Source organism: Exophiala viscosa (genome assembly GCF_022695815.1).
Source record: "Exophiala viscosa unplaced genomic scaffold EDD37scaffold_10, whole genome shotgun sequence".
NCBI lineage: Eukaryota > Fungi > Ascomycota > Eurotiomycetes > Chaetothyriales > Herpotrichiellaceae > Exophiala > Exophiala viscosa.
In genome coordinates this window covers 1-1,005,795 of record NW_026944362.1, presented here as the reverse complement: position 1 = coordinate 1,005,795, position 1,005,795 = coordinate 1, and the positions used below count along the sequence as shown (strand labels likewise).

General features: G+C 51.3%; 393 protein-coding genes and 2 non-coding genes across 395 annotated transcripts in view; 190 read left to right on the top strand and 205 right to left on the bottom strand.

Annotated features, from left to right (window-relative positions):
* Positions 1-692, top strand: part of EDD37DRAFT_125065 (uncharacterized protein) — a 1,575-nt gene extending 883 nt beyond the window's left edge. The window contains exon 1 of the mRNA XM_062809368.1: positions 1-692. This exon is cut by the window's left edge and continues 883 nt beyond it. Coding sequence (XP_062667498.1) covers positions 1-271 — 271 coding nt within the window. The 3' untranslated portion in view covers positions 272-692.
* Positions 693-1,206: 514 nt separating this feature from the next.
* Positions 1,207-2,419, top strand: EDD37DRAFT_612116 (alcohol dehydrogenase; the record flags this gene model as incomplete). Its single annotated transcript, XM_062815331.1, has 3 exons — positions 1,207-1,699; positions 1,758-2,256; positions 2,305-2,419. The coding sequence occupies 3 exons, from the start codon at positions 1,207-1,209 to the stop codon at positions 2,417-2,419; spliced, it is 1,107 nt and encodes a 368-aa protein (XP_062667497.1).
* Positions 2,420-2,837: 418 nt separating this feature from the next.
* EDD37DRAFT_568521 (uncharacterized protein) lies at positions 2,838-6,752 on the top strand (the record flags this gene model as incomplete). The annotated part of the gene is made up of 2 exons (XM_062814192.1): positions 2,838-4,790; positions 4,902-6,752. 2 exons carry the CDS (start codon positions 2,838-2,840, stop codon positions 6,750-6,752), a joined length of 3,804 nt encoding a protein of 1,267 aa, XP_062667496.1.
* Positions 6,753-10,484: 3,732 nt separating this feature from the next.
* On the top strand, positions 10,485-12,383 carry EDD37DRAFT_652966 (regulatory protein SWI5; the record flags this gene model as incomplete). The annotated part of the gene is made up of 1 exon (XM_062818506.1): positions 10,485-12,383. The coding sequence occupies one exon, from the start codon at positions 10,485-10,487 to the stop codon at positions 12,381-12,383; it is 1,899 nt and encodes a 632-aa protein (XP_062667495.1).
* A 627-nt stretch (positions 12,384-13,010) lies between these two features.
* EDD37DRAFT_638562 (uncharacterized protein) lies at positions 13,011-14,823 on the bottom strand. Its single transcript, XM_062817109.1, has 4 exons — positions 14,660-14,823; positions 13,931-14,534; positions 13,753-13,808; positions 13,011-13,677 (listed from the first exon to the last, which is right to left on the bottom strand). Exons 2-4 carry the CDS (start codon positions 14,485-14,487, stop codon positions 13,439-13,441), a joined length of 852 nt encoding a protein of 283 aa, XP_062667494.1. The 5' UTR covers positions 14,488-14,534; positions 14,660-14,823; the 3' UTR covers positions 13,011-13,438.
* A 5-nt stretch (positions 14,824-14,828) lies between these two features.
* EDD37DRAFT_124930 (uncharacterized protein) lies at positions 14,829-16,336 on the top strand. The gene is made up of 2 exons (XM_062809367.1): positions 14,829-15,270; positions 15,337-16,336. The coding sequence occupies exons 1-2, from the start codon at positions 15,255-15,257 to the stop codon at positions 15,981-15,983; spliced, it is 663 nt and encodes a 220-aa protein (XP_062667493.1). The 5' UTR covers positions 14,829-15,254; the 3' UTR covers positions 15,984-16,336.
* Positions 16,225-17,348, bottom strand: EDD37DRAFT_124877 (transmembrane adaptor Erv26). Its single transcript, XM_062809366.1, has one exon. The coding sequence runs from the start codon at positions 17,171-17,173 to the stop codon at positions 16,466-16,468; it is 708 nt and encodes a 235-aa protein (XP_062667492.1). The 5' UTR covers positions 17,174-17,348; the 3' UTR covers positions 16,225-16,465.
* Positions 17,349-17,430: 82 nt separating this feature from the next.
* EDD37DRAFT_668378 (arsenical pump membrane protein) lies at positions 17,431-19,606 on the bottom strand. Its single transcript, XM_062819324.1, has 3 exons — positions 19,089-19,606; positions 18,873-19,043; positions 17,431-18,821 (listed from the first exon to the last, which is right to left on the bottom strand). The coding sequence occupies exons 1-3, from the start codon at positions 19,437-19,439 to the stop codon at positions 17,622-17,624; spliced, it is 1,722 nt and encodes a 573-aa protein (XP_062667491.1). The 5' UTR covers positions 19,440-19,606; the 3' UTR covers positions 17,431-17,621.
* Positions 19,607-19,636: 30 nt separating this feature from the next.
* EDD37DRAFT_124847 (S-adenosyl-L-methionine-dependent methyltransferase) lies at positions 19,637-20,783 on the top strand. Its single transcript, XM_062809364.1, has one exon. The coding sequence runs from the start codon at positions 19,810-19,812 to the stop codon at positions 20,629-20,631; it is 822 nt and encodes a 273-aa protein (XP_062667490.1). The 5' UTR covers positions 19,637-19,809; the 3' UTR covers positions 20,632-20,783.
* Positions 20,784-21,279: 496 nt separating this feature from the next.
* EDD37DRAFT_124857 (mannosyl-oligosaccharide alpha-1,2-mannosidase) lies at positions 21,280-24,003 on the bottom strand. The gene has a single exon (XM_062809365.1). It carries the CDS (start codon positions 23,830-23,832, stop codon positions 21,541-21,543), a length of 2,292 nt encoding a protein of 763 aa, XP_062667489.1. The 5' UTR covers positions 23,833-24,003; the 3' UTR covers positions 21,280-21,540.
* Positions 24,004-24,189: 186 nt separating this feature from the next.
* Positions 24,190-25,660, bottom strand: EDD37DRAFT_124845 (4-hydroxythreonine-4-phosphate dehydrogenase). The gene is made up of 2 exons (XM_062809363.1): positions 24,831-25,660; positions 24,190-24,779 (listed from the first exon to the last, which is right to left on the bottom strand). Exons 1-2 carry the CDS (start codon positions 25,418-25,420, stop codon positions 24,260-24,262), a joined length of 1,110 nt encoding a protein of 369 aa, XP_062667488.1. The 5' UTR covers positions 25,421-25,660; the 3' UTR covers positions 24,190-24,259.
* A 319-nt stretch (positions 25,661-25,979) lies between these two features.
* On the top strand, positions 25,980-28,342 carry EDD37DRAFT_638551 (nicotinamide mononucleotide permease). The gene is made up of 7 exons (XM_062817108.1): positions 25,980-26,176; positions 26,241-26,529; positions 26,581-26,633; positions 26,687-26,798; positions 26,884-27,061; positions 27,114-27,581; positions 27,629-28,342. The coding sequence occupies exons 2-7, from the start codon at positions 26,347-26,349 to the stop codon at positions 28,150-28,152; spliced, it is 1,518 nt and encodes a 505-aa protein (XP_062667487.1). The 5' UTR covers positions 25,980-26,176; positions 26,241-26,346; the 3' UTR covers positions 28,153-28,342.
* Positions 28,343-28,528: 186 nt separating this feature from the next.
* Positions 28,529-30,941, top strand: EDD37DRAFT_124763 (uncharacterized protein). Its single transcript, XM_062809359.1, has 2 exons — positions 28,529-29,034; positions 29,085-30,941. Exons 1-2 carry the CDS (start codon positions 28,766-28,768, stop codon positions 30,907-30,909), a joined length of 2,094 nt encoding a protein of 697 aa, XP_062667486.1. The 5' UTR covers positions 28,529-28,765; the 3' UTR covers positions 30,910-30,941.
* EDD37DRAFT_124779 (class I glutamine amidotransferase-like protein) lies at positions 30,942-31,862 on the bottom strand. Its single transcript, XM_062809362.1, has 3 exons — positions 31,705-31,862; positions 31,463-31,652; positions 30,942-31,405 (listed from the first exon to the last, which is right to left on the bottom strand). Exons 1-3 carry the CDS (start codon positions 31,770-31,772, stop codon positions 30,974-30,976), a joined length of 690 nt encoding a protein of 229 aa, XP_062667485.1. The 5' UTR covers positions 31,773-31,862; the 3' UTR covers positions 30,942-30,973.
* A 454-nt stretch (positions 31,863-32,316) lies between these two features.
* EDD37DRAFT_124766 (general substrate transporter) lies at positions 32,317-34,350 on the bottom strand. Its single transcript, XM_062809360.1, has one exon. It carries the CDS (start codon positions 34,093-34,095, stop codon positions 32,473-32,475), a length of 1,623 nt encoding a protein of 540 aa, XP_062667484.1. The 5' UTR covers positions 34,096-34,350; the 3' UTR covers positions 32,317-32,472.
* Positions 34,349-36,311, top strand: EDD37DRAFT_124767 (putative D-aminoacylase). The gene is made up of 3 exons (XM_062809361.1): positions 34,349-34,680; positions 34,737-35,113; positions 35,169-36,311. Exons 1-3 carry the CDS (start codon positions 34,587-34,589, stop codon positions 35,910-35,912), a joined length of 1,215 nt encoding a protein of 404 aa, XP_062667483.1. The 5' UTR covers positions 34,349-34,586; the 3' UTR covers positions 35,913-36,311.
* Positions 36,312-36,923: 612 nt separating this feature from the next.
* On the top strand, positions 36,924-39,194 carry EDD37DRAFT_638544 (Alpha/Beta hydrolase protein). Its single transcript, XM_062817107.1, has 6 exons — positions 36,924-37,343; positions 37,401-37,566; positions 37,623-37,885; positions 37,940-38,129; positions 38,207-38,360; positions 38,411-39,194. Exons 1-6 carry the CDS (start codon positions 37,055-37,057, stop codon positions 39,119-39,121), a joined length of 1,773 nt encoding a protein of 590 aa, XP_062667482.1. The 5' UTR covers positions 36,924-37,054; the 3' UTR covers positions 39,122-39,194.
* Positions 39,195-40,407: 1,213 nt separating this feature from the next.
* On the top strand, positions 40,408-42,394 carry EDD37DRAFT_688107 (cytochrome P450 oxidoreductase). Its single transcript, XM_062819955.1, has 7 exons — positions 40,408-40,611; positions 40,664-40,723; positions 40,788-41,119; positions 41,199-41,548; positions 41,599-41,650; positions 41,680-42,003; positions 42,078-42,394. The coding sequence occupies exons 1-7, from the start codon at positions 40,437-40,439 to the stop codon at positions 42,258-42,260; spliced, it is 1,476 nt and encodes a 491-aa protein (XP_062667481.1). The 5' UTR covers positions 40,408-40,436; the 3' UTR covers positions 42,261-42,394.
* Positions 42,395-43,599: 1,205 nt separating this feature from the next.
* On the bottom strand, positions 43,600-45,078 carry EDD37DRAFT_688106 (major facilitator superfamily domain-containing protein). Its single transcript, XM_062819954.1, has 2 exons — positions 44,737-45,078; positions 43,600-44,680 (listed from the first exon to the last, which is right to left on the bottom strand). The coding sequence occupies exons 1-2, from the start codon at positions 45,054-45,056 to the stop codon at positions 43,717-43,719; spliced, it is 1,284 nt and encodes a 427-aa protein (XP_062667480.1). The 5' UTR covers positions 45,057-45,078; the 3' UTR covers positions 43,600-43,716.
* Positions 45,079-45,704: 626 nt separating this feature from the next.
* On the bottom strand, positions 45,705-46,729 carry EDD37DRAFT_124724 (uncharacterized protein). The gene is made up of 2 exons (XM_062809358.1): positions 46,550-46,729; positions 45,705-46,468 (listed from the first exon to the last, which is right to left on the bottom strand). The coding sequence occupies exons 1-2, from the start codon at positions 46,550-46,552 to the stop codon at positions 46,121-46,123; spliced, it is 351 nt and encodes a 116-aa protein (XP_062667479.1). The 5' UTR covers positions 46,553-46,729; the 3' UTR covers positions 45,705-46,120.
* On the bottom strand, positions 46,730-48,671 carry EDD37DRAFT_124723 (esterase/lipase). The gene has a single exon (XM_062809357.1). It carries the CDS (start codon positions 48,399-48,401, stop codon positions 46,908-46,910), a length of 1,494 nt encoding a protein of 497 aa, XP_062667478.1. The 5' UTR covers positions 48,402-48,671; the 3' UTR covers positions 46,730-46,907.
* Positions 48,672-48,761: 90 nt separating this feature from the next.
* EDD37DRAFT_638534 (fungal-specific transcription factor domain-containing protein) lies at positions 48,762-51,171 on the bottom strand. The gene has a single exon (XM_062817106.1). The coding sequence runs from the start codon at positions 51,023-51,025 to the stop codon at positions 49,031-49,033; it is 1,995 nt and encodes a 664-aa protein (XP_062667477.1). The 5' UTR covers positions 51,026-51,171; the 3' UTR covers positions 48,762-49,030.
* An 845-nt stretch (positions 51,172-52,016) lies between these two features.
* EDD37DRAFT_673282 (glycoside hydrolase superfamily) lies at positions 52,017-54,847 on the top strand (the record flags this gene model as incomplete). The annotated part of the gene is made up of 6 exons (XM_062819477.1): positions 52,017-52,150; positions 52,206-52,749; positions 52,774-53,150; positions 53,202-53,635; positions 53,685-53,923; positions 53,979-54,847. The coding sequence occupies 6 exons, from the start codon at positions 52,017-52,019 to the stop codon at positions 54,780-54,782; spliced, it is 2,532 nt and encodes an 843-aa protein (XP_062667476.1). The 3' UTR covers positions 54,783-54,847.
* Positions 54,848-55,307: 460 nt separating this feature from the next.
* EDD37DRAFT_673274 (putative carboxylesterase) lies at positions 55,308-57,182 on the top strand (the record flags this gene model as incomplete). Its single annotated transcript, XM_062819476.1, has 4 exons — positions 55,308-55,457; positions 55,510-55,590; positions 55,649-55,959; positions 56,033-57,182. The coding sequence occupies 4 exons, from the start codon at positions 55,308-55,310 to the stop codon at positions 57,078-57,080; spliced, it is 1,590 nt and encodes a 529-aa protein (XP_062667475.1). The 3' UTR covers positions 57,081-57,182.
* Positions 57,183-59,088, bottom strand: EDD37DRAFT_124698 (putative tetrahydrofolylpolyglutamate synthase). The gene is made up of 4 exons (XM_062809356.1): positions 58,934-59,088; positions 58,692-58,871; positions 57,586-58,642; positions 57,183-57,533 (listed from the first exon to the last, which is right to left on the bottom strand). The coding sequence occupies exons 1-4, from the start codon at positions 58,973-58,975 to the stop codon at positions 57,286-57,288; spliced, it is 1,527 nt and encodes a 508-aa protein (XP_062667474.1). The 5' UTR covers positions 58,976-59,088; the 3' UTR covers positions 57,183-57,285.
* Positions 59,089-59,266: 178 nt separating this feature from the next.
* EDD37DRAFT_581744 (inositol-1,4,5-trisphosphate 5-phosphatase) lies at positions 59,267-63,828 on the bottom strand. Its single transcript, XM_062814422.1, has 3 exons — positions 63,079-63,828; positions 62,819-63,029; positions 59,267-62,769 (listed from the first exon to the last, which is right to left on the bottom strand). Exons 1-3 carry the CDS (start codon positions 63,437-63,439, stop codon positions 59,370-59,372), a joined length of 3,972 nt encoding a protein of 1,323 aa, XP_062667473.1. The 5' UTR covers positions 63,440-63,828; the 3' UTR covers positions 59,267-59,369.
* A 709-nt stretch (positions 63,829-64,537) lies between these two features.
* EDD37DRAFT_612094 (uncharacterized protein) lies at positions 64,538-66,781 on the bottom strand (the record flags this gene model as incomplete). The annotated part of the gene is made up of 4 exons (XM_062815330.1): positions 64,538-64,710; positions 64,766-65,039; positions 65,090-66,725; positions 66,777-66,781. 4 exons carry the CDS (start codon positions 66,779-66,781, stop codon positions 64,538-64,540), a joined length of 2,088 nt encoding a protein of 695 aa, XP_062667472.1.
* Positions 66,782-68,866: 2,085 nt separating this feature from the next.
* Positions 68,867-70,059, bottom strand: EDD37DRAFT_124561 (uncharacterized protein). Its single transcript, XM_062809355.1, has one exon. It carries the CDS (start codon positions 69,874-69,876, stop codon positions 68,935-68,937), a length of 942 nt encoding a protein of 313 aa, XP_062667471.1. The 5' UTR covers positions 69,877-70,059; the 3' UTR covers positions 68,867-68,934.
* A 57-nt stretch (positions 70,060-70,116) lies between these two features.
* On the top strand, positions 70,117-73,820 carry EDD37DRAFT_638520 (pepsin A). Its single transcript, XM_062817105.1, has one exon. It carries the CDS (start codon positions 70,415-70,417, stop codon positions 73,454-73,456), a length of 3,042 nt encoding a protein of 1,013 aa, XP_062667470.1. The 5' UTR covers positions 70,117-70,414; the 3' UTR covers positions 73,457-73,820.
* Positions 73,821-78,481: 4,661 nt separating this feature from the next.
* On the bottom strand, positions 78,482-80,719 carry EDD37DRAFT_652942 (uncharacterized protein; the record flags this gene model as incomplete). Its single annotated transcript, XM_062818505.1, has 5 exons — positions 78,482-78,588; positions 78,646-79,686; positions 79,733-79,847; positions 79,892-80,229; positions 80,281-80,719. The coding sequence occupies 5 exons, from the start codon at positions 80,717-80,719 to the stop codon at positions 78,482-78,484; spliced, it is 2,040 nt and encodes a 679-aa protein (XP_062667469.1).
* A 1,132-nt stretch (positions 80,720-81,851) lies between these two features.
* Positions 81,852-82,757, bottom strand: EDD37DRAFT_652941 (uncharacterized protein; the record flags this gene model as incomplete). Its single annotated transcript, XM_062818504.1, has 2 exons — positions 81,852-82,220; positions 82,272-82,757. 2 exons carry the CDS (start codon positions 82,755-82,757, stop codon positions 81,852-81,854), a joined length of 855 nt encoding a protein of 284 aa, XP_062667468.1.
* An 863-nt stretch (positions 82,758-83,620) lies between these two features.
* Positions 83,621-84,687, bottom strand: EDD37DRAFT_124145 (translation initiation factor eIF-4E). Its single transcript, XM_062809353.1, has 3 exons — positions 84,271-84,687; positions 84,128-84,223; positions 83,621-84,077 (listed from the first exon to the last, which is right to left on the bottom strand). The coding sequence occupies exons 1-3, from the start codon at positions 84,418-84,420 to the stop codon at positions 83,643-83,645; spliced, it is 681 nt and encodes a 226-aa protein (XP_062667467.1). The 5' UTR covers positions 84,421-84,687; the 3' UTR covers positions 83,621-83,642.
* Positions 84,674-85,942, bottom strand: EDD37DRAFT_638503 (SYM1 protein). Its single transcript, XM_062817104.1, has 4 exons — positions 85,636-85,942; positions 85,533-85,587; positions 85,376-85,481; positions 84,674-85,327 (listed from the first exon to the last, which is right to left on the bottom strand). The coding sequence occupies exons 1-4, from the start codon at positions 85,644-85,646 to the stop codon at positions 84,984-84,986; spliced, it is 516 nt and encodes a 171-aa protein (XP_062667466.1). The 5' UTR covers positions 85,647-85,942; the 3' UTR covers positions 84,674-84,983.
* EDD37DRAFT_123510 (40S ribosomal protein S2) lies at positions 85,814-87,144 on the top strand. The gene is made up of 2 exons (XM_062809351.1): positions 85,814-86,358; positions 86,422-87,144. Exons 1-2 carry the CDS (start codon positions 86,086-86,088, stop codon positions 86,935-86,937), a joined length of 789 nt encoding a protein of 262 aa, XP_062667465.1. The 5' UTR covers positions 85,814-86,085; the 3' UTR covers positions 86,938-87,144.
* Positions 87,087-88,182, bottom strand: EDD37DRAFT_123461 (uncharacterized protein). Its single transcript, XM_062809350.1, has 2 exons — positions 87,280-88,182; positions 87,087-87,219 (listed from the first exon to the last, which is right to left on the bottom strand). Exon 1 carries the CDS (start codon positions 87,823-87,825, stop codon positions 87,352-87,354), a length of 474 nt encoding a protein of 157 aa, XP_062667464.1. The 5' UTR covers positions 87,826-88,182; the 3' UTR covers positions 87,087-87,219; positions 87,280-87,351.
* Positions 88,183-88,406: 224 nt separating this feature from the next.
* On the top strand, positions 88,407-89,930 carry EDD37DRAFT_123862 (uncharacterized protein). Its single transcript, XM_062809352.1, has 2 exons — positions 88,407-89,843; positions 89,916-89,930. The coding sequence occupies exon 1, from the start codon at positions 88,540-88,542 to the stop codon at positions 89,785-89,787; it is 1,248 nt and encodes a 415-aa protein (XP_062667463.1). The 5' UTR covers positions 88,407-88,539; the 3' UTR covers positions 89,788-89,843; positions 89,916-89,930.
* On the bottom strand, positions 89,874-91,218 carry EDD37DRAFT_124182 (uncharacterized protein). Its single transcript, XM_062809354.1, has 3 exons — positions 90,915-91,218; positions 90,715-90,836; positions 89,874-90,643 (listed from the first exon to the last, which is right to left on the bottom strand). Exons 1-3 carry the CDS (start codon positions 90,983-90,985, stop codon positions 89,961-89,963), a joined length of 876 nt encoding a protein of 291 aa, XP_062667462.1. The 5' UTR covers positions 90,986-91,218; the 3' UTR covers positions 89,874-89,960.
* Positions 91,219-91,532: 314 nt separating this feature from the next.
* On the top strand, positions 91,533-92,585 carry EDD37DRAFT_568417 (glutathione S-transferase; the record flags this gene model as incomplete). Its single annotated transcript, XM_062814188.1, has 1 exon — positions 91,533-92,585. The coding sequence occupies one exon, from the start codon at positions 91,533-91,535 to the stop codon at positions 92,583-92,585; it is 1,053 nt and encodes a 350-aa protein (XP_062667461.1).
* Positions 92,586-94,290: 1,705 nt separating this feature from the next.
* On the top strand, positions 94,291-96,804 carry EDD37DRAFT_652933 (uncharacterized protein; the record flags this gene model as incomplete). Its single annotated transcript, XM_062818503.1, has 3 exons — positions 94,291-94,405; positions 94,458-94,565; positions 94,619-96,804. 3 exons carry the CDS (start codon positions 94,291-94,293, stop codon positions 96,802-96,804), a joined length of 2,409 nt encoding a protein of 802 aa, XP_062667460.1.
* A 1,929-nt stretch (positions 96,805-98,733) lies between these two features.
* EDD37DRAFT_696967 (myo-inositol-1-phosphate synthase) lies at positions 98,734-100,825 on the top strand (the record flags this gene model as incomplete). The annotated part of the gene is made up of 3 exons (XM_062820147.1): positions 98,734-99,452; positions 99,490-100,252; positions 100,314-100,825. 3 exons carry the CDS (start codon positions 98,734-98,736, stop codon positions 100,446-100,448), a joined length of 1,617 nt encoding a protein of 538 aa, XP_062667459.1. The 3' UTR covers positions 100,449-100,825.
* Positions 100,826-101,192: 367 nt separating this feature from the next.
* On the bottom strand, positions 101,193-103,388 carry EDD37DRAFT_123245 (uncharacterized protein). Its single transcript, XM_062809349.1, has 3 exons — positions 102,977-103,388; positions 102,669-102,928; positions 101,193-102,602 (listed from the first exon to the last, which is right to left on the bottom strand). Exons 1-3 carry the CDS (start codon positions 103,283-103,285, stop codon positions 101,402-101,404), a joined length of 1,770 nt encoding a protein of 589 aa, XP_062667458.1. The 5' UTR covers positions 103,286-103,388; the 3' UTR covers positions 101,193-101,401.
* Positions 103,389-103,847, top strand: EDD37DRAFT_123244 (uncharacterized protein). Its single transcript, XM_062809348.1, has one exon. The coding sequence runs from the start codon at positions 103,492-103,494 to the stop codon at positions 103,765-103,767; it is 276 nt and encodes a 91-aa protein (XP_062667457.1). The 5' UTR covers positions 103,389-103,491; the 3' UTR covers positions 103,768-103,847.
* A 936-nt stretch (positions 103,848-104,783) lies between these two features.
* Positions 104,784-107,325, top strand: EDD37DRAFT_612080 (uncharacterized protein; the record flags this gene model as incomplete). Its single annotated transcript, XM_062815329.1, has 2 exons — positions 104,784-105,166; positions 105,213-107,325. The coding sequence occupies 2 exons, from the start codon at positions 104,784-104,786 to the stop codon at positions 107,323-107,325; spliced, it is 2,496 nt and encodes an 831-aa protein (XP_062667456.1).
* EDD37DRAFT_638439 (folylpolyglutamate synthase) lies at positions 107,261-109,398 on the bottom strand. Its single transcript, XM_062817103.1, has 3 exons — positions 109,239-109,398; positions 109,058-109,189; positions 107,261-108,990 (listed from the first exon to the last, which is right to left on the bottom strand). Exons 1-3 carry the CDS (start codon positions 109,332-109,334, stop codon positions 107,611-107,613), a joined length of 1,608 nt encoding a protein of 535 aa, XP_062667455.1. The 5' UTR covers positions 109,335-109,398; the 3' UTR covers positions 107,261-107,610.
* Positions 109,399-109,498: 100 nt separating this feature from the next.
* Positions 109,499-111,542, top strand: EDD37DRAFT_594746 (TLD-domain-containing protein). Its single transcript, XM_062814561.1, has 2 exons — positions 109,499-109,617; positions 109,665-111,542. The coding sequence occupies exons 1-2, from the start codon at positions 109,572-109,574 to the stop codon at positions 111,521-111,523; spliced, it is 1,905 nt and encodes a 634-aa protein (XP_062667454.1). The 5' UTR covers positions 109,499-109,571; the 3' UTR covers positions 111,524-111,542.
* A 335-nt stretch (positions 111,543-111,877) lies between these two features.
* On the bottom strand, positions 111,878-112,690 carry EDD37DRAFT_612077 (GTP-binding protein ypt5; the record flags this gene model as incomplete). The annotated part of the gene is made up of 4 exons (XM_062815328.1): positions 111,878-112,225; positions 112,277-112,495; positions 112,546-112,565; positions 112,618-112,690. The coding sequence occupies 4 exons, from the start codon at positions 112,688-112,690 to the stop codon at positions 111,878-111,880; spliced, it is 660 nt and encodes a 219-aa protein (XP_062667453.1).
* A 221-nt stretch (positions 112,691-112,911) lies between these two features.
* Positions 112,912-115,569, top strand: EDD37DRAFT_122921 (phosphatidylinositol-bisphosphatase). The gene has a single exon (XM_062809343.1). The coding sequence runs from the start codon at positions 113,089-113,091 to the stop codon at positions 115,210-115,212; it is 2,124 nt and encodes a 707-aa protein (XP_062667452.1). The 5' UTR covers positions 112,912-113,088; the 3' UTR covers positions 115,213-115,569.
* A 593-nt stretch (positions 115,570-116,162) lies between these two features.
* On the top strand, positions 116,163-118,704 carry EDD37DRAFT_652925 (potassium uptake protein; the record flags this gene model as incomplete). The annotated part of the gene is made up of 3 exons (XM_062818502.1): positions 116,163-116,366; positions 116,418-117,422; positions 117,496-118,704. 3 exons carry the CDS (start codon positions 116,163-116,165, stop codon positions 118,702-118,704), a joined length of 2,418 nt encoding a protein of 805 aa, XP_062667451.1.
* Positions 118,705-118,906: 202 nt separating this feature from the next.
* EDD37DRAFT_688090 (uncharacterized protein) lies at positions 118,907-119,184 on the top strand. The gene has a single exon (XM_062819953.1). The coding sequence runs from the start codon at positions 118,960-118,962 to the stop codon at positions 119,161-119,163; it is 204 nt and encodes a 67-aa protein (XP_062667450.1). The 5' UTR covers positions 118,907-118,959; the 3' UTR covers positions 119,164-119,184.
* A 76-nt stretch (positions 119,185-119,260) lies between these two features.
* On the top strand, positions 119,261-120,951 carry EDD37DRAFT_612074 (fungal-specific transcription factor domain-containing protein; the record flags this gene model as incomplete). Its single annotated transcript, XM_062815327.1, has 2 exons — positions 119,261-119,872; positions 119,926-120,951. 2 exons carry the CDS (start codon positions 119,261-119,263, stop codon positions 120,949-120,951), a joined length of 1,638 nt encoding a protein of 545 aa, XP_062667449.1.
* A 579-nt stretch (positions 120,952-121,530) lies between these two features.
* On the top strand, positions 121,531-123,363 carry EDD37DRAFT_122945 (major facilitator superfamily domain-containing protein). The gene is made up of 3 exons (XM_062809344.1): positions 121,531-121,575; positions 121,633-122,997; positions 123,052-123,363. The coding sequence occupies exons 2-3, from the start codon at positions 121,734-121,736 to the stop codon at positions 123,177-123,179; spliced, it is 1,392 nt and encodes a 463-aa protein (XP_062667448.1). The 5' UTR covers positions 121,531-121,575; positions 121,633-121,733; the 3' UTR covers positions 123,180-123,363.
* Positions 123,364-123,751: 388 nt separating this feature from the next.
* EDD37DRAFT_123161 (uncharacterized protein) lies at positions 123,752-125,408 on the top strand. Its single transcript, XM_062809347.1, has 3 exons — positions 123,752-124,007; positions 124,209-124,841; positions 124,950-125,408. Exons 1-3 carry the CDS (start codon positions 123,926-123,928, stop codon positions 125,132-125,134), a joined length of 900 nt encoding a protein of 299 aa, XP_062667447.1. The 5' UTR covers positions 123,752-123,925; the 3' UTR covers positions 125,135-125,408.
* On the top strand, positions 125,340-125,461 carry EDD37DRAFT_t21. The gene has a single exon. It is a non-coding gene; the product is annotated as a tRNA-Phe (tRNA).
* EDD37DRAFT_122948 (AhpD-like protein) lies at positions 125,409-126,582 on the bottom strand. Its single transcript, XM_062809345.1, has one exon. It carries the CDS (start codon positions 126,273-126,275, stop codon positions 125,682-125,684), a length of 594 nt encoding a protein of 197 aa, XP_062667446.1. The 5' UTR covers positions 126,276-126,582; the 3' UTR covers positions 125,409-125,681.
* On the top strand, positions 126,439-127,888 carry EDD37DRAFT_673206 (Alpha/Beta hydrolase protein; the record flags this gene model as incomplete). The annotated part of the gene is made up of 5 exons (XM_062819474.1): positions 126,439-127,149; positions 127,208-127,377; positions 127,433-127,545; positions 127,592-127,759; positions 127,824-127,888. The coding sequence occupies exons 1-5, from the start codon at positions 126,889-126,891 to the stop codon at positions 127,886-127,888; spliced, it is 777 nt and encodes a 258-aa protein (XP_062667445.1). The 5' UTR covers positions 126,439-126,888.
* On the bottom strand, positions 127,812-129,369 carry EDD37DRAFT_122951 (uncharacterized protein). Its single transcript, XM_062809346.1, has one exon. The coding sequence runs from the start codon at positions 129,200-129,202 to the stop codon at positions 127,997-127,999; it is 1,206 nt and encodes a 401-aa protein (XP_062667444.1). The 5' UTR covers positions 129,203-129,369; the 3' UTR covers positions 127,812-127,996.
* Positions 129,370-129,653: 284 nt separating this feature from the next.
* On the bottom strand, positions 129,654-129,998 carry EDD37DRAFT_652918 (uncharacterized protein; the record flags this gene model as incomplete). The annotated part of the gene is made up of 1 exon (XM_062818501.1): positions 129,654-129,998. The coding sequence occupies one exon, from the start codon at positions 129,996-129,998 to the stop codon at positions 129,654-129,656; it is 345 nt and encodes a 114-aa protein (XP_062667443.1).
* A 235-nt stretch (positions 129,999-130,233) lies between these two features.
* EDD37DRAFT_638429 (2-methylcitrate dehydratase) lies at positions 130,234-132,097 on the bottom strand. Its single transcript, XM_062817102.1, has 2 exons — positions 131,329-132,097; positions 130,234-131,261 (listed from the first exon to the last, which is right to left on the bottom strand). The coding sequence occupies exons 1-2, from the start codon at positions 131,805-131,807 to the stop codon at positions 130,373-130,375; spliced, it is 1,368 nt and encodes a 455-aa protein (XP_062667442.1). The 5' UTR covers positions 131,808-132,097; the 3' UTR covers positions 130,234-130,372.
* A 1,907-nt stretch (positions 132,098-134,004) lies between these two features.
* On the bottom strand, positions 134,005-136,794 carry EDD37DRAFT_652916 (putative amino acid permease; the record flags this gene model as incomplete). The annotated part of the gene is made up of 3 exons (XM_062818500.1): positions 134,005-134,120; positions 135,282-135,527; positions 135,591-136,794. 3 exons carry the CDS (start codon positions 136,792-136,794, stop codon positions 134,005-134,007), a joined length of 1,566 nt encoding a protein of 521 aa, XP_062667441.1.
* A 573-nt stretch (positions 136,795-137,367) lies between these two features.
* On the top strand, positions 137,368-138,593 carry EDD37DRAFT_673200 (putative sarcosine oxidase; the record flags this gene model as incomplete). Its single annotated transcript, XM_062819473.1, has 2 exons — positions 137,368-137,597; positions 137,654-138,593. 2 exons carry the CDS (start codon positions 137,368-137,370, stop codon positions 138,462-138,464), a joined length of 1,041 nt encoding a protein of 346 aa, XP_062667440.1. The 3' UTR covers positions 138,465-138,593.
* Positions 138,594-138,713: 120 nt separating this feature from the next.
* On the bottom strand, positions 138,714-140,844 carry EDD37DRAFT_652914 (uncharacterized protein; the record flags this gene model as incomplete). The annotated part of the gene is made up of 5 exons (XM_062818499.1): positions 138,714-139,133; positions 139,219-140,120; positions 140,186-140,490; positions 140,558-140,707; positions 140,771-140,844. 5 exons carry the CDS (start codon positions 140,842-140,844, stop codon positions 138,714-138,716), a joined length of 1,851 nt encoding a protein of 616 aa, XP_062667439.1.
* Positions 140,845-142,078: 1,234 nt separating this feature from the next.
* On the top strand, positions 142,079-142,360 carry EDD37DRAFT_652913 (uncharacterized protein; the record flags this gene model as incomplete). Its single annotated transcript, XM_062818498.1, has 2 exons — positions 142,079-142,148; positions 142,245-142,360. The coding sequence occupies 2 exons, from the start codon at positions 142,079-142,081 to the stop codon at positions 142,358-142,360; spliced, it is 186 nt and encodes a 61-aa protein (XP_062667438.1).
* Positions 142,361-142,560: 200 nt separating this feature from the next.
* EDD37DRAFT_568133 (phosphatidylinositol 4-kinase) lies at positions 142,561-148,485 on the bottom strand (the record flags this gene model as incomplete). Its single annotated transcript, XM_062814179.1, has 1 exon — positions 142,561-148,485. The coding sequence occupies one exon, from the start codon at positions 148,483-148,485 to the stop codon at positions 142,561-142,563; it is 5,925 nt and encodes a 1,974-aa protein (XP_062667437.1).
* A 2,103-nt stretch (positions 148,486-150,588) lies between these two features.
* Positions 150,589-151,002, top strand: EDD37DRAFT_652910 (complex 1 protein-domain-containing protein; the record flags this gene model as incomplete). The annotated part of the gene is made up of 3 exons (XM_062818497.1): positions 150,589-150,741; positions 150,793-150,824; positions 150,879-151,002. The coding sequence occupies 3 exons, from the start codon at positions 150,589-150,591 to the stop codon at positions 151,000-151,002; spliced, it is 309 nt and encodes a 102-aa protein (XP_062667436.1).
* Positions 151,003-151,330: 328 nt separating this feature from the next.
* On the top strand, positions 151,331-152,333 carry EDD37DRAFT_638401 (30 kDa heat shock protein). The gene has a single exon (XM_062817101.1). The coding sequence runs from the start codon at positions 151,350-151,352 to the stop codon at positions 152,100-152,102; it is 753 nt and encodes a 250-aa protein (XP_062667435.1). The 5' UTR covers positions 151,331-151,349; the 3' UTR covers positions 152,103-152,333.
* Positions 152,334-153,830: 1,497 nt separating this feature from the next.
* Positions 153,831-157,244, top strand: EDD37DRAFT_612060 (uncharacterized protein; the record flags this gene model as incomplete). Its single annotated transcript, XM_062815326.1, has 1 exon — positions 153,831-157,244. The coding sequence occupies one exon, from the start codon at positions 153,831-153,833 to the stop codon at positions 157,242-157,244; it is 3,414 nt and encodes a 1,137-aa protein (XP_062667434.1).
* Positions 157,245-157,655: 411 nt separating this feature from the next.
* On the bottom strand, positions 157,656-159,968 carry EDD37DRAFT_638398 (AAT family amino acid transporter, variant). The gene has a single exon (XM_062817100.1). It carries the CDS (start codon positions 159,579-159,581, stop codon positions 157,803-157,805), a length of 1,779 nt encoding a protein of 592 aa, XP_062667433.1. The 5' UTR covers positions 159,582-159,968; the 3' UTR covers positions 157,656-157,802.
* Positions 159,969-161,518: 1,550 nt separating this feature from the next.
* Positions 161,519-163,994, top strand: EDD37DRAFT_121730 (putative benzoate 4-monooxygenase cytochrome P450). Its single transcript, XM_062809341.1, has 2 exons — positions 161,519-161,881; positions 161,939-163,994. The coding sequence occupies exons 1-2, from the start codon at positions 161,815-161,817 to the stop codon at positions 163,528-163,530; spliced, it is 1,659 nt and encodes a 552-aa protein (XP_062667432.1). The 5' UTR covers positions 161,519-161,814; the 3' UTR covers positions 163,531-163,994.
* A 1-nt stretch (position 163,995) lies between these two features.
* Positions 163,996-166,712, top strand: EDD37DRAFT_121716 (uncharacterized protein). Its single transcript, XM_062809339.1, has one exon. The coding sequence runs from the start codon at positions 164,167-164,169 to the stop codon at positions 166,420-166,422; it is 2,256 nt and encodes a 751-aa protein (XP_062667431.1). The 5' UTR covers positions 163,996-164,166; the 3' UTR covers positions 166,423-166,712.
* Position 166,713: 1 nt separating this feature from the next.
* Positions 166,714-170,917, top strand: EDD37DRAFT_121732 (armadillo-type protein). Its single transcript, XM_062809342.1, has 6 exons — positions 166,714-166,784; positions 166,842-167,290; positions 167,344-167,566; positions 167,621-167,796; positions 167,849-170,352; positions 170,406-170,917. The coding sequence occupies exons 2-6, from the start codon at positions 167,108-167,110 to the stop codon at positions 170,611-170,613; spliced, it is 3,294 nt and encodes a 1,097-aa protein (XP_062667430.1). The 5' UTR covers positions 166,714-166,784; positions 166,842-167,107; the 3' UTR covers positions 170,614-170,917.
* EDD37DRAFT_121724 (uncharacterized protein) lies at positions 170,790-172,891 on the top strand. The gene has a single exon (XM_062809340.1). The coding sequence runs from the start codon at positions 171,222-171,224 to the stop codon at positions 172,866-172,868; it is 1,647 nt and encodes a 548-aa protein (XP_062667429.1). The 5' UTR covers positions 170,790-171,221; the 3' UTR covers positions 172,869-172,891.
* A 791-nt stretch (positions 172,892-173,682) lies between these two features.
* On the top strand, positions 173,683-175,494 carry EDD37DRAFT_668326 (uncharacterized protein; the record flags this gene model as incomplete). The annotated part of the gene is made up of 3 exons (XM_062819323.1): positions 173,683-173,984; positions 174,053-174,185; positions 174,966-175,494. The coding sequence occupies exons 1-3, from the start codon at positions 173,942-173,944 to the stop codon at positions 175,492-175,494; spliced, it is 705 nt and encodes a 234-aa protein (XP_062667428.1). The 5' UTR covers positions 173,683-173,941.
* A 134-nt stretch (positions 175,495-175,628) lies between these two features.
* Positions 175,629-178,075, bottom strand: EDD37DRAFT_638386 (DNA polymerase kappa subunit). The gene has a single exon (XM_062817099.1). The coding sequence runs from the start codon at positions 177,908-177,910 to the stop codon at positions 175,910-175,912; it is 2,001 nt and encodes a 666-aa protein (XP_062667427.1). The 5' UTR covers positions 177,911-178,075; the 3' UTR covers positions 175,629-175,909.
* A 44-nt stretch (positions 178,076-178,119) lies between these two features.
* EDD37DRAFT_638384 (uncharacterized protein) lies at positions 178,120-180,656 on the top strand. Its single transcript, XM_062817098.1, has one exon. The coding sequence runs from the start codon at positions 178,327-178,329 to the stop codon at positions 180,373-180,375; it is 2,049 nt and encodes a 682-aa protein (XP_062667426.1). The 5' UTR covers positions 178,120-178,326; the 3' UTR covers positions 180,376-180,656.
* Positions 180,657-182,658, bottom strand: EDD37DRAFT_638382 (molecular chaperone DnaJ). Its single transcript, XM_062817097.1, has 2 exons — positions 181,048-182,658; positions 180,657-180,987 (listed from the first exon to the last, which is right to left on the bottom strand). Exons 1-2 carry the CDS (start codon positions 182,371-182,373, stop codon positions 180,820-180,822), a joined length of 1,494 nt encoding a protein of 497 aa, XP_062667425.1. The 5' UTR covers positions 182,374-182,658; the 3' UTR covers positions 180,657-180,819.
* Positions 182,659-182,938: 280 nt separating this feature from the next.
* Positions 182,939-184,968, top strand: EDD37DRAFT_121593 (farnesyl-diphosphate farnesyltransferase). Its single transcript, XM_062809337.1, has 4 exons — positions 182,939-182,957; positions 183,053-183,162; positions 183,215-184,460; positions 184,510-184,968. The coding sequence occupies exons 2-4, from the start codon at positions 183,095-183,097 to the stop codon at positions 184,723-184,725; spliced, it is 1,530 nt and encodes a 509-aa protein (XP_062667424.1). The 5' UTR covers positions 182,939-182,957; positions 183,053-183,094; the 3' UTR covers positions 184,726-184,968.
* A 1,126-nt stretch (positions 184,969-186,094) lies between these two features.
* EDD37DRAFT_696942 (uncharacterized protein) lies at positions 186,095-187,138 on the top strand (the record flags this gene model as incomplete). The annotated part of the gene is made up of 1 exon (XM_062820146.1): positions 186,095-187,138. One exon carries the CDS (start codon positions 186,095-186,097, stop codon positions 187,136-187,138), a length of 1,044 nt encoding a protein of 347 aa, XP_062667423.1.
* An 801-nt stretch (positions 187,139-187,939) lies between these two features.
* On the top strand, positions 187,940-189,508 carry EDD37DRAFT_121606 (actin-like protein 2). Its single transcript, XM_062809338.1, has 4 exons — positions 187,940-188,157; positions 188,210-188,256; positions 188,308-188,451; positions 188,518-189,508. The coding sequence occupies exons 1-4, from the start codon at positions 188,139-188,141 to the stop codon at positions 189,475-189,477; spliced, it is 1,170 nt and encodes a 389-aa protein (XP_062667422.1). The 5' UTR covers positions 187,940-188,138; the 3' UTR covers positions 189,478-189,508.
* A 1,476-nt stretch (positions 189,509-190,984) lies between these two features.
* On the bottom strand, positions 190,985-192,862 carry EDD37DRAFT_553518 (fungal-specific transcription factor domain-containing protein; the record flags this gene model as incomplete). Its single annotated transcript, XM_062813692.1, has 2 exons — positions 190,985-192,504; positions 192,559-192,862. Coding segments are annotated over 2 exons (1,824 nt in total), but the record flags the coding sequence as incomplete, so codon positions are not given.
* A 265-nt stretch (positions 192,863-193,127) lies between these two features.
* On the bottom strand, positions 193,128-194,252 carry EDD37DRAFT_638370 (uncharacterized protein). The gene has a single exon (XM_062817096.1). It carries the CDS (start codon positions 194,003-194,005, stop codon positions 193,232-193,234), a length of 774 nt encoding a protein of 257 aa, XP_062667420.1. The 5' UTR covers positions 194,006-194,252; the 3' UTR covers positions 193,128-193,231.
* Positions 194,253-195,110: 858 nt separating this feature from the next.
* Positions 195,111-196,350, bottom strand: EDD37DRAFT_121523 (uncharacterized protein). The gene is made up of 2 exons (XM_062809336.1): positions 195,768-196,350; positions 195,111-195,708 (listed from the first exon to the last, which is right to left on the bottom strand). The coding sequence occupies exons 1-2, from the start codon at positions 195,991-195,993 to the stop codon at positions 195,287-195,289; spliced, it is 648 nt and encodes a 215-aa protein (XP_062667419.1). The 5' UTR covers positions 195,994-196,350; the 3' UTR covers positions 195,111-195,286.
* A 4,594-nt stretch (positions 196,351-200,944) lies between these two features.
* On the bottom strand, positions 200,945-202,944 carry EDD37DRAFT_121437 (uncharacterized protein). The gene is made up of 4 exons (XM_062809335.1): positions 202,605-202,944; positions 201,651-202,545; positions 201,293-201,601; positions 200,945-201,240 (listed from the first exon to the last, which is right to left on the bottom strand). Exons 1-4 carry the CDS (start codon positions 202,634-202,636, stop codon positions 201,034-201,036), a joined length of 1,443 nt encoding a protein of 480 aa, XP_062667418.1. The 5' UTR covers positions 202,637-202,944; the 3' UTR covers positions 200,945-201,033.
* Positions 202,945-210,466: 7,522 nt separating this feature from the next.
* Positions 210,467-212,509, top strand: EDD37DRAFT_673190 (protein-tyrosine phosphatase; the record flags this gene model as incomplete). The annotated part of the gene is made up of 2 exons (XM_062819472.1): positions 210,467-210,665; positions 210,744-212,509. The coding sequence occupies 2 exons, from the start codon at positions 210,467-210,469 to the stop codon at positions 212,255-212,257; spliced, it is 1,713 nt and encodes a 570-aa protein (XP_062667417.1). The 3' UTR covers positions 212,258-212,509.
* A 1,345-nt stretch (positions 212,510-213,854) lies between these two features.
* On the bottom strand, positions 213,855-215,672 carry EDD37DRAFT_652891 (general substrate transporter; the record flags this gene model as incomplete). The annotated part of the gene is made up of 6 exons (XM_062818496.1): positions 213,855-214,391; positions 214,445-214,617; positions 214,674-214,930; positions 214,986-215,248; positions 215,299-215,447; positions 215,495-215,672. The coding sequence occupies 6 exons, from the start codon at positions 215,670-215,672 to the stop codon at positions 213,855-213,857; spliced, it is 1,557 nt and encodes a 518-aa protein (XP_062667416.1).
* A 705-nt stretch (positions 215,673-216,377) lies between these two features.
* Positions 216,378-217,376, top strand: EDD37DRAFT_652890 (putative alcohol dehydrogenase; the record flags this gene model as incomplete). Its single annotated transcript, XM_062818495.1, has 5 exons — positions 216,378-216,845; positions 216,897-216,932; positions 216,982-217,064; positions 217,113-217,318; positions 217,366-217,376. The coding sequence occupies 5 exons, from the start codon at positions 216,378-216,380 to the stop codon at positions 217,374-217,376; spliced, it is 804 nt and encodes a 267-aa protein (XP_062667415.1).
* An 882-nt stretch (positions 217,377-218,258) lies between these two features.
* EDD37DRAFT_121215 (uncharacterized protein) lies at positions 218,259-219,447 on the top strand. Its single transcript, XM_062809334.1, has 2 exons — positions 218,259-218,801; positions 218,851-219,447. Exons 1-2 carry the CDS (start codon positions 218,561-218,563, stop codon positions 219,354-219,356), a joined length of 747 nt encoding a protein of 248 aa, XP_062667414.1. The 5' UTR covers positions 218,259-218,560; the 3' UTR covers positions 219,357-219,447.
* On the bottom strand, positions 219,376-220,842 carry EDD37DRAFT_121209 (3',5'-bisphosphate nucleotidase). Its single transcript, XM_062809333.1, has one exon. The coding sequence runs from the start codon at positions 220,612-220,614 to the stop codon at positions 219,538-219,540; it is 1,077 nt and encodes a 358-aa protein (XP_062667413.1). The 5' UTR covers positions 220,615-220,842; the 3' UTR covers positions 219,376-219,537.
* A 418-nt stretch (positions 220,843-221,260) lies between these two features.
* On the top strand, positions 221,261-222,286 carry EDD37DRAFT_568116 (uncharacterized protein; the record flags this gene model as incomplete). The annotated part of the gene is made up of 1 exon (XM_062814178.1): positions 221,261-222,286. One exon carries the CDS (start codon positions 221,261-221,263, stop codon positions 222,284-222,286), a length of 1,026 nt encoding a protein of 341 aa, XP_062667412.1.
* Positions 222,287-223,335: 1,049 nt separating this feature from the next.
* On the bottom strand, positions 223,336-225,049 carry EDD37DRAFT_120568 (mannan endo-1,6-alpha-mannosidase). Its single transcript, XM_062809327.1, has 2 exons — positions 223,690-225,049; positions 223,336-223,640 (listed from the first exon to the last, which is right to left on the bottom strand). Exons 1-2 carry the CDS (start codon positions 224,842-224,844, stop codon positions 223,410-223,412), a joined length of 1,386 nt encoding a protein of 461 aa, XP_062667411.1. The 5' UTR covers positions 224,845-225,049; the 3' UTR covers positions 223,336-223,409.
* Positions 225,050-225,864: 815 nt separating this feature from the next.
* EDD37DRAFT_121048 (phosphatidylserine decarboxylase) lies at positions 225,865-229,476 on the bottom strand. The gene is made up of 3 exons (XM_062809332.1): positions 229,318-229,476; positions 226,400-229,270; positions 225,865-226,348 (listed from the first exon to the last, which is right to left on the bottom strand). The coding sequence occupies exons 2-3, from the start codon at positions 229,181-229,183 to the stop codon at positions 226,130-226,132; spliced, it is 3,003 nt and encodes a 1,000-aa protein (XP_062667410.1). The 5' UTR covers positions 229,184-229,270; positions 229,318-229,476; the 3' UTR covers positions 225,865-226,129.
* A 1,394-nt stretch (positions 229,477-230,870) lies between these two features.
* Positions 230,871-232,770, top strand: EDD37DRAFT_652884 (Mis12-Mtw1 protein family-domain-containing protein; the record flags this gene model as incomplete). Its single annotated transcript, XM_062818494.1, has 4 exons — positions 230,871-231,846; positions 231,897-232,064; positions 232,114-232,285; positions 232,335-232,770. The coding sequence occupies 4 exons, from the start codon at positions 230,871-230,873 to the stop codon at positions 232,768-232,770; spliced, it is 1,752 nt and encodes a 583-aa protein (XP_062667409.1).
* A 442-nt stretch (positions 232,771-233,212) lies between these two features.
* Positions 233,213-233,416, bottom strand: EDD37DRAFT_548952 (uncharacterized protein; the record flags this gene model as incomplete). Its single annotated transcript, XM_062813679.1, has 1 exon — positions 233,213-233,416. A coding segment is annotated over one exon (204 nt), but the record flags the coding sequence as incomplete, so codon positions are not given.
* Positions 233,417-234,487: 1,071 nt separating this feature from the next.
* On the bottom strand, positions 234,488-235,843 carry EDD37DRAFT_120770 (uncharacterized protein). Its single transcript, XM_062809331.1, has 2 exons — positions 235,516-235,843; positions 234,488-235,460 (listed from the first exon to the last, which is right to left on the bottom strand). Exons 1-2 carry the CDS (start codon positions 235,544-235,546, stop codon positions 234,823-234,825), a joined length of 669 nt encoding a protein of 222 aa, XP_062667407.1. The 5' UTR covers positions 235,547-235,843; the 3' UTR covers positions 234,488-234,822.
* A 1-nt stretch (position 235,844) lies between these two features.
* On the top strand, positions 235,845-240,058 carry EDD37DRAFT_120573 (transcriptional activator SPT7). The gene has a single exon (XM_062809328.1). The coding sequence runs from the start codon at positions 236,076-236,078 to the stop codon at positions 239,598-239,600; it is 3,525 nt and encodes a 1,174-aa protein (XP_062667406.1). The 5' UTR covers positions 235,845-236,075; the 3' UTR covers positions 239,601-240,058.
* Positions 240,059-240,586: 528 nt separating this feature from the next.
* EDD37DRAFT_120500 (serine/threonine-protein kinase Chk2) lies at positions 240,587-243,113 on the top strand. The gene is made up of 3 exons (XM_062809324.1): positions 240,587-240,733; positions 240,790-242,113; positions 242,169-243,113. The coding sequence occupies exons 1-3, from the start codon at positions 240,692-240,694 to the stop codon at positions 242,894-242,896; spliced, it is 2,094 nt and encodes a 697-aa protein (XP_062667405.1). The 5' UTR covers positions 240,587-240,691; the 3' UTR covers positions 242,897-243,113.
* Positions 242,773-243,298, top strand: EDD37DRAFT_120528 (uncharacterized protein). The gene is made up of 2 exons (XM_062809326.1): positions 242,773-242,949; positions 243,006-243,298. The coding sequence occupies exons 1-2, from the start codon at positions 242,947-242,949 to the stop codon at positions 243,249-243,251; spliced, it is 249 nt and encodes an 82-aa protein (XP_062667404.1). The 5' UTR covers positions 242,773-242,946; the 3' UTR covers positions 243,252-243,298.
* Positions 243,299-243,344: 46 nt separating this feature from the next.
* On the bottom strand, positions 243,345-244,460 carry EDD37DRAFT_612031 (uncharacterized protein; the record flags this gene model as incomplete). Its single annotated transcript, XM_062815325.1, has 1 exon — positions 243,345-244,460. One exon carries the CDS (start codon positions 244,458-244,460, stop codon positions 243,345-243,347), a length of 1,116 nt encoding a protein of 371 aa, XP_062667403.1.
* EDD37DRAFT_120502 (uncharacterized protein) lies at positions 244,325-246,254 on the bottom strand. Its single transcript, XM_062809325.1, has one exon. The coding sequence runs from the start codon at positions 246,099-246,101 to the stop codon at positions 244,731-244,733; it is 1,371 nt and encodes a 456-aa protein (XP_062667402.1). The 5' UTR covers positions 246,102-246,254; the 3' UTR covers positions 244,325-244,730.
* EDD37DRAFT_652878 (Pin2-interacting protein X1) lies at positions 246,225-247,252 on the bottom strand (the record flags this gene model as incomplete). The annotated part of the gene is made up of 2 exons (XM_062818493.1): positions 246,225-247,140; positions 247,230-247,252. 2 exons carry the CDS (start codon positions 247,250-247,252, stop codon positions 246,225-246,227), a joined length of 939 nt encoding a protein of 312 aa, XP_062667401.1.
* A 576-nt stretch (positions 247,253-247,828) lies between these two features.
* On the top strand, positions 247,829-249,755 carry EDD37DRAFT_567962 (uncharacterized protein; the record flags this gene model as incomplete). Its single annotated transcript, XM_062814172.1, has 3 exons — positions 247,829-248,601; positions 248,654-248,893; positions 248,939-249,755. Coding segments are annotated over 3 exons (1,830 nt in total), but the record flags the coding sequence as incomplete, so codon positions are not given.
* Positions 249,756-250,580: 825 nt separating this feature from the next.
* EDD37DRAFT_553898 (uncharacterized protein) lies at positions 250,581-251,582 on the bottom strand (the record flags this gene model as incomplete). Its single annotated transcript, XM_062813693.1, has 1 exon — positions 250,581-251,582. A coding segment is annotated over one exon (1,002 nt), but the record flags the coding sequence as incomplete, so codon positions are not given.
* A 3,365-nt stretch (positions 251,583-254,947) lies between these two features.
* Positions 254,948-255,702, bottom strand: EDD37DRAFT_120469 (uncharacterized protein). Its single transcript, XM_062809322.1, has one exon. It carries the CDS (start codon positions 255,536-255,538, stop codon positions 255,044-255,046), a length of 495 nt encoding a protein of 164 aa, XP_062667398.1. The 5' UTR covers positions 255,539-255,702; the 3' UTR covers positions 254,948-255,043.
* A 775-nt stretch (positions 255,703-256,477) lies between these two features.
* On the bottom strand, positions 256,478-261,602 carry EDD37DRAFT_638297 (ABC multidrug transporter). Its single transcript, XM_062817095.1, has one exon. The coding sequence runs from the start codon at positions 261,359-261,361 to the stop codon at positions 256,853-256,855; it is 4,509 nt and encodes a 1,502-aa protein (XP_062667397.1). The 5' UTR covers positions 261,362-261,602; the 3' UTR covers positions 256,478-256,852.
* An 875-nt stretch (positions 261,603-262,477) lies between these two features.
* Positions 262,478-263,691, bottom strand: EDD37DRAFT_120438 (uncharacterized protein). The gene has a single exon (XM_062809320.1). It carries the CDS (start codon positions 263,416-263,418, stop codon positions 262,537-262,539), a length of 882 nt encoding a protein of 293 aa, XP_062667396.1. The 5' UTR covers positions 263,419-263,691; the 3' UTR covers positions 262,478-262,536.
* A 7,854-nt stretch (positions 263,692-271,545) lies between these two features.
* EDD37DRAFT_638288 (uncharacterized protein) lies at positions 271,546-272,174 on the bottom strand. The gene has a single exon (XM_062817094.1). It carries the CDS (start codon positions 271,802-271,804, stop codon positions 271,577-271,579), a length of 228 nt encoding a protein of 75 aa, XP_062667395.1. The 5' UTR covers positions 271,805-272,174; the 3' UTR covers positions 271,546-271,576.
* Positions 272,002-273,668, top strand: EDD37DRAFT_120325 (succinate dehydrogenase iron-sulfur subunit, mitochondrial). The gene is made up of 3 exons (XM_062809318.1): positions 272,002-272,725; positions 272,780-272,931; positions 272,982-273,668. Exons 1-3 carry the CDS (start codon positions 272,308-272,310, stop codon positions 273,303-273,305), a joined length of 894 nt encoding a protein of 297 aa, XP_062667394.1. The 5' UTR covers positions 272,002-272,307; the 3' UTR covers positions 273,306-273,668.
* On the top strand, positions 273,380-275,000 carry EDD37DRAFT_120319 (uncharacterized protein). The gene has a single exon (XM_062809317.1). It carries the CDS (start codon positions 273,789-273,791, stop codon positions 274,899-274,901), a length of 1,113 nt encoding a protein of 370 aa, XP_062667393.1. The 5' UTR covers positions 273,380-273,788; the 3' UTR covers positions 274,902-275,000.
* Positions 275,001-277,058: 2,058 nt separating this feature from the next.
* On the top strand, positions 277,059-279,891 carry EDD37DRAFT_568343 (uncharacterized protein; the record flags this gene model as incomplete). The annotated part of the gene is made up of 4 exons (XM_062814186.1): positions 277,059-277,829; positions 278,193-278,388; positions 278,455-279,521; positions 279,571-279,891. 4 exons carry the CDS (start codon positions 277,059-277,061, stop codon positions 279,889-279,891), a joined length of 2,355 nt encoding a protein of 784 aa, XP_062667392.1.
* A 126-nt stretch (positions 279,892-280,017) lies between these two features.
* Positions 280,018-281,610, bottom strand: EDD37DRAFT_120388 (nucleophile aminohydrolase). Its single transcript, XM_062809319.1, has 2 exons — positions 281,143-281,610; positions 280,018-281,077 (listed from the first exon to the last, which is right to left on the bottom strand). Exons 1-2 carry the CDS (start codon positions 281,171-281,173, stop codon positions 280,110-280,112), a joined length of 999 nt encoding a protein of 332 aa, XP_062667391.1. The 5' UTR covers positions 281,174-281,610; the 3' UTR covers positions 280,018-280,109.
* Positions 281,611-283,602: 1,992 nt separating this feature from the next.
* Positions 283,603-286,234, top strand: EDD37DRAFT_120064 (elongation factor G, mitochondrial). The gene is made up of 3 exons (XM_062809315.1): positions 283,603-283,889; positions 283,938-284,043; positions 284,091-286,234. Exons 1-3 carry the CDS (start codon positions 283,675-283,677, stop codon positions 286,170-286,172), a joined length of 2,403 nt encoding a protein of 800 aa, XP_062667390.1. The 5' UTR covers positions 283,603-283,674; the 3' UTR covers positions 286,173-286,234.
* Positions 286,229-286,686, bottom strand: EDD37DRAFT_652867 (uncharacterized protein; the record flags this gene model as incomplete). Its single annotated transcript, XM_062818491.1, has 2 exons — positions 286,229-286,287; positions 286,335-286,686. 2 exons carry the CDS (start codon positions 286,684-286,686, stop codon positions 286,229-286,231), a joined length of 411 nt encoding a protein of 136 aa, XP_062667389.1.
* Positions 286,687-287,313: 627 nt separating this feature from the next.
* Positions 287,314-288,553, top strand: EDD37DRAFT_673169 (purine nucleoside permease; the record flags this gene model as incomplete). Its single annotated transcript, XM_062819471.1, has 3 exons — positions 287,314-287,461; positions 287,516-288,368; positions 288,429-288,553. Coding segments are annotated over 3 exons (1,029 nt in total), but the record flags the coding sequence as incomplete, so codon positions are not given.
* A 1,006-nt stretch (positions 288,554-289,559) lies between these two features.
* EDD37DRAFT_120078 (uncharacterized protein) lies at positions 289,560-292,340 on the top strand. Its single transcript, XM_062809316.1, has 2 exons — positions 289,560-290,234; positions 290,284-292,340. The coding sequence occupies exons 1-2, from the start codon at positions 290,033-290,035 to the stop codon at positions 292,203-292,205; spliced, it is 2,124 nt and encodes a 707-aa protein (XP_062667387.1). The 5' UTR covers positions 289,560-290,032; the 3' UTR covers positions 292,206-292,340.
* Positions 292,325-293,761, bottom strand: EDD37DRAFT_673165 (uncharacterized protein; the record flags this gene model as incomplete). Its single annotated transcript, XM_062819470.1, has 2 exons — positions 292,325-293,565; positions 293,613-293,761. 2 exons carry the CDS (start codon positions 293,759-293,761, stop codon positions 292,476-292,478), a joined length of 1,239 nt encoding a protein of 412 aa, XP_062667386.1. The 3' UTR covers positions 292,325-292,475.
* A 2,113-nt stretch (positions 293,762-295,874) lies between these two features.
* EDD37DRAFT_119872 (protein-serine/threonine kinase) lies at positions 295,875-302,301 on the bottom strand. The gene has a single exon (XM_062809314.1). The coding sequence runs from the start codon at positions 301,908-301,910 to the stop codon at positions 295,962-295,964; it is 5,949 nt and encodes a 1,982-aa protein (XP_062667385.1). The 5' UTR covers positions 301,911-302,301; the 3' UTR covers positions 295,875-295,961.
* A 2,322-nt stretch (positions 302,302-304,623) lies between these two features.
* Positions 304,624-306,177, bottom strand: EDD37DRAFT_119867 (sterol-4alpha-carboxylate 3-dehydrogenase). The gene has a single exon (XM_062809313.1). The coding sequence runs from the start codon at positions 306,014-306,016 to the stop codon at positions 304,727-304,729; it is 1,290 nt and encodes a 429-aa protein (XP_062667384.1). The 5' UTR covers positions 306,017-306,177; the 3' UTR covers positions 304,624-304,726.
* EDD37DRAFT_638257 (ubiquitin-conjugating enzyme E2 Z) lies at positions 306,170-308,486 on the bottom strand. Its single transcript, XM_062817093.1, has 4 exons — positions 308,031-308,486; positions 307,945-307,978; positions 307,492-307,889; positions 306,170-307,443 (listed from the first exon to the last, which is right to left on the bottom strand). Exons 1-4 carry the CDS (start codon positions 308,061-308,063, stop codon positions 306,532-306,534), a joined length of 1,377 nt encoding a protein of 458 aa, XP_062667383.1. The 5' UTR covers positions 308,064-308,486; the 3' UTR covers positions 306,170-306,531.
* Positions 308,487-309,687: 1,201 nt separating this feature from the next.
* EDD37DRAFT_652860 (uncharacterized protein) lies at positions 309,688-310,752 on the top strand (the record flags this gene model as incomplete). Its single annotated transcript, XM_062818490.1, has 4 exons — positions 309,688-309,832; positions 309,889-309,946; positions 310,013-310,333; positions 310,386-310,752. The coding sequence occupies 4 exons, from the start codon at positions 309,688-309,690 to the stop codon at positions 310,750-310,752; spliced, it is 891 nt and encodes a 296-aa protein (XP_062667382.1).
* A 548-nt stretch (positions 310,753-311,300) lies between these two features.
* Positions 311,301-316,155, bottom strand: EDD37DRAFT_119820 (hpt sensor hybrid histidine kinase). Its single transcript, XM_062809312.1, has 2 exons — positions 312,747-316,155; positions 311,301-312,699 (listed from the first exon to the last, which is right to left on the bottom strand). Exons 1-2 carry the CDS (start codon positions 315,931-315,933, stop codon positions 311,474-311,476), a joined length of 4,413 nt encoding a protein of 1,470 aa, XP_062667381.1. The 5' UTR covers positions 315,934-316,155; the 3' UTR covers positions 311,301-311,473.
* A 1,182-nt stretch (positions 316,156-317,337) lies between these two features.
* EDD37DRAFT_119514 (DNA repair protein RAD50) lies at positions 317,338-319,539 on the bottom strand. Its single transcript, XM_062809309.1, has one exon. It carries the CDS (start codon positions 319,359-319,361, stop codon positions 317,643-317,645), a length of 1,719 nt encoding a protein of 572 aa, XP_062667380.1. The 5' UTR covers positions 319,362-319,539; the 3' UTR covers positions 317,338-317,642.
* A 5,193-nt stretch (positions 319,540-324,732) lies between these two features.
* Positions 324,733-325,577, bottom strand: EDD37DRAFT_119704 (uncharacterized protein). Its single transcript, XM_062809311.1, has 3 exons — positions 325,483-325,577; positions 324,932-325,369; positions 324,733-324,882 (listed from the first exon to the last, which is right to left on the bottom strand). The coding sequence occupies exons 2-3, from the start codon at positions 325,301-325,303 to the stop codon at positions 324,769-324,771; spliced, it is 486 nt and encodes a 161-aa protein (XP_062667379.1). The 5' UTR covers positions 325,304-325,369; positions 325,483-325,577; the 3' UTR covers positions 324,733-324,768.
* Positions 325,578-327,095: 1,518 nt separating this feature from the next.
* Positions 327,096-329,252, bottom strand: EDD37DRAFT_119529 (concanavalin A-like lectin/glucanase domain-containing protein). Its single transcript, XM_062809310.1, has 4 exons — positions 328,865-329,252; positions 328,784-328,812; positions 328,028-328,728; positions 327,096-327,977 (listed from the first exon to the last, which is right to left on the bottom strand). The coding sequence occupies exons 1-4, from the start codon at positions 329,018-329,020 to the stop codon at positions 327,457-327,459; spliced, it is 1,407 nt and encodes a 468-aa protein (XP_062667378.1). The 5' UTR covers positions 329,021-329,252; the 3' UTR covers positions 327,096-327,456.
* A 3,660-nt stretch (positions 329,253-332,912) lies between these two features.
* Positions 332,913-334,189, top strand: EDD37DRAFT_119473 (uncharacterized protein). The gene is made up of 2 exons (XM_062809308.1): positions 332,913-333,216; positions 333,283-334,189. The coding sequence occupies exons 1-2, from the start codon at positions 333,127-333,129 to the stop codon at positions 334,048-334,050; spliced, it is 858 nt and encodes a 285-aa protein (XP_062667377.1). The 5' UTR covers positions 332,913-333,126; the 3' UTR covers positions 334,051-334,189.
* Positions 334,190-335,553, bottom strand: EDD37DRAFT_119469 (uncharacterized protein). Its single transcript, XM_062809307.1, has 4 exons — positions 335,401-335,553; positions 335,171-335,341; positions 334,944-335,114; positions 334,190-334,882 (listed from the first exon to the last, which is right to left on the bottom strand). The coding sequence occupies exons 1-4, from the start codon at positions 335,444-335,446 to the stop codon at positions 334,329-334,331; spliced, it is 942 nt and encodes a 313-aa protein (XP_062667376.1). The 5' UTR covers positions 335,447-335,553; the 3' UTR covers positions 334,190-334,328.
* A 1,826-nt stretch (positions 335,554-337,379) lies between these two features.
* On the top strand, positions 337,380-339,742 carry EDD37DRAFT_612005 (uncharacterized protein; the record flags this gene model as incomplete). The annotated part of the gene is made up of 2 exons (XM_062815324.1): positions 337,380-337,646; positions 337,694-339,742. 2 exons carry the CDS (start codon positions 337,380-337,382, stop codon positions 339,740-339,742), a joined length of 2,316 nt encoding a protein of 771 aa, XP_062667375.1.
* Positions 339,743-340,460: 718 nt separating this feature from the next.
* On the bottom strand, positions 340,461-342,100 carry EDD37DRAFT_119257 (G1/S-specific cyclin CLN3). Its single transcript, XM_062809306.1, has one exon. It carries the CDS (start codon positions 341,844-341,846, stop codon positions 340,605-340,607), a length of 1,242 nt encoding a protein of 413 aa, XP_062667374.1. The 5' UTR covers positions 341,847-342,100; the 3' UTR covers positions 340,461-340,604.
* Positions 342,101-347,508: 5,408 nt separating this feature from the next.
* EDD37DRAFT_638225 (mannose-P-dolichol utilization defect 1) lies at positions 347,509-348,835 on the bottom strand. The gene has a single exon (XM_062817092.1). The coding sequence runs from the start codon at positions 348,719-348,721 to the stop codon at positions 347,783-347,785; it is 939 nt and encodes a 312-aa protein (XP_062667373.1). The 5' UTR covers positions 348,722-348,835; the 3' UTR covers positions 347,509-347,782.
* A 26-nt stretch (positions 348,836-348,861) lies between these two features.
* On the bottom strand, positions 348,862-351,467 carry EDD37DRAFT_638224 (aspartyl-tRNA synthetase). The gene has a single exon (XM_062817091.1). It carries the CDS (start codon positions 351,370-351,372, stop codon positions 349,042-349,044), a length of 2,331 nt encoding a protein of 776 aa, XP_062667372.1. The 5' UTR covers positions 351,373-351,467; the 3' UTR covers positions 348,862-349,041.
* A 183-nt stretch (positions 351,468-351,650) lies between these two features.
* On the bottom strand, positions 351,651-353,504 carry EDD37DRAFT_638222 (aminotransferase). Its single transcript, XM_062817090.1, has 2 exons — positions 353,171-353,504; positions 351,651-353,110 (listed from the first exon to the last, which is right to left on the bottom strand). The coding sequence occupies exons 1-2, from the start codon at positions 353,202-353,204 to the stop codon at positions 351,918-351,920; spliced, it is 1,227 nt and encodes a 408-aa protein (XP_062667371.1). The 5' UTR covers positions 353,205-353,504; the 3' UTR covers positions 351,651-351,917.
* Positions 353,505-357,216, top strand: EDD37DRAFT_638219 (ATP-binding cassette, subfamily G, member 2). Its single transcript, XM_062817089.1, has 2 exons — positions 353,505-356,804; positions 356,854-357,216. The coding sequence occupies exons 1-2, from the start codon at positions 353,784-353,786 to the stop codon at positions 357,088-357,090; spliced, it is 3,258 nt and encodes a 1,085-aa protein (XP_062667370.1). The 5' UTR covers positions 353,505-353,783; the 3' UTR covers positions 357,091-357,216.
* Positions 357,217-357,386: 170 nt separating this feature from the next.
* Positions 357,387-358,984, top strand: EDD37DRAFT_638218 (uncharacterized protein). The gene has a single exon (XM_062817088.1). The coding sequence runs from the start codon at positions 357,559-357,561 to the stop codon at positions 358,669-358,671; it is 1,113 nt and encodes a 370-aa protein (XP_062667369.1). The 5' UTR covers positions 357,387-357,558; the 3' UTR covers positions 358,672-358,984.
* Positions 358,985-359,018: 34 nt separating this feature from the next.
* EDD37DRAFT_638217 (uncharacterized protein) lies at positions 359,019-362,340 on the top strand. Its single transcript, XM_062817087.1, has one exon. The coding sequence runs from the start codon at positions 359,374-359,376 to the stop codon at positions 361,888-361,890; it is 2,517 nt and encodes an 838-aa protein (XP_062667368.1). The 5' UTR covers positions 359,019-359,373; the 3' UTR covers positions 361,891-362,340.
* Positions 362,341-364,325: 1,985 nt separating this feature from the next.
* On the top strand, positions 364,326-366,435 carry EDD37DRAFT_118969 (uncharacterized protein). The gene has a single exon (XM_062809303.1). The coding sequence runs from the start codon at positions 364,685-364,687 to the stop codon at positions 366,185-366,187; it is 1,503 nt and encodes a 500-aa protein (XP_062667367.1). The 5' UTR covers positions 364,326-364,684; the 3' UTR covers positions 366,188-366,435.
* On the top strand, positions 366,366-368,676 carry EDD37DRAFT_119060 (uncharacterized protein). Its single transcript, XM_062809305.1, has one exon. It carries the CDS (start codon positions 366,685-366,687, stop codon positions 368,335-368,337), a length of 1,653 nt encoding a protein of 550 aa, XP_062667366.1. The 5' UTR covers positions 366,366-366,684; the 3' UTR covers positions 368,338-368,676.
* Positions 368,677-369,457: 781 nt separating this feature from the next.
* EDD37DRAFT_638207 (uncharacterized protein) lies at positions 369,458-370,180 on the top strand. The gene has a single exon (XM_062817086.1). The coding sequence runs from the start codon at positions 369,568-369,570 to the stop codon at positions 370,054-370,056; it is 489 nt and encodes a 162-aa protein (XP_062667365.1). The 5' UTR covers positions 369,458-369,567; the 3' UTR covers positions 370,057-370,180.
* On the bottom strand, positions 370,173-371,602 carry EDD37DRAFT_673131 (uncharacterized protein; the record flags this gene model as incomplete). The annotated part of the gene is made up of 3 exons (XM_062819469.1): positions 370,173-370,842; positions 370,884-371,473; positions 371,529-371,602. The coding sequence occupies 3 exons, from the start codon at positions 371,600-371,602 to the stop codon at positions 370,244-370,246; spliced, it is 1,263 nt and encodes a 420-aa protein (XP_062667364.1). The 3' UTR covers positions 370,173-370,243.
* A 108-nt stretch (positions 371,603-371,710) lies between these two features.
* On the top strand, positions 371,711-373,024 carry EDD37DRAFT_119014 (uncharacterized protein). The gene is made up of 3 exons (XM_062809304.1): positions 371,711-372,174; positions 372,228-372,586; positions 372,639-373,024. The coding sequence occupies exons 1-3, from the start codon at positions 371,820-371,822 to the stop codon at positions 372,717-372,719; spliced, it is 795 nt and encodes a 264-aa protein (XP_062667363.1). The 5' UTR covers positions 371,711-371,819; the 3' UTR covers positions 372,720-373,024.
* A 3,540-nt stretch (positions 373,025-376,564) lies between these two features.
* EDD37DRAFT_638193 (membrane dipeptidase) lies at positions 376,565-378,265 on the bottom strand. Its single transcript, XM_062817085.1, has one exon. The coding sequence runs from the start codon at positions 378,171-378,173 to the stop codon at positions 376,659-376,661; it is 1,515 nt and encodes a 504-aa protein (XP_062667362.1). The 5' UTR covers positions 378,174-378,265; the 3' UTR covers positions 376,565-376,658.
* Positions 378,266-378,395: 130 nt separating this feature from the next.
* Positions 378,396-379,935, bottom strand: EDD37DRAFT_118507 (cellulase). Its single transcript, XM_062809301.1, has one exon. It carries the CDS (start codon positions 379,808-379,810, stop codon positions 378,410-378,412), a length of 1,401 nt encoding a protein of 466 aa, XP_062667361.1. The 5' UTR covers positions 379,811-379,935; the 3' UTR covers positions 378,396-378,409.
* Positions 379,936-380,581: 646 nt separating this feature from the next.
* EDD37DRAFT_652837 (uncharacterized protein) lies at positions 380,582-382,590 on the top strand (the record flags this gene model as incomplete). Its single annotated transcript, XM_062818489.1, has 3 exons — positions 380,582-381,073; positions 381,126-381,354; positions 381,410-382,590. The coding sequence occupies 3 exons, from the start codon at positions 380,582-380,584 to the stop codon at positions 382,588-382,590; spliced, it is 1,902 nt and encodes a 633-aa protein (XP_062667360.1).
* Positions 382,591-382,775: 185 nt separating this feature from the next.
* EDD37DRAFT_118670 (uncharacterized protein) lies at positions 382,776-384,920 on the top strand. Its single transcript, XM_062809302.1, has 2 exons — positions 382,776-382,928; positions 383,216-384,920. The coding sequence occupies exon 2, from the start codon at positions 383,218-383,220 to the stop codon at positions 384,760-384,762; it is 1,545 nt and encodes a 514-aa protein (XP_062667359.1). The 5' UTR covers positions 382,776-382,928; positions 383,216-383,217; the 3' UTR covers positions 384,763-384,920.
* A 5-nt stretch (positions 384,921-384,925) lies between these two features.
* On the top strand, positions 384,926-385,386 carry EDD37DRAFT_118501 (uncharacterized protein). Its single transcript, XM_062809300.1, has one exon. The coding sequence runs from the start codon at positions 385,089-385,091 to the stop codon at positions 385,320-385,322; it is 234 nt and encodes a 77-aa protein (XP_062667358.1). The 5' UTR covers positions 384,926-385,088; the 3' UTR covers positions 385,323-385,386.
* EDD37DRAFT_118500 (uncharacterized protein) lies at positions 385,387-386,416 on the bottom strand. Its single transcript, XM_062809299.1, has one exon. The coding sequence runs from the start codon at positions 386,195-386,197 to the stop codon at positions 385,451-385,453; it is 747 nt and encodes a 248-aa protein (XP_062667357.1). The 5' UTR covers positions 386,198-386,416; the 3' UTR covers positions 385,387-385,450.
* Positions 386,417-386,640: 224 nt separating this feature from the next.
* On the bottom strand, positions 386,641-388,048 carry EDD37DRAFT_659220 (3-deoxy-7-phosphoheptulonate synthase; the record flags this gene model as incomplete). Its single annotated transcript, XM_062819030.1, has 4 exons — positions 386,641-386,843; positions 386,946-387,848; positions 387,906-387,963; positions 388,043-388,048. The coding sequence occupies 4 exons, from the start codon at positions 388,046-388,048 to the stop codon at positions 386,641-386,643; spliced, it is 1,170 nt and encodes a 389-aa protein (XP_062667356.1).
* Positions 388,049-388,344: 296 nt separating this feature from the next.
* Positions 388,345-393,727, bottom strand: EDD37DRAFT_638180 (glucanotransferase domain of glycogen debranching enzyme-domain-containing protein). The gene is made up of 2 exons (XM_062817084.1): positions 388,669-393,727; positions 388,345-388,615 (listed from the first exon to the last, which is right to left on the bottom strand). The coding sequence occupies exons 1-2, from the start codon at positions 393,235-393,237 to the stop codon at positions 388,529-388,531; spliced, it is 4,656 nt and encodes a 1,551-aa protein (XP_062667355.1). The 5' UTR covers positions 393,238-393,727; the 3' UTR covers positions 388,345-388,528.
* Positions 393,728-394,473: 746 nt separating this feature from the next.
* EDD37DRAFT_652833 (velvet factor) lies at positions 394,474-395,499 on the bottom strand (the record flags this gene model as incomplete). The annotated part of the gene is made up of 1 exon (XM_062818488.1): positions 394,474-395,499. The coding sequence occupies one exon, from the start codon at positions 395,497-395,499 to the stop codon at positions 394,474-394,476; it is 1,026 nt and encodes a 341-aa protein (XP_062667354.1).
* Positions 395,500-397,464: 1,965 nt separating this feature from the next.
* Positions 397,465-398,037, bottom strand: EDD37DRAFT_611984 (uncharacterized protein; the record flags this gene model as incomplete). The annotated part of the gene is made up of 3 exons (XM_062815323.1): positions 397,465-397,658; positions 397,731-397,928; positions 397,995-398,037. The coding sequence occupies 3 exons, from the start codon at positions 398,035-398,037 to the stop codon at positions 397,465-397,467; spliced, it is 435 nt and encodes a 144-aa protein (XP_062667353.1).
* Positions 398,038-399,042: 1,005 nt separating this feature from the next.
* On the top strand, positions 399,043-401,861 carry EDD37DRAFT_659218 (exocyst complex component Sec10-domain-containing protein; the record flags this gene model as incomplete). The annotated part of the gene is made up of 2 exons (XM_062819029.1): positions 399,043-399,151; positions 399,205-401,861. The coding sequence occupies 2 exons, from the start codon at positions 399,043-399,045 to the stop codon at positions 401,859-401,861; spliced, it is 2,766 nt and encodes a 921-aa protein (XP_062667352.1).
* A 2,483-nt stretch (positions 401,862-404,344) lies between these two features.
* On the bottom strand, positions 404,345-405,844 carry EDD37DRAFT_116904 (uncharacterized protein). The gene is made up of 6 exons (XM_062809294.1): positions 405,639-405,844; positions 405,001-405,515; positions 404,911-404,944; positions 404,734-404,831; positions 404,535-404,615; positions 404,345-404,472 (listed from the first exon to the last, which is right to left on the bottom strand). Exons 1-5 carry the CDS (start codon positions 405,668-405,670, stop codon positions 404,581-404,583), a joined length of 714 nt encoding a protein of 237 aa, XP_062667351.1. The 5' UTR covers positions 405,671-405,844; the 3' UTR covers positions 404,345-404,472; positions 404,535-404,580.
* A 1,591-nt stretch (positions 405,845-407,435) lies between these two features.
* On the top strand, positions 407,436-408,729 carry EDD37DRAFT_117274 (uncharacterized protein). Its single transcript, XM_062809296.1, has 2 exons — positions 407,436-408,154; positions 408,207-408,729. Exons 1-2 carry the CDS (start codon positions 407,625-407,627, stop codon positions 408,529-408,531), a joined length of 855 nt encoding a protein of 284 aa, XP_062667350.1. The 5' UTR covers positions 407,436-407,624; the 3' UTR covers positions 408,532-408,729.
* Positions 408,477-410,099, top strand: EDD37DRAFT_116756 (uncharacterized protein). Its single transcript, XM_062809292.1, has one exon. It carries the CDS (start codon positions 408,766-408,768, stop codon positions 409,795-409,797), a length of 1,032 nt encoding a protein of 343 aa, XP_062667349.1. The 5' UTR covers positions 408,477-408,765; the 3' UTR covers positions 409,798-410,099.
* Positions 410,100-411,415, top strand: EDD37DRAFT_116755 (CAP domain-containing protein). Its single transcript, XM_062809291.1, has one exon. It carries the CDS (start codon positions 410,402-410,404, stop codon positions 411,215-411,217), a length of 816 nt encoding a protein of 271 aa, XP_062667348.1. The 5' UTR covers positions 410,100-410,401; the 3' UTR covers positions 411,218-411,415.
* Positions 411,416-412,748, bottom strand: EDD37DRAFT_116754 (uncharacterized protein). Its single transcript, XM_062809290.1, has one exon. The coding sequence runs from the start codon at positions 412,460-412,462 to the stop codon at positions 411,614-411,616; it is 849 nt and encodes a 282-aa protein (XP_062667347.1). The 5' UTR covers positions 412,463-412,748; the 3' UTR covers positions 411,416-411,613.
* Positions 412,749-413,010: 262 nt separating this feature from the next.
* Positions 413,011-415,888, bottom strand: EDD37DRAFT_594615 (uncharacterized protein; the record flags this gene model as incomplete). Its single annotated transcript, XM_062814560.1, has 2 exons — positions 415,330-415,888; positions 413,011-415,129 (listed from the first exon to the last, which is right to left on the bottom strand). The coding sequence occupies exons 1-2, from the start codon at positions 415,491-415,493 to the stop codon at positions 413,011-413,013; spliced, it is 2,283 nt and encodes a 760-aa protein (XP_062667346.1). The 5' UTR covers positions 415,494-415,888.
* Positions 415,889-415,892: 4 nt separating this feature from the next.
* EDD37DRAFT_118367 (uncharacterized protein) lies at positions 415,893-419,320 on the bottom strand. The gene has a single exon (XM_062809298.1). The coding sequence runs from the start codon at positions 419,049-419,051 to the stop codon at positions 416,292-416,294; it is 2,760 nt and encodes a 919-aa protein (XP_062667345.1). The 5' UTR covers positions 419,052-419,320; the 3' UTR covers positions 415,893-416,291.
* A 5,452-nt stretch (positions 419,321-424,772) lies between these two features.
* Positions 424,773-430,526, top strand: EDD37DRAFT_652822 (uncharacterized protein; the record flags this gene model as incomplete). Its single annotated transcript, XM_062818487.1, has 1 exon — positions 424,773-430,526. One exon carries the CDS (start codon positions 424,773-424,775, stop codon positions 430,524-430,526), a length of 5,754 nt encoding a protein of 1,917 aa, XP_062667344.1.
* Positions 430,527-432,752: 2,226 nt separating this feature from the next.
* On the bottom strand, positions 432,753-433,804 carry EDD37DRAFT_611971 (bacteriorhodopsin; the record flags this gene model as incomplete). Its single annotated transcript, XM_062815322.1, has 4 exons — positions 432,753-432,969; positions 433,018-433,505; positions 433,556-433,622; positions 433,674-433,804. The coding sequence occupies 4 exons, from the start codon at positions 433,802-433,804 to the stop codon at positions 432,753-432,755; spliced, it is 903 nt and encodes a 300-aa protein (XP_062667343.1).
* Positions 433,805-435,054: 1,250 nt separating this feature from the next.
* On the bottom strand, positions 435,055-438,233 carry EDD37DRAFT_638146 (isoleucyl-tRNA synthetase). Its single transcript, XM_062817083.1, has one exon. The coding sequence runs from the start codon at positions 438,152-438,154 to the stop codon at positions 435,128-435,130; it is 3,027 nt and encodes a 1,008-aa protein (XP_062667342.1). The 5' UTR covers positions 438,155-438,233; the 3' UTR covers positions 435,055-435,127.
* A 131-nt stretch (positions 438,234-438,364) lies between these two features.
* On the bottom strand, positions 438,365-439,783 carry EDD37DRAFT_638144 (thiosulfate sulfurtransferase). Its single transcript, XM_062817082.1, has 2 exons — positions 438,682-439,783; positions 438,365-438,631 (listed from the first exon to the last, which is right to left on the bottom strand). Exons 1-2 carry the CDS (start codon positions 439,647-439,649, stop codon positions 438,565-438,567), a joined length of 1,035 nt encoding a protein of 344 aa, XP_062667341.1. The 5' UTR covers positions 439,650-439,783; the 3' UTR covers positions 438,365-438,564.
* Positions 439,784-441,025: 1,242 nt separating this feature from the next.
* On the bottom strand, positions 441,026-441,491 carry EDD37DRAFT_652817 (uncharacterized protein; the record flags this gene model as incomplete). Its single annotated transcript, XM_062818486.1, has 3 exons — positions 441,026-441,080; positions 441,195-441,260; positions 441,328-441,491. The coding sequence occupies 3 exons, from the start codon at positions 441,489-441,491 to the stop codon at positions 441,026-441,028; spliced, it is 285 nt and encodes a 94-aa protein (XP_062667340.1).
* A 309-nt stretch (positions 441,492-441,800) lies between these two features.
* EDD37DRAFT_638137 (FAD dependent oxidoreductase superfamily protein) lies at positions 441,801-443,645 on the bottom strand. The gene has a single exon (XM_062817081.1). It carries the CDS (start codon positions 443,353-443,355, stop codon positions 441,937-441,939), a length of 1,419 nt encoding a protein of 472 aa, XP_062667339.1. The 5' UTR covers positions 443,356-443,645; the 3' UTR covers positions 441,801-441,936.
* A 416-nt stretch (positions 443,646-444,061) lies between these two features.
* On the top strand, positions 444,062-445,410 carry EDD37DRAFT_652815 (methionyl aminopeptidase; the record flags this gene model as incomplete). The annotated part of the gene is made up of 3 exons (XM_062818485.1): positions 444,062-444,202; positions 444,283-444,675; positions 444,730-445,410. 3 exons carry the CDS (start codon positions 444,062-444,064, stop codon positions 445,408-445,410), a joined length of 1,215 nt encoding a protein of 404 aa, XP_062667338.1.
* A 58-nt stretch (positions 445,411-445,468) lies between these two features.
* EDD37DRAFT_116708 (major facilitator superfamily domain-containing protein) lies at positions 445,469-447,500 on the bottom strand. The gene has a single exon (XM_062809289.1). The coding sequence runs from the start codon at positions 447,221-447,223 to the stop codon at positions 445,526-445,528; it is 1,698 nt and encodes a 565-aa protein (XP_062667337.1). The 5' UTR covers positions 447,224-447,500; the 3' UTR covers positions 445,469-445,525.
* Positions 447,501-447,524: 24 nt separating this feature from the next.
* EDD37DRAFT_116592 (protein phosphatase 3 regulatory subunit) lies at positions 447,525-450,943 on the top strand. Its single transcript, XM_062809288.1, has one exon. The coding sequence runs from the start codon at positions 447,723-447,725 to the stop codon at positions 450,885-450,887; it is 3,165 nt and encodes a 1,054-aa protein (XP_062667336.1). The 5' UTR covers positions 447,525-447,722; the 3' UTR covers positions 450,888-450,943.
* An 806-nt stretch (positions 450,944-451,749) lies between these two features.
* Positions 451,750-453,136, top strand: EDD37DRAFT_116589 (uncharacterized protein). Its single transcript, XM_062809287.1, has one exon. It carries the CDS (start codon positions 451,878-451,880, stop codon positions 452,829-452,831), a length of 954 nt encoding a protein of 317 aa, XP_062667335.1. The 5' UTR covers positions 451,750-451,877; the 3' UTR covers positions 452,832-453,136.
* On the top strand, positions 453,073-454,512 carry EDD37DRAFT_594594 (actin like protein 2/3 complex, subunit 1A/1B). Its single transcript, XM_062814559.1, has 2 exons — positions 453,073-453,477; positions 453,535-454,512. The coding sequence occupies exons 1-2, from the start codon at positions 453,255-453,257 to the stop codon at positions 454,401-454,403; spliced, it is 1,092 nt and encodes a 363-aa protein (XP_062667334.1). The 5' UTR covers positions 453,073-453,254; the 3' UTR covers positions 454,404-454,512.
* A 4-nt stretch (positions 454,513-454,516) lies between these two features.
* Positions 454,517-457,573, bottom strand: EDD37DRAFT_594591 (DNA mismatch repair protein MSH4; the record flags this gene model as incomplete). The annotated part of the gene is made up of 7 exons (XM_062814558.1): positions 454,517-456,071; positions 456,117-456,204; positions 456,251-456,376; positions 456,422-456,571; positions 456,619-456,659; positions 456,707-457,025; positions 457,073-457,573. 7 exons carry the CDS (start codon positions 457,571-457,573, stop codon positions 454,570-454,572), a joined length of 2,727 nt encoding a protein of 908 aa, XP_062667333.1. The 3' UTR covers positions 454,517-454,569.
* Positions 457,574-457,840: 267 nt separating this feature from the next.
* On the top strand, positions 457,841-459,472 carry EDD37DRAFT_652809 (pfs, NACHT and WD domain-containing protein; the record flags this gene model as incomplete). The annotated part of the gene is made up of 2 exons (XM_062818484.1): positions 457,841-458,065; positions 458,117-459,472. The coding sequence occupies 2 exons, from the start codon at positions 457,841-457,843 to the stop codon at positions 459,470-459,472; spliced, it is 1,581 nt and encodes a 526-aa protein (XP_062667332.1).
* A 226-nt stretch (positions 459,473-459,698) lies between these two features.
* Positions 459,699-460,492, bottom strand: EDD37DRAFT_568505 (cytochrome C1; the record flags this gene model as incomplete). The annotated part of the gene is made up of 2 exons (XM_062814191.1): positions 459,699-460,371; positions 460,431-460,492. Coding segments are annotated over 2 exons (735 nt in total), but the record flags the coding sequence as incomplete, so codon positions are not given.
* Positions 460,493-460,687: 195 nt separating this feature from the next.
* Positions 460,688-463,669, top strand: EDD37DRAFT_659205 (uncharacterized protein; the record flags this gene model as incomplete). Its single annotated transcript, XM_062819028.1, has 4 exons — positions 460,688-460,764; positions 461,256-461,331; positions 461,384-462,237; positions 462,262-463,669. The coding sequence occupies 4 exons, from the start codon at positions 460,688-460,690 to the stop codon at positions 463,667-463,669; spliced, it is 2,415 nt and encodes an 804-aa protein (XP_062667330.1).
* Positions 463,670-464,646: 977 nt separating this feature from the next.
* EDD37DRAFT_659204 (uncharacterized protein) lies at positions 464,647-467,661 on the top strand (the record flags this gene model as incomplete). Its single annotated transcript, XM_062819027.1, has 9 exons — positions 464,647-465,231; positions 465,256-465,324; positions 465,346-465,656; positions 465,684-465,759; positions 465,799-465,852; positions 465,886-465,937; positions 465,971-466,179; positions 466,204-467,426; positions 467,589-467,661. The coding sequence occupies 9 exons, from the start codon at positions 464,647-464,649 to the stop codon at positions 467,659-467,661; spliced, it is 2,652 nt and encodes an 883-aa protein (XP_062667329.1).
* Positions 467,662-469,949: 2,288 nt separating this feature from the next.
* Positions 469,950-472,831, bottom strand: EDD37DRAFT_638107 (adenosylmethionine-8-amino-7-oxononanoate aminotransferase). Its single transcript, XM_062817080.1, has 3 exons — positions 472,618-472,831; positions 472,456-472,558; positions 469,950-472,401 (listed from the first exon to the last, which is right to left on the bottom strand). Exons 1-3 carry the CDS (start codon positions 472,785-472,787, stop codon positions 470,206-470,208), a joined length of 2,469 nt encoding a protein of 822 aa, XP_062667328.1. The 5' UTR covers positions 472,788-472,831; the 3' UTR covers positions 469,950-470,205.
* Positions 472,832-473,141: 310 nt separating this feature from the next.
* Positions 473,142-474,545, top strand: EDD37DRAFT_568168 (aminotransferase; the record flags this gene model as incomplete). Its single annotated transcript, XM_062814181.1, has 3 exons — positions 473,142-473,886; positions 473,933-474,096; positions 474,123-474,545. 3 exons carry the CDS (start codon positions 473,142-473,144, stop codon positions 474,543-474,545), a joined length of 1,332 nt encoding a protein of 443 aa, XP_062667327.1.
* An 826-nt stretch (positions 474,546-475,371) lies between these two features.
* EDD37DRAFT_652802 (uncharacterized protein) lies at positions 475,372-478,942 on the bottom strand (the record flags this gene model as incomplete). Its single annotated transcript, XM_062818483.1, has 7 exons — positions 475,372-475,774; positions 475,824-476,008; positions 476,087-476,166; positions 476,280-476,324; positions 476,379-476,429; positions 476,839-477,146; positions 478,623-478,942. The coding sequence occupies 7 exons, from the start codon at positions 478,940-478,942 to the stop codon at positions 475,372-475,374; spliced, it is 1,392 nt and encodes a 463-aa protein (XP_062667326.1).
* A 1,919-nt stretch (positions 478,943-480,861) lies between these two features.
* Positions 480,862-482,812, bottom strand: EDD37DRAFT_652801 (fungal-specific transcription factor domain-containing protein; the record flags this gene model as incomplete). The annotated part of the gene is made up of 4 exons (XM_062818482.1): positions 480,862-481,818; positions 481,865-482,047; positions 482,096-482,718; positions 482,773-482,812. The coding sequence occupies 4 exons, from the start codon at positions 482,810-482,812 to the stop codon at positions 480,862-480,864; spliced, it is 1,803 nt and encodes a 600-aa protein (XP_062667325.1).
* A 2,079-nt stretch (positions 482,813-484,891) lies between these two features.
* Positions 484,892-490,569, bottom strand: EDD37DRAFT_611952 (proteasome stabiliser-domain-containing protein; the record flags this gene model as incomplete). The annotated part of the gene is made up of 2 exons (XM_062815321.1): positions 484,892-485,444; positions 485,501-490,569. The coding sequence occupies 2 exons, from the start codon at positions 490,567-490,569 to the stop codon at positions 484,892-484,894; spliced, it is 5,622 nt and encodes a 1,873-aa protein (XP_062667324.1).
* A 1,047-nt stretch (positions 490,570-491,616) lies between these two features.
* EDD37DRAFT_652799 (40S ribosomal protein S28) lies at positions 491,617-491,954 on the bottom strand (the record flags this gene model as incomplete). Its single annotated transcript, XM_062818481.1, has 3 exons — positions 491,617-491,678; positions 491,747-491,830; positions 491,894-491,954. 3 exons carry the CDS (start codon positions 491,952-491,954, stop codon positions 491,617-491,619), a joined length of 207 nt encoding a protein of 68 aa, XP_062667323.1.
* Positions 491,955-492,243: 289 nt separating this feature from the next.
* EDD37DRAFT_115978 (ATP phosphoribosyltransferase) lies at positions 492,244-493,881 on the top strand. Its single transcript, XM_062809284.1, has one exon. It carries the CDS (start codon positions 492,442-492,444, stop codon positions 493,393-493,395), a length of 954 nt encoding a protein of 317 aa, XP_062667322.1. The 5' UTR covers positions 492,244-492,441; the 3' UTR covers positions 493,396-493,881.
* On the top strand, positions 493,712-494,749 carry EDD37DRAFT_115858 (uncharacterized protein). Its single transcript, XM_062809282.1, has 2 exons — positions 493,712-494,467; positions 494,652-494,749. Exon 1 carries the CDS (start codon positions 494,027-494,029, stop codon positions 494,351-494,353), a length of 327 nt encoding a protein of 108 aa, XP_062667321.1. The 5' UTR covers positions 493,712-494,026; the 3' UTR covers positions 494,354-494,467; positions 494,652-494,749.
* Positions 494,399-495,422, bottom strand: EDD37DRAFT_115949 (rRNA-processing protein FCF1). The gene is made up of 3 exons (XM_062809283.1): positions 495,121-495,422; positions 494,645-495,072; positions 494,399-494,460 (listed from the first exon to the last, which is right to left on the bottom strand). The coding sequence occupies exons 1-3, from the start codon at positions 495,258-495,260 to the stop codon at positions 494,444-494,446; spliced, it is 585 nt and encodes a 194-aa protein (XP_062667320.1). The 5' UTR covers positions 495,261-495,422; the 3' UTR covers positions 494,399-494,443.
* A 145-nt stretch (positions 495,423-495,567) lies between these two features.
* Positions 495,568-496,297, top strand: EDD37DRAFT_115779 (uncharacterized protein). The gene has a single exon (XM_062809279.1). It carries the CDS (start codon positions 495,742-495,744, stop codon positions 496,210-496,212), a length of 471 nt encoding a protein of 156 aa, XP_062667319.1. The 5' UTR covers positions 495,568-495,741; the 3' UTR covers positions 496,213-496,297.
* A 970-nt stretch (positions 496,298-497,267) lies between these two features.
* On the top strand, positions 497,268-498,477 carry EDD37DRAFT_115784 (ATP synthase mitochondrial F1 complex assembly factor 1). The gene is made up of 2 exons (XM_062809280.1): positions 497,268-497,511; positions 497,572-498,477. The coding sequence occupies exons 1-2, from the start codon at positions 497,339-497,341 to the stop codon at positions 498,461-498,463; spliced, it is 1,065 nt and encodes a 354-aa protein (XP_062667318.1). The 5' UTR covers positions 497,268-497,338; the 3' UTR covers positions 498,464-498,477.
* On the bottom strand, positions 498,478-499,685 carry EDD37DRAFT_115787 (Alpha/Beta hydrolase protein). The gene has a single exon (XM_062809281.1). The coding sequence runs from the start codon at positions 499,449-499,451 to the stop codon at positions 498,492-498,494; it is 960 nt and encodes a 319-aa protein (XP_062667317.1). The 5' UTR covers positions 499,452-499,685; the 3' UTR covers positions 498,478-498,491.
* Positions 499,686-499,755: 70 nt separating this feature from the next.
* Positions 499,756-501,131, top strand: EDD37DRAFT_638081 (proteasome component PRE3). Its single transcript, XM_062817079.1, has 2 exons — positions 499,756-500,320; positions 500,372-501,131. The coding sequence occupies exons 1-2, from the start codon at positions 499,950-499,952 to the stop codon at positions 500,691-500,693; spliced, it is 693 nt and encodes a 230-aa protein (XP_062667316.1). The 5' UTR covers positions 499,756-499,949; the 3' UTR covers positions 500,694-501,131.
* A 471-nt stretch (positions 501,132-501,602) lies between these two features.
* Positions 501,603-503,320, top strand: EDD37DRAFT_115693 (cyclin-domain-containing protein). The gene is made up of 2 exons (XM_062809278.1): positions 501,603-502,906; positions 502,963-503,320. The coding sequence occupies exons 1-2, from the start codon at positions 501,728-501,730 to the stop codon at positions 503,203-503,205; spliced, it is 1,422 nt and encodes a 473-aa protein (XP_062667315.1). The 5' UTR covers positions 501,603-501,727; the 3' UTR covers positions 503,206-503,320.
* Positions 503,321-503,966: 646 nt separating this feature from the next.
* Positions 503,967-507,569, bottom strand: EDD37DRAFT_638075 (adenosinetriphosphatase). Its single transcript, XM_062817078.1, has 3 exons — positions 507,315-507,569; positions 504,637-507,262; positions 503,967-504,584 (listed from the first exon to the last, which is right to left on the bottom strand). The coding sequence occupies exons 1-3, from the start codon at positions 507,364-507,366 to the stop codon at positions 504,356-504,358; spliced, it is 2,907 nt and encodes a 968-aa protein (XP_062667314.1). The 5' UTR covers positions 507,367-507,569; the 3' UTR covers positions 503,967-504,355.
* Positions 507,570-507,584: 15 nt separating this feature from the next.
* Positions 507,585-509,918, top strand: EDD37DRAFT_115672 (F-box and leucine-rich repeat protein 20). Its single transcript, XM_062809277.1, has 2 exons — positions 507,585-507,861; positions 507,916-509,918. Coding segments are annotated over exons 1-2 (1,827 nt in total). The 5' UTR covers positions 507,585-507,859; the 3' UTR covers positions 509,741-509,918.
* A 126-nt stretch (positions 509,919-510,044) lies between these two features.
* Positions 510,045-513,531, bottom strand: EDD37DRAFT_638071 (DNA mismatch repair protein msh3). The gene has a single exon (XM_062817077.1). It carries the CDS (start codon positions 513,458-513,460, stop codon positions 510,182-510,184), a length of 3,279 nt encoding a protein of 1,092 aa, XP_062667312.1. The 5' UTR covers positions 513,461-513,531; the 3' UTR covers positions 510,045-510,181.
* A 374-nt stretch (positions 513,532-513,905) lies between these two features.
* EDD37DRAFT_115669 (uncharacterized protein) lies at positions 513,906-515,963 on the bottom strand. The gene is made up of 2 exons (XM_062809276.1): positions 515,211-515,963; positions 513,906-515,152 (listed from the first exon to the last, which is right to left on the bottom strand). The coding sequence occupies exons 1-2, from the start codon at positions 515,663-515,665 to the stop codon at positions 514,000-514,002; spliced, it is 1,608 nt and encodes a 535-aa protein (XP_062667311.1). The 5' UTR covers positions 515,666-515,963; the 3' UTR covers positions 513,906-513,999.
* Positions 515,964-516,013: 50 nt separating this feature from the next.
* Positions 516,014-517,503, bottom strand: EDD37DRAFT_115651 (protein geranylgeranyltransferase type II). Its single transcript, XM_062809275.1, has 4 exons — positions 517,329-517,503; positions 516,993-517,278; positions 516,363-516,939; positions 516,014-516,311 (listed from the first exon to the last, which is right to left on the bottom strand). Exons 1-4 carry the CDS (start codon positions 517,443-517,445, stop codon positions 516,263-516,265), a joined length of 1,029 nt encoding a protein of 342 aa, XP_062667310.1. The 5' UTR covers positions 517,446-517,503; the 3' UTR covers positions 516,014-516,262.
* A 199-nt stretch (positions 517,504-517,702) lies between these two features.
* EDD37DRAFT_696849 (glycosyl hydrolase) lies at positions 517,703-519,663 on the bottom strand. The gene is made up of 2 exons (XM_062820144.1): positions 518,858-519,663; positions 517,703-518,744 (listed from the first exon to the last, which is right to left on the bottom strand). Exons 1-2 carry the CDS (start codon positions 519,323-519,325, stop codon positions 517,803-517,805), a joined length of 1,410 nt encoding a protein of 469 aa, XP_062667309.1. The 5' UTR covers positions 519,326-519,663; the 3' UTR covers positions 517,703-517,802.
* Positions 519,664-521,111: 1,448 nt separating this feature from the next.
* On the top strand, positions 521,112-523,760 carry EDD37DRAFT_115615 (RalA-binding protein 1). Its single transcript, XM_062809274.1, has 2 exons — positions 521,112-522,775; positions 522,825-523,760. The coding sequence occupies exons 1-2, from the start codon at positions 521,592-521,594 to the stop codon at positions 523,651-523,653; spliced, it is 2,013 nt and encodes a 670-aa protein (XP_062667308.1). The 5' UTR covers positions 521,112-521,591; the 3' UTR covers positions 523,654-523,760.
* A 604-nt stretch (positions 523,761-524,364) lies between these two features.
* On the bottom strand, positions 524,365-525,121 carry EDD37DRAFT_611937 (ribosomal biogenesis regulatory protein; the record flags this gene model as incomplete). The annotated part of the gene is made up of 2 exons (XM_062815320.1): positions 524,365-524,974; positions 525,042-525,121. 2 exons carry the CDS (start codon positions 525,119-525,121, stop codon positions 524,365-524,367), a joined length of 690 nt encoding a protein of 229 aa, XP_062667307.1.
* A 260-nt stretch (positions 525,122-525,381) lies between these two features.
* On the top strand, positions 525,382-527,218 carry EDD37DRAFT_638065 (mitochondrial ribosomal death-associated protein 3-domain-containing protein). The gene is made up of 2 exons (XM_062817076.1): positions 525,382-526,092; positions 526,151-527,218. Exons 1-2 carry the CDS (start codon positions 525,459-525,461, stop codon positions 526,984-526,986), a joined length of 1,470 nt encoding a protein of 489 aa, XP_062667306.1. The 5' UTR covers positions 525,382-525,458; the 3' UTR covers positions 526,987-527,218.
* On the bottom strand, positions 527,183-528,976 carry EDD37DRAFT_115511 (uncharacterized protein). Its single transcript, XM_062809272.1, has 3 exons — positions 528,628-528,976; positions 527,619-528,489; positions 527,183-527,554 (listed from the first exon to the last, which is right to left on the bottom strand). Exons 2-3 carry the CDS (start codon positions 528,475-528,477, stop codon positions 527,379-527,381), a joined length of 1,035 nt encoding a protein of 344 aa, XP_062667305.1. The 5' UTR covers positions 528,478-528,489; positions 528,628-528,976; the 3' UTR covers positions 527,183-527,378.
* A 555-nt stretch (positions 528,977-529,531) lies between these two features.
* On the top strand, positions 529,532-530,896 carry EDD37DRAFT_568489 (PAP2 domain protein; the record flags this gene model as incomplete). Its single annotated transcript, XM_062814190.1, has 3 exons — positions 529,532-529,626; positions 529,675-530,135; positions 530,187-530,896. 3 exons carry the CDS (start codon positions 529,532-529,534, stop codon positions 530,894-530,896), a joined length of 1,266 nt encoding a protein of 421 aa, XP_062667304.1.
* Positions 530,897-531,095: 199 nt separating this feature from the next.
* Positions 531,096-532,395, top strand: EDD37DRAFT_114889 (cobalamin biosynthesis protein CobW). Its single transcript, XM_062809267.1, has 2 exons — positions 531,096-531,281; positions 531,337-532,395. The coding sequence occupies exons 1-2, from the start codon at positions 531,183-531,185 to the stop codon at positions 532,372-532,374; spliced, it is 1,137 nt and encodes a 378-aa protein (XP_062667303.1). The 5' UTR covers positions 531,096-531,182; the 3' UTR covers positions 532,375-532,395.
* EDD37DRAFT_114799 (putative 2-hydroxychromene-2-carboxylate isomerase) lies at positions 532,396-533,489 on the bottom strand. Its single transcript, XM_062809264.1, has 2 exons — positions 533,179-533,489; positions 532,396-533,007 (listed from the first exon to the last, which is right to left on the bottom strand). The coding sequence occupies exons 1-2, from the start codon at positions 533,251-533,253 to the stop codon at positions 532,417-532,419; spliced, it is 666 nt and encodes a 221-aa protein (XP_062667302.1). The 5' UTR covers positions 533,254-533,489; the 3' UTR covers positions 532,396-532,416.
* On the top strand, positions 533,481-534,693 carry EDD37DRAFT_115038 (uncharacterized protein). The gene has a single exon (XM_062809268.1). It carries the CDS (start codon positions 533,947-533,949, stop codon positions 534,610-534,612), a length of 666 nt encoding a protein of 221 aa, XP_062667301.1. The 5' UTR covers positions 533,481-533,946; the 3' UTR covers positions 534,613-534,693.
* A 390-nt stretch (positions 534,694-535,083) lies between these two features.
* Positions 535,084-537,222, top strand: EDD37DRAFT_115040 (MFS transporter). Its single transcript, XM_062809269.1, has 4 exons — positions 535,084-535,422; positions 535,473-535,951; positions 536,010-536,347; positions 536,403-537,222. Exons 1-4 carry the CDS (start codon positions 535,216-535,218, stop codon positions 536,981-536,983), a joined length of 1,605 nt encoding a protein of 534 aa, XP_062667300.1. The 5' UTR covers positions 535,084-535,215; the 3' UTR covers positions 536,984-537,222.
* Positions 537,223-537,524: 302 nt separating this feature from the next.
* EDD37DRAFT_114830 (uncharacterized protein) lies at positions 537,525-538,684 on the bottom strand. Its single transcript, XM_062809266.1, has 4 exons — positions 538,402-538,684; positions 538,017-538,351; positions 537,850-537,957; positions 537,525-537,762 (listed from the first exon to the last, which is right to left on the bottom strand). The coding sequence occupies exons 2-4, from the start codon at positions 538,339-538,341 to the stop codon at positions 537,713-537,715; spliced, it is 483 nt and encodes a 160-aa protein (XP_062667299.1). The 5' UTR covers positions 538,342-538,351; positions 538,402-538,684; the 3' UTR covers positions 537,525-537,712.
* Position 538,685: 1 nt separating this feature from the next.
* Positions 538,686-542,437, bottom strand: EDD37DRAFT_115045 (uncharacterized protein). Its single transcript, XM_062809270.1, has one exon. It carries the CDS (start codon positions 542,105-542,107, stop codon positions 538,883-538,885), a length of 3,225 nt encoding a protein of 1,074 aa, XP_062667298.1. The 5' UTR covers positions 542,108-542,437; the 3' UTR covers positions 538,686-538,882.
* Positions 542,348-543,853, bottom strand: EDD37DRAFT_638044 (20S proteasome subunit beta 7). Its single transcript, XM_062817075.1, has 3 exons — positions 543,625-543,853; positions 543,431-543,578; positions 542,348-543,378 (listed from the first exon to the last, which is right to left on the bottom strand). Exons 1-3 carry the CDS (start codon positions 543,652-543,654, stop codon positions 542,768-542,770), a joined length of 789 nt encoding a protein of 262 aa, XP_062667297.1. The 5' UTR covers positions 543,655-543,853; the 3' UTR covers positions 542,348-542,767.
* Positions 543,854-544,362: 509 nt separating this feature from the next.
* EDD37DRAFT_115605 (amidase) lies at positions 544,363-546,289 on the top strand. The gene is made up of 2 exons (XM_062809273.1): positions 544,363-544,811; positions 544,876-546,289. Exons 1-2 carry the CDS (start codon positions 544,536-544,538, stop codon positions 546,280-546,282), a joined length of 1,683 nt encoding a protein of 560 aa, XP_062667296.1. The 5' UTR covers positions 544,363-544,535; the 3' UTR covers positions 546,283-546,289.
* A 257-nt stretch (positions 546,290-546,546) lies between these two features.
* On the top strand, positions 546,547-547,588 carry EDD37DRAFT_114758 (Asp/Glu/Hydantoin racemase-domain-containing protein). Its single transcript, XM_062809263.1, has one exon. The coding sequence runs from the start codon at positions 546,557-546,559 to the stop codon at positions 547,484-547,486; it is 930 nt and encodes a 309-aa protein (XP_062667295.1). The 5' UTR covers positions 546,547-546,556; the 3' UTR covers positions 547,487-547,588.
* EDD37DRAFT_114587 (aryl-alcohol dehydrogenase) lies at positions 547,583-550,206 on the bottom strand. The gene is made up of 3 exons (XM_062809260.1): positions 549,533-550,206; positions 548,368-549,396; positions 547,583-548,308 (listed from the first exon to the last, which is right to left on the bottom strand). Exons 1-3 carry the CDS (start codon positions 549,770-549,772, stop codon positions 547,679-547,681), a joined length of 1,899 nt encoding a protein of 632 aa, XP_062667294.1. The 5' UTR covers positions 549,773-550,206; the 3' UTR covers positions 547,583-547,678.
* A 1,605-nt stretch (positions 550,207-551,811) lies between these two features.
* EDD37DRAFT_114632 (ankyrin repeat-containing domain protein) lies at positions 551,812-552,685 on the bottom strand. The gene is made up of 4 exons (XM_062809262.1): positions 552,656-552,685; positions 552,352-552,596; positions 552,092-552,295; positions 551,812-552,037 (listed from the first exon to the last, which is right to left on the bottom strand). The coding sequence occupies exons 2-4, from the start codon at positions 552,535-552,537 to the stop codon at positions 551,948-551,950; spliced, it is 480 nt and encodes a 159-aa protein (XP_062667293.1). The 5' UTR covers positions 552,538-552,596; positions 552,656-552,685; the 3' UTR covers positions 551,812-551,947.
* Positions 552,686-553,247: 562 nt separating this feature from the next.
* EDD37DRAFT_114526 (peroxidase) lies at positions 553,248-554,500 on the top strand. The gene is made up of 5 exons (XM_062809257.1): positions 553,248-553,417; positions 553,497-553,597; positions 553,649-553,672; positions 553,796-554,346; positions 554,411-554,500. Exons 1-4 carry the CDS (start codon positions 553,392-553,394, stop codon positions 554,335-554,337), a joined length of 693 nt encoding a protein of 230 aa, XP_062667292.1. The 5' UTR covers positions 553,248-553,391; the 3' UTR covers positions 554,338-554,346; positions 554,411-554,500.
* Positions 554,501-555,898: 1,398 nt separating this feature from the next.
* On the top strand, positions 555,899-558,430 carry EDD37DRAFT_568432 (uncharacterized protein; the record flags this gene model as incomplete). Its single annotated transcript, XM_062814189.1, has 1 exon — positions 555,899-558,430. The coding sequence occupies one exon, from the start codon at positions 555,899-555,901 to the stop codon at positions 558,428-558,430; it is 2,532 nt and encodes an 843-aa protein (XP_062667291.1).
* A 4,196-nt stretch (positions 558,431-562,626) lies between these two features.
* EDD37DRAFT_638020 (uncharacterized protein) lies at positions 562,627-564,228 on the bottom strand. The gene has a single exon (XM_062817074.1). It carries the CDS (start codon positions 563,862-563,864, stop codon positions 563,007-563,009), a length of 858 nt encoding a protein of 285 aa, XP_062667290.1. The 5' UTR covers positions 563,865-564,228; the 3' UTR covers positions 562,627-563,006.
* Positions 564,229-564,279: 51 nt separating this feature from the next.
* On the top strand, positions 564,280-564,756 carry EDD37DRAFT_638019 (uncharacterized protein). The gene has a single exon (XM_062817073.1). The coding sequence runs from the start codon at positions 564,486-564,488 to the stop codon at positions 564,708-564,710; it is 225 nt and encodes a 74-aa protein (XP_062667289.1). The 5' UTR covers positions 564,280-564,485; the 3' UTR covers positions 564,711-564,756.
* On the top strand, positions 564,751-566,194 carry EDD37DRAFT_696830 (uncharacterized protein; the record flags this gene model as incomplete). The annotated part of the gene is made up of 2 exons (XM_062820143.1): positions 564,751-565,095; positions 565,130-566,194. 2 exons carry the CDS (start codon positions 564,751-564,753, stop codon positions 566,192-566,194), a joined length of 1,410 nt encoding a protein of 469 aa, XP_062667288.1.
* Positions 566,195-566,691: 497 nt separating this feature from the next.
* Positions 566,692-567,566, bottom strand: EDD37DRAFT_114319 (uncharacterized protein). The gene is made up of 3 exons (XM_062809255.1): positions 567,477-567,566; positions 566,843-567,403; positions 566,692-566,791 (listed from the first exon to the last, which is right to left on the bottom strand). Exon 2 carries the CDS (start codon positions 567,346-567,348, stop codon positions 566,902-566,904), a length of 447 nt encoding a protein of 148 aa, XP_062667287.1. The 5' UTR covers positions 567,349-567,403; positions 567,477-567,566; the 3' UTR covers positions 566,692-566,791; positions 566,843-566,901.
* EDD37DRAFT_114260 (uncharacterized protein) lies at positions 567,567-568,968 on the top strand. Its single transcript, XM_062809254.1, has one exon. The coding sequence runs from the start codon at positions 567,785-567,787 to the stop codon at positions 568,727-568,729; it is 945 nt and encodes a 314-aa protein (XP_062667286.1). The 5' UTR covers positions 567,567-567,784; the 3' UTR covers positions 568,730-568,968.
* A 515-nt stretch (positions 568,969-569,483) lies between these two features.
* On the top strand, positions 569,484-571,620 carry EDD37DRAFT_638002 (acyl-CoA dehydrogenase). Its single transcript, XM_062817072.1, has 4 exons — positions 569,484-569,799; positions 569,853-569,864; positions 569,927-570,225; positions 570,274-571,620. The coding sequence occupies exons 1-4, from the start codon at positions 569,685-569,687 to the stop codon at positions 571,504-571,506; spliced, it is 1,659 nt and encodes a 552-aa protein (XP_062667285.1). The 5' UTR covers positions 569,484-569,684; the 3' UTR covers positions 571,507-571,620.
* Positions 571,621-572,146: 526 nt separating this feature from the next.
* EDD37DRAFT_637997 (GPI-anchored cell wall beta-1,3-endoglucanase EglC) lies at positions 572,147-573,522 on the top strand. Its single transcript, XM_062817071.1, has one exon. The coding sequence runs from the start codon at positions 572,295-572,297 to the stop codon at positions 573,213-573,215; it is 921 nt and encodes a 306-aa protein (XP_062667284.1). The 5' UTR covers positions 572,147-572,294; the 3' UTR covers positions 573,216-573,522.
* A 253-nt stretch (positions 573,523-573,775) lies between these two features.
* EDD37DRAFT_668204 (uncharacterized protein) lies at positions 573,776-578,974 on the top strand (the record flags this gene model as incomplete). Its single annotated transcript, XM_062819321.1, has 1 exon — positions 573,776-578,974. One exon carries the CDS (start codon positions 573,776-573,778, stop codon positions 578,972-578,974), a length of 5,199 nt encoding a protein of 1,732 aa, XP_062667283.1.
* Positions 578,975-579,431: 457 nt separating this feature from the next.
* Positions 579,432-580,986, bottom strand: EDD37DRAFT_659184 (aldehyde dehydrogenase; the record flags this gene model as incomplete). The annotated part of the gene is made up of 2 exons (XM_062819026.1): positions 579,432-580,809; positions 580,859-580,986. The coding sequence occupies 2 exons, from the start codon at positions 580,984-580,986 to the stop codon at positions 579,432-579,434; spliced, it is 1,506 nt and encodes a 501-aa protein (XP_062667282.1).
* Positions 580,987-582,440: 1,454 nt separating this feature from the next.
* EDD37DRAFT_652761 (PUA-like domain-containing protein) lies at positions 582,441-583,759 on the bottom strand (the record flags this gene model as incomplete). Its single annotated transcript, XM_062818480.1, has 3 exons — positions 582,441-583,045; positions 583,092-583,397; positions 583,444-583,759. 3 exons carry the CDS (start codon positions 583,757-583,759, stop codon positions 582,441-582,443), a joined length of 1,227 nt encoding a protein of 408 aa, XP_062667281.1.
* A 4,003-nt stretch (positions 583,760-587,762) lies between these two features.
* Positions 587,763-589,338, bottom strand: EDD37DRAFT_637985 (uncharacterized protein; the record flags this gene model as incomplete). The annotated part of the gene is made up of 1 exon (XM_062817070.1): positions 587,763-589,338. The coding sequence occupies one exon, from the start codon at positions 589,333-589,335 to the stop codon at positions 588,238-588,240; it is 1,098 nt and encodes a 365-aa protein (XP_062667280.1). The 3' UTR covers positions 587,763-588,237.
* A 5,855-nt stretch (positions 589,339-595,193) lies between these two features.
* On the bottom strand, positions 595,194-596,600 carry EDD37DRAFT_113792 (gluconolactonase). The gene is made up of 4 exons (XM_062809249.1): positions 596,464-596,600; positions 596,340-596,414; positions 596,043-596,278; positions 595,194-595,991 (listed from the first exon to the last, which is right to left on the bottom strand). Exons 1-4 carry the CDS (start codon positions 596,491-596,493, stop codon positions 595,406-595,408), a joined length of 927 nt encoding a protein of 308 aa, XP_062667279.1. The 5' UTR covers positions 596,494-596,600; the 3' UTR covers positions 595,194-595,405.
* Positions 596,601-597,155: 555 nt separating this feature from the next.
* Positions 597,156-598,015, bottom strand: EDD37DRAFT_113821 (uncharacterized protein). The gene is made up of 2 exons (XM_062809251.1): positions 597,515-598,015; positions 597,156-597,463 (listed from the first exon to the last, which is right to left on the bottom strand). Exons 1-2 carry the CDS (start codon positions 597,836-597,838, stop codon positions 597,353-597,355), a joined length of 435 nt encoding a protein of 144 aa, XP_062667278.1. The 5' UTR covers positions 597,839-598,015; the 3' UTR covers positions 597,156-597,352.
* Positions 598,016-598,223: 208 nt separating this feature from the next.
* EDD37DRAFT_568111 (3-deoxy-7-phosphoheptulonate synthase) lies at positions 598,224-599,759 on the top strand (the record flags this gene model as incomplete). Its single annotated transcript, XM_062814177.1, has 1 exon — positions 598,224-599,759. The coding sequence occupies one exon, from the start codon at positions 598,224-598,226 to the stop codon at positions 599,757-599,759; it is 1,536 nt and encodes a 511-aa protein (XP_062667277.1).
* Positions 599,760-599,770: 11 nt separating this feature from the next.
* On the bottom strand, positions 599,771-601,363 carry EDD37DRAFT_659182 (sulfite efflux pump SSU1; the record flags this gene model as incomplete). Its single annotated transcript, XM_062819025.1, has 6 exons — positions 599,771-599,938; positions 599,992-600,079; positions 600,130-600,684; positions 600,750-600,829; positions 600,892-601,120; positions 601,209-601,363. 6 exons carry the CDS (start codon positions 601,361-601,363, stop codon positions 599,771-599,773), a joined length of 1,275 nt encoding a protein of 424 aa, XP_062667276.1.
* A 1,162-nt stretch (positions 601,364-602,525) lies between these two features.
* Positions 602,526-604,214, bottom strand: EDD37DRAFT_113816 (uncharacterized protein). The gene is made up of 2 exons (XM_062809250.1): positions 603,932-604,214; positions 602,526-603,885 (listed from the first exon to the last, which is right to left on the bottom strand). Exons 1-2 carry the CDS (start codon positions 604,047-604,049, stop codon positions 602,708-602,710), a joined length of 1,296 nt encoding a protein of 431 aa, XP_062667275.1. The 5' UTR covers positions 604,050-604,214; the 3' UTR covers positions 602,526-602,707.
* Positions 604,215-605,499: 1,285 nt separating this feature from the next.
* On the top strand, positions 605,500-610,503 carry EDD37DRAFT_594517 (kinesin family member 11; the record flags this gene model as incomplete). Its single annotated transcript, XM_062814556.1, has 3 exons — positions 605,500-605,551; positions 606,671-609,261; positions 609,309-610,503. 3 exons carry the CDS (start codon positions 605,500-605,502, stop codon positions 610,314-610,316), a joined length of 3,651 nt encoding a protein of 1,216 aa, XP_062667274.1. The 3' UTR covers positions 610,317-610,503.
* A 1-nt stretch (position 610,504) lies between these two features.
* EDD37DRAFT_637967 (uncharacterized protein) lies at positions 610,505-611,754 on the bottom strand. Its single transcript, XM_062817069.1, has one exon. It carries the CDS (start codon positions 611,595-611,597, stop codon positions 610,671-610,673), a length of 927 nt encoding a protein of 308 aa, XP_062667273.1. The 5' UTR covers positions 611,598-611,754; the 3' UTR covers positions 610,505-610,670.
* A 215-nt stretch (positions 611,755-611,969) lies between these two features.
* EDD37DRAFT_567943 (kynurenine 3-monooxygenase) lies at positions 611,970-613,531 on the top strand (the record flags this gene model as incomplete). The annotated part of the gene is made up of 2 exons (XM_062814169.1): positions 611,970-612,078; positions 612,180-613,531. The coding sequence occupies 2 exons, from the start codon at positions 611,970-611,972 to the stop codon at positions 613,529-613,531; spliced, it is 1,461 nt and encodes a 486-aa protein (XP_062667272.1).
* A 123-nt stretch (positions 613,532-613,654) lies between these two features.
* On the top strand, positions 613,655-616,971 carry EDD37DRAFT_673051 (uncharacterized protein; the record flags this gene model as incomplete). The annotated part of the gene is made up of 4 exons (XM_062819468.1): positions 613,655-613,876; positions 613,931-614,480; positions 616,009-616,096; positions 616,149-616,971. Exons 1-4 carry the CDS (start codon positions 613,742-613,744, stop codon positions 616,969-616,971), a joined length of 1,596 nt encoding a protein of 531 aa, XP_062667271.1. The 5' UTR covers positions 613,655-613,741.
* A 547-nt stretch (positions 616,972-617,518) lies between these two features.
* Positions 617,519-625,374, bottom strand: EDD37DRAFT_637963 (1-phosphatidylinositol-3-phosphate 5-kinase). Its single transcript, XM_062817068.1, has one exon. The coding sequence runs from the start codon at positions 625,139-625,141 to the stop codon at positions 617,702-617,704; it is 7,440 nt and encodes a 2,479-aa protein (XP_062667270.1). The 5' UTR covers positions 625,142-625,374; the 3' UTR covers positions 617,519-617,701.
* A 252-nt stretch (positions 625,375-625,626) lies between these two features.
* On the top strand, positions 625,627-629,573 carry EDD37DRAFT_652748 (uncharacterized protein; the record flags this gene model as incomplete). The annotated part of the gene is made up of 2 exons (XM_062818479.1): positions 625,627-625,800; positions 625,848-629,573. 2 exons carry the CDS (start codon positions 625,627-625,629, stop codon positions 629,571-629,573), a joined length of 3,900 nt encoding a protein of 1,299 aa, XP_062667269.1.
* Positions 629,574-629,747: 174 nt separating this feature from the next.
* Positions 629,748-630,259, bottom strand: EDD37DRAFT_652747 (uncharacterized protein; the record flags this gene model as incomplete). The annotated part of the gene is made up of 3 exons (XM_062818478.1): positions 629,748-629,935; positions 630,012-630,123; positions 630,200-630,259. 3 exons carry the CDS (start codon positions 630,257-630,259, stop codon positions 629,748-629,750), a joined length of 360 nt encoding a protein of 119 aa, XP_062667268.1.
* Positions 630,260-630,574: 315 nt separating this feature from the next.
* EDD37DRAFT_113628 (uncharacterized protein) lies at positions 630,575-632,251 on the bottom strand. The gene has a single exon (XM_062809247.1). It carries the CDS (start codon positions 631,967-631,969, stop codon positions 630,731-630,733), a length of 1,239 nt encoding a protein of 412 aa, XP_062667267.1. The 5' UTR covers positions 631,970-632,251; the 3' UTR covers positions 630,575-630,730.
* On the bottom strand, positions 632,252-633,603 carry EDD37DRAFT_113627 (Alpha/Beta hydrolase protein). The gene has a single exon (XM_062809246.1). The coding sequence runs from the start codon at positions 633,411-633,413 to the stop codon at positions 632,535-632,537; it is 879 nt and encodes a 292-aa protein (XP_062667266.1). The 5' UTR covers positions 633,414-633,603; the 3' UTR covers positions 632,252-632,534.
* Positions 633,604-633,796: 193 nt separating this feature from the next.
* EDD37DRAFT_611896 (nucleotide-diphospho-sugar transferase) lies at positions 633,797-634,982 on the bottom strand (the record flags this gene model as incomplete). The annotated part of the gene is made up of 2 exons (XM_062815319.1): positions 633,797-634,475; positions 634,522-634,982. The coding sequence occupies 2 exons, from the start codon at positions 634,980-634,982 to the stop codon at positions 633,797-633,799; spliced, it is 1,140 nt and encodes a 379-aa protein (XP_062667265.1).
* Positions 634,983-636,138: 1,156 nt separating this feature from the next.
* Positions 636,139-637,692, bottom strand: EDD37DRAFT_113571 (uncharacterized protein). The gene is made up of 2 exons (XM_062809244.1): positions 637,118-637,692; positions 636,139-637,067 (listed from the first exon to the last, which is right to left on the bottom strand). The coding sequence occupies exons 1-2, from the start codon at positions 637,475-637,477 to the stop codon at positions 636,249-636,251; spliced, it is 1,179 nt and encodes a 392-aa protein (XP_062667264.1). The 5' UTR covers positions 637,478-637,692; the 3' UTR covers positions 636,139-636,248.
* Positions 637,693-639,563: 1,871 nt separating this feature from the next.
* Positions 639,564-641,385, top strand: EDD37DRAFT_113548 (uncharacterized protein). The gene has a single exon (XM_062809242.1). The coding sequence runs from the start codon at positions 639,790-639,792 to the stop codon at positions 641,224-641,226; it is 1,437 nt and encodes a 478-aa protein (XP_062667263.1). The 5' UTR covers positions 639,564-639,789; the 3' UTR covers positions 641,227-641,385.
* Positions 641,386-642,329, bottom strand: EDD37DRAFT_113561 (4-carboxymuconolactone decarboxylase). The gene is made up of 2 exons (XM_062809243.1): positions 642,207-642,329; positions 641,386-642,150 (listed from the first exon to the last, which is right to left on the bottom strand). The coding sequence occupies exon 2, from the start codon at positions 642,020-642,022 to the stop codon at positions 641,546-641,548; it is 477 nt and encodes a 158-aa protein (XP_062667262.1). The 5' UTR covers positions 642,023-642,150; positions 642,207-642,329; the 3' UTR covers positions 641,386-641,545.
* Positions 642,330-642,341: 12 nt separating this feature from the next.
* On the bottom strand, positions 642,342-643,797 carry EDD37DRAFT_581471 (3-hydroxyisobutyrate dehydrogenase). The gene is made up of 2 exons (XM_062814421.1): positions 643,356-643,797; positions 642,342-643,304 (listed from the first exon to the last, which is right to left on the bottom strand). The coding sequence occupies exons 1-2, from the start codon at positions 643,560-643,562 to the stop codon at positions 642,522-642,524; spliced, it is 990 nt and encodes a 329-aa protein (XP_062667261.1). The 5' UTR covers positions 643,563-643,797; the 3' UTR covers positions 642,342-642,521.
* A 379-nt stretch (positions 643,798-644,176) lies between these two features.
* EDD37DRAFT_637948 (uncharacterized protein) lies at positions 644,177-645,506 on the bottom strand. The gene has a single exon (XM_062817067.1). It carries the CDS (start codon positions 645,346-645,348, stop codon positions 644,350-644,352), a length of 999 nt encoding a protein of 332 aa, XP_062667260.1. The 5' UTR covers positions 645,349-645,506; the 3' UTR covers positions 644,177-644,349.
* Positions 645,507-645,675: 169 nt separating this feature from the next.
* Positions 645,676-645,801, top strand: EDD37DRAFT_t22. The gene has a single exon. It is a non-coding gene; the product is annotated as a tRNA-Pro (tRNA).
* A 200-nt stretch (positions 645,802-646,001) lies between these two features.
* Positions 646,002-648,527, bottom strand: EDD37DRAFT_637945 (non-specific serine/threonine protein kinase). The gene has a single exon (XM_062817066.1). The coding sequence runs from the start codon at positions 648,184-648,186 to the stop codon at positions 646,177-646,179; it is 2,010 nt and encodes a 669-aa protein (XP_062667259.1). The 5' UTR covers positions 648,187-648,527; the 3' UTR covers positions 646,002-646,176.
* On the top strand, positions 648,307-648,802 carry EDD37DRAFT_113505 (uncharacterized protein). Its single transcript, XM_062809241.1, has one exon. The coding sequence runs from the start codon at positions 648,427-648,429 to the stop codon at positions 648,751-648,753; it is 327 nt and encodes a 108-aa protein (XP_062667258.1). The 5' UTR covers positions 648,307-648,426; the 3' UTR covers positions 648,754-648,802.
* EDD37DRAFT_637943 (uncharacterized protein) lies at positions 648,528-650,807 on the bottom strand. Its single transcript, XM_062817065.1, has 2 exons — positions 649,996-650,807; positions 648,528-649,947 (listed from the first exon to the last, which is right to left on the bottom strand). The coding sequence occupies exons 1-2, from the start codon at positions 650,522-650,524 to the stop codon at positions 648,851-648,853; spliced, it is 1,626 nt and encodes a 541-aa protein (XP_062667257.1). The 5' UTR covers positions 650,525-650,807; the 3' UTR covers positions 648,528-648,850.
* Positions 650,808-651,097: 290 nt separating this feature from the next.
* EDD37DRAFT_637941 (cell division control protein 6) lies at positions 651,098-653,240 on the top strand. The gene is made up of 2 exons (XM_062817064.1): positions 651,098-651,206; positions 651,266-653,240. Exons 1-2 carry the CDS (start codon positions 651,155-651,157, stop codon positions 653,050-653,052), a joined length of 1,839 nt encoding a protein of 612 aa, XP_062667256.1. The 5' UTR covers positions 651,098-651,154; the 3' UTR covers positions 653,053-653,240.
* A 279-nt stretch (positions 653,241-653,519) lies between these two features.
* On the top strand, positions 653,520-655,990 carry EDD37DRAFT_637939 (uncharacterized protein). Its single transcript, XM_062817063.1, has 2 exons — positions 653,520-654,665; positions 654,715-655,990. The coding sequence occupies exons 1-2, from the start codon at positions 653,860-653,862 to the stop codon at positions 655,685-655,687; spliced, it is 1,779 nt and encodes a 592-aa protein (XP_062667255.1). The 5' UTR covers positions 653,520-653,859; the 3' UTR covers positions 655,688-655,990.
* A 202-nt stretch (positions 655,991-656,192) lies between these two features.
* Positions 656,193-657,226, bottom strand: EDD37DRAFT_113370 (phosphoribosylglycinamide formyltransferase). Its single transcript, XM_062809240.1, has one exon. It carries the CDS (start codon positions 657,076-657,078, stop codon positions 656,329-656,331), a length of 750 nt encoding a protein of 249 aa, XP_062667254.1. The 5' UTR covers positions 657,079-657,226; the 3' UTR covers positions 656,193-656,328.
* Positions 657,227-659,874: 2,648 nt separating this feature from the next.
* On the top strand, positions 659,875-662,005 carry EDD37DRAFT_113292 (major facilitator superfamily domain-containing protein). Its single transcript, XM_062809239.1, has 3 exons — positions 659,875-660,523; positions 660,577-661,169; positions 661,223-662,005. Exons 1-3 carry the CDS (start codon positions 660,096-660,098, stop codon positions 661,828-661,830), a joined length of 1,629 nt encoding a protein of 542 aa, XP_062667253.1. The 5' UTR covers positions 659,875-660,095; the 3' UTR covers positions 661,831-662,005.
* Positions 662,006-662,020: 15 nt separating this feature from the next.
* On the top strand, positions 662,021-663,849 carry EDD37DRAFT_637928 (isocitrate dehydrogenase [NAD] subunit 1, mitochondrial). The gene is made up of 5 exons (XM_062817062.1): positions 662,021-662,197; positions 662,256-662,319; positions 662,374-662,448; positions 662,513-663,416; positions 663,474-663,849. Exons 1-5 carry the CDS (start codon positions 662,165-662,167, stop codon positions 663,559-663,561), a joined length of 1,164 nt encoding a protein of 387 aa, XP_062667252.1. The 5' UTR covers positions 662,021-662,164; the 3' UTR covers positions 663,562-663,849.
* Positions 663,850-667,090, top strand: EDD37DRAFT_637924 (dolichol kinase). The gene has a single exon (XM_062817061.1). It carries the CDS (start codon positions 664,044-664,046, stop codon positions 666,720-666,722), a length of 2,679 nt encoding a protein of 892 aa, XP_062667251.1. The 5' UTR covers positions 663,850-664,043; the 3' UTR covers positions 666,723-667,090.
* A 444-nt stretch (positions 667,091-667,534) lies between these two features.
* EDD37DRAFT_113227 (unc51-like kinase) lies at positions 667,535-671,263 on the top strand. The gene is made up of 3 exons (XM_062809238.1): positions 667,535-667,825; positions 667,884-670,554; positions 670,603-671,263. The coding sequence occupies exons 1-3, from the start codon at positions 667,697-667,699 to the stop codon at positions 670,761-670,763; spliced, it is 2,961 nt and encodes a 986-aa protein (XP_062667250.1). The 5' UTR covers positions 667,535-667,696; the 3' UTR covers positions 670,764-671,263.
* A 640-nt stretch (positions 671,264-671,903) lies between these two features.
* Positions 671,904-673,404, bottom strand: EDD37DRAFT_113207 (dehydrogenase with different specificitie). The gene is made up of 4 exons (XM_062809237.1): positions 672,947-673,404; positions 672,747-672,888; positions 672,525-672,684; positions 671,904-672,449 (listed from the first exon to the last, which is right to left on the bottom strand). The coding sequence occupies exons 1-4, from the start codon at positions 673,035-673,037 to the stop codon at positions 672,027-672,029; spliced, it is 816 nt and encodes a 271-aa protein (XP_062667249.1). The 5' UTR covers positions 673,038-673,404; the 3' UTR covers positions 671,904-672,026.
* Positions 673,405-674,006: 602 nt separating this feature from the next.
* EDD37DRAFT_637918 (aminopeptidase) lies at positions 674,007-677,238 on the top strand. The gene has a single exon (XM_062817060.1). The coding sequence runs from the start codon at positions 674,146-674,148 to the stop codon at positions 677,017-677,019; it is 2,874 nt and encodes a 957-aa protein (XP_062667248.1). The 5' UTR covers positions 674,007-674,145; the 3' UTR covers positions 677,020-677,238.
* EDD37DRAFT_113158 (cytochrome P450, family 51, subfamily A) lies at positions 677,214-679,207 on the top strand. The gene is made up of 2 exons (XM_062809236.1): positions 677,214-677,802; positions 677,853-679,207. Exons 1-2 carry the CDS (start codon positions 677,398-677,400, stop codon positions 679,038-679,040), a joined length of 1,593 nt encoding a protein of 530 aa, XP_062667247.1. The 5' UTR covers positions 677,214-677,397; the 3' UTR covers positions 679,041-679,207.
* Positions 679,208-679,968: 761 nt separating this feature from the next.
* On the top strand, positions 679,969-682,375 carry EDD37DRAFT_637915 (DNA repair protein RAD50). Its single transcript, XM_062817059.1, has one exon. It carries the CDS (start codon positions 680,311-680,313, stop codon positions 682,111-682,113), a length of 1,803 nt encoding a protein of 600 aa, XP_062667246.1. The 5' UTR covers positions 679,969-680,310; the 3' UTR covers positions 682,114-682,375.
* Positions 682,376-683,792: 1,417 nt separating this feature from the next.
* On the top strand, positions 683,793-686,259 carry EDD37DRAFT_668168 (uncharacterized protein; the record flags this gene model as incomplete). The annotated part of the gene is made up of 8 exons (XM_062819320.1): positions 683,793-683,856; positions 683,997-684,131; positions 684,186-684,394; positions 684,448-684,933; positions 684,995-685,068; positions 685,128-685,578; positions 685,643-685,725; positions 685,779-686,259. 8 exons carry the CDS (start codon positions 683,793-683,795, stop codon positions 686,095-686,097), a joined length of 1,821 nt encoding a protein of 606 aa, XP_062667245.1. The 3' UTR covers positions 686,098-686,259.
* An 814-nt stretch (positions 686,260-687,073) lies between these two features.
* EDD37DRAFT_112745 (uncharacterized protein) lies at positions 687,074-689,333 on the top strand. The gene is made up of 3 exons (XM_062809234.1): positions 687,074-688,069; positions 688,119-688,715; positions 688,764-689,333. Exons 1-3 carry the CDS (start codon positions 687,147-687,149, stop codon positions 689,275-689,277), a joined length of 2,034 nt encoding a protein of 677 aa, XP_062667244.1. The 5' UTR covers positions 687,074-687,146; the 3' UTR covers positions 689,278-689,333.
* Positions 689,334-689,388: 55 nt separating this feature from the next.
* On the bottom strand, positions 689,389-690,042 carry EDD37DRAFT_659160 (uncharacterized protein; the record flags this gene model as incomplete). The annotated part of the gene is made up of 1 exon (XM_062819024.1): positions 689,389-690,042. The coding sequence occupies one exon, from the start codon at positions 690,040-690,042 to the stop codon at positions 689,389-689,391; it is 654 nt and encodes a 217-aa protein (XP_062667243.1).
* A 1,137-nt stretch (positions 690,043-691,179) lies between these two features.
* On the top strand, positions 691,180-692,094 carry EDD37DRAFT_567973 (phosphomannomutase; the record flags this gene model as incomplete). The annotated part of the gene is made up of 3 exons (XM_062814173.1): positions 691,180-691,335; positions 691,389-691,783; positions 691,833-692,094. 3 exons carry the CDS (start codon positions 691,180-691,182, stop codon positions 692,092-692,094), a joined length of 813 nt encoding a protein of 270 aa, XP_062667242.1.
* A 1,193-nt stretch (positions 692,095-693,287) lies between these two features.
* On the bottom strand, positions 693,288-695,355 carry EDD37DRAFT_567867 (amino acid permease; the record flags this gene model as incomplete). Its single annotated transcript, XM_062814166.1, has 8 exons — positions 693,288-694,237; positions 694,287-694,407; positions 694,501-694,538; positions 694,586-694,674; positions 694,768-694,825; positions 694,870-694,901; positions 694,959-695,157; positions 695,208-695,355. The coding sequence occupies 8 exons, from the start codon at positions 695,353-695,355 to the stop codon at positions 693,288-693,290; spliced, it is 1,635 nt and encodes a 544-aa protein (XP_062667241.1).
* Positions 695,356-696,864: 1,509 nt separating this feature from the next.
* On the bottom strand, positions 696,865-699,557 carry EDD37DRAFT_112885 (uncharacterized protein). Its single transcript, XM_062809235.1, has 3 exons — positions 699,488-699,557; positions 698,757-699,353; positions 696,865-698,708 (listed from the first exon to the last, which is right to left on the bottom strand). The coding sequence occupies exons 2-3, from the start codon at positions 699,216-699,218 to the stop codon at positions 696,885-696,887; spliced, it is 2,286 nt and encodes a 761-aa protein (XP_062667240.1). The 5' UTR covers positions 699,219-699,353; positions 699,488-699,557; the 3' UTR covers positions 696,865-696,884.
* A 505-nt stretch (positions 699,558-700,062) lies between these two features.
* EDD37DRAFT_637861 (uncharacterized protein) lies at positions 700,063-701,293 on the bottom strand. The gene has a single exon (XM_062817058.1). The coding sequence runs from the start codon at positions 701,066-701,068 to the stop codon at positions 700,451-700,453; it is 618 nt and encodes a 205-aa protein (XP_062667239.1). The 5' UTR covers positions 701,069-701,293; the 3' UTR covers positions 700,063-700,450.
* A 381-nt stretch (positions 701,294-701,674) lies between these two features.
* On the bottom strand, positions 701,675-702,595 carry EDD37DRAFT_611871 (uncharacterized protein; the record flags this gene model as incomplete). Its single annotated transcript, XM_062815318.1, has 1 exon — positions 701,675-702,595. The coding sequence occupies one exon, from the start codon at positions 702,593-702,595 to the stop codon at positions 701,675-701,677; it is 921 nt and encodes a 306-aa protein (XP_062667238.1).
* Positions 702,596-703,446: 851 nt separating this feature from the next.
* EDD37DRAFT_652718 (uncharacterized protein) lies at positions 703,447-704,368 on the bottom strand (the record flags this gene model as incomplete). The annotated part of the gene is made up of 3 exons (XM_062818477.1): positions 703,447-703,860; positions 703,931-704,218; positions 704,270-704,368. 3 exons carry the CDS (start codon positions 704,366-704,368, stop codon positions 703,447-703,449), a joined length of 801 nt encoding a protein of 266 aa, XP_062667237.1.
* Positions 704,369-705,373: 1,005 nt separating this feature from the next.
* On the bottom strand, positions 705,374-706,867 carry EDD37DRAFT_659156 (MFS transporter, SP family, solute carrier family 2, member 3; the record flags this gene model as incomplete). Its single annotated transcript, XM_062819023.1, has 2 exons — positions 705,374-706,729; positions 706,781-706,867. 2 exons carry the CDS (start codon positions 706,865-706,867, stop codon positions 705,374-705,376), a joined length of 1,443 nt encoding a protein of 480 aa, XP_062667236.1.
* An 833-nt stretch (positions 706,868-707,700) lies between these two features.
* On the top strand, positions 707,701-709,269 carry EDD37DRAFT_611868 (serine/threonine-protein kinase SSN3; the record flags this gene model as incomplete). The annotated part of the gene is made up of 3 exons (XM_062815317.1): positions 707,701-707,770; positions 707,872-708,103; positions 708,150-709,269. 3 exons carry the CDS (start codon positions 707,701-707,703, stop codon positions 709,267-709,269), a joined length of 1,422 nt encoding a protein of 473 aa, XP_062667235.1.
* Positions 709,270-709,580: 311 nt separating this feature from the next.
* On the bottom strand, positions 709,581-710,151 carry EDD37DRAFT_659154 (ribosomal protein S26e; the record flags this gene model as incomplete). Its single annotated transcript, XM_062819022.1, has 4 exons — positions 709,581-709,798; positions 709,879-709,981; positions 710,037-710,061; positions 710,129-710,151. The coding sequence occupies 4 exons, from the start codon at positions 710,149-710,151 to the stop codon at positions 709,581-709,583; spliced, it is 369 nt and encodes a 122-aa protein (XP_062667234.1).
* A 363-nt stretch (positions 710,152-710,514) lies between these two features.
* Positions 710,515-712,990, top strand: EDD37DRAFT_637853 (uncharacterized protein). The gene is made up of 3 exons (XM_062817057.1): positions 710,515-710,888; positions 710,955-711,828; positions 711,877-712,990. The coding sequence occupies exons 1-3, from the start codon at positions 710,697-710,699 to the stop codon at positions 712,827-712,829; spliced, it is 2,019 nt and encodes a 672-aa protein (XP_062667233.1). The 5' UTR covers positions 710,515-710,696; the 3' UTR covers positions 712,830-712,990.
* Positions 712,928-716,945, bottom strand: EDD37DRAFT_581422 (cytosine-5--methyltransferase). Its single transcript, XM_062814420.1, has 2 exons — positions 716,675-716,945; positions 712,928-716,625 (listed from the first exon to the last, which is right to left on the bottom strand). The coding sequence occupies exons 1-2, from the start codon at positions 716,774-716,776 to the stop codon at positions 713,044-713,046; spliced, it is 3,684 nt and encodes a 1,227-aa protein (XP_062667232.1). The 5' UTR covers positions 716,777-716,945; the 3' UTR covers positions 712,928-713,043.
* Positions 716,946-717,113: 168 nt separating this feature from the next.
* EDD37DRAFT_112262 (DNA replication licensing factor MCM7) lies at positions 717,114-719,840 on the top strand. The gene is made up of 4 exons (XM_062809229.1): positions 717,114-717,528; positions 717,579-717,709; positions 717,758-719,669; positions 719,731-719,840. Exons 1-4 carry the CDS (start codon positions 717,232-717,234, stop codon positions 719,830-719,832), a joined length of 2,442 nt encoding a protein of 813 aa, XP_062667231.1. The 5' UTR covers positions 717,114-717,231; the 3' UTR covers positions 719,833-719,840.
* A 281-nt stretch (positions 719,841-720,121) lies between these two features.
* EDD37DRAFT_112286 (ornithine decarboxylase) lies at positions 720,122-721,817 on the bottom strand. The gene is made up of 2 exons (XM_062809230.1): positions 721,320-721,817; positions 720,122-721,269 (listed from the first exon to the last, which is right to left on the bottom strand). The coding sequence occupies exons 1-2, from the start codon at positions 721,609-721,611 to the stop codon at positions 720,236-720,238; spliced, it is 1,326 nt and encodes a 441-aa protein (XP_062667230.1). The 5' UTR covers positions 721,612-721,817; the 3' UTR covers positions 720,122-720,235.
* A 733-nt stretch (positions 721,818-722,550) lies between these two features.
* On the bottom strand, positions 722,551-723,673 carry EDD37DRAFT_652710 (putative methyltransferase-domain-containing protein; the record flags this gene model as incomplete). The annotated part of the gene is made up of 2 exons (XM_062818476.1): positions 722,551-723,163; positions 723,213-723,673. The coding sequence occupies 2 exons, from the start codon at positions 723,671-723,673 to the stop codon at positions 722,551-722,553; spliced, it is 1,074 nt and encodes a 357-aa protein (XP_062667229.1).
* A 273-nt stretch (positions 723,674-723,946) lies between these two features.
* Positions 723,947-725,604, top strand: EDD37DRAFT_637842 (uncharacterized protein). Its single transcript, XM_062817056.1, has 2 exons — positions 723,947-725,543; positions 725,588-725,604. Exon 1 carries the CDS (start codon positions 724,134-724,136, stop codon positions 725,409-725,411), a length of 1,278 nt encoding a protein of 425 aa, XP_062667228.1. The 5' UTR covers positions 723,947-724,133; the 3' UTR covers positions 725,412-725,543; positions 725,588-725,604.
* An 82-nt stretch (positions 725,605-725,686) lies between these two features.
* EDD37DRAFT_112247 (RTM1 protein) lies at positions 725,687-727,042 on the bottom strand. Its single transcript, XM_062809228.1, has 3 exons — positions 727,008-727,042; positions 726,680-726,908; positions 725,687-726,624 (listed from the first exon to the last, which is right to left on the bottom strand). The coding sequence occupies exons 2-3, from the start codon at positions 726,831-726,833 to the stop codon at positions 725,963-725,965; spliced, it is 816 nt and encodes a 271-aa protein (XP_062667227.1). The 5' UTR covers positions 726,834-726,908; positions 727,008-727,042; the 3' UTR covers positions 725,687-725,962.
* Positions 727,043-727,548: 506 nt separating this feature from the next.
* On the top strand, positions 727,549-729,885 carry EDD37DRAFT_637837 (FAD binding domain protein). Its single transcript, XM_062817055.1, has 5 exons — positions 727,549-727,877; positions 727,985-728,320; positions 728,365-729,062; positions 729,131-729,342; positions 729,427-729,885. The coding sequence occupies exons 2-5, from the start codon at positions 728,024-728,026 to the stop codon at positions 729,696-729,698; spliced, it is 1,479 nt and encodes a 492-aa protein (XP_062667226.1). The 5' UTR covers positions 727,549-727,877; positions 727,985-728,023; the 3' UTR covers positions 729,699-729,885.
* Positions 729,886-731,450: 1,565 nt separating this feature from the next.
* Positions 731,451-733,258, bottom strand: EDD37DRAFT_637830 (uncharacterized protein). Its single transcript, XM_062817054.1, has one exon. The coding sequence runs from the start codon at positions 732,845-732,847 to the stop codon at positions 731,618-731,620; it is 1,230 nt and encodes a 409-aa protein (XP_062667225.1). The 5' UTR covers positions 732,848-733,258; the 3' UTR covers positions 731,451-731,617.
* Positions 733,259-733,377: 119 nt separating this feature from the next.
* On the top strand, positions 733,378-735,307 carry EDD37DRAFT_112210 (amino acid/polyamine transporter I). The gene is made up of 3 exons (XM_062809227.1): positions 733,378-733,613; positions 733,678-734,991; positions 735,062-735,307. Exons 1-3 carry the CDS (start codon positions 733,488-733,490, stop codon positions 735,194-735,196), a joined length of 1,575 nt encoding a protein of 524 aa, XP_062667224.1. The 5' UTR covers positions 733,378-733,487; the 3' UTR covers positions 735,197-735,307.
* Positions 735,308-735,593: 286 nt separating this feature from the next.
* EDD37DRAFT_112181 (uncharacterized protein) lies at positions 735,594-736,252 on the bottom strand. The gene is made up of 2 exons (XM_062809226.1): positions 736,108-736,252; positions 735,594-735,924 (listed from the first exon to the last, which is right to left on the bottom strand). Exons 1-2 carry the CDS (start codon positions 736,156-736,158, stop codon positions 735,613-735,615), a joined length of 363 nt encoding a protein of 120 aa, XP_062667223.1. The 5' UTR covers positions 736,159-736,252; the 3' UTR covers positions 735,594-735,612.
* A 1,384-nt stretch (positions 736,253-737,636) lies between these two features.
* On the bottom strand, positions 737,637-739,265 carry EDD37DRAFT_696768 (uncharacterized protein). Its single transcript, XM_062820142.1, has 4 exons — positions 738,616-739,265; positions 738,464-738,566; positions 738,228-738,413; positions 737,637-738,178 (listed from the first exon to the last, which is right to left on the bottom strand). The coding sequence occupies exons 1-4, from the start codon at positions 738,983-738,985 to the stop codon at positions 737,746-737,748; spliced, it is 1,092 nt and encodes a 363-aa protein (XP_062667222.1). The 5' UTR covers positions 738,986-739,265; the 3' UTR covers positions 737,637-737,745.
* A 45-nt stretch (positions 739,266-739,310) lies between these two features.
* Positions 739,311-741,026, top strand: EDD37DRAFT_672983 (mitochondrial homoisocitrate dehydrogenase; the record flags this gene model as incomplete). The annotated part of the gene is made up of 4 exons (XM_062819467.1): positions 739,311-739,383; positions 739,430-739,470; positions 739,547-739,716; positions 739,809-741,026. 4 exons carry the CDS (start codon positions 739,311-739,313, stop codon positions 740,728-740,730), a joined length of 1,206 nt encoding a protein of 401 aa, XP_062667221.1. The 3' UTR covers positions 740,731-741,026.
* Positions 740,776-743,488, bottom strand: EDD37DRAFT_112149 (uncharacterized protein). Its single transcript, XM_062809225.1, has one exon. The coding sequence runs from the start codon at positions 743,349-743,351 to the stop codon at positions 741,129-741,131; it is 2,223 nt and encodes a 740-aa protein (XP_062667220.1). The 5' UTR covers positions 743,352-743,488; the 3' UTR covers positions 740,776-741,128.
* A 785-nt stretch (positions 743,489-744,273) lies between these two features.
* Positions 744,274-745,272, top strand: EDD37DRAFT_611851 (uncharacterized protein; the record flags this gene model as incomplete). Its single annotated transcript, XM_062815316.1, has 1 exon — positions 744,274-745,272. The coding sequence occupies one exon, from the start codon at positions 744,274-744,276 to the stop codon at positions 745,270-745,272; it is 999 nt and encodes a 332-aa protein (XP_062667219.1).
* Positions 745,273-745,410: 138 nt separating this feature from the next.
* Positions 745,411-747,785, bottom strand: EDD37DRAFT_112033 (uncharacterized protein). Its single transcript, XM_062809221.1, has one exon. It carries the CDS (start codon positions 747,629-747,631, stop codon positions 745,550-745,552), a length of 2,082 nt encoding a protein of 693 aa, XP_062667218.1. The 5' UTR covers positions 747,632-747,785; the 3' UTR covers positions 745,411-745,549.
* A 593-nt stretch (positions 747,786-748,378) lies between these two features.
* Positions 748,379-749,574, bottom strand: EDD37DRAFT_112025 (glutathione S-transferase). The gene is made up of 3 exons (XM_062809220.1): positions 749,310-749,574; positions 749,005-749,249; positions 748,379-748,947 (listed from the first exon to the last, which is right to left on the bottom strand). The coding sequence occupies exons 1-3, from the start codon at positions 749,353-749,355 to the stop codon at positions 748,558-748,560; spliced, it is 681 nt and encodes a 226-aa protein (XP_062667217.1). The 5' UTR covers positions 749,356-749,574; the 3' UTR covers positions 748,379-748,557.
* A 264-nt stretch (positions 749,575-749,838) lies between these two features.
* On the top strand, positions 749,839-751,735 carry EDD37DRAFT_112044 (phenylacetyl-CoA ligase). The gene is made up of 4 exons (XM_062809224.1): positions 749,839-750,018; positions 750,067-750,675; positions 750,727-751,040; positions 751,091-751,735. Exons 1-4 carry the CDS (start codon positions 749,919-749,921, stop codon positions 751,703-751,705), a joined length of 1,638 nt encoding a protein of 545 aa, XP_062667216.1. The 5' UTR covers positions 749,839-749,918; the 3' UTR covers positions 751,706-751,735.
* A 29-nt stretch (positions 751,736-751,764) lies between these two features.
* On the bottom strand, positions 751,765-752,553 carry EDD37DRAFT_652695 (short-chain dehydrogenase/reductase SDR; the record flags this gene model as incomplete). The annotated part of the gene is made up of 1 exon (XM_062818475.1): positions 751,765-752,553. One exon carries the CDS (start codon positions 752,551-752,553, stop codon positions 751,765-751,767), a length of 789 nt encoding a protein of 262 aa, XP_062667215.1.
* A 374-nt stretch (positions 752,554-752,927) lies between these two features.
* EDD37DRAFT_112038 (uncharacterized protein) lies at positions 752,928-754,600 on the bottom strand. Its single transcript, XM_062809223.1, has 2 exons — positions 753,493-754,600; positions 752,928-753,440 (listed from the first exon to the last, which is right to left on the bottom strand). Exons 1-2 carry the CDS (start codon positions 754,348-754,350, stop codon positions 753,303-753,305), a joined length of 996 nt encoding a protein of 331 aa, XP_062667214.1. The 5' UTR covers positions 754,351-754,600; the 3' UTR covers positions 752,928-753,302.
* A 553-nt stretch (positions 754,601-755,153) lies between these two features.
* On the bottom strand, positions 755,154-757,323 carry EDD37DRAFT_112036 (uncharacterized protein). The gene is made up of 2 exons (XM_062809222.1): positions 757,191-757,323; positions 755,154-757,143 (listed from the first exon to the last, which is right to left on the bottom strand). The coding sequence occupies exons 1-2, from the start codon at positions 757,241-757,243 to the stop codon at positions 755,280-755,282; spliced, it is 1,917 nt and encodes a 638-aa protein (XP_062667213.1). The 5' UTR covers positions 757,244-757,323; the 3' UTR covers positions 755,154-755,279.
* Positions 757,324-757,364: 41 nt separating this feature from the next.
* Positions 757,365-758,919, top strand: EDD37DRAFT_111967 (uncharacterized protein). The gene has a single exon (XM_062809217.1). It carries the CDS (start codon positions 757,581-757,583, stop codon positions 758,631-758,633), a length of 1,053 nt encoding a protein of 350 aa, XP_062667212.1. The 5' UTR covers positions 757,365-757,580; the 3' UTR covers positions 758,634-758,919.
* Positions 758,920-759,688: 769 nt separating this feature from the next.
* EDD37DRAFT_111984 (uncharacterized protein) lies at positions 759,689-761,467 on the top strand. Its single transcript, XM_062809218.1, has 2 exons — positions 759,689-761,136; positions 761,191-761,467. Exons 1-2 carry the CDS (start codon positions 759,783-759,785, stop codon positions 761,328-761,330), a joined length of 1,494 nt encoding a protein of 497 aa, XP_062667211.1. The 5' UTR covers positions 759,689-759,782; the 3' UTR covers positions 761,331-761,467.
* Positions 761,468-761,604: 137 nt separating this feature from the next.
* Positions 761,605-761,957, bottom strand: EDD37DRAFT_652690 (uncharacterized protein; the record flags this gene model as incomplete). Its single annotated transcript, XM_062818474.1, has 3 exons — positions 761,605-761,749; positions 761,820-761,902; positions 761,952-761,957. 3 exons carry the CDS (start codon positions 761,955-761,957, stop codon positions 761,605-761,607), a joined length of 234 nt encoding a protein of 77 aa, XP_062667210.1.
* Positions 761,958-762,858: 901 nt separating this feature from the next.
* EDD37DRAFT_659141 (pyruvate kinase) lies at positions 762,859-764,745 on the top strand (the record flags this gene model as incomplete). The annotated part of the gene is made up of 7 exons (XM_062819021.1): positions 762,859-762,976; positions 763,037-763,081; positions 763,133-763,179; positions 763,234-763,314; positions 763,364-763,485; positions 763,533-764,366; positions 764,418-764,745. 7 exons carry the CDS (start codon positions 762,859-762,861, stop codon positions 764,743-764,745), a joined length of 1,575 nt encoding a protein of 524 aa, XP_062667209.1.
* A 549-nt stretch (positions 764,746-765,294) lies between these two features.
* On the top strand, positions 765,295-768,769 carry EDD37DRAFT_581392 (uncharacterized protein). The gene is made up of 3 exons (XM_062814419.1): positions 765,295-765,893; positions 765,943-767,383; positions 767,433-768,769. Exons 1-3 carry the CDS (start codon positions 765,624-765,626, stop codon positions 768,506-768,508), a joined length of 2,787 nt encoding a protein of 928 aa, XP_062667208.1. The 5' UTR covers positions 765,295-765,623; the 3' UTR covers positions 768,509-768,769.
* Positions 768,612-770,098, top strand: EDD37DRAFT_111703 (BIG/ATPase V1 complex, subunit S1). The gene is made up of 3 exons (XM_062809216.1): positions 768,612-768,961; positions 769,019-769,674; positions 769,726-770,098. The coding sequence occupies exons 1-3, from the start codon at positions 768,867-768,869 to the stop codon at positions 769,860-769,862; spliced, it is 888 nt and encodes a 295-aa protein (XP_062667207.1). The 5' UTR covers positions 768,612-768,866; the 3' UTR covers positions 769,863-770,098.
* A 300-nt stretch (positions 770,099-770,398) lies between these two features.
* EDD37DRAFT_611839 (uncharacterized protein) lies at positions 770,399-771,509 on the top strand (the record flags this gene model as incomplete). Its single annotated transcript, XM_062815315.1, has 2 exons — positions 770,399-770,466; positions 770,513-771,509. 2 exons carry the CDS (start codon positions 770,399-770,401, stop codon positions 771,507-771,509), a joined length of 1,065 nt encoding a protein of 354 aa, XP_062667206.1.
* Positions 771,510-771,883: 374 nt separating this feature from the next.
* EDD37DRAFT_110920 (retrograde regulation protein 2) lies at positions 771,884-774,308 on the bottom strand. Its single transcript, XM_062809214.1, has 7 exons — positions 773,962-774,308; positions 773,551-773,908; positions 773,370-773,494; positions 773,218-773,310; positions 772,832-773,171; positions 772,565-772,783; positions 771,884-772,499 (listed from the first exon to the last, which is right to left on the bottom strand). Exons 1-7 carry the CDS (start codon positions 774,109-774,111, stop codon positions 772,258-772,260), a joined length of 1,527 nt encoding a protein of 508 aa, XP_062667205.1. The 5' UTR covers positions 774,112-774,308; the 3' UTR covers positions 771,884-772,257.
* Positions 774,309-775,719: 1,411 nt separating this feature from the next.
* EDD37DRAFT_672975 (uncharacterized protein) lies at positions 775,720-778,650 on the top strand (the record flags this gene model as incomplete). Its single annotated transcript, XM_062819466.1, has 5 exons — positions 775,720-776,145; positions 776,225-777,112; positions 777,162-777,188; positions 777,244-777,309; positions 777,330-778,650. The coding sequence occupies 5 exons, from the start codon at positions 775,720-775,722 to the stop codon at positions 778,296-778,298; spliced, it is 2,376 nt and encodes a 791-aa protein (XP_062667204.1). The 3' UTR covers positions 778,299-778,650.
* On the bottom strand, positions 778,529-781,544 carry EDD37DRAFT_110792 (nuclear receptor). The gene is made up of 2 exons (XM_062809212.1): positions 780,684-781,544; positions 778,529-780,630 (listed from the first exon to the last, which is right to left on the bottom strand). Exons 1-2 carry the CDS (start codon positions 781,188-781,190, stop codon positions 778,645-778,647), a joined length of 2,493 nt encoding a protein of 830 aa, XP_062667203.1. The 5' UTR covers positions 781,191-781,544; the 3' UTR covers positions 778,529-778,644.
* A 1-nt stretch (position 781,545) lies between these two features.
* On the bottom strand, positions 781,546-783,105 carry EDD37DRAFT_110791 (SWIB/MDM2 domain-containing protein). The gene is made up of 6 exons (XM_062809211.1): positions 782,861-783,105; positions 782,677-782,813; positions 782,192-782,626; positions 782,091-782,144; positions 781,795-782,039; positions 781,546-781,751 (listed from the first exon to the last, which is right to left on the bottom strand). The coding sequence occupies exons 1-5, from the start codon at positions 782,865-782,867 to the stop codon at positions 781,854-781,856; spliced, it is 819 nt and encodes a 272-aa protein (XP_062667202.1). The 5' UTR covers positions 782,868-783,105; the 3' UTR covers positions 781,546-781,751; positions 781,795-781,853.
* Positions 783,106-783,157: 52 nt separating this feature from the next.
* EDD37DRAFT_110997 (eukaryotic translation initiation factor 3 subunit B) lies at positions 783,158-786,089 on the top strand. The gene is made up of 4 exons (XM_062809215.1): positions 783,158-783,601; positions 783,654-783,799; positions 783,849-785,388; positions 785,444-786,089. The coding sequence occupies exons 1-4, from the start codon at positions 783,479-783,481 to the stop codon at positions 785,864-785,866; spliced, it is 2,232 nt and encodes a 743-aa protein (XP_062667201.1). The 5' UTR covers positions 783,158-783,478; the 3' UTR covers positions 785,867-786,089.
* Positions 786,090-786,311: 222 nt separating this feature from the next.
* EDD37DRAFT_611833 (uncharacterized protein) lies at positions 786,312-787,686 on the bottom strand (the record flags this gene model as incomplete). The annotated part of the gene is made up of 2 exons (XM_062815314.1): positions 786,312-787,547; positions 787,600-787,686. The coding sequence occupies 2 exons, from the start codon at positions 787,684-787,686 to the stop codon at positions 786,312-786,314; spliced, it is 1,323 nt and encodes a 440-aa protein (XP_062667200.1).
* Positions 787,687-788,632: 946 nt separating this feature from the next.
* Positions 788,633-790,390, top strand: EDD37DRAFT_110839 (uncharacterized protein). Its single transcript, XM_062809213.1, has 2 exons — positions 788,633-788,896; positions 788,944-790,390. The coding sequence occupies exons 1-2, from the start codon at positions 788,729-788,731 to the stop codon at positions 790,282-790,284; spliced, it is 1,509 nt and encodes a 502-aa protein (XP_062667199.1). The 5' UTR covers positions 788,633-788,728; the 3' UTR covers positions 790,285-790,390.
* A 505-nt stretch (positions 790,391-790,895) lies between these two features.
* EDD37DRAFT_659136 (60S ribosomal protein L11) lies at positions 790,896-791,480 on the bottom strand (the record flags this gene model as incomplete). The annotated part of the gene is made up of 2 exons (XM_062819020.1): positions 790,896-791,272; positions 791,330-791,480. 2 exons carry the CDS (start codon positions 791,478-791,480, stop codon positions 790,896-790,898), a joined length of 528 nt encoding a protein of 175 aa, XP_062667198.1.
* Positions 791,481-791,934: 454 nt separating this feature from the next.
* Positions 791,935-792,780, top strand: EDD37DRAFT_611830 (small nuclear ribonucleoprotein; the record flags this gene model as incomplete). Its single annotated transcript, XM_062815313.1, has 4 exons — positions 791,935-791,958; positions 792,011-792,019; positions 792,076-792,147; positions 792,199-792,780. The coding sequence occupies 4 exons, from the start codon at positions 791,935-791,937 to the stop codon at positions 792,778-792,780; spliced, it is 687 nt and encodes a 228-aa protein (XP_062667197.1).
* Positions 792,781-793,914: 1,134 nt separating this feature from the next.
* EDD37DRAFT_110708 (ATP-binding cassette transporter-like protein) lies at positions 793,915-796,297 on the top strand. The gene is made up of 3 exons (XM_062809210.1): positions 793,915-795,192; positions 795,251-795,331; positions 795,454-796,297. The coding sequence occupies exons 1-3, from the start codon at positions 794,043-794,045 to the stop codon at positions 796,122-796,124; spliced, it is 1,902 nt and encodes a 633-aa protein (XP_062667196.1). The 5' UTR covers positions 793,915-794,042; the 3' UTR covers positions 796,125-796,297.
* A 473-nt stretch (positions 796,298-796,770) lies between these two features.
* EDD37DRAFT_110688 (chaperonin 10-like protein) lies at positions 796,771-798,240 on the bottom strand. Its single transcript, XM_062809208.1, has 2 exons — positions 797,870-798,240; positions 796,771-797,811 (listed from the first exon to the last, which is right to left on the bottom strand). Exons 1-2 carry the CDS (start codon positions 798,057-798,059, stop codon positions 796,904-796,906), a joined length of 1,098 nt encoding a protein of 365 aa, XP_062667195.1. The 5' UTR covers positions 798,060-798,240; the 3' UTR covers positions 796,771-796,903.
* A 1,232-nt stretch (positions 798,241-799,472) lies between these two features.
* EDD37DRAFT_668123 (fungal-specific transcription factor domain-containing protein) lies at positions 799,473-802,719 on the top strand. The gene is made up of 5 exons (XM_062819319.1): positions 799,473-799,735; positions 799,854-799,868; positions 799,937-800,028; positions 800,075-800,504; positions 800,612-802,719. Exons 1-5 carry the CDS (start codon positions 799,626-799,628, stop codon positions 802,605-802,607), a joined length of 2,643 nt encoding a protein of 880 aa, XP_062667194.1. The 5' UTR covers positions 799,473-799,625; the 3' UTR covers positions 802,608-802,719.
* On the bottom strand, positions 802,720-803,527 carry EDD37DRAFT_637774 (cytochrome b5-like heme/steroid binding domain-containing protein). Its single transcript, XM_062817053.1, has 3 exons — positions 803,257-803,527; positions 803,027-803,153; positions 802,720-802,903 (listed from the first exon to the last, which is right to left on the bottom strand). Exons 1-3 carry the CDS (start codon positions 803,373-803,375, stop codon positions 802,760-802,762), a joined length of 390 nt encoding a protein of 129 aa, XP_062667193.1. The 5' UTR covers positions 803,376-803,527; the 3' UTR covers positions 802,720-802,759.
* A 415-nt stretch (positions 803,528-803,942) lies between these two features.
* On the bottom strand, positions 803,943-805,012 carry EDD37DRAFT_637773 (uncharacterized protein). The gene is made up of 2 exons (XM_062817052.1): positions 804,330-805,012; positions 803,943-804,244 (listed from the first exon to the last, which is right to left on the bottom strand). Exons 1-2 carry the CDS (start codon positions 804,870-804,872, stop codon positions 804,113-804,115), a joined length of 675 nt encoding a protein of 224 aa, XP_062667192.1. The 5' UTR covers positions 804,873-805,012; the 3' UTR covers positions 803,943-804,112.
* Positions 805,013-805,706: 694 nt separating this feature from the next.
* Positions 805,707-806,704, top strand: EDD37DRAFT_652673 (uncharacterized protein; the record flags this gene model as incomplete). Its single annotated transcript, XM_062818473.1, has 4 exons — positions 805,707-806,237; positions 806,299-806,406; positions 806,477-806,557; positions 806,618-806,704. 4 exons carry the CDS (start codon positions 805,707-805,709, stop codon positions 806,702-806,704), a joined length of 807 nt encoding a protein of 268 aa, XP_062667191.1.
* Positions 806,705-806,820: 116 nt separating this feature from the next.
* Positions 806,821-808,577, bottom strand: EDD37DRAFT_110639 (histidinol dehydrogenase). Its single transcript, XM_062809207.1, has 3 exons — positions 807,925-808,577; positions 807,175-807,874; positions 806,821-807,126 (listed from the first exon to the last, which is right to left on the bottom strand). Exons 1-3 carry the CDS (start codon positions 808,284-808,286, stop codon positions 806,857-806,859), a joined length of 1,332 nt encoding a protein of 443 aa, XP_062667190.1. The 5' UTR covers positions 808,287-808,577; the 3' UTR covers positions 806,821-806,856.
* A 516-nt stretch (positions 808,578-809,093) lies between these two features.
* EDD37DRAFT_581368 (uncharacterized protein) lies at positions 809,094-812,415 on the top strand (the record flags this gene model as incomplete). Its single annotated transcript, XM_062814418.1, has 4 exons — positions 809,094-809,393; positions 809,447-809,708; positions 809,764-809,915; positions 809,965-812,415. Coding segments are annotated over 4 exons (3,165 nt in total), but the record flags the coding sequence as incomplete, so codon positions are not given.
* A 30-nt stretch (positions 812,416-812,445) lies between these two features.
* EDD37DRAFT_594394 (putative short chain dehydrogenase/ reductase) lies at positions 812,446-813,679 on the bottom strand. The gene is made up of 2 exons (XM_062814555.1): positions 812,833-813,679; positions 812,446-812,767 (listed from the first exon to the last, which is right to left on the bottom strand). The coding sequence occupies exons 1-2, from the start codon at positions 813,405-813,407 to the stop codon at positions 812,569-812,571; spliced, it is 774 nt and encodes a 257-aa protein (XP_062667188.1). The 5' UTR covers positions 813,408-813,679; the 3' UTR covers positions 812,446-812,568.
* A 348-nt stretch (positions 813,680-814,027) lies between these two features.
* On the bottom strand, positions 814,028-815,260 carry EDD37DRAFT_611820 (NADP-dependent oxidoreductase domain-containing protein; the record flags this gene model as incomplete). Its single annotated transcript, XM_062815312.1, has 4 exons — positions 814,028-814,522; positions 814,584-814,940; positions 815,009-815,159; positions 815,223-815,260. 4 exons carry the CDS (start codon positions 815,258-815,260, stop codon positions 814,028-814,030), a joined length of 1,041 nt encoding a protein of 346 aa, XP_062667187.1.
* Positions 815,261-815,646: 386 nt separating this feature from the next.
* EDD37DRAFT_668116 (putative cytochrome P450 oxidoreductase) lies at positions 815,647-817,470 on the top strand (the record flags this gene model as incomplete). Its single annotated transcript, XM_062819318.1, has 5 exons — positions 815,647-815,804; positions 815,865-816,309; positions 816,362-816,866; positions 816,923-817,135; positions 817,189-817,470. 5 exons carry the CDS (start codon positions 815,647-815,649, stop codon positions 817,446-817,448), a joined length of 1,581 nt encoding a protein of 526 aa, XP_062667186.1. The 3' UTR covers positions 817,449-817,470.
* Positions 817,471-817,793: 323 nt separating this feature from the next.
* Positions 817,794-818,722, top strand: EDD37DRAFT_110616 (EthD domain-containing protein). Its single transcript, XM_062809206.1, has 4 exons — positions 817,794-817,992; positions 818,093-818,155; positions 818,221-818,374; positions 818,452-818,722. Exons 1-4 carry the CDS (start codon positions 817,837-817,839, stop codon positions 818,592-818,594), a joined length of 516 nt encoding a protein of 171 aa, XP_062667185.1. The 5' UTR covers positions 817,794-817,836; the 3' UTR covers positions 818,595-818,722.
* Positions 818,722-819,811, bottom strand: EDD37DRAFT_110598 (uncharacterized protein). The gene is made up of 3 exons (XM_062809205.1): positions 819,513-819,811; positions 819,397-819,453; positions 818,722-819,332 (listed from the first exon to the last, which is right to left on the bottom strand). The coding sequence occupies exons 1-3, from the start codon at positions 819,549-819,551 to the stop codon at positions 818,850-818,852; spliced, it is 579 nt and encodes a 192-aa protein (XP_062667184.1). The 5' UTR covers positions 819,552-819,811; the 3' UTR covers positions 818,722-818,849.
* EDD37DRAFT_672926 (putative cytochrome P450 oxidoreductase) lies at positions 819,637-822,049 on the top strand (the record flags this gene model as incomplete). Its single annotated transcript, XM_062819465.1, has 8 exons — positions 819,637-820,217; positions 820,275-820,515; positions 820,570-820,613; positions 820,663-820,798; positions 820,849-820,872; positions 820,924-821,318; positions 821,374-821,451; positions 821,503-822,049. The coding sequence occupies exons 1-8, from the start codon at positions 820,015-820,017 to the stop codon at positions 822,047-822,049; spliced, it is 1,668 nt and encodes a 555-aa protein (XP_062667183.1). The 5' UTR covers positions 819,637-820,014.
* Positions 822,050-822,964: 915 nt separating this feature from the next.
* On the top strand, positions 822,965-825,643 carry EDD37DRAFT_696736 (NADPH cytochrome P450 oxidoreductase). The gene is made up of 2 exons (XM_062820141.1): positions 822,965-825,064; positions 825,117-825,643. Exons 1-2 carry the CDS (start codon positions 823,202-823,204, stop codon positions 825,411-825,413), a joined length of 2,160 nt encoding a protein of 719 aa, XP_062667182.1. The 5' UTR covers positions 822,965-823,201; the 3' UTR covers positions 825,414-825,643.
* A 380-nt stretch (positions 825,644-826,023) lies between these two features.
* EDD37DRAFT_696735 (uncharacterized protein) lies at positions 826,024-827,209 on the bottom strand (the record flags this gene model as incomplete). The annotated part of the gene is made up of 6 exons (XM_062820140.1): positions 827,144-827,209; positions 826,672-827,088; positions 826,463-826,563; positions 826,321-826,396; positions 826,103-826,265; positions 826,024-826,050 (listed from the first exon to the last, which is right to left on the bottom strand). Exons 1-6 carry the CDS (start codon positions 827,164-827,166, stop codon positions 826,024-826,026), a joined length of 807 nt encoding a protein of 268 aa, XP_062667181.1. The 5' UTR covers positions 827,167-827,209.
* A 469-nt stretch (positions 827,210-827,678) lies between these two features.
* On the bottom strand, positions 827,679-829,062 carry EDD37DRAFT_594380 (oxidoreductase; the record flags this gene model as incomplete). Its single annotated transcript, XM_062814554.1, has 2 exons — positions 828,283-829,062; positions 827,679-828,230 (listed from the first exon to the last, which is right to left on the bottom strand). Exons 1-2 carry the CDS (start codon positions 828,577-828,579, stop codon positions 827,679-827,681), a joined length of 849 nt encoding a protein of 282 aa, XP_062667180.1. The 5' UTR covers positions 828,580-829,062.
* Positions 829,063-829,144: 82 nt separating this feature from the next.
* Positions 829,145-831,354, top strand: EDD37DRAFT_687962 (general substrate transporter; the record flags this gene model as incomplete). Its single annotated transcript, XM_062819952.1, has 6 exons — positions 829,145-829,280; positions 829,333-829,666; positions 829,716-830,242; positions 830,303-830,463; positions 830,523-831,203; positions 831,253-831,354. The coding sequence occupies 5 exons, from the start codon at positions 829,145-829,147 to the stop codon at positions 830,922-830,924; spliced, it is 1,560 nt and encodes a 519-aa protein (XP_062667179.1). The 3' UTR covers positions 830,925-831,203; positions 831,253-831,354.
* EDD37DRAFT_672911 (major facilitator superfamily domain-containing protein) lies at positions 830,534-833,752 on the bottom strand (the record flags this gene model as incomplete). The annotated part of the gene is made up of 8 exons (XM_062819464.1): positions 830,534-831,203; positions 831,253-831,837; positions 831,893-832,107; positions 832,171-832,277; positions 832,547-832,928; positions 832,997-833,099; positions 833,178-833,647; positions 833,714-833,752. The coding sequence occupies 8 exons, from the start codon at positions 833,750-833,752 to the stop codon at positions 830,963-830,965; spliced, it is 2,142 nt and encodes a 713-aa protein (XP_062667178.1). The 3' UTR covers positions 830,534-830,962.
* Positions 833,753-834,907: 1,155 nt separating this feature from the next.
* Positions 834,908-837,278, top strand: EDD37DRAFT_581345 (fungal-specific transcription factor domain-containing protein). The gene is made up of 6 exons (XM_062814417.1): positions 834,908-835,103; positions 835,164-836,067; positions 836,116-836,176; positions 836,227-836,365; positions 836,415-836,475; positions 836,536-837,278. Exons 1-6 carry the CDS (start codon positions 834,937-834,939, stop codon positions 837,205-837,207), a joined length of 2,004 nt encoding a protein of 667 aa, XP_062667177.1. The 5' UTR covers positions 834,908-834,936; the 3' UTR covers positions 837,208-837,278.
* A 686-nt stretch (positions 837,279-837,964) lies between these two features.
* EDD37DRAFT_672909 (MFS transporter) lies at positions 837,965-840,233 on the top strand (the record flags this gene model as incomplete). Its single annotated transcript, XM_062819463.1, has 13 exons — positions 837,965-838,161; positions 838,216-838,291; positions 838,349-838,397; positions 838,456-838,531; positions 838,591-838,686; positions 838,736-838,772; positions 838,906-839,167; positions 839,219-839,295; positions 839,350-839,403; positions 839,456-839,641; positions 839,698-839,816; positions 839,873-839,919; positions 839,975-840,233. The coding sequence occupies 13 exons, from the start codon at positions 837,965-837,967 to the stop codon at positions 840,169-840,171; spliced, it is 1,473 nt and encodes a 490-aa protein (XP_062667176.1). The 3' UTR covers positions 840,172-840,233.
* A 394-nt stretch (positions 840,234-840,627) lies between these two features.
* Positions 840,628-843,115, bottom strand: EDD37DRAFT_110519 (putative MoxY). Its single transcript, XM_062809204.1, has 4 exons — positions 842,637-843,115; positions 841,774-842,571; positions 840,993-841,709; positions 840,628-840,922 (listed from the first exon to the last, which is right to left on the bottom strand). Exons 1-4 carry the CDS (start codon positions 842,918-842,920, stop codon positions 840,835-840,837), a joined length of 1,887 nt encoding a protein of 628 aa, XP_062667175.1. The 5' UTR covers positions 842,921-843,115; the 3' UTR covers positions 840,628-840,834.
* A 134-nt stretch (positions 843,116-843,249) lies between these two features.
* EDD37DRAFT_637743 (rhodanese domain-containing protein) lies at positions 843,250-843,971 on the top strand. Its single transcript, XM_062817051.1, has one exon. The coding sequence runs from the start codon at positions 843,353-843,355 to the stop codon at positions 843,767-843,769; it is 417 nt and encodes a 138-aa protein (XP_062667174.1). The 5' UTR covers positions 843,250-843,352; the 3' UTR covers positions 843,770-843,971.
* A 363-nt stretch (positions 843,972-844,334) lies between these two features.
* EDD37DRAFT_568054 (alkanesulfonate monooxygenase) lies at positions 844,335-845,783 on the top strand (the record flags this gene model as incomplete). Its single annotated transcript, XM_062814176.1, has 1 exon — positions 844,335-845,783. One exon carries the CDS (start codon positions 844,335-844,337, stop codon positions 845,781-845,783), a length of 1,449 nt encoding a protein of 482 aa, XP_062667173.1.
* A 1,486-nt stretch (positions 845,784-847,269) lies between these two features.
* On the bottom strand, positions 847,270-849,452 carry EDD37DRAFT_652654 (fungal trichothecene efflux pump-domain-containing protein; the record flags this gene model as incomplete). Its single annotated transcript, XM_062818472.1, has 9 exons — positions 847,270-847,323; positions 847,372-847,462; positions 847,509-847,725; positions 847,779-848,417; positions 848,467-848,734; positions 848,790-848,888; positions 849,036-849,089; positions 849,141-849,254; positions 849,306-849,452. The coding sequence occupies 9 exons, from the start codon at positions 849,450-849,452 to the stop codon at positions 847,270-847,272; spliced, it is 1,683 nt and encodes a 560-aa protein (XP_062667172.1).
* Positions 849,453-849,728: 276 nt separating this feature from the next.
* On the bottom strand, positions 849,729-850,642 carry EDD37DRAFT_568323 (uncharacterized protein; the record flags this gene model as incomplete). The annotated part of the gene is made up of 4 exons (XM_062814185.1): positions 849,729-849,921; positions 849,970-850,193; positions 850,249-850,330; positions 850,386-850,642. The coding sequence occupies 4 exons, from the start codon at positions 850,640-850,642 to the stop codon at positions 849,729-849,731; spliced, it is 756 nt and encodes a 251-aa protein (XP_062667171.1).
* Positions 850,643-850,985: 343 nt separating this feature from the next.
* Positions 850,986-852,700, bottom strand: EDD37DRAFT_611804 (major facilitator superfamily domain-containing protein; the record flags this gene model as incomplete). The annotated part of the gene is made up of 5 exons (XM_062815311.1): positions 850,986-851,707; positions 851,759-852,016; positions 852,068-852,332; positions 852,356-852,454; positions 852,503-852,700. The coding sequence occupies 5 exons, from the start codon at positions 852,698-852,700 to the stop codon at positions 850,986-850,988; spliced, it is 1,542 nt and encodes a 513-aa protein (XP_062667170.1).
* Positions 852,701-853,489: 789 nt separating this feature from the next.
* Positions 853,490-855,513, bottom strand: EDD37DRAFT_594367 (uncharacterized protein). The gene is made up of 4 exons (XM_062814553.1): positions 854,933-855,513; positions 854,444-854,881; positions 854,133-854,398; positions 853,490-854,087 (listed from the first exon to the last, which is right to left on the bottom strand). Exons 1-4 carry the CDS (start codon positions 855,433-855,435, stop codon positions 853,552-853,554), a joined length of 1,743 nt encoding a protein of 580 aa, XP_062667169.1. The 5' UTR covers positions 855,436-855,513; the 3' UTR covers positions 853,490-853,551.
* A 257-nt stretch (positions 855,514-855,770) lies between these two features.
* EDD37DRAFT_696722 (Clavaminate synthase-like protein) lies at positions 855,771-857,026 on the bottom strand. The gene is made up of 2 exons (XM_062820139.1): positions 856,701-857,026; positions 855,771-856,640 (listed from the first exon to the last, which is right to left on the bottom strand). The coding sequence occupies exons 1-2, from the start codon at positions 856,988-856,990 to the stop codon at positions 855,815-855,817; spliced, it is 1,116 nt and encodes a 371-aa protein (XP_062667168.1). The 5' UTR covers positions 856,991-857,026; the 3' UTR covers positions 855,771-855,814.
* Positions 857,027-857,693: 667 nt separating this feature from the next.
* On the top strand, positions 857,694-858,479 carry EDD37DRAFT_696721 (nucleolar protein 12-domain-containing protein). Its single transcript, XM_062820138.1, has 2 exons — positions 857,694-857,926; positions 857,979-858,479. Exons 1-2 carry the CDS (start codon positions 857,744-857,746, stop codon positions 858,471-858,473), a joined length of 678 nt encoding a protein of 225 aa, XP_062667167.1. The 5' UTR covers positions 857,694-857,743; the 3' UTR covers positions 858,474-858,479.
* EDD37DRAFT_637707 (tropomyosin) lies at positions 858,480-859,674 on the bottom strand. The gene is made up of 2 exons (XM_062817050.1): positions 858,851-859,674; positions 858,480-858,802 (listed from the first exon to the last, which is right to left on the bottom strand). Exons 1-2 carry the CDS (start codon positions 859,183-859,185, stop codon positions 858,640-858,642), a joined length of 498 nt encoding a protein of 165 aa, XP_062667166.1. The 5' UTR covers positions 859,186-859,674; the 3' UTR covers positions 858,480-858,639.
* Positions 859,675-859,787: 113 nt separating this feature from the next.
* Positions 859,788-861,422, top strand: EDD37DRAFT_110339 (uncharacterized protein). The gene is made up of 2 exons (XM_062809201.1): positions 859,788-860,128; positions 860,181-861,422. The coding sequence occupies exons 1-2, from the start codon at positions 859,894-859,896 to the stop codon at positions 861,218-861,220; spliced, it is 1,275 nt and encodes a 424-aa protein (XP_062667165.1). The 5' UTR covers positions 859,788-859,893; the 3' UTR covers positions 861,221-861,422.
* On the bottom strand, positions 861,421-863,315 carry EDD37DRAFT_696718 (branched-chain amino acid aminotransferase). Its single transcript, XM_062820137.1, has 2 exons — positions 862,780-863,315; positions 861,421-862,724 (listed from the first exon to the last, which is right to left on the bottom strand). Exons 1-2 carry the CDS (start codon positions 862,814-862,816, stop codon positions 861,625-861,627), a joined length of 1,137 nt encoding a protein of 378 aa, XP_062667164.1. The 5' UTR covers positions 862,817-863,315; the 3' UTR covers positions 861,421-861,624.
* EDD37DRAFT_110374 (ERV/ALR sulfhydryl oxidase domain-containing protein) lies at positions 863,134-864,171 on the top strand. Its single transcript, XM_062809202.1, has one exon. It carries the CDS (start codon positions 863,451-863,453, stop codon positions 864,102-864,104), a length of 654 nt encoding a protein of 217 aa, XP_062667163.1. The 5' UTR covers positions 863,134-863,450; the 3' UTR covers positions 864,105-864,171.
* A 1-nt stretch (position 864,172) lies between these two features.
* EDD37DRAFT_110381 (uncharacterized protein) lies at positions 864,173-864,964 on the bottom strand. Its single transcript, XM_062809203.1, has one exon. It carries the CDS (start codon positions 864,837-864,839, stop codon positions 864,240-864,242), a length of 600 nt encoding a protein of 199 aa, XP_062667162.1. The 5' UTR covers positions 864,840-864,964; the 3' UTR covers positions 864,173-864,239.
* A 544-nt stretch (positions 864,965-865,508) lies between these two features.
* Positions 865,509-867,302, bottom strand: EDD37DRAFT_110305 (aryl-alcohol dehydrogenase). The gene is made up of 5 exons (XM_062809200.1): positions 866,998-867,302; positions 866,820-866,903; positions 866,651-866,739; positions 866,431-866,581; positions 865,509-866,369 (listed from the first exon to the last, which is right to left on the bottom strand). Exons 1-5 carry the CDS (start codon positions 867,130-867,132, stop codon positions 865,677-865,679), a joined length of 1,152 nt encoding a protein of 383 aa, XP_062667161.1. The 5' UTR covers positions 867,133-867,302; the 3' UTR covers positions 865,509-865,676.
* A 1,453-nt stretch (positions 867,303-868,755) lies between these two features.
* On the bottom strand, positions 868,756-871,133 carry EDD37DRAFT_659113 (ATP-dependent RNA helicase ded1; the record flags this gene model as incomplete). Its single annotated transcript, XM_062819019.1, has 5 exons — positions 868,756-868,886; positions 868,938-869,322; positions 869,500-870,773; positions 870,804-870,874; positions 870,931-871,133. 5 exons carry the CDS (start codon positions 871,131-871,133, stop codon positions 868,756-868,758), a joined length of 2,064 nt encoding a protein of 687 aa, XP_062667160.1.
* A 500-nt stretch (positions 871,134-871,633) lies between these two features.
* On the bottom strand, positions 871,634-873,197 carry EDD37DRAFT_637662 (cyclophilin-like domain-containing protein). Its single transcript, XM_062817049.1, has 4 exons — positions 872,866-873,197; positions 872,542-872,807; positions 872,343-872,494; positions 871,634-872,256 (listed from the first exon to the last, which is right to left on the bottom strand). Exons 1-4 carry the CDS (start codon positions 873,064-873,066, stop codon positions 871,991-871,993), a joined length of 885 nt encoding a protein of 294 aa, XP_062667159.1. The 5' UTR covers positions 873,067-873,197; the 3' UTR covers positions 871,634-871,990.
* A 296-nt stretch (positions 873,198-873,493) lies between these two features.
* EDD37DRAFT_568415 (30S ribosomal protein S13) lies at positions 873,494-873,799 on the top strand (the record flags this gene model as incomplete). The annotated part of the gene is made up of 1 exon (XM_062814187.1): positions 873,494-873,799. A coding segment is annotated over one exon (306 nt), but the record flags the coding sequence as incomplete, so codon positions are not given.
* On the bottom strand, positions 873,721-878,067 carry EDD37DRAFT_672887 (solute carrier family 12 member 2; the record flags this gene model as incomplete). The annotated part of the gene is made up of 2 exons (XM_062819462.1): positions 873,721-876,443; positions 876,494-878,067. 2 exons carry the CDS (start codon positions 878,065-878,067, stop codon positions 874,094-874,096), a joined length of 3,924 nt encoding a protein of 1,307 aa, XP_062667157.1. The 3' UTR covers positions 873,721-874,093.
* Positions 878,068-878,491: 424 nt separating this feature from the next.
* Positions 878,492-881,169, top strand: EDD37DRAFT_109713 (transmembrane amino acid transporter protein-domain-containing protein). Its single transcript, XM_062809197.1, has one exon. It carries the CDS (start codon positions 878,778-878,780, stop codon positions 881,052-881,054), a length of 2,277 nt encoding a protein of 758 aa, XP_062667156.1. The 5' UTR covers positions 878,492-878,777; the 3' UTR covers positions 881,055-881,169.
* On the bottom strand, positions 881,170-882,771 carry EDD37DRAFT_109821 (tryptophan synthase beta subunit-like PLP-dependent enzyme). Its single transcript, XM_062809198.1, has 2 exons — positions 882,307-882,771; positions 881,170-882,254 (listed from the first exon to the last, which is right to left on the bottom strand). The coding sequence occupies exons 1-2, from the start codon at positions 882,393-882,395 to the stop codon at positions 881,285-881,287; spliced, it is 1,059 nt and encodes a 352-aa protein (XP_062667155.1). The 5' UTR covers positions 882,396-882,771; the 3' UTR covers positions 881,170-881,284.
* Positions 882,772-883,147: 376 nt separating this feature from the next.
* EDD37DRAFT_659108 (methionyl-tRNA synthetase) lies at positions 883,148-885,014 on the bottom strand (the record flags this gene model as incomplete). The annotated part of the gene is made up of 2 exons (XM_062819018.1): positions 883,148-884,769; positions 884,822-885,014. 2 exons carry the CDS (start codon positions 885,012-885,014, stop codon positions 883,148-883,150), a joined length of 1,815 nt encoding a protein of 604 aa, XP_062667154.1.
* Positions 885,015-885,639: 625 nt separating this feature from the next.
* Positions 885,640-888,666, bottom strand: EDD37DRAFT_652638 (ferric-chelate reductase; the record flags this gene model as incomplete). The annotated part of the gene is made up of 5 exons (XM_062818470.1): positions 885,640-885,726; positions 885,802-885,848; positions 885,917-886,000; positions 886,128-886,140; positions 886,834-888,666. The coding sequence occupies 5 exons, from the start codon at positions 888,664-888,666 to the stop codon at positions 885,640-885,642; spliced, it is 2,064 nt and encodes a 687-aa protein (XP_062667153.1).
* A 695-nt stretch (positions 888,667-889,361) lies between these two features.
* EDD37DRAFT_668090 (putative high affinity copper protein) lies at positions 889,362-890,262 on the top strand (the record flags this gene model as incomplete). Its single annotated transcript, XM_062819317.1, has 3 exons — positions 889,362-889,502; positions 889,561-889,591; positions 889,643-890,262. 3 exons carry the CDS (start codon positions 889,362-889,364, stop codon positions 890,107-890,109), a joined length of 639 nt encoding a protein of 212 aa, XP_062667152.1. The 3' UTR covers positions 890,110-890,262.
* A 14-nt stretch (positions 890,263-890,276) lies between these two features.
* EDD37DRAFT_109941 (uncharacterized protein) lies at positions 890,277-893,506 on the bottom strand. Its single transcript, XM_062809199.1, has one exon. The coding sequence runs from the start codon at positions 893,158-893,160 to the stop codon at positions 890,443-890,445; it is 2,718 nt and encodes a 905-aa protein (XP_062667151.1). The 5' UTR covers positions 893,161-893,506; the 3' UTR covers positions 890,277-890,442.
* Positions 893,507-895,953: 2,447 nt separating this feature from the next.
* Positions 895,954-898,394, top strand: EDD37DRAFT_109686 (gamma-glutamyltransferase). The gene is made up of 2 exons (XM_062809196.1): positions 895,954-897,961; positions 898,065-898,394. Exons 1-2 carry the CDS (start codon positions 896,212-896,214, stop codon positions 898,106-898,108), a joined length of 1,794 nt encoding a protein of 597 aa, XP_062667150.1. The 5' UTR covers positions 895,954-896,211; the 3' UTR covers positions 898,109-898,394.
* Positions 898,395-899,158: 764 nt separating this feature from the next.
* On the top strand, positions 899,159-901,549 carry EDD37DRAFT_109267 (MFS transporter). Its single transcript, XM_062809191.1, has 2 exons — positions 899,159-900,244; positions 900,292-901,549. The coding sequence occupies exons 1-2, from the start codon at positions 899,468-899,470 to the stop codon at positions 901,114-901,116; spliced, it is 1,602 nt and encodes a 533-aa protein (XP_062667149.1). The 5' UTR covers positions 899,159-899,467; the 3' UTR covers positions 901,117-901,549.
* A 36-nt stretch (positions 901,550-901,585) lies between these two features.
* EDD37DRAFT_109326 (lysophospholipase II) lies at positions 901,586-902,918 on the bottom strand. Its single transcript, XM_062809193.1, has one exon. The coding sequence runs from the start codon at positions 902,818-902,820 to the stop codon at positions 902,056-902,058; it is 765 nt and encodes a 254-aa protein (XP_062667148.1). The 5' UTR covers positions 902,821-902,918; the 3' UTR covers positions 901,586-902,055.
* Positions 902,919-903,068: 150 nt separating this feature from the next.
* On the top strand, positions 903,069-906,462 carry EDD37DRAFT_581308 (uncharacterized protein). Its single transcript, XM_062814416.1, has 2 exons — positions 903,069-903,498; positions 903,554-906,462. The coding sequence occupies exons 1-2, from the start codon at positions 903,303-903,305 to the stop codon at positions 906,373-906,375; spliced, it is 3,018 nt and encodes a 1,005-aa protein (XP_062667147.1). The 5' UTR covers positions 903,069-903,302; the 3' UTR covers positions 906,376-906,462.
* A 67-nt stretch (positions 906,463-906,529) lies between these two features.
* Positions 906,530-907,918, top strand: EDD37DRAFT_109302 (guanine-N7--methyltransferase). The gene is made up of 3 exons (XM_062809192.1): positions 906,530-906,829; positions 906,896-907,074; positions 907,124-907,918. The coding sequence occupies exons 1-3, from the start codon at positions 906,660-906,662 to the stop codon at positions 907,645-907,647; spliced, it is 873 nt and encodes a 290-aa protein (XP_062667146.1). The 5' UTR covers positions 906,530-906,659; the 3' UTR covers positions 907,648-907,918.
* EDD37DRAFT_568154 (amino acid/polyamine transporter I) lies at positions 907,748-909,576 on the bottom strand (the record flags this gene model as incomplete). Its single annotated transcript, XM_062814180.1, has 4 exons — positions 907,748-908,035; positions 908,084-908,419; positions 908,495-908,756; positions 908,825-909,576. The coding sequence occupies 4 exons, from the start codon at positions 909,574-909,576 to the stop codon at positions 907,748-907,750; spliced, it is 1,638 nt and encodes a 545-aa protein (XP_062667145.1).
* Positions 909,577-910,550: 974 nt separating this feature from the next.
* EDD37DRAFT_109599 (uncharacterized protein) lies at positions 910,551-911,813 on the top strand. Its single transcript, XM_062809195.1, has one exon. The coding sequence runs from the start codon at positions 910,863-910,865 to the stop codon at positions 911,448-911,450; it is 588 nt and encodes a 195-aa protein (XP_062667144.1). The 5' UTR covers positions 910,551-910,862; the 3' UTR covers positions 911,451-911,813.
* EDD37DRAFT_109339 (uncharacterized protein) lies at positions 911,716-913,913 on the top strand. The gene is made up of 4 exons (XM_062809194.1): positions 911,716-912,208; positions 912,259-913,348; positions 913,400-913,463; positions 913,857-913,913. Exons 1-3 carry the CDS (start codon positions 911,981-911,983, stop codon positions 913,441-913,443), a joined length of 1,362 nt encoding a protein of 453 aa, XP_062667143.1. The 5' UTR covers positions 911,716-911,980; the 3' UTR covers positions 913,444-913,463; positions 913,857-913,913.
* Positions 913,914-914,157: 244 nt separating this feature from the next.
* On the top strand, positions 914,158-914,970 carry EDD37DRAFT_567955 (uncharacterized protein; the record flags this gene model as incomplete). The annotated part of the gene is made up of 1 exon (XM_062814171.1): positions 914,158-914,970. One exon carries the CDS (start codon positions 914,158-914,160, stop codon positions 914,968-914,970), a length of 813 nt encoding a protein of 270 aa, XP_062667142.1.
* Positions 914,971-915,905: 935 nt separating this feature from the next.
* Positions 915,906-919,337, bottom strand: EDD37DRAFT_659100 (ras guanine nucleotide exchange factor domain-containing protein; the record flags this gene model as incomplete). Its single annotated transcript, XM_062819017.1, has 2 exons — positions 915,906-919,224; positions 919,246-919,337. 2 exons carry the CDS (start codon positions 919,335-919,337, stop codon positions 915,906-915,908), a joined length of 3,411 nt encoding a protein of 1,136 aa, XP_062667141.1.
* A 1,236-nt stretch (positions 919,338-920,573) lies between these two features.
* EDD37DRAFT_568199 (trimeric LpxA-like protein) lies at positions 920,574-920,972 on the bottom strand (the record flags this gene model as incomplete). Its single annotated transcript, XM_062814182.1, has 1 exon — positions 920,574-920,972. One exon carries the CDS (start codon positions 920,970-920,972, stop codon positions 920,574-920,576), a length of 399 nt encoding a protein of 132 aa, XP_062667140.1.
* Positions 920,973-924,521: 3,549 nt separating this feature from the next.
* EDD37DRAFT_109209 (uncharacterized protein) lies at positions 924,522-927,768 on the bottom strand. Its single transcript, XM_062809190.1, has 2 exons — positions 927,279-927,768; positions 924,522-927,222 (listed from the first exon to the last, which is right to left on the bottom strand). Exons 1-2 carry the CDS (start codon positions 927,520-927,522, stop codon positions 924,728-924,730), a joined length of 2,739 nt encoding a protein of 912 aa, XP_062667139.1. The 5' UTR covers positions 927,523-927,768; the 3' UTR covers positions 924,522-924,727.
* A 357-nt stretch (positions 927,769-928,125) lies between these two features.
* On the top strand, positions 928,126-931,187 carry EDD37DRAFT_652625 (mediator complex, subunit Med5; the record flags this gene model as incomplete). The annotated part of the gene is made up of 6 exons (XM_062818469.1): positions 928,126-928,950; positions 928,996-929,058; positions 929,108-929,581; positions 929,627-929,798; positions 929,845-930,204; positions 930,253-931,187. 6 exons carry the CDS (start codon positions 928,126-928,128, stop codon positions 931,185-931,187), a joined length of 2,829 nt encoding a protein of 942 aa, XP_062667138.1.
* An 85-nt stretch (positions 931,188-931,272) lies between these two features.
* On the bottom strand, positions 931,273-933,377 carry EDD37DRAFT_108889 (uncharacterized protein). The gene is made up of 5 exons (XM_062809189.1): positions 933,232-933,377; positions 933,052-933,159; positions 932,414-932,998; positions 932,203-932,361; positions 931,273-932,153 (listed from the first exon to the last, which is right to left on the bottom strand). The coding sequence occupies exons 2-5, from the start codon at positions 933,109-933,111 to the stop codon at positions 931,359-931,361; spliced, it is 1,599 nt and encodes a 532-aa protein (XP_062667137.1). The 5' UTR covers positions 933,112-933,159; positions 933,232-933,377; the 3' UTR covers positions 931,273-931,358.
* A 1,219-nt stretch (positions 933,378-934,596) lies between these two features.
* EDD37DRAFT_108782 (ABC transporter-like protein) lies at positions 934,597-937,943 on the top strand. The gene is made up of 7 exons (XM_062809187.1): positions 934,597-935,012; positions 935,101-935,577; positions 935,638-936,942; positions 936,994-937,038; positions 937,090-937,442; positions 937,490-937,605; positions 937,669-937,943. The coding sequence occupies exons 1-7, from the start codon at positions 934,847-934,849 to the stop codon at positions 937,748-937,750; spliced, it is 2,544 nt and encodes an 847-aa protein (XP_062667136.1). The 5' UTR covers positions 934,597-934,846; the 3' UTR covers positions 937,751-937,943.
* EDD37DRAFT_108884 (beta-lactamase-like protein) lies at positions 937,688-939,200 on the bottom strand. Its single transcript, XM_062809188.1, has 4 exons — positions 938,786-939,200; positions 938,234-938,738; positions 937,771-938,183; positions 937,688-937,717 (listed from the first exon to the last, which is right to left on the bottom strand). The coding sequence occupies exons 1-3, from the start codon at positions 939,005-939,007 to the stop codon at positions 937,894-937,896; spliced, it is 1,017 nt and encodes a 338-aa protein (XP_062667135.1). The 5' UTR covers positions 939,008-939,200; the 3' UTR covers positions 937,688-937,717; positions 937,771-937,893.
* A 1-nt stretch (position 939,201) lies between these two features.
* EDD37DRAFT_108326 (MobA-like NTP transferase domain-containing protein) lies at positions 939,202-940,381 on the top strand. Its single transcript, XM_062809185.1, has one exon. It carries the CDS (start codon positions 939,625-939,627, stop codon positions 940,354-940,356), a length of 732 nt encoding a protein of 243 aa, XP_062667134.1. The 5' UTR covers positions 939,202-939,624; the 3' UTR covers positions 940,357-940,381.
* Positions 940,381-942,598, bottom strand: EDD37DRAFT_106805 (MoeA, N-terminal and linker domain-containing protein). The gene has a single exon (XM_062809181.1). The coding sequence runs from the start codon at positions 942,107-942,109 to the stop codon at positions 940,406-940,408; it is 1,704 nt and encodes a 567-aa protein (XP_062667133.1). The 5' UTR covers positions 942,110-942,598; the 3' UTR covers positions 940,381-940,405.
* A 130-nt stretch (positions 942,599-942,728) lies between these two features.
* Positions 942,729-946,413, top strand: EDD37DRAFT_672859 (putative periplasmic nitrate reductase; the record flags this gene model as incomplete). Its single annotated transcript, XM_062819461.1, has 9 exons — positions 942,729-942,868; positions 942,919-943,029; positions 943,078-943,311; positions 943,363-943,518; positions 943,632-943,760; positions 943,808-944,555; positions 944,609-944,932; positions 944,995-945,382; positions 945,430-946,413. The coding sequence occupies 9 exons, from the start codon at positions 942,729-942,731 to the stop codon at positions 946,158-946,160; spliced, it is 2,961 nt and encodes a 986-aa protein (XP_062667132.1). The 3' UTR covers positions 946,161-946,413.
* EDD37DRAFT_637540 (uncharacterized protein) lies at positions 946,153-947,713 on the bottom strand. The gene is made up of 2 exons (XM_062817048.1): positions 946,929-947,713; positions 946,153-946,835 (listed from the first exon to the last, which is right to left on the bottom strand). Exons 1-2 carry the CDS (start codon positions 947,649-947,651, stop codon positions 946,458-946,460), a joined length of 1,101 nt encoding a protein of 366 aa, XP_062667131.1. The 5' UTR covers positions 947,652-947,713; the 3' UTR covers positions 946,153-946,457.
* A 1,337-nt stretch (positions 947,714-949,050) lies between these two features.
* EDD37DRAFT_652617 (uncharacterized protein) lies at positions 949,051-951,714 on the top strand (the record flags this gene model as incomplete). Its single annotated transcript, XM_062818468.1, has 1 exon — positions 949,051-951,714. The coding sequence occupies one exon, from the start codon at positions 949,051-949,053 to the stop codon at positions 951,712-951,714; it is 2,664 nt and encodes an 887-aa protein (XP_062667130.1).
* Positions 951,715-951,726: 12 nt separating this feature from the next.
* EDD37DRAFT_672851 (Alpha/Beta hydrolase protein) lies at positions 951,727-953,444 on the bottom strand (the record flags this gene model as incomplete). Its single annotated transcript, XM_062819460.1, has 8 exons — positions 951,727-951,831; positions 951,883-952,044; positions 952,148-952,268; positions 952,333-952,522; positions 952,581-952,589; positions 952,649-952,924; positions 952,999-953,147; positions 953,206-953,444. 8 exons carry the CDS (start codon positions 953,442-953,444, stop codon positions 951,739-951,741), a joined length of 1,239 nt encoding a protein of 412 aa, XP_062667129.1. The 3' UTR covers positions 951,727-951,738.
* Positions 953,445-953,929: 485 nt separating this feature from the next.
* Positions 953,930-956,170, bottom strand: EDD37DRAFT_106145 (PIN domain-like protein). Its single transcript, XM_062809178.1, has one exon. It carries the CDS (start codon positions 955,831-955,833, stop codon positions 954,085-954,087), a length of 1,749 nt encoding a protein of 582 aa, XP_062667128.1. The 5' UTR covers positions 955,834-956,170; the 3' UTR covers positions 953,930-954,084.
* On the top strand, positions 956,171-957,490 carry EDD37DRAFT_106209 (lysophospholipase II). The gene has a single exon (XM_062809179.1). The coding sequence runs from the start codon at positions 956,507-956,509 to the stop codon at positions 957,371-957,373; it is 867 nt and encodes a 288-aa protein (XP_062667127.1). The 5' UTR covers positions 956,171-956,506; the 3' UTR covers positions 957,374-957,490.
* A 307-nt stretch (positions 957,491-957,797) lies between these two features.
* On the top strand, positions 957,798-959,165 carry EDD37DRAFT_659096 (oxidoreductase; the record flags this gene model as incomplete). The annotated part of the gene is made up of 2 exons (XM_062819016.1): positions 957,798-958,756; positions 958,814-959,165. The coding sequence occupies 2 exons, from the start codon at positions 957,798-957,800 to the stop codon at positions 959,163-959,165; spliced, it is 1,311 nt and encodes a 436-aa protein (XP_062667126.1).
* Positions 959,166-959,424: 259 nt separating this feature from the next.
* Positions 959,425-961,125, bottom strand: EDD37DRAFT_652612 (uncharacterized protein; the record flags this gene model as incomplete). Its single annotated transcript, XM_062818467.1, has 2 exons — positions 959,425-959,553; positions 959,614-961,125. 2 exons carry the CDS (start codon positions 961,123-961,125, stop codon positions 959,425-959,427), a joined length of 1,641 nt encoding a protein of 546 aa, XP_062667125.1.
* Positions 961,126-961,881: 756 nt separating this feature from the next.
* EDD37DRAFT_687934 (uncharacterized protein) lies at positions 961,882-963,405 on the bottom strand (the record flags this gene model as incomplete). Its single annotated transcript, XM_062819951.1, is given in 3 exon segments — positions 961,882-962,506; positions 962,557-962,623; positions 962,643-963,405. 3 exon segments carry the CDS (start codon positions 963,403-963,405, stop codon positions 961,882-961,884), a joined length of 1,455 nt encoding a protein of 484 aa, XP_062667124.1.
* Positions 963,406-965,070: 1,665 nt separating this feature from the next.
* Positions 965,071-966,868, top strand: EDD37DRAFT_672837 (major facilitator superfamily domain-containing protein; the record flags this gene model as incomplete). Its single annotated transcript, XM_062819459.1, has 7 exons — positions 965,071-965,112; positions 965,189-965,315; positions 965,368-965,529; positions 965,577-965,685; positions 965,746-966,195; positions 966,242-966,474; positions 966,510-966,868. The coding sequence occupies 7 exons, from the start codon at positions 965,071-965,073 to the stop codon at positions 966,866-966,868; spliced, it is 1,482 nt and encodes a 493-aa protein (XP_062667123.1).
* Positions 966,869-967,916: 1,048 nt separating this feature from the next.
* On the top strand, positions 967,917-969,789 carry EDD37DRAFT_567927 (general substrate transporter; the record flags this gene model as incomplete). Its single annotated transcript, XM_062814167.1, has 7 exons — positions 967,917-967,992; positions 968,047-968,972; positions 969,027-969,154; positions 969,203-969,259; positions 969,316-969,385; positions 969,437-969,494; positions 969,557-969,789. The coding sequence occupies 7 exons, from the start codon at positions 967,917-967,919 to the stop codon at positions 969,787-969,789; spliced, it is 1,548 nt and encodes a 515-aa protein (XP_062667122.1).
* Positions 969,790-969,886: 97 nt separating this feature from the next.
* On the bottom strand, positions 969,887-970,798 carry EDD37DRAFT_652608 (uncharacterized protein; the record flags this gene model as incomplete). The annotated part of the gene is made up of 1 exon (XM_062818466.1): positions 969,887-970,798. One exon carries the CDS (start codon positions 970,796-970,798, stop codon positions 969,887-969,889), a length of 912 nt encoding a protein of 303 aa, XP_062667121.1.
* Positions 970,799-971,054: 256 nt separating this feature from the next.
* On the bottom strand, positions 971,055-972,945 carry EDD37DRAFT_668065 (cytochrome P450). Its single transcript, XM_062819316.1, has 3 exons — positions 972,665-972,945; positions 971,425-972,614; positions 971,055-971,371 (listed from the first exon to the last, which is right to left on the bottom strand). Exons 1-3 carry the CDS (start codon positions 972,894-972,896, stop codon positions 971,189-971,191), a joined length of 1,605 nt encoding a protein of 534 aa, XP_062667120.1. The 5' UTR covers positions 972,897-972,945; the 3' UTR covers positions 971,055-971,188.
* Positions 972,946-973,822: 877 nt separating this feature from the next.
* Positions 973,823-974,779, top strand: EDD37DRAFT_668064 (uncharacterized protein). The gene is made up of 2 exons (XM_062819315.1): positions 973,823-974,121; positions 974,173-974,779. Exons 1-2 carry the CDS (start codon positions 974,042-974,044, stop codon positions 974,582-974,584), a joined length of 492 nt encoding a protein of 163 aa, XP_062667119.1. The 5' UTR covers positions 973,823-974,041; the 3' UTR covers positions 974,585-974,779.
* A 161-nt stretch (positions 974,780-974,940) lies between these two features.
* On the top strand, positions 974,941-976,716 carry EDD37DRAFT_106060 (uncharacterized protein). Its single transcript, XM_062809176.1, has 5 exons — positions 974,941-975,539; positions 975,644-976,135; positions 976,199-976,292; positions 976,348-976,543; positions 976,600-976,716. The coding sequence occupies exons 1-5, from the start codon at positions 975,021-975,023 to the stop codon at positions 976,643-976,645; spliced, it is 1,347 nt and encodes a 448-aa protein (XP_062667118.1). The 5' UTR covers positions 974,941-975,020; the 3' UTR covers positions 976,646-976,716.
* EDD37DRAFT_106074 (short-chain dehydrogenase) lies at positions 976,562-977,890 on the bottom strand. Its single transcript, XM_062809177.1, has one exon. The coding sequence runs from the start codon at positions 977,696-977,698 to the stop codon at positions 976,787-976,789; it is 912 nt and encodes a 303-aa protein (XP_062667117.1). The 5' UTR covers positions 977,699-977,890; the 3' UTR covers positions 976,562-976,786.
* Positions 977,891-978,745: 855 nt separating this feature from the next.
* Positions 978,746-980,702, top strand: EDD37DRAFT_696684 (major facilitator superfamily domain-containing protein; the record flags this gene model as incomplete). Its single annotated transcript, XM_062820136.1, has 4 exons — positions 978,746-979,174; positions 979,245-979,739; positions 979,774-980,507; positions 980,570-980,702. Exons 1-4 carry the CDS (start codon positions 978,929-978,931, stop codon positions 980,700-980,702), a joined length of 1,608 nt encoding a protein of 535 aa, XP_062667116.1. The 5' UTR covers positions 978,746-978,928.
* Positions 980,703-980,971: 269 nt separating this feature from the next.
* On the bottom strand, positions 980,972-984,016 carry EDD37DRAFT_637470 (uncharacterized protein). Its single transcript, XM_062817047.1, has 9 exons — positions 983,826-984,016; positions 983,619-983,728; positions 983,273-983,568; positions 982,731-983,219; positions 982,481-982,673; positions 982,279-982,431; positions 981,756-982,228; positions 981,504-981,707; positions 980,972-981,383 (listed from the first exon to the last, which is right to left on the bottom strand). The coding sequence occupies exons 1-9, from the start codon at positions 983,901-983,903 to the stop codon at positions 981,226-981,228; spliced, it is 2,154 nt and encodes a 717-aa protein (XP_062667115.1). The 5' UTR covers positions 983,904-984,016; the 3' UTR covers positions 980,972-981,225.
* Positions 984,017-984,543: 527 nt separating this feature from the next.
* Positions 984,544-986,338, top strand: EDD37DRAFT_659089 (putative benzoate 4-monooxygenase cytochrome P450; the record flags this gene model as incomplete). Its single annotated transcript, XM_062819015.1, has 4 exons — positions 984,544-984,921; positions 984,988-985,541; positions 985,594-985,882; positions 985,976-986,338. 4 exons carry the CDS (start codon positions 984,544-984,546, stop codon positions 986,336-986,338), a joined length of 1,584 nt encoding a protein of 527 aa, XP_062667114.1.
* A 2,014-nt stretch (positions 986,339-988,352) lies between these two features.
* Positions 988,353-989,342, bottom strand: EDD37DRAFT_105985 (Lipocalin-like domain-containing protein). Its single transcript, XM_062809175.1, has 2 exons — positions 988,603-989,342; positions 988,353-988,534 (listed from the first exon to the last, which is right to left on the bottom strand). Exons 1-2 carry the CDS (start codon positions 989,053-989,055, stop codon positions 988,478-988,480), a joined length of 510 nt encoding a protein of 169 aa, XP_062667113.1. The 5' UTR covers positions 989,056-989,342; the 3' UTR covers positions 988,353-988,477.
* A 371-nt stretch (positions 989,343-989,713) lies between these two features.
* On the top strand, positions 989,714-990,852 carry EDD37DRAFT_105981 (3-hydroxyisobutyrate dehydrogenase, variant; the record flags this gene model as incomplete). The annotated part of the gene is made up of 3 exons (XM_062809174.1): positions 989,714-989,946; positions 989,995-990,448; positions 990,525-990,852. The coding sequence occupies exons 1-3, from the start codon at positions 989,743-989,745 to the stop codon at positions 990,848-990,850; spliced, it is 984 nt and encodes a 327-aa protein (XP_062667112.1). The 5' UTR covers positions 989,714-989,742.
* Positions 990,853-991,346: 494 nt separating this feature from the next.
* Positions 991,347-992,387, top strand: EDD37DRAFT_672807 (malate/L-lactate dehydrogenase; the record flags this gene model as incomplete). The annotated part of the gene is made up of 1 exon (XM_062819458.1): positions 991,347-992,387. The coding sequence occupies one exon, from the start codon at positions 991,347-991,349 to the stop codon at positions 992,385-992,387; it is 1,041 nt and encodes a 346-aa protein (XP_062667111.1).
* A 192-nt stretch (positions 992,388-992,579) lies between these two features.
* EDD37DRAFT_668056 (cyclohexanone monooxygenase) lies at positions 992,580-994,692 on the bottom strand (the record flags this gene model as incomplete). The annotated part of the gene is made up of 6 exons (XM_062819314.1): positions 992,580-993,043; positions 993,100-993,499; positions 993,556-993,653; positions 993,717-993,970; positions 994,054-994,215; positions 994,271-994,692. The coding sequence occupies 6 exons, from the start codon at positions 994,690-994,692 to the stop codon at positions 992,580-992,582; spliced, it is 1,800 nt and encodes a 599-aa protein (XP_062667110.1).
* Positions 994,693-995,413: 721 nt separating this feature from the next.
* Positions 995,414-997,861, bottom strand: EDD37DRAFT_611747 (fungal-specific transcription factor domain-containing protein; the record flags this gene model as incomplete). The annotated part of the gene is made up of 8 exons (XM_062815310.1): positions 995,414-995,507; positions 995,580-995,984; positions 996,062-996,244; positions 996,307-996,914; positions 996,972-997,052; positions 997,116-997,444; positions 997,518-997,715; positions 997,780-997,861. The coding sequence occupies 8 exons, from the start codon at positions 997,859-997,861 to the stop codon at positions 995,414-995,416; spliced, it is 1,980 nt and encodes a 659-aa protein (XP_062667109.1).
* Positions 997,862-998,430: 569 nt separating this feature from the next.
* On the bottom strand, positions 998,431-999,585 carry EDD37DRAFT_611746 (beta-lactamase-like protein; the record flags this gene model as incomplete). The annotated part of the gene is made up of 2 exons (XM_062815309.1): positions 998,431-999,172; positions 999,227-999,585. 2 exons carry the CDS (start codon positions 999,583-999,585, stop codon positions 998,431-998,433), a joined length of 1,101 nt encoding a protein of 366 aa, XP_062667108.1.
* Positions 999,586-1,000,112: 527 nt separating this feature from the next.
* EDD37DRAFT_668054 (fungal trichothecene efflux pump) lies at positions 1,000,113-1,002,438 on the top strand (the record flags this gene model as incomplete). The annotated part of the gene is made up of 7 exons (XM_062819313.1): positions 1,000,113-1,000,280; positions 1,000,351-1,000,579; positions 1,000,649-1,000,783; positions 1,000,845-1,001,271; positions 1,001,333-1,001,487; positions 1,001,547-1,001,775; positions 1,001,840-1,002,438. 7 exons carry the CDS (start codon positions 1,000,113-1,000,115, stop codon positions 1,002,270-1,002,272), a joined length of 1,776 nt encoding a protein of 591 aa, XP_062667107.1. The 3' UTR covers positions 1,002,273-1,002,438.
* A 71-nt stretch (positions 1,002,439-1,002,509) lies between these two features.
* EDD37DRAFT_611744 (chaperonin 10-like protein) lies at positions 1,002,510-1,003,611 on the top strand (the record flags this gene model as incomplete). Its single annotated transcript, XM_062815308.1, has 6 exons — positions 1,002,510-1,002,527; positions 1,002,566-1,002,626; positions 1,002,888-1,003,163; positions 1,003,224-1,003,419; positions 1,003,445-1,003,489; positions 1,003,572-1,003,611. 6 exons carry the CDS (start codon positions 1,002,510-1,002,512, stop codon positions 1,003,609-1,003,611), a joined length of 636 nt encoding a protein of 211 aa, XP_062667106.1.
* Positions 1,003,612-1,005,795: the final 2,184 nt, after the last annotated feature.

Below are 1,005,795 nucleotides of genomic sequence, written 5' to 3'. Positions count from 1 at the left end.
CTGTCGGCAAGACGTTGCTGCTGTACCTCACAGCAGCCTGTTCTATCACCTGATCGTTGGCGCACCTGCCGCGGAGTCAACCTTTCTGCTCGATGCACTCGAAATACTCGAGGATGGCTCCATTACAATGTCCGGCGAATATCTCAGGGACATCAGGGATCAACTCGTTGCGATTTCAGGACGGCTCCCAAATACTGTGCCAGTCGCCTACCGAAACAGGGTGGGTGAGCTTACCGGCGCTGTTCATGCTAGACTGGCCGGCCCTGCTTAGCGACCATGCGGCTCAAAAGTGTTACATGGGCGGAGAAAATCTCATATCATCATGTCATGCTGGAGATGGCCACATTTACGACTTCAATCGCCTGAGGATCTCCGGGTCATTCGACCGTGGGAGGCTACGGTTGTCGCAGGCTATCGCGATTGATCACAAAATGGCTTTCTGGCTGCACTTTGGTCTGCTACCTGCGTTCGCCTGTCTCGTTGTGTGTAGTTGTCTGCGATGGATAATTCTAATATCATCACAATTTTACGCCTGGCCTGACCTGCGCTGGGCTGTCCGAGAGGTTTGGTCCATGCATCAGTACCTAGGTACTCTTCTCCTGGTCACCAGCACCTCTCATTTGCAGGCACTATCTCGGCTCTTGACTTCGGTATATTTCTGTCCGTGCACGGCATTCCGCGGGGTATTTTCTCCACGAGGGGTACTCGAATCAATCCGCATGCCGCCCCAGAACGCCCAGCCCCAGGGGGTCCCAGGCTGTTACCTTAGGTTGGGCCGAGGTTCGCGAATAATAAAATGGGTATGTTTATCTTTACCCCTCCACCCAATGTTGTCCCTCACGCGCTCCGAGAAGCCACCTACGAGTAGACTCTATGCCAACTGACTCGACCAGTTCGAAGATCAATTCCCAGCGAGGCCTGGACGCCCAATGCCCGCCTGGATTGTCCCCCGCAATCCTTTCGCTGAGTGATGTAAGGCTGGACACTGTGGACAGGAGCCGATCCCATTTCCGGCACGAGCATTTCATGCCCCTCTTCATGAACGAGACCCTTCATTCCGCGGTGGTACTTAATATGAGTTAAGGGCACCGCGTTCTCATCCCCTCTGTCAATATCATACCTGCAGGTCGCTTGCTTTTGACTTCATCCACCGAAATCCTACCCTAGTCCTGCTACTGTCCTCTTCTCACACAACATACCGTCAATATGGGATCCGTTGAAGTACCTTCGCGGCACAAGGCCCTCATCTACGACAACCCAGGTAGTATCTCGACCAAGCTCGAGGAGATTGAAACCCCCAAACCTGGCGTAAATGAGGTGTTGATCAACTTGACACATTCAGGCGTCTGCCATAGCGACATGGGTGTCATGACCAACTCCTGGGCGTGGCTTCCTGCTCCCACACAAAAAGGACAAGTCGGTGGACACGAAGGGGTGGGGACTGTAGCTGCCTTTGGATCTGGCGCCGAGAGCTCTGGCCTCAAGATCGGGGACCGTGTAGGCATCAAGTGGATGGCCTCCGCCTGTGGAAACTGCATACCCTGCCTCGCTGGTGCCGATGCATGTTGTACCGCTGGCAAGATCAGTGGCTACTACACTCCAGGAACATTTCAGCAATACGCCCTGGCACCCGCTCACTATGTGACTCCTATCCCGGATGCTCTTCCCAGTGACGCAGCTGCTCCCATGCTCTGTGGAGGTACGGTCCCTTGCCTGTCTTTGATGTGATGCAAGGTAACTGATTGCTTTTGATGCAGGTGTCACGGTTTACAGCGCCCTCGTCAAATCCGGAGCAAGACCCGGCGACTGGGTCGTCATTCCAGGTGCGGGAGGCGGATTGGGACATCTGGCACTGCAGATTGGAGCCCGCGGAATGGGTTTCCGCATGATCGGTATCGATATGGGCGAGAAGGAAAAGCTCGTCAAGGAGTGTGGCGCCGAGGTCTTCTTTGATCTGAGCAAATACGGCCGGGATGACGAAGGCACCAAGAAGCTGGTCGAGGATGTCAAGGAGGCCACTGGAGGCGTCGGTGCCGCCGCTGTTGTAGTCTGCACCGCCAGCAATGCCGCATATGCTCAAGGCTTGAGCTTCCTCAAGTTCAGAGGGACACTGGTTTGCGTCGGTGTCCCGGAAGGAGACGCGGTCCCCATTGCGACTGCGGACCCCGCCAGCATCCTGGCACTGGAGAAGCGTATCGTGGGCAGTGCGGTTGGAAACAGAAAAGATGCCATTGATACTCTGGAGATGGCAGCTCGGTAAGCACGACCATTGTTTGTGGTCGAGTATGCACTAATTCTGTATAGGGGTCTCGTGAAGACACATTTCGAGACTCAACCTATGAGCAAGTTAACAGAGGTGTTTGAGAGGATGGACAAGGGGAAGTTGCAGGGACGAGTTGTCCTTGATCTTAGCGGTTAGGCGAGCTGGAGGACACCCATGTATTTATGAGACAATATTAGTGACGTCCAGAAGGACATGTCAAACAACTTCGCTTCCAAAATGAAGGAGTCAGCACACTGTTTACAGTACTCGGTGTCTTAGAGATTCGTAACCCACTTTAAGTAAGCAGGCATCAAACGCGTTTTGCACAAGGCTGAGGTCTTGACTCCATACGCCGGCCGCGCCCCAGATTGGAGCATGTGCCCCAGCTTCTGCGAACTCAGATCAGACTGCGAAGTTCTGAAAAAGGCATCCATCAATGAGCTCTTCCTGCAACGGGGTCGCAATCCCCAGTCTTATTCAAGTATAGTCTGACTGACTTTCTCTGCTCCCGGTGCATATCAATGGAGCGGCAAATATTGGCCTGTGCGACAAGGCCGTCACTCTGAAAGACAATATGAACCCCTACAATCAGCCGTACAACTATTCGCAGCAGACTCCTGGTCCACCACAACCCCCATGGCAAGCACCTCCACGCAAGTCAGGATGGGCCGATCCTAGATTCCAGCATACATCGCCTGTATCGCCTTACAATGCCGGCTCCAATGCGTTTGGGCCGCCCTTGCCTCCTCCCCCGCCGCCGCCGCCTGCGCCCAGCCAACAAGAGCCTCCTCAGTTTGTTACGTCCGCATGGGGAGTGGATTATAACCAGTCAACTACTTCACAGAACTACGATGTCAGACCTCCTCTTCCTCCCCGGCCGTCGAGTGCGACAGGTGCGGGTCGAGTCAGTCCGCAGCCGGAGTTCGCGCCTGCCTTGAATTATCACCACCAGCAAGCACCGTTGCCTCACGTTGGAAGCTACGAACAGTCGCAGCAATATAGCACCCCATGGAACGATCCATATCAGTCAAGACCTCCTTTCCAAGACTCGACGCTTCCCACACCTACACCGCCGCCTCCTCCGCCCCCTCCACGCCCGGCTGCATATCAGGCTGAGATTCAGGCTCAGTATAGTCGACTTAACGCTCCACCAACCGAATACTCGCACAAGCCTCCTTCTCATCACTACGAGCCACAGTCGCAGAACCCATGGACATCTCAAGGCCCTCCGGTGACCGCTCCTCCCTATTATCCAACGGCACCCTTGCCGCAGCAGGTGTTCGGTACAAATGACGGTCCCTTGGTTTCACCAATTGAACCAAACAATGTGTCCTGGAAGCAGGAAGGAAAGACACATACAGCACAGCCACCCAATGACTACCAAACATATCAGAAGCCATATGAGGGCGTGGCGGCGCCCTCACAGACGTTTGGGTTTGGCGGTCCTTCTGACTGGGAACACTATCAGCCTGGAGCACCAGCCGACATGTCACCGACAAGTCCTCCCCTACCGCCTCCAGCCACTTCAAGTCAAGGTCAAGCCCTGAACCCCGTGGAGCAAGTACATGTAGACCCTCCTGTGCCTCAGTCACCAAAAGAAACAGTAGAGATCGGGGTCCATAGCCCAGTGTCTGCTCGCAGACCCTCGCATCCGCACTCACGGACACATCAAGTCGAGTGGTCACAACCACAGAGCAACGAGAATCCGTCGTCTGCCCGTCGTCAAAGTGATCATGCATCCATACGCTCGGACAGTCTGAATGGCGCTGGCGTTATCGACAGCGTCATTCAAGCATGGAGCACGCCTTCGAAGTTGAACGGCGACCGAGAAACAGCTTCACGGCCTGTTTCTCGATCTTCTACACGCGATTCGTCGCCGGAGCCTGTCTCGAGGGTCAAGCCACTGGATCCCTACGCAGATCTGGAGCCAGAGTTCAAAGCGTCGCTGAAGAGATACGCTGCCATGCTCAGGAAGGAATCATCTGCCGAGCCTGATGAGGAGAAGTTCGAGGTATTTCAGACGTTCGTCACAAAAGAGCTTCGTTTAAGGAGTCTGCTCTATGGAGTGGAACTGAACAAAGCCACAAAGGAGGTCAAGAAAACTGCTAGCCTTGCAGATATGCAGGCAGCCCTGCCGCAATCAGTGGTCAAACAAGGACAAATCGAAGGTGTCGGAGCCGGCAACATGGAAATTGCACAGCCAGTGGCTTTCACGGCCCAACAACCGTCCCATCAACAACCACCAGTGGGAGATGTGGTGCCATCATCTCAAAGCCCCGCTGATGATCGGATAGAACAACAGTCCCAGACTAAGACAGAGAAGGTTGGCAGCGTCGTGCCTTCTCAGCCGCTTTCCTCGATTAAGCCGTCTGTGGCAGCACCCGGTCAACCTGTGAGCAATGCTGCTGCCAAAGACAACTCAGGAGGCGGCCTGAGTGCTATCGTAGAAGAAGAGGCTTACAGTCCGGGAGGACGTCCCAGAGCTCCCGTGATGACAGCAGCAGCAGCAGCAGCACCAACACTGAAAGTAGTACATGACTCTATGGACAACCCAGGTGCTGGTGTGACTTCACTTGCCGAGGAGGAAGCCTACAGTCCTGGCGGTCGTCCCAGACCAATCAATTTTGTCGGCAGAAAGCCTGCAGGACCATCCATCAGCATGTCATCAGAAGGCCAAAGTGATCCTAACCTTTCTTTGAGTGCACCTTCACCCAGCAACAATGGACCAATGGTCATGGAAGACTATGTTACACTACAACCACCATCACCGAGTGTGAATGCACCGATGATCGTGGAACCAGAGATGCCACAACCGTTGTCAAGTCGACCTTTGGATATGCAAAGGCCTGTCGTACCAATAAAATTTGAGCCTTCTCGGCCCGCATATACCCCTTTTCGCTACAGTACGGCTGGTCAGGATGAGAAGGCGCAGCCTTTGCAGCCCGCGGATCAAGCATACTCATCGTTACGGCATGCGGTGACAGATTCTGGGCGGTTGATGGCGCAGGAGACGTTACTCGGTCCAGTCAGGCCCTCTTCCACCACAGGAAAGCAGGAACATCAAGAAGCATTCATTGGTCTGATTAGAAAGCAGAGCATGGCCATCAGGCAAAAGGCTCCCCAGCCACCAAGTGCCATAAGAGCTGGAGACGATGCGGTCAAAAGCGAGCCTCCGCCGGCCATGCGTATAGGCACGCCAACGATTTTACCACCGCAAGACCCGTTGAAGCAGGCTGTGACTGCCTTGCAATCACTCTTGCCTGCGGACTTTTCCGTTGACTCTATCCAGCATCCCAAAATCAAAGAGCTAAAGACCAAAATTGTGGCTGTGCCCGATCAGTTTGGGTTCATCCGTGAGACTGTGGTCGAATGGGACCGGACCAACCGAGAAGTCCGAAAGCAGCAAGATGCCGAGAGACGGGCTCGTCAAGAGGGATCCGAGACTCACATTGATGGACTATTCAACGATAATGAGATCGGCTATGCAGACATTGGAGAGCTGGAAGCCGAATTCAAACTGTCTGAAGCTGATCGAAAATATCAAGAAAACCAAGGAGAGCTCGAGTCTTTCACGGCACAAGTATTTATGAAAGTGACCCAGAGACTCCAGAAAGAGATTGACGAGTTGAAGCCAGCCTACAACACGGCGATAGACCTTTTGGACCGGGAAAGCGAGTCGATGAGTCGTTGCTTCAAGCTGGAAGGCGACCGAGCAAGCATGTCCGAGGTCATGAACTGTGCGCTCAAGGTCTTCAATAAGATCGAAGTCCGGCATCGTAAGGTGGCTGAGGCGAATGTTGAGCGCGAGAGGAGACGGAAACATCTCGAGCTTACGATTCTCTACACGAACAACGACAAGGACGGCATGAAGAGTCTGGAGAAGGATTTTGAGGTCGCCGAGAAGGCGCAAGCGCTTCATGAAGCTCGTGCCAAAGACGAACGTGCAAACAAATTGATGGACAGCTTTGACCGGGCTACCGTTCGGGGACTGGGTGACAATCAATTGTTCATTGACGATGTCCTGGCTAAGCTAGAAGATGTCAAACGGGTCATCTGGTCCGACGAAGACGGGTCGCTGAAGAAAAAGCTCTACGAGCCTGGAGGAGCGCGAGATACGCTGTCACTGGCTCAAGATCTGGTCGGAGTTGTGATGGCAGATTCACGCAAACTACTCGCTCTGTCCAACGAAGGCGACGGCCTGCTGAACGATGCCGATTATGGAGTTTCGGTATCGGAAGCCCGAGTCGGCAATGCGGACAAGAGTACCTATAGCAGCCTAGAAAAAGAAAAGGCCAAGGAAGACGCGAAGCTAGTGGAGGAGATGAATACCCGACTGGCCAGTGTCACCAAAAGCCCTCAAGCTGCCATCGCCTTGACTCGCGAGGTCATTGATCGGATAGGGGATGACCCGGCGCACCAATATCGGATAAAGAGGGCACTCGAGGCGGCCAAGCAGCGTAACGCAACGGCCGAATCGCCCAAAACGTGAAGATGGGAATTTATTCCGTTGGATGTATTAGCCACATCGATCTGGAATCCCGGTTTCCGAAAAAAAGGATAATGTATATATTTATTGGCGGACATGGACCAAGATCAAGGATGCCACGGACGCACGGATGAGATCTGAGCGTCCTGAGGCGCAGGCGGCACGGGTGGCGGAGGCACCATTATGTTGGGTAGGTAATGGATGGGTGTGTCTGACTTGCATTTGTTTCTGCAAGATGCTTCAGGGATGTTCCTTGCCGGGGTTCGATACTATGATAAGGAGTGTCAAGACCGACGTTCTGGGGGAGTGTTTTCCCGCAGCATGGAGGGGTGAGGCTTGCGTGTCTGAGTGTTTTGGAGAGTGCTGTCAAACGTCCCTCCGCAGAGAGATGCATGGCCACAGACATGAAACCTGGGCGGACTCCATCAGAAAGTTGTGCACAAGGTGTCTTTTGCAAGCAAGAAACAAGGCCAGACTTTTCACTAGCCACTTGACGCTCAGGCCCTCCGGGGCACGCCTGTGGCTTCAACTGGGATGTGGCCTGTTTGGGCCCTCGACAAAGTTTCAGCAGCCCCACGAGTGCGCACGAGTTGACGAGTTACGACATTGTGGCTGACGTCTGCCCGTTTTTTGGGTCTGATGAGATTCCTCATCATGTGGTCACAGTTGAGAGCTGAAAAGACGATATTGACATAAATGCGAAACTCACGATCTGGTCGATGATCGGTCATAACGATGAAGCAATCGTGGCGACACGTGACGGGCAATGATGAAGATGACCATCGTGGCTGGCTCGTAACTTCGTACGCTATACTCGGAGCTGAAGCGGGAAAACAGTTGACGTGGGCGGCCGGGGGGCGGGCCTAGGTGCACTACGTCAAAGGGTTTTCAGGTGAGAGGGCGTGGACTGTGGCGATCACAGAAATAGATGAGCGATCGGAATATTCTTGATACAAACGATGTGGGTAGGCAATTGAACAGGCAGCCGAGGTCATTGGGGAGCAGGGGTTTGGCAGCATGTCTGAGACGAGTGCTCTAGCTGGTACAGTAGGGCGGTTAAGCTGCTGCAAGCTTTGTGGAGGAGAAGAAGAAGGAGAATGAGAAGGCCATGAAAATGAAAGCGCATCAAATTTGACATGCAGAATTGACAGCTCCAAGACCGAAAAGAGAAGTGTTGCTGGCTGCGTTTGACGAATTCGGGCATGAGGCTTCGTTAAAGATTCGGGTCAAGCAAGAAAATGGAACGAAAGCCGATCATGCGTGAGCGCGAGTGACGTCTGCAATGATCAATCGAAAGATAAAGTGTCATTAGCCGTTTATGGGTTACTCTCGTTAGCGCTACTGGATTGACCAGCCTCCGATGACATGTTTTTTGATGTAAATCGAGGGATTTGGATGAGGAGAATTGATCATCATCTACTCCGTATCCCTCGATATCTCATCGATCAGAGGAAAATAAACACTACGATGACCTGTGAAGCGACCCGTTGAGGTTTGTCTTGTGTGTTAGTAGCTGGTTGTAATAACAACTACTCGTATTCTGTGGCTTACAATGGACGCGTGTGAGTGCGTGTACCTATTTGGCTATTGCTGTATATCAAGTGTCATTTGAACTTCATTTACCACCTGCAGCGGACGCCGTTCCTGGGCCGATGCGGCGATGCGAACAGTTGATGATTGGCCGAGGAGAGAACTGAGAATCAATTGGCGTCAGTGATCAGCCCTTTTGAACTCTGTTCCTCAACACTGCCACAATCCAACTCACCACAAGTCCAGTGAGTCCACCACAGCTAACGACGATGAGTCGTCCTTATGCTCTTGTCTCATCATCTCGTCGTTGTCTCATCCATTTCCTTGATTCTCTTGACCTGTTTCTCGATCCCCCCCGTTCCATCGTCAAGATTGTTAGAGATCAAGATCAGATAAACTGAGTGGCGCCATTTAGCACCTAGCGACAAACCTCGGCCGCCTTGATCGATCTATTGTTCTACCGCAAGTGGTGCACCTATTATTCTCCGCATCTGCCCTGTCCAGGTGTCCACTGTCCACTGGCACTCCAGGGCCACAGACGCCCCATTAAATTCTTCTTCTGCACCCTGCAGAGGCGCCCAAGGAATCCTTCCGACGCCACTTTTTATCCATCCCGGCTTCCCATTGCGAAACCAAACCCAAAGAGACGCCCACGACGCCACCGGAACAAAAACCACAAAAAGGAGGGTCGCTGACTTTCCACCCAAGAGGCACAGCTCAGCTTCTTTTTGAGCTTGCTGCTTCACCTACAAAGTTATTTTTCCTGGTCAAGAGCGACCAAACACCCGGTCATCTTCTTGTTCCACTAGATATTCAACCTGTCAAAAAAAAGGCTGCTTCAATTGCTCCATTTCTTCAAGTACCACCCGTATCCACCGCCACGGCCCTGGTTCAACTCTGAAGGTATCCAATTGATGATACTCTTTGACTCGACCCTGGATCATCGTCACGCATCGTCACTCATCTAGCTACCGAGTCTAACGGATCAACTAATTGCACTGGTCAGGTCTCGTATGGTTGACTCTGCTTTCCTCTCCTCTCAACTCAATAATAACATACCACAGTATTCCTCCGCGCCTGCGCCAACCCTCTTCAACATTCCCCAGCTATTGACCCAGTACTACTAGTACTGCCGCCACTACTCACACTACCTGCTGATCAACAAAATCCATCATTTGCATCGGTGGCTGTCGAACATCAGCGCCTCCCAACCAATCCTTCCGCCCATCGCTGCCTCTTCAACAAATCGGGCGTCATTTCAACTCGCCTCGTCTCCCTGCCGTTTATTCCTTCCTCCACTGCTCTATCACCACTACTCCCGAAGCGACCGACTCTCGACTCGACTCGCTTCTGCCTTCCGAACAAATCATCGCCATTCTCACCTGCCTGGCCTTTTACTCCTCCAACAACGAACTCTTCCACTTAAACGTTACAGCAATCGGTCCTTCCTTTTCTGTCCTACTCAATCAAACCATCACCGTCGTTGTTCAAGCCCATAATACGAAGCGTTGCTGTTTTTACCACGCTGACGCATCCTGCTGTTGCATTCGTTTGCATGCGCTGCTGATTTCCGACTGTTGCGCGCCGCCCCTCCGCGATACCTGCAGGTTATTACCCTCGCAAACCGACCTCATTCTCGATTTCGACAAACAATTCTACTGCTTTCACTCAGGCGACCCAGCACTCTCTCATTCTGTCGATCGAGGCGTACCAAGCGACGGCATAGACAGCGAATTGCTCGCCGCAGATACAAGATCATTGTGCAGAACAGAACGCCCGCTTCAGAATCCGACCTCAGATCGATCCTGCGCAAACAGGCGCTGCGTCATACCATGCTGCGCATTGTCGCTCATCATATCTACAAGAGATAGGATTCAAAGTTCCAGCGGGGTTGTTGCGCCACTTTGGTCTGTCGCCAGCACAAGCATCGCTTGAAGCATCAAGTGCGGCTGAGAGAGTCCCAAGTTCAGCCGACTCTAGTTAACGTTAAACCTACCTCAACATATGTTTCGCACAAGGTATGCCTTTCAGAATACCTCAGGGTTCTCCTCACCATGTGCACCCACAACCAGCTCCACTTCCATTCGCCCTCAGTCCCGCAAGTGTCTCCGTCGAAGCGACGAAGGCAGTTGCGGCAGTAATTCCAGCCCTTGCTACCTGTACTGTTCATGCTAACAGTATGTTGATGTAGGCGATCCTAAACACATGTTTATGGCTGAGTCGAACATTGATCCACAAATATCCCAGACGGGGTCTTCGACAGCCTCTCCCACGTTCCTTAAACCAACAAGTCCTGTACAGCGTCACTCCAAGTTCAACCTAAGTTCCTCCGACGATTTTGAGCCCTCCTCGAGGCCTGAAAAGCGGCCGAGACTTGAAGCGCCTCTGTTGACTGCTGCTGCTGCTTTTGCTCAAGAAGCTCCGGCAAGATCACCGAGGTCTCCCTTGCCCTCATCTCCTTCGACAGGAACGAGTCCCAATCCGACTCGACAAGCACTGGGCGCTCTGATGGGCGCAAACCAGCATGCCACGAGCAAAGCTCCCGAGTTCGGCTCCAGTGATGCCCCTGACCCTACCACCGCTATCAGTCAGGCGTTGAGCGAGATTACGGAGAACATTTCAAAAACCTCCCCAACTTCCGCCGATATACCTACCAGCGGCGATGCTCAAACAAGTCCCACCAGCTTGTCCAGCATCGGGACACTGGATAGTTTGGCAGCCGCATCTGGTATGACCACAACTGTGGGGAGTCCTCAACCGCTCGAAGAAACAGTCCATCAGGTCGTGAATGCCGCCGAGGCGGGCTCAACCTCACCCTCGGAAGGATCAAAGGCGTTCTCTTATCCGGCGCTTCTGTTGCAACCCCAAATGAATGAAGGCGCTAGACGAGGGATGAGCTTGCCTCATTCCGGCACACGACAGGGTACGAGATCTCCTTCCAGCAAGAAGCACAGATGCCCCTACTGTGCCACCGAGTTTACTCGGCACCACAATCTGAAGAGCCATCTGTTAACGCATAGTCAAGAAAAACCCTATGTCTGCTCCACCTGTCAATCCAGGTTCCGACGGTTACATGATCTCAAACGTCACACCAAACTACACACCGGCGAGAGACCCCATATTTGTCCGAAATGCGGCCGCAAGTTCGCTCGAGGCGATGCCTTGGCCCGCCACAATAAGGGTCCTGGCGGTTGTGCAGGTCGAAGAGCCAGCATGGGCAGTTTTGGTGGAGACGATGATGCCGAAGGTGATGAGTCCATGGAGGGTATTGTGTACGGCGAGCCTGAAACGATGGACGATGAGGGACCGGCAGGCAGCAGCACCACGCCCCGTATCCGTCGTCAAGCTCCTTCTGGAGACGACACTCCCGACCCCCATGATGACCATGCCTCTCGAATTCCAAGCACGTACCCTCCTATACAGGGTCGGCCTCCGGGGGGAATGGCTAGCGGCGTGTTTCCACCTCGAACAGGCTTCAACCCACCCGCTGCCGGACCAAGCAATGCCGGTGCGCCCCCACCATTTCCACAGATGTCCGGCTCTTCATCTGGCTCACGGCCATCAATCTCAAATGCTGTGTACGCCCAAAACCCAATGACAGAAAGCCCAAAGCCGCTATCACCAGGTCAACAACATCGAGGTTCGGTAGCTGGAGGTGATGGTCGAATCCGTTCACCAAGCATGACACATTATCAGCAAGGTTCGTATAGTCGAACGACTGGTACAGGATCGGCATTGAGTGTACCAGCAGGACCACCTCAACTCCCACCTCCGAATGTGTTGAACCCACCAGACCCGAGATACACCTTACCTAGTCAAGGTGGACCTGCTCATCCTCCAACTCAACCTTCGGGACCTCCAACACATATGAGCGGTAGTGGGCCGCTGTCGTCTCACAGCAACAGTCTATCCTCCAGTCACCACTCTGCTCATGGAAGTGGCGAAGCGTCCAACATGTTTGCCAAGGAAGACAGAATTTGGGCATATGTCACCAATTTGGAGCAGCGGATCAACTCGATGCAGGAAGAGATAAATTCTCTCAAGCATCAACTTGTGAACAGCACACAACAGCAACAACAACAACAACAACAGTCACGAATATGAGGGACTTGTACACTTTATCAGCAACAACGACACCTAGTAGAAGAGTCAAACATGCGAACACGAAAAAGATTGACTGGTTGGGGAGAAAAACGTAAGTACTGGGTGTGTTTTCCAAAAAGGGCAAAAAGCATCAGCCTGCGGTCGGTTGGGCTTCTATTCATTTCGCTTGAACAACATTATAGATACCCCCCCTTGCGTCGCATCTATGAATTTTATTTCCTTTGGCGGGTGAGGGAAGAAAAACACAGAGAACATGAAATGTGTGAGGAGAAAAGAAGAGAACCCACTGGATGGGATTGCGAACGAGCAAGAGAAGAGATTGGCACTGGGTTGAGGGTAAATGACTACCAAGTGATTATGCTTACGTTCTTCAATGTGTATATGTACGAATATGATTATGTGTGTGTTGTGTATGAGCAAAGAGAACAGACATTCGTTGAGAGAGTATGAGGACTGCTGAGCAGCAGAGCAAAGAAAAAAGAATAATATCCTCGAATTGAAATGAATATCAACGTCACTGTTCGTCCCGCGTTTGTGCCAATATGTGGTGTATTTGTTCTTTGTAAGCATGAGCAGCAATAACTTCCGTTCTCGAGCCGGTGAGTGCCTGTACTCACGGTTGTAAAGTAGAAACGTAGAAACAGAATGTTCATTTGGATCGTTGTATATCTAAATGTCTTGTGATAGTATGACCAAGGACCAGGAACGCATCGTCTCTTCTCCAGTACTCTCACGTCTCCACCTCCATCTCCATCTCCATCTCCATGCCCAGGACTTTATGAACCCCCCCAGTCAGCGCGCATAGTAGTGGGAGTTATAAAAGTATACATATCACCATGCATGTGTACACCAACTGGCGCGATGACCGCGGCCGACGCTAAAAATATTATTGTGTGTATATCGTGATGCCGGAGAGGAAGGGCACAATCGGTGCATTGGTATATGGTATAATGCATGTACAACTCGTATGGTCCCAATTGAGATGGCTGTGATGTGCTGCGCTATGATGTTGTCGTGGTCATGGTGACCTTGGAACCATCCAAATGGAGAGGTTTTCAAGACGGAGCCGAGAATCCTTCGACATCGGTTGAGTTGCTTAGGGTTTCGAAGCGTTTGTAATTCTGCTCGTATTTGTCGATCTTGTTCATGATGGCGGCGTAGGCGTCGGTGCCGATGACACAGCGCAGAGGCGGGTCTTTCATCACGGCCAGTTCGTACATTGCTTTGGCGCCTTTGGCTGGGTCGCCGGCTTGTTTTCCGTGACGGGCGGTCATGCGTTCTCTGGCGTCCATGTCTGTTGCGTGTTAGTACCGTACGGATACGGGGTGAGGGATGGGGTGGAATGGAGGGGATGCTTTCTAAAACGTACGGTCATATGCAGGATGGCGGTCCGCAAAGGTCATACTGCGGCCAGGCCAGTCTGTTCTGCGAAACAGTCAGCAAAGAATGCAGAAGACAGCCCACGCTCATGCCCATGATCCGGAGTGGAGTTGATATCCGGTGCGCAAGGCCACTTGTGGGTTTGGTTTGCTTGCGGAAAGACATACCTAAATCCACCGGGCTCAACACAAGTAAACTTGATACCCCACTCAGGCTTGACTTCAAGACTGACGGCCTCTGTGAACCCCTCGACAGCCCATTTACTCGCGCAGTACGCGCTGAATAGCGGTACACCTCTCTGCCCGCCGATACTGGTGACTTGTTGAATCAAGCCGCCTTGAGGCGTTTGACGGTCACGCATCACCTGCATGGCCTGACGGGTGACGTCCATGAGGCCGAAGAGATTGACCTCCATTTGTTGACGGATTTGGTCGTCGGTGTACTCTTCGAAATTGCCGGCGAGACCGTAACCGGCGTTGTTGACTACGACGTCGACGCGCTTGAATTTCTCGAGGGTGGCGTCAAAGGCCTCTTTGATGCTGGCTCGGTCTGTCACGTCGAGGCGCACGGCGAGGTAGTTGGATGAATTTGTGCCGCTGAATTTGAGGGATGATGGGTCTCGTGCTGTTGCGACGACGGTGTCGCCTCGGTTGAGGACTTCTTGGGCGTATTCCTTGCCGAATCCTGTGGATGTGCCTGTGATAAGGAAGACGCGTGGGGCCATGGTGACTAGAGTGCAAGAGAGTTGGTTTGCCGAAACAGATATTTAATCTGGTGGTATGTGGTGAGTATGTATGGGCAGGCTCGTATTGAAGTCGATAAGCTAGTAGAGGACGGAAGTGTGTGGTGGATAACGATGGTGATAAGAATTGTTGCAGGAATGGGTTGCCTCTTACTTTGGGTGTCCCGATAGTGAATCTATATATGGTTGATCCTGCTTCGGGGTTTATCCTTGGAGCGCTTCCTTCACATAGACAAGTTGAGGCTCTGGGAAACCCTGCAATATATGTTTTTCAAACCCCTGAACCTGACGTCTAATCAGTAGTCAATGACCAAAAGAGCACACCCACTAAATTAATGATATGGCGTCACCTCGTTATTGACGTTTTATGACGATTTTCTCCGCATGAGTCTAATTTGATACCCCGACGTCTAGCAAATCTATTGTACGCGACTTACTTTTCAATCACTTGTCGTTGAACCGAACTTGAGTGTATCTGTGAAAGAGCGGGGAATTGGCTGACATACACATACCATTTAATCAGGGTTCGACGAGGTTTCTGCATCAGAAAGTGAAAAAGGAGAGTCAACGGAAGAACCGCACTTGCCGTTATCGATAGAGGCTTATTTTACGAGAAACACGGGGGGTATATCAACTCAATTTCAATCCATACTACCTATCACCTTACACTTATCAAACGTGCTGGTCGATACTTCACACGTGAACCTGATTGTGTCGGGGATACACAATCTCTCAATTCGACATTCGAGATGCCTGGCCAAGGTGGTGAGTGTGCCCTTCTCGAGTGCATTCACGTCCTGACCGTCATCTAGCGTACAACGACTCCCTTAGGCAAGCAAAGAAGGAGAAAAACAAGGCGAAAAGAAAAGAAAAGCGCGGTCATAGGAGCACTCATTGCCCGAGTCGATCTCCCCTACCAGAAAGTTCCACACAAGTCAAACTCACTTCAGTGGCGTATTGTCAATCTCCTCTCATCATCACTTGAGAACATCCATAGAGAACTTGCCTTCTTCGACGACACGGCAGAAAGGTACGGCCTGCAACTTGACACACCTAGCAGACATGACACAGCTTTCACTCCCGAGCTTGCCACACAGCAATACATTGAGATATTTCGCTCGTTCGGAAAAGATCCTAGCAAGAGTCTCCTCGAAGGAATGGTTGTTCTTTGGGCGACCGAAGCATGCTATCTGAGTGCCTGGACATATGCCTCGTCCTTCACACCTTGCCCGCAGAGCACGGAGATCAAGAAAGAAGATGAAGTCTCACCCACTTCGGACCTGGACGGTGGCGCTTTGCGTGAGGCATTCATACCCAACTGGACGAGTTCTGAGTTTCAGAGTTTTGTCAAACAGATTGCCGAATTGACGGATGTGCTGGCCGAGCAGGAAGCCGTCGCAGGCCGGGACCTGAAGCCCTTCGAATGGGTGTGGCTGCATGTTCTGGACATTGAGAGGAGGTTCTGGCCTGAGGTTTAAAGCGAATGAAGATGTTGCCGGTATCAAGGGACACATACACCATGTCATCGACACGACCATCGGCATTGCGCGGAAAAAAAGATTTCCGAACACAATCGGCCATCGGACGACTGCAATGACCGCTAGTCGGCTCCGAGACGGCCTAAAGCTGACGTCAAACGAGGCATTGGGGCCAACAGAAGGTTCCCAGACAGTACTGTAGGCTTGGGAGGCATTGTGGGTGGCAAGATGCAACGTGTGAGCTGTACCCAGTATGCGAGTTGTGTCGAAAGAGATGGGCCAGTCCTCACCAGCAGAGTCAAGCAGTTCCTGAACAGCGTGATGTATTCTCCAGTTACCAGCTTCACATTCTGCTGACCAGCTCCGTTGCCATCGTTGTCCAGAACATTGGCACTTGGTCACATCATGTGAGAAAAATCCGTCTAGCTGCTATACTGGCTGTGACCCTAAACTTGGTAAAACTCTGTCCGTACTTCATTTGTTCAATCAAAACCCCTAGTCCTTCGCACGTTATCTGCCTGCCACAGACCCATAACTGCACCTGTCTCGGTAACCCATTCTCTTGCACCATCGACAGCAGCTTTCGCCATGCCAGTATGAGTATTCTTCCTCCTGTGGCCTTTTGCAAACCCAACACCTTCTCTTTCTCCCGTCGCGTACTCCGACCCCATACTCGGCAAGACGTTCTCCCCAGCGCTCAGACTGACAAACAGGGCAAACGGCACGAACCAGACACACAGCCCGAAATACGACGCGATCTCAGTAAATGTAGGCTGGTCGTACGCCGGTGTCGAATACCAATCCCTCCTACTACTGGGAATCCCTCTATACCCTGTAGGGGCGCTGAAATGTCGGAACCACAGCCAATGATTGACAATGACCAGGACGCAACTCGCGATGAAGAACGGGTCGGAGAGTTTAACGATGGGGAAGTGCCGCAGATTCGTTGCGTAGACACCGTGGCTGGCGACTCCGAGGAGAGTAAGGTACCATGGGAACCCGTCGACTAGCCAGAGGAGGACTTGAGCGGCAACAACGCAGTAGATCAGCCGCTGGAGGAGTTTGGCTGAGAAGACGCTATATTCTTCGACCAGTTCGGAGAGGTAGTAGAGGCCCGATGCGATGCTGAGGGTGAGGAAGCCGAAGCCTAGGACTAGGCCTAGGTATCCTAGGAGGGGGAGGATGTACATGTTCGTGCGACTTCGCGTGTTGCGCACTGGGGGTACGACTATCGTTTATCGGGTTGGGGAGGAGGACGACCGCCAGACTATCACTGCAGCGGAGGGGATGGGCATACTGTGGTGTGGTCGTGGGTGGGTTTTGAGAATCCAAGGGAATAGATTAGCTGTCACTTTTACTTTGGAGATCGGGAGTGACGCTGCAGGAACAAGAGCCACCGAGGCCACTTGGGGGTTGAACGTCGGCGGATGCCGGATGGAGATACAGAGCTAGCCTTGGAATTGAGATATGTCTTGCTGCTTTTACAGCCTTGCTCCTCCCCCTCTCATATCCTATGAGTAGATGGAAGGATGTTCGGGCTGGGATCCTATTTTACACGGTGCACGTTGTGAGGTATCTGATTGCGTCGTTTGCAATCTAGCTGACGTGCAACAATGCCTTTGTACAGCTGTATTGTCCCTAGCTGAACCAATAAACTTCACCAAGGACTATGGCTGACGCAGTAGTAATCTGCATCAACAGTGGAAGCGCATTTACAAGCGCGAACTTCAGCTGACTGACCTTGATGCCCTTGTCAGCTAGCAACTCGCGCCACAGAAGTCCCGCAAGACTGCCCGCGAATGTATAACTGAATGCCCCAATATTACTACCCATGGCAACAGAATAGATCGCTGCAAGGAGTATTCGCGGATCTGCCAGTGCGGGAGGAGAACCGGAGAACGCAGAATCACGCATAATCTCAACCAGGATGATCGTGGCGCCGATATTGGTTCCGGCGAGCGGACATAGGAATGCTGCGCTGACGAAACCCATGAAGAACACTGTCTTGGCCGGCGTTGTGCATGCGTTCGCGAAACCTCGGGCGAATACGGCGATCCAGCCTCGTTGCTGCAGGCCGCGAACCAGGATAAATTCGCACATGGCGAATGGTAAGAGCGGGATAGGCAGGCGAGCGAGTGTTCGTGTTGTTCCGGGAAATCGACTGGCCAGGGTTCGCATGACTGACATGAATGTGGCGCCGTCTTCCTCAGGATATTTCTGCTGTTCCGGATTTATTGAGGGTGATGATTCTTGCTCGCCTTCTGCTCGCTCCTTGGAATTGCCCAGGGGATGCTGTTCGGTGGGATTGACTCCGGCTCTGCGAATGCCATCGGTTTCGGCTGACGGATCGGCTGATTGTTGTTTGGCAGCTGTCTTTTGTTTTCTGAAGCTGAAGATGTCGCTTATTATGTTGAAAAGGAACGCCAAGATACCTGCTGGCATTGTGACCATCCAGACTTCCACCGCATGACCGGGAACGAAACTAGTGCCGACGAGTACAGCAACGGTGACGAGCATAAGTGAGCTCAGCACGATGGCACCAGTTCGGTCCCGCAGCTTCAGCCAAGGATTGTCTTGCAGAGGAGTCAGTATCTTTGGGATCTTCTTGCGGAACATGGCCATCAATATCGGATAGGTCAGAATAGCCGGGATGATTGAAGGTAAAATGGTCCATTTTGTGAAGTCCGTCAGATAATTCAGTGAGAAACTCCCTGCGATGAGAATATTGGTCGGATTAGAGGACACGAGTACGGCTGAAGCGGTGTTCGCGGCCATGAATTCGCTGAAAATCCATGCTTCCGGCTCCAGCTGGGTATGCTGCGTCAAGTATGCAAGGAACTGGGCGAAGATTAGCGGAGTGAATCATGTCAGTAACTTTTGCAGACGCACAGGTGTTCCGGACAGAATCAGAGGGTCGTTGCCAACAATGCAAGCCGTGACTAGGAAGAATGAGTAGAGGTAGGTAAACAGCAAGCGGCCTGAACTGCCACCTCTCTTGGACACCCATAGCGCGACGGCTTCAAGTGCACCCGTACCATCGAGCGCGATGGATATGTAGGCCTGGACCGTTAGCTGGTGCCGACGGTAACGTCAATGTCGACTTACCAAAGAGATGAAAAGAACCAGGACATCATATGGTTTGATACTGTCGTCACCTTTGATTCCCAGCTTGATCGTGCTGCCATGTATCGTAGTTGTAGCCAAGAGCAATATCACAGCGATGACTGGGGCAGTCTTGAGCGACAACGAGAAATATAGCCGCCGACCAGCTAAGAGATCATGGTCGCGATGTGATATTATGCGAGACCATCGCAGGGTCGCCAGTAATACTCGCTGCAAAGATCGTGGTAGAGGGATGCGGACTGGCCAGATGACAAAGATCGAGACGATGCAAAACACTGCTAGGATGAACGCACTGTGGCCGTTCAGATGGTCTTGTTGCCCGCCATCGCTCATCTTACTGTCGGTGAGAGCGGCGGTAACGGTAAGGTCAGGTATCGGATCTCATGATGTTGGAGGATTATTACAGTCCTTCGCGAAGGAGATCGAGCCTCGCGGAGGCAGTGCAACCCTTCACAAACGAATGTGGAGGTTTGTAACTAGGTACCTAAGGTAACCGTAACCTCGTAAAAGAAGGTATCGGTAAGACACGAGGCTAACTTAGGGGCTAGGGCTGATCCCCGGCAAAATCAAGGGTTTATTTGTGCCTTCTCCACAGAAATTTATCCTCACCTTCTTAACATCTGCGCCGACGATGGATTCGTAGTATCTTCTCAAGTCTTTGCAGATTCAAATAACTCCCTCACTCACCTCGGAGCTTACCACCATGTCGCGACCTGAAGACCTCCTTCCCCCGGACCTCTACTACAATGACACCGAATCCGCCAAATACACCACCTCCTCCCGAATCCAAGCCATTCAAGCGTCCATGACCAACCGCGCCCTCGAACTCCTCGATCTCGAAGAACCCTCCCTCATCCTCGACATTGGCTGCGGTTCGGGTCTATCAGGCGAAATCCTCTCAGAAGATGGACACATCTGGGTCGGAATGGACATTTCACCCAGCATGCTGGACATTGCCCTACAGCGAGAGAGTGTCGAAGGCGACCTGTTTCTGGCGGACATGGGCCAAGGAATACCTTTTCGCGCCGGTGCCTTCGACGCCGCCATATCCATCAGTGCGATACAATGGCTGTGTAACGCTGAAACAAGCGACGTGAGCCCCGAAGGTCGATTACGACGATTCTTCGACGGGCTGTACGCAAGTCTACGTCGAGGAGGCCGCGCGGTGTGTCAGTTCTACCCGAAGAACGAGCAACAGCGCACCATGATAAGTAAGGCTGCTGTGCGTGCGGGATTTGGTGCGGGTATTTTGGAGGACGACGGCGGCACCAAAAATGTCAAGACGTATCTCGTGTTGAGCGTGGGCGGAGGCGATATCACCGGCACAGTGTCACGGATGGAGGGCGTGGACATTGAAGATGGCAGGAGGATGCGGGAGGCAATGCAACGGGGCAAGCACGGCAAAGATGGTGTCAAAGGGTCTAAACAGTGGGTGATGAAGAAGAAAGAGAAGATGCGGAATAAAGGCAAGATCGTCAAGGATGATTCAAAGTACACGGGGCGAAGGAGAGGACCGAAGTTCTAATGGAACAGAAGACGTTGGAAGGATTTGCTTTACGATGAAATGATACCACGACAATTAGGGCTAGAAAGACGCTGCACAACATGGAATGCATTTCGACACAGCGAGGGCCCTAGGCACCGTTGCACCACACTCATGCTGCAGACTGGCTCTTTGTGGGCCGAAAATGCATCGCGCCGAGTCCTGATGTCGGAAAATCTACAGCAGAAACACGCGGAGAGAACCAGGAGGGTTTACCCTAGCCGCCGCATTGGTGGTCGCAGAACTGCGGTCGACGTGCTGCGCAGAAATCATACCTCAAGCACACTACTGAGCCTCTGCCTCGATCCCGGGGCAAACAGCTGCGAGCAGATATCCTGGGGCTTTCTCGTCCAAGAAGCCCATGGCTGAGGTATAACTCGGCGGCAGCACCACGGTCATCACTCTCGTATGGTGTTTGCGACCTTGATGCAGGGAATCTCGAAGAAGAAAAGACCTGACATTAGACATGCCAGGAGGCTGCCCCAACGGCGGATTCGACAAAGAAAGTGGGAAAGTCCAAATAGATGTATTCCGGCCACACATACTCCGTCACCGAGTCCATGGCTCTCGAGCGCTTCAAGATACCCTTTCTTCTACGCCAGTCAGATGCAACTAGACATCGTTATGCAGGCCTGAATATGCCAATGTCCATACAATATCTCACGTGTTCCTTTGGGCTTCCTTAATGCCGTGTGCTGCCATAGGCAAAACACGCATCCCAACTCCAGGTAGATGCAGGGTTTCGTCTCTGCGGGCGGCTGTTTGTCCGCATAGCGAGAACTTCCAAGATCCAACTTTTTTAACCGTGCCGGACCATAGCCCAATTGTACGGCTTTGGTCCATAAGCGCAATGTCACCAAATCCAATTGTCAATTGCCACGTCCATGCGGCCTAGTCCTTGTGATCGAGTCGACGACCAAAAGGTATTTTCCGATCTTTTTGCGGCTCTTCGCGTGCCAACATTGCGCCATCGGCAACCTTCGCAATATTGTCCTTCCAATCATTCAAAAGGTTGGGTGCTGGTGACTCTTTGCTGTCGGCCACTGTCTCAGCGTCCGCTTCTTGCTCTTTAGCCTCGTCGTGTCCATGGTCATGATGTACACCAATAGCAGCTTGCTCAGCAGCTGCAGCGGCCGCAGCATCTGCCTTGGCTTTCTCTTCAGGGTCAACACGGACAATCTTCCCATCACTTCCGGGTGGCGACTCAGGAGGAGCTACAGTGCTTCTCTGCCAGCCCGTGGTGAAGACCTTGCTTCCGCTAATGTCGAAGTTGGGCATCGGGTGGGCCTCGGTATTAAACACGTTGCTGTCCAGTGGGAAGAACGAGTCGTCGGAAAACAGCAGGTAGAAATACTTCAGCGTCTCGGCCAACCAGAAACTCTCCATATTATCGCGTCTCTTGCTCTCCTTGACCGGGTTGTTCATCACCGTATCCAGAGATGTGTAAGCGTATACCTTGCCTGTCACTTCATCCACGACCTTTTCGTGCTCGCGGAATGCTTCGAACATTTCCCATCCCCATTGTCGATATATGGGATCTTTCGTGATCCGCCACATGTAAAAGAGCGATTCTACCGTCTCTGGACGTTGGAGGTTGTGCGCGTCGTTGGAGTGGATGTCGTAGTCTGATCTCCACGCCGCACTTTGATCGTCGGATAGTGGATCGGACACGGGTGGTGACCATTTTGAGTCTGTATGTCCCTGCCATTGCCGTGGTGGATTGTCTGTCTTGAAATACGAAATTTCAGGAGCGAGGCCGGTCGCCGTGACCTTGTACATGCCCCAGCAGGTCTTCATGAGCTCTTCGGCGAGTTTGAGGTTCTCATCGTGCTTCTTCGTCCATTGGCTGCCCAGCCTGGCTTTTGCTTCAGCCACAGTCTGCCCTTCCGTCACACCCAAGGCAATCGTGCCGGGCATGAAACACACGAGATGGTCCATCTTGGCGGTCAATGGTTTGTCGAGGCCGTCCTGTCGTTCAGCGAGGATGGTAAGTGATGCATGCTGTGAATAAGTGATCAGATGCTTCTTGATTCCCTCGAGGGCTTCGTCCCACATGTCGAGGTAGACGGTCTCAACTTTGCCGGTTTGGAGATACTGCTTGATTAAGTATTCGTAATAGCTGTCTCCTCTTGATCCCAGCCGGATGTTCTCGCCCCGAAATTCTCCTGTTGTTGGGTATATGAAGATGGGAAGGAGGCCATCTTCGCGTCTTTGCGCGTCAATGACTTTGATGATGTTTTCTGCTTTGTGCCAGTAATGGGGCTCGCCTGTAATCTTAGCAAGGTACTTCATTTCCAGCTGTAGCGTTGCTGCCTCTGCTGTAGAGGACGCGCCACCATCTTGGTGGGATGTGATGCCATGTGAGGTGTTGAGGTTGACAGAAGCATATGGAATGCCTGACGGCGATTCGTAGGCACCCAAAAGACGGTCCGCCAAATCGGTTGCTTTCTCGATATAGAGGTCTTCTCCGGGTTGGTTGGTATCGTCGTCAAGCTGAGGTGCGAGGTGGGGAAAGGCTGTAGATAGGTAGTATGCGGACAAAAGACCACCCAACATCCGGATGGTCGTCTCGAAGGTGTTGACATTGTGGTCGGCGGTGTAGGATAGCGAGGTAGATATCCACTCTCGTGCTTTGGCGACTTCAGTGGTCAGGTTCATCATCATAGCAGTATCCAACGCATCGACAATGATCCAACCCATACCGCCCTCCACCATCTTCTTTCCTTTCCGTGTTAAGGGATGATATTCGTCCATGCCCCATGCACATTTCTCGTATCCCGCCCATGAAGTTTTAAACACCTCTTTGACAGCTTCTCTTTGCTCCGACCAGTCATGATCGCTGAAGAACGAATGTTGATGCTCGGCCGGATCGTAGACTCGGCTTGAACTCCAAGGTAGCCAGCCCATCCACCACAGGAAAAGTAGGGCTATTGACGCGATCATGGCAGGTGTTCTCCTCCGTTGCAGTATGCTTCTCCTTCGACTTGAAGGATAAGTATTTGGTTTGTCCTTATACATTGGTAGACCCTTCTGTTGTCCGAAAATATCGTTGATCTTGGACGTGACAGCACCGGCTGTGCCGCCGGTCGCATGACCATTGCTCTTTTGACGCCAATGGGTGTCTTCGTATGCTCTTTGGCTAGTCGTGGAAAATGGGACATTTTGAGGTGCTTGGAAGGACATTGGAAGAGTATTCGGACCAGCCGAATCGCGGCGTAGTCTAGAAACGCCGGGTGAAGGGTCCGTCAGGAGAGGTAACCATTCATGATATACTGTAATTCAATGTAAAAATGTAATGTCAACAATGAACATACTATTATACACGCGTGTAGGACTTAGCGACCTCGATCCAACGGGTTGAATTGCGCCAGATGTCCTCATTGCGCATGCGACCCTTGGCTGAATACGCGGTCTTTATCGTTATCTTCACGTGGCAATCAACCCCTGAAAGTGCCGCCTTCTCCGCCTGGAAAGCCTGGTGAGGCACCTGCACGCCAGTAAAGTCTTCTAATTTGGGTATATTGGGTTCTAATGCGTCTCCAAGCACTAAGATAACACCCAAAGAAAAAAACGCTCCCCCCTGCTAATGCAGCGATGTTATAAATGAAATTCAGCAACAAGACGGTACCTCTGTCGTTGTTGTGTGAGGCAAGACCTTTCCCAGCGAAGCCTTGCCTGTCTGTAAGCACTCTGCGTATCCGACGCTCTCTGGCAACAATTGCTTCTCGAGTCGTCTCGTGGCCATCTGCACAGCAACGTCAAATGCACATTGCGTGCTGACAGGACTGGCCAAGTTCTTTCCCACGATATCGAAAGCCGTCCCATGCGCGGGAGTGGAGATGACCACAGGTAGTCCTCCCTGGACCGTAACACCACCAACAAATGAGAGCAACTTGAGTGCAATCTGGCCTTGATCGTGGTACATGGTGACAATGCCATCGTACTTGTCCCTCTTCAGGAAGATTGTATCGCACGGGAAAGGACCTTCCACATTGATGCCTTTGGCTCGAGCAGCTTGGACTGCAGGAGCAATGGAATCAATTTCTTGACGCCCAAAGTTGCCATTTTCACCATTGTGAGGATTCAAAGCACATACTCCCAGTCGAGGGCTTTCGATACCGGACTCCCACCTGTTAACGTTTAACACTGTGGGCTATTGCATGTATAGTAGTGGGACTTACCTCAACTGATGTAGTAGTTCGATGGCTTTCAAAGTTGACTCTTTGTTAATCATGCCAGCCACTTTTTCCAGACCAACATGACTTGTTACACGCGCCGTCCAGAGAGCTCCGGCAATGTTGATCTCACTCGTGGTTCCAGCATAGTCCAATTGCTTCGCAAACCACCGCAGTTCGTCTTCCTCAGTCATGCCAGCCAGGTGGAGAGAGGTCTTGTTTAATGGCGCAAATACGATTGCGTCTATATCGCCAGCTTTTGCCAGGTCGAGTCCACGTCGCAATTGGTGCAAACACCGCTCGCCTCCTTCCTTGGACACTTCTGACAGAACGGACTCACGAGACGGTGCAGTGCCATCGTCGAGGATTTGAACACCGTGCTGCCCAGCCTTGTCAGCAATGGGGACCTCAATTCCGCCTGCTGCCTGTATGGCAGACTCCAGCTCCGATCGATCGCCCAGCACAAAAATGTCTGCCTTTTCCAGGTTTTCTCGATTACTCAAGACTTTCGCAATCAGCTCTGGTCCAATGCCCGCTGGATCGCCGAATGTGACTGCAACACGAGGCCTGCGGGTTCGTCGAAGTTGTTGTACCATGATGGTCTATAATATGCTCCAAGAATTTCAAAGTTTGGCAATGAGGATGCTTGCGTATTGGCAAAGCTACTGTACGGAATGCCAGAAGAAGACTCAGGTCCCTTTCGAGATGATAAGTAAAGTTGGACCAGCGCGTAGGCGTAGTGTAGACGGGCAGAGATGCACTGATCAAAAGGCCTACTTCGCCGAACGGGACTGTGCCGACCTCGTACAATTGTACAAGGCTCGACTAGATCAATTGGTTGATCTCCTCAATGATCAATGTGGTAACAGTACGGGGTTGCACCGTCGGTACTTTGCCGGTTCTGTCTCTCCTAGCGTGATCGGTGTCTTGCCATATCCTCTCTCCTGACACGATCGGCAATTCGCCGTCCCTTTCTACACTGTTGCGAGCGGCCCGTTCCCGACAATACTTGGCTTGCAGGAAAAGTCGGTCTGTTCTGCACTTGTATTGGTCGGTAGCCGACACCAGCCCCAGTCCCCCAGGTTCCACGAAAGGGTCAATCTCCAGGGCTCCCCACAGCCCCCAGCCGATAGCCGTCTCGAACATTCTTGGCAGAAAAGAGAACTTCTCGCATACCACCCAGCCGATGTTGAATTCTCCTTGTTGGGCCGGCCTATGAGCAGAAGCCTCCTTCTATGCCCGGCTCGTCGGCAGCTGGGACTCTTGGAAACTCCTTGTTCTGTGCCGTCAGCTAGCGGGCCGAGCTTCAAACTATTCCCGAATGTGGCACACGACACGGAAAAACACCGACTGTATGTTGAACTCGTGATGATCAAGACTTGATGAGTTGAACAACATATTTAGGTCCATTTCCAGCATGCTATACCTTCGAAGATCATCATTGTTGAGGTACTGCCACTCCGATTGATGCCCAACAATTCACATACTTCGACAATCCAAGAGAGAAAACAGTACCTTCATCATGGCCACCACTGTGAGAAGTATGGAAGACCAGCTCGAGCGCACACCCTCCGCCGTCGAAGGTGGCAACAAGTCAGACAACAAGGACATGGACCTCCACACGGCCCACGAGCTTGAAATAGCATTTGTGCCCGACACAGAGCAAGAAAAGAGACTCGTTCGCAAGCTGGACTGCCGTTTGATTGTGGGTGGATCTTGAGCAGAATGGCTTAAACAAAGACTGACAGAATTGTAGCCATGCTGCTGGGTTTTGTACTTACTCGGCTACATCGACCGAGCCAATATTGGGTAAGCCTGCTCGTTAGATATGATCACAATCAATGCTAATGTTTTTGGGTCAGTAACGCAAAGACCGGTGGCATGGCAGACGACTTCAACCTCACGTCGAGCCAATACTCGATCATAGTCTTGGTCTTTTTTATCTCCTACCTAATATGCGAGGTGCCGGCCAATGTGAGTCTCGAATCAGCAGGGTACCCGTACATGAGGCGCCAATACCGTCCTCCTTGGGACGCATGCTAATCGGAGCTCTTGATAGATGATCTTGACCAGGGTCAAACCTCATTACTTTTTGCCAGGACTGGGGCTTGCATGGGGCACCCTAGCCGCGCTCATGGGAGCAACCAAAAACTGGAGTCAGGTAGCCGCCTTGCGGTTCCTTCTTGGCGTTGCTGAGGCTGGATTCGCCCCGGGTTGTGCATTTTATCTTTCCTCGTGTATGTGCTGCCCGGTCCCATATGCTGCTTTCATATGTGCTGATCATCGCAGGGTATCGCAAGTATGAGCTAGCCACTCGTTACGCACTTCTATATACCTCTGTACCACTTGCCGGCGCCGTCTCCGGTCTTCTCGCGGAATTGATCACAGAATACATGGATGGCTCTGGTGGTATAGCGGGATGGAGGTGGCTGTTCATCCTAGAGGGCCTTGGTTCCATCCTCGCAGCTGTGGGTACCTTTCTCTTGATGCCAGATTATCCCTCTACCAGCAAGCGATTCCTCAACGAGTCGGAGACACTGCTTGCTTGCAGTCGACTAGCCGTGGATGGCATTGGTCTGGCACAGGGCGCACACGGCGAGAGGCTTGGTCATTGGAAGGCTTTCAAGATGTGTGTTGTCGATTGGAGGACTTGGGCTCAATGCTTGATGTTCACCCTGGTCACTGGGTCGCAGACGATGCAATATTTCATTCCAACATTGGTCGGAACCTTTGGGTGGAAAGGTCATGTGGGACAATGTAAGTCGACACCACAGCGAGCTGATGCAGATGTGCTGACCATCAAGACCACACGATCCCAGCTTACGCAGCGGCACTCGTTTACGTCGTGTTAGCGTGCTGGCTCGCCGACAGATTCAAGATGAAGTGGCTTTTCGTCACTGGGCTATCCGGCCTTGGGTTTGTGTTGTTCATCGCAGTGATTGCATCTTCGAACCTGATGGCTCGGTACGTCCTTACGATTTTCGCTTTCGGAACTATATACGGGTGTTCGCCGCTGGTGAAGACATGGGTCGTGGATGTCATCCCCAATCCTGCAGAAAAAAGAGCAATTGCCATCGCTCTTATCAACTCGATTGGCAATGCCTCTTCCATCTACGGATCGTGGCTGTGGCCAGACAAGGACGCGCCGAATTATGTTCCAGGTTTTGCAACCACGACTTCATGGCTTGGCCTCTTGTGCGTGCTGTCAGTGGTCTTTGCCTGGCTTTTCAAGAAATATCCGATCCAAAAGCTGGATCATGTCGATGTCATGGAAAGCGAGTTGAGAGCCCAGCGAGAAGGCGACGAAGCCCGCAAGACGAAGGCCTGAAGTCACAAGGGCAGGTCTTGGGAATGCATGTTCTTCGGAGTGAAACTCATAGTGCGACTTCCTGGCTTTGGGGCAAGGGCGTCAAGTACATAGTAGCCACGAGACGGTAGAGCTGGCGCACTCTAGCCACTGCACACCACCGACGGGTGCTAGATGGGACAGCGCATATCGTATCTAAGTCTGAGTCGTACATTTGTTTCGTGCCCAGTGTTAAGTACCTGTTTCTGGGGCATCACATTTTAGCGAAGATGGTTGATGACGCCTATTTGATAAGCCTTGTACTCTACTCAACCCCACATATGTGAAATTCGGGGGGTCAATCCCTGGATCGTGGGGACACAATTTGTGGTCTGTCGGTACCTACTGTAAACTACCAAGACTCAGGACCCTTTCCCTAACCTGCCGCCAAGATTGTCATGAGAACTGTTTACTTGTCGTCCTGGTGCAATTGAAGTCCTGAGAAAGCAACGCCACGAACCGCAAGTTTGGCTTCAGTATTTTTCAAGTTTCATCGTCTGATTAGGTGCTCACTGAAGTGCCCTAGTAAGCATAAGCAGCGGGGCGGCCAGCCGCCTAATAGCTCTGCGACTTTTCGCATGTGTCAGGTTTAGGCATGGAGAATCACCACAGGCATCACGAGACGCCATCCAGAAATGCCGGATATATGCCCTCGCCCAAACGTCAGAAACAACAGAACAGCGATGATGGACAAGCAGACACGAGCTTGGTACGACAGAGCAAGGCCTGCTCGAACTGCCGAAAGCTCAAAGTGAAGTGTGATCCGGCCGACGACAGGAGCGGAGTTTGTTCGAGATGCCGGCGCCTCAGCCTCCACTGTTTGAGGGAGAAGCGGCTCTGGGCCAGCACAGATGATACAACACTGTAAGTTCGCCACGTGTCAGTAAGGTATCATGTTCTGATTGCGATTGCAGGCAGCTGCAATTGACCATCACCAAGCTGGAAAGAGCCCTAGAAGACGTCCTGGAGAAACTCGACATGCCAGCTTTGGACCTCTACGTGTCTCCCGATATCGTCGAGCCGATTCACCCACCAAGACCGACTCGACAGAACTCGGAAGAACCGCCAAATGATCGGTACAATGTATCATCCGAGCCCATGAACAGCCTCATTGAAGCAACCAATTTGAAAGGACTCCGCAGCGAGCTTCGATCCGCGAAACAACGGCGTAAGGGTGGCATGAGACGAATGGACTCTGATCTCATCTCAGAAAAGATCATCACCTGGGAAGAAGGTGAAAACTTACTCACTTTGTTCAAGGAGAAACAAGGATATCACCTATTCTCTGCCAACATCCCCACTGAATCGACCTTGGAGTCCATTCGAACATCATCGACGGTGCTATTCACTGCTGTAATCTTAGTAGCAGCTTTGCACGTGCCTGGTAAAGAACAACTCCACCAAAAATGCTACAACCGGTTCCTAGGTCTTGTGTCATCTGTGATGTTTGACAGATTTCACACACTCGACGATATCCGCGGCCTTTGCATTGCAGCCTTTTGGCAACCATATTTGAGCTGGAAGTTATCCGGTCTCAGTATCCGGATGGCAGCAGAACTCAATCTCCATCATGCCTTTTACGAGGCCTTCAACGAGCCAGATCTCACGGTAGAGGCTCGTAGAGAGAACCTCGAGCGGGCCCGTCTGTGGTACCTTCTCTATGTACTCGACCATCAGTCAAGCATCACTTATGGCCGACCATCCGTAATGTCGGAACTAAGGCCAATTAAGGACTACGAAATGCTATTAATGTCGGAATTCTGTACGTCAGCTGATCGCAGTCTTATCGCACAGGTGACTGGGCTCGTGGTTTTGAGCAGAGCCTTCGACCATTTCGGCTTGGAACCGAAACGTGCAATGGCCGGGGACGACATTTCTGTGCTGAATCACATGAGGTTCATTGCGGACATCCAGTCGTGGAAGGACAAATGGACCAAACTTCGAGAAGCAGAAAAACAACAGACTGGCTACAGCTTGAGAGGAATCGACTTGCACTACTACTTCAGTAATCTTGTCCTGAACTCTCTTGTGCTACGAGGCAGATCTCTGGACTCGATCTGCGACTTACCTGCCAGCTTACGGCCCTCAGCTCTGGGGGCTGTGGAAGCTGCTCACTCGATATTGCATCATTTCCTCACATCGTCAAAGTATCGTGAGCAAGTCGTGGGGATGCCATTGTACCTACACTCGATGATTGCATTCGCAGTGGTGTTCCTTTTGAAAATGTCACCTCGGTGGCACACCATTGGTATCACCATCAATCCACAAGAGCGGACCTTACCACTGGTCGAGGACGTGATTAGCTTATTACGAGGCAGTGAGGCCGGTGCCAACCACATTATCTACAGCATGGCCAACGGCTTTCAACGCATGCTGCGGCAGATAAGAAGGAACGATCCAACGGCCCAGACGGCGACGGGCAGAGGTAGCGATGGTGTCAGTGCCCCAGCTGGACAAGCACACTGGCTGAGCCATCAAACCGTTGGTCATACTGGACTGGACGCCGCTGCCAACAACATTCCATTGGATTACGATTTCGGGGATGGTCAGATGCTTGCGCCTACCAATGAGCTGCTTGCCAACTACGGCTCGCCCGAGAATCTCTATCAGTCTTCTTCTCAGATCAACTGGGGCTTCCAAGATGGTGAGCTCTGGTCAGTCGGCATGGGGTACGATCTCCTTGAACCTGGCGGCCAAGGGCTGGCCAGCACCGATTTTCCATTTCAATTTTCCATGTAATCTACAACATTTGCCCAGAGCTCAGAATGTCTGAATTGCCGCAACAGACTCTGCTGTGCTCTGCTTAGAGCTGACTGGTAGTATCCTTATAGTCGACATCCCTCTTGGGAAAATGACCCAGCTCCACAGTGAACTCTGCAAGTGTACCCTCGCCGCCCCAATACTCTGTGACGAACGCGCGGATCAAGTCCAGGCCGTTCAACAAAGTACCGCTGGTCCACAACTTGCCGTCCCGTTGCCAACGCTTGACCACCCAGTTCGTCTGCGGCGCCGCTTCTCGAAGATGCGACAAGAACAGCCTAGGAGCGGTCGCGGTCTTGTCTACAAACAAGCCCGCTTGCAAGGCAGTCTGGAATCCACCACAGATTGTGATGAATGCAGAACATGTCTCATAGCTCTTACGCACGAATGCGAGCTCGATCTCGTTCGCGTTGTAGCTCTGCTTGTGAGCGCCCATAATGACGATGTCCAGAGGCGGACATGTGGTGAAGTCATCCTACAAACGTCATTAGGATTTGCCCATTAATTGCAGCGCGGGAAAATGGGGACATACAGTAGGTTGCACACTTGCGCCTCCTGTGAGTCTGGCCGTCTTCCCAGTCTGATTGACCCAGTGGAAGTCCATGTCCAAGGCTTGCGCTTTGAGGTTGGGCGGTAGAAAGCTATCACCAAAGTCGTTGACTAAGAGTTTGGACATGCCGTACAGCAAGTCCACTGGAGCGACGTCGAGGATTTCAGTCTCTCTGTAGGATTTTCAGCAGGGAAGACTTCCAAAGTGTGCTTCAGCAAACGTACGAGTCCATCAGGACGACGCCAACCTGAATGGTGCGGTTGGGCTTCGCCAAGTCGAATGATCCGGCCATACTGTTAGCTTCCGAGTATGTTGTTTCGTTCGAAAAGATTGAGGAGGGTGCGTTCGTCTTTCTGAGCTTGAGGTGTTAACTTCATTGCCTGGACTCCCCGTGAGTTTTATAGACGATCCTCCCCTGGCAGACATCGATTGTCTCCATCCCCCGTAAGATTCAGGCAACAACGAATCTGGCTATGTTCTGGGCTTCAAGCCTAGTGAGTCTCGAAAGTATCGAGACTGAGCAAGTTCTCGGCGCGCCCCGCTGTCGTCGTCGGTACCATCTAATCTCAAGAATGCCATTCATGTCCACAGAAATGAAGCTGCCTGGAACCTCGGGATCCTTTCAGGCTGTCTGCTTGTGTCAGTATGGAGGCGATCGGAGCATGTTTACTCCACGTTGACGGGTAAAGTATGCTTTCCGACCGTTGGCCCCAGAGACCCTTGGTTAACGTCCCAATTAGGAAATGATGTCGAAACGGGAATAGTGCCGGAGAGAAATCCATCCGCTCACTACCTTGGCCACGTTCGACCCATCAAGGCTGTTCTCAACCTTCCGGCTGGTTATGATCCAGCCAGTGGTGCGGCGAATCGACCAATGGGCAAACATGGTCTCTTTGCATGGTTGTGGGGAGAGAAGCTCTCCCATCACGCCTGAAAGATTGAGGACTTGCGCCATAAGTCAAAGGGGTATATTTGCTGTCTTCCTATTACTACTATAATCCAACCGCCATCTTTGCTTCTTTGGTCTTGAAGACAGCCTCCTCAGTCTTTGCCTTGCTTAACAAGGAAGCCTTGCGTGGATTGTTTGCGGCGAAGATATCATTCATCTCTTCCAGCGTATGACCCTTGGTCTCCACCATGAAGAAGTAATAGTAAAGGGCCTGCGCGGTATTGGTGCCGATCCAAATGATGTACGTGTGCCAGGTGATCTTCTCCAGTGCAATAGGCGTCGCAAAGAGGTTCACTAGTGATGTCGCGCTGGTGCCCATGGTGGCGAAAGCGATACCCTTCGCACGTTGCTCGTACTTGAGGCATTCCACCGGGTACAATTGCTGAAGAGGCGTGTATGAGAACGAGAAGACAATGCCGATGATGAAGACAAACGCCAGCGACCCTTTAGCCGACGCCGAGTTTCCTTTGTCGTTGTACGCGGCCAGACAGGCCACCATGCCAACCCACATGAGCGCCATGACGGCACAGCACGTGATCAACATCTTGCGACGTCCAAAGCGGTCCATCAATGTGGCGCCGACAACGGCTGCACCACCCGAGGCGATCACGATGCCGAGGTTAAGATTGAGAACGTCCGCAGTCGACGTGATGCCCAAAGTGCCCAGCATCGCGGGCAAGAAATACGAGATCCCGGCCTGACCGGTCCACTGGCTGAACGCTGGCACTGCAGTAGCGCAGAGTATCACTCGGTAGAGCGATGCCTTAGAGTCGAAGAGCACGCGGTAGTCCCCCCAGCGCTTGTCTGCACCTTCCAGCTCGATATACTGTTCGAATTCGCGCATCTGCAACGTGACGTAGATGGACGTTGGGTTTCCATTGCCATGATACTTGATCAGCGTCTGGCGGCATTTCTCCTTCTGGCCATGCGAGTACATCCATCTAGGCGACTCTGGGAAGAACATGCAGCACAACAGCAGGATCGAGGGTAAGACCATTTGAATCCACGTTGGGACAAGCCAGGACTTGTTGCTCTCGTAGTGCAGACACCCACGAAGAACCGCGGCGGCAAGCACAGCTCCAACATAGTAACAGCAGTTGAACAGGCCGGTGATAGTTCCGCGGTACACAGGGTGCACCATCTCGACGATATACGCCGGACATGCTCCAGCAACGGAGACGCCGAAACCGATGAAGAACCGGCCCGCGAGATATTGCTTCAAGTCGTGGGAGGTTCCCTGCAGGATAGTCCCCATGATGATGATCAGGCATCCCGTTGCGATGCCAACGCGACGACCCCAGGTATCGCTCAGTGGACCGACGAATGGCAACGCAGAGACGCCGCCGATGCTGTACATGGCGGAGATGAGTCCGGCTTTGGCACCGAGAATTGTCGCATTGAATTCTTTCTGGAAGAACGGCAGGTCGAGGAGATTCCCCATGAGGGAAGCATCGTAGCCGGACATCGTGGCGCCCAGGAACATGCATCCACAGATGAAGTACAGCTTTATCATGTTCTTGCTGAATTTCTGGACCGGCTCGACGCCGGCGGCCACGGTGAGAGCATCGACACCTTCATAGTGCACGTTGGTGATGAGCTCTTGTTCGAGGTACTCGCTCTCTTGGACGTGGTCGTGACCATTGTCTTTCTCCACGGTGGTGGCCATGGCTGGAGATGGGTGCACTGGAACGGACTCGAAAATGTTGGGAAAGAAAGTTCGAAGCAAGACCGGTCAACCTGGGATTGGGTAGAGGGGCCTTTCAGTCCTGGGGACGACCTGGAGCAATGCACGACTACTCCATCCCCCGCAGATACCCTTTACCCTTATATAGATATAGGTGAAGACAAGGAGTACACACTGGCAAAGTCGGTTATAAAAATTGCCGTATTTTTTTCCGTTCAAGTTCAATGTCCGCGTCAATCTCCGTGGGGAACTTTAAGGGGAGATCTAGACACTTCGGCACACTGGGCTAAGTAGCCCGAGTTGACAGGGTTCCGCCGCCTCTTAGCTACATCAAGACCACAGGGTCCACGTCAACTCGGCTTCTTTGGTCTGTTCTTCTCTATCACGATATTCATTGCCAAAAATCCAGCCATAGCGGACACTTCTTACGGAGTTCGTATTTTCAATGGTGTGAGAGCCGAAATTCACCAACAATGAATCCTGTAGAACTCTTCCTAGAGAAGGCCACCGCTCCTGGGCCAGAACGGCAACTTCCAGGCGCTGTCCTATTGGCCGCAAATAAAGATGGTGAGTGTTTATTGAGAGAATGCCGCGCAGAAAGAAGGTTGTTGACATCGTCCCAGGAATCATATACTCAAAGTGCTTTGGGACACACTCTGTTGACCCAACATCACCAAAGGCCAGCAAGCCTCTCTCGATCGACACACCCATGTGGATTGCATCATGCAACAAAGTCATGACGGCCGTCGCGGCCCTACAGTGTGTTGAAAAGGGTCTTCTACATCTCGATGAGGACATATCCTCTGTTTTGCCTGAATGGAAGGATCCACAAGTTATCGTAGGCTTCGATGAAGCCACGGGAGAACCGAAGCTTCGAAAGGCTGAAGGCCGAATCACTTTGAGAATGCTCCTGACACATCAGAGTGGTCTGGGATACCAGTTCTTGAACCCGGAGATAGACAAATACGTCGCGTACCATAAACCCCAGTCTGCTCATATTGTAAGTTGTGCACAAAGTGTCAAGTAAGATACGCCCAGGCTGATACACATTCCAGCGTCACAAATATTTGTGGCCACTCGTCTTTGAGCCCAGCACTTCCTGGACCTACGGCGTGGGCGTGGACTGGGCAGGCCAGATGATTGAGCGTGTAAATGGTGGTCAAAGCCTCGATGCGTACATGCAGGAATATATCTGCAAGCCTCTCGGCATGTCTTCTACTACCTTCCGACCCAGCGAGATCCCCGGATTCAGCGCCCGCTGTGCCGATATGACTAATCGTAGTGCTGATGGGACACTGTCGACTACCTCGGTGGAAGCTCTTCGAGGGCCTGTTGGAGACGACGAAGGCGGTGGTGGCTTGTATTCAAGTCCTGCAGACTACATCAAATTCCTGACAGCCTTACTGAAGAATGACGGTACACTTGTTAACCCGGCCAGCATGGACCTGTTGTTCACACCGTGTCTAACGGAGGCTGGAGCCAAGGCACTTCAACATATCATGTCCAGCCGGTTTGCTGGAGATGCTGAGCCCGACGCGACTTTGACTGGTGGAGTAATTGCTCCGACGGAGGTGGACTACGCTCTAGGTGGTCTGGTCACTACCGCTGATGTGCCAGGAGGGCGCAAAGCAGGCAGCATGTCCTGGGGTGGCTTGCCGAATTTGAGTTGGGTTGTGGACCCAAAGTCCGACATAGCATTGCTCTATTCGAGTCAACTACTGCCGACAGGTGATGTAACAACTAGGACGTTGTTCAAGGGGTTCGAGGCCATGATGTATACATCCAAGTCCCAAACGTAGGTTATCCAGGCACTGATGACAGTTGGATTTCGTAATCCTCTGTCTGCGGAGAACCAGAACGTATGACGTTATCAAGCTCTACCTCTTTCGATTACCTGGCCTTCTATGTGGTTCAAGATGACAACTGTAGCATTGGTAATGTTTTAGACGGCAAACGGGGCAGCCTCTTTGTATGCTCGACGCTCCATACGAAGTCCTTACTCACACCTGCTACGAATGATCCTGACGCACATGCCCACCACGGGTCTTACCCGCTGAAAGAAAAATATTGCAATCACGAACAACCACACCCACAGACATGCCTTGGGAACGAGATGGCCTTGGATGCCGACCACGGCACGACTTTGCTGCCACTACGGAACAGTTAGAGACACTCCAGATGAGGAACGGCAAGAATCCGCAGTAGCGCACGGCGCCGAAGAATGCTGTTAAACCCCCCCAATTTCACCCCTTTCTGTGGCAATGACGAGGTCCCCCTTACTATGAGTAAACAACAATGGCGATGGGTGCGTTGTGTATTCTAGGCCTATAAACATATGGCCTGTACGCGAGAAGTTGGTAGAAGACAGTGTCATACATGGGTTCACGTCCTATAGGATGTCATCAGCACACTTCGCAAAATTCCACCCATGGTCAGTGGTGTGATGCGACTTGTCTCGGCTCGTCTCTGTTCGAAAGTCAAGGAGACGCAAGTATCGAGGTAGCATGCTTCTGACTCTTCGACTGGGACCACGCCTCTAATTCCGCATTACGTTAATGCGTCCATGGCACGTAGGAACTATTTAATCCAGGAGGGTGATGACACTCCGGGGTTGCTGGGTTCTGCAAGGTCTATTTTCCAATTATGTTACACGAAATCACGGCAGCCCTAGTCTTTCTCGGCTGCACGGTCCCACGGTCCCCGGCGTCTGTTCGTGGATGATGGAGATCCCCATACGTGCAGATCGCAGTGATATGTTTGTTGGCGGGACCTCGGTTGTGGGAGATTTCGTGGGACGCTAACTTAATCGCCTCAAACAAGTCGACCATCCGGCCTACTGTAGTGTCTTCAGGCCTCCAACTTACTCATGCTTCTGGTCTGCAAATCGATTCGTTCTAAATACTTATGCCAACCATAAAGTCCTATCTGGACTCCGATCGGGATGGGATACAAGGTGGCAGGCATCGACATCCTGCAACGTCCAATACCTTCAGTTGATCTTCCGACCGCCCGCTACGATGGCCTAAACCCAGGAACGAAACTTCTGCCAGCTGGATTCCAAAAAAGCCCTGATCATCGGCCCTTCCGCGCTAGTACAATCTATGAGAAAGACATCGAGATACCCCTGCGCGATGGGACCATTATTCGCGCAGATGTCTTCCGTCCCCAGGAGTCCGAAGGCAAAGTGCCAGCCTTGGTGGCATGGAGCCCTTACGGAAAGAGTGGAAGTGGTATGTTTGACTCGACCTCATGCTAGTTCAAAAGGCATTAGTTACTGAGATGACGAGGCCTCTTCAACTTGGGAATTGTCCCTGGTCGGGTTGGGGTTCCACAGAGCCGGCTTTCGGGATTCGAAAGCTTCGAGGCCCCAGACCCAGCCGAATGGACTGCAAGAGGCTTTGCAATCGTAAATGTCAATTCACGGGGTGCATTTGATTCTCAGGGCGATATCAGGTAACTTCGCGGACGACCTGTGTTGCTCTAATCACATCACTGAATCGACTACATAGGTGGTTTGGTTCGGGCGAAGGTCGAGATGGACACGACGCCATCGAACATCTCGCAACACTCCCCTGGTGCAGCGGGAAGATTGCCATGGTGGGAAATTCATGGCTTGCAATGGCGCAATGGTTCATCGCCGCTGAGAAGCCTCCTCACCTGACCTGCATTGCCCCTTTGGAGGGCTGTAGCGATGTCTATCGCGAAACGCTTTGCAGAGGAGGCGTGCCGTACTTGTCATTCTGGGCTTTCCTTGCGCAAAATGGTGTCTTTGGTATGACAATATGTCTACAAAATGTATAATTCCGTGTCGCTAACCCAGACTCAGGACGGAATCAGCAGGAGGATATTATGAGCATGCTCGAGAAATACCCATTCATGAACGAATACTGGGCAGACAAACGAGCCAAATTCGAGAAAATCAGTATTCCGGCTTATGTGCTGGCAAGTTATTCGACAGGACTTCATACGATTGGCTCGTTTCGAGCATTTCAAGAGCTTCCTACAGAGCACAAGTGGTAAGTATTTCTTGATGATGAAACTGTCAAAATGCGCGACTATGCTTGGACATGGCAACTCATATCGTATTGTACAGGCTTCGTGTCCACCCTACTCAGGAATGGCACGACCTTTATACTGAGGAATGTGTGGAGGATCTTCAGCGATACTTTGACCATTTCCTCAAGGGCGTCCAGAATCAATGGGAGAAGACACCGAAAGTCCGTGTAGCAACACTTCGTTTCAATGAGGTATCGTCAAATCGTCTCAAATTAATCTGACTGTCTTAATGCGATTATAGGAACCTGAAAAGTACCATGCTTTCCAAGATTGGCCTGTTCCTGACACCGAATACCAAAATCTCTATTTATATGGAAATGGTCGTCTCCTACCAACTGCACCGTCTGATCCAGCGACCAGGTCGTACCAGTCAGACAGCCCCGCGCTACAAATGGACACCGACTCAGAGGAGCTGTGCTTCGAGCACACTTTCGACGAACGCAGGTATATCATCGGGTATTCGCAGGCGATACTCTATATGTCTTGCGCAGAACATGATGACATGGATGTGTTCGTGCAGCTACGAAAAGCGGACGCAAACGGCAACATTCTACAGAACATCAATATTCCCCGCAGCGACCTACTGATACAGGCTCCAGATGTCGAAAGCATCAACCCCAACAAGTACCTTGGTCCAACAGGTATCCTGCGTGCAAGTCGGCGCAGGGTAGACCCACAACTATCAAAGCCCCATTGGCTGCTTCACTGCCACTCGGAGGATGAAAAAGTCACTCCTGGGCAGATTGTTAAGTTGGAGATCGGCATATGGCCCACGGGTATCGTCTTCGAGGCTGGAGAAAAACTGGTCCTAAAGATTTCTGGCCACCAGATGACATTGGCTGAGTTTGAGCCTTTGAGAGGGGCTTTCAAGACTGGCAACCAGGGACGCCATATCGTGCACATTGGACGGGAGTATCCCAGTCATGTGATTGTGCCATTCACACACATATAAGGGAACAACCCGAATACAGACCCCCTAGACAAACAGTGGCAATGCAATCATAGGGCAATAAGCCCAGACCCTTGTTTATCAGTAGCCTGCTTGGCAGTTGAGTAAAGGATTCCCGACTCTCGGCCATTCATGCTCACTCTTTGACTTCATGATGAAGTGGACGTCGACCCACACCACACTTTCAATAGGCTCGAAATGGTGGTCCCACCTACCCTGTCTTCTCCATGGGGTTCCCCGCTTCACCTTTGGCTCCTTGACCTCCATCTCGACTATATCAGTAGGTCATCTGCCCACCATTCAAGCATAATGTCGTGCTGGTGACGTACAAGGGCCATTTACTTCAAATTGCCTTGCCCCATTCTTCTGTCTTACAAACCATGGCGGCCACCAATATGGATGCAAATACACAGAATGATATGACCGCCCCGGCGGCCGCAGATTTTGCACTGGCTGAACACGTCGAGGAGCCTGGTAACTTGACGTAGGAAAGTGCTGAGAAAGAGCCTGAGTTGTATTTCCGAACCTATGTCGCGGTATCGGCCATGTTCGTCTACAACTTCGTTCGGCTGGCTGCACTCATTTTCCCCTCCTCGCTGTGAGTGGTTGCTCATTTCTTGTTCCTGGTTAAGGAAAGAGACTGACTTCTCATATTCTTGCAGCTATCGTGGATTAGACCTGACGTCAACGCTGGCACGAGTGAAACCTCAATCGTCAATGCTTTGACTGTTGGTCAAGCAGTGCTGAGGCCTATGGTCTCTTCTGCATCGGACACATTCTAGGCAAGAAAAGCCATTCTGGTTGTATCAACCGTCTGTGGACTTGTTGGGTCAGCCATAGCGCCTGGTGCGCACAACGGTGGTCGGTTGATTGCTTCTTCGGTCTTGATTGGCATCTCCTTGGTCGCAGCTCCTCAAATGAGCGGTTGTCGAGACTAGACACATAGCATCAGCATGGGAATTGTGTACATCAATATATCCAGGTAAATATGGCCCAGGTTATAACTGGTCCACAGCAATGAGTCTGGGTCAGCCTGAACGAGCTTACTGTAACACAAGGTAGGGCCGCCCACCTATCTTCAAGGGGGTTACGATGTGGCTTGCATACGGCCAGACCTACCTCAATCACCCGGATACTGCCTCGCACTTTTGTTCCCTTCCCCCTTGCCCCGGCCTGGTTGACGTGATGCGATAGGCCGCACGGGCTTTTTCATGTGGTTGTTCGCGGGGCCGCCTCTACACGCATTTCATGTTGAAGGGCTGGAGGCCGATGTTCACAACGACCTTCCTTTGCCACATTTTCTTGATGAAACTGCGTTATGGAGGGCGTTACTCGGCACCTTGAGCGTTCAAAATTGTGGAGCATCTTCACAAAGCATGCCGCGAGCATACTCATCGTTGCGTTTCTACTTCATCTACTGCATACTCGCTATAACACCCAGCTACGAAGATTCCCGGGTCCTTTTCTTGCATCCTTTACAAGTCTTTGGCAAGGTAAGGTTCTGACAAAACTTTGCGACCTCGCGCGCTGAGATGAATGATGTAGTATGGGTAGCTTCGAGCGGCAAAGCCGAAGAGTACTATATGGAAGTCCATCGGAAATATGGTGAGATCTCACACAATTTTACGTCTTAGAGTCACAAGGCTAATGATGATCTCGACGTACGTAGGTCCCGTGGCAAGGATAGGTCCCAATGAGATATCCTTTGCCGCACCCGCCGCAGGAAGAAGCATTTTCAAGACTGGACAAGGCTTCCACAAAACCGAGTTCTACACTGTTTTCCTGCCCAACAATATCAAGGACATTTTCACCGAGATCGGGGAAGACGTGCATGCAACAAAGAAACGCTATACTGTCCCTCCTTATAGCTTGTCGTCCGTTCAGCAACACACTGCCCAGATCGATGCATTGATGGTCAAGTTCCTGCAGAAGCTGGACGACTTTGCCTACCAAGGCGTCGCCTGCGATTTGGGAAAATGGCTCCATTACCTAGCTTTCGATGTCAGTACTGACACACTTGTGCCCAGTGCTGCGCTATCAGCCTTGAAATGTCCAAGTCGCTTACTTCCCTTCTATTTAGACATTGGGAGAATTCGCCTTCGCAAACCATTTTGGCTTCGTCGATGCCGGCACGGACATGAACAACACCATCGCAACTATCAGCGACTCCACATACGAGAGCGGCATTATCGCCCAAATGCCCTTCGTGGAGAGGTGGACACGTTCGATTCCAATCTGGAATTATTTGCCTTCAGGCAAGAATAAACTTTTCCTGCTATTTAACAAATCGACCGAAGTGCTCCAGAGGTTCCAAGGCAAAGAAACGGGCGAACGAGAAAAGTGTCTTCTGAGATCGCTCCTTGAGGCCCACCAAGCTAATCCAGACAAGTTCAATCTGAATGATGTTCTCGCAGTTTCAATGGGAGCTATGTGAGCCACGTCCTATTCTGACTTGGAATTAAGCTGACCTGAACTTCCAGCGGAGCCGGCTCGGACAGTACCGCCTCGACGATGAATAGTTTCTGCTGGCACGTTCTTTCTAATCCCCATGTTCTGGAAAGCTGGTTGCCGAACTGCTGCAGGCTCCTCTTTCCGATATTGTCCAATACCATGAAGCGCTGGAGCTTCCATACTTCCAAGCTTGTCTGAAAGAGGTGATGCGACTACAACCTGCCGTGGGTATGAACATCACTCGTCAGGTTCCCGCAGGAGGCACAGAAATCGATGGCGTATATGTGCAAGAGGGCACGCAAGTTGCCCTCAACGGGTGGGTGCTCCATCGTGACAAGGAAACATTCGGTAGCGATGCCGATGTTTTCAATCTGGAAAGGTGGCTCAAAGCGTCCGAACAGGAGCTGAAAATGATGGAAAGATCATTGTTCCAGGTAAGTAAGTTCGCTACAGATCAATTTCCTTCGTTCTCTAGTTTCACGTTGGAGCTGACCGAATAATCGTTTAGTTTGGCGGAGGCTCGCATGTTTGCATCGGAAGACATCTCGCATTGTTTGAGATCAACAAAACCTTGCCACAAGTCTTCCGACAATACAACATCCGGGTTGTGGATCCGACACACCCTCCTGCTCACAGAACAGGGTTCTTTTATATCCAAGATGGACTAAGAGTGTATTTGGAGAAGCGCTGAGTACGTTAGGGGATGCGATAGCGTCTGGACAATGTGTTCATGAATGCATGTAGTATTTTGGTTGCCTCATCGAGCAACCTGGCGGCTGAGCTTTCAACCCTTGACAACTTGTACAACTCGAATTCATGTATGACACCGCCCTCTATCAACTACCTGTGCAACTACCACGTATTTATCGGTGAGAGCGACATCGTTTACCCATTTACTGCAGCGCGATTTACCCACTGATCGACGACCTCGTCGTCGCCCTCAAACGGAGGTGTAATAAGCCGTTATCAGACTAGTAAAATGGTGCCGGAAACCATCGCGTATTCTTGCTGTTTATCATACCCCCTAGGGAAGATCTCGTCGTTGCCTCCGCGGCTTAATATTATACTACGTTAACGTCGAGATTCTTTTCTACTCTTCTAGGAGTCTATATAAACATGCTTTTCACTTCTTTTCCTTATCTTTACTCACTAAATAACTTCGTTAGTCGAAGATTATATATACTACCATTATTAATAGGTACGCCGTCGTCGCCGCCGTAGGAGGAGCTATCGACTATCGTTATCGACGATAAACTCCTAATGTTATTGCTACAAGGTGAACTGGCCCGCGTGGTCGACTTGGATCATGATCTCCGGATGCTTGTAGAGTGAGTATCCGTTGGTCACTTATACTCCGCCGTAGTAGGCTTTGGCCCTTGGCCGTCATAGTCGTCAGCCATCTCTCGAACAGTGATGTCCCGTAAAACCATGCAAGTGACCAGAGTATCTCGCCTATTTATTGGTGACCGGAAGAAGCTATGCTTGTGTCTATATAGCCTAGTTTTCCAGTCACTAGTGACCAGAATATATATGGCCGAGTAAAATTATGGAAGTAAATATATTTTGAGCTTAAAAAGGTGAAGTCGCAATTGAAACCCTCTCTGTACTAAGTTATTGGCAATGAGCACCTGAATCGCCAAGCTGAGTGAACGAATCTATATCTTTCCAACCACTGTATCTGCTTTTGAACTATGATGAATTTCCTTCAGCAGAGATCTGTGACTTCAGAAGGTGAACAAGCTTTTTGACTTCGACTCTCTCAGCTGGATGTTCGAGGATTCCATCATACCAGTAGTGATTTGATCTTTGCGTAAAACGTCGTCACCACTTTCGCGTTCAAATAGCCAGTTCAGTCCTGGTCTCTAAGCACCATTGGCTACAGTCCTTTATTACATTTGAGCCTTCCGAGATGGTCGACGGGGTAGAAGTGACTGCTTTAGAATCTTGGAAAGATTTGTGATTGCTTCGAAGGAGATATGGAGAGGGTATCTTGAGAAGCAAACTAGGAATACATATCAATGCAGCATGTTCAGCGATTCCCTTCGCCTAAGGCTCTTGCTGTCAGGAACAGGTCCCGACCCATTCTTTGTTGCCAATATCCGCACCAATTTAATGGTTACATTTGCTATGACCGCCAGTCATAACATTTACACACTACGCCAGCCTATCCACCCACGAGCATGTGGGCCTCTGAGACCAATTATCACGTACCCAAGCACGAGAACAGCGATACTCAGTCCTCCTGATGCTATCCAACCACCATACTGGGAATAAACGAGTGTTCCTGCCTTCGTTCCAACAAGCTGACCGAGATATAAGATAATCACAAACGCCGTGTTAACCCGATTTCGCATCTGTGGCTCCAGTGGATGCAGTGAGACTCTATTCGAGATCTGCAGTATTACCAGGCCAATATCAAGAAGAAGCGCTTCCAATATAGGACCGGCAATCGAGTGTGTGCCAAGAAAGGTTCCTAGAATGACACCGACTAGACTGACGCTTTTGCCTACCGCTGCGGAATACAGCGGTTCGCCAAGTGGTTGAACGAGGTATTTACCACAGAACGGAGCCGCGAACATGGTTGCGAGACCAATCAGGCCAAGGAGGCCGATTTGGCTGGAAGTATAGTTATAGATCGGTCCGGCAAGCAAGAATGTAACATTTGTCCAGAAAGATGAAACCGCAAAAAAGGTCGAGAAAGACAACAATCCTGCTTGGACCAGAATTGGGTGTTTGTAATAGAGAGTGGGAATTGACCATAAAATGTTGTGATATGTCTTAACCAGCTGTAAAATGGCGACAGAGTTGATAGTGCCGTATTCTGGCATGAAAATCATAAGCAGGAAAAGTACAAGCAACTGGAGACCGAGAGCGAGCCAGTATACATTTCGCCAAGACGTATGGTCAGTAATGAGGCCAGATATGACACGGCCGAGAAAGATGCCGAGTGTAGGACCGGTACTCATTATCGACAAGTTGAATGCGCGATTCCGTGACGTAGACAATTCCGATACCAGAGGGAGCAGTAGTTGCGTGACTGGAGTGAATAGCGCAGATAGAAAAGTGAACGCTACAAACGGAGTATACTCGTTTGAGCAGCACGCGCCAAGCCTACCGTACATTCATGTAAGCCACATAAGTATAGGACGTTTGTAAAACTGACTCACCAGAATATCGTCGTTAGTCCCATCAAGATTAGCGTGAATTGGCGCCTTGGGAAGAAGTCGGCCAGTGGTAGGATCATGAACAATCCAATGGCATTCCCCGCCTGGGCCATTGTCGGCACGTTAGCTATTTTTGCCAACGATACCCTGAAGTCATCAGCGAGGACGTCTAAAATAGGCTGACTGTAAGAGAGATTAGCGGAAGCGAAACCCGAGGCAAGAGCATAGAGTATCGTGAGTCTTCTAGTGAGGTGTGGCGGGATTTGAATGTTGGAGAACTTCCATCCAAGCCTCAGGAGATGCGGCACAACTTGAAAGACCATACTGTAAGCGTGTGTCTATCTGATGAAGTGTTTGTCCCAGTTACATGGATGGAAAGCAGCATATATACTTTTCCACAATCACAGCGAAGGCTGAGCTTCCCCGCACGAAGGTTACGAGTGGCAACCATAAGCGATCCATCGACTAAAATCGAGAGCGTGACCTCATTTTCGTATTCTTTTTAATTTACTCATAGACCACGACGGAAAACGAAGAGTCGTTCTTTACCACGGAGTACTCGCGTATAGCTTGCAGCGTTAGGGTTGACACAGGCGACTTCTGATGACTACCAACTTACCCTCCTGAATAGCGTAGCGGGCTGGGGGCGCATACTCATGATGAGCGTACAGGATGCTGTTGTGGGCAGTGTACAGTACGATACACTGCTCAAATTCAAATGTTTCGGGTGTACGGATATGAAGCAAACCCCATCCGAAGTACCTCGACTTCCGCACCCCTTGCAGCGCCGGGGACTGCCGGCGCGGCCATCACCGTGGGTGCCACCGCTTCAGCCTTACGATATATTTTTGGACTCACGACCTGAGGCAAGGTCGGAAAGAGTGGAATGGTTCAGCATTCCGAGACCGGGAGCCTGATTCGACCAGTACTTATTGTGCGAGTGAGAACGAGAACGAGGTTCGAACGACTAACCGAGGGACGAAACGCGGCGACTGGACGACTGAGGAGGACGACAAATTGACCAAATGGAGTCGTCTTGGCAAGCCATGGTCGTGAATCTTTGATCAATTCCCTGATCGAACCGAAGCTGCGATCCGCTCGCGTTGGTTTGTGGTTCTAGCACCCAAAGCAGGACCAATCGGGATATCTAGGCGCAGGAGTTCTCGGCCTTGATAATGTTGACAGTGCTCATTGTACCGCACATGGTACCGCACATGCAAGTCAGGCGGTGTCACTGCCTTCCCGTCCCGATTAGGACTAGCGTGACACATTTTGGCACTTCGAGGCATACACCTTTCTCGTAGCACTCTTAGTTAGTTGCCAATCAAGCAATCAAGTCAACAACACTATCGAGTGCTTACAACTTCTGGTAGTCGAGTATGCCAGTTCAACTTTTAGAATCTCCCTGCACGCCAATGATCTGTTTCCCGGAGTTCATATGGTCTGCCATTGACACTCCCCACGTGGCTTCTGGGCTTGCAATGCCAACCTGAAGGATCTTACCGTGACGACGAACGAACTGCCACGATTGCCTTGCCAGCAACTCGACTCCCGTCGTATCTAACGACGTGTGGACTCCCCTGCCTTCTGTGATCTTGAGCACTTCCGCCACAATATCGATTGTGGGATCGAATGTGTTGATCGTATGTGTCGCACCAATGGACTTTGCCAATCCTAGGCGAGAATCAGTGCGATCAATGGCTATGATGGTTTTACATTCCCGCATAGTCGCTGCCTATAATATACCGGGTGTGTTAGCATGGACTACAGTGGCATGGCTAAGTTTATAAGGAAGCAATAGATGGCGTGACCTCACCATTATAGCACTTTGTCCGACACCGCCAACGCCAATGAGGGCAACTTCTTGACCGCTCTGAACATCTGCGATGTTTGTGAAGGCCCCCACCCCTGCCTGCACACCGCAACCCAACCTCGTACGAAGGCTCCCTACAGTCTAACTACCGCAAGGTAATATCCGAGGCTGACCTGCTAGGTGACCTGCTGGGCTGCCTGTATAACGTTCCAGACCTCTAATTCTCTTTCCCAGTGGTCGTCACTTTGGTTCCAACATATCGCTCCGGATTTGTCCAGCAAGGTCAAGGACCTCTCTCCCTGGGATCCTGGCTGTGCTACATCATGTCCGGACAACCATTGCCCAAAGATCTCGATGAACCTCAAAGTTGACTCCTTGTCTTGCTCAGTGAAGCCTGCACGCCAACCGCTTGCCCACAGATTGGAGCATCCAGCACGTGGCATGTGCCGAGATGAGGATGAACCCAGTCATCAACACACTTGGCACGCCATTGTATGCGGAACCTCAACAGATTTGCGGCCGGGAAAGCTTCTATACCAGGCACTGCAATATTGGGATGTAGCAAAGCATGTGTCAAGCCACGCTGTGAGGCGTGCACTTGGGCATCGGATATCATAGTGCCAAATAAGTCTGCCCAAGTCTCTGCGTCATTCTGGTCCACTGGCATTGAATAGTGTGACACCAGTGCGTTGACAACGGCTTCAGGATAGTAATTGCGGAGGCCTTGGAGAAATGCGGCATATGACTTGGGCGGATTGTTCAGCCTGTAAAATCTGTCTTCATGCTCGACCTCGCAAAGAAGCAGCCGCGTGCCATTCCTGGCCAGGCGCGTGGCAAATTCTCCCGAGAGGACGGACGAAATAAGAGTAGGCGAGATGAAGGCCTTATCCGTTGACGCCCGGAATGTGTAGAGCTTCATTTTGTGGAGTGATGAAACAATGTCTGCCGATGTGACAGCGCGCAGCGAAGACAACTTCTGCGCTTGCGTTGCCGTCGTTGAGACATTCAAAACACCACATAGGTCGTCGAACTGCGCTGTAAGCGCTGGAGAATCCACGGGATTGGGTTGGACGGCAACAGCGTTAGACCATAGGTACGCACGCCGGATGAGACGTTCTGATGCTGGGCGGAAAGCATCATAGTAGAGCTGAAAAAATGCCGAATATGCGCCTGCAGATTGTCCTCCCACAGTTAGATTGTGTGGATCGCCGCCAAACAATGAGATATGTTTGGCCACCCATTCTATAGCGCAACGTTGATCCCAGAGCCCGTAATTCGAAGCGCTGAGGTCTTCCCCAAGCCCTACAAGATCTTCGCCACCTAGAAATCCGAAAACACCAAGTCTGTGGGTAGGTGAGACAATGATTCGGGGTGTGGAATCTGCTAAAAGGTCGCAAGGATCGTGGTCGCTGGATTGACACGCGCTTCCCACTTGAAGCCAACCCCCATGGATATGAATCTGCACCGGCCAACCATGACTGGGCGCTGTCTGAGCAGGAACCCAGATGTTGAGATAGAGGCAGTCTTCATCTTGAACATCTTCATCACTCGGCTCACCTGGAGGATTGGCAACCATTGCCTTGTCAAAATTAAACATGTGTGTGGGCTGCGGACACACAGGCCCGAAGCGAGTATAATCGCCCGGATCACCAGACGCATTGTTGAACGAGAAATCATCAGGCAGAGCTCGGGGACGTCTCCATCGAAAGGGCCCGACAGGCGGCAATGCGTATGGAACCTTTGCATATCGATAGCACAGTGTTCTCCCATTCTCATCAACGTATTTGACCCCCTTCAGTTTACCCCTAGAAGTCGATAGGACATGGCTCTGCAAAGTCGATTGTGTTGCGCCCATATTCAAGATCTGCTCTGCGTGACAATGTCGCACGGAGTAAAGTTGAAACTTCAGATAACGAAAACTTTTGTGCACTGCTGGCACGAAAGTTGATGAACCTCGCTAGTGCCTGGGCGACCCTTGTCCAGATTCTAGTCAGGGTGTTGGTCAGGGCGATATCGGTGGTGGAGAAGCCCGAATGCGAAGCGGCTTTGGGGTGGGTGGGGGGCATATTTACTACAGTAACTACTAGTACTGTAAAGGCTCAACCCCTGCTTCAATGTGGACGGCGGGGATGTGGGACTTTCCCCACGCAGTCTGACACAGTTATATCCCCAATAGCAGCCCAGCATGTGAGAGCAATATAGAGCCACATGTCGGTCAGGACACGATGCATGATCGACCTGTTCCCTTCTTGTCTCTGGCAAGATCGCTACTGACATGGGTATCCGGGAGTATATCAATGGAGGTGTTTGATGCCCTTTGTACATAATAAGTTGGGACGTAACAAGAAGTACGATTCGGTGGCAGGCGAATCCCAAGCCACTTCGATCATGCTGACGAGACTGTGCGAACACAGGAGCCACTTAATTTTTCATGCCAGCTACTGACTGATGAGACCGTACGGCGAGCCCATAAAGCATTTTTACTCAGGCTGAATTCGAAAACATGTTGAGGTCATCTCCCCCCAAGCTGAACATGTCTGGATGCCATCCATCGGTAGACATGTCATAAGTCAGTTGGTCCCACGCTGTAGCATCAAACACGTTAGACATGTCGTTAAAACCATCGTTGAGCGGCGCTCGACATGCACCATAAATAATGGCAACGACTCTCTTTGAGCGCGAGGCCGCCACAGACCACGGACTCATGGTTTCAAACATGTCTAGTGTCTTCTCGATCATACACCTCCATGTCCAGCTCTCGGCATGCTCAGGCTCAATGATCAGGCTCAGCAGAAGGACAAGACATGCCTGGTACAAGTACCAAGAAGCGGTCCAAATACGAATCTTGAGCAAAGGTTGCATTTTGGATGCGATGTAATCAACCGCCTGGCAGGCGATTGCTCGACACTGTTGGATGGCGTACTGCTCATCAGGCTGAAGAGAGATGAATGGTGCCGTTCGTGCCGCCCAGCTTAGCAGCGCCGGCCGGTAGAGCAGGAGACGAAGATTCAAATACCTATGTTGCATCATGTATTGCTGTGTGATCAGACGTTCTGCGCATGCTGGTGGAAATGGAGAGGGGGTTCCTTCGGACCAGTCTAGGACCTCTTGATCCAAAGCTTGTACACCGTTGCAGTTCCACGTATTGATATTAGCAAAGTGTTGTTGCATTCTGGTGGCGAGTACACAGAATTTCTGAGTGCAGGTGAGGAAGATGGCCAGAGCCAAAGGATCTTTAAATTCAGAAGGAAGAGAAACGTCCATTGCAACAGGATCCCACCGGCCAAGAGTTGGACGACCCAAAGTCATTCCTCCCCATGTGTCGAGGCAGAAAAGGCACCACCATATACGCCGTCGAGTCTCTAACTTGGCGTCTTTTCTTCCGCCTGTGGATAGACCACTACCATCAGCATTCACAGGTTCGCGGTGGAGGCCTAGAGCAAGCGCGATCCTGAATGCCGCTCCCATAACCGCATAAGCCATATTTGGTGAGTTTCGGTAGTGGAGATAACATCCTCCAAGGAGGCAAAGGGCTTGCAAAGACTCTATGCTGCCAATGCCGAGAAATTCGAAATTGAAATGTTCTTTTGCTCTTGAATAGTAAAAGTCGTCGGACTTGTCTCCTGGCCCACCACCAGCAACAGCCCCTAGTGCCAGAACCATATTCAGCAAGGCCAACCAGGCAGAGTCGCATCGAGTACCCTGGCTCCAATGATGACGAAATTCATCCTCGTCCAGCAGGGGAATGATCCCTTGCACATGCTCAAAGTATGCTTCGATGCAGATCTGCTCATCGATGATGGGTTGCGGGGTCTGCGCCGCCTTGTCATGATTGCCCAGATGCGTGAGAGGTGCTGGGTCGGTGCGATCAAAGACTTTTGACATTTCCTGCTGAATGGAAGGCTTCAATCTGAATATCGCGCGGAGGATGGCCCGAGTTGAGGATATGCCCATGAATGATCGGCGGTGAGCGTTAAGGGATAAACCATTTACATCATCGCAAGCCTGTGATTCGGGATCTTCCTGTTCCTGCACTTCGTTCCAGTCGCGCTCATCGCCGCTGTCAGGGACCTCACCGTCAAGTGGCGATTGATCCGACGATCTCGAGTTCGAAGCCTGGGCCAAAGTGGCAAGCTCGGCGCTGGAGAGCTGCATCAGGTATTCTGGGGAGTGAGTTGGAAAGAGCTTGCTTAGAATTATGTTTGCAGCTTGAGTTTTGCTGTGAGACTCGTCGGGTGCATCTTGTCCTCGTTGTCTTGTCACCGTGTCAGAAGCCGGGCTTGTCGATTCTTCAACAACGTAATGACCTCGGATTCGAGGTCTTGAAGCCATTCTTCGTCGCTTACGAACAACATATTGACAATCCGGAATTTCATAATACACACATTGACCGCAGGGTTGATTTCCGTCACAGCGTATCTTTCGCCTCCTGCACTCACTGCATGTTTTATTGGCTTTTGGCTGTGATATGGATGCCATGTGGCCTATTCAATTGTTCGAGAATGTCACTTGATGGAATGGGCTGAAAAGGTCATGATTGTTGGTAGGTGAGTACACGAGTAAAGACAAGAAAGCGTCGTGGGAGAACGTTGAAAGATGAAATTTCGGAGTGATGCAACTTCCCCGCAAAAGAGAACTTTAGGCATGCCTAGAAGCTCCTGCCCAGCCTGTCTAAGTAAAGTCAAAGGCCAGAGGGCTGTCGCTTACCCCTGGCGATTGCACCTGGCCATACCGCGCGGGGATCGCCGTGCGACGCGGGGATCACCTACCGTACCTTCATTTGCGGAGTATTTCAACTGGGAAGGGTAGACCGAGCTCCGACGTCAATACCTGAACATCGAGTCGCTGATCATGCTCCCCAGGTAATTCAAAGGATCGTTCCTTGATGAACTCGGCAGTCATATCATCGTCAACGATCGGCCCAACTCTTCCTATCCCATTGGATTCGCTTGATCACATTCTCACTAACGCGGGCTTTCGGACGGATATTGAACTCCAAATGACCCTTTCGGTGGACGAGTCTAGCACGGAATTATGAACGGAGACCCTTGATCGGCCACTCTAAGTACAGGGCTTGTGGCAAATCAAGCTGTCCTGGCCGTGTGGTTGCATTGTGTCTGCGGTCTCTAGGTCTAGGTAAGTGGCTGTCTTCCTGTGCGCAGGGACAACGTAAACATGCCCGGCTGCATGCAGAGGCAACTCCAGGTACTGCTACACACATAGTAGGTACGGATCATTCGGGTACCGGCTACCCACATCGACCACTAAGGCGGATAAGCCTGCCTGGTTGAAGGAACGTGTTTCAACGGTCACCATACTAGTACCTTGCATGTCTGCTTCTCTTCATGTATTATCGATGAACGTTCAGGACCGGAGGCGGGTTTCCCTTTCTATTTGATTGACGAAGAATTGACTTAGCCCTTCATCATCGATTCTCATTTTTCGTGACAGCTCCTGTGGTTTGCTAAAAATGTCTCTATCAAATACCGTCGAGCTGAACACTGGCTGGCAATTCAGAGAGATTGATCTGGGAAAGTCAGACTCATGGCTTCCTGTTCCTTCAATCCCAAGTGTGGTTCATATGGATCTAATACACAACAAAAGGTGATGTTGTTCGTAATATATGCCTAGATACCTCTGTGGTCTAACACTTCCACAGAATACCCGACCCTTCGCTTGATACCAATGAGCTCGACTGTCAATGGGTAGAAGAAAAGTCATGGAGGTATATGCTTGAGTTTGCTACGCCGTCTCGAAAGATTGGCGACAAAGCCGTTATTGTTTTTGAAGGTCTAGACACGGTCGCCACAGTCAAACTCAACGGCAACGAGATCCTGAAAAGCGACAATATGTTTGTAAGCCACAGAATCGACATCACGACTCAGCATCTCGATACTAGCCACAACACTCTTGAGATCGACTTCGCTTCAGCCGCAAGGTACGCACGTGGGGTCGAGAAAGACCATCCAGAACATTGGTTTATAGCGCACCAAGGAGAGTCCACGCGTATGGGACTTCGCAAGGCTCAGTATCATTGGGGCTGGGACTGGGGGCCAAGACTAGTGACAGCAGGCATCTGGCGACCAGTAAGGCTCGAAACCTTCAGCAGCCGTGTCGAAGATGTATCAGTGCAATACTCTGTGGACGAGAAGTCGAAGGACTGCCAGGGCATCATTGACGTGCACGTTGAAGCAAACGCTCAGGTTGACGTCTGGCTGGGGCTGCAGGGACCAGACGGGTCCTCCGTGTTGGAAAAGCAGATCACAGTCGAAAAGTCTGCGCAAGTACCATTTACCTTGCGGAAGGCTTCCTTGTGGTATCCATTCGGGTATGGAGAACAATCGCTGTATACCTTGACCTGCAACATCGTCCATGGTACTACCATCATTGACAACGTAAGACGGAAGGTAGGCTTCCGGAAGGCGGAGCTGGTCCAAGAAAAGGATTCATACGGAAAATCTTTCTATGTCCGAGTCAATGGGATTGATATTTTCGCTGGCGGTTCATGCTGGATCCCTGCTGATCCGTTTATTCCTCGAATATCTGCACAAAGATACAGAGAAGTGCTGACGGCCATGGTCGAGAGTAACCAAGTCATGACCAGGTAAGGAATTGTCCTCTCAGCCGGCAAATAATCCACTAATTGATCATGCAGGATTTGGGGTGGCGGAATCTACGAAGAAGACATCTTTTACGAGGTTTGTGACGAATTAGGCATCCTCGTGTGGCAGGATTTCATGTTTGCCTGCGGTTCATACCCAGCGTTTCCAGATTTTCTGGACTCAGTGGAGCGTGAGGCAAGACAAAATGTACGAAGACTTCGTCACCATCCATCTGTGGTGCTTTACGCTGGTGGAAACGAAAACTACTATATTCAAGAGACTTACAAGCTTACCTACGACTATGCTGGGGACAAAGATCCTCAGTCATGGTTAAAGTCCAGCTTCCCTTCACGGTACATTTTCGAGCATTTGCTTCCAAAAGTACTAGCTGAAGAGTCTCCTGGATCTATCTACCATCCTGATAGTCCTTGGGGTGATGGCAACCCCATCTTGGACGATACCGTTGGCGACATCCACCAGTGGGAAGGTAAGATCGGACAACCTTCCAGCACGCCTTCTTGCTAATCCAGTTGCAGTCTGGCACGGAGTGATGAAACCATATCAGATCTATGGCGAAATCGGAGGCCGTTTCAACAGCGAGTTTGGCATGGAGGCAGCTCCCCATATCAGCACGATTAATCAGAGTATAAGTGATCCCAGGGAAAAGCATCCATCATCATGGACCATGGACTTTCACAATAAAGCCGGTCAACAGCAAAGACGTCTTGCTTCATATATTTCCGAAAACTTCAAAGTCACAAACTTGGACCTGAATGTCTGTCCAACATTCTTACCTCTATCATTTTAACCATGCTGACTTGATGATGCAGAGCTGGGTATATCTTACACAATTACTACAATCAGAAGCCATGCACTATGCATATCGCAGTTGGCGTCGCCAGTGGGGTAAGCCTTCCCAGCGCCAATGCGGCGGTGCCTTGGTCTGGCAGCTCAACGACACATGGCCAGCCACTTCCTGGGCCATAGTTGACTATTACCTCGTAAAGAAGCCCTCGTTTTATGCGATGAAGCGAGACTTGAGCCCATTGTCTGTTGCAGTCATGCGGAAACACAACAACGACTGGACCAAGCTCTTTCCCTCGAGACCAGACACGATCGAATACGATCTGTGGGTTTCGAGCAGCAAAGCGACGCACATCGAAAATGCAACCATAGAATTGCGCTTTATCTCGATACGGACAGGACAGGAGTTTTTGCCCACGCAACACAAAACTGCCCGGATCGAAGCCAACAGCTGCACTACCATCTTAGATAACACCAAGCTCGATTGTCCACTTGACAGGGACGCTTTCGTGATCTTTGCGAAGTTGATCATCGATGGCAATGTGGTCAGCCGAGACTATGACTGGCCTCAACCATACAGATACCTTTCTTTTGAAGACCGAGGGTTGGGAGTCAAGCTCAATGAAAGCCGGAATCAGATCAGTATCTCCGCGACAAGGCCTGTCAAAGGCTTGATATTTGGAGAAAGGCCCGGATTGACATTGAGCGACAATAGCATTGATGTGATGCCTGGGGAGCAATACATTGTCGACGTCGACGGTCTGCAAGAGGGTGAGGCTTTGACTTGGAAGTACCTGGGTCAAGCGGAAGCTCCTACGTGCAAGTTATGAGCATGAACGGTGGATGCAAGTATAGAATATCGATAGAGTCTGGTGAGATGAACCGTTCTTTGAGGGTCGCTCTTGATTAAGACCGAGCTAGTCACGTCGGGCCATTGCTGGCACCGACGTCTTTTGTACTCTGTGTATAAATTTAGGACTCTGGGAGTGTCTGACCGTGTGCTGAATGCATAAAACTATTGATGACTACATTGTGGGCGCTATAAAATTGTCTTCTCGTCCACCGGACGTCCGGGTCCACACGGACATTCAAACGGGACTATCTCTTCCTGCCCTCATCAGGTCATTTGCCAAACCTGCCTACCTCCACAATTCGGGCATGGAGAAAACAAGCGAAGCATCTTCCCCATGGCACTAAGAAGGCTTGGAAGCCTCATTTATGGGGAAATTAGCCCCAGCCGCTGCTGTCCGGTGGCCTCGCGAGATATATGAGTCGGATCCGAGTACACTTTCACCATATATTCGTGTCTCAACCTCTCATCTTCCAACAAGAAGGAATCAGAAATGACAGTCAAGATGGTGACCCTCTCATGGACATCGATCGCTCTGCTGTGGTCAACAGCTCTCGCGGCGGCAACTGGCCTCGTTCAGACTACCAGCGGAAAGATCCAGGGACATTCTGCTCCAGGTGTCTCTGGTGTGACTGAGTATCTGGGCATCCCATATGTGAGTCAGAGGATAGTCTGCATACCTCGCACGACATGTTGACAGACAGCAGGCCAAACCGCCAACAGGGGACTTACGCTGGGCACCTCCTCAAGTATACAACAGTTCATCCCTGATTCAAGCATCGAAGTTTGTAAGACCGCCTACTACCTTGTGGATCTCACCTTCGAGAACTGTCTGATATATCCCAGGGGAATACATGCCCAGCACAGACTGGCATCGGCTCAGCCTCATCCCTCGAGGCCGCCGCCAAAGCTCTCAATGTGAACTTGACAACCCAGGGCGCGGAAGTGATCACATCCCTACTGGGCCAAACCGACGTGACATACAGCGAAGACTGCCTCACGCTGAACATCTGGACCAAACCCGGATCCGGTGACAAAGCAAAGGCAGTCCTCTTCTGGATCTACGGCGGTGGATATACCACCGGTACAACCGACAACACAGGCTACAATGGTAAATACATCGCCGACCAGGAGGACGTCATCATCGTGAGTGCAAAGTAAGCAACAACTCCACCATTTCTCCCCTGCCACCTCCGCATACAAGCCATCGATATTGACTGAGATCAAAAGCTACCGCCTCAATATATTCGGTTTCCCCGGTGGGCCAAACCTCACGCAAAACCTCGGCCTTCTCGACCAGCGCCTCGCAATAGAATGGGTGCGCGACAACATCGCCGCTTTCGGAGGAGACCCCAGCCGCATCACACTGTTCGGCCAATCCGCCGGCGGCAGCAGTGTCGACTACTACAGTTACGCGTGGACCAAAGATCCCATCGTCGCCGGATTGATCCCTGAATCCGGCACCGTCCTAACACCCTCAAGTCAAGCCAGTGCCTCCTCCGCCGCGGAAAGCTGGTACAACGTCACCGGAACCGTCGGCTGCGGCGACGCCAGCACAGACAGCACAACCCTCCTATCTTGCATGCGCTCCAAATCGTGGGAGACGATCCAAGCTGCGATCGTAACAGGATCAGGCCTGTCGTCTGTGACAGGAAGTTTCGGTCCGACCATCGACGAACAAGTCGTCTTCTCAGACTACGTCACCCGCACCCTCGCCGGCAACTTCATCCGCAAGCCCATGTTGATAGGCAACAATGACTACGAAGTCGGGTTGTTCAAGGTGATTTTCGCCCTACAGAACGTCACGTACTCCGAGACGATCTGGGACTTTTTGCAACTCGTCATATATGACTGTCCTGCCGCATACCGGGCCGCAGCAGGAGTGACATACGGCGTCCCGACGTGGCGGTACCGGTGGTTCGGCGACTTCCCTAACGAAAGACTGACGACCGTGCCTGATTCAGGCGCATGGCATGGTTCGGAAGTCCCCCAGATCTTCGGGACGGATATGGATATCCAGAATGTTGTGCAACGGACAACTCCCGAGACTGCCATTGCGAGTTATATACGCGGAGCGTGGGCGAGTTTTGCGAAGAACCCAAGCAGTGGACTTACGGCGTATGGTCTGCCAAGGTATAACCCTTTGGGATCGACGTTGTTGAGGCTTGCGTATAATAATCAGACGGGGCCGAATACTGCGTTTCCGGCACAGTATGATGCTACTTGTCCGGCATTGACTGTTTTGGCGGGTGCTTTGGTGGATCTTGGTGCACTTTGATGAAGCACTACAAAGTCAGGAAATTGTGTACGATATGTTCATATAGTCGTGTGTAACATCAATCGGGAGTGAAGGATTTTCTCCGAAAAGCCTCAACACGGTAGCAGTCTGGGTCGCGGGTCCGTATATCAGCAGACAGGATGAAGAGCTGTGCGGCCGAAGTATCTTCCAGTCGTGTCTAGGGTGGCTGTGGCTTGTTGTTGACCTAGAGACCATCGGCTTGCTCTTGATGCAGCAAGTACAACGCACCACCGACGAGATGCAAGCTCCCCGTGACCAACACTTGCAACTTACCACCTCGCTCGGAGCCGACTCTGTCCGCATACTCCAACGCCTCCTCAATCGAAGGCTCAAACCTAGTCCGTGCGTCAGAGTGCATCAATTTCCACATGTCGCAGTATTGCTTCGGTAGTTCCTTCAACGATTCGTCCTCCGGAGGCTTCAGCGTCTTATCTATGTCTTGTCAGCACAAAACAACGCGTAAACAACGAAGGCTAGCTCTTACCAAGTCGAACCATCCCGTCCCGTCGCTCTTGATACGTTGTAAACACCATCTCGGGACCTCGAACGCCACTGTGCTCAAGCGCTCTCGCTAGGGCTCTGAGTAGGGACGGTCCGTCTCGCTCTTCGGACACGTGCGAGAAAATGACCATACTTGAAGAACCCTCAGCGGTATATCTGGTCATCTCAGCGAACCACTGCACCGCCTGTCCTATACTCAATTCATTGTGCGCACCGTCGAGGTACCAAGTACAATTCGGAGTCTTGATAACCTCGAATCTGCCAGGCCACGAGAAGTGCTCAATACCGTTTTCAATATCTTCCCTTCGAAGCGCTTTCTCATCAGAAGGACTCTTCCTCGAGAGGAACGCACTGACCAAGGCGATCGCCAAGGAACAATTGATCCGCTGGACCGGTGCACGCAACGCATTCGCATCGCGAGGCACCGATTGGTCGACTCCGACGATCTCAAGCTGAACATCCTTCTCGTCTGCTCTCGATCGCAACACGGCTTCGACTTCGGGGTCCTGCGGCGCAGAGAAAGCAAGAGATCCGCTCTTGAAAATACCCGCCTTATGCCACGCGACGTCCTGAATCGTGGGACCTAGTTGCGCCAGATGATCGAGTCCAATCGAGGTTATGCCAGTGACAACAGGCGCGGGAACAATATTAGTAGCATCATACTCGCCACCATGATGAGTTTCGATGATCGTAGCCTGAGCTCCCTCCTTAACAAAAGTATGGATGGCCAGCAATAACAGGAATTGCAGGTATCTTGGTTGAGGCTGGGGTAGGTTTTCGTCCTCGGCATGTCGTACGAACAAGCGATCCCATATATCGTAGAAATACTTCGTAAACAAATCCTCCGAGATAGGTGTTCCATTGATTTGAATGCGCTCTCGAATGCACGTTAGGTCAGGCGAAGTGTACAGACCGACTTTCTTCGGGAAGCCTGTCCTCTTGCCATATTGTTGTAACAACGATCGGACGAATGCACAGGTACTCCCTTTGCCTTTCGTCCCGGCGACATGTACGATGTTCAAGGCCGCTATATCGCGATCCTTGGCGAGAATTGTCAATACCTCTAAGAAAAGGCCTGGGCGGACATACCGTGTACCCGATCTTCCGGAGCCAGTCTTTCATGCCCATCAAGCTCGGTGTCCCTCGGAGAGATGAACCAGCCTTGACCGATGACTGATTGGCAGTCGCGGAGGTGGACGTTGTGTTGGTGGCATGACTGGTCTTTGGCCTTGCTTTTCTCCGCCTGGTCTCAAGGAGTTTCAGTGCGTTCTACGCTCGGTGAGCTTGTGCTTGATCTCAGGTCAATCATTATTCTGGTGGCAAAGGCTCACCTCGTATGTTCTTTTGGAGCACACTCTCGTAGCTTTCTCCATGTCGAAAATCAGCTATTTGTGATTGTGGTAGTAGTGTGAACGATCGCTACCAGCACTGCGGAAACTTTACGTAGAAGTTGAGTTAAAAGGTAATGATGGTAGGTTTATCTTAGGGACACGCCAGAAGCTAGTGGTAACACTACCCGTAGGGGGTACGGCCCATGCCAATTCACGCCGACTCGGGGAACACGTTTGGCGTCTACAAGCCTAGTGAGCCTAAGGCGTCAAGGATTATATAGCGATCGCCTAGGTATTCATATAGCGGAACATTTCACATCTCAAAGAATGTCGCAAAGCATCAACGGATAGTTCTCTATCTCGGTCATTTTCGTGACCCATGTCATGACCTCCATGATCCTCTCCTCTTGAGGCCGCCATCATCTCTCTACCCTGGTTATCGCTCAGGCAACAGAGGCTTATACCTATCCAAACCGCCCTTAGCGGCAGTATCATCATCATCCTCATCCAATAGCCCAGCATTACTCGCTCTCCCAGAATTTGACTGTGTCCTAGGCGGTAATGGTGGCCCAGACTGGTTGGTCGTAGTCGTACTCGCCGAACTACTCCGCCTCAACGACGCCGCGCTATCATCTCTCGCCAGCCTCGTCACTCTCGACGGCGGAGGAGGCGGCACATATCCACCTCTCTGGCCGTTCGGACCGGCATTCTTCACCTCCGACCCACTCATAAATGAAGAAGTCGAACTGTTTGTTCCTGTCCGTCTCGGTAGCGGAGGCGGCTTCTCGTCTGCCGACTCAGGCGAGACACCGACATTCGGCTTCGAAACACTCGCCAACCTCGTAGGAAGAGAACTGACCTGCGGCACAGATACTTGGCTCGGCGCTGTTGTCAGGGTCGCCGGCTTTAGGGGTTTCGGAGGCGGCGGTTTCTTGACCGTTGTTGTTGATGACGACCGCGAGGGTGGTGACTCGGCGTCCCCGGCTGCTTCCTCTTGCTCTCGATCTATCATCTGGATTGTTCCGGTCGCCTCATCACGCACTCTCGGCGCAGGCGGCATTGGACGTCTCTTCCCATTCCCATCCGCACTGCCATTGCCATCCCATCGCATCTCACTCTTCACCGAACTTGGCGACACCACCCTCTCGCCCTCCCAAGCCGGAGGCACCATTCTCCTCGTCACCCTCGACGGCGGTGGTTCCGGTTTCGGTTTCGACGGTTTCTCAACCTCAACCCAGTCATCTTCGCCACCTCCATCTTTCCAGGGATTCCCTTCACGGTTCCTGTTCAGCACCATCCCATCCCGAGGCGGTTTCATAGTACTTCTGGCCCCCTTATTCCCATCAAGCCACCACTTCCTCTTATCGCTGCTCGCCGGCGGCAATCCCTCCTGAATACTCGCATATCCCGCCACACTCTCCACATCTTCTTCATCACTACCAACCTCCGAAAACCCTTCCGTCGACTCCCCAGCTCCCACGCCTTTACTCTTGACCTCCGACGCCCTCTTCGCGTACAATTTCCTAGTCAAATCGTCCTTCTTCTGCTCGTCCACGACCAGAATCCCCATCTCGAAAATGGCATACACAGGCCGGTGATCACTGAACCGCAAAGACATGACGCTGTCATACTCCAACTGCTTCATCTGCGTCCCCAGAACCTCTCCACCCTGAACCAAGTTGCCCTTATGATTGACTTTCCACAAGATCCGATCCGTCCAGGCAGGTATGCGCTGCTTATCACTCGAATCGAATTGATCCGTGCCGATATCGTACTTGTACGTCGGCAGGAACTTGACCCTTCCCTCGCGGTAAAAATTGAAACAAGCCCCTACCACCATCTGGATATTCAGCTGGTCGTTTTCGTACAGCTTGCCCAGCGCGTCATCCCTGACCTTCTCATTCCCAATGACAGCCTCATTGATCAGGCCCTTGACTTTGTCATACCCAAGACCAATGCGGTAATTGAAATCCCCAGCCCAAACCACAATCTCGTGGTCTTCAATGCTCCGGTTGCGCTGAAATCTTAATCCGGAGGTGATTGTGTTGTAGTCGCGATTGCGTTCCTCGTAATTAGCAAATCCCGCCGCCAAGTGCGCCGTCACAAAGCACACGGAGGTACTCTCTATGTCCATCCTGATAGCAACGGCGCCTTTATTTCCAGCAATACCGCTCATGCCGGTCTTCTTGATCGCACCCTCGACATTCTTGATCCGTTCAAGAATGTTCGAGCGCACGAAGACCAATAACGCCGCGCCGACCAATTGCCCGCTCCGGAGAAGCACATAGTCATCCTCCTTGGCGGGTGTCTCGTGGCCTTTTTCATCATAACTCTGTCCATTCAGACAATCCCGCACCGTCTTCTCCCACATGATTCGGCGGTTCGGGTCCGTACTCATGATCTGCTGGGGACTCAGCTCAACGATCTCCTGGAAGCCCACAACGAAGATATCCAGCTCTCGATCGCGAGCAGCCAGCCACGGACTCAAGTCCTCTCTTGTCCCGGAGATCTTGCCGTTCAGGTTGAACGTGCCGACCCCAAGTTTAATCGAGTCCCGCGTTTCGAACTCCGCCCGTCGCCTATTCACCTCTGCAACCACCCAGTCGTTGACAGGGTCAAACAGATCCACACTATTCTGCCCGACCAGTCTGCCCAGCAATAAGTCAACAGTATTTTGTCTGTTCTTGTCTTCGAAATGATTGACATAGAGCCGAGTGGCACTCTTCCTGGCATCAGCAATGGCGCCTGCGAAACTCATCTTCCCGTGTCGCGTGAACGAACTTTTCAACGCTCCGGTCCCGGCGTAGATCTTCGACAAGGTGTCGCCATTGTCGGCCCACAATGCAGAGTGCCGCATCCAGAAATCCGAATTGCCGCGCTCGCCTCGGTGTGACAAGAAGAGTTCGATGGCCATTTGACTGATGTTGCCTTGGATCAAGTTCGTGCGGTCCAGGCAGTCCAGACAATTGACGCGAAACACACCATTCTGCTGCATGATTACCACGGGTCGTTTGATTAACGTTCTCTTGCCATGGACGACCGACTCCTCAGGGATCACCTCCGACAGGAAATATACGAATGATTCCGCGCTGGCTTCGATTTCCGGCCGGATGGCTTTAGCTCCCTCATACCCTGTCGCACCTTTGGTGCGCTCGTGAAAATCGAACTCGGTTTCTCGAAGTAGATGATGTTCCTCTTCTTCACCTTCCACCTGTCGTCGAAGTGGGCTCCGTTTGACGTGAAGGCGATACCTTTCCGTCAGCTCCACCTCACCCGGCTTCATTGCACTGAGCAAGTTCACAATATGCACAGCCCCATACGTCCTTTCCAGTGTAGCAAAGTGTTTATCGAACGCAGGCTGCGTCGCTTCCGGTGACCGTGTGATCTGGATCTTCTGCTGTCCGGGGATCAAGCTGCTAGCACTCTCCCAAAATATGGGTATACTGCCACGGATCTGTGTGTAGGAAAAGCATAGCCCTGAAGGTGACCAGAAAACGGTCTCGGTCTCCACGAAGTTAGCAACGTTACCGTTGTCGTCGACACCTCGAGAGTTGAACCGGGTGCCAGCTCGCCGAGACGAAAGTCTGGAGATGACTGTTAACGTGGCGGGAAGACCAGGCGCTGTGCTGCGGATAGGGGATGAAGACGGCGGCACATGAAGACTCTTCACGAAGCCTCGGATGACCGATGTTAGAAGGCGAGAGCGGTCGAGGGCGATACGTTCATGGTCGGTAAGCCTGCTTCGGAATTTCAGGAGAGGATCGATCATGTATGAGTTCCACAAAAGACCTTCATCAAGGCTCGATATGTCAACAGCTGAGTCGACTGCATCCGCGCTGTACCAAATGTTAGCTCCGAGTATCATCGAACTCTAGTACAACTGACCGGTCTTGTAGTCGGCGTGTGAGATCAAAGTCGAGACTGTAGTAAAAGTTACCATTACTCAGTAGCTTTTTCACGGCATTGAAAGGATGTTCAGCTGTTGAGTCGGTTTGATCGTAGCCTCCACCATAATCAGCATCGTCGGTCTGGAAAGTTTGTCCAGGATACGGATTCGGAGCGTGAGCCTGGTCGTAGTCGGCACGGTTGAGGCAGTCTGAAAAGTGGTTAGAATGACGTTTTCGAAAAGTGCTGGGCCTACTTACAGAATTCCACAGCATAAATCTTCTGTACAGTCTCTCCTTGCCTGACTGTTGCGACCTCTTCTGAACCAGTGATGACGCAAAGGAAGACGTCGTTGTTGAATGTGATGAGTCCTAGGGTGCCTTTCGCTGTGGTGACAGCGTGGAATTGGCTCAGATCGATGGATGACTTTTCGGCAAACTCAACCATACATCGCGGAGTGGCATTGAACCTGCCCGAACTGAGCGACGGGAGGCTCGTTGCGCTTGAACTTCGTCCACTTTCTTGTGGAGTGTGAGCATGGCGAAAGATCAAGACGTACTCATCCGTCGCTAATGCCACCGTCCGGTGCGGGTAGTCATTGATCAACACTCGCATCAACATGGCGGCAAAAGCTACCGGCTGTCGCGTAGATCATGCAGCATCACCAGTCACATGTGGTGAGGTGATCCTGGAATATTTGACGGATGATGGATGGGTGGGCGAGGTAGATCCTTTGACACTTGTGGCATTCGGTCGCGTGCTAAGATGTTGAGGTACCTTGCCGATATCAGCTGTGGGATGATCGCGTTTGCCGTATTGCTCTTGTTCGACTCGGTGAGATCCAAGAGGTGAGATTCCAGCTTCTGTCAATGCAATGCGGTAGACAGTCTGGACTGATGGATTAGAGGAGTGTCGTTGCACGACGTTGGTCAATTATTGCAGTGTAGTTACAAGTCAGGGTTCAGAAGTGACTGGCGGTCAGCTGACACGCTGACTGAGACTTCTACGCAGATCCTGGTATGGGAAAGATATACAACAGACTGGCAGAATCTCTCTAGATGGCTTACTGTTCATGCATATTTGTCTCATTGCTCCAGCACCTCTAGATGGTGCGTGAAAGAGTGGTAACATGGCCGGCCATATCATCAACCTTCATGCATTTGGGGGTATCTCAAGCAAAAACCACATCAACCTTCAACTCCTATGAGTCTCAGATAAATATATATATCAGAGGCTCTCAGTGTCCTCCATTGACAACCACCGCATGAGAATCGTTCCGGCCCACCACAGGTTGCTCTTCTGTTTTCTCGATATCATCATCATAATCGCTAAGCTCCATACACATGTTTGCTCACACCCGCTAAATGCAAGTTTTCGTAAATCGTCGTCACATAAGAAATATTGTTCCAACCACTGAACCTGAAACCCCCGAGGCATGAAAAACCGATCCCGAGTCTTCGAGAGGATAAAGCCATGCCTCCTGATGTAGCCTATGAAAAAGGCTGCCCTGTGCTGATGCTGTGAATCGTGCTCAGTTGGTGCTCTGAGCTGGGAAAGATCCGAGAGAGTCGTCACTGTCGTACAAGTGTATGGTGTTGAAATGGATGAAACCCACAATGATACCACCCAAGTTGTCACTTTCTGTCGTCCCTTACGAGGTCATGCCGCCCAAGAATACCAATATGTCCAATTCACTCTTGTCAACACAAAGACAGCCGCTTACATAACGGTGCATGAACTTTGTTCAGCGGCACCGTGCTGCGATCGAGCGGCTACATCAGGCTTTTTATCACCTTTTAAAGACCGCCCAGACCGACTGGGGGTCCTCCCAGAAGGCCCTCCCAGCATCCAACTGGCGAGTCCACCTCCAGCAGGTTTCTTTTTCTTACCACCTGAATAAAAGAAGGATCAGTAAGGGTCACAGGGGAGGCAAATTATTCGACGTACTCTTCTTCCTAGGAGGATTGAGGATATCATCAAGATTCAAGATTCCGTCCGTGTCAAGGACTTCAGGAGGGACGGGCGGTTCATCCTCCTTCTTTGGTTCTGGTATCGGCCAGAGCATCATCGTAATGTGCATATCTGGTTCGATTGTCGATTCCCAGTAATTGGGCATAATGATCTCTTTGTCGGGCCCGATCAGATCGTAACGACCGTTCATCACATGCTCTGCAAGGTTGGGAACATGTGCAAAAGCCTGGTTGATGAGGCTTTCCATGTCCTGGGACATGTTAGTCATGTGTGCATCATTATTTTGTGGCCAAAACTTACTCTCCATCGGCAACATCTCTCCCAGGGAAATTTGAAACTCCTTCCGATGGCGTCCTTGAACCTGACAGGAGCCTTTTTCTCAGCAGGCGCGGCGGCTGCCGCTTTCTTCTCTGCTTCTTCGGCCTCAGCTTTTGCTTTGGCAGCCGCTTCTTCCGCCTCCTTCAGTTTCGCTTCAGCTTCTTTCTGTGCAGTTTCGGCGGCCTCCTTTGCAGCCGCTGCAGCCTCGGCGGCCTCTTTTTCTGCTTGAGATTTGGCGGCCGCAGCAGCATCGTCAGCGATTTTCTTTTCAGTGGCGGCCTTATCCGCCATTGCTGCGGCCTCCTCGGCAGCCGCCTTTAATGCTGCCTCAGCTGCTTCTTTACGAATTTGCTGCTCTCGGGCAGCTTGGTCAGCAGCCTGCTTGACCTGTGCTTCGTAAGCTCGGAGGGCGTCTTGTTTTGCCTCCTCACGAATGCGTTGTTCTGTTGCCATACGTTCAGCAATGGCAGCAGCATCAGCACGGGCCTTGGCCTCCGCGGCCCGCATGGCGTCTTCTCGGATCTGTCTCTCCTCTTCAGCGCGAATGGCATCCTGACGCGCCTTATCCGTGGCTTGCTTCAGCGCTTGCTCCCGATATCTGGCTTCTTGCTCAGCTGCTGCCGCATCTGCCTTGGCCTTTTCAGCCGCTTGTGCTTCCTGGCTTAATTCCTTCTCCTTCATCAAGTCTGCAAATCGCTTGTACATTTCTTCCGGATCGGTGTCTTTTTTCGCATCGAGCTTTTCGGCTGAAATGTGCGCAGAGCCTGGTTGTGGTGATGGCACGACAGGTGGCGGAATCATGTAGGGGTAGGGCATTTGTTGAGGGTATTGCAGATATTGTGGTTGATATTGCTGGGGATTGAATTGAGGAGGATACTGCGGAAAGTAGCCGCTTGGAGGTGGTCCACCATAGCTGACGATGGAGGGTGCAGCGTAAGGGGATAATGTGTATGGCGAGCCGACTTGCGAGGGCGCAGGGTGGCCGTATGCGCCAGGATAGCCAGATGGTGGGGGAGATTGCATGTGAGGATACTGAGGTGGATAGGGGACCGCCATGGGTTGGGCCTGTAGGATCATCTGATTTGAAGGTGGCACAGCAGGATATGGATAGGACCCAGAAGAACTGCTGTGGGCGGCATACCCTGGGTGGTCATAGTAGGATTGAGGGCGAGGCATGTGATGATGCCTCAGTTCTGGCCGAGCCAGGAACTCTTCTGTAGAGTCGCCGCTAATGGTGGGCGCTGTCTCTCGCAAATGGCTTGTTCGACTGTCAATAGGCTCTCGAACAGACTGTTGACGCCCGGCGGATTGTCGTCTCGAGTTGGGCCTAGATGCGTATACTTGTCCCCTGTCGCGGTCGCCTACTCTTGACGCCGAATCGGACCCATCGCGTTCAGGGTAGTCGTGGGGATAATCCAATTGAACAAAATCATTCGGATGTGATGAGGACCCACTCTGGCTCTGGCTTTGATGTATGACAGAGTATTGAGGGGAGATCTCTGCCGGGGATACTTGGACGCCGGTTTCGTGGAGGTCGTCGTCTTGAGAGGCTTGAGAAGGAGAGCGGGATCGAACGTGGGTAATGTCGATGTGGGTATGGCTATGGTGGCCGGTAGACCTGGCAACGTAACAGTCAGCACCGACAGATGAACTTTGGTAGACAACGCACCCCATGAGCAAAAGAGTGAGGTCAAGGAATTACCGCGTTCAACCTGCCCCTCCAAGGGAAGGCTGAACGAGATAGCCTTGAGGTATTGTTAGTTTTTAAGGGATGCTAACCAGGACCAAGATGCAGGGCTGACTTTGAGCTGGAAACACCGTCCGTTCAAATGGCCAGATTCCAACGTAATGATAGCGCGCGCAGGTCTTCTTCAACAATGTAGACTGTAATGGTGATTGTGCGAAAGCTTGTTGAGACCTGGTGACCGGCTGCGAAATACGAAAATCCGAAGGGGTGGATCCGCGGGGAAAGAAGGGACGGCCAGCGGCAGAGGAATCAGACGCGACGAGCCGAGGAGCAGACCGTCGCAAAGGAATGATGTTGGCCCGATATCTTGCAACAATTCAAAGAATCATCCCCAGTAGAGATATGAAAAGGTGGTGATGTTGTTGAAGCCGACCGGTGAGCGAGAAAGCAAGGAGGTGAGGCGAATAGAAGAGCGTGGTGTCGCCTCAATAGAAGAGCGTGGTGTTGTTTAGCGACAGGATGATTGAACTCCGAGATGCGACGAGAGGGGATTGTGTCAGAAAAAGTGATGCTGGTGCCCAATGCCCAATGGATGGATCCTCTGTTGCCCAAAGCCTGTGAAGGAGTGGAAAAGCGCAGGCAAATTCAGGCTTGTTGGCGGCAATGCGGGCAGATGATGATGATCGATGCCCGGGATGGTGATGAGTGGGGCAGGGCAACCTTTTGTTCCCTTCAGGCTTTCCACTCTTTAGTACTGTAAGATCCGATCCCACAACAACCTTTGCAAATGAAGTACCCGACAACGATGCACACAGATGCGCGCCGGTCGAGATATCGATCTTTGTGTCTCCTGATCGTGTTTCCCGGCAATGATGATGCAGAGCTGCCGATAGCGATTTGACAGTGGTGGGTGAAGCCGACCCAGTGGCTGATAACTGCAGGATGTTGCCTTGATGAAATCAATCAAAGGACTCGAATTGCCCGGTCTTGCTCAGTTGTCTTTGAATATGGTACACGATGATAGATTTGGCTGGCCTGGTCTTTCGGATAATACGTCCTTCCTGCCTCAATCACCGCTGTATGCAGTGGCAGAAATAACGTGCCACTACTTTCAGAGGCCGATCGGAGACCTGAAAGAGATTTTTGATGAAAAGAGGACGAACTCTCCCAACAGTTGAAGAAAGAACAATGGCGGCGAAAGTGTGTTGGCCGGGAGGAGATGATCACTACAACAACCTGCAGTCTTGGGCAACCTCAAGTGACGCAGTGTGACACAGGAATTCCTGCCGGGGATGCAGAGGATCTGTAAGGGATGAGGTCCAATAAGCGCTTCTTACGCGCGGTTTTCCTTTGGGTACGGCGAAGCTTGGGATAATGAGACATTGGGGACTCCTTTATAAGGAGCTTGAAATATTATGCTGGTATAAGGGGATTGTTTGAGGAATATTCCAAGGCTGGAGTGTTAAGAAAGGCCTACATCGAGAGTTGGCCCTTGAGTAACTGAGCAGAAAATCTTGTAGTCTAAGTCAGATCGATTGTGCTATCTATCCAGAGGGCCAGGCGACTCGATTATATCACCTTGAGTGCCAACGGGTTGCCCTTCCTGAGTCAAGACATTGAGCCTTTCTGACTGATCTTATCAAATCACCGTCAATGAAGTGTGGTGATATTCCCAGCAAAGTTCCTATCTCTTGCATAGACAACCTGAGGCCTGTGTCTTCATCTCAATCCGAGGTCCATGAGTCGCCGTTCGGGTGAGGCTTGAAGTGCTCTAAATATGGGAGGGTGGCGAGAGATCCACGAAACTCATATTCATTCGTCCTGGGTGAGCTCTCGCAGCGCCTGGGGCATCCGCAGAAAGACTGCCACGTTGTTGCCGCCAAAATGGTGCCCAACTTCCTTCTTCATGCATCGCGCTAGTAGAATGGCCCGCATCATACATGCCTTCCTCACGAACCACCATTCTCCACATGAAACTCTCCGGTTTTATGCAGATGGTCTGTGAACCGTGGCCGGCCACATGTCTTGCCGGGTGGTGAGTTGGGACACAGGTGGCGTTGAGACTGGTGTTTCATTTGTAGAGAACTGATGTTTGGGAGTCATCGTATCGCGGTCCGGTGTCCGCGGATGCTAACGATCCTCAACGTTTCGACTTGTTCAGTAGATCTTGAGCCGCGATGACCTCAGCGTGAGGTGTTCCCTGTGATCTTCGTGCACTGCGGTCTTTGATGATAGCCTCCAGTTTCGTCGTTGCCAACTGGCTCAACTTCTCCAGCTTTTCCGCAGAGATAGCCACGCTGGCGTTGGCCTTGGTTGTCTTATTAGTTTGCAGGAGCTTGTCCGAAGCAAGCTTCAACCCATAAAAGCCACGTAAATAGTCATCGCAAAGTTCAATGCTCCGGCTGAATCGTTTGACGGCTTGTGATAGGTGGCTCTGAACCTCATTGGGATCGGTCGAGGCTACACCGGTTAGGTATTCCAGCTCTCCGAGTCGTGCATGTAAGTTCCACGCATTGGGTGTGATGAGCAGCGCCTCTTCTAGACAATATATTGCTTGGGAACTGCATCCTTGTGATTGATAGAGGTCGCTCAGTTCACACCAAGCCTCCATGTCTGTAGGAAACGAGTCGACGAATTCCACCAAATCCGTAATCGCATCCTGGGGTCTTCCAACAGACTTGACGAGAGCTATCCGTCGCTTGAGCACAGGCACATTCATAGGGTTATCTTCCAGGATTTTGTTATAGTCTTCCAAGATAATCTTCATGGCCGCCATGTCAGATGCTCTCGCTTCTTGATATAGTCCTTTAAGAGCCATAACTCTCTCATTGTTTGCACCAAACCGATCAGTCAATCTCTCCACGCAGAGATATGCTGACTTGTCATCACCCGTCCGCAGACACGCATAAAGCAGTTGCTCGAGGTCGTTCCATAGCTCTGTGGAGTCCGCAGAACTAAACATCGACAGGGGAAATGTAGTAGTTACGGAGGAGGACTTGGCTAAAATCGATGGAGCTCTCTGTGCTATCTGCAGAGCAGCAGCTGGGTCAGAGGCGTAGTTGCTGACAGTATCGGTCGCCATTGTGACGGAGAGGCGGAATTTTGTGGGATAGGTTCGGTTGCGGTTGACACACCCTGTTGGCGTCGAGTGTCCTAGACAATTCTGCGACTGTCGTGAAGGCTACTGTAGCAGGTTGGAGGATGTTGCGACGTAGGATCGTTGGGGGTTGCTTGCGGATTGAATTGTATGTCACTTAGGTAAGCCTGGGCAGGTACCTAGGTCTCGTAGTCGTTGCTGCTGCGAATGAGTAATTGTCTTGGCGACGAATCGGAGTCGTCGAAAGTTGATTGAAGGCAACCTCAAACACATCATGATCATTCCAAGACCCTCATCATTGGCTCTGGATATCAACACCTTACGCGGCGAACGACGAGTCGATTTGAGGAATCATCGACGAGGGGATGAGAAGATCACAGCGTCCAACATTCGAGTGATGGATAACATCTCTTCCGTAACATGTCTTTCAATTTGAGTGTCGCGTGAGGAATCATGGTCGCTAAGATCTCCGAGATATCGTCCAGTACATGCAGCTCATGACGACTGCTGAAATCCAGCCAACATGTTCGAGAAATCGCTGGTCGACCTCATCCGTGGCCTACGGAGCCACAAGGGCAATGAGGGAGAATACATCCAAGGAGCTCTCAAGGAGTGCCGGGGCGAGATTCGGTCCCAGGATCTCGATGTGAAAGCCACGGCACTCTTGAAGTTGATCTACTTGGAAATGTTTGGGTATGACATGACCTGGGCCGCCTTCAACGTCCTGGAGGTGATGGCTTCACCGAAGATCATGCAGAAACGAGTAGGCTATCTCGCTGCAGTGCAAAGCTTTCGACCGGAGACCGAGGTTTTGATGTTGGCGGAGAACCTACTGAAGAAAGATCTGACATCTCCCTCGATACCAGTTCTGTCGCTCCCGCTCACTACCTTGCCACATATTATAACTTCTTCCCTCGCACTTTCAATTCTGTCAGATCTTCTTCCCCGACTGTCACATTCTCAACCAGCGGTGCGGAAGAAAACCATTGTCACTCTCTATCGACTGGCTTTGGTCTATCCGGAAACTCTACGAGTGGCATGGCCAAAAATCAAAGAGCGTCTTCTAGACGAACAAGAAGATAGTAGCGTTACTGCCGCCACTGTCAACGTTGTTTGTGAGCTTGGATGGCGAAGACCTCAAGACTTCCTGGCCCTGGCGCCGAGGTTGTTTGATCTCTTGCTGGCTCAAAAGAACAATTGGATGGGCATTAAAATCATCAAATTGTTTGCAGTCTTGACGCCTCTCGAACCCAGACTGGTCAAAAAACTGGTCCGGCCACTCACAAAATTGATCCAGGAGACAACAGCCATGTCATTGCTTTATGAGTGCATAAGTGGGATTATCCAAGGTGGTATTCTAGACGGAGCTGAGTCTGGTGTTGACGTTGAAGAGGTGGCCGATCTCTGCATATCAAAGTTGAGAGGCATGATAGTGTTGGATGGAGATCCCAATCTCAAATACGTTGCACTCTTAGCTTTCAACAAAATCGTGGGCACTCATCCAGCACTGGTATCGATGCAACAGGACGTTATTATGGCATGCCTTGATGACCCAGACATTTCAATCAAGATGCAAGCACTGGAGTTGGTTTCCGGCATGATCAACAGCGACAGCTTGCAAGGCGTGGTCAACCGCCTCATGAAACAGCTTGCGAATTCGCCAGCAAACGAGGCGAATGGTCATTCGGACGAGGGTCTGACAGACATGGAACAACGACTAGTGCCCGATAAACGAGGGTCGGAAAATGCTCACATATCTGACGAATATCGGCACGAGATCATCTCCCGAATCCTGGACATGTGTTCAAAAGACACGTATGCCAGCATAACAGACTTTGAGTGGTATATCGAGATACTCATCCACCTTGTTCGACACCTTCCAGCAGACAAAGATATTGGTTCGTCAAGAGTGTCAAGCGAAGGCAGCAGTTCTCTGGGAGGTCGGATAGGAGGGCAACTCCGTGACATTGCCATTCGAGTGAAAGAGCTTCGTCCAGAAACGACCAGGGCCGCCGAAACGCTGGTGCTAATGTCCAATCGGACCATTGTTTATGCTAGACACGGTGGCGGCCAGAGTCAGGTCCTTCAAGCCACGGTCTGGATCTGTGGGGAGTTTGCAGAATATCTGAGCAACCCATACGAACTTCTCAACTCACTGATCCACGAATCAACGCATGATCTCGTTTCGACCACTCTGGCAATTGCCATCCAAGCTATTCCGAAAATCATCTCCCACATTGCTCTCACCACGAATCGCGAATGGAATGTCTCCCGAGGTACGACCATGTCGTTGATGCTGGCTCGAGCTACTGAATTCCTGGAGACACTCTCCTCGCACCCCAATCTGGAGGTACAGGAGAGGGGCGTTGAGTTTCTGGAACTTCTTCGACTAGCCTCGGAAGCACTGTCGAATCAACCCAGCGATAGCAATCAAGCGCCACTTCTTCTCACGTCTGCCATTCCGAGTCTTTTCTCCGGGATGGAGCTCAATCCTGTGTCAGCAGCTGCTCAATCAAAAGTACCTGTGCCTCTGGATCTGGACCTCGATGAACCTATAAACCCCTACCTACCGTCCATTCTGCAAGCTTCTCAAGTGGCCGACGAAGAGGATTCTGGTGACGATGTCTATCACTCATTTTACCATGATCGTGAGCCTGCTCAAGCTATTGCGTCGCTGCAACCTCAACCTGCAGCGGTACGATTGAGCGAGCCTACTGAAAATGAACCACTATCCTACCAATCTGCTCCTGACTCTCCCGCAACCCTAGCAAGGCGCAAGGCCGAAAGACTTGCCCGAGCCAGGGACGATCCATTCTATATCGCACCTTCAGACGACACAGACCCACGTATCCACGACATCATAAGCAAAACGAACGGTGACGAAGAATTAGATGTCGACTCGATCCCAATTATAGACTTACATATCGACTCTACGCAAGCACGAGCCGCTCACGATGGCATACAAGCCTCAGAACGTTCGGCAAGAAAGAAGAAGCCGGCACGAAAGTTTGTGGTGGCAGCCGATGAGACATTAGAGTCACAATCCCTCTCAGGCTCTCATCCGACGTCGCACTCCTCCACCCCATCTGGCAACCGGCACCGATCGCTCAGTCCGAGCGGACAGCACCATGGCAAAGCTCCCGTCCGTCCCGTCCGCAGTATATTAACCGTGGACTCGTCGACGTTGCAACGCTTGATGTTGGAAGGACCGCCAGAATCGGAGATGGACATCCTCCGCCGTGAAGCAGAGGAGGCGGAAATGGCGGTTGCCCTGCGCGAAGTGGAGAGGAAGAGACTTGAGATGCAGCGCGAAATCGAACGAAAACAGACGATTCTAGGCGAGGGAGTGGATGCCGAAGGGACGGTTGTCCGGCGGAAGAAGAAGAAGCGAGCCAAGATCGCGGATGGGGACGCCGCTACGGCTCAACAACAGCCGGAAGAAGGTGTTGTGAAGAAGAAAAAGAAGAAGGTCAAGACGAAATCCCAGGGTGATCAAGACGCTGGTGCCGAGGCTGCGCAGGTGCAGGAGCAGGAAGATAAGGCGCCGCCAGAGGACACATCATGATGTCGGGCATAACGGGGTATCTGCGATAGCGCTTGCACGCGATCACTTGGTGATGACTGCATGGCACAAAAGGATATTGCATATACAGTAGCTTCAAGCCCGCCGTTACAGTCGCTTGAGATAGAACTGATCTCAAGACGCGGCTATCCCGGCTGTTCATACTTACTGTAGCTATCTCCATGTAGATCTTTTGGTCCGCTGGCATGTGACGGCTTCAAGCTTCAACTTTCTACTGCGATACTCCATACTCCATACTTGCGCTCAGCTCACTCTTGGCGTATCACTGGCCTGCATTAGAGCGAGAAGAATGCACGTTCATCGGGTGCCAGAACCCTAGTGTACACGCCAGAAGCCTTTCTCAGCCGCGCCAAAGAGTTTCCAGAATGTCAAATAGCCATTCTACAGTACCTAGGTAGGTAGGTAGGTACTTAAGTTTGGCCCCCTGCTGAAGTCCCCCTACAAAGTCCCCCAAAAGCCCCGGAAATAGCATCATACTATGGCAGTAGCTATCCGTATCTTCGGACGAACTTATCATCATACCTATGGTAAATAGTCCACTCACCTTATCACTTGACTATCATTAGCATCTGGGCACCGGCATGTCGCTGCCGAAAACAACCTCGCATTTGTGGCCGCCAAAACAACCCCTCTAGTTTAGCTACCTAGGTAACTACGCGTAGGTTTGTAAACGCATGATGAACAGAAGTCCCGCGCATCACTATCCACCATACATCATCTATCATATGACGCATTGTCCCGTTCTCTTCTTTCTGCCCCCTGTGTGGCCCCTCGAATGACGATGTGTGCATTGCACTCACTAATAGACGCCAGATCTAAAATCGTCCCTGTTTGTGCTGCACACCATCGGCACTATACTCGATCATCCACCTTTTGGCCCCAGGGACGACGCAGGTCAGGATATGACAAGACAGGGACGATTCAATCACGATTGGAGGCCACACACAAGAAGCCAATTAATCTCCTGGAACATTTTATTACTCGCATAGAATGTTGCATTTCGTGCGATCCCCCATCTTATCATCAACTCTGACGTTCCCTCCATTTGCGTCACACCGGTAGTGTTTATTCTCTCAAGGGCCGACAAAGAGTCAAAGCGCGGATTTGGTTCTGGGAGTCTGCCCCGGCCCTCTTCCGTCGCCCGGGTGGTCAAGGCGTTTGGCGGCCCCCCCAGCCCTAAGGAAGAAGCCTAACTTTGAACTCCACTCCACCCAGGCGTTCACATCACCTGGCCCGAATTGTGACGCTCCCAAGCCACCACCCGTTCTAGCGTCCTTCTAGAAGGGGTTGAACAAACGTGCAGCTGCCTTCAACGACCATCATCCGAAATCCACTGCGAACCACCGCCTTTTCATCAATCGCCAGAAGGCTGCCATTACCTCGGAGTGAAACTGTTGTGGCCTGTGGCCTCTAAGTGAGGCCCGATTCTCCAGGCAGAACAGGCACGTAGGTCCCGCCTAAGCCTTTTGAAGGAACGCCTGTTGAGTCAGAACTCGACCTTTTGACCACATCGTCATTTCGTTTCTGTTTCTTTGAATCGTCTTTGTTTCCGTAGTTTCCAAGGTCCGTCCTTTTCAAATGAAAACAAAACTCGCATGCAAGGCGCAGCATATTCTCAAAGGTTTGATCGAGTGATGCTCTTCCCCAAACGCCATACCTATCTCGACCGTGTGAGTACGGCCCCCTTGTTTTTGACTCACCCTTTCCATCTCGCCCCAAAGCATCCATTAGCCTTGTTGAATGGTTGCCCACTTTCACAAGGCAGTCGTCGCCAATCCGCAGTTCTTGCCCTCGTCTCGTCCAATCATCGGTCTGATCATGTCCTGCCTAGGACGAATTCGTCTTCGAGGCTTCGTGAATAGTCGCCCGTTGACAATTCAGCCTTTTGTTGTTTTTCGTTCATCTCGACCCCTTCCAGACCCATTCTTGTGATGTGTGAGGGCTAGATCATAGCCCATATCGTCAGTTGTCGGTGTTGTTGTTGCCAAACCCCCATGCCAGTTCAGCTTGTCCGTTTCACCCCGGCGAGTTGGAAATCTGCCCTATCCCGCTCACAGCCTCCTAGAAGATGATACTTCTATCCTTCAAGTTTCCACTATTCAATCATCTGTCGTCGCGCAAAAGTCTTCTCAACAGAACTTCTGAAATCGCTCACTCTGTGACGGATATCCACCCTGAGGACATCGTTTCAGGCACCAGAAGGTTTGCTGCCTGGACAATCAGTTGCCTTTGCCTCGCCACCGCCAATGCTACTGTAGCTCCCGGGCACTTGCTGCCTCTGCCTCCCGTGACTTGGAGTTCGGCCATTTGAGTGTGGCCCATCTCTCATATGGGACCTCGTCTTCCTTGTCACGACATGCACTGCCGCGCAGCATCCGCCTCTTACCTTGCCTCACTCTGGGACATATCCATTGGGCAAATGTGTATTTCGCGCATTGGCATTCTCAAACAAGTCACCCGTCAAGAATCCTATAAAGTCACACAAGACTCAGGACCATTCATCTTCACACCATCACCTAGCAACAGCAAGTCTTCAAACACCATATCAACCAACCATAAACAGACCTCCACGATATCGTCAATTGCGAAACCAACAAGAAACATGCATACCGGACAAGCACCACCTACCGCGTGGGCATCTAAACCGCCAAGGGACAACCCACCACCGCCACCGGACGATGGACGTGAGTCAATCCCTTCTCTCATTTGTTGGTACAGCAAGCTAACATATGTAGCAGCATGGCGACGAGGTGGAAAGTGATATTCAAGCTGGGATAACGGGATGGGGCATGGACTGACAATGACATTGAACGACAGTAAGATCAATCTGACAAAGCAACAGAGAACAAACCTGACTGACGTCGAATAGCCCTCTTTCTCCAAAGACGTCAAGCGTCATCCACCACCTTCATGTCACAGCATCAGTTCACATCGGAGTGTTATCTCACGCGTTATCGGGAAGAATGTTTTTGGTTATAGAGACACCCTTGTACAGTTACAATTGTTCAGACAGACAGAGCGATCTAAGCTTCCACGAGTCGGCGTTCTGGAGATGTGAAAGACTGTTTGATTAGGAGGAAGTGATGGAAACTCCAGACGGTTCACAGTTGCGGTGTCGTTCATTGTTTTGGGGGTGACTAAAATTGACGTCATCGACCCATTACTGTAAGGATGTGAGGAGCAGCAAGCTTGTTGATCTGTACAACACCCTTATGATAGATTTCGACCCTCAGGTACCCATGAATGCCCAAAAAGGGACAATGGGCGTTTCTTAGCCATGGCTACATTGTCTTCAAACTATGTCCCTTCATGCAAGACGGCATTGTGCTATTAGCCGGGAAGCGTCCTGGATTGGCTGCACAGACCTCAACCGGAGAAGTCGCGACTTCTTTACCGAGTAATCCTGCCCAAGCTCTAGCTGCTTCCTACTGGGATTGAAGAATCGGAAGCGTAATACTTTCCCCTGTACGTGGCTTATATTCAGTGCTTTGGGGACGCCAGACCAACCCAGATTTCTTCTACCAACAACGGATGTCTATCGACTTAGAGTGAGCAAACTCCATTCTTCAAACCAACAATGCAATGCTTCTAGGCACTTCGCAGTACCACTGTCGTCAATGACTCTATGCTAAACAAGTCTTCGAAGAATCAAGAGCCGGGGACGGGGACTAACCTCTCCGGACTTCGACGTCCTCGGATATCTCGTCCAGCCTATATCCATGGTATGTTGCGGACAAAGTCCTGCTGTAGCTGGATATCGTGCTCGGCCCAAGCGCAACAACAATAAATCAATCATTACGAGGCCTTGAGAGCCTTCGCAGACAGGCTTGGGCACTTCCCAATTGCCAGCGAAGCCAGCTACGCGCATCGGGCTGCACTTACGGAGTACATGCAGGCCTAATGCACGCCCCTCTGCCCGGGCTGAGCCCGGGCAAGACGAATACCACATGACCGCTTGTCCATCCTCCCAGGAATAAGAGTATCCTTCTTCCCCAGGCGGATGTTCTCACTCTTTCCAGCACTCCTACAACTTGCCGGAGCGCCTCATTGGTCAACATGGCGTTTCAACCTCTTTGTCAGCATGGCTTCTTTTGGGAGTTGTGCCCAACTTGTTCATTCATGCAGACCTCCTTCGGCCCATCACCAGTCTCCACGAATCATGTCAGCCAGGGCAGTTATGTGCTGAACATGCTTTCCTGTTGTCCGCACGGCACCCTTGAACAACACCTCTGCCCATTCTGTCTGGGCATGCTAGCTTCCTCTTACCAGCAGCCAATAGCCTGGATCAACAATCTTGGAAATGGATCAGACTCGTGCTCTCAGTAGTTTCCAGTCTCAGACTAGACCCACTGAGATCGGGTGAGGTTGTTTTTTTTACACTACTGACGGGTGGGTAGAGGGATACCTAGCGCAACGACTCCGTTGAAAAGCGACCCTTGCTCAAAGTCGTTTTCAAGCAAAGGTGACCTTGACCGACACGTGCGCGAGCAGCACACCAATCCAAAGAGGTTCCTCTGCCCTGTCCTCCCCTGCGACCGTGGAAGGAGAGGCCATGGCTTCGCCCGCCGCGATCAACTCGTCAATCATCTTACCTCGAGCAAGCACAAGATGGGATACGACGAAGCCAAACTTGCAGCTGCTAGACACAATCAAGACGCTAATGCTGCTTAGCAGAACTCAGCTGCACATGTTGTCGGCGCACATTTTCGGGTTCATGTTGGCACGCAGGGATTAAGGGTTATGATTTGGGAGTGGGAGTATTCGCTCAAAACATCTTCCTGCCACTCATTTAGTCCTTAGATCTAGTTGAGCCACTCATGATTCATGTTCACATTGTTCTCATTGTCATGCTGCTTTGCTCTATGTAGGCGCTTCGACATGCACGCAAGGTTCCAGCCTGCAGCTCTCACGTGCTAGAAGGTTCGTAATGCTATTCATCATTCATTACTCATGAGCATAGTTTGCCCGAGGATAATACAAATCATCTCCATAAGATTGACCTCTGGTTCATTCGACGTTCTGGAACAACTTCCAGCAAAGTCGACGGACATTCATATGCCGGAACGTGCCCAAGTCCAGCTCGCCCAATGCAAAACTTGCAGGCCGTTCATGGACTAAGACATCATCAGCATACCTGTTCCCCAAAGCAGGCGACAAGAGGCATGACTTACCGTATTGCCCAGCTAGATCACGAAGCTTCCCATTGAGATCGAACTCACGAGCATGCTCCTCAAAAACCGAGTCCTCCGCAGGAGAACTAACCGGCGACCTGCTCGACCGCCGACTCAACGTATACTTGTGGAATTGGACGAGATACTCAGCCACGACCTCGTCCATCTGCTCGATGCTTGCTCTAGCATCCTCAGCCGCATAGTCCCTCCCGGTCTCCCGCGAGGGCGCATCCGCCAACAACACAAGCGCATGCTGCGTTTTCGCCAGGTATATCAACAGCACGAACGCGAGACACAGACACAGATCCATACTTGCGGGTGTCGACTTCTGGCCAACGGCAATTTTAAACATCATCTCGTGCAGCGTCTCTGTGATCTTCTGCCCGACCTCTTCCGCCATGGGCAGCACAACGCCCTTGATGAACCGGTTGATAGTGTCCGGCACGACGCGCGCATCTTGAGGTAATTCGATAGGTCGACGAGATTCTAATCTGCTTTCCAGCGCGTGAACGGCCTCCGCAGGGACCCTCGCACGCGTCAGCAACAGGTGCTCGAACCACAGCAGACTCAGGGCCTTCTGGAGGATTCCATGCTCAGGAATGTCGGCGCGGTAGTACTTGCCCAACAATATCAGGATGTCAGCTTGGAAGTCCTCTTCCTCTTTGGGGAAGTATATCGTGGCCCAGCGGACCCAATCTTCGGGACAAGCTAGGACTTGCACGAACAATTTCATGATCTGCCCTCTCAGGCTTTTGACCCGGCTGTTTAGTTCGCCGGGCTCGATGAAGATATTGATCGGCGGACTCCAGACCCGATTTCGGCCATATGTCACAACGCCGTCCGCACCCACGAGCGAACGGTATGTATGTTGGACTTCTGGAATGTCTAGTGGTAAGAACTCTCTAACCATCAGTGCCAATTGTCGCTTGCCGACGTTGATGTCCAATGAGATCTTGAACTGCGGCTGGTTGGAGAAAGTGAATGAAGCATTTGCCAGATAACGGAAGAGGGATTCGGTCCGTAGGCGCTCGGTCAATTCGACTATTATTGTTAGGAGGTCTTAAGTCTTGTTTCCATGCTGGCTTACTGGGAAATAGTATTGATTTGATCATTGGCCAGTCTGCACGAGCCCGGATACACATCCTGGGCAGCTTCCTCCGCTCTTTTGTGGTACAATTGTGGCAGGAGGGAGAAGCATCACACTAATGAGTCAGCTTACTATCAATCGTGGTAGTTTGCCACATACCTTCTCCCTCATGATAGTACAGCGGAGACAAGCCCCCAGTCTGCGGACTTCGCTGGCCTGCGTTCTCCCAGTAGGTGACAACGGTCCTGTTCTTCCGCCGCCTGCTCTTTCCCGCGCATCTTGTCCAGGGACAGCTTCTTGAAGACCCTCCATAGGGTCTTCCATGAGGAATGGGTCCTCTTGACGCAAGAATTGGGGAGCCCATGGCCCATGTGTTCGGGGGTATCGTTGCTGACTGCTAGATGAAGGGGCACTATGAGAAACGTATACAGGAGATGTGATGAGAAATTGTTGAGTATCGTCGGTCAAGGCACGGCTGTCAATGCCAATTAATTCCACTAAAGCATAGTCAGTTATTGCCAGCACTTGTATACCCATAGTAGACAAACCGCCACTCATCTGAACATCAGCAGGGGCAGAGAAGTCGGTCGTGGGAAAGCCCCCATAGTGCCGGTGCGCGCTGCTCGGGTGCTCTGCAAGTTGGGCGAAATGATACGCCGAAACATTTGAGCTTGTTGGAGTCGATGGTCTCGGTGACAGATGCCTCGCACCCGCCAATCGACTTGTATAGCTTGTGTTGACAGACTGTGCAAAGCTGTCTCCTGATAGCGCGGAACGACTACTTTCGGGGCTTAATGGGACCGTTGCCTCGAAGCTCCAACCTTCGGTGACAATGTTGTCGGGCCATGGACGGTTCGGGTTGAGGCTCTGCGTAGTGTGATAGGCACAGAGAGAATGGCACATTGGCTGACCGACTTGTTTGGGAGCGACCTTTGCAAGAGGCTTTTGGCCCTGGCGGTGTCCACTCTGCCGCCGGTGGCGACCCATTCTGGTTGAGGCTGAGGTTTTCGCCTACCTCAGCCCTATTTGTGGACCAAGGCAATGGTACTTGGGGCGGTGTGGTGGCCTGGTTTCGATTCAAGGCAGAAACTTAGAGAGTCTTCACCGCAAGTGTACAGAACTGGGCTTTGAGTTGCCTGTTCGCAAGATAAAAGAAAGAAGGGTGGGAAAATCAGGCAACAAACGGCTCAAGGAGGGGTATATGAAAGGGCTGCGAGAAAGGTTTCTCCTAGAGACTGGAAATCGAGGATGATGAGACGGCGCTGTGCATGCGTCTGGGTGCATTTGATCTGCTCATGCCAGTCGACCAAATGCTATGGAGGAGGGGTAACGCAGTGCCAGCACAAAGCCATTGAAGTGATAAGGGAGGGATAGTCCGTGTGCATTGAGAGGGTGACCTGGGACTCTGGAGGACAAGAGAGTCACTCGAGAAGTGGACTTGTCAAGCGACAGCTGGGTGTGTTGAGCCGCAATTCGGCTGTGCAATCCAATGAGGTGTGCAATGATGGAAACTGCACATGGGAAAGAGCAGCAGTTCAGCTGCAAGGCTCACTTAGCCTATTTGGTCACCGGTCAGATATCTACCAGTCAAAATCGTTCAATTCTGGCACTATCTCACTAGCGTTGGATGAGTGGTTTGTAGTCGCAGGTCATGTTTTCGTCTCGCAGCAAGTGGCATGCAGTGAATAGGCGAGACTTACCGAGCAGCCCGCTGCTAGAACATCTGGCACTGTCAAACCAGACAACAAGGATTTCCAACGACATGGAGAGCGGCGACTTAGGAGTCAACCTGATATATCTACAATGCCATTGCGATCTAAGGCCTCCTGCATATGAAAGACATTGGAGAGCTCAATTCTGCAATGCTGGACAAAAGTTGCTGCAGCCATATGAGTCCATCTGGACCCGACAAGCTATCGCCATGAGGCTCGACCTGTGTGCAGCCATAAGATCTCGGCTCGTATCCCGGTCAAGCTACGACAAATGCTTGAAGACGATGAAAACCGACGTTCAAGAACACTCGCTGTAAACGCTCACACAATGATAGCAACAGATCTCTTCGGCAGGCGGCCCTTACTCAGCGATAGATAATACATCTTTCCAGCACGTCCCCGACCATTCAAGGGGGCAACTCGACAGCACCTATAGTACCTGTTGCTCTTCCGTCCTTTTCAATATAAGTAGGTGAAGTCGTAGCTGCCAACTCTGATATAGGGGCGCTGTATGCGTCATACTTGGACGTCTCAAGCATTGGGTCTGGTATCTCTGTTGTCCTTCTCCTCCTAGCTCTTGATCGTTTTCTTACCATCAGCAGCGCGGCGATGACAAGAAATGCGATCACTGCCACGGCGCCGACGATGGTACCAGCGAGAGCTCCCGATGAGAGCGAATTTGACTTGTTTGTCGAAGTGCTCGTCGAGCTCGGTGTTGCCTGCTTCGTAGCAGTCGACGATGCTGCTGTGGTGCTGCTGGTGGCTGTCTGCACAGTCTGCATCAGTGTCAGTATCACATCTCGACCACACAGAGGAACGTGACCTACAGCGACCGAAGATAACGGTTCCAGCATTTCGGCGCTCGCATTCCCAGCGGAATGATTGATTTGAAAGGTCCAACGCGAACCCTCATCATCCGTATTCATTGCTGGGATGATCTTGTCCGTTGTGGTGTTGGTGACGCTCAGATACTGATCTTGTTCGACACCGATATTCACCAGCTTCCAAGTACCATCTGACCACGACGTGATATTCCATTGCTGAGTGAGATCGCCCGTTGCAGGAAGGAGCTGAGGTTGTGTCGTATCACTGGAGTTCAGGGCAAGCTGGTATTCTGCACCATAGTCATAGTTGCGAATGAAGTACACCTCATCCTGGTAGAAAACCTGCCAGTTCTCTGAAGAATAGCTTCCTTCACCCAACTCCAAAGCATTGGGCGCGTCTGGACCAATGCCATCGTTCAGGCGTGTCCCAATGCCGTATTCGTCAGTGTAGAGACGATAATATGCCGATGAGTTGAATTGACTTGCCATGTTGTACTCGACCCTGGTAGAATGATGGTGCCACTGCAGGACCCAGCATGGAAGCGGGAAAGAGATATACTTGTAGATAGTGGAAAGGGGCGTGCAACGGCTTGTCTCAGTTCTCAGACCGCTAAGAACAGAGTTTATGACGTATTAGAGCTTAGACTCGTTTGGCAAATAATTCTGCTGAATTTTTTGATTGGCTCGCCAATCCTGCCATACAATGCAACGGCATGCCGACCGGAAGCATTTCGAGTCGGCGTGCTCCCATTACCACAATTCCCATAATAAGTCAGACCATGGCGTCCATCTAAGTCCTTGCCGGACCATTATCATAGCAGAGAGGATGTGACAAATTATCAATTGACCAATAGTGAGACGATGCCTCATGCTGCGGTCGACACAAGCGTCCGGGCTAGAGATATGTCCCGCTTCCAAATATACATCCTACCTTTATCTTAGGACGAATCATCTCCGACTGTGGCGCCTATTAGGTAGACCCAACAATCACCTCACCAAGTCTACCTACGTGTGTACGTACATAGTAAAGGTTGGTCGACGAAAGAAAAAGGCTCCAGCACAGTTGCTAATTCTGTGAACAATTGACGCCACGGATTCCGTGACTCCATCAGATGCCAAATGCCTGAAGACTCTTCGAAGACGGTTGGAACCGTGCAATCATATTCTGGTCGACTTCGATATTCGATCTAGCAATCATGCTGATCGTAATAAATGCAGGGTATTCTTTTCATACACCCCCCCTTTTGATATCCTCCTGGTGAACGCCGTGGTACTCCGTGTTCAGCCCAGACCAGCCACGAATCCGCTGAATGCAATAACATCATGCTAAGTCGAATGACCACCCGGCCCCTCGACGAATAATCCAGTGTTCACTTAGACAGTGTACTTAGCTTTGGCTCTGGTGCTGCCAGCATGAGCGGCATCCGTATGACCACTGAATTCAAGCACATCGCTGGGGCCAAGTTGCAGGACTTCCTTGAATCTTTGACCAATTTTCATCAGTGTGTCCTTGCCACCAGACTTGCCAGTCGTCCGTGTCCACAATCCAATTCTGTAAAATCCCTTTCGAACATTCACCACAACGCCCATGATCTCGTTGTCTCCCTCATCTTCGAGAGTCTCGCCAATTGCAGCCAGCTGAGTATGGAGCCAAAGCTCGTCGATGTTGATCAGCTTCTTGTCCTTGAACTGGTATGACCATTTGCCGCCGTGTTTGTTCTGTGGGTCTTCCCACTCTGGTCTTACTCCTTTCTTGAAGAGATGATAGTCTGACTTGAGACTGAGGTCGGAGCAGGCGGTGATGTTGTTCTAGACAAGGTTAGGATATGGTTTAATATTGAGCATGGATACCACCATACGTAGACACCCCAAAACTCCTCAACGGTATCGAAGGTAATAACTTCTTTGAGCAAGTCGTTCCAGTTATCACCCTTGGAGGAAGGTGGCTTGGTGAACTAGCATGGATCAGTAATGCCAATCACTTCCAAGGATGTATACTAACCCAGAGACTCCATGCGTTCAGAAGAGGGTGTTTGACATTGAAATTATTCACATCGTGGAAGACAGTCTTGATTCCGTCGGTTGCTGATGGCGCAGTGTTCTCGTTGGAGACAGGACCCGGGACGGGCTGTGGCATCTCGACTTCCGCCATTTTGAGTTGATGCGCGATAGGTACGGTTTATAGCTGCAAGGCGAAACGGTATATGGAGAAAGAACACTTCAGAAAGTAAAGAATTGGAGGAGTTGAGGTGATTGAGGGAGGGAATAGGTGGCGGCGGTTGAGTGTGAAGTTGCACCGAGACTGGAAGGCGCTGTTTGTGGTAGCGGAATGGCCGATAAGGAAACTGCACTTCACCGACGGGAACTGAGTGCGAAAAGAAACGGGGACAGGCTCGATGGTGTTCGTCGAACTTTTGAACCGTTTGTAGAAAATCCCGACGTCTGGTATGAATCCAGATGCGGCTTAGCTTGCTTTACCTGGCTGTTCCCTCATCCTGCGGGTTGAGTCGGCACTCATATCCTGGTTCTACATGCCTTCTCTTCTACATCACACTTCCTGATTCAACTGCGTTGGCCAGACTGTCGTTCTGTTTCTTGCCTATTCTCAAATGTCCAATTTCTCGATAACTTGACTGATGCGGGTGGTATGTCCATCTCAACTGAAGACGCGTTCCTGTACACGCAAACACAATGATCCCGAATGCCGCTGGCTCACTACGAGCTGTTCAAATAACTCAAGAAACAATTCCACCCAAGACTGACAACGTTCACAACCAGGACCCGATGTTCCAGAGGCACTAACTTGAAGTTGACGGCCTGCACAGCTGGCCAGATAGCCCAATTTGCCTTGAGCCCTGACCAATAACTCTTCTCGAGTTTCTCCTTCGGATCGCTTCCTTCCATTACCGCCATGCTCGACAGAAAGAATGCAAGGTTGCACGTCGCAAACACGGTCTGATCAGCCGCTACTCGCGCGGCAATAGTCGCATTGTGCGACGAAAGATTTATACGCTTCTGAAGGAAGCCATACCACTTCGTGGCTGCTGGTCCAAAGACGCCTGGAGAGGTCAACTTGGCACGAAAGTGACAGAGCAATGGTCACTCACATCCGCCATAAAGAACCATTCGTCCTGTTCGAGTGATGTCGTGGTTTCTGAAGCCTTTCTTCTCGACCGCTTGTTGAGCCAGGGTATCACCAGCGCCAAACAAAACCTTTTTGAGTTAGCCAGCGATTCGGACCTTGACCTTGCATGATGTACATACCGCCGTTGTGAGAGCTTGAGTCAGCAGCGGCCGCTTCGCCAACCTGGCCTGATACCTGAAGAACATGAGCATTGATTGGCAACAGATCGTGACTGTGCCGTACCATTTTAACATGATGTTTTGTCTTTCCTCCCTTATGCTGCGTTGATCTAATGTTCGAAATCAAGGCAACAACATACCAAAATAGTATGCTATTGCTGAACCAGGGCGAGCACAACTCAGACTCTTAGATAGCAAATGCCACAGAAAGCAGGGAGATCCTAGCACAGATACCAAAAACACAAGTGCGTCATTTGCCCGGCTAGATCTCACAGGATCTCTCTCCCATTCTCAACCAATCACGCCTGGGCCCATTTTGCCTCGGTTAAGTTTCTTGACTTGGCCGCTCGTTCAATTAGCGCCATCACGCCAAACAATTTTCCTTGGCAGAAATTTGCAGCGCACACTCGGGCCGGCACTGATCAATCGATTAGTTGTACTTGAGATTCACATCCGTCAACTGCGTTGCGCCAATAATCCCAAACCAACCTCTCAGCGCAAACAATCAGACAACATGGCGGACGCAGCTCCTCGTGGACGTGGTGGATTCGGTGAACGGGGTCGTGGAGATAGAGGTCGAGGTGACCGTGGCCGGGGACGACGAGGACCTCGTCGTGGAGGTGCTAAGTCAGAGGAGAAGGAATGGCAACCAGTCACCAAGTTGGGCCGTCTCGTCAAGGCTGGAAAGATCCAAAGCATGGAACAAATCTACCTGCACTCTCTCCCCATCAAGGAGTACCAGATTGTCGACTTCTTCTTGCCCAAGCTCAAGGACGAGGTCATGAAGGTGAGCAGCATCACATTGAAAACGACAGCGTCCGGACCAGGTATCCTAACAGCTTTTGTCTAGATCAAACCCGTCCAGAAGCAAACTCGTGCCGGTCAACGAACTCGATTCAAGGCCATCGTGGTCATTGGTGACAGCGAGGGTCACGTCGGTCTCGGTATCAAGACCTCCAAAGAAGTCGCAACTGCCATCCGCGCCGCCATCATCATCGCTAAGCTCTCTGTCCTTCCTATCCGACGTGGTTACTGGGGTACCAACCTCGGTGAGCCTCACTCTCTTCCCACCAAGGAGTCCGGCAAGTGCGGTTCCGTCACAGTTCGATTGATTCCTGCTCCTCGAGGAACTGGTCTCGTTGCCTCTCCCGCTGTCAAGAGATTGTTGCAGCTTGCTGGTGTCCAGGATGCATACACTTCCTCTGCTGGTAGCACAAAGACGTTGGAGAACACACTCAAGGCTACATTTGTTGCGGTCAGCAACTCATACGGTTTCCTGACACCCAACCTGTGGAAGGAGAACAAGCTCATCAGATCTCCTCTGGAGGAGTATGGTGATGTTCTGAGAGAAGGCAAGAAGTACTAAGCGGCGAAGAAATGCTTAGAAGGGTGATGATCAGTTGCATTTTTCAGCGAAGTTCCAAAACCGCTGTGCATGGCGTATGGACAGCTTAAGATGTCTGTACGTGAGAGAATTCTATGATTCCAATATGACCGAGAGCATGCACGCATGCGGTTTCCTCGAGTGCTGCGCTTGTTTATCTGCCGCCCTACCCAATTCAGAGCTGAGAGACGTGCTGTACAAATTCCAATGCTATATGCGGACCCGCCCCTCGAGACTGCGACACTTGCGACTGTGAAAGGCACACTACCACGCGTCAATTGGTAAGTCTTTGGGAGACAGTACAGACCGGCTTCTGCCACAGACTCTTTCTTCTTGATAGAATTACTCGGTTGCAGACATTCGCAGAACCATGTCTTTAGCCCAGCAGGTTTTGGCTTAGTCCTCCATAGCCATTTCTTCCAGAACCTTTACGGCGTTTTCCAACTCTCGTATTCTCTGTCCAACTCTGCTCTGTATCTCTTTTCCGACTTCGGGATCGCTTTCCTTAACCGCCCTTTCAAAAGCTTCTTTCAGCATTTGTAGCGCCTCCTGTGCGGCTTCTCGGTCATCGGCCGCATATACTGTCTTTTTCTCGGTCTCTTCTGCGGCGATCTCGAATTCGTCTTTGGCCGTGGAATACAGGTCGGTCAAATTTTCCATCAGCGCATCAGCTGTTGGTGATTGAGCCGAGCAACGCGAAGAAGTATGGAAGGCAGAGCTTCTCGGTGATAGCCGACATCGGGATGCGGCGGGTATTGCTGCTAATAGCGACGGTGAAGATGGCGTCCTCGTCGTGAATGAACATGTACATGATCGTAATGAAATTGCATTAGACCTCCGAAGACATTTTGCGGCGCTTCTCGAAAGCATCGTGGACAGACCCGAAAGGGTAGAATATAAAATTATTCGTCAAAGCAAGTCAAACACAAGCGACACAGGTAGACGGCTTCCTCAATATGATTGATGTTTGCGTTGAAGTGCAACAGCAAAAGCGCACGAGAAGAAAAGTACGTTGGGGATGAATAACGATTGTGGAGAATCGAGGGCGTAATGGGTGCCGGGTTTATCTTTCAAGTTGCATCGGAGGCTCTGCCAAAACTCACCTCACCGATAAAAATCTGGGGAAGAATGGTGCCTGACTATCCGGAGCTGATAAGATCAAGATTCCCTCCTCCTGTTCTTTCTCGACTCCCTATTCTCGCTGCCGCATATCCAGGCTCCGAAGGCCGCTTGTGCAATGGCAGCAATACCTCAATTGTGACGTGCGACAAACCTACATGCCTAGGCTTCTCGGTTTCTTTTTGCGGTGTTTTGTGACACGATGACGTCCGTTCACTGTGGTTAGCAACAGCATCAAGCTTCCTGCCAATCAGACGTGCTACATCTGTGGCTGGAGCTTTCAGGTGAGTGAAAGCATTAACTGCGTCATTCTTGATCACTCGGGGAAGCGATTCCTTTTGTACCTTCGCCTTCAGAGCTTGCAGCTTTTTATTTACCCTTTACAACTTTTCACATTCGTCTCCCCCATACCTACTCACCTGAATACCATACTCCTCTAAACCTTTCTACTAAACCCCGTCCAACATGTTGGCAAGCACACCCAGAGTGGCCGTCCGGTCGACGCGAGCTCTCAGAGTCCGCCAACCAATTCCCATAAGAGCTCGCCAACCTCGCAGATTCGCGTCTACCAACTCGACCAACACACAAATACCGAGTGCTTCGTCAGCTTCCTCCTCGGCCTCCGGCGGCGGAAGCGGGGCTTTGGCTGGTGGTGTTGCTGGTGGTGTTGTAGCCCTCTTGGTGGGTTACTCATGGTATCACTTCTCTGGCGCAAAATCTGTGGTCAACAGCATTCACCAAGCCAAATCCTATGTCAACTCTGCTTTCAAAAAGACCACCGACGCCGCTCCAGAGCCCAATCAGGCAGTGGAGTGGCTCAGAGACACTGTCAAGAGCTACACTAAGATGATCCCTGGAGCCTCTCAATACGTGGACAAGGCATTCGAGGACCTCGAAAAGGTCCGACAAAAGCATGGAGATGAGGTGGACAGTATTATCAAGGACACCTACAACGAGCTCAAGGGAGTTACCAACAAAGGTTTCAGTGTCGATGCTGTCGAGCAGGCTTGGGACATTATTCAAAAATGCTTTAGCCGGATCGCCAGTCTTGCTGTGGACGCCGGGCAGGACATTATGGACAACCACCCTCAATTGAAGGACAAGTTCGGTAGCAGCTTCACCCAGTTGAAACAGATGGGTGACGAGTACGGACCGGAGGCCAAGCAAAAGGTTGATGAGACATACCAACAAGTACGCGACATCTTGAAGGGTGGCATCGGCTTCAGCACCGTTGGCGAACTACAAAAGCTCCTGCAGGACAAGACCCAGGAGCTCAAGAAGTACGGCGATGCCGCCTGGCAGAAAGGGTTCGAACAAGCCAAGCCTCTCTTTGACAAGCAACCCCAACTGAAGGAGTTCATCGAGAACAACAAGGACAAGCTTCTACAAGGCGACTTGGGTCAACTTTGGAATAAGGTGCAAGAGGCGGTCAAGTCTGGCAATACTGATGATGTCGAGAAGTTTGTGAAGGAGCAGGTCAACTCCATGTCGCAAAAGGCTGGTGGTGGCATTGAACAGTACCTTTCGATGATACCTGGTGGATCAGAAATTGGATCAAAATTGCAACAACTACAAGAACTAAGCCAGAAGCATGGACAGGAAGCCGAGAAGCTGGCCAAGAGTGCGATAGATGACATCAAGAATGTGTTGTCAAAGAAGGTCGAGGAAGGACAGAAGCTGAAGGAGAAGGTCGAGAAGGACGCTAAGAAATAGTGGACGATCAGCCCAAAGGCGTACCCAAGCCTTGATGACATTACTACTTCTTGCGAGTAAGCATCTGTACTAATACAAAAGAACTGCTTATTCAAAAGCAATTGATATTGAGATATGGTCGGTTCTAGTCATTTTCGCACTGCTTTACTACTGCTCAGCCTATAAAATCCTGCTCAGGGCGTACTGTTGAGCAAAAGCCGAGTTTGCCGCGATCTATACTCGTCAGTGGCCATTTCCAAGGGGTTGACAGAACTTACAAGTTGAGCAGTTTCATTACTCGCCACCAGACCAGCGTCACTTCCCACTCCCGACAACACCCTTTTGACTGTCTCCAAGTCTTGCGGCTGCCCAATCCCCATACTATACCTGAATTCCGCCATGGTGCCACGCTTCCATTCGATGAACCAGCGATTAGTATCAAACTCGCACAGAGTAGTGCGGTTGCCCAGAGTATAACCTGCCTGCAATCGGCTGCTCACTTCGTCGATGAGCGCCTGTGATATTTGGGAACGGACCGCCGGGTCTTGGGGTAACGCCATATGAGAATTTCCGTTTTCGAATCGAACCAGGAGGATGTCGTGCTGACCAAAGGCGACGAAATCAATACACTCGTCCTTCCGGGGGTGGCCCGTTTCCAGCTCGTGGATGAGAGACTGCCAGGTCGAAGGGAATGCAGAGGGATCGGGACCCCATATACATTGATTCGAGTCGTATCTGATGAACCAGCTTGTGCCGTTGGGCGCGAAGGCTACGAACGTTGCGCGCCCACGACCTGCTCGTGCAAGGCCATCTGAGGCAACTGTGATGAGCTGGGTTTGGAGGTATGGAACCATCTCGTTGGGACATCGGGCCGACCCTGTTCGCGGTGCCTTCAGTCAGACACAACCGATACTTCGTAGACGTTGTAGGGTGAGGATGGGAGCTCACAAGCACGGTTCATTGTCATGGCCCAGTGGTAGCCCTTTGGGCCTGTGTGGAAGGCTTCCAATTGCATGGCATTCCATTCGTTGTTCTTGAACTTGCCCTCATAATCAGGCGGCAAATTTTGACTGGATCTCAGGTTTAGTGATTACTTGTAGCAGAGGTCCCGAGGCTGGTATTCGCGGGGTTCGGCTTCCACTACTTACTATTCTAGCAAAGACCCGTTGCCAACAACAAACGAATTGGGCACATTGCCCCAGGCAAAGAACGTGACCATTGCTGCAAGGTCTACCTCCGTACCTACCTACCTGTAGGTATCTTGATACAGAGAGACCGCACCACAACGACAAGTTCAAGACTGAAAAAATGGGATAGGACATACTTCACGCTAGATCATACTAGTACCTTGGTAAGGCGCACTGGGAATCTTTGTACAGCTTGTACTACTCCAACAGAACTGCAATGCGTCTGATACTGTGACATGTTTGATCTCAGATGGTCTAGCGGTGGCTTTACCACTATTCTCGATGCTCGACACGTCGTGAAATTTGATGACCTCCTGGTACTTCGATAGAGCATAAGAGGGAATGTAGTTGAAGATTACCTTAGTCTTTTGACGTCATATCGCGGAATTATAGTCGCTTGCATCGGATGTCTTTTGTCATGTTGACTACGTCGAGTTGTTGACGAGTACTCCGAACAGAGGTTGTCAAGGCTTGTCGTCGCTCCCAGTTTGACCTTGAATGTCCTTGAGTCGTCTTGAGTTGATTGCAAGACATTTTCTTCCAAGCAGAGCTGCAACGACTGGTACCGCTGTCGCACAGATGAGTACATCACAAGCAATACCAGGTCGACCTCGACCGAGCACAGTGAGCGAGCATCTTGCCGGCAGTGCTGACTCATGGCACGGCAAAATCACACCAGATGGACCGTTCCCACCCCAAAAGGGTCGCTATCATCTCTACGTCGGATTGTTCTGCCCGTTTGCCCACCGAGCGAATATCGTCCGGTATCTAAAAGGCTTGACGGACATCATCGACATTTCCGTCGTGAAACCATACCCAAAGGGCGACAAAGATGGCTGGCCGGGTTGGCGGTTTCCAGCTTCCGACGACGAGTACCCTGCGGCGACGGTAGATCGGTTGTTCGGCAGCAAGTTCTTGCACGAGGTGTACTTCAAGGTCGACCCGGAGTATAAGGGACGTTACAGTGTGCCTGTGCTGTTTGATCGGGAGACCGGAACGATAGTGAACAACGAGAGCGCAGAGTTAATGAGGGACTTGCAGACGGAGTTCAACACGCTTTTACCGGAGGAGTATGCCAAGGTGACGCTGTATCCTGAGCACTTGCGAGAACGGATCGATGAGGTTAGTGAGTGGATGCAACGAGACCTCAACACGGGAGTGTACAAGGCTGGATTTGCGCCTTCACAGGAGGTATACGACAAGAACGTGCTGCCTGTGTTTGCGGCGCTGAATAAGATGGAGAAGATGGTTGCTGAAGGCGGTGGGCCTTTCCTGCTAGGCAAAGAGCTCACAGAGGTTGATGTCAGGTCGTATGCGACGTTGATCAGATTCGATACTGTGTATGTGCAGCATTTCAAGTGCAATTTGGGGACGATCCGGCATGATTATCCGCAATTGAACAATTACTTGAAGAACTTGTACTGGAATGTTAAGGGGTTCGAGGAGACGACGGACTTCAAGCATATCAAGGAGAATTACACCAAGAGCCACGCTGATGTGAATCCGAAGGCGATCACGCCGAGAGGACCATACCCGGATATCGAGGATGGGTATGAGCCGGATCTCGAGAAAGTCAGGGTTGGCGGTGTGTCGATGCCTGAGGTCGTCGAGCTGGAAAGGGATTTGAAGTGAGGTTCACACCTCGACCTAAGGTAGTTAGCTCGATGAATCGAGGTGCCGGTCTGTCTTGAACTGGCCATTTGCCATTCGAAGTCTCGGAACAGGGGCCAAGATCGGCGGTGAGGCATCTCGGCCTCTCAGGGATAGAGAGATGCGCCAGCAAATGACCTGCATCTTCTTGACCGCTGCGAGAGAGATGCAAATGCAACCAATTGGTTCCATAATCTCCGATGAAACGACGATGCTCTTTGCATCGAGATCGGTAACTTGGATCAGGGAGACGAATTGTTAGAAGCGGACCATTCAGAGAGCCGTTGGCTATGTTGAACGACTTGCAAGCGGTATGAAAGGCGATTCGATGGAGCATATGGTAACAGCATTGTATGGAGGTTGCATACCTAGAGATCAGGGGGTGAAATGTTGCAATCCTAAAAAAATGGTCCATCACTTTTTAGGCCCTCCCAAGGTATTGATTTTGGTAAGGCGTCGGAGGCTAGCGGGCGCTTGTTGACCGCCTAGAAAGCTTTTTCGACAAATTCTCCTAGGCGCCCATATTAGTATCTCTAGGGGCAATCACATGACTTTACTTCTTCTTTGTTGTTGTCGACATCATTGTTCTTCGAAAATACCGCCTTTTGTGGCTGTGAAAGTGTCAACCACGCCATATCTCATTTCCCCCATCATATAATTAGGTCATCGTTCAAGTCAGTGTCAGTGTCAGTTCTGATGAAGTTGTCCCCGAGTTGCGGGAAACATGTCCAAGCTCGAAATCCGACTGGAGAACCCATGCTGCAACCTCCAACAAGGCCAAACCATTCCCGGTCTAATCGGCGGCAACAGACAGCTAGTAAGGTGTTCAATCAACCCTACTATCTAAAGTCTGAATCACACCGATGTCAATGTGGCTTTGGGTGGCTTTGGGTGGCTTTGTGGCTTAACCCTGTTCAGGGTAAACGCGGTGGAGGATAACGCGACAGGCCTCGACATTGGCCGAACATTTGTTGATTTTGAACCTCGCTTCATCAACGTCTTTCCGCATGCAATTCCATCGACTCCCCAAATATATGGCAGCAATTGGATCGTGGCAAGAAACTCGATCAGAGTGCCTCAATTGAGGTGCGTGTGCCGTTTGTTTGCGAACCACATACCAGAAGACCGTGCTGGAATGCTTCTCGACGTGGGCGGCACCCTGGTACCTTATCATTTTGTCCAATTTCACTGGCCTCGCAAGATCCATTTCCCCTGTCAGATATCAAAGCTAAAATGAGCTTGACAAGTTTTTGATCGACAAAGGACTCCATCATCACAAACGAGCACATCCCGGTCGAAGCTTAGTCTCGAATTCTCCCGAAGCCTCATCTCCTACCCCAGCCAAACAACATGCTCCAGTTTGCAGGCTTGCACGGTCGGTGGAAAATTGTGCCCGGCGTTTATCAGACATCGTTGCTTCGCTGCCAACCATGGAGGCCTGATCTCGTTTGTTCGATTAGCTGAAGAGCACCTGGAACTACCTTACTTTCGCTTACCTCACCCTTCGATCTGGGCTTGTGACTATTTCCTTCTGCCGAAAAACATGTCTTTCGCCATCTTGATAGCTGATACGACTTATCGCCAACCTTGACCTTTCCCTCCCAGCCCGTGAGGACTTACACTTTTCGAATGATCCTGCCAAATCGAGCAGCGCAGGCAGGAACGGAGGAAAGAGGTGGAAAGAAGCATGGAACCACCTGTCCGAGATGTACACGCATTGCCTGTCATCAAGTGTTCGTCCTGTGATGAAGGTGTTGATATGATGGCCATGGGTGACCACAAATGTGCCACAACAACTCAGGGTAAACATTCATGGCATCATGCGTTGATTGTCGATGCTAAAGCAGTCTGCAGTCGCGAGTGTTCCTCAAAGTCTTCCTCGGACGAAATCGTTCAGCGGCTTGAGACAGCAACAACAATCAAGGCGACCTCCTTTACCGAAGATCGATCCTTACGCTGCGGGTCTGTCCACCCTCTGACATGCTATTATGCCCATCGTACTGATAATGATACAGTTCGGCCACCAGTCTGGAAAGGAGAGCTCACACCTGCCAGTAGCGGACATAGCTCCTTGGTCTCACCTGCTTCCGCAACGTCTTCGTCGAGACCTCCATGGCCACCGACTCGTAAAGGATCCATGCCTGAAGCTCGACGGCCCCCTTCACCTGAGTTGACGAACCTAGACTGCGCCTTTCCACCATTTCCGCTGCCATCAAGAGCTGCAACGACGAAGAAGCGTGACAGGGCAGCCAGTCAACGAAGCTTAACTCATCGATCAAGATCAAGAGGCGCACCAGAATCAGCTCGTGCAGACAACTTGTCAAGGAAGGGATCTGCAAACGATAGTGTGCAGAGTACGTCTGAAAGCCGTCTGATGGGAAAGCGTTCACGTCCATCGACGCCCTCAAGCAGGAACGGGTCTCTCAGTACTAAGAGCGACAGTCGTCAACAAAGCGTCGACATAGTACCTCAAGTTCACATAACCCCCATTGACGAGCTCGCCACCGTTCCGGTACCAGAAGTGCACATACCTGCCGAGCCAAAGCCTTTTTTGCTTTCCAGAACATATACCGAACCACTACCTCTACGCTCCCCATCCATGGATTCTGGCCTTAGTGCTTTCGATTTTGGGACCACCGAAACCAACACAAGTCCGCCAACAAAACCCACTAATGAATCAATATCTAATGCCCCAGAAATCGAGAACAAACCCAGGAGTGAGACACATCCATCGTATAAGGCAAAGAGACCACCACCCCTTGCAAGCCAGCACTCCGAACCCACGATCAGCAGGACCAAATCCCCTATGAGCCCGCAACCTCCATCCGCAGGAGTCTTTGCGACGACTTTTGGAAGGCTGTTCGGCCGCCGCCCGTCTAATTCTCCAAACCCAAGCCGTGACGTGGCCCGGCAGGCTCTGAGTGATGAGCCTGAAGTATATGCAGATGGTGCTGAGCGGTCATACCTTCTGAGTCCCGATAGCGAGACAGGGCGGTCGTACCTTCTTAGTCCTGATAGCGACAAAGAGTTCCTCTCAGCAGAACCCTCACCGATCTCGTCGATTCCCGAAACATCTCCTGGGCCGTCACCAATACATGAGGAGTCGTTGAAAGCTCTCGAAGGAGTGATACCTGCACCTGCAGCTATCCCCGTTGTGGTCATCGAGCCCACACCGGAAAAAGAGTCCACGGAAACGGCCGTGGTCACACGGCCAGAGGAGCCTCTACGCTTTCCCAGAATTTCCCGAATCGTGGAAGAACCCCCTTCATTCATTAGCGAAACCAGCACGCGAGACTCCATTGACTCTGCTTCCTCTTACGGCTCCGTTGGATTCTCTGAACGTACCACAAGCTCGAGCTCCAGTTCACCACAGCCCGAGCTTTCCCCAACCAAGCAATTCTCTGACCTAAGTGTCGCCGATATGCCTGCACCACTACGACCTCGGATTCCCGCACTATCCCCTGATTCGCCTACTGATCCTAACCTCCAGCATGGTCGACTTTCTCCCATACTGGATGTGGCAGATGAGCCAAAGGTTCCCGCCGACTCGTTGCAGCCCCTGTCTTTCGACTTTGATGTAACCCCTTCGCCACCTGCAGCGCCAGTCCTGCCCAGAGCATCTACGGAACCAGATATGTCTACGGTGCGCAAACCCAAACATGCAAGACCAAACAAGGGCGTATGCCGCGGCTGCTCTCAAGTCATTCTGGCATCACAAAAATCGGTTTCGAGTGCAGACGGGCTACTCACAGGCCGGTATCACAAGGAATGCTTTGTGTGTCGTACCTGCAAGGCTATGTTTCCTACCGCCGAATTTTACGTCCACGATGACAAACCGTACTGTGCGCAACATTATCACGAAGTGGCCAACTCCTTGTGTGCCAGTTGCGGCAAAGGTATTGAGGGGCTTTATATGGAAACCGCCAATGTCGCTGGCCGGGGCAAGGAGAAGCATCACCCGGAATGCTTGAAGTGTACGACGTGCAGAGTCCGACTGGACCACGATTACTTCGAACTGTCTGGCAAAGTGTACTGTGAGCGAGATGCCTTCCGACTGGCCAGTCTGCCCAAGGCTCGAGAGAATGCTCCCAGTCGACCAAGTCCGCTTGTCCGCGAGTATATCAGCAGCGGCCAAGACGGACTGGTAAAGGGCAGGAACTTTCCGGAACGAAGGACGACGAGACTTCTGGCCATGACCTAGACCTAGATTTTACGACAGCGACTGATAGATCGGAAAGGAGTTTGGCGCTGCATAGCCGAGAAGTTGTTTGGGACATTCACGGACATTACGATCTCGCCCGCTGTTGCAAGGGTTTGCACAACATCAGATTTTTGGAGCGTTATTGGAAGCACCTGAGGATGTGCTGTCCTGTTTTGGTCGCACTAGTCGTCAGTGCGCAAGAAGAAGCCATGGACCTGCGGAGCATTTGTTTGCTGGATCAACAGAGCTCTCAGTCGATGACTGGATATACCATTCTACATAATGCCTAGTTACCAATGGAGCTGCAGACAAGCGCGTTCCCATCAGTTTTGTTTCACTGCAATCGTGGGATTCTTTGCCCATATTCTGAGCATAGCGATATCGGACGCGTTGGTAGATCTTATTGATGTTACACGGCAGGCTCAGACGAATTCTTATGCTGGTCCAGCAGTTGTTCATCGCAAACAAGAAGACTGGGAGGACTACCCGATGGCGTAAGGCAACCGTGACATACATGCTTCCGTGGACACGATGTTGATCTGGAACATTTCACGTTCGTAGCGGCAGCCGACCAGCATGTATCTATCTCGACCCCCAGAAACACGATAAGGAAATAGGCATCTATATCCGGTGAAGTGGTGAAACGCAGGAAATGCGTGTCGAATCATAGAATGGCCTGAAGATGCGTCGCGTGACCGACTACTGGGCTAGACCAGCACTGAAGGCGGATTCAGAGCGCTCGAGATTGGTGGTGCAGTATCTGCCGGATATCAAGAACATATCCGGAGGCAGTCGGATGGTCTCGAGGGACAGCAAGGGAGGGGCTGAGTGGGTGAGGAGGTGCAGCCTCGATCCATCAAATTGCTGCAAGACTGATGCGGTCGATATGCAAACATTCGAGACCATCAAACTCTGATCAATGATCATCAGAGACGATTAGGAAAGTCCCTCAAGTGATGAGACGACGGTGTGAGAAAGGAACAAGCAGGCAGCAACAATATGTACAGAGACAGTACTAGTGGTATAAGTGCAGTAATGTGGGTGCTCCACGGGTCCGCCTCCGAACATTTTCTTATCGATAGCCAAGGCTTACTATTGTATCGTACCTCGTATAGGTGTCGATGTGCTGTATCTCACCTAATCTTTTCGGCTTTGGGCGGGCATGGCGGGCAACAGTAGTACTCCGTAGCAATTGTTAACTGGTAATGATAATTCCCTAGTGCCCACAGTTACTCCGTAAATGCCCACAGTATCAGGCGGTGAGTATTGTCGACTCCGACCACTCGTACTCCAACAAACAGATAATCTCCTTCATCTTCCGGGAATCTCCTTCTCACTCTTTTCCTCACTCTTCGTCACAAACATATCTCTACAACAATTGTCAACTCAGCTCGATTCAAAACAACCCATTCAGGTCACTGCCCGGCCGTGACCTTACCGTCAACCTCAAGTCTAGAAGCTGGATCACTTCCGAGTGATCCCTTGAACCGCCAAGACGTTTTCCAATCTGTTGCCTTCGTAAGTACCACCAATTGATGCCCCTGTCGTTCCCATGCCAGTCTGGTATTGGTACCTGCATCGAGCCCTGGATCATGTACTCATCCCGTTGTGCCTGGCATCATGACATATACCGATTCAGTCCATTTCGTCTCTCATGCAGTTGACCGTCCCCGACGACGTCCATGTCTGTTTGCCTGGCTGGCCTCGATCCAAATCTTCCCTCAGATCCAAACAATGTTATCAAGCATGGCTTCTGACATATCAAATTCCTACAGGTCTCACCACCCGTTCAACGGAAGCCGCTGCTCTTCCCCTCCTGGAGGATCAGCAAATTCGCCCAAAACACAATAAATCGCCCTGCCTATAAATTAGACACGCCTTTTATTCAACTCTCTGTGACCATTTCTTTGGCCATACACATCACTCACCATGGCTCCTCACGCAGAAACGGGCGTCGGCTCCATGAACGGGTATAGCACCTACGAGGCACAGACACCAAAGGATCTTTTCACTGTCAACTCTCCCAATGTGAAGTACACCGACGACCATATCGAGAGCAAATATGTCTATCGCACCACCGCCGTCACCAAGGGTCCCAATGGCAAGTACACGGCATCCCCCAAGGAAGCCACCTACGACTTCAAGGTCGACCGCAAAGTACCAAAGGTTGGTATGATGTTGGTAGGCTGGGGCGGCAACAATGGTTCCACGGTCACCGCTGGAATCCTTGCCAACCGTCGTGGTCTGACTTGGGAAACTCGGGAAGGTCCTCGTGCTGCCAACTACTATGGCTCAGTCATCATGGGCTCAACCATCAAGCTCGGCACGGAAGTCGAGACTGGGGAGGAGATCAACGTCCCTTTCCATGATGTTTTGCCCATGGCTCATCCAAACGACCTTGTCATCGGTGGTTGGGACATTAGCAGCATGAACATCGCTGCATCTATGGATCGTGCTCAAGTTTTGGAACCAACCTTGAAGGCTCAGGTCTACAAGGAAATGGCTTCCATGAAACCCCTGCCAAGTATCTACTACCCCGATTTTATCGCAGCCAACCAGGAAGATCGTGCAGATAATGTCCTACCTGGCAGCAAAGCATGCATGGCTCATGTTGAGCAGATTAGAACTGACATGAAGTATGACACCTTGTATGACCATCACTGTGTAACGCTAATGCTATGACAGAAACTTCAAGACTGAAAACAATCTGGACAAGGTCATTGTTCTTTGGACTGCCAACACCGAACGTTATGCCGACATTATTCCGGGAGTCAACGACACTGCCGACAATTTGTTGAAGGCTATTGAACAGGGTCACGAGGAAGTGTCACCATCGACTGTCTTTTCCGTGGCTTGCATTCTTGACAACGTTCCGTTCATCAACGGTTCGCCTCAAAACACTTTTGTGCCTGGTGCTATCAAACTCGCCGAGAAGTATGGCTCTTTCATTGGTGGTGATGATTTCAAGTCTGGCCAGACTAAGATGAAGTCGGCCTTGGTTGACTTCTTGATCACCGCTGGTATCAAGTTGACCTCCATCGCCAGCTACAACCACCTTGGCAACAATGACGGCAAGAACTTGAGCTCTCAGAAACAATTCCGATCCAAGGAGATTTCCAAGTCGAACGTGGTGGATGATATGGTTGCCGCCAACTCTGTCTTGTACAAGAAGGACGAGCATCCGGATCACACCGTGGTCATCAAGTACATGCCAGCTGTTGGTGACAACAAGCGTGCCTTGGACGAGTACTACGCCGAGATCTTCATGGGTGGTCACCAGACCATCAGCATCTTCAACGTCTGCGAGGACTCGTTGCTCGCATCTCCTCTGATCATTGATCTGGTTCTGGTCGCAGAGATGATGACTCGTATCTCCTGGAAGACGGAGTCTGCCGAGGAGTACAAGGGCTTCCACAGTGTGCTCAGTATTCTCAGCTACATGTTGAAGGTAAGATAAACCTCCCATCATCTAGCCAGTGACTTGGACATCATGGCTAATTTTTGTCCAGGCACCACTCACACCTCCCGGCACTCCCGTTGTCAACGCCCTCGCGAAGCAACGTAGCGCACTAACCAACATCTTCCGTGCTTGCATCGGACTCCAACCCGAGTCAGACATGACTCTGGAGCACAAGTTGTTTTAGCCGCGTCGCAAAGAGGCTAAGGGAGAGACGCTTTCGGCCTTTTTGGCAAAGGCAAAGGAAAATCAGCGGTTGATGTCTTGGTTATACCCTTTCGGCATGTTGTTGGGGGTGGCTAGACTGCTTTTTGACTTTTGCATTGCGAACGGCGAAAGAGTAGTCCTAGCTGGGGCTTGTATACGAGGGAGTGTCCTAGATTGCACAGATTGTTTTTTGTTTTTCGCGTTTGATTTATGACCAACTCTTGTCACTCTTTTGATAGTACAACCTTAGCAACACAGACATATTGCTTTACTATCCATTATTCATTCTGCTAATCCCTGGTAAAGACCCGCCGACCTCAAGCGGAGGTTCTTGCACACGTCTCACACATCTGAGAATTCGCCACTGTTTAACGACTCACCGATCAGATCTACAGGCGGATCTATTGTGGTGAGGCTGACATTTTCGAGAGACTGCTAATTTCTATGGTAGGCATGTAGACATCTAACGGCCTCAGCCTTGGGCCGTAGCCTCGCAGCCTCATGACTGTCAGCCCCGTGACATATCGATCCATACCTCAACACATGACAGCGTTCGTGGCTATGCAACCCACGGCATTGAAGTTTTAACCAACAAATTACCTGGGTTGCTTGTGGAAGAGCAGATGCAGATGAATGGGCTGGAGCAGAGTGCAAGTGCGACAGAAAAAGCAGGTAGATCTCCCAACCAATCGCTGGGTAGACATGCGTTTTAGGTCAATCAACGCAGACATCAATAATCAGTATTACTATATTGTATTAACGTACTGTACTAGGTAGGTCTCCGCCAATACTCCAATTCCCACCAGTCGAGGCTGGCTCTGGGGTTTCAGGATACTCTCCAAGTGTTTCTCTTTTTTTCCTCTTTCAAGACATAAGAAAATTTGCTGGATCAGATCGCACTTCTATGTTATATACACATGCGAGATCCTGATCCTACAGCGACAGCGCGAACAGGAACGGCAGGACCAGCGCGACGAGCGTCAGCCAGTAGCCTCCTATCAAGGGGACTTTGGAGCTAGATGCGGCGCCGGTGAATGTAGATACAGCGGCTGAGCTCGTCATCGTACCGGAGTCTGAGGCAACGGCAGTGGCAGCGGTGGTAGCGGTGGTGCTCGTTCCGTTGGCGTAGAACTCTGCAGGCAAAACAAGAGTCGCGGCGCCGGTGGGTAGAGTGGAACCGTAGATTGTGGTGGTGCTGTTGTTTCCGAGTGGTAGGATGATGGTGATTTGCGGCCATTCGGTCGCGGGGATGGTGGTGAGGGTGTAGCTGTAGCTTGCGGTTGTGGTTGTGCCGTTTGCGGTGGTTGTGTATGACGTTGTTGTTGGTGTCAGGGTCGCTGTTGCTGTTGCTGTTGTCGAGTTGTATGTGGCGGTTGTGGCCGAAGTGATGACCGTGACAGGAGTGTTGGTGGTGGCTTCCGTTGTGACGGATGTCACGGAGCCGTAGGATGTCGATGTCGTGGCGTCACTTGTGGGTGTCACGGTCGTTTCTAGTTCGTATGTTACGCCGGTGTATGTGGCTCCCGCGGAGTTGACGGCTGTTGTGGTGACGGCAGTGGTCACGACGACGGTGGCGTATTGCGCGCAGTAGTCGAGGAACTGCTGGAATTGGGGCGCGATCTGGACGAAGTCGGCCGCGCTGTCGGACTTGTGCACGCTGATACACTCCTCGCACTGGCTGAGAGTTGTCTCGAATGCGGAACCTGGTAGACAGAGCTTGGAGTTTTTGCCGTTGGATTGCGCCTCGACGAGACAGTTGTTACACCAGGGGTAGCAAGCTCCTGGAACGCTGGTCTCGGCTTGTCGAACGGCGAAGGTCGCAGTGGGTAGTTCGTAGATTGTCGATGTCATCGTGAAGACCTCGTTGACTACGAAGATCTCATAGTTCAGACCGAATCCTTGTGGGTCCATGTTGAAGAAGCTGTCGATCGCATCGTATTGGAGAGCTGGGTCGGTCAGCGGCGTGTTGTTGCCATAGATGTCGATGTTCCAGGTGTTGGGGAGGGTTGCGGCTACGACATCGGCGGGGATACATTCGTTCGGTGCGCAGTAGAAGTATGATTCTGGAATGCCGGCTTCGAAGTTACATTCCTCTTGGAGAGGCTTGCAGAGCCAGCCTGGCGGACAACCCCATCTGATTGGATGTTAGAAAGAAGTACAAAGCAAAATGCGACTCAGGATGGCGGATGCGAGTACTTACGTCCAGTCAGTTGGGTATGGTTCGTTCGCCGTGTAGGTCGGGTTGACTGTGCGAGATGGACATAATGTTATGCTCGTAACTTGTTCGGTGGTCAGGAACTCGGAAATGATCTCCGTCGCGGAGAGAGTGGTAGGTGTTGTGGTCGTGGCGGTTATCGTGGTGGGAGTTGTAATGGTGGTAGGTGTCGTGACTGTGTCAAATATCGTTGTAGGTGTTGTAACAGTGTCAGTTATGGTTGTGGGAGTTGTCACTGTCGTGGTCTATTGCTGTCAGTATCTGTCTATCCTCATCTGCTCGCTTCGACTTACCGCGGTCAAGACTGTTGTGGATATGATGGTCTGGAAGATGGTTATCGGGATGGTTGTAGAGGTGATATAAGTGGCGGTGGTGACAGCAGTCGCTGTTGTGGTTTCTGTTTCAGTTATGGGTAGATATTCGGTGACATTGAAAAAGACTGTCGGTGCTGGTGGACAGATCTCGACGATCGTTTCGTTTATGAGAGTACTGGTCGATACGGTCGACGGCACCACGACTATCACGGTGTCTGAGGAGGTCTGAGCATGTGCTGCGGAGGTGGCCAGCGCAATGCCAGCCAACAGTTGGTGCGACGGGCGCATCTTTGGAGCTTGTCTTTTGGATTTTGTATCTGATTTTCTTTCTTACGACGATCTCATGCTGCGACCATGCGTCGTTCAAGGGAATATAGCGAGTGAGTCAACGAGCGTTAGGATGGTAACGAATGATCGAAACGACAGCGCGATGGCAATGCAGCCTCCTCAAAGGTCCCTCTTCTGGTCGACGTCGAGGTTGAAGAGATGTCAAGATGCGAAGGTGTAAACGAAATGCAAGAAAGACTTGCCGTCATGCATTGGTAGCTCTCCTAGGACTGGTCCAAGAAGCGTACGCATACACTCTGACCTTCGGGAACCCGTGCTCTGTGCAGAAGGTGACACGCCACATGGCAATCGGCGCATTTCCTGACATCTCCTCTCTCACCGTTGTGCCAGTTGCAGGCATTCTGGATATGCAGGTCGGTGACGTTCCTGGCTTTGGATTTACCATGCCTTGCCTGTTGCAGATGGTGGCTTGCCAATCATGACAGAATCAGCACCACCAGTACGAGGGAGTACCTGGGATGGGGCCGGTGGCTTTACCAGATCGACTCTAGTGGAGGGACCGATGATGGAATGGCGGAATGGAGGGATGGGAAAGGTCGTTGAGGAGTGGAATAGGTTTCCTGCTGCCATGCCAAGTTCCCAATGGCCTCGGGGGTGGATCGAAGTCTATACCAACCACTCGACAGCGTTCATCGCCGCCCCCGGCTCATCGCTCATCGGCTGGATAAGAAAAACCGGTTTTGTGGTTGCGGGATGGAGCATTAGCGTCAACGACCATGCCAGAGTCAATGCTGAACCTTGTTCACCAGCGCACTACGAGCCGCCAATGTCTCTGCCGGAGTCCTCCTTCGACAACTCACATGTCCCAAAAGCCTCGCTTAGGTGCATTCATGACAATGTTTATGCTGGTTTCAGATTTTCAAAGAGACTTCAGTTGTCGCCGACTGCCCGCCTCTAAGGCCTGAATTGACACTGATCAGCCAGACCGTCTTTGTGCGCTTGTTCCAGGCTTCGCATTCGAGAGGTTGCATCGCTCGATTTCCAGCGGCCACCCTAGGCTAGCGGCAGACAGCCTGGAGCCGGTTCAGTTTTTTGACTTGTTACTCGCTTCTGCCCTTGTTCATTTTGCTATGACGCACCCTTACATTCAGTCAAAGTAACGTTTGCTATCAGGCTCATTTGGGCATTTCAAAGACCCTGAATGTCGACAATGGCTTGACATGACCCCTATGTCCAATGACGGCTCGAGCAGACCACGGAGATGATGCCCTTGAGCGGTGTCCTCGAGTGGCAAATATTGGTTGAACAGGTAGGCATCTGCTCGTCAACTGTTTCATGTTTTCATCTTCTCAGTCTTTGTAAGAGACAACAGTGAGTACTGCACGCAGAAACCGTTCACATTGTGTGGCCATTGTTTGTCGGATCTAGAGACTCGCAATTGACTCCAATGTCGTCGGACTTGCTATAAGACCTTTCGAGTGATGCTTAACAAGTCGTTATGAGGTCATTTTGCAAGAGTATACTACTTGGAGGGGCAGTGTTGGGAACGGTGAATGCGCAATCAACCACAGAGAATTATACGATATGTAACTGGGCCCGATTACGAGCTGGTGTGGTAAGAGATGCGCTCTACCTTGATGGCGGTGAGCTATGGTGGCAGACTGCCTTCGTTGATGGCACGACACCGGTGGTCAGCAGTGATGGGAACGTGGCCGGGGATATGTTTCGACTGAATTTCTCGCAACCCTTCGATACTGCAACAACAAATCTATCTGCTTTGTTCTCGCGAATGCCAAAGGCAGGAGGAGCAGGAAACAACATTGCCCCTAATTATATCGATGGGACTATGTTCGTCAATGACGATGAGCTTTACTTATACGGGTCAGTACATAAATGCCTGCCACTGTTTTGATACTGATATAAATAGTGGCCTTGCTCCTTTGACAGACTCATCATCGCCGCAGAGTGCAGATGCTGTCCTAGGCTACGAAGCTGATCAATATGGTACATATCGATCAAGTTGGACCCCAGGATTCTACCAGGGGACCCTCCCAGACGGTGTGACCAGGTACATCACTAACGGTGCCGGCGTGTCTGCTCCAAGTGAGAACTTGGGCTTCTATTTCAGTGGTATGCGCTCGCCGGATTGGGGACCGATCTACTATGAAGACTCTTCAGCAAATGTGACGGCAAACACACTCATCGAAATCGATATGTCGGTCATGAGGAGCGAGAAGTGGACGAACACTACAATTCCAGATAATATCCCCCTCCGCGCAAATGCCGAACTCGTTTGGATTCCAGTTTCAGGCAGCGGAGTTCTCGTCGCGATAGGAGGCGCCGCCCAACCAGAGGAAATCTGGGCATCGGGATTGAACACGACACAGACCTCAGAAGATGAGTCCCAGGATCCGGGTTTCATGACATCTCTGCCTGTCTACGACATCAATTCGACGACCTGGTATCTGCAAAATACTACCGGCACTGGTCCGGGCGCGCTGACGGAGTTCTGCTCGGTCGTCGCTGCAGCCAACGACTCTTCCTCGTATAACGTGTACATCTATGGCGGATACGATGGTCTCAACGCAGATGATGAGCCGTCCGACGACGTCTGGATCCTTTCAATCCCTTCGTTCACATGGGTCAAGGGTTACAGCGGGACTACTTCCCACGGTCGTTCCGGCCACCGTTGTGTGATGCCTTATCCCGACCAAATGTTTGTGGTAGGCGGTATCCATCAGAACCAGGCGGAGTGCGTCGCTGGAGGTATCATCCAAGTCTTCAACCTGAACACACTCGAGTTCCAGGACACGTATGACCCCAACACCTGGTCCGAGTATAAGGTACCCGATGTTGTCTCGAAGGTCATCGGTGGCACCACTTCTGGTGGTTCTACGCAAACTGCCACCTGGTCCGACAGCGCGCTCAGTGGCATCTTTTCCACAAAATACGCACGAGCAATCACTTCATACTACCCCTACCCATCCGTCAGCTCGACCAACAGCAGTTCATCTTCTTCAAACAGCACTACATCAAGTGGCAGTGGATCCAGCAGTAAAAGTGGCGGTGGTGGAGGTGTCAGCAAAGGCGCCATCATCGGCATCGCCATCGCGGCAGCTCTTATCTTACTACTCATCCTACTCCTACTATTCCTCCTCGTTCGCCGCCGCCGCAGAGTCCGCAGCAGCGCATCCGAGAAATCCAGCGCTTCCAGCAACAGCCGCATCACACGCTGGATCAACGGCGCCTCGTGCGCCCCGACAATGAAACAAACCTCCCCAGCATCCTCCGGCGGCGAGGTCCAACAAGTCAGCCACACTTCAATGGAAGACGACCCAACACCACCCTTGAACGCCAAGCGTCACGAAATGGCCGGCACCGAACGACCCAAGCCACCCTACGAACTTGCCACGCCCTACAACAACGACGGTCAGCCGCGACACTCAGCTGTTCAGGATTACGGGTACTCTGCCGGTTACGGACACACGTACTCCAACACGCAATCCAGCTCGTCGGGCGAAGAGTACCGTCCTTCACCCATGACAAGCTATAACGGCAACGGAAACGGCACTTCTCCGCTACGCACAGTACGTTTTCCGCCAGGCAATAACGCTCACACACCCGCTCAAGAGGTGTCCACACCAAGCGAGCCAAGTACTCAAAGTGAGTACAGCACAACAAGCACCGCCACGAACGAGACCCCGCCCTGGCCACTTACCCCCGCGCAGAACACATGGCGCAACAACCGCGGCCAAAGTCTACGGTTCGGCAACCACGACAGAGAAGGTAGTGAGAGCAGCAGCGTGCAACCGATCATGGAAGAACCGGAAGAACACGCTGGTGCCCGTCACGGAACGACGCACGCTGAGGGCACAGGTGGTCAGCGCTTTTCGTATCAGCACACGAATGAGAGTGCGAGTAGTGGTGTGGGCACATTGCCTTCGCCGGGCGGTGACGGAGAGGACCACAGACAGAGTCTGTATGATCGGATGGTGAGTCCTGTCAGTCCGACCGTCGGACGAAACCAGTGGAGGCAGTGAACAATGAGATCTTCTCGTATGTATTTATAGAAATGATGTTATGGGCGTTATTTACGATCGGCAAGCGAACCCAACGTGGGAATGGAATTGAACTGAAACACAACAGGCCAGGCGAGTTGAATATATGTACATGAGACGCCGAGAAAAAGTCGCTTTTGTGTAATCTCTAGTGACTTCCTCAGGGGCGATGAGGCCCGGAATATATATATATTTCTATCACTACTGTAGTTTTGGTGGTTGAACAGCACATGTTTCCAGTTGACGATCATGTGCGAAATGGGTATTTTAGTCTGGGTTGGAAGTTTCTAATACTTCGAGAAAGCCACCGACGAGGTGTAGACTACCTGTTACTAGTGCGGTGACTTGATCAGGTTGGCCCTTTTCATGGGTTCGGTTGGAACTCGCGAAGTTTCTGACAAGCGCGACGGCTTCCTCGATTGTTCTCACAACGTCGACCTGTGCAGCCGGGTCGATCTGCTTCCACGTCTTGGCCAGGTGATTCTGCACCGAGAGCGATTCAACGTCCGACGCATTCGTGTTGACGGACACGAGGTCAGGGCGGAAGCCAGTCTCTTTGAAAGTGGTGTTCGTGCAGAAGATGGCGTGAGTGAAAGGATGGGGGTCTTTGAGCGCTGTTGATAAGGTGTTGAACAACGCTGTGGCTAAAGAGGCTGCATCGCGGGTTTGTTGATTGAAGATGAGGAATCGTGGTTGCGGGTGTGACGTCTTAGACGGTGTGTCGGTGGTGGTGGTGGTTGTCGTCAATTGCAAGGCAAACCATTGCCCGGCGAGCTCGATGCTCTCTAGAGTATGACCGCCGTCGATACACCACCGAATACCAGCCTCGTATCGTGTATCACAACGTCCTGGCCACTGGACTGTTTCTAGTCCACGCCTGACCCTTTGCTCGAAGTCTGGTACTTCAGTATAGCCCTGTTGTTGGAGCCACTCTTTCGCAATGACCACGGCAAGGCTTGCATTGGTTTTCTGAAACTCCGCTTCGAGCCCAAGTTTGGTCTTTCCGCTCGCGATGTTGGGATCAATATCAACGTATACAAGTGGACTGCCTGTCTGGTTGGAGACACGCTCCAAGACTTGTTTCGCCTCTTCAGGCTGAGTGGTTGGGGTAAAGCACTTGATTCCAGACTTCATGATACCAGCCTTGTGCCACGCGATTTCGCCTATGCTCGAACCTAGGATTGCCACATGATCAATGCCCAGACTTGTGATGCCTGTCACCACTGGGGACTCAAGGACGTTTGTGCTATCATATGCACCACCGACCCCACACTCGATCACAGCAGTGTCGACCTTCTCGCTAAGGTATGCGTGAAAGGCCATGATGTTGAGGAATCTGAAATAGGCTGGCTTCGCTCCTGGGGCTTCAGGGTCTTCACCTGCTGCTTTTGACGCATTTTCAAATCGATCCCATGTCTCGAAGAAGTATCGTGCGAATTGCTCCTCGGAGAGAGGTTGCCCATTTATCTGTATTCTTTCGCGCACAAACCGTAGGTGAGGAGAAGTAAATAGTCCAACTTTTGATAGCGAACGTGGTCCTCCGGTTTCGTTGAAATGCGTCAAGATGGACGAGATAAATGCTGAGACGGAGCCCTTTCCCTTCGTTCCAGCGATGTGTATGGCTTTCAATGCATTGAGGTCTGAGGGCTAGCAGTCGCTGGGTCAGTCGTACGAACTCGTCAAGCGTTTCGCCGCAGGCTCACTTGTCGCATACTTGATATCCAATCTTTCTGAGCCACTCTTTCATTTCTGGAATGGACAGCTCATTCATTTTGCCGCCAGACTTTCGGACGGCGTCAACAATTGCAAAGTTGGATTGCAGCGTATTCAGAGCCGCAACGGCATCCTATGAGGTCGGTTACTTCGCTTCGGGCTCGGGTCGTCTTGTCACTTACTGCGTACGTCCGCTTCATGGCTGCAGACCTTGTCGCAAATGTGCGACTCCGAGGGACTAGGTTTGATGAAGCCCTCAAGGGCCATTTTGGCACCATAAGGTAAACGGCATCATGCCATATGCTTATGAAGAGGTCGTTTGCATGCGGCGATCGATATTTCTCTGAACTTGTCCGAAAATGCGTCGAAGGGCTCGAGATGCGCCGGATAAATGTCATACGGTGAATTCTAAGCTGATTGGACGCATTTCTTCACATGATCTCATGCCGTATGATGCTAATGTCAACATGTATCTTCTAGACATGCAATATGCAGAGTCCTACAGATGAGTTAAAATGGGTCAGTCGCAATCCGCAGAACCCAGCAGGGAAGTGCCGGTTGGTAAGTCGATTCAATCGCTTGACGAGGCTGAATCTGATCGTATCAAGAGCAATTGAGCCACGAATTGGCTCTACGCTTTGCGTCCAAATGTTACTCACACCTGGAGATCGCTCACTACAAAGACAACTTCAAGACCCTAGCCGACCATCAAGAGGATCTCGAGTATTGGAAAGAGGACACCTTATGTCGCTTTCTTGCTTTACCCGAACCCCTCAAGGCTGGGCCAGTCATATACCAGATGTGCACCTATCTAGGAGCATTTCCATTTCCAGCTCTCGCACCATGTATATTGACCAGAGAAGCCATGCTGAAGATCGTGACCATCATGACCGGTAGGTACAAGAAAGTCTTGAAACGAGGCGACCAGGACAAAGCCAAATTGTTATTTCGAAGTCTGGCGGTGTTCGACCGAAAAGCCAGCGTTTCTTTACCCAAGGAGAAACCGGACATGGATGCACTTGTTCGTGATCAATTACCCGATGACATGATGAAGGAACGAGAAGTACAAGAAGGCATGCAGTCTCATGCTTCGGGATTTGCTATCGACGAACCCGCAAACGACGATGAGGACGAGGATGACGATGACCTGGCACTTGCTGCGCTGGACGCACTGGACGCGATCGAAGTCTTCAAGCAAGACCAGCGAACAGATCGCAAGATTCATCACGCCATGATCCCTGCAGACAACCTCAAGAAGCTAATCATGTTTCTACTGCTCATCGCTGGTCTCGAACCATTGACACCACTTGGTAGCTACGGAGACAAAATGGACTCAGAGAAACTGCAGGCGCTGAATGTATCAGCCGATGCCACTGTCGCCGCATTCGACCCCGACGCGCACAACAATGGCGTCCGGTACGCGAACTTCGTCAAAACTGTCGCTACAGCGATCCCTGAGCTTTTCGACCCTCTCAACAACCTCTTCGAACATTTCTTGTTTAGCAAAAACATCAACTTGAACAAACACCGCGACACACCGGAACCCATCATCACCATCGAACCCAAACCCTCACCTATATACCGCAACCCCGAGGACGACAGCTATTCCATATTCACCGACACACTCCTCTCCCAAATGTCCATGTCCCTCAAACTATTCAACCCGTCAGGCTCGTTACTCAACATCTTTGCTTCAGGCGCAAGATTCAATCGCCTCTACTCGTCCTCCTCAGATGGGACATCCCTCAGCTCCTTCTCAAGACAAGTCATGTCCTGGCAATCAGGCACTTTACTGCTCATTTCGGGCAGCCTGAACGATACGCCCGAGCCGAGCAAGACGATAACCCTAGGCGCATACATGCCCGAGAAATGGCACGACCCCAGCTCCGGTTCCGGCTCCAGACCACCACCATCATACGAGGGCCCGAAACCATGCCTCTTCCAGCTTCAACCGCGCCAGGCAGTCTTCGCCGCGAACCCGTACAACCGCACAACCCCGTGGTCCTATTTCTCAAACAAGACGGGTATAGCACTAGGCTGCGTCATCCCCCAGCAATCACGGACGAACGCGGCTCCTCTTGCGCCCGTTCTCGGACCCGTAGGTCTGCTGATCGACAGGGACATGTCGACTGCGACGTTCCAGCACGACGGCCAGGCAGGAACAGGCGCGTTCGTGACCGATCCGGGTCTCGAAACGGCGCAGACGCACCAGCCCACGACCGCGCAGCGGAAGAAAGTCGAGTTCGACATCGATAGTCTCGAGGTCTGGGGGATCAGTTTCCCCGAACAAGGCGCGGGGGAGGATGAACTTACGAAACAGAAGAAGCGTCTTGCTTGGGAAGAGGCTGAGGCTGCGAGACGGCGTGGAGTCAATTTCGGTGGGGATAAGGATGGCGCGAGAGCGCTGCTCGAGATGGCGGGCTTAGTAGGAGACAAGGCTGGGACCAGAAGTGGTGGATCAGTATAGCGAAAAGTGTGAGAACATATTGTCTAAGCATTAAGTATGGTGCTAAACAGATAATCCCGTCCGTCGTCGAAACCGTTTCAGAACGGCCCTTTAAGTGTAATATAATCTCACGATGGCATCGGCGGTACTCGGCTCTGAAATCGTTCAACTTTGACTCATCTGTTGGGTTGGCCTCCTGACGTGTGAGCCGACAGCAACGCTGCCTCTTTCGTTCTCAATTCCCACGACTCCCTGCAAAGCGCCGCCAATGGATCGCCAAAAACAAAATCTCAACCCATATCCAGCTTCCTTCCTGGCCACAGGCTCCGACCATACGCCTGCTAGCTCAAAACGAAAATCGACAAAGCGGAGTGATTAACACTGGCAACCACCAGCTCCTTGCGTTGTGGTTGATTCAGGTCGCAGGTCCACTCCTGGGCGGGGGTTCGATCTCAAGTTGCGGGGCCCGGCTTGATCAAGAGGAAGTTTTTTGGCAATGGCTGTGAAGAGTTCGTGTACGTTGGTCGCTGTCTTGGCCGATGTCTCGAAGAATAGCAGGCCGGCCTCTTTAGCATAGGCTTCCGCGTCGGCGGTCTGAATAGCACGCTTATCGGGATGTTCGTTGACCACATCGACTTTGTTGCCCGCTAGAGCAATGATGATGTTCTCGTTGGCTTGTCTCTGCAGCTCTTTTACCCACGACTTTGCTTTGTCCAGCGATGCCTAGAGACTGCGTCAGCAATGATTCCCGGCTATTGGTGGCCAAAGACGTACGGCCTGTGTGATATCGTAAACAACAACGGCGCAGTTTGCATTCCGGTAGTACATGGGCGCCAGTGATTTGTATCTTTCTTGACCCGCAGTATCCCAGATCTCAAACTTGACCGTCGTGTTCTCATCTAGGGAGATTGTTTGTGTCAAAAAGGCAGCGCCGATCGTGGATTCGCGGTAGTCATCAAATTGGTCTTTGACGAAACGAAGCACTAATGAGCTCTGGAGGAAGTCAGACAAGAGTGCGCTGTCGGACTCGATTGGAATAGTACCTTTCCCACTGCGGATTCACCTAGAAACGAGTCAGCCTCCTTATCAGCATCTCTATGCAGTCCTCAACATACCGAGAAGCACGAGCTTGAATTGGGCAAATCGGCCGCCTGCGCCAGGTCGACCAGCGGGAGCTCTTGCGGCCATATTGGGGTGGGCTCTATCGAAACACTTGTCGTTTCCGCGCTGAAAGGTATATGTGTCGGTGATGGGTGTAGAATGTGGCAAGTACGAGTAGTAGTAGTGTAGCGGGATTGAGGAATGTTTGATGGTGGAATGGTATGCCTGTAAAGTTGTTAGTTGGAGGCTGTTGGGGTGACGGCCCGCCAGCCAAGGATGACGACGCAGGGCAAATCAGGTCCAACCAAAGCAATAATGCGGCTGCGGCTGCATCTCATCTGTACTTGTTGTAGGTCTTGTCTGTCTGCGCAAGCCACCAGCGAATTCCACCGTCGCATTCTCACCCACAGCTACGATCCAAAATGATACTCTAGTGGTGAGACAACGTCTCTCACCAAAGCTCTCAAGCTCCCATAGCCACAGCAATGGCAAACCTTCTACCTTTCCGCGACATCAACGTCCACGCTTCGACAAGCCACTATGCCTTCACCTCACCCTCGACCCCCTCCGCGCCTACTCTCGTAGTGGAACGCCCGTCGGGAGATATCAGACTCAACGATGGAGCCCTTCTAGGTGCCAAACGTGTCTCAAGCATCGCGGGTATACTAGGAATCATCAAGCTCAAGCTGGACAAGTATGTTATTGTCATCACCAAAGCTCAGCCTATGGGCAGGATAAGAGGCCACATGGTGTACAAGGTCGTGGCTACAGAGTTCCTCCCTTTGCGAGAGCGAGCAGTCCACGATCCTGACGAGGACACATACCTTTCCTATGTCAAAAGCCTGATTGCGGCTGGGCCCATGTATTTCTCCTACTCCCACGATGTCACTTCCACCTTTCAACGCCAGTCACAGTCCGATCTCTCACAACCATTGTGGAAACGAGCTGATGACCGATTCTTCTGGAATCGCTTCATTCAGACCGATCTTATCGACTTCAGGACGGGAGGTGGATCTGCAGGCGGACTGAGGGGTCAGCAGCAGCCAGGAGCTGATCCATTCATCTTACCTGTCATGTTTGGTATGTTGGAGATCAAACCAGCCACTATCAAATCGACCAGCTTCACATTTGCTCTGATCACGCGGAGATCCAGATTCCGTGGTGGTACCAGGTACTTTTCTCGGGGTATCGACGAACAAGGTCATGTCTCCAACTTCAACGAGACGGAGCAGATCGTCATCTTGAATGATGTCTCCGGCCAGCCGACGGGATATGCTGGCAGCCAGGGCGTGCAGAAGACTGGGCCACAGTCGGCCGAGACTCAAATCCTAGCGTACGTCCAGACCCGTGGAAGTGTGCCCGTGTACTGGGCCGAAATCAACGACCTACACTATACGCCCAAACTCCAGATTCGTGGCATCGAGTCAGCTGTAGATGCCGCACGCAAGCATTTTGACGAACAGATCAGAATCTATGGCGAAAACTACCTGGTGAATCTAGTCAATACGCGAGGAAGAGAAGAACGTGTGAAGAAGGCCTATGAACAAGTGATTCGAATTCTCGTCAAGTCTCCAGAAGAGTCAGTCAAAGGCGGGCGGGAGACTGATGAGAGGTTCCACGAAATTCGCCCAGATGAGCCAAGCCAGAATATGGACCGATTGCATTATGTGTATTTCGACTTCCACAATGAAACCAAGGGGTTAAAGTGGCACCGTGCCGAACTTCTGCTGGACGAGCTGATGGATGGACTGAGGAAGGGTCAATACTTCCGCGGCGTGGAACTGCCCGGCAATCCGTCGGGTGCCCTTGAGATCCGATCATTGCAGACCGCGGTCGTACGCACCAATTGTATGGACTGTCTCGACCGGACCAACGTCGTGCAAAGCATGCTGGGCAGATGGGCCTTGACCCAGCAACTCCAAGATCTTGGTATCTTGCAACAGGGAGAGAAGGCTAGCGACGATGCTGCACTTGAATTGCTGTTCCGCAATGTGTGGGCGGACAATGCGAACGTCGTGTCCAAGTCGTACTCTGGAACAGGCGCATTGAAAACCGACTTTACACGCACCGGTAAACGGACAAGGGCCGGCATGGCGCAAGACTTCAACAATTCAGCCACTCGATATATACGCAACAATTTCTTGGACGGACCTCGACAGGACGGTTTCGATCTCTTCCTCGGCACGTATCTTCCGTCTACTTACGGTGTCGGGTCGTCCACGACGTTCAAAGACCCGAGGCCGCTCATCCTACAAGCCATTCCCTACATCTTGGCGGCTTCGGTATTCATCATTTTGACGGCCCTTCTTACTCGTCGTCCTCCTGAGGCTGCGGTGTGGCCACTGCGACTTTTCATCGTACTTTGTATGGTGGTTGCCGGGTGGTCTCTTCAGTTCATTTATTCGCATGGTCCGATCTACGTCAACTGGCCCAAGCTGAATACACCTCCATCGGCCACGGAAGCGTTTCATGATACTTTAGCGAGGGCTCAGAAGGACAAGATCATTGGACATCTGATTGCAGCGACTGGTGGAAGGGACCGAAGATCTCGCAATATGAGTTTGGCCAACATGGGCTACATGGAAGAAGGGAAGAAGAGAACAGAATAGAGTATTGTTGGGATGCCGATCGTGACGAACAATGCAATGTATGTAGCATGGCTAGATTAGACCAGCGAATTGAGCAACAATGATTTCGGTCAAAGTTCCCTCCACCGACCAAGCTCGTAGCCACATGTTGCAGTCCATCTCCAATCCCAAATATCTCACACATCCACGAGCTACGGCAGTGATATAAGATACCTAAGTTAGGTACTCAGATCAGGTCTGGGGGTTGAGTGGGATACTAACTTAAGGTCAACCCAACCTGCCTCATCCAGAAATATGACAGACAGCCCGGCAAGACGGAACCGCTAGATTTCCTCCAACAACAACCACCTCCCTTCTCTGACTGCTACTCGTTCTCAGAGCACAATTCTCGCTCTGATTGTCAATTGCATGAGGCATTTATCTTATATCCCACGACCCACCATGCTGCAACCTTCAGCCATCCTCATCAGTGTATCAAGCTGAATCCCGTTGTTGGCTTCAATCGGCACCACTGGTTGACACCCCACGCTCGCTACACCCACTTCAAAGGTACGTGGATTGTGGCACCCGTGTGCACGATTTGCCCTGAAAGATCTCAACTGCTCTCATCTGTCGCCCATGTACTTACGCCCTTACATTACTTGCTTCCCTGACCAGGCTCTTTCATCCGTATCTGTGGATCGACTGGAGTGGGTTCCCTGCGCCGTTCTGGTGTGGTGGACGGGACGAGCATGGCAGTGCTGCTAGACTCTTCAAGTACCTCTTTGTGCTCCCGCACGTGCATTCCTTCACGGTTCCTGGTGTGTATTTGAACCTCTGCGTTCCTGTCCGTACTTGCTTCTCTATTCCCATTTTCGCTACTCGTATTTGTCCTCCTCTACGGTGCTTTCTCTTCCTTCTTTTCGGGGCCGATCACTGCGAGCTCCGCAGCCACAGTCTCGACATCTCCTGCTTGAGGTGCTTACCTGCCTATGGCTCGACCACAAAACAATGTCGACGATGCCATCCATCCTGTGCAGTCTCGTGGCGGAGGTGGAGGGGTCTATACATTGAGGAGCAGGGAAGCCACCGGTGTTGGAAGCCTTCCAGCCAAAAACCGTGGCTTGCGCCCGGAACTTGATGACATCGACGCCGAGGCCAACGAGGCCGACGAGCGAGACATCAAAACAAAGCAGGTATGTGATCTTGACCGAAGATTTGAACAGTATAGTGCTGATGCACGCAAGGGCTTCTCCGGCTGGAAGTTGACTTGGCTTGCCTACCAATCCGTAGGAGTCATTTATGGCGACATCGGCACCAGTCCTCTATACGTGTATTCATCCACTTTCACAGCTGATCCTAGCGACGCTGACCTGCTTGGCGCTTTGTCGCTGATCATTTGGTCTCTCACCATCATGGTTAGCGTCAAATACTGTCTCATTGTCCTGCGGGCGGACGACGAAGGCGAGGGAGGTACATTCGCTCTCTTCTCCCTTCTGTCCCGATACGCCAATATTGTTCGCCGCGATCAACGCGAGGAACAAATGGTCAGAATGAAACGTCACGTCACCTCAGAACTGGGAAAGCCGGCCCGCACGGCACGAGATTTCATGGAGAGATCCCGTGCAATACAATGGTTCCTGAAGGTCGTCGGTATCCTAGGTGTTGCCCTCGTCATGAGTGACGGCGTGCTCACACCGGCTCAGTCAGTCCTAGGTGCAATTCAGGGCATCGAAGTGGTGTCACCTGGAATCAGCAGTGCCACCATCATCGGCTCTTCCTGCGCAATTTTGGTCGCGCTGTTCTTGGTTCAGCCGTTTGGCATCACCAAATTGGCGAGCACCTTCGCTCCTATCGTCATTATCTGGTTACTGTTCAATGCGGTCTTCGGTATCTACAACCTTGCTCGCCACGATGCGTCCGTCCTGAAGGCTTTCTCTCCTTACTTTGCGGGAGCCTACCTTGTGCGAAACAAGCAAGAAGGTTGGAAGAGCCTCGGGGGAATTCTACTTGCGTTCACTGGCTGCGAAGCACTCTTCGCCGACCTCGGAGCCTTTACTCAACGTGCTGTCCAGCTTTCATGGCTGGTCTTTGCCTTTCCTTGCCTTTTGCTTGGCTACATTGGACAAGCTGCCTATATTTCCGATGACCGCAGTGCCTGGACCAATCCGTTCTACAATACGGTTCCTCCAGGGTGCTTTTGGCCATCACTCATCATTGCCATCCTGGCGGCTATCGTTGCGAGTCAAGCTGTAAGTCTTCCTTTGCCGGAGCGTGTGCCGTTAGAGCACAAGTCTCTCGATACAATACCCTGACCATCTGCAGATGATCACGGCATGCTTCCAGCTCCTCACACAAATACAAAAACTATCATACTTCCCACAGATCAAGATTGTGCACACATCGAAGACCTTCCACGGCCAGGTCTATATTCCTTTCGCAAATTGGCTACTTATGATTGGCACTGTCATTGTCACTGGCGTCTACACGAATACTACAAACCTTGGCCATGCGTATGGTGTCTGTGTGATCCTTGTAACATTCATCACGACGAATATGGTGGCCGTGGTGGCCCTGATCGTTTGGCGCGTCCCAGCGATTATCGTGGGGATTGTGTGGCTGATCTTTGCTCTCTGGGACGGTATGTTCCTGTCTGCTGCGTTGACCAAAGTACCTCAGGGCGCCTGGTTCACTCTGGCCCTCGCTATGGTCCTGGCCTGCATTTTCGTCTTGTGGAGATTTGGCAAAGAACAACAGTGGCACTCCGAGGCCTCGGACCGCTTCCCTCCCTCGCACATGCTCCGTACTATTGAAAGTACGAGCGATTTCAGCCGGAAGCTCAAACTCACGCCAGCGTTTGGCGGGCAGGAGATCACCCACATCAATGGCTTTGGGATCTTCTTCGACAAGGCTGGCGCTCCCTCCACGACGCCCACGGTCTTTACGCACTTCCTTCAACGATTCCACGCAGCTCCTGATGTCATTGTCTTTTTCCACCTCAGACCGCTGCATGTACCCACCGTTCCACCCGAAGAACGATACAAGGTGACATGGTGCTACATCGGGAATGAAGGGGACAGCAAACGCCCTATGCCCAATTGCTTCCGTATCATCATCCGTCATGGGTACAATGATGAAATCATCACACAGAACTTGGGCCTCCTTCTCTACGAACAGATTCGAGACTTTGTCATTCGGGACGGCGTGCACGATCAGCCCTTCCATGGCAGCGGTCCAGTCGACCCTGCGAAGAAGGAAACTGTCTTCGGGGAAAGAGTCGTGAAGTCACCGAGGCCTTCGTCCCAGCATTCAGAAATCGCAGAGCGGTTGGCCGAGTTGCAGCTCGCCTATGACAGTCAGGTCGTCTATGTGGTCGGGAAGGAGCAATTGCGCGTCAGGCCTGGAACCAATATTGTCAGAAGAGCTCTGCTGGAAATGTTCTTGTGGATCAGGGAGAACACGAGGTCCAAGGTGCAAGCATTAAACGTGTCGGTGGACAAACTTGTAGAGGTGGGATTCGTGAAAGAAGTGTGAATGGCCTAGTATACTGTCCGACCAAGCTAGAGGGAGTTCTTCGGACCTCTATCTTGACGTGAATGGGTTCGTGGTTCAGCCTTGTTAGCCATCAAGTGATATACGGGGAAGCACAATTGAGCTTAGAGATAGTACTGTGGATCACTTATACTCGGCCTCGATACATCTCCATCTCTTCGTCTCTCCATCATCCATTCCCCATGGTTACCATTTGTGGCAGGCAATCTACACATGCAATGCTGCTCTTGATTGCTGATGATGTCGTCGGTACGGCAAACCCTGCCTGTAAAGGCTAACAAGCCAGGACAGGCATGCGCACATTGCCATGCTCGTAAAATCAAATGCCACATCACGCCCTTTACAGGTGAACCACTCGGGCCTTGTCCCAACTGTCAGAAGCTGGGTATTGAATGCAGGTCTGTTGTTATGTCCCTATTCTTGAACCACTCGCTGACTTAGCAGACCTCATATACGCAAGCGAAAGAGGGACAACGATGTTCCGCAGCAACTCCCTTCCCCCACCGCCCATGGACGCCTAGATGACAACAGTCTCAACATGGCAACCTCTGCAAGTCCTCTCGAGTCTAGCTACCTGGGTCGGTCCGACTATCTTGACGCTCATGTGCCTATCGATGAGGCCCATGCCTCACAATATCAAAAGTCTCCAGACCCACGTACGACTTCTGCGAACCCCGAAACCACGCTTCAAATTCTCGACACTGAATCACTCGTCCCCCGGTCTATGCGTCAAAGCTTGCTCTCCAGCTTCCTGAAGAGATGCTGGCCATGGATGCCGTTGCTCTCACCAGACGCGATTCGCGCGATGTTCGAGTCAAATGCACAGCCCAACTTCTTGATGCTGTCAATTTTGGCCGCTGGGAGCAAGGTTTCCCAAGCTCCGCGCGCCGCAGAGCTCGGCGCTCTCTGCTATCAGCGTGCCAAGTCAGTCTTCTACTCGGGCGTCGAGAATAACACTGTGCATGTCATTGTTGGCACAGTGTTTCTACAGTGGTGGAATCAAACAGGTCCAGAACATATTTCGGTCGACAATAGCAGCTTCTGGCTTCGAATGGGGGTGGCCTTGGCCCACCAGATCGGCCTTCACAGGCAGCCAGACTTCCGCCATCCTCAGTATCAGTTGCGGAGGAAATTGTGGTGGGCACTCGTGGTAGGTCTACATCAATCGCCTCGATATCACGATAATCTCTAACATCGGGCTAGTCTAGAGACAACCAGATTGCCACCAGTCACGGTCGTCCGCGAGCTATCAACCTGCAAGACTCCAGTGTGAGACCGCTGGACAAACGTGACTTCAACTCCTTCGATGAAGACGCTCTCTTGTTTGTCAACTTCGTCCAAATCACCCAAATACTGGGAGACCTGACGCAACATTGCTTGCGAGGCGACCTCACACAACAAAGGCGGATAGAAACGGAGAAGACGCTTTTGTCATGGCTACACAGTCTACCGAAAGTCTTCCACCTTTGCCACCGTGAGACGCACGCTCTGAACCCGTATACCGTGCGGAGTCGACAACTGCATGTTCCTTACTTTGTAATCCTTATTATCCTCTTTCGACAAGGTGCGCCAGACCGCTGTCCATCCGCCATCTCAGTACTCGCGGCCAGTTTCATATCTGGTATCTTTGAAGAGTACCTGGATTGGGGAGACATTGCATTTGTGTCACCGCCCTCCATCTTTTATTTGCTTGTGGCCTCACTGCTTCAAGTGTCGTCTCACCGATTCGCACCTCTGTCATTTGCGGCGGAGAAGGAAACCAGAATTACAGATCAAGCTATTGAGCACCTGAAGAAGCGGTTTCACACGGCTTTTGGCGCTGAGCGCGTCATCCAGTCGACCCGACGATTGGCAAATCCCGAGACGGTATCCAACCAAGCTATCCAACTCCGCGTCGAAGCTGGTCAGGAAGACTTTTTCTCGGTGTTTGGGCCCGATCTGTGCTCTCACTGGAATGTCGTATTGAATCCTACGCCACTTACACGAAGCGCCGATTCACCAGCGGTGAGCATGCCTCCGGTGTCTTCGACGCACGCCGACATCAGGAGCCAAAACAATCTGCTCGGCGCGGACGCCACGTGGGGCAATACTTTTCAGGATCCTCAGCTGCCGATGCAAGATTTTTCGTACCTACCCGATCAAACAGATTGGACATTGCATGTACCTTACGCCAGTTCTAGTCAACTGGACCAATCAAGTCAATGGTGGTGGACGGATCTTGTGCCATGAAAGAGGAGGTCAACGCTCTTCAACTTTCGAGCTAGCAGGTCCACAGCAATGGCCAAGGTCTGAGCAAGCCGGCAGGCAATTTGCAATGACAGACAGAGCAATGCACACTGAGAACCTGTGCCGATGGGCGAAACATGGAGTGGAGAAATCGCCGCTCAAGGCGAGTCGAGCTTCGGCCAGTGCGCAGATATCCGTGTTTCGAGCGGCGATATGTGGATCTCTCGGCGATTCGAACTCGGCCTGCCTCGTGCGCCCAGAGTAGACGACTTGGCGCGTTATGAGAACGACATTTTGCTTTCCCCAGATTAGCGGTTCCATACGGGGCAGGCATAAAGTCCAGGTTCTCCCCGTGGAGGAGCCATTCTTCTCTTTGAACTGTCTCGCTAAGGTCCAACCTCAGACCGGTTCTTTGCGACCCTGTTCACTCCCTTGACTAGACTTGGCCTTGAAAATTCTAGACCGTGTCTTTCTGGTCGCGTCAATCTGACCATGGCCGAGCCAAAAGTTGAGCAACGTCACGTCGAAGCCAGGACGATGAACAGACAGAGCGACGTGAACAGCGATGTCGACATTCAGGCTGTCCGAAAGCAGAGCATCGGGCCCGGACTCGACCCTATCGACGAGGTGAGCGAACCCAATGCTCTTATCCATATTGATCACCCGACTGACTAATGTTTGCAGACCGCCGCGGTCGGCTACAAGGAGTATCGTGAAGCTCTTGACGTCGAGGTCTCACAACGAGATGTACGTATTATCTCGCCCCATCGACGCCATTCGTGCTCATGTCAATCCAGGATCGTCGCATTCGGTGGAAAATTGACCTCATTATCCTACCCATCTTCCTGATCACTCAAATGCTGCAATTCATGGACAAAACTGCGCTCAACTACGCCAACCTCTTTGGGTACCAAAAGGCGCTTGGCCTCAAAGGTCTTGACTTCAATTACTTGTCAGGAATGGTCTATGCTGGCTATTTCTTTGGTCAATACCCCTGCGGTTGGCTGATCGGTCGCTACCCTGCACAGCGTGTGCTGGCCATCTCCTGCTTCATATGGGGTGTGCTGGTCATTCTCCTCACGCAATGCCGCAGCTTCAGCTCTGCGTTGGCCGTCCGATTCATCATGGGCATCTTCGAAGCAGCAGTCACTCCTGGATTGACTTTGATGACTGGTTTCTGGTACAAGCGACGAGAGATCCCCCTTCGACAGTGTATCTGGTACAGTGCACTCGGATTTGGAGGCATTGCTGGCTCGTACATTTCTTTCGGCGTGTCCAAGCTCCCTACGACCTTCACTCCGGAGCGATGGGAATTGATTTTCTACATTCTCGGAGGCGCGACCTGTGTCTGGTCTTTTGTCATATTCTTCATCCTTGCCGACACTCCTAACAATGCTCGCTGGCTCAATGAGCATGATCGCATCATCGCTGTCAAGCGAGTCTCCGCCAATCAAGTCGGTATCAAGAACAAGACCTTCAACAAGAAACAAGCGTTGCTTGCCTTCTATGACCCAAAGGCCATACTCATATTCATCTCGGTCTTTGCTGCAGCCATTCCTAATGGCGTGGTGAACTCCTTCTCGACCATTATCATCAAGGACCTTGGCTTTTCGACTACAAAGACTACCGAATTGAAGTCGGTTGGAGATGCTGTGCAGGTTGTGGCACTGTTCATTGGTGGTGCCATCACACTGAAGGTGCCCAACTCACGACTCTTGACTGCCACCGTTGCCAATGTCTTATGCACGCTTGCCGCAGGACTGATGGCTTTCCTTCCACGCCACCTCACTTGGGGTCGACTGGTTTGTTTCTGGCTCGTCAACTCACAGTCCGTTGGCTTCACCATCTCCCTCGTTACCGTCAACAGCAACATGGCCGGGTACACTCATCGAAGTATGGCCAGTGCTTTGGTCTTCACGGCTTATTGCTGGGGTAATTTCGCTGGACCTTTCGTGGTGAAGCCAAGCCAAGCGCCAAACTATATCGGTGCCACTATCGGTTTACTGGTCGGCTACGCCATCAAGACTGTGTGTCATTTGGCATTACTTGGTAAGTCATTGCTCGCTGCCGAATTAGTGTCATTGACTAAACATGTGTCTGTAGCCTACATGTACTACAGCAACAAGCGGCGCGACAAGCTGTATGGCATCGCGGATAACGCAGCTAGTAACGAGGCAGGTATGCAGGACAAGACTGAGTATGAGAACAAGGATTTTAGATACGTCTTGTAGGCACCGAGGTGCCCATCGCACCGTGGCCCAAGGGTCGTCGAGTCATGTCAACCACTCTCGCGACAAACAAAATGCTCATATACAATGAGAATATATACTATATGAATCTTGAGCTCCAAAACAAGTTGAACACCTTGCACAATAACTCATGCAAGTATCACGCGGTACTGTTCAAAGCGAGGAGCGAAATTCTACAGCAGGCCGGGCAACACTGGAGACCGTGGTCGATGAATGGCATTATGGGTCATAGTCGACCTGCCATCAGGACCCTCTCTTACCTTCCTGGTCTCGACAGCAGGTCATTTTGGCAATCTATTGTAGCCAAGTCAAGCAGTCCAGAACTTCTTTCGGGAACATCGACCATGTGATGCTTCTCTCCACTACTGCCACGAAACTAGTAGTTGGACTACTAGGTAGTGCAACGCGGCGCGGCGATATTTACACTTTTCGCCCTCTTGATGTCTCCAAAATCGCCGTCGACCGGGAATATGGGGACAGGGGTCTTTCAGCCTCATTACTGGAGTGCAACCGCGGCAAGACGAGCGGGGATCGTGCATAATAGCAACAACAGAAGACCCTTTCACCTGAATGTGTTGGAACAGCCAAGTTTAGATCAAAAGTCCAGTCAACAGTGTCGAGCGAATATCAAGGTCAACTATTCCAAGGTCCATCGTCCCAGACATTTTATAAACCATTGACCGTCAACGCACTTGGCATTTCCAACACGCTACTACTCACAAACAACTATGGGCTCAATATCACCACCTCGAGCATTCAACTTTGACGGCGAAGTCGCCATCGTCACTGGCGCCGGATCGCGTCTTCCTGGTTAGTCATCTTCGTCCCCCTTTCCCAGTACCCAAGAGCGAGTCCGTTGCAGAGCATGAACACCTATCATTCCCGTTGTTCCTTCTACTGTACTGCTATCATGTCTCCCTCAAAACACCATCACTGTCCTGCCATTAAGCCTCTCCTGTCACACTCCCCACCACCACCTGCCGTCAAACATCTCACCAGGTTAATCTACAGGAGAAATCGGCAATGGTCGCGCCACAGCCATCTTGCTCGCCAGGCAAGGCGCCAAAGTCGCCCTCCTGGATCTCAACACCGAATGGGCCCAAGAGACCAAACAGATGATCGACTCCGAAGGAGGGGTAAGCGAAGTCATCCAAGTCGACGTCACGAACGAAGACAGCGTAAAAGCCGCCGTCGCCAAAGCCATCGAGATTTTCGGAGCGGTGCACATCCTCGTCAACATCGTCGGCGTGGGCGGTGCTATGGGCGACGCCACGGCTTTAGATCTTACAGCCTGGGACCGCGACATGCGCATCAACGTCACGAGTATGGTCCTCATGGCGCGACACGTCATTCCTGAGATGCGCAAGAACGGCCGCGGCGCGATCGTCAATATGTCCAGTGTGAGTGGTTTACTTGGCGGAAATCCGAGTCTGTTGTATCCTACGACGAAGGGGGCGATCATCCAGATGACCAGGGCGATGGCGGCGCAGCATGGCCCCGAGAATATCAGGGTGAATTGCGTTTGTCCCGGCATGGTGTTCACACCGATGGTCAGGGGGCGCGGTATGACGGAGGAGATGAGGGAGGCGAGGGTGAAGCAGAACCTGTTGAAACAGGAGGGCACAGGTTGGGATGTTGGATATGGTGAGTCAAGCGTTCTGTTAAATTCCTCTCCCCTTTGCGAACCGTGTTCGTTGGGCCCTGGATGCTGGGTGCCGCATAGTGAGTGCTGGTGCTAACAACTCCTTTCAGCGATCTTGTTCCTGTGCAGTAAAGAGGCGAGATGGATCACGGGACTTATCATGCCGGTCGACGCGGGTACTACGGCGGGGAAAGCAGATAGACCGTCGCTCAAGGCGGATTCGTTGGCTGAGCAGATGACTGGGATACCGAATAAAGCTGATGGGGAAACGAATGGGAATGGGCACAAGATATAGGGAGAGTCAGGAAAGGGGTAGAAATGAGATCTGCATCACCACCAACTAATACTGAAAGGGCACGTGTACGCGACACATCGACGATATGAACTGCCTGTCCTCGTTCGTATTTGTCCAATATGCTGGCTGGCTGGCATGAAACTGAGCAGATCGGGTATATATATCGGTCGCGTTCAAATTCACCCAAGAATCAACAATCAGGATTGGATTGTTAGCTCAAGGGTTAGAGCGACCAGGGGAAATGGCAACAAAGTCATACCAGGCCGAGAGGCATGTAGGACAGGAGCCCTAGCCTGCGGGTCGTAGGTTCGAGTCCTACACAGTCCATCACATTTCTTTTTTTTTTGGTTCGTCTTGCTCTTCACAACTCTGTGGTCCTTCACCGCTGTATAACCTTCAAGCTCTCCGCCTAGCAAGATGGATACCGACATTGCCTCGAGAGTTTCTTGGCTACCCGGAAACCGAAGCAGCCTGGACAGTACAACAGCGGCCAGCCTCAGCCAGCCGGGCCTCCACAGAGAGAACACCATACCTGGTCCTGTGCAGGTCACAACGTGTGAGGCTTTGGCCCATTTCTCTCGCCCACATTCAAAGCCACAAGGAACCTGCTGACACAATTGTACGCAGCGACAGTGCCCGTAATCTCGACAACCTCCTGGTCGTTGAACAATTTGTTCAACCTGCCAAACAATTCATCCGACACCTTGACGTCGGAAGTCATGGCATCTGCGTAGTGCGCCACGACGAGTTGCTTCTCTGTCAGACCGTCCGCGTCACTTGTCTGTACAGCAGGAAACGGTGGAGGCAAGTCATCTCTAGCCAAAATGTCCATGCCCTCGTCACTCACGCCACCGGCTTTAGCCAGTGGAGCGTGATGGTGCCATTCGTACCACGCGCCGTTTCGGATGGCGACGCGACAGATTGCGATTTCGCGGATGTCGTCTGGCAGTGTCAACTTGGTGCGAACGGCGCCGATGAAGCTGTTCCAGCCGTCTGCGAAGGCCGGGGAGTGCAAGAGTGTCAGGTCGAGAGGTTGGAGGGGTCGTGGATGTCGTCTCTGACGGACTCTATCGACGACGGCGGCGGCATCGGTGTTGGAGAATTTGTTGGGGTCCGCCGGGTCGACATATGGTAGACGCATGTTGACACTGTGGGATGAATGCTATGGCATCAAGGCGAATGCCGTAGATGAGGTTGGATATTTGTGCTGTTCAAACCACTGGCACGGTGTGATTTGGTAACTGTCCAGGTCCCGATCCACGAAGCCACGCTAGCAGGTTCACTCAGTGCTAACCATATTCTAGCCTCGATCAACCATACCGTTAATGGGTGACAGGCTGGCTCATGTGACATGCAAGTGTACTGACCCCAAAAGCTGCATCGTGCGGCGTCCAGAGCGGTCCGCGGCGTGATATCAATTATCGCCGCGTGGTGAACAGAAAACGCCGCCGCGGACCAAACCTTGAATGGCACGGGCGTTCATCGTGCATTATGGTCACCGCATCCGCTCCGCAATGCCCAGACGATCCAGGATCATAGTGCTTGTAGCCGAGGCCGCACCCCCGCTTTTGGAATCGAAAGGCTTGTTGCTCCAAGATCTCGAGACGCTTGCCTTTGACGTGATGCGAGGGGTTCAACGCAAGATCTGACGACCAAGTCTGGACAACTGGAAGGACGTTAACAATTCCTTCGTTCAAGGTTTCCGTTTCGTGCGCCGCGCCGACCAGATCGATCCCGCTGCGAAAGGCAGCATCATGGCCGACAGTGAAGGCTACATCGCGAAGCCCTCTGCCGATTGCTGCTTGAAGGGTTCCATCCACCAAGGCGAACCGAGAGGGCGTTTCGAGACTGTCCACGGTGTCGAGACATACATTTCGAGTCCTCAGGGCAAGAACAACGGCAACATCCTTCTCTACTTCCCAGACGTATGGGGTTTCTTCCCGAATGGCTTCCTCATCATGGACGGATTCGCCGATGCAGGTTATCTAGTCTTAGGGCTGGACTATTTTCGAGGCGTGAGTCTTCTCAGGATCACGATGATCCAGATCAGTGCTGAAAGGACTGTCAATGCAGGACCCGGTCTGGAAACACCGCAAGAATCGTAACGATCGATCAGAATCAGATTTCGACTACGAAGCCTGGAAGAAGAAGCATATTGCATTCGCCGACGAAACCGTGCCAGGCTGGGTCGAGGCCGTCAAGTCTCAATTTGGCAAGCCTCAGACAAAGTATGCTTGCGTTGGGTGAGTCTCATAGGACCCCCTTTACAGTCCGCGTGTTTCTGACGCCATGTACAAGGTACTGCTTTGGAGCACCGTATGTCTGCAACGAGCTGGCCGGCGAAACGTGTGCAGCAGGCGCATTTGCGCATCCAGCATTTCTGAAAGATCATCATTTCCGTCAGCTGAAAAGTAAGACCCTCGTCGTCTCATCGTCTCTTCTGACCTGTGCCCATAGAGCCGCTGTTTCTGTCCTGCTCGGAAGTTGACCATACATTCGGAGAGGAAGCTCGAAGAGAAGCCCTTACCATCTTACAAGAAGACAAGAAGACGTACAACTTTCAACTCTTTTCCGGTGTCGAACACGGTTTCGCCTTGCGTGGGAACATGGACAATCCTTATGAGCGTACGTTTCCTGATGTGCCAGTCCAATCTAGTAAGAAGATCGCATATGACTGACCAAATTCCAGGCTATGTCAAAGAAGAAAGCCTGCGGAGCATTTCTCAGTGGTTTGACTTTTGGCTGTCGCAGTAGCAAAAAGTTGTTCGCAGTCCATCACACACCAGTACCAAATTGTGCCATAGATTATCGCGAATGGACTTTGTAAGACAAGACCGCTTCTATTGCCAGGCGCGCGCCATGCTACAAGTCAGGAGGGAGCAGTAAAAGGTTCTGGGCGTCAGCCATGATGATCTCGGCTTCTTGCACCTGTTGTGCGATGAACCTTAGGCCTTCCTCCAGTCGGGCACAGCTAACGTGCTGCAAAGCGAGATTGACTTGATCCAGTTTCGTTTGTATAGCACTGAGATCGCCCTTCACTTGTTCTTGACCGATTTGTTCTCTAGCAGTATCCCGACTGGTGAATTTGTAGGTTTTGCTGCTGGGGCCTTGTGCCACGACGCGCTCGAGCGGCAGTGTGTCGCAGGAAAAGTCGTCGTCGTCGCCAACGGAGTCTCGCGTGGAACGTTTGGTGGTGTTATTACTTCTGTCAGGATTGTTTTCCGGGGTTTCGACTGGAGGCAGAGTATTTGTGGTACTGTCTGAGGCTGTAGTGGTGGGTGCGAAGACCGTGGTAATGGTTGAGACTATGGTAACGGGTGTGTTCGTGATAACAGGTGCAACCGTGGTGATGGGTGAGACTGTGGTAAGAGTCGATTCTGTGGTCATGTTTACGACCGTGATAACAGGTGTAAGGGTGGTGATGGGCGTGACTGTGGTAAATGGTGTGACTGTGACGACGGGTGACACAGTGATTATGGGTGAGACAGTGGTAATCGTTGCGACTAGAGTAATTGGTGAGAACGTGGTAATATTAGAAGCCGCGGTACTAGTAGATGGCGTGGTGATGTCTGAGGCTGTAGTACTAGTAGATGCCGTGGTACTGTCTGAGGCTGTACTACTAGTAGATGGCGTGGTACTGTCTGAAGCCGTAGTACTAGCAGATGGCGTGGTGATGTCTGAGGCTGTAGTACTAGTCGACGGCGCGGTGTTGGCGGTAGTCGTGGTGCCATTTCCCTCGGGTGGTATGCCGGGCTCAGTGGTCGACGGCTTCTTATCATGGGTAAAGGGGTTGTTAAGAGGTTTCTTCGGCATAGGCTTGGACACAGCAACGCTGGCCAGGAGTGCCAGAGAAACGAAGATGGAAATCCGCATCTTGAACGAAATGGACTCTGTTGCGCTGAGAGTGGCCGGCGCGTCGTATGCAACCTGGCGAAGAGACTGAAAGGTGAGCTTGTGTTTGCTTGCTATCCTGAGGTGACAAGTGAGAATTTGAGTAGGATTCAAATTTTGGTCACATGAGGAAAAAAACGCTGAGTTATATATTCTCGGCTGTGACCATGTTCTCATCAATTAGGCGGATCGTGTGAACCGCTAAGGGTAAACTTCGAAGGTTATGCCTCATTTTTGGATCGTACCAATTTTTGAACATTGGACCAGCGCAGCCTAGCTGAGGTCAACGAATAGCAACGTGCAACCACTGCATAGCTTTTCATAATTTGGAGGAGCCTGTCAACCTCAAATGCTGAAGGGGCAATTTCGAGTCGGATGTGCCAGCTTTTACGTCCTTACGACGGCAAGGTAACTTTGAGTGATCCAGTGGTGATTCTTGCCTCTCGTAGCCTGGACTCGGCCCTGGAGAGTACTCCTGCTTTGCTGTACGGAGTCATTCGTTGCCTCGTCGATGCTTCTCGCATGTGATGCACGTTCAAAGGCCTCCGATCATGTTCTTCATCTTCCTGCTTTTGACCGTACCTCTAGTTCGATGCCCGAGTCTACTCTCCCTCGTGTGGTGCTGGGTTCACGTCGCAGGCCTATGACTCTTTCGACTGTCGTCCAGAAGTCTGACCTCACTTTCCAAAGACTTGATTTCACGCTTTTTCTGATCCATGATGTCTTCAGTCTCCAAAGTCAACCACGCCCAGTAAGCGATTTGGTAGGTCAGGAAGGCCAGCGTGATGGCTTTGAAAAAAGCTCGACCATGTGTCTTGTAGAAATTGATCGGTTTCTCTGGCTGCGGCTCGGAAGCGTATCGTGGGCCGGTTTGTCTCAGTGGACGAGTCGTGGTAAGAGTTCGGCTCGACCAGACAGGTGCAGTGCCCTGCTTGCTAAAGGGTAGAAGCTTGGGTCGAGCCAAAAGACCCATGGTAGGGCGACCCCGAAGCTTGGGTAAGCGAGATGGCAGCATGCTGTGGACTCGATACTGGCAATCGCAGTACATTTAATATCCAACAACAACCTGAAGTACTAGATACTTGAGGTCTGGCTCCGAGAAAGTCCCGTTTGACTAGTTTGTCTTGTTTGCATGATTATTTGTCCAGTTTGGCTATTTTGCATCATCCACGTGACACGTCTACACGACGTTTGTTTTCCTTCGCGTCGTTACTTTGCTCCCCAACATGTTCTCCTATCACATCTTCGAGCTGCTCGAATGATGCTTTATGTGCCCAGTAATGTTGCAGAACCGCCGCTCATGAAGCTCATCAGCGTGTCATCGGCCTAGTGTGCATTTATCGCCATCTACAAATTGTTCACAACGTCTCCCAAGGTCCGAGTTTCTGCTATCGCCCAACAAGACTTACTCGCCTGCGATGCTACCTCTTGCCCCAGCGCCTGACCAACCTGATCAATGAACTTCTGTTCCAACTGTTCATCCGTCATAGGCGCCTCCAAGCTCCCTATAGCATGCTCGATATGCTTGGTTAATTTCTGCCCGTCTGCAAACTCAGCCACAATCTCCGCCTCGTCCGCTCCCAACTTTTCATCAGCAACTGCATCGATCTTGTCCCTGATCGATGTGACTTGCTGACTCGTCACGACTTCATCTTCATACTGCGCTGGTCCAGCTTTGCCAAATACCAGCCCGACGGCTCCGCCGTGATAGACGCTGAACTTGGCTTGCAAACCGTCCTTCGGCGTCTTTTTACCGGTCAATTCGAGTACGAGTGGATGGACCCTGGTATGGATCTTCGTGATGTCGGAAACTGAAAGCCCCTTTTCTTTGATATCATCATGTAGTTGAATGCACCCGTCTATGATGGGATGCACAACAATTCCACATGGGAAAGGTTTGAATGAGTTCTTTTCGGTCTCCCAAACCTTGCCCAGCGAGTCGATTTGCTCAGTGAGGTTCTGCTTCTCGCTGACAACATTGGCCCAACCCCGCTTCGCTTCCAGAGCTTGTAACGAGCTGGTGTAGCCGTTGGACGCCAGGACCGCCGCCATGAGCCCGTTCTGGGCCGAACGGCCTACGTGGAAACATTTGGTATCCGAGCCGAACATCTCACGTAGTCCGGTCACTTGCGTTGCTGCAATGCCAATAGCGTGAGCCATTTGTTCCTCGGAGAGATTGAGGAGTTTGCCCACGGCGACTGCTGCACCGATGGAACCTGTCGTGCTGGTTATGTGCCTGTGGCGCGTAGTCAGAAGATGGCTTTCAACGATGCAAGCGGTTCAGGCCTGTTCTGAGTGCTTACCATCCGATATCATAGTGCTTCGGCCAGACTGCCAATCCGACCTTACACTCGGCCTCGATGCCAGCTACGAGCGCCAGAAGGAACTCCTGGCCGCTCACTTTGGTGGCCGATGCTTCAGCTTGTGCCAGCAGAGCACTTGCTACGGGTCCGGTAGGGTGAATGATGGTTTCGAGATGTGTATCGTCGTAGTCGTGCACGTGGGACGCGATGCCGTTGATCAGCGCGGCGTGTGATGCGTCTGCTCGGGTCGGTAAGTCGTCGTTGCTGGTTCGACTTGCGCGGCCGAGGATACTCGAAGTGGGAGGTCCGAAGAATGGAGACAGCGCTTTTAGTGCTTTTGTCGTGGTCTGGTGGTTGGAGCCGCCTAACGCGCAGCCTGTCCAGTTGTAGAAGCTTCGTATAGCAGCCTGTTTGACTGGAGGCGGTAGGTCAGCGTATTGAAGTGAGGTCGCCCATGAGGCGAGTTGTCTTGTGGCCATATCTATTGTAGCGTTATGCTTTAAAACAACGTGAATTGTGAAACACGTATGATAGTGCCCAGCTGTTCTGACGCGGATTATCCTTTTGCAGGCACTGAGAGGCGTCCAGCTATCCTCCCTTTCCACACAAGGCTCCCTGGATACTACGGACGCAGGTCACGCAACTGGGTGTAATGAAGGGCCATGTTTACCACCGACATCGCTCCGAGGACTGACTCCTCATTTCGAGATGGCGACCCCACGGAGTTTGAGCGCGGCATCACTGCCGAGCAAGAAGAGCAAGACCCCGCAGAAGCATGGGTAAACACCGGCCAAACCCGCTTTTTGAGGGGAAGGGCACAGAGTGATCTAGGCGTCGTTTTCGGACGGGGAACAAAGCTTTACAATTGTGCAAGTGCAATTGATACCGGTACTTCTATCCCGCGATGCTCCCATGTACAGGCTAATGCAGGGGGCATAAGGCACGAGGCTGAGGACCCCTGATGAAAGCTTAATATGTGACCAGCGACCCAAGACGATCCGGCACTCGTAACCTTGAAGTCATGCAGCGGATTTATGGCTCACTACCCCCGCGTGGCATACATTGAGGAAAGACTTCTTCGCTGGTACCTTTCTCTTGTCCACCTGAGGTTGGTTGACTTGAAGACTTTCTTCTGCCGGCGTATCTTTCTGGGCCCGAGCATGCCCATACCGAAGTCAAAGTCTTGCCGGGCAGAAGCTGCGCCGAACTGAGTCGACCTGTACCCGCCTCCAACGCCCTACGTGCTGTAGAAATGCAGAGTCGCGTCTTAGCAACTGTGTAGGTTCAATTGTGCAGTGCCAAAGATGATCTTTGTCGTAGTACAGGCCCGTACTTGAACATCAAATAGGGAATGCATGCCATGGCGCTTGAGACTAGTGCCAGAATCAAACCCGCATACTGACTACCAACATTGTGGAAGAATTGCGCTGCAAAAAGTGGAGCGACAGCGCCCATGGTGTTCCGAAGAAATGACTGGCCAGCCAGTGCAGAGCCCGCATTGTCCTCTCCATCTTCCTGCTCTCGTAAAAATCGTCCACCCACGGCTATACCCATTGACCGCGACTTCAGACCGGAACGTCTTTTGGAAGAAGACGACAGAGGCCTGCGTCATTTTCGAGTGCGTGCGGGTAGACCAGTACCTTATAAGACTTGGTATTGCAATAGCGGATGGTTCGGCTATAGGTCGCGGAACCCGGCGGTCCGCGTCTCCACAATTTGGCCGCTCCTTTACACCTCGCAGTACTTTTTCAATGCCAGATCTAGATTGGTTGCAAGCAACATTACGCTGTACCCGATGTCAGGTACTTGCGAGGTCGGCTGAGAGAGACTCCATTTTACTCTCTGTTGGACAATGGTGCCAGAGATAGCTATGGACGTGAGCATACTGGTGGCCTTCATGACTTTCATATCATGGTGACAAGGCGAGTGCTTGCCCATCGTTCTTCTATGGTGTAAAGCGCTAGTCCATATACGGTGAAGATTTCGCTGCAGGCTTATCGGGGTCGTTTGGCGGGACCGGTTTGCGCGATTGTAAAATGTTGACATGCATGGTGATGTTTGTTGAGATTATGAGTGATATGAAGCTTGTCAGGTTACTGATTACAGTGAGACCCTCCACTTATACCACTCCATACGACTATCCCTAGCCTAATTGGAAAGGCTGTCATTACACAAATATAACAACAATGTTGACCCAACCTGTTCTGTTTTGGCTGTTGACAACGCCAAAGGTCCAGGAGTTGGAGTCTCGGCAGCGGAAGTAGCGTAATGATCGTGCTCTTGAAGAAGCGGTTGATTTGTATGGTCGGTTTGGCCCAACAAACCACCTTTCAGAAGCTTAACCCAAGTTGTCTCACATATTCCCAGACGATTTCTTGAGACGTTTCCTTGCCTCTTGAACTCCTAGCCTTCGCTTTCTTATACGAATGACTCTTCCCGGGCGCCTCTGGCTTTGTCAGATCTATCACTTCCAAAATCGTCGGGTGAAATGGATGCGCGTGGACCTGTCGGAATATGCGAGTACTGTCCGTCGACTTGAACAGAATACCAGGCTCTGCGGAGGCAAGACCTTTGGTCTTGGGTAGTCCGAAACAGACCAGAAGGTGGAGACCGCCCAAACGCCGCCCACAGAAAGCCGCCTTTTCCTCTCATGTTCCGGGCTGTTGGATTGAGGATTCAAGGGTTCGGCACATTGGCCATGATGTAAGCAATATCATAGGCGTATGTGGCCATCACGGTTGTCTTGACTCGAAAGTAGGTGGCGGTGGTCTCGGAGACAGCGTAGTAGCAGCCTGGTCCAACCGCAAGGTCGTTGATTTGAGGTCAGACCATAGACCGCTCACTACAGATCGCTGAAGGTTCGGGGCAGGCTGCCCACGGCCCCAAGGGCACGTGGTATGCTGTAGGCGAAGTGCAACAATCATTGCAACGAACAATCTCATTTACACGCCCTCTTCTTTGCAAGGGTATGACTGAGTGTCCCTCAATCCTTCTGCGCGGTCTACTTCTGATAATCAACATTGCCTCGGAACATTGAAACCACCGACAAATCCGAGGCAAACCGAAGGTCGACCCCAACGTATCCGCGCTCCAGATAATAAGGCCTACAAGCTCTATTAAAATGGAAATTTGGATCGGCGTGGTCATCAGGGGAATATCTCGGGGGAGCCATCTCAGATAGGTAGGGGATCTATGCCGTGGTTACCAAGGTACCAAGGGTGACAGGTCGTACACACGTTAACCCTATACAAATGCCATATAGATATCATATAAGCTTCCTATAACTTTAGGGAAACTACACCACACTATATCTTCGATCACATACTAGTAGTAGTGCTCTCAGGTATGGTGACTCCAAGAGTATGTTGCTTGGTCCTTCTATCCTCGGGATCGAGTGCGGGAAGGTGTCTCGATGGGCTTTTGCTGGATTACCATATCATATATTTTGCCAGCACGCTCATGTGTTGAAATTGACGAAACTGCAATACGAAGGGCTATGAAAGAGTGTTTGTTGTAGAGGCACAGGCACGAATATAAGTTTGAGTGTGCGCCTCGGCCGACTTTCCCAATACAGGCGGATAACGTGGCTTGCGAAGGTGAATCGTGACACAGACACAGGGACAACTTCATATCTCTCGCCATCCGTATCCCTTTCAACCTGCTCACAGTTTCATGTCAAAACAGCCAATCAATGAAGCGTCCCCACAGTGTCGTGGGCCGCTTAACCTCGTATTCGACCTCGCCTTCTTGAAGGCGGCCGGACCACAGATCGATCGTGGATCTGTGGGCGAAATGCAATGTCAAGGGTCAGGAGTCATCGACACAGGGAGATCAATGCATAGGTAGGGCAACACTAACCCTTGTTCGATGGAAAAGCTTCCAAGCAATAATGGGTACAACAAAGATCGGGATACCAATATATGAGGCGACAAAGGTGGACGCCGACCACCTACCTCGGAGGAACACAGCATAGCCGGTAACCAGGGTGATGATACTGGAGCCTAAGAAACCCACCCATGCGGTATACGGTTGTAGCGGCGACTTCCAAGGAAGGGTGTCTCTGCTGACACCTTGGGCTTTCATCGCGGCGTGAAAGCGAATGTAGGAAAAGCACAGCGTTGCCCATGCAATCAGACCAGAGACCGTGCCGAGACTCTGAAGCCAGGCCCAGGCTTGCGATGCGCCGCCTTTGCCGAGACCTACAGTTTCCGTCGTTAGCCGACTGATACTTGCAGTGCTTGAAAGTTTCAGCAGTGACTTACTCAGATACGCCAATGGACCAAAACACCACACCGTGATGACAGCAACGTATGGCACCCCTTTCTTGGTCACAACGCCAAAGATCTGCGGAAGCTGGCGATCCGTAGTCATGGCCAGGACGGTACGTGAACTGACCCAGCAGTACGAGTTGCCCGCAGACCACGCGGAGATGAGAATGCATGCATTCACAATGGACGGCAACGCGTGGATCCCGGCGTCCTTGATAGCAATGACGAACGGAGAGCTATTTGCGTTTCCCGAACCAGAAACAAGGGCAGGATTCCTCGGGTCCACAATCATACCAATAAGCAGTGCGCCGAGAATATAAAAGAACGCAATACGGTAGGTTACCCTACGGGCAGCCCTGGGGATAGCAGGGTGTGGATTCTCGGCCTCGGCCGCGGCGACGACAACAGTCTCAACACCGATAAAGCTGAACGCAGCGTTGGTGAAAGCTGCCAGAAATCCGAGAAAGTGCCCTATTGGGCCTGTCACGCCGTTGAAGTCGGTCCACGCGCCGGGGTTATTCCAGTACCGGAATCCAATGCTCTGATGATTCGGACCACCTCCGGCCGTGATGACAATCGACGCAATGATCAAGCCGAGGAAACATGCAACCTTGATGCCACCTCCAAAAACTTCGCTGTCGCCATAGAAACGAACATTCATAAGGTTGATAGCGAGGATCAGTGCCAGACCAACAGTGATGACCACGGCAGGAGTCAAGTCGGTCCAGTAAGAGACGACAATTGCTGCAGCGGCGATCTCCTGGCCGATGGCGATACAATAGCAATATCCGTAGGAGATGGCCAGCGAAAAGCCGACAGCCGGGTCGATGAAGCGGGTTGCCCAATGCGGGAATGATCCAGCAACGGGGAATACCACTGCCAACTCAGCGATACTCTGCATAACACACCACAGGACCGAGCCCACGATTATGTATGCCAACAACAAGCCTGCTGGCCCTGCTTTTGCGTACGCCGCGCCAGTGCCAACGAACAGACCAGTGCCGATACCGCCACAGAATCCGATCATGGTGACTTGGTAGTTCCGCAGGCGACGCTGCGTGCCACCGCGGCCGCCGCCACTGAGATGCAACGTCTCGCCAGGCTGAGTTTCAACGCCGCCAATCTTTTCCGCGGGTTCAGGTTGGATAGTTGCCTGATCCGGAGATTTGGCCATCTGCGTCGAATGGCCGATATGCATATTGGTGAGCAGGTAGCCTTAGGAAGACTGTTGTGAGGCTATTTTTCGCCAGAAGTACTGAGGTACCAAAGTCATGGACAACAAGACCTTGTCGGTAGAAAGCATGGTGGGTCTTTATGTTGCAGGCCTCCTATATACCCATGGTTTTGGATGCGACTGAGTGACCATGACAACATCTGCAGCAGGAGAAAGCGGAATGCGTACGTTTTCCGTAGTTCTGTGGGGCGAAGCGTCCTTATCAGTAAGTCAGCGAAGACCATACGTCTATTTGGCGACCTGCGTTCCCTCATCCGTGCTTAGCCTTATCGATATTGACGAGGCATGCTCACACCTATGGACAACTACGGGAGTCACGGCACCGTGGTGGTTCGACCAGGTTGCTGCTTGATCCATCAGATCCATTATTCAAACCTTACACCAATGGCCTGTGACTACTCCATATTGTACGGAATATCGGAGTCTGGTCAACCTCCGAAGTACTCACGACTAAATAAATGCTACCTCTAGTGTGCAGTAAACACCTTTTTCCTTAGCAAAGTCTCATTCACGAATTCAAAGAGTCGCCAACATAACATGGTGAAAGTCTCGCACGACGAAAAGATCCTCGTTGTAGGAGCCGGAGCCTTTGGCCTCTCAACGGCTCTGGCATTGAGACAGCGCGGTTTTACCAATATCACAATCATCGATCGTTATTACCCACCCGTCCGAGACGGCAGCAGCAATGACATCTCGCCCATCATTAGATCTGATTACAACGACCCCTTCTATGCACGGCTAGCGAAAGAAGCCATCGCGCTCTGGAAGTCCGACATATACAGTCCACATTTCCATCAGAGCGGTTTCCTGTTGACTTCGGAAGTGGCAAACGACCCTCATCTAGAAAGACCAAAGATGTCCTGAGAAGCCAGTCGCAGACCTTCCGAGAGTTCAGCAGCACCGAAAAAATCAGGCGTACGATTCCAGGCTTGAAAGATCTTCAGGATCCATTGAATGGATACTTCAACCCAAGCTCCGGTTGGGCCGACGCTGCCGGGGCGATCAAAGCCGTGGCAGATCGTCTCAGTGATCTGGGAGTGTCGTTCATCACAGGCCCGCGAGGAACGATGCACTCCCTAATTATCGATAGCAAATCCCAAGTCACAGGAGTCAATGTTGTTTCTGGAGACCCATTGCGTGCGTCCAAGGTGATCCTTGCGACCGGTGCATGGACCAATCGATATCTGGATCTGGAATACACTATAGTTGGATCAGCACAACCCGTGGGCTTCATTCAGCTCACTCCAGACGAGGCCCAGAGACTTGCCGACAACCCAGTCGCGATCAACATGACTTCAGCCGTATTCTTTTTCCCACCCAGTCCAGACAACATCCTCAAGGTGGCTTACCACGGTCATGGGTTCGAAGTCGAAGACTCAAGTGATGGCAAACAGGGTCGGACAGTTTCAGCACCACAGCGAGATTCCGACAATGCGGCATCCAGCTATCTTCCTGATGATGCCGACAAGTACCTGAGGGCTGGGTTGAGGAAATTTGTCCCCAGTGTTGCTGAAAGGCCGTGGACTCGAGGCCGCTTGTGCTGGTATACAGAAACTCCAACGGGTGACTTTATCGCCGATTACCATCAATCCGTGGCTGGGCTGTTTATAGCCACAGGTGGTTCAGGCCAGTAAGTTGCACTTTGGGCTTCCGTCCCCCTTTCCGATGGATGTTTTGGCTGACGATTTTGTAACAGTGGTTTCAAATTCTTGCCTGTCCTGGGACAGTATATTGCTGATTGCTTTGAGGGTACTGCGTCAGCCGAAGTACAACGAAAATGGCAATTGCCCAGTCCAACCAGGACAAAACAGAAAATCGTCGCAAACGACGGCAGCCGGCGTGGTCCCCCGCGTCGAATGCTTGACGGGTTACAGCAAGCGAAGTTATAGTTGAATGGTCATATTTGACACCCCATCCATCATAGCGAGCGACCACTGGTGTTCATCAAAAGTAAAATTTTCAGAAAAGAAGTCATCTTGGATATACTCGTCCATCTCAAACGTGCCAATTCCTCCACGGGGAAACTCGTTTTCGGTAGAATTGTTCGTCGGGAGATATCTTTCATCTTGATTCTCGACCAAAGGGTGGACGAACTGGATATTCAGACGCATGCTGGCGGCATCGCTCTGGTCGTCGCCATTGTCGGTGGCTGAAAGAGAAGGGTCAACAGGTGCCATCCGGGAGACACTTGAATCGAGAAGAGCCAATAGTATCGAGGGACGAAACGTAACGGTTGTGCTTTCCCCGTTGCCTTCGTTGCGGCTATCATGCACTTTGGCCTGGAGATCCCGGAGGAGCTTTAGCTATTCCAATCAAATCAGCTTTGAGCCGGTGCCTTGTCCAAAGAGGTATTGTGTGGTGACGAGGACTCAGAGAGAAGCAACATACCTTCTGGGCGATATGGGGCCATTTAGCTGACATGCGCGCCAAAAACTGCTCACACTTGCCCAGATCTTCCTTCGCTTTATGTGAGACCGTACTGTCACGGGCAAATTGAAAGAACCAGAGAACTGTAGCTGTCCCTGCAACCATATGCCCTATCAAAGGGTTGGTGAGCTCGAAAGGCAGACTGTCAAAGATACGTAGCAACCTTGCTACCCATCCTGAGTTGTACAGTGCCCTATCCACCGTTTGTTGATAATAAACCCTTGATCCGCGGGCTCGCTCGTCGCCATGCGTGGTGACGAGATGGATGAATGGGTGGTTTAGAATTGATGGAATCGCATGAGCGGCTATCTCCATAATTGCCCAGGGTGCCCAGTACTCTTGATGCTCGAGCAGTTCAAAGGCCGATCGCCCCGGAAGTGCCACATTCCTGAGAAGGTGTCTTGACGTAAATCGCGCTTCACTTTCGTGCATACGAAGACTCAATCGTGAAATGATTGAGTTCGGCAACCAGGGGCTTTCCGCCTTGCCTGATCGTAGTTCGCCAAGGGAAGAACAGACATCTCCCCAGATGGAGATCATTTCAATGCAATGAGCCAGTATGCCAGGGTCTTCGAGGCCTTCATCCAGGTTCGGAGGGCCAACAGTTTGGCTGTTAGAATCTTGGGCGTGAACGGGAGGCGGCCACGGTGCACTGGAAGGATATTTGGGCGCATTGTCACTTTCTCCGGATTCCCCTGGCTGATGAGCGAAGGCTCTTTCCAAAATGAAAATGCTCCAGTAGCATCGAGACTCATGGTCTTCATCCTCGTGTGCATTATCCGGCTCTGGTCGACTCAAGGTCCGGAAAGCTTGTAGCCGGCTGGCTGTACCAACGGTCATCCAGGCTCTTGCTGGCTTGCCCACTTTGTGTCTAAGTCAGCATTCCAATCTAGCCACAATAGGGGTGGTCGGCAACCTATCATATCACTCAAAGCCAGTAGACACAGGGCTTCCAACACTTCCAGCGTAGCTGTACCTTCAGCAGCCAGTCTGGTAACGACTTGGTGACTCATCCCAGAATACCGTTGGCCAGCGTCAGGGTCATGACCCGCCGAAGGCGCTGGTGTTGAAAGGGTCAAGCAGAGAGCGAGAAAACTCCAACGGAGAAAAGGAGGAGACTCTGCAAAACGATTTGACAAACCTTGCAGGTTGAATAGGGGCAACAGTTGAAGGTGCACCTTCGTCCTGTACACATTCACCGCATATTCCAGCACCTCATGAGAGGAATCGGACCTAAAAAAGGAAAGTCAGGACCAAAGTGGCCCTCTAGAGCGCCCGACAATGAGTAAAGGACTCTTACTGTATTTGAGACGTATTTGACGGTCCAATAGAAGGGTTAGGAACCGATCCAGGCCTCTCTTCCACGTTGTTGTTTCCACTACCGGGCGCATTGTCCTGGCATGCATCTTCATGATCAGGCGAGGTGTCAGAAGTCGGCTTGGTGAGCGAGCTGCCAGGTCAGTAAGGGCAGAACTGAATGGGAGCGAAAACGTTCCACCAGGGAAGATCATACTTAAGAATAGCGTAAATGTCACCGATCTGTGACTCAAGGAGCTGGACTCGGTCCTTTGAGGCTTCCTGTTGCATCGCTGTCAAATTGTCCGTGCACGAGGGCCGGCAGCAAAGCTTCGCAGAGCAGTAATACCTTGACACCTTATCAACTCCTGCCGTTTGTTTCGACTGATCTCTGGGAAGGTAGACACATTGTCGGCCAGCCCGTTGGCACAGGGAGCAGACCGGCCTCTCTGCAGTGCATCGTGCTTTCCTTCGGCTGCCTCGAGTTATCAGTCACCAAAGTACCTCGTGGAATGGAGAGGGATCCCCTACCGACACGATTCGCAGGCACGACGGCTTCGTAACTCCTGGTGAATGGGACTTTCTGCCATGTGCAAGGAGGCTAGATTGGCGTGGAGTGAACGGAATTTCTATGATATTCCGATAGGAAACTCCAACGGAAAAGTGTTGCACTGGAGAACATCATATTCCGAAATTCCTGGCGAAAGGGGATAAGCCCGGGGTTATTCATGTACACCGAAGTCCGGTGGAGAGACAGATAGCCTATCGCCTCGACCAATTGAATGTTTGTCCTGTTCTGTTTCTAACATAACGATCTGAAGTCAAGGTGGTGGGGGAATGCTAGCGCTCTTCTCGACGCCGACAGACTCATCACCTACTGGCCCTGGCAAAGAGTGGCAGTTGCCCTGTTTTGTTAATGCATGGCCGAGATGTTTAGATCTTATCTCATATCAAATCTTATCTTATCTTCACATAACCTCAGTCTTGGCATACTCCAAACGTTCAGGAGACGTCGCCTTCGGATAATAAGGGGCTGACAGCAACCCAGGCCGCGGACCGTGTAGACACGGAGTCATCTAAATTCAACATCTGTCAACAACATAATCCTCAAATCTGTCCTTGAACAACTTGTGACTCTTCGCTAGATTTAACTAGACAAGACTTGATCACTCTCACATACACTCATTTGCGACCTCACACCTTACTTTGCAACTTCGAAAGCAAAGCCAGAACATCTCACTACTCAGTCGCCATCAATCAGTAAGATCACTCCCGCGAACAAGCACAGGAACGGCACGCGACTCCCTTACAGCTTGCACGCGACATATCAACATTTACGACTCCCTCGCTCCTGGAAACCATTAATATCTGATTTCGATCGCGTCATCCCCCTAATCAGACAAAATGGTCAGTCACACTCACCACCGAGCTTCGCTCACTCTCTTACAATACTCACAATGGCCAGGCCCAAACACCAACCCAACGCCGCGCCAACGAAAAACACGCCAAATCCGTTGAAAAGCGCATGGGCAAACCCGAAACAGCCTACAAGAAGAAAGAAGTCAAGAAATCCCCAGTCAGCATTGGCATTGTCGGTAAGTCATGCTAAACACCTACCTACCCTAACATCCTCAACGCCGAGCCCCCAACCCATTCGACGGCGGTCCCGTTACTAACATGACTCCCCACAGTCCTCCTGGCCTTCGTGGTCATCGCTCCATTGCTCATCGAGCAATTCAAACTATTGCCTCAGATCTGGGCTTTTCTGATGAACATATTGTCCAAGATCGGTCTTGTATCGAAATGAAAAGTTCCTCTTATCTTGTACTTTAGCACACTAGCGGGGGAAGGCAGGATCACCTTGCAATCAAAAGGCCATGGGATGATCCCACGAATCCTCCCATTCTTCATCAGACCAATTGATCACTACAGTACTCTCAAAAATTTTCATGCTCTTTCAGGTATACTCCTATTGACACTGCAAGGCTGTCTACTCTCCAGCAACCCCTAATAAGGAATCCCATTCGTGATCAACTGAAACTCATCATAAACCTTCGTCGAGACATTCCCGGCACTCTTCTTGATACATCCCAGCATAAACTCCGCCGCCTCCCTCTCCGTCTTATCCAGCACAAACCGGTTCTTGAAATTGTGCATCGTCTCGGGCTTGAAGCACGGCAACCCGGAATCCAGCATCAAACTCACAAGGTGACTCAACTTGTCGCAATAAGGCCTGGAACACAAAAAGGCCTTGATCGTAAGCTCCTCGAACCACCGATAACTTTGTGAGGTGTTGGGATCGTCACCGCCCATCACGGCGATCATTTCGGGAGTGAGCTTGAACGGCGCCCTCTCAAACTTGACACCACCGGGTGCAATATCAAAGCAGAACCCAAAGTCAATGTGCAGGATATGCCCCTTGTCATCGATCATGATGTTGCCGTTGTGCCGGTCCTTGAACTGCAAGAGGTAAGAAATGACGGAGTAGGCGGCCATGCTCTTGACGAATTCACTTCTAGCCTCTTGATACCGGATCGAATGCTCGCCTCCGTACTTGGTCACAAAGTAATCATGCAGACCATTCACCGCTTCACGACCCAGCATGTCGCGACTGATGGAGTTGGGCAACACATCGATCACTCCGCAGCCGGGTGCTGTTGCGGTAACTCGATAGGGAAACACATATACGTCGAGCCCGACCGAGTTGAAAATGCCGCGGAACGCTGCGATCATCTGTAGTGCAAGCACATCCTGACGACAGTCGTCTCCCACTTTGAAGATGGCGCTCTGCCACACTTCGTATGTTCGCCTGTCTCCATCGTCGAGTGCAATGTCGGAAACGTCGCTGGTGCTCTGCCGACTATGACCCTTTCGTGGTATATTCGACGTTCTCATAGCGGTCTCCGGGTTTGGGGTTACCTCATCGTCCTCCTCGTTGGAATCCCTCGTTTTCCGGATCCTGAAAGTGGCCATGTAGGGTGCCTTTGCATGTGACTGTAGCGGCTTTCCAGATTTGCGGTCGATACCGACCACTACTCCATCAGGATTACTAGGGAGGTAGACACCCACTTCCACTTTGATCTTGCGAAGTTCTTCCTCAATCTTGGCCTTCTTTTCCGGCTTGCTCTTCTTGATGAAGGGTTTCAACTTGCCCGAAACATCCGTCACCTCACCGAAAAAGGAAAATTCTCGCTCGTAGAAATCTCTGTCGGGGCCAGAAAAACTCGAGATCAGACTGTTCATGACCTTGTCCAGGAGCGGTTTCATAGGGTCGGGTTCTTGAGAGTCTTCGTCTTTGTATGCATTGGCCTTGATGTTCCAGATGATCTGATGGGCAAACAGTTGCGAAAACTTTCCAGTTTCGATAATGTATCGCTCAACATAACCTAGAGTGTCGTAACGCAGAGCCTGTACAATCTGCGGGACATAGAAGAAGGTCACATCGACAGAATGGCTTTCGAGTGCTCTCATGGCATACTGAAGAACAAATGGATGGTTTCCGAATGCGGGCAGAAAGTAAGTCACCGCTTGCATTGGATTAACGGGTGACCAATAGAGCAAGTATTTCAGTTGAAAGGAGACATCAGAAGGCAACTTCTCTTCGAGCAACAGGTCAATCGCATCTGGCTCGTTCAGTGCTTTTGCGGGGAAATTGACAAGTAAGAATCGTACATCGCGACAAAGTTGCTCGTTGTGAAATCTGGTTAGCATCTGAATTGCCAGAGATGGATTTTCAAGCCAGGCAGTCCGGAAATATGCCACAATTTTCTCATTAGAATAGGCTTGATGACCTGCGTGAGTACGCGGTGACAACCAAACGTTGAGTCGACTGATTTCGTTGTTTAAGAGGGCTTCCAGAAGGTCGTGCTTCTGTTGTGGGTCTTTCCTCGTGGCGGAGGCTGGGAGAATGGGCTGATTGCTGGCTTGCAACATGACCAGCACATCTTGCATGAGTTGGACTTCCGCGTTCAATTGGACGCGGTTGCCACCAAAAGACCAGGCAGGAGGAGTTGCGAACCAATGCAGACCAGTGGAAAGGATGAGATCCTTCAACTTCCATTGAAACAATTTGCTGATGCAAGTGCTGAATTTCAGGACACGCAGAGCGAAATGGACAAGAGAGAATTGTATTTCACGGAGAAGTGGGTGGCTGTTGATCCGAAGGAAGCCGTGAAGAGTGCGGTCAAGCATTCGAATGAATGTTCGTTGAGTGTTGATACTCCCCAATCTGATGGAATTAAAGTGGCTCTGGAAGAACTGTAACAGTCTGAAGTGAGGGGAGATGATGTTGTGAACAGTCAATGCTTGCTTTTGAATGGCGACCTTGTCGGTTGGCGCGAACTCTTCCTTGACGTAGAATGGATCTAGGTGGTGAAACTTGGGACTGAAAATGCCCGCTTTTCGATCGATTGTACTTTCCCAAGCATGGGCGGCCTCGGTCAATATCCGGGGCTCCATTCTCGGATTCTCATGAATGACACCAAGCCAGAGCGAGATGCCCAGCTTGATTGATTCCTTGGTGAAAATACCAAACGGTATGTTGACTAGATGATGCACAATTGCCGTCTGTGATTTCTTGCTCTGGCATAACAGCGCGGCTGCACGACGAAGGACGTCCTTGACCTCAGAAGCCTGAGCATGATGCTTTTGCTCAACACGTCTGTGAAGGTCCAGGAGTGTGTCAAGTAGTACATGGGTAGTGTCAGTTGATGGACGCCCTATCGAGGACCGACGCCCCGTGGAGTCGTCAACATGAAGATGGCCTGTTTGGTAATGTGGAATGCCGGTAAATCGATACTCCTGTCTTGTAGTATACTGAGCCATGAAATCCGAGCCCATATTGATGTTGATCGAGTCAGCTTTTCTATCAAGTGCATTGAGTCTGTGGTCCATTGGAGGTATCATCGAGCCCACTTCGAGGGCAAACGACCTTCCCAAAGATACATGACCATAAGCACCAGTATCGTCGAATTCGGAAAGATATGTCTGAAGGAGGCCTTTGACATCCAGAGGTGCCACGCCCATGACCATGGTCACCCATTTCTTTGCATCGTTGTAGAGCGTGTTCAACGTGCGCTTCCGGAAAGCATAATCGTCTGAGAGTTCGATGGTAACCTTGCCCCTAGTCGAGGTAAGGAAGGGTCGCCATTCGTACTCGTCAACATCAGCGTCAAGACAAGCGGACCACATTAGGGACAACAGTTCCAACAGAGCAAACAAAGCCGTCTTCTGACAAAGAGATGAAGGCGCAAATGATATGATATAATTTGCCATGAATCTCGCCACGTCCTGGATTTTATAGCTTCGATGACAACAGCCACTCAAAATCCTAGCTAGCTGTCGTGACACATATGGCGCGCTGAACTCGACTTCGCTTGAGATAATCACTTTCTGAGTATATCGCTTCACGATCTCGGTCGCGATCGAGCTTAGACAGTGGCCCGTATGGCTGTTCAGCGTAGTTGGGTCTGTGAAGTAATCGAGAATTTCAGCACAGTTGCCGGAAGTAGCGCGTAGACTCTCGACCAGAAACACGGCGTTGAGAAACACCACTTTCTGGTAGCTTAGCTGTCGCACTTCCGATTCACTTTCTGGAATGACCGCAATGAGGTTCTTCTTCTGATCTTGAGTATGTTGTTGACTCATACCCCTGCGAAGTACGGTGTTGAGTTCAACGTCCGATTCGAGGAGCTCGGCACGATCGTCGTCGACAAGTGGCATGGAGTTCATTGCCAATAGGCGAAGTTCGTGATAATATTGTTGGCCAATCCTTGACTGAAGTGTGATCCCATGAACGGCGATATTATACCACACTTCACGGACCATAGCAACAATCTCAGGGTCTTCCGTAACGGTGGCTTCCTGGTTGGGAGCAGATCTTCGCGCAGCCAGGATAGATAGCGGCCTAAGAAGAGGCGCAATCTCCTTAGCGGCCTGTTCAACCTCTGCGGATTGCTTGAACTCTCCTTCAACGACATCTCCTTTGCTCAAAATTCGCTCCAAAAGGTGCATCGCAAAGATCTTGAAGAGGGGTGAGCGGTTATCCATGTTCAGGGCAAGATATTCCTCGGCGTTTCGGACCGCATTGAAGATGATGGGATTTTCCTGAAGAAGAGTCTCATGATGTAAGCGTGAGTAAAGTCTCAACAACGCTCTGAACTCGTTCTCTCTGCCGGAAATGGCAAGTTTCGCTGCTTCTTCGACAACACGAGCATCGACGACGAGGCTGACTCTCCCAACCTTTTGTACCATCATCATCTGCACCAAAGCTATTATCTTGCTGTCCTTGCTTTCCGTGGCTATCACAACTATGGCATGGGCCACGTTGCTGCAAACCAGAGATGTTTCTTCATCACCACTCAGCGAAAGTGAGATCACGCTTCCGGTTCTCAGCTTGGAGGCTGATGATATAGAACCATGGTGTCCATTGACCTCCCCTAGCGTCAGAGGATGATGTGCCTTCTCGGCAGCTGCTTGTGAACTTAGAACGTTCCCAAGCGAGTAGATTGTGGTGATAACGGCATCTTGCGACAACATTTTCAAAATGTGTGACAAGCTCTTCGCGGCGATCGCAACAGCCGCTGGGCTAGACGTCCCTCGCACAATGAAACGCAGGAGAACACGCGCAAAGTTGGACGCTTCTTCCGGCATGAATTTGGCGACTACCGCCACACTTTTCAGAGCGATGTCCGCCAGTTCTGTGTCCGCCATTTGTACGTGGTTTGCAATCGAATCCTCCAGCCACGAAAACAGGTCCTCGGGGTCCGCCAAATCGTCGTCTAACACCATGCAGTGAAGAAAAGCCTCCAAAGAAAATGCTTTGACAGTAAAGGCCAGACGCTGCTGCCATGCTGAACTTAGTTGTAGGTAATCCGAGCCGTCTTCTAGGACACGAATTTGTTCGGTCGTGACGTCCACCAGATACTCGATCATATCAGCGGTTACCAACTCATCTCTGACTCGATTGAAGTGCGTGGTGTCGGCTATGTATTGATCAAGGATGTCTCCAGAACGCACGGTACGCTCATCAGTAAGCATTCTCGCGGTGCTCGCAAGGACAAGTTTCATGAAGCCTTTCTGCAGCATCATTGCTCCGACTGGAACGCCTTGGGCAGCAAAACGTTTCAAGTACTTCCTCCAGTCTCTAGCCATCAGTTCATGTGATGTCGATGTACGTATTGCGGAAGAGGCAGTTTCGACGGCTATCAGAAATTGTTCAGACAAAGACTCTTTCAAAACCCGGATGAGCTCGACTCGTTCATCGGAAGACCAAAAGTCCTCGTAGCTCGCCGCAGCATCCAGGAAGCCGACCAACGATATTGTAACTGCGGCGACTTCTTGGGCATCATAGATATTATCCTGTTCTTCTTCTCCGATGCCCACAGAAGCGAGCGACGCTGCCGATCGGGACCAGTTGTGGAGGTAGGATTTGACGGTTTCGGCCACGGTGCGTTTGAGGGGAGGAAACCGTATGCCCAGCAAGAGAAGAGCTTTAGTGAGCTCGTAAGTGAGAGCTGCCCATGGCGCTGGCTGAATCTCATGGAGGAAAGGTGAAGACGAAAAGTGCTGGCAATAAGCTCTCGGAAGATAGGCTGTCAAGTGCTTGACAAGGCGGTCGGCGTGGGACAAATCGTGCAGGTCGGGAGCGCTTGCGCAGAGAGCGAGCAGAGCGTCGAGTTCATAGGGAGCCATGCTACTCGCGGAGGCCGGCGCAATGGCTCGCTTGACGCCATCGAGGTAGCCATTGCCCTGGTTGGAAGGCTGAGCTATCGAGGAGGTCAATCGACGGAAATCTGACTCCTTTGTTGCGGATCGTTGGGCAGACAAAGTAGCGAGCTTGCAGAACGCTTGCCTGCGCAGGCCTCCATGGCCGCTGGAAATGAAGTTAGTATATTGTCTCTCTCGGAAGGTGATTTGTGCGTACACATCCATCTGGTCCTTGCCAGAGCGCGCTATTTACGCAGCTCTGGTAAGACAAGTTCTCCGTGGCGGTGCGACAGCAGGCATTGGAGAATTGTCCACGATTCTAAACAAAAGTCGGGAGTCCCCTCTAGCTACGATGTTGTCCCCGTCGCTTATTTGGAGGATAGAAACTCGGTTGGAGACGCGTGATGCACGTGGGCGCCGCGCAGTCAACTAACGGCGGGCCGTACAGGTGAGCTTGAAAGACATACTTTTAGTTAAAACAACCGCTTTGTACAGCACCTAACTTACCAGGTAGGTTTCTTGTGTTCAATGTTGTCGCATTCAGTACCGAACAGCTTTCGTCCAGCCTGCGCAGGACAACGGCCGTGTCCCAGGTTCACTGGTACCTGCATCTGACACGATGCAATCAATGATGGCATTCTCACCATGGTCAGCATCGACGGCTGCCGCGAAAAGATTCCCGCCGGACAGGAGTTCCATGATTCTATCCGAGTTGCACTGTCGTAACGTGAACATGACGCCAGAAGGCTAGAAATACTTGTATATTCCCAGCTCCTCCCGACTTACATACACCACTTGCAAGCCAGAGCACTCCTCTCAAGAGTCTCAAGGTCGATGAGTTTCGGGCTCTAAGCCAACTGTTGCAGCAATGTCTCCACGCACGAATGCCTACCTGGAGACTTTCTCGGAATTTACAGTGTTTCTCAATCGTATATTGGCATGGCTCGATTTCGCGGTACATTACACGAGTGGCTATCTCCTGTACCTCTTCTTGCCTTGGACTGAAGCTGCAGTATCATACTCGTGCAAAGAAGCGGTACTCCCCTTCCGTGACCATCACCGGTGCCAGTCAAGGTGAGCGAACCTGCCCGACATTCGTCTGAGTGGACGTCACCTGATGTGATTGCAGGTATTGGCCTTGCCACCACTCGGTACCTCGCCTCAAAGGGCTACAATTTTTTCGCAGCGGTTAAAGAAGAGGTTGGACTACGAAGCTGGCCGAGGACATCACGGACCATGCTCACAAAGATCTCGCGCCATGCATTCATTTCGTCGTTATGAACGTCCTCGAGCAATCAAGTATTGATTTCACCTTGTCCACCATCTCTTCCACCGTCTCCAAGACGCCGATTTCGCCCCTGATTGCTCTCATTAACAACGCAGGCTATTGCATGATTTCACGCATGGAACTTACGCCGCCCAGGGCGTTGCACGACATTTTTGATCTGGACTGCTTCGCATACCTTTCGACCATCAGTGCTTTCCTCCCACTGCTCAAGCAGAGTTCCGGACGGGTCATCAATGTAGTGAGCTATGGCGCCTAAATCAATCCACCAATGTGGGCACCTTATGCTGCCATCAAGGCAGGTCTGGAAGCGATGACCCGTGCATGGTGACTCGAATTAATGCCTTTTGGTGTTGGTATGACCTCTGTTCGACCAAGCTGGACACGTACAGCTGATATTGGTCCCAAGATCAGCTCAGCATGGCGTGGTTACAGCGATCAAATCGACAAAGGCGCGATCGGGGTTAATTCTTTGGGCGAGGTGGCCAAGTCCGAGTACGCTGTAGGACATCGAGAGAAGGAGGTGTACAGTAAGATCATGCACAAATGGTACAACATGACCATGGCCGCCGCCGAGGGTGTTGCGGAGCCTGCTGAAGCTGTTGCTCAGACAATTCACGACGCCCTCAGTGACGTGTTTTTGCAGCCGTACTATCCGGTTGGCTATGATGCCTTGCTTGGGCAGATGGTCAGAGATCTATGCCCCGAGAGCTTGTATGAGCTGAGAATGATCAAGACCTTTTTGTGACACGACTGTTATCGATCAACCGTGGAGGCGATACCATCAGGCTATCGTTCATAGATGGACAGGGCGAGTGTTGCAAGTCGCTGACGGCGAATGAAACATTGCATTCTTTGTGTAGATTGTGGACCACACAGAGGCCTGTCGCCTTCGCAATGGCTATGTTAGACCATTGTCGGCGCTGGGTATGAGTAATAACGAAGTACCTATGTAGGTAAAAACAGAGTCAATGTCGTCAGCCTTGCTGCAAGTGTGCCCCCTGATCCGCATTATGTAAGCTCGGCGTCATTCTATTTCTTCCATGCCTTCCAAAGGTTCCTTTTTGACATCGGCCACTTTCACTACAGGCAGTGGTACCTTGCAGGAGAGTCATACAATGCGGTACTCGGGACTTCAAAGAGAAGTTTTCAAGCTATATCGACAATGTCTACGAGCGGCAAGCAGGAAACCGGAGGTGCGTAAAGCAAGTGGTCTGAGTCTGCAGCTGGACTAATAGAGGTATCAGACATCAAGGCAGCATTTTCGAGAAGCCGCACAGTGAGTAGCCACCCCTCAACAAACGTTGAAGCTCTGAATCTGATGACATCCTAGACGAGAGTTCCGAAGGAATCAAGATGTCGACAAGAAAGATTTTTCCGCCATTGAGGCACTCCTGCGAATGGGCTCACGCAAACTCGAACTCTACTCGTCACCTGGTGTGAGAGACATTCACTGAGCCACGACATCTTTGACACTATTGCACGAGCGCATCGGCCAGAGCCTTTTCAGAGTGCGAGTCGCCTCTATGCTGACAATTTGACTAAATCTTTGCCACGAAAACCTCATCACGTGACTCGACAGAAAGTCATGGCTGCTCACAGAAGCAGTTCGCCACTTCGCGAAGAAACGAGAAATAGGCCGGCCATGCTTGCGTCGCCCAGAAGCATCCAGCATTATCTGGTATTCCTGCTTGCTCAGCGGCTTGATCCTCCCACTATCTTCCATCAGGCGACATGTTGGGCTATAAAGTCTTGGTCGACGCAACCCTCTCCTGCCCTCAGACAGAAATCCAGAACAAGTCTTATGCACTCCACCAAAGTCCTCATTCCTCAAGCATCAAGAACCATTATCAGACAAGCGCCTCTCAACAAGAGAAAGATGTCTTTCCTCTTCCCCAGAATTGCTTTCACTCCAGCCCGCTGCGGCCCAGCCCGGCACGATCTTGCACCACTATTCAGTCTCTTTGATGACACCATCAATGAGCTTCAAAGAGCCACTCAACAACCCCGGAGGCAGTTCACTCCTCGCTTCGATCTGAAGGAGACCAAGGATGCTTACTCGCTAGAGGGTGAGCTCCCAGGTGTCGAGCAACAAAATCTCAACATTGAGTTCACCGATGAGCACACTTTGAGGATCAAGGGCCGGACCGAACGTCACACCGAGTCTGGCCAACGCCCTCAAGCCGCCGTCGAAAGCGAGAAGAAGGCTGCCATCGAAGAGGCTCAATCTTCAGAAACCAGCAGTGTCAAGTCACATCAACCTACCGTTGAGGATGAGGAACCAGTACTCGTCGACTCGTCTGCTGCCTCAGAGGAGAACTCCGAAGTCGTCGCACCTAAACCTGCGCCTGTGGCAGAACAGCCCAAGACGGAACCTGCACAGCCCGAACAACAGTACTGGGTATCTGAACGCTCGGTTGGAGAATTCACCCGCAGCTTCAACTTCCCAGCCCGCGTCAACCAGGATGCAGTTCGTGCCTCTCTGAAGAATGGAATCCTCAGCATTTTGGTACCAAAGGCCCAGGCTCCTGCTAGCCGACGCATCAACATCGAGTAAAAGAATGGCTGGCAATGTACTTCTATCTTTGTACAACATCTGCATGGCATAGCATGGAATAATGGACCTATCAACATAACGAATGGCATAGCTTGGCGTTAGCAACGGGCTTGTACAGACATACTACTAAACCAAGGTTTGGGAGGTGTTATTTCTGGGAACTCGGCTCCATCGGTACATCAACAGCATCTACTAGGTTAATAATATAATACCACAGTTGGTGCTCATAAACATGTTCATACATTGTAGTCTCTTTCTCCATTTCTCTACGATGATGTTGTCCTGTGTCTCGATCATCTTGACCTTACCACGCACATGCTCAATGTCTCTTGGAAACCTGATGGCTGGTATCTGCACGCCTGCAGGACAGTGCAGCCACGCAGTGCACGGTATCGGTGTGGGCACCAAATTTGGGCCCGATCATCGTCATCTGCTGCAGGAATACGGAGTATACGTAATTGTAGCCTCTTTGCTAACCAACAAGTGTCCGCAGTGCCGCCCCGATTCTGACATGTCGCCATCGCCCACCGCTACTTTTGCTCGTTATGCTTCTGCCTTGTGGAAGATCTGTCCGTGTGGTAGGGTCGGACAAAGTTAGGTGTTTGACAGGTGCAGCGCAGGTTGGTGCCGGATCTTTCTGACGGAAATGTCAAAGATACCAGTATCTATGACTCTTGCTCGAGCCATCTTTTGTCCCAACTGCGCCATTTGTGGCTGCCTTACTTTCAGTGATCATCGGATAGCCACACCTCGAACCTGATTCTGCAACAATGGAGGAGATCAGAGACGAGAGTTTGCGGGATTGAAGGAGGTCCGTCTCTGTATCGTGTTGCTTGATTGGACCCGCTAAGGCTGGCGAGACAACTCCGCAAGCCACGGCACAGTACAAGTGTGGCGCAAGGAGGGAAGATGAGGTCGCTTGTGCTTGATCGGGGGTTAGCGGTGGCTGATGATGAGCTCTAGGCTGGCCAGAAATTGAAAAATCTGGGTTTAGGGGCGCAGTCTCGCTTGTTCTTGACCCTGGTCGGCGTCTGGGGCTTTTTTTTGGGCCTTGCTTGGTGGGTGCTGGGCTACCGCCATATTTATCTCACAGGCAAGAGCCAATCATCTGGTTGGCTTCCAACGAGCAGGGGCCTCATGCGAGACAATGCATTGACCTCCATCGATCCTCTTCCTGCCGCCTCGAACTCTCTTTACCAACTTTACCATACGTCTGGGGAGGAGCAATATTGAGAGAAGGTGGTGGTGATTCTGCTTTTGGATCGTCTGAATTGCTCTTCTTTGCTTTATTCGAATGTCCGCTCGCTCGTTTCGTTTGGTCGACTTATGACCACAATAACAGCCCTTCGTTTCTGAAACTCGACTCACTTCCGGTTCCCTGATTGCCACGGGACCTGTCACGGGCGAGAGCATTGACCTCTGCCGCACCTGTCATTCTATTGCTGCTGCTGACCGACCTCTCTCGACTGTGGAAGCCGTATCCTCTACATACACTTTACGTCTGCCTCGTCGCATGAGCACGACTCCATAATTGTCTTACCACTCGACATTGTGAGCACGCACCTTCGACATACGTATGCGCTCCGCCAGATGATGCCGAGCATCTAGACGGCACCAAGAGATGGTTATAGAGACTTGATCGTACCTCGTGCATGGGAAGCTAGAACTTGGTTTCCAAAGACACATTATCTCGCTACTCCACTAAGCAGCCTGACTGGCTTCTACGTTATGCGGTTCACACGGCAAAAGTCAGACGTTGCGACGGACGTTATTCAAGATGAACCCGAGGCACGTCGGAGAAATCGTCTGTCGAAACCTCTCACAAGCAAGATAACAACGAGCATATCCACCACCAATCTTCCAGAGCCGATTCTTCGAAGCAAGAACGTCAATACAGTCGAGTTGGCCACGGCTGGTCCACTCTCTAGCCATCCCAGCAATGCAGCTTTACGGCAACATGTTCGGACGGAGGTCTTTGACTCGGATCAGGACTCGCCGAGCAAGTCACTGCGGTCGGAGTCCAGCTGGGGTGTCGCCTACATGGTCAGCCAGATCGACAAGAACACTGTTCAAGACTCAGATGGTCCGCAAGAGCAGCCTCCGGTGTCGCCTCTGAAGCCGAAGAAAAGGAAATCCATCATCCTCCGGCGTTTGTCTTCACGGCGTTCGACGTTGACTCGATCGGCCAGCAACAGCAGGCTAGGCTCGTTGAAAGACGATGCAGCATCAGCCTCAACTCCATCTTCCTCCATTGATCGTATCGTGGACGCTCCGTCGATTCCTCCTACTCGTCGAGCATCCTTCACCCCTGGGACCGCCACGAGAAAGCCATCTCGAGTATATGCGGAAGAGGACATCACAGAAGAGGCCATGGTGGAGGAGAAACAAATACAAAACACCGTGGATGTGGATTACTTCGATTGGCAGCCTCCTCGACCTCCGGCAATGGTCGGGAGGGTTGGGACACCTGCGGACCTGGAATACTCGCATCTGGGAGGCTTTAGGCACGGTTCGTTGCAGGTCGTCAACGGACGGGCCTCCCCTGCTTTCAGCGAGATGTCAAAGTCTTCGAAACAACTTTTGTCCATACCCAAACCCCAAAGGACTATTTCAAGCAATTATGGCGATGTTGACGACTTTGACCACGCGATTCCCTCGCCCGAGATGTCATCCCTGCCCGGCACCCCGAACATGCACAGCGAACGACGGAATCTCGACTGGGAGAGCAGTAATGAACAGTCCCCGCGGGCACACCCGCTTCAGAACATGGTGTCCCCAGGGTCCGACTGGGACGTTGATGGTGATCAGGACGCGGCATCGGTGATCGCACAGGAGTACATGGCAGAACTCCCACCAAGTCCGTTCTCCGAGCGAAGATCTAGCTCGTTGCCTGGATCTGTCAGAAGAAGTAGGTCGGATGGTGTGCTGCGACACTCCTCGTCGATATCGTCATTGGAAGAATCCGCATCTCGTCAGGCCTATCTAGGAACCGACTCCCCTGTGGATGTACGGCGAAGATCGCCATCTCCTACTGGTTCCGTGGTCTGGAGATCGAGAGACCGGGATGGTGGTGACCGAGGCCGTGGGATGTCACGTACTGGATTCCAGGATGAGAATGTTCAACCTCGCGAGGACAGGAGGAGTTGGTATTCGTCAACCGCATCCCAGGTCGAGGGTTCCCAGTCAGGGCACGAGTTCCCAGTCCAAATGTCTCCTCCACGACTTCAGCCACCTCGAGCCCCTCAAAAGTCTGATAGTGGCTACAGCTCGAGTAATTCATTGCGTTCAGTGGAAATGGCAAAGAGAATATTCCCTGCGAAGAAGCAAGCTCTACAGAACGCATCTGCATCGGCACTGAATATTCTACCACAACAGACTGACCAAGGATCTCATCAACTCGCGCATAGACCATCGTTTCTGAAGTCGCGAAAGACCTCACCTAATCTACGCACTCTTGCGAACCTCGACTCAGCCGCATTGTCGACGACTACCCTACCTGCAGTTCTTCCATCGGATACCAACTCTACAAAGTCGCCTAAGGTCCGCAAACGATTGCAGAAAAAACGTCCCCAAAGCCAGCCTCCTGGAAAGGTGGCTGTCAGTGGCACTCATTTCTTGGATGAAGAGACTGTTCCACAGATCCCCATCGAAGTACGAGAAAACCTTCGCGTTCGTGCACTGGAGGTGCCTGAGCTCAAGCAAACATATCAATCGCATCACCAACTTACCAATCAACCGAGTATCTCGAGCATGGACTTGCTCAAGGTCGACATAAGATTCCCTTCGCCTACGCCAGAGCCGACATCATCGGCAAAGAGATCACGAAGCTTTAGTCGTCCACGATCATGGATTGGTCGACCCAGAGAAGAGAGGAGAGATTCGAAGCGCGACTCCGGGATTAGTCAGATCGATGCCATGGGTATCATTAACGATTTCGGGACTGTTGCCTCCTCACTTGGTGGCAGTCCTTATGACCTGGCCCATGCAAACATGGTCTCTGAAAACACGATGAACCCATATAACATTTCTACCGTCGCCCCTCGTCCAAGATACATGATGGATGACAGAGCCGCTGCGGAACTTTCCAGAATCCGAAGCAGGGCTGTCCAAGAACGTGATGGTGCGAGGGCAAACCGGAGGTCATCGTTCAATGACCGAGGGGGCATTCCGGGGAGGACGTTGAGACCAACAAGTTTCGCCAGTGATGCTCCTCCCATCACCCCTGACATGCTTCAGAAGGCGTATCGGACATCATCGGAGCAGAGACAGTGGTCAATGAGTCATGTCTCGGCACCACCTCCACCAGTGCACTCACCAAGGCCATCATATGTTGACTATGATGAAGATACTTCCCAGATGGCTGTTGCCCCTCCACCACCCTCGCACTCCCCTCGGCCTGTTGATGTGTCGCCAGATCCATGGGCTGGACAAGCCGCAACTTGGAGAGCTCGGAGGCAGTCTATTGGTGCTGCATTGAGAGACCAACCCCAAAACTGTAGTGGAGACAAGGACTACAATGGTACTCACCACGAGCAAGAAGAACCGATCTATCCAGAGATCCCGCCACGTCAGTACCAACATCGAAGAACGCAAACGATGGAAGCCCGCGGATATGCCGATCACACTCCCCCGCGCGGAGACTTCGAGTCGTATGGGCGACCTCATGCAGATGATGTGCATCATGGCGCGTACCAACACCTAAATGAGCACGATACAGCATATGTGCGGCAAACTCGGCGGAACTCGGTGATGCAGAACTATGAGCAGTTCTATAGTCATCCTCAATGGAACCATAGGCCAATGCGTGGCCCACCACTACCACTTAGCCCTGCACAGTACATTAATAGGCCTCCCCATCCATACTCGAACGCGGCTAGTGCGCGCAGTCAATCTTCACTTGCGGAAGAACTACAGCCTGATCAAGAAAGGCCACATCCGCCGCCGCAATTTGGTCGGTACTCAGGCGGACTGAGCTTCGACTATGAACCTGGGAAAGGCTTCGGAGGATCGACAGGGACAAGGTCATTCAGTGGAATGGCTGAGGCAACGCGACGGGAGGTGCCTCTAAGGGCCAGTTTCGGCGTTGATTTGGGCGATGTTCCAGTTCTGCCACACAGTGCCAGTTGGGGACGAGGATATTAGCTGGAAAGGGAGAATACATCGTGGTCGACAAAGGTCATCGTCAACGCTTGTACAGTACATTGAATGAGGGAAAGAGTGCTGGCTTTTGGATGGAAAGAACGATCATGGCGCCAGACCTATAATTTGCACAAAGGCAGAGGTGTATCACCGACATACTGCAAGGAAGGTTCAGTTGCAGAAGATTGCAGCGTTTTAGCGATCAAGTGCATTTGTTTATATTCTCCAGCTTGGACATTGTGACAGTCAGCCTCAATCGACTTGAGTGGAGAGGATTAATTTCTAGGATAGACTGGGTGGTGAACTTGTATATCATTCAACCCGATATGAATCATTTGATAGAACACAAATCCACAGTCTCAAGTCACGCTTCATTTAGCCACGCCCTCCTGATGGATATGTAAAAAATTAGGACACATCTAGATCTCAGATCTATTATATCTTCAATACCGAATATCCCCAGCAGTAGAAAAACTTGATAAGTACCCAAGAATTATAACATTTTGTGTACAAAGAGACCTCTATATAGCCATTGCGATTGCGATTGCAATTGCGACCGCTTTACTCAATGAGATAGAGGATTTTGCCCAGACCCTTGCGCACCTTGGCAGGTTGCTCAGCATCAAGGACCTCCTGAAGACCAGTCTGCATGTCGATCTCGGCCGGGTCCCAAGCCCACTTGTCATTCCAAAAATAGATGCGGTGGCCAAAGTACATGATGAAGAAGATGGGGATGCCGATGTAATCGGTGAAGAAGGAGGCGACGGACCACTCGCTGGGGAAGAAGACGGTGAAACCGTTGATCAGACACAAGAGCGTGAACATGATCATGGCGATCCACGCGCCATAAGGCTGGATCCACGAACTGTACGGCGTCGGGATGCCCTGGACTTTGCACGCCTTGCGGAAGCGCAGGTAGATGATCATACAGCAGACCCAGGAGGTCATGCCCCATGTGTTTGTCAGGTTGACGAACCAATTGAACACGGTGGATCCCGAAGACGCGACGTTGAGGTATGCCAGACCGCAGAAAAGTGAGCTCGCGGCGACCGCGACGTACGGCACACCCCAGCGGTTGCAGGTCTTGAAGATACGTGGCGCGGAACCCTGGACGGCCAGAGAGTAGAGGGCGCGCGAGGAGATGTACAGGAAGGAATTGCCAGAGGACCATGCGCTGATCAAGATGACGGCGTTGACGATGCTGGGGAGAGTGCTGATTCCGGCATTGGCAATGGCCACGACGTAGGGGGATGCTTTGGCACCGGCGCCACCAGCAGTCAAAGCCTCGGCGTTGCTGGGGCATGTCACGCCAATGGCCAAAACTCCCAGGCAGTAGAAGATGACGAGACGGTAGAAGTAGCGGCGGGAAGCGATCGGGAGGTTGCGTCGAGGAGACTCCATTTCACCGCCGGTAACGACAAGCAACTCGGGCGCGAATGTGAATGGGAAGACGGACAGGACGAGAGTTTCCCAGAAAGACACGAATCGTCCGGTGTTGCCCTTTACGATGAACGCGTTCGCTGCGCCGGGGTTGTTCCAATACCGGAAACCGAGACGGTCGCCGGACGGACCACCGCCCCAGAAGAGGATAAAGCTGAGAAGCAATAGACCGATCATGAGGATGACTTTGGTGCCGGCGAACCAGAACTCGGTTTCACCGTAGAAGCGTACGGGCAGGAAATTGAGGGCGATGATGACGACGAGCATAATGGTGATCCAGACTGCGATGTTGACGTCGTTGGGCCAGTAGCTGATGACCAGACCGGCGGCCGTGACTTCGTAGGGAACCAAAATGCCAAGGGCGTACCAGTAGAGATAACCGAGGGCGAAACCCATGGACCTGGAGACGTAGCGGTAGCCGTAGTATGACATTGTGCCACCGTGGACGGGGAGGTAGGCTGCGACTTCGGTCACGGCAGTGACGACCATGTAGACTAGGGCGGTCATGATGAGGTAAGAGGCCAGAATGAAGGCTGGGCCGCCGACATGCAACGTGTAGCCGGATCCGACGAAGAGACCTGTACCAATGGTACCGCCGAGGGCGATCATCTGGGCATGTCGGGATTTGAGACCACGTTTGGTGATGCGGTAGCGCTCGTCGAGGAGATCGGCGGCGATGACGGACTCGTCTAGCGAGCCTTTGCGGACTGAGTGCTTGCGGTCATGGCCGCGGCCTGCGTCGATGGAGTGGCTGTGGCCGACGATTTCATCGCCATTTCCACTTCGGTCGATACCAGTACCCTTTTCAGGGTCGCTGTAGCCTCCATTTCCGCTGCTTCCATGGACGCCCTTTTCAGGATCGCTGTAGCCTGTGGTGACGGCGTCGTATGTGTTTGCCATGGTGGGCGAAGATCAGCTCAAGGAAAGGAGTGTATGAGCTGTTAGAAGATAGAAGATTCCCGTAAGGTGTTCCTCAAGGAGGTTGTATTGATGTATTGCTGGCCCTCACTAAGACGAGGAGACCAGATTGAAGTGAGTGAAGAGAGAAGAACGAGGCTCGGACTTCGTTAAGACAGAAAGAGGGTCCTGGCGAGATATTTAACCCCTGCCTGCCAGATGCTGGAGTCGCGATCTGGATTGACTGCACTGTGCAGTAGCTCGATGGCGAGCTGAGCGCCGTGCGTGCGGCCATGATGCGAGCTGACAAGGCCAGAATGGATATTGGAGCCTTCGAGGCTAGTGTGGTTACGGGGACCAGACCCATGGCAGGTAACGTAGTACTCCGTCTTGGGTGCTACTACTGTATAGGAAATGTATGGGATGTGTATGGTTGCTGATAAGGGAACTTCTGGATGGATCTGCTTGGCCCGTTGTAGTCCTTCTTGGCTGGGCCTATGAATCCACTTGGGGGGTCTCCTTATCATACATGATCTTGGATGTGACTGGATATGTTAACGGGATGGATTTCCCCTACCGAGATATTGTTCCACGAATCCACGATAAGCCTCGCTCAGACCTTCTGTGACTAAACAGTATTTGGATACTCGAAATCACTGCGGCCGCAATGTGGCGTGCTTCCAGATCGACAATCTCATTGAGCCGCCCCAGCTCTCAGCCTTTCTGGATCTTTGCTACAAGATGAGTTAGGCACTTGTCATTAATTGTCTTGGCCAGCACTGCACTGCACTGGCGTCGTCATCAACGTGAGAGTCCTGAGATGGTCATTGTCGCCTGATATTGCTTCAAATTCATCTTCATCTTTGATGACCTTGGTCAATGAGAAACCTGGATTCGGTAGACACCCGAAACTCACGACTGATTCTAGGAACGGAGCTTCATCCTTGCTAGTTGCTGAACTATGCTGCACTCACCCATGAACTTGGTTAAAGCGAGGAGATGAGCTACTTGCGGGATGCCCGGACACGTGCGGAAGATGCTGCCTGAGTGCTCATCTCCGACACAGCGGCAAGAACGGTGGCGAGACTTCATCTTGCAGTAGCCAGGAACTGCCGGCAGACGCAGTAACTTTAGCGTGTCAAACTGATCCAAGGGAGCGGGCAGAGCAGACTACAAACTCAACCATCGGTCAGGCAAGCGACGCGACGAGGTGTTGGGAACAGCAATCCGGAATGTATTTCGAGGACTTCCTCGCTGAATCTGGCGATCAAGCATGAAACTAGCATCTACTAGCAGTATAGGCCACACACCATCCGCCCGCTTCAGGACGGCCCGTCGCAGGATATCCCAAAACTTTCCCAGGTTGATGACGAGGAAGCGCACTTTCCCGACTACCTGAGATGGTCGTTGCATCTGGTTTCCGATCTACGTCTTTCTCAGAGTGGGATGAGGCGAACGGCATGTTGTCGATGAAGCGGCTCAAAGGCCATGGAGATCTGTCTCGACCACTTTCACGGGAGACATCTCAAAGCATCGACTCCACGCAGCCATTGATCTTTTTCATCGTGGGCGTCCAGAACAGCGCACTTCTCCATCGACTCAGCGCCTCAGATCAAAAGGCTGGACCTTTCCCCCATTCTTGATACGGTGTCACACCTATTTGCCTGTCCTTATCTCGAGACGGAGAACTCCAGGCTGGGGAAAATGCCAAAAATAAGCCACCCGCGGTCCCCTTGATATACTGACTGCGCGGCTTGTAGAACCATCTGCAAATCACGCCACAGTCATGTCGAGGCCAGAAGCATAGCAACCTCGCCACATACCGGGAACCTCGTTCCATCAGCCTTGATATCGTCCAAGGTTGCCCCTGTCCTGACTGTTTTGACATCTCGTTCTACGCAACCTCGTTGATCGAATCTAGCAGCTCAATGTGCCAGGCAGAAATGAGGTGTCAAATCCTGCCGTTTCTCGAAAGAGCACAAGGCTTTCATCAGGGTGCCTTACCGATGACTAAATTACTCCGAACTCTCAGGGGCGGGAAAGATCCTCAACTTAGGAACAAGGTTCTTCAACCTGTCCATGCAGTATGTCCTTCTGCAGTGCATACCAGAAATGAGCGGACATGACCGTTGATTCACCTGTTGCGGGTAAGTGCGCTGCTCTAACAACACGACAGCTCGCTTCACAATGATATCTCCAGATTGGTTTGTTGCCTACCGTTTGCCAGTCCATTCCCATGCTTGACCCGAGTGCGAGAGAGAGGGCGTTAACAATCATATTAACGTTCATTATGCCATCCGAAGGTAAGTAGGTCGTTGGCAAAATATCGTCGCACGGTGGTGTTGAAATCATGTCTTCAGGTATGACGATTCTGGGGCTGCCCATCGCCTTATGGGTCGTGCTAGCAACAGCACTATATGCTGCTACCGCGTTCACGCAAAATGCCGTGAAGCTCAGGAAGATCCCGGGCCCGTGGTCCTACGCGGCAACGACCTACAGATTGGCTTTGGATGCATGGCAGGCACGTTCAGTCCACGCTATCCTGGATTTGCATCGACGTTATGGCCATGTCGTACGTATTGGACCAAAAGAGGTGTCTTTCAACAGCTTGTCCGCGTTGAGAACCATCTATGGCGCTGGAAGTGGGTTTGAGAGAACCGACTTCTACCGTATGTTCGATGTCTATGGGCGACCAAATCTCTTTACTTTCGGCTCCGGCAAGCTACACCGCGAACGTAAGAAGCTGGTCAGCCATATCTACGCCAATCAAACGGTGCTGGGATCCGAATTCTCTGGCATGGTGCAAAGAAAGGTCGGAGAATATCTTGGTCTGCTCGAAAAAGAGCCAGGCCACGCCAGCGAGATATTCCGGAGTCTGCATTATTTCTCGTTCGACGCCATTTCTGAGTTTGTTTATGGCCCAGATCACGGGGGCACGACTGCCTTGACTGGATGCAGACAGTCTCAAGGCTTGATCCAGGACATTCTCAACCCCGCTAGAAGGAGACTGGCCTGGTTTGCCGTGCATTTCCCGGCATACACGAAATGGATCACTACCCGAACAGGAGTCTTGGAGAGACTGTTGACTTCACTTGGTTTGATGCCCATGAAGAAACCCTTTACATACTCTGGTATCCGTCAACACGCTTTGCAAGCATTTCACCGGTTCAAACAGGCTCCAAAAGAGGTGCAGGCAAAAGCCGCCGAGACCACTGTGATCGGTCGTCTGTTCAAAGTGCGCGAGGAGGCCAACTTGTCGGATATGGACATTGCATCAGAATGCGCCGACCACCTCCTAGCCGGAATCGATACAACAGCCGACTCACTGATGTTCATGATCTGGGCTTCGTCTCTGCCTCAGAACAAACAATGTCAAGAGAAATTAAGGGAAGAAGTGTTGCAGATTTCCGTCGCCGATCAAAACGGGATTCCCACGCCCAAAGATCTGACGCACCTCCCATATCTGAACGCTGTCGTGAAAGAAGCACTGCGCCTGTACTCACCGCTCCCTGCATTCGAGCCTCGCGTGTCGCCGACAGACACGCTCATTGACGGGTTCGAGATTCCGGCGGGCACAATCGTCGGCATGTCCCCATTCTGTCTGCACAGAGACGAGGCTGTCTTCCCCGATCCCCTGTCCTTCAGGCCGGAGCGGTGGTTGACGCCCGGTGGCGGCACCCTGGTCCCTGAAAGCGACCTCAAGAACAAATATTTGTGGGCGTTCTCGAGTGGTGCGCGCATGTGTATCGGGATGCACCTGGCCAATGCCGAGATGTTGACGATGCTGGCTGCGTTGTACCGGAAGTACAGCACGACAGCAAAACACCCGGACACGTCACCCGGTATCACGAGCCGGTTCGAGGTCTTTTACGACGAAAATGCGCCTAAAATGGAGGAGCATGAGTGTTGGATTGATTTCAAGAAATTGGTCGACGGTGCAGCCACCGAATGAGGGTTGACATTCAAGAGGCCTGGTGACCAAGCCACGTGTATGCAGTATCAGCCAGACAGACATCAAAATCATCGCTACCTAATTTCAACTACTACACAGTGGTACTTGCAAGTCAGAGCGGGATCTGGATCTGTTACGCGAACTACCACAGACCAGTGACCACGATACTCGTTTCCAGCCCTCACTGATCAAGCAGTTCGATTGGAAATAATCCTGAATTGTGCGCGTAGATGGCAATCTGCATGCACTTTGCCGACCGCGTATGCAGGTTCATTCCGAATAGGTGATCACCACCACTCTCAAGTCACTCCACGAAACAACAACAACACTACTACTGCGTACCTGTCACACAAGGACGAAAATCTACTTGACGGACGCCTGTGTGCTTTTCTATTGCTCAAAACACAAATTGGAGAGGCCCGGGAAGATACATCAACAACGGTTTGACGTGGCGCTACCGCCTCCAGCCGGCCAATGCGTCCCTGACAGGTTCAGAATCCCAAAACACACCTCTTGGTGAACAATGTCATTAATGGCATTCCCTGGACTATTGTGGATCGACTTCTTCGCTTTCTTCCATCTTTCTGGAATTTGCGCTACAGGCAGGGAACAACACCGCGCTAGGATCGTCCAGAAATGTGCGTCACCGAGGTTTGGACCTACAACGAGTGTGGTTGTCGCTACAACCATAGCGTTCTCTGTCGCATGAACCGGGGAATCTCATCGCCAGTTTTCGCGCCGAGTGTTCTCTATTCGACGGAGGAAAGGTTACAGGAAAGGGGAGTGGACGCCGACGCGACAACCAGGCAGATCAGAGGACGCGCGAAGCTTGCAGAACCTAAGAAATGCCCTCATCACAGCTTCGTCCAGAAGACGTTCCTGAACCCGATTTGCGACGACTGTCTGCTGGCGGAGGTCACTTCTGCCGGTCAAGATGTAGGACCCCCGCTGATGGCGCCAGCCTCCAACGCCTCAAACGAGGACGGTCTAGTCTGGGACAGCGAATTCAAGGTCGAGATTCAGAGCCAGACTTCAATTGAGAGTCCCTCCTCGGACGCGCCGGTCATTGTCGATTCTGAAGGTGCCGACGATACTGACAGGAGAATTCTCGAGAGTCACGTCGAGATCACGGTTGAGGAGGATAGTTACAGCGTTTCGGCAGAGGATCCTTCTTCACCTCTGTTAGCATCATCTCAGACTGGCGGGAGCTCACCTTCATCTTCTCTCATGACCTCCCCTCCAACCTCGACTGAAAAACAGCAGAAGGAATATCGCCTGTCGCCACCTCTTAGGAGGAAAAGATATGGTCTGACTTTCCACGATGGCTTTTCGACGGATTTCGATGACGGTGAAGACGACGAGGACGACCCTCTCCATGCCATCAGATCCCCGTCGCGTGGGAGGCCGGCCATGCGAGGTAACGGCAACGGCACTGGGGCTCAGCGAAGCGTGACCGACCCCATCACGGCTCTTCCGCCTGTCGAAAGCAAGATGGGCCGGAAATCCCTGTCCAGAATGAAGAGCTTCAGATCGATTTCATCGGCATTCCGCCATACTCCCAAGTCAAAACAGCAAGACACACTCACCGAAACCGTCTCAGAGAAGGCCGTCCCAAAAAGATCAAGGTCACGAAATCCTTTTCGCGCTTTCCGAAAACGCAAGGCCTCCCATCAGTATACGGAATCGGCTGACACCATGCCCATTTTGCAAGGTCACGGATCTCGCGACAGTCTGCACGAGCCAACAGGTTCCTCACAGGACAAAAAGACTTCAGCTCCTCCACCTCGCAAATCAAGTCTAAAGCATTGGAAGCCTGCGAAAGACAGTAGTCGAAAGGAAATTGGCAGCCTTCCGGTAAGGCAGAGCTTGAGAATGGAGGCGCTTGCACCTCTGAGTCCCACAGGTTCAGCTTGGTCATGGAATAAACCTAACGATCGTGACGAGTCTGAGCGGCCAACCCTGACTGTACCGTTGGAGGAGGAGGAGGAGGAGACGCCCTTTGACGCGCAATCCGTGTTCAGTGACTTCGAGGTTGAAGGCACAGCAGCATTCAACATGGAAAACGCGGCAACGCCAGCTTTGGTGGTTCCAGCTACTCCTGACTCATTCAAAGTTAACCCAATGCGGGCAATGATTGAGGGTATCGAGGCATTCGATTTAGGTTTTGACCTTGGTTTGGACAATGGTTTCCCCAAGAAGTCGAGACCAGAAACAGGATTGATGTGGGATTACGAGGATCAAACGCCGCAGGTGCAGTATTTGGGCCTGGCAATAACGTCATCCGAGCCCGAACTCGTTGAAACGAAGCAGGAACAACCTGTCGATAGATCTGCCATCACCAAGGCAGGCCCGACGGAGCCGCCTTCAGTACCGCTGCCAGCGCTGCCGCAAGAACGATATGAGGAAGTGACGGATGTCAAAGCTGCTGAAGCCGGGCCACGACAAGTGCAACCTGCCGAGACATCCACGGAGCGTTCGAGGGAGCCATCACCCGAGGATTCGGAGCGAATCATTTCGATGTATGGGTGGTCGACGAAGGATCAGAACAAGGAAGCGGAGAAGGAAGACGAAGTCGTCCTGGACGTCTCTGATGTCGCCGTGGTCTTGCGGCGGGAACCGGTCATAGAAGAAGAAGAAGCTCCGGAGACTGAAGAGTCCCAGATTGACGACGAACCGAAGGAGCCCGAGCAGTCGACCACAACACCGCCAGGCTCGCCATCTCCGGCAGCGAAAGCACTCGTCGCTAAAGCACCCAGACACCCACCGCGCAAAAGCTCGTTGAAGAGACTCACCGGATTCAATCATGCGCATATGCCGTTTGCGGAGTTTGACTTTCCCGTGCCACGCTCGCCTTTACTTCAACAGGCTTTTGAGACCGAAGATTCGGAGTGATGTTTTGGATGACTGATGACTCATGTTGATTTACGCTTTCTGTATGAATAGGCTCCGAGTGTAGCAATGTATATCACATTTTGAGACTTTGCTGGGAGGCAGCCATTGTGATTCAGTAGATGATACAAACCAGGCGAACCGACGACATGGGAGCCTTATGACTTCCTTGAGATCGATTGATATCCTGTCGCTTCGTGGGGATGTCTGTACCCGGCTCTCATGGCACCATCGAAAAGCAATGAAAGAGGTAAGAGATGAAACGAGTCAGCGCAAAGGGTTCAAGTCGCGAAGATGATACGTGGACGAATGAGAAAGGACCATCACGTGTCGTGGGATTTGTGGGATGGATTGAATTGTTGACGGTTCGTGGCGGCGGAACCAAAATTAATTAATTGTTCCTGTCCCTGACCCTCCCTCAGTGTTGACTTATCGTTACGAGCATTCTATCTACATTCCTTGGACTCGATCCTCTACCACCTCTTACGGACAATCAGGTCACTTGCACGTCCTCTGGTGTCCGACCGTGGTTCTCTGCCTTTTTGTTGATCGCGACTGTTCCCTTCAACTCCTTCGCAACGGAGTGGTCTGCCAGATCAACATAACCCTTTCCTTGTCGAACACACCCACACCTCTTTCGCGAAGCACACGACTCCTGTCTTTGTATGCTGCGCAACTAGCCGTCAGAATGTCTGTCCTCCCTGCCGACGTGCAGGGAGCATTATCCCAACTCCTGCAAGCCCTCGCATCACCAGACAATACCCTCCGCACACAGGCTGAAGAACAGTTGAACAATGACTGGACACCCAACCGTCCAGATGTGCTCTTGATGGGCTTGGTGGAACAAATACAAGCTGCTCAAGATCCGTCGGTATGGTTGGAAATGCGAAGTCGTCTGGGTCAAAATGCTAAGTACAGTGACAGACACGATCATTTGCAGCCGTGTTATTTCGAAAACAAGCCTCCAAAACTCGAAAGGTCCCGGGCTCCAACGAGTCAAAAGAGCTTTTCCTCAGCCTAAGTTCCGATGCCAAGGGTGCTATACGGTCAAAGTTGTTGGAGGGACTCGGAAGCGAGCAAGTAAACACGGTGAGGAACAAGATTGGCGATGCGATTGCAGAGATCGCCAGGCAATATGTCGATGCCGGTATGTTGGGACGATGGTAACGCATTGTCGCTCGGGCTGACATCTGGATTGCAGGCGAGATGTGGGTCGAACTGCTGGCTGCTCTGTTCTCAGCAAGCCAGTCCAATGATGCAGGGATGCGAGAATGCGCTTTCCGGATATTTTCCACTACACCAGGCATCATTGAGAAACAGCATGAGAGTGCGGTGCAAGATGTCTTCGGTAAAGGCTTCAAGGATAGCAACGTCGAAGTAAGTACATGCGCACCTAGTCATGTCGTGTTGAGTACTGACTGTTCTCTAGGTTCGACTCGCAGCCATCGAAGCCTTCGCATCGTTCTTCCATTCTATCACCAAGAAAGCTCAACCGAAATACTATGCTCTGATCCCCGACATCCTTAACATCCTGCCACCATTGAAAGAGTCAGGCGACACCGAAAACCTATCCAAAGCATTCGTGTCCCTCATTGAGCTCGCCGAAGCCGCCCCAAAGATGTTCAAAGGTCTTTTTTCGAGCCTAGTCAAATTCAGTATTTCTGTCATCCAGGAGAAAGATTTAGGTGACCAAACACGGCAGAACGGCCTTGAACTTATGGCGACCTTTGCTGAGTGGGCACCTGCCATGTGTAAGAAGGATCCATCATACACCAATGACATGGTCACGCAGTGCCTCAGCTTAATGACCGATATTGGTATCGACGATGATGATGCTGCCGAGTGGAACGCGCAAGAAGATCTTGACATGGAGGAAAGCGACATGAACCACGTCGCCGGCGAGCAGTGTATGGATCGACTGGCCAACAAATTGGGAGGAGAAGTAATTCTTCCCTCCACCTTTACCTGGCTGCCGAGGATGATGCATTCGGCTTCCTGGAGAGATCGACATGCGGCTCTGATGGCCATCTCTGCGATCTCCGAGGGTTGTCGAGACCTCATGATCGGTGAGCTGGACAAGGTGCTTGACCTTGTGGTGCCGTCTTTGAGGGATCCGCATCCTCGAGTTCGATTCGCAGGATGCAATGCTCTGGGCCAAATGAGTACCGATTTTGCAGGGCCTATGCAGGAGAAGTATCACCAAGTCGTACTTTCAAACATCATACCTGTCTTGGATGCTCCCGAACCCCGAGTCCAGGCTCATGCGGCGGCTGCGCTGGTCAATTTCTGCGAAGAGGCTGAGAAGGCGATCCTGGAACCGTACCTGGAACCATTACTGGGTCATCTTTTGCAGCTCCTGCAGTCGTCGAAACGCTATGTTCAAGAGCAAGCATTATCAACGATTGCTACCATCGCAGACTCTGCCGAAAGCGCGTTCATCCGATACTACGATACCCTCATGCCACTGCTTTTCAGTGTGCTCCAAAACGAACAGTCCAAGGAGTATAGACTACTCCGCGCGAAAGCGATGGAATGTGCAACTCTGATTGCCCTGGCGGTTGGCAAAGAGAAGATGGGCCAGGACGCCATCAATCTCGTGCAGACGTTGGGTAATATCCAGCAGAATATCACTGACGAAGACGACCCGCAATCTCAATATCTCCTACACTGTTGGGGTCGAATGTGTCGCGTGCTCGGTACAGATTTCGTTCCTTATTTGCCGGGTGTGATGCCACCTCTGCTCGAACTCGCCTCTGCCAAAGCCGACATTCAGCTGATCGACAGTGAGGATGATGCGCTGGATCAAGAAGACGGCTGGGAACTGGTGCCACTGAAGGGCAAGGTCATTGGCATCAAGACGTCAACACTCGAAGACAAGAACACCGCGATTGAGTTGATTACCATATACGCTCAAATCCTAGAGGCCGACTTCGAGCCTTACGTTGCGGACATCACTGACCGGATAGCACTGCCTGGTCTGGCTTTCTTCTTCCACGACCCAGTGCGAGTGGCCTCTGCAAAACTCATTCCTCAACTTCTCAACTCGTACAAGAAGCGATATGGCGACCACTCATCTCAAGTTCTGGAACTCTGGGCCAAGTGCTGTGAGAAGGAGATCGAGATCCTCAGCGCAGAACCGGCGATTGACACGTTGGCGGAGATGTACCAATGTTTCTATGAAAGTGTGGAAGTGGTGGGAAAGAACTGCTTGACGCAGAATCATATGGAACAATTCATCCAGTCCTCCAAGTCCACACTTGAAGAATATCAGAAGCGTGTCCAGGAGCGCGCTGAAGAGAAGGCCGAAACAGCACAAGCAGGGGTTGATGAAGACGATGATTCCCTATCTGTGCAATATGCCATCGAGGACGATCAGACTCTATTGTCGGACATGAACAAGGCCTTCCACACCATCTTCAAGAACATGGGCGTAGGGTTTTTAGAGTCTTGGCAGAGACTCATGCCGTTCTACGATAACTTCATCACCAGCAGTGACCCCACCCAGCGTCAGTGGGCGCTGTGTATCATGGATGATGTCCTTGAATTCTCTGGGCCACAATCATGGCAATACAGCGACCACATTATTCAACCTCTGATCAACGGCATGAGAGACGAGAATGCCTCGAATCGACAAGCCGCCGCATATGGCGTCGGTATTGCCGCCCAGAAGGGTGGTGAGCCGTGGTCAGAATTTGTTGCCGCCAGTCTAGAAACCCTACTACAGATCACCAGAGTGCCCAACGCCAGAGGTGAGGACGAAGTATTTGCCACCGAGAACGCCTGTGCGGCCATGGCCAAGGTTCTGCATTACAATTCTTCCAAAGTGCCCAATGCGCAGCAGGTGGTTGAGCAGTGGCTTGATACGCTGCCTGTGGTTAATGACGAGGAAGCGGCTCCTTATGCCTATTCTTTCGTCGCTCAACTCATTGACCAGTAAGTTTGATCTTGTTACTACCGTTCTGGACTTTGGACTGACCCTATCACAGACAAAACCCGGCTGTGTTTGCCAAAGCACAACAAGTGTTCCACCATATTGCCCTCGCATTGGAGGCAGAGATGATTCAAGGTCAGACGGCGAAGAAGGTTGCAGAGAGTGCCAAACAAATGGTGGCTCAGACGGGAATCAACGCGGATCAAATTCTGCAGACTTTGTCGCCTGATGGGCAGGCCACAGTTCGAAGCTACTTCTCATAACACCAATGCTTGACGATTGAATACGGCCGGGATCTAAGACTTGACTGTAAGCGTAGCATACCCAGGTCAATAGGGGGAGGGATAAAGCAAGAGATGGTCTTTGATTCTTGAATGTCTCTACCGCTTGATATGAATGACAAGATATAAGTCACCACCACTACCAAAGATCAACGATGCGGTAGAGTTAACTGATGTCTGGTAAGACCGCAGGAGGTGTCTGGAGGTCATAGTACAGTTTAGACCCTGGATGAGGCTGCATTCGGCTATTTTACCCTTTTGACTTAAGCGGCCTCTTCCGAGGAAACGGCTCCTAAAAATAAGGGATCACAGGGACCGGCCGCGAGCACGCAATCTTGACTACAGTACTCGTACACTTATCTTTAACAGATGCCACACCTGCTCCAGACCGCCATTCACTAGAGTTCATTCTGCGGAAGGTTGACAGATCATTGGACCAATTTGAGCGCGACATACCCCCACGAAGTACTCACGCTACAATCTGATTTGTTTGCGATCCTCATCAGGAGGCCACTTCTCACAGGCGTCTCGATTACATGTGGCCCCCCTTCTACGAGAGCCAGTGACACCCTCCTGAAAACACCGCATGGATGACCACCACCGCCGCCTCCGATAGCAGCGATTCCACGGCGGGCGACCACCTCATCTACACTCCCTCCGGCACCGAGTCGCCTCTGCCTTTTGTCTCCAAAACCCTCAACCCTCACTCGCACCCATCCACCGCGCGTCCTCCGAGCCCCGTACGTCTAAAGTCTTTACCGTCTGCAATCAAACACGAATTCCGAGCCGAACACCAGGGAGAATTTCACTTTGACACGAATGTCGAGGAGGAGGACGAAGAAGACGAAGACGAAGACGACATGTCTGTAAAACCCTCGATGCACCGGCCTACGGGCCCGCACTCCCATGTCCCCCTTCTAGCAGAGGACAAACTAGAAAGCAGAGGACGACCAGACGGTCCCAGTCCACGAGGCTCGCAAAGATTACGCACCACACAATCCTTCGCGTCCCACCGAAGTACATTCCGCTCCAGATCCCCTTCGTATGCGCAGCCCGAGGATGTAGTCCGGCGGAAATATATGTACGCCTCGTTCTTCCTTGTCTTGAGTCTGGTATCATTTGTCGTCCAGACCGAGACGGCAGTATATATCCAGCATGACCTCGGATGGGACAAAGCATATTGCATGATGTACCTGACACATGGGTCGTGGATATTTCTGTGGCCCATACAACTCGCCATTATACGCATACAAAAACGCAAATTGAGTTGGGCGGCGTTTTGGCGGCGGCATGTCCAACTGGTCACGACAACAGCACAAATGGTCGAGAGTCATGATCTTGGAGCCGCAGCGGGAACCAGATCAGTCAGTCCGTGGTCTTATATGATCAAGACCACGGCGTTTATTACTACATTTCTCACAATGGCCGGTGGGTCGTGGTACGTCGCTGTCAATTTGACCAGTCCCTCAGATCTGACCGCGATATACAACTGTTCCGCGTTCTTCGCGTATGTATTCAGCATTATGCTGTTGCACGACAAACTGAGGTTCGACAAGGCGTTGAGTGTCGGTCTAGCGATTGTCGGTGTGTTGGTCGTCGCGTATGGAGATAAAGAGGAGGCTGTACCGGGTAAGGAGAAGGGTCCTGGGTCGAAACTTTTGGGCAATGTTGTCATTGGGATCGGGAGTGTGGCATATGGATTCTACGAGGTTTTATACAAGCGCTTCGCATGTCCGCCTGAGGGGACGTCTCCTGGCAGGGGCATGATCTTTGCGAATACCTTTGGGAGTATGGTCGGGTTGTTCACGCTATGTGTGCTTTGGATACCATTGCCCATCTTGCACTTCACGGGCCTTGAGAAGTTTGAATTTCCGACCGGAAGGGCAGCGGGACTGTTGGCCATTTCCACACTGTCGAATGCCGTGTTCTCGGGATCATTCCTGGTGCTTATGAGTTTGACAAGTCCTGTGTTGAGTTCAGTGGCGGCTCTGTTGACGATTTTCTTGGTCGCGATTACCGACTGGATCATTACTGGGAAACCGCTGAGTGGCGCGGCGATGGTGGGCGGCGCGTTGATCGTCGTGGCGTTCGCGATGTTGAGTTTTGCGACGTACAAGGAGATGAAGGAGGAAGAGAGGGCTCGGGAGGAGGATGAGAACAAGATTTTTGATGATGAGGATGAAGATGAAGATGATGGCGAGGAGGAGATGGATGAGCTTGGACGGAGGGGGAGCTAGGAGTCATCACCTCCTGTGACCCAGCATTCTCTTTACCGGCGTTTGGTTACCGGCGTTTGGGACAGGTCTGGATGTGCACGAGTGAATTGCATTGCACGAGACGACCAGGTCTGATAGACTGATATGGCATTTTGGCGGCGTCTGTGGGGCATTCTAGAGTACAGGAGTGGTTGGGACGACATCTTGCGTCGGCATTTACACATACATGCAACGTCGTTTGTTCATGAAGCGCCTTGATGGCGTGTTGTAGCACTTGGAAGGCAGGGCTGGGTTGAGCTTGTTTACTTGAAGGAGTTACCCCTACAGCGATATATCCCACGACCTGGTTCCGCATTCGCTGCCAGGGGGAAATGGATGGTCAATTCGGGTTCTACTATAGCGAGACTCTTCACGAAGCAGTGTCCCCCGGACAGGTACATGCACATAGCATACAAGGCGACCATACCAGCCGATCTAAGGTATCGCTTCTCTCCAAGTCTACCAGGATCTAAATTGAGAGCCTCCCGGCTTGTTAGATGCGGCAACGATGATACAGTCACAAGGACTCACTGGGTAGGTGCCAAGCTGGGTTCTAAAAATGTACTTGTAGAAAAATACATCAGTGAGTCCATGTTCGCGGTCTGTGCAGACTTGTGCCGTTGTTCCCACGTAGCATTTCGTTACTGCAGTGCAAGTTCGACGTCTTCTAAATATGCTCACATTCCAGATATAGAGGCCATATTTTTGCCTGCAGGGAGTACTCTGGTCTGGCTATATAAGACGGTTGTTTTCGCGGCTAGGTAAGATAAGTAGGTCTTGATTCTGACGGCTTGATCTGTTAATTACATTACCAACCATAACATCCAGTTTTACTATCGAGATGTCTAGTCTGACTCTGCTTGCCGTGTTGCTTGGCAGCGGCATCTACGCTTCAGCCTTACCTCAACCCGACGCACCGGGGTCGGAGACGGAGACGACTGCTGCTACTACTGCTGCAGCCAGCCTCGCCCAGGAATGCACCACCATCTCTCCAGCAGCTGGGGGTAATGGTAATTGGGCATTATACTTCTCGGGAATCGGCTTAGAGAGAGAAGATGGCCACGGGTTGTACAGCAATGCTGGCAACAAAGAGCCCGAGTACGCGGATCCCGCTGAGATTTGCACGATCGCGACGCAGAAAAGCGAGTGTGCTAACATAGCTGCAGAGCGTGGGGCGAAGCAATTCGCACTTTCGTTCGATGTGGAATATGGGCAATCACTTGGGCCATGGCGTTGTCAGGTCTTCGATTTAGACGATGCGAGTCCGGAATTGTTTGAGACTGTCTACGACGACAGCGTGTATGTCTGGGCATGGACGCTCGAATAGATGTCTCGATCGAAACTATTGATTGGTGTTGCTGCGACTGCGACATACTTTCGAATTTATGCTCCCCCGAGCAGCCGAGATATACAATCTAGTCTTTGGCACCGTGCAAACAAAATCATGTATGAGATTTCAACTGAGGAGAGAAGTGTTTGGAATTGAATCGGATGCGCTGACGTCGGATCTTGGATATCTTACCTCGAGATAGTCCTCATACGTGTTCTAACAACGTTGAATATATGCTGGTTGAAGTTCAAGTGTCTACCGGTAGGTAAACCTCCAAGGAGGGGTAAGGCGCGTGCCTATAAGCTTAATTATAACCTTAAACTACTAGTATATAACCTTAAGCAAATCAGTGCCAAGACCACCTGGTAAACATAGACCTCAGATCCATACTCCGTACACCTACCATGGTTTCGTGAAAAGCGTAATGAACAAGTCAGTGCATGTCAGCGACCTGTGCTTCGATTGCTTACATACCTTACACCCATGTTACCGCAGAGATGTCACTTCAATCGAACCCAGATACAAGGGAGCCCAGCCATGAGCTTCTCCTAAAGGTAGTTACGTTACCTAGGTGGTATTCCAGCTCGAGGAGGGCAAGTACTTTGGTCTGGCTATATACCTGGTACCTACACGGTAAGGTGTATATATATGCGCGCTCGCAGCTCCACGTCCAGCCTTTCAAGAGTAAGGTCCTGTACAACGACACTTTACAGTAGTATCTTGGAACGAACTTACTCTGTCTACCCAAGTGCCTACCATAACATCCACTTCCAATTACTGTTCAGTGTCGAGATTTACCACAGCACGTCTCTGACTCTACTTGCCATTGGAGGTACCCTCCAGGGACTACTTCACAGCACTTACGCTACTAGCTTACCCGTAAGTGAGACACGCTTTGAATATCCGCTCCTTGTCACAGCTGCCGAAGACTGCTCCACCATCTGGCGCGGTACCTACGGGTATTTCCACCTGTACGTCACGGAGGAAGCCACAATCAGAAACGATACGCATCACACCCTGAAGTACACCTTATCGTATCCGCGTGCGTTGGTCAGAGAGGTTTGCGGGCTCGAGGCGCGAATGGGGTGCGCGGAGGAGGCTGTTAAACTCGGCGCGAAGCAATTCTCGGTTCAAGAGGGACCGATTAATCACTCCACGGCTACCGCCGAATGGACCTGTCGGATTTACACCAAAGATGATCCCAATCCGGAGTTGTTCAGTACTTACGACTGGGACGCCAAATACGTCTGGGCTTGGACGCTCAAGGACCACGAATAGGATGCATTCACACGGAAACGGATGCAGTGGGAGTTCACTACAGTAGTTATCGCTGCGATGTACGAGCTACTGCTGAGGTCACGCAGATGCCAGCAAACGAAGCCCAGATCAGTGTACCGAGAAAACCTCAAAACCTCTCAACTAACGGCACTGTTAAAATCCAACTATATTATCTGACCACCAGCTTGTTCAATGTGGACTGGCATGGCAGGGTGGATGGACTCCGGATCGATGGTACAGAGACTTGTTATATCCAGTGCTCATTCACCTGCACATACGGTAACGTATATTGTTCTTGTACATACCGAACATTATTGGCCTGTTGGAAATATAGAATCTTTTCACTACCACAACACCTCATGTCTATCGTGACTTGTCTATGAATCATTTTCTCGTTGAACCACTGTTCGTGCTTTTAAGTAAAAAACAGCTTCTTCTGTTTGCGGCCATTGGCGGCGGTATTAGACAGGCCGGATTTTACGCCTGTTGAGGCTGAAGCCTTCCTCTTGGTCGAGAGGCGGGGCTTGGGTAGGCCCGGCGCAGACACCGATAGTACATCCGGGGAAGCGCGCAAAGGATCAGGACGAGCCTCGGCCACGGCTTCCTTGATCGTCTGCCGCGACAGACACAGGTCGATGTGACCGTTGAAATCTCGATCATTTGCTGGCTGCGGGAGTTGGCAGATTGGACAGTCCCATTGCTGTTCCTGTTCCGCGCCTGATTTGTTGTTGGCGGCACCTTCGTTGCGCAAATGTCCGGCTCTGGCGACGGGCGAATTAGGCTCGCTGCCGTACTTGTACCGTCCGAACGGCTCGTGCCAGTCTGCTGTCGAACTTTGCGGGTCAAAGTCGGGTTGCTCCTGGCTCAGCCGTTCGAGCTCGTCGAATTCTTGCTGTCGCTCTTGGCGGGCTGCTTCCTCGAACTCGGAATCCGGCCAGACTTCCCACTCCCCATTTTCTTGGTCTGCACTTTTCGCATTAGAAGACCTTTGTCGAAAGAAGTTTGGTTTGTCCTTCCTCGTACTGATTAGATGCGTGCAGCGTAGACCCATCAGACGCAGTCGGAAGTCGGGCATATCTTTCTCGAGCTTCGTCAGCATTGGCAGGCTGAAATTGTAGAGGTCATCTGCGAGATGGACAGCTCTTGGAGGTGCAACTTGTCGAGTAAACACCTCGTACGTGTGAAGTTTGACTTTGAGCACGAGTGTCCGTCCTTTCACTTCGACGCGTGCCATGTCCTTCTCCAGCTCCTCCGCAGTATGTCTTAGCTTCTCTCTAAGCTCGTTTTTGTTGCTGATGTCCCGGAATGTACTTTCTGTGCCGACGCTCTTTCGTTCATATTCCTCAGCTGGCTGCACTATCGTTCGACCCAGGCCAAGGTGTGTCTGCATGAGAAACTGAAAGGCCTTTTCGCCAAATAGTCTGTGCAAATATGCCCGTTGAGCGTAGATATCACCACATGTCCTGATGCCGATTGCGTCGAGCTCGCGCTCGAAAACACGCCCAACACCATTGACTTTGCGAACAGGGAGGGCTGAAATGAACGATATGACCGCCGCTCTGTCGTTGGGTATCCTGAATTGTCCATTCGGCTTGTTCTTGTTCGAGCAAATCTTAGCTAACTTGGCGTTTGGTGCGATGCCTGCGGAAATGGTGATCTTGCATTTCTCGTGGACTTCTTTGCGAAGCTGCTCAACAGCGGCGTCTGGGTCTATGTGGTGAGTATCACAGTATTCTGTGATATTCACGTACGCTTCGTCTATGCTGGAGCTTTCGAAGCGTGGATCATATTCTGCCAGGATGGCTCTCACTTCTTTGGCTTTGGCCGTGTACTTGTCGAAATTGAGCGGTAGGCATACCAATTGTGGACATAATTTCTTCGCGACGAAGCCTGCCATAGCACTGCGGCAGCCATATTTTCGAGCCTCATAATTGCAGGTTGTGAGGACGCCTTGCCCAACAGCCATAGGCACATTTCTGAGTTCAGGTCTATCAATTTCTTCAACAGCAGCGTAGAAGGCGTCGCAGTCAATATGTACGACATATTGGGACAGGTCTCTCGAGAGCTCGAGGGATGTAATGTAGTCGTCTGCCCGGCGTAGATCGGATTTTAGGTCAAGTTTTTCCAATTGTGCCTTTTGTTTCAAGATGCGTTCAATCTTTACGGTCAAGGTCCTGTCCTTGACTTCCTCATTATCGAAAAACTTGGAGCCCTTCGAGGCATCGTAGATGATTTCAGCCACCTTCTTCTGGTCGACTGCATCTTGCCCGGCTTTCGTCAATGATGGTCCGAGAAGGGAGTGTTTTAGGGAATGATTCTGCGAAGGCTGTGGTGCAATTGCTGCCTGAGGAGGAGCGTCCACAGGGACGACCTCGTCGGCAACATCGAGGGCGTCGTCTACATCTCGTAAGTTCATCGCAGCATCGAGATTGTCGTCTGCATCATGACCGTATGGCAACTAGGTACCTGGTCGTAGTGCGTCGGTTACGAGATAGCGCGAGTCGGGGGATTTATTATTGTGCAGGGTTCAGCAGTGGACGCGGGCGCGACGTAACAGCGACGGGGAATTTGATGATGGCGGCAATAAATAATAGACATCACCAGTTTTGGGTCTAACCAACCGTGGCTCCTTAAACAATGTGTTGACGATCATACTTCATTCAGCCTCTACGATTGAACCACACTCGATAACACTCGACTTCTTCTACGAAGGCAATACGCTCAAGTGTGCGACGATGATAGCCTTCTGGCAACAAACATCCACCCATCGCGTTGATGTCAAGCGCATCATAACAACAAAGGCCATTGCCGTCGGCCTCGCCCCTCCCGACGATGCCCGCAGATAAACAAACCCGAGCCAACTCTTCCAAACCACTCACCCCCGCCCTCAGTTCGAATTTCCGAAATGTCAAGAGCCCATTCACACCGAGGCTGCAGGGCTCGCCCTCTCCGTCGCCTGTAATATCATCGCGCCGGGAGCCTTTCGCGAGAGCCAAATCTCCTGGGAAAACAGAGCAGGTATCAACACCTCTAATTCACAATATAACACCACGATCAGGAATTAGAAGGTCAAGGCCGGGTACAGAATCGCCATCTACGCCTGCTCCGGTCCGAGATACCAACAATGGGCCACAGACGAGGCCGTTGTCTCGAACTGAGGCTGCGAAGCCTGCGAGGGCGCAACCACAGGGACTCGGCATAAACAGCCCACGACTTGCTGCAAGTAATGGGCTCGTAGTCAAGAGTGGGACACCTGCTGCCTCCGTTGTGACTGTTCACAGAAGAGTTTCCGGAGCGAAGAGCAATGTGGAGGGTAATAAAGACATCTCATCCAAATTCTTTCATGCAAGCGAGGCCAAATCAGCGGTGGGAACTCCTGTCGATGACCCTTTCCCTCGGGCCAACTACTTCGCTCCATCACCACAAATACCTGCTGGTCTTTCCAATCAACAGAACACAGGTATAGACAAGAATGTTGCCCTTGATGAGAAGTTCATCAGGGCTGACGATCTCCCTCAAAATGCCGCTTCGAAGCGACCGCCACTCCCTCATGTACAAGCACGGAAGCCAGATACACTAGTTCTCGATAGGAGGCGTGAGCGAGCTGGATCTTCCGCGTCAAGCCAACCGAGCCCGCCTTCATCTCCCAGAAAGTATAAGCCACTGATCCAGCAACCTACATCACCACGAAAAACACAGTTTGGAACAACGCCATCTCCGCCTGGACCTCTCCGCAATACTATCGAAAGACCTAAGAGCACCATAGGTGCCGGCACTGTCACCCAGCTTGCCCCTCAAGCAGGACATCGCAAATCCGTCAGTGCTGGTTCGGCAACAGTGAAAAGTGAGAGCAAAGCAGACACACCTCGAATGCAAGCCGCTCAACCACTCGACCTCCGGTTTCCCCCAATCGGTTCTCCACAACTTCTGGTGAACAATACACTCTCCCCAGAGACACAAAGTCCGCGATCATTCAGCCTTGCCTCCACAAACACAGTTCCCGCTTCTGTGACCAGTGAAACCGACGCTTCAGAGATCGCAAAACCTCGAAGCAGACCCATGAGCATGGTGGATCTGGATTCGGTTACGTCACCAGTCCTGCCGCAGAACGACGGTGCTGCGAACGCAAGAAGGGAACGCAAGGTACTTGACCTAGAGATCTCCAATTCGTCCCTATTAGCCATCAACAAGACGCTGGAACGTGAATTGCGCAAGCAGAGCGGCGAGTTGAGAAGGTTCCGACGTCTTTCTCGTGCTGGTAGACTGTCTCTAGCGACCAATAGAACAGTTTCAGGACAGTCTGCTTACAGCCTGGACACGGTTACGGAACAGGATAGCGAAAACGTCGACAAGCTATCCGACCTAGATGAGGGAAGCGATTTCGACGACTTTGACGACTTCGAGGACGAAGACGACTCTTTAATATCTGAAGACTCAAGTGCTCTGACAAGCGTCTCGGCGCGCGCGCGACAACGGGCCAGAGACGAAAGGCGACTGATGCAGGATCTTAGCAGACATCATCAATTGCTTGCCGAATCGCAGAAACTTAGTTCCACGATCAAAAGGTGTTCCACGATCACAGAGGATTTGATCCGTGAAGGGAACAAAGCGTTGGAGTACCGGGTTGGAATTGGCGACGTTCAGATTGGAGGCCGCGTGTTGAACGACGATGAATTGGACGAGCGAGGTTTCGTGGCCGGATCAGAAGAGCCAGAGTCAAGGAAGGGCTTGCTGAGCCCCGGCCTGGGAAAGGCCAAGTTGACGGAGACACAGCTCTGGACTGATATTCCCACGGCGGAACCCACGAACAATCGTGATTCCGGTATATCATCGTTGGAAGTGATGTCGCCGGTTATTATTCAGGGAAGTAAGACGGGGTGAGAGGCCCCTGATGTCCTTGGGAGGTAGGGTGTTTTTGGGAGCGTGGATCAAGGCGTTTGCTTGATTGAGAAATGGTGCAGAATATGTGTTTTCGTTTACCCAGCATTGGTGGTGCATAGCAAGCGTTGGAGTTGTTCTTTCTTTTGTCAAAGATCTCATCATCATTCAGAATACAAGGAAGACTTCGATCTTCCTGTAACAATTACAACAAGCGATGGAAAGGCGCAATTAGGGGCTGCATGGCAGAACACCTCTCCTCAGATATACATTAAACATTCAACGATCGAGAAGAAATTGAAATCGTGGTATCTATATCTCGTACATCCAAGGCCGCTCTGTATCCTGGTGTAATTGTCGGACTTGCACAACGCTACGAGTACGCATGCCAGGAAGGACATGCGGTCGAAACTCAACCAGCACGCGGTAATTTGCTGGTTGCTAGCTTCATGACGAGGTGGCAGTGGCATGATCATGCCCAGTATGGTGTTTATCCTTCGACGAGGGCTCCTTATCCTTTTCTTTCTCCTTTTTCTTTTCTTGCTTCTTCATCGACTCGGCCATCAACTGCTCGAAGGCCATGAAGTCGCCTTCCTCTTCGGGATCGCGTTCAGCCTGTATCGCGACATTAGCAAAACATTGTCCAGACAGGGTGCAAGAAAATGGTGTTAGTACCTTTTGATATATGGTGCCGCACAGGACCAAAGCCTGCGCGCGCTCGACCCGCTTCTCCAGCCTGACGGTCTTATCGTTCAGGATCCGGTCACAAACTTCGCGCAAGACACCCTGAATCTCGAATTTTGAACCACGCCAGGCCGCCGCAAGGATCTTACCCGTGACTTTGCGCTCGTACTCTGCTTTCTTCTCGTCCGTCCAGTCCGCGCCGCCCTTCTCTTCGAGTTTGGCCATTTCTTCCATGGTTAGTTGCGCGTCGATGGCAGTTGAGATAGTGTTCCAGGTTTCTTTCGCGAGGTTGCCCTTGTCCTTCAGCCGTGAGAAAAAGCCTGAGATGCCCAGGAATTTTTGGGATTTGAGAAATGAGGTTGCTTTCGATAGGTATGTTTGCCCAACGGCGTGGAGGATTTCTAGACCAAAAGACTCCATTTTGAGGTTTTCGACTTCGAGTCTGGTCTTCTCCTGGAAGGCCGCGGTGACATCTGCGCCCTTGTCGGTCTCTGTCCATACGCTTATCCGGTCGATGAGTTTCTTGGCTAGAGTCTCGACGCGCTCTTCACGGGCTTTGCGCCGCTCACGTTCGTAGGCCTCGAGCTTCTCGCGCTGCTCTTTCGTTAGACCGCCTTTCTTTTTCTTCTTTTGGAGGTCTTTCTCCTCTTGGCTGAGGCCTGCTGCTTCCATGCGGGCCTCTTCTTCGGACTTGTCCATGATGGCTTGCTGGCCCATATATCTTCGTTGCGGTGTACTCGTGCCTGACGATTGAGCGGCGGATGTGGATGGCTCTTCGGAGGTGCCAACATAGGGTGGTGGTGGAGCTGAAGTTGCGCTTTCGGCTGTTGAGTCTTGTCGAGCCTCCTTTTCTTTGGCGCTCATGTCAGCTGCGGTCGCGGTGGTAGCCTCTTGTTCTCTCGCGTCCTGAACGTTCAATTTCTCCTCTGCGCTCTTCGCGAGTTCTTCCTCCTCCATTTGTTCCATTGTAATGTCCATTGTATGTGTCAGGTCCTTGAGAAGTGTGAGTTCGCCTATCAGGTCTACGAATGCATCGCCGCCGAAGATCATGCTGAAGAACTCTGCTGGATCTTCGAAGCCTTGACTAGGCATTGCTTTCTCTTTGCCATATTTGTCGTATGCGGCGCGGGTCTCTTTGTTGGATAAAACTTGGTAGGCTTCGCCCACGGCTTGGAATCGTTCGTGTGCAGTCTCATCGCCGGGGTTCTTGTCGGGATGTGTGGTGATGGCGAGCTTCCGGTACGCCTTTTTGATTTCTAGTTCTGTGGCATCGGGCTTGACGCCTAGAGCATCGTAGTAAGATGTGTCGACGACCATGATCGCGGCGGTGGGCTGTTTGTTGTCACCAGCTAATGGTTATTCCTATGCTTGACCACTTTTTTTGGTGATCGACCTGGCTATATTCGTGGTTCAATTATGCAGTCTGCTGCAGACGTTGTTACGTGGAGACCCTGGGTGCAGGATGCGTCAGAGCAGGAATCGAGAGAAGACTTGTAGCATGTGACTGCGTCTGATGCGAAGAGGTGTGATTACCCAAAAATTGGAAGACTACGAATACCGATTAAGATTTGGACTGCAGCCTTGAACAGCCGCAGAGGCCCGTAAAGTCAGGTATCCAAATCAGCCACTGGCAGCGAGGTGAAGTCATACCGATAGCGAGAGCTTAGCCACAAGCCACGCCTAAGCCACGAATCCTTCAGGGCTCTCAAAGCCTGTCAAAAACCACAGCATTGATGCGCCGTAGGGGCCATTGGGAGAGCCGAGGTCGCTATGGAGGCCGTTTTCGCAGCCAAGGCTATTCAACTCAAGTCTGTCACTGGTTACCAGCATCGTACCATTCGGGTCTTGCTCTTCTCCACACTTCGCGCACACCATGGTTTGAAGAAGTGACAGTCTACAAAGTACAATCGCGCGCGCGACCCATTTCTCAGCTTGTCATTTTACAATCCTGTCGCTCTTTACCTGCCTGAAAAACAGAACATCTGTTACGTCGAAGTCAATAGAGTTCGTAGCGCTCACGGTCTGATCATCTGTCAACATGCCAAAAGCCAGCGAGGTTCTGTACTATCTGGTCCATGTCCAAGAATTACGCTCAATCATTCAATGGTAAAGTGGTCCTGGAAACGTTGCGCTGTTCGGAATGCTCATTATTGTATAGGAAAGTCTGGCACAATGCGGTCCACGAGCGAGACGAGACCAAGGAGTCGGAGTCCGCGAAAATCTGCTTTGAATACTTGAACAAAACCAGTCGAAGTTTCAGCGCCGTCATTCAAGAACTACACCCCGAGCTCCTTCTACCTGTCTGTCTTTTCTACCTCATCCTACGCGGACTCGATACCGTTGAAGATGACACCTCAATTCCTGCGAAGACCAAAGAGCCTGTATTGCGAGATTTCCATCAAAATTTAGAGGTCGATGGCTGGCACTTTGACGGCAACAGACCAGAAGAGAAAGATCGCGACCTACTGGTGAACTTTAGATATGTCATTGAAGAATACAAGAAGCTCAAGCCGGCATACAAAGACGTTATTCGGGATGCCACCAAAAAGATGGGAAACGGAATGGCAGATTACTGCCTCAATGCCGAGTTCAACGCCAACGGAGTCGATACTATAGAAGCCTATGATCTCTATTGTTACTACGTTGCAGGCTTGGTAGGAGAAGGATTGACGAGGATGTTTGTCGAAAGCAAGTTTGGTCATACTGCACTTCTCGAGAGACCTCAACTCCACAGATCCATGGGACTTTTCCTGCAAAAGACCAATATCATACGAGATATTCGTGAAGACTTTGACGACAACAGGAAATTCTACCCCAAGGAGATCTGGTCAAAGCATGTGGACAATTTCGAAGACTTGTTTAAGCCCGAATACAAGGAACAAGCGCTGAATTGCAGCTCCGAAATGGTTCTTAATGCTCTCGAGCACGTGGATGAATGCCTCTTTTTCTTAGCCGGCCTCAGGGAGCAGAGCGTCTTCAACTTCTGTGCTATCCCTCAGTCCATGGCTATTGCGACGCTGGACTTGTGCTTCCGCAACTACTCAGTGTTCCAACGGAATGTCAAAATCACAAAAGGCCAGGCCTGTGAACTCATGATTCAATCGACGCAGAATCTGCAAGTGGTATGTGATGTTTTCAGAAAACACATTCATTCCATTCGCAAGAAGAATCGACCACAGGACCCCAACTTCATGAAAATCAGCATTGCATGCGGCAAGGTGGAACAGTTCATCGAGTCGATTTTCCCAACACAGAAGATCGAGGATGTGCTGGCCAAGAGCAAATCCGAAGACGCTCAGGCACAACTCGCAGCCAGAGAGAAGGCTGCTTCCTCCGATAATGCGGATACGTGGATTATGATGGGAGCTGTCTTAACGACGTTGTTGGTCATCGCGTTTTCCATGGTAAGCACCCACGACCGTCTTGTTCTCGCGTTTCGCTAATTCACTGCAGTTTTTCGTTGCCTGGATGTTGGGCGCCCGATTTGATGTGGCATATGCAGAATTCAAAAACTCCTTCAGTCAGCTTACCAGTGGGAACTACAGTCATGTCACCAGCGGGGATTTCCTCCAGGGCTTTGGAGAAGATAAACCTGCTGCTGCTGCTGTTGAGACTGTCGTCGCTGCTGTTGTGGCTACAACTGAGAGTGTAGTCCACAGTGAGCTTTGAAAACGTCCTGTCAGTCCGCCATATGGGTAGTTCGACATTGTACATTAATGAGATCTTTCGACAACACTCTTTGCCATTCACCTTTTGTTTTGTTTGGCAGTTCAGGGAAGAAGCAGCGAGGCTCTTTCGGACCATTATTTTAATGTCATCACCAGAACAAGCACGGATGTCAAATTGCAACTCAGGCTCTTTCATAGCTGTTGTTGTGCCGAAGAAGTGCTGACAATGAACCACCATAATGCTCGAACATGACAATTGACAGGCCCGAGAATGCGTTTCTCTGAGGTGTCTTGTTACCTTCGAGCATACATCTCCGTACACCCCTGTTCCTGGCTTGTAACCAGCTTTCTGTTGTTGACTGCCGGATTCAGGTTCATGAAACACGTTTTGGTTGTCGATGCGTTGTTCTAATTGCCGGCCTCGAGGATAAATGATCCAGGTGCAGTGAGTGAGACAGCATTTCAAGGTTAATGAACGGAGTTGGTGATGACCGCGCGTTTGCCTTGGAGCTTCTTCTTTCACAAACTGCAAGTCGACGTCACGCTGCAGATTGCCACTGTCAAGTTGTCCTTCCTGCGCTTCTCTTTTCATCCATTTTTCATCCATCTCACCAACCTCCACTTATTCTTCTTCTGCAAACTGCAGCCCGACGCAACCGTAAGAGCCAGTCAAAAGAAGCACAAATTTGGTGCCACTGTTCCTCGGCATTCCAGGCTTTCCAGCCTTCCAACCAGCATCGGCAGATCCAGACGCCCCCTTCTCCCTTTCCTCTCCCTCCCGTGTCCCTGGCAGATCGCCGTCATCGACACAATCTCCATCAAGCCAAACGCGCAACGAGCCGAGTTGCTTGTTCACGCTTGTTTCCCCCAGCATCTCAAATCAAAACCACCTGACCTAACTACGGCACCCGCCTCCTCCCATTTTTTGGTCCGAAACTGCCTTCCCGTCCAGTCCCATTTTGCCATAGTATTCAAACACTGGAAACATCCAATGGGCCTTTGAAAAGTCGGTGTAGCTGCCTTAAAATGACGTTTTTTCTCTGCTTCACATAATAGATCCTGCGCATCTACTTATTGCTGACTCCTTCCACCGGCCTTCCAGCGACAGTGTCAATTCGGTCAGGTACAAAGCATAACCAACTTTTGGCACACACAACATTTAGAGATCGACTTTCTCTGTGCATACAAACCATGTCGCCTGCGCCGCGGTGCTTGATTTCATCCAATCGAAAATAGGTTTGCTTATCAATCCGCCAATAGCCTGTCGTCAGCAGTTCGCTATCTTACGCCCGGTTTCTACCTTCTGCGCTGCAGGTCGGTTGCGCCCGACCCTATCTTTGACAGCTGTGTAACGAATCGTCGATTGCAAAATGGATCAAGCTCTGGGATTAGGCTTGAATGCCATCCCGTTTGCAACCCAGCACTATGACAAAGTCTGGGATCCTATTCATCACAAATACAAAAAGGCGCGCGGAAGAGTTCCCAAGGACGATCCGAACATCTACGAAATGGGCGCCCCCGAAGAGAAGGGCTTAGTGCTTCGGCGTCGTCGGGATGTTGCCTCGGATGAAGAGATCGTGGAAGTGGTCAGACACAAGGGCGAGATTCTCCCAAAGCGGCCTGGTCAACCACGCCGAAGAGCCAGCTCGATGAACAATGCTCGAGCAGGGGCGGCAGGCGCAGGCGCTGGTGCTGGGGCTGGAGCTATGGTTCCTTATCGAGACCGACGCAACGACTATTCAGACTCCGAGGGGTCTGTTCCACCACGATCACGAGTTCGAGCAAAGTCACAATCTGGACGTTCCCAGCAGTCTCGACGCCGGCGCGGCTCTTCAAGCTCCTCTTCGAGCCTTGCGTCCTCAACTGAAGAAGAAAAGAATTGTAAGAAGCTGGCACGCAAGAAATGGATCACGGCTGGGCTTGCCAGCGTCGCTACTATTCACGCTGCTTCAAAGGTGTATTCCTCGATCGAAAAGCACGACCAACGGATACAGAAAGTCAACCAAGGAGAAATATCGCCCGAAGAGGCCCACAAACAACAGCGTGCTGCGCGTTGGCAAGATGCTGCTGCTATCGCTATAGCTGCACTTGGTATCAAGGGTGCGGTGAGTGAGTGGAACGAGGTCCAGGAAGAGCATCGTGAGCACCGAGAGTTGTTAGAGCAACGAGAAGAGCACCACAAGAAACGGCTGGAGCGTGAACGCCGCAAGCAAGCCAGGGACCAGGGAGGTTACTACAAAGGAAGGGACGGTCAATGGTACTATTCTGGACCACAGCCTCAAAGCAGTGAGAGTCGTCGTGGTGGGGGTGGAGGAGGCGGTGGTGGAGGAAATGGAGGGCGAGGAAATTACGACGATTCCCGTTCACGGTCGCGTGCAGTGAGTCGTGGTCGTAATCGTTATGATAGTGACTGATGTTTGGGTCAGGGTACGAGAAGCCCGCCACCAAGGTCGAGGAGGGGACTGGACAAGCCAGAGAGAACTCGATCTACAGTTGGCAACTTTGGAGTTGGGCTCTTGGACAATGAATTGGATGTCTGAATTTGCGGCATGGGCGAGCATGGCGTCAGCAGCAAATGTGGTTCTTCCATGCATTGTGGCTTAGAGCAAAAGGGGCTCGACTTGCATTGGCTTTCTGCGTAAACGATGCTACGATATGAGATGAATGATTGATGATCAGAATGAGATAGATCGGATTGGATCTTGCCTTGCTGCTCTGTGTTTGATTTTGTCTTTTTCGATTGATGCTGATCAAGAGTTGATGACACGCGACGCAGGATGTCCGGCCAGACGCAAGGTGTTCGTGAGCTAAAGCTACCTGTCCAGAGTGCCCCCGCTCTCTGCTTCGCTGAGGATTTCCTCCTTGATCTAGATGGAGGATGATTCTCAGACCATCTTTGCATGCTATGGCACCAAGCAGGCCAACGAGATCGGGGACTTGTTGAACGAGGCGCCAGAGTTGGTATGCGCAGACGGGCGCAAATGCGAATTCACAAGGCCAACGCGCCAACGACATGTCTCTAGAGGCCAGCGAAGGCACAGCAGGCGTACAAGTTTTTCTATATATTTGGAAATGCGAACAACAGTTGGACAGGAATCTGAGCAGCTAGAGTAAAGGGGCAAGGCTGCAGAAAAGCAGCATAAGAGGTTGAAAGAGCGGCGTGAAGATTGCCTTTAGCGGGGTGCGTAGCTTGGCATCGGCGGGCTGCGAGTTCTTAGGTCCGACTTGCGGCTGCACTGCAACTGCAACACCTCATTGCGCATACGCCGCCGCCCTCTCAAGACGAATCAAGTGGCTTCCCACCTACATCTAACCTACACTTCCACCACCGACTTGTCCCAGTCCTTCCCCTCTGGTCTCTTGGAGGTGTAGCATATGTTCCAGACCATCTGATAGAACACAACAACCAGCAATATGGCGGAACCACCCATTGGTAACTCGATCGCAGGCCACCACATTCCCTAATGCTGACACAGGCACAACAGTTCTCGATGGGGGTACCGGTTTCCTCAAGGTCGGCTATGCCGCTCAAGTATGCCCGTCTATGATCTTTGGACAACTGACTGTAGCTGACCATGGCCAGAACTTCCCCGAACATCAATTTCCCTCCATAGTTGGCCGACCTATACTACGTTCCGAGGAAAGAGCAGGCGACATTGTGGTAAAAGACATCATGTGCGGTGACGAAGCTGCCGCAGCAAGATCCATGCTGCAAATAACTTATCCCGTAAGAGCTTGGCCTTGTGCTAAACCATTGAAAGGGCAGTCCAGCTGACGTGCAACCGGCATACAGATGGAGAATGGAATCGTCAAGAGGTGGGACGACATGCAGCACCTCTGGGATTTTACTTTCAATGAGAAGCTCCGCGTCGACACCACAGGCCGCAAGATTCTCCTCACCGAACCACCTATGAACCCTCTCAAGAATCGTGAACAGATGTGCCAAGTCATGTTTGAGAGGTACAACTTTGGCGGAGTGTACGTGGCCATCCAAGCCGTGTTGGCGTTATACGCCCAAGGTCTGAGTTCCGGTGTCGTGGTCGACTCCGGCGACGGTGTCACCCACATCGTGCCCGTCTACGAATCCACCGTCCTCAACCACCTGACACGCCGTCTCGACGTCGCCGGCCGCGACGTCACCCGCAACCTGATCGCACTGTTACTGCGGAGAGGGTACGCCCTAAACCGAACAGCCGATTTCGAGACGGTGCGCCAAATCAAAGAAAAGCTATGCTATGTATCGTACGACCTGGGTCTAGATCAGCGCTTGTCCGAAGACACAACCGTGCTTGTCGAGTCATACACACTCCCCGACGGCCGTGTAATTCGAGTCGGCAGCGAACGCTTCGAGGCCCCCGAATGCCTCTTCCAGCCCCACCTCGTGGATGTCGAGCAACCGGGTATCGCCGAATTCTTGTTCAATACCATCCAAGCAGCCGACGTCGATGTCCGCTCCTCTCTATACAAAGCTATCGTCCTCTCCGGCGGAAGCAGCATGTACCCTGGTTTGCCATCGCGGCTGGAGAAGGAGCTGAAACAGCTCTGGCTCACTCGCGTCTTGGGTGGCAACCCGGAACGCCTCAACAAATTTAAGGTGCGCATAGAAGATCCTCCGCGAAGGCGGCATATGGTCTTCCTGGGCGGAGCGGTCTTGGCGAATATTATGGCCGACAAGGAAAACATGTGGGTTTCCAAGCAGGAATGGGAAGAGCAGGGAGCGAGAGCGCTGGAGAAGTTGGGTCCGCGGTCGTGATCTCGTCAACGCCAAAACGAGTGTGCCCTTCAGAAGTTTAGAGAACTGCCCCGGCCTACCGTTACGACATGCAACGGCCGTCGAGGGTGACAGGATCGAGTAGATGATGTTCATGCCGCTCAGTCCATCCGGCGATGAGAACCTTGTGCATGCGAAATCTCAATAGTGCCAGACGCTCGGCGGACGAGGCAGCAAGTAGACGAGTCATAAACAAGACCGAGATGGACGGACGGCATCGAGGAACGCAAAATGACGATGACAACGATATATGAGAAGTCAGGCTTTGACATCGGACGAATGTCACCGGGTGCAGAAGCGTTGAAGCATAAAAAAGAGGAAAATTCACTTTACAAAGATGTTTCATTGCCGTGAAGGCTTCTGCTGTCGTAGGGCATGCTCCAGGAAGCTCTCATTCTTCCATCCTGAATTGTGTTGCCCACTCCGCCAGTCCCGCATGCCTTGGAATAGCCGGCGCACGGATATCTGCTTGTGGTATTCACCGCCGCGAAGTTGAGGTTGGACTATGATGGAATGTATTCGTCTGCCTGCTGTGGGTTTGTGGCAGGGCATGCTCGCTAGGTGGGACAGGTGCCCACTGGACCATTATGGTCACTCTGACGGGCACGGCGCTTGCTTGTACCTCTCAGTAGATACCTTCTAGCGTTTGCGTAAGTCGCCATCCCCATTGTGATTTCTGATGTTCACCGCGGGAGAGTAAAAAGATCATGCCAATAGTAAGGAATTATATGAGCACGTCTCTGCTGATCATCTTGTAGTACGGTGATCCGGTTTGAGTGACTCAGGTCCGAGCCAATGAGATGTGCAGCCTGACTGGGGCAGGCAATGGTATGAACCGGGACTGTCATGATGAGATATAGCAGCGCGGTAGCCTCGCGTATGAGTGTTGATACAGGGGATCGTTTAAAGTCTTGTTAGATAGTGTTGAAGGTCAACCTGGCTGGGATGGATGGAAAGAAGGGTCGATATACGTGTTCTGCAATGTCGGATCCTGGTTCCAAACTGCCGTCAGGCCGGGCTGCACCTGTCCTGACGGCGGGTACGAGAGATCCGGCGCACGAGGATCGAAATCGTCATTTGGAGATGGCCAGAAGCCGAGGAAATTGTTCTGAAAATCGCCCAAGCCTTCAAATTCCTGAAAGGCAAAGTCCATCTGCAAGGCTTGGCCCTGGATTATGGAACCAAACGGATTTTCAATCTCTGACCCCCCGAAGTCTTGCCAGGCAAAATTAGAGGGATCAAAAATGGTGGGATCTGCTACCTGAGTAAGCATCGGGGCGATGACGGTCGTCGGGTCCGTCTGAGTTTGTGTGGGTGCTAGCAGATTAAGAGGCGGATAAGATGCACTTTCATCCTCGTGGTTGACATTGCCATACTGGAAATGCGACGGTTGTTTCACCGAAAGGTCCTTCTCCGTTGGTGGAGGTATGGAAGGCAAAGCGTTCGAGGAAATAGGGGCTGGTAAAATCACCGACGTCGATATGCCATCCACCTGACTCTTTGAGATCATTTGGCCAACTAGGAAAGAGGCCGAATCAGCGATAGGCCAAGTCTCGCGTAACTGCCACAGGGCTCGAATACAGTTGTGGAACTGTTGACTCTGGAAATCTCGAGAGTCTCTGCCTTTGGTCTTGATGTCGACAAGGAACGAAGCCAGTGAGAAAAGCATGAAACTCACAGCAAGAGGCTGAAGGAATTTGACCAGGTTGCGCTCCTGTAGCCATTGAGTCGTTTCGGCTATTTGCTCGACAGCACCATTAGCCATTGATGCCGATACGGTCGATGTCGTTCCCAGCAATACTTGCGGTCGATTCAAGGTCTCGACCGCCATCAAGTAGGTCATCCGCAAGAATGCTTTGTGCAGGAAGAGCACGTCTTCTGTGGATTTGTCGTGGACATTACTGCTTACAGTCGACAGGAGCAAGCAGCTGTTCGGCAAATCTTTGCACCAGTGGTCCAGATCGTCCTGTAGAATTGAGATCTGCTCATGGTCAATCTGAGACATTCTTGGCTTGTATAGCATCGTCGCTTCGGCCGTGGAACCGCCGAAGACTCGCAGGTGGTAGAGAGACTTCATGATACGACCAATGCACAGACAGATGCCAATATTAGCTATACATATCTGGGCCAGATTCTTCCTGATTGCAGTGTCTGTGATGAAAGGACAGTCTCGAAGTGCGGGAATGTCGGTGGTAATGGGTTGTGTTTCGAAGTCGTAAAGTGTAAGCGGGGACAGGTTGATTTCCTCATCCTTGAGTCGCATAGGTCTCCGCATGCTTGCTGAGATAATCCGATCTCGCAGTACACAGGTCCACCAGAGTCGTCTCCAGAGGCGGCAAGTCTTCGAGTCTTTCTTCGAGTATGTGACAACCTGGTTGACGCCGATGCTCGTAGCAAGTGATATGCACACTCCGAGCCAATGCCAGGGGTCTTTCTGATCGTTCTCGGACACGTACCAATAGTTTCCAAGCAAAAGAGATTGGATCAGAGGAATCCGGTCGGCATCCCAGTCAAAGTCATAGAGTAGCTTGACCTTCTGAAAGTAGTCACCTCTTGCCGATCGACGATCACTATAGCCAGATTTCAAAAGGAGCTCCAAGTCCACAAAGGCAGTCCCCGCGAACATGATTGCTTGGAAGAGTGTCAGGCTGATCTTCGGGGCTCCCTCCTTGCCATCAATGGCGCCGAGAATGTCTTCGAGGTCAACGATAGGCATGTAGGGGTAGACATAGAGGATGAAACATCGTAGAAGCTGGTTGCGCAGCTCGGTATCTGGTAGGCTTAATGCCCCTCGACGTGACAGGAATTCAATGTCGTCCGATCTGATGGTTGGTCGGACTGGACGAATGTACGGTGGAAGGTCTACCGATAGCCGCCTTTGAATCGATGATCTGGATGCAGTTCCCGCGGGATCGATCTGTCGACTCAAGCTGTTCTGGCTGTTCACTTGATGCAAGGAGGGAGAACTCCCGAATAAGTGGTTGATGGTAGGACTATCCGTTGCATCTTCTTCATTCAGTGGTCAGTCCTGTATCTCCTCGCCGATATTTAATGCAGTGTCACCTTTGACTTGCCGATCACCAGCATTTTGTATCGATTCTTGGTCATTTTCGCTTTGCGTGGATGGAGCTTCGGAGGCGGATTTTGACCGAGCTTGAAGTAGGGATGGCAGCGAAACGACGCCGCTCAACTGGCGCTTTTGAAGTCGGAACTTCCTACTTCTCCTTGACTCGATGACAACGCACTCGATGCCATCGGTTTCGCAATTATGGCAGGGGATACCGGACTTGACGAGGTCACATTTGACTTTTCTTGATCTGCAATGGTGGCAGGCTTGGGAAGCTCGTTTTTTCACGACGCGTTCCGACCTTTCAGCAAGGTCTGCCTTGTTCGTTTGCGTGCCCATCGAGTCCGACCATCAACGCGGCTTCGCATCGGAAAGTGTGTCGAAGAAAGATCACTGGAAATATTGTTGAAGAGATGAAGTTAGATGTCAAGAGTAAAGACATGATGAGGAAGGAGCCGAGGTCAGCGCTGACTAAGACGTGGGATAAGCCTTTACTCCGTGAGTTTCTTATCCCCGCAAAAAGACATCGGGGGGTTCAACCTTCAGTTACTGTGGTATATCGTTGTTGTGTTTTTGACACCTCTTCCAAACGATGCACTTCTTTCGGACCACCTATAAATGTCTTGGTCTATACAGCCCATTCTATGAAACACCGTTGATACAGCACATCTAGACCTCCTCCACGGGCCAGTTACACACCATACACCACGTCGGCACGCCCTTTTGTCCATCACCCTCCACCCTGCCCTTAGGATACGACCACACAATCCCAACGACGCTGAACCCGAAATACTGGTAAACATCTCTCGCCCGCTCGTTCGCGGCAACCAGCCAGATCGGTAAGCCCTCCTTTTTGGCCCTAGCGACATAAGGCTCAATCACAGCCCTAACCGCGCCTTTATCCTTCCTTAACGGATCGCGCGCCATAAGCGACATATTCCAGTACTTCTGCCCCTTACTAGGCTCACCCAATATCCGCACCTTACAGTCCTGCATATCTCGCAAGAATTGCGCAAAGATCGGACGCTTCAGAGCGATCTCATCAATCTCCTCATCCGAGTGCCAAGATTGCTTCGCCGTCGCCTCCGGTGGTTCCCAGCACACGACCGCCGCGAACCCACCAGCCTCGACCACACTGGCCCCGGCTCCCACTTTGGCCTGGATGCGCGCTAGCACGGCGTTGTACAGTAAGTCCGCTGTAATGGGCACCGAGTCGCCCGTCTTGTCCTGCTGAAAGAGAACGTTCAACGCGTCCTCAACGGTGGCCCGCGCACTAATGTCCGCGAGTCGGTGCTGGTATTCTTCGGACTGAGATGAAGTGATCGGCGGTGTGGTCGTTGTAGTTGCGCCATTCACCTCCACCGAAGTAGAATTCTGAAGCGACGTCACGGAGATGTTCGCGCCGCTTGCCAGCGGGACATCGAGTTTATCTTCGGCCAACATAATGGTAAGGTATGAGGTCTATTCTTCAGCAATGTTCGCCCTGAGCTGCTTTCGTACGACAGTCGCCCTGACTCAAGTTCCACCACTGAATGCCGGAGACCGCAGTCAAATTTAGAGATAAGTAACGACTGTGTATATAATCTACCTTTTCTCGCACAAGGAGTAGTTATCATGGAGAGGAACAGGAATCTCGGCCACAGCAGACATCATCTTCACAATAATATAGCTGTCTGCCCGAATGGCGACGATGTCAGCCTGAGGAAAACGGTGACTCACCTTATCGTCCTCGGTAAGACTTGCTGCCAAGACTGCACAAGGCTGAGATTCAGCCTTGTTGCCGATACAGCCTGACCCCTGTTTTACTTGTACTTGTACGAGGCTTCATCTATGGAACATTCTGCGCCTCATCCTCCGACTCGTTCTTGTCGCACCATTTCGGAGTGGCACAGTTCACCCTCGGGAAACATATTTGCCAAGATCACAATGCTGAGCTTCCAGAAGATGCATCCTGGTACATACTTCTACTTGGCGATCCTTGGGTGGGCAGCTTCCATTCATGATGCCAGCTGACGATGAGCTCAACAGGCTTCCCCGTGGTCAAATACACGTTGCATCCCTGTCCGTGTGGCTTTGATTGGGCGAGACCATGCTCAGTAGACAATAATCACTTCGATCTCCCACCAAAAGCCGCCACAAACATCAAATACAGGCATCAATGTGACAGGGGGCCAAACCGACTTACAGGCTACTTGCCTGCCTTTCTGTTTCTGACTCGCCAAAAGAAAGAATCACGCCCTGGGTCTATCGGAGAAGACCAAGACCTCGTCAGTAAGTCATTCTGGCGACCAGAATGGCCCTCATTCCGAGACGGCGCGATACGTCGTGGAGGACCTCACCGGAACGCAGTGTGCAAACACGACCGTGTATAAAGACAACACACATCCACACAGATCACATGTTATTCTTCTGACGAGCATACAGCGTCCATTGCTGGCCGAGTACTTGTCTTTTTAAATCTGAAAATCGACAGCGCGGCCGACGATAATTCGATAGGATCATAGTCTACTTCTACCTATCATAGCTGTCCATCGCGGCATTACAGTAAAAGAGTAGGAACTGCTACAGTGAGAGGCATGGCAGCGTAGGACACAAAATGATGAGTATAATCACTGCTGATGCTTTCAGGCAACGATATCTGTTAACACAATCAGTTGTAAATATAGCATCCAGTGCGCAAGGACCAAGTATAGAAGATCCTGCGATGACGCGCGTGTTCGTCGGTCACACTGACACAGACGGACAGATGATGAGCATCCGAAGAGTATCAGGTCCCAAGCTTTTCAACGACAGTCTGGTATATCTCATTCGTACTCTACAGTCAGTCTTCATGGCGCGGGAGGCAGGCTCGACGGATAATTGATACTGCTCTGTCTGAATAGGAAGGTGACGATGAACAATAGCCTGAGAATCTGCAATGTGTGTCAGTTTGTTGTTGAAGCTGCAACTTTGAAGACATGGATCAAACGTATGCCACAGGCCTCCAAAAGACACTGATCTGCATGGAGTCACTCGCAGCTGACTGTCTTTCGCTGGCAGTCCATGAGGGAAGACAGACGTAAAAGAGACAGGCAAGAATGGAGCAACAGGACTCGAAAAACTAGCACAGTAATTCTGTTTGAGCGTTACAAGCCGGGAAAACGATCCTGGCATCGATCGATTTATCAATGTGACAGCAAATAGAGGCCATTCGATGATCACGCACCATACCCATAACGAGTGCAGTAAGAACGCCGGCAGTCTTTCCAAACCCTTGCAAGAGAAGGTAGGGGTGGAGTGTGATAGCCGTTTTGGCTGCCTTGGAGGATTTGCCGTCCAGAGAACTCACTCGTGCTGCGACCTATCGCACCGGTAAGCCACGACCAGGGTCGAGGAGAAATCCATCGTGACAAACCCAACCATAGGTTGGATTTCTCCGTCGTCTTCAGCATGAACGACGAGAACGGCTCAACGGTCAGAATGCATGGTCGCCTGGCCCGTTTGGGCACTGCGCCGACTCCACCATCGCTGTGAGGCTGTCCAGTGGTGTGCAATCCGCCTGCCCCCAATTAGCCCTTGCTAATTCCTAGACCACTGGCAGTTCTCATCTCAGATTCCTTTCCCATCGAAGCGTACGAGATGGAGCTCGCTGCCCACTAATCCTGGGATCCATATCTGCGACAACGATCCGTCAAGTGGTTGGGTGACTTGGGTCGCATGATATTCAAGTTTCGCACGATGACGATGTTTTACTGATCCCAAGCACGCCGGCCAATGGACCGCGCTTGCAAAGAGACGATCGCAGGCTTGTCGTTGCCCTGTCTAACCATCCCTGTCGCGAACGCCGAAAGCAGCCGCGAGGATCACTGCGTGAGGTGCTTCCTAGCGTGGTTATGTTGCAGATTACCTGCTTCTCTCCATTGACCCTGGTCAATTGTTTGCACCTCTTTCCATGCCGTTGCTGTTGGAAGTCAGGGGCTTGTGGCTTCCACGACCAAGCGTGAGGACCATATCTGTGACGACGTATGGAATACGATACTGACCAGCGACAAGCTCAGCCTCAATAGGGGTAGCTTTCTGGCGGTCACGGATATGTTTCGTTCTGGGGTCTGTCCGCGGATTGCCTGGAGTCGCGAATACGCACTCACCTGTACAGACTTTCCTGAGTCAAGAATAGGCGTCGTTCGAGACTTTCAGTAACCTTAGTGCCTATGTCCAGAAGATTGCGACTTGGTGTACCTAAATCTTCATCGAACAGATCCTGTATCAGCAGTGCAGATTCAGATCTTTCCGATGTCGCATGGATATCGATACATGTGTCAGATCTGATCATGTTGCTGCGCAGATGCATCGCACGAAGCGAACGCTGGCACATGTTTCCATCGACAGACACAGATTCACAAACACAGGCAGTCGGAGCATCGTACGATGGTGGCGAAGGCTGAGCCGAAACAACCTCGCTTCGAGGTGAACATGGAACCATCTCCCAGACACAGAAACCCCAAAGAGGTCAGACTGAAACTAGCAGACAAGTAGGATGTCAGACCTGGTAGTCGACACGTGCACAGACTCAACTACTGGCCTGACGGCGCAACCATTAAATGCCCATTCGTACTCAGTAGAGTCCCCTCATGACTAGCATTTGGGTTTTGATATGTTGCCATGTCAAAGTCGCAAAGAGCCCCTCTGTGCGTGCCCCGCTTGTTATGAGGAAACCCCTAGAATGCTCATTACGGGAGGTTTCGATTTCTGGGCTCCGGCGTTGCTCAGGGCGATTTTGTCAACGTGCCAGTTTTCGAGCATTGCCAATGCTCATATTGAGCAGTACGGGAGACGATACTCGTTGCCTCAGCATGAATATCTCTCGTGTGGCGGTTCTGGGTCTCCGGATGCTGACTCGCGCAACGCAATCATTCATTTTTGACTGCCAAGTGTGACAATTGAGACACCACACCAACAGTAGCCTCAATTCGCCGACAAAGGCACAACCGAGGGGTAAGCTTGGATGCTTAGCTTCGGCCCTGTGATTCCAATCAATTCCGTGACCAAGTAGGAACCACCAAAGAATCGTACATTGGAGACACACGTCGGCCCCCTGAGTGTTACTGCTGCAGCGGGTCCCACCGGGATTAGAAGCGCTGGTGGTCGATCTTGTGCAGGGGATTTCCGGGTTCGCTAGCATGGCATTAGTGGTGAAGATGGACTGACATGAACGAGAGCCAAGCATTGTGGTTGTGGTGCCTCGCACGGTTGAATGTCCATTTTCGGTCACCGATCACTTCGCTTCCGATGTCACCAAAGACACCTCATCTCGGTTGTAGTCCCACAGGCAAAAGGGCAGAGAATAGAAGACAAGTCGACGCGAACAGAGCAAGTTCAAGAGAGCGATCCTCGATCGCGCTTATCCTCAACGGCTGTTAAGGTCTAAAGCTTGGACCACCAGATGGCCAGCCGGAGATGGCGCCGCACGGTACTAAGGCAGACTTGAACTTTCTGACAGCATGAAACTGGAGTTTTGTTGATTTCAGTCATCGTACGAGTACGAATTCAAACCTGTAACATGATAATGGCCCAGGTGCTAACTGGAGGGTCGAAAAGAAATCTAGTAGGAGGAGCTTTCAGCGCTTTGACGTGATCCGCAGCATTGGGTGCTGAAGGATTTTTCCGAGCATGATCAAATTGTGGTTTTGGCGCTTCACAAGCCTTGAGATAGGCGGGGAACCGACGGCGAGCTATCGAGTGCTAAGCCTTGAAATCGTAACCGAGACATTAAACGGTTCGGCACCAACTTCTGATTTCTTGAACAAGGTTAATGTCTGGAAGCGACGTCTTCAGGGTCCTTAGAGGCTTCAGATTATCGATGTCTGAAACTGACAGTGACTGAGACTAGCATGTTGTTGTACCTTGACCAACCGTCTCTGACAGAACGTCTTGGGTAACTAGGGCATGGCCTATGATTGTTGTTGTGCTTGATTTTGCCGCCATTGCCGGGGGATGAATCTATCATTCGAGTCCAGACCCTAAAGGATCAATGATGGCTGTTGGTGTCAGTCATGGCAGGCGGCAGACGGATGCCCGATTCTACTAACTTAGTCAGTGGATGCACTTGGATACGAGAGCACTTCGCTTTTACGCTTCATTGGCCGCATCGAATTCGTCCAAGATACAAGTCGGGCTTCTGTCGAACTACTCGTAAAAGCTGGTAAATGATCGTTCGGGAACGCGCTTTTCCGTTGTATCGAATAAGGAAAGGAAACAGGAAAATGCCCATCAAACCTGCATGGGGAAAATGATGAAAGAGCATCGCTGACATGCGCCTGCAGACCTAGGCACGGAGTACCTGTTCCTTGTTCGCACTGTGACGCAAGTCATGCACGCTGGTCAATCGCTCCTCCCTTACGTACAATCACCGTACTAGTAGAACAATCATCTTGCGGCTGCTTCATGGTCAGTAAAGACATGATACGGTATAAGAATCTTACCATTCTGAGGCGTGCTTGACAAACACAGCATATGATGCAGACCGCGTGCCTAACACGCAGTACTGCTTCTCATCTCAGATGCCCTGACGACGCCACTGAGTGCGGAGGTATCTTTCCGAGCAACTATCAGATCAAGGCAAGACGCGTCCGGAGATCCCCCAATACCTTATTTGCGCCCCGGGTGGTTTCATGCGGCCTTAGAGGGACGCAGGCGGACCTGTTGGGTACAGTTCAGGGCCTTCAAGCCCTGCCATGTCCCGCGTCCTTACCAGGGGTTTGTCTATCACAGTAAGTCATCTGCAAGTGAGTAACGCCAGCCACAGCCAGCGCCCTCTTCCGTGCGCCAAAGGACGGGGAATATGTGTCCGTCTGCATAGTTTGAACATAGAAGAATGAGGCTCTGTTTCGGGCAAATAAGACGTCCACGCAAATCAATATCGCATCCTTGTTTGTGCATAGCCCGAGCCTTTCCGTCCCCGGCAAGAAAGACGGTCCAAGGTAATCGGTGAGCTGTCAGGTACTTGTGACAAGCGCTGCTATTAGTGGTTATCATCGAGGCAGGAAGTTCTCGGCGGGAACAGCACTGGCCGGGGCGAGCAGTTGAAACAGGTCAGGCATACTCGTACGGGGAAAAGCGCTGATCGTGGTGTGGACGATGGACTGGCGGCGCTGCTGATCGCGGGCGATCCTGAGCATCCCTGCAGCCTCAAGTCAATTCCAGGCCAAGAAGGCTGGTCTGGCCAAGCGCCGTTGAGATAATCCATCTGCGTATGGACAACAATATGTGCCGAGAATCGGGCCATTCCAGCTTGTCCTGTTCAAGTTACTCTAAGGAGGAACTTCCGGGTGACAAACCTCGAATCCTGTCTGTTGCTCGTTACGAACATTCAGAAAGTGGCCTGACATGAACATGACACCGCCCTACCCACTCTTGTTCCCTGCATTCCTAGTCAGCTTCTAACTCGGCCACCCGGTCTCCATTACGAAGAGCTTCACGTCTGGAGATCGTGAGACACGCATACGGCTTGGTGAATAGAAAGAGGCCAGGAATGACAAAGCGGAGCGCAGGAAGGATACCAGGACTTGTAGTTGGTAGCATCCTGCAGCCATCTCGATCAGGTCCATCTCGCACGACCATCACCAGATCGACCTTCAAGTAAAAGGTTTAACACTAGGTAGCTTCCAGTACTGGGGTCGGGACAAACAGGCGAGACATTCTATAGCAGAATCTTAACGAGGAGAAGCATACTCTATCCCACAAATCAATCCAGGCCGGAAATGCATTTGTCACCAAGGGACCATGTAAAGGGAACAAGTCAACATTTCGTATAATATTCATATTTGAACACAGGGTCACAAGACACAATGGGAGAATTGAATTGTCTTTCGCTATTGCTTGCGGTAAAATCCTTGACCATTCGTAATGAATCCTGGTCCGAATGCGCGATCTCACCCTGTATTGCTGAGGAAGCCAGAATTGATGCTCCTTGACAAACAACCTCCCCTCCACTTATGCATGCCACCGTGCCCTTCAATCTTTCCTTGATGTTCAATTCTCCGTCAACTAGATAATAACAAATATTCCTAACATATTTTCATGGAACCAGAATGCTCCAGAGGCCTCTAATAAGGCCCAAGCGATTTGGGGTATCAGAGACGATCCCTTTCCACAGGGACATAAAATCATCACCCATGCACCATAAAAATGCCTCTGAAAAGGCATGTGACTGCGCAATGAGACGCCTGTTCCTTTTTCCCGAGGGGTTTCGCAGTCCCGATGCAAATGTATTCGTCTGTACAGTCCCCGTCAACCAAAAGATCGCTTTCGTATAGCCGTTGATGGTGTAAAAGTCGACAGACAACCAGCCTCCCACAATTCCCATCCACAATATTGTTCGCAGAGAAATTCTTCAGCCATATAATCGTAATCGTCATCTCCTAAAAGAGATGGAGTATGTACCAACAAGTGAATTCGTCATGTTCGTCGATCTCTCAATTGGGTCGACGAGCCTAAGGTCGTGTGGCGTCAAGGTGCTTAGGCCGAAGGTTCGACCCAGTCAAAGCCGCTGCCTTGTTAACTCCCATTTTTCGTGTCAACTTGGCGTAATGTAGCCCACATGCGTTGCACAGGGTGCGCGCGCCATCGGGTCCTCTTCGCCATTCTGGTGTTTCAGCACGGTTGCAACTATGGCATCGGCCCGGAGGTGCAGCCTTTTGCTGGACCTTGTCAGTTAGCCACCTTTCCCATGAGAATAAGAACAGTACTTACACCGCGGCGTTGTTTTTTGGCGTCCCTCTCGCCTCGATCACCCAGCGCGGGGTTTCTATACCCATCAGGCAGACCATGGTATTCTTCCGCTTGACGAGCACGACGTTCGGACAAGGCGGTCTGTTGGGCAATGACTAATTCTCGCAGATGCGACAAGTTTTCGAAGATACGATGTGAATGACGGAGGACGTCATCCATCTCGTTTAGGCTCGGGAGCGCCTCGTGAAAATAGCCTGAGCGACTGCCATGATGAAATCGTTGAGCCCAAGTTCTGGCAAAGTCTAAAGTCCGAGCAGATGCCTCATTAATCTGTGCATGGTCAGCATATAAGTCAGCCACGAGCATAGGATATTCGTACCTCATTGAAGCCGAGTTCGGCGTCAAACACATCAAGGTGTCTCTTGACAGTCTCACTGAACTCGCTGAATTGAGCCTCTTCGGCTCTCGGGTAAGCAGATCGTTGCAGGTCGTTTTTGCCCTCCGCGCCGAACTGCACTGGCTCATGAGGTGGAGGGATATTCAAGGACGCTGGCTTGTTTGTGTGTGGGAAAGGGTATGCTTGCTTCGCCGGCTCATATGCCTGAGGCGAGGTTGCGGGGGCGTGCTCGTTATGATTCGCGAATGAGGTGTTCGTGAGAGATGTCGAACGGAAGGCAGGCGGAGGATGAGCACGAGGGGATCCAGGATAGCCAAAATGTTGGGACACCGGTTGACGAGGGTCTGTGTTCGGTATAGGGGGCTTCTCCAAGGGCGCAGGAATGGGCTTTTGAGTCGTCCCGAATACATCCCGCAGAGCTGGTGGCGGAGCCTGAGACTGGGAGAATGGGTTGGCGGGACCTCTGGGACCGTCCGGAAAGGTTTGGCCAACGGCAGTCGATGGAGTTGAAAGAGGTTGCTGTTGTTGTTGCGAGCCGGCGGACAGAGACCCGGACAGAGACATTGATCTGTCCCCCAGAGCTTCGTGGATGGATGGTAGAGACTTGCGCAAGCCAGGAGATTCCTTCTCATCCCGCGTCGATCGTCTAGTTGTGGATTCTGGAGGAGAGATATAGCCAGATAGACCAGACGCTGATCCTCCCGTAGATGGTGCGTACGAAAAGGGTTGAGGTGGTCCAGAATACATTGTGGCCGTTGGACTGGTTATGGATGCGGTCGATATACTTAGGCCATTCATTATGGAAAAGCGAGAATGACCATTCTTGTCATTGTTGATAGCCTCCAAGTCGAGATGGCTGATGGGAGGTAATGTGTCCCTACAATTTTATCAGCATGGCCATACATAATTGACGTGAGAAACACTGCGAGAACCGACCTTTGTCTGGGACCCATGTCCATAGTCGCCATCTCGGCGGTTAGGAATGTCTTTTGCCCCTCGACGTTGTTGGATATTTACGTCCCAAGAGAGAATTCAAAGACCATGTGAACGGCTCAAATGGCGTAATTTCCTTGTGGTCGTATGTATGTATGTTGCCGAGAGGATTCAAGGATCTTCCGTCACCACGTAACGCAACCTTCCGACAACGGAACCGTCGCACCAATGAGCACTTCCAGCAGAGTCTTCGAAGCGGATGAGGATTGTTTGCGTGTGTTCGATGAGCGACTGATCTGAAGTCACTGGTAATCGTATGAGAGTGGTGAGAGAGAATGCGGCGAATTTGACTTTCCGGCCGACGGGTGCCTTCCCTTTGATACGAGTGCTTTGCACAGTCGACAGCCCCCGTAGTAAGGAGTGCAGAGGAACCAGCAGCGTAGAAGAGGTTCCAAAATGCAGGTAGACCAAATGAGTCGATGGTTGTGTATAGATCAAAAATGCAGCAACTGCGCAGGATTGGGTGATGGAGGATCGGAATCGAGAGGTTTAGGATGGTGAGTGGTGACGGGTAGCAGGCAAGAGGATGGAAAGAATGAGCAAGTCTTAGAGAGCGAGATGGGCGGAGAACAGATCGAGAGATCGCACTAGCATGGGGCCACTCTTTACAACAAATCCAGTGGGCGGCTTTACACCAGAGTCTGACGCGGGCATTTCCAGTCAGTCGAGGTCCCAGAAACCAGCGCGGCGGCCTGTCAAAGCCTAGGAATCTGGGAGAGTGGACTCGGAGGGGTTCTTTGGGTTCTCAGATAGCGTTTTGGGCATCCTTACCACAAGTCAATGCCCGCTCCTCGGACGGAAAAAGCGGATATGTCTTTTTGGGCATTCGACAGGGGCTTGCCGGTGGACGATCATGATGAGCGCTGCACTTCGATGCCGATGATGATGATGATGATGCGTGGAAGGCGCAGCCAGTACGAGCACCCTAGTCAAGCCCCCATGCAGGCTAGATTCATCACCCAGGAACAGGGAACTGGCCCTGGCCCTTTAACTTTGGGCCTACTGTGTTGGAGGTGGTGCTAGGCATGGTCAGGTATGGAGACCAGCGCCCAAAACTTCACAGCACCAGGTGAAAGGAATATCGGGCCCGGGAATGCACTATAGGGTCTACTACGAGTACTCCGTACTAAGGATACACTGCACTGGCGCCTGTCGACTTGTTGACATCTGGGCACTACTCTTTCTCCAGAAAACTCGTCTTCACTTGCCTCTCGTATCTATCGATGTCACAGCATCCACAAGACCATCACAAACCACAGTACGTGATGAAGTGCGAAACAGACTCCAACCCATACATCTCCCTGCATCGCCTCTGAGCCCCATACCAGCGTTTCTGTCCCCAGAGGCTTAGAGGGACGCGAATCATCAGATTCACCACTCCGGAAATGGCAGAGTCGGGGGCACAAGGGGAGGGGCAGAATTGGGAATAGGGAGAAGATGGTGGTCGCAGCTTTCTCGTTGCGGGAAAACAACTCCCTCATCCATCGCTCTCAAACATCGTCGCCTAAGCGAGGCGCCCTAGCCGGCACTTCCAAACTTTTTCTAATAAGGCATGGGACCTGCTGACCTCTTGAGGTTTAGTGAGTTCCCTTTTGTCGACAGTACGGACCTCCCCTCCCTCCCTCCATGTACGAAGGTAACCTATTCTTTGTCCCGACCGCCTAACCAATGCTATCGAAATCCGCATGACACTACCGGTCTCTCCACCAAACTTCCTTTCTTGGGGGCCTCCTTTGCGATCAAGCCAGATCCTTCTTCCCGGTGCTACAGATGTTGATACCTTGTGGTTTTGACATGGCCGTGTCTTGTTGCCGCCCACCCTTCCTGGTTCAAAACATCAAGCTGTTCCCTGAGGTCGGAAGGAATGCAAAATTGCTGACTCCGGCGTCGGATCGAATGACATCTCTTTGACGGCTGGCTGAGAAGTCAGTGTGCAAGATCTTACAGACAGCCAACGAGCGGCGATTTTGGCGGGCGCTACACGTGGAGCATGAAGCTAATCGGTCATCTACCAGATGTTCCCCTTCCCAAGGTTTGTACACGATCGTCCGTGCGACGTATCAGAAGAGTCTGATCTTCACACCCTGGCGCCATGGAGCATTCCCTGGTCGAATCGAGTGGTCATGATTGTATCATTGATTTCTACACTGTATCTATTCCGCCACACATTCAACCACCAAACCTCTGCAACGCCATCCAAGGTGTGCTAACTTTCCATGCTGGTGGCTGCCTACAATTATTTTCCAGGCAAATCCAGATCCGTCACGCTCTAAGATTCGGCTATCTCAAACTTTTCGATCGAATCTCGCTTAGAGATGTGGCTTGCCCATCTCATGAATGCTCGTCCACCCGGCCTGCCATCCAATGAATCCAGATACGATGTCCACGGATGTCTTGGTCCTGAACCTCAGGGTTCATCTCGGCTAGGTGCAGAGACATTCAACATGCCACGCATGCCCAACTCTCGGGGTTGAAGCGTGGCAAAATCTTGGAATTATCTCGCACCAGAGAACGCCGTAATTTTGTTTTGCATGACAACGTCGAATTTACCGCACAGAAGCTTGATGAACAATCCTCTTTCTCGAGTTTGGGACGATGATAGCCAACGATTCAGTATCTCCCCATTCATGTACGCGCAATGGAAACTCGCATCCTGACAGCTGTCAGCGAGTTCCTGCCCGGAGAACTGGAATTTGAGATCGATGCTCGTAGCCGCTTCCGTTTTGGTTTCTGTGCGACCTCGAAGAACGAACAATCAGGATGAGTACGCGTTGATGAGTCAAGACCTCAGAACCTGGTGGCGCGACTTCCTACCTGACAGTCACGCCGCTTCATGGCTTCACATCGAGAAAATTGGTGTTTTGATAGCACCGGTTTGATGCATCTAGTCAATTCGGCAGCTTCTCCTGCCTCTACGATCTCATACACACAGGTATCCCCATGCCTGGCGACCCTGACAAGCCTACGGAGCATCTTTCCGATACTCGTCGCTCAAACCTCAGTCGTGCCGTGACCCTGAACTTTAAGGGAGTCCTTGCCGAACTGGACGATTTAGGCGCCCAGGTGCGATCACTGGCAAAATCGGCAAACAATAATAATCACGGTCTTTTTTCCGCGCCCAGAACGTGACCTTGTAACCCAATACCCGCTCGGAGTATTTGTTGCAGAGCAAAGGGATGATCAGATTGGCGTCACAACCGCGGCACGCAGCTCAATGTTAGGCGACAACCAATCCATCAAAAGTGCATAGACAGGCTATGGTTGTGGCGGTCTTCAAAATCTGGCGAACCCAAAGGCGTATCAAGTCCATGAACTCTTAGCAGTCGTATTTGGATCTTGCAAAGAATGGTTCACTCCTCTGGTTGCAACGGTCAAGCGCCACCAGCACGTGGCGAGAGCAGATTCCAACCCGTCCAAATCGCGATCGAAGACGGATTCTGGGCGGGATCCTTTCCCAAGGTCGCCTAGGATGGCCTGGGCAATCTTGCTTGCATGGATACACCCCTGTGGCAAATGATCTCATGCATCATGCTGCATGTTTAGCGCCCAGCCACAAGTCGAGGGCCGTGCCCTTTTCCCCGACCGAGGTCCGCACCAGGTCTTGTGTATGCTTCGTCGTACACAACTACCATGGTCAGATACTGTGTAAATGGAATCACCTCGCAAGCGACGTTCCACAAAGGTTGCAGAACTTTGACGACACAGCCAATGCGACCACAAGAAGAGAGGATGTGAAGCACCATGTTTGGGTTGTGCGGCCAGAATGAGCATCACTGAACTTCCCGACAAGAACCATCAGATGGTTGACCCTTCAACATCTCCCAGCCCGAGTTAGTCAGCTCACAACTTGCCCTCGTTTGCTGCTGGGGTGCATCGTGTATGCAAACATGCAAACTGCTCATGTAGCTTTCAACGCTTGTGCATGTTTGGTTCCGGCGACCATTACTCTATCTCGTGTTGCTCTTGTTCCCATGGTGTCGCAAGCCATACATCGGGCCAGTCCAGCGGACTCTGGGCGCTGCGGCACTAGACAGGTATATCATCACAATGTCAGACTCAACGCTCTTTGTGCCGGGTACTGGATGATCTGAGGCAGTGCTCGAGCAGTTGGAGAAACCCAGATGGAGCTGGGGTGATGACCGAGGTCTAAGTTCTACACAGCCCTTGACCTCTGTGTAACCCAGATCAGATACCCCCGCAACCAGTCTCAGGTGAGCCAAAGAGACTGGGCAGACACTCTGGCCGGCGGTGATACTTTGTTCAACCTAGAGGGTTTGACAGGGCTCTTGCTTCTCCTGCACAAGACCGCTTTAGGATCATGTCGGCTTGTGGCTCATCTGCATGACGCTGCCTAACAGGTTGCCTGACTGAGAGCGACCTTGACTATCGACGTCACCTTCGACGAGCATGTCGTCGCCTAGGTCTCGTTTCCGGAACATTGTCGAGAAAATGGATAGTCGGTCTCGGATCGAGTGTCTCACCATCCTTTGAGCAGCTGGGGTGCAAATCGCTTCTCTGCTGGCCTACACAAAGAAGCGTAGGTTAGCCAAAACTACCCCATGTCGCAGGTTGAACAAGCTGGAACTACGGGATACGAGGTAAGCAAGCCAGAGGGAGAGTGGGACAATCTGCAACAAGATATTGCCATACGGACCGCAGCTGTCAAATCTAGATGGCGCACCCCGGGTGAGTCCCAAGTCCCTCAAGCGGTCAGCTCTACAGAGTAAGTGATGCACGAGAATTGTTTGCTTCTGTCGATGTCATTGGGGCTTTGTTTTGAATTGGTTACACAGCACTTCCAGGGCATTGGACGGAGAGCCAACCAGCAACTAGCAGATCAGTTGTCATCCCTGATTCGGCAACCCAGAAGTTTGCTTCTTGGAGACACGACGCCATTGTCACAAACATTGTGCCGGAGAGGCTTCCAAGCCGGTTCGTACGAGCGCACATCTGAGAGACCTAGCGAACCCCGTTGACTCCCTTCTTTGAGACTTGCCCCGGGAGGAATCACGCAGCCAAGATGGAAATTTCTGCCCAACCTGTCCTCTCCAGGCAGCTGTGGCTTCCCGAAGCGCATTTCGTAGTGCCCCAATGATCATGACGAGCATCCCAGCTCGATATGGAAGACGAGATCTTGTCGGCCCCAGAAAACCCGTCCGACCTGCAGATATGACAGCGGGAGCCTACCTGGTTGCCCAGAATCCTCTCTGGACGTTCGACAGCCCTGCACAATGGATACTGTGTGTTTGAGCGTTGGTACGCGGTATCATTGATGCCTCCCGGGGAGTCCCCCTCAGTAGGCAATACAAAGTCGCATGCGGACATCCGGCTGACGTTCTCCTCTAACACATCGCCCGGGATTAAAACGCTGATATCTTTGGTTTGCGACACTGTAGATCCTGGCTACGAGTGCCGGCCAGTTTGGGCCAAATGTCGAAAACCTCAACACGCACATGCAGAATATCAGGTGGGTACTTCTCAGAAAGCCTTGCATAGGCAGGCTACTGCTGTCGCTGGAGAAGGTGGGTAACTACCTGCATGGCTAAGCATTTCAGCCCTCCTGCGTCGATTGATCGAACAATGGGTAGCAGAAGAACTCTGGTCAGGCATAATGTGCCATCTTCACGACTTGGGGGAGGCCAGAGTTTCCTGATCTTGTAACATCAGGCAACTTTTGCTCGTGGACACAAACGCAGGGCTGGACCCCGAACGCCACCAGCATATGAAGATGACTGGGGAGATGGCTGTTATGAATGCGGCTGATCTCTTTCATGACCAGCTGAAACGTACGGCACCATGCATATAAGTGCAATGACAATGTGTTTGTTCGCCTTTCCTCGTTGGGGAGGGGTTCCTCGTAATCTTTGGAGAAGAAGAGATCATGAAGGGTATATAGCGTTGCAAATTCATGCTCTTCGGATACAATGAGGGTTGAACTCCTGTGGCATCGTAACAAGCCAACCCAATCTTTATCCGTGTTTTATCATCAAGTGGGGCATCTCACATTGTAGGTTGCTCATAGTGAAGTCAGAGCATCAAGTCTTGATAGGAATTTTGGTTCTCTGCTCGTTCTAGTGATAACAGCATTGCTTGCTGCATCGCCCGGGTTTACTCTTCTCATAAAGAGTCTGTCGATCCAAAGTCTTCCTCCAAACGCCGAACGCCTTGCTGATTGAGTTGCTCATATACACGTAAATTCATGGGGAGTCTCTTTTCATTTCTTTGCCGGTGGCTGAGGTTTATGTCCCGATTTTAATTCTTCCCAAAACAGTTTGACGAAGTGACCGATGCCGCGGCCGGCTTCTTCTTCGGCTGGATTGAAGAAATACGTAAGTATCTTGTTTCTTGCATATTACAGCACTCTTCGAACCAAGTCTAGAGATGTATTCGGAGAAGGCAGTGATTGAGGGGGCTTTCGACGTACGTTCGATATGTGTCCCACCATAATATTCGGGTGGTTTGCCATGTTGTAATTGATGGACTGTTTTGTGGACTTTTTGAACACCACGATGGAAGGATGGACTGTTAAGAAGCTGGGGGTGTGGTCAGCGATGGATCAGCGGAGAGCGACCGAATGTGTGCGCACTGTTTCGATGAGGCGTTTCTGCTGTTTGTTAGAGTCGGGATAAAATGGTGGGAGAGGCAGGGCAAACCTCGATGTGCCACAGCCACCAGGCCATCCTGGTGAATGTGTAGGTTGTATGCGCGTGGGCGACGGAGGCTAACTGTCGAGAAGGGTACTGTCGATGGAAGTTCGTCGTGTATGACTGCCTCAGGACTGCCAAATGATCTGGGGCGAGGATGGAAGACAATTGTAAAGATAATGCGGCGTCGGCTTGTGAATCGAAATGATATAGCAGAATATGGAACGTTCTTGTCTGCCAGTGGTGGCGGCCGCATCGAAGTCAGATGGTAATGTTATTTACTGGATGTTACCAGCTAAAGTGCCTGATACGTGGATTGAAATGCTGTAAATACGACATTCATTACAGGCTCCCCCTACCTGCCGCACTCCCACGACACGCACGACGTTCCTGCAAAATGAGGTCAACGATTCAGCCTCGACCCCAGGAGTAACTTAGTTTTCTCAATCATTGGAACCATGCATTGTCGCTTATACCCTTGGTCCAGTCGTGCAAGGCTATCGATCGATCATCGCTTTCTTCCATGATCGCAGAATAGCTTATTACCCCGTACCTTTACCGAAGACGACCGCATGGGAAACTCTTGAAACCGAAACCCCTTGGATCTCGGTAATCAGCTCAAGGTAATTGGCCGTCCGTCAACTCATCCTCGACCCGACATCACTAGAAGCCTATGAAGAAGTTGTTCCTTGCTGAGTCACTGACTTTCACCATTGTGAAGACAGAACTGGAAGATCAGATCAGGAAGAAGTGCTACGCCTGAAGTCAATAATATCACTCCTTATCACGCGATATCAAACCTCACTTCCTGCAAACCACCGGGTCAGGGCTTCCAAACTGCTTCTTTAGGCAGTCAAACGTCGTCACTCCTTGATACATTCTCTGAGAACCACAACGACCGCTCCCAGGTCCCTTACCGACAAAGCCGGCGCCGTTTCCCAGGATCTTTCAGTACCTGGGGAATCTCCTAACTCAGTCACCCCGAGGAGACCCTCGATATTTCAACGTTTCCGCCTCCATTCAGGAAGGAGGACCAAGACAACTCCGAATCTAACCATCCGTCCCACCACCGCCTCATCTCTTCCAGCCAGACCGGCGGATGTGAGCCGCCCTGGCTCGTTCCATTCCGATGTTGCCTCGGTTGCCGTGATAACTCAAATCATGCCGCAGTCTCTGGCTATCAGTAATACTCCATCGTCAAGTTCAATCAAGAGGCAAAGGTCTCAAGAGCTCCCTGTGAGTGGGTCCAGACCGCCTTCGTCTGGGCAGACACCCCCAAATGCTGCGATCGCCGAAGGCGATCTCTCGGGCAGAGGAATGTCCGTCAAGATACCTCCTTACCTGGATAAGAATCGAGCAAGTGAGTATACGGCATGGCAGTGTCTCTCTTTCGGTCGTGCAAATGGCCTACAAAGTGCAAGTGCTCACAGGTATGCAGAGATCTCCGCCGCCTTCCAGGATCTAGAATGGAAACAGCGCTTTCGCCTGCAACACGCCTTCCATCATCCAGAATCCCCCTTCCGAGTTGATCGATCGCATACCGTCATCAGCCGAAATCGGTATGGAAACGTGCAGCCATGGGATTCAGCAAGGGTCAAATTGAAGAAACCAATTGGAGGGTCGGACTATGTCAATGCTTCGCCCATCAAACTCACCAGTCATGGTAGCAAGCCTAAACAACGTAGTGTTGTCGCCCCAACGTCCTCTGCTGACCAGATTGCGACCGATTCGGAAATTGAGTACAGATATGTTGCAACTCAAGGTCCAAAGGAAGGCCAGTTTTCTCATTTCTGGCATATGGTCATGCAAGAGTCTGACGAGGTCGGAGTGGTCATCATGCTCACGCAACTGTACGAAGGAAACAAGGAGAAATGCGCACAATACTTTCCGGCCGATATGGACAACCCTACCATAGTCCTTCCAGCCCATGAGGAAGAGAATGAAGATGAAGGAGACTTAACGGACGATGGTGACCCATTCTTGGACTCCCCTAAAAGTAGCGCCGATACTGATAGTTTGGGAACAGATACTGAGTCCGACACGCCACATTCCGAACAGGCCGCGACCGATGGCGTGCAGCGCCAGTGTGGCACAGTCAGTCTGCTGTCTTTGACCTATGATGCGAGCACAGGCTGCGAGGTGCGAATATTGGAGTTGAAAATCGAAGACGAAATCAAGCTCATCCATCATTATCTCTTCAACCATTGGCCGGATTTCGGGAAACCAGAGGCGGAAGATCGAAGAGCACTCATCGAACTCACAAAGGTTTCGAAAGCTGTGGCTGGTGACTCCCCTCGCATCGTTCATTGTTCGGCTGGAGTAGGCCGGACTGGCACATGGATAGCCATGGACTATCTCCTGTCGGAGTTGGAAGCGGAAAGACTTGTTGAGGCACCATCATATATGTCACTGTCAAAGGCAACGTCGTCAACATCGGTCAATAGAAGTGGTACCTGGGGAAAGAGTGGGCCTCCAAAACCAAGTACGCCTGAGACGAGGGAGGAGGATGACCTGATCTGGGAGACGGTTAATAGTCTGCGTGAACAGCGGATGATGATGGTCATGAACGAACTGCAATTTAGCTTTCTTTATGAAGTGCTCAGAGACGCCTTCATGGATAAGTATGCCCAGAAGGAGACTGGCCCTGTCGTCAAGGACGTCCAGGAGCCCAGTCCGAAAGTGGCGAGGAAGGAGTCGTCGCAACGTGGGATGTATGAGAGCGTCCAAAATGAAGAAGCCGAAGAAGACGAGGATGCTATGGATGATGCTGCATCTAATTCTGAAGCGGAAACGGAAATCATGGAGAAGGACAAGGGTGAACAGGCAGACAGCTCTGGCAAAGCCGCCGAGCCGGAAGTCGAGGACTCCTACGCTGTGGTAGCGCCGGCGGCGATACGTGAAGGACAAATGAAGCAAGAGCAGAACGAAGTACGCGATCACGAAGTGAAATGAATGGGGAAGAGACTAGGAGTCGAGCACTTCAATGTTAACGACAGTGATAGTGCTGGTGATTGTTGCATGACATCGTGGTGTGTATGGCAAGGTTGGCGTGGGCATTGTTTATGAGCATTGTGTCATCTTGAGTTGGATGGAATCAAGACCGGCAGCGCAGTGGGATATGGGACATATTATGCTGTTATGCTGTACCGGTGATGTTCAGAATGTCAAGCACATGACAACGGAGAACATGTCTTAGATCTCTGGTCCCCCCAGTTTAACGTGAGAGGATGTTCCCGTAAGCCTGAGTCATCTCCTTCCAACGGTGCATTTCAAGTCGCATCGAACTACTCCTCCTGCAGCCACAAGCGACACCAAGCTGGCCAAGAGGGCAAGCACAGGCGGCCGGGTAGCAATTTTTAATCTCCAAATCCAAAGCCTTTTGTGCATTTCGTGCATGCGAAGTGGATTGTAAGGTGTATGTGCGCGACGATCACCCATGGCACCGTCGCTGCACGTCGTCTCGCACGGTCACCTGCTGATTGACGAAATTTTGACACAATTACCACATCTGGGAGGGTCGACAGCCCGTTCGGGCAAAAATGTAGCTTCGAACAGCTGGGAAAAGAAAATTAACGGTAGGGAAAACCGGAGGCGGCTCCGGAGTGGGGTGCTGGGTGGCTGGCTTGCAGCGGCTGGCGTTTAACGGGCTCGGGGGTCAAGGGTTCAGGGGTCACGAAGTGGCGGTCAACGGCTTGAAGATGGCTGGAAGAAGTTTTCGAACACATGTGGTTTTTTTAAGGTTAAACAAAGAGACCGTGCGAGGGCCCAACAACGTGGCACCGGGTCGTGGAAGGGAATTTTCTTCTGTGGGTGGTTCGTGGTTCGCCGTTTGAATAAGCACGGATACCCGTAGCTCGTAAAGGGAAAAGAAAATGGAAAAGGAGTACAAAGTAACGAGATGCACGGACGCCGGGACCACAAAGACGGGAAGAAGAAAAAACGTGAGACGGCAGGCTTGATGGGCGGGATGATGACATGGCGAAGATGACCATGTGCAGTCCGGCGCCACGATGTCACATTTTGGGCGTGGACGGGAGACCTCGTATATGCACGGACGTCGGTGGTGATCTACACCTGCACGTGGATGATACCTCGCAGGCAGTACGAGAGAGAAGTGTGGGTGGGCAAGAATAGACGAACACGAGTATTGCATGTAAGCAACACAATCAGTATATAGGTAGCCTCCTGCAGAGGACACGACTATGCGGTGAACATCTAAGGCGGCTGGAAAGTGTCCACGATGGCAAGGTAATTGATATTGCATTAAGCAGAAAGGCGAGAGACAGAACCCATCACGAAAGCGGCGTTGAAAGACCAGAGCATGACTACCTAGGTATGTATGCGGATGGCGGACGTGGACCTGGTCCAGCATGAATTGTAGGAGGTCACTCATCAAATGACAAGGCTGTGATACTGCACTCCGTCTATGTTCTAGTTCGCTGCTGTGTGAGTATCGCTTCGTTGATACGATTCGAATTGCGAAAGCCCCAGAGAGTCCTTGCCAAAAGTATACTGTACGTCGGTAGTGCCAACACCCTCGTCAGACACCTTAGACCTTCTCGATCTGATCTCCAGTCGGCCCTGCCTCGCCCTTGACCGGCAGCATCGACGTAACCCCAACACCACCTTCCAGCAACTGGCGGTCCAACTCCTCTCTCTTCTCGGCACTAAGCTGATTGATATCCAAAGCAACCTCGTCGCCGAAAAGACCTGATATCTCCTCGAGACTAAGCTGCTTCGTCTCAGGGAAGAACTTCCACATCAAGCTGGCGCCAAGGAGCGGCAGGATGATGAAAACAATGTAGAACTTCCAGCCGACTGATGCAAATGCCACGGGCGCAGTCTGCGTGTATATCAGGGTAGCTGTGAAGAGACCGGCCACACTGAAGCCTGTGCCCTGGGCGCGGAGCGGAGTCGGGAAGATCTCACTGCAATACACATAGCTCGTAGCGTCCATAGAACCGCCGTAGAAAAAGACGAAGAGAAACAAGAAGAACACCCCGAAGCCGTTACCGACTCGGTTGGTCGTTCCGCCGAACGTGGCGACCATGGCGGTGAAGCAGATCAGAGAACACGCGCAGCCGGTCTAGACAAATGGTCAGTGACTCTTTCAGGAAGCGCCGGATGTGCTGTACGTACAAGACCGATGAGCATGATGCGGATACGTCCTAGACGATCCAAGAACAACGAGTTGACAAAGTTCATGATCGCGGCTAGACCATTGTACAAGCCGTTCAGCAGCAGTGGCAACGATCCAGTAATGCCGAGGGATTTGTAAAGTAGGATCTGGTAGTTGTTGACGACCAAGACGCCTGCGTGTATCACGTCAGCAGGATTCCTCTAGGCTGATGGAAGATGCAAGTGTTACCTGTGCTTTGCGCGATGAACTGCGTCCCAAAGCCGAGGATCAGCCTCTTCCGCAGGCTGGGCTTCTTGAAGAGTGTGGCCCAGCTCTTATTCAGCTGGTCTGCGCGTTCCAGTTCGATTTGCCGGCGGATCTGTAGGTACTCTTCTCGAGCCACGATCTCGTCTGGGTCGTCGGGACGTGTGTGCAGCTTGCGAAGGACTTTGAAGCCGTCCTCATGGCGGTCATGGTCGATGAGCCACCGAGGTGATTCTGGAAGCCTTTGGAAAAGTGAGCAAGACGGCGGATCGCGAAGGAAATTTCAGGAAAACATACCATGGTGATCCAATGAACAGCAGAAGAGGAGCCACAATCTGAAGGCTAAGACAGAGCCTCCAGCTGACTGTCGCGGTTGCAAAGTATGTGCCAAAGCCAGCAAAGCCAGCAGCGCTGTATCCGATCACGATGAGAACCCCATGGGCACCGACCATGCGGCCTCGCTGGCGGGCTGGCGAGATCTCGGACTGAAACACAGGGATTGAGGTGTCTAACATGCCAACGGCGAAACCATTGAGGAAGCGGGCGATCAGAAACATGGCCTGTCGATGCCGTTAGCACACAGACCAATGGTCTTAGATCTTCGACGTACAATGGCTACACTGCCGCCCTGCAAGGCAGCCGAGATGACTGCCACAGCCGCTGCGATCTGAATGGTTCGGCGACGACCCAGGTGGTCAAGAAGCCAGGGGACGAGGATACATCCTAGGATGCCTCCACCAGAATAGAGCCCATTGATGGCTGTCTCTTGTAAGTGCGAGCGACCGAGGTATGGTTGTCTGACTTACCTCCGGTAATCTGGTTTCCCTTAGTATCATCTAGGTTGATGTTGAAGTATTTGAAGAAAGCTGGGAGGCCGATGACAAGTCCTGTGATTGCGGAATTGAATCCGTATGTAAAACTCCCAAGGGCGACGAAGAAGACGATGAGGAAGTTGTATCGTGTTGATCCTGATCCTTTAGCCATTTTGCGGACGATAAATCCAATGATTAAACTGCAGAGCAGTACCAGTGACAGAAGAGCAAGGCTTACAACAGCCGCGTCCTTCGCGATTCAATGCAAGACTTTATCATTTCTCGGACGTTGGGGTCGTTCGGCCAGGTACTTTCGAGCTCGGGGGATAAATGCCGGTACCTCGGGGCGCTGGGGTCCCCAACCTTCCCCAACCCTAAAACAACCCAATATCTGGAGATCGCGCCATCATTGATTGATAAGCGACGGTCAACACGGGTTGTCCCCGACGCCAGAGGACATGCTTGAAGCACGGGGAGAGTACGGATACTGCAGTGATCAGCACGTAGTAGAATTGTGCCATGCTAGCCTTGCTGAACGAGCCAATAATCGAGATTGCAGCCACATATCCGCATGTGAAATCGATCAGCCTCGGGCCACGATACCTAGTTTCCCCTCAATCCTGCAAAGCCTTTGACATTTTCAAGTGGCTCCGATTGCTCGGCAAGGAATTGTGATCAGCACTGACCATCCCCAAGAGTTGGGGAACCGAGCATTGGGGACGTTGCCATGTGCCCTCGGATGATGAGACGAGTGGAACAGACAAGGATAGGACAGAAAGGACGTGGACATACTCCCTGAGAGCACAAGCACAAGCCTAAGCCGACACAGCACTAGATATCGTGGTGAAGCAAGTCGCCTCAACGCGAGCAATTGAAGATGTCGTCAAAGCTAAAGGGAAAAGTCATCATCGTGACTGGAGGCGGACATGGATTCGGAGAGGCAATGGCAAAGCAGTTCGCCGAAGAAGGCGCTCAAGTAGTGATAGCCGATATCAACCCAAAGACAGGAGCCAAAGTCGAAAGCGAGATCAACGATAGCCATGGACCCAAAACAGCACTGTTCCAGGAGACCAACGTCACCAGCCAATCTTCTTGGGAGAAGCTCCTTGAGGCCACGCTCGGCGCGTTTGATAAGGTCGATGTTGTGATTAACAATGCTGGAACTACTTACCCAAAGAAAGAATCTCACACTGTCACCGAGGAAGAGTTTGACAAGGTGATCAATGTCAACATGAAATCCATCTTTATGAGCGTTGCAGTGGTCGTCCCTTACTTTATGAAGCAAAAGGCTGGATCGATTGTGAATATCAGCTCTGTGGGAGGCATCCGAGTCAAGAATGGACTGGTAAGGGTTGATGTTCCGGTTGAACCTGTAATGCTGACAAGCATCCGTTAGGTTTGGTATGGTGGCACGAAGGCGTTTGTGAACAAGGTAAATTGGTCATCTCGTCTGGATCCATCGCTTTTGCTGACGCACGTAGATCACAGAGGGCCTTGCCTCTGAATATGGGCACTCTGGAATTCGGGTGAACGCCATTTGCCCAATCCTGGCATATACCGACTTGTAAGCAAGGTCTGCGGCTGATTTGGGACTCGGACTGACCCGTTGCAGAGCACAGTCGTTCATGGGTGTTGACGACACACCAGAGAACCGAGCAAAATTTGAAGCTTCGTTTCCCCGAGGAGAAGCGCTGAAGCACAATACCTCCTTAGGTTATGTTGCGAACGCAGCTGTATATCTATGCTCGGACGATGCCGCCTTCGTTTCGGGGATTTGCATGCCTATTGACGGGGCGGCCACTGTCTATGCTGCTGGAGGTAAGTATGTCAGTCTCTCGCAACGCTGTTGCTAACAGGAGCGTCAGTTGGCAAGTAGGCCGATGTGTCGACGATGCAATCGGGGCGAACAAGACCGCGCCATTGACTCATGGGGTTGTGAGATGAATATCGAACACATAGTAGTCAAAAATCAATGCAATCGTTCCTTGCTCGCACTCCGTACAGGTGACAATAATTCGATGTCCATGCGCCTACCTGTATGAGAGTCTAGTGAGATCGTTCCTCCACGATATAACTGCTCATCTCACGCTTCCTTTAAAGGGTGAGGAAATTGTGGTCGAAGATGAACAGGTGAGAAGTGACATCACTCGATCAGTTCATCGGTCACGTGAACATCCACTGAACTCGGGTATGCGATTTCCAAACTCCGACTTTTTGAGACTTGTCGTTTCTCCTTTGTAACGCGTCTTGCTTCACATGGTGCTTCACCATTGTCAGTTCCATTTCAACGACCTGCCGGCCTCCGTGTGAAGTTCTATTTGCGGCTACGAGTATCAAAGTCTCACCGTGCTTGCCTCTGATATCATCTCAGAGTCCTGCGCAGATTGACCTCGTGTCAGGGCAACGGCTCATCCGTTTCTTCGTCCAACACATTGCTGCAACCCCGTTTGCATAGACGTTGCAAAGGATACTGCTGGATGGCGCAAATATGCCACCTCCCAACTGAGTGCTGTGTTGAAGTCAGATCAGACATCAGCAATGTTTGGCCCAGCTCACACTGCTGACGCGACCGCCAAATGACAGTCGGGACCCATCTTGATAATGGCCCTCCCTCTCGTGGAACGCGCGACTGACTACGCCTATATTATCCTCCAGAATAGACAGCAACAAGTGAGTTCCTATGGTGAGGTTTCGCAGTTTTGCAGCAGAAAGCGCCCTGAAAGTGCCAGACTAAGACAGCGCACTCCCCCTGAAGGCTGACAGCCTAAGGAGCCCCACGTGAAACCAACCATCAGACATACCACGCTTCATCTTCGAAACTCACCCTCGGACCTTCCACCATCCGCCCAATCTTGTCCAGATGTTATAAGAAACTCCCAAGACCTACTAACAACTGTCTGGGCTCTCTTTTCACGTTCAGCATATCCATTCCTTTCCAGTTGATTTTGGTTTTTTGTGTTCATACCGCTGGTCGGCCCTTACGACTCTTTCCAAGCTTGGTCTTTCGTTTCTCGAACCACATTTCAGCATTACAATCGTTCTCAGACCTCCAATACCAACATGCATTTGGAAACAACCGCTGTGGCTCTGCTTTATGCAGCAAGCTCGGTCTCAGCTGCCGCCCTTGGAACAAAGATGTCATGGGGCGCCGAAAAGACGGTCAAAGAGAGTGCAGACTTCGGTCTCTGCATCCCGACCATGAAATTCGAAGGCGGTCTCGGTGAAAGAGCCGCTTCAGACTTCACTTTCCTGCCCATGGACCCATTGTGCGCTCGAGGTCAACAGGAGGCACAGAACCCAAGTAAGCCTGGTCGAGAACGTCTCGGGACATAGATGCTAATTCAGGGTAGACATCATTACCAACAGAATCTGTGATCAACTCAGCACGGCTTGTGGTGCCAATGAAGCGGCCAAGGAGCTTTGCAGAGACGCCCAAACCAAGATTCGATCATTGGGTACACGCAACAAGTCCACTGCCGACACCTGGAACACCCTGCTCGGCTTTGGTGGTGCTCTGACCAACCCCGACGGTGGAGCTCCCTCGCCAAAGGACTTGAAGAAGAAGAGAGATGTCGAGATCACGAAGAGAGAGCCTGAGCTTGAGCCTCTCATTCCCTGCTCCGCCTCGGTCTGGATCGACAACTGCACAGGCTGGCCGAGGTCCAAGAGGGACGTCGAAGCTGCCCCAGTTGTCAAGCGAGAGGTCGAAATCATCCCTAACCCAGTCTACAAAAGATCACCAGCTGCAGATTTTGACCCAGAGGCCATGAAATCCGAATGGCAAAAGAGAGCCGATATCCCAATGATTCCTTGCAGCACCGATGTCTGGATTGATGACTGCACTGGCTGGTACTGAAACAGTCAGGGCGTGGCCAAGTGTGGAAGACTTCAGCCTTCTCAGTCGAGCAATTTTTCATGTATGATAAACAGGTTGCTGGTGGCAGCGGCTTTGATTCTTGGGGGTGGACTTCGTTTCAAAGAGCTTGAAGTGGTTCGTGGAGGGAATAGAATCTTGAAAACGGTGCATTTGGACTGCGTCATTCTCCACCTTGTTGCGAGTTTCCTTGGACCGCCGCCAGTACCGTTGTGTGCGCATCTTTAAGAGCTGCGACAAGTCCATGATTGTTCTGCAATCGTCTTCCCTGACCAAAATCGACTTGTTGCCCATTGAGGTCTGTCACTCTGCCACCGGCCTCCTCCAGAATAAGCGCACCACCGGCGTGGTCCCAAACGGGCTCGCGGTAGGTCTCATCACGCGGAATGCGTATCATCGCGTCGCAGTTGCCGGTAGTGATAGCAACGTAGCGCATCTGTAAAGACAAGACTTCTGACCCGGGCCAGGTTGAGCCTAAGTTGGCCGCAACCCGTCGATGTCGTTGCAGATCAGTGGTGCGACTTTTCGAGGAATCAACGAACTTGAGCACCGGCCCAGTTCGTGCTGGTTGCTCAATCTTGCGTGCAGGTAGCAATTTTCCCTGCGATAGCGGTCTGATATACGAACCGTGTCCACGCACAGCCGAGAGCATAACGCCAGTTCCGTCCTTCTGATATGTAGAATCGCCCACCTCTCCTCGGTCGACCTGGTCAAGCCCAAGATTGGGGCATCCCAGAACACCGACACGCTGCACTCCATCTTCGACCATTGCCAGGGCTACGGCATACTGCCCGCCATTCACGAAAGCCTGAGTACCATCAATCGGATCGAGCACCCAGACCCTGCCTTTGCTTCGTCCGTCACTTCGACTTCCACGATCAATCGCATCAACCATCTCCTTTTTGGTTTCTAGATTACCCAAGATCAGATTCCCTTCGTCGTCATCAAGGCATGTCGTCCGCACCAACTCCCACACTCGCTCGCACAATTGAGCATCCTTCCGAAGTGCGTCCGCCGATTCCTCTCCCACGAATCCATCGTCAGGGAAGTTACGGTGTACTGCGTCAATGAGTAGTGCTTGTGCACCAAAGTCTGCTATTGTGACTGGGCTGTTGTCTTCTTTTGTCAGCGCCCCCTTGTCAACATTCGACAGGACAGTTTTGGTCAAAATCACGGCACGTTGCACCGCAAGAAGGGCGATCCGATATTCGTCCTCCCATCCTGATGCCGCTACCTCCATCTCTATGACGCGGAGAATCAGGACGATTTCATGCGATGTATTATGTTTGAACAGTTTCTGGCTATCCACAAAGAGCCTAAGACGGGCAATAAATTCACGTGGAATAGATCTGTTTTGCAAACCGGATGACTAAAATAAGCACGACGCAGAGACACCTCAACCATTCACCCTTCACTTCATTTTCCACAATGCATCCTATCAACGAGATCGAATGACATTGACAATGAGGACTGCCGTCCTTGCCAAGCCATGGCAGGCACACCTACGTGCACCGGCCATGTTGATCGCTATGGTGGCCTAACGGAGCGACTTGAGCTGGCGGTCCCAGTGCGTCCTCCTGACTAATGCTCTGCATGGCAAAGCTTCGTAGGCTTTACCCTGGTACACCACACAAGGCTCTTTCCTTCTTTCTGGCAAGTTTCGTCTCCACTGGCTTATTGCCATATGCTCGGAAAGTCGTCGATATGGCAACCATCTCGAGCACTGCCATCCGGCGATTCAGCGATGTTCAGCCCCCGTCAGCACTTATCGGAGCCCAGATATGCCTACAAATATGAATATAGATGAAGAGCGGATCAACACCTATCCTCCCCCATGCCAAATGCCATTTACTGATAGCAACAACTCCTCGCCAAAACCAGATCCGATGTCTCTCGCATCCGCAGACGCAAGTAGCTGGCAGGAGCTCGCCCAACTCATCCTCCAATGTCTAGGCGCCATCACCTTGCTCAGGATACTCTACCATGCCGTCGACGTTGCGCGTCTCTGGCTACTGCCTCCGCATTGCGACATCCGCCGCTACTATCGACCCAATGCTTGGGCATTAGTGACAGGCTCATCAACCGGCATCGGCCTCTGGTTCGCCTGGGAACTCGCGGCTGCTGGCTTCAACGTTATTCTCCTTGGCCATAAGCTCGACGAGTTGCATGAAGCACAAGCTCGAATCGAAGCCCACTTTCCGCATGTCCAAACCCGAATCCTAGTCATGGACTGCAGCAAAGCGACAGCTAGCGAGATCAACGAACACCTAAGGTCGGTAACAGACCTGAACCTTACCGTCCTGATAAACAACGTCGGCGGCGTCATTACACACCAGTCACCCAGAATCAAGCCGCTGACGGATTACACTCCTGAAGAAATCGACTTGAACATCAGTCTCAACGCAGTCTTCATGACGCACATGACGCGATTCCTCCTGCCCGTCCTCGCGAGCAATCGATCCGGTCCATCCCTAATTCTCAACATGAGCTCCGGTGCCCAAGAAGGTATTCCCGGCGTGTCCATCTACAGCGCGACGAAGAGCTACATCACCGCGCTCACCAAGAGCGTCAACCGTGAGTGCAAAGCCGCCGGGGTCAAGGTGGACATCATATCGATCGTGCCCGGCGAAGTCACCAGTCAAACTAACAAACCCGCCCACGGTTTCGGGGTGATCGACGCCCGACCCTACGCCGAGATGGTGCTGCAACGAGCTCCGGCGGCAGCGGCGAGAGGTGTCATGGTCTTTTCACCGTACTGGGCGCACGCCCTGGCGTTTTGGGTCATGCGAGTCCTGCCTGAATCGATACGCCTTAGAGCCTTTGTGGCGCTCGTTCTTCGAGACAGAAATGTACCAACTCAAGACGATACAGATACCCACAGCGAGAAACCAGCAAGGACTACGGCACGCTGAAAAGCCCATGGCGTACCCGGTCAACATGTCAGCAGACCCGCCAGTCCGTGGAGCATATGTCGTCAATTTCTAGACGGATCATTGATACCAAGGCCCCGGGATTTTATTCATTCCACAGCTCATGCTCCTTGACAAACTCCTCCCATTTCGTCAACCGCTTACCAGCTCTCTCAACCTGTTCAACAGTCCAGTTAACCCCAGACTATCTACTGTGCACACCAGACAGTTGAGGGACTGTATGAGGGGGCGCAAAAAGCATAAGGGAACTTCCCATAAACTCTCGCATTCAGTCATCAGAGATTCTGCAGCAGCAACCTCGTCTGCCTCACCGCTGGGCAATCTGCCCAGAGTCCGTGGAAGGTCTGCAAACAAATAGTGGTCTGGACCTCTTCATGGCGTCCGTAAGAGAGAAACTCCCTACGGGGTGGGCAGCAGTTTAGCACAGTACTGCGTATTTAGATATGAAAGCATGAGGAAGGAGAACTGCCATGTGCCGAGAAAGGGGTTTCGCCTGCTCAAGAGGTCCATCACATCACTCTACTAGTACTGGAAGACTTCAAAGTACAAAGTACGTTATTGAGGCCGACCCCTCATATCTGGCTTTACTTTCTCATGTAATGTCTTGTTCGGCAGACCTTGACCTGATATCCGGACATGCGTGCTACATACACACATGTTCCGGATCTTCTATAGCCTGAAGAGATGGCCATGTCACAAGAGTGCAACGAGCCTCAAGCCGCTTTTTCAACCCAAGCTCGATTGCCGCCAAAACCGACAGTGCCCGCTCGTGAAAACAGTCTCGAAGCCTGCTTCACAGTCGTATAGTGTGGTTGTGAGCATGAGCATGAGCATGGTTCTCAATAACCCGAAACGCCACAGACGCATATGTACCTCCTGCGCCGACGTCGATATATGCGCCCAAAATCCCGCTAAACATCCCATATGTCGACCCTTGTGGCACAGATTCATGTATTGACGTCTCTTTTTGTTCCCATGTTGATTGTGTACATATGCATATCGTCCAACGGGGGTATCTCCAAAGCAGACTCACCGACTTAGTAAGTCTTCCGCTTGGTCGCAAAATTCGTGATATAAAACAAACATCCAAACAGTGACAGTATTTTCATATCACTATCCAAGCAGCCCCACCAACAATAAATCCAATGACCAAGACGGTCAAAATGCCGGCCCCGGCCCTGTCTTTTGTGGTGATCTTGGATGTGGTCTCAGCTGGATCCGACGTTGCCGTTGTACCTGCATCAGGATCGCTTGAAGAGGTGGCACCTGTGACCTTCGTGAGAGGTGTCATACTCGAATCGATCAAATTTGCGCCAACGACTGATAAGGCGGCCATCTATGATCATGTCAGTATCAAAACCCATACAACCTGTTCTGCGACTTACCTGCTGACCCACCCCGTTGGTGCCATCCCACGTCGTGGTATACCATTGCAGTCCACATTCTGCATCGGACACATCGCACTGACCAGCAGCACCAGTGGCACTGGCAGATAGTTTTGTTTTGATCGAGTCCATAGTGCTCGGAACAAGCAGACCCGTTACAGCCAACCACCGGGCGAGGTACGCCTTGAAACTCTTTTGATCCTGGTCGCAGTTTTTCGCGGCTTCGCACTCAACTTCGAACATGATATTGCCGCCGTACGTGGACGGGAAGAAAAGCGTGAAAGTGCTGTTGAGAATGGTTTCGACACGATCCAGCCAGACGGAACTTCCATTGGTGTAGTTATACATGTATGCCGCACCCATGAGCATCGTGCCGTAGTTGTAACTCCAGACATAGTTCTGTACATCACTGCAATTGTTGTCGGTGTCAGTGTTATCCCAGATGTAGAATATCCCGGTGGAGTTATCCATCTCCAACAATGGACTCGACTCCATCCAGTCATAAACCTCTTCGGCCCAGTCGCCGTAAGTCGAGTTTCCAGTTACGTAGGCGAGGCGAGCGGAAAGTTGAAAATTTCCACCGTTGGAGATTGAGTTCTTAAGATTGTACCCAGCATTGAAAGAGTAAACCTGCCACCTGAACCCACCACCACAGTAGGCAGTATCCCATAGCGAGCGTTGAAAGTTGAATACTGCTTGAGCGAGCGATAGCCACGACGGGTCGTCATCACCAGCTTCGGGAAAATTCGCCTCGACGGCGTCCATGGCTGAGAAGGCCCAAAAGACCTGATCGTCAATACCCATACTCCTTGACTGATTGGCAGGGTTAAAGTTGTTATCAGATCCCCGCTGGAATTGGAGCGCCTGAGAAACAACGGAGTTGTAGGTAGTATCGTTGGTATACTGCCAGTAATTTATTAATGCTCCCCACATTGCACCGGCTTCCCACCAACAGTAAACGCCAACAGTGTTTGGGTCGCAGCTCAAGGAGCCAGGCAGTAATCCAGGAACTTCGCCAGTTTCATTTCCAACATATGCAGTCATCATTTCATAAGCAATGCTTGAGGCAGCAGTTTCTATCGAACTGGTCGAGCTGATATCGAGGGTGAAGGCAGCCGCGAGCGGCGCCAGGAGAAGTAAGGGTGAGCACCGCATTGCGGAGGTTCCCTGGAGGAGGGTCTTTGTGTAGAGACGAGGTGTGATCCTCTGCTAAAACGAGGGCCGGATGTGTATGATAGAGGTGCGCAAAGATGAGCGTCGAACGAAGGTGAGCAGCGCGCCCGAAGTGGTTCAGAAGTCGGACGTCGAAGGTGAGGTACACTTTTCGAAAGTTAATCCTATGAGATATGGGATGTGTATATGTCTTCGATATAACGGCAAGGAGGTCAATGAAGGTGGTAAAAAGATGGCAACATGAACAGTAACAACGACGAGGCAGACAGATACTCAGACAAGATGGAGTGAGAGAGAGCAACGAAAACCGGGTACAAGGCAGAGAAAGGATCGACTGTCAGCAGTTGCTATCCGTACGAGTAGGAAGGAATTAAGCATGGGTGAGATGGATCATGGCCATCCAGAATCCCCGCATGATGGCTAGTGAAGTCGTAATCCTTGTTGATGGGCTGCGCGGCCGACAGAGAACCCAGAAAGGATCCCATAAGGAGGATGCTGGTGGATGGTCGTTGGGTGGAGAGGTCGATGGTGTAACAAAATTAAAGTCGACGAGACGAGGAGACGAGAGTCGTTGTTTTCCACACGAAACGCGTGGCCTGAAGACCACAATACTCCACCGGCGAGACGCGGGCCTCTCTCCAGCACCTAATAATATCGCGCTGTTCCTCTCTTATTGCCCCGACAAGTACCGAGTACTTACGTCTACTTGCGTCTACACTCACCTACATCTGGAATGATAGAATGTACCCCGAGTGTTCAGAGGGACTTTCAAGAAGCAGTCTGAATATACAAATCTCAAACAGTCTGCCCCTCAAACAAGCTCAAACCAAGCTCTGACAAGGACGAAAAAGCTCAAACTGTGACAGTCGTGAACCACCGACTAGACGCTCGCCTCCTATTCCGTGCATCAAACTTCCGGGACCTCAGCACTGCCACACACTCTCTCTTCTCCGAGCTCCACTCGGCAACCAGGCACGCGTGTGCCCCCTACACCGGAAAGGACGGAGAGCGATTTATGAACACAAATGGTTGTGTCCGTGGACAGCGAAGTGGTAGGCCACAACAACACTCTTCGAAGCCCTTCAGCCTTGCATCGATGCTTTGACTTGAGATAATAATGTAGTCATCATGGGATACCCGCGTCAATTCGTAAAAACTTTTCTCTCTCTATGATGAGCCTAACGACCACCGATTCTGGGCCCCGGATAATTTGGGTACACAGAACATGCCTGTACAGAAGTTGACAAAATTCATAGTATCATACCATTCATTGAATGTGTGCCTGATCCAAGGTGACCACGCCGTCTCCCACCGATGCTGACTCTCCCATAAATCCACCACTATCAGTATTGGAAGCAAGGCTACCTTCAATTCGTCGTTTGGCGTCTTGCCTGTCTTCGGCAGTGATGTCACGCTCATCTTTCTTCATATCCGGCTTGTATGATTCAACGTCTGGCGAGTGACCAATTGACATGCCAACTCGAACCTGTAAAGAGAGATTAGTAGATGTCCTTCAAGAATCTCCCACCAGACTCACCAATGTTTCCAGAGCTCCAAGGCTGTTGTCCACAAGGTCCTTGTCATAAACCATTTTGCCAGGCTCAAAAAAGACCAGGATGGTACTGCCGCCAAACTTGAAATAACCAAGTTCTTCAGTTCGTTTGACACGCTCTCCCGGCTTTCGAGTGATCACCGTAGAACCGACCATCATTGCGCCAATGCAGACATACATGACTCTGCCGTGGCAGACAGAGTCAATCGGCGTCACCACGCGAATATTCTCACCATATACATCCAAAGCTGACCTGATGGCCATGGGGTTCACCGTATAGTATTCGCCATCAATCAGTTTCGGTGTGCCAAGAGTACCATCGACAGGTATATGGAATCGGTGATAGTCTTGAGGTGCAAGTCGGAAGATACCCATGCTGCCTCCTTTGTATCGTTTGGCCTCAAGAGGATATGCATCACCAAACAGCTTTTCCAGACTATAGTCTCGGCCTTTGACCCAAATCCTGGTCGCATCATCGATGGTGTTGAAGACCACTGATCGGCAATCCGCCGGCGAGACAATGATTTCAGGCCGATCCGGTGCACTGCATGGCCGCGCAGTCGGCTTCAGCGCTCGGTAAAAGAATTCGTTGAAATTCCTGAATTGCTCTTTTGGAAGAAGAACCTCAGACATGTCCAGACGATGGAAGTTGATGAAACCCTCAATTTGGCTTGCCGATGCCGGATCGTCAAACTTTCTGCCTTGCTTGACCGATAACGACTTCAGCATTTTCTTGATTCGTCTCTTCTCCATTTCACGAGACCCTAGTGCTTTGTAAAGCAATCGAATGCCAATGCGCACATACACCGACATACGTTCTTCGTTGATTTGCCCCGTAGTCCGATCTTGGACCAAAATATTCGCGCTGTTAGCACCCAATTTATATCCACCATAGCTGATCTTCGTGATGACTTTTGAGTACCACTTGCGTTGCGCTTGACTTTGTGTGACAAAGCCGCCCATCACCAAATTGTTAACCTGTCTCCAATCAGAGCTAGCGCAAGTGGCGATGTGTGTAATGATATCGGCTTCAGTCCGCTTGTTGAGCTTTGGTTGATGGCAAATGGGGCACTCGCGGATCTCAATAACGTGCTCCTCGCCATCACCTTCATCCCCGAGGTCATTGTCGAGGAGTTTGCCCTCCTCACCAGCAGCCCCAGTATCCCCTTGTTGGATTGTCGGTATGCTGCCAGGAAGTGTCTCCCCCTTTGTGACGTTGGGGTCTTCCTGCGGCGCCTGATTTCTCGAAGGTGCCATGATACTCTTTATTTTCTCGGTAGTAGTCTTCTTCTGGCTACCCTTCTGCAGTTGCTCTTCCAAACAGATGACAGCTTGATCAAAAGTCAGGTCTACCTCACCAGCATCATCATTCTCTTTGGCAAATCTAGAAAAGAAGGCATCAATAGTCGACTCTTTCAAGGTCGAGCCCAGGGTGTCTAGCATCGTGGTGAACTCGATTTTGCTGATGCGCTTGCTGTCGTCAGCATCGTATTGTTTAAACATCGCTCTCCAGAATTGCTGCCTCAAGGCTTTGTAGGGCAAATATCGTGCGCGAATGTGCATTTCCGGGCGATGCTTGGCTTCCCATCGCTCCTTGTTTTTCAACTCCAAGGGAATGACATACGAGATCATAGATGGATCGTCTGCCGGCTGTGGAGATGGAATGTCATTGGTTCCAGGCGGCTTCAGCGTGTTGCCGTTGCCTTCCGAGGGCGCACTCGTTGGAGCTGCAGGGCGAGGTGACTCGTTGCTGTTGGTAGGTGTAAGTGATAACGATGCTTGAGAGTCGTCGCGTTTTGCACCCGGACGTGCCAGCTTTTGGAGGCTACTAGCCGAAGACGTGCGCGATAGCGGTAATCGAAATTTGGATCTATTATGTTCTTTCGATATCATAGCAGGTGAGTACTCTGGAGGTTCAGGAAGATCGTAGAGACCGGTGTCGGGATCTTCTTCTGGGGCTGCCTCGATCATCTTCGAAACTGGGAATGACGTGGAAGCAACGAAGTCGTTCCCCGAAAAAGAGTCTCGATCGATGACCGTGAATGTCAAAGAATAGCCAGTTTCATGTTGCAAGATCTGAAAGACCATCTTTTCATTAAAGATAGGGTTTAAATTGTGTCGAACAACTCTCGTTCTCAGGACCTTTCGACCCAGAGCCGTCACGACGAAGGGGTCCATGTCAAAGGAAGTGCGGGTCATATTGCGCTCCGGAGGGAGGTCGGTGATTTTGACAATTTCCAGGAAGATAAGGCCATTAACATCGTTGACCGCCCCGAGGAAGTTGTAAGCTCTTGCAGCCATGGACTTGCGCCGGAGGCGGGCAAGCCTCTTCTTTTTCTCCTTTTTCGCTGCAACGCCTCCTGTCTGTGAAGATTCGGTTTCTGTGACCGACTCCAAATCGTCGTCAAGGTCATCCGCATCGTCGTTATCGTCACCAGTGGAGAGGTTGGTAGAAAGGCGAGAAAGTTCGTCGTCTTCTTCTTCGGCCCCAATATATGCTTGGAACTTCTTGCGGATCTCTTCTGGACTTGCTGAAGGGTTTGCTGAGTCTACGATGGAGAACTGCATAAAGACTTCTCCAGAGACGGTACTATGTTTCTTGGTGCTTGCCCTTCGAGACTTCAATTTATACCACCTCGGTTCCTGTTGTATCTTTCCATTGGCGAAAATGTCCTCGATAGGTATGTCGAACTCTCCCATATAGTCTTTACCGAACCGGTCTCTGTCCCAGCAGATGCATTCGAGCAGTGGAACGCCGGTCAACGGCATGTCAAAGCATATCTTCCATTCAGGGTTCAGGGTCTTGCTGATTGAAGGTGTGGACTGTTTGGCGGTGCCCAATGTCACGATAAGATACTAAACGATCAGACTGGATCGGACGGCGGTAAGGAGGTATAACGTACAGGATCAGATGTGCCAGACTTGTCCTTGGCCGCTAGGTTTCGTGCCTACCTCTCCGGTTAACTGAGTTCCTCCGCAGGAAACTGCCCGCAACTGTACCTTTATGACATACACCTTGAGGATCAGAAGTTTCTGATCCGGGTGCGGTGGTGTGTTGTTCCCACTCCCATTTCGTGGAGCCTCAGGCCTTTGTGGTCCATTGTTTTGTGAAGAGCCGCTGTGATCTTTATGCTTGCCGAGGTGGCTGAAGCCCCTTGGAAGTGATAGGTGCACCATGCCGCCGGACTTGGACAGAGGATGGTTCGGATACAATCAAGTTAACAGCAGGAGTAGAGTAGGCGTGAGATACTCTGTTGGCGGTGTCTGCGCCCCTGGCGGTCTTCAGGATGTGAGGGGATGGGGCAGCCTTAAGGTTGCATCTGGGGCGGAGGATCTGACCAGGGATAAACGAGGGTGAACAAGCAAACCGTAGATAGGATCGGTGTGAATGTGAGCAAGATGTATACTAGGATGTCTGCGAAGGCTATATTGCCTTCGCAAAACAGGCTGATTATTGAAGTGGTTGAGTCGTTCGTACAAGTACTCACAGCTACTCGCATCTGTTGCGATCTGATCGGTCAAGGGCAGGCACAATAATAGCTCATGATGCCATAGGCAAGATCGACCGACGTTACCCCTCTGGCATCTGCCGACCCGGGCGAACGAAAGCACGAACACGAGGGCGTCCACAGAAACCTACCTACCTAGGTACCTAGGTATAATGGCTGTCTTTTAGACTACTGGTCTGCCGCCCATCTATCTACCTACCAGGTAGTTGGAATAATGAATTCCCTCCTTCATTGCTTGTGCACATCTTATTCTCGTCCAGCCGCCAAAAACCTTGAATGCTATGATCGAGCTTACCAGGGAGCCAGATACAAGGTGCTCCCAATCAATACCGTTTCCTGCACATTACTGCAGCTCGATAGATACCAAAAAGGCACATGTGAAAGTCAAAAGGTCATGGGAAGTAGACTCTAGGACCTTGAAAAGACCTGTCTATTCCGCACGTTGCATGCACCGTATGACCGGTATGCTGTGGCCCTGAATTCCTTCGATGAAGCACCTCGTTTTACCAGCGCATGCTAAGAAAAAGGAGACTTGGTATTGCAGACATGTTCACAATTGTTTCTTGCATAATCTCAATACATTAATCTGTAACAATATCATGTCCCTTCACCTACAACAGCGTCTGCAAATGATAAGAGAATTGTAGAGTGCCAAAAGCGGTAAGGCTTGGCGGTTGCACCCTCGTCAAAGTAAACAGAGCCAAAGGGTCCGCGATGTAGGCCAGGGCACTCCGCATAACCATAACGACATTGCTGTCACAATCTCGCGCGCAACCACCATTTATGCCTGAACCCTCGATACCTGTGCGCTGTAGAACGGATCGCTCGTTAGACCAGCATCATTATCATGGACTCCCAATTCACCTAATGCTATTCCATGCGCATACGATTTGCGGACCAAGCAACAACACGCGACCGGCCGCCGACGCCATACCAAAGCCGCTCAAATGACTGCGCTCGTCGCACGCCAACCACTGCACCCTCTACCAATGTCATCTGCTCAAAGACCAGCTCGAAGATTAAGTGCGCGACATCAAGAGAAGGATGACGCGCCTGGCTACTCAGCTGGCGCGCATGTTAGCCGCGGCTCCAGGACAGTGGCAAGCACAACCGATACAATTCGGGTACCAACAAAGAAGGAAAGCAATGGACCAAAAAGAAAAATGGTATATGACGAGGAGGACGATGGCTTCTTGTTCAAACGCGTCAAAACGAGTAAAGAAGAAGTAAGGACGTCTGTGGCAGAGGAGAGCTCGGGGCAAAGGCCAAACCAGAAGCAACAGCCAGCCCAGCCGATTGAACAGAAGACCCAACCAACACAAGTTCAGAATATCCCAGATGGTGAAGACGAACTCGAGTCGCAACCCAGGAAAAGCAGGAAAAGACTTTCATTCTCTACACCAAACCCGAAAGAAGCTGGACCGGTGCGCCGTTCAAAACGTCTCTCAAAGGACAATCAACAGCAAGATGGTACGCCCACGACCACGCGGGTCACCGACCCTGAAAGGCGCACATTTCAGAAAAAGCAGACGAAAGAGCGGTTCAAAGAACAGCCTAAAGAGCAGACTAAAGACCAGGCCAACGAGGAACTTGAAGAGCAACTCAAAGAGCCAGTCCGAAAGCCTGGAATACATCAGCAACCCATACAGGAGCCTTCAGCTGGAGAGCCTCTAAAGGCTTCGCCTAGAAAACCGGCCAGGGTATCACCCAGCAGGAGCCCAAAAGAACATCTGAAAGAGACGATACCTACCCAACACGAGGACCATTCAGCAACAAAGATTGCGCTCCCATTTGCCGATACACCAGTGATCAAGCGCAATAAAGCCATGCGGGAAGGCAAGAGTGGAAAAGGCGAGAGAAGGAGTAGCTTGGGGACGCGAGGGCGACGAGCCAGCTCTTTGATTGAGTCGGGGAGCTCTAATGGTGAGAACCAAGACGCCGTAGCTATATCGCAGACAACTGACCGAACCCAGCTCTTCCACATACAGAAGTGAATATCCCGGACTTCTACAAGCACATCGAAAGCGAAGGGCTTCCCGAGCCACGACGAATGAAGCAGCTCTTGACGTGGTGCGCAACGAGGGCTCTCGATGAGAAGCCGGTAGGGACGGACTTTGAAGATGCCAGTGCCAGATCAGCTGGTAGGTCATTTTTGTGGCGTCCAGTGTAATGAGGCTGACATGTCTATAGCTCGAGTAATTCAAGAAGAACTGCTGAAAGATCTGGCGAACAAGTCGGAGCTATCGGACTGGTTCAACCGAGAGGATCTACCTGTGCAGAGAAAGCCGTTACCTGAGCGTCCGAATCCGAAAAACGTCCAGAACACAGAGAAGATTGCCGAACTGGAAGAACAAATCAAGCGGTGAGTACGTCCCTAAGGTTGCAGACCGTACACGGCTGATCACTAGCAGACTTCGAGCAGAAAAGGAGGCATTAGAAGGCCTGCTTCGACCGCCTTCAGTGGTCAAGTCGGAGCAGTTGAAAATAACAGTTCCATATCAAGGCAATTTGCCGTTACTCGACGGCTCACTATTGTCCGAGGCGGATGTCGCAGCCCTGGAGAACGTCCAGAAGAACTCGACGTCTACAGATGCGATATCACACAGGCTGAATGCACTGTACGATTCGCTAGGGCCTACGATAGACAAGTTCGCAGACGGAGTACACACGATAGGCCAGTTCCGCACGGTTGCAGATGACGTGGCGAGCACAGCGTTGGCTATTTGCGCCGCGAAGCTCGCACAGCGAGAGAAAGAAGGCAGGAGAAGGGCGCTGTCGGAGGTACAAGGCTCGCCGCCCAAGGATCTGGGCAGTGTGTTACGAGGCTTAAGTAGGGCGGACAGATGACCCCGACCCCGACCTGGTTTGCATATTGTATATGAATGAATGCTTGATGAAAGATGTCCTGAGCCGGATCAATGTTTGTATCCATGATGATTGGGCGTCTTCCTTGTGGCTTGGTGACAATAGAGTGCTTCGAACTCATGCCCTTCAAGCGCACGCCTCACTTCTTTCTGTTTGGATCACGGCGCCTGTCCCAATGCACAGAGAAAGTGGCTATGCTCTGGCGGTACCTGATGTCAACACATCCACCTGCGCTGAGTCTCTTCCTCTGATAAATGGCCATTCAACCCGTCTAGATACCATGGAGAGATCCATTCTATGCTCTAGTTGCGCCACCGTCTTGACCTTCGCTCATGCAGTCAGTCTTGTTCGTTTCTCGATTGAGCCTCCCAGCACCGTTACTGCAACGGAAGAACCGCGATTATATCCATTTCTTGCTGTTTCCGATTTTCTGCAACTGCTCATTTATTTTCTCCAACTCAGCACGACGCGTTTCCTCTCCCATGCGGTAGATCTGAAGATGTTCCTCTTTCATTCTTTTGAACTCATCGTCCAACTGGTGGTGCCACGGGTACAGGACAAAGACCTGGAAACACAGCGCCGAAGAGGCGATGACGAAGTTGGTCAAAGAGACTCCCTTTGTGAATATGGGCATGGTTCCAGAATGTAGTGCAGGATTGTACTCGATTCGTGTTCAAGAGACAGGGTATCCTGCTGCAGGAGCCGATTAGATAAGATACGAGTGAACCCTGGAAAGATACAGGGGACTTACGCGCATTCAAACCGGACAGTAAAGCGTGATTGTTGTCGCGTAGCGAATTCAGTGAGACCAGAATGTCAATGGGCGAGTCTTACCATGAAATTCCTCCCAATTTGTTTATGACTCTTACACGCGCAGAAGAGAAAGAAAGGAAAGAGAGAAACGAAAAGATACTTCGTGAAAAGGTCGCCGATGGATAAGAGCGCAATGCGACCGAAAGTCAGGAGACACAGCCCCGATGTACAGTATTGTATTGTATTGTATGTGTCTGTATTTGCCACGTGACTACGTGATGGACGGCGTAGAAGCCGGTGGTATCATCCTGGTCATTATTGACGACAGGTTGCGGGTACTTGTAGATATAACCACTGGGTACCTAGGTAGGTAGACATCAACTTGAATCTCAGCGGCTTCCTCAAATTACAGACAGTGCCACCACTTTTACTGGAATTGGGCTTGCTGGGCCTGCTTTTCGAGTTGGCGCAACTGCCTTCGATCGTCGTAACAGCCAAGGAGTCTGACGTAGTCCCAAGACTTTGAGGCTTTGCATTGTAACAGGAAATCGCAAGGCAAGAATTCCACCATGAGGCATAAGTAGTAATCCGTGCGCAATCACCAGTCGCATTCACCTTCGTTCATCCATAATCTACAGGCACCACCGAGAACCCAGCGCCAACAGCACAAACATCACGACCAACGTACTCGTCGACTCAATCATAATCACCTACCCGTAGGCGTATCACTATGCCTCTCATTTGGACAAAGAACTGGGGTGGACGACACGGTGGAGGTGGTGTTACAGTCGATCGTCATGGCATGCGAAGGAATCCTTTCAGATTTTCGTGCGGGAAATTCAGCTGCTTCAGATGAGTCCGCTCATCACAGAAGCGAATCCATAACAATTGGCCTGAGCGACGGGGGCAGCAACTGGCCTGGGAAAGCTTGAGGAAATGGCGTTTGGCACAGTCACTTGAGGGAACAAGTCTGGAGTCGAGTGAGCTTTGTTGACACATGTTGGAGGAGTAATGCTTCACGGAAATGAAGCCGAGAAAGGACATCGAGAAACATCGAGGTGGTGGTATTTTTAATTCCAGCAAAGAAAACGGCGGGTATCTCTCACACCAATAAAGACCTGATATCCTGTCTTCACTTTGGCCAGAATCTGCACAAGTCTCCGAAAGCAACAGACCCATGACTCCATCATTTTCATGCCTGGAATGCGCCATGGTCGCGACACCCACAGCCATATATGCTCAAATCGCTTTTGACATGTCTGACTTTTCGAGAACGACATCTTAATCCACAGCTACCTTCTTCAGCGGTTCTTCGCTACCGACAGAGCTTGCCGAAGGGGTGACTTTGGTGTCCTGACTCGTTGTCACATCATCGTCTTCCTCCCATGTTTCGTCCACAACGTTCTCATCCCAATTGTCTAGCTCTTCGTCGACGGTTCGAGGTACAACGCCGGTCTCCTGTTCATCATCGTTCGGCTGGCCAACTGCCTCTCCAAGCTCCAGGTCCTCGCCCTCGATACCGTCTCCTGACAATGCAGAATATTTTGCTCTTCTTCGTCTTTCGGCTGCGCGTCGATGGTATGCACTGCAAAGCCCCAGTGAGGCCAGACTTCCTAGGACATTTGCTAGAACATCCCAGGCATCAAAGTCCCGATCATTTGGGAGCAAACCTTGAGCTACTTCGCTTCCGACTCCTAACACCAAAGTGCACACAATCAAGGTTATATGAATGACTCGTTTCCGACCCGTATCGAGAATAAAGTAGAACGTGGCTGTGAGGGCGAAGAAGCATATGAAATGGAGAGCCTTGTCGGACTGTGGCGGAATGTATGGTCGTGCTGCTTCTGGAGTCGAGGGCAGCGATGAATGAGGAAGCAGGCCGAGCGAAGAGGCAAAGACAAGGATGACCACAAAGCCGACTTTTAGCTAGAGTTAGCAACTATTCATCCAGATGTCTGCCCAGGAAAGACTTGCTTGCAAAGGGAAACCGAATGCGCATTGCCATGTCGAAGGAGGTCCGGAACAGGGATGCTCAGTGTTGTTCCCTTGTGGTGCAGATGCAGAAACGTCCGGCGCAACGCCAGCTCTTCAGAGACTAGCACATTGAAGAGATAGATAGGTTGACTGTTGAGGTTGTAACAACGTCCCTGTGTTGTCTGTGGTGCCTGACAGCACTACAAGTGCAAGTGAGTGAAGCCTGGGACGGAGGCCTCCCTGCGATTAAGGGCCAGAAAGTTACTTTGCGTTTGGCGGGCTCGGCAGGCGCGAAATGCACTCGATACAACACTATCTCAACTTCAAGCCTCCTAACTGCGCGACACCACCCCGTCAGATCACCGAATTTGTCCATCTCGCAACGTCCCCCATTTATCGTTTCTCGATCCAATTCCATCGGATCCGGACTCTGCGACCTCGAGTCATCATCTACACACTTTTTCAAGCGTGTCGAAACCCTTTCTTCGCCGTCGCAGGGCACCGTCCAAACTGGAGCGACTGCACCCCTCGCCCGCCGCAGATCGGGGGTTGGCTCTGCCATGTCCTTAACATGGCCGCCCCCAAACAGCCAGAAACCACCGGACGATGAACCTCTCATCCATTCTTTACATCGAGACACTCTCAACGGGCTGTTAAGAGCGCCCTCTCGATCTCATACTCCTAATTCCTTCAGACTGCGTGGTCTGGGTCCGGGCTCGCAGTTCGGTCCACCTGCCGAACCCGAAGCCAACTTCGAGGAAGATCCCCAGGTTGTTCGGTTTCGCGCATTGTTTGAAGAGACTGAGGGCAGACTTGCAACATTGTTCGATGACGGTGGTCAAGTCATAAAACATGAGAGGCCCGACATCGACGATGCGCTTCTCCTCGAGTCCGCGCCGCAAGATGCGGACTCGGACCCCGTCCATCCTCCAATATCAAAGAAGCGCAAACTGGACGAGGACGATTATGACGATTACGACGACGAAGACGAGGATGAGGAGCAAGAAGTAGATACTGCCAGAGCCTCCCCCTTACAAGACAAGCCCAACAAAGTCCATGTCATCGCTGACGCGACCTCGTCGCCGCTGGCTCGCCCGGTCCCACCTTCTAGCATCGTGTCCGATCCTACCAAAGCAGGTTCGAAGACCGGTGTAGCCAAGCAGAAAGAGGATGCGGAGGATGCCCGGAAGAAGTTGGAAGAGACGAAGCGCGTGGAAACAGAGACAGTCAAGACCTTGTCACGGACCATGTTCTTCACACTGGAAAATGATCGTGATGCCATGCTAGATCAACACCGACTTGATGAGGCAGAACGCCGCGCAGAGGCAGACGGAGAAGGCCAGGCCAATCGCCAGAATGCAACCATGCAGCAGGGGAGTCTGAGTAAAGCGAATCTTGGCGCATCCAGTCTCACACTCAAAAACTTGATAGCACGGTTGGACGAACATCGCTCCATGGTGCACGCGACAGAATCCGAGCTTCGTGCACTTATGAGTGAGGTGCGTAAGAACCGAAGCAAGTGGGCGAGCGAAGACAAAGTCGGTCAAGAAGAACTGTACGAATCGGCGGAGAAAGTACTCACTGAGTTGAAAGCTCATACGGAGCATTCTTTCCCTTTCCTGAATCCGGTCAAAAAGAAGGATGCTCCTGACTATTACGTTGTCATCAAGGTGCCAATGGACCTTGGGACCATGACCAAGAAGCTCAAGCAGCTTGCTTACAAGTCGAAGAAGGAGTTTGTCGACGATCTCAATCAGATATGGAAGAATTGCTTGAGATTCAACAGCAATCCGGACCATCTCTTTCGGAAGCATGCTCTTTTCATGCAAAAGGAGACCGACAAACTTGTTCCTCTGATTCCAGATATTGTCATTCGCGATCGCGCGGAGGTTGAGGCCGAGGAAAGAAGGCAGCAGATTGCCAATGGTGAGCTCGAGGACGAGGCAGAGGAGAGCGATGATGAACCGATCATGTCGTCGCGTGGTAGAAAGGCGCCGAACAAGAGTGCAAAGAAAGGTGGTCAGTCAACATCGCGGAAACATCCGCCGGAGACAACACCCATTCCGGAAACCAAACCAGTCATGCAGTCGCTCAGTTCTGTTCAGAATGGTATTAGGGCAGAATCAGAATTTGACGGGAGTCAAGGGCAATCCACTCCTCCGCCTGGCATCTTGACGCCCGTTGGAGCGCATGGTCCAGGGAGCATTGTGGGAACAGGCAGTGAAGCTATGGACATGGATCTACCTGGCCTTCCGTCACAAGCGCCTGTACCCGAGTACGAAGATGAGGATTACAAGCTCTGGAAGCAGAAGACCAAGAAGGAGCGGGCGATGCTTGCCGCGGCCCGACACAAGCTGTTTCGTGGGGACAAGTTGAATGCGGAAGAAACTGCCTTGCTGCGAAGCAAGGCTGGTATGCGTCGTTGGCAACGCATCCAACAAGAAGCCGCTGGGAAGGACATCTCTGAATTTGGTGGAGATGCAACCGATCGTGATCAACGTGGCGACATCCAGGGCCAGACACTAGCCGAGGGAATGGAAGCGGAAGATGAAAGTATGTTGCCGGACTATTATGATCCACTGGCAGCAATCCCAGATCTGAACACCCGACTGCGATGGGAGCAAGACTCTGAAGGACAAGTTATTGAACACTTTGAAGAGTATTTGCGCTTGCTGCCATCAAAACAATTTGTTGCTCCAGACAGCAAGCTAGTCAAAAAGATGGACGCCAATATGCGACAAATGCAAGAGACACGGAAAGTTGTTTCAAAGATTGGTGTGGTGAAACAGATGCAGCTGCAGTCCCAGACGTATCAGAACCAATTCCAGAAATATCAACCGGAACCTTTTGTGGAGGCAGACATACCCAACCACGTCATGTCGGACGCTGGGCCTGTGATGGCTCCATGGGTGTGCAAGGCTGCATTTCAAAGATCTATCGGTAAAATCTTCTTCTACGCAGGATTTGAGGAGTTCCAACCTTCGGCGATGGACGCCATGACCGATATGGCGGCCGATTTCTTCCAGAAACTATGCAGTACTCTTCTCAATTACCGAGAAGACTTCAAGGTTCCTGTGACAACGCCAGTGTCAGCAGGAGAGACGACCAGCTACAAGCTCCCCAATACTCTTGAAGAGGCGCTTCTCCACTCGTTGCACTCTGGCGGCATGTCTGTCAACGATCTCGACCTGTATGCACGTGAGGACGTCGACCGTATGGCTACCCGCCTCACCACCATGCATGATCGGATGAAAGCACACCTTACAGATCTCCTCAGACCAGCTCTGACGGACGATACAGCCCATGGGCAGGGAACGTTCGTAGATGGTGGGGAGCAGTTTGTCGGTGGTGACTTTGCTGGGGACCTTGACGAAGACTTCTTCGGCTTCCGTGAACTCGGCTTGGACAAGGAGTTTGGAATGGCCAGTCTTACTGTTCCATTCCACATCTTACAGAATCGTCTTGGCATGAGCAATCAACAAGCCAGTACAACCGACTCTGTAGAGAAGATCTTCAAGGAGCCTCCTCGCTGGCCAAAGATCACTCTCGACAATGTGGACGAGCAGGTTGGACTGGTCAGAGAGTGGTTCAGGAAGCGCCTGCGTGAGAACGGCGATCGTCCTTTGGTCGAGGATCTGGAACTTCCACCCAAGCAGAGGCCTGGTTACGGACGTGCACGCGTACCAGCCAGCGGAAAGATTGGCGATGGCGGACTGAAGAGCAATGCCAGCCCACAGAAAAAGGCACCTGTCAAGAACGCCGGCGCCCCCAAACCTCCAGGCGGAACAACTCCTGCCGATAAAGGGAAGAGGAAGTCTATCGTCATGAATGGCACTGGTGAGGATACGACTCTGGTCAATGGTATCAACCCTTCCACGCCTGGACCTCGTGGTGACGGGAGCCCAGAGAAGAAGAGGCCAACACTCAAAGCAAAGGTGACAATGTCTGATCTGAAAGCCTCAGACAAGGACGACACGATACCTGCCACGGAGAATATCGACGAGACATCCGAGATGAATGGTATTGCTAAAGTCAATGGTGTAATGGACGGTGACACGAGTATGATGAGCCCGGAGAGTCTATGACGCATGTACACGCCATGTTATCGACAAAGTACATATGGGTGAGGTCCTGATCAAGGACTGAAGCTGGGGGCTTCTATACTGGGGACGGGTGATTTGCATATTCGGTTTTGGTTGATGAAGTTTGGTTTGGATGACTTGATACCCAAGGGTCTAGTGGGCGGGATAAAAACGGTGATTTGGGGTGCGGTGTTCATGGTGTTCAACGTAATGGAATCGGCTGCGTACCTTGTCTGGGTACGTAGAATGACAGCCTGGTATATATGCCTGTGCGTCTCACGATCTGCGTGTCATGGTCGAGGGGTCATCAAGGGAACGAAAACGACGGCATTCATTGCGGCCTATAACGAGCCTTGGACGACGGTTCTGGCTTTCTTGCCCGTATTATATTATATGGTGTTTGTAGATATTCTGCGTACCTACCCTACTTGTAGTTGGATATGATCGTACTGATACACAACATGATGAAAAAGAACGCGGGAGACATTATGAATATGAACTTGTTATGGTAGCACCAGCCTCAACATAGACCTGTCAGAAATAGAGGTGTCTCGATGATGCGCCGGTCTCAGAAACAGCTGCCTTTTCCGGAGAACGAGTATCCTAGACACAGTCTGGACGCGGGACGCCGTACCCTGATCGACACTGGTTGTGGTCATCAGTAGGAATGCGCATTAGTCATGCCCTGCCTGTGCCATTGACGCCGTCGAAAGTCTAACGAGGCTGCGTTCACGTGAGAGCCGAGGATGCGAAGCCGAAACCATGCATACTCATTCCGCCCAATGGAAGCTGCCTCGATTGGCACGTACAATTCCGAACTAGACTCAACAATCCAAGACATTCCCTTCTGCGCCGATGATATCTCTTCAGACCTGATTACCATACCGAGTGCTGCCCGAGTCCATCATCACACTACCCAGCTGTTCCCTGCCCACATCGCAAACCCAGACTACACATGATGTCTGACCTTAGCTAAGCGGAGTAACGTCCATTGGAATCGGCGAACACGCCTCGGAACAAGGTCCGAATTGAACTACAGTCGTTGTCAAAGAGTAGAAAAATTTGAAGGTGTTATAAGTGAAATCGCAAGTATAATGGCTCCTAAGAAGCAGCAGAGTAGCTTAAAGCGGAACCGGGTATGCACCAGGCTCATATATCTGCTTATGAATTCGGAGTCTGACTGCTTCTACAGCACAGCACCGGCGGCGACGACCAAGAAATAAAGAAACCTCGCCGATCGAACCGGCTGTCTTCCCAGCCGCAGAAAGAGCCTCACACACAGAAAGACCCCAACAAGCAGACTCCTATAAAGAACCAATATCTCCCCTCCCCTCTGACGAACCACGAATCGACAGCTACCGAGCCAAACTACAAAGAGCAGACAGCGACACCACCAGAGGGTCGACCCAGTCAGATTCGCCATGTCACTCCCCTATCCTCCCCTCAACTCAATGCTCTATCCTCGCCGCCGCAAGATACTCAAATCCTATCACAATTCATTTACCCCCCTCGAGACATCGAGCGAGATTTGGACGACGACGATGGGAACTGGGGATACCTATTCCCATTAAAGGAGACCGGTCACCGGTTAATCATGAAGCGCAGAGCATTTTGTCCCGCACCGTCACACCCTCTCGAGATAAGCCGAGCAACAGTCAAGAGTAAGAAGAAGGGGGAGAAACAGCTTGAAGAGGATGAAGAAGAGTACGAGGACGAGAAACGTATGGAAGGGTTTCCTGCCGGAGGATACCTCATTGGCAGACACCCCGAGTGTGACATGATTTTGGATATTCCCACCGTATCCAACCGACATTGTCTGTTATTCAACGAGACAAGGAACGGCGACTCGATCGCCGTCCTCGAAGATCTATCCGCCAATGGAACTTTCGTCAACGAGGCGCTAGTCGGTCGCAACAAGCGAAGAGAACTTGAGGATGGCGATGAGATCACCATCCTGGACGAAGCGAGGTTTGTCTTCCGGTATCCCAAAAACCGAGATTCAAGTGCTTTCAATTCGCAATACCGGATCCTGCAGCAACTAGGAAAGGGCCATTTCGCGACGGTCTATCTCTGCGTCGAAAGAGCCTCCGGCTTCAAATATGCCGTCAAGAAATTCGAGAGGCGGATGGGCGAGTCTCAAAAGTCTCAGACAGAGGGACTACAACAAGAAATCGCCCTCCTAATGAGTGTCAGCCACCCAAATGTTTTGTGTCTGAAAGAAACATTCGACGAACAAGATGGAGTGTATCTCGTGTTGGAACTTGCCGCCGAAGGCGAGCTGTTCAACCTAATTGTGACGAAGCAAAAATTGACCGAGGAAGAAACACGCAAGATCTTTATCCAGCTGTTCCAGGGCACAAAGTACCTGCACGAACGAAACATCGTCCACCGAGACATCAAGCCCGAAAACATTCTGTTGACGGATAAGAACCTGTCCGTCAAGCTCGCCGACTTTGGCCTGGCCAAGATCATCGGCGAGGAATCATTTACCACGACGCTCTGTGGGACACCAAGCTGTAAGTACCACGTCCCTTTTCTTACCGACACATGCTAATCTCGTGTCCGTATTAGACGTCGCGCCCGAGATCCTCGAGAACACACGTCACAGAAAGTACACCAAAGCCGTCGACATCTGGTCTCTCGGCGTGGTACTGTACATCTGTCTATGCGGTTTTCCACCCTTCAGCGACGAACTGTACAGCAAAGACAACCCCTACACGCTGGCCCAACAGATCAAAATGGGCCGCTTCGACTACCCGTCCCCATACTGGGACAGCATAGGCGACCCAGCCCTCGATCTGATCGACCATATGCTCACCGTCGACGTGGCAAAACGGTACACAGTCGACCAATGTCTCGAGCACCCGTGGACCCGGAACGCCGTGTCCGCGAGTATCAACCCCTCAGACTCGACCGACGGGTTGACCGGCGCGATGTACAGCCTCGATTTTTCCAAGCGCAAAATCAATCGAGAGCGCACCCTGCTCGCGAATATCAATGATATCAAAGTGAGTAAGGTCGTTGAAGTCAAGGGTGCGCATGTACCAGGCGGACAGGACAAGGGAGCACCTGCAAAGGTGAAGGTCTGGGAGAAGAATACTGATGGAAAAGTCGCTATTGCGACGGACACTGCACCAGAAAAGAATAATAAGAAAAAGGAGGAAGATCCTGCGGCGAATAGGCAGCAGGAGGAGTTTATGGGAATGGGTGGGAAGGGAGATATGCAGCTTTTCGGCGACGATATCTCGTCGAGGTATCTGCCTCAAGAGGTGCCGGATACGCAGAAATCGGCAAAGTGAGGCGATACACGATTTCTTCGACATGGCGGGATGGTCCTGCTTTTCAGTTCATGGTACGAGGTATACTTGCCATTTGATCTGGATGGCTTTGGTGATATTGGTATGATAGGTTATCAGGAGCGGCACTCTTTTTCCGTTGTATATACTGGGATTTCACCAGGGGTCATCACAAGCCACTCCTTTTCGACCATTGGGGACGATGCATTTATATCAATGTCCAAAAAGTATGTACAAAGGAGTATTGTATGAGAAGCAATATGGATTGGAATTGAGTCCAGCATATGTAATGGTACTGCATGCTTGCCCACCTCAACGTACAGAGATCGTGCATTTACCATGTTTTCGGGAGGTTTAAGCCTTGTCCCTTTTTCGAGACAGGACGCCACAGCCAATGTCTGTCTGACCATACATTGTCGCGTGCTCATTCTGAGTGATGGATGCTTTCGTATCAATAAGCATCTCGCCGCCGTTCAGAGCCATGAGACACGCGCAATGGTATGTCGGGATCTTCAACAGCTCTCGCCCACCAGTTGTTTTCAAGTACCAATTTGAACATGCGGATAAGAGGAAGATCTTCAAAATCCGTGCGGTGACTGGAGCCTTCAATGATGTCCTGGACGTTTCCCAGAATGGTAAGCCCAAATTTGTGTCTCGATGTAACGAGGTTAATGACGCCATCGTCGTAAAAGTGTGCAGGCGGTGGCTTCCCTGTCGAAAAGCTATACACAAGACTGAGAATGGTGTAATCCGCTTCCGTAGCGTCTCTATGCATCACACATCTGAAACGGTCTCCTGCGGACCAGTCTTTGCCGGTTGCAGTATCTTTGACAGCTTTCTCAACAAGAGGCACCTGCTCTCGGGTCATGCAGATCACTTGGAGCCTCTTGTCCTTGACACAGCTGTCATCTACCGACAAAATCTTATTGACAGACCACGCAGCCAACCTGGCCTCGAAAGGGTTCTCGAGCTGATTTGCGTACCGCCTATAGGAGTTGATGAGATGGACCGGGTAAGGCTCTGACGGTCCTGTCAGTAGACACCCATCACCATCGGGGAACGACACGACGGTTGTGTCCCCAGCGGGCATGACTCGTGGCGGTTCGTGTTCAGTGAATGTGTTTCGAATGATCTGACCATGGTAAAACAGTTGCTTCGAAAAGTGGCTAAAGGTGTCTGAACGATAATGCGCCGAGAGTCGGTGAGCAGGAATACCGGCTTCGAGGGAGCGCTTGAAGAGGGAATATCCATCCTGCGCCGAAAATTCATGACGGCGACGGCGGTTGTCCTGGGGGAAATGGGGAATGAAGCCAGGTTGATGTCGGTCGCCGTAGAGATGGTACTCGCGCAGAGTAGGGAATGATGACATGATGCCCAGCAATTCGATGTCACCTACGCAGTTTGCGCAGTCTATCAACAACGCGTGTGGACGAAACTGAGCAGACAAGCGCGACAAAACAGCAGCTGACGGCGTAGCGACGACGATGACGGCTGTATCAATGTCTCCCTGCAAGATTGTCCATACGCTCCCCGAGTAGCGCCCAATCCAAGCCACCTTCTGTGTCATGTTGAAATTTCGAGACCAAAGAGAGAAAAGCTCACAGACGTGTGCGTCAGTCGGACCGATAATTAGTACTGGTCGAGATCGAGTACTGCTCAAGTTCTGATAGCTTGAACCAGTCATCGGCTGCAGGATTTTCTCGTGTAGACCTGCTCGTATGACGGCCGTGAAGAGGAGGATCAGAGTCTTTCCACAGCCTGCAGGTCCATCAATGATGTTGAGACGTTTCCCTCCAAGGCTATTGCAGACAGCCTGTGCTTGTTCTTCACTGACTTGCTAAGTCAGGGTCTCGCTGAAGCGCTGAACGGAGTCCTCGATCTCAGTTGGCGTCTCGGTGTCATTCGTATCCGTTCCCCCAATGGCGATGCCGAGCAACATGCGAACAATCTCGCTATCAAAAGGACTACTGTCAGTGCTCTCCAGATCGCCGTTCATCCTCGATAGGGCCGACTGGAGTGCCGACACACGCTTTCCCCCGTAATCTTTATATACTGACGAACGAATGTAGATTGTTTTGGCAATGGCGAATTCCAAGACGTTATGGTATCTCGTCTGGTGGGGATACCCACACGACTGCAGTATCGTCCTTTGCATCGTATGCATGCTGTTTCGAACGTCGGCCAACGCTGCCGTGATGTATTCCGGAGGACTCTGTGCGAAAGGGTCATAGATAAGATATGGAAAGTACCAACCCAATTTGTTTCTGACTATGTACGTCAGAGATTCGACTCCATGCTCGCTGTATTGCTGCGCATCGTTCAGCGGCGGGTCTTCGTCCATAACCCAGCACAAAGTTACGATCAGACCAGAGCTTATCTTATTTGGACCACAATCCAGTTCCTGCAGGAAGCTGATGTTGAACAAGAGCTCTAAGTCGTTTGATTCGGTGCGCTCCACAATAGTATCTAGGCCGTGGGACTCGACACCATGTGTCATCCATCGTAGACAATGGACTCGCGACAAAGGATGTTTATCTCGCGACCGGATGGCTTCGGAGAAGAAGGCTGATAGCAGACTTTTGAACCATGTGCTCGAGTATTTGTGCTTTTCATAAAGTTCGACCAGCTCTTGAGGCGGAAAATATATGATCCTGCCACCTGCGAACGATTCAACTGTCCTGCCATCCTCTAGGATCAGATCTCCAGGGACGAAGCGAACAAACGCCGTCGCCTGCTCTGATTGACTCAGGGCTTGCTCAGAGACCTCTTTGCCGGGCTCAAGGTTGACAATGACACCGAGTTCGATCATGGTTCTGCTGTCGTGCCCATAATTAAATTTGCAATAGCTGAATGAGTTCTCGGTTCGGAAAGGCTTGGTGGAGGTGACAAATGTGGCGTCATCGACTTGTCCTTGGTTGCTAAGACTTCGAAGAGAACATCGGGCAAAGAGAGGTTCGGTGGCATATTCGGACCTGGGAACATTGTGAAGGCCGCATGGGTGCTCTCGAGTTCTCTTTATCGTGTACTGCACCAGTTTATCCATATCGGGATTGATAGATCCAACCTGCATGATCCAGCAGTCGGTAAGAGGAAGTGCCGATGTAAGTTGTGATGTCTGGTGGCGCATTTCGACCTTGGTCGGTTTAATACCATGAGCAGCTCCTGCCAGCATATTTGGGAAATGAAGGGACGACAGGAACAACCGCATGAATCGCCATCCTTAGCAGCGATGGTCTTGTCGCAATTGGTCGGAAGACACGGCAGAGCGCGTGAGAGGTGCCAGTGCCATCGCTTGTTTACATTCACAGGGCTGTGGACCACCTTCTCCACATCAACCAGGCCTCATGAATATCTCATCCAGTCCCTTCATGTCCGAGAAAGCCATTCGCTTTGCCTCGATATTTCGACCTCGAAGCAGATGGCGGCCATTCCGCGTCTTCGTGGTAGCAATAACCTGCGACTTTGATGCTACTAGGCCTTGGTGACCATCGGAGGACAGTTTTCGTTTGAGTGATGATGCAGCACTTGCGCGCTCGACTTCATTCTCGGAAGATGCCGAGGACACAGCTTCATCAGGCGGCTGAGTGGTGGGTGATCTGCGGACAGACGGTGGTTGTTTCGAGGTTACCGTTGCACTCTCTTCCATCGCGGCCGATTTCCTCGCCTTTTTCGCCAGTTTTCTGGCAGCCTTCTCTTCTCTCCGTTTCCTTCTTTCCTCTTTACGTTGTCTCTTTTCTTCTTTCATCCTTCGCTCTTCAGTGTGAGACTCGTCCTTCTCTTCGGACTTCGGTGCATTTTCAGGCTCGACTTGCTTGTCCTCTCGCTCTTTGTCTTCGAGACTTCCGACCAATACCCCACCTCTTACAAAGACCATACCTCCCCATCGGCCTCTGGCGTACATTTCGAGTTTTCGATCTTCGATTTTCTTCTCTACTTTTTGCAGCTCCGCATCGCTCTTCCCATTCAACCTGCCGAGGAGTCCTTGAAATGCATCGAGACCGTGCCTTTGAGCTTCGACGTCCCTGCCCTTCGTCTTGGCGCCTAAACCCAGGTTGTTGTCTTTGAAGAGAACCCCAACTCGGGCAGCGGCCAGTCGGTCAACATCGTTTAGTCCTAGGTGCACGCTGTCACGGTTGCCCAGAGATTGACCTTCCTTCCAGCCTTGCTTGGTCATGAGGCGCTGGCCGAAGGAGGAGGAGGATTGTGACCATGAGAGGTTGCGAGGGTCGTGGGAGAGTTTGACTCTTCTGTGTCAGTGTTAGCCATATCAGGATCTCAGGGACCAGTGGTTTAGTCGAGCAACGACGTGGAAACGCTGCGTAAGAGTTGAACCTACTTTCTAGGCTCTGCCAACCCCATTTTGTCTGAGGATTCGCAAGGATTTTTCACTACCTATTTAGTTAAGGCACTTGCAGCGGGTGTGGTTGTAAACTCTTGAGAAAGATAAGATACGAATGGTACGACATCGACCAAAAAATTCTGGCCAAGAAATGCGACCGGCGGGCGGCGAGCAAAGCATTGCCGACTCGCCAATTAGGCTAGACTTACCTTATGGTACAGACAGTACAGTACAGTATGGAGTACTTCTGTAACTCTGGCCTAGCCTACCGGCGGGGTCATGGGGACGGCATCGTCGACCCAGCACCAAGCAAACCACCACGCCAATTACCCAAAATATTGTAGACCCAAGCGCCAGGTTACAGCGTGCAATTCATTTGACCCATATTGTGCACTGTGATCTCGGTTTGCTGAATGTTTACCAGAGTTGGCATATTCCTCGCACAGCTCTTCTGAAATTCCTCTGCCTCACAATGGCGGGCGCCAATCGATAGCCCAGTCGATCCGGTTTGACTTTCAAAGGCAGCCCAACATTCGCAAGGCTCCAGAACGTGCACCTACTGGCATTGTCCACAACCGAAGAAGCTACACTACTCAATGGCTGTGGATCAACCGGAGACAGCGTCCGAGGATGGTGGCCAACAGCCACCAGCTGGACCCCGACGCACTGCCAGCTACAATGCCGAGGAGGGCACTCTGGACCATCAGCAAGACGGTCTCAATGCTCACACCAAAGTTCGAGACGATGGTCGCGTGGACATCACAATCACCCAGACCGACATTGAGATGGCCAAACAGCTCGAGCAGATCTCATTGAGCCGGATCCACGAAGAGCCCACCACGCCTCAAGGCCCACCACCTCCTTTCCTCGACGACATAGGCAGACCGTTCAGACCACCACCGCCCCTCAACATCGTGATCCAGGTCGTTGGCTCACGAGGCGACGTACAACCCTTCGTTGCATTGGGCCAGGTCCTCAAGCACCAGTACGGCCACCGCATCCGGCTAGCAACGCACGGAACGTTCAAGAAGTTCGTCGAGGAGAATGGGCTCGAATTCTTCGACATCGGTGGGGATCCGGCTGAGCTGATGGCGTTCATGGTCAAGAACCCAGGTTTGATCCCAGGCGTCAAGTCGCTGCGCGAAGGTGACGTGGGCAAACGACGTAAAGGAATGGCCGAAATCTTGGAAGGATGTTGGAAATCGTGCGCCGACGCAGATGAAGTCCCTGCCGACGAAAGCGAAGAGCCAAACGGCAGGAGAGCGAAGCGGAAACCTTTCGTCGCCCACGCTATCATTGCCAACCCACCCAGTTTCGCTCATATACACTGTGCACAGAAGTTGGGCATCCCTCTGCACTTGATGTTCACGTAAGTCTTTCCTCTTCATGACTTACAAGTCACAAGATGCTAACGACTACAGTATGCCGTGGTCGCCAACACGCGAGTTCCCGCAGCCCATCGCGAACATCCACACATCAAAAAATGCAAGCGGTCAACTCACGAACGAAATGAGCTACACTCTCGTTGACATGATGACCTGGGAAGGACTAGGCGACATCACCAACAAATTCAGAAAGGAAACGTTAGGGCTAGGCTTAATTTCTCAGGCTGCCGCGACAGACATGCTATGGCGACTGCGCGTACCATATACCTATTGCTGGTGAGTGCCTCTGTCATGTGATGGTCGGTAGCTGACCCTCTACAGGTCACCCGCACTCATCCCCAAACCCAAAGACTGGGGTCCCAACATCACAATTTCAGGCTTCTACTTCCTCTCCCTTGCATCTAACTACCAACCCGATCCCGACCTTGCCGAGTTTCTCGCAGCAGGCCCGCCCCCAGTCTACATCGGCTTCGGGTCTATCGTGGTCGACGACCCGAACGGCATGACGAAAATGATCTTCGAAGCCGTCCAAAAGACAGGCCAGCGAGCCCTCGTATCCAAAGGGTGGGGCGGCCTCGGAGCCGAAGATCTCGACAAACCCGAAGGTGTCTTCATGCTCGGCAACTGCCCGCACGACTGGCTCTTCCAGCACGTATCCTGCGTAGTCCACCACGGCGGCGCCGGCACAACAGCAGCCGGCATCGCACTCGGCCGACCGACAGTCATTGTCCCCTTCTTCGGCGACCAGCCCTTCTGGGGCGCGATGGTCGCTCGTGCTGGCGCAGGCCCAACGCCCATCCCCTTCAAGGAACTTACCGCCGACAAGCTGGCTGATGCGATCAACACAGCGCTTGAACCTTCTAGTCTGGAGCGCGCACGCGAATTAGGCGACCGGATCAAGGAAGAAAAAGGCACCGAAGTCGGCGCCGCCAGTTTCCACCAGCACATGAACGTCGATCGAATGAGATGTATGCTTGCCCCGAACCGGCCAGCGGTATGGTGGGTGAAGACCAAAGGTCACCCAGCCAGCGGTATCCGATTGAGCACATTCGCCGCGACGGTTCTCAGTAACGAGGCCATCTTGGACGCAAATCAACTGCGTTTGTACCGCGCCTGCGAGTACGCCGTCGAAATGGGTCAAATCACCGGTCCCAGTCAGGGCCCGAACCCAGTCCTGAGCACTGCAGGTGCATTCGCTCACGATCTTATCCATCTTCCCATCAATATCGCCAAGGCGTGGGCCGGCGTCGTGTACGAGCCTTACAAGGGTGCCCGAAAGGGAGGGTGGAAAGGGTTTGGGAAAGGTCTCGGCCGAGGGATCGGACACCTTCTCATCCGAGAGCGTGCGTTGACATTCGGGTCCAAGCAGTTCGGGATTCGCGCGCTCTACGATACTATCCGAAAACAGTTGGCCGATGATAAGTTGAGTTTTATCCTTGCCGTGCACTTTGTGCAGGGGTTTGAGGAGGTCAAGAACTCGTCCGAGGGCGAGAGGATGGATGTAATGGCGAGATGGCATGAACTTGGGCTGAATCTGGAGTTGGTTTCGACGCAGTCGAGTAGAGGTACTGCGCCGGATATCTCGAGGTGGACGAGTTCGAGTTCCACCCCAAATAGTCCGCTTGGTGCTCCGAAATGAGGTGGCCGAGTTCGAGTGGGACCCCAAATAGTCCGTCCGGTGCTTCGAAATGAGTGACCCCAGAGCGACCGTGTCGGAGCAAGAGATCCGGAAGGAGATGATATTGAGCGAATTTGGTCTATTTGTAATGAAGCGATGTTGGATTCGGCAAAGCCATGTAGATGGTAGATGGCGCTTTGTGTCAAGGACGCCCCTAATGTTGCGATAGTAGGCATTTCCTACCTAAGTAGTGTTCTCCATGGCATGACAAGATTGGCTTGCACATTGGCGCTTATTCTTTCAGGCTTTCACTTGCTTCTTAGGGTCGACGATCCTATCTGCGTGAATGTCCTTCAACCTCTGTATCCGTTGTATGTTCCTCATCCCATAGACCGAGAAGATCGCACTGATGACCACACACGCCCCGGTCACCATGACGAAACCGTACCTCGCCTCCTCGACGAAGTTGACCAGATTCATACCAAACAGACCCGCTACCAAAGTTCCAGCAGCGAGACCGAGTGTGTGGATCGCAATCTTGGCTTCAAGAAACATGATCTGATTTCTTTGCACGGCCAGACTGGATCGGAATGTGTTCTCCTTCTTGCGAATGACGCTGTTTGCTGCACGCGCGGACTCGACAAGAGCGTCAGCAGCCGTGTGGTACGCTTCCAGCATGTACTCCGCCTCCTGGTGGTCGGTGGTCTCATGGGGTTTGCCCGCCTTCCGGTCTGTTAGATACATTCCCGCCAGATCCTCGTCTGTATCGAGGACTTCGCGCAGCGTGTCACGCACGAGACGGGCTTTCTGCTCGATCTTGCTGAGTTGGCGTGAGTGCTCGAAGAGCATGTCGAGGCCGACTGCCGCCAGACCGGACTCGAGTTTGAGGTGTGCCGCGCTGTGTTCGGCGTCCTGTCGTGCCTGGAGGAGGTCCTCACGGAGAATGGACAGGACGGCCATCAAGGCTGCTTCGACGGCGCGTAGTTCGTAGGGCAGCTCGGGGACTTCGGCTGTCTCTTTGACTGACATACGCCGTTCGAAATCGTGGTACACTGCGCCATTGGGGTGGTTGTGCGGGTCATGCAGATTGATCAGGAGAGCTTCGTCGACTTGAATGATCATGCAGAGGTCGAAGAATTGGAGGAGGATGGTGGCGGGACGGACAAGAATGCGTGTTACGGATTCAGATTTGAGGTCGATGTCGCGCAGATCGCGGTGCCGAAGCTCGAATTGTTGGGCTATTTCGGCTTTTGTTAGTTGTTTGTGGGGAGATACGAGGGACCCAGTGCGGTCGAAGTAGGCGCAAGAGATTTTTGTATCTCTGTTGTTTGAGGGAGAAGGATCGGGAAACTCGAGTTTGGGATCTTCTGCCGAGACATCTTCGTCATTATCTCTTGCGATTCTTGAGACTTGCCACGCAGAATTCGTAGAGAAATGTCGTTGTGGTGAGAGTGGTTTGGCTATCTGAAAGCGTGTCGAATGTGGAGGCCTGCTGGGCAGGAGGCCATACGTGGAGGATATCGACAGAGGCGCATCCTTGCAATTCGTGCATATCCTTGTTGGCCGAAAATGGTGGAGGGTTGAAGCCACAAACTTTATCGTCGTTCGCATCTTCGCGAGCACAGCAGCTGTCAAATTGGTATCTCTTCCAACGAATAACTCATGGAGTTTGAATCCGAGTGAGGGACTACTCGTACGAACTGGTATCTGTGGGTGATTAGACAGAGGTCATCAATGTTTTTGAAGCTGGTGTTTATGAGCCTTGTATGCCGACGTCATTGGCCAAGCAGGTTTAGAGGATCTCGGATCTTGAAGCAGAACCAAGCACTCGGGACGGTGGGTTTATTCGGCCAGTACTTTTGATATTTAGTCAACTGTGCTGAACGTGGTTCTGTTTCATTGCGGACGCAGATCAATACCGCGATTGCCTCTTGCTCTGGAAGTAGGATATGCGCTTATGCAGTCTCCAACCTCATGGCGTTAAGAGAATGATCTCCTCCACGCAGTCTTTTTCTCGACATCTATCATAAAATCTAGCCCGGCACAACGCATCTGGGGGAATCAGCGTGCTTTTCACTTGAGTTGACGCCTGATCCAAGTGCGCTTGATTGGGTTCGCCAGTTGTATTCGGTCAAGGTGTCGAAGTGCGATATGCCAGCACGCAGACAACAGTAGGCAAAAAGTCAACAAACAAGCCAAGTGATGCCGAAGGACTCGCACTAAAAGCTTTAACTTAAGCTTAGCCACCCTAGCCCTTCCAAGCCTCCCAGAATGCTTGTCAGCAGTTAAGCCTTTCAACCTTGATCCCGTCCCTCCGTGCTGTACCACCAATAGGCGGGAAATCCAGCTATCCACCTATCGCAGACTCATGCATGAACACGCATCCTCGTACGATAGTGTCTCAGCGAGTCAAGTCCCAGCGTGAGTGGACAGTGCCACGTAAGTCACCACATCTAAACTTATCGTCGTATCACCATGGACTATCAAATGATCGCGATTCGTCGAGGGAATCGGTGAGTCGGTGTGGTGAGCAGGGCCTAGCCAACCAAACACACCACGGCGAATGTGAAACCTGAGATTCCGATCAAGAGTCAAACGCCAGTCCAGTCAAGTCCGCCTGTAGAGTACGGTAGCGTAGCTCCAATCTCACCGCGTGGTCCAGGGGCGCAGACACACTCTAGAGAATGCATGGCCTGACCTGAATTGCAGTGACCAAGTTTCTTAACTTCACTTCACTTCACTTTATCTCAACCCAAAACGCACACCGTACTTTTCTCATCTTCCATCAAACCCACCTAGTCCATCATCGAACAATCTCTGATATCCACAGAACGCGATCTTACTTCCAACAACAAACCAGATCTAACCTCACCGAAATGGACGCCCGAACTCCAACCCAAAACACCCAGAGCATTGCTCAACCCGAGGTCAGCACGGAGACTGTCGTTGCTGAACAACCTGTAAGTATTTCCCCTCAGTACCCTTTGATCGAGAAACTCGAAGTCCTGCATGTGCTGACACGATGATAAAGAGCGGCCCAAAGGCAATGGACCCCGCCCAAAAGGCAATGGACCCCACCCAAGCTCCCGTCGGTCTCCGTGGTGGCGGTGAGGGCGAGGATGTGTGCTGCGGACTGTAAGTACTTCAGATCGACCTTGCAAGTCATGCCCTGATCACGCTGGGTATCCAGGTGCGCTGGATTCATGTGCTTCGAATGCTGCAAGGATTGCTGCTAGACGATTCTTCACGATGATCGGAAGTGTAAAGTCAAGGCGCTGAATGCAATAAAGGGCAAGGCTTAATTGTTAGGAATCCCGCCTAACAGAGTATAGTGCAGGTCACGTGCGAGTCACGTGCGGAGACCGATGCATTGGGCAGGCGCCAAGGCGCCATTGACAGAGCTTTCCATAGCTGCGAGCTCCGTTGGGATTCAGGAGTCTTTTCTTCTCCAACGCTCGACTCGCTGTCCTTTCGGTACCTAGATAGATAGCTAGGTATATATTCCACTATGCATTGTCCTTCCTCGCATTCCTGACATAGTCGAGCGTTTACCCTTATCTCCCTCTACGTTGCGCCAGCGCACCGCCTGCGCTATGGCACCGAGTACGCGAGCGACCGTACAACCCACGACCGAGGGCGAGGGCGCAGAGTCGCTTAGAGAGCGACATACACGGCTATTAGCTATCGTGGAGGAGCAGAGACTCCTATAAGAGTGCGAGGACTTAGAAATAGAGCTCGGAGGCGGTACGCCTACGAGTAGTGCGCGATCTAGAGGGAAAAGACCTACGTTATAGTCGTTTAACTAATATAGGTATCGTCGACGTTTTCCGCCGCCTATCTATAAGGCACTAAGCCTTAAGGAATATCGTGAATTCCTATTAGGCTATGAAGTGTTTTTTGACGACGAGGACGACGACGAAACGAAGTACGATTAGGTAGCTATCGCCGTATCGTATTTTAGAGATCTTACGTTATCTACCTAGGGTACGCTCGGAAAATAGGGTCGGAGACCTATTACGTAAGCGGCTTTCGAGCAGTACTATCGCGATATAATTCAAGATCCTACGAATCGCATAGCTAACGTATCCTTAAAGCTTAAGGATTTACGCTAGGGCGATCAAAACGTTCGTTCTCTTGTTGCTATGATCGAGGGCCTCGAGGATAAGCTGCCTTTACTATCGGCAGAGGAGCAAAAGGCCTAGGTTCTCGTGAACTGTTTGAATCCCGATCTACGTACGGGAGTACTACGCGAGTTGCGCGCGGTTAGCACCCGTACGCAGGTCGCCACCGCAGCGCAGAGGTTGTCTGAGTTGTATGGGAGTGGCGTGCCGGTAGGAACCACTGTGGTGGTACCAAAAGGCGAGTCACGTGAGCATTATCGACAATTGAAGGCTCGAGGATGAGCTCGTGCCATTTCGATTCATTGCTAGACAGCCATAGCCAATATTACCACATCTGAAGACCTTTGCCTCCGTTAATGCAATCCAGTCTCGTCCTGCTGTGGTCTCGATAGCCGTCATTACATGCTTGTAGCTCCTGAACGCAGAACACTTCTTCGACCATTCGTAGTAACCTTGGTATTTGTTACTATTCCCGTGTCGCCACCTCAGTTCCATTCCACGTCCCACCGGACGCAATCAGCGACTTCAATACTGTGGTCCGTACCGCTTTGTGAGAAGCACCAGTCTCTGCCTGAACAAATATCCTTGTTTCATATTCAATAACGTGTACGCTTGATGGACTCCGTACTCCTTGCTTCGGTAATGATGAAAAAAAATCGTCGTTCTTAACCTCTCAGATTGAACCACTCAACCGATCGATGTAGTCTGATTGTTATTCTTGTAGACTCCACCATGTACCGCAATTGTGATTCCCACCGCGAGGCCCACCATAGCACCAATAATGACCAGGGCAATCAACAACTTGACCATCAGCCTTTGTCTGGGGGGCAATTGCTTTAACCACGCACAGCCACGTTGTTTAGGTTTTGTCAAGCATTGCTTCTTCTTGTCCTGAATTCGCGATCTTCGGTTTTCCGAACTTTGCGCGTCTCGCTTCTCTTGAGATACGCTCGGTGACAGATCGTTCATGCCAGCTTCGAGGTCCCGTTGAGACAATCTAGGCGTTGATTTGCTGACATCGAAGGAGGGTCGAGGAGAGTCGTGCTTGTAAAGGTAGAAAGGGGAGGTTATTTTGGCAGTTTGGCAAGGGTCGTAATCGGCATCGGATTTGGTTTGCTCGTGGGAGATACGAGGCTGTTGCTCAGTGAGCTCGGTAGCTTCGTGGACTGTTTCGAAGGCCATGTTTGACTTTGTGGAATTGTTAAATGCAGATGTCGAATGAAGAGGTGCAAGTAACTGAGTATTGATCTGTTGAAACGAACGCCGGCGGTAAGGCTAAAGCAATGTGCCGAGTGGTGTGTCGATTAAGAGTCCATCTGAGGAAACAGGCTGTTGGTAGCAAGAATGTCTCGGGATGAAATGATTCAGTTGAGATGTTTTGGATCAGGTGAGGTGTTGAGGGCTGGTATGGCAAAACGACAGAGAGTCAGTGGATCGTGATTGCACTCTGTCTTTCTTATGGGGTGATCCGGGGAGGGAAGTCAGTGTATCCAACGGCACTTTCTCAAATCAAGGCGGTGGCGGGTGTCTCAAGCATTCAGCCAGCGCGTCACAGGGGGATAACGAACGGAAAGGGACACCCACTTTAGGTGGATTTACAAAAATATTGACAGCGGGCTGTTGGCAATAGAGGCTGTGCCATGTGGCCCATGTCTCTACGATAACGAGCAGATTGCATGTTCGATTGGAGCTGAGCAGGTCACTGGAGATGCAGGTGAAATTGAACAGGCCTCAGACATGGGCAAATTTGATGCAAACCTTAGTGGGGATCAACAAGACGGTTGGGAACTTCCGGGGGGCTAAACTCGCTTTAGGCTAGTTAAGACCGTCAAGCCGGGGTACCTCAAGGCCTAATGCCCGCTTATGGCCCAATTATGGGTACAAGTAACTTCGTAGTGCCAGGGCCTCGATCAACAACGAGATCAGCTCGACAAGGGTAGGCTCTTCACGGCTTGAGCATAACTAACGATAGCTGAAGCATCTCTGGTAGATTGTATACGAAAGATGTGCTCGATTGACATGGCCGTGTAATGCTACCCGTGTCGCCACAAACAATGATCTATTACACGCGTGACGAAATATATGTCAAAACACGATCGAAGGGACAAACGCACGGATGGGCTGAGTCCGGGTGGTGCTTGTGCAGTGTCCACCCCTGTGCCCACAGGGCAGATGAAAGCTTGATTGAATCTCGTTCCTGAAAATTGATACCTCTTTGGGGTATGCCCTGCCCATTCGTGCCACTCCACGGAGTTAGTCAGTTACTCAGCCACAGTGCCACACATCCATGAAATCTGTCACTGTCACTCCATCCACCTTTTTCCAAATAGGTCTTCTAGAGTGCGACGTCACCTGAAATACACATCACCACAAATCACCGTGACCATCTGGCAGGACGATACAAGCTGACCTTGCAGACTTTGAACTTGAAATCTTCATTATCGTTTTTGCTCGATAAACGACTGCTATGTTTTTGTGAAAGCGGCCACACATCAATCATGACTCTCGGAAAAAGTCCTCCCTCACGATATGACTTTTGTCGCACATGCCACGGAATATCCCGTTAGCCTCAAACAGATTGATCGGAGTGTCGAGCTCGGCAATCCTACCCTGGTCCATGACACAGATCCGATCGTAATTGATGATGGTCTTGAGACGATGCGCAATGCAAAGCACTGTCTTGCCCGCAAAGCCAATTCTCATGGTACGTTGAATCTTCTCGTCCGTCTCGAAGTCGACAGATGAAGTCGCCTCGTCACAGACAATGATTCGTGAGTTCCGGACCAGTGCTCGTGCCAGAGCCATCAGTTGTCTTTGACCAAGAGAAAAGTTCAAGCCTTCCTCTTCGACCTGGCTATCAAGCTGGATGCGGTTCGCGCCACTGTTTGGGACGTTTACATTCGAAGTCGACGTTGCCGCAGTTTCGGCCGTATGAGGTCGACCAGTCTTTTCGTCCAGTGTAGGCATTTCTTCCCCAACCAAATCAGCCTTCCGAAGGGCTGACCATAGATCATGGTCTGAGTGCTCCTGGAACGGGTCAAGGTTTGACCGAATTGTTCCTCGGAACAACGTAGGATCTTGTGGAATGATAGCCAGGCGCGACCGCAGATCGTAGAGACCGACGGAGGCGATGTTGATGTCGTCAATCTTGACCTCACCACTCGATAGCTCCGTCAAACGGAAGAGGGCAGACATGATGGACGACTTGCCAGCGCCAGTACGGCCGACTATGCCGATACGCTCGCCACCTCTGACATGGAAATCCAACCCCTTCAGTACTAAAGGTAACTCGGGCCGATACCTCATTTCCACATTGTTGAACGAAATAGCTCCCGACTGAGGCCACGAATCCGGCACTTCTCGCAGCTTCAGTGGTGCCTCTTCCTCCAGATTAGCGCCGTAGTAATGTATTCGTTCCGTAGCGTTCATGTTGTTCTCGACTTCCGCCAACTGTCGCACCGTAAATTGAATCATCTGTACAATAGCCAAAATGTATGATAACACCAACCCTGCTATGCTAGGATTGACGTTGAAGCGGTCCGTCACCACCAAAATGCCAGTCGTAAAAACAAGGATGTTTCCGATAGCATCCAATCGGGTAGAAAGCCAACGTTGATTTCCAAATGTTAGATAGTATGCCGAGTTCATGTCGTCAATTGCTTCGCGCATTCTCGTTGTAAAATAACGCTGCAAGCCATATGCTCGGATCGATGCCGTTCCAGATATGGACTCTGAGAATCGCGCAAACACCGTAGATCGAAGAACTGCTTCGTGCCGTTTGATCTCCCGTGCCGACGCTCGATAGTAACTGGAAGCAAACAAAAACAATATAAATAAGGGGCCCAGTGCCACGGCGAAATAATGGAAATACGCAATGATCAAAGCAAACACCGACGTAATCATGGCCAGCGTGAGGAAATACATTCTCATGGCGTCCGTCAAATTGTTGTCCATCGAATCCACATCCTTGGAGAATCGGTTCGTGATTCGACCCAAAGGTGTCGTATCAAAGAAGGACATTGGCGCACGCAAAACCCGCGTCAAGGCATTCTGCAGCATTGTTTTGCTTGCATTGGTACCGCTCGTGGACAGGATCGTAGCAAATACGAACAGCAGGATCGCTTGCGAAACACCAAGAGCAGCATAAACGCCGATGTAGGCGCCTTCCGAAAATCCGAATTTGTTGCTTGTCCACCAACTGAGCCATAAGCTGGTAGCAATGTTGGATCCCTGCGACAGGATCAAGGAGATGAAAATCAACGGCCACAGAAGGGGCGAGCCTGACGCCTTGATATATGCTTTCCAGACTGTCCAGCTGACAGACTTGACGGCACGCTCTTCCTGTTGCATGAGTGCTTTGCCCTTTTTGGTTTTCTTTTCGGGCTTCTTTTCCGTGTCTTCCTCTTCTTCAGTTGGTTTGGCGACATTGACATCTTCCTGAGCCGTCGTTGCCATTAGTTTCTGAAAGTCGACGCTCTGCTCCATCAGGTTGTCAAAAGTATCAATAGCCTGAATATGGCCATCTTCCATCCAGATGATGCGATCGCATCTGGAAAGGACGTGAAGTTGATGGGTCGCAAGTATACGGCATTTATCCTTCATGAGCCCACAGATCGCTTTGTCCATAATATGCCGGCCAACGTGGGCATCAACAGCCGACAATGGATCGTCCATGAGTATGATATCAGCGTCGAAGTAGATAGCTCGGGCAATGTTCAAGCGTTGTTTCTGGCCACCAGACAGTGTAATGCCTCGTTCACCAATTTCTGTTTGATCTCCAGCAGGAAGAATGTCCAAATCGGGTCTCAGAGCACAAGCATCGATCACGTCTCTGTACCATCTTCCCTTGTATGGCTTTCCGAACAAGATGTTTTCCTTCAACGTCGCATTCTGAATCCATGCGTATTGTGGACAAAAGGCCCGAGACGATGCCATCTTCACCTTCCCGCCTGTCTTTCGCATATCACCAGCAAGTGCGGCGAGCAGAGAAGTCTTGCCAGAACCAACTGTTCCAATGACAGCCAACAACTCATTCCTACCGACAGCGAAATCGATGTCATGCAATTTGAATGGCTCGACTGCTGTGGTCTCACTCGCAATGTCTTCATCGGACGCAGTGGGCAACTTTTTATTCTTCTTTGCCTCCTTCTGCGCCTTTTTCTCGGCCTTCTTCTCAGCTTTCTTCCTATCTTTCTCTGCTTTCTTCGCAGCCATCAATTCACCCTTACTTTGGAAAGCTCCCGCTCTCTCCTTATCTTGAGTCGCACCACGTTCCCACGTGAAGGAAGCCTCGTCGACTTCAACGGCGGGCTCCATAGTGTCGTCGAACGTCACGTCATCCTTCTGCTCTTCGGAAAGAAGAAACTCTTGTATACGCTGGAGAGAATTTTGTGCGTCTGTGACTTGACCCAGCACCAGTGGTAGCAGATTGAGTGGCATGCGCAAGGAATTGAAAAGCGCAAGTGACGAAAAGACTCGCGATGGTTGCAGGCCGTGATCGGACAACGAGTACGTGATGAAGGCCAGCATCGAGGCAAAAACTGGCATAGACATGGCCACTGCGTTGATGGCATTCCTGATCGATAGCAACACCTGGATGGCTCTGATTTCCCGCGTCCGCAATTCCTTCAGACGGGCGAGAAAACTGGTTTCCCACCCGAAGAATTTGACAAATCGAACAGAAGCTAAGATTTCCTGAGTCAGAGTGACACGCTGATCAGTGATTTTGTTGATCTTCTTTCGCTTCATCAGTAGAGATTTGATGGCTGTGGTCAATAGGGGCAACATGATCAATAGCAGAGCATAGCCTGCTAAGGCGCTGTAACCGATGTTGATGCAAAGCACCACCAACACCACAATAACCTGTATTGGCGATGTCCACATGATATGGAACATGCCTGAAGCTTGGTCAACACGGTACGTATCAACACTCATCAAGTTGACAATTTTCCCGTTGTGCCACCCGGTACCATCTCCGGAGACTCCTGATCCTTTGTCCGGTGTGACCTTAGCTCCACCTTTGGGATGTAGCTTCTTCGATAGGGCACGAGCAAGTACCGGTCGATTGGCGGGCTTTTCAGCATCGGTGGTCTCCATACCGTTGGAGGTCTCTTCATCTTGAAGAGCCTTGCCGCCAGCCTTGGCTCTGCCCGAAATTACGAGAGACTTCTCGAAAATGGCATTGATCAGAACCGCTCTGCACTCGCCACCTACCATCATTCCACGATAGATGAAATGATTAGTGGACATTGACTGGCACATTTGCATGAACGTAATCCCAATCACAAGACCAATACCCTTCCCAATGTTGGGTGCAGGCTGTCCCGTCTGTTGTGCGTACCATGCGTCTGAGGCGAATTGAATCAGGTAACGTGTGGTGAAAGGGGAGAAGACTTGAAACAGAGCCGAGAACAATGCACAAGCGCCACCTAGCAGGAACTCGCCCCGGAAAGTATCGAAAAGTGCCCAAAGGAGCGGATTCCGTTCCCCTCGAGCAACTCTGCGTTTGAAAGCCGGCATCAAAAGATCAATCATCGAGACGGAACTTCTGTCAGGGTTGACAAGCCAGATGTCGTTTACTTCAATTGTCCGCTTGTAACCTCGTACCATAAGCGGATTCATCCACTGAAAAGTCACGAGGCTGAGAAAGCTGGCGTTGTATTCGGGACAAACAGTTCTCTCTTCGGGAACAGGCGGTGGAGCTCCACGACGAAGCGGGTTTATTCTGTGGTGCCATGGTGTCTTTTCCGGTTCTCTGGACTTTGTATGCACAGCAGCACTGGCGTCGGTAGCCTCGGTGGCAGTGGTAGCCGCAGATTCGATTTTCTCAAGACGCATACTATCCTCGCTCTTCCCACGACCTGTCCTTCGCAAGTCCCTGGGGGCTTCCAAATATTGTGTCGGCTCATCTCTTTGCGCCAAATCTTCCTCTTCGACATTGTCTTGCTCAAGTGCGCGTTTGACGTCTTCGGCGTCGTCCGACGAACGCGCCATGTTGGCCGACATTTGGGTTGTTATTGCAGAGGCAAGCGGAGAGGTGAGTGGGCAACGTCGGTGAGGTTACCCATGGTGATGATATGGGTTAACGAGCAAAGGCGACTATGGCAAAATATGTATTCGGGACGACCTGCAGCCGGACATGACTGATCAGCGACTCGCATTACTGTCGTAATAGAAACTGCAGTCATGTTGACCGGCAAAGCGGCAAACGAGCGCAGCAGGTGGGTTTGCACGGCCCTGGTCATGGACATTTCGATGCCCCGCATTTGGACGGAAAGAATGTCCATTACAGGCGTGTCAATTGGACGCAGGCCCCGTAGCGACATGCTTAATTACAAGCAGCGAACCAAAATTGGGCACTTCCAGCGCCTAGGCAGAAGCTTGCCATCTGCGCATCTGACTACCCGCCCGAGATGCTTAGCGATCCCATCAGGCAACAACTCTTGCAGGGACTTTTTTCGCCTCCACCCCAACAAGCATTTCATCTACGCCGAAGAATCAATTGAAGATGTTGCCTAGTGGCCTTAAACGATATGGTTGAACAACTCATCGACATGGTGGTTTGCTTGCATCAGTCAGATTATTAATCGTCGACATATGACCGCGACTTGATGTCTCACGGAAGCCTTCGCGACAGGCTTCCATTCTATGAGTACTCCCGTGCAGAACACACACGGAAATAATGCATGACGAGCACAACCTCCGCATGCAGAACCCCACCGTGGCCAGTTCTTTTGCTTCTCCCGGCAAATAGAATGAGAAGTCGGGCTGCGTTTCGCAAACATTCCCGACATCGGTTTGGTCAAGTTGCGGTGAGTCCATTGATCTATTTGGGAAAGACCCCTTACCCCAGAAATGGGTTTTTCGTTCAGCTTTCACTTAGATTTAATATGCGGACTTTGGCGACCTCCTCGGGTCCGAAGACACTCCTCCTGGTCCCGTTGGCACTCAATCGGGTTGAAACACTTTTATCTACCGGTTGGGATAGTGTTAGTCGAAAGTTGGGCGCCAGCATGTCTGATCTCGGACACCGACTGAATCTCAATCTTTCCGAAAATACCTAGGTGTTCAGACGTCGGCCGCGCAGACCAGTCAAGTGCATGTATGTCACCACGGGCGGAAGTTGTTGTTCACTGTATATGGCCTCAAGCAAATCAGGGCTCATAGTAACAAGCTTCATTTTAAAAGTTTGTCGATGTAGCAACTTCTTTGAGCAGGTTTGTACCTCGTCTCAACTCATCCACCTTCTCATCTATTCTCTTCCAACTGTCTGGGCCAATGATGATCCTGAGGAGCCCTTCGCTTTTGATGAGTGAACCAGCGTCCCCTTCTCCCGTGGCGGCCTCAAACATCACCCTCGCAGCCTTTTTTGGATCTCCCATAGCCACCTCCGGCAGCCGTGCGATTTGGGCTAATCTCTGGCCGACGATATGCTGGCCTGCATACTCTTCTGACGGCGTGATAATTCTTGCAGAATTGGCGCTGCTAAAGTTCGTTCGGAAAGCCCCTGGTTCTATGATGAGCACTCGAATGCCAAAGGACGACACTTCGACACTGCAAGCTTCGGAGACAGCTTCCAGCGCAGCCTTACTCGCAGCGTAAACACCGCAGGCTTGGCTGGGACAGAATCCCTGGGTGCTCGACACGTTCAAAATGACTCCTGATCGTCTGCTTCTCATGCCCGGAATTACTGCCTGCATGATTCGCACGGGTCCGAGGAAATTCGTCTCCATCTGCGTCACGAGTTCTGCGTCGGGGGTATCCTCAAGAGCACCCAGTACGCAGTAACCCGCATTGTTCACCAGAATGTCGATGCCGCCGAAAAAGGATTCAGCTCGTTCAATTGTTGCCTTGATATTCTGGTTGGACTGCGTGTTGTCCAAGGTGAGCCATTTACTTCCTTGTTCCTCGACCTCAGACACCAGATTTGGGGTCTTGGAAGGGTTTCGAGAGGTTGCTATGACTTTATGTCCCTGCGAGAGGACGTAACGTGTCAGGGCAAGTCCGATTCCGCTGCTTGATCCTGTGATGAGCCAAACTGGCTTCTTGAAGTTTCCAAACATCTTAAAGAATGAAGACCCTGCAATCAAGCTCTCAAACTTGGATTACTTGAAAGATCCCAGACTGGTTGCAAGTGAGTATGAGAATTGATGAGCCTTATATGTGTGCTCCTTGACTTCTTGACCTTGAGTTATTGGCACTGATGCTCCGCTGGACCATTTGATTCGCCTCTGATATGCTCAGAGAGAGCATTAAGGCGCACTACGTCCGATATGTCTGAACCTAGCGCGACCTGCTGACAACGGAGATAGAAACCTGTGCGGTCATAATTCCGGTCTCGATTGGCGCGTATGTTTACGTATCCCCTGCGCAGTAGGATTGGCACTTTTTTTCTTGGCATTCACGACACGCGTTGTTTACCCCAACTAAGTTAACTTTTGTATGCTCCTACTATAGTAAATATAACTACCACTCGGCGCTCTGAACGTATAAAACACCCAAAACTTATTTGGGAGCAGGATATTGCTACTCCACGCCTAAAAGCTAAAAAAGAGTAAGAAAAACGGCTTCCTGCGCCAAAAACGCGGTTAGTTGCCGAGACGGCTCTATCCGCTGTTAAAGATCTCGTAGACTAACTACTACCTAAGTATACGCCCTTAATAAAAGTTAAATCAACGGCATTTATTATCCGTTGGCTAGAGAGGGACCCGTTTAGCCTTTTTATACGTTTCATTAGCGAGGCATCGCTCATGGCCTTAGTAAACGCGATAAATACGCGGGCTATTAGTTAAATAGAAGGTACCTAAGGAAACCTTCGCGGTTGGTCTCTACTAACGCGAGAGGAACTTCTCTATTGGCTAGGTCTACTATTTTATATAGATAATTATATAGATAAGCGTAAATAGGACTAATAGATAGAATTTAGTAGCTTCATAGAGTAATTTATATCGTAGGTACGTTAAGAGTAAATCTATCGATTTATATTCTATACTATATAACCTCGATAACTTAGCGACCTCTAGTAGTACAAGATCAAGCTAGTTTACTTAATCGTACGTACTAATTGTTACGAAGCTATTACGCCGTTATCGTAGCTTACTATCGACGAGTGTCAGGAATGGCATACTAGCCGAGCCGCCCGAAGGCACAGGCCCTAAGGGCGCCTATAAGGCACACCCTTCTCGCATGAGAGGACTTAGCTTCTCTTATGCTTCGAGTCCTGTAATACCTGATGGTTGAGGGACTCCTAGTTAACTACTGAATACAATACCTATTATATTGACTATTACTCTATCTGCCTATTACACTAGGGTGTTCCTTACATTCTCGAAGCATCTCACTACGATCGGTCGGAGTAAGTAATAGTCGTAGGCGACATAACGTCGCCTAGAAAGGGCGATACCGAGACAAAGGGTATCGTCGACGGAGGTTAGGTCATCCCAGGCGGAGTCTAGAGTTGACCCAGGCGAAGACGACCTATAACCTACCAACGCCGGACCTGAGTCGCGTGGAGGTCGCTAGCAACTCGTAGGCGAGAACAATACGCCTCGCTCTTCGGATAATAAGGACGAAGAGAGTAAGGAGTATCAATAACTCCTAAGGAGAAAGAAGAGCCTCGGGGTAGACCTGAAACGTAAGCGACTTAGGGATAAAATCCTCGCTATGGAAGAGGAGAGTACCGGTAGAGAACCGTCGCGGTATATAGAAATCGAAGGCACAACGCTACCGAGTCGCAAGCGACTCCATAGCTTCTCGGAAGGCGTAGAGGATCAAGAATAGTTACAAAAAACATTGAAGATAGTAAAACCTCCCCTAAAGTTTAATGAGAAGAGTATAAAAGCTCTACGCGACTTTAGCAATAGTTAGAAGACTATATTCGATATAATTCCTACCTATATCGTTCTAGATTAGGGTTATCGTATACGAGCCGTAGCTAACGGCCTTAAGGATCGCGCTTAGATCCGATAGCGATAAGATCGTAACGCTACGGCTACGTTCCCTATCTTATAGACTAACTTTATCTTATAGTGTAAGGATACTATTAAGAACGCTAATATACGTAAGGGGGAAGCCCTTATATCGCTAGTGACTCTTAAGCAAGAATCGTATTAAGCGGTGCGGGACCTAGTAAATACGATAGAACTCCTAGAGGGGGAGATCGGCTCTCTTATAGAGGATGAACGCGAGGGCTAGAGACTATTTTATACCCTTACACCAGGCCTACGGGATACGGTTCGACGGGACCTTAAGCGCATTACTTTAAGAGCATAGGTCTTAGCCTTAGCACAACGCCTAGAGAAGATAGTCGTAAGGGAGAAGTATAAGACTAGCACGAGAAGTCCTACTCCTACGATAAAGAAGACAATATATAAGTCGTAGGTAAGGACTAAGCGAGTCTTACCCTCTCTAAGCAAGAAGGTTCGAATAGGCGAGGAGAAAGAAAAACTAGCGCCCTTTAAAGGGGAATGCCGAAACTATAGAAAAAAGGGCCATAGGGTAAGAGACTATTGGTCGCGTCCAACAAAACAGAGTGACGCATCCTCTTCGCCTATGAAAAAGAAAATAAAAGGTAAAGGCAAGGAGTCGAGCCAATCAAAAAACTAAAGAGTAGCCTACTAAGTGCCGTAGTAGCGCTAGGACTAGATACTAGTAAGAGAATCGTAGAAGACAGCGATACGCAAAAGTCGCTTACCCTCTAAATTAAGCTAATAGGTCCCCATAGGGTACGAACGGCAAAGACGCTACTCGATAGCGGGGCGTAAGCGAACTTTTTGGGATACCTATTAGTAGCCGAAATAGGGGCGCACCCTACCGACCCTAATATTCGTGTTCGCACGGTAGCCGACTAATCCATTCGAGTCTATAGGTAGTATCGCCTAGAAACTCAAATTGCTAACTCCTATAGAACTCGTAAGCGACTCGACCAAGACTTCCTTATAGCAGAACTTATATCCTATAACGCTATTCTAGGGTTCCCTTAGTTAAGGGATATAAACCTCCGAATAGATTAGTTAAGCGACATATAGAGCTTCCGAGACGAAGGAGACTCGTAGGTAATAGAAATATCGCTTACGGAGGTATAGGCTAAGTTAAATACCGACTTAGTTATGATAGCTTATATATAGCCCCTTCCCGAGGAAGGCTCGCTAGAAGAAAGCGAATCGTAAGCGACTCGCCTAGAAGTTATACTCGATAAGAGACTAAAGCCCTTCGAGTCGGTTTTCTAGGAACCTAGTAGCGACCCTTTCGCTACCGATACTAGGACACGACATAAAATCCCTGTTTAGGAGGGCGAAATAGTACCCTATAGACCTATTTACCCCCTAAGTAGCAAGGAGTTGCGAGTCCTTCGCGAGTATCTTAATTTAAGCCTAGAAAAGGGGTAGATTCAACCGAGTGAATCCTTAGTAGGTGCCCCTATTCTCTTCGTACCTAAGGCCGACGATAGCCTACGACTTTATGTTAACTACCGTAGGCTTAACAAGATAACGGAGAAGAATAGGTACCCTCTTCCCCTGATTCCTGAAATTCTAGATCGTCTAGGTAGCGCCAAAGTCTTTTCTAAATTGGATCTTCGAGACGCCTATTATCGTATTCGAGTCGTAGAATAAGATCGTTAAAAGACTACGTTTTGTACGCGATATAGCTATTTCGAATATTTAGTAATGCCTTTTAGTTTAATAAATGCCCTAGCGACCTTTTAGGGATATATTAATAAAGCTCTTCGAGGCCTTTTAGATAATATCTATATCGTATATATAGATAATATACTTATCTTTAGTACCAACGAAGAGGAGCATAAGAAATATCTACTACTCGTACTTAAGAAGCTAAAGAGCTATAGCCTTTATATAAAATTGTCGAAGTATAAGTTCTTTAAGCAAGAAGTTGACTTTCTAGGGTATCGCGTAGAAGTCGACGATATCTCGATAGACCCTAGTAGGGTCGCGGCGATCGAAGAATAGCCTAAACTAAAGACTTTCCGGGAGATCTAGGTTTTCTTAGGATTTACTAACTTCTATCGAGGGTTCGTTTATCGATACTCGGTAGTAGTAGCTCCTATTATAAACCTCCTTAAGGGGATAATCGCTAGCAAGAAAACAGGACTATTCGAGTGGACCGTAGACGCTTCGCATACGTTTCGCAAGCTAAAGAACTACTTCAAGACAGCGCCTATACTAGCTCACTTTGACCCGGAGAAACAATCTCGCGTTGAAGTAGACGCCTTAGGCCAAGCTATCGGCGGTATACTAATATAAGCCTACGAGTCGCAAGGGGGTCGCACACTATGGAGGCCGGTTATATTCTTCTCTCGTAAAATAAATGACGCTAAGAAGAATTACTATATAGGAGATAGGGAAATATTAGCTATTATGCACGCCTTCAAGATATAGAGACATTACCTTAAGGCCCCTACGACTAGCACGATTATCCTTACGAACCATGAAGCGCTATAGAGTTTCATGACTACGAAGGTATTAAATAGGCGTTAAATACGGTGGGCTAAAGTACTAGTCGTATACGACTTTTATATCCAGTGGAGACGAGGAAAGAATAACCCAGCAGACGGGCTTTCCCGCCGTCTAGATTATATAGTAAAAGAAGATCTCCTAGAAAAGAGTCCTCTAAAGGCATTACTTGAATATCGTATACTAATTAAGGAAGATAAGGACGAAGGTCGTATACGAGTAGACAACGACGTCCTTATGGGAGTGCTTACTCGGTCGATAGTTCAGAGCAGCCCTAATCCGGCTGAAAGTAGTTATAATATTGTAACTCTACTAACTACTGAATCCGAGGTAACTCTCTAGCCAGACCTAAGTAAGGTAGAAGCGGATCTAAGTAGGAGGTCGACTAGATCCTAGGCGAGCGCACCCGTAGAGGGGAGCAATAGTTCTATATTAGGTGGAAAGGTTTTAGAGAAGCTAACGACTCCTAGGAACCAAAAGAACACCTTGCGAACGTACGGGAAAAGATTGCGAGTTAGAGGCGAAGAGCGGGTGAATAGTTCTATTTAACGCTCGACTTACGCTCCTATACTATACCTCCGCGGGGCGTAGGCGAGGCCATAGCGAGCTCCCTACGAAGAGCAAAACTATCTGAAAAATCTCGACTAACGCCCTAACCCTCTATACTCTATAAGGGGTTGTAGGGGAGTCCACTACGAGCGGTATACCCTCTACTCCTAGGCCCTACCGAAAAACACAACTCACTAAGACTTTGCTTTAAGTCGTAAGCGATAAGCAACTATCGTAACTACCTATCCTACTACCTACGGGTTACGTACGACTCTACTCCGAGTTAGACGATAACGACGATATCGTAGGCTTATTATTACCGAAGCTAGAGAAGGTTGCGGCCTCTATACGACCTATACGCGACTCTAACGAAGCCAGAGAAGTAGTAGCCGTAGTGACGGCATTCTAGAATTCGTTAGTGACTCGTAGGCAACTCGTAATTAACACTTATAGTCAAATAGGCTAAAGCCTAGATAATATCTATATTAATAACGATAGGGGGGGAGATAGGAGGAGCAGTAGTATCTCGTACGCTAGCCGTAAGCGACCGTATTAATAGCGCATTAGGCGGAGCTAGTAATAGGCGAGTCGAGATAGGAGTCAAGGGCGAGCCGGTAGCGATAGGGGCAGGAGCAGCACGGGCGGCACGAGTAGTACGGTTCACCTCGCGGGTGTAGGCAGTTATTTCAAGGTCGAGGACCCTCGCCTACGTCTCGATAGCGGCTATGGTAATACTAGCCTCACCCTAAACAAGGCGACGGTTGGTCGCGAGCAAGTCGCGAGCACGACCCTCTAAATACTCCGGAACCTAAAGCGGTTAGTATGCGATTACTATATAATATATATGCAACTCATAGAAGCGCACTGGACGATGGTCCGATTGCTACCCCGGTAATACCGGCAGCGATTATAGCCCTTAGGATACTCGTAGTTGACTCGCTAGCTAGCCTAGCCCTGGCCGCTACTAATAGGAGTATTGGCGGGCTGAGCGTAGAGGCGGCGGAGGTATCGCTAGTAGGGTAAACCGCGCTTAACTCTCTTGCGAGTCTTGCGAGAGGGGGTAGGAGCATTATCCGGGGGGCCTACCGTAGGTTAGTTGAAGAGTCGTATGCGATACGTATATGAACTTACTACGTTTCTCACTACCATCACCGGGAGGACGGCCACTATCGGTACTACTGGCAATACTACTAAGGCTAGGGACTATAGGCGTAGCGATAATAGCCGACACTACTGCGATTAGTAGGCAACCCGATTATAAACTAGTGAGTACCTACTAGTTAAGAAGAGGGAGCTGCTATAAAGAAATTAGTTAGTATAGGCGAAAACTACGTGACATGAATACGACTTATAGTTAAGTGTTTTAAGATTCTACACAAAACATAAAGTTAGCAACGTGAAATAAATCTCACGCGAAACGACTAAGACTTATAGATAAGCGGCGACTAAGAGAATATAAGAGCTATAAGTATATTAGTTAGCGGAGAGTTCTATACGAGTAATGCGTAAGTATATACCGAGATATTATTGGTATTGCTATTATATAGAGGAAAGGAAAGAAGAGAGGGAGAGTCAATAGATATAAGTAGTACTCTAAACTATATAGACTCGCTAGGTTCTCGTATATTTATTAGGTACGATATAATCTATAAAAACTTATTTATTAGGGCGAGGCTACGGGTCACTATACATAAGGCTGCGAGTCACTATATATAAGGCTACGAGTTACTATATACGAGGCTACTAGTTATAACCTAAGGCTAAGAACTACTATATAAGGACACCACTAGGTAATGCTATACTACTAAGCCCTAGAGTATAGCTCTTACCTAATGAGATAGCGGAATACTTCTCGAGAACGAGAAGCCCCGGAGAGGGGGATAATTATTAGGAATGGTATACTAGCCGAGCCGCCCGAAGATATAGGCCCTAAGGGCGCCTATAAGGCATACTCTTCTCGCATGAGAGGACTTAGCTTCTCTTATGCTTCGAGTCCTATAATACCTGATGGTTAAGGGACTCCTAGTTAACTACTGAATACAATACCTATTATATTGACTATTACTCTATCTACCTATCACACTAGGGTGTTCCTTATAACGGGGCTATAATCGCTTACGATAGCCGATCGATTTATACGCTTAAAGTATTTAGTAAACTTATCTTAGAGGGCTATAAAGCGTAAATACTCGGTATATAAGGAGGCTACTATTATAATTAGCTACTATACTCACGCTAGGTAAGTATCGAATACTATATCAAGGGTAAATAGGTACTATTCCCTTAGTATAGCGCCGACTATTCTATTTACCTAGCGGAGATATTTCAAGTGCCTCTAAGGCTCTATTAGAGACTAATAAATCGAATTCCCTAGCGAAAATAGCTATTATTCCTAGATAATCTATTTCTAAATATCGAGGTCGTATATACCCTCTTACTACTCGACGTAAATATTATAAAGACAATACGAAAAAGGTTAACTAGTTTACTATAGATTTTACTCGACGTTAAAGAGATTAATAGAGCTCTTGAATACGACGGTCTTCTCGCTAGTGTTATTAACTACGCTCTTTGCTTTGCCTAGTAGAATAATAACGTTGTCCTTAGTATCACGATAGCTTACTCCGTACATAAAGAGGAGGACTTTATTATATAGCTACGACGGCGTCTAAAGGACTTGTTAACTAATGCTATTATAGCGCGAGAAGTATTCGGCGATAACTAAATTAAAAACTATCGTATTCCCTTGTTTATCGAAGACTATAACTACGGTATAAACGCTATCGATATTACTAATTAATATAGGCACGAGTTTAGCTATTATCTTCTCTACGAGTAACGTAGTTAGCGGCCGTTACTATACTAGCTATTTAATATCTACCTCGTTAATAGCTTTATTATCTAGCGTAAGTTTTAGTCTACTAAGAAGCGAGCGAAAAGACGTAATCATAAGCGATTTAAGAAGTAACTTATACGTCACCTACTCCTTCGTGGTATAGGCTATAGGCTATCTCGAATACTACGGCGACGGCGGTATACCTAGGGTAGTAAGTACTCTTAAGACTACTAGTAAGGGTATTACAATACGTAGACGTACGCCCCTAGCGGAGGTTATCAACGAGTCACGACCTAGGGCGCGATCAAGGAACGTTCAAACGGGTTATATGATCTGTGGTGTCAACCTATGTACTCATGGACCTTGCTATACTAATTGGCATAAAGATCTCCTATTAAAATGTATGTAGTTAAGCATGAATGGTAGTACAATAGCATGAGGGAGTACATGAGGTTGCATAATTGGGAATGCCAAGAAAAAAAGTGCCAATCCTACTGCGCAGGGGATAGCACCGAAGGATGAATATATCGAGACCATGATCAGGTCGAATATGTGATGGTGACTATAGTGGAAGCACCTTGAAGCCATTAACATGGCGATGCGTAGTCAAGCATGGCCTTCGTGATCATGGCGTGAATGGCTAGCCGAGGCATTTTGTCTGCACCATCCGAGATCCAGAGAAGAAAGAACAGTGGCCACGCTGTAGCCATCCTGGCTGGCCACCTCCAGCACGTTATTACATCAAGTCCAGGATTAAAAGGTCGGTTCTCGTTCAGATATTGCTCAAACGTTCCAGAGTAGAGCGGGCTCACGATATATGGATATCTCCATGTTCTTGGGCGCGGGATAAAACCGGAACCGGGGATGGTCAAATGTCATTCGCACTCGACATTGACCTTGGCGTAAGTGCAGGATTATTTGGAAGCCGCCTGATTGGCTCCGGCACCCGAGACTCAAAGCATCACCATTGATTGCCACTACTCTTTACTCGGCTTCTTCACTTCAATCACGCAGTTCATCTCAAGTCGCCTCCACTCTCCTCCATCTTGCGTTCAGTCTCGAGCTGCAGAATCGCTGTCGGAAGCCAAAAAAACACAATGGCAGCTCTTCGCACCGCGTCGCGCCTGGTTGCGCCTACCCGGTCCGTCTTCCGATCTTCCTTCGCCGCAAGATCCTATGCCACCGTGACCGAGAACTCGTCCTACGATACCTCTGCAAGCCGACCTCCTATTTCCGAAAAGAAGACCGGCACCGTCGAGGAGCCCGCGAAGGATAAAGACAGCAAAATCAAGACCTTCCACATCTACCGATGGAATCCTGACGAGCCAACCTCGAAGCCCAAGATGCAGAGCTACACTCTTGACCTCAACAAGACTGGCCCTATGGTGTTGGATGCTCTGATCAGAATCAAAAACGAAGTCGACCCGACCCTCACATTCCGCCGAAGCTGTCGAGAGGGTATCTGCGGCAGCTGTGCCATGAACATCGATGGCATCAACACTTTAGCTTGCCTTTGTAAGAGTCTACATTATTGTGGCCGGTGGTACGGTTGGCTAACAAAAATATCAGGCAGGATCCCAACCGATACAGCCAAAGAGTCGCGTATCTACCCTCTGCCGCACACCTATGTTGTCAAGGATTTGGTGCCGGACTTGACCCAATTCTACAAGCAATATAAGTCAATCAAGCCATATCTGCAACGAGACACCAAATCACCAGACGTGAGTATTGCTACTATGACAGATCGACGAGCGAGCTGACGGAAGAACAGGGCAAGGAGTACCGACAGTCTCGAGAAGACAGAAAGAAATTGGACGGCCTTTACGAATGTATTCTGTGCGCCTGCTGCTCGACATCGTGCCCATCGTACTGGTGGAACAGTGACCAGTATCTTGGCCCGGCCATCCTTCTGCAATCCTACCGATGGCTGGCAGACTCGCGTGACGAGCGGACGGCACAGCGCAAGGAAGCTTTGGACAACAGCATGAGCTTGTACAGATGCCACACTATTCTGAACTGCTCACGGACGTGCCCCAAGGGTCTGAACCCGGCAAAGGCGATTGCAGAGATCAAGAAAATGATGGCAACCTCATGATTAGGCGACGGGCTCTGCCGAGGAGATGGTGGATGAGCATACGCCTGTAACCAGCTCACAAATGGATTTTTGCACTGTCTGGGGGCCTTGCGGCAACGACGTGTATATCAATACAATGCTTGATGCGATTGCTTTGAGCAAGAGTTTCAATGAACCTTTTTTCACTTTATACGTTATCCATAGTCATGTGCTGAACGAGGACAACAGTCGCTTGTTTGATATGGTCCAAATCCCACGTCTCTTTTCGGGAAATGCACTTATCTTTATCGGCCCCAATGTTTCCGTCCGACTCCCGGCTGGAAATTCTTCGAATGACGGTCAAAAGATAATTTCGAATGATCCATTTTACCACTATGTCTTTGGTGTCAGACAGCTGTGCATTTCCCACGTACGATCAATCTACCTAATCAAGAACATCATCAACATTCGCGCATCCTGATCCCACTATCACGCATTCTGCATCTTTTCGGAGTTATATACACCATGGAAGTCCCTGGTCCATCCTTATCAGGCTTGCGAGAATGGCTGGATTCCCTAAGGCCAATGCCTCTTGGGAGAAGACGGTATCCGAATAGAGTCCCAGTAACGTCGCCGGCACGACAACAACAGTCCCTCACTGACACCGCACTTGACCTATCAATGTTACGCCCTGCCGCTTCACAAGAGAACGCCACAAGTGCTGAGACATTTCTGTATCTTGGATATGGCTCCAACCTCAGTGCGGAGACGTTCCTCGGAAAAAGAGGCATCAGGCCGCTGTCGCAGGTCAATGTTGTGGTACCCAGTCTCTCATTGAGCTTCGATCTACCCGGTATCCCATACTCCGAACCATGCTTTGCCAACTCCCGTCTCCGAGACCCTTCAGGCGCCGCACTCTTCTCCGATGACTTACACGATCAGGACTACCATAAAGACCGCTGGCACAAGGGCTTGGTTGGTGTTGTTTACGAAGTCACAAGAGAAGACTATGCTCATATCATCGCCACTGAAGGCGGAGGCTCGGGTTATCAGGACGTGGTTGTCGAGTGCTTTGCATTGAGCAGAGATCCTACAGAGGATGTTCCATGGACTCCCTCTGGTCACTACTTCAAAGCCCACACACTCTTCGCTCCCAGTAGTGGGGAGAGACGGCCGGATCAGTCATACGCTCAACCTAGTCCCCGATACCTCAAGCTGATCACAGATGGAGCTGTCGAGCACGATTTGCCTCTTGAGTATCAATCTTTCCTCCACCAGATCCGTACATATCATCTCACCACGGTCAAGCAGCAACTCGGCTCTTACATATTCTTGTCTGTGTGGGCTCCGCTTTTCCTGTTCTTTCTGGGCAGTGCGCCATTGTTCGCTCGACCTGACGGGACATATCCGAAGTGGCTGGCAACCTTTCTACGGGCAATGTTCACCGCGGTTTGGGCAAGCTATGATGGCTTTTTCGAGCCAACTTTCGGAGACGGCGAGAGGACTATTGGCGATACCGAGGAGGATGATGATGACGATGACTGCTTTAAGAGAGGTATAGACGAGAAGGTGCCGTTGATTGAGCAGGTACCGCAACCTAAATATGGCTCGGTGACGGTGGTGGAGGTAATGGTATGATGACGGCTGATGCAGTGGCGAAGAATATGATTGTATGTGATGAATGTTCAGATTTGAGGTCCATTGCGGTTTCCATGCTTGCTTCATCATCCCCGTTTGTCGATGGAGGGCTCTTGGCGGCCATTGGTGCTGAAGGTTCTTGAGGTTATGAAGCCTTTCGCTCCCAACGTGCTTGAACTCGTGAAACCCAACACGTTGACAATCTGTTCTCCGCTCTCCTTGCTCTCAGACGAGCACCATGTCAGAATTCAATGACGGCGGAATGGACCAGACGTCCTCCACGGCTTCAATGGCAACGCTCGTGGACTACTTGAAGACGGGTTTTCGTCAAAGAGGCCCTGTGAGGCGAGTATACCTTCAACTTCCGCACATTGCCATGTACTGACTCGGAATCCTGCAGTGTTCCAGATGACATCAAACAACTGTACAGACCATCCTTTCAGCCTACCGAGAGCCATGACCTTCGCGACCTGCAAAAGATACTAGAGGATGGCCGCCCGAAGAATATACTGCGCCTTGTCCCATCATCCTTGTGTTCGGTTATCTCAATCGTCCTATACTATCCCAACTCGCAGGCACAGTCTAAGTTGCTCTATCTGTTCATGGTAGGGAAATACCGCTTCGCGCCACGAGTGTGCTAAAGCATACAGGAAACCGTTCGACAATACAAGAATGAAACGGTATTTGGCAACCTCATGGCCAGAGTGCAGACGGAGCCGGTCACTGCTGAGTCAATTCGAGAGAGAAGCCAATACGTGAGCAAGAAGCTGGCTGCTTGCGTCCTGCACCACCTCACGAATGATGGCAAAGATATACAGCTACGTTGGAGGGTGAGCAGGACTCAGTTGCAAGCGAAGAAGAATGCTGATACGGTTTACAGGCGGCTCAGTTCCTCTCTGTTATCCTTCAAGATAATCCGGCCGCGGGAGAAGTTGTCATGCAGTCGCAAGAATTGTACGCACCTCGTTACGCCTGACGTCCATCGCTGACAAAACCCAGCCACAGGTTACCCTCTATCCTCGAAGCCGACCAGAGCCATGTACTACGTGTCCTGGTCGCCGATATTGTTCGTGAGCTGCTTCACAACGGTGCGGAAAGAGCGACCTTGAAAAGCTCACCTGGGTCGCAAAGAATCATCGACGAGTTCCCTGTGGCAAAGGAGGCGGATTCGGTTTGGTTGAGTCGAGCAGTTGAACACCTGAGCGATACCGATGTTGGGCGTGCTTTTTCTGAACAGTATGCTCGCAGCATAGTCATATCGAAGAATCTTGACTGACATCGAGCAGGACTGGGCGTATCTTCAGAGTGCAGCGCCTACAATGTGGCGACAGCGCATCCTTCCAATACTCTTCCGCTTTCATAGCGACAATCGTGAACGACATCACGTTTCTCATCCCGAATGGAGCGTCTATGCTGACACTGCTCTCCATTCCTTTGACAAGCGACCTGTCGATCACGTCGGTCGCATCAGAATCCGAAACCTCCTTTTCGAGCATCGTTGAGGTCCAGTATCTCGAAAACAATGGCTACAGGATCACTAATGGGAACAAGAGCGCCATTGACAGTATCACTATCACATTTTGTGACGAGGAGTCGGCAGATTCTTTCCGAAGGCTCAGTGAGGAGCGAAAGAGTACAAATGACAAGCATGGAAGTGACGCTCTACCTGAGGCTGGTCAGAAGGTGTCTAAAGTCCCGAGCAAGCGCTCTGTGGCGGTCCTCGATATGTCTCAGACCTCTGATGACGAAGACCATTCGGGTGAGCAGCGACCGTCTCAACGTGACGGCCACTCTGGAGCTGGCCCGGACAACGAGCATGTCGACACGGAGTCGATTCCACGTCCCATAGTGGGTAACAAAAATGGCAATGGCAGGTTAGCGGAAGCTGCGTTGTCGACATCATTGACCTCGCACCTTCCTCCTGCTACAACTTCCACCAACCAGAACCTGCACCCCGCAAATTCGGATCACTATCACACACCACAACAAGCCAAACCCAGAATACCTTCTCCTAAGCCGTCTTTAACAATGTCTGCAGAGCCCGTTTCTAGGTCGACCCCTGCTTCGGCCGACCAGGCTCGGCTCTTTCCTGACTTGAAGAACTCTACTCGGAATCACGACAAGAAGAAGAAACAGACTTTCAGTATTTCAACCAACATGGCTCCTCTTGATGACGCTCGATCGAACCAACCAGCGCAAACGCCGACGCCGGCTCCCGATTTGGCGGTGCTGAAGAAGAGACCATTGAGCAAGGCGGCAGCCGAGAACGCCCAGTCCTCAGAGTACGATTTACCAACTGGTGATCAAGAGCCCACCCAGCCAAACAAGAGGGCCAAGACCAAGGCTTCTAAAGAGCCTGCGAAGAAGACAGCGGCCGCCGAGTCACAAATGAGGAGCACGAAGGCCGTTGTCACCGAAAAGTCCGTCCCTAGAAAGAGCAAGGGAAAGCAAAATACCACAAAATCGCCGGACAAAGAGTCACAGAAGACTGCAGCATCCACGCGAGCTAGACGCTCTGCCAAAAGTCAAACCTTTGTCGCACATTCAGACGACAGCTCGGATGACAGGGCAAGGAAGCGACCTCCTGCGCAAGCGTCGCTAGAAGAGCCTTCACAGGCTGATGCACACGGAGAACACGCCGAGGACTCATACCCACTGGAAAAGAACGCTGCAGAGGCTGCAATTCAAAGTGCAAAATTGAGTTTCACGTCGAACCTCAAGACTCTGGTCGCGAAAGAGGCTGCCGAGAAGCCTGGGGTTCCTCACAAGGCTATATCAGGAAATTCGGACCGAAGAACGACGACTCCGCAACGGGCGATAAAGCCTCTCAGTGAAGGATCAATTCCTTCAGTGAGTGAAAAGGTCCTTCGCAAGCCTTCACTCGTACACTTTGAACTACGAGGACCGGGCAATCAGGCTACACCACCAGTGGTCTCGGCGACTAAGGTCACTCAGAGAAGTACAGCAGGTGTATCAGCCGATGCTGAAGTCAGCACGTCAAAAGCTCTCAGTGGATCTGCGGACGCACAAATGACTGGACCAAATGTTTCTGAGATGCATGATGGTCTGGTGGACAACGATCGTGTGATGACGAGCGGCAAGAATGTGACCGTGCTTATGCATGGAGATCAGGACGAAACCAATGCTGAAGTCCAAGATCCCGAAGGTGACTATATGGCGCCTCAAGAGGATCAAGCTGATAGTGTTGTTGGTGTGACAAGCGGCCGACATTTTACACACCTAGAGTTTCAAACCGAAGGCAATCTCGAGGCTGGCGCAGCGGAATCTAAGAAAACATCAATGGCTGACAATCCGCCTCAAGGCGATGCTGAATCTGCCGACGGGGAAGAACCTGACTTGGTCATCCAGGAAGTCCGGCTCGAGAGCAATGTGGACAGTGGTATCGCGAGCGTTATCGACCCAGTGCATGCAGAACATGCAGAACATGCCAACAGCAGGAGCACTGCGAAAGGAGAATGTCTCGAACGTGCAGATTCACCGATGCAAAGGTCTGAGAAATCGGACGAAGAGACGGACGAGCGTCCTTCCCCAGTCAGGTCGCGCTCTTCAATGGAGCAGGAAGTCTCCGAATATATCCAGTCTGAAAGCTCTGATGATGCGATGGAGATGAACGTTGTCTCTGCTGAGCACCCTTCTAGCACTCGTCGGCGGTCTCCCATGCCACAAACGCCTGCCCTTGACGACATCCCTCCTGTCGATACGATGACAAGAAAGAAAGAGTCAATCAGATATCAAGACCATAATCGTCGATCAATTGGGATTAGCACCATTCTCGATCAAGAATATCCTCAAGCAGAAAGAGTCATAAATACACACAAGATACGGTCGAGCTTGCATTCAGGACTGGAAGATGTCTCAATTCAAGTTGAGCCACAGCGTGCAGCTCGTGGTCAAAGGGACGGCATGGCTGCGTTGGCGACAGCGACCATCACCACGAAAGTCCAAGGCTTCGAGCCTGTGCGTCAAAAGGGAACAAGCACATCGTTCGAGCGAGGCAACAGTATGGGTCCACCTCCGTCTCGCAGCACTCTATCTAAGCCACAGCATCCTGCGCGAGGTGTTTCACTCAAGACGAATTTGCATCCAAGTGCTACAGAAAAGAACTCCAACAAAGTGGTGCAAGATCCGGCTCCACTACAACACAATCATTCCAGCGAAGAGCCGAAGCCCACTCCCCCCGTGCCTGTGCGCATCAAGAAAGCAGCGATTCCTTTGGCTCCGTTGGCGGCTTTTGCGGCTGAGGCCCCGCCTGGAACGCCGCTCTCTTTCTGCACTCGTTGGGACATGGAAGCGCGAAATGCTGCTGTGGACGCGACAGATGGAGAAACGCATGTCCCCAACAATAAGGATGTGCCACATAAATCAGGCGACACTAGTCTGACGCTGATCAATGGGGACGAATCCGTTGATGCTCAACGGTCAGCACCATGGCCGCGTCGACGTAGACGACTGCGATCCATATCGACAGATGATATGTCGTCAGTAGTGTCACCTTCGCGAGGTGAAGCTTTTACCGCCGACCGAAAACAAGCAACGACAGATCTGAAAGTTCGAGACTCTCAGCGTGGTCTATTGGATGCGGTCATGGAGATTACCAAGGTAAGATTAACGGCTGACCAGTCTGAAATAGGCTGACTGTTGATCATAGGATGTGCTCTTCCGGTTCGGAGAAGAAGAAGACGCCATTAAAACCAAGGTCGACGAGCTTTATCGAGGAGGAGATCAAATTGTGCAGACCCTGACGGACAGCTGGAACGAGCGTCTGGCCCACGAACACCGAAACATGACACAAAAATTCGCAGAAGAGAAGAATTCTCTCACAGAAGCCTGCGAGCTTTTCAAGGAACAAAATACGGACTCATGGCAAGGTGTTCTCAGAAGGACAGATGTCAAGACGAGCGTGGAGCAGACATTGAATAAGTTGACTGCCAAGATCGAGGCATTGAGAAGCAGGCAGAAAGGCATATAGCCTGAGGTATCGTGTGCATGAGCGTGTATGCACATTGTTAGATATCGCGATGCTGTATGGGCTGCAATCAATTGCAAGAAGCGGAAAGGCTGGTTCACCGCGGTAGACAGGCGAGTCAACTTTGTAGTGAACAAAAAGTTCGAAGGGTTCAGATGCTTTTGTGTTTATAAATTTGGTGCATTACGTGCCGTTTTTTTGCCTGTACCAGATGCAAATGCTCAGAAGCTTGATCCAGTTGCCGCTTGAGCGTTCCAAGACTCCGGTATGTCGACCTTCTCGACCTTTGCATTTCCCTCGCCATCTACGAGAACCGCATGATTCTTTTCGACTAGAGACCACTCTCCAGATTTGTAGGTGGTAGGCTCACTGGCAACAATGACATGCTTTCCATGTTCTTTGACGTCCTTGTGGGCATTGGGGTTGTGCTCACCGCCAGGCATGTCTGGGTATTTTCTGTTGAGTGTGATGCCAGCCTTGGTGGACCAATACAGCGATGGGGGCTGCTCGACGGCGTGGTTGCGCAGACGCACAGCGACAAGTTGTTGTCCATCGGTGACGCACACGTTGAGCGAGCAGGCCTTGACGTTTTCTTTGCCTAGGACTTTCTGCTGGATTTGGATGACAGATTCAAAGGCCTTGACGAGAGCGTCGAGCATTTCTTCGGGCTTGTACTGGCGTTCCCAGGATTCTGGACCGCTACCGACGGATTTGGTCAGGTTAGTGATGTACAGGGCGGCGAGATGCTCAGAGTCCGTGGTGCCGTGGATGTTCTCGTACGCGGATTTCTCGAGTTCATCGAGCATGGGTCGACGCACCTCGGCGAAGTCGGAGATCAGACCGTTGTGCATGATTGTGTGGCGGCCGAAGATGAAGGGGTGATTGTTGATGGTCGTGACGCTGGTGCCGGTGGCGGCGCGGATGTGTGCAAAGATGGCGGTGGTGGCGGTGTTGCCGCATATACTGTGGAAATTGGCGTCGTTGGTGGGCGGTTTGCTTTGCTTGTAGATTGCGGGCCGGATGCTGTCGGTGTTGGCTACGAAGGAGGAGCGGGCGGGTGTGTACCAGGCCATGCCGAAGCCGTCGACGTTGAAGAGACGGTTGCGGACAGTGACTTCTTGTTCGGTGGTTTCTTCACCGGGCGTGTGGGAGAAGAGTTTGGGGAGGTAGTGGTCGTGCACTTGTTTGGCTAGACCATGTTTCTTGGGATGTTAGTGGTGGTGGAGAGAGGGACGGGATTTTGCAGGGACTTACAGGTGTGATGAGGACGTCTTCGAGGAGACATTCCTCGTCTGGGGAGATGTATGCGAACCAGCGACACATCTTGAGGGTGGCTAGGAAGATGGATGGGTATGGGTATGAAAGGGAATAAGTCGTTTGTGAAGCTGAGTGTTATGGGTTGCAATGCTCTCAGACGCACTCGTAGAGATGTTGATGTGAGGATTTATTGAAAAGAAACAAGGAATACAGGTAGAATTCAATTGAAGTTGAAAGAACTTTGCAATGTTGTTGATTTGTTGGGTGGTCTCGTCTATGGATCTGCTGAGAAGCTCTCAAGATGATGTGAATATGCAGGTACAGTACCAAGGGACACTTCAAAACCAATATATCTTCTCGGTTTAAGACACGTAAGCACCTGATCAGCAAGTTTTGGGAACAGGGTCTGGTGGAAAATCCATAACAGAACGTCATCGACATGAATCGGGAATATTAGGCTACGAGGCCAAGCTTTCGCAAAGCATCGTGTGGGGTTCAGGGCGATTTACGCGGGTCAGGCTAGTGATGGCAGGTGGCGCTAGGCGTCCAAACCGACTTCAACTACCTATATCTGAGATTCTTGTACCAGACAGTATATTCATCGTTGCCCACCACCTAGAAATCGTCTTCGCCAAGCCGTACCGACAACGACCCTTACTGCCACTTCTCTTCACTTTGCGTCGCCTCACTTTCCCTTCCAGAGGACTTTTTTCCGCAACTTCGCCAAGCTACAATGATCTTGGCTTGAATGTTACTGGGTATAAATATCTCCTTCTCTCCTGCTTTTCTTTTCCTTTTTTCTTCATCATCAATAAAGGGTTGGCATATAGAGAGCCCATCGCTTTCCGTACATCCACGCCAGCATCTTTCGAGGCGACCGCTACCACAAACAATGGACAAAGGGCTAAAAAGGCCGAAATCCAATAAGAACAAATGCCTCGAGAGTGTTGGCACCCTTTGAACATGTTGGGACGCAAGTCTCTCAGTTCACCTCAAGGAGATCGGATGAAAATCCACCAGAACTCAGACCGGATACAAATCCACCAGAATTCGAGACCGGACGCAAGTCCAAACAGACCGGACGCAAGTCCAAACAGACCGGACGCAAGTCCAAACAGACCGGACGCAAGTCCAAACAGACCGGACGCAAGTCCAAAGAGACCGGACGCAAGTCCAAAGAGACTGGATGCAAATCCAAGGGATGAACAATCCCATACACAGGAGACAAGTTTTCGGTCGAGAAATCATTCGCAAGAGTGTACTCCCGATTCCCTGACTTCGCTCCTGATGTCATCGCCGGTATCTCTTGAGGCAGACTGCTACCACAGACACCGGACAAAGGGTCAAAAAGACAGAAATCCACAAAGAACAAATGCCTCGAGAGTGCTGTGCACCCCTTGAACACCTGTGACGCAAGTCACAATGTTCACCCTGGAGAGTCGATGAGGTTTGCAAGAGAGCCACGAGAAAAGATTGGGCCGGTTATAAGAGGATTGCGAAGAAGGCTGGGCAGGATGGGAACCGTTGTCGAATGCCAAACAGATTGCAGAGGTTTGTGCGCCCCTTCTGCGTTAACTGACGTCTCACAGTTCTACGATCCGGACGACTTGAGCGAAACAAACGACATCCAGCAAGATATGGATTTCTGTTCAGCGAGCGACACTAGCCAGCACACAAGTCCGCACTCTTCCAGCCTCAACCCGAATGTCCAGTACCAGACTCATCAACAATACCTTGGTGGCCCGGCATGTTGCATGGCAAGTGAGTTCACGACTACATGTGACTGCTCGTGCACAGGCTAAGTCTTATAGCAGGACCTTGAACATCCTGCCTCACATCACGACTCGACAGATTGCATTGGAGGAATGGCAACTGGGTGTCTCGCTGACGGTGGTAGAGCAGAAGGATGTGGAGAATCATATGTAGGATGTGGAGCATCACTGGAGAGGCTCTTGGAGTCATGGTTGCAGCTGCGGTTGGAAGCTTTGCTTGGAGTGGACGGAGTGTGATCCAAGCCTGGACAAACGCACTCAATCAGCTGTGCTTGATGTATTGGGATGTTGGCATTGAAGGAGAGCGGAAGTGAATTGGGCTGAAGTCTGGTGTCAGATGCTGAAAGCCATGTAACAGCATGCAGGACTCGTTGTCATTGGAGCAAAGCTAGCGAACGAAATCAATTGCGTCCCCAATCACAGGCATACATCTCTCTGCTCATTCCTGATTCAAGGCAGAATGTCACAGTCATCTTATCTGAATGGTGCTGACCTTCTGCCTCCACCTTAAAAGGGAGTCGGCAAGGTTGAGGTCTTACGTTTGCGAATCTATTGGATGAGCCCTGGACCCTGATGGGCACTCGTACAGCTAAGGAAGAAGGCCAACCATAGGGCCTGAATAGAGTCTCCACCAAGTCAGCGCGCCGGCGTACAACTTTTTATTTCATCTTGGCGCTACCCATGAGCTTTGGAAAGAGTCCGCATTAGCTGCGCCGTCTCCATCGACAATCATTACATCGCCTCGCAGACGGTCACGATGAGTGCATCTGCTGTCCGCGGTCCGTCTAGGCTGCTGGGCACTGTCCTGCGGACCTCCGCATCTTCGCGAGCCGGAGCGTGGGTTTGCCGACGGTGCGCATCTACAGCCACTTTGTCAAACTACTCCGCAGGCTCAAAGTCGTATCTGGTGCAACGGTCGTTAAACCGACGATGGCAACAGCGGCGGGGCGCAGCCGGTGCAGCAGCAGCAATGTAAGGAACACAGTCAATGCTCAAACTCGGGAAACTAATCAATGCCAGGCTCGAAGAGGCTCAAGACGACTCCCTGTCCCAGGAGACGATCATACATAACCTTTCTACACAAGAGGCCCATCGTCTGTCAAGAGTCAGGAATATCGGTATAGCAGTGAGTTTATTTACCATCGCAGGACCGTCCACCCGCTAACTTGGTAGGCGCATATCGACTCTGGCAAAACCACGGCCACAGAACGAGTCCTCTTCTACACTGGTCGCATCAAGGCGATTCACGAAGTCCGCGGCAAAGATGCCGTTGGAGCCAAAATGGACTCTATGGACCTTGAAAGAGAAAAGGGAATCACAATCCAGTCTGCTGCAACCTTCTGCGATTGGGTCAAGAAAGAAGATGGCAAAGATGAGACATACCACATCAACTTGATTGACACACCAGGGCATATTGACTTCACCATCGAAGTCGAGCGAGCTCTTCGCGTCCTTGACGGTGCCGTGATGATCCTGTGCGCCGTGTCAGGTGTCCAGAGTCAGACCATCACAGTGGATCGTCAAATGCGAAGATACAATGTCCCCCGGATCACTTTTATCAACAAGATGGATCGGATGGGTGCCAACCCATTCAAGGCCATCGACCAGATCAACAAAAAGCTGAAGATCGCCGCAGCAGCTGTTCAAGTGCCCATCGGTTCCGAAGACGAGTTTAGCGGAATTGTTGACCTGGTCACAATGAAAACATACTACGCAGAAGGCGCTCGAGGCGAGATCATCGTGACAAAGGACGAGATCCCGGCCGAGGTTCAAGAGCTTGCTCGGGAGAGACGGGCGATGCTGATTGAAAGCCTTGCTGATGTCGACGAGGAAATGGCCAATCTTTTCCTGGACGAGCAGGAACCGACCGTTGAACAGCTCAAGGAAGCTATCCGACGTGCCACAATATCCCTGAAGTTCACACCCGTCTTTGTTGGCTCTGCCCTCGCAGACAAATTTGTCCAACCTATGCTGGACGGAGTCTGCGATTACCTTCCTAACCCGGCCGAAGTCTCCAACACGGCACTAGACCGCCGGCAGAAAGAAGCTGCTGTCAAGCTGATCCCATACAACGCACTCCCTTTTGTGGGTTTGGCTTTCAAGCTGGAAGAATCAAACTTTGGCCAACTTACCTACATACGTGTGTATCAGGGCAAGCTGACAAAAGGATTGAATGTGTTCAACGCCCGTACCGACAAACGAGTCAAGATCCCGCGAATCGTTCGAATGCATTCCAACGAGATGGAAGAAGTGACTGAAATCGGCGCTGGCGAGATCTGCGCCGTGTTTGGCGTAGAATGCGCTTCCGGAGACACCTTCACTGACGGTCAGCTCGCATATACCATGACTAGCATGTACGTTCCCGAACCTGTCATCTCGCTCAGCATCAAGCCCAAGAACAACAAAGATCTGCAGAATTTCTCCAAAGCGATTGCACGGTTCCAGCGTGAAGACCCCACATTCAGGGTACATTTCGATGCCGAGAGTGGGCAGACCATCATTTCCGGCATGGGTGAACTACATCTTGAAGTGTACGTCGAACGGATGAGACGTGAGTACAGCGTCGACTGCGAGACTGGACAGCCCCAAGTCGCATATCGCGAGACCATTACTGAAAAGGTCGAGTTCGACCATCTTCTCAAGAAACAGACCGGTGGTGCGGGTGATTATGCTCGTGTCATGGGCTGGATGGAACCTACGGGCAATTTGGAGGGTAACCACTTCGAAGAACAGGTTGTGGGAGGTTCGATTTCCGAAAAGTTCTTGTTCGCCTGTCAAAAAGGATTCATGCAGGCTTGCGAGCAAGGCCCTCTGATCGGCCATAAAGTCTTAGGAGCCTCGATGGTCGTCAATGATGGTGCAACTCACATGACTGATTCAAGCGAAATGGCCTTTAAGATCGCGACGCAGCAAGCATTCCGCAAGGCTTACATGCAGTCACAACCGGTCATTCTCGAGCCGCTCATGAAGACCGTTGTCACTGCTCCTACAGAGTTCCAGGGTAATGTTGTGGGTTTGTTGCAGAAGCGAAATGCAGTTATCAATGATACCGAAGTCGGCGTCGACGACTTTACTGTCTGGGCGGATGCCAGTCTTAACGGCATGTTCGGGTTCAGCGGCAACCTCCGAGCAGCGACCCAAGGTAAAGGTGAATTCAGCATGGAGTTCAGTCACTACGAAAGAGCACCCATGCAGCTGCAAAAGGAACTGGTCGCAAAGTACCAAAAGGCTCAGGCCGAGAGGAGCAAGAAGTAAATCATCTATGAAAAATGGGTGTCCAATGGAGCCAGACCTGGTACAGCGCTGGAACCCTAGTCCTTGGGAGGTTTTCCGCTGGTGGTTCCTTCGCCATCGACCTCGCCGGCAGCACCTTCGCGCGTCAGTATCGCAGCAAACACCTGAATGCGGAGGGCTTACAAGACACGCCTGACAGGCTTCGTCGCTGCTTCGCCCATGCTCTGATCTTACCCTTGGACTTCATATAGTCAGCGGCGCTGTGAAACTTGCCCTCAATGGGGTTCATCCCGGCAACTAGTTGCAAGTCCATGGGGGTGATCTCGTACAAAGTATGCGACAATCGAACCATACAGGAGCAGTTTCGCCAGAGGTACGATTGGATTGTGGTCGAGACCCGATTATGGTTTCTGTTTCGATCCCAGGCCTTCAGATATCTTTGCATTGTGTCGGCTACCATCTCCAACGACTGAGTTGACTGGTTGGTGAAGACGTTCTCCCGCTGTTTGACTGTTTCTCTCGCAATTGCAACCATGCCGTATAGTATAGCATTTGAGCTACTTTGCAAGTCATAACCTGACTTGCCTGAACGAGGAGAAGACCACTCCTCCTCCAGGACTGATATGAAACGCCGAGTTTTCCCTGACCAGAGACATAGCGGCTGTCCATTCTTCTTCACGCAACCTCTATCAACACCACAACGTCGATGTGGGCCAGAGAAGTTCTATGTTGACGCTCTTGAAGAGTTGATGTGGCTTTTAGGGCGGTGCCGGCCGCCTTGTTACTTGATGCCATCGTAAAACTCCAAGAGGTATCTTGTGCTGCATCTTTTCGAGACGTACATAAGTATGTTCTCCCTCCCGGTTCCTAAATCGATCTTACAGTTAACCACATATCACCTTCGCATCCTCACAACATGCATTACTCCTCCCTTCTATCCATCTTGTACGTTTGTCATGCCACTTCTGGTGTGCTTGGTCGTACTTTGGGCCGAAATTTGGGGCTCAGGTCGCTCGATCAATCACCTTATGCAGGGCAAAGACAGCGTCGATCTACTCAAGCATCTTGCAACGACACGATTGCTCCAAAGGTCATGATTGTCAGCACAGTGAGCTGCTCAACGCCCCGTAGACAAATGCCGTCGCGCTAATATGTGGGTATTCAGTTCGCCCCTGAAGCCAATGTCTGGTACGACACTACGCTCAACCTCCTCGCGAACAACATCACTGTCACCGGACTGTCCCCTGTCTGGCCTGACGTCCACTGCTCTGTGGAAGGAGATGTTTGCCAAGTTACCTCAGGACTGGGTAGTAAGTACTATCGCTAGGCAGACCGGCCTCCAGACCGTTGATCTTATAGTACAGTTGCCAACGCAGCTTCCTCAATGCAAGCTCTTTGGATGTCACCGCTTTTCGACTTACGAGGAACTTATATCCTCATTGCTGGAATCGCTGGAATCAATCCCTACGAAGCGACTACCGGCTCGGTCACGTTTGCGGACTACGTCGTAAACCTCGATCTTCAGTACAGCTTTTCTCAAGACGAGTTGCCTACCAATGATTCCTCCATTTTCTTTCCTCTTGGCTCGGAGCAACCTGACTCCAGCAACCCAGACGACTACCCCAGCGATTGGTTCGGGTGGGAGGCCTTCGAGTTGAATAAAAAGCTAGTTTCATCCATTGTGAACATCGTCTCGAACGTTCCTTTGAACGATTCTGCAGAAGCAGTGGCATATCGCGCAAAGTACGACTTTGCACCCGCCAATGAAGCTCCGGGGGTTTTTGTATGTGCCAGTGGTGCATCAAATCTCTACTGGACTGGTGCGAATACTGGGTTCGCTTTCTCGAACTATACCAGACTCATAACGAATGGTTCAGCTACTTACTGTGCCACCAACACTGAGGATAGTGGACTGCACGAAGGCCTCATCCGCGGTGCTATAGCAGGACGACTGGACTATAGTCGCGTCATCAACATGCGAACAGCCAGTGATTTTGACCGAGCTCCAAACAATGTCAGCGCAACCCACCACCTCTTTGATGCTCCCCAAGGGGGCTATGAACCGAGCCTGATTAATATACGTCTCGCTGGCATGGCCATTGTGGACGCTATCCTGGAGGATTGGACAACGACTTACCAGGCTGGAATAGAACCGGACAATTATATTGGAGACGGTTTTGGATCCTTGACAGGCCAGGAGGCGAAGAGAGACATTGGGTGAGCATTCTTTGTATTGTCCTGCGTGAGTGGAATTCTGCTGACCGACATTTCTTCCAGACCTCTTGTTCCGTCCCATGACTCGTAGTCCCCTAGGGGCTTAGACTGGGAAAGGGTCGTCTACTTGTCTTCAGTTGCTCAACGCAACTCACTCTTGTGTCCTCTTCAGAGACGGCCACCCAAAGCCAGCTAACATAGCTTCAGAATAGCCATTAAGTGGATTCAACTCCTCCTTGTCTTGCTCTGGATGTTACATCTTCCACTGTGGGACATGAGTACATACTAGAATATTCCGTCTCTGTGACAGCTGATGAGACGAAGGGACAAGCAACAAAGTTTCAACGGCCGGGAAGATGGCAAAACATAAAAAGGCAATGAACAATGGCGGGTACCTAGTAAGAGGGTGGAAGAAAAGAGAACGTTCTGACGCCAGGAAGGGGCCGTAGGACTGGATACTTCACGACCAAGAAGATCAAGGCATGAGAAGTTATAAGAATCGTAGGCAGGACGTTTCGCTCTCTTCTGAGATACGACTGTTCGGTCAGTAGTAAGGTGCATGAATGAGGGCCGGTTTGTCCAATCAGACGCCCCTTCTGGCCACGTATGTATCACTGTACTGGGGTATAAGCCGCGCCTGTTGTGGCCGATATGTTCGAGCTTGATCACTCTTGAACCTCGTACGGACTAGAAGATGATAAAGCACGTCTAGGTCGAACTGCATCCAAAATAGTGGCTCCTGTATCTGCACGAAATGAGCTGAGCCACCTGACGCATTGTAAGTTCTCATCACGCATGAGGCCTGGTATGAAGGTCCAAACTCGTTTGCTAGATCATGGCTGATGATGACAGATCCGGCTACACAATTATGTCGGTGAGTACAGAATCCCCTTGGTGATGAGTCTCCTCCTTTTGGTTCTGAGTCAGCAGTTTTTCTTAATCAAGGTCACCCTATTATAGGTGCGTGCCGCACAGCCGTCAGCTTGTCCATGGCCCCTAGTATCTCAGCCTTGCCAAGTACGCCTAATGCAACAGGGCTTCCCCACAAGTCATCTTGTCCAAGTTAATCTGGTGGTAGCTTATTGATCTCAGCAACGGGCAGCACCATATCAAAGAAGAGCCAGCGTCAACATTGGAGATAGCTTTGGTAACGGTGAGATCCAATCACCCCAGCCACACGAGTCCTTCAAAGTGCCAGCCTGTATGGTTGTTAACACTATTAACACCCGCAGCGTACATCATCCTTCAAGTGTCTCTGCTGACAGATGACCGCAAACGAGATGCTTGTAAGCGTCTGCTGGAATGGAAGTTCCACACAGATCTCTCCAATGCACGAAAGACTTGTCCTAGATCTATCAACGATTCTGACGAGCTAGATCTCAGTTGCAGATCTCGCGGAGAGAAGCCTTCTTGCTGCGGTCGAAATGGACACTTCTCAACCGCAGTTTCGTCTCCGTCAAACTCACGGCATAGAGTCAGCGGTAAGCGCTAGATGCCGGGGTGACAACTTCGTACTCCGTGTGTGCGATCGGTCATTGAAAACTACTCCATCAGCTTGTCTTCCCTCTTCTACCAGGGAATGTCTGGTAGCGACCAAAACCTGTTGCAAGTTAACCCATTTGATCCAGTCAAATCACAGATGAACCCATATCTCAGGTTTCACGAAAATGTGGCGGGCTCGATACCGTCCAGCTGCTGCTTGGTGGGGTCCTCCTGCACACGCTGCTGGTCGGTCACGGTATGAACAGCTACCTGATTCTCGATGGAGATCCCATCATGGCTGGAGGCATCAGACCCAACCCAGCGGTCACCACTTCAGACGTGCTCCGCCAAGGCATTTCTTCCAACACCACCCTCCAGAGGTGCCAGGTACGTCTGGATCCAAATGGTTGGGGGCACATCTGACCCTATCACGCAGCTCAAGAGTCTTACCCAGACGAGACCGAACTGGAAGAACAGCCCCCCTCGAAAAGCGAGAGCAACCGGCAGATCAAAGCGTATGACCAAGCCGAAGCTGGGACACCGTGGCTCGGGGGAGCCGGAAGACGCTTCCCCATCACAAGCTTCATATGTCTTGCAGTTATCCTCGCGGCAACTATCATCGTTATCGTTGTTCTCCTGGAAGCCGAGAACAAGGACATCGACACCTGGTGTCCGCCAAAGATCATCGTCTCAGGAGCATCATGCCATCGATACGGCATCAGAGTAAGCACGGTCATCGCCGTAAGTTCGTTCATTTCAGTCAAAGCATTGGCCATCATGTTCATGGAAGGCGTCGCCATATCATGGTGGGTAGATGCTCTAGCCGGTCAGAGGATCAAGAACCTGCACTATCGGTGGAAAATCAGCCAGTCTTTCATCTCGGGCACCTTCCGCGCGAGCTGGAGTTGGATCGTCGTCGCAAGTTTCGCAGTCACCACATTCGCCGCCTTAGAAGCACTTATGCAAATGGCGAGCTCTTCGGCAACCGCCTTCTCGACATCGACCGCCGACATGACAGCGACTCTGGCCGACTCGCTACCAGCCGGATTCTCCGGGGTGATCGCGGCCATTGGCCACGACGAGTTCGGGACAGTGTACTTTACTCCGCCGTTTATCGACATCCTGCAAAATCACAGCAGTCAGACACCCATCTTGCTCGACATGCAGGGCTGCGACACCACGGCCAATGCCTCCTGCGCAACGACCCTGACGGGCGTCGGCTTCCACTACACATGCAACGCCAGCCGCAGCGCGTTGCAAACACCTATTTCCGACTCCGACAACGGCACGGTCTCACAACCCGAGAACACTGTGTTTGAGGTCACGTTCATCGAAGACCTACAGTCCACTTGGGCATTGTACATGAACCTGGCATGGCAAGACTCACCAGGCTCCGAGGGCGATGTGATCGCGAACCGCAACTGCACTCTCGTCCCTGCGCTGGTCGAATACCCAGTTAACGTAACGCAGCGGATCGTCACGCTACAACCACCCAATTCAACCGTAAACTGGACTTCTGGTAAAGGATCAGTAAACGACAGCAGCACATACGCAGTCGACAGGGTCCTCAACGACCTCCCAATCCCATCCTACGACGCCGCGGTTCAAGGATCCGTCAATCTCACGCCAGGCACGCACAGCACCCTAGGCGGCATTGCCCTCGCGTTCCAAACGCTCTTCGACAGCAGCATCAGCGTCAAATCCGACGTGACAGATTCCGGCAGCGAAGTGTCTATCACAGGCTCCTTCGCAGCGGCCTTTGCTCATTTCCAGTCCGGCACAGGGAGTATCGACGACACTTTGAACAATACCTACGCCTCGCCCGTGGACTCGCTGCTCAGTAATATCAGGGACATCATGTTCCGCAGCTCCGTCGCCATCGCGGCGCAGAACATCACTAGCTTTGCGCGGACCAACAGCTCCAGCAACGATGACGGGTCCGACCACGAGACCTCCGAAGTGCCCGCGAAAGCCGTGACAGCACAGGGAACGTACCAGCTGTATCACACCGTGTACAAAACGAACAAGACAATGCTGGGCATCAGCGTCACGCTTGTGCTGGCTGCTGTCTTGTCCATCCTCCCCTTGTTCTGGGGCTTCTGGCATCTAGGACGGAAAGTCAGCCTGTCGCCTATCGAAATTGCTATGGCATTCAAATCCGCGCATGTGGACGGCCAGTCAAAGGGGCAAGGAGACGCCGAATTCTTGCCCGACTACGGCTCAAATTTCAACGCAAAAGAGTTGGTCGATTTGCTGGGTGAAACTGATATTAGGTACGGTGAGATCGCGCCGAACATGTTGGGTATGGGATTGCGGCATTACACTATGGCACCCAAGGAGGAGGAGTTGTGTTATTGACAGATGCCATGGCAGATGAAATATGTCCTTATACAGAATACCATGGTTGAGCATTGTCAAGAGCCTATTTTTCACCATACACGATATGGCACTAATCGAACATTGGAACCCAATTTGATGCCAGGCATAAAATTGGTCCAGCCTTCCCTCAGTTGCCTTTTTATCCAACCAGACTGAAAGAGAAGAAACTCCTGCTTGCCGCACCCATAGACCGTCGTCAAGAAATTTCGCTAGTAATCATGTCATGTCATCGTTGCTTGTGGAACACACTCATCTTCCAGCTTCAAGCTGCGAAGGTGTGGGTTGAACTTCCGGAGCAGCCGAGTCGTTCTGGGTTTGTTCTTGTGCTGGGTGATTCCTCCCCAGGAACCTTAGTCCAGTCAATCTGGATCTCCAACTCTCGGGTTGCGGTTGTCTATCAGTAGCAGCATTAGGTCTAGCCTGTTGCGCTATCTGATCAGTCCGCTGAGCCCGAACCACAACCGGAAATCCGTGTCGGTCACGGTCATGGTAAACGATATTCAAGAATCGACCAGGAATAATCATGGCTGGTCTTCTGCCAGCGCGTCCACCTCCGATGATCGAATAGGTCGCAGCAGGCGGCTGTACGTCAGCGTTCGTACCGCTCCTGGTTAGACCATCACCAGCTGCACCTTCAGGCCGAGGTTTGGGGACATAGTAGTCAGCTTTGCAGAGGGGACAGCAAGCGCGTCGTGACGTTAACCAGGGATCAACACAAGATGCGTGGAAAGCATGACCACATTGTAAACCACGAATGTCATCGTCATCTTCAATGGTGTCGATGCAGATGGCGCAAGCATCTCCTGGATCAGGTAATTGTTCTGCCGGTACTGCAGTCTGGATCTGTTCATCGTCTTCCTCCTCCTCGTTGGTTGTAACTTTCTGGATCCCAGTACTGGGCGAATCTGCTTGAGCGCTTCTGGGCCGGGTAGGTGTGGTAGGCCGCGCACTTTCTTCGGCGACCACCTCCGGTGTACCATGCTCTGGTCCAGCCTTTTCCTCATCGACCGTCGAGAAGGTATTCGTGTGAGCCAGGTCTCTTGCCTCGCCACCGTCTTTTGAGTCACGAGGGTGATTGTGTATACTCGGTGGTCTGGAAGCAGTGTTGATTCCTCCAGCAGTCGACAGGCCGGCATCAGCTCGATTGGATCGCCACGTTTTGTATTTTGTCAAAGGGAATTTTTCATTGACCTCATCCATTGTCATCAACTTCTTTTCGCGTCTGCGACGATGTTGGCGAGGCATTGCACCGAGGTCGACTCCGTCGGGGTCTTCTCCAGCCATACGCTGTCGATTCCGCTGGTTATAGCGAAAACAGTACTTGACACCGACGATGATCCTGGCACATATTAGTTTGATATGAAGCAAATGCCTCGGCTGGCTCACCATAGATTCGTAAAAACGACACCAAATCCCAGGGCGACGAAGAAGAGAAGTGGGGAACTAGGCCCATTGCTCCCATTGCTTCCTGAAGTGCCAGTACTGGTAGCCGACGCTGTAGCGGCAGTCGCCGCTAACGACGTTGCGGTAGACATGTTGGATGAGATGTTACAGTCAGAAGGCTCGTGATCAGCCTGCTCTCGATTATGGCTGGACTAGCGCTGATGGCAGCACGCACACCTGCGCTACGAGAATAAAGATGCTTCGAGTCGATACGAGTGTCCGATGGTGATCAAGAGATGATGTTGTAAGTCGGAGGGGCGTGGTAAGGCCTGATTTCAGGATGCGGGTCTAGACTCAAGTGACGATGTGCGCAGATGTTTCGAGGGAGCGGCAGATGATTTCAGGGAGGCGAACGGGAGGGAGTAATGACGGCTCAATCGGAGTTGCGCAACAATGCCAATCTGCCAGTGATGGTGGTACCGTAGGATTGTCGGAGGGGGATTGTCGTTCTAGAATGGAGATGAATGGTGAATTGAAGGTATTGTAGGAAGGAGGCAGCCAAGAGGCAATTGAGGAAGGATAGTGAGATGGTGTGCGCAGTCGGGGTCTGTCCGATGCAGAGGGAGAGGGAAATGTGAGAGAAAAGCAGGAAGTGGAAGTGGAGGGACGACCGATAGGATGGAAAGGCTGGCATGGGAAGGTTTCAAGGCACAAGCACCAATGTTTAGTTGCAGTGCCGCCCGGAGGCCTTTCCTGAGTAGGAGGGTTAGCACCCACAAGACCCTGGGTGATAAAAGCCGCAGGGACGCCCGGTTGACCAAGGTAGGCATCGTCTAAGCATCATGATCTGGGGCTAGTTAGGTTATCGCTTAGCTGGTAGCCAAGTGACATGCCCGCCCCGAACAAAGCTTGTTCCAGCACAGGCCTTGATGTCCAGCGGAACACCTCGGTCCATCCATCACTGAAGCTGTCAATGACACTCCTTTGGAACACACATTCAACCAGATAGAATCAAATCCAGCGATGGTGATGTTCATGTGGATGATCACTACGATTGTCGCCACCAGAACTCGTGGCAAGGAATCGAGCGGAAATAAGAACGATTCATTGACTTACAATGTGTGTAACCAGATAGGACATCCCATCCACTCACACTACACTCTCTCCCGCTCTCGATCCCTCCACCTGCAGGAGAGACACAGGTATTCACGAATCAGATCTCTGCCCGACTTGAATTTACCCGTCTCTTGAATCTTGTCCCAAAAGCCCTGCAGCAGCCCGCGTCGTCGCCTTCCCACATAAGGAAACATCACTTGACCAAGATCTCACTTGCGCGCATTTGCAGCTCTCGACATACTCGAAGAGATGCCAATCTGTATCGTCGACAAATAGGACGTACGAGTAACTGTAGGAGACAATTGTCATCTCATATTCGTGCGACCTACGCTCGATTCCAAGTGTCGTTGCCGTTAACCGAGTCTTTCGCCACAGTAGTCTTGACCCACTTAGAGGTAGAGGCGGCACAGGGGGGTTCGCAAACACGAATCTTCCAAAGCCACACAGCAATGCCAAATCGTTGTCTTCAAGCTTCAGTCACGCGTGCAGAAGCTGTGTGGTATGAAAAGATCCTCATCAGGCACATTGTAGGTGCCGCGTGGCAGACATACATCCGGAGCGATAAGCTATCAAGTGTAGGTTTGTATAGACCAGAAGGTGGCCCAGCCACATCTTTTGACACCAGGTTGCTGGAACAGCCACCGACATGGCCAACATCCACATATTAATGGATCCCTCCGGTTCCTTCCCATGTGGTCATTCCTGGTACTTTCCAGATGTGATGTTCAGGATGTTTGCAATTAAGCGTTGTGCCTGGCCTATTCAACAACTAGGTATCGAAGGTCCTAACTAACCATCACGCCTCGCTTATATCAAGTCTCAATTCATAGACCATCATAATCCGCGCAACCTCGAAATGACTCTCAGTCATTTGTCAATATCAGCCAAAGCATACCGTCCGTCACTTGCGCGTAGTCAATATACACCAGCAGTAAAGACACAGGTCCTGCCGAGGAACCTTCCCGTCAGCGTCAATGGCGCTGCATTGGACCGCAAGCTGCGAGAACTCATGGCTTTTTGCTTCTTTTCCCAGCACCACCAAAATCAACGAAACCCCGGATAATCAAACACATTCATGTCCTTTTGTATGGTCCCAGCATAACACCCAAGTCATTCTCGCCACCAGCGCCATGCAAATCATTGAACAAAAGAAACTCGGATTCCGGTCGTGTAAACAGATCTCGTAAAATAAATCACTCATCGGAGTGTACATAGAAAAACAAGGACAGGGGCCCATCAAGGTCGAGATTCGTTCGTGTGTGGACCAGATGGGCTTCCCTGGGGTTTGGGTGTGACTTCTTGCTCGAGGTCAACGACCTTGAGCGCTACTGGAGTGGCATCGGCATCGACGACTGCTATCTCAGCCACGTCAGCCACGGTGGTTCCAGGCTTTTGAGGGAAAATGACAGGTGGAGTGATATGACCTTGGCTGACACGACGCTCAGTCTCTTGCCCTGGATGTGAGTGTTGCGAAAACGGTCTGTCCAGCTTCTTGCGTGGTTGACTTGCAATCACCTCCATTGCGGACGGCTCCTCGGGGATTTGCAGGTTTTCCAAGCGTTCTTCCAGAATCTCCAGAGAGCGCCTCAGAGTGTCAGCTTCTGCCGTTCTGTCTTCACCCATCGAGATAACACTCCCGCGACTGTTAGTGCGCATCATTTCAATCCCCAATTTCGAGGTCGGTCGAGCAGACTTGCCCTGGGGTGAGCGCGCCCTAGCTTGCACATCGCCAAGTTCTTCATCTTCGTCGTCTCCCTCCTCGGCCGGACCGGTAGACTCTTGCATGCTTTTTTCCAACCGATCACGCTTCAGCTTGACAGCTTCTGAGGACTTCTGGCGACGAGGCGTACGCAGACCATACCCGGGAGGTTCCTCAGTCATTGCGGTCGGAGGAGCAGACTCTGTGTGAACCAGGTGAGGGAACCCACTCCGAACATAGGGTTTTTCTCCTACCACAATATCATCGGAAATGCCTAATCCACCTTTAGCCCAGTCATCGGTAGCTGCTCGAGACACAATAACTGGAATGTCATCATTTTTAAGAGATTCAATGTCACTGAAGAAACCGCCACTACCGATCGAGTCCTCTCGACTGGATCCCTTGTAGGAGGATTCTGGCATGGTCGGCGCCAGGCTGGACGCAACCGAACTAGGGCTGTCTTGCGTCTGTGCAGGATCCGTGCGAGTCGTGATAGGCGGAATAACCAGTGGCGCGGCAAGCTTGAAATCTCTGGGCGGTGGTTTCCATGAGCAATACTTGCAGAGCATTTCAGACAACTTCTGTAAGGTCGGCGGCTTTTGCATGAGGGTATCGAAATGATGGACTTCAGGCAGGTCCTTGAGATAGCCCGTAATGCAGACAATCGGTGTCTGGGTGTTGGCACTTTTAGTGTCTCGAATCATACGAGCAACGTCGACACCGTTGATAAGTGGCAGCTTAAACTCCATGAAGATGATGTCAAACTGAATCTGGCTCACAGCTAGTCGGAGAGCATCTGGACCATTCGCAGCCGTCACAGCCCGGCATCGTAGCTTCTCGAACAGTCTCTCCATGACCATTCGAGACACTGGGTGATCTTCACAAATCAACACGTCCAGTGGCCGATAGACAGGACCATCTAGAATATTGATCTGCGACATTCTCCGCGAACTTTGTCTGCGACGTTGCACTTTGAGCAAGGCTTTTGCTTGTGCCGCTTCGTTATCCGAAGATGAAGGAGAGATATCCCGCACAAACAGTTGACTCTTGCGTTTATAATGGCCAGGGATAAAAGAGTCTCGTGCGGATTGTCCATCACTCTCTTGCGAGCCAACTGTTTGTGAGCGAGTTCGTCCCTGAATGCTCGATTGTCGCTGGTGGGAAGTCATGGCTTTGGCGGGGGAAACGGCAAGTGCTCGTGCGGATTTAATTGGGGAAGATGCCAGAGGAGCCCCGTGCCTGATCGCATCATGTGGTATCTCGAAGAAACTTCCGGGATTCAAGGAGCTGCTGCCCTGGGATGATCCAGAAGTCTTTCGTCTTTCATGATGCTGCGCTGAGAATTGGACAAGCAACGGCGAAGATGGCTGCGAGGGACGACTTGGAGACGAGTTGGATGTGCCTCCCAAGCTTGATGGGGAGCCCGGTCTGTGGCCTTTGCTGATGGACAAAGCTCGTTTTACAGGCATTGGCATCATCGGACTACCTTCCAATGAAGGAGCTGGAGACCCCATTGCAGGGCTATTAGCCGCGGAAATGGCCTGAGAATGATTTGAATATCCCCGTGATTGAGCTTGCATGGCCTCCTTCCTCATCTTCTCCACGATATCCTTGTTGGCCTTTTCCAACACGGGCAGGTTTTTGAACGTGAAATTGCCAAAGTCGTCGGCAATCACAGGCTCGCTCAGTCTTCGACTCCGAGAATCGCGGGCAACGTGAGGAGGAATATGAAGCGGCATCAGACCTCTTTTGGCTGAACTTGCTTGGGACCTGGCACGGAATAGTGCATCATGGGGACGATTCGGATATTCACCTGTAGGCGGAGTCGTCCCGGCTGGGGAGAGTTGATCTTCGAGTTCTTCTGGGAAGGAGGATAGAGTAGCGCCGCGAGCATCGAAATACTCTGTATCTTCGGGATGCTCAGGATTGGGAACGAATTGAGCCTCATCCTCGAGTAGAGTGTCCCAATTAATGTCAGCAAACCACGGATGTGCTTGAATTTCGGCGCCTCCACTTGGGTACTTTTCGTCCTTGTTTGCACCCAATCTCTCATCGGGATCTAATTGAATGAGTTTGTTGACCAGATCTTTCGCCGCTGGGCTGACATCGAAGTCTTCATCATCATGCCAGGCGATTCGTCTGTTGAGGATATTATCGAAGACTTGTTCCGTACTTTCGGCGTTGAAGGGTGGTACTCCGTAGAGAAACTCAAACAGCATACAGCCCAGTGACCACCAATCACACATTTCATCCTGTCCAGTGCCGTTTATGGTTTCAGGTGCTAGGTAATCTGGAGTGCCGACGAAACGCCGACCATTGTCGTCAGGATCGAATAGGGGTGGTAGCACCTGGGAAGAAGCCGGTGGTGGAGGCTGTGAGATATTGCTCATTGATTGAGACAAAGGAAACAAGTCTGGCGATGCACTACCTTGGCTGTAGGACTCGTCCTCGGCGGCCGGAGGACCACGAGGAATGAGTTGAGGTGGTGCATCGCTCCCCTCTTGGACGCCTAGCTTTTTGAAAAGGTGATGTAGATCGAAGCTCGAGCCACTGCGACTATGGCTGCGTGTTCCAGAACGGCTGAAGGATACTTCTCGGCTCAACGAACTTTCACGATTCAAACTGAAGTAGGAAGGCTGGTCGAGGCCACCTGCGAGCGCAGGTGTCATCAACGGCGTGGAAGCAGGTGAATGGGGGCCTTGATCGTCGAATGAAGCAGATCTTGACGCAGTATTAGATCCAGAGCCTGCACCTGCTTGTGTGAAGGGCCCTTGCTTCAAAAGATCGGGCGCAGGCTCGTCCGGTGCCTTGAGTGCACGCTTCTGTCGGCCTATCAGACCCATACGGGAAAGACCAAAGTCAGTCAGCTTCAGATGTCCCTTGTGGTCAATCAGTAGGTTGTCCGGTTTCAAGTCGCGATGCACAATGCCTCGACTGTGAAGATGTTCAACCCCGAGGACCACCTCTGCGATATATTTCTTCGCCCAGTCTTCGCTTAGTCCACCCAAGATCTTGATCAGAGATGCACAGTCACCTCCGTTCAAATACTCCATCACCAGGTACAAGAAGTCTTTGCTTGAAAAAGTCCAATACAGTTTGGCAACAAAATCGCTTTCACCCTGCCACATCATAATTGCACGTTCGGCTTTCACGTTTGTGACTTGATTTTTGGCAACCATGTCGGACTTTCGTAACACTTTGATGGCGAAATATTCACCGGTGCTTTTCTTCTTGGCCAAGTATACGCTACCAAATGCACCCTTGCTGATGGGTTTGACAACTTCAAAGTCCTTGATTGATGGAGGTTGTGCTCGCTGTTGAGGATGACTGATGGAATTGAGCCTAGGAGACGACGGCGCCTTATCGGACGAGTGCATAGAAGACTGCCGCCGGTGCAGTATAGAGCCCCCCGTCGAAGGCATATATTCGCCTGCCGTCAGCAATGGTGATACAATGGGGGACTGAGCGGCGATTTCACCACTAGGGATTCTGGATTTGTTCATTCGAAGCGGCGACGGCGGAGGCGGCGGATACCTCCCAGGTGATTGCTGACGGTGAGGAGAAGCTGAGTTCAGTCCGTGAATGTGCAAACTTCGTCTTTTCCTGTCGCGTGAAGTTGCCGATCGGCCGTTGTCTGATACTGAAGCAGGAGATTCCGTTCTCCAAGTGTTTGATACAATTGAAGACGATGGCAGACTACTGTCGCTGTCATTGGCATCGTCGATGTACATCGATCGTCTGTTGGAAACTGGCTGCGGCTGTGATATCAGGGTGCTCTTGTGCGATCTAGGGGTTGGACATTCGATGGGACTGCTCGGACCAGTCGAGACTGCCTGTGATGAAGAGCGTCTCTGCTCTGTCGTGGCGATTTGATGCATTTCTCTTGGGTTTCGGAGGGCAGAAGCCATGGATCGCACTCCTGCATACCCTATGGTGCGGTTGTTCTCTGCTTCGGTGGGCATTGGCGTGGCATCTTCATCTTCTCCGGGGCTCTCAAGTATTCCCTCAAGCGCAGAGTCGTCTTCTGCCTCGCTTTCACTGGAAGACAGTGACTCTCCTGCTGCTGCCCGTTCAGCTTTGATCAATGCTTCACTGATACAGGCATCGACCTCAGCCATATATTCCTGACGAATTCGTTCCGAATACTCGAGGACAGCCTGATGTCGCCGAACAACGTCTACCTTCTGGCGGGCCAATTTTTCCGTATCTACACTCAAGGCAGCCAGACCAGGTTCATTCTCCAGGCTGCTTGGAGTCTGCCATTTGTAGACCTGGGTAATCCTTGACTCGGATTGTGGCGACTGGGACCTGAACTCGTCCTCGTTACTGCTCCTGCTGTCTTTCACCGAAGGCACACTAATCTCAATGGCGGTATCACAAAGATCGAGAATCAACTCGACAATCCGGACCAACGGTCGTCGGACCACAAATGACCGCGCGCGGGCATGCCCCAGTCCGGCGGCAGAGGGACTTCTTGACCTCGCCGGGCTCGCAGCATGAGAACCTGCTGCGGACGAAACAGCAGACGACTGAATGGGCGAGGGACCGATTGGCATACCCTTGTACTCTGGAGCAGCCATATGAGCAGGGGGGTTGTCCCCAGATTTCCGACCCTGGCGAGCCTCAAAGGCGTCGAGCACTTTGACGATGGCATTTCGATGTTCCGCGAGGCTATCCTGAATCATCTGCACATCCATCTCGGCCTTGTGTTCCTGAACACATAGATCCGAGTGTTTCTCAAACCACCAAGGTACGATCGAGCGTTCGCAGACACGACAGAGGATAGGCAGGGGAGGCGGGTGATTTTCGGGGTCGTTGGCCCCTGCCTCTGCTAACTCTGTGAGATATTTTGCCAGGATCTCTGCCCCTACTCCGAGTACTTCAACCAAGGTCCGCGGAAGAGCGATCTCGATGCGTAAAGGCTCCTGTGCAGGCTGTAACATCCACATAGTATGCGACTCGCCTCCAGAGGCCCTGTCATATACCATAATACCCTGCCCTTCCAGTTCCAGGGTAGCCCGTCCGGACTCGTCAGTTTCGATATTGTCTTCGTTTGGCTCTGTGCCGTCCTCTGTCGAAAGCATGGGGGCCATGTCTGAAGATGTAGGAATCTTGACGGCGAACTTGACAAGTCGACTCTTGGAGTCATTGGACCTCAACGCTTCAATGGCCGATTCGAACACATGAGGATCGTCGCTGATGAACTCTGAAATCTTGTGGCCCCTCACAGCGTCAAGCTCTGTGCCAACCACGTCCGTCCAGGACGGGCTGACCCATCGTATGTGACCATCCAGGCTCAAGTCGAGTATGATGTTACGCGTTTGCTCCGCCGCGTCTTTCAGATCTTGCGTGCCTTCTTGAATGTCCTGACTAAATGAACGTTCCATTGCATGGCGAGTGAGGTCACTCCCGAACCCGGCGTCGCTCTTGATAGCAGCGATCGCCGGGGGCCTGAGGAACTGCTGGGCTGAGCCATCCTCTGCCATTACTGCCGCACTTTAGGCAGTGGATGCCGTGTCCGAGCGAAGTGTGGAAGCCGTCTTAGGGAACCGGCTGCGATCTCAGGGACTTAATGACCCGCGACGGGAGTCAAAAAGACCCTTACTACGTCGACATTTCCGCAGCGAGCCGTGATGAACTCTCTTCTAGTAGAAAAGTCGAGAGGGTGGTCTAATGGGGAGGTTTGTCCTGCTCTTGAACGCTCTGTGGGGACGTATGAGGAGGGCGTTGGCGATTGACGCGAGGAGGAGACCCGGGGAGGCGTGATTGTCTTGTCCTGGGAATAGAGTGCAGCCAGCTCACACGAGGAGCAGCAAGATTGGGAGCAAGTAAGAGAATAGGTCGACAACAGCGATTGATCGTAGTTGTTCTTTGACAAGAAATGTTTATTGTGGTTGTAGACCAGGGTGCACGGCGGAAATGCGAAATACTGCAGCAGGAGAGGCTTGCTGGCAGTTAACTATTTTTGCCGGCAAAACGTAACTTGGACGTGTAGGCGAGTTTAGAAGGGGTCCAGTTCAAGAGTGAGTGGTCTGAGAGGCCGCTTGCTCAGGGTATGGAGACTGACAGTTAGAAGCGGTATCGCAAAGCCCTCCCTGGAATAAAGTCGAGGTTGGGACTGCAGACTGCGCCTGCGGTCTGAATACTACAACCACATGGTTTATTTCTGCTTTGAAAGCAATCCCCAAAGACACAGGCATGCACCTTCGACAACCTTTGCGTCCGTGATCCTACGCAGACTAATGCATCTCTTCTTCTCTTCCACCCAATGACATCGTGCTTCCTGCCCGGCAAGCAAAGACAGCCCCTAAAGAAAGATCGAGCACGCTTCTTCCAGGCCTGTTCAGGCTGTTCACCATTTTTGGTTCTCCAATACGGGCGCTCATTCGTCCTTGAACCACCCAGCTGGCAGAGCCACCCTGGAATATGCTTGTTTTGCTATCCCCCCCTCCTTCAGCATCTCTCGCTGTCCCCCTGATGCCGGGCCTACCTGCTGCACGTTGTGCTGACAATATCCGTAAACAACACCTCCCCTTCTCCACCTTGGTTCATCGAAGGTTGTTCGGCTACAGTTAGTTTGCAACCATACCCGTCTGGCGACGGGAAGAGGAGGGGCTGAGTTGCGTCGTTGTGCATATCATTACGTTCTTCACACCTCATGGACCTCAGGAAGCAGCATTATTGATCCGATGTGGTTGCACAGAACTCTACGCGTATGCTGTCAACACGGATGCTATGCCTTGGCCAAGCGCCGTGGCCATCAGATAAACCGTGCAGCCCAGGTTCGTGCTTGTGCACAAGCTCTTCAAGGTTCAGACGTGGATGAAACAGCAGGTCAGCGATCCTTCGTCCAATAAGGCCTTCACCTCGGGACGTTCTACAAGACTCTTGCAGAGTTGCAGACGAATTGTGAATGCTGCGTGATCATGGTATTTTCTCTTAACGGCGGAACTGCAGATCCCCTGCACACTGCGTGCATAGCCTTAGAAGTCTGGAAAGGTGTTCAATCCTTGCACTTTCTATTTACCCTTTCACCACACTCCTCGAGATGCTGAATGCGAAGAATCTCGCTTGGCCAGCAATTCTCGATATATTCAAGGAACACCTAGGCAACGACCAGGAGGAGAGCCTTAGTAGTGATTGTTGTTGGTTATGCTATTCCCCAAGCCAACACCAAATAATCCTTTTCCTCGACTTCATTTGCGGGCATCAGACACTCATTTCGGCTCTCTCATCAAGGCCAACTTTTCGAGTCCTGACGGATTTTAACGGCGCTCGAGAAACTATCACAGGCCACGCATAGGCTCAACTCTCACGGTCTCACCTGACCCGTCCGCTTGGCTTCAAAGAGAGGGCGCCAATCATTTCACCCCATGGCTCTACGCTACTGCATGGAGGACCACATCCCGCGATGCGCGAGAAGCTCGTGGTTTTGCACCTAGGCAAAATGCTAAAAATGCCGATGCAATAATGAATCGTCCTGGTCAGAACCGACACAGCCGGTAGGCCGTGCAGGTCCCAAGATATCTTCAGCTAACTGGTTTAGAAAATAATGACACGAGCAGAATTTCTTTCACAGCACGTGAGGGAGTTCCTCAACCACCTCAGGCCCAATTGACGACATATGCTTACATCTATTACCCTCCTATGTCTGTGCATCCTGACGCGTTAGGAAACGCGTTGAGGGTGTGAAAGGCGGGGAACACATCCTCAGGTTCCTACGAGTACAGTCAGTCACAGATACGAGTGGTCGTCGTCTGCGGTACACTCTCCATTGCACCAGGAACTTGCCTGACCAGGATGCGCCGTTACTTCCCTGGTTTGAAGAACTTGTTGGCAAGGAAGAATTGGTTCTTCTTCTATGCATGACTTGTGTCCGGCAATCCATCTCCGTGTATATGTGGAGACGTCCAGGTCAATGCCCACCCCCTTATGGGTCACATCTTCTGGCCTTTTATGACTTCTTTCCTCATCAGCCGGTACATTGTGCCTTCCGAAAGCTTGCTCACTTCGTGACTCGTAGAGGTTTGCAGCATTGTCAGGAGCCGTGAACATTTCATGTCCATATTGAGCCAGTCCCTGATACGCCTCACCCATGTCTTGATCATCGACAGTCAGAAGAGGGTGTACCCAGTCAAGGCTGCGCTATGCAGGTCACCACAAGAGAACATTGATCCAGACTCGGAACAGGCGCCATCCTTCTGCTCGCAGACTTCCGGATGATCCGGCCTCATACTTATTACTATGCTTTTCTAGAATTGTCATGTACATGTCCACCTGGCGAACGCTTCCCACCCATCGATCACTGACTCTTCTTCTCGACAGACCCTGTCCTCCTCTTGTCCTCTTCCGCTGCCTTGAACTCCTTTACCGCCCTGGCAAGACCCTCGTCAATCGACACAATAGGCGTGTACCCCGTCCTCTTCTTGAGCTTTTCACAGCTATAGTACCGGTTCATGATAGCGTACTTGGCCGTCTGGCGATTGAACTTGCCCTTCCGTCCCGAAAGCCAGTTGAAAACTTCAGCTGCGGCTCCGACAAAGGTCGCCATACCCGAGGACACCACCCAGACTTTTTCTGGCTTGACGACTCTCCCATACGCCGTGTACAAGTAATGAGCAGCATCCCAGAAGTACGTAGGCTGGTCGTTCGTAACATTGAACGCCTCACCATCGACGCGCTCATGGTCCAGCACCACCGCTTTCCCCTCTCGGCGCCGATGGTACGTCGACAACAGTGCCTGCGCCGCGCACAGTAGCCCATACACCACATTGTGCACATACGTGTTATCAAACAAGTTACTCCCATCCCCAAGCTGGATATGTAATTGCCAATCCGGCGCGACGCTTGCTGTAGTCAAAATCCCACCAGAGAACCCCCCTCGATCCCCCTCGCCCACGATCCCCGCCGGCCGCACCGCGCAGGTCAACATGTGATTGTACTCATCTTTGTCATTCGCCTCGAGCGCCAACTTCTCCGCGTAGACTTTTGTTTCCGAGTAATACTCGACCGGGTTGGGACAGACGTAAGGGTACCGCTCGTCCGCGTTGATCAAGTCGCTCACGGCGTCCGACAGAACACTGCACGAACTCGTGTGCACGAATACCTTGCATGTGCTGCCCCAGTCGCCGTGTTTCCCACCCGCAACTTCCAGCAACGTCCGCGTCCCGTCGATGTTCACTTTCCTCAAAATCGCAGGCGGTGCTTCGAACGACGGACTGGCAGTGTTGACGACCACATCGGGCTTGACGGTCCGAAAGACCTCTAGTAAAGATTCGACGGAGGTGATGTCTCCTTCGTGGTACGTTGCGCCGGGGAAAATGTGCGTTGTACACCGCAGGTCAAGGGCGTGTACTTTTGTATCGCGGGTAGAAGGGTATCGTGAGCGCAGGGAGGGAAAGGAGAATGCTTGAGACGAGCCATTAGCGATTGTTGTTTGGCTGTGGTGGCTGCTACGCGAATGCAGGTCCAGCTCCTGCTCCTCTGAGGGGAAGTTCAGCAGCTGATCGACCACTCTCGACCCTAGAAAACCGCAGCCTCCGACGACCAGGATTGTGCCGTAAGACCGAGAAGGAGGAGTCTGGCTAGACATATTGACACAGCAAGCTCTTGAGTTGACGTTGCTTGATATAAAGTAGTTGAAGAAAGTCGGGTCTGTCCCTTTTGACACTTTTTGTCTGGGGTGCAGATCGGTTTCGGTTTCCCTTAGAAAAGTGGACCTGCTGGGCCGTTTATAAGGGGCTCTTCAACCCTCAGCCAGCCGTCTTCCGAAACAGCCCACTCTCATGTGTCTACGATGCGAAGAACAGCAGAGTCGATGTCGGTGGAAAGCATATATTTGCTGCATGTTACGCTCCACAGAGGGAGGACAAGGCTACTTGTACCTAACTGCAAGACTACCTTTGGTCGCAGGTCGGTCGCCCTTGTTTTGATCTTGTAACGGTATCTGGACTGCTTCGCGTGGGTGATGCAGCACACATGCCGTGCAAGCCCTTGAGAGCCCTGTATTGAATCATTGCCATTGCTTTCCCTTCCGACGCGGTTCGCCTCAACGCCATCCACACGCTAATTGTGCAAAATGTCAACAGTCTGAGGAAGCCTCTTGACTCATACGGATTCCTCGGTCGTACGCTGTGCTGACCTTCTGACTTGACGGTAATATTTCTTCTTGTCATCATCAGAGCCCCAAAGCAGCTTCGTGGCTTCGGGGTGTACGATCGTCCGAGGGTCATACGGCGGAGATTCCTCTTCTAATGCCTCTGCAATAGCCTCGACATGATTTCTGAGCTCGTCCGGCCGGCTTGGGAAGTAACACAAAACTCCATCTTTCGAGACTCGGTGGTGATAGATTGGTGTTTCAACTTTGACCCGAGGCTGCTCGTCCGGAAAGCGAGGACTGATGTTCATTTTGATCTTGAATATTCCACCGTCCAGATGGGTGCTGGGTTTACCGAAGTATGTCATAATCCAGACATACGGATTGCCGTTCTCCAGTTCAACGCTGATATTGTGGTGCTTCTTCCTCTTCAAGTAGTCGGCCAGTTGTTCCGATTGACGTTGCACTCCAGCAGCCTTGGAAGACTCTCTTTCCTTCAAAGCTAGACCTTCGACAGCCCAAGATTTGGTTTCGTCTCGAAGCACTTCCTTGATGCGGACCAGTTTCTTGCCGAGAGCATTGTACTGGAACTTCCCGTCCATGGTATTGCCTCCTCCTTCGAACGGCATTTTGGTGAAGTCGGAACCATCTTTGTGTTTCGGGGTGTGCTCGAGAACTGTAGACATGTAGTGCTCGAAATACCATAGAAATCTTCGTTTGTAGAGGTCTTTGAACGGCTCGAATTTGAGTTTCGCCTGTGCCTCGGCCACGTCTTCGTCGTTCATCTCGTCGCCTGCTTCTTCTTCCTCGTCAGACGACCATTTCGGAGAGTCTTCAGGAGTTGCAACACTTCCATCAGCCTGAATGCCCAGAGCATCTTCCAGCTTCGCGATGACAGCGATTCGCAGTGTTTCGTGACGAATCTGACAACATCAGCAATCAGCTCGCATCGCGTTATATCAATGTCTTACCTTGGCACAGTAAAGGTCGTTCATCTTCTGGTCGTCTCTGCCCTTAGCATTCTCGTAGCCAGGTTCATTGCCATATGGGGTGTTGGACATCAAACTTTGTATGGACCACAATATTGACTCCAGCCCTTGTGCAGATGACCATTCTTCGCCCGGCTTCTCACCATGCCAAGTACCCAGAATGGAAAGACAGACTTTCCCACCGGCATAGATGTTGGGGTTGAACCGTGTTCTTCCTGCATTTGTGGTTTTTGCTTCGACTTTCGGGGGTCTGCTTGGGTATTCCATGCCGAACTTGACGGTGAACTCGAAGAAGCCGAACTCGTAGGGAGTCCCATGAGGACCGATGATCAGGGCTTTGAGATGGCGCACGTCGCTTTCCTGGCAGGCTACCGCTATAGCTGCGCACCTTGTCAGCAAGTGATCTCAAAGTTGCTTGTACAGCCTATGTCTTACACAAGTCGCTTCCCTGTTGGATCTGAGCGATCTCCTGTCTGGAATCAGTGCTTCATTCTGTCTCCCAAATTCAGGTATATTCTCACCCTTGTTATTCTCAAGATGGTTTGGTTAGACATGGTGGGCGCGTGTGACTGTGACCACGATCAGAGGAAACGAGGTGGCAACCGCAAGTAAGTACTCAGTCAAGAAAGGTATGAGACGAAGAGGAACATTGCCCGCGCAAAGAAGATCTGAAGAGAGGTGGAAGTTATGAGGCTGTGTTTCACAGCATGAAGAGCAAGCAGTCAAAAAGCGCCTGCAGCGGAACGCGGTATCCTGCATGTGCTTTTGCAGAAGATCCAGGTAACAGGCGTCTGGTAGCCTGTTGAAGTTTGTATCGACCAGTAGAGAACAAAGCTTGTCTCGTTCATCAACAAGGCATCATTCTGGTTCACGTGTGCGCGACTGGGCTAGGCAACCACTACCCAGCAAGAGCACCCTTCGCGTGGAAGAGAATGAACGTGGTTCCTGTAGAGTACGAGACGGTTGGTGCCGAGCAGACGCCTAAACAATGAAAAGACTCACCGGCCGATAACTGGCAACTTGAACCCCCCACTGACGCACTGGTACCCATGATGGAGCCAAATAAGCGGGGGAGAGATCGCCCTAACTAAATCTGACTTTGACTTCTTTATCCATGTGGTCTTGTTTCTGTCTAATAAGTCCCTACGTTGGTGCTTTCTTTCAAACGATGACATCGGGGAAGGCAATGCACTCATACTGTTCGAATGTCATCAATACGGAGGTTTGCTGCCATAGCCCCTTGCTGTGAGCACAAGACTCCAATCACGTGCGAGGCTGTGATCTTCGACTCAGGACGGAGCCGTGTTGTTATGTTCTTGATCTCGTCCTCTTCGAACTCAATCTAGTCACCACCGTCTAACATATCGCTGCGGCTTACCAGCTTAACCTTCGCTTGGTGCTACATGCTTGCTAAGACTGAGTGACCGGATCATGCTGACACCTTCCAAGACAGAGTCCGTAGCATGCCGGAGATCGTGGCTAAAGACTGCTGAGGCTATTGCTATGGTATAGCGATCAGAGCCGTACATGTACGGCCTCTTGCCTTGTTACCTCATCAGCTAGCTTCCAGACACATGCTCTTGTTGTCGAGCACGAGTGGTGTATGCACTCAGCTACAACCATGAACCTCCCATGGACATTGAGGTACGAGACGTGTCCGCACCTGACATTCCCGACTATCTCTTTCCTGTAGAACCTTTCGTGCGACTGCAGTAATTCATCTCAGATGGCTGCCAGGAGTCCTCGTTGCTCACTGGCCTGTCATCTATACGGCCTGGGATCAGCCAGTCCGGAACGCGAAAGCGAGTCGTACGGAGAAATCATTCCCGCACTGAGGGGTGCGAGGCTGCGCCGTGGCTAGCTGAAGCAACCCTGCAGCACATCCTTCTCTACCTGCATCCAGATACGCCACACGACACACCAAGCCCGACATGAAAGAACTTGTTGACCTCTGGTTCGTGTTGATATTCATGCACATTTCAGCTTTGCATAGGCGTATACGCTTACCTTATGAGCTGCACCATGGTCACAAGATTGCATATCCTGCTGCTCAAGCTGTGAGCTTCATAAGAAGGTAGGGTTCAGCCCTTGATCGCGTGAGCTCCTTCTACCTTACGAGCACGATTGAGGTTTAACAATACAATGGGCCTTTACATGCTTGGACGCCAGCCGCCCAAAATGTCTGTCAACACAACTAACAAGCAGTATGCCACTGCTACCACAGCTGCCACATCACTCTCAGAGAAACAACCCGATCAATCATCCGGTAGCAGCGGTACTCATGGCGCAGCATACGTAAAGTACTGCAACACGCTTGGAATGGGTATGAGATTCCACCGGGCCTTCATGCAGTCTGTTCACAAACTGACAATCTCACAGACGTAGAAAAGGGCACGACCTCCTTCGACGAGCGCATCCGTCGCGACTATCGCTTGCAGTGAGTCAAGCTCGTCCCACGAATATGTTTCTGTCATCCTAACCACCGATCCTTCTTTCTCAACAGCACAATTCAATATTGGATGGTTGCCTCCTTAGCCAACGGCATGCTCTGGGCCCAGATCATCATCGGCGCCGCCATCACAGCTCTCGGTGCATCTCACGCGCCAGGCTCCAAAACGGCCACGATCTTCCTGGGGGCCGCCAGCACCGTCATCGCCGGCTTTCTAACGTACTTCAAGTCGCGAAGCCAACCGAATCGATCGCGGCAATTCCGTCAAGCACTAAGAAAGGTCCGCAATAAAATGGATGAAACAGCAAATCAACTCGACGAGACCACAACCCCAGAAGAAGCACACGCCCGCGCCTTGGAAATCCTGAAACTATAGTAAGTCAACATTCACGTCTCCTGCCATGAGGCCAGTGCTTACCAGAAAAAGCGACGAAGCCATCGCCGAAGCTGCAGCAAATTACCCCGACCTGTGGGTCACGGTCAACGACATGCGGAAGTACTTGCACAGCACTAGCAACAGCAACCAGACCTCAGACTCTGACTCGAACGCACCGGTCCCCGATGCCATGGACGCCGTAGTCAAGCCTGATATCGTTGCGCCACCAACACCACCACAAATAGCCCCAACAGCGCCGCAGCCCGCTGCAGAACCATCTGCCACCAACACCACGGCCGAACCTCCCCCAGAAGCTTTGTCGACGCAGAATGGGGGCGCAGCGAACTCACCACTGATATACCATGGAACACTCAATTCCCCCGCCGTCTCTGATGGGTCCCATCCCCAGCCTTCGTAGCAGAAAGACACCAACAGATCCCACAAGAGTGCGGCGACTGTCGTCGCAATGCCTGACCGATAATTGAACGGTCTGTTGTCGATTGTGTTTGGTCTGTCAGGTCTTGCACGGGAGCTTGCTCGCGGCGGCTATTGAGTAATACCCTGCCCGGTATGGTGCACTATAGATTTCCTGTGGCATGCGCAGTGGCAATACGGAAACTATAATTATGAACGCGCATGGTGCTTTTTGGGCCAGCCAGGATGGTCGGCTTCGCCAGTTGGATTTTGGAGGTGAAAGTAGGGGCGTATCTTTACATGATAAAACAAGCAAGAATGTCGTTGAGGAGACTAAGAATGCATCTACGTCCTTTGGGGGAAAACCCAAGTCAACCATCGCTTCACTTCCTCATAACTCTATGGCCTGATCTCGCTTCGTCCCGGCGAGTCCATTCTATAATGTGCAACTAATAAATCAGTCCGGCAGCGTATGTACACTTCGCCCAAAAGAATCATGGTCGCATCACCAGGGTATAAACATGCAAACGGGCATGTGAAGGACGCATGCCAGGAGGTGTAATATCGATATCCAGTCCCTCATTCTCATACGCCAGAACACCAGAACTTCATAAAAGTGAAGACTCTAACGCAAGGCTTCAACATAGTTGCTACAATGCCGCCCCTAAAATTATATGCATCGAAGACAGCAGAATATCAATATGTGCATTTCGTGATAGGTGCGTTCAGGATTTTGCCGGCCGAGCCGTGCTCTCACTCCACTCACTGCTCTGTCGAGCTTCCCTCGACATTCCGCCGAGGTGTGGTCGATGCTGGACAGGGTTCAGGCCAGGTCGATTCGGTAACTCCATATCAGGGGGAGGCTCCTGAGCCTCCAGTAACGACTGGATCAGGTTGGGGTCAGAGCTAGGGCTGGCAAAATCGACATCAAGTAATTCCTCGGGAGGTGGTCCAGGTATGTCGTACATAGGGACAGAGAGCGCATCCAATGCAATAATCGGCGACGACGATCTTCGAGAAGGAGGCTCACCATCCTGATTGAAGTTGAAAAGGGAAACATTTTCCTCAGTCAGCGCCATCGGAGACTCGTTTATGTCGATGCCTGGATCCTCAGGCGGAGTATCTTGTGCCCCCGATGGCAAGAGATTCGGAGGAAAAGCCTCGCCAACCGTGACTTGGGGTGCGACGCTGGGATGACCATGACCGCGGTCCGTGGCAGACAACAACTTCGCGTCCCGAAGTACCCTAGCCTTGTCTTCCGCGTCCGCTCGTCTTTTGGCGCGGTCGCCCTCTCCTTCCCCACCTGGAATCGTTCTCTCAAGAATGTTTCTGGAGATGCTCGACCTGCGAGCACGCGCTTTCTCTGCACCCGAGACAGGCGGTGCGTCTAGATCAACTTCGCTGTTGTGGGTTTTTGCAAGGAGCTCGAGGGCAATGGCCTCGTGGTCTGTGCAAGTCGACGAATTATCCGTAAGTGGCCCTGCATAGGTATGTTGCGACGGCCCTATGGTATCTTGAGACGCTCTTCGAGATTGGGCGAGAAGATCTCGCCCACTCGTGATCCATCTCAGTATCGTCTTTTCCAGTGCCGGTCTCTTGACAGGTTTTGCCAGGTAATCGTCCATGCCGGCCCTCTCACATTTCTCTCTGTCGCCTTGGATCGCAGACGCAGTCATTGCCACGATGGGTATACTGTTGATTGCCTCAATCGTTGTGAAAGGCGCATGATGTCTCAGCATATGTGTGGCAAGGTAACCATCCAGAACGGGCATTTGGACGTCCATGAGAATCAGCGACGGAATGGGATATTGCGCCGCTTCCTCAGAGGTCAGATTGGGGGAAGTCGCTTTAAGTAGATACTCGAGGACCTCCCTGCCGTTCCACACCGCGCTGGCAGAAAATCTAAGGGCTCTGATAAATCTAAGCGCAATCTGCTGATTGACAGGGTTATCTGCATCTGATCAGTATTTAATTCGTCAAAAGGGTCATCGAACATACCTTCAACGACAAGTATATGGAATTTATCCCTCTCTAACTCGGGCGTGGGGGTCTGTTGTCCAGAAGATTGGGCTGTTAACGAGGGGCGGTGCTCATTGAGAGGAGCTGGTGAGGTTGTGGGTGCCTTGCCAGGAGTAGAAAGTCCACGAGTTGCACGGGTATCGTCCCTCGAAGATCCGGTCATTGATAAAGATAGTTCAGACTGTAGCCGATCTGGAATCATACCGACTTCGAGTAGATCTGGAGTGTAGCCCGCTTTATATTCGAGCCTTTTAAACGGAATGGTGAAGATGGCTGTAGTTCCAGCATCAAGCTTCGATTCAAGACTGATGGTCCCGTGCATCAGCTCAACAAGGTTTTTGGATATTGTCAGACCGAGCCCTGTACCGCCAAAGCGTCTAGCGGTGCTCGAATCTGCTTGACTGAAAGGTCTGAACAGCCTCTTCTTGACTTCCTCCTCGATTCCAATACCGCTGTCTTCGACACAGAATTCGACAGTCGTCGTATCTGCAGTTTCGGCAATGATTCGTGCGCTCATTCTTACATACCCATCTGAGGTGAACTTGATGCTGTTGGTCAATAGATTCGTCAAGATCTGTCGTATCCGGCCGGGGTCGCCGAGTAAGATGAGATCGTTTAGTTGCGAAAGTTGGATGTCGCTAATAAAATCCAGCTCCTTTCGCTTAGCGGCATAAGAGAGCATTTTGGCAACATCTTGAAGCACAACGCCGAGGCTGAACTGTACCTCCTCGATATCAAGTCGGCCGGATTCGATCTTGGAGAAATCAAGGATATCGTTGATGACGGTCAAGAGAGAGTTCGCAGACCTCTGGATGTTCTGAGCAAATTCGCTTTGTTCCTCGTCGAGCGGAGTGTCCATTAACAATTCAGACATGCCCAAAACTCCTGCGATTGGAGTTCGAATCTCGTGGGACATGTTCGCAAGGAAACTACTCTTCATCTTGCTTGCCTCTTTCGCTGCGGCCTCATTTGCCAGCAAGTTGATATTCTCGTGCTCCTTTTGACGCAGCTGGGTAACTTCGGTACCTATCCCAATCACTCCAATAATAAAATTCTCATCTCCATGGCCGTTAGCATCCTTCTTCCCCTTCAACGGAACGAGTTTCGACCGGAACCATCTTGAGTTGACCTCGTTCTCGACAATCTCGAGGCTCGATTTTCCTGTCAGAATGCGCCTGAGTGCATCCCTGAAGTCGATAAGGGAATCATCCTTGACGTATTTGCTGTACGACTTGTAGATTGACTTTCCCACAATGTCATCCTTACCGTCATCGTCAGTGAGGAAAGAGCCTTCGAAAAAGGTGACAGTTTCGTCGCGGTTGATGATGAACAGACTCATTTGCGAATGGGTCAGTACGTCTATCAGGTTTTGACGAGCTCTTTGTCCTGCCACCTTGGCATCAACAATATCCTGTACATCCGTGATACTGCCAATCCATTTGATGATCTTTCCAGTTTTCTCATCACGCAGTGGTACGGCGCTTCCAAGCATCCACCGATATTCACCGTAACGATTTCGACAACGATAATGTACTTCGTATTTGTCACCCGTGGCGAGGGAATGTTGCCAACGGCGCTGAGTTTCGGGCATATCGTCGGGATGGAAAGGAGCGGTCCAAGCGAAACCCTCAGTGTCGGCTGGTCTTAGGCCGGTATATTCATACCACTGCTTAGAAAAGTATTCGTTGTATCCGTCGGCTCTGGTCGTCCAGCAGATGGCTGGCATTTTGTCGCATACGATACGAAACCAATCCTCCTTGTCGGCGGCTTGAGAAGCGATTTTGTCCGTGTATGATGTGACATCCTTAAAAGCGATCATTCCGGCTAGGAATTCCCCCGACTTTTCATCAAAGACTGGGTGCCCGCTCACATCAAAGGTTGATTTTTTACCGCTTTTCTCATTAATCAAACCGATTTGCCAACTGGTGAAGGCTTCTTGCGTTCGGCAAAGAGCGATGATGGGATTATCATCGTCCACAAGTTCGTGTGAAAAATCGGCTGTCCACGGCTTGAACCTGGACAGAAAATCATAGGACTCGTCCGATGTTGGATCGCTATCAACAGCCAGCAGTCGCCGAGCGGCCAAATTAGGAAAGACTACGCTCTCATCTTTCCACATCGCTATCAGAGGAATCTCGATGGCCCTCAGCATTGCATTTTTCATTTTGAGGACTTTCTGGAAATTGCCAAAAGCCGGCGATTGCACATAATTCGTCGTCGGAGCACTGCCTGGAAGCAATCGCGAACCATCGGTCGAGTCAACAGAGTGCGACGCAAGGGCTGATAGGGTAGCAGTCGAGCTCGGGGTGTTGTTGTGAGAAGATTGAGAGGATTTCGTGGAATTTGAGTTTGAGGAGGGATTGCGATGTGCCGCAATTGTTTGTGCATGAGGACGATGTGACGACGAGTGGCTCCCGATGCTCGTAAATGTGAGAGTATAGAACCGCTGCCCTTCCAGGGTCCATATACTGATGATCATCCGACATGTAGCGCGGCGAGAGCGGTTCTGACCGGACATTTCCCTTCTACGGCCATGATTCGTGTGGTTCTGGCCATTGAATTGGGAGGAGAAAGCCACATCGACGACAGTGTCCTGGCTTTTCCGCGTCCTGCTCCGAGTAGGCGACCGGCCTCTTTGAGGATTTGGTGTCGACGTTGGGGTAGAGTCACCGCTCTGTAACCCTGGCAGCAGTTCTCCTGGAGAACCTCCTCCTCCCTCAGCAGAGTCCAGGCCAGTAGCAAGGTTATCGAGAAATTTCTCCCAACTGACCCAGATCGGTGCGCCATCTGAGAACATATCAATCCCTATCTGGGACAGTGTCTGGCCTTTCAATATGTCGGTCACGGTAGTATTAACACCATTCTGATCTATTCCCAGCAGCCTCCCCACAGCTGAATTCGCAAGTATCACAGTCTTTTTGGATGAGAGGACAAGCAGAGGTGTCGGTAGGGTGGACAGAGTCGCAAGGGCGATGTCAGTGGCCCCCGAGTCGGGGAGGGGCCCGATGTCGACGTCGTCTGGAGTTGCCGGACCTTCATAGTGGAACTTTTCGATGGGAATCCCCGTGAAGGCTTGCGGAAGCGTGCTCTGAGATGACCCTACGACCTCGTGGGTTCGTGAGTCCAACTGCGATCGTGGAGAGCCTGGGCCATCTTCCGCGATCATGGCAGGAAAAGAGCGGCGGAGGCTATGGACGCCCTGCAAGCAGAGAAGACGGCTTGTCGTGTTACGACTCGAGTCATTCGATAAAGGTATCGATGTTCCGATATGAGGAATCCTCCACGTTCCCTAATACCGCATGAATGGATCGCGATGGCATGGAGAGGGTTAGGGATCCAGGGCGTGGCGTTGCCAAAGCGGTGGTGACGGTGCCAGAGTTTAGGGTTGACTAGGCGGCGGATTCGATGACTTTCTGACTTTCACCCAGAAAAGTCTGTCGGATGAAGGGGAAGTCAACGCAACTATTCAAGTAGGAATAATAATATTGAAGATGAAGAGAAGAATCCAAGAGACTGCGCAGGTTGTCAGAGGCAGGAATTAGTAAGAGCGCAACCCGCATAAAGGCACAGTATCGTCGGTCAAGTGTTGGACGTTGATCAAAGAAAATGAATGGGCCATGGGCCAAGTTACGGGGGCGGTAGAGGCGCGAAAAGCCTTCCAGGTTCACGCCCGAGTCCCAACCAAGTCCTCAAAGTCTCCAGTTGCACGTCCAGTCGTCGTTCTAGAACTACGCGAACTACTACGTCCCGTGCTCGTCATGATGAACATCCTGTGACGTCGATCCCCCATTACTACTACTGTACTCGATATTGTCTAATGGGCTATAGAATGATCTGAAATACCTCTCAATATCACCTTTCGAAGCCTTGTTGCTGTCCACGACGAATCCATCAAATAGTAATATCGCTTGTCTTCAATCATGCTCAAAACAACAATGCCATGTCAATTGCCATGTTTCATGCCTCACGAGCCTCTTTGTCGCTGAGGCCCAATCAACGCGAGTTGGCGGTTTGACTCCATCGAGCATCGGCGATGAGCCTTAAAGATCCGCACTGTCCACACTGCCAATGCTCTCCACTCGAGCCACCAACAAATGTGGTGGAAATTACATGCGGCTTATGAACGATCTTCATCAGATTCATCTCTGGAAGACGGTGAAGATCTTCTCTCTAAACTTGGTTTACAGATCTTGCATCTTCCCGATTTTCCCCAGGCTCCAATCCAGCATGTCTAGCAGGAGCCATCCCCACGCCAAAAATGATTAACACAATTTTTCGGGTATTCGCAGAAAAGACTATCAATTGGTAGAGGTATGGGCTATGGCTAAGCAGGTGACAGCTTCCATTCTTTCAATATGATTAAGAATTGTCTTAAACTCTCCAAGAGACATACGATTAAAGCTTTCTGGGACACAGAGACATTGGTACTACTTGCGGATGACCATTTCCGAATGACGTCACCTCAGTCGACAAGCATCTCTTCCGCGAACGGCAGACTATTTTACTTTTGGCATGATACAACATGTTTGTTTGACGACAATGCAGTTGAAGAGCGAGATCAAGCGAAGTGAGCTAGGCATCTGCATTAACGGTAAGTTGAAGCAAGCAACTTTCTGGAAGGTAAGCAGGGCGAAGGTTTGATATGACTGCGTTGGTAGAAAGAGAAGGAGTATGTTTCGTGTTCTTGAATTATTGTACAGTCTATTCATGAGCGTCATGTCTATCTTCATCCGAGCGGAGTTAAATCGCCCAGTCCTGTCCATGAATACATTCTGAAACAGCAACAAACCGTCCGTTCTCTCCCAGGTCAATAATCCGGCAGAAACGCCAATTTAGCAGGAAAGCAGTCGTCCAACCTCATTACATCCAACTCAATCACTGCGCTCCATCGCCCTCCTCAACTTTGACCTCCTTGACTTTGCTGCCCTGGATCAACCCCTGCTCGGTTTCCAGTCCGACATTCAGATCATAAGATTTGATGAACAGGCTTGCAACGAGGCAAACCGCCGCCAATGCAGTAAGCACAATGTACACAGTGCGCAGACTGTCCGTGTATGCGGTCTTGAGCTCCAACTTTCCCTGACCCGACGCAGTGTTCTTGATGATCTCAACCAGAGCAGCAGCATCCTTGGCCAATTCTGATGCTTGGGACGCGTAGGTCGGATACGCCTGCAAATTCTTGACCATCTGATTCTGGAAGATGACTCCGCCAATCGCCACCCCAAGAGCCTGACCGAAGCTGCGGAAGAACACAAACATGGCGACTGCAAACGCCATGTCCTTGGCGGTGCTGGCGGCCTGGAGCGCGAATTGTAGCGAGGGGAACAGTATGCCCAACCCAAGGCCAGACACGAGGTCGATGAATATCCACTGCGGGACTGACGTGTCTACGTCAAGAAGGATAAGCAGCCCCAACCCGAGCACCGACACGCACCAGCCAAGCCAGACAGACCAGCGATATGCCGCAGTCTTCGTGATCATCAGGCCCGTCACGACGGCCATGGGCGCGACGGTGAATGTAGCAGGGAACAAGGCCACGCCCGAAACGACAGGCGAGTATCCCTTGACCGCCTCGAAGTACAGCGGCTGGTAGTATAAGATGCACCAAAGGATCATGCCGTGCAGAGTTGTGGTGGCGTATGCAATGTTGGCGCTGCGGTTGGAGAACACAGATAGTCTCAGCAGTGGTTCAGCTGCGACATAGGCCTCGAAGAAGCAGAAGCCTACGAGACCCAGAGCGCCGACCAGTAGAGGCACGAGCGTTCGCCACGACGACCATGAGTACATGACGCCGCCCCAGGTCAAAGGGATGAGAAAACTGGTCATGCTGCCGACAAACAGGACAGAACCGATCCAGTCGACGCGACGCAACTTGGCGGCAATGCTCTGCGGGATGACGTTCAGGCGCAGAAACAAAGGCACCATGACACCGCCGATACCGATGAAGGGCAAGTTGAGCCAGAAGATCCAGCGCCACTGGACATCCGCGAAAGCGCCGCCAATGATGGGGCCAGAGACACTGCCGATGGACCACATGCCTGCTATCACGCCGGCCCATTGGCCTCGCCAGCGTAGAGGGACAAGGTCGGTGACCACGATCTCCGTCATAGCAATGATACCACCACCGCCGATACCCTGGACCGAGCGACCGGCGAGAAGGAGGCCGAAGTTGTTGGACAGGGCTGCCATCATAACTCCAACAAAGAACAGCGTGATCGAAACCATGATGACTGGCATCCGGCCGAAGATGTGGCTGAATGACGCAAAGTTGGGCTGGAAGACCGTTGAGGCTAGCAGGAAGGATGTGCCCGCCCAAAAGGCTTCGATGGCTGAGCCGTGAAGCTTCTTTGCGATGATTGGCAATGCGACACTGATTGATGTGCCGTCCAGTGCTACCATTAGTGTCAGGACTGACAGCGCAGCAAATGCCATGAGAAAGCGCGTTGAGACATTGAACTCGGGAGGTTCGTTCGTGTCATTTTGCTTTTCTGAGGATATTGACACCGAGGACGGGGTGTTCTGGGACTGAGGGAGTGGTTGTTGCGGTGTCTCAGTGCCCTGCGTGGGCAGGACGCCTGCGGTCTGTGTCGCCATGGGTGTGAATGTTCTTGAGTACTGACGAGGACAGGAGTGCAATATTTTGATCAGGAAGTTTTGTTGCTTGTTGAATGTTAATCAAGATTTGCTGCGTGATCTAACCCTTGAGGACGTGCCCCCGACGAATGTTTTGCAAGGTATCTTGGTGTTGTTGTGATGAAGTTGTGGAATAAAGAGGCGCAGGCACCATCTTGATATACTTGGTACTATCTCCATCGGCCAATTCATACTTGGCGTCCTGGACGAAAGTGTTGCCCGTCCGAACATTGGGCGGCCAAACATTGGATCGTGTCGCTATACCGAACCCGTTTCGGGCGTAAGAAGGATTGACAAGGCTGAGAAATCTGTACCCGTTACACGGTGATGATTGGCTGATGATAGCGACCTCTGGGGTAATACACCCCGACTGCCCGGCGGGGAGATATTGAGCCGACTACGTATTTCGTATTGCTTCGGCGTCTGTCCGTGGCATAACCGCACTGCAATGCTGTAGGTCTGTGACTGGTACTTACATTTGATGGATCATTGAGCATGATTAGGAAACTGTGAAGCTCCTCTGGCAAGACATGACTCCTTTACTGGACGTACTCGTATACACAATGTATAGTATACGAGTACGTTGACAGTGGTCTCTCACCACCAGTATTGCCATGTGAACGGTAGTCATCGATACATCGAATAAGAGCGATGTCCTCCTCTCATAGAGTCATAGTATGCATTGCTCGCGCTCAGAGATATCATCATGCCGCTACTGCGTAGTATCTTAGACGCCATGCTGCATGGCGCCGGACAGTCGTAGGCGCTAAGAGGTTGGCTTCGCGTGGCCAGACATGTTCATGTGGTGACATTGCCCACGAGTGGCTGCCTGTTCTGAATACATTTTGGACCGACCGAGATCTTGTCCGACCGAGTCGGCCTCTGTGGTCAACCAGAGCGAGTCGGCGCAATTATTCACCACGAACAGAAGATTAATGATCAAGTTGGAACGGAGACTCGAGTCGGAGGAACAATTGCGCCGTCTCCCAAATCACGTGATACGCGCTTTGTGGTACAGAACCATTCATCACAAAGCAAGTATACAAGTTGAGATACTTTCCGTATCGCTTCCATACACATGTAGCATCTAGAATAGATGTTGACGACGTCTGGCAAGTCGTGTCACCACGAGCCCCGAATCTGACCTCATATCACCACAGTCGACCATATAATCTCATCATGGACACCGCTCCCTGAAATCCATGGAATTGATACATTTTGCAATCGTCGCAATCGATGGGAGGTTCGCTCAAGCCATGAACAACAAAGGTCGGCAAATGGCCAAATAGCAGTCGGTCAATGAGTCAATGTAGGCCATTCACATCATCCTCCTTCCCTGTGTGAATATATCACATTTGGCCAACGTTGCGACTCATTATGCTCGCAATGCTTCTCGCTTCTGGCCTTCGACGCTGTCCACTCGATTGACCCTGACTTTCAGACATTTGGGCCGATGCTTCAAACCCGTAATCGGACTTCTTCCCCGTCTTTGGTCTTTGCTCAGACTTGTCATTCCAATCTTCTTCAGCGGCAATGTCATAGGACTTCATCCTTTTGTTCCTAGCTTTTGTCGTTTCTCCATTGGATACGCTGTCTTCAGCCTCATGCGATTGAACAACGCGGATAGGCTGCTGAGTAGGATCTTCAATCTCGGTTCGGAAGCACATGTTGAGGGACGGCCACGGAAGACGGTAGAGAGATATGCTAATGTGGTCCTCCGACTTGAAATGAGTGGGTGCGATTTGGCTCTCAGACTTCACGCGGGTTTGATTCCGTGGGTATATGCGATCGAGTTAGTAGTATATATCTCAGTCAGTAGCAGCAGGCGAAGAAGGCAAAAGGCACATCGACTGCCAAACATTTGGCCATGGGGACCCAAAGCAGCCTAGAGCATTGCGCACCGGCAGCACGGCACCATGCAGTCGTGAAAGTCACCAGATAATGACGCGCACTACGTTGCGGGAAGCGACTGATATGGTCGCGATATCAGGATAGCAAGTAGCGAATGCGAAGGAGGCGATGGAATGGTGTGACCCATAAGTTTTGTGGTTGCCTTGACCCCGCAGTTGCCAGTGATAAGCTTCTTAGGCGCATCTTCCAGGCCATCTGGCCCCAGAACTTTTACTGTCGCTACTGGCCTGCAGGGTATCTACAATACAAGTCACGGGACTTCGCGAACCGAGGCAAGTACGCGACCTGCCTCAATGCGCGTCACTTGCTAACCACGCGTTGACGACGACTCAACCTCCACCGTCATTCAAACATGGCCGCGCAGCTCTTGAGCGGGCTCAATGCCGCTCAAAGAGCTGCAGTCACTTCCAAGGCAACAATCTTACAAGTTCTAGCACCACCAGGTTCCGGCAAGACCAAGACCCTGACCTGCAGAGTCGCCTATCTCATTGCCCATGCAGGCCTCAACCCACAGAATGTCATCTGCTGCACCTTTACCATCAAAGCCAGTCGTGAAATGCGAGAGAGACTCAGAGGACTTGTTGGGTGCGAACTAGAAACCAAGCTGGTGCTTGGGACTTTTCACTCCATCTGTCGTCGCTATCTCGTTGCATATGGCCATCTCATTGGCATACCCAAAGGATTCGGTATAGCAGATTCCTCCGACAGTCTCAGCATCATCAAGCGCATAGTCAAAAGCCACAACCTATCAATCGAGCCGAAAGCTGCAAGATCTAAGATATCGAAACACAAAGCCCAGAATAGGAGATTGAATGATTTGCCCAAAACACCGCCAAAGCAGGTAGAGAAGCAAGAATTCATCACGGTTTTTCACGAGTATGAGGCTGCTTTGGCCACATCTAAGCTTCTGGATTACGATGACCTGCTTTTACGCTGCGTCGACCTCTTGCGAGCCTTTCCAGGTTGCGTCTCCAATGTACAGGCTTTGCTGATCGACGAATTTCAAGACACAAATATCGTACAATTTGAATTGATGAAGTTATTGGCAACAGCCGCGCGAAAAATCACAATCGTTGGTGATCCAGATCAAAGCATCTATGGCTTCCGGTCTGCCGAGATCGAAAATCTGCGGCGTATGAAGACTTCATATCCTGAGACGGTCGTTATCAACCTTGAAGAGAACTATCGCTCTGCATCAGCTGTGTTGAAGCTTGCCCAGGACGTCATCGAACAAGACACAAATCGACCACCTAAACGTCTGAAAGCCACTCATTGTCATGGTACTCGGCCTGTTCTTCGACGTCTGCCAAATCCGAACGAAGAAGCGCTGTGGATTGCTTGTGAGATCAAAAGAATGACAACAATGACTGGGAGTCTTCTTCAGCATTCGGACTTTGCCATTCTGCTTCGCTCTGCATACCTCTCCCTGCTAATCGAGAAAGCCTTGACTAGTTCAGGTATACCGTACCGCATGGTTGGTGGTCAACGGTTTTTTGACCGCGTTGAGATAAGAATCATCATTGACTACCTCCGCACAATCAGTCATCCAGACAATAATCAAGCTTTGGTCTCAATCATCAATGTGCCTGCACGCAAGATTGGGGACAGCACAGTTGCAGGACTCATGAAAATGGGTGAAGAACGAAAGTTGTCCTTGTGGGCGGTGGTCCAGAAGGTCCTTGCAGGAGATCTATCCTTTGAGAAGAAGCTCACCAAGCCTGCTCAGCAGGAGCTTGGACGCCTTGTTACACTCATTCAGAATGGGAGAAAGAAGCTAGAGACATTGCTCCCGGCGACAGTACCCAGCAACCTGATCGATTTTGTTGTGTCAGCGTTGGACTTGGAGAATTACCTGAAGACGAAGTACAAAGAAGACCACGAAGACCGGCTTGAGAACGTCAAGGAGCTGATCACTCATGCTTCCGAAGTACTGTTGCAGGCCTCTGAGGAAGAACTAGCAACGATTGATGGTTTAGAACGGCACGCTGCGAATGGTGGTCAGGACGTGCTTGCGCAGTTTCTGGCCAACATTTCTTTGTCCACTGATAAGGACAATTCCGGGGAAGGGAGCGACAAACCTCGTGTGACCATCTCTACCATCCACTCTGCCAAAGGCCTGGAATGGCCAGCTATTTTTATTCCTGCTGTTTATGAAGGTTCAATCCCCCATTCACGATCCGAGGATACCGACGAAGAACGACGGCTGCTTTACGTCGCAATGACTCGAGCTCAGGCTCTTCTGACCATGAGTATACCTCTTACGCAATCCAGAGACCAGACAGAGTCCTCATTGACTCAATTCCTACCCTCTAAGGTCCACCACCATCTGGCACAGGCAGGGCCGCTGTTTAATGACAAAACGATCGCGGACATTGCCAAGATTCTTCGCCGCCAGCCTCCATCTCAGGAAGATCTTGTGAAAGGGCTTCAGAGCATGGGCGGAAATGACAGTGCAAATGATGATATCTGGCCTGCTGATGGTAGTCGACGACCGTTCGCCATGTCTCATTCAGATCTACAGGCAACACCCGCATTTGGTATGCCACTTGCAGACGCTGTGGCTGCTGCACAGAAGCAACCCTATTCGAATTTCGCGACTTCAGGTTCATTGACAAGTTACGGAATGTCCACCACAATGAGTGACCATGGAGCCTTCTCTACATCCAGTGTGACCATGGGATTCACTACCGCAAGTCATCAACTCAAATCCAACCCACCTGCTCTGGAAAGATCTTCTTCAAACCCGGACCCGCCGCGAAAGAAGCCAAAGTTAGCAAAGTCGTCCTCAGCCCAGGATAGCATTGCGACTTATTTCTCGAAAATGGGCAGTCAGCTGCCGCCACAAGGCCGAGTGGTTCTCCCAACACTCAGTGACCAACAACTTTATGGCTCACGCCAGCCGCCCGTTATGACGGCTTCCTTTGATGGATCGCACCAGCCGCCTCATGCAGGTGACAAGCCAATCCCAAAGGAATTGGCAGCGCACAGACTTCATCACTTTGGAAATGCTTTCGCGCAGAAGCGACCATATCCACTGAAGGAAGCAAACACAAACGTCAAAAAGCGTTATGTGAATCTATACAGCTCGTCGCCTCCACCTCCTGATCTCAATGAGGAAACGAAGCCTGCTGCTGGTGACAAGGAGAACCCCATTGCAATCGATAGCGTAGCCACCAAGCAAAACGAGACACTCTCAGGCCAGGTCAGTGCTCCTCTGAAGGACTACGTTCTCAGCCAACCTGCAACAACGATGCATACAACCAGTATGTCCACGATCGGCCGAAACGGATTACAGATTGCTGGTTCTGGCCCTACCATGAATCGGGGGAAGACTTTGGGTGTCCGGCGAACATTTAATGGATGGGATAATCGGAAGAACAAATGATCTAGCCCCTCCATACGGTGTGGTTGTGTACGGCGGACCTCGTTGCCGGTATTGGTTACATGAGCTATGATGTTATGATACTTCTCTTGCAGTCCGTTCTGGAGCTTCGATCAAGGCAGGTTCGCTTAGGAGGATCAGGACCGTTGTCATGGAGCCACTTATCCCGATGATGGCTAACCCAGACACCTTTGTCATTGTTAGAAAGTAGTATTCCATGGACTTGAAGACCACCCACTGCAAAGGCCATCCGATTTAGAAACCTATTCTCGAAGTGGTCCAATTTGGCTGCTTGAGTCTCGGAAAAGGTGTTGAGTTGAGCGGAAAGGGTGTTGAGTTGGGCGGAAAGGGTGTTGAATAGGGCAGCAAGATTGTCGCCGAGTCCTTTCATTTGAATGTTCAGATTAACATTAAGGTGCTGAAGCTCTGGTCTCCATCCGAACAATTCCTTGTTCAAGTAACTGAACTTCTGATCAAGAGAGGATGACGAACGAGCTTCAAGGGAGGGATTGCCATATAGCGGTCGTTCGCGAGTTCTGAAGGTTCGGGTTCTGACTGTAGGAGATTGAGGTGTTCTCTTCCGTGCAAGATTGGTGGTGAACCGCCGCATTTTTGCGATGTGTACCGTGCGACTACAGTATGTGGTCTAATACGCGTTCTTGTGATTAGAAGCGAGCTGGACAGAATAGGGTGAGAAAGTTGGATACAAAGAGGAAGGGGTGGACAGAGCAGGAAAGTCAGGTAGACGTACAGGAATTCGGCATGACCAGTCGTTTTTCGGGTACTTACACTGGCACTGGCAGTGGTAGTGGTAGAGTTTTTCTGTTCATGTGCAGATCAAAGGACCGAGTAAACTATTGGTGAACTACACAAAAAGCGAACAGTGTTTGGAACGGTAGAATGATAGGCTTGATATCCGAAGAAAAGTGTCAAGTATTGAAATAGTCAATTAGCTGTCTGGGGTATTCAAACGAAGTAACGAAACCTCCCCTTCGCATATTCTATCAAACACCACACATTATCTCTAGATCACTCATTACACCATCTACACCACGAATGCAAGAGCCGCCGCTCCTGCACCAAACAACGCCAGGACATTCAGTCCGGTTCGGTCCGCAGCGCCAGTGTACGTGGCGACCGAGGGCGTCGTGCTGGTTGCGTCGACGGCCCAGGCTCCACTTGCAGTGCTGCTGGCACTTCCTGATCCCGACGATCCCCATCCATCGGAGGAGCTTGCAACGCTCACAGCCACAACTGCAGTGGATGCCACAGGTGCGACGGTAAGTGTCTCCTCGACGGTCGCGCTTGGGCTGGAGGATGCTGATCCAGACGCTGAGGCTGATGCTGAGGCGGATGCTGATACCCACGACGAGGCGTCTGCTCCCCAGCTGTCGCTACCACTTCCGCTTCCACTGCCGGTCGCGCTGCTGCTTGCAATGCCGCTGCCACTGGCGCTGGCGATATGCCACGTCACCGTCACAGTCTCGGAGCTAGGCTTGCTGCTTGTCGACGCTGGCTTCGTGGTGGTGCTGGCAGTGGCGGTGCTCGTAGCTGGAACCCAAGGGATCGTGCACACCACAGGCGTTGTCACGGGCCATCCTGAGCTTGGTGTGATTGTCGTGACTGTGACGGGGATTGTCGGCGTGTACGAAGTCTCGGTGCAGCTTGTGATAATGGTAGTCGTCTTGGTCGTGTAGCCTGTCTCACAAGGCTCGATCCAGGTGGTTGTCAGCGTGATGGTTGTATAGGAGTCGCCGTCGGACCAGTCCAGCCAGGTCTCTGCTGCTGCGCTGGTGGTGCTGGCAGTTGTGTGAGGTTTGGTCGACGTTGTGGTTGACACCTCCCAGTCAGCCCATGTGCTTGGGTCGGTCGTAGTCGTTGTTATGGTGGTCCAGTCAGCCCATGTTCCGGCCTCGGTGGTCGCGGAGGATGTGGTCGTGCTGCTTGTGGTGGTCGACTCGGTCCAGTCTTCCCAGGTGGTTTGGCCGGTGGTGGTGGCCTGGCTTACGGCGTCCACGTCCGCGCCGTTGCTGGTGGTCATGGTCCAGAGGCTTGAAGTCGTGGTGGTCGCGCCTACTGCACCTACGGCATTCCCGTTGGAGGTGGTGGTGTTGGGGTAATAGGCGAACGAGCTGAAGCTGGATGTTGTCGAGGTGGTGGTGGTGGAGGTCGTTGTAGGGCTGGTCGAAGTGCTAGTACTGGTGGTGCTGATCCCGGTGGTAGATGTGGTGCTAGTGCTAGTGCTAGTGCTAGTGGAGGTAGTGCTGGTGGTAGTGCCAGCCGTAAACAAAACAGTAAAGGTCACGATAGTACCATCACAGTTATCACCAGCGGCGTCAACGGTCTCGATCTGCAAGTCAGACAGGAGACAGAATTCTCGCTGAGAAAGAGTAAGCGCGCCAGAGGCGTCTATTGACCAGACGTAATCGACGGGTTCGGTAGTAGAGACCTCAAGGAATGCAACCGCGTCGTCAGAGGTAGGGCTAGAGCCAAGGAACTCAGTGCCATAGAGGATAGTACCGTCGTCGCCAGTAACCAAGGTAGCAGCATTAGCTTGGCTACCCAACACAGCGATATCCTCGGCGCTGATGCCAAGGTAGTAGGTATCACGCTTGATCTTCTTGGTATCTGGAACGGTAACCACGACATTGAAAGTTTGGCCAGCGGCGAACGAGCTCCCGCTAGACGTTGTGGAGGAGGTGGTGGTCGTCTGGCTCACGGATCCTACGGCGTTGCTAGTGGTCGTGCTGCTGCTCGTGGATGTCAAGCTTGAAGTAGACGTTGTCGTCGAGGTCGAGGTCTTCGAGGTGGTTGATGTCGAAGTGCTCGTAGGAGTGGGCTGGACGTCGTCGAGGTCGAGGTCTTCGAGGTGGTTGATGTCGAAGTGCTCGTAGGAGTGGGGCTGGACGTCGTCGAGGTCGAGGTCTTCGAGGTGGTTGATGTCGAAGTGCTGGTAGGTGTGGGGCTGGACGTCGTCGAGGTAGTCTTCGAGCTGGTAGTCGTGCTCGTTGGCGTACTCGTCGTGCTCTTGGTGGTGGTAGAGGTGGTAGTGCTGGTAGTCGAGGTAGTGGTGGTAGTTGTGGACTTAGTGGTGGTAGTCTTAGATGTGGTGGTGGTGGACGTGGTGGTCGTCGTGCTAGTCGTGGATGTGTACACCTTGACGTAGTTGACATCCCAGTACGCTTCAGAGAATTCGGTTGGGTTGTCGCCGTTATAGACGGAGCACGAATCTCCGTATTTCGCAGCGCAACCACTGCTGGTCCATGTTGCACCAGCCAAGTCACCTGTGAAATTGTCAGCAAGGGATAACCAGGACAATGGTGAAGAAACTAACCGCAGAAGGTGGTGTCGAAAACGATCTGGTGGTTTTGGAAGTTGGAGTCAATGTCGCAGTCCGGTCCGTTGAAGATGGAGAATGGTAATCCCCAACCGGTAGGATCCGGTTTACCAGATGAAATGTCGGATGGAATGCTGCCTCGAGGGAAGAAATACACCTTGATAGCATCAGAGGTCCAGAGCATTGCGTAGACACCACCACCATTGTCGTTGAAGGTACTATAACTGTCTGACCCGCCATCAAAAGCACCACAACCAGCACCGTTGGTGGATCCGTCGTCGTAGTAGTCGCAGTCATCGCCGTTCGAGATACCAGTCATGTTGTTCGAGCTTTGAGAAACAGTGCAGGTACCGCCTGTATGTGCCGATGACAGGTCCGCCGCTTGGATGTTTGAACCCTCGATGATATCGACCTCGCCCTCCGAGGGCCAGGTGCCTCCACCCAGAGTCCAGAATGCAGGCCACACAGAGCATCCATCGCTGGTCGTTGTGGTAGGAAGATGTATGATATCGGCAATGAAGAGACCGTGTGTCCATCTATCATTACTCGAAATTCGCACGCTAGGTCGTCCAACGCCGTTGACGTTGTAATAGTCGGCGCTACCATTGTAGGTGTGTGTGTCGTCGACTCTCATCTGAACCGAACCATCGTCGAAGGTGATCAAGCCTGAGCTCGAAGCAGTGTCCTCGTCCACATAGCTGGGAAAATGTCAGTGTCTGCGGAATCAAAAGGCAGTGGATCGATATGCCATACGTGACGAAGCCGTGACTTGGATCAGCCTCCTGTGATATGGGTCAGCTTGTGTCCGATCTCGCGCCAAGGGTTTCTGCCTACATCAAAGAAAGTGAAGCCATCAAAGAAACTTGAGCCGGAATATTCGGTATCCAAAGCATAGTAAGTGGAAGAAGCAGCGGAAGCCGAAGCAGCGAAAAAGGTCAAAGCAGAAACGAGTGTGGTGCTCGCCCCCAGAAAGAGTGATGAGGACGGCATGTTGAACGAGAGACTGAAAAGCACAAGGTAAAGAGCGACGGCGACAAGAAGCACGCAACAGAATGGAAGGGAAGGGAGGAAGCGTGAGGCATGTCTGGTGGTATATGTCAAGCGACCGAGCGGCAAAGCGCCACACCCACCTCGAGGGCGACCTACCGAAAGCAACGAGGTGCATTGTCGTGATCCGAATGAGGAGGCGCAGACAATGGCAAATTGATTCTGCTCACGATACGGAGTCCCGCCGAATTGGTTTGAAGTGTTAGAGTGACATGAGGAGCCATAACAAAGGCGCTCTGAGATCAAGCCTAGACGAGATTTGCGTCGTTTTGACTTGAGGCTGGCTGAAGCACAGACGAAGTAACAGCGGGATGGCGGTGTCGTTCAACACTGTCGCAGAAAAAGTATCAGTCGTGGATAAGAATAGCCGAATGCCATGATAGTCCAGGCGCCAGCAGCGGAACATCTGCGATGAGACTGGTGCTAGGCGAGCCAGACCTGGTACTAGATCATCTGGTGCGCACCGTCGAGATTGGGTGAAGAAGAAGCACAAACTGAAAAAGGCTAGACGTTGTAGACAGGAGAGGAGATCGATATTCGCCATCAGGGGCCATTGGAGTCCAATTTCAGCCTTGTCGTAGGGGAGCCAATGAAGATGGCCACCTAGACGGCGCACGACCGAAAAAGGAAACCCCTCAATTTCCCCCGACTCGTTTTGACAGCTTTTCTTCGTCGCTTCCATCGTATCCGGCTAACTTCGTATCCAGGAGATGGCATCACAAGCCTCATTAACGCCTGCCTACACGTGCTCGCGTCAAAAGGCTTGCATCGACAAGCAAGAATCAGGAAGAACAACCAGAGGCGCAATCGAGTCCACAGCTAGTCCATCCCAAATTCGAGACTCAGATTCGATCTCTGTAAGTGTTCGCGGTCAAATTGAGGACTTCGGCGTTCCCGACGAGGATCTGGTTTGCGTTATGAAAGCCTGAAGACAGTGAACACCATGGCTTGCGTGCGTGGCCCGGGGAGAATGATATGATCAATGACAGCATTCGTTGTTGATGCGATGGTCACAGCGGCGTCGGTCAGTGTCAAAGAATAGATCATTGTCTTCTGACGTGCACTTCTGACACCTCACTTCAACACATATATATTCCGATGCCCACTGAGGGCAGCATCACAGACTCGGCCACGCAAGCGACTCCAGTGTAAACAGCGCCTAGCCGCACGGGCGCCGACTCTCGATGATCACGCACCTCGGCATCAAAGTACGGTAAGTATCAGCCCCAATTGTTGCGCGCAACAAGGCGCGGACCGTATCTTACTCGGCACAACGACTCTCGTGAGGTTTTACCGTCGTACTTTATCCACCGCAGTATCGCCCTCGCGACCGACACGTTCGTTCCGAAGGGCTCCATTCGGCTTGTTGTGCTGGACACAACCGAGAGCACCGATCTTGCTCGTCGTAGGAATTCCCATGTATTGGCGAATCTTCAGTTTCAGTTTGTCGAAGGTGCGCAGGTCGAGACTGCGTGGGTTCAGGATTGACATGCAGCCTCCAGGGACAAGTGAGGGTCCTTCTTGTTGAGAGGTGCTATGATCAAATTCCAGACGGATCAAGCTTGGGAGTTCCCTGGGTAGGTCTGTCGCGCACCTGACGGGCACTTCATTGACCATACCACTGTACGTCCGACTCACAAGGAGTTTGGACGGCTGAGACGCCTAAGATGCGACTCGGGTAACTTGCCTATCTGGTCCACGCGACAACGCAAGGCAATTAAGAGGCAGAGCGTGACAAGGCTCACACAGATGCACTTCTAGACAGCATTGAAACGTTGCGGTCATTGATCGGGAACTCGGTCTGGATCAAGGGCTTAGAGATGTGCAACGATGCGCCTGGCATCTTCTGTACAGAACTCATTCTTGCTCACTGGCATAGCGACAACACACCTTACCAGGTAAACAATGATGTCCAAATGGCAGGCACCTGAATCACAGCGCCTCTAAATCAAAGACTCAACGTTTGTTGACCGCCCTTTCGACTCCGTCGTGATCAGGTCCATCTCAAGAGCGTCCTCCCGTAGGGTATCCTGCATCATCCCGCATTTCTGTGGCGGCGGTCTCTTCAAGTGAAGCGAGCCGTGGGTTGTCAACTATTCTCAAAGCCCACTGCCTAGTACTTCACTTGTGCTTCACTTAAAAACTCATCTGCCCTTCTACGCAGTCGAGACATTCATCACATCAAGCCCTTGTCCTGACATTTCAGCCCTTGCTGTGTTGTCTCGCTTAAAAGCGCTCTCTACTTACACAGTGGTACACCCGTCTCAACAATGGCGAACCCGTACTCATATATGGGCGACCCCCGGCATGTCGATCTCGTCGAACACGATCATGAGAGCAAAGAACCCATCTACAGCATTCGAATGGTCCGGGCTTTAGCGATTGTTACCATGATCTCGCCACCTTCCACGGCTGACTTGTTCCATCCCACAGACGACGAGGCCGTCGAGGAGCAAGACATGGACGCCGAAGATCTCCTTTACCAAGCGTGCGATCGTACCACTATCCCTACAAACCCTCGCGCAAGAGAAGTCTTCGGCTTCGACATCTGTCAGTCCGAGCAGCAAGCGAGCTGTCTCCTAGAGGCCTACAGAATGGTCAAGAACAAAGGCATCCATCAGAAAATCCTCGGCTCGTGGCGCACAAAGGCTACATTGGAAGCTCACGTTGGCGCCATCGTTCAGGCTCCATCAAGCACCCATGGGCAACCCTCAATGCACGCTCACGACCCTCTCCAAGCATTGCCCATCTTGCGAGTCCTTGATCAAGACATGCAGAGTAAGTTTCTCCGCGGGTTGGAGGCACACTCCACGTCAAAGGCTGAGTACTAACCAAAATTGACAATTCAGAGACAGCCAAGAGTTGGACAAATACGAACGACTGTTGAGAAGCAAAATGAAGGAATACCCAAACTGTATCAAATGCGGTGCTGTGCATGGCCCTGTCGACCAGGCGAGTCAGCAGACACTCCTTCGTTGCGGAAGATGCAAGAAAGTCCGCTACTGCAGTAAAGAGTGTCAGACGGAGGACTGGAATGTTCATAAGAGCGCTTGTAAGGAAGCTGAACAGGCTGACAACTGAAGGGGAGTTGGACTTGTGGCAAGCGAGTATGTGGGATGCAAAAAGGTGCGCTTTACAATGAGTTAACAGTAGGGCAACGCAGCGGCAACTATGCAGGTTGAAAGCTTGAAGCATTTATGATCGTGTCAACAAAGGCCACTGTGGAAAACGTGTTTCGAAGAGCAAGTATTCGTCTTGCAAGGAACTGAGATCATGGCAGGTGTTCAAAGAAACCTGGAAATCATTGTCATAACACTATGCACTGCTGTGTCTTCCTTGCTATGAGTGCTTGTCGTGCACTACGACTCTGGGAGGCGGAAATGAATTTCCACCCCCATGGGAACTTAGGCGTACCCAGCTATCAGCTACGGCCTCCCTAGCCTAGTGACCCTATCAGCTACCCCGCCATAACAAGAAACGCTATATGGAGCTAATCGCAGGTTTAACTTACTTAAAGCAAACCATGATATAATCTTCCCCCGCGAGGCATGATATTTATTGCTGTCTTTCTCCATTTCCAATTCGACTGCCGACCATCTCCATGCCCTGGCCAGGCACATGCAATATGCCGGCAGCGGTGAACGGCCAACCACAACAGCACAACCAACCTGCACCCTGACCTAAACCAGGCGTCACTTTTCCGCGAGCCACGTTGTTTGTTCCCAAGTTTCTGCACAGCTTACCACGTACATGTATGGTCCCTCAAGAGCCCCTCTCCATGCGAGGCACCCACGAGCAACATCCCGGTAGGTCGGCCTTACAAGTTGTTAGGACTATGCTACACTTGCAATTCGCCTGATCCAGACACATTGCCTTACTTGCTAGCCAGCCTTACCATCATCGAAGGATCGCAAGGCTGTTTTGTTATTTCTGCAGCCTGAGATCACCTTGCTCGTGCTTTATAACCCCTCACTGTCTTTTCTTGTCTTCCCAGAAAATCACCTGGCGCACGACAAACTTTTCCCGGTGCGAGAACTCGACGCCGATAAATGTGGCGTGGGAAGGCCAGGCAGTCCGCAACGGCAGGCTGGCGGCGCGATGAGCAGAACCGCATGATCTTACTACTAATTCCCCCACAGGTAGGTACCTCAAACCAGGCTTTCACAAGTACGAGGGGGATCCGCTGACAACCAGGTACACTTCAGGTCAGACTAGACCACACAGAGAAAACACCTAATCACCGAACATCTGAGCCAGCGAGACCTGACACCGCAACCATAACCACTCTTCCCACCGAACTCATCCACATCGTCGTCGACTATCTCCATCCCGTCGACCGCGTCTGTCTAGCCCTCACCTGTAAATCCTTGGCCTCTGCCGTGCTCTCGGCTCCGCGGCTCTGCCCGACGACATGGTCCCGCTTCAACGACCAGCGCTATAGCTGGCTCCTCCCTGAGTCCTACAGCCTCATTCTCCGACTCGCGCACGGTTGGATACCGAAAGACAAGCTCCGCTATTGCTGGAAGTGTCACAAGATCCTGCCGCGTCAAGCAGAGTACTTCCGCAGGAGACTGATCTACAAGAAGAATCCGAAATGGGATGCGAAGTTACAAATCCAGAAGTCGACGTGGGAGCACATGTCGAAACGTGATAGATACAAACATTTGATTGAGATGTGGTGTGGCTCCCCAATGGAGGACAGTAGCAGTGTATACTGCGACTTTTGTCGGGAACAGAACCCTGCTGCTCCCCTGGTTTACCCTGTTATATGTCCTGTTTGTATGGAACAGGAGTTGACATTCCTCTGGAAGATACCGCGGAAGCCGTGGCTCAGAAAGATGCTAGGGAAAGTGTTTGTGTTCATGTGCAAGTCTGTCGGTGTGGTGATAGGTCTGGTGCTTGGAGTCATCGTATGGACGATCCGGTCGGTGTATACCCAAGGTCGCAAAGGCTGGAAAGCAATATGCTGCTGAGGCCCGGGCAGCGAGTTGGCCAGATATGAGCTATGACGCATTTGCTATTTGCAGCGAATTTCTTACAGCAGGAGAATAACTACTGTACGTCTGCAACGACAGAGAAGAAACTGCAAGTCAAATTCATTCAATTGCTGAGACTCTGACGCCGGAGAGAAAAAAAGCAACTAATGAATCCAAACATGTTAATCGGGTATTCTTCGAGTTCAAGACCTTGGTGCCTCACAACGACAGTTGCTCTCTCATCGACGTCCGTTTGTCCGCCCTTGACAAAACACTCATCGAACCTCATGAGGAGCGATATGATCAGGATCCTGTCCCAGTTGCTCATTGTGGTCGTGCCCCATGGTCACGGCATCATAGATCGCAGTATGACCGCCGACATTGGTACTACCTGTAGCATGACTGTGTGTCGAAGGTCCCGCCTCTGCTGAGGCAGCGGTGCTCCTCTTGGTCAAAGTGTCGGACGTCGAGATACTGCCAGTACGCCCTGGACCGCCAAAGCCCGTGTCCCCGAAGTTGACCGGTGACGGTCCCGGGAAGGGTTGGGGTTCCGGTCTGCTTTCGATGGGAGCGAGCATGTGGCCCTGGTAGCCGCTGTGCGTGTGCGATGCGGAGGGTGCATGGGCATCAGGTGCGACTGCGGAACTGCGACGACGACTCGCTGCTGCGGAGGCACCGCTTGCGACGCCCGATATAGAAGTGCGGTTGCGACCGGCAAGGTGGGCGAAGGGGTCGTCCGAAAGCTGGAAGAGGGATTGTTTGCGTTCGCGCACTTCGTACTGTTCGGCGGGAGTCATGTCGGTCTGGCCGACTCCGGATATTTCGGCGTCTAGCAGCACAGCATTGTCAATTTTGTGCTGTGTCAACAGACGGTAAGTATGGATACTGACTGGACACTTTCTTCCTGTTATAGTAAGGGTCATTCGCCGGCTCCATCCCTCCTTTCTTGCTCGTGCTGAACTTTCTCACGTCGACGCCGGTCACGCTGTACTTGCGTTCGCGATTCAGGTACTCTTGTTCGGGTGTGAGGCCGGTCGCGCCTATGTCGTGTATCTCGGCATCTGATGCTGGTGTCAGTGTCCTGGATTCTTGGAAACGGGTTGAGAAAGGTACAAACTTGAGATGCGTTTACGACCATAGTAAGGATCGTCTTGAGGCTCTAGACCTCCTTTCTTGCTGCTGCTGAATTTCCTGATGTCGCCCCCAGTAACGCTGTACTTGCGCTCGCGGTTCCAGTATTCTTGGTCCGGAGAGAGGCCGGTGACGCCGACGTCTCTGATCAATTCGTCTACGAAGCAGATTCTTAGTGGCTCATTCAAGTGGGAGACAGGTTGGGAATGAGCATACCAGGAACGGGTTTGCGGTTGTAGAATGGATCTGCTGTCAAACCCATCTTTCAATGTCGCCGTCGTGAAGGCTTGCGAGATGTGTCCAGCAAGAAAGCACACGCAAGATGAATGCTTCAGGTGATGGGGATAGTCGCGTGCAAGGCCGCTGTATGTACAACGAGTTTTGGAGGGTTGAAATGAATTGCGATAACACGAAGGGGAAGGAAAGGCAAGGGGATAATATGGGAAGCACCAGATCAGTGCAATCAACTGCTATGGATGGCTAGGCTTTGGCCGGCTATACCCTCGTATCTTTCATGTCGTGCAAGCGTCATACTACATGACCGCTTTCTGGTCGTAAGATCTCATGACGGTGATCGTCAGCCTGGTATCGACCCCGCCCTTGACCTCCAGAAAAATGAGGGAGCCGGCGCCTAGGGTAGCCCACATGTAACTTAATCTGGAGGTGGGCATGGGGAAATCCGTGGCGAAGGGGATTTGAGCCTATGAACGCCTGAGAAGCTCCTCTTGGAGTCTTGGAGTGCCCGGAAGACCCCATTTGTGACCCATATTCAAGCGAGACGCGTGGGCCATCATTGACGTACCTGGGGTATCTCTCATCGTCCTCGTATCACCAGCTACTCCGAAGTCTCAAACACGATTCGACATACTGTTGTCCTTTTTGTGCTGAAATGCTGGCTCGGGTCTCGAAGGACAAGTTACAACGGTGAAGCACGTTGCAGATGTGCAACCCGCGTCATCTTTTTCATGCTGGTCGTCACCGCGAAGTGTTGTCGCCGAAAGATGTTCCTCGCGACCGAGAAAAGGGCCGATTAGAAAAGGCTTAGAAAGCGACCTCCGAGTCCGACGCAGATCAGGCGAGGAAAAGGCCGCCATGAGCCAGCCATGCCAGCAATCACGAAACTGCGCGATCAGCCTTATTTCTGCGTAAACCTACTTATCTGCCTCGTCTCGGGCGCCGCAATGATAGAGGATCTCTGGGAGCAGCTCATCAGTTCAGGACAACGAGACAAACAAATGCTGTGATGAAAACCATGCAGCTAATGTTGTTCTACCGAAATAAGCATGGCCTTAGAGGATAATCGAGAATGGCCTGCCATCTGATCTGAAGTGAGGCAGATATCTTGTCAAATCATCGGTGGCTGATTATCAATTTATCATCTTCAACGATAGTAGAATGCATGGTGCGAGGAGCGTTTGTCCGAGAAGCTGTTACTGTCACAGTAAGTTAGCAGCGCTGTGGGCTCTGCTCGGGATTTCGATCGACAAGGAAACCCTCGGCTTTTATGGCGGAACCGTGGATCTCCCGCACGAGAAAGAATGGGAACTCTTCACACCTTTTTCTTTTCTAGCTTGCTAGATCGATCTCACGGTATCTAACCGGTCATCACGTCCCGGGGATCTGTTCTTACACCACTGAAGCCTTTTGTGAGGGCTTTCGTTATCGAACTTGAACGTCATAGTAGCGTTGCTCCTGATGCGGAAAGAAAGAACAGGAGGTGTCAGCGGAAGAAGTCAAAAAGAGTTCAAGGACTTTGTTGCACAACGACAGGCAAAGACTGCAGAAGCTGTGGAACGATTTCAACAGACGAGAACTCGATCAAAGTGTTAAGATTGAAACGAGGACACTTTCCAAATATCAAGCAGAAGAGACGTGCAGCCAGTTCTCGACGTTGGCGTCTTGCCTGCTAAATGGCATACTCTATATGGACAACATGGCTCCTGCTGGAGGGCAGGTGAAGACTCGGAAATATCGTCTCTGCTCAATTGAGAACCGCACTGGGAGTGCACCCGCACCGGGGCAGTGACAAAGTGAAGATTGTCAGACCGCATCTCATCTTCTAGTGACTCTTAATGGACAACAGCCTCTCCTCCTCGCAAATGATTCGGGATTCGTGCTTCTTTCCCTGCTGCTGTGTGGCCTTGGAGTCTTTCCTTTCCTTCACAGTTGTCTGCTCCTTCCCTGCTTCTGCAACCATGGAGGTGTGTAAGTACTACCGTACCGGCTCCTGCAAACGTGGAGATAAGTGCAAGTTCTTACACGATAACAATGGCGCAGCGCACACTGAATCATCAACCCTGCGCGCAAACGCCGAAGACTTCGTTACTCCCGCTCCTCGTATGTGCCACTTTTTCAGCAAGGGTCGATGCAGAAACGGCGATGCCTGCAAATTCTCTCACTTGCCGCTCAACAATGAGGCACCGCAGTCTGACCAACAGGAAGGGTCAGCAGCATCGGACGATGTAAATATGTTCAACCTGACTGCATGCTCATATACTAATGTTAGTAGGTCTTGAGACATGCCGACCCTGCCGTCCGAAACCCTAATATTCAATTGAGTATGGAAGGAGCAGTTGTGCAATTCGGCCCAGGTGCTGAAGTTCAAGATGTGCGATTTCCGGCCCTGGAGGCATTGGTGACTGGCAAGCTTCGGGGTAATACACCAATGACAAAGGTTCAGATTCGTACAGTCTGCTGTTCCTGGTTCAATGCTTCGAAACTTGCGTACTTGCACTACAAGAGTCCCACATGGGCAAATTCTGCAGCAAAGCGGTTCGAGAAGAAGTTCGAAGGCAGACAGGTTCAAACCAAGATCATACCGCCTCCAGCTCATCACGGAAGCAAGACGTCGATATGGTCTGTCAAGCTGGGTAATCTGTGCGCCGACACCAACGAGGCACAGCTTCTGGATATACTGAAGAACCTTCGTCCAGAGAAGATGGCTTTCGGCAAAGCAACGTCACATACGACCGTGGAGGAGGCCATTTACTCGGTCAAGCAGTTGCTCTCCCAATCTGGTCTGAAAGTGGAAGCCTCTGACGCCATCCAAACACCAAGCGGGTCAAAGACGAGGTTGTTTATTCGGTTCAAGACGTTCTCCGATGTACAGCTAGCCCTGGACCTCTCCGGTACACTCCCGCCGAAGATGGACTCAAAGGTTTACGTCGAACAAATGACCACCGTCAAGATTCCGGTGCTCGAAGAGATGTATAGCGTGCTTGGTTTCGCGATACAGAAGCTGCAAGAAGAGAAGTCTGATGGTACACAGATTTCGATACATGATGATCAACGCCACAAGCCGGTGAGCATACGAATCTATGGGCAGAAGTGCAAAGGGGTTGCCAAGGTCAAAGCTGAAGTGGAAAAGCTATTGAAGGGCGAAGTCGTGCTGCACGATGATAGTACCATACTCTGGGACGACTTCTTCGGTATTTCCGCTGGCTTCTCCTACATACGTAGTCTCTCGCAGCCAGGCAAGCTCTTTGTTTATCGAGATGCGCTTAGACGACAGCTTCGCCTGTACGGTTCTGCCGACCTCAAGCAACTTGCGCGTCAAGCGTTGTTGACCTACCTCAAGATCCGTGGCCAGTGTCTACATTGCATCCCACTTGATGGGGAACTCTGGCACACAGCTCTCCATGGTGGTTTCCGACAAGTGATCAGCAGATTCGGGAAAGAGAAAGCAAAGCTGGACATCACTCAGACGCCTCGGCTGCTTGTCATCCAGGGAAGTCCAGAGGACGCTCAAGCAGCCCGAGAAATTATCGCCGCGGTGGCAGAAGATGAGAGCATTGGCACCCGAGACGAGGAAGGCAAAGAGTGTCCTGCGTGTCTCTCTATGGCTGAGAACCCGGTCGAACTGAGCTGTGGGCACCAGTACTGTCGAGACTGCTTCGAGGATCAGTGTCGGGCCGCTGAAGTCGGGCGACTACCCATCATTTGCTATGGCGATGAATCGAAATGTCAAAGAGCCGTACCTCTGGCCGCGTTGCAAGAGGTTTTGTTGCACGAGCAGTACGAAGACCTGTTGTCTTGGTCGCTGAAACACCATGTCCGCTCACATCCAACCACTCTATCTTACTGTCCTACACCAGACTGTCCAACGATATTCAGGCTTACGGACGAAGCCATGGCGTTGCCTTGCGAACATTGTCTGACCTCGATATGTACCAAATGTTGCACGGCCAGCCATGAAGGACTTCCATGCGACGCCTCAGACGAGGAAAAGTCCGTAGAAGGCCGGAAAAATCAGCAGTATATGGAGAAGAACAATATCCGGACATGCTCGAACTGCCGAGCTCGAATCTCAAAGATAGAGGGCTGCTACCACATCGCGTGTGTCTGTGGGAAACATTTCTGTTGGCTGTGTGAAGCGGTCTTTGACAGCGATCCCGAGTGCTACGGCCATCTACGCCAGGTACACGGTCGGATCAGCGACGAGCATGCCCATCTCGATGATGAGAACGTTGATCCCGAGGGCGAGGATGATGACCTTGATATGCAAGACCCTCACATCCAAAATCTGTTACTTGCTGGCTTAATAGCCATCGGTCGATGAGCAATCCCTAGTGATTTGAGAAGGAATGTGGAAGTCATTGCAGAATATGTTGTAGACATGACTGCATGGAGGAAATAATTGCACGTTCGTCTTCACGAGACTGAACAGACTTTATTGGAAGCGAGTGTTTCAAGATGATCGGCAAAGGTCAATAGGTCCAAGGTCAACTATCTGAGTAGGCCAAGCCAGTGTTTACTAGAACATATTGTGAACCAAAGGAAGTCCATTGCAAGCAGGTATCATGAATTGAATACCATCAAAGGTCAACTATGAGAGTAGACCAAGCGAGTGTGTAAGAGTACATATTGTGAACAGGTGTAATACAACGCAATCAAAGGCTTAGACTTTGTATTGACACATAGTACGAGGATATCCTCGATAGGGTACAGCTCTGCATCGAGAGCACGACCAAAATTTTGAGAGGCCAGATGACAGACGCGCCTGGGCGGACCATTCTATCTCTCCCAGCGATAATAAAACTCCTTCTCCCATAGACAGAGTGACATTCTTCCTGCCTTGATCCTGGGTAGGATACATCTTGTACCCCTACCCAGAAAACCCCAACCCGAAACATAACCTCCTTTTGGCCTTCTAGTCAGACTCGAAAATAGTGAGTCAGTGAGTGTGTGACAAGATCCGGCAGTTCCGACTTTTGTGATTCTTCCTCGAACGCTCCGAATTAAAGAGCCTTTGCAGATATCCGTACTCTTTCATGCCTAGCATACTGTCCGATGAACGCTTGAAACAACAAATTCTCACAGATGGTGGTGCACAAATAGAACACTCTAGTGTTGACAGAACATGATGGTGGTGGCATAATGGTCATTCTAGTTGGCTATGACTAATTCTCAGATGATAGGACTTAGTAGGTCTCACTAGCCCATTCGTGAGAGTGAGAATATTGAGTCATGTATTGCTGACCAGCGACTGCACCGGGGCTAGGCGTGGGAGGAGCGAAGTGGTTGGGCGCAGCACCAAAGGTCTTCTGGGTTACGCCAAACATGTCGCCTTCTGGAGTGATGGGAGGAGTATAAAGACCGTGTTGAACCATGGATGGGAACTGAGGCTTCTGAGGAGTGGCATAGCTCTGGAAGTATTCGGAACCCGCTGGCTTCACAGTTACTGATGGTGGAGTGAGCTCGTAGGTTGGAGTTAATGGCGTGCTGGTCCGGGCAGCGATGGCGGCCTTTTGAGCGAGGAAGTTTGTCAGGATCCGAGATACACCATTGAAGCGGACCGAGGCGTATTTGCGCGACATAATGAGAGACGGCTCATGGATCTGCTGTAGTAGTTCCATCACGGTAGTGCTGCAAAATTGTGCAGCAAACTCATTGGCACGGGCCTGAGGTCGTCCCAAGATATGTCTGGCAAGCGCGAGCGCCGAAAGGGCGAGAGTCGAAGATCGCTTTGCCACGAAGTCTCTGTGGTAGAGAGCAATTTCTAAAATGTACAAGGTCATGCTCTCAGCCTCGGAGTCGTAGACATTGTCCTTGATAGCCAGACGCATGAAGGAGTCCACAGTAGGATGGCCGATAGCCCAGCCTAGGGTCGACAGCACGTGCCATTCCATCTGCAGGAACATATCATCATCGTAGAGGGAACAGCACATGGACTTCAGTTCTTTAATTGTGGGGACCTTCTCTTTCTTGTCTCCGTATTTGGCAGCGATGAGCAGTGCTGCACAACCAACGAGTTGGTAGTGTCGCTTGTACACGACTCTCTTGGAGCAGTATCGATCGAGGAGGTTGATGGTGAGGAATAGTGTTTCAGGTATAAGTTGAAAAGCCGAGTGGGCTTCCACGAGGAAGTCAAGGAGGTACGGTCTCATGTACCATGCAATTTCTGTTTGGATGTCAATTGCATCAACATCGGGCATGGTCTCAAGGTCCATCTTCAACATATGCTCGAGCATGTCTTGTTGGTATTCTTCGGCATCTCTTCTGGAGAGTTCTGAAGCGATGAGGTGCTGTCGATGCCTTGCAACTTCCTTGGTGTGGTCTGAGGTCTTCATGAGCTGTTGAGTAGGCTCGTCGAAGATCTCGATGATGCCGCTGTCGTACCCACTATCATTGGAGCCGAATGAGGAGATTCTGTTGTAAGCCATGGTTGAGGACTGGTCAAATGGAGTTCAGGTATCGATGAAGGTCGTGTGAAAGAAGGTTGAAGGGACTCTCTGTTACCAGCAGGGCGAAGTTGAGACGACGGATAAAAGTGAATGACAGTCGTATGTAAATTGTAAATGTCAAAAAGGAGTGAACGATCGGATGCAATCAAATGTTGCACGAGACTGGAGGTGGCCAGGAACCAAGTATGATGTTCTTCTAGACTGGGAAGTACCTGGATCGTGCGCAGGAAGGTCAGCCAACCCAATCAGGGAGCAATGAGGTGACATAACGTACCCGAAGGGAGGGAGATGGCACGCGGTTGAGCAATCGTGTTTCCAGGGGTCAGCACGAATGCTTCATTTGGTCGAGGACTGGAATGGGAAGGCAGATTGGTTGCTCGTGCGTAGATGGCTGCGAAGGTCGAATGAACGCCTCCGTCTCGGTAGAGCTTGGAGCCCCTGTGAGGAATGTGGGTTTGAAAGACCCCAGAAAGGATACCAGCTTTGGCGTTCTGAATCTAATTGAGGTCAGTTCTATTGTCAAGAAGAGATAGCTTGGAGCTCTGACCTTGATTCAAAAGCACCTTGACTATTCTAGACTTGTTGAGCTTGCCCTGGTAAGATTGAGGCTAGAGCTAGACAGAAGGGCGGTTGATCTGTTTTGCAGTCAGTCAGTAAAGCGTCCTCTCCAATGTGAGTATGAAGATGAGCATCAGTTCAAAGGAATCCAGATAGGCCAAGCCGGGGCCAGGACAAGTGAGGGCGACGTATCCGGGACCCGTGGATGTAGTTGACCTCCAAGCTCTGGCATAACCTGGATTCCATTCCTTGCAGCGTCGTCGAGGGGTTTGCCCTTCCTCCTACCTCCTTCTTTATTGGAGAGGTTGTGTCATCGTCATACCGTCGAGCTGATATTCTTCCTCTTGCATGGCCTCCTCGAGCTTCACCATCCCTTTCGATCATGACAGGGTCCCCCGATCTCTTTCCCGAACCCCCTCTTAGCGTGCCATCTCTTGACCCTGCCCATCCTGCATCCACTTTGGGCAACGACATCGAAGGGCTACCGGCATGGTTGACAGTATCGAGACGGTTGAGGGCGGCCAGCTGAGGCAGGATTGGGGTCGATCCCAAGGCTTCAGCTCGAGATCTCGGCCGTTGTATCGATGAGGATGAGGGTGAGAGTCACGTTGGTTGAGGCAGAATGTTCTGGCTTCTCCGGAAGAACGATATTTCTCTTGCATGTGCACCATCCTTGTACTCGACCACCAATGCAAGAAGGTAGCTCACCTTTCTTTCCAAAGACCCAACAGACGTCCTTGCAGCTTGCTTCCAAGAAACCTGAGAATGACGCTATCCAGAACGTTCGATCAAACGAAAGCAAATGGACTGCAAGCAGGCTTGATGGTGAAGACCTCGGGCAAGGTTCAGGAGGTAAAGGTGAGAGCTGGGAGGGTATGAGAAAGGAGTCGTGAACATTCGAGATACTCGAGATCAGATCGTGAAGTATCTTTTCGTCCAACGACAGAGAGGGAGGAAGGGAGAGGTATAAGAGACGAGGTCAAAGCCTCATGAGATCCCTGGTGAAAGAACGGTGGTGGAGAGAGGGAGAAGGAGGAGCAGGAGATGGATGGACACTGTCGAGATGAAGTGCAGCAAGACGAGTGGAGAGTGGAGCGTGTGCAAGAGGGTGACAGGAGGAGCGGTCTCGTTGGCGGTGATTGGGTGGTAACAACGAGCTCACAAGCTTGCAAGGATGACAGGGATCCAAGATTCACGGGCGACGACGACGACGTGCAGCGCAAAGCTACCAGACGCCCAGGTGCAAGCAAGCTCCAGCCCAAAGGCAAAATGACAGAAAAGACAGCTCAGCCAGGCGTGAACGAAGCCGTATCATACAGCCCCAATCTGCTTGACCACTTACAAGTTGAAGTTCTGGGCCAGGCCGCATAGGGGTCTCCCCCCATTTGTGACCGCGGTTGTGGCAGATGCTCATTTGCTTGCCGCCTGTCTCTTCGGGCATTGGCCCTTATTGCAACAGCGCGCTGTTCTCCCGCACGGTTGTTCTTCAGGCACGCCTCCAGAGCCTAGAGTGTCTGATGCCCAGACGACAACCACTACCAGCAAGCTCCTGTGACTGCCGACCACCTGTTTCAATCATGGACTTACTGCTCGACGTCCACAACTTCTGTCAAAGCTTTCATAATTTCTTGTCAAACTCTTATGCATCTCATCTGTTCGACCTTATCTATATCATTATTGCACAGCTGAATCGACCACAAGGCCTCGAGTATGATACTTGGATGTTCGTGCTTACCCGTACGAGTACAGTTTGGTCAGGTAATTATTCGTCTGATCGGCTGCTTGTACAGCACATCAGCACTGGTCGCGCGGCTGGTGGCTCGAACAAAACCGCGTCAAGTCGCGTCCATTGGCCCGCTTGGTGGACAGAGTTCCTGGTTTTTACCCGGCCTAATGCAAGCCCATTCTGTGGCCAGTTGCTTGGGGCAAAGATGGGCCAGACGCCTTGAACGAATGTCATTGCGAGCTTAGAAACATCATTGAAGATTCCCCTGCGGATTTGACGTGAGATCTCTACGGCGTCAGCGAACTACCAAATGCTAAAAGCCCCCTTTGCGAGCAGACTTCATTCTTGAGGCCTTTCCGAACTGCAGAGTTGCTGTATCAGAAGCAAACACTTAATGAAGCAGTGCAGGTTACAGGACTTTGTTCGTACCTCCATCCCCTCTCTACTGTGTTGCAGTTCTCTTCGGGAAAAGTCCAAGGACCCCAGGGATCGTGCAACTTGCCCTTACGCGACAGGGATTGACCCCGGCCCACGCCAAAACCCCTGCTGATATCGCTGCTTTTTTTTATGAGATCCAGCGATCTACTATGTACCCCGTTGTTTAATCTTGCTCTACCGACATACCATGAACAAATCCTGATGTACCGGATTACTCGATCGTGCGTCCTAGAATCATGGTCCCCAACCCTCCAGGTGAACTCTGTGGCCAGGTCCGAAAGCTTACCGTGGCGTTCTGCAAGTGGCACATCACTTCTGTCAACTTACAAGCCGTCCTTGCTACTTTGGGATTCCTCATCTCTTTCCTCGGAACAGCCCAAACTCATAGTCTGATACTAGGTTTTGTACTCAAGGGCAATCCTCGTCAGCATTGATCGATACTATGTATATCAAGCAATCATGGCCCGTTGATGATACCGACGAGCTGGCCCAATTTCTGCATCGACTAACGCAGTAGAGCCTGCTGCCGTTGACTACACGATTATACGTGTTGCTCCAGTCATGCTCCAGTCGACTAACAGTGCATCCAGTCCTGCAGTGGCTCAGGTAACCACCGGCGGCTACATGTCCGTGTAACTTGACATGCATGCAGCATCTTCGACCGTTACTCTTCGTGACCATTAAATGGACCAATGCTTGACATCACCAGCGGATGATGCTCGGCATGGCGGCGGGCTCTGCACGTTTGCGGGTTTTCGGACTTTTTTTTTCACATACTCCCCATACTCAATGATACTTATGAATCAATAAGAGTCTCATCATGATGCTGATCTCGTAACGATTATGCCATGAGCCCCAGATCCGCGCACGCGACCAGGTCCAATACACGTCTCGTAGACGAAGAAAAAATGCGTGTTCACGAAACGCGGCGACGGAGATGAGGTTGAGACAACCGAAAATGGGGGCTTGAGGTTTAAACATGGCAGTTCCCAGCAAACGACGTCATATGGTTACTGATCAGTGACTTAAAAAGACTCGGAGCCAGGTATTGCTAAATTGCAGTAATGGCGAGGATGCCGTCCTGACTGCTAAGCCTCTCATCGTCTGTATCATTAGCGATCTGCTCTATCAAATTAACCCAGTCGTACCGAAGTCGAGTTGTACGTATATCTGATCGTCGTGCACGAAATGCCCAGAACAACTTGACTGGAGCTCGAGCCTGTTACTGGCTCTCTGTTGCCGCGTGCCCCTCTCCGGCTGGCTCGAATCCTACCGTCCTACGGATCCCTGACTATGTTTTAGGCCATGTCGGTACTTGTACAGTACGTACTGTAGCAACTTCGGCCAAAACAGAAATCAAACGCTACTGTCCTAGATCTGCGTGCCCTTCGATGGAGTCTTATGACAAAATCTCTCCCGAGCATGGAGCATTGGACGGAGATAAGGTCATAGCACAACAGACGCGCAAAATCTCATGACACGCGACAAACAAATTTGCCAGAAAGTGATTGCAGCTGGAACGCGTGTGGAAGATGGGCTTACCGTAGCTTCGTTTCTAAGCGAGTCCACCCCGGACCAGATCCAACAAGGCTCAAGCAGAGAGGAAGCAGGGGTTCGACGGCGGCAATTTTATCATCCCCGATATGCTACCCGTAGGGCCGTTGCCCCTGGTTTTGTCGTCACCGCAGTACCTTCGACTTGTGCCAGATGAGAACATTTGAAAGTCTGAAAACGGCCACAGAAAGCTGAAACGATCAACGTGGTCGTTGACAGCTCCGTCTTCGGAATTTGATATGCTCTGTGCTCATTCTGCACTTCCACTCACCCAATGATTGAGCTGCACCTCAGGGACACGGCTGGCTTCCGCAGAAGCTTAAAGTCCCTGAGTTTTGAAATAAGAGGAATCGACAGCCCTTCAAACCCGACACTAACCTCTTCGATTCGAGGGCAACCACTCGTTATCGCGGAGAAGTTGCTGTGATCGAGCTTGCTTCGAGACGATTCAGGTCCCTTTCCATCCGTATTGGCTCTGTCACTCTCTCAAAACGGGCACACACAGACAAGTGTACGTACTTAGTACTGAGTATGGACCCGACGACTATTCGACCTCAATATAAGTTGCCGCTTACCACAAGTGTAGAAGTGCATTCTTTGTCACCTTTTAGGAATAGGTCTGGTTGATCTCAACCCTTTGACAGCTTGTCGGAGTGGTGATTTTCGGTTTTGGGGTGAGTTGCTATACGTCCGATCCCAACCTCATCTCGACCGTCAAGCATCCTCGCTTCCGCTGGGAATTTCCCACAGCACCTGTCAACGAGGTCAGGGCATTCATCCGAATCGTCATGCATGACATAATCCTACTCAATGTGGGAGAACTGACGACGATGTCTGCCTCTGTCTACTTGCTCATTGACCATCTATCACTCATGCCAGAGGTAAGTTTTGCATACTCTACACGAAGTCACGACGGCCACGGCTCAATGACTCTGAGATGAGAGTTTCACGGAGTCGACCTCAAGTTCCTCAACCTTTCTATGTTCGTTGCCACCACCACCGTCTGTGCGTGCGTCTTGCCCCGACGCTTGTACAAGTTTCCTGTGGTTTGTACGTGGAACCTCGCTTTGACAGGCGTAGCTCCGGGACGTCGAGCACGAACATCGAAGAGCCAAGCGTGTCTGGACCTCAACGCTGGAGCTCATTCCTTTTTATCGACGGACGCACAGGGTCATTTCCTGTTGCTGAGGTGCTGGGAAACGACTGAGAGATAAGGAGACGACTGAAAAGAGCATGTGTCCATCTCCCTTATTCCATGGAGCAGGACGCACACGCGTTTTGTTATATGTGGCAGTCGTCTAGCGATTATCCGATCTGTTGACATCTCACTAACCCCTTCGCTTGCTGAGCGCTCATTCCCGGGCCCGGCAATTCTTGTGATTGTTTTCAAAAGATAGTAAGTGATCGTCTTGACTGCTCGTATTCTGCAAAAACGTCCTGGTGATGACGGCTTGTTCCGGGAAAATGAGTATTGGCGAAATTGGGCGCCTCCTGGTGTTTGACGGTGCTTTGGAGAACAACAGCAAATGTTCTCGAGATTAGGCAAACAGGCACGGCAAGCAGCCAACGCATGACGAAAACAGAAACAGAAGATATTTTTACAACTTATCTAACTCCATTGATACCCTTGTGGGAGTGATCAACCTCGTCGTCTGCCACTGCTGCTGCTTGGTCTAGCACCGCTAGTGACCGCATGTGCACCCTTCTTGAGAGCCTCATCAGTAGCATATGCAGCGTTGCCCTTCTGACCAACACCCTGAAGACCCGGCTTCGTGTCAACTTCCTTTCCGTGACCAGCGGTCGTCGGACTGTTCCAGTAGTAAAGCACCTGCGCCGCGAGCACAGCGTTCAAGACAAATCCAGCCACAAATCCATACAGAATAAGCTTATCATCCACCTCCTGCAGCGTAGTGAAAATCCGACTCAAGCTGCCAAACAAGTAATTGAACACGGCAAACGCAGACAACTGTCCCGTCCCACCCGTACGCCAGATGGTAAGAATCTGCGGCAATTTGCTAGAGATACCCAACGCTCCAGCAAAGGCTTGCAGGCTCGTCATTTGTTGAGTGCTGACCAGCGTGTCCGAGACGATCAGGGCGTACACCACGCTTCCCACTGCAGCGACAAACGCACCCGCCTGCGCCGTCTTGCCCGAGTACACCAGGATCAAGACGCTAATGACCACATCTTGGATCGCGATCAGACTGGTCTCGCCGTATGTGCTGAACGGGAAGCCGTTGCGGACGTTATACGCCAATGTGATGACGAAGCTTGCTGTTTCCAATAGATAGCTAGTAAAGGACAGGCCCTCGGCCGATTTGGACTGCACTAGCTTGATGATCTGGGGGACTTTGACGATAGCAGACGCGCCGATGATGGCGACGCCCAAAGCTTTGGAGATCGCGAGAGATACGCATTCCGGGTGCGAGACGACGTCCAGGTCGAGAAGGAGCGCGCTGTGGCAGGGATCGCCTAATAGGCCGACGGCGAAGTCATTGATGGGTCCTGGGAGGTTGGAGGTAATGGGCGCGAGGTATGGTTTGAGCGGGTTCAGAACCAGCTCTTGAACTTTGTCCATCTTGCTTGAACCGATGCTTCGGAAGTAAAGGCGAGGGAAGTGTTGGAATTGTGGTTGACCCAATGCTTGCTTCAAGGAATGCTTGATACAAGTACACAAAAAGCGCGTGTCGTTAGGGCCAGGCTGGCCGCAGGACACCCCGCATCACTGACCAGAAAAAGGGGTCGATTCGTCTTGGCAGGAATGTTGCACGTGATGGCTTCAGGGGGTTCAGCCTCGGGGCTACTTCAGCGGAACGTGGACGACAGACTGTGCGTTGCATGAGATTGAGATTGATAGATTGTTCTACATTCTTACACATGCTCATGGGGAATCTTTGACTATGCCTTCAATGACACTGGAGGAGGAAGTTCAGCAACCACCTCGTCTGTAACCGTGAGGTGGTATGTCGCCAGCTGCTCGGCCGTCAGTTTCGATGGTGATTTGACCAGCTTATCCTCGCCATCGGCATATTTTGGAAAGGCAATGACATCCCGTACGCTTGCACGGTCGGTCAACATCGCCATCAAACGATCGAATCCGAGAGCGAACCCTGCATGCGGTGGACACCCACTTTTGAGAGCGTTGAGCAAATGTCGAAAGTCCTCGACACGTTCGTGTGACAATCGCAGGACGTCTCTGAGAATCAGCTCTTGCATCTCAGCATGATGGATACGGCGAGAGCCACCACCCACTTCAACTCCGTTGATTACTAGGTCGTAGTGGTCGCCGATAACACCGAGCGGCTTGTTGATCAGCATTGACAGATCCTGCCCTTGCTTTGGAGCCGTGAAGGGATGATGCGTCGAACAAATTCCTGCCGATCCACCTTGACCTGGCTCAGATTCTTCTGTAGGCGAGAAGAGGGGAAAATCAATGACCCAGAGTGCTGAAAAGCCGGACGGTGCAGGCATTAAGCCTTGAGATACGGCACTTTGCAATAGATCCCGACGTAGATTGCCCAGAATGGTAGATCCGCCTGTGAACGGTGCGTTGGGCCGAGTCTGCATGATTATGATATCTCCGGGCTCGGGCTCAAAGTCCTCTTCGACCTTGAATGCTGCCTCATGACCGAAAGTAGCGAGACCTCGTAGAGGTCTGCGAGGATCGTAAATCGAAACGCCCGGCATGCCATGGGGGTTGTTTGTATATATCCCCGAGGTTGGAGCGTCGAGGAACGTCCTTACAAATTCGGTGCTGGCGCTGGGGTCAGTCCCCTGCATGTCGACCTTGAAGAGCTCAACGATAGGGTCCTCCAATGAGGTCAACATTCGCTTTGTACTGTCTGGCAGCCAGTCATCAATGCGTTGGATCTGAGAGCCCAGGCGAGTGTCTGGCTTATCCGAGCCATATCGGGCCATGACTGTATCGTATGATAGGCGCGGAAAATTCAGGGTCTTTGACTCTGCGTTCTTTGCGCCTGTCGCACTCGGTACATACGTGTCGGCTCCAGTCAGGGGTTGGATGTTTGGTACGTTTGACCAGACGAACTCGCGTACAATCTCTTCAACCACCGCCATGACCTGCTCGGCTCCAGCAAACGACATTTCGAGATCAAGCTGAGTGAACTCAGGCTGCCTATCTGCCCGCAAGTCTTCATCGCGAAAGCATTTGGCGAACTGGAAATAACGAGGCACTCCGGAAGCCATAAGAAGCTGTTTGTATTGCTGAGGACTTTGTGGAAGCGCGTATCCTAATCCTTTCTTCCTAGTTGGGACAATGAATTCTCGTGCTCCTTCTGGCGTGGATTTGAATAAAAGAGGTGTTTCAATCTCATCAAACCCCTTGCTCAGCATACCGTCTCTTATCTTTGTAGCAACTTTGCTCCGTAGACGTATTCGTCGGCGAAGGTCATGGTCGGTCCTGAACTGAAGATTGCGCAGCTCTGGGGGGAAAACAGTGTCACACTTAGCAACAAGGTCAACGGGAAAGGTGTTGAGAGGCTTGATAGAGTCGGCTTGTAGTTCGAGATGTGTGATCAGATTGATCTGCCCGACGAAAGGATCGAGCTTTGCAATTGTGTTGTTCTGTTCCTGCTGCTCCGGTTCCTTCTGAGTTGCAGCACCCTTACTTTGTGCTTGGGTGTTCTTCTTCGGAGGTGCAGCCCGAGGCACGATGGAGCCGATTATCTCAACAGGAGTGTGACCTCTGACGTCTTTCGTATTGTCGGGTTGTTCTCGAGACTCAGGCTTCTGTTTTGAAGAAATAACCTGGATTGCGAGCTCGAGTCGGGGATCCACCAGCTGCAGGAACTCGAACTTCCCAGCAGCCCTTTGTGAAGTGATGTAGCCTCGTATCTTGATACGGCTCGCCTGTTGCGCATCGTTCGAGGACCGGCTGGGTTCGATCTTCGACAGGTTATCCCATGTGGTGGCATCAGTGGCAGAGAGAGAACTGCGCTCAAAGTGTCTCAGGCATTCAAGTTGCCCCTGCGTCAGACCAGTATCCTGCGATGTATCGGTAGTCTGCCCTGTCGTTCTCTGACCCTGAGGAGACTTCTCCCCAGTACGCTGCCCAGCAGTGGTGCTCGAATGTCGGATGCGGAGACAGGATTGACTGGGAACCCGTCCTGACTGCAAGTGCTGTGGTTGAACATGGCCACGCACGTATCTAGAGATTTCAATGTAGCTTTCCCGCAGTCGACGAGACCGTGCCGACCGGGAGAGAAGCATGTCCTGCTTTGAGAAGGCCAAGGACGCTGATTGTGAGAAGTTGTGCCAGAGACGTTGCCCGCATTGTACATAGTACCAGGTCAACTTTTTTGAGGAGCGCAGCCTGTCGCGTCGGCGTTTGCGCTCACAAAGTGCCGACGGGTCGCCCGCTCTCCGCACTACAAATTCCTCGCTGCGGTTCCTCAACTTAGTTTTCTTTTTCTTCATCCTTCCAAGTTTTGAAAATGTGAGCGTTGTCCTTCAAACGATCGCGCAGAATTGTACTGACTGTCTCCCAGATGATGAAAGCCTAGTGTGTATCCTATGATTTGTCTCTGCCCTGAAATCAGCAAGCTCTCTCTTCGGAGCTCAAGTGGCCTGTTGATTGACGGGCTTGAGACTATGATATAGGCGTTCGGCACAACCCATCTTGTTACATTTACGGACGCGATGAAGGCATCTCTGACCCCAAAGTTTGGAAGGATATCATACAATTTTACTTTGCTGTGTCTGACAGCCATGTGTCGATGAACATGAGACAGTGTTTCTGTCTGGCATCGGCCACTTCATCTGGCTGATACGGTCGGAATGCCCTCGTACTTCTCTTCCATGAACGATGTCCAGGCCGCGAGAGCAGCTTTCATTTCAGCCTCCGATCCGCCAAACGCTACCCGGATATACCCCCGAAACTTCTGGCTGTCACCGAAGCACTTGCTCGCTGGACAGACGAGCAGGCCTGTGTGTTCTAAAAGGGCCAAGCAGAATGCTTCATCATCAACAGGCTTACCCATCTTGTGAAATTTGAGCATCGCTGTCGTGCCAGCAAGAGGCCTCACCCACGAACAGGCCCAACTGTGTTCCTCGATGAATCCTTGAAGAAGATCCAGGTTCGTTCGACATAAGGTAATATTCCTCCCTAACAACGCATGAATGCATCTGTCGCTTGTGGCTTCTGCCGCCACAGCTTCGTCAACTTTGGACGCTGCGAGCGAAGCATAGACTATGCTCCTTGCGCAAGCATCCAAGATATCTAGGTCTTTTGAGGCAACCCATCCTGCTTTGATGCCGGCCAAGCTGTATGCTTTGCTCGTGGTTCCAGTTACAATTACCCGCCTGTATCCCATATTGATTGTCGAAGGCGGGAAGTCGGCACTGGATGGCGATATTGAATGAAACAGGGGCCTATAGCTCTCGTCCGCCAGGACCATGATTCCTTTCTCTTCCGCAATCTCGACCAGGGCTTCGAGCGTTGGTTTCGACACGATTGCGCCTGTCGGATCGCAGGGACTTTGGATAACAATCATCTTTGTGTTGTCTTTGATCATCTGCTTAAGCTCCTCGAGATCGATCTGCCACTTTTTTGCCAGCTCAGTTGTCCATAGCGTTACGTCTGCTCCTGAGGACTTCGGGATTTTGTAGAGTAGTTCGTCGACCGGATGCTGGCAGATGACGTGGTCTCCAGGAGCCAGAAGGGCTGAAAATACCGCATAGTTCGAGGCGCCAGCCCCGTTGGTGATCAGTATATTCTCCTGCGAAACTCCTGCAGAGCGAGCCGAGTAGAGATTCGCCAGATTTCTCCGCAACTCGAGGTTGTTTGAGGGGGCTTCATTTTGCTCGAGACCGAGTGTATTCAATGCTAAACGTTCCTCAGATTCCTTCCTGCCCTCGGATATATCGACCAAGCCGGACACAGATATGGAAAAGACGCCTGATGAGCATAGGTCATGTTTCGCTGAAGGCTGGTGCTTTTCCGCCCACTGGAATGGTCAGTTTGTGAGCGTATATGGGTTTGGGTCGTGCTGCACAATTCACTGTACCTCAATCGATTCCAATGGAGGATATTTCGTAGCCATACTTGCCTGCTTCGACCACTCTACACTGAGGTGAGCGAAATGCAAGACAATGTGATACGGACACACACTAAAGACACTGAAGATTCATCGTCAAACGCCTCGGTTGTGCGGAGACATTGGTCTGATGATCAGCCAGGCACAGGCCTTCAGTGGTTGGTCGATGCTCGTATCTCGTGTTCTTCGAGATTCGTTCAGATGACGACCGCAGAGTTTGGCTGCGACGAATTGGAAGCTCGATTTCCAGATCCAGTTTCGGCGGCAGCAGACCATCTCCCCCGCTTGCGTTCATTCGCCTGCGCATGCTTCGTATCATTTTAACTGCCGCCTGTACTCCGGTATATCGCAATCATTTGCCCATTTGCTTCTGGTGTGATACTTATCTCTGCATTGCACTCTCCGCGTTCTGGGTCGCGGGTTGTTTCTGGCATCGTTAGGTAACCTGGACGACGCTCCAGACCGCCAGTACCTCTGCCTTCTGTTACCTGCGTTTCACAGCTTGCTGGCAAGCTCTCGAATGACAGGCACCGGCCACAACTAATCGACGCCCTGCACGTGCGAAGTCACCAAAAGATCTTCCTCATGCGGCTCCATGGCCTTGCCCCGGCCGTCCTACTCGTCGGCTACGCCCTGTTGGCGGCAGCTTATGACAATGATACCTCGCCAGCCCTGATACAAGAACCGTTTTACCAGCTGGCAGATGGCTGCCCGCCATGTCCACGCTGTTTCGATTGCCACTACGATGAGTTCAAATGTATGCAGTATGCGAACTGCAGCAACACCAATGGCAAATGTGTCTGTCCGCCAGGGTTTGGAGGAGACGATTGCGCAGAGCCATTGTGTGGATCACTGGCGGACGGCAAGAACAGATCACCGCGCAAAGGGGATACGTGCGACTGCAAAGAGGGATGGGAGGGCGTCAATTGCAACGTCTGCACTTCCGATAATGCTTGCAACGCCCTAATGCCTTTGGGCCAAGGTGGCACATGCTACAAGCAGGGAATTGTTGTGCATGAAAACTTTCAGATGTGTAATGTCACCAATAAAGCCATCCTGGATCAGATCGAACCCAGGATACCGCAAGTCACCTTCTCATGTAATGCGGATCAAGCAACCTGTAACTTCCAGTTCTGGGTCGATCAGAAAGAGTCTTTCTACTGCGCTCTGGACAACTGCACCTCGGAAGCGCACGACACCAACGTCCGCAACAGCACCAAATATACATGTGAGACCGTCAAATGCTCATGTATTGCGGATCGATTCCTATGTGGAGAGGATGGCTCAGTCAACATTGACGAGTTTCTTGAACAGGAGATCAAAGGGCCAGCGTCTTTTTACACGCAGCGCACATACGGCGGAAGCTCGAAGGACGGGAGCAGGTTTGAGGAACCCGCTATGAACAACCTGATATCCATGATCTTCGGCGACGAGTATATCTCTCTCAACTGTCGAGGTGGAGAGTGTCTGTACGAAACAGATGTGCCGGGATACTCGCGACCGGTCAAGGAAATCAACACGCCGCTCATTGCTGGAGTCATTGCCGGCTGTGCTCTTTTTGTTGTCGCGGTGATCCTGATATCATGGTATCTATCGCATAGAGCGGCATATCGGCGATGGGGCGCCATCCGTTTAGGTGATGGATCAGACGAAGATGCGGCAAGGGCAATGATCAACCATACTCCCATGCCATTGCAATTTGAGAATCTGTCTTACAATCTCAAGGGCAAAGAAATCATTTCCGGCATATCAGGAATTGCTCACCCTGGGCAAGTAACAGCAATCATGGGCGCTTCTGGGGCAGGCAAGTCCACATTCTTGGACATTCTGGCACGCAAAAACAAGCGAGGAATTGTCCTGGGCAACATGTACGTCAACGGTGAGAAAATTCTCGACACTGAATATCGCAATGTTATTGGCTACGTCGACCAAGAAGATTCTTTACTGCCGACACTGACAGTACACGAGACGATTCAGACCAGCGCGCTGTTGAGGTTGCCAGCCGATATGGGTTTAGCTGTGAAAGAGCAGCGAGTTATTGAGGTGATGCAACAGCTCGGCATCTACCACATCAAGGACCAGTTGATCGGTTCAGAAGAGGGCAACGGGCGAGGGATTTCAGGCGGTGAGAAACGACGAGTTGGCATAGCTTGTGAGCTTGTCACCAGCCCCAGTATTCTGTTCCTGGACGAACCCACGAGTGGTCTAGATGCTTTCAACGCGTTCAATGTGGTGGAGTGTCTGGTGACTCTGGCCAAGACATACAATAGGACTGTCATCTTCACGATTCATCAGCCTCGGTCGAACATTGTTGCCCTGTTTGACCAGCTCATTCTCCTTGCAAAGGGCAGAACCGTCTACTCAGGGCCATTTTCGAGTTGTCAGGCGTATTTCGATCACATCGGCTATACTTGCCCACCAGGCTTCAACATTGCGGATTATCTTGTGGATCTGACCATGCATGCAAGTCTTCCACGCTCCCCGATATTCGAGGACGCTCCCAAGGATTTCCCTGAACGGGACGGCGATAGCAGCACCAGAGCTGTGAAGTCAATAGCCAGCGTTTCGAACGTCAGTATGGACAGCCCGCACGAAGCTCCTACACGCATCAAGCCGAAAAGGCGCGTTTCCTTGAAGCAGAAACAAGATCGCCAATTGTTCACGCGCAAGAACACGGGCCAGGATACGCCGCCTACGCCGAAAACCGACGATGAGGATACCATTGTTAGCAAAGCAACGGGCAGCATGCGAAGCTGGTTGCCACTGTCAAGGCGTGATGGATCCAACCCACCACAAGTTTTGGACGATTTGGACGATTTACCGCCGGATGCTAATACCGACCTCGACATACTTGTATCGAACTTCAAGGACTCTGACATAGCGGAGACCACTCACGACGAGATTTTCACCTCGATCCAGGCAGCCTCTTCGGCCAATGGCCACACTGCAGAAAATGGCGAGAACGAAGCTGTCATGGGATCTATCAAGGGCTTCCGTCGCGTCAGCCTGCCTCGACAATTCCTCATCTTGTCAAGACGCACGTGGCGAAATCTTTACCGCAATCCTATTTTGATGTTGACCCATTATGCTGTTGCCATTCTTCTGGCGGTGCTTTCTGGTTGGCTGTTCTATGGCATCACAGACGACATTGGGGGATTCCAGAACCGACTGGGTCTATTCTTCTTCCTTCTTGCCCTCTTCGGCTTTAGCACACTTACCAGCCTGAACGTGTTCAGCTCCGAACGGTTGATCTTCGTTCGAGAAAGAGCGAACGGGTACTATTCACCCATCACGTATTTCCTTTCGAAAGTCATTTTCGACATTGTCCCTCTAAGGCTGATACCTCCTATCATCATGGGCATCATCATCTACCCAATGTCGGGTCTATTGCCTAAATGGGGCACCTTCTTCACATTCATCCTGATTTTGGTCCTCTTCAACCTGGCTGCCGCTGCGATTTGTTTGACCATTGGAATCATCTTCAAGGATGGAGCGGTGGCCAATCTCATTGGTAGCTTGGTCATGCTTTTCAGTCTGCTGTTCGCCGGTCTATTGCTCAATCTCAACCATGACTCTACTCAGACGGCGATACAATGGTTACAGAGGGTAAGAACACAAGCCTTGTTTTCTTCCACGTTACTAACTCTTGATGCAGTTGTCCATATTCCATTACGGCTACGAAGCATTGATTGTCAACGAGGTTGCCAAGTTACGATTGAAGGACCACCGATATGGGCTTGACATTGAAGTGCCTGGAGCAAGCATTCTCAGTGCATTTGGCTTCGACAACTTGGCTTTGTGGGGCGATGTTATTGGGCTTGGAGTGTTTGCTGGAGCGTTTATCATTATCGCATACGGGGCCATGCACGTATTGCTTGTTGAAAAGAGGTAAGAACAATCGCTCAAGAGGGAGGTGTATGCATGGTTCGTTCACGCATTGCATTATATGGAGTACATAGACGATTACGCCTTAGGTCAAGAGGCACGAACTAATACTAATGATGCTTTGCACCTACGCTATCATGTCACGAAGCGCTTCTCATCTGGAATCATCTCATTTCGCACCGGGCCATATCGGGGTCGAGTGCCTGGAGATGACCGATCTCGGAGAAGCTTTACGAACGAAATGCGGGGAGTCGGTTCGTCGGCTTCATTGGCCGTCACATATATCTTTCTCCAAGGTACGAGTACATACTTGAATACATTTGCATATCTTTCGACTCTTTCTGCTGTGTCGACACTTGCACCTATCCGGATAGCGTGCCGTGATCTACTGGGCTACTGCAAACGGCGGCTTCAACAGCAACATCACTGATCCTGGGACGGTACCTGACAGAGCCTCGATCGGCTGAGAGCGATCATGGCAACGCCTATTCGCTTCTGTCCGCGCTGCACACGTTTAACTATCATCACCGATTTCCGAATCAGCAACCATCGCAGTTTTTCCTCTTCGGCTCGAGCTTCGAGATCTGCCGATCCAAAAGTAATAGCAGAGGCTTTCCTAAGCAAATTTTCCAAGGGTCAGACCTTTGTACGAAAGCAGCTACTAGATGCAAACCAGCTACGACTCTTTTCGCTGACACTAAATCGGGCACATCTATGGCCCAGCTCGGTGTCTTCATCGACAGAAATCCTGGAAGAATCTGAGCCTGTCGCTGGCACTCCTCTTCCACCATACTATCATCTTGCCTATCTTACCCCTGCCCAGCTACCTGGGACTCTGGGACTGGATGGAACCGATGCTTCTTTCAATCCGGATGAGCCATTTACCAGACGGATGTGGGCTGGTGGATCGTCTCACTGGCCTGGAGCTGACCCGAGTGCGACTACTCAATCACTGTTGAGGGTAGGAGATACTGTCACAGAAGTCACCAAAGTCTTGAGCTGCGAACCCAAAGTCATTGGCAAAACGGGTGAAGACATGCTGGTGGTGAGAGTGGAGAAGGAATTCCGAAACAGCAAAGATGAGCTTTGCGTGCTGGACCGGCGTAACTGGGTCTTCCGCACAGCATTGGATCCATCAAAGCCCGCGCCGATAGTGCCAAAACCGGCTGAATTGTCACAGGCACAGCTCGATGAGGCTGCTAAGGGCAAACTTGTCCAAGAGTACAATCGCAGCGAGGCGACACTATTTCGGATGTCCGCCTTGACCTTCAATGCTCATCGGATCCACTACGACAAGCCATGGGCGACCGAGGTGGAAGGACATAGAAATGTGGTTGTTCACGGACCCTTAAATCTCATTGCCATGCTTGACTTCTGGAGGGACAACACCAAACAAGCAGGAAAATCGTCTCAAGATGGAGTGTATTACCCTAAAGAGATCGAGTATCGAGCCACAAGCCCGGTGTATGCACGAGAGCTATATCGAGTGATGATGGATCAGGATGCAGTGAACCAGACGAAGGCCGAGATCAAGGTCGTCAGCAATGATGGAACCACGTGCATGAAAGGGACTGTGACTGGATGGTAGTCTTCTTGGTCAGCTTGCTATCATCGAGAGGACCTTTATTGGCCTGAGGCAGGCTTCGCCAATTTGGGAGCGGAGTGTGTAGGATACTTCAGTGGCTGAGACTTGGGAAGATCTCACTGACGGTGTTTCCGGGGCCGGATCTGTTGGGGAAACAATAGTCGACTCACACCGCTTTTATATGTTGAGATATACGAACAGAAAGAGACTAAGAGTCTTCAAGATGCATGGTGAGACACACAGAAACGTCGTCTTACCAGGATCCTGCAGCAAGGCTTCGGCTTCGGCTTCCTTAACTTACCCTTTTTACCCCATGTTCCGTGTTCCCCTTTCTAATTTTAAGCTCCAGTTTCTCTTTCCCCGCGTCCCTTTGACTCAAACATTCTCCGCTGCCTCCATCTTGGTTTCTGCTCGAGTCCTGCGGCTCTGCTCCTTCTCTTCCATAATCCCTTCTCCCTGCCCAGCTTTCTTCACGATCGGTCCGTCAACCCGAGGCCGGACCTTCGAGATACGCGCATCGATCTCAAGCGCTATAGTTGACCAGAACACGACGTCGACGTAGAACCGAAACCCCATCTCCGGCAGACACTCCATTGTGCATACCGCTGCCCATAGTCTTTGGAAACCTCTCGTGCCTCCTTACTCGCCTCCCTGCGCTGCGCAAACCCGCCAAGCCATGTCGCTGGCGGTCGCCTTGACGACGCAATGATCCCTCAGACTCCCTCCGTCACGGTTCCCGCAGACAGCTCTGCCCAGCAACTTCTACGCCTCGGGAAGCCTTTCGTCGAGTTCCCGAGGTTCAGCATCCTCGATCTGCTGAACGAGAAAGACCATAAAGGCAGTCCTGTACCATTCTCCGAATGGCTCACGAAACGGCTACAACTGGGCCAGCCTTTCGTCATTGCCGATTTTGAAAAGCTAGATACATGGCCGGCTCCGAGCTCTCACGATGGACATCAACCTGGATTTGGTATCGAGAGGCTGATCGAGTTGAGTACCAAGAAAAACATACCAATCAGGAACTGCAGCACTGGCCGCGACCTGTCGTTTACTCTCAAAAAGTTCGCCGACAGCGCAAGGCAGTCCTTTCCCGAGTTCCAGAATCTATATGCACGAGACCTACAATGTCCTCCAGAATGGCTGGAACAGTGTCGCAAGATTCTACCTACTGAAGTCCAGTGGGGTGGACGTCTGGACCTATTCCAATGGTTGCCACAGTGTGCACGAAGCGAGGTCATGATGGCCTATGTTGGCAGTGAAGGGAGCAGTTCCGGGTTCCACCGCTGCTTTTCAAGCACTGTCGCTCTCAACTTGCTGGTCGAGTCGGACGATCGACCAGTCGTGTGCATTGGTACAGACTTTGCCTCGCAGAAGAAGTATGACTCTTTCATGTCGGCTCGAGGCGTCTCTCCTCATTTAGACTGGCTCAATCTGAGGACGGACGAGCTTCTAACTGCTGACTTCCCGCTATATGCCTATGATCAACGAGTAGGAGACCTCGTTATCTTCCCACCAGCCACCGCCCATCAGATCTGGAATCCGTCCACGCTTTCGGCCAAACTGGTGTGGAACATACTGCACCCGTTATCCCTCGAAGTCGGCTTTCAATATGTACAGGCGCCTTTTAATCGTTTATGCCACCCCGATGTAGCTCGGACAAACCTATCGCTCGCCTGTGCCATGCTCTCTTTGCTGCAAGACAACCAGCGGATCACCACATCGTTACCGCTGCCGCCGGATTTACCTTTACTCTCCCGCTTATTCAAGCAAATGGTTCACGACGAGTCTGTTGAATCCCGGCTTGTCACTGATATCACTTTGGTACCTATACAACCGGGGACAATTGCAACGTGCAATTTTTGCAGTACCGCGATCTGGAATCGCCATGTGCGTTGTACGGTCTGTGCAGATTTTGACCTTTGCCTGCTTTGCTACTTGAACGGTCGGTCTTGTGAGCATTCACAATCCTATGCATGGGCGGAACTCGTCCCTCCCGAGCAATGTACGAGAGTCCTCAATCGGGCGAGGGAAATACTTGGCTTTCAGCCCGAAGAGCCACCTCTTCCGGATCGGTGCAAGACTTTGGGGACCGCCGTTAATGATCTTATGCGGGCGAGATTGTCAGGATCCACCAAACTCTGCCATCTCTGTCGGATCGACCATCAGGAATGGAAAGGTCATAGGTGCGACAAATGCAGTGCCTTTTTCTGCTACCGCGGTCTCTTCCGACATTTTGACCAATATCCTGCGGATGTGCTGCGGCACAAAGGCATCTGGATATGCCCAAAGTGTGGAGAAACCTGCAACTGCCGTTGCTGCCACTTTGTCACAGCATATGTGAAGAGTGAGAAACCTGCCAGCAAAAGGAGAGTCAAAGCAGGCGATGCGAGAGGTAAAGTCATGGGTTTCGCCGATAATGTCTTTGACCAGAAGCGTAATCGACGGGAAAGCAACGGGAACACCAATCTTCCTGGCGTTGCTCAGATCACGGGCAAGAAGCGAACGATATCCTCGTCTGGTGATCCCGGTCCCGCAACTCCTTTGAGGAAGATTGAACTACCCACGCCCGAACCAGACTTCTCAACACATTCAAGGCTTTTGTCTAGAGAAGGTTCTGACCTTGTGATGGATGCATTCGGGACTGTCAACGGCAATCTCCCGACCTTGCTTCCAAGTATGAAGACTTTCCCAGATGGACCCGACTTTATGGTAAGTCCCTCTGAGGAGCGGCATTCCAGAGTCAGCAGTTCTCCAGGCATTGCATCACTTGCATCAACCGGGATAGGTGGTGGACGAATACAGAATAATACACTACCGCCGATACTGGGCCATACCACACAGAACGGCATATTCATACCGCAGAACATGCTGAGCACTCCGAGCACGGCTCACACGACGTCACCGACCAAGGCCGATGTTCTGGCGGCGACGGCGAACAAGGTTCCGACCGCTGCACTCGACGCATCGATCGTCGAATTGGAGACACAGCTTCGAAATCTCAAGAAGTATGAAGAGGAGTTTATTGCGTTGAACCTCGAAGATAGTCGGAAGATGCTCGCGACGCACGTTGCTGAGTTGGAGAATCAGATCAAGACTAAGCGACGGGAGAAGAGCCTCCTTCTGATCGAGAGGCTGAAAAGGGAAGGATTCGGTGGGTTGGCAGCGTCTGTGGGGAAAGAGGTCGGTTTGGGAATTGATGCTGTTGCGAATGGCAATGCTTGAGGAGTTGAACATACTTTATGTGAGGATGGTACTTGTTGATGACATGACGCATAATCTTTACGTCGAGCTAGGATGAGAGTACGGCGTTTTATACCCTGTACGAAGGACATATGGGTTAGGTATAGTCAATGCCAAATGCAGACTTTGGCGGCATCGGTTTGCTGATTATGGCGCAGCATGAGTATGGTGCCAAGTATGGTGTCCGCATACGTTCCGTAGCTTTCTCGTATAGGCGGAGGAAATGTGCCTAGCAATATGGCAACCCAGCAGGCGAGGCAGTGTGATAGTGCTGCGACACTCAAGCGGGTTGCGATATCAGTGTACCAAATGCATTTCCATTGCTAGTCCAGTCTCTTTTGGGCGGCCACAATCGTCCAACCTGGTTGCCCCAGCTGCCAAGCGTTGACAACCAGAATGGTCTAGCCTCAAGTTCAGCAAATCCACGTGTTTTATTTGCTTCTCCTTCAACGTTGACGGTGACCTCTTCTCACATTCGTCGTCATATTAAGGCATCGATCGAGCAGCTTTCCTGGCCTCATCGACCAGCCGACTCCTGCTTCTCAAACATGCCAGTCCCCCCTTCTCGGTGCTGTTGGTGTTCCTGATTGCTCATCTATCCGGCTTAGCCCCGTTTTGCGGCTGGTTTGGGCATTCAGCTAGAGCCTTCACCACGTCCCGTAAGCCTCCTCTGAGGTGAGACTGCGACCATTACTATTTCAAATTGTGCGACTATACTCAGCGAGTACCTCGAAACAACACAGATCCAGAGGTGACGACGGCGCGACCGAAAACACCTCTATCTAATCAGGTATTTGAAGTCTTCCTCAATCAGCTCCAGTTCGAAAATCTGCGGCGGAACTCTGTGGCGAAATCACTGACAGGTCTCGCATCCCAGTCCCTAGTATCAGTAGCCATCACGACCGAGGCCTGTACAACTTACATGACCGTTGCGACGGCACTTTCAGTCCCAAACAATTGTGAAAGCTCTTCACTCAACGAAACGTTACGATTTTGTGTGGTTAGCCTATCAAAAACGTTTCCGGTCTTAGTCCTAACGCGCCTGTCTAGGAATCTCACCCTCCTGCAGCGACTTCCAGCCGCCTGCCTTTTTTCCATCTCTTCTTCAACTTTTCTTGAATTTACTTACTTCTACACCCGTCTCATCACCAACATTGAAGCAGACAATACATCATCAACAGTCAACCCGACAACACATCATCATCAGTCAAGCCGACAATACCTCATCACTAGTCAAGCAGGCGAAACACTATGACTATCCGAGCAGTAAGTAACATTTTAAGCCTCAAGCAATGATGACGCGTCTAACGGGCGGTACCCGATATAGTCGAAAGTGTCCAAGCCCAGCAAGAGAGCTAAGCCGAAGAAGACGTCGAAATCGAAGAAGACCGAAAACTCAACGGAGAACCCCGAAGCAGTCAAGGTCACGATCGGTCCTGATTTTAGCGACGTACCGCCATTACCTCTCAAGCAAAAGATCGAGCAATTGGAAGACTATCTCAAAGACCCGGAGTGTGCCTATCAGACCATCAACCTGAACTTTCTGATCGAGTACTACAAGAATGGCGGAAGGCCTCCACCAACGGGGCACACTTGGTACATTCTGGATGGCAGCAATATTGTGAAGGAGCTCCCAAAGACAACCGGTCCTCCATGGGTCATATGGGCTGAACATGGCTTCCTCCTCGAGACCTCATCGTCTCCCGGTCCTACAACTCGATCGCATACTAAGCAAGTTCTCAGTCAATCCCAAGCGCTATCAGCGAACACCGATGTCTTTCCGAAAAGAGGTCCTCTTTCTCAATTCCGTCTAACTACAGCAATAGCTGGATAGTATCCGGGACAAACTACATTCCATCAGGTAAGGCACTCCAAAATCATTTGGATCCTATACTGAGTATACTAGCTCTTCGCCTGTATCCGCATGTCTCCAGCCTTGGGGGGGTAACCCGAACGCAGTAGTGCGGATAGCCATGATCAACGACACTGGCTCGGATAGGTATCGTGGCTTTTTTGGGTCTATGGGTCTCAACACTGCCAATGGGCTAGCCCGGCGCATCCAAATTATTCTTGATATGCAGATAACGACAGCGGATGGGACTACCCTGACCCCATGGTTTCAAGAACTTTGTGTGTCGCTCCTCATTCTCCTGGTATTGCAAATTATCGACTCTCTGGCAAGGGTATGCGAGAACACTTCTATTTTGCGACCGCACCTGGCAACAACCATCTACACTATGGGACGACGAAGAATGGTGTTGTACGAGCTCTTCCTGTTGTTTGAATGGTGAACGGGAGCTTCACCTCTGGTGGTTGGTGACTTGAAGTCTGCCTGATAGGTTCCCAGGTTGTTCAATTGAAGAAAGCATATTGGTTCATTTCCCGTGGTTGTCCCACTGTTGCTTCTGAGCGTAGACGTGACGGAAGTTCGCCCACGTGTCTCTCTTGGGATCGTTCAGGACTGTGTGATAATCCACCTGCAACTTGGAGCTGCTCACACTTGCACGAAACATGCTCTCAGGGTCCCAAGACCCCACGGATCAGACAACTCCATCGATCAGAATTTGACGAACGCCACTGCCACAGTACAGACAGCATTTTTACTGCATACCTGCCTTGATTTGCTCGACCTGGGGAGCCCACCTGCTGTATTCATCAGTCTTGGCACTTGCAAACTTCGTTCAAATCGACCAGCCGATGCAGGACCCGCACAAATAGTGGTTCATGAGCGTCTGTTCAAGAATGAGAGCATGAGACGAAAACTGATGCTATCAAGATGGGTTTGGGAAGACCTCGAAACAACTCAGACCCAGACGTCACGACAGCGCGGTCCAAACTACCTCTATCCACTTGGGCTCTTCCTCAATCATCTCCAATTCGAGACTCGGCAGCAATATCAGTAACATGTCTCGCATCTCAGTCCCTAGTACGATCGGCCATCAGTGCTCCTCAGACTGGTAAGGTCGAAGCTCCCAGAGATGAAAAGACACCACAAATCAGACAGTCTCCATCGATCAGACTATTCAACACTATCAAACACCGAATGGTACGCTCTGGCATTGATGTCTACCATCTTAACGAGACCCGCCTTTCCTGGTGCCTTCCGCGCAATGACGACCCACACGTTGACAGCATCGTCACAAAACTCCTCGAGTCACCCTTGATGGTTTCGGATGACGAGCTGAAAACAATCCTTGCCCTCGAGACCGACAAATGGACCACCAAAAGGAAAAGAGTTGGAGCACATCACTTCTACATTCGCTCCTACCCCATGGAAGTGTCGCTCTTCATAAAACTTTCCCAACTTCTTCTCGATAATGCTTGTCCAATCCAGAAATTGAAAGGTTGGTTGAACACCGCACGGGGCTTGCAAGACAATGACAAAATCTGGTTGAGGTATTGCGGGACCACTGAAGAATCTGTCTGGGAGCGTCAAGCCAAAGTCTACCATCAGAGAGACTCGTTCTACAGTTCCTTCTTTGGACTACTGGACTCCATGTTCCCGGAAAACATCCGTGATTCCAGCACGTATGAGTTATCGAAAGCTCGGATCGACTTTGACCTACATGAGCAGCATATCAATCTTAGAGAGCAAGCTCTGATAGCTCTTTTCGGGGTCGAAAATCTACTGAACGGACAGACTGGCGGCAAGGGGTGTACGCTCTCGCTAGATCTCGAGGACCAACAGTGGTTCAATCAACTACGAACGCAGACGTACTCCTTATTGATGTATCAGACATCACCAGTCTCGGAGTCTATGAGGAAACATATCCAAGTATATGTGCAAGATGTGAAGGCCTACAGAGACGAGGCTGGTCATATGTCCGGTAAAGCTGGTTCAGCACTGAGCAAAGACGTCAGCCGCATGATGGCTCGCCAATCACTGGCCCGGACAGCGACTATCAGTGGACGAGTGCCTTCTGCAATCATCGGCATTGATCCGATCGAGGAGAGCTTCAAGCAGGGACAAGGCTTCTTTGAGAACACCGGTTCGGCCAGCACGAATGTCGTTCGTACTATCATCAATCAGATGGTTGCGTGGGAACTCGATTTACGTCAGGTGGATCATACTCGAGTCCTAGGAGTGCATTCGCAGAACTTATTGCCGTTCACGGATATGTTTCCATGGCCAAAGAAAGAAGACAAGAACATTACGGCAGCTATGGAACTAACGGCAACATTCGTACAAGCACTGAATCCTATCAACATGTTGACATTTTCTCACATGGCAAGTCATTCTTTACTCACTGTCATAGCGTTTAAACTAACAATATGGTAGGTCTCAAGTGCAGCCGCGACTGGTTTCCAACATGCGAATGGAATCGACGTTCTCGAGTTCGTGGATACGGTCGGAGTTCCTCGGCTAGTCGAGTCAGGCGACCAACTCGAGCCGCTTGTTCATGTTCTCATCCCCAGCTATCATCCTGGCTCTCTGCAGCAGTACTCCGCCAATGTTCAACCTTTTCTGGCCAAGATCATTACGTACACTTTCTTTATATGGTGGATGGGTATTCACCATGCGATGACGATTTCTCGGACTCCTATGCCGGCTGCAAGACTCAGCGAAAGTGTTATGAAGGCTATAACTGAAGTCTGTGGCCCAGAAACAGCGTTTAGAAGACGATTCCGGACGCTGAAAACTCAGTTCCGTGCTGTTTTAAGGGAGCACCAACAACAGCTTAGGATGCTCAGAAGCATGATCATACCCCGACTTCCGCAAGAAAGATTGAATCACGGCTAGAGAAAGCGGTAGCTGGACAGGAGGTTGGTCGTGGCATGCCCAAACCGGTCCACACGCTAACGGGGACTGATACACATTCGCTGGAACTGCGTTCTTTGTCGTATCTTTGGGAGCGAGCCGAACAGCAACTGATTGTTCTGGTGAAGTCCGGTCGAGATTCAGGCATAATCCGTGGAAAGAATGTCATCAGGAAGCAGCTTGCTGAGCTCGCCCACTTGCTCGCCATCTTTTCCGGATCCAGCATAAGTGCTGACGAGGTCATGGCTGATGACCGAAAGTTAAAGGCCGCTGTCAAGTCCCTGAGAACCTGGCTTGATAAGAAAGTATACTATTTCCAGGCAAGTACAGAGCGAGATATCAGCACCGCATACAGGCAATATTTTGCTCTGATCGAAGAGAGGGAACTCGATCTCGCGAATGCTCTCAGATGGGAGCAGTTCCATCATAAGCCGGCCGCCATCCCCTGGGGCCGATATCCTTCCGGCATAGAAATTCACGTCCGAGCAGGAAAGGGCCATAACAAACGCGCACTACTATTATTCTCCTGGACCAATGCGGATGGCGAAGCTTGCAATCTTTCCAAAGTGTTCCTGCCTGACGGCACACAGTCACTTTTCGATGCAGATGCCAGAAAGATCTTCTTCTGTGCCGAGCATATTGAGATACGAGATGGAGCTGGTCATATTCTTGGAAGAGGCCGACATCAGAACATTACGGTGACTCGAGATGAAATGCTGGCCAAATTATCGGAGGACCCACGCAAAGAGGATTTCATTGCTTTCTGGGACCACCAGCTTGAGACAACAAAGGTGAATCCGAGTCGAAGTCCGACGTTCGACGACTCCCAAAAGTTCACGCCACGTCGTCCTACGGATTCTCACTTACGAGCGAAGAGAGTGGTACAAAGCGACTCCGACACGGTTTCCAGTTTGGATCCATCAAATACGATTGGTTTGAGGTCAGGAACGTCTTTAGGCTCCGTGTCTCCGAATACCCGTGCCACCAAAAGCTACAAGCCGTTATCCAAAAAAGCTTCTCGCAATGCAAGTCCTACAAAGCGCTCGTTGCGAGCAGATCCGTCAGCAGCGCAGCCATCCAAACTCGAATCCGGCACGAACAACATTCCGTCCAGATTCAGCAGTCGTAAGGCAGCTGAGCCTCCCTCCAACGTGGAAACGGCCCCCATTACAAAAACGAAGCTTGTACCGAAGGCCGCTCACGACGGTAGACCGCTCATTTACAATGCGGGTAGTGTCAACGAGGAGATTAAAACAATCAAGGATAGTCTGCCAATGAGACAAGCAGATGCTTTGTGGTTGTTGAACGAGTTCCTCAAAGCGGAGTATCCGCATGGTGGTGAAGTCATTTTGGCAAGTCCTGTCCGCTTTCCTGCCGTCGATTCAGTGTGGACACGTCTGGAAAAATTCTGCCGCACGTCTAAATACCGAAATCATCCATATATTGACCTCATGGAGAGCTGGGTTGAGCTCGGCAAAGGCGTTGGCGAAGGAAGAGCCAAGCGAGCCATTCTCTCACGACAGTTGACAGCAGCCTTCAATGTTCTGCGAAAGAAAGTGACAAGTAAACAGGTCTTCATCCGGCCTCAACCTGACATCAAGGCAAAGTGTACAAACGTCCTGACCGTGTCAGCAGATGTGAATCCAGTGGTTCTGGGAAATGACAAATGACGAGACCAAAGTCCAGGGCTTTCTTGCGGTGATTGTCATCAGACTACCTACGTAGCTTCCAAATCAGAGAATACTGCTGATCTATACCTGTTTCTTGTCTAACGGTTCCAGCCTCATCAGTCACCGGTTACTTGGATATTGGCATCTCGGTGATGCTTCCACGACTCCAGTGCTGCGCGGTCGCCGCCGAAAATACTATCTTCTTCACATCACCGTCACCAGTTGCTTCAATGAGTGCTTGCCATGCCTGCTCATTAACAAACTTGATTCAGAAACTCACCGAATGTTTCTGGTGGTGAAGATAAATCATGTTAAGCACGTTGAGTGGAGCCATGTTTGACATTTAATTTTCAGAACTCAGAGGAATGTACCTCTTTCATGACGGCGTCAGGTCCGGATAAGGTGAATATTTGGAACAATGCTTCCAAAAAACTCAGAGTCATCGGGGAAAGCATGGACTGCTGTCCGGTGGACATGATACTATAAGTATCCCCGTTGACCCAGCTCCACGTCCATTCAGACTCTACGATGTTGCTTTTCTCATCTCGACGGCTGTGAGCCATGGCACTCTGATTGGCACTTCGAAATAAATCCGTCACTATATATATATCGATTCGGGTCCGACTGCTGCGGCTTCTCCATCGACATGGCCAGCGCCACTTACGTCAATCGTCCGAGATGGTTGTTTTGGATAGCCTCCGGCCGATCATATATTGTGAGTCGGAGCTGGAAGATGGTGATGGCTGGCCTCCAAAGACCGAGAGAGAGACGCAGAACTATGTCTGTCCCCCCAAAGGGCAAGCCAGAACAAAGAGTCTGCTACTTATGGACGAGCCTGCAGCAACAGAGCACCTATATGCAAGAATGGCGGCGACGCATTATGCAGTTCCGAGGTACTATTGCAATGAGTATCGACAGCATCAACCGCCGGCGCCAGGGCAGAGCTACTGCGTGCCTAGCTCTTCCGCAAAGGGCCGAAAACGTGGAGGACGAAGAGCAACAACCGATTCGGAACTCGCACCAGACAATTCTTTGGATGTTGATGTCTTATATCAAGAGCCAGATCAAAATGCAAAGGCCAGATGGCGAAAGGAGATGTCACAGCCAGATGCATGGAGGTCCGCCAAAATGAACCGTGCCGCGGAAATCGTCAAGAAACGACTCTCGGAAGATTCTGGAAAGATCATCCTTTTCGAACTTTTCGACGCCAGTCAATTCATACTGACCAGAATGTGCGAAGCTCACGGTTGGGAATACGTCCAGTACACAACCTCAGCAGGGGATGACAATGCTAGGAAAAGAGCCGACAGTATGTTCAAAAATAATCCTTCCGTAAGAATCATGATCGCCTCGACAAAAATGGGAAGTCAGGGTTTCAATTGGCATATGGCAAATACGGTCGTGTTTTTGACCCTCGACCACACTCCGGGCGTGGTGGATCAATGCATAAAAAGAGCTGCCAGATTTCCCAACAGTAGGGACGTCCATGTTTTCACGACAAGGGCCCAGGAGTCGATCGACACGCATATCGAGCAAGATATTTGTGCGCCAAAACGGGAGCAAAATCAAAAACTACTGATGAGCAGTAAACTGGAGGGCTTCGCAACTTTCGACGAGATCTCTTCGATGGACGCGAAACAAATCGTATCGATGTTGGATTCTAAAGAGATGCCAGACCGGGGACATACAACGCTATGGGCTCCGGGTGTACTTCAATGAATCAAGGCATGCAGGATTAGATACCAGTATTGGTAGTTTAGGATTCTTGCATTTCTTGAACTTCCTTCTAGCTAGAAGAATACTGAACACTTGCAACCTGCTAGACTTGCTCATAGCAAGAGCTTGGTCCTTTCCTTTCTGGTCCTCTAACTAACTCGCGCACGAGTATTGGCTGATACTTCCCAGATCATTCGGCTTTCACGTCGCCGTAGGGAAAGCTACATTCAAAATCTGCGTCCAACTCGTTCACCAGAGCTTGAATGAAGGCTTCTGCTCTTAACAATTCGCAGCAGCTTTCCCAAGCTAACAGGACGAATAGATTGGTGGCGAGCTTTCTCACCTCCGACACTGTGTGGACGCTGGCAACAAGCTCGGTGAATATGGCGTCCACCCACTGAGGATGTTCCTGTGGCCGTTCAGTCGCCCATATATCCACCTCTCCATTCTGGTACTTGCCAAAAATCTCCTTGATTCTCGCAAGAGCGACGGATGTCTCTGTTACTGTGTTCCGCAACTCGTTTTTGTAGCTGAGTTGGAACCATACAGCAGTCCTTGAAAGTTGGCCAATGTCGGCGTCAAAGTTGGAAAGTCCGTCTTTCGTGCTGGTACTTTGTCTAACTTCTTCAAGACGGTCTGTCATCTCGCGACGCTGCTGCGTCTCTGTTTTGATCTCACATTTCTCCAGCTCAGCACCATCGGTACTTCTGTCCAATTTGCTCGAGGGAATGGCGTCGTCGGAATCCAGTGTTCTCAACCTCACACGTCCATTGTAGAGTGTTGCGCGCACTTTCGATGGTGCGAGAGAATGTTTTCCTCGTTCAGGCTACCTTCATCTTGTGAACTAGGTTGAAAACGTTTCTCATCACAGAACAGGAGTTGGTGTGCCTTGCCGACTGGAAGGAGGAGTCTTTCCACCACAATTCCCATGAAGATAGATGTTGGTTCAAATCCATGGACTCTTAGCCACTGCTGCAGAACTTTGCAATCATGGCCTTTGGCCTCCAATATTCTGCTCAGAGTATCAGATACTGATGCTGCCGGGTCTTGAAGTTTGTCCCATCTCCACTCTGTAGATGCTGTGCCTGGCACATAACCCTTGCCGTAGGTTGCAGTATCAAGTATTTTGATCAAACTGTCTCTGATGTTCCTGAGGGCGAAGAAGACTTGAGATATTGCCGTTTGACATTTGACTTGGAAAGTCTGCCTCTCGTACAGAAGTTGGCATTCTTTTTCAAGTGTCGAGACCAACAAGTGATGAGGCTCCATTGAACGCGGGGGTACTCTCGCTTCGCTCATGCGTGCGGCTCGTTTGGACAGGTCGATGTCTTGAATGCGGCTATACAAAGCCAGGAGACTCTGGTGCTGAGCTGCGGTTATGGCGCAAATCCCATTGGGTAACACGTTTGCAGAGGGTTTTCTAGAGTATTGCAGATCAAGTGGGACGAAATCTTCCTGAAGGGGCTTTCGCATACGAGTCTGTCATCGATAGGTCCAAGTTGCCTTGGAGTGACGCAGCGCAGTGAATGATCGCCGCACTATCTGCCATGCTGTACATGGCAACATATTGTCGCATCAATTGGCACACCCCTGCACCTCAGGCTTGTGCTGGCTTAGCTTGGCTTGGCATTTTGGGGGCCCACGTGGCCTTACCTACCTAGGCATCCTATCGGTATCATGCCCACCTGCGCTATCCTAAGCCGCCGAACACCCCACTCAACTAAAAACGCCAACGGGCTCGAATCCCTTCTCGATCGCAGGCTCCAATGATGTCGACCAAACTCTCCCCAGAGATTGACAGATCATCTACCCCGCCCCAAACTCGGTCGACCGACTTAAGCGAAAATCGTGATTATTTTGACAGTGACAGAAGAGGCGGAAAATATCATGGATCGTTCAAAGATCGAGACACGGAGAGTTCGAGGCGGAATGAGTATCTGATTGAGCTGCGCAACGCATTCGAGGACTTGAGAACCAAATTTGCCACCCTGGACGAAATACATTTCCAGAAGGGAGCAGAAGCTAGAAGCCACAATAAGAAGTCCCGGTCGAAAAAACAAAACTTGCTTCTCAAGCCCGATGGTTATGGCACTCCCCCTATCGTTGATCGTCAAATTCTGGGTCGGTCCATCCGCTTGGTATCAAACTAAATGGTCATTTTAACCGAGACACAGATTTCAATTTCATCTATCACGAGGAGGCACGCACTATATTCATGGGCCGGTTAGCAAATAACCTGGAAGTATGGACATCGATATCGCAAGACTCGCCAAACCCTCTCCGCTATCTTCTGGGAAATCAAGGTGGATCTAAGGTTCGAGAAACAGAATTGGCGCTTGTTGATGACAGTGCATATCCGATGCATGCTATAATGGAGGAGCTAAGCCTTCGTCGCGATTGTCAATACGAAGAGGTTCGAGTACTTGACCTGGAAACTGTCCTTCTCGCGGCCTTGTGTTGCTTCCAGGCAGGTTGGGAAGCAGGACAGAAGTCTGCATTGGCTCTCTGGGTTTGTGAATTCATCCAGCATGTGGTAAGTTATCGCGTTCTCGACGATCCGGCAGCTACTGACAAAATGACCGCAGCTTGCGAACACCTGGAGAAATCCTGCCCTGCCGCCGCCGCTGCCGCTGCTATCACCACCATGGACGCCATTGATGCAATGACCGGAATCAATAGCACAGACTTGAGCGATAGAGCGCCTGGTGCGCATCCTCGACATAGGCGTGGATCGCGCCATCAGGCGTCCGGACTCGGCTTACCAAGATGATGAGCTTCTTCAGAAGCTGCTGAAAACCTTACGAGACGGCAGTATGAAGCTGCCCAGGTCATTGGACCTTGGAGACAGAATATCTCTCCCTGACTGTGTGGAACGGGACAACAAAGTCCTGTACAAAGGACGAATCTAGGTGCCTAAGGACAATGGACTCCGCATGGCTATTATCGACGCGTATCATGGTCTTCCGGGCGCAGGCCACGCTGGGTAGATCGAAGACATACGCCACTCTCAACCAGACCTACTATTGGCCTGGGTCGCACAAAGAAATTGGTTGATTCGTACGAAATTGTCATACTTGCCGGCGCTCGAAGGCATTCCGCGACGCCTACACCGGTGGTTTGCTAACAACTCTGGGTACCTGAGCGCCCCTGGCTGGAAGTTGCCGTGGACTTGGTGGTGGACCTCCCTCCGAGCAAGACAAACGGTATCGTCTACAACAACATTATGACGGTCACGGATCGACTATCGGAGTGGCGGACTTTGTTCCCTGTACTGACATGAGTGCACGAGCGACTGCAATACTATTCGTTCGATACGTATACTCTCAGCACGGCCTCCCAGAGGGGACTGTCTGGAATAGAGGCACTCATTTCACCTCCGAATCCTCGGAGCATCTGTGCCAGAGACTCAGGATCGCACGGATAATGTCAATGGCTTACCACCCAGAAACGGACGGCCAGTCAGAGAACTCCAACCAGATCATGGAACAATACCTCCGGGCGTACTGCAACTACCTTCAGGACGATTGGGTTGATCTTTTGCCACTCGCTCAGTATGCGACGAACACTCACTATTCAGAGACGACTAAAGTAGCCCCTTTATACGATAATCATGGGTTTCATCCACGATTCGGTAGTGAACCACCTGCGGAGCAACCCCGTGCCAACAAAGGGGCTTCGGGACGCAAGGAAGGCTGATTCGTTCGCTGAGCACATGATGACGATCGACCAATCACTCCGAGATAAGCGAACTTACGCTGAAGCCAACTACGGAAGGGTATGTAAAGGGCGTCCCATTTCCTGATTACAAAATCGGCGATATAGTGTGGTTGATAGCACGAAACATGAAAATCGAGCGATTCTCAAAGAAACTCGATTCCAAGAATATCAGGCCTTTTGGATGATCAGCAAAATGAACGCACGCGCGTATCGTTGACGTACTATAATCTATGCGTGTTCAATCAACGTCTTTCAAATCTCACTTCTGCGCCCTTCAGCGAATGGATCCACTGCCGGACAACACCAAGGAAGTTCCGCGATCCACCGTCGTGACACGGGAAGGGGAGGATAACCTAGACACATGGTTCGAAGATAAAATAATATGGAAGTCACGGTGACACGCAGAATAAAGACCATACAGTATCTGGCAGCTGGTAAGAGACATAGAGAGCTGGAGGAGGACTGGCAAGAAGACTTTCCCAGGGTGCGACGATCTTGGTCTAGCTTTCCAACTAAACACGACATCTCGAATTAAGCCGGGCCCGCCGTCCGTCTGACACTATGACTAGAGAAAGAAAGTGAAACAAAAGGAGTCCAACGGGTGTTGAATCGGTGAGGGGAAACATCGAACGAGAAGTGAAGAAGACTGGGCGGAGGAATGCTTCTAACACGAATTGCTTGGAAGATGAAGTTTACTAGATGGCATCATTTCTTCTCATATGTTTATTCCATATGCAGCGATTGCCGAATTGGGAATGTTAACTGCAGCACTGGAAAAGACCAAAGGCAAGAAATGTTAGTACTGAGGAGAACAGTAACGGACGCGAAACGCTTATCGCCTAGGAGGAAAAACCCCAAAAAAAAGGTTGTGGAATTGACTCTCCCTCGGGGAATCGAACTGGATGCTTGTTAATGCCACACTGGAAATTGGATCCAGAGATATTTACCCCCGGTCTCCCTGAGAATTGTTAGTATTGAATCTATGAAGTGTAGTTCAAGATGCTTACCGCGACTTGTAAGCGAGCTTGACAAGCGGAAATCATGACCTGAATTGATCAGTATAGATCGATTGATTGAAATGGCTATTAGGCGTACCACTAGACCAAGGAAGAAGGTCGCTGGTGAACCCAGTGACTTGGCTTGATTGTTGGGAAGAAATCAGAGACACTGACATATGACAGACGAATATTTTGGCCAAGGAATCGTGCTTGCATGCCGCTTGTGGATCTCGACGTAGGGACATGACTGGTAAACCGTTGTGTGTTGGAGAGCTGCTGCGGATATTTCATCCTAGGAACAGCTTGGAGTCCACCAATCACCACCTTCACAGCCGAACCAAGTTCAAGGGGCTGACAGCTTGGCACCAAAATTGAAATTCGATGTCTGTTCGTGATGTCGAAGATGTAGGTCATGAACTTGTTGTGTTTCAAGGGTGCAACCCTTGATGGGTAGCTACCCACAAGGTCGATACATAGATTGTCGTGGCATTTCGTCTTCGTCTTTTCACTCTGTTGCTTAGGTGTGAAAGAGCGCCTTGTGTGGTGGCCATGTTTGCGGACCTTGAGTTTGACGTGCAAGGCATCTGGGGGACATGCCCGCAAGGGCGTTCGATGAGCCCCCTCAGTACGAGGAGCATCTGCTGTTTGGTATGACCGAGCTTGATGTTGTGGATGTGGCAGTGCATCGCATGCGATGGCAAGGTTGTAAAACCTTGATTCGTGCATGTCTCTGTGAAGCCGGGCTGCTGGGTCTTGGAAAAGGCCATCCTTCAATGTCAACAGTCCAACTGGGAAGCGCGCGGCGGTACATGCGATACAGTACGTCTCGACCGCTCGGTGTCTGGCCGGAGGTCGTACGCCAACAGATATCTCCCAGCTTGCTCAAGGGCATGGGTCCAGTTTGAGCTCTAGCCACCTCCTGCTGGAGGAATATCCTTTGGATCAAGCCTGAACAAGCAGTTGTCCACTTCATTCCTCAGATGCGTGGACACTACCACGGGCTTTGGGAGAATTTGTTCATCATTCTCAGTCGCCACTGTCGATAACGGCATGTCCAACAAACCTCACCTTGGGACAAAACGCCAATCACTTACCTTTTTGCTTTGCACAAACTGGCAATGTATACCTGTGGCCGACCTGCTCTTCGCACTTCCGATTTGCTTAAACGGATCATCCCTGTCTTGAAGAGTGGTAATGCACAGAGCACGCATGCCCCAATCCGGGCTGGAACGAGATTGCCAAGGCTCACCACACAGAATCTCCCTGGGATGGTATCTTTCCCCTGGTCGGAGGCAAAACGAAGGGCAAGTCACCTTCAATGAGCAGCTGACAATCCTGAGTGCAGAGCCGAAACGTGGAGCCATGGGTGCGTATCTGTGGTGCTGCACTCCGCGAAGGGGAGCCTCAGCCTTGCCACGTGATGGGTCCCAGTCATGCTGACTCACATGGTGTTTACCATAATGGAATTATATGTTTGGAAACCAAACTTCTTGTTAACAATTACTTAGATCTCGGATGGTCTAACGGTATGATACAAGCTTGTCATCACTGGTCTCTTGAGATCATATTATTCGCTTGTGACCGGGGTGTCAGTTAACACTAAAACCTCTCTACGTAAACTATCACTAAACAAGTTCTATAGTCGACTCCCCGTTCGAGAGATCTCATTTTCCTTTTTTTGCAGGTTGTTGAAAGCGTTCCATTTGGATTTCTGTCGTGCGAGTGCATCTTGTGGGCCAACGTAGTGGCGGGGCTTTTTTTTGCTGCATACGATGGATCCATTCAGGAGATTGGAAGAGAAAGACTTGCATCCCATACATATATTATGACTAAAGAGACCACACACGCATGGCTTTGATATTGACCTGTACATTCATAACCCTGAAGAAATCACCATCCGCTAACCTCATCCTCACCCTCCAGGGTCGTCTTCTGCAGTCCTTTCGCAATCCCATCTGCAGTCCTCCACACACGGAGAAGATTACCGCCGGCCACCTTGCCTGCATCCTTATCACTGACACCCATCTTCAGTAGTTCTGCAATCAGGTCGGGGTATTTGTCCACGCCTTCCAAACCTACCGGGGTCAACTCACCCATGCCGTCAAAATCACTTCCGAGTCCGACATAATCATAACCGATCTTCTCACCAACATAGACGATGTGTCGAGCCACTTGGTGCAAGGTGTTGTTCTTCTCATAGAACTCGGGAAGCACACTCGAGTTGGGCGGAGGTAAGCAGGAGATGAAGGCAGGAGAAAAGTTGATCATCACCAAACTTCCAGTCTCCTTGACCAAGTCCAAGATATCATCGTGGACGTTTCGTGGATGTGGGCAAAGCGTGAAAGCTGAGGAATGGGAATAGATGACAGGCGCTGCGGACGTCTTGTTGCTCAGTACTGCCTTTTGAGTCCAGTACGACGTGTGAGAAACATCGATAAGCATGCCGAGACGGTTCATCTCTCGAACAACCTGCCTGCCAGCCGGTGTCAAACCCCCGCGATGATATGGTGCCACGACAGTTCCCTTACTCGAGCTTATCAAAGCTGCGTCGGCAAAAGCATTGTGGCAATTCCAGGTAAGAGTTGCTGCACGCACACCCAAGGCGTAGTACAGACGAAGTGTGGACAGAGGAGCAGACTGGGGAATCTGGTGCAAGCCCTCAATACTGATGGGCGATATCAAGGATTTGGTGGCATGGAAATTGTTTAGTGCTGTAGATAAGGAGCTTGTTGCAGAGGTAAAGTTGTTCGGATATTGGTCTTGCAATCGACGGACCAGGTCAATTTGCGATAGTGTGTGGGCGACAGCTGAAGCATAGCTCTCGTCCGAAAAATCGTCACTGGCATTCTCTGGACAAACGACAAAAGCGCTCCAGAAACTTCCTCCTACCTGGCCTGCCTGCAGACGAGGGAGGTCAACGTTGTATTCCAGTCCTCCATGAGTAAACTTGTCTTCGAATGTCTTGTTATGTAACTTGTTTTTGTATGCGCCACGAATGAAGATGGCCAGATCGTTATGACCGTCAATCAAGGGCGTACCGTCAAGTATCGCAGACACTCTGTCCTTCAGACTTGTGGGAGGCTTCGTCGGAAGCGGTAGAGGGTTCTCATTTCGCAGCTTTGGACTTAAGAGTGCGACCAAAATGGCTACGAAGACAACAGCAGTGAAGAGAGATGCGAGGCCGTTCAAAGCCGACTTTGTAGACGTCGTGGAAAAGGACTGGGCATCATCGTCCTCCTCGTTCGATTCATTCCGGGCCTTCTCCTCAGCGTCGGTCTCTGAAGACTGTATACCCTCATAGCCTCTGTATCTCGAAAAGCCATAGCCTTGGATCTCCGGCGCAGGTTCATTGTGAGGAAGCAGAGGATCGACCTCCGTCGAAGAGGATGATTTAAGGAAGTCCATGATTGTTGAAGAGTTTATGTGTAGGTGTAGAGATTTGGCACCCGCCGCAGTCGACAGCGATTAATCGTCTGTCGTCCGCCACCACCTCGTCCTCTGCGATAAGTCATTCGATGTTCGAGCAATCAATTCGTCCGGGCGCATGACGCGACCTTATCGATAAGCAACTACTGTAAGGTGCCGGTTAATCAAAAATCCGGAAGACATAAATCCGCACAGCTCCGGTACAGCTTCATCGTTCATTTCAGACGCTCATGAAAATCGGATGCAGTATGCATTGATACCATCGAAGGGTCATGGTAATATCTGCTTTCTATGGGACCTACTGCCTTCGGAGCGATGTCAAATCCATCAATCTGTAATCGTAGCCGTGGAGTCTCCCAGTCATCTTCAAGCAGACCATACGATTCATACTCGTTGTTCTTGGGCTTACGCGGATTGATCGCCCAGTAGCCGATGTCAACATCTGTCTCTTGTAAGTACCTCATCAGGTTCTTCCAGTAGTGAAAGTCTTTTCGAGCAGGTCGACCTGGAGCGCCGATTTCACCAATCCAGACTGGTGCGGTATCGCTTGCTCGCAGGTACTGCCAGTTCTTGTCCATGTCTTCCGCAAATGACTTATAGGTTCGATACCAATATGGCAGTAGAGAACCCCATCCCGACCAGCCGTACACATGGGCCGAGTATACCAATTTGTCTTGGTGCTGAAGACGTACTGGTCGCTCCTCGGCTCCTCTGATGTCGTTGGCCGATGAGACGCCCTCAACGATGATCAACCAGTCTGGTTGAAGTTCATGCAGTCTTGCTGCTACGCGCTCCGCAGCAGTCGCCCAGCTGTTCCACATATATTGCCCAGTGGGACCCCGAACTTCATTGCGAAGGTCCACGCCTACGACATAGGTGTTATTGACATGGGGCAGCATCACTGCCATCAGATTCTCAATCCAGTCGTCTTCACTCTGCTTGACTGGGCAGAATGGACCAAGATTGTCGTTGGCCCAACCCATGTCGCAAGGGTAACCATCGCAGCACCATCTCGCCTGCGTTATATGATTGTTCACAATAACCGCAAGTCCAGCCTCGGTCAAAGCCTGTACAACGGCAGCGTATACGTCCAGCGCTCTTTCGCCGACTAGATCGTCGTTGGCGCTAAGAAGGCTCGCCTCGATAACAGGATTTTCTTGGACGATTTCGTCAGCATACGGCAGTCGGACGCTGTTGAAACCCAGTTCGCGAATGGTGCGTGCAATTCCACTCCGATTCCTCACGTCCAAGCCACCAGACACCATGAACATATCACTACCGCCATACCAATTCGCAGAGATCAATTTAATCCGATCACCATTCTTGTCGATGATATCGCGCCCTCGAGCTCTTAGCAGAGGATGGAAAAGCGGTTTGTCGGGGTCGATTGACTTGACGACGCTGGCTTTGATGCTTTGCGGATCAGGATAAACCGACAAATTCGCAGGTACGCCTCCCCGTCTCCAGACGATGCGAGCGGACAGGTACAGACCTGCAAATGTAACTATGAGCAAGATAAGAGGAGCTTTGAGTGTGGGCCACCATCTCCGTCTGCGTTTGGCTTGAGCTGCCACCACTGAAGCGAGCCCGCGCTTTCTCCAGAACCACCAGGTCATCGTCCCGTGGCAGGATAGTTGGTGGTTTTGTCTGCTCGCGCGCAGATCTCAGAGTTTCGCACATCGCACATTTTGTGCAAGGCCGGCGACCCGCGCGGATCCGGTCGAGTGAAGAGAATCATTGGCTGGAAGCAAAAGGTTCTCGCCATGCTGACTGCCCTAGGAGGGATTAAACCTCTCGAGGTATCGCAACCAATTTCATTCTTCACATTTTGTCGCCTGTCATATATTTCGGAGGCCACGCTTTTCTTTCAACGGTGAAGACATCCGGTGATGGACGATTGAATAGGCAAATGCCCTGATTTCTGTCCGTCGACTTCTCTTGAGCTCTTATACGCGCATAAATTATGCACGTGGAGTGTCGGCGACAGATTGCGACCATTTGATTGGTCGGTCGAGACAACACACATGCTCGCCTCGCTCGAGGGTAGGTTTGACGGCATGCCACGAGCCTCGTTCTTTGGTATACGCAGTGTGTCACTCCTGGCCAGGATTCATCCTTTGACTTGATCAGCTGGCCACTCAGTGTACGCTAAGGAGTCATGGTGCTACAACGCGCGACGGCGTTATCAAACAAGATGAGCCGAACCTCTACCAAGACTAACAAGATGGGTCTTATGATGGAATTGAGAAAGGGGGCTCAACGATTCAATGACACGTCCGGCATGTGTTCCTTCATTATCGCATCCCTCGCGTTGCAGGTGCGCTCCTCACCGACTTCTACCGCTCTACTTGAATTCTCTCTTTCCGAACACACACCTCCCGCTGAGAATGGCAGGATCAAGCATGAGCTTCCTGCGATGGTCACTTCGCTGCATCCCAGGCCTGGCTACCTTTGCCCTCATCGTTCTGTTGGAATGCGCATTGAAAATCGTGCAGACTGAATGGCTTAGCTTCTTCTATCCTCCATTCCTCAAGCACTCGCAGGCACCAGTGGTTGCCCAAGGGCTATTCATATCCTACTCAATATTCCTACATATACTTGCGCTACTCTTCCCACTGCGTCTTTGTGCTTCTGCATGGGCTGCCACGGAAGGGATCCGGGCCAGACACGGTCGGTCAAGAATCAAGAATGACGGCAGCCTCGAACGCGATATACCTCGCGATGGAACAACGAATAATGATACTCATCAAGATGGTGCGAAACATACCGGACGTGTTATCATGGCAATAGTGCTTCCGAGTTACAAAGAGGACATTGAGATACTGGAAACATCTCTGCGTGTGCTGGCTTCTCATTCCATGGCAAAGGCTTCTTACGACGTACGGTACACTGGGCGCATACAACAGGCGTGATAACTAATCAAGTCAACAGATCTTCTTAGCCATGGAGGAGCGAGATCCTAATGGCGTCAACGTTGCAAAAAGCTTGCTGCAATTGTTCTCAGGAAGCTTTCGAGGCATACAATACACCCAACATCCCGCAAATCTGCCCGGCGAAGCACCCGGCAAAAGCAGCAATGTCAGCTGGGCTGCAAGAGAAATCGAGCACAAATACGTCATGGAGGCGGATTGGCCGAGTGTGCTTATCACGGTGATGGACAGTCGGTGTCATGGCGAGCCCAACGTGGGTGAGGATCATGCTGATATAATTTTCAGGCGATACCCATATACTCAATCAGTATTTCGAATTCGTTTTGGAACAACACCTCCTCAAACGCCGGGAGGAGGCCTCGACCGACATGACCCTCTACATGCCTCCTATTGTTTTCGATCGCAATGCACACAAAGTACCCCGACTAGTGCGCATGGCCGATCTCATGTGGTGCGGTGCGGGATTGTCCACGTACGCCAGGCGAACGACTGCAACTACAGTGGCAATACCTACGGCGGCGTACACCATGCCCCTACCACTCATCTGCCTAGCCGAAGGATGGGATACTGGCTCCGAAGCCATCGGTGAAGACAGGCACATGATGTTGAAATGTTACTTCGCTACAAATGGTCGCATGAAGATTATGTCTATTCCAAGTCCAGTCAGTCAGTGCAACGTCACCACCGGCAAGGCTGGCTTCCGCGGCTGGGTTGCGAACCACTCGGCACGTTACGCCCAGGGACTTCGGCACATGTGGGGTTGCCTGGACACAGGATATGCGGTTCGCCAATGGTGCAAGATTGGGCCCCGTCAGATATCTCAAGGGCCGATATCACTAGATGAAGCCGCTGGCAGCTGTAGTCCGGACCGGGCAGACCGACCTCGTCATGTGGAGTTGCGCCTAAAGCTCAGTCAACACGCTCTTCAAGGATCCGACAATCGAAGGTTCACGTACAGGAATTTGGTCCTCTTCAGTCGGCTGTTCGAAGCACATTTTCTGCCTATCCATCTATTCCTTGTCCTTTTAGCATCGGCTCTGTATACAGCATTGCCATATCCAATGTCTTCCTGTCGACTTTTGACTGCAGCCTTGGACTTGACATCATACCTGCGCGCGGCTAGTTTTGGACTGATGACACTATACTTTGTCGTCTTCTACGAGAGGTATCACACTGCTTGCGTCCAAGCCAGGGCAAGTGAAATGAAGAAGGCCGGACTCTACGAGGAGTTGGCACACGAATTCTCCTACCGAAAACGATTGTCGATCACAACCGTCCTGGACTACTTCATGTTCCCAATCGCAGGCACAATGTTCGGCAGTGTGCCTCTATTGCAAGCAATCATTTCGCACTTCTGGACGGAGAAGCTTGTATATTTGGTTAGCGCCAAAGCGGTGAGAGTGATTGCGAAGAGCCTCGTTAGTGATCGAGAGTTGAACCGTAATCGGGGGGTGGTCGAAGTGTAAGGCTATATGCAACTGGGGAGCCTGGGAGTTACACATAAGAACATGGGGTAGACTGCACGGCGTTTCAGAGGGAAGTTGAGGACTTCATGACTAGGGGAGCAGCAAAAATATAGCTATACAAGTAATAGATGATATGTAGATATTGTCAGCCAAAGGGGAGGCAATGTGGTCACGTGTGGTCAATGATGACTACTGTTGTCGCGCACCTCCTGAATTGGGGCTCGTAAACTTCACATCCATCAACCGTCATTCATTCACAACTGTCAATCTGCCCGAGGAAGAGTGTCCAACAAGTCGATCGGGTTGGCGAAAATTCATTGGACGTTAGCCGAGACTTGGTGTGTGTAAGTTGCCATCCCAACTGGACAGTTCTTCAACAGGACCAGAGAAGAACGTCCGAAGCAGAACGCGTCTCGGAACACTGCACGGGCTCCTTGCTCGCCTGCAGCTCCTGTCGTGTGTCGGCCCCCCAGATCCACCTCCTCGATTCAATGACAGCCAGAGGCCTTTGATCTCGTATACCGAGTTCTGCCTTGCGCTGAATTGCAATCGTGCACAGTTTTCTTTGTCCAACGTTCTTGCATTTCTGGAATTTGTTTTGCTGACTGGCGCTTTCCTTTTGCAGACATGTCTGCCAACTCTGGAAATAGCGGAGTCAGAAACCTTCGTGCTATGTTCGAGAACAAAGCCAGTGACCAATCTACCTCTCCCCCGAGTCGAGGCCGTTCGCCAAATCCTTCAGAGATATCCAACAGCAGCAGACCAGTCAGCAAAGTGCGGGCGAGCTTTGTTGCAGTGGAGAGACCAGGCGAGAACGGGGGCGCATCAATATTAGGTCTTCGAAGGACGAGTGAAGTCAGCAACCAACGAGACGAGAACAAAGAGAACTTGATGGCGGACACTGCACCTACAGGCAAAGTGCCTGCCACAGGTGAAAGGGCACCTACGGAAGATATGTCCAAGCCTGAGAAGAATGATCACACACAGAATGGAACTATGGAAACTGGACTGGGCGACATCTTAAAGGGCTCTGCTTTTGCTGACAGCACACCCAAAGCTACTCCAGAGGCTGCAAACTCGGGTCAAGCTTCGACGCCTGGCCAAATACAACCGAAAACTGCTAAGGTGCCGGCAGCACCCAAGGACGAGACAAAAGCTGCCGAAACGGCCGAGAAAAAGCAAGCAACCAACGGCTCAAAAACAGGACCTGCTCCCACCACACAACCCCAGACCACAAAGACTGCAGAGCCTGCTAGGCCCGCCCGTACGAGACAAATCAACACAAATGCTTCCCCTCGGTCCCCCGTCGCCTCAAAGTCATCTCCGAAAACACCGACATCCCCGGTCGCCCATATAAGAGGAGGTCCGGCCAAGATCAAAGGAGTTATGGAGTCTGCGAAACGGGCGCAAGAAGCAAGAGTTCTCGCGAAACAGAATGCGGAAAAGGAGAGCAAACCTCAATCTACTGCGTCCAAGACGAACACCCAATCTGAGCCAAAACAGTCGTGGAATGCGGTCAAGAAAGAACAAGCCCCTGCTTCACCAAAAGCTGTCAAATCAGCCAAGGCCGTTGAGCCCAAATCACCAGCAAAACCCACGAAGCTTCCTGCAGCAGCTACAGCCCCAACAGCAGCATCAGCGGCCAGACAAGAGACACATAAGTCTCCTACGGAAGCTGAACATCGCAAACCGGCGGCAAAGAGACCGTCCACAGTGTCGACAAGACCTCCCAGGGCCAGTACGGCTTCTACAACGTCGATGCTGGCAAAAAAAACATCGCGCGCGTCTCTGACCAACGGGCATGATCGACCCAAGTCTCGAGTCAGCACCTACAAGCCCGACGAAGGTTTTTTGGCACGGATGATGCGACCTACGACAAGCAGTGCACAGAAAATGCATGACAAGGTCCCGGTCATTAGCCCTCCACGCCAAAGAGCCCATTCTGCGAGCAAACCCAAAGAGGCTTCGAAAGTGAAACCACCACCAAAGATGCATCTAGAACCACCTAAGGATGCCGGAGAAGAGATGAAGGAGGACGAGGACGACCATAGCATATTACCCGAAGTTGCTGTGCCTTCACCTCTTCAGGTGGTCAAGGAGGACCCGATGGCTTCACATACCCCCCAAGACAATAACAGAAGCGACGCCACCTGCACCTCCCGAGCCGGTTGAAGCAGCTGATGCTTCAAAGTCCGAGGCTTGATCAGCTGTCTACCATTTTCTGGATCCCATTTATTACCGATCCTGTTACTGCCTCATCCTAGCGATTTAGCGAGTTCTATTCGACACAAAATTGTTTAGCCAGGCATTTGACGTGTCCAATTGATATTTGTTCACTTCCAACCTGGTTTCTGAAGTTTCCTTCCAAAATTGCTGACATCAGGCTTTGTCCGGCACAGGGTATGGCACGGTCCACATCTCTATTGAGATACATTTCCGGCTTCACAATTTCTTATTCAGATCGACTTTGGGACTAGCCGCCTCTTATTCAAGTCGATATGCAGTATAGCCTCCCCTTGGATTTCATTATCACCTTGTGCTTTTCGTGCAGCGAAGCTTTGTACATGCACTTCAAGTCAGCTGTCAGGGCTGGGTTCTTTGGTCTGCCCTTTCTTCTGTCCTTCATTGCCATGTGCAGTCCAGAGGGGACGCTCCTGGCCCATGGTCTCTTCGTTCCGGGTTCTTTATGCATCCTGAACCTCAAAGAATTACCAAAATGGCAACAAGCATGATGAATAAGAGGTTCAAGTATTATTCTAATTAACCTGTTCACAATGTTGTCATATACCTCACATATTTATACAGGAAAGGCATCTCAAATATATACAAAAGACACTTCGACATCATGAAATTGACCGTATCAACAGCTGCTCTCATCCTGGCCCTGGTTTCGGCTCAGGTGGGCGCCATGCCTGCTCCTCAGACCACCCACGTTGGCCACACTTATGAGCAGGATCACACATACCACCGAGGCGGTCTCAGTGGCGGCAGGCCCGCCCATGGACCCATGCCGGACGAGGACGAGGACGGAAGTCATCTTGAGCGCCGAATCAACTATATCCAACACCCCTCCGCGAATTGGAAGTGGTGGCAAAAGCAAGGCACAAACAAGATGTTGGCCGGAAGCCCTGACGTCGGCGACATCGATGTCAAGAACGATGCCATTGGCGAGCGTTTGGGCTGGAAGCGCGACGAAAGTGCCGTGGACGAAGAGTCTCACCTCGAGCGTCGTATCAACTATATCCAACACCCCTCTGCGAATTGGAAATGGTGGCAAAAGCAAGGCACCAACAAGATGCTGGCTGGGAGCCCTGACGTCGGTGATATCGATGTCAAGAACGATGCTATTGGCGAGCGTTTGGGCTGGAAGCGCGACGATCTCGAGAGTGAGACCGTGCTTCGCGGCAAAGGTGGTCACGGTGCGCAAGACAAATTCATCTCCGTCCCCGTTCTCAAGGAGGATTAGATACGGACAACAGTCACAGAGCACGATATTACGCCGAACGACGCCTCGGTGTTGAATATCACGGTCAAAAGAAGCCCAGCTGGATCTGGATGCTCTGTTGTTTTGGGTATACGACTTCTCGGCGTTTCTCGCTGTATGCATTGTGATTTAGTAGCCATGTCATCGGCATAGACTCATTTTCTCAGCAGGTCTGATGGAGCACATATCTTATAGCGGCACATTCATCGAGCAGAGGCACTGGATGTCACTGTGAGGCTCATGGTAGAAATAGTGAAAACGAGCGGCAAGGCGGCTGTTGCTGGTTGTGACGTTGCCAGCGTTTATAGAACGCTTTTGGGTATCGTTGAAATTTGCTCTCAATTACTTTGCAAAGAGCCGCCCTCATATGGATCCCATTTCTATGCGCCCATGCAATCTTCATGTCCAATTTTTTCATCTCAAATTCTCCATGGCATCGAGCAGGTTGAAGTACACTATTACCCTAACTCCAACATGACTACACTTTTATTTTACTCCGCGTCACGCTTATCTACAATACCACACTAGAATGCCATCATGCTCATGCGTAAATCAGATTTAGCAGTTTATGCATGCCCATTCTGCTCAGCTGCATCCGAACCATTGACACCGTCCGCGCCCTTCGCGCCGAGCTTTTCTCTTCTCCTCGACACAGCGGTCGCGAGCAACTCGAGCACGGTTTCCGTGTCTTCCCAACCTATACATGCGTCGGTGATGGACATGCCGTATTTGAGACCGGCCTTGCCCTCTGGCGGTACTTTCTGGGTTCCTGCAGGAAAGCAACGTGGTTAGCACAGCGCCAATGCACGGAAAAAAGCCGCATGTTGATAGCGCGATTCGATGAACGCCTGTAGAAGGGTGTCCGACGTACCTTCATTGATATGACTCTCAATCATGACGCCCATGATACCCTCCTCTCCCTCTTCAATCTGCTCGGCCAAGATCTTGGCCACTTTGGGTTGATTCTTGTGCTGCTTCTCACTGTTTCCGTGCGAGCAGTCGACCATGATCCTCGGACTCAGTCCCTTGCTGACCAACTTCTCCTTGGACTTCCTGATACTTTCGCGATCATAGTTCGTGCCGGTAGTACCGCCGCGCAGGATGACGAAGCAGTCCTCGTTACCCACGGTACCCACGATCGCGACAACACCAGGCTTCGTGACCGACAAGAAATGGTGAGGATGCCTGACAGCGCCGATCGCATCGATCGCCACGCCCAGTGTTCCGTCCGTTCCGTTCTTGAAACCCACGGGGAAGGACAGACCCGATGCCAACTCCCGATGGAGCTGGGACTCGGTCGTCCGCGCGCCCACGGCGCCAATGCTCAGCAGATCAGCCAGGAACTGCGGTGAGATCGTGTCCAACATCTCGCTCGCGAGTGGCATGCCCTTGGTGGTCAAATCCACAAACAATTGCCGACTCAGTCTGAGACCTTTGTTGATCAAGAAGCTGCCGTCAATCTCCGGATCGTTGATCAGTCCCTTCCAACCGACCGTCGTGCGCGGCTTCTCGAGGTACGACCGCATCACAATCACCAGGTCATCCTTGTATTTCTCCTTGAGCTTGAGCAGGCGGTCGCAGTAATCGAGTGCGGAGACCGGGTCGTGAATGGAACAGGGGCCGATGATGACGAGGAGGCGGCGATTGGGGTCTTTGTCCTGGACAACGGCGACGCAGTCGGCTCGACCTTGTAGGACCGTCGCTTTCGAGGCGCTTGTCTGGGGGATTTCATGTTGTAGTAGGTCGGGCGGTGTGAGAGGATTGTAGCCGCGAACTGTGAGAAAGCAGGGTCAGGTCATGAGCGCAGACCAGGGATATCCAAGTTACGTACTCCGCCAATCCTCCGAGCTCTCTTTATTACCGACGTGAGGGTTGCTAATGTAGTAGGACTGGAAATATTTAGCCAGTGAGTCAGTACTTGAAATGCGGGGAGACTCGAGGGAAGATGGTAGGAGGCAAAATACTTACAGCCATGCTGTAACAAGAAGACGGGATGGCAGCAACTGGCTCGGTTTTAGGAACTGTCTGTACAAAAAGAAATACTCTCTCAACGATAATCAGAGGTGTAGCAAGGTGGAATCTGACTCTGTCAATGAAGAGTCACGGTGGAATGACATGGGCAAAAAAGTTTGGCGCGGAGAGTGACTGAGGGAATCCAGTCTGGACTTTTTTTGGTCCCTTGCATGACGCAGGCCGCAAAAAGACACTCGCCGATTGGATCCATATACTGTAGGCACAGTAGGCATTACACCAAAAAAGAAGACGGAAGACATTCGTTACTCGTATCATTATTGATGTCTATTTTCCGGGCCTTCTATAAAAATAATCCTCCTCCTCTATGCCCTGTCTACCAATCCTCGTCACGGACAATTGGTATTCATGCAATGCCCGCCTTTTATAGGATTAACCATCAACAGTCGACCTCACTTCCAGTCTAATCCACATTTTGATGCATCAAGAGCCATTGGTTTCAGTCCCCTCAGAATATCCATCATGGAACAGATCAATCAAACAACCAGCGGACCAGGCTTGAGTCGGTGACTATAAAACACATATTAGTAAGGGAACATACTCTTCAGAGATGGACGACATACCGAATCACCACAGAATGACCCGTCTTTGTTGGTCAATTCTGTCAATCCTTTCCATGGACTGTCCTTGATGGCTTGCTTGCATCCAGCAAGTCGTTGTGTCACTTGTTGGAATGACTCCATCCTCTCCTCTGGTGTCGTACGGCGTTGGAGATCAAACTTCAACAGTGCTCGCAAGAAGAATCCGGTTGGCCACAGCCACTCTGGACCTTGATGATAATTTCTTCCTTTCGACGTGGCAAAGTCGGTCGAGTCCTCCAAGTTGATGTAGTAAGGACGATAATTCAAGTCCGAGGGATCCAGGGTTCTCATGCCTGTCGGACCTCGCAGAATATCATCCGCCATTTTCAACGCGTGCAATGCTCTTTCAGGAGTGAAGAGATCCGGCGCAACAACCATAGCTATCGGAAAGTTGGCTCGGAGTTGATAGTCCTCATACTCCTTGCCAGATCGGTACAGGTCCTTGTAGATACCGCGACGATTGATAATCTTCGGGTCGACATCATCTTCGATATCGTCCTTGGGGTCCACCGGGATCCAATAACATTTTTCAAAGTTTGCCTTGATACGATCTGCCCAGTCAGAAAAGGCGATCCTCTCTCCTTGATCGGTCTCGACGCCTGAGTACTGATAGTGGCCAGCCTTGTGCAGCTCAGATACCCACCGTATAGCACTGTATGAGAGACCTGTGATCTCAACGGCAGCACCATCTCGTGGTGTGCCCGGTACACCCTTGCTGCCAGCTCGTTCACTTTCACCCATCTTGTCCATCCACGTACCACAGTTGTTCTGATTGCCACCAAAGATGATTCCTGTCTTCCAGTCAACGTGTACGTCAATCTGGAATCCTTCGGGCTTCATCTGCATGTCTAAGTCGGGTCCAGCATTGTACTCGCGGAAAGACAGGCCAAAAGCATGCCGCTGAAGGATTTCCTGGATGATATCTTCGACCGTGGATTCTTTCGAATATGCTCGAGGATCGTCATGAGGAAACCAGGTATCGTCATATGGAAGGAATCGGCGAGGAACCTTTTCTTGGAGAATCGACAAACCATCAGGAGCAATCTTGGTGTAGTCTTGGATGTTTTGTAGGAAGAACCACGGAGAGTCTCGAGAGTTGTATCGGGGAGCAGCGCCACTGCTCAGTAGGTTGGGTATCAGACCATGCTTTAACACGCTACCAAAGGCTTTGATGTGCTCCTTGGCTTCATCGAACCGACCGGTGCACAAAAACAGCCCTCGTAATGAGATGAACACATCTCGTCCCCAACATCTTGCCCAGGAGACAGAGAAATGAGGCAAACCAGCAGCAAGTGACGGGACGCTCTTGTTCGGCCACAACGATGCTGATTTGACGTATCCTGTTTGTTGGACGCTGACCATGGCCAAACTTTGGAGAAAGTCTTGACCTTGCCGAATGTTTGGGCTCATCAGCTCGATACCACGCTTGACCGAAGCATTGTACGCGATTTGGATGATGAGTGCAAAGTATCGTGGCAACAGGAAACTTGGGATTTCGCCGACCGCATCGAACCGTTCCTTCAACCACTTGGCTGGCTTGTGCAATTTGGAGTATCCTTCTTGTTTGGATATTCTTTCCAGACGGCCCACGATGAAGTCAAGCGCCCATTGTCCTTGACGTAGATGGTTGCAAAGAGCATGGCCTAGATCGTTCTTTCTCACAATAGGCTCGACCACACTCCACCATCCTTGAAAACCAGCATACACCAGAGGACCGTAGCCAGGGATGTTGTAGACACCATCTCGGCCATCACTGGAATCTCGTTCTTCTGCGTCGCACCGATATAGGGCAAAGTTGAGGTCGGTGAGATCAAGTTCGCCAAAGGCCTCTTCTGTACCACTCGCCAGGAAGGCGTTGAGACCCTGAGAATGTTCCGCTGATGGAACCCAGGTCTCAAAGAGTGCGATGGAACCAGGAGGGAAGAAATCAGCGACTCTGATCACAGTGTCGCCGTTGTTGAAGTCGATAGTCGCACCCTTGATCTTTCTCACCCTGGCCGGCAGACCGACGAGCTCATTAGGGTCCTCTAGTGCGGTTTTCTTCGCAGCATCAGTTTGGTCAACCTCCAACACCCAAGCACCCAACTGGCGTGCTTTAGTACCAGCAAGATGAACGGGACTCAAGCCACCGTTTCCATTACCGGAACCGGGAAATGCCGTGTGGGCTATGAGGAAGTATCCTTTGCGCGAATCTGGGTGCACTCTGTGAAGTGTGATGAGCTCGCCCTCATGATGAAGGAACGTTTCGTCGTAGCCATCCTTGCCCATCATAGTGTGGATCTGATTCATGAGCTTTTTGATACCAGCAATGCCTCCCTCACCAGGACCGACAAGGACTTCACCTTCAGAGCTGGCGGAGGTGTATGATCGTTTCTCGTGCACAATTTCGACCAGCTTAGGATAAATCTCGTCAAAGCCCATGACACTGCCGGTGGCACAAGCGCACATGTTGACCAGGGCGGCCGTCGGTAGTGTGTCTCTGGCATCTCTCTTTTGGGCGGGCATTTCGTTGTCATGAGTGCAATCCATGAAAAGAGCGTGTACGGGGCTTTCACGGATGTGCTTGACGATTTCTTTGGTCTTGGGCCCATTTCCGTTGACCAAGTTACTAACTGGTTTCTTTGAGCGCTGAGGAACATTGACCTCGAAACTTCCAATGGGACGACCGCAGTGTCGATGTACGAGTCTGCTCAGTTCTTGTGTGCTCCATGCTTGCATAGCTTCACGGATTAATGCACTCAGACCGAGTCTTTTGACAAAGACGTAATCCATCTGCTCATTGCCAGTGAACAGTTCTGCAAACACGGCCAGGTTGGGCTGGATCTCTCGTGCTCGATCGAGCAAATACTCGGCCACATGGATTGGAGTCGAGTGACAATTGTCAATCCGGAATGCTGTAAAGTATTTAGCCATCAGCTGGACGTATTTTGTCATGTGCTCCCACAGGAATGAATTGTCTTCGGGGCCTTTGCCGTATCGGAGCTTGACACAGTCGCTCCATGGTATCAGCTCCCGGCGTAGATAAGGCCTCCAGTCCGGACCGGCGTTGTCTTTCATGGCATCAGCAGCCCAGATCCATCCATTGACCGCGAGAGACAACGCGTCGGGGTTGTGTTTGGAAGTCGTCTCATTCTGGGGTAGTCGAGCAAAGTAGGTCTCAAACAAGGGGATATCCTTGGTGATGGGACCTAGTCTCGGACCGTGTTCGTCCAACCTGGTATATTGTATACGGCCTTTGAGCTGGTCCTTGATACTGGCAACATCGGCATCGTACTCGCGGTAAAAAGGTAGGTTGAGCTCATTCAGCCATGCCTTGACCTCTTCTTCGGCGGCCTGAATGTTCGAGTCATCCTCGTAGCGACCGTGCAGAGCCGTCAGCATGGCAGAGCCGATGTCAGGATCGACTTTCCGTGAATATCTACCGTCGATGCGTAAGCCATTCAAAAGACCGTGCTCCTTGAGGAAGGCTGCTTTGTTGTAGAGAGACCACGACTTGAGAGAGTCAAGACCTCCACCAATAGCGTTTTCAAACCCTCCTCGCGGCACCTTTGTGGAACCTCTCTTCCACGCGTCGAGCACAGCTTGAGCGTCAGTCCTGACATCGCATGCAAAGTATTCCCACAGACGAATCTTGTCAATGACATGTGGCTGGATGCCTGCAATGATGTGGTCAAGATCACTAGGAGTCTTGAGTTCAGTGGGAAGACCGAGAGACTCGAGCTGCTCGCCGTAATTGATGAGGGCGTTGTCGAGGGCCAAAGCTGATTCCAGCCAGGGAGCAGTCTCGACGTTGTAACCGGCTTCTGGATGTTCTTCTAGCCATTTGCTGTTGTTGGCTGTGTGGTTGAATACAACATCAGTGAGCCCTAATAGATCGTGCTCATCCTCCATGGACTTGATCATGCGAGCCACATCTTTCTCTCCACCAGGGAACAGCTGTTCGTCAAAGGCTAGTTGATCGTAGAGACTGTAAGGTGAATTGGACTCACCCCTCTGCTGTAGAGGTGTGAAGTGCACCATGTTGTAACCCCTCGCACTGATGCCTTTCAAGTGTTTATTCCAGTCATGTGGATATTTCCCCATAAACTTGGACACAACTGAGAAGATGCCCAAGGCATCCAGAGGTAGGCTGGAGCCGGCCAAGGACAATCTGGGCTCAATATCGACATAGTAGGTTTGCGTCCGAGTAGGTTGGGGCGGTTCGGCAGAAGAGAGGGCGAAGTCTGGCAGAGGAGTATAGGTGGTGTAGAAGGAGAATGCTCCGGCACAGGTGATTGGGATATCGATCGCCAAAGTTCGATTGAAGTCTGGATGCAGCTTGTACTCGCGGAAATGATTCCGATCAAAGGAATGACCAGGTTCAGGTATATTGACCCAGAGGCTGCCTTCTCGACATATTGAGCTTGCACCTTCAATGGCAAATCTTAACAGGTACGCAGGCTCGGTAGGTGCAGGCAAGTAGATGTACTCATTGGGTACATCTGGAGCACCGGAGTCGGTGAGCGGAAGGAGGTAGACCTGACGAGTACTCTGATGAGTCTTGGGAGCCATCTTGGTGGCCGGAGAAGGACTGGAAAGATTTTGTTGATCTATATCGAGTGCTGGCTATTGCATTGGCTGCAGCGTGGACTCGCTGTGGAAGAACGAGCAAGAATCGAGGAGGTCAAAGGAGAGACTTGAAAGGATAGAATTAGAGAATGCAAGCGATACAAATGAAAGACTTGCTGTGCTCAGCTCAACTCAGCTCAGGTATCTGGTGAGGTCTAAGAGGTGTTGATGGTGTCGATGTTGAAATGGAAGAGTGGTGAAGGGAATGAGAACATCACCACCAGAAGAAGCAACGTGCGACTGCAGTGGGTGGGGCTTATACAGCAGGAGCAAGTCCGCAGCGCAACAAGGCAGGAAGCGCAGTCTGGGACGGAAAAAGATGGGAAACAGTGATTGAGGTAGGAAAAAAGTTGGGCAAGTGTCAGGCCGGTTCCTGCATTCCGCTTTCCAAGTATCAAGATGCTTTCAACGAATAGCGGGGGTGATAAGAGCATTAGCTTGCAGCGTGGGTTTCGGCAGCAAGCGGCTCTAAGTTAGGGAAGCCTTATTAGTACTACTGTACCCATGCCTTAGGTACCTTAGAGTATAGTGCACGTTTCCCTGGAGCTTTTACCCATCCGTCGTCAGTGGCTGCTCGACTATGTAAAGCATGGAGACCGATCTAAGAATCCAAATCTCCCCCACCGAACTGACCGCCAGTGACATGTTCGGTGAAAGCATTGGCCATGCGGAACGTCTGTCACAATCCAGCTACAGCAGTATGCATCTGGTCAGACTCGATAGTTGCGCCGTCCAATATCCTGCACGGCCTGAAAGCATTGCTAGTGACTGATCCAAAGAAGAGTCGGTCGCATTGGTAAAGACTCTTCCTTTGTCCTTGCTCCGTCATCAATCATGTCATGAGTAAGTTCATCTAGTCCTCTGGTATAATGATGGCGGTTATTGAGGAAGTTGTGGGTTCTATCAGGCGCACATGGAGGCTTGATAGAATTCAAGCAATCCGTGTAGTAGGATTCTACTCTCATTCAGGAGAAGTGGCACCCTCTGACAAGACTACATCGACGATATCATGATTCGATGTCCGGCAGGTTCGCGATTGAGCCAGACTATGCGGTGGAACTGACGGCCTCCATCGTGTCAAGACTAGCGCATCATTATAGTGTGTGTGAAAGGTTCCGGAATCACAACAGAGAACAGTTTCTATTTGAGCTACAGACTTCGAGTCGAATAACGCTATTGCTATTCGTCGTCTTCGTTTTCGTCCTCTCCATCTCCATCTTCATCTCCTTCACCACCAGCTTTTCTCTTCTTGCCGTCAGGCCTTCTGATAGGTATCTTGATTCCCTGAGCGGCGAACGCCTGGCTCAATTGGGTGGTCTCCATTACCCCCGGAAATTTTTTGGCACTAAAAACTTTGAACGGCTTGCTGAAGGACGCAGCGAGACAGGGTGCTTCATTGAATAGCGGGCGGTTTGTGGCGATCTCCTTGTTGACACTGTCATTCATGATTAATTCGGCCAGGTTGATGAGGCTGAATTTCAACCGAAACCAACCCTCAGTTCTGACACTGAGATCCTGCAGGACGAACCAGATTCCAGGCTCCCCTTGATAATCCAGTTTGACGGCATTAGCCGCCGCACTTCCAATCAGGTTTCTGGCGACCGAGCCCTCTCTGGTCACGTCTTGTGAAGAACGAGGCATGGGTTGATTGACAAGGGCGTGAGTCGTGCTCGCCATCGGATAGCCGGCTTGGTTGGTAAGGGCGTGAGTCATGCTCGCCATCGGATAGCCGGCATGGTCGGTAAGGCCGTGAGTCGTGCTCGCCATCGGATAGGCGGCTTGGTGGGTAAGGGCGGGAGTCGTGCTCACCATCGGATAGGATGCTATCACAACCGAGGAGATGTTTGGCGATGTCTGTGATGGATGCTTGACGCAGTTGTCTTCTCGTGTACCCTCGAGATTCCAGAGGTCCACATGCAAGATGAGCTTTGAAATGTCCGCAATCTTAGTATAGTCAATCTCCTGCTCCGTCTCCCGGTCCCTGATGATCAATCTGATACATGGTGGTGGTGAGATGGGACGACGGTCCTTGTCACCAAAACCGCACATACGTGCCCGAACGGGTTGCTGGACCACCTCTAAGGACCAAGTCAAGTCCCCCCATATCCGCGTTGAGGGGGGCGGCGTTGGTAGGGTGTAGTTGGAGAGGTCGTTTTCATTTTCGCTGCTCTGAGGACTCGCCTTTGCAGGACTGTCTGTATTCATATTGTGTGAACGGTGATTTTGGATGTGTGGTGACTGAATGGAAAGAGATGGCCGGGAAGACTGATAGTTATCTTGGTGTGCGTGATACATAATTTCGAAATTGAAGGCCGGATGAATGAAGAGTAATGTAGTCCCAAGAACAGGCGATGGCGACCCAAAATCTTCTCTTTTTCAGTCGCTCTTTCTTCCGGGAGCGATCCTCAACAACATCCAGCAGAACGGTCCTTCAGTAACCGTAAGTAGCGCCCAACTTTATATCAAAGTGGCCAACCAATCTGCACGGTACCGAACGTCGACCACGAAGTTCTGACAAACTGTATGAAGACCTGAAGACCCAACCCCACATAGCACAAATGTTCCTCCCTTCGATGAGTCAAGTGCTTGAAGCAGTATCTGGTTGACCTTGCGCCAGCATTCGGGCCACGGGAAAAGACAAACAGAGTTGCGCTACCCTTGAATGTGACACAAGAATGCGCCGGAGAAAAAATCTCTACAGGTTGGTACACGATGCAAGACTTGTTGTTACGCAAGGTGACAACAAAGCCAGATGATAGGAATCGTCCTGGGGTGGTCGTTGGTGATTTCGAAAGATCGGAAGTGACAGACGGGATGAGTGACAAGTTTGACAACCAGACCCTCTTTTAAGGCTAGAATACGGCAGATTTGGTGAATGTTGGAGTATCCAGGATCATGGATAGAAACTGATCGAGGTTGTCCTGATGAGGCAGCGGAATTCAAGAGCGCCGGCCAGGAGGAAGAGAGAGGTTGAATCAGACAGATGTTACAAGGCTGGGGTTGGTGGTGACTTTGATGCAGATCCCGGTACAGCCAATGATGGCATCGCGGAACGATGGTGGACCTATAGGGCGAGATGTGCCTTGGGTCGATGTTTCCGTTATGGCTGGACACAGCAATGATAAAAGAAGTCCAACGATTGCTGGAGTGGGCGGATGATACTCTGCCCAAAAGAGTTTTCGGCTAGCTACTGGTATTATTGGACGGGGGAAGTCAAAGACTGACTTTCTATGGGGATCAACTAAGCCTCTTCTGCGGGCTGAATGGTCGCCTGCTGGCCACCGTGCCACTAGCTGTTTTTCGCTTCTGCCACAGATGACATGCTTATCGCATTATTGTTCTTTAGGGCCATGCTTAACTGCGATCTACGTACAACGGCGGGCTGTCAACCATACAGGCGACATTCAAAAAACCCTCGTATACCTTACCTTTTTGTTTCCATCAAATCACTGATATCGTCCCTCGAGGTTGTCGTTTGTCGGTCATCGATCGCTTCGAAATGATGACGGCTGTGCCCCGTTATCATGCAAGGCTACCTTCTTTTGTCTCTCTTTGACCCTGCCTATCACCAATCATTCTCTGTTTATGTATCTGCCAGACGCTGCAAGACCCCGCTTGTGGGCTGAGAGTCTCGCAGATTCATATACATAAGAAGTCCCGGAACGTCCTTGTTTCCCTCTGACTGCTTCATGGGTCTTTGTGGTGGCGTCCCTGCTCCATGGTCGACGTGTAATAAGAGCCGAACACGAGCCGTTCGCGGCGCTTGCGATACAGCCAACAGTACTCCGTATAGGTACCTAGGTACACACTCACGCGTTATTGGGACGTTACTTCAGATACTTTATAAGAGACCTGACGCCAACACTACTCGGTCCTTGAATAACCGTATATGCCTTTTTGGGTTGGTCTCGGCCCCTGGTTAGGGGTCGACGGCGTCGATCTCTCAGTCGCCTGCGTGCTCAACGCCTGCCACCTCTACCCGCATCACGACTCGGTAGAGCTTCCATGGTCTTTCGGTCGACACGTGCTTGAGTTCAGCTGTTATGAGAATTTACGCCGTAATGTCGATGATCGCATCGCTAATACCTGGCAGGCCTGCCGATTCATGACTAAGAACTCCAAACGCCGCTCACAGCAACAGGCACATCCCTGCGCCCTTCCTTGATGGACCTATTTATCTTCCCCAATAGGCTTGCTCGTCAAATTCTCCTTGGCTTTACCCTTAGCCTTGTCTGCCAGTGCTCGGATGCCGCTACGCTCCATGGAACCGTCCCGCTGAAATGATTCTCTTCGCACTTTCTCGTTGTACTCGCGCGCCTGTCTCTGTTCCTCCTCGCTTGGAGTGTAGAGATTTCCACCACCACCTATTCAAACCCAGTCAGTACAACCCTTTTGCCTTTGCACATCAGAGATCGTTGATTGTTGAGGACTCGTACCTCTACCAGTGTGATGTGTTCCCTCAGGCAGAATGATCCCGGGAACATCCACATCTTGAGCTCGTCGGGCTTCGTCCGGATTGTCATTCTTGGCCATATTGCCGGTTCCGCCCCTTCCTGTGGTGTATATGTGGGTTTTCAAGGTAGGCGTGGTCTGGGTGCCTGGGATAGGAGAACGATCTCTGGTGGTGACATTGCCTAGACGACGAGGCGCATTAGAGGTATTGTTCCAACTGCGGCACAACCTGGGGCGCTTCCACTCACCGGCACCACCTCGCCCATACGAGATTGGCCTTGACTCAGGCATGTTTTGAAATGGATGTGTCCTGTTGGAAGTCCGGCGACTGCGAGTACAGTAAGAGCCCTCAGCGGGTATTCGCCGAATGGCGCAACTTTGGTATGGGCTCCGGGATTGTTTTCCTGTTAGGATCTAGAGGTCAACACGCTGAATGGATGGGAATCAGATGAACAGAAGGACATGAGTCAAGCACAACGCAAAGAGACCATATGGGCGGAATCCCAGAACGGAAGGGAAACCCTGGCGCGTGTGGCATGATTTTCAATGATCTGCTCGTCTATTATCGAACTGGGTTGCATCATTTTTGACCTCAAGCTTTGACAGTCACACGTGCGGAGTGAAAAATTGGCGACGTTTGGACTCGTTGGTTGATGCGCAGTCAAATAGCGAAACTCAGACGTAACAGAAACGAGCCTCATTAGAGGGACAAGAAATGCCCAGCCTTAGCCTCTTAGCCTTTCTAGCAGCCAACAAGGCTTGATGACGAGTTCAGTCCAGGCGGCGGAGACGTCCGTTGCCTTGCTCTGGCAGCACGAAAAAGGGATACTATCGCAATACTCTTCTTGAGAACCCTGAGAACTGATCTGATACCGGGGATTGAGGAGATCTTGTACTGGATCTGGATCTGACTGCGGGACAGCAGCCAAAAGGTGTCTTCTACCCCAGATCTGCAATGAAGGGCGAGACGCACGGCGTCCATCTCCGCTAGGCCACGGGAAACAGTCTAAAAGGTACCGGTAGGCATGAAATGCAAATGACTCGCTAGCACAGCCTAAAGCGGCATGCGCTCGAGGTTCCTCGTGACCGCCGCAGCACCAGAACCCGACTTGCCGACACTTTCGTGTCCACGGACAGATTTGTCCACGTCTTGCTGCTAAGATGGTCGGAGGTACCTAGTCGACTATCCCTTGTAAACAGGCGATGAACGCCTTGCCTATCAGCAGGTGTTGCCCAAGCGACCTGACCCTGAGAGACCAAAAATGAGATATCGAAGCTACCTACACTCTGCCCATCATGTCAAGAGTAAAGAGGCCAATAGCCTCGGGCAAGCCTTTGCGGAGAGATCCCCTGGCTTCTCTGAAATTGGCAGATATGCTCATATCAAAACCAACTCTTCCTGCAGGTGAGATGCGCCCCGAGATTTAGGGTGCTGACAGGGTCGCTGAGTGGTTCTAGAGATTCTGACTGCAGTGGTTGACTACCTTGATGTACCCGATCTACTTCGCTTCGCGCGGACCTCACGTCGCATGCACGATATGGTCTATGATGACGCAAGATGGGTTTACCGACTGAGGAAGATGGACTGTTGGAATGAAGCAGATGCAAGGAAAAGGAAAGAGCCTGGCAAAACACCCATAACTCCTGGTGGAAGACCGAGCAGGATAGAACCAAATCTGGTGAACGGCAAGGGTAGACCAGAAGTGCTATTCGACGTTGACTCTTCTCCTGTCGTGCAACGACGGCATTCGAGTCTGCTTTCACCGCTTCGTCCACGGCAGGCAGCTGCTGATGGTTTCGATGTGGCTGAACTGGCAACTCCACGGGCACTGATATCCCCGGGGCTACCGGTCGATCCTGCAGAAGCACTGTCGGTGTTTCAACGGGTCAAGTCAGTAAGGGGCCAGGCTAGGCAAGAGTATGGCAGGATTTACAGACTTCTTGCGCCGTACTATATTGATTTGTACTCCGCATCACAGCCCATGGGAAGTCGCATTTTCAAGGACTTTTCTGTACCGGAGCAACAGGCGCAACTTTTGGCAAACGTACGGACTTTCTCCGCAAGCGACTTCTCACCAGAGTCGGGAAGCCGAGCCCGGCGGATCATGGAAACCGTGGAGCGATTTGATACTGCAGCCTTGCTGGAATTTCGACAAGGATACGAGTATAAAGACATTCGGGGTCAAATGCGGCAGTACGCACGTGTCATGCATATACTGAATGGTGGCAAGAGTGGCGTGGACCTATTCTTGCATGACAACAAGCTCATCAATCAGAAGGCTGCGCTAGGAAGTGTGTCCGATTGTATCGACTATTCTCTAGGTCATGGAGAACTGTCCCTTGAGAAGGTGAATGCCTACTTCGGGAGACTGGGAGATGCTCTCAGCCAGGAAAATAGCATCGTTGAAGCTGTATTTCCAAACGCTAGGGAAGTATCCCTATTACTGCTCGAGGAGGTAGCAAAGGAGATCCTTGCGCCATTTCTGTCACATCTGTTTGAGGACGCGCAGACACGAAGTACGTCAACATACCTTCGAATCATATCTGGAACATTCGCAGCAACGAGTCAATTCATAGAGGATTCTGCTCTGGAAGGCGCGGAAGAGTCCACCGTAGCGCGACGTAATGCGATTCTCGCTCAGATATACGGACAGCATCTGGAGAAATACCTGACAGAGGAATTGGCCTTCTTCCGACAAAAAGCAGATGCGGAAGTCGAAAGGTGGGACCGAGCATTATCGGAACAAGCAGCTTCTACTGAAAGCTATCTCATGTCCAACGTCAATCGCCAAGCTGACAAGAAGGATTTCATGTCAACTTTCAAGCAAGTTCTTATGATGCCCGTCAATATCCTTCCGAGCTTCTCCGGTGCATCTAGCGTCAAGCCAGCCGCCAAAACCCATATCGATGGTGTTGCCACTGTCTCATCCAGACCAAGTACGCCGAATCCATCCGCAATACGCGCGGTTACTCCTTCGTTTACGCCCGAAGCACCAACCAACGAACTCGCCGCCAAAGCAGCCATCATGAATACCAAACTCGAAAACATCCGGTCTCTGTTTTCCATTGAGATAGCACTCAATCTTGTTCACGCCGCAAAGTCGTCGCTCGAACGTGCCGCGCAATTCACTAGGCTTGCAGGCGAGCCAGGAGAGTCGGCACGTAAGCAATGTTCGGCTATCTTTGTTCTCCTGCTTCATTCCGTGGGCGTACGGCACGTTAAAGCTGGGTTTGACAAAGCTATCAATCATCTGTCAAACTATAATCCTCGTGACACAAACTCCAATTCCGACACCGATACAGTCCAGGTTGCTCCACTTGTAACGTTCCTGGAATTAGTCAATGTCGGTGACCTTATTCAGCAAATGCTGGACGTCTTCTACGAATCCGAGCTCGTCCGACTGGGAATTTCGAAACGCGACGACTTTCTCGATGTCAACATCAAGGAGAAGCGCAAGTTTGAAGCCATGCTCGATGAGCGTGTAGCCGCCGGTTTGGGTAAGGGCATCGACGCGCTAATGGATGAGGCCGAATACATCTGTGCGACCACTCAATTGCCTACGGATTTCTATCCCGAACTTGCCCATGCCGACGCCACGAACGGAACCAAACCCGGTGCCAATGCCATGGTCATGGACTTCTCAGGCCAGCCCACCACGACAGCTTCGCGCGTGATCGCTCTCGTTTCGCATCATACAGGCATGCTGACAGGCGCGACGGAGAAGACGCTCCTCGACGTGTTCACGGCGGAAGTTGGCCTACGCTTGTTCTCTGTCTTGACGAAACATATCAAGCGGCAGCGTATCTCGACGCTCGGTGCGCTAGCGTTGCTTTCTGACCTAACGGCGTACGCGAATTTCGTGGCGCAATTCAAGAACAACGATCTAATCAGCTACTATACCGCCTTGAGGGAGGTCGCACAGATCTATCTGATTGGTGGTGAGAGTGAGCGCGACGTTGCGGAGATGGCGACCATTATTTCGGACGCCGAGAGGTACAAGGGCGTGTTCACGGTGGAAGAGGTGGTTGAATTTGCTGAACGGCGGAGTGACTGGTTGCTCGTCAAAGGTCGCGTCGAGGGTAAAGTGAAAGGCGATGGATGCGTGGTAATGTAGGCGACGCTGACTAGAAAGCAAGGAGGCACAACCTCTGCTGGAGACTACAGAAGCCTCCGAGTTATACTCCCTGAACGAGACGAGTTGTCATTCCCGCGTTCAGTTCGGTCCATCTAGTGAACACGAAGGTCTTGAAAAGCGTTGGACTATGTCTGAGGCCTCAGCGTCTTTATCTTAGAGTCACACAAAGATTTCGCCGGCGTTGGATGCGTGACTCTGAGTCGTGAACGCCAGCAGAAGAAATTACAAGCCCTTGGCTCGAGCAACCGGAGTCTATACGATTACAGGGACGGTACAGTAACCGTACTGTAATGGAACTAAGGTAATAGACGGAAGACGGAAGTTGACTGACGAAAAGTCGTTAATCGGAAGCCTTTGATTGGTGCCAAAGAAACACATCGTTCAGATGACCGAGACCGACGCATCCGGACCAGGAGGATCGTTCTACCTAAACGTCTCCCCTCCGGAGTCCTTCTCCTTCTCCTTCTCCTTCATGCGTGGTTGATCATGATGGGAGACGGACTGCTTGGCGACCAGACCTGCGTCATCAGAGTGATGGTGTCCACAGTGTCCGAGCGAAGCACGACTTTACCCCGAATGTCCGCAGTAAAGAAACCCAAACCCGGTCGGTACAAGCCAATCATACCGTTCCCTTCTTATGCAGGACGCTCATGGTTCGGATGAAGGGACATCTCCACCCAGACTGTTCCTGCGGATGCGCGTGCACCGACGCCAACCAGGTAGATGTCTTTGGCAGCATTTGGAAAAGGCCATCGGGGCTTGGTCGAGGGTTCTGACCACGGCCATTATCGCATGACACTTCTCGTGGGCTTCGGGAGGTGCACAGCTGGCCCAGTACAATGCGTGCAGGCCTCAAAGCATTTCACGCCAAAGTCTATACCTTGAGCCATCCGACTAGTATAAGAGAGAGCGACAATCCTTACATCAACCTTCCTGGCGCACATATCTAGCTCTTGAACTCACGTGGCCAGTAATGAATTACTCTGATGTGAACACAGATTATATGTCGTCCTTCATGGACTTTGGTGTAAGTGTATGCTCAACAAGCAAGTATCATGACACTTTGCTAAGTGTACGCTGATAGTCTTACGATGAGAGTCAACTCCCACCATTCCACAACGAAGATGGCTTGCAGGCATCGACGAGTCTTGGTGCCTGGCCTGGTCAGTTGGGACCAACCTCCGACTTTCCGATGGCTTCGATCTTCGAACCTTTCAACCAGGGCTCGTTCATCGATCAGCTCCAAGACACTGATCTGGTCGACTTTGGTCAACGTTCCCACCGTGCATCTCCATGGCACATCCCGCCATACATATGTGAACAAGCCATCCCAACGTGCCAAGAGTTGGACATCTGGTGGCCATTCAAAACCATGTTCCTTCTTCCTCGACCGAACCGTCAAACTCGATTTGCCATTTTTCTGGTCGTCTGTCGCTCCGCCAAATGCACCATGGCATGATTGTGTAAAACAAAACCGCAAGGCCATAGCGGGACCCCGCAGAGGCATCAAGCCCAATGAAGTAAATGTGCCCCTGCAAGACTGTCTTCGTGGCCAGCTCGACACCCACCAGCCACCCAAGAGCCAACCCCCCAATGAGGATGGAACTAAGGTACCCGGGCCCGTCTTCTTCCTCCGGTTTCAACCGATCAATAGTGACTCTTGCCGATTGCCAGATGATGAACAGCATGAGAGGTAACTCAAGCAGCTCAGCGTAGTATAGGGCGCCAAGTGCCGGTTTTGAAAATGACGCTCTCACTGATCCGAATAGCGCTCCACAAGTGAACACTAGGACGAAGTAAAAGGCTGAGAGTCGAAAGCTTGAGCAATGAAGTGAAATGGTCTCATCGTGTTGGTGTGTGTTTGATATAATTTATTACTGCTAACGAGAACAATGTCAGTCGTAGGGAGGTGCGGGACACTTATATCTCTGAAAGCTGAATGCATCACGTTGTGATGGTGTGATACTCTGGTCTTGAACACCAAAACCTTGCAGCCTCGGAGTCTTCTCATTCAGGCACATGGCAGAGCGAAATGAAATCTCCCGAAGCCTGTATCGAGCCTCATTGGATACAATGATCACGACATATCCTTTGACATTGACCAAAAGTCTCTCAAACTCCAGAGGGTTCAAAAAGTCGATAAGCACTTGTTTAGAGTCTGTACCAATCGCCTCGACCCTAGATAAATTGTCTTTGATGTTAATGACTCGAGTGTTCTCGTCACGAGACCATATCACTTCACTAGACCTCAACTTCACTTCACTCGATCTCAATAATTCAGCCTTCATATACCAAACTCCCTCAAATTTGCTCAACAATTAAGGTGAAAGACTTCTTGGGACCATATCTTCAGTATCTGGCTCAGCACGACTCGTCACTAAGCTCATAGCAGGGCACCGAGACAAATTCCAGGATAAATCTTGTTTCTACTCAGGTACAGACTAAGTGTCTGGCTCTGGTAACGACCTGTGAATGAAGTTTATACGAGGCACTGGGATCCGGAGTAACATCTCTAGACTGGTCTGCATCTCTTCCAGTATCTGAACCATCTCACGTAACGTGGGCAAGAAATGCCGGCTGAATTCTTCGGCTTAAACAGGGTAGCTTGCAGGTGTTCAGAGAGAGGTGTCACGCAAGGAGTCTGAAACCTACAATTGTATAACCAAAATAAACCAAATAGGTTTCCTCGTCTCAATCCTCACAGGTTGAATGAGTTTTTGCTCTTTTTGCGGACTGCATTCGAATATTCGTGGTATCAGTGTGGTGCGTGGTAGGCGGTGATATTCACTCCCTCACGTGCACACGCACTCTGCTTGAAGGTGTGGTAGGGCCAGTTTTCCTTAGGGCGTACCAGACTTTCGTGGACTTGATGCCCCATCGCCTTTCCACAAGGAGAGCACAGCCGCATAATTGACTCTCAGGATAGTTGAAGTCAACAGCGTCGTTTCACTCCAGTGACGAATGGTCAGGATGGATCGAAAAGGGTCGCCATCTGCGTCAAACCCCACCAGATTCTCGAAGTCCATACCTTCGCAATGTCAGATATGTGGTGCCAGGGTATGGTAGGTCTTCTCCTCTAGCAAGTTCTTGGAGTGGACAACATGTTGATCATCTTCATTGTCCTCGATGCTTGAAAAACTGCAAGTATCATCATCATCATCGCCGACATCGCTTCCATCGTCCAGGAAGAAATCGTCATCGTCATCGTCCTCCTCCCCCTCCTCGTCAGAATCTTCATCAAGGACCTGTTGCTCGAAGACTTTCAAATTGCGATCTTTTGGCGACTGGTCTTCTTGCTCATTCGGGCGGGATTGTGAAGGCGCGGTCAGAAAATCTTCAAACGAATGGTCTGGTGCTCCGGTGCCGGGTATCCTGCCCTCCTCGATGTCGTATTCAACATTCGTATTAGGTAATAGAATGTCATCCGGCTCAGCCATATACTTCGCGACTTCCTGGTAGACGGAACAATGCCCGATCAGTTTCTTGAAGTCGATATCGGGCAGGCTCGACTCGTGCTGTATTTTCCAGCTGGATAGCCAGGACAGTTTGAATGCCATATCATCCATTGTGGGACACCTGGGGATAGTGGTTGGTCCCGATGGCAGAATGGTCGAGCAAGTCATCAGTCTTGGTCTGAACAGTAAGCATATGTAAGAGAGGCTTTCGATTAGGTCATATGGATCGGTTTTGACATTCTCAACTGACGAGCACGACAGCCTGTGACTGTTTCAAGTATCCCATCCATCTTCGCTATACCTTACGGTAGAACAAGCTCGAAGCAAAGGCATATTCGGCGCACACGACACTTCGCATGACAATCTTGTGAGAACGGACGTCAAGCGTAAGAAGCACTTGGCCACGCGTTCCTAGTAACTACAAGAAGGGAGAAACTCGTCCTCTAGTAAGTGGCCTGACCAAAGCACATGCGAGGCACATGCTTGTCATATGGAAACCATGACGTGCTTTTAGTGTCTGGATCCTGCTTGCTTTTGATTTGCTAGTCTCATGTTACTATCGTTGTATGTGGTAGTATTGCATTAGCGCACCGAGTTTTGACGACGAGGGTTCGTCTGCGACGTCTGGGGAAGGTTGTGGATTTCTTCCCGCGGTTTCCGTCTTGCTGGAGTCTCTCACCAATCAGACGCAGTTCTGTTTACGGGTAATGAATCCATGAGACATATCAACGAACTTCGTAACATGTTTTGGTCTGACAGACAAGGCATACTTCGCCCAGACATTACAACCACACAGCATTCCTTGAACCCTTGCCTGAAGTATCTCTGCTGGGGGACGGAAATCTTTCCGAAGGTCATGCATAGATACATGGGAGTACCATGGATCTTGCAAACAACCAACCACGCTTTCGTCCGAGCAGCTCCAGAATGGTCGACCGGGCTTGCGGACAATGTATGCCAAGTTCTTCACCATCATCCCCTGGTTGCTAATTCTCTCCTGACAAGCGCCTGATTGTACGCTTATGTAAATATGGTCTGACATTTACAAAAGCATCGAGCAAACAGGGCATCTATGTATGGCTCCTTCGGGTCTGATATCCGAGGACACTGGCATGTTCTACTACATCTCGTCGGCAACGTCACTTCTGTTTCAATGAAGAAGAGCTTCGTCGCGGGTAGGCTTCCACAGATCGCGCTCTTCTTATCCTGTTCCATTTCTCGATTGTTCCAATGTCAGGGCAGACGCTGTTTCTCTGAGGTATCATGAACTCACGTCATTGAGTTGCACCATACTTGGTCGGGCATTTGTTCAGATCGAGTGGTTGCAGCGCATTTTCAGTTGGAGAATAGGCCTGGAACTGGTCGCCAAGCCATTTGGAGAGACCTTCTACAGTGTACTTAGGCTGGTCGGGTATACTTCGTCCTCCCTGGAAGATCCGGAGAATCACTCATGGGAGCACAATGTGACATCTCAAACGAACAAGAACAAGCGAATGTTCAGAAGTGGGTGATGTGTCTCAGGCTGTGCGTCCATAACCATGCAGTCCTGACGACCTTCGGCACGGGAGAGAAAGACAGCGCTTGCGCCACTTCAGCGGGCCCCAATCTCAGACCCCGTCACGGCCGAGTTGGGGACTTCGATCATGCCGGTCCGTACGACCATTGTTTCACCCTGTACGACGAACTAGCTGACCACAACAGACGCTTTGCGCATTCCTCTCCATCGTTTCGTTACCCACACCATCGATGGACTGCTGAGCAGGGTTTTACGTGGATGATTCAGAACCTTCCCGAAGTACCCGACAGTTGTTATCCAACAATGCTAATACTATACAACGAGTCTATAACAGCCCTTCAAGTCGAAGCCACATTTTCAGCCTCATGGTTGTACTTGCATCAGCCAGCCTAAAGCCCTTGGGTCGACTCCAAAACTGACCTAGCGCATGCAACACAATGGTTGGCCTGATGACCTGGATTCCTGCACGATGTCGTTCGCAACGCTTGCTTCAGCCTGATTTGTTGTCCAGGCAAGGGTCCGGGCTACACAAGCCTCACTGCCCGACTTCTGTGCATCTAGGTACTGATGACGAGAACCAATGGTCTCAATGGAGCGAGGATCAGCCTGCAGCGACGTCTCGGTGGCAAACAATAATACCGTCACATATCAACGTTCTGAAAGGAGGTTTTCTCACATCAGTACCCAGACCACGCCTATTGACTGTGACTGCGACCCGAAACTGTGCCAACTCAATAGGCAAAAGCAGTCCTTCACAGTCCCGCTTGCAAAATGGCAGCTCAATACGTGCCAGTATTCTCTCATGATGAACACCATCAGGCTGCGGGCATAAATGAAGTGGAGATTCAGCGCAAGAATCAGCGGCTCTCCGGTACCCAGCTGTCGTCCTTGCACATCGACGACGACGAGAGAAACTTGACTTCGTCTCAGACTGTCGACGGAACTTCCACGCCTCCGAAGGAATCTTTGGCGAGCATACTTCACGATCACTGGCTCTGGGAGTTGGCGTCACTCTTTCTGAGTACTGCGGCTCTTGCAGCAGTGGTTGTGTTGCTTATCTATTGGGGTGGGAAACCGCTATTCCAATGGTCAAGCTCTATATCATTGAATACCTTCGTGTCTACATTGGGAACCGCACACAAATCTGGGCTGGCCTTGTTCATTGGAGCTTGCCTTGGCCAACAAAAGTGGAACTGGTTTCACCAACACACCGATCGCCTTGAAGTTCTGGAAACCTTCGCTGAAGCTAGTCGAGGTCCATGGGGGAGCACAAAGCTCATCTACCAACTACTTCCTCGCTGGTGCGTTACCTTGCCTATTGCTGTTTGCGTTTGAGTCTGAATGTCAGCGCAGGAACTTGTCTCACTTGGCCTGTTTAGTCCTTTTGATAAGCCTCACTTTCGACGCCTTTCTCCAAGCCACTATTTCTCTCCATGGGTCCATGGATCGCAGTACAGACATATACAGCATTCCAATGATCGGGCGAAGCACGAATGCTGCTGTCGGGAGCTTGCTAATCATTCCAGGCTCTCCGGAGGCGGTATATCCCGAAGGGAACAGTTCAGGGCCCGACTATGATGGCTTCACCACGTATCCCAGCTTGGGCTTAGTCAGTGCAATATTCAATGGACTGGATGACTCCTCTGCGGCGCAGCAGGACAGGGTAGGCTCCTCCTGAAAGACAGGTAACTGTACTTGGCCAGTATTTGCATCTGCTGCAATTTGTGGCACTTGCAACGACGTTTCGAAGTACATTTCCAAGGAACGTGTATACGGCTATCCCTCAAGTCAACCTCAGCTCCCTAATGTGGTCGCTAATGAAAGCTATACAAGCTTCGACTTACCTTACTGCAGCATCAAGAATGCTGACGGCGGATATCTCCCGGACTCCTCAGCTGACCCATCCCCAGTTATGAAGTCCATACTCACCGTCAATGTCACAACGGACTATCTGGAATCCCTGACCTTTAGCGATGCGAACACCACTTTCCTCATATTTATCATGATGAAAGCAGACCCAAATTATATCAATGGAAGTGCTGCCTGGGAAGAGTCCACCCCATCGGCCACTGAATGCGGACTTTCTATGTGTGTCAATGCCTATAATTCCACCATCCAGAGTGGCAGTCTGATCGAAGAAAAGGTTGCTTCCTGGCAGAACAGAGAGTCCGATTCATGGCTGCTGACCGATGGCTACGGGAAGAAATATGAGTGGTGGGACGAGACATATCCCTCATTCAGCGACTGCTACAATTTGTTCAGGAGCGACTTACAACTTTCGATACCTCCCACGGACTCGGCGCGGGGGTTGGGGATAGACACCGGCGAGCGCTTCAACATTACTCAAGGCACCATTGCGAGTATTCAAGACTGGATTGTGACCTGGGGGTTCGGCGTCGTAGACTCACTCTGCGATTTTGGGACGCCCGCCCTCATCGCCTACCCCACGAATGCGGAAAGCGCCCATCCCCTTGCAGAAGTTCTCTACAATTCCGCAAACCTGAACGGTACCTTTGCGGGTCTTTCCAGCAGCCTCACGAACTACATACGCGACAGTTCTACCACCAAAGTCCAGGGCGACACGCAACAATATGTCATCAAATTCAAAGTCCGGTGGGCCTTTCTCACAGTCCCTGCTCTCCACATTCTGGGGGGCATCACCTATGTCCTAGCAATCGTCTGGCAGACGAAGAATTCTGGACTCCCGGTTTGGAAAACCCGTGTCATCCCGTCTCTCGCCTTTGGCTTGAATGCTGCGGCGCAAGATCAATTGCGATCCGGACTGGGAGATCTCGACCTTGCAAGTCATTCCATCAGACGCAAAATGATGATAACTTTCGACACCACAGGGGATCGACCGCAACTTCGCTTGAGCGAATCACTAGGGCACGATGAAGAATCTGTCAAAAAGCATCTCAATTGGATCAGGCGCAAGGTAAATTGAAGACGTTCACAGCATGACATAACTATCGCACCTACTGCATGAGGCAACAAATGTTGACGTCTAGTCAAAGTCTGGGGCTGCGGCGAGGTTGAGGTTAGTTTTCTCCACCAGCTATTAATACCTGATACCCCGGCCTTGCAATTAAGCTCTCCCGGCTCCGGGCGGCTATACTTAATGCTTCCTAAGTGTCAGGGAACTCGCCGGCGCCAACGAATCGCGTGGTTCCGGGCTTGCGCAAAGTGACGTCGCATTCTGACCCCAAATAATCAAGACGATCAAGTCCAAGCGCAGGTCGCCTTGCTCGTCAATCTGACTCGTTCCTTCGCCTCAGCCTCAACCTTTCTCGATTCTTCCTCATGTCGTTGCCTTCTGTCTCTTGATATCTTGAACATTGTTGCGCTCAAATCCCTCGTCACGTCTCTCGTTAGCCAATAGTCTTGATCTACATTCTTCCTTGATCGCGTCAAAACATCGAACCAAGGGCACCAGAACAAAAGACCGCAAGAGAAAGACCTACGCGTATACTTTGGATCACACCATACCATGGCATTATAGAGGTACGGGGAAAGAGCAGGAAGACCCAGACTAAAGCAGGCCAGCCACCATGCTCCTACACCCCTTCTGTCTCCTCGCCATATCATATCTCTCGATCTTACCAGTCTGCTCCCAATCGATTTCGACCACCGTGGTGGTCGCTACAACGGTCACCAGCTACTACACTGCGGCGGCAGCCACGGCACCTCTATCCCCTCAATACACAGATTCCCTTGACTTCCGCACCTCGATCCTTAACTCCACCAACTTCTACCGCTACGAACACTCTGCATCGTACATATATTGGAACACAAGTCTTGCACAGTACGCGCAATCATACTCAGAAAAGTGTGTGTGGGAGCACTCCCACGGTCCCTACGGTGAGAACCTCGCCCGCGGATATGCCAACGTGACCGAGGCTGTGGAAGCCTGGGGTAACGAACGTTCGATGTATGATTTCAACAGCACCGATCCGACTGGGTTTACCGAGGCGACGGGCCACTTCACACAATTGGTGTGGAAGAGCACACAAGCCACAGGATGCGGCTGGACGAATTGCAATGGCAAGAATGGCCTGGAAGGCGTCTTCCTGATCTGCGAGTACTACCCGCCCGGGAACATCGTGGGAGACAACAACAGTTACTTCAAAAGCAACATCTCTCCGCAGAAGAGCGGCGGGGAATCCGGGTTCAATGAAGAGGCTGCCACGCAGGGTGCAACGGGCGGAGTTCCTTCTTCCACCACGGCAAGTTCTCCTAGTGCCAGCGCCACGAGCTCGGGTGGTGAATCGGTGGGCAATCCGAACCTCGAAGTCGGTGTGAGCAGAGTCTTTGCCACGATCTGCGTGACTGTCGCGGCGGTGTTGTTTGGCTGGGGCATGTCATGAGCATCACTCATGTCTAAACGAGACTACGATTTCCTTAATATGTTTGAAACGAGCGTCAATCTTGGTTGATGTCCCAAATATGGTTGACAAAGTTATATTTATGGTGAGGACGATGATACAACGGAGGAAGATGTTCACGCGAACCACTATCATAGCATCAGAAGCGATGGGCATAGCATGGCAGACGTCTGGGTCGATTACATTTTGATGTTAATATGATACAAGAAAGTGATTTGTTGCAATGTCAATAAACACCACGCTATGAAAATCCCGACTCTAGTAATCTACAAGGAACATTTGCGCGGCGCAATAGTGGACCAAGCACGTTGATCTTCGCCAGTGTCATCGTAACACCAAACACATCAGGCGTGAACGCACTCGGACGCTGCATACGGTTCACGAAGAGGCCACCTCCTTTCCCAATCGCCTCAGTGCGACGTTATCCAAGATCGTCCCCTCTCCATGCACGCCCTCGCCCTCATACCGGTTCCTGCTATCGAGCGCCATATCAACAAGCACCCTCCCCAACTCCTCCGTAGGCGAGTGCCACCCCTGACTACCAACCCACCGAATCGGCGCAATCAGCGCAGGCAAATACACGCGCTGTGCAGCGCTACGCTTTTCCCTCAACACCCCATGCCACAACCAAGGCTGATTCCGCCCGTCCACGGCCGCTGGCCGGACGCTAAACGCGCTCAATTTACCCGCAAAGTCAGGCTGTGCCGCGAGTTTGAGCAGCGCCGTCTCCGTCTCGCCCTTGACGCGCCCAAAGATCGGCGTGAAGCGTCCTGGCGTCTGTGTCGCGCCCATGCCTGACACATAGACGAATCGGAACTTGGATTTACCAGTAGCTTGCTTTGCATCGCTGTCGGCGTCCGGCAGGGGCAGGTCAGAGAAAGCCCTCGCCGCGCTCAAAGTGTAGTCTCTCGTGATCCGGACGTATTCATCCTTCGAGACGTCGTTTTGACTCACGCCAAGAGCCCAGATACATGCTTCAGCACCCTTAAGTTTGTCGAGAACTTCCGGAGAATACGTGTTGAAGTCCTGGTGCGGAATGACTTCTATCTGTGTGGTTCTGTTGGCGCGAGGCGTGCCCTCAGGTGGTGTGTTGGCGAGTAAGGGGATCGACGAATTGCGCGAGAGAATGCTCAGGCGCGTGATGGTGGTGTTGGGTAGGGACAAGATGTGTGAGAGTACGGATGAGCCGACTAGGCCGGTGGCGCCGGTCAAGATGAGATGGACCATCCTTCTACAATCTCAGACTCCCTCCCTTGGTGTCTGTAGGGAGTGGAAGTGGGTTTAGTGTAGTTGGACCTTAACACAGTATATGATCGAAGCTCAATAATTCAAGGGGCTGGAGAAGATATATCGTTCTGGCAAACATGAGTACCCCACATATCTTCAAATTGGTTGCTTTGCCCAGTCGCACAATGTGAGCAACAAATTCGTCCGAACCCGGATGGAGGGCTGTACTCTGCTGACACCATGCGCCAATGGGTGTAAGTCAACATTGATCGACGAGGCTGGTCACGATGATTGCGGAGATATTGACGTGACATTTCCAGAGACACGGAGTTTAGATAGCCCAATTCAGCTGTTGAGATAAGTTATCATGCAAGTTGCTGACACGAGTGGGGCAATTGGACCTTGGCCCGTTGACCACAGATATCTACGAGTGCAGCGGATCTCTCTTGCTGTGCTAAGATCAGAGCAAAACCTAATAGCACGGGCAGAAGTGTCATGGAATTCCCTGCTGCCACAGACTTCGATGGCGATGGACTCACCATGGCTTTTCACACAAGCAAGATCTCCTCCACAGTAAATGGCGGCAATGGACATCTCCTATCCCACTCGAAAATGCCTCTCCACTCCCATCCTACTCCGTCATGAGAGCCACCGACCACAATCACATGGTTGTTAGACCCCGGATACGGTAGTGGAACATTGCTCGGGCCTCCACTAGGGCATACCTGTAGGAGGATACCTTTGGCAAAACCGTCAAGGTGCAGCTCCTTTACCACACGCAGTCCCTCGATAACGGAGTCAATCTCGTTTGGCGGGACGGACGATCCAGCTCCAGGATCTGCTACGGAGAACTGAAATGTCAGCCATCTCGCACGGAAGCCATCAGTGGTGATCTCTCCAGATTTAGAATCACCACCACCATAGGCAAGATACGTCTTCTCGTGCACTGGACTTGATGCGCCTGCGGATCTTCGAGCCATTGTCGGACGGCAAGGAGCCCAACGTAGACCTGGGGTACTCTGGAGCCGAGGAGCGCTTGACACAAGAGCACCTGTCGAGACACTCTTGCCCACTTGACGCTTCCACATCTCCGCTGCATCTCCTTCGATGTCACCGACGAGAAGACTCCAGATCAACACATCGTCCTCGTCACGAGTAGCATGCCGATGACTGAGGAGAACCGTAGCCTCGCCGATACTGATGAATCCCTCTGCGATCTGGCGGTCTTCTTCAGTCGCAACAGAGCCTCCTCCTTCGAATAGCTCCATGCCGGTGATGTCGTCGGGTGGAAGTAGGTACGAGCGTGTCAAGAATGGAATGGCAACTTCAATTCTTCCACGCTGGTAAACGGTCTGCAGCACATCGTATAGCTTAATGACCTTGTCGTCGAGGCAGAGCAAATAAAGCGAACGCCTTCCTCGCATGGACTCAAGCAATGTCCACGCCCTCATGTTCCAATCGCTAATTAGCAAGGTCGCAAGCAGTTGCTCGCAAATCTTTGCGTCTGGATCGGAGATATCGATTGACATTATATCCTGATCACAAACCAGAGTGATGTTGCTGAGGGTGAAGATTTGGGTGATATTGGCGATACATTCCCACCTCAAGTCTTCTTCACTGGGTATGCACGGCGTGTCCATCCAATATGACGAGCAGCCCAGGGATGTTGCGATCTTGGTGTATCGCTCGTGCAAGCACATGTTGAATCCTGTGCCTTCCGGACTGCCTGGATCGGGCCTACCTCCCTGGCCGTGGCTCCAAACATGGGACACTGTGAGCGTTTCTTGCGTGACTTTACAATAACGCAAGCCGGATGCCTCCGTGGTACTGGTGTCGATAGCCTTCGGTCCAGGGACACCGAGAAAGGAGGAACGACACCAGAAAAGTCTCTGGCAAGATCCCCGGCATTCTTTTGCGTGCGTTGACTGATTTGTGACCTCTGTATGTTCAAATCGACCACAATTGACCGACGATACACCACTGCATTGTTTATTTTCAAGGTTGCAAATGGCTGACTTTGAGCCGAAGCATTCTTGGTACAACTGAGTGCATCGCCGAAGGTCTGTGGAAACGCATGCTCGATCCTCCACAAGGTTCCGATAAGCCCAAGCGCAGAGATAGGGTGTGATTTTGAGTTCCGTTTGCTGCACTTGCCGGCGATACTCGAAGATCTCAGGGACAATATTTTGAGCTCGAATTGAGTTCAAGCCTTGAATGTTGTAGTCGAAACCTGAGAGTTGACGACCAACCACAGATCGTAAGTGGAGCATCAAAACCCTTTGCCAGGACGTCCACAGGAAGGCACACACAATGGCCCATCTTTGACGATTTCCTCTGCCTTCATTTGCGAGGTCTAAGCTTGTTCTTAGAAGGAATATCGTCGCGTTGAGAAGGCGGACCAAAGGTGGGGGTCCATATTCACGAGCAAATTCTCGTTGAGCGGTGCAAAGCACTAGACGAAGAACGATCGTGTCGACGAAGTTGACCACCAGTAGCCTTTCCCAGGTAGGATCCGGCGAGTCATTGAGTGCAAGATCTCCCAGTGAGCCCGGTAGAACAAAGCCGTCATCGAAGGAACCCTGATATCGCAAAGCACCTAGAATAGTTGGCGAGGTCGCTGGCAGTTGCCCAAGAATGTCCGTGGCTCGATCGAAGATCTTCGTGTGCCTAGAGTCAGTAACAATACCCACCTATATGTGCGCTCAGTGTGGTAAGAAAGTGGCGGATTTACCTTCTGTTCGACACCAGCTTTCCCTCCGCGTGCTCTTCCAAGATTGCCGAGCCTGTACGTATCGCTATAAGTTTGGTCTAGACGCGTCACGTGAAGCGCAGGATCTTGCGTGTCTTCATACAATTTGAGGCACAACTTCTTGGCCTTGCCGGTGTTTGGAAGGCCATGTTGGGAGTGGTGGTCAATAAGTGATTGAAGTTCATACTCGCTTTTTCGGCCCTGGTTCTCGTTCTCTGGATCACTCCAGACGGCACGAATTCGGTCCTGCGAGAATGAGAGGCTGCCATACTGAAGCAACATGATGTCCTTCACGGCAAGGTTGGCATCTGACAAGAAAGACTTGGCTATGCTGCTTCATTGGCAAGATTATTGCTGTTACGCTGCGAGCAACAAAGTCATCCGTGCCTCGCGAAAGCGCTGTATCATGCTGATACGATGCTGCCTAGGATGTAGAATGGTGGAGGAGGCTGATGTAGGTGCTAGGCGGAAGTGGCCCAAGGTGCATCACATTTGCCAAGGCCTACCTACCATACTGAATCGTATTCCTGGAGATATCGACATCCTCAAATACCGGAGAGGAGATGGCCTAGATTCTGCTGGTCACAGTTTCTGCAGAGTTGCTGACACGAATGCTGAAATTGGATTCCTGACCCATCAGTCGAAATATCACCTCTACAAGTCTGTTGAGCACATGGCAGATGGATAGGGCACATGATATAGACCATATAAATCAAGTTGTGATTGATCTCGTGGATCGTCTATATTAGTTCTCTGTCTCGTCATAACATGTCTTGGACATCATGACTGAAAGCAAACAGAAGGAACAGCAGACGAAACTGCTGAACACCATCAAGACTAAAATATGTACCAATGCAAGTATTGTCGTCAACTCTGCCAGACGTCTTGATGAGCAAAGCAGCTGATCGACAGTCCTGTCCCGTATGTCCAACTCCCAGTGGAATGCAAAATCCTCCTTCTAGGAAAATCATCATGACAATGTCGTCAATTAAAATCATACAAGAAGCTCTGTTCATGACTTCCGTGTTCTCTTGAATGTCCGCATTCTGTGCAAGTGCACAATAAATCATCAACTGTCATTCACTTGCCCGTATAGTCCAAGACACCTGCCAGGCGGATTTCTTCGACAAATTTCTCCTCATTCCCGACAGTCTGAAGGTTCCAATGTCCAGAATGAGGTTGCCGATTGAAAGGGCCCCATCCAAGCATCTCCTGGACGTTGCGTCTTTTTAGGTCGACATCCCCTCGCACGTCAAATAATTGAGTCTGAAGGCATGACAGAGTTGCCACTGCCGCCCGAACAAGTGTTCGGTCGCCTTCAAACACCCAAATATCCCAGATGCGACAGAGTCGGTCCACGTCCAGACCATTCGAAAACATGGTTCGTAACATCGGTTCGAAAACTTCGTCTCCACTAAATCCTAGACCACCTTGCTCAATAGAGCCAAACAGATATTCGTGAATGCGCGGATACTTCATGGCCAGCGTCGAGACCGCGTGATTATATGTTCGAGCAGTCGTAGTAGCGTCATTTGTCTGGAATGCCAAAGGTATGGGCCTGTTCAAAGAATTTGCCAGCAGAATAAATGCGTCCGCTGGTGTCGGTAATTGCAACAACAGCAATGCCGCGATAAGTTGAATTCCATAAATATACCCCACGTCACTTCGATAGCATGCATAAGCTTCGCAAACATCGGCCAAATCTTGCCAAAGAGGTGCGTTCCTTTGGAACAAATTGAGCTCGGGAAATGCCGTCTCTGCGTCTCTTTCGATGTCGAGAAACAGTCGTTCGATGCTTTTGTCGGCGCTATCGAGCTGGTCGGTCGGTCGCTCTTTGATATCTTTAGCTCTTTGCAAGGCCTTCTCATAACTTTTGACGGTGAGTCCGAGAGGGTTGCCTATGGCCCTTTGCCAGACTCGGCCGCGAAGGTTAGGGCTGATACCACGCCAGCAGAGGTCATTGACTCGGTTGTCAATGGTCGAAATGTCCGTCGTCTCGTCAACATAGTACTGCCATATACGATTTAGCGACTCTCGGGTATCGTCCTTCTCACACCGCTGAACCTGCAGCTGTGTGCGGCGCTTCTTCTCTGCATCGACTGATGCCGCCATCATGCGTTGGTACTCCTTCAGATGTCGCCGTTCCTCTTTCGGATCCTTTGGTGGCAGCCATGATGGCCGCGTCCGTGAGAGAATAGCTTCCTTTTCTTTGGATATAGGCATAAAATCCAAAGTACTCTTCTGGATCGGGGGCAATTGTATGCCTGCACTTTTGGGCCTGGATTCAGATGAGTGCTGGCTATCCGGCGATGAGCGGCCGCTCAAAGCTTCGGCCTGTACTTGCTCCTTCAAATCTGCGTGGTAAACCAACGCTTCCGAGATAATTCGTGCCTCTTCACTAAGCTCGGCCATGGCAAGGTTCCACGATTTCGTCCGGCCACTATTCCTCAAAACGTTTAACCTGCGTGGTGAGGGTGGATCCGTTGCACTCAGCGTGGCTGATCTTGCAGGGGGAGGTCTGTTCTTAGGGAGACTTTGTGAGTGCATGTGTGGGTGAGGCGGTGTCTCCGGGGCTGTAATGGCATGCGCCAATGGTATAGGGCGAGGACTCTGAGATGGCCCGTCTCTGTCCGGACTCCCGCGGAAACTTGACCGATGCGACCGCTGACCGGATGGCAGAGGCGACACTGGGACATTCCAGAGACTGGCGTCATCTGGCAAGTCATCATCTGAGTCGTTGTATTCAGCTTCCAGTTCCTTGACTGATTTTCTCTGGGGTTGCCATGAAGAACGTCTGGAAGGAACTCCGAGTGACGATAGAGATGCCTTATGAGTAGGTCGCAATCCCCCAGCACTGAGCGAGTTGGTCGACATGGACGTCAATGGTCGTCGCTGTGGTGGAGATGTCGACCTCGTCCTAGGGGTTCCCTGTGCATGGAATGTTTCTGGGGTGGTGAATTGGCGCTTCAATGCCGACATCCTCGACCCCACCGGCTTAGGAGTGGCCGAATCCTGCATTCTGTGGGAGAACTTTATCGACGTCTGCAACTGTGGCAGCGCCTGCCTCTTCTCACCAGATGCCGGATCTTTCGCCCTCATGAGTCCATTTTCTGACCCAACAGACTGCATCGAAACATCCCGTGAATGGCAGTTTATCGTAGGAGTTTGCTTGTCATCTTCTAGCCCAATCTCTTCGAAGTTGATAGTGTCCGAGTCCAATCCATCAGGACTCGAGAAGGTAGAGGAATAGGATGAGGATTTAGAGGAACGGGATCCGGACAAGTCAGGAGGTGAGCCCGGTATACTGGTCGTCGTTGTTGTCGTCATGGTAATTATATGTACATTTGACAAGGTGGTTAACGAGCGTGTCTCAAGTTGTGAGCGGCGTCTTGTGCTCAGCGACAAGCCATTGAAGATGCAATCGCACGTAGAGTTGTGGGAACAGGTATCGAATGTTTCTGCGGTGGCCTGTGGGCACGCAATTTCCGGGCAACGAAGGTTGTTATTGACGGGACTATTTTTGTATCGAGTGCTCGTGCGCAATGACAATGCTAGTTCTGCATACTGGGAGTTTGTTGATTTTGAAGAAACGAGTGTCGGGATGCGCCTGAGGATGTGTTCGTTGTCGCAAAGGACGTGATCGAGGTCTGCCAACTGGAAAGGTGAAGCTCGAGGGTCGTAGCCAAGGTGCAAAGTTTCCAATGGACCAGCCCCTGGCAAAGATATCGGGATTGGTGGAGTTGATGCTGACGGTGACGGTTGGCATGATGCTGGCAAGGATCCATTTATCACACCATGTCGAAGATGGGGTCGGGCTGGCTGCGTTAGGGCTTCCTCCATGGCCGTTGACTGGCTGATGAGAGGTGGCCTTGCTCCTTGCCCAAAAGCCACTGGAAGCTTGTTGGAAAAGTTGGTGGCGGTCGGGGGCTGGCAGGTTTTCCACCGAGACCGTGGATGGCCACGATTGGGGAGGTTTCAATGATTGACAACGCTGCAGGTTGGCCCCACGGGCTGTTCGTCAAGACTTGTTTGGCTGGTGGTCCCTCTTTTTCCGGGTCGTTGATGTAATGTGTCTCTCAACAAGTTTCGCGGAGTATCTTTCGAGATGTTATATTCAAGGCGTTCAATACACGGCTGCTGCTGAGTCCGGTCGCGAACACGTTTCAGTCCGATGAGGGAGCGTGTCAGAGGGTTGACAGAACCATGTCGAAACTCGAGACTCGATGAAAGGGATGGTCAAATCAGCGGCAGGATGGTTTTCTGACGCATGTTGGCTGTTTCATGACAATAGAATGCAACTGTCCAAAAGTTTTGAGGCTTTGTGCCAGACGAGGGCGTCGGGGTATACGCTTTGATTTGTTGTCTCTTGATCAAGACAATGACCAAGGGTAGAGGTAGACGTTCATTCCCTGCTTCAGTCAGCAGGCAGGAGCGTTGCGTCGTTGATAAAAGATCTGGTGTTGTCGGTGGCTGGTTGTTGGTGTGCATTGGCGGCATGGCTGCAGGAGCGGGTATGCAACGCAGCGCAGCAGCAGCGCACGAGTCTAGAAAGATCCCGCAAGTTTACGTGTGCCACAAGTCTGCCACCCAATTTTTACTTCCCTTCCTACATTTCTACACATTCCATAACATCGTCCTGTTGTCATGGACACCTCACAGACACCAAATTTTGGACTTGTTGAATTGTCTCTAGACTCATGTCAATGTCATTGTGTCATCTCCATATCCGTTACTACGGGGTACTCGATAGTGGTTGTGAGTGTTTCGCCGCTTGTATAACATACACACTCAGTAAACATATCCTTTGAACGTCTTCTCGTTTTGGTCGAGCAATGCCCTCAGCTCTCTTCCCTGGATGTTCATGCTCGCCTCAGTATTCTCCCTCAGCATCCTCAGCCAGTGCAATACCTGCCCATATTGACTCTGTTTGCGCAACAGCACCCTTTCCCAAGCAGCGGCAGCGATCCAACACATCTGCGTCCGTGTAATCTGTTTCTGGTGGTTGTTTTTGACCCAGCAGATCTTGGTTGCTGCTGACACTAACTCTTCAATCAATCTCCTGATCAGGGCTTGTGAAGCGCGAATATCTTGTTGCATACTCGCCATATAACGATGCATTTTCATGGCCGACTCTGCAAAATTCCCAAGAAGAGTCGCAAGTACTTGCTTCCTGCTGTTGAGCGACATATCCAGCAGCATAGCATGCATTTGCAATTTCAAGGATGACAACACCTTTCGTCTGAGGGTGGTGCCAGGTCTCGAGCAACTCTCGATCGTCAGCCCGTTACCTACAAAGGCATCTTTCCTGTCTCTATCTTTTTTCAATCCCAGCGAACTCATCTCGATACTCAGGCCGCAATATGGGAAAAAGGTCCCACCGTGTATTCGCGGGACTTTCGTGCCCCGGATCGATACGTCAAAGTTGACAAGCGACTTTTCTGCGTTCACCATGATGCCATATCGCTTATCACCGTTGAGCATGACTTCAAGGAATTGTCTTGCCAATTCCTTTCTTGTAGTGATTAGAAGGAAATCGTCAATCAACCTCAGCAGCATGCAGGACTTCGAGTCCAGAAAGTCGAGCTCTTTCCGTTCAAAGGCTCCGTAGAAATAGCTGCAGAGGAGACTGCTGAGCACGGAACCTTGTGGTATACCATCGATCTGTCTCATGTGCTTCTTTCCGATCTTGACTATACTGTCTCCGACATGCTCTTGCAGGACCTTCAAGAGAGAGCTGCGAGTCAAGACCTTGTTGTTCCCTGTGTCCGCCAACACCACTTTCCGCTTTCTGATGGCGACATTATTGGCATATGCCTCTGAAAACACTGCGCTTTCATCTGCAGGACGAGCAGAACCGACATAGCGTCGCCTCAACAGGCCGGTAGGAGTGTGCCCTACTTCGTCTAGACATTTTATTTCTGTGTGTCTTGTTGTTCGATAAGTCGTTTCTGAGAGCAACCCTTTGACCATGGCCAGTAGATGTTCTTGCGGGATACTGTCAAAGCAAGACTTGATATCAACCTTGACGAAGAACAGTTCTGATCCAGATGGCAACGTGTTTTTGAAACCGGTCAACCGATCATGTATTTCTCCAACAGACAGTAATGCCGACCCTAGTGGTGTGGGATCATGTGCACGTTCATAATTGAGGGCGCTGAACACCGATGTAAGCTGGGCGTTGATGCTGCTACTCAAGGTTCGTTTCCCGCACACAACTTTGATCTGCCGCCGCCGGAGATTTGTGATGGGTCTCGAGCCCTGGTCTTTGGGCAAGAGTCGTAAATGGCTGTAGCCCAAAGTTCGCGATTGTAACTTTTGACGCGCTTCGCCAGGCTTTATGACTGAGTACATGCTCAACTTGATAGCGGCAAGGCTGGGTTCGGAGAGTTTACGCCAGACATCATGTCGAAAGTAGAACAAGCGATTGCGGTGGGAGGAGCTTTCAGTGACATAGAAGTTGGCTCGAATCAAGGGTATCAGTAGTGAGTCAAACAAGTAGTACACGAACTCATGTAACAGTTCTTGCCGCTTTGAATGATCAGACTTGGACATCTTCTGACCTTGCTGGCTCGGCGCGCACAGCCAGGGGAGTGCTCTCACTGTAATACCATCAATGGCCTTGTGCAGCGTCATGGTTTCGAACCGTCGCATCCGAACAAATTGGTGAATGTTCATCATGATCTTCGTGTGATTTCGTTGGCCTTCGATACCGCGGCCAAATGTGTCCGCAGGTAGCAAGCGTGCAATGGCTGATCGACAAAATGCGGAGACCGCAACGACAGAAGTCGAATGAGGGAGAAAGGACGTCGCGTTCTCATATGCATCGTTATTCGAGGCATGACTACCTGACGATGAGTTAGACCCGGCAACCTGAGTCGCCAGCGGTTCGGTGGAAGTCATGCTTTCAGCCTGCAACCACGTTGTCGATGCTTGCAACTGTGGATCGCCAATAGGACAATAATGGCGGAGAAGCTGACTATAGGAACACCTCTGATGGTTGTGTTGAATCTCCCTGACCAGACATATGATGGCTCCGCGCAGGCGGCGAGGCACCCACTCCGGTTTCCTCTTCGGCTTTGCCTCGATCTCTACTTCTCGAAAAGTGTAGTCTTTGAAAGGCTGTGCTGTTTCCGCTGGGTCAACAGTCGACGTAAAAACGTTGTGTAGCCCAGACTGGCGTGGGAAGACATATTTTGCGATATGCGCAGCGTGATCTAACCGAGCGACATCGGAAAACCTCTGCAGGACATGAGTGTGATGCAGCCCAAATTTGACCTTACCATGGACATTCAAGGACGGCCTTGCGTACAATATGCGATTTCTCACAAAGCGAATGTCTGATGGCCGCTTGATCTGTGGTTTCTCACGAACAGGCGTTGAACTGGTCCGAGTGTCCACGGGTGCGTTCTGCTTCAGTTCTGAGATCGGAATTCCGCTCAGCTGAAACAAGTTTCCTTTGCCCTTCGAGAGCCTGGTGAAAATGCCACAATCCAGCAGCAGGCTCGCAAAGATGACTTCCGCATCTTCGCCTAACTGCGGGAGGAGTTCGGACCATGCGTCTGATATCAAAAGTTTCAGATTATCATTTGGATGCTGCCGAACAACTCCGGGTAAGAAACTATTCCTACCACCATTGTCGCCTGTGTCTAGTGACGCTGACGCCCTCTGCAGGCCGTGGCAGAGAATATGGTGAGGTCGAGTCCCAGTGAAATTGTTTCGGAATAGCGACCAGATAACAAAATCCACGACCTAGATAGCCGGGGTCAGTACGTGTCTCAATATCGGTTGGAATCAATGAAGATCACCTCGTTTATGCAACATTGCTGTGAGTGGCCGCTGTGAGCACCGGTGGCACGTTGTTGACTTTGTGTGAAGGTGCAGAAGTCGACTTTACGTGTTTTGTATAGAGAGATTGAAGGTTCTTTCAGAATACCGACCAAGCAGGTATCAAGGACCGATTCCTCATCTTTTTTAAACAGTGAGAGCTTTCTTCTTCTCACACGTGATGTGGACGGCAGCCGTGTCAGCAGAAAGTCCCTCAGAGTACAGACCTTGATATAGAAGGACGACAGAACTCCATGATAGATATCCGGCGAGGCTTGGACGAATGTTGTATTTCCGGCGTCTGATGCATGATTGGCTGATTTTAGAAGTTTCGACGGGCGGGTTGATACCGTGTCAGGGCATTTCCGCTTTCTGGCCATGATCCCCAAAACATTTCCAGAATCAAGACGATGGCCCTCACAAATAGCTTCAAGCAACCTGGTGGGTTTTGCTCATTGTGGTTGTGGTTGTGGCATCATATGAGGGTGAGTGTTGACGAGGCCCAGGCATTGTTGAACGCGTCTGTTTCGATATCAACGCGAGTCCAGATTAACCAAGGTAAGAAAACGTGAACACGCGATTCGTGATTAGATTTCTCCAAGCGTGAACTGATCGACCGTGTCTTGGAAGGCGAGTTTGGTAGGCTCTCGGTAAGATTTCATTAGGCCTTTTTGGAGAAGGTTTAACGAAAGGTAGGTCGTGCTAGCCGGCAACTGACAGCCAGGGACCCCTGGGCCTAAGCTCAGGGCTACCTGTTACCTGTCTGCCTTTGGCTTTGGCTATGGCTGTCACCGTTTGCAATGAACGGCAGAGGCGTCGTCCTGATCAAAGATTGGGTGTCGCAAATCAATGGCCCAGCGCGACAATGTGCACCTGTCAAACATAAAAGCAGCAGCAATCGACGCGCTGTTCGATGCAGGGGAGTCCAAATCAGAAACAGAAACACCCTTTCTCCATGTGTCTTCTGTACCCACGATAATCAGTCCTTTGTCGGGCAGCAAACAATGGACATGGGAGTCAATCAGACAGGCATGGGTTGGATAAACTCCGCCGCCCGCAGCTAGTCGCTTCACCCATAACGTCCCCCATCCACTATTTGGACGCTAGTCACAGTAGTAATCGTATCCTGTTCGCTTGCTGGGCATTTCAGCCGAACTCACATTGCTGCGTGTACACAATCGCCGGCGACTCAACCCACCGTTTGGTATGTGTTCCCGTCATCTCTTTGTACACGCCTGTCGAGTCACCGTCCAACCTACACCTCACCGTCGTCAGAGTTCTGTCCTGTCGAACATCCTCACCGGGTGTACCTAATCACAGCCCAAACCCACCGATCTATCCCTGCGGTCAGTCCCGATCTCACACGTCCGCAACCGCAGTCTGCAGCGAAAGGCGCGACCTTGCGTGCATCTAACCGACTCGAACAGTCTTCATGCTTCCCTTCAGTGGTCAATTGCACCTTGATGCTCAGTCGGTTACCATCTCCGGAATTCCTGAGACCACTGCATTTGGGCATCTCTTAGGCTGGCTGTCACCGCTGTCAGACGTCGGCAGTTGAAGTCTTGTACAAAAGGAGGAGTTGCAAGTTGCAAGATACACTTTCTGACAGGACTAAGTGACTGCGCCCGAGTCGAGTGATTGGACTATGTTGGGTGTGTCAGGCCATGCATCTGCACGATAGACATCACCGTCCAAGAAGGAAGGCCCCGGCGTAATCTGGGGGCAACTGTCGAAGACATGCCTTCGGCGGTATCGAACCAGAACAATTATTATGCCGCACATCATCGACGACAATCCTCACAATCGCAAACCAACCTCCCCGACCAGATCAGAGATTCCCCGGTGCAGATTCAGTCCCCGAATCGGTCGCTAGTTTTTCTGCCTTCTACGGCATATTTACAAGCGCAGCCCACGACCGGTCAGACGTCCTCGACGCCCTCCCGTTCAAGGCCTGACCTCAGTCTGGATACTGCACAGAGTGTCGAGGTCCCCAACGACCCACATGACTTCTACAGACAATACCAGGATCCTTTCTCAAAATCATCCCCTCTAGGCCTTCACCAGGCAGCGATCCGCACGACCACGTCCAACCACGACGACAGGGGCCGAGCAGGAACAAGGAAGTCTAGCTTCGCATCAATACAGTCGACGGAAGAGAAAGGTACAAGGTCAGAGAGGAATTCAATTGGTTCACGAAAATCATTGGGCAGTCTGAACACATCCCATGGCGCATGGGACAGTAACCCTACAAAGTCTTCCACTGTTCCCAATGGTCTGAGATCTCGAAAGGCCTCATTCAAAGATCTTGTCGCCCGCTTCGATGCCTCCCCGGAAGAGGTGCCGCCATTGCCAATTCAATTCATCTCCCGACCTGCCTCAAGGACTGCGAGCCCTATGCCTTACGCTTCGGTGGAAGTGACAAACTCCTATGCAAGTGGTCTGCCCGCGACAAACAGACCAGATACCAAGGTGTCCGATTCCTCAAGGAGGACAGCAGGTGCACCAGCGCTTGCATTGACAAGCAGTCCTCTACCTGCTAGTCGCAATCGAGTGGCCTATCCAATGGAAATGGCGGGTTGGTCAGTGAATAAGACCACAAAGACAGAAGCTGAGCGGAAACTGTTGTTCGGCGAAGTACTTCCCACGAGCTCTAGTTCTCAGACGGTCGGATATGGCATACAACACGCTCGCCAAAGACGTGGTTCGGAAGGATCGCCAATGCACAGCCCGAATGCGATGTTTTCGACGAAGCCAGCCACTGCCAGAAATGGAGCGAACCCATCGTCCGCTGCGCAGTATTCATTTCAAACATATGTTGATCAGCCAACTGTGCATGCAGACGGTCTACATCGTCGCGCGAACAGCGATCTAACAAACCCGGCATTGCGCGTGATTTCTGGAAGGCGGCCTTCTTCAAGTATTGGAAGTGCTCAAGGGGGCCTCCAGTCCCGCATTCCTGTCAGTAAGAGGCATCAACGCATGGTCTCGGAACCTACCGATACATCACCGACGACTCAATCAAGCCTTGCCCGCCAATTACCTTTGAGAATAACTAGATCGGGACAGTCATCATCAACCCCGTCGCCCTCTGGTGAGCACAAACCTTCTAGTCCGCGGCGTGGGCCACAGACTCCGAACCAGATTAAAAGTCCCGGAAGGAGGCCTAAGGCGGCAACCGCATCAGGCGACAAGAGCTCATCACTGAGAGCCAACATTATCGCTCCACCACCAAAAGTCTCACCACCGTTAAGGAGCTCACGGCCTCGGCTACCCGTCTCTTCAGCCACTACTGCCGCCTCTCGTGCGAAGATAGCAGAGAGAGCCGAGAGGTTCCAGACCGTGGCTAAACAGCAAAGCGATGGCAAGTCATATCGACGTCAGAGACCTCCAGAATTGACGGACATTGATCTCAAAGCTCGGCGATTGAAGATCACCCAAGCACTGACTAGGTCGAAAGAAGGTCAAGAGCTAAAGGGTCATGGTGCTGGAGCTCGACAAAGCTCCACTAGCCGTAACAACAGTATAGCACCTTCAGACGCATCGGACAAAGTCGAGTCCTCTGGGGAGGGTAATGCTCAGATCCCTGCCGTTGTAGTGGATGAGCCGCTCGACACATCTGAAGAGGGTCTCTTTTATGGCCAGAATCAAGGACATCCAGACGATCAAAGAGCATTCACCCAAAGTGCCCTGAGAATCGTCGAAGGTGGTGCTTCAAGCGTCGCGGATGAACCAGATTCGCCAACTCTTGGTCACACGGAGGCAGCTTTCGATAGCATACCTTTCAGTCTCAATACTCAATTGCAACCCACCGAGGGTGAGACAGAGCCGCATTCCGCTGTAACGGAAGGGACCGTAGCGACAGACGCGACTGAAGCTACGATCATCGATGCGGAGCCTCAAATTGACCAAGATCGACTAGAAACTCCTGCACAATCTCTGCTTAACCAGGTTAACAGTTTGCGGAGCCAAATATCTTACTCGCCCTTGTCGTCCGCATCGCCAGCGTCTGCACCGACCTCTGATCATGCAGACGAAGTGTCTGTGCGGCTGATGCTTAGGGACACGACTTATCTGGACGATGACGAAGCTGTCAAGAAAGGCTATCGACCAATCCCTACTACAGCGGAGCCTCTGCCGATACCGCATAGCAGTAACAGAGCGTCTTGGACTTCTTCCATTGAAGAGGAAGAGCGTGAGCATATTGCGGAAGATATGTCCGCGCCAGACCTCACGCCCCAACGCCAGAAGGATGAAGGAGCCGCAACAATGGATTCTGACTCGTACTCCGAAGCATCTCTTGCCAGTGCTGAGAATGACTCTAATCGAGACGCATATGCCATGGATGCTTATACGATAGTGAATATCGTGCTCCAGCAGCGTACCCCTTCAGGAGTTGTCGACCAACAGCTTGTGGATGATATCTATCATCGCATTATCCAGGCGTCGCCCGACCTGGCCGACGCAAACAATGTGGACGAGGAAAAGGTGCAACGATTATGCTTGAAAGAACTTGAAGAACATCACACGCGGTGGGGCCAAAACGAGTCTTCACAGCCGCTCTCAACCGAGCCTATCCACTCGGAAACGTCTGTGAGTGCAGGGCACGTCGCGCCGTATGACCCTCAAAATGCAGGGAATGGAGCTCAGATGGCGACCACCTCTGAGTCTGCGGTTGCCCTTCCATCACAGAGTTTCCGATCTCACAAATACAAGTCAAGCCTTGACAGTGCTGAAGACTGGGCGGAGACATCTCCCTCTGTTACAGACTGGATTCAGTTCGCTGCCAACTCCCCGAAAGCACAACGACAACAATCGTCCCTAGCGCATGAGACATTGCCTGACGTTGCGCGAGAGATCTCGGACACCAATCTGATTGTACAACAGAGTGAGCATGTTGAGTCAGCAGGTTCTATTGCTAATGCTGGAAACTGGGATATTCCAAGGCCCCCATCACACTCGCCGCCTCCACCACCGTCTGCAGCCTTCCCTTCTATTGACCAGACATCTTGGTCCGCTCCCGGCGGTATCCAGCCAGCGGTCGTCTTTGCACCTCCTCCATCAAGACCACTTACCGCGGTGTCGCAAATATCTGGTAGGTCCAGTCTTGACCATCAGGTCATGCCTTCGAGCTCTAGCACGACCAGGCCCTCTACTGAAGAGCAAAGCCCCGAGCAACGGCGCCTGACTAAGAGGCGACATGTCCTGAAAGAGTTGGTTGATACGGAGTACAGTTACGAGAGAGACATGCGAGTTTTATGCGACATCTACAAGCAGACTGCTGTCGCAGCGATAAGTGACGAGGACATCAAGATCATATTTGGCAATGTAGACGCTGTCCAACAATTCTCAAAAGACTTCCTTGGCCTACTAAAGCAAGTTGTCAAGCCTGCCTATGTCATGGAGAGGTCTGATCGACGGAAGGATGGCAATCGAACCTCAACTCTACAGAGTTCAGCAGCCTCAACCGATGGCGTGGGAGACATGAATGACGTCGAGAAGGATGAACTCACTCGAGTCGGACAAGCATTTGAAGCGTCGTTGAGTGACATGGAAAAGGTATATACAGAGTATATACGAACTCGACATGCCGCGAATAAGAGACTGGAAGTTTTGCAGGCGTCAACCGCCGTTCGGGAATGGCTCAAAGAATGCAAAGAAAACTCGAGCGACATTACCAACGCCTGGAGTCTGGATGCGCTCCTTGTGAAGCCAATCCAGAGAATTACGAAATATCCTCTCCTCCTTCACCAGCTCGTGGAGACGACCGTCGAGACACACCCCGACCTCAGCTTCCTTCGAAGAGCATTATCCGAAATCACCGATGTCAATGGGCGCATCAACGAAGTCAAAAAGCATACAGAGCTTGTTGATCAGGTCCTTAACAGAAAGAGGAAAGAGTCCGACGTTCGAAATGGACTGACCAAGGCATTTGGGCGTCGTGCCGAGAAGTTGAGGCAGCATGTGGGCATCAATGAGATGTACGAGGATGAAGAATATGCCAGGTTGAAGATCAAGTACGACAACAATATTGCGCACTTGTTCCTGGTCTCGAAAGATTGTCAAGGCTATATTGACGCCATGAGACAGTGGGTTTTGCGCATGTGTGAATTGGCCGCGGCAGCCGAGGCCTGGGTTGACGTTGGACACACCAATCACTCACAAGCCGAGAGCAGACTCCGACAATTTGCTATAGTCGTTCGTGGGATCAACTCTATTGCTCTGCCCGATCACGTCGACCAGGTGAACAAGCGGGTTCTGGGACCCATGGAAAAGACTGCTTCAATGCTCGAGAGATTTCAGAATGACCCTAAAGGGCTGATCCAGAAACGGGACAAGCGACTTCTTGATTACAATCAATTCAAAAACAAGAAGGACAAGGGCGAGAAAATCGACAAGAAGAGCACAGAGCGCATGGAGCAGTGGGAGGCCCTGAACATCGAAGCCAAAGAGCGAAAGAAACGCCTGCTCCAGTCGACGGCTGATCTGGTCTTGTCATGCCAGGCCAACCTCGTTCAAATACACCTCAATTGGTTGAGTCTGATCAAGCAGAAATTTTCCGCCGCCATGGACATCCCATTGGAGAACCTCGACAAGTCTGACATAGTCAAGGATTGGCAGGAAGATTTCGACTACCAAGAAGCATCTGCACTGGCTCTGAGCATTTGCAACGGGTCTTTACTGGCTGAGGCAGGCAATTTGCTATCCTTCTTGACGCCAGGTACAACTCTGACAGGCGACGATTCTCCTCGTCAGCCATCATGGAACAGCGTCTCTAAGAGGTCGATCTCAATGAACGACGAATCGTTTACACTGTACCATCGGCAGAGCGAAGGCCCAGTTAGTTCGCACAGTGACGATCCCAGCGAACCGAGCTCCTTTTTCGCTCAAGGTCGGTTCCGTGCTACATCGGCAGCATCTGGAAGGCCCCCAAAAACTCCAGACACAAGTTCTCGTGGCGTGCCAGCATCGATACACACCGCAAACAGTACCAATGTCTCTCGGCCGGGCACCAGTCCTGGTCTCCTGCAGGAGGGTCCCCCTCCGCGACTCAGTTTCGAGGCGCCGTCACCTTCACTTGGCATCGATCTGACGAGTTCTCCACAAGCAGCGAGAGACAGACATGCCTCCACTTCGACCTTTTACTCGGCAGCCCCGGGCCCGAGTCAATCGCAACCTCATCTTCCCGGGAGTGGAGGAAGTGTGTTCTCGTCAGCGATGCCTATGGAAGACGACACCGAAGATCCTGGAGCACCAGGTCCGAGCGAAGTCCACAGAGCAGCTGGGGTACTATTCGCCGCCGCGAGCGTGTACGAGTTCAACATCGACCACTCACGGCAACAGGGAGGATTTCGCTACCTCACTTATGTCACGGGCGAGATTTTCGATGTGATTGCCGAGCACGGCGAGTTGTGGCTAGCCATCAACCAGGATGACCCGACGAAAGAGATTGGGTGGATATGGAACAAGCATTTCGCGAGGTTGGCGGAATGAAAAACAACGATCATTGGTATGACTGAGACATTATTGAACGAGGGTCGGCTGGTTCATACGGTCATTGCGGTTAACAGGGACAGTCTTGGATATTGGATAGCACGAAAGTCTGGTCCCAAGGGCTGGAACGGGGCAAGGAATGGGCGGTAGAGTCTTTTTTTTTCTCTTTGCCTCAGAGCGTTCGAGCGGAGCGGTGTCTTAAAATCTGGGCGTCGTCGGAATGGCGGTACGGAGCGGAATTGTAACAACACTACAACTTATGCATGACTGGAGCGAAAAGGGATGAGGTGGTTAGCCTTCGTGTACCTGGGAACGAGATTTTACGCAGACGAAAGAATAAAATCTTAGGACCTCGTGAAGCATTGATTTGGCTTCGTCACCTACTTACTCGTAGATGGGTGCCGAAGACTCGGTTGGAGTCCCCACAATCCAGGGCTACAACGCTGGAGGTCGATGGTCGAGGTGGGTGAGATGGTGATGGTGCAGTGACTGTCCGGTGCAAAGGTATCCGAGATAGACCGCGGTTGCATCAAGTACTTGCATTAAGTTCTGCTTCGGGCTGCAATGTCCCATCGACCTGACACGGTGCTTTACCTCCGAGCATGCTTGCATGGCTGATGAGCTGGAGATGCACCGAACTTGGGACAGGGAAGAAGGGTCCCAGGATGTAGCTGCTGATGATACTCGGTCTTTGTGGTTGACATTTATGATCCGCTTGCAAGACTGCATCGAGACAGCCCTTGCACGAGCGAGACGGCATCACCTACATAGTCATGGAGCCAGGTACAGATGATGGCGACAATTCGATTGTCATATATGCTAGTGAGAGAGTATTCAGCCATGCTCCGTTGTGATCGTAGTCAAATATGACATCGTTTCCTTGCTGATTGCAGCTCCGCTGAATCTCATCGTTCTGAACAGCCTCTCCCATTGTCAAGCCCCCGTCTAGACCTCCTTCGGCAGGTCTTGCCCTGACCCTGGACCACCATTGACAGTTACTTCTTTCGATAACTGAACTACCAAGCCGCATGTACTGGACCAGTGGCCGATGCTGGGACAGGAGTTGGACTGCATTGGGCCAGTGTCTCGGTACTCGCGTCTGTGACAGTAATCGTAGTGGTATAGCTGACTTCCTGCAACGGCCCGTTAGCATAATCTTGGTAGGTAGGCATGTGAAAGAGTGTTTCATACCACGAAGATGTGACCCAGCACGATGACATCGATGTTGTCACAGCCCTGACAGTCGTACAAGGATGAAGTGTATGTAGTCAGAGTGTAGTATGTGCTTGTTGGGCCCATGGTGATGACTGGATCGGTGAATGCCGTGTAGGTGCATTCGGTGCCTGATGACACAGTAGTGCCGTCCATGACGGTGGGTTGAGCGCTGCTCAGTGTCAACGACCATGAACCAGATTATCATCGACACACGCACGTAAGAGCTGCCATGCCGGCGGCAAATCGACTCAGACACGCCATGATCGCCAGAGACGAGAGCAACAGGTACGACATCATCGTGATGCTTTCAGATTCTGTGCTTGTGTGCAGGGAATGGTCTGCAGGCAATGGCAGATTCCGGATGAGAAATTGGGAAGACGGATTGGCAATGGCAAGGAACAAGGAATGGTAAACCATTATATCTGATGTTGATGCTCATGTCGAGGGAAGGCACCACCGCAGGTTCAAGTAACGCAAAGCAGAAGCAGCAAACTTCAAACTCAAGCTACCTGCTCACATTTTGCACGGGGCAGCCACTTGGGATCTAGACTCACCTTTTGTCACTCGACAACATCAGGGCGATGTGCTCACCAAGAGTAACGATATCGTCTGGGGAGAAGATGCAAATGAAGCAGCGAACTGCGAAAAAGCCAGTTGATGCTCATCGAGCCTTTTTTCAGATTAATTGTCATTGTATCATGCAGCCTCGAACCAGTTTTTTGGTCATGCAACTGCCTTGAATGAAGAGTGTTACTGTACAATTGGTCCATCGAGCACCATACACTCGAAATGCTGCGCCATAATAGGCGACTCGTCGTGAAGGGAAACCATCATATTTTCAATCATGCAGCACCAGTCATCCTTGAATATTCATTACCACGCGGGTCCGCCCCATCTCCACCTCCCATCATCTTTCAGATAGTTGTTCAATCTTGATCCGAAATGTAGCACCGTGAGAATTGTGTGCCGTTTAGTCGTCTTCGCCAATCTGAACCCAGTCAGCAGACGAATTTACGCTTCATCATCGTCACCAACTCGGAGAGTTCCTTGGCTGCCGAAGCCCTGAGACCAGAATCCCTCAAGCGATGGAGAAGTGCTCGACATGCTGTCATGGGTGAACAGAAGCCAGAAACCGAAAACTGGTTTGGCAAGAATGTCCAAGACAGCATAAGCGACAATCTCTTGGTCGACGTTGATGACATGGCCACCCTCAGAGAGACCGAAGATACTATCATGCGTCAGTGGTGCAAACGTCATTAAGGCTGAGTCGACTTACATTGGATAGATGGTCCACAAGATCAAGGTGAAGCCGGCAATGGATGCATAGAAGGTCTTGGTCTTGCTGTCCTTGCCCTCAACAGCGGTGCGGCCGTTGTAAGCAAGCTGGTAGATGATGACGAGGTAGGCGATGCAGCCCCAGGTGAAATAACCCCAAGTCTGGCCGCTTGTGGTACCGAATGAGGCAAAAAGACCGGTCAAAACCATGATCAGGTCGGCGATGATGGCGACCAAGATGTTGGCACCGTTAAGACCGGACAGGAGAGCGAGGTCGAGTAGGAGCAATGGGGTGGTAAGCGACCAGTCAACATATCTTGCCCAGTAGATTTCGCGGATATAGTCCTGGTGTGTGTCCGGAACCCTCTTGTGGGACTCGGTTACGGTGTAGGTGATGTGGCCGACGCCATCTCCAGTGGCCATGGCGAAGTAGGACAGGAATGCGAAGGTGGTGATCAACCCGGTGATGATGTGGAAGAGTCGTTTTTGCTGGAGACGTTAGACGTGACCCTGGCATATGCGTAGAAGTGAACACGTACCACTGGAACGCGGAAAGCCATGCCATAGAAGGCGAGCGAGGAGATAGCCATGAGCACAACGACGACCCTGGACGTTGTCAGTTTTACAGCTTCCTTCTGGCATAGTAGTCAGACATACCACAGAGTTCGCTTTCCCATGTCACCGGCCTCCTGGTAGATGGCGGGTGTTGGGATGATCGTGGGAATTGGGGCCACAGAGGAGGTGGCGGCAAGGCTTGAGGTCTTCATCATGTCTGGGTGGATGAGCATGTTGACGAGACTTGAAGTTATGCGTCTGATACTATGAGCGAGGTAGAATAGCAGTCAGTAGCAAGCTTGCAGACTGGAGGAAGATGGGAAAGGAAGAAGCAGGCAGAAGTCCAAGGGGAAAAGGTACTTCGAGACAACAGGGAAAAGAAGTGCTTATGAGGAGAATGAAACGGGCACTGCAGGACGCAATGGCAATGACAATGACGAAGTGCTGCCTTGAATGGATGCTTTGACAGCTTGGTTGGTCGACATCAGAGCTTTCCCCATCTTTTTCTTTTTCTCCCATGATTTGGATCCAATCCTTTCTCCCTCACTCAATCATCCCACCCTGGGCTGGCTACGCGAGAACTTCCGCCTGATCAGACTCTTTGCCCAGTTGCCGATTGACTTCTCACTGATTCTCACTAGCAGCTGCGTTTGACGCGTTCGTTGGTGGTGAGATTGTGCATGAAATGTCGCACGTTGCGGGGCAAGCTTCATCGACCAGGGATGTCCTCACTTAGCTTGTGTCTAACTAGACTTGACTGACCACTGGCGTTGAGGCCTGCTCCCACCAGCCACGCTCTTCCCCCAGCTGTCAAACTATGCACTGACCTTGTGCACCCACGGCCAGAGCCGCCACGAATGATGCCCCTTCATGACTAGCCGCCTCGATCGCTTCATCCAACGACAAAGTGAGAACACACCACGAGAACAGCCTGACAGCCTCCTTTGCCAGAAGACCTTGATCTATGGACACCACCACGATGTAAAACACTAGTCGCGTTCGCTGCAAGCTTGTTCCTTGAACGTCAACACGGCGGTCGCCGGTTGCTGGGTGTTGAACGCCCCTCTTACTCAAAGGCGGCCTCGGCGAGCTAGCAATGGGAGCTATCCACCAGAACGTCACTTCATGACGTCGAAGAAGGGAACAGCTGTTGTGCAAGGGTTTCCTTCATGCGGACTTTGATGGCAAGATCCCGGGAATGCTTGCAGCGATCGAGTACTTGCAGGACACATACTATTGCATTCACCTGCTTCAGGGCAAACAGAATGAAGCTGTTCTGCTGTGCCTCTAAGATCAGTAGTTGAACCTCCTTGACAGTCCATGTTAGTCATCGAAGCCACTGTACCCCGCATAATGAAGATCGGTCTTAAGGCATTTGTAGATGCGATGTGACAGATTCGGAGTTCTTAGGACCTCGTGATCGCCTGGCTGGAATCATGGTCGTGGCTAGTTCGGTTGATCGCGCTCTTTTGACTCTCGATCGATGGTTGTGAGAAGGGCATGTACAATTACAATTTTTTGGGTACAGGGGTATATACATCAATCTTCTGCGTAGCCTAGTTGGTCTTGAACTCTGCAACAGCATCTGTACAACGTTTGCATAGTGCAAGATCGCCAGAATCAGGTTTGTTCTCTGTTGGTTCCACCACATATTTCCAACATCGTGCACATTTTTCGTGGTGAGGAATAGCAACCACGACGTCCCCACAGGACCCCTTTGAAGGTGAATTGATCTGGCATGAGTATGACCATGGCGCTTCGCTCGTCGGAACTTGCCTCAAACACGGGTTGCCTGCAATGTTTGGGTCCAGAAGTACTTCAACATCGGATACCACCAGAAGCTCCTTCCAAGTCTCTAGAGGGATACTGGTAATGTCAATGTCGTCCTGTATGTTAATCGTAACATCAGACGCCAGCGATTGACCCATGAGCTTGCTGGTTCGAGCGACTTCTTGAGCACTCTTGACACTTGAATTGATGGCAATCACGGTTGGCAGGACGTCTTCGAGAGTCTGACTATACCACTCTTGTGGCAAGGGAGCCCAGACGCGCTTCAGAGGGTGTGCAAGCGCACTCTTGTAGTTCTCGGAGCTGTGTTCCCAACTCTCCTCCACCAGCAGAGGCGTGATCGGAGCCAGCATTTCCTGCAGATGGCAGAAGATATGATGGAGGGCGGTCTGAGCGCTCAACCTGCGGGCACTGGTCAGTCCGTCGCAGTAAATGCTATCTTTGATCGCCTCAAAATAGAAACTTGACAGGTCCATGGCTACCCATCGGTATATGCCGCCAGCAGCCTTGTGGAATTCCAGGTCTGTATACGCCTTTCGCACTGCCGTGCAGACACCGTGCAGGTGATGCATTGCGATCTGGTCGAGACGTGCCATCTTCTCGTAGGGTACGACCAGCTCTGGCTTGAAGTCGGCCAGCATGCCCAGCAACAATCTCATGATGAGCCGGTACTTGTCGAGGGCGTTGTGCGCGGCACTTACAACAGTGTCGCTGATTACAACGTCCTTGGTCCACTCGCTATTGGCGACCCACATCCTGAGCGCATCAGGTCCGAGAGGGTGAACTTCGCGTTTCTGTTTGTTCTTGCCTGTGCCTGTCATTGGGATGGCACCGCCTGTGGCCCCAAAGCCCTTGATGATCTGATCGGGGGCGATGACATTGCCGAGCGATTTACTCATCTTTTTACCCTGCGCGTCAAGGGTGAAACCATGTGTTGCGAGCGTTCGGAATGGAGCGTGCACATGAGCCGCCGAGTCTGACCTGTGCTGCATAGACTTCTGATAGGCAATGTTGGTAAGCAGACTGGATTGAAACCAACCTCGGTGCTGGTCAGTACCCTCCAAGTAGACATCGGCCAGAGGAGCCGGTTGAGGTGTCGGACCGTCTTCAAGCATCTGCGTCCAGCTCGTGCCACTGTCGAACCAGACGTCCATTGTATCTGTGCCGCGTACGTATTCTGAAGCGTCGGATGGCAAGCCAGGCACGATCCAAGCTGGATCATCAGGTGCGTCTGACCACCAGGCGTCAATGCCACGCTCTTTGATGGTGCCGATGATATGCGCGATGCTCTCGGGCGACAAGACTGCCTCGCCGGTCGACTTGTGGTAGATTGCCGGAATAGGCACACCCCACGCCCTCTGACGAGATATGCACCATTCGCTCCTGTTCTCCACGAAGCTACGAAGCCGACTTTTACCTGTGTCAGGCATAAATTTGACGGCTTCGAGGGCATTCCGCGCGTCACTCTTGATCTGGGACACATCTGCGAACCACTGGGCCGTGGCGCGTATGATCACAGACTCCTTTGTCCGCCAGTCAATCGGATATTTGTGCTTGTAAATATGCTGGTGGACGAGCAGCTTGTTTGCTTGTAGCAGTTCCAAGACCGCCTTGTTACCTTCCGTGAATACGTATTTTCCCTTCAACAGACTTGGGTCGCTGCTCGCCGCAGTCTCATCGAACTGTCCAAGGTTGTCAACTGGAGCCTTGACAGACACGACGTTGTCCTTGATCAATGGCTGCAAGGCCTCGTAGTCCTCCATACCATGACCTGGAGCACAATGAACGAGGCCGGTACCACTCTCAGCAGACACAAAATCTGCATGGACGATGGGGCGCTTTGCAGCCTCCATTCCAAACTGTGGTAGGCCGGAGTAGGTGCTCCTAAGAAGCTGTGCTGTTGGGATATGGTCCATGATAACCTCCAGTTGTTCTCCGATCGTCTCCGCAAGATAAGAGAGTCTATGCTGCGCCACGATGAGAAGGCCATGCGTGTCCGATCGCACCAGGGAATAGTGGAGGTCAGAACTAATCGCAATAGCTTGGTTCGCAGGAAGCGTCCATGGCGTGGTTGTCCATATCAAAGCATGGACTGGCTCGCCCACGGACAAGAATTGGTTGTCTAGCGGGAACTTAACCAACGCCGCAGTCGATACATGGTCATCCTGGTACTCCAGCTCTGCTTCTGCCAGCGCCGTCCCAGAGGAGGGTGACCAGTAAACGGGCTTGTGTTTCCGGTAGATCACGCCGTGCTTTGCCATTGCCTGAAAAACCGACAACTGGCGTAACTCGAAGTCTTTTTGCATTGTCAACCAGTGCTTCTCCCAGTCACCCATGACCCCCCAGGCCCGGAATCCGGCCATTTGCTTTTCCACCGTCTTGTAAGCGAACTTCCTAGCAGCCTTGCGAATGGCAACGGGGTCGACGCCCTGCCCTCGCTTCCAGCCATTGTGCTCTAGCGCTTTCAGCTCGATTGGCAAACCATGACAATCCCAGCCGGGCACGTAGTCAACTCTTCTGCCCTCCGCCAGGCGCGAGCGACATATTATATCCTTGAGGATCTTATTGAGGGCGTGACCGACGTGCAGATCGCCGTTTGCGTAGGGTGGGCCATCATGAAGGACAAAGGTATTCGAAGCAGGTCTTCCGTGACGCTGCCACGCATAAAGGTTATCGCTGCATCTTGGGAGGTATTTCGCGAGGTCTGCGGGTCGCGGTCGAGGTGGAAATGTCGACGTGGGCAGACGTAGCGTGCTCTTCAAAAACTTAGCTGCATCCTTCGCTGCTTGTGTCATGTCACGATGGCATCGAGCTCAACGCCCACAATGCTTACAACCTCTAACAGCTCGAGTGTTGACCAGGTGTGTGCACGAGTAAGTCGTGTGCGGAACATTTTCTTTGCATTAAACGCGAACCCCAATTCTGGTTGGAGTGTCTGGAGAACAATTCCCCGAGGATTCCGAGGTCATCAAGCACCCAAGAACAGGATACAGAGATTACAACCGTTGACAAGAATGAGATACCATTCAAGTAGGCCACAGCGATCGCTGCAGACCGCATGGTTCAGATCAGACTACAGATAAAGTGCTCGAACTAACGCTTGTACGCCGTCGCTAATATCAAAACTCTGCAAATATCATGAATGCAAAACGACCACAACCTAGCAACGACATCCTCCGGTCAACACCACAGTAAAGTTCGACGATCATGAGCGCGATGAGCCGGTCGATTTGATAAGCCCACTCGTGGGAGATACTCTGGAAGCCCATTCACTGCAGAAGAGTCAGCTCATTATATCGTCTTGCGCTGTCATAAAACTCACGTCCAGCTGCCATCATACAGCCTTCGATCATCATCTGATCCAAAATCTGCCTCCCTCAAGGCGGCTTCAATGACCGCTGCGGTCACTCCTGTGCCACAGCTGGTGATGATCGGCTTGCTAGGATCGAGGTTTTTGGCTTCAAAGAGCTTCCTGAGCTCTTCTTTGGGTAGCAATGTCTTCGTCTCGGGATCAAGGAGTTCCTGGAATGGTACGCTCGTAGATCCTGGCATATGTCCAGACTTCAAGCCGGGTCGAGGTTCTGGGTCTGCCCCTTCCCATCTGCCTTTGGAGCGGGCATCTAGAATCTGTATGTCTTCTGCACCCTCCTTGCCATGGTCATACCCGATAGTCTTCATCTCTGCGAATTTGACGACCATGTCGGTGTTGTAGCTGGGCACAGGATACTTGGTAATGTTGGGCACTTGCGGCGGCCCAGTCTCAACCGGATAGCCCTCCTTGACCCACAAGCGAAAGTTGTTGAGCAAATGGACTTTGGGATGACCATATACTCGCATAGTCCACGCAACCCTGGGCGCCGAGAACAATCCAAGCTCTTCGGTATCATAGATGACCAGCTCATCGTCCCTCCTCACGCCGAGCTTGGACATGGCATCTGCAAATTCTTCGCAAGTAGGCAACATATGTGGGTATTCAGACTCTTTGTCTTTAATTTCGTCGATGTCGAAGAATCGTGCAGTGGGTATCCTCTTCTTCTGGAACACCTCGGGTCCAGTTCTTTTCTCAGGATCATTAGGCATGAACCAGGCGGCACAGATCGGGACGACCTTGGGAGCCGTGGAAATGGATGTAGGGGCATTCTTGCTCAACGCTTCGTGGACTTCTTTCGGCGTGACCACGTAGGAAGAGAAACATAATCGCTGGAAGGAGGTCATCTTTTGGTATTGAGAAGTAAGAGGGCGACGAGCTGCTTGTCGCCAGAGAGGCAAGGAGAACATGATGGCAGTCATGTTGAAGGGCGGGGTCAGATTAACATCGTGATGTTCTTCCTTGGACACGTCAACTTCGATATCATTTCTGGAGCATCGAAAGCGAAAACCGGAGCGTAGAACGGACGACTGATGAACCTGAGGAATGGTTATCGTCGGGAGCTCTCTCAATTTCCTATCGAGCTTCCTTGCTACTCCACCCTTAGCCTCTGACGTGCTTCCGCGCCAAAAGGTGCGGCACCAGCGGCAGCGTTGGGCTGGAGACCTGCCACCAACGCCTGGCACCTGCGCGCGTGCTAGGGTTCAAGTTCTCCGATACGCGACATGTGCTGCTGATCCTGAAGGCGTCTCCGCGACCCTAACAAAACAATTCAACAAGTAACTCCTTCCAACAACTTCACATACGCCACTGCATTCATTTTACCTGTCACATTTTCTTTCGCATCAGCCAATTCGCGGAGCCTCTGCAGCATGATCGTGCTGCTCAACAATCGAACCTGTCCCTCCTAGCATCAGTCTACCTCCTTCCAGTGACTGTCCGAGAGTTCGCGATGAAGGTCAAAATCAAGAAATGGCACGCAGTCGCTACATGGCGGTGGGACATGCCTGAGGACGAAGTATGCGGTATATGCCGGGTACAATTCGATGGCACTTGTCCGACTTGCAAGTTTCCCGGAGATGACTGCACCCTGCTCATGGGTAAATGCGGTCACTCGTTCCACATGGTACACATAACCACCGAACGCTGGAAGAATAAAGGCTGACGAGTCAAAGCACTGCCTCTTAACATGGATCCAGCAAGAGTCATCCAAGGGCCTTTGCCCCATGTGCCGTCAGAGTATGTCCTTCTCCATACTATATCATGCTGCTAGGCTGACAGCCGCAGAATTTGAATGGAAGCAGGGCGCTGAAGGCGAACTTGAACAGCAAGCGACCTGAGATGGGACGACGACGATATCTTAACACACTTAGACTCTCTAGGCCATTAGGACGGCTTGCGATTCCATCGTTATGTCTGCGGCATCAGCTATAGTGGTACAGTCAGATGGACCCGTCCGGGGATTAGCCAAGGGAAAGAGCAGCACTGCCCGTAACAGAATGGCGCTGTCGTCAAATGTTGGGCTAGTAACGGCTGCATTGATGTGCTGAGCAGCCGCGCAATCTTCCACAATCTCGCCCAAAGTGCAGAGAGCATACTGGTCCCCCTTTTCCTGCAACAAAGATGAGGCCTGTTTAGTGCCCGACCATGTATCAGACAAGTCTGGCAGATGATCTGAAGGTGTGGAAACAGCCCCGACTCGAGGAAAGATGCCTCTCAAGCCCAACGGAGATGACAATGCTTGCGGACCGAAATGAGCACCACCGCCTTCCAATGCCTTGGCCATGGACCTGCGATATCACTTTTTGGTGTCATCCTTACTATCATGGCCACGCTTCCCGTAGTATTCGTCCCTAGGGAAGGCAAGATTTCACGTTAGTCCGAGGGAATGGTTGGGTGACAGTTGATCCAGTCGATGCGCAGCAGCGCGGACAACAAAAGTCAACACTGATGGCATTCGAGCTTACATTTTCTTCCCTCTGTCCGACTCCTTGCCTTTGCCTTCCAAACGGTCAAGAGATTCTTCGATAAGCCTGTTTGAAATTATACACGTCAAAAATCATGGCGTGGCAAGCAAGCGACAAAACGGTCAAAACGTACCCGATGTGGCCTCTCAAGGTGCCCTCAAGCTCATCCATGCGTGCTTCATGCTCCTCGTAGTTGAACTTGTGCCACGTCTGCAGATAATATGTCGCACCTCCCACGGCAGTCAAATTTGTGAGAAGGTTGAAGATTGGGAAAAGAGGGCTGCGGGTGAATGACATGGCTATGGAAGGGGGCTTGTCTTCCGGACTACTGTATGTACAGGTAAGAACGAGGATCGAATAGATGTGTTGGCAGATCTAAATTGTGTACTTTCGTGACAATTGATGTCCACATCAGGAGATGGAGTACAAGGCTGAGATGGATATGCTCTTGTATCAACACGTCATAGACTTCCATCTACGAAGCCAGCGAACTGACAAGAGCTCGAAGTGTACCCGGAGCTCAACTCGCCATTCGTTCTCGTGCAACTTACATAGTCTTTCTCAATGCACGTCAACATGAATTGTAGGTTGCAAGTGTTCGTCGTCTCCAGTAGGATTGTATGTATGGAAAACCTTAATTAGAAAAGGGGGCTACAGCCTTGTCAGTGCCTCAGCACGCCTCAGTAGGCTTCCCACTCCATCGTCGTTCCTGCATAACTTTTCTATCATGACCAAGTCCAGTTCATCGCGGGACTGCCACCGGTCCTAGACTGGCTCCTTCTGGGGGTACATCCATTTTCGGTTTGTTCCAGGCACGTTCAATTCTGAATGCCTTCGGAAACCAGTCAGGCTCCTTGCCAGTTGTCATCATGGTTACCAAGGCTTCGGCGCTACGGAACGCCATCGCCATTCCATGTCCATTCATGCCCACCGACGCCCAGAGGCCATTCTCACTAGGAACTTCTCCCACCAGTGGCAAGGTATCTGGCGTGTAGCAGGTTATGCCGGACCAGTCCCTAACCTCTACACTTTTTTCTCCCCAAGTTTCGCGGCCAAAGACCTCCGGGGCCGACTGCTTCAGATACTTCTCTATCTTCGGGTTGATAGTCGAGTCATCCATGATACCCATTTCTCTCGTTGGGGAAATAGCCCTACCCCCGCCATATACAATATCACCCGCGCCTCTAAGACCAGGCGCTCGAATCACCATATAATCACCAGCGCCACGGTCAATCCCAAAACTCTTACCTTGCGCCGGATGGCCCGAGAGATCGTTTTCCGGTCTGAGGGCCGTGACTTGGCTTCTCCCTGCATTGAGGAAGCCGGTATCCGCAATGCCACGGTGCAGTACGTTCGTATAGGCGTTCGTGGCCAATACCACTTGCTTGCCTCGGACTGTGCCCCTTTCCGTTTGAACTTCCCATTTTGCCGTTCCTTCGTGCCTCTCCGGCAACGGGTGCACCGTCAGTGCAACTGTGTTTGTTTGCAGGTTGAGCCCCTTCTCAAGGCTAAGCTCTAGCATTCGGCACACCAACAAATATGGATTCTGTGTGTGCGCAGGGTACGTCACGGCTCCCACGACGTTGGGCAAGCCTAGGTGGTCTCGCGCCTTCTGGCCATGCCATACGCTCCTCTTAAAGAGCGGCTTCACGTCGGATCTTTTCCGATAAGCCTCGTCCCTGAATTTCATCACCTCAAGGAGTTCGGCCCATGTCTCCTCGGTATAAATGGTGTCCGAGGTCTCTACATCCTGGAAATCGCACTGCACGTCGTGCTCCTGGACAAAGTTGGCGATGTCCAGCACGTTTTGCTCTTCCAGGTGCTCCATTATGATGGCCTCGTCTTCGCCGAAAGCGTCGGCATACTCCTTGAAGTTGAGCCACCGGCCTGCCCGACAGTGTCCGCCGTTCCGGCCAGATGCCGCAGAGGCCGCGGTACGGGCTTCGAGCATCAGGATTGAGAGCGTTGGGTCGCGGTGCAATAACTTGTAGGCGGCCGCGGCTCCAGACACGCCAGACCCTATGATGATGTAGTCAAACGTTGTTGTTGTTGGCAGAGACGGAGTCGTCCGGTGATTCGCAATGGGATGGGGCGGGAATTGCCAGTAGGATATGGTAGGATTAGGGACTGGAAAGCCTCGGGGCACTTCACCGCCGCCCATCTTGGATAGAGTAGATGTAGAACAAATTGAAGTGAGTAGCAAGGAGTGCTATAAACACCAGTAGCAATGATATATAGATGGCTTGGGAGGAATTCAGGAGGGTGTCAAGTATACTTATTGTCTTGATGTGTTGATGCAGACTGGAACGAACCGACGACATTCCTTCCTAGCAGCGACGGACGAACATCTCATAACTTTTATATTTTGCGATTGCCTGTTGCCTGTACATACTGGATGCACAATGATCAGCGTACCAGATATTCATGTGCCGCGTAAAGCGTATGCCAGCGTAAACAAGGTGACGTCGACTTTATAAGCGACCGTCAGGGACTAAGTTAGGGGATTTTTGGTTGTGCCAGTCGGCTTTGCCCAGGCGGCAGTTTGCTTAGGTTCTAGTTGGCTCCAGGCGCTGCAGTACGGACGTACTCCTAACTTAGATGTGCCCCGCAAAGTCATCAAACCGTATTTGGCACGCAGCCGGTTTTTTTGTCCGCAAACCATCCAGACAAATTCACTAAGGTTCGGAGAGTTCTCTTCAACTTCGACAAGCGAATTGTATCCTCACTCTGGCGATCCGCAATCCTCATAAGGTCCTAGACTTCACGATCCGACAGTCCTCGAAGTGTCCAAAGTCTTGAACGGTCCCAGTGCAGGCTTGATCACCGACTGCTGCAGATACCCTCTGATCCGATCTGAAATCTTGAAGATGGATCAAGCGGCCGAGCTGCCGCGCAAATGCCCCGGCCTCAACTGTGAGAATGATGCGTCGACCTTACAATGTCCCAAATGTAAGGAGATGGATGTGGACAGTTTCTTCTGCTCACAAGACTGCTTCAAGCGGAGTTGGGTAGGTTGACCTTCTTCGGTCCTTTGTGGGAGAGACTTGGAGAAAAATGGAAAGGACTGTGCTAACTTGCGCGCAACCAGGCGACACACAAAAACCTACACAAGAGTACGAACCCTCTCCGAAACTTCTTTGTCCCGAGTGTCGTTTCTAAAGTTGATCCAGAAAGCGGCCATTTCAACCCGTATCCTACATATCCCTTCACCGGGCCATTAAGGCCCGTCTACCCTCTATCAGAGAAGCGAGTAATACCGAAATCAATACCGCACCCCGAATGGTCACAGGATGGCATTCCGAGGTATCCCTACGTCCGGAAAAACAACATACAAGCGCTTGACGAGAAGGGGATTGCGGGCATGCGAAAAGTCTGCAGATTGGCAAGAGAGGTGCTAGATATTGCTGCGGCTGCTGCAAAGCCCGGTGTGACGACGGACTACATCGACGAGATTGTGCATAATGCATGTATAGAACGAAAGGTAAGCTGGCACGGTCAGTCCCCTGCATACATTTGCTGATCATGCGTCGCGCAGTCATACCCTTCTCCCTTGAACTACAATCACTTTCCCAAGTCTGTCTGCACCTCACCCAACGAAGTTATCTGCCACGGCATTCCGGATCAACGTGTCCTTCAGGATGGAGACATTCTTAATATCGATGTTACGCTGTTCCACGAAGGATATCACGGCGATCTAAACGAGACATACTACATTGGCGACAAAGCGAAGGCCGACCCAGATAATGTGCGGCTCGTCGAGACAACGAGGCAGTGTCTGGACAAGGCTATTGAGCACGTAAAGCCAGGCGTCAAGATCGGCGACTTTGGCGACATCATTGAGAAGCACGCCAAGTCTCAGAGTCTCAGTGTTGTAAAGACGTACTGTGGTCACGGCATCAACTCGCTTTTCCACTGCGCGCCTAATGTGCCACACTACGCGAAGAACAAGGCCGTCGGGAAATGCAAGGCTGGTATGACATTCACCATCGAGCCCATGATATGCTTGGGCAGCTACAAGGACAAGACTTGGCCGGATGACTGGACAGCTGTCACGACAGACGGAAGCCGATCAGCGCAATTTGAGCACACGCTACTAGTGACGGAAGACGGTGTAGAGATCTTGACAGCACGATTGACGGACTCGCCCGGTGGGCCTATACCTATGCCTGCGGCAACGAATGGGCATGCCACGAACGGCGATGCTACGAAAGCATGAGGTGAGGTTGCTGAAGAGTGCATAGCCGGATTTGGGGAAAGTGAACGTTATAGGCGCTAGCAACACCTTCGAAAACGATGCGCATGTTGAAGGCATTTTGCAGTACATGTGTGCTTCATCTGCTCAGCCTCTTCTCCCTGAGAAACCAACTTGCGATAGCCGCACCCGAGACGATTCCCAACATCATCCCATACCCATGCGTTATTGCATCACCATAAGCCTGCCTGACAAGCTTCCTGACTCCAGGCTCCAGCTTCTTGAGATAGTCCAAGCTTCTTCGCACGCCTTCCTCAATCTCCTGCGCGTCCTTTCCATTACCCAGTCTGCTGGCCAGGGCGTTCCTCAATCGCTGCTGGATGACCGTGGCGCTCAAAGAGATCCCAATAACGGAACCCAACGAGCGGAACAGGTAGGAACACGCCGTAGCTACCGCCTGGTCTTCTGGCGCTGCATTCGCGATCAGTGCAATAAGAGATGTGGTGACGCCAATCCCATTCCCGAATGCGCACAGCATGATACCAACAGTGATTGCGTACGTGTTGTTGAGCACGGGGCCACTGAAAATGAGGACAAAAACCATCCCCAATACTAACAAAGCGTAGGCGCCGACAGTTAACCAGTAATACCTGCCGGTCTTTCTCATACGGATGCCTCCGAAGAGGGAACCCAAAACACCGGAAATGATTGCCGGAATCATGCGCACTGCGGCCCCTGTGGCACTGAGGCCGTCGACGGCCTGGTAGAAGAGCGGCAGGTAGTATATGGCTGCGAGCCAGCCCGCGAAGCTGAAGAAGTTGCATAGATAGGCCGCAAACATAGTGCGCTCAAAGATGATGTGCCCTGGAGCGAATGGTTCCGCGGCCACTCGTGTTTCAACGTAGATGAGCACCCCAAAGAGTACCACCGAAGCAATCAACGGCACGTAGCTGATTGGGATTGACCATGAGACGTTCGACCCACGGTCCATGCCAAAGATAAGACCGAATACTGCAGCGATCAGCACGGTTGCACCCAGGAAGTCGATCCGTCGCAGTTTCTTCTTCCAGTCTTGCTCTTCCGGTGCAGGCAGTTGCAGAGTCAGCCATGCTGCAATGAACGCGGCGAGGCACAGCGGTACTTGACCGATAAAGGACCATCTCCAGCCCACGTAGTCGGCGAGAAGCCCACCAAGAGGGGCTCCAGTACTAGCTCCCGAGGCGTACACAATGTTGATTATACCTTGCCACAGACCACGATCTTTCAGCGGGACGATATCACTAAACAAGATGCTGACCACGGTACTCATACCGCCACCGCCGATACCCTGAACGACGCGGGCAGCAATGAGCTCGTTGATATTGCGCGCTAGACCGCAGAACAAGCATCCCAGCCCGAAGATGGTGTAGGCGAACAGTAGACATGGCTTCCGGCCAAAGATGTCGCTAAGTTTTCCGTATAGCGGCTGGAAAGATGTCAGGGTCAAGAAGTAGGAGGTAGCTATCCAAGAAGTCAGATTCAAGGCGTCGAGGTCGCTTCCAATCCGACCATAGCTGCTGACGATGATGGTCTGATCTGCGGCCGCAAGAAAGACGCCAATAGAAACCGCTGGCACGATGTACTTCAGCTGTTTGATGACATCGGGGTTGCCTTTGAACTGAGCGGCTCTGCTCTCATCGACAGAGTCAGTGCGGCCGATGGCGTTTTCGACATCAACGGGCTCGTCAGTGGCGGTGCCCGTCTCGACGGGGATTGTAATCTGGGTGCTGGACGTGCCGCCATTGTGCTGTGGTCCTAGAAGAGGGGATATTTCTGAAGGAGGTTCTTCCACGGCCATGGCAATTGCATTCTTGAAGAACAGAGACGGCGTAATTTTTTTGTGACTCAACAGAAGTGCAAACCGTTAGGCCCAATTATATTAGTGGTGAGACGGACCGTGAGATAGGCAAAATCTAGCCCTGATGAGGAAGCTCTGAAAGTCGATCAGCCATAGCCTTGCAGAGTCTTGCTTCAACCACATGCATGGCAGGAGGATTCTACAGATAAGAAAGACTCCGGGGTCAACGGCAACAAGAGCCGGACATCTTGGATGTATTTGGTCTCGCTGACATTGACATTGAGGACTGCGTTGTGGACGCTGATTTAGATTCATGTCGTAGTGAAAGACGTTGGCCTTTATGCTCCGCCGGAATATTACGGTGGTGGCCCTTTCCCCAAAACACGCAACCTGCCTGCACATCGAGGCTCAACATTCGCGGAGTAACAGTGCTTGATCTTCAAGCCACCACTGGCCGAAGAAGTTTACCGTTACGCAGTATACTAAACATGCTTCCAACATGGCATATCAGACCTACCAGAAGCCGCTGCTCATTGCGGTGGCCGGCGTCGCGGTCGTCTCTGTAGCCCTGTATGCATACACACAGTATTCCGACCAGCGAGCCTCAGAACCTAGCAGCCAGCCTTCCTTGCATCGCAGCAATGCTGTCCGCCGTCCTAGACACAGGCGTCACTGGCGGCGTGGCTTTGAGCACACTACCATCGACTACAATCCCACGGAACGAGCCTTGAACAATCTGGAAGAGCGAAACAGACTGGGACGTGGTTATGGCACATATGAAAATCCTTGGGTCTTTCCAACATCACAGGACTTGGAGGGGGTAGACATGAGGCTGATACCATGTAATCTGGACTCGATATACGACTATATCGTGCACCACCCGCCAGGATCCATGTCAATCAGTGACGGGGACAGTCTTCGAATGCACATTAATGGTATTTTCTTGCAAAACTTCTTGCTAGAAGAATTTCCGGAGGGCTACATCATTGGCGATGACACACCTATCATTGCACATGGCCTTGAGGCAATGGGTATCGATAGCGGACTTTGCTATGATTTCATTGAGTTGTTCGACGCGGGCAAGTCTCATGCTCTCAGTGTACACTGGAATCCCTCAGACCCGTTACGACCATCTGGGGATGATCCGTATGCCGTGCAAACGGATGGTGCAATAGATGATGGCATGTCTCCACAAGATGCGATCCGGGCGTTAGACCCTACCGCAGACGAAGACGGAGACTCCGAGATATCCTACAGCAACAACCAAGACGATCCAGAGGGCAGTCAGAACATGCTTGATCTGCTCTACCACATAGGCCGATCACAAGCACGCAGGGACGGCTACATCCACCGAGGCGTGGAATGCAATAGCTGTGGTGTTCATCCCATCCAGGGCATCCGCTATCACTGTTCAAACTGCTTCGACTTCGACTTATGTGAAAGCTGCGAGGCTATCCACCCACATGTCAAAAGCCATGTTTTCTTCAAGATCCGTGTTCCCGCGCCGTCACGAGGAAACCTCAAGCAGGTCATGCCGGTGTGGTATCCCGGTGACCCCAATGCCTGCCCGCTTTCTCTCGACAGGCAAGTGGCCCACCCCTTGTTGGAGCAGACAGGCATGGATCGCACAGAGCTGGAGTCCCTCTACGAGCAGTTCAAATGTCTTGCTGGACATGCTTGGCCTGATCCAAGCGGTATAAACATGGCCATTGATCGAAAAGGCTTTGACGCATATTTCAACCCGTCGAATGCGAACAAAGCCTCGGCCGCAAATCTGATCTACGATCGGATATTCGCGTACTATGACCAGGATCAGGATGGGCTGATCAGCTTCAAAGAGTACATACTAGGTCTTTCCGGGCTACAGGACAAGTCACGATATGCCAGGCTAAGACGCATCTTTGAAGGTTACGATTTGGACGCGGATGGTTACGTGGATCGTAGGGACTTTCTGCGAATGTTCCGCGCATACTACGCCCTTAGTAAGGAACTGACTCACGAGATGTTCCATGCACAGGAAGACTTCGGTCCGTTCGAGGAAGAGGTCAGGGAGGTTGTACGAGGAAGTCAACCTATCAGTGCCGCTTTTGGCGGCAGCACTCTCTATGGTCACGAATCCAGAACCGGTCAGGACAAACACCCAGGAGTCAACGGCGACCTTGAATTGTTGAGTGGATCCAATGGTGTATTGCAGCCGGACAGTGATACGCGGGGAGATCGTACTCGAGCTATCGGGAACGCTGCGCTGGGTGATCGAAGCAGAAACCATCCCTTTCGGTCATTCAGGAATGAGGAGGCAGGGGATGAGCCGGTCATGCACATTCCCTCAAGAAGCAGTTTCTCTCACTCCGGGCTGGAGGATCCTGACGAGGTGCCTGAAGAGGAACTCAACGGACAAGATGCACCTTTACAAACCTATGGCTGGCCGCCTATCCGCACACCAGAGCCGCAAGATATCACCGATGCGCTAGGACATGAGTTACCACTTGAGGATATCACCGATCCAGTGGATAGGTCCAGAGTGATCTATGCACAGGCACAACGTCTCGATGCTGAAGGAGACCGCTTGGAAGAGATAACCAGAACAAAGGCTGTGGAAGACCGCTGGCGCCGTAGGCAGTTCTACCTGGACGAGGAGGAAGGCATGACCCGACCGCCTGGGTATACTGAGCCAGACAGTTCCGACGAAGAGGACGATTCATTCTCTGACAAGAAGCACGCTCGCAATGCTGTTTCGAGCCCTCGAAGGCAGTCCATGCAATCACGCTCTTCATCCAGAGTTCGCTTTGACGACAGTGCGATCGATACCGATTATGAGACGCGCTCGAACGCCTCGTCTCGAAGTATACCCCTCAATGAGAGATGGGGTGGATATGAGCTCAGCCAGGCCGAACCAGATATTGGCAAGGACATTTTGTATCAAGCCGTCCAGCAGGGGTTCAACGAACTTCTCGATCCCCTCTTCAAGGACAAAGAGGATGAGTGGCTCGAGGTTTGCAAGACACGACATGATCGCCGCAAATTTAGGAAAGAAATGCGGAAGTTCAAAGAAGCGCTTGACGCAGCGAATCAAGAGCAGAGTGCCCCATCAACGAAGGCCAACAGACTCACAGTGGAGACATTACTTCAAAAGTCAATCCAGCCGAACGCACTGAAAAGGCCGGGTCCGGAACAGGGCGAGGTCGGCACGGAAGTCTCCGTTGAGTCCTCACCTGAGCCTGAAGATCACATAGGATTGATGTTCAGGAGCGTCTCGGGTCCAGGTATACCTAGAAATGCAGTCGACCAAGGTTCTGCATCCAAGCCACGTGGTTATGATCCTACCCTTCCGCAGTTTCGACCGGACCACGACAGTGAATCTGTAAGATCTCAGCCTGAGTCAAGAGAAAACCCTTTCTCGGGTGATCCAGCCAAGGCCCGAGCATTGTACGATTTCTGGGCATCTCATGATGATATTGAGAAAGAGGCTGTCAAAGGGGGCGGCGGTGGGAAACTCAGCTTTGCGGAGTTCAGACGGAAAATGGTGCATGATGATGAAGTGACCGAGGCCCTAGGTCAGCCAGACACAGGCAGGGCGGCAACAGACAACGAGACCTGGGAAAGCAGCCACGATCTGGGGAGACTGGCGTTTGTGGGCACTTGGTTGGAGATGGCCAGTTTCTAGAAGAAACCTTGCTCTCTTTTCGAGAATGGCGAAAGCATCAGTGGAGTGGAGAGGAATGTATATATAAAAGGGGGACGCATCAACATCAGTTTGCATTTCGGAAGGCGAGCATTCAGGAGTCGGTGACAGTCTTTTCAGTACGAACGTTATGACACCAAAAAGCACGATACCCGATTGTTTTGAGTGATGAAGCAGAGTGGATGCTAGTATCAATAATGATTCCACTTGAATCTCTACACTCTAGTATTGCTCTCAACCTACCTATGCATCCTGTGCGTTCCAGATCCGACATGCCCGCAGGCCCTAAAGGATTGTTACTGTTGTGTCTAACTTAACTGGCTTGGCAGATGAATGTCGAGAGGCACGAGTTCTTGCTCGATTTCTTCCATTTCTCCATGATTGTCATCTGCAGCAACATGCCAAATACACATATCGACGTTACAAACCACCCAAGCGTATCTTCAGTCCTTTGTCATGTTGCCCGCCCTTAAAAAAGCTTTCGGTGCGCGAGCGCCGACAGGATCGTCGGAAAATGTGGTTCAAACACGTTTACCCACAGGTCGAGACGTGCAGGACGTGGTTCTCGACCGCGTACATTTGTTTTCGCATGCTTTGCTCCTCTGCTTCATTCGAACCAATGCCATTTGTTCCTCCGACCAGATGCGAAAATGGCACAACAAACAGCGCTGGCTCGCTGGGGTCGATGTGAGTCGCGAGAAACGAGCGAGCAAATAAAGCCACTCCACGGGACTTCATCCGATGCTCTGAATGGTCGAGTTGAGTTGCCCCCCCCTTGTGTTAGGCATCGCGTTGAGAGAATCCCGTGCACACAAGCACTGGAGCATACATCTTTTGTGTCACCTTCTGCAATTCTGCTGACTTTCCCCTTGATTGATTTTCTATATTCACCATGCCCATTGTTGAGAACCTCGTCGTTGTGGGCGATTTGGACAACTCGAGGATCGCGTGGCATTCAAGTCATCATCAACAATGGCTCCCCTAACGTACCCCGTGCTGCCTCTGCGAACTCCGCGTCATTGGAAACGCCAACAGAAATGGATATCAGGTGTCGGCCTTTCTCATGGAGTCGGCAATTACTGCACTTGTGGAAAGCACCACCCAAAGAAACTTCTTTCAATGTGCGTGGTCTTTCCACGACACAAATTCGGCTCCAGCCGGTTCAACACTATAGTTTTGCTGGTCCTACGACTGTTCTACCATGCATCTTCTTTCGAGGCGACTCCCATCCTTGCTTCTGGGGTTCCTCCTACGCCAAAGTTGCTCAGTGCGCCAGTCCTCAGAGCCTTCGATGTGGAAACGGAGGACTGTGTCCAGAAGCGTCACAACCGCGAAGACCTGCCGCAGCTACTCAAGTCGTACGAGAGGTTGTCGACCAAGGACTGGAAGGCCAAACTCTTGGAGGACACTGCTCGATTCCAGCACTGGAAGATCTGCAACATCAGCTGGATCAAGGCACTTGCGTCACCTTTCTCACATGAATTTCTGCAATTCATTGCCGAAGACGCGGTTACCGGTCAGCGGACACGTATCGCTGCTGGGCGAGAGGAGAACGGAGACTGGGTGTTGGTAGGCTGGAACTGGGCCTCGGGCCAGACGCCATCTGAGCATTACAAACTTCCGCTGCCTCTGCTGAGTCTGGTATTTGACAAGCCCAAGAAACGACCGAATATGCATGAGCTGGCCGAAGTCTTAGCTGCGACGACAGATAGAGGATACTACCGAATGAGAAGGGAAATGTGCTGGTGGTATGCCGAGACTGTCCTGGAGGATATGAACGCAAAGTATGGCGGTTCGATCAAAGAGTGGCAGTGGGCACGGTACCGGTACTCGTTCATTGTCAAGACGAGTTTTATACGGCGTAAAGTACTTACGAAGCATGCGGAGGCGTTCAAGACACAGTTGGCTGAGGAGATGAGCCATTAGCATGGCATGCATTAGACTTGGGTTTGGCAGGACTTATTTGCAGCTTTTCAGCGGCACATAGACCGGCGTTCTCATGCTTGGAGTCCGCCAGCATCATCATTAGACAGAACGACGTTACGCTGACGAATATTTTGGATCCTAGCTTAAAGATGCCCGCGATGAATCCCACCGAGTATTGATAGCAGCCTTGTAGGTGGGACAGATAAATACCTAGAGCCGGACAGGCTACCACCATACTTAGGTCTTTCTCAAGGCTGAACCGAAAATTAGCCGCTCCGTGTCATCCAGCATCCAACATCCCACTCACCCTCACGCTCACCTCAATTGCAAACTGCGGTCGTAGATTCTGCCACCTTTACAACCCTTTCAACCCATTCCAAGCGATAGTAGAGAGCTACTCCTATCGCCCGGCCTCCCTTCACAATGTCTGGTCCAGAAGTCCATCACCTCTTCCACCAGCCAATCGCCGACCACTCCTTCTCCGCAGACCGGCAGACGCTCGCTGTAGCCAAAGAAAACACCGTCGAACTCTACGGCAAATCCGGGTCCAAACTCGTTCTGAAAGATGAACTCAAAGGCCATGACAAGACGGTCACAGGTGTCGACATTGCTCCCAACAGTGGCATGATCGTAACTTGCTCACAAGGTAAAGACTCGCCCGTCTCAGCCTCAGGCAAAGCACATTACTAACGTTTCTGCCTAGATCGAAACGCCTACGTCTGGGAACCCTCGCCTACAGGCTGGAAACCAACCCTCGTCCTCCTCCGAATCAATCGCGCAGCCACATTCGTCCGGTGGTCACCTTCCGAGAAGAAATTCGCCGTGGGTTCCGGCGCGCGACTGATTGCCGTATGCTACTTCGAAGAGGAGAACGACTGGTGGGTGTCGAAGCACCTGAAGAAGCCGATCCGGAGCACAGTGACGACTGTGGCATGGCATCCCAACAGCGTGTTGTTGGCAGCTGGGTCCACGGACTCCCACGCCCGCGTCTTCTCAGGCTTCATCAAGGGTATCGACGAGCGGCCCGAAGCGAGCGTCTGGGGTGAACGACTGCCGTTTAACACTGTGTGTGGCGAGTACCTGAACGACTCGGCGGGTTGGGTTCACGCGGTGTCGTTCTCGCCTAGCGGTGATGCCCTCGCGTTCGCTTCTCACGATAGTAGTATCACCGTCGTGTACCCTAGTGGTCCGGACCAGCCGCCGCGAGCGATGCTGAGTATTTCGACGCAAACGTTGCCGTTCACGAGTTTGATATGGAACGGCGAGGCCGAGATCATCGCCGCAGGGTATGACTGTGAGGCGTTCAAGTTCCGTGGCGGAGAAGATGGGTGGGAGTTTGCGGGGAGTGTTGAGGCGAAGACCAGGCCTGGTTTGGAAAATGCGAGAGAAGAGTCGGCGCTGCATATGTTCCGCCAGATGGATCTCAAGGGAAAAGTCAAGGATGACACGGTTTTGAATACGACGCATCAGAATACTATCAACACTGTGCGTGTGTATGAGGGGTCGGCTGGTGGTGTGCGCAAGTTCAGCACCAGTGGTGTCGACGGACGGGTGGTTGTTTGGACAGTATAGATGATATCAAAGACATACGCTCAAGCAGCAGTTCATACACAAGGTCGTAGTTGAACTGTCAGCACAAAAGCAATAGATTTGTAAATCATAGACCAGCTCTATCTGCTCTAAAAAATGCTACTTGTGCTTTTCATCCGCATGCATGCACCATCTTGTGTTGCGTATCTCACAATAGATCCATCGGCTCTTGCTTGACATAGCTTAGGTTCACCTGCTCGTGCTTGATGTATTCCATAAGATCCTCGTCCTCATCGCCGGCCTCGGTGTGACTGCCATCCGTCGCGTCCGTGTGCAGGGGATCAGCTGCATTGAACGACTGCTCCTGTTGTGCCTCATTCGCAAAGAGTGGCAACTCTCGCAGTCCACTTACCGGAGTTGTTTCCTGCATCTCACTGACGGACACTCCGGATCGAGATTGAGACAGAGGTCCAGCCCTAGCTTCAGCGTCGATGGCTCTCATCCTCACCTGGAATTCCACCTGCAGCCTTTTCAGCCAAGCTCTCAATTCATCAGGTTCGGCATCTCCACTTCTGCAACTATCCCTAGCTTGCACCAGCTGCTCTCGCAGATTCAGAAGCACCTTTCTGCGTCTCGCCTCAGCCGTGGCCTCCGGGTTCCGTTTCTGCGCCTCGTTTCGCTCATGCAACACTTTCGACACACCTTCAGCGACGTCAATGACCGGCCCAGGCAAGCCAACAACCTTGGCTAGCGCGAGACCGTAAAATTTCTCTTCCTCGTAGCCCTCGGCGACCTTATACCGCATCGTCATCTTCGCTAAGTCGGTGCTAATATCCGCGGCGAGATGCAGATTAACCACACCTGCACGCTCGCCCAAAATGCGCGCCAAATCACGGAAGTGCGTGACGAACCACACCAAAGCCTTCGAGTCGATCAAGGCCTCGGCTATGGCGACGGCAATGGCTAGACCATCGGTCGTGCTGGTGCCACGGCCGAGCTCGTCGATAATCACTAGACTTTGAGGTGAGACATTGCGCAGGATGAAGGCTGTTTCGCGCATCTCAGCCGCAAAGGTCGACACATTGGCTTCGATGCTGTCGTCCGTCGAGACTCGCGCGAACAGCTGCCGCGTTACGGGAAATGAGGCATACGTCGCGGGCACAAAGCTACCGATCTGTGCCATGACGGCTTGTAGTGCAATCGTCCGGATGTACGTGCTTTTGCCGCTCATATTGCATCCTGTGATGATTTGAAAGCGGTTCTGCTGTGTCGCGTATACGTCGTTTGGCACAAAGCGGTCTGCATAAATCTGTTCGCGAATGGGGTGCCGGCCAGCTTGAATGGCGAGTGTGCCTGTGACCTCGGGACGGATGTAGTCACTCGACACCGCCATATGGGCGAGGCCGGCAAGCATGTCGAGCAGGGCGACGCCTTCGCTGATCTTGAATAGAGGGTGGATCTTGGATCGGACTTGGTCCATAAGCTGTTGTATCGCGTGGTCGCCTAGGTTGATGACGTCGCTATGAGCGTCCTTGATCTTGTGGTTCATTTTGAGCAACTCCAGTGTTTGGAATTCCATGAATTTGCCCTTGCGGTAGGTGTTTATAAAGCTGTCTCGGTGCGGGTTCGCTTCGAAGTCGGCAACGGGGAGTCGAAGATAGTATTGCCGTGGGACGTCGAATTTGAGCTGGATATCGAGCTCGTTTTCATCTGACGCTGGTCAGCTGGCGACGCTGGCAAGTGGGATGAGTCTACCATTGAGCTGCTGAACCATCTGGAACACATCATTGTTGATTTCTTTGTAGGTTTGCCTGCAGACGTCGAGGAACCGGTTGACGCCGGCCTGCTCAACATCAGTATTGGCACCAGAGTGTGGTCAAGGACACTACTCGAATTGCATAAACTCTCTGGTTGCGCAGGTCTGTGGCCGTGGTCGAGTAGTGCACGTCTTCGTTCAGAGTGGTTTGAATCAGTGCTTCGACTTCGGTGTAATTATCTGGATCACATAGCTGAGTCTGATGTTAGAGGCGAGTTTGTTGCTCTGAGCGAGCGTCGCTAACCTGACGTATGATCTGCAAATCTTCACTGCTACAGCCTGCAAGTGCTTGCCAGATGGGCTTGATCGAGTCCACAAAGGTTTTCAGCATAAGCACCTGATTGACCGACTGCTCCATGTGTTGGATGTCGGGCTTGGTCGATATAACGACAAGCTGGAGAAGTCAGTCTGTGTTGGGATTAGAGGGTGTACCTGGCCCACAGCTGCAAGCACACGATCGGTGTCCACGAAAGACTTGACGGCTGATACGGGTAAATAAGTTGTTCGACATTTAGGAGATCGCCCATACCTTCTCGAATGGCAGAGAGCATGTATTCTTTTGTTGTCAGCTCTGCTAGAGCATCTTGCCTTTTAGTGATCTTCTCAACATCCGTGGATGGTTGCAGGACGTTTGTCCTCAGGAAGCGGGCGCCCATCGGCGTCAATGTCTGGTTGAGTATGCCGAACAGAGAATCTCGAGATTTGGACTTTTCACAATTTTGTATCAATTCAAGCGATGCAATCGTGGCAAGGTCTATCATCATGGATCCTTCTGACGGCTCGAATCGGGTGCGTAATGTCTGTGGTGCGAATGTCTTTCCCATTCCCATCTCGACGTATTTCATGACCTGCCATAATCAGCATGCCCGGATGCGGCACGTACCTGGGAACATACTGCCGAGAAGCAGCATGTTGCGAAGTAGTTGCCCGTGAGCGACAGCTTCAGAGATTCCACATCATCTGGAAAGGCGAGGTGCTGGACGTAGTCATGTCCACTTCCTTCGGACCAGTATTTTCGATCGATGTCTGTCATCAATATGCCGTTGTCATACACCTCAAGGTTTTCCGTCACAATTGAAACGAGCTTGGAATCTGCAGCATTCGACATGTAGAGAATTTCAGAAGGAGAGAAGACTTTGATCTTGAGACATGTGCGAGCATATGTTTGGGTGTCGGTAAACTGGCAGAGGACGGCTTCAGAAGTGGACAAATTGACAAAAGAGAGTCCAACAATAGGAGATATTCCTCGAGATTCACTGATTGCACAAACAGTTTCACCATCGCTATTGCCGGTAGAGGTCGCTGCTGTTTTCGAGCGTGACCTGGCATTACGTGGCCGTGAGTTGACTGTTGGCCTACCGGTGGTTCTGCTGGTGTTCCCTGATACGATTGACATAGCTCGGGCTCCCTTGATGAGTTTCCGGCGAGCAAAATCTTCATCGACACGAATGATCAGAATACAATGGAAAGGAAGAATGGACAACGCGAGTCGGAGAAGATAAACAAGACAGGAAAAGCATTCCGGAAGGTCAGCCGTGAACGAAACTTCCCCGCACGAGGCTGAGAAGAATGGCTGATGGACCTTAATTTTTTCGAAGACTGCGTCGCCGATCGACTTACTTTGCCCAGAGTCAACACCAAGATTTCAAAGTATTAGGCAGTCATGGCAACCCTGGTCCCGCCTCCGAGTAAACGGCAAAAGGTTGCTGCCTTGGAGAAGGCTGAGAGAATCGCTGAAGATGCCAGGATACCAGAAGATTTGGGCAGTGTGAGAGTGCAGTTTGTCGACCAGAGTACTGGCAAGACAACCGGTCCAGTGGTGGCAGTGCCAGTCAAAGATGCCAGTGTGAAGAACCTGGAGACGTTGCTGAATACGTTACAAGGAAATGTTAGCAGGAGAACATGCAACTCGGGGGATAATATGCTAACCTTACCACAGGAACCTGACGAACGACTACCATACCGATTCTTCTTCCGCAACGATCGTGCTCCTGCTGAGAACGAGTCGAATCTCCTCGATATCCAAAATAACATATACCATTCAGTATTGCGACCAGGTTTCAAGACCACTGAAGACAACATTACCCTACAGTTCATTCCGCAAGCTGTGTTCCGCGTACGGGCAGTCACACGATGTTCGGCGTCGATATCTGGACACGGCGAGGCAATTCTCACTACAGCGTTTTCTCCCGAGTCATCGTCGAGAATGGCTACTGGAAGTGGTGATAATACAGCGCGGATATGGGACTGTGATACTGGAACACCTATGCATACTTTAAAAGGACACACGAGTTGGGTGCTGGCCGTATCATGGTCGCCTGATGGCAAAATCCTTGCAACGGGTAGTATGGATAACACAGTAAGGTTGTGGGACCCCAAGACCGGAGAGGCTCTGGGTGGACCATTGAAGGGACACACTAAATGGATTACGAGCCTGGCTTGGGAACCATATCACAACCAGGCTCCTGGTAAGCCTCGCCTTGCATCTGCCTCGAAAGACGGTACAGTCAGGATCTGGGATGTTCCACTCCGACGGATCGAAGAGCACCTGGCCGGACACAAAGGATCTGTGACGTGTGTGAGATGGGGCGGCTTCAATCGCGTCTTCACCGCCTCGCAGGACAAGACTATCAAGATCTGGAACTCGAAAACGTGGAATTGTCTACATACACTCTCGACCCACACGCACTGGGTGAATCACCTCGCACTGTCGACCGACCACGTTCTGCGCACCTCGTTCCACGATCATACCGGCAAGGTTCCGGAGACAATTGACGAAAAGATCAAGAAGGCGAAATCTCGATTCGAAGACGCGGCGAGACAAGAAGGGAAGTTGGTCGAGAAGCTCATTTCGGCTTCCGATGACAACACCATTTTCCTGTGGGATCCATCTGCGATTCCGGGCGACTCCAATGCTTCGGTCAAGCCAGTCGCACGGTTACTCGGACATCAGAAGCAAGTTCTGCATGTGTCGTTCTCGCCGGACGGCTTGTACATTGCGTCGGCCGCCCTCGACAACAGTGTAAAACTATGGAATGCAAGGGATGGCAAGTTCATAGCTACCTTGAGGGGTCATGTTGGTGCCGTGTACTTGGTTGCATGGTCGAGCGACTCTCGCCTATTGGCAAGTGCTTCAAAGGATACCACGGTCAAGGTATGGGATGTTCGGACTGGAAAGCTGAAGGAAGATCTACCGGGACATAAAGACGAAGTATTCGCTCTGGACTGGAGTCAAGATGGGAAATGTGTGGCCAGTGGTGGAAAGGACAAGGTGGTGAAGTTATGGAAGCACTGATCTTTTTCTATGCACGAAATGACTGTCATCGTGGATTTTTGGCAACTAGACTTTGATACCCTGGGCATTGCGACGATCGGATCATGAAAAGTATTTATGTTCGATTTAAAGAGATCTGAATGTTTTCGTTGGTACACACAAACAACAGCCTTTGATCCACCCTTTAGGACCTTGAGCGACCCTCCTGACAACAAAACCAATGATTCAATCCAGCTCCGTTTGCTGTTTATCGCCTGATTCTGGTCTCCGGAGGAGGGTTGTACACGATCTTTCGTGTCTTGATGGGGGCCCACTTGTAACGCTTCATCCAGCCACTCAGAGCCAATAGCAACGAAGTAATGATGATGACCTTGACACCCATTTTCTTTCGGTCGTCCATTTCAGGTTCGGCAGTCCAGTTGAGGAATTCGACAACATCCTTGGCCATCTGTGACGTGGTGGCTGGCGTGCCATCTTCGTACTCAACGAGACCGTCGTACAGAACACGAGCCATGGCAATACCGGTACCGGGGAAGTAAGGGTTGAAGTTCAAGCCGGATTGCACAGTGGCACCAGCAGGAGGATCCTCCGGATATCCAGTCAACAAGCTGAAGATGTAGTTGCAGCCACCGTGTCGGGCCTTGACCATGAGAGATAGATCCGGAGGAAGAGCACCATTGTTCGCAGCGCGAGCGGCTTCGTCATTCTTGTATGGTGATGGGAGGTAGTCTGACAATTTACCGGGTCGTTTCTCGATTTCTCCTTCGTCGTTGGGTTCGGTATCGTATTCATTTTCTTCGGCGAGCGCTTTGGCTTCATCGACTGTCAACATTGTGCCAACTAGTGTTCGGTATGGGACACGCTTGATCGAATGGCAGGCGGCGCAGACTTCACGGTAAACCTGGAAACCTCTTCGCAAGCTGGAAAAATGTCAGTCGTGCTCCCGGCCGGTAGTGATATTCCTTTTTGGCATCCTTACCCTGCATGATCAAATGTCTTGTTCCAGCGTGCGTGTTCCCACGGGTATTGAGTTGGGTGAAGACTGCACCAGATTGTTAACCATTCGAACTCTTCTGCCTTTTTTTCGAGCTCACCCTTCTTCTTGCGGCGTCATAGCAAAGGCATCTTGACCATAAAGCTGATAATACCAAGCGATTGAGCCTACTGCAACTGCTGTTGCCGCCGAGGCACCTGCTGTGATGTAAAAAGGAGAAGAGGCGGTCTCGGTCGAGCTAGATGAAGCGGCACGCTATTTTGTCTGTTAGTTCCAACGTCCCCAGAGCAGTGTTTTTGCATTTGAAGAAGGGTTCGGGGTAAGACTGACAGTGGTTGTTCTGCGGACGACGTTTCGCGCAGCTACCCTCAATGGAGCAGTGCGAATTGCCGACGTCGCCAACATCTTGGCCAGAAGACGTACGCGCCCTCGACAGATGATGGACTTCTCGTGCAACGGGAGGGAGAGGGGGATTGAGCTCGTTGGCGGGAGCGTTGAATGAGAGGCAAAGTCCACAATCTCAATAAGTGGGATTGAAGTTGCAGAAGCTTTGAAGCTCGAATGCACATTTATTACTCGACTTCTGATTGGCTACGACTCAAAATGCCTTAGCTACCCGTGATCGCCGCAGTTCTTCCAAGGATTCCTCCTATGTTCAGTACGCAGTCTTTCTCAGTACACCATTTATTATCACTTGCCTACAGTAAACCCTCGGCGCACTGGATGTAGCCCATCTTCTCTATCGTCGTCGCACCCGGCGATGTCGCTGAATGCACTCAAGAAACCGTCTTGGAACGATCAATTCAAGAGCACCAACCAGCGCGATTTCAAGATCCAAGTCGTCATATCCCTCGTATTCGGACTGAGCGCATTTCTCTCGTTTTGTGTACAGACCAACAACTCACATCTTGTGGCTACTTCAATGCTAACACAGTCAGGTACTTCGACCAAAATGGACCAGCCTCTATCATGCCCGGAAGAAGCAGTCTGGCGCAGCCTCAGGACTTCCAGACCTGCCCAAGTCGATGTTCGGCTGGATACCTGTTATATACAGGATCTCTCAAGAGGAGGTCCTCGCTTCTGCCGGTCTTGATGCCTACGCCTTCCTCTTGTTCTTTCGATATGCCATCAAGTACCTGTCGGTCACACTCTTCTTCTCACTCACGGTCATCCTGCCGGTCAATTACAAATATACGGGTCAACCATTCTTCTCCGAACCGCCCTACAATGAGACGGATCCCCGCGAAGGATACCAGCCATTCTTCATTGACGGCTCGAAGAACCCGAAGAAGCCCTTGATCGAAAAGAACACCAGCTATCTTTGGATGTACGTGATATTTGTGTACTTCTTCACACTCGTGGCAATATATCTCTTGGTGCAGGATACCCAGAGCATGATTCGGGTCAGACAAGCCTATATGGGCACGCAGTCTACCATCACCGACAGAACGTTACGTTTGTCAGGAATTCCAAAAGATATGCGGTCCGAAGAGACCATAAAGGACTTCATCGAAGGGCTCGAGATTGGCAAAGTGGACAGTGTCATGCTCTGCCGAAACTGGCGCGTGCTTGACGACCTCGTGTCTAAGAGGATGACCTATCTGCGCAAGTTGGAAGAGGCATGGACAGAGTATCTAGGACATAAACACTCTGTGCGCCGTTCACGAGCTCGACAAAGGGTGAATGATCCCGTTGGTGATGAAGAGGAGAGTGGCGCGCTTCTGTCCAGGTCTGAAATGGACCATGCTCATGCTATGCCAGCAGATCGGCCTCGCCCAAGCGTCACCTTGCGGTACGGGCCTCTCAAGATTCATAGCAAGAAAGTCGATGCGATTGATTACTATGAAGAGAAGCTCCGAATGGCGAACGAAAGGGTGAATGCTTTGAGGACTGCGGAATTCAAGCCGACGCCCCTTGCTTTTGTGACCATGGAGACTACTGCGTCCTGTCAGATGGCTGTGCAAGCCATCCTTGACCCAAAACCTGGGCAGCTCCTGGCTACTATCGCTCCTCCTCCCGCGGATGTTGTCTGGAAGAACACCTATCTATCCCGAAACCATCGCATCATTCGTTCCTGGGGCATCATGGTCTTCATCGGACTTTTGACCGTTTTCTGGGCTGTAGCTGTCGCTCCTCTGGCTGGTCTGCTCAGCATTGAAGTCATTGACGAGATTCTGCCCGGTCTTGCGGCAGCTCTTGAAGACCATGAGATCATCCGCTCCCTGGTCCAAACCGGTCTCCCGACGCTGCTCTTCTCGTTATTGGCTCTGTCCGTACCATATTTGTACGACTGGCTGTCCAATCAGCAAGGTATGACTTCTCAGGGAGATGTCGAGCTGTCCGTCATCTCCAAGAACTTCTTCTTTACCTTCTTCAACCTATTCATTGTCTTTACAATTTGGGGTTCGGCAACGAACTTCTACGAGTTCTGGCAAGACTTGCGCGACATTCTTCGCGACACTGCCGGGATCGCATATGCAGTGGCAAAAGCCCTAGAACAACTCTCACCCTTCTACGTCAACTTGATTGTCCTCCAGGGATTAGGCCTCTTCCCCTTCAGACTGCTGGAAGTCGGCTCGGTCGCTCTCTATCCTTTCTACCTCATCAGCGCTAAAACACCACGAGACTATGCCGAGTTGGCCTATCCACCAATTTTTAGCTACGGCTTTTACCTGCCACAGACGATGCTCATATTCATCATCTGTATTGTGTACAGCGTTCTGCCTTCGTCTTGGCTGATCACCCTGTTCGGTCTCGTCTACTTCATCATTGGTGGATTCATTCACAAATACCAATTGCTCTACGCGATGGAACACCGACAACATTCCACTGGCCTCGCTTGGCCCATGATCTGCAATCGAATCATTACTGGCTTGGTGCTGTTCCAGGTTGCAATGACTGGCATCTTAGCGCTTCGAGGTGCACTGACTGCCTCGGTGCTTCTGTCGCCTCTGTTGGCCTTTACTATCTGGTTCACGGTGTACTTCCAACGCACTTATCTCCCTCTGATGAAGTTCATCGCACTCCGGAGCATCGATCGGCCCCCTGGCACTCCAGATATAGCTACGCCATTCGAATCTCCATGGGATAGAGATACTGATTACGGACGAACCGTTGACACCCACCCTGATACCGGACTTCGCTATATCAACCCCAACCTTGTACAGCCGTTAGAGACACTATGGGTCGGGAAGCCTGGAAGTTATCGCACGGATGACACTTGACCTGTATTCTTTATGTCTTTAAGTCTTTGAGCATAGCGAGAAGAGCGGACTTTTCTTCTTTGTTTTGTTGAGATACCCTGTACGATGCTGTCACTACTTGTGGAACTACCGATAATACCATAATTTGCGAAATGTTCCAGTCAAATTCTCTTCCTCGAACGCGTCTCTAAACTCTCCACCATGTGGTATTGTCACTGGGCCCTTCCCGTCGTCCAACAGGGGCGGTCGCACTCTGCAACTGCCCTTTCCATAGGAGCACGACTACCAGGGAGAAGGTGCGATCCGACCACGACCAATCCTGGCGACAATATCATCAACCTCGACTACTTTTGCCTTCCAGTCCTTTCACAATTCACCTCAAATTCTATCCCTATTGCACACATTGCTTTCCTTCATTGATCCTCCATGCTCTATTAGTAAATAATCTGGCAATCATCAAGCTGGCTTTCGAGATCCTCGTATCTCGAGGCATCGCTTCATTGAACGACTTCAACGCAGAGATGCTCAACCCAATGGGCCAGACCTTCCTTGACCGTCCCTTTTCAGCAACAGAAGCCTCCCTGCAACCGCCTTACGACTCCGTCTACGTCTATCACGATCTGACTCGGGAACGAGCAAGCTATCAAGCCATTGAGTCACTTTCTCACAATCAGTCACGCTCCCAATCCGTCCTTCATTGCGAGAAACGTGCTACCCAGTTTCGCATATCGCCCAACTGGTTATGCCTTATGAAGGATGACCTTCAGCAAATGGTCTGTTCATACCACGATCGTGACGAATCTCTTCCAGCATCATCCCCTTACGACTGTGGCTGCATACCATTATGTGGGACTACCGACCAGCAAGACAAGAGCTATCATGGAAGTCTTCCTCTGACCAGGTTTCGCGGAGTGTCAGCCAAAGCCTTTCTCATGCGACGACCTTGGCATCGAGGTCGTCGGGCCATCGAACGATACAATTGTCCTTCGAACGGCGAAATGAATACAAAATACCATGACTCTCAAGTCAGCAAAGCTCCGGATGCGCAAGAAACATCTTCTCCATGCGCACCGGCTAGGCATGGCAACATCAATATCATGGATGGTGCTTCTGACTCTCCTGATGAGACGCCCTCGCCTGCACGAAGTCGAGCTTCCAGCCACTCGATTATGAGATCGAACCTTGCTCGGCTTTGGCGAGTACGATTCCTATCAGTCGAGGATTTGAGATCTAGACAAAGCTCCACATCCCAAGCTGACGAGGGCTCTCTCAAGCGAGACAACGACCAGTTCACCAATCCTTTTGGCAATGAACAGACCCCATTGTCAAGCAGGCATTCGAGCTCCTCTGATGCGACAGCTTACCTCCGTCCCAACGCATTTGCCGGACATCGGGATACATTGGCGAGACTATCTCAGTATGCCTTCGTGCGTGGCAAGTACGTTCACGGGCATATCGAGCCGGACGGCTCTGCTTTCGCATCAGTAGATCTGACGCAGCAGCCACGTCTACATCTGTCGATCTCTCGAAAACGCTCGAGTGTCCATGCGGATATATTTCTCCCTCAACCGATTGTCGACGCTGTGTTGCAATATCTGTCATTTGAGGACTACAAGGCTCTTCGCTTGGTTTGCCGCCAGTGGCATGTCGGCCTCTCATTGCCTCGGTTTCCGGCAGTATTTAGGCTTCCAGGAGAGATATTGCAACATATCTACTCATACCTTTCACTCTGCGATTTTGATGCGGCTCGACATACCTGCAGATCATGGCTCTTGGCCAGTCTGGACAAGAATGTTCAAGAACCGTTACTCAGATCAAGTGGGTCTGAAAGCGCCCTGACGGCCGACATTCAATGGCTGACGGAAACCGACAACCAGAGAGAAGACCTGAGTCGTTCGTCAAGCCCTTTTGAGGATGAGAACCAGGTTGTCGTCAACAAGGAATGGGTCTGTTCGAAGAGGCTTGCCACTGAAAGCAGACTATCCCCGGAGTGGAGAGGTTCTCCTCCGTCAGATACCTCTGGATCCATTCCCAGGTTATGGCTGATGGAGGAAGTTGACTTTTCGAAGATCATTTCTCAGGATGCTCTAAGCGGCAGAACGAGATTCACTGTCTCGATCTGTGGAAAATTTGTCCTCGTTGTCTCACAGACCGATATCTCGTTGTACTCATTGTGCGAACCAGAACAATCAGTAGCCCCAGTTGTCCGCCTAGCTGCTGGCCTGGAAGTGCTGAAGGTGAGCATGGACACTAGCTCGGAGAGATTTTCTGTAGCGGCACTACTTTCGGGTCGTTTGGGAATGTTGTGGGATCTGCTTGGAGGTCCGCTCCAGACGCGATATCGGAACAGCTCTGGAGAGCCTCTCAACCTTGGCTTACAAACATACGTCCAGGGATCCGCTACATTCTCACCAAGGGGCCCACGCTCCTCTGAGTGGTCAGTCGAAGACGAGGAGTTGCTCGCCGCCGAACCGCCAGCCTACTCTGCGACGCCACCTGCAGTACTGAGCGGATCTTCCTCTACAGGATTTGTCCCGAGTCCACCAACCTTCTAGGACGAGACTCCGGAACGGGACGACCTTGAGGAGAACGATGCGGAGGACGACGAAGGCAGCGATCATGTAGGACTGGGCATACCTATCGAAACTCGAGCAACGGCTGTTTACACCGACCTCGGTAGCCCAGATGATCTCCCGAGGAGCGTGGCAATCTGCCCAAATCGCAAATGCGTGGCTTTCGGATGTCGTATGGGCATTGAACTCCACTGGATCGACGCCGTTACAGGAGGTAGTCTGAACCGCTGGTTCCCACTTGCCGCCCCTAGTGATCATTTGTACTTCCTTCCACAACGGCTGGGGATCGACTCGAGAAAGAAGCTACGATTGATTTCGAGTGCGGCAGGCCCAGTGGCCCCTCAATTGCTTCGAAGCGATAGTTCACCCGCAATATGGAAGTACTGGCCTATGCCCGCTGCCCATGGTCGGCGACAGAGCTTGACCAGGCTATTCTTTGGCAATCTGCCATTTCCAACATCTGCTTCTCCTTCGTCAAGATGGCCACGATCTTCTACACGAGCGCAAAGCGACGAAGTGCAAGGGGTTCTGAGGACCGTTGATTGTGATCATTTTCGCGCAATTCCAGTCAGCGATGGTTCTCACGTTATTTTTACAGACCCATCGAATGGATTACTGTGCTTGGGCAGCGATGCACCTCTGGGTGGCCCGACCAAGCTCATTCGGAAGGTTGTTTTTGCACCACCTCCCCATCCAGAAGGCACACAATGCTCTCCGATACGGTACACAGCCGGTAAAGCTCTTCCATGGGGCCTACGTATTGTTGCTGTCTATGACGACGGACAAGTCGTGCTTTACAACATACCGGCAGACCTGTTCAAACGTATGCAAGATTTGCATACCTCTGCCGATGTTTGGGACGAAACTTCTGGTGTCATTGGGCAAAGTGACCTGCTCATGGACTCTTGGATGACCAGCCACCCGAACGCGTCAATCGAACCTCAAACTGGCAATGAAGCTGCCAACAGTAGTGCAACCTCAGCAAGCAAACCACTTCAGATAAGCGGTGCGACATTGTTTACTGTTGAAGATGACTTCGTTGATGATCTTGCTGTACAAACTGATGGCGGTGGCTTGTCGCTTTGGGTCTTCTACAGAATTGGCCGAGCAGAACGATACAGCATCTACAGTCCTCGCGGTCACCAGAAGACAGTGAAACTTGTTGGTGAGAACGGGCTTGTCTACGACGTCACGGAGAAAGCGATGTCGGAGGGCAATGACTCGACGAAACAAGCCAAAGGGAAGGAGAAGGCAAAGATGGGAGTGCATGAAGCAGGTGACCGCGTCAAACGGAATGAGATGTCTGGGAGGTAAGACCTGATGGAGATGTTGTGATGTACTTAGAGCACAAACATCCCTTTCCTTAGTACTCAAAGCTCCCTTGAGATAATCAATCGCTCCCAGCCTGATCAGCTTGGTCGTGCACCCATTCGCGAATGAGAGTGCCTGTGCCGTCCACGTCATTTTCGTGACTCGAATCGCTAGAACTCAAATAGGCATCATGTTCCCCTTGATGATCAATGACGCTCCCAGCTCGATGAGAGTCGCGCTCTGCATCGTGATCGATAATGCCGTCCTCCAGATGCCGATCGCTCGAACCAGGTCCGTTAGAGCTCTGCGTAGAAGACTCTGTTTTCGACGGACTAGGCAGCTCGGATGCAGTGGCCTTGAACGCCTCGACGTCAAAGTGCTCCGGCCAACCACACTGCTGTGCCAGCGACTTGACCATTTCGTATCTGTTGTTGTTCTCGACCGCGTTAGCTGTGGTGGGTAAGTCACGACCACACAAGGCGCATACGCGTGCTTCAGCGACACTGTGCGATCGTGGAGGCAATTCGTCACCACAAAAAACGCATACTCGTCGTTCAGCAACATCGTCTTGATCGGTGATTGGTGCGAGGATGCAGAGCTCAAAGGGGATTTCCTCGAGATTGTAGTATCGGTTGTACATTGCGTCGAGGACCGCGCATGCATTTTGCTCTTCTACGGCGAGGACGTCGCCTTTGCCATCCCATATGCGAATCGTGCCTGCGATGATGTCAACATATCTGTCTAATGCGTAAGGGCGTGAGTAGGGGAAGGGCGAAGACCTACCTCGACTGATATCCACGACCAGAGATCGCCCGTGCTGACCACTCATAGTCAGAGAAATGAGTGACCCGTCGACTTCTCTTGGGCCGTCAACTGTACTTCCGGACACTGATGAGTCACAAAAATGGCGCGATTGTCGAATGCAATACTCGTTGGAAAAGTCAATGATTTCGGAGTTCTTGATCAAGTCGCCGGCTCCAGCCGTCGCCCAGGGAATCCTCTTGAGGAAATAAATGGTTGCGTCGTCCATGCCGACGCTTTCGCATAAGGCGATGTCAATTGCTCCTTCATCGTGAGGAGGGAGTTTGATGTCTTCGGGGGAGATGTATCCGATGGCTTGGAAGATCTTGTAGATGCGCAGGAGGCTGGCTGCAATATCGATTGTGGAAACCATGGCTGATTCCCAGATTTCGAACTCCATGATACCGGGAATGTTAGAGCAACAGCATAAGACTTTGGGTAACGAGGGAACAAGGAAGACGACGGTGGGGATGGAGAGCATTTTATAGCGGTGGCTCAGACAGGCTGGCAAACAGCGCCATCGATATGGGAGTCGACAGCAGTGACATGACAATCAACAGGACAGTCAACAAGGCAGTGACATGGCAAACAGGGACAACAAGAAGTACGTCAACCAGCATCTTGACTCTTTATGGCCGAGAGATATCACTTTGCGTTGGATCCTACCTGCGATATTTAATCAATGTTGGGTCATCACGCACAGCGATCGGACTGTCTGCTCTGCAGTCGGCGGCCTTGGTGCTAAGTAAAAGATAGCATACCATCATGGATATAGCGTGCTCGGTAATGCATGTCAGAGCCAAGTCGACAACAGAGGGAGTGCGCGCCCCATAGGAGCAGCGTTTGTGCTTCTGAGTACCCCGTAAAGTTGTCCATCGATGGCGCGGGTACACGTCGTCGCCCAGATTTTGGGATCATGTTATACGGAGTCGTTTCCGCCGGTCGACCGGACAATCACTTTGATGCGGCCTGACTGATGGCGAACAGAGGTACAACGATCATGTTCACCGGGTGAACACGGTTGCAGCGCTGGCTCGCGTCGGGAATGCCACCGGTTCGATAGCAAAGGCACCCAAGCCTCTGCGGGTTTCTCGCTGTGGGCAAGGACTAGAGCAGATAGGAGAGGGATGATACTTAGCATAGCTGCATAGGTCACCACAAAGGAGGTGCTAGTATATATCCATGTTATTGAAGACGGCAGGGAAACGAAGTGATACATTCATCTCGTAGCTCGCGCCAGAGATTTAGGCACTCCCAGATTCACCTGCCGAAGGCAATCCTTGGCAGGGGTTCCTCACACAGCGCCAAAAAAGACAGCTTCATAAGGAGAATTGAACCCTGGTAAAAATAAAAATAAAATACCAAAAAAAACTTGTAGCACTCTTTGAGAAGCGCTGGTATATGGTTAGCGAGTAATTACATTGGGTGGACTTCCTAACTCACTGTCATCCTTAGTGCAGGGGCCATGCTAATCTAGCAATTCAGTTAGCAATTTGATGGCGTGCAGGGAGATCGGAAGGCGAACCTTCTCTGTATCGTTTCAAATTGACCAAATGTCCCGAAGGACACAGTAATTCAAGGTTTCTAAAATATAAACCCTTATTTTCGTAGATCACGTGACTTCCGAAGTAGGCTGCTTCACACGCCTACGCAAGCTTTTCTTAGGACGAGGGCGCGACTTCTACTCTACTCGATTTCCTGTGTCCTACGGGACATTTGGTCAATTTGAAACGATACAGAGAAGGTTCGTCTTCCTCCCCTTCCACTGCCACTCGACAGTGACGATATAAAACCGAGGCCGGCGGCTTCGCCGCCTCTTCTCACGGAACGCTTTTTTCTTGCCGGTCTATGTACCTTGTTGCTAAGAGTCCTTCACTCATGGTCCAATGCTTGCAAAATGGTCTTGCTCAATCTCTCAACCTGTTCAGGGGTCGTGGTCAGACTTGTCATGAAGTATATGATGTCTCCCAACACGCGGGAATGGATACCACAGCCCTCGGAGTTGAGTAAGGTGAGTAGACGAGCCTGCAACGACGCCGTGGCGCTGGAGTTATAGCCGCCGCCCTCTGAAGCGACTTTGAGCACGAGCACAGTCCCAAGAGCGAAACAACCGGTCAAACGAGGGTGGTGTGACAAGGTCGTGACGAGAGTCGGTGGGAAGAAGGAATAGACCGGTGACGAAGAGGTCGAAACACTGAGTGTGGACGGAGACCAGGGTCGTTTCATGTTCTCCCAGGTGCCGTCATTGTCCATACGTCTGTACTCGTCTAGCGCCTTGTTGGCGACCATACAACCGATCGGATGAGCCGTGTAGCTGTGGCCATGCAGCAAAGCGTCTGCCTTGGACGAAGAGAGGAATGTCTGGAAGATGGACTCGCTGGCTGTGGTCAGAGCGAGTGGGAGAAGGCCGGCGGTGAGGAGCTTGGCGTGGACGGAGATATCTGGAGCAATAGAGCTGGGAAGAGGCGGTTGAGTTGAGGAAGATGCCGACGGGGTTCCAAAGTCTTCTGGGTCAGAGAGGAAGGACGACGAGCTGGCCCGACCGAGGCGGTAGAGGCCGGTGAAGACCTCGTCGGCGATGACAGGCAGGCCAGACCAGTCCGCCTTCGAGGTATTGGTGCTGTTCTCGACCGGATCGCCAATCAATTCTGGACGGGATCGGACCGTGCTGATTAATGTGCGCTGGAAGAGTGGGTCGACGAATATCATGCCTCCTGCTCCCATGAGAAGTGGTTCCATGATGAGGGCTCCAAAGCGTTTGCCTTGATCGCGCACGAGATTTGTGAGCGTAGCTTCAATGTGTGCTTGATACCGTGCTGCATCGTCCTTTCGCGTGGCAAAGTCAAAGATTGAGTCTAGAGAGTCGAATGTCTGGGTCAATTCGACGGCAGCCACTTCTTCAGGGATCGAGAGCTCCCACTTCCCTTTCCGCATTATTAGGGATGGTGGTTCAAACCAGTGGCCCCATGGCTGGTGCCAGTCGACCTTTTCGTTGTAGACATTAGGTTCGGAGCAGTTCATCACGCCGATGGTGTCTCCGTGGTAGCTGCCCTTCAAACCGAGAATGGCTACCGGCGCGCTTCCCTCGTCTTTGGCCCAGCCGTAGCGTAGGGACGAGGCGCGGAGGGCCATCTTGACAGCAACCTCCATACCCGTGCTACCATTGTCGGTGAAGAAGACGCGATTAAGACGCGGGTTTTGGAGAGTCGAGAGCAGATTGTACGAGATGTCTAGGGCGGGTTCGTGAACCGCGTGTGCGAACATGACGTGTCCGTAGCGGCCGGCGGCATGGGCTGCCGTGAGTGCGATGTCTGGGTTGCCATGGCCTAGACCTTGAGTCCACCATGACGCTGATGCGTCGAAGAGAGGCGTTAGCAAAGGTTTGGGAGGTGCATGTGCCGCGAGTGGTGTCAACCCTGAATGCGAAGGTGTAGGCGAGGCCAGGGCGTCATCAGATTCCTGGTTGTAGGCTTGGAAGTGGTCGCCGTAAGCAGAGTCGATGGCGATGATGTTATGAGGTATGCTGTGCTGGCGGAAAGGATGCCAGATCACAGCCTCGGCCTGGGAGGGCATAGAAGTGAGTTTGGAGGTGCGCGAGAAATGTTTTTGGTGGAGGTGGTCGACTAGGCTGGTGACAGCTGTCGATTCGGCACATTCCTGATAGTAGTCCGAGAGTACAGCCTCATCGTCTCTGGGATCCTGCCGTCTCGGTGGAGGGAGAGGCAGAGCGACCGTCGGAATGTCGTGTCTAGAGAAATGCTTCTCTAGATAGCCGTAGTTGCCCCACTGAGGATCATCGAAAACGATGAGCGACTCGAGGTCGTAGCCGCGAATGTGAAGTGATTCGAAGGCTGATATTGTTGTGGCAATGCCACCGAGCTTGCTGTCACCAATAAGGAGGGTCGGTAGCCTTAGTGGTCTGTACAGGTCGGCTTGCACTGAGCCGGATGGGCCTGGGGATAGGACTCCCCCAGCTGTCTCGAGGATAGCATATCGTCCTCCAGCTTGACTGTGCTTGGCGAGATGGTCTTTGACCTTTCTGACGATGTCATGATCGGATGCTGCTATCTGTCTCTAGTCAGGAAGCTGACGGGCTGTGACATGGTTCTTTAGGAAAACTACCGAAGCATCTCCGTCCAACTGGGCTGCCAAATGAGGGCTCAGCGGCTTTGAGAATTGTGAAATGCACTGTGAGACGATGCCTGGCACATGATGTCTGATATGCCTGTATCCCGGGGTTATGATGCTGGACAGTTTATGGTTGGGGGTTAATGCTGTGCTTACCTGTCATCAGCCTCGGCCTGGGGACCGGTGGAGACTGGCTTTAGGTACAACAGTCCATTCGGTGATGCTCGGCGCTGAAGAGCTCGACACAGTATGGTCGATACAATTGTCTTACCGACGTCTGTATTGGCGCCGTATACTTGCCATACCTTGAGATCACGCCAGAGCATCCCGCGGAGGCAACGTTCTACTATGAAGTAGATGTATGGTTGGATGTAGCATTCGAAGAAAGGAAGAGTTGATTGATGAATTGGGAATTTGTACCTGCCAAGCCTTCAAACATAAGATCCTCCGGGAGATCCCGGGCTCCGATTGGCGGAGGCCGAGGAACGACAAGATCGACATTTGACAGAAATACTTTCGACTCACTTCCTCTGAAGAATCAGACATCACCATTGCTGATCTCGAAGCTTGGTGCAAGCTTTGTCAGCGCCGTCATTCATCATGGGTTCAACTTGACAGCATCAACTATCAAGTATCGCCCCTCGTTGCATTGCTCGGAGTTCGTCTTTCATTTTTCAACGATGTCACCATCTCCATTGGAACGCCGTCTTTCTGCTCTGCTGGACAAGAGACGGTCACAATCCAAGTTGCGGACGCTGAAATCCACCCCAGCTGGCTCCGTGGATTTCTCGTCAAATGATTTCTTGTCTCTGTCATCGAACAAAGACTTTCAAAATAACTACCTGACTACCCTCAACAAAAGCCGGACCCCACTGGGCTCGACGGGCTCGAGGCTGCTGGATGGCAACTCGCAGTATGCCGAGAACCTCGAATGCGAGATTGCAACCTTCCATGGCGCCGAAGCAGGCCTTCTGACCAATTCTGGTTTTGATGCCAATGTCAGCATTTTCGCGTTCCTCCCACGAGAAAGAGATGTCATCATCTACGACGAATTGATTCATGCCAGTGTACATGACGGTATGCGGCAAAGCCGGGCGACGACACAAATCCCATTCAAGCACAACGATATCGACGATTTGAGCCGCATATTGGAGCAAGTGGCACCAGTGGAGAATTCAAGCCGGACGGTCTTCGTCGCTGTCGAAACAGTCTACAGCATGGACGGTGATCTAGCACCACTGACTGAGATTGTCGAGCTCGTTGAATCCGCGTTCCCTAGACGGAATGCTCACTTGATTGTGGACGAGGCACATGCCACTGGCATCTACGGACCCAATGGATCGGGCAGAGTATGCGAGTTGGGTCTTGAGAAGCGCATTTCAATCCGACTGCATACATTCGGCAAGGCGCTTGCATGTAATGGCGGTATGTGGCACCCTTTCAATTCTGTTGACGATGCTGATGTCCAAAGGAATCATTCTATGTTCTCCAATTCTGCGACTATATCTCATCAATTACGCTCGACCATTGATTTATACGACATTCATGTCCTACCCTGCTCTCGTCGCAATCAAGACAGCTTACGCGTGGCTGCAGATGGGCAAAGCGAATCTGGTATGGTCCCTCGGTCCCTCGGTCCATTCATGAATTGACGTTTCCAGCTCGCCGCAAACCTATATCATTTGATCCACCATCTCTACACGCAACTGCAGACTTTGGAGACTGCCATCTCGCAGGCGACCGGAACAGCTTCCACACCTCTCGTTACACTCCCCAAGACGTGTCCGGAGTCACCCATCTTCGCCCTTCTGAGCCCCTACCCGCGATCCCTGGCAGCGCATTGCCAGTCTGCAGCTTTCATCGTGCGCCCTGTCGTTTCACCCACAGTACCCATCGGTACAGAGAGGGTTAGAGTCTGCCTGCATTCTGGAAACACCGTCGAACAGATTGACAGCTTTGTGTCCTGTGTTAGAAGATGGCTGATGCAGGAAGGCATGTCTGGGAAGGAAGACAGCGCATCACCGCTCGTGGGCAGTCTCGAGGTAGGCCCACAAGCTGAAAAACAATTACTTGCGAAGTTGTGAACTCGGAAATACTTCGTTGGCTAGGCATACATAGCAGCCTAGGCAATGAAAGTCTGAAATGAACTCGAGGCTGACCGGACTGTCACGGGCCTCGTATCCGAAAATGTCACTGTCCAGAATGAAGCAATCCCCACACATAAGCCACGCCACAAGTCATGAGGAGGAAGCAGCTAGGAAGTCAAACGCAGAGACGATCGTATCGGACCTTTTCTGTCGTGTCGATTCTGGTGTTTGGATACCTCGCATTCTCCAGCATGCAGCGGATTACATCGACACTTCAGCGATGGATGCTGAGCGTGGTAAGGAAGAGCCTCATTTCTTCCTCGACGGCCGCCTGGATCGCAACGGCATGCCCGCCTGAAGGACGCGACGACCTCCTGTCCTAACGGGTGGACGATAAAGAATGATAGCAAAACTGGCAACAAAACCATTGAGAACAACACAATCGATATGCCGATGTCGCGCACCGAGAAGAAGGACATATCCAGAACATGGGAAAAACAAAAGATGAAAACCGCTGGGAATTGCATTGAATGAGTTGTTGTCGTTGACCCGAGCCAACGGTGCACCTCGAGAACGGGAAAAACAGGCTGTGAAATCGTCTTCTCTAGGGTCTAGAGTATATCTGGCGGTGGTCAGAGATCCATTGGCATCTACCTCGATGGCCGCCTGGTCTGCAAAGGTAACAATCTCTTGAAAGGCACGACAACCTCCTGGACTTCAAAAGCCACACCAACAGCCGTCACGCGGATGGACTTTTGGTTCTCAATGACCGGAGATTGATGAACAACTCGGTGGTGGGCATTGCGTGGAATGAAAGACACCGCTATTTGCATTCCAGAACCCGAACTATCCATGCTGCCCATATCTTTTCCAGTAGATCTTCAGCAACCTGGATTGCGCTGTAGTTCAAGTGTACCGATTTGACTTCGAGTGGCCGGACGGTCGGTACACAGCTGGGATGCGTTGGATGAATTGTCATCTTCGCAGACTGTCTTATCGTCGCTGAGGAAATGCATTGAGTCTTTGACATCTTTGGTGCCTGATTTGCCGAGTTCTGCTCCTCTGCATCCATACCAAGGGCACTGCCAATCAGCGCATGACTGTCCGCGAAGTTCTTCAAGAAGGGTTGTCTGGTCTTCGAGGGCGTGGAGAAACCAGGATCCAGTCTCGGGAGGTTTGCCCTAGGTGGATGACCATAGCTGGCGTCAGAGCCATGACCATGCGCGCTTTCTGCTCGTAAGTGAGGTCGAAACTCAGATGCGCCTCGAGTGCTACCTTCCGTCAAAAGCTGGAGCATCGAACATATCACTCTGTGCACCAGACTCTCCTGGCGCAAAGGCTGGCAGTTCAGTGTCGAATGAGAGCGACACTTCCTCTGCAGGAGCCGAGCGGAGGTCGCCGAAAGCATTCAAAACGTTGCCGTCGTCGGCGTCCTCATCATTGCCGAATTGCCAGGTAATCTAACAGTCAGGGGGTCAGTATTAGTCATGAACAGTGTGATATAACGTACCAGGTTTCGCAGACGCAGCCTGTTTCACTGACTTAGCAGATCGCGATCCTGATGGAGGGTCTCCTGTGGTCTTTCTCTTGGTTGATGTGGACTTATCCATCTTCTTGTCTAGTCATTGGTTGGGATGTCAGTCGAGGGCGTGCCGGCTGATCTTGTTGACAACTGACCTGTTGGCTACTCGTCAGATTGGTGCGCTATTGTCAGAAGGATCCTGCACGTACCTTTAGGTTTCTCTGGTGTCGTAATCGATGGTGAGCCAGCGACCTCTGTACTCAAGTGGTCAGTCCAGCACACATTTTGAGTTGTCTAGGCCAGTATACTGCTGGTGAGAGGTATAGTGAACGGGCCTTTCCGCTGAGTTGGCTTCTGATCTGTTGTTAAGACGTTAGCCGGGCGTACACTCACGGTGGAAAATATCACCATTACCTAGAGGCTGAGCAGATGGGCTTCCTGGTAGAGGCCTGCGCTGTTGGCTTCCTGTAGCAATATATATAGAAGCCGATGTTGTTGATCGACATCACTTCTCGTATCACATAATACCTTCTTGTTGTCCATATGATGACCGTCCTTCCTGTGAGGCTCGTGTTTGCGGTCCTAGGTCAGGAGACCACCATTTTCAGTCAAAGCTTGGATTTGATGAATAGATGTCGTCCTGAAGGCATCCACAGAGAAGGGCCAAGTGAACTTAACGGGGAAAGGAGTGGTTTCGTATCATAATGTGCAGTTCTTGCGGAATGTGCTTTGAATCCACGTTCGGCAGCTCTTTGGTGCCCTTCTTACCGAGCATATAGCGCTTTAAATCCTTGGGCATCGACTCCTGACTGCCGTATGCGATGACAAGATTGAAGCCTTTGAAGCCAATAGTCTCATGTGACCATTGTACCTGCAGATTTGCAGGGGCCATGAGCAGAATTGTGCCCTGTGGTGCGAAATTAGCGATAAAGGTCAAGAAGGCGAGCAGCATTCTTGTTTTGCCAAAACCCGTCTGGTCCGCCACAATTCCAGATTTGATCGCCGTTCCACGCAAAGACGCCAGAGCTTCGTCCACTCCTGGCGTCTCCAGGTGCCTCTTGGGGAGGCCTTCGTGGCTGCACAGGAGAAGAGCTTCCGTATTGTCGGCCCATCGGTGACATTCGTAAATATATATAATATGACCAATCGTACAACGCCGTGTTCTCCGGCACTGACTTGTGGCAACTGTCTGAGTGCAAGCCCAATGGGTCTGCTGCAATTTCCGATGGTCGTCTTGTTCGACTGACTGGATATCATAAACGACGTTCCAGGGTGGTACCGCGACGAGCGCGCCCGGACAGGTTGGTACAACCTGGTGAGATGCATTCAGGCCTTTCAAGTCGTCGCTTCTCAGCCTTTCTGGCTTCTTGACGGGCTTTGATCTTCTCGCCGCTCGGTGTTCGTAAATGCAGGTCCAAGACCTTTCGCACAGAAGGATCAAGGGGATTGCCCGTCGCAACTCCATCTATCTCCATGACATCTGTCACCAGCCGTGTGTCTTTCCTTTGAAGGACGAGATGGAAGTCCGGTCATGAGGTTCAGTTCCAGGCTCTCTGTCTGTTTGATAAAGACGACTCTTCGTAGCTGCCTCAGTTCAGGGATGGTCGCCGGATAAGCGCTCATGAGGATGAAATCGTTCAGCTGGTTAAACGATGGTGGGTAGTAGGATAGCTGTGAACCGACTTCTTTGCCGTGCTGGAGTGATGCCAGAAGGGCCTCCTTGGCCTCGATACTGTTCAACCAGCCGACATGATGCTCACCTTCGGCGTCTCCACGTCACTGTGGATAATACATATGTATATATTTGAAGTCTCCTCCAAGGTCTCATGAATCATGCTGACATTTTCGACTCTCCTTGTGAGCCGATCTGCCCAGGCCGTAAGAATGAGGGACTCGTGATAAGGGTGCATGCGTGGTTCGAGACCAAAATGCCATGACATGTTTCAACTCCACCATCTGGACATGCAAATCGGCATGAGTAGCTTCCGGAAATCGATGGAAGAATGATGGCCGGGACCTGCGGAGTACTGTCATTGCGTGGCGAGATCCATGATGGACACATATCATCCAGCAAGAGGTTATGCAAGGATCTGCAACTGAGAGACTTCCGCTTTTCAAGAGACATAAGTTCTTCCATATCGTGGAAAGCTGTCTCTATGGACCTGTTATAGCCTGACTGGCTGAGATCGATAAGAGCGCGTGTTGCGCATAGTAGGAGATCTTGATGCGGGGCAGATGAACTGGTCGGTAGGCTGGGACCAGCCGTCGTGGGCCAAGTATGCCAGCTCGGGTGCGTGATTAATTCTTCGACAACAATGCGGATATCGTTGTGGTTCAGACGCATGCAATATCGCAAAAAATAGCTCATCAACGCAAAATTTGAAAAGGACGACAATGATATGTTCAGACGCTCCAAAGCGTTATGTTGTTGTTCGAATGAGATTGAGGCCAGTTGTGACCGGGCTTCCGAAGCCAGTCGCGGTTGCTGTAGCAGATCATGAACACGGCTCCCAAAGGCTCGATCCAGGCGAATGGAATCGAATGACCCGTACCCAGGACCAATGAACACCGTCCCATCGTAAACATGTGTTTCAGCATAGTGGTCGAGGGAGGAGGGTCGAAAGCAGGTCTTTGGTTTCGCGACATTCGGTTTCTCAATCTCGAGACCAGGAAAATGATCCATGGCCACCTTCTTACTGGGATTATGCATCATCTTGTCGAGCTGGTTCGCAATCTCTTGTAGCTTGCGATCTGCATGCTGTTTTCGTGTCGAGGGTGTGAGAGATTCGTCTCGTTGTCGCGGAGAGCCCTGAAAACCTGGCGAGCGGCACAATGGTTCTCTCGAAGAGGTACTGGTAGGATGGATGGCCATACGATCCAGCATTTGCAGCCGTGCTACAAACTTGTACTGCTGGATGAGGTGCTGTGCCCAGGAGGCAATGAGCTGAAGACATGTGTATATATATGTATGATTGATTTGGTTTCGGGACACCGTTGAGTCTGGTTTGGATGATGGTTTTCGAGGGGGAAATGGTGCCTTTTTATGCCTGAAATCTCATGACTCACGAAAATGGGTGAAAGCCTGATGACAAGACCAGATGCACTCTGAAGCACGTCCTCATTCACCTTCTCAGACCGGACGGTCCTCGGCAGCACCTATCTGTCAGTGGTTTCATGAATTCAACATCAGAATTCACCTCTGACCCATAATTCTGACGAGACCAGATACACTCTGAAGCACGTCCTCATTCACCTTCTCAGACCGGACGGTCATCGGCAGCAGCCTATCTGTCAGTAGTTCCAGAAATTCAATGTCAAAATGCACCCCAGTCAAACGATGAACACTGCAATTGCGCATAAGTTTCGCATTGCAGACAATCTGGCTTTCCTGCTGTTTCAGCATTCATGCTCACCCGATTCACTAGTCACGGAATCAGGCAGCTCTCTTCCATACCAAAAACCTTGACACAAATATGCAAGATTAACCTTGTAAGGCTTATGTCAACCACCGCTGCGCAAGGCTAACTACAGGACCTGATATCGGTCTGTTCACTGTACATTCACAAACGCTGCAAGGCTGTGGGAGTCCAGAAGTTACAAGTGGCTGATCCTCATGCGGACTCATATTTCCGGGCGCACGTTCCCCCCAAAACAGCATCTTATGGCTATCACTAGCCGTGGGATAGTGGCGTGGGTGGTGGCGGTGGTCTCCGAGGGGGCCGCGCTACGGGGAGATTCGCGTGAATGACCTAAGGAAGTTAACATTTTATCCCACATGCGCCCGGGCTTCGGATACCGCGGATACCGGCGCCCAACGGTTGACCGCTCGACCTAATGATTGGCGTGGAGTTCATTTCCTCAGGGTGACAGAGTCTGTAGATTGTACTTCTGCCACATGTGTACTGAATCCTCCCGCGGAAATGCCCAACGTCGTGATATCTAACGTTCAGTTCCTCATGCGTTTGAATATTCTTGAATTTTGCATCCACAGCAATCTCACAGATCAACCTTCATTGTAACGATTTGGGACAGTTGATGCGCATGCGAAGCCCCAAAACTGCCACCCGCGGCCACGGACTTTTTTTTGTGGCTGCCATGCGCCTGTCAGTGCCACTTTGCAAGGTTTGCTTACTAGTGAATCAGTGATCGCCGAGCCATCACGGCGACCCCGAAGCCTTTGATGCCTAGACTCTAGACTTCATGTCTTTTGAGCTGCATCATACCTGCAAGGTACCACACTGTGATGTTTTCTCTCGTGATGCTAGCCTCCTCGAAAAGGCCGTATTTGTCAAGCATCCCAGTCTTCAGTGCGGGTGGACTTACTCGGGACTTGTATCGTTGGTGACTAGAGGCTGTCTTCGATGCCCCATGCAGTAATCCACAATTCCCAACGCGAGTCGCTGACTCCACGAAGTCGTGGTTTCCTCGAACGGTCGGGTCTGTGGCGAAACATATGTGGCTCTGCGATGGGTACTGGCGTCTCGTTGGCCTGGCTCCTTTTCATGTCAGCTTGAACCGTCGTTGCCCAGGCAAATAGTCATGAATAGCGCCAGATAAATTGAATAGTCGATCTGAATGTGTTGAGAAATATTGGCATGTGCCTTCATCTTGGGGTATCCAGCGCTTTTGACTGATAGAGAATATCAGAAACATGTTCTGACAATGCATACCTTCCCCAGTAATAACAAACCCAGACATCGTACTCGCTTGCCCATAATGCCGCTCCGGTAAAAACATCGCAAGCGGGAATCTCGTAAAATGTCAGGATAGAATCGAAGTTCGCTCAGATGATCAAACGCCAAAATTGACAACCAAAAGCTCTCTTTCCACCATGACTTGCATCCAGTCCACGTCGAGACTTTGCCCAGTGTTCATAAATCGCTCGTTCTGCTTCTCGTACACTGCAGCCAGTGCCTTGCGCGTAACCGTAGTGTTTCGGCCAATGCTGTTCTTCTCCATGGTGCGAATCATGTCCAATGCTTGCATCCTTTGTGCCCCATCGGTACTGGCAAAACCTGCGATAAAAGCAGGAAAAACAAGATATCGACAGTGGGCACGATCCTCGGCAAGTGCTTTTCTCATCATCTGCAGGATCTGACTCGAGGCAACCGCAATTTCGGTATTGTAGTCCGGTGAGGTCTCCAGTCGCTGTCCTGGCCACATCGACGTGTGGGACAAGATAATGCATGCTCGGTACAGGGTGGCAGCGTGCTCCAAGATCTGTTTCGGCCGATCCGGCATGCCATCGGCATTCTGGGTGATCATTGCTACTGCTGGTGTGACCCACAACTGCCGTAACGCGTCTTGAAGCTCGAAGATTCGAGATTGACGGGACCGTGTTACTTGTGCCCTCTGCTGAACGTTAGTAGCATTGAATGTGGTGTCTCTGCGATACTCGTGCGCCAGCAGTGCTAGTCGAATCGCCAAAATCGTCACTTCATAGTCGAGTGATAACACTATCGGCAATGAGTCCACTTCGTCACCATACACGATGCTAGATCCATCTAGACCGAGAGGGTATTGGTGAAAGCTGGGAGGAGGGATGTTGTCACTGTGTAGCATAGACCCAACGAATTCACCACGTCCTGCGCCACTGAACAAAGCGTCCAAATCGATCAAACAGATCCACCAGACGATAAATGGAAATCTTTCTGTGCCAAATACTTCGCGTCGTAAGAGGGATATTCGAAGAAGGGTGGAAAGGTGTTGTGACCATAGATTGGAGTGACCGGTCTCTGCTGCGGCAATCTACCTTTACGTTAGCTGCGCACCAGTTGATTAGTTTGTTACACACCTCGTAAACAAGTAACAGAAAATGAGTAAGAAATGCTCCATCTGAGGACAAATCGTTGGAGCTTTTAAGTGTGCTCTGTAATGCAGGAAGAGCTTGCTGGTAGTGCTGGAGGGCATCAAGCCTCTCATTTCCGCTGTGGCCTGCCAGACTGAGAGCAGCAACAGCCATCATGGCGTGGTATAGCTAGAATGGATGTTAGGAAAGTACCACAGCCTTCTGATGATGGCTTACTGGAGGAAACGTGTCGGCAGCACTTTCCAAGATCCCTACACTTGATCGATGCATGCCATCTCTTTGATCAAGTTCGGCAGGAACAAGTTGCCGCCAGACCACGTAGCGAAATTGTCGGAAATATCTTTCGTCCTGCCCGATGTTGATTCTCTCACTTTCGGTCATTGAGGCAGGCTCCTCCACAAGAACATTAGACCCTGAGCTTTCACTTTTTATTATGGTGCTCCTGGCGACCGGCGAGATGATCGGCGAATGGAAATCTCGAGAAGAACTAAACGTGCTGCGGCGAGCAATATCCTCAAACCTGGGTAAAACCACAATGTTGGGATCGTCAGGTACGGGTATACCTTCCACGGCAATGTCCCGGCCACCAGCACTAGCAATAGATACGGCCAGTGAAGGTCGACGTAGAGGTGAAACCAGCTCTTTCTTGATCTCGGGGTCATCGCTGTACTCTGGTAGGTTTTGAAAGCTGTCTTGGTTAAGAACAACATTGTAGGTTCCCGGACTGTATCGCTCTGCCTTCTTCTCGCGATCTTCGTCGGTGGTCAATAAAGCAAATGGTGGCAGGTCATCAATCGTCCCAGACCCAGCACTGGTTTCGGTCACAGTTGGCGAAAGTGCTGTAAATGCGTCAGCATAACAAGGAGCATGGCTGGACAAGATACGAAACTTACCATCCCAGACTGTGTTGGAAATCACTGTTACTTCCTGCATTCGTTCCCGTACGCGAGGAGTGTCATCTCGAAAAGCTAGCCGTGGGCTGTAATCGCAAGAATGGCCCAAGCGTGAGCATTGCCCACAAACAGGTCGTCCTTCATCACATTTTACTTTGCGCGTGCGACAGGTCCAACATCCAGTTCGTGATCGGGGAGGCAACCGGGCGCGCGGAGGAACACTCGGCCCTAGGTGGCCACTGCGGCTTGCGCTAGCTGAGGATGAAAGGTCATCCTTGGGAGCAATGACAGGTAACCGCGGTGGTTGTCTTTTGGAAGACTCTCCTCGTCTGTCTTCTTGCATCACCAGGGTTGTCGTTGTTAACATGAGGAAAGCAGAAGGTTGCGGTGACCAGGGCAGGGAAGGGCGCTTATGTGGACATGTCCAATGGTATTTGTTCGTGGTGTCGATGGCAGAGCTTCACTTTTTCCATACGGTCAGCCTTAAAGGGAAGAACCGAGTCGCAAATCGTGTGGTGACTTCGTGGTCTCCCTTCCGAGAGATAACGTGTGGTGAGATAAGACGCAGTCGGACCACGAACAGGTACAGCCAGCCAGCGAAACTGTGACAATGCGCATCCAGGGCCGATACGAGAAGCTTCCAGGAAAAGAAAATACTGCAACGCACGAGGTTGAGATGGTGAAAGAACTGGAAATGGAAAAGCCAATGGTCGGTGTAAGAAATCAATCATCTAACTAATTGAATGGACAAGGCACTATGTCATTGTGAATGTCCAAGGCTGTACAGTAGTGATGGGAAGTGCCACACCAAGATCCATTCCCCAACGGGGGTTTCCATGGCCCAAGATGATGGACAGGGAGTCCATGTGCCAGGCTAAAAAAGAGGAATACCCATAGTTCCATGAACCCATAGTATCTCGGCGGTAGCGAGGAAGACTAAGAAAACCCAGACCCATGACTATGGATGCGACGCAGGGGAAGGTCGGATAGCGAGGCATCTCCATCCATCATGAAGGGAGTGAGCAAAAAAAGATACCTGTACCTTAGTAGTAACGAAGGGTCCGAGGGTTTCGTGTTTGAGCCCAAACTCGACAAGACTTGCCCGGAGCGGAAAATAGTATGACCGAGGGATGCACCGGCCGCCCTTTGATTGGCTCTTTCATTTGCCTAGCGAGACGCACCGGTAATTCTCGCTGCCACCATCTTTTTTTCCTTTTCCTTTTCCTTTTCACGCAACCCAGTTTTTTAATCTGATCAACGTCGATTACTTCCTTTCAAAGTTAATCAAACATGCTAGATGAGAGACATGCCTCGTGCTCTCCTGACACTCCCTGACAACTGACACTTTAGTCACCGGCACTTTCCTCCTGTTTCTCATTGCTACCTGACCCAGGCTGCGTCACGAGAAATTTGAAGAAAATGAGATTTCTAATGGACGGCACAGGAGCGAATCACTACCCGTCCATTTCATGAATGCTTTGCCTTGCATCGTCTGTCACCCTCTACGAGGACTTCGGAAAACTGAATCTCCCCCACAATCCGATGCCTTTTTGCGATCTTGTGGGAAGATATTCCGCCCCGAAACAACCGAGCTGGAAAACCCATGCATAATTCCATGTTCGAGATTGAGTTTTGTGGGGAGCAAGGAACACGAGTCCCCAAATCATAAAATGCCTGTCAGCATGTGGCTACCGATCCACCCCCGGGGACTTGTATCGGGTACCAGGACCATTGGGCATCCATGTGGCACGGCTGCTAACTACTTAGCCTGAATGGTTCTCCAGAAGACACAATGGCTGAAAATTTGCCGGAACCGACACTGCAAGACCAGCAGCACCCCACATAACAATATCGCTAACAACGAAAAGGTGAACGAAAACGAACGCGATCTTGGAATCACAATTCCAAAACGGTCATGCAAGCCTGTGGACCACAGCATCAGTGACCATACAGAAGACATTTCACCGCTTTTCCGGCATGCACAATGATGAAGAGCGTCCTGTTCAATTCAGCCGACTTGTTCTATACTATGCCATACTCGTACCCCCTAATCCGAACCCTCGTTCCCTCACCGCTCAAAGAGAGACGTTCCATAGCTGAATGAGCTTCCACTACGGGACTAGTGGTTTCTCTTGGTCAAGAGCCGGGCGCGGTCGATGTCTTCACGTAAAGGTCTAGACCGTTCGGTCTGACTCCAATTGTCAAGGATCGCCGCTAACGGTACTGATACCCGGGGCCCTCTTTCGGCCAGGGCCACCGCCAAAGCCACACGGTCCCTGCGCAGATTTTCCGTCTCATTAGCTTGGCGGGCATCGTCACCGGCGAGTACCGCCAAAACGAGTGGCTCAAATGGCTCATGCAGGCGTTGCCCGTCCCCGCTTCCTGCCGAATCTCCCTTTGATGAGGCTGGTGCGACATCTGAGGCTGAGGCATTTTCCTTGTTAATGCCTTTCATTTCACTGTCCACACCAGCAACGTCTGCTTGTTTCCCACAATTGTCAACGAAGAATTTCGCGCCTGTGTATAGTGCTGAGTCGACTTCGCTTGATCGAGTGGCTTGCGCTTTTCGCACAATTGCAATAGTCTGGTCCAGAACTTCGGTTTCGGGATGTGAAGCTAGGATTTTGAACATGCATGAAACGATTGCGCTTGCCGTGACTTCATTGACAGTCCTGTTCCGCTATGGTTAGTGGGTGGATACAGCAAGCCTGAAGTGGAGGAGTCTTACCTTTTTTCGAAAGTCTTACCATTAGCCCCGTCAACGTCCATGGCATCCTCGTCGGTCACTTCATCTAGGGTGTCACTCAAGTATGGTATCAGGTCGCCGGTCAAATCCATATCCTTCCTGACGTCGGCAAACTCGCCGAGCGATCCTATCGCATGAGGTCGATAGGAGACATTCGTACGTTTGGCTTCACGAATTGCAATCTTCCTCATTTGCTGGCTGACCTTGTTGTCGCTCCACAACACTTGAGCTTGCCGCACAAACTTTGGGTAGACCTTGATGATATCTTCTTTGCCTTCCCAGGTCTTACCGTCCAGCGCTTCTTGAACTACCGACCAGACAATAGTCGCGCTTTTGTCCGAGTACTTCTCGTTGTTTTCCATGATCGACACCAGCTCGGCAACCGCGAAGCAGCAAGCATGTTTGATCGGCCAAAGAGGCGATTTGATATGTGTTGATATCAAACCCACTATCTCGCTCAGGTAGAGATTGACCGATCGTGAGCCACCAATGTTTTCTTTCCAGGGAACATCAAAACGTTCTGCGACTTCCTTGTCTGTGTCTCGCCGGCCAATGAACGCGAACGGGAGAAAGATAGAGGCCGAATTCATGAAGACGTCATTGGATGCTTTCGATATGGCTTGTATCATCTCTCCAGCCACGGATCGGTGAACCAGGTCCTGTGACTCGAAGTATAGCTTCTGCGCATACGAGCTGCTGGCTTGGACCTCTTTTGGCGAAGCCAATCTCATCAAATACCCCAGGGCTGTGCTGAAGGCTACACTGATAGTGGCGTTACGATCAAGAAGATGCTTTCGTGTCACCTGGACAAATCTATCCGCATAAGGTCGGAATGCAGCTTGGTGGCGGACGACTAGGGTGATCATGACTCTGCTCAGACCGACCTTGGATGGTAGCCCGATGGCAGCCCGGTAGGCATTGACAAGCCGCTGCATTGCGTCCTCCATAGGGGGCAAGATCTCTCTTGTTTTCGACGTCGGCGTGACTCCCTCCATTGCGTCGGAGGCGGTTTCAGGGCTGTCTGTGTTCGTTGTGATGCTGTCAAGACAACGTTCAATTGCTTCCGTGACAGGCGATGCATTGATGCTGGACACTCGCATCTTGTCCAACTTCTCCGTTGTCAAGCCATACTTGTCCGCATTCAAATGCAGGTAGTTGATACTCTCGTGCTCAAGAGAGCTGAGCGAAACCACTAACGTCTCCAAAATCAGAGGTGCGTAAGGCCGAAGAGATTTTGACGGGCACTTTTTGACGATCTCCAACAACGTTACAATGGCGTACTGCTGAACATCTTGTCCTGCTCCGCCCTCCATCTGCTGGATCAAGAAAGGCATGGCGTGGTTGAGCATAGTGGCAGAACGTTTCGTGTTTCCATCTCCCGTCTCGAGATTGCGGATTAACATGCTCGTCAACGTCCTGCAGAGCTTCATTGCAGCTGCGCGAACAGACTCCTTGACGTCGTCGAGCACCTTGAAGGCCACTTTCCAGATGTCGTCGAGGTACTTTTCGAATTTCTCGACCTCTCGACCCTGTACGAGATCGGCAATGGCTGCACAACTGGCTTCGCGCGCCCGCCATTCTTTGCCGGAGACAACACTCTTCAACAGGTCATCCATGATGAGGTCGAAGTTGTCACTTATGACGGCAGAAGTGTCTTTGACTAAGGCTCGCCAAATTTCGTTCATCGATCGCTGCACATTTGGATTCGGGTCGAATCGATACCGGAAGAGCTTGGGATAGAACTTCTTGTTCTCCGCCAGGTATGTCGAGTCGGCCAAAATATTGCCGAGCCCAAATCTGCCAAATGCCGCACGGCTGGACCAGATGGCGTTGCTCGAGGCCAGGTTCATGAACTTGTATACCAGACTAGGGTCTCCCATTTCCGTGGCAAGACTCACTATGTCTTTGTAAGTGGTCACAGATTGACCATTCTCTGTTGGAAGAGCGCCAGTTTCGAACAGCTGGGTGTCTTCACTGACACTACCCGACATTTTAGCCTTGCTTCCTGTGAAACTCTGAACAAGGTCCCTGACTAGGTCGTCCCGAAGCTGCTTGTCACCCTGCTCGTACACAAGACTGAGCCCTCTCGAACCTGTCTCTTGAACAATCTCGTCGCGATCATTAAGTAGCCTGGCGAACGTGGCTTGACAGTCACGCAGCTTTGACTTGATCGGTTCCGCTTCGCCGCAATACTGGATGATACACAAGAGCCAGATCGCCGCGGCCTTTTTCTGGGAAGGTTTGGTCGTCCTGCAATCTTCGACGACTCGGTCGAGAATGAGACTCATCAATTTTTCGTTGAAGCCCCAGCTCGGCAGGTCTGCATCGACGTCAAATTCTGTCATTGTCGATGACGACCGGAATCCAGCACAGGCAACAGCCAAAGATTCGCCCAACGCGAAGTGAAATTCCGCGCGTTTGACCTCATGAAGAGCGAGTATGCGATCGAAAAGTGATTCGAACTCTATTGTTTGACCTTTGGTGTACAGTATACCTAGTAGTGGGCCAAGAGCCGAGACAGCGACTTCGCTCTCCTTCTTCGCTTCAGCCATCATGGGTTTCAGGATCTCATCGTTGGCCGAAGGTCCTTCCGCCGTTGGTGTACATAGTGCAAGCTGGCGGAGACATCTAAATGCCGTTTCTTTCAATGTCTTGTTTGAGGAGGACTGTACGATGTCGGAAATGAGCTGTACCAAGTTTTGCTGACTGGAAGCTGCAGGTTCTGCACCACCTCTGAGCGCCCTTCTCGTCAGACAGAAACAGGCGCGCAGAAGATGTCCTTGGAATTTGTTCGCTACTTCTCCTACGGCTGTTTTCCAGTTCTGACAGTGTTCTAGCTCGGTTCTGGCAAGGGTTTCGACGTCATCTGATGTCGATGCAAGAATGCCGAATATTCGAGCAGCTCGTATCTGAAGACCTGCATTGGAAGCTAGCTTCGAAGCGGTCTCGAGGCCTGCCTGTTCCAAATAGGGCAGGACATCTTTCGGTGCAAGGGACAATAACTGCAGGGCGATCTCTAAACATTCTCCTGAGCCTTTCGATGCACCGCTCAGCGCTGCGCGGAGCAGCGTGAGTTTTGGCTCCAAGGCAAGTTCTTGCAGGTAGCCCCGGATCTTTACTCGGACGTCTTGATCATTGTTGACGAGAGCATCAATGCTTGAATGCCAGTCCGCCGACTCTTCCGGCTTGTGGGTCGTCGAGCTGAGCGCATTGCAAACAAGGACGTTGCGGCAGAAGGTCACGGCAGCAGCTAAGACAGTATGGCTGTCGTAACATTTCACCTGCTCTGGCTCTGCTTCGAAGAACCGTGTAACCAGCTGGTCCAGGTCGGGCAGAAGGAGCTTTTCATCTCTGGCCGAGACCCCGACAAGTCGTGCATTAGATGCGTGCCAGTAAGGGTCGAGCCCTCGGATACCTTCTTCGCTGACTTCTCTTCTATCTGAAGACGCCAATGCGAGAACGTTCATGAACCGCGCATCCACATCATGAAACGGCAGGCACTTGTTGGCGAACCTGACGGCAGGATATCGCGTGCTGTTGACTGTGGTGAAGTAGTAAATCGGGTCTTCCTGGCCAGGCAATGCCAGCACGTTCCAGAGGAGGAGCTGCTTCAATCTAGACATGGACTGGTCGTCGAGGTTTGTAACTGTATTCATGACGCGGCCAATAGCCTCTTCGACACTCCCTCGAATGTCCCTTGTAGTGTCGCAGCGTAGACTCGTAAATAGCCACGTGATCAAGTCGAGAGTACGAGTATCCGTCTCGGCATCGTCCCATGTGATCAAATCTTGGGTGCGATCTTTGACTTCGGGATCGTTCCCAGGGGTGTCCTTCTTGACGGCAGCTAGCAACCCTATACTCTCGTATGCCTTGGCGCGAAGTTCCATTTCCGCGGCTGAGGACCGATCGGTCATCGCTGGCCAGCCCTGTCCTTCGATGTATTCTTTTAGGAGGTCTTGGACACGGTGGCTGATGTTTCCGAGGTGTTGGCCCACGCGGACCACCCACGTCAAGTATGAGAACAGGGCACTGCGAAGCTTGGCAGCCTCCAGACCTGTTGCTGCTGCTGAAGAGCCATCGGTCATAGAAGATGGATGGAGTTGTTCTTGAACCAGAGACAGGACTTTTTCGGGACGGGTCGTCGATTTCTGGCTGCGAGACAGGAGTGTGAGAATGCGTGTCTGCAGTTTTGGCCGAGATCGATCGTACAGGGTGAACAAGGCGTCAACGTTTTGCTCGTCTTCGAAGTCGAAATTGAATTGCTTGAACATGATGTCGCTGGTGGTCAAAGCCGCGGCATTGGCGTCGACGGACATGATGACAGCAGGAATGAAGCGTTGTTGGTCTGTGAACAGTGGTGTGCACAGGAATTTGGCTAGCGGTGGGACGACCTCCGAGCGACGGTTGTAATTCGTGTTGTATACTGCTAGGATGTCTGCATTCTCGGGCTGGGTGTGTGGATTCTTGGGGTCGTAGAAGATGAAATCGTTGATGCGACGGGCAAGATGGTCTGTCTGTGGTGGTGTCAGGGAAAAGGTCTCCTTCAGCGCTATTTCTTCCTTGCTGCCTCGCTCGGGCAATTTCCACTGACGCAGGATTTCGAGCAGGAAGCCGAAAGCTATGCTCCACATTTTGGTACTGGTGGAATCATGACTGTCCTCTTTGGGAATGGAGAACTGTAGGACTCCGGGTAATGTCTCGATCGCCTGATCTGATTTTAGTCTAGGCAGACCGAGCTGGATGTATAGAAGACCGAATTGTGAGACGGACACGTTTGTCGCCTCGGAGTATGTCTTGACAAGGGCTGCGACGGGTAATTGGATATCCGTGCTGATTTTGAGGCGCTGATAGACATAGCTGCACACTTTGAGGGCGAGCTCTCGATTTTTCGGTACAGGTGATGCGAGCTTCAGCATGAGCGCCGGGAGGAAGCGCAGGAGGATGCTTTCCAGTTTTGTATCCGTCGAGGCCGAGGCGATGCGGAGCTCGAGTTGCGAGATGAGGTTGTACTCTCGCTCCGCATCGGCTGGGGCTGGTGAGGTCGCCGCCATGTTGAGTGATTCGAGGACACTTCAGTCACAATGCAATATCATGGTTTGGGTTCTTCCATGCGACTTGTTCTGGAGAGCGGCAAAGACGGTATTTTGAATGTGGCTCGAAGCAGTAGATGACAAAGCGACTGGGATTGTATGAAGAGGCAGGACTGTATTGTCAAAGAGTACAAGAAATGAGTGCAGACAATCCCAACATTATACTGGTCTTCACCTATATCACTCAACGCGTCGAGGAGGCAACAAGGGGTTCGTCATCATGTCATCGAACGTTGCGATTCTAGTATTATCTAAAACATCACGAATCGCCACGTCGTCGACGGAAGCCTTGCGGGCAAATCTACGCCAAGAACGTTCCTGATTCGTGGATTATGGATTGATTCTGGTGTCGACAAGGCTGAATATCAATGAGAAGCACCCCTAACTTTTAATCAAGCACATTGCGCACTTCGTATTACAGGCTAAGTCGTACTTCCGTGTTTCGGCTTATCAACATCTCGGGGGCAAGAACGTAAACAATGCGGGAACCTTGGGACGGGTCATGGGCCGCAAGATTGTGAAGAGTGCTGGGTAACTTTACGGCTGGAAGCCATGGCTGGAGGCGTTGCGTGCGATCATAACCCTTGTGCACCTGTCGTGGAAGGTGTCGCAAAGGACTGCTGAGAGGCAAAAACGTGTCGTCTATCCACGAGCATAAGACTGGTTGAAACCCATCGAGAGCTGTCATGACGATTCGAGGGTGAATTTGATTCAGAAGTCTGACTGGATCATGGAATGATATTGCGACGCATATCGATCGCTGCAAGAAAGGTTTTGCTGACCGTCGTTGACTTTTCGATTGTCCCTGTCAGACCCCATGGTCCTTCTCTCTAGTTGGAACCATGACCGACGCCTGGCTGCAGAAATAGCGAGCCTGGATAAATGCGCGAGTGACTCTCAAACACGTTCTCTTCCCACCTACCACCTGACTTCCGGAAATGTCGTTGTCTCCTTCATTTTTCTCATTCGAATCAGTCCTGAAATAGCTACCACCGGGACCCGCTCCATTTATCGCAGTCTTCTTGCTTCTCTTTCGGACTCGAGCAGGCACAGAATATCGTCGACCTTGACTGTTTCACGCATACTTGTCAGTACATATTTCTTTGTACACAGAAAGAACCACAGGCGTGCTTCGTACCTGGTCCCTTGACGTTACGGATAATGCTTCGGCTCGTGTCATCCATGAATTCGACTCTGACTTGTGTGACACCACCTCGCGAACCTGGGTGAAACCACAGTCAGCCTCTGTATCATTCCCAACTCTCTTGCATTTCTGTGCGCATACCTGTTCGGCCGAGGACTCTGGTGACCTTGACGAGCTTGACGGGAACTTTGCCGGCTTCCATCTTGGATTTTGTTTGGAATTGCGGGATGAGTATTCGAGGGAGAGCTATGGGTGAGTGAAAGATGCGGCAGGAGAACACTGGTCGGGTTGGAGTAATCTTCAATGTCGTCGATGTTCAAGAACAGAATTTTGGCCTGATTTGCGCAGTGGGTTGCCAAGACTGACAGAGTGCCAAGTCAAATCCCTGTCGAATCACGAGTCAGGTTTTCTAGAACCAATCATCGGGTATGACTCCCGTCACATCGAGCTCTTGCCCATAGGTCATGGCAACGAACTTTTTGCATTGCATACATACTGACTAATATTCGAAGGAAGTCTCATCGTTTATATCATTTTCACGGTGCGAATCTGGGAAGGTTGCGCTCGCACCATTTACGTGTCGGACGGCAACGATTCTGGGTACAAGAAGAATATTCCGGCAGAGAAAAAGTCTGCCGAAGCACTCTCAACTCCAATAAGAGTCACCAGGAAGAATATCCCACGGCGTGATGGATCTCGTCAATCACTTATCCGACCGGCTACTCTTCGCGGTTCCCAAAAAGGGTAGACTCCAAGCCGCAACCCTAGACTTACTGGCCGGGTCAGACATTCAGTTCCGGCGAGAAACAAGACTTGATATTGCGCTCGTCAAGAACCTACCACTGGCGCTAATTTTTCTGCCGGCAGCAGACATTCCGACATTTGTGGGCGAAGGCAAAGTCGATTTGGGTATCACTGGACGAGATCAGGTCGCCGAGCATGATTCACGACTAGCACTTGGCGAGCAGTCAGGAGTCGAAGAGGTTATGGACCTCGGCTTTGGGAAATGTAAGCTGCAAGTACAGGTCCCGGATAAAGGCTCGATACAGAAAGTCGAGGACCTTGTAGGCAGGAACATCGTCACGAGTTTTACAGGGCTTGCAGAGGACTATTTCGCGCGCTTGGAAGGTATGGGGAGCCGAAAGGAGAGCATCAACGGCACAGCGAGTCCAGTGCCCAAATTGAAGACCAAAATCAAGTTTGTTGGTGGCAGTGTTGAAGCAGCATGTGCGTTGGGAGTCGCTGACGGCATTGTCGACCTGGTCGAGTCTGGTGAGACAATGCGTGCTGCGGGTCTCAAAGCGATTGATACGGTGGTCGAGAGCACGGCAGTCCTGATCAAGTCGAGGTCTGTGTCGAATGAGAAGTTGGTCAACTTGATCGCTGCGAGAATACGAGGAGTCATCACCGCCCAGAGGTACGTCCTGTGTCAGTACAATGTTCCGAGAGCCAAGTTGCCCGCCGCCACAAAGATCACGCCCGGCAAGAGGGCGCCCACGATCACTGCCCTTGACGAGCCGGACTGGGTTGCCGTCAGCTCAATGGTGGAGAAAAAGAATATTGCCACGGTGATGGACGAATTGACTGCAACGGATGCAACCGATATCTTGGTTCTAGATATTGCCAACTCGCGGACGGGGTGAACTGAGGGTTTTCTGGCATGTCAATGGTTTTAAAAGGGCTAGAAGGGACCTGCGTCGAAAAATCGCATATCACATAGACAAAACCGTGGATCTGGATTTGTGGAACATGTAAGGAGTAATTGGATATATGGTGCCACGCAGAGAGCGAGCTTGAGGACAATAGATTCTGAGAATTGTATCGCTCAGTTCCTGATACGTTCCAGCAGGCACAGCATGCCATACCTACGGAACTATCGAAACAAATGAATGCAGTACATACCCCCTAGATAACCTTTTTGATACGTGTATTCCACCACCATTTGAGAGGTAGAACACTCCCAGCATCCTTGTCCTGCACGGGTGTCGAAGTGCATACTGTAAAAGGAGCTTTTAGCGTTGATTGCTCAATATCGGCCCCTAGCATAGCCGAAATACGAAGACTGACATCACACGTAGGTATGTGACTAAGCCACACTCCCTCGCTAGAAATGCGACCACCATCCCTCCATATCCGTAATGCGATCAGGCAACGACTTTCTGTACTCTGGCACAGTCGTATAAACACTCATCGCGAGTATTGTCGTCCGTCAAAGCATGAAACATTACAGCAAGCTCATCAGTCGTTCCCACGCAAAGCCGAGCGCATCCTGTAATGGCCAAAACAGCGACAGTCACAGAAGAAGTGGCCAGAGACCCTCTCATTGTCCGCTTGATAGTGGCACCGGTTCTCTTCATATCGTTCTTGATCTCTCTCTTCTTCATTGACCAAAAGACATATGGCGGGATCTTCGGCAATTCCAGCAACAAAGACGGATACTACCACTCCCACCAGCGCAAATTGGCTAAGCGAGAAATGGACGATGCCTTTCAGCTGCGCCAAAAAGTGATAGCTGCAATGTGTGTGTTGGCCGCAGTCTCTGTCGCCCTCGCCGCGTGGGGAGTTGAAGCGGTTTGGACCGTGTGGAGGGTCAAAACATGAGTGATTCGCCGTGGCGTTGCAATCTTCGAACAAGGCGTAGGCGCTTCGAGCTTTTGGATATTGTATGTGTGAAAGGTCCAATTGTTTCTCTCACTTTTCTGGCGCATCTGGAAGGTTAAGGTCGTTAGCAAATTGTCCAAGGGATATGTCTAGGCATGTCTGGGAGCTTGTAATGTTGGCGGACAACATGTGGCCACAGCAACACATGGACCTGGCCTCTTCTGCCATTCGAGTCCGATAGGGAAAACAGAACAGCCGGATTTTGATGATGAATATGCAGTTGGTACTTACCTGGAAGTCGTTCAATAACATATTTTCCTCTTGCTACACTCATGATAGGCACACCGGGGATCTTTCGAATTCGTCGCTTGAGATCTCTGTCGTTGGTCGCAACAATGTAAATCTTATGCCTCATGACTCGGTCGACAATACAGTCATCGGCATATGTGCCTTTGTGCCCGCATTTCAAGCGTTCCCAGCGTTCATCTCTCGCAATACGCAGCGCAATTCTGTACCTCTGACCCAGCTTTTCGAGCTCACTCATTACACAGTCGCTGATCACAGGGATACACTTCGCATAGAGGCAGTCCATCATGGTAGGTAGCATTTCAAGTTTCTTTTGTACCGTGTGGGAGAGAAAGTTCGTGTCGACAAGGACTTGGTAAGGAGGCACCAGAGCAGTATTGTACTGAAAGAACAGGGCTGATGACACTTGGGGTCTGTGACCTGTTAGCAGAAGTCGATTTCATATCCTGCAGGCGACTTACACCTCGCGTATTACATCGTCGTCCTTTTTCTTTTGTTCTGCGTCCTTGCCAGTCTCTTGATTCTTCTTGAGGCGAGCATCTCGCTGACCGATGACGCGCTTCACCTGGGCGAACTTGCGAGTCTTCTTGTTGACGCCCATTCTGGCCGAGACGAGGAATGGTGTGGATGTCTTCTAGTTGATTCGACTTTCTAGGAAATGGCAGTTTGCCGCAAATGAGAAATATTTTGTGACGCCGCGGCCTTAACCAAAGAGTCTCTAGAGTTAATGCCGGAACTAAACCGAGACAAGCGTGGAGAAATATGCCAAAGGTGAGTTTCCAGGCGATCCTGTTTCTCCAAAAGAAAAACTTCAGCCACAATAATTCTCACGTTAGTTCAGCCCCGCCCGCCCAAAATACCAGGCACCACAGGCACCAAACGGCTAGGGACCACTTAGAGTCTCAAATGTGAACGCGCACGCCCATCCATGATCCGACACACCCTTGCTTCGCAAGCAATGACCTTTCATAACAACAGACCTCTCTCCATTCTTCCTGTACATAGTCAACTCACACTCACTTTGCACGCTGCATATCCTCAAACATAATAGCCAGTACCTCAGTACCTAGAAATTATACAATATGGTTGCATCAACCAATACCGCCTTTCCCACGCTTTCGGGCGGCTACAATTATCCTGCTCCTACAGTGCCTCCGACGGCTGGGGCCCCTTACCTGGCTTCATCTCAACTTCCAGAAAACTTCGTCTTCATAGTCGTCGGCGCCGCACTGGCCTCCGTTGCGCTACTGATCTTCGTTTGGAGGGTAGTGATGTCCTGGTCCATCAATCGCGCCTTCAAACGTGACGCAAGGAGTGGTGCCGCAGGCGGCGCAGTGTCCTACACACCACTGGCGGAAGACCTCAAGAAGAATCCTGCAGCACAATCCGGGCATGACATGACAGATCTGAGTAAACTCCCTCGCTCGTTCTCGAATGTACCGAGTTTGTTCTTCTCCCCCACAGCAGAAGTCGCCAAACAGTCTCAACGGCCCCCTAGTCAACATCTGCCATCCGGGCATTATCGCGACGCATCAAGCACTTACCGTGGATGAGCCTTGTCCTTCGGTACTGTCATAAAACTCTGCACCTCTGGATATTCGAGGATGCTTGGATGGCCAGGTACGGACACGGGTATTCTTGCAAATGACTTGGGCACCGATTGGTCGTGGGAAGATGAGGAATGACAGAATCGTCGTTGGCCACAACGTTATGACAAAGACGGCTATTGGCCATACCAACATGCTTTTCCAATAAGTGGCTTAGATCTTTCGATGGTGATGCGGAGGCGATTCACCAGTTCGGTATAACCAACCAGGCCATCCTCGAGAGTATCGTCAGACATTGTTATCAGGAGAGGACGCCGCCGCGAACTCTCACCGACTTCGTTGTCGACTTGCATATTTTGCCACACCACGATACACAAGTCAACAGCGAAGGCCACCTTGGGTCGTGCAAAAAGTGGCAAAAAGTCTGGCTGGTCCTCTCGGACCCTCTCTAATTACCTCTTCCTGTCCTGCTGCTTTCCTAGGTCTCAAGACTGAATGCAAGACTAGACAAGTCGGACACGCAACACAACTTGTCTAGAAGAGGCCCAACCAGCCAGACCACGGCATCGCCATCGCCATCAAAGTGGGTGCCCACCATTGGTGTGTTGCTTCTTGGAATTATGGGCAAATGCATAGGGCAATCTCGGGGATATAAAAGATCAAGGCAGGATTTCAGTGGTGTGGCAGGATCAGAGTATGGGAAAGCGGTTCATGGCAATCAGTGTATGGCTTTGCATTATCTTGGACATTGACACTTGGACATTCAGCAAGCGCTCGACATCTTCTGTCACTCCATGGGAGTGTGTATTAGGACATTTAGCGAGGCGTTCTGGTATGGAAACATCTTCACGTAGACATGAAAATATCAATGGGATCTATTGAATCTATCAAGCTCGTCCACTCAAGATCCGGGTAGCAGAGAGTGCCTTCTCCCATACGGAGTGATATAGACAACACATTGTATGTGGTCGGGTGGACATGGTCGTCCTGGTGCGAACAAGGACTATACCCACACTGACCAATCAGAGTGGACCAGAAGCTTGCCGCAGATATATCAACATCTTTCGACATAATTCATTCCGTCTTCACGTCCTCCGCCCACGACCTCCCTGTCGCCGCTGAGTCAGTCATAATGTCGGCGACATCGAAATTAGCCATCCGACGTACGATTGACCTGTCGGCTACGCATATCCGGTGCCAGCGCCGATGGGCCCGCGTCCACGATGTCCGCTTTGTCACCACCCACCGTGACCAGGAGCGTATCATAGACAGGTACAAGGAGAAACTGCAGCAGAAAGCAAGGCAGTAAGTCTACACATGACCCAATGCTGCGAAACGCGGGGAAAGACTAACATATATACGAAGGGAGGGCCATGAATCTATTTCCTCGCTGAAAGAGGCATATCAAGATAAAATCAAAGAGGCGAGGCGTACTGCAGCGAAGCTTCCCACCGTTCCATCAAAACCATCCTCAACAGCAAGCGAGTCTATGTTTCCACAACCTCCACCTCCTCCGCCTACCCCACAAGCAGCACCAGCACCGCAGGCTAGCACGCAAGGCCAATCCAAGTCAAATGCTCCAGGCATCAAGCCACTGTCATCCTACCTCGACCTAGAAAAAGTGTCTTCTTTACCGAAGAAAGAGGTGGAATACATATGGAGACTGCGGCATGCCAACGATCCCTTGTCCCTTTGCGCCGTCGTCCCCCTCGAGACGTACCACCGACTCTACCGGACAGCCAGGACGCATCCTCAGTTTGTCCTTCCTTTGCCTCGGCCTGCAGCAGAAGATGGCAGCGGAGACGTAAAACAATCCCCAAGTGGCTTTGAAGGAGGCGAGCGTTCCGCCGCAGACATCCACTTCCTTCAATGGGGTTTCCATCCTCCTGCTGGCACTCCTCCCAGTCCAGAGGTCAGGACTGCGAACAACCATACCAGTACCGTCCTCTTCACACACCTGGCTGCCTACAAACTCCACGGGGCATATGCGCAGCCGCACACCACCATCACCCACCATCTGGACCTCGCCGACTCCCATGGGATTGTTCTGCTCAATGGCTCGGTCGTTGACGGCCGCGGCGTCAGCGTCGAGGAAGGCAGGTGGCTATTAATGTGCCTCCAAAAGTTCTATGACCATGAAGGTCACGGCGCCGGTGTTGGTGGCGAGAAGCGACAAGGACTGCTGAAAAAATTCAGCAATGGTGACCAAGGTTTCGACCTCGAAGAACTGGTGGATGAAGCTGAAAGGATCTCATAAGGATATTTCTTCCGCCTTGCGTACTCCATCAGCTCCAAAGCTCGTCCCGCTTGACGTCTGTGTCACCCCGCTGGACGTTCTCTTTCCGGCGACCTTTTAGTACCTCCTGGACCAGAAATTCCCAGATAGCGTCGAAATAGCCCGCCTCTGCAACCGTTGAGTTGTGGTCGCCATTGGGGAACTCTTTCCAGATCTTTCTTGTGGGACACGTCTCGTACAGAGTCTTCATCATTGACGGCGGCACGATCTCGTCCTTGCGACCGGACAGAAACAGAATTGGAATGTCTTTGTCTGTCACTTTGGCCATCAATTCCTCCGAGTTCCACCTCTGATGGCAGAGGTATGCAATAAACTTGGCTGGTGGCATCACACTGGGGATCAGTTTCCGAATAGACAGGAAGGTGTTTTCTAGGATCACGCCTGCGATGTCGCCGGCCTGCTCGTTGGTCTGCAGCAGCTTCACAACAAGCGCACCACCCAAACTTTGGCCATACAGAACGATGTTTGTCTTTCTCAGCTCTTCATGGTTGCGCACATAGTCCAGTGCTGTCTGTCCGTCGATGGACAGTCCGTTCTCATCTGGCGAGCCAGTGGACAAACCATAGCCTCGATACTCTACCATGAAGACGTGGCAGCCTAGACTTTCGGACAGGACTTTGCCAATGGGGAGTCGATGGCCGACATTTCCGGCATTGCCATGGAAGGTTATGAGAGTGATATTCTTCTTCAGCGAGGGAGTCGGGGGTCGAAGGAGATAGGCGTGCAGAGTCTCACCGTCGGGCGTAGGAAATTTGATCGACTCTGCTTGTGTGATGTTGAACTGTTCGGGCGTGGGCACGTTCGTCCGCGCACCAGCAGGTAGATTTGCGGGATAGATGAGGTCGTTCTGTTTGAAATAGAGGAGACTGCTGCCCAGAGCGGCGAGTCCAGAAGAAGCGAATATAGGAATGCGCAGATAGGAGAACATGGTAGTCAACGGGTTCGACATGAGGACGCAGGGTGAATTAATTGTCTTGATCACGATAAGGGGTTGTCCGACCAGCGTTCAGACCCCAAGAAAACAGCGAACGACTAAAAATGTAGGATTGTTTGCAGTCAGGGATATGAGGCGCCTTCTATCGCAACGAGAGTAGAAGGTGTTTGCTCAAGGAACATGAACAACAAACCGGGCACATGAGTGGCGTAATTCGAGGCTCGAGCGAGGATAGTCGGCGGAGAGCCCCAGCCGGGAACTGGAGCTAACTTGGTGCATCTGGTCACGCCGCTTTGGCTGAAGCTTCAATTATCGGAGTAAACGCGTTCTTGGGTGCCTTTCCTGTGTACTGACACTTTCCAATTCATCGTCCACACCACCTCATTCCCGACTCGCCATCCTTCATCTGCACCTGTTGAACCCAAATCTGCGTCTCGTTCCTCTCATCTTCAGAAGCACATCAGCAATTTGACTCGGTCGCCCTCCTGCAAGCCTCGTTGTATCTCTGCAATCATGATCGGACCCGGTACGGGCATGCTAGGCGAAGATGGCATTCACGTGGACATGAATCATCTCAAGTCGGGAGAAGTCAACTTGGGAACGTCAATCATGGCAATCAATTTCAAAGACGGAGTCATACTGGGAGCAGACAGTCGGACAACCACAGGCGCATATATCGCAAACCGAGTGACGGACAAACTCACACAAGTACATGATACCATCTGGTGCTGTCGGTCAGGCTCTGCGGCAGACACACAGGCTGTTGCAGATATTGTGCAGTACCATCTGGGAATGTACGGCATCATGAACAACGAGTCACCAACAACACAAACGGCTGCTGCACTGTTTCAAGAGCTATGCTACGAGAACAAAGACCAACTGAGGTAAGGATACTCATACCCGCAACTCGGAAATACATACTGATAGATCCCCAGCGCCGGCATGATCATTGCTGGCTACGACAAACGCAATGGTGGCCAAGTCTACTCAATACCTCTTGGTGGCTCGCTGCACAAGGGACCGTATGCAATTGGTGGATCTGGTTCGACCTACATTTACGGTTTCTGTGATTCATACTGGAAAGAAGGAATGACGGAGGAAGAAGGCATACAATTTGTGAAGAGTGCTCTAGGAGAAGCCATCAAATGGGATGGCAGTTCTGGTGGCGTGATTCGAATGGTGGTTCTCACAGCGAAGGGAGCCCAGCGGCACTTGTATCTCCCAGATCAAGATTATCGAGGACCTGGAACGAAATAAAGAGGATGTGCATTGACGGCGTCAAGGATCATTTGGGCTCATGCATTCAATCGGGCAGGAAGGTTGTGATACATTAGCATACCCAAGCAAAAAGCAACGGACGTCAACACTAGGCGGTAAAGCCTGAACCTATCAGTTGTTCGGCCAGAGGGACCTCTCAGCATCAACCACGGTTACAAGCCAGCGGCCTGAATTGTAGTGGGCGTAGTAGTCTTGATGCCATACGTCCTCGTCTTGATCAATTTTGGGGGGGTTCTACGCGATGCAGTACCAATATATTATTATATTTGGATCATAGGTACCTAGGTAGGAGTGGGTATCGAGCCCTCATGCAAAATGACGCCAGCAGCCTTTTTGGCGGCACAGGCGGTAGCCAGGCTGGCACTGGCAGCTGGCACAAGCCACTATTTGACGACCCTCTTTTGACGCCCCAGCGACGAATCCTCGCCCTTGCAATGCCCCCGTCGCCCGGCGTCCATCTGCTGGTTGTAGTTTCACGATCCAACCCGTTAGTTGGTTCTTACTCCTTGGTTGTTCTTACCAGATTCACTATATCATTCACTCTTCCCTCTCCGTTGCTGTATCGGAGTCCTTGTCTCGGGTGATCGAGTTACACGCGACAAGTGACCTTCGAACACCCCAGACGACCTCCGGCATGTCTTTGGTACGTTACGAACGATTCGTGTCCCCCGCGTTCATCAAGCACATGCTAGCTCCCACCCTGCCCAACCGGCCGACGTCCAGGTGCCTGCCGCATGTTCAACCACAGCAAAAGGGAGTGTAGTCTGCATCTTAAAGCCTTGCAGTGACACGCTGCGTTTTCGCAGCTGCATGCAGGTGAAATTGCTTCACGCCCCTCTTGTGGGTCGACTTGTCTGCGACTGCACTGCCTTTGCGAAAAGACACTCTTGATCGGGCTGTATATTGTCAACCGACCTGGCATACTCGTTCTGGATGGCACAGCTGCTTTGGCGTACCCGATGAAGACAGTCACTGACATACCTCATTGCAGACAATAGACGCGACCGGTTGAGATGGGCTCATTGGTGATCAGCCAAGTGGCGCCGGCACTCGGTCAGCATCCCTATCACCACATGATGGTCGACAGCAACTCTCATCCAGACGAGGCCTCGACTGGTTCGTCGCGAGCGAGAAGCGCATCTGCTTCTACGGCAATACGCCAGCGAGACGAAAGCGCCGCATCAGCCGGCTCAACCACTCCTACTATCCACCAACCCGCGGAAGATACATCTACCCCAGTATCGCATCCTACAGAACATGAGCCAAGAAGTGCTCGGTCCTCCGCATCCCCTCAGCCCTCATATCATCCACAAGATGTCAACCAACACAGCCGCGGCTTCGATCAGTCAGGCTTTCCTCTATCGAGCGACCCCAGAGTCGTGACAGCCTCACCACCCTCGCCACGATTACAGCCCACATACCGATCGACGAGATCTCTAGGCGGCTCCGAAGCCACGTCCCCTAGCCGCATCAAAGTCAGGGACCTATCACACATACGCAGTTTTGCGAGTGAGGAATATCTGGCGCGGCCTACGCTTGGACGCTCGTCCAGCACATTTTCGGATTCGGGAAGACAATATGAGATCAGTGCAATGCCAGTAACGGACATCATCGAAATGGTCGCAGGGCTGCTCACGAGAATTACCACCACAAACGACAGGCAACACGAGCATCATCGACCGATTCCGCTGACGGAAGAACAAAGCCACCTAAATCCCCATGCATCTTGCGTTTTGGCATTTCACGGGAAGAATGTTCCAGGAATAACTATCCTGAGTTATCTGAGCCGGATACATAAGTACTGTCCGACCACATACGAAGTCTTCCTGAGTCTTCTGGTCTATTTCGACCGCATGACAGAGATGGTCAACCGAGGCCTTCTGGGACATGGTAACAGACGACCTAATGATTCGCCTGCGACCGCTCCAGAATCATCGACACCGGCAGGCCGTTCGCCCATGCCCATGAACGTCGATAGTCCTCAAGAACATCACGATATCAGTGCCCCAACCTCAGCGACCTCCACTGGCCCATCAAATCCATCCTTATCACAACAACCTGGTACACCAGGCGACTTGTCCCAATTCTTCGTGGTGGACAGCTACAATATCCACCGCCTAGTGATTGCTGGAGTCACATGTGCCAGTAAATTCTTCTCAGACGTCTTTTACACGAATTCGAGATACGCTAAGGTAAGTCTGACAAGCGCGGACTGCGTGTACAGCAGTTACTGACATTTCGACTACAGGTCGGAGGTCTGCCGCTGGCTGAACTTAACAATCTCGAACTTCAATTCTTGCTTCTCAATGACTTTAGACTATCGGTACCAGTGGAAGAACTGGAAGCGTATGGCACCATGCTAGTTGAGTTTTACGCAAGAGAACTCGTCGCGCAGCAGCAGGCTGCTCAAGCTGCACAAGGTGCGGCACCGTCACCAGCGCATTCAGCAGACGGCATGTACATGCGGCCACAGGCTGGATCACGATCTTAGCCGCACCTATCTGCACCACCGAAAGCACAAGTCATGGTTGTGCGAAATTCATAATGTTTCGAGTCCATAACAACAACGGTGCTTCATGTATCAGCGAGCTTGGATCTTTTTTACGCTTATCGCTGGGGGACTCGCACTACCACTGCGATATCATCACGACCTGCGCTTACTCCGAGTCGATTTCTCTCAGTCAAGTCAATCAGCAATCAATATGATCAAAACTCAAATCGATGTTCGTCTTCCTCATGGCTCTGGTTTCGGCTCAGTCGCGTTCTACCTCGATCCTATCGGGTCTGGTACGGAGCTATGGCTCTTCTGGACAACATCTTTGTTGCCCTATCTATCCCACATGCCGGCGTTCGCGATGTTTACTTACGCTTATTGGTCTTTTTCCGCTCACTCAATTTGCTTCTTGGGCGGCACGTCAGTGGCGAAGCTTCTCCAGACGAGTCCTTGATAGAGTTCTTTCGCACGCAGTTATCGCCTTTCTTGTGTTCTGGGGCGCGGGGTCTTTGACGAGCTGATATGCTCATACGAGGTAGCAGGAGCGCCTGTCTGGGCGTGGGCTGTACAGGGAGGGGGTTGACGGCGTGTGCCCCAGGGTAATGAAATGTCTGGCACGCACATGCTGATAGAGCGGTGGAGCAACGAAGCACTCTTCGGTGGCCTGGCCGATATGACAGGCACCAGGAATCGTGGAATGGACGACCGAGATGAATCAAACTACATAGAAAGAAATTGGAACGAACTTTGGAACTTCGTTACTGTCAGTCCGATGCGAAACGTCTCGTATCACCCACCGAGGCACGATAGACTCGAATGGGGCATTTGTGATATGGTTTCTACTATGCCTGCCTCTTATCTTGAGTATGTTTTGCATAAGCTCTAATCGCTTTTTCTTCATGATACACTGGATAAAAGAATAGAAGGCACCAAGCCCAGCACAATACCGACCCTGGCCCACCCCGATGAGTAACGCAATCCACTCATAGCCCTTAGACTCCCATGAAGATATAGTGTACAGCTTCGTTTGCTGAATCATAAAAAAGCATGATCATCATGACTCGTGGCACATTCGAGAAGCAGGAGCCTGCAGCGCCCTCTTCCACATCATCGCTAGCACCGTCCGTGTTTATCTGAAGGGATTCGTCTAACTTCCCCGGAACAAGAACTGCATATCCTCCGGGGTCAGCTTGTCCAGAGCGACTTGATCATTGTTGACGGTGCCGTTGATCATATTGGCCTTCTTTTCCTGAAGCAAAACCATTCTGGATTCGACGGAGTCTTCGATGACAAGGCGAGTAATGACACAAGGACGGCGTTGACCGATTCGGTGGCAACGATCGGCAGACTGCCATTCCGCAGCTGGGTTCCACCATCTGCGAGGACTGTTAGTGATTGATGAACGCTGAATGACAGAGAAAAACTTACGGATCGATGATGTACACTCGACTGGCTTCAGTCAAGTTGAGTGCGACACCACCGGCTTTGAGCGACACGAGAAAGACTTCGACGTCAACGTTGTTCATGAAGTGATCAATGGATTTCTGCCGCTGGGCTGGACTCATGCTGCCATCAAGCAGAACGGTGCTGAAGCCAGATTTCTGGAGACGCCATTGAACGAGCTGCAACATCGATGTGAATTGAGAGAAGACAATGCTCTTGTGGGTTTGTTTCTTGCTTCTGAGCTTGTAGAGGTCGTAGACGAGCATTTCGATCTTGGTCGACGAGGTCCAATCGTCCATCTTAATTCGATTGATGATTGACGACTTCTTGACGTTGTCTTCATCCTGCTCGATTTCGGGTTGGTCCCAGTCGATGCTCAAGGCAATGTGGCATCTTGGGCAGTCAGCGTCGCCTCCTCCGCCAGCGAAGGATTGGACATATGACTTGGCACATTGACGGCAAAACTCATGATGACATTTGGATCGGATAGGTTCTTCGGCAGGTTCATCGCAGATGCAGCACACTAGGATGTTCTGGCCACCTTCGGCGTGTCTTCGAAGAATCAAGTCTGGATGATTTGCAACTTGTCTCATCTGCATGATCAGACCAAAGATGTTTGCATAGTTGTTCAGCATCACACCTTGAGAGACATAGGTGTCGAACTTTCGAGCGGAGTTTGACATGATACTCTGAGAGAAGTCGCGCTCAATTTCACCAAAAAATTCATTGTGAATGATGACTTCTTTGGGTGGAAGCTCCATGGAAGATGTATGATCGCGCTTCATACGTCGCAACATGATGCGATCAGTGATGAGACGCAATTTCTCAAGACCTCGCTTTCTCTCCGTATCATCGCCCTGAGTTATAGGGTTGAGAATTTCTTGGTTGAAGACGGAAACGTGGTTGAAGCCGCTGTGCTTACACATGTTGCACATCTTGGTAGTCACATCCTGACTCCAATGAAGTTCTTTACATGGACACTGCTTGCAGAAATAGCAAGCAAATGGCAAGACCTCAAGGAAGCGTAGCAAAGAGAAAAACTCTCCAATTCGGTTTTGGACAGGAGTGCCGGACAAACACCACTTGTGGTCTGCTTTGAGAGCAAAGCATGCCTTGGCCACACTGGTAGTTCTCTGCTTGATGCTGTGTGCCTCGTCCAAGATGAGTCGATGGTATTTGATGGAATGCAAGATGCTGTCCTCTTTGACGATTCCATCGCCGCGACTCCAACCTTTGTGTTGTTTGCGGAACATGGACTCGAGACCGGAGTAGGAGACCATGATAACATCGTACTTCTTCAGATCCTTTTTGGTGAGAAGTTTGCATTTGGGGTTGGCAGATACGTGGTAGACGAGGACTTTGAGCTTCCCACTGGTGTAATCATTGATTTCGGCTTGCCATTGCATGAGGGCGACAGGCGGCACCACGACGAGAGAAGGGTCTTTGGCCGGCCAGTCGGACATTATCAAACTGACTGCCTGGATTGTCTTGCCCATACCCATCTCGTCTCCTAAGAGACCTCCTTTCCATTGAGATTGTTCTTGTTTGATCATCCAATCCAGACCTTCGAGCTGGAACTTTTTGAGTGTACGATTGATGCCGGCAGGTTGCTGGGCAGGCACAGGTGTGATGGGTGCAATATCTTTGAGATCGTCCCACATGGAATTGATTTCCGGATGAGCCTTTTCGAGCTTCTTACGCTCTCGCTTCTGGCGTCGTTTGGACGGATCCCATTCAATAGGAGAAGCTGCACGTCGTCTGCTCCGCTTTTTTCGGCCTCCAGCGACAGGTGGTGGCATGGCGGCCCGGTCTTGATCTTCGTCTTCTACATCCTCGCTGGCTTGAGAAGGCGTGACCGAGTAGTCGACAGATTCATAATCGGACATTCCAGTTTCGTCCAGGGATGCAAGCGAAGAGAGTTCGGAATTCCCCCATGACGGCGGTCCAGACACATTTGGCGGGTTAGAAGGTTCATAAGCCAGCCTCGTTCTGGGACGTCTCGCAAATGGTAAATCGTCGTCGCTATCGTCGATTACCATGGCTTCGTTGTGAGACGGTTGAAGACCGATGCGGCGGCGTTTTGACAGTGGTTCACTATCCGAATCCTGGCTAGCGTCCACCATGTCGTACTCTTCTGCTTGCAATAATGCAGCGAGTTGTGCGTCTACATTCTCTTCCTCATCGTCAAGCTGAGTGGCAGTTCGCTTTCTTGTGGATCGTCCTCTCAAAGCAAACTCCGATGACTCCAGCTCTGCAGCACGAAGCGTAGCACCGATTTTGGATCTTGATGCAAGTTGTTCGAGGGCACTCGGAGTAGGGACGGCGCTTGTATCCGGCGTCTCGTAAAGAGCGGACTCAAGGGAATCGGCAATGGAGGAAGGAGCAGTCGAGTCGGAGACGGCTGCGCTAGCATTAACGATTGTCGACCCATTGCTGGGGACGAAGACACCTTTAAAAGTGCCTTTTGAGACAGAGACTGAGGATTTGACCTCTATGATCTCTTCGAAGTCATCTGAGTCTGGGATTTCCGTGACTTGTGAGGCTCGGGTGCTGCGTTTGGTGGTTCGTTTGAACGCTGGCAGGGATGGCTCTGGGGTGGCGATCTTGGAAACTGCGAACTGTTAGCACGAGGTAATGAATAGATCGGTGTCAAAGAGACTCGCCGGAATCGGCCTTTGAGGTCGACGACCTCACTGGCCGGCCTCTCGCACCCATTTTTGTCTGATAATTAGAGTAGAATGGTGAGGCGGGATGGTTGAGGAAAAGGGAGATTTTTGAGTCTTTGATATCGAGGATCGAGTTCAGGGTCCAATCAGGCAGTTCCTGGATCGGTGCCTGGAACGCGTCAAAGAATGATGACTGTCTGACAATGATGTGAGCTGCCGATAAAGGGGCGATAGCTGCGTCTGACACCAAACTGGTCACGGGGATTCGCGAACCGGGCTAATCATGCATTCACTTTATCTCGCGCCGCCTCCTCCGGAACCCTGCAAGATCGGATCAAAAAGTGAAAGACCCAGTGGGGCGCTGCCTGCATTGTACTTGTACTTGTACAACCATATAGATCAACTGCCTCAGGCTTTCTCGATCAAGTCTTTTCACAATTGTCGTGACCTCTTTTCCATCCTTTACCACTTGATCTACACTGTAGAGTTTCTCTCCATAACAATCTGTGGACAGTGCCGTGTTACGGTTGCCACCGAGCACAATGTAAGTTCTTTGAACTCCGAGGTGCAACCATTGTACAGTACTTACCGACCTTAGGGCGAACCGACGTGCTGCTGCCGCGAACCGAATTCGTGGGCCTCAATCGGCACTCACAGACTTCCTTGCGTCCCACAATATCTCCGCGCAACAGATTCATCTTGACTACCAGCGCCGTCTGCAAGATGCTAATAATGCCGAGCAGCAAGAAGGCCAGACAGAGAACGAGAACAAGGAAAATGAAGAGGATGATGATGGTGAAGATCCTGTCGAGCGTCAAAAGCGCAAGAGAAAGGAAGAGAAGGCTTTGATGAAAATAAAGCAAAGCAAAGAATTCAAGCGTCGCAAATTCGAGCAAAAGCAAGAACTTGGAAGTGACTACGAAGACGATGACAACGAACTCGCCTCAGCCATGCTTGCAAAGTCGAAACCGCTCCCTGGACAGCTCGACAATTGCGAGGTTTGTGGGAAGAGATTCACCGTGACTCCATACAGTCGAACAGGCCCTGACGGCGGTCTCTTGTGTACCAAGTGTAGCAAGGAACTCAAAGATGAAGAGAAGAAGGAGGGAAAAGCAAACAAGAAAAAGCCCGTCGCACCAAAAGGCAGACGTCGGCAAACCGAGAGCGACCGACTGATGGGTGATGTCAAGTCTGGGTCAAAGAGCCTAGTTGACATTTGTGTCCGTCGGGTGGCTAATGTGGTCCATGACATTGACGAGTTTGGTGATATGCCACAGAATCTCCTGGATCGATTGAGTCAGATTCTGTCGAAGCAGAGAGTCCTCACACCGCGTGTCCTCGAACTCTTCCTTCGACAGGACGTTGATCGAATCAATGTCTACGACTGCGGCAAGCTCGAAAAGGAGGACTTTCAGAAGATCTTCGCATACATGCCCAATGTGGAATTCGTCAATCTACGATTTGCAGGTCAATTCAAGGACAATGTGCTTCTGTATATGGTCGATAAGTGCAAGCAGATTCGTCATTTACAACTTGGCGCAACCAACCTTGTCTCAGATGATGCCTGGATCACACTCTTCCGCACACTTGGGCCTCAGCTGGAGAGCTTGAAATTGTCAGAATTAAACGACTCACTGAGACACGATACCGTCAAGGAACTGGTGAAACACTGTCGAGGATTGAAACGACTCAAGTTGAGGTCCTGCTCACATATGACCCAAGAGTCGATCGACGCTCTCTGTGGTCTCACCAGCCTGGAGCATTTGACCCTCGCCGTGGCACAGGATACGTCCGCAGAATGTCTTGTTAAATTGATCTCTACAGTTGGTCATAATCTTCGCACACTCTGTCTCGAAGAGTATTCCGAGCTGGATGACACCGTCCTTGAAGCTATCAAGAACATATGCTGCAAGTTGAGCAAACTTCGTATTCGAGGAAGCAGTCTGTGCTCTGACGAAGCCTTTGCTGGTCTTTTCGACGACAACAGTCCTTTCCCACCACTAGTCCATGCCGACTTCGCAGATAATCGAGACATTGACAACATGAACCCAGAAGGCCCCCAGGACAATCCCATCGGTTTCGGCTCTCTGGCACTAGCGGCATTGATAGCACACTCTGGCTCACGTCTAGAGCATCTGGACCTCAAGTCGTGCCGTCATATCGCTCACACTGCGCTGCTGGATGTCTTCGACGGGCTCAAGAAGTACCCAGAAATCAAGGACATAGACCTCTCATTCGTGACGCAAGTGGATGAGGTGGTCATGATTGGTATCTTCAAGAGTTGTCCCAAGCTGACGAAACTGGCGGTTTTTGCCTGCTTCAATGCAAGACGTGCTGTGATCCCGGCGGGTATTGCTGTGGTCGGCTTGCCAAATGCGCAGGATAGCATTGTCAGAGAAGGTGACGCTTACATGGAGATGTGATCGAACATGCACTGGTCACGACAATCTCCGTTGGCATGAAGCAATGAGGGTGCGATATGTATCAATATGACGACGGCACGAATGAGCGATGGTGTTTACTGTGCAGCATCGGCAATGGGTGTTGGTGGATGGTTTCACGAAGCATGAGACGTCAAGGTATACCATCAAGACGAAATTGCCATGCCTTGGCATTTGCTGTGACAAGGGCGTCGAGCCTATAGACATGGCAGAAATGAACGATGGAAGTATGCAGACACTCTAGACATGCAGCTCTCTCTATTGAATTTGCTCTTCAATCGTACTATCGTACTATTACTCACTGCAAATACAGACTCATAAACCCTATCTTCTCTTGATGTCGAATTGTCCTTCAGGAGGGCAATACCAATGCTCCTTCTCCAGCAAGACCGTCTGTCGACACAAGCGCTACAAGTGCAGCACTCACAACATCTCGATCCCCTCAATGACCGCGTCCAGCCTATCCGCGTCGCTCGACTTGTCTCCAACAAGCACGCTTGCCAGCCCAGCCATCTGCCTCGCCCTCGTAGTAGTCTCAAGCTCAGCACTTTTCCCCTTTGCAACCTCAATCACCGACTCGCTGATATTAGCCAACCTCGCCACATTCAAGCCGTAACTTCTATGGGCAACGCCCTCGCCAACCTCATACAAGAACGTGACATTCTCATCATCTTCCTCCGTGAACCGCATATGCACATTCTTCAATTCACCGGCCGGAAATCCCGACGCCATCCGTGCAAGCATCTGGTAATGCGTGATGAATAGCGTGAGACAGCGCTTCTCGCGGACCAAGTAATCCAACACGCTCGCCGCAATAGCGACACCGTCGTGCGTGCTGGTCCCGCGGCCCAATTCATCAAGCACAACGAGGGATTTCTCCGTAGCCAGCTTCAAGATGTCGCTCGTCTCGCTGAGTTCGACCATGAACGTGCTCTCGCCGGACATCATGTTGTCGAAGGCGCCCATTCGCGTGAACACTGCATCTAAGATGCCCATGGTCGCCGAGCTGGCAGGTACAAACGATCCGATCTGCGCCATGATGCTGATCAGCGCCACGGACCGTACGTACGAGGACTTGCCGCCCATGTTGGGCCCAGTAACCAACAAGGCTCGTGTCTGATCGTGCGCGATGGAGATGTCGTTCGGCACGTACGCGTCGATCAGGAGCTGCTCGACCATCGGGTGCCGAGCGCCCTCGACGTCGAGCCTGATCTGGTCAGTGAGGGTTGGCCGCACGTAGCTGGGTTGAGACGCGACATTGGCTAGCGACAGGAGACAATCGAGCGTCGCCAGACTTTGGATCGTGTCGCGAAATAGCTGGTATTGCGTGCTGATGTCCGCTAGTAGGTCTTTGAATGCTTTGTCGCACTCTGCTGCGAGGGCTTCTTTGTGCTGATCTCGTTCTCGAATGAGTGTGACAATATCAGGTGGATGGAATCGAGACGACTTTTTCGTGCCCGAGATCTTGATCCACGATGCAGGTACTTTCTTGATGGTGGCAGAGTTGTTGTCAACTTCGATCAGATAGTCGATTCCCGCCACGGTCACATAGTCGATTGGTCGCTTCTTGCCCAGTTTTTCAGCCGCCGCTGTGCGAAACACGTCAAGATCATGCTCGACACTAGCGATGCCCATCTTGTGCTCGGTAATGGCGTCCGTTTCTGCAGCATCCTGGAAGAAATCGTATTTATCATCTGACTTTGCAGCTTGCAGATTGATCTTCTCAAGGTATGCCAGGACTTCGGTCAGTATCAGCGGCAGCGAAGTCATGGCTGACGAGATCAGGGGAGACTCGAAACCAGTGGAAGCTGCGTCAGTCACATATGCGAACTCGGTGGCCAGGAACTGCATTGACTGAAGAACGTTCAACAGCTCCGGTCTTGCACATTTCCCGTAATATATTCTTAGAAGGCTCTTCTCCAGGTCTGTCCGGATCTTGGACAAGACCCGTCTCAGTTTGTCGACGCCAATTGCTTTGTCGGTGTCAAGCATTTCCTCGACCGCATCCAACCGCTCCTCGATCAGTCGACGATCTAGAAGGGGCCGGCCAACCCACTTCCGAAGCAGTCTGCCGCCAAACTTCGTGTGCGTCCGATCCATCATCCAGTAAAGACTTCCCTTTGTGCTGTGATCAGTTTGGTTCTGATAAATCTCGAGACTCGTCAAGGTATTGCCATTCAGCAGCACGTGTGAGCGTGCAGAGAATGGCTGGAAATACTTCGTAAGCTGGAAGACATGCTCAAGTCCATAGTCGGACAAGTGGTTGATCATGGCCGACAGACAAATACAGACATTTTCAGGAAGACCCAAGATCTTATCGAATATCTTCGCTGCTTTGTTTTGGTCAGATTGACTTGCTCTCAGCTTCTCGGCGTAAAACGAGGATATGTGATTGTGCGCTTCGGCGGCCATCGTCTTCCCCTTCGCAACTCGCTCAACTCGGATCTTGTCCCCGAATACATTGGTCTTGCTCCCTGACAGATGCAGAACCAGCTTCTCCGTCGCTTTTGAAAGGTCGCCAACAATTAGAAACTCACAAGGAGCGATATGTAAAAGTCGCGTCTCGATCTCGCTTCGCATGAAACCGTCTTCGAAATCGTCATAGACAATGTCACCAGTAGCTGGCTGAACAGCAAGAAGACCAACATGGACCTTTTCATCGTTGCCATAGCCCTTGACATTGATTTCTGTCATGCACAATAGGAATCCAGTCGAAGGAGACTGAGGAGCGGGGCTGGCTCTGGTATCTTCCTCGATACCCTCAATGTCGTCGATGTAGGTACCTTTCGTGTACAAATTCGTGAGCTTTCGGACGAATGGTGCGTTCCTGTTGTCGCCAACAGCTTTCAAGGCAGCAGTCTCAAGCTGACGTACAACGCCCACCTTGTGACCTGCAGCTACTAACCGCTTGACATGGACGTGCAGTCGATGGACCGGAATACTGGCAGAGGCGAAACGGTCCAGATGCGCTTCTGAGGGATGTTCGTCGTATCGAAACTTTCCAGGAATGCAGACGATGCCCAGTTCTTTGGCCGCTATCCTGGCATCTTCGCCGAAGAAGCGGAATTTGTAGCCAACTTCGACGACCAGCAAAGTATCCATATGAGCCTTCTTGATCTCGATAACTTGCTTTTCCATTGGTGTCAATTTGTTGCCGCCCCTCTTCGTACCAACTCTCGACCGAGCTGAAGCCTTTGGTGGCTCTTCCACGTGCTCATCCTCTGCATCTTCATGTTCGTCGTTGCCAGTGTCCTCTTCTAATGCACGATTTCGCCTTTTGATTTCAGCGATGCTATCAGGTTTGCCCAACTTCTTCACGAATTTCCGATGAAGCTCCTCTCTGCGGCGCTTCTCGGCATTATCAACCACTTCGACATCATGGTTCTCCTGTAGAGGCGAGGATGAGAAGATGTACTTCGAGGTTCGGCCTGGGGTTGGAGGCTCAACTGCGGTCGTGGCATTTATTTGACCATTGGCAGCTATCGGCCGCAAGGTTCTCACAGGCTCTTCGTCGATTCCATTCTCTTCGTCGTGAAAAGTACGTGGCAAGTCGGTGATGGGCGATATCTTCCGTCTTTTGGCCGTGGGCAGACAGATATCATCGTTGCCATCGGGAAGCGGAGACGAGGCAAACGGTGGCGTCGAAGTCGGTTTCTTGAAGAACGAGGAGAGAGTCTGCTGCTTCTTTTGTAAGGGTGCCATGAGTCGAGATGCTCATACTCGTGTCACCGCTGTGCTTGGGTTTACGGTAACCACCGTACACAGAAATCGATACATATCGTCGTCACTTAGAGTGCAGTATTCTTGTGACCAATGAGACCGCGTCAATTGCGGCAGACGCGTCCAGTCGCGTTTCACGAGGCGAAAAGATAAATCGATTTTGAGACCGACAGTCGTACACTTAGATGACTACTATATGCTCGTTGGATTCTCTACGTGAATCTCTATCTATGTCTCAATGACCAAATACTAAGCCATGCTTCAAGATATGCTACCACCCAAGAATTGATACGCACTCTAGGTTCCCAGTCACCATTCTCTCAGCTCTGGTGAAGATGCTGCCAAGCAAGGAATACTGAGATTTGCATATCTTCCAAGAGAGCGTGAGCCAGTTCAGCTTATGTATGCCGCCTATATCCTGTATGTCAGGTGGTAGTATCGCAGACCGCAACACTTGCAAACGCGCTTCAGTATGGCTGCTCTATCTCTGTGGAGTGTGACGGCCGCGGATATAACGCGCGCTACTTGAGGTCTTGCTCTGCCAAAGTCTCGGCACGAGCCATTGGTAGCTTGATGTCTGGTTGAGACTCTTCCTCGTCGAAGTGTTCCAAGGCCTCCGCCAGAGGATTTTTGGCCGTCACGAAAGGGTCGTCATGATGTCCTCCGAACGGGAATAGATTGAACAAGTTGCCAAATGGCGACTCTGAGGGGGTAGCCAAGGCTGCAGCGTCGTGCTCGGGAGATCTCCATGACAACGGGTTTGCATTGACTTCCCTGTGTCCGGGATAGAATGAACCAAAGGGTGCAGCATTCTCCTTGGAACTGGCTGTTTCGCAGAAGCTTTGGAGTCCCTGAGACATGGGTCTATGGGCTGCGTAGAGTGTGGTGTGTTGCAAGGCCGATTGGTGTTGTGGTCGAAGCCATGGTGCAGATACCGCTGGCAGCTGTTGACGAGAGCCGAGATGATGTGCTTGAGGTTCAGCTTGAAAGGGATTACGATGATGGTTTAGCGGAGTGATTGGACCGTAACCCGGACTTCCGTCTTCGAAAATCGTGAAGTGGGCTGAGCGCTTCCGAGAGGAGCCATTGTTGACGGTAGATTTGAAGTCCACGTAGTCATCTTCAGTTGCAGGGAAGCGAGATCCGAGAGCAAATGAGTCGCCCGTCGAAGAGCTAGGCAGGTATGGTAGCGATGGTATTCCAGGGCCGAAGGGCTGTTCAGCTCGTTTCTTTGGAGACTTGCCTTTAGTTCTTCGCTTGACAAGTCGAGGAGCGTTGGCGTTCAACTCTGCGAATGGCTGTCTTTTGCGAGACGGGACCTGCTTCGGCTTCGGGAGAGGGGTTTCACCATCAATGAGGCTACTTGCGTCTTCCAGATCGTCAATATGCCTTGCTTTTCTGATGTTGCCGCCTGGTGAGTAGACAACTTCGGTGGGTTTGACCAGGGCTGACAGCCGTTCCATTCGTCTGACCACGGAACCGTCCTTTCGTTGATTCCTCTTCTTCCTCATTTCTTCTGTTGCTGCATCAAACAAATCCATGCCTGGCCAAATGGTTCCTTTCAACTTGGTGTGCTCCGGGGTGGCAAGAGCAAGTGGTTCATATCCAATTGGGAGATCGTCATCGAAGGATTGGGTCTCTTTGACAGGTGATTTGGTGTAGGCTCGTCGTGGCCTGAATGAGGTACGGCTTGTCAGTATGTATCCATCGCCAGGAAAGCAGAACCACTGACCTTGACCGTTTGACAGGGCTATACTCGAAGTCGCTGTCATGATCGACGGCTTGTTTGCTTCGACGGCTGCGGGCCTTCTGCTGGCTTTGGGCCCGGCTTCTCGCGGATCTTTTCTTCGGCAAAGCCTGCAGCAGAAGTGTCTGATCTACAGGGATAGCAGGGGTACGGTCGGTCACATATGCACCTCTGCTTGTGGCAGCTTTTCTTCTTCCAGCCTTCTTGGTCTCTTTCATGACCATGCGTTCAGAGAGCAGTCGGGCAAGGCCATGATGCTGGTACCATTGATTGTATGTTGCCAATTGAACACCAGCCTCAATTTCCTGATGGCTCCGAACCTGAAGTTTGTGTAGATGAGATAGGTGACCCTTGGAGCCAACATGAGTGAGCAAGTGGGAGGTATCACTGAAGGAAGGATTTTTGGGACAAATACTGCAAACAAGCAGATCAAGGTCCATGACCAAGAACAGTCAGGGCGAGGAGGATGTAAGGAAACAGCAAAGCAAGCTCGAAGAAGTCAAATGTGGGAAGTCAAGACGCTCAAGAACAGACAATGAAAACTTTGCAGACTGTCTTCCTCCTGCAGCACAAGCAGGATGAAGAGGAGAGAAGGGACAATGTAGAGTAGCAAATCGAGTAGTGGTTGGAAAGGTGAAAGAGACACAGGTATTAAGGAAAGTAGGAGTTGAAAGTAAGTGGAGAAGGAGAAAGTCAGGCGCGTTGGAAAGTGCACTTCACGGTATATTCAGGAAAGCACGCCCTCAACCACGAATCACGGCTTTCTTCCTCATGCAGCAGCAATACTCTGACATCGACATCTACCTAGGTAGGTAGAAATCTCCTCCCCAGAGGCTTTACTTGCCGTTATGGTGTTTTGTATGTAGGAAGGTGTATCACCATGTCTATGGTTCCTCCAAAGCGAGGAATGTGAGGTGTTGAAGCGGATATAGTTCATGGTAGACTGTTGTTCTTCTCTTGCCTTGTATCCCATCTCTCAAGCAGTACTTCAAGTGGGTTATTAGATTGCAAGAGGTGCATTTTGCACCGCAGCATACTCAAGACTGATGATATGGCAACGCCTTTATCACTGCCCGGGGCATACAACTGTAAAGATGAGGTTAGCCTATACAAGGAATATGTCTCCTTTCCACTTACTAGGTCGGATCAACCTCTACTAAATCTGGATATTTCAGCAAGCTCAGACCTGCAACTCCGAATACGGTATGAAACACGTCCACCATATCGCCTGGTCTGTCTGAAATGCCACCTTCTTCCGAGTCTTGACATCTGAGGATGAACTTGGTCAACGCCTCGGCATCGATCCAGTGTAGCTTTCCCAGCATGGCAAGGCTACTCAAGACCCACCAGCTGTAGCAGACGTCCTCGAGTTTTTCGGGGCGACCATTGAGCCCGCCATTAGGCCGTTGTCGTTCGCTCAGCCAAGCAGTCAGACGGCCAACGTCCACCAGATCAAGTCGTCGAGCTATGGTCAAGGCGCCCACACAGGTGTAAATCTGTCCAGCATGAGACTCGGCACCCGGGGACGTACCGAAACCGCCATCAAAATTTGCACACGCTTGGATGTGAGAGATGGCCTTGTCAACGTCCACGAAGTGCATCATATTGAGAACTGAAAGAGCGATGAATGCACAGAAAAGAAACCGTGTATCAGTTTCGCCCCATTCATCTCCAGCAAAGGTGCCAGTCTGCGTATCTTGAAGGCCGGCGATATCTGTAAACATGAAATGAGTTGTGTCTGACATATCCGAGCTACGCGATACTCACATTTGGCAACCTGCTCCTTTCCCCTTCTTCGTGCAGTGTCGAGTTCGGAAAGGGCATCAACTGTCGCCAGGATCTGAATGGCGCTCGTGGTATACAGCATATGGGAGTCATGTCCGGGTGCAGCGCCGAAACCACCATCCTCATTCTGACAGGCAAAGACGAACTCGATGGTCTTATCACGAGGCAATGCATCTGGACGGCGCAGAAGATGAAGGGCCGTTAGGCCCCAATACACGCCGTTGAGTCTCAAATGCTCCGTCAACCAGTAGTCGAGTTCATCCTTTCGCTGGCCAGAGATCAATAACTGACGGTTCAAATTGACTTACACCGACGCACTGTGTCTAAACTCTGAATATATCTGACATGTTTCTCAACGACGAGACTTAGCTCTGCTGGTAGCTGATCAGTTGATGGGCGGGTTCCACCAACGCCAGGCCCAGCTACAAGAGCCATGTACTGGATTGTGATGTTGGCAGAAATGAAAAACAAAGATATGAAGGCACAAGCGACGGCGAAATGTCATGGCAGCACCTCATCTCGTTGAAGTCCAGTACTTTTAGCCTTCTTTTTGCTTGGCGCTGGCACAGACCGGCGCAAATCACTGCAGCCTGTAAGTAACCCGGTAGGCTAGCCTAGGCCGCGGACAGGTGCATTGCCTAAGGTAGGTGCCCAACTTAGGTATTCAAGAGTGCAAGCTAACCCCCTCAATCCACGTCCCGCATGATTTTACATTTTGGTATCCCTTCTATCTCATCCCAAAGCACCCTGCTCCTGCCTTGTGCATTTTTAGTCGATGCATCAGGGTCAGCCTCATATCTTTGAGGTTGGTTTGATTAGTCGCTTAATCCTCAATCCGGTTCCTTTACGGCCATACTCCAATTCGGCGACGAACAAGGCCCGAATCCTATCGGGGCTCCTACCCTCGAACCAGTCCCGACTTATATCGGCGTGGAAAGCCATATATGATCCGTCTTGACTGATTGCAGGTCCACCCGGTGCATATAGCTGCACTCCAGCCCCATCAGGCTGCCTGAATATGCCGGTCCTCAAGAGCAGATCGAAGTGATTTCCAACACCATCATTCAAACCCAAAAATGACTGACCCCAGGATTTGTAATTTTCAGGTTTCATCGCTGCGAAGCGGCAGTCCCGGAAGAAGGGGACATATGTTGCATCGTAGCTAGCCCACTGCGTAGATACTGCGTTCAGTTGAGTTGCTCGACAGACGATATGCTCGATGCGATAAGACTCGTCCGCAAAACAGCCAGCGTTGTAGATCAAATGATATGCTGAATCGTCACCAGCAGCAGCGAACCTTCCCATGGCGTCTCCCCTGTAGAAGATCTGGGGGCTTTCTATATTTGGTCCATCGCTTTCATCACTGAACAAAACCCAACTGGCATTGCCAAGAGGATTCCAACTATCATTTCCAATGCGTGTTGTATAGTCCTCGTTGTCGACTATGTTGAATTGGAATGAAGTGGGCGTGTTAGGCCAGTTGCGGTTGGCGCAGGCGCCACCAGAGCCTATGGCGTTACCATCATTTTTGTAGACGACAAAGGAAGTGTTCTGTCGTCGGTCATGGATGAAAGTCGGGTCGATCGCGCCGCCTTGGTCGAAGGGACAGGTCAGTGGCTCTTCTACTGGTGTGTATGGGCCAGTCACATTCGGAGAAGTGGCAGTGCCCACGCAATGGAAACGACTGTTGGCCTGCGACGCGGCCGAGAAGTAGAGAACAAAGTTCCCATCAGGCTAGCATGTCACGCTGTTAGCACAGCAAGAGTCAGGTGGGTTTTCAATGGCTCCTCCAAGATCGGTAAAGTATTGCAAGCCACGTCCTGTATCTTCGGGTGATCTGAACTTACCCTTTGCACAACCTCAGGCGCCCATACGGCAGCATCACCTTCTTGCAGAGCCCATTTCGGCAAGGTCGGCATGGCATCATATCCCTCATGCAATGTCCAGTCTGATATGTCCTTTGCACTTGCAACCTGGACATGTAGTGAGGGGTTCGGTCTCGTTGCAAATGCGTAGAACATCCCATCCACGCTCAGCAGACATGGGTCCGCGAAGTTGGACGGTATGACAGCATATTCAGATGGTGAAGCCGTTTTGACGTTTGAGGCCGAGTGCGGAATGGCAATGATTGTTAGGAGAACCAGCAGGACAAACACGACAATACCTGCTCCTCTCAGGAAGGCAGCTCGAGATCGATCAGTAACGAAAATCGACAGGCGTAGCCATAGGTCAGAAAGCATCGTAGATGTGAATTGCAGTAAGGAGTAACTGGGCCTTTCGGCGTCTTCAGCAATCAAGACAGTATACCTGACCATAGCGGTAGGAAAAACCCTCAAGTCATTTGCCCTCCTTCATGCTACTTGGGTTTACGTGATGAGAAACAATGAAATCGCCTACCTTATAGACGATTCTGACCGACGCGTGGCTTCTCACGGAATAGATGTGGCTTGATAATGCACCTGGTGATGCACCGCTCGAACTCCGGGGGCACGGCGACAAGTGCTGAGTCTTGGATCGACAGAGAGTGAGATTCGAATGACCGCTTCAGCCTCGTCTTCGGGATGTCGGCTTTCCTTTGCACGAGGTGCAGCCACCAGAGCCATTGCAGATTGGGACTGTGGCCATGATGGTGCCCATAAAGGTAGGTTGTTGCCGTCGATGCTGAACGTCACTGAAGTACCTCATCTCTCTTAGAAGTAGACGTAGCTTGGCGGAAGTTGGCGCGAGCATGGACTTGTGTTGACTGCACATCATTGCAAATCACTGCTGCCTGTGCACGCGGGTGCATTAGTTGAATAATGCAAGCTAAACCCCGACTTCACGTCCCACCTTTCAAGGCAGATACCGAGGGCTAGGGAGGCTCCCTAGGCTCAGTTTCAGTTTCAGGTTGCCTCAAAACCCACTGCACCGCCGGGGAAACATGCTCCATTTTGGCTTGCTGGGTGCCTGGGTCGGGAGGATTCCTGGCAGTAGTACCCACATGTGGTACCCCTGTTTTTTGCTGGCTCTCGATTGCGCTAACATGATGCACATCGCCAAACAAGTACAGACTTATGTACTTCGTACAGCAGCGATCTGTACAGGTATTGCATGTGTTGCTCTTCAGTCTTCTGCATCATTGTATCAAGAACCAGGTAGATCGCTGCTCGACGGTTTTGTGTCGTCGGGTCCAGCCGTGGCTGGCTTCGCATCGACCTCTGGGAAGGTTTCTGCCCCTGGCTTGTCTTTCACGCACCGTGCTGGCCTAATCCGAGTTTTGCGAACGCCAAACATGCCAGTTCCTGGTGTGTGCTTCACGTCTCAGCCTAGCGAATGAAGACGGATTACTCGCACCAAGCTCGTTGCAACAGTGACCACAAGTATTGCTCATAGGTCCTGTATAAAGACCTTTATCAAACGAGTCGCGCAGAGTACTCCATAGTCGTAGTATTGCAGGCGACAACCCCACTGAACCGCGTCTTACGCAACATCCACCTAACCTCCTCCTGCAGGTCACTAAAGCCTGGCTGAAAGGTAAACTTGCAGTATACCTACGCACGCAGTTGACACTTCCCACTACCTGGCATCAATTCGCTTCCCTACGGCATATCATTGCACAAATACGAGTGCACGGTCTATAGTGCCATACCTGGTACTCTCCGCTGATGGTCTGCCCACAAGTATTCCACCTCCTTTAACTTAGGCGACTTCGGATACCGCAGACAGAAACACGCGCAGGCGCTGGGTCCTCATTCCAACTCACCGCTTCCGCTTGGGTCTGAACCTGACACCACTCCTCATTTTTGACCGCACCCTCCACTTCCCACGAGCACGTTGCCAACACACGCATCCACCCTTCTACTCCGATCAATCAACCACACCATTATTACTATTATACTCTCTATAATCACTGTTTGTTGGGCTGGGTTTGCGTCCTATTCATCTTTTTGATTGTCGCCGGCATTCTTGCTGGGTCCTTTGGCCGCCTGAACTATCGGCAGCCTTCTCTTCTGTCGCTCCTTCAAACCTAAAACAGATTCCTCCTTTGTTGGAAACAAGCGCTTTTCACGCAGCCTCCCAACGTTGTGGCAGTCTGGCTGCCTGTGACACCTCTGCGCCTTACGCCTTACGATGAATGCTGTGCCGTCGCAACAGCCTTGACGACCGTGGCCTTGTACTTCCGCCGCAATTCCAGAGGCATTTTGGATCAGCCTCACTAGGATATAACGACCCCAACACCAGAAAATATCACGATTACGATAAATCAAGAACCATTGGATAAATACTGCCGCCCACTCCCACTCGGAGACGACCGGACAAGCTTGGAAAGTCGGACATCAGATTTCGAGAGCAGGAATCTTGAAAGACAGCGCCGTCCCTACAAGAGACTAGTCGTGTCACGTTCCACGCCCTACCACAAGAGTCCTTGGAAAGCTAGGCTTACGGTCTTTGGGCTGTTGTAAAGAGGTGGTACAGACAGGCGATACATCCGACGGAGAATACCAAGTCCCGTTGATCTGGGGCACAGTGGTTACTGTCTGACAGGAGGCCGGCCGGCTACTTGCAGTCGGCCCTGTGAATGACATCTCAGGCGATACAGACATGCCTAGAGCCTCGGGTCTCCCGTTTCTCAACCTGTCCCCGAAAAACAATGAAGATCTCAACGGCTTGACTCCCGCGACCCTGAGTCCGCGGTCGACGGGCTCTCCCCATACTCCAGGTTCGGCACCGGGATCTCCATATCTACAAGGCCCGCCAACGCCTGCGTTGATGAGTCCCTTACCTGCATCTCCTGATGGCAGAAATGATGGTTATCGGTCGGGACCTACTTCCCCCAGATTCACAGCGATGCCCGAATTTCCTCCTTCGCCAGTACCACAGTCCCCAAAGCACGGACGGGACATGTCAAAGGGGTTTTTCTCGAATTTTATGGCTAGCAAATCCTCTCACAAACTACAGCCCTCTGAAGCCAACATCCAGGAAGATGCAGAAAAGGTGAACGTGGAGAAGGTGAATGCAAGGAGTAGGACAAGCTCGAAAGACAGATCGCTGCATTCGGTGAAGAAACAAGAGTCGACTCCAGAATTACCACAACTTGGACAGGTCAATGGTTCCACCAACAGTATCAATCCTAGTGTAGCAGAACCTACCATTCAACGAAACCCGCCTGAGATCAACCAAGGCCACAGAAAAGCAAGGTCAAAATTTGGAGGTATTCTCGCAAGAACAAAAACCGTTAGGCTGGAGGATACCACGACCCGACAGAGAAGTATAGTCCCAAGCCAGCTTCAACTCGAGACGAAACCCAACACTCGTGAGCAACTCGAGCCGTCACCAAAGACCGCTCCGCTCAAATCGGATTATCGCGACAAAGTCCTGGGAAATGAGGGTGGCATTGCCATAAGGAATCGCTCAGCAGATCGACAAATCCGAGAAGAGTCTGGCTTTGGCAGAAGAGACCGTCAGAATAACACTGTCCCTCTGTCATCCTCCCATTCGTCTTCTTTCAGAGAAGGCTCAACCCTACAGATCTTGTCCAACATAGGACATACTGGAAAAGGCATGGGTGACCGACTTGGTAAGGCCGGTAAAGGTTTCCTTGGCAAGATCACAAGAAGTGGAAGCAGCAATGAGCATGAGCCCCTTACCGATGACAGTTACGTGTGTACCACCATCAATCTGCCCCTGGTCAAGCAAACTCGCAAGACTAGGATCGCACGCCGTTTGGAGTTGTCTAAGGACAAGACGGAGTTTTGGATGCCTGCTCTTCCATGGCGATGCATCGAGTATGTCAACCGATCTATACGGAAATAGTGCTTGACTAACAACGAACAGTTATCTGAACATGAATGGCTCTGAAGAAGAGGGTCTTTACCGAATTCCCGGAAGTGGACGAGACGTCAAACATTGGCAACGACGATTTGATACCGAGTACGACATCAACCTCTTTGACGAGCCGGACTTGTACGATATCAATACAATCGGATCCATGTTCAAGTCATGGTTAAGAGAATTACCTGAAGAGATCCTTCCCAAGTCTATCCAGAACAAAGTCGCCACTCAATGCGCAGGCGCAACATCAGCGCCTCAGCTTATGAAGGACGAGCTTTCTAGGCTGCCACCATTCAACTATTACCTCCTTTTCGCGATCACCTGCCATTTGAGTCTACTTCACAGCTATGCCGACAAGAACAAGATGGACTATCGAAATCTGTGCATCTGCTTTCAGCCATGTCTGAAGATTGATGCTTTTTGTTTCCAGTTTCTAGTTATGGACTGGACGAACTGTTGGCAAGGATGCTGGACGGAGAAGGAATATCTCGAGGAGGAATACAGGTATGAACGCGAGGGGTCTGTCAACGAAAGTGAGGATCTTGCCGTGGACGACAGAGCCATCTCGTCCAGTGGCAGCAGTCAACAACAAGCGCCCGCGCCAGCGCCTCCTCGAAGCGCAGACGCGGTCGCTCAACGAAAGTCGATGGCGCCGAAGACGAAGCAAAGGAGTCTATCTTCAGGAGCAAGTGGTAGAGACAGATCCGACAGCGGGCATGCAACCGCCCAAAGTGTGCCCGCTGTGCCACGAGTGACCACACCAGAGCCTCCGAGAGTGTCCCTCGAGCAGAAGCTACCGGAGTTGACTGGGCTCTCACCAATCAGGATGTAAGCTGGATTGTTTTACTGTTCATTACGATACCCTTTTCTTTTCTGCTGTGGGAAGACGCGGCCGGGAATGATGAATATAGGTGTTCATTGAGGTGATGCATGTGCTGAGCGACTGGCGATTGGGGCTCACGGGCTGTTGGCCAGATTTTCTGTAATATCTAACGGATTTGGAAACCAGCATTGGAGGTTTCATGCTTGCATTGCACTTTTCGATTTAGGCGAAGAGTAGGCCATGGGTCAATTTGGAGAAGAGCAAAAGGTGAACTGAGGTTGAGCCTCGTTTGTATGATATAGTGGTCCAAATGAGGCCATCGAGATGCTTTGGAATAAAGTCACGGTCAACATCCGTGACAATGGGAGACGCTATACGATCCATTGACTTTTCCTTTCCAGTGCACACCGGCATGCTGTACTTTCGAGGCTCGCCGACTGTGGTCGAACCCCCTCCCTCCCAATAGCTCCTCGACCCTGTGTGCATTTTGTGTTGGTCATTTGCCCCCGCCGGTTCAATGTCTGTCTCCTGTCCAGCCGGACTTTTGATCTGTGCTTGCAACCAACAGATTCGTCCACAGTAACGGGGCCGGAAGCGAGACAGCGATCGGGTACCGCACATAGCCTCTTCTTCTCATGTTTACAACAGTCGGAATCCATGATAGGGCCGAACCAAATGTCCATCTTTTTTCCCTTTGTCATCACAGAATCGCGCAACATCTCAGCCAGCCTTGCCCTTTCTGCTCCTCCTCTCGTTATTTCTCTGCCGTCTATCCTGCCTCTTTATCTTCTCGACTCGTTCCTGTCGAGATACAGCTCTAGGATTGACCCCATCTTTCTCTTTCTGCTGTTTGTCATCGTCCAATTCGACTAACCACTCATTCTCGGCCTGCTTGTTCTTGCCCTTGTATCCCCATTTCTTGACCCACTCCCCGGACTCCTCGTCGTAGACTAGATTCTTCTTACGATCTTCGAGGGCGGCACCGCCCTTCAAGTTGCCTCCGAACTTGCCTATTCCCTTTTTACGAGCGAATAGTTCCCATTTCGTGGGCGCTTTGGGTTTCGGTAAGGGTTTCCACCTGGGAAGCGCAATTGTGGGTGGGGGAAGGGCCATGACGAGACCGTCGGGTGTTGATGTTATGGTGCATGTTGTCAAGAGGGTGTTGAGTAGGGATTGAGCGCCTTCGCGGGCGATGGTTTGGAGGGTAGTGTTGCGCTCGGTGAAGGATTGGGAAAGGAGTGTTGATGTGCTGGGGAGGGGGTTTGGGTCTGTGGCTGTTAGGTAGCCTGGGTCAAAGGTGTAGGGGGTGGGTTTGTCGACTGTGGTCGGTCTGGATGGCAGTTAGTACGGGGTTATGGCATGGCGGTAAGAGACGACATATGGGGCGCCAGGCTTACAATCTTTCTGGTTTCGAAGCGGATGTGGTTGGCAGGGAAGCGGTGGATGTTTCTGCCATGGTGGTGGATGTTGTAGTCATCGTGGCCGTCTATGAGAGCGGTCGTGTGAGGCGGTTGAGGGTTAGCAGTACAGTAGAAGTTGCGAGTACTTTTTCTCCGCAGATGTTGATGCCCTCGAACTTTTTTTCAATTCGCTGTTTTTAGATAAGAGATTACCTTTTTGACGGGAGATGGAGAAGACCATACCCACTTTGAAAACACTTTGCCGCCATTTTAAGCCTGCTTGGCTTCGCGAACGAGTAACCTCGAATACTAGTACTCCAATCTGCATTCCGACTGTCAATACCAACCAAAAGCACCTTCATCGCCAATCGGCAGCACCACCCGCTGCAACTAGGTTGCTGCCCTTCGATCTCCATGTCGGTGTCCATATGCACGAGCTGCCTTTCGAGGCTCCGCCTAAGCCAGGCTTTACCTAGCAGAACCGCCTTACCAGCGACACTGCAAATTCAAACAGCCTCCTTTCATACTTCCGCCGCTCGAGAAGCATCACCCATCAAGGCCAAAAATACAAGAAGTGGTGGACCGAAACACCGTGAGTCACAGTCTTCGAGACTGAAAAAAAAGTCCAGAGAACGCCCCAAGCTTCCCCCTGTTGGAGAGCGGCGAGCTCAACGACGCCGGATTGTGCTGAGCAACACGAACGCGCTTGAGGTCGATGGAATGGAAAACTGGAGCAAAGAAAATTTGATAAACCCTGAGTTGACGGGAAAAATGATGGGCTTGAACGGGGACTTGCTCGATCAATTGAGAGATGCGAAAGCATTTCAGCGAACACAAAACTGGAGCTTGTTTCGACGGCCGGCAACGTTGATCCGAAATGAGACAAATGCCGTTGGGCAAGATATCGAGCAGGTCAACCGTGCCCAGGATGGCAAGACTGTCAAACACTTGGTGGTGGGAGAAAAGGCTTCGGGAAAGAGTATCCTTGCGCTCCAAACCATGTGCATGGCGTACATGAAGGATTGGGTTGTTCTTAACGTTCCAGACGGTAAGTGGTTGACGAGACAATACCATTCATCGTCTCGGTGAGCTGACTTAATCCTCAGCCCAGGAGTTCACCAACAACACATCGTCGTATGCACCTCTAAAACAATCGGACAGCACACCATCTGCAGACGAACAGCTCTATATCCAACCGCACCTTACGCAACAACTGCTCACACGTGCCGTCTACTCGAACGGATCGGTACTAGAATCACTTAAACTCAACCACGAAGTCCCGAGTTCGCTCTCATTGAAGAAAAAAGCAACGTTGAAAGACCTCGCCCAACTAGGTGCTGACGATCACAACCTCGCATGGCCTGTCTGGCAAGCTTTCTGGCGCGAGCTCAACGAGCCGGGCGCCAATCCACGGCCACGAATCCTCTTCGCAGCCGACAATATCGACCACTGGATGGGTCCCTCGAAGTATCGCAATGCCGACCACGAGATCATCCACGCCCAGCAGTTTACGCTGGCTCGGCATTTCATGGATCTGATGTTCTCGAAACAGGATAGCACGCCCTTCGCGAACGGCGGCATGATCATGTTCAGCACTACTGGTTCCAACACGCCCGCCCATCCGACCTTCAATGTGCTGATCAAGCAGATGCGCGCACGTGGCCAAGGCATCTCCGCGACGTCCTCTGACTTCCCGCTTCCCACGCCATATAGCAAACCTGACGCGCATGTCCTGGAACTTGCGGGCGGGTCGCAGAACGTCAAATTGACCGAGGTCAATGGGCTGAGTGTGCCTGAGTCGAAGGCCTATCTGGAGTATTTTGTCCGGAGTGGCTTGTTGCAAGCTAATATTACGGAGGGCAAGATTGCGGAGCTTAGAGGTCTGAGTGGTGGTGGAGTGGTTGGAGAATTGGCTAAGTTGGGAAGCAGGATTAGGGTGTAATGTAGTTGCAAGGAAGTGACTCATTACACATAACAGAAGCTGGGGATGATGCTGACGTCCACTATACCCTCTATTCGTCAAGATGACTTCGGGCACGGCAATTCCCCGTGGCTGTAGACGCAAATCTATACGCATGCAGACACCCCTGTTTTTGAGGTCATACCCTGCATGAATCTCTTGTACCTGCATATATCATACGATTCATATCACGGAGCCGCAATATAGTCTGCGAATTTCTTCTCGCATTGGTCTTTGACTGTTCTCGTTCACACTACATGCTGGCCCTGTATAAGGTACACACTTTGCATCGCCACTCTGTGCTCGAAGGATCACCCCAAAGATGCACCACTATGAGCCAGCTCGCCCTCCTCGGCGCCGTGCTACAGCATGATTTAAAACAAAGCCAGAGCATTTGGCGGGCTTCCGACGGACCCGGGCACATTCAGTGGACAGCTCGTAAGCAAAAACTCGTAACGACCGGCCTTTTTGCAGTATTCGCCCAGGGCCTTTAAGTCCCATAACTCGCCGATGTTGAGGCCGAAGCCGGACAAGAAATATTGATGCAGAACTGTGCTCGAGAGATTAGCCCTCGAATAGTGCGATATCCAGCATGGAGAGGACGGATTGCGTACCTAACTCGCCAATGTTTCCTTCGCGGTTGTTCTCCTCCTCGATTCTGGGCGGTATGACCTCAAAGCCGATAGCGTCACCTGCGACGCCAGAGAAGTGGTGGTTCCACACCCAGCGGGCGGTCGCCTTGTTGCCTTCGACCCCGACGGTCCTGTGCGTGCCCAGCTTCTTCGCTTGATCCTCGGCAGAGGCATCGGTCAATTCGTCGGTGAAGCCAGATCGGACGATCAGGATATCGCCGTGCTTGAAGGTGGTTCCTTGGTGTTTGGCGACGTCTTCAAGGTCTTGGACTGTGATGGCGTGGGAGTCAAAGCAATCGTACTTGATACCTTTGGACTTGGCGTACTCCTTGTAATCGAGCAGGACACCGCGACCAACGAACCCTCCACGGTCGTGCCAGTGGTTCAGAGTGGGCAGGGCTCGATCGGCGTCAAAACTGCCATGATGCTGGACCAAGTCTTCGACAGAAGGTTTAATGCCATTGTAATTCAGCCCGGACGGTTGATGGGCGTAGTGCACGAGACCGTCCCATTGGGAGGAGCATTGGGTATTGAACTCGACTTCGTCGTCGAAGCAATGTATGCCCGGCAAATCTGCGCTCTTGAATTCAATGGGATTGTGGACGAGGCCTTTGCGAGCGAAGCCAGGCTTTGCCAGGGCGCCGATAGGCCAGTTCAGTGAGATGCTGACGCCTTCGCGAGCTTCTTTGTATGCTTCCTTGATGACGTCTGGTGTTAGTAGGTTGACACAACCAAGGTGGTCCTTTTTGCCGTCCTTGTCGAAGACGCCCCATGCACGATGAGGCACGCCGTCGATGGTAGGGAGGCTGTCGAAGTCCGGGAGGTTCTTATAGTCAGACATGGTTGGGATTTGCTGTGGACGCAATGGTGTCAGGAGCGAGGTGTAGCTGTCACAGGATGTTATACGCAAGTACAAGGGTGAAAACAGGTACTTGTTAGAGAATGTTGGTTCCTCTCCCTGATTTATAATTGTGCCAGTAATGCTTCTTACCGTTGGAGTTCGGCTATCATCTGCCAGCAGGAGCTCCAGGCAAGTGAACCTTGTACGGTACGCCTATGCGAGAGCGGGGTACGGTTTCCGTGTACCGAGATAAAGGGAGACCCTGAAAACCCTACTATGCTGTACCTGGGGAAACCTTTCTGAGTGATGTGCGCCGATAAAGGCCCTTCGGGAGCGGAGATGTTGGTGGTTCAAAAACCCTCGGTAATTGACGTGATGCTTTGGGGTTGTCAAGCACTTGGGGAAAGGCACGAAAGGTTAGCGTGGCCCCAAGTCATCATGAGAAGCCGCGGCTTATTGTACAGATCTCGATTTCTGCAGAGACCATAAAGAGAAGAGGACTGTCATTCCAGCGACGTTGCCAAGGGCTGAGAAGACGAAGCGATCCCGCCAAAGGTCTCTACACAAGATGCAGCATCATCACGGACTGCGGTCGGCCTTGCCCTGAGTCCACATTGACAAGAAAGGTGAAAGCACAAAAGGATCAAGCTTTCAAGCTGCTATCTAGGTAGGTATATATACGACCTCCGCAAAACGTTCACAAATGGGACTGGACCTGCAGAGCTGAGTCAGATTGCTGCCCGGAAACGGTCAACATCCACAACAGTTCTTTGTTCTTCTGTTTCACACAGCCTCACTCCGACTTGGCTGAAGTGCAGGCCACCACTAATCAGTGTTGAAGATGCTCGGCAGGTCGATTGCATGCCAGGTCTCGCCAATCGGACTCGGATCGTGACATACCTGACGGAAAAGTTCTTTCTCCCTTTTTGTCGTGCGAGCACACGACACCACGTCGACCTTTGTTTGACTGGATTCCGGACATGCTTTCTTGTTGTGGCGGATACACTGATTCTGCACGGAATCGCAAGCACGAGGACTAAATATGAAAGTCAGTATGGACTGGCTAAGAGGTCGCCTGAATACACCCTCGGAACACCGTCTCCCTGTTCGAGCAGTCGTATCGTACATCATCGACTATTTGATAATCATGTAAGTGGCCTGAGATGTTCTCTGTCGCACAGTCTGACAATGCGACAGAATTCTAGCCGTCATCTATGGCTTTCTCGACAAGCTCGTCACGCCTTTCGCCCAGCACTTCTCTCTGAACAACATCTACATTCAGTATCCCTACGCCATTCACGAAAGAGTACCCATACAGCTCGCCCTCATCATTTCGGGCCTCTTCCCAGCTGTGGTCATTGCCGTCTACAGCCTCTTCATCGACGGCCTCTTTTCTCATTACCGTGGCACCACCCGCAAGCGGTCCAGATACAGCTTCAGCGATCGACTATGGGAGCTCCACTGTGGCTGGCTAGGCCTCCTCCTGGCCCAAGGAGCCGCCTTCGTCATCACTGGCACTCTCAAGAATCTCTGTGGCAGGCCCCGTCCTGACCTCATTGACCGATGCCAACCAGGACCTGGTTCGGCTGACGGTGTGCCATATGGTCTTGTCACTAAGGCGATATGCACGCAGACAGATGCTGCAATTATGCAGGATGGTAAGCTTCAGGCAGACTCCCATTGCAGGTAGTTTCTGACTACCCCTCAAGGGTTCCGATCCTTTCCCTCCGGCCACTCTTCATCATCATTTGCGGGGCTGTTTTACCTATCGCTATATCTGGCAGCCAAACTACACGTTCTCGACCAAAAGGGCGAGGTTTGGCGCACCTGCATCGTCCTCGTCCCTACCTTGGCCGCCTCGTGCATTGCGATGTCACGTATTATGGACGCCCGCCACCATCCATTTGATGTCCTCTTCGGTTCAGCTCTCGGCATCCTATGCGCGTGGGGATCTTACCGCCAGTACTTCCCACCCGTCAGTCATGTGTGGGAGAAAGGACGGGCATACCCGATGAGGATCTGGGGCACGCCTGTCAGACGACCCGTGCCTGGCAAAGTCCTGATTGACAGTGACACACTTGAGGTTCTGCATGATAGAGTTCCCGCAGATATCAACCAAACATCTAGCTATGAAATGACAGGCAGAAATCTGCAGACTCGCGCGCCCAGGCAGGACTTTCAGTCACACTCTATCACGCCGTCACTTGACATGGATGTGGAAGCAGGCTATCAACTGGGTCAACAACCACCTGGCCCTCTCCAGCATACTGACAATGCATTCCGACAGCAGATGGAGCAGAATCGCCGTACTAGAGCAGGATATGCAGGCTCCAGTCCCGAACCTGAAGCCGGCGGAACTGACGATGAAGATGAATTCGCGTCGAGGAAGCCACTGCAGCCGTCTGGTTTGGGTGGTTGATATCTTAACATGGGAGCTTTTGTTCTACATAGCGGGAAGGGTGTCTATGACAGCGAGCATAGCGTAGTTCTCCACATTGAGTAACCATCTCTTTGTCCCATTGAATCGTAATGGGATTCTGCTCTCATCACCGATTTCTTGTCAATACTCAAGTCACGTGCTTGACCATTTCTACCGTGGAAAATCATCTCTCCTTTTATGACGTCTCTCCATCTCCCTCACAAAATTCAGCATTGCTCCGAGATACGCATCAACCTCATCACCGCCATTCACCAAGTTGTAAATCATGGCGCCAATCCCGGTGACAATTATAACGGGCTTCCTTGGGGCGGGGAAGACAACACTTATACTAAATCTCATTCCTCAATTACCCAAGGATTACAAAGTAAGTCTCTCATCTCCAGACATAACCTAGCCCACCCAACCTGACCAGACTATAGCTCGCCCTGCTCAAGAACGAATTCGGCGATGTAGCCGTTGATTCCCAACTAGCTGGCTCAGCCTCAATATCCGGCGTCCGTGAGCTTCTCAATGGCTGCATCTGCTGCAACTTGGTCGGCCAGCTGAATGATGCTCTCTTCCAACTCCGAGACTCTGTCAGTCCCAGCAGAATCATCATTGAGACTTCGGGCTCTGCTTTTCCCGCCACACTAGCCATGGAGGTCAACCGGGTCGCGCGCGAGCATCCAGGAACCTTCTCTCTGGACGGCGTGATCAGCGTCATCGACGTCGAGAACTGGAAGGGCTACGATGACACGAGCTACACCGCAAAAATGCAAGCCAAGTACACCGACCTGATTGTGTTCAACAAGTGGGAGCTCGTCGATGAACGCAAGTTCGATGAAGCCCTTGACCGTGTAGGCGATCTTGAAGTGCAAGTCGCCTGGGTCAAAAGTGACAAAGGTTGGGTCGATGTCGAACTAGTAATGGGCATTGATGGGGCTATGGTCCGATCACAAGGTCTGCGAGAAGCCATCGAGATCAACGACGAACATACGCACCACCATTCCAATGGCCACGGACATTCACACGAGCGTCATCAAGAAGAAGTCGAAGTCCTCAGTGTCGTCGTGCACAATCAGGACACGTCCAAACCGCCGCAGGGTGTTGTCCTCGACTCGTTCGAAGATTTGCTCCTCTCTGCCCCGAAAGACGAAGTCTATCGCATCAAAGGTCTTGTCTTGTCGTCGAAGCCTCCGCCCGACTCTACTGGCGCTCGAAAGCCAAGCATTGCAGTCGATGCCGAGGGCCAGAGCCTGTACGTTCTAAATTGGGCGTTCGGTCGATGGGCCTATACACCTCTCCCGGGCGAAGCTTTCAAGGCCATGGAGAATGCAAGCGCCAGATTGACATTTATTCTGGCGAGAGGAGAATCCACCAAGTGGATACGGAGGTTGGAGAAGGGCGACACCATTGCTTTAGAGGGAGAGGATGATACGGAAGAGAAGGCCGTCTTGAAGATCTCAAAGATTGGATGAACGGCGTTCAATAAAGCATGCGAAGTATGCAGTCAGTCCGGGCTACAAAAGGGCCCTGATCTCCCCCTTTCCACCATCATCCAACTCAAGGAACCTCACCACCTGGCCAAGATGATCAAACCCCCAAAACCCTTCGACCTGACCACTGGCGTTCTCGCAGTGGAACCACGGCAATCCAAACGCGCCATCCGCGAAAGCCTGCTCGGTCGATGCGACGAGCTGCTTCTTAACATCCGCATCGCCCATCTTGGCGATACACTCGCTCACGACATCTTTGCCCAGCGCTTTCTCCAATATCGGTCCGAAGACCTTGGGGTCGGCAATCTTTGATTCGCTCGGCTCGGTCCAGAGACTTGCATAGAGCGTGTCGAGAGCCAGAGTGAGTTTGTCCGGATATGTGACATGCAGCGCCGTCAGGAAGCGCTGGACGTGTAGTGTTGGGAAGGGGAAGTTGTCAGGCCCCTTTTTGGACATGGGGACATGGAATTGGTGTGCCCAGCGCAGACGCTCAACATGAATCCATTTGTCTTTGTTACGGATTTCGATCGGAGCGCGGTTGTCGCAGGATTTCATAAGTCCGCCGAGAAGGATGGGTTTGTATGTTATCGTGACAGGGCGAAATATGGGATGATGCTATTGAAGAGGCTAGGTCAGGGACAGAGACACCGCCACCAAAGCGGGAAGTGCTAACGGATATTTAGAGGGAGAACCCCCAACGAAAGAGCAATAGAAGGCATGGGTAGAGACGTAAAACGTGTGCGAGGAAGTTGTAACCAAGCAGGTCATGCAGTACGTCGTACTTACCCTCAGCACATAATATGCCAGATAGGCAAAGGGACTGATAACATCGACGTAGAGTGTGATCTTGGGGCCGCCCATTATTTCGACCTTGTGAACCTTGCTCCCGTATCTTACGCTTTTGGCACTGCTGATGTTGCCGCTCGTGCTTGTCTCCACGAGACCAGGCTGGATCTGCTTGATTGATGCAGCGGCGCTCGATCCGATAGGTTGCTTCGGTTTCCAACGCACAACAGCGGCGAGGCTGTGTTAGTCAAGGGGTGAGGGCGAGTTGAGTAATCAGGATCTTTTACTCCAGGTTTCAGGACCCAGATCGCGCCAGTGATCGTGATGGTGATTCGATATCAATTCGGTGTCACTATCATGTCCACTTTCTCCTTGTCGCGATGGCGTGATGCGCGTCTGATCCAACTGGCAGCTGTTCCTCAGGGTCGAGAATCAAGATGGTCGATGCGAATTAGCTCTTCGGCACGATTTCTGCCGGGGTAATGAATTCCAGCCTCTTCGAAGAAACCTAATCGATTTCCACTTCTCACTCCCTGTTCCGATCTGTATGTTTACACGATCTCGAGATTCTCACCGGGTTTTCAACAGGAACAGTATAACTGGAAGAACCTGTATGTGCAAGATCCAAAGACACTCACCTTTGTGGGAGACGTCCAACTCAAAGTCCAGAGCCGAGGTACAAAGTGTCAGCTCACGTGAAGCTCTATCTCGGCGCGGTATCGGGCCCGCCCACTACAGCAATCTTGACGACGGCTCCAGGACTTTGAAATGCGGAGAACACAAAGATCTGGATGCTCAATTATTAATATCGTGGCCACCTGGTCATTCCACGCGACCCTCATGCATGAAAGAACATGTGAGAACAAGCTTTGCCTTACCATGAACTCTCTGGAACGCAAGAATACATTATACCGTGGTGAGGGCTGCCGGACAATCTTCAAGCGACCAGCAAATACCTGGTTGAAGCTTTCCAACCACCCTGTCACTCCACGCATACCCTACTCATGCCGATCTTACGAGGCGTCCACCATGATCCCCGCAGGACTACTGTGGTGGTCATTTCCAGATGCTGGTTTTACGTCCACACAAGATCCCCACACAATTCAAAGGCCATTTGGCAGGCCGGCGGTCTATCACACACGGACTCTAACCACTTTCGGCATGATACCGGTGGTCCTCCAGACTATCCACACCGCTTTCAGTGTAACCTCCGAGGAAGGGTCACTCGTCCAAGTCCAAAATGACAGAAGGACCTCGACATGCCAGTGCCAGGGTACGCGTCATGCAACAGGCCGCTCACAATGCAGGCTTCATCAAGCGCGACTCTTGCTCGGGACCACTTCTTTACGTTGTCCTAGACATTGGCCTTACTGGAAGGCGCATGCTGACAGCCATCTCCGTGGAAAAGGCCGTTCTAGTAAGTTATGTTGTTGACCTTGTTCAACGGCAAATCATCTCCCAGATGCTGAGTCGATCATATCTGGTCATGTCCAAGTTCTAAGACGAAGGGACGTCTATAAAAGCATACTCATTTTGGCTTTTTCTCGGCTTATCTGGGATCAGCAACCCTTGGGATCTTCCATGTGCATGCTGTCATGTCGAGCTGGTCCCCATTGTCGCAGCATCTCGGACCGAGTATTGCTATGTGGCGAACCAATCATGAGGCCACCCTCCGGAAATCTGCCCAGTTCGAGCGATCAATTCAACTAAACGACATAGACTTGCTGTCCATTGACCCGCTGGGTGTGCCGCTATCCCATCAACTATCATAGTACTCCGCACGTACAAGGTACTACCCTCCACGTTTTTAGCCTGTTGCCCGCCTATCGCCCGCAATGTGACCCCAGGCGGATCTCCTCCAGAAAGGGGCCCATGAGCAGTACATAAAGCAGGGCACGGTAGCACTGATCGTCGACTTCTTCACTGTCTTCTTATACCGAAAAGGCTACAGAGAGTTTGTTCTATCAAGAACTTTCTCTCATCGTTGTCCCCCCTACTCCCATTCCCACTGATACGACGGGCAAAATACCAGTCAACATGGCAGAGAAGCCCCTCTCCTCCTCGGAGATCGAGGCACAGCCACAGCCCCAGGTCGAGCATGTCCACAATGGCGGCGAGAAGCTCGACTTCAACAGGGCGGGCGCGATCGATGCAGAGAACGCCGAACACAACATGACTGTGCTAGAGGCTGTCCGAGCCTACCCCGCTGCCAGCTGGTGGGCATTCGTCATGTCGGCCACCATTGTGAGTTCCGGCCCAGCAGTTGCCAGCGCATTCCTCTGACCGCCAAACAGATTATGGAGTCGTACTGTGTCTTTCTGATGGGCAACTTCATAGCCACGGCCAGATTCGCCAAGAATTACGGCGTATATAACGCCGCGCAAGATAAGTGGCTCATCGAGGCTTCCTGGCAGTCAACCTTCCAGTGTGGTGGACCAGTTGGTGCATTCATCGGCGTCTTCCTGGCGGGTCCCATCACCAGCTGGATCGGGTACCGATGGGCAACCATTGGCGGTCTCATTGCCTTGAACGGCTTCATCTTCATCTTTTATTTCGCCAACACCCAGGGAGTTTTTCTGCTGTCCCAAATTCTCGAAGGCATTCCCTGGGGTATTTTCATCGCCAATGCACCCGCCTACTGCAGCGAGATAGTACCGCTAAGATTGAGAGCTCCTGCGACACAGATGTTGCAGATGTTCTGGGCTATCGGGTCGATCATTGTGGGTGGCATCACCTATCACTACCAATCCAAGGACAGCGATGAAGCGTATAGGTTCGTTATGCCTCCCGCAGCTCTGATAGAGAGTCACTGTGCTAACACCATTACCAAGAGTTCCCATTGCCCTGCAGTGGCTGTTTCCGACCCCTCTCGCCATCCTCCTCTTCTTCGCGCCCGAATCCCCCTGGTGGCTGGTGCGCAAGGGCCGTCTCGCCGAGGCCGAGAAGTCGGTTATACGTCTCGGACGCTCGAGCGCGAATGCCAACCCCGCAGACTCGGTCGCGATGATGCGTCGCACGATCGAGCTTGAGAAAACGGAGAAGAAACCCAGTCTCATCGAACTGTGGAAAGGCACCGATCGCTACCGCACGCTCATCGTGTGTGGTGTGTACGCGGCTCAGAACCTGACGGGCAACTTGATCGCCAACCAGGCAGTCTACTTTTTCCAGCGTGAGTTTCCCACACCCCCCTTGCCACCTTTTAACAGACTGACACAAAAGCGTAGAGGCCGGCATGGCCGATAATACCGCATTCGCCCTCGGTCTCATCACTTCCGCCCTCCAGTGGATCATGGTCATGCTCTCTTGGGTCCTTACCACGTACCTCGGCCGACGCACCATCTACGTCTGGGGTTCGTTCATCAATTGCGGGTTTCTGGTCTGCCTCGGTATCGCGGCTTCGGTCGGCGGCGGCCATGCGGCGACTCAGGCGCAGGCGTCACTCGGCCTCATCGTCTCGGTCCTGTTCTGCCTGGGCCCCGCCCCGGCCTCGTGGGTCATCATCGGAGAGACGTCTTCCATCCGTCTCAGGCCATTAACAACCGGTATCGGACGTGGTGCCTACTACGCAATCAACATTCCTTGCATCTTCCTGGCCAGCTACATGCTCAACCCTGACCAGGGAAACCTCGGCGGCAAGTGTGGCTACGTCTGGGCCGGCACTGCTTTTGTCTGCTCGGTCATGGCGTGGATCTGGCTCCCCGAGATGAAGCACCGGTCGTACCGCGAGATCGACATCCTGTTCAAGCGCAGGGTCCAGGCGCGCAAGTGGAAGAAGACCGTCATCGACGTGCAGGACGACGAGTAGATGGAGGCCCTCAAAGGGGGAATTTGAGATGCTGGTGGTAGGACGTGACGTAAGAGCGATACATCGGTGTTGCGAAACGGAACAGATGATGGCAGCAATGACATGACTGGAAAAGTCGGTAACTGTGGAATGAGAAACACCATTATAGCAGCGGTCGAGCTTGCAGGTACACAGCCAACAAGGTCTATGGGCAGCTGGGTCTGGGCCCCTTTCAATGAATGACTGACCTGGGCAAAATTTGTTGATGAGGGGAGATTGTACATAGAGAAAATGGGAGTAGTCTGCAAATGTATCCCCAGCACGAACCAAGACTTGCCTCCCACCCGGTCGAAGGGACTCGATATGCAGTGCCATGAACGCCCGTTCACGGGATCTGCGTGCTTCTTTCGGATGAAGGTAGATGTATTCCTGATGTTGCCAGGGGCCTAAGGTTGAGTACTAGGACCACTGGAGTCTGGACTGCCCGTTATCAATACTATGCTAGGTGCCTCTGCCGATATCAGCGTTACCGGCCAATCCCCTTTCGTGCACGCCTGCTCTCGGTTCATAGCACTGTCATATGAGTGCTCTTGCTCCTTAGTCCAGCTCCCACCACGATACACGAGCTTTTCTCCACCGACTGGCTCAGTCATCCATGCAGATCTTGGTTGCAGCATCGACCGATGTTGGCTGCGTCATTCATCCTCGCTCTCGGTCGACCCGACTCGTCATGTTGGCTCTAAGTAGCTACTAACGGGACTTGTCTTGGATAGGGAAATCAGAGCCCGTGGTTGACTTGTCTGCGTTTCACCATCATGGTCAGCATACTGTATCGTACTGACTACCGTGGTGGAGACACCATGTCCACGAGGTATCAGAAGACTCACACTTGCTCCGGATGAAGTCACTGATCTGCTCGTCCTTCATTTGTTCAGCGGCCGACTCGTTGTTTTGAGGACCTTGACCAAGGAACTTCTCTTGAACGTAGTCGATGCCTGTATTCAGTCTTTTGTCAGCACAAAATCATCTCATCGTATGAAGTTGTGGAAGTCACCTTTGTCAAGCATGTCCTCATTCTTCTCACTTGTTGGTCCACCGCCAGCGGCAGCGTTGAGCTTGTTGCCTAAGCCGCCGAGAAAGTTGCCGCCGCCACCACCACCACCAGAAGTGCCTTGACCAGTCTGCTGTGCAGTGCGTCCGTTGTTGTCCATGCTGCCGCCAAAAGTGCCTTGGCCGGTCTGCTGGGGATATTGTCCATTGTCCGTGCCGCCTAGGACGTTACCACCGCCCGAGGAGGTAGTCTGACCGCCGTGCTGTGGGTTCTGTTGGTTGTTGTTGCCGCCGGCGAAGCTGTTGATGGCACCTCGAAGTTGATCCATGATTGGTGAGCTGTCAGTGTGTCAATGATGAGATAGAAGTCTGCTGAAGTACGTGAGTACGAAGGAATTGAGAAAGGATGCAGGAAAGGAGAAATGAAATAGAGTCACGAATGTAAGAACGATTCACGATGGGCTAAGTGACAGCCTGAGTTGCACTAGACGAGTGACACGATGACTGTGGTGAGGTGTACGTGAATGATGAGACTGAGTTTGACACAATGCAGCCAAGTCGCTTGGCTGTAACATATGGAGTGGATTGTGAGACTTGGTCACTTGGTTAACAAGCGTTCATCTGAGGGTGGAAGTGATACAAAATACCACAGGAAGGAGCATTGGGTCAAAGCACGCAAGCACGAGGGGGGCATTAAATATCAACAATGAAGTAGTCAGAGGTCTTGTTCAGCTGGAAGGTGTCGAGGGTGTCTTTCTGTCAGTAGATATTGTGACTTCCATTGCCTCAGGAGATCTTGCGGTGCTTTCCTGGCAGCTGAAGCGAAAGCCCTAGTTTTCTGCATCCCATCGTGCCGATAGTTGGTCAGTCTTACTCGCCCTCGCTATCCTTACTGACACTCTCCTCACTACCTCTCCTCTCAGCCTCGTCGCTTTCCTCCTGATCAATCTCCTTCTCCCAATCATCCACCACCGGTTCCTGCGCTTTCTTTCGCAGCTGCTGCTCGTTTTCCTGCTTCTTTCTCTTGGCTTCCGCCAGTCGACTACCTAGTACGGTATATACCGGTCGTTGTCCAACGGGCTTGACGTGGGGTACTTGCATAGGCGCCGACTTCTTTGCCGCGACTTGCGACCATCCATTCGTAAGTGCATTTGTAGGCTTCCCCTGTTGCGCAACAATGCTAGGCTCAAGACCAATGGTATCAAATTGACAGAGCACGGTCGATGCTGCTAGATTGTGCTTGGAGATTTCGCCGGCAACACTGGGTTGCAAACTCGTGAGTAAGGTGACTAACTGTTCCGGTGTTTCCCAAGGCATCGCCGGCAGCAACGCAACCCCTTCGTCATTGGGCAGGAAGGAAATGTCAAACTCGGTAGTCGGTGCTGCCTTCTTCACCAAAGGTCGCAGCTCATCTTCGGTCAGTGCAAACTTCGGCTTAGTGAGCAGGAGTCCGTTGTATTCATGTTTGACTTCGTCTGCTTTGCGTTCTGGTGTCGCCTGGACGGGAGCAGCGACATTTAGTTGAGCCCGCTTGATTCTGAAGGCTTGTGCTAACGTCTTCATAGGTGCAGCAACAAACTTTGGTGTTTTGAAAACAAGCACATGTCGATGCGGTTCCGGATCCAGGCTTTCTCCATCGAACCCAAAGTCTTCTGTCAGGCTATGTATGAATGCTCGTTGACGACTTTTCATGGGCTTGAATCGATACCTCTTTTGAGTGTCATCCGCCGCAAACAGCCTAAGCTCTTCCTCCTGCTTATGGGCCCAGGCCACGTCTTCGAGATACATCTTGAGAGTAGTTGTCGAGTACGGGACGTGATCGTCGGTGTGGTCGTCCGAGATATGCAGAGCAAGTGCGAGATTCCTGTTCCTTTCCAACCTCGCACATTCATCATCGCACTTGAGCGAGTTCTGTCGACCCGCATGTTCTGGCACACTAGCTCGAGCATTGCATCTCACCTCTTCCTTCTTTCGTTGACAGTCACACGTGATCATGACCTTGAATGGACATGGTTTCTCTTCCTTGCAAGCAGATGGAGCATGGCATGGCTGTTCACAAGGATGCCCACAACTCTTCTTTGCCTTGCCACACTCTTGTTGACAGTGTAGATGAGCATCCTCACATTCTCCCAGTCTGTGACAAGTCTTGCGGCAGGTGTGTGAGCCACATTTTAGAGTCTTCCCACATACCAATCCGCAAAGCACATCAGCCCGCCAGCAGGGTTGATTCTTCAAGGTCTTTTTGCCGCAAAGACACTCTTTCTCAGTCAAGAATGGACACTTCGGGCATTCTTCGTCATCCAGATGACAACTATGTGCCACCTGAGGATGACCGCAATCCTTGCTTCGATTGCATGGAAAGTTGCATGGTGGTGGCCGTGTCCCGCACGGCAGAGGCGCCTGCAGTACAGTCCTACCACATGCACAAGAGATGTCGTCAAATATGGCCTCTTTGCAGCTGCCACATGGTCCTCGATGACATAGATCCGGGCAACGGTGGTTGCCACATTTGAGGGTGCGTCCACAGGGACGCGTGCAAATATGCTCTGCCTCAATATTCTCATCAAATATCCTGAGAGCTGTTCCGACTGGTTTCAGCTTCCGTTTGGTAGCTTGACGCTCGGCTGCCTTCTTTTCTCCGGTACAGCATTTTTGGCCACACTCGTGGCGGCCACAGCTCAGATTTGCTTTGCAGATGCGGGCACACTGCGGAGGATCCTGTGATGCTTCGTTACAGATGACATCGAATGAGTTGCGACCGCATCGACATGTGGTGGAAATCTCCAGCATGCAAGGCTCGCATTCTCCGAGATGACAGGTTTGCCTGCATTCGTGTCCGCATGGCAACACTCGTCCACATTGCTTCTGGCAGGTTGGGATAGGGTCGGTACACGCCTTCCGGGGCTCAATATCTAAATCGGCAAGAGCGGTCTTTCCACAAGGACAACACTTGACCACGTCCACGGATTGTGGGCAATGCGGTATTGTAGCATCTTGAGGATGGCAAGGTTTCTCACAGCGGTGGATGCCGCAGTCCATTGATCTCTCGCACATCTGACCACAGTCGAAGCATCCAGTCCAATCCGAGCTCTCTTTCTCTTCGTCCCTGTCGTTGCATTGAATCATCTTCTCCACCTTGCCGCAATAGCAACGGGCATCTATCTCCACGGTACAAGCACCACAAAGACCTTCATGACAAGGTCTTTGACATGTATGCTCCCCGCAAGGCATCATATCCCCACAGATAGAGCCACAGCTCCAGCCTATCTCATAGTTCGTCTCAATGCAACGTCGTCTCGTTTCTTGTTTGCCACAAAAGCAGCTCTGGGATGGTCCCATTGCTGAGCAGGGCGGACACGGTCCAGCATGACATAGCAAATCGCAGGGATGTGGACATGGTTTGGGGACGGTTCGTTCGCGACCGCAGGTTTGCCCGCATGAATGTGGCGGTAGACCGGTAATTGACTTGGGATCCAACTCTTTCTCGCACCAGCAGGTATATGCAGATGGGGTCGTGTCTTTGGGCAAGTTGCAGCCCGGACACCTCCACTGCTTTCCTACTGCTGGACCGTCCTCCTCCTGACCTGCGGGACGATGTACCGCTGAACCTTCGTTTTTGGACCACCTCTTTATGCACCCAATATGAAACAATGTCCAGCAGGTTCGACATGACCAGACCTGGGATTGTCGAGTGATCTCGCTCGTGCAGATAGCACACTCGTAAACGCCATTGGATACGTCCTCATGAATGCGAGTGGCGATGTCGGGCGCTGTAGACCTGGACAGAGAGCCTCTCCTGGGTTGAGATTGCGGTGGATGGTGGGGAGGCGGTTTTCGACCTTGTCGTGGCGGTTTCGGGGGTCTCGCTTGAGAGGTAATAGAAGACGCAGGTGATACAGACGCAGGCACAAACACTGGAGCCTCAGCTTGGAGTTGTGTGAGTTGTCCGCCAAACGGCCTAGACCCAGCATTTCGGACTGGTGGCGTCGAGAGTTGACTGTTCGGTGGCTGTGCTCTTGAATGGTTTCCTCTTCTTCTATGTCTTTGTCCTCTATTGCTCGGACCAGGGGTCTGAGACACTGTAGTAGCCTCCATGGTATTACTGTCTCCTCGATACAGGCTTTGGGCAGTCGAACGCAATGTGGCGGAGGCAGGATGTGAAGTAGGGGCCGAGATAACGAGGCGAACTAAATCTAAGACGGTAGAGTCAAGGAAAATGGAGGGCTTCAAAAAAACAGCCCTCTGAACGTTATAAGCAAATGCAGAGTGAAAGGTGACCGCTGAAAGAGAGATTGAATGAGGAAGCGTTTAATAGTTTTCTGAGAGTAATACAATGTAAAGGTAGGTGATCAGTCATTGAACTTCGCTGTGGCGCTGCGACTTTCTGAAAGTTTCCCGAAATTCCACATCGGCGCGTCATTGCCGCAAACGACCCGATGGCTTTTTGAGTCACTACCGCAAGGCTGACCAATTCTCCTTGTCGAATAGGGCAATCTAGACTCTCAGCTTTCCGCAAGAATGGCTTGGAGTCTGCATATGCACCATTGGTGACTCTTGATTCATCACTAGGTAACATATACGTCTTGGAGCCACCAACACAGTTGGTGGATATTGCCTGTAGACAAAGCCCCAAGACAGCCCCATTGTCTTCACAACGTCAAGTCGCAAGACTCCCCTTCGCTCAACGCCATGACGCCCAGAATGGTCGATGCAACTCGTACATATCGCGTACCTTGGATCATTCTCCGCCATGGTCTATTGAGTCTGTGTACCATAGCCCCGAATCTGATCCGCAAATGCCCAGCTCTGGTTTTCAAGCTTCTCGTCCTCCTTCAATGCGACACCGTCTTTGGTAATCACCGCAATGCTGTATTTGTCCATACTCCTTGCATCTCGGTAGAACAGAACCTTCATGCACGCCTTGACAGCTTCGACAGCCTCCTCTTGCGTTACATTCTTCACACTCGCTTCGTCCTCCGGCATCAATTTTCGCAGCAGCGGCTGGGCTAAATGCGCGCCAAAACCGGTGGCCAAGGTCGGGCTTGAGAAGGTCGTGCCCAACAGGTCGACGCTTGCCAGGAAAGGCTTCTCATCCTCGTCCAGACCAGCCACGAGCATCATATTCCACAATGGATTGAAGTCGCTTCTCCGCTTATACATGACTTTGGACATATATGTGTGTAAATTCCGCGCATTGAGGGTATGTCCTTCTGAAGAGAGATAGTTCTCGCGAATGTCTAGAGACTGGAGTAACCGGTCGAGATATTGCATGTCTGACACATCGCCGCCGAACCCGATTACTGTGTTGGGAGGAAATGTTCTTAGACGCTTCACGTCCGTAAATCGTGCCAGAGATCCGTAAGAAGCTACACGAAGGTGTCAGTCACCTGTATTCGAAGGAAGAGATGAGTAGCATACCCAGGTTGTCTGCGGCAATGACAACACCATCCTTGAACTTGACACCTAGCACTGACGTTCCAGTGACTGCGGGGGATTGGGTGTGAGTCTTGGGCATCGAGGTCTGGAGGTAGGAGGAATCGTAAGGACCGTAGACATCATCTCGAGGCTGTCCAGCGTTAGCCGTGGCCGCAAGGATGAGGGAGGAGACTCACCCTGCCCCAAGCTTGAGGGTAGTGATTCATGTTGCAGGATCTGGAAACTTCAAGGAATGGTAGACCGAGGAATATCAGCGCCGGCTTTTTCACTTCGTGGGTGTGCAGAAGGCGAGGTTGTGGTGTTGAAGACTTGTACCTAGATGGGAAGCGACACAATCGGTCAAGTGCTGCCGCGTCAAGAGGTGCAGCCTGTCACGTGCCATCACTTATGTAATCGGACGAGGCTGAAAGGTGAAGCGTGGAGGCTTTTCGGCGGTCAATCTTCCAACGTCAACATGTCCACGTGCGATGTCGACTGCGTCGCCTTACTGATATTATGGCTATGAATCCAGTCATCAACATCTCTAGGTATGCAACGCCACGGCCACACCGTCTAGACGATGTTGTTTCGGGCGTTTGAGAGGGGTTGCGGATAGCGATCCAAATGCTACCATCAAATGCCTGCTTGGCGGATCAGCCCCTTGACGACATTTCGTCTGTCACCGGTGCGAATTTTGTAGAGACACTAAGACAATTGAGTCGCAGTCATAAGTCGCATACCACTATCAACGTCAACCGCAACGGCGGCCATCTCCATTGAGCCCCACAAAGCTACCTAGGTACACATTATCAGTTGGCTCGATGAGGAAACCAAGATAAGCCTTCGTTGAGGACTTTGGGCTACTTCTCGTAAAAGCATGCCATTGGCTTCTATGGTAACGTACGTCCATCGAATCATTACTTTGCTGTGTTAGTGGCTTCTGATTTCGACGCTGCATTAACCTGGCCAACGTTGTCTTATAGGTAAGGTCAAGCCTTCTTATCGTACAGGTATTGTGCCCATTTCTTCTCAGCTTGGTTCTCAGCTTTGTTGCCACTGTTTCACACCTAATCCTTCCACGTTGCTTTCATTCAAAACTTCTTCCAAGATGGTCAAAGCACCGTGGCAGGACGTAGCACAAATTGCTCAGGATCTACGGGCCAAGTCCATTGCGGACATTAAACCTGCCATTCCAGATGTACCTAGCCATGCTGAAATACCGTTGAATACGACATCTATCCCGAGAAAGTTGCTGGGAGAGGCCGAGCTCAATATCACCGAAAGCCCTCCAGAGGAGCTGTTGCGATCGCTAGCTTCAGGACAGCTGAGTAGCGTCGAAGTCGTTACAGCATTTCTTCGAAGGGCAGGTATCGCTCAAACGTTGGTATGCTCAAGCTCCGATGACCAACGCCGACATTAGCGAAGCACTGACATAGTATGCTGCTTAGGCGAACTGCGTCACGGAAGTTCTACCCAAAGCCGCCATTGAGCGAGCGACATATCTCGATGAGTATCTCAAAACCAATAAGAAACCGATAGGGCCTCTCCATGGCCTTCCTATCAGTGTCAAGGAGCATATTGGAATGAAGGGCCTTGGTCTCAACGGTGGTTTCGTCAGCTGGTGGGACCACGTTGGTAAAGAAGATGCCCACATCATCCAACTTCTTCAAAATGCTGGATGCGTGCTCTATGTCCGAACCACACAGCCGCAGTGTCTGATGCATCTCGAAACCGCAAACAATCTCTACGGCGTGACTGTCAACCCTTATAATCGCAACTTGACCTCCGGGGGTAGTTCTGGCGGAGAAGGAGTCCTGATCGCTCTGAAAGGCAGTTGCTTGGGTATTGGCACTGATATCGGAGGGAGCATCCGCGCGCCGTCCGCCAACAACGGTATCTGGGGCTTCAAACCGACTTCTTACCGTCTGCCCATGGGTGGCATGACGGCGCCCATGGCGGGATCAGAGCAGATTGTTGCAGTCGTCGGTCCAATGAGCGCCAGCTTTGAAGGCTGCCACGTCTTCATGAAGACTCTGATTGATCAAAAGCCTTGGCTGACGGACCCAGCACTCCTCCCTATGCCTTGGACATACCCGCCCAAGGAAAGCTACCTCACCAAACCGGACGGGAAGAAGAAACTGAAAATTGGCATCATCTGGAGCGATGGTGTGGTGAAACCACATCCGCCTGTAATTCGAGCCATCCAGGACTTGACCGCAAAGCTCAAATCGATACCAGAGGTCGAACTGGTCGATTGGAAACCTTACAAACACGATCTGGCATGGGATGTCATTTCAGCATTGTACTTCTGCGACGGAGCAAAGCAGGAGAAAGAGGCACTTGCGTCAAGCGGAGAGCCTTGGCTGCCCTTAACCGAGTTCATCATCAAGGAGCAACCACAGGTGCCGGACAGGGAATTCACCATTTCCGAAGTGTGGCAACGAACAGTCAAGCGCGACGAGTATCGCAAGGAATACGCGAAGGCGTGGAACGAGACAGCGCAGGACGGCTATCCTGTCGATGTCATCCTTTGTCCCGTTGGACCCGGTGCGGCTCCGCCTCTGAATCAGTCTAGGTACTGGGGTTACACTGCACAGTGGAACCTGCTTGATTATCCGGCCATGATCTTTCCAGTGACGCAGGTCGACCCCAAGAAGGATCCCGTGGAGACAGGCTATCAGCCACTGAACGCGAAGGACGAGTTCAACTACAAGTTGTATGAGCCGGAGAAGTATGTTGATGCGCCGGTGTCGCTCCAGCTTGTGGGCAGGAGATATGACGATGAGAAGGTGTTTGAGGCTATGGAGTTCATCCAGAAGTCGGTTGGCCATTTGCCATTGGAGTCATTCAAGTAGAACCGAGCTCGGAGAATATCAAAACTTCCAATATCAGCTTCAGCTCGAGATCTTGGTTCTCTTTATATGAAAATCTGGGCATGAACGCCCGATCGAGCCAGCATGACTTCTCCCAAAAGAAGGTAGACGAGACCCCTGTCGTAAATGCCTGTAGGTGACCCGTGGCCCAGGCACGGTTGGTACTTTTGGCCTTTGACTTATCGCGATAAGAAACACCCACCCCCACAATTCACTGCCTCCCCCGCAGCAGGACCTGTTCGTGCAAAAAGTTTCAATGTCCAGCACGTGGCCCAGCTCTTCCTACAACTCGCTACGACCACTCAAACCACTTCTACCTTCCTTTCTACAATCGCACGCCGGCAACTCGTCCTCCATACCCAAAGCACAACGCAAGGGCAGCCCATCAGACAGAATGGGTGCTTCAACGGTCCGCATCCTCATCATCAATCCCAATACCTCTCACCACATGACCGAGGCGCTGAAACCAGTCATCGAAAGCCTGGATCTCCCGTCCACCATCAAATCCACGTTCTTCACCTCCCCTTCCCCGGGCATCCCGAGCATAAACTCCCCCGAAGATGCCGCTCAATCCGCGGAAAACTGTCTGTCGAAACTCATCCCACTTCTTAAAGATCACGACGCCTTCCTAGTAGCATGCTACAGTCAGCACCCTTTAGTCCCGCAGTTGAAAAAAGAATGTGCCAAACTCGCTGCCTCCAACGCCGAGAGGAAGTTCGTTACCGGCATATTCGAAGCGAGCGTAACGACGAGTCTGGCTCTCGTTCCAGACGATGCCGGGTTCGGAATCGTATCGACGGGCAAGATATGGGAGGAGGCGCTGCAGACTGCGGTGGATGAGTTTCTTGGAACTAGCAAGTCGACCAGGTTCTACGGGTGCGAGACCACGGGGCTGAATGCGAGTGAGTTGCACGATTTGCCGGCCGAAGAAGTGCGTGTGAAGATGATGGATGCTACGAAACGACTTCTCAGACGGGGTATGACACGGCCAGGGGCCAAGGATTCGAAGGTGAAGGCTATTTGTCTGGGTTGCGCGGGTATGGTGGGACTAGACTCTGCGGTGCGGAGTGCTTGTATAGAAGAGCTTGGAGATCAGGCGGGTAAGCAGGTGCATATCGTTGATGGGGTCAGGGCTGGGGTTGGGAGCTTGTACGGGCTTTGGAAGGCTATGGGTGGATATTACTGATGACGTGCGAACAACAACACAGCAAAGAGTCGGGATACGCGATTCACACTGTTGGAGACAACCTCTTACATCGTCAACCGCCAAAAAGCAGCAACAAGTTTGGACGAGACGACGCAAAATGTACGGTTAGCCGATTAGGCGACCAACCTTGGCAAGAGAGGGAGGTCAACGGCCTTGAAGAACAACAAATCATCATTTTAAGCTAATGACAGCTGAGTCTGACGTTGCAATCTTGATGGAAGCCTTGATGATGTCGGCACCCTTTTCGGCCACAGCGTACGTGGTAGCCATGATGTTTCCGCTGATATGTCCAGGGAAGATCGAAGCATCGACGACGCGCAAGCCCTGTACGCCCTTGACCCTCAACTCATTGTCCACGACTTCACCAAGCGCACATGTCCCAATCAAATGGTACTGCGTGCTGATATGGTTCTTGACATATTCGACGCGCTCTTCCTCCTTATCCAGACTGGCATCTGGGGGTGGCAATTCGCGCTCGTCCAAAGATTTGGCAAGAGTAGGGTGTCTAGCGACGCGGTCCATCCAGGCCATGCCAGCGGCAAGGACCTTCGCGTCGACTTCGTTACGGAAATAGCCTGGGTCGATCTCCGGTGGTGCCAGGGGGTCAGAGGACTTGACGTGTACGGTACCACGGGATAAGGGGTGCTCGAGGCACATCAGCAGGGAGATTTGCTGTCTGCCCTCAGGCGGCGCCGAGAAGAATTGCGTTTGGTCGGAGCCTTTGGCGACGTCAAGCCGGCAGCCAATGCAGAAAGTTTGGAGATTTGCGAACTGAGGGTCGCTTAATTGATCGACGATGACCTAGATTCGCCGAGTTTTAGTGTCTTGTCCGAATTGACTGTTGGAATTATTGTACTCACCTTTTCTTGGGCCTTTTCAAAGTCTGTCTTTGCTAGAGATTTCTGCTTGATCTCCTTGATTGTGGTCTCCAATTCTTCCGGCGCCACGAGCGATGCGTATGAGACGAAGCCCATCATCATGCCGGGAGAGGCGTAAGGGCCCTTTGCTGTCTGCTCGTAGACATCTTGTTGCATCTTCATAAATTCTTCTCCATGAAGGGCATCAAGTGATGTGATACCTGGCTTCAGATAGTATAGTAGCCCTCCTAGAACATGGTCCTGGAAATTTGCTCCGACGCCCTTGTTCTCGACTACGCACTCGACCCCTGCGGCTCTCAGGACAACGGGATCTCCGATGCCGGACAGCTCGAGAAGCTGCGGACTTTGAATAACGCCAGCACATAATATCACTTCGCGAGTAGCATGCACGGTGTGCTTCTGACCATTGTGGACAAACTCGACTCCTTTGGCAGTGGTGCCGTCGAGTAAAATCCGCGTAGCTTGTGCTTCGGTCAGGACTTTGAGGTTGGGCCTATGAAGAATGGGTCGTAAATAGCCTGTAGCGGCATAAGATCGTTTACCTGGATCGTCGGTCCGATTCACAGCTCCCAGGCTAGAGTAAAAGCCCATGTGGTCGCCACTCCATGCATCATGAATGGTCTTTGAAGTGCCGGTCACAGCGTGCGCTGCTTCAACAAAGTCCACCTCGAAAGGCGAGTACCAGTCATTGAAGCTGGTGTGAATAGGACCTTTGTTGCCGTGGAACTTGTCGCCGCCTGCGGCAGGCATGAACTGAGGATCATCGTGTACAGGGGACTTGTCAAGAGTCTGGTGTTTGACGAAGTATGGAGCTAAACCTTCCCAACCCCAGCCTGGATTGCCCATGGACTCCCAGCCGTCTAGGTCACCACGACTTCCTCTCACATACATGAGGTAGTTGATTGCACTGCTTCCTCCGAGGACTTTGCCACGTGGCATTGAGTAAATCTTGTTGCCGGCATTTGGCTGTGGGATGCTAGTCATGCACCAGTCGTACTCCTCTCTGCCAATCTATGGATGGTTAAGTCTAGGTCAGTAGCTAGCTCAAACAGACTGATATGCGAGAAGACCAAGGACGTGACAAGTCTTAGACAGTCTGATCATTCTCTGACAGTCTCTTGTTTGCATTCAGAAGGTCGTCACTTACCAAGGTCGGATAAAGTGCTGGAGTTGAAACCTTTGGATCATCCATTCGATTCTGTCCAGCTTCCAGAACAGCCACTGTAATGGTCGGATCTTCTGTCAAGCGGGCGGCAATACACAGGCCTGCTGTTCCAGCACCAACTATGACGAAATCGTAAGTCTGAGAAACGAGCTCCTCGATGGTGCAAAGAGCATTGTGGGAAGTGCCATTCGCATGGCCATTGGTTCCGTTGGTAGTGGACATTTTGGGTGTCCCTGAATGCAGTAGTAACACTCGAAGCAAGGAGCAACAATAAGGGAAACGACAATATAGCCAACCAAGAGAACATCATCAACTCATTACCAACAGCGGCATGCTATACAAGTGCAGCACGGCCAGCCTCAGCTCGTCCCCCGCATTATGAATATCAAATTCCCGAGGGTGCCTTTTTGCGGGGTGGCTGCCAATCGGGTTGCTGTGCTTGAAGACCATCATAGCCTATAAGACCGACTAGAAGAGGAGAAGCAGCAGAGGGGGAGGTTAGCATTTCGGGATCATGGAGCGTGCCTCATTTATCACTGTCGGGGTAGTGCGTGTTAGGCACAAGATGAAGGAAACTGGTCGGTAGAGACTGGGTCATCGATGGAATGTCCAGTATCTCCATGAACCCAGGAAGCTGATGACTCTTGCGAAAGGACGTTCAGCACAGGATCAAGATGCGAGTTATTCATTGTTATGTCTCAGGTGATATGAACAGCAGTCGATGAAGTTGAATCTTGGGGCCAAAAATAGCCAACGCGTTGTCGGTTGAAAATGGCGTAGTTGACCGGCAACGATAGCGGGAAGCCATGTCAGCGCCATTGCAGTGGCTGAAGGGAAAGGGTCACTAAGCTTTGCCTCATGGGGATGCCCGTTCCGGGTGCATTATTGGCCTCTTCCAATTCCATGCCTTCTGAGTCTCTTTTTTCCCGAACAAATTCCATCGACAACGAAGACAGGTCGCATTGAAAATCTCAATTCTCATCTTCTTTTCATCCTCCATGTCTGGTCAACCAATCCCTCGCTTACCCTACCTTGATGCCGTCGAATGACATGGCGACATTGACACCTGGACGCACCGTGCATACCTCAGCTTATGACGGATCAGAGCGGACCGCAGCTCTGGGTGTCTCAGTCCGAATCCATCGCTTCCTTCTTGCCCAGGCGATTGAAGTGTTTTGTGGTCCCCTATGTCTCGAACTTTTGACGGACAGAGTCTCCGTACCGAATCCCTTGGGATTTTGATGCCCCAATAATGAGGTATGTCCACACCTACAGCCGCAAAGCGTTGCATGTGCATTTTCTGTTGGATATGTCGTCTTCCGCATATCGTGTCATACTGTGTTCGGTCTACCAAAAACAGCACCGCTTCCTTTTGACGTTTCATCACTTGCCCTGCATGGCGTTCTGTTGTCGTATCCACATGCTGTAACGCGGCGCGTCGTCGTCTATACAACCCACCACGCAATCTGAGAATCCGCACAATTGTAGATATATCTTGGCCCTTCTCCAGATGCTGCGCTGATCGCTCCCCGATCTCGACTTCTTTCTCCCAACATCCCACGCGGCCACTCCACGATAACCTTCGACAACGTCAGACAACAACAACCACCATCCCTCCATCTCCAGACAATCCACAATCTATAATATTTCAGGTACACCCACACTGCATACTTCTTGTGTGTGTCCGGGTCGGAATCTCCGGCTTCTGTCATCAGGATTCGTTGCCTACTTGTTCATCATATTCTAAGACCCTGCAACAAACTTCGTCAGCCGCCACTGCACGACCCCCAAAAAATTCTACATCAACATCGAGCAATATATTTGAGACGAAGGCTCCCTAGGATTTTTTTCTCCCGAACAATTCCCAAAGTCTCCATCCAGCGTGTCTCTGGCAGACATGTACAACTCACAATCATCAAATCGGTTCTATGCCAACTACGACCAAGGTGTGCAAAATTCTTCCGATCGGTCTTATAAACCATCAAAGCCCTCCCCACTATCATCGGCATCTTCCTCTCGGACCACCTCCACAGTCTCAGTCTCCCTCCAGCCCACGGAAGACATCGCAGAATGGGCACATGGAATACACCTGATACAAAACCGAAAGTACGAATGGTGTCAATCATGCCATTCTAAACCCTCGACGATACACATCCCTTCACAGAAAGTTTTGCAACAGCACATGATGAAGAATGGGCCCGGGCATGCGTATCAATGAAGACGACTTGTCTTGTGTTTTGGATGGAAATTTTCAGCGAGGCGTTGGCGGATTTCTGAGCGAAACTTCTTTGTTGTATCTTGACGACCTCATGATTGACGAACTTTTGTGTACAATATAGTGGGGTATAATGGCATGTTACTCCAGACCGGCAACGAGATAGAACTGGGATATAACTCTCAATGCCCGTTTGTGGCTCTCGTTTGCCCTGCCTTGAGCTTTTCGATCTGTTCACGAAACATGCTCTCGTATTCTTCTTGCCTAAATACCTGCATATTGTCAGCGAACTCCATCCATCACAGTCCGAGCATGAATCTTGATACCTTTGTCGCCTCAAGAGCACTAGGCTCACCCACTTCTGGATCGGCACCATTTTCCAGAAGAACCTTGATCACTTCGGCTTCATTCTTGAAGACCACACCGGCCAAGGGTGACTGGCCCCTGTCGTTCAGGCTGTTGGGGTCGGCCCCGTGCTTCAGCAGCAAGGAGACGAGTGGCGCATGGCCGTGGTAGGAGGCCAGCATTAACTTGAAAGATGCTGTGGTTAGATGAGACCGTAACAGCAAACCTACCTATCACTTACCAAGGTGTCGCCTTTGTCGTTGGTCAAGTTCGCCGGTAAGCCACGAGGCAGAGCTTGTTCAAACATGTCCATCTGGCCTTGTCTGGCCGCATCGAAGAATCTTGATGCTAATGCAATGGCCTCTGGGGGCAACTGATCGACGGACTGGGGAGCGCCGTTGGCTCCCATTGGAGGTGCAGAGTCCATATGTCGAGGTTACGGCGATGGATGGGGACAGGATACTTGTAGATGCCGGTAATCACAAACTAGGGATATTATATCGTCGTGAGATCAAAATGCCGCTACCTCCGGAAATGCATGTCACCTGTAGAAGAAGAGAGACAAAGAGCCAATGACGTCGACGACTGCTTCGCTAGGATGATACGGAGAATGTAAAAGTTGCTGACATTCTACGAGTATGCCTGTAGTAAGCTCGCGGTTTGCATCACTCATCGCAGCAAAGAGTCAGCAATAGGATTCTTCTCTTTTGCTGGAGGGCCCTCCTGATTATCCTTTTAATTATCAGCTCGAGGTACAAGGGGATTGTGAAGGCGACGAAAGGAAAGCGTTCAGTGACGCCTTCCACGTGACCCGAAGCCGTGGACGAGGCTGAGAATCTGGACTTTAGTTCAGCCGTCTCCCAATCAGGACGCGGCAGGTCAATTGCGTGATCGTTGCTCCCATGGTGTGATTGGGAATCTTCAACCAGATGGAGCTTTCTAGCAGACCAGCACAGCAAAAAGAGCTGTGAGAATTGTTTGGACCCCTCCATGGCCCGCTGATGCAATCATGCTCCACGCCATGCTATTCGCAGGCCTCGAGGAAATTTACCCTGGTGCAGGGCTCCAGTCCCCGAGCCGACGAGAAAAAGATTTGTCGCCGCCGCTTGCGCCAGACTGCTACAAACATACGAAATCGAGCCATACTTATATCTACCTCGCTGCCCCTCTCTGTGACCTGATACCACTCTCGTCCTCATTGCTCTAACAGAATCCTACCTGCTATCCCGTCGCAGTACCAAAGCACCTTTCCATAACCGAACGACATATAACACATTCACAATGGCATCCTCCGACCGTCCTGAGCCGTACGTTCTACACTCTCTGCCTTGTGGCAAGCGAACAAGCTTTCCAGCATAATCATTACTGACACGAGCCATGCTGCAGTCTCCGTCTCGGTTCAATCGCGCCCAACTTCAAGGCCGAAACCACCAAAGGCTCCATTGACTTTCATGAGTTCATCGGCGATAACTGGGTCGTCCTTTTCTGTAAGAGCATCGCAATTATGAGAGAGACATGAGGCTGACCATATCCTGCAGCGCATCCCGAAGACTTTACCCCAGGTTCGTGCTCGAAGCCTCCCCTCACCCACCTGTTCCAGAAAGAGCAAGTCGAAGGCGACATTGGAGAGAACACACGAGATGAGATGGATGCGCAGTGATTTTTCAGATGCTGACCACTACTAGTGTGCACCACTGAACTAGGAGCTTTCGCCAAGTTGGAGCCTGAGTTCACAAAGAGAGGCGTCAAGTTGATCGGTCTGTCCGCCAACACCATCGACAGCCACGGCGACTGGATCAAGGACATCAACGAGATCAGCAACACCAGCTTGAACTTCCCCATCATCGGAGACAAGCAGAGACAGGTCGCTTTGTCATATGACATGCTGGATCGTCAAGATGCGACCAACGTGGACTCGAAGGGCATTGCTTTCACTATCCGATCCGTCTTCATTATTGACCCCAAGAAGACCATCCGAACCATCCTCTCCTACCCTGCTTCGACCGGTCGCAACACCGCTGAGGTGCTCCGAATCGTCGACTCTCTGCAGACTGGCGACAAGCACAAGGTCACCACCCCGATCAACTGGGTGCCAGGTGATGATGTGATTGTTCACCCATCCGTCAAGACCGAGCAGGCCAAGGAGATTTATCCCGACTTGAAGATCATCCGACCATACCTGCGGATTACTCCTCTGCCCAAGGAGAAGACCAGCGCTGCTGTCTAAATGTCGAATGTGAGAATTGACCTTCACTCAGCGATTGTGAACTGGATCTCCTGACATATGGGTATCTGGCAAGCACGAGCAAGAATATCATGTAGACGAATCAAGGTGTTGCAGGTCAAAAATAATACATCTTGTCCAGTATATGGGCGCATATGCGGCGCTTCTTGTAGAGACATTTGCACGTGCTCCGATTTTGTCAATATGTCAATCTGGCATCGCGACACTTTTTGTATTCGCAATGCATAAGCCACTGAAGACCCTCATGCATTCACCACCAGCATCGACCATGCTCTGACATGTCAATGCGCTAGGTCTCAATCCTTGACCCATGTCCGTCTTCAGGTACATGATCTCGCATTTGCCTTGTCTGGTGCATCCTGCAGCTGCTGCCAGGAGCCGGCTTGGCATCGATCTTCTGCATGAAGCCTGTCTGGACCTTTTGGGGCACGACCTCGCTACACAAACCGCGTATTTTAATTCTCCTAACACCCAAAGTCTGCGTCGTACAGATCGCTTGAGTCCCCTCTGTCGGCCTCGGTTGAGCTTTACGCAAAGCTCAAAGATTGAGACACACGCGGCCACCGACAGAGGTATCTCCCTCGCTTACCGCCCCTATTTCTGACCGCCACGGGAGTGATACCAACCCGACGACCAGCTACGGCCAGAAAGTGTGATCCCGAGACAAGTTCTTTGTCGGTCGGTAAGCTCCCTTAATTCTCGTCCTGCGTCCTCTGCGGTGTCCCCTTCACCGATTCTGAACTCGGCTGCCTGCGGTCGTCATTGACGAGTGAGCTCGTGTTCGTCTTTCACCCACTGCAGTCGCAACACCCGGAGGTTAGTGACATGCTCAGTCATGTCCCATCTCAAATGTCACCATTCTATTCCCTCCAGTTTCTTGTCAATGTCTGCCATTTTATTTGACCCTGTCGTTGCTCCAAAAGAGATATCCTGCCCTTCAAAAGGTTGTTGGGCTCAGCTGACTAGCATGGGCAGGTTTCGACAAAAAAGTCCGGGAAAGCAAGGAGCGGTTCCTTTGCTGGGTGGCACACGCTTCTTGAGCTCGTATCTCGATCCTCCGTCACCAGAGGAGTTGAGCTGGCCACCAACTCCGCCATCGGCCACAGATAGCGGCCCTAGATCAATCCTCAACTCCTTCACACTCTGGCCAAACTCATCAGTCCGTTCAGTACCAGATCGGAAGACGGTCACCGGCAGACCTAGGCACATTCCAATTGACATTATCAAGTACCAACCGGTAAAGGCATCCACACATGATATCTTGCCGGATACCGCTACAAAGCCTCCCACCTCCACACGCTTGCCACGGTATGTGCCTATTATAATCCCACAGTTTGCAAATCCGTTTGCGCACGAACTCCGGTCTACGGCGTCGACTTCCGACATCGACAGCCAAATTTTCTATCCAAGTCCGACGACACCTATTCTGAGGCGCAAATCCAAGAGCTTGAAATCGACCGATGACGCCAGCACAAACCGACCTGCAACAACTTTTGACATTGACGGTGCCTTTAGGCCGATCGCTGAAGAGAAAGCTCCAGCCATGAATAACAGCCAGGTGAGCCTCACTGCGTCTGAGGCAAGCAGTGAGGCCCCAAATGGTGCTTCTCATTCTGTCAATGGCTCCAGTGGGAATATTGGGATTACGCCGGGAGTGTCCCAGCAAGGCACCGCACCAACAAATCTATCAGGATTAGTCTGCAACCTGCACCGGACGACGGGAGAAGAGCCGCATCCCTTGGTCGGTGCGACAACAACCATTCTCGGCGACATGTTGTATGTGTTTGGCGGTCGAATACACTCGCGAACAAAGCCTCAATTGACCTCGGACCTCTACGAGCTCGACCTCATCCATCGTCATTGGACCAAAATCGACGCACTGGGCGATATACCTCCGCCTCGTTATTTCCACAGTGTTTGCGGCCTCGGCGATTCCAAGCTAGTCTGCTATGGTGGAATGTCGCCCGCTACGCAAAACAAAAATGCTACGAATGCAGAACCCCAGCCCGAAGTCGTAGTGATGTCGGACATCCATGTCTTTGACGTGCCGACGCGAAAATGGATGCTCATTTCGGCGTCTGACAATCCTCAAGGACGATATGCCCACTGTGCTGCGATATTGCCATCGTCTGCAGTATTTACATCGGCAAATGCCCCACTTTCGGCCATACAACATAATCCGTCATCCTCCGACCCTCACTCCGGGACCCTGGGCGTGCAGCTCGATGGGACTGGTGGTGCCGAGATGATTGTTGTGGGCGGTCAAGACAGCAGCAACAACTACATTGAGCAGATCAGCGTTTTCAACCTTCGAAGCTTGAAATGGACAAACACTACGGCATGGGATCGAAAGTGCGGAGCATACAAGAGTATGGTGGCGCCAATGACAGGGATATCTGCTGAGCTTGTGGGACGAGGGATCCCACTGAATGACACTTCCTCTGCAAAGCAGGGGACTTCGATGCTGATATACTCAAATTACAATTTTCTAGACGTCAAGCTGGAGCTTCAGATACGTCTACCGGACGGATCTCTAGTGGAGAAGCCGATGACTGGCTCTGTGTCGCCGCCGGGTCTGCGATTTCCGAATGGAGGAATCATCGATGGTCATTTTGTGGTCAGCGGCACTTACCTGACCTCGTCCAAGCACGAGTACGCTCTATGGGCACTGGACCTGAAGACATCGACTTGGGCGCGTATCGACACGAACGGCTCGATCTTCTCCCAGGGAAGTTGGAACAGAGGAATTCTGTGGAACAGGCGGAATACCTTTGTCATCCTGGGCCACCGCAAACGCAGTCTGGTGGACGACTATAACCACCGCCGCATCAATTTCAGCCACGTGTGCATGGTAGAGCTGGAAGCATTTGGGCTCTACGACAACCCGAGAAGAGAGGCTCCTACGTCGTCGTACGTATCTGTTTCGGCGCCAGTGGTGCCCTCGTCGCTGCAAGCAAGTCTAGCCACGCAATTGGCAGGTGGACGGCCATACAACAGCAAGGCCGACCAACTCGGTCAAGCGGCATTGAGTCTCACTGAGCTCTCAGACATGGAAATCGTGGCACTAGGAGGCGAGAAGATCCCGTGCAATTCATTTATCCTCTCGCGGCGTTGGGGGCCTTTCTTCAACCAGCTTCTGGCCGAATCGGCGTCGACGCACGAAAGCGCTAGTTTTTCAGATGCCGCCACTCTACGACCCAACGCTGCTCGATCACAAGCAAGTCGAAACTCTTCGGTCACCATCACGCCTAGTCTATCCACGCTTGTAGGAGGATCCGGGTCCGCAGCTGGTTCTGGGACTGGTGTTGACGGGATACTCGACCCGCAACGCTCGTTGAGTCGATTAACGACCAGAACTCTAGTGGAATTGCCAAATCCGACGACACTCCCGGCATCGAGTCGACCTCGCTCGCTATATCTACCTCACATGGCGCCGACGATTCATCTGCTTTTGCACTTTCTGTACACGTCATCCCTGCCACCTGTTGGGTCGGCGTTGTGTACGCCGCACTCACTCTGCTCACTCTTGCAGATGGCGCGTCCGTACCAGGTCGACGGCCTGCTCGAGGCGACGGTAGAACGACTCCACGAAGCCCTAGACGGGCGCAATTCTGCCGCGGTCTTCAATGCAGCGGCCATGGCGGCAGGCGGCGGACGTGGGCTCGTCGGTGCTGTAGGAGGTAGTCTCGCTGCTTTGGGCCGAAGGGAGAGCGAAGCTACCACAGTCGTCGGCGAGCAGAGTCTTGCAGGTAAAGCGGCAGGGCTCAAGCTCACGACGAGTTATGAGGAGTCGAGGAAGAGAGGACACGGAAAGACGAATTCGGTGGACTCGTCTTCGACCACGACTTCGGCTTCAACGTCGACTGATGTGTCCCATACGGATACCGAAAGTTCCCAGCGCGAAGATAGCGCTGATCGGTATCGCTCTGGGAAGGGGGAGCGGGAGAAAGAGAGGGAGGCACGAGAGATGTGGACGGGAAGTGTGAGTTCGGTGATTGGACTCCAGAAACGAGGCTTGAGAGGACTGATGGAGGGACGACGTCTGAGGGAGAGAGCGAATACTGGGCCTGAATGAATGAATGAGAATTGACGGGTAACGGGCCTACATAAAGTGTCAGTGAGACAATTGTCCGTAACTGTGATGGATTTTCTGAGCAATCTCCTGGTTTCCTCTCGTTCGATTTCTTGCCCGTAGTGTTTCGGTAGAAGGGTGCCGGAAAAGCTACGACTAAAGAGGTTCTTCAATTAGGTCCAAACATTGGCTTATGATGCCGATATACCGTCTCCACTGCTGGGAGGATTCAGCTGCATTATCGCCTGCTCCTAGTCCATGGTTACTATGAGATGAAAGGCAGGATTCGTTGGCCCAAGATACGTTTCCTTAGGGATCCGAGTCCCACGAAGCGTCTCCAAGAGCCGGCTCCTGATCCGACTCCCACACACGTCTCTTCTGGCACGTCTCCTAACGCGTCTCCTTGATCCGGCTCCCACGGGGTCCGTCTCTTCAGAGTCGGCTCCTTACACGTCTCCTAGACGCGTCTCCCTAAGCGGCTCCCAGAAGATCCAACTCCCAACGGCTCCCTTAACGGCACACAAGAGATCCGGCTCTCTAAGCGGCTCACAAGAGATCCGGCTCTCTAAGCGGCTCCTAGTGTTTGACTCCCACGATCCGGCTTTTAACGCGTCTCCTAAGATTCGTCTCCCACAACAGCTCCCAAGAGATCCGTCTCCCAAGAGATCCGTCTCCCAAGAGATCCGTCTCCCAAGAGATTCGGCTCTCAAAGGATCCGACTGCTAGGAGCCGGCTCCGTGATTCGACTCCAAGAGATCTGGCTCCTTAAACCGTCGCCCAGATCCGTCTCTCAGACTCGTCTCTTATATTCACCTGTTTTCAGATACGGCTCCGCTAGCAGTCCCCGAATGCTTCTCCGAGATCTGGCGCCTAAGCTGAATCTATTAAGATTCGTGTCTCAAGACGTCCAGCTCTCACGCACGACGCTTGGATACACCTTCCTGATGCATCTCCCCCGTACGTTCCCCTTCGGTTTCTGACCGATTAGAGTGTAAAGGAGTCGATGTTCGGCATCGTCGGACCGGGTCGACTGTACTGATGCGAGGACGCCTCTCTCCAAACCGAGGATCTGCTAAAATTCGTCTGCTCCACTCCTCAAGGCGTCTGCTCCGCTCTTCGAGGTGTCTGCTCGTCCCCTGAAAGCGTCTTTTCATAGATTGCGAATCGGTAGAATGTAGATGGGTTGATATGCGCTCTCTTCGCACCGGTTTTGGTCCCGATCCTGGTTCGGTTGGAGAGATTGTAGGTTTAGGCCTGCCCTAGGGCTCGTGCTTTTCCGTTTGCTCACGATTTCGCTTTCTCTTCCTCGCCCTCTCATGGTCGGTCTGTGCCATTCTCTCCTTCGTGTTCCTTGCAATTGTATGGACTGGGGCTGCCAGTCTCCGCGGAGCCTGTGTCAGCGTAGAGATTGGCGTATCGCGCTCAGCGTCTTGGGGCCTGTCAGGACCACTAGAATCACGTTTTGGTGCCGAGGCGCTTAACGCGAGACTATAGACCACTTCAACAGGTGGTTAAAATCAGTGGGACATTCAGACTTACCTTGCGTTCTCAAGGGCAGCGAAGCTGCGAAATGACGAATCGGATGTCGAGGAGGACGGCGAGAGCAGCCGCAAAAAGGCTGGGGCGCGAGTCAGTACGTCTTTCTTTGGGCGCCGTAGGCGATCGTACAATACTCCCAGGACTTATCAACAAGACTCATGGATTCTTGCGCAGGATCCGGGGTTGGATGGAGGGCGAGTTTGATAAGGTTGTGATCGGACTAGTGCGCCTCTTCGTCAGCCACAAACAACCGTCGGGAACACAGATAGATGCAAAGACCCCACTCGATTTGGTCCTCATATTCAGCTGGCGTGGTGCGCGGCTCGGTTGTGGTGCAAGATTGGACGTTCGGCTCGATGGTCCGTTGTTCGGCGGTTGTATGGAAGGAGGCGCTGTGGCAGGATTGGCTTTGTAAACAACATTGAGGTTACTGGGCGTGTGGCCTCTTGAGGCTAATCGGAGACCGGGGATAAAACCTAAGTCGGCAATCGCAATCAGAAAAGTCGACCGACAAGAGTACTGTGTCGCTCACGTACATGATTGTACCACGCTGAAGAGGGTGGCGCCAGTGGGGTCTAGACGCTCAACAGCATCCATTGCATCGTCCAATTCCTAAGTATCTGATCAGATAAAGATGTTGGCCAGTGGGTATGGAGGGATAGCCGCGTACCGCGAGTAGTTCCTGTCGTGTCGGAGGTCGTGCAGGGAGTTCTTCCGTCATCTTGAGGCAGTGGGTATGCTGTCCTGTCGCACACAGTACAGGTGAGTTTCCAAGAGAGAGAAAGCGGGTTCACTAATGGCACCAGCGCTGGGGAAATCCGGGGAACGTGAAGTGACTGAAGTTAAAAAGAAGGGGGGAAAACAAGGCTTCAAGCGACAAGCGCCTGTTCCACCTCCCATGATGCGTGTCCCAGACGCGTAAGGTTGCCAACCACCTTGCCGCCACCCCCACCTTGTCGCCAATCGCATTTTGATGTCCTTCCTACCCACCTGTCAACTAAACTCTCATATATATCAACCAATTGCCCTCGCCGTCTCTATTTAAGATGGATAGGGCATCACGGGCCCTTGATCTCTTTCAGGAAGGCCGTTTCCGCAACGTATCGCAAGCCGCAAAGTGTATAACCACACTACGATCGACGATCCGTAATAGGCGCGACGGTCGCGTACCACGCGGTTTAGAAGAGCAAAAAAATACTAGGTTATTAAGGACATAAGAGGAGGTCTTATATCAATATATAAAGGACTCTTAGCTATAATACTCGCTCGTTAATACTACCTAATTATCTATTATCGCGCAAGCACTAGCGCGTTAAAGAGAGCCTAATACGCGCCTCGGCAAGAACTAGATTTCAAGATTCTTGAATCGATATCCTGATCTTAAGCGTAGTCGTAATAGGTCTTTCGAATAAAGCCGTATAATAGCGGCTATCCCTAGTATACTCGAGGGCTAGTTTTAGTACCTTGACGAGACTATTTCACGCTATAATATACGTCCGGAGGACCTCTAGAATATAGACGAGATCGGCTTTCAAATGAGTCACTTATAGAAAGAGTCTATAATCTTTAATCGACGTATAGGACCTCCGATATCAATTGCTAGTGGATCTACGAGTTGGGTTTCGATTATAGAGGCGATCTCTACCGTTAGCGATACGATACGATCTCTTATTATTTATCGCGGCAAATTACACTATTAACTACTTAATTATTAGTTCCTACCGTTAAACGAGTGCCCTAACTAGTATTGAGGCTTTATAGAGAAGGGCTAGACTAATAACGACTATACGCTCGAGTAGTTAACGATAGTATTTATCCTATAGTCTCGACGAGGACGTTATAAAGACAATACCTCTTACTAGCGAATACTTATCCTTAATAACTACGATAGTTACACTATAGGGGTATTTATCGTAGAGTATATTATAAATTAAATTCTATTGATTTATCTCTTACCTTACACCTCTTATCTTTATTAACCGTACGATTTAGGGCTATTTAGTTAGCTAAAGATATTCTACTTAAAACACCTTAAGAGCTATATTACCGCGGGCGATACGTAAGTAAATCGTACTTAATTTAATCTACTATATTAACTTACACGGGAATTAGGTATAACAACTTAATATATTAATACGAGTTAGCGCCGTAGTGGCCTTTAGCCTATCAACGTCAGAAAAGTACTCGATATACCTTAAGTTTCATAATATCGACACACTACGCTAAAGATCTTACCTCCTAAACGGCCTTATAGTTACCCCCTACGAGATACGCACGAGTATAGTAAGATAAACGAGGAACTAGCGGTAAGATTAAGTCGATTTGGCAAGGCTATTATACGATAACTAAATAGAGCTTACTACGAGGTCTCTAGCGCTTATCAAGTACTGTTAACTAAGCTTTCAACTATTAGGAAATACGTGCTAGAGGACGAGGAGCGAGCCGTATCAAAGAGACTTAAAAAGCAAGATGAAAAGCGTATCTAGGATACGATCGAAGTCATATAGGGTAGGGGGTACACAAAGGAAGATACGGCAGTATTATTAAGCGCACTGCCTAGCAGAGATATCATCTACGATATGGATAACTCGGCAGGTTCATAGGCAATCCCCATACAAAGTTATAGACTCTCCATCGTCAGGATGCATGAGTGGCTACCCTTTGCTACAACAATATACGAATTCATAAAATTGGCGACAAGGTGGGGGTGGCGGCAAGGTGGTTGGCAACCTTACCCCTGGCGCGTTCCGTGGGGGTTGCCGGGCACCTGAAAAAACCTGGACTTTGCCCTAACTTTTTTTCAGAACTTCAGCTGCTACGACCGGTCTCCTCGGCCCATGTCGCATACCGCCTGTACTCTTCATCCTGCATCAAGATCTTCATGGATTTCCTCGTCAAGCTTATCGCCACGTCCAATCCACCTTGCCGGCCACTAGTCCCTGCATCTTGGGCCTTCCACTTCCGGCCGAAAGCTGGCAACACGACAATAGCGCCGTCAAGGCCTTCATTGTGCACATGTCGCACTGTTTCGAACCTGATCTTAGTGGAAGATCTGCGAGTCGCATCGCGGTAGTATGAATGGTAGGTACGTCATGATGAAGGTGAAGACTTTGATGAGGATCAGAAGCACAATGGGTGGGAAGTCCATCCCGGCCCACACGCGCCTGCCGCCTGGAACATGAAGAAGATCTGGGTGACCAAGCTGAGGGGCCGTGATGGCGGCGAGAGTGTGGGTCAACTGCTGTCGATGCCCCATTTTGATCGTGCAACTGGAAAAGAGACTGCTCAGATCCATGTGCAGGTCACTTTTCATGTCGGTGGTCGTGGTCATGAGACGGGCTCTCTCGAACCATGCTTCAACCAGTCTGGCGGTACTGCTGGCTCCTGCGATCCAGTGGTGGATATGCACATGTACCACGAATCCGCCATCGATAAAGGTCAACTGCACCCAGAGGGCTGGGATTCCCTTTGCTGCATCTGGTGGAGGAGCTGTGACACCCGGTTCAAAGATAGTAGGTTTCAGCGGTTGAGGAGGGAAGCCTTGGTCGGGCTTCAGGTCGCTGAAGCGAGCCTGTGAAGATCGGTCTTTGACGATGAACGGCACCGAAGAAGAATGAGATACTTTCACTGTGAGATATCCTGTGCCGGGGTCTTCGTAGATCGTGCCCAGAAGTTCCGGAAGATTGTAGGCCGATGGCCCAGCTGACTGAAAGAATGTTGCGAGAGACTGGCTCAGTGTTCTTCCCAACTCCGACTTCTCCGAGTCGTTTAGCTGTGCAGAGAATATGTACAAGTAAGCACTGTCCAGCTGCACCATGAAACTGTCCGCAACGGTAAGGGCATAGAATGCTCTGAAAGGCCTGGAGGGCTGCAGCTGGTAGGTCACATCAACAGCCATAGCGTGCCGTAGGACTAGCTAGAGCCGATTCCGGTATGCAAATCGAGCCCGTCCAGAAGAGGAGCCGATGAAGCTTCTACTGCAACCAGGAAAGTAAGAAAGGACAAATGGGGATAATGCTGAAGAATCAGATGCCCCGTGAGCGGTATGATAGTGGCATGACTCGTTTCGATGTGACACAGCCACTCGATGTCCGTCGTGCTTATGGGAGAGGTCCACTACATTAACAATGCCTCGGCAGTCTGGTCAACGGAAACGTGCCGACTTGTCAATGTTCTCACTTTTGATGAAGTCGTACTTCACATACTAGACCCGAATCATAGAGGTGAACGATAGATATGGTGGTCACTGCAGATCATCCAAGCATCCGAACGGCAGACACCCGTGGCGCAATGTATAGCAGTGAAATATCGACGTCATGCGTTAGGCCGCCCACAACATCTGGGGAAAGCTCCACTGGGCTTCGCAAGTTGAAAGCTTGAATGAGTCAAGCGTTATAGGCCCATCTGGTACGTACGAAAGCTATGAACTAACCTCAGGACTAGTGTATCTCTTTGTTCACGTCGCTTGATTGTTGTCCACTGGTAATCTGGGGGACCAGCCTTGTTAGCTAATCAGAGCATGAGTCGCGTATATGGGGTGCTGCGCTTGATGCAGCCGGCATCCTCGTACGCAAGGGTGATCTGGCGTCGCAACTGGTTCAGTATGAAGATCCTCGTTGCACATCTGTTGACAGGGACGTCATCAAGTTTTGAGACCCCATGGACACGAAGTATCTCAATGCCCCAAGGCATGATAAGAAGAGAGTATGTGCAGCATTTCCTTCAGAGCCCAGAGACTTCTTGAACATACACTCCCCTACCGTCTTCCTCCCCCCTGAACAGAAATGCACGTCATCAGCTACGCCTCCAAAGCCGTCACGGCAGGGATTGGCGTCGCCTCAGAGGCGGTTGTTGAGATCAAGAATCGACGAAAATCTTCTGTAGATCAGCAAAATGGTCACTGTGAAGGTGACGACAAAGACCTCAAGGACGACAGCGAGAGTGACATGGATATTGACGAAGAAGAATGGACACTAGATGAAGCTGCTACCGAGTTTCAAGGCTTTGAGCCACAGCAGAGCCCGGACGATAAGATGGGGCCAGACGCCGATGACAAGAGTGCAGCTTTCCTTGTTGCCAATCACAGCGTCCCCAAGGCTGGCGAGACGCACACACGTCTGCCACAACCGGTCATTCTACCACAACGACGACCAAAGTCTGCAGCACGAGGTTTCATCCGCGCCTACGCACCCGTCCTCGAGTCTGCAGGGATCGACCAACAACTGTTCATGGGACTTCCTCAACAGTTTTGACAAGGCTTCGAAGGCCTCTCCTGTCTTCGATGTCGTCAACCTTGCTGCCCTGGGAGTGGGCTTGATTCCCAGCCCGATTACTGGACTGACCATGGGCGTGTCGATAGCCATTCAGTTTGCCAGCAACACTGGCAAAGAGCTCCAGTCGAGAGTTCGACGCAACACATACCTTGACACGGTGAATCGAGAGCTGTTCATGCCGCGTGGACTCTACTGCATGATCATGGCGTTCAAACCTGACAGTCCTTATGACCCTATCCTTGGACTCAACATCAATGCCAGGGCGTCGGACGGGGTCCTTACTGCAGCAGATGCAACTCCAGATGGAGATCAATACGCCGCCTCTGACACTCTTGTGAAAGAGCTGTCTCCAACCCAAACCCCTAAGATCAGATCGAGAATGAAGAAACTACGGCTGAACGCTGGCACCACCACCGGAGAAGCCTCTCTCCCCGAAGGTGCACCTCTGGTATATCCCGCACTTGAGACTGCCGACGGTACACCTTTGGGAAAGAAAGGATCGAATGGTATCAGAACCACGGCTGCGTTCCTCGATTCGTACCTTGATCGACGTGCACAAGCACGCTGGGCAGCTCAGCATCCAGACAGCCAGCTTGCGAGCATGAACCCGCCGTCGGAGAAGAAGTTTGTGAACCGCTTCTCCGATCCCAATCACCCCATCCACAGTGGTACCATCATCGGACCACTGACCGGCGGAAAATGGGACCCCGTCGCTGATCTTAGGGCCAAACGCGCCATACGGCGTGCTCGACGCAGAGGCGTAGAGTTGAGTGAGGCGGAAATATGGAATGCACGCATGGGAAGGTCAACGGCGACTGGAGTCGTCGGGAGAATCTTGCAGAGAGACGTCTTGTACATGATTGTGACGAACCTGCCGACCGAGGCTGAGATGAGAGCTGCTAACGAGAGTCTGGAGGAGGTCAAAGCCAGAGGGGAAATCTCGCAGCCGCAATGAAACATAGGCACTGAGGAGATAGTCGTAGACGTACATGGTAAGACTAAAGCCCTCGACGTACGGGGTAGGTCATCGTACTGTACATACTGTACCTGTATCTAAAGTCTAAAGTATATCCACAGCGGGAAATCGACCCACTGCTGCAGAAACATAAAGCTAGCGGATATCGAGGTTAACCTGCGAGTAATGCTCCAGACGTACGAGGTGTTCGTTGTCCGTAGCCGACCACGTTCCTGACAATCACACTTACATCGTACCATGTGTCCATGACCAATAGCTGTGGAAACGTGTGGTCGGCCTGATTGTACCCCAGGCTGGCCATATGAAGCAACATCCATAATGGGTCAGGACTCAGGAGAACGGCCTATGACCAGCCACTATTAAGGCCCATTCCACTGCAAACCCCGTTCTTGACCGCACTATTGCCCATGCGGTCAACCGTCTTGCGAAGTCAGACTGGTGATCATAACGGCAAGACCTCAGGAGTTGTCAGTACCTATGACATAAAGCAGCTCGGAGGAGACGGTCAACTCTTTCTCCGAAGTGTATAAAGAGCTGCAGGAGGCCCTTGGACATTTGTAATTCCATCCAACTCACCTGAAAACAAGTCAGCACCAAGCACCTCATAAACTCTTTCAACCTTCTCACCATCAATCGCCAGGCGTCTCTCTTCAGCCATTGTCTCTCTTGTTGCGCTCGCCACCACCTCACTGGCAACCCCAATTGTCGAGCGTGCGACTCTGCCAACGACACTGAACCTGCCTTTCAACTTCACATACCTGTTCACGGCCACCCTTGAAATCGGCAAACCATCCAACTACATCGCAATCGAGGGTGGAGTTCTGGTCAATGAACCTATCGTCTCCGGCACCATCACCGGCCCAGCCGTCAATGGAACCATCCAAGGTGGCTTTGCCCACCCTGCCGTATACAATAGCTCCTTGCAAGTCCCGGGCATCGACCTTTACGGCGTTACCAACGACAACTCGTCGTTCTATATTCATGAGACAGGCATAGGGTTGACGTATGAGCAAGTCACTCGTATTGTAAGAAAATTGTTTCCTCTGCGAAGTCAAGATCGTAACTGACCCCGAGGCTATGTAGGAGCTGTACGTCGGTGAGAGCAAATACAGCAGTCTGAGCAATGGCTTCATTCTTGCCACTGTCAACCCAATCTCGAACCGTACCTTGGCCTATGTGGAGGGTTACCTGGTGCAGAACACTCGCGGTCAGGTGTCGTGAAGGAAGAGGAACATGCAGAGTGAGGGAGAGCTGTACATACTCTTCAGTACTTATCGTCATTGTACATATCCCGTTGGCCACAGGACGCCACAAACGCAAGCATCATGCAGAATAACGTGACTCCTAGCCTCACGTGGGGAGGAGTTGCTGTGTCACCTGTATTCTACTTACGGAAATTGGGCGCCTTGAAAGCTGATGTCTATCAGCCTGATTCTTTCTACTGTGGTTCTCCGCCACCAGAAGCCCTTTTCTTGTTCATGCATACCTCATCGACCATAATCACCAGTCTGAGCTTGCTGAGCTCTTTCTCGTCAATGTACACTCGAACGCGTTTATGATTCGATCAACATGCATGTTGGTTCTTTCCTGCTGACGGGTCTGACGCCGATATTCGGGAAATATGAGTTGTTATCTCAATGTGCATGGTGGATTCGACTGTTGTTCCTCACCGTCTTTGCCTTGACGATGGTCCCGCTCATACTTACTGCTTGGGCACTTGTTGCTTATGGGGAAAGAGGTCCGGATCGTCGTCTCAGTTGTACCGAAAGACTGGGCATCGAAGGATTTGAGGGAAATTCCGATTTTTATGGCCTGGGCGTTCGACTGGGCCTCTACCTTCAATGGCTGTCAAGCTTGATTGCGAATCCCTTTCTGCATGGCGAGCGGCGAAGTATGGCCGGCGCATATCTTGCATCTTCGCTTGCGCTGACAATAGCGCTATTTATACTCGTTCTTCGACCTGAGTGCGTTTTCACGGCGGAAATCATGGTCATGTTGAACATCATCTGGGGCGGGACGTTTCAGGTAATGTCGCCATCCATAGCCGAGTTCACACATCGAAAAGATTTTGTCATGGATGGAATACAAGTCGCCTTGATGCTCGTCAACGGGAGTGTCATAAGCTTGTCAGCCTGGTTTTGGGTACGAATGGCGTCGGTTGGGGAGACTGACTTTGTGGCCACTCCTGGTGGAACCTCCTACTTCCTCTTCTCACATGTCAGAGGAGGAGACCTGGGTACTGCCAGCCGATTCATGGCATTTCTGAGTATCTGGTCGTTCTCCACCCCAGTGTTGGCTATACCCATCTATGCTGTACACAAGGCTGGGCTCGTAACATTGGCGTCGGTCCTGGCTTTGCTCACGGTACAAGGTTTCAGTCGTATGGCTGGATTGGTCTATGCGTGGATCTTCGGAGCCATACTCGGGGTGGTCCCTCCGTACATTGCTTATTTCACACATACGGTCGATAAGTGGCTCGCATTCCGGAAGGACATGAATCTTGGCAACTGGTGAATTCATTGAAGTCCGTTTGTGTCAGAACCGTGCTGATGGCTCTCAATAGGATTGTTGCGGGCGAAATGTTTCTCTTTTTCATATATTCAGTACTGAGCATTGAGCTCATCATAGCATGGAATGGGATCTCGGAAGTGAATGGTATCGATAGCACCAGCCAGATCATACTATTTGTCCTGGGGCTTGGACTCTTCACGAATGTCATCTGGAAAATGGCACGCAAAGAGAAGGTAAGACCGTAGCAGCTTGAATATCTTGGTCTACCACTCACCTACGCATCGTAGGAAGCTGATGTTGCAGAGTCTGGCACCGCTTTTCAGCAAGCTGATTCGACCTGGCAATAGTCATGAGAAAGTGAGTACAATACCCAGGACTCACTTATGATGTGCATGAAGGTCTTCGGCGTTTTTGTACGCGTTGGCAGTGAAGGAGCAGGTCAGGACTCAGAAGGGGCTTTTTGCTTGTCCTTGCATCGGCATGTTTGTTGATGGCCCGGATTTGCACATGGGAAATGCCTCGGCACATTTGTCCATGTCCATGTCATTCAGCCGCAACATGGCCATATGCCACCGATCATCTGACCCGGTAACCACGAATAGGAACAAAGATATTGATGGCTTAGGCGTCATTAAGCATTTCCGGGGTTGCAATTTCGTGGAGGAGCGTGACCACCGACGCAGACTCGAGCACTGTGCGCAGGCAATTCGGCGCCCGTCATCACTATTATTGACTTACTGGAGAGGTGCTTTTTGTGGCATGTGAAAGTCCATTCATATTGATTGCCCTTACACAAAGAGCACTCACTCCTTGCGCTCCACCAACTCTTCTTACTCCTTCCTACTACTAGCACCTCAATTACTTGATTCAATTCTCCTTCTGGATTGTACTTCTAGTCTTGTGTGCATTTAGACAACTTTCAATTCTATCCGCATCTTCCGACATTCAAGCGCCCATCATGTCCAAAACATTCTCCATAGCCGATGTGGCATCCCACAACAAAGCAGACAACCTGTACATTGTGGTCGATGAAGATGTCTATGACTTGACCAAGTTTCAGGACGAGCATCCAGGTACATTTCTATGCGTCGAAAGACACAAAAGCCAAGTACTAATGTGATCGCAGGTGGAAAGAAGAGTGAGTTCAGGCTCCCCATGATCCGGATCAGCTCGACCGATTGACCCTAACACAACCGACAGTCCTTCAGCGAGTGGCTGGCAAAGACGCCTCGAAACAGTTCTGGAAATACCACAACGAAGGCATCCTCAAAAAGTATAAGGCGAAGTTGCAGGTCGGATCATTAGACACCAAGAAGACTGCCGCACCAGCTACCCCTCCGGCTACACCTCCGGCGCAAGAAAAGAAGGAGAAAGTCGTGCCCCAGGCCGAATCTGGGACAGTCGCCCCTGCGCCTGGCCCGCTAGCCCAGGAAGAAGCTGAGGCACAGGATCCCTTTGGTGACCTCATTCCCTTTGGCGACCCAAGCTGGTATCAGGGTGTAAGCAGAGAGTCAAAGTATTACTGTCCTTTTCTGACCGAAACCTAGCACCATTCCCCCTACTACAACGAAACCCACGCTGCGCTCCGTGCTGAAGTCCGAGAATGGGTCGAATCCGAGATCGAACCGTATGTGACCGAATGGGACGAGGCCAAGAAAGTCCCAGACACCATCTACAAACAAATGGGTGAACGAGGCTACCTCGCTGGTCTAATGGGCGTGAAATACCCGAAGAACTTGGCAAAGAATACCGTCAAGAGCGTGCCACCGGAGAAGTGGGATCTCTTCCACGAAATGCTGCTCACGGATGAGCTCTCCAGGACCGGTTCTGGCGGTCTGGTCTGGAACTTGATCGGAGGGTTTGGTATCGGATGCCCACCACTCGTCAAGTACGGCAAGAAGGAGTTGGTCAACCGCATTCTACCTGGTATTCTTGCTGGTGACAAGAGAATATGTCTGGCCATTACGGAACCTGATGCCGGCTCTGATGTGGCCAATCTGACCTGCGAGGCCAAACTCAGCGAAGATGGGAAACACTACATCGTCAATGGCGAGAAGAAGTGGATCACCAACGGTATTTGGTGCGACTACTTTACCACCGCCGTAAGGACTGGTGGTCCCGGCATGAACGGCGTAAGTCTCTTGTTGATCGAGCGAGGAGAAGGTGTGAGCACCCGACGAATGGACTGCCAGGGTGTCTGGAGCAGTGGAACGACCTACATCACATTCGAAGACGTCAAGGTTCCCGTGGAGAACGTTCTCGGAAAGCCCAACAAGGGATTCCAGGTGATCATGACCAATTTCAACCACGAACGGATTGGAATCATAATTCAGTGTGTACGATTCTCCCGGGTGTGCTTTGAAGAGTCGGTGAAATATGCATCCAAGAGAAAGACGTTTGGCCAGAAGCTCATCAATCATCCCGTCATCCGCTTGAAGCTTGCACACATGGCACGTCAAATCGAGGCCACCTACAATTGGCTGGAGAACGTCGTGTATCAATGCCAGAAGATGGGCGAGACGGAAGCCATGTTGAGACTGGGAGGATCTATTGCTGGTCTGAAAGCGCAAGCCACCACAACGTTTGAGTTCTGCACCAAGGAGGCTGCCCAGATCTTTGGCGGTCTTGCATACTCGAGGGGTGGACAAGGTGGAAAAGTGGAGAGATTATATCGGGATACATTGGCCTACAAGATTCCTGGTGGGAGTGAAGAGATCATGTTGGATCTGAGTATTCGGCAGAGCATGAAGGTACACAAGGCTTTGGGTATGAAGCTGTAGGGGAAGAATAGGGGTATACAGTATATACACAGTAGGGCAGCATTGGTGTGAAACCTTGTTGGATGTAGGCCTATATCAAAACTTCATCACGTGGGTGAATGCTCGCACCCGTTACGACTGTCCGGTAATTTTGGCCTTTGCCTGCGCATATTTCATACTTTGGACTGATGACTTACGTGGACAACAGTGCTGATGATGCCGTGTGTCCCTCAGCAGTGGAGCTTTGGTCTCGGTCGGGATCAATTCTCAATGGCAGAGTTTCAGCTGCGGGCAGTAATGCAGGTACGTCACTAGCACCAACTGCCACCACAGGCCACCACAGGCCACTCAATGCAATGTTGCAGAGTTTTCCTCTTACTCTACGACTCCCCTGCATTGGTAAGTTGGAAGCGAACGGCACAGACAAAACTTCTATCGATAGAATGCCCCGGTTATCCTCGTCATGCACCGAATGAGAACCCCTCCGTTCTCTTCCCCCGGGCATCTGTCCCTCTCCCGCCGAACCCTTGAGTGGATGAACAGGTTTGAGTCTGCCCACCACACCACACCATGCGTACAATTGTCTAATGTCTATCCTGCGCCTCGATCTGGGCCGCCACTCCGGGCACAGAGAGAGGCCTTTTTTGGCCCTGCGCATGTCTAGTTATATAGCTGGCCCCAAGGTTTGTTTGTCTTCTTTTTTGCAGTTTTCATCATTTTCTCACAAGCAGTCGTTTGCTCGTGCCTGTACTATATCTTCTTTTTTCCTTTGGTTATAAGACTATCAGAGACATTCGTTCCCAGTCAACATGCGTACCTCGCAACTTCTGGCCTTCGCGGCTGCCCTTCCTTCCACCCTCGCTGCTTACAAGGGCTTCAACTATGGCTCAAGCGGTCAAACCGAGTCCACATTCGAAGCCGCCTTCACCTCGGCGCAGGATCTCGTCGGAACTAGCTTCACCTCTGCCCGCTTGTATACTATGATTCAAGATACAACCACAAACACTCCCATTGAGGCCATCCCTGCTGCCATTGCCACCAACACCACTCTGCTTTTTGGTCTGTGGGCTTCAGCTGGTGATGCCGATTTCGCCAACGAGCTTGCCGCCTTGAGCTCTGCCATTTCGACATACGGCAGCTCGTTGACTGATCTGGTCGCCGGTATCAGCGTTGGATCCGAGGACATTTACCGCATCACACCCATTGGTGTTGAGAGCGACGCTGGAACCGGTGTCGGTCCCGATGTTATCATCGACTACATCGGCCAAGTCCGATCCGCCATCGCTGGCACTGTTCTGGCTGACGTCCCCGTCGGCCACGTCGACACCTACAACGTCTGGACAAACTCCAGCCAAGACGCATTGATTGCCGCCGTTGACTTCCTCGGTGTCGATGCTTACCCATACTACGAGACCACAAAGGCCAACAGCATCGATAACGCAAACGCCACTTTCTGGGCCGATTACTCCGACACCACGGCGGTGAGCACCGACAAGCCTGTTTGGATCACCGAGACTGGTTGGCCAGTTTCAGGCGCGACCGAGAACGAGGCCGTCGCATCAGTCGACAACGCACAGACATACTTCTCCGAGGTTGGCTGCTTGGCCTTCGCTGACGACATCAACATCTGGTGGTACACTCTTCAAGATGCTGGCTCTAGCCCCAGTTTCGGTGTTGTAGGAGCTGGTTCGCCTCCTCCAACTACGCCACTTTACAGCTTGAGCTGCTAGACTTGATGAGAAATGCATTGTTTACGAGAGCAAAAAATGGGAGTTTTTGGATAAGATAAAAAAGGGCCTGATGAACTGGGTATCATCAGTATAGACAATGATAATGAAATGGATAATTCAATTCATGAATGGATCGAATTCAAGTGCATCATAACTTCCTGCACCACCCAAGATCAGATCAATCTTCGCCGATGATTTCCGCCAATGAGGTTGTCGCACGTGACGAGCATGAGCCCTAAACCTCTTTTGTGATTGTCAACATTCCTTATGTCAACAATCGACTTTGGAACACTTCAAAAGCCCATCTCCCCGCATTTTATACGTCCTGAGTGTTACTCATCTACTAACAACAGGGTGCTTGATCTCGCGTTCTGGACTTGACAAAACCCTTGCGTCAATACTGTCATTCTGCAGTTGAGCGGACTCAAATTCGTTCCGAGCGCGATTGAGCCTTTCAACATAACGAATCGACCTTATCCACGCCGCCTTGTCGATATTCTCCATATGGAGAGCTAGAACTTGACGTGGAGTTTAACATCAGTAAGAGCACACCTCTCGATATGGCGCCGAGAAAGCCTGCCAGTCCCGCAAAACCGCGGCGCGTTACCCGTGCTCGCGCCGCCAACACCGACACCGACAGCAAACCCGCACTCGACGATGCACCGAAGCGGAAAGCAGCCCTCCCCCAAGCAGTGCCGACAACCAGTCGAACCAAAGCCATCGAGGCACAGACGCGAATTACAAAGAAGACAGACACAAAGACGAGCACAAGATCTGTAAAATCGACGCCTATAGTCGAGGTGGATGAGAACAAGGAAGACGATGAGATCACTGTCACAGTTGCTCGACCAGCCAGCAAGGCGACTAGGGCAACACGCACCACGGCCGCACCATCAGCTAAGCCCGTTGCTTCGTCGCTCGCAGCAGCCCCGAGACGACGAGTCAGAGTTACTCCATTGGATACAACAACCTCAGAGCCTGCTCCTTCCAAGGAGGCAGAAGCAGCAAAGCCGGAGAAGAAGACATCCGCCAAAGAAAAGAAGGACATGACAGATGTCTCTAAGCCAATCATTTCACGTGCCAAGCGTGGTATCGTGGCGGCAACGGTGGAAGAAAACAACGATGCTGAAAAGGTGATGGCGGACGAACCAGAGCCTAAGAGACGTGGAAGAACGCGCACAACAAAAACAGAAGCGACCGAGATCACGACAGAGCCTTCGAAGACTGCGCCTAAGGGTCGAGGTAGGCCGAAGAAAGCTGACACGACTGCTGAGTTGACAAAAGACGTCCCTGTAACTACAAGACAGACTCGAGCGAGGACAGGGTCATCTGCTTCTGCGGCTCTGCCAGAGGCCGCCGTTAATGTGGTCGTTCCGCCTCGAAAGAAGGTGACTTTCCAGGATCTGCCGGACGAGGATGATGAAAAGGAAAACAAACAGCCACCGGCGTTGGCGAAGTCAAAGGCCACTAAGAAGGGAGCTGCAACAACAGCTGCGACGCAGAAATCCGAGGCTGCGACAAAAGGCATGCGTGCGAAGCCGATCCGCAAGCCCGCGGCGACCAAGACGACCAAGTCTACTCGAAATGCTTCGAAGACTGCTAAGCAGCCAGAAGTGGAGGAACCCGAGAAGCACATGCCCTCAGTCCTGACCCCAAAGAAGATCACACAGGTTGCCAAAGCTATGCCAATGGACAGTGAGGGCGAGGAAGAGGATGACAAGAGCCCTGTTCGCAATCTATCTCAGTCACCGAAGCGACCACATGTGCTTCCTCTGTCACCGATCAAGACCTTGGACTTTGCCCCTGCTTTGAAATCACCCGAGAAGCAGGAGGGTGCACCAGGAATCATGAGTCCTCCACGCCGACTGCCTTCGTCGCCGATCAAGGATGGCTTGCAAGAGTCTCCACGACGAGCACCAGAGGGTGTGACCGTCTTCCGGACCCAGATCCACGATCCAAACCACGCGGCACTGTCTCTGAATCCATCCAACATGAACAGTAACTCGCACCTACTGCAGTCTCCGAAACGAGGGATCTGCGACGCGATCACATTCCCTGCATCTGCACTCAAGTCACGCAACTCGCCAATGAAGAGTGCCCTGCTGTCTTCTCCGGCCAGACGACTTTTCTCGGCATCGAAGCAGAAGAGTCCCGCTCGCATGTCACCTTCGCCGCAAAAGAAGCAGGCAACCCCCACAGAAGAACAGATCTCGAGCCCTGGAGATGTTGATATCGTCATGTCGTCACATTTCAGATCTTCTCCCTCGCCGAAGCGGGCGGCCCGAGTATACACAATAAGTCAAGAAGAATTTGCACAGGAACACGGTTTGGGTGGTGGACTTGACTTTGACCAATCGATCTTGAATGTCCGGAGTCCTCTCAAAGTGGATAAGGTCAAGCCTCTAATGGATGTGTCTGCAGACGCAATGGATGTTCACATGCCGGAACAGAATGAGGCGGATGAGCAGCAGGACGAATCTAACATGGAGACAGATGAAGATAACCATGTTGATGACATTGAAGCGGCTTCAGCTTCTGAGATTGACAATGAGGAGACCGTTCTCGATCCTGCTCTGGACCATGAAGATGACCTCGCAGGTAACAACGATGTTGGTGATGTCGACAATGTTGAAACTCCTAACGCGCCGCCAGCTGCCACTACTGAAGAACTGCCAACCACCTCTGATGAGGCTTCTATGAAGCCGCCAAGGATGTCTGGTGCAATGTTTCGCCATCTTCGCGAGGTGGACGAAGATTCGGAGGATGAACTTGCGGCGAATCAAACTCCAGACAATCGCCTGCTTCGACCGCAATCACGACCCAGTCTGAGTGCTGCAAACATACGGTCTCGTCTGTCGATGGGCACAGGTGTTGTCCCAGGAAGTGCGTCTAGAAACCTGGGGTTCACTCCGCTTGCTGCTCAAGTCCGCGGATGGCGGGCAGCGAGCCCTGAGAAGAGAGCGGTGCGTGAAGACGCAGTCGATTCGTTCTCGCCTATTGCTCGACTGCACGTCGAAGGCGCAATCGAGGTGAATCGGCAGAGTACGCCCGCTCGAGAGGCTAGTAAACGAAAGTCGTTGGCCGGACGACTCTCATTCGCCCCTTCAACGACTAATAGTCCCATCAGACCAGATTTCTTTGGTGAAGCAGTCGCAGCGCAAGAATTTGAAGATCAGATGGACGACCATGCCGACGCAACGCCCGTGGAAGAGGAGGATCTTCATGATCTGGTACAGGATCAGGCGTTGGAAGTCGAGGATGACGATCAAGATGAAGAGTCAGACGAAGACACCAAGTCAACCAGTCCCGAGCGCGAACCTGGCGAATTGACGACAGACCTCATCAAGTTCACCAACGCATCGGATACTGCCATGGTCGATTTCAACGCTCTGGCGAACGAGGCTCAAGTATTGGCGGTCGAAAAAGGTGTCGGGGAGGAGGCAGAGACCTTTAAGCCACAAGTTGTACATGCCGGCGTAAGCGAGCTTCCAACCGTGGATGAACAACACTCCGTGTTGTCGACATCATCTGATTTATACTCGGATGAAAATGCTGCCCCTGTTGAACGGCCATCAGCAGCGAGTGAGACAGCAATTATGGCGAGTGAAGATGTTGGGGACGATGACTTGATTCAACCACCTCCACTGGTCGACTCAGATACTGAAGATGAAGTGGAGGAAGAGCACGACTCTAGCATCGTTGGCCGTCAAGGTGGAAGCGTCGAGAATTTGGATGGTCATCTTCCGACCACTTCGCCCGCCACTTTAGCCGACGTGCGCAGCAGCGTCGAGATCGACTTCAACGTGACACCAGTTCGACCAGACCTGGGTCTTCCACGAGTTGTGCATACAGTTTCCAAAGTCCCTCTTCGCCCTGAAGGAGACGTCCCCACCTTTTCGCCAGTCAAGATGCAACGAAAGAGACCAAGATCGATGTCTTCCTCAAATTCGATGGCTGCCAAGAGACGGAGCCTAGGACTAAGTCCTAAGGTCATGGCATCGTCGACCGAGCATGTTCTCTTGACACCGAAGGGTGGTCAACTGAGCTCGTCGCCACAGAGAAGAATCCGCAGCGCTGCACCAAGTCCTGCAGATTCGCTCGCCACGGGAACGACTACACCTGGACAGATGAGCTTCGCAATTGAGGATTTTGGAGACAGCACGCTTGATGGGCTCGAGCTCCCAGATGACGAGCTACTGTCAGACGAGGTCAATGCTGAAGAGAACACTGAGGAGATGAACGTTGACGATAGTGTCATGACCATCGGATCTACCCTGTTCAAGACTCCAATCGTCCCAACTAAATGTGCAAGCATGGCTCCTCCTTCGACCGGTCTATCCAAGCAGACTGCCACGCCTCACTATGCTATGAGCACGAGGTCAAGCAGACGCCGGAGCATTTCGACACCGTCACGCGCACTTGCTGTGGCGTCTACTAAAACTCCAGCGACAGCAAAGAAGACAAGCACCCCTCATACAAACCTGAAGAGCAAAACTCCAGCAAAGACATCCGTCAGCAGAACTCCCCTGAGATCTGTGGGCAGTGGCATTCTCGGCGGCGCAATCGTCCATTACGATATCCATACGAGCGAAGGTTCCGATGCATCGGCTTTCTATATCGAACTGCTCACGGCCATGGGCGCTCGCTGCGTCAAAGAATGGCGATGGAATTCACGGGCTAGCATTGCCGCGGAAGGAAGTGGTGAACAAGAACTGCCCGTGGGCATCACACACGTCGTGTATAAGGATGGCGGTAAGCGTACGCTGGAGAAAGTTCGCTCGGCAAAAGGACAGGTCCTCTGTGTGGGCGTCAATTGGGTTCTCGACTGCTACCGCGAGCAGAAGTGGGTGGACGAGACCAGCTATGCGGTCGACGCGAGTATCTTGCCGCGCGGCGGGTCTAGACGGCGCAAGTCCATGGAGCCGCGGACTCTGGTGAATGAGAATGGTTTGCTCTCGGCCACGAAGCATAGAGCTAGGATGTCCTTACCTGCAGGTTTGGAGCTGGCTGGTACGAAGTCTGCCATCGTGCAGACAGGCGCGGAAGGAAAAGTTGAGGTTGAGGTCGAACTCGAGGATAAGGAAAATCTAGACGAGGCTGAGATCGAAGACAAGCCTGTTGAAGAGGATGTCAACGACATCGACGTCTCGATGACCTCGGCCTATGATGAAGAGGATGATGACCAACTCGAAGACTCCTACCAGTATGAGACGGAGTACGACTACGATTCTCCCGCCGCAGCAACTGTCGGCGATGGCGGCGAGACGACAGGTCTGAGATTTCTCGCCGGGCACGGACAAGGACAGGAGCAAGACGACTCGGTGATGGGATCGGGCCTCGAGACCACAAGTATGACAAGCATGACCCCACCACCACTTGTCAAGGCAAGAGGTCAAGCTGCAGCAGTCTCTACGCCACAATCAGCATTGTTACAAGTCGATTACGATCCACGCACAGCAGCTACGCCTGTCACGCCGTTTCTGAGGGCATCAACGACAGCTAACAAGAAATCGACCCTCGCTAAAGGCCAAATGAGCGCGCCTGCGAAACAAGTCAATCGTTCATTATTCGAACAGGATGAACAGAGTGAGAGTGTCGGTGCCGGTGCTGGACCTGCAGCAGGTGGTCGTAAAGCGAAGTTCCAGATCAAGAACAAGATGACGGGCAAGGCGGATGCCAGACGGAGGACGCTTGGAGCGACGTTGAAGGATGTCGAAACCCATAAACCTGTTGTTGGGAGTCCTTTGAGGAGGGCTTAGTGAGTTTCCACCAGGTCTTGTCTCTTGGGCTCAAATGCGATGGGGTCATTGTGAAAGTAAAGGACATGGCATGCATGGCCTCGAGTATGGATGGGTACCGTTGTAGCGGGCGTTTTGGTGTTGGGCTTTTTTCCATCTTCGCATCTTGTGTCAGTTTGTCCAGTAAGTAAGCATGAAAGGACTGAGGAATCAGTCATGAGAAACTCTCAAACAAGCACCGAATGTAACATACATGTGGCTCATATACTTCAGATTGTCATTCATCGCGTAAGACTGTTCTACTCTGAGTGAGGGTGGAACTGCATTCGCTGTTGACCATCTGCTGAAACTGTATGCAAATCTCCTCTCAGGGTCATTGTGTCTTCGTAGATTTTGATCTCATTATACTTGCTCGACTATGTCACTTATGTGCCCATGGCCTTTTCCTTTGGACTTTGCAATTTTTCCCCTCTATGTCTTACAACTTCAACCCCATGTTCACGTGAACAGCCTTGGTCTGGGTATACGCAGCCAGACCAGCCTCGCCCAACTCCCGGCCGATACCACTCTGCTTGACACCGCCGAATGGAACGCGGAAGTCCGAGTCGTTGGAGCTGTTGATCCAAACCATACCGGCCTCAATTCTAGCTGCGACTCGGTGGGCACGCTCAATGTTCGTCGTGAACACAGCGCTTCCAAGACCGTACGTCGTGTCGTTAGCCATACTTAGAGCATCTTCTTCCGTCTTGAACGAGGCGATGACCACGAATGGTCCGAAGATCTCCTCGCGATAAATCTTCATGTCGGTCTTGACGCCCGTGAAGACGGTGGGTTCAATGAAGAAACCTTTACCGCCACCAACGTTCTTGTGAGGCACACCACCTGAAGCCAGCTCTGCACCTTCGGACTTGCCGCTCTCAATGTAGCTGAGCACGCGCTCGTATTGGGCCTTTGTAACTTGAGGACCTTGGAACGTGTCGTCCGAGAATGGGTCTCCGACTTTCGACGTGGACTTGACGACCTCTTTGAACAGCTCGACGAATTTGTCGTAGACGCCCTCTTGGACCAATATACGTGAAGTAGCCGTGCAGATCTGACCCTGGTTCGACATGATTCCAATGTGTGCCCACTTGGCGGCTTGATCGAGATCGGCATCGTCAAAGACCAGTAGAGGTGACTTTCCACCAGTCTCGAGGGTAATGTTCTTCATGCTGACACTGGCGGTCTTCATGATCTGCTTGCCTGTGATGGTGCTGCCAGTGAAAGCGACCTTGTCGATGTCAAGGTGCGAGGCGATAGCGTGACCGGCTTCTCTGCCGTGTCCGTTGACAATGTTGATCACACCTTTAGGGAAGACTTCTGGGATGAGGCTTGCGAAGTACAGAATCGAGAGAGGGGTTTGTTCGGCGGGTTTTAAGACGACTGTGTTGCCAGCGGCAATGGCTGGTCCCAGTTTCCATGCTGCCATGGCTAGAGGGTAGTTCCAGGGGATGATCTGACCGCACACTCCAATGGGTTGTTGAAGGGTATAAGCAAACTTTTGAGGTGTTGTAGGAATAGTCTTTCCCGTGATCTTGTCGGCCCAGCCGGCATAGTATCTGATTGTCGAGATGACCTCGCCTAGATCTTCATTGAGGGCGACTTGGTATGGTTTTCCATTGTCCCATGTCTCTAGGGTGGCCAGGGTTTCTCTGTTTGCTTCGATGAGGTCTGCGAATTTGTACATGAGGGCGCCACGTTCGGTCGCACCGAGTTCTCGCCAGGAAGGATCATTGAAGGCGGCTCGTGCAGCTTTGACGGCCTTATCGACATCGTCTGCGGATGCGGCCTCGACGGAGCAAATCTCTGTTTCGTCGCTGCCAGACTCGTCAGACGCTTCAGCTGTAAGATGTCATGTTCACTTACGAAGGATTTATGCTGGTAACCTTTTGTCCTGAACTGCCCTTGACGAATTCATTGTTGATGAAGAGGCCGGTAGGAAGAGTGATCTTCCTGCCGTTGGGGGCAGTAAGGTTGACTTTGAGGTCCGACATTTTGGAGAGACTGGAGAAGAAACGTATGTCTTTCTGTATAGGTAAGAGGGTGGTATTAGATCTGAGAGCAAGAGTGAACGGTCTTGTAAAGAACTTGAACATGTACAGTCAATTGTCACCAAAGAAACGAAGATCAACAAACCAATCCCGAGGCAGCTTCAAGAATTCTTCGAGGACTCAATTTCCTGATTGAGAGCTGCAAGCTTGCATACGACGGGGATGAGCGTTGCTGTGGATGGAATCAGTCAGCGGTTCAACCACTCGTTAAGCTCGGTGTATGAAGAGCGCAGTCAAAGGAGGGGCAACGGCAACATTGGATGGAGAGATAAGAAAAATGGCGGCTGTGGTTTCCCCATTGAGATTGGTAAGAAGAGGGGCGTTGGAGGGGTTGTACAGGTTGGCCAGGAATCCGAGCCTTGGATCCGAAGCCTTATCAATCCATTTAGTCAGTGCCGGGCCCGAGGTTCGTCCTCCCTTAGCTTTTCTCTCATGCATGACATCGCACCAGGGATCAGGGTATGACAAGTGGGATAAAACGGTCTAAAAAGGATAGATCCCTTTTCCAAGCTAAGGCAAGGCACCATCTGTGGCTGGCGTGGATGATGCATAGAAGAAAACCACGTGGGAGGGAGTCAATGCCGTGCGCCTCATGTGGTCCAGACTCGACAGAGTGTCAGTGATGGGCGGGAGCTTGGAGACATCCGCTGCAGGTGATGAACAGGGTGGATGAGGTGTATGACTGGCAGATACGAAAGGTGCGTGAAGGGCGGGTGATCGGCTTCACGTCCGAAATGGAGGGTCGACGTCGTATGTGTTAAGCGCCAATCCCGAAATGCTGGAAGTAGATCAGAACAGGATCAAGCATTCATAAATCTCCGAGCGATGTTTGACTCAATTTCTGGCTCCGAATATAAGCTGCATGAATGACCTGCAGGAGTCATGACAGGAACCTTGGATTTAAGAACTTGGGGCTGGTAAATCCTCCGATTTTACGTGATATTCCTTGCCCAAGGTTTGACTTGGTTCCGCAAGTTAGCGAATGTCTCATGTCGTTGAATGCAAGGTGGATGAGTGCAGTCGACAGGATCGTGAGCAGCAAGACTTCTTTTACCATGTTCAGTACGTCAGCAGCATAGAAGAAGATGCTGATGATTGGCAAGGCTGAGTCTAGCCCATATAGGAATTATGTCCAGCCTTGCGTCCATAGATCAGGGGGAGAAGTTGTCGGCATCATATTGCTCTTCTCTGCTTGCAATATATACTTTCAAGTTTGCCTAGCGGGACCTCCTTGGTTTGGTTGGCAGCTCAAAGTAGCTTTCAGACCTGTCAGACTCGTGGCCCTCAAAAATGCCCTTTTCTTCCCTCAAATTCATATCGTTTCAGCTCACGATCATAATGCCAGTGTGTCAGATCAAGCCGACCAAGACCTGAATCATCTTCGAAGTCGACAGAGCCTAGCCATCGATCCCAACCTCAGGCTCAGGAATGGAGATGTCGCTGAGTTCACTGACAACGCCGTCCGAAGGCAGATCTTGACCAGGAGTGTCATCAAGTCTCAAACCATCATCGGAAACTCCGTTCACCCCCTCAGTGTCAGCATCCGCAGCCGTCTCTTCGCCTTCTCCGTCAACGTCAGACTCATACCCATCTCTTGAAGAGCCGTGGCCCAAAGAAGGCTTTTCGCCGGCGACGTTGAGAACAAATCTCCACTCTGCAGGTGTCACAGTTGACACGCTTAGTCGGCTCTGCTTGAGCGTCTGCATATTCTCGAGAACGCCGCCATTGAGTGCATACGACTTCAACTCTTTCAAGGTAACGATCTTATCGAATTTCTTGACGAACTCCACATGCACTAGTTCCCATTTTGGCTTCTCGCGGTCGGACTTGGGGTCATAGTACGGGTGGTCAGGGTCGAAGGCGCTCTCATCGACACTGTGTTCGGCCACAATCCGCATGACGCCAGCAACTCCGGGCACAGCACAGTTTGAATGGTAGAAGAAGGCCAAATCGCCTTTTCTCATTGCTCGCATGTTGTTTCTTGCCGATGGGTTGCGAACGCCTAAGAGGTTAGCACTGAGTTCCAGTAGTATAGGTGATAGACATACCATCCCATCCTTCTGGCTCCGTCCTAGATGCGAGATCGTCAATCGAAAATTTGACGTCGTGGCCCTTCTCGATACGAGACTCGGGTTCAGCTTTCATGAGCCAGTATTGGATGTCCTTGTCGAGATCTTCCTCCTCGTTTGTTTTCGCCGCGTTGGCATCAACAACGCCAATGGTCGACTCTCCATTCAGAACATCTTCCGAGTCTGACTCAACGCTTTGGACTGGTTGAGAAGCTTTAGGTGGTCTTCCACGTCCCCGCTTAGCAGGAGCAGCCCTAGCTTGAACCGCCACCTTGTTTGCTGTAGCTGTAGCAGTTAGTGTTGCTCGCAGCACTTGACAGTCAATGCCTACTGCTTTTGACAGCTGTCTTCTTGGGGATGTCCTCCTTGTTTGCAGCGGCCTTCTTCGGTGGTCTTCCAGGTCCACGTTTCTTTACTTGCACTTCAGGTTTCGTGACCGGTGGATCGGCAGCCTTCTTTATTGTGCGAGATGCACGATGATTGTTGAAGTCGTACTGGGGCTCACTGACAGAGGTTCTCTTCGGACGACCGGAAGGGGAGATAGTAGGCACAGGTGCTGCATCTGGAATTTCGGATGTACTTCCTATACGGACTCTCTTCGCAGTTGTACCTGCTGCCGCCGGAGCTTTACGTTTCTTAGGAGGCATGGTAGAGAACAGCAACAGACAAAACAACAAGAGTATGAGATGGAAAGGGTTGCAAAGACGACAGTAACGGGTCTTGTTTTCGGCGCGATGATGAGTGTCTCCCAGATCGGTTGGAAAGTTCTCGCCGCAGTATAAAGTAAAGTGGAACGCGTCGCGCAGTTTGAATTGGAGAAGTGAATACCTAGTAGTTTAAGGTTTTGGAGACAGACAAATAACGGTTTTTCACCTCTCGACCAGTTCATCCTCACTTGTACCTCATCACACCTCTTAGCGAATCGCATGGCTGTTGCTATTGTTGTTGGAGGACGTTCAGCAAAGTGTAGCTCCATCTCAGCGTCGGCGATGATGCCCTCTGCCTGAGTCATGCTACGTACTTTTGTCGATGCGAATGACAAATGACATTCCGAAAGGTACTATGACCATTGCCTTTAGAACTAATAGGACTGCTGCTGAGTACCTGACACTCGGCCCGGAAAGCCAGAGGTACATCACATAGTACCTAGGGATCCGACTAGACATGGTATAACCGCTTGTCTCACTGATCGAATCCTTTACTCCACCAGGCTCAACTCTCTCCTACCACTACTATATGTCAGCCGGGGGTTATGTGACAAGTTGACAACTGACAACTGACAACCAAGGTCGCGGAAAGACTGTATCATCCCATGGCGATCACCTTTCCGTAGCTATCCGACATAACAACATGGCAGCTGTCAGTATATCTACGGTTACGATGTACGGAACTGCCAGAATCCTTGTTAGTCAGAAATGCCATATGCCATATGGGCGTTTGGCACTGGCACTGGCATTGGCGTGGTGGATTCCATCAAGGGTCGCCTCGGTACGAGCATTTGGAGCTACACATTTGGCGTTTCCTGTCACTTCCCGCGTGCTGCAGTCCTGCAGATCATTAACATAAAGAGGCATTAATCCTTTGGCGAACGCTACCTCCAAGTCTCTCATCAAGCTCTCCACAGGCAAGGCCCCCGAGGATACCGGTCGACAACAACACCACAAGATCCCGATGGATTCAACTACGACCTGACAACCTGACAAGTTGACAGACAAGGCATATACACCCACGTCGAGACATGCTGCGTCATGATAGTCAAGAGTATACCCTCAGAGCGACTCGATCGAACAAGGTATCCCACTTCTCACCTCTTTCTAAGGAGCCAAGACCCGACGCCTACATCATGAAGCCCATTTATGCCTCATGTCCTCATTGTGGCGGACACAAAAACATACTGCACATAACCGACCTACATCGTACAGAACGAGCCTTAAGCAGAGTCAGACCAAGCCAAATCGGCAACCGATTGCCACTGATCAGTGAATCGTTGATTGCGACGATCAGATGTCCTGCAGTGGCGCCACGTGTCGACCCGGCGCGCCCATCGAACCGACTCCAGCGAGTCAACCTAGCGTTAGTACTGTGTTACTCACAGTCACCATGATCCTCGTCAAATCGCCCTTGCAGCCACCACCACTACCCACTACCACTACTGTAAGCGTAAGGAGCCCTTCGCAAAAACCCCGAACTACTGAATGGAGTACCATAGTACGTGGTACTTGTGGCTGTAGTTTCTGCATCGCAAAAGGTAAGTTAAAGACCATGGGTACTACCAGTCTCCACCCTGCAACACAGGTGTGCAGCATACATACTGTACCGAGGTATCTAGGCATGGATGCGGTACAACCAAGAGGCTACATTCAACACGTATCCTCGATCTGACGTTGCCTCACTACACTACATCCGTAGAGGTGCTACTACCACAGTAGAGTGCATTAAGGATGCAGTCTCATGTCATGCAAATGCAAATGCAATGCAATGCAACCCCGAACCTTACCTACGAATCTGATCGACCATAGTATAGCACCTGCATATACCATGTACAGCCATCCACGCCAGACCAGAACTTTGTCCCAGAAAATCTGGTTTGAACCCTTGCTAGACAAAGCACGACAAGCATATCTTCTGGATGAAGTAAGACTCGCCATGTGTAGCCACCGTTGAACGGTCTATTCTCAAATATCCTCCGAGTGCAAGGGTCATTCGCTGCGTAGACCAAGTACACTCAGTCAACCCTTTGACCGCTCAAATCCGACAACGAATACTGTCCACCGCTTTGTATTTGCGTTTGAACCAACAAACTATATCTCTTAGCAAAAGCAACATCTACTACAATTACTGTACATACTACTCGTACATAGCTTATCGAAAAACGTGGGTGCCCGCGGAGATTTCCCCGCCTGTGCCCGGAGAATCGATCCTGTAATATGATACAGTGCGAGTAAGTGCCTCGTGTTCGCCCACGTGTGAATTGCCTCCCCTCAGTCTCGGGGACTACTGCAACTGCAATACTGATCCTTTCGACACCCGTGACCCTTGCTGCTGTTGCAGTTGCCGACCCGCACCCCCCATGCTGCACCATTGATGCACGGCTGATGCAATGCGTATGCAAATGCAAATGCACGCTGCCACGCACACCACGCATCACGCTCATGCACCCAGACGAATGGCACGAGATGGTGTCCGCCTTTCCCACCCGGGGCTGTTTCGCGTGACACTGCACACGTTGGTCCTTGGGCCGCCATGCAGCAATACATCGTAAGCCCTGCTGCAGGTGCGCCCCCTCCTCCCAATCCCACGATCTTTTTGACGGTCGAGTTTCCAAGTTTTTTTCCTTATCATGACTCCCACGGCATCTGACAGCTCATGCAGTCTGTCATCACCCCATCGATGTCCTTTCCACCCAAGTGACTTCGGACCTACCGATCTGGGAAAGGAGAAAAGACAAACGGTAAACCAGCCACATCATTCTCCTTTTTCATCGCCCAAGTTATGAAGCGACCAATCGCGCCTGATCGACCCGGAGACATTTTCCCAGCCCTGACAGAGAAGTCAAAAATACCTTAATTCTGCTTCACCGCTCATATCCGGGAAGTTACACGTGGCAAGCACGGACAAAAAGAGATATGAGAAAAATGGCCCAACATGTCGACGCAATCAGTAAGTGCATCGGGTAGCTCACCACAAGAATAAAATGGGCCGAGTCGTGAATGAGAAGAAGAACAAAGCCCCATTTTTGCAAAGACAATCCCCTCGAGATCTACCATGCACCTCTGATCTTGGAAGGTTGGTGGGACGATTACCTCGTGGTCGCAAGTCCCATGATCCTGGGCCAACCATCGCTAAGCACGCTCGGAACGAAGAGGAAGCCGAAAAGAAGAACCGCCCACCGCAAAATAAGGGACTGCAGCTAGATCTCTAGCTGTGATCTTGGAGCGAAGTGCACTCCGTAGTTAGCGCAAGCCTCCATGCGGCCAAATTGGGCCTTGTTTCCAAAGGGCTGATTAGACCTCCACCGTTCATCGCACCGAATGCGAATGTGCGATGTCTCTGAGATGGTTGATTGTAGAACGTAAGAAGATTTGTAGAACAACCAGAAACAGGATGATATCGAATCGAGCGTGCTCTTTCCAGTTGGCACAGGTGTCGTCTTATGTGCGATCTGCCGCCACCTCTGGCGGCATCATCAATCCACTTCATGACGCCTTTTCGTAGCCACTCAGTCGACGCCCAAGTGGGTAGAAACATCAGGTTAGATCCAGCTTTAGTCGTTCGGTTCGACTGTGCATTGTGATGGCGTATCTGATATTTACGCGATCCTCCAGGAGGCGTGAAGATCTTGGCGTTTTGATAAGCTGTCATTGTCCGTACCGAGGGCGAAGTCTAGCGGTGAGTCCGCTCAAAAATGGATGGCTGGACGCGTGGGATGTGTATCTTGCGGCCACGCCACTTTTCCATGCTATGGAGCCGCGAAGATCTCCCAATGGCGTTCCTCCATGAGTGCTGCGCAAGATACAGAGTGACGGAGCGGTGAGGTTCTCAGGAATGCCACACACGGACATCATGCCGTGGACAACCACTCGCGTGTAAATATGTAAAACAATATATGAGGAATAATGGGGTCATCGCTCATGGATACATAGACCAATTGTACAGTCACCCTCGCCATGGTGATTCAGATATCGCCCAAAACAACGCCAATCCAAAACCCCAAAGCCTTTCCTGCAGTGCTTGTGGCGTTGCAGCCCCCGTCTCTCTTTTGGTATCCCGATCCCATCGCGCAGATTAAAATAAAATGTATTACTCAAGAAACACAAGGTAAGTGGGGGTATCTTTGTAAAAGCTCAGCACAAATGAAAAAAGGGGATTATTAGTCCAAGAAAGATGATCCCAACATTGTGTCATCTCCCAACTTATATGCAAAGCGGCCTTGAAAATGTGCCCTTGTGACGACAGTTTGAGCATCCCGTGTTCATCGGTCATTCGTGAATCATGTCTCGCCCTAACAGGCATTGGATGCTGCCTCGTGAGGTTGCCCTCATAGTCATCGTTCTAGGTATCGTCGTCTCGGATATGAAAGAGAAATGTGTAGTGTTCCTAGGAAATGAAAAAAGTCTCCTGTGCATTATCGGCCGGAATGCCAGTTTGGATCGTAGGGATCTCTCCGAAAAGGGTCGTAGGATTGCGATCGGGTAACAGAAGGAGGTGGAGGTCCATGAGGCAGAGACCTTGGTGGTGGGGCGTAGGTGTTCGTCATAGGTGGAGGAGGCAGAGCATGGAGTGGTGCTGGTGGTTGGGCCATAAATCCTGTGGTATAAGCAGGTAGAGATGGTGAATGCGTGTGAGACCCTGCGAAGGACGGTTGATAGTCGCCTGTACGGCGTCGTTGGGCAGAAGAACCTGCTTCAGGATAATCGTGATACGGATCTTCTGAGATAAAAGGTTCGGGGCTCCCACCGCTTGTCGAGGTAGGGGCTGTCGACACTGCAGGTCGCAGGTGCTGCGGGGAAGGAGGACGTTGCAATAGTTGTGCAGAAGGAACATGCCTCGCTGCAAGGTCACGGTAGTAATTTCTTTCCGATAGATAGTAGTCGCGGTCCTCGATCAGATCCCGAAGCTCTCGCTGCAAACCTGAAATGGTCTGGGATGCCTCCTTCTCCTTTTCTTTCCTTCGAGCTCGGAAACGTGCAGAGGCACCTGCGTTGCGCTTGCGCTTTTCATCGGCCAAGCGAGAAGCTGACTGATCGTCTAGTGGTATCACCATGGGCACTTCAGTATTGACTTGAACTTGATATGGAGCTTGCCCTGCCTGGTACCCTTCGTGGGGGCCATGCATTTGAGTCTCATGGCCGTAACCTCCTTGTAGTCCAGCTGGGAGACCTCTAGGTACAGCCGGACGCTGCAATGGCGGCTGTGAATGCCCATAGCCATATATTGGTGATTGTTGCTCAATCCTCGGGTAGGTTGGCTGAGCTGTGACCAATCGATCGGCTTGATGGGATAATGCCCCCAGACTCCGAAGAGGACTTCCAGGGACAGGTCCCGAACTAGTCTGACTGCTGGACTCAACGTTTGCGGGTTTGGGCAGGTTAGGACCCGTAGCAATGGATAGCGAAGGTAGAGGTGGGATCTCTGACGATCGATATGGACCAGGATCAGCAGTGTATATTCGCCCACCAGGACTCCGCGATTGTTGGAGGGGTTGTACTGCTGAGTGAAACATAGCGTTCCTCCTTGCACCAAGACTTGCAGCACGGACCCCTGGTGATCGCGGCGTGAGCACGCGCCTCCCAGCACGTGCGCTACCTGGCTGAGCATGTTCCGTGGGCGGCGATCTTGGATCCGTGCGCTTTCGTATTTGGGGAGATCTCTCCGCAGGACTGGCAATGATGCTCCGTTGACCGATCGACCTGAAAGCCGGAGGTTCCCTCTCTGCTGGCTCTGCTTGCGGATTCAGAATACTATGCACGCCCAGCGACCGGGACGGTGTCTGAGTTGTTGACTCAGCGGATGGACGACGTGATCCGTCTCCCAACGCCACGTCTGCCACGGGTCTCCCATACGCGCTTCCCTCATGACTGCCGTAAGCCTCGGTCCTGGCAACACTGGCTGTACCTGGTCTGGAAGTGTCCCCGCCGGGCCCGAGACTCTCAAATATGGGATTTTGTGCTCCTGCATAGGCGGACGACGTGTTTGATGCCCGATCTGCTGTAGGAGAAGGTTTTGACATGTAAGTTTGACCCTCCGCGTGTGGCTGGTGCTCCAATCGCGACCATGGATGATGCTCCTGCGCCGCTCCTCCGCTACCCTCCTTCCGCCAGTGTTGAGGACCTGTGGGAGTCTGCGGGCTCGGTTGGCTGGACTTGTACTCCCACGGCTGTTGCAGGTAGCCACGATTGGCAGGTGACCTGGGATATGGGGGAAGGGGAGAGATATTAACGCCGAGGGTAGCCAGGATGACTTGCTTAATGTTCTGTTCCTGGTCAGAGAAGGCGAGATTCGAAGTAATCTCAGGCGACCCGACTCACGAGAGGACTTTAAGATGTCGACCTGGTCAGACGAGGGGTGTACAAAGAGGGACGGTGACCCGAAGTGAAGATTGCGCATTCCAAGGCTAGAAGCATTTGCGCAAGCGTCCCTAGGGCTTGAGAGGGTCGTCAAGATAATTCGTTCTTGATGCAAGAGAGGCAGCAAATGAGAGTCATCAAACGGCAACCCTGCCTCTGAGAGGTCCGTTCGAAAACCAGCGAAATGATGCCAGGCAGACCAGGAGTCGCCCCGGGCGGCGAAAAGAGAGCAAAAGGTGGTGATAATCTCAACAAGCTAGCCTGAGGTCAGCTCGTAATATTTCATCGTATGGGAGTCGGGTGTAAGCAGAAGGTAAAGTACATTGACTCGGTGGACTTTGCCTGCAATTCCTGGGACGGGGAGCGGGAAGTACTATTCGCTGGAGATGAAGGAGAGATTCTTCCCAGGCTTCTAGCGTTGGCAAGCTTTGGTTCGTCACGATCTGAGCCTCGTTACTCGAGCCAGGGACCATATTGTCTGACCTAACATCGGGAAAGCAGGAAATCATCGGTCAATGACTGAGGAGGGAATAGGGAAGTGGGTCCGCGCCGTCACCTGGAGCGGCAGACGAAAGGATCATGCAAGCAACGGGTGGATGAGGAACGCGACGCCAGTGATCAGATTTCGACGTTCGAGCATCAACGGAGAGCTAGGATGACTTTGTCCATAGCTTCGAGTATACTACGCAGCAGGCGTGTGGATGGCACCAGTCCAGCGGGATGATGGCAGCAACTGGGCACCAATGTGATAGCGCGACTTGAGTCTCCATGGCGCTGGTGTGGCGCTGCGGACGTCTCGGGGGCGTGGTAACTGTCTGTCAGGCTGTGGGGCTCTGTAGGGATGTTAATTCAGGGCCTCTTTTGGCTTCCCAAGCCGCAAAAGGTGCCAGGGGTTGAAGGATGAATGCGAAAAGTCAATGAAAGCATAGGTCCGTTAACGGCACGCAGTCCCATGACTTGAGAAAGTATGGCCCGTGATCAATAATGCGGACTGGTCCAAGGGGAAGTCGTTTCGGTCCACCCTTTTGTTGTGAGGCGGCGCGGGCAGAAGAATGGCGTTGACAGACGACCCAGGGGCCGAAGGTCTAGCGTGCAGGCAATGTCCGGCATGAAAGCTAGCTCGATTTGGGCGGCATTAGCGGCTCAGTCGGTGCCAGCTCCACCTACCTGTCTGCCTGCGTCGCCTGTCAGCGACGATGCCGGTCGTGAAATTTCGTACCGTGGGTACCAGTAAAATAACCGCTTTGGGTACAAGCAAGGCGACATCATGACCTGGGGTCCCTTACCAATCCACCACGTTATTGGATCGCGGGACTCCTACCAATTCGCCTGGGTTCAGGCATCAAACCTCCCTGGCTGTCCAATGTCCTGAGGATCTTTCTGCTTTGGGAACAATAGACATCCTAATTTGTCTGCACCCTGAAAGAACGACCGGGGTACTTGAAATGCAATAGCCGTGACAAGGGTCACATTCGTATGATTGCGTTGTTATAAATGACATTTTTGATCTCGCGGAAACTGGGAATGAAGCTGGAAACGAAGGACTTTCCTCTCTGGGCTGTCAGGAGAGGATTGTCCAGTCATGGGTACGTTTGCATCTCGCATCACACCGCTGATACAAAATTCTGATGTTGCAGGCCCAACAAGCCATCAGGGGCCTGCAAATCCCTTCTTTTAGACGTTGGGTGATGGCCTGCCGTGCGTGCTTCGGGAGAGCTTTCTAAGATTCATGACCCAAATCGACGGGTCTCTATGAGATACCGCATTGGTCAGAGGTGAACCTACCCCTCTGAAGTTGAAAAGCATGCATGGTGACGTTGTGGGATTAGCTTTCCCGGATACAAACCCATTAAGTAAGTACCCTGGACTGACTCGTCTTCGTCAGTGGCGGAACGAATGTGCAGAAGTAGCATTCCCAGCAGCAGACGAACCCACCAGTTCGAATACAGCAACACGAGTGTGCCGGCAGGGTAGGAGAAGCACGTCGGGCTCGGATGATCTTGTCGATCATATCCTTCTAGGGCTGAAATCTGTCTACCTCGAAACAGACTAAAGCATCGTGCCGGTGCATCGGTTCTTTCAGATGATCCTGCGTGCATAAGACGCGTGCTCGGGGATGCAACATTTCAAGTCATCAACGCATTAGTCGGAGTCAGTGTCAACATGACAGCTTGACAAGACCATTATAAAGTATAAGAAGTGCTCCATATACCATGGTATCACGAATGGTCCACTTCCCAAGATACATGGATCGCACCATTCACTTGGTGCTGGTTAAAGTTCAGCCAATCTGTATCGGGAATTCCCCGTGGCTGACAGGAGAGTGATAGCCATCAATAAAGGTGATTTAGGCGAGGATCTCTTTGGTGTCTTGGGGTGTATATAACTTTGTGTTTGATATGTCGACAGGGATCTCGGTGTTGATGACCAACGTTCTTGTTCGACTTAGTCCTATGACAATCATGTTGCACAGTACGGAGTAATGGTGAATGAACTGCAGCAAATTTCCTTTTGATATGGCCCCCATACTGAACGGGGCTACAGAGGCTTTCGGCAGCACCTGCTTGTTTGTGAAGACCTTGGAGCCGGAGCTTTGGCCCTAATGATAGGCGATTAGTCCGATCTGCCTGGTTTTGTAAAAAAGAAAAAAGAAATCAAAGAAAGCCACCGAATCAGGAGGATTGTACAGACCACGCAGGAGTTGCATACGGAGTATCTCAAGGATTGTGTGTTCCAACGTATGCGGGTAATGCGCGTAGGGGCTTGCTTCTCCTCTCGCCCGTCTCGAGCACTGACTGTATTCCACAACAGCAACCATCGAGAAGATTGAAGCCGTTGCATGCTTTTCGACAATAACGAAGAAACAATGAACGCGCTCTGCACATCAACTCCACAGAGGTTGCCTGGTTGCAGGTTCGGACTGTCGAACCGAAGGCTTAAACGCCCCTAATGGGCCATGGCACTGTAGGGTCCTCATCGGGCAGGTCGAAAAATAGATACAGCCTACAGGTCTCAATTGACAAAAATGTCATTTATAACAACGCAATCATACGAATGTGACCACTGGGGACAGATCTACAGTGTCAGCATAGATTTGAGTATCTTCGATGGGCTATGCCGCAACTGGCACACTGCTATCGCAGAGGTCTTGTCGGAGTGATGTTGCGAAGAGGTCTTGAGTCGGTCAAGTCCGTGATGATAGTGGGATGGTGAATGTGACCCTTGGTTTGAACTTCCCTGGCACTACGAGAAAGTGATATCTCTCTTGGAATGTCATGATTGGGTTTTACGTCATTCGTTGCAACAACGATTGTTCCATGGGTCGTCAAGAATATTCTTTCAGAGTATTGGCGACCTCACCTGCAGATGATTTAATGTGGCGGAATATACCCAGACCGGCGAGAGGATCATGTCGCCGACGGTGCGGTGGAATTGCGTCGGTCCATTGCTAGTAGTGGTGAGGTGCTAGTGAGCTTGATTCGCAGGTCCAAGCCTAGCGACGGCGATGGCGCAAGTGTGCCTAGCTTTTAATCACACGGCTCACACCGAGAGTATCCACGAGCCTTCCCAATCGAGATTGTGGGATGGCCACCTCAAGGGCAAAGACATTTCAAGCGATGGGACCATAGTGCTACTCAACATTGAGCAGTAATCCCGTGCCACTTTGGTCAAAGGACCTTCATGCACGCACAGACCTGCTGTCTGCAAGAGTGACGATGAGTAGGGAGGCTACTCATAAGTGGTTGCATGCCACGTGGAATGGACCTCGTATCACGGACCAGCAGACCCCTCCTTCGCTTACCACAGACCATGTTTTCGAGTCAGCCACCAGGGGCCAGCTAGCGATAGGTATTTCTAATATCGGTTGCAAAATTGCACCTTCACTCCGTACCTTTCCGCCAATTTTCGCCTAGGAGGAACCATCACCATGACCTATGGTAGTTGATGATGTCGATGGAGCCACTGGTCAGGCCGCTTGACGATCGTTCACATTGAAGTGGTCTCAATATGTTAATATGCACTAGAACACCCGACCTTGCTTGTGGTAGTGTGCCAATATTGGGCCGTTTTAAATGGGCAAACTGGTCAACGGGAGAGCGGAGATCCTGGTCGCCATCCTCTAGAGGTTAGTAGAGTCCATTGTTCGGTCGCAATTGAATCAACGGTGAGTTCTCCGTACTAGCGCACGACACAACAGCAATTGTCTGATTCTTTTTTCCGCCGGACAACATGTTGCTTGATTCGAGACGGCGACAAGTTTCCGAATGAAGAGCATGTCCCGCCATTAAGCGACAGAGCCATATATGCTAGGGCATTGATCAACACAACGCCAACCTCTCCGTTCACCGCCTGGAGCTTGTTGGAAGAAGATAACGAGGAGGAGGCGACCTCAAGTGTTTCCTGCGAAACTTCGTCGTCTCGCATCCATCCCGTTGTTTCCAGATCAAGAGACGGCACTTCGTACGGCCGATCCCGCGTGTCCTCGTGACGGAGGTAGGAGTGATATGGCAGCTAGATGCAAACGTGACATACAATCAGTAGCACGGTGAGAATCATTATTGTTGTGTTGACGACGCAGCCCAAGCAATAAGAGCAGAATCACCAATCTCGCTTGCTCGGAACCAGGTAAGGATGTCGCCCGGGACAGGGCTGTCTCGCTTGATACTTTCTGGAAACAAAAATTGTTCCATGGCTGAAGCCGCTGAACACCACTCCTTGGCTTTCGAAGATTACAAATGATACAAGTACGAGTGCAAATACTTTAGTCCTCAATCTCAATGGTATTGAGGCAAGGATCGCCATCTCGCTTGTCGTTCTGAGTTCAATCTTTTATGGTGAGGTCGCACTCGTTCATCTCTGGACCATGGACGACACTATCGAAGCAAGGATGGTTGCCTCGCTTGCCATTCTACTACTGTAAGCTCAGTCTCTACCGACCCGGTCATATTCACTCACCCTGGACCATGACCGACACTATCGAATCTGATGACCAGGGGCCAACGACAGGCCTCGTCCGCAGCACCATCGACCCTGAGTTCAGTAAACGAGTGACTAGCATGAACACCCTTGCGCAGCTAGATCCCAACACAGCGTACGTATATTTTCATATAGTCTGGGGACCGACGCCGGAGGAACGATCCCTTGACGTCCAAGTTTCAATATTTAATTTCCTGATACCTCCGACCTGGGAACACATCCAGGTCTCTAGAAAAATACGACACCCATCTAGGGCAGACGAGCACGGTACTTCGGCATGCCCTTCACACCGACGTCCACTCTGAACAAGTTTCCAGCAAATTTGGCGGATTCGGGATATTTTTCTGGTTCAGCCTCCTTCGCACTAGTGATGAACATCTCCGTGCCAGCAAAGGTTGGGCAAGTGATGTTGCGGGTGGGAAGGTGAATGATCCCGGTCACTTGTCCTTGAGGAGAGATTCGAATGACTTTCCATCCGCCATAACAAGCGTGCCAAATGTTGCCCTCGACATCCATGGCATGCCCATCGGGGTTGACTCCCTTCTCGTCTAAGTGGAAGAAGGTCCTCTTGTTGGAAATATCTCCGGTCTTGGGGTCGTAATCAAACTCGTACACGTTTTGGGGCGGTGAGTCTGTCAGGAACATCTTGTTGTCGCTGGCATTCCATGTGATGCCGTTGGGGATGGTCATTTTGTCGTGAATAGTGCGCAGCTTGCCATCGGGGTCGAGTCGGAACAAACAACCTTCTTCAGTCGGTTCAGCAATTTCGGGATCAACAAAAGCTTCGACCCAGAAGCGTCCTTGTGTGTCGACCGCGCCATCATTGGATCGCATCCTGGATTGACATCAGAGGTGCTTTTTACGAGAAGTGTCGATCAAGTCTCACCTTCTCATCTTGTCCTCAGCGTCAGAACCTTGCCAGTACTTGGCGACATATTCGTGCTCGCCAGTCTTCAAGTTGAACTTGGTGATACCATCCTTTGCACCGGTCAGGATGACCTCCGAAGAGTCAACGCCTTCGATATTCGCTGTCACTCCAAGCGGCTGCTTCGTGTCGATGATCCGAGTCGAATCGGGGCCTTTGGCCAGATCAATGATGTACAATTTCTTGTTGTTTATGTCCTAGATTTCGGCAACTCAGGAATTGTAACTGAGGCCCTTAGAAAGCATATGGTGTACTCACCATGTATCGAAGCTCATGGCGTTCTGGAGTGTAATACGGTCCTTCCCCCAGACTACATTTTGAAGGGTAATATGCCTGAAGGACATCAGCGATTCAGTAATGGCCAGACGATTCTGCTACTCACCTCCTTCACGGTCCACTCCTGTACACCCATCGCTTCTGGACCACTTAGTCTATCTCAATGAGATTTCAGAATTGCGGTGCTATGCTTTCGTAGCTCCGAGCAGGTAGTGCAGTTGCAAAAGTGCCACTAACCATCGAGAATTCGCGGCGGAGAAAGTCGAAGGAATTATATCATGATGGAGACGATATCCGCTGCCAAGACTATACCATCGTCTTCTGTTTATTCTACCTCCCTGGACATTCTCCTATCTCGTGATTGAAGATGATAATACGTCCGTAGTCCAACGGTCTACCGTGATAACCTTTACGTTGGGGAGTAACTTGACAAGATAATGCAGATCTATATTGTCGCTCCTTCCACATATGTAGACCTGACAGAGCCGAGGATCAGCCGCCACGTTAAAGAACTCGGAGATGCAGAATGAGCGCCTCAAAGACCAGCCAACTGTCCCCCACCTCTTCACGGTCTGACCTCCGGGCGCATGAAGCTCCCACATTCGTGATCTCCCTTGAGGTTGTAGCTGTATAGCAGTCGAAATTCGGCCTCTTCGCCGCAGTTACATCATCCCTGGTGGTCGCAGACCTGACAAGCCTGCTAGTTGTGGGAGGACTTGCACCAGGGAACGTCTCGCTCCTGCCTCTCGATGTTGTGCAGTCTCACAATCCTGAGCATCACCGTAAGCGAAGCTCGTTCGAGTCGGACTCTTGCCTCTGAGCTCCTTGGAGCTATCGGACATTGCCATGTCTCATTTCTCGACTCGTTGACGCTCGATACGTGATCCGAGGGCTCCTCGGGGTGACCTCGCATTGGAAGAAGCCCATTCACAGATTTTGTCGGTAGACTGTCACCATGTACGCTCATTGCTCGTGAAAATCCGGTTTTCGAAACCTCATGCTCGTGTTGGTGGTGCAATGAACGCTTTCACGGCCAGAATAGCATTGCCGTCATGCGACCGCAGTAGATCGGTAGCCTTTGTCTTGGACAAATCGAGTTCCTCAACCTGCACATTTATCAGCAATGGCCCAGCATTCCATTTCCATGCTAGACGAACCAGAAATCCGACGTCCTCAGCGGCAACCTTGACCTTCTTTTTCGTTTCTACCTCTTTCTTGCTCTCCGCCTTTTTAGTATCCTCCTTCTTCTTAGTGACACCGCTCGCGATCTCGAGTCTCGACATTGCCTTCCCCAACGCTTCCTGGTCGGCGGCGGAGTGTTGTTTGTTGGTAGTCTCTCCGTTCTCCTGGGACATCTCGTTTGCGTTCAAGGCGTTGAGAGCCGCCGCGGCCTTGCGGTCTTCGGCATTCGCAGGCAGGTTCTGAGTTTCATCGTCGCCAGCCTCGCCGGCTGTGGCAGCAGAGGGAATGGGTTCGGCCATTGCGTATGTGACTTAGACGTGTGTCGTAATCTGGTGGAATGAAGTGAAATGGTTAACACATAACGTCGATCTTCAAACAGTGGTACGCAAATGGACACACAAATCCCGAAAGGGAATGGTGTCCCGTTTGAATACCACCAGATATTTCTTGACTCACCACAGTTTCACATTTCTGCAAAGAAAACGATTATATACAATATAAAAGCAGTCAAATCGCGTCTTGAGCATCCGGAAAGGAGTTTGGAGTCATACTTTGCGTTGAATCGGTCTGGAACATTCAACGTTGACTAAGAAAAGGCCTCACAGGAATCTCCTTACCAATACCTCTCCCCCCCTACAGCACAGTCAATCTTGCATGGACTCGATCGGAGCCTTGCCCTCAAGAATGGCTCAAAACGGCGCTTCAACTGTGTGGACGCCGTCCAGCTGGAAGACCAAGCCTATAGTCCAATCTGTCTCCTACAAAGACACCGCTTCTTTTGAACAGGCTAAGAGCAAACTCAACACGCTTCCACCACTCGTAACGCCACGTGAGATAGTCAAACTGAAGAAGGAACTCCGCGAAGTCGCTTTGGGCAACGCCTTCCTTCTACAAGGTGGCGACTGCGCCGAACTCTTTGACTATTGCAACCAGGACATGATTGAGGCCAAAGTCAAACTCCTGCTGCAAATGTCGCTGGTTTTGATCTACGGTGCCAGGAAGAAGGTCGTTAGAGTCGCCCGAATGGCTGGCCAGTATGCAAAACCGCGCTCTTCACCCATGGAGACCATCGACGGCGTCACCATGTCCAGTTTCCGGGGCGATATCCTCAACAGCTACGAGCCAGACCCGGTTCTACGTGAGCCCGACCCCAAACGCCTTGTTGATGCCTATTTCCACTCGGCAGCCACGCAGAACTACCTCAGGGGAGCTCTTTCATCCGGTCTAGCGGATCTACACGCCCCTCTGGACTGGAGTCTGGGTCATGTCCGTGACCCAACAGTCCGAGACCACTATCAAGCCATTGTGGAACGCATTACAGACACCCTCGAAATGATGAAGACCATCGGCCTGGACACTTCAGGTGGTCTTGAGACCGTCGATCTTTTCACTTCCCATGAAGGCTTGCTCCTCGAATATGAGGAAGCCCTCACGCGCCTCTTCAAACATCCTTCTAACGCGTCTCCACCCACCCTTCCATCCTCCAAACCAAGTTTTCCCCAAAGCAAACCCCGCAAAACCTCGCTTCCTACACAGCTCCCACCTCCCTTACCACCAACACAAGGCTACTACGACACATCTGCACACTTCATCTGGATCGGCGACCGGACACGGCAACTTACCCATGGCCACGTCGAATTCTTCAAGGGCATCGCGAACCCCATTGGTGTCAAGGTCGGTCCCAGCATGCCGGCTTCCGACCTAGTCCCTCTACTGGATATTCTGAACCCCAGCCACGAGATCGGCAAGATTGTCCTGATCACTAGATACGGTCACGACAAGATTGCCGCACACTTACCCGGCCATATCCGTGCCGTCCAGGCTTCTCCTCACCGCGACACCGTGGTGTGGCAGTGCGATCCCATGCACGGCAACGGACGTAATGCGACGGTACCGATGAGTACGGCCAATGGGGAAGCTACCAACGGCACATCAACCTTCAAGACCCGCCGTTTCACCGATATCCTTTCGGAGCTCAAGCAGGCGCTGACCATCCATCGCTCTATGTCCAGCTATCTGGGAGGTGTGCATCTGGAACTCACAGGCGAAGCTGTGACCGAGTGTGTTGGTGGTGCCGAAGGACTGACTGAGGAAGACCTGAGCTTAAATTACACGACGTTCTGCGATCCAAGACTGAATGAGAAGCAGGCTTTGGAACTGGCATTCTTGGTTGCAGGCTTTTATCGGGAAGGTGGCGACAAGAAGAGTCTGAACGAGTAAATGCCTAGTGTTCAGACCTTGTTATCCCCTGCCACGTTGTCCAGCTCTTCCAGTTTCTGGCTGTCGATATGTGGCAGAGAAGGTGGTGCATTGAGCAGATTTTTTCCACCTGTGATCAAGTCACGCAGAGTCGCTGACACCACCACGATCCATAGTACAAGAACGCAGACCGATGTTATCTGCCCAATTGTCAATTTCAGGTATTTTGACGTTCACAGGGTGGGTTTTATACAGATCCAATGACTCTGAAGAACCTCGATGGAATCTCTTGGGCCAAAGCGTTACTCGACAGCGCAAATGTGCCGATCGGAAAAGTAAATCTGGAGTCTGTCAACATACGTGCAATTCAAAACCATGGCGAAGACTTTACCCCCACCACCCCATATTGAAGGGGAAATGTTTGCAATGGTGAATCGACGCTACGGCGAGGAACAACCACAGCAACGTAAATCCCCACATGATCAAGCACAGGAGGATTCCGAGGCTATACGCCAGATCACCAGCAAGTGGATGGATCGTTTTCGTCAAAGCAAAGATCCTCATCGCCACGTTTCCGAGTTTCGAGATGGCGAACCCGCCCATTCCCAGCGGGCCTATCGGCATGAAACACGACACAATAACTTCTCGGGGCGGAAGTTTATGGATGGCCAGTCGCTGGAAGTAGACGACCATGATGAACAGCGCTGAAGGCACGCCGAGACCCCAGAGGACGTAGCCGACGATCACAGTGGCGAGAGCTTGTTCGGGCCGAGGAATCACGTTGGCAACGACTCCCGCCGAGGCCGAAGCCACGACAGTCGCAATGATGGGAAACAGCTGCAACGCCGTGTATCCGGAAAGGGGCGTCTCGTTGGTCCTCTTGATCAGCAGGAAGGGCAGCCACAAGGCGCAGATCAGGGACATGACTGCATCGGCCATCCACAGGCTACACGTGTCCAATCGTCAGCATTTAGGACCGTCAGGTTGGTGTAATTGAGCCAGACAACATACCCCCAAGCAGTGTATACCACCCATTCGCCCCAGGCAGGAACACACACGAAAACCATCATGTTGATCAAGGTCGACATAGTCTGCTTCTTGTCAGCCACACAATCGTTTTGCACAGTTCGGCGTCAAAATCATGTGGTCTCACGGTAGGTATAGTGCTCAAATACAACGCCTGCGTCGGCTTATTCGCTGTGATCCGTCGAGTGCAAGGCCACATTGCGAATCGCAGTATCGACAACCCGACGAACAACATGAACAACGCGAAATTGAGCACGAAAACGATCACCGACAAACAGTACAGCCATCGCGCCTTGTAAGGGAATTGGTTGAGCAGGATCGAAACGATGCCCGTGCCCATCGTCACTGTGAACCAGCTGGTGGTGAAGAAGTCAGTCATCGCTACGTTGTGTCTAGACAGAACAGGACAGCATGTGTACCCACTCGATATGAGGGTCTACTTACGATGGCGTGAAATATTTGACGAACTTCCTCCATCCTGTTTCATCGCGATCATTCGAGACAGTGTGTGCGTCCGCATCTGCCATGTGCTTTGGCTGCGCTTGCGGAGGGCGATCATGTATGGTGCTTGGTGGTGGTATAACAGGTCCAAGATCCATTGCGGTACTACTACTGTCAAAATCATGCCCAGCGATTGTCCCCAAATCAGGATTCCACCGCTTGATATCGCCATGGTCACCGCTCCCCTCCGTCAACGACTTCGACAGAGCGAGGCCGTAATTTGTCACCATCCGGGTCAGGGGCCGTGGTCGAGGCTGACGCTGAGGCTGATGAGATGTATCGGTCATCTTCCCGTTGTCCTTGCCCGGGAGGGAGTGTGGTTGAAATGTGCCCGCGGCTTCTGCTGCTGAAGATTGCTCAGATAATATGTGTCAGAGAATCGACACCACTGGTCGTCCGTGGCCTTAGACAGAGCAAGGTTGCAATATCAAAGCCCGAAAAGCATTCGCCGCAACCGAACGGAGTACTGTATGACTTCCTCTACAAGTCAATGGCAAGGCGTGCAGTTGGTCGTCGTGCCCACTGTCCTTAGGAAAAGTGATACTGAAACACCGAATCTGCCAACAAACCTTAGAGAACCCAAGTGGCATTGCCAGGGCGTGATATATAATCCTCTGGGTTATATGTTCGTCAATCTCTAGCCAAACGCCAGTCTCTGCGGGTTCAATGACAGCGAGTCTAAAAGAGGCAGGTATCATAATACCAAAAAGGGAGCATACCGATCAGGAGTGGCTTACAAAGAAACTCGCTTACGCTGCACGGCGAAATGAGGAAATCAAAGTATCCAATAACATTTACTGCATAAGGAAAAAAGCACAGTACTCAATGAGTGGACTGGACTGGATGAGTAAGCCGCCCTCGTGTCCTTTTTCGCCGTCCTTCTTGCAGCTTTGTAGCGTGCAGGTAACGCGCCGTAGGATCCGGGAGTTGGTCGTCTTCTTCCTCCTGGTCCCAAGATGACATAAAAATCAACGACTCCGCCAAATGAGTGTAAGCTTGCCCGAAGACAAAGATGGTCAAACAGCGTCCGATGGACGGACCATCTGCCAGCTACCGCCTGGATAGAGCAGTAAATCATTCTTCCTTCCGCCCTTGAGCTTCCATCTTACTCCAACACTCCCTTGAGAATCTGTCCTCTGCGATAATAAGACCTGTCATCGTCGAGAAACCTCTCTGAGAATTGCCGAAACAATCGTGCAAATGTGCAACCAAGGGAAGAGACGCCTGCAGAACGGTAGTTTGATATGGTCGCCCTCGACAATCGTGGTTGGTGTCCTGTCCGCAACGTCAAAGATTATTCGACGAAGGATGTGGCTCCGTGTGTCAGTCAAAGACGACTACTGCTCGATGCATTGCTGCAAAAGAGATCCGGGTAGGTCTTTTCATTGTTGATGTGATTGTACCGTCGCAAGCCTGAAAATCTTGCGACCTCTGCAAGTGGCTTACGGCACGAATAGTCGACCTCTGCCTCGGCCTGAACCCGAACCACGCTCAAAACCACGGCCGTAACCTCCACGAGTGGAGGTCGTTCCACGAAGCCCTGCTGGAGGGTGGTTACCACGAGATCCTGATCCCGATCCCGATCCACGACCATTGGTGGCTTGGCTGGTGGGTTGATGGCCGTTGACGGCGACATTAGCAAGTGGAGTGCTACCTCGTGCGAAGCTGCCGCGGTCGAAAGAGTCTGGATCGATTTCCTCGACCGGGATTTGAGGCTTGGGCTGGATTTGCTGTGTAGGAGTGCTGAAAGAAACCCGTGGAGAACGACCATGATTTCCTTTGACTCGACCACTTCCAGTAGCGCTACCACGGGTAGATGGCGTGGCTCTGGCAGAACCTCGACCTCTCGGCTTGAACACAACTTCTTCATCATCGCTCTCGCCATCATGGTAGCTGAATAGTGTCTTTGGTTCGGACCGCGGAGTCTTTTTGATCGACTCCTTGCTAGCGCTCCCTTCACTCTTTGCATCGGTCTCCTCAATTCCCAATGCACTTCTCAATTGATGGATGTTCTTCGTTGGGATGCCGAAGTCGCGTGCCAGATGCATAGTATCGGCTGAATTCGTGAGGAAGACCAAGTCCTGATCTGCCGGCGCCTTCCTCTCGTGGACGTACCAGACCACAGGATTCAGTAAGGGTTTGAGCGAGGATGGGACGGGTGTTTTGTCATTAGCGATCAAAGTGGCAGACTTGACCTCGGGACTAGTCTTTGAGCTTTGCGGTCCAGATGAGGAAGGGGAAAGAGGTGGAGTTGAGGTTGGCGATGTTGCGGCTCGATCTGCTGCAAAATTGAGCTTGTCCAACAGCATCTGGGAAAGTGCACCTCCTGCTCCGTTGTTTGCCTTGATATTCAGCACAGCCTCTTCATCATGTGGTTTTGTCGCATCAGGTGCCGATACGTTGTTCTCCTGCGCAGCCAGGATGTCCGTGTCGTCACGCAGGTAATGCGCCTCCACTGCAGTCCAAGTTGGATATTCTTCATCGGGACCTTGTAGGATGACAGGATCTGCGGCCGAATCGTCGTGGGAAGACGTGCTGCGGTCGAGAAACTTGACAGCTTTGCGGGCATTCATACCGATCTGCGAAGAGTCTTTCTTGAGAACGTGTAGGCGGCCAATTGCTAAGCAAATTAGCACGAATGGAATCTCAGAACCATGTAGCCATACTGTAGAGGGGCACAACAAGACAGATTTTCCCTTGCGACACCCAGCTCTCGATTTCTGATATGTTTCTGCTCAGGATTGTATCGTCCACAATACAGTGGATGGGATTCTGTTGTGCCATGTTCTCGTCGTGGAATGTTATGAGGTGGGTTTCGAGTCTGCGCAAGAATGGTGAATCTCAAAATTCATTCGCGCGAGAAATGGAAGGCACGATAGCTAGGCGCTTCGACTGGTTGCTCCATGACATGTCAGCGTATGCAAAAGAAAATGTGCACAACAAGCGGCAATAGGTGCAGTCAAAAGGCAGGAAGCAGTGAAGGCGCAGTACCCTGAGTGATGATTGTGGCGTAAACCGTAGTAATAATGGTTGCGCATCTTCGCTATTGCCGAGTAAAGGTCTTGTGCTTGGAGCAAGAGGCCTGGATCATATGTGACGACATTTACAACACCGCTATAGCCAGACTGGTTGCTTTCTGGGGTGGTGAAGTGGAAGAGAGACCAAGTTTGTTGTGCGACGGTGGAGGTTGGAACTGAGGACCGCAGGGACACGGGAAACCCACTTTCTACCGCCGTACATGGATTTACTGACTTGCGGGTGGCCGCAGTAGTTCCAACACATCATCCATTCATCGCGCGCTTCTACTACCTAGTGCTGCTTGTGCTTATGGACATCCTCACAGGCTTGAGCGGGAACAGGAGTCACCGTCACAATCTGTGACTCTGGTGTATGGTGTATTGCGCTGGCTTACCCGTACACTCTGTCCAACTCTACCTAGAACACCGTCAAGCAGCTGACCGTGTCGTTCTTGAGCACTTCGAACAACATCCCTGGAAAGCCAAACAGCTCCGTGTTGCTCGTTCCTCCACCTATGTCGTCGGACTTGTTCTCGGCGCCTGTCTTGCCACGAGTGGGACTCTCTTCTAGATCGCCCAACAGCTCTATCGAACTCTCAGGGCTTTGCTCCCATCCTCTGTTGAGCACCATTCCTCGCTGCATTTGTTTCTCATCGTCGTCATCCTTATATGTACCACGCCAGATCTGTTTGAGTGACGACGAGAGTTCAGTGAAAGGCATCTCTGAAGTTAAGTTGGGCCCTTGACCCTCGCTAGAGGTTTGTATCACCCAGCGACTCCTTCGATGTCGGTTGAAGGAAAAGGAGCCTGGAATGTTTCCGTGTAGGAAGATTTTGGCGGCCACAAGCTGTGCACTTGACCATCTTGGAGGTTCGGTGCCTTGTATCCCGGGGAAAGGTGGTGACCTGGAAGCTGGGGAAGAGATGAGCACATCGAATCCATGGTGGAAATAGTTATAGAAACAATCGTCGTTCGAACCATCTTGTCGATTGGGGTCAACGTCTCCATCAATGTCGGACTCCTCGGTATAGCTCTGTATGGATGACTGATCAGTGTCTGCGCCCTGAGGGTCGAGAGCTGGAGACATGCTGGGCACCCTACGACCCGATGGCTTACCCGCAGCATGGATGGAGATCCGCCGGTCATGCTTACGGTAGATGGCATCCGGTGGGCCTAATTCTGCCACGAGATCCTGCGGGGTGGTCTCGCTCAGGATGATGCTGAAAGGTGGCAAGTTCCTCCGTACCAACTCGACTCGGCCAGCGCCCAGTACCCTTACCTCCTCAACCTCATCAGCAATCGTCTCTGCAGGTTTTCCCACTAGCGATGATAATCGTGGATAAGTCGGAGGTTTTGCGTAGAGATTTGTTCTCGCTTCAGTCCATGAGGACCCAGGGAAGATAGCCATGGATATTGCCGGCCCCGTAGCGTTGGAGGAAAGTATCGACACGAAATCCACTCGATCCGACCATGATTGATGCTGCACAGGAAATGTGAAGGCTAGTCCTGGGTATGACAGAACATATGTACCCGTTGCTTGTCCTGACTCAGGAGGCAAATATTCACCCGCATATGTCGGCCCAAAAAGTCGACTGTAGATGTGTCGAAATGTAGGACCGGAGGGAGGGGAAACGTCTTCGGAATTGGTTTCGTCAGAATTCTTACTTCGACGGACCAAGTCGGTGTTTTTGTAGACCAGACTAGTCAAAGAAAAATCCAGAACCTCAATGAGTCGTAGTCTTTGGTCTGGACCATCAAATCGAAGTCTCAGCCCATTGTAAGGGAGGCTTAGGATGACAGGTTGTGTTATCGGTTGTGAAGCAGCATATGACAGATCAAGGTTGGGATATGTCTGTGGTGATGCTTTTAACCTTGTGATAATGCTATGCATTGATGATCCCAGGGCTGAAGCGGTCAGCATGCGACGAGGATGCGGCAGGAGAATGCATACTTATCCAGCCGACACCCCTTTCCGGTTGTATCTGGAGAGCGAGCTTGGGTGAAGGCTCGTTCATTGTGGACGGCGCATATCGGAATAAGGGAAATCAAGTTGTGAGATGGACGAGGACGGATGGGTTTAATGACGACGTAAAGGTTTCATGTACTGTTCGGGTCACAATAGCTCTTGTGAAGGGAGTGAGGTTCATCATCAGGTGGACATGTAAATGAGGGGAAGGCTGTGCACACAAGGCTGCATCACGTGCCATTGACTTTTGTTTACTTCATCCGTTTTCGGTCGTCGGCTATTCGCCCAAGGGCTTTCCCTTGCAAACGCAACTGACGCAACTGACGCAACTGCCACAAATTCCTATTCATGTCTCCATGTTTTTGAACGGTGTTTCTGTGTCTTTCTGCATGTTTAATATTGGATTTGAAGACTCAAACGAGCCCCATCGCCCATCATGGGCGGGCCGCGAAGACCTACCATTACAGCGACTCGAAGTTCAATGCGCCCTCCTCCCAGACCAAATCTTCCCCAACATGCCTCAATGACTGGTCGCGCTCCGTCCCCAGCAGATTCAAGCGCTTCAAGTAACAATTCTGGTGCTGGAACGAAGAGGAAGGAAAGAGACTTTGAACAGGATCATGGAGAAGAGACGAACATTCATGTGGTGGTGCGATGTCGTGGGCGCAATGACCGGGAAGTCCGTGAGAACAGCGGAGTGGTAGTATCAACAACAGGAGTCAAGGGTAAAAACGTCGAGTTGTCCATGGGACCCAATGCGATCAGCAACAAGACATACCAGTTCGACAAGGTCTTTTCCCCGGCAGCAGACCAGGCCATCATTTTCGAAGATGTGGTTGCGCCCATTCTGAGCGAAATGCTTACCGGATTCAATTGCACGATATTCGCGTATGGTCAAACTGGTACAGGAAAGACTTATACAATGTCCGGCGACATGACGGACAGTCTAGGTTTACTGTCCGACGCCGCCGGTATTATACCTCGAGTATTGTCCACGCTCTTCCAGAAGCTCGAAGCAGACGAGGTGGAATGCTCAGTCAAGTGCTCCTTCATTGAGCTCTATAACGAGGAATTGAGAGATTTACTTGCGGCGGACGACAGTGTTAAGCTCAAGATCTACGACGATGCCAACAAAAAAAGCCAGACGGCGACAATGGTCCACGGAATGGAGGAGTCGTATATCAACAGTTCGTCAGCAGGGATCAAGCTTCTCCAGCAAGGCAGCTACAGGCGTCAAGTGGCCGCAACAAAGTGCAACGACCTCAGTTCTCGAAGCCATACCGTTTTCACAATCACAACCTACATCAAGAAAGTCAACGAGACGGGGGAAGATTACATTTGTATAGGCAAACTCAATCTCGTCGACTTGGCGGGAAGTGAAAACATTCAGAGAAGTGGTGCGGAGAACAAGAGAGCCGTCGAGGCTGGTGTGATCAACAAGAGCCTGTTGACACTCGGTCGGGTAATCAATGCCCTGGTCGACAAAAGTCCGCACATTCCCTACCGAGAATCAAAACTTACGAGACTGCTACAAGACTCACTAGGTGGAAGGACAAAGACTTGCATCATTGCGACAGTGTCGCCGGCTAGAAGCAATCTCGAGGAGACCATATCTACACTTGATTACGCCTTTCGTGCGAAGAACATCCGAAACAAACCCCAAGTCAATTCAACGATCTCCAAGCAGAGGTTACTTAAGGAGTTTACTGTGGAGATTGAAAAGATCAAGAGCGAACTGATTGCCACGAGGCAACGCAATGGCGTATATCTTACGAATGATCAATATGAGGTGCTTACTGTGGAAAGCGAGTCACGGAGGATACTCAGTGAAGAGCAAAAGGCACGCATTGAAACGATGGAAATCAGCCTTCGCAACAAAGTGCAAGAACTATTTAGCCTCACCAACAATTTTACCATGCTGAAACGAGACACCGAAACGACACGAGCAACATTGGCGAGTACCAAAGATGTGCTGGTGAAAACCGAAGCCGTGCTTGCGGATACTCAACGGTCCCTAGCGGAGGAGACTGTCCTCCGGGAAGCGCATGAGGCCACAGAAGGAAGGCTGTTGGACATCGGCACAAGGCTGGTCTCTACAGTTGGCATGTCCACTCACGATGTCAACGGCCTTCAAGCAGGATTAGAACGGCGGTCCAATCTTCACAACCAGAATCGTAATGCTTGGACAGCCTCGGTTGACCGTGTCAATGATGTGTCCGACCTAGTCGAGGCTCGAATGAAGAGCTTTCAAGCAGAAAACTCTGACATGATTCGAAGCAGTCGGGAGCGTATAGACACGTTCGTATCGACGCAGAAGATGCACCTCGAAACCTCAGCAAGGCTAGCCCTGTCCAAAGCATCGGACGTTGAGAAGAGTTGTGCCGCGGTCGAGGTCCAATCCGGCAAAGCCCGGGACGACATGAATACTGTACTTGAAGAGATCAAGGACCTACGCGAAAACGTCAAGGAAAAAGTGGCTGAAGGTCTTCAAGGACTGTCGCAAGCTGCAGCCAAGATAGCTGCAGAAGTCATTTTGGAGCTTGAAGATTTTCATACGCAGCTGCACACGTCCTACAGTGGTCTCGGCAAGGATATCAAGAATATGTTCGATGAGCTTACCAAGCAACTCTCTGCCCAGCGTGAGGAAGCGGATGCATTGAGATTTGCGCTACAAGCGGCGAATAGAGCGAACATTGAGGCTCAACTGGCGGCAGCTTCTCAGCTTCAGTCGGTTAAGGACGAAGAGAAAAGAGTGTCGAAAGAGGAGAAGGAAATGCTGAAGGAGCAAATCTTCCGCCTGATCGATTCATCTTCTCTACGACAGGAGGAAAGATTATCAGACCGTCTGATTAATGCTCAGACTAACCTCGTCGACGCGGCGGAGCAGTTTGAGAGGGCCGACAAAAGTTATCTAGAAGGAATGGACAAGTGGACAGACAATGACATTAATCTCATGACGAAGGTTGTCAGATGCAGAGAAGATATCAAGACCAAGATGAAAGGAGACTGGATGGTATGTTGTGTCTCACGGCAAAAGAAAAGCACTAACTGTGCCTACAGGCGGTTAACACACGAAGCAATGCCATTCAAAAGTCAACCAGAGCAATTCACGAAGAGACTGGCAAAATCGTTGATGCTCAGCTCGGGCGAGTGGCTACTCAGATGGGTGACTTGGATGAATTTGTCGGCAGAGCAAGATCTCAAAACGATTTGTACCACCAGCAGCGAACTGAGGGTCTGACCAGCATGGCGAGCAATGCTAGAGCTGGCTTCGTTCAGCTTGAGAAAGACTTTAACGACTGCAAGACGTCGACTGAGAGCTTCGGCAATGCGAACACCTCACATGGAGCGGACATGGAGGCACTCGCCGCTTCACTGGAAGATGATGCTAAGCCATTACTCGAAGATCTACAACACGTACTCGCCAACTCGATGTTCGCCGATTATAAGCATACAGGAGAGACGCCCCAGAAGCGCGAGTGGGACTATCCCACAAATCTACCACGGACGGAACGTCACGACTCTATCATTGCAAGACTTAGGGGTCTCCCTGACCCGGCCGCAGTCAGAAAGACGCCATTGACAAGCAAGACACCTGGCCGATCACCACAGAAGCAGACGTCTCCTAGGAAGGGATTCGGCTCTCCATCGAAAGCGCTGAGTCCAAGCAAGACGAAAGTCTTTATGGATGCTGAAGTGCCCGCTGCCAGAACCGAAGAGAGTCAGACTAGCAGTTTCACGGATCTGGGTGAGCAATCGAAAGCTGGGCTCAAAGAGGTCGATATCAATGTCATACCACGGGCTCCGACGACAAATGTGTCAGCCAATGCCGATGACAGACCGGTCTTACTCGACTTTAGTAAGAGTCTGGGTAGTGGTGCAGGACAGCCGCCGTTGAAGAGACATGCAACGACCAATGCGATTGTGGAGAGCAGATTGCCTACGAAATTGAGTCGGGCGAAGAGCACGGCTGCAGGGATGGCCATGGGTTTAGGGTTCGAGAATTTCGGGCGGAGTGTCGGTTCGGTAGCTGGTGGGAGGAGGTTGAGAAGTAGTCCTCCTAATTGATCTGATCGTGTGGGAGTATGTCTGGTAGCTTTTACAATGGCCGGGGGAAAGCGAGGTGTTGTGGTGGTTTTCTTTCTTTCGTTGAGTTGAACACTTCATGAGATACCCCCTTCTGCTGTTGGACACGGTCGTTGCTTGGATAGGTCAGGGAACAGAATGAAATCAGAATCTACGGATTGGAGTCGAGACTTCGCAGCACATGAACTCGACCATGGCAACAGTGACCTAGACCGTAGACAAGGAGAATGCCGCTCGCTTTGAGAGTTTGTCAGACTCTCTATAGGTTTATTAGTGGATGGGACGCAGTCCCTGTACAGTCTTGTATGGGTATATAGCAAAGCAACGTCACGGTCATCAAACACTGGCGTCAACAGCGGCTGCACCGCTGTCCCTCGAGCCTGTAGTAACACCCGCAGTTTCTCCTGCACCACCAGGTCCACCTCCACCCAGGGAACCAGCCTCCATGACTTGCCTGATGTCCTCGAGCCTACGCTGAAACCGCTCAATCATTTCCTCCATACTTTCCTTCTCAGCGGCGGGGGCATCGCCAGGTGTATTTCCCCGACCCTCGATGCGCAACATGAGCGAGGTATCGTCTTCGCCTGCGTCCCCCATCGTCGGCGCCGCGGTGATGCTCGACCTTAGCGCTTGCCAGTCTGCGCTGAAACTCTGGGCAGAAGTCACTTCGTAGGTCATTCTCGCACCCGAGGAGTCTTGTGGTGGTGGATGTGTGCGTGGATGCACGTCCAGAACTAGATAGTGTTCGCGCATGCCGGCAGTAGGAGCAGGGAGACGAGTGGCGGTGTCATCGTGCTCGCTCTCGTGCGCATGCTCGTGCTGTGCCACACTCGCCTGCTGCTGCTGCGGATCCAATGTCTCGAGTGATCGACAGGCTGCTTCGGCGATAATGTCCGAGTCATCATCGGCGAATATATAGTGCACAGTCGGGTGATGATGTTCGTTCGAGACGCTGTCCTCGATCAGGGTGAAGAAGGGCTGAAAAGAAGGTATGGCATCGGTCTTGACATCGGCAGCATATTGCTCGGACTCGTCGCCTCCATCCTCACCTTCGACGACCGCGTGCTCCGAGTAGTCGATCTGTGAGTGCCGAGTCGTAGCAGATGCAGATGCAGACTGGTGCGAGGCTACGATGGGGTCGTCCTCGAAGTGTGGAGAGGGAAGGAGGCTGCGGCTCTGGCTGCTATGAGGACCGCTGGTTCGCCGCAAGGAGGACTTTGACGGCGAAGACGAGTGTGTTGGGACTTGACGGGGCTGGGACATGTCCTGGTTCTAGATGGCGGACTCCGTGGCTACATTGTGATAGCCACGGTTGATGGACAGCGGGTAGGGACGTTAGTGGTGTGGGTTGATTGTTGGGCGCATGCAAGGCAAACAAACGGCGGAATGGACATTGGGTGTTGAATCATGCAGCCTCGTCTATATGATCAGATAAGATTAGATCATCCCGCAAGGCTGTCATCAAATTCTTGCCGACCTCCGCCGAGGGAATATGATTCATGACCACATCCCGTCTGCTTATATAGCATTTCGCCTCTTTCAATCATCAGTACATCTTACAGAATGTCAACATATCGGCCGATGACTTTCATCGACTCCTCACTTCAGACGTGATCAGATCAGCTTGCAACGACAATGGAGGGGAAGAAGATCGTAGTGGTCGGCGCCGGTCCTGTGGGCTCATTGGCAGCACTGTATGCCTCGCAGCGAGGTGCCGAAGTGGAAGTCTATGAACTTCGTGATGGTATGTTCGCTTGTATCTTGTCCATCAAACCAAGCCACTCCGTCTCATTCGCAGTGCACCGCTCCTTCTTGCGTCAGCTAACATTGCCTTTGTTGCACCAGATCTACGAAACGAGGAGACCACGCCTCTCAACTTCACAAAGTCCATCAACCTAGCTCTATCCGAGCGAGGCATCAATGCTCTTCGCTCGGCCGGTAATCCAGAGCTTCTGCAAGCTATTTTGTTGCAGACAATCCCGATGTATGGGCGCATGATCCATACACGCACATCAACCGGAGCACTTTCAAAACAGTCTCAACTCTACGATGTACACGGCCGATTCCAGCGTTCCGTGGACCGAGGTGGTCTCAATCGAGTCCTCCTCGACCACCTCGATTCTTTGCCCAATGTCAAACTTTTCTTCCAACACAAGATGACTGGCGCAGATTTCCGCAAGAAAAAGGCCTGGTTTGAGATCAAGGACCCGACCGATTCAGTCTACGACAGACCAAGAGAAGTCGAGGTGGACTTCGATCTTCTCATTGGCGCTGATGGGGCTCATTCGTCTACACGATACCACATGATGAAATATGCTCGCACGGATTACCATCAAGAGTACATCGACTGCCTATGGAGCGAGTTCACAATGCCGCCCAATGAGTCCGGGGACTTTGCCATCTCGCCTAATCACCTTCATATCTGGCCTGCCGGGAGTTTCATGTTCATTGCTCTTCCCAACCTTGACAAGTCTTTTGTCTGTACATTCTTTGGGCCTGTTGAGCTGTTTCAAAGACTAGAGAACGGCTCAGATGACGACTTCATCTCCACCTTTGACGAGTACTTCCCTGGCGTCACTACCTATATTCAGCCTGAGGACCTGGTGTCTCAATTCAAGCGCAACCCACACTTGCCGCTCATCAATATCAAATGCTCGCCACACCACTACGGCGACAGCGTTGTCATCGTGGGCGATGCCGCCAATGCCATGGTTCCCTTCTATGGTCAGGGCATGAACGCTGGCTTGGAGTCTGTCCGAGTACTGTTCTCCAAGCTCGATGAGAATTCAGACATTGCAGAAGCGCTTGCAGGTTACACCACGGAACGTACGACCGACGCACACACGATAGCCGAACTTGCCCTTGGGAACTACACCGAGATGCGATCGTCTGTGACCTCCCCATTGTACAAATGGCGCAAGTACATTGAGGAGACTCTAGACAAGTACTTCCCGAGCCTCGGATGGGCCACCCAGTATTCCAGAGTCAGCTTCAGCAACATGAGGTATAGCGATGTGGTCCAGTATTCGAAGAGACAGAAACGTATCCTAACGACCTTCTTCCTGTCACTGGCAGCAATCGCCGTGGCAGGTCCGAGCGTTGCACTGTGGTTCTATCTGTACAGATACAACCGGCAGAGACGCTTCAAGCTCTCATGGTCTCCGAAATCACTTACCGCCTTCCTCAACTCGACTTGATGTCTGAAAAAAATCATGTGCGGCAGAATGATGTCTCTGATGGGCGGTCAACTCACCTTCATCATCCCTCACCTATCTCCCACAACTCAGTGGCTCTTTACTAGGATTCATCCCCACCTCACCTCAACTCACCTCACATTGTCTCTCAGCCTCGGCCTCCTGCGTCAGCGGATCGCTTGTACGTCGTCGTCGTCACATCTGCTCGCCAACATGTCGATCGTGAAGAAACGTAACGTTCGACACGGTCACCCAGCTAGGTATCGCCTACGCTCGAGTGTCAGCCACGCAGCAGGAGCGGCACCACGCTTGATCAGGAGGAACACGGCTTTCGTCGTGTCTCGCGCAGTGAGTTGACCGCCGTCAACTTCCACTTCGACAGCTTTTTCTGATGACCTTTAGATACTCACCAACATCAGACCTGCTCGGGTGCGCCGAACTCGAAGTGGAGAGGCGACGGGACCTGACCCAGACAGACCAACAATCCTCAGTCTTCCGAACAATGTGCTCTTGGACGTCCTCAACTCTCTAGACGTGCCTTCAAGGATTTGCATGGGTCTCACCTCAAAGTTCTTCGCTCAAATGGCCGGTATGGTCGATACAGCTCTTGACGATCAAGCAAGCATTGTCAAATTTCACCGTCGTTGCCCACTTCCACCATGCATGTACACTACACACCTCAGCGACCGACGCATCTTGCTTCTGACCTTGAGGTCATACATGCCTTGGAATTACCGATTGTGTTGGAAGTGTGTCAAATATACCAAGATCAGCGATTCAAAATGGTTCTTTACCACCAGGATTCGGCTCGACGGTCTCGACGGTCTCAATCTTGATTCATTCAAGAATATCCGCTCAGACAACAAGATATGGGCCCATGCTGACTGTGTCATGTCTGGAACACACCTGGCTATGTGGGCCATCATGACACCAGGCGCCTGCGGCGGCTTCTGTAAATTTCTCGGAACTACTACACCATTAGTGGGAGGTCATTTGTACCACCATTGTTGATGCGAGACGGTTGATGTGCAAATGCGAAAGAATTAAATGAGTATGAAAACCATTGGACCTTGGCAAAGAAAGGAGTACAAAAAGGCCTTGTTGGGGCAGGTCTGCCGAGCAGAAGACGTGAATACAAAGAGCTTCTCACATGGTCTACGTATCCCAATAGCCGTTGGGGACGGTGGTCGTCATGCCTGCACCGGATGCCAAAAAAACAGGCTGCGGATTCTGGTTGTGCGACGGCGCCTTGAACCTAAGGCGTTCGTGACTGACATCGCTATGTGCTATTGCCGTTGCAAAGGGTCGTCACGCTGTCGCTATCGACCCCAACTCCATCGGTCGCCTTGGTGCGTTTCCGAATGACATCGCTAGATGCCGATATCGTTCAACGGGGTCGCCGCGCTATCGATACCGACACCTAGGGCCCTAATCACCATAGGGCGACGACCTACGGTAAGTCGTGAGATGTTTGCGATGGCGTTTAGTGCGTTCTTGAACCACACCGCCAGATACTATCTTCGTTCGAAGGGGTCGCCGCGCTAACGCTATCGCCCTCGATGTCCACCGGTCATTGTGCGGCGGCGACCTACGATAAGTGATGAGGTACCAGCGATACATGTGGTCGCCGTTTTGCCTATATCGATGAACAACGTGGCATGCTCTTGAATCATATCGCCAATATCGTGCCCGTTCGAAAGGGTCGCCATGCTATCGCCACCGCTGAATTATCTATGAACTGTTTGATACGTTCTTAAATCATATCGACAAATGTAGTGGCTATTCTTAACGGTCGCCGACCTGCTACCACCGACATCGCCATCGATGAACTGTTTGGTGCGTCCCCTGAATCACATTGCTGAACACTGTTGTCGTTCGCAGAGGTCGTCACGCTATCGTTATCGATCCCTTGCTCCATTGGTCGCTTCGGTGCGTTCTTGAGTCACATTGCCATTCATCGTTGCCACTCCTACGGGTCGCCACGCCGTGTCCACCGACATCCATGTCCAGCAATCGCCCCACGTTATGGCGCTTAAAGGAGAGTCTGCCTTACTGATTAACATACCATGCCATAGGGCGACGTGATCTCATCGCTGGACTTATCAACGCATTGCGAATTGCTATCGATTCACAGCAGAAGGCCATCACAAACATATTCCAGCATTCAGGTGACACAGGTCATTGTTCCGCCTGGCCGTGCTAAGACCCTAGACAACCGTCCTTACAAAAGAGGCTTTCTTGAGATCTTTCCCGCTCAAGAAGGTGCTTACCAGAGCCCCACTGAATGGCGCTGTGGACGAGATTGAAAAGAAGCCCTCGGACCGTCGTCCGCTTATACCCATAACCTTGGACTTTGTTCATTTGGTTTTGTGGATTCCGGCAGGAAACCGTATAGCTGAAAAGGCCACCTCGCTGGAATCTGCAGCGACTGGCGGCAAGTCGTGAGGCATTATACTGGACCCTGCTAACCACCCTTCCAGCTGCAAACCATACGGCGTGGCCAAGGTCGATGCAACCGCTAAGATTTTCCTGGGGTCCTGAGGGAGGACGCTTCACTCTTGCCAACATGTGAGGTTGAGGAGGAAGACGAGGAAGACAATAAAGGAGATGACGAAGAAAGCGATGACGATGAAGATAGCTCTACGAGCGACAACTCGGATGACACACACAGATCTGCAGTACCGTCGATGGGTTCACAAAACCCAGCTACATTACCTCCGCTGACCCTTGCGCTGACCCTTGCGCTGACCGAAACGTACTCCACGGACGTGATATATCAGATTCGTGATAAGTTCATAACGCAACTTGCCAGCGTCGATATCCACAAGGTACCGCACTTCTTGCACCCCAATAGCAAGCTGAAGGGCACGGCGCCCCAAGAGGGCAAATTCAGCGCTGAACAAATACGCTCAATCACCAACCTTATCTTCGTGGAAATGCTAGGCCAGTCGACTTTTAATCGCCTCACTCAACTGGTTAAGTGGTATAACCACACTACTAGTAGCGACCCCGGTGTTGTCCTTCCTGCGAAGAATACCGCCGTGGACCAGAATCTTCCGGAGATCTGTCGCTACCTCTTCTTGGCTTGGGCAAGAGCAGAAGAGTCTACTGTGAGGGAGAACAACTTCTTCCGGGCTATCCAAGGGCACACCGCCAGGTTCGAAATCAGCCACTACTACCGAAGCCTAATCAAGGCCGCCCAGAAGGACACCTATTATGATGTTAGACGTACCCTCGTCGAACACGGATACCATATGAAATCTACATGCGCCGCGTTGGTTCGACCATTCCTAGCTGTTGAAAGAACCGATGCTGGCCAAGACTTGCGCCGGTGTCCGCCTCTCCATCAAGCTCGCTGCTACCAGAAACGATTCGTTCCAACAACGCATCGAGAGTGCCATTGGAATCTACGCAAGGACCAACAGACAAGAGATGTCAGTTGAACAAAGAGTTGGGGGCACGGATCTATCAAGACCTCCCTGGCCATCTCAGGCGACTCATCAACGACATCTTCGGCCAAAATACACAGAAGATCGGCACCTTTTAGGAGAAGAAGCTTGGAGTTCGTGCCCCTGGAAAACAATGATGATCGTTACCTTAGTGGAGGCTGCGAGTGACATCAGCACTGCCAGTCACGATTCAAAGCGGTCGCCGTCCTGCCGCCATCGAGGCCTAGTTTGTTGCTACTAGAACATATCGTCAAATGTCGCTGGGTCATTACGCCGTGGCTATAAGCCCCTAAGTCCACTGGTCGTCATAGGGCGGCGACCTACAGCAACTCATAAGGTGTTAGCAACACTGACAAGGAGCACATTGTCTTCAAACGCGCATTGTGCAATGTAGATTGTATAGACTCAAGGCGGTCGTGAAACGACATCGATAGACGATGCGTTGCCATTCCACACGGTCGTCGCTATGTCACGACCAGGAAAGTGCTTTGTGGGTTCTTGCATCACATCGCGTTGTCGTTGAAATGGGTCGGTCTCCAATCTCCACCAGTCAGGAATAGTAATGTCATTTCTTGTTCATGCTATTGTGCTGCAAGCACCTAATCGCTATCAAACGACACACATAATGTCATAACCATAACCAAGCGCCTATCGCTATGCTGTATACCTTTGCGTGAAACACTCCAAGCTATGCAATGCACAGCCGTAATGATGAAATTGTTCCTCATGTGAGAATCTGCAGCTCGTTCTCACCTTTGTCTCCGTCCTTATCACCCTCAATCTTCAGCACTCTTCGCTCAACCTTGGCCGGCTTGATCTGATGCCAACAATTGGGAGCTTCAAGCACATATCGATTCATAGCTTCCCTGAATCGCCTCTTATACTCTTTCGGACTTGTGACGGTAGGTCTGTTCTTGCCTCCTCTTGCAAAACCACGATCCTTGATCCAACTCTCCAGCTTCTTGTCCCATGTATACGTGCGAATGCAATCGATGATTCCCACGACGAGCTCCTTCCGAACCTCATCGATCGCGACCATGAGACTGTAGTCCATCACGTTCTGGCGGGCAAGGAACAACGTGTCATTGTGTACAGATGATCGGATGAGTTTTTTGCTGTGCTCACGAGTGAAGAGCGGCGACTCGTATATGAACTCGACCATGTTCTCGTCAAGAAGCACTTCATTCTTCTCGCCAGTGGCATTGATCTTGCGATTCCGCATACTGCCTTTCAAATCGAAGATGCGCGTAGGCACCCTGTCATAAAACAGGTTTTCCATGAGTAGCAGAAACCAGTTGAACTCCACGCCAGTCACAGGATTCTTGATGATGATCTGGTAGAAGCCGAGCATTTTGGCAATGACGGACGGTAGTTCGTGGAAGAATGCCTCCGACATGATCTGAAAGTAGTTCGGGGCAAATTGAAGAAACGACTGCGTCTCGATCGGTGACAGCGATTTCAGAACAAATCGGTCGTCCAACGTCTTCAAAAAGACGGACTTGGTCTTGCCGCCTTTCGAATCCCATTTGGCACACCGGGATAGTGACTCCACGATTCTGTCAGCCACGCCACATCTTCTGCGTACAGCATCAAACTGCTCGGCGAAGAATATTTTACACAACATTTTAGCCGGACCTTCTTGAAACTGATACTTCAAGTGAGTGCCAGTCTTGCGCAACAGAGAGTGCATGACATCGGCTTGCGGATCGTCCGAATGTGCAGCCATTTCCGCAGTAACACTGTCACGCGCAGGTCGACTCTGCAAGTCGTGCAACATTGTCTGGTAATCATGGGATTCAAGGGCAAAGGCAATGATGGAGCTAGGTTCATCTTCACGGACAATGATGTCGCAGTCCGCAAAAATGTGCTCAGATGCGCCAAGAGGATATTCCAGAGCAGTCCACCCACTTGAGGAGCGTTCGGCCCAGAAGTTGGTCAACATCTTCATTAATGAAGTGCGTTCATGCTTGGGCAACTCTTTGAGGTCCATGTCCTCTTGAGACATGCGTAAGAGGTCTTCAGGTGAATCAGGCAAGTAGATCTCCTCTGATGCTTCATCAACCTCGCTCTGATCTTCGGCTTCCGAAGGGGCGTGACTTGAAACTTGGGCATCTGCCTCGTTCTCTGTCACATTTGCAAGTGCTTCGCTGGCCCGACGAGAGGAAATCTCCTCATGGGCGACGTTGACCTCCGCCATGCCTTCAACGGTGTCTGCCGTCTTCTCGACCTCATCGGGCAGTTCATCCGCACCGAAGACGTCGTCAGAGTCGCCTCGTTCGTCCACTGCTTCGTCAACATCTCTATAGACCTCCACAATAGGTTTTGACACGGCCAGTGGGTATATTCTGGATTGTCTGTTTCTTGCGGCCCGTTGTTTTCGTTCTTTGATTCGCTCTCGTTCGAACTCGCGACTTAGTTGTTCGAAATGCTTTGCGAGATTTGATACGCGGGACTCCTTGCGGGGTGGGATGGCCCTTGGGATCAACGACTGACTTTTGGTGAAGCTGCTCCTCTTGAGATGTGCAAGTCCAAGTCGCTCTGTAAGCTTTTTCTCCGGAGCCTGTAAGGTGGATTCAGGGTTGATAGGTGATATGGACGGGCTGAGCTTAGGGTGCGCAGCCCCAAACCCGTTCATTGCGTTGATCGCAGACAAGGTGCTGGAGCTCGCTTGACCAGCGTTCTGGCGGAGAGCAATTGATCCTGCTGGCTGAGATTGGGCACGTGCCAGGACAGGGGAACTCGCTTTGCCATCTGAAGTCCGCCGCATTGTGTAGGGCGCAATTGCCTCGTCGATGACTCTCAGTGGCAAATCAATTGCGTCGCTCTTAGGGACCGAGATGACTGTACCGGAAGCACCAGAGCTTCCTTCATTTGCCTCATGTTCGGAAGAAGCGATGGGAGATTGCCCTGGACTTGTATCTATGGCTCCTGGCGACCTCAGAGGCGCCGAGACTTCGACAGTGGTTTCACCTCCAGGCAGAGTCACTTGCTGAGGTGGCGATGCTATGGCCAGATCAAGATGCTTCACGTCTTCGATGTTTCTTGGGCCATCAAGCACAGAAGGAAGATTTTGCACTTCGGACCTTGTGACTTCGGGAATAGCCGAGGATTGCTCCTCTGGCGCTGGAGGGTTCGATCGTTCTTCAAGAACGGATTGGAGGACATCTTGCGTCTTCTCCGGAGACAATTTAGATCCCCTTCGAAGCTCGTTGTTCAGGAAGTGCGCCTCCTCAGTATTTCCCTTTTCGTCAGTAACCTCTTCTGCAGAAGGTGTTGTTGTTTCTTCGTCGTTCGTGGTCAAGGAGGTCACAGAGACATCACGGTCCAAGAAGATCTTTTTCAATTGTAGCGTAGCGAGTCTTCTGATATCCTTTTCGGAGGGGAAGAATTTACTTTCAAAATCCCCAAACACAGTGTCCCATTCAGACACCTTTTCTTGAGTCTCTCGAATGATTCCGTTGAAAGCGATTGTTTCCCAGTACCTGGAATTGGTATATCTGTCTTGAATCTGCTTGATAAGACTGGCATGCTCCTCATTAGCTTTCTTCGTCAGCTTCTCAATCTCGGCGCGGCATGCGTCAGCGGTTTCAGGAAGTACTGCATCGATGTTGATGTGTTTCAGACGTAGTTTGACGGACACCATGAACCGAGTGATTCGGTGCTCTAGACGGGTGTACACTTCGTTTTTGAACTTCAGATCATTGTCGACTTTCCAGGTGATTCTCATCCTCGGGACAATAATCTCCAGGAGATCAATCGTGTCATAATGCACGCGAAGTGCGAAGTCCTTATAGCCAAAGTAGCGTAGGTGATCCCTGTGTAGATCATGGGGGCAAATGCCGGCGCGAGCATGGAGATCTGCACTCCAGAACGATAGTTCGAGGTATTTTCCGAAGGAGTACTTCCAGCTGCTGGTTGACATGGGAGTCACGGTTGTCTCAACTCCACAGATCTTGCACTGACTCCACATCAAGATCGAGTCCTGAAAACCACGCATCTTTGCCGGATAAGGTTGGACAAAGACAGTGACTTGTGCCTCTCCGTGGACGTACTGACGATGGTGCTCATGCATCTTCTTTTCACATGCATCAGAGTGGCACTCTTCATTCGCTCGATAACATAGATCTTCGACATACTGTCCGAGTGTACAGTCTGCCTCGAACTCGGCCTCTGTTTCGTGTTCGTTGTAGAAGGCGAAAGCCAGTAGATCTGGACCAGAACATGGTACTGAAGTCTCTGTCGACACCAGACTGAACAGGACAACAATATTTTGATGAGCAAACGGATCGAATAGGTTACGATTTCCGGATAGATATGTTTCCCATTGCTTTTTCTGTGTTTCGTAGTTGTAAGCTGCCTTGTCATATTCGGCATCATGCACTGCATGAATGATTTCTCGGACTTTTCTGCTGGCTCCAGCCAGTGGCCGATGTACCATTTCAGGTTGAATCAGCGTGAATTTGGCAGATTTACCCTTGTCATCCATCGCTTGCTCGGTGGATAGGTCTTGATCTCGAAGTCTCTTCAGATATGCAACACGCCTTTCCAATTCCCTTGCACGCATGAGCAGGTAGGGTTGCGAGAACTTGACGAATGGGGAGGCAGAGAGTATTCGAGTTTCATGCTTGATCACAAGGTCTTCATAAAACATAGGCACGGGTACATCATCGGGGATATGCATCACTGACTCTGTGCTGTCCATTCTCACTGCCGGGACAAGATGACCTTCTTTTTCGGAGGAGACAACATCAGCATTCGAGACGTCCCCATCTGCCTTCGGTCGCGCTTCACTAGTGATCGTCTGCTCATCGGCTCTTCTGGACGGCTCACCGCCGTCCTTGTCTTGCATGGCAACCTTTTGCGCGAGATTATTCGGCGTTGTAGCAGTCTCGGCGCTCTGTCCGGTCGGTGCGCTTGGTATTAGGGCCCACTCATCTCGCATCAAACAAGTCTCGAGTTTCAGATTGTAGACAACATATACCATGAACTCGGTAACATGTTTGATCTTGGCGAGAGTTTGACGATCTGCTCCACGAAGGGCGATCGTACATCCAAGCTGCGGAGGGCAACCAGAAAGGTAGACGTATGTTTTCTTCCGTCCCTCCGCCATAAAAGTCTTGATCTCGAAGGAGTCGCATTGCCCAAACAAGTCCGTCTGCGATGTGAGTCTATCTATTGAGTGGACAACCCGAGCCTGAGTACATCTTGAGACTGCTTCCAGTACTCCAGACTTCACGTTGAAAATAGTCGTGATATTGGCTTTCTCAAGAAGTTCGAGGGCCAGACGAGAAATGTTCCGTTGTGCAAGTAGGACGTCGGGTTTAAGGGCAGCAATGCGACCAACAAGATTACCAAGGTACTCTCGCTCTTGCCTGATGACGGGATCTAAGCTTAGAAAATGCTGCTCGTGCCTGGCATATTCGAGTGCGAAGGTGATGACCAGAATTTTTGGATTGGCATGAGAACGGGCCATGCTTTTCAGAGCCACGTTCTTAGTGAACACCAAACCGGAGATGTAGGACGTGTCTCCAGGTTTGCCTCCAGGGATCTTCTTTAGTTTTACATAGTTGCGTATGTCGATGTCGTCCCCGCCGTGTACATCAGGATCAACGTCGTCCGTCGCCCTCAATAAGATAGGGACAAGCGCATCTTGCCAGCTGGATGCCTTCGGTATGTTTGCATCTTTCAGGAGTTGCTGAAGGAGCTTATGCACATGTTGAATACTCGCGCGATTGAGTTCCATTGCAGGGGCTGCCACTCCACGCATGGATGCACTTCGGATCATCCTCGACCGGCCTCTGGCATTTGAAGGCTCGGCCGGACTATCCTGTGTGTCGTTGTGGCCGTCCGGAAGCACAATCTGCAATCGTTCTTTGGTGCTTCGAGGAGTACGTTGGTGGATGCTGCTGGAGACACTAAGGTTGCGCTTGCGGGAACTCTTCAATGCATCAACATTGCGAGAGCTGACCACACTGGCATCGTCATTATCTCTCCCGAGACTCAATAAGCCCGCAATGCTCCGGTCACCGATGCGGGATCGACCTTTCCGAACAGCGGCGAGGAGGCCGCCAATAGCACTTCTATCGCTGTCAGGTACGCTGCGCGAGAGTTTGTCCGGGCTGAGTGCTTCATGAATGGAATGCTCATGCTCCTCTTCGCTGGAGGGATCGTCGGAGAGATACTGAGCAAGGTCCGGATCGATGATGCTGTCACGGTGAAATGCAGAAGATTTCCCTTCTTTGAGGACATCATCTGCAATGCGACGTTGAAATGGAACTCGGTCTTCATGATAAGCCTTGAAATTTCGTATGTGTTGATGTTTGGAATGGTGTCGCTTGTGGCCGTGACCAATAGAATGACTGGGCTTCAAGGACCTGGACGAACTGGGGCGCGGTAATGGCCGGTCACTTGTATCAAACTCTAGCACGGCAGATGTTCGATTCGCGCCCTCAAATGCCCGCCGTACTGGGAAATTCATCATCGGCGTTCTTGACATCTGCTCAAGTGATTGAGAAGTAACTGAAACATTGTCGTCATCGAATCGAGCCCACTGACGATTGTGAAGATTTGTATCCGGCGTCTTGGGACGAGTAGCTGAGTCTGGGACAGAGGCATCTTCCACAGAGTAATCCGAAGAATCGTCATCGTGATACGTGATGATGGAATCACACGGCTTGCAGACGCGCACTGGGCCGTTCGAGCCGAATTGCACCCCACCGATCAGGACTGTACATTTGTTGTCGAAGATCTGGCCACAAAGCCGACAATGGTGCTTTCGACGAAATGTCGTGAAAGGTTCGGCACACTGGAAACAGTCCTTCGCATTCTCGTCACGCATCCAGAACTCCTTGCTGAGAAGCTTACTCCGTGACTTGTTTACTGATCGTGCCTGAGCAGCGCTGTTAGGTGCATTTTTCCTGCTGCCGTCCACCGAAACATCTCGATTGGCACGTAGGCTGCTCATTGCCGCTGTAGAATCCGACGAAGATGTACGGGAAGCACGAAAGCCAGGCAATTTTGATTGGCTAATCTTTTGACCAGATTTTTCTGCGGACTTTTGCTCTGAGTTTGCGGAGAGAGGCGACCTGAGAGTGGGAGTGTCACTAGACCGTCCATGGATACCCGACAGGATTTTGGGCTGGTGAATGGCGTTTTCGCCCAGCAGGTCTAGAGGGCTGGGATGATGCTTATGACTCGTTGCGGTATCATGCCTGGCGGACGAGGCTCGTACGACCGACCTTTCGTCTGGTGTACCAAGGAGCAAATGCTGTGAGCTGCCCAAACCATCCACGTGACTGATCTGACTTTGCGTGGAAGTAGACGACAATCCGCGACCGTGGGAGATGGACGGTCCTGGCGCGTTTGGTCTTTGAGACGCTGACAGCCGAGGAGACGTGACAAGTCGACTGCCACGCTCAGTCATGGAACTTTCGTTGCCCGTTTTGGAGAAAACCCTCCGCAGACTGTCGCTGTCGCCGGATGCGGCCAAGCTCCGATCATGTGCAGGCGACTCAGGCTCGTATGCAGAACCTGTTCTTGAATGGCCTGTGGTTGCCACAGCATGGATATTCACTGATGTAACAGACGGGTCGGCTAAGTGTGATGATGATTGTGGGGGGGCTGTTGGTGACCTAATCGAAGGAGTCGAAGGTACTGATAGCTTAGCGACGCTTGTAGCCTTTGAAGACATTTTCGACAGTTGCGACGGTTGATCAACTGGCATAGGCGAGTCGAATGGGGTCAACTTTGGCGAGTGTGCCTTCGAAGTCAGTCCAGAACTTGGATTTAGACTGGCCCTCTCATCAAATTGGGCTGCTGTGGCTGATATAGTATGTTCTTCATGATGATCATCATTTTCCTTGGTGCCTCCCACACTTGCAATCAACTTGTTGTAGAGCCCTGTTATGCCACCTTGTATCTCGCCTGCCAACGTCTTATTCTCCTGGTTGAGTTCAGCATTCGGAGGTTCTGTGTAGTCGTTGAACACAGTCAGGTTATTCGACTGGGATGCCGCGGTGTGGATGGTGTCTAGAGCCTCGTTCAATGCATCTTGATCGAGCTCATGTGAGAGAGACGACCTGGAATCTCTTCTTGTTCTGCGTCCGAGTGGAAGAAAGAGGGAGGACGCGGAGGGACTCGGATTGTCCTTCTGAGAGGAAGGCATGGTGATAGTCAGTCTGGCGGCCTATCGGCCACAGATGTCCTGTGTTGATGTTCGGAAGACTTCATGCTCAGTGCCACATGTTGAGCGAGAAATGTACCCGAACAGTTGTATGTTGTCATAAATCAAAGTACAGGGTGGCCATTGATGAGAAATGGATTGCAATTGACAGCCTTCATGGGATCTGCCCAAAGGTCCCGCCCGTTGCACTTACCCGTACGGAGGGCGTGGAGTACCTACCCTTGCTACAGTACTTAAAGTACATGCCGCTTAATAAACGTCATGCTTGGCAAGTCGCGTCTCTGAACCGAATCGAAATCATCTCGACGCGGTTCTTTTCCCCAGAATTGCATGTGGACATTTTGACGTCCCCCAAGTGATCGCTATTTACCAAATGCAACCTTCGATTCCGACTCCAACCTTGCGACGTCAGACTGTTGATCCTCTATCATGCTAACATCCTCTCCACTCATGCGATCAACTCGCCAATGGAATACCACGAGCCGTGGTTGGCCGACTTCATTGTCTCTGGCCTAACAGAATACATACGGAAGCTGCGCACTGGCCAGCCTCTGGTTCAATACAGATCAAAGAGTAACGGCGGCGAGACCATTCAATTATGGCGAGGAGCACACTTTGAAGGGACGGTCCGAGTGGTTCAGGTACTACCACCTCAGTCACCAATCTCTCTTGCCTAACTCAGTCGCAGATCATTCAGGAACACCCTCTCAAAGGAGTGTTGTCCGATGGCAGACACCATATCGAGACGGTTTTCGGAAAGTCTGTCGAAGCTCAGCTGAAAGCATCAGGAGTGCAGATATCGGAGCTCACTAGTCCCTTTTTCGCTCTACGAGTCACCAAACCTACCATTATCGTCGACGGCGCGTACGGAAAACCGAAACTACGATTGCTCACCGTCGACTGCCAGGAAGAAAGGACTGTGAAGGTCCAAGGGACGATGCCTTTGGCTGAGGGCTCGTTGGCAGGTGAAGACAGAGTGATCAAAGAGAAGGTGCTGGAGCTTTTGCAACTGAATCCTGGGGAGCGGCGGGTAGCATCCATGCCATCTGACAGCCCACAATCGGTCAAATCGCAAGTTGCTTATGATAACGATAATCCTTCGGACTCCGAGGACGATGTTTATCAGGAGCGATTTCAGACGCAGATCCCCCAATCTTCTAGCTACCATCCCGCACCGAAACCGGCTCTGGCGAATGCTAGAATTGCAGCTACTGAGACATATGACAACAGCGAGCTACTTGCACAATTGCAGCGGCGCGGCCAATGGAAGAAACCGTCTGAGACTGCGGCAATCAGGAAGTCACCTTCGAAACCAGCACAGAGTAGCCACGAAAATTCCGAGCCTTACTCGCAGGCAGCGAACATTGATATTGCGCCCACTGTGCCTGGCTCCTTCAGTCCCTCCATGAATGAGCAAAATGCTGCCGAAGTCTCCTCAGCCCAGCCACTCAGGCATGATGAACAGATGGACGAACGCGAAAGCGGAGCCAACGGCCCGTCAGCCGTAAATGATGGAGATGAGTCAACAGAGGCGATACCCACGTCAAAGCCTGGTGTGTTGCAACCTAGCCTGTCAGCAATCGCGCCTGAGCTTCCTACTGGCCTAGTCTGCCACTTCGCACGATGGCGGCGGGAAGCACGGTCAGGAAAGTATGTGCCGCGGTACGTCCAAAAGATCCCCGAGGACCAGAAAACGCTCCTGGAGTCAGACGATAGCTGGCAGCCACCGCTTGTGGGACATGCTTCAAGACCAGGTCAGGTTCCATTGCCTTTACTAGAGCGATTGTGTCAAGCAGCCGACCAGAAGGCTCTGAGCCTGGAGGAGGCACAAGACGTCCCAGAACGACGGACTACTGAGCATGAGGCACAGCCGGTTGCCTCATGGAAAGAGTTAAGCCCTTCGCCTGGTAATGCTGAAAGCGATTCAGAGATCTCGCAGGCGTCATGGTCAGCAAGCCCCCCAACTCAGGAAAGGCGTGTTCGAAAGTTACCAGCAGACAGTCCGCCATTGGCTCCAAGACAGGCAAAAAGACCTCTATCCTCGCAAGAAAACGCTTTCGACCGGCGAGAAGATACCACGCAGCAGCAGTCCGCTTTATCCAATTCTCTTGACACCTCTCCCCTCGATACTGCTGCACAAAAGGACTCGCATGAAGGTCGTTGTCGCGAGCTCGTCAGTCCAGTCGAAGGAACTCATGAGACTTCAATCACGCAAAGTAGCAAGGAAGCACCGAAACTATCTGCTGACACACTGAAGTCCTCCGGTGAGTTGACATTCAATGAGGAGAAGGGCGCAAAGCCTAGCCAGCCGAGCTCACAAACACTCGAAGAGCACATGAATGCAGTCGCGAACCGCGTCCAGGTTGAAAGGACTCCTCACGTTCCCAAAGGCAACTGGTATCATGCAAGCTCTGATCTTATGGGAATCATTGATGATGCTGATTTACCACTAAGTTGCATACCTGCGACTCACTACGAAAACACCAACATGCATATTGATCAGTCACGCGCAGCAAAAACGTTGCACCCATCGTTGAGCAGGGAGAAGGAGCAGAAGAGAACACGAATCACGGATCGGATGCCTGCGAATGGCGCTGAAGCTGCAAACCAACCATTGGATACACAGACCGCCCAACTACACGGCGCCCGTCCCGCTGTAGCGTCTACGGCACCCGTAGGGACAGATACAGTCGGCATTGGAGGCCCGGAAGAAGAATCCCACGAAGCTACACAGGCGGTCAGTGAGACACGATTACCGGCACGCTCGCATGGATCACAGAACGCCCTCCTTGTCCCAATCCAATATGGGTTTGTGCCGGACGATTACGCCGCACCCGAGGGACAGTCCCCAGGAGAGGCGTCACCACCAAGATCATATCATCCACAACCTGCCCTCCCTCTATCGTCCAAACCTGATCTTGGAGCAGTCGAAGAAGCTGCGACAGATCGACAGGCACGAGCTGAGACGGGCCCTGTGGTTGAAGAAATCGTGGCATCTTTTGAGTTTGGAGATGCACGTGGGCGCAGTCCCATCCTTGCTGGAAAACGCAGACATCCCGAAGATGCATTCGGCCCAAGAAAGCGACCGAGAAGAGCCCAGCCCCTAGTGTCGGAAAGGAGTTTTGACCCAGCCTATGCATCTGTGTACAAAAGCATCGAGGAAAGGCGGAGGGCGCAACTTTCACGAATAGCAAAACCAAAGTCTTTGAGCGGACAGTCTGCCTCATCCTCAGTCAAAGGCTTTGACAATGCAGGTGACGCGTTACGAGAGTCGTCGTCTCCGCCCATGCACCTTCGAACTCCCGTCACTGCAGATATCTCCCCACGGGAATCGACGCCGATCACGCGAGTCACCGTCTACGCCGGCATCGACGGCCACAATAGCAAAGTGCGTCCAAGCGATTCAATATCTCAAACATTGGCGCCACTTCACATTGACCTGCCACCTGTTTTTGCACAATTTAAAGCTGCTTACGCGGATTACAATGGAGATCTGGACGATTTCGGAAAGTCGTATCGATTGTTGGGCAACCTCCTGAGACGGGGTCAAGCACCTCACCAATTTCTCTTTGACGACGCTATATGCCATCACTTTAATTCATATCGACGATACCTTGCCGAGGAAGGAGCGAATGATCCGGACCGGCCTATGGCATTCCACGAATACTATGCCCGACGAGTTCCAACCCCGACTCATCTGAAAAGCATTGTGACTCTCAAGATGTTTCAAGGGATCTCAAGTCGCCCTCACTCAGTGGCCTCAAGGCGAAGCAGTGGACGCGCAGGCAATAATTCTATCGCGGATATCCCGTCGCTTTTGAGCAGGCAAGAGATGTCCGTCGAGGAAAGGTCTGTTGCGAACCACGAGGCGAACCACGAGAAGGCAGACGACGAGAAGAACCTGTCTCAGTCGGATCAAGCAGTTGAACAATGGCGTCGTGAAGTCTCTTGCCCCGCATCGCCGGAGCTAGGGACGCGTGATGTTGACCGCAGTCGCTCTGACATCTCGATGATCGACTGCGAGGTGCCCGATCAAAACATGTCAAAGTTTGCCCCTGGGCCGTCAGACCCCGAGCCATCGAAGAAGAGGAGAAATGTTTCTGTCCAGGCCTCATCGGCAGCCATGACCCCGCCAATGGCCAAGCCCTCCAAGGCGCCCCAGTTCAAGAAGCCTTCAAGAACGTCAACGGGCGGAAGACATGTGCTCAGTAGCTCGTCCGCTCGGAGCGCAGTAGCTCAATCTCCCGCGGTGAAGAAGTTTACGAAATGGTGGGTGGATCCTGATACTCCGTTCAATCGATATGCAAATCACTATGCATCTCTGCCTCAGGAAAAGCTGACTCGCAACAAGGTGCAACAAACTGAAGGGGCTATAATTCCGGGAGGGATTGACATATCTTCTTGGAGGACATAGCTGGCCAGGATCTTTCACCTTTATCGACAAGAAGCTCGAATGAACAGTTTATAGTCGTTCTGCCAATCGTTGTGATGAAACTACTTCTTCTGCAACCGATGTCCTGTCTGCTGGCTTTTCGTGAATCTTCCAATGAAAACACGCCGTCCAGCTAGCATCAAGATATAAATGAGCCTATTGCGCCAGACACAATGCCTGCAATGCGCCGACCACTCCCGTCAGCGCCCCGGTTGATCTGTCTCCGTTCTTGAGATACCAAGCACTGCTAGCCCAGTACAGCGCCAAGGTCATTGCCAATATAGTACGGTCAATCGATGTCCATGTTGACGGGTCCCTCTGGGACAATTGATAAGTATACAAGCCTAGGAAGGGCGGTCAGTATGTTCTTCGCCGATGGTAATGCCCCTGCAAGGATGTACGACGTCGACATGTACGTACCGATGATTGTGAAGAAGGCGCCGCCCTGATACCAGCCTACGCGGGAGTAGGCGAAGAACAGTTTCGGTAATGATTTCCATTCTGGCTTAGAGAAGAGGTCGATGCCGAAGAACTGTTTGTGACATTGTATTGTTAGCTCGTTTGGATCCTGGCTGTTTGTGAGGTGATGCTGGATGGTAGGGACGTACAGTATGACCAATCCCTACGCCAATGTGCGCAATGCTTGTGGCTAGAGCGAGGCGGGACATCGTGGTCGAGCGCTCAAGAACTTCCTGGACTAGATATGTGGAATGTAGTATATTTGTTCGCACCGAGGCAATTAGCAGTTGGCAACCCTTGTGTTCATAGCAATATCTTGACTTGCTGTGCAATGCCGAGGTATGAGGTATTTCTATGTTCATGTTCATTGAAATAAGAAAACATGGAGGAAGGAATATTTCTCCGCAATTTGAAGCTTTCGCATGACACCGATGGATATGATACTGTTCAACGAGCAAATATCCTCCTCGACAAGATGGCACTAATTTGAGTCTCGAACCTCACCATGTGCAGTTGGATGTAGTGCCTCGATTACCTGGTAGCATTCTGGCGGTCTTCGTACACAAGGCTATACGTTCGTTCTATAACACAGGGGTGGCCACCAGCTCCATCGCCGACGGACCATCCATTTGCTGTGAGGCACCCACTGCCATCAACCCGCTCTTTCGAATCCTTCCACTCTATCCCGCACGGTTTGCTCTTCTCCTTCCCACATGTTGCCTCACTGGCAAGGAGGTGGTGTTGCCACGGCCAGAGAGCGCCCTTGTCTCGTTCCGATCAGTACTACCTCTGATGTTCTGAAATCGCACAACTCCTCGGTTGACTAGTTCTTCAAACCGAGCTAAATCGCCGTAATTAGAAGCGATCGTGTGCAAGGAGCTCTTTCTGAGTCGCAGGGGGGTATCAGGCCATTTGGTATCGTAGAAGAGTTTTTGGTAATCGTGTTCCCACCCGGGGCGGTTGTATCGTTTTCTGCGGCAAGCTGTTCCCAGCGCAGAAAAGAAGAGGTACTCAATACCTGGCCGCTCTTTGACCTCTTTCCGAAATTTGAGCTCTCTGCCGTGAAGGTCCCCGGATCTGAAAGCGCTGCTGTCGGTTTTTAGGACAACGTTGTCCAGCAGAGAGACAACCTTGAAGCGTCTCTGATCGTCGGCGGTGAAATCTGGCACAATCTGGATCACTGCCGTTTCGAGTGCTCTCTTGGCTTCTTTATGGACTAATAGGCCGTTGTCGGCGTTGAAAAGTGTTTGCCAGCCATCCTCTGCAGCACGTCCGAACAAGTAGGCACAGTTAGAGGCTCCCATTTCACATGGCACGAAATCAACGGCCCTCATGGCTTTGGAGTAAAACTCCATTCCTAGAACGGGACAGAGGTGTGTTGGGTCAGCCTCCGAGCCCTCGGCAAATGCAAGTGGGGAACGCTTTCTCAGGGCTTGACGAAAGTACTGCAGATCGTTTTCAGAGGCGTTTATCTTCGGTAACTCCTTGAGAAGATTCGAAAGTGTCTGAGCATAAGCCTCCGAGAGCACCTGGTGGCTTGCCGACAGCGTCATCTCCACTAGTCGTGGTAACTGCACTCTCAGCACGAGTTCGTCGGGGTTGATTGACTCGAGGGCAGTGTTGTTCTCTTTCACCTCTTGGCCGGTTATTCCATGCTCGTCCAGTATCTTGCGGGCTAATTCCAATTCGTGTCTGATAGACGTACACAGTTTCAGTCTTCTTTCGCAGTGACGTCTGATGATTCGTCGCTGATCGTCCTCATTCTCAAAATCGTTCATTTCGTGTCCCTCAAAAATGGCTTTCAGGCGTCTAGCTTCTGTTGCATTATGTTGACGCAATTTGGAGAGTTCCCCACTCAACATGCATGCGCGGTGTGAGGCACCGACCGAGAATATATCATGCGTCATATTGGAAGTCATGCTGAAACGACAAGGACAGTGGTGCGGTGGCACTCGGTGGGTTTGCAGGACGACACCGTGTGTAACGGCGTGCTGCTTTAGGCAGTTTGACGACCTGTTTTTTTCCAGACGGTCTGACAGTGGAGGGCACCTCGTTTTGAGACGATGTTCCAGACGATGATGCGCTCAGTGAAGCAGTGATGCTAAAGACGGTGCGTCTGTCGAAGAGATCCATAGACTTCGTGCTCCTATCGTTGTTGTTTTTGACTGAAAGTGATCACTCCTGCTCTTATTCTTCGGCAGACAGCGTACTTATAGGAGGTTGCTCCGGAAGATGCCGTGGAGAGGTCCTCAGTGAGTTTTGGGAAGTGGAAAATGTCAGAAGGTCGTAGGTGCAGTGGTTCCGTTGCGAATCCCAAGAAAAGTTCATGCTCTGTGACTCAGAATTCCGGACCTTGGTTAGGTTCCAGTGAAATGTCTTGCTGATTACGCTTGTGCGTGTGCCAGAAGCATGAGTCTTCCAGAGATACCAGGTACTGCCATAGCTTCCGCACAGTATCCTGCTGGTCCTCGTTGGCCCTCATCTTTACGATGCCAACTTCTCTTCCGCGATCTTGAACTCCTCTAAGCACACCTGATTAAACTCGTCCGGAAACTCCCAATTACACGCGTGTCCTCCAGTGACGGTGCGCCAGCGACTCCCCGGGATAAGGCTATGCAACTCCCTCGACAAGATGTTCGGTATCAAGATATCACCTTCGCCAGCAATGACATTGACGTGCATTCCCACTTCCGCCAACTTGCCAACTTGATGCCTCGTATCGAATTCAGTGATGACGTTCAACTGCGCCAGATAAGCGTCGAGGCCCATATCTTTGTCCACGGCCGCCATCTCGGCCTCGATTGCCTTCAGTTCGTCCTGTTTCGCCGAGTCGGCGAACCACGCCGGCGTAAAACAGTAGAGGAGGACATCGCGCATCACGTCGGCGATAGACATTCGACGTGCCATGTCGCCCCATAGACAGAACATACGGGAGCAGAATGGGCCCGGTGCGGCGTAAGTGCAGGTTGGATTTAGGCTGAGGATTTCTGAGGGTGATGATAGGCCGTATCTCAGGGCATATTGCTGGGCGATCATGCCGCCCATGCTTATACCCAAGATGTGGTACGGCGTTGGCACTTTGAGCGCGAGCACCAAGCTGCGGAGGTCTGAAGCCATGTCGTCGGCGGTCCAAAGTTCATTGGGGCTGCTAGGTCGTGACGACAGGCCGATCCCGCGGTTATCGTAGGTCAACACCGTGTAGCCTGCTTCTGTAAACGTGGAAATTTGTGTAACCCATGTTGTCTGTGGGTCGGCCAGGCCGTTGATGAGGATGATCCAGGGTTTGGAATGCCCCAAGGATGATGATGGGTTGTGGACCGTGTAGTTGATCTGAAGAGCCGGCGAGATCTTGTGATAGGACATGTCGATGTTGACTGACGTTTGCGATGGTTCTTGGGTGCAATGGTCACGTTATGTGCTCATCTCGCTCCAGGAGAAAGGTCTGCTTCAAAGTCATGCTGGAAGAGTGTCCTTCACAGATATACCCACAGTTCGCGGAGTAGTGCGATAGCGATCAAGGTAGTGCTTACCGGCTGACTAATCGAGCGGCTGTCGTCTCCCCAGCCTCGTGCCTATATCGATGGAATCATGAGCCTTCAACGATACTGAGTCCGTCAAATTTTAACATTATACTGTATCACATAGCAGTCTGGTTATACAGTCCCGTAACGTAGAATGCTCTGGCAGACCGGCTTCTGGCCAACAAACGCTTGCAAGGTACGCTCAAAATATCCCGAAATCGTCAGTCACGATCCTTCTCCCTCCTTCGTCCCTTCTGGAATGCTAATTGCATTCAGATTGCCCTCGTCATGCCCTTCACCTGTCCAAGTGTGACTCCAATATGTAATGGCATAGCTGGGCCAGTGGTCGGTGGCCAGAAGCAATTTGCATCTCTCTGCACTAAAAGTATCTTTGGTGGCCCAGCAGATCTCACGGACCGCTTCGCCGTCGCGCTCCCAAGAGTATGGGAAGATGTAATTGAATGGAAGCACCTCGATGGAGTGATCGAGGCCTTTACGTGGCGTAAACTGTGTAGCTGTTGGATTACTGGCAACATGACTGTCCAGCTTCTCTCCCTTGTATTTCTCGGTCGTGAAGTACTCCTTCAGCGTCTTGTACAACCGAGCTGGGCCGGTGAGATCCTCTGGTCCATTCCTCGATCCAGACATCATGGAATCCTGGACTGACTGTGATACAAGCAGGAAGAAAGGGTGACCTGGAGTGGACGCCATCCATGCGTTCGGGATCGAATTGGAGAATCCTGGGTCCGTGCCCATTCTTCCGAAGAAAGCCTTGCGGCCACTTGTGTGCAGACTACCACTCGAATGCGGTCTTGGATTAAGGTGTGGTACAGTTGAGACGTTATATGTGTCGAATAACTGATCGACAGGGCGGAGGCATTCGACATCCAAGTCGGCGTAGACACTGACCTTTGTTAGTTTCAGGTGAGGTGGGGGCTGGAGTATCTCACCCCCCGAACATGTACATGTACAAATTCCGCACCAGATCTGCTCGATATATCGTTCCGGGAAGATCTTGATATGTCTTCAACAGCCATGGAAAATGTCTTCTGACGAGCTCTTCATTATCTTCGTCTGTCCATAGCACCCACTCCCAGTCTGAATGTTGGTTTCGGCAAGTCGCGCTCCACCCCTCGAATTTCGCGGGTAAGTCTGTCGAAGACCAGCTCTGGTGGAACAGTTTTGGAATAGTTTGCAGGCTCTCCGTGATAGGTCTCTTCATCAACTCGTTCGGACTCAGATATCTGGCCGTGACTTTAGATGATCGCCGGAATGTGTTTGAGGTATAGGTCTGGGAAAGGATGCCGATGGTCGCAATTGCCGCGAAAACGAGGAAAATGGTCCATCGCGAAAACATCCGTAAGCTGTAGAATGGCTGGGGAGGGTAGACGTGGCGAGATGCGAAGTTCATGTCGTCGATAAGAACAAAAGACTTTGCGCAGGCCTGGAGCAGGGAGAGCTAGCTGTAGCATCAACCGAGGAGCCTGCGTACACGCTGCCTCAGAGGTGAATGGACGGGGTCGACCTGAAGCCCAGGAAGAGGGCACTGCTACTTCTGATAACATGTTGTTACACTGAGGTGTTTACTTTACCTGGTTTGGAATGCGATTTCCCTCATTCCCTCCCCTTGCTGGATTAATCCCTTGCGGTCGACGACAAGGATCAGGGGCAAGGCCCCGACTCTCGTTTCCACGGATAAGTAGGCGAGCGAGTGAAAAGGTGGGCTCGATTCTCATCTCAAATCTTCTGGTGTTATCTTGTACCCTGTAGATTCGCAATATTTGTGGATGATCGGATCTGAGTTGAATGATGGTGAAACAGACAATATTGAGCCAATCGTGGTTGAGCTCGCATGCATGTTACCACTTACCGTCGCCAGCTGGCTCCATGCAGGATGTGACCAACAACGACCCATTGACGACCCTCTGGGCCTCTTTTTGGTACACTTGGAGCCGTTGGACCTTGGACGTAAGATTGCAGTGCAACATATGGGATGATCCCAAGACTCGGGCGCAGATTGTACCTGCATTAGGCGCGGTTGATCACTGATAACAAATCCTTATTTAACAGCTTAAGCATGTGATAATGAGGTCTTTGTGTAAGTTCCATCTCCAGAAAATGGCCCTGTCTGACGGAGGAAGTCCGTCAAGATATCGCTTATCGGAGTCCCTTCTGGGTATCGGTAAAGGGTAGTGAGGTTCACCAGGGGCTAAGCCCCCAGCTTCAGACATTCAAATAAGCTTCACTGCAGAGAAGAGCAAGATGTGCCCTTCTGTCAGACAAAATGCCACATTTCCTCGCAAATGGCTCGGCGCCATTGAGGGAAAAAGCCACCCACGACATGACTCAATTTCATCACAATAGGGGCATCACGGGGGACTTCTCTTTCACAACAGCGAGCCTGTTTCTAGAAAGAATGGCACCGTTTGACCGGAAGTACATCAACGCTATAAAATAGTGATCCAGCAGGTTCGCGATAGAGGGTGCCTTAACTCTTAAGCCAGGAGCCGTATGTGGTAGAGGGGACGACTTTCACCCCAAGCAAAGGTGAACGCTATGTCGTTGTGTACAAAGGACTTCGGAATGACAACAAGGAACATTGAATCTCAGGAGAACAGCGGTCTGACAATGCCTTTTTCCCCACAAACCGGCTTGCCAGATAGATTACACATTTCGATCATCCTCCTCCGTCCAGAACTTCTACGTGGCCACTGGCAGATCCAATATCACTGATATCCAGTCGAGGCAGTGTAGGATACTGACTGTCGAAAACCGTCCTCCCTTCCAACAAGTTTGCGATGTTCAATCGTGTCGAGTACACCAAATATTGCGAATGAGCAGACCGGACAGTCCTTGTCGATTCATCCCCGTATCCAATGTCACTCCATTTACTACTGTTTCCCGTCGGTCGAGAAACACCGATGAGCTGCGGGAAGACAGAGACACAACTGAAGTTGTACCTCTTGTCCTTGCATAGCTCTGCATATCCCCAGTCGATTGCGTTGTTGAATGGCACCATGCTCATATGATAGAGGATCTTCCGGGCTCCTTGCTGCGAAACCGCATAGCCAGCTGTACACACTGCACCACCAGAGTTGAACACAATCCTCGTTGTGTTGTCACCATCTGGACCCTCCCAATAAGACATGTCCGGGCTGACAACGTTACAACGATACTGAGGTGGCTCCACGGTTGGATCATCTGGAATCACAAAGAATCGATGCTTGTCTTCAGCGAGAACCCACGTTCCGCAATGTCCTAACCAAAGTATGTCCCAGTTGTCACCATAAGGCGATTTTGGGACGTCGTTTTCGGCTGTCTGTGAGATGTACCTTGAACCCCGCGCAAACTGAACCAGCTGTTGCTTGAACGAGACGTCCCAGTCAGCATCGTCCTCAAAGATCAGAGCAGTCGCCACTTTCTCGTTCACCATCTTCTGCAGAACGTTGAGATGCGCACGCCAGCAACCGACCACGGGCGCGGATTGGTCCATGGTCTGAGGAACTGGGTCAGCTCGCACTCGAATAGAGTTTGAACCGGACTTACATGAGGAAGAGCCCTGCCTGGCACTTCACGTCCATCCACGCCGTCGATTTGGCTATATGTAATGCCCGATAGCGCAGCCTGCATTGCAAAAGCGTCCCTCTTGTCTGTCCGGGATGGCAAGGAGATCATGTACACCTCTTGGAAACCCAAGGTCTCATTCTGCACTTGATAAATCGACTGGTCATGCGTGTAAGCGTCGCGTTGAATGGTGTTCGAGATGGATTTGACCGGAGGTTCCAAAAGGTCGACGAGCTCCTTGTCCCGGGAATAGGGCGAGCGACATAACAGATTTAGGACCACACATATCAGAACGATGCTCGTGACAGCAATGATGACCCGTATTGGCAGCTTGGGCAGCATTGTCTGCAATGTTCACCGAAGGACATGTGGGCATGCAAGATCCTGTCATAATGCACTGGGAAAACGAATCGCCATTTTTAATTCAGAGAGTTCACGATGGGATATGGTCAGCCATGAGAAAGCCGACTGAACGTAGGACAACAGGACAGTGGCGGATGCGAACGATTGGGTTTGCTACCCAGATCATTCAAAACCCTGCCAAATGAATCAGACGGTTTGTTGTATGGCTCCAGCTGCTCCTTGGGTTGTCCCTTGACGAACTGTATCACCTATCAAGACCTGACCGTTGTACAGTGGGCGGCTGGCGGCATTTCTGGGACTGTGGGAAGCTCTTCTGGAATGGAACACATCAAGGGGTCACTCTGGAGAATTCTTCAGTTCAGATGACAATTCTAATTTGACGGAATCAGCCCGGTGCCGGCAAAATGTGATGTACAAGGGTCTTCCAGCCCTTACCGACGTCGAGCTCAAAGCCCGCGTCGTTAAGCATATGGCGGATATCGGTGCGTTTGAGCTCCGCCGCCCGGACGGTCTGTCGATAGTAGAACAACACTTCAATCATGGCCGCATGTCCGACGACCTTCTTATGGAAATTGTCCGTCTTGACTTGAGATGCTTCAGCCGTGGCTTACGCCTTGAAAAGCGAACGGTAGACGCGTAGCAATTTCATATCGGCGGTAGCTAAACGCGCCTTCTCCGCTACCCTCGGGTCACCTTTATCAGGATAATTGAACTATTTAATAAGGCGAGTAAGGTGGTTAAATACCACCGGGCCCTATATCTTCGCGAAGATATACTCTACGACGGACTTCGCCTCTACCTACGTTAACTTAAGGTTCTTAGTCGTCTTGTACTTAGAAATATCCTTATCATCGTTGACCAGCTTCCGGTATTTTGGTTTTGACAAGTCAATCTTGACAAGACGTGCAATGAAGGCCGTTCGCAGGTCCTTCATCTCTTCGACGCTGTACTCAGGCGAAAGTCCCAACTTGATGGACGTGAGTTTCATGGTTTGGACACGCTGCTTGTCAGCGCCGTTCGCTTCGTCTTTGTCGTTGTTGGGGTGGCACCGGCGAGGCTTCTCTGGAGAAGATACATATTTGGCAGCATGCCCAACGAGCCATTTTCCAGAAAAAGTGGCACAGTCTGACTACTGTAACTGGTCAGGTTCAAGTAGATACCATTCTTGTTGTCATCCCGGAGTCCTTCACACACAACGATACAGCGTTGGGCTTTGGGAGGTGGGAGGCCACCGGCTCTACCGTGCAGTGCTTCTGTCATGCTGTCGAGGCATCCACTGCTGTGAACCAGCTTGACTTCGAACTTGTGTCTTCGATATACACCCTGTTAGAGGGTGCCTTTTTTTCTGAAAACAGACTCGAGGTTTCCTACTCCCTGGTAGTCGTAATTTTCCCGGTGTGGAGGAATAATTCTGCTTTGGTGTTGCCCACCTCTTTTTTGAGCTTACTCGTCATTGCTTCCAGCTCGAGAAGTCAAGGCCTGGCAGACTATCAGGTGAGCTCGCAATATTTTCGAAGCTCAACACCCTCGCAAATGAGTGTTACGTGAAGTTTGGGCTTCCAGTGGGCTTCCTCAGGGGCCGAGGCTCTGGACTTTCGGGTGCCAAGGAAATCTAGGCCACCCCCGGTCTTTACGCTTACCCCTTTTTCGTCCTTTCGTTCCTTTTTGTGTTTGACCTCTTCTCCTTTTGTTTCAGCTCGTCTCCATCTTCTTCGAAACTTTTGCTGCCAAAGCGTCGAATATGGACATCAGTCGTGGCCGATGGGGCTGTCTATTGAGCGGCTCTCAATATCAATGGTTGAAGACAGCAGAGCCGCGTCTCTCTTCAGCCCAGGTTAACGCCAGCCACATGGCAGAAGACCGTTGACTGGTTTTGGCCCCAGTAACACTGTTGCAGAAGGATTCTTCGCGTCAGCTCTTTATTCGAAGCCCTGAGCAAGGCGTCCATTTGTTGATCAACAGAACTGGGGACATGCCTATGTCTTACGGTATTACCCCTGCTCCTCGATGTCCTCGTTTAACTAGGTTCTCATACTCCGCGTCTCGGCTTCTTGCTTGCAAAAGATTTTCCATTTTATCTGCTTGCTTGCACCTTCTCTATACTGTTGTACTCTCGTTTCCTTCTTTGCACAGCCGCTGACCCGGTGTCTTTCGCTCTTGAGCTGTTGACCGCTGTCACATTGTCTCTGCCTAACGAGCTGATTACTTGCACGTGCTGACCCGAGCACATATATCCATCCAGCGGGTACAAGAGTCAGCGTACAGAATATATCCTTTCAAAGTTATTCACAATGGAACAAGAAAAGAACCTCCGACTAAAGGTCACCGACATTCCCTCCTCGAATTCCTCAAATCCAGATACTATGCCATCACCAGGCCGGGACAGGTTCAAACCACTGGCACTACGAGCCAATACACACAATTCCATGGATTTCGAGCACCTGTTCGTTGGTCCTCGAGACATGAAACACCATTCAAAGGTGCCTTTCTTCCTCCGAGTCCATGGCAGTGTAGTTCCCAAGATGATCCTTCCACTCCTCTTTGTTGCAGCTTGGGCCACGGCTATCACCTGCATCAGCAAATTCGTCCACGATCTGGGTATCAATTCCGTTCTCTTGACGATCACCGGTTTCGTGGTCTCGTTGGCCTTGTCATTCCGTTCCACCACTGCATACGAAAGATACAGCGAAGGACGAAAGTACTGGGCGCAGTTGATGTTGACCTCACGAAGTCTTGCTCGACTGATTTGGATTCATACTGGAGAGCGTCACGATGTTAGTGAAGAGCAAGGCAAAGCCGATCTACTGGGCAAGTTGACGGCCTTGAACTTGGTCAATGCATTCGCCGTGGCCCTCAAACACTATCTTCGATTCGAACCTTCCGTGGAATACCCCGACCTCGAACCCCTCATCGGAAACCTTCACACTCTCGCTGGCGAAGCAGATCAGAGCGCTTTGGAGCCGAAGAAGCAGACGCCGTGGCATGAAGCAGGCGAATATCTGGGCGTCTCGTTCGCAGAGTCGAACCCGCGTAAGCTCATTAAGCGCTCCAAAGACAATCTGGGTAATCTTCCTCTCGAAATCCTCAACTATCTTGCCGCATATATGGACGAAATCATGAAGAACGGCCAGTTGACTGTGCCTGTCCACCAAACACATGTCATGGCCAATGTCACCTCTCTTGCCGAAGTACTTACCGGTACGGAACGCGTACTGAGCACGCCGGTGCCTGTCGCCTACTCGATTTCAATCTCCCAGATCACCTGGGTATACATCTTGACGCTTCCGTTCCAGCTGTACAAGTCATTGGGATGGGTGACGATCTTTGGCACCGTACTTGCCGCATACGTTATTCTGGGGTTGGCACAGATTGGCTACGAGATTGAAAACCCATTTGGGCACGATGTCAATGACCTGCCACTTGACGCCTACTGCCGCGAACTCGCTGCTGACATTGACGTGTTGACAAGCATGCCGGCCCCGACCGCCAAGAACTTCATCGCTACGGCGGAGAACAAAGTGCTATTTCCCTTGAGCATGAGCAACTACGCAACCTGGAACCAACGGTCGGTTGCCGAGATCAGGACAGCTCTGCGGAGGAAGGCCACCACCAAGGCCCTGTCGGTTGAACAAGAGCGTGTATTTGCCCAGAGTGAGAGTACCAATGAGGCCATGGCCGTGCCGCATAACATTGACCACACGGACCGCCCTGAAGGTGACCATTGTTGAAGGCTTCAGAATGGATTGGCATGTTAGCGACTGCAAATGTGCGAATTGTGTGAATTGATCTTTGCGTGCATATTTGTCCGGTTACTAGCGAAATGAGAAAAAGCGACAAAGGTTATACCATCACAGCATGGAAAAAATTGGTCCCACGACAACATCCCATCTACAGCATTGAGCATGAACATTGGCGAGATTTGCAGCATTTGCAGCAAAACATCGCAGCATTGCCTGAACACCAGACTAAAAGGCAAGCGGTATAACACCAAAATAAGACCCAATAAATTTTTTACATTTATCTGATATCACATTTCTCAGAGTCGATCTAAGCATCCTTGCTCTTACCTCCCAACTCTCTCTCCTTCTCCCCAGCCTCAGCCATCTCGTTGAGCACACGTTCGGCAATCTTCATGGCATCCACACCGGCGGGCACACCACAGTAAGTCGTGCAATGGAGAATAGCCTCACGAATCTCCGTCTCGCTCAAGCCATTGTTACGCGCGCCACGGACGTGCACCGCCAACTCCGGAGCGCGGTTCAACGCCATCAGCATGCCGATGTTTAGGAGGGAGCGTTCACGGCGTTCCAACCCGGGCCGCGTCCAGGCGTAGCCCCAGCACCATTCTGTGACGAGTTCTTGGCCGGGTCTCGAGAATTCGGTGGAGCCGTTGGCCAGCGCCCGGTCGACGTATGTGTTGCCTACGACGGAGCGGCGGACGGCGAGACCGGCTTCGAAGAGTTGTTCGTGGAAGGGGCGGAGTTCGGGGTCGACGGAGGAGGTCACCTTCTTTTGTGCGGACATTTTGGCTGTATGGGACTCGAGAGACTGGTTTAGGGTGTTGTACTTGATGTTGTTCGAGGAATGGGATCTAGTACGAGAACAGCTTTGTCTTGTTCTTGTAGACTGTGGTCTTGTTGTCTCTTCTTGTGCTGTATCGTTGTCAGTTGGAGAACCTCGGCGGACCTTGAGCGAAAGAGGCACGCACTTTGAGTGTATCTTGAACCTTTGAATGAAGGTTGAATTTAATACTGTATGGAACTAGAATTCTACTTCAATGACTCCCTGCCGAAGACACTCAAAAGTATTTATTTATTTGTAGATCTGCTGCTTCTACCCCTCCCACCCATCATCGCTGTACCAGAAAAATGACGCTCCGCATTTCGGAGAGAGATTGACCGGCAACTTTCCACCTTCTCCAAAATCTTCCAGATTTACCCCAACTCTCATCGGGCCTTCTCGCGAGTCGCTAGGGTGCATCATATGGTACATCTATCTAGTAGTACTGTAGAAGGCTACCGCATCAATTCAATTTACTGGCTGTAGCCTCGTCCGCGTCCTTCTGCCAATCCTCATTTCCACCCAGATATCTGAACACCACTCTCGAATCCAGGTCGTAGCATTTCGGATCATTCATTGCCCCCTTGTACGTCGCAAGACCCGCCTCACCCAGGACGTTCTTCGCACCAACTCTCTTCGCCATGTCCATGGCTAACGAGTAATCCTTGTGCATCAATTGCACTTTGAAGCCGTTGGTGTAGCCTTTGGATGACGGCGCCTCAGGCCACACGCCTGGTACAGGACAGAACCGGTCACTAATGGTGTTCTGGGCCGTGCCGGCATTGTAGACTTTGGCCAATACTCGAGGATCTAGCCCCGACCGCATCCCCATGTCCATGGCTTCGGAGACGGCGATGGCGATGGTCCCGGATAAGTAGTTGTTGGACAGCTTGGCCGCGAGACCTTTTGAAGGCCCACCGCAAGGGATCACATCCTTGCCCATCAGCTTCAAGAGGTCGGTGATGTTGGAGAGGTTAGGATCTTTGCCGTCACAGCCAAGGAAGAATGCTATCGTTCCTTTCTGAGCGCCGACCACGCCTCCACTGACTGGTGCATCGTAAAAGGACGCCGTGGGGAATTTCTCATTGATGTAGTCTTTGACAGCAAGACTGCTAGCTGTGTCGATGGTTGAGCAATCAATTAGTAGCTTGCCCGCGACATCACTCGACAAGATCGTGGTGGATCCTCCCTCGATATAAACCGATCGGACATGCTTGCCCTCGGGAAGCATAGTCAGGATGATTTCCTGTCGAGTGTGTCAGCAGTGTGCGACGGCTTCTGTGGAACGAAGACATACTGATTTGTCTGCCACCTCCTTTGCCGACGAACACTTGACCACTCTTTTGGGATGGTCTTTGTGGACTTGATCGACACTTGCCTGATTGATATCAAAGACGTAGACCTGAATGTGCTCGGGGAGCTTGGCAGCAAGATGGCCAGCCATTGGCAGGCCCATTGCTCCCAGGCCTACGAAGCCAAGTCCTGAAATCTTGGATAGATCCATGATGTTGCTGTGCTGGTTCAACAGTTGGATGGCGATATGATTTATGTGACGAGCACTGTATGTTGAGATGGCGTGTAGATGGATTGCGGAGAAATTCTATCAATTGGAACAAAAGATACCACACAGAGTCGTCTTACACCAAAAAAGGGACGGAGAGAATGTTGCAAGGCTAGGCTCAAGACCGGAATGCATCTCTTCGGACAGTGATCGTGGAATATGCGAAGCCCATGAAGACCCGAAGAGGCAATTGTGGAAATTGGGGTAAATTCGAGATGGAAGACCCCCGTAAGTTGGAGAACCGCGGCACAATAGCCGGTCGTGGTGGTAGTGGCAGTGGTGGAGGAACACGGACGATGATGCAGTAACCGGCTCGTTATGGAATTACGTTTTTCCTTTGGTGCTTCAACCACATACGAGTATTCCCTGAGCGGTTTCTCAAAATTGCCATTGCACGGGTCATCTGGTTGTTCGGCATCAGACCTGAGTGGGGACCACTCTGGCAAGGGAAGACCAGGCCGTGAACGGGTCGGCGAGTACCAATCGGAGGAGTAGATGGCCGCTGACCATGAAGAACCACTTCTGGAGTTCAAGGAAAGAGAATACTAATGTTCATGAGTGTCTTCACGAGGTAAGTAAGGTCGGCATGGCATGAAGCTGCTTATGAAAGCTGTTCTCTTCCCGCCGAAATTGCGATCTATTCAGGCCTTGTCACATCCCCAGCGTTGTGTCTATATCCCATCTATAAAATCATACACCTTCAGCCTGTTTCCGGGTCCTGTCAACATCCCTATATCATTGTAGCAGCCTCCCCCCCTGGCACATCAACTCGTTGGATCTTTCCATCATCCACTGTTTTGATCCATTTCAAGAACAACCCAACGTCCTTCGCGATCGCACCCGGCAAACTCATCTTCTGCATCCACATGGGCAAATTCCCCTTAGCATCACTCGCCGTCGCCATGACCCACTCAACCTCCCCTTCAGAGTGGTCCCTTCTCACAACCTCAACAGCAGCATAGACCCCCATACACACCTGTTTCCGCGACTGCGCGTCTTTTCCTTCCTTGACGTTCTTTCCCGAACTATAGAACCCATGAACCCCCAAGTCCACAGGCACCGTAACCGCGACGAATGAATCCTCATCCACACTCGCCGTCGCTACAAGAACGCTGAAACACCGCGGACTCAGTGGCGGGGGGATAGCATGACACATCTCGTAGATGCCCAATGTACACGTCTTATACCGTCCTACCCCACCTCTTTGTTCTAAGTCTTGCACGGCCGAATTCCAGTCAAGCACACAGTGCGCATCGTACAGTGTCGGAGTAAAGTCCGCTTCATGCTTACTATGCTCGTCGCGCAGACCGTACACGAACTCGGCGAACCGTGCGTGGCCTGGGCTAGAGGGGTCTTTACTCGATATGTCCTTGTGCACGCTGCGGCGGGCGAACCAGTGCTCTGCACCTGCGCCCAAGTTCTTGGGAGTACTGCGCGCGACTTTGCCCCCACCAGACTCTGACCAGGCAACTTGTGCCAGAGACGAGGCGGGTACGCTGTGTGTATGGATCTCGACGCGTGCGGCGGACGGCGCGGATGTCTTGGTGGACTGGGACTTGAAGGACTGCGTGAAGTTCGAGGGGGACAAGAAGGCTGTGCCGTCGTCGAGAAGGGAGATCAGAAACGTGGCTAGATCGCCGTGCGCAGAGGGTAGGTCGGGATGCGAAGGAAGGTCGCTGACTTGTAAGGGCGCGAGACGGACGAGGTTGCTCAGCTGTGGTTGCGCCATTAGGATTCAGTCACACTTGACCAGCGCACCGTAGAATCTGAACGAGTTCAGTATAACAAGGCAAGAGACGTGTTCCCAACGCCCGCCAATGAGGCGCTTCACATGATGACTTTGTGTGGATGTTTCTGCGACTATGTACGTTTCATCCGGACAGGGCATTTACCGGATGAGTCGATAAGTCATCTCCTTAGATGCCAGAGAGACCTTATAGGTCAGATGGACGCCGGAGGCCCGCCCGAGCCGGGGCATTGACTCGCAGAAAAGTTTTCATGTATATTATCATTACCCCTCCAGAAATCATGTCAAAACGTCCTCCAGACTTGGGCAGGTTTTGTAGTGTAGTGGTGATCACTCGTGAGTTGGCCTACTTTTCTAGACCTTTCATCATCTAACGATATCAGCGGATTTTGAACATGAATTCCGGCGACCCCGGTTCGAACCCGGGCAAGACCTTTGGTTATACCCCAACCTTAAATGTGTTGATTTCGAATTTTTTTTTCTTCTCATATTGAAACGTCCCCACGACTCAAATCGCTGAAGGTAATGAGATTAGTGCGACGCGAAGTTTAGAACAAGCGTGAGTCGTCATGTAAGCAGCACGCACGTGAACTGGACGATTCTTTTTCTCTCGTCTGAGGGGTCATGATTGAACATCGCAGCTCTCACAAGCATCATTGAGTCACGCAAGGCCGAGCAAATCAACGTCGCTATTCTCGCCTGCGAATACTTGAAGCCCTTTGTTCATAATACATACTCCAATGCTGTAAAGCTCGATCCCGGACCTCATCTAGACATAAAACAACCGACCCTCGTTAATTACATGCAACCTCATGACTTCCTAGGACTCATCTCCGGCTCTTCTGCCGCCTCAACCCGTACAAGTATTTCTTCCAGAAAGCCCTCTAAGAATTCAGTAACTCCTCCACCCATACCGACAGGACACTCTTCATCGTACTCCTGGATCTCCTGGAAGATCTGCACAGCTTTGCCAGCTAACCGTCTGACTTTCTCGTGAGTCTGCATTCTCTGCTGCTGCATCTCTGCGGCAACAGAAGAGCCTTGTTTGGTGGCTCGACCAAGCTCTTTCAGAGCGAAATTGCGCCGATGCATGGCAGCCTCAAGTGCTGGAATAATCACAGAATTCAGGGCAGTGAGTTCCTCTTCCTGTCTAGGGTCCTGCGAGCTTGTTGTGCTGGGTGTTACAGGCGTCGAAGACGATGGTTGATTGGTCTTATCTGTTAGAGGTGGCAGTCGTTGTTGATTCGTCATTGATGCGGTAGTCTGTGCTTGTGGGATAGATGCAAAGGAAAAGGCCGGAAGAGGGTGTTGACCTGAAGGACTCGAAGATGCTGTTGATGATGCTTTCTGAAGAGGCTCCCCTCTTCCTGGCTTTCCTCTGAAAGGAGGAATGTCTGGTATGACCATCTGGGGTTTCTGACCGGGCGGTGTTGGGACATGTCGCGATTGTGTTTTTGGGCTGTCTGCATTGTCTAGCTTCAAAAAGCCCATATCCTTCGCTAATTGAGCTTGAAACGCCTTGTTGTATTCCCCAGACCCAGGACTGTCTTTGGGCTCTCGAGATGAGGAGAGCTTGGAGATCAATGGAGCTGCCGGTGTTTTTGGGATAGCTGAGTTCAATGTGGTTGGAGCCTGAGCGGCAGCAGAAGAAACTGAAACCTCATTCGATGCTGAAGATGTTGCCTTCTTTGGTGAGGGTGGTAGTGGAACTTTGGCCGGGGTAGGAAATACCGATTTAACGGGTGACTTCTGTGGAGAAGAAGGTGCCTTGACGGTCTCATCCCAGTCCACCTTGCTCTTTGCTGCCGCCGGCTCTGCAGACGCCCTCGCGTTGGTATCCGAGTCGTTCATAGGTCGTAGCCCACCTGCACGACCTCCCACAGGTCTCACAGTACCGAAATCCCAGAGGTCTTCATTCTCGTTCTCACGTTGATGCATAGGTCTGTCATCTTCCTCCTCGTCGTCCGAAGACCGACTTCCGTGGCTAGCCATGTATCTCTCGTTCCTCTCGATCAGCTCAGTCAGATATGTAGTCTTTTTCGCCTTTCGTATGAAAGGGTGCTTCAACAGCTCTTTTGCGGAGGGGCGTTCTCGAGGATCTCGTCGTAGACAAAGCTCGACAAAGTCCTTGAAAGTGCGAGTGAAGTTCCCCTGCAGGGTAGGTGGTGGGTTCTTTGGAATTAGAAAGAGTACTTTCATGGGATGTATGTCAGCATAGGGAGGTTCTCCTTGCGCGAGTTCGATAGCTGTGATTCCCAGTGACCATATGTCTGCCTTATGATCATAGCCTGACTGTTTAATGACCTCTGGCGCCATCCAGAAAGGTGTGCCGACAAAGGTATTCTTCTTGGTCATGGTCGCCGACAATTGTCCAGATACGCCAAAGTCAGCCAGTTTGACTTGCCCATTCTGACCCAGAAGTACGTTGGCCGCTTTAATGTCGCGATGAAGTTTCTTGTCGCTGTGTAAATAGTCCAGACCCATGAGTAATTCTCGAATTATGATACAGATATAGTCTTCATGAATGAGACCAGGTCTCATGAGGTCTGAACAACTTCCCCCAGAACAGAATTCCATAATGATCCACAAGTCTGAGCCTTTGAGGAACGAGCCATGGTACTTGGTCACATAGGGAGACTGCAGTTCTGACAGTATGGAGATTTCTTGTATGATGTCCTCGACCTCATCTTCAGCATTCTCCACGTCGATGATCTTGATAGCTACTGCTTGTCCAGTTCGCTTGTCAACGCCTTTGTATACTTTGCCAAAGCTGCCTCCGCCAATGCAGTTTTGTTTTGTGTACAATTCTTCCGGATCCATCGTCAGGGCAGATGAAGAACGACAGGACGCTTGAGGCTGTATAATGTTGGGAGATCTGGGGCACTGTCTTGCCCAATGTATTCGCGGAGAGTAACAAGACAGGCGAACGAGGGGTTTGCTCCTTTTCAAAGAGTGTGAGGACAGAAAAGTGGTCGAGTATCGAGGGAAATATGCACTGGTCAGTTCTTTGGAGCGCACTGGGCAAGTGCCACTGCCTGTCTCATCTGCGTGGTTTGGTTCATGAAGGTCGTGATGTCGTTAATTCATGGATGTCCCAGGCGAAAACTTGTTCAATTATGTCTGTTGCTATGCATTGTGAAGTGCAAGGTCGTGAAAGAGGAGAAAGGGCTCGACTTCTGTTTACTCGTTTTACCGCATCTGTCGTCGAGGCCTGTTCGCTGCTCTCATTGGTCCGACGCGTCACTCGACGCGCAGATAAAACAATTTCCACAGCAGAAAAGCTACAGTTCACTTTTAGAAACACACACTCTTAAGAAGAGATCGCGACATGGTGTTGTATTTTCATTACAAGCTGCGGGAGACTGGTTCCCTTTCGGCACAACATAATGTCACCCAGGTGGTATCTCTAGTGTAGCTGGGCTTAGAACGCCTCACAATGACTCTCGTCGGCCCAAGGAAGACGGCATCTCTGCATCAAGCGGCATTACTCCACAAATTCCACCATAACGGTTCCGTTCTTCAAGCCAGCGGCTTCGATGGATTCTTGTCGAGAATCAATAAGGTTCTTGCCCATTGAAACCAGCTCAAAGTCTGCTCCGTCCCTGCCCTCCAAGGGTTCTGCCTTCAGGTATTCATAAATTCGTTGCACTGGGTCACCTTCAGCGAACCGTCGAACAACCCGGCCACCGGGATGTCGAATTTGCACCCGCGTGACGCCTGGTCCAGCTGAAGGCTCGACATGTGGGTGATCCGATGGTATTTGTGAGAATGGGGTCGCTTCTGCAGAGGCTGCACCGCCATTCGCGTCGGCATCAACATCCATAACATCGTCAATCGACGGACCTGCAGCGTGGCGCAAATCTCCAACGCTGCGGGTTAGATCGTCTGGATCTTCGGCTGGTGGCGATTGTTGCTGTTCCTGAGTCTGCGTAGCTAAACTTGCCTGCAACGCCCGCTCAAGCATCTCTTCCTCGCTCAACTGATCGACTGGCTTCTCTTTCTTTGTTTCGGATTTTCTTTTGGCGACTGGGTTGCGTGCGTTGTTCTCCAAACTGTATCTGTCAAGAAATTCGTGGATCTGCATTAAGAATTCCGGCGCAGAAGGTACTTTTCGTGACCAGAGTTTGATTTGTTCGCCTGTTCTTGGGTCGACGATGGCAACATGAGGATAAGCGTCTGGACTGCTATGGTCCTGGAAGTAGTACTGGATGTACTGTGTGGCTCTAGGGTCGTCCTTGTTGTACTGGATGAAAAGAAAATTCTCCTTCAGCGTATCAACGATACCTTCATTCTTCCACAGATCGCGGTTGAGAGCTTGACAGTCGAATATGGATGGATCTTGAATGTCGACCAATATCCACTTCTTGTGCTCTTTTCCCTCGTCTCTTGCATCATCCCACTCACCCTTGAACATTAGCTCCCATGGTGGTTGGAAAAGTCTCGCGAGCCTAGTAGACCTTGAAGACGCTTCGGACGCACCACCAGTTGCTTCGGCCAGGTAGTTGCGGGCGGGATCTTCATTCATCATGTCTCGATCCCAGATACTAGATGGTTCGTGTTGGTTGAATATTCCAGGGCGTGCTGATAGAATGTTAGCCACGGTCTTCAGAGTTTGACATTGGTACTAACGTTGGTTCCTCCGTCTTTGGAAAGCGAGCATCCGCTCTTGAATCGCAGCATCGTGATCATCATCTCCGACCCCCAGCCCGGGCAGAGCGTCAGCGCCTGGCCCTACCAGTGTCTCTGCTTGTCGAGCGATTGGCGCTCGGACAACACCCTCATCCAGACCGCCCTCACCATACATCTCCTCTTGTAACCGTCTGGCCATGGCCTCATCATCTTCGTAACCTGCGGCAGCCATAGGTTGTGAAGGAGCATCGTTCCGAGGTCTTTTATTGAAACCAGTAACCGCAGGGTCATTGTCATCTGAGATATTCTCTTCTGCATCTATATCGATAGGGTTTTCGGCGCCACCCGCAGGATGTGAGGTGGAGGGCGGCGGAGGTTGAGAAGATGAGCCTGTAAGATCTGCGCCACCATTTTCAAAGAATAATTGTACGGCTTGGTTGGGATCGCCGTCGGCGAGTTGAACGTATTGTGTGGCCAATTCAGTAGTGGTCCCGGTGACCATGACCACCGTGGCAATGGCTTCATCCATCTCGAGGTGTTGTGAGACGTATCAGAAGTTGTGGAAAAGTTTGGGTCGAGGCTGACAGATGGACAGAGAGGACTCGGGGATTGACTTGGACTCTGCAGAGAGTCTTCACCAAGTGGGTGACTTCATGCGAGAAGCAAAGAGAATATCATGTTGTTATGTCTTGCGGAATTAGTTGGCAGAGGGTAGAAGGTGTTTGATCTTGAATGGTGAGTAGCAGTATTTGCAGGCAAACACGAAACGTACATACAAGTCCTCGTTCACTTATTCTTGTGACGAGGTGCGGAAGGCGGTCGCGATGATGCAAATGCTTGGGCGGGTGGGTCACTGCACACAGGGAAGGCGCGATCAGTCAAACTCGCCAAGCTTGCAGGAACTAGACAAGGCTGTCTTCGACAATTCAAATGACAGAGAACTGCAAAGGGTAGACTACGGCGGATCATAGTTTCCAAGGCTTTGAGAGGCTGTTCTGTGGCTGGAGCAGTCCGTGCAAAACACGAACGCGTCAAGACGCGTTAATTAAAGGCAAGCGGAGCCGTGACCTAGAGTCGCGCCTTCCTTCTACATGACTCGCACCTTCCCAAGTTTCTCCAACTCAACATCTTGCAAGCAAAAGCAGCAACGACCACATCAATGGCTGCTACAGTTCTGGGAAAGCGATCTCGGAGGGTTCTGGAAGAAGAAGGTATGCTCAAGACCCTACTGTCTTTGCCAGATATTCACTAACGGGACGACTTTGCTCAGATATCCCGAGTCCTGTCTCACCTTCGAAAAGACAAACGCGACGCTCGGCACCTCAGATATTCGAAGATTCAACTGAACAAGATGTGTCGCGAAAACCAGAGTCTCCAGCCAGTGCTGTACAGACTGCACGTGTCGTTAGATCTCGGGGCGGACGGACGAGATGCACAGTACAGGACGAGGTGGTAAATGACCACACCACACAAAACACACCACTTGTGCTTGACTTACCGGTCGAGAATGTGCCGCCTTCAGCTGTCTCGACTCCGTCAGCTGTGCGCTTCAAGGATGCACTTGCAACACCTCCAAGCACGCCAAAGCATCGTGTGCGCCTTGCAGGGTGGTCGCTAACTCCACGATCGTCACGCACTTCCACGCCATTGAAGTCGTCAAATGTCTATTCTCAGGCAAGACAAGCTTTCGCCCAAGCGTCCAACTGCAAGATTATTGGGCGCGAAGCAGAACGCGGTCAATTGACTCAATTCATCTCCAGTGCCATTGAGAAAGAAGTCGGTGGCTGCACCTATGTTAGTGGGCCTCCAGGAACCGGAAAGAGCGCGCTGGTGCAAGAAGTCATGCAAGAATTCGAAATGCGTCCAGTCAAAGTCGCCACAATCAATTGTGTCGCATTCAGGACTTCTACAGAAGTTCTGACCAAGTTTGCCCAAGAGTTCGGCTGTGCCACTAGCAACCAGAAATCGACAAAGGCCAACCTCGCAAAACTATTCACAGGCCGAAAAGCCGACCGCACGATGCATCTTGTGCTGTTAGACGAAATCGACGCGCTTCTCAATGGTGAATGCGAAATCCTGTACACCATATTCGAATGGGCAATGCATCCGTCCTCGTCTCTGGTCCTGATTGGAATTGCCAACGCGCTCGATCTGACCGACCGCTTCTTGCCACGATTGAAAACGAAGAACGTCAAGCCGCAACTTCTTCCTTTTCTTCCCTACACGGCCTCTCAAATGTCGAAAATCATCTCCGAGAAGCTCCGCTCTCTTCTGCCAGCTGGAAGCGACGCAGCGCCCGAGTTTGTGCCCTTGATTCACCCGGCTGCGATTCAACTGAGTAGCAAGAAGATCGCATCGCAGACTGGCGACCTACGAAAAGCCTTCAGTCTGGTCCGGCGTGTCATTGATCAAACTGAGCAAGAAACAGTCGCAAAGTTGAGCCGAAGCCCAATTACCAGTCCTACCAAACAGCCTCTCACCGAGATCCGCAATGTCGCAGTGACAGCATTATCTGGTTCATCACCTTTAAAAGCAGAGGATCGTTCATCTCTGGGTCAACTGACCATGGAGACAGCACCACGGGCCACTCCTGCATATGTTGCAGCCATTGCTTCCAACATCTTCAACAATGCCACAACTAGTCGCCTGGGTGGCCTCAATCTCCAGCAGAAGGCCGTTTTGTGTTCATTGGTGGCATCAGAGAGTCGTCAACGGCACCGTGATCCATACAAGACGCCGTCCAAGTCGCAATCACGAATACCTACCATCAAAGGACTCTTTGAGAAATACTCCGTGCTGTGCAAACGTGATGGCACTTTGGTGCCGCTGAAAATCACAGAGTTTCGGGATGTCGTTGCTAGTCTGGAAACTCTAGGACTAGTACAAGAAGCCGTAGGCCGACAGTCCAGTCTATTGACACCATCAAAGACGCCATCGAGAAGTAGAAGAGCACTGGACGATAAGCCAGTGGTGAGCGCTATATCCGAGACGGAAATGAAGGAAAGTCTTCATGGGCCAGGAGCAGACTTGTTGTTGAAACTGTTTGAAGAACATTGATGGAAGGGTTTGTTTGTTTTGCATAGCATGTTGCTGGTTGTTGCATGAGCCATGAAGTTGACACGGACTTGTTTGTGATGGTTCAGGTTGATGCATGCATATACACGATCGTTTGATACAGGCGCTTCATCCTGATGATGAGCGACGAAACCTAGACCAGAAGAAGAATTTGATCGTTGACCAAACTTGCAAGCGAATTACCATCTACAGTAGCTTTGGACTTTTAGTCTTCGACTGGCGATGGAAGAGAGTTGGATGATGTCACTCGGGGCGACGTGTAACCGAAGCACATGTCTCATAGCGGTCTTTTTCAGGCGTTTCATAGCCAGCTAATCACCGATTGGGCTTCTCTTGGGAGTGGGACAGCCTGGAAAAGGGCGGACACCCGGGAAATTCGGCAAGTCTGGCAGCACGCACTGTGGACAATAATAACAAGCTTTTGCTCAAGCTTCTTCCCGGAGGGGGAGACAGGGTTGCACTTTGGACGATGTTTCGGGCTTTATTGGCCAGCAGTCGTCAGCGGCACCCGTGGGCAACCTGCCACTCCCCAGTCGACCGTCGCAATCGCATTGCGACTCGGATCCTTCCAAACCAGGTGCCGTCCTTCCTTCGCTCTCCTCTTACCTGCAGCCTACGTCCCTCAGACGATTTCGTGATCCTGCCCGGCTGACGTGCGAGTAAAGGTCTTGCTCGCACGACCCTTCTTACCCTTTTACTCTTGGACGGCTTACTTCCACGCCCAATGCGCTAAACTGCGTTTTCTCTCAGCTCCTACTCCCCAATTGCGGGATAGACGCGCTGCCTCCAATGGCGGACAATGACAACGATGGCGAAGCGCCTCAGATGCGCAGAGAGCATCCTACCGATAAGATAGGGCCTAAGCTCATCAAAGGGACAGACAAACTACAACAGCAATTTCAAGGGCATGGCGGTGGTAAAGACAAATCCGATGACCAGAAACAGCCAGCAGGAGGTTTCGACGACACTCCATTGCCCAGGCTACCGCCAGGATACACGCTCAAATTCACATTCCACAAAGCAGAGAACCTCCCTTTCGCAGACTTCAATACGCTATCATCAGACCCCTATATCCTTGCCGTCCTCAAGAGTGATGTCCCCAAGAGGCATAAACAGGATCCAGATCTCAAATGGAGGACCCCTACTATACACAAGAACACCAACCCTGAATGGAACGCTGAGTGGATAGTCACAAACGTACCTAAATCTGGCTTCGACTTGAAGTGTCGACTGTACGACGAAGATCCCAGCGACTATGACGATCGGCTAGGAAATGCCCATATTACAGTCAACCACATCGATGACAACTGGGAAGGAATCTCCGAAGGCAGATATGTATTGAAAAAGCGCATGGCCAGCAAAAGAGCGTACACAATCAGAGGCTGTGCGGCCCTGTTCAACAGGAACCTCAAGATGAACGGGCACATCATAGTCAGTGTTGAGAATCTGGGAAGAACAAAAGACGAAAATGGCGGGCGTATGTACACCATTGGACCTTTGCAGTGGACTCGCCACTTTTCACCCCTAATTGGTCGACTTGCCGGTACAAAAGATACAGAAGCCGGCACGAATGGAAAAGAAACGGAAAAGTACAAGTAGGTGTCGAGCATCCTGGAGGCAGAATTGTGACTAACCCATCTGCAGTTTCCAAGCAGTTCAGATCCAACTCCGTGGTCCGGTGCCCGCTGACCTATATCATCGCTATGTCGAGTTCAAGCCCTTTGTGGCTGGTATGTTCACATCTCACTCGCTCCGCGGTCGTCTGCTCAATCGGGCTTTGCATCACCAGCACGCTCGCATATACAACTACGACAAGAGTACGAAATATGGCTCCTTCGATGAACCAAGCATCAAGCTAACGAAAGTGTTTCTTGACCTTGTTCACTACGACGAAGGTGGCCGCATCTTCACTTACGTGCTGACCCTGGATGGCCAGCTGAGGTTTACCGAAACCGGCAAGGAGTTTGGCATCGACATGCTCAGCAAGCACACCATGCACAGTGACGTGAACATTTACATTGCATGTAGCGGTGAATTCTTTATCAGACGAATCAAGCATGCTCGCGAGCATCAGAAAGACAAGAGCGTTGATCCTGATCAAGGCACTCACGAGCCAGCACCTGAGCCGGAGGAGGAGCAGGAAGAATCAGATATGATTGAAACCAATGGCAAAGGACACTCCGAAACTGGCACTGGTCAAACCAAAGATCCCTCGCACTACGAGCTGATCATCGACAACGACAGCGGCACGTATCGACCGAACGCGAAGAAATTGCCCATGCTGCGCGACTTTCTCAACATGAATCTACCGGGGATGAAGGTCGTGACGCTCGACTGCCAAGGCGATGAAGAGAAGATGAAGAAGCTGAAGAATGAGCAACGCGAGCGCAAGAAGAAGACCGACAAACAGGTCATGTACATGCAAAACAAAAGCGACAGTTCACTCAGCTCCAGCGACGCGGAATACCTGGACGCTCGGGCCAGGGGGACCGATGCTGACGAGAGCAAGGCCAAGCGTCACATGCACAAAATGATGGATGGAGGGACCGATCAGCATCATAATAAATCCGCCGACGCTGAAGCGGCTGGTTCTGCGGAGAACGAGAAGCAGCAGTGAGTAGGGAGTACTCCGTGTGCTGCGTTGCTACAGTGGTTTTCTTTGATTTGTTGTCAGCGTGCTGCGCTCGTTCAGCTTGTGTGCGTGGAAAAATCCACGAGCAGTGCGATGTTATAATCATGGTGTTGCGGCGACAAGATTTTCTTCGCCTCATTGCGTCGAGCAGGCTCGGCGTAAAACCACCTACTGGAGTCCTCTCTATGGACTTTTGTTCTGTTCTTCTCAATACCCTGGCCGTCCTTGAACTGCCTTTCGTCGTACAGTATGGCCTATAATGTTTAAATGCAAATTGCTCGTTGGGTATATTATAGTATGCGATTCTTCGTCTGTGAACAGGTTCTTTTTGGATCATTGCGGTAGTGTTATTCATGGCTATACCGCGTTACTCTTGATCTTGAGTCAGTCGTCATATTGCCTCCCAGCTTGCAAGAGAGAGCAACAAGATGCAGGGCCAAGCAACGCCCTTAAAACGGAACGATCCCTGAGGCCCCCAAAGCTCCTCTACCTAGGTCGCTATCCAAAGCTTGCCACAAACGCCTTGCTACAGTAAATGGAATGACTTTGTCCGCCGGCTGTCTTCGCATCTTCCCAAGTCTTCGACCTCCCAACAGACAGCCTACACGTAAACATTCCTGAGTGTCTCAGTGTTCCGACCGTCTCTTCTCCTCTAGTTCGTTTAGCACTTCTCCTGTTGCCTCGACGAGCAGTCTCCATTCCGTCTCGTGTATTCTCCTTTCGAGGTCTTCTTGTGACTCGCCGGCCCTGCATTCGACTTCTCTCACAAGTACTGGTTCGCCCATGTCTACTTCTGCCACGACCTGGTGAACCATGACTCCTGTGTGGGTGATTTCTCCTCGTTGAAACGCCTTGTATGCACGACCGATAGCGTCCGCGCCATTGAATTGTTTTGGCAGTGCAGGATGCAGGTTGATTATGGGGACATTGGCGGCGGTCAGGGCTTTGATGAAGACAGGAGACAGAATATGCATCCAGCCGGCACAGACAACCAGATCGGGAGATGGGATGTGGGTGAGGATTGTTTGAGCGAGATCTGCGTCATATTGTTTCCGCGCTTCTTCGACGCCAATGTCCGTCTTGGGGTATTTGCTCCTGTAGGATACGAGGTTATGGTATGTGGTTGCAATGTTGGCGTCTCGAGCGCGCGTCAGCCCGTAGGCGTCCTTTCGATTGCAGATGACATGTGTGATCTCTGCTTGAGGTAGGAGGCGTTTCGGTGGAGGTTTCGTTTTTGACGGAGGTGTTTGACCGCAGGCATCGATCAGGGCTTGAAGATTCGTGCCCGAACCGGAAATGAGGACGGTCAAGTTGAACGAGCCCGAGTTGCTGTATGCTCGAGACTTGTCGGTCGAGATGGCTTTGGTGGAGGGCATGGTGATGTGGTCAAAGCTTGGTCATACGAGAAGATCGTCGGAGGACAGGGTCACAAATAAAGTCGAAGCCAACCTGTGAGTGAGGGTTTGGGAAGTAGCGCAGGTCGACGTGGTCGGTAACCCGCCAGGAAGAGTCGCACGGTGCAAATGCACAGCAAGAGTGATGTATGGCGCAGCTCGTTGGTGTTATGACATGGTGCTGGAGAGGGTTTCGAGCGTGTACAAGTCAGTGGAGAGGGCAGGGTAGCAGGTGCAGGTTCGGCCTTTGACGTTGAGTTGAGATAGGTCAGAGCAAAATGAGGAAAAATCCTCACTCTTTGAATCTTGAGAGTCGGGACGATTTGTCGCTAGGGATGATCTCCACGACGGCTGGAAGGGAGCAGCCGGCGCGCGCAGATGTCAGAGGGGGGGAAGACGGAGCAATGAGCAACGAGCAACGTCTCGGAGACCTCCCCCTCGAGTCCCCTTAGAGGAGCTCCTCAAACTCTCCCTCCATTCAAGGGCTCCCAAACTCTCCGCCTCGCTTGCTAATCCTTCTCGGATGTCGCTTCGAATTTCCGCAACATCGACAACATGTACGGATACTTCAGGTACAGGTCATGCTGAGGAAGGTTAGAACAGGTGCTGTTAAATGTCTGACAAACGATCGCTAGACAGATAAGATGAACCGTTATGACATGGTCCTTGCTCGGTTCGAGGCATCTCTTCCCCTCCCTGTCACAGTCACATCAAGCCAAATTCATGCTCGAAGCAATCATGTTACAGCACATGTAAGAGATGATCGTTATCACACTTCCTTTTGAGCAACTCGTATTGCTGGTTCTAGCACCGAAACGTCGATCATTGCTGAGTTCTACGACCCGAAAAGCCATCGCTTAACTATCCGGGTTGATTTTATCGTTCGCTATGCATGAATGGTACCCACCGATGCGATACGGGGATGCACGATCCTGCGTCCGGCGGGATTCGCCCACTGTGATACGCTTCAGGGCTGAAAGTCTTTCAGACGCTATGCTATTATGTAGTAGGTCGGTCGCCAGGCCAAGGTCCGTACAATCCTAATCCACGATGATGAGATGAGAGGCAGCTACATGCTCTACACAGGGAAGGCCTGATTTGAGTTGGTCCCAATCGTGTTGTCCGGTACCGGTGCATCTGTCAAGGAGTGTTGTTCCTGGAATCCCGCACTCTGGCACATACGTATGGGTCGACGACGGCTTATGCGTGCCAATCGAGTTGATTGCTATGGCCACTATGGCGCTGTCGTGTGTCCGCTTATGGCCAGAAGCTAGCTGCCCAGAAATAAGCGCACATGTGTGCCAGCGTCGTCGCAGTCCGCTTCGCAAATGGTGAAATGTGGTCAGAGTAAAGCGCCCCAAAGATTGCTACGAGACCGGCATATACTCGCGACCAGCTGACTTCTACTTAATGCGAGCAAGGCGGCATGGCTCGGAAGAAATATAACTCTAGGGGTTTGAACCGACTTTGACTGCTTGAACATGCTCTGCCGATATGCCCTCAGTCGGATTGCGTACGATGATCACCATCGCTCAGCCTGCGCTTAGGAGTGCTACTTTAGAGGCTTGTTTCAGTCATGGTGACCTTGACGGCTCTGAGGCAGCTTCAAGACGTCGATATCATGGGGTCCGTCCGTACCTTATCGCCTGTCAATTTAAATCTAGCATGGACGACAAGGGCTGACACAGCGCATCAAAAGTAGCAGTCTTCGGTCACAGCACGAGTCCGGGGTTCAGACGACCAAGTGGCACAGCCTGCTCTTAGTATGCATTGCCGAGCAACGGTATCGATCGACCCAACAGGTTTGACTCTGGGGTAAACCTGGGGGTCTTACTTCGGACGTCGCCTGTCAGTGCGCAGTTTTGAATGAGGAAGACAAGGACCACAACTCTTTAATGCTTGGAAACATATATCCGGGAAAGAGGATGAGGAGCTCGTAAGGTATGGAATGTCCCCGAGAACGGGCCAGCGACCACAATAGTCGCTGTGGCTGTGTGTGCCAAAGTACCATAGAAGGAGATGCATTTGGTAGGGTTCGGCAAGGCCTTTTGCACGGGAGCAAACATCATTTTCCTGACGGCTGACACCTGCGCCGTGGACCGTCTCTGTATGGCCCCACGCAGTATGTCTAGTAGAGGCACGATAGTCACGATAGTAAAAGGAGAGACGGAAAAGTATCAAGAGATCACGGGTAACCTTACAACCACGGTCGAGGAAGGCGTTCCCGAGAGTCTCTGGAAAGCAACGGGCTTGTCAAAGTTGAAGATAATATTAATTAGTGATGACGGTGAGATTTGAGTCTTGACTGCACGTCTTTCCTGTCCGTCGATAGTTTTGTATGGTCAGAATACCCCATAGGTGCCCCGTACTATTTCTGTTATTAGTAACATGTCGTCCGCACCCCGAAGCTAACACATTAGACATACCAAGTCAGTCCACTAGCAGTATATTGCACCCCCCTTTTTTCTTTCCTCCCCTGAATACGCCACTTCTAAGTCATGTTTTTGCCGACAGACCAACGCTCCTGAAGACTGTCATACCGCCAATACGCGCCTGATGTAAGATTGCGATCGAGAGCCCATCCCTGCCTTTGCCTCACGCGAGCAAGAACGAGCCTGTATGACTCGCTGAAGGGTGGTTCCCGACAACCTGGCGGTTCCCACCTAACTTAAAAATTCCCCCATATCAATTTATACTCGACAACCGACTGTAGCTGACACCAGCGCCTGGCATCGGAAGTCCGTCCAGGGTCTAATGGGCATGCCAGGCGCGCCCTTTCGACCACGATAATAGTGTAAAATTGAGTTGCAGCGTATCATGGTAGAGATGCACACTAAAACGGGAAGCTGCCTTCAAGTGTGGTCAGTACCATATTTGAAGCACGCGCTCCCCACTTCCTGCCAAACGCACCATCAACTCTACCTTCCATCCTCCCCATTGCTTTCACTTGGGTCATAGGTCGCTCCTCATCCTCAACCACACTTTCACTTGTCCAAGCCATGGCTGCTGCCGCGCCCAAAGAAGAACCACAGGCGACGACTGCCTCATCACCACCGTCACTCTCTAGCGTGGAGGCCGGTGCTGAGGCGGAAAAGTCTGTCGTCCAAGATGCAACCGTCGACCTCGATCGTGTTGGCGAGACCGAGGGGTACGTTCTCGACGAAGCTCAACTTCGCGCCCAACTCGGACTTGCTCCCGATGTTGCGCTGAAGAAATCCAATAAAGGAGTTGTCTTGATTCCTCAGCCCACGGCAGATCCTGAGGATCCCTTGAACTGGTCTCGGTTGAAGAAGACCCTGATTCTCGTCGTCATTGCAATCAATGCTTGTACTGCCGACTATTCAGCTGCCACAGGCGCAAGTGCCCTGATCCCACAAGCTGAGCAGTGGCACATTTCTCCCAACACGGTTAACCATGCGACTGCCGGGTAGGTCTTCATGTAAACGTCCCTTATTGGATCAATGGCTCATAGATCATCAGCAACACTTTCATGCTCGGTGTGGGTGGCTTGGCGGCCGTCTGGTTGTCTGCCTATTTTGGCCGACTCCCTGTGCTCTTTTGGTTCGGATGCTTGTCAGCCGGGATGGCCGCTTGGTCTGCTGCTGCCAAAAGCTTCGACTCTTATATGACGGCTCGCATCTTGCAAGGCACCTTCGCCGTGGCTGGAGCTGCCGGTGGCCTGATGTGGATCAAGGATGTTTTCTTCTTCCATCAACATGCCAAGAAGATCAACATCTGGTCGACAGCTATCATCTTGTCGCCGTTCCTGGGACCTCAATTCATGGCTGCAATTCTCAGTGTCAATACGTGGCGCGTGGGCATGTGGCTCAACTTCGGTCTCATTGCGCTGGGCGTCCTCGTCACCGCCACGCTGGGAGATGAAACGTTCTATCCACGCCACCTCATGCCCGACCGCATCCCTCAGCGCAAATCGAGGCTTCTTCGTGTCATCGGTGTTGAGCAGTACCGGACCAAGTACACCACAAACACATTTTGGGAGGCTGGCAGTCGATTGGCTTACACCGCCACGAGATTGCCAGTTATTTTGGTTTGCTTGTTCTACTTCTTTGACTGTATGATGATCAGCACTCCCTTCGCGTGACAACATCTTGCTAATTCTGCACAGTTCCGTGGACGATCGGAAACAACACCACCATCTCGGTCTTGATCATCCCCGCTTACAACTTCTCCTACCGCAACTTGGCAGCCATTTATACGGCACCAGTCGTGGGAGCTGTGCTTGGTCTATTCATCGGACATTTCCTGTTCGACTTCATCGGCAAGCTCTATGCCAAGCGCCATGGAGGTCGTATCGAGCCCGAGAGCAGACTGATCGTCCTGTGGTTAATCTTGCCGATCAAGCTTATCGGCTATAACCTCATTGGTACTACCCTTCATCATGCTCATACCTGGTCATATTGGGTCTTAGCTGTGGGTTGGTGTATGCACAACGCTGCAACCATTATTACTACCACAGCTGTCGGCGCTTACCTGCTTGATGCCTACCCTGAAGCCGGGGGAGAGTGCGCTGCGTGGCTCAACTTCGTCCGCACCCTTGGTGGATTCATTGTGGGATATATCCAGATCAACTGGGCGACAAAATCGGGCACTCAAACTGAGTACGGAATCCAGAGTGCCATCATGGGTGCGGCCTTTTTCATCGTTGTGCTTCTGCAGTTCTTTGGAGCTCGCTTAAGACATGCTCAAGGTCGACTAAATTTCAAGACGAACTGAAAGACAAAGGAGAGTTGCGTAGATAGGATTGAGTGCAAGCATTCAGTATCGTAGTGGGCGCAGGTATAATCTTGAATAGTACTCGTAGCAAATACGTAGTCTTGAAGCAGCAATATCAACAGGTGCGGAATTCTGGACGCGGGAGTGGAATTCGACGTCATTGCACCTCAGCTCGTTGATTGGCTCAACCGGCAGAGCTTCTTTGGTGTTGCTTCATTTTGCAGGAACAAAAGCTCCTGCGATATCGCCAGTCCTTCACCCTATTACACCGCACCCCTCGCACCTCTGCACAACCTGGGACTTGTGGTCTTACTGGACACGTATCTCGCCGGCAATGTCTCTAGCAAAGTCCACTCGCGGCGCCCAGGTATGGTTGCGATTCTTGCGGAGGGCAGCATCCGATAGACTGACAGGCATTTTCACAGACGCTGTTCCGCGCAGCCCAGCGAGCGAGCAGACAGCAAGCTCCCACTCCTTCGTTCGCAAGAAGTTAGAGATATACCGACCCTTCACCTACTTTCCAAGCTAATTAATGTCTCCTAGCCTATGCCTCCATTGAATCCGATATCTTCAAGCCTACGAAGTATGGTGGAAAATACACCGTCACCCTGATCCCAGGTACGACAACTTATCGATTGATCTCAGAGACTTCAGTTCCCCTGCTTACACAGCACGCTTATAGGTGACGGTATCGGCGCCGAGGTTGCCGAAGCAGTCAAGACCGTGTTCAAGGCTGACAACGTACCGATTGAGTGGGAACAAATCGACGTATCTGGTGTCGAGACAGGCGACAAACATTCCGAGGCCCTGTTCCGAGAGTCGATAGCATCGCTCAAACGAAACAAACTCGGTTTGAAGGGTATTTTACACACGCCAATCGAAAGATCCGGCCACCAGTCTTTCAACGTCGCCTTGCGACAGGAGCTCGATATCTATGCCTCAGTCGTTTTGGTCAAGAACATTCCTGGGTTGAAGACACGGCACGACAATGTGGACCTCTGCATCGTGCGTGAGAACACAGAAGGTGAATACTCAGGTCTAGAGCATCAATCGGTGTCTGGTGTGGTTGAATCTCTGAAGATCATCACTCGAGCCAAGTCGGAACGTATCGCCAAATTCGCCTTTTCTTTCGCCCTCGCAAACAACAGAAAGAAGGTCACCTGCATCCACAAGGCCAACATCATGAAACTCGCAGACGGTCTTTTCCGAAACACGGTCAAGAAGGTTGGCGAGGATTACCCATCATTGGAAGTCAATGACATGATCGTCGACAACGCCTCCATGCAAGCTGTCTCCCGACCTCAGCAATTCGACGTTATGGTTATGCCCAATCTTTACGGTGGTATCCTCACCAACATTGCGGCGGCTCTGGTTGGTGGACCTGGTGTCGTCCCTGGTTGCAACATGGGTCGTGATGTAGCCGTTTTCGAACCAGGCTGCCGACACGTCGGTCTCGACATCAAGGGCAAAGATCAGGCCAACCCTACAGCACTCTTGCTGTCGGGAACCATGCTTCTGAGACATCTCGGCCTCGATGATCACGCCAACCGTATCTCCAAGGCAGTTTATGAGGTGATCGCTGACGGGTAAGTTGGATATCTGGTCCACTTGACTGGATAAACCGTATACTAATTAGTTTATAGCAAGGCACGAACTCGGGACATGGGTGGCAACAGCACCACTCATGAGTTTGTCCGGAGCATCCTTGACAAGATGGAGAAGGATTTGTAAACGATATGCTTTGGGATGCCTAGCAATGGCGGCGAGCAAAGCACTTTTGTTGTTTGAAGAGTTGGTCAGAGCGGTTCAAGTTGTATTAGTTCTCAGAAGCTTGCATTGATGCTAGAAATGACACATTTGTACATGAACTCTCGTGGTCAAGTTAGTCGTTGGTGATGCTAGACATGTTTGTATCGAGAAAAGGACGCTGCGCCAAAGTGGAACCCCTGAACGGTCGGGTTGCGTGTGCCTCCGCGCTTGAAAACGTCGGTTTATGACAAAGTGGCAGGTCACCACTGCAGGTCATTATTTATGCATAGCATGTGAATTTCGTAAATTCTTCCCAACCAAATCACGGCCATGGACATACTGTTCAAGACCTCGCCGGCTGCATTCGCTGGCTATTGCCATCCACCATGATCTAAAATTTGTGACGATTTGCCCCGAATCTCTACATACCTGCGCTCCGCCGTCCGCTGCGGTGTGCCCTCCGGATGACTTCGCTGGGTCCTGCCAGAAGCGACGGTGCGAAATGCAGCTCTCAGAGCATCCATACTCGGACAACCTCATCCCTTGATCGTATTCCGCAACCCTATCATATAAGAGGCGACAGTTTGACAAAATCGACCGGGCTGTCCACCTTCACTGCTCCCGATACCCCGAATGGACACATTGCGTCCTCGTTTGGTCGCACGGAGTCGAGCGAGAGCGGTACAGAGGCCGACGATGAGAAGGGACCACTCCTCAAAGGGTTGCCTGCGCCGCCATTACGCCTGCGAAAGGGATTGCGTGGGAACTCGCCCGCAGGATTGACGCCTTCAGCCAGCCCTCTACCAACACCGCCGGCTTTCGTCGAAGCACGCGAGTTCGACTACTTTGGAACGAACCAGAAGGCCACGAAAAGAACACAGCAGACGGGGAAGCAGACCAGAGACTTCGAAACGTACAAGAGACGGAAACATAGAGAGATCGTCCGAAGATGCACGGAAACCGTGCTGCTTTGCGGCATTGCTGCCATCGTTGGGAGCAGTCAACGCCATTCAGCAGAACTGCGGAACTGGTCGAATGAGCTTATAGCGTTCCTGATACTCCCACCGTTGGTATACGCGTTTTATCCACTGAGGTTGTCACGCCGAGCTCATGCGGCGGGCAAGACATCACTACAAGCACTTCGCATCGGATTTCACATTCCCTCCAGATTCGACCCGGGACCACTGTTATATCCTGTGGCTCTACCAGTGATGATTGCAATATCACTATTCGACAGAAGTGCCGCGTTTCTCCCAGCGGCGATCGTGTGCGGCCTGTTGTCAATCCCATCATTGGTCACGGCGACAGCGAGAACACCAGCACTGGGGGACCATATACACTGGCTTGTCTCAGTGCTGCCATTACACACGTCAAATTGGCGGCTCTTAGACGGTGCTGCTCCAGTACCGCTGCCTTTGAAATTGGGACCGGACAGCCCGCTGTCGCGGGAGAACCTGATCTTGTTCTATCCCCTGCATCACGCACTGGTGTCTGTACTGGGCTATTTGACAACTTCGAGCCTCGACATCTCCGAACTACAACTGTTGTCGACAGCGCTAATCCACCTTTACGTCTTTGCCACGTCACCGCAGGCGGAGATTCTCAAAGCCATGCTGTGGCTCGGTGGTCTGTGTATTTTTATCTCCTGCAGACATTTTTTGACTTGGGAAGTTGCCCTGGCTCGCATCCCAACCTGGAAGCTTCTGCGCAGACGGGCACCTCGGGACCTTATTTCACAGATTGATCAATCAATTTGCGCGCTTCTCACCAGGGGAAGGTTGCAGCGGAAGCGTGGAGTCTCTTCTGACAGCGAAGATGAACTGCATGTCAGACCATTTCCTCGTATCAGAAATCTCCAGGTTAACGGAAGAGCTTCTACCATGCCCGCGATCGAGGCCTTGTCAGCTATGGAAGTACCCCTTCTTAGGGCACCATCGTTCGATACTCTGGGGTCTTCCCAACGGTCTCGACGGAACACTTTCACTGCGACCGGCCATCAAGGACGCAACAAGCTTCCTATAGGCATGAGAAAGGCACAGTCAAATACTGCTGGACCTCCTAATGCATTCATGTCCTTTACCCTGGAACAAGTTCGAGCACGGAAATACGTATATGCCGCACTTGCATATATTCTTGTCATGCTTACAATCTTAGGCCCGCTCCGACTGTATGTGGGCAAACGGGCTTCGTCGGGTCACGAGCCTTTTGGTTGGGCCTTGGGTTATCTGCTTGGTAACATTCCGGCATTCCGCCTCTGGGTGGTCAGCAACAACCTCGACAGATGGATTTGTCTACCGCCTCGGTCGGAGGTTGACGCTGTATTCGACCTACATATTTCCGTGGAAGACATCCGTCAGCATATCCTTGGTCCTGCCAATACACGATTGTTGATCTGCATTTACTGTGTTGCAGTGCTTCTTGTCGGAATCGTGGCAGTTTTCCGTCTTACGTCCGTGGTCGAGGTCGACACAAGACGCAAGGTCTTCCATGGGATTATGGTCGCCATGCTATTACCTTCCATCTTCGTCGATCCTTGTTTTATTGCCTTGGCGCTCAGTTTGGTCCTGGCTATTTTCCTCCTTCTCGACTTGTTCAGAGCTTCTCAACTTCCGCCGATTTCCAAACCACTGACGGCGTTTCTCGCACCCTACGTGGATGGCCGAGACTATCGAGGTCCAGTCATTATTTCACATATTTTCTTGTTGATCGGCTGCGCCATCCCACTTTGGCTGTCATTGGCCGCAGCCCCACGTTCCGGGGAAGGACCCTGGGCTGGATGGGACACTACTGTGCGGGATGTGAACATGGTGAGCGGCGTTATTTGCGTTGGCATGGGAGACGCGGCAGCCAGCCTAATAGGCAGGCGTTATGGAAAGACAAAATGGTGTTGGGCAGGGGGGAAAAGTCTAGAAGGCAGTCTTGCATTTGCGATTGCGGTTGTTTGTGGTCTTTCTGCGACCTGGGTTTGGCTCAGAATCGGCGGCTGGGCTTCCTGGCATGGCCAGTCAATTACTTTGGTATTGGGGAAATGCATCGTAGCGGGCTTGGGCGCCAGCCTGCTGGAGAGCACCTTAACCGCGGCGAACGACAATGTGGTCGTCCCAGTTGGATTGTGGCTACTGGTACGAGGCTTACATATATGACAGTCAGGTGGACTTGACAGACATATCTTGCGCAGCCGCAGTTAGCCTCGTTACCACAGTCCAGTAGACAAAGGAATTTCTGTATCACTTCCGTCTCATGGTCAGTCTAGGAGTGGCGTCCGGTCCCGGATAGTCCTTGCCGCAACAGTGGGTAATCTAGAGTTTGGCGGGTGGGTGTAATGATCGGCTGACTCCGTTCAACCCTAGATACAGAGGGACACCTGGTGATTCGTGGAGGGGAAAGGATTCCATTATCGGATGATCAGAATGGGAAGAGACAGCACGTGATCTGCTGTCTTATCACTTTCGTTATCGCGCGACACCTTTGACATGCACCATCACAAGGCGAACGATGCCCTGTTGACCTGCCATGACTCTTACTATGTTAGTAACCCGAGCGTGAGCGAATGTTCCCGTTCGCGTTGTTGGGATCTAGATCATTTCTTGCAACCATTTATCATTATCTTTCTTTCCTTTCTTCTGTTCAGCCGCATTGTTTTGTGTTCAAGGTGTTACAAGCCACGCCGAGACGCTCGGTCACACTGCGTCACTGGTTGACCGACATCCATCCCAATCCAGCGCCCATTCATCGACGTCGACCGAAAGTACCACCCTCGCACCCCATCAACAGCCAGATGAGCCCAATGTAAGCTCGCCATCAAGCAATCTGTTCGATCGTTATATCCTTTGCCGAGTCCGTGCAGCCTGTCCCTACTCGAGTTGCACAACATCACGGATTGCGCAGCCTGCCGTCCAATTGCGCCATCTCCACACTCTTGTGGCCTGCCGCCTGTTACCTCAGTCATCGACCTGTCCTCCCACAACGCCCAATCCTTCTTTCGACTTGAGAATACCCATGTCCAACCATATCTCCGCGGCCTCTTACCCGCCATTGACAAGATAACCTACGGTCTGCCTCATTTCTCCCAGATCGCGACCGGCGTTCTTCGACCGAAGTGGTGGAGGAGGTGAATATGGCGTCCACAACACCCCAATCGATCACACCGAGGAGGTCAAAAGATTCGGACAAGATAGGCAGTTTCCAACGTCATGAAGAGATAGGCCGGGGCAGCTTTGCCACGGTCTACAAGGCTGTTCATACGGTGAGTCGACATCATATAACGTCTATCCCATACATCTCATGTACTGACCAATCTACAGAGCGGATCGGGCACGCAGAGCATCGTTGCAATCAAGTCGGTCAATATGTCCAAGCTGAACAAGAAGCTGAAAGACAACCTTACATCGGAGATCTCCATCCTCAAGGGACTTCATCATCCACACATTGTTGCCCTGATCGATTGCAAAGAATCAAGCGCACATATTCACTTGGTCATGGAATATGTGGCACTCGGAGACCTTTCACATTTCATCAAGAGACGGGATCAGATCAAGGATAGCGAGCTCGTCGGAAATATGATGGTCAAATACCCAAACCCTCGACAAGGTGGTCTGCACGAGGTGGTTGTCCGACATTTCCTGCAACAACTTGCGAGCGCCTTACAGTTTCTGCGAGCTCGAAACCTCATTCACCGCGACGTCAAGCCACAGAACCTCCTCCTTAATCCATCACCCGCATATTTCCAGAACCACAAACCTAAGCCGATGCCTTACCAACCCAGCGATAACGCTCTTGAACCAGTGTGCGGTATCAGATCTCTCCCTATGCTCAAGATTGCCGATTTTGGGTTTGCCAGGTCATTACCGTCAACAGCGCTTGCAGAAACTCTGTGCGGCTCTCCCCTATACATGGCCCCCGAGATTTTGAGATATGAGAAATACGATGCCAAAGCCGACCTTTGGTCCGTCGGAACTGTTTTGTACGAAATGGTGACCGCCAGACCACCTTTCCGAGCATCCAACCATGTGGAACTGCTCCGCAAGATTGAGAAGAGTGAAGATAGGATCAAGTTTGGTGAAGAATTTATGGTTTCAGAGGATATGAAAAAGCTCATTCGGGCGTTACTTAAGAGGGACCCGAAAGAACGCCTATCATTCCCTGATTTCTTCAGCAACGAGATCATCACAGGGTCCATCCCAGGTCTGCATCCTGAGGATATGCCTGAACAACCCACACCACCCGAAACCGACCGCCGGCGAAACAGTCGCACTGACCCGACTGGCCTGGCTCGTCCTGGCTCCAGAAAGGAACCGGAGAGCCCTTATGGCGATGCTTCCAAGACTGTATCGGACGAGAATCTACCACGGCGATATTCTCTTACCCGAAAGCCGTCTGTGGCACGGGATCAACTTGCCATGCAACGACGACCGTCTGATGAGCGAGTGGCGTCCCCACCAAGCTCGGCAGAGCCTCGCCCTGCTTTACACCCACATGCTACGGCTCCAGGAAGACAAGAATTAGTATATCGGCCTTCTGCGACTCCTATGGCCCGGCAAACGAGTGCAGGTTCGCATAAGCTGCCGCCCTCATCGTTACGAGGCCAAGTATATGATGAAGCTCAGGGCATAGCTCTTCGAAAACAACAGCAACAAGAGGAGAAAGAACGGGAACGAGCTGCACAAGACATCGCATTTGAACGTGACTACGTTCTAGTGGAGAAGAAAGCGGTCGAGGTCAATGCTCTGGCGGATGAAATCGACGCTAACCCACGACTAAACAAGAACAGCCCTTCAGCACTCTCACCAAAGGCAGGAGCGATGGTACGCAGAGCAACCACCCAAGGGGCTCCTGGCTCCGTGACTGGTGCTCAAACCAGTGCCTCCCGTGCCGTTCAGATTGCTTCGGGCAGAAGGCCTGATGCCCTCCATAACCGACAAAGCTCTTACGAACGACGATACGGACCAAGTCCGAACTCAGCAACATCGGCCATCTCGAAAGCCCTTAATATGGCGAGCGGTCGGTTGTTTGGCGTCGGCTTCTCTCCGCCAGTCAACCTCGTACGTGGAGGAAAGTCACCTCCCATCACCTACAGTCCTTTCCCGACATATCCTGGCGCTCAAAGCAGCCTTGTAGTGGTCGGCGACGCCACCAAGACCCCTGCTGCCGATGAAGATACCAAATTCGTGCAAATCGTCGAGGAGATTGCCACTAGGAGTGACGTGGTGTACGGGTTTGCAGAAGTCAAATACAAGCAGCTTACCCCGGCAATTCCTTCGCAGCCCGGACTCGGCTTACGAAATACTTCCGGCGAAGGCGGTCAAGAGAGTCCATTCGGTGCGTCTAATGAAGACTTGACAGTTGAGGCCACTGTGATTGTTGCAGAAGAAGCTCTGGTGCTGTACGTCAAAGCACTGGCGCTCTTGGCCAAAGCTATGGACATCGCTGCTCGTTGGTGGCATCGCAAGAGCCGGGCGGATGGACCAAATGACGCTGGATCGTACCGGTCCTCTGCTGCCTCGGCAGCAGCTGGACAGAGGATGAATAACGTTGTGCAATGGATCAGAAGTCGTTTCAACGAAGTATTGGAGAAGGCAGATCTTGTTCGGTTGAAACTCATCGACAGCCAGCGGCGATTGCCCGAAGACCATCCAAGCCACCCCAATAACATCTCTACCACTACGGCTTCCAGTGCTGGGATGGGCACGTCGGCAGATCAAGTGGTGGTCAGCTCCGGCATCACAGCCGAGAAGCTCATGTACGACCGTGCTCTAGAGATGAGCCGTGCTGCTGCAATCAATGAGCTGACCAACGAAGACTTGCCTGGGTGCGAGATATCCTATGTCACGGCTATTCGTATGCTTGAGGCAGTCTTGGAAAGTGATGAAGACAACGTGACCAGAAATGGCAGCACCACGAGTGATCAAGATGAGAAGGAGGATACGGCGCCTATCAACGGACTTGAGGCTGAAGATAGGAGGACTGTGAAAAGCAGTAAGTTTTGTGCACACTGCTTCAATGTGTATGCTAACTCGTTTCAAGTGGTTAACAGTATCCGTGGAAGACTTACGATCATCCGACGAAAGCTTCAAGTCATCCAGAAGCGAGCATCAGCACCGTCGATATCTTCACCCAGAGCATCTCCTCCTCTGGGTCACCGCGGCAGCAATCCGACAGCTGCTCTTGTTACGCCACCACGATAACGATTAACATTTACGAACTTCAGCATTGCGAGTGTGATTTTGAGACGAGCATACGGTGGTCTCAGTGTGGGCGTTGATCATGCGAGGGTTGGCGTTGGTACCATCGGTCGACTCTCCGTTCATGTTCGAGTCTACACCCAGCATCGTGGACTCGTTCGATATGTAATTACTTTCTATTTTTATGCGTCGTTGGCTCCGGCGAATGGTGGGGAGCTTGTACAGGTTGAAAACGGGCATATTACGGCGTATTGGGCTTTGCTGTTCACAAGAACAGATTGAATACCTCCAATATGATGAAGAGACGGTCGAGCTTGTCACAGAGATTGGACATGGAAGATACCCCTGGTCATGGGAATGGAGACACTGGAGCTGGCGCCATGGGCGCTGAAGGAACTTCAAGCATGCTGCGTGACAATCTGTTGTGGTGTGTTTTTATGCGCTCATCCTCGATGACACCAAGATTGGGCATGGATGTTAGCCGACTGCAGTCAGTCGTGCAAGCATCTAGAATGATTAAGAACAATTGTTCATGACTTGTGCTATATGCGTAGATATCGCGTTTTGGAGCAATGCTGATTGATATGAAATGTCCAAGACAACTATGGAGAATCACCCACTGGGACTAAATGACTTCCTCAAACTTGCTGGGTTTTAGGTTGATATGGCAAGAAATGACCAGGCTGTGTAAACAGCTTGATTTCGTAAACAAATCAAGAATGCACGGGAGTGAGAGCATTTTGATGCCGGTTCTTGCGTGTAGGGGTTCTGGGAAAGACCAGCCTGTGCTTCGAATATACAGCCTTTCAGGATAGTGGCAGAGATTCATGACGCTGTAGATACTTTCGCTTCCTGGCTCACGAAAGGAAAAATAGCTTGACGGATACTGCTCTTTCCCGAAGATCTAGACAGGATGAAGACGATCTGGAGGCCTCCCTTGACAGTACTCTGTAGGTACTTTGTATCATCTTGATGACTTGGGCGGGAAGAGAAGAGAAGACTCGGTGTTGAAACAGAGATTTCTCCGCAGTTTGTAGAGGGTTCTTGTCTGTATCTCAGGCTGATTAAGGCAGGATTGGCGAGGCACCAAACGTAGTACCCACCGCAACTTTTAGGGGAGGTTAATTAAAGACCTTAACTAAAGGCACCTAAGCATCTATATTGCATGAACCACTACTTACACTGTTTCGACCGTGCAGTCGAGACCGGGTTCACGCGACGTTGGCCAAATGGTCATGTGCTGGAGACAGCTCTTGTTTCCAGGTATCACGCCGCTAGTATCCCCCCATCTACCGCAATATCTTCTCCAGTGATATATGAGCTTGCCTCGGTGAGCAAGAAAGCTGCTATACTCTTGATCTCTGATCGGTCCGCGAACCTCTTCATAGGAATGGGCTTCTCAAAGGCCTCCAGTAAGGCGACATCTTGGGCTTGATACCCTGGTGTCATTTTTGTGAGGAAGAACCCAGGGCTGATGCTATTCACTCTGATACCACTTTCTGCAAGTTCCACAGCCAGGGATTTGGTGAATCCTAAGATGGCACCTTTGCTTGCACAATAAACGGCGTTTTTCTGACCTACAATGCCCCCGTGGCCGCCGATGGACGATATTGTGACAATGGCGCCACCTGTGCCTTGCTTGAGCATCTGCTGTACGGCAAGCTGGGAGCACAGAATCGTCCCTGTGACCTTTTTTGGCATACCTCGTCAGCGCAAATTGAAAAAAGTTCGATAGAGGCTATGGCCTTTTGTTTTGGGACCTACGTTGATGGATATGATCCTGTTAATCTGGTCCATGCTGTTGTCAACGAATGGGCCACCGGTGCCCACGCCTGCTGCGGTCACAAGGCAGTCGATACTTCCAAAATGATTCTTGATATCTTCGAATGTACTTTCTAGTGATTTTTTCTGGGTTACGTCAACCCTACGGCTCAAGGTTTAGCATGTCGACCTCACGCTTCGCCAGTGGTTGTACTCCGAACGTACCGGTAATATTTGGTCTTAATCCCCGTCCCTTCTTCCAGCTTTGTGACATCGTCGGAGTGTTCTAACACATCCAGCACGGCAATATTGGCACCCAGCTCGGCGCAGCCTCGTGCAATGGCTAGTCCGAGCCCACGTCCACCGCCTGCAACAGGTGCTGGGTCAAAATTCTGGATCACAATGGACTTGAGTGACTGCCTTACCTGTGATTACCGCTGTTTTGCCCTTCAGTGTGATGAGATCGTGGACACTGTGAGTTCGATATGCATCAGTTTCTGCTACGAAACGCTCCATCTTTGGGGCTATGCAGTTGACGCCTGCTGGCAACAGCTGCAAATTCTGGAGTTGGTCAATAATGGACTTGCCAAATGCTGATATTGAAATGCACGCCGACCTGGTGGTGGCAACGAATATGGAACTTAAGTGGCATAAGTAGACAATGTGCAGTGTCAGTGATAACACGCGGTGCAATCTTGACCCAGTTTTGCGCCCAAAGCCGAGCTGTGGGGAACATCAGGGTCCAAGTGATGGTTGGGCATGCTTCTTGGCCGTTAGCCGAATGACTAGCAGGACATCCAAGTGGTGGTGTTGTTTGCACAAAGTGGATTTTGTGCGCCTTTCCCCGGGGTGTGAACACATCAGACATAATCCCTAGGTAACAGCATTGTCAATGGGAAGACGGCGAGGTAGCCGTTGGAGAATTGCTCTTCCTGGCTTGCACGCTATTCCTGGTTAATGTTTGAATTCCTCGCCAAAGCATAGATGATGGATTTCTGCAGGCTCCTTAGGACGGCCTTCCACCATAGTAGGCTTGTTTGTTTCTGAGATCCATGGTGATGTTGAAAAGAGTGGCAGCAATGCTATGCTGCACCTGCAAGCGCCATATGGAATCCGGCTAGTTCATTCATTCTTGAAGATGGCCTTGAGTCCAGCGGCTAAAGGGCGTCGGTCAACTCGTGCACGTGATTGAGGAGCATTGGAGAGTCCGCATGCAAATACTGTGCGTCCACATCAGGGTGTTCTGCTGTTGCATGGTTGCTACGCGCAATGCATTCCCGTGACTTTACCTCGATGGTCTTGAATTTGCTAGAAACAAAATCGCAGTCAATGGCAATTCTCGCCTCGCCGACGAGGATGCTGTGTTGAATGTACTATAGTAGCATGATTGCGAATGGAAAAGGTCGTAGATCTAGTTGAAGTCAGTGAAACGTTTATTTGCCGTGGTCATCACGTCGGCAAATCTCCGGAACATGTACGGGAATGGGCAATTCTGCTACTCGTACGGAGTACATTTCTTGGTGAGACAGCTTCAATTCGCAGCTAAGTTAGCGCACGAGACCTTTGTGATCCCTTACATTCCTTCCCGTTGCTCGGAGTCTGACGCCGTCTTTCTTTTCGATAGATGAAGCCACCTATACGTTCACTTTGGCGGGTTTCTCATCTTCAGATTCCTCGAACATCTGTCATTCGGCCAGACTGCAGACGGTCCATTCAAACTCTATCGACGTCAGCGGGTAGTCGTTCAATTACTGCCTCGTTCCTTTACTCAAGGCTCTCCCGCACCTCCTCGACTGCAGCATTTAAGCGCCCGACTTTGAGTCTTGTACAACCAAGGATTCCCAAGATGTGCCGGTTCATGTCTGATAATCCCGGTGCTGCCAATACTCAAGGCCGAATCGTACTTCCCACGGATGTCGTCCCCAAACACTACGATGTCACCCTTGAAGTCGACTTTGACAAGTTCACCTTCGAAGGAACAGCCATAATAGACCTCGATGTGGCGAAAGACACCAACTCGATCTCCTTGAACACAGTGGAACTCGAGATCCACTCCACGTCCGTTCACGCAGATGGCGCCCTTGTCACTTCCTCCCCAACTCTGTCCTACGATGCCGATACGCAAACGACGACCATTGAGCTGGGCAAGTCATTGAGCAAGGGGCAGAAGGTCCAATTGAAGCATACATACACTGGACAGTTGAATGACAAGATGGCCGGGTTCTACAGGTCGAAGAGAAGAGACGGGAAGTATCTCGCTGTCACTCAGTTTGAGGCTACAGATGCTCGACGGGCCTTGCCATGCTTTGACGAGCCGGCACTAAAGGCCGAATTCACCGTCACCTTGATTGCTGACGAGGATAAGACTTGCCTGTCAAATATGGATGTCGCTAAGACTGAGACTGTGGACTCCAAGATCACTGGTGGGAAGAGGAAGGCTGTCAAGTTCAACCGTTCCCCACGGATGTCCACGTATCTTTTGGCTTTCATTATTGCAGAGCTCAAGTCGATATCGACCGACAAATTCAGACTACCTATCAAAGTATGGATGACCCCAGAACAGAACGAGGAGGATGGGAAATTCGCACTCGACGTAGCCGCCAAAACACTTGCATTCTACGAAAAGGCATTTCAAGCGCCATACCCTCTGCCAAAGATGGACATGGTGGCGATCCCCGACTTTGCTGCAGGTGCGATGGAAAACTGGGGTTTGGTCACATATCGAGTTGTCGATCTCCTGTTCGATCAGAAATCCGCTGGTGCAGCCACCAAGGAACGAGTGGCGGAGGTCGTTCAACACGAATTGGCTCATCAATGGTTCGGCAATCTCGTCACCATGGATTTCTGGGATGGTCTGTGGCTCAACGAGGGCTTTGCCACTTGGATGAGCTGGTATAGTTGCAATGAATTCTACCCAGAATGGAAAGTCTGGGAGACCTTTGTGATTGACACCTTGCAAGGGGCACTCGGTCTCGATGGACTGCGCAGCTCTCACCCTATCGAGGTCCCTGTACACCGAGCGGAAGACATCAACCAGATCTTCGATGCCATCTCCTATTCCAAAGGTTCTTCTGTGTTGCGAATGATTTCCAAGTATCTTGGTGAAGAGACCTTCATTGAGGGAATCAGGAAATATATCAAGAAGCACGCTTGGGGAAACACCCAAACAGGCGACTTGTGGGCTGCGCTCGGTGACGCAAGTGGCAAGGATGTTGCACATGTCATGGACATCTGGACTAAGAATATTGGCTACCCTGTTGTCGCAGTGACTGAGAACGAAAAGGATTCCAGTATCACCGTCAAGCAGAACCGCTTCTTGAGGACTGGCGACGTCAAGTCGGAGGAGGATAAAGTCCTGTATCCGGTGATGCTCAGCCTCAGGACGAAAGACGGTGTGGATGAAAGCCTGCTGCTTACAGAGCGTGAGCAAACATTCAAGCTGAAAGACGGCTTGGACTTTTACAAGTTGAACGCCGATCATTCTGCATTCTACAGGACCAGCTACACCCCGGAACGACTGACGAAGCTGGGCGAGGCTGCTCAAAAGGGTCTTTTGTCGGTTGAAGACCGTGCCGGTATGATTGCCGATGCCGGTGCTCTGGCGGCAAGTGGCTACGGCAAGACGTCGGGTATTTTGAGCCTGCTACAATCTTTCAGTACCGAAACACAATTTGTAGTCTGGAACGAGATTTTGACGCGTATCAACGCCGTACGGAACACCTGGATCTTCGAAGACGAGTCGACCAAGGATGCTCTCAAGGCTTTCCAACTGAACCTGTGCTCTGCCAAAGCACATGAACTCGGCTGGGAGTTTTCAGAGGACGAAGACCACATTATGAGCCAATTCAAGAGCTTGATGTTTGGCTCTGCTGGACTTGCTGGAGACAAGAAAATCCAATCCGCAGCAAAAGAGATGTTCAGCAAATTCACGGCCGGGGACTATGCCGCCATACATCCCAACTTGCGAGCGTCCGTCTTTGCCATGGTGTTGCGTGACGGTGGAGAGAAAGAGTGGGACGCCATACTCGCTCGATACCACTCCGCACCAACCTCTGACGAGAAGAACACCTGCTTAAGGTCACTTGGCCGGGCCAAGAGTCCCGAGCTGATCCAGAAGACTCTGAAGCTGGCGCTGAGCGGAGAAGTCAAGACGCAAGACATCTACATGCCCATTGGTGGGCTTGGAACCACGTCAGGAGGCGTCGAGAAACGATGGGAGTGGATGACCAGCAACTGGGATGAGCTTGTGGAGAAACTACCACCCAGCATGACCATGCTCAGTAGCGTGGTCAGCATTTGCGCAGCAGGATTCACCAGCGAGAAGCAGCTGAGCAAGGTCGAGCAATTCTTCGCGGACAAGGATAAGAAGGGTTACGACAGAAGTCTGCAACAGAGCATGGACAGCATCAAGGCCAAGGCAAACTGGCTAGAACGTGATGGAGAGGATGTGCTTGGGTGGTTGAAAGAGAACGGCTACCTGGAGAAGGGAAAGCTGTAGAGATGTATCAAGTAGTAGCCTGGAGACGATACCAGTAAGAAAACACCATCGTCTACAAAGACCACTGTTAGAAGTAGTTATGATGGCAAAAGGGTGGTCTGATTTGAAGATGGAATCCTCCAGTGGCTCGATTCGGATCACAGCTGCCGGTGAGATTGACGTTGCGGGATGACACTGCTCCGCCAATCACCATCCCTTCGTACCTGCAGTTTATCTCCCATTTATTTTTGTTGGAAGATCTGGGAACAACCACCTGCGCCTCCTTGAGTTGTCCTACAGCGACAGCTACACACTCGTTTCCTCCTTTCCACATCTCGTCTTCAATCACTTCGTCCTTTCACTCCACGAGACTCGACTTATCTCGCCGAATTGCCCAGCATGGGCCTCCTCGCCACGATTGCGACGCCCCTTGAGCGACTCGTGCACACTCTGCCCACGTACCAGCTCGTGCTACTGGGGCTTGCAGCATTCATTACCCTCGCTGTCGGTTTGAACGTCGCTCGACAGGTGCTGTTGAAAGACAAAAATGCACCGCCAGAGGTGTTTTCGTGGTTTCCGGTCCTTGGGAATACGATATGGTACGGCATGGATCCCTTCGATTTCTTCTTCGCGTGCAAGGAGAAGTACGGCGACGTTTTTACGTTTGTTTTGCTGGGCCGGAAAGTCACAGTGTGCTTGGGCACCAAGGGGAATGAATTTATACTGAACGGAAAGCTGAAAGATGTGAATGCCGAGGAGATTTACACGGGCTTGACAACACCTGTGTTCGGGGCGGGCGTGGTGGTAAGTTGGCAGACTTTGAAAATGGAAGAAAAGACTAACAACAGCCATAGTACGACTGCGAGAATGCCAAATTGATGGAGCAAAAGAAGTTTGTCAAATTTGGACTCACGACGGAAGCATTCAGGAGTTATGTCGACTTGATTTCGGCGGAAACCAAGTCATTTGTGCAGAACAACAAGCTCTTCCGAGGTCAAACTGGCACAGTCGATATTGCCCCCGCCATGGCTGAACTGACCATCTACACTGCCTCGCGCTCGCTACAGGGGAAGGAAGTGCGGGATAAGTTCGACTCGACCTTTGCCGATTTGTACCATGACTTGGATATGGGTTTCTCCCCAATAAACTTTATGCTTTCGTGGGCGCCTTTGCCACACAATCGCAAACGAGACATTGCGCAAAGAAAGATGGCTGAGACATACTTGGAAATCATCAAGGCGCGACGGGCCGCTGGTGGAAAACGCGCAGAAGACGAAGAGGATATGATATGGAATTTGATGAACTGTGTCTACAAGAACGGCACACCGTGTCCAGACAGAGAGATTGCGCACATGATGATTGCTCTACTCATGGCGGGCCAGCACTCATCATCTTCCACGTCCAGCTGGATCTTACTGCGACTGGCCACTCGCCCGGATATCCAGGAAGAACTATTGGAGGAACAAAAGAAGATATTGGGAGAGGATCTGCCCCCTTTGACATACGACAACTTGCAGAAGTTGACTCTCAACGCCAAAGTGGTCAAGGAGACTTTGAGGCTGCACGCACCGATCCACAGTATTCTGCGAAAGGTCAAGTCTCCCATGGCTATCGTGGCAGATACGCCGACCTCGACTAAGACTTATATGATTCCGACAACGCATACGGTCATGTCCGCGCCTGGGGTTACGTCTCGAGAGTCGGCGTTCTTTCCAGAGCCCATGCTGTGGGAACCCCATCGATGGGACGAAGGGCATTCGCTCGCCTATGCGCAGCTGGGCCAGGAAAAGGAAGAGTTTGAGGATTACGGCTACGGCATGATCAGCAAGGGCGCCTCGTCTCCATACCTGCCTTTTGGTGCCGGAAGACATCGGTGCATTGGCGAGCAGTTTGCTTATGTGCAGCTCGGAACTGTCTTGGCAACCATGGTACGGTATGTCAAGTTCCGCAATATCGAGGGCAAGAGCCTTGTGCCCACGGATTATTCGAGTCTTTTTTCCCGGCCGCTGAGTCCTGCGGTGGTGGAGTTTGAGAAGCGGTAAGATGCTGTAGAAAGATGGGCCGTGAAGTCGTTGGCAAGGCGGCCTGACTTGTACATATCGGAGCAGGCGGATGGAAGCTATGTAAATATCTAGGCGCAGCGGTGTTACGGCGGTACTGCAAGACAAGGTACCTACCAGGTAGGTAGACAACGAGGCTCGGAGCCCCTAATTTCTAGACTGTTATCAGACTTTTACTGGCAGTGCTGGGGCCTGAACTTTGAAGGCCTGATTCTCCTGAACTGACGGACTTTGGTGGAGTGATTTAGTCAGCCAAAGTCTTTCCTGCACAGCTGGCTGTGTCGATATTGGCCGAATCGGACTCGGTATGGGCAGATGCCGAGTTTGATGGGGCCAGGGAGATTTGACAGTTCAAGACTTGAGGTCGATACGGACTTATTGATCCGTATGGGCCAGACGGCACGATATTTCGTCCGCATCGAAGGTGCTAGGTGTAGGAATTCACATACACAGGGTTGTCTATTTGCTTCAGCCTGCAGTGTTTTGCGAATACGATTGTCTTGATGGAGATCGTGGACGTCATGATTGGTGCATGTTCACATGCTATCTCGATCGAGAAATGTGACGGAGGAGTAGGAAATCAGTGTGCATCGTGATGACATTGGGATCGTATGCAGTGCCATGTAAAGACTCGCATCAACAAGCGTGACTAACAGCATAAGGTAGGAGAAATGGTTGGTGCCTGGCCTTTGCTGGACGATTGACTGAAGTTCAAGGCGAGTCAAGGCTGAATCAGGCAAGTGCAACTCCCTCATGAAAAAGGTGTTCGGAACGGATATGAGATATGTCCGGGCTTTGGTACATGGGTCATGGTGTTTCTCGAAGCCTTTTCAGTGGTTCATCCACATCTCCATCTCGGAATCTCCCCCCATGATCCCATCTGCCATGCCCATTCTCCAACGCGGGTCCCGATCTCTTTCGTATTATTTTCCGCTCGCAATTAACAACTTGACTCCCTGGAATTCGCCATAATAGATACACCTAGACTTTCTTTTCGATAGACTTGTCTTTTCGTTCTTTCTCTTCAGGCCTCTTTGCTTGACTATCTACACATTTATTACCATTCATTTCATGTCTGAAGTCGACATACACCCTTAGCCAAACAACATTTGTCGGGTATTCAAAAACCTCCGTCGTTGCTGGAGACAGGCAGGACGCATTCCTCCCTGCATCCGCACCACCAATTCCCTAAGAATTAATTGATCGATCCCGAATACCCTTTCCAGGTCGCCAACCACGGCCCGTAGACCTGATGGGATTCTTCAACAGAAAAGCCACCTCGACTGGCTCGGAGTCCGAAAATGTCAAGTCCGAGGCTACCACCGTTGTTCCCAGCCAGAACGTATCGAACACAGATCTCAACAAGCACCACCAGATGGACGAAGGGGTGGCAGAGAAGTCGGATACCAGTTTTGAGAAGGATACGGATACACAGTTGCAACAAGAATCCTCTGCAGATGTACCGATACAAAAGGAAGAGAACCACGCAGATGGTGTTCTGCCCTCAGCTGCAGACGAGGAGGCCCAGTATCCTCATGGTATCAAACTGGCTCTCATCACCCTCGCCCTATGTCTGTCCGTCTTCCTCGTCGCGCTTGACAACACTATCATCGCGACTGCCATTCCCAAGATCACAGATCACTTCAACTCGCTTGGTGATGTCGGTTGGTATGGTTCGGCATATCTTCTCACGACCTGCGCTCTGCAGTTGTTCTTTGGAAAGCTATACACATTCTACTCCATCAAGTATGTGTACCTGACATCCATCGCCATCTTTGAGGTTGGTTCCGCTGTTTGCGGTGCTGCACCGTCGTCAAAGGCGCTTATTGTCGGTCGTGCTATTGCCGGTATCGGGTCGGCAGGTATCTTCTCCGGAGCGATGGTTATCATCGCCTACACGGTGCCCCTCGTCAAAAGACCGATATATACTGGCATCATTGGGGCCATGTACGGAATTGCTTCTATTGCTGGGCCGCTGCTTGGTGGTGCCTTTACCGACGGTCCTGGCTGGCGGTGGTGCTTTTACATCAACCTCCCACTCGGCGCCATCACGTTGGTCGTCATCTTTTTCTTCTTCCAGTCTCCCAACAGAGCAGCCGAAACGAAAATGTCCTGGAAAACAAGAGCCTACCAACTCGATCTCGGCGGCACGGGGCTTTTCATCGTTGATATTGTCTGCTGCTTGCTCGCTCTCCAATGGGGCGGGTCGACTTATCCTTGGTCCGATTGGCGCATCATTCTGTGCCTGACCCTCTTCGGCGTCTTGACCGTCCTCTTTATCATTCTTCAGTTCTACATGGGAGATTTTGCGACAGTACCTGTCAGGATCATTCGTCAACGCAACGTCGCCGCCTCGGCCTGGTTCGTTTTCACGCTTGGCGGTGCATTCTTTCTCCTGGTTTATTGGTTGCCCATCTGGTTCCAGGCCATCAAGGGCGCCACGGCCTTCAAATCCGGCATCATGTGTTTGCCAATGGTCCTGTCATTGGTGGTCGCGTCATTGATTGGCGGCGGCCTCACAACGGCTATTGGACATTACTGGCCCTTTTACTATCTCAGCGTGATATTCTCGGCTATCGGCGCAGGACTTCTCACGACCTTCATGACGGACACGGGTCACTCGATGTGGATCGGATACCAGGTTATCTACGGACTTGGTGTCGGATTCGGCATGCAACAAGCTCTCGTGGCTGTCCAGGCTACCTTGCCGCTCAAGGATATCCCCACGGGTACGGCACTCGTCATGTTCATGCAGACTTTTGGTGGCGCCTTGTTTGTGTCGGTCGCTCAGAATGTGTTCAACAACCGGCTCATTTCGACCCTTCCCAAGTATGCACCGGGTATTGACCCGTCGATTATCGTGAACGTTGGTGCTACTTCACTCAGAAACGAAATCCCCGCGAAATACCTGCAGGGTGTCTTGTTTGCTTACAACCTCGCCTTGACGAATACGTGGTACATTTCCGTGGCCATGTGTTGTCTGCAGCTCATTGGTGCGATATTTGTCGAGTGGAAGTCTGTCAAGGGTATGAAGCCTGGTGCTGCGGCTGTGTGAGCATGACTTTGTTGGTGGGTGCTTGTTTGGGAAATGCGCGCAGCAAGAACAGGCAACTTGTTTGAGTGATCAGGAAAAGCATTGCCATGGTATGTGCTTGTATCTCCTCTCACGTCAGGTTGAGAAATACACTGGCTGTATGGGCATGATGAGTTGTTTGAGCATTTTTATTGTATATAATGATGATACCAACTCGCCATGATAATAGATTCATGTTCTCTTTCGGAGTGAAAACTCAACATTACTAATGAAGGTGGTGGGCATACGCATGACAATTGGAAGTCTTTTCGCAAGCAACGTGCATGGTATATACTGTACTATGCCCGACTCATGCATAAGTCGTGGCAAAGGCATCTCGCGGGCGACCCCTAACCTTAGCCCTTTCCCTAGATATTCTCAAGTGATCGTGGGGTCTCCTGCGTTGACCAAACTTAGGATTGGTGCAAACCTTGGAAGGCATTGACATCCGGCAAGCTCATCCGGTTTGCAAAACTCTCCGCCAAAACTAAAAGGTATCGGCCAGCTTAACTCAATGAGAATCGATTGAAACTCTTTACTGACAGCAGTTGAATGCTTTCTGGGCATGACGGGGCCATATGGCACGAATCACTCCGACAGCTGCACGTGGATATGTGAGTCCTTCACTTGACGGGGAGAAGTACAGTTACGACTCGGTGTTGGCCTGGGTAAAGGTGATTTGGTACTTGTATTCTGCCCCTCTCGCAAAGCAATCCCGTTCCAATGGCAATTTGCTTTCCCCACTTATCGCCATTGTATTGAAACGTATGCTGTTTACTCCATGATTGATGCGGCTTCATTCCATGGGAGTGCGGTGCCGAGCAGAGACCAGCGACCACAAAGTGGAACAATCCGGCATGTGCTCCCGAATCACCACGCTGGCCTTGGATAGGTGCGCATCATTCGAATGAATACGAGCTACTAGAAAAGACGTGGACTAAGTTCGGATCTTTTCGCCGGTGCCTTTCCCTTTGCCTTTTTCCACAAACACTGCACGGTCTTCACGTACAAATATACTTCGATCGGCCTCAGGAACGAGATCTCATTGCATCAACGGTGGACCCGTCCAAGGCCTATTACGTCTATGGCGGCAGCATGCGAAGCTCTCGCCTAAGCCGATCGAAGATTAGGCGACGACGGACCTGATACCTGGTGGAGTATGTGTATGTCAAGAACAACCAGCGAGGCTGCGATACGTCGTTATGAAAGATCCGAGTTGACTTCGTTGCGCAGTCACTACCCAGGTAGGCTATACTAGTCCACCCAAATTTGACAACACAGATTAGCTCGGCGAACAATATTGCCCCTTTGGGGTGTCTCGACAGATTTTCGTCACACCACCTCTACCCTGACCCACCACAGATCGGGGATCTATCAATACTGACTGGGTCTGCACCATGGGGATGCGAGAAGTCGATCGTTTGCCTCCCAAGTTGGCCGTTCCCGCAATGATGTGAGCAGCATCATCTGCTGAACATGTGATTGGTACCAGGTAAGCTGATACTCGTTTTCGTTCGCTCGAAGGTGGCTCCCTAAGCACACGCCATGGACTCGGCTACTCCTGCGCAAGTTGAGGGCGAGGTCCATATATACCCAGCATTCGCTGTGATCTCGGAGTTTCGCATCTCTGTCTACCTGTGGAAGTCCAGCGTGTGACCACCATGGCGTTTCAAATGCTCGCGCGGTCGAAGCTCGTTTTAACCGTCATCTCAGCCCTGTCTGCGTGTATTCAAGCTTCGCCAGTAGCTTCTTCTCCTTGGACTACTTGGGACCAGACGCCCAGCGCAAAATCTGCCGAATTTATCGTCATTGGAGGCAAGGTCTACCCGCCCTACACATAGACAGGTTCTAACGTGTGGAAACAGGTGGAACTGCAGGACTGACCATCGCAGCAAGACTGATACAGGCCAACTTCACTGTACTTGTGCTGGAGGCTGGAGGCTTCCCGGACAGCTATGGTCTGCCCTACGACTCCCCAGCCTTGACAGGAGATTTAGTCAGTAAGTAAGAGTGGAAATCTGGTACGTACAACTTGGCTAATGTAGTCTACCAAGGCACACCACTCGACTGGAACTTCTCTTCGCTCGCGATACCTGGTCTCAATGACCGCGTCCTCAAGCAGCATCGTGGTCACGCCCTTGGAGGAACCAGCTCGATCAACGGCCTCACTTACGGACGAGGCAGCGCTTCTGTTTACAACAACTGGGAAGCCCTGGGCAACCCTGGTTGGGGATGGGACGACATTGAGGAGTACTTCGAAAGAGTATGTATTTATGACATGGGACTTGAAGAAGCTGTTTTACTAACGCAGTTGAGACTTGGAAATTTCCAGCGCCCACCAATACCAGCGCCTACAGGACATACGATGCTTCGCTGTACACCAGTGCTGCTGGGCAGGGTATTCTTGGCTACACCAACTATAACCCTCCATCTATCTCTGCTTTCGTCGAGAATCTTCCTTCGATCGGCATCCCCATCGCAACAGACCTGAACTCTGGTGACAATATTGGCGGAAAGCACGAAGTCAGCACTCTCAATCCGGCTACCCAGACCAGAGTATCAAGTTACATCGCTTTCTGGGATCTTCTGTCTGCCAGCCCAAATTTCGAAGCCGTCACTTTCGCAGTTGTGGAGAAGATCCTCTTTCAGACGCCCAGCGCGTCCTCGACACCTGTGGCGTATGGAGTGGAATACACGGTGACCGCGAGCGACGGGACAACATCCACGCAGACAGCATATGCTGACAAGGAGGTCATCCTGTCAGCCGGTACACTGCAGACACCACAAGTGCTGATGCTATCGGTATGTTCGACCCTTTTCACACCCTCCTTGATCATATCTGAGTCAGGCTGACAACTCAAAGGGTATTGGACCGCGCGCAACATTGAAGTCCCTTGATATTCCGGTGGTGTACGAGAACGAGTGGGTGGGCAAGAAGTCAGTCTCAATATTCTGAAACTCCATTCCACTCAACGCGCTGACGTTTGAGTATCCAGCCTCCGCGATGCAACCTCCTTCTCCATGGTAGTGAAAGTGGCCGACGAGGCATCCACCAACAAGTTCCAGCAGAGCATGTCCGAACAACAGGCTGCAGAAATGGCGAAGACGAGCGATCCGACCAGTGACACCAACCCGCTCAACACAGACGACGGAAACACCGGACCGGCATTCTCGTTCGCAAAGCTCAATGCGTCAGACTTGGAAGCGGTAGGAGCTTCGTACCTGCTCGCCAACCAATCCGACCAGGCACATTACGAAATCATCTTGTGGACGTCGCTGTACCCCTTGCCCAAGAACCTTCCCACATTGGACAACTACTACGACTTCTCCAACCTGGCCGAAGAATCCTACGTCTCGCTCGCATCCTACATGTTGGTCCCGACGACTGGCGGCAACGTCAGCATCAACTCGAAGGACGCCTCGGCCAATCCTCTGATCAATTTACCGGTAGGTGCATCCCTTATCACCTCCATGTTCAGGGTTGTGCCCGCTAATCACGCCATTGCAATAGTTCTACGAGGCCGACTGCGACATGAACATCCAAGTCCTAGTCCTCAAACGACTTCGGACGCTGATCGCTCAGCCTTCTTTTGCGTAAGTCATTGCTTAGTAGACGGAATAGCATCCCACTAACCGTGTGTGCTAAGGCAATATACCGTCGGTCCAGCTAATGGTGAACTCGTGCCGGGACCAAGTGTCCAAAGCGACGAAGACATTATCAACTTCATTCGTGAGACCACCGTGTCGACCGACCACCAGTCCGGAACAGCGAGAATGAGCCCGCTCGACGATGAGGGTGTCGTCAGCCCAACGCTGGAGGTCTATGGCGTCCAGGGTCTACGTGTGGTCGACGCTTCGATCATGCCTGTTTTCGCGGACCAGCATCCGAGTGCGGCTGTATATATGATTGCCGAGAAGGCGGCGCAGATGATTGCGGATGAGTATGGGCATACTATTCAACTATAATGAGGGCACGACCTGAATGGAGAGCCAATCGATGATGTATCCCTGGTGCAGTAATCATGGGCATCGTCTGAACGAACAGTACATCTGGGACAAATATGGAAGAGCTTGCAAAAGGACGAGATATAACATATTATATTGTAATAAGGTCAGGAGCAATCTGGGACGTTGGAAAGTCTAATACAACTACGAGATCCGCGTGAACAGTTTCACATACATCTCGACCTACCAATTGTACCTGGACTGCTAACTTATTGTCATGACGTCGAGATGCTTCACAGCCTTGCGCAGGGGGATGTGTTGGGGTAAATAAAGGGGTCCGGTGCCGACGAAGACCCCGAACGGCCAAGATTGAACCCGGGTCCGCGCAGATCAGGCCAGCCGCGATGGTTTAAACCTACACCTCACTCACATACGTCTATAGGACGCGTAATGTACCTGTGTCTCTTCAATCGATGGCGATGTCGATGATTGTATCGGCTCTCTGGAGACAGATCCTAAAGGCCTGGTTGTTGTTTTCAGGATAGCCACTGCACCCACAGTTTTTACTTGATTGTACATGGTTCTTGAGGGGGAATTACCCCTCTCCTCAAAGCCAAGGGACGACGCTGGTATTGCGGCCGGGGGAGGCCACCATTTACTGCGTGAAATAGGCACGAGGACCAACCCAGGCTGTAGCTACCTAGGTATGCAGCGAAGGACTATAAGTACAAACGATTCCCCCGTCTAGTTTCGCCTTAGCGAGAAGAATCGGGGTTTTCACGTATAGGAGCTTAGACTCGTTTGGCAAATGGTTCTGCTGAATTTACTGATTGGCTCGCCAGGTACGTATCCATACCCAATCTGAGATGCTGAGACAAAGTTGTTGCGCGCGAACGCGTCTTGTACATTTTTGGCCTCGTAGGAACGCGTGAGCACGTGCGATATAGACCTCCCCGGTGACTTTTTCCGCTTATCAGATACCGTTATCAGTGTTCGACTCACTATTTGCGGCCCTTTATCAACCACGACACCTACTGCATTTCGCAATGTTTCCCCCTTTTTCATAACCGATGGCACGACCCAAGGTCCGCCCTGAAAACAGGCAAAGGGCGGCCAAAGCGTGCTTACCATGTAAAGCCTCCAAGAAAAGATGTGACGCACAACAGCCCTGTTCCAACTGTGTCAGGCGAAAGACTATCTCAACCTGTCACTATGCCGACGAAAGTCTTGTCCGGTCTGGAAGGACCAGTACGCAGCCCGCAAACCAGACAGACTTGGTCAGAGACAGTCGGTATGATACGCCTACCACAGATAAGCGCTCCAGATCACCTGCCACGACCACAAATCCCATGAGGCCTACTAATGGACGTCTCCTTCTCAACTCAAAGGGAGAGAAAGTGTATGTTGGTGGAGCAGCTTCCCTAACCTTTCTGCAATTCCTGCGCCAAACCATCAAGCAGCAGATGGGACCTTCGGTATTCACCGAGATCAATAGTCGAAATGTCATGCTTGAAGTCGGCAGCCCAGAGGACACCAGTGACAACTTGGAACCGGAGGAGAGTCAGAAACGTGCCTTGATCGAAGTCTACTTCGCAGCGACAAATGGCTTTCTTGACTTGTTCTCAAGGGAGGAACTCGAGGAGTACCTGACGAAGGCCACCCTTCCGACCACTAGTGGACGTGAGTACGAACAAGCAGCTTTGGATCTTACACTTGCCCTTGGTGGCCAGTGTCGCGCATCTGGCCCAAGCGACCTCCGATATGCGTCGAAATGCTTCTTGAGAGCACAAAAGGCTGCATTAGCTGGATATCTCGAAGACCCATGCTTGGACATGGTACGATGTTTTTTACTCATGGCCTTCTACATGCTCGGCGCTTGCCGAAGAAATGCTGCATTCATGTACCTGGGTATTTCCAGCCAAGCATCTTCTGCCCTCGGTCTGCATGTTACGGAGCAATATCGCCATTTCAACCAGCACGATCAAGGCATTCGGTAAGTGCCAAAGCTAAGGTCTATCGCTTTTGCTGATAGTGGTATATAGTCTCCGCACCCTCAAAAGTCTACGCGTCCTAGACGTACTTGTTTGCACGATACTGGGAAGGAACTATTCCACTCCGGCTATCCCGATTGACACTGCTTCCTTCACGAGTATGCATATCCATGTGGGCAAACCTCGTGATATGGCATTGAATGCGAGCTTTGGCGCATGCTCGCTTATTGCTGAGATCATGCAAAGCCTGGACTCTGATAGATCTATGGAAGTGGATGAAGCTCAGGGCTTTCTCAAACGTTTACAGCACTGGAGCTCTAGTCTGCCGAACGAGATCCGACACTTCTCAAAGGCAACGGAAGAGCCATTGACATTACCGGAGCAGGAGCAGATCATCGGCAGTATCCACGTATCTTGCGTCTACTACTTTGCCGTCATGCTCGTCACCAGACCGTTTCTGACCTCACACCTCATGTCACGGTTACCTTCGGCAATGTCACAGACGTCGGAGTCGATGCCGACCGTACCAGCTAAGCCCGAAGTCACGGGCCTGGCACAAGCGTGTATCGACTCAGCCATCCTCATGTCTCAGACCTGTCATGATGCACTTCAAACTGGCATCTTGCTCAACAACATGTGCATAATGAAGTAAGTGATTGAAGGACCAATAATGTCTCGTTGCTGATTCCGTTTCAGGGCATGGCTCTTTGCAGCTGGCTTGGTGTTGGGATTTTCCATGTTCGCGCAAGGAGAGTCCCCTTTTCACATGGATGAATCCTTCAATAGCGCCCGGGAAGTCCTCAAGAAATTGGCAGATCACAGTCCTCAGGCGGAGGAATACTCTGGGATACTCATTGCTTTTGCCGATGCCATACAACGCCATCGTCAACATCTTTCGCGCGAAAAGCGACCGAACAAATATGTTAGTCGGATTCTGTCGCTAGATTTCAATTCCGGCGAGTCCGGATCCCAGACCGATTTCTCGCCTCCCACCGCATCAAGCAATCTGGCCGATCAACACACGGACATGCCAGATGCAAGAGTTGGCGATCTCTCATCTTCACACTTGCCCACCGCCTCGGCTCTGCCACTTTTGGAAGAAGACGGCACTTTTGACGTGGGCTTGTTTGGCTGGGATAGCTTCGCTATGCAAATTACCGAAAACTTTTCGTATGACAACTACGATTCTACATGGGGTCTAGCTGAATGAAAGGCGGGTTCATTACTCTCCCAAAGACATAATGTATGTCTCACGCACAACATCGGCAGGAAGTAAAAGTCATGGGCGCCTGTCTGAAGCTAAGCTCTTCACCTGCGCCTTTTATCTCGACTTTCTATCCTCATAGTACTCGCCATATGTCGCTTGGTACCCAAGAAGCCACCGGCCCCAGAACGCCATCCCGATGAGGAACGCCCTGCTGACCCAAATACCCAGCATCTCGTTCGGCAATGGCAGGCCTAGTGGAGTGTCGGCCTCATGGAGAAAGACCAACAACTGGAAAAGGCTGGGCGCGACTTTTGATTTCCTGCAATCATCAAGATAACCGAAGAAGTTGCGAAAGAACTTTTGTTCTCTCTCATAATCTTCCGGATCAAGCTGAACGTCAATGACCAGGTCCTCTGTCACCGAGGCATTCTCAAATTTGTGATACCTCCGTGGTCCAACTTGGCCTGTGGACTGCTTGCCGGGCTCCGCGGACAATGTGATCCATGGTTCGGAACTGATGCCGCGCCACAATGTGGCGGTCCCTGAGCGGACTCGGAAACGTTCAGTCTGGTAAATGTGGTAGTGAAAAGGAGGTCGGACAAGAGAGGAGCCATGTTCTGGTGTGGTTGGAGGTATGGTGTGCGTCATCAAGTACTCGGAAGTGCGCGAGTGGAATTTGACATTGGAACGGCCATCTTCGAAGACGATCGGATTGTTCCCGGCGATGTTGGTGCGCGGCGGGTTCGCACCGCGAAGGAAGGAGAGCATGATGAAGGTTTGCGCAGGCTGATACTCAGGGTATGTAGAGGCCAGCAGCATCGGCACTGGGCTGAGAGCAGGTCCGGCATATATACGTGACGTTGCGAGCAGCCCGCTGTCTGATAAGGTGCTTACAGGTCAAAGACCTACCTATCATCTGAATAGTCAGGTATACCTAGGTAATCAATAAGTTCAGCTGGACCTAGTGTTGACTTGGCTGGACTTGGAGGGCTCGGAGCTTGTTCGTAGCAGTTGTCGAGTGGGATGTTGCACTGGACAGGTAGGGACGTACAGCTTGTTCCTTGTCGCAGTCGTTGACAGCTCGTAACCAAGGCTGACGAGGCTGACATAAGGTGGAGAAGACGTTTCTGATAGATTCGGTACATCTACGGTCGGACTTTGTACAAAAGAACATGTTACACGACGATCGGATCCTCGCAATGCTCTCGGCGAGCAAGTTTCTCTCATGTTGCAATCCGGCCGTATCCTCATGCTTCCTAGAGAAGCAGTAGCTTGCTGATGACAGCAAGCAGAGCCAGATGAAGGTGGCCATATGACAAGGCACTGCAGTGCGTCCATCAGGCCACGTCGACTACTTCAGCAAAGTCGGAACGGAGCGGGTATGTGTTGACAACAGAAGAAGACCAGGTTTCTCTTCTTTTGATCATGTTTAGCTGAGACAGCACATGTTAGTCACCACCCAATGACCCTAACAATGGTTGCCAACCCTGAAGAGGAATTGATAAGGGTCATTTTCCCCTGGCACGTGATGAGCTGATTAGCGATGGCAGGTGTAGGTGTAGGTGTAGGTGCAGGTGCAGGTGCGGGGGATTGCCAGGCGGTGCCTGTCAATGGGGAATCTGGCCAGAATATGTAAAGAAAAGTCGCGTCTATCGATTTACCCTGCGGTCTGCGCCCTCTCACCGCATGGTGATTATACACTGTTGAAGCCACGTCCACCAAAACAAGTTGCACCAAATTGACACCAGAAAGGTGAGCTGTCCTCTTCTGTCTCTTCCCTATATCACTCGCTGTCAATCCCTCCTATTTCCACCTGTCTATCTCCCAGCTCTAACTTGTCCTTCTCCGCTATCTTAGTCCAGTCTATACTTGATCTGACCTGTCACTCCGCAAAACCAATCAATCATGGCTGAACTCTACCCCGACCTCAAGGACCGTCCTGTGAAGGAGACCATCTGCCTCTTCGACGTCGATGGAACCCTCACACCCGCCAGACAGAGTGTCTCAGCAGAGATGCTGCAGGCCCTGTCCAAGCTGAGACACAAATGCGCCATTGGCTTTGTAAGTCCTCACCACACCGGTCCTAGACAAGAGACTGATATTCCCACTCACAGGTCGGAGGCTCTGATCTCGTCAAACAACAAGAACAACTCGGCACACCCTCCCTCCCCGTCACCACCCTCTTCGACTTCTGCTTCGCCGAGAACGGCCTCACCGCCTACCGCCTAGGCCAGTCCCTCCCAGCCAACTCATTCCTCCAATGGCTCGGAGAAGAGAAATACCAAAAGCTAGCCAAGTTCTGCCTGCGATACATCTCCGGTCTTGAAGGTCTACCAGCCATGCGTGGAACCTTCATCGAGTTCCGCAACGGCATGATAAACGTCAGCCCCGTCGGCCGTAATGCCAGCAAAGTCGAACGAGACGAGTTCGAGGCCTGGGACAAGACAACCAAGTGCAGAGCCCAGATGATCGCCGCCATCAAGAAGGAATTCCCAGACATGGGTTTGACGTATGTACTAATGCTTCTGCTGGCAAATCCCATACTAACCCGCACACAGATATTCAATCGGAGGCCAGATCTCATTCGACGTCTTCCCCCACGGCTGGGACAAGACATACTGCCTGACCCAAGTCGAGGCCGAGGCCGACACCTCAAAGGGTTTCTCCGGTGTCCACTACAAGAACATCCACTTCTTCGGTGACAAGGCCTTCCAGGGCGGCAACGACTGGGAGATCTACCAAGACCCGCGAACCACAGGACATGCGGTCAAGGGCCCTGAAGATACCATGGCGCAATTGAAGGAGCTTTTCGACGTTTGACTTGCACATGCACATGCTTTTCGGCTGTGAAAGCAAATGACACGAGTTTTACAGGCTGGCGACACTTCTTTTCCAAATTGACACATGGTCTTGATTCTTCGAGGAGAACAAAACAACAGTCCGGACGATAGACGCGATAGAATATTCCGGTAGGGGTCCGGCCTTCTACTTTCCACGAGATATTGGAGAGCCCCCTACGGTGGGATCTGATTTAATCAGAATGAGAATATGACGAAGGCTTCTGTTTCTCTTGGTGTCGCTGTTCCCCGTTTTGTCCTCCATTGTCATCCTGGCTGATGTTCCGCCGCACGTCACGTTGCGTGTTTCTTGCTAACGTCGAAGTGCTGCTCGTTCAAGCCTATTTGAACCAGATTGATACTCAAGCAGGCGAGTTTCTGGCATCCAGCTTAACTTAGGCCCGAACGAGCTTTCGGGCCAACAATGTGACGCTCCAGCCCTCAAAATTTAGCCGGTGATGTGCCTGGTATGCTACTTGACGAGGCACGGAAGCGGATATAGGCACGTCAGGGGCAAGGCTGCCCGTGGCTGCCTTGCAGTAGTATCATGCAAAGCCGTTTTCGCTTATCTCGATTATCAAATTAGGGCAAGGCCACTGCGAAAGATAGCTAATTAGTGACGACAGATATGCTCAGCCATGCTGCTCGTGGCTCTTGATCAGCGAGACAATTCTGACCTCATTCCTTACGATTGATTAGCACTCAGATACCAACATGAGATAATCTCTTCATGTTCTTTTCTCCTCAATACGTTCAAAGCCCATGCCGTCTTTACTGGTCATCGGATGAAACAATTATGCTGGACACAAACAAAGCTGACTTCTCGCAGTACGCAGTAAAGCATCCTGCCAATGTGCTCTGCCTCAACCACCAACAAGAAACGATGATAATGCAAACTATATGTAAGATTTGAGTCATGTAGACTGTACTAACGTCGACACGCTGGTCAGTCAACCACTACCTCCATTCACATGAACAGCGAAGCGCGACACGGCCCTCGGATCTTGTCATTATACGATCGATCCATGATGCGGATCTGGCCCTGTTCGGCGATAATGAACCTCAGCAAAATCCGCATGAGCGGGCTTGAGAGTCTCGTCGGTGTCCAGCAGATCTGTAAAAGGCGCCAGATCCGCTCGCTCCTCGCGGCGCCCTTCCTCTTTGGCATTGCCCTCCCTAGAAGAGGGCACTACTTAATCTGCGTCCGATGCTGTTGTTTCTTTGTTCTGGTTCTGTCGGCGGAAGATCGTCAAAATCTCTCCTTCCAGCATCGAGATCGACATCCCTGAGTTTCACTCCAAAGGACCAATCGCGAGTCCAGGTCTTCCAGAATAGGAACAACGCAATGACAATGGGTGCTGCGATATATGATTCGAAGAAGGCCTCGGCATTTGGACTGCCTCCAATGGGGAACAATGAGATGTAGAATGTCCCCATCAAACAGATCACCACCAGGAAGCAACCGACGTAAGAGCCGATCACGCCAAGTTGCGACTTGAACGGAAGGTCATCGACGCTGCGACCGGCGGCTTTCCATGCATGGCGAAATCGAATGTGTGACAAACAGATGGATCCCCAGACGAAGAATGAGGATAGACCGGTCAATGCGAGAAGCCAGTTGAAGACGGTGGACCCAGTCTCAGCTTCGTTGATGAACGCAAGAAGACCGAAGGCCATCTGGATGACAACGGGCCATACCGGCCGGCCCTTCTTGTCAATCCAGGCCAGCCATTTAGGACCCATACCGCCCTGGGCTAGAGCTTGCATTGTACGTGTCGAACCGTAAGTACAAGAGTTGGCGACTGACATGACCGAAATCGTTATAACAGCGTTGAAGACAGACGGTAGTCCCTTCACACCGGCGTATACGATTGCAAGGACGAAGGGAGACGCTTTGGTATTCGCACCGGATGAGTTGAGGAGATCGGGGGAACTGTTCGGTACGATGAGACCCATGATCAGGAGCGAGACGACGTAAAAGCCCGCAATACGCCAGAACACTTGCTTAGTGGCTTTTGGAAGCGACTTCCTCGGATCAGCAGCTTCAGCAGCGGCGAGTCCAACAAGTTCAGTTCCACCAAAGGCGAAAGCGGCGTTGACAAAGACAGAACAGAAGCCCTTGAAGCCTGTGACAGGTCAGCACTAACTCACCCGATTGAGCTGATCGCCACCTACCATTACGGAAAGCTACGTTGCCGTTAGCTGAGTCATTCCAGCATCGAAATCCAATATAGCCTCGATGATCGCCTGGGATACCTCCACAATCAACGATGATACCGAAAATGATGAAACCAAGCTGTCAGATGTTAACGTGTATCTAGGAGAGGGAAACGGCAAGAAGATGATGCTCGCGTAGGATCGTCGCAGCCCTTCAGGTTCCAGAACTTACGACAGCAACGACCTTGATGACGCCGAGAACGAATTCGACTATGATCGTAAGCAAAGTAATCATAACGGAACGAGGGTTTCTATACCTTCACCATACCCCCTCACGCCAAAAAATTGCACGATGATCAAGGTGGTCAAGAACACCACGATCCAAATGGCTATGTTGTATTCATGCCTGCAGGGTTGTTAACATCTCCGCAAGGAGACAGGCAGAACATGGATCCGCTCGCATGGTCGACGTGGCTTCACGGGGATGTATGGAACTCACCAATAACTGATTGTGATGCCGGCGGCCGTGATCTCGAAGGGAAGAGTGAGTAACCACCCTAAGTAAATTAGAGTGAAACGTGTCGAGAAGCGTCAGACTCACCAATCGCATATTGCCAACCCATGGCGAAGCCCCTTCAACGGGTGTCAGATTTCGACTCCGAAACTGGGGCTTGGAAAAGTGTCACTCACCATGCTGGATCGATAAACCGCACTCCATACTGATAGAATGCGCCATTGATCGGATACAAGACTGCAAGCTCACCCAGAGCCTGCACGGTGCAGAGTAACATGATACCAATAACGATGAAGCCAATCACGAGTGACGCAGGGCCGCCTGACTGCAGAGACGAACCAGAACCGACAAAGAGACCGGCACCGATAGAGCCACCTGTACAGTCAATCAGCAAGGCTTCATACATACAACAACAGCATCTGTACCAATGGCTATCATCTGCATGTGACGACCCTGGAGGTTACGAGCCAAACTCTTCTGTTCAGAGTGTCCATGCTCTACATCGTGCGCCTCAGGCGACCGCGGCACGTCCTTCTCGGCGACGAATTTTTCTCCTGGAGCAGAGGTAGCCATGTTGGCTCGTTTCAAAGTGTATGCTTTGGACACCGAGAGTGATGTTCAGGAGATGGAGCTCGAATATATGGTCGACGCAGAAGGAGAAATCCGCGACGCCTCGACGAGGCGGGCTGCTCCACCACCAACAGCCATCGAGTGCTCATTGTGCTTGGCTTACAGGCTGTCGCCATCCTTGTCGAGCGCATCTCAGTGTGACGCGCATTGCCCAGGCTCTTTCCAAAGCCAAGAGCACCAAGTCCACGCCGACAGAAGGGATGGAGCCTTGTTGGAATTCTTATACACGCTTGTCTAGCCATTCAAGGCCAGCGGATCCATGCAACAAACCTTGGCGGCGAACGTGCTACCACCTAAAACTCTTGGTCTTCGGTTATTGCTGGTCGTGAGGTCGTCTCTCTGGCACTCGAGATAAGGAAGATGCCTGTTTCTAACCAATCATCGTCGACATCGCAATCAAGATCTTTCACACCATGCTCCACCATCGCTTGACGACATCTTGGTCTCGAGTATAGCTATGATGTGCGAACCAGGTACTTGTGTATGATTGCCCTTCCCGCCCCCGCATATGGACCTGCCACGGCAGCCTGAGGTTACAATTACCGATAACAGAATGGGGCGCGGTCGCTCACGAGGTTCGTGGGTCGCTCGTTACATCGTCCTAGAGAGGCTCAGCCCATGGAAGACGTGTCGCTCGGTTAATTCCGTAATTGTTTCGATTCCACCACAGATTGTGGTGTTGCACGATCTTTTAGGCTTGTGTCTTCACGAAGATCAGGCGTGGTATGATCTCAAAGAGAGCTCCCGGGAGGACGCCGTTAAGATGCAGGAAAGGCGTAGAGTAGCAGAGTGTCGCCGATACGGACACGAGTCTTGGTCATGACAATGACAAAGGCTAAATGGTGTATCATAACCGACGGCGGGCTAGCGAGTGCTGTCTCCTTCGGTGGAGCCGACAAGGCGAAAGGTAGGTCCAGCAGCCTTGGCCTTCCATAGTTCTTGGGACGGTGTCTGAGGGGCGTGGGAGGTTGCAGGTCAGTCGGCGGAGTCGTGGCTAAACCTCAAGTCGTTGATCAATGATTGCTGGCTTGTGGTAAGGTAGATGGCAAGAATGACCTGAACGAAGGAATGCAGGCGGCGCCGACATATGCTCAGGCCACGTGATGGGAATTGAAAACACTCACACCGGCACAGTCGGGAAGAGGACTTCGCCTGTTTGACACATATGCAGCTTGCGCTATATATTTTAGACCATCAGGACCTGTGTCCCAATGGACGTCCTGCTAATTGTCTTTATCAATGACCTCGAACCATGTCACACAGGCACAAGTGTAGGCGTCTGCAGGCAAGCTCCCACTGTCAATAACAATATCCATAATATGCATCAGAATAGCAGCCCTCCCATGATTGTCTTGAAACACTTCAATGCTCCTGACCCTGCGTTGGGCTTCTTCAACTCGAAATCAACATTTCCGCCAGCGCCATCGCTTTGAACCAAAAACCCAAACAAGAAAATCAAAACAGCTAGGCCGTTACCGCTCGTACTGTGGCAGATCTGACCCAATATGAACATCATTCAGGGTCCGTACATTGTATTCGTCTTGCTCGTCAATTGTTGGGACGCTCGGCACCAAAGGCTCTGCGGCTTGGCTCCTGGAAGCCTGCTCCTCGTCGTCTTCGGGAGGAGCGCTTCTTTGTGCGAGCAGCCGTTGGCGCTCTAACTCGTGCTTGTCATCCGTCGGTTCGTCGTCGCCCTCAGAAGTCGGCATTGGTGGAGGAGATGCCGAATGTGGGCGTATTGTATCGCCAGACCTCCCTGACACGACTGAGGCAGCAGCATTGAATGTCGAAGGCAAAGTTTCGTCATTATGACCATCCGCATTGTCACCGTAGGCACTCGACGCAATGATTGGAGCCGTCGGAGCATATGCGACTGGATTGCTGCTGGCCTCATCGTCCTGAGGAGGTTCGCTTGGCATCAACAACTGTTCTTGTCTTCGTAACTGTGCCTTCTCATCCATATCTTCCTGCCCTGTGGGTGGGGGGATCAAATCATGCACTGGCCTGGGATACTCGGGATAGTAGCCAGAATCATAGCCATAATCGTAGTCATAGCCATTGTAGGGGTATCCGTTTTCGTCGTAGTACTGTTCTTCATGGTCTCCATGCGAAGGATAAGCATCATACATGCCTTGTTCCTGCCAGTCGGCCGGAGTCTCGGGAGCTTGTTGCTCGAAAGACATGTTTTGTCTGCTCCTTCTGGAACTGTCGTGAGTTCCGATCACAAGCGACATTGGAAAATCTATGACGCTTTTCGACATCCGCCGTAGCTGGGTCGTATCGAGGATGGTATTTGACCAGTCCGACGTCAATTGATTGCCGCTCTCGGCACTCTGCGTGAAGACAGGATCACCGGAGGTCAAGCGGGGCCACAGACGAGTTTCGCCTAACTTTCCAAATAAATCGACGATGACTTCGACGTGGTAGGTGAAGGATATCATTCCTCCGGGAACGTTGGAAATGGTAGGGAACGCCGTATCGGGGATCCTGAGGGATGTTTTGATATCTGCCGTCATAGTGCCTGGATTGACCACCATCATGGTAGAAGATTGTGCCAGATCCTTGCGAAAGACGCTGTTAGGAGACCCGGTGGTAAAGTAGAGTCCTCCTAGACCTGTACGAGACTTTCCATAAATATCGTCATTCTCCACCTTTTTGGTTCCCTCATTCTTGTCTTCAGGAAAGGTTGGCTGCATGTCGACCCTACATTGACGATACAGCGTGGCGATGACTATGCCTCGTACATCGGCCTTTGTGTGGGTAATGGTAATTCGAATAGGGACCGTGTCGCCCGGTAATGCACCATGTCGTGGCAGCTCAGTAGTTGCAGTGATTGTCTGAGCGGATGAAGAGGTGGTCGTGCTACGTGCGTCACTCGCTTGAGGGCTCACTTTTCGGATTGATTGATCCGCTGGCCGGGGGGCTTGATAGCTCTGCGTACTCGTGCTAGTTGTGGCAGTTTGAACAGTATCATCGCTGGGTGCTGGACTCAACGGAGGATCACCAGCGGAGCTGGTACTTCGACTTGTGGTACTATGCTGCGTGTTGTTCCTCGTCAAACGGCCGGCGGCCGAAAGGTTTTGGAGGGTCAAGGATGATGGCGGTCTCACTACCTTCACCTTGCCTCGTTTCGAGATCGGTTCCAGTGTGACGGATCTAGACTTTGGAGTGTACATGGATTCAATGTCGATGTGGTCTTGATATTTGAGCTTGGTGCTGCGGCTGACCGTCGGACTTATCGTGGTAGGACGGGTGACAGTGGCTGTTACCATGTAAGATATCGTTCCGCGCTCGAACTGTTCATAGTTAGCGCCGCGACGAGTTGGTGAGTTAAAGAGTCATACATCAATTGCGCTCGGTAAGCTCTGCGTTGGAAATTGTAGTTCGAAGGCGAATTTGTAGACGTGCTTCTTGAGAAAGCCACTTCCACACAATGTCTGCTCTTTCTGCCATAGTGTTGCTAGACCACCACCGTGATATTGGAATTTCTCGTCACCCTTCCAATTGAGGATCCCTTCCGGGATTGGAAGTCTTTCCCCAGGCGCAATCTGGTGTTTGTATACTTTGACATATCCTTGCAGTGCGACCACAAGGTGCGTAATGTCGAACCCTTTCGCAACAGTGAGTATGACATGCCCCTTCACGGCCTGTCCCGGAGAATAGATTCGAAAGGGGTCCTCCGGCTCGACAGCAAGATCGAACAGACTTCGAGCATTTTTGCTCAACCCTTGTGGAAACAAGGAAAATCTCGAGCGTAGTCGTGGCACCGCGGGTTTGGCAGTGGTAAGTAATGACTCGGGCGGCATTGCCCTGGAGATTCGAATAGGTGTGCTATTGCAGCGACGTCGACCAGTGCATCGTGGCTATCGCTAGAGGCGACTCTGAGGAGAAGGACGTCAACGCCAGTGGTGTCGATGTGATCACAGGATAGGATTCGGCGGCTGAAAGACTGAGTCAGCATAAGTAGCAGCCACGACATCTGACGCGCAATGTCCAAGATGGACACATCAGACGCAACGATGCCACCGACCAAGGCGCATCGAATGAGAGAGGGCAGGCGCCGACTGCGACATACCTGAAACCGATCTATCGTCTTTGCTGACTGGGTGCGAGCAGTCTCGAATGTGAGCGCAGGCCGGTGTAGTTTCAGTCAGGAGGGGTCTACGCGTCGCAGCGTCTTCGGGTATTGTCGGGCAATTGCAAGAGGTAAAGCGTACTTGGGAGCGAGATTAGGTAGCACAAGATCGGTCGTTATGAATGCGTCGTACAGATCAAGGACGAGGATGTTGGAAGGCCAAGCTTTGGTCAAAGTTGACGATGAACCGCTGCGCTGGAGAGGGATAGCGATGGGATGATGGAACTCGAAGGCTTAACGCTTGGGGAGTCAAGCTTTAGTGCTTGGCAGGTCGAGAACAGCGAGCGAGTCCGTGGGCTGATCAAGAAGAGGGGCGCTGGGGGGGGGCTTGCAAGCGTCGAGTCGGGAGGGCGGACGATAGAACTTGATTGGGGGTTAGACGGGAAAAAATCCAGTGGCAACGCAAAGACACGCCCGAAAGGGTTCGAGGGAAGACGTGGACAGGCCAACTAAGCTTATGATCAAAGCGGTAGCGGTATGCGTCCTCCGATAGGCAGAACTTTTGGAAGGTGGAGGCCCCCTAAGCGATCTTATTGTTCCCGGCGCGCCATCAATTAGTGCCTCAGGGCGCATTAAAGAGGCCACTGTACGAAGCGCATGTCGACGAGGCAAAGATACCTTCTGGCTGCCCACACTCACGGTCCTAATATTTACGGGTACGCCATAGTGCGGTTCCGACGTTCCATGTCTCTTCTCCGACGACTTCTGGTAGCATGCAAGTGCATGCATTGACCGCACCACTCATCTTCGATGACATATGCACGTATGACGGGCACTTAAAGCTTCCAGTTGTCAAGCTTTTCTGGGGACCAGACTGTTGGAGAGTTCGCAACCGTAAGTTACCCTGATCCCTGTAGATACATTGTGCCACGTCAATAATGTCTAGTATGTTCTCTCCATGCCTCAGCGCCTTTGCCGTTTGGCCGGTGACATGTCTTCTTCTTCAACATCGTCCTCGTCTGACGTATCAGTCGGTCTAGCCGCAAGCTTCACCTTTCCTTTGATCTGATGGCGAGTCATCTTCGTCTCTTCGACCCCATCTTCGAGTCCTTCAGGCTCAACAAAGACCATGTCTCCATTTTCTCCTAGTGCCTCTTTGACCGCCTCCTCTACCAAGATTCCCAGAGCCACAAGTGCTGTTTCATCCAAGGAACGGAAGTCGTTAGTTCCCTTGTTTGCCGTTGCAGAAGTGTAAAAGTCGGATGCGTAAGTATGAATTGCTTTGAGCAACTCCGACTCCGGCAGTTTGTTTCCCTGTGAATATGTGCCGCCTGGATCGTGCATATCATCAAGGAGCTCTTCAGGTATTCTTGTTTGCCGTAGTAAGTAGTCCTCGGGAGCAGCAGGCAGAAAAGTCGATGAATGTAATTGTTCCTCCGTCAAGAATCCGTTCTGCCCAGCTCTGCCTGCCACCGCGTCATACAGGTTCACCGAGCGGCGTACTTGGCCGGTGGGCGAGTCCTTCTCTGTATCCTCATTTCGGGCAATGCCTTCGGAATATTGAGACTCGCTCTCATCCATCTTTGCGTAGACGGCGGATCGCAGAGACAATCCGACATTCAAGGGTCCGACTGTTCTGACGGCCAACCGCAGTGACTACTGGCAAAGACAGATAGCCTCATGCTTTCGGGCACTGAGCGCTTGGATTTGACTCGCAAGTATATGCACAGGCGTTGAAGTTGGAGATCATAGAAATCAAACACTGCCCAGTATTTCACGTACCAGGACTGAACCCTGTAGTGAATTCCTCCGATGCCAAGATAGACTGACTAAGCATTACCGCGCAGTCAAGTTTGTCTTCTCATTACTGCCTGCAATTCGAGCGCCAGAGTAGCGAGGCAGCAAAACCTTGTGAGAGTGTGATATACTGTATGTGGAAGAGGTAGGGAGCACATTCTATCTTCGGAGCAGCAATGACTTGAAAAACGACATCAAATCTCACTTTTGTAAAGTACACTTATTAGTCTGACATATGATCTACTTGCAAGGCTGCAGCCCCTTTGTAATGCTACCCAAGCTGCCATTTGCCGCTTCAAAAGTATGCAATCAAAAGTGCCAGTTGACAACCCTTAGGAGAGCACTGACTCATTGACTGAGCGCGGATCCATCCCATAGGTCTCCAGCATACTAGAGATCCGGCTGTTCAAGGCACTGGCCAAAAGTCGCCCAATCCTCGTCGGTTTTCGATATGCCCATCAGCCATTCATCTGTCCATAGATCCATCTTTTTGAGAGCTTGGTCGACGCGGTAATGCTCCTCGGTCAGCGGCCCAGCTGGAACTGCGCTGCCATGCTCTTTGTCTTGTCCGTGTCCTTCTAGATCCACCAGCTTGCGGTCACATTCTTGACGCGCAGTTCCCAAACGCACTGGGTCATGGCCAAGTTTGACCGCATGCGCCGTGGCCGTGCTGCCTCCCTGAAGGTCTCCAATCTCGTCACCTTGAGGCTTGGTGCAATTGACGCACTGTTGTCCGTCCTCACTGATCTCTCCCTCCTCATGGCATTCACATACACTTTTCCCCTCTTCCGTAGAGATGATCTCCCTACCTTGTCGTTCGCCTTTCTCATGCTCCTGGTCATTTACCGCCTTTGTTTCCCGCCACCACGCTTTCAGCGCCGATCTAGGCAGCTCACCCAAATCCACCTTTTCCAAAGCACCAATGAATTGCAGCATGGCTTCTATAATCGTGCATTTCTGCCCTTGTGTGGGACCTCTCCTTGGGTGGTAGCCTGTTCGATTGTTTACCCCTGAGCCTTTTGGGTGCGTAGGTGGATAGGTATCTGCGAATACCAGAATATGCACGTCTCTTACCAGATCAGCAGACCTCATCTTCCGCTTGTAAGCGTTTGAATACACAGTGGTGTTGCTCTTGTATTTCAAGAGCTGCATATAGCATAACGCGTCAGCAACAACTATTTCGAACGTCAGTATCGATGGGGGTTGGATGGCAAGACGCGCATAGTCGATCTTGAGGTAGAGGGATGATAGCAGCGTCTGAAGATCAGAGTCGACATTGCGGTTTGGTCGAGTTCGCAGACCCCAAAACATGTTTGATGAGCTGGATTGACACCTAGATGTAAGTGGTTTCATAAGATTGAACAGTAGAAAAATTCAGGAGCGTTGGAATATATAAGTGCGATATCATTGATCTGGAAAATGGGGTGAGGCAGTACCTTGTCACCACTGCTTCAGGATTATCTGGGCAGTCCTTGTCTCTGCAACTTATCAGATGTCCAACAAAGAAATGTGATCCAGGCACCGATACTTGGGATACTTGCGTGATCCGTACGTCCTGCCTCTTATCCTCTGCTCTCAACTTGATACTGCCGTGAGCGGTCTAGTCTTGTAGGTCAATATCATGTTAGTTGTACTACTGCCTGCTATCATGATTTGAGAGCCTCTTCTGCAGACAAGTAGTCGAGCAGTTCTCGCTCGGATAATCTGCCGAGCACTGCCTTAAGCACATCATGTCGGTCCCATACATTGAAGCACCTCTCGAGTCCTGGATTACTGGCCAGTAACGCTCAACAGACACACAGACTAGTATGCGATACCGGTCAATTAAACGGCGTGGTGACGACATAGCAGCACACGTATCGAGCAGTGAGCCTGATGCGTGCCGGGGGTAAGGCAAGGATACTTTCTCAAGCGATTGAATAATACTGGACGAAGGTTGCTCAGGAGTTAGAATGAAAAGGAAGACTCCAACTGTCAACTACGTCATGCCAAGATAGGAGAGGGAGACCCATTAAGGCCCGGCCGTCCATTCCCAAGAGAAAGAGACGCATTCCATTGATATCCAAGACATTCTCTTTCCCAGTCTCGCCGCACTGATCACTGCAAAACATCATAGTGCTTGTTCCATGCCTCCAAAGATTATGTCTTCTGCAGGCAGTTTCCTACAGGCTGAAACCAACCGCCGCACACAGCGTGACTAACCCTGCAAAGATAAGGATATCCCAGGCTCTACCGACCATATTGCGCACGGCTTCGGACTTATAGGCCCCGCCACTGCTCGATGTCGTTGCTGATGCTGAAGCCGTAACCGTCGTGGTGTGGTCGGAATTCGTGGTTGTGGGAGCAAGGTTGCTTGTATTCATGGTGACCACAAAGGTTGAGTAGCTGGTCTTCGGACCAGGTACGGTTGTCGCGGTGGTAGGTGGCATGGAGGATGGGGTAGTGGCGGAACGTGCAGTTGAATTCGAAATCACCGACGATGTTGTGGACGAGCTTTGGGCAGACGTGGTGGCAGCGCCGGACTGAATCGACTGAGACTGCGTGCTGGTCGCGTTGGCGGTGTACGTTGTGGTCCACTACATCGTAGCACGTATTAGCATCGATTCAGTCCCAAACGCAAGTGGGAGACACCGCAGGACTTCTTACCTCAGCCTGTCCAGTCGCCTGCGAATCGAGTGCGGCTCTGTAAGTCTTGCCTCCCGACACTACATTGAAGACGACGCCATCCTTGTTCGATGCATTGCAAAACACATTGTTCCCGTACGAGATGAGCTCCTGAGCCGCGGTGCTGTTGGCGCAGGGTGAGCCGGTCATGCCCGTGAGGCAGACGGTGGCTATGCCAACAAGATCGGTACGGCGAGAGACACATACGCATTCGAGATCGTAGTTGCAGGCGCTCATCATACTATTGACGGCAAATGAGAAGCAGTAGTGCTGGAAACATGTGTCAGGAGGTCTCTGGGCATACAGAGGAAGCTCACTTACGGCGCAGTCTGGTAGGTCTGACCACTGGTTGTAGTCGGCGGTGGCTACGCGAAGGTAGCAGGCGATGAAGACCGAGATCAACAGCTGAAAGCGTGCCATCTTGTGGTTGAGCGGTCTGTTGTAGTTGATCAGCTGGAGTGGTGTGCAAGGTGTTGATGGTTTTAGAAGTCCAGAATTCCATGAAGATGAGTTAGATCGGACGCGGGCAGCCGTGTCCAGGCGGTGCTGGCCTTTGCTTTGCTGGGTGAGGCAGAATCAACTTTGATGGAGGCCGCAACATGAGCAAACAGTGAATCGATTTATGCGTTACGAAGGCTTCACGTGGTGCAGCGAAAACTCACCACTCAGAGGGCAGAAAGCTAACTCCAAGAGGGGAACTGACAAGACTGTCTCCTTATCGACATTGATGCACATGAGTAGGCAGGCATCGGGTACCTGCATTGGCTGATTACGCCCGAGGTGGTAGAAGACGAACTTTGCGACAGGGTTTTACACCAGTCCGTACGAGCATTCGTCACACGACTCACTGAAGCCATGAATAGCAAACAACCAACGGTAACACAGGCAGATACCTAGGTACCTGCACACCGTATTGTTGGCCAACCTGGCCCCAGCCAAACAGGCTCTTCTAGAAGTAAGCACATTGCTCAATTGACTCCATACGAAACCTAAGTGGTCCCCGGGGAATGGAGGAAAGGAGATGCACAGTGAGGAGTTCGACAGGTTTTATGCTCAATGAATAAGGCTGGCACGGGTGGTTTCCGGCCATCTCCGATTACCTGCTATCGTTCAAGCGAACCTCCTTGGCGCGCGTGAGGACAGCGTCGTCCTCTGACACTTCTAACTTACTCTTCTTCATTATCATTCCATTCAGAGCATATCGCATCAAGATTGCCAGGACGATGGGATCTCAACTTTTTGCTATTCATAACGATAGACTAATAATACAGGGTATAAACACTCAGTCAGCGCCGCACCATCCAACTCTTGCAGAACTACCTAGGACTCCGAAATCATTCCTCATAATGGTCATAATAAATTTCACAAGCATGAGTGCCCTTGTCATGTACGGCAGCCTTCTGATCCGAATGCGCTCCAAAATCCTCAGGCACTCGAATGTGCCACTCTTCCCCATACCTCGTCCGGGTTCGCCTTTCCTTTGCTTTCAGGGACAAAAGCTACCACGAAGGCACCGAAAAAGGCCGCGAGCGCAACAAAAATCCACCATACTCTGCCTTCAGGAAGTATATCGTTGAGCAGCGGGAAAAATTGAGCCACCAAGAATGTTGAAAGCCAGTTGCCTGCTAGTGCCCAGCTGGAAGTCGCTCCCACCGCTTCAGGCCCGACAAGCTCGCTTGGTAAGATGAATGGAACTGTCCCCAAACCGACGCCGAAGCTGCACACGAACAGTGTGAGACCGATGATGGTAAGCACTGTGAAGTCTTGGGTCAGACCAACAGCGAGCATGGCCGAAGCCGATCCCATTCCGGAGATAGACAACAATAGGCATGGTTTTCGGCCAATCTTGTCCGCCAATGGAGATGCCAATAAAGTGACGAGGACATTGATTGCCGAAACCGCGACGGTGATCAATGCAGCTTGCGTTGCCATAACTTGCCCCAGTATGGAGACGCTGTACATCACGACAGCATTGATACCGCACAGCTGTTGGGCCATCATTGTGCCAGTGACCGCAATAACAGCTCGTCGATATCTGGGACATCGGATGACATCAAGAAACGACTTGCCATGTTGCTTGTGCGGCCGAGGCCCCTTAGGAGGACCGAGCAGGCTTTCCTCTTCAGCTTCACCGGAAAGTTCCCAGCTGTCCATTTCCTCTCGGATGTTAACCTCTTCCCCTCTGATGCGTTGCAAGATTCCCCTTGCCATTCGTGGCCGGTTGTTTGCTGCAAGCCACTGAGGCGTCTCTGGAGCCAGCATGAGCCCAATGAAAGTGGCTCCGGCAACCATTCCGGCAGTTGCTAGGATCCAACGCCACTTGGTGTTCGTGGAGAGGAAGTACCCGAGAAGTTGCGCGAAGAAAATGCCCAAGTTGATTTGAACCTGTGTGAAAGCCCCAAACAGACCACGCTTCTCTTTGGGTGCCACTTCCGATATATAAATGGGGCATACAACTGTGGCAGCACCAGCACCAAGACCAGAAAGCAGCCTTCCCAAGGCCAGGATCCACATCTCGTGCGCGGATGCCTCTGCGATGGGTCCTATGGCAAGGAAGAAGGTAAGCCATTTTATGGCGAACAGTCGTCCATATTTCGTTGCTGTGGAGCCGCTCAAGAGCGCCCCGATGAGACCACCAATGGTGAAAATGGATTGAACGAGGCCCCATTGGCCGTCACTCATTGGGATGCACTCGGGTAGGTCGAAGATATTGTACTGGGATCCGGTAGGTAACTGATTGACCTTGCATGTAATGACTTTTTGGGGGGCATTCAGCTCTCCCTGAAGTCGTCAGCCTGTGTAACTACCATGCATGGGGAGGAAAGTGCTTACCAAGTGATAGCCGAACAAAAGGGGACCAAGTGTGATGATGAAGACCAGGTAAATGAGGAATGGCGTTACCCGTGGTGGTGGAGCCATGAGGTCGTCGGAGGGCTCGAGAGCCACGTCCTCCACTGACTTCTGTTGTTTGAGGGATTTATACCCACTGCTAGTTCTGTTCAGTATGGCTCGCTCCATTTTGGTTGATTCAGAGGAGACTATGTTGACAGCGAAGTTTTTGATACTGGGGGAGGAAAACAGTAGGCCATGGGGATCAGACATACCTTATATGGAGTAAAATGTGCCGCTAAATTGAGAGACGGTACGGGATGCAATGGTGTGGCTGGTGCGTCATGGTGCAGACAGGCAACAGAATTGTAAGGTTGTGTCTGGCTCCCAGAGAGAGTATCGGCGGCCTCCGATATGGAGGAAGGTAGAGAGGGACATAGGCATATTTCCCAATCGAGGAAAGCGCAGCCGCGTCAGAATACTCCGTTGTGTTTATAGGTTCCTGCCTCGACGCCAAGGGAGTCCTTGTACGGGATCATCGTCCTTCGTACATGCTATCTTCCACCTCACTCGATTGTCTTTTTGTTTGCCATGCTAGCGAATGCATTTCTTCCGTACACCTGGCCATCGCCGATAGCAATTATACTTTCCCATCTACATCTTGTTGTTTCTATAGGTGCAAAAGGCGCTCAACTACAACATATCATCTGCTGCAGGGGCGATCACAGCCTGGAATCTGCGAACGCCGTTCTCGTGGATGTCTGTCGTGCCTAGCCTCTCAGCGCCATATCTGTCATCACACCGAGGTCAGATGACATACTGTGTTGAGAAGCATTCCCGTCAATCATGTTGAGTTGCGAGTCGCTTGAGGACGGAAAGTTTTGGCTCCCGGCAATCGCCCACGTCTCATCACGATGTTCAACATGTCGAGACCGGGCTCAAGCCTCAACATCGCGCAACAGCTAAGAAAGACGACGCAGCTGGGCTTGGATGGTGAGACACAATTTGAATTCTGCCTCAATTCCCTTGGTTATGGTGTCCGTGGCCTCAGCTTTTGTGCCAGGCATCTCGTGTTTGCCTAGAACACCCCCCAGCCAATTACAATACTGACAGATTCGACCTAGACGCTAGCCGAGGAGGTGACAAGAGACCCTCGGGAAACAATTATACGACGAAGGTAAAGATTGGTCAAAAATACAATATCATCGGTTTCATCAGTTCAGGAACCTATGGTCGAGTATACAAAGCCGTGGAGAAGAATCCGAAACCGGATCCTTCCACCCCTGCAGGATCAACTCCGGCCAAAGAATTATATGCTATCAAAAAGTAAATGGTCGTCCTTCATCTTTCCAATCCAGCTAACGTCGGCCAGGTTCAAACCCGAGAAGGAGGGTGACAATGTCCAGTACACCGGTCTGTCTCAATCGGCCATTCGGGAAATGTCACTGTGCACAGAATTGTCTCACCCCAACGTGATTCACCTTGCAGAGATCATCCTGGAGGACAAATGTGTCTTTATGGTCTTCGAATATTGTGAGCACGACTTATTACAGATTATTCATCATCACACTCAGCCGAACCGACGGCACATTCCTGCCACCATGATCAAGTCCATATTGTTCCAGCTGCTTAACGGTTTGTATTATCTCCACCAAAACTGGGTGATACACCGTGATCTCAAGCCTGCAAATATTATGGTCACTAGCTCCGGCCACGTGCGCATTGGGGATCTAGGACTGGCTCGGTTATTCCACAAACCGCTGTCATCGTTATACTCTGGCGACAAAGTCGTGGTTACTATATGGTATCGTAGCCCAGACCTGCTTCTGGGCGCCCGCCACTACACTCCGGCGATCGATATGTGGGCTGTTGGCTGCATATTCGCTGAGCTGCTAAGCCTCAGGCCGATCTTTAAGGGAGAAGAAACGAAGATGGACAGCAAGAAGACTGTTCCTTTCCAAAGAAACCAGATGGGGAAAATTGTAGAAATCTTGGGACTGCCCAGACGAGAGACTTGGAAAGGATTGGCCGATATGCCGGAATACCCACAGTTGCAGTCTCTCGTTGTCTCTCGAGGAGGAATGCCGGGAGGTCTGTATCCCACTCAAACCAGCGTCATGAGGAACGCCGTCAACAATGGCACTGGCCTGGAAAGCTGGTATAATAATTGCATACGGCACGCAAACTACCCGGCGGACAAGTCACCTGGTCAGCGTGGATATCAGCTTTTGTCCGACCTATTTGAGTACGATCCCGAGAAGAGACTGACCGCCGAGCGGGCTTTGCATCATGAATACTTCAAGTGCACTGAGGAAGGACCTCACAAAGGTCAGATCTGGGTAACCAACAATTGCTTCGAGGGACTTGACGAAGTCTATCCACACAGACGAGTGAGTACCGAGACGAACGACATTGGCACGGGAAGTCTGCCTGGAACCAAGAGAGGCGGTTTGCCGGACGACTCTCTTCTGCCGGCTGCTAAGAGGAGATAGAAACCCTCTAAGCGGTAAATGCTGCTCACAGAACGAAACCGTATGGATAGGATTGAGTTTCAAGCTTTTCACGTTTATCATTTGGTGAACTCTGCTAGACAATCTTGGTGATCGGCTGCCAAAGTCGACACCATCTCCGCAGTACTGGTCAACCATTGTATGACAGTGATTTCTGCTGCTGATGGACCTCCGGCATGCCATGCGACAGGAAGTTTGGCGAAATCACCCGCTCCGCCTGACCTTCACCTTGACCAGCTGCTATTTCCAGCAAGCGATCTCACATTCACCCTAACCCATTCCTGCTTGATAATTTATGCCTGAAGAGTCTTAGCAGCGGCTTGCTGAGGGTTGACCTTCTTTCCGTCCTTGTTGTATCGGACTCTTGGGGGAGGAGCTCGGTTTCGTCGGCCTTCGCGCGATCGGACTCGGACAATCTTGCCGTGAATGGCGCAAGAGACGCAGTACTGCAACTTCAAGTACATCTTGGGGACGGCGTAGTCTGCGAAGACGGAGGCATCGGAAATATCACCTATACAGATAGCAACCTGTCAATATTCCATCCTTTTTCACCGAGAAAGAAACGCCACGATTTTCAGGATTTTGACGTACGAATGGCAGCCGACTCAACCATGTTTCTGATTGTGAATCTCTTGATGGCCTTGTCTTTAGGTGTGCATCGGGAACAGTTGGAGCATCGGATCGGCTTGACGTGCTATAAGGTCGTATGTTAGATGGATTTCGCGAATCTGACGGTCGAAAAAACGTACACCTCTGCCCTTCTTGTTACGTCCGCTGCAGATGAGGTTAGTGACTAAATTCGAATGGCGGCGAGCCTGTGGTGGTGCGCAACGGAACTCACTTGGACGCTCGCTTCTTGACCATGATTGCGGTTGACGAGAATCAAAGACTCCTGTGATATGCGACACAGAAGTCTAGATGCTGGCTCGGAGGTGGTGAGGGGTTTGGTGTTTGACTGTCAATGTCGTCGCAGCTTGACTGTAGGCGTTCGAAAAGACAATGTGCGGATTTCGAAAACTTGGCATTGCGGGGAAAGTTTACCGACGCATCACGTGTAATGAGTCGCGTAAGTCACACCCCAACCAATGAAAGATCTGGACACGGTCTGACAGCCACTTCTGGCTGGCACGAGCGATTTCTGGTGATGCAATCGCGATTATCCGTGTCTGACGAAAGGCCCCCTCATTCGGTGTAAACATTCGCTGGGTCGTTTGCTTTTTTGACGCGGCTGACCCTCTCCTGAAGTCCTGGACCCTAGCAACCGTGATGCCCGCTCAATCTCTCACATTCGGGTCTCGTCCGCCTTGAAATACAGCCCAATCATCGCCTAAACAAACAGCCTCTTCGCGATTCCTCCCATCCACACAGACCACCCTGGCCTTCCCCTTGCACTCCCACAACCTGCAAGCATGTCTGGAGTTGGTGGAACGTATCGTGGTACGCCCAAAGGTCGTGGTCAGATCCCAATCCCATTCACAGATAGCCCTTCGAATATACCCCGGCCGAAATTAGAATCCACGCCCAGCGCAGCAGCACCGAGCGAGATGTCGGGCACTTCGGCGGTCTCTGCCAGCCGGCAGAAGCAGAGCAAGAGAGATGAGGTATGCCTTCCACGGACAACGCCTAGCGCATAATGAGTGTGGTCTCCTAACTTGACTATTGAACAGGCCATTCGACGCAAGATGGAAGCAGATCTCAACAAGAAGAGACAAGTTCCTGCCCGCGCTCGACATACCCGCAAAGCACCTCCCGGGACCGTCCTCGCCTTGAAGCCCAGTCAAGCCCTGCAGATTAAACCCTCTACCACCGTCTCCGAGGCGGCTCAGCTGATGGCCGCGAAGAGGGAAGATTGTGTACTAGTCACCGACGACGACGATAGGATCGCAGGTATCTTCACAGCCAAAGATCTGGCATTCCGTGTCGTCGGCGCCGGCCTCAAAGCGAGTCAAGTAACCATTGAACAAATCATGACCAAGAACCCTCTATGCGCCCGGACCGATACTAGTGCTACCGACGCCTTGGACTTGATGGTCAGAAAGGGCTTCCGCCATCTGCCCGTGATGGATGAGAATCAGGACATCTCAGGTATTCTCGATATCACGAAGTGCTTCTATGAGGCCATGGAGAAGTTAGAGCGGGCTTACAGTTCGTCGCGCAAGTTGTATGATGCTCTTGAAGGCGTGCAGTCTGAAATTGGGTTGGGCCAACCGCAACAGATCATACAATATGTCGAAGCGCTCCGACAGAAGATGTCTGGACCAACGCTGGAATCTGTTCTGAATGGTCTGCCTCCTACGACGGTTTCCGTCCGAACGTCAGTGAAAGAGGCTGCACAGCTCATGAAAGAAAATCACACTACAGCGGTTTTGGTGCAGGATCAAGGCTCTATCACAGGCATCTTCACAAGCAAGGATGTCGTTCTTCGTGTTATTGCTCCTGGTTTAGACCCGGCAAATTGCAGCGTGGTCAGAGTTATGACGCCGCACCCGGACTTTGCGCCTACGGATATGAGCATTCAAGCCGCCCTGAGGAAGATGCATGGTAAATTGAGAAATCTCTAAGGGACCGCTCAATCGCTAACAGATCCAGATGGCCACTATCTCAACCTTCCTGTCATGAACGAGACCGGCGAAATCGTCGGCATGGTTGATGTCTTGAAATTGACATATGCCACCCTCGAACAGATCAATACCATGAACACTGGGGAGAACGAAGGTCCAGCATGGAACAAGTTCTGGTTGTCGATGGACAACGATACCGAGTCAGTGATGTCTGGAGAAGGCAGCCATCGTCCCACAACTCCTGGTCACCGTTCCGTCCTAGAGTCTGATCTTGCCCACCGACCGGGCATTGAGAGGGTCGATAGTGTCTTTCCCCAGGACTCAGCATCACATCGTGGCGACGATCAGTCTGAGATCATCCCTGCCCAGGAAGCTCCAGAGGACGTTCCCTTCCCATTCAAGTTCAAGGCACCCAATGGCCGCGTTCATCGAATACAGGTTGTGGCTAGTCACGGAATTGCAGAATTGGTCGATTCCGTCACAGCTAAGCTCGGCGCTGAGACTGAAGCCGTCGGCGGCGAAGCGAGCATTGAGAATGGCAAGTTGGGCAAAACCGGCTATGCGTTAAGTTATATGGACAATGAAGGCGATACCGTCTCGATTACGACAGACCAGGATCTCCTTGATGCGATACTACTGGCTCGACAAGGCAAACGGGACAAGGTCGACTTGTTTGTGCATGACCCTGCTCAACCGCCAATTGTCGCGACCATTGATCCTAGACCGCAACTCTCGAAACCTCCGACACCGCCCGCGTCTGTCCTTAGGGAGCCTGCAACCCCGGAAGCTGACAGCGAAGAGGAAGAGGCGCCTCCTCCCAAAACGAAATCAAAGAAATTCCCAGGAATCTCCACGCCATCGAAGGACGAAGAACAGATTATCGCAGGTGTGCCAAACGACCTATTATTACCTGGCGCCATCGTGACTCTCGCGGTTGTGATTGTGGGAGTTTTTGCCATCAGTCGCGCCACTTCGAAATAATGATATCCACGGCATGAAATGGGTTTATTGTGCTGTTCTGGACTATTTTATTTCATCATAAACACCACTCACTCCTGTCATTCCGATTCTAAGGAGGCGTCTAGATTAGCTACTAGCAATTATCTAGTTGACTTATGAATATTCTTTACATTCGTTAAGAACTTTTCCTTATGCTTTTCGCAAATGACACATCGAGTTCTACAGGACAGCATGTCTACATCAAACTCGTCCTCCCACCAATCTCTCTGCCGCCCTCACCATTCGGCATCTCGCCGTTCCTCCCGACCACAAACTCACGATATATAGCGGCCAACCTCCTCCTCTCGTCCGACGAGATCGAACTCCTGGTCGTGGCCAGCGACTTCTCAACGTGGCTCCACTCGATGATCACCTCTTCCTTGCCACCATCGTCGTCCCTGTTATTGCCGGTATTTTCTGCACCATCGTACAACGACGACTTGGACGTGCCTCGCGCATAACTGTTGCGTAGTGACTCCTTCTCCCGCTTGCGCGCCAGCTTCAGCTCGTCCAGTTTCGCAGCTATCGCGGACTTGGAGTCAGTCGCTGACGATGTCAGGACTTTCTTCGCCTTGGCATCCTCTTCGGCCGAATACAGAAACTGGATGAAGTCGTGCTTGTCGGTGTGGCGCTTGCGTCGCCGCCCGGGACCGACGTCTTTCGTGCCGTTGGCCATGCTCTGCCCTACCTTGTCCCCGCTCCCTGCCTTGTTATCGCCCAGCAAATCGTGGATCGCTTCAAGGTGGGCGTTGTACATTAGAGCCTGGAGATCGGCGCCGCTGAAGCCCTCGGTTCGCTGGGCCACGCTGAGAAGACGGTTCTCGACTTCCGGCGTCAGGCTGAGTTTATCGCTGACCGCCTTGAGTATGTCAAGCCGGTCGTTCATGTCCGGCATGTCGCATAACAGACTCTTGTCCAGACGACCTGGTCGGAGAAGCGCAGGGTCGATCAGATCAGGACGGGAAGTCGCAGCCAGGACGTACACTCCTTCCAAACCCTCGGCACCGTCCATTTGTGTGAGCATTTGATTGACTACGCGGTCTGTGACGCCTGTACTGTCGTGCCCACGCTTGGGTGCGATGCTGTCGAATTCGTCGAAGAATAAGACGCACGGCTTGGCTGCTTGGGCGCGCTCGAAGAGGTCGCGGACAGACTTTTCCGATGCACCGATGTATTTGTTCAGGATTTCGGGGCCTTTGACCGAGATGAAGTTCAGGTTACACTCGCCAGCGACAGCCGAGGCGAGCAGGGTCTTTCCACAGCCTGGGTAGCCGTAGAGGAGCAGACCTGAGCGTAGTCGGAGGGGAGATCGGGCGAATATTGGTGCGTACTTCGTTGGGTACAGGAGTGTCTCGAGGAGTGTGTTTCTTGTGGCGTGCAGACCTCCGATGGCGGAGAAGGTGGTGCTCGAGCGTGTCAATGTGACGTTGCGTAGGGATGATGGTGTGAAGTTCTTCAATGCAGCGTCAAAATCGGCTTTGGTGAGCGTTGGTGGCGCATCCGAGTTGTCATTTTGAGTAAGTATGCGGGTGAGCGATTCGCTCCTTGCTCGTGAGGCAAGCAGCACCAGGTCGGCTGGCATGTAGCCATCTGTTTTACCGGCGACGTCGAGCAAGTCTAAGGTATGTGACACCCGAAATCCTTCTTGTCGTGATGAAGATGACGATCCTGGCCTTGAGGGAACTGATGGGTCCATCCAAGAGCTTTCTGACACACTTTGGTCGCTCTCGTTTCTTGCATGGCCGTTCTTGGTTTCGGACTTGTCGCCGACCAGAGAGTGCAGAATGTCGCGTCGAATCCCTTTCGTAGGAGCCTTGATGGCAACGATATCACCTACGACATGGCCTCCGATAATGAGGTTGTGCAACGCATCCTTGGATTGCGCTGTGGCGAGGAGGGCGACACCAGAGTGAATACTGCAGTATTGTCGGACGGTGGCGCACAGGATCTCGGTGATCTGACGGCTGCGGCCGTTATCGTTTCCAACTTGCAGTTCTGTCTCGACAGGGCAGATCTTGTCCAGGTCGTCGAGGATAACCACCGATTGTCCCCCAAGCCTGGCGCACCAGGAGGCTGACATGAACAGTCGGGTCAGAGTCTCCTTCACAGTAGATACCCGTGTCTCGTCCGTGACCAGTCTCTGGCATGAGAAGTATGTTACATTGAAGACATAGTCTTCCCGAAGTTGTTGAGCAATACTTTGCACCAGAGAGGATTTGCCGGAGCCCACACCTCCTGTCAAGAGAACAGATGAACACAGGGTCAAGTTTGACATGCATTGCTTCAAGATCTCATCGACCCCTACCAGGTGAGTCACTTTGGCCGATATGCCATGAGCGAAACTGGGAAACATTGTGGTGAGATTCAGAGGTCGAGGGATTTCGTCTTTGACATCGAACTCCTGCTCTTGCTCCTGCCCGAGAACCCATAAGCAGGAATCGCTGCGTTCCTCGTCGCGGCTAGATGGAGCGCGAAACCTTAGAATTCCTCCGTCGAAGGAAGAAGTCGACGAGGCATCCCCGGACTGCGGTAGAATCATGCCATCGGTGATTGGGCCCAATAGCAGGCTTTCTTCACCACCGAGGGTTACACGTAGCCTTTCGACCACGGCCTGTTTTGCAGCCTTTGTGTCGCCACCGAACTTGAGGCCATCTTTCTTCTTCGAGTTAGAGGGCAAAAATGGATAGAACTGAAACTTTTGAATCGAGTAGCGCGATAACGGCGGTTCGGCGGCTTCGATGCGGACGATTTCGCCAACAAGGCCTTCCACTCCAAGCATCCTAGACAAGGATGAGGACAGTACTGCGTGTTTGTCGTCAAGAGGGTTGGGCCACGGGAGGACTTGAGCCACAATCTTGGATGCCGGTCTTCCAACCTCGCTGCTTTCTTCTTCCTTGAGTTGGTTGACTTGTGTAGAGTCTAATTGTGCTCGTAGGCCTGCTGGCTTTAAGATGGTGACGGTCGCCCACGTTGCCGCTTTGAGAGCCTCGGATGCAATAGCGTCTTTGCCGAGCCACACACATAGTTTATTGCTGACAGACGCATTTGAGGCATCGGGAAAATAAGCATGGGCGCAGACGCGATCAATACCGCGCATGAAGAGGGCAGACCTGGCCCCTTTCCGTGAGCCTGATCCGCGAGCATTGCTGACGCCACTTTTGCCGCTGCGTCTGCTTGCAATGCTCCTTGAGTCACCTCGTGTACTGCGATTGGACCGTGGCCGAGTCTTTGGTGCAACGATGACTTCTGCGTCTGGAGCGATTTTGGCAAACGGTGATGTGCTGGCAACTGGCGGCGTCAAAGACGTGACGACAATGTTAGCAGTAGAAGTCGGTGATAGATGCAACGTTAGCGGGTGACTGGTTTCAGCTTGAACAGCAGCTTTGTTGCTGAAAGCAGGATTGGGTAGTGCTCGTATTTGGGACAGAAGGTTGAGCTCGAGAAAGGTGGCGTGCAACTCAATAGCCTCCCAATCAGCCGGCGTTAGAGGTTCGATGTTGATACTGTGAGCTACTGGAGGGTCTAGATGGATTAAAATGCCAACTTTTTGACCCTCAGAAAGGCCAAGGACCTTTCCAAATGTGCCATCGATCTCGATTGATTGACCTTCCTGCTCCCTGCCGCCAGAACGAACGGAGGCCGGCCGAGTACGACTAGGCATGCCAGTCCATCCGACATATGCAGAGCGCTGGAATCCTGCACTGTTGCCGCTGGAGACAGCGCCTGTGGAGAGAGTTTGGGTCCGATATTGTAGCTCGACAACGACATTTTGAGCCGGCTGGAGTCAAGTCAGCGCAAAGACTGGGAATAGAGCAGGACTACCTTACAATATTTGCGTTGCTGATTAGGGCGATCAGTCCCGGAGGCAAGTTTACCAAGCAATTCTTCAGTGAAACCAAGGTCACTTCGGCTCGTACAGGAGGCGCCATGATCCGAGAGGGGCAGGAGTCGAGATCACCGCTTGTTGGACCTCTTGCTCTCTATGCAGACACCGACAAACAGTCATCAAGTACACCGATCAAACGCAAACAAGAACGCAGCAACGGCACAAGAATCCAGCAACTTTTCATATGCAGGAAGTTCTAGAGATGACAGTAGATGGCTTGTGAGTGAATGAACGGCTTCTGCTGATACTGGACCTCGGTTCTCTGTTCGCTTAGTCATGCTGACTATAGTGTGACATAGCGCATTGTAGATGCTATGCTTCTCCGAAGTACTTTAACGCGAGAAAACGCGTCGCGTTGACGCGCAAGTCAGTGCGGAATTGCTCGCTTGCACAATCGCAGCCCCCTGCTTTTGAATCTCGAATAAGCCCAGCAGACATTTGACCTGCACATCTTGCGAAGAGTTTCTACCATCAACCTCCGCACAGCCGTACAGCACCATGGCGCTTCTACAACATAAAGCTCTTGCAGACTACGCGAAGCAATTGGAAGCATTTCAATCCTTCCTAGAGAAGTTCGAAACTTCCAAAACCTCTTCAGACGCTGCCGCCGACGAAGCCATTGACGGCCTTCATCTAGATGGCGACCACACGAGCGACGAGTATGACTTTATGGACGATGTAGCAGATGAAAGCGCAACAAGACGGCGGCCCAAGAGAAAGTATATGGACATGCTTCAAGAGGTCGCAGACCGAGAGCGCCAGAACATCCTAGTAGAGCTGGATGACCTCCAAGAGGTGCGAAGCAATATGAGTTGAGTGTTGCATGCGCTAACCGTCCCCTTCAGTTCGAAGACTCATTGCCAGACGAACTCAACCTAAGACTAGTCGAGTCTGTCGCCAATAACACCAAGCATTATGTTGACCTTTTCTCGGATGCGGTCGATAAGATCATGCCAAAAGCCAGCAAAGACATTTCGTAAGCGTGACCATCGGACTGTGCCCTGCAGCTGCTAACACCATCTAGCTTCAAGGATGATGTGCTGGACATTATCATGGCGCAACGAGCGAAGCGAAACGAAACCGTTGCCAATGCTATGGAAGCAGATGCTGACACCACTTTGCCTGTCTCCACGTTCCCTCCCGAATTGACAAGAAGATACACTCTGAACTTCAAACCTGCCACGGCGACCGGATCTGATGCTGCAAAGAAGACCCTCGCTGTACGCCAAGTACGTGGAGAGCATTTGGGACATCTCATTACAGTCCGCGGCATTACCACAAGAGTTTCAGACGTCAAGCCAAGCATAAGGATACAAGCATATACGTGTGATCGATGCGGATGCGAGATTTTCCAGCCAATTACCTCCAAGAACTTTACACCACTACAGATGTGTCCATCAGAAGAATGCAAGCAAAATGACTCCAAAGGTCAATTGTTTGCTTCGACTCGGGCCTCGAAATTCTTGCCGTTCCAGGAAGTCAAGATTCAAGAAATGGCAGACCAAGTGCCTGTCGGTCATATTCCAAGAACTCTGACTATTCACTGCAATGGAAGTCTTGCACGACAGCTGAATCCGGGCGATGTAGTCGATATCGATGGCATATTCCTCCCGACTCCATATACTGGCTTCCGAGCTATTCGAGCCGGTCTGTTGACAGACACATACCTTGAGGCACAGAATATCACTCAACATAAGAGAGCATACCAGGATCTGAAGATGGACCCTCGCGTCATTCGCCGCATCGAATCTTTCAAAGCTACAGGCCATATGTACGAATATCTGGCTCGATCGATTGCTCCAGAAATCTATGGTCACCTCGATGTCAAGAAGGCACTCCTGCTACTTCTAATCGGTGGAGTAACTAAGACGATGGGCGACGGCATGCGCATTCGTGGAGACATCAATATCTGCCTGATGGGTGATCCTGGTGTGGCCAAATCGCAACTGCTGAAATACATCACCAAAGTCGCACCACGGGGCGTCTACACAACCGGCCGAGGATCCAGTGGTGTAGGTTTGACCGCGGCCGTAATGCGAGACCCAGTGACCGACGAAATGGTTCTGGAAGGTGGAGCTCTAGTTCTCGCGGACAACGGCATCTGCTGCATTGACGAGTTCGACAAGATGGACGATGGCGACCGCACAGCCATCCACGAAGTCATGGAACAACAAACCATATCCATCAGCAAAGCCGGGATATCAACGACCCTGAATGCCCGTACATCTATTTTGGCTGCCGCCAATCCTCTTTACGGACGGTACAACCCGCGCATTTCTCCGGTGGACAACATCAATCTGCCCGCGGCTTTGCTGTCTCGATTTGACGTGCTTTTCCTCATTCTCGACACGCCCTCACGTGAAGCCGACGAAGAACTCGCCAGCCACGTCTGCTACGTGCACATGCATAATCGTCACCCGGAGCGTGAAGGTGAGGGTGTCGTGTTTGCGCCCGAAGAGGTTCGCCAGTACATTGCCCAGGCTCGCACGTTCAGGCCCAACGTGCCCAAATCTGTTTCTGAGTACATGGTCGGCGCGTACGTGCGGATGCGGCAGCAGCAGAAGCGCGATGAGGGTTCGAAGAAGCACTTCACGCATACATCGCCTCGAACGCTGCTGGGCGTGCTACGTCTGTCGCAGGCTCTTGCCCGGTTACGCTTCAGCAATGAGGTAGTCAACGAGGATGTGGATGAGGCTTTGCGGCTGATCGAAGTGTCTAAGGCGAGTCTGTACAATGACCAGCGTGCACAGGGCGATCAGACGGTCAGTTCGCGAATTTACGATCTAGTCCGAGGCATGAGGGAGTCGGGTGCCGCGAGTGTCGGACGTGGAACCAGAGGAGAACTCAATATGAGGCGTGTAAGCGAGTTGATCTTGGCCAAGGGTTTCACGCAGGATCAATTGACGAGAACGGTGGAGGAGTATGAATTGCTGGACGTGAGTATCCACCTCTGTCTTGATTATGTGACGACATACGTACTGACTGACAATTTACCAGGTCTGGCAACTTGCCAACAATGGAACCAGGCTGGTCTGGATCGAGGCTGGCGATAGTGACGAAGATGATGAGAACATGGGTGATGGGGACGACTCGGAGTGAAGGGGTCGACTTCGTACTAGTTGAGGTCATAACGAGGCTTGTCTACACGATTGAATGCTTCTTTCACGCTTGCGCTCGCTGCTCCCGGAAGACTCCGCTCGCGTATTGTTGGCGCTGGGGTATTTAGGCTATCAGCCGGCATGCCGGGATTGTTTGATTTGTCTCCAGTTTGCATTTGTGCTGCCTAGCTGCCTGTTTTTCGCCCAAAGGCGCATTGGAGAATTGTTTTCATATCCAAAAGAGAGAGCGCTTTGTCAGCTAGCTCTGTGGCTGCGGCAGACAGACCTGGCGTATACTGGTCTGCCAAATGAGCGTGCGATAACAAGAAAATGAAATCTAGGGATCCTATCCCTCCAAATATGTTTCCCATTCACCACAACATTCAAGTTGACCAACGAATCCTCTACTCGTCGGCTCCATAGCCCAGCAAAGCCGAGGCGCCAGGTTCACTAGAGATGTAAAACACCTCATGATCATCCGTGTAGCCATTGAACTTGGTGGCCGAGCACTTTGTATAGGCGCCCATGTTCTCGAAGAACAGCCAGTCGCCGACATCGAGCACACCTGGAAGAAAGACCCGGTCGGCAATCACGTCGATACCGTCGCAAGTAGGGCCCCAGATCGAATATTCGACCAGCTTCTTGTCCACTGAAGAGCGCTGAAGTACCTGCGGAACAGGTTGCTGGTGGTCGAAAATGATGTTGGAAAAGTTCCCGTACACTCCGTCGTTCAGGTACAACATGTAACCCCTGCTACCGTCGTCGCCACGAACCTCGCGTCGGGCAATCACATGGGTGGCCAAAGTGAAGGCGTTGGAAGCGTAGTACCGTCCAGGCTCGCCGATGACGCGCACATGAGGTGGGAAGTGTCTTTCCAAAGCGTCGTTCAAGTTTCCTGCGAACATCTCAAAAGTCTCATCGACAAAGCCACCGCCCACATCGAGCAGTTTGAGGTCGAGCCCGAGCTCGGCAGCGCGGTCGAAGACGAAACGAGCGTCCTCCACAGCCTTGCCGAATGAATTGGGATCGCTGGCTCCCGACCCAACGTGGAAACTCACGCCAATGACATTCAAGTCCAAATCCTTCGCAAGAACCAGCAATTCGTTCGCCTCGTCCAGAGTGGCCCCGTACTTGGCGCTGAAGCGGCACAAGCTGGCTGAGTCGTCGGTCACAATTCGCAAAACCAATTCGGCTTCGGGGTAGCAGTCGCGAATCTTGTGGAGTTCATCGGTGTTGTCGAAGGTCATGCGAGTGACGCCCACCTTCCTCGCGTGTCGAAGATACGATTTCGTCTTGCAAGGTTGCGCATAAATGATCCGGCCGGCTGGCACGCCAAGACTCAGGATCATGTCGATCTCCGCTCGAGACGCACAATCGAAGCCGGTGCCCAACTTTGCGAGGAGACGCAGGACTTCTTTGTCGGGGTTGCATTTGACGGCTGGTAATAAGATGTCAGCTTTGCATCATGGCCACGCGGAGAATACTAACCATAAAATGGCTTGACGCGGGCGAGATTGAGCTTCCAGCGGAGATGCTGGCGGTACACTTCTCCTAGATCCGCCACATAAAAGGCATCTTCCTCCCCTGGTTCGCAGGTATCAACATCGATACGAGCGATTTGCTCCTTGAGAACCTTGTTGATGAGAGCCTTGGAGGCAAAGCCTGTCACATCGGATTCGACGCCATGCTTGGTGGTGTCAATGTAGTCGATTTTACTGTCATTCAAAACAGTGGTTTCGTTGTGGTCAATGATGGCGATAGCAGAAGGTGCCATTACCATCCAAAAGTTTAAGAGTTGAATTGGAACCACAGGGGGTGTTAGGGAGGCTTAGTGGATTCTGCTCCCCTGGGACGTTGGCTTTGCCTCAGCGACTCTCCCTCACGAGGAGGAAGAACCTCGAGTGGCGACCTATGCGGCAGCTGAAAAAGTGGGAGTTGTTCAAGGGGGTTGTCAAACTGAAAGGACGACAGTGGTGTTGCTGTAGCGAACTTCAGCAGGAGGTGGTCGAGTGTTGAGAATATGTCGATGTTTGCTAGACGATGCAGTTTGATGACGAAGTGCAAACGATGTGGTAGCCGTGTTAATTAGTTGCCTTTGGCATTCCAAAGGCAATGAATGATGCAATAGAGTTCAATGAATAGCAGCGTCTTATAGAGACACTAGATTGAGAGTTGCTGGTGTCGAGTTGAAGGTCAATTGTTGAAATATAAGTTAAGTTGGTCGTGTGTGAAAGAAAAAAAGGAACAGCTCTTCCTCGTGTGTTGTCGATAAGAAATAAAATTATTTTTACTGACGACAACGCTGGTGGGGGCAAATTCTGGTGGGCGGCTGGGCCGTTTTTCCGGGCGGTGCGGGAGGTAATTTATGAGTCGTGGGTATCCAGATCCGAAAAAACTCAAGGCTGCAAAGATGGAGGTGATTGTTGTTGATTTGACAGACGAAAATGTCACAATTTGCACCATGCCAGCGTCATTATTTTGTGGATGCGATGGTACTCGTACCCAGACATTGAAAATCATGGCAGTGCTGGTGCTGGAGTTTGGAGAGTTTTTCCGAAATGTGCGTCAATATCAGTGGCACGTGATCTTGTGATAACGGGGATATCGCGTCTTGTATCTCGGTTGATCCTTCAGTCGAGCCAAGAATTGTCCTGACGGATTGTCATATTGGAGCAGAACCTCGTGGCTTTCGAGGCACTCCGCTAGTCAAGAAGATCGTTCAGTCATCCTGGGGCGGGTCGGGTCGAAAAGTGTACGTATAAAATTCGGCCATTGGAGCTGCGGTATCTTGCTCGGTCATGGTGTGTGGTAGTGGAATGCTGATGGATTCTGTGACTTCAAATCGTGTCTGTTGCATTCGTTCGAAAAAGATGGTATCAGCTTCATGTCGTCGTTTGAACCCGACCAGAATCAGCACATTGGGTGTACGAGTGGCCAATTGCCTGAGTATCTCTACCAGATAAAGGCTGCTGTCCGGATTGTAGATACAGTCCGAAACCAAGACAACATCGTAATTCGCATTCGAGCTATCACCAAGGCCCGCGGCCCAGTCCAGAACCTCCGCTTTGATCGTAGACCCTGCCAGTGGCGAAGCACATTTAATGTTGCTTGCCAGAATCTCCTGAGCATCATCCAGGTCGGTAAGGACCATGTCGCATTTGACCAGTTGTGCAAAAGCAACCCCGACAGTGCCACATCCAGCTCCGAGTTCCAGCACCCTTAGTCGTTTTACCTTACTGGACTTGAAAAGCGTAGCGAAACTCGAAACGCCCTGGGGCGGAGATGTTGAGAGCGCTTGAGCGAAGTAGAGCAAGAAACCTAAACCAGCATCCCTGTTGCATGATGGTCAGCCCAGTCATTTGGCATTTGCAAGACACATACCAGACATGACGGGCGATGCTGTCGCCAGTTTCTTCCCACATTCGCACGCGGCTCCTGTTGGGTAAGAGCAATTGCCTTTCAACGATGGGCTCGGTTCGCTGGTTTTCAGACAGGGGAAAAATTTCACTCCAAACATCAAGGATCCTGGGCACATCCAGCGATTTCAAGGTGGACAATGTCTCTTCGGTGGTCACATGCAATCGCACAGGTCTTGAACGATACTTGCCAGGGCAACTGACTGTAAGCTTGAGTGCTCTAGAATGAGCTTGCCATTTTGCGGTCTCTGTGTGAAGGACGCCATGAGGACGGTTAGCTTCTAATACCGCAATGATGAGGTCAAGGTCTTGAGAGTAAAGCGCGTCGCCCAAATCTGTCGTGACTGCAATCACTGCAGAGACATCGATGGCTTTTGGCTTGACTGCCGTTTGAGGTGTCCGCAAGAAGCGAATATAATGGACCATGGCATCAGTCGTAGAAAGCGGAAGGGACGAAGGACGGAGGGAGGAAAGAATGATAAACAGAAAAAAGTGAGGCACGTGAAGGCTGCAGAGGAGGAAGCCCATTCGGCATCAAATTCTCCGATTCCGGGTCCTTTGCGTGTCAGCCCTTTGGGCTTTTACGCCCGGAGGTTGCACTCAACCACCGCCAAGTATGCTTAAAACCTACCTAGCGCTAGGCTCCTATTTACACGGGCCAGGCTACGCCAATATATCGGTTATTCATCACCCATACCTCCCCAGGTACTCCGTACCTTGTACTTTAAACGTCTTCAACGTTGTACACCTGGCTATCGAAGGAATCTCAGCCACGCTCTCTTATAAGATGCTTTTCCACTGTTCGGCGCGACCCAGCAAGGAGGATTCCGTACAGCGGGTACAGCTCCAATCTCGCCATAGCATTTAGCCCACTGAAGCAGCCGTGATGGCTCCTCGAAAAGCCCATCAAAAGTCTAGGAGAGGATGCGTGGAATGTAAGCGTCGTCATGTCAAGTGTGATGAGACGCGCCCGACATGTCAAAGATGCACACTATCAGAGAGACTGTGCACTTGGGAAGCCCTCCGAAACGTACATGAGTCTCGAAGCGCTTCCTCCCAGGCTGCCTCCGAAACTCACGCTCAGTCACCCGCACAACCTCAGTCTCAATCTCAGATTGCCTCTCGTCCTCCTTCTCCAGTGACGCACGCTATCTCGACCAGACCTCACAGTCCTAGTCAAAATCACGGCGGCTCCTCTTCGGATGTTCTCATCACGGGTCCGAGCGACATCTCAGTGAACATGGATCACTTGGAACTGATCTACCACTTCTACACAGAGACGTGTCAAACTCTGGTCAAGACAGAGGACCAGTTGAGACGTTATCGAGCACTCGTTGTCGAGCAAGGATTGAAACGACCCTTCCTCATGCATCAGATCTTGGCATTTTCGGCCCTCCATCTGAGTCTCCGTCGGCCGCAACGACAAGACTATTACCGCGAGATTGCCACCTCGTTACAGTCCAAGGCGCTAGCCGGCCTCAATGAGATCTTGCCACAAGTCGACGCTTCCAATTGCCTGGACGTGTTGCTATTTTCACACCTAATAGGCCTCCATGTTTTTCGGGATATCTTTACCTCGCTCAAGGATGATTTCAATGCTTTTATGGAAGCACTAGTAGGTTGCATCAGACTACTGCAAGGTGTCAACGTGGTGATTCGATCATGGAGGGACGTTCTCCGACGCACAGAAATTGGAAGCCTTATGGACGAGGCGGAGGATGCCAGAATGATGCAGAAAGATTCTCTTGGGGAATGCCTGCCACTTCACGATCTCGTGGATAAAGCCGACCTTAGTCGACCTTCTATCGATGCCTGTCAAAAGGCTTTGAACAAGCTTCAGGAGTTTTTCGACATTGAAAACGCCTATCCAGAGGATCGAACTTCATCTGCCAATGCCATATTCGGCTGGTTGGTTACAGCGTCGACCAAGTACACTGAGCTTCTGGCTCAAAACCGACAAGAGGCTCTGGTACTACTCGCATACTACGCCGTACTTCTGCACCGACGCCGGGAATCCTGGGTAGTTGGTAATGCTGGCCGACGCTTGTTCAAAGCTCTCACTACGCATCTAGGTAGTGGATGGGAACCATTTCTTGCGTGGCCTCGGTCAGTCTTCCATGAAGACGAAGATTTGGGACCAACTCCTGTCTTCACCAGCTCATAGGAACGTCAATGTAAAGACACACAAAACCACACCCTGCAATCACACAATTGTGGTTCTGAATTACTCGTTGTTTTGACGAGATCTCCCGGGAAGGAATCGAGCATCAACAATCGTAGGTACTCGCGCTTCCACGTATGGTTACGAGATCTACGTGATTATGACTAATGCTGGTTCAGAGAGGGCGAGATCCTTACATGAAGTCCTTCAGGAATCACCACTTGCAGGACTTCGCTGATCATCAATCTTGAAAGTGCAATTACTGGTCAATTATCCAACCATCGATGTCGCTAGTCTATACCAATCTACCAATGGCTTCCCTCCCAATCCAAGTCGTCGAAGCTCCCAACGCCAAGACGACCGTTCACCCTGCGCCCTTTTCCGTTCCTCATCTCTTCAAAGACACAACTCCCCGAATGCTACATATGGCTGGTAGGGCTCCCTTCACAGATACAGTCAGTGTCCCATCCAACTCCGACACACGTTTTCAGTGCCTCATGTTCAGGATCAACACCCTTGCTCAGAGCCGGACTCTTGTGCCGTCTTTATCAAGATCAAACAGCCGCCTTGCTTTCCCTCTCGTTCAATGGAGCGGGTGGTGCCACTTCAAAGTTGCATGAATACCATGTGAGGCACACGATCAGGACAAGTGCCATCTGCATTGCATCACAGATGTACAACGTCCATTCGTGCCTGAGAAGATATCCATCGGATCCCCAGGCATATTCGACGACTCGGAAGATGTTTCGCGCTGTGACCAGCGCACTGACGAGGTATAGCAAGAAGAGGTAACGCTGCCATGGTACTTGTGTCGCGGCCGAGACAGGGTTGTGGCGGGCACGAAGATGGAACCTGGCCGCAACAACGACGAAGAGTGCGAAGACGACGATTTGAAAGCACAAGCCCGCCAGGATAATATCTTCGCCCAAGTCGATGGTCTTCTGTGACTTGGCTCCTGACATGACACCACCACCTGCTCCTTGGATGATGAAACAGGTAACATCACCTCCGACAAAAACCTTGGTCATCCATTTTGGAGGAATCAAGGAGTGCTTCTCGCACTTGGTGGATCGAATCAGCCGGCCGAGGATCATGTAGATGGATGCTGCGAAGAGGATAGGACCAAGGAGGATTAAGAGAGACTGGATGGCGTATGGCATGGTGGCTTTGGTGTGGTAATGAGCTACGGCGCGGGCTCCATAACCAACAGCTTCGACTGCAACAATGTCAGCTCCACTATCCAACTGCATTGCGACCATGCCTGAACATACAGATGCCACCGACCACAAAGGGAATGCAGAAGCGCGCACGAGTCCGGATCAAGAAGAACAGATGTCCTGCCGTTACGATCGCGAAAACCGAGCACATCACCATGGCCGCGATCAGAGAAGGGGTGTAGTGCCAGAGCACATATTCGACTGCCATTGTTGTGGAAGTTGCGGATGGTGAAACAGAGTGGTCGATCGGCTGACAGGGTGTATTTTCGAAATAGGGCTTGAACTGGAAATAGTAGGTACTCCACGTAAGATGAGGACAAGACGTGAAGTTTGATGTGTTCTAAACCACTTGACAAGAGCGCAAACTGCCATCTTTATATACCTTACCTGGGCTTCCGTGCACACACCTGTATCACGGTACTTGCCGACATGACCAGAGACACAATAAGTCCATATCAACACGTTGGTGTCGCAAAAATTCTAACATTGGAAAATTTAGCGTTGAGAAGGAAGTCGTAAACAGTCGTTTCAGGCTCGTGAATGTCGGATAGAGGCCTCGTATTCGCGAATCGCATCCGTTTGACAATGCTCGGTGCATGAGAAAATTGGCAGCCTGGCGACCCTCAGCCAGAAGGCCCCGGAGTTGAGCCTCAACTTAAAAATTGAGTCTGCTTCATCGGGATCATGAACCTACCTGGTAAGTTTCGGTGCTTTGATGCACGTATTGGGATTTATTGTGTTGATACAATTGCCGGCGTTGCATCAGGTGAAATTAAGGTTATTGAAGATCTGCCTAGGCGCTACGGGAGTACCAAGACTTGGGTGACGCCGCCTATAAGCCCCCTGGCTCCTTGGCATCCGGCCTTACTTAGATCGTTCTCGTTTTCGTTTAGACTTTAACTTACTGTAGATAGCACTTACCTGTTCGATCAAAGCCATACTTGTACACCATTACACTCTGCGCACAGCGCACTGCAAATTGGCCGGCTTGGCACATTTGACCTTTCAGCCTTCTCGGATGAACTTGGATACGCGTACGAGTAGGCAGCCTTGACCCTAGGTCAGCCTCGTTCGATGTTAAGCCTTGATCAGTGGCGATCGTCGCGAATCCGTTCCCGATCTCATCTCGCAAATTTGGCTCACAAGATGCAACTTTATCAGATCCGCTCAGGCTCCATCATTGTTCCAAGATCACGCGAAACATGCTCGATACGGACGGCTTCGAGGACGTTAAGACGATGGCATCTCCAAAGGTAAGATCGACTAGATGCAAGCGCTGAATATATATCATCCGTGACTGTTGTTGATGCTACTGCGAGGTTCAGATATTCAATCTCCCCATTTACTGACCACCTATTTGACTTTGCCCCGGCGAGATTGATTGACTCGACGTCTGCGATGGCACGATATTTTTCCATCGTGGCCTTGTTGGCCGTCACAATGTCCGCAACAGCCGCACTGTCGAACACCTCTTTAGCAGCTTGTGATGAGCTGGTGAATCTCTATCCCGGACTTATCCTGTTCCCTAATTCGACAAACTATACTTCCCAGGCCACGAACTTCTGGGACAAGCGATCTGACCTTCAACCAACCTGCATTTTCATACCATCCGATGTCGACCAGGTGATTTCTGCCATGAAAGTCTTTCACGACAAGCAGGCACACTTTGCCGTTCGTGGTGGCGGCCATATGAATGTTGGTGAACTCAACTGTGCAGGACGAGCTAACCACCCTTGCAGTATCCTGGAGCCAACAACGTTGATGACGGCATACTTGTCACTCTGGCCAGAATCACAGAACGCAAGATCTCTACCGACCCTTCAACCATCGAGGTCGGCCCTGGTAACAGATGGGTCGACGTTTATACCGAATTAGACCCCTATGGTCGCTACGCCATTGGTGGACGGCTGAAGACAATAGGCGTCCCGGGCTTGACCCTAATCGGAGGGTTCCATTATTTCAACAACAAATACGGATGGGCCATGGACAACGTCGTGAGTTACGATGTCGTTCTGGGAAATGGCACCCTGGTCACGGCCAACTCCACGACCCACAACGATCTGTTCTGGGCACTGAAAGGTGGTGCGAATAATTTCGGAGTGGTGACAAAGTTCACACTCAAGACATATCCCATCGACCAGATCAGTACCACGACGCAAGCTTTCAATGAGAGCGCCGTGCCAGCTTTCATTGCCGCCGTATGCGACTTCGCCGAAGCTGACGATCCGACTTTGGGAGCGGGCGCAGTGATCTCGATCCAGTATAATGCCACCACCAAGGTTGTCGCCCCATCGATCTTGGGTGTGCAGGAAGGCACTGAATCCCCGCCCTCGCGCTTTGTCAACTTCTCTGCCATTCCAGCTGTGTCAATGGTTCAAAAGGTCACCACACCTCTGGAGTGGGCGTCCACCCTGGACACGCCAAATCAGATGTTCCGGTAAGCTTGACCCTCCCTGGAGCCAAGGCCGAGCCAGTGTGGTGTGAAATATGCTCACAGGTCAATAGGGTACAGTTCGGCCATCATACCATGAAGCCAGTCGCCGATGAGGTATATGGCCTTTATGAGATCTGGAAAGATGCAGTGGACCAGATCGCAGACGTGGAAGGCCTTTATCCGACCTTCGTATTGAACGTGATACCAAAAAGCGCCAACACTATCGCGAAGAACAATGGAATCGGCAACGTCTGGGGCTCAGATGATGATCAGTCATGGATTAGTAAGTACCACCTTATACACCCAAGTTTGGTTGCGAGCAGTCCTACGTTTTCGAGGTGGAGTAGTTGTTGACATCTTCCCACAGTATACCAGACGTCGACAGCATGGGCCTTGCCCGAGGACGATCTCCGCATGACCGCCTGGTCACGATCCCTCATTGAACTTATGCACACTTTGATCAAGGCAAAGGGACTGGCTTCGGAGTTCCTATACATGGGTGATGCCGGGGAATATCAAGACCCTTTTGCAGGATTTCCTGTCGAGAACGTGGAGAGGTTGAAAGCGATCAGACGAGACTATGATCCCGACAAGACCTTCCAGCGCCTCAATTGGGGTGGATTCAAGCTGGGGTTCTAGATTTTATGGTGCATGAGCTGTTCCAACGCATGATGGTTTGGTAAGGGGCAAACAATGAGGAAGCGATCGTGATGTAGTTGGAATCGAGGTGCTTCAGATAGGACTTCGCCAAATTCAGAGGATAAGTAATGTCTGGATGTGGCGGTCTGGTTGCTTACCCCTTCCACAAACCCCAGTAATCAGACCTCTTTTCACTCGATCATGCTTGTTTGATAGACTTGTTTATTACCTCTGATCACGATCTCGAGAAAGAATGGTTTCATAGGAAGAGAACTCTTGCCCTACAAGATTGTGTGGGCTGTGATATATCAGAATATTGTACCTTGACGCGGAATTATCTTGAGCAAACTAAAGAGCAAGGAAGATCTATATCTCTTCAGTCCAGTGCTCCGTAGATTCTCTTCCCAAATTCCAGAACTATAACGCCCAAATTGACCCCCAACACCCCGATGACAACGTCTCGTTACTATGTGGCTAACAATGCGAAGTCTATTTTTCCCTGGTCCCTGACGCCGATTCGGATCGCATTCATACGAGTACTTTCTGCGTATAATTCGGAATCGGAGTACTCGATCTCGAGGACTCTGCTAAGCGCTTCGCGGATCGTGCTTCCTGTTGGTATGTGTACGTCGCGATCTGATCACTGATTTGCTTCTTATGATGGAGAGGATTGATCATGTCGAAAGGGTGCTCATAATAATAATCTCTCGACTTATTGTTCTGTGCTGGGGCGGCTCGTGGTTTAGATGACTGCCGATGAAACAGTGATGTATTGAAGTATGTTTTGACATTAGGGTAAGGCGTGTCGACTCTCTTAGCCGAACACGGGGCCTTTTGCGTGTTAATATCGGTCAGGTCGATGTGCATTTGCTCTCTTGTAGGCATGGTGAGAGATGGTGCAGCTTAGAGCTCAAGGAATATTGTTTCTTCGTTTTTGTGATAATGATATTGTGCAAGAGAGGGTATGAATGCTGTGTCTTAACGGGGAAGTTGTGCCATTGAATGCTCCCGATATATAGTCTTCGATGCTTGGAGATCGTATTCATGAAAAAGCGAATACGAGATAGGGGTGCGTGGGCATCGTACGCGATATACCTTGCCAGCAACGGCAAGGGTTCTGCTCCCAGATCACCACTTAAACTCAGCTGCTCGATGATCGTACCTTTTCAAACTCTCTTCTCCGCGTATCATACTCAATATATCAAACTTTCACAATACTCTTACCACGACAGATCCACCTTGTGAAGAAATGACCTTTGCGCTCAATTGATCCTCCGCAGGATGCATCAGCCTTTTCGAGCTGCAATCAGGCAAGAGCGACATCGCCGACATGTGTTTGGAGGCGAAGCATCTTCTCCCGCTCTTGATGCTTCGTGGTGATGGGTTGAGATTTTGAGGCGAATTCTATCGTGAGACAAGTTCACGTAGGCTGTGCGGCACCCTTTTGATTCCTTGGTACTCGGCGTGTCAAAATGAAGGGTTTGGTGTCTGCACGTTTCATTTCGGCTGGTGGAATGTTACCACTGCCTTGCCTTGCCAGTTCGAATCGCTCTGGACCTACCAGCATAACATCGTCATCTTTTCCTACAAGATTGGTATGCGCAATCTCTTAGGCCTCGTTTGAATCTGGGAATCTTGGAGGACAATGCACAAGCTTGATCAGCTGGTTTCTGTCTCCTCTTCCTGGGCAAGTAGTCTACGTTGAGTTTCTTGCAAGGGTTCCCGTTGTAGCTCTGAGAGCACAGAAAGTGAGTATATAGGAGACATTGAGTATCTCAAAAGGCAGTTTGTTCTCATCACGAGTAGCCTACGTAGCAGGTCCCGCTACTGATGAGTGTGCTTTTGTTCAATGCCATTATTCATTCATCATGAGGTAAAATAGCCATACCCATCGGACTCCGTTGTCGGGTGTCAGACTCTCAGTCGAAGAACTTTTGGTACTTAGTTAGGTCTGGCTGTGTACCTTTCATCTGTCCAGTTGTATGTTCCATATATTTGAATACTCCCTCTTTCCATTCCAGCATCGCCTCTCGTATTTCGGGATAAGTCAATTTTTCGTTCCGGATTTTCTCCTGCAAAATGTGGATTCTCTGCTCAATAACACTCAAGCGATAGAGACTCCATTGCTTGAATAGGGGGTCCCATTCGCTGTTGCCTTTCACACCTCCTAGACTGCTAAGATCCAGCTGCATTGGATCTTTTGGACGGAGAGAGGTGACCATCGCAATGCGCTCGCCCCCAAATGACTTCAGCGCGATATGTTCGACACATCCACCTTGTAATAGATAAGCCCAGCCTACTCCTGGACCACGTTGTTTTACTATCGTCCCGTCACCTTTGCGGATGCCAGTCTCTCCTCCAATCATATTCGTGGTGTCTGAAAGCATCGTGATCAGAACCCATGGGTAACAGTCCTTATGCCAGGGTCCTGCAGCAGCCATCTGCGCTGCTTGTGCTTTTTCGGCTTCCTCAACGGTTGTCACCGCTGCGTGAGGTTGGGGAACGGCTGGCGGGATCATGGACGTGAGCGGTGTGTCATTCGTTAGCCCTTCCACCTGAACATTAATATGTGCCATTTCGTATTCGAAGATGACTTCCAGATCCACTCCGGCAGCTTTGCAAACTGCATCCATCACCTCAGGACTGCGCCACACCGACTCAATGAATGGGGCATGGTCGATGAACCCTCTTAAAGTGTAGCATCCAGGCTCCATCCTTTGATGGTATCCGTTGATGATTTTCTCTTGAAACATTTCTTCTCGCATTCGTCGAACGCAATCAAGGCTGAAAAGTGGAAAAGGGTCAGTTATAGCCAGAGGAGCTATAGCGCCTTCTTCCGACAATCCAAGATCCTTGAGCATGACATTTTCTTTGGGTTTCTCAAAGCATAGGTGCTGGCTGGGGTCGAATAGCGAGACCGACTTCGACAGGTTTGGCTCCACCTTTTCAAATGCCTTGTTGCCGAATGATGAGGCGTGGGCAGTTGTCGCAGTTGCCATAATGAGATATAATGATGATGCCCGCTCTGAAGTACAGAATAAGGGAAAACAGTTGTTGAATTCGACGTTCGACAATGTGAGCTCCTTGACTACGACATGTTTCATATACGTGTTTATACTGTAGATGTAAGCAGCCACTCCCGCACTCATATACCCTTTTCAGGTTCGCTCTTGGAGCTATAGCCCGCCTCCCCCTCCTTTTAGTGTATGCGTACTGACCCAGTACGACGGCGGCTGGGTGTACCCTAAAGCAACCTGGAACCCCAAATCATGCCTGTGCCGAAATCCGATCGCAGCGAGTGATTATCGAAGACCACTGGGACAAGTTTACTGAAGAGCCCTCACGAGCGCCCAAAGGAAAGATAAGGATACCTGGATATCCCCGTGCGCGGGTGGATGTTATGGGGACAAGTCCGCCGAAGAACCCCACAAGAGGTAGATAAGAATGATCGTTGTAGGTCTTTATCCGCCGATAAATGTGAGAGACCGCTGTTCACGGAAAGATAACAGGTTGTCGGCGTGTCAAAGTGGGAAATACAAATCTCACTCCTGCTCTTTTTGGCAAACATTTCCCAAGTCCACTATCACCACCGCGCAGTTACCGGAGTGTCAGACCTTACTGCTAAGTTAAGCTTCTCGGCCAAGCTTCCTAGTCAGTATAGTTCATATCTCGGTCGGTTCGGCAAGGGACATAAAAGAGGACATAGATCCTCTTTCGCGTCGGGCGTTGCCAGTGAAAATTCTGTTTGGTTTGCAGAAGCAAAGCTCGATACACGAAAGCAACAGCATCATGTCCAAAGACGACATACAGATGGCGCCTGCCGCCATTGAGCCGGCAAACCTACCAGCAGAGGTGGGCGACTTGAAGGATCTGAGTGCGGAAGATCGCAAGCTTGCAGAGCTGGGTTATGTGCCGGTAGGGACGTCAAATCGATGAGGTGGAGAACCACAAGCTGATCGTACGTTGTCTGGACATCCAGGTTTTTAGGCGGGAGTTCTCTACGTGGTCCTGCTTCTCCTTCGCAGTGTCTGCATCAGGTCTCTTCTCAAGTGTCTCGGCGACGCTTTCCTACCCACTGTACGCTGGAGGCGCAGCCTCAGCTGTCTGGTGTTGGTTCATTTCTGGAATGGGTTGCATGGCCATCGCCCTTTCTGTGTCAGAAATAGTATCGGCATACCCAACTTCTGGGGGCATGTACTTCACATGCAAGTATTTAGCACCCAAAAGATGGGTTGCAGAGATTGGATGGCTCTGCGGCTGGCTGAATGTCCTTGGTCAAGCCACGGGAGTCGCGTCTGGCGGATATGCTGCTGCTCAATTGATGCTGGCCGCAGTCAGCATGGGTACCGACCTAACCTACACACCTACTCCAGGCCACACCGTCGGCGTGATGGCTGCCCTCTTTATCGTGGGTGGCTTGGTCAACAGTCTATCCACCAGGCTTATGGAAAAACTGACTCGAAGCTATGTCGTTTTCCACATCTGTGTGCTTGTCGCTGCTATTGTTGCATTGCTTGTAAAGCAGGACAACAAGCATACCGCCTCTTATGTGTTCACCAACGTCGAGTCCGAGTCTGGGTGGACACCAGTTGGCTTCTCCTTCCTCTTCGGCTTTCTTTCGGTTTCCTGGACCATGACCGATTACGATGCCACCGCGCATATTGCCGAAGAGATCAAGGAGCCGGAGAAGAAATGTCCATGGGCCATCTCAACAGCGCTACTTTTCACCTACCTAGGCGGCTGGATATTCACCATTGTTCTCGTTATATGTATGGGTGACCCAGAGACCATTCTGAGCTCCCCTATCGGTCAGCCTGTCGCTCAGATCTTCTTCAACGTGCTCGGCAAAAGTGGCGGCCTGTTCTTTACGGTGGCAGCATTCCTGGTCATCAACTTCGGTCAGATCGTTGCCATTCAGGCCACGTCCAGAACGATATTTGCTCTTTCGAGAGACGAGATGTTGCCTCTTTCACGGGTGTGGTTGAAGATCAACAAGCATACCGGGACTCCTCTGAATGCAGTCTGGGTTCTCATCGTCTTCTGCATATTGCTGGACCTGATCGCTCTCGGGTCATACACAACAGTTGCGGCTATTTTCAGTGTTTGTGCAATCGCGCTCGATTGGTCTTATTGCATCCCGATCTTGTGCAAGCTGCTGTTTGGCAAGTTTGAACGAGGACCATGGCATCTTGGGAAAGCCAGCTTTTGGCTCAACATTTATGCTTGCGTATGGACTTTGTTTGTCAGCATCATCTTCATCCTTCCAGAGTTCAGGCCCGTCACCGCAGAAAACGTGAGTCCCGATCCCCTGCCTCCTTTCTCTCTACTCCTAGAGCAAACCATACTGACTGATGGAATTTCAGATGAATTACGCGTCGGTAATCCTCGCAGGAATCGGTCTCTTTGCCACGGTATACTGGTATTCAGGGGCTCGAAGGTTTTATCACGGGCCTAAAAGTCAGACGTACATTGAACCCCCAAGACAACTTCACGCCTAGATTCCCGGGGTATACCAGGAAGACTGATGGGGCAATCAGGTACACAAAGAGGTAGAGTATGATGAGGAGCTCTCACGCGCGACCCGTATCCATGATGTCCCGACAATGTGACACACATCTCATAAGGCATGGTAGTTAAATCCAACAGCTGCCATGGAGATGCATTCATTCACATGCCAAGTGCAGCCAAAAGCAATGCCATAAATATTTCATCGAACGCCCATGGACTCCAGACGCGACCAGCATGTCCGTAAGATTCGGACTCCTCCTTTCCCGTCCATTATACCACATGTGTTCTTCAACAGAAATCCAGTCTGGAGCTGCACCATCACGGAATGTACTTCCGTAGACATTCCATCGATGGAGGATGTCATGTGACCTTTCTCAGAAGATGAAAGTCGCCACCGAGGTCGAAACTAAATTGTGGTCGTAGGGGCAACATCAACATGAGGCGTAGGTGATTTGTTAGTGTCATGCACTTCTGCGTTCATTGCCGAATGTTGAGCCTCTAGGTCACCGGCCTCCGTTGAAGGCGCATTGCCACTCTTGGCCAACTGTTCTTGCTTGATCCTCTCGCGATAGTTGTCGATGATACTTTTCGCGTGGTTGACCGCCCGGTCTCTGTGCTCCTGCGAATCCAGCGCATCGAGTTCGGCGTTTTCGCGGGCGACACCCCTCTTCCATGTCCGGGGGAACCACCACCAGATGAAGAGGATCATTCCGGCGCACTGAAAAGTCAGCTCTGCACCCACAAGGGTGGCGACATGAGAAACACTGAGACTGCGGCCAAAGCAATGGCATCTGGCGAGGCTGGCATACTTTGGCATTGATAGAGCCAAGACGACTCAAGCCTTTCTAGCGCGCGAAAGAACAAAATGACTTCAGGATGTCTGGGAGCGGAGTAGACTTACGAGACCCCCAAGAACGCCCGCTGGCATGGCGTAACTGATTGTGCTAACCATGGCGTCGAAACTTGTTGATGGTTAGATGCTGCGTGCGAAAGAAGATGATGAAGGCGACTCGACGGCAGTGCGCGCGTGTCCCAGAATCTTGGGAACGATGGTGATGGTTTGGGGAAAGTAAAACCGCCAAGTTTGAAGCGAGCACGGTAAGGTCAGGCGTCCTTTTTCTTGGAGTGACCTTTTGATGAATGACGAGTTACATTCATGGGGGAGGGGGTGTTACATCCGCTTTTGCCGCGTGTCCCATGGGGAATCATTCGCGGACAATGAACAATAACGAGCTTCCTATTTCAGGCGAGAATGTGCTTTGTTGCCTGATGAATAACCCGCATGTCAGACGATGGGATGCTCTTGTTTTGCTTCGAAATTAGGAGTCGGCCTTTGTCAGACATAAGCTTTTGCTGATGTCCGCAAACGGCTTCATGTTGATGCATGCACTGTCTGGCATTCTGCAAGGTCAACTTCATCAATCAATTACAGCCATCACGCTGAGAAAATTCCAGACCACCCTTCTCAGCCTCCTACAGTCCTCTCTCTGCAATAGCACCTCCTTCGCTAGTCCGGAGCGTTCTCGCACCGGAATGACCTTGCGTTGGAAAGACCTCTGCTGCCACCAATAGGCCGTCCATGGATGCTTCCTTCGGTCCGCTGTCAAATGATGCTGCGGACCCTCAGAACGAAGAGCATAATGAAGAGGAAACAGCAAGGTCTACTGAGGCCGAAGGAGGCAACGCAGTCATGTCAAGAGATACGCAACGGTGAGGACGCGACGAGAAACATTCATCATCTTTTCATCAGGAGGACTTGTGACCTCGCGTGCTGAGGTCGGACTTCTTCGGCTCCCATCCCTGCTCGTTGCAACAGACCACCCGGCGCGGCCGCATCGCAGTCAGAATCTGGCACGAATGCTGTTGCGTTCTTCTTCCATACTTTGTCGTCGCGCCAGGGTTCGCTGGTATCATGACGGCTGTTGCCATCGAGACTCTTACCCTCCAAGCTCCAGAGATGTCTGATCGTTGGTTCGTATCCTGTGCGAAGCATTAACGACTGCACACGCCACCTCGTTCACCCGACATCTTCCAATGCCGATGTAAATATGACCTAGAAAACCTCCGTATTATCTGACGACGGTCATGCTGCTTCCAGTAACCAACGGGAAGGTGAGGTAGCTTTTGAAACGCCCTATTCATGATCTACTGATAGAAGAGTTGAGCACATAGGAAAAAGCAGTACTTTTGATTCATCAGCACCTGTATCTGGTATTGAGACCCATGGACACCTATCAATGCTGAAGAGAGACCTTGCGCATCTTTCACTGTCGCATTCAGGCAGCATGCTCGGAACTCCGCTCCTAGCATGTCGTGTCCAACCCAGAATTTCACGTGCCGCACTACAGCTTCCTCGTGCTAGCCAACTGTGATGCTAAGTGTCTTAATGGAAGCCAACACGAACTCATCATTTCCACAGGGGCATTGGGTATTCCGCGGACCCTCTCATCTCTCCGGTGGAAGACCGCGCTGCGTTCCTGCTATTCCATCAGCCCGAAGCGTGAGCAGAGGTTGCAGCTGTGTGCTTCGGAAACTTTGCTCAAGTTCGAGGACGCTTAGTTTCTCGATCCTGTGTTGAGGGATCAGGGAACTTCATGTCATACTCGGACCACACAGGAGGCTTTTTTGTGATGGGTGGCACATCCGGAATCTTCTCCCCCGAGCCAGCAGGAACAATGAGCTGACGCACAGTCGTCAGGTCACCATCGGCGTCGCCGTCATCCTCGGGACACTCGTCGCCGTGAGTGCAGTTCCTCAGCCAGCGTGTGCCATGGTCATCGATGAATCGACAGGCTCTGTAGCCATCACGTAGACCATTACAGTCGATCTCGTACCACTCGCCACCTCTTTCAAGCCATGCGCAGTTTGGCTGAATATGGCGAGCTGGACCCGAGACCTCGACTGACGCTACTCCGGCTTTACCGCGGACGTCCTCGAGGATGTGGCGCTTGCTGATCGAAACAAATTGATCCCTAGCCTAGTAAGTATTTCTGTGGGAATGTGGCGGCACTTTGTACATACGCTTCCATGTTAGTGTCTACCAAGAGCCTAACGACCAAGCCTTTTTCTGGAGTTATGTGGTCCTCCCCAGACCTGTGGTATCTTTTAGTTCTGGTCGTCAGATGAACGGGTAAGCAAACCAACAGAAGAATTTTGACGGTGGTGTCCTGAGAGTATGAGACGGTAAGTGAGAAGCCGACACCTGCTCTGGAATTTGATGAGCATCGGCCTCCAACTGGGTCTTATCAGATACTTACACTTCGTCCGCGTCATCCTTGTCGAATGAGAAGGTGATCAGAAAGTACTCGTTGGGTGGCGAGTCTTGCAACGACATGGCGCGCGACTGTTCTGATCTGATAACTGCAATCGGTCAGCCATAGATCCTTCAAAGGCATCGCTCTTGACCTACTCTGGGGTAGGTATAAGATCTGTTGAAGTTGTTGAATCTGATGCGGAGGATGAGGTTGACCAACCTCACAGGTAGGTCCCTGTCTGCAGAGATACGGTGGTAGATCGAGGCGTGATGTTTGAGGTGAGCGAGCCGGAAACTGACGAGCAGTCTCAAATACTGCATGAACAAGGTTGTTCCCAAATTGGGCGCGAGAAAGCAAGTGACGACTCCGGTAATCGCCGGTTACCATGCCATGATGGTGGAGGCCACCAATTTGATGCATTAGGGATACCTTTCTGAGCCAGCAGGCCGCCGAGGTCGAAAACGAAATCTCACCTAGTAAGTGACCAACAGGATAGCATAGACCCATCCACGGACGGCATAACATTCGAAATTTCAACGAGATCAGAGGCGGCTTACCGGTACTGGTGATGATGGCAGTTTGAGCGACTGCTAGGCGTGACTCAGAACATAGAAAGGCTCAACGACTGTGTGAGAGATTGGCGAGCGAAGTGACCCTCACTTAAACCAAGATGTATACTCACCATAGCATGTCTGTGGTAATTTTTCATCTTTCGACGTGAGTGTGATCAGACGTGGTCATCGCTAAATTGATAGTGACCTCCCCAATCTGCAGCCTTGTCCCACAACGATGGAGCCGCTCCGATTGCGGAGATGAACCACAGCCTTGCAACCAAATATTTTTCTCCAACATGCAATTCGCACGCGCCGCTGTTCCTAACCCGACAGTGACAACGATCATGGCTAGTCGAACATTGCGAATAGGTAAGAACAGTATCCTCGCATGGTTGGCCTGACTGACGCTTTTCAGGCCTCATCCCGGGCGACGGCATCGGCCGTGAAGTCATACCTGTACGCAGCGCATCCTCCCCTCCTATATTTTGCCAAACCGTCCACCTGAGCTGCGCGCAATCCTGACAATTTGAAGGCCGGTAAACGAATCCTCGAGTCCCTACCTGCATCGCTGGGCCTCAAATTCTCCTTTGTGGACCTCGATGCTGGCTATGAGTGCTTTCAAAAGACCGGCACTGCGCTGCCAGACAAGACTGTAGAGACGCTGCAGAAAGAGTGTGATGGAGCTTTATTCGGAGCTGTAAGGTATGTCAAACACACACCAATCTTGTTACTGAGGGAATGCCTTCGCTCCGGAGATGACACTCGCGACCAGACTGGAGAATGCAATGTCTCAGATATCCAGACTTCGCAGTCGAGCCATACCGAGAGCACTTTACGAGACTGCAAGCTGACCCTTCTCTCTACAGCTCGCCAACCACCAAAGTCGCAGGGTACACCTCCCCAATCGTCGCTTTGCGCAAGAAACTGTCCCTCTACGCGAACGTCCGCCCCTGCAAGACGACGGCATCCCCCGCCTTCAAATCCCCCACACCGCACCCGATCGACCTGGTCATCGTCCGCGAAAACACCGAAGACCTGTACGTCAAGGAAGAGAAGACCTACCCTGACCCGTCGGGTGAAGGCCAAATCGCCGAAGCCATCAAGCGCATCTCATCCAAAGCGAGCTGGCGCATCGCCAACATCGCAGGTGAAATTGCTCTACGTAGGCAAAAGATGCGCGAGTCCTCAAATTCGAAGAAAGGAATGGTCACCATCACACACAAATCCAATGTGCTCTCGCAGACGGACGGCTTGTTTCGATCCACTGCCAGAGAAGCCCTGGCGCAACCGCAGTTCAAGTCGATCGCTATTGAAGAGCAGATCGTGGATAGCATGGTATACAAGCTGTTCCTGCAGCCGCAGTACTACGATGTGATCGTCGCGCCGAATTTGTACGGCGACTTGCTGAGTGATGGTGCTGCCGCTCTGGTCGGCAGTCTGGGTTTGGTCCCATCCGCAAACGTCGGCGAGGGTATCGTCATCGGCGAGCCGTGTCATGGGTCCGCGCCGGATATTGAGGGCAAGGGTATTGCGAACCCGATTGCCACGATCCGCAGTGTCGGCGTCATGCTTGAGTTCTTGGACCTGCCTGAGGCGGCGAATGTCGTTTACGAGGCTGTCGATAAGAATCTGGGCGAGGGCAAGTTCGTCAGTCCTGATCTGGGTGGAAAGGCGTCGACGGAGGAGGTTCTCAATGATATTCTGAAAAATTTGTAGGCCAACCCTTCGAATGCTTCATAACAGTAGAATCGAGGAAAAGTTGAGGAGTCAGCATTTTCTCGAGATACCCTGCAAAGGAGTATCTATTCAAAAGTCATGTGTACCTATGATGTGGTTGTTTGCTAGAGATCATTTTGCTAGAGATCATTTTGCTAGCTATTCTGTTCCAATGCAATTTTGGTCTTTTTGACACCTACAATATTGTCCAGCCCATACCATACTGTAGATGAGGCTAAAGCATCCAAACGCCATTCCCATGCCAGTCCGTGTCCAGTGCCGCTCACAAATGAAACAAGTGTATGCCAACGCCGTGCTATGCATTGCTATGCGAATGCCAATGCAGACAAGAGAAAAGATGACCCGTCCGGGCTGTACACGGTACCCACTTCACAAATTCAGACCATCACATCAGCCTCATACTCAATATCCGCTTCAGAACTCAAATCGGGTGTCATGATATCGTTCGACATATCCTCTTCATCAGCTTCACTTAGCGAACCCATACCGATACCACTGTCGTACGATCGCCGATCACGCTTCATGATCCCAAGGCCCTGACCAGAAGCCCGACTGTGTTTCTTCCTGCCTCTCGACAGCTCGACACTGCCCTGGACATGGTCATCAGGATAATCGATGTCGGAGAAGCGCACGATACTCGAAGGCGTCATGGGCACGATAGGATCAGAGACGAGGTCGTCACTTTCCAGCTCCCAGTTGGCGTGTCGCACTTTCGCACCACGGATGTAACTCTTTCGCTCCTCGCCGGCCTTGGTCGCGCTGCGAATGAGTTCGTTGTACATTCGGTCCACAGAGCGTGTACCGTACTCGACTTCAGCACGGTAGCGTTCTTCCAATTTGGCATTGAGAGTTTTGAGCTTCTCGACTTCGGCATTTGCAGAGGTCAATGCGCTTGAGAGATTGGCTATTCTCGAGTTGAGCCCACCGACTTCTTCTTCGTGAGCACGCTCTGTTGACGCAAGTTGTTCGTGGTGTCCGTGAGTCGAGTGGCTAAGTTGCTGCTCCAACCTGGCCAATTGGCCCTTGACATCTTCTGCCTGTTGTCGTACTGTCGATAGTGCGGACTCGAGTTCATTGATCTTTCTCAGTCGGTCAACGGCAGAGTCTTCAGCTGCTCGTCGACCATGCGTCTCAGCGGCGACCTTTGCGTCCATATCAAAGATCTGTTGGGTAAATTCGGCTTCTGTGGCAGTTCGCACATCTTGAAGTCTGGATGCTTGTTCTGCTTCGATCAAGCCCACTAATTGTTCAAGACGCTTGACCTCCTCACGGTATTTCTCGATGGCTGTGATCAAGATTCGATTGTTTGACTCATTCTCCTTGGCTTCCCGTTCCCAAGCTTGCGCTCGCATCCGAATTTCAAGCATATCTTCAGCATTTTTATCGATGGTCTCTTCAAGCTCCTTCACGCGGTTGTTTGCCTTCTCGGCTGCGACGATTGCATGGTCGAAGTTGCCCTTGAGACATCGCTGTTGGTCTCTCATTGATTTCAGTTCACCTTCGCGATCACGAACTGACTGGCCAATCAATTTGATCTTCGCCAGCATTTCTGGCATGAGCTTGGCATTGTCGAACGAAGTCACTGTCTCCCCCGGAACAAGTCTCTCAAGTTCAATGCGCATCTCTCGGAAGTGGTTCTTGATGGCTGCAACAGATTCTTGAGCATTGTTACTGTTGCTAGGAAACCCCAAGCTCTGTATTTCGAGGTCCAGTGCTTTGAGCGCAACTTCAGCTTCTTCAGCACGGTTGGTAGCATCATTCAAGTGCTTCGAAACATTCCGGTGCGAGTGTTGAGGCTGTGATGGGATGTCCTTGTGTGTGGCGCTTGGACGGGCTGGAGAATCTTCGAAATGGACAACAGCATTTGATGAGCCTTGACTGGAGCGGAACAAGGCTTGCTTGGCTTGACGTGCGGATTCGAGTTGCAAATCCACAGCATGAACATCATCCTCAGTCGATTGATCCTCGTTTCCGGCATTTTCATCCTCATAAATGAGAAAACCACAATCGTCGTTGAAATTCCCCAATGAGCTATCACCATCCACTCCAATATCCTCGAAGGCGCCATCGTTCGAGCTGAAACTCTGCTGTAGCTGTTCAATTTCGGCCTGTACCTCATCGACTCGCCCTTGACTTGAGGAAACATCGTGGAGTGGATCATTCCGAGCCAAAGCTTGTGCCAAGTTCTCCTGCAGGTGTTGAAGTTCTTGGTTCTTGACTTCAAGCTCCTTCCGTAGTACCGCGTTGGTCTTCTGGTCGGCATAATACTGATTCATTTCCTCACTCAAGCCATGGCGCTTAATTTGTCGAACTGTGCGCGGCGTGAGGCACTCTCGAAAGGGAGTAAATTGCACCTCATCGTGGTCTTCGTGTCTTATTATTGCCGGTGTTGACGCTCGACGGTGCTTGGGAGTTTTCAAAGAGGCTTTTCCAACAAAAGGAGTAAGGCCAGTACTGTCACTTAGCAAAGCAGTATCGGAGAACCGCAGTTTCTTGTTCGGTCGCTTAGTAGCAGGCGTTGCTGACTGAATATGGGTAGGCTCTTGTGCTGGCTTGAGGGGCGAGATCGCCGAGCTCTTTCGCTTTGACCGGAGCTCCATGTTGGTACTCTTGTGGGGGTTTGGTAAGTTGAAGGAGTTTAGGAGATTCAACAAGAATTTAGAAGTCTTAAAGAACAACAATAAACAACAAAAGGCAGTTAAGCAAAGCAGTTGTGGTGAACATTCATTTCATGTGGTCGTCAAAAAGGTCGTATATGGATAAGTAAACAAAATAGACTTCCCTAAGCAGTTTAGTGGCTCAACCGCCTAAATAACGCGCCCAATGTGAACCGCGTAACTTAGAGTGCCTGGCTCGCGGGGCTGTTTCGCCTTGAGCTTTAACAACAGAAATCATTGGATCTCACTGCCTGCGGTTCAACTGGCTTCTGACTCTGTCAGCATTGCAACGAATAGATCGCCTTTGTGTTGATTGTGTCTGCCTTTGCCATTGAGGACGGTGCAACAGCTACTGCCGGCTTCTCGGAGCCGCACCTACTCCATCTCTGAAGTGCCTCTCGCCAGGTACCCTACAGAGGTGCCTTTCCAGTTGGAGCGACCGGTCATAATAGGAAATGAGGATTACTTGCCTGCAGTGACCGCGTTGAGCAGGTCTTTGCTCATTCCTTACCCACCTTGTTGGCCGGGCTCACTTGGCTGAAGAAAATAGTGTTCTGTCTCCGCCTGTGGTACATCATGTCCGTAACATCCAAGGTAGAAGCAAATTCCCATCCTTCATATTGTAGGATGGCATGCGATCCCATCATACCGCACCCCTGAATCTGAGGTGGCCAGTATGCGATCATGTGGCGACGATGATGGTGGTGATGAAACATTGGTTTTGACGTCATCCTGATTGTCAAGGAATTTACTTGCACATCTTACATTTTTGGAGGCACAAGACCAGAGACGAAAACCTCAGGTAAATAAGTAGTCTGTTGTTCTTCCCTTGCCTATCCCTCTCTCTCTACTTTACGAAACAATCATGACAGACACACCAACCTCTAATGGCGCCGAACCACTCCATCACACCCAATATCGCCTACGCGTCACTGCAGGACCAGCATATGACCCCTCAACCCACAAGATCGTCCCCGTCAATTCTCCAGAAACCCTCACCTTCGAGAACGACCATATAATCCTATCTCTTGCTGTACGAATACGCCATTTCACAGGCTACCCCGCCGACTCCCCGGTAACATCTTCCTACTTCGAACATGCCCTGCACAAAAGCGACCAGTATTCAATAAGCTTCTCCTTCGTCCCCAAAGTGGACATACCAGGAAGCGATCTCGTGTTCGGAAACGACTTCGACCGGCCGTTGAGAGACAGACTTCCACCAGGTGTCAACCAGGCGTTGAAGATCGTCAAATGGTGGATCGATCCCGGTCTAGACGGCGACGTGTACGCAGATAAACCGTACTTGTACGGTCCTGCCTTGAGCAGCTGGAACTTCATGCGAATAGGAGACCAAGTTGTCAAGAAAGATGAGGTGAAGGACAAAAACGCCTGGAAAGTCCCGAATGCGACGTCCTTCCACGAGACGGTGGTCGAAGAAGGAGCCGATGGGTCGGGCGAAGAAGTAAGGAAAGATGGTGGTATACCTGCAGATGCTGCTGCGCGCAAGAAGTATTTCCTGACAGAGAGTCACCGCGACGCTTTTGTCTTCGAAGCTGGACGACTCTACCAAGCCGACTTTGGCAACCCGTACCTCGACTTCAACGATTTCTCTATGAAACTGCCCGGGTTCAGCCTGAACGTGCTGAGGTACATTGATGCAAAAACGCATGAGCTTAGGTATACCTTGAAGAACAAGGCGACAGATGAGGTCTATGCAGTTGTGCTATTTACTCTTCTCTTTGGCGAGGAATTGGAAGAGCTCGAAAGGAAAGAGGGAAAGGCCAATGTGGACGGGGACGAGAACAACGATGATTCCAAAGCTCCCAACCAAGAGCCACCCAATGACGACGACGATGTTGATTGAGCGGGCATATTTTTCAATAGACGCTACACATATGCGATGACTAGACGAAGCGCAGGCGCAATGGACTACGTGTGATATGGGCATTGGACGCGTCCATAACTTTTCAATCGAGCTTTAAGTTGGCTCTCTGTCTGAACTATCATTTCTTGATTACAGCCGTTTGCTCGCTTGGATAAAGATCACAAGTCTCTTTCAACACCATCTCTTGATGGTTGATATCCTGTTTTCATCGTTGAAACCTCTGTTCACCATGCTCGACAATTTTCTGACTCGTCCTTCAGATGACAATGTCCGGCACTTCTTCGCGTGCACGAGCTTCCTGAGCATTTCTCTCCTCCAGTTCGGTATCCTCCTCGTTCATGCCCCAAATGTGTCTACTTCTGGGATGGTCTCGAGGCAGCCATTGTCTTGGAACTCCACCATTTTCCTTCAGACGAAAAGTCATATCTCCGAGCGCCCACTTGCGCATGATCATGCATGTAGCCAGGGTGGTTATGAGAAGAGCGCAGGCCAATTCGGGCAAGAAGCTCCATCCAAACGCATTCTCAAGGACTGCAATGCTCTGGTAGAACAGGTCAGGTGGGGTGTCGTCACGGAAAAATGTGTACCCTAGCATCAAGACTCGAGCATTTTCTGCCGTGGGTGAATAGTCACCAAGACCCTGGAAAGTCTGTAGCAGGGACAGCATTTTCTGGGTACCGAGTTGCATGAAAATCGAACCCGTGGTGGTCAGGGTCACCGCCGGGCCTAGCCACATGGCAAGGAGAATGAAAGACCGATTATGAAGAGGTTGCTCCTGAGTGTCGATTGGTCGGTAGATGTCCATGATCTTATGAGCGACGGGCAGAAGAATTGCAGACCACCATCCTATGCAGGCAAGGGCAAATTGTCTCGCGATCGTCGGTAGACCTGCGGTGGTCGGCTGCAAGGTTGGCATATCGATGAAGAGTATTGTTGTACCGATGAGGAGGAATCCCGAAGTAACGAAAGTCCACACACTATAACTTGGCCATGCTCGATATCTCGTGATTAATCCGCCGCCAATGAACAACTGGACAATGGGGATCGGGACGATGAATGGGCCAGTCAGGTAGAAGAAGAGATAGCATGCCGTGTCAAGTGCCAAGGGGTATCCGCGTGTGAGAAGTTGGTACAGGGCCGTGTATTGAAGCGCAGCGTGGAAAATGCCCGACGTCAGGAAGACCACAAGGAACAGCATTGCCGTCTTGAAGGTTCGAAAGTAATATGTCGGGACCAGACGGGTGTTTGGCGCAGTGTAGAACCGGAAGAACTGTTGCAAGACCAGCAAGATGATGAGACCTCCACCAATGCCCACGAGACCGTACAGGTAGCTGTTGGACCATGGAACAAGTGTCCCTGCCAAGTTGAAAGAGACAAAGAGCAGGACGATGCCGAGGAAGCTGAAGATGGAGCCCACGAAATCGAATCTTGCAAATCGATCATTCCACGTCAACGCATTGCCGTATGTCCATGGAGCCGTGGTTACAATATCCAATTTTCTTGGGAGCACAAATGCCAGGATGAGGGTGGTGATGCAGATGAGCATGAACATGGTGTAGAATGCCCATGCCCAGCCTCGATCTCTGTATGCGAAAAGAGCCCCAACCATTGGACCGATGACGAGGCCCAAGATTGAGCTGGCAGTAATGTAGAAGTCTCTGCGAACCTTGTCTTCGAAAGTACTGTCGCGCTCGAGAAAGACCACTGCTCCGAAGTGTTGTCCACCAATTCCTACGCCGACGAGGAGACGAATACCGAACAGGACTGCGACGTTGGGTGCAACACCAGCAGAGACGGTGCCTGCAAGGAGGATGCCAATGAAGAACATGTAGACGGCTTTGAATGGAAGAATGGCGTAAAGTTGGCCTGCCGCAAGGATAGTGGCAGCGGCGCCTATGGCGGGAGCCGCCAGGAGCCATTCGACCCCCAGGACGTCAAAGTCATACATGATGGTGGGAATCATAACACACATCATGCTGTCCACGCACATACTGAAGAGATTTAGGCATGAGACTACCAAGGCGATTCCCGCCCAAGTCTTGCTGCGGTCTCGGGTTTCGGAAGCCGTTTCGTTGAGGTTGAAGTCGTTCAGGGTGGTTGTGTCAAAAAGCGTTCTGGTCAGCTGGGAAGTCGCCGAGACGATGGTTGCTTGGTAACGAGGGCTTTGGTCCCCAAAGACGACATTTTCGGTGTCACCTTCACCTTGCTGTGGTGGATGTTGGTTGTGTGGCAGATCTTCAACCGTCAAGGTCTGCTCCACGACGATGCCGTTTGGAGTCGGAGTCGGAGCTCGAGTTGGGGTCGGGGTTGTCGCCGGGGTCAGCTTTGAGGAAGGCATGGTGTTTCGAAAGGTTGACTGTTGGCTGTGTGATGGTTGTATGATGGAGGATGAATTTGTCGAGAGTGATGACAAGATGAGATCCTGCAGCCGACAGAATTTTCATTTCGACGCACCCTTTCACCTTTTGGCGTCCAGATCTGGCGGGCGGAGAGGTTGATGATGTCGTCGATGATGTCGTCGCTATTTCAAACGACGACAAGGTCATGTCGTTTGAACTCAGATCGACAAATCAGGTTGCGCCGTTCACAAGCATGGCAACGCTCCATAGCGAGCAACTCGGACACTGTTTTGGACTGATAATATCATTTATATACAAAGAGAAGACGGTGTTGAAGAAGGAGGAGAAGAAGAAGAAGAAGGAGGAGGTGGAAGAGGAGGAGGGTGAGTGAGGAAGAGATCGAGAGAGGTGAACTGTAACGATATTTCGGATGTCGAGCAAGACCAAAACACCACCTTGTGGTGCACTCTTCTCGCCTCTCTTCCCTTATACCGCACTTCTTTCTCCAGTCGTCCTCCCGCTGCACCGTTCTTTGTTCTTGTCTTGGTCTTGAAAAGGCCGTCAGCATGTTATGTTCAGTGGTGAAGCCCTTTGCTTACCTGGCAGCCTTCCACACGACGAGCATAATCCAGGCCGGGACAGTCCATCCTACACCGTTACTCCTTCTGATCAATGTTCACCTCCCAAACCTTTCTCGTCCTGTCCAGCTCAATTTCAGTGCCTTCCTGGTACTGAAACAATGATTCTACGCTGCTATGTTGAAGGCTGAAACATGGCTGCTTTCTGCTTGCGCAGACACACACGGTCAATAACCCCATGAGAGGTCGATCAAAGCAAGATAAAGACGCTCCTTCCCAGTACAACAAAGCGGCATGCTCCTGTCGATTGCGGCCTTCCCAGACCACTCTTCAGGCAGCTGACATTTTCACAATTTCGCCTTCACGTCCTCTGGCGGTATTATCTTGACCGGAGTGAATGGAACCTGGAGATGATAAAAGACTTGGTCCCATCGATCATTTCCAAACCAGTCCCGTCTCTTTCCCTCCGAATTGACAGCTGTGATCCACGGAGCCCCAAAGGCACCCGTACCCATGGTCACATCGACAACTTTCTTCTTGTTTTCCGGGGTTACAGCATTTTTCATGATCTCCTTGATCTCATCCTCTGGAAAAATACCATCCAACGCTTTGACAACACCTTCGGGCTTGGAGATATCGATACCTTTACTCCAGTATGCCGTACTGAATGCTGGGAAAGTTGCCTCAAACTTCTCCGCAGGATAATGATCTTTTATCCATGTCGCAACACGCACAGGCTATCATACAATTGTTAGAGCTTCCGGAGTCGTTCTGCTCATGAAAAGGCAACTCACAAAGAGTGAAAAAATGGGCCAGATTTCCGGTCGCACAACCTTCAATCCTAGCAATTCTCCCGTCAGCTCCGAGTCTTGAGCTGCAAAGGCTTCTCGGAACTTCGGGGTCGGTTCAAATTTGTTGCCAGCACCTTCGCGAGCGCCGCCGAGGAAAAACGGGATTATCTCGACTGATACACCATATTTGTTGAGAAAGGGTCGATGTTTGATGATATTGGTGAAGCCGAACCAGGAATAAGGTGAGACTGGATGTCGTGTGAGTCCGATTGACCATTCATGCAATCAGCATTGCGCGGGATACATACCACAATCGACATAGATCTTGAGGTTTCCCCCTTCAGGATGGCCCATGTTCGCGACCTGGGGAACAAATCTTCTAACTGGAGGGAGGGAGAGGCCCCTGAATGATATCTTCCGAACTGTGGCAATTGATTGGTTGGTATTTACCGAGGTCTGTGATGATCAACAAGGGGCTGTTCAGCCTTTCCATATACACTGTTTTAATGGGCATGATCTGACTGCGAAAGATAAAGGTTTGATGATATTCATTGTGAATATATCTCCAGATTCCAGGTAAGCCGAAAAGTCGCCGTTGCTGGCGGGCTCTGCCGAAGAAGAAACCAAAACGTGGGTGCCGAGGGTTTGATATCACTAGTAATCATCTTACAGGTATCATTGCAACCTCGCTCATGCACACTCCACTACCATCGCGCTCACAGGGATATCTTCGACTTTGCCCTGTTCGGAGATCTGACACTGGGCGTAAGATGTCGACCAATATGGCAACTCTGCATTACCTTTTCCATTCAAGATATGGTCATAGATATGTTCCCTGGTCGCCTCCAGAGGGGGTTTCACAATGAACCTCTCAGGCTGCTCCCAAAGCTCGGACTCGGTACGGCCACCACAACAACATGCCTTTTGAGTCGGAACATGCTCCAATATCCATACCAAACGTAGACATATGGACATTCCTCTTCGAGCGTACTGACCGGGTCTTTCCAGACAATCATGGTGAGGCTGCTTAGGCATTGTCTTAGGCCGAAGCTAATAGTTCGACAGTCGTCTTGGTTGATGTTTCAGCCCGGAAGCAGCACACATTCCAGGATGTCCGTCAAACCGCCGAACGGTTTGGTCGAGGTCTGCGACACCATTGGAATTGGCAGAAAGGCGATGTCATGGCTATCTTTAGCCCAAACAATGTCGACATTGCACCGGTGACGTTCGGTTCTCAGTGGGCGGGTGGTGTCGTTTGTCCGTTCAACAACCAGTACACTGCAGCAGAGCTAGCCTCGCAACTGAGCTCTTCCCGCTCGAAAGCAATGGCGACTCATGTGGCATGTCTTGAAGTGGCAAAGGAAGCTGCGCTCCTCGTTGGACTGTCTATGGATCGCATCATCCTTGTCGGCGACCATGATCCCAAAGGACTAGTCAAGCATTACTCGAGCTTGCTCAATGACTCCACGGCCGTAACCAAAGCCACAATCAACCCGGAAGATGACGTCGCATTTTTGGTGTACTCCTCTGGAACCACAGGACTACCAAAAGGAGTCATGTTGACGCACAAAAACATTGTTGCCAACGTTTTGCAAGTTACTGCCATGGACCTTGGAGAAGTCGACTGGAGAGAGGATCGCTATGTTGGCTTCCTGCCAATGTATCATATCTATGGTAGGTGTAACGATTCTTTGGACACTGTTCATAAGTGCTGAGTCTTCCCAGGTCTGGCCGTGTCAGTTCTCGCTCCGGTATATCGAGGCCTGCCCATGTATATCATGCAAAAGTTCGAACTGGAGAGACTGTGCCAAGTCATACAAGACAGCAAGATCACAATGGTCTATATTGTCCCCCCAGTGGTTTTATTGCTTGCCAAACATCCAGCTGTTGCCAAATACGACTTGAGCTCCGTTCGAATGTTGCATTCTTCAGCTGCGCCTTTGACCAAAGACCTGGTGGACATGGTTTATAAACGGTTGAATGTACCCATCAAGCAAGGCTATGGACTGTCAGAAGCGGCGCCTGGTGTGGCATCTCAGGTAGGTAAGTCCCATTCGCTTAGTCGCATACTATCACTGACACCGGTCAGAGCTGGAGTCAATGGCAAACTAGCATAGGATCCGTGGGGAAGCTATGTCCTTCAATGTCTCTCAAGTTCGTGGGCAATGGTAAGGAAGTTCCTGTGGGCGAAACTGGTGAGCTCTGGATAAAAGGACCAAACATCTTCAAAGGCTACTATGATAACCCAAACGCAACGGCGGAGTCGTTGGATACTGAAGGGTGGTACCGAACTGGAGACATTGGGTACATCGACAACGATAAGAACATCTACACCACCGATCGTGTCAAAGAGTTGATCAAGTACAACGGCTTTCAAGTGGCACCCGCCCAACTTGAAGGCCTTCTGCTTGCAAATCCAGCAGTCAACGACGTGGCAGTGGTGGGAGTATTTAACGAGGAGCGAGCAACGGAACTCCCGAGAGCTTACATCGTGCCTGCACAAGGCTACAAGGCTGATATGAGATTGGAGAAGGAGATCAACGGGTGGTTGAATCAGAGAGTCGCGCCGTACAAACGTCTTCGTGGCGGGATCAGGTTCATTGATGTAATTCCGAAAAGCGCGGCTGGAAAGGTGTTGAGGAGAGTGTTGGCCGAACAAGCGAAGAACGAAAAGCCTCAAATGGCAGGAAGGTTGAAGCTATAGATATCGAACCACATCTTCGAAGGCATATAGGCTGACTCTCATAGCCATATTGAATCGTTCTACAACTTTGAAAACATGCTAACTTTCTGCGCCCTCACATCCAATTCCTGAGTCCACGTACTGCGTGGCTGAGTATGCAAAAACCAGTAGATCTGCGCCAGATCAGCCGGTTGTGAAAGATGTGACTCGACGTCCTCCAACTTCTCGGGCTCGCCATGTCTCTGCCACTGCCGTCTTGACCACCCACCAATCAACTTGCCATCAACTGGCGTGTCGACGATGATATGTGCTGAATGGATACCCTTCTCCTGGTACTCGCGCGTGACGATCTGCGAAAGTGAACGCAGCCCGAATTTGCCGGGCGAAAAGCTGGACAGGCCAGGACTGCCGCGCACACCACCTGTCGCGCCAGTGAAGAGAATCGTGCCCTTTCCGGCTGCTAGCATGTCCGGCAACACGCACTTTGTCGCCCAGAAGGCGCCGAAGAGGTTGATCTTGGTGAAGTTTTCGAACTCTTCGGAGCTGGTGTCGAGTATGGACCGGCCGTTCACTCTGCGTGCGCCCGCATTGTACACGAGCACGTTAATGGGGCCGAGCTCGGCTTTGATGCTGGCGAAGCTGGACTTGACGGAGTCTTCGACACGTAGGTCCGTGATGTAGTATTGGGCCGTACCTTTGCCGTGGTCGTTCTCGATTTCGGCGGCCATGGTCTGGAGTTTATCTTCGGTTCGCGCGAGGAGGGCGACGACGAAGCCTTCGGCCACGAAGCGGCGAGCTACGGCTTCGCCTATACCTGGGCCGGCGCCGACAACCGCGATGACTGGTTTCTTTTGGGCGTTGTGTGACATTTTGGTGTTCAACACTTAATTGGCGACGGCAGCAGTGTGTTGGTCGGCAATGTATTTATCGAGGTTGAGCCTCTCTGAAGCACCGACTTCCGCTGCCTTGGTTGATCACCTTGAGTACGGCTCAAAATGTTCTGTGTTGCGGGCGTAACGCAACCACAGGCGCGAGTTCGTTGCTGCTCCGCGAAGCTTGAACGTGCTACGTATGTGTCAAGGGTTTCTCGGGTGGGCATGGTGCCATTGTCTTTGTGTAATCATTGCTCACGCCATGCCGAGGAGGGAGCATTGATGAATGAGTAATCTTCCTGTCGTCTGAAGTTCCTCGGCGAAACGGTGTTTAGTCGTTTGGCTGGGGTTGACCAAAACTGCGGGGGAACCTGCTAGGCTCGGCCAACTAGTTAAGGGAGGAATAAGGGAGATGTGATGCTTGATTAATCCCCGGGGCCCCAACTAAGTCCCTGGAATGTAAAAGTCACAGCAACTCGCATAGACCAGGGATTCAGGGGTTGCCCATTGATGTTCATATGCAGCTGATCTCAATCTTTGGGCACAAGTCGGCGTTACATTCTATCATTGCGATAAAGGAGGATACGCACGTAAGAGTGTCTCATCTCACCGAAATCCCATGTCATCGCCCGCATCCCTAACCTAGACAGGTATGTCCCTGACTGCAGCCCGTCCAGCACCTATGCATGCAGCCTGATAATGCGCCTTGTCCTTTGTGCCCGAATGTCCCAGCATCCCGGCCATCATCATAACTTACTCTTCGCTGCAACCGAATGTCTCAGGTTCGCCAACACCTCATTTGCCTCTCGTTCGATGCGCTTGAGAAGTTCCGCGACCGTCGGAATATCGTGAATCAAGCCCATGACTTGTCCCGCATACCACACCTACATCCAGGTTAGCACTTGACGACAATGAAAGCCCAAGGAAGCAACTCACTCCTCGTTGAATATCGCCATGTTCAAGAACCTCCTTACCCCAGACGCCGCTGACAACAGGCGCAATCTCCGAGAACTCCCCCGTCTTGCTGCTTGATTCGATTTCGATAGCCTTGGCCGTCATATTGTTCGAGAACATCCGGCTCGTGTTCTTCCAGCGTCTCAGTATAAGCGTCGTCTGATGCTCATCACCGTCGACAATGGCCTGCTTGACGTTGATGTGTATGGGTGCTTCGACCGTCGCCATGAACCGCGTCCCCATGTTAATTCCTGCCGCGCCTAGACTGAGCGCTGCCATCAAGCCGTTCCCGTCTGCAAACCCGCCTGATGCAATGAATGGAGTGCTGCCGAGTTCTTGTCGTGCACGGCTGTTCAGGATCAACGATGCAATTTCCGACTCTCCGACGTGACCGGCACATTCGAAGCCATCGATGGACAAGATGTCCACTCCTAGTCTAATGGCTGCTTTTGCGTGTCTCACTGTCGTTGCTTTGTGGATGATGGTGATGCCCGCATTCTTGAGTTGCTTGATGATAGGTCCGGGACTATTTCCTGCGGTCTCGACGATCTTGACATCCTCATCAATAATGGCTTGTGCGAACGCCGGATAGTCTGGAGGATTGAGCGAAGGAAGGAGCGTTAGATTGACACCAAAGGGATGTTTTGTCAGGCTCCTGGTCTTTCTGATCTCTTTCTTCAGTGTCTCTGGATCGGGTTGCGTCAACGCGTTGATGATGCCCAGCCCACCAGCGTTACTGACCGCTGCTGCGAGTTCAGCGTAGGCAACCCATTGAAGGCCACCCTGGACAACTGGTATTCCAATGCCCAATTTCCGAGTGACAGGAGTATCGAAGACCATTGTTGCAGTCGGTGTTTCTGCAAACAGCGGGCAACAAAGAGACAGCCACTCTTCCTAACCACCAAGGACGATCTTCCAGTAATCACCTTAAAGGCTTTCGGTCGGACAGGATACTGGCGCAGATCAGATCATCAATATCCGAGGTAATCGATGTGAGACGGCCATTCATTGTTGGGTGGTGGAAGCCGCCAACGGCCGTAGCTCTGATATCTCCACCCTAGTGTCTGGTGGTCAGCCTGGGCCAGTCATATTATTGCGAGATACCCGATGATTTTGCATTCGCATCTGGGCTCTGTCCCGGAAGAGATTCTTCCTTCGATATAGTTTTGTGAGGTGGCTGCTCTGATGTGCTCTTGGAGCTAATCAGATACGGCAAGCAAAGTGCTGACCTTGATTACTGATACGAATCGATAACGAAGACAACCCAGGCCCGAACACTTGCAAATGAGGACAAGCAGGGTCGTCATCTATCGAGATGGTCAGGCCATAGACTGGAAGACATGGCGTTAGTGGCATCCCTTTCTCCCCACTTTGGGTCCGAATTTGACAAGGCTGCGCCGAATAGGAGTCTCAATATAAACGCCATAGGAATGGGGTCAGGACCACATATCAAACGCAGAACGTTGATGAGTGGAATGGTGTCGCCAGAATTTCTTCGTTCGAAGACGATGCTCTGATTGAGGACCGTGAAATCGTGGACTCATTAACCCCGATGGGTTGGTGCTTTGTCAAGGTAGAAACCAAATCTTTTCAGAAGGTTATGAAAATCATGCCCTCATTAATTGTCGTCAAAGTCGTAAACACCGTAATCCTTCTCCCAGCGTTACAGAGGCATTCCAACAGTACCCAGGTGACAAGCCTAGTTTCAAACTAGTCATCCAAGCCGTATTGTGACAAAAAATAGCTTCCAAGTGGGATCGGCAAAGCCATCAAGGACCCCTTCTTTCCAAAAATGAAGCCGTGGTCTCCAACTGTGCGTTGAACGACTTGATTCTGGCCAACATTCCGCCCTGTTCAGATGCACTACTGACATCTTGTGCAACAGTTCGAAGCAGGAATTCTGTCCCTTCGTCTTCGATCCCATCGGCACGGTCCATCTCAAGCTCAGCCCGCCTTGCAGCCTCGCTAAGTTGCCACTTCTGCCTGACTTCTTCCTCATATATCCAGTGCCGTCGTCGGACAGCATCGCATTTCAGGGCGATGCGCTCACGCTCTTTGCGTATCTCCATCCACTCGGCTTGTAGAGAGGCCTTTCCTCTCTTGCTCTTCCTAGCTCGTGCTTCCAGATTTATTCGATTCTCAACAGCTTCAGACAGCTCAAATAGCTCGTCATCGAGGTCTTGTCGAAACGCTTCAAGAGCACTGCGCTTGTTTTCCAAGGCTGCACGCTTTGAGGATGGGTTTGTTTCAGATAGGCTCTCCATCATATTTCCGATCATTTCGCGACAGATCTGGGCTAGGACATCTACCGCATTGGGTTGCAGGCGGTCATTGGTGGGAGGTGCTGCAACGTCCTGCTCACCATCGGACTCTTGCGCCTCTTCCTCGTCTTCCATGATAGTCGGTAAACCCGAAAGGTTCGTCAATCGGTGGGTAAGAATAGGAAATGTCGGCTTGCCTTTCTTGTCCTTGGATGGTCGTCTTTCGTTAGTCGATGCGATTCGGCGTCTGGGCCCGTCGGAAGTCTTTCTTTGGACAGCAGGGGTCTCTGGATCCGGTGAACTCTCCTGGATGTAGGTCTCATCACCTTCCTCATCCTCCTCTCTTTCAGAGCGTTCGCGACGGGCAGCTGGAGTTTCCTCCTCTTCAACACCACCGAGCACTGATGGTGCCCCTGTCCGGACAGGCGTTGATTGCGGCCGTCCTGGGAAGGGACGCTGCTCGGAACCCCGGGTGTATTCTCGATTTTTACGTGTTACAAGGCCATTTTCGCCTGATGCGCGCGTCTTCCTCCGAGTTGAGGGCCCGGACGTTAGCTTCTTCCGGCGTTTCTTGCGCGTGGCACCAGCCTGTTCGAAGTCTTGCTCGACCTCGTCTTCCGCCGTGAGTTGCGGTGTCTCACGTGTATCTGTTTGACCTCGGTCCATTGACTCTTCAGGATCACCGTCATCTTGCTCGACATCTTCAACATCCGCATTGGCCTGCTCCGCGATTCCAGTATTGGCATGCTCTTGTCCAGTAACATCGACGTCGGGGGTATCATTTGCAAAGTCCACACGATCGAATAAGAGTTCTTCTGCTTCTGGACCAGCAGGAAGCTCGGAACTTTCTAATCTGCCTGCTGGAGAAGTATAGCCCTTGGCAGACAAGAAGTCTTGGGGCGTATGCTTCTCCGTGTCCGACCTGGTCTCTGGAACGAACAGTGGCGAGTAACCTTGTTCTCTTAGTGCGGATGAACTTTCTGAATGCTCCGGCAGGCCTAGATTTGGTGCGTCTTCGTCTTCAGCTATCGTAAAGATCTTGCTACCACTTTTTCGGCGCGAGGATGAGCGCGTAGAACGAGAGTCTATTGTATGACCATTTACATTTTGCTGGGGTGTCTCGGTCGCTTGCGATAATCGCCTTCTCTTGCTAGGCGGTTCCCCAACGTCGAGCGGGCTTTCCAACTGTACGGTTTCATATTGTTTGGCAAGAGACCTGATTGAGGAGGGTTCGCGGCTTCGGCGAATAGGCGTCTTTGATGGCCGACGAGAATTGGATCTTCGCGATTGAGGTGTTCTTGTGGTTGAACGCAACGAACGTGCTGAACTCGGAAAGCTGATGCCAAAATCAACGTTTTCGATCTTTCGAGACCTAGACGAAGTTAGTCGCTGCTGGTGTTCTGCTCACGCTGTTCTTACGCAGCTCCTCTCTGGCGCATCAGCGCCTGTTCTTGTCTTGTTGAAGCAGCCATAGATACAAATCAAACGCATATCTACATGATGGCTCTCGCCCGGAGTTCACACGCCTTCATGTCGTCTGAGTGAACGTTTCGCGTCAACGGATATTGGGCACGCGTCAAGTAGCGTGTTGAAACCCGGGGACGCGCCCGGCCGCCGCAACGGGGATGCGTTTCCGATGTTAATAGGCCTTGGCGTGCAGCTGCGTAATTCCTATCTGGTGAATCTGAAGATACATTCGACGTGAAGCTTTGAAATCGCGACCATGGTCTTTCGACTCCCAGCACCATGACTGTGTCTGTACCGAACTGTCGTCGTTAGTCGAAATTGCGCTGAAGAAGGCCTAATGAAATGGGTTGGTTGTGGGGCGGGAACAAGACTCAAAATGATCCGGCAAAGGCTCTGGACAGCGATTTGAAGCAGTTTCTGGACGAACAGCAGCCGAGACCATACGTGCCAGCAGAGGTCCCTAAAGCCCCCGAAGCGCCGACTTCCAAGCCGGTCGAGCAACCTGTACCAGCTACCGAAAAGCCTGCCGAAGCCAGACCTCTGCCGAGAGAATCGCTTTTTCAAGATGGACGGTACAAGGACATCTGGAAGACTTATGTTCCGCAGAATGACATCGCAGTAGCCACGAGCACGCCTGTTGAGAGAGTGCTGGCGGCCAGGAAGGATAGAAGACAGACTATTCACAAAGCTGCATTGGAAAATTGCGCCTTTGAGGAAGAATTACAGCAGGAATGCTTCAAGTCAGACGATTTGACTAAAAGACTAAAGGGACGGATGACAATGTGTCATGAAGAGACCAAGGCTTTCAACCGCTGTTACACACTGCAGGCCAAATTTTTGCAAGCGTTGGGATATATGACGAGCTCGACAACAACTGACGAAGACGAAGAGAAGATCCAGATGCACGCGGACAAGCTGTACCACCGGATGATGGATTATGAGGCTGAAGTGGACGAAGCGAGAAGGAGCAACCGACCGATTCCGCCTCTTTCGTCTCTCTTCAACCCCAGAAGAGCGGCTCCAACAATCGAGCAGATGGCCCTTCCTAAAAATATGGAAGAGAAACTGAAGAAGCCCTTGAACGATTATCCTCCTCACGAACGTGAACTGGTTGCAAGAGCAGCTTTGCAAGAAGCCAAATTGACAGATCTCTATGCTGAGGATCTGTTCACTTATACCGTTACCATGAACGAAGATCGAAAGGCTCGACAAGCATGGTTAACCAGAACATTTGGTGAGGCGATTGGGAAGTTCCTGATTCCAGACCCTCCAAAGGATCCTTCGATCAAGTCTTATAGTATCGACCAGCTGGAGAGGGATATATGGCAGGAAGACAAGCCTACCAGGGCACAAAGTGGACAACCCGCGGAGTCGTCGGCGCGAAAAGGAAAATGAGCGCTCGATATTGGCCATCACGGGCGGGCTATATGATTCCCTTCGCATCCAAGAAGGCCGCCGAGTCAGCATATGCCGCGAGAACGTCCTGGGACCTCAAAGCAGGCATGCAGGACATCCAATGAGACGAGAGCGACATGCATGCGACCTGTGCATTGCGCAGCCGCTTGGTCTTGCTCGTGCCCTCTGCAGAAGCCGTATCTTCTGCGATCTATGGGCGACCATCATCATGAGTCATCTAAATGATGGTCTGGAGTTACCCTTTAGCGCTCGTGTCCGGATATGGGAAATCGAACATCACAGGGCCCGGAAAACGCCTTCGAGCACCATCGTCAAGCAAAGCGCTGACAATGTTGGACCAAGTCCAAAGAATCATGGAGGCATCTTAGTGCGCAACTGATTACTGCGGACGTACACATGAATCAGCGTGCATAAAAATCCTGGAGAAGAAAATGCCAGATCCACGGCCCGTTGGAGGAGACATGCAGTCGATGTCGCATCACAAAAAGCCACGCCGAATCATTCTTGTCGATGTAGGAACGCTGGTTCGTAGCAAGACCTTCCATGTTACATGCGCAAACAGCCTCTTGCTCCCACATTGTATGACAGAGTGAACCTCGCCTTCTTATATAGGTGTAGCTTGATGCCAGCATACTTGAATCTTGCATTCTTGATACTATCCTCGGGTGGGGACCTCCGAGGGTTGTTTGACAGCCCGGGAAAAGCAGTGCATCTCGACTTTCAGATGATCTCACATCACTTATCCTCACCTGCCACTTCGGTCCAAGTTCCCTGCGTAATCATTTCCACTTTGACCGACGGCACGCTTGTTGCTAGGATCGCGTGCTTGCCGTCCCTGCAATGCTTGTTTCTCAAGCCTTGGGATCCAGAGATCTTCATTATGGCTTGCCTGGGGCTGACAGTATCATTCCTCGGTAGAGGTGGGGGAGAACAACCTTGATATTGAGTCACTCTCTCTAAAGTCCTCAATCTTTTCATCCTCAGATGCGCCGCCACGATAGAAACAACCACTTACACAACGTGCACACACTCTCTGCCTGCCGCATGCATGATTCAGTGCCCCTACTTATGATTCCCCGTCCTCGTTGCCCTCAGCCGAGTTTCCTAGTTGTCTCATGATCTCAGGCCATGGGAATATTTGGACGCCACGTCGATACAGGCGGCATGGAAAGAGCCTCAACGCCTCTTCCATCAGATGCTGTCATAAAGATCGATCAAGATGCGCCTTTCCTCCGTCTACCTCCAGAGGTAATCTATCAGATTCTGAGCGACCTCCCCTGTCAGTCTTTGGTATCTGTCTCCAGAACATGCCGCCAGCTGCGCTCGATCGCACAGGAAGATCGACTATGGTCGAATTTTCTCCGACCGAACATCCCCTCGAAGGACTTTCCGGCAGACAGTCCATACCCATCCTCTTCATATCGCGATCTCTACATAACGCATCACCCATATTGGTTTTTACCGCGAAACAAGATATGGATATCAGACGACCCCCATGTTGGCAGGATCATGATATGCAGATTCGATCCCAGACGAGGTTGCATCGAAGGCTATCGACTGCTAGCGGAGAGGACACAGACTGATGGGATCCTGTGGCCGTACAAGCCCACCGTGGTCATCCACGGCTTTGAGCCTAGAGTTCATCTCTGGCTTGACGATCCGATCCTAAAAATACCGCACGAGGCTATACCCTTCAACTCGCGCCAGGGATGGTGGGAGGCAGAGATCAGAATGACCTTGGGCCTGCCCGGCCATCACACATCCGCCTCGTTCTTCCTGTGTCGGGATATACCAGAAGACCTACAAGATAGGCGCATGGAGCTTTGGCCGCCACGGACCATCCCGAGGATGCCTCGAGTACGGTCTGCCAGCGTTGACAACTTCAAAGGTTCTGGTCACAAGCCTCATAAGTATGAGGAGATCTCGCAGACGACGTTCAGAATACGGCAATGGTCTCAGTTCAGTGTTGGTATGACGCATTTTGGCATACGCATCGGCGAAGAAGTGAGTACTTGGAGCACCATCGATCCAGCTCTGTACACTCCTACGCTCGAGAAACCATACCAAGGCATTTTTGTCGGAGACTACGCGGGTCATGGATGTGAATTCCTCTTGGTGATGCAAACGGAGCGTGCGCCCGATGCACCATCTAGACCGGTGAGGAATTCGCACTTCCGCACACTGATAGGACTTGCTCAAGGTGACGAGGAGGACGACAGTGATGAGGACGATGAGATGGAAGAGACTCACGAGGTCCCTGCGACTACCGCAGCCATGGCGAACGAGGATGATGGTATTCATTGTGGCGCTATCGAGGCGGTGAAACTGACAGGAGATCCCAACATCCCTCGTGGCGAACACACATTTATTGCTGATGACATTGGACCAAACGGGCTGATCAGGATTGCGAACGAACAACCTTTCCGCGGGGCAAGAGTTGTCAAGAGTCGAGGACACGTCGCGCTACGCGGATTCCAAGATGGTAAGTTCATACTTTTCTTTGCTTGGTGGGAAGCAGATCACTGACAGACTACAGATGAGTTTATCCCCTCGCAGCTGATCATGATCAACCACAACAAGTTGGCTCAATACTGGGTTCCCTTCGGACACATCTCGTTCTATGAACGAGTTGACATAGACCGGCTGATGGATGACACCTTCCGGCGGCCGCCGTGAAGAGGAAATAGTGGCAGGATTGATGACCGTTTACGTAGCGCTCACGCTGGGGAAGCCTGGAAACAGGTGATCTTGTAATTCACTGTTGACAAAGGTCAACAGGACCATGATACCAATCATGGCCATCGCGCCCTCCCGGAGTTGAGTTCAAACCAGACCGACTCCCCAAGCAACTCCATCCTTTCGCATCCCCCCATAGAAATCCCACGCCGTAACTCCTCGTTGTGTAAATATATGTTAAAGTGTGCCCAGCGTCCAGGTCGAGGTGTTATGCTCATCGTCTCCGCTCAAAAAAGCTGCTACTTCCCATGATGGCGACCGACTGATCCATGACCCATTCGCCGACACCGAGGTATCGGTCGACCCAGCTTTGAATATCCTTACTCTCGCCAATTGAGGATGATTTGATACTGGTTGGTCTAGGGTTAGTTAGTCCGACCGCGGTTTCGGTAGAAGTGTGTGGATATGAAGAAATGTCGAGGGACATACGTGAGACCTGTGCTTCTCTTGACGCCTGCAAGGAAAGCAGAGATGAGAACGGCGTCGACGGCGTAGTGTGTGAGACGTCCCAACTGCGTATCGTTTAGTACGTTCCTGCGGCACGCTTAGGGCCACACTCACAACCATGATGGCGGTATGTCAGAATCGAGCAGACGGACTGCAGACGGGGTAGATGGTACAACGTCGAGGTGAGCAAGAAAGTACAAGGTACTGGATTGATGTTGTGCCTGCTCGCATGTAATTGAAATCGGACACCACGGTCGCATGAGCACGCCCTCTACAGCCTCCAGAAGAACCGAAATGGCCGGGGTGCGGAAAAACAGTTTCTGCGACGCCCCGAATGCTGCATGCCTTGATGCTTATCTTATCGGCAAGTGCAGTGGAACAGACACTTTTTGGACCCTCAAATCCTGTCCACAGTTTCCAGCCAACAAACCAGAAGAGCTAATCAGAGAGCATTTGACGCCAGCTGAGAAGCTCATCAACCTAATTGACAGACCCCCACCATGAGATCTGCTTTTTGCTTGAAATCATATTTCGTAACCCGCATGTGCCCTCCATTTCCAATCATCTATGCCACTCGCCATGATTGTAGGCGGGCTACTCGGCTTTATTGTCCGAGATACAGGTGCTCATTCAGCTTGGACCCAGCCCACCAGGTGCCTATAGCGTGTTACACGAGTAAAAGCGTAGATCCAGATAGGCGTGACGTGAGAGCTCCATCCAACTCGACAATTTTAGGACATATCTCAACCATTATTGCACTTTTTTCCTGGTAATACCTCCGTGCCCTCCAAATCTGTTGTTTGATTGCCCGACTCTTACCTGCAATTCAAAGCTCCAAAGTGGTACAGTATGTCTTTCCCGCGCCTCTTCTCCTTGCTTGGATTCTATTGAGAGCGTTGCTGACCGCATTCAGGCCTGCTTCGGACACCGACCGCTAGATACAAACACCTCCGCGCACCTAGCACTCCCTCACCTTCAACCAGATACAGGAACAAGAAAAAGCAAGAATACATCAGACAAAATGGGTGACGCTTTGGACCACCTCGCCAACCGCACCAAGCTGGAATGGCAGTGCAACCTCAATATCAACTACCAGCCAAAGAAGAACCACCGCCGTACCAGCATCATCTGTACCATTGGTACGTCACAGCGAAACACTCTCTGCTAGACAAAGGCCATGCTGATAAGCATTCTACCAGGTCCCAAAACTAACTCTGCCGAGAAGATTACCATGCTGAGAAAAGGTATGTTGGCACTATTGGCTCGAAATGCACAGTGAACTCACCGCATCGCAGCCGGTCTTAATGTGGTCCGGATGAACTTCTCCCATGGCTCTTACGAGGTATGACGATAGAATGAAGAGAGAAACGAAGACCTGTCCTGACCATGATCTCAGTACCATCAATCTGTCATTGACCACACGAGAGCATCCGCCAAAGAGTATTCCGGCCGTCCGGTTGCAATTGCACTCGATACGGTTAGTTGATCGCTTCAAAGCTCGATGTTTGACTAACAATCGTCAATAGAAAGGACCAGAAATCCGAACGGGCAACACTCCTGGCGACGCTGACATCCCAATCAAGGCCGGGCTTGAGTTCAACATTACGACGGACGACAAGTACGCTACCGCGAGTGATGACAAGAACCTGTAGGTGCCTCTATGACTGTGCGAGCGACATTGGCTAATTGAGTCAGGTACCTGGACTACAAGAACCTCACCAAGGTCATTGACACCGGCAAGTTGATCTATGTCGATGATGGCATCCAATCCTTCGAAGTACTGAAAATTGTCGACGACAAGACTATCCGAGTGCGGGCACTCAACGATGGGCAGATCTCGTCCAAGAAAGGTGTCAACCTTCCAGGCACTGACGTCGATCTCCCCGCCTTGTCAGAGAAAGACATCGCCGATTTGCGATTCGGTGTCAAGAACGGCGTCGATATGGTCTTCGCCTCTTTCATTCGTCGTGGTGAGGACATCAAGCACATCCGAAAAATTCTTGGAGAAGATGGCAAAGAGATTCAGATCATTGCAAAGATCGAGAACGAACAAGGCATGAACAACTTCGATGAGATTCTTGAAGAGACCGACGGCGTCATGGTGGCCCGTGGAGATCTTGGAATCGAAATCCCAGCAGCAAAGGTGTTCATCGCTCAAAAGATGATGATCGCGAAGTGCAACATGAAGGGAAAGCCTGTAATTTGCGCGACCCAGATGTTGGAATCGATGACCAACAACCCTCGACCTACTCGTGCTGAAGTCTCCGATGTCGCAAACGCCGTCCTTGACGGTGCTGACTGTGTGATGTTGTCTGGTGAGACTGCTAAAGGTAATTATCCCAAGGAGGCCGTGTCCATGATGCACGAAACCTGTTTGTTGGCAGAGGTGGCCATTCCTTATGCCAATGTGTTCGATGAATTGAGGACAAGCTGCCCTCGGCCCATTGGTACTTCAGAGTCTGTTGCCATTTCCGCCGTTGGTGCCAGTATGGAATTGAACGCTGGTGCTATTCTTGTTTTGACTACGAGGTAAGATGCTCCAAGCTGAACGTTCACGTCCCTAGACTGACTCTGAAACAGCGGCTCTTCCGCGCGGCTCGTGTCGAAATACCGACCTGTGTGCCCCATCATCATGGTTACGAGAAATCCTACCGCTTCACGATACGCTCACCTCTACCGAGGAGTGTATCCATTCCTGTTCCCAGAACCTAAGCCTGACTTCAACGGAACCGACTGGCAAGAGGATGTCGACAAGCGATTGAAGTGGGGTATTGCCAAAGCCATCAAGCTCGGTGTCTTGAATGAAGGTGACAGTGTTGTTTGCGTCCAAGGCTGGAGAGGCGGCCAGGGTCACACCAACACCATTCGCGTTGTGCCTGCTGAGGAGAATTTGGGACTCGTGGAGTGAATAGCTCTGCGTGAGTCAGTCAACAGACCTCCAAGCATGGAATTCTACTCGTAGCTGGGGCGTTCCACCACAATCGCCCACGGGAACAGATCGGAGCACGTTACAGAACGCGGTAGGGGCAATCGTCGGTTAATACAGCACTGTCGAGGTTTCCCCATCATGAAGGTATCCTGTCACCGTCCGTCCTATGATGAAGCAACCAGATATGGTTTATTCTTATGCGTGAACGTGACTGCCTGTTGTATGTGGTAGTCTATTGATGCTCAAAAATGACAACGAGGAAATTTATTCATAGAAAGAAATGAAGCCCTACCAACGGGTCATTCCAAGAGATAACTGCTACTGTCTGTAGCAGTGCTGTCCAACTGTCAATAGCGAAACTCTCCGGACTGGCGGGCAGGTCTAGGCGGGATGACGCCAAAGCCAGAGCTTATTCTTTGACGTGTTCAAGCATCTGTTCACGCGGTTTGGTTGGTTGGAGCGACAGAGGGTAGCAAGTAATACGAAAGATGGGGGCGGTAACCTTAAGGGACTGATCTCATCCCCATCCAAGTGCGTCTTGTACGCTATTCCTGGTCATCTTCAAATTCGTGTCTCAGATCCGACTTGCTCCTGGCTTTAGATCGTTGCAGGATTCCCTCTGGGTTGGTGTTGTTCTACGCATCGTGAACCTGATGGTTTGGATCTAGTGAGCCTTGGTTGCTCTACCCTGCCTCAAGAACGCTCTTCCACCCCTACGTGCCTGCTCGCCTATTGCGAGGCTGTTCTCCGCGCCTGCGCCCAAGGATCTGAATCTGCGCAACACGTCTCCGATCCCTGCCACTCCGGCAGCGAAGTCTCCTCCTCTTTGAGCCTATACCGACCAGGCTCCTGCGATCATGGCAACCGAGACAGCGCCTGCGCCTGCGACCAGGCCGAAAGGGATCGGCTTTGCCGAATCATTCTGGTCCCCGGATTATGCTGGCGGACTAGGGGTGCTTTTTCAGAAACTACAACAGGGCGTGGTAGAAAATCAGCAAATCCTTACAATCGCAAGTATGAGGGCAGATGCAGAAGAATTGTACAGCGATCGATTGGGAGATATAGCGCCCAGCATCGATCGAATGACTGGTGGCTTCATGAGGGATGACGGCGCAAGTGTTCGCAAGGTGCGCCTTTCGTCGCAAAAGGCTACAACACACATACTGACGAAGACAGGCCTACGAAGGAGTCCGGAGTGAAATGGTCGAAGCGACTAAGAATCACAAGAAGATCGCCGACAATATCCGCGAACTGGTGGTCAATCCATTCTCGAGGTGGTGCGATGCGCATGCGACAAGGATACAAAACTCACAAGACGACCTGCAATCGAAGATCAAAGCCCACGACAGACAAGCAGACGCAGCCAAGAAACTCCGAAGCCAGTACTTCAATAAGTGCAGATTGATGGAAGATCTGGAAGAGGAGAACAAGCTGGCATTCCAGGAGAAGCCTAACGGAAGTCCCAAGCCACAAAGTCCGCCTCCACCTCGAATAATTCTTCCAGAAGAAGAGCTTGACGAATTGCCCGTCGACCTAGGCGAGCAAACATACATGCCAGAACAGTTGAGGGCTCTCCTCATGGACATGCTTGAAAAGATTCCGCTGAACGAGCACAAAGTACCCATTCTAGGTACATATCAGAACGTGTCCGTTGGAACCGATATCGTTGACTACATCCAACGGCACATGAAGGCGTCGAGCGTAGGGTATGCTGAGAGAATCGGACAGGATCTGATAGACCGTGGGTTCTTGCGACTTATTGGCAGTGTGGGCAACACATTTGCCAACAGCTCGAGGATGAAGTATCAATGGAAACCCCGAGTGTTCCAGATAACGGGCGTGCCAGAGAAGAGGAAACCGATGGGAAGATCGTTTACGGGGACATCTCAAGACGGGTCAATTCTAGAATCGCCCACAGTCGGCAATATCACGGAAACCCTACAAGCTTGGAATCCATTGAACAATCCCCATCCGAACGAGACACCCGCTGAACGCCTCAAACGTGAAGCAAAGGAAGCAGATGAGAAATACAAGGCCGCTGTTCGGAAACTTGATCTGCTAAGATGTAGCCTGGAGGAGTCGATCATGGATCATTTGAAGTTCTTGGAGCGATGCGAAACCGACCGGTTGAAAGCCATCAAATCAGTGATACTAGACTTTTCTGGCACCATCAGCAACAGCATCCCGTCTTTCCAAAGCCAGGTCGACCATATGATGCTTTACCAGGAGACCATACAACCTCTGGGAGATTTGCGGTACTTCCTGGAGAACTACAGAACTGGAGCATATGTGCCCAAAGTTACACCATATGAAAACTACTACGGGAGTGTGGATGACCAGACCTTCGGAGTCGATCTAGAAGCGCGAGCCAGAGCTGACCGGAAGCGGGTGCCAATCATTGTCACTTCCATATTGACATTTTTGGATAGTCATTACCCTGACCTGGAAGGCGATGAGGCGAGAAGAAACGTCTGGCTTGTTGATGTTCCACTGGCAGCAACGCATCACCTAAGGAACCAGATCAACAACGGGGCTCCAGTCCCTCGGGAAGTGCTCGAGAAGTATGAGATACCAATTGTTGCAAGTGTGCTGAAGCTCTATCTGCTCGAGCTACCTGGTATGTACAATTTCACATGTGATTCCGCTATGACTAACCGACAGTACAGACTCTCTGGTATCTAACCAAGTGTATGAGATCATCAAGACCATATATGCAACGACTTCAGATGCCGGCCCGAATCCTATTTCTACCGATGCGATGGATGCCACACCTAGAGTCAAGGTATTACAGTCAACCCTGGGACAACTCCGTCTCAACAACATCGCCACGCTCGATGCTCTCGCGACACATTTTACGCGACTTATTGACCTGACGTCGGCCGATGAGGCATACGTCGTGACGCTAGCTCAATCGCTGGCGCCTTGTATTCTTCGACCGCGGACAGAGAATTCCCTCACTTTGGAGGAGCGACATGCATATCGGCTGGTCAGAGATCTATTCGACCACAAGGAAGCCATCTTTGGCGAGCTGAAGCGCCAGTCTTCAACTCTCGCGGGCAGCAACAGCATGTCAAATCGCCATCGAGCCGTCAGCAACGCCGATGAGAGTTCAAGACGTGCTAACATGGAAGCAAGAGCTCGAGCCATCACTGAGCAGAGGCAACGAGACAAGAGTCCTGGACCAGCAAATCGACACAGACGCGATAAGAGTACTGACGGAAGTGTCGGGCGGTTCCCTGTTATCGCCAGCCCCCGCACAGCCGATCACGGACGGAGCGTGAGCGGAGTTGGCATGTCTGCCACTAAACGAGCAAGCTTGGAGGTGCCCGGTAGTGCCGAGAGCTCACCTATCCAAGCTAGAAATCAGTCTGCCGTCGACAGAAACTCGACGGTGAATGCGGGATCGACTACTAACGGTACCAACGGGCAGATTGAGGCATCCCCGGACAGTCTACATATGCCGGGCATGTTCAGCGGTGGTGGACCGGGACCTCACATACCTCCTCCGCTCGATGATGACAGCCAGGAGTCGGACTCGCCGGCGCCGGCTCCCAGTGAGCAAGAACAAGGTTCCAAGATCGGCTCATTGAAGAGAAGTGCTGCAGGGAGTGGTAGGAAACCGGTGGCTTCAGGAAGTGGGAGCCTGAGCAGAAGATTGAACCACAACGCCGACGAGACGGACTCGCATCCTAGCTCTCAGGGTGTGCAATTGATGGACAAGCCGATGGATGATTTTTCATGAACAGCGCAGCGATTGGAGTTTGGGATCTACACAGATTTCGAGCCGGGCGAGACTTGACCCTTTCATGAGAGGACTACCGTAGCAAGGCAATGCCACTCGTGCACCGTCCTGATCTATCGTGTCTCTCAAGGCTTATCAATGCTCTAAATCTGCTTTTATGTTCTCTGGTGCCTCCGACGTTACCTAGCAGGTATCCTCGGATTTAGTGCCAAGATATCAGACGTTGTGATTGGTCTGCGGCGGGAAGAAGGCTGAAGCTGCGGCCGCATTGCCTCTTCTATCTGCAGGCCATACATCATTCATTGACCTCGAATATCTACAGCTTTACAACAACATCCATCAGACACCTTCAAAAGCCATGCATCTGTTAGGGCTTTGCGCTCTGGCGCTCGCCACTGGATGCGCCCATGGCTACCTTGACACCACTCCCTTCTTCATGTTTTCGACGTCAGAGTACGACCTCCGAGCATCTGCAATTCTATCGGCTTAAGCTAATGACATTTACTGCAGGCTCCTCAATCCCGACTCTCGGCTACAATCGGCGGACTCCCTGGTCTCGAATGTCGCCATTTCGCTATCCTCTTGCCCCTCAGAATATTACATTCTCATATCACAGCATGGCGTTAGCGGCCGAGACTACACGTCTATGAAATCTACACCCGTACTGGCCAAGGCAGTGTCAGAGAGGCCAAGCACGGGCATCCGGAGTAGCATCATCGTTCCAGATGTTGCCGGCACGATAGACTCCTCAAGCTGGATAGAGACGCTCAAGACGAAATGCGGCGTGCAAGTGACCGACATCGACGCATCAACGGGCGCCATCCCAGCTCAGATGCCACCCTCGCCACACGTCCTGAAAGTCTCTTTCCCTGCACCATCATCCTCCACAAAACAGCCGGACCTGTCCTCGAATGATGCCTTCTTTGCATCGATCCTCGATCTCCTCCCGAGCCAGAAGTACACTATTCTCTACACAACGACTCGCGCGAAACACAGTGGCTTCATGGCCACGCAGGTGGAGAAGACGGAATACGAGATGGAGTCGCAGATCCAGGATGCAATGCACAGTGACTTGAAGAGAGATTTGAGTGCGCGCGCGAGTAATCAGACAGAGAACCACTTGATTGATGGACCATTGTTTCACAGATATCAATTCTTTACGCCTGGTATGTACCGCCTAGCCTCTACAATGTTGACCCATCGCTAACGCTGCATAGGTATTTTCATGGGCTTCCTCGTCGGACTACTCCTACTGTCAATTCTTTATGTTGGCATCTCGGCCCTTGCTTCGTTACAGGTCACCTATGCGGCGTTCGACAAGGAAACCAGCCAGCTCGGACAGAAGAAGCAGTAATGAGAGATGTAGCGACTATCTTGATGTTGGGGCCAATGAATTTCTGGAGCTCACAAGCAGCAGGGTGTAGTATATAGTAATGGATCATGTCACACTTATCGGGTTCTCGGTTTTCTCTTGCTCAAACATCAGCTACCTTCAAGCACCTCTTCTCACTTACAGCTCGCCAGCGGTTTCTGCCGGCACTCAACTCCTCTCACTTCACTGCTCGCAATATCAGCGGTTGGCTTGGCGGAGGGATTGACCGCCCTGGATTTATTTGTGAGTGTTCATTGCTCGAATTGGGGAACGCGGGCTTGACTTCCACTGACGTTCTCTCTGCTAGCTTACTGTCGCTATAGCTCTTCCGCATTGACAGCTCGAAATCCTTCTCTGCGCTGTGCCTTGACTTCAATTTCATTGTCTCGTCATCTATTGTTCCTCTGCGAGAGTCTCTTCGGGCTCGGTCTCCCATGACATGGCCATATCGCCTTTTGCCTAGCCGATCCTGACCAAAAAGAGAAAACGAAGAAAGGTGACCGGTCGCCAGGAGCACCATGTCGGACCTCGAGACTGCCCTCTCGAAGCCGCCACCTGAGCAACGTGATGGCAACATTCAGTTTGAGTGAGTCTGCTCAACGTACTTGTGAGGCAGAGCTAACGGTAATTAGCTCACTGCATCCCACCATTCGTATCTCGGACGAGAGATTTCGTGGCGTTGTGCATGTTATCTACGTTGGACGCCGAATTGGATCTCAGGCCAACGAAGACCTTGTCTGGGCATCTGTGGAACCTTACGGCGTGAAATTCACTAGAAATAGGGTGCGCGTCAGCGCGGAAGAATTCTTATCCCGGCCTTACATACTCTCCAACTGGCTACATGCCTTGGTCAATAAAGTGTCAGCTATGGATCCGAAGAAGTGGAAGAAATGGCCGGATATGAGGGACTTTGTGCGAGCAGTTGTACGTCTTGTCTTGGAAGATTGCATTGGGGATTCCATGGTGCCTTTGCCGCAGTACGGATCACCGTCCCTCAGGGACGTGAATCGCACAAGCCACGCCTATGTGCCTCAATACGTCAAAGACATCATGCGGTTCATGCCGGGCTTAGAGCCTCGGTATTATCACCCATCCTACCCTAAGGACCAGTGTCCATCGCCGGTTATCAAGGAGGATGACATAGTTGAGGATGCTTTGCGACCTGAGGCTAGGAGTGAAGGACAATCTGCGCAGACATCAAAGCAGAACACTGGGAATGTTAAAAAGGCTGCTGGCCATGAGGTCGAGGATAAGGCCGTCGTGTCGTCAAAGTCGAGTTCGGTGCCCGCAGAGGCCGACTTACAGAACAGCCAGCCAGGAGCTTCGAATGCGACCACAGCTGACATGGCAATCCTTTCTGAGACGGAACGCATCATCATTCGCCCAGCGAAGGGAAAGGCATTCGAGACTATTGAAAGACAGCTTCGGGACTGGCAAGAAGGAAAGATCGGCGAAGATGCTTTGGAGAACACCTTTCAAGCGAACATGGCAGAGGTTCGGCTGGCTCGACAGATGCAAGACACCTGGATCGCGTCCAAGAATGCCGGTCAAAATTCACGGAAGCGAAAGGCAGACGAGGTCGACAATGAGGATTCTACAGGACGGTCGAAGACACCTCGTTCAAAGTGAGGCTGTGATTGGTTTGCCGAACGAGACATGATGCACTACCTAGGTAGCCACTGTACAGATGGAGGTGTCAACACCGGAAAGGGCTAAATGTTGACAACAGATTACACAGGTGGCTTTAACACGCGCGGAAGCCAAGGCCTTAGGCGCTGATATTGTATGCAATCAGATCTCTTCTCTCCCTGACCTGGCAACAGCATCGCCTCATGTACTTTGGCTCAACACCTTCGCTGTTAGTCTCACCACCATGGAGTCTTGATCAGTCCGCTTTCTGATATGATGAGCCCGGTAGAAAGGCGTATGAGCTAGCTTGCAGCTTTACGTATCATCTCCATGCGCAGCGTACAGAGAGCTTATGACCATCGTCTTGCCGAGTCAACATTCTTCACTCTGCTTACTATTTCAATGCTCACCTCAGATTGTAGTCGCCGTTCTCGCAAAGCAAGAGCACCTACGTCGAGGCCTGCAATCCGCTTCACCACACTTCGCTACTTGCCAAAGATATTCCAGCTGCCTGCAGGTTCCAGCGACGATGAAGAGGGTGGGCACCTTGGACTCCAACAATACTGCCGGGGATCGATGTTGTGTCCTTGTATGGCTCTGCGCCAGTCACTGCCCCTTTTTCCTGGGAACAGGCATCCCTACAAAGTCAACGTCTGCCTTCGCTTCCGCTACTCATGGCCAACTTCTCGTCCCAATCTTGCAGACAACCCAAAACACAGCCACAGAATGACCTCGTCTCCGCATGTCCTTACAATGTGTAGATGAAATCAGGTCGCTTGTCACCCAACTTCTCAATCTCGGCTTCACTCTTCCCTTCAGCCCAGTGATCACGTTTGCCATTCCGACGTTTCGCGTTCTCACGGCGGAGAAGAATGTGTTGAAGAATCGACCCTCCGAGCAGGAATAATGCTTCGTATGCCAGCACAACAGCGTGGCCTGGCTTGTACCGCGGCTTGTCTTTTGCGCGATAGATGTTGGACGACACAATACCTGTATGGGTAGATTAGTATGGTTTCACGTTTGAGGCTGCTCACTTTCAAGGCTGATATGCTTACCGTTGAGGTTTCCCCATCCAATAATGAATCCTAGTGAGATACCACGCTTGTAGACGCCTTCAATGTTATTCGCAGCCCAGGAAATCGTGTTGGGGACACAAGGATAGATTCCCATTGCTCCAAGGAAGACCCCAGCGTATTGAATATGCGGCGAACCCGATCCAAGCAACATGGCGAATCCTGCGATTCCGAACAGCGCCATCACCATGTTACAGTAGCCTTAGATTGTTAGCCAGGCGATTCCAGGTACTTGGCCTGGAAACTCACCTCTCCAACCTGTTCTATCGGCAACGAACCCAATGAAAATAGTCACGACCGCGGCGACAGCATAAGGTGGAACGCTGAGAAGCTGAGCATGGATGCTCTTGTAGCCCATTTGCGCAACAATTGTAGGGAGGAACAAACTGAAAGCGTATAAAGCTCCATCGCATCCCATGTAGATGAGCATGCCGGTCCAAGTTTTCCAGTCTTTCAGACTGGCCCAGAAGTACTCCATCTTGAACTCTTCATGTTCAGCACTCGACTGTTGATCGAGTTTCAAGCGTCGGATCACTCGGCGACGGTCGTCGTCGCTAAGGAATCTGGCGTCATCCGGGAAGTCATGCACCTTTTCCGTCAGCGTAGTGCCTCACATTCGAATGAAACATGCTTACCATAAAGAATGACAGGAACGAAATGATCACAGTGAAAAGCCCCTCAAGGATGAAGATCCAAGACCAGCCGGCCTTATCTGCCACTCCATCCATCTGTGCGCGCTTAGAATCCTATCCCTGCCCGTCTTGCCCTTTCGAGATCAACCACTTACATTTTCAATGGCCGCTGCCAGCAGTCCACCAAATGATCCAGCAAGAGCCGCGGCACTGAAGAAGATTGCTGCACGAATGCCGAATTCTGATCTGCGATACCAGCAACTCAGATAGTAGTTGACGCCTATGGGAATGGTCAATATGTGTTTTAGCCTCGAAACGGCGGCCAGGTTGATTTACCAGGAAACAATCCAGCTTCAGCCAGACCCAGAAACCATCTCGTAGCCAAGAGTCCGGAATAGTTATGCACAAGTCCCATACATGTCATTGAGACGCCCCAAAGAAACATGATCGCGGGGAGAAAAATGGAGGGTTTGAACTTCTTCAGGAGAACTTGAGTGACAGGTTCAAAGACGGAGTAAGAGATGAAGAAGATTGTCAATGTGTTGTTATACTGGTTGTTGGTCATCTTCAGGTCCTCTTGTAACCCGTCGATTTTGGCGTTCCCGATATTCGTTCTGTCAAGAAATGCAATAAGATACAAGAGCGTGAGCCATGGAATGAGTTTGAGATCAAGCTTCCACAGCAGCTTGCGATCCTGCAAATCGGGTTATTAGCGTCGACCTAGCACATATCGCACAAAGGGCATACTATATGTCTTCTCTCCTCTTCGCTCAAACCCTCATCGGGGTCAGCAATATTCAGGACCGCGACCGGAGCACCATTCTCCAGACGTTTCTCGCTCTCAAGCGGCGATTGACTATGGTCAAACTCGGAAGGCTTCTCCGTGGGCTTGTCCATGTTGTCAAACGATTATTGGCACTATGTGTTTGATGCGTCGAGGTTGAACACACGAAGAAGGACTGATTTGTTCGGGACGAGAGAATCAAACAAACCTGCAAGAAGGCCGGAGGGACGGTGACACAGGACGGGTACTGCGACCTGGAAGACCGATGATCCATGCTGGCCGGCACTTGTGGCCTTTTGATTGTAAGAGCATCATCGTAGTCGAAATAGACAGAAGACGTCAGGCTAGGCATGGTAACGCAGCAGTACCCCTGCTTGGTCACACGCACCTTCCCCTCAAAGACTAGTTGCATGGCCATGGAGGGCGGAGGATTGATGGGAAGAAGGAACTGAATGGCTGGGGGTGACGGGGCTTTCTTTTAGCTAGCCATTGAGGTCTTCCAAGACCATGTGCCAAGTGTTTCTACCCCTCCGGGGTGGGAAGTTTACATGGATGGTGACAGTCATGTGCGGTGGTTCAGATCGACCGCATAACCGGCGGAAAGCATCGGCCATCTACCGGGAGACGCCATACGGTGTCGACTGGGCGCCGCCCATGACTGCGGCCTTGATTTCCAAGCCTGTCCCTCCCTGTCGGGCAAGGGCCTGCGCTAGAACTTTTGATGCGAGGATATCTCGTCATCCACAGCCGGCCGTTCTGCTGGTCGAATCGCAGTACAGAGATATGGTGGCACGATTTTATCTCGCTTGGACGGGAAAAGGGAAAAAGAGTCCCTTGCTAGACATCTGACTGGTTGTTACTCCGGACTTTTACCCGGAATTGTCACTTCGGCATGGGATGAGCTTCGAAAGCTTTTCAATCATTCTTCGACCTTATGCTCTTTCCCGTGTCCTTGTTTTCTTTCTCAATGTCTGTCGACTTCAATACAGCAGGATTGCAAGTTAGAAGACAATGGTCACCGCGCACCAGGACTGTTCTCATGTTGCCAATGTCATCCTCAACTGGTCCATTTGTGCTGAAACAGGTCGTGCCAGCAGCAGAGGACGCTTATGAAGCCATCATGTGACTTCCTCGTGGGTAGCGACGAAGACGACGGAAGAGTTGCAATTCTGCGAAACAAGAATCATGTTGATTTGACAAGTGCACGGACCATGGCAACACCTAGCACATTGCTCTTATGCCTGCGTATAATGTTGTCACACTTCCACAGTGCGGTGAGTGAGGTTATCGTGTCGACACATTGGTCTGCTTTGCATTCTGCGTATTGACATCTGCTATCCGACGACTTTGCTGTGGGTTGCGAATGTTGAGGATGGACACCATGTTGAAAGGTGCAGAAGACGGACTCGGACCTGATGACCAAACATCATGATCAAGGACCATGGCGGTGATGGATAATCCGCTAGCTGGAGAAGCAGTTCATAGTAGGAGAAGTGAGGTGAGTGAGTCGAGGTGCGTAAGAGTCGTGCCTGCACTTCACGACGGAAGAAAAAATCATCGTTCTTTCCCTCTGGCTTGTTCTCTGACACCCTCCAACAACATCGTCTGTGTCTTGTCGGCCACCCTTTCAACATATTCAATCTTGATTGTCTCTTCATGGTCACATTCCTTTATCGTTTCGTTCACCTCATTTCATCGCATCATTGAGATCACCCTCTTCAATGCCTCCAACCAAGCCTTCTGAGCGTCTGCTCACATATCCTCCCATGGAGCGACAAGACCTCAACCAGGCCCAGCTGGGCAGCTTCAAGTTCACTCCGGTCGACAACATTCATTCTCTCACTTCCATCGCAACCAAGTATCTGAACCAGCAGCTTGCTCAAAACCTCGCTAAAGCTTCTATGCCCAAAACTTCAGACCGCACCCTCAACGCGTCTTTGGGACACAAAACTGCCGACGTAGCCACTCGGATGCTCGATCCTCACAATCATCCTCTTCCGGCTGATCCAGAGTTCTTCAATGCACATATCAAACCTCACCTTGGTGAGTCGCGCTTACAGTTGGGTCCTGCTGCTCTGAGATCGGCTGTAGAGGGAGCCGCCAGGAGTCCTGCAAAGAGACCTCGTCTGGAGTTTGATGGTATCCAGGTAAGTTCCTCTTCCCATCACAACCCTAGATATCAGTCACCTCTGATAGCCAACCATTGTCAACTGACCAAGTACATAGGCAAACACTCTCTTCCAGGATCAAAGTCCGAACATGGACCCAAATGCTGCTTCCTTTGTACCTACCACAGCCATGTCCAGCCCAATTCTCCCCGCGGCGTCTGTCAATGTCACTTACCCCGACTCTTCGACCGTCAATCAGTCTTTGTGCTTGGCCTTGGTCAATGAACAGCAGGCGCACAACTCGACCAGACTTGCACTGACCCAGGAAGTCCAACGTTGCCTGGGGTTGGAATCACAGCTCAAAAAGAATCTGCAGCAGATCTCTAGCTTGACTGCCACCGTGAACAACCTGGGCGCCATCATCAAGTACAACGTAAACAAGGACGGTGCGACCAAAGAGGAGACCAGGAAGAAGGCACATTCGTCGAGCGATGTGGAGGATGCGGATCTGAAAGCATTCTACCGCAATCATCCACGACTGAGAAGGAGTGAGGAAGAGCGAAAACTTCATGATGCGATTCAACGACAGATGGACGAAGTCGAATCAAAAGATCCATCAACAACAATCATAACAACTGAGCCTGTAGCCGCGGCGCCAAACGTGGTGAAGCTCGACGAGACACAGCTCTTCAACCTGGAATTGTTGAAAGACCCTAAATTCGACGATTCACCAGCATCGGCTTTGCGACGCACCCTTCGTAAACACTTTGCTATCGCCGACGACAACAAAACCCAGGACAAATCACCAATAACTCCTGTCAAAGCAACAGTCAACGGGAACAAACTCATCGACATCTCGCCTGAATCTCCAGAAGGAGGTCAAGATAAGATGGATAAGAAAGAACTCGCGAAAGGCTCAGGCCTCAGGGGTGGTCACAGTGATAACAACAAAGAGGACGAGATTGGAGTAGGTGCACCTCAGGCACAGACAAAGCCTCGTCTTCTGGTAAGATTGCGTTGTACTATACAAACGATGTGATTACTAACCATACCAGACAGCCGAAAACCCAGTACTTCGACTCGTACGGCCACCTTGCTCTTGTCTACACGTTGAACGATTCACTGGCTTCCACATAGCCAGCTTCGTTTCTCGCAAAGTATGGAAGGAAGTCTTCCTCGGGAGAAGAACCACTGCAAGACCAGGTATGTCACGAAATCCCCAGGACACTGCCGAGCTGACATACTATCACCAGTCAAATCAGCCGCAGGTTGGAGCGAATATTCCTGACATCACCAGCCTCCACGTGTCGACTCTAGGGAACGTCGGTTTTGAAAACGTGAACGCCAATGACAGAGATGAGAAGCCGGGAATGCAAACACGTGGTGTCGAGGACGCTGCTACAACCCCCACTGCTGTGGCATCTTCCGGTTGTGGCCCATCAGGACCTGTTCGTCTTACTGTCCAGCTTCCCAGCCACTTCGATGGAGAGCCGAAGTGGTTTGTCAACAAGAACAAGCCAATCTTCGCCGATGACGCCGAGCTTATGGAAGCGGTCGCGGGCGCAGACGCAGTCTGGGTCAGGAACAGCCCGTTCGTCGAGCACCCAGTTCGATACCTGCCTGAGAGTGCCGCCGCTACGCCAAACGCATATCGCACCGTCATGGTCGATCAAATTCCGCTCAACACTACGCTTGAGGATGTTCTGGCCGTTGTCCGCGGAGGATCGTTGGAGTCCATCGAGCTCCATGGCCCTGTCGGTCGAGCAACTTCCTTCATGACCGCTCGTATCGTCTTCAGCTATGAAACCGCGGCGAACACCATGTACAAGCAACAAGAGAAAGCTCCGTTTGAGATCAACGGCGCGACTGTCCGTACCTGGAAGCCTATCGATCCGACATACCCTTGCAATGGCGAAATTGAGGAAGCGATCTACGGCGATGAGCAAGCCACGAGGATTCTGTTGATTGGTAACATCAACGACGATGACTACTCCGTTATCCCACTGAAGCTGGCACGCCTCAACCTTTCTGGCAGAGTGATCGAGTACAGTTGGACTCACGACGGTTATGGCTCCCTCGAGTTCACTGATGTCAAAAGTGCATACAAGGCCATGAAAGAGTTGAAGAGAGATCGGGACCTCGTTGGTGCAATCTTCCGTTATGACGATGACTACACTATGAGTGACTATTAGTCGGATCAGCGACGAGAGAAAAGACAAGCGATCCACTTGCGAGCTGCTTTGAGGGTTGAGATGTGTGAAAGTTGGCATAGGCATACCGCAAAAACAAGCAACATTATCGGGTGAGCTCGCCACCACCAGGCACGAGCCTTAGTCCTCAATGATAGCACTATGAATAGTGGCACAGCCTTAGGATGGCAATCAGAGTCTTTATTTGCTTTCGAGGGCACCAAATCACACGGAAGAACGCTTGAACTTTTCCACGGGTCGTACCTCATCGTGACTCAGCAGTAAATTGTGGCTAACCCGATGAGACTCTCTAGAAATGAAATTGCCGCACGCCATACATAGACAAGGTCTATCCAAAGTGGAACAAAGTCTCGCCCTTCTTGGACTTTTTCCCTTTCTTCTTGCCCATGGCTTCGCCAGCACCACCGGCTTCACCATCATAACCTGCAGCAGCCTGTGCCGGGGTTGGTGCTGATCCGCCGTTGCTCCAAGCATTCACTGGCGTGGCTGTACCTGAGCCAGCAGGTGAATTGTGGCTCGATCCCATTAGCCGCCCGGATCCACGGGTATAGAAGCCTGCCATCAAGGTATTGGGTTTTGCAGCCGCGGGCAACGACGGGAACATGTCCTCCGTCTGTCTGGGAGGCGGGTTGTTCCGCGTCGATGCGCGGAGCTGTGATGCCGAGGTGACCGGAGCAGGCCGACTTACAGGCGTGGCGCTGGGTGTCGTGTTATTGATCTGCGGTGCTGGAGTATTGCTCCAAGCAGCTTGCGACGACGGCCCCGTCTTGCCACCCGGTCTACCGTTGGTAGCTGACAGGGCAGGGAACGGGTCGCGACTTGTGCCTGCGGAAAGGGCGTTACCCCATGATCCTTGTCTCGAGACGGCAGATCGAGACGACTGCGCTGTGCTTTTTTTCAACGTCAAGACACGTCGGCCAGTGGTTGCGCTACCACTGCTTACGCCTGGCAGTGTGCCGCTTGGACCGGGTAGGCTGGGATAGTCTTCGTTGATGCTACGCCAGTTGTTCCACGCTTCGAGCAGGGATTGGCGCTTGGTGTCATCGTCGTACAGATCGGCGAGTTCGCGGATCAATTTCCCCAGCTCGGTGCTGGGGCAGTCGAAGAGCGAGAAGAATGAGTCGATCAGGTCGTTTGCGGAGGTGGTGCCGCTGCGGTATGCGGAGACGTGGGTGCGGAATTGTGAGAGTTTGGTTTTGTCGTTTTTCAGGAGAGTTGAGGCGCGGTCCGTGACGGTTTGATGGCGGACGGCGCGTGCTTGTTCTTGAGGAGTCAAGTTGGCGGGCGACGGGGTGGAGGAGTCTAAAGTGAGGTTTTCGAGAGTGGGTGTGGAGGGTCGTGGTTGCTGTGCAGTTGCAGGATGAGCACGAGGTGTTGGTGCAGCTTGTGTGAGCTGTCCGCCGAAATTTCTATTGGACACAGATTGAGAACTGCTGATGGCGAGTTGTCTTTGATATGCAAGTTCAGCCCGACCGACAGGCTGGGCGCTGGACATGGGTAGTGGCTCTGCGTTCGGGTCCCGCCCTCTTCCAGCGCCACGACCTTCTCTTTCTCTGTCTCTTCCGCCGCCCCGACTTTCTCTCTCTCCACCACGACGTTGTGGTTGATACGGTGTTCGAATATCGAACCCAGAAAGATTGACCAGACGTGCGTCTCTGCGGGCGTCCTTGGACAAGCCGTTGGGGTGCTCTGACAGTTGGTGAGCTTTCAGGTCCATCTCTGATTCAAAGACGTTGGTCTTGTTGGCTTGACACTCAGCGTCTAGACAGACAAAGTGTACTGCTTCGAAGTGCTTTTCCAATTCTTGATAGTTCAGGTAGTACTGCGGATTTCTTCCGCCATTTCTTCGGTCGCAGATGTGGCATCTTTCGTGTTTCTCTCTGCAGTGGGTGTAGAGTTCGTCGTCCCCGTAGAATCTCTGCTTGCAGAAGCCGCACTCCGGATGTCCTTTAAACCCAGACTGGTCCACTGCGCCAGGGTTGTCGTCCCCGTACTTTTCGTGTTTTCGAAGTTCCCCGAAGGTAAAGAGTTCGTGCTCGTGGGTAAACACTTTCTTGTTTCTCGTGCATAGGTCGCACATCATCTTCCCGTGCTTGGTCTTGACGTGTCGATGCAGGTCGGGCCATCCTAGACAGGCAACATCGCAGTCCCTGTCTGGACAGTTGTATCGAAGGAGGAGGACTGTATCTTCCAGTATGACGTCCTTCTCGTATTTGATTCCCAAGTTGTCGTCAAGCTTGACAAAATCGTTGTCATGGAATTCCTCGAATCGTTTCTCCGGGTTGTCGGTGAAGATCACAAATGGCGCCTCTGTCTGAAGGTTGTTAGTCTGGCTTCTGTCTGCACACTGTTTGGATTTCTACTTACTCTGCAATGAGCACACGCGCGTGTCTTGTACAGTGCCCTTAACCTCAGGGAACAAATATGGCATGTTTGGTGGTTGCAGGGTGCAATTGAGACGTGCGCGATGGGGCTCGCACATATGAAACACACCTCGCCTTCCTCCTCTTGTTCGCTGGCTTGAGGTTGAGAGCCACTTGAGTCGCCTATGGGTTTCGAGGCAGCTTCGGTTAGGCGAGCACCGAAGCTGCCGCCAGGAGGTTGGCCAGAGCTGCCTTGCGCTGCGGGCTCAAAAGGCTGGGGTTGTGATGTGGCAGAGGAAGTATTTTCTCGATCATGGCCATTGCCATTTCCCTGGCCTCTTTCTCTGCCTCTTCTTTGACCTCGATTACCTCTGGAACCAGCACCGCGACCACGACCATCGTAGGTGTTTTGAGACCCGCCGCTCTCAGACTGATTCGGCCGACCGCCGCGCTCACGGTTCGCAGAGGGCCTGGAGGACGGACCGTCGAGACTACTACCTGGCTCAGACATGATACGATGCGCCCCGGTGGGAGGAATGTGTAGTAGTTCACCAAGATTTTGTTGCCGTTGAGCTGTGATCAACGATGACTTCACTGACCAAGACTCCAATTTGTTATGGGTAGCGGGACAAAAACTCTCAAGAGTCGTTGTGGGGTAAATTATTGTCTGATTAGGCTTTAAGATCGATCGCCAGCAGAAAGCGATCTTCAGGGACAAGACCACCTGCGGTTATTTGGATGACTCTTACACATGAGCTTGAGTCTTCAGGTCATGGATACCAGCACACATAATTGCAGCGCTGTTGTCACCATGTGAGTCACGGGTGTACGGTGCATTTGCCGCTGAAATGGCTGAACAAGAAGGATCCAGAATGAACAGCCAGTGTTGGAACACATTTAGTCAGCAAGGCTGTCCCTCCTGAAATGGTCATTAGAAGCAGAAAACTATCCGCTGGAGCTCTATACTGATAGCATTCATCTGCCGAACTTTCACTGCCTACACCGGCAATTGCCCCAAGTTCGTTATCTCGCTCTCAACCCTGTTGTCCGTTTGTAGGTATTCAACGCCAATCTCCATTGTAAGCTCATGCCGCTAAAATAAATCGGGTGGCTACCTTGAATCGAAGTAATAGGCACATCCCAGGCCCAAGCAATTCTTTTCCGCATTCGTAGATCATTCGTCAGGGTTGTACATTTGCTGAGAAACTAATTTGGTCATGGTGAACATATGGACTTTGTCTTGCCGAAAAACCTCCCGCATCTTCGAGTCGCAGAGAATGAATCGTTTGTCACTAGGGTCTTGCAGATCATTTCCCTTGATATATGCCCATAACCTCTTGGTTGTTTCAGGACGTGATAGCTGTTTTGACTGATTAGCAAATACTGCATTACAAGCTATACACGAACTTACTTGTGTTGCTCCATCGAGCAAGTTTGACAAGGCTGGTGAAAGGTTGAGTGGTTTCTGCATCTAGGTTAGCCATGATTGATGAAGAGAGCAGGCTGACGCACGTGGAACCCTGTCTCACGCTTCGGCTTCTGCGGTTTGTCCTCGTCGTCGATATCGGAGTCGTCGGAACCAGTGACCTTCTCCTTCTTCGTCTTTTTCTTCTTCTTGGCAGGTCCTGCCTTCCTAGTCGTACCGCCGCGCGTTGGACGAGCTCGTGCATCTTCCTCGGCCTGGAGACGAGCAGCATATGCTGCGTCGGCATCAACACTGGCCTTGCGCTTCTTCTTTGGCGGTGCATCTGCTACATCAGAGACACTTTCGTTCTTAGCTTCACGTTTTACAGGCGACCTTGAGGGCGAATTCGGTGTGATCGCATGGACACCATTGGTCTTTGGTGCCGGTTCTGTCGGCTCGACCGAGGGTATGACTGTGGCTTCTCCATTCTCCTTCGCATTGATGACATCGAATCTCTCGTTGATTAAGAACTTGATCGCCACCTGTGATCCATTAACGCTCAGCCACCTCTTTGATGCTGTGTGAGACCAACCTTATGCGGAGTAATATCGTATTCAACCTTGTCCTGGATCCCCTTGATGATATCTTTCCTCGTAATAGTCGTGAGATCGGCGCCGTCAAGAATTCCGTCGATGATGGCGATGTACTTCGCGCGAACGTCCGAGGGTACTTTTGGTGGTCAGTAGAATGAATAGTACTCGTTGCGTGACACTCACATGACATGATGACGACTATGGCTGGGCCAGTACACAGGCAATTGAAAGACAATTGCAGTTCCAGCAACGTCAAGTCCAAGAGTACAAGGTAACGGTGAGATCAGAGTCAAGTCATAACCATCCGGTCAATGCGACACAAAGGCATCAGAGATTGGCGCGTGCTTGGAGAGGCCAATGGAGAACCAAGTCTGAGGGACAGTCGGCTACTTGAGGATATGAGGGTGACAGGTAACTATAGAGGGCGGAAAGGGGACTGATGTGTTAAGAGGACTTCGAGTAATATCTGGGGAAAGACAGGCATGGGCCAGCAGAGGTTTCAGCACAATAAACATATGCGCTCAGGAAGGAGATCCGGGGTTCAGTGAAGCGCAACTAGAATACACTATTGCAGTCTTGAGTCACGCCCGAAGCACCAGAAAGCAGTCAATGACTCGGTGACTGCTACGCACGTGATCATTGCCTGCGATTCTTTCGCCTGCTTGGCGCTTTTTCCACAATCGACTGGCTTGTGGCCGGCACCAAGATCCCATTATTTGATGCCGGGCGACGACAACATATAACGAGAGCTTGTTGTCGAAATCGAGCCTGTCAGTCCCATCCTTCGTCAATACCGCAATCATGGCTCCAGGATTCGATCAGCTCTCCGACCATGACTACGACGATGACATCGAAGACATCGACTTCAGCGACCTCAAAGAAAGATATGATGTGCGCATGGAAGAAGGACTCGATACTTTTGTCGTATGTCTGCTGTTCGACGACATGCCAGCTGGTCTCCTGCTAAGATGAATAGGTCGTCGATGGTCTACCTGTGGTCAACGAAGAACAGAAATCAAAACTCATCAAATTCCTGTCTAAGAGATTAAACTCAGTGGGAAGAATAAAAGATGGCGAAGAATCTATTTTCATGCCCATGAACGACCAGGGCAACTCCGAAGGGTACGACTCCATGCTGCTCTTGATAGCCAGGCTACTAACACCCTTGCAGCTTCGCATTCGTCGAATACCAGACACCGGAACAAGCGGTGGCCGCCACCAAGCAACTCCACGGCGTAGCCCTTGACAAGAAACACACACTGGCAGTGAACAAGCTCACCGATATTGAAAAATATGGCAGAGAAGGGAGAATCGATGAAGAATACAGCCCTCCTGAGATCGAACCATTCTCAGACAGAGAGCATTTGAGATGGTGGCTTTTCGACCCCGCTGCTCGAGACCAGTTTGCCATGTTTCGTGGCGACAACGTCGGTGTATATTGGCACAACAAGAAAGAACCCCCCGAACCTATCGTCGACCGAAAACACTGGACACAGTTGTTCGTATCCTGGTCTCCGCATGGAACATATCTTGCTTCAGTACATCAGCAGGGTGTACAGTTGTGGGGCGGGTCGTCATTCAAGAGAATCAAGCAATTTCCCCATCCTTTTGTCAGCCTTGTCGAGTTCTCTCCTGGCGAGAACTACTTGACAACCTGGTCCCATCAGCCTATTGTTGTAGAGGAAGGCAAGGGTCCGCTCACACTTGACGAGGAAGGCAAGCATATCATCATCTGGGACCTTACGACGGGCAAACCGTTGCGTTCTTTTGTTGCCTATGACCTTGCTCCTCCACCAAACATGGACCCCAGTGCTATCCCGCCAAAAGCCAAAGTCCAATGGCCCGCTTTCAAATGGTCCGCAGACGAGAAGTTTGTGGCTAGAATGAAGCCAAACGAGAGCATCTCCGTCTACGAACTTCCCCGAATGAATCTCCTCGACAAGACATCGATCAAGGTTGAAGGACTTGTGGAATTCGAGTTTGCACCCGCCATTACACAACGTGAAGGGGTCAAGACGTACGAATCACTTATCAGCTTCTGGACGCCAGAAATGGGCTCCAACCCTGCCAAAGTCACTCTTATGTCCCTTCCTAGCAAAGAGATCGTCCGGACAAGAAACCTGTTCAATGTCACTGATGCCAAGCTGCACTGGCAGTCGGACGCCAAATTCCTTTGCGTCAAGGTCGATCGCCACTCGAAATCCAAGAAATCCCTTGCTACGAATCTCGAGATTTTCCGCATCAAGGAGAAGGGTGTTCCCATCGAAGTCGTCGATAGCTTGAAGGACACAGTCATCAACTTTGCCTGGGAGCCCAAGGGTGACCGGTTCGTGATCATCACAGCAGGCGAAGCCGTTGCTGGATCAAATGTCCTGGCAAAGACGGCTGTCTCTTTCTTCGTACCGGAAAAGGTCAAGGGTGCAGGCACTGGTGCATTCAAGCATGCCCGTACGTTCGACAAGAAGAATAGCAACGGTATTTATTGGTCGCCCAAAGGAAGGTTTGTGGTCGTTGCCACGGTCAGTGTCCAGCAATTTTCGGACCTTGACTTTTACGACCTCGACTATGAGGGCGAGAAGCCTGAAAGCGAGGCCCATCTCAACGCCAACTTGATGCTCATGAACTCCGAGGATCATTATGGCATGACCGATGTAGACTGGGACCCCACTGGTCGATACGTTACGACCAGTGCTAGTGTGTGGACACATCAGGTAAGCTTGAGTCCTCGTTCGTCATAGGGACCCTGTACTGACAATTCATGATTAGATGGAAAACGGTTTCAAGATGTGGACGTTCTACGGCCAATTGCTTCAGGACGCACCGACGGAGAAATTCAAGCAACTTCTATGGCGACCGCGACCACCAACGATGCTGTCGAAAGAGGAGCAACGCACAATCAGACGTAATCTGCGTGAGTACTCGAAGGAGTTCGAAGAGCTGGACAAGGAGCTGGAAGAGGGCGCCAACCAGGCTGTCATCGATGCTCGACGGAGACTGTACGCGGAATGGTACAGCTGGGTGGAGCAAGAGAAGGAGCTTCTCCGGGAAGAGAGGGAGGATATGGGCTTGCCAGACCCGGATGCCGAGTTGGAACTCCAGCGTACGAAGAGTGCCGATGTGGAAGGAGAAAAGGTGGTCGAAGAGGTTGTGGAGGAGGTTATCGATGAGACCGAAGAGATCGTGTCGTAGATCTCTGCATCTCGCTCGAGGATGTGCGTGTGTCTATGGGCCATGCTCTTAGATGGGCATTTAGCATTGGATGTTTCTCAGCATGAATGGCATGTGTAGCACCCTGAGTGTGTGGTTGATTGTGGCTACGCGAAAAGCATCAAGCGCAAACAAGGAGAAAACATGAACATCGCAATGGTATGGGACAGTGCCGGCCATTGATACAAGAATACTGGATTCTGTTCAACCCGAGAGAGCGATTACTGGATAATGTCTCCTATTGTTCTTCCATACCACGCCCCAAACCCATGGAACCGTTGCTTGAAATCCTATGAACACAAAACTCCGCGCAATGCATATGCCACTTCGGCGCAATTACCATACGCATGACAAGCCCCTACTCCTAGCATGTGCTAGCGAGACCTCCATTGCAAGATCAAACAGAAACAACTGTCCAGAATGAAGCTCAAAGTCGTAGTTCGCTGTGCTCCTTCATGCCCTCTTCAACGTCTCTTAGTTGGTCAAGGTTGATTCGACACTCCTCCATCTTCTTAGACCAGTAGAACAAATCCTGGCTCGCTGCTGCATGTTTCTTGCTGCTCAAGGGCGCATCAATAGCATCGTACTTTTCCCAAGCCTGATTATGTTTGCGTTTGGCCTCTTGGAACTGGTCGGTAAGCAACTTCTTGACGTTAGCAAGGGCCAGCCATGGCGAGATCTTGGGTCGCATGGTCGGCTCCTCTAGCATGGCGTCTTTCATGAGTTGGGTGATTTGCATGGTGAAGTCGGTCTTTTCGTTTGCGATTGCGTGGGTAGCAACGGTGTGCGAGGCGTGCGTAACGTGTTTGGTCTTTTTGGCCGTCAAGCGTTGACAAACTGCACATTTGTCCACGTGTTCGGGATCGTGGCGGTGCAGGACATTCTGAGCTTCCTGGGAGACGAGCTGTTTTGAAGACTTTGCAGGATTGTTGACGGTAATGTCTGGGAGAATGTATGCTGAGGTCATATTCTCGTCGAGATCTATGTGACGGCGTCGACGCGATGTGTTTGATGCTGCGGTCGGGTCTTCGATCATGCTGTTCTCAGTGTCATTGACGGCCGGTTTGTAGTAAGAATGAGATTTGTGATGGCCATTCAGGCTGGGTCTGTGCGTAGGTCTTTTGTCGGTAGGAGATGCTGGTCTGTTGGCAGAGATGGGAGACAGGACTCGCGCGTCGTTCGAGTCGTTGGTCTTTGAGGGCTGTTGCGTTTCGGCAGGAGCTGAAGAGGCGCGTCCAGATCTCTTTGGGGACTCCATCGACCTACTGAGGTCGAAGAGTTCCTCCTCAACGTGCGGTGTAAATCTACTCTTTTGTGCAGGAGTCGAGGACTTCTGGGATACGGCTCGAAGTAATCTCAATTCAAGCAGAGCTTCGTCGCGCTCGCGTGTTATGGAGTTGATAGTCTGCATGGCTTCGTTGAGATCGCGTTGAAGAGTACGGAGGGACGCGATGATTTGCTTTTCGTCGGCTGGGATGCTGTAGTGAAATTGGACACCGGGTAGCGAGCCGTGATCAGCCATGATTTGGGAGGTATTGGGTATGTTGTTGGGTAGCATGATGGACTGGCTGTTCTGGGACTTCGATGAGACGGCTCTGCTAAAGCGCGTGGATTTTTTCTGAGGCCGTTCGGCGGGTGGAGAGTTCCCTGGTGTGTACATGACCTAGAGACGCTGTGAGTAGATGATCTAGTATCGACGAGAAGAGTGAATGTACTTGGTAGTCGCCGACAAATGCATCTATGGAGTGAATGCTGCTGTAGTTGGTACCAGCCGTCCCCTGATCGAATCTCGAAGGAGCCATGGTTGCAGTGTATGATGTTGGTGGAATTATGCTTGGGGGATCAATGGGTGATGAGTATAGAAGAACAAATCTTCGGTGTGCAGGTGTTGATAAACATCCATAACAGGAAATTCTCCGCTCTCCGAGTTTCAAAGGGGCAATCGACCCGCCATGTGAAACTATTCACTACTACTATTTGATCACCAGCAACCTGCGATTATTACTATTAGATTGAGATACAAGGTCTAGCACGCTGCTGCTTGCCCGAGTCCATGTGACTGGAATACATATTTCGAAATGTTGACCTTCTCGATTCCAGGTGCTGTGCTTTTGCAACGGTGAAGACGCGTGTCATACTGCAGGGCGAAAACTCAGATCGATGCTGTCTTGGGACATGGCAATCGAGCCATTCCAGACGGTGCAGACTGGCTACTGAATCGGAGGTGAAAGGAATGATTGTCCATGTCTTTCTCAAATGATGCGCGTGTACAAATATACTTCATGATATGCTGGACTTTGCTATCAAGCATACCATAGCCACAATGCTAATACGATAGTTCCTGTCAAAGAGGGTCTCGGTATTGTTCAGTCGCTTACCTGACCTATCGTATTCTGGAAGGATGAAATAATCAGCCTGCGTGGATCCTTGTTCGTGTCTCAAAGTGTTGCGAGTCTTTCTGATCTTGTCGTTGGTGCGTGGCTTTGCTGCGGGCGGCGAGCATGCGAGCTGACGCACTGGCAATGCAACTCCAACCAAGATTCCAGGGCCGCCTGCAGCTCGGTCCATCCACCATCTTACCTGCATTTTGTTCAGCCCTTGGGCAGAATATCTGACCTCGCTGCCTCGATTGCCAACATAGTACAGTGACATGATTATTTCTTATGACTTACCGAGTATTCTGAGTCAACTTGGACCGACTAATTCCCTCTTGACAATTGGTTTGCAGCCTACACAACCCCGCCTATCCGGCGCTTCCAGCCCAGTCTGACAACTAAATGTCCTGGCGGCGAGGTGGCTCTTGATATCCCAGCAAGCTGAAACCCTGTTGTACAGCCAAGCAACATGACAGTCCTCCCTCACAAATCACATAACGAAGATGGTACTTTGCGGAAATCCCAGCTGCGTTCACGACAGAATGGACCGCCGACAGGTGAAGGTGATGGAAGCGATGGAAGTGATGGAGGCGGTGGAGGCAGTTCAGGCTTCAGTGGAAGTGCTGTAATAATAGGAGTGAGTCCTGTGTCCATTTACGAAAGCAGGCTCCTGATCATGGACAGATTGTTGTCGCCGTTGTGTTCGTAATCACCGCCTCGATACTACTTTATTCGTTCCTGCGCAAATGGAAGCTCCAAGGGAAAAACCCGCGCTACATCCCTACCAAATTCTTGAAACAGAAATGGCAGGCTTGGAATCCAGGTGGAAAATACTCGGCCGTTCGCAACAGAGACCTTTCGTCCAGCAATACCGCTTACACTGGCAACAACATTCAAGCAGGCACCGGGGTCGACCGGAACACCAGCGTTAGAAGCGTCATCACTCTTCCAGCATACTCGCGTACCCCCAAAGAATCAGAAGAGGTCATTGGCCGTGAGGGTGAAAGAGCAGGTATGGATACGGTTGTTGAGTTTCCGGAGACCGTAGACGAACAGGAAGCACAACGTGAAGACCAAATGGAATCCTTGTACCAGATCCGCGTGGCTCGCCGTCGCGAGCTTGCAGAAAGGGAAGAGCGAAGGCGTGAGAGAAGAGAAGCCCGCGAACGAGGAGACAATGCTCGATTGGAAGAGCTGAGACGAGAATCCCGACAGCGGGCCAGTGAAAGTGCCGTCTCACTCAATGCAGTCGCGGACGTTTCGGCTGCGACACTCATCGCAGAGCATCAGTCACGAGGACGCGAGAGCCGAGTTTCGAGTGTTGCATACGGCTCACTGGGCCAGGTTCGACACGACGGCACCAGATTGCGAGCCAACAGCAACGAGTCCGAGCGAGGCGGCTTGTTGAGTGGAGCGGCCCCGATGGGCGAGACTGCAGGACGGCCTCGACAGTACTCGGATGCTACTTCGATCGGCAATCTATCACAACCGCGTACTCGAGAGCGATCTATCAGCGATCTCAGTGTATCCACAAACGGCTCAGATCTCATTCGCCAAATTACACCAGGCTCAACAGTCATGGACGACGCAGCACGCCCGCGAAGCTCACATAGTGAAGGACAAAGCGGTACCTCGAACTCCTCGCCTACAGCGAACAGGTACACGCCGGCCGAGAGTACTGGTTCTGAAGATGTTGGAGAATCACGAATACCGCCACTGGATGTGGCCGGTGGCAGTCACCCTCCAGCCTATGAAGTTTCGGAATGGGGTGATGCTCCATCATACGAGGCTGCAGTAGCCCGTGCTGCCAGCAATGCCGCTGCTCGAGCTTCCGGAGAGCCAACTAGGGTGTCCAGTAGCGCACCGCGGTTGCCGCAGCTCAATCTACCCATGATCAGCGTCTCTGGGGCCAGCGAGCCAAACACACCCATTCTTGGGTCGGAGGATCGGTCCCCATCATTACCGAAAGCCACCTCAAGTTCGTCAGAAATTACCGCCGACCTTCCTGGAGGCTTCCCTTCATGATCAGCAGAGTCTTCTCATCCAGTTCGAAGGGAGATTTCTTGACTCGAAATTCGTGAGCAGATGCAGTCAAAAGAGCGTCTAACCGAGACGGGTGTATTCCAATTGTATACCACGTACAATAGTATGAGGCCGACAAGGCCACAATGTTCTCTCATATCAATCACGTGGGCCATTTAACAGCTTGTGTGAGCTGATGTAAATATGAGGATATATGACTGAGATGTGTATTGAAAAGCGTGGCGTTGGGGGCAAGGGATTGTGTGAAAGTCGGACATGCAATGCATCCAAGCTCATTGCTATTGGATTAGGAAAACTAAGTGTGTGTGTTTCAATGAACGCCTTTCACCTGAATAAGCGTACAAGCAACGAGTTGGCTGTTCATGCATTTCATTGAAGCATTCCTGCGTATGCAGAATTCATGCTTTGATACATAGCTGACAAGAATCACCTTGCTATGGACAAATCATCGCCCTTGCGCAGGGAATTGAACAGCTTGATCAGCCCTGACGACTCTGTCGAAGGCAGGCTCTCTCTGACCAAAGGTGACGCCGGTAAATTGTTCCTCATTTTGATGCTTTCCGCGCCGCAAAGTCTTTCTTGGTGCCCGCACTTTATCGCACGATACCCTCGAATCGACCCTTGAACCACTTAACAGTGTCGTCCTTGTGGACCTGGTGGTTTCGGCCAACCTTGGCCTGGGCCCGTCTTCGCTTCGCAATTCTCGCACCCGGTCGTGACATGCAGCAGTAGAAGTCCATTCCGTAGATACCAATGGCGGGATCGTACTTGATACCCAGATCGATGTGTTCCGAGATACCGAAGCCAAAGTTGCCGGTCTCGCTGAAGTTCTTCTTGCGGAGTTCGTATTCCTTGACCTTGAGGCCACGCTCGAGGATTTCTTCGGCCTTGGGGCCTCGGACGGTGACGTGGACTGCGATCTTTTCGTTACGACGGATACCGAAGGATCGGACGGTGTATCGGGCCTTGCCTGTTGACGAAGTGTCAGTACGTGGTCAGCAATATCTGTATGGGATGCGATTCGTACTGTAGACGGGGGTTTGACCGGACAGTTGTTCCAACACCTTTGCAGCACGAGTGAGACGATCGCCAGACTCGCCGACCGAGATGTTCAGGACGAGCTTGTCGATGCGCAGCTCCCGCATGGGGTTTGAGCTCTTGTCGTTGCCTTCCGCCATCTTGAATGATTTATTCAGTGGTGGGTTTAACGAGTGCGACAGAGTCTTCAAGGTGATTGCGGTTTGGTTTGTTGGTGTCTGATTGAACTCTGTGTGGATTCGCATCAAAATCGAGTCGTGCGCCAAAAACTGGTCTTGGCAGATTTGTCGGCGGTTGGGCACTAGTCCCGATTGGGCGATGGAGCTAGTTTTTTGAAAGCCTCGCGACCAAAGCATGCCCAAACTGCGCCTGGAGAACTTCAATTTGACACAACCACACCACTGCTATAAGCACATCAAACACACTGCTATTTCGAGCCTGCGGTTGCACTCTTCTCCGAGAGTCGCTGCAGCCATCGTTTGGCAGACGTAGTCAAGCTGCGGCTCTGAACTGCGTCGATATCACTTTTTTGACCCATTCAAAACACTTTCGTCTGGGGAGGTCAAGTCGCATTCGTGCGCAGAAACCGCCAGCATGGCCAACAAACAGGGTAAAATGGTGAGACATGGTTGTTTATTGTTTGGGAAGTCCGAATGCTAACATCGAACAGCAAAATCTGGTACGAATAATCAACGCTTCATGCGCCTCAAATGCATAAACTGACCAAGATACCAGATCAATTATCGCATGCGTGTAACGTTGAACGATGGTCGACAGATGACAGGACAGATGCTTGCATTCGATAAGGTACACTTTCTCCCGCTGTTTCCTTTTCGTTCACTTACTAATGTTAACCAGCACATGAACCTCGTACTCGCCGACACAGAAGAGTTCCGTAAAGTCAAGCGCAAGCAAAACCGACCATCTGCGCCTGCAGCACCCGGCTCAGCAGCAGCGACCGTCGAATCCGAAGAGAAGCGAACATTAGGACTGCTGATCTTGAGAGGAACAAATATCGTCAGCTGCAGCGTCGAAGGCCCTCCACCGTCTGACCCGTCGTCACGTCTTGGCCAGTCCGCACCTGGAGGTGCTCCGGCGACTCTACAAGCAGGAACGGGTATATCAAGGCCAGCGGGACGAGGGTTGCCAGTCGGCTTAGGCGGCCCAGCAGCTGGTGTTGGTGGTCCGGCTCCCCCAGGAGGTTTTGGATTCCCGCCTGGTGGATTTCCAGGCGGCGCACCCCCGCCAGGATTTGGAGGAAGAGGAGGACCAGGTGTACCTGCGGCAGGTGGTCCGCCGCCGGGCTTTGGAGGACCCCCGCCAGGATTCGGTGGTCCGCCAGGTGGCCCTCCTGCTGGATTTCAGCCGCCGCCGGGCTTTCAAGGTGGACCTCCGGGACAAGGAAGAGGCTTCCCACCACCAGGCTTTGGAGGTCGCTAGATGTCGTCATAAGCTTGCGAAAGATTCGAGCTTTCTTAGGAAGGAGCTGGCTACCGCACGATGATACGCTCACGAATAAAACGGTCCGCAGCTCGACTATGTTCGCGCACGCGTGACCGTCACCAACCAGAGTGGCAGGGGTAACCCAGTGTCAGTGAAGGAATCTCCCCCGATCGCGGATGTTTTGCAGAAGGGCACTTGGAGGCATTCTTCTGGCCGAGAACCGTGACTTGATCGTCGTATTGTTGCTGGGAGGATTGTCGCCCTGCGACACCTGCCGGCCCTACGGCAGCATCAACAAGAGGGAACAGACACCTCGATTGGTCTGTTCAAGATAAGGAGCTCGTTGCAAGAACCGGCCCGCCACTGAAGAGTCCCTCTAGCCATCAAGGCCGAAGGTGCTGGGACATAGCTTGAGCCGGAGGGCTTGTGATGCAAGTTGATTAAAGAAGACAGAGAGCGCAAGGAGTTGAACGAGGCCGGTCTTGGGCTTTGTGAAGCTGAATAGCAATCTCTATCATGCAATCAAACTGTTTGCTATTTCAATGTTTACTGTTTAGGTAGTCTGCCACACTCTTCATCTTCCGGAAACCCCTCATTCCTCAGCCTTGCCACTGCCAAAGATGTATCCTTTCAATTTCCTTAGGAGTGCACAGTGTCGAACTTGAGTTGTGGGGAGCATGCTGGAACACACTTGCATACTGTATTTCTACATAGCGTGTATGTTCGTCTTTAGGTAGTAACTTACTATGATACTCTCCATGAGAACGCAGATCGGGGTCCAGCCCCAGAAAATTCAGCTCGTCAGGCTCTAACCACATGGGGAATATACTGGCTGTCACTGTGTTGTGATCATTTGGCGAGCTTGGTTATACGGTCACCTTTCTTTGTACACGCATTTCAGAAGAGGTCGCAAAGTGGCTAGTACATGTCCAGTAGGCTGCCCTCATGCCCTTTGCCGCTGGAAATAAGATGCGCCGCGAATTGCGAAGATGTTAACAGGGGTTGCGTCAAGGGGTCGGGCACTTCGGGCTCTTCGCGACAGCAGCGCAACTCTGCACACACACAGGGTTCGATCTGATCCCCGAGGGGCCAAAAGTCCCTCGTGGTTCCTGTGAGTAATCTTATGGAGTCTCAGGGGAGATTTCAGGCCTTCCATCTTAAGTCTGATGGAGGAGCCTACATCGCCTACTATAAAAGATAGCCACGCTTGTGCTTGATTGTGGCCAGACCTCTCACGCAAACACCGTACCCAAAATGCAATGATGGCATCAGACCCAGCCACCAATGTGGCCAGCAATATGGAGAAGGGAGGAAATCTCAGTGATCGTCTGCCAAAGACGTCCGTTAATACCCTTTCTTGGTCGGATGTTGGGGCCATTGTCAAAGACCAGAAGACGAAAAAGCCATTGCCGATCCTCAGTTCGAACCATGGTATCGCTAAAGCTGGCGATGTTGTTGCGCTCATGGGACCGAGTGGAAGCGGGAAGACAACACTGTTGAATGTTCTAGCTCACCGAACGTCCAGTATGAAAGGCGAGATCCAGGGAAAGATTATGATCAATGGTCGATCTACAACCACCACTGCTATTCAGAAAATCTCGACGTACGTGGAACAGGAAGACGCTATGATCGGCATATTGACCACGCGAGAGACCATCGACTTCGCTGCACGACTCTCTCTTCCAGCAAACATGCCTAAAAGTGAGCGACTAAATAGAGTGAATGAATTGATCCAGTCCTTCGGCCTACAACGACAAGCCGATACCATCGTTGGCACGCCTCTTCGAAAGGGTCTCAGTGGTGGACAAAAACGCCGATTGAGCGTGGCCAGTCAACTTGTGACATCTCCGCGCATAGTGTTTCTGGACGAACCAACAAGTGGTCTTGACTCGGCTGCGAGCTTCGAAGTCATGAAATACATCCGTGAAGTCGCGAAGCTACATCATTTGATTGTCATTGCGTCCATCCACCAGCCTTCGACAACCACTTTCCAGCTCTTTGATCAGCTGATGCTCCTTTCCAAGGGCAAAACGTGCTACTTTGGACCTGCCTCTGGTGTTGAAGCATATTTTGCGAAGATCGGACATGTGATTCCGTTGCACACCAATCCCGCAGAGTTTCTCCTTGATCTTGTCAATAGCGACTTCATACACGGCGGAGAATTTGCAGAAGGCCGGCTTCAGCATGTCCATGATTCGTGGACGGCCTCCGACGAGCGCAATGCCCTGGAAGCATCGATCGCCAACTGCTGCGACAAAGATGTTGGGACCTCCAACATCCCGACCATTTGGAAGAACCCAGTCTATATTTCCTATGTCCTCCTGCACCGCAACTTTATCAAATCATACCGCGATCTTATCGCATACGGCACGCGAGTAGCCATGTACTTTGGTCTGGCCATAATGATGGGTATGCAGCCTTTACATCTGCCCTTGGCTATTCTTTCCCAAGACTAATTCAACAATAGGAACTGTCTGGCTGCGTCTGTCGTACAACCAAACATCGATCCAACCATTCATCAACGCCATCTTCTTTGGTGGAGCATTCAGTAAGTCGCACTTTTCCGAGAACTTGGTACTGACCATGCCATGATACCTTTTCGAAGGGCATTCTTCCTTACGGCCAATTGTCCTACCGCTTCTAGAAGCTGACCTGGTGGGCATTGAATAGTGTCCTTCATGGCTGTCGCATACGTGCCTTCGATTATTGAAGACCTACACTCTTTCCGGAAAGAGCGAGCGAATGGCCTCTACGGTCCCTTACCCTTCACCATTGCCAATGCTCTGGTCGGCATCCCCTGGCTCTTCGCCATTTCCCTCATGTTCTCCATTGTGACTTACTGGCTGGGTAACTTTCACGCTACAGCGAGCGGGTTTTGGATGTGGGTCCTATGGCTTTTCCTCGACCTTCTCGCCGCCGAGGGCCTTGTGGTCCTGGTTTCCAGTATCTTTCCCATCTTCGTGGTGGCTTTGGCAATCACGGCCTTTGCGAACGGGTTGTGGATGAGCGTCGGCGGTTTCCTCGTGCCCATGAACACACTGAACGTCTTCTGGAAATACGTCTTTCACTATATCGACTACCAGGCCTACGTGTTTCAGGGCATGATGGTCAACCAATTCAGATCTACCATCTGGAACTGCGAGAAGTTGGCCTCGGGGTATCAGTGCATGTACTCCAGCGACCTGCAATCTCAGGGTCAGATCCGTGGTACCGCCGTCCTGGAAGCGTACAATTACCCGCACACGGACAAAAAGGTTGGGGAGTGGATTGGGATTATGTTCGCAATTATCATTGCATACCGTCTGTTGGGCTATGGTGCCTTGTCCTTGAAGAGGCACTGATTGACTAGCAGCCCGAAGCCAATTGGCCAATTCGTGAAGCCTGGCGCACAGTGGGCTGATCCCCGAGCATTGGCATGTCGTGTCTTTCCATCATGCATCCGGCGATGTATGTATCTTTCCCCATCGCGATGTAGAAATCGGCACAACACCTGAATGCTTACGACACTCCGGGCTGTTCTGCCTTGCGGAAGTGTATTGGTATCTAGGTAAACATTCGGCTTAATGGACCAGTCACTTCCTGATTGCATACGAACAACTCATGTCTTCCCTGGTTGTTGTGATAACCCCAGGATTGTCGGGGTCAAAAGGTCTCTTTCACTTATCTTGGTGATTCCTTATCAGTAGATGGGAAACACACCAACTTCCAGCTCTCTTATGGGGATGGATTATCTCCTGCGCAGAGGTTTGGCGCTTTATTTCTCGGCATTCACGATTCACGTCAAGCTTCCCAACTTTGTTCACTATCTGTATGCTATCACCATACAAAAGATGATCGCCACTCGACACTCTTAACGAGCAAAACAAACAAGACTCATCTGAGAGCAGGCTGAACTTAGTCGTCGCCCAAAAGCTGAGAGAAAAAGGAAGAAAATCGCCCTACTACGGAACCAATGCGTCTGACAGCCGAGGCGCCTCCATTCGCTGTCAAAAGATCTCCTAGTCTACACCCCCCTGATCAAAGTCAAATCAGTGCCTTTTCGAGTACATTGCTCAATTCCTTACATGGACTTCTCGGAGAACGAGCAGGAGAGATTGCACAACACAACAATCTGCCACCATCACACGTGGTTCTCGTTGACGAGAACGTACCTATATCTTGCTTTCCCCGCTTCAAGGTCTAGGATCGCCTTATTTGCCTGCTGCATAGGCAGGTTCGTGTTCCATGTCCGCACACCCTTCCTGGCGAAAAAGTCCAACATCTCTCGAATCTCTGAGGGACTGCCGATACTGCTCCCTCCCATTTTCGCCCCTTTGGCCGTCAGTGCAAATGCATTGAAGGATGGTAGCGATTCATCTGGTGAGCCCAGCTGGATGAACTGACCGTTGACCCGAAGCAGTTGCAGATACTGTGTCAATGGTAGATTGGCGGATGAAACGGTGCACAGAATTAGGTCGAGCGTGTTGGACCAAGTCTTTGCCCAATCTGCACCGTCCGCCGTGGCCACGAAATCAGTCGCACCGAGCTTCAACGCGTCCTCCTTCTTAGCCGATGAGCGAGAAATTGCGACCACCTTGTCGCATTCCAAAGCTTTTGCACCCATGATCCCGAAGTGACCAAGCCCGCCTAGACCTATGATACCAACGGTTTTGCCCGGTCCGGCACCATACTTCTTGAGCGGTGAAAAAGTCGCTATACCCGCACAGAGCATGGGTGCAGCAACGTCTGATGGAATGGCGTCGGGGATCTTGACCACGAAATGTGATGGACCTCGCCAATAATCCGCAAAGCCACCATAGGATTTGGCCCCCCCTGGGTAAATGCTATTATAGGTTGGAATCATGGCATTCTGGCAATAACATTCCATATTGTTCGAGCACTGCTCGCAATCAGGCTGGAGGCAAGACATACTCTGTGCGCCAACGCCGACACGGTCTCCGAGCTTAAGCCCGCCCTCGACTTTCGACCCAGCACGCACAACTATTCCAACGATCTCGTGTCCCGTAACGCAGGGGTATAATGTCGGGCCTGGAGCAACATCAGTCCCTATTCAAGTGGTGCAAGGTATATCAATGGACATGCATACCCCAGCCAGAACGAAGTGTATGAACATCTGAGCCGCACACCCCACAATGTGTGACCTTGATGTCTACATCGCTTTCTTCAAGTGGTTTAGGTTCATACTCTTGAAACACCATGTTTCCATCCACCGAGCTTTCATCCAGGCCCATCCATCCTCGGAATTTGTAGTCTGGCTCATGATGATCGTGCGCCATTGTGGTTTGCTTGCCGGCGGTTGCCGGCGGTCTTGACAGTGGACTGTAGGCTCCAGGAGGGTGTTAGCCCTTCACTCACAAGAGCGTAGGGTCGACTTCAGACAATGGGCACCGTAAGACGTTGGTCTACTTATTTCTTCTGAATCCACGCGGGCCACTAGTTTGCCCGAGGTCAGTCGGCCAGAGACTGCCTGGAGTCGCATCTTCGGGCCATTCTATGGACCAACGCAATTTACCCCGAGCCTGCCGCTAATTCTCACCCAGAGAACCTATATAATTCTCAGCAACAGATTAGATCAACCCCACAGGAGACAGGAGCTGTTTTTTCCGTGTGGTCGGTCTTACAAGACTTGGCAAGGAGGCATGCTCTGGGGGTCCGGCATGGTTGCCCCTGGGCACCCGGCCAGAATGCACAGGACCGGGTGTGAAGATCGCTCCGTACGCCTGGATCAAGCACTGTACATATTCTTCCTTCATACTTTAGAAGCCTCCTCAGTTCTTGATGCTTTTGACACAATTTCAGCACGAGCGACCAAGCAGTCGCAATTTCTAGTCGAGGAGGAAAAACTACTCGTACAGGCACACGAGTCTGCATGTGCCATGAGACCAAGAAGTCAGAACACAACATTGGTCTTAAGCAAGAGGTCAGTCCAAACAAGAAATGAAGCTCGATCAGTCAGAAGATCATCTGGCCCGATCCGACAGGTTCGCTGCAAGATCACTACGATTGTGGTTGCAGCCAAAAGAAAGTTTGCGTTGGATGGTACCTGGTTGTGCGTGGTCATGAAAATCCTGCATGTTAGTATCCCGAAAGCCCGCCCCTTACAGTAGTCTACTCTTGTTTATGTACGACGCACCTAAAGTCGGAATCAGCAGGAGGGTGACGAGATGACATTGTACAAGAGAGTCACGGATCGATATCGGGCGAATAATCGAATTCGCCCGTGAGTGAAATCGACCGTGCCAACGCCGAAAACTGGTCTTGGGTGCGGCACGCTCTAACTTAGGGATAGCGCCTCCGTGATACTTTTGTTCCCAAGGATTGCTGAGGACTGTGCGCCGCAACCCCGATCTGAGTGACCACTGCGATATCACCTCAAATCGAGGTCGAAATGGGCGTGGCGAGGGTGATTCTCCCGAGATTGAATGCAATACTACGTAGGGAACCTCTATCTGCTCACTTGTGTTCTGCTCAATGCTCATGGTCTGCTGCCAGGGTCCAGGGGCAGTGGTCAGGTCAGCTGCTGTAAACTCTACGAATAGTGGACTAGCGGGCGCCTCTAGGATCCCATAAGTGGCTAAGTTAGTTAATTGGAGCGGGTCAACATCGTGCAAGTGCTCGTCACCCCAGGCCAACCCCAGTGACTGACCCGCTTCCCATCTCAGATCCTTCCCAACTTTTATGCCAAAAGGACGGATCCCAATTTTCTTCTTCTGCTTCGTGTCTTGTGAATCTGTCCTGCTTGCTTTCATGAGTTACCTAGGTCGCGAAAAGTCTGACGGTAGCCATATCTTCGTGCGCACCTGCGCAAACCGATCACTTCACTCAGTTGATCCTGCCCAATTATGCCGCAGACGAACAATTCGCTTGGCGCGATCATGCTGGGCAATCATTCATCATATGAAAATGCGGATGAGCCGGCTCGGGCTGAGTACTCGTGCATGTTCTGCAAGAAGTATGTACCTCAAGTGACATACATGCTTGCATCTCACACACCGCTATCCTGGCATAAAGCAAGCTCCGTTGAAATTTACCGAAGAGAATGTTCGAGGCTGACATTGAATCCTCATCAGGAGAAAGGTGAAATGGTACGTCCGACAGCCCGAAGACCAACTATTGTAGGAACGATTGGCTGAGTGGATACTGCTCGATGCAGTGATCGAACGTTGCCGTCTTGCTCGATATGTCGAAAGACGCAGCAAGAATGCCAATATCCCTCAGACGGAGGTAAACCTGGGCCAAAGCTTGGTAAGTTCGCCCATGAAGTATTGCTCCCACTCATGCTAGTGCGCAGGTACTACGCGACGGAAAAGGCCCAGAGCCGGCTCAGTCGACAAGCAGTCCAGTCGGAAATCTACCCAGGAGTGCTTTACTGCTCTCGCGTCACACGAGCGCGGAGCCTCCAATGTGGAAGCAGTCACGAATGCCACTCTGCTGCCAAGTGTTGCAAATGCAGATAACGAGCCTGGTGCTGCTGCCCAAAGCCCAAGTCAAAAACCCTATGAGAGCTACCCACTTACTCCTGCCACAACACCACTCGACGTACGCACCTTGGCTTATATCATGCATCCTTCTCACGATACCGCTGCAATTTCTCCGCTACTAAAAGATTTCGATGGGCCAACGCACGGTACAGCAAGGTGGGACGTCGGCTCTGGCACTGGTAACAAGATAGCCCAGGCCTGTACTCTACTAGGGATTTCGAGACAGTCCCTTCAGCCATAGTATGTTACCCCTCGTCAGCACTTGGGAGCTCTCAGTTTGAAAAAGATGGTGCACCTTATACGCGTTGGACGAGTGGACACCAGGCTCAGCTCTGACATTTTTACAGTCTCAACCTCTACTTTGATAACATGACCGCATTCTCGCTGTTTCACCAGCCTTCATTTGGGGAAACGTTGCGAAACATTGGTTCTGTAACTCAACTGGCGGCACTGCTCGCTTCCATGCTTGCATTCTCCGCACGATTCAGATCAAGCACCGAAGAGTGTGTCCAGGCAGGGCAACCCGACAGCCTGAATGACATGCTCGGACGGCCACTTCCTCCATTATATTTCGAGAATTTATCGCAATTGTGCGTTGATAAGGCGCTGGAGGAGTATTCGGATAGCACCCCGTCTCTGCCTGTGCTACAAGCCTTGGTGCTGCTCACCTTTCAACAACTGATCAAAGGCGCTCGCGGAAGTGCTTGGCGGCGACTGGGTGTCTGCATTCGCGTCGCATACGAGCTCAATCTCCATCACGTTGACCGATATAACACCCCGGAGGAGGATGACCCCCAAATATGGTGTAAGATTGAGGAGCGGCGACGTGCCTGGTGGGCAATTTGGGAAATGGATGTTTTTGCCAGTATGATCAAACGCTGTCCCATTACCATTGACTGGACCGACCAGGAGACACGATTTCCGGTGCCGGATGATGACTGGTACCAATTACGTTTCAGCTCCAGCTGCTTTCTTGAATTGAAACCAATGGATCGGTTGAAAGCGCTGCAACAATGTGGCACGCAAAGCCCGAAATCTTGGTTCATCGTGTTGGATTCTCTCATGCGGGACGGTCACACCCTTTCCAAGTTCAGAAGCCCTCGGCCTGGAATAGGCAAACCAGGTTCATCACGCAGCACGTGGAGAACTCCTGACAAGGACAATAGTGAGACACTGGCTATTCTGAACAACACATTGCGTTGTTTCTGCATGGCTTTGCCCAAAAGTCTACGCCAACCAGGTGGATCGATGGCCTTTACTTCCACTGATCCGGCTGCAGTGGTTGCAACCAGACGGCTCCAGAGCGCGCAGTACAGCATTCACGTCACGATCCAACTCACGCGCATGATGCTTCACCATCAAGATGCGTACTACGGCGCCCAGCAAGATTTACAGCTTACTGACTCGAGGTTTGCCCAAGAACAAGAACGACGAGCGGCAATCGAGAATCAGTCGTTGAGTCTTCATCTAGGTCCAACGAGAAAAGGCCTCCAGCAATTCATCGAGGCAGCTGATGAGCTGCTTCGGATCGTGTCGTGCAGCTCTGAAGACCATGTTCGATATGTAAATCCTTTCCTTGCAAGCATCATTTGGTATGGTGCAGTGGTACATCTTGGATGGAAGATCCTTGCACCACCAAGCACGAATTTAGACTGGGTCGAGTCCAAGTTCGCGGTCATGCACATGATATTGGGCAAATTTGCAGAATTCTGGGATTTGCCTCGTGCACTGCAAGAAAATCTTGCGTCGGTAGAGGAGAAATTAAGCCTGTTTACCAGACCGCAAACTCGCAAGCTATCGCGCGGTTGGGCGGCCGTGGATGGGCACAGCAGTAAGCCTGCAACTGGTGCCAAACGGTCGGCAGGTTCTCAAGAATCATCCAGCGAAGACAGTTCGATGGGGCGTCGTGCAGCGGCAGAGTCTTTCCCAACGGGTCGACATGGTTCTCAGCCACTACAATCCTCATCAAAAGAAAATCCCAGTATCGCAGAGCCAGATCCCAAAGACCGGACGCCGTTTGACTTCGACCCGCTTGATGGGAGAGACTCGGGCGTTTGCAGCAACGACTACGTTCAGGGCGGAGAGCAAGCCTTCGAACCGGGCCTTGTACCAACTCTCGGTGGCGATATGCTTGTCAAAGACAGCAGCTTTGACAATGGTGAGTTCCTGTTCGACGAATCCTGTTTGATGGATATGGATATAGTTACCTCAAACGGGACATCTGCTTCTGTGGCACGAGAAAACAACCCCCTTCGGCCCGGGCTATGGGACGATTTGCAATGGGACATGAATTCCGCAACCGACCCAGGAAGACTTCTACTAAACATCATGGACTATAATTAGGACTCATTCGGATTTGAAGTACTGCTGGTAGCGAAAGGTTGTTATACTTTGTACCCTGGAAGGTTATCAAGCTTCACATAAATATCCCCAAATGCCAATGGTTCTGCCGTTATTGATCTTTCTGGCGATGAGAGCTTTTCGTGTTGTTTCGGTTACACGCGAACTTGAAAGTACCAATATCCCGCCATAGCCGTCGCACCAGTAGCAATGGCAAAGCTATAGAGGATTGCAGGGTTGAACGCCGCCTTGTTCGCCTTCTTTTTGATGGATCGAGCAGCTGTCGCCGTGGCTGCGGACTAAGAAAAGGTGTGAATCAGCGAAGCGCCTTTGAAGTTGAGGTATAACTGAGAGGTAAGGCGTGCGGTGAGGCAGCCACAGGAGTAACCACATGACACCAGGGCGGAAACATGCACACATACTGCTTGGTCCAGACGTCCTAGCAACAGTTCTTCCAGTTGTTGATGAGCTTCCTTAGAATGTCCAACTTCATCGAATGCCTCGGTCGCATCTTTTCCAGCGTAGTCATTGATCACTTCCACTCCACCTCTAAGCATGGTGTCCATCTATTAGCTAACTTCCACGCTCAACAGGAGTCTCTGGGCTAAAGCACCAAGATGATTGCGCATACACCCTGAAAGTAGACACTTACGGGTGCTCGTCCAGGAATCGAGTGACATCGTAAACGCTGTTCTCATAAATCAGATAGATATCGTCGTGCTGAGCATGTCGCGCCACCTCAGCGATTGTGAAATGCTTTTCCCGCCCCATTGCACCGTCCAGCAGATAGATTCGGTCGCAAGCACACAATATGAAATTACTTCAACAACATGCGACTATGGCGGCAACTTGAGTACAGTTGGTTCAAGAAATGGCGGAGTTGTAGTAATTTCACAAACGAGCGCTTCGTAAGACTGAAGCTGACAAATGGAATGAATGGGAGCACGCTTGTATTTGGCCATTCTCTGTTGCTTGTAATCTCTTAGACCATATGGGGTGGGGCACACCGTGGCCGAAGAGAAACCGGCTTGTCTCCATCCTCGGCGAAAATGGCTGTACTGATGATTCTCGGACGACTTAGCTGAGTACGGGTCCGTGTCTGAGGAGTACCGCGCCGGCTATGTCCATCAAGGACCGTAGGCGGGCATAGTCCGACAGACAGTATCAAGAAACCTTTGACGTGGTTTGCTTCTCCAATGAATCTCACCGCTCGCTCAAAGACGCAGACGCCTCGGTGATTAGCCCGCTTTATGTACAGATACTTTCGAAGTTGAACGAGGGGATAAACCTCCTCACATATGATCCCGTGTTTCCCTGATATGACTGTACTATACTGGTCAGGCATCGACGGTTCTGGTGTTGCTGTCAAACCAATATCGAGCCTATAACCCAGTCACTGACTGTTCTATATGTTACATCGTCTAAAAAGAAGTCTGACGATATCCCGATTTGACAAACGTTCCATCGCAAGCCGACTTCATTCGCTCTCTTACGTGATCTCGAAGACATCAAGGCAAGCTTCCGAACAGGGGACTCAACTCCACAACATGAGTAGGTATCACAAATTCTGCATAGTAATCTTTCAAAGTGTCAATGCACTGCTGAAACCCTGGCCTCCTCTCGAATACTTCATGATGTGCCTGCAGCACAGATATTAGCGGTGTCAATCTTGGGCAGAGGGTACCAATTCCGGCATATGAAGCACAAAGTAAGAACGGGACATACACTGTGAGATTTCCAATTGATCAAAAGAAGTTGATCTTGGGGGTTCTCTATGAGCGGACTAATCCACCATCCGTCGCACCCGGGCTCTGCATCGAGTACCTTCGATACCACTCGCCTAAAGCCGTCGTAATAGCCTGCTACTCCGCCCTCGACTACCTTCGTCAAAGCAACTTCAACGCAAGGTGACTCAATCACTGATCTGAGATGTGCCAAGTCGCTCAAGTCCCACTGCCCTGCGGGAGCGTGCTGCTGCCAGGTTATTTTCCGGCCCCTGAGTGCTGGCTGAGCGACACGATTGAAGTCATTGTATGAAGGTGAAGTAAAGAAGGATCGCGAAGCCGAGAGATCTGACCACAGCAGTAGCAGAAGGATCGTATATTTGTCCTCGTGACGACGCCCTTGCCAGGCAGCAACGAGACCAGGAGCGCCCGTCAGGATGGAAAGGGCAGGGGCTAACTCCTGGTCAATCTCTGCAGAGGTTGGGGTCGGTCGATGTGGGATCGTGATGATCTGGAGGATCGGAGTACTCGCAGAAGAAGACATTATCGAAGAGACCGACTTTGAAATGGTGCAGGTGATCTGGCTTCACTGCTTGAAATCGTTCACAAAATCTGGCTTTATGGCCTGTCCCAGCTCTTGTTCACAGCAGTGCAAGTTCGCACAATTCTACTACTTCACATAATTCTTGCTCCGTGGGACTGCTAGATTATCACTCAACCAGGGCGGGAACAACAGTAGTATTAGACCACTGATCCACCAAATTGTAGGCCAGCATTAGTAATCGTTAATGAATGGGTGGATTCGTCCGAGATCATGGCGCCGGAAGCGGTGTTGCAAAGACAAAACATGGTCCTGTGTGTCCTTCTGAAATGGCGGATCACGGAACTAGTCGGGAGTGATCAAACACCAAGGACATCCATACGAAGGTCTTTCTTACTGCTAATGCGGTTTCAGTTTCATCCCAGGGCTGCGTCGCTATTCTGTCAGGATGGCCCGTGACGTTGAGCGAAAGCCCGCGACCGATGCGGAGTCATTATTGATCCGTCCGTCCCATACGTCTCCGGTAGTCAGCACAACCTTTCTGAGTTGCAAGGACCGATAGTTGTAATTCTTTGTGTCCTAGCCAAACCTGACGGGTTTGTGTCGATCGCACTCTCGATGTTTGCTTTATGCCCGGTCCAGGTCAGCTGCGCAAGTGGATCTATTGTCCTGCTGCAATAGCATTATGAGCCTTGCTTCATGAAGGGAGGCTCCGAGCTATCCCATGCTCGGACGCAAAAGCAACTCTGTCCTAACATGAAAAGTCAATCGTTCTCGGCGAACAGCGCGTCTGACCTACTGTGTCGAGCTCGGCGGTAACTGGGCATCAAATAAAGGATGGGTTCAAGAGTTGCTCTTGTGACAGCGTCTTCTGCAGGGCTCGGAGCGGCGATCGCAAAGTCCATCGTGGAGGACTTCCGTGTGGTGATTAACTACCACGGAGATGCAGCGAGGGCAGAAACGACCGTGGAACAACTTAAAGCCCTTGTGGAAACCAGGTCATCTCATGAGAAGCTATCTGACGAGGTGACCATGGCACCCGCCGAAGATCTCAGGACCCCCCGGGTTCTAGCCCTACGGGCAGACATGAGCAGCCGCACCTCAATCGCACAGCTTGTCAAAGATGTCGTGGACCAGATGGGACGATTGGACGTGGTAATTTCCAATGCTGGATGGACTCGAATAAGAGACTTTCAAGATCTGGATGACAACGTCGACGAGGAAGACTGGGATGAATGCTGGCAAGTGAACGTCAAGAGCCACCTTTGGCTGCTGCATGCCTCAAGACAGTATCTAGAGTCAAGCCCAAACGGGGCCTTTATCAGCGTAGCAAGCGTGGCCGGTGTGAAGCCTAGTGGTAGCTCCATCGTAAGTAGTTCCCTCAATTTCGGTCACTGTTTATTGGAGGGAATGCTGACACCACAGCAAGGCTTATGCTGTGACCAAAGCTGCCCAAATCCATCTAGTGAAGTGTCTTGCGGCAGTGGTGTCGCCTCTTGTCAGAGTGAACTGTGTGTCTCCAGGGATTCTTATGACAGTAAGTGACACACCACCATAGCCCGGATACCAACTAGGCTTCATCAGAAAACATTCTAAAAGGGGTACAGGACTGGGGTCGCCAATTCCCGGAGGATACGTTGACAGTTGCCAAAGAGAAGACTCTGCTGAAGCGATTCGCGACTGTACAGGTATGTTAGCCCCCCACAAATACCATGGTTGAATGAAGGCTCTTGTGCTCATTGAAGTAGGATGTGGCGGAACAGGTCAAGTCGATGGTTTTAAGCAATTCAATCACTGGCGTGAATATGGTTGTGGACGCCGGGTTCAGTTTGTGAACATAACTATAGATGGCCGACATGTTTCAAGTACCTCGTCAATAGTGTGGTTCAACGGTTTTGCAAGTAAGCATGCATAAAGCATTGAAATATATCTGCATGGCCTCTAGCCTCAGTCTTGCTAGGGTATGTGGTTACTCTGAGATTGATACCTAAGCATGGACGCCATTTGCTTTCGGAGACCCGTCAATCCACTCAAAGCTGTCGTGCAAGTACTTATATGCCCGTAAATCTCCAGACCGAGCATGGCCTTCAAAATTTTCGGCCCGTGCAGCGCGACCACAGAGCCTACCCAGACTTCCACTCTCCTGGTTCGACTTGACCTCCTGGTAAGTCACAGTCTTCAGGAACTTGCCCACCCATAAGCCCCCAGTGAACTTGGCCGCATTACGGGTGGGTAAGACATGATTGGTACCGATACACTACGAGTAATTAGCAAGCTCTTCTGCGATTGAAGGGATCCCACTTACCTTGTCACCATATGATACGCAAGTCTTCTCTCCTAAAAAGAGCGCGCCATAGTGTGACATCTTCTCAAGAGCCTCACGGGGGTTTTCTGTCAGGATCTGAACATGCTCACTGGCGAATTGATCAGCGAGGCGGTAAGCCTCGTCCAAAGAGTCGACGACAATGACTTCACCGTGCATCTTCCACGACGTGCCTGCCAGCTGCGCGGTTGGTAGAATTTCAAGTAGTCTTTCAACCTCTGATATGGACCTCTGTCCAACGGTCAGGCATGTTGTAATTAATACTGCCGGCGTATCTGGGCCATGCTCGGCCTGCGATAGTAGATCCGTCGCAATTGTGAATGGATCAGCTTTGTCATCTGCCACGATCAAAATTTCCGTGGGTCCAGCGGGCAAATCGATTCCGATCTCCCCAAAAAGCTGTCGTTTGGCTTCGGCAACGAATGAATTGCCTGGCCCGGCGACGAAGTCCACTTTCTTGATAAGTTCAGTGCCAACGGACATGGCTGCGACAGCTTGGACACCACCTAAGATGTAGATCTCGTCGGCACCGGCCAGATGCATTGCGGCGACTGTAGCAGCAGGGATCTTGCCCTGAAGAGGGGGAGTGCAGGCGATGACTCGTTGTACTCCGGCAGCTTTGGCTGTGCAGATTGTCATGTGAGCCGAAGCTAACAAGGCATAGCGCCCTCCAGGTATATAACTAACATCACCTTAGCCACAGTGGAGCGAACATTGGACCTTTGTACTTACGCGCCCACAGCAGCGATGGGGATATTCTTCTGACCCAGAGAAACACCTGGCCGTATTTCCATCTCAAAGTCGACCAATGATTTACGTTGCGCAAGCGCGAACTTTCTGACGTTTGCTTGAACTGTTTTGATGTCTTCTATGATCTGCTCTGGCACCGTGGCTATGATCTTCTCAAGCTCTGATAATGATAGTCGAAACGAGTCCGGCGACCACTTGTCGAATTGGATCGAATATGCCCGAACAGCCTCGTCACCACGGACGCGAATGTCATCGATGACGCCTTTGACAATCTTTGGCACGTCAAGAGAAGTCGACGTTGCAGCATCGGTCTTGTCGGCCGGACGCTTCAAGATTTGTGGCATGGTTGGCGATGATCTTAGCGAAAGTGCAAATATTGTATTGCGGCTGACCGTTTTCTGCTATTGAAGGAAGGCAGATGACTTCAGATTTGTAAAACTTCTGGGACCTTTGCAGGCAATGTAGCCGGTCACGGTGCTCCAAGTACTCGAGTCGTGATCCTAGAATGCTTTGGCTGCACCATTCTACCACCTCCACTTTCACGCACGGCGCGGGACCCCGATGCCAGACCCGGGGAACTGTGCGTTCGAACACGAGGCCGCCATTTAAAGTTTGTGCCTTGCCAGATCCAATCCAAATTGACCCGACAATAAACGCCCGAGTTTGCGTCCAAGGTCTATACAATGTCCGTCTATATTACTAAGATCAAGTTCAAAGTAGGGCCGAGTGCCGAATGGGACGCGGGGCGGTCAAGTTGATGTTTGGGGAAATCATAGTGCTGCCGCACCCGATTTTCTTCTCCGTTCTGCTCAACACGCCTAACCCTTGAGGGTACGGGGGAGGTGGAGGGGAGGGTACCCACCGATTGTCAGGTCAAATCAACCAATAACGTATGCCGTGATGCTGCCGTGCTATTGTGAGACCTGAATGATAGCCTGGCTGAGAGTCTCTATATTTCCAGGCTCCTACCCGCAACGGTATCTGGAGGAATACGAATATATTGCGGAATCAAATTCACGAGCCGTCTCAGTCTGTTCCATGACCCAGTCCTGTCTGCAGAAGCTTGTAGGGAATTTGGCAAAGATTCCTATTGAATTGCTTTACCAATCTACCTGAATCTTGAATATTCAGGCACTCTAAATAGTTGCAATATGCCTACGGTCGAGATTCCTGGTGGATGTCATGGGGAGAGACTGATCCCTCACATTGTCGACGCCTACGCTCATTCCAACCCAGAACGGGCGTATGCATTAGTGCCGTTATACCTGGATGGACGCATGGAATACCGAACAATCACGATGCGTGATTTGTCTAATGCCGTCAACCGTGCTGCCTGGTGGTTGAAAGAGAACTTGGGCCAGTCTACAGACTTTGAGACCCTTGCATACATGGGACCAGCAGACATTCGCTACGGAATATTCTTTATCGCTGCCATCAAGGTCGGCTATAAGGTACTTGTCGTGACGCATTTTGTTGAAATCCTCGCTGACTATCGTGCCGGTAGTTTTTGGTGCCTTCAGCACGTAATTCCGTGTCTGGCAATGTGTCTTTGTTTGCAGCCTGTCAGTGCAAAAAAATAGTTTGTGGCAACGACATTGTGAAACGGCTCGGAGCATTAGAATCACAGATATTAGGTCTTCAGCACTTCGTTGTGGAAGAATTGGAAGATCTGCTATCGTCAAAATCCCCAAACTTTCCATACAACAAAACGCATGCTGAAGCTGTAAAGGATCCGGTGCTCATATGTCATACATCAGGCTCAACAGGTCGGTGGATGGCTTTACTGACTGTATCCTTTGTTTGTAGCTAACGCAGCTTTAGGAGCTCCCAAGCCCATCGTCCTTCCCAACGGTGCGTTCAGTGTCATCGACAATCAGCGCAAACTGTCGAAGATCGAGGGCCGACAAAATATGGACTATTCTTTATTCGATCTTGATGGAAATTACTTTGTGAATACTTTCCCCGGATTTCATGTAAGCCTCGCTCTCGCTAGTCAAGGGCATGACTGACGATAACATACAGGTGGGCGGCATGGTAGCCATGGCGGCACTGCCGATCTACTACAACACAGCAATAGTAATGGTGCCGCATGACCAACCGGCAAATGGTCAGTTGTTAGCTCAAGTGCTGTCACGAGTAATAGCTCGCGCCATCTTCTCGCCCCCAACGGTGATCGAAGAGCTACTTGAAACGACCGATGGGTCCAACAAGCTTGCCAAGCTCGACTTCATCATGTACGGAGGTGGTCCACTATCTCCTATGGCTGGCCAAAGTATCAGCGAGTCTACTTTATGCGTATCAGTCATCGGCTCTACTGAGTGTGGCATAATTCCGGCTCGGGTGCCTCCTAAGGAAGCATGGAACTATTTCGAGTTCCATCCGGAATACAAAGCAGAAATGGTCCATATAGCCGACGACATATATGAGCTAACGATACCGAATCCTCCTCAGATGGCTTGGATACATACAATTTACCACACCTTTCCTGATGTTGAGGTATGGCATACCAACGATCACTATAAGCAGCATCCAGAGAACTGTAAGTTATTTACTTTCAGAGGTAGAGGCGACGATGTTATCGTGCTGAGCAACGGCGAGAAATTCCAGCCTGTCACGGCAGAAAGCGTCGTGCAGAGCCACCCAGATGTGGACGGGGCCCTTGTGGTAGGCACCGGCCGGTTTCAGCCTGTCCTGATCATCGAACCACGGAAACACCCAGATGACCCTGAAAGACTTATCAACAGCATCTGGCCGGCCGTAGAAGCTGCCAATAAAGAATCTGCAGCTCACGGCAGGATCTTTAAAGGTAAAGTCCTTCTTACCTCACCTGAGAAACCCTTCGTGAGAACCAGCAAGGGCACAATCATTCGTGCGAGATCTGCCGCTTTATACGAGGGAGAAGTGGAAGAGCTCTTTGCTGAGGCGGCCAAAAATCCAGACATTCGCGCTTTATCGCAAGAAGAAGTGCAGAGCTTTGATGCTCTCAGAAAAGCAGTGGGGCAATATATCAGGCCTGTCATACCAGACCTATCACCAGACTCAGATGGCGACGTCGAAGACTTTTTCAGCTTCGGATTGGACTCAGTCCGGACCCTTGAGCTCTCAAATGGACTTCGTGCTCTACTTCGGCCTCATGTCACCTCTAATGATCTTACAGCTATATCTTCCAGACTCATCTATGCTTACCCTTCCATCGAAACCCTTTCGAGGCAGCTGTGCAAACTTTTGCCATCACAGGATCTTGAATCCACTGATAATACCTCGTCAGAGCGTTCGACTCGCATGGCTGCAATGCTCGAACGCTATGCAGATGATCTACCAAATAGGAGCCCGCTGCTGCCAGAAAACAAGGACGTAAGCCTTGTCCACGTCTATGATCACGGACAAGGATTATGTATCGCCTTGACAGGTTCCACCGGCTCTTTAGGATCCCAGCTCCTGTGTGCCCTTCTCGCTGACCGGAGAATCGGAAGTGTGGTCTGCCTTAATCGAGCATATGATGGCCAACAGCGGACACTTCAGCGTTTAGGAGAGCTACGAACGACAATTGATATGTCCAAGGTCGAGTTCTACAAGGTCGACTTTGAATCGATCAAGCTTGGTCTGCAGGAGGATACTTATCACGCTCTTCTGGCCAGAGTCGACGTAATCGTCCACAATGCGTGGAGAGTAGACTTTAACCAAGCACTTCAATCCTTCGAACCTCAGATACGCGGCGTTCGTCATCTGATCGACTGGGCAGCAAATAGCGGCCGACGCCCACGTCTGTCGTTCGTATCTTCAATCTCGTCGGTCGCCCAATGGTCAGATTCATACCCCAACAAGCAGGAAATTCCTGAGAGCTCTTTGACAGAAGTCGACTACAATGTGGCGCTGCCAATGGGGTACGGGGAGTCCAAGCATGTTGCTGAGCGTCTTCTTGCTATTGCTGCAGACGTGGCCAGAATCACTGTCGACGTGCTACGCCTTGGGCAAGTTGCAGGGCCAATCTCACCGAACGCAGGCTCCTGGAATAGAAGTGAATGGTTTCCGGCACTCATCGAGACATCCAAATCCACAAATCGCATACCAGACAGGCTGCCGGAAGTGAATTGGGTGCCCGTGGATGTGTTGGCTGGCATTATTGTCGACTTGCTCCATCATGAACACGGAGGTTGTAAGACCTTCAACCTACTGAACCCACATACGCGGCCGTGGGAAGAGCTGACATCCACTATACAACGGAACATTGGAGGTAATGTGGTGCCATTCAAAGCATGGATCCAGGACTTGCAAAGCGTCGACTCTTCGGACCCTTCTGAAGTGAAATCTAAACCAGCGCTGAAAATCTTGGACTGGTTCGTTGGCCTCGAACAGTCAATGTCGTCTGGCAGGAGCCAACCAAGCTTCAGGACTGTCAACGGCATTGAGGCGAGCAGGATTATGGCAGAGCTACAGCCGGTCAGTGACGCATGGATGGAGCATTGGCTAAAGAGTCTGCCGCTGGAGAGCTGAGACTTAGTGGTGGATTTCGACGGCGGTTTGTCCAATAAGAGTCCAGGGTGATTGCAATACTTGTCTGCGTCCCTGGCTCCATAGAATCTTTATCTACCAATGAATGGAGCACTTCTGTAGTGATCCGACCAGTTAGCACAGCATGCCGCCGTCCACGACGGTGGCTGTGCCGGTCATGAAGCTGGACTCGTCGCTCAAAAGAAAACAAAACACATTTGCAGCCTCTGCAGGGTCGCCCATGCGATTCAACGGCACTCGTGCAAAAACCGACGACATGTTATCTTTGTCCAACTTCCCTATGGAGCCTACCATTGGTGTTGCGAAGATGCCCCTGTCAATTTGTTAGCCATGGAAATCAGGCTTCGATTAGGTCGTCTAGAGAAGGGAATCTCTTACGGGGCAACGCAATTTACGCGTATTCCGCGTGCTCCAAACTCGCCTGCTGCACTCTTTGACAAGCCGATCACTGCGTGCTTCGTCGCGGAGTAAACAGAGTTCATCGGGTGCCCTTCCAAGCCCGTCGTACTTGAGGCATTGACTATGCTGGCTCCGCTCTTCATAACTTTTAGTTGAGCGCGCATGCAATTGAACAGGCCTTTCAGGTTGACGCTTGTCACCTTGTCGAACTCCTCGTCGTCTATTTGTGTCAGATCGCCGACGCCAAAGGATTTGCCCAGAATGCCGGCAACATTAGCGGCGCCATCTATCCGGCCATAGTGTGATCTTGTCGACTGGACCCATTCGTTGACTTGGCTGCTGTGGCGAATGTCCACTGCCGATGTGGTGATTCTGCTTCTGCTGGATGATTGTTCTGAAGCTGTGATCTCTGGGATAGCCTGGTCCAACGCATCCTTGCGCACATCGCACAATGCCAGCAGCGCCCCTCGGGCGTAGAGGGTTCTGGCCGTTGCCAGGCCTATTCCGGAGGCGGCGCCAGTGACGGAAACAACTTTTCCTGCGAGCGATGCCATTCTCCAAGCCTTGTGCTTTACAGTGTGGATTGGATCTTCCTCCGAAACTTGAGTTGTCGGGACGCATTTTAGAGAGGAAGCCAGTCGTTCTTCGGCCCATTGTTCGCCGTGATGAAGTCATCTCCATCGTCCACCGTGACGGACGGATTTTCAACTACCCCGCAAGCCGCTTCTGCGTCCGGGGTCCCACTTCATATTCGGGTGAATTAGTTGCAAATTCAGTCAATGGCTTGGAAGGGACGCCCCGTTGTGGAGAGACGCTACAGTTCGAGTCCAAGAAGGACTAAGGCTATGTTAGAAGCCTGCAGGTAGCCATGAAGTCAATACCGCATGAAAGGGCTCTTCAACACCACCGTTCGCCTGGATAGCAGCTACTGTGTCAGGAAAAGATACCAAGCGCCGGAATACCGAGGAAGCTTTATTGTAGATAGATGTCGCCTGCTTTTCTCGGGCAATTGCCATATGCGAAGGACGGAACAGCCATTGGACTCACCCTTCGGAGATTGTCAAGCTGTTTCTACTGTGTACAATTATTCCGTCCGTTCATGATTTCCCACTTCAACCTGTCAACATAGTCCTTCGCGATAGTTGCCATGTGCACCAAGTTTAGCACCCGTCACTCAGTAACCGGTTACATTTTTGGGCTGATATGGTTCCTCAAGATACTCAATGTCTTCCTTGGAGAGTTGGAGCCTTGTCGCCTCGATAGCTTTGTCAATCCTTTCCCGAGATGACAGACCAAGGACGGGATTTAAACCTTTACTCAAAACCCACGCTGTGGCCACGGATGCCATTGGCACACCGATTCTCTTTGCGAGCTGCTCAACACGATCGACGATGGCTTTGTCTGCCTCGCTTTCTCGTGTTATCAGTGTGGATAAGTATGCGTCAGTACCTTCACGCTTGGTAGCAGCAGAACCCCAAGGTCTCCCCAATATGCCACGCGCAACAGGGGACCAAGGAATGACACCAACACCTGTAGCCTTACAATATGGTATCATCTCGCGTTCTTCTTCTCGATAGAGCAAATTCAGGTAGTTCTGCATGCTGACAAAACGATGCCAGCCACGGGCTTCCGCTATGTTCTGCATCTTTTGAAACTCCCACGCAGCCATCTGTGCACAATGTAAGAAAGAACGTAGCACGTCCGCCATAGACGGGTGGAAAGACACTTACGCTGCTTGCACCAATGTAGCGCACCTTGCCAGACTGCACCACATCATTGAGGGCACCCATGATCTCCTCCATGGGTGGGTCTCGATCTAGTCGGTGTATTTGGAGCAGATCGATGTAAGTCCCAAGCCTGGACACGCTTGCGTCGACTGCGTCAAAGATATGCTTCCGGCTTAAGCCCACTCGGTTGACCATAGGACCGTTATTGGTAACGCAATCTGCCAAGGGCAATTGATTTCCATCATGGCTCACACCGAAATAACATTTGGTGAGAATGGTGACGTTCTCTCGAGGAATTTTGTACGCCTTCAAAGCCTTGCCGATGATTCTTTCACTATCACCGTGGGAATAAAAGTCAGCCTGTCATAATCATATTAGACTTGCACAGTTGAGGCCTCAGTCAGTGGCCACGAGCCAAGTTCACTCACCGTGTCCCATGTATTTATCCCACAATTATAAGCATGTTCCAGGATGGGAAGCGAGTGGTCTTCGTCCATTACCCATCCTTCCCATTTCGGATTTCCAAAACCCATTGTGCCCAAGATTATTGGAGAAATCTTGAGCCCCGAGGTGCCCAACCTGTGTCACGAAGTGAGTCAGCTAGAGTGGGAGCTAACAACGAGCATGAGGAAGCTTCCTGACCTTGTGTACTCCATATTTCTTGTAGCTAGTCTCCACATAGTGAACGAATCCTGAGCAGGTTGCAAGTGCGCATGTCTCATGGCTATATATATTTCAATCGACAGGTAGACAGCGTGTACAGAGCACTGTCGGTCGTGGCTGCCGTGCAATACTCAATGATGCTAAACTGGGCGCCCACACAGCAAGTTCGGTGATATCTATTCTCGGGTGGAATGGGTGGCCCCGTGGCTCATGTGTTGTGGCCGAAAACCGCCCGCAATCGTCGTTGGAGATCGCCCGTAGGCCCATGTGCACATCAGGCAATGTACCCGTAGCCTTGCTTTGATTACGGCATCGTTGACATCAAGTCGATATATTCATATGGTCGAGTATCACGAAACTACACGGTCTCTTGCAACATTTTTACCTCGTCTCAAGATCAAAGATGTCGACATTTTTGTGGCTGATAACTGTTTTGTTGGCGGTTGGTGTATATCGTGTGTTGCAGATAGGCAAACGTGACCCACGCATGCCCAAAGGACCACCAACAATACCCATCCTTGGGAATGCACACTTAGTACCACCTGAGGGGCTTTTCAAGCAGTGAGAGATGATCCGATAACGGAATGATGGACGTGTACACATCTAACACCTCACATACAGATTCAGATCATGGGCGAAGGAGTACGGACCTGTCTTCTCGCTCAAGTTCGGACCATCGAACATGATCGTCCTATGTGATCGTAAAGCCATTCATGCGCTTCTTGATAAAAAAAGCAACATTTACTCTGACCGGCCGCATACATATGTAGGCCAGCTACTGACCAAAGGAGACATGATCGCTCTTGAGCAGATGGACGACCACTGGCGACTGAAGCGCAAGGTGGTAGCTCACAACTTTTCACCGAAACAGCTGGACGAGAAGCACTTTAAAGTCCAAGAGGCTGAAGCAACGATGCTGATGGCTGACCTTCTTAATGATCCCAAAGGCTTCTACAATCACATTCGCCGATATACAGCATCAGTCGCTTCGGTTCTCATCTTCGGCTCTCGAGGAGCAACATTTGACTCCTTTTGGGCTCATGGTGTATACGACGTCATGTCAAAGGTGATGTGGAGAGAATTAAGCTGGAATAACTACTTTATTAACTTTCTTCCAGTGGACTGAGGCAATGGAGCCTGGTGCAAATCCGCCGGTGGATGAATACCCCCTCCTGCAATGGGTACCACTGTGGTTGGCACCATGGAAGCGGCGAGCAATCCTTGCTGGGCAAACTATGGACAAGGTCTGGGGAGAAGCAGTCAACAGAGTCCAAAAAAGACGCACGCACGGCTTGCGCAGAGACTGTATCACTGATACTCTACTTGATGAGTGGAAAGATGGTATGCCTATAAGCCAGCACTCTTTCAACAATCTTGTCGGTGAACTTGTCGAAGGCGCTGCAGACACCACAGCAGCTCAACTTCTTACACTTGTCATGGCATTTGCCAAAAACCCACGTGTGCAAAAGCGTGCTCAAGAAGAGATCGACAAGGTTTGTGGAACCGAAAGATTCCCTCTGTGGTCGGATTTCAAGGATATACCCTATATCAACGCGATCGTTAAGGAGGGCATGCGATGGAGGCCTGTCGCTGTGACGGGCTCACCACATCGAGTGCGCGAAGGTTGGCACTGCCGATGCCCTCTGCGAAGACCACGCGCGCTAACAGCCGCTGTACAGATGATTACTACCAAGGGATGCTGATTCCTAAAGACTCGACCATCATCGTTCCTGTTTGGGCGTTACACCATGGCGATGAATTTGACGACGAGAATGAATTTAGACCCGAGAGATATGTGGGACACAGCAAACTAGCCAATGACTATGCTGGCAGTCCTGATTGGGCGAATCGTGATCATTATGGTTATGGCGCAGGAAGGAGAATATGCCCAGGTGAGCAAGGACATCCATACTGACAAAGATACATGCTTGCTAACTGAAGGAAGGCATGCACTTTGCTGAGAGAAATATGTGGCGCGTCACAGCAAAATTGCTCTGGGCTTTCGAATTCGCGGAACCTCTCGACCCTAAAACGGGAAAGGTTATCAGCCTGGACCCAGATGCATATAATCGTGGTATCCTACAGGCTCCCCTACCATACAACGTCCAAGTGACTCCACGGAGCCCTCAACATGTACAGACTATAAAGCGAGAGATTGCTGCGGCTAAAGAGTTTTTGAAACCATGGGAAGAGCTCAAAGATTGATGGCCATGCATGGTAAAGGGACTTTGGTCAACAGGCCTCCATGTCAATTGCTTCAGAATTAGAACACTACCTATGAAACTTCTGCCCGCTTGCAAACACTTGTTATGGTAGAGTTGGTGTTCTGTCAGCCGTGAAGTCTCTCTATCAGTTGCTGTGCTTGACACAGGCTCTTGAGTGTCAGTATCAATGACTATTTGGCCGAATGGGCCGCCTATTTGGCCCCACTTTCGCTTTGGACATGAAATCGGTCCGCCAAAGGCTGCTCCACTGTCGACCCCGCGCGGATAGGCACTTGGTTTACATATACGCTTTGTTCGCGTGTGTTCTTTTTGGTGTGCAGCCAAATCTCAATCGCTTCTGTCAGTTGTTACCAGGTCACGACCTCAGGATGGGGGCCCCTTCATTCCCGCTTCAGCATGATTTCGTTTTCGATCGTTTGTCACCAGAGGCCAAGCCCAACCACCAGCCATACGTCAAGTTGACTTTCTTTTTTAAGAAGAGAGCAGATATCAGTTACGAGGATTTCCACAAGCACTGGGAAACTGTAGGCTTTCTTTGCACTCCATCTGCCTCTGTTGTCCTAAGCACTGCTGGTGGGCAACCTTGCCTTTTTGCGGCACGCATTGATCCATTGTCTGGGATAGGTGCATGCTGATCTCGCCGTGGCGTGTGAACCGTTTGGGCTTTACATCGCGCGGTACACGCAGGTAAACCATCCGTTGTTTGACCCTGGTGTTAGCAAATTGGCTGACAGAGGCTGGGTATGCCATAGTATCACCAAACCCCTCAACTCAAGTCAGCGGCAGAGACTTGCGTCGAAGGTATGGAGCTATTGGATTTCGATGGATGCAGCGAAATTTTGGTCAACTCCCTTGACAACGCTATCAGTTTCTTCAAGAGCCCAGAATACGTGGAAGATATGAATCGTAAGCCATCTTGATAACCCACTACGCCACTGTCGGCTTCGCATGACATAGGAAACATCACTAATATGGCTTCACAGTTGACGAGGGAAACTGGTTGGAAAGGCCGGTCCGTATGATGATCGGCTACGACAACTTGATCTTTGGCCAAGCTTTACCGCTGCCAGGCACGAACAATGGACTCTCAAGTTCGGACCTGCAACGAGCGCTGCAGAAGCCGTGAATGGCTGAACGTGGGTCTATTTTTCATGGATGGCAACCATTTTGTGCTTCACTTGTGACCACACAGTCCTTGTGAACTAGCACACACAAAATACTCGTAGTATGATCTGTGGCCTGCTAAACAAGATAGCCAAATATTTCTTGAACAGGGATCGCATGAATCTGACGCTTTTTCGATATAACAGGCATCCTGCTAGCCTCAAAAGCTGGTAAATAGTGATTGTATCTGGAGATCGAAGCCTAGCTAATCATGCGATCAATTCTCGATCCCGCGGAAAGCTTTGAGTGGATCGATGGTACAGGTTGGATCTGCTTTCATGGTAGCCATCTCCACCGGAAATGAGACGTGCTCATGAATGAACTTCCAGGCGCCATCAATTTTGGCAAGCAGATAAGTAAGTCGATACGTCATCTCAAAAGGTTTACCATCATCAGACGTCCCTCCTACAAGACGCTGCATCATGGTGATATATCCCGTTGTCTTTGAGGTCGCCACAGGCTCGAGGTCTTTCATCTCAAATCTGGACTTCGAAAAGTAGTGGAACGTCTCGTTAAAGTGCTCCAAGAATGCTCCTCGAATAGTGTTGCCGTAAATGTCGTAAGTCATAGCATCGTCGAAAAGGTAGAACGGCCTCCCTGGTTCGATCGACTCATTGAAGAGTTTGTTCATCACATGTGACCAGCCGCAGATATGCTTTAGAATTTCTTCTTCTTCAGCAAGGAGCTCCTTTTTATGTAACTAGGATACTTTGTCAGCCCTAAAGGAAGGTACTTTTACTGAGGTTTAATCATAGTATGCTCACTTTGCTTGGCGGAAAGGTCATCTTCTTAAGGGCATCTTCCACGGTTGAATAATCGGTCTGCAAATGTATGAGCACGGTGCCCAACAAAGTCATACACTGGATTAGAAGAGCCATACCTCGACATACCAGCCCTCGTTCGAGGTTTTTGAAGTCATGGTGGTTGGTGATATTGGTTCACTGGATATCTTCTCTTAACCGAGTAGCAATTGGACGGCCGTGAAGGGGCTCCTTCGCACTTTTTACGCCGGACCTCAATCTACTTAGCTCGATGGCCTGTAACATCTCCACACTCTGGAGCGACGATGTTGTGACGTATATTGGGCGCTGTAGGGGAAATGGGTTGTGATCGTCACGGGCGGAGATTCTCCGTCCCCGTGCTTCTTGGTTCTGAGCCGACAATAACCACAGAATCGGCCGATAATGCACCGCGTGAATTCATCCGCACCCCGGACGCGACATCCACGACCGTCTTGTGGAGATAGGCCCGTGGTGGAGAGCTGTCTATTCGTATGATTCACGTGAAGCCGCTCTATTGCGCCGATGGTTTTCGTGTGGACATTTATCGGAACAACCACTTCCTGTCGCTGAAAGTTGTTCATTCTGAAGTCAAGCAGAGATATGGCAGCATTTGATCACCGGCACATTCTGGCCACGATGCCTGAGCTCACTCTCAGTCGAGTCTGCATCGCGCTTGTTGTTCTATATGGTGTTTACAAATTCTTGCGGATCGGCAGCCGCCATCCTAACATGCCACCTGGCCCTCCAACAATACCCCTACTGGGCAATCTGCACCAAATCCCCGTCACCGGGCTTTACAAACAGTAAGTTGTAACCTTGGTCCCTTTGTACTGGACAAATCCTGATCGAGTCTGTCCTAGATTTAAAGATTGGAGCCTCCAGTATGGTGGCGTCTACTCCTTGAAATTTGGACCGAGGAACGTGATTGTGCTTTGCGACAAGAAGGCAATCCATGACTTGTGGGACAAAAAAGGACTAATATACGCTGAGCGTCCGAAAAACTACGTCGCAGATATCATCACTTCGGGTGATAGCATAGTTTTCGCTTCAAACACCGTCGAGACCAGGGAGAAACGCCGAATCGCCACGCACAATTTCTCGGTAAGTTGGGGACCAGATATATGACGAGCAACGCTTCTAACAACTGTCCTTCAGCCGCGAATTCTTGATGAAAAGGCGGCTATTGTCCAAGATGCCGAGTTCGTTAAACAGTGATGCCCCCAAGTCCAGCTTACTGAGATTTCATAGGGTGACGGTATTGTTGCATCAACTTTTGACGGACCCCAAGAATTTTTACAACCATATAAGACGAACCACCTCTTCAATATCGTGTATCCTGATATATGGCCAACGAGGGCCGACGTTCGAGAACTTTTGGGGTCACGTAAGTGCCATTGAGTGCAACTGTGGTTTATCTCCTGCTAAGAAGAATAGGCTGTATACGATGCGCTCAACCTTGTTAGATTGGCTATCCTAAGCTTCGGGAAGATCTATTGACTGTTACTGCAGTTCGGAGAGGCTCTGGAGCCAGGCGCGAACCCTCCCGTGGACGAATACCCCTTCCTGAAATTAGTACCGGAGAGGTTCGCGTTCTGGAAGAGACGAGCTAGAACAGCCGGAAATTCGATGCACGCTATCTGGACGAAAGCTCGACGTTTGGTTGACGAACGTCGTGCCCGGGGAGATCATCGGATCTCGCTGGCAGACAGGTTGTTGGACGAGTACAGCGAAAAAGGTTTCCCCATGTCACAACATGCACTGGATCAGCTCTTTGGAGAATTGGTCGAAGGAGGAGCGGAGACCACGTCCTCTTCCATGTTGACAATGACTCTAGCGCTTGCTAAAAATCCTTGGGTGCAGCAGAAGGCTAAAGAGCAGTTGGACGCGGCGTGTGGCAATGAGAGGTAGGTTACTTGCAGAAGAGTCCTGTAAGGCTGTATGGGCTCATCATCTCCACAGAATGCCGGAATGGGCAGACTTTGCAAAGCTACCCTACATCAACTCAATCGTCAAAGAAGGCATGAGGTGGAGGCCAGCGTAAGTTCAAGTTTACATCTGCGTGGAGATATACTGAATCATGTACAACAGTGTAGCAACAGGCTTACCTCGTCGTACAGCCGAAGACGACTGGTATGAAGGCATGTTCATTCCTAAGGATTCTACCGTGTTCCTTCCGATCTGGGCAGTCCATCATTCCGAGCGGGACGGGTACGATGATCCATTCACGTTCAACCCAGATCGCTATATCAATCACCATAAATTGGCCAACGACTACGCGGGAAGCGCAGATTTTAAGAATCGAGATAAGTTTTCCTCGTCTTGTACATGGTGTTTGCTGACAGTCGCTGAACATCACTATGCTTATGGGGCGGGCCGCAGAATGTGCCCTGGAGTCCATCTTGCCGAACGAAATCAATGGAGAATTGTGGCGAAGCTGATCTGGGCATTCGAGATCCAAGAGCCGGTCGACGCAAATGGCAGAACTATTTCGCTCGACCCCGAGGCTTACCAGACAGGGCTTTTGCACGCTCCCACTCCTTTTGAGGTTGTTTTCAAGCCAAGGAGCAAAGCCCATGTTGAGATCATCAAGCGCAGCTTCGAGGGTGCGATGAGAGATTTGGCACCCTTTGAGTGAGGTTACCGAAGCTGCATCATAAGAGCAATCAGATTGCAAACCTACTGGGAATGTCGTATATATTGCATTGTCTCGTCTAATTGACAGCACCGAAACACTTCCGAGAAGTACAAACAGACACAAGCATTCTTTCCTAACCTACAGGTTACCGTGTCGAGGTTACCGTGTCCAAGTTCACGTAGAAGCTGGCAGGAATGGAGTCAATTCGTTCCCAAGCATCCATGGTAAACCTGAAAAAAACTTTATATTAGGTGTTCAACTGTAATCATCGGCCAAAGCTAACAGATCTATTAATAATGTTAGGGAACATAGTTTTGCGACAGTAGACTTATGGTTTCCGATGTCCTAATATACCAACGGCATATCGCCATCGAGTTGAAATATCGCGACAGTCTCTACCTGTTGGTATGAATGAATCATTGAACGAAGGACCGACCTGCGACAGTTAGGAAATACATGTGGTCTGACACCTCGATCGCGCGATGTTTTTGAGCCCGTAACCCCAAGGTTCGGGCAATGGCAAGCCGTCATAACAAAAGGACACGAGGCTGGCATGATACTCAGCGGCAACAACGCTTCCGGAGTTGGCTCACGGGTAGCTAACGTGTGCAGTATTGCCAACCGAAATCAGCCCTTTCACCACTATGCTCGTCATGCAGTGCTTTTGCCGAAAAAGCTCAGTCTGGTGTTCGATGCCATGGAATTCGGCCGATGAACGCCCGTCCTTCACACTGCTGTCACTTGTTACTGTGGTCTCAACTTGGATGCGGGGTCGTCTCGGACGAACATCATTTTCGATCCCGCTTCGAATCCCCGGACCCGTACTGAGGGCATAGCACAGAACTCAGCAACTGTTTGTGTTCCTACGCAAAACATCACGCGATACGGATCCCACAACCCCACCTCCTTTCTACACAGGTGCCGTAACTAGAAATGATTAGATAGAACGCAACCTTAACATGCGCTGCCACTTCTTCTCGATTGACGTTGCTGTTGAAGAACATTGAGCCTGTAAAGGTTCTCAAGCGCTGCCAGTGCTCTATCACCTTCTAACAGATATCCAATCCCTTTCTGTGATTCACTGTCATTACTAGCTTCTCGGCGTTTCAATAAGCATTAAACAATCCTCACTGAACTCCGACATAAAGCGTCATGGATTCCGCCTCCTTCACCGACATCCTGCATTCAAGGCTTGGCCCACGAGCCAACAACGATGTATCATCCTTTCTGTCATCCTCGCTCTCTTCCTTGAAGGATCCCACCATTTTCACTGTGCTAGCCCTCTTTCTAGTGTACGCGTTTTGGTCGTCCCGAGAAAGATTAAGCTCAAAGGAGAAGAACGCCCAGAAGGCATACGGCTACAGAAGGACGTTGGCGGAGGGGGAGACGCGAGACATTGCTCGGAAGATCGCAGATGCAGATAAAAACTGTGTTATCCTCTTTGGAACACAAACCGGAATTGCCGAGGACATCGCTGCTCGATTGGCCAAGGAAGGCCACTCCAGATTTGGTCTCAAGACGATGGTCGGCAACCTGGAAGACTACGACTACGAAACCCTCAATCAGATCCCTGTCGACAAGGTCGTCATGTTCATCCTCTCGACATTTGGCGAAGGAGAGCCAACAGACAACGCACAAGACTTTTATCGATACATTACTGCCGATAACCTGAATTTCGAGGACGGTTCTTCAAGCTTACCAAATTTAAGCTTCCTCTCTTTTGGCCTGGGTAATTCCACGTACGAGCACTTTAACGCTGTTTCTTCCAAGGTCGATGTCACTCTGGAGCGTCTAGGTGGTCACCGTATCTGTCCGGCTGGCCGAGGCGATGATGGAGAGAAAACCACCGAAGAGGACTTCCTTGCCTGGAAGGAAACAATGTGGGCAGCATTGGCAAAACATATGAATCTCGAAGAGAAAAAGGTCATTTATGAGCCGGTGTTCACTATCATAGACCGCCACGACCTCAATAAGGACGATCCAAAGGTCTACCTCGGGGAGCCGAATCAGTTACATCTACAAGGCATTCTGCAGGCCCCTTTCAACGCACATAATCCCTTCCTGGCCCCTATCACTGCCTCTCATCAGCTCTTCAAAGCGAGGGACCGAAATTGTATTCACGTGGAGTTCGACCTGGGAGACTCAGGTCTCACATACGAAACGGGTGATCACGTCTCTCTGATGCCAACTAACTCCAAGACAGAAGTGGACAGATTCCTGGAAATGTTTGGGTTGACCGCAAAGCGTGATACCGTGATCGACATCAAACCCCTCGAGAGGACTGCCAAAGTTTCTTTCCCTGTGCCGACGACTTACGACACCATCGTGCGGCACAAGCTGGAAATCGGAGCTCCAGTGTCACGTCAATTCATTCAACAACTGAGCGAGTACGCACCGTCCCCAGAAGCCAAAAAAGAAATGGAAAAGCTCGGAACAGACAAAGATTATTTCCACAGCTATGTTACTCAGCGGCAGCTGAATCTTGCGCAGACATTGCAGACCGTGAGTGGAGGCGCGGCTTGGAAGATGGTGCCGTTTACCATGCTGGTTGAAGGCCTTTTGACTTTGCAGCCACGCCTTTATTCAATATCGTCTTCTCCCGTCGTCACAAGCAATCGCTTCACCATTACCACGAAGGTCGAGACCCACGCTATTTTGGATACTGAATTTACCTTTAACGGCGTGGCAACCAAGCATCTTCTTGCGCTGCAGCAGATTCTAAGCGACGAGCGAAGCCCTGAGGTAGAGTATACTGGTCTCTTTCCCAACCAGCTTATTCGCAACTCTCGCCAGGGACTTCGAGTCCCAGCATACATCCGCCCGTCATCATTCAGGTTGCCAAACGATCCAAAAGTCCCAGTGATTATGGTGGGCCCCGGGACTGGGGTCGCGCCCTTCAGGGCTTTTATGCAAGAGCGTGCTGCTCAACACAAGGCGGGGAAGGATGTCGGAGTATCCATGCTGTTTTACGGTTGCCGCAACAAAGATGACTTCATCTATGAGAAAGACTGGGAGGTATGTGCCACTTCGATATGATCTACGGCCAGAGTGCTAAGTGAGATTCCAGGAATTTGGGAGAGTACTTGGTGATAAGTTCAAGATGATCACTGCGTTCTCTCGCGTCGACACAGGCAGCAAGGTGTATGTCCAAGACAAGATACGACACCGTGCAGCAGAGATTGATGCCTTGCTGCGAACCGGCGCAGCTTTTTACATCTGTGGTGATGCCACAATGGCCAAAGACGTCAGCAATCTTCTAGAAGGTATAATCGCCGAGCAACGAGGTTTGTTGCTTGTAGAAGCCTGCTCCATAGTGAAGGAGATGAGATCGGCGAACAAGTTGCAAGAAGACGCTTGGTCGTAGCTCGGTGGAATACCTCACTATGTTCTCTTGCATAAATTCTAGACAACGTTGAAGGCATAGTTCTATACATTTAGACCAGATGAACGGAGCTACTTGAGAGTGCTTCGGTGCTGGGCCCGTGATTTTCGATATTTAAAGCAGAAGTACCCTTCTACGGAGCGATATCAAGAATCTAGCTGTGGTATCAGAATGGTATAAGGGCTCAAAACATCAAACCAGCAACTGTCTCCAGCCATGGTCGAACTATCTAAATAGTCTGAGAACATCTTTGGAAAGTGATACCATGGTGTAGACTTTCACGGGCAGTATCACTCTTGGGTACATGATCACCTGAACTAGGGTTAACGCATGTGCTCTATTCGTTCAACGTCTACATTGCGTTCTATACGAAGAGTGAACACTCCTGCTTAGCAGGGTGTTTTTGCCGCTGCAGCTTGATGAATGTGCGAGCCAGAGTTGCACTACACGATCTCGTCGAATTTCCTACTCTTAGCTGTTGACATTCAGGACACCGAAGCATGGCTTGTATTATGTCACCACGAAAGGCTCTGTATATGTCATTTCTCATTCTATTGAAAGTCTGTAATACTCAACTTATGCTTCGACACATTCACTGTGCGTTATAGCCTCCATCAACCTATACTAACGTCAGCAGGTCTGGGAGATGGTTTTCGTTTTATTGTACTTACAGAGAGCACTGTTCCTGTAATGTAGCTGGCTCGATCACTTGCTAGATACACAGCCGCATCTGCCACCTCTTGGGGATTCGCCATACGTCCCATCGGAGTTTTGTCGATTTGTGGTTGAAGAAGCTTTCTGATAGGGGGAGTAACGAGAGGAGTATCAATGAAACTAGGACTTGTTAGTGAGTCGGTCCACTGCCGGTGCCGGGTTTCAGTATTCTCACCCTGGGCAGATCGCATTAATCCGAATACCCTTTGTCGCGTAGTCAACACCGTCAGTCCTCACCATACCCAAAATTCCTGAATTGAAGAGGGTTAGTTTCAGTCAGGTTTGTTATGATGCTTTGAAGAGCTCTGTGGACTTACCGTGCTTCGAAATGGTATAGAGCCCGTCCAGAGGCATGGCTCTAAGTCCCAAGAGCGATGCAACAACTACTATCGACCCTCTCACCGGAACTCTTCCGGTTCTGTACGCGTGCAACACAGTCAGCTCTACACGCAGAAAGGCCAAATGTTTTCTGTTTGTGCTGTTGAGTTCCGCAAAATGACCGCTGAAGGCTTTTGGAAATGCTCACGAGGACTCTCCCATCGGTGGAAGTGGTTCTTGCTTCATCATTTGTCTCAGCTCCTCTCGTTCACATAGCCATGTGCCCTTGAGATTAATATTCTGAACTCTGTCGAAGTCCTGCACCTCAGCGTCCCCGGTTGTTACAAAGGGCGACGCGATTGCTGCATTATTGATCGCATAGTCGATCCTGCCAAACCTATCCACAACCTGTCGGAACGCATCTGCGATCTGCCTTTCATCACTTATATCCACCGTGACAGGCAGAAATTCGATCTCTGGGACTTCGCTTTCCACAGCTTTGGCTGTTGCAGCCAGCCCGTTTTGCGATAGATCTAAGCCGGCAATACGTCTGACACCGTCTCGGGCGAATTGAAGAGCAATACCCCGACCAAGTGCCCCCCCAGCACCCGTTATCAGAGCAACACTACTCTGAAGTTAGGAAATACTATCATGCCACAGAGTGTAGACGTCGCCCTTACCCTTGGTTTCCAAAGATGGTCATTGCGCCGAAAGATTCTCTGCTAACAAGAGACCTGGAACTGGCCTTAGAGGCTTACTATTGGCTATCTCAACACCTTATAGATTCTACAGTGCGAAAGACAAACAACAGCAGTATCGGTACACTAATGACGGTAAAATTTGCAGATCATGGGATCCACCAAAGCCCCGGCGTGTTTGTCGGGCAATCCACATACGGGAGAATTCCTCTGCTCGGACGGGGCACATCATTTCCACGCATATTGACCTTGTGCACACGAAAGAAGATCCCGGCAACGACGCTAGAAATGACCGAATACGCCTCGCCTGTTTCGACCGGTGCATCCGCTGAAGGGAAGCCGAGCAAAAGCAGCTAAGCAGTTATGCCGTCTAGCCTGCGCGGGATGTTGGCGATTTAGGGGGCGCACTTTCGCCAAACTGTCCGGTAGCAAAGGATAGAGCTGCTGCGAGCAAAATGCTGACTAGGTTACCAAATGTGTATGTATTGTTTCATGCCGGTTCTTGATTTAGAATAGTTTACAATGGTATTCCGATCGTGAAACCGCCGTCAACCGCCAGATTTTGCCCTGTAATCCATTGTGCATCGTCACTACACAGGAAGACGACCGCTTTGGCTATGTCTGACGGTTCTCCTAACCTGGGCCAGGGTGTGGTTTTCCGCATCTCAGTGATAATCTCTGGAGTGCGGAAATTGATACCAGCCGCACCGCTCTTGACCACACCTGGACACACTCCATTGATATTAATGTAGTCCTTGGCGTGATCGAGAGCCACGTTCTGAGTCAACATAGCTACAGCTGCTTTGCTCGCAGCGTAAGTAGCCTCACGCCGAATTGCTGTACGCCCACCAGCAGCCGATGAGATACTAACAATGCGTCCTCGAGAGCCCGAGATTTCATCGATTGGCTGACGGAGGTATTGTTTGATAGCCTCTTGCATAGCGGTACGAGTACCTTTTGCATTGATAGCAAACATAGCATCCCATTGTTCCTCCGACTCCTCTACAAAGTCGCGTAGAGGCATCCATAAGCCAGCATTGTTGACGAGGATATCTAGCTTACCCCATGTCTGTATATTGGTCAGTAAGTCCATCGTAAATGCCCAATCAAAACAGCCTCACCTCTACCGCAAATTGTATGACGGCAACAATTTCCGAAGTATGACTAAGGTCGCACTTCTTGAAAACAGCTCTGCCACCATTATTTTTGATGACTTCATGCGTGGGTATTTCCTTGTCTTCCTCGAACCCGTCCGGACGTGCAGCCTCCCTCAAGTCCGAGCAGACAACAGACGCACCCTCACGAGCAATGGCCAGAGCAATCTCTCTGCCTAAACCAGAAGATGAGCCGGTGACAATGGCGATACGCCCGTGTAGACGTCCGGTGCCATCGAGCTTGTATACTCTGTTGGTGCTCATCGTGACGAGTGCTTCCAGTAACCGCGATCCTAGCCCTCGTCACTAATTGCCATTACACAAGATAAAATAAGTTTAAATACTGTTTCCAAGCGCAACCTCTCGGCCGGAATACCGATGCAGTCAAGCTCTGCCGCCGTAGACTCGGTGGGGGGTTGCGGCAGAAACTGTCAGGCTCAAGGCGGCTTGACACCGGACAGAAACATTAGGCCATTGAAGCAGCATTGATTGCCAAAAAACAAGCTTGCCGTTCAGCGCAAGACTTGTTTGAAAAGTCCTTTGCATCGGAAGGTGGAGACTTTAGGAATGTCAGATCTCGGGCGAATTCTGGATGGACCGAGGAATTGACCAGACCCTCCGTCGAGCCGCATCGCGGGGTCCCCAGACATGCTCGGTCGAACTAATTCGGGGTTCATCGTGTCCGTGTTTGCAACCGATATTCTATGCTGTCCTTATCTACTCGATACCCCTGCAAGGGTTGAAAGGACCATAGCATACGCATATCAACTACCACTCAATCGATCACGCACGCCCAAGGAAGCTACCGAAGTACTATCACACAGACAAGATGTTGCGTCTCACGTCCTACAACATCTGGATCGTTCTCGCTTCGGCACTGGGGGCATATTCCTATGGCTTCTCGTTCGCGGTGTTTGTCACATCTATTGGAGAGCCTGGATTCTTTACTTTCTTCAAGTTGAACCGTGAGTCACGTTGCTCGCAGTCTGGTGTATCGCGCTGACCTGGGGTCGACAGCCGCATCCAGCAAGACAGCCTCCATCCTAGGCGCCATCAGTGCATTATTCTGTGCTGGAGCCGCATTTGGAGCTATTCTGCAAGGCTGGACCTCCGATCGCTTTGGTCGACGAATCTCCCTTGCGATCGGAGGCGCCATCGCTACGGTGGGAACGACCGTCGTTGCCGCAGCCTGGAACATTCCCATGCTATTTGTCTTCCGCTTCATTACTGGCTTAGGAGTGGGCCAATTGTTGGCACTGGTTCCCCTCTACATTGCAGAAGTGGCTCCGCCGCATCGAAGAGGCCTCCTCAGCGCCGCCACTGGTTGCAGCTTCTCCCTGGGCTACCTCTCGTGAGAATCCAGATTTCCCACTTCTGATCCCATAACTAACAGCAAACAGCTCCGCCTGGATTGGTTATGGTTGTTTTTTCACCACCAACGATGTCGTCCAGTGGCGTATGCCCTTATGCTTGTGTCCTATTGCACCTCTCGGCTTGGTCATCGCATGTTACTGGATTCCTGAGTCTCCGAGATGGCTGATATGGAATGATCGGCTGGACGAGGCATGGGTTGTCATCCAGAAAGTACACCATGACCTTTCCGATCCCAGAGACACCGCAGCACATGCCGAATTCATCCAAATCAAGGCGCAGGTCGAACATGATAAGCAATTCAAGGCTACTTACCTTAAAATGTTCACACATCCTTCATGGAGAAAACGAACCTTACTGGCCATACTGGTCATTTTTGCCGTAGGGTCAGCCGGCATTAATGGCATCACGACCTACCTGATCTTGGTGGCGCAGTCTATAGGCTTCACCGGATCCAAGGCTCTTTTATTGTACGGCATCTATGTCATCATTGCTGTTGGCTTCAATTTCGTGAACGCAGCAGTAATCGACAAAGTGGGAAGGAGACCATTGATGCGTAAGTGCCAGACTTTAAAAATAGGGTTAGGAGACCATTACTAATGATCATGCCCGGCAGTTATTGGATTGGCCTGGTGTTCATCATGCCTGCTTGCAACGTCCCTCCTCATCTGGAAATTTGCTGAAACGCCCAACAGCGCAGCGAACAAGGCGACAATCTTCTTCATCATGATGTATGCATTTGGCGTTGGCATGTTCATCGACCCGACTCAGTTTGTCGTAAGTTTCCACGACATGTGTCTGTTCTCACCCCCTGGCAACAGCTGACCATGTTGCAGATTGTCTCAGAAATATTTCCCACTACGATCAGAGCGAAAGGTCTTACTGTCGCTCTGTTCACCTACTTCGTCACTACAATTATCTACACTGCCGGTGCCCCTACAGCCTTTGCAAATATCGGTTGGAGGTACTACCTGGTCTTTGTCTGTGTGACCGTCGCTTGTATGGTTGCCTTATTCTTCATGTTACCCGAGACGACTGGGAAGACCTTGGAGGAGATTGGTGCACTTTTCGGCGATGAGGTTGTGGTCCATTTTGCACAAGATGGACACGGACTTGTCGAAGTTGACGCCGATACCGCCTTCGCCTTGAAGAACGAAACTATTCACGTTGAGAAGATCCCTAGCGCCAAAGGTCAGGGCGAGCGAGCTGGTGCCTCGAAAGAAGAAACTGCTGCATGAGAGTATGACGGGAGGGCAGCACAACGGATGTGACACAGTCAGGACACATATTTGCCTTCAGTGAAAAAGGTAGCGACCCGGCCACTTCTATCGGGCAGGCCGAGAACGTTAGTCCTTCGGGGGTTCATATAGCAAACGGACTCCCTGGAAATGTTGGGTGAGAAATAGAGACATCCGAGCTGGATCGTGTTGTATCCATAGCCGCCATAGCTTGCAGGAGTAGCAAAAACAACCCCGGTTGTGACGTTAATTCCGACAGCCCACATGAAGACCAGGAAACTAAGAAGCTGTTAGCTGATTCAAAAGAGTCGTAAACACGAAGACTCACTATAAGATGGCAATCAATGTGAAATGTGGTTGCAGAATCACGAAGAGTAGTTCGCGGTATGTCGCCGAAACGGTGGAGAAGTATCTTTTGTGGTGTTGGATTTGCCACGCACCGGTTAGACGACCCAAACGACCAAAAGTGGTTTGAGATCTGTGCGGCTGCTCGTGGCTATGTAGCGTTCGGTTATACCATGTTTCGTCGAGGAAGAGCACCAGCAGCAGTAGCTGTATTGCCACACAACCCGCTGCCATCCAATAGACGTTGTGCCAGTCCAGCGTCTTTCCAACCACGAAGCTACCCAACTGCGGACCCAGATAAGGCGAAGCGGTGTAAAGAGCAGCCCAGAGGCCAATCTTTCGAGCTCTCTCATGGAAAAAGAAGATGTCTTTTAACAATGCCAGTGAGACTGTCTGAGAGGCAGTGAGGAAGATAGCACTCAAGACCCGCATTGCGAAGAACGTTTCGTACGTGTTGCACAGTGCAGTGCCCACTGTGAAGAAGAAGCCGATGACCTCCGTCCAGAACAGCACCGGCGCTCTGTCCCAGTAGGAAGACATTGGCACCCATATGAGACCGGAGATACCCCTTGGACAGAAAATAGTACTTGCTTGGATGCAATGAAGTGTGTAAAAGCACCCACAGGAGAAGAACGGTGATGGCGTTGGGCTGATTAGCCTTGTTGAATGACATTTGCCACTCTGCCGCCTGGAAGATGATAGGCGCTGAGCCGATTGCACCAACAAAGTCAGCACAAAGAGCGTCCCACGCAATAGTGAAGAGAATGAGGTGTTTTTTTGTCGTGGACCAGTTAAGGCAATCCGCCTCAGAGTCGGTTGGCTGAGGAATCAACACGGTCTGATGTGCAGAGACAGGTCAGCATGTGGATTGTGTCAACTAGGTAGAAAGGAGTATGCTCACATGGCCATCTCTTGACAACTTCAAGCCTTCAGTGCTGGCCAGGTTCTCTGTGTCAACTATAAGCCCACCCTCAACCTTGATAGGGTCAGGTAGAGGTTCGAAAGTCACTGCGCGGGTGAGATCCACCATTTCAGCAGGGCCATCCATAGGCTTGGTTTCGGAGTTCATAATGGATCAGGGCGAGAAGAATGATACGGTACTCTTCAAAAGTGAGACTGAGAAGCTGGATCAGAAGGCACGGAAGAATGAAGCTTCGCGAGAGAGCGTGATGGTATTAAGTATGTCTGGAAATCCTTCCGACTCCTGGCTAGGAATGGAGTGTCCGGGGGGCAAAGGGGATGGTGAAAGTGGGCGACGAAGTGGTAAGTCATCGAACCGTACTTGGCTATTATCCGGTTGTGGAAGTCAACTGGCACCATCTGAGTCGTCGATCGTAGAAGGTACTCCGTCTGTTGCTGTCCGAAGATATCAAACTCGCCCGTGTCAACCGCTCCTGATGACTGTATCTTATGGTGCAACGCCTCGATCTCCTCTTTCATCTTATCAAGCCGGTACAAAGCCCATTCTTGGTACAGGACACCCAGACCCGAGTAAGCTCTAAGGTTCGAGATGTAACTCGAGTCATAAGCCTTCGTCACATTAGGTCGATATGAAGTGATGGTTGTGATTCTCTCAGCGACCCCGAAAGCACGCGCCGCCAAGTGTTCCACCTCGCCGCCTTGCAGAACGCACCCATATCCCATCATGGGCCCTTCTACCTGAAACTCTTTAGTACATAACGGATATACTTGGATGGGGAAACATCTTGGTGGAGTGTGTGACGTACCTTTGAAATTTCTCCATCTCCAGCCTTTATGTAGGTCTCGCCACCCAACATGCCTTCTGTCTCGCTGATCATAAGAACACACACGTATGGATAAGAATCATGACTTTGGATTTCATGTCGAGAGTCAGTGACACGGAATGGCACAGCTTCTGGAGGTAATCACATTGGGATCTTTCCTTACTGCCACGGAATGATGGAGTTTTCGTCCAACGGTTTGTAATTCTTTTCTTCCTCGGTAAGTTTAACTTTTCCCAGTGACGGCTCCGGCCTCAACGAGGCTTTCATCTCCTCCAAGTTCGACCCTTTGGCCTGGATGTTGGTATGCGCAATTTCACCTTTCATGATGATCGAGAGTGGCACATCAACTATATCGGAGATGATCTTCATGGTTTCTTCATGGGTCCAGAAGTCGTGAACAAATTTTGAGATCTTCCCAGCACCTCGCAACACAAGAGTCCCTGGCCTGGGACTGACTGCACACTGGTCAATGACCTTGGGATCGAACAGCGCTTTCCGATAAGCCAGTACGCCTTCACCAGACAAAAGCTTGAACGGCAGAGAGCCGGCTACGGGAGAAGAAGTGGAGGTGCGAGGAAGTTTTAATTCTTCCATAGTAATTCTTTGCACCTTGCCATCGTAGGCAAGATGAATCTATTCGTGCGCATATTGGTTAGGAATCTGTCATTTCGGTGAGAGACGAATAGTAAAAAAACTTACTTTGGGGTCGAAGACAACATCTTCCATATGGCCATACATCGTAGCTGCTTACAGTCGATGATCATGGCACAACTTGTACAATGAAACAATGGTTTTTTTTCCCTTCATAGAACCTGAGCTTCGAAATTTGATGACTTGTGAGTACGGATTTGAGGATACAGTTCCCATACAAGCAAGTACAATCGGTGCTAGACCTTGAAGGGAGTAGTGAAGACCGTGCCGTCGACAGGCAGTGGCTCAAGGAAGCTGGGTGGGTTAGGGTTGATCTTTTTCCAGAATGGGCTATTTGATCCCTGGGTGCTATCGTACTGGGCTTGGAATAGCGACATGCACAAACTGGTCATGAATCTATTACTTGATAGTCTGCACTGAGAACTATAACGAAAGCCGGCTGTCAGCCCAAAGAGGCGGGAGAGGGGGCTTAGAAGGTCGGACGGGCCCCGAAAAGTGAAATGGACCCGCCTAAAAGTACTTACCAAGTCGGGCATTCCGAAGTCGGGCAGTCCGCGAACGGGTAAAGCGAAAGGCGAAGGGGAGACCTTGGGCATTGATCTTAATAGCAAAGTCGGCGAGCTCTGCAGCCTCTCCAAGACTCAATCCTCGATACCATCAACATTCGCTTCGCTCATCAGCTGAAAGGAGCCTGAGCACCTTGGAAAAATGCAACGACGTCGCTTCCGTTGACATATTCAAGGCTGACGACTAAAATGCCCCCTAAAAGGCAAGTCATGAGCGTCTGTCGCTCCAAGGTTGTTGCTTTGATATCTGAAGCAAGGCTTGCATCTGCCGTAGTCTTGCTTCCATCGCTTCTGTCAGTGGTTGAAAATCCTCGGATACGAAGCTTGACACGTCTTTCCATGATATCTGTCTTCCATTCCCCACGAGTACCACGATGTCAGAGAAGTGATCATCTCCTCCTTCTTGATCGTCCTCCATGCTGGTCCAATCTCATAGCTGCGATGGAGGAAATCGCTGCTGCTGTCGTCGGGACTCAACATCCTCACAAGGTCAGTGTTCCATGATGAGGAGGGTGTCTGTATGAGAAGAGTCTTGAAATCCGCGTCACACTGTCCGGACATACCCGTGTAACACGGACGACACCCCAACCGGATGAGGCAGGAACTCCGATTCCGACTCTCACTCTTCATGACCCCGCGGTCCGCTCGTGAACATTCCCCTCCTTTCCTCAACGCAAATACGCAGTCCAGTCTTACTTCTGCAGCATGCGGTCAACCGATACTGTGGCTCACGCGAGGGCTTCTTGTCATCGATGTCATCGCCGGAAGAAGAAGTGCGATCGCTCACTACCGCAATGTGACAATTGCCGACTCGCACGCGTATCGTGCAGTTTCCTCGACAGTGACCAGCAGATAGGATCTTACCCGATCGCGTGAGTGCCGTTACCAATTTTGATTCGAGGCATATGAGGTATCTAAACAAGACCTCATAGTTTTGTACAGGGGTTGGAGGCAAAAATTCGAGAACTTGAGAAGAATGCTGCACCAGCTTTGACATCACCAAACAATGCACTGGACTGGAATGCTGTGCCGGTCTTACCGTCAGCTAACACATTTGAGACGTCTAATCCATCCGCACCGAACGAACTATCAAATATCAATATCCTAGACGAACAACAACTAAATCTAGAGGATTTCCTGCTGGATATGGATATTTTTCACTACTCAGCTCCTGCCACTACCAGCATTGTTCTAAACGAGTGCGTTCAAGACTCGCGCGTCTCTCCCCGGCAAGCATCGCCAGTCTCTCTTTCCCAGGAGTTACGGTCACTTTCAATACAAGCCTTGGCCCAGGGGCACCTTGGGTCTTCCTCTGGTCTCTCTTTCGCCCAACTCACACAGACGGTCCTTCGCCGATTGTCGCCTGAGAAGGCTGATTTCGTGTTCAAAAACAACGGCGAGTCGGGAGGGCCCAACCCTTTGGTAGAAGGTGTGACCCCAACTCTCTCTGGGCTCACCAGCTCTGTATCGCTACATCCCAAATTGTTTGGTCTTCGCGCTCTGGGCGATGTAACGGAGCCGGAGGATGTCCTGTCTGGTTTACAATTACCAGACCAGTCGCACAGGAATCGTTTGGTGGATTTCTATTTCGCATGTTCTTATACACTCTACCCTATCCTCAGTCGGCGCGAAATCACATCGATCATTGAAGATCTTCTTTCTGATGACCAATCCCCTTCCGCCAAGTCTCCGTTATGTTTGTTCAAGCTGTGGATAGTTCTTGCGATAGGATCAGCAAACTATTGCGCGTTGGAAATGTCCGAAGAGTCTGAGCCCATGCTCTACTACAGCAAGGCTATGCTATACTTTGAGGCGGCCTTGGGATATGGGGATATGGTAAGTTTTCCAACTGCTCCTGTGCCAAGCTGCTGACACTGTCGGTAGGCCGCATTGGAAGTCCTGGCGTTACAGGTCTGCTACGCCTTCTTTAATCAATTAGGACCAAGTGGGTAGTATTCACCACCGTCGATTTGCGATGCTAATATAGTAAATCAGATACTTGGTTTCTTGTGGGACTAGCTGCGAGAATGGCGGTTGGCATCGGTCTGCATACATCCTCCACCTACGACTCCCTTCCCGTGCACGTCGCGGAAAGGCAAAAGCGAGTATTCTTCTCAGTATACATGATGGATCGGTAGGTTTGAAATCTTTGTAGATCCGAAAAAATATACTGACTTCTCAAGCGTTGTATCCTTGGCCCTGGGTCGACCGTTTGCTTTGAATGATGAAGATATTGACGTTCTGGTATATGGGTCCCCCTTATTTTCAATCGGTCACATCATCGGTTACTAACCTTTTTTCTAGCCATTCGTGCATGCCATTGACGAGAAATTGGAGGCGGTACTAGACGTGCCGAACCCTCTCCAGCCTTCCATTTTGGTGGTCCCTCTTCACATACTTGGCCTCAGAAGAATCGCCAGCAAAATTTCGAAAATGGTCTACTCCGCTAACACAGCCGTAGGCAAAAGTCTGGAAGAACGCGAGGCGATAATCAGGTTGCTACAAGAGGAACTCGTCGATTGGCGGCGCACCATGCCGTTCCCTCTACCAGACATTCACCCACGCGTACCTCAATTGTGCAGCAGCTGGTATGACTTTAACTTTTACACGCACCTTGCGATGCTGTACAGACCGAGTCCTCTCTCTCCCACCCTGAGCCAAGCGCGAGTCAAGATTCTCCTTGAAGCAGCAACAATGTCTATTCGCCAGGCCATGAATATGCACCGTCAGCAAAGATTTGCTTATAATTGGCTGAATCTTCTTGCAATATTCAAATCGTCGCTGTCTCTGATATATGCCGTCACAGCCCAGCCGAACAATCTCGTTGATGTCTTGAAGGGAACAGAGGTTGTACATGAGCTCGAATCAGCCATGGAATTGTTGGAAACACTAGGCATAAAATTCACAGCAGCAAAGAAGATCCGACATATGATAGGGGAGATCGTAGAAAGATATCAAGAATTATGTTGCAACTGAAGAAATGTATAATTGGGGTCGATGTATAGTACCTAGGTAGTATCTCCTAATTTACGCTAAGAGGAAGAGAGTATTGTTTGCGGTATATGTTCCTGGATACCGCGTACAGGACCACGCAACCGCTCGACTAGATTTGTCCTGCGACTCACATAATCCTTTACCGTGTATGTGAGTCATTAGAATACTGAATAGGGATTCAAATGACTTGGTGATAAAGAAATAGAGACAAGGCTGCTGACCCTGACGAGTAAGCAGCCTTTTGGGTTGGGAGACCTATCGACTGCATCGTGGGTCACAAGTCAAAGTCTAAAGTGGCTTCGAATTCGAATTCCCTTGATCATTCGGCCAAGTCCCTCATTTCAAGCGCTAGGTATTACAGGTATCTATGCTCGAACTATGTCGTCGGATGCTCCGCTTATCAAAGATATGAAATACGCAGCAATGCTCCTATCTCGTAGAATCGAAGTCCAAACGTCCTATTGACCTTCACTGGTGGGAGAATCAGGCACGTCTCTTCCTTTGTAGAGTACCTACGCGGCATAACCAATGCCGGTTCCTGTACGTTAGAAGTTATCTCTTCCATAGTCGGAGAGTCCGACTTTTTGGCACTGCGAGGATTAATCGTTATCCTCCAACTGGATTGCGCAATACGGCATGAGTGGTGAATGTTACTAATAAATAAGAGTCACAGTTGCATCGCTGGTTTTCACCTTCTCGTATTTGTATACTACCCCAATATTCATAGTCAACTATCGCGATGGAGGAGTTAACCGCAATTGGTATCGATGCGGCCACCAATCCCGAGTCAACGACGGAGCTCGGCGTGTCTAAGGCTGTGCATGGAGATATCGCCTTGAACTTCTTAGAGACGTCCCCTGAGGATTTCGTGGTCGAAAAGGAGGTAGCCAAACGAGTTCTCAGAAAGATTGATCTTCGCATTCTTCCCCTTCTCTGGTAAGATATTGTCTGAGGTTGGCTGTGGAATGTTATCTCTGATAGCAAGTGCAGCGTGACGCTCTTCTTACAATTTCTGGACAAGTCTACCCTTAGCTATGCCTCCATCTTCGGAATCATTGAAGATGCGGTATGCAAAACTCTCAGTCTTGTTCAGAATTTCACACATACTGACAATCCCTTGTAGCACCTTGTTGGAACCGATTATTCTTGGTTGTCGAGTATCTTCTACTTCGGTGAGATGAAAAATCTTCGGAACAAGACTAAAGCATGTTGCTCATGAGGATACCACAGGATATATGATATCACAACCGATTTCTGCGTATACTATGCAGCATTTCTCGCCAGCAAAATGCCTCAGTTTCAGCGTGTATGAACCTTCACCACGCTCCATCTTCTTTGCGCCGAGACTAACGTCAAGAACGCCAGGTTTTGGTGGGGAGTTATCCTTTTCATGCATGTTGTTTGCGATAGCTTTGCGAAGCTCATGGCGGTCCGATTTTTTCTAGGCATGGCAGAGGCAATGTGAGCTCCCATATCCCACGGTGTATTGAAGATTACTGACATGCCAAAGTGTGACACCGGCGTTTCTCTTGATCACGAGTGGCTGGGTAGGTACTCCTTGATGAATGTTTATTTGCATCCAGGCATGCGTCTTTGAAGGCATTCAGAGTCTTCGCAGCCTTCTCAGGTACATCGTGTGTTGGACAGAAACATCACGCTAACTTGGAGATGAAAATTTAGTATCCGCGAAGTATGCAGCCACTTCGCATGGGAGCATGGTATGCCTTCAACGGCGTCGCAATAATGTTCGGTGGTCTCATCGCATACGGGCTTGGTCATATTCATGTGGACAACATTTCACCGTGGAAGTGGATGTTCATCGTTCCTGCCGGGATGTCCATTCTATGGTCGATTGTACTCTTCTTTTGTCTACCAACTTCACAATTGACGGCGTCATTTTTCAATGATCATGAGAGACGCACAGCCATCGAGCTGATCCGCAGTAACAACACTGGCATTCACGGCAAGACTTTCAAGAAAGAGTAGGCGAAAGAGGCGCTACTCGACCCGATCACCTGGTTCCTGTTCTTCCTCAATCTTCTCTTCAATGTTCCCAATTCTATCTCATCAGTACGTTTGCCCTGAAAAAATACTGCAGGCTTACATTTACTGATTTCCTCTCAGTTCGGCAGTCTTATTATCTCCAACTTCGGGTTTGGTTCATTGGAAACCACGCTGGTTAGTTCTTGCTCTACTTGGTTTTTGGGCTTGACTAACATTGTCAATTCAGCTTAGCATGCCTGGTGGTGCGGTCGAAATCCTAACCATGACTCTTATCCCCTTACTCAGTATGAAAGTCCACAACTCTCGGCTGTGGTGTACGTTTGGCGTGGTTTTGGTAGCACTTCTTGGGACAGCCTTGATATTTGCTTTACCATACGGGGACAAGGGTGGCTTGCTTGCAGGATATTGGCTGGTAAGAATCTGGCACAGCTTACCATGAGATTCATCTCCGCTAATCTCATTGACAAGATCTTTATCTTCCCCACTGCCGGAATCTTGCTATACTCGATGTTAGGCGCCAATGTGGCAGGTCACACCAAAAAGGTCACGACGAACGCAGTGGTCCTGATCGGCTATTGTGTTGGAAAGTGAGTTGATCAATCTAATCTCTTGAGCGGCAAGTCTGACGGAAACCTTCCAACAGTATCATAGGACCACAATTCTTCAAGTCGGAGCAAAAGCCTCGATACAGTAAGCTACACATTCAATTCCAATACAACCATACCAGGAGTACTGACAACGCTAGGGTTGGCAATTGGTTCATTCTTGGTTTGTTGGTGTCTCATGCTTGTCCTGTGCCTACTGTTTCGCTTCTACCTCCGCCGGCAAAACAAACGCCGAGAAGCACACCAGGAGGCCACCACCGAAATCGAATACGAATCCAATATCGAGTTCCATGATTTGACAGATCGGCAAAATCCGAAATTCGTGTATATTTTATAGGACAGGCATGGAATGAAGTTCGATAGCATGGCGACTTTGATAGTATGAGTCGGATGCGCGCCATGAAGGTCATCAGCACGAAGGCGCCCAGAGGGCAAGGGGCGCCCGTGGAGAGGACAAAGCCTCGTTGGCAAGGCTGTCAAGGCACGTGACGAAAAGGGGGTGGAACCGAGCACGCAGTCTAACTTGCGAATATAACAGTCGTTACCAGGTAGATACAAGATCGAGAACACTGTACCATAGCCCCTGACAGCTCGGTGCTCTAACCTCGATACTCCGGAATCCCATCTTGCATTGTGTCACGTAACCCTTGAAGTGCTTCATAACACTTTGATTGCCTTTTCGACAGATACCACCCACACACCGACGTCATGGCATCTCGTTCTCACGCAAAGTCGCCAGCCGTATCGGTAATTTTGGGCTTGGAGAGTAGCTGAACTACCCACTTAGGTAGAATAGCCTTGAAGGCGGAACGATGTGAAGGCGGACTGTTTCTATGGGGTGAAAGGCCAAGCAGAAGCTGTTGACAGATTCAGATTGTCTACCGCCCCAAGCCTGACTGCCTAGCCGCCAAAAAGCCAAAGTGCTGTAGCCCACAAATGCTCGTCGACTTTTGAGTTGCCGGATTTGTCGGCCTTGTGCGACATTTTGGGGGAGACTTCATCAAGGGGTATTTTCCGTTGCGTTTTCTCCGTTGAGTGCTTGTCGTGGCTTTATGATTCCTTTGGGACCCGCTGGAGGGAAGAACCATCTAGACATCCATTAGTAAACTTCGTTCACAGGTAGATGACGGCTGTAATGAGCAGCCCGGAGAGACTTACGAGATATCTTCAAACTCATCCACACCTCTTGCCAGCTTTTGGGCTCGCTCGGCCTCTTCCAGGGTAAACCCACCCGCGAGCCAGGCAAATTTCATTGACGGGTCTGGACACAAGCTGACCCAGTCGAAATCCTCGTAGCGTTTGGTCAGGAGCAACTGGAAAAAGTGGAGGCGGGTTCCTCCGTGCAGCGACACCAGTGGGCCGTCTTTGACGCCGTTCTTGTACGTGCTGGTGCAAGGAGAATTGTAAGAGGTCTGTTCCAACCATGAAAGGCTCTGCCGTTGCCAAAATTCCACCGACTCCGGGTTTGGACGCACGTAGCCGTAATTTTCCGTCTGCAGTTTTCGTACGAGATCGGAAATGTACGCGGTGATAAATTCAATGGAGGAAATCATGCTCCCATGACCGACCGGTGCTCCAGGACCCAAGTATACAAAGTAGTTTGGCATGTCCGTTGTCGTCACTGAAAGATATGCTTGCGGATTGACGACCCATTTCTCTCGAAGATTGACGTTGTTCTGTCCGATGATTGGGAATCGTGGGGCGAAGGCGACGTTGAATCCTGTCGCGCAGATGATGGAGTCAGCCGAAACCTCACGACCATCAGCTGTGCAAAGCCCCGTTCTGGTGAAGGAATCGATCTCTCCCCAGACGACCTCCACCTTGTCCGAGCACAGAGCCTCAAGATAGCCATTGCCCGGAGTCGGCCGACGACATCTATTCCATTTGCACATCAGCTCAGGTCCTCCGTTAGGGTGATGCTAGGGGGTGGTTAACTCACCCTACTGCATACTCTGGAAGCAGAAGCTTAATCAGATCTGGCCGGCCGGCCAGTCTTTTTGACATCAACTCAGAAGTAGCCAACTTGGCTGACGCTTGTTCCTTGCCATTTCTGATGTACATGCGCATCCGAGAGTTGAGCTCGCTCTCCACCTCCACCCTGTATGCATAATATTCGTCCGGGTTCTCTGCCCATCTCTTCTTCTGCTCTTCATCAAAGGCGTAGTTGGCTCCCTCTTGCCGGGCAAACTTTTGTGCATATCCTCCACTGATCCATGTCGGCGTTCGAAGGAAGACGTATATTTTCTTCACTTGGTTCACAATCGCCGACAGTATTTGAATCCCACTGCTCCCATTACCTATCAGTGCTACGGTCTGGTTTGGGTTGAATCTGTGGTTCTCGGGCCAAATGGCAGAGTGAAGTAGCTCCCCCTCGAAGACTTCTCTGTTGGGTATCGACGGCCATTTCCAATCATTCAGCCATCCAGTACAGCTGATAAACACATCGCATTCGTCGATGAATCTCTCTGGCTGCTGATTCGCTGTCTCCCCAGCAATTGAAGTGCTCCTGTCACGGTGATGCGTTCTTTCAACCTCGACTTGCCATTTCATTCGCTCCTCGATCCACTTGGCGCCAACGACCTTATGCGAGAGCTTCAAATACCTCCGCAACCCATGCTGATCCACCACGTCTTCCAGGTACTGTCGAATCTCCCCTGAGGTTGCATAATAGTTCTCGAAATAGGGGTTCGGCGCCCATGAGAACTGATAGTTGTGCACAGGGATATCGCAGGCACACCTGTTCGGCAAACAAATCAGTTAGAAGTGACATCAAGGAATCCAATTCCACATGATAATAATTACCCTGGATACCTATTTTCATACCACGTTCCTCCAATTCCGGGGTTCTTTTCGTAGACTGTCAACGTGACTGCTTTCATCCTATTGCCAGCTTCAATCTCATGCGCCATGGAGAGACCACTGATGCCGGCTCCGGCAACAATCATTTTGATTGGCCGTGGGCTTTTGAAAGGTACCCTGGATAACTGGTATGCAAGTTGGTCGCGCTGCTCGTAGGCTGCTGTGGCAGTACCAAGTTGACCATCTTCGGCGACTCTCCTGAAATATCCCGTTGCTTCGTTTGCCATGTTGATACAATCTGTACACGGGTTGTAGAAAAGAAAAAATAATTAAAATCTATGTCGCGTCAACAAGGTCGAAATGAGAATGTCAGAATCTGCTGGCGAAGATATACGAGTATATTTGGGAACAATAATGATGATGGCCAAATCTACCATCGGCCAGAATTCTACCGATAAGGGTCTCCCAGGTAAAATCATGGTGTGCTAAATATCATTCTGATTAACGTAAGTCAAGTCTCCATCGAGGAGGGGAATTGCGCCATCCGCGCCACGTTGACGAAAAAGTGGAAATCTGTAGTCGGAGGCTCCGACATGTTATAAGACTACCACTACCACTCGTAGTCCGTCATCTCGGCCTCCTCTCCATCCAAAGTGAGCAATATTGTTTTGAATCATAATCATTTACAGGACGTGCCAAAGGAAACAATAATAGCGACAATGACTACACCCGAGCCCCCACCTGGATCGCAGAGCATTGAGCAGATACTGGCATCAGCGAGATCCGAACTCAAACGTCTAACACCGAAGGAAGCCTACGAGAAGTTGACGGGAAACCGAGATCCCCCGGCGATTCTGGTGGACATACGCCCGGCGGCTCAGCGTGCCGCCAAAGGAGAAATCGAAGGCTCCCTCATCATCGAGCGCAATGTGCTCGAATGGCGATTTGATCCTCAGTCCAAGACTCGCCTGCCGATTGCAGATCGGTATGATCACAACATTATTGTTCTCTGCCAGGAGGGCTACACGAGTTCGTTGGCCGCCAAAGCCTTGAGGGACATTGGATTGAAGAATTCTACCGACGTTGTTGGTGGGATCAGAGATTGGCAGGAGGCGGGTCTGCCGACGAAACTGTGATCGTTAGAAGTTTCAAGCGTCGGCACGAGATTTTGTTCTTTCAGCACCACAGCATGGGGGCTAGCATTCCTAAACTGGATACATCGAACATTCCAACAAATGTCGTATCTGCTTCTTGCCCTGCCAAATGTGATTGACAATACTAGTGAGGTGTCTCCCTTAGACGGCTCTTCCGCAAGTGATTACTTTAACAAGTCAAGCCTTGAATAGATAGTCGTGGGCGGGCCTTCCGACAACCAGACGCTTACGCACTAACTTTGATCTATCACACTCTAATTGTTACTACTGAAGTACGTTGGGTAAGACCTCGTCATGCCTGTTATCTCACGATTTCCGTCATGTCCGATCTCTCGACGCTTCCGACCAGTCGGCCCTTCCGGTCGTGGGACTTGTCCGATAGTTAGGCTTAGGCGCCGACAGGAGCCCACGTACCTAATCACGACAAGAAAGCGTCTCTCATGTGACCAGATAATCATCGTGTTACGCCGTATAAAACACACTGCTCTGTAAATGCGAGATATACCTAGGACAAAGGTAGAAGCGAACAACTTGGTCCCCAAACAGAATGGCGCAAAATCATATCTCTGCAACAACCAATGGTGAAAATGTTGAGAAGAAGAAAAAGATGATTTTGAATGCGTTTGTCATGAACTCACCCGGCCATCTGGCTACGGGGTTTTGGAAACACCCTAGAAATAAAACAACCGAGTATACTAAACTCAAGTTTTGGACGGATCTGGCGCAAATGCTCGACAAAGCCGGGTTCCACGCTCTCTTCGTTGCCGATGTCCTCGGCGCATACGACATATACAAAGGTCCTGGAAACCATGGACCGGTGACCTCTGCTGGCGCTCAATTTCCCATCAACGACCCCCTTTACACGGTTCCGGCAATGGCAGCTGTTACCAAGAATCTCACTTTTGGCATTACCGCTTCGACGACGTACGAGGCACCCTACGCGCTCGCAAGGCGATTTTCCACTGTGGACCATCTTTCCGAAGGTCGTGTGGCGTGGAACATTGTTACTTCATATCTCGAAAGCGCTGCGAGAAACTTTGGATTGTCGACCCAAATTGAGCATGATGAGCGATACCGCATTGCCGACGAGTACATGGACGTGGTCTACAAGCTTTGGGAAGGCTCCTGGAGAGACGATGCGGTTGTGAAGGATCTCAAGACCGGGCAATATGCTGTTCCGGAGCGCGTCCGTCAAATCCACCACGAGGGAAAGTACTTCAAGGTCCCCGGTCCCCATCTTTGCGAACCTTCTCCTCAGCGCACACCGTTCCTCTTCCAGGCCGGCACATCTCCATCTGGTAGAGACTTTGGTGCAAAGCACGCCGAGGCCATCTTCGTCTCCGGACAGGACCCCGCGAAGGTCAGAAAGTCGGTCGATGCTATTCGACAACTTGCAAAGGACAAATATGGCCGGGACCCTTCTCATGTAAAGGTGATCCTTGGTATGATCATCATCGTCGCCGAGACGGACGCGGCCGCCGAGGCGAAAATGGAGGAAATGCGGCCGTACGGCGATAGAGACGGCGCTCTGGCAATGTTTGGCGGCTGGACCGGGATTGATCTCTCCCAGTACCCCGATGACGCCGATTTCAGATTCAGTGGCCCGTCGCAAATCCAAGGCTTCGTCAACAACTGGGCGGCTGAAGTCCCCGGTAGCAACAACCTGAAGTGGACCAAATCAACAATCGCCGATTATCTCATGATGGGAGGGCTCGGAGCAAAGGCTTGCGGAAGTCCCAAAACGGTGGTTGATGAGTTGGAGAGGTGGATGGAGCTGGCTGACATTGATGGCTTCAATCTGGGTCACATCATCAATCCTGGCTCTTTCGAAGACATTATCGAATTCGTCCTACCAGAGCTCCAGAGCCGTGGGCTTTTCCGAACTGGTGTCGAAAAGGCCGGAGCGACAACCCGGGAGGTGTTTTTCGGAGAGGGTGGTGGTTTCTTGCTTGGAGACCATCCAGGCCGAAAGTTCCGTTGGAATCCGTGCGAATAACACTTCCCGTATCTTGTTGTGCCGATCTAACATTGAGACCAAGTTCAGAGACGACCCCAGCACAAGAACCAACTACAACGCTGTAAAGGTTGTCGATGGCCCAAGTCAGCAAGCATTGGTCGTTACCCGAGAAGGCCAGTTCAAAGTTGACCCATCGTTTCCAATGCCAATCATTGAGAAGGACAACGAAATCATGATCCGTAGCCGTGCGGTCGGGCTGAATCACATGGACTGGAAGTCTGTTCAGTACAACATCTGCCTTCCCTCGTTTCCATGGATCATGGGTCGAGAAATGGCCGGGGTTGTCGAGAAGGTTGGAAGTGCTGTGACCGACTTCAAAGTTGGAGACCATGTGTGGACCAGTACCTATTACCGAGATAGGAGAGCCGGATGTTTTCAAGAGTTTGTTGTTGTCCCAGAGCTTACAGTCAGTAGTATCCCATCAAATTTAACCTTCGAGTCGGCAGCCTGTCTCGGGGTGGGTGCCATCACGGCAGCAATGACCTTGTGGAAATGGCTCGAGGTCCCGATGCCTTCTGCCCTTTCGGTGTCGTCATCAGAAGAAGCAGCAAATGCCGAGCAATACATCTTGATCTGGGGAGGCTCTACGATAGTGGGCCAGTTCGCTATCCAGATTGCCCTTCGGGGTAACTTCAATGTCATTGCGGTGTCGTCAGAGGAGTCCAGATCGATTATTGAAGAGTTTGGAAATGTGCATGTTGTCACGAGATGCAATCGATCCAACGGGGAGATCATAGCCGAGATCCGCAAGATTGGAGGGGACCGAACTGTGAAGGCAATGGATCTCGTCGGGTCAGAAACCGCAGCATGCTGCATCAGAGCGTTATCAACCACTTTACCCAGTATTTTTGCACATCTTGTGACGATGCCAAAGTCTCTATCCATCCCGAGCAATATCACGGTCCGGGAGGTGGCAATGAAGAAGTTTGTTCTGGACGAATCGTCGAAGGCGTACTCGACTGAACTGAATGAAATCGTTCAGTCTGGAGTTGTCAAACTTCCACAGATCAGCATTCTAGAGGGAGGACTGAGTCGAGTAGACGAAGGTCTTCGAATCCTCCAGATGGGTGGTATGAAGGGAAGAAAACTCGTCGTCAGCATGTGAGAAGAAGGACAAGAACACCTCAGTCAGCTATTAGCCAGTATAAAAAAGTAACTCTTGTCAGATCTGTGTTTGCAACGTCTCAAAGGACGAAGACGAGAGAGTCGCACCAGGTAAATACGATCGAGGACTGTCTAAGGTACGTATATATGCCGGCGGTATTTTCGATGAACGAATGGTGAGATGCCGAGCGCGAGAAATGGGTCAATAAAGGAGGTAAACAGAGGCTGCCATATCCTACCTAGAAGAGTTGGACACGGGAATACAGTGGTAGGGGGAATTCTAGAATAACACCCCTTGCGCTTTCTGGTGGCCTCCTAGGATTTTCCCCCACACTCCATCTGATCACCACTCCTTCACGCATCAATGATTCCTGTTCCTTGACGCCATCTCGGTATTCTCAAGATAAACCTCGATCTGGTGTCAATGTTAGCAAATGCGATCGTGGCACCTGAGGAGGCATACCTTGTTGTTCATCTTTGCATCCACGTCTTTACAACAGGCTGAAGCAATGATGCCGACAACACCGAATGCAAGTGAGGTAAAAGCGACGATTCTTCTTTGCGTTAGTACAAGGTCGAAGGACGCTACATCATACGCACCTGATTCCATGCACAGTGGCCTCAGCAACTGCGTTTGCCACAGCAGCCGCGACCTTTGTGCCAAACTCCTTTGCCAGCGCCGAAGTGCCAACCACCTTCATCAAAGCAGCAATCTGTGACTCGGGCAATCCTGCAGCTACTGCTGCAGACGGAACGAGTTTCATAATCCAGGTGTTGGTGGTGTTGGTCAGGATAGTGGTATAAACTGCTGCGGCGACTGTGAATGCGTCAGTATCTCTCTTTTCCAGGAGGGATGTGACAAGGCCATACTGGAACCTGCTGCAAATCGGACGACCCCGGAAATCCCACCACTGATTCCAAGGTCTTTGTGTTCAACACCCATCTGGCTGACAGCGATAGCGAGGTAGATGGCCCATCCATATCCAGTTTGCGAGAGGAAAACGAACGCAATCATCAAGGATTTGTTGTGTTGAGTTGCCAGGGCAAGCAAGGATCCGAAAAAGACCATGAAGAAAACTGAACCAGTCAACTGCCACTGCCAGTTCCTGATGCTTCGACCGAAAATTGCTAGCGAGCCAGCGCCGGTAAGGATTGCGAAGCCTTGCGGCAAAGACAGCGCTATACCATATCTCCAATCGGCCCCCCCGTCGGTGTAGAATGTATTGATCATCGTGGGCCACAGAATGCTGCTGGAGTAGTAGAACATATTCACAACGCCTAGGGCGATTGCTGGGGCCGTGAAGTCTCTGCCGTGAGAGGAGGTGAAGACGTAGGTCGGGGTCAAGGGATGCTTCAGTTTGGCGAACCTCTCCCAGCAGGCGAAGCAGATGATGAAGAAGAATCCAATCACTAAAGGAGCAACGACGTGTGCGTTATTGGACGGAAAGATTGTGGTGTAGACGATCCCTATGAGCAAGGGAACTGCTCCCACAATGAACAAAATTCCTCCTAATCGAGCATGTCAGCATGATACTGGGAGGAGTGAGGCCTGCCTTACCGACATAGTCAATCTCCTTGACCATTTGGTGGATTGGGATGCCATACGGATGAGCAGGGGGAAAGTATAGAAAGAGGAGACCCAAGAACGAGAGGAACTGAGCGATCGCGGCAGCCCAAAAGTTCCATTGCCAGTTGCCATGCTCGATTCCGAGTCTGCCACTTGCTGGCCCGATAATGACGGCCATGATGGTGGTTATATCAGCGATGATGACCCCAATGTGCCTCCACTTGTTTGGAAGAAGTTCTGAAAGGGCAAAGGCCGCCATCTACAACCAAATCTATGAGTACCTTGGACTGAAATGTGGGTGCCCAAATACAAACCTGGCAGTTGCCTCCACCGAACCCTGATATGGCCATTCCTGCGACCACAGCGTTGGCGCTTTTACTGGTCGCAGTAACTATGTGGCCTACAGTACAGACCTAGATTAAGGTCAGTGAACTCAACGTTCGATGTCGGAAATGCTGCGCAACAAACCAGATTTCCAATCACGAGGAACCACCGTCGGCCGAGAAGATCTGTGTTGGCACCACTAAAGTCACTCGGTCAGAAATGAACTGCAAACCCACGATGAGGAATTCGTACCAGAGCATGAAGCAAGTTGTGATTGAGATCGTCCACGCCTGCCCGCCCGATTAGTCTGCCGGAAAGTGTCTCAAGCGACTTCTCTGTACCGGAATGATCCAATATGCCCTGCTTGGTTCTCCAAGTTCCGTAGCGACCAGGCTTCCGATGCTTGCCATGACAGGAATGGGCCAAAAAGAGAGGCCATAACCGCACGAGAGGATCTAGCAGACATGTCAGACGGTTCTTCGGGATAGGACGCGAGGCCTCCCAACCATAACCACAACCCACGTCTTGAGTGTAACGACTGGCTCTTCATCTTCCTCGGGGTCACCCGAAATCTGTGTCTCTTCATCTTTGTAATGAGCCTCATGTCTCGCAGTTTCTGCAGAAGGATCTGGGATGTCTTTGTCTACAGCCATGTTCTCTAGGTTGCGTGGCACAGGATGTATAATAGACCAAGGGGGATGAGGCTGAAACCACCAGCCAGAATATTGATCTATATGATATGAGTGGATGCGGGGGAGAAAACCTGGAGAATGATGTCCGTGCCTTACAAATCTCAATGCACACGAGCCGCATTCAGGGCCCAGAGGGAGAATCGATGCGTTGGTCCTGTTGATCCACGACATGGGACAATCAGGATCAAACCAGTCATCTAAAAATGATCGATTTCGTCACTCCTGCTAGATGAGGTCTCAAAGCACACCTCCGTCCACCCGATAATCTGCGGCGGTCGCATAGCTGCTAGCATCACTCATCAGGTACACCACTATTCCATTGAGCTCAGAAGGCTTTGCGATGCGGTGCATAACACAGTTGTCCTCGAAAAGTTTTCTGCGTGACTCGTCCCCCGTTATCACGGATTGCAGCATATCAGTCATCATACAGCTGTCGGTGTGTCAGAATCGTTGCATTCAAATCGTGCCAAAGACATACCCGGGGCTAATCGAGTTGACTCGGATGTTGTACTGTGCCAACTCGGCCGCCGCTTGCTTCGTGAAGCCACGAACACCGAATTTGGATGCCGTATAAGCAGTGATGGTCTGCGGCCACAGCGACTGGTGTGATGCAGTCGAGGCAATGCAGATTATACTGCCGCCGGACTTCTGCTCCTTCATTTTGGCCGCGCAATGCTGAACCGTATAGAACACGGCATTGAGCTATCATTCAAGGTTCAGTCGCTGCCCGTATTGCGAGCCTTCGAGAAATACCTACATTGACCGCCAATGTGCTGTCGATGTCACTTTTGGAGTGTTCGAGAAAAGGCTTGTCTCGAATGATACCAGCAGCTGGAATGCTTCGTTGTTGACATCAGTATAAGTTCCACAAGATACGATGAGATAGAAGAATACCATCCATTGATAGAACCAAAATCATTGGCGATTGTGTCGATGGTAGATTTTAATCCATCGTAGTCGGTGACGTCGGCCTGATAGTATTTGTGGTTACCTCCCTTTCCTTGGAGCTCGAGGAACGCTTCAGACGGCTTGCTGGCGAGGTCGATAACAGCGATGTTGGCACCAAATTGGGCCAGACATTGAGCAAAATGCAACCCCAGCCCTCGAGCGCCTCCAGTAATGACCACTGTTTTCCCTCTAACCTCGAACATCTTGCCGGGATCGGCTCCTGAGGAGCTCTTGTCCCATAATGCCATGTCAGCGACTAGGTATCAGAAGCCCAGATGCTAAAAGAAAGACCCTAGGGTGGATGGTTCAGAATAGATGATAGACTAAATGGGAGTAGGTAATGCACCCAGCTACATCCTTGTATTCAACCTCCCCTGTAGCTGCAGTAATGGTTTTGCAGGAATCAAAGTATGGAGAATGATCTCCGAGATCTCCTCATTTATTTGGCTTTCACTTTGGGACCTCGGATAAGAAGTTCTTGAGGACTCTAAACTGGGGATCGAAATCCGAGAATCCTAATAGGGTCTTATTCAGATTTCCACGGCCTCACAGAGCATATCGCCATCGAGGATGGAAGTCACACAGATCTTCAAACGTCTTGTCAGCACTGTCGTCAATCTGACCACTCTGCACCAGCTCTTCGGCACGACGGTCTCGGTCGGCATTGGCACGTGAAAGCATGAAATACACGATCACAGTACAAATGGCCGCCAGAATGTAAAAGCCCAGTGCGACGCCGTGACCCTTAAAGAACCGCGGAGGATGGTCGTACACCTGCGTGGCGATGATGCTCTCGCATTGGATGAAGATCTGAGAGGCCCAAGTGGTGGTCACGCGCTTGGTGTAGCCGCCGTGGAATGTGAAAGACCAGGCAACACTGATCGCCAGGCCAGGGTATGCTCCTGCGAGAACAAAGCATGCGCCAGCAACGAGGGCGACTTTGTTCGTCGTTGAGAGGAGGATGACGAATCCTGTGATGCTTGTGCAGAGACAACCAAGCAGTATGGGGAACTTCCGGTTGAGGCGGTCGGATGTGTAAGGGACGGTAATCAGGGTGAGTAGCCCAAAAGCGTAGGGAATCATCGAATATAGCTGAGTGTCCAATGCCGAGAATCCAAACTCCTTGATGAATGTGGGGAGGAAGACTGAAAAGGCACCGATACCAATCCCTTGAGCGCCGATGATGGCTGAACCTAGATACATCTTCGGGTCTTTGAGTGCAATAAGAATCTGGTGATATCGAGCTCTTGATCCTTCAGTATTTTGACCTATTACACATCATTAGATCATTCGACCACGCTGCCGTGTGTCATACTTACTTGCGACCATTCTTGCAGAGATCATCTTACGTTCGTCCTCATGTCGGAAAAAGAAGTTGCCTTTCTGGATGACTGTGTCTGGGAGACCGGGAAGAAGGGCAATAACGATCAAGCCCCAGAATATTGTGATGGCGCCCTCAATAATGAACAACCATTGCCATGAGTCGAAGCCCAGCACTTTATCCACGTGCTTCTCTAAGCCCCAGGAGATGATGCCACTAATAGCTCCAGCAACTGGACTCATTCCGTAGATGGCCGCTGATCGCTCGTCAGTATGAGCTCAGCGCATTGTTGGATCATTAGACAAACCCGTTCGAGTTGACAGTTCGTTCGGCCTATACCAGAGACTGATGTACAGATATGCGTTATTGACAAAAGCCTCCGCAAAGCCAATCAAGACACGGAGAACCATGACTGATGCATACGATTTTGCTGATGCCATGGCGCACGCAAAGATGCCAAACAACACCGCGTTCACACCGAGGACGAAGCGTGGGGGACATATTCGGAGCAGGAGACCCGCAGGTAGTTCCAGCACCATGTAGCCGAGGACTTTTGGGATCAGCAGGGGAGCCTGCACGAGCAGGAAAGAGAAACCGTACAGAACATCATGACACAGTTGTAGAACTGCTGGCTGGTCAAACGAAGGTCGACTTGCATACCCATTACGCGGGCGTTTCCGATTTGTCCTCGGTCCTACAATCGTCAGTCATACCAGACACGAAACAGAAGCAGAGTTCGTACCAGGTAGCCAAAGAACAAACTGCCCGACAGTAGTGGTAGAATGAGCATGTCTTGCTTGCGGACCAGACGTTTTTCCTCCCTGGACTTCTTGTGGCGGACACGAACGTCAACATGGGGGATCTCAGTCTTGAGGCTTGGTATATTGTCAAAGCACTCGGCTTGCGCCACACCTGACTTTTCGATCACCGGCTCGGGCATTGCATCCATCTCTGCGCAAGATTTCTGTTGGAAGCGATGTCGTGTCGCAATGAGAAGTCGCTCGAAGCCGTGCATGGCATCAGATTGATCGAGGTAACAGGCTTCTTATGTACTGACTTTCCAATATATCAGAGGCCGAGATCCTCCCCATACCCCGGTCCGCAGAAGGGGGTCCCCACGCCGCAATGGGGTAAGCTGGGCTGATTTGCAGGCAGGACTACTCCCCCGAAAGAAGGCATGTCCGAAAAAATTACCCAAAGACCGGTCACATGACCGGCGTCGACATTGGTAACGGCCAAATCTGACGAACGGATCACGTCCCATTCCTGAAGCGACATTCAAACCCCAGGGTCCTAGTACGTGTAGTATTCCTGAGCAGGGGAGAGAAATCGAGAGGCGTTGGAGCATGTCCACGTCCCAAGATCTGACCGAGGCAGGCGTGCCGATTCAATCTTGCATGCCATTTCGTCGAGGATAGCCCGCTCATCTTGCAGGGCGCCCATTAGAGATACTGACTGCGGGACGTCCTACCCGTAGATACGAGGCTTGTTCCTGCTGTACGCTCTCTTACTGTGTGTGGCGATGATAAGAAGCTGTTATGTGAGAGCTGCGTAGTTGATAGTATCAAGCATCGGCATTGGTCCTTCGGGCTCAAAGTTTGCATCGAAGCTCAACGGAACGTCCAAAGTGGCTAGCCAATCGTAGTCAGGAAAGGTTCCATTTGGTGACCAGGACGATGATAGGTATTTCGAGGATTCTGTGCCTTCGTCCGCTTGACCTAGTAACGGGGCAAGCTGGATCGAATTGGCTCCTAAGTTGATGTTATCAGTTACATTGTCAACAAAAAGTAATCAAAACCTACCGATGTCACTCTGTGTCTCCTTGTATGGAGTTTGTTGCCCGGCGAACTCCCTTCGCCACCGCCAGAAGCAATCGAAAACAACGCTCATACTCAACCTACTGCGGCAAAGGAGAAGAAGACTATCAGTAGTACCGTCCGACTTCTTGAAAGCATTCTTGCTCGTCCAAAGCTGAGTTAAGATGACCGTGGTTCTGGACGACAGATCGCTGTCTTGAACTGATATTTTCCGGAAAAGTAAGATGTTATCGAAATATGCCTGGCGACCTCTCTCGATATCCAGCAGCGAAGCGAGATGGCTTCTAGCGATCCGCAATAAGGCAAACGAGGCCAGCACTAGCATTTTCTGGTTGTACGCTGTTGCGGAGCTGCTGAAATCCTCGGTCTCATCCAAGCCTAGTGCCATTTCTATGACAGAACAAGCGAGAAGATACAGCTTGGCCAAACTGGCATTGTCCCTTTCTGTTGGCCCAACAAAGAAGTGAAAGCTGTGAACCTGGAGTCTGGCGCAGAGGAGGTGGAAACGACCTGACTTGTCAGTGGTGGTATATTCCACCCTCCGAGAGGACTTACTAAATTGGTCAGGACATTCAGGATCCATTTGCAGGAATTGCCACATGAAGATGTCGATCATAGACTTGACAGAGCTAGCTCCTCCGGACTCTTCAATGCCTTGTACACAGCGGCCCAGTTCCAAGATACAGGAGGCAAGGTTCTGGCTCATTTTCTTCCTGAACTGTAATCTAAAGGGCACCGTACCTGGGCTCTGCTCCGGGAAAAGCTTCGGGTCGTACGTGTCAAGTACTGTAGGTGGTGGAAGTCCGTTCGAGATTGCGGTGCTATCATCTGTCAACATCACATCGATCAATGAGAGATCGCCCTACCTCTGAGCAGCTACTGTGGACGCCACCCACAACTTCGCCCGGTGCGTGCACTCGTTTTCATCGTGCTCCAAAGTTGTTCTCGAGAAATCCTGACCATTGCCCTGAATGTGTAGCCCGATACTGACCGCCAAGCTCAACATTGCCCCTGATAGTACTGGGGAGATATCCTTGTGCATGGTGTCCACCGGCATCGGCCAGACACAGAGTATTAGGTACGCCTGGATGGTAGGCAATTTTTCGGTCTGGGAAAACAGGCTGTGTGCAGCAAGCTCTATGACTTTAGGACCGAGCAGGCTCAGGATCGTCGGGTCTTTGGAGTACTTTCTTGCTCCGATGGCGACGATGGTCCAGAAAAGGAGCGGAGATTGCATGTAGCAGGTGTTAGGATCGTTCAAAGAGTCGAAAATGTACAATTTCGGTAGATAATGCAAGGAGAAGCTGTAAGAACATCAGCGTCTGCATGAGCCGGCACGAGGGTGTCGGACACACAGTGCAAAACAGTCATCGATCTGGTTGCTCCCAAGTTCAAAGTCGTCCAGAGCCTGGCAGGATGTCATGCTAAGTCCACCAGCGCTTGTCGGACAATTAGTGTCTGGCGCGAAACTATTCTCTGGAAATGCTACTGGGTCATTTGCGGCAACACGGGAGATGCTGGCCTCGAATGGCATTCCGTTAGTTTGACAGTTCATCACGGTGTACCGGACAGTATTGTCGTTGCCTGTAACAGTGCTCGACGATACCGAGCTGGGCTCCAGGGCGTCTGATGTTACAAGTTGCTGCTTCAATTGATCCACCTCAGCCTGCAATTGAGCTTTCGTTTGTTTCTTGGTTCGCTTGAATGACTTCAACACCACGCAATTGAGTTTCATTCGCACACATCTCGAACATGGCTGAGAATAGTCTTTCGAGGCATCGCACCTGAGCTTCTGTTGGCGACAACCGGTGCATGATTTGACACGGGCGCTCAACATTGGAGATCTGGTGAGCGACATTGCAGAGCATGCCGGCGCGCAGCCCCCCCAGATGCACAACTGAATTGCAATTGGGGATTGGAAAAGGCTTTGAGAGATACGGGGAAGTTATGGAGGGCTAAGTTAGGGCTCGGGGTCAAGGGCCCGAAGATTTAACGTTTGGAAAGCATTCTCATGATTCGGGGAAAGCTAAGTAAAGCAGGCGCCACACCTATCGTCTCATGTGCCTAATTATTATGTTCTAGCTTCCATCATGGGCGTGTGCACGCCTGTATTATCTAAGCAAAAGTGTGCTGGCGCAATGGGACATCAAAGCAAGCAGACTTAATATCAAGTGACACACAATTAACATATAGGGACATTTCCGATCGCCCAATCCCAAGGCCAGCCACTGCATTCTTCATCTGAACCACTTGGTCTCCACAGTTCCAACGCGCTCAACAGTCACATTAGCTCCATCACCCTTCTTATCCCATACGGCGTTCCTGCCCGTAATCTTGATCCTTCCATGGGACCAGTCAGCGCTTGTCGGAGCATCCTTTGGCAAGTGTGCCATCTCGACTCCAGCTTCCCTAAGGACAGGACTCTTGTCAAGCAGTGTGTTGATAACCACCTTATCGTTTGGCACACAAAAGTAGAAGACGCTGCTCCTATTGTGACCGCGCTGATCGACAGGCGGCTCAAACACACGATGGATGGCAGCTTTGAAGTAGTTCCCAGTCCACCAGAGCATGGTCTCGCCGGCATTGACAACAATCGCTCCTGGGACATGCTTGACATATTTCCACTCGTTCGAGTCATAATCACGAACCTGGAGCGACGACATTGGCTGGCTAAAGAGAAGCGACAGGCTGGTGAAGTCTTGATGACCACCCAACCAGAGACCTCCGGTCACGGCCTTCTCCTCGGAAGTGTATTCATCGTAGTACTCCATGTATCGAAGCCAGGTTTCGTCGTGACCGTTATAGTCATGAGCTTTTACCAGGTAGTCCTCATCATCGAGCTTCAATGCGATCCCGAAGAGCCGAAGGAGCTTGTACAGGATGTCCTTGTGGGTATAGTCGATAAAGCTCTGGATTTCAGGTTGGAAAGGCTTCAGTGCCGCAGGCTGTTCCCGAAGGGACATGTCCCGGTAGACGTTGAAGTTCTCCACCTTGTCTCGCACATTTCCTGCATTGCGCCAGTGGCCACGGGGTTTAAAGCCATGGTATGAACCTTCCTCAATCCTGCAAGTTGTCAGGGGCAGTCCGGGGCGAGACGAAAGAAGATATTCGGCAGGGACTTACATAGGCGCCTTCAAACGCAACTTCTCTTCCTGCGGAGTGCGCTTTAGGATTGTATGACCAATGTCTACCTGGCGTGAGATATCCTTTTCAGTGATGCCGTGGTTGATGATGGTAAAGAAGCCTTGGGTAGTCATAGCAAGTCGAATCTCTTCTGCCAGCTCGGCTCGAGCTTCAGGGCCATCATCGTAACGGCTGAGGTCGATAGTACGGAGTGACGCAAAGTCGACGGGTTCCTTGGATGGTTGAACAGGCACAAAATGGTCTGCCTCAGGAAGGACTTTGGAAATCATGGCGGCGCTTAGCAGTCAAAGATAGTCCTGTTTGATGTGCCTAGCAAGGAAAAAGGGCTCGGTCATACAGGTACTTGAGCACGTCTATCCCCAGCTTTATCATTGTGGTGATTGTGCGGAGACCCCAACCCTGAGCGCCGTAATCGTATGGCAACAAGGAGTCGAAGTCGGTGTTTGGATCCATTTTGAAGTCTAACCCGAGTCCGATCTTGAGCTGAACTCCGGTCCTCCTTTGGCCTTGCGCGAGCAGACTTACCTTGAGCGAAGAGCAAGACATGGCTGATTGGAGTCAGGAGTCTGATGTCGGCCAGCTCCGGCAGTCGGCATGTAGGTACACGCTGGGAAACATCTCATCATCCAGCTCACCTTGCCCGTAACATGGAAAGATCTTGCAACGCGTTCCACAACAGTGATTGGTTCTGATGTCAGTATCAGAAGCCCCTTACCACACAGGTGCTGTCGATATGCATTCCTGCATTCAAAGCGTTGTAATGTGGCGACCAATTGCTTACGTCTTGATGCTACAGTGCCCTTCGTAGGAATTCCCGTTCCCGTGCATGTTAATGTCGGGCGTGTCGGACGATATGGGCCGCCGTAGAAGCCCCGGATCCACTGGGCGACTTTACCGAGTTTGCATAGTTTGCATCAAATCTTCCGCGGGCAAGGCTCGTCGATGCGGACAGTGCAGAATAAATTACAGCCGACCAGCCAGCAACACCTCAGGCTCCCATTCGGTTTTGGAAAGAATAGAAGATGCCGCCTCCTACGAAACGTCGGCGAACAGAGCCGACCGTGGTGGAAGAAATCACATTCGACCCCAGTGCACGGCAAGAATATCTCACTGGTTTCCACAAGCGCAAACTTCAGAGGGCGAAACATGCACAAGCGGCTGCGGAGAAGACAATGCGGGAGGAAAGGCTCGCAGCGCGCAGAAAGGTAGAGATTTGCCCTTCTCAATATCTCTAGCCTCATACTGACTGTGGCGCAGCTACGAGAACAACGAAAAGCGGACTTGGAACGACACGTGCAAGAAGTAAATGCGCTTCTGAAGCCACTCACGGCCTTGGACAGCTCGGAGGAAGAAGATCAGCACTCGAGACCGGAGGAAGACTGGTCGGGTCTATCTGATCCGGAGCCGGAGCCAGTCGATCATGAAGCAGAGTACATCGACGAAGACAAATATACCACCGTCACGGTAGAGGCCATGGACGTGAGCCGCGAAGGACTTTACAAGGCCGAGCAGGACGACAGCGAAGAGAAAGACCAGTCGAAAGAAGCGGAGGACTCTAAGCAACAAGACCCCCCGCCAGAGGAGAAGAAGAAACGCCCATGGGCCAAGGACAAACCAAAAGACGGTACAGACAAACCTAGGAGGAAAAGGAAGAGAAACTTCAGGTACGAAAATAAGACCGAAAGAAAGATGTCAAGGTCGAAACAGAAGGCCAGAAACCATAAGCAGGCACGAGAACGGAAAAGTGAATGATCAATCAATGCTGTTCGTCCATCAAACTGTCAACGCTCGCCCTGTATTGAATGCCCATGGTATCGTAGGAATGTCGTGGTCTAATGCATCGTGGCTTTCACTCCTTGCCAGATGTCGTCGTCGTGAGTCTCTCACACAACAAGAACAACAATGTGCCTCAATCCGATTAGATGTTTCCCATGCTCTGCTCCAATTCTTGCAATTCCTTTTGAAGGTCCCCGTGCTTCTTCGCCATTTCTTCGTATTTGGCCTCCCACTCGTCCCGGGCTTGTTCCAGCGCTTGGACTTTTCGCTCGAAGTGGCCTGCTTTGACATCGGTCTGACGAAGCCTGTGGAAAGGTAAGTATAGTTCAATTGGAATATGCGGTCAATCTTACTTCTCGTTGGTCTCTCTCAAGGTCTTGTCGGCAGCCTCGGCTTCTTCTTCGAGAACTTGGAGTTTGCGTGTCAGGTTTTCATTTGCGGTGCTGTGCTCGGAGGCTTCGCCAGCGGCACTCTTTGCATCCTTGATGGCAGTTTCAAGTTTCTCGACTTCGGCCTCGAGCAGTCCGTTGCGGTGTGTGAGGGAGGTGATCTCTTGTTCTTTCTGGAGGTTCTCTTGTTCCAAGGTCTTGACTTTCGCCTTGAGCTCTTCCGCCTTGGCCGCATTCTCGTCGGCCTCGATGCGGAGCGAGTTCATCTTCTGTTGGAAGTTAGCGAATGCTGAGGCCATGGTGGTCGATGATTGATTGTGATTGGTGTGGAAGTGGAGGAGTCTGAGGGAATTGTTGATGTACGAAGAATAGATGTGGAGAGTGCCAGTGGTATTGTAAACACGACCAGCTAAAGGCTGAAGTGGTGAGGCAGTATCGAGTGTGTCGTGCCTGGCACGAGGGTACACCGCAGTGAAGGCAGGTGCGAGTGAATCGGACGTACCTCCTTGATTCGATCCATGGTGAATTACGTGCAAGTAACCAAAAAATGAGTAAGATGGATTATGTTGCGAGATGAACAGGATAGCGGAATAATTGGGTCGCGTTGATATAGCAGTATAAGATGCTGTATTCTTGTAAAAGGAGAATCGACTGACTGGCGGTCACTTTGTGGTGTTCAACAGGAGTCAGCTGCGAACAGTGGGATGGGTATGAGGGGCGCGCAGTAGGCACTACAATGCCCGCCAATGGGATCCAGTGACTCTAATCTCAGACTCCAGGCTTCAACCGTTTGCGTTTGGGCCCGGGTCTCACATTTTCAGGGCACCCCTAACCTAAATTCTAAAAGACGTGCTCGTTGCGCGGCAACCATGTCAACATCTCAAAAACCATCTCTCCGCGTCAGATTCCAACGGTTCTTGCTCTAGCTACGCTAACCACTACCGCCAAACACAAGAGAGAAACAGTCGGCAGGAACATCGCAACCCATTCATGAATAGATCGTCATCATGTTAGCAGCTCGAGATCAGGAGAATCTCGTACACACACGCCAGACTGCCGCAGCAGGGAAACCATTGAACCAAAACATTCGAGCCCTACAAGCGAAGACGCCAGGAAATTTAAAGACGCCATTTCGTGCTAGTAAAAACGATGAGAATCAACCTTTCGCCTTCAAGGGACAGCAGAAGAACGGGAAAGATGGCCCAGGAAAGTTGGACAAGAATACATTCGTTACACCTCTAGGTCAGTGCATGTTATTACGATTGCCAGTGCACTCTTGCTGACTGTCGATAAGCACCACGCAATAGAGCACCCTTGGGGGCAAAGACGACCAACGCGAAAGCTCATGTATTTCAGACGCCTGCTCCGGCTCCTTTGACGACCAAGCCAAATCGAACGGCACAAAAGCAATCTACGGCCCGCAGATCAGGACGTTCCAAGATTGCAGTCGCCCAAGCCGAGCCTGTCGAGACCGATGTACTGGCAAAGAGACAGGAAGAGGAGGACGAACCAGACTATGGCTATGCACCTCCCCCACCAGTAGCGTTACCAGACCTGCCATTGGATTTCAATTGTGAGGACTTTCCACCACCTCTCACAAGACAGGAGCTTTTGCAAGAACTTGATGAACGCTACGCTTCGCCCAAGGACGAGAATGGCATCTCTTTGCGTCTCAAGAAGGAGGAAGAGGAGAATCGTAGATTTGAGGAGAAGAGAATAAGAGAAAGTCTCAAGGTCTTGGACACCCCTATCCTCCCAACAACCGAAGAATTGAACATACAGGTCGATGCAATGATCGCAGCAGGACCGAAGAGGCAGGGACCACAGACGTCGAGAGTCGACACAGCAAAGGCTCGCTCGGCGGCTGCAGCTCTGTCACAACCCCAGCCGAGACTTCCAGCTGCTGCCATGCGGCCGACTCAAGCATCTGAGCAGAAGAAAACAGGCATTCTTCCTGCAATGAAGTCCAAGGCATTGCCAGCACGGACCGCACCGATGCCCAGCCGACCAGGACATACCGACGTATCACGGAATACCATTGGCTTTCCGAAGGCGAAGAAGGCACCATCCATCATACCCAACAGCATCCGAGAGACAAGACCAGTCAAGGTTGATCAACACAAGATACACCCAAAGGAGTTCCGCGATCTATATGGCACCCCACCAATCGAGAGCGACATGTGGTTTCGACTCAGAGCCTACGAGTTGCTGGACGACGCAAACGTCAAAGAAGGGGCTGATGACCTTGCAGATGGTTTGTTCGAGGCGGACTTCTTCCCCTTTGAGAATTCGAGGTTAGATGACGAAGACTTCCAACTACCTATGCCGGAGTGAGGGATCAGGGAGCGGCGTTATCACTTCTATATGAATATTCACGAATCACGTACTGATACCCGACGGATACCACTGGAGTCGGAGAGCTTGGTGTTAGGGTCGGGTCAGATTGAAGGTGTTAGCATGCTCCAGTGAGCAAGACGCGCATCTCGGCACGGAGTTTGCACAGGCAGGGAGTCCTTCATGGCTACGAATGAAAAGGGTTGCAGCAGCCTGCATGGGTAACAAGTATTCAGTTCTGTACAAATGCTATTTTTCCGATCTCACTTTTATGAGGCCCCCTTTTATACGCAGAAGTCTTCTTGAGTCCGGCTCCTTTGAACCGAGGTGCCCTGGATTAGTACTGATCTGCTTTCGCGGACGCCGTATTGGTAGAGTGATCACGAGTGATACAACATGTCGTACTACGGCAGTTGATCCACAGCTCCGTTTGGTACGCCTTTTGAAGCAGCGGTGAACTCGCTCGGCGGTTCTGTCACAGTGAAATTCCATCCAAATTGATCCTTCACTTTACCCTGCTGAATGCCCTTTAATGTGGTCAAAAGCTGGGTGCAGACCGGACCGGGGTCCAGCTTCTCGTTGACGGGATACTCGAACTTGTCTTCTCGAGATTTCATGGTGATGCTCTTGATGGGCACGAGCGAGGCTGCGGTTCCAGCGGCCATGACTTCGCTGAACTCGGGCAATTCCTGGTACTCGATGCGACGTCTCTCGACGTTGTATCCGTAGATGTCCTTGGCGATCTGGCATGCGGACTCGGATGTCACGGACTTGATGACAGCCTTGCTGTCGGGCACGACGATGGTCGTCGTGTCGCCATCCTTGCGCACGCCGAGGAAGCCCGACGTCGAGAACTCGTCGATCTCGCTGCGCGTCTTGCTGTCGAGATGCAGCGTGATACCGAAGCCAGCGTTGCGGGCCTTTTCGCTATGTCGAAGGACAGGTGCGTAGTTGCCGCCAACCTTGGCGCTGCCTGTTCCTTCAGGCGCGGCACGGTCAAAGTCTTCTAAGATGAGGGCGTCGACGGCGTGGACACCGTGGTAGACACCCGTAGGCATGACGAAGACGACGAAAGTATACTCGTCTGGAGGACTTAGACCGAGTTGAGCGCTGGATCCGAAGAGTAAAGGCCGGATGTACATGGCGGCACCAGTCTCGGTGGGAGGGACGAACTCGGCGTTCAAGGCGACGGCAAGGTTGACTGACTCGATGAAAAGATCTTCGGGTACTGGAGGCACGCTGATGTACTCTGCGGAGCGTTGCATGCGCTTAGCGTTCTGGTCGGGCCGGAAAATGGTGATATTGCCATTGGGTAGGCGGAATGCCTTGATGCCTTCGTAGCATTGCACGCCGTAGTTCAGACCGGGAGCCATGCCGTGGATGGACAGGTGCGGAGAGGTGATGAAGCGTGGTTTGCTCCATGATGGGTTCTCGGAGGAGTAGCGGAAGGTCGACTCGATGTGGCCGTTCACTTCGCGGACTTTGAAGCCAACATTGGCCCAGTCTAGAAACAATGATTAGACATGTCGTTGAGTTAGGAGATTTTCATGTGGACTCACCAATGGTGCTGACTGGTGGAGGAGGGAATGGAGCCATTGTAAAAGAGACCAGCACAAATGGTTTCCAACTAGACTAGGACTCACTCCCCAGGGTAAGGACTCTTCCTCTTCGCAATATGTATCAGTTGAAGGATGGAATGCTTGACGCTGCAAAATTATCTTGTGGTCTTGTCATGCAAGCCCGCTGAGCATAAGCACCCAATACGATGTTGCAGTGGTCGGATTACCAGAATGTCAGTGTATGAATCTTTTGCGACCGGCAAATAGTTTTGTGTGTAAGATATTGCGATATTCTTCTTATGGACGTTATTTGATTCGATGGTTCGAGCAATGCTTTTTGCAGGGTGTAACAGCGAGATCGGAGGCCTTTTTTACTGTTGGATTGAAGTGACTGGATGAACAAACCGAGGTCAAGAGCGTTCCAGGCCAATACGAGTACTGTGGTACAGTACTGTAAGTTAGTTGCCGCTTTTGTATGATGCCTCTAATCCGGCAACCGTGTCACGCTGTCGCAATGGTTTTGCCATGTCCGTGCTTGCCGTGCATTGTATAGGTACCTGGTACTTTACCAATGTACCAGGTAACAATCACCTCAGATCAGTCGCGTGTTGTTCTCGTCTGCCGCAATCCCGCTGTGCTTCCTTCCTCCTAGGTTGACCAGTCTGTTCACCATGCCTCGGAGTCCGCCTCCCATCCTGATCCTCATCTCCGCTGTCGCCCTCTTCATCTGGTACGTAGTATGGACTGCCGGTCCTCCGCGTGATATGTCCGCCTTCTCCTACGCCGACAAGTTCGAGTCGACGCTCAAATCAAAGTTGGGCACAACAATCCCTGTCGCAGTCGGCACAGAGCATGTCAGCACAGCACCTTCCCTCGGCGAGCATGTAATGCCCAAACTTGGCAACGAGACGCTCAAGGCGGAACTCGGTCGCGCTGCATGGAAAGTCCTCCATACCACGATGGCGAGATTCCCGGACAAGCCGACACAGGACGAAAGCGACGCCCTCAAGGATTACCTCTACCTCTTCGCCCGGCTATATCCCTGCGGCGAATGCGCCGAGCACTTCCAAGGAATTCTCAAAAAGTATCCTCCTCAGACCTCGTCACGGTCCAGTGCGGCTGCCTGGGCCTGCTTTGTGCATAACTTGGTCAATGAACGCAAAGGCAAGCCGATCTTCGATTGTGCCAATATCGGGGATTTCTACGACTGTGGATGCGCGGACGATGAGAAGGAGGCCATCTCTGCTGCTGGAGCCAAGAGCAACGTCATTGCGCAGGGCAAATCGGTCGAGATCGAAGTCGAAGGACCGACAAGAGGAGGTTGAAAGGTCACAACCTTGACAATGCTATCGAAGATTTGATATTGTGGCATATCGGCTATAGACATACAGCATGCCGTCCAAAGTCATCAAGAACCGACATGAGGCTATCATCAGGATCGTCGAAATCCCAATACCAGCTCAAAAAGGCGACTGGCAATGATCTTCCAGGATCCTGCCATAATGCCCACTCGAACGATTCCCTGGGTCCTCCAGCCGACCAAACACGAATTTGCGGGATTTCGCCGTTTCCACACAACAGGGACTCGATAGGGGCCCCGACCTCCTTCTGGTGGTGAATCGTTCAACACAGGAAGTAACTCGATCAACGAGTCGTCTCCACAAACTTTTATTCTTCGTGGGCGATGTCAGCGTGGCTGACTGCGGGGGTATTGCCATCTCCGGTGGGATTTGGTCGTCGTCATGAGGAGCTCCCGATGTACGTGGTGTCGAAGTTCTGGATTTGTCCTCCTGGAAGGGATCTAAAGTCCGAAATCCGACGTCGATGAAACACCTGCTGGGAACGTACCAGTCATCGTCGAGGGCAGGATACTCGGAGCCATTGCCGACCCATGTCATCGATGCGCGTCGCTTGATGCACTCTTCGCATGGATGTCCGACGACCGTCGTAGCGTCTTGAATATGGCATTCTCGCACGCCGGCCGAGTCGCAGATACTGTTCCGGAAGCGCTTCGTTGCCGCGTGGCTGCACAGCCAAACGTATTGTACGGTCTTACACATTTTTGAGGAGAGGGCTGTGGTCAGGGGTTCGAGCTCGAGGAGGGAACGAGAGAACAGTCGCGTTGGTTCTGGTCACCGCATCGCAAAGAGGCTGCTGGCTTGTGAAATGATGACCGAGCACAGGACAAGATATATAGGGTAGATCGTGGTCATCAAAAAGAGTGGGAAAACCTGGTCCTCCCGACTGTGGCTCGAAGTCCTTGACAGAAAAGAAAAATCCGATCACTGAACCAAATATTCGCAGCATGGCTAGAAAGCGGCCCGAAAGACTTGACTCACCCTCCAACCAGACAATGATCCCTTTTCGTTTGTTTTGCTGGTTGTATTCTTTGTTGGTGCGGCCCTGAAATAGTAGGCCGCACAATCGCACTGTCCGATTAGCATGGCTTCACAAAGTAGGATCGACGGACAAAGGAAGGCACATGTCTGCAATGCTTCCATGTCGAGCAAACAGTCTGTTGTCATTCGAGGATTTGTCTCCGGTTTTCTTACGAGGTTCATTTTATGGTAGGGTAGACAGACACACGGTACCACGAGAACATCAAAAGAAACGGTGGGTAGCCTCGTGCCTGCCGCACCACCATTCTTTAAACACTAGAAGGCGATGGATTTTCACGTGCAAATCACCAGGACGGATCATTAGTCAATTGGCTGCCTGAGTCTACAATATGCAAGGCTGATGTCCCTGACAATACGCCCGGATGGCGCGCCTTAGGCTCGAACCAGAGATCCTGACTTTTTTGTGCATCTAACCATGTAGACAGTATTCATGGTGGAAGGACGGATCCTCGCTCGCCTGATCGGCAGTAGCAGGTTCCCCATAAGCCAATTCATATTCTACTCCTTGACAAAAGTCTTCGCTGGGGACGGATATGCGATCTGTGCCGTGGTCATGACCAGGTGTGAGCTCACACCGGTCTGCGCAGGGCTCGCGCCGACAAAGTTACTCGGGAATCCGACGTCGAAGTTGGTCTGACTCTCCAGAAACTCGATCTGCTGGGGCGTCAACTTGATGCTGAGCGCCTTGATGTTGTCCTTGAGATGTTCGACCTTGCGTCCTCCAATGATGGGGAAGACATTGATGGTCTTTTGCATGACGTAGGCGAGCGCGATGGCCGAGAGACTGGCGTCGCCGTGCTCAGAGGCCACTTTCTCCAGCGCCGCGCTGATCTTCTCTTCCTGAGAGGTCTGGTCGCCGCCCATCAGACTTCTCAGACCTTCGCCCTTGCTTTTGCGCTCCTCAATTTGCTTCTTGGACTGGAATTTACCGCCGCCGATGACGTCCCAGGGTGCAAGGGCCATGCCGAACGTGCGGGCCATGGGGATGATCTCGCGTTCGAAGTCGCGGAGCATCACGTTCCATCGGCCCTGGTACACGCTGAAGGGGGTCTTGCCGTGGGCGCGGGCGTAGGTGTTGGCCGCAGAGACAATCCACGCTGGAGTGTCGGAAATACCGAGGTATAGCACTTTGCCTTGCTGAACTAGGATGTGGAGACTGTCCATGACTTCCTCGATCGAGGTGGTGTGGTCCTGGCGGGAGTGTCAGTATGACGAATGACAGCGGGAAAAAGGACGGGGATCCTCAACTTACCCACCAGTGAAGGTACAGAAGGTCAATGTAGTCGGTCTGGAGCTTCTTCAATGAGTCGTTGACGGAAAGGTGCAAGCTCTTCTTGTGGTTGCCGGAGTAGTTGACTGTCTTGCCTTTGCCCAGCTCATAGCCGCGATAAGATGTTGTGAATCTGGGTTGCACCGTCAGTTACAACACTCTACACGGCTGATTTTATTCGCTTTATTGGGGGATGGCATACTTGGTGGCGATCACAATCATATCTCGGTTTTTCTTTTCTTGCATCCATTCTCCAAGCCATTTTTCTGATTGCTCGTCTTGATAGTTGTTCTGGTCTCATTGTCAGCCGCGAACAAATCCGATTGTCATGCTTCGGCGTGTGGTAGGGGAAGCACATGAGGTTGACTTACAGCAGTATCGATGAAGTTGCCGCCGGCCTCGTAGAACGCATCCAGGAGCTTGAACGAATTCTCTTTGTTCATGCTACCCATGAACTAAAAAAATGATCTCGTCAGTGAGTATTCTGGAAGATTGGTGATCGCAACCCGACCATCGGAGTTGGTTTCCACGGGATTGGCAAAAACATACCCCAGACCATGCGTCACCAATGGACATAGCACCCAGACATAATGGCGATACTCTGACACCGGCAGTACTAGACAGGATTCTGTACCGACCGAGCTCTGTCTCAGGCTCAGGAGCTGGCGCAAAGAAGTCGGCCATGGTTGCTGGAGTGTACGATGGTGGATGGAAGTAGGTGAAGTGAGGTCAAGAGATCGAGATGGGAATTGGAGATATTGGACGTAGTGTGAAGTACGAAAGAGAAGCTCAGGAATTGAAAGGAAAAGAAGATGCGGTCAATTTATAGTCTACGTTCACCTAGGTACCTAGCTATGAGTTCACGACCAAGTCTAAAGTTAGCCGACGTCAGGATTCTGAGATTCGTAAACTCAGTATTGTACAGTAGTGCGAGCAGTGCCAGCACGGAGCAGCTACAGTATTTTGACATATTTGCAGAGCCACGACTCCTCATGGCCATTCAGACATGGACCCTTCCCATCCCCCTTGAACTTACTCACAGTAGCTATTCCATGATCATCTAATGGTACTTAGTAGTTACACACCGCTGCCCTCTCATTGATGGTTCTTTCTCCGATTTGGCAAATGAATGGACAGAGCTTCTCCACCTTCCCATTTCGTGTGGCCTTTGCCGGTTGCTAGCCTCTGAAGGGGGTTGCCGATAAACAGGAATGGCCCTCAACAAGCTGTGATGGCTGGATATTGTTTCAAACCTCGCCAATCATGTCAAAAACTTCGATAATGCCTCATGCTATGGTCCTTGGTCGGCCGAACACCAAGGGATGTTAAGGTACATGTCTCTTCAAGGTCTTTGACACGAGCGGACGACTGCGGCCGACCAGCTTACCCCACACTGGTGATAGACGGGCATAAGATGATAGATCCGACGCTATACAAAGTGTACCTGACACTGAGTGGATTCACTATTACGGAGTACTGTGGGAGATATCCAGTCCACTCTCACACAACATCATACGAGCAAGTCAAGATGAAAACAACAACTTTTTTCCCATTGTGATCAGTGATCACTTCTGTGAACTAGTAGCAAGCCTGATCTAATGCAGCCAGCGAAGACCTTTTCCTCGTGGTCTCGTGAAAAACAGCTCATCGAAGCCGTGCTAGACATAAAACCCCTTGGGACATCCACATGTGCAAGTATCTTTCTTGAGTCTTGCAAATCGTAGATCCATCCCTCCGTCCAGCCGGCCTCGTCAAGCTCCTTTTTGATTGTTCATGTCGAAAGTTCTATCTATCATCATGTCCCATAGGTTCGAAAGAGAGCGAACCGCGAATAACTTTTGTGTGGAAGAAACAAGAATCTCGTCACCAAGCCATCATCTAGGCCCCTTGCTGTTGAGGGGCCCCTTTGGCCTCGTTGGAAATTCATCATCCCGTGGAAGGGAGCTGTTGCGCCTTGTCCACTCTCTTTCGTTGCAAAACCGACGCCATAATGTGTGCGGTCAGTTGCACACATCGTCCGTCCTCTGTCCGTATGAGGATGCTCGACATGCTGGGGTATCTGGAAAACAATCGGAAAAGTCAACGCTATCTATCTTGTATCATGCTGTGCTCGGTAAACTCGTCTCGAAGGTGTGTGCTCTGGGTCGTAGTTCGAATGGAGCAGGCTCATGCAGAAACGCCTGCCCGTTGCTCTGGTACCACCGGAGCACTCCTCGAGTGCATAAGGTCGAAAGGAAACTGAAAACGCCATGTTGAGAAGAAACGGAAATGTCGTATGCCGGAGTGAGGACGCCGTTGGCTGACCATCTACCACCAGGAAGATGGTCCGTTGCCACCGCCTGGGTTACCATAACTGCCTCCACCACCACCGGAATAGCCCCCGCCGTAGGCCCCACTGCCACCGGAACTGCCGCCCCAAGATGGAGCCCCACCGTAGCCTGAAGAAGTCAATATTGCGCCTGGAGAAAGGGAAACGAGCCGGGACTTACCACCGCTGCCGCCGCCACCGCCGCCGCTGTATCCACCAGAGCCGCCAAAGCCACCGCCATAAGAAGGTGCAGCGCCTCCCGTACCACCGCCCACGCGACGCATGTCACGAGTGGCAGTTGCACCGCGACCAGCACCACCGCGACCACGGCCTCCACGTCCACCACCACCAAAGCCAGAGCTCTCACGAGCAATGTTCTCCAAGAAACCAGGCAGCTCCTGGTGAGCTTCTTTGAGGAGTTCGATGAGATCACGGACAATACCACGGTTGCCACGGTTGAAGAAGGCAGTCGAGAGACCAGTGTTGCCGGCACGACCGGTACGGCCAATACGGTGAACATAGTCGTCAATGTCGGTAGGAAGATCGTAGTTGACAACATGGGTGACCTACAAATCGTCAGTAAATCGTGTCGGTGAGCAGCAAGAAGGGGGATACGGGCATTCGGTATATCAAGTCCACCTAGAGGAGAAGTCAGTAAGCAAATGAACATAAGAGTAAACAACAAATACGCGAAGGAGTGTGGGAAGGAGGATAGGCATGGGGGATTACTTACGGGCCGCGACAGCAGTGGCAACCATAATTGGGCAGCGACCGTTGCGGAAGAATTCCAAGGCTCGTTCACGTTCACGCTGGGTGCGGTCACCGTGGATGGCAGTGGCTGGGAATCCCTGGTTGATGAGGAAATCAGACAAGGTATCGGCCATGCGCTTGGTCTCGACGAAGATCAAGGTCAAGCCACCAGAGTGGGTGTGCAGGATATCGAGCAAGACAGAGCGCTTGTCCTGGTCCTCAACGTATTCGACCTTCTGGGTAATGTTCTCGGAAGTCGAACCAACACGACCGACCGACAAGAAGATGTACTCCTTGAGGAAGTCTCGTGCCAACAATTGGATGTCTCGTGGGAAGGTGGCAGAGAACATGAGTGTCTGACGGTTCTGGACGTTTGGCATGTCTTCACCCTCGACGATGCGACGGATCTGAGGTTCGAAACCCATGTCCAGCATGCGATCGGCTTCATCGAGAACCAGATACTTGATGTTAGCAAGTGAGATACGACCTCGCTCTATGAGATCGACCAAACGGCCAGGGGTTGCAACAAGCAGATCGCAGCCACGTTCGATGGATCGCAGTTGAGTGCCAATGTCAGCGCCACCGTAGACGACGCATGGTCTGACCCAAGAGCGATAAGCGAACTTTCGTGCCTCATCGTAGATCTGAGACACCAATTCACGTGTAGGAGCCAGGATCAGAGATGTAGGGAACGCCTTGCGCTGACGGAAGCCACTACCACCAGCAGCAGGGTTGACTGAAGGTCCAGTCTGGAAAGCTTGAGAGAGGATGGGGAACAAGAAACCACCGGTCTTGCCAGAACCAGTCTGAGCACAAGCCATGAGATCTCTTCCACCCATGACAATGGGAATAGAGTACTTCTGCACTGGTGTGGGAGTGGCGTAATGCGCAAGCTTGATGTTGGCGATCAGATGGTCGTCAAGTGGCGGGTTGGTGAAGGAGTTGACGGCCTCCGGGACGTCCTGACCGCTAGCCTCGACTGGGATATCGTCGTAGTTGGCAAAGTTGATACCAGTCTGTTGCTTGGTTGGATCGTTCGGGACACCAAACAACTCTCGCTCGACCTTGGGGTTGGCAGGGCCGGGAACGTGTACACCATCTCGCCATTGTCCATCTCCTGAACCACGAGCAGAGCCACCACCGTAACCACCAGAGTGACCGCCGCCACCGCCGCCATATGAGCGGACATCATGAGAGCCACCACCGGGAGCACCGTAGGCGTTGGGATTGAAAGGACGAGAGTTGCCCTGGCCAGCCCAGCCGTTGGCTTGAGGAGCAGCCGCTGGGGGAGCAGCACCGGGGACGGGACCAGGTGCGCCAGTAGCAGGTGCAGGCGTGAAATCTTGAGCACTCGCCCAGTTGCCATTGCTGTTACTGAGAAGTCAGTATATTTTCGTCCCAATATAGAGTCATAGTAGACTTACTTGTTGTTTGCCCATGCACTTCCGTTCAGACCAGCAGCAGCCGGGTCAGGACCAGCGCCATCCATCATTGGAGGACCGCGACCCTGGCCACGCAGGTGAGGAGGAATGTAGGCGGAGCGACCTCCAGGCATTGGTCCAGGACCACCTTGAGCGTGCTTGGAGTCGTTTAGGGAAAGACCATTCAAATTCAAGGAATCAGCCATGTTGGGTGTTTTTCGTATGAACCTGAGTGATAGCTAGAGAAAAGAGATGTTAGACACTGCTTCGCGCGAAGAAAGGCACGAAGTTCTACGGAATTTCCAGAAGGATCTTTCTTTGAGTCGGGGAAAGCGGTGTGTTTGTGATCTCAAACCAACAGGCAGGTGAAAGTTTGACCACGCCAACAGGAGCAGGCCGAGATGTACTCACGATTTGTAAAGGTCTCAGAAAGTTTCACGAGATGACGAAGTGATCGTGAAAAGAAATCGACGAATTGGACGATGCGCTTCGTTGAATGAAACGGTTGAGGCGTCTAATGTGAAGATTGCTGAGGCTGTTTGGTAGGATGCTTTCGTGTCCGCAGATAGGAGAGAGACACAGTACGCCTCTCCAAGTCTATCTGAAAATGAAACGAAAGGCTGAACAAGAAAAACAATGATGATTGTCAAGTGTTTGTGATGTGAATTGTGAAATTCGTGAGGTGGTGGAAGAGGAGGAGGTCTGTCAATTAAAAAGCGCAGGCAAGACTTTTTTTCGTTGCGGCCTTGGAGGCACTACATTGAGGGCCAACCAGTCAGCGTAAGGCGGCGATTCTCTGGAACAATCGACCGCCAAGTCGCGCCTAACCAAATACTGAATTTTCCAGGGGGGCTAGTGGCGATGGGCCATCATCATACTGGGGTGGCCTTTAAAGATGGCGATTACGATGCTGTCGGACATGGGGCAGTCGGTCTCACATCTCTACGACGGGCACGTGAAGGCGATAGCGTCACTGACAGCTTAGATGGAAACAAGGTCCTTCTTTCAGCCCAGGAACATCCGAGGCCTGACCTCAAGCACTATTTTATTTTCATCATTTCGTCTATGCCATGCTTTTCTCATCCATTTTATCATAACCAGCCCTGCGCCGCCTGACCACAAACAGGACGACCGCAATGATCAAAAGGAAGAACACTGCCTTCTGAACGTACGCTTGAGTGGCCATGGCTTCGGCAGGGGAGGATGTGTCCGCCGCTGCAGGGATGTCCTTTGCTGGTGACTCCAGCTCGGTCTCAGGCTCCTTCACCGGCGACACCGGCTCCTCCACTTCACCTTCGAAGTAGGGATGCGCGTCCGAGTAAAGAGGCTCTGTTGAAATGTCTCAGTAAGCTGTTCTGGACACGGCAATCCGAGAGCAGTACCCGCCCTCAAAATCTAGAGCTCGGCGTGAATACCTTCCGCAGGAACTTCCAGCTCTCCGCTCTTCACAATCTTCACTCCCTTGACAGGACGATCTGCTGCGCCCTTGGGAACGTTCTCGATCTTCTCGACGATATCGTAGCCCTCAAGGACCTCGCCGAAGACCACGTGTTTACCATCGAGCCAGCTATAGTCGTTAGGCAAGAGCATAATCAGAGAGGAGCTTGGTCGTACCTTGTGATGGCCGTAGTAATAAAAAATTGCGAGCCGTTTGTGTCTCTTCCAGCATTGGCCATGCTCAGCATGCCCTTCTTGGTGTGCTTCAACTTGAAGTTCTCGTCTGCGAATTTGTCCCCATAGATCGACTTGCCGCCAGTTCCATCTCCTCTGGTAAAGTCGCCGCCCTGGATCATAAAGTTCTTGATGACACGGTGGAAAGAGGATCCCTCAAAACCGAAGCCCTTCTCGCCGGTTGCCAATGCACGGAAGTTCTCCGCAGTCTGCAAAAAAGACGTGATGTTAACTCAGGATGATCCCAACTGCCTGCAGACAGCTTACCTTGGGGACTGTTTTGCCGTACAGACCAAGCACAACTCGGCCAAGAGGCTCATCACCGTGCTCAATATCGAAGTAGACCTTGGTCGTGATCTTGGGACCCTTGGCTGCTGATGCGGTCTGGCCCATGAACAGGAACGTGGCGGTCAAAATGACCATGAGCGAGATGATGACTCGCTGGATATTAGCCATCTCGAAAAACATTGACGCCTCGTGACTGTCGACGGATAGGTTCGAGGGGTATGACAAGTACAAGGTAGGTAGCTCGATACTGCTGCGACTTCAATGCGGAGGACACATTGTCTCAGACCCTAGGTTCACTGCGTAGTCCGTCACCGGCATAAAAGCGGCGCATTATTCGACCAGATTCGTCTCCGCTCCCATTCCAATCCTCACTTTTTGACTCTGCCGTCTTTCGCGCGAGAGATCCGGTTCATTACTCCTGTACGCAAAGATATCTGAGGCGGAGGAGGGCGCATCATGGTAAGCCATCTATATTGCCCAGTGTGTGAACCCGCTGACATATAAAGGTCTTCATCCTCGGGGTCAATTTCCCCGAACATCGGTTCCTCTGGGTAGGGACTGTTACCGACTATATCTGCTCGTGCATTGCTAATGGACTGAATAGCGCGCCCTCGAAACGTTCTTCGGCGTGGGCTCTCACACACGCGAACGAATCATGTCACGCTTCCATCTACACGAGACAATCAAGGTCGGCGAGCTGTCGCAAACCCAAACCCTAGATCTGACGGCGCACCTCGACTCAATGAAACTCGAAAATCACCTGAGACGGCAGATTCAGCAGGATATCCAACGGCTGAGGGACACGGGTACCTACAGAGGTCGACGACATGCCATGAACTTACCGGTCCGAGGACAAAACACGAGAAGCCAGATAAAGAATGCACGGAAGCTCAACAAGGTCGAAAGGTTTTAGAGATCATGAGGTGCTACGGGTCACGATTGATATATCGCAACAGCGGACACAGGTAATCAACGGCCGGCCTAGGGTCCGGACTATCCGGAATGTTCGACAGCATGGCAACAGGCGTTGGGCGTAACACGGGCGACTTTTCAGTCGAACCAGCTTGGAAGCTGTATGTCGTCCGGGATGAAATGGTATTGAAGATTAAATCGCATATGTACTACAAGAAAAGTATGTCCGTGAAGAGAGAGGACAGGAATGCTTGGTCTGTTTTGGAGCCAATCGGCAATCGACAGTCCAATGCACTTATAGATTTGTGGTAACAGTCATGCTGTTACTATGCACAAGCAAAGTTGGCGGCAGTCCACCAACCAAAACCTCCAAATCACTGACGTACCCCAAGCTATCAGTCTCGCTCTTGTAGGTCGCTTCAACCGGAGCAGGCAATGTTGTGAAGATGACTGCCGTGTCTTCGCTGTTCTGAGAGATCAGCTCGTTCAGGATGAGATGTTGTGCTCGGCTTGGAAGGTCATTAAAAGACAATGGAATCGACGCTGCAGCAGGATAGCCGGAAGTAGGTTTGGGGCGAATACTAGTCTCCCTTGTTCGCTGATAGATGGACCGACCGTTCGTCGGGGCCTCCTCAACAACCTTCGGGCGAGGAGGACGCGGAGTATCGGCAAACATGATGGAAGGGCCAGCCCCTTCCTCGCTCGCAACCTTTGTCAAGGGAACAGGGGTTGACGTAAAATTTGGTGAAGTGCCTCGTCTCGAACTCCCAAGCTGCAAGCTGCTACGTGGTGACACAGTATCCAGCGAATTATCGCCCCTGCTGAGAATGCTGTCGGTACGGCCTCGATGATCGCTTTCCCCAAAGTCCTGGAATGCGGTATGCATGCTCGACGGCCCTTCTTCCTCGGATTCAACGTTTTTCTTCCTCCGCCTGCGTTTCTTGGAACTGGCCAGGCTGCTTTTCTTTGAAGACATTTTGGGTTTCTTTGGAGATCTGAGCCCCATCGGAGATAATTCTTCATCTTCTGCCTCGTCTTCTGACCGACTGATTGCTGAGTCTCCGTCCTCATCGCTTTCATCTTCGTCCGACTGGGACATTTCGGAGTCGCTAGGGTGAGATGCGTGTCGACTGAGCATGTCGTCATCTAGGCGAGATGTCCTCATGGAGAGACTAACTCCAAGATTTGACAGATTTCCAAGAGAAGACCTTTTCCTAGGACGAGCCAGGAACTTTTTTAGGCCCTCAAGTCGGACCACGGAAGCTTCTCTCCTGCCATTGAAGGACGGGCTGGGCCAAACGATATCATCCGCCATGGTTAGCGCTTCAACGGCACTGACGTCTCCTGAGCGTGCTTGACCACGGAGTACCTGAAGCTCCTGCCACCATACCTCATCTTCCAAGACTTTATTGACCTCGTCCTGAACTTCCTGCTCCACTTCTTCACCATTGACGACAAAGTTGTAAGATTTGATAGCGCCACAAGCAAGCCAAAAAACCAGCACTTGGGCTTCAATTCGTAAGTTTCCGAGGAGGGAAGTCACTCGGACCCGCTCGTCTTCTACGTCGGATTCATACTCCACAAAGACTGCAACTCGGAGCTTGTACACCCGCTTCCATGAAGGCACAGTATTGAGAATACAGCCCAGTTGAAGGATCAGGGTGTACGTGTCGAAGTTGGTCGTGAGAAGGTTGCGAGATTGACCCTCCTCATCCGAAGTGATCTCCGCTGACATCTGTATTGGCCATAGGTCGATGTATTTCTTAGTCACTTCCTCGACTTCTTTCGGTAGCTCCAAATCAGCGAATCCGGCGGCGATGGCCACGTTGGTTTTCAGCTTGAGAATCATGTCCTCCAGCACCATGACATAGCTCTGGACGTCTGTACGTTTCTCGATATAGCAGGAATCCGTGGGGAGTTCTCTTTTCAATATGTTTCTGCTGGAACGTCGTTTCTTGACGGACCCGTGTTTTCGCTCTGGAGGAGGACTAGGCACGTCCACGAGAGGTTGTTCATTTCGAAATTGCTGAAGATTATAGAATCCGAACACAACAATATTCGGTCTCATGCCTCCCAAGCCTGCAGACAGAAAGATATTTCTTGCTCCCCATTCTATGGACGGGGATATGGCGACATTAACGAAAGCTTTGATCCTGGAGACGTCGATAAACTTGTTCCACGCGGCTTGTTGGCGGCGAGCTTCAGGTACAGAATCACCAAAGTTTTGCGTGACAATGACATGTCCAATGATGAATAAGGCCCCTTTCTTGAGAGAATTGCAGAATTGGATCAACTTGTAGCCTCGTCTTGGGTCATTGACGAAAAGAAGGATCTGAGGCCGCCAAAATTTGACATGCTCGGTCCTGAGGCGCAGAAGATATTTCCTGACTTGGTGATAGATGAGCACCTCTGAGATTGAACCCCAAGGCTTCGGCGGTGTGGTGTAATGGATTCCCACAATGAGGATCAAAAGGATACATACTGAGCCTGACGCCGCGATCCCGTCAACGAAAAACATGCTCGCGATGCTCAGCAAAGCACCCGCCGCTGCAGTCCACCAATTGAAATAATGAAAGGAAGGGCGAAAATTTGGCGCAGAACCGATCCTCAGCAAGAACGTTGCGACGTTTAGAGCGAAGAATGTCCTGTAGATCGTTAGTGATAAATGTCTACTATGTTGATGGAAAAAGCTTACATCAGATATGTCATGGTGATGAGGGAAGCGATTCGATTGATATCGAGCAGCAAGGTCAGCTGAGCCACAGCAAAAGTGCAGAGAAGGGCGTAGATGGGATCGTCACTCTTCTCAGTACCTTGACCAAAGACGGAGAGACCAGGGATCACCTTGTCGCGTGCTATCGCTTGCAGTTGCTTGGCTGGTCCGATGATACCCATGAGTACGGAGAAGAACGTCGTAGCGATCTCTCCAACCAGGATCAAAATGCCCGACACATTTGTGTCTTGCACGACGTTGACATTCTTGTAAAACGATTCCCGGGTGATACTGGCAGCCATGCCCAGAATGACCACGGAATACGAGATGAATGTTAGAGCAAGGCCACCCAATGTACCCCTAGGGATGGATTCACTAGGGTTCTTCAAGTCGCCGGACATGCTTGCGCCAGCCAATATGCCGCCCGTGGCGGGAAACAGAATTCCAAAGAGGTCCTGATAGTTTTCTTTGCCTCGAAGTTGACTTCCTGAGGCTCCCCGGGTGAAATGAGGCATAAGGTTTTCTCTCAGTGTTTTGATGCTGAAACCGGTGAAGCGGGTGAAGTGTTTGTCCGCCTGGAAAGGAGAGACAATGATCGCCGAGAAAGGTATGCTGAAGGTGGCCAGAAGAAGCACGAACAGTAAAAGGTTGCTTGCACGGGCAAAGATAGCACTGCCACCAAGACAGATAGCCAGACAAACCACGAGCACGACTGAACTCCAGAGGAACTGCCACCAACCTCCCTCCGGTAGAGTGTTTGCCCACTCACCAGAGTTGGACCCGAAATTGTAGATAAGACAGTCTATCAGACCGACTGCATTCATACCCGTGTTGAACACAAAGCCAGCGTAGGAGACTAGCCCTATGGCGCCACCGAACTCGGGACCGAGAGACCTGGCTATCAGGTAATAGGCCCCTCCACCCCGGACCGTGCCATTAGAGGCGACAGCAGAGATGGACATGGTGGTGAGAAGGTTGATAGCATAAGCAATAATCAACATTGCTAGCATACCAAGGACTCCACTCTGGCCGAGTATGAAACCGAACCGGATGAACATGAGGATACTCAGCACATTGAGACTGGTGGGCACAAACACTCCGGAGAAAGTGCCCAGCTTGTCCGTACCACCCACAGGTCGCGGCAACGACCCTATCTTGCGCGAGGCGGCCTTCTCAGCCGATTCGGCGCCATTGGAAAGGTCCTGCTGGGTGACGACTTGGTCCAGAACAGAGCCCTGGGTGGTGGTTTGGTCATCAATGAGGCCATCGAAGGTTCCATAACCACCTGTAGTGGAGACGGTTTCGGTTCGGGTCAAGAAGGGGCTTGAAGCCGCGGAACGTGCCGTGGTCGGCCTTGAGGGAGTTTGAGCAGGGCTGGGGTTGCCCTGAGCTGTAGATGGACGTTCTTGAGTGTTTGATAGAGTAGGAAACGAAGACCTTCTCATGAGTTGAGCAGCGTCATCGGTGGCTGTCCGTGCGGAAAATGTAGGGCGACTTCGTGGAAGGGTGCCACGTCCCCGATTTGATGGCCAGTCCCTTCCTCCTGTATCGGCCATGGTGTTGACAAAATATGTGCCTGGGATGAAGGTCCATAATCAATCAATTCTCGTGGTGATTATCGCACACGCATAGTGAGTTGGCAGAACCGTGGTTCTCGTTGCCCTTCAGTGTTCCGGCCAGCCGGTGACTTGGATGTGGGGGTGAGGTATGATGTCGTCGAATGCTTCACAGTGCCAATGAAAAAGATAAAAGGTCGCGACTGTGGTACAAACAATGCTCCTCGTCCCAATTAGTCTGCTAAAGGTAATGCCAATATGGCAATATGGCAATATGGCGATATGTTTCTGACAATGCAATGTGGAGTTGATTTGATGTTGCTGTTACGAGAAGAATACTTCATAAGGTAGAGTTTGGAGTTTGTTGTCGAGAATTTTCCAGGCTTGTCCGTAATTCCTTCCTCCCAATTACGTCGGTGCCAAAGTTGAGAAGTTCCAATCCCATTCATCAGTGTGACATTCTTATTATTGCCCACGCTCTCTATTGCAATTGATCACCTGGCACATTTCTCGATCCGGCTCATATCTTTGCATATCTCGTACTTCTTTATACCTTCGAGTCATCGGTCATGGTCATATCTTGTAATCTCATTCACTCATTCATTCCCTAATTTGTCCTTCCTGTACATCTTTGCTGTTTATTCGCAGGCCACAACAGTACTGTACTTCACTTATGCTGTACTACACAGTCTCATAACATCTCCTCCGAAATGGCATCACCCTCTTCCAAACCTCTGGACATACGTCCAAGACCGTCCTCCCCAGTACCTTCTACTCACTCGAGACATGCCTCCATTGCTCGATTGTCCTCCCCCGTACCATCCCAGCGGTTCAGTACGCCGCCAGTCCAACAGGTCCCGACTCCCCAGCAAATAGCCACGGATAAGACCGACGCTGCCCTACCCAAACTAGACACTGTAGGGTCTCTGCCAGGCCCCGGCCCGTCTGCCTTGTCAACTGCTCTTGCAAGCTCTGCGAGTCGAACCCCTCCTCGAACTGGCACGCCTCCCGTACTGGACGCAGCCTCAAGACAATCTATCGCGAACGCATCTGGGGGTCTCGGAAACCACGAGAGATTACCAAGAAGCAATTATGGTTCATTTGCTGAGGGACGGGAAATGGCCGGAAGTCCAGCAACCACAGAAAACCCAGAAGTCGTAAAGAGACACCTTGTTCAACCAGATCAAGGCTCAAACAAGTTCAAAGGGTCTCTCCGGTTGGACTTGAATGAAGCAGGAGCAGGCCTGGACTCGGAGGCGTTCTCCAGCCTACGGTTACAGGGGGGTGACATGACACGTGCTGTCTATCGGTGGACTCAAGAGCAGGAGGAGAATCAAGCCGGTCGTGGGAAGAGGAGCAAGAGCTTCAGTCTCGCGCGACCCGATCCTGAAACCGAAACCTTGGATATTAACAATATCAAAGTACCTGGTGGATTTCGTCGCAACTTCCTACGGCGGGCTGCCGGAAGCCCTGACCCATCTGAAAGGGTCCCCAATGTCAACGGGACCGTGGAGGATAGAGGTAGAGGCTCTATTACCGGGAACGGAAAATCTAAGCCCCAACTTTTCACCAACAACTTTTTGGAGTTCCTGACTCTGTATGGCCATTTCGCCGGCGAGGATCTGGAAGAAGACGACGAAGTCCTTGAGCCCGACGAATACTTCTCCTCCGATGCCTGGGAGGAAGGTAGTGACCGAGAACCCGGCGAGGACAGTGCTCTCCTTACACCTGGCACACCTGGATTGCGGAAGCGGAAGCATAAGGAGCGAAAGCACGGGGGTACCAACAGCAGCATGAATGCTGCCCTGTTACTTCTCAAGTCTTTCGTTGGCACGGGAGTACTTTTCCTACCTCGGGCATTCCTGAACGGAGGTATGCTATTCTCGTCTCTGGTCCTCCTCTTTGTCGCCGCACTCAGCTTTTACTGCTTTATCCTGCTTGTCAACACCCGCAATGTGGTGGAAGCCTCCTTCGGTGAGATCGGTGGCATCTTGTACGGCAAGTGGATGCGAGCCCTGATTCTGTTTTCTATCGTCGTCAGTCAAGTCGGCTTTGTATCCGCCTACACTGTCTTTACGGCGGAAAACCTGCAGGCGTTCGTGCTCGCTGTCTCGAAATGCAAGACTTTCATCGACATCAAGTTCATGGTTCTCATGCAACTGGTCATCTTCCTGCCCCTGAGCTTGATCCGGGATATAGGCAAACTTGGTTTTACAGCCCTTGTTGCCGATGCGTTCATCCTGCTGGGCCTCATATACTTGTATTACTACGATATCAAGACGGTTGTGGATCACAGCGGCATCGCCGACATCACCTTGTTTAATCCGTCGAGCTGGACCCTTTTCATCGGTACCGCCATCTTTACGTTCGAAGGCGTTGGTTTGATCATTCCCATCCAAGAGTCAATGAAGAGGCCGGATAAATTTCCCGAAGTCCTCGGCATAGTCATGGTCATTATCACGGTGCTCTTTACATCCATCGGCGCCCTGTCGTACGCTGCCTACGGATCCAAGACCAAGACTGTCGTCCTTCTCAACATGCCTCAGGACAACAAAATGGTCAATGCAGTACAGTTCTTGTACTCACTGGCCATTCTTCTCAGCACTCCATTGCAATTGTTCCCCGCCATCCGTATCATGGAGAACGAGCTGTTCACCCGCTCCGGCAAGTACAACCCATATATTAAATGGCAGAAGAATGGTTTCCGATTCTTGCTGTGCTGTCTCTGTGCGCTCATCGCCTGGGGAGGAGCTGGGGATCTGGACAAGTTCGTCGCACTGGTCGGTAGCTTTGCCTGTGTGCCGCTTGTCTATGTCTATCCGCCGATGTTGCATTTGAAGGCAGTGGCCAAAGGTCGCTGGTCTCGCGGGTGGGATTATGTTATCGCTGTTTTGGGAGTCGCGGGATGTGTTTATACGACTGCCCTGACGGTCCAACAGTGGGTTGCAGGCGGCGATGAAAAGGCCCCTGGATATTGTGATTCATGAAATATATGTCCTTGTCGGAGATCAAGATGTGTCCTGAGTTGACAGGGTTAATGGCATCGAGAATGCGGTTGTCGGAAAGATAGAGCTAGACTTAGAGACCTGGTGTGCAGGATTCGACTTATGTTGGATTATGACAAACTCTGCCAGATCAACAGATGCATTATTTTTGCCCTCACCGAAATTCGCTAAATTCATTATTTCGATGTGAACACAAATACCACTCCCTCATGTCACGACCGGCTCCATACTTCTGCCAGTTCCCTGGCCCTCTCGCCATACGTCGTCCGATACTGGACCAGCGTGTCAAGCGAGATCTTGCTGCCACCACAAACAATAATGACGACTTTCTTTTCCCGGTCGAAGTCGCGTAGGAAATGTGGAAGGCGGCCATCGTACGCTAGCGCGACACTCACACCACACGCGGGCTCGACAAGGATCCGTTCGTCGTCCGCCAGTCGCCAACAGGCCATGGCGGCCTCTGCGTCTTCCAGCGTCAGGCTAGTGACATTCTTGCGCGATAGCAGGTCGAAAGCTTTTTTGCACACCCTCACTACGCCTAGCGACGAAGCGATTGATGTGATCTTCGGGATGGTGATCAATTCGCCTGCCTTGGCCGACTGATGGAGCGAGTCGGCGCCTTTTGTCTCCACGGCAAGAACTTGCACGTCGTTGCCCCAGCCAACTCTGTCCATGCCGAGGTCAATGCCAGCAAGCATACCGCCTCCGCCGACGGAACAGATGATGGCGTCGGGTCGTTCTCCATCAGGCATCTGGCGATCGATCTCTTCGACCATGGTTGCGGCACCCTCCCAGATTGCCTCGTTGTCGAAGGGCGGAATGTAAACTGGAATCTCGCCTATGGCTTCTGCGCGAGGCATCACAACCTCTTTGAGATAGACATCGGCCTGAGCCAGCCCCTCGCCGAAAACAATGACCTCGCTTGCACCGTTCGTCTTCAGCTTCTCGGTGATGGATAACTCGGTTGGTTCAGGCACGACCACCGAAGATCTGTAGCCAAGAGCACTGGTTGCGGAGACGGCGGCGAGACCTGCATTGCCTGCAGAACAGGCGAAGAAGTGCAGTGGTCGTGTACTGCCGATGGCTTTATGATAGGCCTCTTCCGCAAGGACCAGATTGCCAATGCCTCGAGATTTGAAGGATCCCGACGGCTGAAGGTTGTCGAGTTTCAGGAATATTCGGCTGGTTCTGCTTGTTAGTCTAGCCTATCATAGGTGTGCAGGACATTTTGTACCAGCCAGCGGCACGTGAAAGAGTCGGCGACTCCAGTAAAGGCGTCTCGATCCATGGCTTCTTGCTGTTGACCTCGCATAAAGAACCCATTGCTTCTGGTATGGCAGCGTCAGTGCTGGACGTTGAGGATGTAGGCAGCAGGTTCCTTTTGAATGCGGGAGCGAGTCAGAGTTTGCAAGATCCTGGAACGTTCAACACATAAATACGACATTGCTGCGACATGCTCTGGTATCTTTTTTCGTAAGCATAATAGCGCTAATGCAGGAACATGGCGTGTGGTTGTTGGAGACTCGCGCCTTTCTCCGGTCGGACTTCAGGGCGAGGCTCTGAGTGATTGGTAGGTTCCCCCAGATTTCGTGATCTCTTCAAAAGGGCATGGACCACTCAGTGACTTGTACCACCTGATGAGGGCAACGATTCCATACAGCATCCGTGTTAGCATCATCGTCAGCTTGCCCTTATCTTGATCTAGCAGGGCTAAGATAAGCTTGATCGAGCTTTGTCCTTTGGTACGAGTACCATTATCGTCCAGGGAATTTGTTGCCAGAACAGGGCGTACGGTTCGGGGAGCCGGTGTCACCAAGACCCACCTGTCAGTGAAAAGTAACCAGATCAGTACATCATTCTGCGTGATCAATTGGCGCCTTCCCGAGACTAAGCGGCAGAGCTTGATATGGAATCCACTTCCTGTCATATCGCGCCTTGTGAGTTGGAACACAAAAAGTCTCCGAAGCCTGGGCCGTTTAAGTAATGATGAAAGCTCTTTCCTTCTGCGCACCGCCAGCAAGTTCGTGATGCATCAGGCTTTCATCACAGTATCATTGCATTTCCAGGCAAGCTCTCTAGTTGTCGGACAATAACACTGGAAATAACTGTTCAGCTGGCTTTCTTTTTCCGGGCTCTGGATCAGGAGGTAGGCATCCATATGTGAAATCTGCCCCCAGCTGAGCGTAGTTGAATGTCCTCTTGGAATCGTCCACCTCGATCATGTCAAGCGCCGTCTTCATCTTCTCGGGCATGAACGGCTGTAACAATATCGCGATGATGCGAATGGATTCGGCGCTCATATATACGCCATAATGAGCCAAACGAAGTTCCTTGGGATCCTTGGTCCCTATCAGACCCCACAAAGCAGAATTGTGAAAGTACTTGTTGGTATGTCGAATCAGTTCGACGATGTGATGGGCTGTTGTACGAGGATTTGGTTCTCTCATGGCTTTCTCGGTCCTCTCTCCCACAGCGCTCAGCTGTTTGGCGAGGAGCTTGATATTCTTGTGAAGAGATTGAAATTGTTCGCTGTAGCCCTCCAAGGTCTCCTGCGAAAGCAATTCTGCAAGCTCTTGGTCTTCTGCGACGATCTGGACCGACTTCTGGACGTTGAACTGTTTACTCTTGAAAACCCGTTGCAACAGGTTACCAAGACCATCTCTCAATACATGTTTGTATGTCTCTGCAACTCTGGAGTTTTCGTACATGGCGTCGTCAACGATGCCGCCGTTATATGCCATATAAAATCTGATGGTGTCCACGCCATATCTTTCGATGGCTAGAAAAGGATTCACACCGTTGCCGGCTGACTTGGACATCTTCTCGTTGTTGAGGGTCCAGTGAGCATGGGTCAGAAAACGTCTTGTCACGGGAAGTCCTATTGCCATCAGGAATGCAGGCCAATAGATTGTGTGAAATCGAATGATATCTTTGCCGATGACTTGACAGATGGGTGGCCAAATGGAGGTCGGATCATTGCAATCCGTTAGGGGATAACCAGTAAATGTCAAGTAGTTGATCAGAGCATCGAGCCAGACGTAGATGGTCTGACTTTCGTCGCCAGGAACGCGAATACCCCAGGATAGCCTGGATGCCGGTCTAGATATGGAGAGATCGCTGAGTCCGTTCTCAATCTCGTTCATGACAAGGGCCATGCGTTGCTTCGGCACGATTGCAGCCCCACTGTCTGTGTAGTGCTTGAGGAGTCGATCTCGAAAGGCGGACAGTCTGAAATGGTAATTCGTCTCTGAGGTCCATTCCACCTCTTTCCCCGTCTCAATTGACACAATTTTGGTGTCACCAGTCGAAGGGTCTAACACCCTCCGTACCTGGGTCTCTGGGTAGAAAGTCTCGTCGCTGACGCAATACCATCCCTCGTGTTTGCCCTCGTAGATGTATCCAGCATGATTCAATTCATTCCAAAAATGCTCCACTGCAGATTTGTGGTCTTCGTCGGTGGTCCGAATGAAACGATCGTAGCTGATGTTCGCAGCATTGCAGAGTGACTTGAATTGCTGTGCATGATGGTCACAGAACAGCTTGACATCGGTGTTTGCCTTCTGTGCCGCCTTTTGTATCTTCATGCCATGTTCATCAGTGCCTGTCAAAAGTTTCGCGCCGAGGTCGCCGCGGAGAATGGCCCATCGTTTGAGGACATCCGTTAGCACCAGCGTATACAGGTGGCCAACGTGAGGAGCTGTAACAGCAGGGTCAGAAGAGGACGAGCTTTCCGGAGCGTAGAAACTTGCCTGAGTTGACATAGAAGATGGGGGAGGTGACATAGTAGTGTCGCCTGCCCTCATCTGTGCCGGGCTCTTGCTTGACGATATAGGTTCGTCGCTGTGTGCCTCGATTCAACGGGCAGGAGCGTGGGAATGTGTAACGTGCAGAGGCTCGACATTGCAAGAAGAAGCTACGAGCACGGTGCTCCAAAGCGAGCATGGCTCAAAGCCTCTAATAGTTCCTGGAAGGACGAAGTTGCGCAAGAGAGATCAATAGCACGCGATGAGGAACGAAATTGTTTGCAGGGTCACTCGCAATTAATTTAGGTGCAAGTTTCTCCGCACCGAAGCACCGAAGGTCCCCAATTATTGTCAACCAAGCCCCTGCAAGGCTGCGCGAGGCTGCGAGGCTACAAGTCTGCGACTCTGGATGGCGTCTTTCCAGACAGCAGCAGGAAACTCGGTACACAAAGTGGACACGTACTGAGGGTGTTGATATAATGTCTGATAGAGCCATATTGAGTCATCTCGCCCCAAAAGCCGCAGGTGTGACCTGGTCACCGTAAGTCACCAAACATCCCCAGCCAAGCACTCGGTCGATAGTCCTTCACAGCTGCTATGGAAGTGCTGTTGGCATAGTCGCCCTCTTGCGTATTTTTTGGTGTAAGCAGCAACGTACGACCGCCGAGGGAAGGATGTGATGGCGCTCTCTAACTCCATGGGGCCCCTTTGTACGCTCCTGCATTTCAAGAAGGGCTTGAAGTGCTCATTGCCAACGCCTTATCCATATGTCAATGCCATCCTAGTCGTTCGATTGAGGACGGCTTGGCTCGTCTTGCCTTGACTCAAGATTCTGTCTTGGGCTTCATGTTCGCTTTGACTCTCTCCAGAAGTTCATCCCGAGTCATCTTCGAGGCCGGCTGCAGGTTGCGCTGTCGCTCTTGTCAGTACTTCCTTGTTACAGCATTGCAGCAGCCTGTAAAAAATCCTAAGGATATGGCACGTACCAATTTCAACCAGCGCCTAAGCTCCGTCTCGGTCCAGTACTCCGGATCTGTAACGCACATTAGCACCATCTTACGTCTCGTGCGCGCGCACATTTTCGGAGATATTCAAACATACCGCCCTTAGGATCACCTTCAGCAGGGAACATATCACCTCCCCACGTGCTCCATAGTGATGCGACGGTCACCAATCCTGCGAAGCCTATTGGTAGGTACGGGGTCAGTCATCAGTATCACAAGAGAGGCAGGCCTTGCAAGCAGGCGTCGAGCGAGGTACTGAACCGTCTCTACGTTTACAGCAGTGCACGGAGAAGAGCTTTATAGCATACCCAAAAAGAGGTTCTGCGCTAGAATTAGCATCGATTCGGCTTCATGAGATTGCGCAGTGAGCATAGACGAAGTAGAACCTGGGCTGCGAGGGTTGCGTGATGTAAAACGATTCACGAAAAAGAAAGTGAAGATGCCACATACACGAGATTGCAACATGCGATCAACGGGAGTAGGCATTCTCTGGTTGACCTGCTGCCTGTTTCAGGGTTTCTGGATCCGAGTATTTGGCAATGGTAGAGACCAAGGGCTTAACGTGGTAGTCCAGCACTTTTTCCGGTTGAGTGCTGTTTGGCGATCCTGCAAAATCAAAAAGCCGGTTCAGACGTGGTAAGTTCGGGATGGGAGACTTTGGTAATGAAAAGAAGGAATGAATGGTTGAGGGAAGGAAGCAATGATGCCTGATGAAGTGTTACGAAGTTGGAAGGGAAGACAATGCTCAATCTGATTGGGCTGCGCGTCAAGCCGTCCATCTAAGGTCGTCGTTCAAAACATCAATCTCTTCTGACTTTGCCCAACACTGCGCGAAAGACCATGTCTCGATTTACGAATTCACCATTCGAGCCGGTCATCACTGATCAGTCTGACATTGAACCTCTCATCGCCTTTCCACACCTTTCTCGCCGAATTGCAATCCGCCACCACCTCACGTAAATCAGACAACATCCCACCAGGTCCACTGGAAAAGACTGAAGTCGAACCACGTACTGTTGAGCTCACAAAGTCGCGCACCAAAGATCGCAAGTCGGGGTGTCTAGATTCATGCTGCTCTCCATCCGCGGCGGGAGCTTGAACCGTGATGAAACCAGGTTTTGAGTCCGACGGCATCTTGATTGCCCCTTCCGAGGACGACAGCCAAGGCTTGTTGCAAAGCACTTCGTCGGCACTGGATGTGCTGCACTCTCTTGTGACGAAGATCCGAACAATCAAGCCATGGGATGCCTCGGCTTGCCGGAGCACATCGAGTTCTGGCTTGATCCATGCCACATCCCCAGACCTTCGAACTACCCATATTAGTTGGATCCTTCTGTTCGATCGAGTTGTGTTCTTGACCAGCTGTAGCAGGACAGGCAGTACGAACGTCACTCCCGTGCCACCCGCTACGCACATCACGTTCGTGTCAGGCTCAAGGTGGCTCAGGATCGACCCTCCGTATGGCCCAGCCACTATCACGGGTGTAGTCGGTAGGGCGGGTCCAGCAGACACTTTTTCGCTGTTTCGAGATACCGTTTTGGTAGCAGCCAAATCAGCCAGCACCTTTGTCGCGCCGCTCTTTGCCCTCAATATGTATGAATGCATCTGTCCCTTCGAGCTGTCGCCGGGGAGACTGCATGGGGTGAACGGATGTGCTTGCCAAATACTCACTTCGGGAAAGCAGAGGTAAAAGTGTGCACCAACGTCCCAAGGACCTTGCGGATGTGTGAAATCGAGCCGCACCACATCGCCGTTTTTCGCGTCAGGGAAGTAAGTAATAGCAGCACCTGCACTCCTGAAACCCATACTTGACCCGGCCAAATAGTTGTAATGAATCAATCCGGTCCTTACCAGTCGTACACCTCGATCAATCAGCCACAAAACCAGCGACGCTATCAGGTAACAATCAAGTCGCGACCAGTGGCCCCAGCAAGCGCCAATGTACAACATTGCTACAACGTAGTGCGATTTGCGGAAGAACTCGTACCCTGTCCTGCGGATAGCCCAAGGCGTACTGAGGATGAAGATGATGGTCAAAAGGAACATGGCAACGACACCCCATATCATGTATTTCTGCGCGATCCATTCGAGTCCTGTTTGTGGCTGAGGCTGGTAAAGCCTCATCTCAACGACGCACCATCCGATGGTGTGCAACGAGCCTTGTAGGAGCATGATGTACCCCAGCCAACGATGCAGGAAGTTGAAGTGCTGGTAAGGTATACCCGTGAGAAGCGAGAGGAGAGACTCTCGACTGGAGAGCATGACTGATAGCGGCGTGAGAGCATAGGCTAGAACGCCGACGCGGTCGGCCCATGGTCCAAGGCCTGTCCGCGTGTTGTATGTTCCAGGCATTCCCTTGACGGGCGTGATCCATTGCTTGTAGGTGATGCCAACGAATGTCCATACTGCAAGGTATCCGGTCAACACGGCTAAGATAACAACTTGAAGCCGAGTTGTCCTTCCGAAGACAGGCCTGAGACAACCGGAAAGCAGATAGCGTCGGCCAAAAGAGGCAAATGTGTTCTGCAAACGATGTAACCCATGTCGAGACACACTGCTAGGTCTCCCCTTCTCTGGCAGTGTGACTGGATGCATCTCTGAAGGCTGGAAGAAACGTCTTGCGATAGCCCAAACGAAGAGGATCCCTGCAATCGTCGACCAAAAAATGCCACAGTACAACATGCCCAGGTCGTGAGAGTGGTAGACGCTGTCGAGATACGCACAGGAGCCTGCATCGTTCGTGCAAGGAATGGCCCTGTCCGCATACCCCCAGTGATGCTGCAGAGCTGTGGCATCACTCAGATTCTGAATATGCCGGGCAGGCAGCATGTTGAAAAGGGCGACCATGTTGACGCGAAGAGAGTGAGGCGAAGAGGGTGAGGCGATCAATGGTCTCGTCCAATTCCCCAGCCATGAAGGGCTGGACGGGTATAGATATTGAGGGACTTCGAGGCCAGGTATTGACGCCTCCCGTGGGCCGCACGAGGCTGGGTAGGGGGTGACCTCCTGGGCCGCATGGTCGACTGGAGCAGACTGGATACCAAACTTTGAAGATTCGCCTTATGTGTGAATGCCTAGAAATCTGCTCGCACTCTGAACAGATGAGATAGAGCTTGACAGCGTCGCCAAGCCTGGTGAGCAGATTTTCATGCATCTTGAGCAGATTCTTGGGGCTTGACTGCAATTGAGCGTATTGCGAGATCTTTGCAGGATGACCCTTGGTTCGCGAAGGCTAATGGGACTATGGTCGTTGGCGATGTGTCAGCGCATTTTGATGGTATCCCGGAGTGAGCAAATTTCAAAGAGGTCCTCACGAAACCTCACAGCGTAAACGCTAAATGCCATGCACATACTTTATATGCTCAAAAGGTGCTCCCGGACACTATCGTAGCGGTCCAGAATAAAGAGAGTGATTCAAACTCCCTCCTCTTGGACTTGTAAAGAGTCGATCATTGCCCTAGGAACAATACTTAGCCTTCCTTTGTCTTTCTCTGTCTTTCTCTGTCTTCTTTTGAGCATCACCTCTCAACCTCGAGTCAATCATGACGAGCTCCATGACAATGACAATGTCCGACATGGAGAGTATGACTATGTCGACGGCCTCCAGTACGGCAGCTGCGGCTACGGCGACGTCGACAGCAATGAGCATGAGTATGGGAGACAGTTCCTCTTGCAAGATCTCGGTGAACAAGCCTTTCTTTGGTGACCCATGGAGTTCAAACAACTGATGGTCCGTCATAGATGCTGTGGAACTGGTACACCATCGACGCGTGTAAGTGTTGTGGCCTATATTATAGTGTCGCCGATAGCTGACGTTTCAAAGGCTTTCTTGCGCAAAGCTGGCATATCACAACTAAAGGCGCATTTGCTGCTTCTTGCATAGGCGTCATGCTCCTCGTCGTCAGCCTGGAGCTCCTGCGACGAGTCGGCAAGGAGTACGACACGTTCATCCTGCGTCAATTTCAGCGTAACATCGCCCTTGACGGAGCAAATCTCAAGGGTCAAGACAACTCGGGCTCCTGTCAATCTGGGCCGCAGATTGTCACCTTCCGAGCATCGCCGCTTCAGCAGCTCGTCCGTTCCGTGATACATGCCATGACTTTCGGGTTAGCATACATCATCATGCTGTTAGCGATGTACTTCAACGGGTTCATCATCATCTGCATCTTCATCGGCGCGTTTTTGGGCAAGTTTCTTTGTGATTGGATGGTGCAGCGCGTGCCCATGGGAGGTCTGCTGGAGCAGTCAGGCTCTCAGGCACTGGAGGAGCCTAGTGTTTGCTGCGGCTAGACTGTACAGTGAATATCGTTCAGGTCTTTGAGGTGACGGAGAAAGAGGATTGAGAGATGCAAAGTCGAAATCCCTCATAGCTGGACGTCGGCTGGAGTTCGGCAAATCACCATACTGTCAGGTAGTTCAATACGAGAATTGGAAATCTTTGCTGGATGAAATATTGCAAGGTATGTTTGCCTATCTGGATGGGTATCTTTCAATCACTCAATCTATCCATCATAAAAGTCGTCATATGTGATGCATCCCACAAAATAAATGTACAAACCTCCAAAGAATTGCGTTCACATGCAATCTTCGAGATGATGAACCAGGTCAATCTGTTGCCTGGACTTAATCAGATAGCCCAACACCGTCGCTCTTGATGCAGAATTCAACTATCAACTTTTGCAAGTCCGAAAGCTTGTAAGGTTTGGTCATGAAACCCTCCATGCCGGTCTTGGTCGCACGGTTGATGGCTTCGTCGGTGACATCGGCACTCACCGCCAACACAATCGGCGCAGGTGTACAATCTTGGTTCGATCCATTCGCATTCTGGAACATTGCCAGTATGTGCTCGGTTGCTTCGTAGCCATCCATTTCGGGCATCCATAAATCCATCAAGACGACGTCCACCTTTTTATTCGCATGCCTGCCGATTGTACCGCTGCATGTCTTGTTCGAGCCATATAGTTCACGCATGATTCTCACAGCTTCTCTCCCGTCGAAAGCCTCATGGACGTTTTTATACCCTAGCTTGCCGAGCATGCTGACGAGTAACTTTCGATTGATCTTGTTGTCTTCGGCAACCAAGAATGTCAGAGGATGCTTTTGACCCAGATTCCTGTCATAAGAGTCCTTCCGCCGGGGCAGTCTCGGCGTGGAGAGTCTCCGAGGGCCTGCAGGCGCAGAAAAGTCGAAAGTGGGCTTCGGCAGTGTCAAAGCATGCTGGACTTCCGGCCGCTGTGCAGACATGGAAGGGCCACTTCCCAATTCAAGCATCCGTGACGGAGTTGTGTCTGGTCGATTAGAAGTCGTGGGCGGATGAGGTGTGCTTCTTGACACGTCTGGAGTTTTGCTCCGTGGAGTGTTCAAGCGGGTCGACGCATCGCCTGCCTCCATCGGAATTTTGATTTCAAACTCGGATCCTCGGTTTGGCCCAGAAATCTCCGATCTCACGAGGGTGATATCTCCACCCAGCCGTCGTGCTAGCCCTTTGGCAACCAACAGACCAAGCCCCAGACCCTCTTTCGACCTGGTCAAAGAATCGTCTTCCCGCGAAAACGCTTTAAATAGCTCCGGCTGGAAGTCTTCGGGTATACCATCTCCAGTGTCGTGCACGTTGAGAAGGAGATATCGCTGGTTTTGTGAAAGTCGACTGCAAATAGTAATCATGCCTTCCTCGGTAAACTTGATGGCATTGAGAAAGACAGCCGATATCAGCTTTGCCAAATCTCGCTCATCCGCCAGTACAGTTTCGGGCACGTCTTCAGCCACGGTCCAATCAATAATCTTCTGTGACACATGTCCGTTGGACGACCGCGATCTCACAACGGTCCTCTCGCCATTATCGATTGGTTCACCAACGGCAGAGTCTGGGCGACCTCCCACCCTCAAGGCCTCATGGATGACCATAGGTATGAGATTTCTGATTCTGCAGTTTTTCAAGCCAGGGGTGGGAAATGTATCACTCTCAACCGACAACTTTGTCGAGGGAGTACTCAGATCACCACTCGTCATTCCATCCTGCATGGGAGTGAAAACAGTCGAGAACCGTTCATCCGAGAATGCGGTCCGGGGTGTCGAGGATGGAGGAGGAGGGAAAGCCGATGTCCCACTTTTCGGAGAGACGTCCACTCGGGTAGAAGAGTCCAGGTGTCTCATTTTGGTGGCATTGCCGAAATGCCAGGTCGTTTGGCTGCTGCGTCGGCGCTTGAAAGAATGGTTGACATGAATATCACTTCCTTCTATCAATCGAGCGGGCTTGAAGTCGAAATATCCAGTATTTGCTGTGGCAGTGGCCGGAGTGTCATTCTCGTTCATAGGTGTCTCCGGTACCTGCATATTCATGTCATAGGCGTGGACCACGTTGTCTGCAGCCTCAACGGCACGTTTGGAGCTGTCTTGAACTGTCTCAATGTTCTCCTTCAATGTTTGGAATATTTGGCGTAGTGATGGGTTCGAGAGTATCTCTATCTGCTCCTGCACTGTCGCATGCATCACGTCAAGCATGCCGACCACGCCCTGCATTGGTGTTCTGAGCTCGTGCGAAAGGCTTTTGGCATAAGGCCTCAAAGACTGAGTAGTAGCAGTGATGGCTTCCCGAGGGATGACCTGACTTGGGCGAGGTATGCTGGTTGATCGAGGCTTGACGAAAGCCTGGCCGGAGACAAGTCGTTCTGTAATCATATCCTCGAGTGAATGCAATAGCAGCTCGATATAGGCCCAGGAGTTCTCTCGCCTGTCCAGGCCATCTTGCGTCCACATCAGACCAAAATGAGCGAAGCATTTTCCGTCAGCAAATAGTGGGATACCCATATACCCTTCGGCTGGGAGGGGAAGAGCATTGGGGTTTTCGGTAATAAAAGCGCTCATCTGCTCCGGTATTAAGAAGACCTTTTCATGCTTCATGTAGGCGCATGGCGCATCCCAGGCGTGGTATTTGTAGTCGCGGTGCATGGCTTTTTGCTTGTCACCATCATTGTAGTAGAATGCAACTCCGAGCAGACACGACCCAACTTCTCCTATGGGTGGCATTTCAACAGCCGACTTGTGATCGTCTCTGAGTATTCTTTTCGCCACGAAGCCATACTGTGCCTGGCAGAGGTCCGTCATACCCTCCATCAATCTTCTCCAGAATGTCTCGGTATCAGCCTCCCGCAGCTCCCGCTTGAGGTCCACCAGTCTTTCGAGGGCATTGTTTTCACTGGGTCGGAAGTGGTTTGCAATGTTCTTGACAAAGCCCTCTTCTCCGTATTGCGTGGGTACGCCGGGCTGAAGGCTTGGGAGGCATAACGACCGCCGTTCGACATGGGAGACTGAAGCCGTGTCGTTTTTTGGGTTATTGGCCATTACTGACGTGTACAATTGTCCTCCTCCTGGCACACCAAGGTAGTTGGAAGATTGTCATCAAAGAGTCGTTTAATGAACATCACCAACATCTATGGTTCTCGCATAACGTAGGGAAAGCCGATGTTGTATAGAACCCGCCGTCATTAACACGAGCATTCCTTGGTGTTCCACGCCGAAAAAAGAAGCTGGAAAGAAGTCGCTGTCGTCGCACAGGGTGCTGGAACACAGCGAGGGATTCTGAGAGGAAGTATGTAGGGTGTATTTTGCGGAACACGGCCGGGAAGGGTTACAGCGCAGGGACCAGAGAAGCGGATAAAGTGCCCGGACGAAAGCGTATATTATAGCGAGAAAACGATTGGTAGTGCGGATGGTAGAATTTTACGTTTGGACGGAGAGTATGGAAGCGCGTGGGAGGGGAAGAGGTCCGGTTCGCGAAGAGTTAAGTCAAAGGGCCGTGAGGGCACAGGACAAGCAGACAAAAGCCTGGCAGATTTGACGTTGCAAAAAAGTCTAAGGGTGGAAAGTGTCGGTGGGGGGATGAAGGGTCGTCAACCTTAGATGGGCTTTTTAGGCGAACGCAAGCCGGCAAGGCAAGGCCTTTGCTTATGCGAAGCCCGTGGCTATTGTTTGTATATGTCTCCCGATATCTTCTGTAGACCCTTGCAGTCGGGCACGATTCTCCAGCTTTGCCCATGGTACCTAGAGGGCGTGGGATATCAATGCCAACGTATATACAGGACTGCCCTCCTCTCGAGAGATCGCCAGAGACAGAACATCAGCAACGCGTTGACGGATGCATTATTCCAGGCGAAGTACGTACATATGCATCTAACCAGAAAAGCCGGTTCGCAAGTTGTGCATTGACACTTGCAGGCAACACCTCACTAATCACAATTTACATAACTACTGTGTACCTCGTACGACGAGTATTCGTAACGGTCTGGTCAGCCATTGACGAGGAGCACAGGAAGTGATAGAGACATGCAGGTGATTGTGGAGCGAGTATGGCGATATGCAAGGGTCTCAAAGGGTCTGGCGAAGAGTCCAGACCACCTAAAGATTTGTCTTAGAAGCCAATAGGGCCTTTGATTCGGGTGCCCACAGTTGGAAAGTCCCAGGCACCTGATCAGGCTTTCTCGGATGGAATCTGTCCTTATGACATGCGCGCAAATCACCCGTGCTTTCTAAATGCAACGATCGAACTCTACTACTACTGTTATGAACACGCCTGTGCGTCACAAAAAACGGTGTCTATTAATTTGACGTGTATCGTTTAAGTGGGATGAAATACTCGTAGTTGCTCCTGTTTACTCAAGGGGTGATTTGTGAAAGGGAGACTTGTAAGCACGGTGCAAGGATCAGCATGACTACTGCATCTATCAGGCCTTGTCTCGTGTAGATCCAATGTTCCAGACTGTCAAAGACCGGCTTGAAGTCCCTCGGCGATTTGTTTGCAGGGCGCCATTGACATCATAAATGCATGCATGGTTCACAGTCGTCGGCTAACGCGGCAAGATTGGCTTGTTTAGTCGCCGGCTGAGTCAGATCTGCGATCAGGCCTGTCAGGGTCACCTACTTGTCAGTGCCCAACGCGCACATTAGGGTTTATACTTCCGATATAGCTACCACAGCTACCATGTACGTTATTTGGAGCACTCAATCCGAAACTCCGCAGTCCTCACACGATAGTTACAGTACGAGTATTATTTGTGTTGTTAATGACTCGACACATCTGGCTCATCTACGGCATGCAGATGTTTCTAATTTGCCATACGCTCGGAGCCACTGTCATCGAACGTCTTTGAGGTGTACTACTTCCATAGGCAAGACAAGTTCATTCGGAACGATCTTGCGCACTAATCCAAGGCGCGAAATTCAAAGTCACACATCAGTTGCGATTGTGGAGTGGACGCATCCGCGGTACCTGGTAGTTGTGCTTGACCTGGATCAAGTCGTAGCGACACGAATGAACATTCATTCAGCTTCCCCCTGGGCATGCAACGCACACATTATGAAATCCAATGAACCTACGAATAACGAATACTACCCCGCTGTTATCGATATATGTTCTCCTTGTCAAGAATGTGACTCGTGATGCTTGCCACTGCTTCGTTCCTGCTATGGCTCGGGAACCTACGAGTCGTCTTCGCTGAATGTGTCTGCTACATGCTTCAGAAGTATGCCAGTCAGCTCATTTACCAGTCGACACCTGTTGCATTGTTGTTCATGGCAATCGTGCAAAACGAGTTCAAAGGTTCTATGCCTCCATGAGTCGAGACACTACGTAATGAAGCCACCTCATCGTAATCCAGGGCTCACCGCCATTGCCCTCCAGCAAGCATTATCAGTGCAGACTATTGGGAGATGGGCTGCTCGCGAACACGGAGTCGGGCGCTGAGAGCAGGCCTGTACCCATCTCGCCCAGGTTTGCATGTTATCAGAATACGATACCTGGATATAAGTTGTTTGGCCTTTGAAAAGATGCTGCTGGTCTGAATACTACTGGTAGGCACAGTAGGCAACGGATGCAGCATCCTTACTCTGCAAGCTAGGCAGTACGGGCATATCCGCCCATCACAAGTCTGTTATCAAAACCTCTTATCGAGAGGATCACTTTCCGTCATGTCTATGCCCAACGGCATGACTCGGTATGCGATAAGCGGACTATATGGCATTGGGGCGACTGGCTTGTTGGATAAGAACGTCTTTTTGTTAGCATCACTTCGTTGCTTCTCAGATTCCAGAGTTCATGTTTGTCTTTACCGCAGATCGACATCCCACTTTCTGCACTGCAACCATGGGCCATGCTTAACGACTTTTGAATTCAATGCTACTGTGCTTGGTATTGCAGCTCTAGCTTCCCTTTGCGTCATTATACTCTTGGCTTACCACGACGGTGCTTTCACTCTGCGCATGCGAGGAGGTCGCGTGCATCAATTCCTTTGGAGCTGCCATTACTGGCCTAGGCTGCTGTGGTCTGTTATGCCTTGTCTCAGGTGCAGGACGCTGTGACCTTGAAGGAGAAAAGGCTTACAAACCGAAGCCGGCACGATGGCTTCATTCGTTCTTTCAACGACTCTTCACTCTTTACCTGCTGGAGCTACGAAAACCTTGGGGTACCTCTTAGTCATGCTGTCGTTGATCCAGCTCGCTTGTGGCTTGGTATTGTCGCCGTTGATAAACCAAGCCAGCGCCAATCCTTTACAATATGCTCGACAGCAATATGCGCCCGGCCACCTGGGTGCGGTTGCTAGTGAGAGCAGTATTTGCAGCAACATCGGCATAGACCTATTGCGACAAGGCGGCAATGCCGCAGATGCACTTGTTGGCACGGTCTTTTGCATCGGCGTTATTGGTTGTTACCACAGCGGCATTGGTGGCGGAGGTTTTATGCTTGTTCGAGGTGCGAACGGCAGTTATGAGTTCATAGACTTTAGAGAGACGGCACCTGCTGCCGCCTTTCAGGACATGTACAACAACAATACCAATGCCAGCATTTTTGGTGGTCTGGCTAGTGGCGTTCCAGGTGAAGTCCGAGGTCTGGCGCATCTGCATAGCAACTATGGCAAGCTCTCGTGGAGTCAAGTGATGGCTGGAGCCATCAAGACCGCGCGATACGGATGGCCTGTCACAAACGACCTTGTCAATTATATGCGGTCGGCAAATGCGTCGGCTGCGGTCTCAAACTTCCTGGTCGATGACCCCAATTGGGCCATCGACTTTGCTCCCAATGGCACTCTGGTCGGGTTGGGCGACACCATCACCCGGAAAAGATATGCCAACACCCTTGAGACGATTGCAAACGAAGGGCCAGATGCTTTCTACACCGGGGCCATTGCGGAGACGACGATCGCTGCGTTGCAGGCTCAGAATGGCACAATGACGGTTGAAGACCTGCAAAACTATACCGTCGCAATTCGTCCACCGGCAAACATCACCTATCGTGGCTACCGAATGTTCAGCTGCAGTGCTCCTGCCTCCGGTGAAGTTGCGCTTTCAGTCATGAAAATCTTGGAAGGCTACACGGATTTCTATGCTCCTGGGAGGCTCAATCTCTCGACCCATAGAATGGACGAGGCGATGAGGTTCGGCTATGGGGAGAGGACTAATTTGGGGGACCCTTCCTTCTTGAAGAATATATCTCTTTATCAGAATGAGATGCTGTCCGCCCAGACAGCTGCCGATATTCGGAGCAAGATTCTGGACTACACCACCCTGAACGTGTCGGCATACGATCCTTCCGGCATTGAGTCGTTAGAAACACCTGGAACATCCCATGTCGTTGCGGCAGACGCATCAGGTCTGGCTATCACGTTGACCACAACTGTGAATCTGCTGTTCGGGTCCAATCTCATGGTGCCAGAGACCGGTGTGATCATGAACAATGAGATGAACGACTTCTCCATCCCAGGTTCCTCGAACGCCTTTGGATACATCCCCAGTCCAAGCAATTATATTCGACCAGGCAAGAGACCGCTCTCCTCAATTTCGCCGACGATTGTTGAGTTTCCCAATGGCACACTATACTATGTTATTGGCGCAGCTGGAGGGTCAAGGATCATCACTGCTACGATTCAAAACTTGATCCATGTGCTAGATCAGAATGTGACCACTCCTCAAGCACTTGCGCAGCCTCGCCTTCACGATCAACTGATACCGAATCAAGCCATGGTCGAGTACGCATATGACAATGAGACCGTGGCTTTCATGAAATCACTCGGACATAACGTTACCTTTGTGGCGCCAGGACTGTCAACGGCGCAAGGATTGCGTCGTCTACCCAACGGAACCTTTGAAGCTGGTAAGTTTGTGGTGTTCACATCGTCCTGAAGCCCTAAGCCGTCCACCACCGCAACTTCGCGAACAATACATCGTTCTTGTACTGACGCAATGTTCCTACCTAGCTGGAGAACCGAGGCAACAGAACTCTGGTGGCTTTGCCATCTAAGTTCCATTGGAGAGAAGGAACACCTGGGACCTTTTGTGGCTATGGAGACTGCCAGGAGAGGTGGTTTCGTGTTGCCACATTCGACCTGGACGACAACTGAGGCTCACCATAGACATATAGAACACCACAGCACCTCTGAGGGAATCAGTACATGCTCCTGGAGAAACCTTAAAGGATGGAATTGGTAGAGTGCGTCGAAACGAGCCCGATCGATCGAGGCACTGCAGCCTTGTCACATGACAAGGCTGAAGCTGTTATGCTTCACATGAAGTGAAGAATACACAGGTTCGACTCTTGTGGAAATACTCAAGAACATGGAAGGCTTCAGTAGGCCTGGCCTGCCCTCCGGGCTTTGGACTTGGATTCTCGTCGTGCGACGATGAGGGTCCATTTGGAGGGGAATCGTGCGACATCGCGTATACGACTCATCCTGGTGAAGCACCCACGAGTCAAACAATGGTACTACGTACATGCGATGCTGATGAAGAGGTGTCCATAGCCATCTTGATTTATCAGCCTACGAAGCTCGCCCCGGTGACTGTGAAAGGAATTGTCTTTGGTTGGAACTCTCATGGAGCCTCCATGGAAGAGCCCCCAGGTCTTTCGCAGGCTAGCAAACGAACTCCGGTGGGATCACAAATGCATAATTGTATGCAAAATGCATAAGATGATGTTACTTCTGAATCCAGTCGGATCGCCATCTCGCTCATTAGTGCTGAACCTGATATTGAGGCACACAACGCTTCTCAACCCGATGCAAGCAACATCTACACGACATGTACCTACACTCAACTTGTTTCGTGCTAGTGCGCAAGCCAGACGTCTTACAGGATTCATCGCCTACAGGTACTTTTGGTTATGCACAAAACGGACTTAAGGTTTAAGATGTTTTCGGGTCGTGTTTACCGAATGTCAAAGTGGGGGAAAATGCAGCCGCCTGCCTAAACAGATTGAATCGAGCTCGGAATGTCCATGGATCTTTTCGTGTAGCGAATAGTAGATGGAAATTGGCCTTGCCGGAGTCGCAACTAAATAGATCTACCGTGAGTTGAATAAAGAGCCGTCTTCTTCCTTTTCGTGGCATTCATTCATGTATTAAAGTACTGCTGTTGCTTTGTTGGTGGCATCGACAAGAAATTTACTGCACGCAAGGCACGAGCCCCCATCTACGCGACGCTTACATACTCCTCAGTCCCCTGCGCCGTATTCCGCCTAGTGGTCTGTCCGGAGGCTTGTAACCAGAAAGGCTATCTGCGGCCCAAACAATCGGTACGTTGCTCATGAACCCATTTTATCATACAATGCTACGAGCAACCTACGATCAACCCTGGCGACTGACGGAATGGCTGTTCAGGGCTTATGGCAGCCACAGAGTCTGCCCCCATTGCCGAGAAGCACCTCGAGCCCAATGATGCCCACAACATTCGACCCTCCACCGAAGGCTCCTCCGTCTCGGACAGGCACAAGAACGGCCGAATAGACCCAGATGTCGAAAATGGTATACCCGTGGTCGATCCAACTGAAGACGAAAACGAAAAGACACCTCCCGCAGTGACCACTCAGCAAGATCCCAATGTCGTCGATTGGGCAAGTCCAGATGACCCTGAAAAGGCTCTCAATTGGACTAACAAGAGGAAATGGGCAAATGTAGCAATCATATCAGCTGTTACCTTCCTGACGCCTTTGGCCTCCTCCATGGTTGCACCCGCCGTCCCCTTGGTCATGGACGAATTTCACATCACCAACGAGACCGTCGGCAGTCTAATTGTCTCAATCTACCTTCTGGGCTACGTTATCGGGCCACTGGGGCTCGCACCATTGTCAGAGGTCTACGGTAGACTGCCACTCTATCATGCTTGCAATGCCATGTTCGTCGTCTGGTCGATGGCTTGCGCATTGGCTCCCAACACTGGGGCATTACTTGTCTTTCGAATATTGGCCGGCATCGCTGGTAGCTGTCCGCTTACCATTGGTGGCGGGTCAATTGCAGATCTTATTGTACAGGAGAAACGTGGTGCGGCCATGGCGATTTTTGCAATGGGACCCCTCATGGGCCCTGTGCTTGGTCCCGTTGCTGGAGGCTACCTGAGCGAGGCCGCTGGATGGCGTTGGGTGTTCTGGGTAATCACTATCGCTGTAAGTTGTGGTATATGCATTGTCGTACCTCACTGACATGTTCCCAGGGCGGCGTGGCCTTATCTTTCTCGCTTATCTTTATGCGCGAAACCTACGAACCTGTCCTACTGGAGCGACGGACGAAGCGACTTCGAAAGGAGACGGGCAACCCCAATCTACGCTCCAAACTCGACCAAGGGATCCCTATGAAAGAATTCTTTGTCCGCGCCATTGTTCGTCCTGCGAAAATGTTGTTGTTTTCACCAATTGTCCTGCTGTTATCGATCTACATGGCTATCGTCTACGGCTACCTCTATCTGCTCTTCACTACTCTGACCACTGTGTTCGAAGGGACATACCACTTCAGCCAGGGCTCTGTCGGTTTGAGTTACCTTGGTATTGGCGTTGGGTCGCTGCTCGGACTCTTCATATTTGGTGCTCTTTCCGATCGCATTGTGAAGAAGATGTCTGCCAAAGGCGAAATGAAAGCAGAGTACAGACTTCCACCGCTCATCCCTGGAAGCCTACTCATCCCGGCTGGTCTGTTCTGGTACGGCTGGTCGGCGGACAAACACATCCATTGGATTATGCCCATCCTCGGAACATGCCTAGTCGGTTTGGGTCTTTTGGCAACATTCATGTGTGTACAAACTTACCTCGTCGATGCTTTTCACCGGTACGCAGCTTCAGCTATTGCGGCAAATACAGTCCTCAGAAGTCTGGTCGGCGCCTTCCTACCACTTGCAGGTCCAGCTCTTTATGCTTCCTTGGGCCTTGGCTGGGGCAACTCTCTGCTTGCTTTCATTGGCCTTGCGTTATCGCCGATGAGTTGGATCTTCTTCAAGTATGGCGAGCGAATTCGAAAGAGTCCGAGATTTCAAGTCCAATTCTAGATTACTATTGCTGGGAGTTTCATCTGGCATCTAGCGTTGCATCACAATTGGTGTTGGTCGAATGATTGCGACTGAGCGTTCCACTGTCATTTGTGTATGTAGGGGGCGTCAATATATAGAGGGCGTCAACGACATTTCCTCTCGGTTGGTTCTCATATAAAACCATGGCTGTACATGGGTTCATGAACCGCTGAATAGCCAAGTAAAATGTGCATTCGAGGCGATTCGAGGCCCAAAGTCAAGTGCACGACTTTCCTTCGAGTACCTCTTGAAGCCAAACTATGCAGGCACTGTTCTCGCGGTCAGATTTCGTTGTCTCTCTGGCGGCAGTCTATCCTAAAATGAGGGAACCTATCATGCCAGACCTGGCGTGGCCAGTGACATTGCGACTAAATTTGGCTGAACTCCGACTTCACACCGCCCATCATGATTCCTTGCCAGCAAAGAACTCTGACTCCTCTTCATCACACCCCAGTCCCACTCTGACCTATCCTCGATTTCGGTACACGTTTGCCTATCACTCGTTCAAGCACATCTGAGTTCTAAGAACATCAAGCAACATGCATGACAAAGGTTGTCCCAAGTGTGGTCAGAAGATCGCCAGCGGCACGAAAACATGTAGCTCTTGTGGCGCGGTAAGTGGTTCTGTCTTGCGATTCTTCCGTTACTCTGTCAATCTCTTGAAGCACGAGTCTGATAAATACTTCAGACTTGCCCTGTGTAATTGCGCATCTCAAAAGACAGCAGGTGGATGAAGACGCAAATGGGATACGACATGAATGATGAGATGCCTGGATGACAGCGGCTGACAGGCCTCAATTGGCAGTTGATTGAAGAAATGGCTGAGATTATTTTACTCGGACAGGTTGGCACCTGAAAACATCACGCTCGCTATGCAAATGAAAATGCCAACCACCACTCATGAGATTTCCACTCTCATCATTGCGGGATGACCTTCTCGAAGAATCCGAGCAGATCACGTAACTCGGCTGCACTTGTGGAATGGCCCATACCTTCATACAGGTGCTCCTCGATGTCCGCCTTGTCCACCCATTTCGACAACTCTTCTATGCCCTGGCTATACAACCTGCTTGGAACGAGCATGTCCCTTGTCCCGTGAACATAGAACCACTTCTTTACGCCCTTCTCGGGAACAGCGGCCTCGTCTGAGGTTTCTGCAGACCGTTCTTCGCGCAGGCTTTCGATCCTGTCACTCAGAGGGAAGTATCCACTCAAGCATACCATGCCTCCGACTTTGTGCCTGAAACGTCCTGTGAGACCCCAGGTGAGGCTCACCGCGCATCCTTGACTGAACCCTCCGACAAGAATCCTTTCTGGGGGTGTGCCTCTCCCAATCTCTTCTTCCACCAGCTTGTCGACGTAGTCCACGCTCTTGATAATACCCGCTTCATCATCGGATGCGTGCTTGTCGTCCTCATGACCGGGTACTCGTGGCTTCATCGCGTTGGGAAGTGCTTTAGGCATGTACCAGGCGCGTTCCATAGCGTCGTGGTTGTGTTCGGCATTAGGTAGAACCCACTTCAGCCACTGCATCTTGTTGTAGAAGTGGAACTGTTGGGCAAGGCCGAGCGGAAGTCCCTCGGCATCGTCGCCATAGCCATGCAGGAATATGATCGTCGCCGCACGATCTGGAGCTACAGAGGGAGCAGCAGGCGGCAAAATGTAGGGTGGTTTGGAGGACATGTTCTTGCCGCGTATCTGCAACGTTGCAATGGCTGGGTACGGGACTTTGCTCAGAAATCACTATGGAGACATACCGTTGGAGCGCGCTGACTCCGAGGACTCGGGACAAAGGAGGGGAATGCGGGTGGACGGCCGCACGTCGAGACTGCCCTGATAGTCTTCGTAGACAAGATTCTGCTTCCAGGAAGAGTCTCAAGTCATGCGGGCCTCACACGAAGTCGCTGTGACTTGGATGCAAAATCCAGAGCGCAACAGACATGGGACTGTCCTTTGCGTGATTGAGTCGAGTGAAGATATTGCGTTTCGCTACCACCAGGTTCGCCGCTCGTAACTCTTGATCCGCTGTACTTTATGACCCAAAGTGCACTTCGTGGGGAAGTCTGCATTTTGTTTTCAAAGATGGATTGAGATCATCATATTCCACCAGCAACTCGGCAGAACACGGCGGCTTCAAGTGGAGGATACAAAGCAGTCCAGACACCATGAAGAGCCTTAAAAGAGGTCTGGCGGCCGATCCAAGTGCGACCAACATCTCCAGCAAAGTCTTCGTCCGGTCCACGAAGAGCGGTCGAGTTCAAAAAGTTGTGAGGGAACAATATCTCAGGAAAGATATACCCTGCTCCTCGCAGCTTTGCTCGGCTTGTGCTTCTACAGCAGCAGCAAATGCAAGCGGAGTTGGTAAGTGTTCCGTATGTTATGGCTTCGCTCGACTTCCATGCTCATACCGCTACAGTCCCCAAATTCATCCTCTCAAAGCGACCAACAGGCACGAAAGCCTTTCGCGATGGCCATTACCTTATACCCGATACGAATGTCCTGCTCAGCGGCATGGACCTTTTCGAAGAGGCGGCACATTTCCACGATGTGATCATCCTGCAAACAGTCCTCGAAGAGTTGAAGAATAGAAGTCTTCCACTTTACAACAGATTGATGGCATTGACTCGCAGCGAAGAGAAACGCTTCTACCTCTTTTTCAATGAATTCCGATCCGAGACCGCAGTACGCCGAGACGAGGGAGAGACCATCAACGACCGAAACGATCGCGCTGTACGAAGAGCTGCTGCTTGGTATACAACGCATCTCGCAAAGGTGACGAAGAAGCCTCCTGCGATCGTCGTTCTTACGAACGATCAAGAGAATAGGAAGAAATCCAAGAAAGAAAGCCTTGTTGCTCTGTCACTTCGGGAATATGTGGGAGGCCTCGACGATGCCGACCGTCTACTTGATATGGTCAGCCAAGGCGCGGAGGGCCAAGAGGCCCGCGAAGCCCATGGCGAACTGTTCTATCCTGAGTACTATTCTATGTCCAGGATGATGACTGGAATCAAAGCTGGCACTCTACACCAGGGCAGCTTTCATGTTTCACCATACAATTACTTGGAGGGAACAGTGAAAGTGCCTGCGTTCGACAAGCCACTCTTGGTCCTGGGTAGAGAGAGCAGCAATAGGTCAATCTCTGGCGATGTGGTGGTTGTGGAAGTACTACCGAAGGACCAGTGGAAGGCCCCTTCAACTCAGATCCTCGATGAAGAAGCACTTAACAAGAACGACAATCCTGACGACGAGGAGCAGGAGCAAAGCGTCGTTACCGAGACTGAACGTCGCGCTCTCCAAGAAGACGTTCGACGTGCACATACGGCGGGCGCAGAGTCTCGTGCACAGCCTACATGCCGCGTTGTGGGAGTCATGAAGCGAAATTGGCGACAGCTCGTTGGAACCATTGACTCTGCTTCAGGGAACACATCTGGCAATCGGCAGACCACCGTCTTCCTCGTCCCTATGGACAAGCGCATTCCCAAAATCCGTATTCGAACGCGACAAGTCGATGAACTGATAGGCAAGCGAATCGTCGCGACAATAGATTCCTGGGATCGCGACACCAGATACCCTGTCGGCCATTACATCCGGTCCTTGGGCGAACTGGAGACTAAGGAGGCAGAAACTGAAGCCCTACTTCTTGAGTACGATGTACAGTATCGTCCGTTCCCAAAAGCTGTGTTGGATTGCCTGCCGTCGGAGGGCCACAACTGGAAAGTGCCTGCCGAGCAATCACATCCTGGTTGGAAGGATCGACGGGACTTGCGAGACCTTCTCATTTGCTCGATAGACCCTCCTGGGTGTCAGGACATTGATGACGCTCTTCATACGAGGAAACTCCCAAATGGCAACTACGAAGTGGGTGTCCACATTGCAGATGTGTCACATTTTGTCAAGCCCAACAATGCCATGGACACCGAGGCTACTTCTCGGGGTACCACAGTCTATCTTGTCGACAAAAGAATTGACATGCTGCCGATGCTTCTGGGCACTGACCTGTGCTCACTCAAACCTTATGTTGAGAGATACGCGTTCTCGACACTCTGGGAAATTACCCCAGACGCGGAGGTTGTATCGACATCCTTCACAAAGTCTGTCATCCTGTCCAGAGAGGGCTTCTCTTACGAACAAGCGCAAAAGCGAATTGACGACACTTCTGCAAATGATGAGCTTACTCAAGGTATGCGGGCGCTACTGTCGCTGTCGCAGAAACTTCGTCAAAAGCGTATGGATGCCGGAGCGCTGAACCTTTCAAGCCCAGAGGTCAGAATCGAGGCAGACAGTGAGACTTCCGACTCTTTGGCCGATGTCAAGACAAAAGCACATTTGGCCACGAATTCGCTGGTTGAGGAATTCATGCTGCTTGCCAATATCACGGTTGCTACAAAGATCCAATCAGTCTTTCCGCAGACTGCACTGCTTCGGCGGCATGCCACCCCTCCTGCTTCCAACTTTGCTGACCTTTCTGAGCAATTGAAACGCATGCGAGGCTTTGAATTGGACGTGTCAAGCTCCAGAGCCCTTGCTGACTCACTGGATCAATGTGTTGATCCTCAACATCCATTCTTCAACACTTTGATTCGAATCATGGCGACGCGCTGCATGACTTCCGCGGAATACTTTTGTAGCGGTTCTCACGCAGAGCCCGAGTATCGACATTATGGATTGGCCAGTGAGATCTATACTCACTTTACAAGTCCTATCCGTCGATATGGTGATCTGCTCGCCCATCGTCAACTGGCTTACGCGATCAACTATCAAGGCGAGGGGAGTGAGGTTGTGGATGATGGACTGAGGAATAAAGGTAAATTGGAAAGAGTTTGCCAGAATCTGAACTTCAGACACAGGAATGCCCAGTTGGCAGGCAGAGCAAGCATCGAATATTACGTGGGACAGGCACTGAAAGCAAGAGCGGAAAAGAAGCCAGATGCGGCCATTGATGTGGAAGGCTATGTCATGCGCGTGTTTGAGAACGGAATCGTTGTTTTCGTGCCTCAATTCGGCATTGAAGGGTTGGTTCGCCTCGAAGACTTCCAGTTGAAGGGCACGGCCGCGGAGTCTAGGAGGGAGAGTACTTTCGATGCCGACAGATATCGGCTGAGTATGTTCGAAAAGGACCATGAGGAGCAAGCAGTCACCGTGGAGCTCTTCCAGCAACTTCGGGTGAGGGTCAGTTCAGAGGAGAAAGGTGGCGCACGAGAGAAGGGTAAACGACGAGTCAGAATAGTCGTTTTGTAGAGCCCGGCTCGTCCGAACGTGAATTATGATGCCATCGATCTCTGATCTGCACACAGTCAATCTCGGGCGAACAGTCCCTTTTTTCTGATGTTTGTTGAAGTAAGAAGCGAGTATTGTGAAATCCGCTGTATCACTGCCAAGATCTAAATATTTTTATATTCAAGTTCCGCAAGCCTTACCTCGACCAAACCAATGACAACAGCGAAACCTCTTCATTTTCCGCCTACTGACCCTAACATTCTACATCTGCTGTTATCGACCTAACGAGCATCTGATCTGTCACGATGACAGGCCCTCCGAACAAACGGCAGAAGCGAGATGAGTACAGGAAAGCTCAAGAGAAGCTAAAGGCTGGAGTGAACGGCACCGAAGGCGGCAAAATCGAACTACCCAAGAAGAAATTCTATCGGCAACGCGCCCATGCGAATCCTTTCTCCGACCATGCTCTACAATAGTAAGGATTGCCAGCCCTGTTGCACACTGACCGAGGAGGTTACAGTCCCATACTGACTCTATGCAGTCCTGAATCTCCAGCCAACATGGACTGGACGACACATTATCCGGCATTCGTGGAGCAAGATACCGAGAAGAACATTGCGCAAGCCATGACCAAAGAAGTCGAAATTGCAGATATCGGGTGTGGATTCGGTGGCCTGCTTATTGGCTTGTCGCCTTTGTTCCCAGAGACCTTGATGCTTGGTAGCCCTCGTCCACACCAAGTCATGTCACCTTACTGACGCTTAGGCAGGAATGGAGCTACGAACACAGGTGACCGACTATGTGATCAATCGGGTTGCAGCACTAAGAGCCCAGAATCAATCCGCCACTGAGAGGTATACACCATACCAGAATATCTCTGCACTTCGATCGAACACAATGAAGTTTCTCCCGAACTACTTCCACCACGCACAGCTTTCCAAGATCTTCCTTTGTTTTCCGGATCCTCATTTCAAGCAGAGAAAGCACAAAGCCCGTATCGTTTCGGCGCAGCTCAATGCTGAGTATGCATTCGTCACGAAACCCGGTGGCCTAGTCTACACGATCACCGACGTCGAGGAACTGCACCAATGGATGGTGAAGCATTTCGTGAGTGAGGAGGCAGGGGATGCCAGAGAATTGTGGGAGAGAGTACCGGCGGAGGAGCTTGAATCTGATCCGTGTGTCAAGGTTATGAGCGAGGAGACTGAGGAGTCCAAGAAAGTCACGAGAAATGGTGGCAAGAAGTTCATTGCGGTATTGAGAAGAAAACAGGATCCGGAGTGGCCCAATTGACCAAGTCGAAACGCTAAACGCAGACGCTGATCGAAGCATACCCGCCACAAAGCGCTGACAACCAAAGGTCAAAGCTCCCACACCCGAAGGACGTGTGCCCTTACGGCGCCTCCTTCTCGATTTTCCCGTTGGTCAAGGTGTCTCCGCTGTGTCGCTCCGCGTTGCTGTCGGTGGGCGCCATGCCAACGACTTCACCACCTTTTAGAGCGTCCACGTCGATTTGAGGTCCAGTGTAATTCTTTCGCCCATCCACGAACCATTGGATCATCGAGACAATTAAGACGATTGCAAACGCCGCAATGCAATAATTCATGTTATTACCAGTTACTGGCAACGCCGGTGGGAACATGAACAGCACAGTTGTGAGCATGGCATAAGCGATGCCGATCTGCCACTGTTAGCATTCGGCGTGGCTGGTTGCGGAGACAGATCTTACCAGGTTGCATGTCCAGCCCAACCAGTTTGGCAGCTTAAAAGGGCGAGTCTCAGGCAACATCCTGCGCCCTCGGAGGCAATTTATAGCAGGAGGGATGGCGTAGGTAATGCCTAGAGCCACGACCGATGCAGAAACAATGGCGTTAAAGGCGCTGCTGGAGCCGAGGAAGATGCAGCCAAAGATGATGACAAGGATCAAAGTCAGCCAAAGCGCATTCAACGGGACATCGAGTCGCTTGTCGACTTTTGCGAAGAATTTTGAGGCTGGAAGACCGCGGTCTCGAGCGAATGCGTACACCATTCGACTACTGGTAGTCATGATACTGACTGCTGCGAACTGTCGGTCGATCAGGTTAGCTTTTACGGCGTTTCCCAGCTCCGAACCCAGGGTTCATCTTGGAGTGGCACTCACCAGCAAGCACACCAGTGGGAACATCAGCAAGCAGATGGACCCGGCTTTATTGTTAGTCGCGTCATAAAAGATCTGCAACATGGGACCTGCGGCGGAACTGATGACAGTGTCGAGATCGCTGGAGACGAAGAGCAGAACACTCAGATAGATGAAGCCGGTCACGACCCCGATCAAGACACATGCTATCATGATGCGAGGGCCGTCCACGATGGGATTATTCAATTCTTCGACGCAATGGGCGACTGCGTCAAAACCGGTCAAACTGAGATCGAGGAGTGAACGTTAGCACAGACAGTACGGAACGAAGGAGTTTATCGAGGCAGCACTCACCCCAAACCACCCTGCAGAAGCCCCAGAAGCCACGCAAGCCCATCTGGCCAGCCTGTCTCATTGATGAACTCCCGATACACCACGTCACCAGACTGGTAATGTGGTGAGGCGCATGCCAGAACGGTGATGGAAATGACCAGCCAGCCAGTGATGGACCATATCAGGGCTCCTTTCGTAACCCAAGGAAGCAACCTGGTCAGGAATGCGTTGACCAAGAAGGCAAAGGCGTTGTAGCCGATGTAGATCAGGAACTGGTGCCAGCGTTGGGCGTCGTATGAAGGTGTAGTCAGCGAGATAATCCCCAAGACGAGTTGACTACCCAGGAGACCGGCCGTGGCTGTTAATGCCACCCAGCCAGCTGTATTGATCCAGCCCGTGATCCACGATAGAATGGGAACCCAGCGTTTCCAGCTAATGACCGCAACCCAGTGGTATTGACCTCCTGCCGTTGGATACGCCGACAAGAATTCTGCCAGGGAAGCAGCCAAAGACAAATTGCATATTCCCGCAACAAGAAGACCCCAAATGACGGAGGTGGGACCTCCACTGGGGAGGGCCAAGGACATACTGGCTCCCAGAGCCGTCCAAGAGTTCAAGATGGCGAAAGCCAGGCCCAGCATGGAGAAGAGGGAGAAATTGCGCTCGAGCTCCTGCTTGACGCCAAATCCTGCCAGCTGGGCGGCATCTTCCTGGATGCTGGTCCGCCGTCGTGGAGTCTGTGAAGCTCGTCGCGAAGCTCGTCGTTCCTCCATGGTCGCCGACTGGACTGTGGAATTTCGTGTTACGCGTCTGTGCGAGGAAGTAACAACGTGCTCCAGTAGCCGGGAGCAAGGTGGGAATGAGCGAAGAGATTCTTATTTGTGGTGACTCAACCAAGCAAGCACGCGGCAGGTCTCCGATGAGAAGAGGAGGAATAAGCAGACTACGTCAGTGTGCGGATTATTGATTATAGGGTATCTTCTGTCCCAGTGCCTCCGAGCGTATCGATATCCTGGTCTGATGAGTGGACATTGGGACAAAATCTTACTCATGAGCCTTAGGTAACAGGAATCATGATGAGGTGAGTGGGCACACTGTGCTGGAATTGGCAATCCCAAGCAGAGCCTGTGGAGGATTAGGCGCGCAATGACTCGCCGAAGCCCATGCCTGGATGTCCGTCAACCCCTCAGAAATCTTCATGTTGCAACCCCCAGGTCACCATGTCAGACGCTACAAGAGACCGTCAGGAATCAATGCGAAGAACGATCGTGGTTTGGGATGCAAATCTTCGCCTTGCGACAACCCCGGATTTTAGGTGCACTTGGCTTGGACTTAGGGCGCGTCCTTAAGGACTCTTGATCCTAACTTGAGTTAGCATGCTTTTACCAAAGCCAGCCACCGATGTCACCGCCTACCAAGAACTTTGTTCAGTGCGGATCTGTTTTTCTATTTCGCATATCGCCACGAGCCGGTCGATCCGAAGAGGTTCTTGGTAATAAACCCAAACCTGCATGATATGTGGCTACAGCAAAGCGCATGTCAGTCATGTACTCACACCCAGGGTCGACATTCTTTGAGGCTCGGTGGCTAAGAGACACGCCCAGTTGCGACCTCCCAGGCACGATGATGTCAGGGCTGCAGGTAAAACACCCTGTTCGGCCTTCTCGGCCACAAACGACTTGCATCAGTCAGCCTTATCAGTTCAATTCAAACCAGACCTCAATCCCATAAGCAAGGCAGCTAATGATCTGGAATGAGATGGTACCGATTCCGGTTGGTGCATGTGATCGGATACTGTTTTGGGCCGTGGAATGTCCTGCCCCTTCTACACAATGAAATCCAGACGTCGCGTGCTTCCCTTGAAAAGGGCCTTGGACTGATCTCAACCTGACAGTGACAGACAAAGAGTGTGGAATAAATCTCGTTGTTCTGACAACAATGAAGCTGCTATTTTTCGATCACTTGTCCCATGTGCAGGAGCCCATATGAGCTGGCCAACGAGCCTTTCCAGCATGGACGGCCACCAAAGTGCTAACTCGGCCTGTTGGAGATCAACAAAATGTGCGAATCGCACACCATATACCATCTTTGCGGCCATGTCAAGGTCAAAACCCTCGTGCAATGCGCCGAAATGATCGAAAAACTGATCGCATCGAAAATGCAAGTAACATGCTCCCACCAGCTTTGCGCAGACGTCAGCGACAACATCCACATCTTTCCGGATATTTGTGTCAAATGCGAGGAGAACGGAGTCATTGGAGAGTTTCTGAACCAAGATCCGAGTCGCAAGCTCGAAATACTGCGAGACTGGAAGAAGCAGAACAAATTGGACCACGAATCAAAGTCGACTTTGGGAGCATCGGCAGAGAAACCTTCAGCTACGGCGACCGACAGTGACAGTAACGATGATGTTGACAAGCTGGAAACGCTCGAGGTCCTTACCGTGGCCGACATTACAAGCTCTTTGACGACGGAGACCGAGAGTGAGAGGTTGCCCAGTTCCACGTCTCCGGAAACAGTGGCATCGAGCGTCACATCAGTTGGAGGCTCATCAGATCTCAAAGCGATCAAAACTCGAGTGACCGCGTTGAGGGATTGCACAGAAAGGCTGTTGTCCAAGATTCGCGCGCAGAAATCAGTCCAATAGGCAGGGCACAACGCCTGTAACAATGAACTGGAACGTGTTGAATCTGGTGGATAGATTTACGCTTTTGATCATTACGCGTCGCGTGCCGATGGCGATGCGTGTGGGTTTGGAATATCGGCACGGTGGCACCAACCGGACCCAATTTTAGGCTTCCCGCATATAAGTGTCCAGTGAAAGCCTGTCGCTTGAACTAAGCTTCGGGATTCAAGGATTGGCTTCTTCTCGCCCGTGTTTGGTGCCTGGGCAAAACTGGGCAGATGCTTGCCCTCATAGCGTCATCGAAGAAACAGGGAATTGAAGCCTTGTCACCTGCTCTTCTCCACCATCGACAGCAGATGCCAACGTATAGCTTCTTCTGGCTGCTTCTATAGCTTTTGTATCTTCATCTTGAATTCACGTTGCTGAAGCCTCTTATTGAGCGTACATCAAACTACGCTTGCAATTGCGAGTCTTGACTTCCCCGCGAATTGCCGTTGCCGTCGCACATCTTCAGGGTCCGTTAATGCTGCTTCGTTGCAGCGTCACAAGCCATGGTTGGAAAACGAACTTTCAACAGAGCTGGCAGTGAGCCTGAGGATGATCGAATGCGGAACAATGACCTGGAAGCCGGTGCCCACAAAAAGAAACGGTTCGGTGGTTTCAAGGATGCTGTCGAGTATGCCATGGACCGCAGGACGACGGCGGCCTTGAAAGAGCAGCTGAAAGCGGGTGTGCTTCAGGGAAGAGAGTTCGAGAAGTCAAGAAAGAGTGATGAAGAGGTAATGTCCACCACAAAGCTCAGACACAGCAGCTGACGCATCTGTGCCAGTTGAAAGGCATCAAGGACAAAAAAGTGCGCAAGTTCTACGAGAAACAAAATGCCTCCTTGGACGACTGGGCCGAGGTTGACACCATAGTCCTCGCCATGGCCGACGATGTCATGGAGAGCATGAACCTCGACGCCGACCACGATGGGGTCAGGGAAAGAGAAGGCCGACTGCAAAACGTGGAGGAACGTATCGAAGACATGTTACCAGACGACGTGCAGCAGAAAAGAGCCAAGGCAGCACGGAATGCGCGGTGGTGGATCAATATCAATGTCATCGCAAACATAGCCCTCCTCATCGCAAAGGGAATCGCGGCGCTCAAGTCAAACTCCCTTTCCTTGATCGCATCGCTCCTGGACTCGGCATTGGATCTTTTGTGCACAGTCATAGTGTGGTCGACCAATCGACTGGTCTCCTGGAGATTGTCGTCCCTGGCAAAGAAATTCCCGGTCGGTCGTCGACGCCTCGAACCCATTGGCATTCTGGTCTTCTCCATCATCATGGTTATTTCATTTCTTCAAATCCTGCAGGAGTCCATTCAGAGACTGCTCCCCAGCGGAGATCATTCGATTGCCACCCTGCCGGCAGTTGCAATCGGAGCAATGGCCGCCACTGTGGGTGTGAAGGGCCTGATTGGACTTGGTTGTTTCCGCATCAAAACAACTCAGGTGCAGGCCTTGGCTCAAGACTGCAAGACAGACGTGTACTTCAACACACTTTCATTGCTCTTTCCTCTCATCGGCAAGCAGGCGGGCGTTTGGTGGCTGGATCCGCTAGGTGCCGCCCTGCTGTCCCTGTACATTATTTACGACTGGGCTGACACTTGCGTCGAAAACATGACTCGGCTCTGTGGATTGACAGTCGACGAGCATCTGCTGAACAAACTCACCTTTCTCGCATATCGTTTCAGCAACTTGGTCGCTGGCTTCAAATCGGTGACCGCATACCATGCGGGCGACGGTGTTTGGGTCGAGTATGATATCTTATTGGATGAGTCAACGCCGCTGCGTCGTACCCACGACATTGCGGAGACGTTGCAGTATTGCTGTGAGGCTTTGACTGAGGTCGACCGTGCCTTTGTAACAACAGACTGTAAGTGCCCGAATGAAGACGTGTGTGAATTAATTGCTGACAACTATATAGACTCTGTGCAGAACCCGGGTGGTCATACGCGAGACGGGATGTAAGATGAAGCATGTATGAAGTAATGAGTTAGAGAATTTTGTTCAGGCAGGCCCAAGGGCAAAAGTGTTCATAGCGACGGCGCCTTCCTGGTGGCCCATGTTTCTGATATAGCGAGCATTTCAAGGTTCCGACCGATGCTCAGATTTCCTAATCACATCGTTTGTAATCTTGAATGAACATCGTACACCGAAGCTTGTTCATGATCGTAGAACGATGGGGATTGTGCTGAGTACGAGCATGAGATCCTGCACAAAACCCAAAGGTGAGAAATTGACTTCAATCCGGCCCCAGTTGGTTCCCCCGCAAAAAGTCCCTTGCATGATTTTTAGTGCCTGGACTGGCACTCGGTGATGCATTCACTGCCTGCAACCACTCAGGACTTTTGCCACCATCTTCCCTTCCGCCATTCATCGACACAAACACCTGCACTTGTCAATCTTTTCGTGCCGCAATCGGCTTCCCTCTGACTACTCCCAGGGAGCACCTCTTCTGGAGCGACCAAACCCAGAATGCCTTCTACCGTGTCCCGCATTTCGCACGGTGGCGCAATCACCAAAACCACGAGACCGCCCTCGAAGACAAAGTCCATATCCAAGAAGCAGTCGTCACTCCACAAGCCTGATGGAGCGCGTATGCTAGAAGAGCTAGGCCACGATGCAGAGTATACACACAAACCCGTGGGGCAAGGACGAGCAACACCTTCCAAAGGCAAATCCATGAATAAAACATCTCCTACAGGCGCAAAGTCCAAGTCAACCACTTCGCCCAAATCCACCGCGAAGAGTCCCAAGCAACAACCCGAAGAGAAGCGCCTGCGGAGGTTTCGGAGCAAGCCTCCAGCCTCATTCCAGGTCAAGCTCTCACGAGCAAGGACGCAGCGCATGATAGTCCTAGGTCGCAGACAGGATACCATCGACGGCGCTCCAGCCGAGCATATCGACATTGTAGGCTCGACGGGCAATGTCTACGAAGTCACAATCAGCCACATGCCAGCCTGTACATGTCCCGACTCAACGAAGGGCAACGAATGCAAACACAAAGTCTACGCCATGAACACCGTCCTCAAAGCGCCCGAAGACCTGCAATACCAACTCGCCCTACTGACCTCGGAGCTCGAGGACATATTCGCCCACGCGCCACCCATCCCGACCGACGTTGTCGACGGTGAAGATGAGGAGTCGCACGACGGCAAGCGCAAGTCCACCGACGGAGAGTGTCCGATCTGCTACATGGACCTAGATCCCGAGCACAACAAACTCGTCTGGTGCAAGGCTCAGTGCGGCCACAATCTGCACAAGTCGTGTTTCGACCAGTGGGCTGCCAGCCAGGCCGGAAAGGAAGTGCGTTGCGTCTATTGCCGCTCAACATGGGAGATGGACGTGGGCGACGCCAATGCTATCAAAAGTGCTGGCGAACACACTGCGGATGGGTATGTCAATGTGGCCGACCACTTTGGCATGTCCAGAGCCAGGGACTACTCCGGATACCATCAGCCATGGGTACGCAGGCAGATCGGCCTAGGCTGGTGAATGACGGAATATGACTTGAGGACGGTGCGGTGCATAAAGAAGCAGTTGAATGAGTAATGATTCTGAGATGTCAAGTGTGGTGCCAATCTCATTGACGTGCAGGACGGGATTGTGGTGCGCACCAGATTCGTGTGTGCATCAACAACGCGGCTGTGTCTTGCTTGTAGATTAATGATACCCCGAATCACGAATCAACAGCGTCGCGTCGACTAATGTGAGCCTTTGCTGCGTGTTTCTTCAATTCCTACCTGAGCAGCAATCACTAGTTGCCAACCTTTGTGCATTCCGAGGCATTCATTTCGAATTACTTCGTAGCAGTGCTGGCAAAGATTGTCTTCTTAAATCACTCATGAGCAAGAACTACGAGAGACCTCTTCTCCTAATGCCCCGTATGTTAGGTAGTACACACTTACAAGCCTCAATCATATACAACCCATCAGACAGCCAGGAACTGTTCTCCCGGAGAGCGTAAAGACCAATGTTTGCGTTCGGCGCCCACAATCAAACACAAGAACGCATTTGCCTCCGCCACAGATACCTTTGTAAAGAGTACTCCAAGCTGTATGCCACAGCATTAAAGAATGAGATATGGCCCCCCTGACACCCACTTCAGCTACCAGCCACTATACAAGCCGCTGTTGGCATGACCAACAAATCGACTGTCATATATCCGTGCACATGCATAGGATACCGCTGCAATGGCAAAATCTCCTCCCATAAACAAATGCTCAACGTGGAGCGAAAGGTGTACCAATTGCTCACGAAACACCGGTCGCTCCAAAACAAAATAGAAAACTGCCCCAAGGGTATCATGGTCGATCGTAGCCTTCATATAACGCTGTTAATGTACAAAAGAGTTCAACAAAAGATTATATCGTAGAGTTGTCGTCGCCTGCGTAGCATGTGTGGTCCAGCTACCTGACCGATTGCGCAACTCAGCTGGAAACTGGAACAGGCTTATCCTTCTGCAGCAGGTGAGTCCAGTTGAGAAAATCAAATTTGTCTTTGTCTTTGCCAGAGTGTGTTGAATCTGGATTTGGGCTCTTGTTTGGCCCCTTGGGCTCCAGTACGAGGGAGCGTCGATAGTGCAATTGGAAGCTCTTATCACCGGCCGACCGGACGCGTATCAATTGGTCTTGCATCCATGTTTGCAGTTCCGAGATCTCGGTAAATCGGTAAGGAATCTGGAACCGCTGGAGGTCGGAAATGATTTTTGCCGTACTCATGTGTTTGTCCAGGTTGATGACCGATATCTTGCCTTGATCAGTGGCGAGATCTCGCGTCGCAGGATATGCAGAGTCGACCATGGTGAGATCAGTCAAGTACACTCCGATAAAAGGTAGACATGGTGGAAGATGTGACTGGACGCGCTGACGTAGAACAGAATAGTTCTTTGACACATCCACGACCTTGCACAACTCGTCAAACATGCTCTTGGTCTTCTGTGGTACAGCCTCCCAAGTCTTCCTCATGCGCTTAATATTGGTTGAATCCAGGGCGCAGACAATTGCCATTACTGTATCGTAGTTGTGCATTTCGAAACATTTATCGGCGATTTTGATCCATTGTTTGAGGATGGCAGCTCGCTTTTTAGGTTCTTCCAATTGGAGAACCGAATCTGAGACGAGGTTTGAGATATCCGTGGACAGAGTAGACATGGCTCGGACGTTGACAGCAAGAGAACTGCTACGTTTCGTCCATTCCGTTGCAAGGAGCTCCTCGGGCATGATGGAACAAAAGAGCTTTGAGGTTTTTAGCGTAATTTGACGAGCAAGCTCAAGCGGATCGAAGTCGAGAATGCTGACACCAGCGCCGCCCATTTTCCATGCCCTCAACGCAGTGAGTTGGCTCTTTGATATGACCGGCGTCGGCATGGGTGCACCCGGATCGACGTAGGCTGCAGAAGACGTGTTTGTCTTTCCAATCACAGAAATCACTCTGGGTACCAGAGGTCGATTGGTTGACGAGACATGGTCGGCCAGCTCAAGGATCCGCTTGCCTGCACTGGGAAGAACCGGCGCCAGAGACTCTCTTGCAAATCCTACAATAACCGGGAGAGCTGTGTCATCACAGTCGTGTCTCCAATGCGACTCCATCCAGCCCTTGAGAACATTATAAACTCTGAGCCGTACAGGATTTGCGATCCTCGAGTTGTCGGCAACATAGTAGAATCGAAATGCAAGTGCCTTTGCAAAGTCTTCCGGTGTAGCAAACAAGCGGAAAGTCAGATAAATCGTGCTAATGAAAGAAATCTCGGGTGTAGAGTCATGGGCTGTCAAGCGCTCCACCAAAGCGTTCAGCGTACCGCCGACAATCATGCCCTCTCGATTAATAACAAGCTCCTGGGCGAAAGTGTGAATCAGAATCTCAGCTTCGCCATCATCGTCGTCCCCATGACGCCGCAGCTCGTCGTCGACCAGTGAGGGCGATGAGGACTCCGTAAAGTAGTCATGGGCGCCACCATGGAAGGAGGTGACTCGGGTAGATGCTGTGGACACATTGCTCGGAACAGAATGTCGACGGCTTGAGTCGGCGCTGCTGTCGCTTCTGGTGGTTGTCACGGCCAGTACCGTCGCCAATGGCTGCCTTTTGAGGCCTCCCGAGAACATATTGAGCTCTGGTGAAGCAGTAGTGTTCCTTGAATGCAGCACGGGTGGCGGTGGCAGAGGTACTGTGCGAGTGAACCTCGTCGCCACTTCGTCCCTTGGTGTGATGGGACCGCTACCAAAGTCAGATATTGGCGATTCAGTCGTGTTCACGGAAAGCGGAGGGGTCAGGTTGCCGCCGAGAACAGATCTTCCAGGTCGTCCATCTGGCAAGTGCGATTCTGCCCTTCTCGTGGAGGCCAGCAGCGTGGACCGGAGGATGGTGTCCGATTGACGATCATGGCTAGTAAGTTCTGGCGTGTTCGACCCATTTGATGCCCTGTTTGCAAACTGGCTCAGACTTTCCACTTCGAAGTCGCCAATCTCTTCCAAGGTCGTCTTCGTTCTCGCGACACATCGTCCTGCAGCACTTACACAGGCAGTGGCAGCTTGCACGAGGTTATGAGCCTCCTCAGGCAGGTAAATCAAGTCGTCTTCCATAGAATGGACAGGCTTGAAAACTTGTCGTGCAGCATGAACCAATTCGGTGATGGCGTAATACATGGCGTCCTTGGCCTGAATCAAGGGTCGCGAAGTGCTATAATCTCGCTCGATGACTGTCTCCACAATGGTGAAGAGTTGACGACACGATCGGACAGCATTCTGCGTGGTCAGGAGAAGTTCCGACGAGGACCTTGACTGCATGTGCGACCCCAGAAAAGAGGCCAACACGGTGAGGAAGTCGTCGTAGGCCTTATGCAAAAGCTGTGAAATCAGATTCAGATTCATCGGGTCCACTCCTCGACCGTAAGACATTCGATGTGTGGTAGACGACTGCCGGCGTAGAGGGGAGATCCGCGCTGGCATGTTGCGGCTGGTACGCTGGGAGATGAGCGTATATGGTGATGGCTTGGTTTCCACGGATGCTGGATTGCGCAGAATGGACTGGGTATGATTGGACAGGTTGGGGGACAGGGGCGACAACGGTTCGGTCAATCCCTCAGGAGGCACTGTCGGGCTCAGAGCTGCCGTGGTCTCGGCGGTCCAAATGTCGAAGAAAGAGACAGCGTGCGTGACGATCCGAAAGGCCTGAAGGAGCATGTCATCGAGTCTGGTGCCGAGGTCCGTATTGGGAGTGACGGGTGTTACAATCTGCTGTAGCTGTTTGGCGGTGCGAACAAGCAATGCTAGGTCTGATAGCAGGCTCTTCCGAGAACTACGGACGGCTTCATGCTCTTTGACCAAGGCCGAGTCCCGTGTCAGGCAGTCGGATCTTTCCAGCAAGGCACGAACTCCGGCGACCAAGCCTCTCATGTAATCCTGGTTGCGGAAAAGGCTTGCACTGGAGTCTGTGCCGGCTTTCACGATATCCCAAAACTCGGTCAAGGCCTTCAGCAGAGGTCGCATGGCAGCATAGTCGTACGCTTCGCAGTAGTTGGTGGGCAGCCAACCTCGAGCGCCTGTCTCCAAGACCGTCCCGTCGGCCCAGCCATTGACATGGACCGAATGGACCAAGATAATGTCTCCGGCATTGAGAGGAAGCGTGACGGTTGTAGAGGAGTGGGGAGAAGAGGGTTGAAAAGGATACAGGGCTCGCAGGTAATTGTGGAATCGTGCATGATCCAGGACTAATTCGTCGAGATGTTCCGAGTCCAAGATGGTCGTTGGGCTCGCATTGTTGGGCCCATACCCAGGACCATGGTCGTGGTTATTGTCAGGACCACCATTCTTTTGAATCCGCAAGGGCGCAATGAAGATGCTCGAAGGCTGATTTCCGCGCATGTTGCTGAGATTGTGTATCACTCATCCCGTACATTCTTGAAGCTCTTGCGCCTGTGGTGTGCTCGTTTCCATGTCCGCGTTATGCCCGGACCAGACGTATCGTATCGAAAGGGCTGATCGCAACCGCGAACTCGAGAGGGTGGGGTGATTGAACGGCGACTCGCAGCAGAGGTGATACAACAGCAGACTTGTACACAGTGATGTTATGTGTCCAAAATACCAAGGGGGGTTTATGGATGCGCGCCACGGCGGCGGAGCGAAGGGTGGCTGTCGTTTGACGCAAGGATCAGGAGGAGGTTGCGGCTCGCGTCACATCACAGTACGTCGGGGCGGACTGGTCCAAGGAGAGCAAGACAATCAAACAGCAAGGAGCAATGAGCTTTTTTGACAAGAACAACAATACAATACTGTGTGCAAGTGCGAAGGTGGATATTCAGAACATAAGACACAAATTGTGCGAGGAAGGTGATGAATGCTATTCCTCTTCTATCGTATATTTACTCGTTAATGAGGTCAACTTCCATTTCTCCTCCGAACACGAAAACTCTCTGCAGCCACTCACCTACAGTAGCGACTACTGTGTAAGGTAACAGCTAACCTGTCGCCCAATTTCACCAAAAGTGCTTGAAAATGACTGTTTGACTGCTGAGTACTGTAAGTACAGGGGTCCCCCATTTGCCCCAGAAGAGTCCAGGCCTTACTAGCCTCTTTAGTCAGTCTTTAGCATACACCTGGTACAAGAGTAGTGCAGTTAGGCGCCTTCCTAGGCTGTTAGGTAAGAATGCAGCTTTTCGGCGTTGCTGGAGATGCTCGCCAAAAGAACAAGCCGAATATTTAGGTACCACTGTGGTACCATCTAGCAAACTGTTATCGATCGCTTTTTCCACTCCTTGCCTTGCATTTCTCAAGACTGATGATTCTACCACACGATCGTGAAGAACCGACTCTCAAAATTGACACGCTGAAATTGCTTTCTCGTCATACAAGAGGCGTAACATCTGTGAAACATGCCAGTCGCAACCTGGGACGAAACATGCAACTCGGTCAGAACAACTCCTTTTCAGCCGCACGAAGCATGGCAACATGAATTGGGGCTACTGCTACTCGACAAGAGGGAAGTCACAGCATTCCTTACGTGACATTCTTCATAAGCTTGTGGACTATACATCCACAATGTCTCTACCAGTCCTTGAGCTTTCCCAGAGCGGCCTCCATCGTCTGCGTGGGTTTCATGTCCTACCGAACAATGGCAAAGGGTTCCACCGTACAATCGACCTCGATATTCACTCCCGGATAGATGACTGCTCCACGACCGATGGTCACATTGGCGCCAATCGTCACCCGCTTTGCCACCATGGCGGCATCGACGCCTTTGCGCTCATGCATATCCCGGCTCGCTCCACTGGTGAAAATGGTCACACCGGGCCCAATGTGCGTTCTAGCCCCAATCTCCACTCCACCGGCGTCGTCAATCGTGCAGTCCTCCCCAATATAGACACTGTCCATGATGAAGATGTTGTACCCATATGTGCACTTGAACGGCGGCTCGATCATGACACCGACGCCGAGCAAGCCCCTTGGCGGTGCCGACCCTAGTGGTTTGTGAACAGTGTCTTTGCTGGGATCAAACACCATCCACAACACATCCCGGATTTGCTCCTGACTGAGCGCGCAGTCAAGCTTGCAGAGATCGTTATAGCGCGCGACGGCTCGCTTGCAGCGATTCCTTTCATGCCGAAGAGTCACGTTATGATGGTCGTATGTCACTCCCCTCATCATCTTCGATCGTTCTATATCTTCTTGGTAGAAGGTCTTGGTGCCGGTCGTCATCCTTGAGGATTCGGGAAAGCTAGACATGCCTTCTGTAAATTTCACTGGAGACAGTGCTCCAGCTTGTGCTTGAACGGCAACAGAGCGATCCTCGCGGTGCTGTGGTGTAGCCCAAGGCGCTGGCATTGGTGTCTGAGCAGGGCCAGACGTGGGGGTAAAAGGTGAGGGAGTATAGATAAGACTGGACGTCGAAGGCGTACGAAAAACGTTGGCTGGCTTGATGGGGTGCGTGAAACTCGGAGTCGTGGGAGTACGATGAGGATAAGGAGGAGACATTTGTACATTTGCAGGCGGCTGTGGTTGAGTTTGCTGTGACTGATCAGAGAGCACAGAGGTAGCCGTGCTTTGCGGTCCTTGCCTCGCAGTAAATCCGCTCGTAGGAGGCCGCTCTTGAGGATTGAGCTCAGGAAGGCGAGGGAGCTGCTCCGGTGTATATGATGGTGAGGTTTGTTGTGGCGGCCATGATTGCTGGCCTGCAGGCAAAGGTCGGCCACCTGGTTTTCTCCGAAAGGTATCCACTGCATGATGTGGTTGAGTGGGCATCTGGTCCTGTGCAAGACGTGCTGGTTGGCGTGCAGCTTCATTCCCAGGATCGTTGGACAGGTTCTGTGGCGGATGAGGGTGAATCGGATGAGTGTGATTCGGATGACCTGCGTCGCTACCCCGTGTCCAGACTGCATGTGGTGAGGTGTCTGGCTGATTGGGTGTTTCTTGCTGCTGTTTTTGTTGATGTAAGTCAACCTGATGATCGACCAGAAGGCCCACGGCCACATGCGTAGGAAACGCACACACCTTGGGAGCATCGCCTCTGACGACATGGTCTGGCCGTTGCTCGAACACTTGATCAGGCCTTCTCTTTGACTGTATAGGCAGACGTTGCTGGCCTTCCCGGGTCTGCGTTGCCCCGGTTGGTGCTTTGGGTGTGGCATAGCCCTTGCATTCAAATCCCCCCTTCATACAATTAAGGCCTGAGCAAGTCGTACAGATTAGCCCTGGCAAAATAATAAGGCCATCTATGGAGGGCATCTTGACTTACAGAACGGACGCCGTTCGTCACACTTCTTTTTCCTTTGCCGGCACGTGATGCAACCTGTCTTCGTTCTATGGCTGAAGTTACGCTTTCTCTTCGGCCCCATTGACACGACCCCTGATAACATCTCTTGAGTATACTGAGGCGATGGTGCGCCATCAGCCGGCTGCCGTTCGTCATACGATCCTGCGGCCTGCCCAACGTGTCCGTTTATTCTGGGTTGAAGTACTTCGATCGTATCTTGTTGTAGTAGGTCAGCCAGCTGACCCTCACGCGGACCTGAACCACCGTCATTGACGTGGCCGTTTGGTCGCGCCAACAGAAGTTGGTCTTGCCACGTATGTCCATCTTGGCCATATCCGTTGACATCTGGGAAGTTACCACGCCCACGGTCGCCTGCGTTTCCGATGACACGGAGTGCGCGGTCGGCCAATTGTGGTAGTCCGCTTGGGCCCAAGGGGTCATGTTCGTATGGGTGCTGATCAATCGTGCCCTTGACTTCTATGGTGCTAGATCGTCTGCGTTTACGGTCACGCATAGTAGGGCTATTCGAAAGCTTGGGGGTAATGTCTGGAGCATAATAAGGCGACTCACTTCCCGATCGTGAGTCATGCCATGAAGACGAGCCTGGACTCGGATCACCACGATCTGCCGCTGTCTCAGGGTCAGATATTCAGACGAAGGAGACTGATGAATCAGGCGTGGCTGCGAATGTTGATGTTGAGAGCCTGGGGGATTGGAGCATTTGTACATACATAGAGGCAACGCAGCGACTGCTGTCATCATTCCCAAGGCACAATGCGCGGCACCTTCACTGAAAGTCCGCTCCAGTCAGTTCTTGCCCAGTATATGTGCTCGTGCGGTGACACTTGGCTGTTCCCTTGACTCCTGATTTCAAGGATGAATGACCAGCTGAGTGTTCACAGCCTGAGACGCCGTGGGCGCTAACAAGGGCACCCTTTCCTCCGAGATGACTGAAGAACAGGAAATGATGCGTAAGGCTAGGCCTTAGGCTTTTGTGACCCACGGTACGTCCAGGAGTTCCGACAGGGCCACAGGAGAGACGACGAATCGCTCTATACCAACAGGCGCTTACTCGCCTTACCCAGTTGGAGACAGGCAAGCGCCGGGTCGGCACAGATGAAGTAGAAGGTGCTAAGCGAAGACTTGGAAGACTGCAGGTGAAACAGAATGACTTCGTCACCACTTTGTCGGGTCGCACAGCATCACCGACCCAGATTGGTGGGTGCGAGCCGTTGACGTTGGAGATGGGTTTCGAGTTTAATCAGTAGCCGCGGGAAGCACAGGCCCAAGCGTGCGGAAGATGCCGCGAAAGTTGATTAGTGTAATGTTGGAGCAAAGCCTGAGGTTCCTGTAACGCAAAAAAGAATAAGACAACACTGCAAGGAAGCTGAAATGGCTGCAATTTCGTAGAATGTAGAGAATTGAGGAGGATTGAAGGTGTTTCCGAAGATGTGACCACTTACCAGACAACAGGAAGGAAAGTTGGAGGAAGACCTGGAGGGGCGGGATGTCGCATGGAAGCCATAAACTGTCAGGTCTCGGGGCGTGGGGAAAATAGGCTTCCCAGAGGGGTTCCAACTTTAGGCGCTGCCGCCCGCTTGCCATCTGCCGCAGCATCATTCTTTGCCTGCAATGCCCATTGGATGAACAACGACCGCCGGCGTCTGCAGGCAAGGAGGGCACCGCTGCACTGCGCGGATAGCGGATACGACACCCTTGTAAGTTCTTTGTAGTGCCCCGTCAAGTGTCCCTTCGGCGGCAAAAAGCCTTCGCGGCGGCCTTAAATTGATCGATGCTGCTTACACCTAAAAGTTGGCATGGCACTTGTCTGTAAAGGTAAACCCAACCTCAGTCGTTCAAACAAAAGCTTACCAACATTTAAGAAGTTGAAGAAGCCACATCATGGAGAAGGATAGAATGGAGCGTACATGTGATCATGCTAGCAAGTGCCTGTCGACGTCCGTAGCGGTTGGGGCCATGCGCATCACTGCCTGTGCACCTCACCAATGCTCCGATCTTGAGCACCTCAGGAAGCCAGGATGCGGGCTGAGACCTAGAAGAAGACGAATCAAGGACCCTGCTGAGATGGGCCATATCCTTGTACGGAGTCCCCTATGATAATCACGACATAGAGCTGGTCGTGACCACAGCTTCATTCCTTGTCATTGATCACTGATTGGATGCGGCAAGTCCAAATCCTGCGCGCGCATCACGTCGCTAAAAGAGAGGAGCAACAATCAACACTCGTCACATGATGGCAGCGAAACAGGAATAGGCAGTTTTCCAGTGGGTGACAACCTGGAACCTGTCCGACGCGCGTAAAGAAACAGGCGCGACAGACGCCAGACGCCGGACGCTTGCCCACCACCGGAACTCAACAAGCCTGATCTATACTACAGTCCGGACTACAACACACAACATAATGGGATTTCTTCATAGAGACTTTCTGAACGGTGTGCATGATTTTACCCACCTTCATTGCATCCGGTATCCAAGGGCCTGTGTACTATCTGGTATTGATCCAAGTTTCCCATGCGGAACGAAATCCAATGTGGCCTCCAATGGTACCATAATCATGTTCACCACCACTGGACGGGCCAAAGTTATCCTGAATATCCTCAATCTGGTCCATCTCACAGATGACTGTCGAGGTAGGACGTCCATGGGCACATTGAAACGGTAGGATACATGTGGACAGCCGCCGCACCAATTCAATGCACTCGTCCAAGGCCAAGTTGTCATTGAACATGATGGCTGTTCGACAAGCGCGCGACTTGACCATCTCCAACAGCAATGTGGGACAACGAGCAATTTCTGAGAGCCAGGAACTCTCTTGCTTGATCTGGTCTTGACTCACTGCTTCCTTGCAGACTGCCCTAGCCCGGCTGAGGTCCGACCAAATCTCGTCGCGTAGTAGATCAATCAGAAGTTTTGGGTCTGTCCGGCATCGCTCGACAATGAGAGGTGGCAAAGATGCAATCTCCACGAAAGAAGCTGTACTGCTGGGTCTCGAGTAGGAGCCGGCATCACCGCCAGAGGTGATAGCGTACTTGATGCCCCATCTCTCAAAGTGTTCTCGTCGCATTTCAAACAGAGCGACCTCATTCTCGTCCACCTCGAAAACCATTGATTTCTCAAGGCGGGTCGTGGCTGACTGGCAAATTTCCTCGCACAGTCGTTCGAACCTCACTCGCTCGTCAGCGGCATGCTGATCGATCAGCAGAAGCAAATGGCTTAGTTTTGAATCGCCTGAGGAGCTCACCATGGCAGGGGTGACGGCGAGCAAAAACTTCTGGTCGACCTGCCCGATGATCGTAGCGTCTGCAAGCGCTCCTCTGGTCGGGTTGCGGCTTGTGCTAGCACAGATCTCTAACAGTCCAGGTCCCCAGCCAGTTTTGTTGCTCATAGTTGTGTCAATGGATGTCACTGATGGGATCGAGGTTTCAGACTTCCTGAGAGTCAAGAGGTCCTTGTACTTTCGCAGCTTGAGCGGAGTGCCATGGTTGGAGCCGTCATTGCTCTGAGGCATTAAAGGTCCTGTCTGCTGAAACTTGACGGTATGATAGGCGGCAGAAGGTGGCTTCAGATCTGGCCGTAAGCTGGAAGCATTTTTGATGGGTAGAAGAGCTCCAGTGCGTGGATGGATGTGAAGCGTCCGGCCACCAAGAGGATTCTGCCATTGGACAGCTTCGGCATCCGTGCTGACCTCACATGTTGTCGCGTTGGAAGCCTCTTGCGTTTGTCCTTGTTTGGAAGCGTTGTCTTCCGTGCTCAGAGTGCTTTCGTCAACATCGCAGTTCTCTACCTGAGTATATCCGGCAGCATTGGTCTGTGCCTCAACCTTCGCACTGGGCGTGAGAATCCCTATGCCGTAGGTCATATCACGTCGATCATATGAGCGCCCGCTCTTTACACGAGGCCAATGGATTAGGGAACCGGGCGTTCCTGCAACCCCGGCACGCTCCGCCGCCACTCGCTGATCAGTATTTGTATCCAACAGCCCGTTGCCGGACCCCTTGCTGGCCAACCCTCCATGTCCTCCCTTGCTCATCCTTCCACGCTTGAATCCATTAGCACTCAGAAACTCGTTCAGCAGGGACTGCAGGGCATTTTTAAGATGCTCAAGTCCAAAGTGAGATTCTGGGCATGCCTCCGACCGTCGTAGCAGTTGGGTCTTCTTGTCACTTTTGGTGTCGATGCGAATATGGAACATCGGCCAGCGATCAACACCCTTGCCCGTTTTGACGTCGTATGATGCCGCAAGAGGATGTGCACGACGGCCGGTCGTGGACACGTCGGTGTCTTCGTGACTCGCAGTCATGCCAAAGTTGGAGGCCCGAAACACATCGTTTATGACGTCGAAGAGCCAATTATCTTGTTTGCTGCGCATGAGTGGCAAGTGACCGATCGAAACGAATTGAACAAATCTGGAAGGCGCAGGACTCATCGAAACAGCAGCCTGCATGCAGAATGCGCTGGTTCGGATGGATGCCAGTCTCCAAGACGCTGATCTGGCGTTGGGAAGAAGACCAGCCTGACAGAGGATAGAAACGGTAGACTCGAGGGCAGGACGATCCGAGAATGGTAGAACTGTCCCATCATGAACGTATCTTCGCTGCCCGCATTTCAAAGACACGCGCAACCCTTCCGATGTCTTCCATGCAAATAGATAGCCAACCAGCATCCTTTTGATCCGCTCAAATGTCTTATCCACTTCTGTGAGCGTCGAATAGCGCAGAGACAAATGTTTCGATCGCACTGGAATCTCCCCGAACAGGTTCCGAACATGGACATGTGTGCCACCTCTTCGCAATCCTGTGTCTTCGCCATTCAGCCGCAGCTGGCGGCAAATGGCCCGCCCCTGATGCAGAACGAGTCTGTTACTGTGAGCAGAGCCGCTACGCTTCGAGGTGATCGACAACAAAGACAAGGACGAGAGGCTGGCAAGGAACCGACCCTGAGAGCCATACAAGAGGCATGACGGATTGGACTTGGAAGTACCTGTACGTCTGATCAGCATTGTGCACCATCAATCCGCCGTTTACGAGTAGCTATACAATAGGTTTCGGCCAAATGGCCATTCTCAGAGAACTCAAGGCCGTCAATGCCAGTGCCGTCATCCTCGACGGAGATGTAACCTTTTGCCAGGTCTAGCTCGATGGCGATGGTATGAGCCTCAGCATCCAACGCGTTTCTCACCAGGCCTTCGACAACATCCTCGGACGAGACGATCTCGCAAGCAGACGACAGTGTTGAGCGGACCCCTTCGGATAGAGGGAGGATAGGCGGAGGGTCCGTCATCCTTGGGGAGGACGGTTCGTAGAATAGAGACGAAGTTGCAGGCCCAAGATCAGGGAGGTCGCCATGGGAGCAAGCAAAGAGGAAGGAAGGACCTGCAAAGCATGACCTCCAACACGTATGGACTTTGCGACCGCCTCGCTTCAATTCTCAGGATCAGGTGTATTATTGTCGGCTTGTATGATCAGCATTAATATCCGTATTGTAGGCCGCAAGCCTCTTGGGTACAGTGACTACGGTACTTAAAACAACCTGGAATTTACTGTCTCGTGCCGAGGCTCTCATGCCTGCGCGATGCCATAGGAATGTGCAAACATGCCAAGCTCGGCATCCACTGTTTGTTCCATTTGTTTACTTTTCGCGTCTGCACCGTTTGTGAAGATTGCACCTTATGAAGAACACAGCATAGAATCCAGACAATCCAACTGCATCGCCCAACTTTGTATATCATGGACGTACCAAACATGCCAAAACCGACCAGGCTGGTCCTCGTCTCGGGATGAATATGGCCGAAGCTAGAGTCTTTGGTTCGTTCTAGGGCTCGTTCCGACACTTGAGCATCTCTGCGATCTGACTCCTCCGTCTTCACCTTTGCCCCGCGTCGCCATGGCTATCTCCAAGGTTTCTGAACTGGTGCGCTACTGCCTGTTACGAAGAACTTCTGTTGACGAGTTCGGCACATTAGTGCAGACGTATCAGGCCGAATTCAGCGGCAAGCGACTTTTCGCAGCACTCATTGAATGTCGGTTCTCGTTTTGTGCACCGGGGGATCCTCTCATTTCACTGTATCTGGACCATGTCGGCACTACCGGTGTTGTCAGCATCTCCGATGCACTTGTTGTCATGGTCCGCAGATGGAACAGTGACAAAGGCGCCCAGGCACAGAATGCTTTGCAATTCTACAACCAAACATTGCAAGATATCACGATGGTCACAGTATCTAACAAGTACAAGACCACCCCCTCCGAAGCACGAACATCTATTCTTTTGTCATCAAGATGGCTTGCTACGCTTGCCCGTCAAACATCTCAAGACGTTGAACCAGCCCTTAACATCGAACACTCTCATGTCCTCGAATCTCTTGCCTTTCTGGTCGCGTCGATGGCGGCAACCGATGCTGGACTTGAGGCCCTTTCCTTGAACGCTACCTTGCAAGGTGATACGAGTGAGGTTGCAAGCCAGGACTTGCGGGCTAGTCTCCGGCAGGCTCTGAACCTATGCCTGCCCCTGTACTCAACGCTGTCAACCCATCTTATGGATCGCCTCAATACTGTGCTCAAACATATCAGTCTTTTGGAGCACGGGTCGACCCAGAACGGCGGTTCCTCTGGCCAATCTTCCGAGATCCAGGTGCTACAGTTTCAAGTCTCAATCCCGGACACGCACATGGTTGCAGCTAGAGCAGCTACAATCGCATATCTCGAAGCCATGGTAAGCTGCATCCACGTGCAAGATGACGCTCGGCTAACATAGCAGCTCACAATGGGGTCGACGATTGATGATGGCACCTTGATCAACTACTTGTGCTCTCGTCATCAGGTAGGTGCATTTGCATTCCAGCAAAACGCAAATCATTGACCCAAGCAAGAACGATTATCAAGCCGTCTCCGTCGATCTCCTTATTTCAGCTTTTCAAATCCTCAAGACAAAGTCTGTCTCTCCAAGATCACTACTTTCCTACCAACAATGTCGGACTTTTGTCCAGAACAAGCTTCCCAATATCCTCTCGATGCTGTCGGCCTCGTCGTTCAACAGTTTCGACACCCAGCAGACCATCACCGACGCGTGGACCCAGGTAGTCCCTCAGCTATCTGGCCAGGAGATCATGCTCATAGGGTTCCACTTCCTTCACACCTGCTCTCTCCACCACTTGCTTACGCAACAAGCTGCTATCCAGCTCGTGGGAAATGAAGAGGCTCTATCTGGCATGAGCAAGGGTTTATACACAAAAGATGACTTGGTCTCACAAGTCATGGGAAATCATACCAGGGGACCGAAGCTTGTGGAAGAGCTCGTCCGAAGCGACGGGAGCGCGGGCTTCATCAGTCAAGCCATCGTTGAGGTAAGACTGCTGTGGGTGCTTCAGACATGCACTAAAGGACCTCAGATCATGCACAATTACTGTCAGAATAAAGAAACTCAGTACCTCAAGGATTTGGCGAATGCAATCATCCGAAGACCAGCGGCGATCAACTGCATCTCCTTGTTCATTCGTCCGAGCTACTGGCTGGGTCCCCTGTGCACACTGCTGGATGAGTGGCGATGGGATGAGATTCATGGTGAGCTTACGCCTTTCAGGAATAACATGATGCTGATAACAAGAAGGCGAAGCTCAGCCTGTCTACGACGAGTTCGGCGCGGTCCTTTTGCTCGTGTTGGTGACCAAGGCACGATTGCAACTGCCGCAGTCCGAGCTGGGTATTCGTAAGAAAGATGGGTTTCTCTCCGAATATATGAACAATGGCGATTCGGAGCAAGAGCTGGGCAGCCTTTCCGAAGTGAGAATGGCACACCTCGGAAACTGGATCAATGCCCTTTACCTGGCCGAAGGCTTGAGCGACGAACTTTTCACTAACTGCAGTCCGCATGACTTTTACATTCTCATACCAACTCTTCTTCGACAGTCGATGACTGCTTACCAGCAGGACAAATTGACTCAGGACTCGTTAAAGGCCGGCCTTGACTGTAGGCTCCTGGCACGTAGGTGGCTTTTCTTGAGCTGACATAACACAGATCTCCTGGAGCCTTTTCTACTGCCCTCCTTGGCTTCCGCCCTCAGCTGGATCGCTAATATCCTTCACGATGAGGCACCCGCCGCTGCCGTCATCCTTGATGTAATCATGAAAGCTCCCGGGAATACAGATTCTCGAGATATTCACCGAACCATACTAGCAATGTGCGGACCTCAGCTCCAGAAAATCATAGACTCAATGCAGCCTGAACACGACCAACTCCATGGTGTACAAGCAATTCTCAAACAATCTCCTATTTTCAGCTTTTCTCCTGACCAAGGCGTCGAACACAGTCAGATTGCGTCCGTCTTGCAGGAGGGCATCGTGTCGATGATCACCTCCGCTGGTGCTTCTGTTATGCAAGAGCAGTCGACTTCCTCAGGTATACATTCCATGGTCAATTGTGCAATCAATTCTCTTGGATTACAGAGTGCTTTAAGAGTCTTGCTTGCAGTTTTGCTACAAATGAGCGACAGTCCGGACTTCCTCTTCGCCCTGGACACGGTGTCGACCATCGTTTGCACTGTTGACCGTGGCCTGCGGGAGACTCTGCGCTTGCTGTACACGAATTTGGGGACCCTCCTCAAGAAGGGAGACACGCTTTCTGCGGAGGCAGTGGTCCGCCTCCATCGTCAGGTTGAAGCATATGCAAACCTCCTCACTGTCCAGGAGATGGGCTTGGATGCATTTGCATTCGCTCAGCAGCTTACCAACATCGACACAGCAGATCCCAACCTGGATGCTACTACAGCCGTGTCAGGAGCTATGGACCTGCAAGGGGATCAAGAGCCTGCCGATGGTATCGACCAAGTCCTCGACGAAGTGGCTGCCATGGGCAACCTAGACTCGAACGACGCAGACATGAACTTTGATGCTCTTTACGGTCTGCAGAACACCGACATGGATCTGAACGATTTAGACCTCGATATGTTCTAGTGGAGAGCATTGACAGCATTCGTGGCAGATCAGTAGTTTCCACTGAGCCGGCGTGGTTGGTCTCCCACAGGACTCTTGTCTGGATCCCTGCGGCAACAAGATTTGGAAATCCATCCCAACCCGAAGGGTCTGGCACCCTTCTATGTCCATTGTTCCCTCGCAGATATCGCATCATCGCACGCGGAATTCGGCCCTTATCCGCCGCAAAGCCAGATACATGGCTTCTCGCTGACTAGGTTCAAGATACCTGAGGGTGATCAGGTAGCTCAAGGGTGCTAGAGTCTGCAAAGTTGCAGGCGTATTGATACCGCGATGGATCGTGGAGGCTCCATCGCTAAGGACTGGCGTGGGAACAGACCGCAGTCGCCCACATTCGTCCACATCACCAAATGCATAAGCCAGTACTCCTAGAAAGTCCCGGACATTGTCTTGCAGGACCGCAGTGTGCAGAGACACCAAATCATCTCTTGTTGATGTCTGTTCTACCGTAGCATCAGATGGAGACTGTTTCTCAATTTGGGCCAGGGCGTCAAGCAGCGCAGCATGCAAGCAGATTCTAGCGACATAATATCGGTTCCAGTGAAAGAATCCGTCCCAGCACTTGAAGCAGTGAAGTCGAAATAGGTCGTCGAAAGTCCACGCGGTGTGATATGTATACTGCGTGGGAGAATCCACGACAACCTCTCTGGGTTGCCACTCAGGTATGTCGCACCAGCCATCCAGCTTGTCTTCGAGTCTTGCTCCAGCTTTCAGATACGAGTCGACAAGATCGGATCGGTTGAGGGGCTCATTGTCAGCTATGTCGAGAAAGTTTTTGACCCTCGCACGCAGTTTCGAAACATCATGAAAGAAGCTGCGTAACCTTAAGGAGGCATTCGGGACGGCGCTGGTGGCCTTGGGAATTTGTGCTTCAAGGTTCAGGTACTCTTGCGTCGGTTCCTCACCTGCGAACAGTGGTTTCCAATGCTGCCAATTGTGAGCACAGTTTCATATAACGTTTTGACTTTTGACATACCATGGATGATAGTAGGGTGTGGTAAAGGTGGCGGCCTTCAGGATCGCGGAACTGGGTCTCTCCACGTAGGCGCAGGAGCATCAGGGTGCCGTCAACGTGTGTCTGCCGTGACAGTCCACTCGTACTCGTATGGGTGGCGCCGGCGACGCCAGCAAGAAGCTGCTGAGCTGTTAGATCCATGATGACGCGACATCTCGATGCCTGACCGTACCTCTCTTACACCAAGCAACCATACAGCAACCAAAGTTTCGTCCGTCAACCACTTGTCCGGGTGCGCTAGTGCTGCAGTGACTGCCGACACGGCGTTTGCATATTCGAAGTCGACGACGGAACGCATGTCGACTGTGGGCGACCGGTTGGCAAGATTGATCACGCCGACAGCCCTCATTGCGGCATAGAGATGGGAGTCGGTACCGGCCTTGTGCATGATTTCCGGCAGGAACTGGAATGCAGTATTCCCGTACAAAACGCGTGAGGTGGTGTCGAATTGACCAAGCGAGTACCAGACAGCGTGTTCGGTCACATCGCTTGGGACAACATGCAGGATTCCTGGAGTCTGCGGAGATTGACTGCCTGTCCGGATGTGATTCCTCACTCCAGCACCTGATATCGAACTGTGCGAGCTGATCTGTCCAGCAAGAGCAAGACTTTCTGTGGATGATGCGTTTGGGTTTTCGTTTTCAGGTCGGGGGACAAAGACTGTCTTTCGAATCAGACCATAGCCCGGTGCACGATACCCGGGACATGGCTTCTTGAGCCTCGCACAATTGCAGCAGCCAGGGCGTCCCTCGTCGCACTAAGGGTTGGTCAGCATGTGGGTTCGAGGCATTTAAGATATATCAAGCCAACCTTGACCCTACGCTTCCGACATAGACCACAACCTGTACTCGGCCGCCCAATGTTCCCCATCCAAGGTGCTTTGCTGCGATTGGCGTGTCAAAGGTGTGGTCAAGCGTACTGGTAAATGGTTGGGAAGTGTAAGAAATTGGATCGAATGTCGCGACTGTTTTTACGATGCGAGACGCATACCCGGCTTTACTGAAAGTGCCCTTGCGAAAGATTACTGACGGGTCTCAAGAGGTTCGAACACCTTGGTCACACATATAAATATATTTCTCCTTTGCGGCTGACGCCGTCGCCAAATTTTGAAGACCTTCAGAAGTCGTGCCGCTTCGAATGCTTTCTTGAGCAGGGGTGTGCCGGCATAGCAAAATGTTGCATCACACTTGATCGCTACGCCTGGACGTAAAATTTAGGCAGGTTGGTACTCTGCAGGGCGCCTAGCAAACAAGTGTTCAGTGTACGATTTCCGCGCCGTTGGCGCTCGAACGTTGAGAACCGTTTCCGCGGACCATCACTACGATCGAGGCTACAAAGCTTGTCTCGGAGCCAAGGGGATGAGGTGCAGAGCAATGCACGTCGCATGGCTAGCTAGACATAGTTTAGCAACAACCCCGGGGAAGCAATGCAGTGACCAATCCGAGTGCTCAGGTGCCTGTGGACGTATCGGCTGCCACGTGAAGGACGGGGATAGGCATTGGATAGCCGATGGGAATGGGGCTGCTGTTTGCTTATCAAAGCACCTGAACAAAAGCAAGACATGTCCAGCACAGGAAAGGAAGCTCGCATGAGGATTTACAGGTTGAACAAGGATAATCATTGGCATCATAGTAGCATTCCGTGGTTATTTCAGGTGACGCCGAGACGCCTCCAAATTCACTGCCAGTGCCCCCAAACCGCTGAAGAGGAATCGAGAAATGGGATGTGCAGGAGGACAATGAGGGGGGCGATGTTCTGAGTGCTTTTGCCGTACGGTCCGTGCGCACCTTCCGGATCCTATTCCGTATTTATTATGTGACCCTAGATTGAGGGGGTTTCTCGTAAACAGCCCTGTCGCCTACTGTACCATCTCTCTTCCTCTTCCTCCCAAAGCGGATATTCGGCTACTCTTTTGCCATGGCTCAGCACTCGATTTGGGATCCCTGGACTTCTTTCTCGCCTAACCCTGCCATGTTGGTCGATACAGGCTGACCACGTTGCGCGATCTCGCCTCTGTAGCTGGCAACGTTGAATTCAGCTAAATCATGCCGGTTCTGCTGGGATGAAACCATTTTCTTCCCGTGTTTTGGAGAGACACGTTGCATCACATCGCAACTTCTTTCCTAAACTCAGCGCGCCTACCAAAACCAAAGAGGCCAGTTGATTACATTCAGATTCCATTTTAAGCACATCGCGGTAAGTGGGCAGTGACTTGAGTTTGACACCACTAGTTACTCACGGACCATGCTCGTCCTCTCGCTGCGCCGATTTCAAAAACAAAGACTCCCTTTTCCGTGATGCCCAGCATACTATGGACGGGAGCCCGCGCGTAAGTTCATATTTATGCGACGTGTTTGGTTCTTCGAGGCCATACAAACCATGAGAGGAGGCCAGAATACGAGGATCGCCCTCCGTAAAGATGTTCCAGGCTTTATGTGGCGGCCTGTGCTGCCATCGGCCTGCCCTTGGGGGACGGAGTGCTAGAATGTGTATATTCTATGCCTTCAGGACCAGAAAAAGAACAACTCATATCTTCTTCTGTGATTGAGGGACACCTGAGACTGGCGGTTTCCAATCGTCAATCGAATTCGCACTGCTCGCCAGAATGAAGGACGACTTCGCCAACGCAGCCGTTGCTGGCATCGTCAACAATCTAAATGAGTTTAATATGTCCAGTCTCGCCTGGGGAAATGCCACCTTGATTGTGCCGACAAATACGACGGGCTGCTTGCGACCAGGCGCCATGCCCATTCCCATCTACAATTTCAATTGTGAGTGTTATCTTGCCAGACTGCTGTCCATGACGATTGGCATGCTGCCACTCAAGCCTGTCTCAGCTTCATGCGCTTACGACCACAGGTACTCTTGGCCAGATGCGAAGTGTGTCCGCATTCGAGGAAAACTACTGTGCGCCAAACAATACAAATGTCTGCCTTCCCGGGTTTTACTGCCCAAACTCGAATGCAACAAACCCAGCACAGTATTGCCCTCCGACGGAGGAATGCCTTCTCATCCGTAGCTCCAAAGGAACGTGCGGACCGCAAGGAACGTTTGAGCCCAAAGTCTGTTCTCCCGGCTTTTACTGCCCAAGCCCCGGAAAGACCATCATCGAATGTCCTAAGGGTTTCTATTGTCCTCAAGGAAGTGTACAGCCAATTCGATGTGCCCCGGTCTCGCTATGTCCAACTCGCAGTCGGCGACAAGTCGTCATGCTGCCGGTATACGTGACCGTGGCTCTCGACATCATGCTTATCTTCATCGCAGTTTGGTTTTACTTCTTCTCAAAACGTAAAATCCACAAAAAGCCACAAAAGAAAGTGAAAAAGGAGACACTGCGTATGCCTGACCACGAAGAGAACAATTTACATCCATTCCTCACTAACGAGCCCATTGAAGCTTACGAGCTGACGGAGACGCCTGAGATTCAACGCCTGATGCAATCGTTTCGCGAATGCATCGGAGCCGATAATGTGGGCTTATCTTTCACTTTTGAAGGGCTGTCGTTCGAGCCCGTTCCAGGCAAACAGATTCTCTCAGGCATTTCTGGTGCCATGCAGAGCGGTTCTTTCTGGGCTGTGATGGGTGGCAGTGGCGCCGGAAAGTCAACTTTCCTCAACGTCCTGATGGGCAAGACAAAGCACACCGGAGGCTCGGTTCTCGTAAATGGCCACCACGAGAAGATGAAGAAGTACAAGAAATTGATCGGCTACGTGCCACAGGATGACATTGTCCTACCAGAGTTGACCGTGCGGGAAAACATTCTCCATTCCGCTCGCATTCGTCTTCCTCGCAACTGGACCGACGCGAGAAAACAAGAACATGTCGACACGCTGATTGCATGTCTTGGCCTTTCTCACGTTGCGGACTCACTTGTTGGAGACCCTCGAAAACCTGTCATCTCTGGAGGCCAACGAAAACGTGTCAGCATTGGCCTCGAGTTGGCTGCCGCGCCTATGGCACTTTTCCTAGACGAACCGACCTCGGGACTCGATGCAACTTCTGCCGCGTCTGTCATGGGTCTGTTGAGGTCTATCTCATCTCTCGGTGTCACCACAATCGCCATCATACATCAGCCACGCCAGGAGGTTTTTGAGTCAATTGATAACCTTCTCCTGCTCGGGAACGGACGTGAGCTGTATGCTGGTCCGACCAAGGACGTGTCGGGCTATTTCAACAAGCTCAGTTTCACTTTTCCTCAAAATCGCAACCCGGCAGATGTTGTCATGGACATCATGACAGGCAACGGTCAACAGTATACTAAAGATCTGTCTTGGCGAGAGAACAGCGTGCAAAGCCTGATCGACAAGTGGCAGACGACCGCTGCCAAACAAGAGGTGGACTCTGAAAAGGACATGGGCGACAAAAGTGGGTTTCAAGCCCGAACTGAAGTCCACGCTGTCCCTTCGAGCGCGACCCAACAGGAGGCCATCCGCCGTTCCATTAAGAAGCGAGGGGCTTCATATCCGCTTCAAGTCTGGTTCTGCTTCCAACGGGCAATGCTTCAGCAACTCAGAAATATTAACAGCTTCTTTTTCGAAGTGGGCGTTGGTGCACTTGCGGGTGCAGTGATTGGGATGTCCGCTTTTTCAGCACACGGCCAGCTGTTCAGAGGCATCTATCAATTCCCATTCACAGCTTTATCAAGCGCTGTGGATTATCAGTCCGCGATCCAAATTGGTTTGCTGGGTGGACTAGCTATAGGTGAAAAAGCTTCCGTTTCTTCTGAGCAGTAGTATGCTGACAATTTCCCAGGACTTGCCGCCAGTGCCGCGGGAGTGAAGGTCTTTGGTGACGAGAGTAAGTCTGCCTTCCACTGCACGGGTTTGTGCTTACATTAATGATTTGCAGAACTGACGTACTGGCGCGAAGCCGCTGCTGGCCACAATCGCTACGCGTACTATATCGGCAAGGTCCTCTCAACATTGGTTAGGATGACATTATCCTGTCTTCATTTCAGCGTCTGCCTCGGGGTCCTAGCCACTCCTATGATGTCATTCGGCTCAATCTTTGCTGCGAACCTGCTATATTTCTATTGCATTTACGGCTTCTCGAGCTGCATCAGCATGGTCACGAAACGAGAGGATGGACCTTTGTTGGCGGTGATGGGAAGCTTGATCATAGGCATTCTTGGAGGAGTCGCTCCACCATTGTCCAAGGTCAAACTGTGGCATATGGAGTGGCTCTGGCGGATGTCTCCTGGTGTATGTCGCCTCCTTCGTTGTCCACTATCGCAACTGACCAATGATAGACGTGGTTCACGGAGATATGGTTCACAAAAAATGTGGCACCGTTGAAGTATCTTTATATACTTGATCTCGCATCAGCAGCGACGGGCTTCAAATTTCATCAATCGACTCTGGACATGTGGTAAGTCAATTTGGCAAAAGCTTGAAGTGTATTGGAAAGACTTGCTAAACCCAGTGACAGTATTCTCTTCCTGATTGGAACGATATATCGGCTCATAGCATGTGCCCTCCTGGTGCTTGTCAAACGACATAAGCAGAGGTGACGGTTCTGTCGGCAACGTACAACGATTTCACGATCTTGATAGTCTTCCGCACTTCCACGTTCCTTTGTTCTTCTGCAAGTTCAGACTGTGATCGGCCACGAGGCTTCATCATACGCTCTATACCACATTCGGTCGGAATGCTCTCAGAAGCTGAACTTGGTCCCAACAACTGACGGGGCCAGCCTTCCGGGCATCGTGTTCTCGATCTCGACCTTGGCTCGCCAGCCCGAGCAGTGACCGGGCATTAGTATGTCGGGATTCAGTTCCTTGAGGTCCGCGATTGTTGGTTTCAACCATGCCTCATTCGGGCCGACCAAGTGATAGCCGCCAATAACTGCGTGCAATTTTTCGGTACCAGCAAGTTGCAACGCATGTTTTGCGACATTCACAACTCCGGCATGACTGCAGCCTGTGAAGACAACGACCCCTTTTCCTGGAAGAGTGTGAGAGAAAGACCCTGTGCGGATAAGCGATGGGGTTCACCTTTGATATTGCACATAAGAAAACGCTCGTCCAGGATCAGCTCATCACTCTCCCAAGTACCCGTGCCTTCATCGTATCGCATTCCTCTTTTGAAACCTACTTCATAAGGAGTTACTCGCGGAATCTCGCCCGATACCAGGAACATGTCATCGAGAATCGTGTGCGCCAGATCATTCTTCACAACGGTGGCACCAGCTGCCTCGATCTCGTCGAAAGTGGGATCCCGTTCCAAGGCTACGGGACCAAAAGGCCCCTGGAATCCGCGAGATGCTGGCCGGTTGGGATGGAGATCAACAACAACACCATCTTTGGAAGATCTTGCCTGGTTGATCATAGCCACTGCTTTCAGCATACCTCCAGAGTGGTCTCGATGCCAATGAGACAATTGAACCCACTCAATTGAACCAATGTCAGCTCTCAATCGTTTGGCGTTCAACTCCCAAATGTGCTCCTCAGGCGCCGTGTCGAAAAGGACAGTATGACGATTTTGTCCTTTGATGGCCGTCTAGACAGTTGTTATCTTGAGTTGCTACCCAAGGAGGTTGTACCTACTACCATCAGTGACAAGCCGTGAGCGCCGCAACAAACATTGTCCAGCCTAATCTCGAATTTCGCTGACCCTCTGTCGTTGTCTTGCAGTGGTGCGCGAGGTGCGATGTCGGCTAACTGGCCCGAGACTGTCAATCCTGGAATGTTGTAAGACGAGATGGGGTCGACTTCGTTGTCGACGATGACTAGAACTTCAAGTGCGTCCACTTCAATCAACGAAGCCATGATAGTTTATGCAAGTTAAGTCGCTGTTATCAGAGTCGGACCGGCGCTTTCAATGCTATGATAGCAAGTACCGTCAAGGGAAGAAGTCTTCATAAGTCAAAGGTGATATGGTCTCCGGTACGGCCGTACCTGGCGACCGTGGTCAGCCTAATGCCTCGGCGCCCAGCAAGGCTGTATGTTCATGTGCATGTATGTACTTTTGCGATAAGGTACGAGTAAGACGGAATTTATTCCACTTGGACAGACGATTTAATTTGGCGTTTAAACCTCGGTTGCGGCATCTTCGAAATGACGTACTATACAGTATTCCATTCTACTGTGAACAATATTATGAACGCCGTCTTTGGCGATTGCCGGACATGTATCATGCCTCGTTCCTATGGTTGGTAAAGCTCGCAGCTTTGTCAATTCAGGAAGGGCCATTCTTAAACTTTTGCTAACGCATAGCTGGATTTTCCCATAAATCTGCTCTCGGCTAATGCAAAGAAATGAAGACATTCCGCTGACTATCATACCCTGCAGCCGCACACAAGCTGCACAACCGGGTATCCCGACGCAATGATCAAGACCAAGGAGCACTTGTGAAAGTCGAAATTCGATTGCGGCCCCTCTGTTCAATGGCGGAGCTCATCCATATCCGATCTTTAATCCTTGCCGGTGGACAGTCATCGCGCATGGGCTCACCGAAGTGCCTCCTTCCCTTCCCACGACCTTCCGGCGATATTCCACTGATCCTTCAGACCTTGCTGCTACACCTTGAAGCCGCACATACCAACAGAAAGCCCCGGACAAGTGCAATAATGATTTCTGTCAGGAATGAGGCACAAAAGAAGGAAATCGAGGATGCACTGAAGCCACATCTGGACGACCACCCCGTTCAAGTCGAATTCGTCTTGGATATGCAGGCCGATTGTGGGCCGGTCATGGGCCTGGTGGCGGCGCACAAAGTTGATGAGCAGGCACACTGGATGGTCACTGGTTGCGACTATCCATTGCTCGAGACCGCTTCGCTCTTGCAATTATCCGCCGAACACAGCAGTGCTCAAAATGCCATTACCTGCTTCCGCAATCATGATGGCTGGACAGAGCCGTTGCTGGCAATCTGGTCCCCATACGCACTGGAAAGATTACTACGAATGTCCAGCTCGAATCCTCATATTGGCCCCAGTCGCGTGATACGAGCATTTGTGGACGAGGAGAGGGGCCTTACAGGGCAGCCTGCATTCTCCAATGGAGTTGGAATGGTCAGTCCGCAGGACGAGCTGTGGATTAAGAGCGTTGATACACCAGCAGAGTGGGACGCAGCAAGGAAGAAGATCTACGCCGAAGCGGCTGCGCATGGAACTTGATGTGTACTGGAGAAGGTCCTGTCCCCGTGGCGGCCTCCAAGCTCCGGCGTCATGAACATGCTGGGTGTACAAATGGATGAACAGTCACTCTGTCACCCTCCACAACCGCGTTCACACCTTCTGGGACCTCGACCCAACAATTCGCGCCTATCAGATTGCCCACTTTGTATGACGACTGATCTTCCAATACTTCGACGCAGTCTGCCTGAGCCTGTTCCTTTCCATGACAGCACAGCTTCCCAAGCCAGAAGGCACACAGATGCTCGGGCTTTCTCCTGCTTCGGCCTTGATTGTCACAGCACTGTTCACCATTTGCAAGCCCGCTCGACATGGTGCGACCCGGCCCAAAGAAAGCACTGCAACGACTGGGACTGATAGGTACCGCTGTACCATGGAGACTCGCGAGATATGGCACCACAAAAAACCGGAGTGCCATGGCTGCAGCGAGAGGGTTTCCAGGCAGCCCGAACAATGCGGTACGATTGCGTCTCTGAGTGGCCGCGTCGATGCTGCCCATGTCAAGCCAAGCAAAGAATACTGGTAGGCCAGGTCGAACTTTGACTCCATGGAACACGACGGCACCACCCAAGCGCTTCTCCACAACAGGTCTGACAAAGTCGAATTTTCCCATCGACACTCCTCCAGTCGTTATCAGAACGTCGACACATCGCTCTTGAACGGCCGTTCGGATGCTTTGTTCCAATGCCCACTCCGTGTCCTCGACAACTCCTAGATGCTCCACTGAGTAGCAAGGGCCCATTTCACGTAATGCAGAACAAATGTACGGACCATTGGAGTCTGGCAGAGTTCCTTCGAGGACTTCCAAACCAGCGCTCTCTGGTGCCGACCTGAGGTCGACCAATTCAGAACCCGTCGAAAGAACCCCGATCTTCCAAGTTTCTTGCAGGGCGTGGAGGTCCAGATCTGACGCGACCACATCCAGCTCTGTGGCCACTTCTATGCGACCAAGGCCAAGACTGGCAAGTGCCATGATATGCTTTGATTCAATTCTCTCACCTGCATTGACTATGAGGTCTCCCTCCGCAATATCACTGCCTGCGTACCTCCTGTTCTGACCCGCCCGGACCGGCGCGCATATAGCAATATACGACGTTTCCGGTCCCAGCCCGTCCTCTACTATAACAACATCTTCCACCTTGATCACAGCATCAAGCTCTGGGTATGTTCTTTCAGGGAATTTCGCGCCGGTCATGATTTCCACACATGTCACTGGGATCTCGGTGCCATCGTTGGTCCAGTCTTTTGCGCGACGGTCCAAGTCTCGTTCCGGCTCGGCTTTGTCTCCTGCGGCTACGACACCAACGACTCGCAACGTCCCAGGATGCTCAGGAGATGCACCAACGGTAGATGCCGAGCAGACCGCGAAGCCATCCATGGCGGATGTGTCGTTGATCGGTGTCGAATGAGATGCTTTGATGCTATGTGCAGCAGGCTTTCCAAGAGCGTCCATTAGCGCTACCGTTTGCACAGACCCGGTATATTGCCCAGCCGTTGCTCGCCTTCTCGGATGAAGTTCTCCAGCATCGTGACCATTGTGAACCACCTGTTCTCGCAAAGTCGGGTCATTGGATGATACACCACAGCGATGTTGCTCGGCAATGATCGTCTCTCGCCTGATTGCGTCGCAGTACGAGATAGGTGCATCATGGGATCCAGATCTCTGAGTAAGTTTTGTCGCAACCTTCCCACACCCATTCTTGCCCACAAGAGGTCTTTCCATCTCTCGATGCATGGTTGGTCGTGGTACCCATTCATGTGCCGCGCACGAAATGATGAGATACACCTCGCGCCTCTGTCCTCACTCACACATTTTCCAAGAGAACACACCAGGCTTCAATTCAACGTTGCCGGGAGCCGACAACTAACCCGGAAAGCGAATCTCCGGTGCCGCAAAGTTCAAGTGGCAGCGCGCATCTTGTACCTTGTTGCGTTCTATCATGCAAGGCAGGCGCAAAAGTTCTCCTGGTTGTCACCAATTGCGCATCTGTGCCGTAGAAATGCTGCTGGCCTGTCACCTCTGACTTCCCCACATCTATGGAGTTAAGCATTTGCTGAGCGCATCTTGACATCACGCTTGGAATACTGCGATGTCAATCAGAACTTTCCTCTTTCTGACCAAATTCCTTAATTTGTCACCAGAATGCTGAAAGCGTCCAGCCGGGCCGTAAACGGTTGTCAATCATCAAGTAAGTATTGGCTGCATCAGAAGTCCGTTCCAGGTCCGCTTTCCTACACCGGACACGAGCACCTCTGACGTTGCCGAGCTGGGTTGCCTTGTTCAACGACGTGTACAACTTCTGTCTCATACCTCACACATGTGGACACTCCCATATTCGGCTACGTTGTAAATCATGGCTGTGTCTACACGAAATGCGGTTGAAGATATCTGGGGTGAGCGGAAACCTTACAAACATGTCTGGCCCGATCGAGTGGACCAAGTCACCATCGAGGAGCCAGAGACATGGGTTCAAGCTGCATGTGTGATGTGCAGGTTGTGTTCTTTGACCGTTGCAAGGGAATAATACTGATACTGATTCATAGCAATGGCTGCGGTTGCGATATTGGTGTCAAGGATGGAAAAATTGTCGGTATCCGTGGAAGAGCAACAGACAGGGTGAACAGGGGGCGATTAGGACCCAAGGGTCTTTATGCGTGCGTCTCTGGACGACTTTTGATGTCCTGCTATCTGATGCTATAAAGTTGGAAATCTCTACAGCACCCGGACAGGTTGAAATACCCCATGATACGCCGGAATGGCAAGCTTGAGCGCGCCACTTGGGACGAAGCCATGGACTTGATTGTCGAGCGGACTCGAGATGTCCAACGTCGCTTGACGAATCATGGTATCGGGTTTTACACGACCGGTCAACTGTTTCTCGAGGAGTATTATACTCTGGCGGTTGTTGGGAAAGCAGGCTTGAGTACTTTGCATATGTGAGTCAGGTGCTCTCTGCCACTCACTACAACACCTTACGAAACATGCAGGGACGGTAACACGCGTCTCTGCACAGCGACTGCAGCTGCTTCAATGCGAGAGAGCTTTGGCTCGGATGGTCAACCCGGTTCATACACTGACATTGACTTTACCCATTGCATTCTGATGGTCGGTCACAATATGTCGGCAACTCAAACTGTGCTGTGGTGAGCAAGCAATCCCTTTAGCAGGAGCAGCATCCATATTCTCAGCTGCATCGGACACTCTTCGGGACTGGCGTCCCTTTCCCACTCAATCCATGGTTCTAACAGTGAAGCAGGGCGAGAATATTGGACAGGTTGGAAGGGCCAGAGCCTCCCACACTTATCGTCATTGATCCCAGAAAATCCGACTCCGCGAAAAAGGCAACATTGCATCTTGCGCCCAGAATTGGCACCAACCTGGCTTTGTGGGTGTTCCATGGCTATGAATTCGGGCGACTAACAATTCATTCAGACTCAACGGCATCCAACACGTGCTGTTCGCGAAGAAATACATCAACGAGGAATACGTTTCCAAACATGTGATCCAAAGGGAAGAGTTACGCGACGTCGTGAAAGAATACCCTCCTTCAAAGGTATCACAGATCACCGGTGTGTCTGAAGCAGACATCATCGAGGCGGCGGACATCTTAGGAAACGCCAAGTCGCTCCTGTCAACTGCATTGCAAGGAGTTTATCAGTCCAATCAAGCCACTGCTAGTGCCTGTGCCATCAACAACATCAACCTACTCCTTGGCCACATTGGCAGGCCTGGCAGTGGAATCTACCAAATGAATGGCCAGCCAACAGCCCAAAACAACCGTGAGGCTGGCTGCGACGGCGAATATCCTGGCTTCCGCAATTTCTCTAACCCTGTTCACATGCAGGAATTGGCCGATCTTTGGAACATCGATTACGAACATGTACCGCACTGGAATCAACCCACTCACATTGAGAATATGTTGAAATACATCGCCGCTGGCTCGATTGAGATGTTCTGGATCAATGGGACGAATCCGCTTGTCAGTTTACCTAATCTGCAAATGACCAGAGAACTTTTGACAAAGGAAAGCCTCTTCGTGATCGTCCAGGATATCTTTCCGACCGAGACCACGGCAATTGCGGACGTGGTACTGCCTGCCGCTGCGTGGGGAGAGAAGACTGGATGTTTTACAAATGTCGATCGAACTGTTCACATATCGCACAAGGCAGTGGAACCGCCTGTGAGTAGTTGTGGTTGTTGTAGCGTGCAAGATGACGAGCTGACTCTGCTCAGGGTGAGGCCAAGTCCGACTTCGAGATATTTGCGGACTACGCCAAACGAATGGACTTTAGGGACAAGGACGGTGACCCGCTGATTACCTGGACCTATCCAGAAGAAGCTTTCGAAGCTTGGAAGAAATTATCCAAAGGTCGACCATGCGACTATTCTGGCTTGAGTTATGATAAACTTACTGGCGGGTCGGGGATTCAGTGGCCTTGCACGGAAAGGTATCCTTATGGTAAAGAAAGGCTGTTCGACGATGGGATATTCTTCACCGACGTCGAGTATTGCGAGTCATTCGGACACGACCTCGAAACTGGTGCACCATACACCAAGGTAAGCTCTTCTGAACGAAGACTTCTGGCGTCCGAAGCTTAATCTCGTGATTGTTGGAACAGGACCAGTACAAAGCCATGAATCCGGCAGGCCGAGCCATACTCAAGCCTTGTCATTACCAACCAGAATTCGAAGGTGTCGACCAGGATTATCCACTGCAGCTGTCAACCGGTCGTCGGCCACTTCATTTCCACACTCGAACCAAGACGGGCAGAACGAAAGAGCTTCAGGGAGCCGATCCCGAGCCTTATGTCCAGATCTCTGAGAAGGATGCGAAGAAGTATAAAGTCAAGGAAGGCGACCTTGTGGTCGTGGAATCACGCCGCGGAAAGATTGAAGTGCCAGCCCGGGTGGGCTTGATGGCCGTTGGGCAGGTTTTCATCCCTTTTCACTTTGGTTATTTTGACGACCACACGGGGAGGTCAAGAGCAGCCAACGAATTGACTCGCCGTATGTGCTACATGTTGTTTGTGGTTTGCAAGTGCTGACGTACGCAGAACAATGGGATCCCGTCTCGAAGCAACCGCAATTCAAGTCAGGGGCCGTGCGCATCACGAAGGTTGATCCGTCTGAAAGGGAGAAAGTTCACGCGCCGGAGCTGCAGACAGCCGCAATCGAGGCCAAGGAAGAGGGCAACAAGGCGATTACTCAGCGTGGCGGACCCAAAGGTGAAAACGAGAGAACAGAAAGCTTCCTTCAATACTGGTTGGGGGCAACCTATGCGTCCATGGAGACACTGCGGGACATATGCGATCATCTCATGTCCCGCATAACACACTCGGACTATGAGATCAGCAGCGGCATGAAGATCATGCATCGCATCATCACGTCTTGTCTTGACAGACTTGGTCCGATCACGGTGAAGTATCGTAGCGAGAATGGTTATGGCCGGCAGACTTCGTTGGACTTGCAGAAAAGGCTGTTTCCCGACACAGACGTGGGAAATATTTCAGGATCCAATGCTTACGACATTTTGATGGCTCTGCAGAGCTTCTACCTATTCCTCGGTCATGTCGAAAGTCATATTATCACCATCTCGCCAGCGGCACAGGCCACCTGGGACCGCGAATTCATCGGGGCAACTGATTTCGTCAACACCCAAATCGGCAGGATGTACGGATGGACGAAGCAGCAGCTCGGGTCGAGAGGTCCTCAGACTCTCTTGGTGCCTTGCAAGGAAGCAGCCAAGCTCAAGGATAGAATGAAGGACGAACTGGATACCAAATAAAGAATTGATCTCGGACGGCCATATTGAATATCGCGCTACACATACAAAGCCACAGGAATGATAAAGTCTGCATAAGTATAATTTTCCTTAAATGTCATTCAACATCCAAACAACTAACTGAGGTGAAATTAAGAGTGAAATCGTTACTGTAGCTCGTGGCCAAAGAATGACCTCCCAGTCAGAATCTATGAAGAAAGGGGTGGAGGGGAAGAAGAAAGAAAGTCAGACAACGCCAGAACCACTCCGAGCTCCTGTTTCCGCAGTGCATGACAACGGATGCCGAGTACTTGCATCTCTCTAAAGAGCAAAGGCAAGAGCAGCGATAGCCACAATCGACAACTCGACCTTGGGCAAGGCGGCAGCACCGGTCCACACGGCGGGGGAGACGCTGGTGGAGGATGCGGCGGATGAGGATGAGGTGGCCCATGTGGAGGTGGCATCTGGGGTCTTGGTCGACACGCTGCTGGCGGCGGTGGAAGAACCCCAGTCGTCCCATGTGCCGTCGGTGGCAGTGGATGAGGAGCCGGTGGATGAGGAGCTATCGGAGGAGCTGACGGATGACCAGTCGTCCCAGGTGCCAGTGGAGACGGAGGTGACAGTGACTGGCGTGGTCGTGGCCTTGCTGCTGGTGGAGGCCTTGGTAGTGGTTGAGGCCTTGGAGCTGCTGCTGCCAGTGCTGATGGTGACGGTGCTTCCCCAGTCGTCCCAGGTCTCGGTGATGACCGAGGCGGTGGTGGAGCTTGTCTTCTTGCTCGAGCTGCTGTCAGTGCTGATGGTGACAGTGCTTCCCCAGTCATCCCAGGTCTCGGTGATGACCGAGGGCGTGGTGGTCGCCGGCTTGGTCTTGGTGGAACTGCCGTCCCACTCGTCCCAGGTCACGGTGATGATGGATGGGATGGTGGTCGACGGCTTGGTCTTGGTCGAGCTGCTGTCCCAGTCATCCCAGGTCTCGGTGATCATGGAAGGTGTGGTGGTCGCAGGCGCAGTGGTGCTGCTCGTCCACTCATCCCAGCCTGGCTCGGTGATGGTGATGGCAGTGCTCCATTCCTCCCATGTCTCGGTGACGACGTAAGGAGTGCTGCTAGTCGTGTCGCACGAAGTGGTGGCGGAGGTGGTCCAGTCACCCCAACCATCGGACGAAGTGGTAGCAGCAGTTGTGGTGCTGCTGGTCCAGTCACCCCAGCCGTCGGACGAAGTAGTGGCGGCGGTCGTGGTGGTACTGGAAGTCCAGTCATCCCATTCTCCAGTGCTAGAGGCACTGGTGGTCGCAGTGGTGGTGGGTGTCGTGGTTGCAGACGTGGTGCTGGAGCTGGTCCAGTCTCCCCATGCTCCGGTGGAGGTAGCGCTGGTGGAGATACAGCCAACATCGTAGATGGTGGACAGGTAGCAACCAGCAAGACCGTTGGTCGGGCAGATCTCGGTGACGGATGAAGAGCAAGCTGCGGAGGCAGAGCCAGCCAGAGCGGCGATCACGGGAGTTGAGGACTTCATTGTGAAACGAGTGTGGTGCTGCTGTAAAGAGCGACTATAGTTGGAAAGCGTGGGCGAGTGATGAGAAAAGAAAGCACTGGATGGGGTGGGAAACTGGGATATTTCTACCATCTGGGATGATCGCGAGCATCAGCTTCACCACCAAGCAACAGACCAACCTATGGACCGTGATCATTAGCGTCGTCGTCTCTCGATATCATTTTCGGGCTGACCGTCAGTGATTGGAGCTAGAGCTCCAGAACTCATCTCAACAACAAAGAGCTTCGATCGTGATCACGGACTCTGGAACACGTTCCGAGGGACACGAGCCAGGCTTCCCCGTCGGTGACATGCTAGATTGAGGTCTGAAGAGAATCTGCCATGTCGCTGATTGGAGATTGTACTCAGCTGTTGTGTAGATTGTACCACAACCAGAAATACCCATCATGTTATCTCGCACAATGCCCGATGCGGAAGTCAGTGCTTTTTTGGCGCGTTAACAACAGTTGAAGGTGGATTGTAGCTGTGCTTGAGATGAGAAAGTCGTGTGTTGACTGTCGTTGGAAGACTTTAAACTTGACTGACGTCGATAGAAAGGCCCGTTGCCGTAGCCAGGAAAGGTTTGACATGGAGATGACAGGGATTCTCAGCTTGTGATTCGGGGGTGGTTTGTTTATTCATGGTTCAAGCTCCCGGGCATGGGCCAAATTTGACAGCCGAGGCAGCCCGGACATTGCTTGACTTGCTTGGCTTGCTTTGGGTGACCGCCCACTATAATCTTATTAACCTCCTACACAATTCATTGTATATTGTTGACATTCACTGACACAGTGACACTCTCATGAAGCCTGTCAACTTCTATCATGCTTCTGGTTGCGCACTCTGCTCCAGCATCTTCCGTCCACTCATCAAACCTGAACACGTGGTCCAGTCTCTGCTGCGCCCTTCAGAACAATTCTTGATCATCTGTTAAGCTTCTGCATCTGCCCTGCGTGGCGTCCACCGGCTTTCCCAGTGTCATCAGCAATCAAACCAAATTTCACCATTTCTTGCATCTCCAAGACGTGGCCCTCATTTGATCAGGTCCAGACTGCACTGCTGTTGATTGGATCAATTTCCTTGTACAACCGCCACCGTCCACGCCGGATCTGAATCCAGATGGTCCTGTCCTCGAGGAGCTCCTCCCGGCATGCGTGGATCGCGTCAACGATAGAACCCGTGTGACATGCTAACTCCTGCAGATCCAAAGTACCTACTTGCTCCAGTCCTCGATGCTCGTGCCATTTCGCATGCTGTTAACCCTTGCGAAGCCCATGTCCTTTGTGTTACCTCCATGCCGCCCACGTATCCAAGTCCGAGCCATATCGATGATGGCGTATTCGGAACAACAGTCATATTCCCTGTGTGACCTTTTGCTATCATGGCGACATTGAGCGCGAAGAGCGTGGAATTACAAATAACCCCCAAAAGGAACAGCAGGTACTCGGTTTCAATCTACAGTCAAGACAACGAGAAACGATCCTTTGATGACGGCGCTCCCCTTCGCCATTCGAACCGAATCTCTTTGCGATCGTCCTTTACTTCGATTTCTGAATACAAATCGGATCATGCGCAGTTCTATCGGCCCAACGCGAACAAGACATGGGTTCTGTCCATATTTCTCCTTGCATTCGCCTGCTGCATCCTGTTGCTGGAGCTCGCGATCGCTGCACATCCAGATGCGTCCAGAGTACACGGCGTTGAAAGGAGGGGCCTCGACATACAAGAGATAGGAGTCCTTTGGGAGCGACAGGAGCCAGTGACATCGAGCTCGGTTCAGGACACTTCCGTTGTCTCAACTACTCCCACCACAACCGGCAGCATTTCATCTGGCGAGCAGGGCACTGGACAAACTGCTGCATCGTCATCGCTGACGTCCGCCACTGCTCCGACATCATCAGCTGCTGCGTCGGTCACGGTTGGACAACCGACATCCTCGGCGGAACTGACGCTGACCAGTGAGACATCACCCACGACCAATGCTGGCACTGCCTCGACCGACTCTGTCGTTTCCTCGACGCAGCCTCTTGCGACATCCTCTGCAGTGTTGGCCAGCACGACAGTAGCGCAATCGAGTGCTCATACCACGGCATCCAGCAGTGACGCTACTACACACGCCGACGCCACGACATCGAACACGTTTTCACCAATTTCATCATCTAGCGACCGATCATCGTCGTATGCAGTGGCTATCACATCTGCGTCGGCCTCTGGCTCCGGAACGTCTGGCAGTCAGGCGTCATCTCTATCTGTCTCTCAAAGTCCCACCAGCATAGTCGACAATGCCGCAGTGACATCAGGAGGATTTACGTCCAGCAGTGGGAACGTCCAGGCTACGGCAAACCAGGTCACCAATACTCATTATGTGACAACCTCATTAACGCCTTCACAGTCCGCAGCCGGGGTCATTTCCGTTACGACAACAATTAGCCCTGCGAATCAGGATGGAAACAACAGTACAACCACTTCCACCGTTTCGTCATCCACTACGGAAGCAGAAACTTTCACGCATGCGGACTTCTTCTTCGCCATGTATGTACCCACGTTGCTCGGAGTGTGTCTACAATCAGCCTGGCTCGTGGTCTTTTCAACGTTCAAACTCATGGAGCCTTTCTATCAGCTTGCTCGGCCTGGAGGCGCTACAGCGAGCATGAGCCTGACTGCTGATTATCTTTCACTAGGATTGTCCTTCACGTTTTGGAAGGCTTTACTGAATGGTCATTGGGTGTTGTTTCTTGCCGGACAAGTTCAATTCCTTCTAGGACTGGTGGTGGCTTTGGCAAGCGACGCGATGAATGTCAAAGCTACAGCATATTGCAAAACAGAAGTCTCCGCTCAACAACCATGCAGCCCAGTATGGGTAGTCAACATGTCCGTGGTACGATTCATCGAAGTATGCTTGATTGGTTGTCTCATCATGGTATTTGCCATCATTACACTGAATCACTGCAGAGTCAGTGGAGTCTTCACCGATCCGTCCAGGGTCGCAACGACAGCAGATCTTCTTGTCCACGAACCACTTGTCCAAGACTTACGGAGTCTGCCTTCGGCAGCCAATAAGGCTCAAATTCAGGCAGAACTTGAAGCAAGCCGATACGCCCTAGGTGTCTTCGAGGAGCGGGGGATTCGCAAGTACGGGCTGGTCAGATTGGACGATGCCATGCTACTCTCCAACACCCACAATCCGTCGCACGGCGCTCGGTATGCAAATATTACCAGCTCTGCCAGGACCTTGATCAATGAATTTACAGTCCGGCTCAGAGGCATACCTTTCTTGTCAGACGCTCTTTGCTTGGCTTTCATAATCATCCTTTCCGCGATCATTTTTGGGTATTGGTGCGTCTCGGCGGGCAGCTTCAACGATTGGATGAACAGTGGTCACTTCGGGCCCTGTACGCTCTTGACTATCATCGCTGTGGTTATTCAGTCCTTGATCAAACGCAAAGAGCAGCTACTGCGGATATCTTATCCTTATGCTGTCTTATCACAGAGCCCTGCAAAACCCGCATCGGAAACGATCCTCGCTGGAATTCAAAGAACACCATTTTCCTCGGTATACAAATGTTTTCGCGTCCGAGATCTTTCGTTGGCATCCATGTCTTCGGCAGCGATTATTTCAGACTTGATACTGGTCATGATCCCTGGCATACCGTTTACACAAGCACAGACCACAGATGTGTACAAGGCAAGCACGTGGAGCTGTCTCCTCATGTTGGCCCTGATTCTTGCGACCCAGCTCCGTATGACCTACAAATCTTGGAGGGGAGACGGCAGAATGAATGTTGATGCTCCGGCAACACTTGCAGAAGGATTAAGAAGATTGTGTGGGAGCAGGTTCGTTGCAGAGAATGCTGGGCATTCCCTTTCTCGGACCGTAAAAGAGACGCATGCTCCGGCTGAGGAGAAGCTTGGGTACGACCAGGAGCTGAAACAGCGACTTCAGTACGCTGGAGTCATTGGAGAAAAGAGATACACATTCGACTACATGCAAGGTCTTGATGGCGTGCATAGGTACATGGTCGAGGAGGAAGCCTATATCAGGTAGCTGCCATTGCTCTGCAATGTGTGCTCAGGTGGTCTTATTTGTCCATGCCTGTCGCACAAAGTCCGAGAAATCGTTCAACAATTCGTCAGGCTTTTCAACCGCCGCAAAGTGGCCGCCCTGTCCATCATGTCAGCCTGTGATCGTCGATCATGATGTCTGCCAACATACCTGATCGTGTTGTCGGTAAAAGGTGAGATTGCCAGTGGTTGCTGCCCACGCGCGAGGGATTGGGGCCAGCTCCATTGGGAACCATGAGTACCCGAATGGTTTGCCGTGCGGGATATGCCAGGCAGGGTTTTCATGCGCTCCGATAACGCCTGGGGTGAACAGCTGGAGAAAAGGTCAATTAATCCATTACGCGTTTGCGCAATGAGGCGATTCCGATGACAAGGCCGAAAGGAGCCAGTCCTGCAACGGAACGAAAGATGCTCACCTGTCGATAGGGCCACAATGCCGATGCCGCACAACCGGTCAGCCAATACAGAGTCACTGATTCCAGGATGACATGAAGAGGAGGCTCTTCGTCACTCCAGTCAAGAAATTTTTCCGATATCCTACATTGCGAGCGCAGCATCAGTTCAACGTTCATCCAGTCTAAGGCACCCGGTCAGAACATACCATGCAAGCAAGGCTACAGGATTACTGCTTAGCGCAAAGCCAATCGTACTGGGACGCGTCGCATGCTGCAAGGCATATGAACTGCCAAACGTTTTGAAGTCATTCGCGCGACGCAGGCCCTTCCGTTCAGCAGCAGAGATCGGAATGTTTTCGTCGATGTGGTCGGGTTCCGCCATGATGCAGAAGTTGACTGGGCGCTGGCGTGAGCAACGACCGAAATGACAACTGGCGGTTTGACTCTGACTCACTATGGATTGCTGAGAGATGGTACATTAGTTTCGAAATTCATTCTTTCCCACAATGATGCCGCTCATACCTTTACAGGCGTCATGCTCTGCGGCAATCACGCGAGCCACCTTGCTCCCGACGTCGCCTCCCTGCACGATGTACCCTTCGAATCCAAACCCGAGCGCAATCATCAACTTGTTGAGCAGCCGGGCAGTATCCTCCAAACACATATCTTTGTCGACTGACGCTGCGGTCGAAAATGCATATCCGGGTAGAGAAGGGACAACAACGTGGTAGGGGAACGTGTCAGGGCGGTGCTGTCGCCGCAGTTTGTCCAGTATTGGCAGGAATTCGAGGAAGCTCCCTGCAGACCACGATGCTCAGCCAAAAATCATCCAAGTATGAATGGCATCACGGTGGCCGCTGCTCCGTACGTACCTGGCCATCCGTGCAAGAGCAGCAGCGGTATGGCATCTCTTCTTTTGGAGAACAGTCCCACGAAATGTATGTCATAGACCTTGCCATCATCATCGCGAATGGGAGAAACAAAGTTGGGAAAGGAATTGATGTGTTCTTCAGACTTTCGCCTACGTTGGAAGTGGTCAATTGTCGTTTGTGGCATTCCAGCGGGGTGGGTTCACTCACCAGTCAAATTGCTCAGACCAATGCTTCACTGCATTTTGCAGCCAGTCAAATGATAGCCCTAGGCGGCGATCCGGTAAACTGTTCTCGTATGATGGCGGACCGAGTCTACTCAGGCGTAGTAATGTCTTCAGATTGTCAAGTTCAGTTTGGGGCGTGTTGACGGTAAAAGGATGGAAGCTGCCACTGGCACTCGGTGGAAGAGTTCCATAGTCTTGCCTCGATGCTTGCTGGTCCTCCATTATTCTCACGATTAGTAGGAGATGTGTTGTAGATAGTCGATTGTCGTGGTTGTTGAGATCTGGAAAGCAATTTGTCATGTTCGGCATAACAAGACACTTTGGATTATATTCTCCATATTTATATTCATTGTCCTGACAAGCTCTCCTGAGATTTCGATTACACCACTTCCAACATAACGGTCGCCCTGAATGCAATGCATCCTGACCCATGATGCAGTTATGTCGTGTTTCAAGGTTTCCATTCTCCAATCCGAGCACAAAGCAGCTTAGTTTACATGGAGTTGTCTTGGGAGTTGGCTCAAAAAAGCGGCAACGCCCTGGATTTGACATTGGATACGACGACGCCGCTTTTAATTAGCGACGCACCTTGTCCACTTGGGTCAACCGCCTTACACTTGACATCAGCTTGATCATTAGACAAAGTGTTGAGCGCTTGAGATTAATCATGTCATCAGCATCAAAGGCCGATGCTGCAAGGCCTTGACTAAAGTCGCGAAACCGCAGTAAGAAAGTGGAGTTTGAAGGCCATGGGTCACGATAATAACGAATTGCACACACCGCAGGACTGTTTGCGGGTGACGGCCCCAGCCTTACACACCCTTCGCCCTGGTATCACAGTGCTATGAGAATGGCCTTCTTATCAGCATGGAGATGAATTTAGCTCAATGACTTCAACGCTGCCTGCATCGAGTCGGCTGAGGTTAGTTGCTCTGGAAAGATCCTTGTCAAATTCAGGCGTCGACATATCGTGGGCAGCATGGGGCCCAAAACATTCAAGGTCCTTGTTGAACAGAGCTGCAAGGGGAGGAAGATCAACACTGGAATTGGCAGAATGTTGGGAAAGAGATGGCGCAAACATTGGTTGTGGTGCCAATGGTTGGGTCGTCGGCCTGGCACGATATCTCTTCCGCTGTGGTGTAGTCGGTTCAACATCGTTGTCATCATTGCTAGCACCAGGCTGCGACCGCTTCCTAGCTTTCGGAGCTTTCCGAGGTACAGCTTTGGTGAGACTTTTGCCTTTGCTGTTGTGCCACCAGGTATAGGAGACAGGTGCGCCATACTCGATCAGCCACCGGGGCAGCCAAGCGAACTGATCTTTAGATGGATCAAACTTGAAATCTCGCAGGTAGCCTTCTATGACGGGCTCGGCAGATACTTTCATCTGCAGTAACTGCTCCGGATTATAGAAGACCTTGATCCTTGCGACATCGTCCACTTTCGCTCTGTCAAGCCGAAAGCCACACTCAGGTAGTAGCTGCCGGGTATGGCGTTGCAAGCCTTGTATCATGAGATATCGCACCATTAGGGCTGGACAAATATTCTTGGCGAACTTGCGAGCGTAATAACGACCTTTCCAGTCGAAATACTCCTCTGTGTGGAGGCGGAAGCGCGAAACATTCATCGGCCGTACCCAGGCGTCCTCAGGCAAGCACTGTCTCAGATCGTTCCTAGGGTGTATGCTGGGGTCGAGATAGTGTTGGACAACGTCTTTTGGAAACCCACGAGACAGCTTCTTCGCTAGGTCTCCCGATCGAGGAATTGAGGACTGCTTCAGCTTCGTACCCAATTGCTCGCTCCAAGCGACAACCTTCTCCACGACGTCTTCCTCGGAGCCGAGTATTCTGTTCAGCTCTTCACCAAACGCATCATACAGATCTTGTACCGCGTTCGGACCGTAGCCTTTCAGGCCGTTGGTGTAGTCTCCTCCACTGACCAGAGCAAACAAAAGGCAAAAGCCACGGCTCATAGTGTTTCGGGAAGTGTAGACGTATGCTCTGCGAGGTTTGTTTCCCTCATTGTTGCAAAGATCTAGCACTAGGCTACTGCCAAAAATGAACGCGTCGCCATCTGTCGTAACAACTCCGTCAACCAATCCTGCTCGTTGCATGGCGCAGCATTCGGCCTCGGCCTCACCAGTTGCGTCAACCCAAGGCAGGCCAAGAATGGTGAATGTTTCTCTGGTCAGCTGAACAATATGTGCCAAACTCTGATCACGATCTTTATCCTCGACGGAACGCGTCGTAGATGATTCAGCTCTAGGGAGGAAACGCTTTGTTTTGGTGAATCGACGGTAGTCGTGGTATCTCTGCCGCTTGAATGCCGGCTTGCCGTCACCATCATAAACAAAAACAGGTTGAACGCCGGCTTCGAGGAAGTGCATAGCCAAGTAAAAGACATTCTTGGATGCGTGGTTCATGCCACCGCTATCTCGAATCGCATCGGTAGCACCTTTGTCCGCGAAAATTCGGGGGTAGACGTCCACGGCGACCCGAAATGGTCGACCATTTTTCCTCAGGTACTCTTCACCAAGTTGTGGCAGAGGTACAGTGTCTTCCTTCTCTTGCGGATACCTTGCTCGAATGGCGTCCCAGAGTTTGTTGACGCCCATCGCCTCGGCGGTCTTGGGATCAGGAAGGGTTCCGATGGGAGAAGATAAGGAAGGAGGACGGCTTTCGAATGCTGGGCCTGAGTGAAGCACAATAGCGCGTCAACGTCAAATCATCACGAACAGTGCACGCGATGAGCATACCAAATCAGTCGTCTTTCGCAAGGCCTGAAGTCTGCGGCCTAGTGTTGCTGATTTGTGGGATTGCGTCGGGTCAGCGCCAACGTGACATGGGACGTCGACAGACGGAAAGCTCGTCGTCGAGAGTCGAATAACATGTAGTCGGTCAAGACACTTGCATGTACAAACCTCTGGATCAACATCTTGACCATCATTCCTGCAAGCCACCAGATTGTGGTCCAACAGGTCTGCAGGAGCGAAGCCCCTAACTTAGTCGATTTCAGGCTGGTCTGACCAGGGTCGTGATATGGAAGCGTGTGTTGTTTATTGGATTATCCAAGTAACGCGTCGTTTCACGAAGTCAACGCGGTGTCATGTGATTTCGGGAGGCTGCCTTTGTTAAGGGCTTGGCCCATATGGTTTGCTGGCGGCGGTTTTGTGTGGTACCAGCGAGGACCTTGTCATTATTTGAAATTTTGTCCTTGGGGCTCGCAGAATTTTATTCGATCATTCCATTCTGCCCGAGCATACAAGTACTCCTACTCACTTCATCAACATGCACGTCGTTTCCCGACAAGCGACAAGCAAGCACACCCACACTGTAATCTTTCTCCATGGCCGAGACAGCACTGCCCAAGAATTTGCGGACGAGTTCTTCGAGAGCGAGGCGACCGAACCTGCGGAGCAACCACGCACTCTTCCAGATCTGTTCCCAGGCATCAAATGGGTCTTCCCCGCAGCACCGCTTCTTCACTCGAAACGGTTCGACACCACAATGTCTCAATGGTTCGATATATGGTCAGTCGAAGAACTCGAGGATCAAGAGGAAATCCAGCCCGAAGGGTTGAAACAAAGTATCGGTGGCCTCGTGGACGTGATAAGAGCCGAAGAGACGCTTGTACCTCGACAAAACATCTTCTTGGGAGGGATCAGCCAGGGATTTGCCGTGGCACTGTCTACCTTCTTCGCTGTCAGTCACAACTTCGCTGGCCTGATCGGCCTCTGCAGCTGGATGCCGCTTGCCAGCATTGTGGACAATCTCAAAGCTTCTTCCAACACCAGCGACGAGGAGCAGCTTCTACGTGCAGTCCACAAGACATACTTCGGTCAGCAGTCTCAAGGACAATTGTCATGGCAGCTTCTCCGGTCCACTCCAATCTTTCTGGGCCACGCAATCGATGATTGTATTGTCCCTGTCAAGAATGGAAGGAAGATGCGGGACACGCTTGTCCATTCCTTGCAAATGGATGCTCGGTTGTATGAGTATGAGGATGGCGGCCATTGGATCAATGAGCCTCAAGGTGTGGATGACATTGTTCAATTCCTCAATCAGAACATGCTGAGAACGAGAAACACTATGAAGGAAAGTTTCAAAGAGAGTCTTGGTCAAGATGAGGTGTGCTCGGCGAACCTGCCTCTTTAGAATGCACATTTATTGTCTAACAGCAAATTGGACAGCCATGACAGCAGACCCGTCAAGGTTTTCGGACCGTATTTTGCTCGGATCTCCGAAGCTTGCATTTTCTCCCGAGTAACCAGCAATGCACGTTTTTATCTGCGCCATCACTCTTTCGCCTTGCAACAGGTAGTCACACTCGGGTGCCAGCATGCCATCATCGTCCGAAGGGATACGGTGACGCCTCGATATCCAGCAAAGATGGACACATGTATCGATCATAAAAGCTCCGAGAGCTTCCTCTTAGAAGGAATCTCTTTCAAGGTACGAACAAAGCATTAGAATCGTCTACCATATCCCTTGCCAGCCCAACAAACAGGAAACAAAACAATCCAAGCCGATTCAGGAGTTGCCTAGAGTTGTCACACAAGCCTTCATTCCACAAGAGATCATGGCACCGTTGTCCATCTTGATCGTTGGTTGCGGCATAGGTGGCCCCACGCTTGCTTCTTTTCTGCTACTTTCTTCCCATGACTCGCAACAGAGACCTAGGATCACCATCCTTGAAAGATCTACAACACATGCACGGGGTCAGAACATTGATGTCAGAGGCGCAGGTGTGACAGTCATTCGCAAGCTTCGGCTCGAAAACGCAATCCGCTCAGCCACCACGGGCGAGGAAGGTACAAAATTCGTGGATGCAGACAACCGAGTATGGGCTGCTATCCCGGCAGACAAGTCTGGCCGTGTCCAAACGGGAACAAGCGACATCGAGATTCTGAGGGGACGGCTCGCGGATCTCTTATATCGGAGAAGCAAGGACGTGAGCCAAGAACTGGAAGATGAGGGTGGAGAAGGTATAGAGTATATCTTTGGCGATTCCCTGGAAGGATTGGAGCAGGACAGCGAAAAAGTGCATGTACGCTTCGCTAAGAATGGCGAAAGAAGGACTTTTGACTTGGTGGTCGGAGCCGACGGCCTTCAAAGTCCAACACGCAGGTTGGGATTTGGACAAAATGGTGACCACGAGAGGGTGAAGCAACTTGGGATGTATGGCGGATTCTTCAGCATGCCAAAAGGCTCCACGGACAGTGATTGGAGGCGCTGGTTCCATGCGCCTGGAAGGAGGGGGATAATGGTGCGACCGTCCGAGGTGAATGGTATGTCGACCGTATTCATGAGCATCATCAACGAGAAAGATAAAAGGTTCGCCGAGGTTGCAGTAGGCGGACATCAAGGCGTCGACAGTCAGAAGGCGTTGCTCAGGGAGTACTTTTGGGATGCTGGCTGGGAAAGTAGGAGGATCATCAAAGAGATGGAGGCCGCCGATGACTTCTACTATGCCATGGTGGCGCAGGTCAAAATGGATAAGTGGAGTAACGGAAGGGTTGTGCTACTGGGGGATGCTGGGTGAGTTCATTTCCTCGTTCCAAAGCTGCCCGACTGTACCTCTGACAGTGTGAAAAGATATTGCGCATCACCTATTTCAGGCATGGGCACAACATTGGCCATGGTTGGAGCATACAACCTCGCAGGTGCTCTGACCCGATTCCCCAGTGATCATACGGCTGCATTCGCCGAATACGAGGAGAAGATGCGGCCAGTTGTCGAACGGGCACAAAAGCTAGCTCCAGGTGCTCCATATGTCCTTGCCCCGGAAACAGCCTGGGGAATTTGGGTGCTGCATGCATTCTGCCTCATGATCAATTACTCCAGAATAGGCTTGCTGCTAGCCATGATCTGGGGCCCGCCAGCGAACGCGGTGCCCGTTGAAGATTATGGATTCAAGCAATTGGCTGAGTGGTCGCCTCAGACTTGAGCTGTTTCCTGCAGTCGCTCGTGGAGATCTACCAGACTCAAGGACACAGCACGTCGATTCGATATCTTGTTATGGCATTTACTGGTATATCACTAGCAGACTTGAGCGTTGTATGTCGAAGCACACGCCCATCGACTTGAACTTCAGCCATGATTCACTCGAACGACGCTATTTTGTCCTGAGGCCTTGATCCTCAGGCATTCTGACCGTTCTTGAGCTCACAAGTATCTCGTCTTTAGTCTCCTGACTTTAACAAAAGCTAAACCACATCGAAGCCCGCGTACCCGTTCTTTGCACATTCGTCGATGGTTTTATAGTACGTGGGAACACCTCCAAGGTATATCAACGGCTCTCTGACTTTGCCTGGGATATTATCGGCCATGTACCACTGTCACAAGGTCAGTGTCTCTGAAGAAGACGAGTAGTGATGAAGCTGTGCATAACTCACCGACTTTGTAGTTGGTAGCAGCGAAGCATTTGCAATTGCGTGGACACCTTTGCTCCACTCGTTTTCTGCCTGTTCCTGGGCGTTAATTGACTTTGATCCCTTCTCTCGCATGTGATTGAGTACACCAAGGATCCATTCGCCCTGTAGTTCGGCACAAGTTGGGCCGTTGCAAAAAGCAGTGGGTGCTTGGGGTCCGTAGGTGAAGAACATGTTTGGGAATTGAGAAACGGCTAGTCCAAGGTATGTTTTGACACCTTCGAGCCACTTGTCAGTAAGCCTGTGTCCAGACTTTCCGCGGATATCTATCTCGTTGAAACCACCAGTGACTGCGTCAAAACCCGTAGCGCAGATGACATAGTCGAACTCCCACAACTTCTCCGTGGTCTTGATGCCCTTTTCAGTCACCTCGAGGATTGGTGTGGAGTTCACATCCACCAAAGAGACATTCAGCTGATTGAAAATCTCGTAGAATCCGATCTCCAACGAACATCGTTTGCATCCAAAAGCATGGGGTTGGATCTCTGGAGCCAACATTTCCTTCACCCGCGGGTCATTGATCCTGGCTCTGACTTTGTCTCGCCAGAAATTGTAAGCTTCTTTATTGGCGTCCCTTGAGAACATCATGTCGTGATAGGTGGCCAACCAAAAGTGAAAGTCACCTTCATCCCACAGTCGTTGGTAGGTAGCTTGCCTCTGTTCTGGCGTATCGTCGAAAGTGGCCCGAGGAAGAAAGTTGAGTAATATGCCCCCAAAGCCCTGAGTCCTTTCGGTAAAGAACTTGGCATAGTTCTCTCTTGGAAAAGCCTGTTTGTCTGCAGCGTATTCAACTTGTTTCATTGGTAGTGCCATATTGGGAGTCCTTTGAAAGAGAACGAATTCGCCGGCCACTTTGCTGAGCTCTTGGCTAAGCTGGACACCCGTTGAGCCCGTCCCAACGACGGCGACTCGTTTACCTTTGAGATCGGGCTCGTTTCTTGGCCAATATGATGGATGGACCCAAGTACCTTGAAATCGATCAATGCCTTTCCAGTCCGGTATGTATCTTTTAGCCGCAAAGCCAGTGTTGAGGAGAAAGTACTTCGCACGAAAGACCTTTCCGTTGGCTGCTGTCACCAACCATTTGCCTTCTTCTTCATTCCATTCCGCAGCCGTAATGCGAGTACTGAAGTAGGTGTCCTTGCGTAGATCCCACTTCTCCGCGACAAAACTAAAATATGCTCGCAGTTCTGCTGAACCGGGGAACCTTTGAGTCCACGACCACGAGCGCCAGAGTTCGGGGTCTGAGAACTCATAATGAGGAATGGTGATGTCCACACGTGCTCCAGGAAAGCGGTTCCAACACCACACACCTCCGTAATCAGACGCAGAGTCGACCAGTTTTACCTTGTATCCTTCCTGGCGCAGCCGCCTCAGTTGATAGACTCCACCAAAGCCTGCACCAACTATGATAGCGTCAAGCTCTTCGACATCACCATTTGGGATCTCCTGGTCTGTGATATTAATGTTGTCCATTGTGTCGGTGAAGGTAAGCATCTGGCAAATCAAAGAAGGCAAAGTACGGCGAGATACAGACGAGTGGGTCAAATGTTATGAACCTGAAGAGGCAGGGAGGTGCACTGATATAAATGCTGGTTGCATAAGTGTGTTGGCCAGCGTCTGGGAATGGACAGCGCCTCAGGCATGCTTCTCCTGGAGCGTTCGGCACGTAAGCAACCTGCCTTACTCTTACCACAATCCATCGATCCTATGATCTTCATCTCCGATGGCAGCTTGTGGGTAAGCTTGTACTACTCGTTATGTTGAAAGGATGCAATTTGATCAGGCACCCTGCCCCGGAGTCTTTGTGGTGACGAAGCAGAGGTTCGAGTTTTGGAGACTAGTACAAGGAACAATTCTAAGTGGATGGAACTCTTTGTACTTTGGGCAGGCGACGGTTCGAAAGTGGCGTGCCGCATCCACCAAACTCGAGAGATCTCCGCTGCCCCGGCCAGGCCGCGAAAATTACCCATTTCGTGCCCTCGGTTACATTGGGCACATTTTTTGAAAACTCCGACGCGAACTAACAGTCGTAGCGATCAGGTCGAATGCCCTCATGCACAGATGATTGTAGAACCTGGGAAGCTGGAGACATGACTGGCTGAGGGCCCGGGGCCGAACCCACCAGAACGTACTTTTCACACCAAGCAGTAACATAGGGTTTGGGCGTTGTTGACACTCTCTGAGAGCTCATGTCAATCGCCCAAATAATATGACTTCTGCTCGGTAACACTATGACTCCCATTTCTTAAGGATTCTGTTGGCCACGCGCTCACCACTGAGATAAGCACCAGTGACCGTGGCCAAGTATGCTGCAGGGGCGGTATGTTCTCCCACGAACCACAACCCAGTGCTCTCACCTAATCCAGCGCCATCGCGCAGAGTCTCAAGGTCTTTACGTGCTTGAGTGCTTCCAGTCTGTATGTTCGTATAGGATCCCTTTCCTGCCAAAGGGTCGAGCTGCCACGATGAGCAGAAGTGTGAGATAGGCTTGCACGAACTATTGTGGTCAGAATAGTTCGCCAAACGGGAGTAGTAAGGTTTTGCGAATCCATCAATGGCTTTGTTGTAAGTATCGGAGTGCGGCTCCAGAGTCTCGACGGATTGTACCACTTTGGTGCCACAGGGGCCGTGAATATAAAACAGGAGGGTCGGCTGCGCGAAACCGTCAGGAAGATGAGCCAGCGATATCACTACCACGTTCGAAGGAAGCCCCGGTGGATGCTTCCCGTATGCGTTATCATGGAAATGGGTGAAGCATGGATATGGATCCTCCATTGTGGCGAGCGGATCTTGTGGCTTCTCAAGCCACCAGGCTGTCGGAAACGTTAAGTAAAGCTTCTCGAGTCGTCCGTAGCTGGATACCTTGTTAGAAGGAGCTGGTTTATCGAGTCTCACCAAACATACCCAAGGTTTTCGATCGCCTGCGAAATGCTAGCAGGCAAGGGAGGTGTAAATGTTTTCTCTTTGTTTGCTTTCAACCATCCTAATACAGGAAATGACTACCTCGTCGAATGTTTCGGAGATCCCCTGTAGTGTCTCAACCAGTATTGACGAATCTTCGCCGGTTGTCTCCATGGACATATGTTTGATCTCGGTGCCAAAATGTACAAGGTTTTTCTCGACCACTTGCTTGGCCATATAACCGAGAATGTCTCTGTATGTATTGGCCAAGAAGGCATCCGTTCCACCGGGCTCGTCCTCCATGCAAAGAAACTTCAAACTCTGTGTGGAGGTCGGATTGCCTATGAACTGGCCATACCGCTGCGCTTCATTCAGCAAGTCTCGGAGAAAGTCAGGATCCTGGCCGATTTCCATGGTCGCTGTCACCTTGATGAACTCCATGAGACTGGTTTCAGGGTCTATATTAGCAGCGTGCTGAGCGCTGTATTCGTGGGCTTTGTCAATGTAAGCCCAAAATCTCTCTCTGAGAGTCGCAGTTGTCTTAGCATCTCTTCTCTTCCCATCAGAACCGACAGTGGCTTGAGTAGAAGGACGCCAAAAGAGCTGCGTATTGGTTTCGTGAGCCAGTTGCAAAATTGGATTGGCATTCGTTGAATGGATCCAGTTGGCTCCCAAATCGACAAGATGCCCACTCGAGCGTATCTGATGAACGCGACCACCGATCCGATCACGAGCTTCAAACACTTTCACATTGGTGGCACCAGCACTGAGTAGTACGTCCGCGCATCTTAGTCCAGACACGCCAGCACCTATAATCGCCACGCGGGCCTTGGACAGCCTGTCTGAAGGCATCGCTGAGGTAGCTAGTACCTCAACACTGACAGAGTGACCAGGGAGACCTTGATGCGAGCCGCTTCATTCAAGTATCTGGGCAGGCTGTTCCTAAAGAAAACGTGCTGTAGGCTATGGAATCTGCTGTGCATTGGGTGCTTAGTAACACTCGTGCTCAACACTGCGAGTAGACCGTTCCTATTGCTCCAATTAAAAAGTTTGTTGACAGGGACCGGACTCAAAGGGTCCGTCCAGCCAAATCGTTGTTCGACATAACCCATAGACGTTAATCGTGGCAAGGCTGCGTTTACACGACTTCGTAGTCTAGCCAGTAAACTACCGATGTACCTACCCCATAAGTGCCAGAGTCTAGAGTACTTTGACGAGAGATAAGAACTCTACTCATCGCAAACTATAAGACTTGATGTAAAATTGATAAGCATGCAGGCTGTACTTTCCCAACTAGATCTAGTACATACAGTACTTGGACGGAAAGGACAAGTCCGTGTTTGAGATTCGAGCCATGAGGGGCCCAAGTTGTCCCAGAAAAGGACTCCATGTTTCCGGCAAGCCTGGTGACATTCCGGATAAGACGGGAGGCTCGGCAGAACTCCGTACCCGTACTAAGCGTCAAATTCCCTGATACGGGCTTTAGCTTTGAAGGATCGTCACGCTGAACCATGATTCCACGTTATGAATATGCCCTTATCTTATAAAGTATCAAGGACCAAGGCGCGACAGAATTGTATTCTCATTGTATCACCAGGGAAAAAGCCTATTTGCACAAGTGGGAGGGCAGCTTTCGTGAAAGATTGACAATGCAATGAGTGCCGGAGTCGCAAAGAACATCAAGTCGGCATTTCTCAAGGTTCAGCAAAATGTGCTGAGTGCTAAGCAAATCAACTTGCAAGTGATAATCGGAGATGGCATGACACGCTACAGTAACATTCAGAGTCCGAATCTCAGGATATGCCGTACATCGCGGAGTAGAGACCTGTCTCCTGCCAAGGTGCCTGGGTCAGATCAGATTGGCGACCGGCACTCCAACGGAATGTAGGTACATGGTTCCGTGGCTGATTGATACTTGATTCATAATTTACCGGGTCAAACATGGTGCAGCTGACACCAGATCCGGTGCTTATGAGATGAGAGAAGCTGGCAATACGTTTAGCTAAATAGGCATTGGAACAGGTCAAGTCTGATAGGATAGTTAACGTGGCATTGTAGTATTTGGTGAGTATGACAGCAGTAACAGTCATCATGGATGCTATGCTATGTAGGGAAAGTTCAGACGTTCTCGCATGCTATGCTGGAAGAAGAAGGTGCGACACTAGGTTAATGTCGCTTGATACTTACCCCTCGTTATGTCCCTCGCACCAATGCCTCTTAGCAATCCCTTCTTATCTAAGTGGATGTTCATCTGGTCATAGACTTAGAAAGAGAACTATCGCGAAAGGAGCAAGAGATCTCTTGTGATCAATCAATCTACTGGCGCGCCCATTAGGGTGGGCAATTCCGTCGTTATCTGAAGCGCTGAGGTGTTCGCGCCGAAGACTTCCTTATCTGCTACAATGTCATCCTCCTGCGGTCAACCATGGTCGTGCCTATATAGGGGTATCAACGGTACATGTCGGCCGCTTCTCAATCATTCCAGCACAACACCAACTCCTCGTATGAGCTTTCGCAATGCACGAACCTATTGAAAACGTCCAAGCAGACGTCTTCCAGGTCCACAACCCCGAAAGCCAGGAAAAGAAGACCCTCCTTGCCGGAGAATGTCGATGAAGCCTTGTTGTTTCTGAAGCATGAGCCCGCCACCGCTGGTGAGGTCACTTCTATCGATGATAAGAAGTTGTTGCGTAAAATCGACTGGCTTCTCATGCCTCTCATGTTCTCGGTATACTATCTCCAGTATACCGATAAGACTCTCCGTGAGTATTCCTTTGAGCACAGAAATGCAGCCGTCGTGCTGACAACCCATAGTTTCAACTGCCTCAGTCATGGGTGTTATCGAGGACACACATATGCCTGCCAATGGCTTCTCGCACCTCGCAATGACTTTCTACGTCTCGTTCCTCGTTTGCGAACCTCTACAGTCCACACTTATTCAGAAGTTTCCGACCGCTCAATTCCTTGGAATCAATGGTGCGTGTCCACACCGCTATTCTGAACCAGGAAAATAACAACTCTAGTGACCATCTGGGGTGTTGTGGTGACCATGAATTGTGTGTGCAAGGGTTTCGCGCCACTGGTTGTGCTTCGTGTCCTGTTGGGAGTTTTTGAGTCATGCGTTGCACCGAGGTTAGCTCTTCATCTCTTCCGTTGACGACTATTGAATGTATCATGCTGACTGGCTAAAAGTCTCATTATTCTCACCTCCATGTGGTATACGAGATTCGAACAGACCTTACGAATGGGTATCTGGTATCAGGGATCGTCCATCGCACCCATCGTTTCGACTTTGGCGTCATACGGATTCCTGTTCTATGACAAAAAACATGACCACGATCATTTCAAATCCTGGCAGATTCTGTTCCTTCTCTTCGGTCTGCTTACCATCGCTATTGGCATCTTGGTTTTCTTTTTCCTTCCCAACAGTCCTATGAAAAGTCGATTCTCTCATGCAGAGAAGGTGGCTATTCTTGAGCGAGTCCGAGACAATGAGACCGGTATCGAGAACAAACATCTCAAATGGAAGCAGGTAAAGGAGGTTCTACTGGATGTCAAGACATGGATGATGAGTCTTATCGTCATCTTGACAAATGTGCCGAACGGTGCAGTCAGTTCGTTCAACGACATCATTATCTCCAAGTAAGGCATCCGCCGAGTCTTGTCAATGCCGCTGATCTTTGTGCAGCTTCGGTTATAGTGATGCAGAGTCACTACTGCAGAGCCTTCCCGGATGTGCAGTAGCATTCTTCAGTGTCTGGTGGGGAACATGGGCTGCTGGTCGATACAACTGTCGAGGCCTCGTCATCATCGCTCTGATCATTCCGACTCTGCTTGGTGGAGCCCTGATGGCATGGCTACCTGCGAACAACAAGTCTGGTTTGTTGGCAGGGATCAACCTAATTAATACTGTTGGCTCAAGTATGTTCATGCGCATTGTTATCTTGATCAAAAAGACGCGTCTGCTAACGAGTTTTCCTTAGCATTGCCTCTTTTGTACTCTTGGGTTACTGCCAATTATGCCGGACACTCGAAGAAAATTACCATGAACGCCATTCTTCTCATGTCATTTTGTCTGGGGAACATTATTGGCCCTGAAACGTTCCAGGACTCTGATGCGCCGCAATACATTCCAGCCAAGATGACCATTGTCATCACTCTCGCAATTGCTATTGTCATTACACTTGGGCTGGCTGCAATGTACCATCTCGAAAACAAAAGGCGTGACCGGGCAGGGTACCAAGAAATGCCGGAGGATTACCAGTTCCTTGATCTTACCGACAAACAAACCAGGAATTTCAGATACCTCCTATGATTCTAGAGCCAGTATTTCGGAAAGATGGACGAATAGGCAACTAAAACATTCAACAAAGCGGTATCATTTTGTGTGTTGCACGTTTGTTGACAATGCCCTAGATGAATCTTTTTGGGCTGAACAAGATGAGTTGGATCGAGAGCACTAGAGGGGAGAAGACATACTGGTATGCTAGTGTAGTCTTACACCACTTGTCTATGGTGTGAGTTCTCAACCTGAAGGGAGGCTGACTGCACGCAAAGTCGCCATCAGTGGAAGCACGATTATGGTATAGCGGTTTTCGTCTTTGCAGGCTCTTGGATCAGTCCAGACGTAACAGGCCGAGATGTCGTAACAACGTTGCCAGTAATGTGGGGGTTATAATTGCGCTCGAGTTAAATTAGCGAATCAGAGCTGTCTTGACAAGACTTCCATGTGGTACGCACGCAGAAGTACATTTGCCACGTGTGGTCCTTACCCGCGGTCAACATCGTGGAGAATTCCAGCTCATTGGCACTTCCCCGGATGTGCGCGTTGATTACATGGCAAGAACCAAGCTGACTATCTCCCACAAGGGCAGATGCTCCTCGGAACCTCTCAGTCTCTCCACCAACGGCCATCCAATAAGGCTCATTTGCCTTGGTCATTCAGACTTTGTTCCCAGTCGATGACCTCCCAACTGTGTGAAGGAGATTTCTTACCTCTTCGGGATCGGGATCTAGATTGGAGGTACACAAGCGGGAGCGGAATTACAGTGTACGGAACACTGCTCTGTGGAAGCACAATACTCCACCATTCCATATTAGTGAGATCTAGTGCCGGTCTACGAGATTCTCGAACGCGATCTCACAAACCTCCGGTTATCGTTTTCCAGGTTAGACCCTGAAGCCCCAGATTCGTGGTCTGCGGCCTACCTGGGGTGAGTGGATTTCCCCATCTATCATCTCCAACAGATCCACTGTTTGTCAAATACTCTTCAAGTATTGCAGCATCCTCTAACATCAAGAACAACCGTTGCAATTACTTATCCATTGACTGTAACACCGAGCCACCCATTTTGCTGGCAAACATGTCCACCAAGACCACAGCCTACAATTTAGGCGTTGGGTTGATCGTCGCTATTGGAAGCTTAACGTATGGCTTTGGTAAGACACGCTTGATCGATGAGAATGCTCATCACGCTGATAATGATTCTCAAGGCTTCGCTTCAGTCGCAACCAGTATCGGCCAGCCTGGATTCTATCTTTACTTCAACTTATCGACGACTGGATCAGGTGCTGCATATACAAACCACATCCTTGGAGCTCTGAACGCGCTCTTCTTCTTCGGAGCAGCAGTTGGCGCACTCTCAATTGGTCCTCTAGCTGATGCTATTGGGCGAAAGAAAGGACTGGTATATACAAGTGTCCTGGCATGCCTTGGTGGCGCTCTCGCAGCTGGCAGCGTCCATATCGCTATGCTCATCGTCTTCCGTATCGTTCAAGGCTGCGGTCTTGGTTCTCTTGCTACCTTGGTCCCTATCTATCTGTCAGAAACATCGACGCCCAGAAAGCGTGGTATGTTGACGGGTTTACACGGCTTTTTCCTGGTCTGTGGCTACAACCTCGCGGCCTGGGTTGGAGTGGGCTGCTTCTTTGCCAAAAATCTCACTTTCGGCTGGCGAGCACCTATCGCTTTAACTGTCCTTCCACCTCTGATCCTCCTGATCGGCACATTCTTCGTCCCCGAGAGCCCTCGCTGGCTGATCATGAAGGACCGCTCCGACGAAGCATGGACCATCCTTAGTCGTCTGCACAAGACTGTTGGTGGGGATGATGATCCTGCGGCACGTGCAGAGTTCTACCAGATGAGAGAACAGATCGTCTTTGAGAACGCCAATCCAAGTGGCTATTGGGCCATCTTGACCACGCGAAAGTATTTCAAGCGCGCATTCTTGGCCTGTTTCATTCAATTTGCCGCCCAGTCATCTGGGGGTCTCACCATCAGCAGCTACAGCGTGATCATCTATACGGACCTAGGACTTACCGGCGTCCTGCCGTTACTCATGTATGCCATCTACACCTTGATTGGAGCACTCGGCAATCTGGGATCTCTACTCACAATTGATAAAACGGGACGGAGACCTGTAAGATGACTCGGTTACCTTGTTGTGTAACGTAGAGACACTAACGCGGAGCAGGTACTTATTATCGGCTTAGCAGGGTGCCTCGTTGCGTTGATCATTGAAACGGCTATGGTGGCTAAATACGTCGATGTCCCGAAGCCTAATCCTGGGGGCCAGAAGGTGGCTGTCTTCGCCTTCATGCTGTATGTTCTTCGGCCCTGATCCCCAGTTGGTGCTAATCATTCCTTTAGCTTTGTCTTCTTCTACGGTCTCTTCCTCGATGCGGCATCATTCATCTACTCATCAGAGTATGTTTCCATTTCCCACTGAGCCTCTCTAACAAAATTGACACCGTCTGCCTTAGGATATATCCGACAAATGTTCGTGCTCGAGGTGTGGCTCTCGCAACCTTCACGTACTTCGCATTTTGTATTGTGAGCATGGCGTCTCCTCCAGCCTTTGCTGCCTGGCTAACACGCTCTCAGGCCTATGTCACCCCAGGAGCGACTGCTCTTGCTGCAATCGGATGGAAATACTTCCTTGGTAAGTTCAAGATGCATCTTGACCTTCGTATTTGTACTTGAAGTCTCTCTGACAGTGTAAAGTCTTCGTCTGTGTGACTTTCTTCAGCGTCTTGGTTGTGGCATTCTTCTACCCCGAAACCAAGGGCAAATCTCTTGAGGATTTGGCAGAGCTCTTTGGTGATCCGGTTGTTGTGCATTTGACAGACCTGGACACAGCGGAGAAGTCGGCTTTGGAAACAGTCAACCAGGTGGAGACAATCAATCATACTGAGCAATCGAGCCAACTCGCTGCTGAACCTCGTCTCTCTGCTTGAGCCGACAGCAGATTATCAACAAAACCTCAAACGTTGAGGCCAAACCCCATTGTCCATATTGCCTGTACACAGTCACAAGAAATACAGTCTATAGCACTCATTCAATCTTCATACCAGGGACTGGATGAGTTTTTGCCCAATCCTCAATCAAAGTCAGCTTCACTGGCAGCTCCTTCAGTACCGGGTCCATGTCGATTTTAAACTCTGGTACTTCATTGTAGTATGTGTATGCCCTGTACATCTGATTCACGATTCTTTCCGTCTCCAATCCTCGACCTTGCATCGTTTTGCTTATTTTGTCACAGAAATCAGCAACGGTCTGATTCTCATGCTTCATCTTCGTGCCCCATCCCTTGCTCAGCTTTGCTGCCAGTTCTTCCAACACGACCGTTTCCGGCCCCCCAACCGGAATATTGCGGCCAGCAAGACTTGGTTTGTCCATAGCAGCGATCATCAGGTTTGCCAGATCATCATGACATATCCAGCTGACCAGCAGGTCTGGCTTATGGCAGTAAACCACTGTATGTCGATCCCTGATTGGGGGAAGCGCCCAGCCCTCAAGGAGGTTGTCGAGATACGCAACTGGTTGAATACTTATTACGGGCACTCCGGTTGCTCGTAACAACGTTCTCATCTTGCGCCGGTCATCTTGTGCTTGGATGTTCTGACATTCCTCAGGCACCGGCATACTCGTGTTGAAGACAATCAATTTGACACTTGCACTGTTGGCCGCCGCTCTTCCGATGGCTTCTGCAGCAGCAATTATTGGTGGACCGGGCTGAAAAGAGGTGCTAGGCAGGTTAAGAAAGATGACTTCAGGTCCCTCAAGCGCTCTGACGAGACCATCATTGTCGTTGAAGTCTAAGGCTATGGTCTCAATCTGTTGACCTTCGACCAATGACTTTGGGCTCCGACTGACTGCGATGGGAGCGTGGCCTGCATGCACCAGAGCTTTGACTTGGGCAGAACCCTGAACGCCGGATGCGCCGAACACGATTACGCGCTTCATGGTGTGGCCGAGATCTGTTCGACCCTGCTCAAACATTTCAAGGGCAGCGTTACGTAGGCTGTGGCTTTAATTTGCACATGAGTGTCCTTCTGCGGCAGTATTCAGGCTATGCAAATCCGAAGGTGGGTTGAAATTATGTACCCATTTCCCCGCGCGTACCTTGGGTGCATCCACCTCCCCACGGATGATGATTTCCCAAGCCTTTTGCGGAAGAACGTGAGAACCTATCGCATGGGCATCACGTTTCAAGCAAGGGTCTTTTTGTCGTGTACGCCAAGTCGATATCCAAAGACAATCTGTGTCAATGACCAAGAAACGGTCAGTCAAATCTTGATTAAACGATTATCCAACACCACCAAGAGAACAAGTACAGGCGCAGCTTCGCCCGAACTATGCTAACAGTCTCTCAGCAATTACGGATCTGTTTGAATCCTCCGTCTTCTCATAGAACTTCTTTGTCGATCGTCCCTTGACGGTGATCTGCATGTCTTCCCAGAAGCCAACACCTCCGTGGACAATGAATCTTCCTGCGCGAGTTTTGTCTACAAGTTGGGCATCGAAAAGGCGGAAAAACTTCAATTGCATGTCGTTAGCATGAGCAGAAACCGCAATAGGATTGCACCAACCTGCAGTGGACCTTTGTAGAGTTCCATGATCGCAATGTCTTTGCCGAGACAGACGCGGGAGCCATAGCCGAACGCAAAATTATGTTTGAGCATCTCTCGCGTTCGAGACTCGCTTTCCAGCCAACGCTCTGGTCTAAAATGATCAGCATCGGACCCATAGAATGCTTTGTCGCGATGCAGTAGCCATGGGTTGCATGTAATTTCTGTGCCTGGTGGAGCATATCGCCCGTAGAGATCAATGCCATCCTCTGAGACGAGTCGCGGGAATATATTGGGTGCAGATGGACATAATCGCATCGACTCGCGGACACAAGCCACGTAGTACGGGCAATGTGCGACGACCTCATCGAACTGGGCCATGTCGCTTAGAAAACCTGCCTGTGATGCCGCATCGATTTCGTGCATGACTTTGTCGTAAACCCGAGGTGTTGACATTATGTAAAAGAACATTGCCTGAAACGTGGTGGCTGTTGTATCTGCACCGGCTAGCAGTACCAGAAGAATCTCGGCCCGGATGTAGTCCATGTCGAGGGGCTGCCCATCCTCGGTGCGAGCATTCAAAAAAGTTTGCAGAAGGTCAACCCGGTCTATTTTCGCACCTTCTTCAATTTGCCGTAGACGTTCATCGAGCAGCTTGTCACGATACCGCATCAAAATACCGATGCCAGATTTGTCTTCCGGTTTGGCCACAAGCATTTTCTTTCCCAGACTTGTTGTCTTGATCCAGGTGGTGAAGGGATGAAATCTGGCCAGAAGACCGAACAAGGCCATGCCGTCGTGGAAACCCTTGATTAGCCCTCCAACATCATTTCCTGCTTCGACAAAACCAAAGGCAGCGCCAAACCCGAGCTCGGAGACGACATCATATGCCATGTATACAGCCCAGTCACACAAATCGAAGGATTGTCCTGTGCTTTCATATCTTTCCACCATCTTTCCTATCCAATGCTGCATTTGGCCGTCGATGAGGGGTTCCATCTTCTTGATATTGGTGAAGCTATAAGGTCCTGCTATATGCTTTCGAAACCTGGCATGCATTCGGTGATCTTTCATGTTGAAAACACTTTCTGTTATCCCAAACGAACCTGTAACATAATGGTCTGTCTTGTTCGCTTGGCGATGATATATCAGTGGCAGCTTCGAGGAATCGCTGACCAGTAGAAGGGTGGGCGTAATGCGCAATACAGGTCCTGAACGGTTTCGTTAGATGGTACAAACAGGGTGGTACTGAACAGCCAACCATATTTTTCGTGTAGCGCTTTCTCTGTTTCGAGCTCTGTCTGTCTCCAGCAATGCCATCCGATCCACAACCGAGTGACTGACGCCCAAAAAGGACCTGGAAAGTCTCTGAGAGGATGCAAGTAACGATAGTAGATGATTTGGGCCACGATCCTATACAGAATAAACGCCAGAAGACAATATGCAAAGCTTCTGATAGTGACAAGTTGTATAGCCTTATCCAGAAAAGCCATGATTGTGTGCTTCGAAGATTGTCACGACAACGTCGTGAATTCACAGTATGGCCAATACAACGTCCCCCCCGCACTTGCCGTAACACTCAGTCTTCCAACATATATGGTGGTTAGTTGTGCACCAAGGTTGATCAACGCACGAGTCATTGCAGGTGAGGAGAGAATCCCACTCCTGTCAGGAAGAACCCACATCATGGCAGTCTGGGGTGGTTTTGCGGGGATTCACTTATCCGGGTGGCGGTAGGTATCGTGGTCAGACTTTCTTATCAATTTTGGTTTCTCCAACTTTCCCCAAGAGGTAAAAGACTTGTTCTGTCTACATAGGGAGCCTTTGCAAGTAGAAAAACTTTGGATTCCTGTCTTCAAGCCTGATGCTGTAAGGCTCTATCATATGGACCTTGCCAGTCTCTCCAATACACTCGCAATTCTATGATTATGTACTTATACTATTCTTATAGGCCGCATCACTAATAAGAAGACAATTACCTTTCCTTAATATCGGAGCCAGCCTGCCAGGCGTTGATAGATTCGACAGGTGGCCCTAGCTTGAATTTATACCTGTAAAGGCTAAGGCCTAGCCATGACGTCTTGATAATGTCTCAGGATGTTGTCGTCGTTGAGCAGTTTTCATCTGTTCGTGTATCATCGCGGTCTGCAGCAATTGTGTATCTCCGTAATGTTGATTTACCGACGACAGGTCTCCTAGAGGAGTGGTGATCGTGTAGTGTACGCGGGCCGTTACATAAAAAGTGTGCCAAGTCGGAATCAGTCTATCTTGATCACTTATAAAGGCTAAGAGGTGGGTGTCCTATCCGAACGTCATGCCCCACGGAAAGAAATGTTCCTTTTTGGCAAGTCCAACCGAAGGTGCTCTAGACCTCCACTAGATCGCTACGAAACAATGAAGAATTAGCTTTAGAACACATATCACTTAGATCCAAAAGACCTGATCCATGAGAAACGCCATAGGGCGTCCAACACAAGTAATGACTGTCGTATTCGGGTTTTCAAGAATTCTCAAACATTCAGATACCTCAATACTATGAGATCCTAAACATCACTAACCTTAGCACGAGATTACGCAGACCCGCGCATCCTTCTCCCTCGGAGTCATATGGTCAAGAAGCTTCAGCATAATTACCAACATGGCAGCCGTGGTCGATATGACCCTACAGTGGCAGGACCAAAAGGTAGTAAAGGTCGATGGACGCTGGATGGTTAAAGAGTAAGCATATGTGAGAGACTTCGAAAACGAGATATTGACACGAAGTATTAGCCATCCTCTGAGCAAGCGCGAAACCGTGTATCAACATCAGCCTTCTAATATCCCTGGAATGACTCTTATCGGCGTGAAAAGCACCTTTCCAGTCAACGCTGCAGTTCCTCCTCATAGGCATGGAGGAGCAGCAGTCACTGCCAATGTCATCCAAGGACGTGTCTTGAACCAGATGATATGTGGTGATGAAAGCCATGGACCTGTCATACATTGCGCAGGAGAAAGCTGGTATGAGCCTCCAGGATGTCATCATGTTAGATGTGAAAATGCTGGGGACGAAGAAGCCGTGTTTGTGGCGAACTTCGTCATCGAGACAAGAAAACTAAAAGAGCTTGGGGTCGCTGACGCTTTGGTTCAGATTGATGCCGAGGAAGAGGAGAACAAGCGGAAGCAGGGGAAGGGAAACCAGTGAGCACCCACTATGAGAGCGACGACAAATGATCAGGTACTACGTTTGATTGCTACGTTGATAGTCGAGGTCTTCCAGGAATGTATGAGAAATCTTATCTCCGTGTATACGCACTAGACCAGGCAGCAAGAGAACACGAGAGCAATGATAGGAGACCACTACCAGGATAGAATGTTCATACGGCTGTAATGCAATGGCTTTGAATCGTACTCTTGAGATACCTTGTCTTGCGTGCCAAAATGCTGACATAATCCTCGTCTTGGTATTTTTGACACCTTTGAAGGCTTGCGGATGTTGACTCGATCAAACTAAGTTTAGCGGAATTTGGCGGACTGCGCGTTTTATTTGCGGAGTTGCAGAGCAGCTTCGTACATGATTTTAGTCGTTATCCGGAAAATCCGCCATCCATCCCACAGATTACTCTCAGGGAGTAAAGGTAATGGATCTTCTCGCGCTAATGGACAGCTTACCGAAAAGAAAACAAAAGAACTGTGACAACTGCGTCTCTGGGAAAAGGCGATGCGATAGACGAAAGCCCGTGTGCTCCAGATGTGCGCATAAGAGAGTATCCTGCATCTACGGCAGGAACATTCCGACTGGTCAGTTTGACCACGGCCAAACTGAGGCATCGATGCTCTTCATGAACGAGATAGCCTCAGAAAGCCCTACATGCTCTCCCGTGGCCCAAGGCCATCCGCCGAACGACGAGCTTAGGGATTTTTGCCTGGATCCTCGACTCGGCGACGCAACAACTGATTCTTTGCAAAACTTCATGATAAATGCTTGTTTCGACGGAAACGTTACCACGAATCCTTTCACCACCTTAATAGAGAATAACTTAACACCGAATCAGGATCCATGGCTCTTCCAAGTCGAGCAAGGGATTATGCAAGAGCGCTCCAGTAGTCCTGTGGATGAAGAGGTAATGAAGGCCTATGGGAATATGGCTGGTATCTGTGTAAGCTTGAACCTATTATAACTTACAATATGTATCGAAATACGACCATCATCCGCCAGCCTTGTGTCATTCTGTACGCGCTGCCGCTAACTGTTTCATCTTAGGCAGATGTGGAGCCTTGGCATCTTTATGATCCAACTACTCCTTTACATTACACCGTTAATCGCGTGAAAAGCTTTATCGACGACGTTGCTTCGCAGAATGCGACACCTTTCATGCACCGCTACCTCTACAGAGACTATACACCACCATGCATTCTATCTTGCTTCGCCACCAGTGTACTTTATACTCACCGTACACAGGCAAACACAAGTATGGTTATGCGGGCAATACATAACGGCGTGAAAAAACTTGTCAATGCTGAAACCGGCCATATACCGGCGACGCCGCTGGAGAAGCTTGCTCGAACCCAAGCACTCTTTTTATATCAGATTATTCGTCTTCTCCATGGGGATGTTACACTACGTGCACAGGGCGAGAGTGACATTGCATTGTTGCAGGCATGGTTGGGTGATCTTTGTAAGGTGCGCGAGAATTTGAGTGGTTGCGCGCAGTATGGCCACCGTGAGACGCGCAACCCGACGCCAAAGTGGGAGGTCAGTTTGACATGCGTCGTATTGCCTGCAAATCCCTTGCTAATAAATCCCGTCACTTTGCAGAGCTGGATATTTGCAGAGTGCGTGCGAAGAACCATTATCATGGCACACTCATTTTTGAAAATCTATGAGATGATGCGAGGTCCCGCACAAGGAGGTAGTAAGACCTTCACTTACCCTGTTATGCGGACCAGGAGCTGATGTAAGAGTAGACGACCAAGGAGTTTGGGCCTGCGTCCATCGCTGGACCATATCGCGACATTTGTGGGAAGCGAAATCCCCCTCTGAATTTGCTCATATGTGGAAAGAAAGACCGCAGTTCATTATCAGCAACTACTCATTTAAACATTTCCTCCAGCATGGAAGAGCTGATAGTCTAGACGAGTTCGCCGAGATTCTTCTCCGCGTGTGAGTACCTAGAAGAAGGGTGTTTGACCAGAAAACCTGCTAATTTTCTGCAAAAGTTATATGGGTGCTGATGCCATGAAGGAGTTTGTCTCTTCGAGATAATGATAAACTCGGCGACATGATTACAACTGTGCATGCTCCACCAAATATCGATCATGGACTGCAACCTGCCTGAGTCGGTACAAGCTCTTATCCAGCTATTATTCCTGAACAGGGAATCATCATACGTCAACACCAGACAGGTCATCTCCTGCTCTCCTTGATAATATGCTCGACAACATCCAGCTTAGTCATCCTCTTAAGCATCCCCTCAAACATGTTACAAGGCATCATACTTGCCATTCGGGCTGGCAATGCGCTCTCACCCCTCCAAATGACAGCTGGTGGATTCTTTCCCAGTAGTAGCGTCGCGACTTCAGAAGCCCATTGCTCCGCCGAGACGCCTATTTTCGACAGCTCCTGCTGGCTCATGGCCTTCTCAACGACCTCACGCGCTGGTTCGTATATCGAGCCCTGTGGCAGCCGCTCGCCCTTGGTATTGACGTTGTTATTGGAGATGAGATTTGTCCGTACCCCCGCCGTCTTGAGTTCGATAACACGGATATTGAAGGGAGCCAGCTCCAGTCGCAGCGTCTGGGTCAGCATGGCGAATGCAGCCTTGGATGAGTTGTAGATCCCCTGAAAGGGGAGTGCCGTTACGGATCCGACTGAAGTGTGGTTGACTATCATGGTCCGGTTTGCGGTTGGGTCTGCAGAAGATGCAGCAGACTGGAGCAACAAGGGCAAGAAAGCCTGCGTGACGGCAATCTGCGACCAGACATTTAAATCGAACAACTCTTTTGCCGAGTCTAAAGACGCATCCGCAACGGGCATTGTGTAGCTGCCTGCTGCATTGTTGACGAGGATATCCAAACCTTTCCCATCTGGTATGGAGGAGGATATGGTGGCCACGGCTGATGCGATGGACGATGCCGATGTCACATCTAGGCCCAAGGTCTTGATACCGCGCGCAACGAATGGGGCCAGCTTAGCCGGATTTCGAGCCGTTGCGAAGACATGGTGACCAGCATCGTGAAAGGTGATGGCAAGGGCAGCTCCTGCTCCGCCTGGAGAGCAGCCAGTTATCAGAATTGTGAGTCTCTTGACGGAAGCCATGATGTAAGACAATCAGTTGTTATCAACCAAAAAATTGGTGAACAAGCGGTTTATCGGAAGGTGCGAGGATCTAATGTGATCTTGCGAGCCTAGCAAGTGATGCCAGTTAGAGGCAATACTTCGAGTACTGGCGTGTTGAGAAGTGATTTGAAGAATAGATGCAACAACCACTGGACAAAATCTGGGTATTCGCCTTACCAGTCCAATATGTATCTGACTTCCTCTGCAGATCAGACGAGAGCTTCATGTAACATATAAGATGTCAGAACGTAATGGCAGAGACGTCACAAATTGCCTAAGTTTGCGGACTTGTAAATTGCGGAGTTCGGATATGCGGACATGGGTGATATAGAATTTTGACACCCCTATGACGGGCGGGATGCTCAGGTCTGGCAATTGAAACGGACTTTGCAGAGATCAAAATTCGCCGCTGAGTATAATGGCATAACGATGCACATGCCGATAGCCAAGCACCAGAAGACCGCTGTTGCGTAGGCTCTGATGGCATGTCTTACAGTCAATTGGTGCTCAGATTGACCTGCGTGGATTAACCACGCTTCCAGCGCCACGATCTGGATACGCCTGATGGTCAGATATACTTGAAGTATCTTGTGCGATTGGCCCTTAGATGCGGACACACTACTGAGGATGGCTTCCTTGACAATGCCCTATGTATTTTAGGCTTAAGCTACGCCAATCCTAACATGGTTTGAAAGTTGCTTTAAGAGCGGCGTACAGTCCCGAATATAGATGTACTCAAGCCGTTTCAGCGCGAGGAGCATCTAAGGAGCGTATAAGAGTAAGCATACATTATTCCAGTACCCACGCGGCCTCAACGAGGCTATACTTACTAACACTAAGGACGTCAATCTCAAAGAAGCGAGGGCGAGGTACATGATCGTGGGGATCCCCACAGAGCTCCTCGCGGAAAGACCGCGGGGTTGTTGCTGTTCCACCCAATCAATAGAGCTCTTCCCGATGTGTCTCCAGGTTCCGGTGTGCGACGCACACCACTTCTCCGGAAAACTTCGACGAACAGCGGAATAGATAAGCTCTATGCCCTGACCTTGAGTGGTACGCTCACATTGTTTTCATTTGTACCTTCAATACACTCGAAGGCGTCCAATTCTGAAGTCTGCATTTCGAGCATCGCTCTCGACCTTTGATCTCTATCAGGCGTCTTTCCCGTTTCCAATTGTGGATGCTCTAGCAGCGAATTCCAAGTTCAAGATGAATCCGGACAAAAATATTTCACAACACCTCGAAAGTTCTCATTCGGCTGGGTACGATGGAAAAGTGGATGCACCGTCAAAGTCCGAGGCGAATCCCGTCATGCTCCCCTACCACGGATCCGACACGGTTGACGGGCTATCGCCAGAGCACCGGGAATATCTTCTACGGGTTCATGGCACGTTGGATCTCGACCCCATCCCAGCCATGGACGATGCCGACCCTTACAACTGGCCATTATGGAAGGTTAGTGCCATTTGATTGCGTTGCGCGCCCCAGGTGCAAAATGCTGACGTTTTGCCTTTTGATTGACTAGAAAACGACCAACCTCGCCCTTGTCAGCTTTCATGCAATGATGGCGACCTTCACAGCCGGAGCCATCCAGTCCGCCTTTTTTGAAATCCACCTGGACCTTGGTGTCTCGCTCCAACGGGCCAGCTACTTGACTTCTCTTGTCATTGCCGTCCTCGGTGGTGCACCTCTGTTTTGGAAGCCCTTGGCCGATCGATACGGACGTCGTCCCATCTTCCTATTGTCACTGGTATGCAGTCTTGTAGGTAATATTGGGTGCGCTAAGAGCCCCTCCTATGCCACCATGGGTTTGTGTCGAGCCATCACAGCATTTTTTATCAGCCCTGCGCTTGCCATTGGTAGCGGCGTCGTCGCCGAAACATTTTTCAAAAAGCAACGTGGTCGGTACATTGGTATCTGGACAATTATGGTTACCATGGGAGTGCCCGTAGCGCCCTTTATCATGGGTTTCGTGGCCTACCGAGTCAACTATCGCTGGATCTACTGGATTCTTGCCATTGTAGGTGAATCCCGCTGCCCGCCACTTGTCGTAGGGACGGTATTGGAAGCTAGGCGGAAGCTCACATCTAATGCAGATAAACGGCGTCCAGTTCGTGCTTTACCTGTTTTTCGGACCCGAAACCCGCTACATCAGACGTACCGATGCAAATGGCATCCCGACGAATGCTCCATCGTCGGCTGTGAAGCGAGAGTACCTCTCCTTTGGCCGGATCGATCCCGCCCCTCTTACTATCTGGGACTTTCTTCGACCACTAGCGATGGCCGGCCATGTTTGTATTATGGTCCCTGCCGCCACTTACTCCATGGTGTTTCTGATCGCAGGTGTTCTTCCCACCATTGAGGTGCCGCAAATCTTCGTCGAGAAATTTGGGCTCAATACCCAGCAGATTGGTTTGCAAAACCTTTCTTTTATCGTCGGCGCAATTTTAGGAGAGCAAATCGGCGGCTTTCTGTCTGACAAGTGGATGCTGCGGCGTGAAAGACGCGACCTAAAGCGCCCCGAGCCAGAGTATCGCCTGTGGCTGAGCTACATTGGCTATCTTCTCTGCGTCTGCGGCGTGGTTGTCTTCTTGGTTCAGATTGGCAGAGCATCAGACAAATGGAACATCACCCCCCTGGTTGGAGCTGCTATTGGTTATGCTGGGGTGCAGATCGTCACAACCGTCATGATCACCTATGCCGTCGACTGTTATCGCGAGGAAGCCGCATCAGTCGGTGTATTCATCACCTTTGTCAGACAGACCTGGGGCTTTATTGGTCCTTTCTGGTAAGTCCTTTCTATCCAGCGATGATCCCGGGTTCTCCTATTGACGGACGTGCCATGAACAGGTTTCCTCCCATGATCCAGAACGTTGGCCTGTACGGCTCCGCAGGCATCGTCACCGCCCTCATCGTCATCGGCAGTATCATGCCAACCGTACTCCTTCAGTGGAAAGGACGATCTTTTCGCAATGCGAAGTGAGCATAGTTTGTGCTCCATCTTTTCCGAAAGTCAAGGGTTTACGTGTGAAGCTCTGCGAGCGTCAATTCCTTTGAGTGGTGCGGCACCTTACTAAAGAATACGTCGCCTGCAAGGGTGCTTTCGAGTCAGAGAAAACGCGGGTTGAGGCACCGTGAATGGAAAAATTGTATATGGTTGTATGCGGTTGTATATGTTCTGTAAGGCACCTTGGAGGATTAGGGAAGCGCATGGTTTTCGGTAGTCCGGAAGAGGTCCTTTGTGAGAAGCACCGTCATTTCTCGGGAAGCCAATGTGGTCTTCATGGAAATTAAGAGATGGGGAGTCGCCACTGATGGCCTTGGGACGCACACGCTTCTGACATTCTCATACCTCGCGAATGACTATCTGTATCTTCCATCTCAAAACCAATGTGATATCGAGAGAAATGTTGTGACAGACTGACTTCCCCATCGGACACTTCTCAAGCGGGAGTTCCCAACACGATGACCCTTCCAATAACGTGGCTGCTTGCACTTGTGCACCATCAGAGCCAGGCATTGTCACCATAGGACCCAAAATCGGTGTTGAGAAAGTCATCAAGACCGGCTTGCAAAAGGAATTCATCCGCAGACTTTCGGATAAATTCCGAGAGATCCACATCTCCGTTCACTGCTCCGAACAGTGGGACAATCTGCTGCTGAGCTTTCGGGGTTGGTTGAAACGTCAGTTCCAGCTTAGTGTGAGAAGCAGCGAAACGATCAAATAAGCGCAAGAATATATCGATTGCGCCATGCTCCGAAGGTGCATGGCTGAAGTACTCACCTAGAATGTCAAATGCTTCTAGCAGCTTTACCAAGCACTTGCGAGCCTTGTATGTCATTAAGCTCGTTCGTTCCAGGACTTTCATGTTATTCAGGCTAGATTCCAATGTATCCCGGATCTCTTCTGCTGAGAGGCCGAGTTGATTTTCCTTGTCAAGCCTCGACGTCAACAGTAGAACGAACAGATGGAGGCACACGGTCAGTGCTGTCCGTGTTAGCAACCCTCCGGCTTGGTTCGGGGAGGCACACTAACATGTATAATTGCAGGTATACCATGCGGCATTTGAATGCAGGAAAGGCTCTGCGGATGTAGTGATTGCATTTGTTATTGCACAAAGCTCTCTGACGGCGAACCAGTTGGTATTGGCCACCGGTGTGTACTCGTCCCACGACAGAGACTGGCCAGAGTGTGATTCGGCAACACCTTCCACGAGCACATTTGCAAAAGCAATGATTATCGGCCAGCTTGTCATCAAAAGTAGCCGATGGTAGTGGATGGACAAAAGAATCCGTAACCTCAGCGCCTCGTAACAGCCGTTGAGGCCGCCGAGTTCGGTGATGGATACAAGGCCGCCAAAGTGTGAGACCGTTTCACGCCAGTCTTGTAATCGCCGAAAAAGCTCGTTATAACCTCGTATCAAGTCTGACAGGGAGCGCTGCTCGGATGTTTCGACGTTATGGTTGTACATGAACCCAACGATTGAAGCTAGGATACCTGAGGAGGACCTGGTTCGCAAATTAGACGTGTCCAGGAATAAGCCAGACGGAATGCATGCCCTAGTGTAGAGAGATAAGCCTGTCCACCCATTGACTCGACAGAGATGAGGCCTGCCGAAAATTGTAGAGGTTGTTGTAGACCATCGTTCTGATAAGATTGGAGTAAGTGAGGATGCACGAGGCCGGGTCTTCCCAAGCCTGCTCCTATAATTCTGTAAAGATTTTAGCAGGTGGATAATGACGGGTGGCATGGATATTCACCCATCATCGAAAACTATACCGGTCCAGAGACGTTGCATGAGATCGGCATTGGTTTTACTCTGGCGTTGTCTTACACTGGGGGAGTGTAACCCATGCTGCAGAGCAGCCTTGACAGCCAAGGCATGGGTAGTCCAACTGCTTACCGAGCGTTGGCTATTTTGCTGGTAGGCCACAATCAGTAGTAGCGCTTGCACTGAAGCTGGGTTAGAAGGGCAACACGCTCCACAGGACGAAGATACTTGTTACTTACCAGTCTCGAGGCTTGATCCTCTCAAACAACGCGGACTTAGAACGGCCATCGCCCGCTGGTAATAAATTTCCGCATGATCATCCCCTAGAGAACTGAGTGAAAGTGCACAAATGATCGAAATCAGTGCGAAAAATCCTCGGCGGAAGTTGGGGGGATTTTGGCTCGTGATTTTGAGATATTGAGATACCAAAGTAGCCCTATCGACATATGGCAGCACGAACCCTACAGTCGTAAAGTAATGGTTTATCAAAAGGACTGCATCCTGATACCGAGGCAGATTGTACGAGCGGTTATTGTTCTGGGGATTATGCTCTTGGCCGCTTGCCTTTGCCATGTCAGCGTGTGTTGGAGGAGCATCATCGCCCCTCTGTTGCTCAGGCAGGGTCAATGGTGGACCTTGGATATTGGTTCCTTCAGCACCGAATAGCCGTGAGGCCTTGATAAAGACGTCTGAAAGGGAGCCAAACAAAGCATGGTTCGACGATAGGCCTGCCAGCCAAATTAAGCAACTGCGAGAGGAAAGAGCCGGAGACTCTACGAACCGAAATATCCCATATCCGCGTCAGAGGAGTCATTGAAGGTGGTGGTCGCGAGGACGTCTACCAAGCCATCATCATCTTCGACGTTCACCGTTTGTTCGTGCGGCCTCGCATGCAGATTTTGTGCAGAAGGCCCCGCCGATGAGGACCCCCTGGATACGTCTTGCAACGATAACGCTTCCCCATTATTGGAAGAGTTTCGACCCTGACCAAATGCTTCTCTTCGGATAACTGGGGAAGAAGTGGTTGGCCGGGTGTCGAAATCCCCAGACGAGGACCAGGGCATATATAATGACGGCCTAGAAGCGCTATCAGCATGTGCGTCGTTTATCGTGTGTGAGCATAATACCTGCTAAGACGAGCATCATGGGACAATCTCTCTGTGTGCGAGCTGGGCGTATATACACAATCGAGATGTTTACGGCGACACGTGCTACATTTCGGCCGGAGTCCGTCACACTATCACGTATCAGCACAACACCCTGGGCCGAGGCGACAGTGGCCGCGTGAAACGCAAAGAGCAAAGAGGAGGTCAGGCTTCGGGAAGGAGCCATACACCGTGCTTCTTCTGCCTGCAGGTAGTGCATGCTAACTCCGTTCGACGACGCTTCTTTGTGGGCGCATTTCCAGACATGGTAGCGGTAGACGTAGCGGTTTTGGGATGTAAGAGATCCTACGACTGGAGAAGGGCGCAATATCTGAGCTTCCACAAGCCTACGAGGTAGTTTGAGACTTACGGGGTAGTTGAAACCCCTGTGTGAGGAATCCACTCAGATGCCGCAGTCGCTGACGACAGCGGGTGAGGAGAAATCCTGGGCAGTCCGTGGGGACCTAGCCCGTTGGGGCAGGGGACAAGGTGATCTCGGGTGTGGAGATACCAATAGGGTCAGGGCTTCCCGACCAACGCCGTCCAGCTTCCGAATGATTTTCGTACATTACCACCCAAAGAGGTTGGGGTCGTGGGAGCCCGACCACGGCCCATGGTAGTGAGGGGCGTCGTGGCTCTTGGTGCTCTGCAAGAGTAGCCATCTGCCGACAATACCTACGGGATGACAAAAAAAGCGGCAAGGCCGATGGTCATTGGATGAACATGGCTTAACGATCTGCCACGATATCCGGGGCCACGAATGCCGGCCCAATAAATCGTACTGGCTATGCGATGGTATATCAGTAGAAGAACTCAGGTCGTCTTCGAAACGCCCCGTACACATCTTACGTTCAGAGACAACCACGAACTCCAGGACGAGAAACTACTCAAGCATCGTCCGCCTGCGATGATGCTGTTGTTTCGAGAAGTTGTTACCGATCCGCTACCATGGCTTTCGGCGTTGGCTGTCCTCTCACTGCTCGGATATGTGGTGTATCAACGCTTCCTACACCCCTTAGCGAAATACCCGGGCCCCTTCCTCGCGTCTTTAACAGATGTCTGGCAGGCCCATCAATTCATGACTCTTCAACAGCCATACTACTTGACCAAGTTACACGAAAAACACGGCCCGATTGTACGTTACGGCCCAGACAAGCTGAGCGTTACAGACGAGGCCTGTATTCCAATCATTTATCAGAAGTCGGGCAAGTCGATGCCAAAGACGGAGTTTTACGATGCTTATGGCGCAGCACACCCTAATGTCTTTGGAATGCGTAATGAGAATGTAAGTGGCCATTTATTCTCATGTTTGTTTAACGGCCTAATATCTCTAATGCAAGGGAAACGATAGATCCATTCCATTCGACGACGCCACATGTCTTATAGCTTTTCCAGTAGTTACGTCAAGGAAATGGAACCGTATCTCGATATAAACATCAAGCTTTTGAACGAAAAGATCATTCGGTACTGTCTCACAGGAGAGGTATTCGACCTGAAGAAGCTCCTGCATTACTATGTCATCGATGTCTTGGGAGAACTGGCCTTTAGCAACTCATTCGGAATTCAGGAGACCGATGACGAATCGCGAATTCCTCCTGTCGTCGACCATAGCTTGCTTGCAGCAGTCACCGGAGCTTGGCCTCTGATGACCAAGACACTGAAGACATATCTCCCGTTTGTCCCGCACGCTGGACTTCAGCAGTTGTTCAAGGGTCGTCAGGCGTGCGCTGACCTCGCATCGCGGAGCGTCCAACGGAGAATAGACAATGTGCAACTCCAGCAGGAACTTGATCCTGATGCGGCCGAACGAAAGGATTTATTGACAAACTTGATCTTAGCAAAGCATCCCGATACGGGGGAACGACTTACTCAAATGGATCTCGAGACTGAAGCATTTGGTTTCATGTGAGTTTGAATGTCTCCTCAGGTGTACGCGAACTGACACCATTCACAATAGCATTGCAGGTACACACACGACAAGCGCCACGACTACTTTACTATTCTACCATTTACTGCATAACCCTGGACTTATGGACAAGTGCGTCTCTGAGGTCGACGCAAATCTCCCTCCGCTGGAGAGAGGCCAAGAAGCGTATCCGCTTACGGTCGCCGAGGCGTCCTTACCTTATCTGAAGAACTGTATCAAGGAGAATTTCCGTGTCACTCCCGTTTTCACCATGCCACTTGCCCGACGGGTCATGTCTCCCGAAGGGGTTGTTATCGCAGGTCAACATATTCCACAAGGTGTATGTCTATATCCCTTCTTTTTGTTGTTTTTGGCTTTGGAGCCTTTGACAACACTACGCATAGATCATGCTGCTAATGTGTTTCACCATTAGACATCGGTAGCCGTCTGCAATCATGCATTTCATCATAACCCCGATGTTTGGGGCTCTGATCACAATGTCTTTGACCCTTCGAGGTGGGAGCGGCCCGAGGTGAATGCTAAATCACGTCTTCTCATGCATTTTGGCCTAGGAGGGCGCCAGTGCATTGGTAAGACGGTGGCGACGACAAACATTTATAAGGTCGTAAGCATACTTCTCAGAAAGTTTCGTTTCGAGTTACCGAATGACCAGGAAGCGATGGAAGTTGAGAGAGGTCTCTACGTCGGGAAGATACCAGAAATGGTAAGTGTGGGCATCAGTGACCTCAAGAGACCGCTGCTTGTGAAGGCGAAAACGAGGAACAAGCAGGAGTAAGGGAACGTCGCGCATAGTTTTCCGCCCGATCCTTACGACTGTGAAATACTACACATGAGTTAATTATGTAGTTCAGTAGCGGTACCTGTCTCAATTGAGTATGGTTTTATCACTACAACCAAGGTGACTCTTGAATAGTGTGCTCGACCCAAATTCTCGTCTATGTACTCTCTCACTTACCACCCCAGTCAGTCTTCACTTGACGGGCTTTGCTATACCTACTCGTCCACATATGTTGTTTCGCATACAAGAACGCTCATCCAAACACGCGACGAGCCAAATCCCTTTGTCTACCTATCCGCGGACACGCCGTCACGGTCGAAGGAGAAGCGAAGCACGTCATCACCATATTCGACCCAGAGGCAAACGCGTCTGGGAAGTCTTCGTGCTCGAAAGCATTCACGAGAAGGGCAAGTGGAATCGCACGACTGACAGTAAGTCACCCCAAAGACCCTTGAATGGTGCAAGCCGCTTGCTTCGGAACTGTTTAGTGCCGACGCGACTTCGAGATCGTCGGTGCGAATGTTGCCTTTCGGCCTGGACGCAGATACTGACCAGAGATAGATATGAAAGAGGTTGTGCTGGACGCAGTAAAAAGACTAGTCATGCATCACGAGTAGGGATACGCCGGTGGAGGGTAAGTGATTCCTAAACTTGCTCTGCACAGGTTGCGCTCTGCGTAGATCGTCCGGGGAAGTTCCAGCTCTGGAAAATACAACAATGGATATGAGAGTTCCTTCGGCTCTGCTCGAAAGGTGGTAACGTTAGTGGATGAGTGGTTCAGGAAAGAGCAGATCTCCTAGGACGGCTTCAAGTGTGAAAGACATGGAGGCAAAACCGATGAATGGTGTTACAAGACCAGCTGAAGCGGATTGAGGTTCTCCTTGCGACGAAAGTCACTGCATGCCTTTGGTGCGCCGTTCAGACTGCGGCGCTGCTAATGAAAACCAAGAATTGAAGGCAGGTGGGAACACGATCAAGAGTTCGGAAAGGAAGACCTTGGGCACTCTTACGACTCACTAATCACTATCTCCGACGACCATGGCGAGACACCTTGATCGGGAGGACTAGGGTTCCAGGGACAAGGTAAATGGAGTGGTCTCTACTCGCATACTGCTGCTGGCTTTACCAAGTCATGTGAGCCTCACTAATTTTAAACGGCTCTGCTTGGCCGCTCAGCATCTTAGAGAATCCCTTTGCCGCGGCAGGTCGCCGGCTCAAATCTCCAAAACTTCGACCAGCGGCCAGCGATCGCCGCATTATCCTTCTTCCTAGTTAAAGGCCCTAGATCTGCGAGCCATGATCGCTCAAGCCGTGGTGAGCATTAGAAGATCTCAACGACAAGACTTACACCAATCTACCCGGAGTATTCGCGCTAGGGTTAGAGGACGACGCGATCAGGAGACGACTATCTCGAGTACGAGGGAGGGCGAGGGGTCCGACGGACCGCCCCTCTAACGCGCGGGGTCGTCGACGATCAGGGGCGGCCGCTATTATCGTCGTCGTCTCGTCGACGCCTCACGGAATCCAAAATGTACGTATCACATTAGGGAGTACTAGAGTCGGTAGAAACTGCCGAGGAACTTCGTTTGTTACCAATATTGGCACAGGCACGGGTGCTTTAAAATAGTTTGCCTACGTGTAAAAACTCGGAAGTATTTACCGTGTATGAGTCTTTCGAAGATATTTCGTCAAGAAGCGATTGCTTACCTGTACCTAGTCATGGCGAGATGGTAAAACAATATCAGAGATAAGACACAGTACTCCCGTGAACATAGTAAGCATGGGGTACTGATTCACTATGTATAGCTTCATGACCTTCCGACCTCACCTATATATTGTAAATCCCACCCACAGGTATACCTATTAACCTATTGGGTCGCCACGTTCAACGGCCTCCCACAGCTTCTATGCAGAAGCCGGTAGGGCCTCAACAATTAGACAGAAAACGGTGCGCCTTACAACTTCAAAACTGCGTGCGTCTCGCAACTCTTGCTACTCTTGTTGTATAACTAAGATATCGACCGGTACCACGTAAGCCGGCGAGCTGAATCTGTCTACCGTTGCTGTGGTTTACCGGCAGTGGAAGCGTCGTAGAGCATTCTGATGGTTTTACAAGAGGTGCTATGGAGATGACGATCACGACGGAGCTTCCACTCGCTCCCATTTGAGGACCGTCCACCCTTGGGATCCATCCTACACGGTGTCGGTTAGTAATAGACATATTAGGACAGTTGAAGGGCCTTTCTGGGCAAGCAACTCACCTCGAGCACGATCGGGTCGACTGGCCGCAAAATCTTGAAATACTTGCCATTCTCTTCCACGTGCTGCACTCTCCGGGTTTGGTAGCCTCCCACCCGGGTTGGGTCACTGGCGACTTCGACCTTGGTTCTCCATGACAGACCCTTGTCGTCCTCGGACAGTTCCATATATCCGCAGTACATGCTCAGGCCGCGAGCGACATTGGCAATTTCTGCGTCACTCCGTTTGGCCCAAAGTATCTTTGAATCCATGGAGAACTGCTTGATCCGTTCAGGCTCCGCGAGATGTGCGGCCAGGTATCCATTGCGACTGAGATAACTTCGACCCAATGGATTGTCCCCATGAGGTTTGAAAAGCAGCTTGGCATTTGGGCCTTCTCTATCATACACTCCATAAGACACACATTTCCATCCACCTGCCAGCCTTTCACGATGTTTAAGCCATAGTTCTGACATTTTCAGTAACAGGGGGCGTATTATCGATGAAGTGATTCAGCAATCAAACGAAATCTTATGATGTTTTGCAATGTCTCTTCACTTGGCGGTCAGCGACACAGAATAAGGGTGTGGACTGATATCGGCATAATGTTATCGGATGGTCTTGCATCTCGAATTCGCAGACAGCTGGTAGAAACCCTAGTCCGCCAGTCATGTACCGTTACCTCGTTCATTGAAGAAACTGGAGTCGACGAAATTTGGTTGTCAGCCAAATTTGCTAGCCGAACAGCCGAATACCCGAGCAGCCGATCTCGCCTCCAAGGCAGGTAGGTCATCGTAATCCTTTGGACTAGTTTCTTCATCAGTGTCATTTCAACTTTACAAAAAAGACAATCGAAAAGTACTTCTTGGTGACCTCGGTCGGACTCCTCCAGTTTTGAAGGTAGCTTAGTCTGGTGTGCCGGCGCCCGAAGATGTCGGGCCCGGAACAGACGGCATCTGATCGCAACTCGAGCATTCTATAACTCGAAGAGATTTCATTGACGAGAGAGTCCCAGTGATTGGAAGTTCTGGTCCTGTCCCCGTGCTCGGATCTAAAAGCAATAGGATACCAGCCCCATCAGCGATCGTTAACTCTTCCCATATATATACGTCTTAGGAGACAAGCCAAAAATGCCTTCAACCGGGCGGACTGAAGATGGAGGAATGCCGAACGTGACCTACGGCTTTATTGGTATTGGAAGGATGGGATTCCCCATGGCACTCAATTTTCGAGCCAAGATGCCATCAAGATCGAAGCTGCTCGTGTGCGATGTCAATCAGTCGCGGGTGAAGGAATTTCTCCGGCAGTCCAAATCCCTGGGACCTGTGGACATGGCTTCGTGTCCCAAGGAAGTTGCGGAACAATGTGTGAGTGCCCTCGTTTGATAAGAAGACAGCCATGCCAATCCTGTCTAGGATATCATCCTCACGTCATTGCCACCCGGCAAGCCAGTCTTGCAAGTCTTTCTGGACCCGTCGACCGGCATCATGGCAGCTGGAGTCCGTGACAAGTCCAAACTTGTGATTGACACTTCGACGATGGACGTCCAGACCTCATTGAATGTCTCTAAGCAAGTTGTAGCTTCCGGGTTCGGACATTTTGTCGACTGCCCCGTCTCAGGAGGCATGATTTTCGCCGAGACTGGAAACTTGAGCTCCATGGTTGGAAGCTCCAAGGAACTCTTCGATCGAGTCAAGCCTATCATTCTGCCATTCTCGGATCCCAAAAAGATATATCACTGTGGGCCCGCCGGCGCAGGGCTTGCCGCCAAGATCATCAACAATTACGTTGCAAGTGTGAGCTACGTGGGCTTGTGCGAAGGAATCAATGCTGGTGTTCGTTATGGTCTGGATCCGGAAGTTCTAACAGGTGAGCTTTAACTGTTGTTGCTGGTTCACTGCTCTGCATCTTCTTGTGACTGAAATTCCGCTGATTTCGCGACCAGATGTCATTAATGCGGGCAGTGGCATGTGCTGGAATTCGTTGCACATGTGTCCCATCAAGGGAGTTCAATCCACTTCGTCAGCGAGTCGGGATTTCTTGAGTGGTCCAGATGGTGGACCAGGCTTTGACTTGGCGACCGAGAGTACTGAAATGACGATCGAACTGATGGATCACGTCAATGCCAAGTCCATCATGGCGCCCGTGATGAGAGATCTCTGGAAGCGCGCGCAAGCCAGTACGTTATGTCAGGGAAAGGAGTACAGAAGCGTGTATCGACTTTTCTCCGAGGAAGATGGTCGTGCATTGGAGAATGGCGGGCCTGATTGATGAATAGAATAACTTAGTCGAGTTTTCCCCGACCATCAGCCGCTGTCTATGACAGAATAGCAGTGCTACACGTACTAGTAGTTTAAACAGAAAAACAGAAGAGAAAAGTGACAAGGGACCCTTCCCTTAAGCGAAGGTACTCAAAAGCCGGGGCCCCGGCCATGATCCGCAGCGTGCCAAATGTTCTCCAGGATGGGGGGAAGCTATCAAGGGCAAACCATACCTAGGTAATTGAACAGCCGAACAGCCGGTCGACCGACTTTCACTGTCGTACTACGACATCCAAGATCACACACAGATGCCCCACAGAACGAATTTTCTGGGGAAGGATCGCGCTGTACTGTCAAATTTAGATTTACTGCGCAGGAGGCCTCGACGAGCAGTTGCCCAAAAGTCCAAGCACTTAAGCATCTCGCATTAGCCTGGGCCGAATTCCACCACAAATCCCATTCAAACTTGTTTTCTACCATCGAGGGCATTTCATTTTAGTGTCAACATGGGTAGTCTAGGGAAGACCGACGACGTGGCAATGACCGAGGTTCCCATTACAGAGGCGATACAGGTGTGTCAAGCCGCCCTTGAAAAGGCGGGAGGATATCCGCCCAGCGACGCAGAGATCATCACGCAACATTTGGTCGACGCCGAGTGCCGAGGGAGTCCTATGGCTGGATTGGCTAGGGCATTGAGCATCATCGATCACCTTCAAAAGAGTCCAGGTCCAACCAAATCCTCAAAGGACATCGAGACGACCAGCGAAGGTCCTACATCTGTCAAACTCAATGGCTGCAACGTGGTGGGATATCTGGTAGCTCACAGAGCGACCGAGCTGGCGATTGAGAAAGCCAAAGCATCGGGCATGGCTATTGTGGGCGCCAATGATTTCTGGTATAGCGGGAATTTGGCGTATTTTGCCGAGATGGCCACTAAACATGACATGATCTCGGTGATTTTCTCCAATTGTTCTCCCATGGTCGCGCCTGAAGGTGCGGTCGAGGGTCGATTTGGCACAAATCCCATGTGTATAGGGTTTCCTACCTCTCTCAAGGATCGGCCAGTGATATGGGATATTGGGACCAGCAATATCATGCACGCGCAGATTATGCGCGCCCAACGACTTGGGATCAGCTTGCCGGAAGGCGCCGCCTACACCAAAGATGGCCAGCCGACGACAGATCCGGCCACGGCCATTGACGGCGCGATGACGGTCTGGGGCGGCCATAAAGGTAGTGGTTTGGCCGTCATGATTCAATTACTGGGAATGGCTGCAGGCAGCAGTGCGAGACCAGAGGGATTGAGTGGGTTCGGGTACCTGGTCATGATGTTTGACCCAGCCGTTCTTCGACCGATCGATGAGGTGAAGCAGGAAGCGGACGAGTATGCCGAATGGCTGCGATCGGCCAAACCTCTGGACGGTGGACCTCCGGTGCGCATGCCGTTTAATGGGAGCTATGAACGTCGCAAGACTGCAGTCGAGCGTGGGACGATTCGAATACCGACGGTTCTGATGGAGCAATTGCGCAAGAGAGGTGCTACATAGGCTGAAGAAACATTTCAACTGCGTGCATGACATTGCATGACATTCCATGCTGCCGAGATCCCACCAAGGCTAACTTAAGTAGTGTTTAGATAAACCAGCTTGATCGGCATCTCCAGGCATCTATGTGAGCAATTACATCTGGTGTACTCTCAAGTGAACGGCTGGATGAGCAACTCAGTAAATGTCTGTCTCTCACGCTTCCACATCCCAAAAAGCTCTATCCCTCTTCTCGTGTTCCTTGTCAAGAACGTCAAAATACCAGACAGCGTTACCATCTGCTGACAACTCCGTTTCCGTGAACCCATTGCCCCAATAAGCATACCGATTGTTCCCCCAATACTCAATATCGAAATCCTCGAACCGTGGCTCCTTCATCACTTCAAAATAATGTAATCGACTTCCCGGCCAGATGGCAGTGACAGGCCCATGTTTCTTGCCGTTCTTGAACCAGCTGCTGCAGCTCGATGACCACGCTGTTCTTTTGAGGAGCTCATGTGTGTGGATCTGCAGTTCGTCAATGGCTCGTTTGGAAGGAGACAGGCATTTGATCGATGTCCGCTGCATGTGTGAGATCACTTTGAACATGTATCGCGTGTGCCATTCAATAATCGGAAGAACCGAGCCGTGCGAGGCCGGACCATTGGGACCAATCCAATCTAGACCCCAAGGATCAGCGTGTTGCTCTGCAAAAAGGCGACGGAAAAACACCTACAAAACATGTTTGGGAAACCTTCTGCCATGATTGACAGATATCCCTTGGGAAAGTCTGCCCATTCGTCGCCGAGGTTCCGGCCATTGCGGCCGATGATGTCGTACGAAGGCCTCGTCACGTCGAAGCCCGTGGCGAAGATGATGACGTCCACCTTTGTCTCTGTGCCACTGGCATCAATGACACCGTCTTCTGTCACACCGATGACAGAGTCTGTGATGACATCGACGTTCGGGCGACGCAGGGCGGAGAGGTAGTCCGAGCCTGGTGTCATTCGTCGGCATCCCAGAGCGTAGGGGGGAACCAAATGGTTTAACAGACGAGAGTCGCCGTCTAGTTGCTTGCGCATGCTTTCTGTCACGAACTCTCGCGACGCCTTTTGGTCATCGCTGTGCAGATGCATCTGTGAGAAGCCTTAGCCGGACATTCAATGCCTGCTTCCAAAGTTTCTCAACCCACCAAGAGGAATCGTTTGTTCAGCTCTCCTTCAAGGTCGCAACAGTACTGATTGTGATGACCGTCTGTCTTCCTGAACTGGTCTTTTTGGTCCTCGGAGTCTGTAAATAAGGTCAGCCGGAGGGATCTTCTGGCATGTATCAAAACCTCGGATCGTTTCGCACATTGAAAGTTCACTCCGCCCGGCGCCGCATATTTGGCACCGAATCCGGCCGTAATCCAAATTGGGGATCGTAGATACGGGATTAACTTCTTCACCCGGCGCTGGATGGATGGAATGATCTGAACAGCAGACGATCCTCCACCCACGACCGCGACAGTCTTGCCTTCGAGTTCGTAACTGTTGTCCCAGCTGGCGCTGTGCATCACTTTGCCTTGAAAATTGGCGATCCCTGGGATATCAGGATACTGCCATGTGCTATGGCAGAAACAAGGGAAGTCAGCGAGCGGGACATTTCAACGGCCTGCGTGGGGAAAGAAGGTCAATAGACAAGGACTTACTTTAACACCCCATGGCAACTCGCCAGTACTCTTCCCTCGTCCACCCATGATTTGCCGTCTCGATCCACGCCGTGCACTTTCCAGAGTCCAGAATCGTCATGCCATTCCGCCCTTGTGACTTTGTGCCCAAATTTGATCCGGTCGATCAGTCTGTTCTCGACGCTAAGTAGAAGTAAGCAGTTGGTTCACAATATCCGTAGTGGATATGTTTTCCTACGCCCAATCCTTGATGTATTGCCAAATCTCCTCGCTCCCGGCGTAATACGAACTCCACTCTGGACTTCGAGCGAATGTCCATTGATAGGCGTGCGCCGGAATGTCACAGGCGCAACCAGGGTATCGATTCTCCAGCCATGTCCCGCCGACGTCTTCATTCTTCTCATAGATAGAGAATGTCACTTGTCCAGGCGCGAATTGACGGGCTGCCTTGTAAGCAATGTTGAGTCCAGCTGCTCCAGCTCCGACGATGATGATGTGAACACGACTTGGCGTGTGAAGGGGAGACTCGACGATCGTGTAATCTGGTTGAAATCCACGGTACCATTCATTTTCGTGCACGTGGTCAGCTTGTGGCTTGCCAATATGACCACGAAGACCCAACGATGGGACAGTGTCCGTTTTCTGCTGGGCGTGCGGCATGTTACAAAGAGAATGATGAAGGGGGAAGTTAAGTCAGTAGATGCCTGACAGCGATGCAAGATAACTGGCTACCTAAGACACTCTGCCTTAAAGTAGGTCTCTATGGCATATTTGTATCTTTTTCAACATCTTACCAGAGCTCGTCCATGTCAGAGACTACCTTGCCTTTGGAGTGAGCGAGTTCTGCAGGCCACCATTTACAAGGGTGGATCCGCACAAATAGAGACACTCTGATGAACAAAGGAGATCATCGCATGGTTTCGGCTATGGCTGACTTCATTTTGGGATCTGTCGGTTGTTCGGTAAAAACTAGGCTGACTCAGACTCTCTATCATCCCTGACCTCGGGCGATTTTGTGGCACGTGTATGATACAAACTTCCATTTTAGGATGATGAGGAGCCACGGTAAGATCCGGGTGGGCGAGTGTCTCCTGAAAGCTTCGCCCGGATGAAGTTTGCCGTCGCACATGCTTCCTTACATTACTGCAAAATTCCGTCGGAACAACTTTGAGAGGAGTGCATGGGTGGGTGCGTTTGTACCTACAGAGCTATGGCATGGCAGTGCGTAGCTTATGGATCAAAAAAGTCCGCTGGTAGACTGTTACTTCACCCTTCGGACATGCACATCTTTCAGGATACCACATCCACTGATCAGCCTCAGTATTCGTTGATTTCGGGAACATGAATGATGATGTCTTGCCAAATTCAAGCTTGGATGGACTTAGGTCGGGAAACCAGCCTGGCTGGTCTCCACGAACTCGTTGAACTTGTCCAAGTCTAGGAAAGAGTTTAAGTGAAGATCAGAGCCGTTGTCACTGGCAGCCACAAAGCGACGTAGGTCAGTCCAAACGGCCATGCAGGCTCAGCCAAGATGCTTGGTAACTCACGGGTAGTCAATGCCATAGATGGAAAAGTCTTGTGGGTCGGCAAAGGTGAAGTCGAAAGTCAGGATATCGTCCACCGAAGGCAGCACTCTCTCACTCGGGCTAAAGTCGTTGGAAGCGGTCCGGTTCAAGGTCGCAGGGTCAGGATGCAACAATTCCATGTTGTTCGAAAAATCGGCCAGAGCCGTGCGTTCACGAGCTTCTCGCTCGGCCGCAATCCTTGACAGCTTCTCTTGGGCTTGCTGGAACAATCGAAACGCTCCATCCGCACCCCAGTAGGTATCTTTTAGTTCCGCTTGGAACATCATGCACAGCTGTAGCCTGTGATGACCCAGACGGGAGATTGAACGAGTCTGCGACTTGCAGTCCAGCAGGTGGATTTGCATCGCCAGGATCAGAGGGGATATACTAGAGCACGTCAACTGTACCGTTCTCGCAGCAATCATCGTATCGCGAAACAAAGGGTTACACTGAGGTGAGCTTACATTGCAGGACTTATGAACTCGACGAGATCCAAATTCATAATCTCTTCGAGAGTGTTGTTCATATTATTCGCAGCCGCCCTTGTTTTTTGAGTGGCTTCAGCCAGACATGATGACTGCGCTGCATCCACTGGATTCTGGGGATGAGAAAGGACATAAGGTCGGAAAAGCATGATCATGATGGCTCTAGATATGCCCATCAGTGAAAGCCCCCACAAGGAATCTTTGTACCTGAGGGCGGGAATTACTCATAATGAATGCGAACTTGACAGGCGAAGAATTGTTCGTATTGGTTCGGTGGTCGCTGACCAAAATTCGCCAATGTTGTGTACTCTTGCAGTTCCGATTCGTGATTTTTGACTTGTGCTTCGTCGGTTCGCCAGATATTCTTCGAATGTAATCGCAATATTCGGCCGAGCAGGATGCTGAGTCTGACAAATTTGCACCACAGCTCGCCGACCACAGTCGATGAGTATAAGAGACACTTGTTTTGGATGTCTTGGGGAATGCCGTCGAGGTCGTCAGCCACGTCCGAAGGCTCCGGGAGGGGCACATCGCAGTCTTCCAGACTGATCCTCATCGGACGACCTTTGATGAAAGCGAGCCATCGATCCCGGACAAGGCAACACCACCAGATTCGCCGGACGGTACGCATCTTATCGGCCGGCAGCAGCCCCCGGCGCCTGTCACCAAAAGAAGAACGATGGAGGCCCATGCACTGAGACATGGATATCGCGATGCCAGTCCAATGCCAAGCTTCAAAGCGATCCTGGCTGTCGGGATGCCAGTAACCGAGAATCAACACAGCCTGTACCAAGACCAGCCGGTCACTTTCTTGATTGTTGTCATACAGTAGCTTCGAATCGCGTCAGTAACATGCCCATTGAAACAATCTCTCCTCTTGCGTACGGACCTTGACATGCTGGTACATTGCAATCTTCATCGCCTTTTTCGTCTGAAACCCAGACCTTTTGACAATGTCCAGAGGCAAAAACTGTCAGATACTATCAGTTGAGGGTAACGATTACCACGAGGGACCACGTGAATGGGCACTGACACTGGCGGCGACATGTAGAATACTCCATAAGAGAATGAGGCTGACGCCTTGGCACCCACGCCTCGAGTATGAATCCAAGAACGACTTGGCATCGAGGACGGGCAGGAGCGGGTGAGCATTGCGAAAGTAGGCGAGCACCGCTGTATCGCAGACATCTTTGGGTGGGATGGAAAAGACCCCTTTGACGCGTAGGAACTCGAGCTCTTCAGGCGGTGTTTCCTTGACCGTGTATCCCGGGACCAAGTACGGTGGCTCGAAGGCGACAGGCTGAGATAAGTCGGTCGGTTTCAGCAATTCCCCTAGGGATCCTGCGGTCTCATCATCGTCTCCTGTGGGAGGTCAGCAAATGCATCTCGGGAGCGTGTAAATGGGGTAAAAATGCGGTTCAGAAGAAAGGGTTACCTGTATATGACAAAGCTGCGCGATTGACAGGCGCAGGAGAGCCGCCGTGCGAGCGCACGAGAGCAGCTCTCGTGCTTGCTCGCGTGGGATTAGAAGCCTCAATTTCGGCGTGGTGTCGTGGAACAACACCTTCAAAAACAGGTAGTTGTGACTGAGAGGGCCTGGAGACGGCCACATGAGAGTTGTCTCCGCTGGAAACTGCGGTTCTGTTCCTGTGGCATTAGTCTCGGTCCAGGGCGGCGAGATCGGCCCGGTAGCTTACCCTCGCGTCTTGCGGGGAACAACGTAGCATTGGACCCCGTCGAGCGAGCAATTCGCACATGGCGGCCCAACAGTGGCCACATTGCACCGCACCTTTCGCAAGTTGCAATTACGACAGGCTATTCTCGCTCGTCGACGCCCGCGTGCACCAGGATTCGGGGACACAAGGCTGGTGTCGGCTACGCGCGCATCGCTCATCTGTTTTTGAGGCGAGGTGTTTCGGCGAGACTGACTTGTCGGTTTATCGGAGCGCAGTCAAGAACCGACGGACCGTCTCCTAGATGGCGATGGAGGAAGGAGGTAGCTACCACAGATTGCTTGGTTGCGATTCGATGGCTTCGCCTTAGAGGTCGTCTGAAGAAACAACCGAGGCTTCGGTAGTTCGGTTCTCGACATCAATCAGTCCATGTCACGTGAGAAGTCACCATGATTCACTACCGTGGATCACTGACACACACAACTTCCCAGTTCCGAGTTCTGGACACAATATATCATCTGCTGAATAGGGTATACAGGGCAATTTCTGGCCTCAAGTAGAAGACAGTCTGAACAAAAGATGTAGGCTCGTGTATGTCTGACCATCATTCTCACCAGAAGTAACACGGCACAGAAGACTATCTGCAAGGCTCATCATGATACTTGACCCAGACAGCTAAGATACAGACTCCGTAGGAAGCCCCTTCTCTATATCAGCGATCCAGTTCCATCTCAAATCTCGACCTAGTCCTCGTTCATACCAGTCATTGATAGACTCGGGAAACAAAGGCATGTTGACATGTCTTGCACAGGAATCATGCGCCAGGAGCAACAACACATTCTCTTGCCCGTCAAATTCTTGCATCTTGCCAATGGAAAGAATCGCTTCGGCCAAGTCCGCGCCCCATTTCGGCCGCCATACAGGACCTTTGGTGGTCATTCCTCGAGACTTGTTCAGCTCCTCGAAGCGTGTACCGGGGCAAAAGGGATTGTCACGGTTCACCAATGGCAGAGGGTTGGGGAGGATCGAGTCGGGCAAAGGCAGATATTCTGATGGCCGAACTTCTCCACAATGATGGGCGCAGTCTCCTCCGAGGAACAGGAACGTCGACTCCGGACCTGTTGTCGTACGGACCAGGGCGCACAGATGGCCGACGCTGTGTCCTGGCGTGTCGAGGAGGTATAGCGATCCGTCATTGAAGTAGTCCACGGCTCGCAGTGATCCGATCTGTAGGGTTTCGGGGCCATCAAAGTCGATTTCTCTGACTTTGCGGCCTTTGATGTCTTGTTCGTTGATCCCTCCCACGCCTGAGTTGCCCCCATTGGTAACGAAGGTCTCCAAGGCATTTGGTCCGAGGACCAAAGTCGTCGACGGAGGAAACAAAGCCATGTTACCCTTGTGATCCCAATGAGTATGGCTGTGGTCCGTTGATCAGCTTTCGCACCAAATCATTGACAAGCCTCAAGCGTACCTCCAGATCACTGCATTGATGTCCTCCCGCTTGATATTGTGTTCTTCGAGCGCATCGACCACGTCTTTCTGGACTGTGATCTGGTGGCCGACCTTCTTCAATCGGTCAGCGACCTCCGACCCCAGCGTTTCAAGATCTGTCGGGACGCCCAGGTCGAACAACAACTTCTGCCCGGAGTGATGTTCGAGCAGAAAGCTGAGAGATGGCACCGCTCGCAGAACCTCCACGCCCTCAATTGGCGGATGGTAGAGATTGTTGCAATTCGACCCGTGGATTGTCACGAGGTCGAGTACCTTGGTCGTAATGGTGACATCCGAATATGGGATGACTAGACCTTGCTGATTGATTCGATCGATCATTGTGAAAATGGCGACGCTGTCTGTCTGAGAAGGCAAGAAGTCGTTAAATCAGTGGTGGCCGAGTGGACACAAACCCTTTAGATGACGACTTTGCACTCTGGTATACGATCTATTTTCTTGATCATACACAAAGTCTTCTCTTGGCCAGAGGAAGTCATTTGAGCAAGCCTTTGTGCAAGTCCTCGATAAGACCGGCTTTTTCGATGAGAGTAAGAATCCCATCTCAAGCCCTCAGCTCATCGCGGTTCCACTGTTTTCGCGGCTTTTACTTGATATTCAGGAGATCAACCCGAAAACTCGTCCATCCAGCCGAACAACCGACTTGCCGAGTTCATTCTTGCCTCCCGTAATTCATACCCCGCAAAGCTGAACAATTGTTGACCCCATGTCTCTGTCACCAAGCCACGAGGGTCATGACTGACTAAAGCGATAAATAGACCAAAATCCCTCTCTGACCCGTGGGGAGAGGCATCATCGTTCCAGTGCTTGTGATACCTTGAAGAGATTCAGTGGTCTTGCATCTCACTATGGTGCCAAACAGTCCCAAAATGGTCACGGCGGAGCAGGCCGACCATGTCGATGAAATTCTCCTCCAGCCTTGGTCACTCGAGAAGCGGCCAGAGGTCATCGTCCCTCGTGCGGATGGTCAGCCCGAGAACGAAAAGATCACCGGACGACTGATCCTCGCCTTCATTGTAGGTACAACTGACTGCCACGTCGACATCTGCAACCAAACTCCCCGCTAACTTGTTCGTGTCTGCACAGGCCTTGATCTCTCAGGTGATTTGCTATGAGAATACGCTCCTCATCCCGGGCTCGCTTTTGTCGTATATCAACGCGGATCTCGGACCTGATCCAGCTTACACGTGGATTTCGGTATGCTGGTCTCTTTGCGCTGCCGTCATGGTTAGTGTGGCTGGCCGCCTCGGCGATATCTTTGGCCGACGATATTTCATGCTGTGCGGTAGCGGTATTGCATTTGTCGGGACAATCAGTGCGTGAACGGCCTCAATCCATGCTAAAGAGCACAATTAGCTAACAAGTGTGTCTCTCCGCTTTTAAGTCGGAGCTACCGCAAAGGGCATTCCTCAGATGATTGTCAGCGGCATCTTCTTTGGCTTCGCGGCAGGCATTCAGGAGACCTACTACGCATGCCTGATGGAGTTGGTGCCCTACAATAAGCGGACTCTGTTTATTGGTAAGAACCGCTGCGAGCCCCACCATGATGGATGATGGATGATTGATGTCTCATCTACTAGGTCTTGGATGTATGTGCGGATTACCGTGCTTGATCTCTCCCCTCATCGCCTATGCTATGATGGAACACTCGAGCCTCGGTTGGAGAGCTCCCTACTGGTACATGACAGCGTGGGCGGGAATAGCCTTTCTCCTTTTGTTCTTCTTCTACAATCCGCCCAACTTCGACACCAAATACCATGGCACCAGACATCGCCTCGAGCTGGCCAAAGAGATCGATTTTGTGGGATTGCTCCTCTTCACCGCGGCCGCCGTCCTCTCTCTCGTGGGCCTCACTTTCGGTGGTGGGATTTACCCCTGGAAATCGGCCAACACCCTGGTTCCGCTCATACTCGGCCTCATCCTCTGGATTGTATTTGGACTATGGGAATGTTTCACCAAGTCGAAGCTCCCTCTGATGCCGCCGCGGCTGTTCCGTCAAGTTCGCTCGTAAGCGTTGATGACGTCGGTGAAGAAGAAAATCGGTTGGAATTACTGACACATCTTCCAGGTTCGACGTCGTCCTGGCCGTGTCATTCGTGAGTGGAATGTTCTACTACAGCGTGCCTATAATCTGGCCCCGAATAACGGCACTCCTCTTTGTCCCGGCCGACAGAATCATCCTGCGTGGGGCCTACGCAATCATTCCAAACTTGGGTACCTGGGGTGAGTCGGACAATCCACCCTACTTACTGGTTTCATGCAGACTGATCTTGAATCTTTAGGTGCCGGTATCTCGCTGGTTCTGATTTTCTCCCGAGTCAAGCATGAAAGATGGGTGATTGTCTTTTGTCTGGTCATCCAGATCTCTCTGATTGGCTCTCTGGCTTCTTTGGGAATTAACGACAACACCCAAGCCGTGGCCACCGTGTCCGTCCTGTCATGTTTCGTCAACCAGCCCCTGTTTCTGGCGTTTGTGATCATCTCCCTCCAACTCGAGAATCAAGTCGACATGTACGTATGAAGCCTCTTCATCTTGTCATTCAAGTCTCTTTTATGTCTGATCAAAGCTTTACAGTGGCATTGCCTCCGGGATTCTTTCTACAGTTCGTCTGATTGGTGGTGCCGTGGGAACGGCTGTCTACAGCACAATCCTCTCGGACGCCTATGCCCCACGTCTCAAGCAAAACATCGAACAAGTCGTGGCCACGACCGGGTTCCCGAAGTCCGAGACGGCCCAGCTTGTCAAAGCAGCGGCCGCGAACACGGCCATAGCCTATCAGGCGGTACCCCATATCACGGCCGAAATTATCAAGTTGTGTCAGGTGGCGGTGAAGAGCGGCTACATTCACGCGGCTCACATCGTCTGGCTGAGTGCTATGGCATTCGGTGGACTATCGCTGATCTGTGCCTTGTTCATTCGAAGCCCATCGGAGGCTCAGAGAACTGGCGCCAGAGCCGTTCACTTGCAGAACGAGTTGTCACCGGCTACTACGGACGAAGCAAAATGATCATAATGTGGACCCATGCGCTATTCAGACGGGCAAGAATACATGTCTCGATGCCCTCCGGAATGCTGGACCTGCAAACCTGCCCGACGGGCTGTAAGAAGAAGTCTGGACATTTGATGCCTTGGACGAATGCTCAGATCCTTCCTGAGGCCAATTTCTGCTTCGGCTGCATAGAGAGGTGTGTGCCAGACGATTTCCCGTAGTTCGCGCCTAGAGCTTATTCGCTGCTCTTCTAAAATGTCCATGATCGCTCCGGTGTGCCAGCACGGATCCGGCTTAGTAATCCATTCCAGGGGCTGGAGCCGTGTTACCAGAACGAGGCATGGGTTGCCTTAATCGCCAAGAATGCCGGCTGTAAGCTTGCTTGATGGTCTCTAGGACGCTGCTGTCTAAGCCTAGGGCCCTAATGAACATATGTGATATCCGGGAGGTTTAATCAAACCGTACGAAAATGCCATGACGGGCCTGGCCTTCAGTCAATTACAAAGCCTTGCATGAAATCTGTTTTCTGCTAAAGGGATCGAACAACCTATAACGATGCCAAATACGTCGTGGTGAGATATGCTGAGGTCAAGGTGTCACTCTTCTAAGAAGGCACACGGATTCTTTTCTTAGGCATATCGATCGAAGCGCAGAACTATGGCCTCATCCGAGAAGGGGCCGGTAATGCGGTCTTGCGGGCTATTCCTGTACCTCAACTCCGTGATGACTACATATTGGTTCGGACTCTGGCGATTGCTTTGAACCCGACGGACTGGACGACTCCTGACGCCGTGGGCGACGACGGCACACTTGTCGGTTGCGACTACGCAGGGATTATGGAAGAAGTCGGGAAGGCGGTCAAGAAGCCGTTCAAGAAGGGAGAACGCATTGCTAGATTCGGACACCGAGGTTTGCTTCTGCCGCGCGGGGTCTTGAAGCTTGCCGACTAGTCCTAGTGATGGTGTATAGGAAATGATGCTAATCCGGAAAACGGCGCCTTTGCGAGATATATCGCTATCAAAGGGAACTTACAAATACACATTCCGGATAGCGTGAGCTTTGAGGCTGCGTGCACAGTCGGCGTCGGCGTGACGACGACCGGGGTATGCACTTTACTATGTGCTCAAATTGCCGCTGCCGCCTGTGGCGAAGGTCAAGACCCACAGTGAGGAACCTGTTTTGATATATAGTGGAAGCACTGCGACTGAAACGATTACGAGTCAGTTCGCCAAGTTGTAAGTCTACGGCCTGCTTGATGTCAACGTGTACGGGATCTAGAGCAAGTATTCGTATTGACATGGCGACTACTTAGATTAGGTCTAAAGGTGGTCACGACGTGCTCGCCCAAGCACTTTAGGTTGATAAAGGAATTGGGAGCCGACCTTATCTATGATTATATGAGACGCTCCCTAGTATGGACTAACCTTTGCGCTGACTGCCGGCGTGCGCCCACAGCACGACACCAAAGTAGGGGAGAAGACTCGGGCGGCCACCGACGGCAAGCTGAAGAACGTGTTCGACACGGTGAACGTCGAGACCTCGACGGCCATCTGTGCCGATACTATTGGTCCCGATAGCGGTGTCTACTGCGATTTGCTCGGACTGGACTGTCCGCGGTTAGATATCTAGTCGACCTTCTTCCTGGAGTATAGTATATCGGGTGAATCGTATATTTTCGAGAGGGAGAAGTACGAGGCACGCTCGTAGGACTTTGCATTTGCTTACAGGTTCCTGGAGCTGGCCGAGAAGCTATGGGCGGCCGGGAAGTTTAGACCTTATCCGTAACGTATTGGACCTGAAGGTCTTGTCGAAGCGGTTACGGGAATGCAGGAGATGCGTGATGGTAAGGTCAGTGGTGAGAAGTTGGTCTATCGTGTTGAGGAGACTCCATGGCCGTCAGTTACCAAAGAGTGAGAGGGAGTGAGGGAGAGAAAGAGAGTTAGAGAGTCGGCTTTTTGACCGATATCTAATAGCTGACGCCGCTTTTGAAGCCACTACCTCATTAGACCGCGCCACTCTTAACTAGAAAACATCTGGCGACCAAACCTATCCTTCTTTCATCTTTAGTGATTGATATATTGAGTGGCAGTAACGTGTTATGGCATATCTATAGACTCATAGTCATTTAGCGAGTAACCTCCAATACCCTACGACTATGGCTTTGAGCGTCCTCTAGTCCCCGCGCTAGTCTACCTCACCTCGCCTATAGAGATTGAGTAACCAAGCGCACTTAGCTCGGGATCATCCCTGTTTCCATCGTAAGCGAAAAAGGCCCCCTATGTATGAGTGGACGAATACGAGTACGGTCCCTCTCCTAAGTCCTACCATTCATAAGACCGCGTATTCGGGTTCTAGGTCGCCTTAACGAACATAAGCTTCATAAGCTTTAGTAAGCGGATAACTTTAGATAACCTTCACTCTAGATACATAAGTCTAAAGGGAGGGTTAGGGTCGCTCTCTCGACGAAATTTATTAGTGAAAAAAAGTCTCTTAGTACTTTTAAGTACTCTCGACCTCGTAGTAGTAATTATAAAAGCGTAACCTATAACTATAATCTTATAGAACGGTGACCGTTCTATATATAAACTTATACTAAGAAGTATACTAAGGTTTAGGGTTAGTATTAATTCTACGTTAACTATTCTATATTAAATTTCTTAACTTAGGGTTACTACTATATCACGACTATACTATCGATAATCATTAAATTTATAGTTAGAAGTTAATTAGAATATTATTAAGTAGTCGTATATTAAATTTAAATTTATTCGACTTAGAGAGTAGCGTATAGCGTAAGTCGTCGACGCCGTAAACAATATAAGCCTAGCTTATAGCTTACCTATAAACTCTTCTCTAATACGATATAATTCTTTATACTTATTATTAATTTTACTATACTTTTACGAATCTTCGTAAATATCTTTAGCGAAAATATAGTATTAAGAGAAAGTTAGCGAAATAAATTAAAAGTTAAGTATAAAAGTAAAATATTAAGGATATTATTATTTACTTACTAAATTATAATATAGTAGTTCTAAAGCTATAGTATCTATAAGACTATATTTATAATATAGTAATATATAATTTTTATATAAATAGCGAGAAAATTATTTAACGATATATTAATAAGAAATACTAAATAAAGTCTCGAAGTAAATAGAAAGAGTAGCGAAAATACTCGAGGGTTTTACTATAATTCTTCTTTATTAAGAATCTCGAATATTTTATTATTAATTCGAGTTTTACTTCGTAACTATATTTAATAACTCGATAATTATCTATACTATATTAATTAGTATTTTCTTTATTATAATTAAGTTTACTTTTTAATATCGAGTTAATTTCTTCGATACTATCTAGTCGAATTTACGAAGCTATCGAGATATATATCTCGATATCGATAAATTAGCGAACTAAACTATATCTCTAAGATATCGCTATCGCTATAGGGTTAGGGTTAGGGTTAGGGTTAGGGTTAGGGTTAGGGTTAGGGTTAGGGTTAGGGTTAGGGTTAGGGTTAGGGTTAGGGTTAGGGTTAGGG

Excerpts from the sequence above, each read along its gene's own strand:
- EDD37DRAFT_638562 (XM_062817109.1), bottom strand. The coding sequence starts at position 14,487 with ATGGCCCCACGCGTCTTCCTTATCACAGGCACATCCACAGGATTCGGC. Across the intron at positions 13,809-13,930 it reads GTTGAGCCCGGTGGATTTAG|AACAGACTGGCCTGGCCGCA; the intron begins GTATGTCTTTCC and ends ACTGTTTCGCAG. Across the intron at positions 13,678-13,752 it reads CCGCCATCCTGCATATGACC|ACATGGACGCCAGAGAACGC; the intron begins GTACGTTTTAGA and ends AACACGCAACAG.
- EDD37DRAFT_124877 (XM_062809366.1), bottom strand. The coding sequence starts at position 17,173 with ATGTACATCCTCCCCCTCCTAGGATACCTAGGCCTAGTCCTAGGCTTC.
- EDD37DRAFT_668378 (XM_062819324.1), bottom strand. The coding sequence starts at position 19,439 with ATGAGCGATGGCGGGCAACAAGACCATCTGAACGGCCACAGTGCGTTC. Across the intron at positions 19,044-19,088 it reads TGGTTCTTTTCATCTCTTTG|GCCTACATATCCATCGCGCT; the intron begins GTAAGTCGACAT and ends CTAACGGTCCAG. Across the intron at positions 18,822-18,872 it reads TGATTCTGTCCGGAACACCT|TTCCTTGCATACTTGACGCA; the intron begins GTGCGTCTGCAA and ends ATCTTCGCCCAG.
- EDD37DRAFT_124847 (XM_062809364.1), top strand. The coding sequence starts at position 19,810 with ATGTCGCGACCTGAAGACCTCCTTCCCCCGGACCTCTACTACAATGAC.
- EDD37DRAFT_124857 (XM_062809365.1), bottom strand. The coding sequence starts at position 23,832 with ATGTCCTTCCAAGCACCTCAAAATGTCCCATTTTCCACGACTAGCCAA.
- EDD37DRAFT_124845 (XM_062809363.1), bottom strand. The coding sequence starts at position 25,420 with ATGGTACAACAACTTCGACGAACCCGCAGGCCTCGTGTTGCAGTCACA. Across the intron at positions 24,780-24,830 it reads GAACTACTACATCAGTTGAG|GTGGGAGTCCGGTATCGAAA; the intron begins GTAAGTCCCACT and ends AAACGTTAACAG.
- EDD37DRAFT_638551 (XM_062817108.1), top strand. The coding sequence starts at position 26,347 with ATGGCCACCACTGTGAGAAGTATGGAAGACCAGCTCGAGCGCACACCC. Across the intron at positions 26,530-26,580 it reads AGCTGGACTGCCGTTTGATT|CCATGCTGCTGGGTTTTGTA; the intron begins GTGGGTGGATCT and ends ACAGAATTGTAG. Across the intron at positions 26,799-26,883 it reads TATGCGAGGTGCCGGCCAAT|ATGATCTTGACCAGGGTCAA; the intron begins GTGAGTCTCGAA and ends AGCTCTTGATAG.
- EDD37DRAFT_124763 (XM_062809359.1), top strand. The coding sequence starts at position 28,766 with ATGGAGAATCACCACAGGCATCACGAGACGCCATCCAGAAATGCCGGA. Across the intron at positions 29,035-29,084 it reads AGCACAGATGATACAACACT|GCAGCTGCAATTGACCATCA; the intron begins GTAAGTTCGCCA and ends TTGCGATTGCAG.
- EDD37DRAFT_124779 (XM_062809362.1), bottom strand. The coding sequence starts at position 31,772 with ATGGCCGGATCATTCGACTTGGCGAAGCCCAACCGCACCATTCAGGTT. Across the intron at positions 31,653-31,704 it reads GGCGTCGTCCTGATGGACTC|AGAGACTGAAATCCTCGACG; the intron begins GTACGTTTGCTG and ends AAAATCCTACAG. Across the intron at positions 31,406-31,462 it reads GCGCAAGTGTGCAACCTACT|GATGACTTCACCACATGTCC; the intron begins GTATGTCCCCAT and ends TGACGTTTGTAG.
- EDD37DRAFT_124766 (XM_062809360.1), bottom strand. The coding sequence starts at position 34,095 with ATGGCCACCACCGTGGAGAAAGACAATGGTCACGACCACGTCCAAGAG.
- EDD37DRAFT_124767 (XM_062809361.1), top strand. The coding sequence starts at position 34,587 with ATGAATCCTGTAGAACTCTTCCTAGAGAAGGCCACCGCTCCTGGGCCA. Across the intron at positions 34,681-34,736 it reads ATTGGCCGCAAATAAAGATG|GAATCATATACTCAAAGTGC; the intron begins GTGAGTGTTTAT and ends ACATCGTCCCAG. Across the intron at positions 35,114-35,168 it reads AACCCCAGTCTGCTCATATT|CGTCACAAATATTTGTGGCC; the intron begins GTAAGTTGTGCA and ends TACACATTCCAG.
- EDD37DRAFT_638544 (XM_062817107.1), top strand. The coding sequence starts at position 37,055 with ATGGGATACAAGGTGGCAGGCATCGACATCCTGCAACGTCCAATACCT. Across the intron at positions 37,567-37,622 it reads GATTCTCAGGGCGATATCAG|GTGGTTTGGTTCGGGCGAAG; the intron begins GTAACTTCGCGG and ends TCGACTACATAG. Across the intron at positions 38,361-38,410 it reads CAACACTTCGTTTCAATGAG|GAACCTGAAAAGTACCATGC; the intron begins GTATCGTCAAAT and ends ATGCGATTATAG.
- EDD37DRAFT_688107 (XM_062819955.1), top strand. The coding sequence starts at position 40,437 with ATGGAGGGCGTTACTCGGCACCTTGAGCGTTCAAAATTGTGGAGCATC. Across the intron at positions 40,724-40,787 it reads GGAAGTCCATCGGAAATATG|GTCCCGTGGCAAGGATAGGT; the intron begins GTGAGATCTCAC and ends CGACGTACGTAG. Across the intron at positions 42,004-42,077 it reads TGGAAAGATCATTGTTCCAG|TTTGGCGGAGGCTCGCATGT; the intron begins GTAAGTAAGTTC and ends ATAATCGTTTAG.
- EDD37DRAFT_688106 (XM_062819954.1), bottom strand. The coding sequence starts at position 45,056 with ATGGTCTTTCAAGTTGTGCCGCATCTCCTGAGGCTTGGATGGAAGTTC. Across the intron at positions 44,681-44,736 it reads GGACTAACGACGATATTCTG|GCTTGGCGCGTGCTGCTCAA; the intron begins GTGAGTCAGTTT and ends AATGTACGGTAG.
- EDD37DRAFT_124723 (XM_062809357.1), bottom strand. The coding sequence starts at position 48,401 with ATGGGCGCAACACAATCGACTTTGCAGAGCCATGTCCTATCGACTTCT.
- EDD37DRAFT_638534 (XM_062817106.1), bottom strand. The coding sequence starts at position 51,025 with ATGGCATCCATATCACAGCCAAAAGCCAATAAAACATGCAGTGAGTGC.
- EDD37DRAFT_124698 (XM_062809356.1), bottom strand. The coding sequence starts at position 58,975 with ATGGAGAAAGCTACGAGAGTGTGCTCCAAAAGAACATACGAG. Across the intron at positions 58,872-58,933 it reads GCTCCAAAAGAACATACGAG|AACGCACTGAAACTCCTTGA; the intron begins GTGAGCCTTTGC and ends CACCGAGCGTAG. Across the intron at positions 57,534-57,585 it reads GGACGGGATGGTTCGACTTG|ATAAGACGCTGAAGCCTCCG; the intron begins GTAAGAGCTAGC and ends GACAAGACATAG.
- EDD37DRAFT_581744 (XM_062814422.1), bottom strand. The coding sequence starts at position 63,439 with ATGTTGATGCGAGTGTTGATCAATGACTACCCGCACCGGACGGTGGCA. Across the intron at positions 63,030-63,078 it reads GATTTATGCTGTGGAATTCT|ACTGCCTCAACCGTGCCGAC; the intron begins GTAAGTAGGCCC and ends ACCACTTTTCAG. Across the intron at positions 62,770-62,818 it reads ACACGCCGACTACAAGACCG|CGCGGATGCAGTCGACTCAG; the intron begins GTCAGTTGTACT and ends CATTTGGTACAG.
- EDD37DRAFT_124561 (XM_062809355.1), bottom strand. The coding sequence starts at position 69,876 with ATGGCGACCGATACTGTCAGCAACTACGCCTCTGACCCAGCTGCTGCT.
- EDD37DRAFT_638520 (XM_062817105.1), top strand. The coding sequence starts at position 70,415 with ATGTTCGAGAAATCGCTGGTCGACCTCATCCGTGGCCTACGGAGCCAC.
- EDD37DRAFT_124145 (XM_062809353.1), bottom strand. The coding sequence starts at position 84,420 with ATGGCGGAAGTCGAGATGCCACAGCCCGTCCCGGGTCCTGTCTCCAAC. Across the intron at positions 84,224-84,270 it reads TGAACGCATGGAGTCTCTGG|TTCACCAAGCCACCTTCCTC; the intron begins GTTAGTATACAT and ends GATCCATGCTAG. Across the intron at positions 84,078-84,127 it reads AGGAGTTTTGGGGTGTCTAC|AACAACATCACCGCCTGCTC; the intron begins GTATGGTGGTAT and ends AACCTTGTCTAG.
- EDD37DRAFT_638503 (XM_062817104.1), bottom strand. Across the intron at positions 85,482-85,532 it reads CTCAAGCTCTCACAACGGCG|GTTTTGTTTGGCGCTGGTGA; the intron begins GTATGTACATCA and ends TAACTCAAAAAG. Across the intron at positions 85,328-85,375 it reads AATGGTTCTTTATGGCGGAT|GCGTCTTTGGACCAGCAGCC; the intron begins GTGAGTGACCAT and ends TGACCTCTCCAG.
- EDD37DRAFT_123510 (XM_062809351.1), top strand. The coding sequence starts at position 86,086 with ATGGCGGACGCAGCTCCTCGTGGACGTGGTGGATTCGGTGAACGGGGT. Across the intron at positions 86,359-86,421 it reads TCAAGGACGAGGTCATGAAG|ATCAAACCCGTCCAGAAGCA; the intron begins GTGAGCAGCATC and ends GCTTTTGTCTAG.
- EDD37DRAFT_123461 (XM_062809350.1), bottom strand. The coding sequence starts at position 87,825 with ATGCTTTCGAGAAGCGCCGCAAAATGTCTTCGGAGGTCTAATGCAATT.
- EDD37DRAFT_123862 (XM_062809352.1), top strand. The coding sequence starts at position 88,540 with ATGTTGGCAAGCACACCCAGAGTGGCCGTCCGGTCGACGCGAGCTCTC.
- EDD37DRAFT_124182 (XM_062809354.1), bottom strand. The coding sequence starts at position 90,985 with ATGGTCACGTTCTTTGCCTGGGGCAATGTGCCCAATTCGTTTGTTGTT. Across the intron at positions 90,837-90,914 it reads AACGGGTCTTTGCTAGAATA|TCAAAATTTGCCGCCTGATT; the intron begins GTAAGTAGTGGA and ends CCTGAGATCCAG. Across the intron at positions 90,644-90,714 it reads CATGACAATGAACCGTGCTT|GGTCGGCCCGATGTCCCAAC; the intron begins GTGAGCTCCCAT and ends CACCGCGAACAG.
- EDD37DRAFT_123245 (XM_062809349.1), bottom strand. The coding sequence starts at position 103,285 with ATGCGCCCGTCGCACCAACTGTTGGCTGGCATTGCGCTGGCCACCTCC. Across the intron at positions 102,929-102,976 it reads CCACAACAGTCTTGACCGCG|ACCACGACAGTGACAACTCC; the intron begins GTAAGTCGAAGC and ends TGACAGCAATAG. Across the intron at positions 102,603-102,668 it reads CCATACCCAACTGACTGGAC|ATGGGGTTGTCCGCCAGGCT; the intron begins GTAAGTACTCGC and ends ACATCCAATCAG.
- EDD37DRAFT_123244 (XM_062809348.1), top strand. The coding sequence starts at position 103,492 with ATGCGAAGGTGTAAACGAAATGCAAGAAAGACTTGCCGTCATGCATTG.
- EDD37DRAFT_638439 (XM_062817103.1), bottom strand. The coding sequence starts at position 109,334 with ATGGTGCCAAAATGGCCCTTGAGGGCTTCATCAAACCTAGTCCCTCGG. Across the intron at positions 109,190-109,238 it reads CCATGAAGCGGACGTACGCA|GATGCCGTTGCGGCTCTGAA; the intron begins GTAAGTGACAAG and ends CCGACCTCATAG. Across the intron at positions 108,991-109,057 it reads TCAGAAAGATTGGATATCAA|CCCTCAGACCTCAATGCATT; the intron begins GTATGCGACAAG and ends AGCGACTGCTAG.
- EDD37DRAFT_594746 (XM_062814561.1), top strand. The coding sequence starts at position 109,572 with ATGGGTCAGTCGCAATCCGCAGAACCCAGCAGGGAAGTGCCGGTTG. Across the intron at positions 109,618-109,664 it reads CAGCAGGGAAGTGCCGGTTG|AGCAATTGAGCCACGAATTG; the intron begins GTAAGTCGATTC and ends GATCGTATCAAG.
- EDD37DRAFT_122921 (XM_062809343.1), top strand. The coding sequence starts at position 113,089 with ATGGCAAACCTTCTACCTTTCCGCGACATCAACGTCCACGCTTCGACA.
- EDD37DRAFT_688090 (XM_062819953.1), top strand. The coding sequence starts at position 118,960 with ATGATGTCGTCGGTACGGCAAACCCTGCCTGTAAAGGCTAACAAGCCA.
- EDD37DRAFT_122945 (XM_062809344.1), top strand. The coding sequence starts at position 121,734 with ATGTCAATCCAGGATCGTCGCATTCGGTGGAAAATTGACCTCATTATC. Across the intron at positions 122,998-123,051 it reads GTGTCATTTGGCATTACTTG|CCTACATGTACTACAGCAAC; the intron begins GTAAGTCATTGC and ends ATGTGTCTGTAG.
- EDD37DRAFT_123161 (XM_062809347.1), top strand. The coding sequence starts at position 123,926 with ATGGGCTCAATATCACCACCTCGAGCATTCAACTTTGACGGCGAAGTC. Across the intron at positions 124,008-124,208 it reads CGCCGGATCGCGTCTTCCTG|GAGAAATCGGCAATGGTCGC; the intron begins GTTAGTCATCTT and ends GTTAATCTACAG. Across the intron at positions 124,842-124,949 it reads AGGTTGGGATGTTGGATATG|CGATCTTGTTCCTGTGCAGT; the intron begins GTGAGTCAAGCG and ends AACTCCTTTCAG.
- EDD37DRAFT_122948 (XM_062809345.1), bottom strand. The coding sequence starts at position 126,275 with ATGCGTCTACCATATGTCGACCCGGCGGACCCCAACAAATTCTCCAAC.
- EDD37DRAFT_122951 (XM_062809346.1), bottom strand. The coding sequence starts at position 129,202 with ATGAGAACATGGTCACAGCCGAGAATATATAACTCAGCGTTTTTTTCC.
- EDD37DRAFT_638429 (XM_062817102.1), bottom strand. The coding sequence starts at position 131,807 with ATGGCCACAAGACAACTCGCCTCATGGGCGACCTCACTTCAATACGCT. Across the intron at positions 131,262-131,328 it reads AAGCACTATGATATCGGATG|GCACATAACCAGCACGACAG; the intron begins GTAAGCACTCAG and ends TACGCGCCACAG.
- EDD37DRAFT_638401 (XM_062817101.1), top strand. The coding sequence starts at position 151,350 with ATGCACTCCACCAAAGTCCTCATTCCTCAAGCATCAAGAACCATTATC.
- EDD37DRAFT_638398 (XM_062817100.1), bottom strand. The coding sequence starts at position 159,581 with ATGGCAAACACATACGACGCCGTCACCACAGGCTACAGCGATCCTGAA.
- EDD37DRAFT_121730 (XM_062809341.1), top strand. The coding sequence starts at position 161,815 with ATGCTTGACCCGAGTGCGAGAGAGAGGGCGTTAACAATCATATTAACG. Across the intron at positions 161,882-161,938 it reads GTTCATTATGCCATCCGAAG|GTATGACGATTCTGGGGCTG; the intron begins GTAAGTAGGTCG and ends TCATGTCTTCAG.
- EDD37DRAFT_121716 (XM_062809339.1), top strand. The coding sequence starts at position 164,167 with ATGTGCGTCACCGAGGTTTGGACCTACAACGAGTGTGGTTGTCGCTAC.
- EDD37DRAFT_121732 (XM_062809342.1), top strand. The coding sequence starts at position 167,108 with ATGTCTGTCCTCCCTGCCGACGTGCAGGGAGCATTATCCCAACTCCTG. Across the intron at positions 167,797-167,848 it reads TCAAGGATAGCAACGTCGAA|GTTCGACTCGCAGCCATCGA; the intron begins GTAAGTACATGC and ends ACTGTTCTCTAG. Across the intron at positions 170,353-170,405 it reads GTCGCTCAACTCATTGACCA|ACAAAACCCGGCTGTGTTTG; the intron begins GTAAGTTTGATC and ends ACCCTATCACAG.
- EDD37DRAFT_121724 (XM_062809340.1), top strand. The coding sequence starts at position 171,222 with ATGACCACCACCGCCGCCTCCGATAGCAGCGATTCCACGGCGGGCGAC.
- EDD37DRAFT_638386 (XM_062817099.1), bottom strand. The coding sequence starts at position 177,910 with ATGAACTTACGAGATGTAGACGACGCCCTCGATGTTGCCGACGAGGTC.
- EDD37DRAFT_638384 (XM_062817098.1), top strand. The coding sequence starts at position 178,327 with ATGCCCGCAGATAAACAAACCCGAGCCAACTCTTCCAAACCACTCACC.
- EDD37DRAFT_638382 (XM_062817097.1), bottom strand. The coding sequence starts at position 182,373 with ATGGTCGTCGACACATCTTACTACGATGCTCTAGGCGTCAAGCCCGAT. Across the intron at positions 180,988-181,047 it reads GCGGCACCATATATCAAAAG|GCTGAACGCGATCCCGAAGA; the intron begins GTACTAACACCA and ends GTCGCGATACAG.
- EDD37DRAFT_121593 (XM_062809337.1), top strand. The coding sequence starts at position 183,095 with ATGCCAAAAGCCAGCGAGGTTCTGTACTATCTGGTCCATGTCCAAGAA. Across the intron at positions 183,163-183,214 it reads TTACGCTCAATCATTCAATG|GAAAGTCTGGCACAATGCGG; the intron begins GTAAAGTGGTCC and ends ATTATTGTATAG. Across the intron at positions 184,461-184,509 it reads TGGTCATCGCGTTTTCCATG|TTTTTCGTTGCCTGGATGTT; the intron begins GTAAGCACCCAC and ends AATTCACTGCAG.
- EDD37DRAFT_121606 (XM_062809338.1), top strand. Across the intron at positions 188,257-188,307 it reads AGGTCGGCTATGCCGCTCAA|AACTTCCCCGAACATCAATT; the intron begins GTATGCCCGTCT and ends GACCATGGCCAG. Across the intron at positions 188,452-188,517 it reads TGCTGCAAATAACTTATCCC|ATGGAGAATGGAATCGTCAA; the intron begins GTAAGAGCTTGG and ends ACCGGCATACAG.
- EDD37DRAFT_638370 (XM_062817096.1), bottom strand. The coding sequence starts at position 194,005 with ATGTTGGCCGAAGATAAACTCGATGTCCCGCTGGCAAGCGGCGCGAAC.
- EDD37DRAFT_121523 (XM_062809336.1), bottom strand. The coding sequence starts at position 195,993 with ATGCTGAAGACGACGGAGAAATCCAACCTATGGTTGGGTTTGTCACGA. Across the intron at positions 195,709-195,767 it reads CTGCACTCGTTATGGGTATG|GATCGTTTTCCCGGCTTGTA; the intron begins GTGCGTGATCAT and ends GATCGATGCCAG.
- EDD37DRAFT_121437 (XM_062809335.1), bottom strand. The coding sequence starts at position 202,636 with ATGGCGACTATGGACATGGGTCCCAGACAAAG. Across the intron at positions 202,546-202,604 it reads GACATGGGTCCCAGACAAAG|GGACACATTACCTCCCATCA; the intron begins GTCGGTTCTCGC and ends ATAAAATTGTAG. Across the intron at positions 201,602-201,650 it reads CCGAACTCGGCTTCAATGAG|ATTAATGAGGCATCTGCTCG; the intron begins GTACGAATATCC and ends GACCATGCACAG.
- EDD37DRAFT_121215 (XM_062809334.1), top strand. The coding sequence starts at position 218,561 with ATGCATTTGGAAACAACCGCTGTGGCTCTGCTTTATGCAGCAAGCTCG. Across the intron at positions 218,802-218,850 it reads ACAGGAGGCACAGAACCCAA|ACATCATTACCAACAGAATC; the intron begins GTAAGCCTGGTC and ends AATTCAGGGTAG.
- EDD37DRAFT_121209 (XM_062809333.1), bottom strand. The coding sequence starts at position 220,614 with ATGGAGGTAGCGGCATCAGGATGGGAGGACGAATATCGGATCGCCCTT.
- EDD37DRAFT_120568 (XM_062809327.1), bottom strand. The coding sequence starts at position 224,844 with ATGCGGTGCTCACCCTTACTTCTCCTGGCGCCGCTCGCGGCTGCCTTC. Across the intron at positions 223,641-223,689 it reads CCAACGGGGTGGGTCAGCAG|ATGGCCGCCTTATCAGTCGT; the intron begins GTAAGTCGCAGA and ends ACATGATCATAG.
- EDD37DRAFT_121048 (XM_062809332.1), bottom strand. The coding sequence starts at position 229,183 with ATGCCGTTGACCGGCGTTCCACTGCTCGAATGCATCTGCTGGGACAGA. Across the intron at positions 226,349-226,399 it reads TTGGAGCTCTGGAAACATTG|GTTCGAGTTGGCATGTCAAT; the intron begins GTGAGTCTGGTG and ends CTCTCTTTACAG.
- EDD37DRAFT_120770 (XM_062809331.1), bottom strand. The coding sequence starts at position 235,546 with ATGGCAATGCGCATTCGGTTTCCCTTTGCAA. Across the intron at positions 235,461-235,515 it reads CATTCGGTTTCCCTTTGCAA|TCGGCTTTGTGGTCATCCTT; the intron begins GCAAGTCTTTCC and ends TCTAGCTAAAAG.
- EDD37DRAFT_120573 (XM_062809328.1), top strand. The coding sequence starts at position 236,076 with ATGTCCTTAACATGGCCGCCCCCAAACAGCCAGAAACCACCGGACGAT.
- EDD37DRAFT_120500 (XM_062809324.1), top strand. The coding sequence starts at position 240,692 with ATGGCTCCTAAGAAGCAGCAGAGTAGCTTAAAGCGGAACCGG. Across the intron at positions 240,734-240,789 it reads GTAGCTTAAAGCGGAACCGG|CACAGCACCGGCGGCGACGA; the intron begins GTATGCACCAGG and ends CTGCTTCTACAG. Across the intron at positions 242,114-242,168 it reads GCTCTGTGGGACACCAAGCT|ACGTCGCGCCCGAGATCCTC; the intron begins GTAAGTACCACG and ends TGTCCGTATTAG.
- EDD37DRAFT_120502 (XM_062809325.1), bottom strand. The coding sequence starts at position 246,101 with ATGCGGTTGTTCCTGTCGTCCCTTCATTTCCCAAATATGCTGGCAGGA.
- EDD37DRAFT_120469 (XM_062809322.1), bottom strand. The coding sequence starts at position 255,538 with ATGGCCTTCGAAACAGTCCACGAAGCTACCGAGCTCACTGAGCAACAG.
- EDD37DRAFT_638297 (XM_062817095.1), bottom strand. The coding sequence starts at position 261,361 with ATGTCGGCCAACATGGCGCGTTCGTCGGACGACGCCGAAGACGTCAAA.
- EDD37DRAFT_120438 (XM_062809320.1), bottom strand. The coding sequence starts at position 263,418 with ATGTTTGGAAACTTCAAGAAGCCAGTTTGGCTCATCACAGGATCAAGC.
- EDD37DRAFT_638288 (XM_062817094.1), bottom strand. The coding sequence starts at position 271,804 with ATGTTAATGGCTTCAAGGTGCTTCCACTATAGTCACCATCACATATTC.
- EDD37DRAFT_120325 (XM_062809318.1), top strand. The coding sequence starts at position 272,308 with ATGGCAGCTCTTCGCACCGCGTCGCGCCTGGTTGCGCCTACCCGGTCC. Across the intron at positions 272,726-272,779 it reads CAACACTTTAGCTTGCCTTT|GCAGGATCCCAACCGATACA; the intron begins GTAAGAGTCTAC and ends CAAAAATATCAG. Across the intron at positions 272,932-272,981 it reads GAGACACCAAATCACCAGAC|GGCAAGGAGTACCGACAGTC; the intron begins GTGAGTATTGCT and ends ACGGAAGAACAG.
- EDD37DRAFT_120319 (XM_062809317.1), top strand. The coding sequence starts at position 273,789 with ATGGAAGTCCCTGGTCCATCCTTATCAGGCTTGCGAGAATGGCTGGAT.
- EDD37DRAFT_120388 (XM_062809319.1), bottom strand. The coding sequence starts at position 281,173 with ATGTCTCCTCGAAGACGTCCTCATCACACCT. Across the intron at positions 281,078-281,142 it reads AAGACGTCCTCATCACACCT|CCAAACAAGTGCACGACCAC; the intron begins GTAAGTCCCTGC and ends AACATGGTCTAG.
- EDD37DRAFT_120064 (XM_062809315.1), top strand. The coding sequence starts at position 283,675 with ATGAGTGCATCTGCTGTCCGCGGTCCGTCTAGGCTGCTGGGCACTGTC. Across the intron at positions 283,890-283,937 it reads GCCGGTGCAGCAGCAGCAAT|GCTCGAAGAGGCTCAAGACG; the intron begins GTAAGGAACACA and ends AATCAATGCCAG. Across the intron at positions 284,044-284,090 it reads TCAGGAATATCGGTATAGCA|GCGCATATCGACTCTGGCAA; the intron begins GTGAGTTTATTT and ends CTAACTTGGTAG.
- EDD37DRAFT_120078 (XM_062809316.1), top strand. The coding sequence starts at position 290,033 with ATGTGGCGGGCTCGATACCGTCCAGCTGCTGCTTGGTGGGGTCCTCCT. Across the intron at positions 290,235-290,283 it reads CCACCCTCCAGAGGTGCCAG|CTCAAGAGTCTTACCCAGAC; the intron begins GTACGTCTGGAT and ends CCTATCACGCAG.
- EDD37DRAFT_119872 (XM_062809314.1), bottom strand. The coding sequence starts at position 301,910 with ATGGCAGAGGATGGCTCAGCCCAGCAGTTCCTCAGGCCCCCGGCGATC.
- EDD37DRAFT_119867 (XM_062809313.1), bottom strand. The coding sequence starts at position 306,016 with ATGTCTAGCCAGACTCCTCCTTCTCGGTCTTACGGCACAATCCTGGTC.
- EDD37DRAFT_638257 (XM_062817093.1), bottom strand. The coding sequence starts at position 308,063 with ATGTCTAACCAAACCATCTTGAGAATAACAAGG. Across the intron at positions 307,890-307,944 it reads CCAACAGGGAAGCGACTTGT|CTATAGCGGTAGCCTGCCAG; the intron begins GTAAGACATAGG and ends CAAGGTGCGCAG. Across the intron at positions 307,444-307,491 it reads ACGACCTTTACTGTGCCAAG|ATTCGTCACGAAACACTGCG; the intron begins GTAAGACATTGA and ends TGATGTTGTCAG.
- EDD37DRAFT_119820 (XM_062809312.1), bottom strand. The coding sequence starts at position 315,933 with ATGATCGCGGAAGATGGCCCAGGCTCTCCACGATCGCAGTTGGACTCA. Across the intron at positions 312,700-312,746 it reads CCATATACTTGTCGTTGAAG|ATAACCCTGTCAATCAGCAG; the intron begins GTATGTTCGATG and ends GATCAGATGCAG.
- EDD37DRAFT_119514 (XM_062809309.1), bottom strand. The coding sequence starts at position 319,361 with ATGGCGACACAGACCGCAGGCGTCCTGCCCACGCAGGGCACTGAGACA.
- EDD37DRAFT_119704 (XM_062809311.1), bottom strand. The coding sequence starts at position 325,303 with ATGCGGCGGTTCACCACCAATCTTGCACGGAAGAGAACACCTCAATCT. Across the intron at positions 324,883-324,931 it reads TAAATCGGATGGCCTTTGCA|GTGTCTGGGTTAGCCATCAT; the intron begins GTGGGTGGTCTT and ends ACAATGACAAAG.
- EDD37DRAFT_119529 (XM_062809310.1), bottom strand. The coding sequence starts at position 329,020 with ATGCCGTCCTCATCACTCTTTCTGGGGGCGAGCACCACACTCGTTTCT. Across the intron at positions 328,813-328,864 it reads ATGGCTTCACTTTCTTTGAT|GAGGCTGATCCAAGTCACGG; the intron begins GTAGGCAGAAAC and ends CCCATATCACAG. Across the intron at positions 327,978-328,027 it reads TTTCGACACCACCTTCTGCG|GTGACTTGGCTGGTGCAACA; the intron begins GTTAGTTTCTTC and ends ACAATTTCACAG.
- EDD37DRAFT_119473 (XM_062809308.1), top strand. The coding sequence starts at position 333,127 with ATGTGGCGTGGGAAGGCCAGGCAGTCCGCAACGGCAGGCTGGCGGCGC. Across the intron at positions 333,217-333,282 it reads TACTACTAATTCCCCCACAG|GTCAGACTAGACCACACAGA; the intron begins GTAGGTACCTCA and ends GGTACACTTCAG.
- EDD37DRAFT_119469 (XM_062809307.1), bottom strand. The coding sequence starts at position 335,446 with ATGGGTTTGACAGCAGATCCATTCTACAACCGCAAACCCGTTCCTG. Across the intron at positions 335,342-335,400 it reads CAACCGCAAACCCGTTCCTG|ACGAATTGATCAGAGACGTC; the intron begins GTATGCTCATTC and ends TCTGCTTCGTAG. Across the intron at positions 334,883-334,943 it reads TAACAGGAAGAAAGTGTCCA|ACGCCGAAATATCCGGAGTC; the intron begins GTCAGTATCCAT and ends CTGTGCTGCTAG.
- EDD37DRAFT_119257 (XM_062809306.1), bottom strand. The coding sequence starts at position 341,846 with ATGGCTTACAACAGAATCTCCTCATTCGGCTCCAATGATAGTGGGTAC.
- EDD37DRAFT_638225 (XM_062817092.1), bottom strand. The coding sequence starts at position 348,721 with ATGGACAAAGTTCAAGAGCTGGTTCTGAACCCGCTCAAACCATACCTC.
- EDD37DRAFT_638224 (XM_062817091.1), bottom strand. The coding sequence starts at position 351,372 with ATGCTTCTCTCCCGGTCGGCACGGTCTCGTCGACTGCGGGAAAGCTAC.
- EDD37DRAFT_638222 (XM_062817090.1), bottom strand. The coding sequence starts at position 353,204 with ATGGCTACGAAATATCCTCCATTGGAATCGATTG. Across the intron at positions 353,111-353,170 it reads TCCTCCATTGGAATCGATTG|AGTGGGCGGAAAAGCACCAG; the intron begins AGGTACAGTGAA and ends ACTGACCATTCC.
- EDD37DRAFT_638219 (XM_062817089.1), top strand. The coding sequence starts at position 353,784 with ATGCGGCTCCATGGCCTTGCCCCGGCCGTCCTACTCGTCGGCTACGCC. Across the intron at positions 356,805-356,853 it reads CGATACAATGGTTACAGAGG|TTGTCCATATTCCATTACGG; the intron begins GTAAGAACACAA and ends CTCTTGATGCAG.
- EDD37DRAFT_638218 (XM_062817088.1), top strand. The coding sequence starts at position 357,559 with ATGGCAACGCCTATTCGCTTCTGTCCGCGCTGCACACGTTTAACTATC.
- EDD37DRAFT_638217 (XM_062817087.1), top strand. The coding sequence starts at position 359,374 with ATGATCCCTCAGACTCCCTCCGTCACGGTTCCCGCAGACAGCTCTGCC.
- EDD37DRAFT_118969 (XM_062809303.1), top strand. The coding sequence starts at position 364,685 with ATGGGTTTGGGAAGACCTCGAAACAACTCAGACCCAGACGTCACGACA.
- EDD37DRAFT_119060 (XM_062809305.1), top strand. The coding sequence starts at position 366,685 with ATGCCCAAACCGGTCCACACGCTAACGGGGACTGATACACATTCGCTG.
- EDD37DRAFT_638207 (XM_062817086.1), top strand. The coding sequence starts at position 369,568 with ATGTGCGAAGCTCACGGTTGGGAATACGTCCAGTACACAACCTCAGCA.
- EDD37DRAFT_119014 (XM_062809304.1), top strand. The coding sequence starts at position 371,820 with ATGATGTCGACCAAACTCTCCCCAGAGATTGACAGATCATCTACCCCG. Across the intron at positions 372,175-372,227 it reads CGTTGATCGTCAAATTCTGG|ATTTCAATTTCATCTATCAC; the intron begins GTCGGTCCATCC and ends ACCGAGACACAG. Across the intron at positions 372,587-372,638 it reads GTGAATTCATCCAGCATGTG|CTTGCGAACACCTGGAGAAA; the intron begins GTAAGTTATCGC and ends AAATGACCGCAG.
- EDD37DRAFT_638193 (XM_062817085.1), bottom strand. The coding sequence starts at position 378,173 with ATGGACTTCCTTAAATCATCCTCTTCGACGGAGGTCGATCCTCTGCTT.
- EDD37DRAFT_118507 (XM_062809301.1), bottom strand. The coding sequence starts at position 379,810 with ATGACCTGGTGGTTCTGGAGAAAGCGCGGGCTCGCTTCAGTGGTGGCA.
- EDD37DRAFT_118670 (XM_062809302.1), top strand. The coding sequence starts at position 383,218 with ATGTCTGCCAACTCTGGAAATAGCGGAGTCAGAAACCTTCGTGCTATG.
- EDD37DRAFT_118501 (XM_062809300.1), top strand. The coding sequence starts at position 385,089 with ATGCAGTATAGCCTCCCCTTGGATTTCATTATCACCTTGTGCTTTTCG.
- EDD37DRAFT_118500 (XM_062809299.1), bottom strand. The coding sequence starts at position 386,197 with ATGCATACAGCGAGAAACGCCGAGAAGTCGTATACCCAAAACAACAGA.
- EDD37DRAFT_638180 (XM_062817084.1), bottom strand. The coding sequence starts at position 393,237 with ATGGCTCCCAAGACTCATCAGAGTACTCGTCAGGTCTACCTCCTTCCG. Across the intron at positions 388,616-388,668 it reads GGTCATTCTGTGGTGATTCG|TCACCGACTCAAGCCTGGTC; the intron begins GTATGTCGTCCA and ends TGTGTTTTATAG.
- EDD37DRAFT_116904 (XM_062809294.1), bottom strand. The coding sequence starts at position 405,670 with ATGCCTTTGCTTCGAGCTTGTTCTACCGTAAG. Across the intron at positions 404,945-405,000 it reads TTTTTCAAGCATCGAGGACA|CATACCCTGGCACCACATAT; the intron begins ATGAAGATGATC and ends GAGAAGACCTAC. Across the intron at positions 404,832-404,910 it reads ACATATCTGACATTGCGAAG|TGAAACGACGCTGTTGACTT; the intron begins GTATGGACTTCG and ends TCGTCACTGGAG.
- EDD37DRAFT_117274 (XM_062809296.1), top strand. The coding sequence starts at position 407,625 with ATGGCAGCTCAATACGTGCCAGTATTCTCTCATGATGAACACCATCAG. Across the intron at positions 408,155-408,206 it reads TACCAACTACTTCCTCGCTG|GAACTTGTCTCACTTGGCCT; the intron begins GTGCGTTACCTT and ends ATGTCAGCGCAG.
- EDD37DRAFT_116756 (XM_062809292.1), top strand. The coding sequence starts at position 408,766 with ATGAAGTCCATACTCACCGTCAATGTCACAACGGACTATCTGGAATCC.
- EDD37DRAFT_116755 (XM_062809291.1), top strand. The coding sequence starts at position 410,402 with ATGCTCCTACACCCCTTCTGTCTCCTCGCCATATCATATCTCTCGATC.
- EDD37DRAFT_116754 (XM_062809290.1), bottom strand. The coding sequence starts at position 412,462 with ATGGTCCATCTCATCTTGACCGGCGCCACCGGCCTAGTCGGCTCATCC.
- EDD37DRAFT_118367 (XM_062809298.1), bottom strand. The coding sequence starts at position 419,051 with ATGGAGGAAGCCCTAACGCAGCCAGCCCGACCCCATCTTCGACATGGT.
- EDD37DRAFT_638146 (XM_062817083.1), bottom strand. The coding sequence starts at position 438,154 with ATGACACAAGCAGCGAAGGATGCAGCTAAGTTTTTGAAGAGCACGCTA.
- EDD37DRAFT_638144 (XM_062817082.1), bottom strand. The coding sequence starts at position 439,649 with ATGACTGCCATCATGTTCTCCTTGCCTCTCTGGCGACAAGCAGCTCGT. Across the intron at positions 438,632-438,681 it reads CTGTATGATGGCAGCTGGAC|TGAATGGGCTTCCAGAGTAT; the intron begins GTGAGTTTTATG and ends ACTCTTCTGCAG.
- EDD37DRAFT_638137 (XM_062817081.1), bottom strand. The coding sequence starts at position 443,355 with ATGGGCGGCGGTGAAGTGCCCCGAGGCTTTCCAGTCCCTAATCCTACC.
- EDD37DRAFT_116708 (XM_062809289.1), bottom strand. The coding sequence starts at position 447,223 with ATGGCCGTGGAAGAACCTCCTTCAGAAATATCCCCTCTTCTAGGACCA.
- EDD37DRAFT_116592 (XM_062809288.1), top strand. The coding sequence starts at position 447,723 with ATGGCATATCAGACCTACCAGAAGCCGCTGCTCATTGCGGTGGCCGGC.
- EDD37DRAFT_116589 (XM_062809287.1), top strand. The coding sequence starts at position 451,878 with ATGGCTCCCCTAACGTACCCCGTGCTGCCTCTGCGAACTCCGCGTCAT.
- EDD37DRAFT_594594 (XM_062814559.1), top strand. The coding sequence starts at position 453,255 with ATGTCTGGTCCAGAAGTCCATCACCTCTTCCACCAGCCAATCGCCGAC. Across the intron at positions 453,478-453,534 it reads GATCGTAACTTGCTCACAAG|ATCGAAACGCCTACGTCTGG; the intron begins GTAAAGACTCGC and ends GTTTCTGCCTAG.
- EDD37DRAFT_638107 (XM_062817080.1), bottom strand. The coding sequence starts at position 472,787 with ATGCTCTGGCGTGATCTCAAGGTATGGCAAGTATACGGCGCCAATACA. Across the intron at positions 472,559-472,617 it reads CAGGCCGAGGCTGATGACAG|GCATATCAGACATCATGTGC; the intron begins GTAAGCACAGCA and ends CCCGGGATACAG. Across the intron at positions 472,402-472,455 it reads AGTTGGACGGAGATGCTTCG|ATAGCAGCATCCGATCATGA; the intron begins GTAGTTTTCCTA and ends GACTAGAGACAG.
- EDD37DRAFT_115978 (XM_062809284.1), top strand. The coding sequence starts at position 492,442 with ATGGATCTCGTCAATCACTTATCCGACCGGCTACTCTTCGCGGTTCCC.
- EDD37DRAFT_115858 (XM_062809282.1), top strand. The coding sequence starts at position 494,027 with ATGGCCAAAACAGCGACAGTCACAGAAGAAGTGGCCAGAGACCCTCTC.
- EDD37DRAFT_115949 (XM_062809283.1), bottom strand. The coding sequence starts at position 495,260 with ATGGGCGTCAACAAGAAGACTCGCAAGTTCGCCCAGGTGAAGCGCGTC. Across the intron at positions 495,073-495,120 it reads GACGATGTAATACGCGAGGT|ACCCCAAGTGTCATCAGCCC; the intron begins GTAAGTCGCCTG and ends AACAGGTCACAG.
- EDD37DRAFT_115779 (XM_062809279.1), top strand. The coding sequence starts at position 495,742 with ATGGTTGCATCAACCAATACCGCCTTTCCCACGCTTTCGGGCGGCTAC.
- EDD37DRAFT_115784 (XM_062809280.1), top strand. The coding sequence starts at position 497,339 with ATGTCGGCGACATCGAAATTAGCCATCCGACGTACGATTGACCTGTCG. Across the intron at positions 497,512-497,571 it reads CTGCAGCAGAAAGCAAGGCA|GGAGGGCCATGAATCTATTT; the intron begins GTAAGTCTACAC and ends ATATATACGAAG.
- EDD37DRAFT_115787 (XM_062809281.1), bottom strand. The coding sequence starts at position 499,451 with ATGTCGAACCCGTTGACTACCATGTTCTCCTATCTGCGCATTCCTATA.
- EDD37DRAFT_638081 (XM_062817079.1), top strand. The coding sequence starts at position 499,950 with ATGATCGGACCCGGTACGGGCATGCTAGGCGAAGATGGCATTCACGTG. Across the intron at positions 500,321-500,371 it reads GAGAACAAAGACCAACTGAG|CGCCGGCATGATCATTGCTG; the intron begins GTAAGGATACTC and ends ATAGATCCCCAG.
- EDD37DRAFT_115693 (XM_062809278.1), top strand. The coding sequence starts at position 501,728 with ATGGGCTCATTGGTGATCAGCCAAGTGGCGCCGGCACTCGGTCAGCAT. Across the intron at positions 502,907-502,962 it reads CGAATTCGAGATACGCTAAG|GTCGGAGGTCTGCCGCTGGC; the intron begins GTAAGTCTGACA and ends TTTCGACTACAG.
- EDD37DRAFT_638075 (XM_062817078.1), bottom strand. The coding sequence starts at position 507,366 with ATGGGTGCGAGAGGCCGGCCAGTGAGGTCGTCGACCTCAAAGGCCGAT. Across the intron at positions 507,263-507,314 it reads GACCTCAAAGGCCGATTCCG|TTTCCAAGATCGCCACCCCA; the intron begins GCGAGTCTCTTT and ends AACAGTTCGCAG. Across the intron at positions 504,585-504,636 it reads CGAGTGTACATCATCGATCC|ATGGTGGAACCCAGCTGCGG; the intron begins GTAAGTTTTTCT and ends CAGTCCTCGCAG.
- EDD37DRAFT_638071 (XM_062817077.1), bottom strand. The coding sequence starts at position 513,460 with ATGGCACCCTTACAAAAGAAGCAGCAGACTCTCTCCTCGTTCTTCAAG.
- EDD37DRAFT_115669 (XM_062809276.1), bottom strand. The coding sequence starts at position 515,665 with ATGGACCTTGATCTGCTTGTTTGCAGTATTTGTCCCAAAAATCCTTCC. Across the intron at positions 515,153-515,210 it reads AGCCCTGTCAAACGGTCAAG|GCCACGACGAGCCTACACCA; the intron begins GTCAGTGGTTCT and ends TACCTCATTCAG.
- EDD37DRAFT_115651 (XM_062809275.1), bottom strand. The coding sequence starts at position 517,445 with ATGGCTCTTGTAGCTGGGCCTGGCGTTGGTGGAACCCGCCCATCAACT. Across the intron at positions 517,279-517,328 it reads ATATTCAGAGTTTAGACACA|CGAAAGGATGAACTCGACTA; the intron begins GTGCGTCGGTGT and ends ATCTCTGGCCAG. Across the intron at positions 516,940-516,992 it reads AAAGGAGCAGGTTGCCAAAT|ATATCGCCGGCCTTCAAGAT; the intron begins GTGAGTATCGCG and ends TCATGTTTACAG.
- EDD37DRAFT_696849 (XM_062820144.1), bottom strand. The coding sequence starts at position 519,325 with ATGGTCAGGTATACTGTCTTGATTGCTGAAGACGCCGAAAGGCCCAGT. Across the intron at positions 518,745-518,857 it reads CGCCTGAGGTTGTGCAAAGG|CCTGATGGGAACTTTGTTCT; the intron begins GTAAGTTCAGAT and ends GTGACATGCTAG.
- EDD37DRAFT_115615 (XM_062809274.1), top strand. The coding sequence starts at position 521,592 with ATGCCTAGAGCCTCGGGTCTCCCGTTTCTCAACCTGTCCCCGAAAAAC. Across the intron at positions 522,776-522,824 it reads CTTCCATGGCGATGCATCGA|TTATCTGAACATGAATGGCT; the intron begins GTATGTCAACCG and ends AACAACGAACAG.
- EDD37DRAFT_638065 (XM_062817076.1), top strand. The coding sequence starts at position 525,459 with ATGTCGGTGTCCATATGCACGAGCTGCCTTTCGAGGCTCCGCCTAAGC. Across the intron at positions 526,093-526,150 it reads TGTTCTTAACGTTCCAGACG|CCCAGGAGTTCACCAACAAC; the intron begins GTAAGTGGTTGA and ends CTTAATCCTCAG.
- EDD37DRAFT_115511 (XM_062809272.1), bottom strand. The coding sequence starts at position 528,477 with ATGTCTGACTATAAGAACCTCCCGGACTTCGACAGCCTCCCTACCATC. Across the intron at positions 527,555-527,618 it reads AGGAAACATTGGCGAGTTAG|TTCTGCATCAATATTTCTTG; the intron begins GTACGCAATCCG and ends TCTCGAGCACAG.
- EDD37DRAFT_114889 (XM_062809267.1), top strand. The coding sequence starts at position 531,183 with ATGGCGCCAATCCCGGTGACAATTATAACGGGCTTCCTTGGGGCGGGG. Across the intron at positions 531,282-531,336 it reads AATTACCCAAGGATTACAAA|CTCGCCCTGCTCAAGAACGA; the intron begins GTAAGTCTCTCA and ends ACCAGACTATAG.
- EDD37DRAFT_114799 (XM_062809264.1), bottom strand. The coding sequence starts at position 533,253 with ATGGGCGGCCCCAAGATCACACTCTACGTCGATGTTATCAGTCCCTTT. Across the intron at positions 533,008-533,178 it reads TGGCATATTATGTGCTGAGG|CATCATCCCATATTTCGCCC; the intron begins GTAAGTACGACG and ends CCTCTTCAATAG.
- EDD37DRAFT_115038 (XM_062809268.1), top strand. The coding sequence starts at position 533,947 with ATGCGGAGAACACAAAGATCTGGATGCTCAATTATTAATATCGTGGCC.
- EDD37DRAFT_115040 (XM_062809269.1), top strand. The coding sequence starts at position 535,216 with ATGGCAGAGAAGCCCCTCTCCTCCTCGGAGATCGAGGCACAGCCACAG. Across the intron at positions 535,423-535,472 it reads TCGTCATGTCGGCCACCATT|ATTATGGAGTCGTACTGTGT; the intron begins GTGAGTTCCGGC and ends ACCGCCAAACAG. Across the intron at positions 536,348-536,402 it reads GGCAGTCTACTTTTTCCAGC|AGGCCGGCATGGCCGATAAT; the intron begins GTGAGTTTCCCA and ends ACAAAAGCGTAG.
- EDD37DRAFT_114830 (XM_062809266.1), bottom strand. The coding sequence starts at position 538,341 with ATGGATCAACTTCGAGGTGCCATCAACAGCTTCGCCGGCGGCAACAAC. Across the intron at positions 537,958-538,016 it reads TGAGGACATGCTTGACAAAG|GCATCGACTACGTTCAAGAG; the intron begins GTGACTTCCACA and ends GACTGAATACAG. Across the intron at positions 537,763-537,849 it reads TGACTTCATCCGGAGCAAGT|ACAAGTCAACCACGGGCTCT; the intron begins GTGAGTCTTCTG and ends GGTGAAACGCAG.
- EDD37DRAFT_115045 (XM_062809270.1), bottom strand. The coding sequence starts at position 542,107 with ATGGAGGCTACTACAGTGTCTCAGACCCCTGGTCCGAGCAATAGAGGA.
- EDD37DRAFT_638044 (XM_062817075.1), bottom strand. The coding sequence starts at position 543,654 with ATGAATCACTACCCTCAAGCTTGGGGCAGG. Across the intron at positions 543,579-543,624 it reads ACCCTCAAGCTTGGGGCAGG|CCTCGAGATGATGTCTACGG; the intron begins GTGAGTCTCCTC and ends AACGCTGGACAG. Across the intron at positions 543,379-543,430 it reads CATTGCCGCAGACAACCTGG|CTTCTTACGGATCTCTGGCA; the intron begins GTATGCTACTCA and ends ACCTTCGTGTAG.
- EDD37DRAFT_115605 (XM_062809273.1), top strand. The coding sequence starts at position 544,536 with ATGGTCAAAGCACCGTGGCAGGACGTAGCACAAATTGCTCAGGATCTA. Across the intron at positions 544,812-544,875 it reads CAGGTATCGCTCAAACGTTG|GCGAACTGCGTCACGGAAGT; the intron begins GTATGCTCAAGC and ends TATGCTGCTTAG.
- EDD37DRAFT_114758 (XM_062809263.1), top strand. The coding sequence starts at position 546,557 with ATGTCCAGCACGTGGCCCAGCTCTTCCTACAACTCGCTACGACCACTC.
- EDD37DRAFT_114587 (XM_062809260.1), bottom strand. The coding sequence starts at position 549,772 with ATGTCCACTACCAACGGAACCAATGGCCATGCGAATGGCACTTCCCAC. Across the intron at positions 549,397-549,532 it reads CAGCACTTTATCCGACCTTG|ATTGGCAGAGAGGAGTACGA; the intron begins GTAAGTGACGAC and ends AACCATCCATAG. Across the intron at positions 548,309-548,367 it reads TTGAAAAGGCCCAAGAAAAG|GTCATCGTCGATCAATTAAG; the intron begins GTGAGTACAATA and ends CGGCGAATCTAG.
- EDD37DRAFT_114632 (XM_062809262.1), bottom strand. The coding sequence starts at position 552,537 with ATGGACTCTGCACCTCCAATGGGAGCCAACGGCGCTCCCCAGTCCGTC. Across the intron at positions 552,296-552,351 it reads ACGACAAAGGCGACACCTTG|TTAATGCTGGCCTCCTACCA; the intron begins GTAAGTGATAGG and ends GCATCTTTCAAG. Across the intron at positions 552,038-552,091 it reads GTGCTCTTGAGGCGACAAAG|GTATTTAGGCAAGAAGAATA; the intron begins GTATCAAGATTC and ends GACAATATGCAG.
- EDD37DRAFT_114526 (XM_062809257.1), top strand. The coding sequence starts at position 553,392 with ATGGCATCCTCCGACCGTCCTGAGCC. Across the intron at positions 553,418-553,496 it reads TCCTCCGACCGTCCTGAGCC|TCTCCGTCTCGGTTCAATCG; the intron begins GTACGTTCTACA and ends GCCATGCTGCAG. Across the intron at positions 553,598-553,648 it reads TAACTGGGTCGTCCTTTTCT|CGCATCCCGAAGACTTTACC; the intron begins GTAAGAGCATCG and ends CATATCCTGCAG.
- EDD37DRAFT_638020 (XM_062817074.1), bottom strand. The coding sequence starts at position 563,864 with ATGGCTGTTGATGTGACCTACCAGCTGCAGCCCTCCAGGCCTTTCAGA.
- EDD37DRAFT_638019 (XM_062817073.1), top strand. The coding sequence starts at position 564,486 with ATGAGTCGCGTATATGGGGTGCTGCGCTTGATGCAGCCGGCATCCTCG.
- EDD37DRAFT_114319 (XM_062809255.1), bottom strand. The coding sequence starts at position 567,348 with ATGAAGCCATTGCTCAGACTGCTGTATTTGCTCTCACCGACGTACAGC.
- EDD37DRAFT_114260 (XM_062809254.1), top strand. The coding sequence starts at position 567,785 with ATGCATGTTGGTTCTTTCCTGCTGACGGGTCTGACGCCGATATTCGGG.
- EDD37DRAFT_638002 (XM_062817072.1), top strand. The coding sequence starts at position 569,685 with ATGTCCAAAACATTCTCCATAGCCGATGTGGCATCCCACAACAAAGCA. Across the intron at positions 570,226-570,273 it reads ACCCAAGCTGGTATCAGGGT|CACCATTCCCCCTACTACAA; the intron begins GTAAGCAGAGAG and ends ACCGAAACCTAG.
- EDD37DRAFT_637997 (XM_062817071.1), top strand. The coding sequence starts at position 572,295 with ATGCGTACCTCGCAACTTCTGGCCTTCGCGGCTGCCCTTCCTTCCACC.
- EDD37DRAFT_113792 (XM_062809249.1), bottom strand. The coding sequence starts at position 596,493 with ATGGGTGTACAGGAGTGGACCGTGAAGGAG. Across the intron at positions 596,415-596,463 it reads AGGAGTGGACCGTGAAGGAG|GCATATTACCCTTCAAAATG; the intron begins GTGAGTAGCAGA and ends GATGTCCTTCAG. Across the intron at positions 595,992-596,042 it reads GCTGAGGACAAGATGAGAAG|GATGCGATCCAATGATGGCG; the intron begins GTGAGACTTGAT and ends ATGTCAATCCAG.
- EDD37DRAFT_113821 (XM_062809251.1), bottom strand. The coding sequence starts at position 597,838 with ATGGCCGAACCCATTCCCTCTGCTGCCACAGCCGGCGAGGCTGGCGAC. Across the intron at positions 597,464-597,514 it reads CTGAGGACGTCGGATTTCTG|GTTGAGGAACTCGATTTGTC; the intron begins GTTCGTCTAGCA and ends ATAAATGTGCAG.
- EDD37DRAFT_113816 (XM_062809250.1), bottom strand. The coding sequence starts at position 604,049 with ATGGCACAACAGAATCCCATCCACTGTATTGTGGACGATACAATCCTG. Across the intron at positions 603,886-603,931 it reads TCTTGTTGTGCCCCTCTACA|CAATTGGCCGCCTACACGTT; the intron begins GTATGGCTACAT and ends TAATTTGCTTAG.
- EDD37DRAFT_637967 (XM_062817069.1), bottom strand. The coding sequence starts at position 611,597 with ATGTCCCAGCCCCGTCAAGTCCCAACACACTCGTCTTCGCCGTCAAAG.
- EDD37DRAFT_637963 (XM_062817068.1), bottom strand. The coding sequence starts at position 625,141 with ATGCCTTCCTCTCAGAAGGACAATCCGAGTCCCTCCGCGTCCTCCCTC.
- EDD37DRAFT_113628 (XM_062809247.1), bottom strand. The coding sequence starts at position 631,969 with ATGACTTCCAATATGACGCATGATATATTCTCGGTCGGTGCCTCACAC.
- EDD37DRAFT_113627 (XM_062809246.1), bottom strand. The coding sequence starts at position 633,413 with ATGTCCTATCACAAGATCTCGCCGGCTCTTCAGATCAACTACACGGTC.
- EDD37DRAFT_113571 (XM_062809244.1), bottom strand. The coding sequence starts at position 637,477 with ATGCTGCCCAAGCTGCCAATACGGGTCATCATTGCTGTCACGAGCATC. Across the intron at positions 637,068-637,117 it reads CAGGCAGGGCTCTTCCTCAT|ACCATGGACCAATCCGCGCC; the intron begins GTAAGTCCGGTT and ends CCAGTTCCTCAG.
- EDD37DRAFT_113548 (XM_062809242.1), top strand. The coding sequence starts at position 639,790 with ATGGAACAAGAAAAGAACCTCCGACTAAAGGTCACCGACATTCCCTCC.
- EDD37DRAFT_113561 (XM_062809243.1), bottom strand. The coding sequence starts at position 642,022 with ATGTCCGCACAAAAGAAGGTGACCTCCTCCGTCGACCCCGAACTCCGC.
- EDD37DRAFT_581471 (XM_062814421.1), bottom strand. The coding sequence starts at position 643,562 with ATGGATCTATCCAAGATTTCAGGACTTGGCTTCGTAGGCCTGGGAGCA. Across the intron at positions 643,305-643,355 it reads AGGAGGTGGCAGACAAATCA|GAAATCATCCTGACTATGCT; the intron begins GTATGTCTTCGT and ends CACACTCGACAG.
- EDD37DRAFT_637948 (XM_062817067.1), bottom strand. The coding sequence starts at position 645,348 with ATGGCGCAACCACAGCTGAGCAACCTCGTCCGTCTCGCGCCCTTACAA.
- EDD37DRAFT_637945 (XM_062817066.1), bottom strand. The coding sequence starts at position 648,186 with ATGGATCCGGAAGAATTGTACACAAAACAAAACTGCATTGGCGGAGGC.
- EDD37DRAFT_113505 (XM_062809241.1), top strand. The coding sequence starts at position 648,427 with ATGAAGGTCGTGATGTCGTTAATTCATGGATGTCCCAGGCGAAAACTT.
- EDD37DRAFT_637943 (XM_062817065.1), bottom strand. The coding sequence starts at position 650,524 with ATGGATGAAGCCATTGCCACGGTGGTCATGGTCACCGGGACCACTACT. Across the intron at positions 649,948-649,995 it reads CCAAAGACGGAGGAACCAAC|CACGCCCTGGAATATTCAAC; the intron begins GTTAGTACCAAT and ends ACATTCTATCAG.
- EDD37DRAFT_637941 (XM_062817064.1), top strand. The coding sequence starts at position 651,155 with ATGGCTGCTACAGTTCTGGGAAAGCGATCTCGGAGGGTTCTGGAAGAA. Across the intron at positions 651,207-651,265 it reads GAGGGTTCTGGAAGAAGAAG|ATATCCCGAGTCCTGTCTCA; the intron begins GTATGCTCAAGA and ends GACTTTGCTCAG.
- EDD37DRAFT_637939 (XM_062817063.1), top strand. The coding sequence starts at position 653,860 with ATGGCGGACAATGACAACGATGGCGAAGCGCCTCAGATGCGCAGAGAG. Across the intron at positions 654,666-654,714 it reads AAAGAAACGGAAAAGTACAA|TTTCCAAGCAGTTCAGATCC; the intron begins GTAGGTGTCGAG and ends ACCCATCTGCAG.
- EDD37DRAFT_113370 (XM_062809240.1), bottom strand. The coding sequence starts at position 657,078 with ATGCCCTCCACCAAAGCCATCTCGACCGACAAGTCTCGAGCATACAGC.
- EDD37DRAFT_113292 (XM_062809239.1), top strand. The coding sequence starts at position 660,096 with ATGGCTGCTGCCGCGCCCAAAGAAGAACCACAGGCGACGACTGCCTCA. Across the intron at positions 660,524-660,576 it reads GTTAACCATGCGACTGCCGG|CAACACTTTCATGCTCGGTG; the intron begins GTAGGTCTTCAT and ends ATAGATCATCAG. Across the intron at positions 661,170-661,222 it reads CTTGTTCTACTTCTTTGACT|TTCCGTGGACGATCGGAAAC; the intron begins GTATGATGATCA and ends AATTCTGCACAG.
- EDD37DRAFT_637928 (XM_062817062.1), top strand. The coding sequence starts at position 662,165 with ATGTCTCTAGCAAAGTCCACTCGCGGCGCCCAG. Across the intron at positions 662,320-662,373 it reads CACTCCTTCGTTCGCAAGAA|CCTATGCCTCCATTGAATCC; the intron begins GTTAGAGATATA and ends AATGTCTCCTAG. Across the intron at positions 663,417-663,473 it reads TATGAGGTGATCGCTGACGG|CAAGGCACGAACTCGGGACA; the intron begins GTAAGTTGGATA and ends ATTAGTTTATAG.
- EDD37DRAFT_637924 (XM_062817061.1), top strand. The coding sequence starts at position 664,044 with ATGACTTCGCTGGGTCCTGCCAGAAGCGACGGTGCGAAATGCAGCTCT.
- EDD37DRAFT_113227 (XM_062809238.1), top strand. The coding sequence starts at position 667,697 with ATGGCGTCCACAACACCCCAATCGATCACACCGAGGAGGTCAAAAGAT. Across the intron at positions 667,826-667,883 it reads TCTACAAGGCTGTTCATACG|AGCGGATCGGGCACGCAGAG; the intron begins GTGAGTCGACAT and ends ACCAATCTACAG. Across the intron at positions 670,555-670,602 it reads TAGGAGGACTGTGAAAAGCA|TGGTTAACAGTATCCGTGGA; the intron begins GTAAGTTTTGTG and ends ACTCGTTTCAAG.
- EDD37DRAFT_113207 (XM_062809237.1), bottom strand. The coding sequence starts at position 673,037 with ATGGAGCGTTTCGTAGCAGAAACTGATGCATATCGAACTCACAGTGTC. Across the intron at positions 672,889-672,946 it reads CAAAACAGCGGTAATCACAG|GCGGTGGACGTGGGCTCGGA; the intron begins GTAAGGCAGTCA and ends CACCTGTTGCAG. Across the intron at positions 672,450-672,524 it reads ACAGGATCATATCCATCAAC|GTCACAGGGACGATTCTGTG; the intron begins GTAGGTCCCAAA and ends ATGCCAAAAAAG.
- EDD37DRAFT_637918 (XM_062817060.1), top strand. The coding sequence starts at position 674,146 with ATGAAGCCACCTATACGTTCACTTTGGCGGGTTTCTCATCTTCAGATT.
- EDD37DRAFT_113158 (XM_062809236.1), top strand. The coding sequence starts at position 677,398 with ATGGGCCTCCTCGCCACGATTGCGACGCCCCTTGAGCGACTCGTGCAC. Across the intron at positions 677,803-677,852 it reads TGTTCGGGGCGGGCGTGGTG|TACGACTGCGAGAATGCCAA; the intron begins GTAAGTTGGCAG and ends CAACAGCCATAG.
- EDD37DRAFT_637915 (XM_062817059.1), top strand. The coding sequence starts at position 680,311 with ATGGGATTCTTCAACAGAAAAGCCACCTCGACTGGCTCGGAGTCCGAA.
- EDD37DRAFT_112745 (XM_062809234.1), top strand. The coding sequence starts at position 687,147 with ATGGCACGACCCAAGGTCCGCCCTGAAAACAGGCAAAGGGCGGCCAAA. Across the intron at positions 688,070-688,118 it reads CAGCACGATCAAGGCATTCG|TCTCCGCACCCTCAAAAGTC; the intron begins GTAAGTGCCAAA and ends AGTGGTATATAG. Across the intron at positions 688,716-688,763 it reads AACAACATGTGCATAATGAA|GGCATGGCTCTTTGCAGCTG; the intron begins GTAAGTGATTGA and ends ATTCCGTTTCAG.
- EDD37DRAFT_112885 (XM_062809235.1), bottom strand. The coding sequence starts at position 699,218 with ATGCCGCCCGAGTCATTACTTACCACTGCCAAACCCGCGGTGCCACGA. Across the intron at positions 698,709-698,756 it reads GCTTACCGAGCGCAATTGAT|TTCGAGCGCGGAACGATATC; the intron begins GTATGACTCTTT and ends AACTATGAACAG.
- EDD37DRAFT_637861 (XM_062817058.1), bottom strand. The coding sequence starts at position 701,068 with ATGGATGAGAGCGAGTCTCAATATTCCGAAGGCATTGCCCGAAATGAG.
- EDD37DRAFT_637853 (XM_062817057.1), top strand. The coding sequence starts at position 710,697 with ATGTCTGGAGTTGGTGGAACGTATCGTGGTACGCCCAAAGGTCGTGGT. Across the intron at positions 710,889-710,954 it reads AGCAGAGCAAGAGAGATGAG|GCCATTCGACGCAAGATGGA; the intron begins GTATGCCTTCCA and ends ACTATTGAACAG. Across the intron at positions 711,829-711,876 it reads CGCCCTGAGGAAGATGCATG|ATGGCCACTATCTCAACCTT; the intron begins GTAAATTGAGAA and ends TAACAGATCCAG.
- EDD37DRAFT_581422 (XM_062814420.1), bottom strand. The coding sequence starts at position 716,776 with ATGGCGCCTCCTGTACGAGCCGAAGTGACCTTGGTTTCACTGAAGAAT. Across the intron at positions 716,626-716,674 it reads TAATCAGCAACGCAAATATT|CCGGCTCAAAATGTCGTTGT; the intron begins GTAAGGTAGTCC and ends ACTTGACTCCAG.
- EDD37DRAFT_112262 (XM_062809229.1), top strand. The coding sequence starts at position 717,232 with ATGGCGCTTCTACAACATAAAGCTCTTGCAGACTACGCGAAGCAATTG. Across the intron at positions 717,529-717,578 it reads AGCTGGATGACCTCCAAGAG|TTCGAAGACTCATTGCCAGA; the intron begins GTGCGAAGCAAT and ends CGTCCCCTTCAG. Across the intron at positions 717,710-717,757 it reads AAAGCCAGCAAAGACATTTC|CTTCAAGGATGATGTGCTGG; the intron begins GTAAGCGTGACC and ends AACACCATCTAG.
- EDD37DRAFT_112286 (XM_062809230.1), bottom strand. The coding sequence starts at position 721,611 with ATGGTAATGGCACCTTCTGCTATCGCCATCATTGACCACAACGAAACC. Across the intron at positions 721,270-721,319 it reads CCGCGTCAAGCCATTTTATG|CCGTCAAATGCAACCCCGAC; the intron begins GTTAGTATTCTC and ends TCTTATTACCAG.
- EDD37DRAFT_637842 (XM_062817056.1), top strand. The coding sequence starts at position 724,134 with ATGGCTCCTCGAAAAGCCCATCAAAAGTCTAGGAGAGGATGCGTGGAA.
- EDD37DRAFT_112247 (XM_062809228.1), bottom strand. The coding sequence starts at position 726,833 with ATGGCAGTCGAATATGTGCTCTGGCACTACACCCCTTCTCTGATCGCG. Across the intron at positions 726,625-726,679 it reads CTTTGTGGTCGGTGGCATCT|TCGAAGCTGTTGGTTATGGA; the intron begins GTATGTTCAGGC and ends ACATTGTTGCAG.
- EDD37DRAFT_637837 (XM_062817055.1), top strand. The coding sequence starts at position 728,024 with ATGGCACGATATTTTTCCATCGTGGCCTTGTTGGCCGTCACAATGTCC. Across the intron at positions 728,321-728,364 it reads GTGGTGGCGGCCATATGAAT|TATCCTGGAGCCAACAACGT; the intron begins GTTGGTGAACTC and ends CCACCCTTGCAG. Across the intron at positions 729,343-729,426 it reads TGATGATCAGTCATGGATTA|TATACCAGACGTCGACAGCA; the intron begins GTAAGTACCACC and ends ATCTTCCCACAG.
- EDD37DRAFT_637830 (XM_062817054.1), bottom strand. The coding sequence starts at position 732,847 with ATGAGTGCGGGAGTGGCTGCTTACATCTACAGTATAAACACGTATATG.
- EDD37DRAFT_112210 (XM_062809227.1), top strand. The coding sequence starts at position 733,488 with ATGTCCAAAGACGACATACAGATGGCGCCTGCCGCCATTGAGCCGGCA. Across the intron at positions 733,614-733,677 it reads CAGAGCTGGGTTATGTGCCG|GTTTTTAGGCGGGAGTTCTC; the intron begins GTAGGGACGTCA and ends CTGGACATCCAG. Across the intron at positions 734,992-735,061 it reads GGCCCGTCACCGCAGAAAAC|ATGAATTACGCGTCGGTAAT; the intron begins GTGAGTCCCGAT and ends ATGGAATTTCAG.
- EDD37DRAFT_112181 (XM_062809226.1), bottom strand. The coding sequence starts at position 736,158 with ATGGTTAGCACAATCAGTTACGCCATGCCAGCGGGCGTTCTTGGGGGT. Across the intron at positions 735,925-736,107 it reads CGGGCGTTCTTGGGGGTCTC|TGCGCCGGAATGATCCTCTT; the intron begins GTAAGTCTACTC and ends CTGACTTTTCAG.
- EDD37DRAFT_696768 (XM_062820142.1), bottom strand. The coding sequence starts at position 738,985 with ATGTTATGCCGTCCGTGGATGGGTCTATGCTATCCTGTTGGTCACTTA. Across the intron at positions 738,567-738,615 it reads GATCTTATACCTACCCCAGA|TTATCAGATCAGAACAGTCG; the intron begins GTAGGTCAAGAG and ends GACCGATTGCAG. Across the intron at positions 738,179-738,227 it reads GTAGACACTAACATGGAAGC|GGATCAATTTGTTTCGATCA; the intron begins GTATGTACAAAG and ends TTACTAGGCTAG.
- EDD37DRAFT_112149 (XM_062809225.1), bottom strand. The coding sequence starts at position 743,351 with ATGGAGCTCCGGTCAAAGCGAAAGAGCTCGGCGATCTCGCCCCTCAAG.
- EDD37DRAFT_112033 (XM_062809221.1), bottom strand. The coding sequence starts at position 747,631 with ATGCCTTCCTCAAAGCTGACCCCGGCGACAACCCCGACCCCAACTCGA.
- EDD37DRAFT_112025 (XM_062809220.1), bottom strand. The coding sequence starts at position 749,355 with ATGGGCCATCCTGAAGGGGGAAACCTCAAGATCTATGTCGATTGTG. Across the intron at positions 749,250-749,309 it reads CAAGATCTATGTCGATTGTG|TCTCACCTTATTCCTGGTTC; the intron begins GTATGTATCCCG and ends CACGACATCCAG. Across the intron at positions 748,948-749,004 it reads GGCCCATTTTTTCACTCTTT|CCTGTGCGTGTTGCGACATG; the intron begins GTGAGTTGCCTT and ends ATTGTATGATAG.
- EDD37DRAFT_112044 (XM_062809224.1), top strand. The coding sequence starts at position 749,919 with ATGCCTTTTGAGTCGGAACATGCTCCAATATCCATACCAAACGTAGAC. Across the intron at positions 750,019-750,066 it reads GGTCTTTCCAGACAATCATG|TCGTCTTGGTTGATGTTTCA; the intron begins GTGAGGCTGCTT and ends ATAGTTCGACAG. Across the intron at positions 751,041-751,090 it reads CGCCTGGTGTGGCATCTCAG|AGCTGGAGTCAATGGCAAAC; the intron begins GTAGGTAAGTCC and ends GACACCGGTCAG.
- EDD37DRAFT_112038 (XM_062809223.1), bottom strand. The coding sequence starts at position 754,350 with ATGGTCTTCGATACTCCTGTCACTCGGAAATTGGGCATTGGAATACCA. Across the intron at positions 753,441-753,492 it reads ATGGCGATATTCAACGAGGA|GTGTGGTATGCGGGACAAGT; the intron begins GTGAGTTGCTTC and ends ACCTGGATGTAG.
- EDD37DRAFT_112036 (XM_062809222.1), bottom strand. The coding sequence starts at position 757,243 with ATGGCTGCTTCAACAAGACAAGAACAGGCGCTGATGCGCCAGAGAGGA. Across the intron at positions 757,144-757,190 it reads ATGCGCCAGAGAGGAGCTGC|GTCTCGAAAGATCGAAAACG; the intron begins GTAAGAACAGCG and ends AACTTCGTCTAG.
- EDD37DRAFT_111967 (XM_062809217.1), top strand. The coding sequence starts at position 757,581 with ATGGGTTGGTTGTGGGGCGGGAACAAGACTCAAAATGATCCGGCAAAG.
- EDD37DRAFT_111984 (XM_062809218.1), top strand. The coding sequence starts at position 759,783 with ATGGGAATATTTGGACGCCACGTCGATACAGGCGGCATGGAAAGAGCC. Across the intron at positions 761,137-761,190 it reads GCTACGCGGATTCCAAGATG|ATGAGTTTATCCCCTCGCAG; the intron begins GTAAGTTCATAC and ends GACAGACTACAG.
- EDD37DRAFT_581392 (XM_062814419.1), top strand. The coding sequence starts at position 765,624 with ATGGCAACCGAGACAGCGCCTGCGCCTGCGACCAGGCCGAAAGGGATC. Across the intron at positions 765,894-765,942 it reads ACGGCGCAAGTGTTCGCAAG|GCCTACGAAGGAGTCCGGAG; the intron begins GTGCGCCTTTCG and ends TGACGAAGACAG. Across the intron at positions 767,384-767,432 it reads CTATCTGCTCGAGCTACCTG|ACTCTCTGGTATCTAACCAA; the intron begins GTATGTACAATT and ends CCGACAGTACAG.
- EDD37DRAFT_111703 (XM_062809216.1), top strand. The coding sequence starts at position 768,867 with ATGCATCTGTTAGGGCTTTGCGCTCTGGCGCTCGCCACTGGATGCGCC. Across the intron at positions 768,962-769,018 it reads TTCATGTTTTCGACGTCAGA|GCTCCTCAATCCCGACTCTC; the intron begins GTACGACCTCCG and ends CATTTACTGCAG. Across the intron at positions 769,675-769,725 it reads ATATCAATTCTTTACGCCTG|GTATTTTCATGGGCTTCCTC; the intron begins GTATGTACCGCC and ends AACGCTGCATAG.
- EDD37DRAFT_110920 (XM_062809214.1), bottom strand. The coding sequence starts at position 774,111 with ATGGACAAGCCCACGGAGAAGCCTTCCGAGTTTGACCATAGTCAATCG. Across the intron at positions 773,495-773,550 it reads TGAAGCTGGATTGTTTCCTG|GCGTCAACTACTATCTGAGT; the intron begins GTAAATCAACCT and ends CCATTCCCATAG. Across the intron at positions 773,172-773,217 it reads CGTTCCTGTCATTCTTTATG|GTGCATGACTTCCCGGATGA; the intron begins GTAAGCATGTTT and ends CTGACGGAAAAG.
- EDD37DRAFT_110792 (XM_062809212.1), bottom strand. The coding sequence starts at position 781,190 with ATGTCTGAGCCAGGTAGTAGTCTCGACGGTCCGTCCTCCAGGCCCTCT. Across the intron at positions 780,631-780,683 it reads GCGCGTGTGCTCATTGCAGA|ACAGAGGCGCCATTTGTGAT; the intron begins GTAAGTAGAAAT and ends AACAACCTTCAG.
- EDD37DRAFT_110791 (XM_062809211.1), bottom strand. Across the intron at positions 782,627-782,676 it reads ACGATATTACTCCGCATAAG|GTGGCGATCAAGTTCTTAAT; the intron begins GTTGGTCTCACA and ends AATGGATCACAG. Across the intron at positions 782,040-782,090 it reads TGCTCGATGGAGCAACACAA|CTATCACGTCCTGAAACAAC; the intron begins GTAAGTTCGTGT and ends CAGTCAAAACAG.
- EDD37DRAFT_110997 (XM_062809215.1), top strand. The coding sequence starts at position 783,479 with ATGGCTCCAGGATTCGATCAGCTCTCCGACCATGACTACGACGATGAC. Across the intron at positions 783,800-783,848 it reads GACCAGGGCAACTCCGAAGG|CTTCGCATTCGTCGAATACC; the intron begins GTACGACTCCAT and ends ACACCCTTGCAG. Across the intron at positions 785,389-785,443 it reads CTAGTGTGTGGACACATCAG|ATGGAAAACGGTTTCAAGAT; the intron begins GTAAGCTTGAGT and ends ATTCATGATTAG.
- EDD37DRAFT_110839 (XM_062809213.1), top strand. The coding sequence starts at position 788,729 with ATGACAGTCCTCCCTCACAAATCACATAACGAAGATGGTACTTTGCGG. Across the intron at positions 788,897-788,943 it reads GAAGTGCTGTAATAATAGGA|ATTGTTGTCGCCGTTGTGTT; the intron begins GTGAGTCCTGTG and ends GATCATGGACAG.
- EDD37DRAFT_110708 (XM_062809210.1), top strand. The coding sequence starts at position 794,043 with ATGATGGCATCAGACCCAGCCACCAATGTGGCCAGCAATATGGAGAAG. Across the intron at positions 795,193-795,250 it reads TGGTCTGGCCATAATGATGG|GAACTGTCTGGCTGCGTCTG; the intron begins GTATGCAGCCTT and ends ATTCAACAATAG. Across the intron at positions 795,332-795,453 it reads CTTCTTTGGTGGAGCATTCA|TGTCCTTCATGGCTGTCGCA; the intron begins GTAAGTCGCACT and ends GGCATTGAATAG.
- EDD37DRAFT_110688 (XM_062809208.1), bottom strand. The coding sequence starts at position 798,059 with ATGGCGCACGATCATCATGAGCCAGACTACAAATTCCGAGGATGGATG. Across the intron at positions 797,812-797,869 it reads TACACTTCGTTCTGGCTGGG|GCCCGACATTATACCCCTGC; the intron begins GTATGCATGTCC and ends ATGTTGCTCCAG.
- EDD37DRAFT_668123 (XM_062819319.1), top strand. The coding sequence starts at position 799,626 with ATGCCGCAGACGAACAATTCGCTTGGCGCGATCATGCTGGGCAATCAT. Across the intron at positions 800,029-800,074 it reads TAAACCTGGGCCAAAGCTTG|GTACTACGCGACGGAAAAGG; the intron begins GTAAGTTCGCCC and ends GCTAGTGCGCAG. Across the intron at positions 800,505-800,611 it reads AGACAGTCCCTTCAGCCATA|TCTCAACCTCTACTTTGATA; the intron begins GTATGTTACCCC and ends ACATTTTTACAG.
- EDD37DRAFT_637774 (XM_062817053.1), bottom strand. The coding sequence starts at position 803,375 with ATGGGGCGGGAAAAGCATTTCACAATCGCTGAGGTGGCGCGACATGCT. Across the intron at positions 803,154-803,256 it reads CGATTCCTGGACGAGCACCC|AGGTGGAGTGGAAGTGATCA; the intron begins GTAAGTGTCTAC and ends CACCATGCTTAG. Across the intron at positions 802,904-803,026 it reads TAGGACGTCTGGACCAAGCA|TCCGCAGCCACGGCGACAGC; the intron begins GTATGTGTGCAT and ends ACCTTTTCTTAG.
- EDD37DRAFT_637773 (XM_062817052.1), bottom strand. The coding sequence starts at position 804,872 with ATGTCTTCTTCTGCGAGTACTCCGATCCTCCAGATCATCACGATCCCA. Across the intron at positions 804,245-804,329 it reads TCAATTGGAAATCTCACAGT|GCACATCATGAAGTATTCGA; the intron begins GTATGTCCCGTT and ends TCTGTGCTGCAG.
- EDD37DRAFT_110639 (XM_062809207.1), bottom strand. The coding sequence starts at position 808,286 with ATGCCACAAATCTTGAAGCGTCCGGCCGACAAGACCGATGCTGCAACG. Across the intron at positions 807,875-807,924 it reads CCCATCGCTGCTGTGGGCGC|TTATATACCTGGAGGGCGCT; the intron begins GTAAGTACAAAG and ends AGGTGATGTTAG. Across the intron at positions 807,127-807,174 it reads GCGTATCATATGGTGACAAG|TGTATCGGTACCAATCATGT; the intron begins GTAAGTGGGATC and ends AATTACTCGTAG.
- EDD37DRAFT_594394 (XM_062814555.1), bottom strand. The coding sequence starts at position 813,407 with ATGGCATCGCTCGCAGGAAAAGTTGTTTCCGTCACTGGCGCCGCCTCC. Across the intron at positions 812,768-812,832 it reads CGCGTAAATTGCGTTGCCCC|GGGCATCTTCGCAACACCAA; the intron begins GTAAGAGATTCC and ends ACAAATTGACAG.
- EDD37DRAFT_110616 (XM_062809206.1), top strand. The coding sequence starts at position 817,837 with ATGGGGGCCCCTTCATTCCCGCTTCAGCATGATTTCGTTTTCGATCGT. Across the intron at positions 817,993-818,092 it reads TCCACAAGCACTGGGAAACT|GTGCATGCTGATCTCGCCGT; the intron begins GTAGGCTTTCTT and ends TGTCTGGGATAG. Across the intron at positions 818,375-818,451 it reads ATACGTGGAAGATATGAATC|TTGACGAGGGAAACTGGTTG; the intron begins GTAAGCCATCTT and ends ATGGCTTCACAG.
- EDD37DRAFT_110598 (XM_062809205.1), bottom strand. The coding sequence starts at position 819,551 with ATGACTTCAAAAACCTCGAACGAGGGCTGGTATGTCGAG. Across the intron at positions 819,454-819,512 it reads ACGAGGGCTGGTATGTCGAG|ACCGATTATTCAACCGTGGA; the intron begins GTATGGCTCTTC and ends ATACATTTGCAG. Across the intron at positions 819,333-819,396 it reads TGACCTTTCCGCCAAGCAAA|TTACATAAAAAGGAGCTCCT; the intron begins GTGAGCATACTA and ends AAAGTATCCTAG.
- EDD37DRAFT_696736 (XM_062820141.1), top strand. The coding sequence starts at position 823,202 with ATGGATTCCGCCTCCTTCACCGACATCCTGCATTCAAGGCTTGGCCCA. Across the intron at positions 825,065-825,116 it reads TCTATGAGAAAGACTGGGAG|GAATTTGGGAGAGTACTTGG; the intron begins GTATGTGCCACT and ends GTGAGATTCCAG.
- EDD37DRAFT_581345 (XM_062814417.1), top strand. The coding sequence starts at position 834,937 with ATGCGGTCAACCGATACTGTGGCTCACGCGAGGGCTTCTTGTCATCGA. Across the intron at positions 835,104-835,163 it reads ATAGGATCTTACCCGATCGC|TTTTGTACAGGGGTTGGAGG; the intron begins GTGAGTGCCGTT and ends AAGACCTCATAG. Across the intron at positions 836,068-836,115 it reads CCTTGGGATATGGGGATATG|GCCGCATTGGAAGTCCTGGC; the intron begins GTAAGTTTTCCA and ends CACTGTCGGTAG.
- EDD37DRAFT_110519 (XM_062809204.1), bottom strand. The coding sequence starts at position 842,920 with ATGGCAAACGAAGCAACGGGATATTTCAGGAGAGTCGCCGAAGATGGT. Across the intron at positions 842,572-842,636 it reads TATGAAAATAGGTATCCAGG|GTGTGCCTGCGATATCCCTG; the intron begins GTAATTATTATC and ends TTTGCCGAACAG. Across the intron at positions 841,710-841,773 it reads CTTCCAGAGTATGCAGTAGG|ATGTCGTCGGCCGACTCCGG; the intron begins GTGAGTTAACCA and ends CAAATGGAATAG.
- EDD37DRAFT_637743 (XM_062817051.1), top strand. The coding sequence starts at position 843,353 with ATGACTACACCCGAGCCCCCACCTGGATCGCAGAGCATTGAGCAGATA.
- EDD37DRAFT_594367 (XM_062814553.1), bottom strand. The coding sequence starts at position 855,435 with ATGTCGCTCACCAGATCTCCAATGTTGAGCGCCCGTGTCAAATCATGC. Across the intron at positions 854,882-854,932 it reads ATCGATGACTGTTTTGCACT|CTTCTCCTTGCATTATCTAC; the intron begins GTGTGTCCGACA and ends ATGTTCTTACAG. Across the intron at positions 854,088-854,132 it reads TGAATGTCCTGACCAATTTA|GTCGTTTCCACCTCCTCTGC; the intron begins GTAAGTCCTCTC and ends CTGACAAGTCAG.
- EDD37DRAFT_696722 (XM_062820139.1), bottom strand. The coding sequence starts at position 856,990 with ATGATTTCCAAAGTCCTTCCTGAGGCAGACCATTTTGTGCCTGTTCAA. Across the intron at positions 856,641-856,700 it reads TTGCGTTTGAAGGCGCCTAT|GATTGAGGAAGGTTCATACC; the intron begins GTAAGTCCCTGC and ends GACAACTTGCAG.
- EDD37DRAFT_696721 (XM_062820138.1), top strand. The coding sequence starts at position 857,744 with ATGCCGCCTCCTACGAAACGTCGGCGAACAGAGCCGACCGTGGTGGAA. Across the intron at positions 857,927-857,978 it reads GGCTCGCAGCGCGCAGAAAG|CTACGAGAACAACGAAAAGC; the intron begins GTAGAGATTTGC and ends ACTGTGGCGCAG.
- EDD37DRAFT_637707 (XM_062817050.1), bottom strand. The coding sequence starts at position 859,185 with ATGGCCTCAGCATTCGCTAACTTCCAACAGAAGATGAACTCGCTCCGC. Across the intron at positions 858,803-858,850 it reads TTGAGAGAGACCAACGAGAA|GCTTCGTCAGACCGATGTCA; the intron begins GTAAGATTGACC and ends ACCTTTCCACAG.
- EDD37DRAFT_110339 (XM_062809201.1), top strand. The coding sequence starts at position 859,894 with ATGTTAGCAGCTCGAGATCAGGAGAATCTCGTACACACACGCCAGACT. Across the intron at positions 860,129-860,180 it reads TACATTCGTTACACCTCTAG|CACCACGCAATAGAGCACCC; the intron begins GTCAGTGCATGT and ends ACTGTCGATAAG.
- EDD37DRAFT_696718 (XM_062820137.1), bottom strand. The coding sequence starts at position 862,816 with ATGGCTCCATTCCCTCCTCCACCAGTCAGCACCATTG. Across the intron at positions 862,725-862,779 it reads TCCACCAGTCAGCACCATTG|ACTGGGCCAATGTTGGCTTC; the intron begins GTGAGTCCACAT and ends CATTGTTTCTAG.
- EDD37DRAFT_110374 (XM_062809202.1), top strand. The coding sequence starts at position 863,451 with ATGCCTCGGAGTCCGCCTCCCATCCTGATCCTCATCTCCGCTGTCGCC.
- EDD37DRAFT_110381 (XM_062809203.1), bottom strand. The coding sequence starts at position 864,839 with ATGTGTAAGACCGTACAATACGTTTGGCTGTGCAGCCACGCGGCAACG.
- EDD37DRAFT_110305 (XM_062809200.1), bottom strand. The coding sequence starts at position 867,132 with ATGGCCGACTTCTTTGCGCCAGCTCCTGAGCCTGAGACAGAGCTCGGT. Across the intron at positions 866,904-866,997 it reads TTGGTGACGCATGGTCTGGG|TTCATGGGTAGCATGAACAA; the intron begins GTATGTTTTTGC and ends TCATTTTTTTAG. Across the intron at positions 866,740-866,819 it reads GCAACTTCATCGATACTGCT|AACAACTATCAAGACGAGCA; the intron begins GTAAGTCAACCT and ends CAATGAGACCAG.
- EDD37DRAFT_637662 (XM_062817049.1), bottom strand. The coding sequence starts at position 873,066 with ATGTTTTTCGAGATGGCTAATATCCAGCGAGTCATCATCTCGCTCATG. Across the intron at positions 872,808-872,865 it reads ACGGCAAAACAGTCCCCAAG|ACTGCGGAGAACTTCCGTGC; the intron begins GTAAGCTGTCTG and ends TCTTTTTTGCAG. Across the intron at positions 872,495-872,541 it reads ATTACTACGGCCATCACAAG|CTGGCTCGATGGTAAACACG; the intron begins GTACGACCAAGC and ends TAACGACTATAG.
- EDD37DRAFT_109713 (XM_062809197.1), top strand. The coding sequence starts at position 878,778 with ATGGCATCACCCTCTTCCAAACCTCTGGACATACGTCCAAGACCGTCC.
- EDD37DRAFT_109821 (XM_062809198.1), bottom strand. The coding sequence starts at position 882,395 with ATGGGTTCTTTATGCGAGGTCAACAGCAAGAAGCCATGGATCGAGACG. Across the intron at positions 882,255-882,306 it reads CTTTCACGTGCCGCTGGCTG|CCGAATATTCCTGAAACTCG; the intron begins GTACAAAATGTC and ends AAGCAGAACCAG.
- EDD37DRAFT_109941 (XM_062809199.1), bottom strand. The coding sequence starts at position 893,160 with ATGGCCAATAACCCAAAAAACGACACGGCTTCAGTCTCCCATGTCGAA.
- EDD37DRAFT_109686 (XM_062809196.1), top strand. The coding sequence starts at position 896,212 with ATGGCTTCATTCGTTCTTTCAACGACTCTTCACTCTTTACCTGCTGGA. Across the intron at positions 897,962-898,064 it reads CAACGGAACCTTTGAAGCTG|CTGGAGAACCGAGGCAACAG; the intron begins GTAAGTTTGTGG and ends GTTCCTACCTAG.
- EDD37DRAFT_109267 (XM_062809191.1), top strand. The coding sequence starts at position 899,468 with ATGGCAGCCACAGAGTCTGCCCCCATTGCCGAGAAGCACCTCGAGCCC. Across the intron at positions 900,245-900,291 it reads TCTGGGTAATCACTATCGCT|GGCGGCGTGGCCTTATCTTT; the intron begins GTAAGTTGTGGT and ends ACATGTTCCCAG.
- EDD37DRAFT_109326 (XM_062809193.1), bottom strand. The coding sequence starts at position 902,820 with ATGTCCTCCAAACCACCCTACATTTTGCCGCCTGCTGCTCCCTCTGTA.
- EDD37DRAFT_581308 (XM_062814416.1), top strand. The coding sequence starts at position 903,303 with ATGAAGAGCCTTAAAAGAGGTCTGGCGGCCGATCCAAGTGCGACCAAC. Across the intron at positions 903,499-903,553 it reads AGCAAATGCAAGCGGAGTTG|TCCCCAAATTCATCCTCTCA; the intron begins GTAAGTGTTCCG and ends ATACCGCTACAG.
- EDD37DRAFT_109302 (XM_062809192.1), top strand. The coding sequence starts at position 906,660 with ATGACAGGCCCTCCGAACAAACGGCAGAAGCGAGATGAGTACAGGAAA. Across the intron at positions 906,830-906,895 it reads TCCGACCATGCTCTACAATA|TCCTGAATCTCCAGCCAACA; the intron begins GTAAGGATTGCC and ends GACTCTATGCAG. Across the intron at positions 907,075-907,123 it reads CCCAGAGACCTTGATGCTTG|GAATGGAGCTACGAACACAG; the intron begins GTAGCCCTCGTC and ends ACGCTTAGGCAG.
- EDD37DRAFT_109599 (XM_062809195.1), top strand. The coding sequence starts at position 910,863 with ATGTGCGAATCGCACACCATATACCATCTTTGCGGCCATGTCAAGGTC.
- EDD37DRAFT_109339 (XM_062809194.1), top strand. The coding sequence starts at position 911,981 with ATGGTTGGAAAACGAACTTTCAACAGAGCTGGCAGTGAGCCTGAGGAT. Across the intron at positions 912,209-912,258 it reads CAAGAAAGAGTGATGAAGAG|TTGAAAGGCATCAAGGACAA; the intron begins GTAATGTCCACC and ends CATCTGTGCCAG. Across the intron at positions 913,349-913,399 it reads TGCCTTTGTAACAACAGACT|ACTCTGTGCAGAACCCGGGT; the intron begins GTAAGTGCCCGA and ends ACAACTATATAG.
- EDD37DRAFT_109209 (XM_062809190.1), bottom strand. The coding sequence starts at position 927,522 with ATGACGGACCCTCCGCCTATCCTCCCTCTATCCGAAGGGGTCCGCTCA. Across the intron at positions 927,223-927,278 it reads CCATTTGGCCGAAACCTATT|GTACTTCCAAGTCCAATCCG; the intron begins GTATAGCTACTC and ends TCAGACGTACAG.
- EDD37DRAFT_108889 (XM_062809189.1), bottom strand. The coding sequence starts at position 933,111 with ATGGGGAACATTGGGCGGCCGAGTACAGGTTGTGGTCTATGTCGGAAG. Across the intron at positions 932,999-933,051 it reads GTCGGAAGCGTAGGGTCAAG|TGCGACGAGGGACGCCCTGG; the intron begins GTTGGCTTGATA and ends ACCAACCCTTAG. Across the intron at positions 932,362-932,413 it reads GGTTGCTTGGTGTAAGAGAG|CTTCTTGCTGGCGTCGCCGG; the intron begins GTACGGTCAGGC and ends ACAGCTCAGCAG.
- EDD37DRAFT_108782 (XM_062809187.1), top strand. The coding sequence starts at position 934,847 with ATGAAGGACGACTTCGCCAACGCAGCCGTTGCTGGCATCGTCAACAAT. Across the intron at positions 935,013-935,100 it reads TCCCATCTACAATTTCAATT|GTACTCTTGGCCAGATGCGA; the intron begins GTGAGTGTTATC and ends TTACGACCACAG. Across the intron at positions 936,943-936,993 it reads GCTGGGTGGACTAGCTATAG|GACTTGCCGCCAGTGCCGCG; the intron begins GTGAAAAAGCTT and ends ACAATTTCCCAG.
- EDD37DRAFT_108884 (XM_062809188.1), bottom strand. The coding sequence starts at position 939,007 with ATGGCTTCGTTGATTGAAGTGGACGCACTTGAAGTTCTAGTCATCGTC. Across the intron at positions 938,739-938,785 it reads ACGGCTTGTCACTGATGGTA|ACGGCCATCAAAGGACAAAA; the intron begins GTAGGTACAACC and ends ACAACTGTCTAG. Across the intron at positions 938,184-938,233 it reads TCTTATGTGCAATATCAAAG|GAAAAGGGGTCGTTGTCTTC; the intron begins GTGAACCCCATC and ends ACACTCTTCCAG.
- EDD37DRAFT_108326 (XM_062809185.1), top strand. The coding sequence starts at position 939,625 with ATGGCGGAGCTCATCCATATCCGATCTTTAATCCTTGCCGGTGGACAG.
- EDD37DRAFT_106805 (XM_062809181.1), bottom strand. The coding sequence starts at position 942,109 with ATGCATCGAGAGATGGAAAGACCTCTTGTGGGCAAGAATGGGTGTGGG.
- EDD37DRAFT_637540 (XM_062817048.1), bottom strand. The coding sequence starts at position 947,651 with ATGAAGTCCTCAACTCCCGTGATCGCCGCTCTGGCTGGCTCTGCCTCC. Across the intron at positions 946,836-946,928 it reads GAAGCACTGTCACCATCAGC|ACTGGCAGCAGCAGCTCCAA; the intron begins ACTGACAGCAGC and ends GTCACCATCAGC.
- EDD37DRAFT_106145 (XM_062809178.1), bottom strand. The coding sequence starts at position 955,833 with ATGGGCGTCAACAAACTCTGGGACGCCATTCGAGCAAGGTATCCGCAA.
- EDD37DRAFT_106209 (XM_062809179.1), top strand. The coding sequence starts at position 956,507 with ATGCACGTCGTTTCCCGACAAGCGACAAGCAAGCACACCCACACTGTA.
- EDD37DRAFT_668065 (XM_062819316.1), bottom strand. The coding sequence starts at position 972,896 with ATGGCTTTTCTGGATAAGGCTATACAACTTGTCACTATCAGAAGCTTT. Across the intron at positions 972,615-972,664 it reads AGCGCTACACGAAAAATATG|GACCTGTATTGCGCATTACG; the intron begins GTTGGCTGTTCA and ends GAAACCGTTCAG. Across the intron at positions 971,372-971,424 it reads TCTACAAAGGTCCACTGCAG|TTTTTCCGCCTTTTCGATGC; the intron begins GTTGGTGCAATC and ends ATGCAATTGAAG.
- EDD37DRAFT_668064 (XM_062819315.1), top strand. The coding sequence starts at position 974,042 with ATGGCAGCCGTGGTCGATATGACCCTACAGTGGCAGGACCAAAAGGTA. Across the intron at positions 974,122-974,172 it reads GGACGCTGGATGGTTAAAGA|CCATCCTCTGAGCAAGCGCG; the intron begins GTAAGCATATGT and ends ACGAAGTATTAG.
- EDD37DRAFT_106060 (XM_062809176.1), top strand. The coding sequence starts at position 975,021 with ATGGATCTTCTCGCGCTAATGGACAGCTTACCGAAAAGAAAACAAAAG. Across the intron at positions 975,540-975,643 it reads GGAATATGGCTGGTATCTGT|GCAGATGTGGAGCCTTGGCA; the intron begins GTAAGCTTGAAC and ends GTTTCATCTTAG. Across the intron at positions 976,136-976,198 it reads ACCCGACGCCAAAGTGGGAG|AGCTGGATATTTGCAGAGTG; the intron begins GTCAGTTTGACA and ends GTCACTTTGCAG.
- EDD37DRAFT_106074 (XM_062809177.1), bottom strand. The coding sequence starts at position 977,698 with ATGGCTTCCGTCAAGAGACTCACAATTCTGATAACTGGCTGCTCTCCA.
- EDD37DRAFT_637470 (XM_062817047.1), bottom strand. The coding sequence starts at position 983,903 with ATGTCTGGAAATGCGCCCACAAAGAAGCGTCGTCGAACGGAGTTAGCA. Across the intron at positions 982,432-982,480 it reads GGTATAGTTTTCGATGATGG|AATTATAGGAGCAGGCTTGG; the intron begins GTGAATATCCAT and ends AAATCTTTACAG. Across the intron at positions 982,229-982,278 it reads GCTTATCTCTCTACACTAGG|GTCCTCCTCAGGTATCCTAG; the intron begins GCATGCATTCCG and ends TTTGCGAACCAG.
- EDD37DRAFT_105985 (XM_062809175.1), bottom strand. The coding sequence starts at position 989,055 with ATGTCAGAACTATGGCTTAAACATCGTGAAAGGCTGGCAGGTGGATGG. Across the intron at positions 988,535-988,602 it reads TCGACCCGATCGTGCTCGAG|GATGGATCCCAAGGGTGGAC; the intron begins GTGAGTTGCTTG and ends GACACCGTGTAG.